The 1,153,433-nt window shown below is 45.4% G+C and overlaps 9 protein-coding genes, 2 non-coding genes and 1 pseudogene across 16 annotated transcripts; 4 read left to right on the forward strand and 8 right to left on the reverse strand.

The window, feature by feature from the left end:
* The first annotated feature begins 67,952 nt into the window (after window positions 1–67,952).
* LOC129338809 (ATP-sensitive inward rectifier potassium channel 12) lies at window positions 67,953–69,704 on the forward strand. Its single transcript, XM_054993303.1, has one exon. The coding sequence runs from the start codon at window positions 68,037–68,039 to the stop codon at window positions 69,327–69,329; it is 1,293 nt and encodes a 430-aa protein (XP_054849278.1). The 5' UTR covers window positions 67,953–68,036; the 3' UTR covers window positions 69,330–69,704.
* A 6,667-nt stretch (window positions 69,705–76,371) lies between these two features.
* Window positions 76,372–76,443, reverse strand: TRNAA-GGC (transfer RNA alanine (anticodon GGC)). Its single transcript has one exon. It is a non-coding gene; the product is annotated as a tRNA-Ala (tRNA).
* Window positions 76,444–119,943: 43,500 nt separating this feature from the next.
* On the reverse strand, window positions 119,944–132,284 carry CHST12 (carbohydrate sulfotransferase 12). Its single transcript, XM_054993445.1, has 2 exons — window positions 131,567–132,284; window positions 119,944–121,646 (listed from the first exon to the last, which is right to left on the reverse strand). The coding sequence occupies exon 2, from the start codon at window positions 121,563–121,565 to the stop codon at window positions 120,303–120,305; it is 1,263 nt and encodes a 420-aa protein (XP_054849420.1). The 5' UTR covers window positions 121,566–121,646; window positions 131,567–132,284; the 3' UTR covers window positions 119,944–120,302.
* Window positions 132,285–138,919: 6,635 nt separating this feature from the next.
* On the reverse strand, window positions 138,920–165,242 carry LOC129339071 (kinesin-like protein KIF19). The gene is made up of 15 exons (XM_054993677.1): window positions 165,114–165,242; window positions 163,102–163,182; window positions 159,348–159,458; window positions 155,920–156,007; window positions 155,114–155,250; window positions 153,956–154,081; window positions 153,151–153,345; window positions 152,405–152,557; window positions 151,420–151,542; window positions 150,226–150,385; window positions 148,207–148,381; window positions 146,349–146,541; window positions 145,082–145,352; window positions 143,499–143,620; window positions 138,920–139,393 (listed from the first exon to the last, which is right to left on the reverse strand). The coding sequence occupies exons 1-15, from the start codon at window positions 165,240–165,242 to the stop codon at window positions 138,920–138,922; spliced, it is 2,538 nt and encodes an 845-aa protein (XP_054849652.1).
* A 5,230-nt stretch (window positions 165,243–170,472) lies between these two features.
* On the reverse strand, window positions 170,473–190,665 carry EIF3B (eukaryotic translation initiation factor 3 subunit B). Its single transcript, XM_054993611.1, has 19 exons — window positions 190,016–190,665; window positions 187,773–187,965; window positions 186,658–186,777; window positions 186,509–186,566; window positions 185,867–185,995; window positions 181,698–181,855; window positions 180,409–180,540; window positions 180,251–180,317; window positions 179,037–179,083; window positions 178,518–178,728; window positions 178,101–178,173; window positions 175,796–175,918; window positions 174,890–174,968; window positions 174,080–174,218; window positions 173,158–173,283; window positions 172,796–172,873; window positions 172,240–172,348; window positions 171,169–171,285; window positions 170,473–171,042 (listed from the first exon to the last, which is right to left on the reverse strand). Exons 1-18 carry the CDS (start codon window positions 190,560–190,562, stop codon window positions 171,182–171,184), a joined length of 2,493 nt encoding a protein of 830 aa, XP_054849586.1. The 5' UTR covers window positions 190,563–190,665; the 3' UTR covers window positions 170,473–171,042; window positions 171,169–171,181.
* A 3,771-nt stretch (window positions 190,666–194,436) lies between these two features.
* SNX8 (sorting nexin 8) lies at window positions 194,437–229,586 on the forward strand. Its single transcript, XM_054993073.1, has 11 exons — window positions 194,437–194,592; window positions 210,275–210,465; window positions 211,927–212,044; window positions 216,986–217,107; window positions 218,942–219,022; window positions 220,281–220,441; window positions 222,075–222,207; window positions 222,443–222,511; window positions 224,190–224,339; window positions 224,891–225,040; window positions 225,875–229,586. The coding sequence occupies exons 1-11, from the start codon at window positions 194,532–194,534 to the stop codon at window positions 225,986–225,988; spliced, it is 1,350 nt and encodes a 449-aa protein (XP_054849048.1). The 5' UTR covers window positions 194,437–194,531; the 3' UTR covers window positions 225,989–229,586.
* Window positions 229,587–229,793: 207 nt separating this feature from the next.
* Window positions 229,794–236,863, reverse strand: NUDT1 (nudix hydrolase 1). Of its 2 annotated transcripts, none has more exons than XM_054993075.1 (4): window positions 236,661–236,863; window positions 235,175–235,336; window positions 231,947–232,092; window positions 229,794–230,653 (listed from the first exon to the last, which is right to left on the reverse strand). In XM_054993075.1, exons 2-4 carry the CDS (start codon window positions 235,324–235,326, stop codon window positions 230,481–230,483), a joined length of 471 nt encoding a protein of 156 aa, XP_054849050.1. In that variant the 5' UTR covers window positions 235,327–235,336; window positions 236,661–236,863; the 3' UTR covers window positions 229,794–230,480. The 2 variants fall into 2 exon arrangements, with proteins under 2 accessions (XP_054849050.1, XP_054849049.1); XM_054993074.1 differs by having other exon boundaries at window positions 236,480–236,863.
* A 108-nt stretch (window positions 236,864–236,971) lies between these two features.
* On the forward strand, window positions 236,972–242,880 carry MRM2 (mitochondrial rRNA methyltransferase 2). Its single transcript, XM_054994608.1, has 3 exons — window positions 236,972–237,071; window positions 238,713–239,002; window positions 241,174–242,880. The coding sequence occupies exons 1-3, from the start codon at window positions 237,046–237,048 to the stop codon at window positions 241,629–241,631; spliced, it is 774 nt and encodes a 257-aa protein (XP_054850583.1). The 5' UTR covers window positions 236,972–237,045; the 3' UTR covers window positions 241,632–242,880.
* A 2,529-nt stretch (window positions 242,881–245,409) lies between these two features.
* On the forward strand, window positions 245,410–790,850 carry MAD1L1 (mitotic arrest deficient 1 like 1). Of its 5 annotated transcripts, XM_054992881.1 has the most exons (18): window positions 245,410–245,475; window positions 249,200–249,344; window positions 251,175–251,315; window positions 255,071–255,250; window positions 257,897–258,021; window positions 260,715–260,796; window positions 262,670–262,800; window positions 263,078–263,192; window positions 265,461–265,522; window positions 298,993–299,079; window positions 387,104–387,248; window positions 451,662–451,802; window positions 500,419–500,475; window positions 528,795–528,883; window positions 538,808–538,898; window positions 593,111–593,321; window positions 651,597–651,787; window positions 790,010–790,850. In XM_054992881.1, the coding sequence occupies exons 1-18, from the start codon at window positions 245,438–245,440 to the stop codon at window positions 790,166–790,168; spliced, it is 2,190 nt and encodes a 729-aa protein (XP_054848856.1). In that variant the 5' UTR covers window positions 245,410–245,437; the 3' UTR covers window positions 790,169–790,850. The 5 variants fall into 5 exon arrangements, with proteins under 5 accessions (XP_054848856.1, XP_054848857.1, XP_054848860.1 ...); XM_054992882.1 differs by lacking the exon at window positions 298,993–299,079; XM_054992885.1 differs by lacking the exons at window positions 245,410–245,475; window positions 249,200–249,344; window positions 251,175–251,315; ... (7 more) ...; window positions 387,104–387,248; window positions 451,662–451,802 and adding an exon at window positions 476,310–476,392.
* On the reverse strand, window positions 383,671–383,975 carry LOC129340571 (barrier-to-autointegration factor-like; annotated as a pseudogene).
* A 42,404-nt stretch (window positions 790,851–833,254) lies between the features above and the next one.
* ELFN1 (extracellular leucine rich repeat and fibronectin type III domain containing 1) lies at window positions 833,255–835,645 on the reverse strand. Its single transcript, XM_054995532.1, has one exon. It carries the CDS (start codon window positions 835,643–835,645, stop codon window positions 833,255–833,257), a length of 2,391 nt encoding a protein of 796 aa, XP_054851507.1.
* A 180,154-nt stretch (window positions 835,646–1,015,799) lies between these two features.
* Window positions 1,015,800–1,015,871, reverse strand: TRNAA-UGC (transfer RNA alanine (anticodon UGC)). The gene has a single exon. It is a non-coding gene; the product is annotated as a tRNA-Ala (tRNA).
* Window positions 1,015,872–1,153,433: the final 137,562 nt, after the last annotated feature.

Raw genomic sequence — 1,153,433 nt, forward strand, 5'->3', positions numbered from 1 at the left:
CTGGCTTAGAAGTTTCCAGGTTTGGTCCCTACCGTCTCCCGTTGAAGGGCCTTAGGTAAAAGATGCTTGGAATGATCTTTCCCTTCCAGGGACCCTGCGGAGCTTGTTGTTCGTCAGAAGAGTCTGATGACACCACCACTGGAGTCAGACCATTACTGACTCATCAGGCAGCTTCATGTGTTCAAACAGGATATCATTCTTATGGCTATTGGACAGGGCTGCCCTTTTCAGAGGGTGGTTTCCAGCAAATATAGAACAGCATTTACAACATCCAGGGCTTTTTTTCAGCTGGAACGCAATGAAACGGAGTTCCAGCACCTCTTGAAAATGGTCACATGGCTGGTGGCCCCGCCCCCTGATCTCCAGACAGAGGGGAGTTTAGATTGCCCTCTGCGCCACTTGGTGGTGCGGAGGGCAATCTAAACTCCCCTCTGTCTGGAGATCAGGGGGCAGGGCCATGGGCCATGTGATCATCTTCACCAAGGGCGATTTAAACTTTAAAAAACTCCCCCCTTGTTCCAGCTGACCCAAAGTGACGTCATTATGTGGTCCTGAGTTCCACCACTGAGTTCCACCACCTCTTTTCCCAGGAAAAAAAGCTCTGACAACATCCATGCCTTGTTGACCAAATAATGCACAATTTATACACTAAAACATCTCAAATAACTTGATTAGGTTTGAAGTAACCCTGCATGCATTCCCTGAGATCTTTTCTATTTATCTCTTGCCGGAGACCTCTCTCTCTCTCTCTCTCTCTTTCTCTGACACAGTCGATTCATATTTCAAAAGGGCTCTGTGGTGCCTCCAACTTCATTTACAATTCAACAAGAAGCCCTCCTTAGGTTTGATAACCTAGTCTCCTTTACAGCCAGGAAACAAAAGGGAAGCACATGTTTCTCACTGAACATCTAACAATTGGAAGAAAGCGAAAGGCGGCTGGCTGCTCTCTTTTCCCAGGGTATTGCATTTCCCTGTTCAGCAGAGGTCACCTTTCTCGGGTGGATAACCTTGCTTTTCTTTCCAGGGGTACACAGACACACAGCATCTTTGGGATCTAGGTTTTGGTACCGCAAGATTGCAGAGCTGGAAAGAGGTGAGAGGACAGCCTGGAGCTTGATAGAAGAACTTTTTCAAATGCCTGGTCTTACAACCAGAACCATGTATACTTATCACTTAATAAAAAAGTGGGGCCTATGTAACCCACTTTTAGAAGTAAACTTAAGCCTCGTTTCATACCAGTTTTCACCTAGCCACCTGGAGCGAGTAAAAATTTCCTCCAGGTAATCAGGCAGGGATATAAAAAGACCACTTCACCACAGTGGCTCTTGCAGTTCACTGGCCTTTGCAAATGAATTTAAAGAAAATCACTAGATAGCCTCTCCCCTTCCAGACTGTGTGCCTGGAAATTGGGACAAGTAGGCTAGTAACTCTCTTTAAATTGGTTTGCAAAAGTCAATGAACAGTGAGAACCATTGCAGCAAAGTGGTTTGTGGCAGGAACTAGGGAGAGAAATGGGCATCAGCCTTGGGGGTTAAAAGGATGAGATCAAAATGCAACAGATTTGCAGTTGCCTACATTAAGGACACAGTGAGGATCGGTGACCTTCCTAATAATTTTATATCAACAGTCCCTCCAAGAGCAAAACACATGCCAAATCTTCACCCTTTCGATGCTAAAAAAGCGGAAGCCATGGAGACAGTAGTATGCAGACTTAACAAACCTCCTGCCCTGCCAACAGTACAACAACACACACCAGTAGCTTTTAAGGCATCAAATTACACCTAGTGAGGGGAATTTGAGGAGAAAGCAGTTCACACCCAGGAAGTATGTGCACCCAGATGCTTCTCTGTGTCTGTACCTTTCCTGACAGTTCACAGAACTAAACATGCAGCTCAGCCCATATCCCTGTCACTGCTTGCTTTACATAATTAATTATCCTGGGATAAGACCCCTGGAAGTCACTTCAGCCTCTGGCTGAATCTGAGTGGTCCACCACTACTATCTAGGGCCAGTTCAAGGCAGCGCCGTATCTTGGGTTGCCAGCGCTTCGGGCAACTCCTATCAGGTGGTCTCCCTGTCACCACATATGCACGTGCGCAAAGCACGTGCGCGTGTGCTTCCAGGATTGCGTGAAGACTTCCAGGAAGTGATGTCATCGCGCAGGGCGTGGCTGTCCCCCATGAGTGCTCCCACAATTCGGGCCGCGGATCTCCTGTCAGCATGGCAGGCGGCTAGGGCGGTGCGGGCAGCCTCCCAGCCCTCCCACGCAGCCGCCCGCACTGCCGCCACCAGCTCCGCATGCCCAGCAAGCCGGCCACCCTGTTGGCATGGCAGGTGGCCAGGGCAGTGCGGGTGGCCACCCAGCCCTCCCACACAGCCACCCACACTGCAGCCACCGGCTCCACATGCTCCCGGTCAGCAGCTGCACCTGGCGCTCTCTCTTTGGAAGTCCCTGGGGCAAGTGACCGCCCCACCTGCCCTAAATATGGCCCTGGTTCAAAGTATTTTTTTGCCCCAAGCAAGCCACTCCCAGTTGCTTCTTCCTGCTGAGAAGGAACGCTGGCTCCAGAGGAGGGCCTTTTCCACACGCCCTTAAAGGGCGTACAAACCGAATGCTGATGACATCTCCGTTTGCAAAACGGATGTGGGTTGTTTGGCTTCTGTTTCTTCAGCGCCTTTTCTAGGATCACGGAAAGTGCATTCCCCAAAAAGACCCTAAAGAAATGGAAGCCAAATGGCCCGCAACTGTTTTGCAAATGGAGATGTCTGGATTCATGGGGAAAAGCCGCAAGCATTTGGTGAGTGGGCCGTCACTTTAAGGGCGTGTGGAAATGGCCGAGATGTCCTCCCCTCCCCTACCACAGATGGCTGGGAGTGACAAAGTCCTATGGTACCCTCCTTACTGTGCTATGATCTATTTTGTATAGTATTGTACTGCATCTAGTTGTTATTTCTTCTTCTTCTTCTTCTTCTTCTTCTTCTTCTTCTTCTTCTTCTTCTTCAGGAAATCCCAGAAGGAAGTCTATCTTAAAAATTCAGAGCAACAGATTTCTGTATTTTCAAATTTCATTCACATGTTCACTGCAGCTTATGTTTCAGAGTCTTAAGGCTGTGGAAGTGGTAGTTCCTACTCCAAGTATATTTATTTTTTTCTCTCCAGGGCAGAGTTCTCCATCATGGCATCCATTGGTGCTTTGGTGCCTGCCACCACTTCTCCTGGATCTAGAGTTGCCAGTTCCCCAGTAGGGGCAGGGGATCCCCAACTGCCAGCCTCCTCCCCCTGCCACCACTTACCGGGACAGCAGGGAGAAAGGAGTGGGAAGGGGCCTCCTGGGGAGCACAGCAGGAATGGTGCAATGACATCACCCCCAGGAGTGATGTCATTGTGCAGGCCCCAGGAGCGCTCCGAGGCTTCATGTCTGATTTGGCCTATTTGGGGGCCCAAACCAGCCTGGCTCAAAGCCCAGGAGCACTCTCAGGGCCTGCACAATGTCACTCTCAGATGTCTCAACATCGCACCGTGCTGGGAATGTGTGCACACAAGTATGTCCAAGAGGTAAGTACCAGCTCCCCCCACACCTGGCCAGGAGGGTAAGAGGACCTGATAACCCTTTCTGGACCCCACTGAGCATTTCAGAAAGTAGACAGGGCCATTGTAAGGCCAGGATTATTACTGGCTGGCCTCATTCAAATATGTTTTCCCTGGCTGTCGCTAGAAGATCAGGAGGACTGGTAAGCAAGCACCTAGGCTTTGGTTCCATTCCCCCCTCAGGTTTTCCTTCTTATTACTCCCTCCACTTTCTCCCTTCCCACTTCCATGCTTTCATTCATTTCTTTTTATTCCCTTCCTATGATTCTTTTGCAACGCACGAAGGAAGGTCTTGTGGGTTTGGCTCTGCCTCCTGCACGAGATAGTTTGTGTTTGGCTCCACCTCCTGTGCCAGCCATTTTGGATTGGAGCTCATCAACCCCCCTCTCAAAATTCTAAAGGGGCCTGCGTACTCAAAAAGGTTGGAGACCCCTGCCCTAGGGTATACAGTGTCCCCTGAAGAAATTCTGTCATCATCAGTGTCCATGATCCAAATAACAGGTTTTTGTCTTTTCAGATTTTGTCTGGCTCTCTTTTTAAAAAACATTCTTAATAGCTTGCTTTCATTTCATGATGTGACCTCAAAAATCATATTTTGCATACAGTTGAACTATGTCTGAGGCTTTATAGTCTTAAAGTTTCCAGTTGTTGTCAGAGTAAGAGCAGAGAGCAGTCAGGTTCCCCCTTTATCATGCCTGGATCTAGGTCATTTGAGAATCTCCTTTCTTCAGAACATTTGTGTTAAATTTTAATATCTTATTATTTTTTATTCTGATGAGCCCTTTTAGGAGCCAATTTGGGCTAGAAAATGGAATAAATTATATAGTCATTTCTAGCACATTTTGGACGCATTGTGTACCATTTAAGATATTGTGAGGATATGGAATGTTCATTGTCCTGTTACCTGTGCAAAGAAATCCATTCAAACATGCAACAGACGCAACCAAAGCAACATATGTTTCTGGCTGGAATTTTGGAAGACATTTCTAATTCAGTGACACTCTGAATTTCCTCTTATGACTCACAGGGTTTGAACTGGGAACTTTGCAGGTTGTCTTGAGGAGTCTTCCTAGTCATGGGAGTCAGGTGATTGAAGAGAGCCAGTCCTGTGCCACTTCCTGGTTTCAGGCTTCCTGGCCTCTTGTGATGCCAGCATTCCAACCGAACAGCCTGTGACAACCGTCCAAGGGCAACTGGGCAGGCACTGAGAAATGTCCACTGTGTGCAGCTACAAGCTTGTCTGAAGATACAAGAAACAGCTGAAAGGGGGTTCTCCAAGGCAGTGTCCCTTGAGTAAAACTGCTCTGTTCAGACTTGACCTTTTCTTTGCAGATCCACAACACACAGGCACTGTGCCCTGACAGTCTTGGGACCATCACCAGCTTGAAGAAAAGACGGGGTGTGTAATAGGAGCTGAAGTCCATGCGTGGCATAACTGAGATCCCAGGACTTGCATGGGAAGCAAGCATCTTGGTATGTCTTCAGGCTATATATAGAGAGAGGAGGGGGACACAGGTTCATAAAAGGACATGGGATTTTCCAATAAAGGCTACTAAAGCTCGCTAAATCTCCCCCACTGTCACAGTCTACAAAGATTTCTTGCGTCCAGTAAAGAACTGCCAAGAACTCCTAGGGGTAATCACAGCTACTTCTAAAAACAAGCACATCTAGGAGAAAGTAACAGCCCGTGCCTTGGAATGGTTTTGCTTGTAACCAGTTCAGCATGGGAGAGAGATAGGATTGCCAGCTCCTGCCTGAGAAATTCCCGGAGATCTGGGGGCAGTGCCTGAAGGGGTGGGGACTAAGGGAGGGATTTCTATGGTATATCAAGAGTCTTCCCTCTGATGCTGTCTTTTTTCCCCAGGGGAACTGATCACTGCAGTCTAGAGGTCAACTGGAGTTCTGGGAGAAGTCCAGGTCCCAGGTTGGCAATTCTGGGGAGAGGCTAGTAGGAGTTGTAGACTTGATTCTATGCCAGAGCCATGAACCTTCCATGCCTCGGCACTCTCAGAGCCAAGATACAAGTGACACCTTACACAGGTTGGACACTTGTCAGTATACCTCAAGTTTTGATGGGAAATGTAGGCGTCCTGGTTTTACAGCTTGGCTCTCCATTATAGCTGCAAGACCAGGATGCCTACATTTCCCATCAAAACTTGAGGGAAGCTGACAAGTGTCCAACCTGTGTCAGGCGTCACTTGTAGCTTGGCACTCAGTTGTACATGCCCAGTAGGCACTGGCAGAGCAAATGATGTATATTAGAACACTGAAGCTCCTTTAAAGAAACAACACCTGCCCATTGCCGGTATGGAGAGTTATCGATGTGTTACCTGCCTGGAACTCTTTCTGCTATCTTCAGCAAGCAAAGTCCTCCCCATGTTTGCAGGAACTGGGGAAAGCAGTCCTTGAAGCTGCCGTTATAAGAGCTTCTCTGCTGCTTTTGAAGTGCAATGTCATCTGTGGACAGAGAACCCTTTTTGCAGTTTTTGTAAATGAATGGGCTTTCCTGGAAGGAATCCTGCAGGACCAGTGTGTGCTAGGAGAAAACTGTTGGTGTGCTGCAAGAAACAAATTAAACAAGTAAAGGTGAGCCTAAAAAAGCTACTCATAGAGAAGGCAGCTTGCTGTGAGAGTCACTGTTCTGGCCTTTCTCCTTTCTATTCTTCTTCCCAATCAGCTGTTGCTTGGGAACGGGTGGGGTAATTTTGTCCCGTCTCTGCATCTGCTGTGATTAGAATATTCCAATTGTTCCTGATGCAGCAAAATTACCCATCCTGAGAATGGTCTGCCTGTTGTGTCTCTACCTGAGTCACTGTTCTGGGCTAGTCTCTTTCCAGTTGACAGGATGCTCAAAGCAGTGACTTATGCAGAAGCACAGCAGGTGGGCTCCCCTGAAAACAGGTAATTCTTACTGCTTTTTCATACTCTAAAAGGAAAGTTTTTCAGGTGTAGAGGTGAAAGTGCCTTCCATTTTAATTAAAAAAGAATGCCTTGGCTAATAGAAGCTTGGATAATACCTCAATATATTATTTTAAAATTCATGTTCTACTATAACCCTGATGTACGTGTAAAGTGCTGTCAAATCACATCAAACTTACAGGAAGAAACAAACAGAGGTGGTTTGCCATTGCCTGCTACTGCATAGTAAACCTGGACTTCCTTGCTGGACTTCCATCTAAACACTAACCAGGGCCAGCCCTGTTTCTGAGATCTAAAGCAACTGGGCTAGCCTGGGCCATCCATCAGGGCATAACCTTGATACCATCCCAATAAAAACTAGATTCAGCAGCCTGTATCATTCTACATGAGAGACTGGATTTTTTAAAGCCTGTTAATTTAAAAAAAATTAAACATCCCAAGTAATATTATATGACATCATTTCTAAACATGATTGCATACATAACAGTAAAAAACCTGAACAGTATGCACTAGCTGTACGTTCATGGTTGTAAAGTAAAATAAGTTAGTCTTTAAAGTTGTTAGGATTTCAACACAAGTCTTTCATTTTCTTTAATAAGCCCCCTCAAACTCACATAATTCCAAACCTGAATGATAAGCATTCTAGTTCTTCTGTGTTTTAAAGATTGTTCATCCTTTTGCAAATTTAACTGACAAGACCACTTTATCAAGAGGAAGAATTGCTTTGGGGTAGAGATGGGAACGAACCAAAATACGAACCAAAATTAAGCACGAACCAGGCCGGTTCGTGGTTTGCGAACCACGGTTCCTCAGATCCCATTTCTGATTAACCACCACGAACTTTAGGCTGGTTCGTTTGGTTCATTTTTTGGTTTGTGTCTGCAGACAGCCTGGTGCCAATCAATCAGTTTCCTAGGCAACAGGGGATGGACTTCCTGCAGACCTTCTGCTGACCCGGAAGTGACCTTCTGGTCTGGAAGTGACCTTCTGCTGACCCAAAAGTGATGATTTTCTGAGCCAGATGTGACGTTTTCATGAACCAAACGAACCAGTTCACGAACCAGGGCCAGGTTCGTGAAAGTTCATGGTTCATGGTTTGTCAAATTTGACGAACCAAGAACCGCATGGTTCGGTTTTTTTCTGGTTCATGCCCATCTCTACTTTGGGGGATAAGGAGCCCTTTCTCCAAGCTCACTGGAGGACAGCCACCATAGTGGAAAGTGGTGAACACCTCTCTCTTTAGGGAAGAACACCCAAATCTTTAAAAGTCACTAAACACCAAAACATGGAGAAAAAACTATTTATAGTGGTATGTGACAGGCACTAATGATGGTACTATTTATTTTTAGAGGCAAGAGCCAATGGTGTAACAGAATAAACATTGATCTAATAACTGATCATTCTGACATCCTTAATAGTAATGTTTTTGTACTATTTAATAATGCTTTATTTGATTTTACTTTTGTAATTTTTGGTATATTCATTGTTAGCCACCCAAGGTGTTCTTTAAATGGAAGCGTGGGATATAAACCTAGTAAGTAATTTAAAAAGAAAGAACACGCTGATCATCTTTGCACAGTCAGACAGGCTGGGGAAAGTCTAGTAAGTGTGAAGCAGCCAGCGGTCTCTCTGATGATCTGCATATTTCCTTTAGGGTGAGATGGACTTTTTGCGCATGCTGCTGCGGCTGCAAGACATACATTACAACAAGCCAGAACTGATTACATAAAGTATTTACTGTATTGCCTGAGACCACGTTGACGGGAAGCTAACATGATGATTAGGTGACGTCTGCAGAGCTGGGGGAAGGATTTCTCTTGAGAACATCTGCTGCCCGCTTGGGGGGCCTGAGGTATTTTATGTAAGATGCTGGCAGGACTTTTTACGCTGTTGGGGAGAGCTGGTTTGTGTTTACATGTGTGAAATATAACCCCAGTAACTTTTAGCCATCCTGGGTTTCATTCCGCGGGATAACCCAAGCTTCAGAGCTGAGCCCACTATGCCACTTTGAGCAGATTCGGTTAGCTCCATGTCCTTCCTCACAACCCAGAGGAACAAAACCTTTGATCACCATGTGCTGATAACTGGGAGTGACTTGGCTGAATCCGACCAGTTTTTCTATTCCTCTTCCTTGACTTCCATCCTCCCAAAAGCCCCAACCCATGTGGATTTTTTCGGCATGGGTACTGTAATTCCTGGCATAGCCTTTTGAGTTGTCTTCTCCATCTTCCACCAGTGTTAAAACTGGGAATATCCAATCTACCGTCTTCAAGGGGCTCCTGTCTCCTGTTGATCTCCTGTTTGGGAGCTTCGCAGGTTGGGTATCTGAGAGTCAAGCTACAAGTGACGCTGTACACAGGTTGGACACTTGTCAGCTTCCCTCACGTTTTGATGGGAAATGTAGGCATTCTGGTCTTGCAGCTGTAATGGAGAGCCCCAAGCTGCAAGACCAGGATGCCTACATTTCCCATCAAAACTTGAGGGAAGCTGACAAGTGTCCAACCTGTGTATGGCGTCACTTGTAGCTTGGCTCTGAGTGACCATCCTTAGAGACAGAAGTGTGGTGTAAGATGGGCTGCTCCAGCAAGGAACCTCTTTTGTCAGCAGCTCCTCTCCTTCTATTTTTATTTATTTATTTTACTCCACCTTTCTCCCCTTTTTATGGGGAGTCAAAGCAGCTTACATCATTATTCTTTCCTCTGTTTCATCCTTAGAACAATTCTGTGAGGTAGGTTAGGGCTGACAGGACATGGCTAGCCCAAGGTCACGCAGTGAGCTTCTATGACAGAATGGAGATTCGGACCTGGGCCTCCTGTATCCTAGTTTGACACTCTAATCGCTATGCCACACTGGTTCTGTGCCAGCTATTCTGTTGTAATGCTTATGGCACAATTGTGGTAGGAATGGTGTAGCTTTTGAGCTAACTGGACTTAAATTGTGGAAGAATTTCAGTTGTGATTAGCCTTTGGGATTTGTGATCCAGACCATTTCTGTGGTTACCACTGGTATTTTCCCAGCCACACATGGCCCTCCCAGTTAGTATTTATTCTCTTGGTGAGCCCCTAGATCCAGAGGACTTGGTAGAAGGACTGACCTTGAGAGTAGTCCCAACAAGAGGTTGAGATGATCTTCAAGACCAAGGGTCAGCCATCCCTCAACCACATGAGTAACTGAGATCCTGGCAAATGACTGCCAACGTAGGAAAAACCTGACCTTGATAGACTATTGGTCTGACCTAAGGCAAATTCAACTTCACAGGGTGGTGGTGGGAGGGGAAGGGAACAGAGGAGGGGGATACCTCCCTTGCAGATAGGACAGAATAAAAAAACTTGAGGCAGTATTCAACAGTTTAGAATCACCAGATTACTCAGATTACTCCTTCTAAGAAGAGGTCATTTCATAGAAAAAGAGCTGGAGGAACTCATTAGCATAACTCATAGGCATATGCCACACCCCTTACCATCACTGGAAGTGTGTCATTAGCATAACTGATTTGCATATGCCACACACCCCTGACATCACCAGTCCTGGCTGTTTTGGACCCAATCCTGGCCATTCAGGGCTGAAATTGAGCACAAACCGGCAAAAGGGGGCTGAAAATGGCCCAAAAGGGGCCCAAAATGGTCAGGATTGGGCCGCTGCTGAGCGGGAGAGTGATCCACCACCCGTCAGAGGCCCAATCTGGGCTGTTTCGGCCCTAATCAAGGCCGAAACGGGCCCCAAATGGCTGAGAGTTAGGTGGGTGGGGCCACCTATCGTGTGTCCTCTTTGGTGAACTACCGGAACTACGTTCCTGTGTGTTCCCCCTCAAAATGAGCCCTGCTCCTAAGTATCATGAGCAAAGGATGAGCAGAAATCACCTCACAATGGCTCCCGCACAGGCTCCTTCCTGCCAAAGATTTCACTCTCTCAGAGGAAGACTGACTTTGGGTCCCAGCTGGCGTTTCATGGGTTGGCGTGAGATTAAGGCACCATGACCCAGTGAAAGAAAACACAGCTGTGGCCAACATGTCAGAGGGACATCACCAGCAAAGCAAAGCCTTCAAGACAACAGATGGACTCTTGACTTCACCACATTGTGTCTTACACTGGGTGTGTGGGGACTGCCAGAGCCAAGCTGGTGCCACGTTAGCACCAATATCTTAGGATAAAGCTAATTCTAGCTTTACCTGGTTCTAGCTTCTTTTAGTTAGAAATGAATGTGGGGAGATCAGGACTGGGGTTGAGTCATCTGGCCCCACCTCCAACTTCCTTGAATTCATGGTGTCACTTCCAGAGAGGTAGCTAGGTTAGTCTATTACAGCAAAATTAAGTAGAAATCCAGTGACACCTTAAAGCCTAAAAAATATCATTTCTGTACAGTTCATACCACTGGACCGCTGTTTAATTATGTACGCATATTTCCTTTTTACTTAAAACATTTGTATCTGGCACTATGTATTAAATTTTGTACCTGAAGCGGCTTGAGATTCTAGCAGCTATCTCAGTGCATCACTATATAATATTTATTTTCAAAATGTATATACCATTTTTCCAAATTAGATCCAGCAGCCTATGGTAACTCAAATTAAAAAATACAGCAGACTAAAGTAAAAACTATATTAAAAGAAGCCTCAACTAGTGACCCTTTTCAATCAAAAGTTCTGCATAACAAAACAGATATACAGCATCAAGGGAATAATAAATGGGAATGAGTAAGCCAGACTTCTGCCAGAAGGCTGGTCCAGAATGTAGGGAGAGCCAGTTTGGTGTAGTGGTTAAGAGCACGGGACTCTAATCTGGAGAACCGGGTTTGATTCCCCGCTCCTCTCTTTGAAGCCAGCTGGGTGACCTTGGGTCAATCACAGCTTCTAGGAGCTCTCTCAGCCCCACTCACCTCACAGGGTGATTGTTGTTGTGGGGATAGTGATAACGTACTTTGTAAACCACTCTGAGTGTGTGTTAAGTCATCCTGAAGGGCAGTATATAAATCAAATGTTGTTGTTGTTATAGTGATAATCATGGTGAAGAAGTAAGTTCTGACTCAGGATAGCTGCACTTGGCAAACTGAGGGAACCACCAAGAGAGATTTATTGGGGACCAATATACCAGGAGGCAAATTGACTTACCAACTACCAACTACATTGGTCTTCAGCTCAGGGACTCTTGGATCAAATAGGAGTCTCAATTTTATAGATGGACCTATCTATCAGGAAGCATTCTTTCTTTAGTACAGTGATCTTCTACCCAGGGATTGAGACTGGGAAAGTCAGATGTATTTTTGATGATTTGGTTAACAATAACAACATTCAATTTATATACCGCCCTTCAGAATGACTTAACACCCACTCAGAGCGGTTTACAAAGTATGTTATTATTATCCCCACAACAATCACCCTGAGAAGTGGGTGGGGCTGAGAGAACTCCTAGAAGCTGTGACTGACCCAAGGTCACCCAGCTGGCTTCAAGTGGAGGAGTGGGGAATCAAACCCATTTCTCCAGATTAGAGTCCCTTTTATAATTCATACAAAGGCCAAAATTCAGGGACAACCAAATCGTTCCATTGGTCATCGGTGTTACTTGCATTATATACCATGAGTAAAGCTTTCCCCTAGCCCTGCTACTTCAGTAGAGGAGCAGGGCATGGGATTTTGTGCATGCAAGGCAGTCGCTCTACTGCTGAGCTTGTGGCTTCTGTCACTGCCAGGGACAGGCCGTTTTCTGTTTTAAAGCCTCAAAACTTTCTTCTCACAAAAAGAGCAGCAACCAAGTGCTGTATCCAGCAGCACATGGGAGCACAATGGCTTCCATCCGATGACCCTTCCACGCTCAATGCAGCCTCCATTACCTTCACCTCAAGTCCCAAAGGGAGTTGGCTTTCTTGGGGGCTGGAGAATCCAGTGCAATGAATGTTCTTGGTTACGGGCTGCTGAACCTATTTTTAGCTTTGATAGATGAGACTTCATTCCCCTCACCACCTTCGTTTTCTTGCCTGAGCTGCTGAGATTTTGCCTGCCTCCAAGGCTCCCACTCAACTTGCCACAGTGAGCACCAGCCTTTCAAGCGGAGAGTGGGTGCTGTGAAGGGAGCTTGAAATCAGGCTTCCTGACTCTTCAGGAACAGCATAAAATCTGGCAGCAGCACAAGCCAGAGGAGTTTATTTTAGAAGAAACCTGATTTAAAAGTTGGCTTAGTGTCGCGCTGGAGAAGATCTGAGTTTGAATTCTCACTGTTGTTGAAATAGATCAAGATGGGTAGCTATGTTAGTCTGTCTGTAGCAGTAGAAAAGAGCAAGAGTCCAGTAGCACCTATAAGACTAACGAAATTTGTGGTAGGGTATGAGCTTTCATGAATCACAGCTCACTTCTTCAGATACGGCTAGAACATGAGTCCATCTGTCCTTATATCTTGGAGAGTGGAGTGATTTCAGATGCCGAATGACACTAGCTGGTGAAGGACAATAACAGGCATGATTGGATAGGGTGGAGTATGCAGAGGGGTAGTGGGTGTGGAGAAATCAGCATTGGTAATGAGACAGGAAGCCTAGATCTTGATTCAATCCAGGACAATGCATTGTCTTAAGCTTTGTTTGCAATTCAGCAGTATCTCATTCTAATTTCTTTTTGAAATTCCTCTGCAGGATAACTGCTTCTTTTAGGTCAGCAACTGAATGTCCTGGAAGGTTAAATGTTCCCCTACTGGCATTTGAATGTTGTGGTTTCTGATGTCAGACTTATGTCTATTAATTCTTTGTCAAAGGGACTGGCCAGTTTGTCCAATGTAGAGGGTGGAAGGGCATGGCTGACACTCTTGTTGGGAATCTTGCTAGGTGACTTTGAGCTAGTCACTTTCTCTCTCAGTCTAACCATTCTCACAGGTGGATTGATTAATTTATTAATAAATAACATAAATAAAATGGATAAAACCAGTATCATAAGATCCCTGTATATATCTGCGGTGCAACTGTGTTTTGAATGTTATGTGACATTCTTCCATAATATTAGAATTCAAAGGGTACCACGCATGAAGCTGACTTATACTGAATCAGATCTTAGGTCTATCGAGGTCAGTGTTGTTTAATTAGACTGGCAGTGGGTCCCCAGGGTCTTTTTCACATCACCTGTAGCCTGGTCCTTTAACTGGAGACGCCAAGGATTGAAACTGGGACCAACTGCATGCTATTCCACTGAGCCACTGCCCCTCCCCATCAAGTGACTGAGTACATGCACCTTCAGAAGCATCAAGCCACTCCCACCAAATGCTCACGCCCACCATCTTCCAGTCAGAGTACATAAAGATCTTTTGGCATAGGTTAAGGGTTTACTTGCCTCCACTCTATAAAGTATTAATTTAATGTGCACAGAAAAATCTTTGCTCCTCTAATAATGGTTGTCGCCGGTCCTTCGCTCCTCCTAATTAGCTTTTTCCCCACCAGAGTTGCCCTTGGTGTCTGACAACAGTGTTGGATTCCTTCCTTATGGCACATCGAACACGCAGGCAGACATCAGGACAGAGACATTCCATGTTATAAATAAAGCCCAGAGAACTTCATTTTCAGAGAACAGGAAATGAAGTGACGATCAGCCATTCCTGGCAGACAAATATCTCCCACGATATCACAAAATTACAAAAGTTGTTTTTTCAAATTTTACAGCAGCTTGGTTTGGTGCTATTAAAATATGCTCTTTGGATATATAGGGCATGATGGCTCCATAGTGGGCTTGTGACCCAGCAGGTAGGGCTTTACAGTCCCATCAGAAGTTCCCTACCCATGAACTGAAGACCTCAGGGCTAAAGTGCATTGAACTATACTGTGGTCTCTGAACCGACCATGAGCACCGAAGGGAGTAGAGCTATTCAGTATCAGCTCCTGTGATTGGCAGGGCAGTGTGAGCCCTCTGGATTGGCTAGGCTTGGTATAAATATGAGGAGCCTGGCCTAGTGCCTTTGCCAGGTCAGTTAGAGGAATAGCCTCTATGCGCTTGATGCTCGCTGCTGGGCTCCAGTCCAAACTCACAGATCCCATTCCAATTGCTGAACTCACAGACCCATGACTGGGGAACACACCATCCAAGTCCAGATTTGGATAAAGCCAGCTAGAGTCCTGGCCCTATCAGGTGAATACAGCTAGCTAAAAATGAGAAAGTACAACAGTTTTGTGGACAAATGTGGTTTTTCCAAGTTGCCAGTGATTTTTGCAGTGGAAACCAAAACGGCGTGAGATGGGGTTGTGTACAGAATGATACCTAAGGATCTGTAGCCTGTCCAAAAACAAATGCAGTTCCCATCTGTGAAGGGCAAGAAGCGTCGAGCGCATTCAAACATCACAACCGTGACAGGACCGTGCAGCAAAGCAGCAACTGGTTCAGCCGGTGTAAATCTTGTTGAGTGTACAGTGCAGAGTTCCAGAGGAGGGGGTGCAAAGGAAGGGGGGCGGGAGACCCCACCCATACAAACGGTGTAAGAACCATCTAAGATTCAGAGAAGGAGCCAGGGAGGGAATCGCCAGTGCTGAATCTGACTTGTGGCTTCGAGAAGAGGTTTAATAGCTGCTGTTCATGAGCTAAAGCAGCAGGAGGGAGTGAAGTGTTGTAAGAGAGTCTCTCTCTCTCTCACTCACTCACTGGTTGCCTCTGTTACATTCTCTGTCGCGGCTTAGCTACGAACATGCTGTAGCTGCTCTGAACGGCAGCATCGTCTCTGGATCAAATAGCAAGACTGGCAACAGCAGCACGGCGGACCAGAAAGTGTCCACAACTCCACAGCGAGGCCGGCACTTTCCTGCCCCGCACGCCGAAGCGGCAGCACAAGACGTCCTGGGTTTCCAGCCAGGATCAAAGTGGAATCCAGAAGACTCCTTCAGAAGATGGATCCATTGGCATCTTCCCAATCTCACTTGAGTCCGACGGCTCCATCGGGGTAGAGGAGATTTTGGACATTAAATTCCTGTGCATCTGGATGCTCTTGAGTTTTGAATTTTTTTTTTTTAAAAAGAAAACATATTAATACTTTTTAAAAACTTTTTTTTTGCTAAAGGAAGGGAGGGAAGCTTGCTTTTTTTTTTTTTTTGCTTGCTTCCAAAGATCTCTATAATTATTGCAATGGAGTGGTGGATTCTCTACCTAAAGGGCACGTGGCAGAAGTTTTGTGGGAAGCTCAGGAAGATCTATGGATTCCAGCTTCCTTGGGACTTACAGGAAGAATTTGGGATTTGGTAGGATCCATGCAGTGAGAGGTAAGTGATGCATCTATCAACAGCCTGCTGGAAAAACAGACAGGCATAGATTGCTGCTTGGGATCGTAATGATCCCCTTAGTAAGACTACAGAAAGAAAGAAAGAAAAGAGCCATCTCCCAGTGATTCTGTTATGCCAATTTCTACAGCTGTGACATAAAAGTAGAGAATGCAGGGCTGGATTCCAAATGCTGGAAGAATCCGCACAGGTGATCTAAACACAGGGTTGAGCTGGCAATAGTCATCTTTAGTTTAGTTGCTCCCCCCCCCCAAATCCACAGAGCCCACTGACTTGTTTTGTCAATTGAAAACAAGGGGGTCATACTTTTGTTCCAGTAGCACCTTAAAGACAAACTAGATTGCCCCGGTATGAGCTTTCGAGAGTCAGAGCTCCCTTTGTTAGATATGAGGAGTGGAAAAACAGAAGATCTTATAGTTAAAACAAAAACAAACCTGTGTTAAATCGTGGCTAGTATGCGTCTTGCTTAAGAATGGGAAGACGATTTTGCTGTATCAGTCCGCCTGGTAGCAGATCAGCCTATAAACTCGCAACACATGAAGCTGCCTTATACTGAATCAAACCATTGGTCCATCAAGGTCAGAGTATTGCCTACTCAGACTGAGTTGCTCTCCAGGGTCTCAGGCAAAGGTCTTTCACATCACCACCTACTTAATCCTTTCAACTGGAGATGCCGGGGATTGAACCTGGGACCTTCTGCATGCAAAGCCACGGCCTCTCTCCAACTAGGGGATTCTCTGCAAGAATCCCAGCAAAGAATGGATGCTAGGTAATCCTCCAAAAATAGTCAATGGGCTGTTAGTGGTTTTCTTACAAACCCAAGGTCAGATCCACACTAGCTCAAAGGTGATAGCCATCTAGAAAAGACCCCATATCTAGATATCTTAAGGGGCCTGCTGTGCCTCAGAGTGCCTAGCCATGGGAGAGCGGTCCAGTGCAGAGTTCGAGTTCTGGAATAGTATGTAGGTGATTGGTGCAGAAATAAGCAAGAGCCTAGCGGGGAAAGTAGTTACCAGGCCAAGGAATTGGAAGTTCCATGTATGTTCCTCTAGTTCAGGTCTTTTTCCATGAAAATGATTTCTCAGATCATACTGTGTTAAATTTAATGTTATTTATCATCTTTACTGCTGATTTCTAATATTTTAAAAAGTCCATTTTGGCAACTCCCACGCTCCTGTGCATTCAAGGTCACCCAGGGAACTTCATGAGTTGAGTGGGGATATGTGTCCTCTCATCCTTGTCCGACATGCTGACTGTTGCACGCACTGGCTCTCTTACTTTGGGATGAATATTTGTCAGAGATGCTTTAGGCTGATCCTGCACTGGGCAGGGGGTTGGACTAGATGGTCTGTATGGCCCCTTCCAACTCTATGATTCTATGACTTTTCAAGTTTTGTCTCAGAATCCAACAAGTTTTGAAAATCTAAGGGAAATGGTAAGCCCGGTCCCATCCTCTAGGAATCTGGTTATTGTAATGATACAACCAAAGAACTTTCTATGAGAGCCGATCACCTAGAATTTTAGAAATATATTTTTGTGAATAGCCTATTAGTTATTTTCTTCATTTTTATCATGCCCTTTCTCCCAGGGCAGCATGCACAGACTTGTCCCCTCTTTCCCCAACAATATCTCTGTGAAATAGGCTAGACTTAGCAATAGTGACTGGCCAATGGGTCACCCAGTGAGTTTCATAGCTGAGCAGGGATTTCAGCCCAGGTCTCCCCCATCCAGCCTCTTATTACAATGGATCCTGATAATTAGCAGTGTCATCATGGATATTTGTGTCCGTGTGTGGTTGTAACATGCAATTCATGAGGTGCCCTTAGTACTCTGAGGCAGTCCCGAAACCTATAGTTCTTTGCTCTCTGCATCAAGTGAGTTTAAAAGAAATAGCATTAAGCCAAGAAATTGCGCACCTTGAATGACATTAGTCTACAGGAATAGTAACATCTCGCTGCATAGTCTGGAAATACTAAAAATTTGCAAGGCACATATTTAGAAAGTGCCTTTGGTTCCCACCCTAACATCTCGCTCACTCGCTTGCTGTTGGATTAGAATAGTGTGTGTATTTAGAAGTATAATCTTAGACTGAAATGTACGAGACAGAAAATGCAGAGTAACACCTAGAGTGTTAATTTCAGAACAGTGAGTGTGATCACACAAAAGTTGTAAGGTTGTCTTTTTTTTTTTTAACCCAGCCTACTAGTTTCAGGCCACCTGCTTTGCAAGAGGTGCAAGAATCTATTTTTGTGGTTGGTTCTTAGAAATGCAAGAGCTTATTTACTAGCTAATATAGAGCTCTGACCCTTTAAAAGTGAAAAGTTTGCATGGGTGGGAGGTTTTTCCTATCGCTCTATTTTACCAAAAATGAGTGTGATGGAGAGGGGGGGGGAATATGTGGCCTTCTCAGACAGGGGATCCGGATGGAGACACATTACTGATTTTTTAATAGATCGAAATGGATCCAAAGGAATCACATGATAATTATTCTTGGCAAGGAAAATACAGTTGTCAGATTGTACAAAAATAGTCTTCGGTGGCACTTGGTTCAGCAGTCTGGAAGCTGTGCTAATGCTTCTCTCTCCCAGGAAATTACAGTAGCCCTGCATAATTATTATTAATCATGTCTGTGTTCTGCCCTTTCTTTGAGGTGCTGAGCATACAGGGGAATCCTGATTTAAGCTCACCTCAATCTTTTGAGCCAGCTGAGGTTGAGAGATGAAATGGGCCAGGGTCATTCATTAATCTTCATTGGATTTAAACCCAAGGCCTCATATGCTGAACCACACTTGCTTTCTGAGCATCCTGCCCTAAATCACCCCACTCCCCAACAGGGTATCCTTCCTCGGGAGGAAGGGAGTCCCCCTCCCTCACTATTTTATGGATGGAGAAGCAAAAAAAAAAAAGGAGATGCAGAGAAAGCAGCCAAGGTCATATCAGTAGTCAGTAGCACAGCAACAAATTCTATTGAAAAGCCTGAAGCAGATATCACTAGAAAACATGTGTAGCATACAGGTGTGATCATCAGATCACTGGTTATGGCTCCTGATCAAATGTGCACTAAAAAGACACAAGTCACCCGTTACAAAGTCCTGTGTCTCCCACGAGTCCTGCCAACCAGCTGTGCTCTGGGAGTTCCATGCTCAAAACTTAATACCTAGGCATGTGGGGGCACTATTCAGATTGTGGAGAGTGGGCTTAAACTTTTTCCATGCATTCTTTCCAAACTGAAATGGCCCAGGAAACTCTCTTTCCAAACTGAAATGGCCCAGGAAACTCCACAGCTGATGGGCTGTGCTCTGTTGAGGAAACTGATATGTGCTGATGGGCTGTGCTTAAGTCAACACAATGTGCAGGGGCACAAGGGCTTTCCGACATGTGAACTGTGCTTTTGAACTATGCAGAAGATCTGTGCTGAGGCTCCCCTATTGTTTTTTTTAAGAAGTTTTAAAACAGACACAGTGTGGTCCACATTAGATCTTGGAGAGTGAAGATGAACCCTTCCCCACCCCCATCCCCTGCTATTTTCCATCTCGCCTCTTCTGGCCTCTCACAAATTAGAGTGTCTAAGAGCCAAGCTACAAGTGACGCCTTACACAGGTTGGACACTTGTCAGCTTCCCTAAAGTTTTTTTTTTTAATTAAATTTTATTAAAGGTTATCAAGCACATAGTCCAATTCAAGTCTTACTTTTACATTCACATAACAATAACTTATTTACAAGTTTACTATTAACATGTAAAGTTTTTTTTTCTTTAAATGGTTTTCCTCATATAGATCCATGAAAGTTTTGTTGTTCTTCAATTACTTATATTTCTATTAATGACTGGTAGATTGTGTTCGTAGACTGTATGTTGCTTGTTGTAATGTAGTCAAGAAATGGCTTCCACTTACTGTAAAATTCTGTTGTCTTTTCTTTTTCTGAGGATTGTTGAATTCTTTCTGTAATTTTTTCCATAATCATTTGGTCCCACACCTTACTAAGCCATTGGTCTATATTTGGTGCTGCCTTAGCATTCCATTTTATTGTGATTATTGTTTTTGCTGCTACAAATAGACTACTTATGAGTTCTTTTCTAATTTGTGGAACTTTATTGTCTTGCCATAAGTCTAGAAATATTATTGTTGGTTGCAGTTGTATTGAATAGGTAGTTATTTTATGTATGATCTCTATTACTTCTTCCCAAAAGGCCATTATTTTTGGACATGTCCACCAACAATGGCTATAGGTCCCTGTACCCCCACATTCCCTCCAACACAATGGCGAGTACTTTGCTGTTAGCTGTGCTAATTTCTTTGGTGTGTTGTACCAATAGGATATTATTTTAAATGTTTGTAATTTAGTAGATATTATCGACGAATTGAATAATTTTGATGACCAGACTTTCCCCCATTGTTCTGATGAGATTGTTAATTCCCATTCTTCCCTCAAGTTTTGATGGGAAATGTAGGCATCCTGGTTTTACAGCTTGGCTCTCCATTACAGCTGCAAGACCAGGATGCCTACATTTCCCATCAAAACTTGAAGGAAGCTGACAAGTGTCCAACCTGTGTTAGGTGTCACTTGTAGCTTGGCTCTGAGACTCCTTGAAGGGGAGGGGGAATAGGAATCTCAATCTGCTTAGCTTTCCTCTTGTCCCACACAGCCGACTGGAAATATACAGGTGGCACAGGTAAGAGCCAGAAGGTGGGGGATCTCAGTTGATTTTGAGTTGCTGGTGGAGTGTTTTTGGTGAGAGGCCCCCTTCCTCTGAATGGAAACTTTGGGGAAAATGGATTTATCTATGATACTGTTTTACCTTATTCCCACAAAAAAGAAAAACTTTCCCCAGCCCTTCCAACTCTTGGTATTTCTCATTGTTTGCAATTTTTTTAAAAAAAGATCTCAGAAAAGAAGCAAACACTTCCCCCTTCATCATTCTCTCTCTATACAAGCACCCATGCCACTGGCACATACAAATGAATACATCCACAGTGTTTAATTATCCCTCATACTTTAAGAATTGTACTTACATATGGATTAGCCTATTTCTCACATTCCCACCATATTCTTGGCCTACCCATTTTAGGCCTTCTCTTTACTGGATAATTTTCAAATGGAGAAAGATTTCAGATGTCTCCCAAATAGGTGGAAGTTTGAAAGAAGAGCTTGTGGGCCATAGCCAGTATTCTTGGAGTTGGGCATAAGGCATTTTAATGGTAATGGTGGGGTGTTAAAATTCCAGGGGTGCCCTTAGCAGTGTACAGCTCTCCAAAAAAGTTGTTGACTGCGCTTGTGCATTCATTGCAATGTTTACATGATGTCAAATGAGGATTCTGGTTTCTTTGGGCTATGGTGCTCAAGAATCGGCTGTCCTTAATCCAGATGAATGAGTGTGGAACTTGATACTGTTAATGGTTACTGAAATTAAAAGTCAAGTCAAGTTAGCCTTTATTGGCATATATCAACAATTCAAGTTATTATGGGACAGACAAATTAAAAAGATACTGCATTACAAATACATAAATACAGTCATAACTTATTTCTGTGATAACCTTTGACACAACTTCAAAGCAGCATGGAGAAACTTGGCCCCCACCATCTCGGTGACATCGGAAAGGAATCATTCAACAGTCTATAAACTTTGAGCGAGTCAGGACAATCCACCATACTAGCTAGACAGATTTCAAATGTATGTGACATATATCCAGGGCTTTTTCTCAGCTGGAATGCGGTGGAACGGAGTTCCAGCACCTCTTGGAAATGGTCACATGGCCGGTGGCCCCGCCCCCTGGTCTCCAGACAGAGAGGAGTTTAGATTGCTCTCCACCAGTGGCGCGGAGGGCAATCTAAACTGCCCTCTGTCTGGAGATCGGGGGCGGGGCCACCAGCCATGTGACCATTTTCAACTAGGGTGATTTAAACTTTAAAAAACTGCCCCCTTGTTCCAGCTGACCCAAAGTGATCTCATTGTGCAGTCCTGAGTTCCACCACTGAGTTCCACCATTTCTTTTCCCAGAAAAAAAGCCCTGCATATATCAGTGTACAAATGACAATGCAAGAAAACATATGTAACTGACTCAACACATTTTTATTTACGGTGGTAAAAGGAATTACTACTTCACAACATGCATATTAACTCAGTGCTACACAGGATGTAGTGCTGATGCCCAGTTTAGATGTTTTTAATGGTTTAAACGAGGAATTAGACAAATTTGTGGAGGATAGGTCTATCACTACCTGTTGGCCCTGATGGAGCCGTTATGTTCAGACTGTACCACTGAATATCAGTTGTTGGGAGGAATATAATGAGGTAGACTTTGGCCTCTTTCTTCTGCTGGTGGACCTTCTTGGGGCATCTGGTTGACCACCATGGGAAAACAAGACCACTAGGCCAGATGGATCTTGGGTCTGATCTAGCATGATTCTTCGCATGTTCTATTTTTAAATCCCGGTCTCAGCTAAAGAAAGCTGCTGTCTTTCAGCAACAGCAAGTCCTCCGATGGTTGTTGTGGGTTTTCCGGGCTGTATTGCCGTGGTCTGTATTGACCACGGCAATACAGCCCGGAAAACCCACAACAACCATCGTTCTCCGGCCGTGAAAGCCTTCGACAATACAGCAAGTCCTCCATTCCAGAACATACTCCCCAACATTTCACAGATGAAAATGAGGACATATTTGTAATGTCACTAACGCCCAAAATTACTGTTATTGGTGGTGGCATGTTTTCTTTTGCTGTGCAAAAATAATGTGTCCTTTACTGGTTCAAATGTCAAGAAGGCAGGAGTTTTTCTTGGGTCCAAGTGTTCTTTTGGTTAGGGTTATGCTAGAAAAATAGCTGTCATAATATGCTCTCATGATCCCAAACATTCCCCCAGCATCTGTAGCATGTCGTCTTTGAAATTGGACAGTATGTGAAATGCATGGTGCATTCATGTGTATGCTTTTATATGAATGCACCAATGACAGAATATGCATCCACGCTCCACTAGTCTAGAGGTCTCGGGGAGGTAGTTGAACCTAAAGAATGATAATTCGAACTATTTTTTTGGCAAAACTAGCAATGAAATTGGGGCAGGTAATAAACACCCTCCCCCAAAGGGGAGAGTCTTAAAAAAGTCATTATTTATAAACAAGGGCAAAGTCCTTATCAACTTTATTTATTGTTTCGTTTTTTTATTCCGTGGAGCAGTATATTCCTTATATGTCTCATTTCTACTGTTCCAGATCTTTTTGTATGCTCAAAATGTTAAGGCAGAAGGTTGTAGGTCTGAGTGTGTGGGGGCTTGAGGGAGGGAGGGCTGTTTGCCAGCTATGGAACATATGGCTGGCGCTTCCTGCTCCAAATGGCTGCCCGGTCCCTTATTTTGAGGAAAGGAGTAACTCAAGATCGTTCCGCAGTACATGATGCCCTTTGAGAGTTCATATTGGCATGACAGAGTTTTTGCATGGCCAAAATGCAACCTGGTTGAAAAACATGTGGAACAATGGGGGGGGGGACCTTTCCCAGGCTTTATCACTCCCTCCCAATAAGTACTTCTTTTATTAGGGAAAGGAAGGCCAGATTATGGCATTAAGTACACTATAACATGGGGCCTCTGGGTTAACTGATCTGAACTTCATGATTCAACAAGTAATTGAATTGTGACATTTGCTGCCAGTGGACATGAGCATAGATTGCTTTAAAAGGAGAATAGACAGATTCATGGAAGATGGGTCTTATGAAGGACTATGGTGACGAAAGGAAACCTCTATATCCAGAATGACGACACTAGGAAGGAAGGTCAGGGGAAAGCACATTAGAAACATAGAAACTGGAAAGAAGGACCCCAAGGACCATCTTGTCCAAACCCTTGCACAATGCAGGAAATTCAGTCTCCCCCTCCCCACTTTCGGTGACCCCTGCTTTATGCCCAGAGGAAGGCAAAAAAGCTCCAGGATTCCCCGGGCCAATTTGTCCTGGTGGAAAATTCCTTCCTGACTTCCGTGTCCTTCATTAGCCCTCCAGGACAACTGCTTAGCTGGTGTGTGAGGGAGGATGCTGGACTCAATGGACGACTCATGGGATCCAGCAGGGGATTGTTCTTGGGTTATGTTCTTACACACTTGATCCTCCCTCACCTTCATCCTAAACAGTGGCAATACTTTATATGTGACAATTGAAAAGGGCGTCGGGGTGTGGACTGCGAGTGTTCGTCCTGCTATTCTAGAGGAGATGTTTGGAAAGAGATGTCTTTGTAATTACAATTTTTTGTTGAGGAAGCGAGTATACTATCATGGAATGAACTGTCTTCTATTGTTGGTCCATTTGGCGCAATGGATTTAATCCAGAAGTCTTTACCGACCTGGGACACACCCCTCATGGGACTAACTAAGATCCTAACTAGGCAATACATCCTATCTACACAATATATGGGACATGAGTTGGGGCAGAACTAGATTGCGATGGACTGACGGCTTCCTTTCATTGTCCCACAGTTCTAGCCTTATTTGTACCCACTCTTAACATTTTTAAGTAGTTTAAGATATCTGGTTCTATTTGGTTTAATTGGATTTTGGACTAGCCGATATTGAACTCTTTTGTCCTTTCCAGGTCAATATTGGGGTGCCTCATTGTGTACCCAACACCCTTCTCAGAGTAGAGGTGGGGTTGGTTCCACTTGAAGCACACGGCTGGTTCCAAGCCATATGCTTTTGGCCCAAGTTAAACTTCTCCCCCAACCTTGTTAATTCTCTTGGACAACTAATGGTCAGGGTGCATGAGAGCAACTGAGGAGAAATTACAACTATATGGTTTCTCCCGCCGAGCCAAATTGCATCTTGGGTACTCAGGAACCACAGCTTTAATTAAACAGCGAATATGGGATATAGCCCTTCAAGTCAATAGATCATGGGCCCATTCTGCACTGGCAGCTGGAATTGTGGCACAAATGTTGTCCTGCCAAATTATCTTCACACACTAGAACATCCGAAACACCGTAGAGCTTTTACTCTGGCCCATTACGATATGGTACCATCAGCCCTTCAAGAAGGGAGGTACACACACATCCCATACTCCCAGCACCTCTTCCCCTGTCAATCTGGCATGATAGAAACAATCAAACATGCCCTTTTACATTGTTCATTCTATAAGGACATTCAGAAGATTTACATCACCCCAATTATATCCAAATATCCAGGCAGACCCAATGACTTTTATACTTCCTTTCATTTTGTTGACCATTTTAATGAAACTAGCCTCAAGGTAGCAAAATTCTGTACACTCACACGTTCAGCAAGAAAGCAGTTGGTCTAGTATTTTAATAATCTTATCATCCCCACTAACGTTATGATTTCTGCATAGAACACTTTATTTTATGTATTATATATAAGCTGAATAAATAAATAAATAAATATTATTTTTATGTATTATGTACTGCTGACTTTTGGAACTGTTTAGCTGATAGTGGATCATAATAAATGAGGAAGAGGAAGAGGAGGGGTTATGGATGTCTGACCCTACTTGTCAGAAGTATGATGGGGGGTAACCCACTTTCCAAGCATTCTGTTGTTCATGCTGGTACAGGCTTTTTTCCCGTGTGGGTCTGAGGGAGACCCTGGTGGCTCCTTCCTCAGACTCCACATTTCCTCAGTCACATGATCTCAGGAGAGTGGGCAAACAGGAACCCCTATGGCCATTTCTGTTTGGGAGGGAGGGAAGACTGTAGCAGCACTTTGGAGCTGAATGGAAACACTTGGAAGGTGAATTATCCTGATCATACATGAATCTACAAGTTGACTCAGACACCTGCGACCCACCTTGTGTCCCATTTATTGGGATGTGCTACGAGTACGTGACAGGAAGTCGTGACATCAGTCAGCCGAGTCATGGGATGGGAAGACAAGGAGCTCATACTATGATCTCACTGGAAACACAAGCTGAGGTGAACTTTAGAAAGGAACTTGTGAAGAGAAAGAGTCTGTTCCTTTCTACTGCTGAGTGACTTTGTCTTTCAGATCTGCTACTCCTCTCAACATGTATATGATGTCATTGCACCATACTTGTGCACCATCTATACTTGTGCACTAGCAGCAGGCACTTCCAAAAAGCAACAGACTAAACTGAGGCTATCATACTTCAGTCACATCATGAGAAGACAAGACTCAGTGGGAAAGACAATAATGTCAGGAAAAGCTGAAGGCAGTAGGAAAAGAGGAAGACTGGACGTGAGATGGATTCAGTCTGCAAGACCTTAGCAAAGCTGTTAATGATAGGATGTTTTGGAGGTCATTCATTCATAGGGTCACCATGAGATGGAAGTGACTTGATAACACATAACACACATAATTATAGGAGCATAAAACCCAGCTGGTGGTGCTTGGAAACCCACCCAAGGGTGCCAGCCCATGGATTGAAGATCACAGGTCTACCTTAGCTAGCTCTGGCACAACCAGAGAAAGACCACCAGATACCTGAGACTCCTTAACTGAAGATGGTGAAGGAAGAACCTGGGATCTTCTGAATGCTGAGCACTACCACCGAGCCGTAGCACCTCTTCTGAAAAGAAAAGCATAGGGGCTCCCCTCATCCTGAAATTAAAGCAGAATCACTGAGATCACAAAACAATGCTCATGTGTCTCCTACCATTCCTCTCAGCAACGTTGGAAGCCTTTTTCAAACATAAACAGTCTTGCTCCAAAGAAAGCGGCTGCTCCTCTGGCAGAGGCCGAAATAATCAGGTGCTGTTCTTCTGAGCATGGAAATGTGATGATAGGGGAGTAGCTTTCCTTATTGATTTCTGCATGTTACTCTGAAAGGAACACACCCGCTCTCTGTGAAATTGCCACTGTATTGACAGGCCAGTGAAGCCTAAAGTTGCCCGTTGAGGAACAGAACTCCGGGGATGTGAGAGTTGCTCAGCCCCTTTTGAGGTGTGTGACGGGTAGAGCTAAGAAAGATGCCTCTGAATCTTCCCACAGGGGCTGTACCGGTGGAGTTAGGATTTTAAGGCTGAAAGTTCAGTTGTAGGGTTAGGCTGACAGGAATGTAAAGATGTGAGGGGGTGTCACGTCTGTGGTTAAGTTTCCTTGTTGAGGGAACTAAAGTGTTGCAGTAGGTCAGCAGTCTGTCTGTCTGTCTGTCTGTCTGTCTGTCATCCGCCTTTCTCACTGAGACTCAAGGTGGATTACACAGTATGAGATTAGTACAATCAGTAACAAGTACATTTCAGTATAGTATCATGGACATTTCCATAAACAATGCCATAGGGTAAATAGATACAAGTTTAAAAGACATAGGATTAGCAAGATTCCAATACAGAGTAGAAAAAATAGTGAAGCAGAATGTAATCAATTCTAGGACTGACATTAGACAACATGGAGCACTGGTGGTAAATAGGAGTACATGTTTAAGCAGCAGATAATATGTAAGGCAATATAGTGATGAAGTCTATAGTCCCTAACTCATTAGCGAGCATCTGAGAACCCATCCCTACAATACAGCCCTCTCATTTGAGTAAAAAGCCAGGAGAGTGGGGGCTCTTCTGACTTCCTCAGGCAGGTCATTCCACAGGATAGGGGCCACCACAGAGAAAGCCCATGGGCTGCAGATAGATCCAGAAGGAGCAACAAAGAATCATGGCCTTTGTTTACATTCAGGCAGAGATCAACAACTAATGCCACCAGAGCAGTTTCCATCCCGTAGTCCAGCCTGAATTCTGACTGAAAAGGGTCCAAAGCACCAGAGTTATCAAGAAGACCTGCAGGAGACCCTGTTCAGATGAGCGAAGCTGCCATGGAGGAACATAGGGAGGGAGGTGGTCCTATAGGTATGCTGGATCAAAGCCGTGAAGAACTTTGTATGTAATAATAACTAATACCTTGAACTGAGCACGGTAACTGATGGGTGGCTAATGGAGCGACTGTAGGATGGGAGTGATGTTCATGCTCCTGCTCACTCCTGATAACAATCGAGCTGCAGCATTTTGCACTAAGTGAAGCCTCCTAGTTAACTTAGATGGGAGACCAATGTATAGAGTATTACAATAGTCAAGCCTTGATGTTACCATAGCATGGATCCAAGTGGCCAGGTCAGCCGTGTCAACATAAGAAGCCATCTTCCAGGCTAGAGTGAGGTTGAACTAAGCATTTTTTGCTGCTGCCTTAACTTGTTTTTCTGGTAGTAGCACTGGCTCCAGTATAACCCCTAGGCTCTTAACTGAGGCCATTTCCACACTGCTCACCTTCATCTGGAACGCCACGGAATGTTGCGAAAAAACATGGAAGATAGCATTTTCTCTCACGAGTTTTGTGCGACATCACACAAAACTCGAGCAAGAAGACGCTATCTTCCGTGGTTTTTTCGTGACGTTCCGCGGTGTTCCGGATGAAGGTGAGTAGTGTGGAAATGGCCTGAGTTTGCAAGGGTCAGACGAACTCCATTGAAAGTGGGGAGTACAATGTCCTTCAAGATCTCTGCCTTCCTAACAAGCATCACTTCACTCTTGTCTGGGCTCAACTTCAATTTGTTGTTTTTCAACCGTTTCACCACAGTTGTCAGGCAGCGATCTAATGATTTAAACCAGTCCAGGGCACATCCTTTGATGCCCACTTCTGTTTCTAAATGCCTCAACAGGATGGCATGGTCTACAGTATCAAAGGCTGCAGATAAATCCAATAGAAGCAATAAGGAGGCATGGCCTTTGTCTATATTCAGACGGAGATCATCCACTAATGCTACTAGTGCTATCTCTGTCCCATGCCCTGGTCTGAATCCAGTCTGGAAAGGGTCTAGAGTGCTAGAGTTTTCCAAGAAGATCTGGAGTTGGTCAGCTAGTGTTCTCTCAATCACTTTGCCCAGAAAGGGCAGATTAGAGACTGGGCAATAGTTGGCCGCATCATTTTTGTCTAGGGATGGTTTTTTAAGTAGCGGATGGATAACCACCTGTTTAAGCTGCTGGGGAAAGCTGCCTTGAGTTAGTGACTGATTTACAATAGACCTCAATGGTTCACTTATGTGGTCCTTGCTTGATGTGAACAGCCAGGATGGGCAAGGATCAAGCGCACAAGTAGTGGCTTTCATAGATATCAAGAACCTGTTAAGATCTGTCATTGTGATTGGTTCAAAGCAGTCCAAATGTAACAGAGTTCACAGAGTGCTGTGGTGAAATGATATAAACACGCCTAGGAGAGTATTTCCCTCAGTCGTGTACAGAATAAAAACTTAATGTTTATCTCCTCAATCATTACTTGTGTGTGTGTTTTAAACAAGCATTATTCTTGTTCATTTTACACAGAATCCATCCCATGTCTGTCAGTTTTATCTCAGTAATCAAACCAGGCTTGGGCAGGTTATTCTTAGGCTCAGATCCTATCCCTTGAATCTAGTTTATATTCTTTTTAATTTCCTGCTGGGATCCCGCCCCGCCCCCCAGTGCAGTGGGGTAGGCAGGAAATTGAAATTGTGACTTGAAGGAAAAATCTCACGTGGAGTGGTGGCCACTAGGCCCCAGGATATTGATCACAATTTGGTATTAGCAGTGGAATAAGTTTCTGGTGGTTTTAAAGCAATTTCTGAAGTAAAATTTCTTTTTAACTGACAGAGTTAAGGTGACAATAGAGATTCCTGAAGGAAAATTAGGGGGTTTGTGACAGAATAAAGATAGAAAGGAAGTGTTTAAGTATTTTTGAGTCAGGTAGATGAGGAAATGGCTCTTTTAAAAGGAGGAACAACAGAGTTCACTGTTGGATAACTGAGTCTGGAGATGATTGGGGGGGGGAAACTTTGGGAAGTTAAGGCATGAAGAGAATTTGAAGGTTGGCTGAAACTACAGCAAACGAGACAGCTCTGGTGGGAATGCAGAAGGATTTGTGTGCATCCACTTAGGAAAGGAATTTCTGAGTTGGAGTGGAAGCCGATTTGTCTGTACCCATCCTTCCAAGAAATAACATGGGAAAAGAAATCGCTCAGGTGGGAGTGGCATCCAGGAAAGAAGGCTAAGGAAAGAGAAAAGTTTGTGTCTGTTTATAGTAATGTACTTGTTAATGCAGACTTTTATTCCAAACTAGCTTGAAACCCATGCTTTGCTACGGTATTTAACTTCTTTAAATCCAGTTATAATACTTATGGGAATGTAACATTTTTTGGGTGTGTGTATTTTTAGTTGGTTTTGTAGTATAATAGCATGGTACCCGAGCTTGACAAAGGTGGCAACCCTAGTGAACTTTTAGGGGAAGATTGAGAGGTGCATTTGACCTCAGGACACATTCAATGATTCCCAATAGCAACTGCAGACTGTTTAGAATGTGGGAGGTAAGGACCAATCAGGCCACATATGCAAATGACCTCTGTGTTCCAGTGGTGTCTGGGGGGGAATAAGGTGTGGAATGTTATGAGGCCTAATCAGCCTGCATATGCAAATGACCTTGAAAGGCTGGCCCAATCGGGGAAGAGTGGCCGAGCTGGCAGTGGGCGGGGGTGCAAGCAGGTAGCAGCCTGCCAGCCACTCAGGGAAGCTGTATCCCTTTGGGAAAACACATTTTACCCCTTTTTACCCCCTCCTTTGGGCAAATTTCTCAAAATCTTACTGGGTGTTTACATCACTAAAGGAATGTTCTCCCCAAATTTTGTGTTTCTAGGTCCAGGGGTTTGGGCTGGGCATTGATGAGTCAGTCAGGAGGACACTTGTCTTTATATATATAGCTAGATGAGAAGGTGGGTGAGATAGTAAAAGACCATTTCCTAGATGGGCCTGAAAAGCTGCTGGATGTATTTGAGAAAGTAGGGTTTTAATCCTCAGGTAAGCAGGATTCACAAGAATTTCTGCAAGAACAATAAGGTGATGAAAACTTGCAAGAAATGAGAGCACTTGTCAATTCAGACTCAACCCCCTGCAGATCTTTCAGATAAAAACAGATCCAGATTTGTAATTTAAAATGGTTTGTTTTTGCAAGACTCAACTAAAGGGCGTGAAGCTCCTTGGGAAACCCATAGTCATTTCATGGTACCTAAAAACTCTCAAATGAAATTCCTTGTTCTGGCACATTAAAGTCCCTTTGCAAGATACTTGGGAGTGGCATGGACTAGGGAGAGACAGAACTTTTACTGGCCACACATAGGACAGCATGTTACTGATTTTTGTCAGTCTTGCAAAGCTGTAGGTCAGAGTGGTGACAAGACTAAAGATAAAACATCATCCTGTTCCAGTGCTCAAGGTTACCACTCCAACATTCCCAAAGAATACCAAAAACTGAAAAAGGCACAGAGATTTGGCAACCTTTAAACATATTGGTTATGGGTTCCCTTATATAATCAGGCAACTTGAGAAACCAGATTTTTATGATAGACCAGATGTGAGAAAGGGCTGAGGTAGATGCAGGGTTTTTTTCTGGGAAAAGAGGTGGCGGAACTCTCAAAAGGGAAACGAGGAAGAAACACACAGGATTCTTTGAAATAATATTTTCATGCACTATTGCTGAGTGTTTTCAAGAGGTGCCGGAACTCCATTCCACTGCATTCCCGCTGAAAAACAGCCCTGGGTAGATGTACTCCAAAGGGGTGTTTTAAAGAAATAGAATGTGGTGTGTACTATGTATGTACTATGAAATGATGCTTATGGCTTTGTAAGAAGGATGTCAGATCAGAAATGGTGATGGATCCTTCCCATTTCAGAGAACAACTTGGAACTGTGTATATATGCAAAGATTATTTTATGAAGCTGCATCAAAACGATAATTTCTAAATTCCTATTGATCCTGAAAAAAATCACATGGACATTAGACTGGAGGACAAAAGGATTCTGGTGCTGCTATGTTCAGGGATAAATCCAGAGTCTGCCTAAAAACTGTAAATGGTTGGTAAAGAACCTAAGAATTGTAGCAGCACTACTTAGAGAACTGTATAAAAAGGTCTATGAGAAAATGTAAACTGTACAGGGATGTGTAAAAAGGTTTGATAATATTGAAACATGGCTAACTTGGTGACAATAGGAAGTACAATTTGGTGTTGTGTAAAAAGAAAAGATTACCTGAGAAAGTCAACTGTGACAAAACTGTGGCAAAAAGCATCTAATTTCTACTCCATACCCAAGTCCTGAGTCAAATGTAGGGTTGCCAACTTATGCTTTGGAAATACCTGGTGATTTGGGTGTAGAGTTTGTGGAAGGTGGGATTGGGGGAGGGAAGGGACCTCAACAGGGTATAATGCAGCTATTTTCTCCAGGGGAGCTGATCTCTGTTGTCTGGAGATCAATTGTAATTCCAGGAGATCTCCAGCCCCCACCAGGAGACTGGCAACCCTAGTAGTAGAAAGACTTAATGGGACTCTAAAAAGGATGCTAAAAATAATACGACTGCCCATCTGAACAACTGGAGTGTGATTTTACAGTGTTTATTATTTGCATATAAAGAAGTGCCACAAAGACAGCACTGGGTGTGTTTTGGCAGTCGGGGCAACAAGTTTGAAAATAATAAGCATCCCATTCCAGCTCAAACTGTGATGGTCCGCAATATGGTTTTGTTAAACATCAAATTGGGATTTTTTGGGGAAAATGGCATGTGACAAGTAGAGCTAAAACGGCACCCCAGATAGATGGCAGACAATGAGAGACGTGTTCTAAATCCTCTCACAGGGGCTGTACTGGTGGAGTTAGGAGCTGACAAGGAGAATTTAGGATGTTAAGCTTGAGAGACGGTTGAGTCGCAGGGTTAGCTGACCGGAATGTAAAGATCTGTGGGGGACCTGTGGTTAAGTTTCCTTGTTGTGAGGGGACTAAGTGTACTGACTTGTTGGAACAGATATGACATTTGATCTTAGCCAAAAAAAAAGAAGCGATAGTAGACATAACCTGCTTCGGAGAGTGTTTCCCTGAAGCATGTAGAGCCTAACAACGCATATCTCCTGAATTAATACTTATCTCAGTTTGTATGTGTTTTAAATAAATGTTCTTATTTACTTTACACAGAACCCATCCTGGGTCTGTTAGTTTTACCTCAGCGATCAAACTAGGCTTGGGTGGACTGTTTCCAAGTTCAGATCCTATCTCTTGAACCAATTTTATATTAAAATGCTTATATGCCATCTTCCTTCCAAAATAGGGTTCCACACCACACATTAAAACATTAAAATAACATTTTAAATGTCTATATAAATACAACAAGCACATATAGATAAACAGACAAACACACACAATCAGGGAGAGACAATAAGATTTGCTTTTAATTTCCTCACTGGGAGCCTCCCCTGCAGTACAGACGGGTTGGTGGGAAATTGGAATTGTGATGGGTGAGGAAAAGCCTATGTGGGGTAGTGGCTAGTGCCCTCCCCACAACAAGATATCCATCTCAGCGAGATTTTCTGTTTCCATATTTTGATATATGATATGCTGGTTTTTCTGTACACTGTTTCCTATGCCTTTCTGAAGGATGACAAATTGGTAAAAGATTCATAGCATTAATCATGCTTTCTCTAACACACCCACACAGTGCATAAAACACAGACCAGATGCATTCATGAAATGGGGAGGTCAGAGCTAAGCCAAACTATCTTAACTCAATACAAAGACAGAACTCTTTGAATTCTTCAACATACACCTTTGCATGGCAAGAGAGCTCATACACAGCACGACCCACCCAGGTATTGTGAAAAGGGATGGCTCCATTCATACATTACATACCAAGGTGTCTTCCACACAGGGACAGGATTTTGTGGTTTCCCCCATTGCTGGTTCAGGGGCAAATCAAGCATAACAGCAATGGCGCCTCCACAAGGGCAGTTTCCCCCAGTTTCTGGGTCCCAATCCCTCAGCAGTGTCCCCACACTGGGCCACCAGGTCTTTTGCAATTCTTTTTAAAAATAGGCAAAAGAATGTAATTATATCAACAAAGCTGTTGTAACAATAGGTGCAGCAGGATCTCTTAATTCTTGGGTTTTGTTAATTAAAAAAATAAATATTTAATCCCTTCTACTGTGCAGATATGCCTTTTTCCTTCTATCTCCGCAAGGGAAAGGGCTAGAGACTTATTCTGTTTAAAAATGAAAGCTGAGAATGTGCTACACCTATTGTTACAACTAAGGTTGCCAGGTCCCCTTATTTCCCGGGGGGGGGGGGAGACCCAGCACTCATCTTGTTTCTCTCCTTATGTGGATGTCATCGAACTGAGAGTGTGCCCAGGAGGTGAATGGTGGCAGGGGGCAGAGGCTGGGAGTGGGGTATCCCCCATCCCTATTGGGAGACCTGACAGCCCTAGTTACAACAGTATCCTACTATATAAAAGGCTAAGCGTATTTAAGACAACTTACTTCCTACCCTGATGCACCTCCAGAGGTCACTGCTGTGGAGGGAAGCCCAGAGGAGGCAGCCACACCTCCAGAAAGCGTGCCATGGCAGGAAGCCCAGTCTGGGATCAGGCTCAGAGCAGGAGGCAATGCCTGCCTCCACCTATACCCATCTGGGATCAGGAATGGAGCAGGTGGCAATGCCCACTGTCCGCCTTCAACTAGCTGGGATCAGGAGCGAAGGAGGTGGAAATGCCCATTCCCCACCTTCACTCAGCTAGGATCAGGAGCAGAGCAGGTGGCAATGCCTGCTGCCCTCACCCTGCTAGGATCAGGAGTGGAGTAGGTGGCAATGCCCACCCCTCCCCCACCATCCCCCAGCTGGGATCAGGTGCAAATCAGGTGGCAATGCCTGCTCCCCCCTTCACCCAGCCGAGATCAGGAGCAGAGCAGGTTGCAATGCTCATACCCTGCCATCACCCAGGTGGGATCAGGCGTGGAGCAGGTGGCAATGCCCATCCCCCTTCACCCAGTTGGAATCAGGTGCAGACGAGGAGGCCATGCCTGTCTCCCCGTCTTAATCTGGCCAGGATCAGTAATGGAGGAGGAGGGAATGCCTGCATGCCAGCCCTCCCCTTTCTATAGCCCATTGTATTTTTCCCCACAATGGGATTTGTTGCTAATGTTAATATAATGGTATTCTTGTGCTAATTTTTTTTAAAAACTCCCCCCTCAGTGGCAAGAGGAGGAAATTACTGCTGTGAGGACAGCAACAGGAAAAAGGGCTGCTGTGTGGGCCAGAAAATCCAAATGTACCCACGCACACAGCAGCTGTTCGGGTTGCCAGTCCCCTGCTAGGGGCAGAGGATCTCCCACTCTCCACTCCAACCCCCGCTTACCTGGCTGGCAGGGGGAGAACGTGCCTCCTGGGGTGTGCTCCTGGCCCAAAATTGGGGCCGAATTGGCCCAGATCAGGCTTGATTTGGCTCAGGCCACTGCGAAGCGCAGCAGTGCTCCCGCACTCTGTAGTGGCCCGGGCAAAATCAGCCCAATCTGGGCCCGATTTCAGTCCTGTGGAGCGCAGGAGTGCTCCCAGAGTGGCCAGCAGCCCACATGATGATGCCACTTCCTGTGCACTCAAAGCAGTAAAGAGAAGGTAAGTGTAGGCCTCCCATCTCCCAGCCAGGGGGTAGGGGAACCTGGCAACCCTAGCAGCCATACAGGCTTTGTCATGATCTGATCCAAAACTTTAGAACAAAGCAGGTTCGACAAAGATCAGAGAAAAGCAGGGGAAACCTCTGGAGGTACATGAAGGGGGGGCGTGAAACTGGAACTTCCTGCATGCAAAGCAGATGCTTTACCCACTGAATAGGGCTACCAATCCCCCGCCTGGGGTGGGGGATCCCCTGTTCCCACCATCTACCCCTGGACCCCACTTACTTGGCCAGCGGGGGGGCATGCCCCCTGGGGCACCCCCCAGCAGTGCGGCGCTCCCTGGGCATCACGGCACGCCCCCACACCCCGCAACGGGCCCGTTTCGGGCCAAATTGGGCCCATGGGGGGGGGTTCAGCCCTTCGGCAAGCACAGGAGCACACGCTGGGCCACCCTTTGACCCACATGATGACGTCACTTCCCGGAAGTGACATCGCGCGTGCACGCACATCGCGCATGCACATCCCGGAAGTGACATCGCACATGTGCGAGAAGGGACACCAGATGCCGTGGAGGGTGAGTGCCAGGTTCCCAGTCCCCTGCTGGGGGACTAGGGGGACCTGGCAACCCTACGACTGAACCATGGTCCTTCCTTCAAAGCTTGAGGCGCATACATCAGCATACATCAGCAGATGATAATGCTTCATAATGCAGAAGATTCACCTACCACACACAAACACACATGAACACATGAAGCTGCCTTCTACTGAATCAGACCATTGGTCCCTCAAAGTCAGTATTTTCTTAGCAGAAGCTTTCCAGGGTCTCAGGCAGAAGCGTTCCACGGCTCCTTCTACCATGATAATTTGTGCATACCATGGAAGCAAGGTGGATGTTACTAGGGACAGGGTCTTCTTTATTCTTTATTATTATTATTATTATTATTATTATTATTATTATTATTATTATTATTATTATTATTAATCTCATTTAGAGTCCACCTTTCTCAGTGAGACTCAAGGTGGATTACACAGTGTGAGATTATTACAATCAGTATCAAGGACATTTCCATAAACAATGCCACAGGGTAAATAAATACAAGTTTACAAAGATGTAGCATTAGCAAGAATCCAATACAGAGTTGAAGAAATGCTGAAAGAGAACATAAGCAATTCTAGGACTGACATCAGACAACATGAAGCACAGGTAGCTCATAGGAGCACATATTTAAAACAACATAGTGGTGAAGTCTGTGGTCCCTAACTTATTAGTGAAGCATCTGAGGCCCCCTGTCTGCAATACAAAAGCCTTTTTGAATAATTCATTTTTGCATTGTTTGCGGAAAGCTAGGAGAGTGGGGCCTCTTCTGATATCCTCAGGCAAGCTGGTCCACAGGGTAGGGGCCACACCACAGAGAAAGCCCACGTACGGGCTGCTGTTGATTTTGCCCATGTGCAGAGTGGCACCTGCAGGAGACCCTGTTCAGATGAGCGAAGTTGCTGGGGAGGAACATAAGGAGGGAGCCAGTCCCGTAGTTATGCTGTACCAAGGCTGTGAAGAGCTTTGTATATGGTAACCAATACCTTGAACTGAGCATGGTAACTGATAGGTAGCCAATGGCGTGACTGCAGAATGGGAGTGATGTTCATGTTTCTGCTTGCTCCTGATAACAGCCGAGCTACAGCGTTTTGCACCAATTGGAGTCTCCTAGTTAACTTAGATGGGAGACCTATGTATAGTGCATTACAGTAGTCAAGTCTTGATGCTAACATAGCATGGATCCACGTGGCAAGGTCAGCCATGTTGAGGTAAGAAGCCATCTTCCAGGTTAGAGTGAAGTTTTAGAAAATATTTTTTGCAGCTTCCTTAACTTGATTTTCTAGTAGTAGCACTGGATCCAGTATAGGCTCTTAACCAAGTCTGCAAGGGTCAAAAGAACTAATCGAAAGTGGGAAGTACAATGTCCTTTAAGATCTCTGTCTTCAACAACAAGCATCACTTCCGTCTTGTCTGGGTTAAGTTTCAGTTTGTTCTTTTGCAGCCATTTCACCACAGCTGTCAGGCAGTGATCCAGGCTTTCTACTGCATCCTGTGGGGACCTGGATAGTGAGGTATAGAGTTGGGTGTCATCCGCATATTGGTGACATCCAACTCCATAGCTGTGAATGAGTTCTCCTAAAGGTTTTATGTAGAGGTTGAATAACACGGAAGATAAGATTGCGCCCTGAGGAACCTCACAAGATAGCTCCCAGCAACCCTTTGAGTCCCTTCCATGAGAAACGATTTAAACTAGTCCTGGGCACATCCTTTGATGCCCACTTATGTTTCTAAGCGCGTCAACAGGATGGCATAGTCTACTGTGTCAAAGGCTGCAGACTGATCCAGGAGGAGCAATAAGGAGGCATGGCCTTTGTAAATATTCAGACAGAGATCATCCACTAACGCTACTAGTGCTGTCTCTGTCCCATGCCCTGGTCTGAATCCAGACTGGAAAGGGTCTAGAGTTTTCCAAGAAGATCTGGAGTTGGTCAGCTACCACTCTCTCAATTGCTTTGCCCAGAAAGGGCAGATTCTTGGTTGTAGCACCTTCGTTACCATATGAAGCTGCCTTCTATTGAATCAGACTGCTGGTCCATCACGGTTCATATTATCTGCTCAGACTGGTCGCAGTTTTCCAGGGTCTCTGGCAGAGGTGTTTCATATCACCTACTACCTAGTCTTTTTAAATGGAGATGCCAGGAACTGAACCTGGAACCATCTGCATACCAAGCAGATGCTCCACAGTTATGGAACTCCCTCCACAAAGATAAATCTCTTCAGTTTTGGATGCTAGATCAAAATGTTATTCCTGGCTGACGTCTTATTTTTTGTATGTTTGCTTGGTCCCCAACTCCCTGCTCCTGAATTGATTTTGAATTATTCATCATTGGGCTGTTGCTACCATGGTTGCCTATTCTGGATTCCCCTCCCCCCCAGGGGGGTCTTTTCATGACATTTTGTCATTTAACCACCTTGGATGTCTTTGTCTGAAAGGAGGGCTGGAGCTTTCTTAAATAAATAATATATATTCAAGACCAGAAAGTCTGGACACAGCAATATTTGAACTAAAATGGTGTGCTAAGATATATATTTTCTTAAGCCAGGATTGGAACAGGCATATCCAAAAGGACTTAAACATTCACAATGAGATTTTTGTGAGTGCATGCTGTGACAATACAACTCTGCGCTTTGAAACTGAAAGCAGGTGTGTTGTGTGGGCAGAAGGACAGTGGTGGGGAGATGCATTGACTTTGGTTGAAAAACAGGACCCTAACCTAGGGTTGCAGCCCCCATTACCCTCCCGGTGAGGTGAGGGGACACAGCGCTGACCTTTTTTCTTTCCTCGCATTTGCGCAGAGCAGCCTGGTGTGAAGCATGGGAGCTACTCCCAGGGCCTGCATCACCCTGCACCAAGAGCACGCCCAGGCGGGTGGTTCCCCCACCTTTCCCCCCTGCCAGCTAAGAGAGTGGGGGAGAAGGCGGAAGGTGGGAGCAGGGGATCCCCTTGGCACAAACCAAGCAAAGTGCACCATTGCTTGGATCCTGTCTATATGGAACGGACAGGAGACTGTTCATTGTCAAAGGAAGGTTTCCTAAACATCTTCAGCCCGGCATGCTAAGCTGCTCTTCCAGGTTCCTTCAAAGCGATTTATTTGTAGATTTCGGGTTGCCAACCTCCAGATGTGGCCTGGAAATCTTCTGGAATTATAACTGATCCCTAGTCTACAGAGATCCATCCTCCTAGAGAAAATGACTGCTTTGGAGGATGGGCTCTATGGCATTATTCCCTGCTGAGGTCCCTCCTCAAATCCTCCCCTCCCCATGGCTCCATCCCCATTTCTGGTGTGTGAGCCCTGCAAGAAAAACATGGTTAACATGTTAAATTCTGAGCATCTCTAGCATAATGCATCTCAAGGCCATACTATGTAAGATGCCTGCCACTGATGATCAGATCTCCTAGTATTTTTATTTTTACTACAAAACATGTTCTGGAGAGAGCTCAATTTTGGTCAGAGCAGAACCTAGACCCTTGGTTTTTTCTCTGATTTAAGTTGCTGCTCCAAAGCCACTGCTTGCCTTTATTAAGAGCGAGTTGGGAAGATAACAGTTCCTAGGACTGCCTCCCACCAGGTGGGACCTGGGAAGATCCTGGAATTACAACTGATCTGCAGGCTATAAAGCTGGCTGCTTTGGAGGGTAGACTCTATGGCATTCTACCCTGCTGTGGCCCCTCCCCTCCCCAAACCCCACTCTTCCCAGTCTCCGCCCCCATATCTCTAGGAATGTCCCAACCTGGAGCTGGCAACCCTCTTGTGATGTTTTCTTTCTTGCCCATCGCAATCCATATTCTTGCTTTTTGTTTGGCTTTTGTTGGAGGAGAGAGAATACGGTATGGATCTTGCTGGACTTTATCTAGAATAATAAGTGTAGAAGAATTTTCAAGCAAGTGGGGTATGGATAGTGGTTAGCATGTTGAACAAAGATCTGGGGAGACTCTGGTTCAGATCTCCACTCTGCAATAGAAGCTCACTGGGGGACCTTCAGCCAGCCTAACCTACCTCACAGGGTGGTTGTTTTGAAGATAAAATAGAGGCGGGGAGAATGATGTTGTAAGCGGCTTTGTGTCCTTCTGATGGGGTAAATTCCCTAAATAAATAAATCCTCTTCCACCACCTAAAAGACTTTCCATTATGCAGCTTGAAAGCTAGCACCTTGGAGAAACGTCTAGGCTAACACCACCACTGGCTTTCCATGTGTTTATGGGAGAAAACTCAAGCCTGCCATTTCTGCACTTGAAGAATTATAGGTCAGGAAGAAGAGTTACCATGTGCTGGTCTCAGTTAGATCTGTAGAGAGTAGCAAACAGTCTGTAGACAGTTCGGTGCATGTCCGTTTTTTAAGATGGCAGGCAGGAAGGAAGTGTTTGGGAACAAAGGACAGCCACATGCGGGCGCGCACACACATAATCCCATCTGAGCTATTTCCAGCTCCCTGAACCATAGGCCAAACTGTCATCAACAGATTGCAGATGGATTCTGCGTTTATCCATCTCTCTGCCAGCACTCGTGGTTCGTAGGCGTTCTGGAGAGTCTGTGCTTTGCTAGCAAAGTAGGCTTTGCTCAACATTTTTAGAGGGGTTGGTTTTTTTGTGTGCGGTAAAAACTATGTTGCACCCCATACCCCCCACCCAAAAACCCACACCTGAATTAAAAGCAGCAGTTAGGGCTGGAATTTTTATCACAACCGTACACCTCATCTGATCATTTGAGTTTTAGATATTACCTAGGCTTGCCAACTCTGGATGGGGAAGTTCCTGGAAATTTGGAGGCAGAGCTTGGGGAGGCACGGTCTGGAGAGGCAAAGGACCTCAGTGGGATATATACCATATAGTCTGCCCTAAAAGAAGCCATTTTCTCCAGGGGAACTGATCTCTGTAATTTGGAGATCAGTTGTAATTTCAGGAGATCTTGAGGACCCAAGTTGAGCCTCTCAACATTATACACCAGTTTGGTGTAGTGGTTAAGAGCACCAGGACTCTAATCTGGAGAACCGGATTTGATCCCCACTCCTCCGCTTGAAGCCGGTTGGGTGACCTTGGATCAGCCACAGCACTCTCAGAGCTCTCTCAGCCTCACCCACCTCACAGGTGCTTATTGTTGTGGGGATAATAACAACATACTTTTTAAACCACTCTGACTGGGCGTTACTGAAGAGCAGTATATAAATCGAATTCTGTTGTTGTTGTTGTTGTTGTTGTTGTTGTTGTTGTTGTTGTTGTTGTTGTTGTTGTTGTTACACAGTGTAAGTCAAGGAGTGTACACAGAGAGACCAACCTATCCTCTGTTTCGGCATGCTATAGGATCACAACATATGCACCAGCAATTTTTTTTTAAAACAGCTCAGTCTTTTTATTATAAGTTTAACCCAAACTTAACTAGGGCTAATATTAGGGTTGCCAAGGCTGGGAAATTCCTGGCGATTTGGGGGTGGAGTCTGGAGAGGGCAGGGTTTGGGGAGGGGGGCCTCCAAAGCAGCCATTTTCTCCAAGGGAACTGAATGCTGTAGCTTGGACATCAGTTGTAATTCTGTGAGATGTCCAGCCACCACGTGAAGGCTGGCAAGCCTTCTCTCCAGTCTTCCCCTGGCCCTCCCCCCGTTTCTGCCCCATCCCCGCTGCACCCTGGCCTCTCCCCAGCCCTGCTTTTCACCCACAGCATGAGGCCTGGCCCTCTCCCAGCCCCTGGTCCTGTTCCCTGCAAGGATTGCCAGGCTCCCAGGGACCAAAAGAGGGGTGCGGGGATACGGGGCAGTGGGCATACTCACTTCCATTTGGAGATGATTTTTTAATGAATTGGGCTTCAATGGGGCCCACAGCTCCCTCATTGTGCCAGAAAATGACATTATTTTCTGGTGTGATGCAGCGGGCATGTATGCTTCTCCCCTGGTGCCTTTCCCCCCTGCCAGCCAGGTGAGCAAGGCCAGGGAGTGGCATGTGGAGGTAGGAGATCCCCTGCTCTGGACTGGCAAGCCTTTGCCCTGTTAGGCTTGGGGACACACACCTCCCCAACCATCCAGGCCATCAGCCCGCCGGGACAGTTCCTGCTGGCATTAATGGCCAGTCCACATGTCCAAGGAAGAGATGGACAGTGAAGACTGGCTGTGTGCTTTGGGGGAGAGAATGCTTTGGGAAAGAAGCTAGTAGTTGCCAGAGAAGTCATTGGCAGGGTCTGTGGTTCCTACAGGCCCCGCAGAGCCCATCACTGCCCTATAGCATTACAGCAGGGGCTTCCTTTGCACCTGAATGGTGGCAGCACGCAAGGGGGGATGCAGGTCACCTTCTGGATGAGGGCCAGTAGTGAGCTAAGCAGCTGGGGTGCATTGGTGCCCTCCACATTAGAACTGCCAACCTCCAGATGGGAAAAAACAACCAGAAGGCTCCTCCAGTAACCACAAACAAACAACTGGGTGGGAAAACCCAGTGCAAAGTGCCACCTGTTTAAGAATAAATATACTATGAATAAATATTGCTGATGGAGATTAGAGATCATCCAGAATTTCAACTGGTGTCCAAGCCATAGAAATCAGGTCCCCTGGAGGAAATGGCTGCTTTAGAAAGTGGACTCGATAGCATTATACTCTGCTGAGGTCCCTCCCCTCTCCAAACCCTCCCTACGTTCCACCCCAAATCTCCAGGAATTTCTTAAGCCAGTGCTGGCAACCCTACTCCATGTTGTGCTGCCCCAAGCAGCTGCTTGGGTAGCTTGACTTGAGGACGGATCCTTCCTTGGTGCTCCTGGACCCCATCCTGTTCATGCTGCTCCCTCTCCCCTTGTTTAGAATGTAGGAAGAGATATGCACCCGCTTACGGCCTCAAAAGCTTGTGGTTATTTTGTCAAGCTCTCCCTGCCATGCCTGCCTTACAGAACGCCCACCAACCACTTGGGACCCTTTTTAATGCATTTCAGAGAACGTTCTGTGGGGTTTCTCCTCTCTCTTCCATGTGTTTTTGTGAGCCTGTGGGCTGTGAGAAGAGGTGGATTGTGTTTTTATTCCGCCCCCCCTCCCCCCGGTGATTTCTCTTTGTTTTGTGAGTGATACAAATAGTTTGATGGGGGAAGAAAGGCCTTCTGGAAGATCCACAAGGGTGGAGAAAATAACTTGCCACAGGCAAGTTTTTGGGGTGGGGGGAACAGAGTGATATTGTTCAATGGAGGGGAAAGTATTGCAACCCTTGAAGAGGTACTTGGAGAGTCTCCAACAGGGGCTAATGGAGGAGCCATCTGTGAGACTGGCCCTTTTCTCTTCCTTCTCTCAGCGGGAAGGCAAGTGCCTCCTTTTGTTCTCCACTGGTGTTTCTTTTTGTGTGCCTTTCTAGAGCATGGCCAATGTGCCAGTCTGCTCCATTTAAAAAACAAACAAACTAGGCCAAAAGCCTTTCACCTGGAAAAAAATACATTTTCCAGGGAGCTTACTCTGTTAACAGCAACACTCGAAAGGAATTCTGTACCACCTTTAAGAAAAAAAACCTTGTAGATTTATTGTGGCATTAGTGATACATTAAACACACTGATAAAACAGAATACCGCAGGGTCGCTCTCCAACATAAAAATGCAGAATTCAATTTTATCAGTAGGCTTAATTCTATTAACCAGGGCTTCAGCTGAGATGACTCATTTTTCACCAGCTGCAGGTGTTAACGTACCTTGGGAGACTTTGTTGTTTAGTACTGCAGAAGTGGGGGACCAACAAAAAACTCAGAGGGGAGGGGGAATCTCAGTGGCAATGGTGCCCAGCTCCTGTCCCATTCATTCTCACTGGTCCTGTCTGCCACCACTCTGCTTGGCCTCTGCCCCCGACGGAGGCAAAGCTGCACATCTGTAGATGGTTCTGTATATATTCTGCTCAGTCCAGAAGAGGTGGTAGAAGGAGGATTTGGCAAGCTCCCTTGCTGCTTTCTTTTGATACGGTCAAGCACAGAAAATGTCAAGCGCAGAAAATACACAAGGACATTCGAGCAGGTTGCTTGACTCCAGAGCTGCACCTGGCATCACACATTTTGCTATAAGCTGCTAATGAGTCACCAAATGCCTGGAATGTTCCCAACAAGAGTGGAGGGGTTAAGAGTTGAATGACAGGATTGCCAACACTGAGTTGGGAAATTCCTGGAGATTTGGGGGGAGGGGGGACGTGGAGCCTGGAAAGGACAGGGTTTGAGAAGGGGTTGGCCTCAGCAGGGTATAATGCTATTGTGTCCACCCTCTAAAGCAGCCATTTTCTTCAGGGGAACTGATCTCTGTCTTCTGGAGATCAGTTGTAATTCCAGGAGATTGCCAGGCTCCACCTGGAGGTGGGCAACTCTTATGTCCATGTCTGATTGTTTCCAGTAGTACAGATATCACCCAGCTGAAGTGACCTTCAGTCACCAAGGAAATGGACTACCTGTCAATGGCAGAAGTCCAGGCAGGCTGCTTCAAGCTGGGCTTTGATTCTTGATAACCCCAAGGGGCTTTAATTGCAAATAAAGATGGAAAGGGAGCAGGAATAATGGACAGAGAAGAAGTTTGCGAGCAGTACTGCAGCAACAGAAGCGGTTGCAATGCTTGTGAGTTTGAAAAACAAATTGTAACCCTATTGGTGATGTCAGAAAAACCAATATAGCAAGCAATATATTTTTTGCAGTTGTATGGTCCAAGTAAAACCAAACAGGCACATTAACTGTGCATAGCTTTTCTGAAGAACGCAGTCAACAGCAACAAAGTTTATTAGCCGGAGGCCATCACATTCTTTAAATCAATTCAAAATTACATGATTGCACATAAGCAAGACACGCCATTTTAAAATAAATATTTAAAAGGTACATATTTCAACAAATTACCACCTTTAAAAATTTACTTATAAAATTGATCAGTCCTAAAAGCATAATTATTTGGCAACAATATAAACTTAAAATATCCAGGCAATCATTAAAATTGTAGCTTACTATAATTTACATAATATAAATACCTAAAATTCAAATTACCTTATATTATCAAATTATAACAATACTTATCTAGGATTCTGCACACTAAGCCAGGATTTCCTCCTATTAATGACTATCCAGCCATATTTTGCCACTTGGAGCGTCATTTCCCTATTCCTGTCTGTTAACATGATAGTAATATAATTTTGTCTCTCTTTCCCCGGAAGACCATCAATTATAGGTTTGATATATATTTCCCTAATATGATCATATATTTTACACTCAAAGAAAACATGTAATAGGGACTCGACACTCCCATCTCCACATGGGCACAAACATTTTTCATAAGGTGTTTTCTTATATTTGCCTTCCAGGACAGCAGAGGGCAAGACATCATATCTTACTAGGATAAAAGCCCTTCTATAATCAGGATTCTCCAAGCTTGAAAGGTCTCAAATCTGGACATTTATTTACATTATTTATAGTCCATCTTTCTCACTGACACTCAAGGCAGGTTACACTGTGTGAGTCAGTACAGTCAATTTCAAAGACATTTCAGTAAACTGTAATAGGATATATACATGGAAATTTACAAAGATTTAAAACCCAGCAGAAATCCAATACAGAGCTGAAGAAATGATGAAACAGAAGATAAGCAGTTCTAAGACTGATATATTAAACAACGTACAAACTACCCAATAGAATCAATGCAATAATAGTACAGTCTGTGGTCTATCATACTTACAGCAATAGCAGTAAAGGCTTATGGTCCCTCCCTATCCTTTTACTGATGGATCTCTTTGAAATCACTTCCTTACAGTACAGCCCTCCCAACTGGGTAAAAAGTCCTCTTGAATAATTGTTTTGCAGCGTTTGCAGAAAGCCATGACAGTGGGAGCTTTCCTGACCTCTTCAGGTAGACCATTCCATAAAGTGGGGGTCACCACAAAGAATACACGTGTATAAGCAGCTGTTGATTTTGCCCATGTGCAAGATGGCACCTGCAGAAGGCTCTGTTCAGACGAGAGAAGCTGCTGTGGTAGAACATAGGGAAAGAGGCGGTCCTGTAGATGTGATGGACTAAGGTTGTGAAGAACTTTGTATGTTCTTCAATACCTTGAATTGAGCCTGGTAGCTGATAGGTAACCAATTGAGTGTCTGCAGAATGGGTGTAATATTGATGCTCCTCATGGCTCCCAATAATAGCCGAGCTGCAGCATTCTGCACCAACTGGAGTCTCTGAGTTAATTTAGAGGGGAGACCTATGTATTATAGTAGACAAGTGCAGTGTTACCATAGCATGGATCCAGGTGGCCACATTGGCCGTGTCGCAGTAGGGGGCTATCTTCCAGGCTAGAATGAGTTTGGGAAAGCATTTTTTTGCAGCAACCTTGTTTTTCTAGTAGTAGCACTGGATCCAGTATAACCCCTAGGCTCTTAACTGAGTCTGCAAGGGTCAGATGAACTCCATCAAAAGTGAGGAGTATAACGTCCTTCAAGATCTCTGGCTTCCCAACCAGCATCACTTCTGTCTTGTCTGGGTTCAGTTTCAATCTGCTGCCATTTGACAACAGCCATCAGGCAGCGATCCAAGATCTCTACTGCATCCCATGACAATTTTAATAGTGAAATATAGGCCAAATCCACACTTCCTTTTTGTTTACGCGCCTTTTTCGCAAGCGGTGCGCTGTTCATGCAGATACTCACACGCTTTCCCATTCCACCTGTTCCCCGCCATCACCGCGCCATAATTGCGCCTTCCTTCCAAATCACATGATAGTGGCGGAAATCCGTTTTCTCCCTGCCTTTTATTTTTTTTGCACAGTGCAGAAAGGTCGGTATACCGGTAAACCAACTGTAGTGAGCAGCGGTTTGGGCAGGAAAATAAACGGTCACCGGAGCATGCGCATGTCACACGGGGACCGTTTCCCTACTGTGTCCCGCCATTTTTAAGAGCACGAGGCGCCAAGCCAAGCAATCCTGTATTTCCCACAATGATCATCTCCAGTAAATGGCAGGTGCGGAAAACAAATATATTCCTGAAAGCTTAGGACGCAGGTGGGAGATTCTACCATGTGTGAAAGACAGAATGCATCATCTCGTGGTGTCGTGTGGCTATGCTGTGAAGCATGCCAACCACAATCTGAGCCATCATCACAAATATCACACTCTGAGCATCCATGCTGTTAACTACTAAAAGCAGAAAACCACTCTGAGCAGCAGAATTTCCGGACAATGCCTTTAATGTGACAATCTAATTTCAAATTTGCCCGCCATACCAACCAGCCAATTGTTAGAAAGTGGTCTGTGACGAGCAAAAAATGAGCCAATCAAAGATGAGGGGGAGGGTACATTGCCATTTCTTAAAAGTCGGAATATTGGTATACCGGAAAATTGACCTTTTTTTTAAAAAAAAAAAAAGGGAAGAGACGTGCGCCGTCAATTCTGACGGCGGAGGATGGAACCGCCCACTGTAACGCTTTACTCAGTGGCGTGTGGAGAAATGATTGCACTATGAAGACGCACTGGAGGGGTGAATGTGATGATGCACAGCATGGTAGCGGAATGAACCCGATTGTCATGACTGCGCAAGATAAGCGGATGGTGAGTGAGTGTGGATTCGGTCATAGAGTTGGGTGCCACCTGCATATTGATGGCATCCAATTCCATAGCTATGAATGAGTTCTCCTAAAGGCTTTACACAGAGGTTGAATTACATGGGGAATATGATTGCGCCTTGTTGAACCCCACAAGGATGCAAATTTATTGTATGTGGCCATAGGCCTTCACAATCTAAAATCATTCATTAAAAAACAGAGCAAAAATACAAGAATAGAGATATAGTTACATAGACATAAATAAAATTACTATAAAATGCATGTTACCTAAAATGTAAACATTAAACAACATTAAAACTGAATGGTTTCTAATCTATGTCAGGTGTTTAGTCTCCTGGCTACCACATTTGCCCCACAAGATATTTCCCACTCTGGAGATAGTTGGTCTCCAGCAGCAACCCTTTGAGTCCATTCTATGAGAAACCATTTAAACCAGTCCTAAGCACATTCCTTTACACCCATTTCAGCCTCCAAACACCTCAACAAGATGGCATGGTCTATTATCATTATCATTATCATTATTAATGTCATTTATAGTCCGCCTTTCTCACTGAGACTCAAGGTGGATTACACAGTATGAGATGAGTACAATCAGTATCAAGTACATTTCAATACAGTATCAAGGACATTTCATAAACAATACCATAGGGTAAATAGATACAAGTTTAAAAGACATAGGATTAGCAAGAATCCAATATTACAGAGGAGAAAAAATACTGAAGCAGAACATAATCAATTCTAGGACTAACATTAGACAACATGGAGCACTGGTGGTACATAGGAGTACATATTTAAAGCAGCAGATAATATGTAAGGCAATATAGTGATGAAGTCTACGGTCCCTAACTCATTAGCAAAGCATCTTCCCTACAATACAGCGCTCTCATTTGAGTAAAAAGCCTTTTTGAATGGTTTGGTTTTGCATTGTTTACAAAAAGCCAGGAGAGTGGGGACTCTTCTGACTTCCTCAGGCAGGTCATTCCACAGGATAGGGGCCACCACAGAGAAAGCCCATGGGCTGCAGATAGATCCAGAAGGAGCAACAAAGAATCATGGCCTTTGTTTACATTCAGGCAGAGATCAACAACTAATGCCACCAGAGCAGTTTCCATCCCGTAGTCCAGCCTGAATTCTGACTGAAAAGGGTCCAAAGCACCAGAGTTACCAAGAAGACCTGGAGTTGGTCAGCTACTGCTCTCTCAATCACTTTGCCCAGGAAGGGCAGATTAGAGACTGGGCTACAATTTACATCGTTTTTGTCATTTTTTAAGTCCTGGGCAGATTACCATCTCTTTGAGAGGCTAAGGGAAGGTAACTTGAGTTAAGTGACTAATTTATGATAGACCTCAAGGGCTCATTGATTCAGTCCTTACAATATTTTAGTAGCTGAGATGGACAAGGATCCATGCGCATGTGGTGGTCTTCACAGATGCCCTGATCATTGTAACTGGTTCAGAGTGATCCATCTGTGAACCAGACAGTGAATCAAGGTTTTCTTCCATTGCTCCTATATTACAGCTGGCATCCAGATCAGAGCATATCTGTGCTATTTTTTCACCAAAAAACTTTGCAAAAGCATCACAGCTAATTGTCTATTCTTGAGACTGCAAAGGTTCAGATTTAGGAGTTAGGAGAAGCTGAGATGCCTTGAACAGTTTGGATGGTCACGAAGTAGCTGATGCAATGGTTGCAGAGAAATAACGTTTCTTTGCTGCTCTAATCACTGCTTCATAGGTCTTCCAATGGGCTCTGTAGCATGGTCTAACTGGTTCTATAATTTGGGGAACCATTACTTTTCTCCACACGGGCCGATAACCCGAGAGAAGGGTATGGGCTATTTTGCAGTATTGCAAAAATATAAATTTTTAAAGAAAAATTTGGTAGGATTATCAAGGCATGAGTAGATGCGACAAGACGCGGTTTATGAATGGGATCTCCTGTTTTTTAAAAAACACAAATGACTCATGCGGCTAGAACTCCACGTTGAGCAATTCCTGGAGATTTTGGGGTGGAACCTGGGGGTTTGGGGAGGGGAGGAAACAGCCATTTTCTTCAAGGAAACTGATTTGTGTAGTCTAGAGATCAGTTGTAATTCTGTGAGATCTCCTGGCTCCCCCTAGAGGTTGGCAACACTACAAAAGGTCAGTTTCAGATTGGGCAGTTGTGAGTGGAGGGGTGGGGAGACGAATTAACCCCTACTTGCCTGTGCCATTTTTATGATTCCACCCCCACTGTTGTAGCCAACCCAACAGGGGTTGCTCTAGAACCTTTGTGGTTCCCCTGGCATCTTCTCTGTGTTTTGTTTGGTGCACACCTTCTTGTTTTATGTTGCTCCCCACCTTTGTGTTTAATGGGGCCTGAATTATAGTTGTTGAGATGTGGGTTATTTATGATGTCTTTCGGATTAATCGGGCTTCCTTGAACTGGCCCTGTGTCTGCTATTTTCTCAGGTTTAAAGATTATTCCTCAGTTTCTAATGTTGTTTTGCTTTTTAAATAATTGTTTCACATAACTTGTATTGATTGTCTTTTGAATGTATTATGAGAAAGGTACCTTGAATGTCTCGAGGGGGGCAGGATAGAAGCGTTTAGAACACATTCATTTCAGGAGTTGTAGCTGTAAAACGGGCATAACATCCAATCTTTCCTTGGATTTTCAAGACAAAGCTCTTTTCAGTGCAAGTTTACTCAGAGTTATGCCAGTTTAAACCCCACACTGGTTGCAATGGGCTTAAACTGGAGTAAGTCTGCATAGGATTGCACTGTTAAACACGAGAGAAGTATAAGAAAAGCTACTGCCCGCGTTCAGTGAGTTGAAGTCAGGGAAGTAGATATTTGCAAAAAACTAAGAGTCAGCAGATTAGACCCAATTGTGCTGCTACAATTTTAGCTGAATCAGGTAGAATTTATTAGAACTAGACTCTAATAGCACAAGACATTAAGGAGGCGAGTGGGATGCATTCCAACCCCTTCCCACCAATAGATTCATATTCAATCCCTGGAAGGTATTTCAAAGAATAAAAAGACTTTTTCCAGTAAAGCACTTGAATCTGCTTTTATAGTACTCAAAGAAACTCCCAGTCCACTAGATCAAAAACTGAGGATGGCCGCATAAGACACAGGCCGTTTCCACACACGTTGAATAATGCACTTTCAATGCACTTTAGTTATCCTTTAGAAGTGGATTTTTTGTTCCACACATGGAAAATCAGTTACAAATGTGCACTAAAGTATCGAAAGTGGATTATTCAACGTGTGTGGAAACGGCCACTCTGTCATTTGGGTTGTGTGTACATTTGGGGATCAAATGAAATAAAATTGCAGAGGAGCACATTCAATCCCTTGCCTTACCTTTTCAATGCAATTGTTTGGTAGGCAGGTGTTAAGGTGGAAAGACCAAATATTTTGATTTGTCATCTGATCTGGATCAGTTATGCCGGATCTCGCTTTCTAATTTTCTTTTTGAGTGTTAATCGTCCCTTTTTTTTGCAATTACTTAATTTTTTAATTTTATCGTATTTGTATTCCGCCTTCCCCGCGAGCAGGCTCCGGGCGGATAACAGCATTAAGAACATTTAAAACATTCCGTATAAAACATTTAAAAGCATCATACAAAAATATAAAAAATAGCAGCACTCTTTTTCCTGATGGCGGCAATACAGTTAATAACAAATAATGCAATAGTACAATTGAACATAGCAGCAGCTTAAGAACAGTGGTGGGCAGCTCTCATAGGGAGGGGGGTAGATGTTGTATCCTTTAGTGGTAGCAAATACCTTAAGAGGGTGAGTGGCCTCTTTATAGGTTATTTGTAACCATATGGAAAATGATTTCCATGTTGCTCCGTCTACTCCTTTGGACTGCTGCTTACCCTTACGCTGATGATCCATTTGAGGACTGGTAAGAACTGCTTTCGGGAGGGGGCTGTGATGGTGTTATCCCACATCCTACAACAGCACTGTGATCGTGGTTCAAATCTAACAGACCCATAGTACCTTGGATTTCCCTACTGAGTGCTGTTAGGCCAGCCAATTCTGTTCACCATATGCTTTTAGTAGACAGGCTGTCTGAATGGCCAAAGGCCCACTGTGGCACACATTAGGAAGAAGAGGCTGGGAGAAGAGGGAAGCCCAAAACTTGACTTTACAGTAAACACACAACTGATGCTTAAAATGACAGCATCCAGATCCTAGGTGCCATTTATTATTTAATGGGACTTTCTCAGAAGTTCCCGCAGTCTGCCTTGTTAACCGCAGGCTCCAGCTGAAACTCATGGGGGAAAAACCTTCCCCAAGTTCAGTAGAACTCATTGCCTAGAATTCCCTCTTTTGAAGTGCTAAAAATGTGTGTGTGTGTGCATGTGTGTGTGTGTGTCCTTGGCATACTTGAGTCCTTTCACTAATCTTGCTTGCTTCTCAGGGTGCCTTTTAATGAATCAAGATGGATGATACTTCGCAAGCACTTCCTTTGTATCTAATAGCTACTGCCCGAGCTGGGCTTATTAGCATTTTCTCAGGAAATGCATTCTTTTGGAGAAGGTATGTGGACCTTAAAACTGTACTTCTGCAGCCCATATGCTAAGTGACTCCTTTGTGTAGGCGATGGGGCTGTTGGACTTCTCAGATGGGGCTGTTGGACTTCTCAGGCTGTTCGCTGTTCTGTAGATCAGTGATAGCACCCAGTGAAGCTGATGGTCAATAAATCCAGGGGTGGGACAAATGAAAGTCCTTCTTTACTTAATGTGCCATTCAATTACAGAATTCCACTGCCACTGGATGTACTCGGGAATAGACATGGGCACGAACCAAAAAAAATTACAGAACCAGAGGATCGTGGTTCGGTGCGGACCACGATCCCAAATTCCCGAACAGCAACGAACATGTCCCGTTCCCAAACCTGGATCGTGGATCGTGAAACCCAGCCTGGGAGCCCATGGCTATTTATAAGCATGGGTCCCATTCAGCAACACAGGAGGTCTGTGTTTGGCCATCAGAGCTGCCTATCAGGGTTTGCAGGGATGAGATTGGAGTGCCCATGGCTACAGAACACCCCCTTCCCCCTCCCTCCCCTGGGAGTCTTCTCCCAACTTGTGACTGTTTTGCTGCTCCGTGGTTGGAAGGAAGCCCTGCTGATCAAGGAAAGCTGGGCTTCTATTCGGGTTTCCAGGGCGACAGAAGGAGGGCAAACAGAGCTCAGGCATAGATTTCTGGCGCCTGAGTGTCTGGATCCCCAAATCGAGCCCGAACGCCACGATCCAGGCCTCTCCCGACCGCTGGATCGTTGGCCATGGACGATCATGACCCGCCGGGTCACGATCGCGCAATCGCCATTTTCGTGGGTTTTTTACGTTCGTAATGTGAATCGTGCCCATCTCTACTCGGGACCACTAATACAGATGGCTTTAAAAGGGGTTCAGAGTCCCAGATGAGAGAGGTCCATCAGTGGTTACAAGCCAAGATGATGAATGGGAAACTCAGCATCCAGGTGAATTTATTTATTTATTTATTTAATTCAATTTGTATTCCACCCTTCCCACAGCCTGCAGGCTGAACTTGATTAAGCAAGGTGGTGACTGGGAAGAAGGCCTTTCTCAGTAGCAGCAACACATTGATGGAATGCTCACCCTGGGCAATTTCATTTCATTTATTGATGTCATTTATAGTCCACCTTTCTCACTGAGACTCAAGGCGGATTACACAGTATGAGATGAGTACAATCAGTATCAAGTATATTGCAACACAATATCAAGGACATTTCATAAACAATACCATAGGTAAACAGATACACGTTTAAAAGACATAGTATTAGCAAAGAATCCAATACAGAGTGGAAAAAATACTGAAGCAGAGCATAAACAATTCTGGGACTAACATTAGACGACATGGAGCACTGGTAGTACATAGGGGTACATATTTCAAGCAGCAGATAATATGTAAGTTAATATAGTGACTTTCGATGGAGTTCGTCTGACCCTTGCTGATTCAGTTAAGAGCCTAGGGGTTATACTGGATCCAGCGTTATTACCAGAAAAACAAGTTAAGGCAGTGGCAAAAAATGCTTTCTACAACCTCAATCTAGTCTGGAAGATGGCTTCTTATCTTGACACGGCTGACCTGGCCACTTGGATCCATGCTATGGTAACATCAAGGCTATTGTAATGCTCTATACATAGGTCTCCCATCTAAGTTAACTAGGAGGCTCCAACATTAGCCCCCTTCAGGCACCAAGCCAAAATCATTTTATTTGCACTGGCATAGAATAGCTGCTTGTTTCCCCCGTCCCTTTCTTTATTCACTTAGAATAGCACATATTCCATAGCTGCAACTAACTTTGCCCTTGGGTTGTCCCCAGTTGGTATCAGCATTAATCACCCTATTGAAAATGTGGATAAAATCAGTCTAATACCCTGTTTGGATTTTTTTTAAATTGTAGTTTTAATGTTATTGTTTTTAACACAGTAAACTCCTAGGAAGACTCTACAGTGAAAAGGCGGCACATAAAGATGGTTGGCAAATTAATCTGTAAAATGTGTTGTTTGACATGCGAGATTGGTCAGACCATGCACAGCCCTGGGACGTATTCTGCTCTTTGCTGCCTGGCAAGCAATTTTTCCCAGTGCGGCTTTCTCAAAGCTCCTGCAGTGACAGTGGGCTGCTTGCCAGTCCACAAACTGCAAATTACATTTGCAATTGAACAGAGAGTGTTTTTAAATTAGAACCGGCAGGTCAGATCTACCTGCTGACAGAAGCCATCTTGACAAAAGGCTGCATCTGATGCCCTGCCAGGTTCCTGTCTCTCTTTTGCTCATTCACATGGTGGGTCTCTATCAGTCAGGAAAAGAATTTGCACCATCTATGCTCTGCACGTAGGAAAGAGTCCAGTAGCACCTTTAAGATTAACCAATTTATTTGTAGCATAAGCTTTTGAGAACCACAGCTCTCTTCGTGGTTCTCTTACCTATTTTGCATCTACAGACTAACATGGCTAACTCCTCTGCTGTGCACATGTGCACCTGGGCGATAGCAGTCTACTGATTCAACATGTACAAGGGCTGTAGACCAGTAATCCCCAGTGCTGCAGCTATGGTGCTCACCCACTTGCTTCTTCCCTAAAGGGATCTCTTTTCCATAAAGTGATGGGACAAATCCTGGCTTTCTCTACTTCACTGGAGCAGAAGGTGCTTCAAAAGACTGCAGGAGAATTGCCTTTGAGGGCCAGTTTGGTGCAGTGGTTAAGAGCGCAGGACTCTAATCTGGAGAGCCGGGTTTGATTCCCCACTCCTCCACTTGAAGCCCACTGGGTGACCTTGGGCTAGTCACAACTCTCTGGAGCTCTCTCAGCCCCACCCACCTCACAGGGTGTTTTGTTGTGGGGATAATAATGACATACTTTGTAAACCACTCTGAGTGGGCATTAAGTTGTCCTAAAGGGCGGTATATAAATCAAATGTTGTTGTTGTTGTTGTTATACTGGTGCATACACTCAAAACGAGTGGCCTCCATAGGGTTACCAGGTCCCCCCTACCCCCCCGAGCAGGAGATGAGAGGCTTGGCACTTACCTTCTGCTTCCTCCTCGCTCACACACAAAGCAGACACGTGCTCCTGGCTTGCATGATAGTGTCACATCCGGGCCGCTGCAGAGTGCAGGAGCGCTGCTGGGACAACGCGGGGGGTCTTGGAGTGCTCCTGTGCCCCGCAGCAGCACAATTCAGGCCGAATTGTGCCACTGTGGAGCATGAGAGTGCGCCGCGCCACCCAGGAGCATGCCCCAGGAGTAGAGATGGGCACGACCAGCAATAGGAACTAAAAACCCCCACGAACAGCCCAATCTGCTGTTCGCGAACAAGCTGTTCCCCATTCTAAACGAAGAGATGGTCGTTGCAAACCTCGTTCATTGCTGTTCGTCAAGCCAGACAATCTGGCACCTGCAATCAATTCCCATGGCAACTCAGGGAGGGATTGTCTGAACTCTGTCTGAACTCCTGCTGTTGCCCTGGAAACCCCAATCTAAGCCCAATTTAGCTTGATAGGCAGGTCTTCCTTCCAAGTGTGGACTGGAGCTCCAAATTTGTTACAAGAGGAAAAGACCAGGGGAGAGGGGGGCCCCCAGCTCTGGCTTTCAGGGAGAGACAGCTGCTGTTAGAGAGACAGGGTGAGTGCATTGGAGCTTGAATTTTCTTTGTGTGTGGTGGGATAGGGATCTACCCCTTCAGGTTCCAGGGCTGCTGCCAGGCTCTGGGGCCAAGCTATTATTTATTATTGGTACATTTCCTGCTGCCTGCTCAGGTAGGGTTTCTGGGAGTGGTACAGTAGGGATCTTGATGGCTGGAGGAAAGCCTGCTGGCCCCCACAAACAACGAACATGTTCATGACAGGATCATGTTCATCAGTGTTCGTTGTTCGTTGTTCACGGATGGCAATGAACAATGAATACCATGTTCAGTTTTTTTTCTGTTCGTGCTCATGTCTACCCAGGAGGCACTTCCCCCACCCTTTCCCCCCGCCAGCCAGGTAAGCTGGGGTGGGGGGTGGAAGCGGGAAATCCCCTGCCCCTAGTGGGGGACTGGCAACCCTAGGCCTCCATCACAGCAGGATGCTTGGCCTGGAACCTCCCAACATTTCGTAACCACTCCTCCCCCTGAGATCCATTTTGTGATTGATCCTGCCTCCCATGACTGCCATTTTGTAGTGGCATCCTTTACTCTTTCTCAAAGTCCAGAACTGCCCACTGGCCCATAGCAATCAGAGACTGTTGATGCAGATAGCTTAACAGAACCCACGAACGGGCAGCTGAACGTGCCGCTTGTGTTGGTGATGATGTGTGATGCTATACAGTCTCCTGCCTCTCTGGGATCTTATCTCAGGTGGCTGTGTTGGGCACACAGGGTTGATGGAGGGATCATGAGATTAGCACATAGGTGTGAATGGCATGTCAGCGGCCCCTGATGAAAAAAAAATGGATTAACCCGGTCCAAGGTTAGAGCACAGTAACGCACTCTTTGTGCCCTATTGCAAATAACGCCCCCTGTATTATTAGAAATATACTGGTATCTGTTTACAGAGTGCTGGTTTTGCTTATGAAGCCCTGAAAATGATTATCATTGTAATGTCCCTCTTTTTGCTGCGAGTACTCACTCAGGCACTCGTCCTCAGGTCCATTCGGCAGAGAGAAGCTGGCTCAAAACATCAACCCTTTATTTGCAAGGAAACAAAGCTAACAACCAACATCTTCAGCTAACACACAACACTGCAAAAACTGAAACAAGAGCTCCACCCAACAGGACGAAACTAAATTGCACAAATATTAGGGGAGGAGAAGATTGTTCCGTTACATACATACATATACAATAAATATACCACAAGAATGTCAGATTAGGAGTGAGGAGAACCCAGGGCTCAGATCTTCACTTAGGCACAAAGTTCAATGACTGGCCCTGGGTCTCACTCAGCTTCATCCACCTCACAGGACTGTTGTGCAGATGCCACCTAGAGCTCTTTGGAAGAAGGATTTCTGGAATTTGTCATTTTAAAAAGTGTCTTAAAACTTTGCTGTAGTATAATGGCTAAGAGCCTCAAGAGATTCCAGACTCAAATCTCACCTCAGGCACAAATCTGCAACAAGGATTTGTCAAGCCATTGTCATGGATATAGGCAGGGCTTTTTTTCAGTTGGAACGCAGAGGAATGGAGTTCTGGAACCTCTTGAAAATGGTCACATGGCTGGTGGCCCCGCCCCCTGATCTCCAGACAGAGGGGAGCTGAGATTGCCCTCCGCGCTGGCGCGGAGGGCAATCTAAACTCCCCTCTGTCTGGAGATCAGGGGGCGGGGCCACCAGCCATGTGACCATTTTCTCTGAGGGTAACCCACTGAGTTCCACCATCTCTTTTCCCAGAAAAAAAGCCCTGGATATAGGTGAAAATATAGGAGAACAGTTGCTGGACATGATCAAGAAAGCCATAGAAGATCCTGTTGCAACAGAAACAAGGCTAGCCCAGCCCCATAACTAGATATGCCACAAGGGGAGTCTAGAGGCCTGCCATAGAACAATCTTGGAGAGGAGCATGAAACAGTGGAGTAACACTGTATGGCCTCATGTAGATTAGAAGAGCCGTCTAATTCGTATCACTATATACGAAGGCCCAGGTCAGAGAGTGTCTTAGAATGGTAGGAATGTCTGACTCCATAGAAGCTAGCAACGTTACTCAATAACCAATGTATAGATTGAGGGCCCAAAGATATTCCTATGTATGCGTAATTTGTAATCACTAATTTTACATAGACTTGGTTAAGATAAAAGGTAGCAAGAATGAACTATTTTAATATATTTTAAGACAATGTTTCAAATATGGATATTTTTGTCTGGTGTTTGAAGTTATAAGATAATAAGTTAGCCAAAAATGTGAGTTCCTTTGAAGCGGGCCAGATAGCTGTTGCCTGGAGATGGTTCTAAAACCCTGTAAATATGATAAGCTGAATTGATTGGGAGCTTCCTCTTAGAAGGAGTGTCTTGTCTGCGACCTTTGAATCTTTAGGTAAGATACCTTTTTTGGACTCATGTAATAGCTCTCCTTGAATGATCTATGAAGTTATAATGGATGGTATGATTATCTGTTGATTAAGTTGACATTAAGAATGCTAAATATTTATGTTTTATTAATCAAGGCTTAAAAGGGAAGCAGAGATTCTGTATTACTTGTGTTCAGTACCCAGTAATGAACCTAGAACATTATCTGTGGAGCACCTCTTGTCAGAAGTTAAAGGATTTGATATAGGAAAGCTAATTAGATGCTCAAGACTTCTTAAGTGCATGCCTATATCTGAATCAGGCCTGAGCAGTCATCCCATTTCCTCCCAGCCATATATGCAGTATAAGGATATTAATACTGGCCTACCTTAGATGTCGTAAAGACTGCAATAAGATACCATGCATCAAACTCCTAAATGGAGTTATACCTAGAAGTCAATTGATTTCAATTATCTTAGAAGGGTGTAACTCTGTTTAGGATTGCACTGTCAGCCACGGAAAGTGTCTATAAATGCGAACTATTATTAAATTGAATGAAAGAATATTAGTCATTTTCTGCTAAATCATTACATTTAAACGCTTTTTTTAATGCCAAGATTATCCAGAATTAGGATTATGGGTTTTTAAAACAAAAGAACCCTGAAACAATATTTATATGTTGTTTTAGTCAAAGGCTTAAACAATAGATCAGATATTAACAGAAACAGAAATAATGGGGGCAAGAAACTTTGCCCTGAGTCCGATCTTTTCTATTTGTTAGCAAATCATAGTAGCCTTTGTTTTCAGTAGTTCCTCTTTCCATTTTGTTTCAGGATTGGCAATAGCCACCTGTGTACATTCAGAGACGGCGCTGAATGCCCTTCTGTTTATGTCTGTTTCAATGTTATTCGCCTCTGGGGATGTCGGTAGGGCAAGGGAACATTGATAGGGATGAGGTCACATGCTGGTGTGTTGTGTTGTGTGTGGGCCATATTACGCAACCTCGCAGCCATTTGAACAACCAGCTTTTTAGCAAAGTGGCCCGGAAGCAGAGCTATTGATCAGATGAGGCGACTCTTTCCATTTCCCTCTGCTTCTGCTGCCTATGCGGGGTTTTTTTTTTTTTTACGTATGCAGCTTGCTCGAGAGCTGGAGGACTTGAAGATTCAAGGATTCAAAGTCAAAACAGGTCATTGAGATGATTATATTCAAATCCTGTTCCACTGGTTACATCTTCCCCCGTAAAGCTGTTCATAATTCTGCACACACATACACACACCCAAAAAGATCAACCTTTTAAAAAGCAAATTGATAAGATTCTGTGCACAGAATACAATTCAGCAGATCTTCGCCTGTAAGAAAGAAGCAAGATTGGTCACTGTGCATCTGTGTGAGTGATTGCTGATTAGCTGGGCAGAAAGACATATTTGCTGGGCTTAAGTTTTCTCATAAGCACAAAGGACCCTGTGTTCAGCTCCACATGGCACAATCATGGCATGGCTCGGCTCAGCAGAGGCCCAGGTCCCATTCTGAATTTTGCACTTTTGAAATGGAGCGCCCCCTCCTTTTTCCCATAGTGACTTCTACAGACATATTCCCACACCTAGATCTCCAGGGCAAAGAATGTGCTGACCAATAAGCAGAATGTAGTATTTTTTGAGCCACAAGTACCTGTCAGCTGTGACACGAAATGCCATAGCTCCTGAACTGATCAACAACTGTGCATCCCTTTTTATGGACCCCTCATAAAAAGTGACCCTGACCTGGATAGCCCAGGTGAGCCTGATCTCGTCAGGTCTCAGAAGCTAAGCTGGGTTGGCCTTGGTTAATAACTGGGTGAGAGACCTCCAACAAAGACCAGGATTGCAGAGGCAGGCAGTGGCAAACCTCCTCTGTTTGTCTCTCACCATGAAAACCCCACCAGCAGTCGCTATAAGTCAGCTATAACTTGATGGCCCTCTCCACCACCATAAAAAGGAAATATATAACTTGGTAGTATTCATTAAGTGGGTTGAATAGCAAATAGCCCAGACTAGCCTGAGCTTGTCAGAGCTAGGAAGCTAAGCAGAGTACTTGGATGGGAGACAACGAGGAAAACCAGGATTGCTATGCAGAGGATGGCAATAGCAAACGCTTGTCTCTTGTCTTCAAAACCCCAAGAGTTGTTGCTATAAATCAGTTGTGACTTAATGGCTATTGTTATTGTTGTGATTGTTATTATTAATGCTCATTAAGCTGATGAACAAGAAAAGTTTCTGAACAATTGGTCAAGTATTAAATGTGTGATTTTGCCCTCCTTTTGTTTGCTAGCAGCAGCCTGAATAGCTCCGCTGAGTCCCAACTTTTCAGTGCTTGGAAACTAAGCAGGGTCTCCCATGGTTTGTACTTGGATGGGTGACTACCAAGGAAGGCAGAAGTTGCTAAATGGAAGAAGGCAGGGGCAAACCACCTCCACTTATCTCTTGCCTGGAACGCCTAGAGGCTGGGATTCAGATGAGTTGGTAGCAACTCGATGGGACCTCCTCCTCCTCCTCCCCACACTCAGCACCACGGCCAGCTCTTTCCTAAAAGGACAACAGGGTTGTAGAAAGGCTTTTGCGGCTGGTGATGCCACCGTGATGCTTCTCCAGTTCCCGTGCCAGGACCAGCCGGAGCAGGCTGGCTTGTTGTCTGTTGCCTGGTGTTTTCTGCCAAAGATCCCCAAGGGCTGTGAATTAGGAAGGATTAATTGAACGGGTAGCCTGATGATCCCTCCAGGGGAACAACTGCCACAGAGTTACGTAACTCTCCCCCTCCCCTCCCCTTTAAGTAATAAACTCATCAGATAAAGAAGCTTCAACCAAGTGGAGCTCATTAACTCCTCTGCTCCCCCCCCTCCTTTCCACTTTCCACTGCACTTTGGGAAGTGTTTTGGCTTGACGTAAACAAAGGCAATGCTATACAGGAAAGGATGTGGCTCTGAAAGCATATGGATGTTGTTTCCCGGGGAACAGAGGCACATTTTCAGAAATAATTCTGGAGGCGCTTTTCACTCTTATATACCCACCCAGCCCCAAAAGATTTAGAGTGTGTAGAAGCTCAGGGCATCTCTCCATCCGAGGAGCTCACCCGGGCCAACCTGCTTCTGCTTGGAGTGACCCAGGCACAGTGTTGATGCGCTGCAGAGACTTGGCTTGCTTCTGCCCATCAATGGCATGTGAGTTAACTGGCAGCCCCTCTCAAGCCCTGTGCCACAGCCGGCCGGCTTTCCAGAACCGGAATCCAACGAGTTGCAACATGTAACATTAGAGTCAGGTGACAGAAAGAAAGAGAGGGAACCTGAGTTATGACTTTGCCAGTCTCAAGGCTAGGACTGTGGGCAACACACCGAGAGAGCTGAGGACAGGAAACAAATTCAGCCCCAAGAGGTGTATCTTGGTGAAGAAGAAGCCCGTAGATCAAAGCCACAGATGAACTGTCTCCTCCACCATGTGACCTCACTTTGCTGTACTGCTGCATGAAAATAGAGGCAGGAGACATGGCAGCCTGATCTCTATGCATGTGCGCTAGCAACCAGTCCTTCCAAAAGGTAGCCAAAAATGGCTGCTCTGTAGGGCCTTGTGACCCAGCTGTACAGCTCCATGAACCACCTGCAGGTCCCAGATCACTGCAGTAGTGTACTCTTGCATATGGTTTGTACATTATTGATCTAAGCATTGGAGTCTTAACATGTTTTCAATGGAATCCTCCTAGCCAGGTGGAGGAAACAATCATTGGTTGTTGTGGGTTTTCCGGGCTGTATTGCCGTGGTCTTGGCATTGTAGTTCCTGACGTTTCGCCAGCAGCTGTGGCTGGCATCTTCAGAGGTGTAGCACCCAAAAGACAGAGATCTCACAGTGTCACAGTGACAGAAAGAGAGGGAACCTGAGTTATGACTTTGCCAGTCTCAAGGCTAGGACTGTGGGCAACACACCGAGAGAGCTGAGGACAGGAAACAAATTCATCCCCAAGAGGTGACACTGAGAGATCTCTGTCTTTTGGGTGCTACACCTCTGAAGATGCCAGCCACAGCTGCTGGTGAAACGTCAGGAACTACAATGCCAAGACCACGGCAATACAGCCCGGAAAACCCACAACAACCATCGTTCTCCGGCCGTGAAAGCCTTCGACAATACATCGAAACAATCATTGTTTCCTGAATAGTCTCTAGGAGAAGAAGTCAATCATTTTTTAATTCCTTTCAAATATCAGGCCAAACTTACATAGATTTTGACTGTGAAAATAGGTTGGGCCTGGTTTTAAATGCATGCTTGTTCTCTCTGAATCTCCATTCCCCATAGGTGAATAGGGAATACCGCCAAACTACCTTGCAGTGTTGTTGTTGATGAAATGGATGAGATCATCACGTGAAAGCACATAGATCCTTGCTGGAAATTAACCTAAACAAATTTAGGTTGGAATTTGAAAAGGTATACTAATTCTGGGCACGTTCCTATAAATCTGTGTTCAAAGTAAAACTATCAATGCATCTTCCAAGACAGTCACAATTTGAGGGATAAGCTGAAATCCCAGTTTGGGGTCAGTGTCTGTGAGGAGAATTATGTGAATACAAAACCACTTCCCAAGCTGTTCGTTTCAGCACCAGCATCAGCGTCTGCAGGTGAAAGGAAATTTGCAAGATGTTACATTAAAAGAGATAAGCAGGGTCTTCAAGGGATAATCAAGAAATTTATTTAAAGCTGTCTCACACTTTTTCTTCTGTATTATTATTATTATCATCATCATCATTATTATTTGAATTATCCAAAACACAATCAACAATAAGCAGAGGTCACATGTTATTATTGATTGGCCTTACTAAGCTGATACACGTTTCCACCAGAGACCTAAGTTTCAACCAGATATCGGCGTAATATGTACGCTGTTCCAAGTAGCACCATCTTTTGCAGTTCTGTAGGAGTTATGTCAGAAAGCTGCAGTTTTTCCATATGAATTGCAAAGCTTTTCGAGATGGTTCCAAGGGGCCCGATGACAATGGGGCCTATTGTTGCATTCTTCTTCCGTAGTCGGGTGGTTTCTATTGCCAGATCTCTATATTTAATCATTTTTTCTTGTTGTTTTTCTTCGACTCTGGCATCCCCAGGAATTGCAATGCTGATTATCCAGACTTTTTGATTTTCCACGACTGTTATGTCTGGTGTATTATGTTCAAGGTGCCGATCAGTTTGAATTCTGAAATCCCACAAGATCTTGACTTGTTCATTTTCTAGGACCTTTTCCACCTGATGTTCCCATGAATTCTTTGATACTGGCAAGTTATACTTTTTACACAATGACCAATGAATCAGCTTTGTGACCCTGTCATGTCTAGCTTTGTAGTCCGTCTGTGTAATTTTGCTGCATCCAGAGATAAGGAGGGACAAAGTTTCATCTTTTTCCTGGCAAAGTCGACATTTTGGATTTTCACTGATTTTCTGAATTTTGGCTTTCATAACATTTGTTTGCAATGCTTATTCTTGTGCTCTGAAGATCAGTTTCTTTCTTGATTGTACCCATCTTCAACCATGCCCAAGTTAGGCTGTTGTCACTTTTTCCTTCAATATTTTTTAGATGTTGCCCATGTAAGGGTTTGTTCTTCCAGCCATTTAATCTATTCTCAAACTGTTTCTTCTTGTTTTCAGCCTTTGTTTCGGTTATTTTTAATACGTTCTCTGTTTTCACAGCCTGAAGTAATTTTTCTGTACTTATACTGATGTAATCATTAAGGCTTCTCTTTTCTTCTTCCACTACCTGATGTACTTGTAACAGTCCTCTTCCACCAATTTTTCGTGTTAAATATAGCCTGTTAACATCATTTTTTGGGTCTAAAGAGTGATGTATGTTAATTAGTTTTCGCGTCTTTTGATCTAATTTTTTTTAATTGCTTTGTGTCCATCTATTATTCCAGCTGGATATCTAATCACCATGTATTTATGGCCTTGATTGTATTTCCACCATTTAATTCTGACTTCAGAATTTTTCATACTCTCTTGATATATTCTTTCTGAGTCAGTTCTTTTACTTTCACATGCAGGATGTTATCTAATTCTAATATTCCAAGATATTTATATTTTTCATTGTTTGATAATGATTTCATAATGTTGCCATTTTCAAGTTCTATTCCGTCAATACTTTTTACTTTTCCCTGCTGCATGGAGAGTACTGCACATTTGTCTAAGCCAAATTTCATTCGAATATCATCACTGTACATTTTCACTGTATTAAGCAATGATTCAAGTTCAGTCAGACTCTTTGCATACAATTTCAAATCATCCATGTACAGGAGATGGTTTATTTTCCCAGCCTGATCAGAAATATAATTACCGATTTTTGTTTTCTCTAGGACCATTGTCAAGGGGATTAATGAGATGTTGAATAATAAAGGCGACAAGGAGTCCCCTTGAAATATGCCTCTTTTGATACAAACTTCCTCAGTTTCTTCGCCATAGGCCATTAACATGGTTTTCCATTTTTGCATATTTTCCTTAAGAAACAGCTTGATGTTTTCACTAATTCCAAAAATTTCCAGGCAGGTAATAATCCAACTGTGTGGCTGTGAATCAAATGCATTTTTGTAGTCAATCCATGCCATATTCAAATTCGTCTTTCTTCTTCTTGAATTTTTCAGTACCATTTTGTCTATTAGCAGTTGATCTTTAGTGCTATGGTTGTTGTGGGTTTTCCGGGCTGTATTGCCGTGGTCTTGGCATTGTAGTTCCTGATGTTTCGCCAGCAGCTGTGGCTGGCATCTTCAGAGGTGTAGCACCAAAAGACAGAGATCTCTCAGTGTCACAGTCTTTTGGTGCTACACCTCTGAAGATGCCAGCCACAGCTGCTGGCGAAACGTCAGGCACTACAATGCCAAGACCACGGCAATACAGCCCGGAAAACCCACAACAACCATCGTTCTCCAGCCGTGAAAGCCTTCGACAATACATCGATCTTTAGTCCCTCTTGACTTTTTAAAATTTCCTTTCTGTTCAATAGGGTGTTGTTGTTGTTGTTGTTATTCTGCCTTTCTCACTGAGATCTAAGGTAGATTACCATTCATGCATTGTGAAAGAAAAAGAGAAGTTCTGCATAAAAGTATATATATATGTGTATGTCCACATACCTTCTCTGTGATTGTTATGTCAAAATTTTAAGAGTCCACTGTTCAGCACATTCATCTGTATAAGAATGAGTCTTTTGCAGTATGTTCATTTGGTCACAAATACTGACTCTGTTGCTGAATGGAACACTGATCAAGGACATGCCTCGGCCTGAGATGCAGGCTTCACCAGCTGCTAGCAATAAGTTTGGGGGCAAATCACACCAACTCCATTGGTGCAGATGTACTCTGGTTGGAGAAGTTTCTATGCATCACGCTGGCAGGTTGGAAGTGTATAGCATTACTAAGCTGGGCAATAGAAAATTTAACCATTTTGCTTGGGAAGTCCACTGTAGCTTGATCAAGCTAATTAGACTTGTCACACTTTACTTGGAAGAGGGGGAGAAATACGGAACAATTTACTCACCAAACTAATTTGGGTTTTGTCTTTCCACCATGTGCCATCTATGAGTTTGGCCCAACCAGCCAGCATGCAATCTTCAATGTGACTACCAGGTAGGGTTGCCAGCCTCCAGGTAGTGGCTGGAGATCTCCTGGAATTACAACTGGTCTCCAGGCCACAGAGATCAGTTCACCTGGAGAAAATGGCTACTTTTGGGGGTGAACTCTAAGGAATTATGCCATGCCAAGGTCCTTTCCCTCCCCAAACTCCACTTTCTCCAGGTTTCTCCAGACTTAACCCCCCCAGATCTCCAGGAATTTCCCAACTTGGAGCTGGCAACCCTACTACCAGACTGTTGCCAGGCCTGGCATCTGCTACAGAAATTAACTCTATTGATCACTTTAGCTGCAAGGTACAACACACTCTGATTATCAAGACCAGATGAACATATTCAGCACCGAGGTTTCAAGGTGCATGCTACAAATCTAGCTATCTGCTGGTCCTATGATTGTCACAGAATTTTCCATTTCCCTTCACTTCCAGCCCAACATGCACAGATCTCACAAATGCTTCCCCCCTCCAGTCGTCGTTCCCTGATGCTTGGTTGTGTTCTAAATTACCTGTATGGCAAAATAACAGTATACTGGGGCTCTCCAAGCTTGTTGGAATTTTGGAAACTGGTAGTGGCTGCCACTGCAAAATGTTTAGGTAAAGGTAAAGATAGTCCCCTGTGCAAGCACCAAGTCATTACTGACCCATAGGGGGACGTCGCATCATGATGTTTTCTTGGCAGACTTTTGTTACGGGGTGGTTTGCCATTGCCTTCCCCAGTCATCTACATTTTCCCCGCAGGAAACTGGGTATTCATTTTACCGACCTCAGAAGGATGGAAGGCTGAGTCAACCCTGAGCCGACTACCTGAACCCAGCTTCCGCTGGGATTGAACTCAGGTCGTGTGAGCAGAGCTTGGGGTGCAGCACTGCAGCTTACCACTGTGCACCACGAGGCTCGCCAAGCTTGTTGGAATTTGGGAAACTGGTAGTGGCTGCCACTGCAAAATGTTTACCGTGGAACCAATCAGAAAATGGCTGCCATGGGGCTGGGGCAAGCAACAAAAAATGGGTCTTTCCAAGCCAAGTATTTGCCTGTGATGGTGACAGTAGTTTCTAAATGGATATTCACCAGTGCCCCCCCCCCATATCTGCATGTTCAGTAAAGCATCTGCAGAGTCCTGTGTATATCTGTAGGTTCTTCCATGTGGTTCTGGCCCTGATTACATGGAAGAACTGATGAGGCTGCATTTGTATGCATACCAGTGTTTCACAGCCGGGGTTCCCCAGAACCATGGGTTCTTCAGGATATTGTCAGGGGTTCCGCAAGAAATTATGGAATGAATAAATGATTTTGAAATACTGTGAAAGATTCCAAACATCCCTTGATAAATCATGGTTATTACGGTTATATAATCTGACTTTATATATATATATATATATATATATATATATATATATATATATATATATATATATATATATATATATATATATATATACATATATATATATATATATATATATATATATATATATATATATATAGCACCTCTTTATAAATAAATTTTCTTGACAATAATTTAGTAGTAATGAACGAAAAGGAGGGAACCTCCAAGGAAACCAGAAACAATCTAATTATTAATCTAATTGTATAATTATTATCAAAGTGCAAGGGCTCAAGTGTAATATAATTAAAGTGCAATCATCAACATTGAGTATTGATCCCTTTCAATCAGGGTAACAACTAATCAAAATCCAATGCAAGGTATGTCTATATGAAAGGTAAGTCCTACTGTTCATATAGTCCAAGTAATCCTTATCTTTTCTTTTAGCATTGCATTGGTGAGGAAGACACCGCAGTGTATTCTCGCCCCAGCAGGGACATGGATTTCTGCCAATGCATTAACTTGAATGATTGATGAGAGATGCAATGAATATTGGTCAATGACAAAGATTTCCAAAATGGGCAATTTTTATAGCTGGCAGGCCTGTTGCCAACTTTTTGGGTCTCATCTGCTCTACTGATAATATGTCAGACGGGGCCAGAATCCACCGCAGCATCTTCTTCACCACTGCAGAACAAAAAGAAAAGATAAAGATTACTGATTGAATGTGATCAATACTCAATGTATGTTGATGATTGCACTTTAATTAAATTACACTTGAGCACTTGCACTTTGATAATAATTATACAATTAGATTAATAATTAAATTGTTTCTGGTCCCCTTGGAGGTTCCTTCCTTTTGGTTCGCTTGTCCTATTATACGGAGACTTTCCCCTCACTTGCTGGATTTCTAACAATTTAGCAGTAACTGAATTGCACTCCCTGCCATCTACTTTTTCTGGCCTGTTAATGTTTTCATAGATAGGAGTTCCTCGGGATTTGAAAAATTAATTTAAGGATTCCTCCATGGGAAAAAGGTTGAGATACACCGATCTAGACTGCTCTCTATCCAAATATACAGTGCACGGTTTTGAACATCTGCAAAGCTGTTTATAGAAATTATACATATTTCTGCATTTGCTATGTTTTCTGCTTTAGAGAGAACCAACGTGTCTTTGTTTTCTAATTGCAGATCCTCCACTTGGATCTCCTTGGCTGATCCGGCTCTCCAGAGTCTGAACCCTCTCTCTTTTCCGTACAGCCAGTATTTGGAGGAGGGGAAGGGATCAGACCCTGAAGAAGTCACGAGAGCCTTCAGCTTCATCACTGCCAGACAGAGGGATGAGTACGGGCAGAATCAACTCTTACAGCATTGTATCTTCAGAGGAAGACGGGTTGACCTTAACCACCATGCCTGGAGTGAATGGTTTTGGCAATGGTAAGATCCACACAAGGAGAAAATGCCGGAACCGGTTTGTAAAGAAGAACGGCCAATGCAACGTTGAGTTTACTAACATGGATGATAAGCCTCAAAGGTATATTGCGGACATGTTTACAACGTGTGTGGACATCCGTTGGAGGTATATGCTGTTACTCTTCTCCCTTGCCTTTCTGGTATCCTGGTTGTTATTTGGTCTTGTTTTTTGGCTAATAGCGCTTGTGCATGGAGATTTAGAGAAGCCAACGGCAGACGAAACGTTCACACCTTGTCTCCTGCAGGTGAACGGCTTTGTTGCCGCTTTCCTGTTCTCCATTGAGACTCAAACAACTATTGGCTATGGATTCCGTTGCGTGACAGAGGAGTGCCCTCTAGCTGTCTTCATGGTGGTCCTCCAGTCCATTGTAGGGTGTATAATAGATTCTTTCATGATTGGTGCAATCATGGCAAAAATGGCTAGGCCCAAGAAAAGGGCGGAAACCTTACTCTTCAGCCATCACGCTGTTGTGGCCATGAGAGATGGCAAGCTTTGTCTGATGTGGAGAGTGGGTAATCTTCGAAAGAGCCATATTGTTGAAGCTCACGTCCGAGCTCAACTAATTAAGCCCCGTATCACCGAAGAAGGGGAATACATCCCACTTGACCAAATAGATATTGATGTTGGGTTTGACAAAGGCTTGGACCGTATATTCTTGGTGTCTCCTCTCACCATCCTTCATGAAATCAATGAAGAAAGCCCACTGTTTGGGATCAGCCGGCAGGATCTGGAGACTGACGATTTTGAAATTGTGGTGATCCTAGAAGGTATGGTGGAAGCCACCGCCATGACGACACAAGCCCGGAGCTCATACTTGTCTAGTGAGATCCTCTGGGGCCACCGCTTTGAGCCTGTCTTATTTGAGGAGAAAAACCAGTACAAAGTGGACTACTCACACTTCCATAAGACCTACGAGGTCCCATCGACTCCCTGCTGCAGTGCCAAGGACTTGATGGAAAATAAATTCCTCCTCCCGAGCACCAACTCCTTCTGCTATGAGAACGAACTAGCCTTCATGAGCCGCGATGAAGAGGAGGAGGAAGATGATGACAGTAGGGGTTTGGACGATCCAAATTCAGACAACCAACCTGAATTTGACAGGCTTCAGGCTACAGTTGCCCTGGATCAAAGGCCATACAGAAGGGAATCGGAAATATGATCTGGGGCCCTGAGGGGTTTCCTGAGGGCATCTTTCCCCTCTGTTCTCTTCCCCTACTAAAAAACAAAATTCAAATTATGCAGAACAATGCAAGTGCCATAGGAATGCCTGAGAATTAGTATGGTTTGTAGTTCTGGGTTGCTTGTGTTTGTTTGTTTGTTTAGTTTAGTTTCATTGCAATAACCACTGAATGGCCAAGGCTGGGGAACTTCAACAGGCCTCAAAGTGTTGTAAACATCCAGTATTAATAAAGTTGTTTAGACAATGTATTGGAGGGCGGAGTCAGTATGGCACCACTGGAAGCCTGATGTTTGTATACTCTGCATAAAGTTAAGAATGAGGGTTTTAGTCCCCCTTCAATGAAAATAAGGGTAAAAGGAGAAAATATCAGCAAAGAAAACCCTATGTGTTTTTTTTAAAAAAATATTTAACAAAATATGTTATATAACTATATATAATTATAGACATAACTGCCAGAAGATGTGGCTGTGTTGCACTAGATCAACACTTGAAGTTACGTACCCTACATTACTCCTTTTCACTTTAATGAAAAGAAAAGGGGTGTTTTTTTCCCCGACTTCCCTTGGGAAACTGTTTACTATTTTTTTTTTAATTTTCCACAAAAATGTGATTATTTTTTTAAAAAGGGAGACTGGGAATGCAGCAAGCATCGTACAAAGTCGCCATGGGTCAAGGACGTTTATTTTTTAAGATGAATATTTTCTTCTAGGAAAATATGTCAGGTATTTTTGTCATTCAGTGGCCTAAAAAAAAAATCAAGAGAAACTTTCCCACAAGCCATATGGAGGAACTATAAACAATATTCCCAACCTTTTAATTTTCTCTGTAAGCTAAAGCAGGGACTAGACAAACATTTGTAGAAAAAAATTACTTTGGAAGAAGGGATATGTTGACCACTTACATGTTCTGCACACTGTTTCTGTTCCCACCCACTCCCCTCATTTTAAGTCCCCCAAACAAAAATGGACTGGGTCTTCAACCAATATGAAGATCTCTCATGTCGTTCCCTCAGTGTCTCTGGGAAACTCACTCACTGGTGGGGAGGGCTGTTAGGCTGGTATCTCTTCCTGTCAAAATAGATGAAACAGAATGGGCTGACAGGAAAAATATTTTCCTGACACAGAAGCTTCTCACAAATAAAAAAATCCCAAAGCGTCTGGGTTTCTCTGAGGTAGTTAGAGGAGCTGCCAGTTTTTCAACCGACTCCTTTCGATAGTGCCTAAAAGCAGGTTTGCACGCAGAAATTAGCAGGCAATAAATAAAGTTTAAGTCACTAGCTGATTTCTATACATCAAACCACTGTAAAAAGGCACAAGTGCCGTTTTGTCCTGGTCAGTTGGCAACACTGATGGTCAGTGGATCACATATATGTGCACCCCAAAGATGGTTTGGTAGCAGAGGCCCAACTTCTGTTACCTATCAGAAACCCCTTACAAGCCAAGCCCTGCAGTCCAGAACTGGCTTAAAACAGGGGGAAGGAGGAATCCAGCCCTTACCACCAGCCCGTTAGTATCCACCACCTCTCCTCGGGCAAAATCTGGAGTCACTTTGGAGCCAGACTTTAAAAAAAAAATCTGTAGAGAAGTCTGACTCCTGTTTTTATTTTTTGTTTTTTTGCAATAATACACATTTGAGAGATTTTTAAAAATCATTTTAACTTCTTTCCTTGTAGGCCACTTGGAGGTGACCTTAATTGAAAATCAGGGTAGAAATTCTTAAAATATGACTCGACTGCATTCTTAACACAATAATTAATTAAATCAGCACTGGTGGCTGGCATGCCAAGGTGCCTATCTGCTCAGGAGGGTCACAAAAGCTGGCAAGCCCTCCAAGTTATAGAACAGTTTCAGGAATATTTAGGAATAATATCTCCTAGAGGGCCATGTGTATATTTCCAAAGATTTAAATCCATTCTTTGAAGCTCTTAAAAATTACTTTCCCCCACTCCATACTTATGGAAATGAAGCATGGGGGGAATATTTCATCTGTAAATCTCTGCCTGCCATAAAGCAGTTAAAAGCACAGGAGCATGATAAGTAAGGTTGCCAATCTCCAGGTGGTGGCTGGAGATCTCTTGGAATCACAGCTGATCTCTAGGCAACAGAGAGGTCAGTTCCACTGGAGAAAATAGCTGCTTTGGAGGGTAGCCTCTATGGCATTATATCATGCTGAGGTCCCTCTCCTACCCAAACCCTGCCTTCCCTAGGCTCCACTCCCAAAATATCCAGGAATTTCCCAACCTGGAGTTGGCAACCCTCCTTGACAGGAAGGAAAAATTATGGCAACCACATTCTCTGGAGAATTATCTCTGACCACAGATATAGCTCAAAACCAGGGCCTTTTTCACACTACTTACCTGCTCCCGGAACGTTGCGAAATATCACACAAAAATGTGGAAGATAGCGTCTTCTTGCAAGAGTTTTGTGTGATGTCACGCAAAACTCTCGCAAGAAGACGCTATCTTCTGCGTTTTTTGCACGATATTTCGCAATGTTCCGGGAGCAGGTAAGCAGTGTGAAAAGGGCCCAAGTCTTTTTTAACCAAGTCTCTTTCTTGATCATGCTATATGAAATACATTTTTAAAAAGTTAAACCAGTGTTTCACGTTGCTGCAAATTAAAAGAAAACAAACTCCAAGCATTTAAATTTTAGGTCTGTCACCTATTAAAAACTAGGTTGAGCAACCAGTTTTCCTGGTAGTGCTGCTAACACAACCCTAATATTAGTCAGGGAATAAGAGGCCTGACCAAGACAGCGGACTCCGGAGGCTTTTAAAAGAGCAGAAAATGGAGAATTATTCTCATCACAATAGGTGGCGAATGGCAGAGAGATGCCACTTAGAATTGTTGGCCTCAAAGTGACAGTTTATGGGAGGGAGAACATGCAGTCGGGAGGGGATTGTAGGCATCGGGCTCTCACCGGGCGCCCCCCTTTCCCTCCGCAGGGTGTGTGTGTGTGGGTTTCTATAAACTTCAATTAAATGGAGAGCCAAGCTGTAAGACCAGGATGCCTACATTTCCCATCAAAACTTGAGGGAAGCTGACAAGTGTCCAACCTGTGTCAGGCGTCACTTGTAGCTTGGCTCTCAGACATCCAAATGTCTTGAGCTGACTCTGGAATATCCACCTCCTTCCCCATCAGAGCGTCCTCTACAGCAGATGATGTTCTAAATTGAAAATAGCAGATGCTGATGAAACCAAACCGCATGATTAGCCTAACCCCGAAGGCTCCTTTGGACTGTGCCTTAAGAGATGTGGAAATCGTTCAGCTCCCCAAAGCATTTTTGGGTCCTGATGCCCGAAGCCATCCAGCGCCTCTTTCTTGTGTTCTCCCCACTCCTCTTTCTTCTTGTTTGTTCTGAGTAACACTTTGTTCTCCATAGTCTTACGGGATGTCACATGTCAATCCATCTGGATGAAGGCATGCAGCCGAACCACAGAGCAGATCGCAAGCAGTACATGTGGTTCGCACAGCACACGTTACCAGCATCTATCGATTCCTTCCTTCCCCTCCCTGATCAGTTATTTTCAAAAGATTTTGCGCACTGGCTGGATTTGCCCGGGAGCAAAGTCTGCCAGAAGGTGAAGGACATCATATGTCCTGTGACAGTTTGCAAAAGGGGGTGGAGAGGGAAAGAAGCCTCTCTAAAATTAGAATTGAGTCACCAATGGGGCCTGCGTGAGTCAGGGTGGCCAACTGATTAAGAGACAGCCTGGCTTGCTCTGGTGCATCTAACAGCAGGTGCAAGAATCAGCAGATGGGAAGCTTCTACAGAATGAGCTGCTATTGAAGGCACAGGAGCATGGGTGGGTAAAAACAACTGGCAACTGAGCGTAAACCCTCCCACCAAATGTCATGGTAGTTGAGGAGCTGGGAATTATAGTTTGATTAGAGTGTTCTGTTGACAGTTCCTAATACTCCGCTCCCCCCCTTTCTCTCTCTCTCTCTCTCTCACACACACACAGTGTTTAGGCAAAGGGAATCACTGGTTGCTTCCATATGGCAGGAGTTCTACATTTTGCATACATTGGCATACATGGGAGTTTTCTATGCAGTCTCCTCTGTCAGCCACCATTTCCCATGCAATTTTCCCCTACTGCACCACCAACGGCTTGTAATTGCCCTAGGAATTACCCTTTATAAAAGCACCCTCATAGTGTGACAAAGAGAGGCTGCAGACAGCTGACTGAAGGAAAATTGCACCAATATGGGCAAGACATTAGGAAATTCAAATCTTCCCCTCCTGATGGTGGGATAACACGCTTGCCCTACGCTCATTCCAAAAAGATCAGAGAAAAGCAGGCTTGGACAATAATGTACAGAGGGGGATGTGCATGACTGAATGACAGCTAGGGCATGAAGTCATATGGATCCCCCCACCCCACCCCAAACACCCTGTTCCAATTTGGATGCCAAAGCAGAGAAAAACCTTCACGTGGAAGCAACCCCTCTAAACCAGTCCAAATCTGGAATAAAGTAGGCCCAAAGATCACATGTCTTTGCAGCAAATTTTTCTGCCGATTCGGAGTTTAAATCACTTTCAATGCACAGAGGTTTATTTCCATTCAGAAGTGGGTCTAGCGCTTTTTTGTTCTTACAGTGAAAAAGAGTGAGCCAAAGTCCAATCCACCCCTTCTTGTCTAATTTTCTATTAAAATGTCTTTAGCTTGACCCCAATAGACTGCTTTATATTCTACGTGTTTGACAGAAGGAGGTGGTATTTATTGAGTGTATTATTTATTTTTTAAAGTGGCTTTTAAGGGTGTTTTTTAACAAATGAATAAAATAGGGGAACTGCTGACTGGGGGGGGGAGTCGGTTTTCCTCTGGGAATGAATTTCTAAATGTATATCGTAGTAAATATTTGTAAAAAGGAACAGATAAGAAAAAGAGTCTTTAAATTATTGCTTTTTAAATTATATTATATGATTGTACAGTCCGGTCAGCAAGACTAGAATAATATATACATTGTATTTTTAAACTACTGCATAGATCAACATGAAATAATTTGTAGGAAAGCCATGCAGATCTAATAAATTACAAGATAATTTTTTCCTCAATAATCCCTTTCCTAGTTAAGATCTAGCAATGAGAATACTGTTATATAAAATGTATAGCTCTAGAAATTGAATGTGTTGTTACATAATGTATAATAATATATATATTTTTGGCCTACCTGTGAGTGCTATAGTTGATCATTCTTTCCATGAGAGAACAAGGTCAGAATTAACCTACACAAGAGTTTCCGTCTTTTCCCCCAGCCCTGTTTCTGTGCCTTTAACATAGGCTTGCCAACCTCTAGGTGGGACCTGGAGGTCTCCCAAAATGACAACTGATCTTCAGACTACAGAGATGGTTCGCCAGGAGAAAATGGCTGCGTTGGAAGATGGACACTTTGGCATGATGCCCCACTGAGGCCCCTCTCCTCCCCAAACTCCCCACTGCTCCCAAGATCTCCAGAAATTTCACAACCCAGAGTTGGCAACCCTACATTAATATATCTATCACAATAAAACAGGTTATACTCATCCTCTCATCAGGGAAAAAAGCTTCAAAGATTAACTTTGCACAGAGCAAGCTGTTATAAAGGCAAAGAAGTGGAACCAGATACAAAGTTAAGAACTATAGAAAAGAGTCCAGTAGCACCTTTAAGACTAACCAACTTTACTGTAGCATAAGCTTTCGAGAATCACAGTTCTCTTCGTCAGAGGCATGACGAAGTTAAGAACTATGTTTGTAATCCTAGTTCATGATTGAATTCTAGGCCTCTCCAGTTTCTAAAGAACTATCTACAACTTTAAAAAGTTGCCAACCTCCAGGTGGGGCCTGGAGAGCTCCTGGAACTAATCTCAAGACAAGATAAATCAGTTTCCCTGGAGAAAATGGCTGCTTCAGAAGGTGGCATTATATCCTGCTGAGGTCCTTCCCCTCCTCAAAGGCTGCCCTTCCCAGGTTCCACCCCCAAATCTCCAGGAATGTTCCAACCCTCAGTTGGCAAGCTAGGCTTCTCTGAATCCCCTCCTGCTCTAATCAGGTGGAGGAAAGCTATCTGCTTCGGGGGAGAAAGGATTGTGTGCCTAGAAACCCATCAACAAGTATTCTGGTGCCTGTGGTACCATGTTGGGGATCACTGTTCTACTCAAAGAACATAGCCATGGTATGAAGGTATAATGTGCAACTCTGAATCTTTTTATATCCTCATTAAACAGCGTGCAATTTGGAACAAGTAGATTCCAAGTCTAACATAAGTGTTTGGTTTGATAAGCACCCCTGATAGATGTCAGCAACACTGGTGTATTCGCAACAGGACACAGTAGCTACTGTTGGAATATCATCAGTGTGGCTAATATGATACCTTTTGGTTGAGCTCCAGTTTCAGAGAAAGCTGCTTGCATACAAGGTAAGGAGCCCCCTTGAAAAATCCTGGGCGCTTCCCTTTCAGAGCTGCCTGAGCCAGCCATGTAACCTTTTGCAAGTCCATGCCTGCTTGACCTTCAAATCTTTTGTAAGCAATGAATTCAAAGCCACCTTTTCTATCTTTAATAAGGCAGAACAAACATGTTTAAAAATAAACACCGCTGCTCTTCCCTGCCCCCCTTCTACTCAGACTTAAAGACCCCAAAGAGATTGCTTCCTTTCTTTTCCTTGCCCTTCTGAAACAGGCAGTCGGAGGTAATTAGAGCTGGGAAAGCAGAGAGACTCGTGTTTTCTTCTGGATCCAGCTGTGCAATCCCTTGAAACGCAGACAGGCTCACTCACCTGATAGACGGCCTGTGGTAGAACCTGGAGCCGGTTCCCGCACGCCTGAGCATCACTTGGTTTGTCGTCAGATGATTACGTACTCGGCTTTTGAGGAGATGCTGCTGAGTGTAGGAAGTGAGTCCTTTGAAAAGTGAACCCATGAAGGTCCCTTATACTGAACCTTGGTCCATCAAGGTCAGTACTGTCTACTCTGATTGACCACACCTCCCTTGGGTCTCAGTTGTAGATCTTTCACATTACCCACTGCCTTATCTTTTTAACTGGAGATGCCAGAGATTGAACCTGGGACCTTCTGCATGCCAAGCAGATGCTCTACCGCTGAGCCACAGCCCCTCCCCTAAGTATATCAGGGGCAGCAGCACTTAAGAGGTTTTGGTCTGCTTGGGTGAAAGAATATTGCAGGCTTGCAGAGCACTGGCCATGGGTGCTCGGATGCTCTGATCCCCTCCTTCTGAAAGACATCCACCATGTTTGGGTGGACCCACCTGAGACCTCAAGTGGGAACTTTGCAAGCAATCCTTCGGATCCGTGCCTATAGCAGCCAACAACGCCCTGTTGCCAAGCAACAAGTGGGATGATGGGAAAGGGTGGGGGTGGCCACTGATGTGTTCGCTGCTGAGGACAAGAGACTCCTCACACACGCCTGCCAAGGTGTCGAGGAGGAGTCCCAGGAGGTACATATATTTAGAAGGCGAAAGGGGCAAGTTTGCAAAACACAGAATACGTGGAAGAACAAGCAAAGCAGAGCAGGACCAGGTCATCATAACAAAAGAGATGCTCCTTAAAGCCCAGAAGGACAGCATTGACACCAGCAGGGAAGAAAAGGTGCCGAAAGAGAGAGAAACCTGGGAAATATTTATCGAACTTGGACAAAAATAACTTGGTTGGGGAGATGGCCGCGCCTAATGCACTTTCCATAGCTGTCTCCAGAGCCCGAAGTCTGTCCCATGTTATGCTAATAAAGAACTGTTCCAGCGGAAGCATCCAATGGGTTCGTGAGGCTGCTGGTTTCTAAATGTGCAGCTTCCAGAGACGCTTTGCCATCCTTGCCCTTATGCGAAAGGCTCAGAGGTCCCAATTGGCACAGTGTTTGCAAAAGGAATGGCTAGGAGAAAGCATGGAACGATTTGGTGTCAGTGGTGCGATTCTGAGAAAGTTGCAGGCAGGGCTTGGATGAGCTGCCCTGTGATGTCCCAGCCAGGGCAGGAAGGTGAAAGGATAGTTGACTGCTACTGACTGACCACTTCCACAGCACTCCTTTTCACTTCAATCACACAATGTTTTTCTGGTATTACTCACTCTTGGTCTAGATTAGAGGTGGCTAACTTGCAGCTCGAGGACTAAAGCTAGTCTGAAAGCAATTTTGCCAGGCCCCATGGCAACCCTACTGTGACAGGAAGGGTTGCCAACTGTGGGTTGGGAAATTCCTGGAGATTTGGGTGTGGAGCCAGGGAGGGCAGGATTAGGGAGAGGAGGGACGTCAGCAGAGTATAATGCCATAGAGTTCACCCTCTAAATCTGCCATCTTCTCCAGGAGAAGTGACTTCTGTAATCTGGAGATTACTTGTAATTCTGGGAGATCTCCAGGCCCCTCCTGGAGTTGGTGATCCTAGTAATAGGAAGAGCACAGAAGTGTACCCCATCAGCACAGGAGCCGATTAGAGTATCAGCTAATAGGGACTGAGGACTGGAAGACAGGTGGGTTTTAGGGTTGAGAGTTAGAGGTAGGAGAGACAGTTTGGTGTAGTGGTTAAGAGCACAGGACTCTAATTTGGAGAACCCTCTGCTTGAAGCCAGCTGGGTGACCTTGAGTCAGTCACAGCTTCTCAGAGCTCTCTCAGCCCCATCCATCTCACAGGGTGTTTATTGTGGGGATAATAATAACATACTTCGTAAACCCCTCTGAATGGACATTAAGTTGTCCTGAAGGGTGGTACATAAATCGAATGTTGTTGTTGTTGTTGTTGTTGTTGCCCATAGGGTGGGCCTGCAACACAGTGGGACAAGCATTCTTATCAAGTTCTGAAATGGTAGCCCCCTCCCCACAAGAGTCATTTCAGTGCTTGTAAAGATGCGGTGGCGAGGGGAAGAGGGCACAAGAGCGCCTCAGCCCATCGGGCCCTTTCATCATTTTAAATGACCCATTTGAGGCTTTAAAATGGCAGCTGCATCCCCATGGCGGACACAAGGAAGCCGTCATGTCTAGTTTGGCCCTCAGTTATCAATCAGGTTTGAGTAGGTTTATATCTCCAGCCCCAGATTCTATGCCTCTTGAACCTTTTTTGACTTTCCAGTGGGAACCCCAGTGTAATGGTGTAGAAGTGGAAAACTCCTGCAAGGCGCTAGCTAACCCCCAGGAAATCTTCTTTTATTCCAGCTTTGCTTTGTGCTTAGTTCACTCTTGAGTCCTAGAAATGGTATGTCGTCTTAACATATAGCTGTTAAAGCCACAGAATTCCACCAAAGATTGGGGAGAGCTGCTTGCCACACCGTCTCAAACCTCTAGGAAATCAGCAGGTTTCTTTGGTTTCTTTCTTCCTTTTCTCCCCCAGAACCTGCTTTGGGCTGCTGTCTTTGCAGTGCCTTCTGGGAAGGCCCAACCACTTTGTTGTCTGAGGTTTCTGTTCTTACCCTAGGGTATGATACCACTGGGAAGTGAATGGGTTGCCTCACATGAGGTAACCATAGTAACACATCCTCAGTTTCTCCGCCGCTTCTAATGTCAATTTTGTTTTTCTACTTGCATTAAGGAAGGAAGAGCTTCTTCTGTGGATGCTTCCTCCCCAGCACGGTAAAGCGGAAATGTATTCAAGAGCCAGTGAAGGTTCTTACTTTGCTCCTCATAATTTGCTCAGAAGTAAATTCTATTTTCAGTCTTGACTAAGTGCTAGGGTACCTAACAGTGGAGCCTCTGGAATTTTAACAGAGACAGTATTAATAATAGAGCCTGCATTTATATAAGCCCCAGAATGGCCAGAGATATACTTGGCAAACCTAACTTTAACAACTGGCATTATTATTCCCCTGGGCATTCTGGGTATGGCGCGTCCACCATTTTTAAAAAGGTATGGGGCACTGATTTGGAATGGTACTGCAGCATTGAAGGTCAGATGTGCTGGGCTTCTATTTGCCCCATAAGGGCAAACATACAAATCCTGTATCAGTATAGGTACTTGTATGGTTGTCCCCAGGGGTCATTTCATAGAAAAAGAGCTGGAGGAACTCATTAGCATAACTCATTAGCATATACCATGCCCCTTGATGTCACCAGAAGTGTGTCATTAGCATAGCTGATTTGCATATGCCACACCCCCTGACATCACCTATCCTGGCTGTTTTGGACCCAATCCTGGCCATTCAAGGCCAAAATTGGGCCCAAAATGGCAAAAGGGGGCTGAAAATGGCCAAAAAGGGGCCCAAAATGGTCAGGATTGGGCCGCTGCTGAGCGGGAGAGAGATCCACCACCCATCAGAAGCCCAATCCGTGCCATTTTGGCCACAATCCAGGCCAAAACAGGCCCCAAATGGCTGAGAGTCAAGTGGGCAGGGCCACCTGACATGTGACCTCTTTGGGGAACTGCCGGAACTGTGTTCTTGCATGTTCCCCCTCGAAATGAGCCCTGGTTGTCCCACAAGAAGCTCTATATAGAGAATTCTAAGATTTCATCTGGTTTGGCCCTGAAGTTTTGTGACTTGCCTGAGATTGCCTAGGGAACTTGTGTTAGTGGTGGGATTTGAACCAGGGACTTCTCAGCTCACACTTTTCACCTCTGCATTCCTCTTGCTGTGTAACAGTAATATCCCACCTTTCTTCTATTGTAGCATATTCAGAGTCCTTGGGAGTTCTCCCTTTCTTAATTTTAGACAGGTTGCTCATCTGCCCTCCAACCATCCCCTTGGAGGGAGCTAGGGTTGCCAGCTCTTCAACTGGCCCCTGTAGATGGTAACATGCAAGAACCAGGACAGGCCAGCGTCTGTTTAATCAGTTGGCAACCTTACAGCAATAACATGTTCTTGCATTTGCTGGAATGTTTTAGATCAGGAGTCCCCAGCCTTTTTGAGCCTGCAGGAGGCACCTGTGGAATTTTGATGCAGTGTGTGGTGGACACAACCACAGAATACCTGCCGCAGCTTACCTTCAGCCACACAGTGAAGATCATTGTGCTGGGGTGGCAGCAACTGCCAAAGAAACATCTTTTAAAAAAAATCTGCACAGCCAATCAGCACAGTGGTTAAGTGGTTGGGTTGCAAATCAGTGCTCTGCTGGTTCAAAGCTCGCTACTGCCATGAGCTCAGCAGGTGGCCTTGGAAATGCCACTCCTTTCAGCCCCAGATGTATTGTAGGATAATAACAACATTGACTTTGCTTACTGCTCTGAGCGAGGCACTAATCTGTCTAGAAGATCAGTATATAAGTGCAGTCTATTATTTATCTCCAATGGCTAATTCTAAGACTTGCTGGGCAACAGCTCCCCCCCCCCACCCCGGCCTGGTCCACTTTCTAAAAACACATAGCAGGTTCCAGTAAAGGTATTGGTGGGTGCCTTGAAACCCATGGGCACCACTTTGGGCATCCCTGATTTAGATCATTAAATATGAAAAGACCCTTGTGCGTTACGCCAAAACATTATGCAGATTACTCTATAACTAAGGGTGTGTGTGAGAAAGAGAGAGTGTGTGTCTGGGGGCAAGTGTAACTTGATGGTTTCTCTCAAAGAAGATAATTGGGAAGCTTTCTGTCTTGTACCTTAACTACGTGATGTGCCAGGGCTTGGTTGCTGTGACATTTGAGACAAAACGCCTCCAACCCTTCAGGTCATGTAGTGGCACCCTTTAAGTTATTCAGTTTCCCATCAGGAAAGACCAGAATGTAAATGGATGAGTTATTTACGTTGGCAAATGCATGTCTGTGCACAAACACCCGAGCTCTTTGGCCCAAATCTTTATTAATGAGTGTGTTTGGATTTGCAAATGCCTGTCGGGCCCTTGTGAATGGAGAAGCAAGCCCTCTTCAAATCGTTTTGCGAGGATTAACTTAATGATCGATAACATGGCTGTACTATGACCCACAGCAGATCAGGGAATTTTCAGAGTATGGAAAGCTCACAGGATGTGAGCGTGTGGAAATGACTTTAATGTTCTTTGAACATCCTTTTTTAAAGCAGTAAGGTGTTGATCCAGCCAGAGTGGTGTAGTGGTTAGAGTACTCAACTGGGACAGGGGAAACTTGAGTTGAAATCCCTGCTCCCTTAGGAAACTCTCTGGGTTGGTTACCTTGGGACATCTCCCCTTTCTCCGCCTGACATACCTGACAAGACCGTCGGGAGTATGAAAGCAACACCATATAACTTTTGCATGCTTTTATAGAGCGGGCATATGTGTAGTCTTTTTTGATGATTAAATGTTGTGAAGATAAATGTAGAAGGGGGAGTATCATGCCCTGCCTCTAGTTCCTTTGAGGAAGTGTGGGGTTTAAAATGTGATGGATCGGCTTCTAACTAAAGCCAAGTTTCATCAACTCAGCTTGCCTCCTCAAGCCACAAAAAGTTCTGATTTATCCTGCTGGTGCTGTTGAAGGTCGGGCTGTGTGTGTGTGAAGTACCATCAAGTCACAGCTGAATTATGGTGACCTGGTAGGGTTTTCAAGGCAAGAGAGGTTCAGAAGTGGTATGCCCTTGCCTGCCTCTGTGTAGCAACCTTAAACTTTATTGATGGTCTCCCATCCAAGTACTAACTAGGGCCGATGCTGCTTAGCTGCTGAGACGGGGCTAGCAAGAGCCGTCCAGGTCAGAGTTGGTCTACCTCAACCATTAACAATGCTCCTCTGTCTCTAGAATAGGCATCTTCTTCCTTGTCTTCTTAAATCTGAATATTCTCTGAGACGCAGGCCAGATTGATAGGGAAAACTAACTCGTCCTCTACCTATGTTTTATTCTCTGAGATTAATGCGCTTGCCGCAAGGCCAACAAGCGGAGAGGAAGTGGACAGATCTCAGCAGCTGCCTAGGGATAAAAGCATCCTGTTCTTCTCAGAAGCTGAATTCTCTGTCCATGGTCCTGGCTCCAAAGCACTTTGATGATGGAAACATTACTTCAGCAACTATGCAGCAAGAAAGGCAACTGTGGATTGGGTGACAGGCTGCGGAAACACTACCCTTGTTTTCAAGCCTGTCATAGAATCCCACCTTGGATCCATTGTTAGATGTGGGAAGCATAATTTTGAGCCTTGCAAGGGGAAAATTCACGTGGTGTGAGGGCAATTTGGAGCAAGGGACTGAAGAATGGGGGAAGGAGGGAGGACATTTTGCCATCCTTCCACTTTGACCTTCCAAACTGTATTTCTTTAAAACAACATAGCACCAGGACTTCATTACACCTGTTAGCACATATATACTATGTAGTTCACCACTGAACTACATGAATTAAGATATGGATGTGTGGTGTGGCATTTTTGGGTCCAGCCCACCATCTGTCAAGCTTAGCACAATCCAATCAATTCACCTTCTCATCATATCGAATTCTGGTCATGTAGCCGCCCTCCTGCCCCCCCCCCCATGCACACACACCTGGTTTTATTATTTAGTTATTTATTTGGAAAACTTTATATGCTACCTCTCCAGAGACTTGCTCAGGGCAGCTCACAAAATAAAAAAACAATACAACAGAATTGCTGTTTACTAAGTAGGGTTGCCAACCTCCAGATGGGGCCTGGAGAGCTCCCAGAATGACAACTGATCTCCAGATAGCAGAGATCAGTTCCCCTAAAGAAAAGGGCTGTTTTGGAGTGTGGACACTATGGCATCACATCTCCTCTGGGTTTCCTCCCCTTCCCAAAACCCACTCCCAAATCTCTTGGAATTTCCCAGCCTAGGGTTGGCAGCCTTAACTTACTTGCCCATGTAGTGACTCATTCTGCCACTGCTAAATACCACAAAATGGGAGGCAGTGACCTCTGGGTCCCAGACTGGGCCTCCTCACAATTCTTGGGGCCTCAGCAGTTGCATAGCTGTGCTGGACCTGATCCTGAGGCCTATTTTTCAATGTGACCTTTGGGTCCCAGACTGGGCCTCCTCACAGTTCTTGGGGCCTCAGCAGCTACATAGCTGTGCTGGACCTGATCATGAGGCCCATTTTTCAACATGCCCCTTTCCTCAAAAACACGTGTTGTCGCAGCATATCTTCATAAACTGCTTTGACAATTTTTTCCACAGAGCAGCCTGGGAAATGTAGTTCTGTGAAGGCAAGAGGGAAGCTAGAGAATCTCTAACAGACAATTTTCTCAGCATTCTTTTTTAAACTACGGTTCCCAGAATTATCTGAGGGAAGCCATAGTAGCATAAAACCAATATATTTTTGTAATGTTGGTAGGCCTCCATTGGTGTATGGAGCCTCTCATGTCTGCCTCATGCTGACTGCCTCTCCCACTTGCAGTCACAAATATTTTGTAGAGGAGGTAAGACTTGAGGGGGCTGTAATCCTTGTGGGAAATCAGCAAAATACATTTATAAAAAACCAGAACAGTAATATATATTTTCAAAGTCACACAGAATAAAACAAAAAAGATTTGTTCCAAATTTCAGGATTAAAATATTCCTGATTAGAATATGTGTAGTGGAAATCCAGCTTAAAATTTAACCTATTGTGCAAACCATCTGCCTTTTGCCTTTCACTAATGCTATTTTCATTGTTTCTGTAAGCCACTAAGCAGCTTTTTGGTGAAATGAAGCCCTTAGGGGACTTTGATGCCAGAGGCCTTCAGCCCAGCCAGTCTAGCTGAGTACCAATTATACAGAAAACAACTGTAAAATTCTGTCTCACTGGGATCACAGGGAGGTCTGACACATGTACATATATAAAATATTTATAAATTCATCTATTTCTATTCTCCTCGGGTTGCTTTGGCTTGGCAAATTCCTGGAAATTTGGGGGTGGTGCCTGGGGAAGGAGTTGGAGGGAACTTAGCAGAGTATAATGCCATAAATTCCACCCTACAAAGCTGCCATTTTCTCCAGGGTAACTAATCTCTGTAGCCTGGAGATCAGTTGTAATTCCAAGAAACCTCCAGATACCACTTGGAGGTTGGCAACCCTACTTTCTCCCAACATGATCAGGATCCAAGGTGGGTAACAATAAATATCAATCTACAATAAATAATTGCTGTTCTCAAATACAAAAAGTTGATATGCACAAGTCAGCTCCCAGCCACAGGACCTTTAGGCTGACCCTTGTCGTAAGAGTATGGGCTTGTCCTTCCTCGTCTGCAAGGCTGTTCGTCAAAAAAGCTTGATTCTGGACAGCAGCATGTTGCTTTCACATGGATTCATACTGGATGGAAAGATGGTCCTTCAAGCAGGTGGGCCTGAGATCATGAAGGTTTTTAAAGGTGAGCTTCAGCTCCTTAAATTCATAGGTTTGAATGCTTCCCCACCTGGAAATATGAGAAATACAGCTTGCCATGGCATTTTAACTGCCTTTATTTTTTTCCTGCTTTTATATACCCAGGGCTTTTTTTCAGCAGGAACGCGGTGGAACGGAGTTCCGGCACCTCTTGAAAATGGTCACATGGCCGGTGGCCCCACCCCCTGATCTCCAGACAGAGGGGAGTTTAGATTGTCCTCCATGCAGCAGCACAGAGGACAATCTAAATTCCCCTCTGTCTGGAGATCAGGGGGCGAGGCCACTGGCTATGTGACCATTTTCGCCGAGGGCAATTTAAACTTTAAAAAACTCCCCCCTTGTTCCAGCTGACCCAAAGTGATGCCATTGTGCGGTCTTGAGTTCCACCACTGAGTTCCACCACCTCTTTTCCCAGAAAAAAAGCCCTGTATATACCCAAGACTCCACATACAGTTAGGGACTGACTCTGTATGCTCAGTCTCTCCCTAAGCCGGCCTCTCCCTAACCTTCTCACTTGATTCTAAGAATGCTTTTTCCCCTCTAAGTTTAAAACTTGTTAATGCAGCGTGAGCAAGAGCTATTTTTAATACAGGTGATAGTCCTAAGGAATGTAGACATTTAACACAATGCAGAAAGATGAGTTATGGACAGAGTGTGTGTGAATGTCTGGGGGTGGGGCAGGTAGCAGACTGGAAAGATCCAAGACATAATTTTACTCTGTTTAAAATATCTGCACCCTGTTTCCCCCCCCCCTAATGTCTAAAGTGGCTTCGAACAAATCTTTTAAAAATGCAATCACAAATTGCATCAAACGTTTATAAAATAAAATGGTAAAAGTAAATCATTATTGTTGTCAAAACATATGTGCCATCAACACACAACCAACTTATGGTAACTAAGTAGGGCCAGTACCTGGACGGAGGACTATCATGGAAGACTCTGCAGAGGAAGGCAATGGCAAAACCCCTCTGCTTCTTACTTGCCTTGAAAGCCCCTTGCTGGGGTCTCCATAGGACTGTTGTGTTTTGATGCCACATACATATGTATGTATGGTGAACCTCAAAGGGTAGAAAATTCCAAAAAACATGGTGCCACTACGGAGAAGGCCTTGACTCCTGTCACCATATACCTCAACTTGGAAGACCAGTGCATCTATAGAAGAGCCTTTTAAGAATGATGTATTGTCGAAGGCTTTCACGGCCGGAGAATGATGGTTGTTGTGGGTTTTCCGGGCTGTATTGCCGTGGTCTTGGCATTGTAGTTCCTGACGTTTCACCAGCAGCTGTGGCTGGCATCTTCAGAGGTGTAGCCCCAAAAGACAGAGATCTCTCAGTGTCACAGTGACACAGTGACTGTGACACTGAGAGATCTCTGTCTTTTGGGGCTACACCTCTGAAGATGCCAGCCACAGCTGCTGGCGAAACGTCAGGAACTACAATGCCAAGACCACAGCAATACAGCCCGGAAAACCCACAACAACCATCTTTTAAGAATGTTTCAACAGATAGGCTACTTCATATGGGAAGGAGAATGTTATTACTGGTGCCTGTGGGCCACCTAAACTTCTGGCTCCTTAACATCCTTCTCTCATCCCCCAAAGAACTGCTTGAACTGAAATGCCTGAAGTTACCATTCCTGTATCACTGGTCTAATGACCGTTACAATAAAATTCAATTCATTCCTGACCACAGATGTCATGGTGTTTTGGGAAGTGAGAAGCCACTGTTTTTCCTCTCAGGAAGTTCTCAGAAATAACGCCTAATCTTGCATGAAGAGGTTGACCTATTTCCCATGGTCACTACTGTCATCTCTTAAACAGCCTTGCGCGATCTCCTTCCCACACAAATGTCCTTGCTTCTCTGAAGGCAGCTGAGGGTGTCCTCTCAGTCCTGCAGGTCAGTCATGTGACATCCCAGTGACCTTTTCACCCACAATGCCCGGAATTTTATCGGTAGTGTCGTGGGAGGGGAGGGGCATCCTGGGTGGGCAAAACTCACTTCCGAGGAGGCTGTGGAGCCTGCATGTTCTAGAATTGCTGTCTTGGATTGGTGCCTTCCCAATGAATCAAGCCCGGAATCAGCCACAGGCAGACATTTCTGGGAGCGGCAACAATCTTGCTGTCTTGGGATTGTGCATGAAATGATCCAGGGGCGCATTACTCCCCCGCACGCATACTTTTAAAAGCAAACAACAACTCTGGGACGGAACCAAAGTGAGTGGGCAAGTTTATATGCAGGGCTTGAAGCTCTACTTGCATGCAAAAGAATAGTCAATGCTCTTTTCAGAGTGTTTCTAAAGGAACCTCATCTTTAAAAAAAAATCTCTTTAGGAGTGGGGGCTTTTAGTGTAGCACTTATATGAGGGGAAAGAGGTTCATGGAAGCTCATATCAATTTTAAAAAATCGTGTTTAGGTTGTCAAGGGACTTCTGTTTTATCTCCCCTTCCAGCACCCGTTTGTGTCTCTTTTTAAAATATTCCCAGCTTTCTGATTTTAAAAAATCCTCAAGGAAAAATCATAGGACTACATGGGTTTGTGTTAGTTGCCTCTTGAACAACCCTACCCCCCTTAAAAATATCTTTTCCTTCTTTCGCTTGAGTCCAAGTTCCTCAAAGGGAAATAAGTTTTTAATTATTCATTCTCTCGGTAGGTGTTATTAAGAAATAATAAGACCAAATGGAAATTCCAAAGGCCTTTAAACATATCTGCCTATAATTTATGAGGGTTTGAGAAAGTGAATGGTTGCAGCAGCTCGGAATTCAATTATAGAACCCATGTAAATTAGCAGAAAGATGTCAGTTGACTTACCAAGCCTATTAATAACAGGACTGCAAGAATGATCAACTTGCATGCTCAGAGGGACAATAAGGTTCGCACATGTCTCGATCTGAAGAATCTGCTACTCGATCTCCATTTCACTTGAGGAATAACTAGTAAGTAACCATGGCATGAGGAAGGGGCCGAGGATCATTGACAGAGTACAAGTATGACATCCCAGGCTTGAGTCCTGAAATCTTTCTGGGAAGACCCATGGATCAGTGTTAGATGTTAAAAGAGAGCTTGGGGGGGGTACATAAGCATGGCTTTTACCGGTACACACCTACCAACCCTGTCATGGGATTCCAAAGGTGTGTATATATGGAGGCCCGTGGCACAGAGTGGTAAGCTGTAGTACTGCAGCCCAAGCTCTACTCACAACCTGAGTTTGATCCTGGCGGAAGCTGGGTTCAGATAACCAGCTCAAGGTTGACTCAGCCTTCCATCCTTCTGAGGTCGGTAAAATGAGTACCCAGTTTCCTGGGGGTAAAATGTAGATGACTGGGGAAGACAATGGCAAACCACCCCGTAACAAGTCTGCCAAGAAAACGTCGAGATGCGACGTCCCCCTTGGGTCAGTAATGACTCGGTGCTTATACCTTTACCTTTATATATGTGGACACAATCATTGTGTTGCTAGTTTAGGGGAAATGAGAGAGAAAGAGCTTGATGCTTTATCCACCATAGAGAAACACGGAGTGGGGGCGGAAAGCAAGACGGGAAGACAGATTTTAAAATATCAAGAAAAACAATATAGGGAAGATTTAACCACTCCCTACTCAGAACATACATCACCTCCTCATTCTGAAAATGGAGTTCTCTTACTCATTCCATTGGGGTAGATGGAGGTTTTTAGGGCTTTTCTACAAACAACTTCAAGATAGCCAAACTGCCCCTCTGTGTGGCTTTTTTCTTGTCCGTGACACCTGAGAGATCCCCTCATCTACTTGGAAGCTTCAGGCTAACGTTTGATGTGCTTCACCCTCTGAGAAAATTGTATCATGTTTTGAAGCAAGCCCTGTGAGTTCCTGTTTCAGTCACAGACTTGCTTCTGTCCCACTCTCCCACGCTCCAGGCAGGTTTTGGAAGATTTTGCTGAATCCAGCAAGCCTGAAGGCAGAAAGAAAAAGAAAGAAAGAGAGAGAGAGAGAGAGAGAGAGAGAGAAAGGAAGGAAGGAAGGAAGGAAGGAAGGAAGGAAGGAAGAAAGAAAGAAAGAAAGAAAGAAAGAAAGAAAGAAAGAAAGAAAGAAAGAAAGAAAGAAAGGAAGGAAGGAAGGAAGGAAGGAAGGAAGGAAGGAAGGAAGGAAGGAAGGAAGGAAGGAAGAAAGAAAGAAAGAAAGAAAGAAAGAAAGAAAGAAAGAAAGAAAGAAAGAAAGAAAAGGTGCCTTTAGATGGTTGTTGTGGGTTTTCCGGGCTGTATTGCAAAAGACAGAGATCTCTCAGTGTCTCTGTCTTTTGGTGCTACACCTCTGAAGATGCCAGCCACAGCTGCTGGCGAAATGTCAGGAACTACAATGCCAAGACCACGGCAATACAGCCCAGAAAACCCACAACAACCATCGTTCTCCGGCTGTGAAAGCCTTCGACAATACATCGGTGCCTTTAGAGTTTACAAAAATGCTCCTCTGTCACATCCATGGAAACTTTCAGTCTGTCACAATCAACTGGCTTACTTCAACAAAGTCTCTTGCTCTGCTCGGAAGAGGTGAAGCTCATACCCTGTCTTTTTTGCTAATGTCCTAGTAACCTTTCACAAGAATGATGAAAAAAGAGAGGGGGAGGGGAGGAAAGAGTAAGAATTAAAATTTTATTTTCACCATATATTATTAAATATATACACGCTAGTAAATAACGTTGTGCCCTGTAAGAATTGATACATTCCAGGCTGCCACCAGAAAACCACACCCTCTCCCAGTCTGAAATGTGTGAAGCCCAGTGAGTGTGTGCATTTTCTCCGAGGGCAACCCACTGAGTTCTACCGCCTCTTTTCCCAGAAAAAAAGCCCTGTTTAAGCCCATTCTGTCATGCACCACTGTCCCAGTATGGATTGGGCCACCACACACCTGAGGACAGTGGGCTTAATCCTCAGTCATCCTGTGCTTTTCTCTGAATCTTTTTAAAGCCTGAGTTTTAAAATGTTGAATGTGGAATATCCTCGTTCTGTTTGTTTTTATCTGCATACGTCTCTTACTTGCTTACAATTTACTCATTCTGTTTCCATTTTTATTTTCTGATGTTTTGGGGCTTTGGCGGTGTGCCTGCATTTTCTGTTTGTTTGTTTCTCTTTTGGTAGAGTTTCAAAAAGGTGGGCTGTGCTTTTTTAAAAAAATAACTAAGTACAGTGTAGATGGAAAGGCTTTTTTCTTGCAGCCTAAGCACAACTGGGCATGCATGATTTTCCTTTCTGATCACCCACTTTGCAGAAAAGAAACTATTTCCAAACCTGATTACATTTCAGAAAGGGAGAACTTGATTCCAAGTGCCTAGCAGCTGGCAAACAGGGACACGGGCCCCGGCTGTTCCTCTATCATAAAGCCTCACATGGTGATGAAACCGACACAAAATCTCTTTGTCATGAGGGGTCTTGTTGGGGTGAGGACAGAGTCAAGCACCGTTTTCCATTACGAGCACCAGGACAGCTTTGCCTGTACCAACCAGCCAGAGAGTTGAATGAAAACACACAAACCCCACGATCGGTCAGGTGTGGAAGCAGCTGCAGCGTTCCAGCAGCATGGATGGCAGGTGCTAGTTGAATGCCAGGAGGAGGAAGATTAATTTCCCTTCTCTCTCTATTAAATACAGCTTTCCCCCCAAAATTATTTTTCCTCCTCCTGCAAATGGAGGAGAGACTGTGAACTGACAAGCTGAAACCTTGGGCAGGAGGATAATTAATAAATGGAAAAACAGAAGAAACGTTTAACTCATCTGGTAAATGTAAAAAAAAAATAAGTGAAAAGGCTGATTCTGTTGTGTTGAGTCAGCCTAAGTGGGCGTTGATGGCAAACTCTGGGCTGCTGTTTAAAGCAGCATTGGGGAGGGAAGGTATTGCTCTGGAGTGAAGAGGTTCAAGGCCCAGGTCTGGGTCTCTGTGAAACACTGGCAAAGCAGCCAGGGGAGTGTGTGATTTGGAGGGGAGAAGCATTTGGAAAAGCAGGGCTTCTTATCCCTTCTCTGCATGCTACCTCTGCTTGTTCTTCCTTCCCCAGTCAATTTTCTCCCTGCTGTAGCAAAGGTAGCAACCTTGGCTGGGAAAAAGCTCCTGGCGGAGATGAGAACAGGGGAGACATGGCAAGTGGAGAAAGAATAAGCACCTCTCTCCTGCCTGGTGGTTTCTGCTCCCAACACATTTCACCTTCCCCCCACCTCCCATTTCTTCCATGCTGTCCCTCTCCAGCTGATTTTCTTCCAGCCACAGCAAATACCTAGTGTGTGTGACACTCTCTCACCCTTTTCATTGCTGAGGCACACTTTCCCCCCTATATCTCCACAATAAAAGGGGCTATGGAAAAATAAAGGGGTTATAGAAAAAATAAAAGCTGGGAATTCAGAAGAGCTAGTAGATTGTGGAGACTCATTATGATGATGTTATTGCTCTATAGTGATCTAGCAATTGCCATTTTTCTAGAAATGCCCCCCCAAAGCCCTCTAGCAGCAGGTGGAATTGTGACTACAGGAAGAAAGTGTAGGATCAAGGAAACATGTAGGGTTATGAAAAAGAAAGGAAACTGTCATGTGGATGTTGCATTGCCACTATAAATGCAAGGGGTGTGTCAAATGAATCAAACTAGCTGGAAATACACCTGGAAATCGTTGTTTCTTTTTGTTAAAGCAGCTTCTGGACCAGCGAGCCAAATCCAGGAGGAAAAGTTATGATGGCACACTCCCACCACAAAGTTTGTGTTTCATTTCGATTCGTACCTCGCAGCCACAGCAACACTAGGCATTTGGCTCACAGGGCCACATCTTGTTTTCCTTAACAGCATTCACCAATCGGATCCCAAGGGGAGAGCGCCTTTATGTTATGAATTAATCTTGGGCCGTTTCCACACTACTTACTTTGATCCAGAACGTTGCGGCCAGGGCTTTTTTTCAGCTGGAATGTGGTGGAACGGAGTTCTGGCACCTCTTGAAAATGGTCACATGGCCGGTGGCCCCGCCCCCTGATCTCCAGACAGAGGGGAGTTGAGATTAGTTTAGTCTAAACTTAGTTAGATTAGTTTAGTCTAAGCTCCCCTCTGTCTGGAGATCAGGGGGCGGGGCCACTGGCCATGTGACCATTTTCACCAAGGGCGATTTAAACTTTAAAAAACTCCCCCCTTGTTCCCCCAGGGCTTTTTTTCAGCTGGAATGTGGTGGAACGGAGTTCTGGCACCTCTTGAAAATGGTCACATGGCCAGTAGCCCCGCCCCCTGATCTCCAGACAGAGGGGAGTTGAGATTAGTTTAGTCTAAACTTAGATTAGTTTAGTCTAAGATCCCCTCTATCTGGAGATCAGGGGGTGGGGCCACCGGCCATGTGACCATTTTCACCAAGGGTGATTTAAACTTTAAAAAACTCCCTCCTTGTTCCAGCTGACCCAAAGTGGTGCCATTGTGCAATCCTGAGTTCCACCACTGAGTTCCACCACCTCTTTTCCCAGAAAAAAGGCCCTGGCTGCGGTGCAGCGTTCTGGATGAAGGTAAGTAATGTGGAAACGGCCTTGTTTGCGGGAAAGGGGAATGAGTGCAATATGCACAAGTGCATCCTTTCCCCCCTGTTGTTACTCAGGTAATGGCACAGTCTCCCTGCCAATTGGGTCCCCGCAAGGACCCTCCCTGCTTATCAGCTTTGGCAACGTCTGGAAGGGGGAATGAGCAAACTTCAACTGTAAGCTGCAATCAAAAGACACTTCCCTGGGAGTAAACACTATTGGTTTTCATCTTGATGATTCAAAACACTTTAGAAAGCCAGGTAAGTACAACCAATCTCTTGACCCAACTCTCACACATATGTACTAAAAGCATACATTGCACGAAGAGGATAGTAGAAACAATAGATCCTGCTGCGTTAACTGCTCCATTAACATTTTTTTAAAAAAAGCAAACCAACCAGATCTTAAATTGTTTGTCTCTAAATGATGGAAATGTCTGCTTTTTCCTGAGTTAAATGACTTTCAAGTTATGTTCAAGGTAGGGTTGCCATCTCCAAGTTGGGAAATTCCTGGAGATTTGGGGAGTGAAGCCTAAAGACAGCAGAATTTGGGGAGGGAAAGGACCTCAGCATGGTACAATTCCCTAGAGTTCACCTTCCAAAGCAACCATTTTCTCCAGGTGAACTGATCTTTGTGGCCTGGAGATCAGTTGTAATTCTGGGAGATCTCTAGCCACCACCTGGAGGCTGGCAACCCTATTTCAAGGGAACATTGGGGATTCCCTGAGGTGGGGCAGCTGCCAGGGCCCAGGGCTTTTAATGGGGGCCACTGCTGCCGATCTCCCACTGGTATACCCTTCTTCCACCTTATACCATCTGCATCCTGCATTCTTGGCTGCCTGTGCACAGTACCTGTGCCTGCTCAGTGTTGTGGATTTAAGGGCATGTGGCCTGTGCTGTGGGTTGCCATCTTTCAGTGGGGCCTGGTGATCTGCCAGAATTACAACTGATTTCCAGACGAGAGAGATCAGTTCCCCTGGAGAAAATGGCTGCTTCGGAGGGTGGTCTCTATGACATGATACCCTGCTGAAGTCCCGCCCCTCCTCAAACTTCACCAGTCCCAGGCTTCACCCCCCCACACACAAATCTCCAGGTAGTTCCCTATGCAGGTGATAGAGTTGCTAACTCCAAGTTAAGAAATTCCTGGAGATTTGGGGGGTAGAGCCTCGGGAGGGCAGGGTTGGGATACCGGAGAGGGACTTCAGCAGAGTCCAAAGCAGCCATTTCCTCCAGGGGAACTATCTTTGTCGTCTGGAAAACAGTTGTTATTCTTGGAGAGCTCTAGGCTCAGCCTGGAGGTTGGTAACACTAGCAAATGGATGTGAGTGCAGGTGATGAGACGGATCACAAACAGGTAGGGGCAGGACACACAAAAGGTGGAGCATGTGGGTGGGTGAGCAGAATGGGGGGTGTAAGTGGGGCTGGGCTACTACTGTATCCTTTTGGAGATACAGTGATACTATCTTCCTAATCACAGCTGCACCACAGACTTGTAACAAGGACCGTACAATACCGGTTGTCTTGTTTTCACTCTTTTTCTAGCCGCAGAACTTGCCTCTTCAATTGCTGCTAGCACACTGAGTCAACATTTTCATCCAGCTATCCACCGTGATCCCAAGAGCTCTTTCCTGGCCGGTTACCACCAGGTCAGCCTCCATCATCATTTATTTATAGTGTTTACTTGCCCCAATGTGCATCTTTAAATTTACTCCCATGGAACCTCATTTGCCACACTCCCGCCTACTTCACCCACTTTAGAGAACTCCTTCCAGAGCTCCTCAAGGACAGCAAAAAACCCAAAAATTAGCTTAATAAAAATTTATGGAGTTGTGCGGAACTGTTTAATGCTAGATTTCAAGTGGCGTTTCAGAAGGATATCTTTAATGTCTGTTTTTAAAGACCTAGGATGGCCTACATACAATGCCCGATTTTAAGGAAGCATTTCCTTTCTCTTCTGTGAGTTGGCTCCATCCTTAAGGTCAGATGTTTCTCTGATAATAATGGGGTTGCTTCAGATGCAAGGACTCCACCAAACCGTGGGAGAGAAAGTGGAACGATACAGCCTGATCCCATCAGATCTTGGAAGCTAAGCAAGGTCAATTCTGGGATTCAGGATCAGGACCACCAAGGAAGACTCTGCAGAGGAAGGCAAGGGCTGACCACCTTTGCTTCTCACTTGCCTTGAAAGCCCTGTGCCAGGATTGCCGTAAGTCAGTTGCTACTTGACAGCACATATGTGCAAACATACTTACTACAAACCCTATACTTTACAGCCAGAACAAAGGGCAGCCTGTTATCAAGGGTGGGCCAGTTCAGCATTAGAAGTCAAAGTGTTTTACCTGAGATCCTTTGCCCGCAGGATTAGGTTTAGAGAAATTCGCCACTGGAAGTTGGCTGTGAAGATTTTTAAAGTTACTTCTGCAGCAGCTGCCACCACAGAACAAGGATCTTCACTGCATGGCTGATGGTAAGCAATATGTGTACGGAAGAAAATATTTTTGTAGTAAGAGTTAACTGGAACCTGATTATGAGATGGAGGAAATCTCCACCCCTTAAACTGTTCTCTTACTTACTTTCTTTTTCTGTGTTAGTTCCTTGTTGTTTGAGAATAAAGCAGTGTTACATTCAGCAGTTCCTGTCAGTACAGCGATTTATTGTATTATCACAGAGTGATTATAAAAATTTTTTTTAACCATATGTTCATTTTAAAAGGCATTCTGTTAAATACAGTGTCTGTCTGACATGTGAAAGAATTACTATTAGAGTCATACATGACCTTACTCCCTGCTATTTTGTGGTTGGCGCTGCCGCCTCCAGCACACATTTTGTAGCTAGCTCCACCTCCTCCAGCAGCCATTTTGTGGTTGTGCCCACCACCCAGTGCCAGAATTCCAAAGTTGCCCACAGGCTGAAAAAGATCGGGGATCCCTGCAGGCTTGTCTCTGTCCTGCTGCTCCTCTTAGCACACCTGCAAAAAGACAAAACACTTTTGTTCTCTGTTCATGCACATCAGCAGGGCTTTTTTTCTGGGAAAAGAGGTGATGGAACTCAGGACTGCACAATGACATCACTTTGGGTCAGCTGGAACAAGGGGGGAGTTTTTTAAAGTTCAAATCACCCTTGGCGAAAATGATCACATGACCAGTGGCCCCACCCCCTGATCTCCAGACAGAGGAGAGTTTAGATTGCCCTCCGCGCTGCTCCAGTGGCACGTAGGGCAGTCTAAACTCCCCTCTGTCTGGAGATCAGGGGGCGGGGCTACCGGCCATGTGACCATTTTCTAGAGGTGCCAGAACTCCGTTCCCCCACGTTCCCGCTGGAAAAAAGCCCTGCACATCAGTAACAAATATTTGCAAAACAAGCAGCCAAAAACAGAGGCCTGTGACCCACTGGAGATTACCACTGCCGACCCATTGAATGAAGACCACTGATGTATGCCATCTTGAATTCCTTGGATGAAAGGTGGAATAACGCTAGAGAAATCAAAGTCCCATGATCAGTTCTGAATTTGGGATTTCTTTGCAAATTCACTGCGACCCTTCTCTCATGTGCTTGGGCTTGTCCCTGATTTCCCCCTTGGGCCCATACCGAGCAAGTTCTCATTACAACCCTGGGATTTGTAGGAGGCTGACACTTTGAGATTGACTTAATTACCATTAGCTGATGCTGGTAACGATAGCAATGGGAGAAACTCTTCAGAGGCTTGCAGGCGCTTCTCCTTTGTTCTCCACCTGGAGCGACTGTCTGTAGGCAGCTCCGAGTCATTCCTAACAATGGAGATCAGTAACGCTGGGAGTGACTCAGAGTCACACATGTGGGACCTGCCAATCTCTCTGACTTGCTGTGAGATTTCAGAGAAGGCTCGGGCAGGGGGGTAAGGAAGAGATCCATAGACCCCACCTTTGGTATAACCATTTCTCCCACCCAGAAGAGTCACAGATTTCTCCCACTCACCCTGCCCCAACTGTTGGGGGAACAGTTTCTCTCATCCTTTGAGTCCCTCTTTGAAACTCACATTTCCCCAACAAAAATTAGGCCTCCCAAGAATCAGCACAGCTGATCTATTGTAATGTGAGAATTAAGTTTGGGTACGTTTGATTTAAACCAGGGCTGTTTCTACACTACTCACCTTCCATCGGAACACCTTTGAACGCTGCAAAAAAAATGCGGAAGATAGCGTTTTCTCGCACGAGTTTTGTGCGACATCGCGCAAACGTTGTGCGAGAAAACGCTATCTTCTGGGTTTTGTTCTCAACGTTCCGTGGCGTTCCGATGGAAGGTGAGTAGTGTGCAAACGGCCAAGGAGTTCGGTTTCTTCATAATAAGAAATAGATGAGCGGGGAAAGAAGAAATAGAAAATGAAAACCAATACTATCTCCCTTTTGTGTCATTTTTCCTTCTGTGCCTCTTTCCTATTCTCTGCCCATCTTCCTCTCCCTCCACCACCCGAGCTCAGCTATTATTATTTTTTCTTTTGTTTCTTTGTTCCTTTCCTTCTGTTAGAAATATTACCAATATGTGTGCTCATAGAGGAAGAGGTGCTGCATTGGCTGCCTATCTAGTAGGAGTAAAAAAAACCCACCTCGGCCTATATAACTGCATTTTACACATATTCATCCCAGGCTTTCTCTCAAAAAGAAGAGAGTATTGGTACTGGGGGAAAAGAAGATTCAAAATCTTCTTTTCTCCCAGTACCAACCCTTAGAGGGTAGGTTTATTGAGACTGGTTCCTTTCACTTGTTTTGGCTTACCTGATTCTGTGAAATGTTGAAATAACAAAGTCTCTCTCAGTCAGTCAGTCAGTCAGTCAGTCAGTCAGTCAAACCCAATTTCCAACTTTCTGTTCCACCCACCTAACATTTTCCTCATATTCTAGCATGACCCCCATGTCTGGACCGTATTTCTTCAGGATGAAAGTGGGAACTCACATGATTGAAAGCTTCTCCACACTTTTTTTAAAAAATCCCTATAGACTAAAACAAAACTATGACAGGGAGAAGGCTAGCATTCTATATATGATTTTTTTAGTGTAAAGAGAAGCATTCAATAATAGAAAATGAGCATGTCAGAGACGAGGCTAAGGTAGGATCTTTCTCTCTGAAATGCGACAGTAACACCTAGTTTAATAGCGAACTCCCCAGTTTTTGTGGGGGCGGGGGGTTGCAGCTATTTTCTTCCGATGTGTTTCTGAAATAGCTGGAAATCAAGATTTTACCTGCCAAAAACAAGAGGGGGCTGTGTCTCAGCTTGCATTGCAGAAGGTCCCAGGCTCAATTCTCAGCATTTCTGGGTAAAAGGATCAAGTAATCAGTGACGAGAAAGACCTTCACCCGAGACTCTGAAGAGCCACTGCCAGTTTGAGTAGACAATGGTGACCTTGATATATCAAGGGTCTGATTCAATATAAAGCAGCTTCGTATATACATGAAGATTTTTGCTTTGACCATAAGAGACTCAAGTGGCATTTACTTCTAACAGTGGCCTCGTCTGTTTTTTAAATTATGGATTGTCTGGCCTGCCTTTCCACATCTCCAATAGCCACCTTCGTTGAGTGAATATGTACATTTATTTACATGCCCCTTGACCAAATGATTGACCACTGACAATTCTTTCAATTGGTTGACACCCCTAGAAGAAAACAGCGGAAGGGCCTTCTGTCTCTGCCACTCAGCATAGTTCTAGCACTATCTGGAAACTTCTTTTCCCTCCTGCCTGCAGGCAGTGCAATTTTGCTGCGCTTGGGAGGTCGAAGGTGTGCCGTCGTCTCTCTTCTTGTCATGACCCCATCACTGGATGTCTTCTGAGCCTCAGTGGCAGCCTGGAATCCAGACCAAGAAGGTAACGAGAATTATTTTGACAACACTGAAGAGTCCATCTTTCCAGATGAAAGTTTAATTTGTCCTCTTGCTTTCGTTGGACATACTGCTGACTTCCCGTTTCCTCTGTTGATCATCTCTGGAGAGGCGTTTGTTGTGTGAGATGTATTGTGTGGAGAGTTGCAAGCGGGAAACAAGAAGGCCAGGGGACATCGACCCATTTTAATTGACTTGATGGTATTGCAGGTCCCTACTTGTACTGGGGGGTGGGGGACAGTCTGATGCTTCTTTAAAGCATTTGTTTAAAATGTGCTCAAACTGCTAGGGGATGAATGGAGAGTATAACCTAAATTTCCTACAGTTCTGAAGCCTAGATTATGTGCGATGCTGAGATTTCTGTGTCTGAAGGTCTCAAGTCTTAAATAACAGCGTACAGCATGCCTATCTGTTTGCCACAGTGGGGCAAACACGAGCGCCACAGGGCCATTTGAGGTCAGGAAAAAGGTGCAGGGTGGAAACATAAATCCCCTCTCCCATGTCTTGATCCAGAAATATCACATTTTTTTACTCACAACCTTCCTTCAGGGAGCTCAGGGGTGGAGTATAGGCTACCTCATTTTATTTTCACAACAACTCTGTGAGGTAGGTTGGGCTGAGAGCCAGTTTAGTGTAGTGGTTAAGAGCGGTGGGACTCTAATCTGGAGAACCGGGTTTGATTCCCCACTCCTCCACTTGTAGCCAGCTGGGTGACCTTGGGTCAGTCACAGCTTCTAGGCGCTCTCTCAGCCTCACCCACCTCACAGGGTGTTTTGTTGTGGGGATAATAATAACATACTTTGTAAACTGCTCTGAGCAGGTGTTAAGTCATCCTGGAGGGCGGTATATAAATCAAATATTGTTATTATATTTTTATGAATGTGTGCGACTGGCCCAAGGGCACCCGATGAGCTTCTGGCAATGTGGGAGATTTGAATTTAGATCTCCTCACTCCTAATCTGACACTATACCACAGCGGTAGCTGCTGCCTCATTAACTTCCACTAAAACATGATAGAAGCTAGACATGGAGAACTATATTTTACCTTAAAAGAACAATATTTTAAGGACTCTCCTAAATATACAAGAACCCAGAAGATTCTCTACTGACGCTGTCATAGATGAGAATGCAACAGAACTAGTTCACACACACTTGCCCCTCATTCAGTGACTGCACATCAAATGGTGACTTGCCTAGCTGAATAGTTGGAACTCTTATGATCTGAGAATCACCCAAATTCAGTGCCATGTGGAAGGGTTTTTTTCTTCCCTGCTTTCCTGCTGCATCATGACCCATTTGTGCACCTCCCAGGGGTCCTCCAGCTTTTCTCCGACCTTTCTCAAACCTGCTTTGGTCTGAAGTTTTGGGAAGATTGTAGTAAAGTCAGGAGGGCAGCCATTTTTTTCCTGGCCGTGTCCCTGTGGCAGCCATTTTCTTCTCCCACCACGCTTGGCTTCTGATTTTTTTAAAAACTCTGCACTAAAGGATAGTTAAATCAATATACCATTGTAACAATACATGTAACAGGTTCTCTGAATTCTCAGATTTCATTAATAAATGTAAAGGGAAAGACTTAGGCCGTTTCCACACATCTTACCTGCCTGCGGAACATCGTGCGAAAGACCGGGATAACAACGTATTCCTGGCACAATTTCGCGCAAGAAGACGCTGTCGTCCAGATCTTTTGCGCGATGTTCCGTAAGCAGGTAACATGTGTGGAAACGGCCTTACTGTCACAATTTAAGGGGCTAGAGACTTGCTTGTTAAAAAACGGAAGCCTGGAGTTCACAAAACCTGTCACATCTATTGTTACAAAGGTATATTGATATAACGATATTAGAGTACTGATTTTCTAAAAATGCAAAAGCCCCTGGTGGCTTAGGGAAATGGTGGTGGCTGTTGCCGGGGGACTGAGGCACAGAAACTGTGAGGAAACCTGCCATGTGAAAGACCCATTGCTAAGGTGCTTTATCTGCAGCTATGTTGGCAACAGGGAAACCATGCAGGGTGCTCTCAGTACAGAAACCACCTCAGTCTGAACTGTGAGAAACCATCAGCATTGGAACCAGGAAGAAGAGGAAGCTTGACATGTTTTTGGCTCAATCGTGCTCCAGCTAAGTTTTTCCCCCCTCCCCTGCCTGGGAGGGCGAAAAAATAACATCTGTGGAAAATACAGTCTGGCAGACAGCAAGTTAGTTACCTACTGCTACTAGTGTAATGTCCCACTTTTGCTGTGGGTTCCCAGGTTAGGGTACTTACACAAGTGACGCCTGACACAGGTTGGACACCTGTCAGCTTCCCTCAAGTTTTGATGGGAAATGTAGGTGTCCTGGTCTTGCAGCTTGGCTCTCCGACTGCTGCCCAATGGACTTTTCAACTGTCACTTGTCCAACATTCCGCCAAGCTGCCTACATTTCCCATCAAAACTTGAGGGAAGCTGACAAGTGTCCAACTAGTGTCAGGCGTCACTTGAAGTTTGGCTCTCAGACACTTGTCCTCAGGTCCATTCAGCAGAGGCAAGCTGGCTCAAAACATCAGCCATTTATTTGCAAGGAAACAAAGCCAACAACCAACAACTTCAGCTAACACACAACACTGGAAAACTGAACCAAGAGCTCTGTCCAATAGGACCAAACTAAATTACACACATATCAGGAGAGGAGCAGACTGTTCCATTACATACATGCATATGTAAAATAAATATACCACATCCCCCTACTTTACTTTGGTGTGGTCGGTACAACCCAAATATTACAATACTGTGGAGTCAGAGGTTGGTGGCACTTGAGTCACCACTGGAGTTTGCCTTTACCGCTAACCTATCATATAGTCCTTAAATCTACCACCCACCCATACACCTTCAGCTGTGGGGGGAGTCAACAGGCACTGGGAGCACATCTGGAGAGCTATGATCCTCTTCTCCTGGCAAGTCCAGCACATCAGCTGAGATTTGTTCTGTGATGGATCAGGCACAACAGCAGATTCTGGAGGTGCAGAGGAACAATCTTTTCTCAAATTTCTCCTGTTCCTCCTGTACACATTTCTGTTTGGTGTTTCAACAGTACAAGAATGAGGTTCTGTCTTCCTTCCTGTAATCGATGCTGGTACCCATCCCACACACGTCTGCATCCACACACTCTCCCCCTCTTGCAGGGGTGGAAAGGATATGGCCCGTTTGTCATAGCAGGCCTTTAGTCGACACTGAAGGGCCTTCAACTTCTGCGGAACTGCTGATGGCATTCTGGGTGTCAAAGCTGCTGATGTAGCTGGTAGAATGCTGCGTAAAAGCCTTCTCATAAGGAGCTGTGCAGGGGCATACTCTAGACCAGAAACAGTCGTGTTCCTCAAGCTTGGTAAGTCCACATGAAGATCAGACCAATCTAATAAAGCTTTTTCGAAAATGTGTTTGACGGTTTGAACCATGCGTTCAGTCTGACCATTGGATTGGGGATCGCCAGGATAGTCAGGACTGGAGTACGTGACAGAGATACCTTCTTCAGATGCAAACTGTTTTCCCACTGAACTAGCAAATGGTCACAAATGAGCTTTTTAGGAATATTATGGTGAGTGAACAATGCTTTCATCTTGGCCTCAACTATGTCAGCTGTCTTGGCAGGTAGTAGCAGAACATGGGGAATTTGGAATAATAGTCAACAACTATAAGGTAGGACTGGCCATTGAGGTCAAAAATGCCAGTGGCCAACTTGAACCAGAGCAATTCTGGGATCTCATGGGAGATCACTGACCCCCTGCAGTTGCTAGGCTGAAATTCCTGACACAGTGCACAATGTTTGACCCATTGCTCTATGTGAGCATTCATGTTAGGCCAATACATAATTTGACAAGCCCGTGCCTTAGACCTCTGCAGACATTGATGGGGAGAGTGAAGCAGGGACAACATGTGAGACCATGCCCCTTGGGAAATCAAGATTTTAGGGCCAATCATGAGTAAGTCATTTTCAATCCAGATTTGATCCTGAAGAGGTCAACAAGGTCTAAGATCTGGTTTCCCTTGCTTTCGCCGACGTGGCCATCCATGAAGATGCAGGGCTCTGAGAGCCTTTAATTCATGGTCCTTCTTTGTGTGGTCTGGCAGCTGCTTTAGCAAGGAATCACTAAGTGGTTCAGTATCCGCCAAACTGTAAATCACTTTGTCCTCATAAATGGGATCGGGTGCAGAGGGCACAGGGAGCTCTGGGAAGAGTGTTTGCCATCAACACGTCTCTGCCCTTGGTGTAAGCAATCCGGATGTCATATTTTTGGAGCTGTAACAGTATCCTTTGTAGTCACGCATGAGCCTTTCCAATAGCCTTGGCAAAAATTGCTTCCAGAGGTTTGTGGTCTGACTGGACTATCACTTGGGTCCCAAACAGGTACTGGTGGAATTTAGTCATGGTGAAAAGAATCGCTAGAAGTTCCTTTTCCACTTGTGCATAGTTTCGCTTGGCCTGTGTCAGTGCTCTTGAACAGGGCCGGTGCCAGAGTTTCTGGTGCCTGAAGCCGGGGGCAGCTTCAGGACTGTTGCTGCCCCCACGCGTGCATGCAAAATGCGCTCGCGCACCAGGACTGCATGATGATGTCACTGCATGTGATGTCATCACGCAGCATGCCCCGCGCCGCCCCGGCCGCCTGCTGTGCCTGGCCTGCAGTTGTGTGCAGGCGGCAGCAGCATGAGGCAGCTGAGTGGGAGGGCTAGGAGGCTGCAGCAGCTGCAGACCAGGCACAGCAGGCAGCCGGGGAGGTGTGTGGGCAGCTTCCCAGTCCTCCCGTTCAGCCACTGCTGCCACCAGCTCCGCGGCAGGCGCCCCTGCCCTGGCACCCCTTCCGGTGCCTCAGCACTCGAGGCGGCTGCCGGACCTGCCTCAATAGACGCGCCAGCCCTGCTCTTGAAGCATGAGCTATCAGTTGCTTCTGTTGAAACAACCATCCTCCCAAACTATCTTTAAACACATCTGCTTGTACCTCCAATTGTTCTCCTGGATCAAAGTACTGGGGCAGTCATGATGGCTTGTTGGAGACTGTTGAAGGCTTCTTGCTGTCCAGGCCCCCATTGCCATGGGGCATCGTTTCTCAACAGGGCTCACAGAGATGCAGTCAGACTTGATTCATTTGGTACCTATTGGACCAGGTATTGTATAGTACCTAAGAGCCTCTGAAGGCCTTTCTTGTCCACAGATGAGGGCATTTTGTTGATAGCTTATCCTTGTTGAACTTTACACCCTTTTGTCGTGCTCTCTGAAGAACACGTTTCAAAATGGTTTTGTGTTCCTGTTTGTCTGCTCTTGCTGTGATGACCATGTCACCTGCAATGATATGGACACCTGGAACATTACCCAAGCATTCATAATTTTTTTACTGAAATACTTCACTTGTTGACCGTATACCAGAAGGGAATCTGTTAAAGTGGTATCTTCCCCATGGGTGTTAAAGGTACATACTTCTACTGATTCTTTGTCCAGTTTTACCTGATAATAGCCATCCTTTTCATCTAGGATGGTAAACAGCTTCTTCCCAACCAAGTTTTTCCTGACATCTTCAACAGTGGGAATAGGGAAATGTTGCCCTCAACACAGCCTTATTGAGCTCATGTGGATCAACACAAATCCGTAGTGAGCCATTTTTCTTTTGTGGGATCAGTAGGCTACTGACCCAAGGAGTGGGCTTTGTGATTTTTGTGATGATGCCTTGTGTTGTGAATTGTGTCCTTCTTTCTACACCCATGGACAACAGGAGGGATTGTAGAATCTAGAAAGGTGCGATGAGTGCCAGGAAATTGACCCAAGCCTTCAAAAACATCCAAGTAGTGTCTACATGAAAACGGAATCATAACTGCCTGCATCTGTTTTGGAAACAGCGACGTCAGAAATCGCACCGAAAAGCCGCCAGCGTTCCGTGAGTGGGGTGGTATTTTTAAGACGTGGGGAAACAGCCTAGATCTAGTAATCAAAAGTTAGTTTTTAAAAGAAACACACATTCAAATTAGGGTCACTGAGAGCTAAGCTACAAGAGATGAATTACACGAGGAAGAGCACGTGAAGGGGGGTGCAATGTTAGCCAGGAAGCTGAGTTTTAAAAGAGATCGGAAGTGTTACAACCCCTTCTTTCTCTTGCGTAGTTTTGGTCTTTAAGCCTTTTATTCTTGCCCCCTTTTTGGTAGATTGCTGCCACCAGGAATTAAATTCCAGATTAATTTAAATTTCTCCTTTTAGTAACATGCCCAAGGGTCAGGCTTTTTCGTGGTACTATGTGGCCCTGAGGATAGGAATGAGATATAGGAATAACTTTGGGATTAAAAAAAACAAAGTAAACTTATTTTTCTAAGAAGCATATCAGTTTCATATTATTTCTAAAACTTGATGGTTTCAAAATAGTAGTTCTCAATTCTTAAAGTTACTTTATTTAAACCCAGTCACACAGATCTTCTCTCAGGCTTCACACACAGCTTGCCTGCTTTTGATATTAATTTCTCAATTACAAGACCTTTTCTCAGGCGCGCACACAGTTTCCCTGCTTTTCCCTGACTGAATGTTCTTTCACAGACACACAGTTCAGGCTTCCACACAGGTTATATTTCTCTCAGACAACATAAACAAGCTTAGGCTGCACACAGCTTGCCTCTCTTGCCCTGACTGAATGTTCTTTCTCCACTCTCAGTCTAAAACTGCATTCACTCCACCCACACTCTCAGTCATCAACCAATCATATCACTCACTCATCCCTCTCTTTCACCCCCACTCTTCATCTATACCACACCAAGCATTTAAAGACACACACACACATTTACTTAAAATCATTACAGGAAGGCTTTGTCAATTTCCCCTCCCTGCAGAGCCAGGGAGATCCTTGCTCAGAAGGTTTGTTTATTTCCTCTTCACCTCTTAGAAGGGGAGGTGAAACTGACAGAGCCTTTGGGAGGCAAAGAGGAAATTAACAAACCTTCTGAGCAGCAATCTCCCAGGCTCTGTACAGAGGGAAATCGACAAAGCCTTCTGATCTCTTTGAAAACTCAGCTTCCCGGCGAACATTGCGACTCCCTTCAAGCGCTCCTCCTCATGTAATTCGTCTCTTGTAGCTTGGCTCCGACTCTGGGTTGGGAAATTCCTGGAGATTTGTGGGTGGAATCTGGGAAGTGTGGGTTTGGGGAAGGGAGGGATTAAGTTAAAAGGTATCATGCCATAAAGCCCGCCCTCCAAAGCAGCTGTTTCCTCCAGGGGATCTGATCTCTGTGGTCTGGAGATTAGTTGTCATTCTGGGAGATCTCCAGGCTCCACCACCTGGAGGTTGACAATCTTAGGTCAAACAATGCATGTGATTTATGGCCTCTTTCCCCTGTATCATCCTTCAGAGAGACAAAGGAGCCTATCAGGTCTCCTTCTGCATGGTGTCATTATATCTTGTTAGCTGTCTTACTGTACCGCTCATAATTGAACTCATGTTGTGCCTTCAGAACAGCTATTTATAAGCTTGGGTGCTGTGAAACGCCTGGCTTCTGAGCTGACAGTCTCCTGTGCTAGCAAGAGACAGGCAATAGCCGAAACTTAAAAGAGAAATGACAGGTTGTTGTTAAAGCCCTAGCAATCTCACTGGATCAAACAAACTATTCTCTGTGCTGCTTACAGGCATGGAGTAATTGCTTGACTGGGTGGTGCACCAGAAAGCTGTCTACTGTGTCCCTGGATCAAAACCACAAACAAAGGAGAGGTGTGTGTAGTTCCTTAAGAGGTGGTGCCAGTGTTGTCCATGCCTACCATCTTTGCTGCCACCAATAAGAGATGGCTCTGAGGTTCAGGGCAGGATTTGGAAACAAAGATTGGGAACAAGCATGGAGTTAGAAGTGCTACAATGACACTCATCACTCCTTTAGTTGGATTTGGGAGGATAAATAGACTGAGAACTGCCCAGCTTGACCTGCTTTTGAAGCCTTGGTATAGTGGTTAAGAGTGGCAGGACTCTAATCTGGAGATCCGGGTTTGATTCCCCACTCCTCCACTTGAAGCCAGCTGGGTGACCTTGGGGCAGTGACAGCTCTCTCAGAGCTCTCTCAGCCCCACCCACTTCACAGGTTGATTGTCGTGAGGATAATAATAACACATTTTGTAAACCGCTCTGAGTGGACGTTAAGTTGTCCTGAAGGGCAGTATATACATCGAATGTTATTATTGTTATATAAATTGAATATTATTGTGGCTCACCCTTTGCAAAGGTTAGCTGAGACATTGAGTTAGTGCTCTTGTCAACCGCTCCTATATCATGAAGGAAGAAACCTTATTAATAGTTCCACGGTCACAAGTTAAAAACATATGAGGCAGCCCTTGTTGTCGACTCAATGGATATCGCACAATATCACTTTCACATATTTCCACATATCAGGATTACAACGTGGCACCTAAATGGAGAAGCTCCCAACATCCCTCTGTATTTAGCAAACACAACGTGAAAGTGACGCAAGAGCCCTCAATGTCTCATTCCTTAATAAAAACAAAGAGCAAGCTGTCTAGGAAACAACGCCAATGTTCTCCAGCTTTACTTTAGCATGTTTCAGACATGCTGTTTGCTTTTCTACAACAACTTGTCCTTTAAGGTATTTCTGGAACTTGCAGAGAATTCTATGTCCTAGAGAACACCCACAAGGCCAAAACAGATGTGATATTTGTAAAGTTGCAGCCGGCTTCTAGAGATCACACAGGCTTTTCGTGGCAAGAGACATTCACAGGTGGTTAGCCACTGCTGGTCTCTGCGTAGCAACCCTGGATTTCCTTGGAGGTCTCCCACTCAAGTACTAACCAGGGGTGACCCTGCTTAGCTTCCAAGATTTGAAGAGGTTGAACTAGCCTGGCCACTGGTAAAGTGCTTATCTGTGAATGTGCCTCATCACGGTGAAATGAACTTGTCATTGCCCTGTTCACATGTGCTTTAAACTGAACACTTGGAACACTTTCATGAGTGCGCACTTTACCATTGTGACAATGTTGGTCTTTTGTTCATGCAGCACTTTGGCTATGGCTTGTTTTTCTTCATGAACTGATTCACATATTACAAGGTCCCCAAGGAAAATGCAGAGGGAGCGCTCCAATCCTTGTTGAAGGAACTGAGAGATGAATTACACGAGGAGGAACACATGAAGGGAGTCACAATGTTAGCCAGGAAGCTGAGTTTTAAAAGAGATCAGAAGGCTTTGTCAATTTCCCCTCTCTACAGAGCCAGAGAGATTGCTGCTCAGAAGGTTTGTTTATTTCCTCTTTACCTCAGGAAGGCTCTGTCAGTTTCACCTCTCCTTCTAAAAGGCAAAGAGGAAATTAACAATTTAAAATACAAAAAAGTAAAATGAAATTAAAACAATTAAGCGAAACACATACAAACACACAAATAGGGAGGAGAGCTAATAAGAGTTAGAGAGGGGACGCCAAATAAAAACTAAAAAGTCTTCACCCGCTGGCAGAAAATGACAATAGAGGGGGACTGACAAATGTCCCTGCGGTGGGAGATCCAAAGTATAGGCAAGGACGTCCTTCCTTGAGTTGCCACCTATCTAGCCTCAGGTGATGGGAGCACCCAAAGCAGGGTCTCTGAGAGCTAAGCTACAAGAGACGAACTACACAAGGAGGAGCACGTGAAGGGAGTCACAAGGTTAGCCAGGAAGCTGAGTTTTAAGAGATTGGAAGGCTTTGTCAATTTCCCCTCTCTACAGAGCTGGGGAGATTTGCTCAGAGAGTTTGTTAATTTCCTCTTAGAAGGGGAGGTGAAACTGACTGAGCCTTCCAGAGGCAAATCGGAAATTAACAAACCCTCTGAACAGATCTTTTTTAAAACTCAAGCTTCCTGGCTAACATTGCGACTCCCTTCACGTGCTCCTCCCCGTGTAAGTTGTCTCTTGTAGCTTGGCTCTGAGTGTCAGATCAGTATGCCATGTGATTAGCAAAGGTGAGTGTCGATCCTAAGATGGGGCCTCAACCACCCCAAAGATGCTCTGGTGGCCACACATTATGATGGGAGATGGGTAAGCCTGGGAAAATGGCCTTTCGGGAATGGTTATTCTCCATTATTACCCTAACCTAGATCGCCCAGGCTAGCTCAATCACATTGGATCTCAGAAGCTAAGCAGGGTCAACCTTTTTTAGTATGTGAATGGGAGACCACCAAGGAAGTCCAGGGCTGCTATGCAGAAGTAGGCAATGGCAGACTACCTCTGTTCATCGCTTGTCTTGAAAACCCTATGGGGTCCCCATAAGTTGGCTGCGACTTGATTGCACCTTACACTCAGACACATTCTCTATTATCTTCTTCTCACTGAGGAACCCTTAGTGAGCATCTCAGGAACTTCTGGGCTCCCTGGAACATAGTCTAAAACCCCACTGCTTTCACATGTAACTACAACAGTGCTGAAGAATGCAGATGATAATCAAAATTAAGGATGCAACAAGATCTCATGAACTGAATCAGGAAATGAATCAAGATGCCTATGGAAATAAATACCTTTTCCCACTGCTTCCCTTCCTCCTTGATGCTTGCCATTGAAATAACGTTAACGTTACACCTGCTGTTTGTGTAAATTCCCCCTGGTCGACCTTTTCCAATGGTATCTGAAGCAGGGAATTTCTTGATGATCCGTGCCTTGCAGGACAGTAGATGGAAACAAAAGAGCTGGGAGAAGGCCTGGCGATGAATTATTAGGGATTAAAATAGCTCTGGCCTTGGCGGCAATTGAATATGAAGCTCCTGGAATGATATAGCAGATGTTTAAAACAGATTGAAATGTCACACTCGGAATGGAGGGTGGAACACAGTGTGATCAGATCTTTTCCTCTTTTCTAATCTGCCTGTTCCTTTTGCCTGACTCGCTGAGTGATGACAGAGCTCAATGAATGTCCAAAGTTAGGTGAGCAAAGCTGCCAGTGCCTAGGAAGAGGTGGGACACGGGGGGTTACAGAGCCGGTCCCTGGAGACCTTAGATGGATCCTGACTAGGTCGCTGGGCCCCATCATTTGCATGACTTTCATATTTGTCACCCAACCTTAATTTTCTGGCACCCGGACGATTGTGTGCATGGTTTTCACACGGGATGATGCACTTGGTGGTAGTGTGCTTGTCTTGGGTTGCTTATAACCCCCAACATCAGCCACAACTTTGCCGATCCACAGCAGGGGCGATTCTCCATAAGCGAACCAGTAGAAGTTTAGGAGCTCATGCTGTGAAGCCTTTTCAGGTGCTTGAAGGCGAGACATCCATGCCCAAATGTTAGTATATATATATATAAATAACCATTAGGGGCATGTGATCCAGCCAGAGCACAACCCTTTGAAGACATGCTGGCCTCAGAAGGAGAGATTTAACCATGTCCTTAACTTTCTGCCATTGAAACAGAGGGCTGAAATAAAAAATCTCTGTCAGTCTATGGAAAATAGATAGCATGTGCATTGCAACCAGGGCTTTTTTTTCAGCTGGAACGCGGTGGAACGGAGTTCCGGCACCTCTTGAAAATGGTCACATGGCCGGTGGCCCCGCCCCCTGATCTCCAGACAGAGGGGAGTTTAAATTGCCCGAGGGCAATCTAAACTCTCCTCTGTCTGGAGATCAGGGGGCGGGGCCACCGGCCATGTGACCATTTTTACTGAGGGTGATTTAAACTTCTAAAAACTCCCCCCTTGTTCCAGCTGACCCAAAGTGACATCATTGTGTAGTCCTGGAAGCGTGCATGCACTTTGCGCGTGCGCATGTGGTACCGGGGCACCACCTCCCGCCAAGAGTTGCCCCTCTGCTGGCAACCCACTGAGTTCCACCACCTCTTTTCCCAGAAAAAAAGCCCTGATTGCAACTGTAGTTGGGCAAGAAGGGATTTGACACTTCAGGCTCCGCTCATTAAATTCATGCTTCCTGCTTTATTATTAGTGGTTTTAAATAGGTGGGAGAGAGATGTGTCCTTTGAAAGACTGTGTCCTCCCTGCCCCAGAAAATTCTAATTGTAATGTGGGAAGTCCAGTTTCAATTAGCAGAACTGAGCATAACTTAAAGGGTTAAATCTCCTCTTCCCCCTTCCCCTCTCTAGCCCCATTCTGAATCCTGGCTGTTGCATGTGTGTGTTTTACCACCTACGCACCGATGGAGTTCCTGTGATCTTTTTGCAACAGAGGAATAGCATCACATAAATATCTTAAATAAATAAAAATAAAACTTGCCTCTGTTTTGGCCCAAACATTATCCAAAAGCCCTGCGCTTTGGCTGGATTATGTACGCCCGTTGTGAATGTCAAGGGATATTTATCAATTACTTCTAAACATGGATTTACCTGCAAAGCCTGCGGGGACTATCCTTACCCAGCGACATCTGCACTTTAGAAGGAAGACCGTGGGTCATCGATGGAGAACCTCCTTTGCATTGAACCTGCCATAAACTTGGCAGGAGCTTAGTCTGATATGAATGCAGGCCTGTGCGATGGAGTCTGGAGATACACACAGCTGGGAGGATCAGCGGATAACTGAAACTGGAGCCCGGATGAGCAGGTTATGTCTCCCCTCCTTGCCAAAAAAACTTCAGTACAAATTCAGTTTATAGGAAATCAAACAGCACATGGTCAGGGTTGGCACTGGCTTCATTCAGAAGAGTCTTTCTTTTTCTTTTTTCATTTACAATGTCTTGACCAAGTCAAAATTTTCCTTTGCAGCTGAATTTAGCTGGGACGTCCCAAGGTGTAGCTTTCCAGTAAAACATCTGGATATAACGTAAGGTCAAATGTGGTTCTGAAACGGACAAGTGTTTTAGACTCTGTCCATCGAGAGGCAGCCCGCCAGGGAAATGACCATGCTAAAGATGCTGAGTTGGAAAGGAAAGAAAACAAAACAAGTGGAAGCAGTGGAGTTCTCAGAGGCAAGACCACCCCTGTAGCCATACAAACTACACTTAGCAGCAGTTTTGGCTGCTTCCAAAGGACGATGGCTTTCTTTATTAACAGGCTTAGAAGTGTTTAGTCCCAATTTGTCAATAGAAGTTATACGAATAACCAGTTATACCAATAATATATTTTTTAAATTTACATGCTTGTGTAACTTCTCTTTGTATGGGGTCTATGGGGCTTAGGAAGAAAACTTTCACACAACTGTAAGTTAAGAAAAAAAATGAAAACTTTTAACAGAAATACAGCACAACTATTTCCCCCCCTTTAACTAAACTCTTAAGTGCAACCATACAGAAACTTTCAGCCAACAATGTCTTTGAAAAGGTAAACAGTTCAACTTGTTCAATCCCACCAAGTGAGAGAGTCCTTTTTACAATCTTTCCAGTTTGAAGTAAACACTTCTGTCCTCTTCTTGAGGAATTACAGCCCTGCAAAAATAATACCATCCCAACCAAACACAATACACAAATACCACTTTTAGTCATACTGTTCACATACAACATTTCTGATTACCTTATTCAAGGTGATAAGAGCATATTAATTATTATTAAGCTCCCCAGCAACCAGCTTCTTCCTCAGCTGCCTGGTTCTAGCTACTGACTCCTCCCTACTGGGCTAAACCAATTACCTCATAGGGGTTACACTTGCCCATCCATACCCTTGGTTCAGATGCAGAACCAAATCAAGCTTCAGGCTTGGTCACATGATCTAGCCTTTTTGTTGCAGAGGTATAAGGGGAAAGGTGCCCTCCTTATACCCCTTAATAACTATTAAAAATGAAAGCTGGGCATTAAGAACTGCTAGTATATCATACAGAGTGTTAGAATGTTATTGCACTATAGCAATTTAACAATTGCAAATTTTTTAAGCCCTCTGGTGGCTCAGGGGAAATGTCTGTCCCAGGGGCTAAGGCAAAGAAAGTGCAAGGGAAACTGCTATGTAGATGCTCTGTTGCCACTATGAGTGCTTCCACATTCACAGTGGTAACAAGAGCTACACAGAGGGCCAAACTACAAGTGACGCCTGACACAGGTTGGGCACTTGTCAGCTTCCCTCAAGTTTTGATGGGAAATGTAGGCAGCTTGGTGGAATGTTGGACATGTGACAGTTGAAAAGTCCATTGGACAGCAGTCGGAGAGCCAAGCTGCAAGATCAGGATGCCTACATTTCCCATCAAAACATGAGGGAAGCGGACAAGAGTCCAACTAGTATAAGGCGTCACTTGTAGTTGGGCTCAGAGCCAAGCTACAAGTGACACCTGACACAGGTTGGACACTTGTTAGCTTCCCTCAAGTTTTGATGGGAAATGTAGGCATCCTGGTTTTGCAGCTGTAATGGAGAGCCAAGCTGTAAAACCAGGATGCCTACATTTCCCATCAAAACTTGAGGGAAGCTGACAAGTGTCCAACCTGTGTAAGGCGTCACTTGTAGCTTGGCTGTCAGAGAATCGTCACCTCTAGAATGCTGGAAGGAACTGTAGGCCTCTGAGGGTTTTTTCTCTCTCTGTACTAATGGATCTTTTGGTCAATGCGCAGGCAACTATGAACCCCCCAATAAGCCTTCCACCTCCAGAATTCATCTCCACTTAGCTTGATGTTTTGTGTTCAGGGTGAAAGAATTCCTTCCTTCAGGCAACCAACATACACAAAGGGGAGAACGTATTGTCAAACTAGACGCAGCTACCAGCCGTGGAGCGGTGCTAAGTCTATGGGTTTTAAAGACAAAGCTATTCCCCCCCTCCAAAATATAATTTGCTAAAAATAGCAACTCCTCAAGAACAAGCCTGCTTGGAAATTCGTCTTCAGGGAACAGAGATGGTTCCTCTAGAAAGCACAAGCTATTAATGTATAATTGCCCCTCAGGCTAGCTTTAAAAAAAATTGTTGTGTACACAGATTTTTACAAAGTTCCCAAGAAAGAAATACAGACTGCTGTCAATTGACAAGCTTAGAAGTATGACACCTTACAAAGACTGAGATCCATCAGCATGGTTCCGCCCACCCCCACCCCCCACCCCACCCCCCGTGTCTTGGCAAAGAAGAGCTAGAATTCTCATGGAGATCCTCTGACACTGGACAAAGAAAAAGATGGACTCGGACAGGCAAACTTCCTTTGTTCAGGAAACCTGATGCACAGTAACTTGCCTACAGATCTCTGTGTAGCCAGCCAAGTTTGCCGTGTACCGCTTTTGCTGGCCCTGTCTTGTAACCAAAGGAGCAAACAGTCCAATATTGCTTCAAGCAAGTCTGTCTGCTGAGGGAATGGGGGGGGGGGGAGAAAGACCCACATCCTACTAGCCCCTCGTGGGATCCAGCCCACAGCTTTCATTGAGCCAACCAGAAATTCAAAGATTCCCATCCCTTTACGTTTCCTCTGAACTCCTTCATTAGGTGAAATGAGCCATCAGGGCATGGGAAATCAAACATAAGACCTCTTACAAAAGGCAGAGAGAGGGTTGTAATCTGTAATCTGTGAAAGCTGCGTGATTAACGCCCCCAGATTGTTTATGCAATTAAATAACTATTTATTATCTGAGGCTATCTAAGGTCAAGATGTGTGCCTCTCCATTATTACATACTCTCCCCCGCCCTCTTAGGTTTTTGTGAAAGCCTTTCTTTCTTTCCTCTCTGGCTGCAGTGGCTGAATAATAGAAAAAGAGATAAAACCCGATAGGCTGGCAGTGAGGCACTTGTGTGTTCAATCAAAGGGAACTAGCCCCCCTCCTATGTTTCAGACTGCGGGATATTCTCCCAAGCCTCTTTAAAGAGGCAGTTCCACAACATTACAGGAGCCAGCCTGGTGTAATGGTTATTGGTTAGAAGGTTGGACTAGGATCTGGGAGGTCTAGGTTTGAATCCCCACTTTACTACTGAGGCTTGCTGGGTGGCCTCAGGCCACTCTCTCTCAGCTAAACCTACTTCACAGGCTTGTGAGGATAAAATGGATGTTGTTGTAAGCCACCCCAAGTCTCGGGGAGAAAAATGAACATGAATATCTTATAATGAAATTAATATGAGATAGTTAACTAGAGTCGCCAACTGATCATGAAAAATTGCTCTTATGCCTTACAGTTGGGTGTGTAGAAATCAGTATAGGATACAGTTACCAACCTCCCGGTGAGGCCTGGAAATCTCCTGGAATTATAACTGAGCTCCAGCCAACAGAGAACAGTTTTCCTGGAAAAAACAACTGCTTTGGTGACCCCTCTCCCTTCCCCAAACACTGCCCTCCTCAGGCTCCATCCTCAAATCTCCAGGAACTTCCCAACCTAGAGTTGGCAACTGTAGCAAGAAAAGCTGGTTACGGCTCATAGCTGAATATTTCCCCGTTACCTTTCTACACACAACGTGATTGTTAAAGGTACAGCTACTCTACCAAGTCAAAAACCTGGCAATCCTCCTAGCTATCACTGCCAATTTGCTTGTTACATAACATGTAACATAACTTGTAAGTATGTGGGAATGTAGCATAGGGCTTGCAGGTCAGAAAGTGTGGCTTACACCCCAAGCCTGCCCACTTCATGAAGTCACTGGGCCTTGGCATAGACTTAAGAAGGAAAGTTGAGACAGTGACTTTTATATCTCTATGTGAACTTCCAGACAGGTATAGTTCCCAATCCCCTGTATTTTTCATTGTTTTATTCCCATGTTTCTGTTTGTCTAATTGCTCTCCACAAGAACGCTGGCTTGGCAGCTAGCCTCATTCATTTTTTATGCAGCCTCCTTTGCAAATTCCTTGTTTACATCCTTTTGTGTTCATATTTAGCTTTTTTTAAAAAAAATCCTTGTTTTATAAGTCTCGATTATTTCTTTTTCAAGGGGCTGGAGACCAGAGCGATTTAAAATAATTGCTGAAGAGTCAGTTTTGCTAGCCAATGCTGCCCTCTTCTGGAGGGTTGTGAAATAGCTAGTAGTGAGATGTCCGATTCATTCAAGGGAACCTTTCAATGGGAAGGCAGCAGATTGAATTTGGGATCCTCTGCATGCTAAGCACTTATACACCCTTTCCCAACTACATAAGGGTTCCTCCAGGCAGATCATCAGGCTAGCTTCAAGACCCTGAGAGGGCTCCTCTATTTATTATTAGAATGCAGATGTGGGAAAAGAGGGTCTATCCAGGTCCAGCTGTGTGCGAAAGGCTATCATAGTGTGCGTTATTACTGGAGTCACATCCCTAAGTCCTCTGGTTGTCCATACCCCACCCACCGCAGGCTCCGCTGCCAAATCTCCAAGAATTCCCAGCCTGGAGTTAGCAACCTAAATAAGATCACCAATGCTGCTTAGGTCCAGCACAACTGAGCTGCAGTGAACCTATTATTGTTGTTGCTGCTGTTGCTGTCAAGAATAATTTCATTGTGGGAAGGCAGCATGGTACCGCTGATCTGGTTAGATCTCAGAAGCTAAGCAGGGTCTGCCAGGAGACCACCACCCATGAAGACTGGGGTTGCTCAGCAGAGGAAGGCAATGGCAAACCTACCTATCTCTTGTCTTGAAAATCCAGTGGTCCTGGGGTCGACATGATTCAGTTGGGACTTAAGGGCACACACATACATAAATTAATTCACTCAGTACGTGCCTGTTACCCATTCGTGCAGCTTTGATGAACAAGAAAATATACAAGGAAGAAGGCCACAGAAAGTTAAGATAAATGAGGTGGCATTTGTTATCTGTCTATCTAATCATTTCCTTCACCCTTCCTTCAAGAAACAGTATGCAAGGTTGTCCTTCTCTTCCAATTTATCGTCTCAACAACCCTGTGAGGTAGGCTAGACTGAGAGAGCTTGACTGGGGTTAAGTCCTCCTCGGAAGAGCAGGAAGCCGAGTTCCAGTCTCATGGCACGACAGCCATTACTGGCAAGCGCATTTTTCCTCTAGGGGCAGTCCAATTCAGTTGTGAAAAAAATCTTATTCTAGCACCCAGTTTCATGGCCAAGAGCCCGGCTCCTCCGATGCACCTTAACGTCAGTCTCTCGTGCGCTAAATTGTCCGAGCGAGCCAGGGCTTCCGTTCCTTTCTAGCATAGGCAGCCGAGGCGCAGAAAACTCCGTGTGGGACAAGGGATCTCTCTCCCGTACCCGTTTCGGGCTGCCTTTTTTGCACTTTAGAGGTTGGTGAAGCGCTGAACGGAACAGCCAAAGCAGTAGTCCGAGTTTCCGCAGGGGCCTTTTATAAGTGCGCACCACGTTTCTGAATCAAGAACAAAGGAGCAGCGTGCCACGCAGCCTACACTTCCGGTCCCACGCGAAAGCCCCCTTAGTTCTAGGGGTTCGGCACGCCACTCTGCCTTGAAGCTCCGGTTCTCTTTTGCGTTGGGAGGGGAAGATAAACATGCCTCCTACCTCATTTCTGTATTTTGGATGAGGGAGGGTGGAGGTGGGGTGACCCCAAAGCAGCTGCCTTTGCGCCCTGGGAGAAGGCAAGTTAAAGAACAAATGTAGCAGGCTGTTTCGCCGAGGAAGGGGCTTTTAAGGCGTGGTTCACACGTGCAGGAGGACGCGGGGACAGGGTAGACAACATGGGGAAAGGTTAGTGTCCCCCTCCTTATGAAAAAGGAGCTCTACAAACAGGGCGGATTTATAAGAGGGGGACTTTGTCTGTGCATTGCACTGCTAGCTTTCCAGCTGCATGGAGTTTGTTCTACGGTCTGAGATGAACTCTGTTCCCTGTGGACTGAAGAGGTGGAGTCTACTATCCTGCCTTCCTTTCTTGCACTGGAATTATCAAAGTGGAATGAGGAAGGGCCGTCCTTTAAGATAGGGGGACGAAAGTGTAGGCTTGGCGACTTTGGGACTAGCCTAGGCCACACCTAGAAGGGTAGATTGGCAGGTGCTCGCTTTTAGCGAGCCTTTGACAGTTGGAATTGTTTTGGCTGCTTTATTGTAATGATTACTAGCAGCCCTGCAGGGTAGGTCAGTGTTGTTCCTATATTGTCTAATGATGGGAGGGGGAGGGGAGGCTGAGAGAGAGGACTTGTGTGAGGCTGTTTAGTGAGTCTATCACTGAGCTAAAGTTTCAACTGGGGGTCAAACGGCAATCTCTTATCTACAGTACCAGAGCAGTTCTGTGTGATGAAAAGCATCTCATTTCTGTCTCTCAGACAAGCCAGACTGTCTCTTCTTTCCCAGACTTTCAGCTATTTATGTGCTTCATTTATACCCCTCCTGTCCCCCAATGGGGACCCAAAACCAGCTTCTCCATTTTACCTCACAACAACCCTGTGAAGTGGGTCAGGCTGTGAGTGTATAATTGGCCCCAAATCATCCAGCAAGCTTCCACAGCAGAGCAGGGATTCAAACCCACCACTTGAACTGCTGCACCAGAGGTCCTCTGGGAAGCGGACTGCAAATAAATCATCACTTCGTTGAACGGCTGACATTAGCCTCTAGTCTGGTTTCTTCCAAGTGTTGGGGCAGGTATAAATTAGGAAGAAAGCTGGGGGTACTGATCAGCATAGTTCTATGTAGGCTTGAGGAAGGGATAGTGTGGTGGAGACCCAGGTTCGAATCCTCACTTTGCCATGGAAGCTCACTGGGTGATCTTGGGCCAGTCACACACTCTCAGCTCTAATCTACCTCACAAGGTTGTTCTTAGGATAAAATGGACGAGAGGAGAATGTTGTTAGCGTCTCTCGGACTCAGTACATCCCTTCCTAAGCTGATTCCCATATTAACCTCCCAATAACCCTGATAGGTTAGGTTGAGACACAGACAGCATCTATGGCCCAGGGTCAAGCTCCATGGGAGAATGGGAATTCAAACCTGGGTCTCTCAGCTCCAAGTCCAACACTCTAACCACTAAACGATGATACTTATCTCACATTGGTGGTAAAAATAACAATCACCATGCAATTGGATTCCAGATTAAGAACTGGAAAGTGTTCACACACACATCCCGCACAGCTTTTCCCCACCAGAAAGCATGAATGCTTCAATATTGGCACAACACGCTCTTCTGTATTACAAGATTCGAACTGAGGGTGTTGCCTTGTGCTCACAGCTCCAGTTCTGCCTGTTGGCCAGATGCCTCGGCCCTAAATAAAGTCCCTGACTTTGTTTTTACGGGAGTTCAGAAAAATTTTTCCATTGCCAGCTGAAGTTTTCCTTATTTTTTTAATGGAGTTTCTATCAAAACATTCACAACTCCCGTGGGACAAGCTGGCTTGTTTGTTGTCCTGAAACCTTACATGGTTTTTGCTCATAATTTCCTCTGTTGTGACTCACACACTCCCCAAGTTTTTGGCAGTTAGGATAGCAGTTTGGGTTTGAAGGAATGCATTCTGGGGAAAATACCTAGAATGGGAGTGGTGTAACATTGAACTTCTGCTACTCGGCATTCAGGCGTAGAATTCAGGACTGGAAACATATTTTAGGAACAGCCAAGGCAGTACTTTTTAAGATGTAGCACTTTTATCTATGTCCGTGTCTATTTTTTTAAATCTCTCCCTTCATCCAAGGAGATCAGAGTGGCGTCCATCGGCCTGCCCGCCTTGCATATTATACTCACAACCTCCTTGTGAGGTGGGCTAGGCTGAATGAGAACAACTGGCCAAAGATCCCCCAGTAAGCTTCAAGGATGGGGGGGTTTGAAGCCAGGTTTCTAGGTCTCAGTCTGACGCTCTGACTACTACACACACTGCCTTCTGCGAGACTACTGAAGGAGTAGTTTTTTCCATTACTACTCTACTGCAACTGTTGCTCTGGAAAAGCAAGGTATAAGACCCCAAACTGCAACTCAGTCACGATTAGCAGCTACAAATGGCCCCGAAACTGATGACAGGCTCACCTTTGTTAAATACAAACAATTCCAGTAAGCATGTGCAAAGTGCAAAGTCACAGTTGGTGTTTTGTAGTGGTTAGTGTCAGACTGGGTCCTAGGACAACTGGCTTTGAATCCCTGCTCTGCTGTGGAAGCTTGCAAGGTAACCCTGGGCCTGTTGCAAACTGTCAGGCCTAGCCTACCTCACAAGGTTGTTGTGAAGGCGGAAGAAGGGAGAATGATGCAATAGGCTCCCAGTTAGGGAGAAAAGAGGGATGCAAATAAAATAAAACAAAACAAGCCAACTACTGTCCATTTGGAGTAAGCAGGAGTGTCTTTTCCATAGAAGCATGTTTCTCCAGAGAGATTTAGAAACATTTCCTTATTGATTTCTGCTACTTGGCATTCAGGCGTAGAATTCAGGACTGGAAACATATTTTAGGAACAGCCAAGGCAGTATTTTTAAGATGTAGGAAGAGAAAGAGGGGTTGAGGGTCAGAGGCAAAACGCCTCCCTTCCTGGGTAGGGGACTCTCCCTAAGAATTGCCTGTGGCAACAGATAGCACAAAATCAAGCCGATCGACTGTTTTGTGTGTGTGTGTGTGCGCGTGCGTGCGCGCATATTGTAATAGTGGGCCCATATTAGAAATGCACTTGATCCTGGTTACATTATAAGATGGAACTTGTATCGGGGCAGTCTTTGCTCCCAAATACAGAACCCAAATACAGACTGTAGCCCTGTGAAAGGGCTCGTTGCTAATGTTTTATCTAAGGATCTCAAAAACCAAAACTTGGTGGGACAATGCCAGTTCCAGTTAAACTGGTTTCAAGTGACTTTAATTTACAGCACAATGTGTCCAGTAGCACATTCTCCAGCCCTGTTTCAGTCCAGGGATATCTGCCCCCAGCATGGGTGACCTTGGGCCAGTCACACGCTCTCAGCCCTGACATACCACACAGGGTTGTCATGCGGATAAAATGGAGGAACGGGAGAACAATATAAGCTGCTTTGGGTCCCCACTGGGAGAAAGGCAAGGGTATGGAAGATTAAGCGGGGCTACGACATTCAGAAATATTTAGAAAATCAATAAACAATCCTATTTTCTGAAATATTCCCCAAACAAATTTGGGTAGGACAAATACAGCGCACCACTCACTTGACCACCATGGCTGACAGCTCTTTACACCTTTCTCCATGCCAGTTAATGGGATGATATTTGTTCCACTGACTGGTATAAAGAACAGGAAAGTATTTGCCATCAGAACTGCCATTCGTCTCATTACTACATCTGCAACTCCCGTACATCATCTGCGATCACAACGAAGCATCTTTTTCAAAGCTACTAATCTTTCCCCTTTGCACCACTGCCAATAACTTTTCAAAACTATGATGTCTGTAGTACACCCCCCCCGCACACTAATGACAAACAACTGCTGATAAAAACAAGAATTTGCACCCTTTTACTTCCCCTTTTCCACAAGATACTTTGTATTAAATATTGTAATATATTAATTCTTTTTTTAAAAAATGTTCTGATAAAAAGCATTCAAAAGAAAACGGGATATTGGAGAAAGTCATATCCTAATGGCGGAATAACTAGATGTGTTTAACAAAAGTAACAGACAAAGGAGAAGGGGAACCCTTCTTCCAGTAGGGGATTCCAAGGATCTTGCAACCAGACAACTATGTGCAAGATGCTCTAGAAAAAGCAAGTTTGCATGTGTTAATGCAGGCAGAGGAACATTCTTATTTTGAAACATGGAGTTCTTTTGGTATTCTTGAATGCTTTATCTCATTCAGTTTTTAAGCAAGTGTTCAGGTTTGGGATAGCCAAAGAGTACAAAGTCTGCTTCGTAAAGCTTGTACAACTGCTGCCTCCACGCCACGGGAATTTTGGCAAACCAGTCGTCCTCCCAGCTACTGGCTGTCCTATTCCGATAGCTGGGAGGGAAACGGAGAAGATGATCCACTTTGAGGAGCTGCAGCAGGTGAGCAGCATCTTCATCCAAGGTCTCCAGCTTGCCAATAAAGTCATAATCTATTTGGCAAGGGTGGCACAGGCGGTAAACCTGCCTCCAGTGCTCATTGAAAGGGGCCAACTTCTCTGTCCGAGGGTCCAGTAAGTATTGGATGAAATCCGAAAAGGAAACTCTGAGGCCCGCTTCGAAGGCCTCACTGACCGAGGTAGGGAGGCTGGTGTAGTTAGAGTACAGCTTCAGCATCGGGATGGCAAACCGACGGTAGAATTCCTCATTCTCCAGCTCGAATTTGCTACGGAAGGCTGAGATGAGTCGGACAAAGGGATCACGGACAAAGAGGAACTTGGTATATTTTTTCAGCTTAATCTTCATGAGGTGGCGGGAGAACTTGCCATAGCGGCGCCAGAATTTATTGAAGGTGAAGTGAGTGCTGGTGTTGTGGACATGCTCGCGAGGAATATCCAAGGGGTCAACGTAAGGGACCCCTTGGTCCATCAAGCTCTCGCTCAGCACAATCATCACCCGCTTCCAATTAGTGCATGCCACTTTGGGGACGTAGCAATAAATGATGCCATGACGGTCATCAACGATAAGGTGGTTTAGCTCATAGTTGGGGATGTCTTCAAATGAGCGATCCTTGGTTGGGAAGGCAAAGCTGGAATTGGCACAGAATTCCCTCAGAGTCTTCCGTCTCTCAGCCTGTAACTTTTCTTGATCCAGAATCAGGCTGGCATCGTGAGTGGACCAGTCATAACCTCTCACGTTCTCCTCCAAGTTGCCAGCAAGGGGCTTACTCGAGGCCTGCATGGGCGGCTGCTCTGTCTTCCGATCTACATGGTACCTCAATTCAGAAGTCAGGAGTTTTTCCAAAAACTCGTCAACGTCTGACAGAGAACCTTGGCCATCATCTTTAACTGTAGGCAGTGCCCCATGATGCCTGGAGAAGGAAGTGTGCAGGTAGAAGTGAGCCGTTCCCACATTATCCCAGTACACAATAATCAGTAGGATCATGAAGACAGAACCCACCACCACTGAAAGACGGAAGAGCCGTGCTTTGGTCATCCTGGCAAGGGATTTCATAAGTACTTCCAGCTAAGTTCACCTCCAGCTCAAGGGAAAACATTTGAAACCCAACATGATGCTTTGTTGGCGGTCAGGATCCTGCAAAGATATCAAAAGCAAAATTAAACAACTTTTCCCCATATACACACACACACACAATTTAGAAAAAAGAGCATGCAGAAATCAGCATTTAAAACTAAGCCTCCAACATGGGACATCTGCATCTGGTCCATTAAGTAGAGGATCGGGAGACTGACTCTTTTAAAGCTGTATGGATTGCCTTCAGCCATACTGGATCCTTGACCACACAGGGGTCAGGCCTGACAGAAGGGAACATCTAGCAGATTTAGGGCTTCCCAGTTTAGCACCAGGAACTGAGCCCAGAAACAAAATGGTGAGTTATGAAGATCTTTCAAAATGTGTCAACCCCCATTCCTATAGCTCCTTAAGACAGCAATCACTTAGCCCAGTAACGTATGCACTGAAATTTCTGGACTTTCCTCACCAGCCGTCCACATTCCTACACTGCAGTAATCAACATGAGACATTACCATGCCTCAGTTTTATATATTTATTTATACCCCAATGGGGACCTAAAGCAGCTCACATCGTTCTCCTCTCCTCTATTTTATCCTCACAACAACCCTGTGAGGTAGGCTATGCTGAGAGGGAGTGACTTCCCAAGGTCATCCAGTGAGCTTCCATGGCAGAGCAGGCGATCAATCAAACTTGGGTCTCCCAGATCCTAGTCTGACACACTAACCACTACGCGATGCTGGCTGTTGACAAAAGAAGAAAATCCCTGTTCTCCGGGAATGGGTGCATTTGGCATGCAGACCCATACTAGCAAACTCTGTTCTTAGTCATGGATGCCACCTGATCTTCCAGGAGCAATGCTTACATTCAGAGTTTGTAGAAGCCAACATTAAATGTTTCTAGGATGTGGCAATACCGTCTAAGCTCACAAGGGAATTTGGGAGGCATCATTAAAAATCTGCAACTAAAATTTTCCATAAACACAGCGCAGCTCTGCCATTTTCCTACATCTTCTGTTTAAGAACACTCATCCAAAATAATTCATCTCCACGTTTTTAGTGCCACAGCAGCTTAGAGGGCAATTTTCCTCATGCGGGTTCTAGCTGAGAAACCTGAACAGGAATGCAGCTCCAAAAAAAGGTTGCATTCCAGGGTGCAAATTTCTGTCTGCAATAAACAACCTCCCTAGGCCGAGGAAAGAAATGTGGATGGTTTGGTCATCATGAATAGTCATAAGGGTATCAAATAAAACCTTCCTATATTTTGAGCTAAATTGGTGGTTTTCAAGCTGGGAGATTTCAGAAAGTTTTTTACATGTCCACCATTATCGATCTTCACGTCAAGGGAGAACCTCTGCTGAACTCAGCTTGCCAACTCTTACCAGGACGAGGTCAAAGTATTCTGATGCCCCAAACAAGGTACACTCATCATCTGATACATCCATATTGTTACTAGCCAGGTGGGATTGTTATAGGGGCGCTTGGCTTGGACCTGGTCAACAGTTGCATAGTCCTAGGAAGAGATGGCACTTCATACATCTAACAAAGATACTAGTGGCTGGGAGCACGCTGAGCCCCTGAAGAGCACCGGTACTTTCTGCACTGTGCTGCCCCATGGAGCCACCTGGGCAGTTTGGCACACAGTCTGTCCTGTACCACTACCAAATGATTCCTCAATGCGTAGCAGACTCTTAGTACATGAAGTGTCACCCCCAGTTCCATATCATGCTGAGGGCATTAAATCGCTGATGCATTCTATAGAGTGGTCACAACCTCTGCTTGGATCTCCTGCTCTTTTCGCCCCACCCATTCACCCCCCCCCCCCCGTTCCTGTGTTCAGGTATTTGCCAACTAAGGATGGCACTTCATGCATCTGACACAGCCAGCCACTAACACTGTCCACAAAAGCTGAAGCCTCAATTAGAAAGCCCACAAAAAAATTTAAAACCAAAATGCTCCTCCCCATCCCTCCCCCCTCCAGACTTTTTCTTCCATTTCTTTCACTGGGAAAAATGGGAATTTTGAGGAGTTCTGCAAAAAAAAAACCCACTATGGGTTTTCAACGTTAGAAAGCTGAACTTGTTATCCAAGCGTGTTGCGACCCTTTCTGGGACTGTATGAGTGTTTCTGTCCAAATAATGCACTTTTGCTTGCTTATTACAAAATTTGCTTGTTATTTTTTCAGCCTCTCATGTGGCAAAAACCAAAGACATATGGTAATGTAGCAGTTTGTACTAGTGTGTGTATGTGCACTCCCTCCCTCCCCCCCACCTCTAGTATTTCGATTATTTGTAATGTATAAAACTAACATAACAATTCTAAACAGACTTACATCCTTGGCTTAGAACAGAGTAACTCTTGATGGGATTTGTACTTTCATATCCCATAAGTAATGCAGTTTCATATACTAAGTTACAAATGGAACTATATGTTGCAATAAAATAAATGTTGCAATAAAATAAATTTAAGTTTGATAAGAAAGTATGATATATGCAATTTCCCCTACAAATTCCTGTCCCCCCTTCCCCTTGGCTTCCTGTTTCCCCCATGGCTTCAACATTTCCAGAAGTTTTACATCTCCAAACATAGTAGCTCAATCTACAGGATCGGATACAGAATTGTGGAGCAATTCCAAAGCAGATTCAATGTGGCAACCACAATATGTAAGCTGGTCCCTACCTAAAACTGGCAGATGTAAGCTTTTCTTTCTTCTGCAACTGGAACTTCCAGTCTGGAAGTCCCCACCCCCTTAAGCTTCTCCTTTACATCCAACTGCTAACGGCATCTCCACTCCCTCTCCCTCTTTCTGAGGCGGAAGCTGGCAACTTTGGGGGTCAGAAAGGACACATTTTCCACACAAAGAAAAAACTTGTTAGTGCTGCGATGGGGAAGGAGATGTAAACAGGCAATGCCAAGCAGTAGAACTGCTGGCTGAGGAAATAATGAGAACCACAGGCAACATGTCTGCTTTGTGAACATCCCTCCCCCCGCCCCCCGCGCGAACTACATTTATCACCTTAATGCTTTAAAATAAGTGTCAATGCAAAACTCTTGCTTTGTGGGCCTCAAGCATCCGTTACTGTTAAGTGGTGTAAGAGAGTATGCACAGCCCATAAATATATGTCAACATATGCAGTTGCAGGATTTATGCAGGTCACAGAACCTAACTTTTCTTGACTTGCAAAATAGAAAAGAGTCCAGTAGCACCTTTAAGACTAACCAACTTTACTGTAGCATAAGCTTTCGAGAATCACAGTTCTCTTCGTCAGAGGCATGGAGGGTAAGAAGAAACTGGTCAGATATATAGATGGAGAGGGAAGGGCGGAGTAGATGCAATCAGTAGCTTCTGATAATGGGATCAGTTTGCTTATGATAATAAAATCAGTTACTTCTGATAATGAGATCATTATCATTATTTTCTTGACTTGGAATTTGAGATTGCTTGCTGACGAAATCACATAGCTCCTGCCAAAGACGAAAAGTGATTTGGAACAGACTGTGCAAGGGGAAGAATGCGGAGGGACTGATAGACAAAAAAAGTCACCCCATTGGCCATTTCACACCTTACACAGTAGCAAATACTGTTTTTTTGAAAAGACAAACCAACAGGGAGTGCCAGTCAAGCTTGGTGAGTGCGCCATTTGCAAACACGCTCATTGCATTCAAGGTTTTGCCTTTTTGGGTGTACACTCAGGACTGATTCACATGTTATACGTAAGTGTTCTGGAGTTCTGTGCCTCTACAATGTGCATGGGTCCAATTCAGTCTGTAACCTCAGTAGGTGGAAAGAGGGCACTTAAGCCTTCTCTCCCACACTGTTCTCTCCAGTAATCGTATTTGCCCTGGAGGGGAAACTTACATGTACAGAGGGCAATGTGTAAGTTTCCCCAATGGGGCAAAAAGCAGCTCTCCAAAGCTGCTTTAGGGCAGGGCTGACTGAATTCCCCTCTCCCTGTGCACCACGGTCTTAATCCATCCCCACGAATGTCTGAGAGGACTGGAACTCCAGAACACATCTTTATAACTTGTGAATTGGCCCACAGTCATTCCTGAATGGTACAGTCATTACAATATCAACCTAGGATCTGGGTGGGGGACCCGGGTTCAAATCCCCACTTGGCCATGGAAATTGACTGGGTGACCTCGGGCCAGTTGCAAGCTCTAAGCCTAATCTCCTTCACAGAGTGATTCTGAGGAGAAAATGGAGAACAACATAAGCAACAGGGTGTTGAGAGGAGAAAACGGAGAAAAGAAGACTGTCGTAGCCCACATTGGGTCTCCCCCCCACCATTGAGGAGGAAAAGAGGGATGTAAATAAACAGTGTCCCAAACTAGCTAGGGAAGAAGAGAGAGCTAGGGGTGGGAAACAACTATGAAAGGAAGTGCTTGTAAGTTAAGATATGCTGAAAGACACTGTCGGGCACAGTTTCAAAAAGCAGGATACCAGACCTCACCCCAAGGCCTAATAAAGCCCAAACCTTCAAATTGGTCATCCCTCCCTGCTCTTTCAGCAGCAGACGACAAGCAACACAAATAGTAACAGTGACAGGATTTATGGTACGACAAACCATGCCAAAGAAACATTAGAACGCCTTCAGGTTGCTATGCCATCATAGCCAGGGTGTTGCCTCAAGAGCTTCCGAGTTTCCTCTTTTCAGTTCCTCAGGGTAACGGCTGCAACTGCCTACCGGCACCCAATTTCACAAGCATCGGAGCAAGACATAATTCTGGCACGTTTTCTCTCCCCTTGCCCCCACTCCCCATTTTTAGGCAAATGAAGGCTTGTTTTCACTGGGGGACACTCAGGGATGACTGGCTCTTGGATGAGTACTGGGTTAGCATCCCTGACACCCAGAACCATTATGTTGAGTGTTTCAATTGTGTGCGGGTGTGTGTGTTAATAATAATAATAACAACATTCGATTTATATAACGCCCTTCAGGACAACTTAACACCCACTCAGAGTGGTTTACAAAGTATGTCATATTATCCCCACAACAACAATCACCTTGTGAAGTGAGTGGGGCTGAGAGAGCTCTGAGAAGCTGTGACTGACCCAAGGTCACCCAGCTGGCTTCAAGTGGAGGAGTGGGGAATCAAACCAGATTCCAGATTAGAGTCCTGCTGCTCTTAACCACTACACCAAATCTACTGACTCAGATTTTCCGAAGAATAAGAAGAACGTGACCCAGACAACACAAGCTTCTCACATACTCACACGGTTTCCCTAAGAAAGGAGAATGGGACAGTACTGAAAACACATTGCGAGCCCCACCCCCGCCATCGGTTATGGTGCCTGCACAGAAATAAACATCCAATCTCTTTATAAAGGCCTTGCAACACACAGTGAGAGATGTGCTCTATTCTCCAACACCTTCCACAATGGCAGAAAATCCCATCCCAAAATGCTTTCATGCAAGAAACAACATACACTCTGATCACAGATGGCCATTTTGGCAATCCAAACATGAAATTCTTGGAGGGGAGCATGCAAGGAAACTGCAATTGGCCGGGGTTTCCGAGAATGTGTACACACAATAGCAAAACAGTTCGGACCTAGGGAATTCAGAATTATTACCTGGATATCAGACCAGCCCTGCAAACTGCTTCATTGGGCAACATAGTCAATGCAGACATGGCCAAATTCAAAGAGTTTTTGGCCCGGTGGCCTCATCAGCAACTTCTAACACTTACTCTGTAAGGCAACAGTAAATACCAACAAGGGAACTGAAAAGATTGGCATGCAGACTGTCCCAAGCTTAACCCCTGGCATCTTCAACTAAAAGGACTAGGTAATGGATGAAGTGAAAGACCTCCACCTGAGACCCAGGAGAGCGGCTGCCAGTCTGAGCAGACAATTCTGACCTTGATGTGTGTTGCCAGCTAGTATTATAGCAGCAGGCTTTGTTACTGATTAAGGAAAGGCCATCGGACTGGCTTGCTTCCTACGGAAATATGAAGCTGAAAATAAACAAGAGGGGCATAACTTCTGAGGAAGCTTTATTAATAACTTCTGAGAAAGGTCAACTACTAATCAGGCTTATGTCTAGATGCTCATCAGCTCATCTTACCACAACTCATTACAGAAACTGTTGGCTCGTCTAAGTACAACTTATTACAGAAGCTGTTTCATAACATCACGGGGATGGGACTTTTCTCAATTTGTGATACAAGAGCGCATTATTTGTTGTGATGTTTTCTGGTCATTTATGTAATATGGTAGCACCATTTGTAATTTTATAATATAGTAGCCATAAATCACATTGTTGTGTTTTCTGACTCAGTCGAAGGCAGCTTCATGTATTTGAAAACTATGATATAAATCCAGACGAGTTAGCCATGTCAGTCTGTAGTTGCAAAATAGTAAAGAAGTCCAGTAGCACCTTTAAGATTAACCAACTTTATTGAGGCATAAGCTTTCGACGAAGAGAGCTGTGGTTCTCAAAAGCTTATGCCTGATGAAGAGAGCTGTGGTTCTCAAAAGCTTATGCCTCAATACAGTTGGTTAGTCTTAGAAGTGCTACTGGACTTTTACTATGATATAAATGCCTTTGAATTAAAAATAAATTACAACAGCTTTACAAAGTCCACAAAGTTAATAGTCCAAGCATTTTTGACAACCTGCTCGGTTACATTTCTTAGTCACACATGGTCTAACAACACACACAAACTTTTCTTCCTGCTCAGTCACCTGGAGATCTTTCTTACTTGTCATATGCAACCAAACAAACTCTCTAAAAGCAGGAAAGCAATGCTGTAAGGTTAGTGTTGAACTCAAACTTGGTTGACTCTGTTTGAATCCTGCCTCTGCCATGGAAGCTTGCCAGGTGACCCTAGATCAGTCACACGCTTTCAGTCTAGCCATCCTCACAGGGTTGTTGTGAAGATAAAATGGAGGGGAGAACAACATACACTGCTTTGGGAGGGTATAAACGATGTAAGTAAGTAAACAAACAAGCAGCTCTCTATATCCATTCAGAGCAAGGAACTGAATGGGTTGCCTCAAAAGGTCCTTATTCATAAGCAAGCTCTGAAAAATGAAGCCTCAAACCTTCAGCACCCAACTGCTGAATATCCCTCCCTCTAAGGAAAAAAAGAACCCTTGTAGTGGCATCACGTGATATTCTCTGTCTGGCATTGAGCAGCTCCTAATGAATTAAAGCAAAACAAGGGCATCCCAAAAGCCGAATGACAGGTTCATTTCACTGCACCCACTCTGTTGGTTTCTATGGGACGTACAGTATAATTAACTCTGTTTAGAACTGAACTGGGCTCCCCCCTCCCCCTGCCGTGATGCCACCAGAAAATGTGTTTTGGTATATTTGCATGGCAAAAGTGCTCCCATTTTAATAGGGAGCCCACTGCCTGCAAACAGTTGGCGTGCCACAGAGAGAGGTTTAAAGCAGCCACCATGTGGCAGTCAGGCCCTGTCCACGAATACCAAGAAAAAGGGAAACCTCAACAATGAGCACTTGCTCACGAACTGCTTTGTCAATGCACAGACCCGTGGAGTCAGAGAAGCCAATTGTGGCAAAGGTGCTGATCCGTATCTATTAAATTTATACTTCATCTTTCTCCCCAAAGTAGTGTAATTATTCTTCTCTCCATTTTATCCTCAGAACAGAAGAGAAATGGGGAAGATACTTTGTTTATAGTGAATAAAATTTTATGAGGTCTTAATTTTGGAAACATGGAAACAATGGTATATTGATGTATGTTATAATCAGATTTCAAGATGGCTAATTATACAAAGATAAGTGGTTGTTTAGGTAAACAGTTGGTAAAACAGACTGTATAATGTAGAAATACCGGTAGAGAAGTAATATGTCTATCAGGAGGTAAAGAATTATTATAAGGTAAAGAGATGCAAAAGAGATAAGAGAATTTCCTTTCATATAAGATAAGGAATAGAAAAAGGTTAACATTGTTTATCGCATTCCAAATCTACATTAATGGTTATGGTAAACAGTTTTATTAAGAAATAATTAGGGATTCTGCTATTGATTGTAATTGATTACAAGGAGCAACAATGGAATAAGGAGGTCTTTCTTTTTTTATTACTAGTATTATTAATACTAAAAATAAGCAGGAATATGCTTAAACTATGCTTGTGTAGCACAATTGGAAAATATATGATAGCTAAGGTTAATAATTAATTCCTATCCTAATATTGGGAAAACTTATGTATTTTTATATTCTTTGTAGCACAAAGTTATATATTTGGTTTAACTTTCCTTCCCTTTTTACCCCTTTTCTTCTGTACCCCCTTATGAATTGAAAATAAAAAAATATTAAATATTTTATCCTCAGAACTGCCACCCCTGTGAGGTAGGTTAGACTGAGAGTGTGCGATTGGCCCAGGATCACCCGGTGAGTTTCCATAGCTGAGTGGGGATTCGAACCTGCCGTCTCCCAGATCCTAGGCTGATACTCTAACCATGCTGGATCCTTGCACACATGGCACAGAAGAAGAAATACAGGCTTGGCTCAGGTGAATAGGCAGCCCAGAAAGGGAAGTTGCTAATTGTGCAAAAGACTGCACAATTAACCATTTCCCTTTTTCAGACAGCAGAAAAGTCTGGTGTCCGGGAAAGGCATCTTGCATGGGAGGAAAACACAGTTAGCTGAACACACCCGTGGTATCCAACCTGTGCTTGCTAGGGTTTTTCCCCTGAGTGTTTCAGAAGAACTCAAAGTCATACGGAAATCCCCTTCCAATATGGAGGGCCATATGGAAATCCCCTTCCAATTCTTCAGCATCCCTCACATTCCAAGGCTCCTAAGTTTTCATTGATTTTTCCGGTCTGGTCTTTGGGCAGCTACCAAGATTGTAGTGTCTGCTGACAAAAATAAAACTGGAAACATTTCTCCCACCCCATGTAGAGGGAGAGCAGCCTGTGCCCCTCTAAGCCAAAGAACCAGCTCCCAAGCCATCACAGGTTACCACCCCTCTCTCTCTCTCACCTGCTTCAAAGTGGCACTTGCCACCCTCAAAGCATCTTAACAACGCATCTCCGTTTGTTTCAGGGAAACATTCCTTCATTCCCAAACACTCCAGCCTGGGAGGATGACAAACGTTACAGCACCTCTTTGCTTGCAAATCTGCATGTCCCAATTTAACCTGGGCCAAGCATCTCCTTTCCCAGATCTGTGTTTGCTACATAAAAATGTCTATGGATGTGGCTATGTGTCTCGGAAGGTATTTCTGGACTAAGGAAGATGTCAAGATGTCAAGAACCTCACAGAGCCACATACATGAGACAGGTCCAGGTTGGATAGCTGCCTTGGTCTAGTCAAAGTGCAAGATCCAGGTCCAACAGCACCTTTGAGACCAATTGGATTTCCAAGGTATGAGATTCTTAGAGCCAAAGCTCCCTATCTGATAAAGGGAGCTTTGGCTCTTGGAAGCTCATACCTTGGATATCTAGTTGGTCTTAAAGGTGTTATGGGACCCAGATCTTCCTCCTAGATAGGAGACGAGTTATTTTACATTCCCGCTCACTACAAACCAGGCTCTTTAGAGACCTTCAGAGGTCCCAGGGGACCCCTTCTTTTTGGCCCCCCTCCAAGCTTGAGGCGCTGCACCCCTCTTCCGTCCCGGCATCGTGGTTCTCCCGCTCCATCGTTGCGCACCGGACATCTGCCCGGAACTAAGCCGCCTCTTCCTTCGGACGAAGCCGGGAATCCTCGGGCAATGTCCGGCGCGCGTTTCGACCACCGCGCGGGGTCCTTCGGCGGGCACGGGTGAGGAGCTCGGAAGCCCGCCCCAGCCTACCCCTTCCCAGCGGGGTTGTCCCAAGGCACCCCCATGGCAGGCTGGAGCGGAGCGCCGGGAGCAGCAGCGATGCTCTCCGCTCCCCCAGTCCCGGTCCGCTCCGACCGGCCGGCACGGAGCGGCGGCAGCCCTGCGCCCTCGGAGGGGCTCCTCTTTGCAGCCCCCGCTGCAGGGCCGCTTCCCCGCCCCAGCCCGGCTCCCCTGCTCACCTCCTGCCCGGGGTGCTCGGCCAGCAGCGGAGGCGCCTCCCTTCCCCGGCCAGCCCGGCAGCGGCGCCTCCTGCGGCCAGTCCTCCGCCGCCCCGTCTCGCGAGAAGGCTGGCCCGCGGAGTGGGGTCGCGGCGGGCGCAGGCGCCACGCAGCCGAGGAGGGGGGCCGCCGGCGGAGGCGCGCCGCGCTCGGGCCCTCCCAGGAACCGATGTCGTGCGCGCCCCGGGAGGAGCCGGGAGCGCTCGGCCCAGGGAGAGAGCGGCCGCGTCGAGGGCCAGTTGGCTCCAAGAGAGGGTTGGGGGGACCCTGACGCGCCCTGCAGACCAGTGATGTGCCCCCGCCTGCCTTCCCTCGCACGAAACTCGGCACGTCGGTGCTCCTCCTTGGCTGACGGCGCGCGCTCCTCTGCGGTCGTCCAGGGGAAACCCGTTTTCACTTCCCGAAAAGCTTATGCTGGAGCAAGTCACCCTTAAAGCCAGTGTGATGCAAAGGTCAGAGTGTCGGACTAGGATCTGGGAGCCCCAGCTTCGAATCCCCACTCTTCCGCAGAAGCTTGCCGGGTGGCCTCGGGCCGGCCCCAGCCACACACCACTCAGCCCTATCTTCCTCGCAGGGTTGTTGTGATGATAAAATGGGGGAAGGGAGAGCGATGTGAGCTGCTTTGGGTCCCCATTGGTGAGAAAAGGCGGGGTATAAACAAAGTAAATGAATAAATAAAATGCCACTGGAATCTTTTTATTGGTGTGCCCGTGAGAAACAGTGGGCCATGCTGCTCAGACTGGGCTTTATTCCACCCTATAGAACACCAGGTGCCTGCTGGATGAGACCGGCTGTTGCAGTCTTGTTTAGGCCAGGATCTTGTTTTACTCAGTGGCCAACCAGTTGCCAATAAACAGGGCAGAGAGGCCAAGCCCTTCTCTTAAGATTGCCTCCTATCAGAAGTTGAATGCCTCTGGCTATGGAGGTTCCTTTAGTCGTCCTCGATGGACCTATCCATCGATGCTGTCTAATCTCCTTTTCAAGCCATTCTTGGTCCTCCTGGCCCCAACCCCCTCTATCTGCTGGCAGGAGATTCCACCATTTCATAACTCATTGAGTAAAGAAGTACTTTCTTTCCACCAAGGGCACCTGTGGCCTATCAACTTGCCCATAAGCGCCCCCCCCATCCACAAATCCATAGCCATCCCGCCCTCCATTACCCATTCTCAAAACAAAACATCCACCTTTTCTTCCTGTCTTGCTATGCTGGCTTATGGATCAGGAGGAGATCACACATTTACAGAAGGGGGCGCTCTGAGACTGGGAGGAAAGCATGTTTTGATGCTGGTACAAAAATGCACCAGCAGTCCGAGCCAGGAGAGTTTATTCCATGCTGAAGATCTGGAGACCGTCCATCTGTGATGAAAGGCTCTTCTGTGAACCCTCATTCACTGACGCTCCTATTCACCCTGCCGAACTCCAACACACACTGCTTTTTTTCTGAAAAAGTTCAAATCCTTTCTGGCAGTTTCCCCTCTCATCTCTTTCACGCTTCAGAATACTTGCAAACTGACACAAGTTTATTTTTCCGGTGGCTGGCTCTCCTTTTGGATCCCCCCTCCAAGAGCTGGATGCGCTCTCTCTATAGGTCTTGACACAACTGGAAAGCCACAGTCAAACTGCACAAAAAGCCAGCGGTGGTTTAGGAATCTTTCTGCAAAAATTCTGGTGGCGTGTGCATGGACCAGGACACATTTGGTCACCTGTTTTAGGGAGGGTGTTGGCTGTAATAGATGGAAGGGGGGAAAGGACATAAAAGGGAGGGGTCATGACTCAGTGGTAGAGCATCTGCTTGGCATGCAGAAGGTTCCAGGTTCAATCCCTGGCATCTCCAGTAAGAATCAGGTTGTTGGTGATGGGAAAGACCACTGCCCGAGACCCTGGAGAGCTGCTGGTGGTCTGAATAGACAATACTGACTTTGATGGACCGTCTGATTCGGTACATGGCTGCTTCATATGGGGCAGCATATGCACTTGGGGAGAGCGTTGTGGACTGAAATCACAGCAGAGGATGGAGTTCACTTTGAAAACTTTCCTTTGGAAGATGAAGATAGAAATGCTTCAGCAGAGGTCAATAGGCAGTGCCAGTGCCAAATTTCACCCCCCCCCCCGCCACACACACACCAGAAGCTCTGGATCAGCAGATTCATGCAGAGGTTCTTGGCTGCAGGCCATTTTGGTTAGGAGCGAATGAGGCCGTGGACTTCACCTGAAGCCCTTTCTTGAAGTAGACCCCCTGCAAAAATAGATGCTCACATGTACCATTTGTGTGCGTGTTTTGGCAGGGAGTAATGTTCAGTCACATGAGTACCCACTTGCCATCCGAAGTAGTACAGCTCAGCAAAAATTAGTCCTTTGTATACAAGATATGCATGGAGACAATCCAGGGCAGTTAAGTAAAATGAAGCAACATTTATTTCTTGAAATGCATCTCTGCAAGTTAAAAAAAAAATGTATCACCGAGTGTCTCACAGTCATGCACCTGACGAAGAGAACTGTAGTTCTCTAAAGCTTATGCTACAGTTAAGTTGGTTAGTCTTTTAAGGTGCTACTGGACTCACCATTTTGTCTCACGGTAATATACCAAAATCCCCCAAATACACAACCTTTCAAAGTTACAGTCGTGGGCTTGAACATAGCCTAAAGAAAACTATGTTATGTTTTCTATGGAATGGGGTAAGATGCAGATCCCAGGGGAAAGAATTACATAACTGGGGAATTGTCACAGACGGGGCCTCAGAGGCAGCATACCTGTATTTGCAGCTCTGCGGGGAATTTTCAGTGGCTCCTATCAAATGGAGTTTGGAGCAAGCTACAGGAAATCTGCCATGGCAGGTGTCTGTAAGCTGCCCTTACCCAAGGGGAAGCAGGCGGGTATTCCCAGCAGATGGAAGGAGTAACATTGGAATGCAGTCAATGAGCCAGTGGCACTGGCACACTGTTCAAAGAGGTATTGCTGCATGTCGGGATTTCTGGAGACAGGAAGTGTTGTAAAGGGTGCACCTGCTTCTCCAAATCTGGGCCTTCCCAGATGGTAAAGGATGACAGGGAAAGCACAAAGGTTCTTGGTAATGCAGCATCCTCATCTGACTGCTAAACACAGACCACCATGCCCTTCTTTTTTCTACCCATCCCCCATTAGCTAAAATGCTCCTTGGCAAAGTCAAATTCTTCTGCCTCGTGGCTAGCAGGAGAAAATCTTTCCTGTGTTTCCTTTGCCTTTATTTAGACTTTGGCAGGTTTCTCAGTTTGGTGCCTTGATGCTGTTTCAGGTGGTCACCGGAACTCTCTGCAGGCCCTGAGTGCAAAAGAAAACAAGAATTCTGATCAGATTGTTGAACGTAAGATGCCCCTCCTCAAGCATGGCGGAGAGAAAAAGCGGCCAAGGTCATGGGCAGACAAAAAGAAATATTCCTTCAGACAACACTTAAAGCTACCCTCTGCCACAAGAACAGGGATGGTTACTACTAGATGGTTTTAGGAGGAAAACGGACAGATTCATGGTGATGAAATCTGTCAGTGCTCGGACCAAGACAGCCCAGATAATTTATTTTTTTAATTTCATTATATTTCTATTCCACCCTCCCTGCAAACGGGCTCAGGGCAGATTACATCAGTTGAAACACAATCACAATTACAGCAAAATTTACAAATTCACAAAACACATTAAAATCAGTTACATATAAATAACTAAAAACGTCAAGAAGGTGGCAATCACAGTGTAGCTTAACTTATCTTCGCTCAATAAGACAATATTCTAAAGCAGAGTGATGGCAGCACTGATCTCATCAGATCTCGGAAGCTAAGCAGGGTCAGCCTTGGTTAGTAATTGGATGGGAGACCTCCAACGAAGACCACTTCTGTTAGTCTCTTGCCATGAAAACCCCACTGGGTCACTATCAGCTATGAGTCGATGGCACTCTCCACTCCAAGTCTACCAGCAGTTATTGGCCACGATGGCTCAGTGCCACCTCCATGGTCGGAGCAGCGTACCTTACAAATACCCAAGAGAAAGCTACTGCCTTTCTGCCCAGCTTGCAGGCTTCCTAGAGACACTTGATTGGCTGCTGAGGAGGAACATGATGCATTGAAGTGACTTCAGATGAGGAAACTACTTTTTATTTTTATTGAAAATATGAAAGACATGGAAAGAAAAGAAGGAAGGAAAAGGGAGGGAAAGACATGGAAAGAAAGGAGGAAAGGGAGGGAGATAAATAAACTAGACTAAAATAAAATGTATGGCCATGGCGATACTCAGAGACCTCCAGGAGCCACACGATCTCTCTAAAAGAGCCACATGTGGCTCCCGAGCCGCAGTTTGGCCACCCCTGCTATATTCTAATACAGACTGAATTTACAGAGAGTTCATTCATGTACAATAGCTATACTGTACTGGCCCCATTGACTTCCAATTGTTTCTGGACATCCAGTACAGCTTATATTGGGATCATTAGGCTGTCTGCAAAAGCCATTCTGCCTCTCCAAGAATATCTTTCTGGCAGGACAGAAGCCAGATGTAGAAACTGATTGAGATTGCTTGCGGCGGCATGTTGCAGTCTGTACTTTGCGATACGCTGTTAAAATGCACCCTGTATTTTAAGAACATTAGAGGTGCCTCTGCTGGATTGATCCAGTGTTCCATCTGGGCCAACATCCTGTTTCTCAGTTGCCCTGGAAAGCCAGCAAATAGGACACCAAGACCAAGGCCTCTTATATACCCAGCACTGAAATTCAGAGGTTGACTGCCTCTGGCTGTGGAGGTTCCCTTTAGTCACCGACTATCCACTGATGGCCCTTTCCTCTGTGAGACTCATTCTCTTTTAAATCTTCACTACGCCCACTGGCAGTGAATTCAACAATTTAATTACTCATTGAGCTGAAACATTTCTTGAGATGAGAACCACACATTCGTCCCTGGCACCATCAACAAACGAGAGACCTGAGCCAATCCATGAGGCTGTTCGAATGGATGAAGCTAAGCTGGCCACGGAACTGACACGAAGAAGCCATGGCATTGCCAGGCATTGGTTTTGAGAACTCTGCTATTGACCTTTGACCCTCTTTGGTACTATCTGGCTTTGGGTTTGACCTGAGTTGCTTTGTTGAACAGTGCTTGGGGCCATGCTACTGACAGCCAGAACCTGCGATGCATTTTCTTCTGTAAAGTAACAGAAAAACAGAGATCCCCCTGCATTGTAAAGAAGATATCACTTCAGACTATAGTGTTTTAGCGCTAAGGATCCAAAGAGAGGCATTGCAATGAGATCCGTGGTCTCCATCTAATCTGGGACTGGCTAGGCTTGCCAGCTCCAGGTTGGGAAGTTCCTGGAGACTTGGGGGCAGAGCCTGGGGAGGGCAGGGTTTGAGGAACTGAGGGACCTCGGTGGGGTATAATGCCATAAAGTGCACCCTCCAAAGCAGCCAGAGGAACTGATCTTTGCCATCTAGAGATCAGTTGTAGTTCCATCATCTCTCCAGGCCCCACCTGTAGGTTGGCAACCCTAGGAACAGCTCATTCCCCAACAGCTCAGCAAAGTAAATATCACCTTTGGATAGCAATTTAAATAAGAGGAAAAAAAACAATGGTCTGAGTTCTGCTCTGATAAAAAATTGGGCTCTCCCCCCGCACTACTTTGTGGTAAAAATAGAAATACTAGGAGATGGGTAATCAATCACAAGCATCTATGTTGTCTGGCATTGAAATCTAGAGGTGCCTGGAATTTAACATGCAAACCTTGATTCTCTTCTAGGGCTCACATGCCAGAAAACTGATGACCACCAGAAGACCAAAACACAGACACCAGTGTTTTCTCAATGGAGGGGTTTGTATAAGCCTCTGAAGGGAGCCACGCCCCCCCCCCAACAAATCCCATCTGATAACATTTTACCTATAAGGTGACGAGTGAGGAATTTGATTTTCATGGCATCAGGCAGGAGGTGGGTTGCATTGCTCACAATGACATCGGGCAACTGGGAAACCTTGGTTTTGATCAGCTGACTTTCAGAGGCGTGGTCCATGTTGTTGGAGGGGGTCCAATGTTTTACTTGAGAGGCCTGTAAGATACCCCCTCCCCAAAGGCTTCTGTCAATTCAGACTTCAGAATGCACATTCCCCCCCCCCAATTAACACAGTCACAAAATCACATAATATCCCAAAGAGGTATCCCGTTGTTCTGACCAGGCCAAGATTTTATTAAGGGTAAACACATCACTATATTTTATTAAGGGCCTCTAACATAGTTTGATGGCAAAGGTTAGCTGTTCTTAATGAAGAGGTTTACTTCTTACACATAATATCTTGGGTACAACCTACCTATAAGTTGGTATGTTTTTGTGCAAATGCAGGGGTGGGGGGAATCATGGTATGGGCAAAAAACTCAAAAATCATCTTTGGTTGGTTGGTTGGTTTGGAGGGTTTAAGCAGGTTTGTAGCCCTGTGGACATGCCTGAAATACAGTCAAAAAGTCATTGCCTGTTGAATGCCTGAATAACATTTTGAGTGGATGGTGGAGGGGGGTTAGTGTCCTGCAAGGTTTTCACATGATAATTTGAAATAACATAATAAATGCAAACTAGTAAAAAAATACACAAAACAAGAGGAATTTGTATAACGAATACCCATCACAAAGTCGGAGCTACCTTTTGGCAGAGAGTCTCTCTACACAAGACACCTTGGTGCATGTTTGTCAAGTGCAGGGAGATGGAATGTTAGCCAGGAAGCATAGTTTAAAAAGATATAGCCAGCGGAGATCACTTTTCAGAGGGTTTGTCAATTTCCTCTTCGCCTCTGGAAGGCTACCATTGTATCTCCTGACACGTGTTCTTCACGTGTCAGATGTCTTGTGTAGAGACATCTCAAAGTATTCAGAATGTGAATATTTTTAGCACACAGCTCCCAGAGTGCCTTGCTGATTGAAATCCACACTGCCAAGCATTGTTCAAGAGGGCATTTTTATCAAGAGTTAACATCTGTGAAAATTTAGGCTTTTTTCATAGTGTTGATCATTGTGTTATTACACAATTTTTGCTGTATTCTCTAATTTCTTAAGTCAGCTTTGTTACACAACTTGTGTATGTAATACACTGGCATTTTGGAGTCCTGTTTTATGCCCTGTATTATACCGTTTTCTATTGAATTCTCTCATTTTTGTAACCTGTTTTTAGTGTTGTGTGCATGACACTGTTCCTATGACATAGTTTTTAACTGTGTCATACACCTTCATTCTTGTTGGGGAAAATGGGCTAAAAATTAAATCTTTTTTTTTTTGCCTTGCTTAGTTCCTTCTGGCCAATTCCTGGCTGCCAGTTCACCCATTAAAGCAAATGTACCATTGGGGAGGTGGGTTCAAGGGAGTGTGATCTTTTCTTCCCCGTTTTCTTTTCCCAGAATTTCTTCCTCCTGCTTTTTTTCTCTGGCTCCTTCCAAGGACTGGGATATGGCTGTTCCTTTCCCCAGGGTTCTGTCGGGATGCCGTCGATGCTCTTGCTATCTTTGGAGTAATGATCAGGAGTGAAGCTAGGTTGTGCGTACTTCATCTCCAATAATTCATCCTCCAAAAAATGGAGGGAAGAGAGTTCGTTGCTGGGGTGTCTGTCACGGGCCCGGGAGCGGCGACTGGCAGCAACGAGCGCAATCCGTTTTGTGCTGTCGGCCATCTCCTTCAGAGCTTCCTGGCTCAATGGGCTGCTGGGAATATCTGTGTTGGACTTTTTCCTGCCGAAGTTGTGGGAGATTGGGGAACAGAGCCTGGAGACCCCCTTTTTTGAAGAAACACCTGGTGTCTTCTGCTAGAAACCAAGGCAATAGAAAACGCAGTGAGTGTTCGTTTTTCTGCCTAGTAGGTTTGCCCACCCTGGGCTGTGGAATTCCTGGAGATTTGGAAAAAGAATCTGGAGATGGTGCAAAAGGAGGGGAGGGACTTCAGCAAGATATAATGTCATACAGTTTACCTTTCAAAGATGTCATTTTCTCCAGGGAAACTGATCTCTATTGTCTGGAGATCTGCTGTAATTCTAGGAAATCTCCAAGCCTACCTGGAGGCGAGCAACCCTAGTACCTCGCAAATGTTTCCACTCCAAATGAGTTTTTTCAAGGGGCAGTAATCACAACAAGGCTCAGGGAAATCGGTGAATGACATTCCACCCTTACTTATGAATAACTGCTAGCCAGCAGGCAAATGACGTTGAAAACTGCTAGTAAAACTTGTTGTGTTTTTAAGAACAAGTGGCATCAGCTTGAAAAAAGCTGTCACTATGTTCAATATAAATTTGGGTTTTTGTCTGACAACAAATTCCAGTAAATAAGTTTTCAGCATGGTTGGTTTAAACTAGGGGGAAAGCCCATTGCGGGGGGTTGTGTATTGGCAAGCACCTATGCTGTGCCGAACACACACTCCACCTAGAATCTTTGGAGAAGTTTTTGGAACTTCTCCAAGGACTGGAAAGAATGCAACTTTTTAAAGGTATGGTTGGTTGGTTGTGTAGTAAATGATGGAATACTGCTTACATAAAGAATATGACGTGACTCATATTGTACAAGGAGAACTTTATAAAAATTTAAGGAGAACCCTGCTGGATCAGTTCAGTGGTCCAGTAGGTACAAAATACTGTTTCACTCAGTGGCCAATCAGTTCCATGAAGGGCCAACGGACAGGGCCTAGAGGCCAAGGCCTTCCGTGATGCTGCCTCCTAGCACTCAGAAGTTCGCTGCCTGTGGATATGGAGGCTCCCTTTGGTCACCAGGGCTAGTAGCCACTGATGGATCTCTCCTTCATGAATCAGTCTAAAGCTAAACACAGGGCTGACAGCAGAGCAGTTGACATGCCTGTCATGCCAGGGACTGAACTTGGGGCCCAAAGGAGGGGCACCACCACTAAGCCACACAAAATCAGCCTCATTCACATTAGTTTGACTTTCTCAGAAGTTTGAGAAAAAAATTGAAAGAAAGGCAGCGTGATGCAGTGGTTATTGTCAGACTGGGATCTGGGAGACTTGAGTTTGAATCTCCACTCTGCCACGGAAGCTTGCTGGGTAACCATGGGCCAACCACAGACTCTCAGCCTAACCTACATCACAGGGTTGCTGTGAGGCTAAAATAGAGAGAACAATGTAACCCTTTTTTGGGTTCCCACTGGGGAGAAAGCTGGAGTATAAATGAATCAGGTGGGTGGGTGGGTGGGTAGGTAGGTAGGTAGATGATAGGTGGGTAGGTAGGTAGGTAGATGATAGGTGGGTGGGTGGGTGGGTGGGTGGGTAGGTAGGTAGGTAGGTAGGTAGGTAGGTAGGTAGATAGATAGATAGATAGATAGATAGATAGATAGATAGATAGATAGATAGATAGATAGATAGATAGATAGATAGATAGATAGATAGATAGATAGATAGATAGATAGATAGATAGATAGATGGATTTCTGTCCAACTGACCTGATGAACGGGTGTTCTCAGGAAGTGGAGCAAAGTAGGGCTGCGATTCCACTCCCAACTCCCCTTTTTTCTAGCTGGGGTATTTTTAGATGATCTGTGGCTGTCACTGAGGAAAAGAAAACAGAGGGACTTGAGCAAAGGAACAGGCACTTTTTCTTTAGGGCATGGAAAAGTACAGATGTGAGCAGACCAACCCTGACTGACCTCCAGAAAAACCAGGTGGAAATTTTTTGGATACTTATAAAACCAGAATGGGGGATTTAGGGTTGCAAAGGAAGCATAGCAGGGTGAAACGGTTCTTGTCTGCAGCACCAAGAGTTGTAAGAGGCTGATGCTAAACTCACATCCCTCCCTCTCTGAGAAACACGTGCAAATCTGCAGACCCAGGGATTTCCATTTGTAGGTATTCCTTTATTTCAGAAGGCGAATCCCACCCCCTGCACTCTCCACTTCTGTTCGTAAAGTGGCATCCAAGCCTTCAAATGAAATACAAATACAACAAAAAAAACTATACAACAGAGGACCAACATAAAAATCACAACGGCATAGAAGCAAAACAAAAAGCAGCATAAAACCAGTTTGTTAACATGAGCATATTTATTTAAAGCAGCATTATTGCCAGGAAGAAGAACATAAAGGAAAGAGGACAGCACAAAGCAACACAAAGCCAGGGAAGAGAACATTATTCTCTTCTGGCATCTAAACAAGCACAGCACCGCAAAGCCTCTGTGGGGAGGGAGCTCCATAGCTGAGCTGTCATCACTAAGCATCAATCCCTCCTGGAGATAAATAGAGTTTGCCTGCCTGAAAAAGGGAAGGTAAAAGTTGGAGGTCCTTGAAAGCATAGCAATACCTGTCAGATTCCACAACAATAGGGGGGAGTTCAAATTTCGATCCCCCAGAAAACTCTTTCTTCTGGTCAAGCGGTCCTTTTCGGCTTTCTTCCTTATTTAATTCTAGCTGTTGTGGTCTATCCTGGACAGGGTGGCTCTGGGAAGTGGAGGAGACAGATGCTTTATATAGGGAAGGACAAACCATGTCCTCCCCTATATAAGTATACAGAACAATGGCATGGTACCTGTAGGGAAAGAAAGCTGTTGGGGGGGGGGCCGTTCCAGGAGAAGGAGGCCGCCTCTTTCAGTGGGGCAGCTGCTGCAGATGATTGCCACCCACTGCTATTGTTCTAGGTTTATCAGTGTAACTCCCTTCTTGATTAGAGTAGTAGCAGCCCTGTAGCGTGTCTGCAACCCTTGCCTTGTAGTTACTCTTCTCCACCACTGGGAGTGCTGTAACTTCTCCCTGATTGGAGTAGCAGGAACCTGGGTCGAATCCACGTTACTCATTCTAAGTCACATGTTCCCCGCATTCCCCACGCAATCCCGAGTGCCGGTCACATTACCTCATTAAACAGATGCATTTCATTCGCATTTCTCCCAAATATGTGGTCACAGGTTTTCAACGGGAGTTTCACGGTGGCCGTGAACAGGCCAATGCACAATTTACGCGGTTTTTTTAAAAACCACCCCCCTTCCTGTCTCTCCGGCCGTTCCGAGAGTTCCTATTGGCTGATTCAACTTGCAAGTGCTCCGTAGTCTGCAAAAGACTGTTTTTGACTTCATAGCATTGGATTTATTGATTATGCTGTTTCTGAATCAAATCTGGTAGTTCGAAAAATTATTTTGGGGTGAATCCATCCTCAGAACGGACTCGCGAAACTTCCTTTTTAACTGTTGTTTTATTTTTTTTTATTTTATATTACTGTAATATCGAAATTACGAAATATCGAAATAATGACACTCCAAGGAAGTGAAACTTCAGTAAAATTCAGGCACTGAACTGTCCTGCATAGGAAATGCCCACGAAAGCTTCCCACATGCTTCCAAATATCCAAAAAAGAAACGGAAGAGCCATCAGTGCTGTCAGTGGGGGAAAGAGAGGCATCATTATCTTCAATGATGTTTCTTTATAAGGCAAGATCGAAATAACGGAAAAGTGCGCTCAAAAAAATTAAAAATGGGCAGGAAGAAAAGGTCCCGCCCAAAAAAGCGGTTTTTGAGCAGCCATGTGACCGGAGGGACGCGCGAGAAAGACGGATCGGAAGCAGGAATGTGAACGAAGAGGAAAAAATCGCGGATTGGAGGCAAACGGAAGATATCCGATAAACATGCGGGTAATGGGTGAATGTGGATTCGACCCTGGTAATGTGTCTGCATCCCCTGTCTTGCAGTTATTCTGACCCACCATTGGGGGCACTGTTTGTCCAGCCCTGGTTGTTCAGAGCAGCAGCAGCTAAGGCTGTGAATACCCGTGATTATTCATTCATTTTATTTTTCTGATCAGCCATGAATAGGGGAATGTACTATTTTATAAATGCTGAATATTTCCAAATGAGTGTATCACATTTCACAAATTTAAAAACCTAGAGAAAGTGTGCATATGTTTTCAAGGAAGGAACAGTGCTACCTCACCTGAATTGCACTGGACATCAGTGAGTGAAACGCAAGCAGCCGGTTTAGGGTCCCTTCCTCTAATTCGCGGGAATACAGCCGATACAGCTTTCCCAGTGGGGATGGAACTGGGACGTTGTGGTCTGAGGGGAGAGGAAGAAAACAAGAAAAGGAAGACGCCTCCAGAGGGGTGATTTGCTTGACGCCTCAAAAAATTGAGCAGTACTTGGAGACTTGTGCAGCATGGGGTGGTCTAAGGTAAATCTGTCTTATCTGTTTAGTATATTTTTGGGCAGTGTACATAGTCCTTCCGCTCTCTGTTTTATCCTCACAACAACTATGGGAGGTAGGTTGGGCAAAAAGAGGGCAACTGGTCACTAATTCCTCTAATAAGTGGGGATCTGAACATGAGTTTCCCACTGTAAGCCAGTGTGGCACTGTTAGAGTATCAGAGTAGGATCTGACAGACACAGGTTCAAATCCCTACTCTGCTATGGAGGCTAGATGGGTGACATTAGCAGGCATGGAATAATTTTGGCACAATTATCAGTCATACAGTCAGGGTCAAAACAATGTCACCCCATTGTGAGCAACTTATGTTGGAGCTTGGGTGGCCAACTCTGGCCTGAGAAATTCCTGGAGATTTATGGGCACTGTCTTGGAAGGGAGAATTTGGGAAGAGATTTCACCTAGAATCTATGGTATACAATAAGAGTCTGCCCTCCAAAGCTGCCATCTTCTTCAGGGAAACTGATCTCTGGAGTCTGGAGACCAGCTGTAACTCAAGAAGAATGCCAGGCTCCACCTGGAGGTTGGCAGCCCTAGTTGGGACTGTATCCCTTAAGATTGTAGGCAGGGAATGACATGACCAGATGGTCTTCTGTACAAAGCAACTCCCCCCTTATCAAAACCAATTATGTCATGGAGAAAGAGGAGGCTCTAGGCCTTGCTAATTTCCTGGGAAGAGAACATATTTTGAGGGGGGGGGGCTCATCACAACACGGGCGCCTAGTCTGAAGAGGTATAGATAGGGCTGCCAACCTCAAGGTGGGGTCTGGAGATCTCCCAAAATGATGACTGTTCTCCAGATGACAGAGATCAGTTCCCTTGGAGAAAATGGCTGCTTTGGAGTTCCCTGCAGTCCCCAAACCATGCCCTTCCCAAGCTCCACCCTCAAATCTCCAGGAATTTCCCAGCCCAGGGTAGGCAACCCTAGGTATAGCCCAGGTGCAGAGGAAGTATGAGGTCTGGTTCTAAACTGGCCCCAACCAGGAAAGCAGGTGTTTACAGCCCTGCGTCTATTAGGGTTGTCAGGACCTGGGAGGGGGGCAAGTAGTGACAATGGTGTGACTTCCAGGTTTTCCCAGAAATGACATTATGCCTCTCTAGGAATCAGTGGAAACTCTATAGTGGAGTTTCCAGCAATTCCCGGAGAGGACTGACATCACTTCTAGCGAAAATTGGAAGTGGGCAATAGGCCCAACAGTCATTTTTTTAAAAAAATTTATCCCATCACCTCTCAAATAGCAGATGGGCACAGCATTCCGTGCCCCACCAGGAGTCTGGCAAGTCTAGTGGACTGGTGTACAGAACCATGCCCTTACCTTTGATCAGTGAGCGCTGCTGCTGAATGATCTCTTCACAAAGACGCCGGTGCTGCTGGTGCCGCTGGATGACAAAATCCTTCTGGCAGAGGAGGCTCTCCTTATACAAAGCATTGGCCTGCAGCTCCGTGCTGCCCACCTCCAACTCATGGGCCTTGCAGAGGAGCCGCAGCACCTCCCTCTGGTCCTCGCTGGTGATCTGCTTGGGCAAGAGCTTCTCCATCTGTGAGGCCTTCTTCTTGGCATTGGCCAGGCGTTGCTCCAGATCTGCCTGAATGAGAAAGGGAAGGGCTCATGTGAGCACAGTCGCAAACACCCTCGCACAACATTCTGGGTTGCAAACTTTTAACAGAATGCATAGAGAAAAGGCCAATGCAACTTTGTCCTTTTAGGACGCCTGCATATTGGCTGCCATCATAAGAGCACTGCCATCATAAGAGCATGGAAAAACATGGGATTTACTGCTGAGCTTGCTTCAAATTGCTCCTGCTTACAAAATTAAACATGAGTCCTGTGAAGCCCTAAAGACGAATAACATTTATTCCAGCATGAACTTTTGTGAGTCAGAGCTCACTTCATCATATGTGTTGGAGTGTTTATTTGTTAGGCAGATATGTTATTAGTAAAAAATGAAATTGCTGCTAGGGCAAAGGCGCAAGTGTGCCCTGGCTCCTGCCTCTCTTTAAGTATATGCTGAGAACAGCAGCCAGACAGCAAGGCAGCAAGGTTATATAAATCACCAAAAAGGACTCCTCCACAGCTTTAACCCTTAGCTTGTTCCTCACTACCTCCTAGCGCTCAGCCTTGTTTCCCGTCCACAGCTCTTTTGGTCTGCTGTTTACAGTCTGGCTTCAACAGTAGTGAAATTATAACTCCAGTTCCCCCACTTCCTGTCACATGACTCTGATGTCACATGTTTGCAGCTCCCGTTCCCATTCACAGTGGGTTTCGAGTCTAGCCTTGATGAGATATCCCACCATTAGGATTGCTCACCTCCAGATGGAGCCTGGAGATTTCCCAGAATCACAATGATCTCCAGACTACAGGGATCAGTTCCCCTGGAGAAAATGGCTGCTTCGGAGGGTGGACTCTATTACATTATACCCTGCTGAGGTCCCTCCCCTCTCTAAATCCCACCCTCCCCAGACTTGAACTCCAAATCTCCAGGAATTTCCTACCTCGGAGTTGGCAACTCTAACAACCATTCGTTGCACCAGCAAGTTCCCTCCTTCACCCTGCAAACAGCCCCCCCCCCCCCGGTCATTACCTTTAAGGCTGCCGTTTTTCGCTGCTCTGCCAACAACATGTTGATTTCCTCCTTGGCTACGACTACTTCATGAGGTTCTGGTGAATCCTCTCTGGACTCCTCTTCTTCCTCCTCCTCCATGGCTTCATGGTCTCTTTCACTTGCATGCCGCTTGCCATATTTGCAAGCTTGGTGAGCTTTTTCTCGTTCCCAACTGCATAGGGGAAAAAAGGCATTTTAGCAAAGTCTGGCCCCATGTTGGGACTCCAATGTGATGGAGGGGGTGGTGGATTGAGGCACTCCAAAGAAGTAGGATCAGGTCTACAGGTGGCTGTTCCACCAAACTCCAGACCTGGAATGTGTTCTCTCATCCAAGATTCCTACAGTAAGTTGCTGGAGCAGAAAAGGGTCTGGAGTATAGCAAGCGAAATAACACTTTGTTGACCAGGTCCCAGGTCCCAGACTCAGACCTTGAGGTTCCAGTTTCAGGTTCTGCACCTCCTGACAATATTTCAAGAGTGAAAAAAGGGGGTTCTTGGAGGATGGGTGGGTGTTTATGCTTACACATCTCTGCAAATGATATTCAAACAAATTAAGTTCAAATCCCCATTCTGGTGACCTTGGGTATCTGAAGAATCATAGCATCTGATGAAGTGAGCTCCAGCTCCCAAAAGCTCAAACTTGTGTTGTTATGTTGTTAAGTCTTTATGGTGCCATTGGACTTGTTTTCATCTGCTACAACAGACTATCCTTCCTTGATGCCGCTAGGCCTGTCACACACTCTCAGCCTAGCCTATCTCACAGGGTTGTTGCTGTGAGGATAAACTTGGAAAATGGGAGGATGCTATATGCTGGCCTGGGCTCATTTGGGGGATAAAATTGTATTTAGTAAGTAGTGGTTATGAGATTAAAAGCAGAAGAGAGCAAACCTGAGAAAGCCAACTTCTGACTCATGCAGGTTTTGAACCCATTTTATAAAAAGAGATTTATGCTTCACGTCTGAATCCTTCCTTATCTCTTCCAGACCAACCCTCTGCTCCTTTCTACTGGGTTTTTAGCAGGGAGAGCCATGGAACTGCAAGAATGTTGGCTGTCAATATATTAGGTATTGCAATGCCTTCTAGTGGGCACAAGGCATAATTTCAAGCAACTATGGGAGACAGAACGAACCAGAAAATGTCCTTCTAACATCTTTGCAGCTTTATGGCTCTAAATGATCTGTTCAAAGTGATTTTGGAGTTGTGCATAAACCCTGGAGAGCAACTGATAATCAGAACGGACACAAATGCTGTTGTTTTCCACAGTGTGCTTCAGAGAACTGTGGAACTGGGAGAATTTTGGCTGTCTCACCACTTCTGTTCCTTCCTGTGATGTGCAGTGATTGGAGAGCATTAGATGTGTTCTAGACTACATTCCCCATCTATGAGGGGCTGACTATAGGACTAAGAGGCTCAGTGCCCCACATCAACTGCTCTGAATGTGTCTCAGAAGAGCTTGTGCTAAGTTTCTGAGGCACACAGTGAAGTGAGATAGCTGGTGTGGTGTAGTGGTTAAAATATTGGATTAGGGCTCAGTAGGACCCAGATTCAAATCCCCACTCTTTCACAAAGTTCACTATATGAACTTGGGCCAATCGTACTCTTTGAGCTTCACCTACCTCACACAGTTGTTGAGTATAAAATGGAGGAGCTGCCCTGAGCTCCTTAGAGAAAGGGCAAGGTGAAAAAAGGAATGGACAGGCATCCCTTAGCCAACAAGCCAATATGGAATCAATCTCTGACCATCAGATGTTTGCAAGCTGCTGCAACTAGACAACTGGTCTAGTCCATTTACAAAGAGAAGGAAAAATGGCTTGTTGTGAATGAACTGCTTTACTTACTCTGCAATCGTTAGCAGGTGCCTGGAGGTGTCGATGTGCAACTCCATGTTGGTTTTCTCCAGTTCCATCAGACTGTGGCGCATGTCCATTTGGTCCTTGAAGGCCCCAATCAGCTGCTTCCGGAGCTTGTTCATCTCTTGACGACTGCACTCCTCGGAGTCCTGGTGGGTTTCCTCTGATGGGAAAACAAGAGAGTGGCCATTTCCGCCTCTCAACTTTAATTTTAAAACACAAGTTTCTTGCCCTTAAGATTAGTTTTCAGGCAATGCTTAAAAATATCTTAGAAACCAGGATGGGAATTGGGGGTTTCCGTCAGTCAAGAGGCAGATCTAGAGGATCTGAGATCAAGAGGCAGAGATTCTTTGCGTGCACCCCATGCCAATATTTAAACAGATCCCAAGGAACTATTTTTTAAAATGATAAGCTTAATTGTTTTGAGCACCTAAGGTTGTAATGGGAAGCAATCTGTCTCGTGAACAAACAACAGGGAAATGGCACCACACAGCAACTTTCCCCTCTGTCTTATCTAGAAACAACTGGTTACTATATAGTAATTTAGGAATTAGGAAGAAGTTGTTAAGACAACTATGGGGGGGACGTGATGCAGGTTTATAAAATTATGCATGGGATGGAGGATGTGGATAGAGAGAACTTCTCCTTCTCCCATAATATAAGAACTCTGGGGCACTCAATGAAATTGATGAGCAATAGATTCAGGACAGAAAAAAGGAATATGGTGTAAAACAGAAATGTTCAAGAGGGCATTTTTATGAGTGAATTAGGGTTGTAGTTTTGTGGAATAGTTCAGGAGATGCTTTTGTAATGGAAACAGGATGGTAGTCTATTCCACCATTTGTTGTATGTATTATCTTGCTCTTATTGCATTTTTTGTTTCTATAATTCCTTTTTCTGCACTGTTTATTAGGCATCTTATGCTGCCCAATTGCATTGTTTTACACTTTGTAACCTGCCTTGAGCCTAGATGAGAAAAGTAGGCTATAAAAAATAAGCAAATAAATCATTCATATATGCAGTATTACTTTACTCTGTGCCTAATTACATTCTGGGAATTGCTGCCAGTGGAGGTAGTGATGGCCACAAGCAGAGATGACTTTAAAAGGGCATTAGACAGATGCAAAGGGGCGGGCGGGCGGGCAGGGGGGTCCATCAGCGGCTATTAGCCCAGAAGACTGAAAGGCTCCACCATTTCCAGAGGCAGTTAACCTCTGGATACCAGAATGCTTTGGCCTTTTTGCCCCAGTTTCACCCAGCATGTATCATGTTTGTTTCTTAAAAATAAATAGTTAACCATCACCTACAAAGCTCTTCATGGTACTGGACCCATGCACCTTCAAGAGTGCCTCCTGCTGTTCAGCTGCAACGGCTTCACTCATCAGAACAAAGCCTTCTGAAGGTGCTGCTCTGCAAACAGGGTAAAACGAGCAATTGATCCGCTCATGTGCACTCTCTGTGGTGACTCCCACATTATGGTAGGGTCTGCCCGGGGCTATTTGGAAGGACTCCTATATGCTTCTATCATTTCACAGCATGTGCAAAACAGAACGGTTCAAGAGGGCATTCTTGAAGAGGAATACAGCTGTGGTGTAATGGATCAGCCCAGGGCAACGGGATAACATTTTTTTCCTTCACTCCCGTCCACACTGCATTATGTTGTTTTACTAGAAATCTCTGTTGTTCAAATCAAATGTTCTACTTTGTAACCTGCATGCTGATCCGCTGAATAGCTTTGTTTTGCCAGGGATCTTTGCCGTCAGATTTAAATATTATCATTCAAATGTTGTATTTTGTATTCGGCTTATGGACTGTCTGAATCATTATATTGCACTTCTAATCTGCCTGGAGGCCCAGCGAGAAGTGTAGATTATGAATAAAAACAAAATAAATATGATAAGATTCTTTTATTGGAGAGAAGATACTTATTTCCTAAGAATCAATCATTATTAGACAGGATACAACCAATTGTTCTTAAGGAAAACCTAAAGGCAGCAAAGCTCCTACCTCTGCTTTGTACATCTTTAGCGCCAGAACCAAGCAAATTTCTCTCCTTGTCTTGGTTTTCAACTTTCGCCTTCAAGCGCTCAATCTCCCTGCGCAGATCTGAAATGATGCTGGTGTACTGAGCAATGTGGTAGGAAACATTGAGCAGGTTGCGCTTGACCTGTCGGGTCATAACACCACCAGATCCCATCAAAAATCAAAAACAGTTGTAGAATAGTAGCTATCCAATAAAAGGAGAACAGCCTATGATCATGAGAAAGGTGTCAGATGGGATGGCCTTCAAGTGTACAAAATAATTCTGTGTGTAGATCACGGGAGGCCCCTCTGTGCAGAGCTAGAATTAATTTAATTTGAACCAAACACGGCTGAATTTTCAGATGTTGGCAATTCAGTACACAAAATACCAGCAAAATTCATCACTGTGTTATCCCTTCTTCAATTATTGAAAACTATGCCATCAAAATGATCAAAACTATAATTATACACACAGAATTACAAAATGTACACAGCTCTGATCATACCAAATATATCCAGAGGATGGAAAGGAACAGTAAGGCACAGAATATATTCTGTGGGTGGTACTGACACTACAGAAGTAGTTTAAAACATTCATTTCCTCCCTTCAGAGGACCCTGAAGTATGGTATATAAATTGTTGTTATTATTACTACTTGTGATATACCATATTTATTGAAATGAAGATGACCCCACCCCCCCAAAAAAAATGTTATAAAGAGTTTTTAGCATTGGACATAACTGTAACATAAATGAGAATTTAAGACACAAACACCCTTTTCTTTTGAGGTCATACGAAGGGAAAAAAACGAGTCTTGCCTTTGAGTAAACACTGTAGATATGCCATTTTGGAGTTTAGGTGGCTCATTGTAGCAACCCAAAACAGTGCCTGATGTTCTTTGCCCCAAACCAAGAGGCTTGGGGGGAGGAGGAGACATGGGTGGGGGAAGAGAATATGAGGCTTGCAGGAGGTGGAAGAGACGAACCAGGAGGGGGAAAGAGAGAGCCACCAAGGGGTGGGCTAGAGCGAATGGGGGAAGCATGGACAAGGAGACAATTTGGGCGTGTGGGGCACCCTGCCCCTAGAGTCCTTGAAGGACCCCCGTGTTGTACAGCACATTCATGCATTGTGAGCCTTTCTGGTGGCAGAGCTGAGCTGTACCACAGCTTCCTTTCTCACCCTTGTTTTGATGTTTTTCGCTCGATACGCATAGATCAAGGTAGTTCGAGACTCCTCAAAGTAAGTGCTGGCTGGGCTAACATGAGCAATCATCACGGTCCTGCTGTTGCCTCCCAAGGAGTCCTACCGGATAACATTGGCAATTTGCTATTAGTATATTACAAGGAGTGACCAACATGCCTCAGCGCTCTTGAAGCATCCTCAGAAACCTTCACAGGCCATCGGACACTCCTTGACGATTTCCATCAGGCAGTCTCCGGGTTACAATCCCTACTCAACAGAGTGAAGACACTAATTGACAAGGGCAGGCTGAAATGCAGAAATCTCTCTTGTGAGCTTGTCTTGGAGTGGGTTAACAACACACCACAGGTTGACACCTACAGTTCCCAGCTCAAACCAGTGCGATGCATCATCCATGATCAACAATTCACCCAGACAACCATCTTTCTCTCTTTCAGACCTTGTATGGGACGCTTTGCCTTTGGGGTGGAGCTTGGGGAAGGCAGAGTTTGGGGAACAGAGGGACCTCAGCGGGGGATAATGCCATTGAGTCCACTCTCCAATGCAATCATTTTCTCCAGGGGAACTGATCTTTGTTGTCAGGAGATCAGCTATAATTCTGGGAGATCTCCAGCCCCCATCTGGGGGTTGCCAACCCTAAGCCATAGGCCGTTTCCACACTACTCACCTTCATCTGGAACAGGGCGCAACATCGCAAAAAAACCGCGGAAGATAGTATCTTCTCGTGCGAGTTTTGCACGACGTCGCGTTTTTTTCATGACGTTACACCCTGTTCCGGATGAAGGTGAGTAGTGTGGAAACGGCCAAAGACTATCCCTTCATGAATCCAAATGCAGTTTTAAGCTCTGCCTCTGGAAGAAAAAATGACTGAGCACACAGTGGGATTTCTCCACGACAAGCATCATGTGCGCAATATTTCCCGAGACCGGTTTGCTAATTCCCCTGTAAGCCACAATCTGCGTACCTTCAAAAGGCGAGTGAGTTTGCTGTCTCGGAAATTGACGTACTGGGACCGACTGCCCCCTTTCTCACTGAGGGCGTTGATGCAGTTTCCCAGGGCAAGCAGTGAGCGGTTGATGTGAGCGCCCTCTTTCATTCTCTTGCCTCGGTTCTGTGTCTGTGGAGGAGGAGGAATAAACTGGTTAATCTCTTTGCACCTAGAAGGAATTATCATAATCAAAAAAGTGGTAATTGGTGGCCAGGGGCAGAAGGTACAGACTTCCTGGATCAAATTTCATCTTAGTCGTGAATTCAGGTCGGTAAGCAACACTCTCTCACCCCACTCTACGCCTGAAATGTTATATTTATAAGGATGTGAGGACAATCTGGCTGTGACATCTGTCACCCCATTGATCGCCAGGGTTGATTCGGCTGATCTGGCTGGCTAGGCGAGTGTCCCCTCCCTTCCTCACCGCTCCATGTGCGTCCCTCCCGAAGCTGCGCGCTCGGTGGAAGAGGACGACCATCCCAGGTAGAAGGAGTGTACCATTCTTCAGTCAAGGGTATACAATAGCTATATTTATACATAAGTATATGGACATAAGTTGAATATCCTTGATTCAATAGTTAGAGGAAGAACTATTATGGAATGGTTGTTCTGAGATTAAAATGGAGGAAGGGATGTTGTAAGACACTTTGGGTTCCCTATCAGGGAAAAAAGTGGGGTATAAATTACACAAACAAACAAATGATGCAAACATCAAACTGCACCTGAGCTGCTCTTTCCGATCCAGCTAGGTCAACCATGAAGAGCCTTCCGACTCTCACTTCCTCGTTCACATTCTTCACCCGGCTTGACTGCTTCACTGTTACTTGCAACACTGCATGTGAACGTGAAGAGGTCTTGTTGGCGGCAGTGGGCTCTTGAGTGCGTTCCTTGTTCCCTTTGGTTAACAGCTGCATGATCTAAACAAGGCAAAGGAAGAGGTCAGCTGGGCTTGTAGTGGTGGCCACAAGCACAGGAGGCTTCCGAAAGGGATGAGACAGACCCATGGAGGAAACTGACCGCTAGCCATGATGAGCAATGGAAACCTTCATGTTCAGAGGCAATCAGTATCTGAATATCTATGCTAGGAGTCGACACTGGGACTCAGCCTGGTTTGTTGGGCCCGCCAGGGTAGTTGGGTGGCCACTTTATGAAAGAAGATGGTGGACTAGATGGACCAGTGGTCTGATCTCATGTTCTTAGGGGGTTCAGTGACAATGAATCCCATTCAGGCTGCAGAGAGGAGGCAGAGAGAGAGGCAGATTGTTCTCCCAAGCTCCAGGATGAATCCACTTCCAGGTTCCTCCTAGCCGGGCCTGTGTTCCAGATCAACATGAGGTTTTGGCTGACTGACCATAAAATTATGCCATTGCTGGAGCTCCTGGCCCTTCCTGTTCCAATGTTTGTTGTGCATGTATAGAAACCTGTTACCCTTTAACAGAAGCTGTGACCTTTCAACATGCGCTCTGCAGAACTTGTTTCTACATCAGAGGGCTTCCTCCTTCCTTATGGAAGGCCATTCCACTATACCTCCTGTGCATTGGTGGTAGAGACTTCTGTAATTCCTGCAATCTGAATGCTCCCCTTAGAGTCTTCTCTGAGTTCCAAAAATCCTGATGATGGATTCAGGAGGTCACGAATTACTTCATTATAAATCTGAAAGAAAAGGACAATGTTCTTGAACGTAGGGGGGGGGGAGAATTTTTATACCTAGGGCAGTGCAGATAGTTTTGCCCAGTCCACACTTGTCTCTGAATTTTAAAAAACATTTTGGGTGAATATTAGGGTTGTCATTCTACAGGTGAGGCCTTGAGAGCTCCAGGAATTACGACTGATCTCCAGAGTAAAGAGATCAGTTTCCCTGGAGAAAATAACAGCTTTTGATGGTGCACAATGCATTTGCCCCATGGAGATCCCTCCCCGAAATACTAAGGGCTTTTCCAACCTGGAGTTGGCAACACTACGGACCACCTGCTCCAGGTATTTTCCCCTGGCATAGGAATACCAGGAAGAGTCCACACCTCAGCATAGAGGGTGAGTAGGCCATTTGCAGTTTTAATTTTGGGCAGCGCTATCTACAAGTTGTACCCCTTCAACAGCAAACACCTGGGTAGTCTGAAAAGTGTTTTTTGCAAGAGGAATGTCAATCACATCCAAGCTTTCTAGAGGCAACCTCAGCACACCCTCTTCCAAAATAACGTGCAGCCTTGGATCATGCAGAAGACTACATTTCCCAAGGTGCCACAATAATCAGACCTTGGAAAGAGTGTCCAAGAGGCTTGCTGGGGGGTTCTCCTCTGCTCCACCCCATTGATCCCTACCTGACCTAGCAGCATCTGTAGTCCTAATGTATGGCTCAAGATAAGGAACGATGACAAAGACAAGTCCTTGATAATATCTCCTCTGAATTTCTCCTCCTCCTCCTGAGTTTTGAACTTTGCAAACCAGACAGCCGGATGCCAGAATGACAAATATGGTTGGAAAGCCTGGATGGCGTAGCACTGAATGGACCAGGCTGGGATCCAAAACACCCTGTTCCCCTCTCAGCTGTGAAAATCACTAGCTAATCTTGGGCTACTCTCAGTCAGCGTACCCTACTTCATAGGATTGTTGTGAGGATAAACTGGGGAAGAGAGAATCATGGACAGACCACCCCCTGAGCTTCTTGTTAGAGTTTGGCTATCCTACCTCTAAGTACGACATGCAGACAGAGTAGACCATGTCCCCACTGGTGGCCTCAATAGCTCTAAAAAGATCATGGAGCGTTCGGATGTAGATGCCAGGTTCAGAGTCCAGCCCTAGCATAGTGTACGTTTTCCCAGCACCTGGACAAAAAAATAGAGCCAAAAGTCTGAACCCTGTAAATAAGCCAATGCGGTATAATGGTTAGTGTGTCAGACTAGGATTTCGGAGACCTGCATTTAAATCTCCCACTCAGCTGTGGACACTTGTGAGTGACCTTGGGCTAGTTCCAAGCAAGGTATAAATATCAGAATGTAAATAAAATAAGAAGGTTCATCTATGGATTTTTGGAAGCTTATTACTGGATCCTCAATGATGCTGCTCTTCCCACAATGGGATGTGACACAACCATACTCCCATCTTGGGCTTTGTTCCTAAACGGTAGTGTTTAGGACCAATGTGGAGTGGTAGTTAGAGGCTTGGACTAGGATCTGGGAGACCCAGGTCTGAATCTCCACTCTGCCATGGAAGCTAGCTGAGAGATCTTCTTGGGCCAGTCACACCCTCTCAGCCTAACCTACCTCATAGGGTTGTTGTAATGGTAAAAGGGAGGAGGGAGGGAATGATGTTATAAGCCCATTTGGGAGAAAAGTGGGTTATAGGAACTTAAATTAATAAGTGGCCTGGTTCTGGCCCCCAATTTATGATTCAGGATTTAACTCTTAAAATGAGCTTCCATTTCTCTCTTCCACCTCTCAAAACAGTCCTTGGTATACCAGAACTGACATGCAAAATTGTCTCAACTATTTTACCTGTAGGTCCATATGCAAAAACTGTAGCATTGTATCCTGAAATGACTCCTTCTATGAGATTTTTGGTTGTGCACGCATATACCTCCTCCTAAAAGCAAGAAGATGCAACAGATCAAATTAAGCAACATTTAGGGAGTCTAGGTTTTTGAATTTAAAAAATAATAAGCTACTAGTCAAAAAATAAAAAATAATAAGCTACTAGTCAAAACAGTTAAATGAGCTGGTGGGTTTCTTTTTTAAAAAAAACACACACCAGAATTTGCAAGTTTTGTTCAATTTTGTTCTGCAGTACAAAATATGCACTCTACTATTGGCACACGGACCCTTCCCTAAATGTTTATAAAGCTAACAAACACTTTCCTGTCAACAAAATTGAATCAGGTGGATCAAGCCTTTTATTTAAAATTTGTGATGCAATGTGTTAGGGTCAAAGTCAAAAATAAGTGGATAAATCAAGCAGGATTTTTGATACAGAACAGGAACTGACCCACATGGAATTAAGAGAACAGAAAATCATAAAAGCAAGCTCAAGGGGCAAACAAGCCATCATAGCCTCTTTCTTCTGGAAGGTGCCTCTCTGCCATGCAGCTCCTGAAGGGAAAAAGACTTTCCCCTTCAGTGGAGCTTTATGTTACTTTTCCCATGGCCCAGTCTTCTTGATGGCAATTGGCCTTCCTTCCCCATCAATTTCCTTTAGTCCAGTCCTAAGGTTGAGAAGGGAAATGTAGGCCTGCAGGGGAACTGGCAATTAGGCCCACTGGAAATTTACTGTAGGCTGCAGGCTTCCTTGAGGCCTACAGGCCAAGGATCATTCATGACATTCCATCACGAGGGAATGACCCACTATACACGCACAGAAACACCCTTTCCACTATTCTTCTGCATGTAGGGTTGCCAGATGGCGTCTGGAACAATACTGGATCCCGGGGTGGGGGGGTGGGGTGCACTTGACACATGTGCTCCTCCTGCCTCCTCCTAGGGATCCCAGGTCCCCCAGTGGTGGCGGGGGATCCTGTGCTTCCACCCTCCACTCCTCACCACCACTCACCTGGCCGGTGGGGGGGGGGAGACAGGGGGAAAGGCGTCCCAGGCATACTCCCAAGGCAGTGCAATGACATCACTGAGTGATATCATAGTGCTGTCCTGACTAGGATTGCCAGCTCCAAGTTGGGAAATTCCTGGAGATTTGGGGGGTGAAACCTGGAGAAACTGGGGTTTGGGGAGGGAAAGGACCTTGGCATGGCATAATTCCATAGAATCTACCCCCCCCCCCCCAAAGTAGCCATTTTCTCCAGTGAACTGATCTCTGTGGCCTGGAGACCAGTTGCAATTCTGGAAGATCTCCAGCCACTACCTGGAGGCTGGCAACCCTAGTCCCGAGAGCTAGAGTTCTCAAGTGACTGCTGGCAGTGGGCAAACTCCTGGGGGGTTGCCTTCTTGCCCGCTGATCCACCAGCAACTGGCAAGTGGTTGCAAGCCCCCTGGAGATTGCCTACTGTTGGCAGGCACGCCAGGAATATGTGCAGTCTGGGTGCTCCGGGGGGGGGGGGAATGACATCACTTCCGGGAGTGACATTGTTGTGCTGGCCGCAGGAGCACTCCCATTCTTTATTTGGCCCCAAAGAGGCTGAATCAGCCCTATTTGAAGTGCAGGGGCACTTGCACAGCCAGCTCAATGACATCACTCCCAGAAATGATGTCTTCGCACATGCACAAGTACAGATGCTGGAGATACGAGGTAAGTGCCAGGTTTCCCCCACCCCCACCAGGAGGGTAGAGAGACTGGGCAACCCTACAGAGAGTACTCCCGCGCTTCGTAGCAGACTGATTGGGGCAAAACCCAGAGTAAATCTGGCCTGTTGGGGGCTCAAATTGGCCTGCTGCAAAGAGTGCATGCACTCCCACGCCTACGTGATGACATCACTTCCTGAAAGTGACATCGTCATGCTCCTCTGGGAGCGTGTGTTCAAGGAGTGACAAAAAGGTGGGTGCTGGGTCCCCCCCTCCCACCAGGAGGGTAAAGGGACCTGGCAACCAAGCTCCTGGCCAGCAGATGATGTCTCTACAGGAAGTGACATCACCACACAACCAATTCTAGGGCCCCAGGCTGGCTGGTCACTCCTAGGCTGAACTGCACAGTTGCAGGGGGTCAGCCAGGCACCTGGGCTGGCTGGCCATTGCTAGGCTGTGCCATGCAACCACAGGAGGCCAAATTCAATCCCTGGCATCTCCAGCCAAAAGGATCAGGTAGGTGATGTGAATGATAGAGACCAAAGACTCTAGACAACCACTGCCAGTCAGAGTTGACAACATTGCCTGAGGGTGGGTCTCAGTAGAAGACGGCTTCAAATATTCACAGCAAACCATCCACAACTTCAACCTCTCTTTCCCATTCTCAAGAATTGAGCAAGTATTGAAGAAGGAAGCTGTGTTGTACTTTCCATACTCATTCAGCCCCCCCCCTTTTTCCTTCTTGCATGGAAAACGACAACACCCGCTTTGCTAGAGCAACCTTCAAATAGATGTTTCTACAGAAAACAAATCCCAGGAAAGGAGCAAACCACGTACAAAGAGCAAAGCAGGGTTACCATGAGCTCATTTCCCATGAGGCACCCGCTTCTCCACTCTACTGCACATTTAACGCTTATTAATAGTCTCCCTAGTGAGCAGCAAAGAAGATACAGTGTGTGTGCAAGCAGGTGGAGTCTCTCTGCTTATTCAGAGCAAATGTTCATCAGGTAAGGGAAAGAGGAGGAAGGGAATTTTGGTTCCCTAAGTTTCAGAGCTCTGTCCAGCCTCCTTGTTGCATATAAATAGTGAACAAACATATCCAAACAACAAACCGAAGAAAGGTAACATTTTAAAAAACAATTCAGTGCAATAAGACAGCAGTATAAATGAGGAAGGGTAGTTATCACAAGAAAGTGAGCCAAAGAGAAGCCAATTTGCTCAGGTTGCCTCTGCGATCTCCACCCTATTTAATGTGTTACTGTGCATTACCCAGATGGGCCAAAGAGCATTACAGTTCAGGACACCGCCGCGGGAGGCCTGTTTCCCCATATGAACTGCGATCTTGATCTGAATCGGGCGCAGCACATACAAGAATTGAGGAGAGAGACTGCTACTCGGATCTGACTATGACACAGGGTGAGGCCCCCTGACCCAACCTTCCGGACCTGAAGGGGGCCTTGTTTCTGTGGTTTGGATCAAAGATACCCGAAGGACAATCTACATCCGCACCACGTTCAGGTCTCCTTGCTTTTCCATCACATATAGCTGCAATTCAGCCCAGCTTTTCAGCCATTAACAATCCAGCTGCATATCATGATCATGTCAGCAGCTGCTCAAACAAGAAAGGAGGAAAAATATTCTACTCTGAGAATGACGGAACCCAGATGGTTTAAGAGAAACAGGAAACATCACCTCACCTGGCTCGCCCTGTGGTCAAAAACCATGTCAAAGATAAAAGTCTTCTCTCGGGATCGGTTGGCGCGCAAGATGTCATCTGGATCTTCAGTTGGATCCATCAGGACCACCATCTGTCACGGAGAAATAATTCACATGTTCAGCTTGGCAGCCATGGCACCGGTGCCATTTTTAAATGCTTACTCTTTGACACCAGGAAGGGTGTGGCTTGGGGTAGAGTTCTTTCTCCTGAGTGACCTGTGTATTTCTATTTGTTGTCTATAGGGTGCCTTTCTCATGGTGGATTACATGGCATAAGTAAATAGAATGCAACATCCCAGAAGCAATGTAATATGGTTAGGGCTGCAGAAATTAAAATCAAATAAATACCTGGCTGAAGCGAAGCAAAGCAAAGCATGGCACAGTTGACGATGCTTCAGTTATATAAGACAGCAATACATACAGCAATAGATAGTATGTACTGTACACACTACTAGTATAGTCCACAATCTGTTTCTCTTTATTAAAACATCTTCCAGAAACATTCTGTTATAATATAGCCCTATTACCTTTGTCAAAATGTCCTCCTGAATCATTCAGTTTTGCATAATTTGTGGAATACCAGGAGAATTGGGAGCTATTAACATGTATTCGTGATTCAATAGATATTAAAGAACTGTGGAACTCTCAGGCCCAGGAGACCTATCTGCCCCCCTCTGGAAAGGAGCAAAAAAAGATTTTATTCCAGAGGGTAGTTGTCTTCTGTTTTGATTGACTGCCGTTTTGAAAAAGCTTTATTGCAATATTTGCTTCTTTTATATTTATTTGTAGAAACATTCATAAACCCGTACTTTCTGTAAGATCAGGGAAGTCTACAAATTATTTAAAATATTCACTAAAGCCAAGAGACAACAGTAATCCAAACTAGAACTCAAACCCAGCAGAAACAGAACAAATCAAGCCCTGAATGTCTTCTGCAACAGGACTATTTATTCTTGTTCTCTGAAAATAGGTCAGAGAGGCAGATTGTTCCCCAGGACGGGAACAGTGCCTCAAAACAACCGTGCTCATGTGCGGATAGGAGTCCAGGCAAAAAAAATAACTACTGGTTTCTATTGGACTGACCAAAGATGGTGTCTAGCGTCACACTCATGATTTTAAAATTTTTACAATTTTAAATTTTTTATTTATTTCGTTTATATTCCACTTTCCTCCCCAGAAGGGACCCAAAGTGGCTGACATCATTCTCCCCTTCATCTTTCACAACATCTCTGCAAGGTAGGTTAGGCTGAAAGTGAGTAACTGGCCCTAGTTACCCAGCAAGCTTCCATGACAGCGTAAGAATTTGAACCTGGGTCTCCCAGGTCCTAACCTGACAGTCTAGCCACTATACCATGGAGGCTCCACCAATGCTATTGCTATTTTAGCTTTCTTTTAATTTGTTTGAAATGTTTATAAAGTTTCCATTATGTCTTGGAAGTGACCTTTGTGTGCCATTGTTGTGCTGTAAAGGAGTGACATCAATATTCCAATTAAAGAGGATCCAGGGAACATCAAAAGGAATTCCAGGAGTGGGGCAAATCTGTCTCATCTTTAGCAAGCCCTCCAAACCTGCCAAAAACCTGCTCTGGAGGGCCAGGATATCTTTGGATGTAGTGCAAGGCTCTGGGAATTCAACTGAAATCAGGGAACTCTGCTGCCTGAGAAGATACTAGCTATGTGTATCTTTTGATGCAACCCACTATATTCACACCATATATGTTTAAAAATAGATAACTGCAGCCACTTGCATTCCCCAATTTTAGTGTTTGTGCTTGTGGAACTAATAATCTGGAGTCTAGTTCCGGTGACATTGAAAACGTTTTGGTGAGAAATTAAGGGTGTAGGCCCCAGGCAGTGAATTCAGTTCTCCAACCTTTTTGGATTTTACAACCAATCCTAAATCGAGGAGGAATTTTCACATCTCAAAGATCATGTCAAGCACTCAAATGGATCTTCTCTTATGCTCCCACAGGTGGAGAGTTGGTCTTCTAGAGATGTACAGTGGAAAATAGAAGCAACATGGGGTTTTTTTAATGAAAAATTAAAACTCAGGTGAGATTTGTCTGGATTCTTGGCAACAAGTTTCCTCATAGCAAGAGTTCAGGGGAGAAACATATTCCTTTCTCTCAAGTGAAGCAGAAAAGAAGGTGGCACATTTTACCCTCATGGGGAATTGCATCCTTAAAAGAACTACATGTTATAATGCTCCAGAGAAACTCTGGCAGTGTCTTGGATAAATACATCATTAGGGAAGTGTCTGCAATGTTGTTCACAAACCATCTGCTCCTAAAAGTGAACAAAACAAATACAGATCGCAGGCAGCAGCCCGCAAATAAAACATAGAAAGATGCAGGATTCCATGCTGCATTCTGTAGACGGCCTCAGAGGGACAACGTAACGTCGAGTGAAAGGACAACTGAGAGCCAGCGCAGTGAAGTAGTTAGAGCATTGAACTAGGATCTGGGAGACCCAGGTTCAAATCCTGCCTCTCTGTCATGGAAACTGTCTGGGCAATCCTGGGCAAAGCATACCTTCTCAGCCTAACTACCTCAAAGGGCTGTTGTGAAGAAAAAATGGGAGAGAGGAGAATGATGGCAGTCACACTGAGCCAACACTGGGGAGAAAGGCAGGGTGTGAATGAAGTAAATAAACTCTCTTTGAAACTTTTTAATAGCTAAAGGAGTTTCTCAATGATCTGAAGAGGTTTATTCCAGGGATTTTTTTATGGCTGTTAGCAGCGAGCGTCTGTCATAGTCACTAAGAATGTAACATCGGAGTTGTAATTCTGGGAGATCTTCAGGCACCACCTAAAGGGTGGCAACCCTATATGAGGATCTCGGAGACCCAGGTTCAAATCCCCACTCTGCGATGGATGCTCGCTAGAGTCAGCATGGGCCAGTCACACACTCTCAGCCTAGTCTAGCCTACCTCCCAGAGTTTTTGTGAGCATAAAATGGAGGAGAGGAGAATGACACTGGGGAGAAAGGCAGGGTATATACAAAATAAAATCTATATATATAAAGACAACTATCCTGACTGACTCATCAATGCCCAGCCCAAACCCCGGACCTAGAAACATGAAATTTGAGGAGAACATTCTTTTCATGATGTAAACACCAAGAAGAGATTTTAAGAAATTAACCCCCTAAGGGGGTAAAAAGGGGTAAAATGTGTTTTCCCAAAGGGATACAGCTTCCCTGTGTGGATGGGAGGCTGCTGCTGGCTTGCGCCCCCCCCCCGCCCACTGCCAGTTCAGCCACTCTTCCCTGATTGGGTCAGCTTTTCAAGGTCATTTGCATATGCGGGCTTATTGGAGCTCACAACATTCCATACCTCATTCCCCACCCCCACCCCAGACAATTGGAACACAGAGGTCATTTGCATATGTGGCCTGACTGATCTTCACCCCCCTCCATTCTAAACAGTATGCAGTTGCTATTGGGAGTCATTGAATGTGTCCTGAGGTAAAATGCACTTCCCAGTCTTCCCCTAAAAGTTCATTAGAGTTGCCAACTCAAAAAAAAAAAAAACAAGCCAAAAAATGTTACATACCCATAATTATTATAACTGGATTTAAAATAGTTAAATACCATAGCGAAGCACAGGTATCAAGCTAGTAGATAAATAAATGAATTACGATTTCCAGAAACCAGTGCCTGTCTCCCACCTCCAGAGAATGCCAGCAGTTCAACTTATCCCCCCCCCTCCCTCAAGAAGCCTGGCTCATTGTCTCACCTGGTCACCAACCCTGTGGGCGATGACCCCTGCTCCTTCCTCCATCTCAGTTTGATTGATGGGACGGATCCGGAGAGCCACCTACAGACAGAAACAAGAGGTTGGACATTCTGCAGTGATATACAAAGTTCTGCAGGGTTACAAAAGGCCAGCTAAATGAGCATCCTTCTACCACAGGAACATGCATGCAAGATGCTTAAAAAGTTTAAATAAACTTTACATGCGCGTGATAGGGTTCTTTGGGTAGCAGCCTTGCCCTCACCCTGTATGTCAAGACTTCAGGTGAAGGCTTGATTTAGTACAATAATTAATAATCTAATAAATAGTTATACAATTGGAGGGGGGGGGACACAAGGCAATATCTGAAAAGCAATCTCCATTCAAATAAGTGAGTTGGCTTGGTTTCTGAGCAGCATTCAGACTGAATTGTGAGGCAATGCATATCAGGCATTGCCCCAGTAATCACATGCCTGTAGTTTCTATAGGGAACGCTCTTCCACACAATAAGTCTCCTTGAATAATAATTTAATGAGGCTTTGCAGAAACAGCTCCAAAGTTTAGAGTTATTTTCAGGTTTTCCAATTCTCTGTGCAACAGAATTCCAACAGAGTGACTCAGATGATGGGGCGGGGGGGAGGACATGGCAAGTAATACTCCCGGTGATGCAAAAAGGACATTGTCAAATATTCTCTTAAGTCTGAACAAGCTTTTGACAATGTTTGCCCAAGTGCGGCAAACAAAGGAGCATGATGCCTTCCTGTTTGCTTTTGCATCCAGAGCAAATCTATTACTCTTCTTTCGGTGTTGTCTCTGCTGCTGACCTCCAGTCCTACTGCTATCAGCTGGATCCGTGCCCTTGCTGTCTCTGGCACCTGGCTCTTGGTGCCAACTATCTGTCTTCTGTCTGCCTCCCTTGTTCAAAATTAAACAAAAGTAGGAAGGGAGAAATGGCAAGGGGAAGACCCACATGTAGATCTTCCTCTGTGGGGGAGATCTGAGTTCAAATCCTCACTTCCACAAAACCTGGGGGTGGGAGTGATGTCAGGCTAGTCATACTCTCTCAGCCTACCTCATAGTTTTCCTAGGGGAATAAAATGGGGACCAGGAGAAGCACTGAAGCATATGGAGTTGTCTTGGGCCACTTACACATGCATGACCACTCCTTCTCCCTAACCTACCTCACAGGGTGGATATAAGGATAAAATGGGGGACTGGGAGACTCATGTACACCACCAAGAATTCTTTGGAGGGTAACTAGGCAAAAACCCCTGCACTAAATAAACTGAATTCTCCAGTACATGATGAGAACCAATATGGTGCAATGGTTAGTGTCAGTTGAGGAGACCTGGTTGGTTTACTCCACCATGGAAGCTTGCTGGGTGACCTCGGAACAGTTGCTACAATTGCAAACCAGACTACGGTTGGGAAATTTCGGGAGATTTGGGGGTGGAAAAGGGTGAGGGTGAGGTCTGGGTAGGAAAGGGAACTCAGTGAGCTATAGTACCCTACAGCCCCCCCTCCCCCATCCCTCCCTGTTTTCTCCACACCTGGAGGTTCATAACCTTAAGTCACACACTCTCAGTCTCCTTTACCTCGCAAGGTGGTCGTGAGGATAAAATGAAAACCCATATAAACTGAAACAAACAAACAAACAAATTTGGGGAGAAAAGTAGGTTATAAAGAAACAATTTTCTTTTTGCCTACTTGATAAAAAAAAACTCTTTGAGGTGCTTGGATTTTTCTACTGGGATGGGATGTGTGTGTGTTAGGTGTGTGTTGGGGAAGGGGGGACTGGAGGAAATGTATGCCAATGGAAGGATTACCCCGACACGCAGCACTGCTCCCTCTAGCCAATTCAGACCAGCCCAATCTACTTTAGAGTAAAGGGAAGGAGGAAGGACCCGCAGAGCGATAGCCGATCCAGGACCTCCCCCTCCCGTTATCGCCCTCATTGCAAACCTGGCTGGGGCTACCCCGGGATCCTGGGGCAGGCATGGACCCCCCAGACTCACCACCAGCTGCTGCTCGGCTCTCAGCTCCTTCAGGGTGGCAGAGGTGGGGGGGCCCGTGGCGGTCCCAGATCCCCCCGCCGCTCTCCTTTGACCCGGGCTGGGTGAGGCCCTTGTGGAAGGGGACCCCATGGAGGCAGCAGCCGCAGAAGTTGCAAGACAGCTGTTGCTCGGCAGAGCAAAGAAGAAAGCAACCCAGAGTGGCCCAACCCTGCCTATCCCCCCCGGAGCAGCGGCAGGCGATGACATCAGGCCCCGAGAAAGCTCTCTCTCTCTCTCTCTCTCTGGCCTGCACTTCCAAAACAACCCCAAATCCGCACACTGATGGAATTGCACACCCCTGGCTTGGACGTTTCTCTAGGTAGGAGTCCTTGCTTGTGGAGGAAAGCTTCACAGGTTGGATTTCTGCCTTCTCTGCAGCTGGTCAAGGCAGGGAGGGGGGAAAGGACAGAGCAGCAGGTGTGAATTTTTTAAAGACCAGACTGGTTGGGGATGATCAGCGGAGAACAGGTTGCTCTTTGCACGTGCTCAGAGGAAAGCATTGCCTAGATTTCTGAAAATGTGCAAAGGGAGTTATGCTTTGTGCACCCACCGCCATAGTTCACAGACAGGAGTGGGCGGCCGGGGGGAGGGGGAATAGCATAGTAAGGGAGGACAGCAAAACCCTGGCTGGATCTGAGGTGGGAGAAAGCAAAACCAAGGAAGGAGTCTCTGAGTATGTACAAAGTACAGGAAAAAAGGAAAAGATGGCTCTTCACAGATTGCCATGGATCCTCAGTTTTTTTTAAAAACACAATACCCTCAAATGCAACAGGAAATCACAGTCGATGGACTGAGCCATACAAAACATGGATCCAGAACTTCGTGGTGCCACAACAGTTCAAAACCATGAATCCAAATAAAACCAAACCACCATGATTCTGTATCTGATATCATGGTCACTAGGAAGTGCCATAAAAATCACTGATCCACCTGCTTTGCACATTGCCATGACGCAAAAACGTAGATCTTCAAGGATCCTCAGGATTTTTACATAAGTTTACACTTGCATTTGGGGGCATTCTTTTTTTTAAAAAACAGTATTCATAAGGATGTCTCCCCCCCCTCTTTTCCTCAATCGTTTCAGATCATTGGGGGGGGGGGCTCAGGCCACTCCTTGGCCCAGTCTTTGGGGCAGCTTGAGCCCTACAGGAATTTCTGCATGGAATGTTTGAAGCAGATCCCAGTGGCCTGGAAGATTCTGTTGTTCAGTCACCATGGCGATGGCAGTTGAAGGATGCCCAGTTATCTGAGTCAGTCTCTGACAGTGGAGGAGGTAAGGACCTCTGGCTCAAGCTCTCCCAAAGACTGGGCCTGGGGGTGGAGGGCTGAGTGAGTCCTCCCATCTGCAGGTATGATCTGGAGGATAAATAGAGGCAGAGAAGATGGAGTAGGGTGGAAAGGATGGATTTAAAAGCAGGGGCATCAGAAATATGGCCTGAGGGGCGACCAGCAGCCTCCTTTTCATTTGGCTTTCCCCACTCCCGCTGCCCAGACCTCCCAGCCTCAGAGTCTCTCTACACAAGACTTACGACACATGCTGTTTAAGTGTCAGGAAACACAATGTTAGTCAGGAAGTGCAGTTCCTGACTAACTTGGAATAACACTAGGTTGCTGGCTTCTTTCAGAGGTTGACACTGCTTCACGGATGTTACACTTTATATACTCAAACACAAACACAGCACGACTTTCCCTCCTCTCCAGACTTAAGGGTGTTCCACTGAGACAAACCCTTGCTAGATACTGGGCAGGCGTTATAGTTATGAGCATACCCTGTTCCTGGCACTGAAGGGGAGACTCCTCTCTACCCACTTCCTTGGCCCCCTATAGTCCCCAGATCTCTTGAGTCTAAGCAGGAGTTAGTGCTGGTTTTCCCCACTTTAGTCCTAGGAGTAAAAGTGTTTCACAAACATTATTTCCTCTCACAGAGGATTCTCTGGCTGACCCTCTCTGGTCCAAAGCCAGGCTCCCACTCCCTTTCACTCTCTTGTTCACTCTCCAGCTCCAACTGACGGCTTCCCCAACATTCCATCCCCAACTGCCATTTCAGGCTAGCCCCATGGTGGGGGTGGGGGGGAACATATCAATCATTCTCTTACTGTCTGGAAATCTCAGCATCTGAAGCTGAGTCCGTCACACCTGCGTTATACCCTACTCTTCTCCCTAAGGGAAACCCAGATGGCACACTAGACCCAATTTCTCTTAAGCTCCATTTTCATTAGACGGTAACAGTGTGCTTAAAAAGAGAATGATATGGCTTTGCCTGAACATTGTGATAAGAACTCAGCAGGAAATCATAGGAGCACCTTCTTGTCAGAAAAACAGAGAAATAGCCTTTTTGAAGTGGGAATGAAAGGCATGCCTCACTGTCGAAGACAGAACTTTTCTTTATTTACCGGGAGGTGTGAATTCTCTTCTCCCATCTGACAGGGAGGGAAAGTAAACAGGACTTTGGAAAAACACCCTGATAACACAACTATTTTGTCATGTCTAACCAGGTCCTTCTGGTGTTGTTCTTGTCGCCCACAGCCACCAAGGCCCAATGAGAGTTCCCAGAGGGAGCAGGAGGAAAGTTGAGAGTCAGGTAATGGGCCTATCTTCAGTGCATATGTCTCATTCTGTCAGTCCTGGAAGGCACTTTTGGCTCTCCACAACCCATTTACAAGCATTCCTCCCCACTTCATCCAACTGAAAGCAGGACAGCAAACAGCCATTTGTGGATTTAACAGACCAGTACAAATTCATGCACCCTGCAGGTTCACTGCCCACTGTAAAAAATGCTTACTACAACCTCAGTGTAGCCTGACAGCTCCCAACCTGGATCAATGCCGTGGTCACGTTGACACTTGACTAGTGCAATGCACTATAGGTCTCCCTCTTGAAGTTAATTTTGTGAAACACACACAGAAAACATAAGTACTTTGTCATGTCCGTCCAGGCCCTTCTTGTGTTCTTCTTGTCACCCACAGCCTACCAGGAGTTGATACTGGCTGTAATTAAGAGGGACAAAAGTTCTGAGGTGGCCTTGGAGGCCAGCCTAGATTCAGGTAAAGGACCTGTCCTCAGGGCATGTGTCTCATTCTGCCAGTCCCGGAAGGCATTTGTGGCTCTCTAAAACCCATTTTCATGCATCTTCCCCCACTTCTCATCCCACTCTGTTCTTCGTGTCACTCAGCCAACCGGGAGGACAGCAATCTTCCATTACTCGATTCACCAAGAGGTCAGATTCATGTACATTAGAGATATTTTTGCAGTGCCCAGCAGCTCATCTAGCAAAAGAACTGAAAATCTTCTGCAGGACATTTTCAGAAGGATATTAAAAGACAATTGCCCAGATAGTTGTCTCCGTGACCATACAAGCCTTCCTAAAATCCATTCCAGAGAGCCACCTGGGAGGTCTAGGTGACAAGGCTCCCTTCTCAAGGTCTGGCAGTTTCCTGGCCTGCACCATGATCAAAATGGTACTTTACAAGGCATGTTGTGTTGCTAAGAAGTTTGAATATGACACCTGCCCTGAGAGGAACGTTTGGATGTGCCATGAGGTCTGCATACTTAACGTATTTATCTACTTACATACTAATGTTCTTTGTGATGTGGGACTATTTTTTATGAAGTTTATTTACATGTATTTTTTTATGGCTTCTTGTAAATGGTCAAGGATTTGTATATACATTTTGATGTATATGTGTTTGTGGATTCCCAATGACTACAGCAGAAATATCAAAGCACACAACATTCCCCATGGGATGATAGGAGGGCTCGTAGAGGCAATGCCCAGCCATCCAACAGGATTTTCGTTACAAGAAATGACAACATTACCCACAAAGAGTGTCCAGGGTGTCTCTCTTAGCAATACAGAAGGAAAAGAAGGATGCAGGCACCAGCCTAAGCCCCTCCCTGCTCACTCCACTGACCACAGACAGTGGAGGAAGTGAGGGGCCAACATCTCAATCTCAGATTTTTGCAGTTATTGGGTTTCTCATTGTAGATATTAAAACTATTGCAGCTGGTATAATTTTCTTCCTATATTGATTAATGTAGTTCCTGCTGCACTGATAAGTTGCTTTTGCATTTTGTATAATTATAGATCTGATGTTGTATTAATTATTGGTTCTTATAGTTATTAAAATTCAATTTCTTAGTGTGTTAATTGTACTTCTTGTTTGAATTATGACTGGTTCATAAATTTGAATGAACTTTGAATGCTTCCTCACGTTAGCACATTCTCACCAAATGTAAAGACAGACAAGAAAGTTAAGGGAAACACACTCAACTTGATATATCTCCTTTCCAAGCTACAGGTTTCCTGATATGGAGAAAAACATTCAGGGCTCAGAACCCTTCTCATTGCTTTCTGGAATGATACATTTCTCTTGAGCACCATACCATGTTGGCTTTTCCTGCTCACATAGATCAGCACTGAGATATAAAACAGGTGCAAAGAAAAAACCCTTTCAAAAGGTAGTAGGTTCTGTGTTGTGATATTAGGTATGAGGAATAAAAGTTTACAACAGTTAGAAAGTCCCGTTCTGTTGGAAGTCCAGACATTGCTCTATGTCATATGCTTCCCTAGCCACAAGACAATCCGAAAGCATTTAGGCTATAGGGTTTACTGAGGCAATACAGCCAAGCTTTCAAGATGCACAGAGCTGGCACCAAGCATCGGGCAACTCAAAAACCTTGCCCTAACCTCCACTGATATGGGTCTGTTGGTGATATACAGTATCAGAAGCAGGATAATGTGGCATATAGAGCAGGCACCGAGGCACAGTTCTGTCTTTTCCCAAAGACTTTCTGTTAAATAATGCAGTCATGGGAGCTCTCTCTCTTGGATGATTTGCAGGTCAACCACCTTTTAATTCTTTATGGAACGTGTCTTGTGCTCCTCAAAATTACAAAGCCTAAATGCCATCAAAGGATGTTTTCAATTTACTGCTTTAAGAAAATCTTGCCTAGCTGCTTACGAGCCCATCTGCTACACAGACTGCAGATCAGGCAAGGAATACGAGCCCATCTGCAACACAGACTGCAGATCAGGCAAGGAATACATTTCCATTTGTTCAGTGACAGTCTACAGTGTTTCCTTCCAATACAGTCACAGTATATTGCATTTGATGCTGTTGCTTGCACTGCAATACCCTGTAAGCAACTCAAAAGCCCATTGACTGGGTGGTTTGAGAATGTAAAAAAAAAAAAAACCCAACCCATAAATGTGTCTGTAGGTAAAGATTTTAAGAGGTCCCCCCTCCCCGCCTCACCCCAGATCAATTTCAAAAAAACTTCTACAAAATGGGGAAGAGTTCCAGACAACACAGTCACAGGCTTCTTTTGTTAAGCATATAGGTCCGCTTTATTTCCATGTTCAACTCCTGGAGAGATCCTGTCACAATCTGAATGGAGGAGGATAAAGCCCACTGTAGTGCTCTTTCAGCACACTAAAGCACGCGGTGTGGAGGACTGCTTTCTTGTTGATCTTTCCCCATACAAAACTCACACCTGTCTGTGAGCATGGGACACAAGATGAGTCCTCAGCAAACAGAAGCATCACAAGTTTACAGCGAGCACACCAAGGTTGCCCTTGGACTGGCAGCAGTTGAAAGTTGCCCCAACAGGGGAACCACAGCTGGTGCATCAAGCTGCAAATACCGGTGACAGATTTCCAAAAAATTAAACTTAACCTTCCTTCAATAATGGAATAAAAATTTAAAAGCAGCGCCTTTCAAAAGACCTCACTGTAGGCGGTGAGGGCAAAAAAGGCACTACAGTGTGTCAGAATGAACGAATTCTGTGCATTCACTGTCCAGAGAGAGAATATGGATTTTAAAAACATCAAAGATGTAGAAAGACCTTCTGAAAAACAGATGAATCCTTTCTCGTTACAAGATGTGGTGGGCTGCAAAGGAGAGAGAAGGGGAAGATGATGTGGTGGGACGTCCAAGGAGAAAGAAGATGCTTAAACCCCCAAGCAGTTCAAACTATTCCCCCTCTCACAATTCCCCAGTTGCAAAGTAATGTTTACCACAGCTGTTGGACTACTCTGACTCTGCAACAGTGATAATTTCTTCATTGATAAAAAATTCAACCGTCTCCTCCTCCCAGTCTTCCACATTGCTGTCTAGCTCATCTGTATCCACGCCTGGAAGGAAAAAGAAAGAGAGAGATGGTATTGAAACTTGAATGAACCGAAGACAGTAGAAGGAGCCCTCAAGTTGGGAAGCACTTCCCAGAAAAAAAATTAAAATTCTTAATTATGAACAGGACACCGCTACAGCTGCAGCTCATGTGTACCAATAATGCTCACACTGCCCTGGTTAAGACACACCCAACTCTTTCAGTGACAGAATTCTCAATCTCCCCTGCCATAGTACATTATAACCATCTTTGTTTCTGTGGATCGTTTCAGAGGATTTATTTCCTCAAAACACTTTCTCCCACTGCTCAATTTAAACTCACAGTTGTATGATTAAGAAAATAAGAATGGACCAAAACCGTTATAATAATTAAGATGGCAAATGAAAATCACTTAAAACAACTGGGAACATAAAATCCAATTCAGGGTTGGAGAGGGAGGAAGGGTCTTTACCTGGTGTTAAAATCACCAAACTGACATCTTGAGGGGCAAGTATTCCACATTTTGGATGCCCCAGCTGAAAAGGCCCCATGCTTCTAATGCCAATCCATCAGGCATCAACAGGAGGAAGAGTAGGGCCTCTAACAGAGATCTTAATGGATGACTGGGAACGTATGGGAATAAGCATTTTGGTTTTGTGTCAGTTAGGTCTTTAAATGGAGGTGAACTGCATGTCAAATTGGGCTCAGAAGTGAACTAAGAGCCACGGTAACCATTTATGGCCAGATGTTTTCTCTAAAGGTAGTGCAAGGCAAGTGTAGCATTGCATTTTGTACCAACCAACACTTCCCTACACTCTTCACATGTGTATATGCGCACAATACATGCAACGTGTTTGACAATCTATTCTGGACCGAATCAGAACATGGATAGCTATGGCTGTGTCAAGTTAGAAATGTGGGATATATTCCAACAACAAATGTTTTCAAATTCAGGTGTGGCGCCTCCTGTCCAACTCACCTCCTCGTAGTTCCAGTCGTTCATTCCTTTGCTCCAGGTATAGCTCCTGTGCCATCTTGCGGTATTTCCTGAACTCCTCCATCATTGTCCGTCTTCTGTCAATCAGTTCCTACAGAAAAGACACCAATATGAAGCCTTCATCAAAACATACCAAGAAACCAATCTGACACCCATCACTGTGAATAAGCTGCCTCCCTCAGCAGAAATTCTAAAACTCGCTGATGAACACAGTGCCTGCTGCTTTATGAAGTTTATTATGCCAAGATTTTGGACAAAGTACCTCCTCAAAAAGCAACAAGCACTTGCAGAAACCATTCTGCTGACATATAAGCACCACTAACACCTCCATTTGTCCAGAGGAACACCATATTCTGCTTTTACGGACTTTTCTCTGCAATGAGCCCTCCTTTTGCAACCCACCCCCCTATCCTTGGAGAACAAAAATCCATGTTCTGGACCTATACAACAAACTAAACACAGTGGAAATAGGTGGCAAGAATTGCTGTAAGTAACTTTTCAGTCATATGCTTCCAGATCCAAATTAACAGCAGCTTACCTTTGACGCTTTGGATTGGCTCAAGCGATCTTTCTGTTCAAAAATTTTGGAATATCTTTTCAGGTCTTTCTTGATTTGCTGTAATGAGGAAAAGGATATCAAACGTGTGCCAACAGGCCTATGCCCAACAGCAACTACACTGTTATATGAGTGTCTTGTTCTTGTATGTCTGATACATGAAATACTGAACCCCATGCCCAGACCTCAAGAGAACTTCTGAGGAAACAAAAATGTTCTCCTTGCAGAAGACTTGGGATGTGCATCAACTCTGCCCCGGACGCTACCCTGTTTCCCCAGTATTGCGCTCTATTTCCCAACCACCAACTGGCTACACCAGCCTGACATTCGAAAAGAAACATCACCTTTATTTGATCCTGGGTGAGCAAAGTAGGAGGCCGAGGTCTCCAAAGCAACTGGCAGAATCTGTCTTTGTTATTCTTCTGGAGGAGACGACCTTGGAAAGTCCACAGCCAGAAGGCATTGTCCACCTAGGAAGACACTTCAGTCAAGCTACACACTGGGCAGCATTCTTTTGCAATCAGAGCATAATGACATAGGCCTAGAGACCTCAACCTGAATATCCCTTGGCCCTGCTGTGGTATTAAGATAACAGGGAATAGCTTCTAAACTACATAACCTAATATCTTGACTTATATGAAGGATTTTTTTTAGCATAAATATCTGAATTACATGGAAATAAGTAAGACATGAATACAAACGACCTGAAGGAACTGAGGCTGTTGTACTTTGGTCACATCATGAGAAGAAAAGACTCACTGGAAAAGATAGTGGTATGAAAAGTTGGAGGTGGTAGGAAAAGAGAGAGAGGCAACATGAGATGGACTGATTCAAGACTCAGAAGATTTAAGGGCATCTCATAGAGTGCGTTAGCACAAAGACTCTTGGGAAGCATCTAAGCATCTTTTCTCAGTTACTACTTTTAAATAGACGGACTCACAGAGAAAGTGGAGATACAGAAGGTAACAAAAATGAATTAGATATTGTGGGAAATGGTACACCCATGAAGCTACCCAAGGGGGAGGGGATGCAAGACACTGGAACTCAAGTCCCAGCTTTGTACACAGATTCCCAGCATCTCCGGCAACAACAGCAGGGAAAGATCCGTCTCTCCAGGAGACCCTAAAGAGGCTCAAATAGAACAGTATACAGAACCTGTGTCTGGATTCAGTTACAGCAGCTCGCGCCACCCATTTGTAAGCTAAAATAAATGGATCCTCTTGAATACTTAAGGTGGGGGAGAGAGAGAAAAGGTTTTGAAAATACCTTGTGACTCCACCAAGACACTGAAGTCACAATGTATCGGCCGGTGGGATCCCATTCCACATCCGATGCTGTATAATGCTCAGCAATGTTCATCATGGTACAGTCAGATGTATCGACAAATGCTAAGGCACCATTCATGCTGCACAAAAAACAGACAGGAAAAAAATATATTGATAGGTGCATACCTCCTTTTAAAGCAATTGAAGCTATTCAGAATGCACTGAGGTCTATTTTGAGTGGCCAGGAAGCAGGTTTTGTTCCCATACTGGAGAGCTGTATTTTTTTTTAAATAATAGTTTTCATAATTATTGAAGCATTATTTCTAGAGAAGGCATCTGAAAACTGTTTCTTTGCTCTTAGGGAAAAGTTGTTTGCAAGGACTGGTGATCAGCAGAGAAATCCAAAACTGCCAAACAGTTTTAACAATCAATTGCCCTCCATTACTCAGCAGGCTAGCAATTATGTTAAGGTGCCAGAGGACTCTCTGCTAAATTGCTACAGTGGGCTAAGACAGTTACTCTTCTGAAATTTGTTTTAAGTAGACTACAGCTATACAAAGCGGATTAGTGTACTAACGAAGTGCTGAGAAGGGACTTTTCTTCCTACACTCTTAAAATTTTTTTTGATGAAGAGTTAAGTTAAATTGCATCTTTTAGAAGAAACAAGATTTTAAAAAAATGTTTTCATCTTCAACTTCACTGTCGTACAGATGACTCAAAGAGAATATCAATTATTGCACCGTCAAACAGGCTACAGTATCAAGCATTTGCAACCCATGGTTTCTTCATTTTCCCCAGAGATAATACCTACCTCCTGAGACCAGCCAACACCACAAACTGTCCTTGAGGACTCCAGAATATCGTATTTGCTTGTTGCTTATCAAAGATTTCTGAAAACAAACCCAAATGAGATTTAAAAGCCTGAATGACTCAACTCCCATGTCTTTTCATTGTATCAAGTTAATACTCTTTCTCATGTTATGAACACCATAGCATTACAGAATATCCTATGGTATAGCAATTCCAAAAGTACTAACATTTTTCCCACCCCCCACCCTGAATTTTAGAAGTCATAAATAATAAATACATCATTTAACTATAGGAGCCTTAGTATACACACAAAACATCTTTTAGCCATCCTGCAGTCTCAGGAGTCTCTAAATATGGTGCTTATAACATTTGATTATACACTTCTTTGAAAAATTAAATTCAGAGAGATCTGAGTGGCCTTCAAAAGGGCTGAAAAAGAAACAACCTATCAGCCACAGAAGGAACTTTAGGAAGTTAATGTAGTGACTCAACACCAAGAAGGTTTTGCCATGGTACTCACTGAGGGCAAAGCTCAGTAGAGCAGAGGGAACTGGGATTCCAATTTTAAACGAGGGGCAAAATTCAACAGGACTATCTGCACATGGCCATCATCAAATGATGTGATGGTAAAATTTGCATTTATTTTCAAAAATTGCTATAAACTATCACTGTAGAATTGGCATCAACATTCATTCACACCAATCCTGGTTATTAGTCCCTCAGTCAAGTTATGTTTATCAAAAGGATGGTACGTCTGAGGACTCAAACTGCAGCCAAGCACATGTTCTTGATGATGTGGTGTTGAAAGCCAAATGGTAAGCAGATTTCTGCTTCAAAGCCAACTCCAAGGCAAGCCCTATGTCTTCAGTTAACTCTTCTCTCAGCTGAGCAGCTGAAATCCACTTACTGATGAGCTCTATCTTCCCATTGTTCTTCACATGGTAGAAAGAGCAAGATATTCGTGGCGTCTCTCCATGCAGCACAGCAAATTTATTTCCGTTTGGCTCCCAAGCAAAGGCTATGATACTTTCTGGAGGAAGTAGGGGGATAAACATGCATCAGCACAGTGGTATTAGCTGGATAAAATTTTATTTATTTATAGTCTGCCTTTCTCACTGGGATCCAAGGCAGATTACAATAGTGTGAGTGAAAATACAATATAATCAACAGCTAGGACAGTCACTGAGCAAAGTAAAATAATGAGTAACAGTTAGGACATTAAGGAAAGAGATATCATACGGAATGGTAGCTGAAATTTTTAAACAAGCATAAAGCCAAGCACAGAGATGAAATCTGTCTGCAACAAAGCACAACTAATTTCCATGGCATGTTTAGCAGCATGGAAACTAGCTAGTAGGTACATATCTACAACAGTAGACAGTACCCAATGGTGTAACATTTATCCATCATCCTTCCAAGGCATCTGTCTGAGCTATTTCTTATGATACAGGCCTATAATCTGGATAGAGAGCACTCCTACATAATTCAGTTTTGCACAGTTTGTGGAAAGCCAGGAGACTAGGGGCTTTTCTGATCACCTCAGGAAGGCCATTTCATAAGGTGGGGGAAGATATTGATTGTGCCCAACTGTAAATGGTATCTTCAGAAGGCCCTGTTCAGATGAGCAAAGCTGCCATGACAGAACACAGGGGGAGAGGCAGTTGCAGAGATATGAGGGGCCAAGACTTGGAATATGATAGTCATTACCTTGAATTGAGCCTGGTAACTGATGGGAAGCCAATGGAGTAACTGTAGAATAGCTATGAATTAATTCTCCTAAAAGCTTCACACAGAGGTTGAATAACATGGGGGATAAGACTGCACCTTGTGGAATCCCACAAGATAATTCTCATTCTGAGAATATTTGGTCTCCAACAGCAACCCTTTGAGTTTGTCCCATGAAGAATGGTTTAAACCAGTCCAAGGCACATCCTGATACCTACTTCTGTCTCCAAATGCCTCAACAGAATGGCAGGGTCTAATGTGTCGAAGGCTGCAGATAGATCTAGAAGCAACAACGAAGTGTGGCCTTTGTCTACATTCAGGCGGAGGTCATTAACTAGAGCCACTAGGGCCATCTCTGTTCCATAGCCTGGCCTAAAACCAGACCAAAAAGGCACCAGAGTTGTCCAAGAAAGCCTAGCGTTGGTCAGCCACTGCTCCCTCAACCACTTTGCCCAGAAAGGGCAGATTAGAGAATAGGCAATAATTGGCTACATTATTTCAAAGTAGTGGCTAGATGACCACCTCTTTGAGACTGAGGTAAGATGCCTTGAGTTAGTGACTGATTCATGATGGACATCAAGGACTCCTTTATGGGGTCTTTGCAAGATTTTAGTAGCCAGGATGGGCAAGGATCCGGAGCACAAGTAGTGGCCTTCACAGATTCTAGAATTCTGTCAGTATCTGTGACTGGGTCAAAATGATTCAGAAACGGACCAGACGGTGTGTTAAGCATTTCTTCTGGCTTGCCTGTTGTGTCTTGGGAATGACAGTTTGGCCTCCACCCCACCTCAAATCCCACTAATTCACAAGGAAATGTAACAAAGACTCGTAAAATATAGCAGCGACAGCAATAAAGGTATCAGCAGGCCCCATCCTGAGGCACTCGATGGTGTTTCCTTCTGCTACAATATGCTCTTTGCATTATTTCTATTTGCAAGAAACTATACTGACATCAACCATCTAATTCTTCTTGAATCATTTAAGCTTCATTGAATTTAATATCCCTAAAAATAGCACAGAGCTCTAAACCCAGCCTTTCAGAGCTCATGTCAACAAACAACCCTGGTCTGATGTTCCTCTGCATCAAAACAGGGAGGGGGGTGTAACTCAGGTAGTGGCGGTGGTTACTGGAGAAGAATGCCCCATGGAGCAGCAAGGGATTCCCACAGAGAAGGATGTGTTTCCTTCAGACTAAACAAATCTCCCCCAGTCTCTGGGCAGAGCTGCATCTCCGTGGTCTGATCACTGGCTAGTTGAAGGTGTGGAAGAGAGAAAGCAGGGAGTGCTGGGCAGGATAGTTACAGATTGCATTGACTCACACTGTATAATCTGCCTTGAATCTCAGTAAGAAAGGCAAACTATAAGTAACTTAACAGCCAGTATAGCATAGTGGCTAGAGCGAACATAGTGACTCTGGGCTGGATACAACTTCTCAGCTGGGCCCATCTCACCATGGTGTTACAATAAGAACCATATTTATCCCTTACCTTTCATTTCTACCACATCAACTGGAACTTGCTTTTCTCTCATGCGGAATATTTCAAAGTTGGTCACTACACCCTGAAAAAGTGGAGAGGAGAGAGAAAGAGGCAATATTGAGTCTTTGAAATGTTTTATAGGAAAAGGTGGCTTGGGGCAATCTGTTTCTGAGCAGGCCCAGAATCTCACACCGCACAGCAGGCAAAATCCTGCTGTGGCATGTCCAACATCTAATGATCGGCAGACAAAGAGTAAGAATTTTCTGTTCAAATGCAAACCGGCAATGCTATTAAAGCATCATAGGTATCTTAAATCTACTAACATGATTTGCAGAACATGAACTCTAAAGATCTCTGCAAGGTTTACTCGATACTCAAGCATTATAAAAAAATTTAAAAGGTTATGATGAAACTTAGATCCCAAACCTGTGTACCCTTGGGGGTCCTGTCTACTTTCACACAAAGATAATCCCCATTCTTCTGCCAGTGTAGCTTGCAGTCTACCACGTTGAACAGGTTTCGCACTCTGATTTCCTGCCTGGCTGGCAGCTGCATCAACGTCACCCTTGCTGGAATATCCTTGTCTTCAGGCACCCAAAAAGCTATGATGTTGCCACCTGGAGACCAGGAAAAGTCTCTGCAAGGTAATAAAAACACATAAGAGACTTGCTGGATCCGACCCGTGGTCCGTGTAGTCCAGCATTCTCTCACTCAGTGTACCGCTTCAATGAATAAGATGCACCACTTCAATGGTATACAAAAAATGTTCAAAATGCGAACACAAATGTATACACTTGATCATACCCATTTTTCTATATTGGTAAAAAGTGACTGAACCATTCTTATCAGCACCAATGGTAATGATTTCTATGCCTTGGCTAACATAAAAACATTGTTTCAATGGGATTTGGAGCTCAAGCGGGGGGGCGGGGAAGGCACACTCACTTGATTCCTGCGATTTTCAAACTCTTCTTGTCCAACAGGCCCATTGACTAGGGAGAGAAATACCACCACAAATAATTTTGCAAACTGCCAAATCCTATACAGAACACATTTATAGATCTCAAATCTGACTTACAGAAGATTTACAACCCCCTCCTTTTGACTGGCAAAGCATTCCATACAACCTACAGTATTTCCTAAGGGCCTGAAGGTTTGCATTGGTCTCTCTCCCTCTCTAAGACAGTGACAAGGACTTTCATAACATTCGATTTATATACTGCTGACAAATCTGCAGGCACTTATCTTGTATCATTGCTAGCTTGTTTCCAGAAGGAGTTATAAAATTTCAGACACTGCCAATAAGGGAATGGGAAACCCAGGAAAAAGGCAAAAGAGTTACACTTTCTCATCTTAGGGGGTGGAATTACATTAGAAATTTGTAATCCTCACTGGTAGTAGTGGTGGGGAAGGAGAGGAGAAAAAGTCATTTGAATTTTTCTTCCATAACCCCCACCCTGGCAGTTCCTCATCTTTTTGCACAAGGCTCTAGAACGAGCAGGGCCGGCGCCAGAGTTTCTGGTGCCTGAGGACAGGGGAGGGGACAGTTTCAGGACTGCTCCTGTCCCCTCGCGCACATGCCCCCGAACTGCTGGGCGGGAGGGCTGAGGCGCTGCCGGCCCAGCCAGGCACGGCAAGCGGCTGGGGAGGCGTGTGCGCGCCCTCCCGCTCCATGCGCCATCCTGGATGCCTGCTGTGTCTGGCCGGCTGCTGCTCCTAGCCAGGGGTGCGTGCTGGTGGCAGCAGCAGTGTGGGAGAGCTGGGAGGCTGCAGTAGCTGCGGGCCAGGTGTGGCAGGTGGCCGGGGCGGTGCACAAGCAGCTTCCCATCCCTCCCAGTCAGCCGCCCGCACGCTGCCAGCTCCGCAGTGTGCACACACACACACCCCCGGCGCCTCAGCACTGGAGGCAATCGTCGGGGTTGCCTCAATGGAGACGCCGGCCCTGAGAACAAGAAATTAAGGAGGGAGAAGAGGGAAGCACCCACCCAACAGCACATCCACACTTCTCCTGCAGACATGGTTTGGGACTTCTGGTTATCTGGGGAACATGCCTTTGCCCCTCCATTAGTGAATGCATGCTTTATACTTTTGGCACATTTTTAGAGTGACCAGGCATTTTACAGAATCTTATTGAGCTACATCAGAAACAAGAGACTCACAGGTGTTTCGTAGATGCTAAGGGTGTCAGTTGTCATTCGAGCAAAGAATTTTCCATCGTGACTCCACCTGAGCAAATAAAAATTTCAAGAAGTCAGGTTTTCTATCCTTTTTCCTACAATGAAGTCATATGTAATCATCTCTTGTAATCCCAGCTTACTTAAAAATTGGCCAGTGGGCTGAGCTTTCACAGTGGAATCCTCGCTTCTTCTGTCCAGTAAGGATATCCCATATAATGATGGCTTGAGGATCGTCCTGTGTATCCATTAGAGGACTGAAGGTCACCAGGTATCTTCATTTTTAAAAAAGGATAAAAATCAGATAGATACAGTAGTTGTGCTTTTAATTCAAAACCTGTTAAAACTGTGCTTCAAGAGACAAGATATTTTGTAGTCTGCATTCCCTCTAGTACATAAGAAACACCATGTTTTCAAAATGCAAGGTTTAGTCAAACAAATGCATCGTCTTCAGGGGCTACTCAGAATCATGTGGCTGTTCTAAGCATATTAAGCTGACAGGACCAAAATGCAGGTTGTGGGTTTGATCACAGAGATGTGGCCTGTAGCTTTAAAAACAAGCCAAATAATTTTGTAACAGGATTCTTTTCAGTGAGTCAAGAGATATTATTGTCACCACAGCATGATTCAGTAAAAGACAGCCCCTCTGCTAACTTCTGACCACCCTCCACTTGGCCAGGTAACAAAATGAAATTAACAACATGCTGTCCCATTTTAGAAGAGGAATTTACAACTCTGCAGGCCCAGAATGCCAGTTTCATGCTGTGGCCTGGAAACTATACAACACAGAAAACAGACAACACAGAAGGGAGGGAATAGCACTGAAAGCCATGACAGACCCTGTCCCAGCCTTGGTTTTTAGGAGGAAGACTCCAGTATCAATAGTATAATTCACTGATATCAAAAGGCAACTAATGGAGAATACTTCAGCTTTAACAACAACATTTGATTTATATACCACCCTTCAGGATGACTTAACGCTCACTCAGAGCGGTTTACAAAGTATGTTGTTATTATCCTCACAACAAAACACCCTCTGAGGTGGGTGGGGCTGAGAGAGCTAGAAGCTGTGACTGACCCAAGGTCACCCAGCTGGCTTCAAGTCGAGGAGCGGGGAATCAAATCCGGTTCTCCAGATTAGAGTCCTGTGCTCTTAACCACTACACCGAACTTGCTCTCTTTAATTCCTTAACAAATTAAACTCCTCACTAGATAAGTGCATACTACAAGGTAGGTCTGTAGGCTACATAGCAAAGATGGGATTCAGTCCAAACAGGCTAGATATTCATATTTATAAAGCCCAGTTTTCTCCCAAAGGTTGGGTTGCAAGATGCAAACGAACCTCAGTATCTGAATCAGGCGCACATAAGAGGCAACATGCGGCACACACCTGCCTACTGAAGAATCATTTCATGCCAGTTTCTGAGAATACCTTTCACAAGGTGAGAAGTCGATGAGCTGGACCCCTTGATGGCTGAACCTCTGAATCCGCTTGAACTTCTCTCCACCCCACAGAGCAATGCCCCTCTGATGGAATGTAGCCAGGTAGGTACCCTTTGGAGACCAGCGTACATAGGTTTCTGTCCATCGCTAGCAGGAGGGAAAGAATGCTAGTTGCATCTTAAAGTGGATCTCATTTCATTTGATTATCACTGTACTTTGCTAGGTCCAATACGTTATTTGCAAAATTCTGCATGGGACTTGAACATTTTAAACATCCATCAAATGCAAGGAAGCCAATATCTAGCTTGCTACTAGACATGAGCTATGGAACAGCTTTGGCAGGAATCTTCTCACATTTAAACTCATTTCTTTGCATCCAGTGAACCTTCAAAGCTTGCTATACAAGAGCATCAGGGCATGTTCTCAGCAATCATCTTGAATACTTATGTATATTTAACAGCAGAGTTTCTAAGCTGCCTTGAATGCCTATTTCTAGAAATAGAGCTATTGAAAAAAAATCATTTGGTAGTAAAGATGGCCCAGTGATTCTAAACTAAGGACCCGTAAAATTGTACATGTGGAAATTTCAGTAATGAACAGTGCAATACTAAGCTGATTTACACCTTTCTAAGACCAATGGCTTCAACAGACTTAAGGCTGTAACTCTGCTTAGGACTGCATTGTAAATCCTTTCCCCTTCTACAAAGAATTAAGCCCCCTGTAAAATACATTGTATTTCATGGATGACGTGAACTGCCCTGAGCCCATTCATGGGGAGGGCAGGATATAAATAAAATAAAATAAATATTTGTGACACTGGGCCTATCCGTCCAGAACATGTGATGCTTTTTCACTAGCTGAATTATTTAATTCTGATGTTGTACCTCAATGTATTCTCAACAGCTGTGCTGAATTATATGCCCAGCACCTGAATATTTTAAATCACATTGCAGATTGGATTCCTCCGCATTTTACATGGGCAGCCCAATCCTAAGAAGGGCACGGAAAGTGAACAGGAACCGAACTAAGGCTTGCGAGGGCGCATCTAGCCCGTACGCCCGCGTAAGTGGCCCTCCGCCCGCGCTGGGACGCGGCGCTGGCCCGCCGGCGGGCCAGCACTGGTGCAAGCCACAGGCGCCCGGGCGGCGGCGCAGGAGTGGCGTAGAGCCCTACGCCGACGCAGGGGGGGGCCGGGAGCAAGGCGGGGTCGGAGTTAGTCCGCTCCCTAAGCTCCTCCAGAAGCGGGAACGCCCACAGCGGCGCAAAAAAGCTACGCCACGGAAAAAGAAGGCGTAGCCCATAGGCGTCCATGGAACGGCGAAAAATCAGCCCCCTCTCTGAGCGCCCCGCCCCGCCCCTATGGCCCGAAGGAGCATAGGATGAGAACAATCCCGGGGACCAATCAGCGTGCGCGCCCGGCGTGGACGAGCCCCCCTCTCTGCACCCAATCACCTGCGACCGCGCCCTACAAAACATCCGGCCAGCGCCGCCCAAACCCCCAGGTAAGTGAGCACTCAGCTGGAGGCTCTGCCCGTCTGCTGAGTGGCATTGCCCCTTTGAAAACCGAAACGGGCTGAGGGCATTCACGTTGGCAGGCGCAGAATGCACCCGGGGGACTTTGCGAAAAATTGGGGGAACTTCGCATAAAGGGGAAGAGGTGCAAATGTCTGCCTAACTCTCTTTCTACCGTGATAGAAAGAATGACTCAACAGCTAACCGGACTCATGCATGCTAGTTGCTTCTAACTAAGCACAAACAAACTAACCCTTCCGTGGCAGAAGGGAATGACACTTTGCAAATTAACCGCATGCTCTCCCGTTTCCTTGCAGGTGCCCTGACTCTGGCGCTCCCACCTGGTGATGACCGACGGAGCGCTGACAGGTGAGGAGGAGGTGGGGGGGGGCATTCCGCAGATTAGTGCAAACCGCCCATTCACCTGAACCCACCCGCTCACTTGCCGCTTTGGGTGAGGCCCAGCAGGGGTGGGGGGCAACCATGGCCGCCCCTGGCTGCCTCAGAGGCAGGCGCCTCGAAAACCACATGTGGCCAGGTGTTTGTTGTGACCAGCTCATTCCCTCCCATAAAGGTAAAGGCTTCCCAAGGCTGAGTGCATCCTCGCCAGACCGTCAGGCATCAGCTGCTGCCCTCGACCATGTGCAACCCCCCTCCCGGATGGCGGAGTGTGGGGCTTGCCTTGCCAGTGGAACGAGGCAAAGCCCACACGTGTCTTTTTCCCCCACAGGCACGTCCAGGGCATGGCTGCTCCCCCGCGCCCCGCCCTCCCCAAACATCTCTGACGGACGGTTGGCTGCAGCCCAGGAAGCACCGTCGCGCCGCAGCCTGCATCCCAGCCCCGCCCCTCCGAGCGGGAAGGAGGGCTGTGTGGAATGCTCCGGCTCCCTCGCCAGCCTAAACGCAAGCCCGCTCTTTCCAGTGCAATAAAACGAGATGTACAACAACTGTCTTCTGTGTCTGCGAGTCTGACTTCGTCCTCCGCCCCTCCCCCAACACTCCCGTCACATCTCCCCACCTGCACATTGCCACAAATGTATCCGACACACCCCGTCTTGCCTCCCCGCCCCCTCCCTCCCTCCTCCTCCCCCCCTCCTCCTCTGTATTTGACCAGTGTCTGTACCACCCATCTGCCGAAGAGAACTTGATTCTCAGAAGCCTATGCCACAATAAAATTGGATGGTTTTAAAGGTGCTACGGGACCCTTTTTGAATTCGCTACCACAGGCTAACACGGCTAACCCCCCTGTATCTATGGCCAGGTAGAGGGTTGGGGCGGGGCATGTGAGCGGGGAGGGGGATCAATCTCCAGTGGGGAGAGTAGCTGGCACCCGATAAGCCAGGGAGAGGGTGGTGCGAGCTGCCGCTGCAAGGGGGCGGGAGATGGCAGGGGAAACGGTCCGCTCGCTGGAACCCTAGCCCCCACCAATGGAGAATCCAGGGTGGTGGCAGGCAGATGCCATATCCCGGGCAGGAGGTCTCGCGCGCCTGGGGAGGGTCGCCCCCATCGCAGCCGCAGCCCCAGCAACACAGTCCCATGAGCGGCCGCCTCCCAGAGTGGGTCCAGCCCCTCGGGCGTCTGCAGCAGCCCCATTGGTCATTCCAACACCTTCCACCCCAGGGCGTCCTGCCTCGCATCCAATCCCGTGGAGCAGTTGCCAACCTCCCACGCCAACAGGCCATGGTTGTTGGGAGGGGTGTGCCTCTCAAGTCCGTGCCGAAGCCCTGCTCGGGCGGCTCGTCGCCATCCTCGACCCTCCGGCCCCACCCGCCCCAGAGGCACCCCTCCCTCGGGCCCAGTTGCGTGCGAGAGGCCGGGCCTGTGGACGGCCAAGGGGGTCCGGCCGCCGGCCTCCGGCTGCCGCCTTGGGGGTGGGGTGGGGTGTTTTGCTGCACAGGCGGCTCTCCTACACGCCTCCCCTTCCTCACGTCTGCTGGGGGAGGTGGGATGATATAATAATAAAGGCTGATTTCTGTGCAATGGGTGTCTGTGTTCTTTGCCTTGGGATGGGGACGAGGGGGCAGGCCCGCTGTGTCTGCCTCTTGGTGGCGGCCTCAGGCCAGCCCTCCCCTTCAGCGTCACTTGGGGGCTGTCCCCTGCTGCCAGAGACTGGCTGCTGCCCTGGATTCCTCATGGCAGGGCGCCTGCCAGTCCCATGCCAACCTCTCTGGACGCGGCCGCCACGGACTTGGTGCTACATTGGGCAAACGGGGGAAAGGCTTCTCAGACTACGCCCACCCCTCTCCTTCCCGACTGCGAGCCCCGCCCGACACACGAGCCGAGGCAGTCTGCCGGCATGGGCGCGGTTTGCCTGCTGCTCTGGGGCCTGGCCGGGATCGCGTGCTGCCCATAGGCTGCGCCTTTCCTGGCCCCTCCCCCTGACGCTTGTCAGGAACAGCGCCCTTTGGCTGCGCCTGGCGGCGGCCGTGCATCAGACCCGCCCACAACACTTTCTGGTTCTCCAAAATTGCATCTCTGCGCCGCTGCGGGCGCCGCTGCGGCCACACTTTGCTGGCACAGGATCCGGCCCGGCGGCGCTGCCACACCACCAGTGCAGCCGCGTCGGCGTTGGGGCCGGCCATAGGATTGCGCTGTAATTGAACTTAAGACTGTTCTCGGCAACAGAAGATCCCTAGAGACACTCACAGCTCTTTCTTCTATTGCGACAGGCTCCTTGACGTCATTCCAGTAAATAGTGGTCCTGTCTCCCGATTCAAAGATCACACTGTACTGATCTCTACAATCTGGGTCCTCCAGCCAGTAGCGCAAATTTCCCTGGAGTGAAAGGGAGAGAATGAAAAAAAAGGACTGAGAGAAGACCAAACAGAAAAGGAGTTCAGAAGAACATTCCACTGGAGGGCACAAACTATTTTTCTTCTTTATACTTCCAACACTGGCTAAAACAAATCACACACGTTAAGACCTTTAAGATCTTGCTTCTTGAGATCAGTCAGTGCTTCTTTTATAACCACGTATGCAACAAACTTTAAATAAAAGCAGACTTAAAAAAAATAAAGAATTGGGATGCTCAGAATCATTAACAATGACCCATGGCCCACTCACAACCCATGTGTCACACAGCACCAACCACAGCCATCCCATGGGAATCTTCCTTAAAATAAAATATGGATCCTTACTCTAATTGGGCAGAAATCCAAGACAAGTCCCTCACCCCCAATTACAACTGTAGCATTAATGTTGAGAATTGTCTCTCTTGACAGACACAGTGGTGGCTTTGAGTGTGTAAGATAAGTCTTACACACCATAAACACACTTTTTGAGACTCACAAGGTCATTGAATGGCTGCTTCTCCGGAATTTCCCAGTCATCACTGATGTTCATGTATCTGTAAGAATGAATAATTCAGTTATGCAGAATGGTATTTGAACAGTCAAAGGGATGGTGTTTCGGTAGGATGCCTCAATGACCATACTCACTTGTCAAAGTCAGTGAAAAGGTTGACCCTGAAGGTGTGCTGCTTGTCCAGCTTGTAGCCATCTGCATTTTTCACTGCATCCAAAGCATGGGTTGGAGACATGTATTCCAGAAAAATATACCTGCCATAAATAAATGCAGTCAAGGGCTCAATATCATTCAAGATCATACTACCTGCACAGGTGATGAATGAAACTAAGGGTCAAGCACTACTAAGTCAACTTAAGAGCATGGCTTCCTGTGACCTGCAATCCCTCCCATCGCCTTTAGCATACCCTGAAAGCCAATGAGAAAGAAAAAGCTGGTATTGAGGGCAAAGACACCTAAGGGGTGAAGTGGGAGGGCTTCAAATAGGCACGGAGTGATATCCCAGCAGGTGTTACACCAGGGTATATGTCTAAGCACAGGAGGGGAAGGCAACCATTCAATGAGTGTTTCACCTAGGAATGAAAGACAACTGTTAAGAAATGAAACTGAATTACCAATGGCTCACTGAACAAGCACATTAAGTGCCTTCTGTGCAAGCTACTAGACACCCTTGGGAAAGGGAATAGAGAGAAGACAGGTGAGAAATGAGCTGGGAACTGTCCAAGTGAAAAATGGAGTTTAACAGACACTTCAACACACAGCACAGGGGAAAGGGGAAATCAAGCAACCTTTATGGTTGTTTGCCTGAGGGCTGGCACCAGACTGATCTTATCCTCCCGATTCTTGCTAGGTGGCGGGGGGGGGGTGGTCATCTACCCTCGCAACAGTTCTTAAGACTTCTGGCCAGTAACTGCAGACAGAGCTATCTACTATTCACACACAATGGGGTTTTGTAAAACTATTCACAAAACTCCATTTGAAAAAAAAATCTCAATTTAGATGCAGAATTATGCTAATTCATATTATCTATACTTATACAGAAAACACCTTTCCTCGGCTGATCTAATTTAACTATTTTTTTTCCAGGCAGCCTTTCATAATGGATACTAAAAGTGCATAATTGGTAGATTTTGTAATGGTCACTCTCTACAACTTTTGCATTAGAAATCTATTCTGCAAGGGACTGAAATTTCACATCAGGACACATTTCCCAGCAAAAGCCCCCAAATTTTCATCTTCATATACCCACCCTTTAGTCTGCCCATCGGCCTCTGGATAATATTCATTGGTAATTTTCCCAAATTTTGAGAAAATCTTATGGATAACATTCTTTAGTTTCTCAAGACGGTCTGGTCCAACCTGGGGCACATTATCCACAACGATTACTGAATCTATTCCATCTGCCTCCTGAGGACGCTCTTGCAGAATATCTCCAAGTAATTCTGAAAAACAAGGCAGAGAGAAATTGGTGTACAAAGTGTCAGGAAGGATGGCCATTTGTACAATTATATTGCAAGACCAACTGTACTAAATTAACTCTCTGGTAATAAACAAGTGGACTTTGCAAGTTACCACGAAAATTAACTTTGATAGGGCTTCAGAACATTAAATAAATACAGAGCAGACGAAGTGATTTCTAACAGGTCTTTTCTAAACACCATATCCTGCTGATTTCTTTAGAAACTGTGTGGTGTGGTTCTACTGGGGAATGAATGCCATGGTTAAGTGTACCTATTCCTGCCTGCCACAGCCATGTCTTTAGAGCCGTTCCCGCCACCCCCGACAACACTTTCAAGCCTAGTCTGTGTTAAGAGCCACTACAGCACAGTCAGTTTTTGGAGTGCTATATCACAACGGGGAAGACCAGGGCACAAATCCTAACTCAGCTCAAAGGTTGACCTGAGGCCAATCGCTCTCTTTGCCCTGGCTTAACTCACAGGGATGTTGTGAAGAACCTGCATGCTGCCCTAAGTTCTGTGTGGTTAAAAAATGGACAGACAGAACTGGCAGCCCCTGTGGTGCTGGGCTGTTTTCCCCAAACAGCACTGATAAATAGCTGTGCCAAGGGACTAATGATACTGTCACAAGGTGTTATAGCCCTCTGAGTTCAAAGCTTTGTATACTTTAACTTTGTTATAATTAGACAAAGTAATGCCTAAGCACTCTAATTACAGCAGCTGAACAAGTTTTCCCTGCTTTCAAAGACACATTTAGTTTAATCATGCAGCATATCAAGACATCGACATGTCTTTGCCCACTAGATCTATAGCTTTTCTGGATGACAGTTAAATATTGCTTAGGATTGCTGGGTTATTCCAAGACAGCATTTTATACAATGACTTGAAATTATATTTTACTAAGAGAAACTTTAATACATAAATATCAAATTAAGTCAATCAGACACCACACACTCCCAAGTTCACTTTATACTGCATATGTGTATATATATACACACACATAGCACTAAATCAGATTATGGAAGTTGGTCAAACACATTCCAATTGTGTACAAATACACTAGACAGCCTGAAACAGAAAGAGAATGGCCTATCATGTCCTCTATCTGTGTTTTAATCCACAAGATTAATTTCAGAGCCTTTAAGTTACTTCTAACCCCAGATAAAATTTGGACGTCACGGCTGAGCAACAGGATACATGTGTTCTCTGCTGTTCATGCTCCTCTATGCGCTAGAGGAAAACATTGGGTAGGAGATCCTTAACTTCAAAATGCAGATCTTTGTCCTCACTTCATTTATACCCAGCCTTTCTCCCCAAAGTAGTTTACACCATTCTGCTCTCCTTCATTTTTTCCTCACATGATTGTAGGTTGGGCTGAGAGTTGAGGATTCACCCAAGATCACTCAGTGAGCTTTCATGACAGAGAATTGAACCTAGGTCTACCAGAAGCTCTTCTAAGGTATTAAATATGGCACAGGTTTTGGAATCATGTGAAAAACCATTAGACCCTATTTTAATAAGCTAGATTGGCACACCGGTTGGTGTAGTAGACAAGAATTTAGGAGCCCTTGGCTCAAATCTTCACTTATAAATTTTAGAATGATTTTCAGCTAGCCACTCTCACAGCCAATTCTTGCTATAAGCCATGAGCCAGTGATTGCACATGAGGGGGTGTATGATGAAGCATGCCTGTGCTCATGGCTTCAACATGCATTCTGGTTGTGCACAGAGAACTACCAAGTAAGATTCTCCGCCTGTCAAGAGAAGTATTTTTTATTTTGCTTGGCAGCAGCCCTCCACTGTCTCAGCCACATGACCTATTGCCTGATCCTTTGTTCTGGAAACTTAGATCCTCACGAACTCTACTGAGTGGCTCTGGGTCAGCCACTCTGTCGCTGACTCTTGGCCCAGCCTACTCCACGGGACTGCTGTGAGAGGGGGACCAAGCAGCCCACCCTCCATCCTGCTGCACAGGGGAACAAGGCGGGATCAGGAAGAACCCATTCCCTCCCTCCCTCTCGCCAGCAGCCCACACCTTCCTCGTCGATGTCGTCCTCGAAGCCTTCGGGGTCGCTGAAGGAGATGCCCTCGTCTTCTTCTTCTTCCTCCACCGCCTTCTCCTCGTTTCCTTTTTCTGGCTGCTCGGAGGCCTTCTCTTCCTCCTCCTCTTCTTCCTTTTTCTCCTCCTCCTCCTCCTTCTCTTCTGTTACCTCCAAGCTGGGGCTCGGCGTCTTCTCGCGGGCCGGCGGCTCCTCAGCGGCTTCCTCCTCCTCCGGAGGTGTTGGCGGCGGCGGCGGCGGCGACGATGCCGCCTCTACGGGAGGCGAAGGCGACGGCTCGTCTCCCGCCTCAGAACCTCCCGCCTCAGAACCTCCCTTCTCCTCCTCCTCCTCCTCCTCCTCGGCCGCCGCCTCGGACTTTCCTTTAGGCTCCTCCGGAGAGGGCCCGTCCAGCTGCTCGGCCTCCGGGGCCTCGTCCCGACCCTCCTCCGCGGCGACGCCAGCAGGGGTGGCGGCAACGACGGAGGAAGACTCGGACTCCGAGGGTACCGCCACCGCCGGGCTCTCCTCGGCCTCCTGCATGGGAAACGGGCACCGGAGGGAATCTCTGGGCGTGAGGGCGAAAAAAAGGGGGGGAGGGGCGAGCGCGCGCACGGAAGAGGCGATTCCCTAGCACCGGGCCATGTGCGCGAGACTACCGGCGACGAGTCTCGCGAGAGGTAGGGGGTAGAAACTTCTGTCGAGGGGGATACTTTTTAAACTGAGAAAGGACTGGGGGATCTTATTCGATTCCAACGTTTGAAATTCTGACCATATATTTTTTTGGGTGTATATCCCGACCCTCCTCGAATAAGTACTCTGAAAGGTATCTAAAGTATCAGCTGTGTTATAATGCCATTTAATCGCTCCCTCTATTTCATTGACGGTTTGGTTAGATCCATATGGGAGGGGGTTACGGTTTATTGCAACTCGCCGTAAGATATTCTATCTAGCTGAACTATCTCTGAAGGTGTATAAAGAATTTTTTAAAAATGTATTGTTTTTCATTCTTTGCATTTCTCTTAGATTTAAAATATTAAAAGTATCTTAGGTTTTAGCGACTACATGCTGTGTGTAATCAACTCCCCCCCCCCATTTTTCCCATAGTTTGGCTGAATCTCATGGTTTACTTCGACCCGCCCTAAGGTAGGACCAGGCTGAACCATCTGAGAAGGGCTAAAATTTTTAAAAGGTCGAATGGGTGGCTGGTAGTTTTCTTTGGTATTAGTATTTTATCGTCTTCTGCAGTTCATATTTTTGGCTTATTTAAATGCTAAACTCTAAAGAAAGGGTAACGTGGTCAGGTGGTGTGATTACAGTCACATCCCTCGAAATTCGTATAGTGGAATCGCCTAGTCGTTACCCGAGACAGCATTGTGGGCTGTACTAACTTAATCGAAGGGGGAGATCGTGATGCGTCAGATATTGGAAGGTCGAACAAAACTTGTGTAAAAAGCCCCCGTGAACAAATAGCTCATCCAAATAAAACAGCGATTACATCAAGCCATAGAGTTTATTTTTTTAAAAGTACCCGGTGCATTTCAGTATTAATTCATTGGTACGCCCCAACAAACTTCGCCACATCATTGCTTTACTTTTCACGTGATAGTTTCCAAAGTCCCGGATGTTGTAAAGAAAATGCGTCGCCATGACACCAGAGGCAAAGGGTACCTGCCTGAGCAGTTATACCTCCCAGGGTGAAAGTCGTTTGCTTCTATTCCCTTTCGTGTGGCAGGGCGGGCAATTTATTTTAACAGATGAAAAATTGCCTGATGCTTATTTACCCCTCAATCCTATTTTACAGCCAAATGTTGCATCACAAACTCATAGGAATTAGGTTTTGGTTATCGGATTAAATTCCATATAAATTTTTTGCAGATGCTCCCCCCCCCCCCTTAGCTGAGCTGGCTTCAGACATGCGAATCACTTCCTGCTCTCCCTCTAATGGCCTCATAAGACAGCAGGAGGTTGATAGCAGAGAGAAAGTAGCGATGGGGGAAAGCATGTCAAAGTTATTTGGTATTTCCTGTGCAGTGTCCAATAATGGTTTCCTAACGTTCTTCTGTGCTGACATTTGTGCCTGCAAATTTTACATCGATACCCAGGACATCACATCTGACGCTTCAGCTGGAGGAAAATTTTGCTAGTCTTTAAGACTCCTATTTAATTTTTTCTTGGATAATTGACTCCCATCACCGTTGCATGATGCAAACGTATTTATAGCAGACACAATTTTTACTTCTACACTCAGAAGGTATTTTTTACATCTTTTTCTAAGCATTGCTGGGTTTTTGCCTATGTACTCATTTATATGCATTGTTTAATATGTCATATATAAAATCTATGCATTGTTCAGATGTCAGCTCCATTTCACATTTTTACAATTCCTAGTTCTATTACATTGCTTATTAGATGTATCATCCTGTTGGTTGCATTGATTTGCATTGTGTAATCTGCCTTGAGTCTCAGTGAGAAAGGCAGACTATAAATAACGTAAATTTAGAATGTTGCAAAATGCTTTCTGGATTTTATATTAGCAATAACAACAAAGCTGTTTTAAGTACCTGACTTGGCACTTTGAAACGTTCCCTACTGATATCTACATAGGTACTCTGTAAGCTTGACAGTGTGTGTGCAAATCTTGTTCATGATACAATTTTATTTTAGCCTTTGCAAACAGTCTGCCTATTACTCTACTAGAGAAGGTTTTATCTATTTCCATGCTGCTGCCTTTACAGATTAAAATCTTATCTATGTTCCAGTAATGTAGATGCTAACTCCCCCTCTGGACAAGCTTTACATTAATCTCTCTTCCCCAAGCTTCCTATTTCATAAGTCTCTGAGCTTTGTGCTCCACTCTAGAGTCTGGTAACATTTTTACTTGTGTGAGTTTTTAGTTGCTGCTTGTGAACTTTTTAATGATAAGGTGTATTTTTGCTCCGGTACACCATCTCGGTTGGACCTTCATCTGTTTGAAGTTTCTTGTGAGCCCAAAGCATCCACTGTGTTCTGCCCTTACATCTTTCCAGTTAGCTTCCATTGGGGGCAGATAATTTTATGTATCTCTGCGTTAGGTGTTGGGATTGTCAGTAGAAAACCAGTGTCATTTAATGGTTAAATAGCAGAGGCCAGTAGCACCTTTAAGACTAACCAACTTTACTGTAGCATAAGCTTTCAAGAACCACGGTTCTTTTTGTCAGATCTGTAAGTCAGATCTGATGAAGAGAGCTGTGGTGATCGAAAGCTTATGCTACAGTAAAGTTGGTTACTCTTAAAGGTGCTACTGGACAGACTAATAGGGCAAACTCCTCTGGATTTAATGGTTAGAGTGTCAAGCTAGGATCTGAGAGACCCAGGATCAAATCCCCTTATTGCCATGGAAGCTCACTGGGTGAACTAGGGTAGGCCAGCCATGCAGGTTATAAGGCTGGTCTAGATAGTAACCTTGAGCCAGGTGGCTGTCACAACTTGGCAACTGTCTTGCAGTGTGAATGGCAAGAGTTCTGTGGGACCAGGGTAAGAAAATTAACTCATCAGGGAAAAGATCAGGCTAGAGCTGTTCTCACTCTGACCTGGATAGCCCAGGCAAACCCAGTCTCATCGGATCGGGGAAGCTAAGTGAGGTCAGCCTTGGTTTGTAACTGGATGGGAGACAGGCAATGGCAAATCACCTCCTGTTAGCCGCTTGTCTTGAAAACCCGGGGGGGGGGGTGTCGCTGGAAGTCTGCTGTGACTTGGTGGCACTTTTCCCCATCAGACCGGTTCTTCTAAACAGGGAGTTTTCCTACCTGGAAGGCATTTTTGAGCGTTACGGTGCTTTCAGCTGGTTCAGTTCCACCTGCAGCAGGGAACGTGCTCTGCACACGCCCAGGGGCATTCTCCTTGTTGGTTGCCCTCCAGCACAACTAACAGCCTATCCTGAGTTCAGTGTCATAAATCCCCTCGGGCTTTGCCGTATGATCAGGTCTTAAACACCCAATCCTAGCCATGTGTACTTGGAAGTAAGGCCGGGCTTTGCACCCCAACAAACCGAGAATTGATTGAGTGGATGGACTCCCTCCGAGTTCTGTTTGGGGGCCAAATTCGCAGCTGCCTGGGCATGTTATATGTTTACTCGGAAGCAGGACCACGGGGAAGGGGGGTCCACCCCTTGAAAAAGAGTGCAGTAGCCGCGCCCTCACTGTACACCCCGCAGCCCCTCCGTTTCAAAACTCCTCGGGGGGGGGGTGCGGAGCTGCTCGCTGCGGACCGAAATCGAAGCCAGCCCCCCCCCCCCCCCCAGCCGTGTTTACTCGGCACCAAGCCCGCTCCCCTGCGCCGGCGTTGCAACCGATTGCAGCATGAACGGAGGAGGCGGAGGATCCATTCGGTTCGTCCCCAGCGGGCCGAAGGAGGCCAAAGTCGGAGCGAGCCTGCCTCGGCGGGGCTTCTCTTCGCTGGGTCTCTGCCCGCCCTTGCGGGAGGGGAGGGGAGGCGGGGAAGCGAGCGGAGCGCCTTCCCTCCTTTCCTCACATGACTGCGGGCGAAGGGACAGGCATGGAGGGGCAGCCGCCCGCGGACCCCGGCGCCTCAGGTAAGGCGGGCGGGCAGAGACCCGCGCAGGGGGCTCGGGGGCGGCGGAACGGACCTCTCGGGAAAGGGGCCTCAGGCCCGTCACCTCTCCGCCCCGTGGAGGGAAGGGGCGGCGTCGCGTCACGGGTGTGAGGGGCGCCTCTGCTCTGTCCCTGCAGGTTTTACTCCCATGAAGCCCGCTTTTTGCGTTGCTGAAAGGGCATTTTGTGCTTCCAGACAAATCCCGTTGTTTTCTGGTTTTGTAGCACGCCTTGAGCCTCAGCGGGAAAGATAGACTAGAAATGTGCTTTTCGGTGAGATGCGCCTGAATGAGGGGGATTATCCCATAGACCCGACATGAATGAAAGGGGCTGGGGTCTCAAGCCTTCCCAAGGCCTCTTTTCTTGATGTAGTTTCAGGGGTTGACATCAGTTCGCCTCCGTTTCATCCACACAACAGCCCTGTGAGGTAGGCTAAGCTGAGAATGGGTGGCTGCCCCAAGGTCTCCCTGCAGGCTGCCATGGCTGAGTGGGGATTTGAGCCGGGGTTTCCCAGATCCTAGCTCGACACTCTAACTACTGCACTGCATTGCGCTCTTCTTTTTACAAACACAAATATGTAAGGTTGCCAACTTAGGGTTGGGAAATTCCTGGAGATTTGGGGGTGCGGCCTGGGGAAGATGGGTTTTGGAGAGAGGAGGGACCTCAGCGGGATAAAGTGCCATAGAGTCCACCCTCCAGAGCATCCATTTTCTCCAGGGTAACTGATCTCTGTTACCTGGAGCTTAGTTGTAATTCCCAGAGATCTTCAGGTCCCACCTGGAGGTTGGCAACCCTAAATTGTTGGCCATATAGTTCATGAGTAGATTGTGAGCTCTGCCTACATAAGATTCTGCTTTCAAAATCCAGCATCTCCTGCTTACAGGTTCGTGAGAAGACAGCTAGGTCTATGGGACGACTGTTGGCAAACTGAGGGCCTTTAGCTCGGATAGAACTGGATTCAGTATGAAGCAACTTCTTCATGTATATATTCTTACTTCATTTATACCCCACATTTCTTCTCAGTGGGAGCCCATCATTCTCTTCACTTCCATTTTTCTCCTCACAACAACCCTGTGAAGTAGGTTCGGCTGAGAGTCTGTGACTGGCCAAAGTTCATCCATCAAACTTCCATGGCAGAGTGGGGAATCGAACCTAGGTCTCCCATATCCTAGTCTGTCATTCTAGCCTCTATACCACACTGGCTCTCATATGTGGGAAACATCTTACAACTCCAGCACCATTTGAGATGGACTCTTGCTTTGTTACAGATGTTTTCCTAAACTAGGTTCTCTGTTGCTAGACATTTTTTTACATGTGAATTGTGTACGTTCTGGTCTTTGCTTATGTTAGTCAACGTCCATTTCAAGTGAGAGACAGTGAGTGAGCTGCCACATCAGTACCCTTTATCCTGGGGAGATGGCTAACCCAGATGTTGAGCCATGCTTAGCAGATATATTTTCGAAGGCTTGTCGAATGCATAGCAGGTTTGTTTTTTATGGTAGTGGTGCACACTGGCTTCTCTATGCTTAATACTTCAGGGAAATTTGACACTGTCAAATGTTGGATGCTATCCTTGGAATCCGGCTCTCCATGGTTTCAATTTTGGGAGGGGGGGGGTCAAGGGAGAAATATATTTCAGTTCAAGGAGAAAGATTTAACTTTGCTTGAAGAAATGTGTACAGTATGCAGGCCAACCCTGTGATCAAAAAGGTAGATGTTTTGTGGCCTGTTTTGTGTGACATGAGAACAGCAATTGAACTTGTGGTTCAGCTTGTTTGAAATATGTATGGGAATCCTTATAGTGAATTATTTCGCTTTAATAGTGGCAGTGCAGTCTTAAGCAGAGTTATCTCCCTAAGTCCATTGAAGTCATTAGCCTTAATAAGGTATAACTGTATTTAGGACTGTACTTTTGAATACTCAGCAATAACAAAAAGCTTTCTGAAGTCTTCCTTCTGTGCCAAAATCCATGTCTTTTTCCTTTGGCTTTATTTATTAAACCTGTCTGATACATCAGACTATTAAATTGGCTGAAATTCAGTTGTTCAGTAGCTTTGGAAAGGAAATGGCAGCTGGCCTGTATTTTTCAGCATTGCCTTTACTGTTAACATAAGTGCTCTTTGTGAAGTAGGCCTGGAGACAGTAATGCTTCTATTCTCCTCTGGCGAGCAGGAGTTGACTCCAGGTGACCAAGTAGGGAAGTTTTCATAAACAGGAAGACTTGGCAATTCATTTTAGGCTGTGATTGATTGATTCAATTTCTAGCCTGCCCTCCTCACAAGCAGGCTCAGGGCAGGTTACAACATCATAGTCACATACAGATACATAGGCATATATAAAAACAAAAGGAATGAATATACCATAAAATACAATATAAAATACAATATAAGTATCAAGACACAAGATTACTCCATGTGGTATGTGCCACAGATACCTAAAGCAGAGGCTTATGCAGAAATAAGTCTCACCAAGTTAAGTCCTCAATAAGTATACATGGGATTGCCACTTCAAGTACTTGCGGATTTGCACAGGTTTCTTCATAACGACATGTGCAGAGCAATCAGATTATTGTCTACTTTAATCATAAAGAAAAGTGCGTGGACAGCTTAGAAGTATTGTCAGAAGTTCACAGAAGTTTCTTGTGGAAGTCCACATCATGCCTATTTATGGTTGTCTTCATCACCATGTGAATAACCTCAAAAAGAGAATGGGAGAAAGGGACTACCTTCTTTGGTTTGCCCCCCAGAATGCTGCCTGGTTGTTTAGAAATGATTTTTATTTAACCATTGTCAACCAGGCTGGAAAGCAGAGCATTAGACATAAATCAGCAAACCTAACCAAAAAAGTAAGCAGCTTAGGCTTGTGATCTCCCATAACTGCGATGCCTTTTCCTGAGTGCCAAACATACCGCTAAATCTGGAGTTGCATCTTCATTCCAATGGCAAATCTTTAACTACTTAGAGTAGCATGTTAGAGAAAAAAATGCACCTTTTGTAAGGCGGACTTTGTATCTCCAGTTTTAAATTATTGTTAAGGGGAGGTTTGAGTTCCACTCTTGAGTGTGGCCTTTAGGCAGAATAATACAGAAAGCTCTCTAGCATATGGAATGGCTTTTAAGCCAGGTTCTCAAACTATGAGGCAAACCTTCCTAATTCTAACTGTGAGGTGCTTCCCTCCTTTCCTACATGTGGTCCACCTTTTTAGGCATGTCTGGGAGACCCAGTACTGCCTTGCTAATCCTTCTGTTTTTGCCTAGAAGTGTCACAACTGTGAGATCAGCAGGCCACCATGCTTGGTATACTCAGGGCTTTTTTTCTGGGAACAGAGGTGGTGGAATTCAGTGGGTTGCCAGCACAGGACCACACAATGATGTCACTTTGGGTCATCTGGAACAAGGTTTTTTTTTTAAGTTTAAATGGCCCTCGGTGAAAATGGTTACATGGCTGGTGGCCCCGCCCCCTGATCTCCAGACAGAGGGGAGTTTAGATTGCCCTCCGTGCCATGGCATGGAGGGCAATCTCAACTCCCCTCTGTCTGGAGATCAGGGGGCGGGGCCACCAGCCATGTCACCATTTTCAAGAGGCGCCAGAACTCCGTTCCACAGCGTTTCAGCTGAAAAAAAAGCCCTGGGTATACTGATTCAGCTTCATGTACATGACCATTTCTGGTGCTGGTTTGTGAGGGATTAGAAGAAGGCTACTAACTCTGCTTAGAATGTTGCCATTAGGTGGATTGACTTTGATCGCAATGTTGTTGGTTGGGGATGGCTTTTTCTCTGGTGTCTGGCTAGACCTGGATTTCGTTTTTTTCCCCCTTTCGGGCTTTTACCCACTTGCTTGAATCATCTGAAGATGAATGTAGCAGAGTGCAGAATGGGTTTTATGAATTTATTGGAGAAGGTGCTGGTGAATGGGTCGTTCTGCCTTGGGGCAAAGCTCCACAGCAGAGGAGGCATCATGGAGAATATTCCCCAAGTCAGATCAATGGCTTCCAAGCCTACTGCCTTTGGGAGATATTTTCTACATCATCTTGCCTGCCTTTTCAGCTGTGAAACGGCTAAATGTTACAGAAGATTCTGGGGCATATTCTTCTGTGCGTATGCTAATAAATTAGGGACCATAGACTTCACCACTGTGTTGCCTTATGTACTACCCATTTCCTTAAATATGTGCCCTATGTGCGACCTGTGCTTCATGCTGTCTAATGTCAGTCTCAGAATTGCTTATGTTCTGTTTCAGCATTTCTTCAACTCTGTATCGGATTCTTGCTATTGCTATGCCTTTGTAAATTTGTATTAATTTACCCTATGGCATTGTTCATAGAAATGTCCTTGATATTGACTGTACTAATCTCACACTGTGTAATCCGCCTTGAGTCTCAGTGAGAAAGGTGTACATAAATAAATAATACTCTGTTCATGGAAGATGCACCAGCTGCTGAGGAGATGGACCCTCTGCTTAGCCGACAGTTGGGGGCTTTCAGTTCTGAATGCTGGCCTTGCCCTAACACCACCAAATTGGCACTTGGGGAGGGGGACACTGTGATGTCACAAATGCTGGGCAGTTACCCCTAATTCGCCATGTTCAATTGATGGATCTGGGTACCTTAAAGCACATTGTGGAAATATTTGCATAAGGCCACCCAATGAATTCATACCCAAGCTGGGATTGGAACATGCTTCTCAATATTGAATCCCACACTGCCTAGTAAAAATGACTTTGGCTTGGTCACGCTGAAAATTCAGAGCAGTCCAGATGTTTCTCATTCGAGTTGTTTTTGAGTGCCTGTGCATGATTTTCCTGGCCTGGGGAGAAGGGAAGGATGACAGTCTGTCATTCAGAGAAGCTTTGTTGGAATGTCTGGTGAATTTTAGCCATGCTGGTGTGGGACGAGACTTCCTTTAAAAACTACTTTCATACTAGGAATTCCTTGGTAAGCAATTACATATCTATATATAAATAAGACTAAAGTTTTTCTTAAAGTTCAGGGCTGCGTGTATGCTGGGACTTTGTGGGTGCTTCGAAGAAGTGAACACTGTTGGTCTTGAAAGTGAACTTCCTTTTCCCGAGAATCTCCACTTTCATTTGAACAGAGAATTAAGCAGTTTATACTCCTTATGACCACTAAGGTGTGGTTGAAAGGATGAAATCTCAGGCGCTAACACATGGCTGGGGGAGTTCTAGCGCTCTGCAGAATTTCTTCCTCTTCTCCATAACTTACATAAACAGAATAAGATATGAATTCTACATACATACTTAATCAGAGAAATTTATACATGATGTCAATGAAAGTGGCTGAGCTGGCTCAAAGAAAAATCCAAAACCAAATGTTCTGTGATGTTTTCATGCGGTCCAACCCAAAGATCATAAAACAGCATGCCAGCTTTCGAGTTCTCCAGAATTCTTCATCATACTTGGATTTAAAAGACTTCAGTTTTGTGTATTTGGGTGTGTGTCTGCTTTTGGCTTTTTAAGAGACCTGTCTTATCTAGTCCTAGGAAGATGTTTAATGAACTGCTATCTTCTGTATTCTGAAATGGATCCTGCCATTTTCACTTCTTCTTCTTCTTCTTCTTCTTCTTCCCTGAAGGCTTAGGTTCGGTTTGAAACCAGCACCATCAAATTTCATTTAACCCATGACACACCCTGCACAAAATTCAGACCGGAATTCTCAGTATCGTATCTTGAAACATAAGCCCCTCTCCATGCATACCTTTTTCATCCAACATGAAGAATGTTTTGGAGAACTTAAAAGGTCTAGGCAATGTAAATAGTTATAGAATCCATCTTTTTCTTGTTGCAGAATTTGCATTGTCATACAGAATTTTATCCTCCCCACAACACAGTGGCCATTTCACTGTACGTAGAACCAGTGTTTCTCTTTATTCATGGTTTTGCTTCAAAGTCCAGACCCTGCAGTGGCAAAAACTTCCTGTCTTTCAGTGGTCTCTGCTCCTTAAGGAACATCCCACCACACAGTTCCTCTTGTGTACAGACTCTATTGTTTTTAGGCTTGCCAACCTCCAAGAGAGGCCTAGAGTTACAACTGATCAGATAACAGAGATCAGACCCCCCTGGAGAAAAGGGCTGCTCTGCTAGGTGACTCTATGGTACCATACCCTGCTGTCGCCAGGCTGCACCCCTAAATGTCCATGGATTTTCAACCTGGAGTTGGCAACCCTGATTGTGTTTGCTGTATTCCAGTGACATGCTTTACTGTTGTTTCTTATGTAGCAATTTCTTGTTTTGGAGATTGGGATCAATTGAGTTATAGAATTTGCATTGGGAAAAGAGGAGTACTCTGGGCCGGTTTTGTTTCATCGCCTGGTTTATGTGTATGACAGAAGCATAGTATAGAAATATTTCAAAAAAATCTTAATTCTCTCCCAGCCATGCCCATTGTCACACCCATATCCAGGGGAAAATAGATTTTTCCACTGGATACAGCTGCAAAGACCCTTGGTGTCCGTCCCCCCCCCCCCTTACAAGCATTCCGCAGCATCAGTTTGGTCTACACGTGTAGCAAAATAAGTTTTTTGATGCCCCCTTCCAACTTCTCTGCCTGTCAAAAAAACCCCTACCAACGAGTCACATTTTTGGCCAGCCTATTCCCTGTGGTGTTGGTTTTCTGCTTGCAGGGAGTTTCTTACTCAGAGGCACATCACACACAAAATCCCCACCATGATTCCAGTAAGTATGTAGCCCAACGTGGTATCATCTGTTTTACCATTTCGGGGGACTCTCATCTCTTCCTGCTTCACATCTAGGACAGGCCTCAGTCAAGCTCTTTTCCAGCTGCAATTGTATTTCAAGCTTGAGCCTGCTTACCGGTTCAGATTTTCTGTGCAGGTGGCCATCAGGATCTGGGCCTTTTCCTCTGCGGCTCCTTGTGTTCGGATCCCCCTCCTCACAGCAACTCCTGTCTCGTTTTAGGTCACCAGGTGAAAGTTGTTCTGCTCATGAAAAAAAAATCCTGGTTTTTGTGTTTTGATTTTTGAACTGCTTCTGTTCCCCTGTCTTATCCCCGGTACCTATGATGTAATGTTTTGCTTGTGTTTTGTGATTTTAATCGTTCTTATGTAAACCGTCTGAGAAGCGTAGGCTAAGAGAGTTCAGGGTATAATCCCCCCCCCCCCAAATAAATGAGGTAATTCCGCTACTTTTACAAGTCCTTGAAGTTTGTGATGGCTGGTTTAAAAAGTACTGAGCCATTCAGAAAAGGTCAACGTTTGCTATTGGCATCGGGAAGTGTTATAAAAACAGAAATTAAGTGTTAACAAAATTACGTGGTGTAGAATTGGCAAATCTTCAACTCAACTTGGTGCTGGAGAAGGGAAAGACGGTGAAATGTCAACAGCGCTCTGATTCAGTTGTGTGTTGGCACAACTGTTCGAGGGTTAGGAAAGATAGATCCCCAGACCATTGTTTTAATTGGGTGGCCAGGTAAAAGGACTCGTTTTACCAACGTTGGAGGCATCCTGGAACAAAGCACTTGAGAAACTGGTTCCTGTGCCAATTTGCAGGAGCAATAAGCAAGTGAGGACGGGGGACCTTGAGGCATAGTCTGTCACCTGAGATGGTCAGCAAAAACATTTTTGCATGAAAACTGAATCGGCATTGAACATACGGCCTGATGCGCAGGATGTGAAGCTGCCCTGTGCTCATTCATTAAGATGGTTTATAATAAAAGGAAGTTTTTGAAACATTCATGATGTTGAATGGTTAGAAATTGTCTAAAAATAGCAAAAGGCACTCAAAGGTAATGCATTGAAGGTTTCCTTTGCTGATTGGTGCTAGCTGGAAAAGCTAAATGGCGGCCAATCTTTACTTTTTAACTCTTGTCCGTTTCAAGTCAGCTACACGATACCATATCATCTTTGGTAACTTTAGGTATGTACTTGTAGTCGACTAAAGGCCAATTCACACAGGTCAAAGTCCATGTGTCCCCCGTGTTGACTTTGAACAGATATATTCTGGAACTTCCCAGCAGGGAATTCAGTTCCTAGGTGTGTGCAATTCCAGTTGGATTGGAGTTGGATTGGGACTATGGCATGTGAAGAGAAACGGCTTCATCACTTCCCCCCAGTTCTGTTTTCCAAACAGGGAACAGTCTTAGGAAGCTACTGTGCCTAGTTAGGGGAACGCAAATGTAGGCACGAGTACATACAAACTGGACAATTTTTGTGCTCTTTTAGTGTACCACATTTGAGGTTTAGATTACTTGCTCACTTTCAGTTGTAGGTTGTAGGATTAAAAAAAACCCCACTCTAACTATTATTTACTTGAGAGCTGAGAAGTTGTGTGATCATGTTTAGGATTACACCTTAGCCTGTTGATTGCAATTAATCCATAACTTCAGACTCTGTTTCTTTAGGATAAGATAGGGGAGAAGAAAGGAAATGCTGATGAATGAGGCTTTTATTATTGTGTCCAGATTTCTGGCTCTGAAAGGGATGGGAAACATCTGGTTTTGCTAAGGGGAAATCTGGGTTCCTCATATGGCTGCAGTTGTGGGGTGGGGGGTGTCACCTTTTCTCCATGGCCGTGGCCTAAGACAGCAGTAATGACACCTCGACTTTTCTTCTTCCTGGAGGATCTTCGATGTTGTTTCCTGATGTTTTTCCTCTCCCCTTTGTTTTGGTAGCATCTGACGAAGTAAGCTTTGACTCACAGAAGCTTATGCTGTAGTAAATTCGATGGGTCTTTAAGGCACCATTGGACTCCTATTTTGTTTTGCTGCTGTTGCTACTATGATAAAGGTTTTGTGCTTAATGGCACCTTCTGAGTTGTTTTTTTAAAAGAATGTTGGCAGACTTTCTAAACAGCTGTAAGCAGAGAGTGTCTGTTGGCTTACAGGTATTTATAAAATCATAAATATCTGAATGAGTTGGGGGTCTAGACAGCTGACAAGCATAAAAAGTGATTCCATGAGTTTATATCTTAAGACCTTTGTAATTTAAGAGATTATTAATAAACGCACTGTTTCTCAAAAACACATTGTGCCAGTTCAGCAGTGTGTGGTTGCAGTTTTCTGTATACCAATGAACTGTCTTTTCCAACCAGAAAGCTAGAAACATCTTTCTACCTGAAGATCTGTGGTGGGAAATTGATTTCTATTGGAAACTTAGTTGGTGATCTTTCATTAACTCATAAGCTAAACCTTGGACTGGTATTCTTTTCTGAAAGCTTGGAGTAGGGCAGGGTTTGACAAATCCCAGGTGCCAGGTCAGTATGGTGCCTAAAAATTTCATTGTGGCACCAAGTATGTTTTTGTGGTAGCAATAATTAGAAAATATGGTCACACGTAACTTTGAAAGCTGGGAAATATGAGTCTACCACCTAACATTCGGGGCTGGCTTCAAGAGTCAAAGAAAATTTATCAAGGCATGGCCCAAGGTTGGGGAAGGACGAAGAGTGAACGGGAGTTTCTGTAGGCCCTCTCCTATCATTCTAGAACTTGGGGCAGCCAATGAAGTTGATGGGCGAAACTTCAGAAGAGGCAAAAGCAAGTGGTACTTCACTTAACGACTAACTCAGTTGTGGAATTCTTTACAAATGTTTGCTGTATAAAGATGGATAGAAGAAAATGTAGGCCTGCTTCTGACATAGGATTTTGTGCTTGCTTATTGAAAGATGCATGTAGAGAATCGGGCATCAAACTGCTGGGAAAATCAGGCACAGATCTGATATGTGAAACAAACAATTACTTTACAAAATATGTATACTTGAGTCTTTAAGGCAGGTTCATAAAACATATTGTTAAGATCAGGACTAACTTTTATTTATTATCTGCTTCACCAGCTTCCTTTTTTGAGTGCAGTAGTTATGCAGTCACTAGGGCTGGGCTTGACAATTTTTTTTCTTGGCAGCCAGCCCAAAAATTTAGGCATCAGACTCGTTTTTCATCCTTTGTGGTTTAATATTTTACTGACCATGCTTTCTGATTATTGCTATGTCAAAACCTAATTTTGTTAAAGCTATGAGTAAAGTGGTATATTAAAAATGTATAATCATGGTATCACCACAACAATTTCTAACCCTGGCCTAATTTCTCCCCAATTTCTCACAATTCTATTAATTTTAAAAAATTGTTTAATTGAATATTGGAGCTAGTATGGAAAGTATCTAGTTAAGAAACAGGGCTTTTTTTCAGGGGGAATGCGGGGGAACGGAATTCTGGAACCTCTTGAAAATGGTCACATGGCTGGTGGCCCCGCCCCCTGATCTCCAGACAGAGGGGAGTTTAGATTGCTCTCCACACCGCCAAGTGGCGCGGAGGGCAATCTAAACTCCCCTCTGTCTGGAGATCAGGGGGCAGGGCCACCAGCCATGTTACCATTTTCTCTGAGGGCAACCCACTGAGTTCCACCATCTCTTTTCCCAGAAAAAAAGCCCTGTTAAGAAATGAATTCATCCACCACCACTGAATGTTATGAAGTTGTTCCCTCTAAACAAGCCACAACAAGACCTTCATGCATGCTCATTGTTATACCATACAACAAAACATTCTGATGCAAAATGATAATGCTTTGTAGTTCTACTGAAAATTGCAGAGAGAAGCTATAATAAACTCATAGCTGGAAATACAGTGAAATTCCTGGGCACCTTGGTAACCTGGCACCTGGGATTTGTTGAGCTTTGCACTTGAGTGTTTGACAGTTGACGGTGCTTCCAAGTCATCAATAAATATACCTTATAGATAACTGAACAGCACTAGTGCATTGAATTATGTTGTATAATTATTATTTCTTTAACCATAGAAAGAGCTAAGAAATACTCTGCTTAAAGTAAGACCACTACTGGTAACGGTGGCTAAAATGGAGGGAAAGAAAGGACTTGGTAGTTTTCAAAAAACTGGTAGTGATTTTCATCTTAACTACAATTTGTTGAAATAGAAATGATAAGTCCCTTCCAAGGAGGCAGCTGTATGCTGTTCAGTTTAATGGGATATTTGCAACGTTCTGCATCCGTTGGATGCCGTATGTCATAGCGATGATAGCATTATCATTATCCACCCTGGTCTTTTTGGCAGACAATCTTGGGTGTGTCCCTCCCTGTTCTTTGCCAGTCTATGATAAATGTGCCGCAGTACTGCCTCGAATCCTTGGCAGTAGGACTGCCCTACAGAGAGGGCTGAAATCTTTCCATTGCATGTCAGGCCAGCATATTGTGAAGGTACCTTTGTGCATTGCATTACTTGGCACTGAGGTTTATCTCACCTCCGTAAGACAAAAACACCTCAGAACCAAGCCTTGCTGGATCAGAAGATCTAGTTCAGCACACTCTTTCCCCATAGTGATCCACTGTACACCTTAGGAACTCCCACAGCCCCCATCCTACTCTTTGGATCTCAGCAACTGGCATTCTGCAGTGTACAGCCACCAAACACGGAAGTTCTATTTAGCCATCATGGCTTACATTCATTGATTGCTCTGTTGTGTGATAGCCAGTGTGGCGTAGTGGTTAGAGTGCTGAACTATGATTTGGGAGACTCAGGTTCAAATCCCCACTCTGCCACGGAAAGTCTTGGTCCAGTCATGCAGCCTAACCTACCGTGCAGGGTTATTGTAAGGAAGGGGGAATGCTGTAAGCCACTTTGCAGAGGCAAGTGGGGTATGAATTAAGTAAATAAAATGATCTGATCTTTTTTTTTTTTTAAAATACCTAAGCCATTGGCTGAAACTGTATCTTGTAGAATGAATTCTGTGTGTGAATTGCATGTTGGGTGAAGACGCTCCTTCTTCGGTTTATCTGGAACCTATTGCACGTCAAATTCTTTGGGAGTCCCCATCTTCTAATATACTGGGAGAGGGAGAAAAACTTTCAGTACCAAAGAGGGGCTGCTCTTATACTCTTGGTTCGGTTGTGCTCAGCATTGCACTGAAAATGATTTTACTATTTTCGTACAAATGCTCTGCTACGGAAGCTTCCTGGGTGAGCTTGGGCCATCCTCACCTGCCTCTGGATTGGTGTGAAGATAGATGAAATGGAGAAGAGGGGATTTTTGTTTTTTAAGTTTTAAATTTTATTTGAAAGGGGGAAAAAAGTAAACAGTAAAGACAGTAAACAATGCATAAAATAACAAGCAAAATATATCACAGTACGTAAAGACAATAGAAACAGAATATATAGCAGCATATTACAGTACAAACTATTTCTCCTCTCCATCCGAGAAGAGGGGAATGTTGTGAGCCAGTAACAAAATATTTTACAATAATACATCATTTTCAGTTAAAAAATGTACCTTTCTCTTCATTTTGGGAAATGGGGCAAAACAACCTTGCGCGGGGATTTTTTCATTCCTTTCTGGTCCATCCCCTCTTTTTTTAAATGGCTGGCACTGTCAGCCATTGTTTTTCATGAACTGGATCCACATGCTTTCCCTTTCCTGTGCAAATCAAGAATATTGGTGGATCCTGTGAAGGCTGCAGTACATATTGGTGCAGTCGCTTGCATCTTAATATCCCAGCATTTTCTGTATTCAGGAGAATGCAGAAACACCCTTTTTAAAAAAGCTTACTCTTGAGAAGTATCTGTAATCTTGAACAGTCTTCCTGTTTATTAGTTCTCTCTTGGGTTGTTTGGTACACTGGGAAAGAAGGTATCCTGGAAACAGATAGAACTTAGACTTTCCTATCAGTTCCACATCCTGGTTTTCTTCTGAAAGGCGAGGGTGTGTTTTCAGGTGATGTGGCAATGTCAGAAAACCTGAGAAAACATGATGTCAAGTTTTGGATGTGGCAGCAAGTGCAGAACAACATTTTTGGCCTGCCCTAGCAGATAGTTATATTAGGGCTGGCTGCTGAGTTAATCTCCTGACTTGGAAATTGTTAATTGAGTGACTCTCAGTGAAAGCGTTTATTCTCAGAACCTTAATGGAAGACGGAAGCATGAGAGAAACACATGAATGAATAAAATGCTGATGCTTGCTGTTCCAATTTGGCCACATCTAGGCATTAAATGCAAAACCTCCATTTGTAATGCTAGTGAGACCATAAACCCCCCCCCCCCAAATGAGCACTTGGCACAAGCCAGGAAGCCTTCACAGGGTTGCCAGGCTCCAGGTGGTGGCTGGAGATCTCCTAGAATTACAACTGATTTCCAGGCTACAGAGATCAGTTCCCTTGGAGAAAATGGCTGCTTTGGAGAGTGGACTCTATGGCATTATACCCCATTGAGATCCCTCCCTTCCACGAACTCCACTCTTTCCAAGCTCCACCCCAAAATCTCTAGGAATTTCCCAGTCCAGACCTGGCAACCCTAGCCTTCGATAAAATGGAGTGTGTTGTAACATTGGCTGTGTTTTTATTTTAGTAAATTGCTTCTTGTGCACTGTTTACAAGCTGTAGTTAAAGTGAGGTTTAGAATCCTAGTTTGTCAAGAGCAGGGCTTTTTATCAGCAGGAATGCGGTGGGATGGAGTTCCGGAACCTCTTGAAAATGGTCACGTGGCTGGTGGCCCCATCCCCTGATCTCCAGACAGAGGGGAGTTTTGATCGCCTTCCGCGCTGCTGGAGCAGCACGGAGGGCAATCTAAACTCCCCTCTGTCTGGAGATCAGGGGGCGGGGCCACCAGCCATGTGACCATTTTCTCCGAGGGCAACCCACTGAGTTCCACCAACTCTTTTCCCAGAAAAAAAGCCCTGGTCAAGAGGACAGTTGTTCAAGGACTTCATAACAAATAGTGATTAATTGAAGATAATCCTGATTTGCAATTTCAGTGCTTTGGGGAAGAACAGTTCAGAACCAAAGGCACGGATGAGATCCAGCATGGCGTAGTGGATAGGATCCTTGGAGACCCAGGTTCAAGTCCCCATTCTCCCATGGTAGCTTGCTGGATGACTTTGAGCCAGTCACACACCCTCAGTCTAACCTTCTTCACAGGGTAGAGGAGTGGAGAATGATGTCCTAAGCTGTGCTGAGTCTTCAGTGGGGAAGAAAGCAGGATATAGATAATAAATATAAATGCATGTCAACACAATGCCTCGACCTTGCGGAAGTTAAGCAGGTCTTAGTGTGGTCTGTTTCCAGATGGATCCTTCTTTGGAATCCTGAATAAAGCTGCATAGAGTCCTTTGATGGAAGAAAGGCGTGTGAAATAGAATGCAGAAAAAAACTGGGAAAAGAGACCTTAAGTCTTCGCCTCAATCAGTCTGCTGGAGCCTACTTAGCTATTGCAGGGAGTTCATCTTGAAGCGCAAAGACTTTTTGCTGAGAAGACAGTCAGTGCTGTTTGATTCAGATCTCTCTTATCTGAGAGGCTTTATGCTTCCAGTGAGTTTAAGGCAGTGCTTAGATAAGAAAATTTATTTATATTCCAGTGTAGTTTTCAGAGATGCCTGGCATGTTGTGGATGGAGCCCAGAGTGTCAAGAGAGAGAGAGAGAGCGGTTGGATATGATTAATAAGCAGGTTTTTAGGTGGAGCAGAAAGCTCAGGGGTTTGGTAGCACTATAAAGTGTGCTTATTCAAATGGAGATGAGCATTTTTATGCTTCTTCTGGAGCTGGGGTGGTGGGTGGGGAGAGAATCAGGGTTTTAATTAGAGATGGGCATGAACCGAAATACAAACCAAAGTTTGTGATGAACCAGGCTGGTTCTGGTTCGTGAACCGGCGGTTCATCACAGCCCATTTCTGACGAACCACCACGAACTTTAGGCTGGTTGTTTTGTTTTGTCACTGCAGACAGCTTGGCGCCGATCAATGTTTCCTAGGCAACAGGGGATGGACTTTCTGCAGACCTTCTGCTGACCTGGAGATGACAATTTGCTGACCTGGGTGTGATGTTTTCACGAACCAAACGAACTGGTTCATGAACCAGGGCAGGTTCGTGAAAATTTGTGGTTCATGGTTCGTGAAATGCGATGAACCACGAACCACATGGTTCTTTTTTTCCTGGTTCGTGCCCATCTCTAGTTTTAATGGCTGTGTTGGGGATTGTTGGTTTGGGCTTCTGCAAGAGGAATTTTCCCTATCCACGTTTTTCTCAATGGGCTTTAAATTGGTTTTTAGATCTTGGGGTTTTACAAGTGGTATGCTATGACCAGCGACTTCTCAGAAAAATGGGTCAGTAATCTAAAGAAACCAAGGTAACCCAGAGCCCAAGGTAACCCAGCAAGCTTCCACGAGAGAGTGGGGATTCGAACGTGGTTTCCCCAGGCCCTAGTCTGGTGCTGTAACCACTCTACCACGCTGGCTCTTGTGTTCTGTGATGGAACAAACTTGAGAGATAAATCCCTCTGGTGCCTGGCTTTACTATATAATGTGGGCTTCTTGTATCTCCCTTTATAAAGCTTTGCAGAGTGGCCTCTCTTCTCTTGCCTTGACAGCTGGTGGAGATTTTGTGCTATTCCTTCCTAGATGGGAGAGGATCCAATCATGTCAAGTCAGCCATCCATATTCTTGCGTTAGTGGAAACAAGCTGAGCAGGAAATGCAGGCCTCTCAACTGGTTCGCAGACCGTAGTTTTGGCACCTAGCCGAAGCGTAATTAAGGCTGAGTGCAAGGGTGTTTTAGGGAACAAGGTGCTCTTCAGTAGGCATGGCTGCTGGGGGGAGTGGCTTGCTGGCTTTTTGGAGTGGCCAAAGAACAAACTGCAAGCAGATGCTACTTTCCGTTTTCTGTTGACATTTGATTTTCCCCCTCCTTGCCTTTACCTGCTCTTAGATTTGGCAAAACCTTTGATAAGCGACTGGAGGGACTCTGAAGAGCCACTGATGCAGGCACCCCCGGGAAATCCACTGGTAATTACCCACACCCTGCCAGAGCTGCTGGGCAAAGATACAGTACAGGTGGAGCTGATCCCTGAGAAGAAAGGCCTGTTTCTGAAACATGTGGAGTACGAAGTTTCCAGCAAGGTAACACTTGTCTTGATGACAGGAGCGGGAACCATGTTCTCAATCAGTTGGCCAATTCAGCACCTGAAGGGATATGCTGGAAGGGGAAGGCTGAGATTGTGAGGCTCTCAGCATCCACTTGCCAGAGAGATGTGCAGCTCTGGCTCCAGAATTGAGGAGCGGGGGCTTCTGACAAGGGGGCCTTTTCACAGAGAAGAGGAAGGGTGCACAAGGCAAGAACTCTCCCTCTTTTGGAGTGCTCTGTGCAGAATAGCGGTACTATTGCTGGTGTTTGAGATATCTTGCTGGCCCTGTGTAGCAGTCTTGGGAATGTGGATGGATAGGGAACACCTGCACCACAATCCGGGGCTGGGGGCGGGGGGGCGGGGGGGGAGGTAGAACAATTTGAAAGTTTGCTTTTTTTTACTGTAACCAATCACCCATCTGCACAAATCAGCTTCTTTCTGATGGAAAAGTAGCCAGCAAAACTTCCCAGACATCTCCAGTTAGATACGCATTCTTCTGCTCTGCCTCTCTATTGTTTCCTGAGATTGATCTTTTTACCCTTTTATCCAGATTGTATTTCTGTGTATTTATTCAAACGATGGGCTTGGATCCCATGGTACATCTCACTGATGGGAGGGATTTCCATCAATGAAACAGGACTCCCCCGCACTCTACAACTGCTTCATTCCCAAATGATTCCTGACACTCATGCCCTAAATTGGGAGAGCCAGAGGTCTTAAATGGGATGTGGGGGGAGGGGAGATTGGAGAAAATCACTTGATGGCTAAACTTTTCCACAGGGCCTAAACGATGTGCATAATTTTTTAAAAAAGTTTCTCTCATGTGTAAAGTCATTCACTTCAGAGGCATATATTAATTGATTTATGCGTTCCTGTGCTTACATTTTGCCTTATCTTCTGTTCAAGGCAGTTTATGAGACCCCAACTGAAATCTGATCCAAGCATCCAGTACTTTGGAATATTGGTTAATAGTGCCTATTTGGAAACGAGTTTTAGAAATAATTACAAAGTGACAGACAGGATGTATTATATCACATAATCCCTAAATTGTCCTCCTTGGCTATTAGGGGGGGAAAGGTGGCCCAAAGGTGACAGTAACTGTCCTAACAGCTGCCAAAATAAGTGGCAGGAAAGAACCTAGAGTTCCATTGACTCTGGAGTGGCTTTAAAAAAGATCTGTTATGCTGATGCTGAAAGTGATCTGTTTTGTTAGAGCGCTGGATGGCAAGCAGAATTTTAATATGAGTGGCCAGCCTGCCAACTAAATGGAACCTCCATGTTCTGTGGCACTATGCATTACTGTGCCAGTGGCTGGGGGAAGAGAAGCTTCTTCAAACTTTATGGCTGGCGGTCATAGGAGAGGGGTTGCTGGACTAGATGGCCCTTTGATTCAGCAGAAAGATTGGCTGTGAGCCTGCCGGAATACTGAGCAGTCCTTCCTCTCTCTCCTTTGCAGCGTTTCAAGTGCTCTGTGTACAGACGGTATAATGACTTTGTGGTCTTTCACGAGACACTCCTTCAGAAGTTCCCATATCGGATGGTCCCGGCTCTTCCACCCAAAAGAATGCTAGGAGGTAAGTCTTAAAACTTCACTGCACAATTGTGCTGAAGGAGACACGGAGGAAGAGGCGCAGGCTTAGTGAATCCTGTAACAGCTTTAGGCTGGGAGAAGGCACCAAACTTCATTGAGCTAAAGGAATAGGGCACAGGTCTGCATGGGGAAGTCATGTCTGTCTTCAACTATTTTTAACTTTCTTAGAAACCATCTATGTAGCCAAAGGAGTTCTTGGTGCTTTCTTGCTGAAGTCAAGCTTACTAGTTCCTTTAATCATCTTCTTCTTTTTAATTGTGGAGCTGCATTCAGATCAAAAACTTGAAAATGACTGGACCGGGGCCAGAAATGTTGCTTTCTTCCCAGCGTGGTACTTCTCTTGCCTTTGGGAAGAGTGCCCCAACTGCCTCCAAGTGACATTGCTTAAGTGATTTATTTACTTTATAGCCTGCCTTTCTCCCTGGGACTCTTACACCTTGTAACTCATTACAGTCCTTATGAGGAGGCATCTAAATGAGCAATGTACTGTATAACTAGGATTGCAGAAATCTGAGTAAGGGAAGCATAGTAGACATGATACAGAGTACAGGTGTAATGCAGGAAATGAAGGAAACTTACTGCATCAGTAGAAAAAATGCAGCAGCAGCAGGGTAATAGGTGCAGCAAACTGATAGTATGTCCTAGACACAGTTTCTACCTCTCCATCCGGAATATTAATGTTGCCTTTTAAAAACCTGTTTTTGTTCTATCGTGCATCTGTTATACTCTCTTGCTTTCTGTTCACATTTCTTACCATATTTCACACTTCATGATAAAATCCTTTTGTTTGTACCCAGAGTGCAAAAAATATTATCTCAAAGGGAAAGCATTACATTTTTTGAAGGTGATCTTTGGCATTTACCCAGATGCTTTTGGCTGATTGTGATTTAGGAAAGGGGCGATAAGGAATGCCAATAAGTTAAGATTTTTTTTGTTTGTTTGGGCTGTGTTACTGTGAAGAGCCTCTGCAGTTTGAAGTGGAGAGTGTGAGAGTGTGTGGCACACAGTACATTCCTAAGCATTCTGTGTGTGGCGGGGGTAGAGTTCCAATCTGACCCTACCCCCCTCTTCTTCAGTAAGTACCCTGAGACATTCACTAGGGTAGCAGCTACTGGCACTGGCCTGTTGAAGTTACACATTTATCTGTTCATTTATTTACTTCATTTGCAGTCCATCTTTCTCAATGAGACCCGAGGCAGATTGCACAATTAAAAACAACGCGGTTGGAGCAGTATACACACTGTAATAAAAAAGCCCAGTCAGCAGGGAAGGTGTCTGTACTGGGTTTTTGATGGGAGAAAAGGAATGGTTTGTCTACTCTCTCTCTCTTCTTGGTCTGGATGCTTGCAGCACCCTATAGGGCCACCTGTGCCCCTTATATGGAAATTCCTGGTATGCACCAAGATGTTGGGCAATCAGCAGATACATGATGTGGTGCCTTGCGGTTGCTGTTCCTTTATTTTTAATGCGATAGCTGTGAATCCCCCGTGGCTGAAAAGAAATGAAGCTGAATTTGTGGTAGGAAAAAAGGGAAGCAGCCCAGTGACATATTCATTTAGGCAGAACGGGGAAGGGAAATGCCAAGCAAGATGGTTTTGCTGTCACGACTAACTTGCTTCTCTGGCACAGTCATTCTTAAACTGGACCCGTACCACGGCTCCTGATGTCATACTTTCAGCAAGTCAGCAGAGCCAATTCCTGTTTTCATAAACTGGCCTTCATAATCTCAGAATAGAAGACCTCTATAACCTTTTATTTTTAAACAGAAATAGTTCAGAAGATCTCTAAATGGCTTAGATTTTGCTTGTCAGTGGTTGGACATGAATCTTTCGCTTCCTGTTTCAGGAGGGATTGGATGTTCTGTGTTAAAGGCTCAGGATGTTATGCATGTGGAGTTAGGGCACGCCTTTAGGGTCTATTCTGTTGCCGTGTCCCCTGTCCAGGACTCCCCGATGCTTTTATCAGAAACCTGGATGAAGAAAGAGAGAAACAGTTTACAGAGCCCACTGTGGCAAGATACAGAGCAGAGTGCCTTTAAGCATAACTTTTGCCCCTGCCCCGTTTGCAACCCCCCCCCCCCCCGCCCCAGTGGCACTGCCACTATTCAACCTGTTTGTTAAGTCTTCGTCTGGCGGACAGAGTGTCAGACTAGGATCTGGGAGACCCAGGTTCGGATCCCCACTCTGCTGGGAGACCTTGGGTCAGTCGCATGTTCTCAGCTTAAACTCCCTCCCAGGGTTGTGGTGAGGATAAAATGGAGGGGGAGGAGAACGATGACCATGCCACAGTTTTATTTAATTACTTTATTAATTTATACCCCAACGGGGACCTAAAGTGGTTCCCTCACATAGTTCTCCTCTCCTCCGTTTTACGGCCTCACAACAACTCTGTGAGGTAGGTAGGTTGTGGTGAGGATAAAATGCAGGAGAGGAGAATTATGTGAGCCACCTAGGGTCCCCATTGGGGAAATAAATGAAGTAAATAAATAATTGTATTACCAAAAGTGCCGAAAGAACCACAGTATTAATGGGGAAGCAGGCCGGTGACTAAAGAGTGGATGTTGGGAGGCAGAGTATGAAAAGATCCCTGAGGCACAGGTGTGATCATGGAAAAAGTGAAGCAAATAAAAAGCATCTTGGAATTTACAAGATGTTGAAAGGCTCTGAGCAAGAAATATCAGACAGTGGCAAAAGTACTAAAATAGGGGGAACCTCCCGCCCAACACACACATTTTCCTACATTGATTGGAGTCAGATCTTTAAACCAGCCCGAACCCTAGGCTTGCTTGTATGTATAAGCCATTTCCCAAGATGGCCTCAGTCACAGGGTTAAATGCAGCGGGAAGTCCATCTGTGCTACCAGGAGGTCCAGCCATGCTTCCTGAACTTGTCTTCCCCTCTTGACACTTACTAAACTACTAAGGATCTCCTGCTCCCATATGAACAGTATTTATTATGATCCACCACTCTGGTTATCTTCAGAGGCCCTGCTTTGGGTGCCTCTGCCATCTGAGGCTAAATGGGCAGCAACCCGAGAAAGGTGGTTCTTGATCGTGCCACTGAAAATTTGGAACTCCTTTCTAAGGGAGAGTCATCTCTCTCTCTCTCTTTCATTGCCTTCTGCCAGTGGGTGAAGACTTTTTTGTTTGGTTTGGTGTTTCCTCACCCACTTTTATTAGCTCTCCTTCCTATTTGTGTGTTTTTGTGTTTATATTTGTGTGTGTTTCTATTATGTTTGATTTAAGTATTACACACACACACGCAGGGCTTTTTTTCTGGGAAAAGAGGTGGTGGAACTCAGTGGTGGAACTCAGGACCACACAATGACATCAATTTGGGTCAGCTGGAACAAGAGGGGAGTTTTTAAAAGTTTAAATCACCCTCGGCGAAAATGGTCACATGGCTGGTGGCCCCGCCCCCTGGTCTCCAAACTCCCCTCTGTCTGCAGATCAGGGGGCGGGGCCACCAGCCATGTGATCATTTTCAAGAGGTGCCGGAACTCTGTTCCACCGCGTTCCCACTGAAAAAAGCCCTGTATATACATATATTATACGTGTGTGTGTGTGTATTATATATACACATGGATATTATGTATATATATAAGTATTATATATTATATATATATATATATATTTAAGTATTATATATATAAACTTAAATCAAACATATATGTATGTTTTTTAATGTCTGAAATATTTGAATTTTTTTAATGTTTGCCACCTTGGGAACCCTGAATTGTGGGTGGAAAGGCAGCATAGAAATGTTTAAATAAATTAAGAAATAAGAAACAGCAGATCCAAGTCTGATGGTAGCATCCTGGCTGATGGTAAATGTACATTTATGGAATGGCTGTTTGTTAACCAATGAGAGAAACATTAGAAGTCTGGAAAACAGTCATTGATATGGAAGTGTGCAATGCGCAGTGCTGGCACATGAGGCACTCAAAATTATTTTGGGACTCAAGGGCCTGAAAAATACTGGGCTGACCCAGGGCCCTTTCATCGCTTCTTTGGAAGAATTTCAAGGGACTTTCTTCCTTCCAACCCAAGTATTTTTGCAGTACCCAGGGGCACTTTAGCACAGCATTTATGAAGGAAGGCATTTTTCATCCTGGCTGCATGCTTCTAGACACAAAGGAAATTCCGTATTTGCATGCCAGTGAATAGACCTCTGACAAACAAAGGGGTGGGAAGGGTGCAGTCCTTGGCCTGTAGACAAACTAGAGCAGGCCAACTTGACCTTAAAAAAATAAACTAATAAAATCTGGGGTTTATAGCAGTCAGCAATTGTAGTGAGAAGGGGGAAATCATTTACTTGGGAAGTGTTCTTTTTGGTCTTCTGACATCTTTTAGAAAGACCGCAAATGCTCATTTACCTTTCATCAGGTTCAGCTACAGGACAGCGTCTTTCCTGTTCTTTGCTGGCAGTGACTGATTCTCTCTGAATCTAGAAGCGGGGAAGGGAGCTACAGATTTTGGCCCTCTGTTGTGCTAAAACATCGGCCACTTGGCCTTTATACTGAGTCAGAACTGTGGTCCCTTCAGGTCTCCAAGAATCTCCACCAGAGATGATTCCTAGCTGTAGCGTTTGAGATTCTCTTAAGTGAAGTTGCTGGTGATGGAGCTGCTCTACTGCTGAATTGTGGCTCCCCTCTAGTCTCCCCCCCCCCCATATTAAGATACTTTACATGTCCATGAATCATTACACAAGCATATCACTTTATCCAGCCTCTGGTGAGTGTTCCCTGCTTAAGTTAGGAAATGGTTGTAAGCTGCTGGATTGTTATTGAATTGGCAAGGTTCAAGGGGTAGGCTGTGCCATTCCTGGCTCAATTCCATCACTAAGCAAAGGTGCCTGGGTATAGCAGATGCCCACTTTGCGTTGATGAGCCCAATCTGTACCCTCCTCCGTCTTCCTTCCTGCAGCGGACCGAGAGTTCATTGAGGCGAGGCGGCGAGCATTGAAGCGTTTCATCAATTTGGTGGCCCGGCACCCTCCATTCTCAGAAGATGTCCTTCTCAAGCTCTTTCTCTCCTTCAGTGGGTCGGTGAGTTCTCTGATCTGCTGGGGGATCATGTAGATGGGCTTTGTGCCCCGGGGAATACGAGTACCGTCTCTCTCTTAACTGTAGGTGTGGGCTTGGTTAGCAAGAGCCAAGGTGTTAAAATACAGGCTTGACATCTGTTTTCACTCTGTTTTTTATTTGGTAATATCTAGCCTGGTAAAGAGAGTCCTGGGGAACTCAAAGCTTGTACAACGTTTTGTGTCATTGGGTTGGGCCTAATAAAAGATATCGCATGGATTGAATTGTTGGCTTTGGGGTCAACTCAGCTGTAAACATCTCCTTCAAAACCCATCTTTTCTATGTGGCCTTTGGCTTTTCCCTTTATCCACCATCCCCAAATGTAGACTTGATGGCTCTTTCTTATTCTTCCCTCCTCTGGCCATCAGATTTAAAGTGTAAGCCCCTAGGGAACAGAGACCTTTCTGATTTTTCCCATGTACTCTGTGTCACATAAGCATTATGATGCTTGGTTGAATAGGTGGTTGCCACCCCTACGCCTCCGACAAAGGTTTGACTACCAGGTTTGCAGCAGAATTCAGGTAGTTTGAAAAAGGATAGAATTTTAAAGGGTAAGAACAAGAGAATGAGCTTGGTGTGTGTGTGTGTGGGAGGGGGGTGCTGAAGCGTCTGAGGGAGCGTGTGGTGGCCCTAGAGCAGTGTGACGCACTCCACAGCTCACAAAGAGCCAAATTTGCCATTGCCATCAACCAAAAGAGACACATGACTACCATATGTCCTGTGCACCACCCCACTAAGTGCAGACATACAATAATACAAGGCATAATTATTAATGTCAAATATATAACAATAACCTTCATTTTACAGTACCAGATTATTTCTCAGCATGTCGGGTTACCTCTCCCCACCACTGCTGAACCTTAGCTGGCCCGTGTGTATCTGGAATGAGAGGAAGGACTTTTCTTCCTCTGCCTTCTTGTTCTCAGCATGAAGGTCAAGGCTCCCATAGGAGAGTAAGCTGGTCATGGGGAATGGGGAGTTAAAGCACTCTGCTGTGGCCAGCTTTGCCCTCTTCCCAGGTGGCTGCGGTGATGGTTGTACTGTCTCTTCTCCGAGGCCAGTTTGCTGTTTCCTGGGTGCTGGGATGAGAATGCAGGGGCTGTGAAGAAGAGTGCGGTAGAGAGAATGGGCCCTTCCCTTCTATCCATGGCCTGCAGTTTAGAGAGGCTTGCAGCTTACCTGTCCTCCATTCCCTGCGGCGACTGAGTAAAGGTGCGAACCCCCTGCCTGCCACAGCGGCCACATTGGAGAACAGGGCTCAGAAGAGCTGCGCTACCTGTGCTTTATGGTGTCTATTTCAGTCCTAGAATTGCTTATGTTCTGTTTCAGCATTTCTTCAACTCTGTATTGGATTCTTACTAATGCTAATTCTTTGTAAACTCGTATTTATTTACCCTGTGGCATTGTTTATGGAAATGTCCTTGATATTGACTGTACTCATCTCAGGCTGACATAAATGACATAAATAAAATAAATAATAAATAAGAGACACCAGTGGCATGCCAGAGAGCTCCACGTGGCTGCCAAGCCACTGTGTATCACTGCCCTTGTGGCACCATGACACAGGGGAGGGAAAGCCCTGATGGACGGGGCAGAGAAAGGAGCAAGAAAGCAGTGGCAGTAGAGGTGGGGAAAGGAGAGAAAGCAGTGGTGACGTGTGTGTGTGGGGGTGTATGTGGAAAAAAATGTGGGCAGCAGGAGGCGGATGGGTTTTCTCTCCCATGGGATGCCTCACTTATAAGACTGAAATTGCTGTCTGCTGATGGTCGCTGAATCGTTTTTTCTCTGGCTTCTAAAGGATGTGCAGAACAAACTGAAGGAACTGGTCCAGGGCGTGGGGGATGAATTCATGATCTGCAAGTTGGCAACCCAAGCCAAGGTATTGTCTGCCTGTTGCTGGAAAGCTTCTTACCTGATTGGGAACTAGAAGTGGCTTGACCCAGGCGGGAAACTTTCGCGGGCTTTCTTTCCATTGCCAAGCAAGTACCAGCTGCAGTTCCGCTTCGCACTTTAGGCTGCTTCACTCCCGCTGACGCCTGTGGGATTTAAGCAGCATAACTGAGTGCAGGACGGCAACCACAGGCCAACTCCAGAGGTGGGGGGAAGAGGATGATGTCTTTGCCCAACTAACAGCTGCTTTGAGTATGTCAGAAAAGTAGTATATACATATTTTAAATAAAGAAATGACTATTATTTGTGTAGTATCTACAGCAGTGGAGCTTATGGAAATTGGTTGAAAAGTCAGACGCTGCCCATAGAATATAAAACGCGCTGCTTTAGGAACTGGAACTGGTTAACAGTGGGAATGTCTCTTATGGCATCCCTCCGCTCAGCCGAAACCAGTGCTGCAGGCAGGATTCCTTTTCCATATACAAGCCTCTTGCTCTTCTCTTCCCAATCCACAGATCTGGCATAACCCTGACAGACTCTTGTTACAGCTATAACTCTAGTAATACTCCTGCAATGACGCTTGTATCTGCTGTTTCCCCCCACTGTGCTGAGTAAAGCTACGTTATATGACCCAATCATTCGTGGACTCAAACTAAACTTTCCATACTTTTGAAGTTTTACAGCATTGGCATTTTGCAAGTTGGCAGTTTTCCTATGTGTTAGCAGGGCTTTTTTCAGCTGGAACGTGGTGGAACGGAGTTCCGGCACCTCTTGAAAATGGTCACGTGGCTGGTGGCCCCGCCCCCTGATCTCCAGACAGAGGGGAGTTTAGATTGCCCTCTGTGCAGTGGCTCAGAGGGCAATCTAAACTCCCCTCTGTCTGGAGATCGGGGGTGGGGCCACCGGCCATGTGACCATTTTTGGTGAGGGCGATTTAAACTTTTAAAAATTCCTCCTTGTTCCAGCTGACCCAAAGTGACATCATTGTGCAGTCCTGAGTTCCACCACGGAGTTCCACCACCTCTTTTCCCAGAAAAAAAGCCCTGTGTGTTAGTATGTGTGGAATTGTGAAGTGTACCAGCCTCTGCTGCTCAGAATCTGATTGTCACACCGACAGACTCGCCTTTCCTCAGTCTAAGCTCACAGGCCCCTGGCTGCTGTCTTTGCCATCTGTTGTTTGCATCTTTCAGACAGCTGTCCAAAGCCTTGTTGGATCAGACAGTCCTACCCTCGTGCTCTCCCCTTAGGATTTCCTGCCTGCTGACATCCAGATCCAGTTTGCGGCCAGCCGGGAGCTGATCCGAAACATCTACAACAGCTTTTACAAGCTGAGGGACCGGGCGGAACGGATCGCTTCCCGAGCGGTCGACAACGCTGCCGACCTTCTCATATTCGGGAAGGAGCTGAGGTAGAACAGGATGGGCAGTTAGCTGGTGTCTCTTGTGGTCATCTCTCTTAGGGGGGGACCTTAGAAGTGCTGAGTGTTGGGCGTTCTTGTTCCTGTTTTGGGCTCATCTATGGAGTGAGTTCACATAAGGAATGACAGTTGCTGTTTCCACACCCAGAAGACAGCATCTTCTCATGCGAAATCGCTCCAGGAAGACGCTGTTATCTGGGAGTTTTGCGTGATTTTGCATCTTCCTGGCGCGATTTTGCATGAGAAGACGCTGTCTTCCGGGTCTTTCACGCGATGTTCCGCAGGCAGGTAAGATGTGTGGAAACTGATAGTATTCTGAATCTTCATTTATGGCTCATTCCCTACTCCCTGGAAAGTTGAGGAGGGACTGTATTATCTAAAGATGTCCCCCAGTTATCCCTTTGCCCCCTTGCATGTGGTGCTCTAATGTTTGTTTTAGGAAATCAATACTATGAAAGTGCTGGACGAATGACATTCATAGAGTTCAAGGAAAGATGCCTGTTTTTTGGGAACAGAATGTTCTTCCTAAGAATGAAACTCAGCAAGCAGTTGGCTTTTGGTCTGGACCAAGTGGTTGCATCCACTGGTTTCCGCTCGCTGCTGCAAATATGGATTGGAGTGGGTGTTAACTTGACAGGCACTGCTATGTCCAGGATGTGTGTGCATGTTGTGACTTCATGAGTGTAGCACGCCAGTATTATTTTACTTTATAGGTACCCCACTTTTCTCCCCAAAGGGGCTTACTGTGTTCTCCTCTCCTCCCTTTTATCCTCAATAACTATTTGAGGTAGGCTAGGCTGAGTGTGTGTGGCTGGCCTGAGTTCACCCAGTGAGCTTCCACAGCAGAGTGAGGACTCAAGTCTCCCAGATCCTAACCCGACAAGCCAAGTACACTGACTCTCAGTATCCACAACCAATATCAGCAGAGCTCAGCAGCTGCTTTGATTTACTTATTTTTTTTTAAAGCAAGTTTCTAGCCCCTTCATATCAAAAGTGTGTGCTGCACAATGCCTGGTAAAATCTCAGGAGCCAGAGGGTGTGGGTCGGGGTGCTAAGTAGGTGTTCCATGGGCCAGTGCACCTTGCCTAGCTGTATGACTAGTAGAGGAGAAATCAGTTGTGCATTATATATGCACATTTGCACAATGTCTACAAATCAAAGAATCTGGCTTTCTCTGGAACAGATATTTTTGTATGTTCACTCATGAGTACAGAGTTAGCCCAGCCCTGACAGTGGGCACTTCTCACGTGGTGCTCTGTGCTGCAGAAGAACAGGAGCACATTAGAGATCTTGCAGGGATAAAGAAGGGCAACTGGCCCTTTTTAGGACGACCTTACCAAAGAGCCAGCATACTGCAGTGGGAGGGTCGACTTAGGGTTTAGGAGACCCGGGTTTGAATCCTCAGTCTGCTGTGGAAGCGTGCTGGGTGACCCTGGGCCAGTCTCAGCCAAACCTATCCAACAGGGTTGTGAGGATACAATGGACAGCAGAAGAAAGTTGTTTTGATTCCCCTTTGGGGAGAAAAGTTAGGTATAAATAACTAAATATAAATAAGTGGGGCCATCTGCAGGTTTTACGGAAGCTTACTAATAGATCCTAACAGAGGCTGCTTTTCTTCCCACAGTGCTTTGGGCTCCGACACAACCCCACTTCCTTCGTGGGCTGCTCTGAATAGTAGCGCTTGGGGGAATCTCAAGCAAGCCCTGAAAGGCCTCTCCGTCGAATTTGCACTACTTGCGGACAAAGCAGTTCAACAGGTGAGCGACCCGCTGCATCAACTTTTACAGAGCAGGGTGATGATTACTCCAGTGCAGGCAGAGTAGCATCCTCCTGGCCCTGTTTGCACCAAGAGTCTTCGTTCCGGAGCTGCAAACTCCAGAACGCTCCCGATGTTGTTCTCTGAGACTGCAACCACACAGCTTTTGGAAACGGCTCTCTCTCTCTGCTGCTGCCCACTTTCGCACCATTTCAGTTTGCCCTTCTGCTTTCTAGGGTAAACAGGAAGAGAATGATGTGGTGGAGAAGCTGAATCTTTTCCTGGACTTGCTGCAGTCCTATAAAGTGAGTCCTCTTGTCTTCCTGCCAGCATGTGAGCAAATCACTTAGAAATCGCTTGTGTGTGTGTGCTCCTTGTGGGGTGTCGCATCAGGCAAAAGGGAAACAGACCAGAGACCCAGTTTAGACACTGAAAAGAGCACTTGGCAAGTTGTACCTCTATTTGGGCTGTGCTGGGACGGAGGGGAGAAATGCTTTCTCTCGGGGTGATCCAGAATTCTGTTACCTTATGTAAATATCCATATATTTGCTTCCACGCTTAGCCTTTTTTCTGCTAGTCACAAGGAGGTGCTGAAACTATCTAGGGTGGCTCTGAGGTTTACTAGGTATTTGTAAACAAACATTCCGGTGGTCTTAAGGACTTGAAGTTTTTAAAATAAAATCAAAATGACGAAACATTTATTGTATTTTTTTAAAAAGTGCAATGGTTGCAGAATACAAATAAATACAGGTATATGAACATAAAAAGCTGAGTCAGACAAGTGGTCCATTAAAGTCTGTATTTTCCACTCTGGTAGCAGATCTCTGGCAAGGAGGGATCTTTCCCGATACCCACTCCTTGAGATCCTTTAACTGGAGGTGCCAGGATTAAAGCTGGGACCTTCTGCCTGCAAATGCCAAAGTTAAGATTTGAACCAGGGACTTTTTACTCACAGAGTCACTCCCTTAGCCACTACACTTACCTCAGTTCTTTTTAAAAAAATCAGGACTGGATATCCTGTGGCTCAGAGCAGCCACAGGAGAAAAAATAAATAAATCCTGCAGTGTTGTGTGTGGTATCACCTTTTTTTTTAAACTGGAAGTGACATGGGTAGCTCTAGGAATTGCTGGGAGCTCTATGTTAAAACCATACCTTTTTACCATAGAGTTTCTGGCGATTCTTAGAGCTACCTATGCTGCTTCTGGAATTTTTACTGGAAGTTATGTGATGGTGTCTCACTCCAATATCCTCTCCCAGCTGCTGCAAACTAACATTGAAGGAGAGGAGAATCAGAGAACATACTGGGTGACCTTGGGCCCATCACACATTCTCTGTCTTAATCTACTTTACAAGATTCCTGTGACCAAAGTAAGGGATGGGGAGATACGTATGCCCCATTGGAGGAAGTGCGGAATAAACAAAATATAAGCAATGGTAATCGTTTACAGTAGGGGTCCCCAGTCTTTTTGAATCTGAGGGCACCTTTGGAATTCTGACACACTGTGGTGGGTTCAACCGCATAATGGCACCTGCAGGAGGCAGAGGCACACAAAGAGACAAAGCCCAGGTTTGAGGAGGAAGAGGAGTAATTTAATACTTTCAAAGAAAGAGGAGTGAATGAGAACAAAGCCAGTACTGTGGTGTGGCAGTTGCTGCTGCTGAAACAGCACTGTTTAAATTTGCACAGATCTCCAATCACCAGAGCCCCACCTGGCCCCATCCACCTGCTAAAAACACTTGGTGGGCACTGGGAAAGGTATGGGTGCCATACTGAGGATGCCTGATTTAGGGTCTAGGAAGACCCCATTCAGTGCTACGGGATCCGTTGGGCTTGAAACTAAGCTTTTTTAGCTTTTGTCCTCTCACAAGCAATAAGCAATGGCAAATTTGAGTGCTGGCCAGTGTGCCATCCTCGTATGCATGCAGAAGACTCAGGCAAAAGGTAGGGTGATGATGGCCTGATTTTCTTCTTCACCGCACCAGGACCTATGCGAGAGGCACGAGAAGGGTGTCTTGCACAAGCACCAGAGGGCCTTGCAGAAGTACAGTCTGATGAAGAGGCAGATGATGAGCGCTGCAGTCCAGAACAAGGAACCAGAGTCGGTGGAGCAACTGGAGTCCCGCATCGTGGAGGTAGGGTTGGGCGAATTCATGCACGCCAGCTAGGATGTCCAAGGCTAGGGCCTCTCCGCAACTGGGAACCCAAAAGCATAGAGAGAGCACAGAATTCTATCAAAGAACTTTGGCACACCAAGACTCTAGTTATTTGGATTTTTTATTAAAGCAGTGAATTTCTAGCCCTTAAGGCAGTCCTGGGTGATGTTCCTGGAGGTACTAGGGGACTTGGTAAGATTATCCAGTGCTTAAGGCTTATTGACCCTTGGCATCAGTGCCCTCTTATAGTTAACTGCATAACTGAGTCTGGGTTTTTTTTAAGTTAAGGGGAGAGTCAAGCTAAGGAAATACTGCCTTCCCAGCCCACATCTTGCCTTGGCAGTCACCCCCAAGCACAGTGGGCCAAGGGTTTTTGCTGTTACGGGTGTTCACATCCTGGAAACGGCCACGCCACTGGTTAGAATATGAGAGAACTCTCCTGCTGTCTGCATCTCCACCTACTTCTCAGTGCACCAACTTTTCCAAATGCTTCCAAGATTAACCTGTCTTTGTTTTTCCTCCTCTCACAGCAAGAGAACGCCATCCTGACAATGGAGCTGCGGAATTATTTCTCCCTCTATTGCCTGCACCAAGAGACCCAACTCATCCACATTTACCTGCCAGTCACCTCTCACATCCTGGGGGCTTTCGTCAACTCCCAGATCCAAGGCCATAAAGAGGTGAGCGCTGTTCATATGGCCCTCATCCCTTGAAGGGTCAGAGAGCCAGTTTGGTGTAGTGGTTAAGAGCGTGGGATTCTAATCTGGAGAGCCAGGTTTGATTCCCCACTCCTCCACTTGAAGCCAGCTGGGTGACCGTGGGCTAGTCACAGCACTCTTAGAGCTCTCTCAGCCCCACCCACCTCACAGGGTGTTTTGTTGTGGGGATAATAATGACATACGTTGTAAACCGCTCTGAGTGGGCATTAAGTTGTCCTGAAGGGCGGTATATAAATCGAATGTTATTATTATTATTATAAATTGTTTTCTCAGTGACATCTATTGCCCTTGTGACATCGTGCTCCCTTCTGGGCTTAGCCCAGACAGGGGCAGACTCCCTTCTTGATCAAGGCCTGATTATGAATGGATGTGCACGTATTCATTAATGAGTTTCCAAGGCAGGGCCTGCTTTAAATGTTTTATTTTTTTAAGTGGCTAAAAAGAAATGTCAGAATTGTCCTCCAGGCATTGGCTAGTTCCAGCCCTTTCCAGGGACACTTTATTCAAATTTAGCCTAATGAGTGGTTTTTTTTCCTGTGCATGTATTTTTTCCTCACCAGAGGTTTGCTCCCAAGGCTTTTAAGAAAGGGAAGCAATTGCCAGACATGAAGGGATGCTTTTGAAGTTGGGAAGAAGTGCTTCGAGTGCCCAGAAATTTTATTTATTTGTCTTTCCTCGTGACCAGTTTATTGTCTTCTATCCCTTCTATCAATGAGGAGGGCTTTCCCCTTTAATGATGGCCTTGGTTGCTTTCTTGACTTAAGTGACCACTCTGTGCCTTTTTCTGTCTTCTAGATGAGCAAAGTCTGGAATGAACTGAAACCCAAACTGAGCTGCCTCTTTGTCGGACCCAGCAACACACCAATGCCATCCTTCCCACCCCAGGAGGGCACCTTCTTTTCTAGTTAATGCTTTAGGAGGGTGGGGTAGGGCAGTCAGGAGAGGGAAGAGCCTATGGGGGACTTGCACATACAGTCAAAGGAATCCTCCCATTGGCTAGATTTGTACTTTATTATTAATATTTTTGCTGCTTTGAAGTGCTCTGTGTTTGATGGGCTGCCTGGAAATGTGACCATGCAAAGAGAGAGTGCTATCCTAAGTAGAGTTACTCTAGTCTAAGCCTATTGAAATCAGTGGGCTTAGGCTGGAGTAATTCTTGTTTAGGATTGCACTGAGAATCTTGCTTTCCTTTTATTGTTTTGGCTTTCATGCTGAAATGCTGAGGGATGGGACCATACCTTTCTCCTGAGTTTTCTGTTGCTATTGTCCTTAATCCCGCTGTTTTAATATACCTGTCGATTTCTGTCTTTTGGAATCCCCACCTGTGAACGAGGAAGGGAGTGAGCAAGCACAGAGCCAAATCTGGCCCTGAGCTCCCTGCTGCTTACCAGCCCAGAAGCCAAAATATGGGGCTAGGAGGGCATGTAGTGTTGATGTAGTCTTAGGGAACCCCAGTTGGCTATAGGGTGTGGCCTCCTTTCTTCTTAAATAAGCCCTTCATTTAAACAAATTGCTGACACAGGGTTTGGAACGTGATGGGCATCCTGCATCATCAACTGGTGTACATCAAATGTTTTGCACAGATTTAAGCTGGAGGGGAAGGGAGGGGGGTTCATTGTACACATTCCTGGAAAGGCTGTGGTTGATGGGCACTTAAGTGTTGTTCAGCAACCTCTACAAAGTAGAAGCGTGTGTGGCTGTCATGGATGCCTGGATCTCCTGCATCAAAATACAACATAAGAGTGTTGCTTTTTGAATAAGCTGAAAGATTTCCAGCCAAGGCATCAGAGTTGCCTTCTTCCTTTTCTACACTTGGAGAATGCTACAAAACATAGGTAGGAAGGAAGAGTACGAGGATTCCTTCCTTGGTCCTCAAACCTTTACCACTGAATGGAGTTGTAAGGAAAGGGAATCTTAAAGGAACTTTTTGGAGTGTGTGTGCGCGTGCGTGCACATAGTGGGTGGTGGTAATAAATGATCGCAATTCTAGTGGATGGAACTGGAAACATAGAAGTAACCCTTCACTGGAGAAGGTCTGAATATCTTCACATGATACAGCGTGATTGACATCAGAGGTATTTGCACCCAGCCATCCTTCTTCTTGAAGGAGGCAGCTTATTAAACCGAAAAATGGCAGTGGAGACAGATGCCACATTTTAAGAAGTGGGAAAGCTGGTCTGGAAACAGTGCATTCAGTTCACAAAGTACCTCTTCATAACCAGGGTCAAAGTTTGGAGGCAGGGGGAGACGTGCTCTGCAGATTTGCAGCGAAAGCCTGTTTGTGATTGTTGGGTTTCCTCTATGTTGTCACCAAGGTATTACTCCCCACCCGCCCTCCAAAGTCCCTACAGTGGGCTTTAAAAAAGGGATGAAGGATAAATGAACAATATATTGCACTTCGAAACAATAGTGACCCTCTCAAAGCATGGGAGAGAGGATCTGACAGCTGGAACGGAGTTCAGTGTGCCGAGTGACATGTCTGTTGTGCAAATTGCTTGCATTGGAAGTGAAGAACTGACTATGACTTGCTACTTTACTCCCATCTTCACCCATAGGATGTTCTAATGTGAGTTGTCATATTAGGCAGCGAGGGGTGGGGGTGGGTATCTAGGTTGCTGGGACTGTACCTTAAAGTGGAACAGTGTCATGCCTATACAAGTAAGCTGGCTGTGGGTGTTAGTGATGTAAGTTTTCAAAGTGCCATCTCTGGGCATGAAGCCCCTTTCTAAACTCCAGGGATCTGGAGCCTCTTCCTTCCTCCCGCCTTCTTCTTCTACATCCCTTTTCCCCACCCTTATATTCATAAAGAAGGGTGGAGACTCAGCTCAGCACAAGAACCAAAGTGTTGCGAGCTGGGATCGTTGGAATGGGGTTAGGCAGATTCGCGGAGGTCTAACAGTGGCAGCAAACCTCCGAATCGCAGTGCAGGGAGTCAAGGTTAGGGGGAAAGCTCTGGCCCCTGTGCCGTTTTTGATTCTCCAGGGTTAGCTGCTCTGTGAATTAGAACGGTGAAGTAGTTGGACCGTTGGTGCAGTCCAGCAGGGCTGCTCTTTGCGTTCTTTTGTTCCTTCTGTAGGAATAGATCGGTGCTTCTCCTGCCCCACTCCCAGGGGTTGTGCTAAAACACACCAGTAGTGTAATCTTGCTCAAACCAGCTCAGTGGTCCATATAGTGAAATTTTTCTCTGTGGAGAAACCAACTTTTTTCCTTTGTATGTTAACACAACATACATTTTTGGGAACTTTTATAGCACGGGTTTGAAAATACTAACTTCCCCCCCTTGTCTACAGCAACAAGGATTATTTTGTGCAGGTTTTTTTTTTTTAAGAGGGGGGAAAACCCTTTGCAGCTAAGGAAATAAATTCTTTAGGAGCTGGGTGTGGCAAAGCCCTTCTCCATTTAAAGAAATGGCATCTTTGTAGCTGTGTGGGCATCAAACCAAATATGTCTGTCATGTTGTGTTCATGCCCCTCAGGTCTCTGACCTGTTGCTGGAGAGAGAGAGCAAGAAGTAGCAGGGTTGATTTTCTTGGGATCTGGGCCTATAGTGAAGCAAAGGGACTTAGCGTCTGCCCTGAATGCATTTTGTAAGCAATAAATAAAACAATGCAGCAAGACTAATAAATTGGGTAACTCTTCCCCAACTTAATTGTGCCCTCCCATGGAAGAACTGGCCTGGAAGGGAATGATGGGAAGTTTCAGGGCCTTTTGGGAAGAGAATGCCATGTGTGGTGACCTACCCTTGGAGAGGATACAAGTCTCTCCAAGGATGCTTTCCACAAACCTTGTTTCTGTAAAGACTCCACTGCCTTAAATGTAATAGTCTCAGGTCAAGCAGCCTGAATTGAACCTGAATGCGGATAAAGAGACCCATTCTTTGGAGTTTAAGGCTCCATTCATTGGAAAGTTGGTGCTTTTTCATTCAACGGGATTTGTTTCCAAGTAAGCCTGTATAATGTTAGACTACAAGGCTGTGACACTCTTCATGTATGTTCTGAAGAAAACCAACTGAGCTCAATGGGGTTTATACCTATCCGTGTAGGCTTGTAGTGTTAGCAAGAAACAAGCCCCCCCCCACTTGTATTACTTGCGCAAACTTCCAATAAATGTGTGTAAGACTGAGGTCAAAGACCTTGCTTTTCTCTGCTTTGCCTACCAAGAAAGGGCAGGTGTACATTATTAGCCAGAAAATGCTGTTTCTGATGGCCCAGTCCCTGTAGCTTTGGAGGTGTTTATTTCCCTTTCTTTTGTAAGAAACCAAATTTTGGAATATCCAAGTTTTCTAACTTGGTGCTTCTTCCCCCAGTGCTTTGCACAAATAGAGCCATGTGTTTGGGTTTTTTTTATTTGACAAAGCACTTTATCAAACTGCAGGAATTAGAGAATTTATGGCTACAGCTGGAAGATAAAATGTTTACAAATTTTATGACACCCCACGAATTCTATCAACAAATGTTACAAAAAATGTATTTGTATTCATAAAACTTCTATTAAAAAAGTTTATTTCAGTTATAAATGTTTTCCTGTTACCCTGAAACTGGTGTTATGAGGGGGCACAAACTTCTTATGTATGATTTAAATATTCCTTGAAAACTTCCACCTGAAAACACTGCAGCTGCCAAAATTAAACCCCACAGGCCCCTTACAAGTTCCAACCTCTTATGAATTTATACTTCAGGACTGTGTTTTTTTAAAAAAACAAAACATCATGTTGGTCTGGTAAACGGTGGGCAAGATAGTAATTTTATTTGTAATACGTTTTCAGAATGAGTGTTGACTGCCCTCTCTCCATATTTGTCAATGACGAATGGAGGTCTTATAAGGAATCTGAAAACATGACCCTAATGCAGTTATGGTCCATGGCAAGAACTCACCGTCACCGGTTGGTTTTCCTTTGTATTTTAATTTAATTTTACTAATCAGCGTATTCCGTTGTCTTCAAGAAAGGGAGAACTACAGGGTTGCTGCCTCCCCTCCCAGAGAAGGCAAATTCCATTTCTTTTGAGTCTGAATAGAAGGAATGAATTTGCCAAACTGTAGGATTTCCCATCAGAGTATTACAGTGATAGGAGAAGCCACAACTGGCTGAACTCTTCCCCTTCTGGGAGACTATGGGGAATACAAGACTGATCTTAAGGCGACTGTTTATAAACTAGAACTAGAGTCAAGATTGATTCTTCCTTAGTAAAGAATCTGGGAACCTCAGTGGAGGCAACTGCTCAGTTCTCTGATGGTTTTCTCCCCAACAGAGGGGCTTCCTTTTGTCCTCCTGCCATCCATGTTATACAATTAGATGTGCTTTGAACTGGAGACAAAGACTTTCACACACAGTAGAATGGCTCATTGTTTGCCCTGATACAAGTTGGTAGCTTAGCGTAGAGGGCCTCCAAGATATTTTCCCCCTAGACCGTCTCCACTTCTTTCAAGCTGTACTCTAAGATCGTATCCTGCCCCTGGAACTTGAAATAACCAACAAACAACTTCTTCTGCAGAAGCAGAGGAAACCAGTAGCTGTCATCAGGCCACATATTCTTGAAGGGCACCTGGTCCAATTCAAACCACTGTGGACGCATTTCTGCAAGGAGAAGAAAAGAACATAACAGATTAGGGAAATTAGACTGGAAGAGGAAAATGGCTCCCCAACCATTTATTTGTATAAAATATTTATTAGCTGCCTTTCCACCAAAAAGGAGCTTAAGCAGTGCATAGAATAAAATATAGACAAAACAAATGTTTTTGCAATAGAAAATAAATAATTAAAATATAAACAAGATCTAAAAATAAATCGAAGGCTGAACAAAAAGGATTGCTGCTTAGATAATCACTCTGAAATCGCTTCTACCAGAAATCCTGTGGGTCTCTTTTGAATTGTTCACAGATTTTTCTGTGCATGTAGACGTGTTATCACTCGACACAGCCTAGGAAGGGACACATGAAGCTGCCTTATGTTGAATCAGTCCACTGGTCCATCAAAGTCCGTATTGTCTACTCTGATTGTCAAATGACTCTCTGGGGTTTCAGGTGGAGGTCTTTCGCATCACCTGGAGATGCCAGGGATTGAATCTGGGACCTTCAGCATGCCAAAGAGATGCTCTGCCTTTGAACTACGCCCCCTCCTGACTTTTCTCTTAAACTTGATTTCCTGTTCTCTCTCCACAACTAGTGTCCAGCTCCAGCCTTATTGTTACTGCCAGAATTTAGAGGTTTGGCCTGTTGACACCCAGAGGAAGAGGTGAAAGGGGAGTTCTAGCTGTCCTGTCCCATGAAGATTTTAGAAGAGGCCACCCTGGGTGTTAGCTCTGCTCCTGGCCTCCAAAGGGTGACAAAGATGCATCGAGGCAGTGGTCCCCTAAACTAGATCAGCTGCAGACTTGGCGGCGGGGGGCGGGGGAACTTCCTATCAACTGGTCCCTTTGCTTAGGCTGCCTAGGTATAATTCACTAAGTGTTTTTAAAGTGGTCTGCTCGTGTGAGCGGTATGACAGAGGAAGGAGGGGAATCTAACAGTAAGAAAAAAAAATCAAGAGTTGGGTGCACTTGGGCCTGAAAGTCTCCACTGATAGAAGGTTCACTCATCCCATACCACACCATTCACGTAAGGTGGCACTTGGGTTAAGTAACTGATTTTGGGCCACAGTGTGGCCTTGTCTGTAATGAGTTCTCTCTTTAACATGATCCAGGTTGCATGGTTTGATAGGAGGCTGGAAGCTGCCTGTGGCCCCAGTCAATCCGATAAAGATAAGGAAAGAGGGTCTATTCCACGACCAGCATGCAGTCACTTGTAAACAAGCCGGATGAATCCTCTGACTCAACCTGGGTCAACTGCAAAGTCACTAAGGGCGACCATTTTCAGTACGATGCCTTCTTACCGTCACTTTCTCTCGGCTCTCCTTGGAAACTGTCGGCCCGGAAGATGTGGACTTCCATCAGCTCTGCGTTACCCACAAATTCAAAAGTGATCCGGCCTATCTTCTGTAAGGTGTCCACAGACAGTCCACTCTCTTCCTGTAGCTCCCTGTTGACAAAGAGCAATGCTAATGTGGAACTAGGACACGCGAGCAGATGCTTGTTGCTTTCCTCTCATCTTCCCTGCCCTGACAATGTATAAGTCACTGCAATGCCAGGAACACTGGTAGGGCATTTGGAATGAGTGTCAAGAATTGGTTGCTTTGCCTCTGGTACACGACAAAAAGTTATTGTAAACACATATTTACAACACAGAACGGTGAATGTGCAAACAGGAGCCCTCATAAAGATACTCTGGGCACAGGTAGTGATGGATCCACAAACTCCCAACAGGTAGCCATACCAGCACTCCTTGTGACAGAAGCACAGAAGTATAGATCTTTACAAGGGGTAACATACCAGTGATGTTACGTATTTACTTATTTATACCTCACTGTTCTGTCCAATGGAGACCTAAAGAGGCTTGCATCAAGCTCATCTCTGTTTTATCCTCATAACCCTTCTGTGAGGACGATTAAAGTGACTGGCCCAAGATCACCCAGTGAACTTCGCGGAGTGAGGGGTCAGCCCCTGGTCTCCCAGACCCGAGTATGACACTCTAACCGCTACAGCACACATTCCAGGGAATCCACAGCACTCCAGAATACTTGTGCTTAAAGCTTGTTTGCTTTGTATTCGACAGTTGCAGATGGAAACCGCAAGTTGCCCATAATTCTTCCTAGAGAAAACTGCTATTTACTTTGACAGGCTGCAGACATTTAACCGATCTTGTTAATTAGACCCATCTGTAACATGAGTAATATGGATAACCAGAGAGTTCTGGCAGTCCCTCCCCATTAAGGATAATAGAAATCCTGGGTAGGATTCGAACCTTTCTTTAGTGCTTCTCTGACATACTCCATTTTTCACATTAACCCCGATTTAACATTTCAATTAATTTTAGACCACCTTTCCAGAACACGCACCGGCAGCGACTGATGAAGCCGCTGCATAAGATGCTACTCTGGTTTGATAAAGCCAGCTGGAAATGCCTTTGCATGGATCTCAGTCAGTGGAAACAAAAGGCAATCTGAGTTCAAAAGGCCGCTGAAGAATGACTAAAAGGAGCTTCTGATAAATTTGTATGCCATGGGGCCTTTTATGATCAATGCAATAGGGGGTCACGATGAAGCCAGAAACCTCTTTGCAAGAACACTGCACAGCCAGAGTATCACAGAGTATTGGCCAGGCAAAGGGAGGGGATCATGGCAACGTGCACCTCTGACTCCCAGCTTGCCTTCTAATTTTTTAAAAAGAGGATATGGGTGGTGAAGATAGAGCCACGTGTACTGAGAATATGTACCATACCAACTTGCAGTCAAGTACTATTTTCTCAAGAGGACAGATTGATTATTTAAAAATCAATTTTTATTCTACTTCATTTATACTCTGCCTTTGTCTCCACTGGGGACCCAAAGCAACTTTCATCATTCTCCTCTCTTCCATTTTCACAGCAACCACCTGGTGAGGTGAGTTAGTCTAGGAGTGTGTGACTGGCCCAAGGGCACCCAACAAGCTTACATGGCAGAGTGAGGAACTGAACCTGGGTCTCCCAGATCCTAGTTCAGAACTCTAACCACAACACCAACTAACTTTTTCTGTGATCATCTCTCTTCTTCCCTAAGCAGTCTTCTCAATGCACCAGCTTTCTAGTTTACTGGAAGCTTTTCAAAAAAAAAAACAGGAGATGTATTCAAACCTGCTAATGTTTCCTATTCATTTTGAGATGGTATCAGACCCAGGAAGACTGTGCTTGTTTGCTTTTCTCCAACTATCCAGAGTGGCTTTCATTTAGGGAATTCTAACTAGCTTCACGGGAGTGCAAATGGCTGATGGAAGCCAACAGGTATGATGCCAGCCTCACAGATTGTTTTATTTATTTTACTTAGGGTGGTTTTTGATGTTTCTGCCAGAAAGGTGCTCAAGGACCTAACAAATTTTTTAAAAATACAGCATCATCCCAAGATCACTATATAAAGAGCTTAAAACAAACTCCAGCAATAAAACCAGTGGTGTTAAAATATGTTTAAAAAGTAAAATAGTAATTGAAATGGGATCAAAAGCATGGATAAATACGGAAGAATTTTCCTATTGCCCAAAAGATGTTAATGTGAGGAACTGGGCAAACTCAACCACCAGGGAGTTGGTGGGGCTGGCAGAAAAACCTGTAATTACAGATGAAACTTCCTTATGAGACCATCAGTCCATCAAGGTGAGTACTGTCCACTCAGACCAGCAGTGCCTCTCCAGAGTCTCACATACTGCCTGGTGCTTTTAGCTGGAGATGCCAGAAACTGAACTTTGGACCTTCTGCATGCAAAGCGGACTCTTCCACTGAGCCACAGCCCTTTATGATCACAGTGACTGGGGGGGAAATGTCACCCTTCCTGCAAAAACTGTTACAGGCTCTGGCAGCAACCAAAGCCAGGGCCTTTTCAGTCCTGGCACCTACCTGGTAGAACTCTCTGTTGGTGGGAACTAGGGCCCAGCAGGATTTGCTATCTTTTTGCTGGGCCTGCAAGACAGAGATGTTCTGCCAGGCACACGGTTCAGGCCGGGGTTGAGTGTAGCTCCTTGTTTAGCTGTTTTTAGCCGGTCTCTTGTTGAGGGGAGAATCCAGCTCGCCTCCTCCCAATTGTCTGCCAACCTCCTAACAGGTATACCATTACCCATTCCATGGGATTTACCCGATTTATCTGATTGGGCTTCAGCATATGGGCTGCAGGAAAAGTTGTTGCCTCTTGCACTTTGTATGATTTTATATAATGTGATGTATGTTTTAATACAATTTTTATATAATGGATTTAAATGTGTCTGATTGTTGTCTGCTGCTCTGAGCCTGCGTGTACAAATGCAAACGCAAAAATAAAATGAATGTACAAATGCAAAAATAAAATAAAAATAAGCAGGGTGTACTGGCATCATTCTGAGACTGTTCACATGAATGTGTTCCTAGGGACCAGCAAAGATTACTTAAATACACTCTTAAGTGTTCCTCTTGCATTTCTGGATCCAAGCCCCAAACAACAGTTTCTACAGTTACACTTTGTTCTCCTGTAGATGTAAGGCCCTAGGACCTGATCCAGACTCACCTTCTCGCTGCCTGCTCGACAGTTTCTCCTGGTTGCACTTTCCCTCCAAAGCCATTCCACAGCCCAGCCCCGAAACCGCGTTTCTTCATGCCCAGCAGGACTCGCTGCGGCTGCACCACCAGCACTAGTGTGAATAGTTTGCTTGTCAACATGCTCAGCTCTCTGTAATGGGAAGGATGCCAACAGTAAGATGTGTGCTTATAAGAAAAGGTAGGTCATTATACCGCAGGAGTTAGCTCATTGGGAAGTGGGGAGCGTGTTGGCTCAACAGCAATGTGACATTGCCAAGTCTTCAGAGAAGCATGCAATTAGTGGGAAAAAATGCCTTTTGGAATAAGCTACTAAGGAAAATAAATTAAGCTTATTATTTCCATTTAAGCCCAAAGAAACAAACAAACAATCATAGATTGTGAAATATATTTTCATTCTTGTAAAGAAAATCCAACAGATTCTCTGTACTCCTGTTGCTATTAGCATTTATTTAGAAATGCTATTCAAGTAAATAATGTGGATTTCCACAAAGGACCCTGATCCTATCCTTCACTGCAGTAATAAGTTAAGCTTGCACACACAGCCCGTTGGCACCTCACTAAGAAAGCCCAACATAACCAGACTTTACACCATGGCCTGTAGATCTGCTGCCTGAAAGATTTGCTTTCTGTATTTCTATCCTTTAATATTTTACAACAAATCCCAGGTGCCAGGTCACCACAGCACCTAGAAATTTCTCTGTGGCATCTAGTATTTTTAGCAATGATTTTATTGTAATGTTTCTAATGACAAGTACAAAGCTTACTTACTCTTTCACATCGGAATATGCTTTGCTGTATGGCATAAAAATACATGCACATGAAGGTAGCAATAATTAGAAAATATAGTAATTTACAAAACTCTGAAGACTGAAAAGCAAATTTGGCTTCTAAATTTTGGGGCTGGCTTCTTGAACTAAAGAAAATTTTGCAAGCTGCCTCATGATAAATCAGGCCATCAGGTCAGTATTGTCTACTCAGACTGGCTGTAGCTTTCAAAGGTTTTAGGAAGGTCTTTATAACACTACATGACCTACTACCTGGTCTTTTTAACTGGAGATGCTGGGGGCTGAACCCTGGGTCTTGTGCCTATAAAGCAGATGCTTTTCCACTGAGCTACTTGTAGTAACTTAAAACCAACTAGATTTCCAGGATATTAGCTTTCAAGGAAGCTTTAGAGTCTTTGAAAGCTTAAACCTTGGAAATGTAGTTGGTTTTTAAGGTGCTACTGGACCCGAATCTTGCTTTTCTGCTACAGACCAACATAGTTACCCACCTGAAACTAATAAAAGGTGACACACGAATTTCGTTCCTCTGAGGTCAGCCCTGTCGGAACCAACCCTGTGCCGAGGCAGCGAGATCCCCTGCAGAGTTTCCCTTGTTCTAAGCTCGCTGAAATCAATGACCCCAGAATAGGGCGACTCTGCGCAGAACTGCACCGCGTGGGAATCTCCCACCTTTCCTACCACTCAGGACAAGACGAGTCAAAGTCCAGACCAGCAGTTTCCTTATATGCTGCACCTCCGGGAAGGCGGGAAAACACTCCGGCTGCGAAGTGATGAGAGCCGGCAGGGACCTCCTTTCGAGGCGGTGCTTAGCGAAGACTCCGGGCGCGACCAGGAGAGGCGCATGGATGCTGAAGCCGCTTTTCCCCCGGTCTCTTTCGGTAACGGAACTAGAAGGGGAGACATTCGTTCCCGCGTGGAGGAGGCTTGAGAACCGGACCACATTGGTCCGTTCTTAGTAAGTGTCCCCCTGTTCCCGGAAATGACGGCCTGACTCGGAGCAATGAACCGGTGAAGAGCAGAGACTCTTTCTTCTCCCGTTTCTTCCTTACAGAGGATGCTGGCCTGTGGAGGCAGCGTGAGGTAGTGTTTAGAGTATTAAATTGGGGTGGTGGTGCAGGTTCAAATTCCTCCGTCATCAGCCCGTTGTGGTTCCCTGGCACATAGCGTTGCCAGCCTCCCGGTGCTGGCTGGAGATCTCCTGGAATTACAACTGATCTCCAGGCCACAGAGATTAGTTCTCTTGGAGAACATGACTGCTGTGAAGGGTGAAGTCTATGGCATTATACCCCATTGAAGCCCCTCCCCTCCACTCTTTCCAGGCTCCACCCCCCCCCAATCTCCAGGAATTTCCTAACCTGGACATGGCAACCCTACTGGCACATCTTGCATCTGTCACACACTATCAACCTGTACTACCTTACAGGGTTGTTGTGAGGATAAATGCAGGAGGAGAGAACAGCAAACCTTACCGGGGAGCTTTGGCTAGTCAGTCATTCGAAGCAGAACTTTCCTCAAGTGCTGCTGTCTGTAGCATAGTGGCTAAGTGGTTGGGTTGCAATCAGCACTCTGCTGGTTCATCTCCCACCACTGCCATGAGCTCCTTGCGTAAGCCACTCCTCTCACCCGTAGCTGTATTGTGGGGGTAATAATAATAATGACTTTACACACCGTTCTGAGTGGGGCATTAATCGGGCTAGAAGAGCAGTATATAAGCATGCATTATTATTATTATCAAATGTTATTATTAAGTGTACAGTTGCCAAGTTTGTGTTGGGAAATTCAAAGAGATTTGGGTAGGGTTTAGGGAGGGGAGAGACCTATAATGCCATAGAGTCCACTCTCCAGAGCAGCCATTTTCTGTAGAGGAACTGGTCTCTGTAGTCTGGGGATCAGATATAATTCTGAGAGATCTCCAGGCCCCATTGGTGATTGGCAACTCTACCACATGGTTGTTGTGAGAAAGAAGTAGAGTAGGGAGGAACCACGAACTTTTCTAGATGACCATAGGCTAATCACTGTCCTATTTGTAAACAGAGTTCAAGATAGTTCTTCAAGGAATGAGGATCAAAATCGGTTGCTTCACTGCCCGATAGCTTAGGAGGTTTGCTGTTCATTACTTCAGTTACTTCTTCCCCTGCCCACCTTTTCAGGTTTCATGTTTGCCTGATGATCAGGCAAGTACCCCTTGAAGTTTCACTGATGCCATTCTCTCTGGCATGTTTGCAACCTGTGGGGAATATTGTGTTTTTCCTCCAAGGGAGATTTTGTTTACCAAAGTGGGTTTAAATCTTTCTTCCTTCATGGAATTTTTAAAAAATATGTCGTATGTTCAAGAACCCGTTTTCCTATCATGGCACATTTACACAATGCAGGGAATCTTGGGAAGAGCTTTAGGGCCCATGTAGGGCACTGCTGAAGACTTTTAAGGCATTACCATACATGAAATGATAACGCTTCCTAAAACATGCTTCATATTCTCCTGCAATGTGCATAGCAGGGGAAAATCAGTAGTGGTGAGTAACAGGGCATTTTTTACACTGAAGAACTGTTGGTAAGCTTTTGAAGTGCCTCTGTGCTCCCCAGAACAACATTTTAAAGACTGCTTAGAGAAACAGCATAAAAGGCAAGATGAAAGGCTAAACAGTCTAGTGTTGTTTATTAGACCCCCCAATGGGCTGCATCCATTGAGCAACACAAATATTTTTACCTTTTCTTTCACAGGCATTGGAAGTTACCTAGCCTTTCACTTCAGTGCTTACAGATCTACACTGCGTCACAATGTCTGAAAAGCAAAACAGGGGCAGAGCATCGTTGGCTGGAGCGTCATTTTACGGACCCCTTGGTAAAGAAAGCCAAAGAGCGGAACTATCGTTGTCGGAGCGCTTTCAAACTGCTGGAAATAGATGACAAACATGGTATCCTTCGCCCCGGCCTTTGTGTGTTAGACTGTGGCACAGCCCCTGGTGCTTGGGCTCAGGTTGCAGTCCAGCGAGTCAATGCTACAGGCTCCGGTGAGTGCATTTTGAAAAGGAAAACAAGCCAGGGGGACCCCTTTCATGTTTTTTAAACCTGTAGCATCTGCATTATGAGTTAATATGACCGGCAGATGATTTACAACATCTCAGGTCAGAGATTGCAACCAGGGCAGGGATCCAAACTACTACAGTCAGATTTTTAACTGTTTTTTCTCCCCCATTCAACAGGCAATCATCAAGCTGTATCGAACTGCTTATGAGAGTCCTCTCTCTGGGTTTGGAATGTTCTGTTGTTGAGTTTAAACTTTGGTTGTTATACCGTATATTTTTTAAAATAATTATACAGGGGGTAAAAAGTGAGTCCCCCCTATGTTTCTCAAGTGCTTTGCTGTTCTTAAGCTCATATTTTGGAAATGTGGGATTTGATCCTATTGTTTAGGCTTCCTTTGAAGGAGAATCACTTCCTTTGGTGGAGAAAAATAAAAAAGAGTCCAGTAGCACCTTTAAGACTAACCAATTTTATTGTAGCATAAGCTTTTGAGAATCACGTTCTCTTCGTCAGATGCATGGAGGGCAGAAGGAAACTGGTCAAATATAGAGGAGGAGAGGGGAGGGGAGGGGGGTAGGAGGAGAGGGGATGTAAACAACTCCTTTGATATGGAGATGCAGACAGCTCCTTTTGGTGTGGGGATCAGTTTGCTTGTGTAAAGGTTCAAAGGAGTTTGCCGTGTTAGTCTGTAGTAGCAAAATCAAAAAGAGTTCAGCAGTTCTTTTTGATTTTGCTACTACAGATTAACACGGCAAACTCCTTTTAACCTTTACACAAGCAAACTGATCCCCACACCAAAAGGAGCTGTCTGGATCTCCATATCAAAGGAGTTGTTTACATCCCCCCTCTCCTCCTCCCCCCCTCCCCTCCCCTCCTCTATATTTGACCAGTTTCCTTCTGCCCTCCATGCATCTGACGAAGAGAATGTGATTCTCGAAAGCTTATGCTACAATAAAATTGGTTAGTCTTAAAGGTGCTACTGGACTCTTTTTTATTTTGCTACTACAGACTAACACGGCTAACTCCTTTGGTGGAGAAAAGTCTATTTCTGTTGGAGGAAGGCTGGGTGGATGGGATCCTACTTAGTAGAAGAGAGTCATAGGATCTGACCCTTGAAATTCAGCCCTTCCTTCTCTTCAGTACCTTCTGATGACCTTCTGTATCCAGCACAACTGGTGGACAGGTTGTGGCTCAGTGGCTGAGCATCTGTTTGGCATGCTGAAAATCCCGGGGTCGATTCCTGTCATTTTCTGCTTAAAAAACCAACTGCTGCCAGTCAGAGCAGACAATACTGATCTTGATGGACCAGTGGTCTGATTCAGCATGTCAACTACACATGTCCTCGTCCTCACTTTTTGTTGCATTTCATGGCCTTATCCTGCCGTTTTTCTGCCCTTGAGTCCTGTAAAATATCCTTATTTGTGATTTCCATTCCTCAAACTTTCCGTCCCTGGGTTTGAATCCCTGCTGTTCCCTGAAGGCTTGCTGGATGGCCTTGGGCCAGTCACTGTGTCTAATCCCCATCCACAGCGTTGATGAGAGAATAAAATGAAGGAGGCACAAATGTTGTAAGCAGATTTGGGTCCACACTGAGAGAAAAGGTGGGGTTTAAATGAAGTAAATAAACACCCTGAGCTTTAAGGATATGGTGGGATGTGTTTCTCTGTTGTGGCCCCCACTTGACGGACTGGCCCATCTGATGAGGTTAGGAGAGATCTCCCTCTCCTGGCTTTCTGCAAACAAGGCAAAACTGAATTATTCAGGACAGTTTTTTTACAAAAGTAGGAGGGCTGTCCTGTCTGGAAATGGCTCAGAAGTGCGTAGGTAAAAAGATACTCTAGACTCTACTACTGTATACTGTCTGTTGTTGTTTGTTCCTGCTGGGTAGTTGTTATGCTGTTTAATATGTCATGTTTACTAATCCTTTGTTTCTGCTCTGTATCTGACTTCTTGTTTTCAAACTTCTGCAAATTTTGCATACCCTATTGCTTTGTTTATTGAATGCCCCAGCTGTTGATCACACTGATTTATACTCTCTAATCTGCCTTGAATCTCAGTGAGACTATGAATAATATAAGTAAAATAAATAAATGTGTTTGTGACTTTAAATGAATCATCCCACCCACATTGTTTAACACACTTACTGCTTGTTTCCTAGATCAAGATGCCCCCGTAGGCTTTGTTCTTGGGGTTGACCTTCTTCACATTTTCCCTCTGGAAGGAGCAGTTTTCCTGCCTCATACTGACATCACAGACCCAAGCACTCAAAAGAAGATTCAGGAACTCCTTCCTAAAGGCAAAGTGGATGTTATCCTAAGCGACATGGCACCCAATGCCACCGGGATCCGGGACATTGATCACCAGCAGCTGATCGGTTTGTGCTTGTCCCTCATTGATCTGGCCCAGCACATTTTGGTGCCTGGTGGGACCATGCTTTGTAAATTGTGGGACGGTTCAGAAAGCCATCGACTTCAGAAGAGGCTGATGCAAGACTTCACGGACGTGAGACCCTTAAAGCCCCAAGCCAGTAGGAAGGAATCTGCTGAGATGTATTACCTGGCAAAATTGTACCGGGCGCAGCGTTTAAAAAATGTGAATGATGTTGCTCGTGCTTAAAGGGGTCTGTTAGTTAAAGCCATAGAAGTTTCAGTGGTTTGATGAGTGTTTCATTTTTCTCGAAGTTGAAGATGGTGTGGTGTGTATGTCCAAGCCCCACAGCCTTCTACTTCAGGCACTGAACACAGCCACTCTGACAATCAGGCAGGAGAAAAGCTTGACCTTTTAAACTTTGGGCTGAGGGCTCTGCCTTCACTGAGGCCCAGGTCTCCAACCCACTTTGGGATGTATTCCCATCTCAGTCAGTAAATCCAGACACTGCTTGAGTTAAAAATATATATATTTTATTAGCTTTTAAGGAATATTTGCAACAGCATTAAGCATTCAACAAGAAAACAGGCAATCTATAGGTGTAGCTTTCCCAGCTAGGCCAGGGCCTGCCAACACTTAGTACACTGAACCAAACTGACTCGATGTCCAGCCATTCCAGCAGGAATCCTACATTTTAGGCTCAGTTTCCAAACATGTGGCTTTGAAACAGTGTAAGTGACAAAATCAAGTGTTAGGTCTGGAGAAAGTCTGAGGAACAACTTTGAAGAAGCCTGAGGACACTTTTGTGCATTTTTTGGTTTGGGTGGAGAGACCATCAGGAACATGTCTTGACTTGTTTGTGCTGCCATAAGCTACCAATTCATTGTTATTAGATATAGTTTGCACAAAGTGCAACTGGTATAAACTCAAAAGACAATGATAATGAATGTTTGCTTTTGTTGGGGGGAAAGAACAGGGAGCATGTCAAATTGATAAGATCATCAGCCACATTTTCATCTCCATCCCAGCAACGAGTGGGTATATTCAGGCCAGCTTTTGAAGAGTTGTCAGAACCAGAGACTCCCTGCTTCTGTTTCTAGGTGTGGAACACAGCCACTCTCAGGACCCCTAGGAGCTTTACCAGGGCTCTGCTGTGTTTGAGGCTTTTCGGCCCCTGGGTTTGTTTCTGGGGGTATGCATGCAACCAGCCAGTAACTCCTGACACAGATAAGTAAAATATGTTCTGAGTTTGTGTAAGTCAATTTACAGGGAGTGTATGCCCAGCAATAACGACTCCATAAACAAGCATTACGCAAGGCAGAAAATAATTAACATGAACCTTTGCTGACTAGGCACTAACTATCTAAAATAACGTAAGCTGGCTATCTTGCTTCGCTTCTTGGCTGATGTTCTTTTCCGAAGGCTCAAGAAAGTCCTTTCCATGGCATGCACTTCTTGTCATGCTGGAAAGCAGGAGTCACGAAAGCAAGACATTTCCTCGCACGTGCTGGTGGAAGAGACCGAATAGAGAGGTTCAATAGGGGGTCATTAGTCAGTGTCCCAAGCAGGCACCATTTCAAGCCTCCTCATGTCAGAGCATGAGCCAATGACCAATCAGGGCTCAGTTGGTTAATTGGCCTCGCTAGGCTATGAAAGAGATAGGGGTGCACCAGGCTTCTCAAGACCTGCAGAAGCTTGCAGGTGCAGGTAATTAACACGCCAGTGCATACTATTTCCAAAACGAGCCAAGTATGGTCTGCAAAGACAATCTAAACTCAAGTGATGAAACTACATAAAATACAGCATAAGCATAAGATGGCATAAAATCCTAACAAGCGTTTATTGCTGTGTCAACAAGAGTACTAAAGGTTTAGGTGTCTTCCAGTTAGGGATAGGATTTCTTATCCCTGGTCTGGCTGGAGATAAAGCGTAGCAGCAACAGGGCTTCCACATGGCAGGTTTTCTGGCAGTTTTCCTGCCCAGTCCCCTGGAAATGGCCATTTCACCCTCTCCTGGGCTACCAGAGCTTTTGCCCTTTTTTAAAAAAAATCTGGCACTAGAATACTGTTACACTGTTGTGTAACAATAGCGGGTTCTTTGAATTCACAGTTTTCACTTTTTTAAAAAAAGTACATCTCTAGTTCCTTCCCTTGTCGAGATGTGCCTTTCCCCTTTATATCTCTGCAAGGAGGGAGGCTAGAGACTTACTTTAAAAAAAAAAAGCTGGGAATTCAGAAAACCTGCTGGAACTATTGTTGCAATGGTTATGTTGATATACTGATATTCTTGCGCTGATTTTTTAAAAAAGATGGCAGGAGGAGGCTATTATGTGGGCAAGAAATTCCAAATTTTGCTGCCGACACTACAACCAGTAAGGCTTTACTGTGATCTTTTCCAAAACTTCGGAGCACTACAGGTTTAAGAAAGATTGGAGAAAAGCTGGGGAAACCCCTGATATTGTGGGGAAGCGGGAGGGGGGGAAATCTCTACTTCCCAAAAGCATTGAACATGGGGTAGATAACCCATATGGAAGCCATGTACGTTTGTCTGTGTGGAAAGAAATCTATAGGAAGAAAAATTCTGCTCTTGGTTATTCCCATCTGCTGTAAGAACATGGCAGGTTGTTTGGCTGGCCAGAAATCCTGGCTTCAAAAGCATGCTGAACAGGCTCAGTATGGAATAAAATATGGCTCTTTTAAAAAAGGAAACCTTTTAATTTAAAATGTGGTAGAGGGATACGTGAGATACAAGAATAACCAGTCTGCACATTGGATGGCAGGCAAAGATTTTTATGGAACTAAAATGCTTCTTAGGGGTGCTGTGCAGGATGGGGAATAAGGTGGACAGTGACCAAGAATGCAAATGTGAACCACGTGTAGATTTATGCCAGTGCATTAAAACAATTGCGCGGAGTGCTCTTGTGCATCTTTATTGCTTGTGACATCCCATACATAGCACTTCCGAATAAAGGACTAGCAACAAACTGTTTGGGCTACAGAAACATTGTGGATTATGAACCAACATGTCAACGATCAGTAAAGTTAAATTGTGTTCTCTGCAGTTAAGCAAATGGACTTTCTTCTGCTAGCTCTCTTGCCCTGTATTTTTACCTAGTTTGGCTCTAGGGTTTCTGGTGCCTGCCCACAAGTCCTGCTTTGGAAGCCACCATTTTCTCCCCGCAGTCGTCTTCCTCCTCTGGGTTTTAATGTGTTTGTGTGGGGGCCCCCGATTTGGCTTAGGCATTGCTGACCCATAAATGCTAGCAGTGTGACAAGAAGTGTACATTCTGTAATCTGTACCGTGTGCTGAGATACATTTCATTTACGTAGGGTTGCCAGCCTCCAGGTAGTGGTTGGAGATCTCCCGAAATTACAACTGGTCTCCAGGCCAGAGAGATCAGTTCACCTGAAGAAAATGGCTACTTTTGGGGGTAGACTCTATGGAATTATGCCATGCCAAGGTCCTTCCCCTCCCCAAACCCCACTTTTTCCAGGTTTCCCCTCCCCAGATCTCCAGGAATTTCCTAACTTGGAGCTGGCAACCCTACATTTACGCGATCTGTCGGATGCAATTTCCCAACCTATGGTAACCTAACTTGGGTGGGGTATGAGGTAAAAAAAAAAAATTACAATGTTTTCTAAATACACTAGTCTACACCTATAGTGTATACTAGCTTATATACATTATCTGTGCATACTATAGACATAGCTAGGGTAGTAGCTAATAAAATCAGAGGGGACGTATAAACAGAGGAAAGGAAGGAGGGAAAAAGCCTCAGCAAAGAACAGTGTAATGAAGCTAACAACAACGATAATAACAAAAAGCGAGATGAACCTTTTTGCTCCCGGAAGGTAGGCAGGTAGGCGCGCGCCTATTCTGGACGTTCAGGCGACGCGGAAAAGTAGCGGCGCAATTACTCGCGGCTTTACGGTAAGAGAGGCGGAGAGAGGCAAAAGAGCGCGCGGAGGGCGGGTGCTCCGGTCTCGCGAGTGGCAGGCTGGAGCTCTCGCGAGAACTGGCGGCTGAGGACGAGGAGGGAGATCCAAGCGAGCGAGATGGAAAGAGGCGGCGGAGGCACATCTGGTTGGGGCGGGTGAGTGCCTCTGAGCATGTCTAGAGCGCCCTCCGCGGCGGAGGTCGGTTCCCTTGCAGAGCCGCAGCCCATCGATTGATTCAATGAATCCATTTTTTTAAAAAATCCCCCTTGCATCCCTCTGAGGAGCCAAAAGCGGGCTCCGCCTTCTGCCCCGTTTTATCCTCATAACAGCCCTGCCAAGTGGGCTGAACGCGTGTGCGTGCTGCAGACTACCCAGAAAGTTGCCCCTTCTTCGCTTCGGCTTTACAGCAACCCTGCGAGGTGGGCTAGACTAAAGCTGTGGGCTGAGATTAACTCGAAAATTGCTCTTTCTCCACTTTGGCTTTACAACAAACCTGCAGCTTAGGCCAGGCTGAGAGTGCGTGTGTGTCCGAGATTACCTGGGAAACCGTCCTTCCTTCACTGCTGTTTTAGCCTAGCCTACCTTACAGGGCAAGAGTCCAGTAGCACCTATAAGACTAACAAGGGTATGAGCTTTCGTGAGTCACAGCTCACTTCTTCAGGTATCTGAAGACTAACACAGCTACCCATCTTGATCTACCTCCCAGAGTTGCTTTAAGAACATGTGTGCCCTAAGATTACCCGGAAGTCGCCCCTGCTGCACTTCAGCCTCACAGCAAACCTGCGAGGTAGGCGGTGGTGAGAAAGAGCAACTGGCCCAAAGTCACCCAGTGAGCTTTGGTGGCTGAATGGACATTCGAACCCGGGTCTCCCAAATCCTAGTCTGAAACTAACCACTACACACCATACTGGTTTTCTTTTTGGAGAGGAGAGGGTATAGAAATCCCTTGCCTCAGCCCAAGTGGTGCTTGCATGCTGCATCTTGCTGGTCAGGGATCTCATGGGGGTGGGGGAGGATGTTGCTGATTTTGTGGCTCAGGTGTGGGCATTGGTACCCAACGACTTGTGCCAAGCAAGAAGTTTGGGAGCTGGTGTGCAGCGCAAAGTCACCCAGAGCCAAACAAAACACAGGCTGCTGATGGTGTTTAGGAGTGTCTTTTCCCCTGAAGGGAAACAGGAAATCAATAAAAAAAGAATAAGTACAATCTTGGTGGATAAAAGGGAGTATAATAAAGGTAACTTTTTGCAGGAAAGGTAATAATAAATAACACAAACCTTTATGTGTACTGATTATGGTGTGGTGAATATTAAATTCTGAACACTGAAACCTTAGCGCCCCAGATGGCTTTCTGATGCATTTGTGTGTCTCCAGATTTCCAAACACAAAGAGTCATGTAGACCCATCCTTTATTATGTGCCAATTTGCAATTCCATATGTCCCATTTAATAGAACAGTTGTAGAAACTGTGATAAAATAATAATTCTTAGCATTTCTGTCACTCTTCTGGGTGTTTCTTGTGCCATTGACATAAAAAACAAAGACAACCATGCACTTTCTGGATTACAATTAGATCTTTCACTTCCTTAATATAGGGGAAGTTGCTTGTCTTTCCAACAGCAATCTCAGCACTTTGTGCGATGCCCCTGCAAGGTAGGTGAACTAGTACTGAGCGTGTATCAGTGATAAGTCCCAGAGTAGGTGGCTTCCCCAAGGCTACTCAGTCAGTCCAGGCCTGAAATAAAATTTAAATGAAATGCTTCTAACTCAGAGCTGATACTACTGGCTGCTATGCCACATCAGTTCTTTCCCTGTATGCCAATACACTTTGTAAATATATTGCCGCTTTGACAACCAATTCTTTTTTAAATGGTTCTATCTTGGAGCTAAAATCAGTTTTTTCAAAGTTGATTGTATGCTGAGTTTGTGTATGTGAGATCTGAGTGTAATTCAGGAGCACTGCACACTTTTCGTTTTTATGGAAATCAGGATTTTATGCAGCATTTTATTTATGTCATTTATAGTCCACCTTTCTCACTGAGACTCAAGGTGGATTACACAATGTGAGATTAGTATAGTCAATTTCAAGGACATTTCCATAAACAATGCCATAGGGTAAATAAACAATTTTACAAAGACACAGCATTAGTAAGAACCCAGTACAGAGCTGAAGAAATGCTGAAACAGAACTTAAGCAATTCTAGGGCTGACATTAGACCACACGAAGTATGACTGTTTTGTGTCCTTTTCAAGGGACTGGTCATTTGGTTCTGCTTATCTCATTTTTAGTTAACATTCACGATCAAAAACTGGGATTCAAATTGAATTGCCTGTGGCATAAAAATGAAACTAGAATTTTTACAAGGACAGTAAAGAGTCATGGGTTTTCGAGCAGGAGGGGGAAAAATATTCTGGATGGTAGTAGTTTTTTTTTTAAGGAGCAAAGGAGAAATGATTTGATTAAGGCTGTTGGTAATTTCTGCAACACTTCACCGGATTGTGCAAAGCATTTTACGTTTAAAAAACAAAGCTTTATTTAGAAAACATCGCTTCTGTCTTTCCCAGCAACATATCTGAGTCAAGTCACAAAGGAAAAACTCTACAATAAAATCATGAAAAATGAAAGCATAAGAATTATCAGTAATACAATAAGCTACGCAAACACGCCAGAGGCATAAAATAACATCCAGTACCATAAAGGGATATCTGTAAAACATAAAACATATCATAAAAGTGACAGGCCCTGACCTGGACGTCCCAGGTGAGCCTGATCTTGTCAGATCACAGAAGCTAAGCAGGGTCAGCCTTGGTTAGTAATTGGATGAGAGACCTCCAAGAAAGACAAAGAGTTGCAGAGGCAAACAATGGCAAACCACCTCTGATAGTTTCTTGCCATGAAAGCCCCACCAGGGGTCACCGTAAGTTAGCTCTGACTTGAGGACACTACACATACAAAAGTGGCAGACACCCCCCCTTCAGCCCAGATAAAAATGAAATGTTTTGGTCAAGAATTTAAAAGACAGTAAGGTAGATGCCAAATCAGCCTGAAGGGGAGAGGATAAACTTGTAAACAAGAGCCAGCATGGTGTAATGGTTGGACTGTGATCTAGGAGACCCAGGTTCAACTCCCCACTCCACTGGGTGACTGGGCCAGTCATACTCTCAGCCTGACTGATGTGAACAGAGCATGTGCCCTGAGTCTTGGGGGGGTGCGGTCCTGGGAACTTTGCCAGAATTTATTGCTGTGGTGAAGACACAGGAGGGCAGAGATGAGTATCCCTAAGCACTTTAAAGGGTTCTTGACAAAAGCTACTTGGGCAGTTAGTGTTTCTCTTTCATTGTTGCTATGCCCTTCTTTCCGTAGACAGAGGAAGCCCAGGGAAAGGGTATGAAATGTTTCGTGGGGTGGGCCACTCCAAGCACCAGGTTTCTCTCCCTTACCACTGGCCTAACCAAGTGCATTTATGAGTGTCCCTTCTTGAATCTTAGCTAACCTGTAAAAGCAGATGGGCACATGAAAAGAGGTATATTTATATATTTGCATTATTTATTGTCTGCCTTTCTCACTGGGACTCAAGGTGGATTACACAAAGTAAGTCAATATAGTCAGCTCGGCTTGCATATTCAATAGTTGGAGCAGGAATTCCAATAGATCAGTTTATTGTATTAGCAATAAGAAAAAATTTGAAATCAAACTAGGTTGTCTATTCATTTGGAAAACCAGGCAGGTTTTAATCTTCAGGAATCTGTCTTGCACACAAAGGACAATTTAATCTTTCACCCAATATTCCTCTGAATTGGGAAGGCTAGTCTGGTTAAAACTAGCCAGGTGCATAAACTTCCCCCTGGGTTTTTCATTATCCCCCCCCCCTTTTTTTGCAGAAGCAAGGAAGAAATGGAGGGGAATACGATGGTCATTTCCGTACTGAGGTCTTTTGAAAGGTTCATGGCTGAGTCTGCCGATGAACCATCTGGTCTGGACACAACCCAGGACCCTCTGCAGATGCGGTACCAGCAGATGATGAGGGTGAGATGTTTGTGGTCCCATTGCTTCTACACTAGGGTGATGCTGAGCAAGCGAAACAACCTTCTCTGTTGTTGGAGCTCAATTGGAGCGTAAAGAAACTAGGGAGACATCTTGTCCCAGGATGGTTAGATCAGCCAGCACACCAGGATTGGCGAGTCAGATCAATTCCACAAGATGGTTAGGTAAAGATGGAGGAGCTGAGCACATGAAGCTGCCTTATATTGACTCAGACCCAGGGCTTCTTTTTGGCTGGAATGCGGTGGCACCTCTTGAAAATGGTCACATGGCTGGTGGCCCTGCCCCCTGATCTCCAGACTGAGGGGAGTTTAGATTGCCATCCGCGCCATGTGAAGCGGAGGGCAATCTAAACTCCCCTCTGTCTGGAGATCAGGGGGCGGGGCCACCGGCCGTGTGGCCATTGTTGCCGAGGGTGATTTAAACTTTAAAAAACTCCCCCCTTGTTCCAGCTGACTTAAAGTGACGTCATTGTGCAGTCCTGAGTTCCACCACTGAGTTCCACCACCTCTTTTTCCAGGAAAAAAGCCCTGCTCAGACCTATAGTCTGTCAAGGTCAGGGTCTCTGGAGGTCTTGGGTGAAGGCCTTTCTCATCTCCTCCTACCTGATCCTTGTAACTGAAGATGCCGGGGATTGAACCTGGGACCTTCTGCATGTCACTGAACCACAACCCCTCTCCAAAGTGGTGCTGGTGGTTTAGTAGCATGGAGAATGAGGAGGAATCACAACTGATGTTTGTCTTCTCGGTTTCATTTTTTCCCCTGTCTCCAGTGATCTCAGGATATCCTGCATGGCCTCTTCCCCTTTCCTCCCTCCCAGTTTTATCTTCACAACAATCCTATGAGGTTGATAAGGCTAAAAAAAAAAGCCTCTTGCCCAAAGTCTCTCAGTAAGCCTCACTGCTGAGTCATGATTTCTCCCCGCTCCCTGTGCAGTGCACCACAAACCTCTTAACATAATTTCACTTTCCATCTTATATCAGAATACTTCTTCGCAAAATGCCCTGGTTAGAAAACCAGTTCTATGTGAAGTTTATTTTAAATTCTTGTCCACGAGGCTAAAGGAATTTAAAACAGCTACTGACAGAAATGCTGCCAATAAGCAATTTCTTGATTCAGCTGCCACTTTATGCTACATCCTCTTAGAGTGGATTGTTTTTGGGTGATTTCTGCTGCCAGCTATCATGTGCTTCAGACCCTTTCTTTTAAATAGCTTTTTGCTACATTTTGTTGATCATGGAGTTGGCTTTTTCTTATGTGCAAATTATGCAATGTTCTTTTCCTTTGGTTACAAGCGTAACTCTTACATTAATGCATATTGAGGAGATGACTGGGGCAGAATTCAACAAGATTTTCCATTGTGTATATTTGTGTATTGTGGAATTCTGTACCTTAAAGGTCCCCAGCCTTTTAAAACCTATGAGCACCTTTGGGATTCTGACACAGTGTAGTGGGCTCAACCACAAAATAGCTGATACAGGAAATGTCTTCTCCTCTTTCCAGTTCTGTTGCCAATTAATGACAGATTACTTGGCCCTTTGCTTCCAGTTTGTCTAAAAAAGAAATTTATTTTTTCCTTTTGCGGGGGTGGGGCTGTGTCATGTAATTTCCCTGGAATTGACCAGGACTGTACTTATTTCTTCAGCAGTGTTACAATGTCAGGTATTCCCAGATGGTTCACTGAGTTCCTCTTCCAGACTGGTTCAGGAGACAAGAACTTGTGAAATATATTCAAAGTCATGTCTGAAATGCGTGTGCTTTTGCGGTGTTCTTTATTATGTATCTTTTTTTTCCCCCTTCACGTATGTGGATCAGCTTGAAGAAGAGGCTGAGCAGATCCATTCAGGGACGCGGCTCTTGCAAGCAGAACGGGAGAAAATGCAGATGGAGCTGAGTCACAAGAAGGCACGGATTGAGCTGGAGAAGCAGGCTAACACCAACGCGCGGAATTATGAGGTAGTGCTGGTAGAACACTGTGGAAAGGGCAACAGCTTCACTTACTCTTTTAAACCATTTTTGTGGTTTTCCTTGCATGTTCCGTCTTGCGGCGACCTGACTGTAGGATCCTGGCAGTTAGTGTGCACCCAAGAAAGTAAGCGAGGTTGTGTGCAATTTGGATTCTTTCCATGTATTTAGACTGGGGAGGTGTGGGCTCAAATCCCAGCCCTGTCACAATGCTCACTTAGGAGACTAACTTTTTTTTTAATGCAACAAAATTTATATCTCACCTTTCTGCCCTCGTAAGGGGCCACCAAGGTGGCAAAAAATTAAAACACATAATAATAGTTCAGAACGATTAAAATCGACCAAAGCAACACCACCCCACTACATCATTAAAACAGTTAAAATCAGAGCTAAAAACATACAAAGACCTAATAATAACAAAACATTGGGCATGAAGGAGGAACCATTGAGGGAACACCAAACTAAACAAAAAAGTTTTCACTCACTGGTGGACGATGGGGATAGACAAGTCTGCTTGCAGTGAGAGTTCTAGAGTTTTGGTGCTACAACTGAAAAGGCCCTGTCTTGGGTTGCCCCCTGCTTAATCATGGAAAGTGGGAGCACCTGAAGCAGGGCCTCTGAAGATGACCACAGTGGTTAGGTAAGTTCTTAAGAGAGTAGGGAGTAGGTAACTGCCTAGACTGAGGATAAGTTGTCACATCTCGACTGTGCATGCCTTACAGAGGGTTGTGATGATGGAACGGAAGAATCCCATGGACAAGTCATGTTCCTTGCTCTGCGGATACAAGGGCAGGTTGTGATTAAATGTGATTCAACCAATAAATTAATTAATGGATTAATAAAACACGATTACAATTAAACAGAAGTTCAGTGGCACATTGGAGAAGAGGGAGAATGTAGGCCACTTTGGGTACTCATTGGGGAGAGCAGTCGAGTATAAATGAATTTATTAAGCAAGTAAGTAAATAAATAATTGGGTTACCCTATGCAGTGCTTCAAAATTCCAGTTTTTATAACGAAGTTAGAAGCAGGTCTCTGTTGTAGCTAAGAAAAACGAATAACAAGAGGTTCCCAGTTGCACCTTGAGTAAAGTGATTTTTGAGGATTACGGCTGTATCAGCTGAGCCTAACATTTAGTCGAGTCCATCGCAGGAATGCTTCAAATGATACGAAAAGGGAGCTGCTCTAAGCCAACAGTGTGATAATTACCCTGTTCAGATTCCGCGTTTCAGGAAGTCATATGGATAAAGGTTTTAGGCATCTCTCCCTGTTTTGCATAATCCTTGCTTAGCATGTAAATCCATAGCTTGTTTTGCTTTGATTAGCAGAGCAATTCGCTGCACCGTTGTCAATAAGCGCTAATCAATTTGAGTTGGAAGGAAATGGAAGCTGTTCTGGAAATGCTTTTTGGAGTTCCAAAAGGAGGGAGAAATGGGTTTCTGCTGTAATGATTCAGTAGCCTAGTAGACTGGTGATCCAGAAAATTGTTGGTACGGAGGGATGTAACTGGCCTGAAGCCTAAAAATCTTCTCGTGATGGTCCAAAGAGAGACTTTAGAAGTCCCTTTTCATTTGTTTAATTTTCAAGTTTTATATTAAACAGAATCAAAGGCTCAAGCACTTGTATGATTGCACTCATTAGCTGCACTATTGAGACCCTAAGTATTCAGGGAAAGGGAGAACCTCCATATTCAGAGGCAGTCCGAATCCAGTAGGCAGCATCAGAGGGAAGGCCTTAGCCTCTCTGCCCAGTTCGCTGGCCCTGCAGGGCACCTGTTTGGCCTGTTTGGGTGAGGCATTCCTGAATAGGCGGACCGCAGGTCTGATCCAGCAGGGCTCTTCTTACAGTCTTATGAGCGCGGGTTTAATTCTTACTAAAAAAAATTGCAGTGGAATGTAATTTGCTTCTTCGTTTTATTGAATGCAAGTGGAAAATCCAGGGACAGGGGCTGGAATGTCCTTGAGGGTTTTACAGCCCTGGAATGTGGGGTTACAGGATTTCGTGACTGGGAAACGAGCAAGTTTGTCTTGTGCAGATATGTTCAATAGGCAATCTGGTGAATTCAGTGCTGGTAGTATTATGTAAGTGCACTCCCTCTCCAAGGAAGTTAAAAGAAGTTTGCAGGGTTTTCCTTTATTTTCATTTGAAGATCTGCAGTCCCCAAAATCTTGTCTCCATTAGAGGTTTAAAAACACAGGGGGAGAAGTTAGAATTGCAGTACTCTATATGGGTGTTTTCCCGTACTTTCCCTCATTTGCCCATTTATACTCAGCCATAAAACTCCCAAGGAAATGCAGAAGAGGAGGAATACCCAAGTATATGAATTTTCATCAGAAACGGGAGGGAAAGTACAGATCACAGAAAGCTGCAAATCACAGTATACTCTTCTATGAATAATTAAATAGCAGAATTCCCTGCCAGGGGATGTAACGAAAGCCCTGAGCCAGGGTGGCTTTAAAAGACAGATTCATGGAGGAGAGATCCATCGCGGGCTACTAGCCATGATGACTGAAGGGAACATCCATATCCCAAGGCAGTAAACCCCAGGATCACAGCACTAGAGACCACATAAGTGGAAGGTCTTGGCCTCTGTGTGCGGGTCCTCTCTGTCGGCCTTTCAAGGCAACTGATGGGTGCCCCGCTCCGATCCAGCAGGGCTCTTATTTTCCTTCATTTCTAGAGGACCGAACAATTGCCTTAAAGTACCCTCACTGCTAAACTGGCAATCCCTTTCAAGCCATCTTCGTATTCAACCACTTGCTTGATCCAGAATCTCATGAAACGGAAGCGAATTTGCGCACAGTACCAACATGTTTTCAGAGTTGACCAGCATGTGGACGTTCTATTTACCATCTTTTTGAAAAGCCTGTCCCTGAAACTAACCGAAATTAAACATTAGTCCAGCGGTGCCTGAAAGGCTAACAAAATCTGTTCCAGCAGAAGCTTTCGTGAGTCAGATGCATGAAGTGTCTGTCTGGTAGGCAGATAACTTCATTGTAGCTTTATCTGGCTAATGGATGTACACCATGCATTTGGCACAAGCAGATCTAACAAGATTTATTTGGGTAGAAACTTTTTAAGAGTCAGATCTCATTGCATGTGCTGTTGGACCCCAGTTTTAATTTTGCCGCCTCAGCCCAACAAAAGCCCTTGGGGATTTTCGCCATGATACTGATCCAGAAGTGATGTAGTCAAGATTTTTTTTCAGGGTTAATTTCATACCCCTTGAAATGTGTCAATTTGAAAAACTCGTTGGCTTTCTTCTGACTGTTCTTCAGTCCCAGGAAAGCAGAGTCCCCTTGTCATCCTTTTTTGTTGGGGTGGGGATCCAAAGTGGCTTACATCGTTCTCTTCTGCTCTACTTTATCCTCACAACAACCCTGTGAGGGAGGTTAGGCTTCGATTATGTGACTGGCCCAAGATCACCCAGTGAGCTGCCATAGCAGAACAGGGAATCGAACCTGGGTCTCCCAGATGCTAGTCCATCACTCTAGCCGCTACACCATACTGAATGCAACTTCTTGTGTTTGTTTTCTTCCTGTTTGCTGATTGTTGGGCTGACAAGCGCCCTCCTGCGGCTGTATCAAGCCAGAGAGGCAGAGGGAGAAATTGGAGCTCTGTGGAATCAATAGAGTGAATTACGTGAGGCTTGTTCAAGTGGCCACAGAACAGAAATGCTTGGGCTGCATAGTATGTTGTCGTCAGTTTTTTAAAAAACTATATCTTAATTCCTCCTCTTTTTCTAGCGGGAGACTGATCGTAATCAAGAACTCCTCAAGCAGATCAAGCAGTGCCAGGAAAGGGAAGCAGAGGCTGAAAACAAGCTTAAAGAACAAATTGTGGCTAATAAGTCCTGCCAGAGGAGCATGGAGTCTCTCAACAAGAAGCTGCAGGAGAAGGAGAACCAGCTGGCCGAAGCTAATGAGGTAAGCTTTTTATGTAGCTTCTGAGTAGACTTGGGACTTGGCTTGAATCGGGAGTCCCCAAACTTTTTGAGCCTGCAGGCCCTTTTGGAATTCTGAAATAGTTTGGTGGGCACAACCAAAAATGGACGCCACAGGAGGTAGAGTCCCACACATGCAGAAAGCCCCAGTACAGGGGGCAAGAAAAGTAATAAAAAATATACTGGAAAAGAGGAATGAGTGAATGAAGCCAACGCTGTAGCGGAAGCTTCTGCTGAAACGAAGTTCTTTTAATCTGCACAGCCAATCATGTTGCCTGTGTCCCATCGGAAGCCCTACTGGACAAGAGCCTCAGCTGTCCCCACCCACTTTCTGAAAACATTTGGTTGGTGCCTTAGTGCCCATGGCTGGAATGTTGGGGGCTCCTGGATTAAACTGTTACAGCCATCACTGTTTACTTACTTCATTTGTATCCAGTCTGTCTCCCCAGTGGAAACCCAAAGTCTTGACTCAATTTTAATGCTTAATCTCAATTAAGTTGAGGTGCTACTGGTGGGAGAAAGATTTGATCCAGAAGTGGGGATATCTTCTGTTTTGGATGGGGTTACACTCCCTGTAAGGGAGCGACTTCATTACTTGGGGATGTTGAGGGACCAGGGCCTCCTGTTGGATAAATGGGTGGTAGCAGTGGTCATGGGTGCCTGTTATCAGCTCTAGCTGCAGTTGCAGCTCTTTCTGGGCAGGAAAGAATTTGCCATTGTGGTAACATCTAGATTAGATTACTGCAATGTTCTCCCAGTGAGGCTGCCCTTGAAGACTGTTTGAAAGCTGCAGTTGGTACAGAACGTTGCTGCCAAAGAATTGTCTGGAATGGGTTGGTGGGGACCATATTACTCCAGTCTTATTCCATCTACACTGGCTCCCAGTTTGCTTCCTGGCCCAATTCAAAGTGCTGGTATTGACTTTTAAAGGCCTATATGGATTGGGGCCAGCATACCTTTAAAGGCCTATACACCTTGGGGTCGGCAATACCCTAAAGATCGCCTTCTCCCATATGAACCTACCTGTCTACTCTGGTCATCTCTGGAGGCCTCACTGCGGGTACGCCTGCCACCTGAGTCTAGATGGGTGACAACTTGGGAAAAGGCTGCCTTGGTTGTGGCACCGTAACTTTGGAGGCAGACGAGAGCTGTTTTTGTAGCTATGAAAGGAACCTGAAATTTGAATTGTGACTGGAAATCACCAAGATGGAACTGGGAAAGGTAGAAAAGGGTTTAATAGCAAGTAAAAAAGTTTGGTTGGGTGGTTTTGTAGCAGGATTATCTGTATGGCAAGGAGCAGCTGTTTGATGGAATGGGTCCAGCCATCCTCTAAGCGGCCTTCCTCTAGCTTAAGTGGCTCTTCTTTCACTTTACCTGACACTCCCTTCAATGATAAGAGACACTTAAGTTGGAGGAAACTAAAGTAACCTTGAGCCAAAAGAATGGTGGGGTATAAGTATTTTAATAAACAAATGCATAAATGAATACTCTTTACGCAGTGGAATGGTTAGGATATTGGTTGGATCCATCCTGATGTTTGGTAGTGCTTCTGGGGAACTCCAGAGAAGTTCCAGGAGCGCTTGGAATACAGAGGTGGCGGGAGTATAAACATACGGCTAAACAACCGTTGTCACCATACGCCTCCTTCAGTGTTGTGAGATTGGACTGTTTCAAGGCTCCACTGTAATGTGTCTCATAGCTGGCTCAAGGTCTGTGAATTGCCTGTGTTTCGAAGGATGCCCATGATTTTGGGAAGGGCATTGGTAGATGAATATCCGTGAAGTGTGTCTCGTCATGATTGTGATGGCCGTGGCTCAGTGATAGGTCATCTACTTAACATACAGAATGTCCCAGGTTCAGTTCCCAGCATCTCTAGGTAAGAGGTTCAGGTAGGAGGTGATATTGAAAAACCTCTTCCTAAGATCCTGGAGACCTGCTGCCTGCCTGAATAGACAATACTGACCTTGAGGAACCAAGTGTACCATTCAGTATTAGACAGCTTCATGTGTTCATGTGTGACAGTTTTATCCTGGCAGAAAGCTGGGTATGTGCTTAGTCTCTGGACTTGATTCCTGATCTCATGAGTCACTTAAAAACGTAGCCCTCTTGCATATTTCCAAGACTAGGTGGTCCCTCTAGAGAGTTAATCGAAGATGTGATCCTCTGTCTGTGAAGGTGAGTGATGGTAACTAGTTTAGTTTACAAGGATACGGAGGCCTAATGGTGAGTGAGTATCTGCTCTATCCTGCTCATAACTTATTTCAGACAATTCCAGCTTGTACAACACTTTTGAAACGGCAATGCTGCTGTTGGAGAATTTATCCAGCCTCAGTTTCCATTGTTGAAAAATATATGCGTAAGGTGTTGATGGCTCCATCTGCACACTTCTGATGCGTCCTTTGTTTAGACACATGTTCCGTCTTTGAAATTCAGTATTAGCACTTGCTAATTTGAGGATCCTTACCGAACAGTGGTGACAGATGAGAGAGCGTGGCTTTTGCCTTTGTTCTGATTTTTTAAAAATGAAGGTCTGATTTATGTGTTTATCACTTGCTGGCAGAGTTTGATCTTAGTGGTTCCTTCAACCTTGAGGCCTATCCAAGGGTTTGTGCCTGCTTTCTCTTTTCAGAAATCCAGTGTGTTGAAGGCTAAGCTGTCTGAGTTGCAGTGGAACTTAATGAATCAGGAGATGCAAATCAAGGGCCTGGAATCACAGAAGCAGGAGCTGTTGGAACAACTGGAGGCACAGCGCAAGTGAGTAGAGGATTAGCAACTGCTGGAAAATGAAGCTTTGGCAGCTGTTGACACTCAGCAAAACTTTCTAGCGGCTTTTAATCTTTTTTCTCCTTGTTCAAAGGGCTGCTTTGATCTGGATGCGTAGTGTTGAAAACTTGGTAAACTGAAAAAAAAAGCTGTCTCCAAAATGGAAAACAATTGCTAGTTAAAGCCTCCTCCCTCCATCTAAATGCAAAATCTTCCTCTCTTCTCACGAGTAGGAGACTGGGAAATACGACGGGGGCTAAAGAAGAGGGTTAGACAGATTCATCGAGGAGAGGTCCATGAAGGACTGCTAGCCATAGAGACTAAAGGGAACCTCCATTGTCAGAAGCAGTAAACCTTTTTAGAACCAGTAAACCAGTGCCAGGAAGCAACATTGGGGAAGGCCTCAACCTCTATGCCCTGATGTTGGTTCTCCATAGTAACTGGCTGGCTGCGGTTTGAGAATGGTTGCTGGTCTGGATGGACCACTGGTCTGATCCAACAGAGCTCTTCATATGTTTCCGTGCTGTACTTTTTGGCCCTACAGAATGGTGGACTGGATGGACCACTGGCCTAATCTAGCCAGGCTCATCTTAAATTCTTATGAAGGCTAGTTTAGAAAATACTAGGTCATATTTTTGTTTTTAAAGTCTGTAATCAGGGCTGGCAAGACATGTTTAAATTTGTCCTCTTCTTCTGTGTCTGAAGTCATGTTTTATGTTATAGGAATTTGCAGGTGCTTAACCAAAAATATGGAAATAATTAGTGATATACAGTGTTGATTACTTGAGTTATCCAGCGTATGATGTTTCCCTTTAAAGTTTGTGGGGAAATGATAATTGAGAAGTGGGACCATGTGTTGGACTCTGGTTTCTGGGTGCACGCTTCCCTTGTCCTGGGAAAGTGTCTACCCAGAAGACACTGATCTGTTCTTTGTCAAGGCTGCAGGGGTGTCGTTTCTCTTGCACAACCTCAACCATGCCTGGTTTCTTTCAAGGAAAGAAATGAAAGCAAAGGGAAGCAGAAACATGTTGAGGGGGGATCTTCTGTCATCTTGCTTGGAGTGGACAAGCTGGAACGTGTCCAGAGGAGGGCAACAAAGATGGTGAAGGGGTCTAGAGACCATGTCCTATCAGGAAAGGTTGAAGGAGCTGGGTATGTTTAAACTGGAGAGGAGAAGACTGACAGGTGATATGATAGTCCTCTTCAAGTATTTGAAAGGCTGTCACATAGAAGATGGAGCAGTGTTCTGTTGCTCCGGAGGGTTGGACCAGAAACTATGGGTTAAAATCAAGTTGAAAACGTTTTTGGCTAAACATTAGGAAGAATTTCCTGACAGAGTGGTTCCTCAGTGGAACAGGCTTCCTTGGGAGGTGGTGGGTTTTTCTTCCTTGGAGGTATTTAGAAAGAGGCTTAGATGGGCACCTGCAATGCTGATTCTATGACTCAGTGTGAGTTTGGCAGGTTTGGGAGAGGGAGGGCAGGAAGGGATGAGCCAATCCTAGGCTCTTTTGACCCTTTCTTGTATGCCCAGGGTAATGCCAATTGCCACTTTGGGGTCAGGAAGGAATTTTCCTGCAGGCCAGATTGGCCAGGCATCCTGGAGCTTATCTGCCTTCCTCTGGGCATAAGAGCAGCAGTTACTGGGAGAGGAGGGATGTTAGCTGTGAATTTTCTGCATTATGCAGGAGGTTGGACTAGATTTTTCTTGTGGTCCCTTCCAGCTCTATGTTGCTATGATTCCAGGAAGGCTGTGTCTCTGGCTTAGTCATTTTGACTTTTGGGGTGTCCAGTTGTTAGGAATGTGTGGTATTCTAGATTAAAAGTGTGGAAAGAATGAACAGAGAGAAGTGTTGTAGCTAGGGTTGCAAACGCTGTGATGGAAAATTTCTGGTGATTTGAGAGGTGAAGGCTGGAGAGAGGGGTTGGGGGAGGGTCCTCAGTGGGGTATAATAATGTAGAGCCCGCACTCCGAAGCTGCCATTTTCCTCGGGGGAATTGATCTCTGTAGTCTGGAGATCAGTTGTAATTCCAGATCTCCAGGCTTCACCTGGAGGTTGGAAACCGTAATTGCAGTGCAAACCCTAATTGCAAATGGAAATATTTATGCAATGTATAATGTGGTGCTTAGGTACATTAATAAAAAATAGATCTGTCAAGTGGTCATATAGCATCTGCATGACATCTGCGGTTGTATCTGGAGCTGCATCTAGGGCTGGGCTAGAAAGATCTCCATAGATGGGAACCACAACATACCAGAGTGGCTGCTTTCCCGTGTGGGAATATGTCACATTTTAGGATTGTCTCTGTGAGATGCTTGCATCTAAAATCTGAATGCAAGAACACTCGATGCCTGGCTGCAAGGGGTGAAGCCTCTGAGATCCTAAAAGTAGTGATACTGGCTGTCTTTTTTCACAAATTGGCACACAAAAAACAAATGCTGCAGAGTCTATGGGGAACATTTCTGTGACTGACTTATTTATTTAGCGTATTTCTATGTTGCCTAAAGTGTAAAATTAGAAATGGTACTTTAAATAGTAGAAAACTGTCCAACTGGTATTTTTTGTTCACATAGAGAAATTTATGTTGGCCTTGAAAATTGACGTATGAGGCTTGCTAGGCATATCCATGTGCCTTTTCAGCGTACTTTGAGGTACTAATGGATATTTCATGTCCTTGTGAAATAGACAGTGGCAAGAGGCCAGCCAGCAAATTCAAGCCTTGCAAGCCAAGCAAGCTCAGATGGCCAAGAAGGACCAGAAGATTCAGGTGAGGCCCTCTGTTGTCCTACCGTTTGTTGGTATAGAGCAGGCACCTTTGGAATTTTGACATGGGGAGGTGGGCACAACCACAAAATGGCTGCCACAGGAGGTGGAGCCAAGCACAAAATGGCTGCTGTAGGAGGCAGAGCCGACCACAAAATATCAGGGAATATGCTCAGCTCTAGTATAGTAATTCTTCGACCTGCCTTGGGATCCCTGTTTTGGTGGAAATTGACAGAGAAATGTTTTAAACAAACACACACACCCTCAGCATTTCAGACATAAGGACTGTTTAACAGGATGCCTTTTAATCTGTCCAGCTACTCAGATCTCTAGTGGCCAGTCAGAAGCCTTGGCCAGTCACCAACTTTATAAAAATACCTGTTGAGTGCCAGGAAAGGCATCAATGCGTGCCATCATGCACATATGTGCCACGTTGGGGACCCCTGGTGTATTCTCGCCCATTTACAGAACTGTTCTTGAGAATGCGTTGACACCCCCCCCCCATAAAAAGAAATATTAGGGGGATCTTCATTAGAAGAAATGTTCTGCAAGAGCTTATTTAGTATTGAGTTGACTAAGTATGTTTGCTGTCTAACCTGAATATGTGTGTGGCATCGTTTCTTTGTATTAAATGTGAAATTCATGGATTGGATCCTTGCTAAATTGGCAATTTCTGCCAACTCCCCCTTCCCTCTGCAGGTCCCCATTATGTCATTCCTCAAGGGGTACCCCCAGGAGTGCCAAATGTCCTCCTATGGCTAGAAACAGGCCAAATGAGAATTGAAGCCAGAATATTGCTATCTTCTGTTTATCAGTGGCTCAAGATATATAACAATCAAAAAGGCCTTCTCCCTCTAATAAACCAAGATCCTTACCAGCCTAGGTGGATGCGGATGGTTAAGAGCAACCTAGAAAGATTGGGACTCTCGCCTGATGATCTCCTGACTCAGGGCAGTGACCAGGCAAAAAGTATTGTTAAACAAAGGGTGAGAGACATAGAGCTCCAACGAGATTTAGCTCAGTCTCCTCATTTTATGGCCCCTAGGGAATCTAGATATCTTATGGGTATGGCCAGATATCTCACTCATTTGGATGTCCCATCTTATAGAAGAGCTTTCACCCTGGCCCGATGTGAAGTTATCCCTTCAATGGTCATTGAAGGGAAATATAGAAAGATCCCATATGAGGACAGACGCTGCCGTTGCTCCATTGGTGAAGTGGAATCACTTATCCATATGTTCTTTCGCTGTCCTTTCCATCAAGTCTATAGGGACAAGTTTATTTCCCCACTCTTAGACAGACCAATTGCAGAGGCAAATAAGGCCTGCCTGGAGAAACTCCTAATTGATGAAAATCCAACTATCTCCAGGCAAATAGCCAAATTCTGTCTCTATTTGGTTAAATTCCATAATAAAAATAATAGCTATACATAGTCTCCTGCTATTTTTACAATCTTAACTATTTTAATGTCAGTGTTTTAAATATTAGAATTCCTGTGGTTCCCAGAGAACTATATACATTTAAGATAAGATTTTAAATTCTAAATGTATTTTTTTATGTCCTTTACATTTTTATGCTGGATTTAATTATTTTATTGATTGATAAGGATGTATTGTCATTGTTATGGTCTCTGACCGCAAATAAATTCATTCATTCATTCATTCCTCAAAATCTTGTTTCCTCCTGGAGCAATTTTTCATGGAGACCAGTGGGCTGCATTGGGGAAGGGGAGGCAGGGAAGTTCCTTTCTGCCTCTAGCAGATTGAGTCTGGGCCCAAGCCAATGGCTGCATAGTGTTGTTTAATTTTTGGTGTGTTTCTGTGAAGCTCATCTTTGCCATTTTTATCTGTCTGCTCGTTCTCTGCTCTGTTTGACAGGACTTGGAGCAAAAACTTTCCTTGCAGGAACAAGATGCTGCGATCGTGAGGAACATGAAGGCAGATTTGGCCCAGTTCCCCAAAATGGAATGGGAGCTGCAGCACCTCAGGGAAGAGAATGCTTATCTTAGGTTAGGAGTAATCTGTTGCAGTCTCAGAGTGTGCATTTTGTCTCTCTTCTGGTCCTGCCCATCCCCATTAGCCTTTGCACCGAGGCAACAAACATCTCTTTCGTGCCTTGGGTCCTTGTGGTCAACACTTTTCAGCTGGGCTGTTCCCCATGTGCATCTTGTAGAACCCCTGTGGCTGAGTGTGGAGGTGTGAAACACTCTTTTGAGATTGGAGGGGCAGAGGATGTTGATGAGGAGCTGTCATTAATGTAGGGTGTTGCTCCTCTTCCTTTCCCAGGGAAATGAAAGAGAACAATGGATTGCTCAGAGAGGAAGTGGAGGGCCTCCAGAGGAAACTAGAGCGCTACGAGAAGGTCCAAGAAGAACGAGTGGCTTTAGAATTGGAGAACGAGGTGAGGCCCCAAGAGCCTATCGGCTGGGTCCTTCTGCCCTGACATGTGGATTTTTCCCCTTCTAATGTGTATATTGTACCTAATAAGCTCTTCTGGCATACCAAAATTATGACTGGGCTAATATGGAGAATTTCTTAACAAGTCCACTGTGTATCGCTTAAGATGGGTAAGACCTTCTTGGGACTGCAGGCACCTTTAGAATTTTGAAAGGGGTGGTGATTGCCAGCCCAAAATGGCTGGCACAGGAGATGGAGCCAAACCTAAAATGTCTGGTGCAGAAGGCAGAGCCAAGTGGAGTATCTCCTTCCTCGCCCCACCTGGGCAGAAGGAAAGCCTGAAGGGAGAATGGAACCGCTCACTGACGAAGGAAAGCCCGGGCTGCCTATCCTATTGATCTTCCAGTGGAAACCCCTTTCATTTGAATGAGGGCAGTCAGTAACAAGCTCTCCCTTAGAATGGCCTTGCCCTCTTTCGGATGAGCTTGGTGAGTGCCAAGTACCATTAGCATCACATTGGAGAACCCTGACTTCAGACATTTTCCCAAAAAGGCACATATTTTCAGTGTGGCAGCTTTTTTGGCTTCTAAAGCCAAAGTTCAGAGGCATCTTAAAGAATAACATTTATTTCTAATACGACCTTTTACAAGTCACAGCTGGCTTCATCATATATTGGATATGGCCAGGGCTTTTTTTTCTGGGAAAAAGGTGGTGGAACTCAGTGGGTTGCCAGCACAGGGAGCAACTCCTGGCGGGAGGTGGTGCCCCTGATACCACATGCGCACATGCAAAGTGCGTGCACGCTCCTGGGACCACGCAATGATGTCACTTTGGGTCAGCTGGAACAAGGGGGGAGTTTTTAAAAGTTTAAATCGCCCTCGGTGAAAATGGTCACATGGCCGGTGATCCCGCTCCCGATCTCCAGACAGAGGGGAGTTTAGATCGCCCTCCATGCCATGGCGCGGAGGGCAATCTAAACTCCTCTCTTTCTGGAGATCAGGGGCGGGGTCACCGACCATGTGACCATTTTCAAGAGGTGCCGGAACTCCATTCCACTTTGTTCCTGCAGAAAAAAAGCCCTGGATATGAGAAGGGAAAATAGTACTGGGAAATCTTATGGGCAAGATTGGGGCAGGAAGAGGAGTCGAGGCTTGATGTGAGTTACACCACAAGGCTTACAAGTGTACATTCTCCATCAGGGGAAAAAGGAGGCGCTGATGCAGAAAGAGTAGGTGTGCATCCTGTCATAAATAAACAGAATTAGCAGTTACCTATACTGGATGGTGAGGGAGGTCAGAGGTTCAAATTTATCTTTATTGTATGTCTGCCTATAACTTCACCTGGGATTCAGGAGTTGCCTAGCAGTAGATAATATCCGGTGAACACTTGTGAATGAGCCTGCAATTTACACTTGGATTGTTGCTGTTATGCATGGGTCTAAATACAGTGTGGGATCAATAGAATTGATTGTTGTGTCTCAGTGCGAACGTTAGTTGTTGTTAGAGCCCAGAGATATGGATGGTAGTGTTAATGAATGCAATCCAATGTACTCAATTGCATAGACTAAAAGGAAGTAGAGCAAGAAGGTTAAGGTTTCGGTTTGCTTGTTGGGGGAAGAATGAACCATGGCAACCACAGGATATCTGGGATTTGGGGATTGCAGGTTACTCAGTGAAACCAGGATGTGGAGGTGGGGGTGGCATGGGGAGAGAGAGAGAGAAACAAACTGACTGAAAAAGGTAGCATTCATCATCATTAATCTATCCCGTAAAGATATTTTGGCTTCTATTCTAAAGAGTATGCCTGGCTCTGGTAACCTTGCCTCATTTCCCTGTGTCTAGTCTAGTCTAGTCTAGCAAGTGCAACCTGGGCACAGGGTTTGTAAATTTTTGTTGGTCTTCAGTAGGAAAGCAAGATTTGAGTCCAGTGACCCCCTCAGAGACCAGCAAGGTTTTCAAGATTGAAGCTTTCAAGAGTCAAAGCTCCTTTCTTCAGATATCTGATGAAGGAAGCTTTGGCTCTCAAAAGCTTAAACTCTGAAAATCTTGTCGGTCTTTAAGGTGTCACTGCACTCAAATCTTGCTGTGATTTTTTTGCAGATCCTTCTGTGGGACTAGGCTGTCTGCTCAAAATGAATAATGGTGGACAGGAGGATAAATGCAGGATAATGGTGGTTGTGAGCACTGATGAAGATATTAGAGAGGAAGGCTCATAAACCTAGGCAGGGTTGATTGAATGGAAAATGTTAATCTTGCCTTGCTTTCTTTTTTAGAAACTTCAGGGAAAGCTGAACACCTGGGAGACCCTTGGCCAAAGCACCGGCTTAAGCATCAAGTAAGTTCAAGGGATGGCAGTAAAATTCTGGGTTTCCATGGGTTTTTTTGTAGCCAGGCTGTCATAAGAGAACCCTTTATTTCTCTTCGTCCTCCAAATGAAGAGTCCTCTTCCTTTTCTCTTAGGTCGGGGTCCCCAACACGACCCTTTTCTTGTTGCCTGCCAAGTGTATACAGAAAGTGAGATTTTGCCTAGCAGGGCTTCTGATTGGCTATCAGGGATCTGATTGGCTGTGCAGAGTTGAAGGCATCCTGTTAAACTGAGCTTCTGTCCGAATGTTGATGAGTTATTTATGCATAATCTTGTTCCCTGACATTTTGTGTTTAGCGCCGCCTCCTGCGGTAGCCGTTTTGTGGCTGCGCCCACCATCCTATGTCAGGCTTCCAAAGGTTCCTGCAGGCTCAAAAAGGTTGAGGATCTCTGTTATAGGCAATAGGTGTGTAGGTGTGTAAATGGTATCTGAGAATTTACAGGGGGAGGCACCGTTGATGAATCACCAGTCTCTGTCACATTCAGTTAAGCAGCAGTTCAGGCTGCACCTCTCTAGAGATGTTGCCAGATGGTTTGACAAAGTCGAGGGATCTTGTTTTAGAATTACTCAGTGGCGATCAGGGGCTACATCCATTACCCTTATCAACAAGGATACTTTTGGCCTAGTTTACATATGGATCCATAAAATGTCTGTTGAAATGGCTTTCTCTTTCTTACTTCTCATTTAAAAGGTTAGCCCTTTTACATTTCTCTCTGCTTTACTGCTTTTCCCACTCCCTTAAAGTGGCATTACCTTTTACAGCACACCCGCCATCCAGCCCTAAAATGTTTTGCGTTTGCAGGGCTGCTGTGCTAAAGTTTGAAAGTTCCCATGAGGTGTCTAAGCATTAGGTTATACAATTTTCAGGTAACTGGAGTGAACGCTTTTGAGGAATCCTATAAGATATATTGACCCATTATGCAGGGCACTTTCTCTACTCCCCGAAGACTTTAATGTTCTGTCTTCCTCTTCTAAAAGTGATTTTGACTGTGTAACTTCTCTACTTAAAATGGCGTTCTACTTTGGCAACCCCACGCTTTGGGCTCCAGGGGTTCCTTCTACCCAACTTTATTCTGACAGGCAAAAGCAGTGAATGATACAGGCTTTTTCTCAGCTTGTGTTGCTTAATTAGTTAATTTATGCCTGGGAGTGAAGTGGAACCGAGAGCTGTTTTCTGATACAGACAAATAACCACTTCATTTAAAATGGGAATACTCTGTGCAGACGTCAGTGAGATTTCTGATTACCCCATGTTGTTTTAACACTGCTCGTTAGGGATATTTCTTCACTCTTGGAAAAAAAAGGAACCACAGTCCGGAAAATTCATTCTTTTATACAATTGGACAGAGTGGTGTTGGGTATGAAGAACTGCTCAGCTCTCAGGCCCTTTGGCGTGCATTGGGTTTATTGAGGCAGGAATAGAGCCACACCAATGTTGACTTCCCAGTCGCGTTCCTGGAGAGATGGGTAAGAGTGGATTACCCAGAAGGAGAGAATTGCTGGTCTCAGATGGTGAACAGAAAGTGAGTTCAGTTAGTTCACCTCCTAAGCAGGAAGTAAAAAGCATATATTACGGGTCTTCAAATGAGAAGCTCTGTGGAACTACCAAGCCGATGAGAAGAAGCAGCTTATTTATTCATTCTCTCCATTTATCCCACCGTTTTCTCTCCAGTGGGGACCCACAGAGGTGCACAACACACTCCCCTTCTCCATTTTGCCCTCACAACAGCAACCCTGTGAGGTGGATAGGCTGGGAATGTGCGGATGGCCCAAGGGCAGGCTTCCATAGCATGGCCACTCCTGGCGTAGCTTTTGATGCTCCTGTGATTTGTTGGTCTTGTCCAGGTTATGTTTGTTGATTTTTCTATAGTCATTCATTCTCTGAACAGTCTGACAGCCAAGGGATTGGCCTATAAACCTTAGAAACAAATAAACATGCTGGTAAAATATTTTGAACACCTTAGGCTGTATATTTCATATAGTGTTGTATGCACTGCTCACCTTTGCATGTTTTGGTGTAAAGAAAATGGCTTGATGGCACAGGAAACTGGGAAGTTCTAACAGGACCTTGTTCTCTGTATCCTAAAATGTATTACACTTTATCGACTGCTTCCGTTGCCTTCTCTTATAGTCATATGACCCATGAAGTGACTTTTGGAAAGAGTAGTTATGTTTTTGATTTTCTCAAAATAACCAAGCTCTTAGTTTTCAGGAAATACTTCGAATTTTTCCAATTATGATCCACCAGATGGCACAGTTCCTCTGGCTGGATTGGGAAGCAGATTTCATTTTACTCTGTTAGGTTCCTTGGCAGTAGAATAAATCTCTTTAAAGCCCAGAAAGGATTATAAGCATATCGGTTAGGTGAGGTTTGTAGTATTCCCCTCTGATAAACAGCCAGGGGAGAAGGCACCTGTTTTCAGGTGGCTAGCCTTGCGACCTGACAGGAAATTGGTGGTTTCTTCCTTTAGTGGGCTTTGGCCAGTAAAGACTTTACTATCTGAGCTTTAAAAAAAGCATAAAATGTGTTAGGTTGATGTCCAGGAATGGGTTTTTGCCTCTTTTATGGTTATAACCTTGGTGCACTGACTCTTGCAGAGTAAACTTGCCTCTTTTCAGGGAAGAAAAAGCTATTTAGCATATCGAGGTTACGGCTTGCAAGACAGACATCACCTGCTTAGCTAAATCACACTCCGTAAAACTGTTCACGTTAGGCATGATTTAATGGTTTTATGTCAACAGTGAATTCCAGTTGGAAACCAGGCCGTGTAGCGCAAACTACAAGAAGGCAGTTTTGGCTTGGGTGCTGAGAATTGCAAGGCTGATGGTGCGAAATGGAGGCATACCTGTAAGAAGTTGGGTCATCAGCTGGTGACAGTCCGGAAGGCATTGTGTATCAGATTCTTCTGTGCAGATCCAGAGGAGTTAGCTGTGTTAGTCTGTAGTTGCAAAATAGTAGAGTCCAGTAGCACCTTTAAGACTAACCAGCTTTATTGTAGTATAAACTTTCGAGAACCACAGCTCTCTTCATCAGATGCATGGAGAGTATGAAGAAATATTTCAAAAACAAAATCCACTGGGAAGCTGCTGAATTGGAATTCATATGTAAATTTGACTCAGTCAGATTTGGATCAAATAGAGACTCCGGATGGTTATCTCATTACCAAAAGTAACTGCCTTCGGGCATTCCAGTCAGATTCAGCAATGGAGGGAAGGGGTCACACCCAGCCTGGATTGTGCACTCCACCTCTTTCATGACTTTTGCCACTGATTTACATTTACATGGCCCTCAACTAGCCAAAGAGGTGAGTGTCAACCTGGTTTCTGAGAGCTGGTGGGGAGTAGTGGTTAGAGTGTTGAACTAGGATCTGGGAGACCTGCGTTGAAATCCCCCCTCTGCCATGGAAGCATGCAGGGTCTAACCTACCTTGCAGGGTTGTTGTGAGGATATAGTGGAGTAGAGGAGCAGGATGGTAAGCTACTTTTGAGTTCCCAATGCAGAGGAAGGTGGGGTATAAATGACTGATTTGTCTCCTGAAGCACCTGTGGGATTAATTGGTTGACAGAAAGATATGAGAGAATTTAGCATGTTTCTTTCTTTTTAAAAAACTTTATTTTTCATTATTTAACAGCGAATTTAACAAATATATAACAATAACATTTGCAATACATTTTTTGTTATTTATGATTTTAATTCTTTGAAAGATTTTTGAAGGGTAAAGTTCTATGTTGTGCAGCGTTGGGTTTTGTTTGATTGGTTGAAGTTTTGGTTGATGATTCGTTTTGTCTACTTAATCAGTGTTATTTGATAATATGTTAATAAGGTACAGTTATATTTCTGGTTTTACATCATTGGCAGTGATGAATTAAAAAAACGGATACCATTTCTCTGTGAATTCAGTTGGTTTGGGATAAATCTCCGCTTTAATAAGACCATCTGTAACTTTTTCAATTATGAAGTGTTCCCATATTTTACTGTACCAGTTTGTGGGGGCTTTTTCTGATTTCCGTTTTGTGGCTGTTGTTGTTTTGGCAGCTACTAAGAGAGTTCTTATAAGATCCCGTTTGATTTGTGGAATGTTTGTATTGTGCCATTAGCCTAAGAAGATTATTTCTGGTTTCGTTGGAATGGTGTGGCCCATTATTTGTGGTGTGTGCTTCTTTTCCAGAGGAGTTAAAACTCTGTGATACCAGTAGTAAACTGGCAGGTCCCTTTGTGGATCATAACAGCGTCACCCTCAGGCAAGATAGGCATGGTCGGGTAACTTAATTGTGCCAGCAGTGCAAGGCAGAAAATTCTTTTTTGGCTCTGCTTCAGCAGGTTGATGTGTGTAAGGCTGGTTTCTGCCTCTAAGTGCCAATCAGCAAAGAGGAGTGGGCATGGAAACATGGGTGCAATGCCATGCGCATTTGCATTATTAAATGTAATGGGGGGGGGAGAGAAGATATTGATGTGGCCAGAGAGAGAACATTCCTTAATACCCCCCCCCCCCATATTTTAAGTGCCTGTATCGAAAACAAGATATAAAACCCTTACCACTCTGGGCATCTCAGATGCAGAGGAGTTCATAATCATAACTACCTTTCCTTGTGTGAAGAAGCGCTATTGTTATATTTTTTGCAGAAGAGAAATGGGTGCGGAATCTTGAGGAATTGGGGCTGTCGTTTTTGTGACTTACTCCTGATAAGCATTTCTTTTCTTTCAAGGACAGCAGTGCTGGTGTGGGAGAGAAACATAAGTAATAGCTTTTTTTTCTGTGAATGACCATTTTTATCAAGCAAACTACTTGCTGATTCACATCATTATAGTTGCCTTCTACGTTCTTGGAAGATAAAGATCACAGCAGCCGCTGCTGGAATTACAGCCCCATTTCCATTTGCATTACTTGACTTGACAATAAAAAAGTGAAGATGGGAGCTTCTTCTCATTCTCTTTCAGCCAAACCCACCCATGATTTTAAGCTCTTAGCAGCTCGGAGAGCGGAGGAGAGTGGAACTTGCGGATATAGTCGTGGGGTAAACAAATGTCCAGAACTGCTTCCGATGACGGGGCTGCCATTTCTGGATACAGTAGGCTGTGTCTGTGTTGCAGTCTAAAACACTCTCAAGGCTCCGTTTTAGGGGAACCTTTGTTTTGCAGACAGCAAGAAATAACTTAACACTCAGAATCCCGGTGGAGGTGGGAACCATGAAAACGATTTTATAACTTTACCGTTATGTTAGGATGTTTTGGGTATCAAGGAGGTCACTTTCAGACTGTGTACAGCATGGATGTGTCAGTTTTGTGAAAAATGCGGTATTAGGCAACTAAACTATTCCAGATATACTGGAAAACTGCAGCCATTGATATATAATATGGCCTTTTGAATGAAAGAAAGGGCCCGTCAGCAACCTGGTACTCCAAGATCAGCTTTACCTTTCCTTGGAAGTATTTAAGACCGATTAGATCAAGGGACAAATCCAGAATCTTTGGGGGCTGTTCAGAAGGTTTCATTCGAACTCTGCCTACAGTTGCAGAGCGAAGGATATCCTCAGTGACAATTCCAAGATGCGAAAACTACACAGTGCCTGTAATTTTTTTCCCCGTAGTTAGCTATGATTTATGAGCTGCAAAAAGATTGCAGCTTCATGATGGTTTGTTCACAAGCTTCCTTATGTCAAACAAGCTGTCACATCACAGTGGGAATTTGCTGAATATAGAATAGGAAGATAAATATTAAAGAGGAACACAGCTATTCTTTGCTTTGCCTCTCGTCGCTGCTGTTTTGAAGCTCCCATGGAATCAGGTTGGCTGTGTCTGTTTATATAAGATGTGGGCTGAAACTGCTCTGGCAGAGGCACTTTTCTGTTATGCTCTTATGTTCATTCATGAGTGCTAAGGAGCTCAGGGAAACACATGACAAACTGAAGCATCTCCTTGCAGTGCTCTGGGAGCAAAAGAGCTATTTGGACTGCTGTAGTTACTTGGGTTCGAATCCTGCCTCTGCTGCAGAAGCTTGCTCGGCGGAATTTGGGCCAGTCTCACACTCTCACCCTAACTGTCCTCACACGGTTATTGTTAGGGATAAAATGGAAAAGGGGAGAATGATCTTGTAAGGCTCCTTGATGTCCCGCTTGGTCCCATAAATATTTCAACTGTAGTCACCATAAAGACAGCAGCTTGAGCAAATCCCACATCTAATCTCATCACTCTTAATTGAGGAAAAGGGAAGGAGAGAGGCCGAGGTTCAGTGGCAGAGTATCAGCTTTGAAGGCAGAAAATCATCAGTTCAGTCCCCGGCATCTGCAGTGAAAAGGATCAGGTAGAAAGTGCTGTGAACAGACCAGTGAAAAGCTCCTCATTAAGCTGTCCTTGTCCACCCACCAAAGCTGGAGCTTGTCTGTGCTCTCCTTGCATCAACAGCCCATCCATAAGAAAGCGCCCCAGGCAGCCAGGAACAGTGGGGAGTTTAGCCCCAGCCTCCCACTCTGAGTCAAACACTCGAGGCAAGGCACAGTGATTGCAAGCAGCAGTGCTGAGACTTTCCAGAAAGCGGCCTTCTCTTGTAAGACTGGCTGGGACCTGGGCAGCAGCATCCTTCCTGCAAACCTCTGTGCTCTGTCATCAAGACCTCAAGTTCATGTCACTCCCTTCTCCGTCTTCACTCACACCTTGATAGACCAAGGGACCAAATTAAAAAATGCAGGAGGCCTGGCTGTCGGCACCCAGAAGTATAGTATGCGGAGCCTTGATCTCCTCCGGCAGTCCAGTTTTTATGTCCTGGCATGCCCATTTTCAGTAAGCGAAGAGGTTGTAGAAAAAAGCAAGTGCTACGGTTGCTTTTCAAGTATGGGATGACTCTTGAAGAATGTAAATGGCTTGAATCTTTATACTGTGAGATTTCTAGAACCTGCTTTCATGGAAAAAAAGCCTCTTCGAGGTAAGCAGTTGTGAAATTATAATTTAAATAGCAGAGCCTAATGGGCAAAAGGATTGAGTGGGGCAGTCAGGAAGGTTCAAATGTTCACATCTTACTTTTGTTCAGCTTGCCTCTTTGACCCTCTGCAAACAAAAGAGCTGCCAGCTCTTTGACTTTGATATATATTTGTCCTTCTGTTCGCTTTTGAACTATCCTGTGTGTTTCAGTGCTGAAAACTTCGAGACTTAAAATGGTCCAACTCTCTGTCTCAGCTTTTGCTGAAAGCATGTAACTGGTAGGTCAAACTAGACATCTTTCAGATGTACTCACAGGTCATTTTGAAAACTGTCAGTTGCCACTAGTGCATGCATATGAAGCTGACTTATGCTGGGACAGTTGGTCGTATCAAGGTCGGTCTTGTTTATTCAGAATGGCAGTGGCTCTCCAAGGTCTCAGGTTATGTCTTTCACATCACCTCCTACCTGATCTTTTTAAACTGGAGATGCTGGGGATTGAACCTAAGATGTTCTACATACCAAGCAAAGGCTATACTGTGGAGCCAGGGCCCCTCCTTGAGAAGACCCTCTGGTTAACCATCCTCTCTGCTTGATTCACAATCACTGTGGAAGAGGAAAGAACAGGCTTTCCCCTCCTCTATGGTGTTTGCTTATGAGTGAAGGGGAGTTTCTAATTTGGGGTGACTTTGGAGCTAGGGATTGGTGCTCACTTCAGGCACATTAATGGGAACCAAAGACATACGCTCTTGCTCAGTGATGTGGTGTGTGTGGTCCTTTCTGATGTGGCCAGTTTAGCAAACATTTGTGTTGCAAAATCAAAAAGAGTCCAGTAGCACCTTTAAGACTAACCAACTTTATTGTAGCATAAGCTTTCGAGAATCACAGTTCTCTTCGTCAGATGCACGGCTAACTCCTCTGCATTTGTGTTGCAGTCTTTCCTCTTTTTCCTTCCTTTGTTTTGCATTCTTTCCCAGTTTTAAAGCAGCTGCAGAATATAAGAGGTTGGGTTTTTAGTTTGGGAATCAGTTCAATGGCCAAGCTTACTGGTGTTTCTGCTTTATCTTTCCTTCTCTCTGTTTTAGGTAGTATCCTGGTATGCATGGTTCAGTTTTGAGAAATGGCTGGAAGGGGTTAATTTTAGTTATTTATTCTTTTACACTCTGCCTTTCTTCCAAGTGAGGACCCAAAGCAGCTCACGTAGTTCTCCTCTCCTTCATTTTATCTTCACAAACAACCCTGTAAGGTAGGTTAGGCTGAGACTGTGTGGAACTGGCCCAAAGTTACACAGCAAACTTTTATGGCAGAGTTGGAATTTCAGTCTGGGTCTTCCAAATTGTAATCCCACCCCCTAAGCCCAGGCTTGGAATTTTCCCCCCTCAAATTAGCAAGCTGACTGAAAGCTGGCATAGGCCAAGTTATTCAAGGAATTATTTCTTTTGAAATTTGCAAAGACCTTACTTTTGAGGCAAACATGGTAGGTGATAAGGTTCCATTTTTGGATCCAGGGGTTTTCTAGGGTATGAAGGAGAGCTTTTGACTCTCAAAAACTCACACCTTGGAAATGTAGTTGGTCTTTAAGGTGTTACTAGACCGAATCTTGCTGTTCTACTACAGACGGACAGGGCTACCCAACTGAAACGAAGGTTCCAGCTGATTCTGTACTTTCGGCAAACACTTACAGATGGTTCATTGAACTAAATTTAAAACATGGCCTAGCAGTGTGGTCCTGACTCCTAAGCAGAGTTACACCTTTCTGAAGCCATTGAAGTCACTGAGCTTAGAAAGGTGTAATTCTGTTTGGGATTGTGCTGTTAGATGGTTGAAAAGTCAACCGCTCTTGCTTGTGAATGAAATGTTTTGAGGAATGCATCACAGAAAGTTGTTTAGATTAAATGAAACCTGCTTGAGCTGTGGTACTTCCTGGGGTAATTTTCCGTAGAAAGTGCCTGTGAACACTAGTTTGCTATAATATGGGCAATCAATAATCTGTGATGAATCATGTCTGCTGTGAAGTGTGCCTGTATGATAAAGGTCTTTCCAAATGCATATTTTTCATATCCACGGCTTTGTGTTCTTAAGTGTGCTCTTAAAAACTCTTCAGAGTTACTCATAAGTCAGCTTGGAAATACAAAACATATCCTGTGACATGACATTTTGGGGAAATGCTGTTAAAATGGTTAAATGCAAATTTGAGGGGGGTTTTTTTTGCATGATGATTACTAACACGATCAAACTCTTTCCTGATACAGCCATTAGACACTGTCCTATTAAGTTCTGACTAGTTATTAGCATATATTAATGAACTCTGAAATTGGCTACACATTAAAACAATTCTGGGCTTTTCATTCTATTCCTCTTTTAATAAAAAGAACCGCCGGTAGTCATTTTGCATGTCTGCTGTTTTTCCATCTAGATAAAGTGAAGAACCTGGCTTTACTTCAATCTTACTTGATGAACCTGCTTTGCTTAATGTAATGTGGATGACTTAGCCGTTACTCTCTTCATCCCCCTCCCTTTTTGTGGTTATGTGTTATTGTTTATTTTGAATCCTTCTGTTCCATCTTTCTGCCAAACGTGAGTTTTAAGGCCGTTTAAAGAAAATTCATAAATCAGGAGCCATATGAACCATTACAGTATTAATTAGCAATTTAAATAGCAGCTTAAGAGAAAATTAAAACAGCCAGGGCTAAATAATGGAGAGGAACACATGAACACACACACGTGAAGCTGCTGTATACTAAATCAGACCGGCAAGGTCAGTCTTGTCAGCTCAGACTGGCAGCAACTTTGCAGGGACTCAGGTGAGGTCATGTATGTATGTACGTACGTATGTATGTACGTACGTATGTATGTAATTTATGCCTTTCTCACTGAGACTCAAGGCGGACTACACAGTATGAAATTAGTACAATCAGTATCAAGTACATTTCAATACAGTATCAAGGACATTTCATAAACAATACCATAGGGTAAATAGATACAAGTTTAAAAGGCATAGGATTAGCAAGAATCCAATACAGAGTAGAAAAAATACTGAAACAAAACATAATAAATTCCAGGACTAGCATTAGACAACATGGTGCACTGGTGGTACATAGGAGTACATATTTAAAGCAGCAGATAATATGTAAAGCAATATGGTGATGAAGTCTATGGTCCCTAACTCATTAGCAAAGCATCTTCCCTACAATACAGCCCTCCCATTGGAGTTAAAAGCCTTTTTGAGTAGTTTGATTTTGCATCGTTTACGGAAAGCCAGGAGAGTGGGGACTCTTCTGACTTCCTCAGGCAGGTCCTTCTATTTGATCCTTTTAACTGGAGATGTTGGGATTGAACCTGGGACCTTCTGGATGCCAAGCAGATGCTCTACCACTGAACCACAGCCCCTCCTCTAAACAAAAGACATACAGCCCATAATATAGACCAGCTAATACAACAGCAGGACAAGTGGCAGGTGGCCTTCCTGGTACCTAAAAGCTAAATATCAAGGCACCTGGAGGGAGTTCAATAACTGGGGTGTTACCCAAGAGATGACCTTCTCTCTGACAGCTACCTGAAAAGGTGTGGTCATGTGAAGAATGGTATTTTCATGGAGACTATACCCTGTCCTTCACATATTTGGCTTGAGGCTGTTTAGAGGCTTTATAGGTCAGAATCAACACTTTGAATTGTGCCCAGAAACAACCCTGGAGGAGCCAGCAAAGACCTTTCAGTACAGGTCATTCTGCCATGGTCCCAGGTAACAGCTCAGCCGGCTGTATTTCTGAACCAGGCATGGTTTCAGGAGGCTTTTCAATGGCATTTCTGCAGAAAATTATGTACCATCTGTTTATATGACTGTATTAAGATTCTCTGATGGTACATTTGGTACTTATCTGCTAGATAGTTGATGATTTTCTGATGGCATATACATTTCAAATATTGAAATATTTGACTGGCTTAGGACTCAATCAATGTAGTTAGATAATCACAGTGTAATTTGTGTTCTAGTTAGTATTTCTGAACCAGGCATGGTTTCAGGAGGCTTTTCAGTGGCATTCCTACAAAAAATGCTTTGCTGGATTGGGACAAGATCATGAAGTGGTGAAAGGCATTGTGAGCTATAGAATATCAGTTGCACGTTGGTGAGCATTACTGGATCTAACACCTGTCCTCTGAAAACCTGATCTTGAAGGTGGAGTGTAGTGTAATCTTGTTGGGTGCAGGTTGAATTACCATCTCTGTGCTGGGTTAATTTGCCTACCATCTTTGCCTCTGTCTTGTCGTCAGCATAGTTGATGTGCCCAGATCCATTCCATTACTGCTTTCAGACACCTGTTGGAAACACCTTCAGTAGGATTAGGTGAAAAGAAAACAGTGTGTCATATGTGTATCACCTGCACTTTCACTCCAGATCTCCAGATAAACTCAGGAGTTTTGTGTAGAAATTACAAAGGAGCAGGTCACACAATAGATCCTTGTGGAAGGTACATAATAGCATGCAGTGAGGAAGCTCTCTCTATGAATCTTTTAACCTTTTTCTTTTTTTGATGTAATATATTTTATTTTGAAAAACAAAATAATAATAAATGATACAAAAAGAAAACAAAGAATTATGTAACATAGTTGTATAAATCAGAGATAACTAGGGAGGCCTGCCTAGCATTGACCACGGCCAGGGCATTTTTGGCCCTGGCCCCAACCTGGTGGAACACTCTGCCTTGCGAGACCAGGGCCCGGCAGGACTTGTTATCATTTTGCCAGGCCTGCAAGACGGAGCTGTTCTGCCAGGCATATGGGTGATGCTGGGCGGTGCCCCTTCCCCCTAGTGGGGGGGGGGTGTTGAGATTTTGTGCTCTCCCGCCGAAAGACATCTCACATTTTTATATAATTGCTGTAATCTGCTCTACAGACGGTGATAGGTGAATGTATAACGTGCTGCTATGTTTCTATTGTTATGGCTGTATTTGTATGGTGGTAATATATGTTTTAAATGAATGATATGTATTTTTATATTTTTAATGGCTACTGCCGATGAATTGTGTAGTGTGTTTTAAATTGTTGTGATCCACCCTGAGCCCACTTGGTTGGGGAGGGCGGACTATAAATTTAAGTAAATAAATAAATAAATTAATAAACTATATATAACAGAACATATAAACTACAGATTGTTTCTACCCTCCACCCCCTTGCTTACTTATATTAAAATACATTGTATTCAACATTTGACATTACTGATTTGATAATTAATCCGTTTTACTGACAATTGTTCTTAGTTTCTCTTAATTTTCTGCTATATAATCAAAAAAAGTTCATTTTTTTCTGAAATTCTAGAATTGGTCTATTATGTATATAAGATATTAATTTTGCCATTGATGCATATTCATATAGTTTATTCATCCATTCTGTCAAATCTGATTCTGCCTTCCATTTTGTTGCATATACTATTCTCGCTTCTGTCACTATATATTTAAATAGTTTACTATGTATTTTTACAATGTTGCTTGGTAAGATATTTAATAACATATTTTTAGTATTTCAACATAAAGTGAAATTTTAGTATCTGTTGCATCTCTTCATGTATTTTTATCCAATATTTCCTCACTTTCTTGCATGCCTGCCACATTTGATTGAATGTTGCATCTGTGTATTGACATTTCCAGTACTTTCTGCTGTAATCATGATTAGCTTTTGTGATGTCCTTAGGAGTAATATACCATCTAAAGAACATTTTATACCAATTCTCCCTTAATATTTGACAGTCTGTAAATTTGATTTCTTAATCCATAAGTTTTCCCATTGACTCATACATACATTTTCTCCAAAGTTTTGCATCCGTTTTTACTTGTTCCTATTCTGTGGCATATTGCAGTAAGATTTTATATACTTTTCCTAATAGGTGTTTTGAATCTCCAGTGGTTAGTTGTTCAAAAACTGTTTTCTCTCTTAACCGGCCACCTTCTTTGGATAGTTGTTCTTTGAGTTTAGACACCATTTGATAATACATCAGCCATGAAATATTTCTTCCTTGAGGAGTCTTTTGACTGTTTCATTGACCAGAATCCTCTACCATGTCAGCTATAAACCAAGGACTCAGTTTCTTTGTGAATTTTCCTCTGCTTATTTTTGGCAAGCATGGATGCAATCGTACACAGCCTCGGTGCCAGGGTTTCTGGTGCCGGAGGCCAACCTCGCACGCGCGCTCTGTGTGTGTGCGCCCGGACTGCATGATGACATCATCATGTGTTGACGTCATCATGCAGTGCCGCTGGTGGGTGGCTGGGGCGGAGCAAGGAGGCCACCCGCGCGCCGCATGCCGGCCCGGCTGCCTGTCGTCCCTGGCCCCTGGCTGCTGCACCTGCCCGTGGGCGGGTGGTGGCAGCGGCGTGGGACTTGCCGGCGGTGGCGTGGGATGCGCGCCTCCGCCCCCGCTGCCCCCGCAGTGCCCGTGGCCCCTGCCTCACCGCCTCAACAGTGGTGCTGGCCCTGATCGTACATGTTACGTTCTGCATTTGGTAGCCTTGTGATTTTTTTTTTTACAACCACTCATGGTCTTGGCTCTAACAAATATTTCTTCAGGAAAAGACGGGCTCGTAGGTTGTCACCATGTTCCTTATCTTTTAGACACCAAGTGAAATCAACCCTGTAAGTTTTCAATAATATTTTGAACTGTTTAACACCCCGTGTGTTGTTGTTAGCTTATTTTCAGGTTTCACTGTATTTGCACATCACCTCAGGATTAGAATAGTTCAAAGGCAATGAGAAAATATTTTTAAATAAACAAAACACTAGGCTTCTGTCAGTAATGCACCAGACCACAGTTAAAAGCATTGGAAAAATGCAAAACATTAAGATCCCATCTACTATACCACACACAACACCTCCCTGGGAAAACTTTGTCTTGTCAAATGTCAAATGTCAGAAGCTAAGCAGGGTCAGCCTTGGTTAGTAATTGGATGGGAGATCTCCAGCAAAGACCAGGGCTGCAGAGGCAGGCAATGGCAAAACACCTCCATCAGTCTTTTGCCTTTAAAACCCCAGCAGGGGTTGCCATAAGTCAGCTATGACTTGACAGCAGTCTGCACCACCACTCGAATACTTTCTATGGCGAGATTTTTCAACCTCACAATGTATGACGTGGGAAAGTTTGAGGACTTCTTCAACTTTTCCAATGGAAAAAAATGAGAAATTTGTGAACACCGTGTTTTATAATGCATTTCACTGAATCCAAATATACAGCATGAAAAAGTCATGCATTTGGAAGAACTGGGAAATTTTGGGAGCGCTGAAAAAACCCTTTCTTATACTGTAGACATATACAATATTTTCAAGAATTTTTTTATTTAAATGCAAATGATTTTGACAACAGTATGCTAGAATATGTTTAATGATAATACATTATTATACAATCCAGCGTCTTCAGTGTGATAAAGTTATGCTTAATATCCAAACATTCTAGCAGTCCAGTTCTGTACTGTATCATGGCACAAGCCCGAATGTCCCTGGTTTAAAGCTTGCCTTGATTACTGTTCCCTGTGTGGTCTTTGGCACGCCACTGTGGCCAAAGACCTCCGGTCATTCTATCATTAATGAAGCCTTTCCTTTCCTTTCCAGCTCCTTTGATCCGATGATCTTGTGCAGCAGATAAAGGAGTCTTTATTTCTTTAAGGAAAATATGGTGGAGAGATACTTGGCCACAGCCAGCATAGTTCTTGAGTCTCTCTCCACCATCAGGTACGGAACTATATTATCTTTTGACACAGTGGAAGATAATTTAGTTAAAATAGAGGCAATCCATAATAACACCACTTGTCCATAGGGGCATAGGGGCAATCGATAATAACGCCCTCTAATAATAGGGGCAATCCATAATAACGCCCCCTAATGAAGCTTAGGTTTGACTTATGGTGGTATCTGAATTGACAAACTGTAGTTGATGATCAGCTGGCAGACAATTTGGAAACCACACTTGGATGTGGATTTGCAAATTATGGCTTGAGTGATCAGGGAGTTGGTGTGAATGGATTTTTTAAAAAGCTCGTAAATGTAGTAAAAATGAGCAGAAGTCTTATGGCATCTCAAAGATGAGCATTTATTCTAGCATAAGCTTTCACAGACTAGAGCCTGCATTGTCCGATGAATGGAGTATGTTCCTATACTAGGCAAGCATTTCTTTATGAGGTTATGAAGAAACAGACAGCAGGGTTACAGAATGCAGGAAGCACAAGATGAGATGGAACTATGAAAAATCAGACATAATGAAAAGGTTAAATTTATAACAGCAGCATTTGCTTAGTTTTGCAGTTGCTTAGTTTAATGCCTATAATTACTGAGGAATCCAAAGTTAAGCTCTTGGGAGACGGTGTCAAACTTTTTGATGAACTCTAATTCAGCCGTTTCATGCCTCAGTCTCCCTTTGAAGTTCTTTGCCAGAGACAGGGGGATTTTAAATCAGGAACAGCATGTCCTGGGAGACTGAGGTGTTCTCCTGCTGGCTTCTTAATGTCAGGATTGTGCTGTTTATTCTTTTTCGTAGGGTCTGAAGAGTAGAAGGTCTTTTTAAAAACAGATTGATGGTATAGATCACATCTGAGGAAATGGCTGAGCCCAAGATGGAGTAGCTGAGGTTATTTGATCCTGGAATGGTATTAACCTGATACGGCGGCAACAGTGACATCAAGGTTTGTTTTAGGGCGTGCCCTCTTCTTTTGTGTCACTATTAAACCCACTGTTGTCAGCGACAAGGTGTGTTAGGTTAGGGGGTCTGTCTGTAAGCAAAGAAAAGCCTCCCACTCAAGGTCTAAGCAAGAGAAAGATGGTCGTCTAGGGTGAGTTGCTGATCATGGGAGGTGCATTGCGTTGGTTTGAGCTGGGAGCTGTAGGTGGCATCTTGTGATTTGCTGTTGTGTTAACTCCAAGACAGGCTCACAAGTGAGATTTCTGGGTATCAGCCTACTATGTCAGTTTCTTCATTTTGTTGGGTGGGGATTGCAAACCTGAGACTGCCTGCTGTAAATCCATCAGGTGTGAATCCTTCTCCAAGGAGATGGAGCAGATGTGACTGTAACATAAGGCGTTGCTGTTTTCAGAAACCAGTTGGCAGAACATTTCAATCTGGAATTTATTTCCATAATTATAGGATGGCTCTTTCTCTGGAGGACGCTGTGTTAGGAATTGGGAGTGTGGAGTAGATGGGATTAAGATGGGGTTAAAATGTTTTAATAAAATCTAAAGAAGAAAAGCAATAAGGAACTCTTAAACCATAGTTTGCCTAGCACAGATCATGGTTTGGAGTGAAGTCCAAACTGGATTCATCTCTCAGCCCAGGGGTCCCCAACTTTTTGGAGCCTGTGGGCATCTTTAAAATTCAGAGACAAGGTGGTGGGTGCAACCACAAAATGGCTGGCGCAGGTGGAGCCAACCACAAATGAGTCCTGTGGGAAGCAGTGCCACATACACACACGCAAGAAGCCCAAGTGCAGGGGAGAAGAAAGAAAATACAAAAATATATACTGGGCAAAAGAAGTGTGCGTGAGAGAGAATAAAACCAACACCATGCTGGCAACTTCCACTGAAACAATGTTATTTTAATCTGCACAGCCAGTCAGATCTCCAGTTACCAACCAGAAGTCCTCCTGGGCAAGAATATCATCTGCTTCCACCCATTTTTTTAAACACGCCTGGGCTCCAGGAAAGGTGTTGGAACCCCGGTGCTTGCGGGTGCCATGTTGGGAACCTTACCTTAGCCTATAACTTCCACCCTTCCCTTTGCACTGCAGATAGAATACAGAGTGCCAAAGTGTTTGGAGGATTACTAAAATACTGCACATGAAGCATTTTGTACAAGATAAAAGTGTATTGTTTATTAAAAGTTTTCTGTCCCGTTCTTACAAATATTTTTTTTGGCTTACAGGAGGCATTGGTGAATGTTCTTCAGCTCTAGAAGCCAGACCAAAAATGTAGCAACTTAGGGGTGTGCGCTTTGGGTATCTGATTTCGGGGGCCCCGGGGGTTAAGTTTAAAGGCCCCTGTCGCAAGTGGCAGGGCCCTTTAAACTTTTCCATTCCCACCTTTTCCTCCCCACCCCCACTTACCTGGCACCAGCTGGAGGAGGAGGCCCTCCCGTCTCCCCACTGGCCTCTGGTGGTGGTGGCCCTCTCTGCTGGCCAGCTGCACCGGTGTGGTGCTGGTGGCAGAGAAGGCTCTCTCTGCCAGTCAGCCACGCCGGCACGGCGCCAGTGGCAGGGAAGGCCCTCTCTGCTGGCCAACTGTGCCGGCATGGCGCCGGCAGCAGGGAAGGCCCTCTCTGCCAGCCAGCCACACCGGTTGTGGCGCCGGCAGGGAAGGCCCTCTCTGTTGGCCAGCTGTATTAGCATGGCACAGGTGGCAGGGAAGGCCCTCTCTGCCGGCCAGCTGCGATGGCCGCAGTGGCAGCAAGGAAGGCCCTGTCTGCCAGCCAGCTGGCCAGCGCAGCATTGGTGGCTTGAGCCTGACCAGGTAAGTGGGGTGGGGGGATGGGGTTAAAGGATGGGGGTGGGAGTTTAAGGGTGGGGTGGCCTCCCCCCTTCGTCCTCCCCCGTCACTTCAGTATGCTCCGAATCTTTACGGAGCATATCGAAGCGACTTAGAAACCCGAATCCGAAGCGGCATGCTGCTTTGGATTTCAGGGTTTTTTCCGAAGCTTTTTCTCGCTTCAGGTAAACCTGAAGCAGGAAACTCGAATATTTTTTGGGTGCACACCCCTAGTAGCAAGTGGTCTAATTTTTCAGCCTTTGAAGTTTTGTATTTTAGTGACCAGATTTTCTAATTATTCCTACCATGAGCCCTGATCCTAATCGCTTTACATATTTTATTAAACAAAAGTGTTTTCTATAAATAAATACAGGTGTAACCCTGGTTGTCACCACAACAAAAAGCTAACCTTTAGTCCTTGCTTAACTTCTCCCTAATTTCTCAAAATTCCATGACTCCTTTAAAAATTTAATTGAATATTGGAGCCAGTACAGAATGCAGTCGGTTAAGAAATGAATTCATTTACCATCACTGAACAATGTAAAGCTGAGTTAACATACTAACAAACAATGGCAGGAACTTGGTACACATTTATTTTTATGCCATTAAAAACAATGCATTCTGATGTGAAATGAGAAAAGCTTTGAGTTGGATCCAGCCACCTACTTTGCTCAATCTCTGCCAATTCCCCTCTTTATTATAGCCCTATTCTTACTAGTTTTTGTCCATGCAGGACCCCTGATCTTCAGCATAGCCTTTTGGGTGGTCAAAGGGGACCCCTCCTCCCTTTTTTCCCAGTGGAAAACCAACTGAGAAATGCTACAGTAAAGTCATTGCTGAAAATGCTAGGCTCCACAATGAAATTTCTAGGCACCAGGGTGACCCAGCGCATGGGATTTGTTGAACCCTGGCTTACAGTGCCTGAAATAAAACCATTTGCCCAAGTGCTCTGGTGGTGATTCCTTGTACAGCTATCTGTGTGTTTTTGCTTTTTTATTCTGAGATAGCTGAGGTAGCTTTGTTTTCTGTGTGTGGTCGCTTAGGTTCCTTTTGTCTGGGCTTTGTCCCTAGTTTTAAAGACTTTTGTTTCCTGGGTGACTTTAAAATGCTTAATCAAAAGGCTTCCTGTTTCCCCTTCTCCCAAGGAACACAGCATCTTATGAAGCCCATTGAAGGCCCTGGTTTCCCTGCTCTTGTAGGAGACTTGAGATTTCTCTCCTGTGTCAACAACAAGCTTTGTATCTGTTTGTTACAGTAATGAACTGCGTTTTGTTTCTTTCAGAAACATGCTTTGCTGTCTGGAATGCTTCCATTGACAGACAACCCTTGCCAAATTAATTTTATTTAATTATCTCCTAGGGCTAAGCTTGAATAAATTTTGAGTTAAATTCACCATTTCTCTCTCTTCTGAACGCAATGGAGTTTAATATCCTTGTTAAAATCTGATTAAAACTAAAATTGAGTTTTTTGAAGTCTGATTATCCCATGAAATGGAATTTTTAAACCTAATTACAAACGGATTTGCATGCATTTTTTTCCTCAGCTCCATTGAAAGGGAAGTTGAAATAAATTTATTAATGAAATCCTCTTCCACTGTCTCCTTGGGGCACGTGGGTGGGGGTGTAAGAAGAGAGGGGTGAAACATTATCCTTTCCCTGTCCTTAATACTTTCCTTTTTATTCACTGTGGAGCTACAAGCAAGCTGGAGCAAGCAAAAAAATTTCGTATTTTTTTCAACCATTGTGAGTAATTGATAGAATTTCAGAGGAGGACTACAAGCTTGAATAGTTTTCATGCTTTGGATCTTTGTATGTCAGTTGAGAGGAATATATTATGGTGTCAGGATTGGGTTGACTTCCAAGCAAACGGGAGTGTAACAAGAAAAGTCCCTAATATGAAAGTTATATACTTTAAAACGTTATACTGTATAGTAAGGATCAGCAACCTTTTATAATGAAAGAGCCGAAGTCTGTCAACATTCAGAGCAAGATCAATAAAGAGACAACAGAAAGAAATCCATTTTCATAACTGTGTCCGGGGTCTGAGACACAGCCCATGGCCTCGCCGGGAGGAAGCCGTGGGAGACAGCCAGGAGGCAGCAGCCCTGCTACCCCGGCCAGCCATCCTGCCTATGCCAGGGGAAAGGGGCAAAGGTCCAAGGCCCCAGGGGGTTAGAAGGGGCAGAGCCAGGCCAGCTAGCTCCCCCCTCCAGGGAGAAGGCAGGGGGCTGGGCAAAGCAGCTCCCCCCTCCAGGGAGAAGGCAAAGGCAGGGGGAATAGGGACCCAGCAGCAGCCCAAACAGAGTCCTTACCAGCTGAGGAGGAGAAGCAGCCACAACAGCTCAGAGCCACACCCCAGGCTATCCACCAGCTAGAAGGCAATAAACAGGCTCAGGGAGTGCCAGGAGCAAAGCGACTCCAGGTGGAGCTGCCACAGGCATTCTGGGGAAGGAGATGGGCAGCCCCGCCCAGCATCAATGGGCAGGCAACCCAGAGGCTGGCCAGGGTAATTCCTCGTGAGCAAGACCAGGGAAGCTCAGCAGCACAGAAGCTGCTGGTGGACCCCTATCCACCAGCTAGAAGGCAATAACCAGGCTCAGGGAGTGCCAGGAGCAAAGCGACTCCAGGTGGAGCTGCCATAGGCATTCTGGGGAAGGAGGTGGGCAGCCCCGTCCAGCATCAATGGGCAGGCAACCCAGAAGCCGGCCAGGGCAATTCCTCGTGAGCAAGGCCAGGGAAGCTCAGCAGCACAGAAGCCGACATGGGCGGCTCCTTGCGAGCAAGGCCAGGGAAGCTCAGCAGCTCAGAAGCCTACTGGGGCTGCTCCTCAGGAGCAAGGCCAAGGAACCCTCAGCTGGGGTTTGTTCGCATTTAACCCCACCCTGCCAGAAAGGCAAGGAAGCCTAGAAGGGATTAGTGATGGGAGGGAAACACCTGAGGGGAGGTGCAGCTGGGCCAAGTCAGGAGAGGGAACGAGCCTGGAAGGAGGGCGGGGCAGGGAAAGAAAGCCCTATAAAGGATGGCTAGGAAGAGCTCTGAGGTGGTGGGTTTGAGTGGGAGTGATGGAGTGGAGCAGAGGCAAGGAGGAGAGTGGATGGAGGAGATGGCGGAGGTCAAAGAGGGTGAGTGGCACAGATTGAGCAGGCCAGCGAGCGGATTGAGAGGGAGTCTGGGTGGTGTATACCGCCCCTTCTTCCACAGAGCAGGGTCCTGCAGCATCCCTGGCACCCCTTTGACGTCAGGAGCAGACTGCCTGGTGCCCTGCCCAGCGGCGGCTGCTGCAAGCCCTGACAAACTGAACTCGTCGGGCAATGATACATTTTCTTTGACTCCAGAAACCAGGTCAGAATTTTTGGAGCCAGATCCGTGTTTCAGCCGTTTGGGTTACATATGACCATATTTTTAAATCATTGTTACCATAAAAAATATTTGGCACCACAATGAAATTCCTAGTCCTCATGATAACATTAAGCCTGGGAGTTGTTACCTATATACAAGCTGTTACCTATATACAATTTACCATTCATGATAATTAACATATAGATTACTAATCCATAAATCCAAAACAATGTTTGTTGTGAGTCCTTTATTTGGAAGTGGTATGTGCAAATTGTCCCAATAAAGATACACAGGAGCACTCCATGCAGTTGTTTTAGTTTGCAGGAATAAATCTGTGCATGGATCACGTTTGAATTCTTGGCAACTGTTTGCCTTTCCCATTCTTCTTCCTGCAAAGCATCCCTCAAAATCCTTTAGTCTCGTAAAAATATGTGCGTGCTATCCCCTTTGCAGACTGGTTGTTCTAACATTCCATCTACCCCTTTAATATACTTTAATGCTTTGACTTCCTTTTTTCAAAGGCCACCTTTGGTTCTGTAGTGACTTGTCTTTGACTTTAGAGCAGAGGTCCCCATGGGCCACCATGACACTCGTTGATACTTTTTCTGGCAGCTATCAAGTGTTTTTAGAAAGTGGGTGGGATCTATTGGGGCTGCTGCCCACCAAGGCTTCTAGTTGGCCTACGGAGGTCTGACTAACTGTCCAACTTAAAATAACTTTAGTTTCAGGTGGGTAGCCATGTCAGTCTGCAGTAGAACAGCAAGATTTGAGTCCAGTAACATCTTAAAAGACCCACAGGATTTTCAAGGTATAAGCTTTCGAGAGTCAAAGCTCCTTTTGACAGTTATGACATCCCTATCTTTAAGATCTTTAAGGTGCTACTTGAGTCAAACCATAAAATAACTTTGTTTTGGTGGCTGCTATCACAACAGTGTTGGTTTTATTCTTTCTCTAACTCTTCTTTGCAGGTGTATTTTAAAGGTTTATTTCTCTTGTCCCCTGCACGGGGGCTTCTTCTGTGTGTGGCTCTGCCTCCTACAGTGTCCATTTTGTGATTGGTTTCATCTCTTGCAGTGGCCATTTTGTGGTTGTGCTCACTACCCTGTGTCAGAATTCCAAAGTTGCCTACACTGTCAAAATGATTGGAGACCCCCTGGTTTAGAGTGACTGTGATCTAGAGCTATGTTGCACCCCCCCCCCTTCCCCCTTGTATGAGCTAGAACCTAATTTCTTCTTTTGTAGTTCCACAAGAGGGAACTGCCCACAACAGAATCCAGGACCTTCTGTGGTGAGGGAGCTTTTGTTCCCGCATCCTCTCTCTCTCAAGGTAGAGGTGTATGCCCCTTGGGTAGGGTGGCATCTTCCTACTGAATTTCTAACTTCCTCTGGAGATGCTTATTCTTGATGAATTATTAATTTTTACTAGTTGGGGAAACATTCCACCTCTTTCCAGATCCTAATCTAACAGTCTCTGCTGTATCACCTCCCACAGTTATAACAGCACCCGCAATAGCTGGGATATCTGAGAATTTAGCTCATAATATCTTCATTGCTTTTCAGAGGGACAACTGAATATTCCTATACAATGACTGAAGCAGAAACTACAGTGGTGTGTCACCACAAAACAGTCTTGTGTAGTGGTTAGAGTATTTGGAAGACCCAGATTCAAATCCCTACTCTGCCATGGAAGCATGTTAGGTGACTCTGGGCAAGTCACACACTCTCAGCCTAACCTACCTCACAGGGTTGTTGTGAGGATCAAATGGAGGAGAAGAGACTAATATAAGCCACTCTGGATCCCCTCTGGGGAGAAAGACAGAATATAAGTGAAGTAAAAAAAAATTAAAAAATTACAGCTTCAGAGAACCTTTTATTTATCCATGCAATGATACTGTCTGAATAACTCTCAAATGAGTCTGAAGATTCCACTTGAGTAACAGCAAAATTAAACTGGAGTCCAGTGGCCTGTTGAAAGCGTAACAGTATTTAATCCAGCATCTGAGATCACTTCATCTGTTAACATCAGCGTGCAAATACATCATGCCCCCATTTATACGCGATGGAAAGGTTGTGTTTTGGAGGTGCAGGATTTTGCAAAGCCCAGACATGTCCAAAGTAAAGATCCAGTCCAAAGAGTGGCCAGTTTGCTCCCGGCTATTACTGGTCAAAATGTAAAACCTAGTACAGGGTGAAGAGAAGGAAGCCGATACAAATAGAAAGTTACAGCGGCGTCAGTGAAGTAATTAACATATGTAAGGGGTGGGATATGTCAGATATTGTCACCTCAATGATGCATCTCTGTTGAGACCTGGCAGGGAGTATTAAACTTCTTGATAAGTGATAACAATCTCTCTCAGCCAGGTCTAAACAGAGACCTGTCATTGCTTTTTCACTTCAGGCGAGCATGCTGGAATTCTCTCTTATTTATCAAATGAGTTGTAGCTTGTCAGAAATAATTCAAATGGAGTTTTGAAGAAAAGCAGTCCCCGCCCCCCGGCCTTTCTGTTTGCACTCTGTTTATTTTTTCATGTGCACAGTGATTTTACAGTATAGCAAAATGCTTAAAAGGAATTGCATTTGGCTACGGCCTCAAGTTGTGGCACCTTTATTTCCAGTAGTCAAGCAGAGGTGGTGTGACAAAGTTCCAGCGCTGATTTAATCCCAGTCTCAGGGGCCCTCCAGGGGCAAAAGATACAGGAGAGTTGGGAGTTGCTGTTTGGCTGATCTGTGCTTGGTGCAGGCAGCTCAACCAACCCACCGGCTTGTTAGGGGATGAGCTGGCAAAGGAGAACAGTAATCGCTGAAACGCCACCGTTTACATCTTTAATACGATTACTCTCCAGCAGCGTCACTTTCTGTGAATGAGATTTCAAGTCTTGTTTCCTTTTTTTTTCCCCCCCTTCTTTTTTCCAGGAGTCAGTAATTCATTATTTATGGATGTTGGTGATGGGAGGCTGGCTTCTGCTCAAGGGTTTCTTATATCCACTTAGCACGGCGAATGCCTTTGGCGCACCCGTCAGCGCTCATCCTGCTTCTATTTATGGTTGTCATTCATTCAGATGGAGAGACTTTTGCTGTTTGTACCTAGTGTTGACATGTCTTCCATAGGCAGAAAAGAATGTAATGTTCAAGCAAGTCCTTTGTTATGTCTTATAGTGGTAGTAGAACAGGAGATGCACTTGTATATTACTAGTTCTTGGCAAAGACTTCTGTCCGCTGCAAAAATATACTTTAAAAAATTAATTAGCTTGGGTGATATGACCTAGGCCAGGGCCCTTAACCACGTGATGGCTGGGATATAAGGTCTTCAACGTCTCCTGTACTAATCGGGTTGCCAGCTCTGGGTTGGGAAATTCTTGGAGATTGAGGGTGGAGCCTAGGGAGGGAAGCAGCCATTTTCTCCAGGGGAATGGATTTGCCGCTGCATGTCGCCCCTTCCATGTGGAAGCAGTTTTTGTCTGCGATCATTTTGTCTGCAAAGTGGTATTTCTCTGCAACAGGTTGGAATTTAGGTAAGGAACAGGATTAGCTGTCTGACAAAGGAGTCACCCCTCTGATGCAGGCTCATTGAGCGTGTTGGGATAACTTTATTCTAAAGGTTAGCTGTGCCATCCCCTAAAATAAATATTAGATAAACATGAAACTATCTACAGCATAGCTGTCCACGGTTGGAGGGGTTCCCTGTACTTCGAGGCGCTCTGGAACGACACGGCTTCAAGCTTTGAGTGGCTGGAAAGCATCCCAGCAGACAGTCCAACCAGAGCAGCAGTGGATGCCACGGGGGTGGAAGAGCCCGTGTCTCAGCAGTCTCCCGAGGGCTACTGGAATGGTGGCCTCGAGTGCAGTGATTGGCTCCCTGGTGTGCTGCTCGATCTGAGGGCGAGGGAGGGAGCAGCCCCAGGAGAGAATGGAGGCTAGGGGTGGGGAGACATCCAGAAAAGCTCTATAAAATGGGGACCCCCAAGGGAGGCCAAAGAGAAAGCATGAGACAGCTCTGGCGGGTGCCAGAGAGAAGAAGCTAGGCTCCCTGAGGGGAGAGAGGGTGCACGGGTGCTGTAAACTTCCCTCCTCCCCTTTTCCGAGGCCTCCACGTGGGTTATCCTGACTGCAAGGGCATCTTGGATGGCGAACCTCCCCCAGACTCCGACCCTCAAGTGGCAGAGGCTGGTAATAAGCATAGTCTGCTGTTGGCTGAAATGGGAAAATCGAATATGGTGCTTCAGCATCTATGTCCTAGTTGTGAATGATCAAAAAGTATACAACAGTGATTAAAGATGACTGCCTTCCTCAAGTTTGCATAAATGTTGGTGGTGGGGGAAGAGGCACAAATCGTAAGGGCAAATGCAGTGGCGTGCACTTTGATTTTACTGTGATTTGAAGATGAGGACAAAGGGGTTCTGTCCCGACTTGAAGGTGAGGGTTATGTGCTGTTGTTCAAGTGATACCAAAATATCCTGGAGATAGATCAAGATGGGTAGCTGTGTTAGCTGTGGTTCACGAAAGCTCATACCCTACCACTAATTTTGTTAGTCTTACAGGAGCTACTGGACTCTTGCTCTTTTCCAAAATATCCTGCTCAGGGAAACACCGCCTGAATTAAAAGCTCTACTTTATCTCAGTGATCTGTGCAATAGCCCTCTGAGATGTTAATGCTATCTCCGTATCGCTTATGGTAGGAGATAATCAAGGTTAGAAATGAGAAATGGGCTCGGCTGAGGTTTCTTGAGTGGTTTGACATTTTCCGCTTTTAACTACTTTGCTGGATTACTTATTTGGCAGCGCAGTGCATTTTAGTGCTCTTAGTTTAGCAAGCTTATCTGCTCTGGATGCATTTAGCTGCCCGTTTGCTTCACTGGTGAAAGCCCAGCCTGCCGTCTTAGCTGTTGTGCCTGATGGAAGGCTTCCTGATTCATGGATGGGTTAACAGAATCATTGAAACTCGTGTACTGTATGGTGTAAAGAGAGAATCACTGAAGCCGGTGTGCAGTCTGGTGAAACAGAGGCTTAGGTTTGGATCGCTACAGCGCCAGATGTGACTGTGGGCTGGCCATGCCCTTTCAGCCTGGCATAACTCGCATGGTGGTTGGGATAAAACGGGGGAAGGGAGAGAGCCCGACACATTTCTCCAACACTTCTGGAGGGAGCATGTAAAAAAGAAAAAGTTTGGAAATGTTGGTTAGTAGAACTGGGTTTGTACTGGCCCAATAAAATAGAAGCTGTTTTCAGACTATAGACTTCCTTCTCTGACCTGGTAAGAGGACCCCCCCCCCCCCAGTGCGTTCCCTTTGTAGCATTCTGCACATAAATTATGGCTCCAGAGATGGATTCACTTAAGTGGCTTTTGCAGATTTTCTTGAGGTTCATCTTCTATTCCTTCAGATCCAGAGAGCTTGACTGTGGATCTGCTTTGCAGGTTGTTACGAAGCTTTTGACCTCCACTGTAATTTGCCCTTGTTTTTAAAACGTTCATCCTTTTTTCAAAAAATTTCTGAACACCCCCTCCCCCGAGAGTTACTGCATTTGTTTAAAGTTCTGAACGCGTTCTTTTCCTAGCTAAACAGTTCAAAGAGTGCATCTTGCTAATCAGAGGAATGTTCTTGCATCCCTGGGGTGGTCACACTGGGTTTAATTGGAACTTGGGCGGCTTTGAAGTCCTCTTAATCCTCCTTGAGCTGGGGAAGAGTTTGCAGGCAGCAACTGTAAATCTGAAATGTCTTCGTTTTATTTACATATGTCTGGGGATGCGTATAATTCATTTTTTCCTGGCAGTTCTTAAGCCGAGTCACTGGTTGGTGGACTGCAAAGTGACATGGGTAAAGTTAGAAGATTCAGAACTGCGATGTGTGTGCTTGTGTATGTATAACACCTAGCCACTGTCCTGTGAAAAGGCTGTTAACTAATTTGGACTTGATTAGTTATCTATCTTGCAACTAATTAAAAATATCTGTGCATGTTACCGTTTGACTTTTTGGTGATATTGAAGGTCAGAGTAGACAATATTGACCTTGACCTTGACCTTGATGGACCAATGGTCTGGTTTGGTATAAGGCAGCTCACTAGGTGCCCAGGGCTTGCAGATGGTATTGAAGATGTGTGTGTGTGTGTGTGTGCACATGTTGGCATGCGGGTGTTAAGCACCATTTTAATCTCTGAAGAAGTTTAAGTCCAAATGGTAAGATGGGAAATTTCCCGTGAACTCGAGAGAACGTTATTGTGCTACTTCATAAGGATCCGTGAAGATGCGGGAGCTTTTTGCCATGCTCTTTCCTCTCCATTATTTATGAATGAATCATTAACTTCGTACTGCAGTCCAGAAAGAAGGTGTCTAACAGCCTTGCTAAGGAGAGCTATGCAGAGTGTGGAGGCAAGCTTGCCTTCTGTCACACCTCCTGGTCGGTCCCATTTCTGTGAGCTTTGCTAATCTGCCACGGCAGCGCCATTATGGTCTGTCCCTGCAGGTATTCTGTACCACAAATTGAGGAGGTCCACAGATGCGCAGGCTGTCATTACCTGTCACGGGGCAGCCAGGGCTCAGTGTCAGTGAGGACTCCTTAGAGGAGGAGAGGCCCCGAGTCGGCAGGAGCCCACCGGCAAGAAAATGAGGTGCAGGCATGCCAAGACTTACAGCCAAAAGCGAGTTCAGAATCACCTCCATTCTCCAGCTCTGATTCAGCAGGTGAAGGCCAGTTAGCCACTCCCAGCCCTCTGGAATCACCTGCATTTTTGGAACACTGCAGAAGAGGGCTGAGAACAGAGCTACAGGTGAGGAGGTGGCTGGATGCATGATGTGTGGGTGTGCAGGTTATAAAGCCTCCAGAGAGATGCTTCTGGATGTGGACACTGAACTGCAATCACTGCCTTGATTGTTTGCTGGAAAACCTGACCTCGGCCAGAGGCCAGTAAGCCAGTACAGTACTGATGAAAGGGGCCAAGTCTGTTTCTTGATTTTTCCAGAGGTTTCCTGACCTAAACCTTTGGGTTCTGTAAGGCCAGAAGACGAGGCTGCTTTTCCCTCACAGCATTTTCTTCATCTCCTTGCCTCCCCCCCCCGACCCGCCGATATATTCTCACAGAATGACTGACCATAAAATGTGAATCTTGTGGACACATAAAGACTAAGGAGATTTAGTGGGTTTGTGGCCAAGGCAAGATTTGAACCAGAGATCAACCAGCTCACGCTCTTGTCTTCTCTACTGCGTTCATGTGTAAAGTGCTGTCAAGTTGCAGCTGACTTGTGGTGACCCTATAGGCAGGGCTTTTTTTCAGGGGGAATGTGGTGGAACGGAGTTCTGGAACCTCTTGAAAATGGTCACATGGCTGGTGGCCCTGCCCCCTGATCTCCAGACAGAGGGGAGTTTAGATTGCCCTCTTTGCCAGTCGGCGTGGAGGGCAATCTCAACTCCCCTCTGCCTGGAGATCAGTGGGCGGGGCCACCAGCCATGTGACCATTTTCTCCGAGGGCAACCCACTGAGTTCCACCACCTCTTTTCCCAGGAAAAAAAGCCCTGCCTATAGGGATTTCAAGGAAGGAGCTGGTTTGCTGTTGCCTTGGTGCTCTCTCATCCAAGTACCAACCAGGGCTTAACCTTCCTAACTTCTGAGATCTAATGAGCTCGGACTAGCCTGGACCATCCAAGTCAAGGCCCTCCCTGTTATACCAGTTTTAAAAAGACGTTTCTCCAAAGAGAAGCAATTATACCACAAGATAACTTCATTTGAGTAGTTTTAGATTTTTCAAAATCATCTTTAAATTACTCCCTTTCCAAATTATCTTTACTTCAAAGAAGCTCAAAAAGCTTTGGTTAAAGAGTGATTTTTGTCTTCTTTTTTAAACAGCCTTTAAAAGTTGAATGCTGAGTTAATGCATACCTTAAGGGCTGAATACTTTTTTCTTCCCTCTGAATTCTAAACTCCAGTTTATTATTCTTGGATAATCAGGAGTTTCTGCTTAGAAAGTTCAAGTAGAAAGAGAACACCTGTACTCGAGCTCTTTGCAGTTGACTAAGGGAAACGGACAAAAGTGGATTTTACCCATACATAGTTTTAGGTGGGTAGCCATTTGGTCTGGAGTAAAACAGCAATTTGAGACCAATGGCACCATAGAGACGAACAATTTTTTAAGAGTATGAGCTTTTAAGAGTCGTAATGTGAAGAAGGGAGCTCTGACTCTCGAAAATCTTGTTGGTCTCTAAGGTGCCATTGGACTCAAATCCTGCTACCCATATTTAGATTTACACAAGAGCTATTTATTTTATTTTAAAAATATATTCTGCCCTTTTGATAGGTTCATGATAGCTATTTTTTAAATTGCCCATTCAGGGGCGGCGGGCCTATTGAGGCCAGGTAGGCGGTGGCTGCAGGCGCGGGGTGCTGGAGGGAGCGCCGGAGGAGGCTCGGCGGGCGGGAGCGCGTGCCACAAAGCACCAGCCTCCTATCCCTCCCACCCCGCGCCGCTGCCGCCGCCAGCACAAGCCCCTGGCCAGGCGCAGCCACCGCGGGCAGGCATCTGCGGCGGCGCAGGCAACCGAGCGGGAGAGCTTGGAGGCCGCCCGCCGCAGCAATTGGGCCGGCGGCAGCGCGTGTGCTCCCGTGATAACGTCACGCGTGACGTCATCACGCAGGCCGGTGCGCGCTCGCGCGCTCGTGCGTGCGTGGGGGTGCCCAGCCGGCCGGCCGCGAGCGAGGTAAACCCTTGCTCCACCCCTGTGTTCATTATTTACCAAATCTGCGGGAGTAACTTCCCTTTCCAAATACAAACTATTATTATAATTATTGTTGTTGTTATAATATTTAATTTTTTGCCCACCCTCCCCGTGAACGGGCTCAGGGCAGGTTACATCAGATATAAATACAATATAAAATCATGATAAAATCAGGTAATCATAATACACATAAAATGTACAGCTTGCAATCCCCAAATTTGATATATCCTTATCAAATTTAACAATGTGGTCCTAAGTGGAGTCATGCCCTTCTGAGCCTCATTGAAGTCACTGAAGGGTATGAATCTGTATAGAATCGTGCCGTAGAAAAGCAGGCCTGAATTTCGCAGTGTGAAGAAGTGCACCTCCAGCAGCTTTGGTAGAGAGTGTAGAGTAAATACAACCGTCCTTGTCCTTTAGAAGGAGGCCTTTTAAAAATGCAGAAATCTCAAGGCAGTATTCATATCGATCTGTCTGTCTGTCCATCCATCTCCCTCCCTCCCGCCAACCCTCCCTGCCTATCTGTCAGTCAAAATATATTTATCTGTAAGCTCTTCCTGTGCTGAGAGTGTGTAAGCATCAACACAGCCAGATACTATTTCTTTGTAGGATTGTTGACAGATCGTGCCCGTGTATCTGTATTTGAGATGACCCAAATATATGTGGTTGCCACAGTGAAAATAAAACATTCCTTAAGTGAAAAGAACATGGGAAGTGTTAACAGTGCAAGCTGAAAGTGCCAGTGTGTGTAACTGGTATACTTGATGCAAACAAAGTGGGAGCTGGCTATAAATTTTCTCTGTTAAGTGTCCTTTTAAACGTTATTTTTTAAAAAATGGTTAGCAAATAGCAATATCTGCTCTTTCCCTTAAATCATTTGCTCTCTTTGACTTGTGTACTTCCATTTTCTGTTTTTTAGTACTTCCTGCCTTGCAAAGGAAACAGCCTAGGAAGCAGTTTATACCGTAGGAGGGGGTGTATGCACATCAAAAGCCTTACTAGCCATCTCCTATGGCCATGGGTGGAATTATTATTATTATTATTATTATTTACTTAGATTTATAGTCCGCCCTCCCCAACCAAGTGGGCTCAGGGCGGACTACAACAATCTAAAACACACTACACAATACATCAGCAATAGCCATTTAATATATAAATAATACAAATCATTCATTTAAAACACTGGCACCATACAAATACAGCTATCAAAATTGCAAACATAGCAGCACATTATACATTCACCTATAGACGATCATATAACGATGTGAGATGACTTTGGGCAGGAGGGCACAGAAACTCACCTCCCCCCACTGTGTTACAAGATTTACTCTTACAAGTAAGGAACTAAGGGAAATGGGGTATATACAGAATTCCAACACAGGCCCTAATATATGAAAGCCCAGGGGAAAAGACCCCCGTTTTCTTCCCACAGGACTGCTTCCTTTCACAACTGGAATGAGTTGGCCTGTACAGTTCAGAGACAATAGCTCGAGGAAGAGGCATGGGACTGGTGAAATGACAGGTCCTACCAGGCTAGGAATGTGAGTTGGTTGGGGTCACACTGAGAACAAGAGCCTCTTCCTCTCAAGTTCTTTTCAAGGTCCAGATCAGTGTAGAAGAGAAGGAAGTTTGGAACGGAGAGAGAATCACACCCCCACCTTAGAGTAGAAAAAAGAGTTATTAAGTTGACAGAAGGTTGTGTTTGCCAAGGATGGGTGAGAGAATTGTCCCTTTTATTCCTTAAGAATACAGAGAAGAAGACAAAGGGGCACGCTGATTCAGGAATATGAATAGGTTTTAGAGCTGGATTTAGGTAAGGGGTTGTGCATTGTCTGCCTGTGGAGGGGGGAGTGTATATGTCCGAGTCTGAGGAATTTCAGAGTCTCAGATGTGATCCCTGTAGATGCTGAAGAGGGTCCTGCTGAGATAGTGCTTGTTTGCTTATTGACTTTCATTTGTACCCTACCAGTGGGGGACCTAAGGTTGCTCACATAATTCTCTCCTACGTATTTTCCCCACAACAACCCTGAGAGGTAGGTTAGGCTGAGTGTCGCTGACTGGCCCAAGGTCACCCAGTGAGCTTCTGCGCAGAGTGGAGATTCAAACATGGGTCTCTCGGATCCTAGTCTGACACACTAGCCACTGCACGACGCTGGCTCTCATTTGAAAAAAACAAACAAGCGGTGGATGTTTTTTTCCATATGATGTCTGAAATTGACTTGCCATATAATTCAGCATTCTATATTGTTTTCTCAGACCACAGGCTTATGATCAGATCAGAGCTTTGGAAACAATTTTTCCATCATGTAATCTAATTCCTATATGAAAAGGGTTTGTGGAAAACAGGGGGAAAACTCTTGTGTGGTGCCCTGCACCTGAATCTGTGATGGTGGTGGTGGGGAATCCATGTCAGTGAGGCTTCTTGTTTCATATAAAACCTTTTTTAAAAAAAAAAGATTTCCCATCCCAGATATCAGTCGGGACGCTTTCTGGTTATTTGAAAGTTCTTTTCAAAACAGGCCCCAACATCCTTCTGATTAAAATTTCCCACTTAGCTACAGACAACTATTTTTGCAGTCTTTGATTTCATTCGACAGAGGGCAGTCCTGCACAGAGTATCTGCTTCAGGACACCTGCGTTGCTCTAATCCGCTAGTTAAAATGTGAGAGTAACCCTTTTAAAAACCTCTTCAGCTATTTCTGCCGTTTCCTCTGTTGCTTAGATCTGGCCCCATTTATTTTCATAAGTTTTTTGTAGTGAAGTTGTCTATTGCCTGCCATTCCACCCTTGCTTCCTATTGTTTCTGTTTTGACAAAGTGAAAGAGTTTGGATTTTTTAAAACCAGTTTTCAAGTTCTAATGGGGCAGTTTTGCTGTGAAGTTTGCAAAAAATAAATAAATAAAAAGGTTTGCCAAAAATGTGTGGTCCATTTAGTTATTTACTTCATTTATACCCCGCTTTTCTCCTCGGGGACCCAAAATAGCTTACATTGTTCTCAGCTCCTCCATTTCGTCCTTACAACAACCCTGTGAGGTAGGTGAGGCTAAGAAAGTGCGGCTGGCCCTAAGTCACCCAGTGATTTTCCATGATAGAGGAGGAATTGAACCTGACAGTGAAACCCTAAGCAGAGTTACTCCAGTCTAAGCCCATTGATTTCAGTGGGCATAGACTGGAGTAATTGTTGTGAGTCTCCCAAATCCTATTTCCACACTGTAACCACTACACCACACTGGCTCTCATTGATAGCCTAAAAGCAGAGGATGGGAAAAGATTTTCAGCATGCAGAATGAAGTGATGCTTGTTCCAGGTTACTAGCCATGGAGCTAGGATGTACAGTAGTTTTGCTTAACAGTGGGTATAAAAATGCTGAGTCACCTTTTTACTAGTTTCGGTCCCATAAGAGATGCTCGTGGCTGACATATTGGCATTAAGTGAACTGCATGGTATCTTCTGTAGTATCAAATAAACAATATGAAGTCTTCCTAAAGAATACAACACCTGTCCAGCGAGCAAAGAGATATACACAATTTCTTACACTAGCCACTATTTGCATTTGGTGGCAAGAGTTCAAGCTATGAGGGGTGTATGTTACAACAGTGGGTCTCCCCTCTACCCATCCCAGAAGTGATTCTGAGTATCTATTCTGCAGTCTTTAAATACAAACCCTTTAACAAACAGCGTTGATTCTGGGTTTCTCTGTTTTTTCTTTGCATGCAAAAAATGATGACAGCCACACTGAGCATAATTTACCAAGACTTCTTTAATGCCTTTGTTAGAGTGGCGTGTAGTCAGATTTCTTAGTGGATTCTACCCTTTTAATTGGAATTGGAAATTTGGGGATCTTGTAATAGAGGCTTGTGCCATTTTTAATAAGCTTTGATAACCTTTCACCTTTCAGACCTTCTGTCCATGACCTGAAACGGGATTGCTGTGGAGTAGTAGCCTGTGTGTAGCTTTTTAACCTTTGGATTGTGTGTTTTCCAATTGTTTAGGAGCCCCAGTGATGTCTCCAGTCATTTTGTTGCTCTACAACACCGGGAACTTGTTCTGAAAGAGCAGAACTCTGCCATTGTGAGCAGGTAGGGCTGTGTATTTGTGTGTGTGTGTGTGTGTGTATGTATATTTTTCCCCAATCAAGTTTGCTGTGCTTCTTCATTATAAAATAAATAAATAAAATTGACTTCAGCCTGAGACTTACTGCATATTGCTACTGTTTAGATAGCAGATGGGGTCCCGTCGAGTTTCAGTTAAGGCATGATAGGAAAAATAGAAGAGTCCAGTAGCACCTTTAAGACTAACCAACTCTACTGCAGCATAAGCTTTCGAGAATCACAGCTCTCTTTGTCAGATGCATCTGACGAAGAGAACTGTGATTCTCAAAAGCTTATGCTACAGTAAAGTTGGTTAGTCTTAAAGGTGCTACTGGACTCTTTTCTATTTTTGCTACTACAGACTAACATGGCTAACTCCTCTGGATCTATATGGGCATGATAGAAGAATCTCTTGGATTGACTTCTGGCTGTCACCACATTGAGTCGAATCAGACACTGAGAGCCTCCTTTTGATGTATTGTCGAAGGCTTTCACGGCCGGAGAACGATGGTTGTTGTGGGTTTTCCGGGCTGTATTGCCGTGGTCTTGGCATTGTAGTTCCTGACGTTTCGCCAGCAGCTGTGGCTGGCATCTTCAGAGGTGTAGCACCAAAAGACAGAGATCTCTCAGTGTCACAGTGTGGAAAAGAGAACAGATGTAGGTCATTTGTATCTACTCAGGAGGGGTGGGGTTGAGCTGAGTCATCCTGTAAGAGTTTCCCAGGGTGTGGAATGCTAATGGCGGGAGGCTTCACTGTATCCTGAGGAGGTTCTTTTGCATATGGATTGGTGCTTGAAGTGCTAATCTTCTCTGCAGGGCTATTGTCGGGTGTGGAGTGTTTTGTTAGCCTGGTGTTTTTCAGCAGTGGCTGAACATAGCCTAACTCAAACAGGACACAGTATCTTATTCCAGGACACCAAAATACTGGACAACACTTCCAACTACTTTGTCAGACTGCACAGGGAAGCCATTGAAATTCACAAGCATAAGCAAAACTTCAACAGGAAAGAAGAAACCTTAAGAATGAACCGAGCATGGTTGCCAGTTCTGAAAAACACCAGGCTAACAAAACACTCTATACTCGACAATAGCCCTGCAGAGAAGATTAGCACATCAAGTACCAATCCATATGCAAAAGAACCTCCTCAGGATACAGTGAAGCCTCCCGCCATTAGCATTCCACACCCTGGGAAACCCTTACAGGATGACTCAGCTCAACCCCACCCCTCCTGAGTAGATACAAATGACCTACATCTGTTCTCTTTTCCACACTGTGACACTGAGAGATCTCTGTCTTTTGGTGCTACACCTCTGAAGATGCCAGCCACAGCTGCTGGCGAAACGTCAGGAACTACAATGCCAAGACCACGGCAATACAGCCCGGAAAACCCACAACAACCATAGCCTCCTTTTGGATGCTAGGAAGGAAATACTTATTTTCCGAGAGGTGCTGTGGCTGGAGTGCTCTGTACTCTTGGCCTGTAGCTTCATCCCATGTCTTTCACGGCTTCCTTGCCACTTGGAAAATTGGGCTTTTTCCTTTGGAAATTATGCCTGCCTTGCTTTTCTTGCTTTTATATCGTTGCTTTAGCTGGAGCCGAGGAAGACTGCTAGGTAGCGAAAACAACCGGGCTCAGCTTGTCTTCTTGTTGTCTCTGTTGGTGCCTGAGGCCACAACACTGAACATCACAACAGCAGAAGCCAGCAGTGGATGGTTGCAACCTAGTCTAAACCGAAGAACATGGTGAGAGCCCTGCTGGATTGGACTCATGGTTCATCCCACTCCACCCAGTGGGCCACCAGTTGCTCTGGAGAGCCAAACAAAACAGAGCAGAGAGGCCGAGGCCTTCCCCTGATGCTCCCTCCTGGCACTGGTATTCAGGCCCCTTTACTCACCACGGCTAATTGCCACTGATGGACTTCTCCTCCATGAATCTGTCTTAATCCCTGTTGAAAGCCCTCAATGCTCATAGGAATCACTGCCTCCACTGCCAGTATCATAGATGCAGAGAAGTTAGCCGTGTTAGTCTGTGGTAGCAAAATCAAAAAGAGTCCAGTAGCACCTTTAAGACTAACCAATTTTATTTTAGCATAAGCTTTCGAGAATCAAGTTCTCTTCGTCAGATGCCTGATACATCTGACGAAGAGAACTTGATTCTCGAAAGCTTGTGCTAAAATAAAATTGGTTAGTCTTAAAGGTGCTACTGGACTCTTTTTGATTCCACTGCCAGTGAATTCCACTGTTTAAGCACTTGTTGAGTAAAGAAGCATTTTCTTTTGTCTGTCCTGAACCCACTTCCTAACAGTTTCATTGGATGCCCCTGATCTCCAATATTAAGGGAGAGAAAAAGGCTTTCTCTCTCCTCTTTCTCTACTCCATGCATAATTTTATAAACTTCTCTCATGTCTCCCCTTCACTGTCCATAGGAAAGGTGCTCCAACCCCTTGACCGTCGGGAGATAGGTGTGCTTTATCTCTTCAGTGAGCTAGAGGCAGAACACTGTTTCAGATCAGTGCTCCTGGAGCCATCGCATCTGCCCTGGGGGTAGGCCCTCCTCTTGCCAAGGGCTGGTTCTCAAAGACTTGCCATGCCGCCCAGTGTGTGACATCTGAATAAATCTTCAACATCTTTGTGCAGATAGCTTATGATCTGAAGATGCAAACCGTAGTCGCTCCAGCTTTTTTTTTTATAGCTGGCCTACCACTGGTTGGACTAACTGTTCAGCTTTACCGATTGCTTGGCTGCACTTGGATGTGTTAGTTTTATACCACTCGCTTAGGTTAGCATTGGGCTTAGAGAAGGCACCCGTGTGAGTCAGCTCCCCCGATGGCCCCAAGCGCTGTGTGCAGTTAACTGCTCTTGAAAATTACAGCACACTCTTTTGCCCAGCTATGAAGATACATGAATACCGAAAATAAAAATGTGGATGGCACCCGTTTTGCAGAAATCTCTAAAGGCTGTTCCTTAACTATTCTGTCAATTTGCATTGGTAGATAATGGTTTGCATTGTGTTTGGATGCCTAGGATACAGAAGCCTTTTTGTTTCCATTTTCTCAGAAATGTGGATTTGGAGGAAAGCAATTTATTACCGCTGTGTTTGGTATTCGCTGCTGGCTGAGATCGAAAGTTGAGAAATCTGTGGAATACTGTGTTAATGCTTTCCTTTCTTGAATGGCAAATTCTCTCAATGGGCTAATGCTTGAACCCTGGTCTTGAAGCCTCCTTCGCAGAGATTTGTGGAAAGAGCTGAGGGTGAACCGACGAGGTTATTTGCGATGGGCTGATGCAATGCCATTTAAAGAGATCTGGGTTAGCTTGAGACGGTGGGATGCAGTTCAGGTAAAAGTAGTTTGCGTATGCTTTCACCCACAAAAATTGGTCACGTAAAAAAAAAAGAAGTTGAATCTCTTAAAATTCATCTATGCTTATTTGTTGAAATCCTGTTAAGTGGCAATCCCACTAACTTTGGTCATCTGCATGGGGGAAATGTCTTTCCCCCCTCCTCCCCTGTTGGGAAGCTGAGATTCATCTTCCTGTCCATGTGCTGTATTTCTTTCCCTGGTCCCCCAAGCAGTTTCATTTCCTGGCAGTAGATCCAGAGGAGTTAGCCGTGTTAGTATGTAGTTGCAAAATAGTGAAGAGTCCAGTAGCACCTTTAAGACTAACCGACTTTATTGTAGCATAAGCTTTCGAGAACCACAGCTCTCTTCGTCAGATGCATGACGATGCATCTGACGAAGAGAGCTGTGGTTCTCAAAAGCTTATGCTACAGTAAAGTTGCATCTGACGAAGAGAGCTGTGGTTCTCGAAAACTTATGCTACAAATAAGTTGGTTAGTCTTAAAGGTGCTACTGGACCCTTTATTATTTCCTGGCAGTGGGGCTTGTTCAAAGCAAAGCTGAAATTGCTCCCCCCCCCCCCCAAGTGGGTTGGCAGCACTGAACTCTTCTGCTAATGAAATCTAGCATGAACTTGCACTTCCTTTGTTAAGTGCTGTGCGCAGGGCGGTCAAACGATTTGCAGTTCAGCAGTGGTAAAAAGCACTTAGTGGCTGCTGCCTCTTCTGTGCTACCTCCTGAGGGCTGCTTGTCAATTCTGGATGGGGCTTCTTTCTCTTTCTGCAGCCCACCGCTCATTGACAAGTAAATTCAAGCTGGGCAGTAAAAGCTTGAGAGCATATCTTACTGAGAGGAGCTGAAACTGCTTAGCCAGTTGTTAAAATTGCTAGCCACAGTGTAAAATTCCCTAATGCTGCCAAGCTTATCTCCTTCATGTTATCAGGAATCTCCAGGGGTAGCAAAGTAAACCCATAAACATGGTTTGGTTAATATCTTAACAAAAAACAATTGATTCCCCCCCCCCCCAAAGTGTATCTCTTGATCGATTGGTGAGAATGTAATTTATCAGTGGCCAGGAGCCATGTTTTTGTTTGTGGGGTGGGGGTGAACTCCAGCGGTTTGCAAGTGCCTCTTTGTGTTGGACATAATATCCCAATTTAATGCAGGGTTGTGGGAAGCAAGTAAAATGATGAAGGTCACTTCTTGATTTTGAAGAGGTGAGCAAGTTAAACGAATGGTAACCTTGAGCCCCTCATGTTCTCTCAGTCTAAATTACCTCACATGGCTATTGGTGAGGATAAATGGGGAGGCAGGAATCCATGTATGGCTCACCTGAGCATGTTGGAGGTTCAGTAAAGACAGCAAGAGTTATCCTGAGTGAAAACTTTCAAGCCTTCCAATTTGCTGTTGTTCACCTTTTAGGTCTCAAGTTCTCAAGAATATTAAATCGCATAGCCAGTCGTCTCTCAGTGCCAAGAATGTTATATTCAGTCTTAACATTAAAATACAAGAACCTGATGCATTTTCTCTAAAGAACAAAGATGGTGCTTGGGAAGAACAAATCAGATCACCCTGTACTAAGAAAAATCTTACAGAGAAAAATAAAAGAAACAAACGAAAAACTTGGTTGTCATGATGATATCCTCTGAGAGCTCCATAATTTTCAGTATACCTGCCTGGAACGTTAATGGCCTTTGTTTCCACAGTTTTAGCAATCAAGTTTTGCTTTGTAAATACTGAAGCGTCTTACGTTTAAGCTCAAAGGGCAAATGGGTTGAGAAAGATGCATGTTCTTCAGGGCTGAATTGTTTGAGTGAACGTGATTTGTTTTAAGAGGAGGGCATTAGTTCACCAGTGGTTCACATTCCCTCTTGGCATGATGGGGCGTTAGCATTGAACATCCCCATAGTTGCTGCCAAGGCCTTTTTTTAAAAAAAAATTGCTGTATTACTGAGAGGTGTAGCAGTGGAATATGAATAACTAACAAAATATCAGTATGAAACAATGACCTGGTTGTTGACAAATAGCTGTTCTTGGTGGCTTGGCTGTGTTAGTCTGTAGCTGCAAAATAAAATGGGAGTTCGTTGGCATGTGAAAGACTAAAAGCCTGTTAATCTTTAAGGCTCCGCTGGACTCCTGACCCAGTGATCTAGTTATTCCATTCAATAGCTTCTATCCACCGATTGCATCTTTGCGGTGGCCCTGTTTTGGGAAACCTTGCTGTGTGGTGAGCATTAGTGTTACTGTGAAGGTTTTATATGCTGACATAATCTTACTCTCTCCTTTTTAAGGTTTTTATGTAGGTTTTCTTGTGCCCATATTTCTAGGGGCATAATCTTTTTAATATGGCAAAAACATTTTGCATTCCAGTCTCCACCGTGCTGTCTGATGAAATCGACCCCATTTTCCTCCTTTGTGATGTATTAGGTTGCTCGAAGTAGTGAAGTAGTAGTTTACTCGAACATCAATGGATGGCTTCCAGAAGCTGAACCAGGCACAGCGGAGATGACGCGAGGGAACAGTTTGCTATGCAAGATTATATCCTCCCCTTCCTTGTTGGAGAGAAGACTTTTTAGTTGAACTTGCTTTAGACGAGGGTAGAAATGTATGCGTTGCAGAGGATTGTGATGTGATACCATGTGTTCAAGATGGTGTAGTGCTTTGCCGGGCAAACATTATGTGATAGTAATATTAGACTTGCAGCTTCATCTCAAGGTTTCTGGCTTTTGTCAGGTTATATAATCCTTGTGATTTAACACAAAGAAAATGTATGTACATGCAAACCTCACCTCAAAAAAGAGATTTTGAAGCTAAAAGGGCAACCAAAAAGATCAATTAAAATCAGGGCTTTTTTCTGAGAAAAGAGGTGGTGGAACTAAGTGGCACCATATGCACATGTGCAAAGCGTGCAAGTAGGGTTGCCAGGCCCCCTCAACCTCCCGGCGGGGGACAGGAGCCTGGTGCTTACCTTTGGGGAAAGGGGGGTGAGCGTGCGCTGAGTGTGCGCATCCCTTCACAGGCACGATGACGGTCAATTCGGGAGTGACATCATCGCGTGCCCCCTTGGGCAGGCCCGTTTCCGGTGCTGCGGAGTGCATTGGGCTCATTGAGGCGCTGCGGAGTGCAGAAGCGTTCCTGCATGCCGCAGCGCCTCAAAATGGGCCCAGTCTGCGGCAGAATGGGCCCGTTTTGGGTGCTGCGGAGCGCAAGAGCGTTCCTGTGCTCCGCAGCAGCTTAAAAACAGGCTCAATCTGCACCCATACAGGCACTTTTTGGGTGCTACGGAGCGCAGGAGCACTCCTGCGCTCTGCAGCTGCTGAAAACGGGCCCGGTTTGCCATGGTTTTGAGCGCTGCAGAGCGCAGCAGTGCTGCTGCGCTCCACAGCAGCCCCAATTTGGGCCAAAACGGGCCCGATCCCAGCGGCTGCAGCACACAGGAGTGCGCCATGCTGCAGAGGAGTGCCCAAGGAAGGTGCGCACTCCCTGCTGCTCAGGTAAGTGGGGGGCGGAGTGTGGGGAGCGGGGTTGGGGATCCCCCCCACCAGGGGTCTGGGATCCCTATGTGCACGTGCTTCTGAGACTGCATGATAACATCAGTTCCAGGAAGTGACAACATTGCGCAGTGCGTGGCCACCGCTGGGAGTGCTCCTGCGATTCGAGTCCACTTGCCTTCTCGCCCCAGGCCTGATTCTGGCCATTTGGGGCCCATTCCGGCCATTTAGGGCCTGTTTCAGCCCAATTCAGACCCAAAGCAGCCTGGATTGGGTTGCTGGCGGGTGTGGAAACACTCCTCCCGCCTGGCAGCAGCCCGATCCTGACTGTTTCAGGCCCATTTCGGCCATTTCAGGCCCCAAACGGCCAGGATTGGGCCTGAGTTGGCCGGGAATGGGTTGCTGCCGGGTGGGGGAGTGTTCCCCTGCCTGGCAGATGCCCAATCCTGGCTGTCATAGGCGGGGCCAGCCCAAGCAGGGCGGCTCGAGTCCAAGCCTTAATGCCAGAGTCTGAGGGGAGTTCCAAAAGCGAAAGCCAGGTCAAACCGGTGGTCAGAGCACAAGATAACGCCAGGAGTGAGTCCAGAGTCCAAGAGCAAGGTCAGGCACAGTCCAAGGTCAGCTACCGATAGCGTCAGGTCCAAAAGCAGGCACAGGCAAGGTCCACAGAACACAGAGTGGTTGCAGGCAGTAGACACGTTGCTTCCATGCCTGGCTGTCGCTCCTGACTGGCTTTTATAGCCAGGCATGGTTTTCAGCCAGCTGCTGGGGCTCCATCCTGATGCTACTCATCATCGCTCTCCAGCAGCTGGCGTCAGCTCAGGAGATGTGCACTGTGCCGTCTCTCCTGCAGTTCCAGTCTCTGGCGCTGTCTGCGGTGCGCTCTAGGTGTGGGTGAACCTGGGGGGGTGGAATCCCCTGGCTGGGCTTCCCCTGTGGTGCTGGCAGTCCCTGACTGAGCTTCTCCTGTGGAAGTTCCTGGCTGAGCTTCCCCCGTGGTATTGGGGCTAGAGGGTGCTGGTGTCTCAGCTGCTGGCTGTAGGCTTTGATCAGCCAGCAGCTGCTGCTCCTGTTTGCCGGCTTCTGCTGAGTCAGGGCTAGGGCTGGCTACACAGAACTCTTCTTCTCCTGAGGAGTCCTGGCTGGCTACACGAGGCTCCTCTCCTCCTCCGGAGACCTCACTCTCAGACTGGGCCATGACACTGGCTGTTCCAGGTCTGTTTCGTCCATTTTTGGCCCTTTTTGGCCCTTTTGGGCCCACAAATGGCCAGGATCAGGCCTGAAACGGCCAGGATTGGCACAGTTCCAGCCAAGGCATGTTCTGCCTCCTGGCAGAGGCCTGATCCTGGCCATTTTGGGCCAGATCCTGGCCATTTTGGGCTCGTTTTCCCCCTTTTGGGCCCGAAATGGCCAGGATCGGGCCACTGCCGGGTAGGGGAGTGTTCCCCTGCCCAGCAGCGGCCTGATCTTGGCAATTCGGGCCTGATCCTGACCTGAAGAAGCCAGGAGCAGGGTGGGGACAGTTTTGAGAACTGCCGGGACGCCGTTCTGGAGTGTTCCGGTAGAAGAAGAAAAAGCCCCGATTAAACTTCTAATAAAAAAAGTTTCATACCACCAAAAAGTTGTATGAAAATTTTTGGTGGTATGAAATTCATTTTATTGGCAAGTGCTTTAATTGTTTCAGATGTTATAAAATAAGAAGAAAAATTGAAATGCATTCTACCTGTTTGAGAACAGTTAAATTGATGTATCTGAGGAAGATATAGTCAAAACTATATTTAGCATTTGTCATATATTTATTTTCAGAGTTTTAGCTACAGGATATTAATTTGACCTCTAGCCTTTTGATCATATTTACACAAGCAAAAATGGCTGTCATAGGAAGCAGAGCCAAAGCAAAAATGGTTGCCACAAGAGGTGGAGCCAAACCCAGAACTCCTTTGTTGCTTTGCAAAAGAAAGGGAATAAAAAGACATGCTTTAGGCTGATCCTGCACTGGGCAGGGGGTTGGACTAGATGGTCTGTATGGCCCCTTCCAACTCTATGATTCTGTGACATGAAAGGAAGCCTGAGGAAGGATGTTGGAAAGAAAAGGGCAAATAAAAAGAAAGAAAGCCTAAAGGGGAATGGAACCACAATCCAGAATGCTTACTAGTCTTTCTGATCCTCCAGTGACTGCTGCTGCTGTTGCTTCCATGGAAAACCCTTTCATTTGAACAGTGGCATACAGTAACAAGCTCTGTCTTACAAAGACCAGCCCACTTTCTGAACAAGTCAGCATGTGCCAGGGAAGGTACTGGCAGGCATAGTGGTGCCCATTGGCACCACGTTAGGGGACGTAGTCTAGGGAGCATTGTACTAAGAGGATTAACTCTCAGAATTGAGTATCAGCTCAGCCTGTTCCTGACGCTGGAATTGAATCCCAGTGCTCTGGTGCTACTATGTCAACTTTTCCTTTGCAGTGCCTTTGTGGCACAGAGGGAACTATTGGGGGGGAGGGGGGTTGAGGCAGGAGAGCATGCTCCTTCTGCGTCCTTACGTGGCTGCTAGGAGGCAGAACAATTGCCATGTTTTTAGTAATAAAGGGAAGTGGGACTTGTTTCTGAACCTCCCCTTCACTACAGATTTTCTCCGGAAACTGCAATGTGTCTCTAGGATTGGCTTTCTGGTGGTGGTGGTGGGGAAATCCAGCAACCAAACGTGCTGACCAAGTTTGGCTTCCATGACAATTGAGTCATGTGATGAAAAGCACACATAGAACATAGAAATGATGGCAAATGCAGTTCCGTTGGGTGCCTGGATATCTAATGTAGTCCCGGTGGGATGGGCTAGAATTTTATTACCTGCTTGTTTCTGGTTCCAATGATCTGGTTCTATTTGCATCAGCTGCTGGAAAGCCCTGCATGATCAAGAGAGATGTGAAAAATGTCCTTAAAAGTATTTTGTGTGCAAGTCTCCGCAGCACTAGGTGGTGGCTGAACACTTCGGTAAAAGCTCCGCGTGTCCGTTGTTTATGTAAACACTTGAAGATGCCATCTGACCTTCATGAATAAGCCCTTCGTTTTAGAAAGATTTAAGGATGTTGACTTGGAGCACTTCCGGAACCTTATTTCCTTTGCTGACAGTCAGTGGTTTTCAGACTGTGTTTGGGAAAGCCTTAGGCTCCTCAGCTGGATAATCGGTCACTGGGACAGTGAGCAAGCTTTTCGAAACAGTCCTCTTCCTTAGCAGTTGGAAGTCATAAAGGGATGGACTGCAAAAGATGCATACGTGGGTTACTGAGGGAAATACAAGGCTCCATAGACTGGTGGCCTGCACCTCCTTTATTTTATTTATTTTCTTAAATCATGGTCCCCAAGGCAGCAAACACAAAAACAAAACATTTCAACATTAAAACAACTTTAAAAATAAAAGTATATATAAAATAATTCAATAAAAACCTGTAAAAATCACATAATGCCAAAACAAGGGCGTTGGGCCATTAACAGTTATTGGAGGGCATGCCAAACAAAACAAAAGAAAACAATCTTCACTTGCTGGTAGGTTTGCCAGCCTCCAGGTTGTAGCTGGAGATCTCCCGGAATTACAACTGATCTCCCGGCAACAGAGACCAGTTCCCCTGGAGAAAATGGCTGCTCTGAAGGGTGAATGCTATGGCATGATACACCACTGAGGCCACCGCTCCCCAAACGCCACCCTCTCCAGGCTCCACCTACAAAATCTCCGGGAATTTCCCAACCTGGACCTGGCCACCCTACTTGCTGGTGAAAGACAATGATAGAGGGGGGCACCGAATTTTGGCACCATAACCCAGAAGGCCTTTACAAGGGTTGCCACCCATCTTGCCCCTGATGGTGGGGGCACCCGAAGCCAGGCCTCTGAAGATGTCCAAATTGGACAGGTAAGTTCACATGGGAGAAGGCAGTCCTTGCGTGTCTGGAGGCAGTTCCCCACTGTCCACCATCATCTGTTGCTCTCATAGGGTCCTTCAGCAAACAAGTTGATGCAGAAAGTGCTTCCCGAAGGGCCGAAAGTCTGAAAAATACCATTCCATCAAGGAATCTGGAGGGTTTGGCTGGCAGAGAAAGGTTTGCGAGTCTGGGTTCACACAGGTTTCTCTATCATCACTCATTTCCTGAAGATACCAAATTAATTTCCATATTTCTTGTAGGGGGGGGGAAGGTTGTTTCTAATGTAGCATGTTAGGTTAACATCGTGATGGTGAGTGGATATTGAGCACTGAAATGAGAAATGTCAACGTTTCCCTTCATGTATGCTTTGAAACCATATTCCAAAGTTTAGTTCTGCTTGTAGAAGTAAATCATATAAGAATACCTGCTAGTGGTAATGGTAAGTGGAAAAATGTCCTTTTCCCAGAGTCCAAACCAGCTACTTTGCCCTGCAGCAAAATATAATCTATCAAAATGCCAGAACATCTTTCTTCCTCCTTTCTTTTTTTATTTTAGATCAAGTGCTTTGTTCATTCCAATTAAACTTCCATCCAAGTGTAAAAGAAGATTAGAGGGGAAAAGTTGACAGATCCCATTTATATTCATGATAGATTTTGTTTGGGACGGTTCAAGGAAAGCATACAGAGGAAGTGACAAGATAGGCAATGGCTTATGACAAGAATCTTACTCAACCCTTAACATTAACGGGCAGTTTCCTTCTTACCACTCATTCTTGATTGCTGGGGTGAGAAGTATTCATAGTGATCGAGTCAGGTGCGTTTGAGAAGCGTTCAGAACACTTTTGAACTATTCTCTGCTAGGGAAGGTTTTTCTTCAGGGCTGCTTGTTGAGGAGAGGAAATCCAAAATCAAAATTCATGTAATTGATATAGTCTTTCTTAAAGACCATCCCAAATGATGCACAACAGCAGGGAAACTCTCAAGTTCTCCAGCATTCTTTTAACAAGCTTCTAGTCTGTTTGCTTATTTATTTACTTCCCTAACAACCTGCTTTTCTGCCCCCTGGGGACTCAAAGTGACTTGCATTGTTTTCACTCCTCACAACAACTTTGTGAGGTAGGTTAGACTGAGAGTGTCACCTGTTGAGCTTCCATGGCAGAGTGGGGATTTGAATTTAGGTCTCCCAGAGCCTAGTCTGACACTAACCACTACACCACCCTGGTATTCACTCCATGACCGTCTCTCCAGGACGGTCTCTCCCTGTATGGGCCCCAGAGAGCACTTCGTTCAACTGGAAAACATCTACTGGTGGTCCCTGGCCCTAGGGAGGCTCGGCTGGCCTCTGTCAGGGCCAGGGCCTTTTTGGTCCTGGCCCCAACCTGGTGGAACTCTCTGTCTGAGGACACTCGGGCCGGCCAGGATCTTGTATTATTTAGGCGGGCCTGTAAGACGGAGATGTTCCGCCAGGCATATGGTGGAGGCTAATTTTAGTCCATCATTGCCGAGCCTTCCACCGGTCTCCCTCTACAAGGGGCATGGAGAGTCCACTCCTGCTGGTTGCCCCAAAACGGGCTCAGTGTTTTATCTGTTTTTAAATTGATTTTAAGTTGTATTTTAACCAATGTTGTATCTCGCCCTGAGCCTACTTGTGGGGAGGGCAGGTTAAAAATAAAATAAATAAATAAATTAAATAAATGACGTGTGGAGATCCACACTGGCAGTTGCCATCAACCGAAAGAGCCATATGACTGCTGTATGCCCTGGGCCACCACCCTAAACACACATAAACAGTAATGTATAACAATAATACAATCCCTTTAATTCCCAGAGTGGCTCCCAGCTTGTGGGTTTGTCTCTTTCCACTACTGCAGTGGAACCTTAGCCAGCCATGTTTTTTCTGCAGGGTTGGAAAACTCAAAAGCTTCCCCTCGTTTTGTGTCATAATGCTAGCCTCTTATAATAAAAATAAGATGCCATGATAAAAGGTCTTTAAGGTGCCGCAAGACTCCTGTTTATCTTCATATTTAAAAACCTTACAGTACAGTCCTAATTAGAGTGACACCCTTCTAAACCTCTTGACTTCAGTAGACTTAGAAGCATTTGACTCTGCTTGGAGGATCAGTGTAGAGCAGGGGCCCCTGGAATTATGACACACCATGGTGGGTATAATCACAAGATGGCTGCCGCAGGTGGCGGAGCCAGCTCCAAAATGGCTGCCACAGCTTACCTGCAGTCACACAGTGAAGAACTTTTGATGAGGTGGCAGCTCCTGCCAAAGCAGCATTAAAAAAAAAATCTGTACTGGCAATCCAATCTCCAGTGGCCAGTCAGAAGCCTTGCTCAGCAAAGGCCCAACCTGGTTCTGCCCCCTTTCTAAAATACTTGGTGGGTGCCAGGAAAGGTGTCCGTGGGCATCGTGATGCCCATAAGCACCACATTGGGGACTCCTCTTGTAGAGACGCTGTAGTGCATTTAGTCTCACCGTAAAGACAAACAGTAGGTAGATTGTTCTTCCTGTGTTACGGTTTTACCTTTGCTGTGGGGGACATGACTACAAGATTGTTGCCTGTGCTGTTCTTTCTCTTTGCTGTGCTTTTCTTTGTTGCCTTGCAGTGCTTTTGGCCGCCAGAGCAATAAATGCAGCTGACTTGCTCATCCTGTCCTTTATTTGGCTGTGTCTACAATGGAACGTTTAAACTTGGCAAGTCTGGCAAACGCTTCTTGGAAAGCGGGCCAAGAGTGTAATTATGAGGGTCTGAGCATTAACTGGCACTAGTTGTGCGAGAGCTCCTTGCTGTTCTAAGCACAAAAATTCACTGGCTGGACATGGATCATTTTGGATGAAATGATCCTTTCCCCCGTTTCCTGGCACACATTCTCCACCATTCTTTTTTGGAGCAGTCGGTTACTATAAGTAGGCTAATTGTTAATACCAAGAGTTGATAGTATAAAGATTATCCTGCATAGAAATCTGTACTGGATACGATGAAGGGGCGGCAGTTATGTAGTATCATATACAGTAGATAACGCTTGCTGTATTTTTAAAAGATAATCCACGACCAATCCTCTAAACTGGAAAGCTTTGGTTCCAGCGTGACTCTAAGCTTTAGCTAGAACCCTAGGAGAGTGCAGTGCCTGAACTATATAATTACTGTGAGCTTACTCTAAACTCTTACCAAAAGTTGTGAAGACTTTTAGGTCAGTGGCAAGTAGAGATGAACACAAACCACAAAAAAACCAAACCATGAGGTTCGTGGTACGTGGATTTTCACGAATCACGAACCACAAACTAGGGCCAGTTTACGAACCAGTTCATGGTTTGTGAGGTTTAAATGCCCCTTTCTGGCTGCTTAGCAGCGGCAGGGAAAGGGACATTTGACAGTTTAAAGGGCCCTTTCCTGCCTTGCAAGCGGAAGGTCCCTTTAAACTATCAGCTGGCAGGCGGCTGGGGGGGATCCCACCTCGCCACTTGCCAGCTGATAGTTTAAAGGGACCTGCTGCTTGCAAGCCTCAGGAAAAGTTTATATGGCCATTTCCCTGGAGAAACGGCTATTTAAACTGCCCCTTTACAACCCAAACGAACCAGTAGACCAGTTAGTAGAAACGAGCTTCCCTGAACCACTGGTTCGCGTACCACGAACCGGCCTGGTTCGTGCATTTTTTTGGGTCATAATTCGATTCGTGCCCATCTCTAGTGGTAAGCAGACACAGAGTTTGGGGGGTATTGCACTGAAGTTGGACTGCTTCAACTTGGGGAGGGGCCATGGCTCAGTGGTAGAGCAACTGCTTTGCATGTGGAAGGTTCTAGGTTCTAGTAGGAGGTGATGTGAAAGACCTCCACCTGAGAACGTGGAGAGCTGCTGCCAGTCTGAATAGACTGATGCCGCATAAGGCAGCTTCCTGTGTTCCTTTAACCAAAGACCTGCCTTGAAAGTTTGAGTAACTGAGAAATATGCAATGTCTTCTGTCTGTCTTGGTCTAGCATTGACTCCAAGCTCACTCCATCTTCTTCCAGTCTGGCACCCCTTTCTCGCCTCCTGAAAAACCATATTTGTCTCTCTACCACTCCTGCCATTCAAGTTTATAGCAGCTTGGTACCTTCTTTTAGCATCTCTTGACTAGTACAAACCTGGGTGATTCATAATACCGATAATACCCAAGTCTCTTTTCTCCTTTTCAGCTGAGTTAGTGAATATTTTGAACTGGTTTTGAGGTGTATGTGTAATAAGCTGTAGGTGGGCAAATAAACTGAATCTCAGCCCTGACAAGACTGAGGTCATGTTGGTTGATAATACTTCAGGTGAAGGATTAAGGACTTGGTTGATTCTGGATGGGGTGGAAATCCCTTGAAGGAGAAAGTTTAGCTTGAAGGTGTTATTAGAGACATGCTTACAGGCAGGGTGCACTTCTGCTTTGAGCCGCTCAGCACTTTTTGCCCAGCTTTGATTCAGCTGTGGACTTCCCTTGATAAATGCAGTGGGATCTCTGTTGTTTGTGCTCTGCCCAGGCATTCCAGACCAGGCTGCTGCAGGAGGCTGTTACGTGGGGCTTTCTCTGAAGATTGCTCAACAGCTTCAACTAGTGCAAAAAACGTGGCGGCAAGATTGCTCCCCAAAAGTGAAATACATACACTAGACTGCTTGTGTGTTTCTGAGTGCCATTCAAAATGCTAGTTATTTGTATTTGTTTGGAAAATGGATACACTGCCCCTCTAGAGACCTGCTCACGGCAGCTTGCTTATTCATTTACTTCGTTTATGCTCCTCTTTTCTTCCCAGTGGGAGTGTCTGTGGGCCAGTGGCAGAGCCTGTGGTTGGCATACAGATGGTCCCAGGTTCAATCCCCGGTATCTCCAGCCTAAAGGATCAGGCGGCAGGTGTTGTAAAAGACCTCTGCCTGAGACCCTCTGCTGCCAGTCTTGATTTGGTATAAAGCAGCTTCATGTGTGTCCCAAAGCAGCCTGCATTGTCATCTTCTCCCCCAACTCAACAACTGAAACAATAAAGCAAAACCATTAAAATACAGTTGTTAAAAAGCAAACAAATTCATTTTAAACAAGACATTCCAAGTGAGGCAGGGCATAAAAATGACTATTGATATAACAATCCTCGGTCTAGAAGCAGACCACAAAACAGCTAACAGCGATAAAACCCCATAATTAAAAACCTAGATAAAAGGGAGTGCTTGTTCCTCTAATGTCCCGAAACAGAACAGGGTCTGGTTACTTAAAAAAAACCCCACCTGCTCCCATACGAGTCTGCCTGCCAGTTAAGGGCTTCAGCACGGGTCGTTCTTTTTGTGCCCCCAACTTCAGAGGGGGGAAATAAATGGTCAACAGAGAGAGGCCCTTTCCTGCTACTTGGGCATCATCTATGGATCTTCCTTCCTACATCTGCTCCGTTTTACTTTTTAGAATTTTAGAGAATACTGTTCCATGTGCTCAGGACTCAGTTGTTGTCCTTTTGTAGGTGTGTGTCCTGTTGTTGTGTGTACGTGTGCATGCACTTTGGAAGTGCAGATGCAGAGCAAGTGACAGTAAATCATTGTCTTAACATGGCAAATGCTTTTTCATCATGTGGTGTTTGTTTACTTGTGAATTGATGGGTTCCGTTTGCGAGTCGCCTCAGAAACCTTGCACGAAGAACATGTGCAGTGTATAAATATTTTAAGTCAACAATCTCCAGTCGCCCGCTTTTCTAGATAAATGTTTAGAAATGTGTGTTTCCCTCAGGAATCAGTCTGAATGTTTTTGACAGATATATATATATATAAATGAAGATGCACTCTGTGTCCAGGATTCTCAGATTATGTGTTGAAGGGACCCTGTGTGGACAGCTCTTAGCAAAAAAGGACACAGGAATACATGAAGCTGCTTTATACTGAATCAGACCCTTGGTCCATCAAGGTCTATTCAATTGGGAAGTGGCTCTCCAGGGTCTTTGGTAAGATCTTTCCTATCACTTTCTATCAGGTCCTTTTAACTGAAGATGCCGGGGATTGAACCTGGTACCTGACCTCTGAGCCGTGGCTCCTCCCCATAGGGACCATTGCCTTGTATTGTTAGACTTGTGGCTTTCAGCCTTTCCAGACTTAGAAGCCATCTCTAAACTCAGGCAGCAGCCAGGCACCCTCTGTGCTGTATGGATGTGTCGGGAGGTCATGTGACATCACAGCCATTAAACAGGAAGGGAAGAAGTCTCTGCTACCTGCCTGTGCTAAGAAGGCATCTTTTCCCACTGCAAAGTGATCTTGATCTTGCTGCCCCTCCTTGTGGAATGGCCTGCCCGAGGAGGTCAGGAAGGCTCCCACATTTCAGGCATTCATAATAAGGCAGCATGAGAACAGAACGGTGCAGGAAGATGCTTTTAACAGAGGGAACAGGACTGTGAACTATGCTACTGCGTATCGTATGTCTCACCTGTTGCTGAATGTATTTTCTTCTCCTTGCTTATGGAATACCGTTTTCTGCTTTTCCCCCCACATGTCATGTTTAATGCCTATGCTTTGTTTGAGACTTCTGCCTCCTGAACCTATTACGTTGTCTAATAGGCAGCTCATCCTACCAGTTGCACTGCCTTGGGTTGTGTTACCCACCTTGAGTCTCAGTGAGAAAGGCAGACTATAAATAACAGAAATAAAGAAAATAAGTGGAGTTCCTCCACCCTTCCCAGGGTCCCAACTTGCAGTCTGAAGACTGCTAAGTTAGATTATTTGTCAGGCCAACCTTGTACCATACCTCACTCATGCTTCATTTACAGCCAAAGTGTTTCCACTGAGCTATGGCTCCTTCCCAGCTCACATTTTTGATACTCTTGCATGTCTGAAAAAGCATTAAGAGTTTTTTTCTGGAGGTGCCAAAAGTTGAAACAAGACACTTACTACAGGACACAGAATGGTCTTGGTTTTTATAGGTACAGACATTCTAGTACAGTGATAGTTATACTGAACATCAGGTTGTTTTCTCACCGGTAGTTTTAGAGCACTACACATTGGACATGATTACTCGAAAGCACGGAGAAAGTAATATCTCTCACAATTTGCTTTGTGAACATTTTTAAGGCCTTGATGAGCTCTTCCAAAGGCTGCCCACCCATTTTAAAGTGCAGCTCATAAAAATTATTATCTTTAGAGTAAAGTGCACATCCGCTGCTGGTGCGTAAAGTTTATGTACTCCCTGGGTAAAATCAATGATTTCTCCCATTCTTAGCTGAGCTGCTTGCAGAATGAATTTTCTGCCACACCTAACCTGCAAATGCTACAGACAGTGTTTCTGACGAGTGTACCCCCAAAAGAGAGAAGTGCGCACACTGTACTACATGTGCCACCTGCCTGCATGTGCCCTAGCGTGGCTTTGTCTTCAGTCAACTGAGCCCAGGGGCTAGGTATAGAGGGAGCCAGGAGCACAGGCCTGGTTTTGTATGCCATAGCAAGGCTTCCGTAAGATTCTGTTCTCTCTTTTAGAAACATTGGGGATCTCTGTTGTGTGTACTTTCAAACAAAGCGCTGTTGCAATGATCTATCAAAAGTTGCGCTGTCAAAAGTTTCGGCAGCAAAAAAATAAACTACTAACTTGCTATAAAGGATTCATTGTTTGAGAGAAGTTTCATTAGGAAGAAATCTTGTTTTTAGCTGCATGTGGCAAAAAAATCCAAATTGTCATAAGTTTGCAAAAAGAGGCTTTATTTTTTGCTGCTCTGAAACGTAAATGACTAATGTGCATAATTTATTTCAACATCTGGTCCTGAAAAGTTGCATACCAAATTTTGTTTGATTTGATCAACAATGATAGAAAATTGGGATTTATCATGGAAATGCTGACAAGATATGAACATGTGGCAACTGACAAACCTTCTTATTGTACAGGGCTGGTGGTGAGATGCTAATTTTTCACTGCTTTAATTGCAATTTTTTCCTTTGCTTAATCTAGCCTTTTCAAGGCTGGCTGGTCCCCCCCCCCTTTTTTATGAGTTGCACTTCAGCTTTTGGAGTATTTTTTCCCCTTTGAGAGTGCAGAAAAATGTGTCAGGTGCTTATGCTACTTTTTTGGGGGGGGGAAGCGGAAAACTGTTGCCTTGAAAGCTCTGGATTACCTTCCTTTGATACAGAAAACTGGAAAATGAAACAGCTGCAGATGGACCCTTCTGCCGTAATCACTATTCCTGGCAGCAGGTGGCGCTTTAAGCCTTTCCTCGTTTTTCATGCCCAGCCTCCTCCCCCACTCTTTCTCTCTTTAGGAAAAATAAAAAATCAAAAAAAAAATTGTGCTGCAGAGCCAGAACACCATCACTGGGATTATAAATTCTGAAGCCAATTAGATAAAAAATGTTACAAATGAAAGGGAAGAAGCAAAAAGCTTAGTGAATATCTTCATGTGTGTGTACCCGCCTCGGAGAGCGCTTCCAGCGAGAGTGCTGAGATGTGAGCTTCCTCCACTACTTTTAACACATTCTTCAGCACAACACAACGCAGATTGGAAGCTGAGTTAAACAGAAGTTTAACCATGGGAGCCTGCAGTTTGCGGGAGATGGTTTAAGGGGCTTTCTTTGAGCTGCTCGTAGCCCGTGCAAATGTGGCCTCTGGTTCTCTAGGGCAGGGACCCCCAACCTTTGTGAGCCTACGGGCATCTTTGGAATTCTGACTGAAGGCGGAAGGTGCAAGCACAAAATGGCTGCCGCAGGAGGCAGAGCCAAGCACAAAATCGCTGTCACAAGGAGTAGGGCCAAATGTCAGGAGTGAGGTCATGCATAACTCTGATAGTAACTCTTTGACATTTCAGGCCTAAGCTCTGTTTATTTGTTTGTTTATCGTCCACCTTTCTCTCTGAGACCCAAGGCGGATTACACAGTGCAAGTCAGGTCAATACAATATAATCAGCAGCTAGTATATTCATGGAGCAATATACAATAAGAACAACAGCGAGGACATTCAGTAAACAGATACAATAGGGTATGGTTGCAGAAAATGTGGAAACATCCTGTTTAACAGGATACCCTTTGATTAAAAATATTTTCTTTCCATACACGCGGATTACCTTCACTCATGCACCAAGATCCTTGTGCTGTGGTGGCAGCTGCAGCCAGAAGCAACGTTTTAAAAAATCTGCACAGCCAATCCGATCTCCAGTGGTCCTGCTGGGCAGAAGTCCCACCTACCCCACCCGCTTTCTAAAAACAGTTGGGTGCCGCAAAAGGCATTGAGGACCCCTGCTCTAGGGCTTTCTGGCATGTCAGGAGAATATCCCGACACCCCACAAATGGTTCTTCCCACCCTTGGGGTTCCATACTGGAGACACCCTCATGGAGCCTTTCTGATGTAGTCTTCTGGCGTTTCTGACTCCTAGGAGCATGGTTAACCTCTCCTCCTTGCTGCACATGAATTTAATATGCATGCAGCGGTGCTTTTCCCTGGTCAGGGTAGGAGATTTTTGGATGGCTAGACTTCCGCCTGTTGGAAACACTCGTCCGCAGGGAAGCAGGCCTTCGTTTTCTTAATGTTTGGCTTTCTTCGATTTGTGTAGTGCTGCGGCTCTGGATGCCCCTGGAGAATCTCCTGCCCTTTCTTTCCTCGTTTATAAAGGATATTCAAGAAAATGGCATAAAATCTTCTTCCTTTAGCTGTGTGTGTGTGTTTGAGCTTGAATGTATGTAAGTAGTACAGTCCTTCATAGCCCAGGCTAGCCTGGCCATGTCAGAGCTCGGAAGCTAAGCAGGGTTGGTCACATTAGTGCTTGCCTGGGAGAGTCCGCCAAGGGAGTCTAGGGTTACAGAGGAAGGCGATGGCAGATCACCTCTGCTCATCTTTTCCCTTGAAAACCCTGTGCTGAAGGTTGTCATATGTCGGTGGAGACTTAATGATCCCCTTATCCTTTCTACAGTCCCCAGCACTCCATCATGATGAACTTGATGCTGGCCAGCATGTTCCTCCTAAACATTTATTTTCTGGCCTAGTGAGTTTCAGAAGAATTATTCACAGACAGTGATTCTCATTCATCCCTCTGGTAGTTCATGCGAAAGGCGATTACTCCCCTCTGCCCCCATTCCTCCCCCTCTCCCTAATATGAACTATGAGTTAAGTATCATAACCACAGTCGCTCGGAGAGCTGACCTGCCCACGGCATCCCTTGATTCTGCATGGTTTTCAGCTACCCTGTGAGAATCTTGCATAACCAAAGCACGTGTGTGGTCAGAGGTACAGGATGAAAGAAGGTAGATGGAGGGGGGGGGCAGGGTGCTGTGAAAATGCTGGTTCAAGCCAGGAAGGGGTTCAGATATTGGTTTTGTGCTGTCAGTCCAGCAAGGAGGGGGAAGCATGTGTTCTGGACTCCTTTATACAGCCAGCAAGGCGCCATAAATATATGGCTTGAACCCGTTTTAGATACTTGTCCCTTCCAGCAGTTTAGCATACCTGCTGTTGTTAATAGCAGGCAGAGTCAGATTAAACGTGGGAGGAGACCCCTGCTCCGGCCCTGTGCATCTCTGACCCCCGTCCACCCTGTGTTTCCTTCTGCCAGAATTTGCACACAGACAAGAGCCAAGAATGTTCTCGGCCCCTTTCCCCGTTACTTCATTTCTACTCTTGGGTCTGAGACCACCTACAGTCCTGCTGGAGCTCGAGCAAAGCCTCTCTTCTGAGTCTTTGTTCCACCCACTGACATCTAATTGGCCACTGGAGAGCTGATAGGCAGCACAGACTTTTAAAAGTCTCGGAAGAACACTTGTGATGTCAAGCACCATGGTAAATGGTGGCTTGAAGAGTGACTGGGCTGGGTTTTAAAGGAGCAGGAGGAATGTAGTCAGGAGCTCCCGAGCAATTGTGCTGTGGCTTTCACTACAGGTTGGCAGAATCACAGCTCAATAGGTGACTCAGTGGTAGGCTTCCTCAAGCCCTAAATGATGTCCTTAAAAGTGTATTTGCCCAGAGGAGAGTGAATGGCACACAAAACTTCATGCTTATAAGCAAAACCTCTGTGTTCATAGGGAAGGATCGCTTCTGTTTAGCCAGCTTTCTTTTTTCTGGCAATAGTGCCCTTACAATTGAGCCACCTGGACCTTGGGACATTTTTTTTGTCTCTCTGGTCTGTGCCAAAGGAATGGGCACCCATACAATGCATGAGCCACAAGAGAGCCTGTGGATCTGACTGTGTACCATAGATGGGCTGAGGATGCTCTTGCTCCTACCCAGAGTGCCAGCTTCCCAGGGCGCCGTTGCCAGTGATTGGGCCTCCCATAGTCTGTGTCATATAACTGGATGGCAGGCCATTTTGGCAGACCTTGTTTAGCTTCCATGCATATTGGCTATGCATTCAATTTACGGAAAGGGATTTGCGCTCCTACTTTTGCTTACACGCAAAACCTCCCAATATTTTCCAGGTGGAAAAGGGGGGCTTTCAGTTGTCTCACTAACCAATGCTGCCTGAGGGTCCCCCACCCCAAGAATACATTTGTCGAGCGCTCTTCCTTATAGTTTACCTTCCAGCCCCTTGTCCTGGCTCTGAAGCTTGATGTGTTAGTGAACTGACCATACAATTTTCTTTAAAGGAAAGTTGATGCTTAACCTTGCACTGACCACTCAGATTTAATTTATAGGGATCTATGGTGTGGCTCTGACCTGAAAAATGTGAACAAATGCTTGTATGTGTTAAAGCAGGGGTCCCCAACTTGGGGCCCATTGGCCCCATTGAAACTGCTGATACATTTCCAGGCGCCTGCCAAGTGTTCTTAGAAAGTGGGTGGGGCTGTGTGGAGCCACTGGAGATCTGATTGGCTGTGCAGATTTGTGAAAAGTTGCTTTTATAGACATAGTGTGTGTAAGCTGTGCGTATGCAAGAATTTTTTAAAAAGCAGTACGTTAATTTAAAACGGCATCCTGTTAAGCACAGCATCTGCCTGAAGTATTGAAGGGTTACTGTTAAAATTAGACTTCAGTCCCTGACGTTTTGTGGTTGGCTCTGCCTCCTGTGGTAACTTTTTTGTAGTTGTGCCCACCACCCTGTATCAGAATTTTAAAGGTGTCCACATGCCCAGAAAGGTTGGGAACCCTTCTGTTAAAGGTTAATGCTGGGTTGAATCAGCATTGCCAACGCCTCTACCAAAGCCTACAGAGGCACAATAATCTTTGAGAGACTGGTACCAAAATATCCAGGTTGTCCCTGATAAATAGGGGAAATGTTAGTTTATGCAAATGTATTGTTGTCAGGGCATGCATCAGAAAGCTTGTAGTGTTATTTTTTGTGTTCTACTTTTTCTTATCTGGCATTTCAAGACCATTTGAGTGTGGACAGCTGATCAGAGTTCACTCACCATCTACTACCAGCGCTTGTGGTCAGCTTCCTATTCTCCATTAATATTTTACTGACTTGTTGCATTCATTCACATTTGCTGTGTCTATATATATATATATATATATATATAAAACATTATTTGCGTATTCATAGTTCACTCACAGAACTCTGATCGTTAAAGGAGGTGGGAAAGGTGCAATACAGAACTTCCCCTTTTGTTCAGACTGAAGAATCACATTCCGACTGGGGAAATAAACCTCAGAGAAGCTTTCTCTGTGCTTAGCCAAGTGTGTTGAAACATTTATAAAAATCAGCTCAACCTGTGTAACCTCTTGGCATGTGTATACGAGGGAACGTCAGATGCAATCTGTGCTTAACTGCCCACAATTTGACAGTAGTGTAGAAAATACGGTAATAAATGTACTCAAGATAACTTTCACATCTGTTTATGCGCACTATTGAGTTGTTAAATGCAGCTGATGCTACTAGTTTAAAGTATTGGGACTGTGAAGAATCGTGGAAGTATAAATCCTCTTGATTGACTCATTTTGTTACAAGTGCCAGGACTGTGCCCACGTCTGATCTGCAAAACAGTATGCCCACCTATGGTCCCAGCCTGGCCCAGTCCATAGTGTTGGGACAACAGTTAAAATGTGACTTTGTGCATTTTATGCAAAGTAGAAGTCCTTAACCTGCTATTTCATTAAACCTGTGTGAAAGACTCCTGTATGAAGACTCCCCCCCCCCTCCAACAAAACTGCTACTAGAATCATAATCACAGTTTATGTTCTGCTGTTATGTTTTTTTCCTGTTTCCTGTTCATGCTTAAAGCATGAATTGCTACTGATTTCTGAGGCAGATTGACTGTTAAAGCCACTCCAAAGAATCCCAGTTGGCTGATGGCCTGGTGTCCCCACCCCCCCGCACTGGTGCCATCCAGACTTGGGGACAACCATTCTCTCCAATGTGTGTGCACACGCACACATGCATGCACGCACTCACGCACTCATGTGGGGAAAGATTTACTACCCAAAAGATAACGTGTGCCAGGGTCTACATCCTTTTTGAGCCTGCTGGCCCTTTGAAATTTTGAAAAGGGGGGAGAATGCCACTGCAAAATGCCTGCACAGGAGGTGGAGCCAAACCCCAAATGGCCACCACGCTCTCAAAAGAATTTCAGAAGGGGAATAAATAAAAACAAAGGAAAAACCTGGGAGAGGAAGGAAGAAAGAGAAGGAGAAATAGAACCTAAAACCTGGATGCTCTCTAGTTCTAATCCTCCAGAGGCAGCTGTAGCTATTATAGCCCAACTTTCAGAGTTTTCTGATGATTTTAAGGTTCAGTTTCTGCTTGACAACCCAGATGGGGAAATAACTGAAATAGTAGCAAAGTTTCTCTACAGTGCCACGGCTATACGCCCTGACAAGTAATATTCTGTACTGGTTTTGCTGCACTGTTGCCCTGCTCCTATCTGTAATTTTAATCTCATTTTGTATGGAGTTTTTGTATTTAAAATTTTATATTTTATATATGCCAGTAAAGGCTTGCTTGCTTGCTATATCCATGAAAAAAACCTTTCATCTGAATGAAGACAGCTGATAACAAGCCCTGCCTTATAATGGGCCCACCCACTTTCTGAAAAGCTTGGCATGCACCAGGAGAAATACTGGCGGGTGCCATGGTGCCCATGGACACCACGTTGGGGAACCCTGGTGTATACAGACAAATGCATCCTCTAGTTCGCTGTGTGCCTCTCCTTTTAAAAGAACACAGCTCACCGTCTCTGACTGGTGCTGCTGGGTTGTTCTTAGACCCAGTTCAGGGTGTCAGTGATCACTTCAAATGGCTTGGGACCAGGGCGCCTGACAGCTTAACTGACCCATGTCCCTACTCATCTATTAAGATCTCTCTCAGAGGCTCTACATTGCCTCCTGTCACTGACTGAGGTGAAGAGGATTGGTGGGAGAAACAGGGCCTTTTCAGTGAAGGTGCCACAAATGTGGAATGCTTTTGCAATGATGAGTCACCTGTTGTCAGGCTTTTTGAGCTTTTGGTGCCAGAGAAGCACATGATATGTGTCCTGTTTAAGTTATTTTTGTCTGTCTTGATTACTATAAATATTTTAGTCTATTACAACTGTTAATCTTGCTTCTTTGGTAGAGTTATGAGGGCTTGGAAGAACCCTGTGAAAAAGAAGAAAAGCCGGGTTTTTTTTAACCTTAGAGCTTCCCCCCTCCCAAGTATTTCCGATGAAAAATTGAAATGTTGGAGAATCTTTGAAGGAAATTCCTAGGAAATAATTGTTTTTGGAACAAATGAAACCTTTATAAGACAAGATTTTACTTGTTTGGAATGTTTTTTAAGAATTATGTTATACGAATATTTTTAGGTAACACAATCGACAGCATTAAATGATTTCCTTTGTATAATGAGGATACATGCAAATCGTTTTCAAGGGTAAGCCTATTGTTTGTGTGACTAATATTGTTTGTAACATACTGTGAAAGTACTGAGATCGATGTGAACATTAATTTAGTAGCCAGGTCTGTTGGGTAGATCCAGACTAAATTGGCAGTTTCCAGTTCTTCAGGGTCCCTTATTTCAAAGATCAGCATTTCGTAGAGCTCAGCAGGAGGGAGGAGGTTGGAAAGTTCCATCCCACCATTAGAAAATGTAATCTGGAGTCTTGTTTTTAACTCCAAATAATAAACTTCCTTTTGTTTCGAGAAAAAATTATGGTTTCTCTTTTCAGCTTTCATTCCCCGCCCCCCCCCCTTCCCGTTCTTCAAGTGTCAAAAGCGAAGATATATGACACCACCACCATCCGTGGCCTCAAATAGGACATAGCCTCCTCATAGTTGGCTGTCCCTGGGTATCCTCCTTTGCCTGGCTGTGCCCCACACTTGCCTGTCACTGCCCTGCTTTCCTCCAGTGCTGAGCCTCAGGTGTCCCTGGGTTCCCATCAGGGTGCTGGGCAGATATCTCAGTTACCTCTCGCCTGGTCTTTTCTGTGAGTTGGGTGCATCCCCTTTGGATTTGGGGCCTCTCCTCCAGGGCAGGTCTGTAACATTGGAGCCCTTCTGCAACCCCCTGCCAGGGCTTACTCTCTTGACCGGTAGGTGGGGGCTGCCCAGAACTTTCTAGCCCCTGTGTCGGCCTCCTGGCCAGCGGCCCCTGCTGAACCATTCCTTCTGCTGCTTGCCCAGCACATGGAAAGGATCCCTGCTCCCTGATTTTGTTGAAGGTTTTATCAGCTGGTTGGAGCTCCAGCCTCTTGGCTTCTGCAGCTGAATTTCCCTCTGTCCTGCCGCAGCTACCTTTCGACAGCAATCCTGGCCAGGTGTGGCTCCGCCCTCCCAGTGGTGTCCCAGTGTCCCTCCCAGCTCAGCCATATTTATTTCCTGCTGGGCTCTTCGGAGCGTAGAGACACTGCACAGGCCCCACAGGGCTGTTGGAACTAGCCACGTTGCCACACATGCTTAGGTTTTATTACTCTCTTTTTAAAGTGTTTGATGTGTTTGCAATTTTTGTTTGGATGAAACGAAGACATTTAGATTTTTAAATTTTATAAATATGCTAAATAGTACAGTTTTTTAAGCTAACATAGTTAGGAGTTATGATTTTTATTTTCAGAAAACAGTAAAAAAAATCTAAGTAGTATTGCATATATTTATATTTTGCCCCAAATTTCTGTTTTTCCCCAGAGAAAAAGCAACCAGCCATTTCAAAATTCTGCTCCTGAATTTTCTTTTGAAACATTTTAAATTATGTCAAAATACTTTTGCTGTTTTTTAAAAAATTATTATCCTGCTGCTAGGTTTTATTACTTGATTTGTTCTAAATTTTGAAATTCGTTTGTCTTCTATTTTATTTATAAACTTTTTTGTTGTTGAGGGATAGGATAAAAAATCTTTCCATTAGCTAAATAGAATCTGATTTCCAGGGACCTGGTACATTCTGCTTCCAAGCACCTGAGACGTCTCGACCAAGGCAGTGTTACTGAACTCCAGTAGATGATAAAGTATGAGGTGACATTTCATAACTTCATGTTTGCAAATAAGCGTACAGAAAAGCCGCCCGGTGACTTGATTATCTAAGCGTGCATGCCGTCAATGAGTCAGATCCCTGTGAACCTTGTAACTATGTTGCCTCCAGCACTGATCTTGGTGAAACAGGGATTCAGATCTTCAGCCATTGTTTCCTTTAGTTAAGAAATGTTCACATGAGCCCATATTTTTAAAATATCATGGATTTACTACATTAGCCAATATATCCTTTGTCTGATAATGTCAATGAAGTACATTGCTTCAGTTGCCATGGGACAGGGATCCCCCATCCTTGTTAGTCCTATGGGCTGTGATGGAATTTTGGGAATGGGGAGGGGGCACCAATCACAAAATGGCTGCCATGAGAGGCTTTGTTTTGGGGAAGAGATACATTGAGGGAGACAGAAGTGGGCAGCAGAGAACATGTTGGAGGGTGCCACTGTGCCCATGGGCGCCATGTTGGGGATCAGTGTCATGGAACTTTTTCTTTGTTTGCTTGTAGTAAGGGCTATATGGGAGAATCAGGCCCTTTTTAGAATTATGGGCTGGTGAGAGACATGTGCTCTTGTCCTGACATTGTCTACAGGCTGGCTACAGTCCTAAGAAAAGGCTTTTATGCGTGGAGTGGAACTCTCTGGACAGCTGTTTTCAAGTGGTTGCCCTTGTCAGCAGTGGTAGGAGCTGTAGTAGCAAAAACAGTGAATATGAGTCATTGCTTTGAGGTATGACTGCCCTCAGCCTACTTTGTCTCTCTGATCCCCCCTCCATAGAGATGGGTAGGTGGTGGATCTGTCTACTTGGGCAACCTGGATAGTTTGTTGTTTGCTATTCTACTTAATGGTTGGCTCACTGCTGAATGACTCCTCTTTTTCTCATGCTTTGTCTTTTAAGTGGAACCAGAATAAAATGTTAGCGAAGTGGTCTTTTTCTGTATTGACTGGCAGCCTGGAAATAATTTTTTTTTTTAATGAGAGCTACTAGTCTAGGTCGATGTATTCAGAAAGTTGGGAAAGGAAAACTGATCTTGTTGAAAGCCAAAAGGCCCCTATTTGCTACTTATCTGGTTTAAGAGTTTTTGCAATAAAATTGTATCTTTGCAGCAGAAGCGAGTCATGCAATTGAGCAATGCCAGGGGTATCTCAGTTTGTTTCAAGGCATTTGCTGTTTTCTATTTGCCTTGTAAAAACATTGGTGCATGATGTGCAGAGAAACTAAAAAGGCTGGGAGGAAGTGCGCACTCTGATGAAAGGAAGAACAGGTGAACACAGACGCAGGGCGGCGAACTAGACGGGGGATGAGTTTGGGCTGCGTAACCACAGAGAAACGTTTGTCCTAGGAAACCTGCTTATATTGAGCAGATGCATAGGGGAGGGCGACGTATAAACGAATCATGAATATTTCAGACCACTGTTTTATAAACAAATTTTGGAAAGCAAGCATGAATAAATATGGAAACAATGGAATGTGTGTGTGTTTACTGTCTCCTGAGATTTTAGTAGGCAGACGGCACTGAAATTGTTCTTCGACTTTTAAATTACTCCAAATTTCCTTTCATTTTGCAATCCACCCAGCTCTTTGTATATGGCCACAGGAAAGAAGCAGGGGGAATGTTTAAGACTCGCTCATTTCTATGCTTGGCTGACTTTATTGCTCTCCCATATTTCCTAGCAGTAAACGTTACAAACTTTATTACGTTTAAACCCGTTTTAATATAGTTGATCATAAAAAAGCTCTGGAACAGAAGGGTAAGTCCGTTGTAGAGATGTGTGCTCAGAGCTAGCTCTGTAGCTGAAAAGGCTACCTTCATATCCTGAAGGATCAACATGTTGATCAATCACTTACCTGGAAAGATAACAATAAGTCTAGAAAATAGATCTTCCAAGGAACAACAAAGGGAACAAAGGACGGTCCACCTACACAACACAAAATATTGGGAGAAATGTCTACAGTTTTGAAATATTAAAAAAAAGTCTCAGAAACCATATGAGAACAGTTGGTCCTCTTTATTTAATTAAAGAATGCTGCAGCACACACTGTGAATGTGAGAACAGGATAGCTGAAGGTGTGTTTTGTCTCAGTAAAGGACAGTGCTCCCCTTTATCTACATACTGAAGAATTGCTATATGAAACAGGAGTATATCTGGATTCCTGTATTTGTATGCAAGAATTTCTGCATCTGTATGCAAAGATTTCTGTAATTTGAGTCTCCATATGTAGTTTTTGTCTTGTAATTGTTCTCCAAAGATTGTTCTCTAAAGAACACAAGAGTGTGTGTAATATAAGTGAATTGTCCTATTCTCATGTTCACAGTGTAGGCTTTAGCATTCCTTGTTTTGTTAAGTTTACATTGTGGTTCCTCTTTCTAGTACTCCCCTTTTTAAAGGACAGGGCCTGAAAAAAAAATGGTTGTCAGCTGCAGGAAGGTTGCCTTAGGTAGGGATAATACTCAGTTGAATAAGGGATTCTGTGGAGTCTCCATTGTAAGGTTTTGCATATGAAGTATTTGGAGTATTTTATCGCTGCTTGCTAATGTAGGGTTTTAAAAGTTGTTGCTGTGAGTTTAAATGTAGACCTCTGAGAAAGAAGAGGAGGGCTGGATGGGTGAGGGGAATGACATGTGCTTGGATAGTAGTTGTAAACTAGGGAGCAGAGTGAATGGCAGTTTTTAATTGGTGTGCTGAGAGAAAGTGTTCAGTCCTCTTCTGTCAGGCAATCTGTGTGGAGCTTAAGCTGTCTGTGTGTTTCTGAGAGAAAGTATTTATTCTGCCAAGTTCAGTGAAACTGTGTGTTCCTGAGGGACTCTGCATGTTTCTCAGACAAAGGTCTCTGGCTAAATCAGGCAAGCTGTGTGGAAGCCTGAGAGCCTAATTCTAAGTCAGGCAAACTGTGTGTGTGCCTGGGTTAATTTGTGTATATCCGAGAGAGAGATATTTCTATCTATATCAGGCCTGCGTGAATCTATGTTTGTGTGGATGAGAAGAGAGTTTATTCTGTTAGTGAAGACTTAAGAGTTCCCAGCTGCCTGCTGATGGTGGGCAAACTCCCAGGGATTTGACCCCTTGTCTGGTGATTGCCCAGCAAAAAACAAACAAACAGGCCCTAAAAAAACCAGGGGTGAGCGGACTCACCTGGCTGTCCTGCTGCTGCGGCGCTCTCTGGAGGGGCTCACAGGCTCGCCTGGCTGTCCTGCTGCTGCAGCTCCCTCCGGAGGGGCAGACCGGCTCGCGGGGCCATCCCGCCACCACGGCGCCCTACGGAGGGAAGGGCAGGCTTTCCTGGCCATCCCACCACCACGGCAACCTCTGGAGGCCGCATTGGCCTCCTGCGCAGGTGCACCAGGATAAAAAATGCATCGTTGCCAATACGGCTTGCCTTTTATATGGAAAGATGTTATCAAAACATAAGTAAATAATTACGCCTATCTTCTGAGGATTTTAAGGTATCACAAGGCTTCTTTCCTGTAGGATACCCTGACAGGGCTTCACTTTTTCTGCTCTTATGCTTTGAGCATTGTTAAGTCATACAAGTTCAAGAAAGGAAGGATATGCAGTATAGGGAATATCCTGTATGCCCTGCTTCTGTTTTCTGTTCTTCTCTTCACATTGTAGAATATTTTCTGTTTACAGGTGGCATGCTTTCATGCAACATTTGTTCAATGTCCGTGTCTTGGCATGGTTTCAGGGTACCAGAGCTGCTGTAGCATAGTGGTTAAGTGGCTGGGTTGCAAATCAGCAATCTGCTAGTTTAACTCCCACTACTGCCATGAGTTCAGCTGATGGCCTTGGGAAAGCCCCTCCTGTCAGCCCCTGCGGTATTGTGGGGATAATAACACCGACTTTATTCACCGCTCTGAGTCTGACACTTAGCTACCCAGAAGGGTGATATATAAGCACACAGTTGTTTTTATTGTTGTTATGTCACCATAAAAACAATTTAGCATCCATACTATCAGGTCCTGATAAGTAGCATCCTGGACCAGGCTTTTGTACTGGTTTGCTCTGGCAAGCAGGTCCTGCCTCCTTTTCTACTGGGGGGGGGGTTGATCCTAAAGCAGCGGTCCCCAACCTTCTCCAACCTGCAAGCACCTTTGGAACTCTGACAAAGGGCTGTGAGTGCAACTACTGCCTGCTCTCTTCTGGGGGCTTCTCCCAGGCTGCCCACATTTCATGTTGAGGAAGTGGGGTTTCAGTTCGGCAGCTCTTCAGGGCTCAAGCAACGCTCAACTTGCAGCATGGGAAGCTTGGACTTTATTCTTATTTTTTTTAATTAAATAAATTTATTGTGTATATTTCTCCTCTAGCTTTTCTCCCCGGTGTGCCAGGTGTGAAGGTTTCTGACTTTGCCTGTGCCTGGTTAGATGAGAGCTCAGAATGCTGTGGTGTTAAAGATACGCCTGTTGTATCTTTAACGTTTCACGCAAGGGATCATTCAGCCTATGATTGGATTTCATGATAGGCATTCTAAGACCTTCAGAATGATCTTCTGTGTGGTGGAGTTCATTTTGGAGTCAACACCCTTGGTGAATGTTAGGGGCTTTAAAAATCATGGCCCACCTATTGAACTTGGCTCATAAACCTATTGAACCCTTGTGCCCTTGCCTTAAGAACTGATAATAGCCAAAAAAACCTGTGACAGCAGGTCTGATCCTTCTTATTTCGTCCCTCTAGCATAACCTCTCTCTGTCTGGGATGAGGTTGAATTTCTCCAGCACATTGACTGCTGAGGTATGCCATTGCCTCATCATGAAAGGGGAAGAAAGGGTTAGATGTAGGGTTGCCAACTTCTGTGGAGGACCTGGAGATTTCCCAGAATTACAGCTGATCTCCAGACGACAGAGATCATTTCCCCTGGAGAAAATGTCTGCTCTGGGAGGGTGGACTCTATGGCATATACCCATCTGAGGTTCCTCCCATCCCCAAATCTCCCAGAATTTCCCAACTCCAGAGCTGGCAACCGTAGCTAGGTGTCACCTGCATAGTGATTTCCCTGCAGTCTGTAACTCTAGATGTCTTCTCCCAGTGGTTTTATCTGGATGATAGGTTTGACACTGAAGATGATAGGTTAAAGATGGCAGGTGGTAGGATTGAAGCTGAAGATGATAGCTGATCTGCGGAAAGGTGCTTTGACTCTTGGAAAGCTTATATCCTTGAAAACTCTTATTGGTCCTTGAGGTGCCAATGGCTTAAATCTAGATGATAGGTTGAAGATGATAGGTTATAGGATTGATCCTTTCCAAACCCCAGAGGTTAGTTACCATGGGGTACAATAGCAGTCTCCCCATGGAACAAGTGGTACTTTGGTTTGTGGCCTTTGGATGGCCAGAAGAAGAAGAGGAATGCAAAAAGGCGATATGAAAATATTTCTAGGACAGAGTTTTGGTGCTGCATGGGACATCCTTAAAAGATTTCAAGGTAATTTTGACCTTTAAGTTTAATTTTCTGTCATTTTCATTTCTTTGTGTTTTGAATACTTTCTATTCTAGCTCTTTCTTCATTCATGAGCCACTTCGTGCTGCGTGAATAGCTTCAGCTGTTGTTTAGCTCCCTCCTCTTTGTATTCTGAGTCAAATGTTACTTTAAAAGCATAGCTTTGTCCAATTCAGCATTTTGATACTGTCTTTTATAAGCAGCGTATTTCTCGTTCTCCGGTTCAGATCAGCCATTCATACATTTCTGTGCCTAACTGCTTATGCATTTCCTTGTCTTACAAGAGCTAATTTTTTCCTAAGTTAATTCATCCTTCTCTGCTCTCAGCACAGCATCAGACACAAATCTCAATTACAGATTCCACTTGAGCAGCAGGAGCAGAGGTTTTTCACGAAGCAGTGGACGTTCAATCAGTGGTAGCTCTTCAGTCTCTACAGTTTCTGCCTAGCAAATCTTTTCTTCCTCTTTCTGAATTGCTGATCTCTGTTGTTCAAAGGGGTCAGGAGATGAGTTAGACCTTCACATCTAGCTGCCCGAAGGTTTGGAGAGTGTTCCTATGGCCAAAGTTCAAAATGTAGGAACTTTTAGTGGGTAGAATTTTTTATGTGGATACTGAAGAAAAGATGAAAAAGGTTAAAAGAAACTTTAACTGCCCAGTGTCCCTGCACTGAGTCGGTAATAATCGGTATACCTCACCACTGCTTACACAGTCCTTTATAACTTTAAATCCAGGTAAACCCTGCTTTTAGAATCATCTGTCCTAGAATTATTTGTCAGCTATATGAAATAGAATGGGGTTTTTGCTATTTCGATTGCTGTTTTCTTGTAAGCATTTAACATCTTTTAGGGGGCAAGTTGGATTTTTGAGAGAATGTTTGAGAGGGTTGCCAACTCTGGGTTGGCAAAATCCTTGATATTTGGGCATAGAGCCTAGAATGGGCATAGTCCGGGGAAAGCAGGGACCTCATTGTGGTACTGGGAAATTAAGGACCTGCTGGAATGGTCAGTGCTGCTGACTATGTTGAATTCCATGCTTCTGAGAAATTGAGAATTCAGCAAGCATTGGGGTATTCTTGTGGTACTGTTACTCAGCATTGAAGCGCTAGCTGAAAGTATACCAGTGCACCCACATGTCTTTGTTTTTCGGGAAGCCATTTGAAGGGAAGCCTTTTAATAACAGTGCATTTTACTTCTTATCCCTTTTGCTATTCAAGGCAATTTGCACGTAATGAGATAAAACCAGTATGGCTTTAAAATATATCTGTTTGAAAAGCTTGCTTTCTAAAATGAAATTTCAATGCTGTCTTATGGAATAAGTTATGGACTAAGTTTTACCTGGGGAGGTCCTTGTCAAAGGGAGTGTCACCCAGTGAGATGCAGAGGAAAACTACACCGGTTTGGCCTTGAATGGGAAAGAAGTGGATACATTTTTCCCTTACATATATATGTCTTTTTTACAAATTAAGAAAATTATAAATGTCCTAGGACCACTATCTGGATATAAAATTAATGGAAGTAAAGTTGACAAAGTAAAGTGAGAAAGGCAGACTACAAACAAACAAATCATGTAAAGATGCAGGAAAGGAAATTTTGCAGTTTTTTTAATGTACACTGTTCAAATCAAACAGTTGCTGAGCTATCTGAATACCTGTGAAAAAAGGAAAACGAAAGACAATTTCTTAACATTAATCAAGAAATCTGAAAAAAGAAACTGGTAGAAACTGGAGATACTGTGGCTTGGGAGAACCTCTCCAAATAAAAACATCAGAAGAGCACGGCTAGATCGGGCCGGTGGTGCATCTTGCCATGAATATTTTTCATACCAAAGATTTTATTTTTATTTCAAAAGTTACTACTTATGATGGAGGATCAAATTAACATGTGGCCCTCTGTATTTGCATCCTGGCCCCCTTACCTGCCTGTTTTGTTTTGGCTCTGGTGGTTAAACCAGAATCCTATCAAAGTCTATTGCAAATACTCTGTTGTGCTTGGGATGTTGTTGTTTTGTGTGTGTTTGTTACCTGCTTAGATCCATTGGGATGGGGTCTAATATTCTTCAGAGAGGGGGAAATGCAAAGCTCTGCTTTTGTCACAACTCTACACCATGTCGCCTTAAGATAGTTGCGTGGGATGCCTCATGGTAAGGCTGCCTGCAGTGTTAGATAAGTGCCCCCTCTTTGTGCTCCTTGCTGATTCATTACAGTCACAGAAAGATGTTGTAAATTCACCTTTTAATGGAATGTGACTGCCGCGCTGGCTTCTTTTGCCCTCTGCTAATTGCGTTGACTGTGGAAACAAAGAGATGCTGCCTAATTCGGAGGGGTTTTTTGCTTATAGGTTTTTTCTTGCTCCTGAATTGCAAACAGCTTTGCTTCCTCTGTGGGAGCAGAGGGAGGCGTGTGATTGATTCGTTAGTTTCAGGGACACAGAACCAAGGGAATCTATTGATTGTACACAGCCAGCTGAACCCATTCTGTAATGCACTTAATTGCCCTGTATCAGACTACACTTTACCTTTCCTGAGCTCTGTTTTATGAGGGTTTTGCTGAATATATGCTGTTTTAAACACTTTTCCTTGTTCTAAATGCATGTTTTGCGTCTGGGAGAAGCCTCCGTTCTCTTTAGCCCTGAAAAAAATGTGCTTGTTACATTATCTGGAAAGCAATTTTAGATTTTTGCTTTTGTGTAGGAGGAGTACCCCCACCTCAAAAAAAAAAAACATATTGGTGTTTTGTATACTATCATTTTTCTTTAATTTGGGCTTTGGGGAGGATAGAACTGCAGAGGCATTTCTTCCTTTCGCTTAGGTGTTGCTATTAAATATAGCTCAAAGGAAGGTTGAATCAATCTAATTGAATGGCCCAATCCTCAGAATTTTGGGGAACAAGTTCTTCCCATGGAATGTTCTGGTCTCTGCTTTGATCTTATGTCAGGCTCAAGCGTGCCCCGCCCCTCACATGTCTCTTTCTGCCGTGGTGGTGTTCACTCACTGCCTGCCTGACTTCTACTTCTTGGCCTTTGGGTCTACTCCACTGCTGTTGGCCCACTAGCCCCTCTTAGCTGCAGGGATATAGTCTCCTGAAGGTTTCAGAAGCAGGGTGATTGGGCCCTGGGTACTTCCCAGGGTTCCCTCTACGACCCTGAGTAGATTGATCTCCCCTCCAGAAACAAACCTCCTGCTCCTGCTCCTGCTCCTGCTCCTGCTCCTGCTCCTGCTCCTGCTCCTGCTCCTGCTCCTGCTCCTGCTCCTGCTCCTGCTCCTGCTCCTGCTTCTGCTTCTGCTTCTGCTTCTGCTTCTGCTTCTGCTTCTGCTTCTGCTTCTGCTTCTGCTTCTGCTTCTGCTTCTGCTTCTGCTTCTGCTTCTGCACTCTCCTCTCAATCTCCTTCCTCCCTCCTCCACTTGTGGGTGGACCTCCCTTTTATCCCCTCACCATTCCCAGGCACCACCTCCTAGCCCCACCCCCAACAGCTTAGCTGCTGCCCTGGCTGCCTTAGGTAGCCACAGCTGTGCCTGTTTTGCCCCCAGCCTCTCCTGGCCCTTTTCCATCCCCTCTAGCCTGTTTGCTGGGTTGTTGGGCTGTAGTTCTTCCTGTACCTGCCACTGGGTTGGGGTGCGGCCCTGTGCCACCGGTGCTGCCCATGATCTGCTGCCTGTGGTGGCATGGGCTGACTGTCTCTGCCCCCAGTGCCCCAGCTAGGCTGGGCTGCTCTAAGGGCCTGGCTGGGAAGCGGGCAGTGGCTAGGACCCAGGAGCTGCCATCTAGCTTGCCTCCTGCTGATGAGAGCTTGTCAGCACCTGGGCCATCTAGCCTGCCTCCTGCTGACGAGGGCTTGTCAACACCTGGGCTCTCTTTGGTGGTCCAGTTCTCTGTTGGTGCCTTTGCTGCCTGTCTCCTCCTTGCCGCTGCTTGTTTCCTCCTTGTTGGGTGAGTGCCAAGGGTGGCAAGGCTGGATGGTGGGGCTGCCAGTCTGGGTTCTGGGTGTGGCTCTGGCTCTGGGAGGGTTCCCAAGTCCGGCCTGGTCGCCAGACATCTTACAATGGAAATTTATGGTATAGGAAATGACAAATAATGAGCTTTAAAGCTCCATATGGTTTGGGTCCAGCCTTCATTAAGGACTGCCTTCTCTCATATGAACCTAGCTGTCTACTTCAGTCATCTTTGTGTCTCCTCCATCTGAGGCTAGACAGGAGGCGACCTGAGAAAAGGCCTTCTCAGTCGTGGTGTCAAAACTTTGGAACTCCCTCCCCAGGGAGATTCCTCTGTCTTCCTCTATCATTGTCTTCTGCCAGTGGTGAAGACATTTTTGGTTTTGCGTGGAACTCACAGTAATTGTTATTGCCCCACCCCGCTTTTAGTGTTGTGTGTTAATGTATTTATATGTTCTTATTAAATTATTTTATATATTATTTTAAATGTTTAAACATTTTCATGTTCACTGACTTGGGGAGGGGGCTGTATTTGGGTGGAAAGGTGGCATACAAGTGTTTCAAGCAAGCAAGCAGGCAAGCAAGGGGTAATTGAGAGTGTGGGGAGGGGAGGTAGTTGTGAATTTCCTGCATTGTGCAGGGGGTTGGACTAGATGACCTTAGAGGTACTTTCCAACTCTGTGATTCTATGATAATAAATAAATAAATATGTAGAATTGGGGTGGCCAGTTTTTCTCCAATATTAATTTTCTGTATGTGTAAAGTGCTGCCAAGTCCAGCCGATTTATGGCAACCCCATAGGTTTTTCTAGGCAAGAGACATTCAGAAGTGGTTCATCATTGTCTGCCTCTGCATAGTGAACCTGGATGTCTTTGGTGGTCTCCCATCCAGGTACTCACCAGAGTTGACCCTACTTAGCTTCCAAGATCTGATGAGACTGGCCCATTCTGGCCAATCCACCAAGATAAAATCAAACTACATAAGGTGGGGGTTTCCAAAGATGACTTCCAAAGCAGGGCTTCCGAAGATGACCACAGTGAGCAGGTAGGCTGTTCATCATATGTGGGTCCCAAACCATATAGGACTTTTAAGGTCATCACCAGCACCTTGAAGTGTGTCTGGAAACAGATTGGCAGCCTGTGTAGATGGAACAAGACTAGAGTGATACGGTCCTATGACCCATTCCAGCCAACGTTCTGGCTGCAGCATTCCTCTACCAATGATCTTTCATTAAGTTTAGTGGCTGAGTAATGTGATAGATTTAAACTGCTGAGTAAAAATGTTAGTGTTAACGTTGGTTCTTGTTAACAAGAGGGCTGAGGGCTTGAATATTCTTAGCACACAGCATCTACCTTGAGTTGCAAGAATTTTGTACTGGTGCAGAAGCAATTGTGGAAAATTACAGAGGTCTCGGTTAAAAATTCACATTTAAATCCTGTTGCTCAACATATAATACTTCTGTGATTGCCTGGTCCAGAAGGGAAGGGAAGTACTTTGTTGGGATGGGGCTGTGGTTCAGAGGTAGAGCAGCTGTTTTGAGTGCAAAAGATCCCAGGTTCAGTCCTCAGCATCTCCAGTTAAAAAAATCAGGCAATAATTGATGCAAAAGATCTCAGCTCAAGACCCTAGAGAGGGTCTGAGTAGACAATACTTACCTTGATGGACTAATGACCTTACTCAGTATAAGGCCTGACTTAGTATAAGGCAGCTTCACGTGTTCAGCTCAGTTCTCATCAGACCCCAGTTCCATTAGAAAGTCTGCATCCATTCTCCAAGAGAATTATCTTTATATTCTTGCTAGTTTTTTCTCTCTCCCTGTTCCTATAACATTCCCTTAGTTTGCAACTTGTAGAATCAATATCCAGGACAATAAGAGTCAGTAGCGGCGCAGCACATCTCTTAATCTTGGCAGAACACCTCCAAATGTTCATGCACATTGGCTAAACTATCAAAAAGGTGGATGAGAAGGAATGGGCATTGCATTAGAAAGTCGCTCTCCTCCCCCTTCAAACTGGGTAGATCTGTTTGCAAGCTGACAAAACAAAAACTGGTCTCAGGGTCCCAAAAGAGGCTGGGCCTGTTGAAGCAGAGGTAATCAATATGCTTTAGGTTCAGAGCCCCAGAAGATTGCTGTACACATTCCCTTTTTTGTGGCTTCTCTCTAGCACGTTAAGGAAGACCTGCTGAAGGTGGAGCTAATTCTTGTCGCTGTTGGGTGTCCTGAATTTTCTAATCTACTTGAGTTGTCAGTCGAGGATATTTTGATCCAAGGCCTGTTAGTTCATCCTTATTCCCAGATATTCCATCTGACTGTGTTCAAATTGAAAGGCAGCCACTGATGGAAATAAATGTTCCTCTCGGGGCCAGGTCCTATTCTCTCTCCCTAAGATCAATACCCCTGGGCCAGTGTGGCGTAACAACAACCACCACCACCACAACAACCACAACAACATCATCAACATCATCATCATCAACAACAACATTATCATCAACAACATCAACATCATCCGATTTATACACTGCCCTTCAGGACAACTTAATGCCCACTCAGAGCAGTTTACAAAGTATGCCATTATTATCCCCTCAGCAAAACACCCTGTGAGGTGAGTGGGGCTGAGAGAGCTCCAGAGAACTGTGACTAGTCCAAGGTCACCCAGCTGGCTTCAAGTGGAGGAGTGGGGAATCAAACCCAGTTCTCCACATTAGAGTCCTGCTGCTCTTAATCACTACACCAAACTAGGAATTGGGAGATCCAGTTTTGACTCCCCGCTTGGCCAAAGAAATTGCCAGGTGAGCTTGAACCATGTAATGCCTTACCTGTTTTATTAGCCTTTCCTACCTCACAGGGCTGCTATAAGGATGTAGCGGAGGAGAGGAGAATGATTTAAGCCGCTTTGGATCTCCACTGGGGAGAAAAGCGGGTATAAATTGAGTGAATAAATAATAGATTTTCACAGGGACATCACAGCTGACATCCTCTTTCATTTTATCCTAGTTGAGGCTGAGAATGTGTGACTGGCCCAGTATTTTAGCCTGAGTCTCCCAGATCCTATTCTGTGATACTCTAACCACGATACGTCGCTGACTCTTGTAGAAGCGTTCAGATTTCTCAGCCTTCTGGTTGTCTCAGAGCTTGAAGTTTATCCTCCCATGAAAATTTGCTTTGCCTGGCCAAAGAGTAGGCTCTAACCAAGCTGAGATGGTACTCCTATCTACAAGCGGAACAGAAGTTTGCCAGGAGCTCCCTTTTCTCTTGTTAACGTTAGAGCAGTCCTCCTGGATACAAACAACATTTAGTCTATTCTGCATGCAGTTAACAACAGTGGCTAGCCAGGTATCTCTTGGAAGCATGTAAGAACAGTTTAAGAATAATAGCCTTCCCCAGTTTGTATACCAAGAAATATTGCTTATCTGCATGCCGTTTTCTGTTTAGTTGTCATTGCTAATAGCTGTTGATAGACTATTAAATGGAGTTTTAATAGCAGTATATACAAATTATGCAGGGAATTGTGCAAGGAATTTATCATTTTCCCATTGACTTCTAGCCAGTTTTCAGAAAAAAAAATATAACCATATTTTTGCTTGCTATTGTTTACCTCGCTATTTAGCCTGTATTGATTTATGTTGCCCTTTCAGCTGTTTCGATTTTGCTCAGTGGAAGCTTGATTTGTAACCGCAACTATTATTTAAATACTTTTCACTTTCTTACTGTTTAGCTTTATGCATAGACTTTGGAATGCTCTCTTTTAGGGTTTAGAACTGCAGACTGTAGTCTTGTATTTTTCTTGCCTTGTATGGTTTCCTGATGTTTTTGTGCCATATGGTTCTTGCACTGAAGGCAGTTTTCGTCTTCCATGTCTTGTGTGTCTCATCCCTTACTAATCATTCAGCATTGCTACTCTGTACATTCCAGTCACTGTATACTGAAAGTTAGATTGGTTGATTTCTGCCTGTGCACGGACACTTAAACTTGGCTCTAGAGACGGGCCAAAGTTTGGGACTGGTAGTTAATGTTAAAAAATCCAACCTCCCTCCCTCCAGAAAAGTACTATTTATTGGGGCCTTACTAGACTGTTTGCAGAATAAGGCCTTTCTTCCACTGGAGAGGATGCATAAACTTAAAACCTTAATCAAATTGATGATGAACTGTAGATTCCAAGCAGCTCCTTGGACTGATGGTTGCATATGAAAGTGCTACAATTATGGTTCCTATCTGTTTACAACCCCACAACGTACTCATAGAACTCATCGTTTATTTATTTAGAAGGTTTATGTCCTGCCTTTCAGCCCAATCAAGGCCACCAAATATGCTAAGAACTAAAAAAAAAAAAAGAGTAGCATAAAATTGTATCATAAAACAAATTAAAAACCAGAACTAAAAAAACACGTAAAAACAGAGAGTCATAAATTAAAAACATAGGGCAGGAAGATGGGGTTATTGAGAGAATGCCAGACAGACTAAAGGAAAACAGAGAACAGTGACAGAAGGCAAAACAGTGTTGCACCTACTTGTAACTGCACATCCACAGGCCTACTGGTTGGTTTGGTAGGGTTCATAGATAAAATTCCTTTAGGGGATATCTGCCCCTTCCCAATGCACATGTGCAGCTTGTTTCCCACCACTACAGCCCACTCCCTGGGAGGGGCGATGCCTTTGATCCTCAGTTTCTCCTTGGCTGCTGGACTCTCCAGGTAACTAGTGAAGAGCACACAGCAGAGAAGGAGGGAGGACATGCACAGAAGGCCTCAATGGACAACAGTTACAGGAAGGTGCAACTTTGTTTTCTTTGTTGGACTTCTGTGCAGTCCCACATGGGGGATTAACAAACCACTAACCCATGCTGGAGAGGTGAGCTCTTCATGCTTGCACTGCTCACGGCATGACCCATAGCTGCTTCTCTCCTATTGTGCACATCTAAGGCATAGTGCCTGGTGAAAGTGTCATCTGAAGTTCATATTGCAGCTCTACAGATGTCTTGTAGAGGAACATCTTTGAGCAGGACTGCTGAAGAAGCCTGTGACCTGGTAGAACGGGCATGGACTTCCAATGAGCAGGGTAAATCAGCTTGTTCATAGTACATTCTAATAGCCTGAACTACCTATCTGGCAATGGTTTGCAAAGTTGCCTTTTTGCCCTTATTTGGGCCTGCATAACAAACAAAAAATTGGACATCTGACCTAAAAGATGCTATGTGGTTTAAATAGAAGAGTATGGCCCTTCTTAAGTCCAGAGCATGTAATGTCAGATGTAGGAGAAGAGAAAAATACAGGTAATAATAACTCCTGTGAGTTACGACATTTGGAAACTACTTTGGGTAAAAATTCCAGGCTCGGTCTCAGTAACACCTTTTCTGTATGGATCTTGAGAAAGGGAGGGTCCCTGTGAAGTGTTGCTAATTCACTTACTCTCCTGGCGGAAGTGATAGATTCCAGAAAAACTACTTTAAGCAAAAGTAGTTTTAAAGGGCAAGTAGCCAGTGGCTCAAAGGGTTTATTCTTTATTTGAGCCAAAACAGTTGCAGTGACCATTGAGGCACTATTTGAGTTGCTAGGGGAAACATATTCTGAAGACCTTTCAGAAACATCTTAGACATACAGTGTGAAGAAACTGTCTTTTTATCTACAGGAGAACGAAAGGCTGAAATGGCAGCCAGACAAACCTTTAGAAGATGAAGATAGTCCAGCATGTTTAAGATGCGAAAGATGGATTGCTTAATATAATACATTTTTGCAGACAAAAGAAATTGGAATCCTTACTGCTAGCCTTGGACATCGAAAAGGCCTTTGATTCTTTAGAAATACCTGTTTTTTACTCACTGCTTTCAAAAATGGGCTTTGGTGATCATTTTCTAAGGCCAATAACCACAATTTATGAGGATCCGTCAGCACAGGTTAGAGCAAATGGTCTCCGCTCTTCTAAAGTCTGTATTTCATGTGGCACACGACAGGGATGCCTTCTATCTGCTCTGTTGTTTGCGCTTGCCCTAGAACCCCTGGCAGAGGCTATGCGACAGAACACCAACATGCTGGGCGTCAAAATAGACAATACGGACTATAAAATTAGTCTATATGCGAATGACATGGTTCCTTATGTAACTAATCCTCTTATCTCATTACTGGTAACCCAAGACACTGTTTCACAATTTATCCAATTAACAGGTCTGTAAATTAACCAATCTAAAACAGATTTATTTTCAATAGTTTTATCTGACAAGATATGTCTAACTTTCAAGCAATTATATCAATACAAATGGGTTCAAACCTCTTGTAGGCGCTTAGGGATACATGTCCCTCTCAATTTATCAGGTATCAAAAAACTCAATTTTCAAAAGCTTTACCAAGGTATTTCTTTAAAATTGAAAGAATGGAACAAGCTGAATCCATCTTGGCCTCATTGTTTACACCTAATTAAAAATTTCACCTTACCAACAGTTTTATTTCTGTTTCAAACTCTGCCTCTAATGCTCTCGGATAAAGAACTACAGCGATGGCAGAAAACTTTGAATGACTTTGTGTGGGCGTATAAAAAAACATGAATTAGAAGTCAGGTTTTGTTTTGATTGGCATCCAGAGGAGATTTGGACCTTCCAAATCTGAAAAAATTATTACAAGGTTACAAATTTAACTAACGTAATCACAATGTTAAAGATAAACCGTTCTGAGAATTGGATACAAATAGAACAGGAAGTGGTCAAACCATGGTCTTTACCAGAAACTATCTGGGCTAAACCTTGTCTTTAAACGACCCAGATAAAAGAGAGTCCTTCTTTATACACATCCCTTTAAATCTGGGATGCTAAAAGGAAAATTTTGGCTCCAGATATTTCAGTTGTTTTCCTTGTACAATCAACCCTGGGTCCCACCGGGGATGGAAGTGGAAGATTTGAAAAAATGGAAACAGGCTGGAATTTCTTGTATATACGACCTGATATATAATGGTCTTTGTCTGAAAAGTCCAACTAGAAAGAATAATAAAATGTCCAATCCCTTGGCTTCAATTAGGATTTTTTAATAAGCAATTGATGGAGTTTGCTTAAAGATATTGACGATGATTCTAAAGGTGTCCTCACCAAAATTTATAAAATCTTAACTTCATTAGATAACACAGCCGCCCTGCGATATCAAAACCTTGAAAAAGAACTCCCGGATGACGTCTGGGAAGCAATCTGGTCTTCACCAAACAGCAAGTTGAAAACTTTCAAAATTAGATTTCAATATTTTGAATTAATGACTAGATGGTATTTTACCCCAACGCATTTACATCAAATAAACTACTACAACCCAAAAAAGTGTTGGAAACAGTGCGGTTTACCTGGAGATTACCTCCACTGTTGGTGGAATTGCAAAATAATAAATACTTTCTAGAAACAAATTGCGGAACAAATTAAGAAAATTATGCAAGTGACACTGCCGTTCACTCCAGAATTGATGCTACTTCATCAATGGCAAAATTTAAAAATAACGAAACAAAAAGGGAATCTTATTGCTATTCTACTGGGATTTGCCCAGTTGCCATCTCTTCTCGGTGGAAATCTAACTACTTGTTAACTTTAGATGACTTGCATGGCAAAATTTGGGACCAGATTGTTATGGAAAAAATAAATGACGATCTGAAACAATCGGATTATGAAGACTATCAATCTGATTTCGAAACCACCTGGCTCCCCGTTTTGAAATATATGGCTGAACAAAATATTATCCCTTTTAATACAAACTTTAGGAAACTGTTATATTTATGAAGGAACTTTTGATTTTGACTGTAAACAGGATTTGAGCTGAGATAGATAGACCCTGCGTTTGTATTTTGTAATTGGATAAGGTCATAGCTCCCTATTATGGGAAAGTGTATATGTTATTCATTTTGAATGTTATGTTTGTGTGTCAGATTTCATAATTTTGTTAATATATCTCTTTTGGTGAATTTAATACAATTAAAAAATAAGATGCAAAAGATATTCTAGAATGAAGGCTAAAGGCCATGTACACAAATTAAGGCCCTTACTTTTAGACCATCCTACATATTTATCCCATTTGTAAACTTAAGACCTCCTAGTATTAGGTTTTCTGGCATTCAGTATTACTTCTGCCACCTTCTGGGGAAGATCACCTACTGCAGAATCAACCATGCCATCAGTCTGAGTGGGCATGTTGTGATACCTCACCCCCCAAAAATCAGGTGATCCATTACTACCGGCAGATGCCAAAAATTGCCCCTGGCCATTTGAAAAAACCTATGAAACTAAATTTGACATGGTCAGAATGGAGCTATTACTATGCGATTCGTATTTTTCATCTGGATCTTTCCCATGGTGCAAGCTATGAGAGGCATTGGCTGGAAGGCATAAAAAAGGTACCCCGACCATGTTAACTGGAAGGCATTCCCCTGGGATCTTGGGTCCATTCCCACTCTGGAGCAAAACAGTGGAGCCTTTCTGTTCTCCTCTATTGCAAACAGATCTATGTCCAGGAACCCCAACTGTTGAAAACCCAGCTGTATATAGGATTCTTTCAGTGACCATTCATGAGTGGAGAAGCCTAGCCTTCTTAGCCTGTCTGCCATGAAGTTGGCTATCCCTGGAACATGAATGGCCTAAAGGGAGACATTGCATCATACTGTCCATTCCTAGACTGACATGAATTCCAGGCAGAGAGTCTTGGAAGCAGTGCCTCGCTATTTGTTTATATAGAACATGGTGGTACAGTTGTCCGTCAGTATTTGAATGTGTTTGGTTTGTACAGTATCTGCAAAGGAGATAAGGGTGTAACGAACTGCTCTCATTTCTTATACATTGAAATGTAACCTTTTCTCACCCTTCAATCAAGTACTATGGATTGTGAGATTTCACAGTGTGCCCCCACCCTTCCATCAAAGCATCTGTAGTAACCGTGACTTTGATCTTTGGGGAGCTGAATTGAATCTCTCTAAATAGATGGGGACCTAGTAACCACAGAGTAATAACGATCTCCGCTTTAGGAATCGAGAATCTTCTGTTTCTTATCCTTGCCAAACCTTATTTCTGGTCGAGTATTTGGGGATGGGGTATGGTTTCTTTTCTATATTTCTCCAAGATATCTACTGTGTGTCTAGTTGCTTTAAAAGGGACTACCGGTGGTAGTGGTATAGCCCTTCACGGAGGAAGGGCCTCCAAACCAGTATGGAATATGGCATTTTGGGATGAGGAAGTACAATTGGATTTACATGGCTGTTGCCAACACTACAGGATTCCTTCAAAGCCCATCACTTTTATTTGTTTACTATCGGTGTTTCTGTTTCTTTTAATTAGGCTTTATTGATAACAGAATGGTTTCCAACACTTGTCAGGACTTCAAAAGGTATTTTATGATTTTGCAAGTGTTAAAATGAAACAGGAGTCCAGCAGCACCTTAAAGACTAACTATATTTATTCCAGCATAAGCTTTTGAGAGTCATGACTCGCTTCATCAGGCATGAAAGGTTATGCTAAGGTAAATTTTGTTAGTCTCTAAGGTGTCACCAGACTCTTGTGTAGTTTTTCTGCAAAAAGTCTCTCATGGCTGCCCATTCTGAAACCTTCACTGGTTTAAGTTAGCTAACACTTTACTCTGCTTGAAATATTTATCTTAAATTACAGCAACAAGAGTTGAAAGATTTTCACTAGGTTAATTATAAAAATGATGTACGGTGTCCTAACTTTATGAAGTACCAGTGCATAACCGAAAACAAGAAGTCACTGAATGTTTGAACGCTTATAAAGTATTAGTTGTGGATACAAGGGAGAAGACTGATTTTTTTTTTCTTTTGGGAAAAGATCATTGACAATTTGGTATTCACTTCATTTATTTTCTTATTTTCTGATAATTCCGTTAAGGTCCCTGAATCGTACAGTGTTTAAGTTGATCTTGTACTGGGAACACATGAAGTCAATATTATTTGCTATGAGTAAATAGCTGTCACGGGCTGCTGCCTCATTGATCTTCAGACAATGTGGTCTTTAGTCACTCAGTGATTGCTCCTTCGAATCATTATTCGTTCCCATCAAATAATGTGTTGTGGAAAATCTTAATTAAGTGCATTCTCATCACATAGCCTACATTGTTGCTATTCTGATCACTCCATCACTCCTTTCTAAATGTATTAAAAAACTCGGGAAACACTGAAGGAAATTGGAAGCTAGGAAACTGACTTCACACACGACTTTCCTTTAGATTTGCAAAGGAGAACTTGCAGAAACTTAGTACCATTTGGTGCAGTTCTTACTAATGAGGCTGTATAATTATTTAACTGCGCACTTGAACGTGGATTTGGCAACTGTGGAGAAATATCGTCCACCCAAGAGTTCACCCATACTGCTTCTTAACTTGCTAGTTTTACTGTCCACCTTACCTACACCACAGTTGCATATTCTGTCAGAGTATGGTCCCCTACGATACCTCTCTTGCAAAACCCTAGATGGTAAGGCATTTAGGCATGCCAACGTAAAGGCATGCCTATATCGAGGAACAGTCAGGTTTGAACAATAGTCAGGAAGCTGATCAGATGGAGGAATACCCACAAACTGAGTAGAGCAAACATGTTCCTTAGCACCAGAGTTACATTATTGTTTTTAACATTTCCAGTGAATCGTGTTTCAGGCATAACTCAGAAAACTGGAGAAAGCTACGTGTTTGTTAGAGTGTATTTATTTGCATTCCTGTGGGTTAGGGTTAACGAGAGAGAGAATATTTATTTTGGGACTTGTATTAACAAATCCTTCATGTACCATTCTTCATTTACCTTGAATGTGTGCAGTTAGCAGAATGTTTCTTGCTTTTGTTGTAGGACATCTAAAAAACATTATAAGTTTTTTTTGTTTCTTTTTTTAAATAGAGAATCCTCCCACTTTAAGAGAGAGAGAGAGAGAGAGAGAGAGAGAGACCAGATTACTTTGAAAACTGTCTTTCCTGGTAATCAAGTGTTTACAGAAAGATGCTTTGTTCAGACCCTTTCCTGTGGCGCTGTATGCTTAAACAAAGAGCTTTTAGACTTAAACACAGCTGTTCATTTGAAAATGAAAAATCAAATTAAATGGAACCAGCTTTTTGAAAGTTAATGCTGTATAGCAAGCAGAAACAAAGGAAGAAAATACAGTGTTGTATGTTTCACTTAAATAACTTTAAAAAAAAGTTTTTCAACTAAGAAAGTACGGTTTCAAAGACTCTCGTCTCTCGCAGTGTCCCGCAATAGAACATCTGTGCTCATTCTGATGCGGATGAATGACATGAATTAAGCTAAAACCGTTGAAGTGCTCTTTTTAACATAATTACACCTTGTTCGTTTGGGGGACACAATGCAGGGATGAAATGCCAATTAAGACTGGCATGTTAATGAGATTGAGCCTGAATAGCAGATTAGCATGGCCGCAGATACAACTGGAACTGATTTGATATAATCCCTGAAGTTTGTTCTGTTTTAATAGGAAATGTTGTCTTACATTTGAACATCTTCAAAGGTGTTTTTTAAAAAAAATAAATAAATCGGGACCTGTTTTGATTCGGGCTTTGTTGTCTATTTATAATGCTGGTTTAGTTCTGCTATAAATTGGGTGGCCATTCCTTTTGGTGTTTGTTGGAAGAACACGTTCAGTCTGTGGCCAGCTTTCATTCCCATCTGTTCCTTCAAAATACTTCCTTGAATGCTTATGTGATTGAGATGGGTTAAATGGTTACTTTGCTGCTGGGTGCCGTGTGCCCTTCCCAGTGAAATATCCCACATTTTGTTTGTAAGGCAATGCTTTTGAAGAATCGAAATTCATTCTTTGCAGAGTTTTTGAGAGAATGTGAAGACAACTCCCAGGAAGAGCGAGTGAGCAAATACCTGTAAATGAAACTGAACTTTTGAGTAATTCCTGTAATGGAAAACGTATTTAAAATTGCTGCATTCTAAAATACAGTATGAACATTAGCTTTTGGTGTTTCTTCACTGAAACAATTACTTTCTGAAGTTTCTGTTGTGGGGTTGGTAAACCTTAACCTCAATATCTAGCGGTATCTGGTCTCTTCCCCTCTATAGCAACCCAAGCTTTTTTTGGGGGGGGGGGGGTGCACCCAAGATAGATTTCAGAAGCCACATTAACCAGATGAGGTGGCCTCATTCCTTAAAGTTCTCTGGGAAACAACTGCAGTGTGGGCAGCATGCTGACCTTTATTTTTCCCGTGGCAACTTTCTTTTAGGAATTGTGCTACTTTCCTGGTAAAGCAGTCTGAGCGGGACGATAAGGCAGCAATTTTTTTTCCCCATGTGTGAATTGAGGACACACTTATCTATTCCGTGTGCGCAGTTTTATGTTTATGAATGTGACAACCGCTCCTAACAACCCTCCCTTTCTACCCCACCACCTTTTCCTTATAAAGAGCTCACTTGTTGTATTTGGCTGTGGGCTTAGAATCAGCTTTCTCATAATACAAGTGTCACATTACAATTTAAAGTTGACTTGTTGCCACCAGGATCTTCATTTGTCAACACTGTAGCCAACTTTCATTCTATTTAAAGCCCGGTGCTTCGTAAGGATATAGGCAGGGGTCATTTTGTAAAAAAAGAACTGCACGAACTCATTAGCATATCTCATTAGCATATGCCACACCCCCTGACATCACTGGCAGTGTGTCAGAAGGCAACACCCACCCCTCAGGCCCCTTTCCCCAAAAATCTCCAGGTATTTCCTGCAAATAAAGCAGAATGAACTCAAAGCAGCTTACCCTCCTCTGGAGAGCCAGCCCCAGCAGCCCTGCACGCACGCACGGATGCACTCACTCACTCACTCACTAGTCATGAATGAAAATAAAGCAGCAGCATGAATTTAAAGTAGCTTACCCTCCTTTGGAGATCCAGATCCAGTAGCTCAGCTTGCTCTCTCTCTCTCTCTCTCTCTCTCTCTCTCTCTCTCTCTCTCTCTCATGAGTCACAAATGAAAATAAAGCAGCAGAATGGATCTAAAGCAGCTTACCCTCTGCAGAGCCAGCCCCAGTGACCCTTCTCTCTCTCTCTCTCTCTCTCTGCATCCAGTCCTTGATCCATCAAGGTCAGTGTCTAATTAGACTGGCAATGGCTCTCCAGGGTCTCAGGGCGAGATCTTTCACACCTACTGCCTGGTTGTTTTTAACCAGCGATGCCAAGGATTAAACCGGACCCTTCTGCATGCCAAGCATATGCTCTACCATTGAGTCACAGCCCCTTTCCAATGGATGCAGAGGAAGCCTTGGGAATCTCACTTATTAAAGTAACTCGGACTCAGCATTCAAGTATCTCGTTGCCACCTCTGTATTGTACGAAGTATGAACCAGGCAGGCTTTTTATAAATGGGTGTGGACTGACCGCTATAATACTAATTTCTGGGAAATTAGTATTAGTACTTGTAGGAATAGTAATTGATTACAAAGAGAGCATATAATTGAGTGGAAATTTACTAGCTGTATCTGAGCAAAGGCCAATAAAATGTGTAAAGTACACATCTTCTTGCCCTAGGTCTAAAAGTTGCCCACCTCTGATGGCGAATTTAGAGGTAGGCAGAGTAATCTTAAAGATTCCAGACTTCTCTTCAGGTTGTGTTCATGCCTGCCATTTTGTTGGTCTCTTTTCTTAAGAGCGGACTTATCGCTCCCCTCCAGACAGATTCCCCAATAATCCTTTTTCTCTGTTTCAAAGGAGAGCACTTCTACTGTCTAGCTCAACAGACCCCTCCCATCCGACCTAATGGAAAATTGCCAGCCAGTTCCCAGAAGGGTTCTTTGCAATCTTCTTTGTTTATGTGCGGCCTTTGTTCTTCTGGCTACCTCCATTGGCATATGAATTGACTTCCTGCTACCTTTGTGGACGAGAAACTAGAGGGGGGGGGACTTGTTCTTCAGCCTTTTGCCAAAAGGTACTTTTAGTTTAACCACTAACTGCCCACAGAGTGCAAATTCAACATTTACCTTGACACCTGGTACATTTATCATCTGGGGGTGGCATTTCACTACAGAGCACATGTTTGTTTTTGTTCTCCCAGTAGATCACAGACAAAGTCTGCTCCTCCTCCTTAGTATTAATGTCTGTGCATTTTTTTGAAGACATACATTGTTGACTTTGTAATGTTGATTTTTACCTTGGGGCTGCTGGTTTCATAGGCCCTCAGTAGAAACTTGAAGATAGTAATGTGCCAGGAAAAGTGGCGAGCATTCATTTTATCAAAGCAAAATTGAACATGCATTTGTTAAGAGGATTGAGATGTCAATGAGCGGTGTGTGGCAGATGCCCTCTAATCACCTGATGCTCTGCTGGGAAGTATGTTCATCTTTACAGTAATGAAGAGAGCAAACCAGCAAGCAGCAGTTTGTGCAAGTTCACAAACTGAGGTTGGTGTTGGTCCTTCTTCCGAACTGATCAAGAGGGGAAAGCAGTACATCTGCTGTGTTCTCATTCCTTCATGTTTGAATTCTCATTTGTGGAAAAGAGTTTATAGGAATAGAACTGAGCAGATTGTGTCCCTCCCCTGGAACACACCTTTTACACCCGTCCACCTCGAGATAAGACTTGGTTGCCCTGCATTGGATGGATCGCTTTTACTCATAATAAGGAAACCGTTCTGAAAGCGAGGAGGGAACACTTTTCTCTTACCGCTCGTGTGTTAGAGGGGACCAGATGTAGGGACCTTGGCTAAACTTGACTCCTCAGCAGTGCAGTCTTTTGGAGTGTTAACTCCAGTGTAAGCTAGGGTTGCCTGCAGGCAACCCCATGACCTCCGCTGCCACTCAGTAGGTCAGCGGGGTGGGGGAGGGGATTAAGGGAAAAAATGCTACTGGGTCGAATCCACAAGTGATGTCACCTGCTCTAGGTTTCAGTGGAAACTCTATGGGTTCTCCCTGGAAATGACATCATGCTATCAATGCAACCCATGTCCCTGCCCTCTCAGCCTCACACTGAGTGCCAGCCATTGGGCAGCAATCTTAGTCTAAGCCCATTGAAATCAACTCTGCATGGGACTGCAGTGTGAGTGTACTGCCTGGTCCACTAAGTTGCCAGTCAGGGGCAAGATAAGAGAGTATGTGGCATCTGTGGAAGCAACATTTAATCCTGGGACACATTATAGTGGGGAAGCTGAGGACCACTATCCTTTAGTACGAACTCTTCAAAATGGATTTCTGAGCTACCCAGAGCCATGTGTATTGCATCTGAATGGTGATGGCGCAGTGGTGGGTTCCTTTGGATCCCTCCTGCTTGTCAAAGTCCCTCAGGTATATGCCATGAGCTTATAATATAGAGGATCAGGTTTTCTCTCCAAATACTGAAATCCTCTACATGTTAGGGCTAACTTCAAAGTTTCTTTTCACAAAGGCTTGTGGACCAGCTTCTGAAATGGGGTGAAATGTTGTTAATTAATAAGTACTGACAAGTTGCAACTGGCATGGCAACCCCTCGAGGTTTTCAAGGCAAGAGATGATCAGAGGTGGTTTCCACGGCCTTCCTCTGCACAGCAACCCTAGTCTTGGTGGTCTCCCATCCAAGTACTAACCATGGCTGACAAGCTCAGTTTGGTCTGGGATGTTCCCTCTGCAAAATGTCATAGTGTCTAGTTAATTGCCTAGTTAATGGCTATGAGCCAAACAGTAATGAAGTTGCCACTTTCTGGTAGTCTTAATGTTGTTGAAGGTTTTTAGAGTAACACTTGGAGAAGCCATGACATCTTGGCTTTCATATTGCTTACAAAGGTGCCAGGCAGCCTCCCTGTTGTCTGTTTTGGTTGGCAAGAAAGACAGCTATGATTGATAGCATGTTAGTACAAACCGTGTTTTTGTGTTAAAATGAATTTACTTCTTGTTAAATTCTTACCCAGAGAACTTCATTAACAGGGGTGAGGGCAGGGTGCCTGATTATAAATGTGTAATCCCCCCCCACCCGCGCTGACAATTTCAGAGGGGTAGCCGTATTCAAGCCCAAATAAACAGAAGCCCAGTTGGCACCTTAAAAAGATGGACAACAATTTATTCCCACATAAGGTTTTGTGAGTCAGATCTCAACCAAATATATGCATCGTGCATCCAAAGCAGCTCTGTTTATACTTGGGACCTCAACCAGCAAAAAAGAGGGAGTGGAGAGAAGTTACAAGGGCGAGGCCAGCACAATCATCAGACTCAGAGGGGATGAGGACCACTCCTTACGGTTGCTGGGTAGGAGTAATGTCAAATGTAGTTAAGGAAAATGCAGGGTGAGACATGTGAAGCAGATTCAGTAGGGCAGTGCAGAGACCATATCAAGGCACAGTGGAATTAATGAACATCTGTAAAGGTTGCATCATGCTGAGTGCCGTTGGTTAGTGTGGAAACCAAGGTCCCTGTTCAAACCTTGGGTGGTAGGTAGGGTTGCCATGTCTCCTGCTATATTGCGAGACCTCCTGGCATGGGCCCCCCCTTGACAAGGTGGCATGGGGAAAATGGAGGGGGGATTTGGTGTCATACCAACATGCAATGTCGCTTCTAGCGTGAAACCAGAAGTGACATCACCACGATGCTGTATGTTTTGCCTCAAACTGTATGGCTTAACTGAAAAATTTTGGGTGAAACCTAGAGCATTGCCCAGATGTGATGCTGGCACTTCTGGTTTCGTAATGAAAGTGATGTCTCATATCGGCATGATGCTGAAGAGCTTGTTCCCATCCCCCAGTTCTCCTGACAGCCCTAGTGTGGGAAGGTCGTCTTGTTGGATTCTAGTTCAACACTCTTCGTGTTGGACATCACTGTCAGTGTTATCGTAAATCAGAGGGTTAGAAGGAGGCACTGTTGCTTTAGGATTCTGCCATTGTTTACATTGCAGAAACAGGCTGTAGCTCAAGTGACAGGTAACTGGTATCTTATGTTCCCATTTCACTCCTCAATTTCCCCCTGAAAGGTGTTGAAAAATTGATGTCTCTGTCTGGACTCTCCCCAGTTTGCATTGGTGGCCTCCTGCTTGTCAGCTCATGATCACCTTTCTCAGGAAAGCACTGATGCCAAAATATGCTCCTAACAGATGGCAGTGAAAAAATTGAATGACACAGTTCCCAAATTCATCATGTTTGCTTTGCCTGCCTTGAATGCAATGTATACAATTTCCACTCAGTCAGGATCTATCTCCGAGCAGCTGGGGTTAAATTACTATGCTGTTGGCAACTCAGGCACTGTTATCTCTTATGTGCCTTTGTCCCCTTTCTCTTAGAGATCAGATGGTCTTTTATTGGCTTCCAAACAGGTTTCTGGTAATCAAAGCACAGTAGCTTTAATAACAGATATTGCCTATACAGTTGGTCGGTGAAACTACGATCATTACCTACTTAGCTGGGGATGTTTCACTCCAGGCAGGTGGTTAGATAAATCCCTGCCTTTATCTCTATGTTTCTAGACACCAGCTGCATCTTCTCATCTCCACTGTATTTCTCTCGGCTGCCTGTTAGTGAAGATTTTGTGCCTGGCAGTTACTTTGCTTTGCTTCCCTCCCCGCTTCCGTCTGGTTTTTGAGAACATCATCCATACTGCAGGATCATGAGAGAAATTAGAAATGACACTTCGTAAGTTTGGTACAGAAGCATTAATGGGATTTCTGTGTCACCAGATGCCGTGGAACATTGGGTGGTGATGGTGGTCTTAAGTTGTGTTTTCAGCAAATCTGTTTTATGATATATCACTTGGAAGAGTATCTTTTTTTTCAGCTTAGTAGTCAGGGCACACCCACTGAAATGGCTCTGCATCTGAAGGTCTGTTTATAGCTCGAGTATCAGTACTAAGTAAATGTGCTAAGGGTGGTAGTGGTGGTGGGGAAATATGATGAAGCAGGCTAGACGATGAGTAGAAGGGAATTAACCTTTGATTATTGGAAGAAGAGGGTATGGAAGGTCCCTGGCTGCTTTGTACCCAATTAACTCCCATAAATATGAGATGAACTGGTGTAAGGGGCCAGCAAGAGCCAGTGTGGTGTGGTGATGAGAGTGTTGGACTAGAGTCTGGAAGACCCAGGTTTGAATCCCCACCCTGCCATGGTGGGTGACCTTGGGCCAGTCACTCTTTCTCTCTCTGCCTAACCCATCTCAAAGGGCTGTTGTGGGGATATAATGGAGGAGGGGGGAATGGTGTTGTAAACTGCTTTTGGACCCCATTAGGAAGAAAAGTGGCGTATAAAGAAAAAAATAAAAAATACCTGCAGGAATTGAGAGAAGAAGGGGGGCAGATATAATGACTAGGCAGGAGGGCTTTGCAGGTTTGGGGGACTGAGGGTGATAATAAGAGGATGAGGAAGAAATATGCAGAGTATGTAGAACCTGGTCACATATAGCCAGTAAGATTTCTCCTTTGAATGGGTCTGTAGAAGATCTAAGGCTCAGTGGGGTATGGATGGGATTTCACGAAGAAGCATAGTCTGAGACCATTCAGTATGTGATGTGCAGAGGGGGATTTCCAAAGTGGCTGAGAGAACCTGGTGTGTGAGAAGTTGATATATGTTAAGTTTGGATTGACTAGAAATTCTTCAGACTCAAATAAATAGGCAGGGTATTCAAAAGTCAAGTTGGCATGTTAACCCTGGGAAGTGTTAGGTAACTAGCTGTAATCTGAAGAACGCTTTTCTGGGAGTAAGCGCCACTGAATAAAACAGGGCTTACTCCTGAGACCTGATCTGTACTGCTCTCGTTAATTTGTGACTTGGATTTTATCACATAGAGTCTGTGTGCTGATCCGTTCATTTCTAAAACTCAAAAAAGAGCTGCCTCAAGAGGTGGAGACAGTGGTTGAAAAAGGAATAACTATAACAGTGTACATTCTCTTGCTTGTTTTTCCTTTGTGAACCTGACATGCTGTTTGCTCTGAATACCAGTTCTGATTATGTGTTGTTACTGTTAAAACATTTTTTTTAAAAAAAGGAATCTGTGTGTTGAAATGGATGTAGAATTGGGTTTAGATTGGGACCTCTGAGTTGTACTATAACAACAACAACAACAACAACAAACAACTGCGCTTATATACCGCTCTTCTAGACAGATGAGAGCCCCGCCCAGAGCGGTGAACAAGTTAGTGTTATTATTATCCCCACAATGCAGCTGGGGAGCTGGGGCTGAGAGGAGTGGCTTACCCAAGGCCACCTGCTGAGCCACTTTCTGCTGTGAACTTCGGATGGGTTGCTACTTGCTGGCCTCAGTTCCTTCTCTGTCCAAACAATAATTATTTCAGTGTACATCACAGGAAATGTTATTAATAAAAACAAGACTGTGGTAAATTCAAGCGCTCAATATGTGAAGAGCTTTCCTGAGTCTGAAGGCCTGCACCAATGACATCTCCTGGTATACATCCAACAGGAATCCAAGGAAGAGGTGGAAAAAGTATCTGGAGGAAATAATGCCAGGTTTAGCTGGGTTGTCCCTGCAGTCACTACAGACTTGCTTTCACTCACTAATGAAACAGTGAATTTCTTGAAACTTCTGCTGTTGGGGTTAGTGGACCCGCTTGACAAGTTGACTTCTTTGTTTTAATTTTTATCATTGATGTTACAGCAGGGTTATTAACGAATTCTCATTTACACATGTCGGAGGAGGAGAAAAATCACCTCATTAACTGCCTTCCCTGTAAGGAGGAGAGAGGGAAGTGATGTGGACTGCCAATTTGTTCTCTGCTCCCCTCCCCCCCTCCCTCCCCGTCTCTAAATGTGTGAGATTTACAACTCCCTGTCAGGTATGAGCTGTAAGAATCATTTTCTAATTACCACAATTTCTACCGTACCAACTTAGAATGGTCCCCCGCCCCAGCCCCTTCTCTGATTCCTTTTTAAATTAGGGAAGGATTCCCTTTGAAACAATGCTTCACTTTCTGTGCACTCCAGCAAAAGCCAGAATCTCTTCAGTTTGTAATTGATATTCAATATACTTTATTAATGACCCCAGCCTTATGAACATGGGCAGAGAAAACAAGTAAACACACTCATTTCTGCAGGTAACAATGATCACAGTGAAGCAGGGGGAACAGCAGAAGTAACAGCCCACTTCTGTGAGCTGCAGTATTGAAGGGGTTTGTCTCCTGAAAGCAACCTGAATAGCCCAGACTAGCTTGACCTCATCAGAGCTCAGAAGCTAAGCAGGGTCAGCTATGTTTAGTACTTGGATGGGAGACCATCAAGGAAGACCAGGATCGCTAAACAGAGGAAGGCAATGACAAATCACCTATGCTCATCTCTTGCCTTGAAAACCCCACAGGGGGTGGGGGGTCACCATACGTCAGTAAGTTATCTTCTGGGGCTACCTCTGGATCCAGTGTGATGGTCATATGAATTTCTGTAACTTCTTAACTCATTCTAAAGCAAAGCTGCTCACTGCATAGCTTGCGCACAGCCATATCTGCAATTACTATCAACCAAAGAGCCGCTGGAACATAAGAATATCAGAAGAGCCCTGCTGAATCTAGTCCATCTAGTCCAGCATCATGTCTCACTCAGGGGCCAACCAGTTACGTCGGAGGGCCAACAACAGGGCATGGAGACAGACTTTCCCCTGATGCTGCCTCTTGGCACTGGGCTTCAGAAGTTTATTGCCTTGGAATGTGGAGGTTTGCTATAGTCACCATTGCTAGTAACCACTGATAGACCTATCTTCCATAAATCTTTCTAATGCCCTTTTAAAGCCATCTGTGCCTATGATCATTGCTACATCCACTGGTAGCGAATTCCTCATTTTAATCACTCATTGAGTAAAGTAATCCCCTTTGTTCATCGTGAATCTACTGTCCATCAAACTTCATTGGATGCCCCAGAGTTCTAGTATTTTTGGAGCTGGAGAAAAAGTCCTATCTTTCCACTCTTCCGTGTATAACTTTTGATTACACAGTCCACTCAAATGGGATAATTAAAAACAACATTTTTTAAAAACTCAAGAATCCACAAGTCCTTCAGTGACTTCAGAGTAACTAGGTGACCAGGATGAGACAGGATGCTGGACTAGATGGACCACTGGTCTGACCCAGCAGGGCTCTTTTTAAGTTCTTACATTGAGGGCATTTATTGGTAGCTTCTGTGGTAAAGGAGGTTTTCCAAACCCACAGAGTTTTCTATGCTCTGAATTCGGCATGTGTGTTTGCTTCGGTGGCAAATCAGTTTGGTGACTAATGGGTATCTATCTAATCAGCCCTTTCCCCTTCTCATGTGCACTCTGCCCCGTTTCCTATTAAATGATGATTGTGTGTTGTCAATGAAAGCAGTCAAGTGTAAATTTCATTTTTTGCTTCGGCTAATGCAGCTGTTAAAGGTGGATTTACACATCTGCAAGATATTCCTTCACTTGAGGCAGGCGCATGAAGATCAATAGGTCCAGTTCATTAAAAAAAAAAGATGTGTGTGGGCTGGCTGGGTTGTGGAGTTGAGAGTCTCTGTTGATTACAGAAACATTCCAATTTCCAGCGCTAACATTGTTGCCCTCTGGTAACATTCCCCGTCATTCAGAGTGTAATTTAAAATATATAAGCTCTTTGTGGTTTATGCTTTGAATGAAATTCTGAATCTGAAGGGCAGTCAGATTGAGACAATAGCAGCAGAAACACCTTAGAATAGTTTTAGTTTTGCTGGGCAAGTTCTGGGGACTCAAATGACCTCATGCTGCCTTTATTGTTTTGGGATATTTTTACACATTTCTCTGCAACAAATCCACGTTTGCCACTGAGTGTGCAGTAAACGAGCGCAGCCAGTTGTGACTGAGAGTTACCCGTATGGATTTGTGCTTTCAAACATCTTGTTTTCATTTTCATGCTTCACATTGTTAGCAATATGCTTAAACCATATTTAGACATATGCCTAGGTCCAGTCATTTCTTGCATTTGTCGTTTCTGCCATTGCTTTCTTGTTTCTTCTCTCTGTCAAGCTACTGTCCTCTTTTCATCTATCACTCAATATCTCTGTCAAAGGCTTTATAGTTCTACCCAAGACCAGCATATTTTCCTCTTTCTGATGCCATCAAAACTGTCCATAGCATATTGTGCCTGCAGTATCAACAAGGATGCATGGAGACTTCTCCCTGGCCTGTGCCATCTCTGTTGTGGATTTGCACTTCAGCACGGGAGGTGGCCAAATGGGATGTGTTGGCACTGTTGTTGAGAGCAAATTCTTGGGGTGGCTGCTGGATGAGAAATATTCTCTTTCTTTTTGTTCCTGATTCCTGCCTCCCCCCTCACCAAATGACAAAATGAACAAATGTGCTAACAGTGAGCCGTTTCTATTTCTGAGGGAACAAAACACATGACTTTGTGCATCTGAAGGGCCTTGGTTCACTCCAAACTGGATTGAGGTGACATAGTGCAAGGCCATCAGCCTCAGAGAAACTGCTCAGCAGGGTCTCAGGATAGCTCACATGAACACGCATGAAGCTGCCTTACATTGAATCAGACCATTGGTCCATCAGGCTCAGTATTCTCTACTCAAAGTGGCAGCAGCTCTCCAAGGTCTCAGGTGGGAGGACTTGCCCATCATCTTCTACCTTGTCCTTTCAACAGGCGATGGCAGGGATCGAATCTGGGGCCTTCTGCATGCCAAGCAGATGCTCTACACCGAGCCACAGCCCCTCCCGTTTATCAGAGCATATCATGTTTCTCCTGCTCACAACCTTTGCGTGGAAGATTTTCAGCTTCACTTCTGCTGTGCAGAACTTTCTGTAGCTTCCTGCTTCTTTGTGATCCATCCCACTTGGGAGCAGTGCAGTAGCTTCACGATGCGGAGGAAAGTGGTTTGTGGCTCAAAGTCCTCCTGTTCTAACTATTTGCAGAGGCTGAAAAATCTCTCTTGCTATAACTGCTGTTCTCATTGAATAAAATTGCTACCAGAACTCCACCCCTCTTCCTGGACCAGGAGGCCTCTCTGGATTTGTTCAGCTCCTACAGACTGAACCATCTCCAGAAGGATGCTACCAGTTGTGCCTGCGACACTCTTCTGTCCCCAGAGATTATACAGCAGTTTTTACAGGCTTTGAATCCCAGGACTGTGTGGAACTCTGCAAGCAGTATGAAAGTCCCCAAACAAGCCATTGGTGCCTATCATAGAAGTGTGTGTGTGTGTGTGTGTGTGTGTGTGTGTGTGTGTGTGTGTGTGTGAGAGAGAGAGAGAGAGAGAGAGAGAGAGAGAGAGAGAGAGAGATTTATTGGTGTTTGGGGAGAGGTTGTGGCTTAGTAGTAGAGCATCTGCTTGGCATGCAGAAGGTCTCGGGTTCAATCTCTGGCTAAAAGGATCAAGTGAAAGGTGATGTGAAAGACTTCTATATGGGAAGCTAGAGAACTGCTGATCTGAGCAGACAAAACTGACCTTGTTGGACCAGTGGTCTAAATCAGTATAAGGCAGCTTCAAGGGTTCCTCAGCTGAAATATATGAAAGTTCGGGGGCTCTAGGCAAATCTGTGATGCATACTGATCTCTGCAGTTTGGCGTTGATCTTGAACTGGTTCTGCTTCAGCTCTCTCCAACTACTTCCTGTCCTCTGCTGCTTCAATTAGAGACCCTTAGTTCCCTGGACGATAATGTTTTTGTTGCCCTCCTGAACAGGTGGAAATTAAAAGTAATTACCTGGTGAATCAGATTGCCAGGGTAGTGACCCAACTTACCCTTCGATGTGTATTGTCTGTATCTAAAAAACTTCCTTCTGCCTTCAGGTCCAAATGATGTAGTGTGGCAGGTGAAGAGGAGATGCTATAACAATGGCAAGTCCTTGAGATCGAACATGTTCTGTGTCCAGTCCATCCCATAGAAACTGCAGACAGGAAGTTATCCTATCTTAGCTAAGAGATAGATATCTCATCCTATCGGGAGCTGCTAAAATGGAAGCTCCACCAAGTGTCTACATCTTGCAGACTTCCCTTGACTGTCAGCATTTCAGTCCAGTAGCACTTCAAGGACCAACAGGATTTCCAGGCAATAAACTTTCAAGAGGCAAGCTCCTTTCATCAGATACCTGACTCTCAGAAGCTTATATCCTGGAAATCTTGTTAGTGCTACCGGACTCAAAACTTACCAACATGGCTACCCACCTGAAACTAAGTTGGGAGGGTCGAATGCTTCTTGCTTATATTCCTTTGCTTTCATTTGCTCACTGAGTTTCTCAGTGTAAACCAGCTATCTGCTTTGTGCTGTACAGACCTTGCACTTTTTCCAGGGAGAAGAATGTTCACCTGCGTTTTCTATTTCTGGAGGCTCACTGCTGATGGGACCTTCTTTAAAAGAAGCTGAAAGAAACTGGGACCTGGTGACTTCTGGAAGATGAGTTTTAAGTGAAAAAATAAACTGTTCTATCTGGTTGCGATGCAACCTGCAGTATAGCGTAATAGGGCCTAGCTGCTGCTGTGCCAACTCTTCTCCCCAGCCTACTGAACTGCCTTCTATTTCAACAGCCTCTTGGTCGGAATCTTTCCAGCATAACCTTCCAAGTCACTTGGCTGTTTTCCTCCTGACTGAGAGTTCATTTACACAGTTGGTGAATTAATCTGTCATCCTTCAAAGGAACCTCAGCACTTAGCAGCCCTTCTGCATGTTAAACTTTCATGGAACGTCTTCAATTAAAATGAACCTTTTAGAATTCATACTGTTTATATGTAAAAAAAAATTGTTATCGCCATAAAAAAAGTCCCAGGAGAGGTGCTGAAAAATGCAATAAAATGTTGCGTGGGTTAATGGTTATCACCCCTGGGTATCTTGTAGATTTCCACTAATGAAATCTGTATGTGAATTGTATTTTTTTAAAAAAGCCTGGCTGAATCTGCTTGTACAGTTTGTTTGTATTGCTGCCCCTACAGCGGACATTACAAGTTCATTGTTTTGGAAGTAGGGCTAAAGAGTACAGGGCTTTTCAGGTTAGAAAACACACAGCTAAGGGAGAGCAGAGTAAAGGTTTCTAAAATTATGCATGAAATACTAGAACTGGGGGGCATCTCGTGAAGTGATGGGCAGTAGAATCAGGATGGGCAAAAGAAATACTTTTTTACTCAGCAAGTAATTAAATAGTCGAATTCACTGGCTGTAGACGTAGTGATAAGCATAGATGGCTTTCAAAGGGGATTGCATGGTTCCATGGAGGAGAGATCCATCAGTGGCTACTAGCCATGATGAGGAAAGGGAACCCTTTCCACACATTCAGAGGTGGTAAACCTCTGAAGATCAGTGCCAGGAGCAAGTTTGGTATGGTGGTTAAGTTGTCCCACTCAGTTAAGTATGAGTAGAACCCCCTTTCCACATGGGAATCAGTGGGCCTTGGAACCCCCAAGTATGAGTAGAACCCCCTTTCCACATGGGAATCAGTGGGCCTTGGAACCCCCAAGTATGAGTAGAACCCCCTTTCCACATGGGAATCAGTGGGCCTTGGAACCCCCAAGTATGAGTAGAACCCCCTTTCCACATGGGAATCAGTGGGCCTTGGAACCCCCAAGTATGAGTAGAACCCCCTTTCCACATGGGAATCAGTGGGCCTTGGAACCCCCAAGTATGAGTAGAACCCCCTTTCCACATGGGAATCAGTGGGCCTTCTCCCAGGAATAGCAATGGCCATGATGTGGGGAGAACTAGCAGAACCCCCCCCCCCCCCTCACACACACACACAAGCAGCAGTCCTTTTCTACTGGAAGGCCCCAAGCCAGAATGTTATTTTTAGCAATTCTTCTTGATTTAATAGGCATCCACGGTTCACCAATAATGGGTGGAGGCCAGTGGGGGCTTCTACATAGTGTCAGATATAGATCTGTTTCTAGATTAAAACAAAAGTAGCAGCTGCAAAGGTTTGTGGTCAAAAGGGGGCTCCATTTCCCCCCAGTTTTTGTTTTCTTTCCTTATGTTCTCAAGTTGATTTGTTCTATAAGCAGCATAGGAAAGTCCTGGAGTATCAGCATCCAGTTGGAGAAAGCTCCCCCCATGAACTCGAGAAGTTCTCATTGACTTACACCTCATTGACTTACGCGTCTAATGTATTGATTCGATTAAAAGAAAACTCTTTAATATATCTTTTGATCAAAATGTCTCCAAACATTTCTAATAATGAGGGACTTGGCCTTCTAAAGGGTAGCTTTTTATTCCTTAAGGGTTTTTTTAAATGCAAGTGTGACCCTGCTCTCCTCCCAACACGCACACCAATACAGCTATCCACTCAAAGCTTCCCAGGGCTGTCTTATAAAACTGAGAATAACAGCAATTAAATGAGGCAAAATCAATTTCTCTGTTTGCCCATTTCGGCAGGGAGCCTCATGAAGGAGATCGCTCAGTTTAGTGCATTGGATTTGCTTCCTTCTCTTTTTCTTCACTTTTCCATCCCCACTTACTGCCCCCTCCATTTCTTTCTTTCCTTGAGCTGATGGCCAAAGAATTTGTCTGAAGATCAGTTTTAAAAAAACTGTAATGGCCGACAGTGAACAGGAGCGAGTTGATTATGATTGATTCTGTCCCCTCACTAATTAAATGATTTTCTAAGTAAGAATCCCTCCTCTTTTTTAAAAATACCAGATGTCTTTGCTAAAATGGACAAATAGGTAGTATCCATTTGCACTAACCAGAATGCCTTCTAAATTTCTTGAGCTAGCCTCCAAATGCATTCAGATCTGTGCCAATACTCTGCCTCAGAAATAATCAGAATTTCCTAATTTATCTCCTCCAAACATTCATGATCCTCATGGGTGCCACAGGGAGAGAGAGTTCTTTGACTGTGAAGTATCTTCTACATTGAACAAACCAGGGCTATCATGTTTATGCTTCACAGAAGTCTTTAGGCAAAATGAATATCCATTTTAGGTTTTTGCCATGGTGGTTTTATTGGCTTGGAGCTTGGCATGGTGCCTGATAAGATTTCCTCTTGACCTGCTGTGTAAATAATTTGATTTCATGTGTTTGCCTCATTCACTGTGAACAAGAACAACAGCAACAGCAGCAACAACAACATATTTCCTTTTGATCAAACTTAATTATTGGGATACAGAACTGAAAGTAAATTGAGAAAGAGAATTGTGCCCGAAGCTGTAACCCTAAAGGGTTGCATAGAGGTTGAAGCTTTAGGTGTGCGGGCCTTAGATTGCACAACTATTTTTGGCTAACTTTATTGCATTATTTCTGCTCCGTTGTGGTAGGGGAGCTCTTTGGTATTCTTACAGCGTCTCCATGATCAACCAGCACTGCAAAATTGATTTCAGTTGTGCTTTAATACATCATTGTGGGTGATACGTTGTATGTGTGTTTTGAAGGTTGGTGGATAGTTTGGTGGTCCAGTTTAAGCCTTTGTGGATTCATTAGCAGGAAATATTAGTCTGTCTTATTCTTTGACTGTTTCCATATGGATTATTTGCCCTGGATTTTGTTAGGAAGCAGCCCCCCCCCTCCTGTTTTCCTGTGGTGTTGGGGTGGATTTGTGTACCTCCTAGGGTTTCTCCAGCTTTTCTCTCATTTTTCTTGAACCTGCTTTGCTGTATTGGCAGCCACAGCAACATTGGGAAAAAACCACATAAGCCTGTTGCCATGTGGAAACCACACTGTTTTGTGCATAGCAAGTTCATACTGTTTTGTAGCTTTTTTGTGTGCATGGCAAGTTCTTTTGCAGAGTCATAAATGCCGGAGAGACCAGGGTCTGTTTCATTTATGCGCCATTGAGAGAAATATCTGGTTGTTTCCCTTTGTGCTTTTGAAAGATCATGATATCATTACTTCTCTGAGAGTCTGATAATTGGCCAGCTGTCCGACTGCATCTTTAAAGTTTGAGGGAAGATGCACTCTAACCTCTGTCTTTGCTTCTTATGAATATATCGTCTGCATAGATGAATATGATACCTGTGTTGTTTGTGCTGATCCCACAGACAGTTGGTAATACTTCTAAAAACAATCCCAGCAACACTTTTTTACCCCTATAATTGGCATGCTTCTCTTGACAAGGTCATAGAGACCTTGCCTGACTTTTAATCCAGAATTTAACTTAGCTTAGCCTGCTGTTTTTGCAGTTGCTTTGTTAAATTCCCCGGAGCAAGGTTGGAAGGGAGGCTTTCACTGTTTGTCCATGCTAACCCTGTCTGGATGCTCTCCGTTGGGTGGTGATGAGGATATTACTCACTGAACCCTCAGGTAGTGTTGTCTGATTTCTTGGTTTCTTTGGGTATTATGCAGCTGTAAAAATAGCCACATAGTCTTGAATAACCAAAGATCACTTCTGTTAGTGTGGGTACTAATGAGAAGTTTCAGCTGCAAGGAACCCTGCTGTGGATTACTACTGCACATTATTCCATGCACCTTCTTTTTCTCTTTTTATAATGGTTCATTCAGTTCATGGGTAAAGTGTGGTGGAATAATGTATACTCTATTAGGGAATGCTCTGGGGAAAACGCAAAAGAGTCATGAGTAAATTCTCAGCAGTACTTTGTTAATCCTTACCCTCCATTGAAGTGAGCTGGAATTATTTTCTTATAATTTATTTATTTGATTAAAATATTCCTTCTTGCCATTTCCCTCCAGAGAGGGCTGAAGGAAACATATCTTGCAAACATCTAGAAAACTCTTTGAGTATCACCAAAAACAATACAGTAAAATCACATAGCTTCAGGAAATCCCAAGGATATCTTGATCTGGATTTAGGAAGCTTCCTAAGAAACCTATAGATTCAGAGCCGCGGCGACATTTTTGGGTAAGCTGTTCCAAATAATCAGGGCCACCGCTGAAAAAGCCTGCCTCTGAGTGATAGGAGACAATCATCCTAGTGGAAGGAATGGATAGTAGAAACTCCTAGAACATATGTACATATGAAGCTGCCTTGTACCGAATCAGACCATCAGTCCCTCAGGGTCAGTATTGTCAACTTAGACAGGCAGCTGCTCTCCAGGGTCCAGGTAGAGAACTTTCACGTCATCTACAATCTGATCCTTCTAGCTGCAGATGCTGGGACCTGGGACCTTCTGCATATGCTCCACCACTCGGTTATGACCCAAACGGTGAATGAACTTGCTGCACAAATTCATTCAGGGAGGTCAGGCCCTTCAGGTATGTGCATCTCAAACCATGAAGGGCTTCCAATCTTCTGCATTTTGAATCAATTGTAAGTTTCCAAGTTGTCTTCAAGGGTAGCCTCAAGGGTAAAGGGGTTTGTAGTAGTCTCACCTTCAGGTTATGGTAGCATGAAAAACCATAGGTAGATCAGTGGAGCCAAAGAAGGGAGATTTTTTTTTTGTTCCAGATGAAGTTTAAGAAGGGCAACTCAAGTTACTATATTAATAGTTTTCCCCAACAGGGATAGGTGCAAAAGATCCTGTTAGCCAATGAGAAACTTGCTCCAAACTAGGAAGGACTTCAGCTAACCAGCATCACCAGTCTTTTCTGGGTTCAGCTTGTTCTCCCTTGGCCATTTGTTCTCATGGCTTCTTGACACTAGGCAAGAGCAGATATGGCTACTTATGAAGGCATGTTCAAGCAAAACTATCAGAGATGGAATTTCCCTGTCCATTTGCAGCTTCTGTTTTAAGGCCAGGCCTGAAGCTCAACAAAGTGGTAAACAGTGAATAGCATTCTTTAATCTAACTTTCCAGATAATTTGTATAGAATAGCTTTATTCTCAACCTCAGGAGCACCACAGAATGAGGCTGATAAAAGAAGAAATCGGTAAATCCTTCTCTCTCTCTTGCTGGTTATTAGTAGGTAAAACACTATGCTAATAATAGTCTTAATAGTGTGGGTCTTGGCTTGCTGACCGCCTGTTTCTTGCAGCATTAAGTTCTGGTGGTTCAGGCTCAGGAGAGCTTTTACAAATTGGAGGAAAGCCACTGCAGACTGCAATAAAAACACCCATTTCTAGTTTTAAAAACTGTAAGATTTTATATGAAGGATTGTGTGTGAATTATAGGCATTGTACCCACTTTTGTTCACTTTTTAGTTTCTTACAGCACGCACTGCAGAGGGCAGCGTTTCGCTCATCTTTTAGTTTTCATCTGCCCTCATGAGGGCTAGAAACCATTACCAGAAAAAAAATAAAAGAATAAAGAAAAAATGCATTATTTAGACATCACTTGACTTCATGTTTAATTATTTTTTTAAATGCACAAACAAACTGCATTTGTTGTGAGATTTACAATAAAATAACTAGTGTGGGTTAGTTCTAATTAAGTTCCTGAAGGAATTGGTCAGGAGGGGAGCTGGCATCTCTGATGTGATGGACTAATGTAATGGCCTGAGTTCCTGCATTTTATTGGTGTTCACAATAAGGATAGATTTCTAAATCTATTTTAAATGAAAATATCACACTTTTAGATGAGTTTTTAATTTAATGTTGATTCTCATGCTTGTTAATATGCAGGAAAAGGGCTCATTCCAATAGGGACTGTATAAACAAACCGAGTACTTTACCTGCTGAAAATGCTGTGTGTGTGTGGTTAAGTAATAGAAGAGACTGATACTGTTTTTAGAGAAATCTGGGCCTGACGCAGACTACAATCAGTACTCTGTTTTATAGGTATGCTTGCAAGGGTTTGGAGCATCTGAGCCTTCCAGAAAAGAGCCAATAATAGTAACTGAATTTATTGTGACTTGGCTAAATCTGTCTTGCTTCTATCATTGCAATTTATTAAGGTTTCAGGTTTCATTTTTTTTGTTACCAGTGCATATTTTTCACTTTCATGATGGCAAAGATATGCTTTAAAAAGTGTGGGCAGGCCCTGCCCCCTGCCCTCATTTCAAGGTATGTTGACGAAGTTTTAAAGCTTATGTCCTTTTTTGTTCAACCATAGAAAAAAGAAATCACAAGTCTTTGTGTATATAGGAGGAAGCTGGTTCTTTGGCATACTTTTTGGAGGGGAGGGGGATGCTGTTAGTAATGATTTGTGGCTTTCAAGACTCAGGATTTCCCAGAGCATACTTTGCTTTGGAAGGGAGGAAATTGTATTTTGAATGTTGACACACTACCTGGAGAGGATGCATCAAAAGTGTATGAGCAGAGGGAAAAATAATGCCTGGAGTATAGGAACTGGGTGGGTCTGTCTAGTAAGAGTGATATTGTGGATGGCTGCCAGCTGTCCAATGAGGGCTTTGAACTTTTGTCAGATTACTGATTTAAAAAGGCAGTCCCCCAGTATAATTTTTAAAAACCCTTACCTTAGAACAGAACGCTTCTTTTCTCTCTCGTATAACGGGAAGGAATTCCTCTTCTAGGATCTTGCTTGTTGGAATAGATGCATGCATCATTTTTAAGCAGTGTACTCCCCTCCCTTCAGAAAGTGCTTCTCCAACCAGTGAAAAGCAAAGATACATATGGTTTACTAAATGACCCTGAAGATTCTGGGGTGAATATTATAGGGAGCATGTGCACAGACACTTTTCTCTGTTTCCCCATAAGAACTGAGAAATGTGCCATACATACATAATGCTGTCCTTTGGAATATTGGTGGCATGGGGTAAGCTTCCTTCCAATGACTTTTCAATTCCAAGGTATCTGATGAAAGGAGCTTTGACTCTCGAAACTTATACCCTGAAAATCTTGTTGGTCTTTAAAGTGTTACTGGACTTGAATCTTGCTTGTCAATTCCAAGGCACTTTTCTGGGAACTCTCTACAATTTGATGACAAAAACTTTTCATTTATAGAATTCTTTTATTCTATGTCTGCTAACCCAGTGTCATTTGGTAATCCTCACAGCAGTAGGGTGAGGATTTGAGTGTAGCTCTACCTGCTGGTTAAGTGGTTCGGCTGCGAATCAGCCCTCTACTGGTTTGAATCCCACTACTGCCATGAGTTTAGTAGGTGGCCATGGGTAAGCCAGTCCTCTCAGCTCCAGCTCCCCAGCTGCATGTTATAAGAGACTTACCTGTTGGATTTCTCCCGGATTTATTGTCATGATACCTCTGATTTGGAGATGCGATAATTGTATGAACTTGTATGAACTGTTATTTGTATGAATCGCCATTCATGATGAGAGCGTTTGTATCACTTGAGAATTTGTATATTTATGTGTATTCAATGACAATGTTGCAAGTAGCACTTTAACGTTTTGGAATCTTATATTTGATAAATATTTCTTTGAGGTTGAAAGGATAGAATTATAATTGGTGTGTTTTTCTCCTGGCGAGGGTTTCCCTCTCTGATAGTTCCTCAGCTTTTACCAGGAGTGCCTGTGGTACCTGGTACTGTTATTATTACCTGGCTGTGGTCCAATGATTCACATTCTAGATCTCAAAAGCTTTGATACTTGGCAGCATCTTCTGCATTACCCAGTGCTCCATCTGGATTTATTTATTTATTTAATTTACAACATTTCTGCCCTGCCTTTGTGCCCTCATCAGGGCCACCAAGGCAGCTGACATACATTAAAAAAACACACGTCTTAAATGCCATCACAACCATACAAAAACACATAATTAAAACAATTAAAACCAAAGCTAAAATACACATACATAAACAGCAGCTTAGACATAGGTCAGGAAGGAGGGATTGCTGAGGGAACGCCGGAAGAAACAAAATGTCTTCACCCCCTGAGGGCATGTGGCAACAGAAGAGGAAAGGTGAGCCCCTCTGGAGAGAGTGTTGCAGGTTCTGATGCCATGACCGAGAAGGCCCTGATTTCAGAAGGTGGGCGGCACCTGAAGCAAGGCCTTGGAAGATGACCATAGTGGTCAGGTAGGTTCATAAAGCAGTAGGCAGTCCTTCAGTTTTATTTTCTTACTTCATATACTTGGGACCAGATACGCACCATGAGTGTATGCTATACTGTCAATTTATTTTATGAGGTCATACAGTTCACATGTAACTTCCAAATACTTCCTTCCCTCAGTTTTGTATCTTGTTTCCCTGGCTTTATACACATTATTATTAGAGGTCTCCCTTACTTACACCTGGATTCCAGGTGGCTCCTGGTGAAAATCAAGTGTGTTTGCATACTGGATTTGTGTAGTACCTTCCCATGCTGTGTAAGCAGAGAATACTTCTATCATTATAGACACGAACTAGCCCTACCTTTTTAAAGGTCACTCCTATCTCAGCCAGTTCTTAAAGTTCAAGAGGAAATAAACTGCTTAGAGTTGGCATTTTTCAAGTCAAGTGTCAACTTTCTGAGCCCCCAAGCCAAGGAACACAGAAGAGAGAGATTAATAACTGCTTGGCTGATAGATCCTGGGATTGGTATGCAGGAGCATTCCCTTGTTCTTCTCCTGTGTGTCCTTTTTACAGAGGAGAAACATGGAGGCTTTCCTTCTGGCTTTGTGATGCAGTCGGCAAGGTTGCAAGATGCATTTTCTTTCTCCGCTTGCCTTCTCCCAGCTCCAACAAACCTTTTGCTTGCTGTCAAAGCGGAAGATGGGGAAATGTGTTTGTGGTAGTGTTTGTACGCAAAAGGTCCTGCAGCTGAGGGGCCATAGGCAAGAATGAAAATTAGGTTTGGGGAGGCATTTCCATGGGCGAAGCCTTGGAAAGGGTGCCGCCCCAACTGCATTGACTTCTCTTTCTTGTGTGGGGGACAGTAAGATCGATAATGGAATAAGGAGGAAGAATGGGCTTTATTAATCAGGTACTTGGGAGGCAGCAAGGCAGATTATAATGGAACACAGGGGCCGATCGAAGGCAGTGCTGAGCATAAGCTATCTGCTGTTGGCTGGTGAAGTGTCTGTATTGATTGCCGGAGATGGTGGGTACAGCAATATCAGACCTGCTAATTGGGATGTTGGGTTATCTCAGAGAAAACAACATGGTTTTCCTTTGCCATAGTTCTCCCCCCTGTTTAGCCTTGCTTTGTCGTTCCCACAGCATATACACCTTTGTGGTATTCCACAGCGGTGGGCATGTATCGAGGCATTCAGCCCTCGCCTGTTAAGGTCTGGTTTGAGAATGGCTGGTCTCTCACCATCATTGGCAATGATAGAGCTTTAAACAAAAATCTTCCCTAGATAAGCTGGATTTACTTATTACAAAATGGCTTTAAAGTCCTATTTTGAGGGTGAGTAAAGCAGCCTGAATCTTCTCCAACTGTTAAAAAGTTTCTTCAGGTCTGTAGCTTTGTATTGGCAAATGTGTGTGTATATATAAAAATGGGAATATTTGTAAATATCTCTGGAATCTAAAACTTCAGAATTCACAGTGATTGCTTGGACAATATCAGAAAGGTCACAAAGTTGACCTAAGTGGAACAGAAGCTGTCTGTGAATTGGGAGCACTGTGTAAATGATTTTGAGCTTTCTAGATTCAGATATTTATAATGAAAATAATAAATTACCCTTTAAATTGCTGTACATTCATTGAAAGATGGATTGCATGGTATGCAAAACACTCCATTTTTGAACCAGTTAGAAATTTGAATGGCAATAGCATGCTGGAAGGGATCTCTGGGATGAATTTCGATTTAACAGCCCTCTTATTGTCTGGTTTCACTTTCTCGGTTGCTATAAATAAGGCTAGTGGAATAGAACTTACAGGGAATGGTTCTTTTTGCATTTTGAGCTATTGACAAAGAACTTTGTAAATTAGAAAGGAATGATAGTGAGTGAAATGGGTCTCTTTCTTACTCATATCTGAATAGAAGTGGAGCATGAATCTGTAAGAATAAGAGCCATCCCAAAATGCATTTCAGATCAGAGTAATTCAAAGTCCTTTTTTCCTTTTAGAAAGATTCTGACTATTTTTAATTCTAGTAGATGACAAAAATGGAAGAGGAGCAATTGCAAAGCCCAGGAAAACTGATAGCAGTGTATTTCCCCCTCTCTGCAAGCAATCCCATGTTACTTTAACCTCTGATCAAATGCCACGATCTTGGTTATGTTGGAACTCCTATGTTACAATAAGATGTGAAAAGTGTGCTGTGCTAGTTTTTTTTTTTTAATTGGCATCTCCCAAGTTAATTTTTTTTCTTATAACAAAGACTCAGCTGACAAATGGCTGATCTAGGACATTTGAGGATAATAACATACTTTGTAAACTGCTCTGAGTGGGTATTAAGTTGTCCTGAAGGGTGGTATATAAATTGAATGTTGTTGTTGTTGTTGTTGTTATTTTCTATCCCACCCTTCCTCTAAGAAGCTCAGGTAGGCATTCCTGTGACGATGCTGTTTTATGTGAATCCTGTCTGGCTAGGAGAGGTGCGTGGAAGGAAGAAGGGTTGAGTAGCCCAAGCTGGGTGGGGGCAGTTTAAACCCAGGTCTCCCAGTCCAAACTTGTTTGCTGGACCACAGATGCTTTGTCTTTCCTTCAGAAATCAAATCTTCTAATGATGTTGTTATGATCTGGCTGTGCCAGGAAGGCCTAGCAAGGCCTCAGAAGCCTGCCTACAATTCCCAGGAGCCCCTGGGCCATTTTGGCACCCTTTTTGTCCAGTGCTATATAAGTCTGGGAGGGGGAAAAAGCTTGGGTTCTTTCTCCCAGGGAGCAGGCCAGAGGAGGTTTCTGCTAGGGGGAGAGGCCCTCATCCAGGTAGGGTGAGAAGACAGGCCTGGCAGACAGAGGGACAGTGAGTTCAGTCGCGCTAAGGCCTTTTGTTTATTTTGCTGTCACTCATCTATTGTTGCTAATGCACCTTGCTTGCTTGCTTGTTTGTTTGATATTAACTGACCTCCTTGTAAATAAACTATTTTGTTTGTTATTACTCTGCTGGGTCCTCACGCCTGTTTATTGGCCAAGCTACGGAGGTCAGAAGGGTTGGGAGGGTACTCTGGGCCTTCCCAAGGGACCCTAAATCCCAGAGTGGTGGCAGTGTAAGGTGGCTCACCCCACCTGAGGCATGACAGATGTGTTTTTTACTTTACCAAGAAATTAGAAAATATTAAAAACCGTTTCGATGTTCAGCTTTCAAAGACTTGAGAGCTTCTGGAGATTAGAATACCGGCTGGGGCAAGATGTATTTTGATAGCATTGGGAGGGAGGTTTGAATTAGATGGTAGCATAGTCACATTTTTCTTTCAGTTTTGTCCATTTGTTTCCTACTGCTGTCTTGTTTGCTAGCAGCCATCTGTTAGATGCTCTGAGGTCAGCAAAGCCCCGGTGCTTAGACCCGGCATCTATAGACCAAAGGCTGGTGTGTATTTACTGAGCTGCGAAGCTGTCCTTTTATTTAGGATCGCTGAAGAGGTCCTTCAGAAACTCCCCCCCCCCCACAATGCTTTTTCAGAATGTTCCAATTGGAAAGGAGTTGCTGCTTGTGAAATAAAAACATACGCTTTAGAAAAAAATGTGAGTGACCAGCAGCGCGTGATACTCATTTCCTGCCGGAGGACAGTAATATGCATTCAAAATGAAGTCTGATTGGAAAAGGTCAGTTCAAACAGTCCTGTGGAGTATTCATAAGGCAGTAATGAGTTATGAATCCGTGAAGGCTTTTTGTCATTAAAGTGCTGTGCTGGATTCAGGTTTTTTTTAAAAAAAAGGTCCTCCAAACATGTTTCTATTGCTTTTTATTTTATTAAGATAAGCTATTGTCCTACTGTTGAGAGTGTCGCCAGCGACTTGTTCGTTGACAGTCATGTGCCGTACCATGCTCTTTGCATTTTAATCTCTACCTTCGTGCAGGACTGTCTTTCCACTGTTCTTGTCTTTGGAGCAGAGTTCAGGCTGTCCTCGGGGCAGCTGTGTTTCCCCACCTTTCTACACATTCAGGTTTGAATCTTTAAAGAAACAGTGAGAGGTAAAGGAATTTTTTTACGACTCCTAGTCTAAAGGCTGTATTGTGCTGCAAAGCTGTGTTGAGTTGCAAAGAGTTGGACAGATTTAGAAGCATAGGCAGAAGGGTGTTGTGCATGGTGACTAGAGTGAAGGAAAACACACGGCCTTCATGGGCGATTTACTTCTGGTTAGTCTGATTCCAGTCATGAAGAGCTATCATTTCCACACTGTGACACTGAGAGATCTCTGTCTTTTGGTGCTACACCTCTGAAGATGCCAGCCGCAGCTGCTGGCGAAACGTCAGGAACTACAACGCCAAGACCATGGCTATATAGCCCGGAAAATCCACAACAACCACAGCTATCATTCTGTTCTTACCTTTGGTACATTGTAGTCTGCCCTTGGCTGTCAAGAAAAATGTTCTGGTAAGACATGAGCCAGGAGAGGAACTTGGAGAATTTCTCACTACCACGCGGTAGTTGGAATTAGAATGATAAGATGGTCAGTCTCAGGAACCTGATTTCTGTATGTGGTTATATCAAACATACACAGAGGTCCGTTGTATTCATGTGTTCTGCTCTGTGCTTTACTCTGACAAGCCCTGCCATCTATCTCCACTTTGGACTACGGGTTCTTTTCCATTTGGGCTCCCCACTCCCTATATGAGCGCCAGAAGCAAGCAAGAAGTGATTTCTAAATATGAACTTTTGGGTGACAAAGAATGAGGAGGAGCAATTGTAAAGATTGCCCCAAGATATTTCAGGACATGATTCAGAAAATACAAATGTACCCCCAGGGGTACAAACATGATATGTCATCCTGTATGGCATAGTAGTGGACTAGGGGTGTGAAGAACAGCGTTCAGACCTCCCTCAGCCATGTATCTGTCCAGAATTTTAAGGGTTAAAGTTTGGGAGGAGAGCATCAGAAGAATCCTACTGGATCAGACCCATGGTCCATCTAGTCTAGCACCCTGTCTCACACACTGGCCAACCAGTTCCTCTGGAGGGCCAAAAGCAAGGCAGAGAGGCCGAGGCCTTTCCCTGCTGTTACCTCCTGGTACTGGGATTCAGGGGTTGACCGCTTCTGAATGTGGAGTTTCCCATTAGTTGCAATGGCTAGTAGCTGTTGATAGACCTGTCTTCCACAAGGGTAGAAGACATCTCCTTGAAGGAAGAAATGGACTTTAAAAACTGTAATAAATTCATAAACCAAGAAGAGCAACGTTTTGCTATTAAGATATACGGCATGAGACGGGACAACTTGTTTTGTGGAGCTGGTTTTGAATGGCAGGCGTGCTCCTGTTTTTTAGGGTGCCCCCAATACTTTACATTGTGCTTATTTCCAAGATCCTGTGGGGCCAACAGTATATGGAAACAATTGTTATTTAGACAGCATTCCGTAGCATGAGTTAGCTGCGGCTTGGATGAAAGGGTTTCAAGACGCTTCAGTCCCTCCATCTTGTGCCTCGGCATCGGCTTCATTCATGAAGTGCGCAATAGCATGATTACAGGTTGGAAACTGATGGGGCAAATTGGATTATTCATTATGGTTGGGATTGAGTTGAAATTGTAGAGGGCAATTTTGTCTCTCTCTCACTTCAAGGTCAGAGGAGAGTATTTACCATTCTCTCTGTTTATCTGTCGATGCAAATTGAATTTGGTGATTCAAATTGATGAAATGTTAGAAATATAAAACTCATCAGAAGCGACACGGAGAGAAATTACTGGGTAGGCATGGCTGGTGGCTTCGCCATTCCATGTCCTGGCCTCCGTTTTGATTAGTAATTATTTCAGTCTTTGCCTGCCTCCTCCCCAATTCTCTGTTTTGTTTCAGTTGTTTTTTATTTTGGTTCCTTGAAGCAAAAGCATGATGGCACTCTGACGCACATTTAGAATTGGAATTAGATGGGTGGAACAGTGACCCAAGCTGCAGCTTGGGGGAACCAGAACTTTCCTGCTTTTCAGCTTCTGTGGATGTTCCTCTCATCTCATCATGCTTTCCACACAACAGTCCTCTGGTGCCTGAAGATGCCATGGGACAATTGAGGGGGATTGATCTGAACAGCTGCTTCATATTGCTTAGGAAAGTAATCATGGCTTAAGAACATCAGAACAGCCGTGCTGGATCAGACCAGGGGTCTATCTTGTCCAGCATCCTGTCTGACACAGTGGCCAACCCGTTACTCTGGAGGGCCCACAACATGGCATAGAGGCCAAGGCCTTCCTTTCTTAAGAATATAAGAGGAGCCTTGCTGGATCGAGGTCAACTGGAAAATGTTAGAGAGCGAGGTCATGAATAGACATGGGCACGAACAGCAGTACGAACAAAAAAACCCACAAACAGCCTGTTCGGCTGTTCCCGAATGGGCTGTTTGTGAGTCCCTGTTCCAAATGAACAAGTGGTCATTGCAAAGCCTCGTTCGTTGCGTTTGGCAGCCGTTCGTCAAGCCAGACAGTCTGGCGCCTTTCAACCAATTCCCCTGGCAACGGCAGGGACTGAACTCTGTCTGAACTCCTTCTGGCTTTCCTTCTGGCTTTAACCCTTCAGCTTCTAGCAGACAGTCCAGTTTTTGCCACTCAGAAGAGAAATAGACAGCAAAAGGGGGGGGGTACCCATGGATCATACTTTTCCTGGGCTGCAATCTCTCTGAAACTTGGGAGGTCTTCAGAGGACAGTGAGGACTATGTCCCCTGCAAATTTTGGTGGGTATTGGACATTGGGAAGGTCAGTGTTGTAACCTCTCAAAGTAGCTTCCAACAGGCAGTACAGTTTTTGCCACTGTGAAGAGAAAATGACAGCAAAGGGGGCGGTGCCGGCGCCGGCTCTCCCGGTAAGAGATGGATAGAGAGAATCTCTCCGTCCCGCTAGCACCGGGAAGGAGCAGCCCCGCGGCGCCAGCTCTGCCCACTGTCAGAGGGACGAGGAGAATCTCCTCGTCTCTCTGACAGTGGGCAGAAGCGGCCCTGCGGTGGCACCAGCTCTGCCTGCTGTCAGAGGGATGAGGGGAGTCTTTCCTCGTCCTTCTGACAGCAGGCAGAAGCAGCCCCGTGGTGGCACCGGCTCTTCCTGCTGTCAGAGGGACAAGGCGAGCCTCCTTGTCCCTCTGATAGCAGGCAGAAGCGGCCCGCGGCGCTGGCTCTTCCCACTGTCAGAGGGAGAGAGAGAATCTCTTTGTCCTTCCCGGTCCCGGCAGCAGCAGCCCAGTGGCACTGGGGTGGGGCAGGTGGGTGTGGGCTGGGGGTTGTGGAGTGTTTAAGGGGCCTTTCATGTGGCAGGAAAGGGCCCTTTAAACTATCAGCTGGCAGGCAGCAAGGGGGAATCCCCCCTGCCATCTGCCAGCAGATAGTTTAAAGGGATCTGTAGTCCTGATGCTGTAGTCCTGGACCCATTCCAGTCTGGCTTCCGTCCTGGCCATGGGACGGAGACGGCCTTGCTTGCCCTCACAGATGACCTTCGCAGGCATCTGGATCGAGGCGGGTCGGCGCTGCTTGTGTTACTCGATCTCACAGCAGCGTTTGACATGGTTGACTATGATTTGTTGGCCAGCCGCCTTGCCAACGTGGGGATTAGGGGGACAGCCTTACAGTGGCTGGTCTCCTTTCTCCAGGGTCGGGGACAGAGGGTGGCGCTTGGGGGAGATCTATCTCCCCGTCACCCTTTGGTGTGCGGGGTTCCACAAGGGGCGATACTCTCCCCGATGTTATTTAACATCTACATGCGCTCCCTCACCCAGTTGGTGTGGAGGTTTGGGCTGGGCTGTCATCAATACGTGGATGACACCCAGCTTTTTCTGTTGATGGCTGGCTGGCCAGACACGGCCCCAGACAATCTGGCCAGAGCTCTGGAGGCCGTGACGGCATGGTTGAAACAGAGCAGGCTGAAACGGAACCCGGTGAAGATGGAGGTCCTGCAGCTAGGACGGGGGCTGCCATACGTTGGGATCCAGCTCCCTTCCCTGGATGGGACACCACTGGCAACTTTGCCAGTGGTGAAGAGTCTGGGCATGCTCCTGGATGACTCCCTGTCGATGGAGGCCCAGGTCACAGCGGTTGCCAAGTCTGCATTTTTCCATTTTTGTCAGATCAGGCAACTTGCCCCCTACCTGACGCCCCAGGACCTGGCTACAATGACCCATGCAACAGTCACGTCCAGGATAGATTACTTTAACTCACTCTACGCTGGGCTACCCCTGGGCCTCATCCGGAAACTACAGCTGGTCCAGAATGCAGTGGCGCGGGTCCTGACTGGTATATCCTACCAGTCACATATCACACCTGTCTTGTGCCAGCTGCACTGGCTTCCGGTTGAATTCCGAATCAGGTTCAAGGTGTTGGTTCTTACCTTTAAAGCCCTGAGCGGGTTGGGACCGGCATATCTTCGGGACTGCCTCTCCCTGTATGTTCCCCGGAGACCGCTTCGATCAGTGGATAAATGTTTACTGGTGGTCCCCAGCCCTAAGGAAGCCCGCCTCGCTTCAACCAGGGCCATAGCCTTTTCAGTCCTGGCCCCAGCCTGGTGGAACGCTCTGTCAATGGAGACCCGGTCCCAGCAGGACATATTATCATTCCGCCGGGCCTGTAAGACAGAGCTGTTCCGCCAGGCATTCGGTGGTTGAAGGGGGCGGTGCCATGTCGGCCTCCCACCTTTGGGGTGGGTTTTTTCCCCCTACCATTGCACCTTAATGTATCTGGTTATTTTATTTCATTATTGTTTATTGTATGTTGATTTTAGAATTGTTTTCTTGTTTTTATTGATTTTAACTTGTTCACCGCCCAGAGCCCCTGAGGATGGGCGGTTTATAAATGGAAATATAATAATGATGATGATGATGATGATGATGATGATTTAAAGGGCCATGAACACGAACACCAAGAAATATTTTCTTGTAAACACACAGCTTACCTTCAGTCATGCAGTGGAGATTGTTGTGCTGTGACGGCATCTGCTGCCAAAGTGATTTTTTTTTAAAAAATCTGTGTTGCCTATCAGATCTCCAATATCAGCAGTGCTTCTGGGTAAAAGTCTCACTCAGCCCTGCCCACTTCCTAAAAACGTTCCCAAAACTCTTGGCAGGTGCTAGGAAAGGTGTTGTCAGCTCCCATGGCATCCATAGGCACCTTGTTGGGGAGCCCTGGGACAAGGAATGGTCCTTTGGATAAGGAACAATCCTCCTGAGCCATTTCTTCCTCACTTTTCCTAATTCCTTCTCCTGTTCAAGTTGGATTGTTGTATTTTTCTCTGACTATCCTAAAGTGTGTGTGTGTGGGGGGGGGGCATTACCTTCCACCAAAGACTGAATTTGGGCCTTGCCTCCAGAGGTGGACAACAGGCACTACTGAGTCCACAATATTCTCCATCCATTTTGAAAAACATATATGTTCAGTATGAGTACCAGTGTCCTCCTTCACCATTTGACCAGGCATTTCACATGTTCTTCTGATCTTAGGGATTTCATAATTGTTTTATTAAAAGAAGAAAGCTGAGATTTTCTCAGTCTTCTCAGTTTCCATGAACTCTACACTTGAGTGGAATGGATCCATCACAGCTCTCTTAATGGTTTGGGATAAAATGGATCTGAACTATGGTACTGATAATGATACACATCTTTGGGGTGAGGCGCTAGACTGATCTTGAGTCTAGGCTATTTCCAGTGCAATCCTAAGTAGAGTTACACCTTTCTGAGACCACTGACTTCAATGGACTCAGAAGGTCATAACTGTGCTCAGTAGTGCACCATCTGCCTTGTTTACTTTGGTAGATATCCTGTCAACCATAGTATATTTTGCGATCCATTTCCATGGCAATAATTGCCCTTGCACCCATTATGTTGACCTTGCAGTATAAGACAGAAAGTCTTTTTTGATATAAAATACAGCAGATCATTTTTGATCAATTGGAACGGAAGAGGCGTTCTTGCTTGTTGTACATAGGATTTTAGTAGCAATTTATTTTATAACTCTTGACTTCCACGTTCATTTTAAAGATACTGTGGCTGAGGTAAACATAAAGTGGCACTTTAAAAATGATCAGATTTGTTATGATATAAGCTTTTATGGACTAGAGTCCATCAGATGTTTATTTGGGTGTCTTCGGTTGGCAGTTTATTCATTTATTTATTTGAGTCTTTCAGATAAAAGATCTAAGAAGCTGTTTTGATAAAACGACAGGAGACAAAAAGGCTTTTTTAAACAAGAAGTCTATTGACCTGTGTAATTCAGTATTATTAGGTGTTGGAGGAGATTTTATGTGAGAGTGTTTAACCAAAGCTTCACTAAATCACAGAATTGTTTAGTTTCATGGAATAAATGGGGGCTTGGGGAAAGATCCTGTCATTGTTCTGTCTTACTCTGTTTTAGGAATAGAGCGATCCTAAGCAGAGCTTGACCCTTCTAAGTCCATTGAAGTCAGTAGAAAAAGTGTTCACGTGCTTCCCCACGTTCTAATTTATTCTTGCTGAAGAAGTGTCTGGTTTGATCTTGGGAGACACACTACTTTAACGTAAATTCAGTTCAGTGTGCAGGAAAATAATAATTACCTGCTGCCCAGTGCCTGAGACTTTTTTTCTGGCTCTATATATTAGATGTATTATTTTAAGGGAAAGGCAGGTGTGATCCGTAAAGTATTGGACTACATTTAAACTTTTTTGTATATCTTAAATTTGCTTTAACCTGTACGAGTTGTAGATTTTTTGAAACCAAAAGCTGCCTTTGGAGACTGATCGCTCAATGCAATTGTTCAGGTAACCCAGTTGTTCAGACAAGTAACTCAGAGCTGCCCAGAGAATTGAGGTTTGGCATCAAATTCTTATTGGATGTCTTTTGCTTGCTACCTGTCCATGCTCTTCTGCACATATTAATGGGATCTGTCCAATTTAGGGATCCTGTCCTGCATTTTCCTCTTGGCTATCTTTTTTCCTTTGCCAAATATGGTTTGCTTTGAGGATGTCAGGAAGTGTTGATGCTGAAAACATAGCTGTACGACTCACATAAGTCTCTTGTGGCCTTTGAACCAGTGGTTTCTGGCATCTCCTTGTCTGCCACTTTACTTACAGTTGCTTGTGTGGCTGCAGCAGTGAGTGCTGCCCATTGCATAGTGTCTGGGATCTTGTGACTTTGCCCAGTGTTCTGGGCATTGTCTGTTCTCTTAAGTCTCTTTTCCTTTTAATATGCATCTCTTCCTATCTGTTAGAACTGGCATTAATCTCTCCAGACCAGATTTTCCCTTGTCAGTGTACAATTCTCCCTGTGTCCTTATGTGCTGTTTCCATGTTCATCTGTCTAGGATCTCTGACAGCTGAATTGCTATCAGTAGGTAGTTAAGCAAAATGGTATTTGTAACTTTTTATTCCCTGTGGCTCTCCTTGCTTTAGATGTGGGATGCTGGATAGTTTACTTTTTGCATTTTTGGGAGCTTGCAAGGAAGCAATTAAAATGCATCTTTGCAGCTTCTGTATCCATTGTATGCCCATAGTTCTTGGAAAATACTTGAAAGTAGAATTTGACCATTAAAATTACATTGAAGTGACCCAGAGGAAAGAGGAACACTCAACTGCTTAGATCATAAAGATCCATCCACTTCATTCACTGAGAAGCATTAATAGATGATAAAACAGAAATGGCTTTCCCCCCCTTTATAAGGCCAAGAATATGTACTTTGAAGTTGCAAAAATTTCTGAAAATGCCAACATGCTCAGAGTTCAGCTTGGCCATCAGATGTGGGGTTTTAAATTTTTTATGAGCTTGGGAGAAAAGAAAGGTGAGGATTGCATGATGTGTTGGCATTAAGAAGCCAGAGGGTTTGTTGAGGATAGATTGTTCTCTGGGTAGCAGTGTATGAAGTTGTGTTGCAAGGACTTTGATGTTAAAGAGCAATCAATTGTGGTGCCATTGGGTGCAGCTGTTGCTACATTTTCAGGACAAGTATTGAAAATGGGTTAGACTCTGCTATTAGCTGTGTGGGGGACCAGCTGATTTTGCTGTCCGACAGCAATTTTCTGGTTGTTTACGATAACACTGGCCTTCAAGAGTAAGCTATGATCCAGGAAATCCCCCCCTTTCAAATTTCATGTCAGCCACAAACGCATAATGGGTATCATATACTGACTACTTGCAACGGATATACTGCATGGGTTCTTGAGACTGTAAAAGCTAAGTGTCTTGAATGCTCAAAAGCATTCTCTGCTAAGCACAGCTTGCCCCATATACAGAGCTCTCTGTATGGCCCATATTTTGGTGTAGGGGCATGCACCAAAGAAAAAAAATCCAGATCTGGGTTTCAGGTATCCCCCCCAAATCCAGGATTCCTGAAATCTGGGATTCTCTGATCTGGCTGAGACAGATCAAAGAATTCCAGATTTCCTAAGGAGAAAACTATCTGAGGTCTATCCGGTGAGTTGGGGGTGGCATTGTTCAAGCAAACTCCATCAAATTTGTAGGGAACCTACTCCGGACTGTCCTCTAGAAACCACCCAAGTTTGAGGAAGATTGGACCCTGGGGTCTAATTCTGTGAGCCCCTGAAGAAGGTACCCCCAGCCACTCTCCATTGTTTCCTATAGAGAAACATTTCCAAGCAGGCTCTTAGGCAGAAAAACACAGGGCAATGCTGCCAGTGGCGAAAGGCACACTCCCATATGCAACCTCAACCCAGAGAAAGCCAACAGAAACCACACCGATGTCCCACCCAAACTCAAATGCCCCCTGAAGAAGGTATGCAGCCACACTTCATTTTTTCCTATGGCAGGAAACATTCTAAGCTGGCTCCCAGGCAGAAATACACAGGGGCAAGGCTGCCAGTGGCCAAAGGCACATTCCCAAAATGCAAGAAGAAGCCCAGCAGAACCAAAATGAATCAAGGGGTCCAATATCAAATCAGAGAATCATGTCAAAACAGAGAATTCCACCCAAACCAAACTGAAGCAAGAGGCACTGTTGCAACTTAGCCCAATGGAACCAATACCACTCACAGAAGCCAGGCACACAAGGAGAGCTCCTGCAGGGGCTGATCATTCACTGCCCCCTCCCTGCCTCACTCACCCTCCCTCTTGCCTCTGCCTCTTTCTCCCCTTCCTCCTCCCCTCCTCTCTTGGAAAAAAAGTGGGATAAGCCCAAGAAGGAGCCAGCCAGGGGTTGAAGCCATGTTTCCCGGATTCATCTAGATTTACCTGGATTCATCCTGGATCCAAGTTCCAGGATTGGATTCGAGATTCTCTGATTTGATTTAGGATCAGCAAAGATCTGACCTTTTTCCTGGATCTGGATTGCACACCCCTATTTTGGTGAACCTGTCTCAGGTCTATCTCCTACTGCATGCAGTGGAGTAGCAAGTTCTTCCTGGGAAGGAGGGAAACTGACATCTTATTGATGAGCTTCTCTACCCTGCACTCAGACGCAAAAGTGGGACGTGGCTGTGAAGTTCCATTCAGGTTGGTAAGACGGCAGCATACCCGTCTTGTGTTTTTCTGTGATACGTAACGGGAGGGCGGGTCTTGAGTTCTGCAATGTGGTGCCTACAGGTACCTTTGCACCCACCTGTATTTCCCTAGGTACCTGCTGAGCTTTTTAAAAGGTAGGCAGGGCCATTGTGAGGCAGGGCTGTTCTCTTTCCAGTGAAAGAGGTTTTCCCTGGAGAATCAGGATGACTGGTAAGTACCCTGGCTTTCCTTAGTCAGTGTGTGGTTCCATTTTCCCTTCAGGCTTTTCTTTTTCCCAGGATGTGCAAGGAGGGAAATAATCCATTCGGCTCTGTCTCCTGTGGCAGCATTTTGGAGTGTTGCTCAAAATTCCAAATGTCCCTGAAGGTTCATAAAGGTTGGGGGCACCTGGCCTAGGCTTTCTGTCAAGGCCTCATACTATATATCTTTACTAATATTTCTCTTTTATTGAATTGGTGCTGCCGGTTGGTGAACATGTTGATTGTTTTTTCTTGATTATCTTCTATTTTGTATTTAGTGGAGAGCCTTTCCTTTGTATTGGTCACTGTTTTGGCCCTCCATGTTAGTTGCAAGAACCATTTTCTAATGCAATAATGTTAAACCTTTTTCAGACTCCCAGAGTCCCCAGTTTTTTCTTTTCAATTCGTCCCTGTTTCTCATCTTTTGTTTGTTTGTTTGCTCTCCTCTTTAAAAACCCTACTGAATAAAATAAAAATGGTAGAGAGGCCCCCTGAGTGACGGCCGTAATCCTGCCCAGTTCAGAACTGATGTCCTTACTGGATTCTGCTGCCAACTAGGGAGGGAAAAAAATCACTGCACGTCCATTGGTAAAAAAACCCCTCCATTGTGTTATCTAGCGGCTAGTTTATCCAAGAATGATGATGCATAAAATTGGGTCCTTTCATCTGTGTTCTGAAATCTTAGCAGTGACGGCTGGAGGAAAGAATGACGTCTCCCCCCTTCCTTTATTATGCTATTGAAGTTCCGGCATTCATAATGGTTTCTTAACAGAAGATGTACATGCTACTCTATGGCAAAGGTTTCATTCTCTGTGTAACTAATTAATTAAAACAGAAAAGGGGACGGGGCATAGTGATGTTCTGGTTATTAAATTAGCCATTTTTCCACAGTAGATTTATAGCCATCGTGATTAACTTTCCCACCTGAGTCCGACAATGAAAAGAAGCTATTTTGCACTCTGACTATTAAATTGGTATATGAATAGCTTCAAATTGAACTGAAACTTTCATATAGCCATTTAATTCTTTGATGGATTTAAGACACACATGGGACGGAGATAGCTGGGAGGGAAAGATTTCGCCGGGAATTTGTGGTCAGTACATTGGTAGGACTCCTTTGAGAATAACAAAGAGGCACTTAATCCTGGAGTATGAATATTGTGCGGTATTGCTGTTGTCTTTAAAATATGTGCAAAGCTTCGTATGAGTTCCTGGTTCGTTAGCATCTCACTTCTCTTATTATAGACAGCCTGACATTGACCTTCTAACATATGATGTCTTATTTTAGTTTGTTTATACCCTGCCTTTTGTCCCAATGCAGCTAATATTATTGTCCTCTCCATTTTATCCTCACAACTACCACACTGTGAGATAGGTCAGGCTGAGAGAGCGTGACATGTCCAAGGTCACCCAGCGAATTACCAAGGCAGGCCAGAGATTCTTCCTTTTTTTTAAACACAGCTGATTTTTATTGTTTGAAAACTTTACAATGATTTCTGTTCCTAACTTTTAAACAAGTGGCATAAAATTTATGTTGGAAGATCGGTGTTTGCAAATAATGCTGTCTTTCATTTAAATACACATCTTATTTTACAGAACGGTTAATCCTCAGACCAATTATAGCTCCAGTTGAGGGAGTTGAAAAAGTGTATCCCTTTAATCAACAGGCAGATAAGGCTTCAGAGTTAGCTGGCCTGACAGCAAAGGGAATTTATTGAAGCCACACAAAGGATATCCAATTCTACAAAGCCTTAAAATAGAACATTCCCCCCTCCCTCTTTTCTCTACTCCCTCCCTGGAGGAAAAGATGCTTGATTAAACGATTGCAGTAACAAAATATTTTGTGGCATTAAGAGTGATTGTCACAGGAAGCCATTTTAGATGCTGGAAGTTTTACAAGGAAGAAACACTGGGGAGGAGAGAAGATCCGATCTGTAGCTAACTACAAAAGCCCCAACAGCATCCACTGAGGTTTGAATCCACCGCATTCACAAGAAGGCGCGCACCATTTCCTCAGGCAGCCCTAACAGTCTCGGGATTGCTTGGTGTAGGCACTACGAGTAACTTTCATCCACTCACGGAAGAGGTTTTCCAGGTCAGGAACTACCCAAGCACAACATAAGCTTTATCAAAGCCTTTATCTTCCCACTTCTTGTCACGCACATCTCCAGTGTCAGCCAGAGTGTTGACAGCTTTCTCACCCGGAGACTCTGCCATAAAATCCTGGTGCTTCTGGCTGGTGGTCATTTTGGTTACTGCTGTGCCACTCAGCCTTCTGCCAACCATTGCTCCTGCCCAATCAACGCCACACTCACATGCTTCTACTTCTCAAGGCAGACCAGAGTTTGAATTTGACACTCTAACCACCACACAGCCTTCTTGTACAGGCTACCTTTTCTTTTTCTGAAAGGCATTGTCCCATGTTCATCTGTGATATGTGTGTTCCTACTTAGATATTCCTGGGAGTTCAGCCATAGCAAGCAAATGTATTGGGAGTCTTTCTGTTTTATTTATTTACTTTATTTATACCCCACCTTGCCTCCCCAGTGGGGTCCCAGAGTGGCTCACTTTGTTATTCTCTCCTCCATTTTTCCCTCAAAACAACTCTATGGGGTAGGATAGGCTGTGAGTGTGTGACTGGCCAAAGGTTCCCTGGCAAGGTTCCATAGTAGAGTGAGTATTCAAATCCGGACCTCCCAGCTCTTAGTCCAATACTGTAACGGCTGCGTGATTGCCAGGCTCTGCCAAGGGAGCATCAGAGCCTGAGGCGGGAGGAGGGGCTCGCCCTCCAGAATGGCCTGTTCGCACAGGTTGGCTGTTGGGCGTGCTTTAGAAGTGGCGAAGAGGGGCATTCACGACACCCTGACTCCCTCTCTCCCCTCTGAGTAGCCTACCACCCCTCTCTCTGGCTGTCTGCGGTTACTTGGTTCTTCATTACCAGCAACCCAGAGGGGCTCGCCTTTTATAAGGCCTCCTGGGAGGAAATCCTGCCACTCCTCCAGGCTGTCCTACCCTGGGGTCAGTCCACCCCTCTATTGAAGGCCCATCCAGGGGCTCAACCTGCCCCCATCCCCTTCCCTGGCCGTTCAGGGCTTCTTTACAGGGCAGGGCTGGACATCCCCTTCCAGATAGCAGTGCCACCAGACCATCTGGCCACCCTCCCCCAGCCAGCTGCAGAGGCCCTGTTCCTGGGGGCGGCTTGCAGGCCAAGCTGTGAGGCCCTGGAGAGGTGGCCCCAGTCAGCAGCAGAGCATTTCGGGCAGCCCCAACCTGGCCGTGGGGCTCGGAGCCTCTCTTGTCTGGCAGCTCTGCTTCCACTGGCCTTGGACATGGCCCTGGTGTGGCAGTGGCACAGCTCTCACCTTCAGGGCCCTGCTCGTGGGCTAGCATCTCCGGCAGGCTCGGCTCAGCGGTGGCTGCCACCTCCTCTGACACAGTGGCACTTGCCTCTGTTCTGACCTCCTCCTCTGCTGCTGTGGGGCTCTTCAGTGGCAGCAGTAAGTCCGTGTGTGTGTGTGTGGGGGGGGAACAGCAGCCATGTTGATTTCTTGGGGGCATTATAATGGGAGTAGGCAAATAATAATTGGATAAGGGGAAATGGTACAAGATAGCAACTGTGAATTTCCCCCAAAAAGATCTAAAGAGACAAATGGGATGCAAATAACTTAATACTATTAAAATCTTTGAAGGAACAGATGTGTGTATGTATCCGTGGGTCAGAAAGAAATCGTGCTATGCTTGAAACCAATCTCCCTGGTTGCCACCATATCAACCCCCTTCCCATTTAATGCCATTAAAACCCTTGAAACTTATTTGTATCCTATTTATGCCTTCAGGTACCAAAGTATGAACTACTTGCAGCTTTTTAAATTGGAAAAGGCTTGCGGCTGGCCAGGAATGTTTCCGTTCTGGTGGTGGTTTTGCCCATTGCAGTCACACCTCAGAACAGGGAGCTCTTAGCAGAGTACAAAATGATGAAGGGAGGGAGTTGAGAGAGTTACTACTTGGCTGGATCAGGGGAATGCTGTGGACGTAGTTTATCTTTACTTCAGTAAGACTTTTGAGAACATTCCGCATGTTATTCTTGTTGACAAGTTGGTAAAATGTGTTTGGATCCTACTACTGAGGTGGATTTGTAAGTGGTTGACAGATCTCACCCAAAGAGCGCTTGTAAATGGTACTTCATCCTCTTGGAGAGGAGTGACAAGTGGAGTGCCTCAATGATCTGTCCTAGGCCCTGTGTTGTTCAACATCTTTATAAATGACTTGGATGAAGGAATAGATGGGATGCTCATTAAATTTGCAGATGACACTAGATTAGGAGGGGTTGCAAATACAGTAGAAGACAGAATTCAAGATTCAAGGTGATCTTGAGAACCTGGAAAACTGGGTTTAAACTAACAAAATGAATTTCAGGAGAGATAAATGTAAAGCTCTGCATTTAGGTTGAAAAAAATCAAAGGCATAATTATAGGATGGGGGAGACTTGTCAGTAGTACATGTGAAAAGGATTTGGGAGTCTTAGTAGATTATATTCTGAACATGAGTAAGCAGTTTGATGTGGAGGCTAAAAAGGAAAATGCGATTCTGGGTTGCATCAACAGAAATATCGTATCAGATCACGCAAAGTGATGGTATTGCTTTGTTCTGCTCTGGTTAGATCTCACTTGGGAGTACTGTGTTCAGTTTTGAGTACCACGGTTTTAGAAGGATGTTGACAAGCTGGAACATGTCCGAAGGAGGGCAACAAAATTGGTGAAAGAGCTGGAGTCCTGTGAGGAAAGGTTTAAGGATCTGGGTATGTTTAGCCTGGAGAGGAGGCGGCTGAGAGATGATACGATAGCCCTTTTCAAGGATTTGAAAGTCTGTCACATAGAGGATGGAGCAGAGTTGTTTTCTGTTGCTCCAGAAACAATGGGTTAAAATTAAAGCAAAAGAACTTTCAGCTGAACATTAGGAAGAGATTCTTGGCAGTTAGAGATGGTAGGCTGTCCTTCCTTGGAGGTATTTAGGAAGAGGCTAGATGGCCACCTGACAGGAATGATGATGTACGCAGATCATGTGTGGGGGAGCATGAAGGGATGAGCCAGTGCTTGGCTCTCATGGCCCTTTCTTATATGCTCAGAGTAAAGCTGATCGCCACTTTGGGGCCAGGAAGGCATTTTCCTCCAGACCAGATTGGCTGAGAATCCTGGAGGATTTTGTTCTACCTCTGGACAGAGCAGCTGTCACTGGGGGTGGGGGGTGGGGGAGAGTTAGCTATGAATGTCCTGCATCGTGCAGGTGTTTGGACTAGAGGACCCTTGTAGTACATTCAATTCTATGTTTCTAAATAAGCAGACCAAACCTGGTCCTTGTGCCTTTTTTTTTTGCAGTGCCAGACAGCTAGAAAACGCACGGAAGCAACTTCAAGAAGAGCTCTTGAAGGTCCAGAGCCAGCTTCTGGAGGAGAAGAAGATGCGGGAGCAGCACGAAACGATGGCAAGATGTTTGCAAAAGCGGGTCCAGCTGCTCATCAAGGTTTGTTTCTTTACCAGTAACCCAATAGTTGACCAATGTATGGCAACCCAATGAACTCTGACTTCCAAAATATCCTAGTGTCTTCCACCTTTCTTAGCATTATTGTCTTTTCCAGTGAGTCTCATCTTCTCATCATGTTACCACCTAACTATAGTCTCAGATTAGTCATTTTAGCTTCTAGAGGGTCTTGTCATGGGTATGTACCTTAATGAGGTAAGGGGGTTTCAGCATGTTAACAAAGCTGAGAGCAGAACCGCTGGGAGCTTAGACTGTAAGCTTTTAGCAGTTTGTAAAATAACCTAGTGTGAAGAATGTGTATAAAACCAACGCTTGTATACATCTCTTGAAACAAACTTTTTATTGCCAAATACTAAACATTGAGTGCTCCCACTGAAACATATTAATGTAGATGCTAGATTCAGGATGGACACAAGAAAGCATTTCTTCACTCATTGCATAATTATTGCCATGGAATATGATGATGTCCTCTAGCTTTGATGGCTTTTAAAGCGGTTTAATTCAAATTGATGGAGGGAAGATCCTTTAATAGTAATTCGGCTTGAAGTTTGAGCGGGATCTCATCTCCATATTTGAAAGAAGTTACAACTGAATGCTTCTGGAGGCAGCAGTAGTGGTAACCTTGAGCCTATATGCTCCTGTGGAGGGTCTTCCAGGAATCTGGCTGGCCAGTGTGGGAAAGAGGATGCTGGACAAAATGCACCATTGGTCTGATCCAGCAAGCCTCTTCTATATTCTTACGTTCAGTGGTGGCTATTAGCTTTGCTGCACCAATGGTACTTCTAGAGGCAATAAATCTCTCAACATCATGTGCTTGAGGACAGGTGGAATGGATGTTGGTTGTGCTGTTGATGAACACCTTGGAGACATCTGGTTAACCCCTGTTCAAAATGGAATATTGAATTAGATGGATCTTGGGACATGTGTACATATGATGGTGCTTTATACTGAATCAGACCATTGGTCCATCAAGGACAGTATCATCTATTCAGACAGGCATCCCAGGGTCTCAGGCAGAGGTGTTTCATATCCCTTGCTACCTGATCTTTTTAACTGGAGATGTTGGAGATTGAACCTGGCACCTTCTGCATGCCCGGCAGATGCTCTACCACCCAGCAATGGCCCCAATCCCTTTGGTCTCTTTTAGCAAGGTGGTTCTTACGCAAAAACTCAGGAGAAATTCTTTTACTAGGAAATAATAGAGAGGAGCAGTTAAGACATTAAAACCGGGGATGGGGGCGGAATGTGGATATTAGTGTAGCTGAATATATTCAGTTCTAATATAATTACTAGTGAAGGATCCAGCAGAAACTGTGTTGAAAAATGTATCTTTTTCTTCCTAGAAGAATAATTTGTTTTCACTGGAATGGCTTTTTTGTTGTTATTTTAAAATTGAGGATTTCCTGCAGCATATTGATGGCGGTTTAATTATTATGCCAGGGTCTGTCATTCTGCTCCATTGCCAGTCTGGAGACACTCTGACATATGTCTGAAGCTGGGCTTTCTGAAGCATGAAGCAAGCCATATCGCAAGAGGGTGTTTAAGATATTTTGTGTTGGCTGCAGGGCTAAGAAGCCACTGAGATTCCAGCAAGCAATAAGGAAAAGGAAGCTACTGTTATTTTTCCTCAGCACTTGCGGGAAGGGTTTTGCATTTCAAAATCTCCCTTGCTGTCATTGGAAAGGAAAACATTCTGGTCAATCTCTGGGAGTAACTAGATAATTGTACATGTTGGCCTAATTTATAGAGTGGTCAACAGTATATCTGGACATCCCTCTTTACTGTGTGTTTTGGTGGGATTCTCTGCTCCTTTAGAGTTCTCAAAAGCCCTGTGCCTCCCCAAATATGGATCATTTGGCTGTCATGTGGATGGGTGCAAAATAGTAAAGAGTCCAGTAGCACCTTTAAGAGTAACTGACTTCATTGTAGCGCTAGCAACAAAGCCCGTTGTGGGAAAAAATACAATGGGCTCTAGAAAGGTAAGGGCGGGCAGGTGGGCATTCCCTCCTCCTCTGTCACTGATAAGTCAGATGAAAGTGGGGTGGGTGGGCATGGCCACTTCCTCTGTGTCTGATCCCGGCTGAGTGAAGGGGGGGAAGGGCATTGCCATCTGCTCCATGCCTGCTTCCGGCTAGTGAAGGCTCCTCAGCAGGCATTGCCACCTGCTCTGAAGCAGATCCAAGCCAAGTGAAGGGGGATGGGCATTGCCACCTGCTCCGTGCCTGATCCCAGCCAAGTGAAGGGGCGGGCGTTGCCACCTGCTCTGCCTCTGATCTTGGCCGAGTGAAGAGGGGGTGGCCATTACCACCTGCTTCACTCCTGATCCCGGCTGAGTGAAGTGGGGGCGGGCATTGCTGCCTGCTCTGTGACTGATTCCAGCTGGGGGAAGTGGGGTGCTGCCTACTTTGTACCTGATTCCAGCAGGTTGAACGGGGAGCAGGCATTGCCTTCTGCTCCACGCCTGATCCCGGCTGGGTGAAGGCAGGGGGTTGGAATTGCCACCTTCTCTACTCCTGATCCCTGCCGGGTGAAGTCAGGAATTGCCACCTTCTCCGTGCCTGATCCTGGCTGGGTGAAGGGGGGCAGGCATTGCCTCATGCTCTGCTCCTAATCCCACCTGGTTGAAGATAAGGTGGGCATTGCCACCTGCTCTGCTCCTGATCCCAAGTGGGTGAAGGCAGGGGATGGGCATTGCCACCTACTTCACTCCTGATCCCGGCAGGGTGAAGGGGTGGGCATTGCCACCTGCTCCACTCTTGATCCCAGCTGGGTGAAGAGGGGGCAGACATTTCCACTTGCTCCGCTCCTAATCCCACCTGGTTGAAGATAGGGTGGGCATTGGTACCTGCTCCACTCCTGATCCCAAGTGGGTGAAGGCAGGGGATGGGCATTGGCATCTGCTCCGCTCCTGATCCCAGCTGGGTGAAGAGGTGGGCATTGCCCTCTGCTCCGCGCCTGATCCCAACTGGGTAAAGGGTGGGCGGGCATTGCCACCTGCTCCATGCCTAATCCCAGCTGGGTGAAGGTGGAGGGTGTTGCCACCTGCTCTGCTCCTGATTCCAGCTGGGTGAAGTCAGGGAATGGGCATTGCCACCTGCTTTGCTCCTGATCCCAGCTGGGTGAAGCGGAGGGCGGGCATTGCCATCTGCTCTGTTCCTGATCCTAGCTGGGTTAAGGCAGGGGATGGGCATTGCCACCTGCTCTGCTCCTGATCCCAGCTGGGTGAAGCGGAGGGCAGGCACTGCCATCTGCTCTGTTCCTGATCCTAGCTGGGTGAAGGTGGAGGACAGACATTGCCACCTGCTTCGCTTCTGATCCCAGCTGAGTGAAGGTGGAGGGCAGGCATTGCCATCTGCTCCGCTCCTGATCCCAGCTGGGTGATGTCAGGGGATGGGCATTGCCCCTGCTCCGCTCCTGATCCCTGCTGAGTGAAGGCGGGGGGCAGGCATTGCCACTTGCTCTGCTCCTGATCTCACTGTTTTGTTTTTCTTTTAAGATTTAATACAAGAAATGATAACATCATAAAATACAAACAAGAAAAAAATTTAAAATGTAAAAGAAATAATGAAAACAACCCTTGGCAAATTGTTAAAAACCCAAGAATTACAATAAACAAGCATTTAAACGTTATTGCATTGAGGAGATTACATCTTTGGCATTTAAAACATCTAATACTGGTTTCCATGTTTTATCATACTCGAATAAAGGGACTACCATACGCAAGTTCCCAAAAAACGGATTATGCCTAATCCTACCCATCAAATACTGCTCCCAGATTTTCTGATACCATTTTTTAAGCAATGGGCCTACGAGAGATTTCCAATTCGTAGCGTTAACCAAACGAGCAGAGGCAACCAACGTTGAAAAAAGAGATCTAGTATTCTTATCTAGCAAAAAGTTGGGCCAAAAAACCCAATAGGAGAAATACCGGGGAGCATGGCAACGAAAGACCCACAATATTGGATATTTCTTTGTGAGCCACTCTCCAAAATTCCTGAACAAGATGGCATTCCTACCACATATGTAGGGTTGTGCCTTCCTACTTACAAGATCTCCAGCACAGAGGGCTCAATGACCTATTCATCCAATTCCATTTATGTGGTATTAAATACGAATTGGACAACAGCTTGTAAAATTGGAGTTTAATATTCCAAATACTAGATTTATTGGAAGGGGAGTTCCATATCTGTTTCCAATCAGATTCCAAGAAAACCTGTTTTAAACACTCAGACCTTTTTTTTTGGTATGGCAGAGGATTTTTATGTGTCACTAGGGATGTGCAGCCCGAAAATATTTGGGATTCCTGCTTCGTGTTTACCCGAAGTGGGGAAAAAATTCGGAAATAGCATAATTCCGAAGTGGCAAGCTGCTTCGGAATTATACTATTTTACTCGCTTCGGTATGCTCCGTAAATATTCGGAGCATACAGAAGTGAGGGGGGCAATTCTCTCACCCCTAACTTCAACCCCCACTGGGGAACCCTACCCCCACCCCTGGGAAACCCCTCCTCCCCCACCCACTTACCTTGTTGGAGGGAGAGCGGGAGAGACATCAGCTGGGTGGCGGGTTTGCCGCCTAGGGGTGTGCAATTCGGTATTCTGATTAGGTTAAAAATACCGAATCAGGGCCGTTTTGGTTTTTTTCAGTATTACCAAATCTTTTTCTGAATACCGAAAAAATTCGGTAATACTGAAACAGAGATTGCTGAAACGATTCGGCCATTGTTTTCAATGAGAAAACCTCCCGGCTTTCTGGGAGTCTGGGGGGGGGGGCATTTTCTGTCCAAATCACACCAAACTTGGTGGAGACCTTCTCCTTACTCTCCTATAACTACCCCCCAAGTTTCAGAAAGATTGGACTTTGGGGGGGGCAAGTTATGCCCCCCCAAATAAGGTGCCCCCATCCTCCTACACTCTCCATGGTTCTCTATGGGAAAAAACAAGTCATCTTTCTAGGTGGCTTGGGGTGGCATTTTGCAAGCAAAATGCAACAAAATTTCAGGGGACTTGCTCCCACTTGTCCTCCCACCCTCCACCAAGTTTCAGGCAGATTACACTTTGGGAGGCCATTTTACGGCCTCCCAAAGAAGGTGCCCCTATCCACCTCCACTCCACTATTCCCTATGGGGGAAATAAGAGAAGCTTGTCTAGCTAGGGGTGGCAGTTTGTATGCAAAATGCCCCCAACCTTCATGGGCCCATCTCCCACCTGTCCTCCCACCCTCTACCAAGGCACAAGCTGATCCCACTTTGGGGAGCCATTTTATGCCCCCCCCAAAGGTGGTTCTCCTGCCACACCACAACAGGGCATAAAAGCAGCCTATTACACAAAAATAACACAACTCACTTCACATCAGAGAATCACCCAAACACAATTGCTGTCAAAAACGGTGATGTGAGTTGTGTTATTTTGTGTAGTAGACTGCTTTCATGCCCTGTTGTGCCCTCCTACTGTGTAACCTAAAGCAGTTAAAGAAATAAAGTGTTTTTGACAGCAACTTGGGGGGTAGTTAGAGGAGAGTTAGGAGAAGGTCTCCACCAAGTTTGGTGTGATTTGGACAGAAAATTGGCCCCCCCCCGACTCCCGGAAAGCCGGGAGAAGGTTTTCTCAGTGAAAACAATGGCTGAATCAAGCTGAAACGCGAATAACTAATTGGCTTGCTGTTTCGGTTTCCTGATTCAGTTAAAACCGAATCAGGTTTAACGAAACAGGCAGGCCTTGCACACCCCTATTGTCGCTGCTGCGCCTCCGCCTCTGTTCTACCGCTAATAACAGGGACGAGTAGCTCCATGTCCCTGTTACCAGCGAGTGAACAGAGGTGGCGGGAAGAGCGCTCAGAGGGGGGGGGGTTTGCAGGCTGAAGCCTTCGATCCCTGCCGCCTCCATTCGCCTGCAGGTGTCAGGAACGTCCCTGACACCTGAGGGCGAATGGAGATGGCGGGGAGATCGGGGGGGGGGCGGTTGCAGGCTGAAGCCTGCAATCCCCGCCCCGGTGCTGCCTCTGTTCTCCCGCCGGGAACAGGGACGAGTAGCTCCTCATCCCTGTTTCCTGCAGGCAAATGAAGGTGGCGGGGAGAGTGCCCGGAGAGGGGTGGTGGTTGCAGGCTTAAGCCTGCATTCCCTGCCACCTCCACTCGCTTGCAGGTGTCAGGGAAGTGGAGTGGAGGCGGTGGGGAGAGCGGGGGGTGGTGGTTGCAGGTTGAAGCCTGCGATCCCCGCCGCCTCCACTCACCTGCAGGTGTCAGGGACGTCCCTGACACCTGCGGGTGAGGGGAGGCGGCAGAGAGAGCGGGGGGGGGGGTTGCAGGCTTAAGCCTGCAATCCCTGCTGCCTCCGTTCACCCGGCAAGGCTCAGGCGCTCCTCCTCCCTGAGCCTCACCGGGTGAAAGAAGCACCCGGGAGAGAATGGGAGGTATGCTGGCTTAAGCCTGCAATATCCGCCGCCTCCTTCGTCCGCTGGTGTCAGGGCTGAGGAGTTTCCTGGCCACGACAGTGCCGGCACTCAGCTGCTCGTTAGGGGCAGCCCCCGACGAGCAGCTGATTCAGGGGTTTAAATACCCTTTTCCCTGCTACTCGCAGCGGCAGGGAAACGGGCATTTAAACCCAAAGCTTCCCGAAGCATTACAATTGCTTTGGGAAGCTTTGCTTCGGGATTTCCGAAATCCCTAAGCTTTCCGGATTGGGTCCGATTCGGGTATTTTTTCCCAAATCAGATTCCCGAAGTGCACATTCTATGTGTCACCCTTTCCTCAAAAGGTGTTGGGGCCAAAGCAAATCCTTGGACCTGATCAGCTTAGTGAACAGATATTTCAACTGAAGATATCTGAATGAAGATACCCTAATTCCGAATCTTTCTTCCACTATAGATTTATCCAGAATTGTCCCACTTTTATTCCAATTAATAGTCATCAATAACCCAGAGTCTTTCCATTTCCTAAACTCATTTAAATCTTTTTTTCTGGTGAAAACCAATCTTGGTTAATGAAAGGTGTTAGGGGAGAAATACCCAGAGCTAAGATTTTCCTATATTTATCCCATGTTTTCAGCATGTTGTCTAATAGGGAATTGGAGGAAATCATAACTGGCCTGTTTTTAGCTGAGGATCAGATGGTTACTGGTAAGGAAAGTGGGGAAGAAAAGAAACTTTGTACTGAGATCCCGGCTTCCTTTGGATTCAAATTTAAAGCCTGAATCAATGGAGCCAAAGAAGAGGCAACATGATATAAAGAGAGGTCTGGGATGTTGAGACTAGAGATGGGCACGGACTACAAAAAAACATGAACCATGAGGTTCGTGGTTTGTGGGTTTTCACGAACCAAAAACCACGAACTGGCACGAAATATCAGCTGGCAGGCGGTGAGGGGGGGATCCCCGCCTGCCGCCTGCCAGCTGATAGTTTAATGGGGCCTGCCGCTTGTAAGCAGCAGGGCCCTTTAAACTGCCCCAGCTCCAGCCCCACACTTACCTTGCCCTGCGGGCCCGCAGCAGCCTCCTGCCAGCAGCGGGAAGGCCGTTTTTGACCTCTTCCTTCACTGCGTGGGCCCGCAGGGCGGTGGCAGAGGCCGAAAACGGCCTTCTCGCCTCTCAAATGGCCGCCATAGCGATCCCCGTTTTCGGCCTTCTTCGCCACCCTGTGGGCCCGCGCGGCGGCCATTTGAGGGGTGGGAAGGCCGTTTTTGTCAACTGTCCTCTCCATGGAAAGTGATCTCTATCATCTGGAGATCAGTTGTAATTCCAGGAGATCTTTAGGCCCCATCTGAAGGCTGACAACAGTAGTTCAAGTTCAAGTTAGCCTTTATTGGCATATGTCAACAATTCAAGTTAATCCACTTACAAAAGGAGAAAAACAAAGATAAAAGGATACTAAATTACAAATACATAAATACAATTATAGCTTATTTCTGTAATATCCTTTGACGCAAGTTCAGAGCGGAATGGAGAAATTTAGCCACCTTCTCGGTGACATCAGGAATCGTTCAACAGTCTATAGACTTTGAGCATGTCAGAGCAATCCATCATACTAGCTAGAACAGATTTTAAAAATGTTTAACGTATACCAGTGTACAAATGACAATGCAAAAGAACATGTATAATTGACTCAACACATTTTTTTTCACATAAACAGCATCTAGCTGAATAGGCTATCCTGTTAAATCTGCCATATAGAATGGCCGAAGGCACCTGGCCAAAGAAAATGCTCTATGAAGTTGTGGCACCTGCAGGGAAGATAAATGTGGAGCCATCCTCGCTACAGTGAGAGGAATTTCAAAGCTCAGGGGAGAGCAGGTTTTAGTAGCCAGGCTATATAACTTCTGCCGTTCAATATCTAGCATCCTACTCTTAATTTGTTGAAATGTGGCATTTGATGTTAACATAGACAGTGAGTCCACAGATATATCCATGCCGTTAATTATTTTCATGATATACGCTGACCAATTTGACACATTGGACTCTGAAAACATTTAATATATAAAGCTCCCAGGGTCACAATTATAATGTAACTGGAGCCAGTATTTAAACGTCATAAGCCAGGCCCTTGTTTCCACTAAAATTAAGCCAGTTTCTAAGCAAATAACTGCATATGGAACACACTTCGGTAGGCCCAGAATTTTTCGCAAAAATTTAGATTGAATGCGTTCGATGGCCCAGTCAAAGGCCCTAATCCAGATCGGAATACCCTACAATAGTTGTGAAATCACTTTGGACTTAAAATCTTTTGAAGCAGCTGGTACAAATGGATTGCCTCTGGAGTAAAAAAACCCGTTACAGCTGATGTACTAATGTCACCGGTCTTTGCTGCATACTTGTGGTGGGTGGACCAAGTCGCAGTATATTGAAAATAAATACCTAGGTATTTGAAATATTTAACTTGTTCTATCTCTTTCCCATCCATGGCCCGTTTATATGGTCTCCAAGTTTTAGAAAAAACTATGATTTTTGACTTGTCATAGTTCAGCTGAAGCTTGTTTTTAGCAAAAAAATAGATACAGCGAGTCAGCAAGCATCTTAAGCCAATTCCAGAGCAAGACAGCAGAAGTGGACTGACAACAGTAGTGCAACCACAAAATGGCTGCTACAGGAAGCAGAGCCAGCTGCAAAATGTCAGGGGGTGAGGCTATGTACACTCTGTTGAACAGGATGTCTTTTAATCTTCACAGCCAATCTGCTCTCCTGTGACCAGTTGGAAGCCCAGTTGGGCAAAGGCCGATATCTAGCCATGCCCACCTTCTAAAATCACAGGAAAGGTGTTGGAGGGCGCCAAGGATGCCATGTTGGAGGACCCTGCTCTAGATCCTTCCTTCCACCAGTAATATTTGCAAAATAATAATCTTCAATTGGAACATTTTTTTCCGGTTTGTCTTAAAGGGGTTTCATAGCTATGCTACGAATGAGGAGACGGGAGGGAGACTATGCTACAAATGGGGGCGGAGACTAGACTAAGCTTCCCACAGCAACAAATGCAGAGGAGAGTCGCAAAGATCCTGCTATTGAGTGTTCTGGCTTTCTGGGCACTTATGTTTTGGGGCATGGACCATTGAAGAGGTCTTTTTTTCAGCACCACAGTTTAAGAAGGATGTTGGCAAGCTGAAACTTGTCCAAACAAGGACAACAAAGATGATGAGGGGTCTGGAGACTGTCCTATGAGGAAAGATTGAAAGAGCTGGGTATGTTTAGCCTGGCGAGGAGGTGACTGAGAAGAAATATGATAGCTATCTTCAAATATTTGAAGGGCTGTCACATAAAGGATGGAGCAGAGTTTTCTGTTGCCCCAGAGGGTCGGACCAGAAACAACAGGTTAAAATTACATGCCCATGATAATGCTGAGTGCCGTTTTTGGATCAGGAAGAAATTTCCTCCAGGCCAGATTGACCAGGTATCCTGGAGGTTTTTTGCCTTCCTCTGGACATAGAGCAGGGGTCACTGCGGGAGTTGGGGGGGGGGCGGTTAGATAGCTATGCATTTCTTGCATTGTGCATGGAGTTGGAGGACATGAGCCAGGAGGCCCTTTCTAGCTCTTATGTTTGTATGTTTTTAACAAACAAGTCCCTAATGAGTCCAAGGTGCAGGATAATATGCTCAGTTTTTTTAAAGCTGCTCGATTCTCTTGATCATTAAGTAGCTTGCCCAAGGAGTGAGAGTATGAATGCGTCCACAATAAGCAGCAGCTGTGTAATCTGTTCTTAGTCTTTAGGGCGAATCTCCCTGGGAAAAAAAGGACATCTTGTTCTGATATTGGCTTGACCTCCTTGGCAGTTCATGGAGTCAGATGGCAGGCTGAGAATGGAATGCGTGGTTTTTGGTTCAGTTGTATGAAGAGTATTCTTGAAGCATACCTTTTCACCACCAAAAAGATTGGATTGCGGATCGTGGGGGTATAAACCATTTCTGTCAGTAGAAGAAGTTGTGAAGAACCTGCAACCTTGCTGGCAGCCACTGGATGTCATTTAGGCTGAGCTTGTTTCCTCCTCTGCTTGGAAGTACTTCAGAGCATGGCTGAAATCATGGTCCTTAACAACAAACCACCCGCACCACCACCACTCGGTTTATATACTACCCTTCAGAACAACTTAACATCCACTCAGAACGGTTTACAAAGTGTGTTGTTATTATCTCCACAACAATCACCCTGTGAGGTGGGTGGGGCCGAGAGAGCTCTGGAAGAGCTGTGATTTATCCAAGGTCACCCAGCTGGCTTCAGGTGGAGGAGTGGGGAATCAAACCCAGTTTTCCAGATTAGAGTCCCACCACTCTTAACCACTAGGCTGAACATAAGAACATAAGCAAAGCCATGTTGGATCAGGCCAGTGGCCCATCCAGTCCAACATTCTGTCACACACAGTGGCTAGAAATCCAGTGCCATCTAAAGGACTGTCAGTGAGGCCAGGACACCAGAAGCCCTCCCACTGCCTTCCTTCCAGCACCAAGACAACAGAGCACCACCTCCCCACAAAGAGAATACCATCTATCTCCTGTGGCTAATAGCCACTGATGGACCTCTGCTCCATATATTTGTCCAGTCCCCTCTTGAAGCTGGCAATGCTTGTAGCTGCCACCACCTCCTGTGGCAACGAATTCCATGTGTTTTATCACCCTTTGTGTAAAGTAGTATTTTCTTCTATCTGTTCTAACCCGACTGCTCAATAATTTCATAGAGTGCCCACGAGTTCTTGTATTGTGAGAAAGGGAGAAAAACACATCTTTCTCTACCTTCTCTAACCCGTGCATTATCTTGTAAACCTCTATCATGTCTCCCCTCAGTCGTCTTTTCTCCAGGCTAAAGAGCCCCAAGCGCCTCAATCTTTCCTCATAGGGAAAGTGTTCCAACCCTTTAATCATTTTAGTTGCCCTTCTCTGTACTTTTTCCAGTGCTATGATATCTTTTTTAAGGTGTGGCGACCAGAACTGTACACAGTACTCCAAATGAGGCCTCACCATCGATTTATACAGAGGCATTATGATACCGGCTGATTTGTTTTCAATCCCTTTCCTAATAACCCCTAGCATAGCATTAGCTTTTTTTATGGCAGTCGCACACTGTGCTGACGTTTTTAGTGAGTTATCTATCATGACTCCAAGATCTCTCTCTTGGTCAGTCTCCGCCAGTTCAGACCCCATCAACTTGTATTTATATTTTGGATTTTTGGTTCCAATGTGCATTACTTTGCACTTGGCTACATTGAACCTCATTTGCCACATGGATGCCCACTCTTCTAGCCTCAACAGATCCCTTTGGAGTGCCTCACAATCCTCTCTGGCTTTCACCACCCTGAACAATTTCGTGTCATCTGCAAATGTAGCCACTTCACTGCTTAATCCCAATTCCAAATCATTAATAAACAAGTTAAAAAGCATTGGACCCAATACCGACCCCTGTGGCACCCCACTGCTCACCACCCTCCACTGTGAGAAGTGCCCGTTTATACTCACTCTCTGTTTCCTATTAATTAGCCAGTTTTCGATCCACAAGAGGACTTGGCCCTTTATCCCATAGCTACTGAGCTTACTTAGGAGCCTTTGATGAGGAACTTTGTCAAAAGCTTTCTGGAAGTCAAGATAAACAATATCTATCGGGTCTCCCTTGTCCACTTGTTTGTTCACTCCCTCAAAGAACTCTAACAGATTGGTGAGACAAGATCTTCCCTTACAGAACCCATGCTGAGTTTTCCTCATCAGCTTTTGGTCATCAATGTGCCCACTAATTTTATTTTTGATAATAGTTTCCACCAACTTACCCGGTATTGACGTCAGGCTGACTGGCCTGTAATTTCCTGGATCTCCCCTGGAACCTTTTTTAAAGATGGGGACAACATTAGCTACCTTCCAGTCCTCAGGAACAGATGCAGAGTTTAATGACAGATTACATATTTTTGTGAGGAGATCTACAAGTTCACACTTGAGTTCTTTCAGAACTCTTGGATGTATGCCATCTGGGCCCGGTGATTTATCAGTTTTTAAATTATCTAGCAGTCGCATAACCTCCTCTCTCGTCACCTCAATGTGACTCAGGTCTTTCAAAACCCCTCCCAAAGTCAGTGCTTCCGGAGTGGGCATGCACTTCTTATCTTCCACAGTGAAGACAGAAGCAAAGAACGCATTCAGCTTCTCGGCCATTTCCCTATCACCCTTTAGTAATCCTTTTACGCCTTGGTCATCCAAGGGCCCCACTGCCTCCCTAGCTGGTTTCCTACTTCTAATATATTTAAAGAATTGTTTATTGTTTTTCTTTATGTTCTTTGCAATATGCTCCTCATATTCCCTTTTTGCCTGTCTGATCACAGACTTGCACTTTTTTTGCCACAGCTTATGCTCCTTTTTATCAACCTCACTCCGACTAGTTTTCCACTGCCTAAAAGAATCCTTTTTACCTTTTACAGCTTCTATTACATTGCTTGTTAACCATGCTGGCCTTTTCCTAAACCTATTTGTGCCTTTCCTAACCAGCGGTATATATTTAATTTGAGCTTCCAGGATTGTAGTTTTAAATAGTCTCCAAGATTCCCCAAGTGTTTTGACCTTTTTTACTTTCCCTTTCAGTTTCTTCTTCACGTACCCCCTCATCTCAGAAGTTACCCCTTTTGAAGTTAAACATGGCTGTGTTGGTCTTATTTGGCAATTTCCTATTTATACATATGTTGTACTCAATAACATTATGGTCACTGTTCCCAAGTGGTGCAATCACATTTACATCTCTCACCAGGTCTTCAGCATTACTGAGGACCAAATCCAGGATCACCTCTCCCCTAGTAGGTTCTGTAACCATCTGTTCCATAGCACAGTCATTGAGACAGTCTAGAAACTCACTTTCTCTCCCCCGATTCGAACACCCATTGGCCCAGTCAATGTGTGGGTAGTTAAAATCACCCATTACAACACAGTTTTTTTGTTTAGCAGCCATCTTTAATCCTGTCATCATTTTATAATCCTCCTCTATTTTCTGATCTGGAGGGCGATAACAAACTCCCACAGTTAAGTTTCCATTTGGGCCCGTAATTTCAACCCATAGCATTTCCAGAAGCGAATCTAATTCAGTTACCTTCTCAATCTTACTGGAATGTATACCTTCTCTGACATATAGAACCACCCCACCACCAACCCTTCCCTCCCTATCCTTCCGATATAATTTATATCCAGGAATCACCGTGTCCCACTGATTTTCCTCATCCCACCAAGTTTCTGATATGCCCACAATGTCTATGGATTCGCCCAACACTAAACATTCCAGCTCCCCAATTTTACCTCGGACACTTCTAGCATTTGTATATAAACACCTGTAACTTCCCCGGCACACTTTGCCTCGAGACGTAGTTAGGTCATCTGCACTGTTTGTCTCCATCTCAGTTGACAACTCTAATCTATCTCCCTGTAGAAGTGTTATACCTAGCCCTTCATCTCTCTGAGATGAACCATCCTGAACCATGGCATTAGCAAGCCCAGAGAATCAAGACTACTTTGGATTTTTTTGTTGTTTATATAAACTATATTGTTTAAATTTGCTTCATTTTTTATTGGACATTTCTGTGAACAGCTTTGGGGGAGAAAATTGCTATGGAAATGCCCTCAAATAATTGGAAATAAATGTAAATAAGTGCTTGAAGATTGTGACTTCTGCCTGATAGACGGAAGCATTCAGAGATAGCATTTGCTTAGTTGACTTCTCAGTCATTTCAATCTCCCTTTGGAACTAGGATTGCCAACCTCCAGGTGAGGACTGGAGATCTCCAGACTACAGAGATCAGCTCTCCTGGAGAAAATGGCTGCTTTGGAGGATGGACTCTATGGCATTATACCCTGCTGGGGTCCCACCCCTACCCAAAGCAGCCCTCTCCAGGCTCCCCCCCGCCCCGAATCTCCAGGCATTTCCTAAACCATATTTGGCGCCTCTATTTGGAACTGATTTGTACAGTCAAAGCTGAAACAAGGACCTACGTGCAGTTTTCTTGGCACAATTTGCTCAATGGTTTTTCTCCTCCCGCCCATGCCAACCCAGACAAAAGGTTTCATTTTAATTAAAGTAAAACGATCATGTAGTTTAATATTATATCGAGCAGATATATTACCTGTTAAAAATAATAACTTTGCTGTGAAAGCTTTATAACACAGCCTGATATTTAATTATCTAATTAATAGCTTCTAAGGAAAAGTCTGTTTTAGTCAGTTGTAGTAAAGATTGTGGAAAATGGAAAAGATGTGTGTGGGGAGCTGATTATCTTTTATTGTTTCAAAATACAGGTTTTTTGCCTTTTAAATACAGTTTTACTTGGGGAAGTCTTCCATTTGGGGGTGGTTTTTAATTGTTTTGTCATATCCCCCCATATCGGGTAAATGTTGTGTGAAATTATCATTATTAATAACCGCAGGGTTCGAAAGATGTCGTTGGTCCTGTCCCTTCAGTGTTCAAATATTCTTTTGGCTGCAGATCAAGGACAGAGCCACGGATGTCAGGAGCAGTGTAACAGTAAGATTTGAGTCCTGCGACACTTTAGAGACCAACAGGATTTTCAGGGTGTAAGCTTGCGAGAGTCAGTGCTCCCTTCTTCAGACGACAGGAGCAGTGTATTTATTAGTCACTTTTTAAAAAAGCCAGCTAAGAGGCCCAGTTTGTTTTCTGCCCCTCTGGTTAGTTGGCAGGTTGGTGCACTTTGATGGCTCTGCAGACTCCTGTTGGAAACATCTTAAATTTCAAGGCTCAGCTGGTTGTCTTAGGCTGATACTTTGACTATTAAGAATTGCCTTGGTAAATCATACCTGTCTTTAGTGGCCATCCAAGTGGCAAGCTCATAACCATGCCATGGTAAAAGTAGCCATTTTCCACAATGAATTTCCTTTATGTAAGAATGTAAGAAGAGCCTGCTGGATCATGTCCATCTATTTCAAGGGTCTCCAACATGGCACCCATGACTTAATTTTTTTTATTTCTAATTTGCTTTGGCAGTAACAGCCACCAGAGCCAAGGATCTTCATTGTGTGACCATACGGAATCTCTGTGTATGCAAGGAAATATTTTTTAAAGAATATGTTAATTTAAAAGGCATCCTGTTAAGCAGAACATCTCCCTGAAATATTGAAGTGTTACTATCAATGTTAGTATCATAACCTCAATTCCTGATGTTTTGTGGTTGGCTTTGTCTCCTGCATTTTCTGATTGGCTGGACTTTCTGCAGGAGCCATTTTGTAGCTGAACCCACCTCCCTATGCCAGAATTCCAAAGATCAAAAAGATTGGGGACTCTGATTGACGCCGTTTCCACGCAGTGGTTAACCATTTGCCCCTGAGGGCAAAAATTAGGCAAAGAGGTCTCCCGTCTTAATGTTCTTCCATCTGCTTTATTAGAAGGGAGATATTGTGATGTCCTGTTTCATGGCATTTATGCCCTTGGGCTGTCGAGGAAATTGAAAAAGATGAACCATATTGCCCCTTTTATGATGACTTCAGACACACATTCATCTGTCCCATCCTCCAAAAAATTCTAGGAAGATTGGAGGAATGGTACAGCTCCTTTTTTCTAGCAGCTCTTGAGCCTGGATCCTCAGATACAGCCATGGAATTCTGTGCAGCTGCCAGAGTCTGCTGAGGTACAGTGCTAACTCAGTGAATTATTTTTTCCGGTTTTTATATTTTTGTTGTATGTTTCATTCTACATATAGTTTTTGAATGCTCTGTTAATTTATGTTTAAAGTTGCTGGTCTTTGACTAACAAATGATTGACTGATTGGGCATAGAAGCCAAGGCCTTCTTCGGATGTTGCCTCCTAGCAACGAGATTCAGGGGTTGATCGCCTCTGGATGTTGTTATGCACACTCTTCCTCGCTTCTGTAAAGTCAAGCCTATGTTTCAGGCTCTCCCCACACAGAAGCGGCGGCCCCTTCCCCGTGGTCTACACACACATCTCCCGGCTCACTCTCTTGAGCCCGCCTGCTCCCGCCTCGTCGGGAGCATGCTTAAACCTTTGACCCATTCCCATGAGTCTCTCCTTGCAGTCTCCACTGAGCCCCGCACAAACCCACTTGGTGTTCTCTTGCCAGAACACCTGTTGCGCCCTCATTGAGGCGCTTGCAAACCCGTCCGCTCAGCCCTTCTGAGCTCCTGGCCGTGCCTTCCTTGGCAACCCTTGGCCATCAAACACACTCATCTATTGGTGCCAGTGTTCCACACACACACACCCCTAGGTTTCACAGTTCCTGTTACTCTCCTGTACTCATTTATGTGGGATCCCACCTCCCCTCCTCGCGTTAAATAATGCCTCTGCCCACCTACTGGGACTTATCAAGGTCTTCTATATCCCTGCCCGAGGAGGGGGCCCTTTTTACCTCATTTCTCCTGCACGCTCACACTCTTTCCTCCGCTTCCTTTCTCCAGGACTCCTGCTGGATTACGCTGCATTTTTTTTCCTGGGGTGCTGACCCCTCACCGGCCACCAACTCCCACCAGCCAGCCAAAGTTCGAGCTGGAGTGCACTTTCTGGGAAGATGTTGATGCCCGCCAAGGGCAGCGCCACCAGGGCACAGATGGACGAGCCCCCACTTGTTATTCACAGACTTGTGCCTTAGGTGTCCCTCTCACCAATCACAATAAGAGACACACACACCATGGAGTCCTGTAGAATGAAGCAATATATGATTGTTTAATTTAAACAATGGAGGAGCCCATTTTCACAGGAGTAGGTGGTCTCCTTGTGTCCAGAGCTCATCAACATTACAATAGAAACACAGGCAATTAATACTTTCAGATAATCATAACAATATTACAATATTCTAATATTTGATATCTTACTGGCTCGTAACATATCTAGGGTCAGTTCTGATTTGAAGATGCAATTCTGGGCTGGCCCCTCTATTTGGGGGAATTCCAGTCTTTACAGTTTTTTTCCCTCTGCCCTCATTTTGGAAGGACACTGTCTAACCTTTTACCTACTTTCTTCTGGGCATAATACTTTCAAGGGCGCCAATGAGTCTCAATCTGGTGCCTTGATATCTTCTGATAACTGAAATCTGTGGATAGGAAGGGATGTTTTCCTATTCGTGCCCTTTTCCCCAGTTTCTTCTCAGCTTTAAGGAAGATAATACCACAGGTGGCCAAAACCAGCTTGCTGCATCAAATCAGTTTTCTACAAAAGGCTCTCTGGTACTGATTTCTATTGGAATCTATAGAATAATATAACATATAATATAAGTGCAGCCCTAAAAGCAGTATATCAGTTCTTACAGAGTTTCAAGTCTTCTTGTTTCAAGTGTCAAATTCTTACAGGTTACATTACAAGTACTACTTTGGCTCCTGAGCATAGAAAAAGCGCAAAGCATGTAATACTGAAAAAGCATAGGTTTAGTATATAAAAATAAGTATATAAAAAACCTCCAAATCTATATCCATCAATGTGGAGGTTCCCTTTAATCACTGTGGCTAGTAGCTGTTAATGGACCACTCTTTCATGAATGTGTCTTTCCCACTGTTAAAGGCAACAGTGCTCATGGCCATCACTCCCTCCACTGGCAGTGAATTCCACAAATGTAATTACTCAAAATGCTTCCCATTGTCCATCCTGAATTTGTCTACCCATCATTGGGTGCCTACACATGCAAGTATTTTGGGAGAGGGAGAAAAAAGTTCTCTCTATCCCATCGCATTGCCCATAATTTTGTATACCTCTGTCTCCCTCCTCCCCTGGTTGTCTTTCCCCCCTAAACTAAAACTCTCCAGCTTTTCCTTCTATGAAAGGTGCTCCAGCCCCCTAAAGGCTTCTCTTCTTCTGTGCTTCCGCAGTCTCTCTGAAGTGATCGTTTTTGAGCTACAGCGCTTGTAATTGTGGTCAATTACGGATTGTGTGTTTAGAAGAACACACATTAGGCTGTCTTCTGCTGAATCAGACCATTGGTCCAAGAAGCTCCGTATTGGCTACTCTGGCAGCAGCTCTCCAGGGGCTTGGGCAACAGTCTTTCACATCACCTACTTCCTGGAGATGCTGGGGGATTGAACCTGGGACCTTCTGCATGCAAAGCAGAGGGTCTTCCACTGAGCCACATCTCCTCCCCAAAAGAGTTTCATTTTGATTGGCAGTCAAATTTGTTTGAGAAGTAGAATAAAATTTAGCCACTGGAGGAGGTAGGGGGGAATGTGAACTGCAAATACACCTTCGCTTTTGCTGCTTCTTATTTTCTTAGATCTTGGCCATACTGCCCCCCCCCCCGCCTCTTTACCGCACAAGGGTTTAATTGGTGTTGTCTCGGCAGCCATTTGCTAATGTTGTGACATTTTAAGTATTTGCCTTCTCTCTGGGACTGTGTACTCAGGATTTGGAAAACAAGCCCAGAGGAGGCTCCGTCTATCCTGATATTTATGACAGAGTTAGTTACACTCAGCTTTCTTCAAGTCCCAATCTGTGCCCTTGAAAACAGGCATTTTCATGACTTGTCTGCTCAACACACAACTCCCGTTTAATGGCCGTTTGTGCTTTCAGTTCTTTGTATGCATGCTGCAAATAGCGAGGCAATTTTGTAGACAGGAATCATTTTAATTAGGGCGAGGTTGGATGCGTGAGGTTTCTGAGCCGTGACTTGGAAAATAAATAGTTAAATAGATGAAAAGTGCTTCCAAAATCGACACTCCTTGCCAGTGCTGGGGAAGAAAAAACAGAAAATTAGTTAGTAGCATATTGTCCACTTGGAGAGAATCTGTTTTACTTAAGGAGAAGTATGTCTTCCTCTGTGTCGTTTTTGTTTTGTTTTGTTCTCAAATTCAGGAGAGCTATTAGCAGGGCTTTTTTGCAGCGGGAACATGGTGGAACGCAGTTCTGGCACCTCTCAAATGTAATCATATGTCTGGCGGCCCCGCCCCCTAATCTCTTTTCCTCCCCGTGTGCAGCCCAAGACGCCTGGCTCTTTCGCAGCACACTGAGCCTCAGTGGCGGTGAAACAGGAACGGGCCTTGTGCCCCAGCTTGCCGGGGAGGGGCTGCCTCTACTGCTACTTCCTCGAGTGCTTCCCCCCCCCCAGCCAGAGGCAGAAGGGAGCCTCCTTGCCCACGAAGGTGCAGCGGGTGGTGAAGCAGCAGGTGTAGCCAGTTGGCGCAGGAGATTTCCTGTCCTGGGCGTGGAGAGCAGGCACTGGCGCTCCCCGTTCCCAGTGCTCCTCTGATCCAGCCCTGTGCCCAGGCAACTCAAGTTCATGGGCTTACTCGGGCCAGTGGTGTAGTGTGTGTGTGGGGGGGCAGAGGGGCAGTCACCCTGGGCGCAACATTTTTGGGTGTGCCGCAGTGAGGAGAGCCTGCGCTGCATCTGCAGGAGGCTTGCCTGCACTGCCTGCCAGAGTCTGCCACCAGAGTCTGCTGAGGTACAGTGCTAACTCAGTGACGGGGTGGCCAGCTCGCTGGGCACTGAGCCGGCCCTCCTGCAGTGGCTACTGGCCAAGGAACGTGCCAAGGTGGTGGCAGTGGCACGGGCAGCTGCACTGAAGGGCTGCCAGGTAAGGAGTGGGGAGGCAAGTGGGCCCGAATCGTGAGAGTGCTCCTGGTGGTGGCCGCACCCTGCACAATGACATCACTTCCCAGAAGTGACATCATCGCTCTGTCTTGGGAGCACATGTGCGTGCGGTGCCAGGGGCGCCACCTCCTGCCGGGAGTTGCCCCGAGTGCTGGCAACCCATGCTACGCCACTGAGTTCCACCACCTCTTTTCTCAGAAAAAAAGCCCTAGCTATTAGTGACAGCTAGTGTGGTTGTAGTGGTTAGAGTGTTGGACTCGGATCTGGGAGATCAAGGTTTGACTTCCTGATCTGTCATGTAAGCTTGCTGGGTGACCTTGGGCCAGTCACACGCGCTCTTCCTAACCTACATTACAGGGTTGTTGTGAGGATAGAATGGAGGAAGGGGAATGATGAAAGCCACTTTTGGTTCTGACTAGGGAGAAAGGTGGGGCATAAACAACAGCGGTAACAATAATAACAATATTAATAACAGCAGCTAGTGCATGCATGACCTTTTAAAACTTTTAAAAAGTTAAGCGCTATTTCCTTTTTCAAAAAATGTTTTGTAAAAGTCATACTCTGAAAACAAGAGTAGGTTTGTAATAAAACCAGGAAAAAAATCAATCACTCCCAAGTCCCATTTTTTTTCTTGGATTGAAGAGCATTCAGATGTTCTAATAGCTATTTTTGTAGCATTCCCACTCAGATAATTCTGGCTTGCTGTAAACTGCTCCATGGCTGGGCATCTCTGAGGCTCTCACAATAGCGTCATTCCCTTTCCTCTTATATCTTGAGCATTTTGGTGACCAGAGGCACTCTCTTCTTGTTTTGCAGTTAAAGGATTCACCAATTCTGTACTGAAATGACTTGTCAAGTTTCTGTAAGCCAGCTGGGTTCTGGACTCTGCTCTTCCTTCCAAGATGGTTTAGGATTCATTCACGTTCCTTTCCCTCTTTTCTGTTTCATCCTTGCAACAATAGTGCAAAGTAGGTGAAGCTGAGAAGTTGTGACTGGTCCAAAGAGAACTTTATAGCAGAGTGTACATTTGGATCCAGTTCTCCCCATTTGTTTTGAGATGGAGCTGATTTTTCAAAGCTGGTGTTCCCATGTGCCATAAAGCTAGTACAGAATTCAGGTCCATTTCCATTTCATAACTGTGCATGGATTCAGGATGAACAAAAGGAAATACTTCTTTACATAACGAGTGAGTAAAATGTGAAATTTGCTGCCAGAAGGTTTAGTGATGGACACAGGCAAAGAAAGTTTTTAAAAGGGATTGGATTCATGGAGGATAGGCCTATCAGTGGCTACTAATCGTGGTGACTAAAGGGAACCTCCACATTCAGAGGCAGTCAACCTCTGAATACCAGTGGCAGGAGGCAACATCAGGGGAAGGTCTCAGCCTCTATGCTCTGTTGTTGGCCCTCCATAGTAACTGGTGGACCATTGAATGAGACAGAATGCTGGATTAGATGGATCATTGTTCTGCTCCAACAGGGCTCTTCTGATGTTCTTTTTTTTGGTCCTGTATTACATGATGTCTTTGTTCTCACCAGGCAAGATCCTAACTCTCCATTCTTTTTAAGTTGCACTCAATTGAACTTACATGGTATGGGTTGTAATCTGGCATTAAGAATAACATTTTTTATTGTACTGTCATGAAAATAAGGGGAAAGTATGTATTGATGAAACAACTGTAGCACCTCATTTAGGCTGGTTCTCTGGAAGTTATCTTCCCTACGACCAATGCTAATCATATTAGGGACCTCCCCAGAGCATGGAGCTGTGAAAAAAATAATCAGAAATGGAGTGATTAAGCTACTCGTTAAACATGGCTACATTCAGGATGAGTGTCCTGAGAATATCTAAGATAGAAGTATAGGAGTCTGGGGGTTGGCTGGAGTCTTAGTCCTCTCTGTTTTTTTAAGGTAGCTGGATTTGAAATGTTGGAAATTCAGTGAAGTGGACACTTGCATTTGAAAGCTGAAATGCTTTTGTCAAAGCCATCCTGCTAGGCCAAGCATCCCCAGTTGTGTTGAGCCCATGGCACCATGGGCGCCAACACAAAATGGCTGCCAAAGGGGTGCTGGGACGAGTCACAAAAAGTTGAGACCTTGCAGGCCAAGTATCCTCCTGTGATGAAGGTAGTTTTCTTTGAATGGAGGGTTTGTACAGATGCAAGGGCGATGCCTTTTGGGTTCTGAAGCACCTTCTGCTTGAATTAAGTAGAGAAAACCAGGATTGGTTTGTTGGTTTGGAGGAGAGCAGCTTTGTCAGACAAGCAGATGGGTGCTAGGAAACTGATCAGTAACACTGTGGTGTTCATGGGACCTGTATTGACGATCAGTGTCCTAGGCACGGGCAGATTTTCTGCATACAACTGGTTGCCATTGTTATGAGCTGTGAAAGACAGAAATCGTATCCTCCAACTTGCTGGTAATAAATTGCAATGAACGCATCTTTCAACTGAGCATAATTAAAAAGTTGAATGTGTTTTGGGCAGGGAACAGTGGATGGAGCCTAACTGATACTGTGGAGCAGACTGGCAAGTAGAAAGCTTAAAAAGGTGGAGATCATGACCAGAGAAGGACAGTAACACCCTATTGCATGTAGCATTTGAACCTGCCAGTATGTTTCCTGTTCTAATCTAAAGGCTAAAAGTGTTCTCTTTTTTTAGCTCCAACCTCTGGTTTTTTTTTAGGGTGACTGATGACAGTCTCCTGGGCCGTTTCCACACGACTCACCTTCATCCGGAACGCTGCAGAACGTCGTGAAAAAAAATGCGGAAGATAGCGTCTTTTTGTCGCGTTTTTTTCGCGACGTTCCGCAGTGTTCTGAATGAAGGCGAGTAGTGTGGAAGCGGCCCTGGTTTCTGTGCCTAATGCAAAGGATGCACAGAACTCTGCGCGTCGCACTGTTTTCTGTATTGTGCGTTCTCTTCTCTTAAAGCGAGTAGAAGACATCGTTTGCGATTAGTGTGTTTTTGAAATACGCCACATTACCCCAAACCAAATGTAACAGCAGCGTGCCTCGATCTTAATGTCCTCTTTTTTTCCTGCCGTCTCCATTCGCACTGGTACCTTTTTCTATTAAGGCCGTGATGAGAATTGCACCGCTCTCCAAATGTAATATTCCTGTCATTTTATACGAAGGCGGGATAAGTTATGCTGATTTATGGTGTGTCTCGTCTTTATATTCATCACAAGATGTTGCGGGCATGCTTGACATTTAGAAACCCTGTGTGTTTGGGATGCGCCATTTTATTTTGAGACCTTTATTAAGCAACTCTAAGTCTTAAGGGTTTTAATTGTTACTGATAGCTAAGAGTATAATTACCTTAGTGACCTATCATGACTGTATTAGGCGAATGAAGATTGGCTTCCAGAAGTAGGTGAACACAAAGCCATTTTTTCTAGGTTGAAACGGGCTGTTTCTAGAGAGATTCAAACATCATGCCTGAGCACAGTTTTTTTACAGCATCTCCTTCAGGAAAACTGACAATAAGGCTTGAACAGACTGCTTTCCAGGAGGAAGTTGCCACCCTTTGAATTTGGGAGGTTTACAAACCCAAATAGAATTGATGTGGTTCTTCAAAGAGAGAAAACAGAGAAAACAGGTGCTGCTGGACTCTTTTTGATTTTGCTACTACAGACTAACATGGCTAAGTCCTCTGAACCTTTACAGAAGCAAACTGATCTCCACATCAGAAGAAGCTGTTTGCATCTGCATATCAGAAGGAGCTGTTTGCATCTACCCCGCCCCCCCTCTCCTCCTCTATATCTGACCAGTTTCTCTTTTTGCCCTCCATGCATCTGACGAAGAGAACTGTGATTCTCGAAAGCTTATGCTACAATAAAATTGGTTAGTCTTAAAGGTGCTACTGGACTCTTTTTGATTTTGCTACTACAGACTAACACGGCTGACTCCTCTGGATCGAAAACAGACCTTATAATATAGACATGGCTTTGGGCCTGAATAGTGTTGAATGGGTATACATAGACTTGTAACAGATTATAGCCCTATTCGTGGGGAATATACATACAATCGATGTATGGTGTACACTTGATTGTTTGTTGTATGTGCATCACGTGTTTCTCATGTTATAGTCAACACATGTATAGCTGAATGTGTGATACAGATATCACATATACATTTATCCAGATACTGGTCCCCGGTTTCATTTGTAAAGCAAATACTTATTGGCTGTTTCTTATAAATAGATGTTTGCATGTACAGATTGTGTTTACATGCTGCTGCTGTAGCATAGTGGTTAAGTGGCTGGGGATGCGCATCAGCACTCTGCTGGTTCAACTCCCACTGCTTCCATGAACTCTGCAGGCGGCCTTGGGTAAGCCACTCCTCTCAGCCCCGGCTGGATTGTGGGGGTAATGGTAACACTGACTTCGTTCACTGCTCTGAGTGGGCCTGAGTCTGTTCAGAAGGATGGTATATACGCACACTATTGTTGTTGTTATCATGTACATGTGTTAATTGTAACACATGAACAGAGCTACAGTCTTTTCCTGGCAACAGTACTGGGATCTGCTGTTATCATCTCTACCATCTTGAATTACCATGAGGATAGAGAGCCTTTCAGTTTAGGAATATTTCATTATAGTTTACGTGAAGAAAATATTGGGAGAATATCAAAGTGAACGTATACCTGATATTTTGCCATTGTTTGCTTTATCATCATTTACTACTTGTAAATGTACTCTATTGTCACAAGGTCATTGTCTGTACCATTTGTTATTTTGCATTGCTCCTGTTATCAGTGGACAGTGTATCTAGCATTTGCATTTAGGGGTAGGATAGTAGCTTAGTGGCAGAGCATCTGCTTGGCACACAGAAGGGCCCAGGTTAAATCCCTGGCATTTCTAGTTAAAAGGTCCCAGGCAGTAGGCGATATTATATAGATTCTACCTACGACCCTGGAGAGCCACTTCCAGCCTGATAAACCAATACTGGCCTTGATGGACAATTGAACTGATCCAGTATAAGGGAGCTCTTGGCTTTGCCTCCCGTGTCTTGCCTTTTCCTTCTTTGTAACTTGTAATAGTGGACACAGAAATGTGGTGTTCTCTACTCTTGTATATGCTTAAATGGCTCATCAGCGGCAGCCTCCGTTTCTGTCAGTCCAGCTGACAACAATCTTTGCAGTGCTGTGCATACATTGGGCTGCTGTGAGTGCTTCTTCTGTAGAGCCAATGGTAATAGGTATTGCGTGCAAATGGGTTTTCCCCAAGATAATTCTGAAGCCTTGTTGATCGATGCACAAGGGTGTGCTGTATTGTTTTGTGGGGCTGGGTGGTTTCTTTGGCGTCTGGTAAAAAAGAGGAGATAACTCAGAGTACTTCAACAGCTGTTTAATTTCCCTTTTCTCCTGTGAGGTTCAAAGAAAAACTGTAAAGTGATGGTGAGTGTGTGTGAGTTTGTGGGAGGAGGAAGAGCATTTAGAAAAGGCAAGAGAGGAGTGTCCTCTCCCCATCTCCAATTTTCCTATCTGCACCATAGTGTCAAAAATCCTTGGACCTGAATGACATCTCTTCCCCCCTCCCTCCCTCACATGCTCATGCGCATGCGCGCACACACAGACACACACAGGCTCTTTGCTAAAAGTGAGAGGCAGGGTTGCTGCAATCTGTGTAGTACGCCTGCCAACATCTTAACATTTGGAAATTGCAGATGTCCGAGAGAATGCCTTCGTCTGCATTTATGGATTTCAGTAATCAGACACGAGGGCAGAGTCACAGAGGAGGAGAATTTCCATGTGACCATGCCCTCTGAGCAAGAGGCATGACTGTAGTGGTGAATGACCTTTGCTTGGAGGGGTGTGTGTTACTTTTTTTTAAGGCAAGGTGTTTCTCTTTGCCTGAAGCTCACCTGCTATCTGTTAATATAAATTTATGGTCAAGGTGTTTAATGCCACAGTGATAGGAGCCATTTATGTAGCACTAAATCAAAATAAAGACTGCAGTCCATCCCGCTGGGCTTTCTTGGGGCCTTTAAGAGTAGTTCTTCATCCAGAACAGCTAATGGATTCTGCCTTCTCCTGAGCTAAAAGAACATTAATATCTCTCTTGCTGCTAGAAGGTTAGTTTATGAAAATTAGAAATACACGAACAAGAGGGAGATTTATTTGACCTTCATTATCTACATCTCTCCTGGGAAATGTCGTCTTCTGAGGTTTCGGAAGCGGGAATGTTTTATATCCAGTATAAAGAAACTAGATTAATCCAATGTTATGGCTGAGAATTTCAACACGCCAAAGACGGGCAGTTCAGAATCAGAGATTTCTCAGCGACTGGTAAGTCGTTTTGTGCATCTGTTCTGCTCTCTCTGTCTTGTCACAGTGGGAGCATCAGTGCTTGAAGCGTCTGCCTAGAAACGTGGCGAGAATAAGGAGGGACACCAGGAATGGAACGATTTGAGGGTGCTGTAGCACGGCTGAAGGCATGACTGGGCTGGCACCTGAACTAGTAGGTAGAAGAAATCCAGGTAGACCTTGTACCGATGGACAGACTGGGGAGCTGGAAAGCCCAAGTGGGGGCGACTCTGTTATTCAGTGCTGAACTAAAACCTGCAGGCTAACTTAGAGTGAGGTGTGTTCCTCCAGCTTTCTTTTTTTTTTCCTGAGCAGAATTTGCCTCCCTTAACCTAAAACAGGGGTTCAGAACCCTTTTCAGCTTGCGAGCACCTTTAAAATTCTGAAACAGTTTGTTGGCTGCAGCCACAAAATGGCTGCTGCATAAGGCAGTGCCACACAGAAGCTCAAGTGCAGGGGAGAAGAGGAGTAATTAAGCAAAGAAGGATGAGAGAGAAACAAATACTGTTGTGGCAATTGCCATGGAACAATATTATTTTAATTGGCACAGCCAATCAGCTCTTCATTGGCAAATCAGAACTGGGCAAGAACCCCACCTGGCCCTGCCTGCTTTCTAAAAACTCTTGATGGGCACCAAGGAAAGAGTTGACGGGTGCCATGGTGCCCACGGGCACCATGTTGAGGACCCCTGATCTAGACCCTGTTTATCGTTGCAGATGAATGTTTGCAGAGTCCAATGCTCTCAACTTTCATCCTTCCTGAGTTTGTTCTCTGTGAAGACTGGCAGAATAGAAATATTGAATAACTCATGCATCATTTTCCATCGGATTGTGGTTCTTATAGCTGCCGTCATGTCGCTTTGATTTGTGATAATTGTTTGGTATAATGGTGTGTATGTGGCTGTTTGGGATATGCCAGTTGAAAGGTGGAGTGTTCATGTAAGAATTCAATATACTCTGCTGTTATAAGATTCTCCTCTGGCCTTCACAGATAGATAGCTCCTCGTAGCTGCAAAATTTAATTCTAAGCATTAATGTGATGTTCTTCAATGCTAGTATACAGATGTGACAGTTTTAAAAAAAAATAGCAAAGAACCAAAAGCAATCCCCTTTTGTTTGTGTTTGTTGGGAAATGCCATTTGCAAAGTTATTAGACCAACCTTGTTTGAAAATATTATTGCATTATTCTTCTGTGAGAGCAACTTGTAATTCAGCCATGAGAAAAAGAGAAAAGCAATTTCGGGAAATATAGCAGAGTCCAAACAAAACATCTTCCCATGCGTCTCCTCTACAAGATGTTGAGATAGCATCTGTTGTGGGGGGTGGATTTAAAATGGAGAACAAAACCCAGTGACTTGCCTTAGGCAGAGAAAATAAAATATAGACGGGTAATAGGGAGGAGTTGTGACCTTTGTGTGTTGATTGAACAGAAATATACATTTTCTTGCAGATTTTAGGAACTCTTTTGACCTCTAATCTACCCCTCACAAACCTGTAAGATGTAAATGAATTTCTGAGCATGTGTGGAAACATCCCCTTTATCTTTGGGTCATGCTTTATTCTAATCCTCTGGAATCTGTTATTATGTTGTCTTAAGAAATAAACCGCTTTCCAGAAGTTACTTTTTGGTCTTAAAACCTTTTGTTGGAGGAATGCTGTGCTTTAATCGGACGTGGAAGCCTCTTCATAGAGACCAGCTTGGGGGGGGGGCAACAGTTGGGGTTTCTGGCCGCTTTGGAGTCACCTCAGTCTACATCTACATTGTTTTGCCCTAAGCCTGATTTTTTTCATTTCTACCTTGATATGTGTTTTGATCCCTTCATGGGCAGGAAACGAGGCCTAAATGGCTGTTCATCTGCAGGATGCATTGGTAATAAGAAGCTACGACCAGGCATGGCTCCTCCGCTGCCTCCATGCTTTGCTAGATAAGTTTTATGTGAACAGATGGAGGTGTTTAATGGGAATGTTTACCACATCATACAGCTTTAGGGACCTTCTTCACATCGGTCTGTAGGAAGCTTCAGGAATCTAAGTAGAGCTACTGAGGGAGCTAACTTTCCCACTTATTTACTCGCTTAGCTTAAAAAAACGTTTTGCCTGTCCTCCACATTCCTTCTCTCTCCCTGAAATTCTGTCACCATATTCAGCCATCACTTTCTGGAGGTTTCTCAACGGGGCTATGGTGCAGTCATAAACAGCAGCTATGATCAGCTGTATTTTGAAGGCACGTTGAAAGGAATGTTGAAAAAAGGCTGTATGGCTGCAATGTTGAACTTACTAGGTTATGGTTAAAAGAGTTTAAAAGTTAGGGATCTACAAGACTCATGGGATGGACCCCATCCTTCCCCCACTTGGTGATATCAGCTCTCACTGCCCCTCCCCACCCACCCACCCACTTGTAGCATTGCCCTTCTGCCTGCCTGGGCCAGGCGATGGTGGCGGTATCTCCTACTCCTTTCCCCCTGCCCTCTCTCTAGAAAATGGTGGCTGAGGTCTTCCAAATTTTTTTTTAAAAAATTTGAGGATTTTCCTGCAAACCTTGAGGGGGGGGGGGCGTTCCCTCAGGTCTGTAGAGGAATAACCCGTATCTTTATCTGTCTCCATTCTCTTGGTTTTTTGATCCACATGGGGAAACAGGTTCAGAATTAGATACAGGATTACAAGCATGCAGGTCTTAAAGTTTATTTAAATGCACTGTTATGGGCATAGTCTGTGGTCCTAAAAACTCTACCAGTGATGAGAGGGTGGTTAATCAGAAGCAAATTGAAGAAGAGCTATGACTCTCTGAACAATTAAAAGCCTTTATGAGCTCTTTTTTCGCTTCTGTCTGATGATGTGAGACTTCGCAATGCGTGTCGTCATTAGTCTAGACCGGTGGAGGTATTTGGAGGTGTTTGGATCTTCATTTAATTGCAAGTTCTTTGGATGCATGAGAAGAGATTTCCTGTCTGAGTAGACGAGGATTGTGATTTCATAATATGTGTCCTTAGGTATTACCAATTTCTGAAAGAAACTTTTACTGTACAGCACCTCATAATAGCATTAGAAGTAGGGCTGCCAACTCCAGCTTGGGAAATTCCTGGAGATTTGAGGGTGGAACCTGATGAGGGCAGAGTTTGAGAAGTGCAAGGTGCTCGGTAGGGATGCGATACCATAGAGTCTGCCCTTTGAAGTTGCCGTTCTCCAAGGGGAACTGATCTCTGTTCCCACCCACCCCTTACCTTTCTATGTATTTTGCATCCAGGTTAAATCTAAGAGGTGTGAAGGTTGTATCTGAAGCGAGCACATATGAAGCTGGCTTATGCTGGTCCGCTGTGATCAGTATCGTCTACTCTGACTGGCACCAGTTTTTCAGGGTCTCAGCTAGAGCCCTTTCACATTTATCTATTACCTGATGCTTTTAAACTAGAGATATTGGGGATTAAACTTGAGACCAAAGCAGATGCTCTACCACTGAACCACAAACCCTCCCCTAAGGTCTCTGTCACACTGGTCTCCAGCATGGTGCCTATGAGCTCCATGGCACCTGCCACCGACACATTTTCTGGCACCTGCCAAGCATTTTAAGTAAGTTGTTGGGGACCAGGTGAAGCTTTTACGTTGCAGCGCTTCTGATGAGGCAGCCATTTTGTGGATGGGTCTGCTGCCTCCGACAGCGGCCATTTGGTGGTTGCCTCCGCCTCTTGTAGCAGCTATTTTATGATTGAGCCCACCACCCTGAGTCAGAATTCTGAAGATGCCTGCAGGCTCAAAAAGGATGGGGACCCTGCAGCCATATGTATACACAACTGCAGCATAAAACTGTCCTCCTTCTGTAGGTTTTTAAAACTAATTTTACTAATGAGCTGATAAAATACATTGGTTCGGTGATGAAAATGGCTAATGGCCTTCAACTTTTATTTAAGTGTTGGTAAAGTAATTGGGCAATTGTTGCCTGGTAATTATTTTGATGTAGCTCCTGTATTTAAGTTCAATTGCATCTTTTGTTAGCCTCTCTGTTAACTTAAATCTTGAGTCCCTTTAGAGCGCTCTCAAATTAAAAGGTCTATCTGTTGCTGCAGCTTAATTTCTCAAGGAATTCTCTTACTTTTCTCTTTTGACATCTCTGTAATTGGTTTAGGTTCTGTCTGTGTTTTAAGATGGAGCGTTCAAAATGAGATGCCAATTAGTTTATTTTCTCATATCACCCCCCCCCCACAATAGCAAAACCGTAATTCTGCTGACCTTAAATGGAGGCTGAAATCATTCCTTTCTTCCTTTTGTTTGACTGCTAGGTTTCATATAAAATATTACTTTAAATCACGATTGCTGTGGATTGCCCAAAGCTCATGGGTGTTTTCTTTGTGCCCACAATATCAGCTGCTTTGTCACAGTATGGGGATTTTATTTTATTCTGCCTGTTTCCGATTATTTTATTTATTTATTTATTTATTTATTTATTTATTTATTTATTTATTTATTTATTTATTTATTTATTTATATTTCAATTTAGATACCGCCCATTCCAGGGGCTCTGGGTGGTGAACAGTTTAAAATTGATAAAAACAAAAAACAACAGTACTAAAATCAATATACAAAACAATAATGAAATAAATTAACCAAGTGCAGTGGTGGGGAGAACCCTCCCCCACCCCAAAGGTGGGAGGCCGACATGGCACCGCCCCCTTCAACCACCGAACGCCTGGTGGAACAGCTCTGTCTTACAGGCCTGGCGGAACGATTATTGATTTGTAAGATGCCTTGAACCATGAGGAAAAGTGGGATATGAATATTTACATAAATAAACAGCTGTTATTGTTGTAGGGAAAAGCTTAGAAGCATATTAGCTGTGTTGATGAAAGCTCAGAAAGTGGAGGGGGTATCACTGGACAAAATTTCCAGTAGTTAAAGGATGAGACATTTCTGCCCAGGTTATTGCCCTATCCTCTTCTTCCCCCCAACTGCGCCATTGTATCTCTAAGGTTGCTAGCCTCCGGAGTTGGCAGCCTTACATCTCCTTGCTCCATTTCCCATCTTGGCATAATCTACTTTTTCTTCCCAGCTCAGTTTGGTCTCCTTATCCTTTTATATAGCCTTCCTGAGCACATTCTTCAGATGTAACAGTCAGACTCCAATTTTTGATATGTGTGGAAAACACAAGAATAACCATAAGGCAGAAACTTAATACTGTTTGCCGTTGTATGTGTGAACAATGTGAGCACCTAAATGCACACACACAGTACATTATGGTCAAGGAGTAAAGGAATTGCCTAAAGGAGGCTCTGGATTGGGAAGTGCCTACAAATTTAGGGATGGAACCAAGAGAGGCTGGAGTGTAGAGAGGGGAGGGAGCTCAGTGGGATATAATGTCATAGTGTCCACCCTCCAGAGCAGTTGTTTTCTCCAGAAGAGCAGATCTCTGTAGTCTGGAGATTGGTTGTAATTCTGGAAGATCTCCAGGCCAAACTAGGGTCCAAGGAGAGAGCTGGTCTCAGAGTAACAGCAAGGTTGATAAGTCTAGTTGCGGTCCATGACAGCATTAAATATTGTGTCCAAGTTTGGATTATTCATTCTTTTTTCCCTTGTTCTGGCCTGGCATAGGCAAATGTTGAGGGACCTCCTGAGAAGATCTTGTGTCCAGAACTGTCAGAGCAGATTGCTGGCTGAATTTCCAGAGGATTAAAGTTAATTAAAGAGTTCTTTCTTGCTTCCATTTTCTCCTATCTACCAGCTATTTACATGCTAATGTACGTCTTGCCAGGGAGAATAGCAGAGGTGTCAGCACTGGGCATATTATCATGTGAGGAAACAGTGGAAACTAATGAGATGAGATGAGTGTGTGTGTGTGTGTGTGTGTGTATATATGAGAGAGAAGAGATATATTTCAGAAGTGTGTGAACTGACTGAATATAATTCATGCTATTAAGGTTACATCTTGTGCTGCATAAAAAATGACCTATATTATACACGAATATCTTAGGACAAATAATTTCATAAATAAAGAGGATGATGTAAGGGAAGGGGGGCAGCATGTTGCAACCCCACCCCACCCCCTGAGAGTGATGGGCTTTTCTTTCAGAAAAAAAGATCACCAAATTTTCTGGCTAAGGGCTGACATTGACACCAGGAATTGTGAGTACATGAGAAGGTAACAGGGAAGAGTTAATTTTCAACATCTCTGCTTATTGTTTCCATTTTATCTCTCTCTTTTAATGCGATTGGACAAGATCTTCAAAAAGGGATACAGGGAAGGAAAGATCTGTCAAAAATATGAAAAGAAACCAGTATTTATTTACTGACTTACTGACTGACTTACTTACCTACTTAACTTAGTTCATGTGCTATACATTTCTTGCTGAGACTCAAGGCAGATTACACAGTCTAAATCAATAAGGTAAGATATTGAATAAGCAATGTAATAGAGCTAGGAGTACAGCAGCCTGAAACAAAGCATAAATATTAAACATGATATGTTAAACAATGCAGAAAAGTATTATATCAGTATAAAAACAAAAGTAATACACACAGCAAACAGATAATGCATACTATACAAAGCAGTATAGTTCACAGTCTCACTCCCTTTACCTTCCTGAACCATTTTTATTAAAATATAACCTGCCCTCCTGGAAATACAGAAGCGGGGAGCCTTCCTGAACACCTCAGGCAGGCCATTCAACAAGGCGGGGGCCTGGAGTTGTCAACTGCGGTTTGGAAAATTCCTGGAGATTTGTTGGTAGAGTCTGGGGCAGGTGGGCATCTGTGGAGGGGAGGGAACTCAACGGGGTATAATATCATAGAGTCCACCCTCCAAAGCTGCAATTTTCACCAAGGACACTGATCCCTGTAGTCTGGAGAGCAGTTGTGATTTCAAGAGATCTCCAGATGCCACTTAGAGGTTGGCAACCCTAGTTTACCAACATACCTCATTTTTTTTGGATAAAATAGTAAGATGGAGAGTCCACCTCCCATCTTCTCTGATTAGAGGTGCCATGATACAAAGCAGCTGCAAGTTGCATCAACCAGGACTTCGATGAGGCGTAGGATTGCCAACCTGCAGCTGATGGCTGGAGATTTCCCAGAATTCCAACTGATCTCCAGGCCACAGAGATCAGTTCCCCTGGAGAAAATGGCTGCTTTGGAGGGCAGACTTCATGGCAGTATACCCTACTGAGGTCCCTCCCCTCCCCAAACCTTGCCCTCTCCAGGCTCCATCCCCCATATATCCAGGAATTTCCCAACCTGGAGCTGGCAAACCTAATGAGGCAGCATAGCAATCAGTAAATAAAGTGCCTTCCTCCCAACCCGGTGTTGGCATCACGATGGTGCGTAGATTGTATTGTGACGATGTATGTATGATGTATGTTGTTAGCCACCCTGAGCCCGTTCACAGGGAGGGTGGGGTATACATTTGATAAAATAAATAAAAATTAAAAATAAAATGACCCTTGACCTTTACTATACCAGGCCAAAGGCTTCAGGTAGCTAATCTCATTGCTCACCAAGCTAACTAGAAGATTTAAGTGGGGCAGGGAAAAGAAAAGTGCTGAGAATCCATTTTAGTACTCAGATATGCTCTGAAAACAGGAAATTCTTTTGATGATGTTGTTTTGTTTTGCAAAGCCCGGAACTCTTTTCAACTGTGCAAAACCCATCTTCAAACATTTTTTTTTTTTGCTGTAGCAAGATCCGCGATGCTCTACTCTGTATTCCATGGAGGTAAACAAGCCCTCTTTCTCCTGGCACTTTCTACTTGAGATGCTTTTGGTTTGTGAAGAATTGAGCAAAAGCAACAGGTTTTCTCTACCATATACTTGGTATGGAAAAGGACCTTTCCAGGAGTTTTTGCTCCATTGTGGAAATATTTGCAGTGGAGTTGTGAATTATGTCTGCCTGGCCTAAGATCCCCTGATAAAAATGTGAAGGCTCATAAGCTGTCCTGTGAAAACCTTTCCATCCTTCTCTGCAGCCTTGAAAAGTCTTTAATGTGTTATTTTTAAACTTGTAAACAGAAGTGGAGACAGAGTAAAAGAGTTAGAGAAAACACTGGGATTTTGGTGTGTGTTCTTTTTCTGTAGTTGATGTAGTGATTCTTTGCTCTGGAAGCCTGGAGGGACTTGATACGATGAAAACAACTAGTCTGAACTAGAATTCTTTTCTGTGGTGGCCATATCAGGAACATACGTGATCCCTGCTGTCTAGAATCTGCTCCATGTGGTCACCCAGGTCTGTTGAAGAAGCAGCATTAGAATGTGTATACTTTCAGTGACGATGAGGGGTGTTGGTTTGTATGTGTATCAGTTGAGAAAGGCAGCAGAGAACCAGCTGGAAGGGGCTTGGAAGGGAGATGATCTTCAAGAAGAAGTAAAGAAAGCGACCAACCAGGGCCGTCTCTGAGCTAGGTGAGTAAGCGTATGAAGGCAAGGGGGATTCACCTTTGAGGAGAAGGCAGGAGAAAGGACCCAGATAGCAGAGTGGCCGAGTCTGTCTGAAGAGATGGGAAGGGTGCCTCAGCAGGACCAGAAGGAACAATGCAAAGTAGGCTGAGGTAGTCTTCTGGTAGTCTGGGGAAGACTCCATAGAGGTGGTTGGGATGGCAGGATGTGCGTGTAAGGATCGTGCATAGTGTATTTTCATGAGCTGCCAGGCTGTGGCAGTCTTGACTTTTAGGCCGGCACTTCCTCTTGGAAATGGGGTCTTTCTGCTAAACGATGCCAAGCTCCATCAGACTGATATTTCCTGGCTGGCAAGGAACAGGATTCTAGGACCACTCTGAAGAGCATTGCTAACACCAGTGCTTTTTTTGAGGTAACCTTTTCTCTTTCCCTCCTTCGTTAGGGATTTTGCAAGGGAGGGATATACTGTACACAGTGCTACAAGTTGGTGTTTCAGCATTCTGGTGCTGAGATCCTTGCCAAGTCCATCTTGTAGAATATGTTTATCTGTATGGTGCCATCTTATCTGGATAGCGGACTAGATGGGCCACTGGTCTGATGCAATAGGGCTCTTCTTCTTATGTTGATCTTTGTGGTTCTATACAGAGTATGAGAAAACACGTCCCTGCCCCCAAGGACCTTGCAATCCAAAATAAGCCAGAATGGAATGCGTGGAATGCGTGAGGCAGACTGGGATAAGATAGCTGCTGTAGTGCAGTGGTTAAGTGGTTGGGTTGTGAAACAGCACTCGGCTGGTTCAAATCCCATTAGTGCTATGAGCTCAGCAGAGGGTCTTGGATAAGCCACTCCTCTGAGCCCCAACTCCCTGCTTTGTTTGGGGCACTAATCTGTCTAGAAGAGCAGTGTATAAGTGTAGTTATTATTATAAACAGGAAAAAAATATTCCATTCCATTAACATGTGCATCCTATGCATGTATTAACTGAATTGCATGCACCTGTTCTTCTGCCATTTTATCTCCACATCTCCCTGACCCTTCCCATTGTTGCTTTTGTTGCTTTGGTGTGCGCCAAAGGGTAAAAGAGGGTTGTGAGAAGAGGTGGCAATTTCAACAGATGCTTCCTGCCCTTACAAAAGAAGTCTAGCTTTTGGGATCTTGCTTCACTATTTCAGCTGAGAAGTGCCTCCTTCCCAGAATGCACATGCATTCTGAATTGAATGCACATTCAATTCACAGAATTGAATACTTCCAGCTATTAAACAAGTCTGTGAGCCTGTCAGCATCTTACCATCCCCAGAGCTGGTATGAGAGTCTGCCTTTCATCTCCTCAACTTTATTTTTGTAACAGCTTGCTTGATGTAGGGTTCGGTTGAACTTGAAAGGTTGCATAATTTTTGGTGTAATTTTGGTTTACTCTGATAAAAAAGGATTATATGGATTTGGTTTCTTGTTTTGGATTTTACACAGGCCAATATGGCTGTATTTCTCTTGGGCATCGCAAGCTTTCCTTGTTTTCTCTCTCTGAGCCATGTTATGGGTTGCTATTTCATGGCTTTCTGTGGAACAGATTCTAAGTGAGTAGGGTTTTGAACATTGTCATGCCAATTGTCGAAGGCTTTCACGGCCGGAGAACGATGGTTGTTGTGGGTTTTCCGGGCTGTATTGCCGTGGTCTTGGCATTGTAACTTCAGGAACTACAATGCCAAGACCACGGCAATACAGCCTGGAAAACCCACAACAACTATTGTCATGCCAACTCGGGTTGCCAGCCAGTGGCTGCACCCAGCAGGAGAATGGGTGTGGGATGGGCACTGTCAATGTTACAGCATAACGTCATTTCCAACCAAACCCAGAGGAGATGCCATACCACTCTAGGAATCCTAGAGTGGCATGACATCACTTCCAGGTTTGTCCTGGAAATTTATGTCGAACTGTTGCATTGATGGCATTTTCTCTCTTCATCCCCCCACTGCTGTTCTGCCGAGGATCTATGGGGATTGGTGGGCTTCTGGTGGGAACTCTTCCACCATAGCAGGAGATCCTACAACCCTAATACCAATGGTTGCTTTAGAAATATGACTTTTTAACCAAATCATTTTATAATGGGAATCTTTCTTGTTCCTGGAAGCTCCATGCTTGTTTGTATAAAGAAAAACTGTTAGAGTTCTTTTTATCTCCATTGATTTAGATGGCCTCATAGCAGACTTGCCATATCAAGTCTGTGTATTACTTTATAACCAAGTATTTAGTACCCTGTGAGGTACTGGATCATTGTGGGTAGTGTCTGGAGTGTATCACTAACGTCAAGACCAATTGCAAGCAATTCTATTACCTGCTTCCCCCCGCCCCTCGGAACAGGGTTTAAGCAAGGAAAGACCCCCCCCCTTGCAAATTTTAATTTTTAATAAACTTTGCCCAAGTAGGATTTACAGCTTATCTCACAAGACATATTTAGAGTGCTGCTATGGTAAAGTGAATTGTTGGAGGAAAATACAGACGGCTGAAAATGGGATGTTCTGCATGCCTGCTCCAGACTCCGGCAAGAGTTTTCAAAAAAAGGGACGTCTTGTCAGGACAGACGCTGTGCAAGCCCAAAATTATTAATTAACGGTTAGAATGTCTGCTTCTTGGCCTGCCAGAGATGGATTTGGCGGTATCAGAGAGAGCTCTATTGGAATGAATCAGTGAGGCGGGTAAACTGAGGCTGATAGCGAAGGAAATGGGAAGCTGTTGCTGCTGCAGAAATGAGCTAGAAAAGTTTTTTTGGCGTAATCTTTTGGACTGGTGCAAGCAAGTGCTGACTTTGGTTGAAAGAAAGAGTCAGGGACCTTCCTAGGATAGAGACAAACAAAAGTTAACCAATGGATCACATCCAAACACCAAAGCACCATATCTGGTCCTCGGAGGCCCTATCAGTGTTACCAAATGTGGTTAAAAAGCTGGCCCCACAGTGTCACTTATAAGAGATGCAGCCCTTCCTGGAAAAATATAACCCAGATTGCACATTTGGGCTGGAGGGGCTGCAGGACTGTTGACTAATAAACACAGGATACATTTTTTTTGCCAGCATTAAAAGAACTTCACTGGCTGCCAGCTCCTTTTTGGATACAATTCCAAGCAAATTTAAACTCTAGTCCAGCGGTACTTTAATGCAGGAGCCTCCAGTGTGGTGCCCACGGCCACCATGGTGCCCACCAACAGCTTTCTTGGTGCCCGCCAAGTGCTTTTATAAAGCGGGCAGGACTCTTGCCCAGCATGGCTTCTTTTAACCATTGGAGACCCAATTGGCTGTGCAGATTAAAATAACATTTCAGCAGCAGCTGCTGCCGTAGTGTTGGGTTTAGTCTAATTCCTCCATCCCAGGTATTTTTAAAAATTACCCATCTTCCCTCCCACACTTTTGTGGTTTGCCCATAATGCTGTATCAGCAATTTTGTGGTTTGCCCATAATGCTGTATCTGCATTCTGAAGGTGCCCACAGGCTGAATAAGATTGTGGACCCCTTTTTATTCTGGCATAAGTTTTTGTGATTCAAAGCTCAGTGTGATGCAGCCGATTCTCACCACCCAATTTGGTCACTCAGTAGTTCCTGCTGAATATCAGGGCAGCTAGGGTGCCAGTGAAACAGCGCCATAAGATATGGTTCTCCTGAGAGGTGTAGAGACCCAGGACATGTTTTCTCCTTTAAAATGCTGACAAAGCAGGGAGCCAGATTTTGAATAACAAAACTGAATTGAGATTGAAGCATTAACCCCCCCTCCCTTCCTGCAACAACCCGAAGGCAAATTGAGGTGGTGATCTCTATGTCATTGGTTTGAATCCTGTTGCTAAATCACCAGCAACTCAAACCGTGAAGCTCATGGGATGATGTCATTGGGTGGGGCCTGGTGATGTCATACTTATACAGTGAAGCCCTCTTAGTCTCGATCAAGATCAATTCTGGCTCACATTACTGAGTTGAGCACCCTTACCTATTTTAGGCAGATGTGTTTGAATTTAAACTTACACAAAAACAGAAAGGCAGGAGGTGGTACAAAGAGAGGCCAATTTAATACAAGATCCGATCAAAAGAGTAATCAGTCTGTAGGTGAGAACCACTTGACAGATAGGGAAAACAGGATTAATATCAGACCTAATCAAGGAAAGTATAGGGTGCAACATTTAAAGAAGACCCTGTTTGAGTGTTTCGTGCGTAAATGCATATTTCTGTATGTATCACTCGTATTTATCAGATATATTAACATTTTGGCTAAGAAGAATCCCAAGAGGGCAAGATTTAAAGATGCCTTTATAGCAAAAAACATTACTGGCCCATCTGAACTTTGTTTTTCCTTCTGACATAATAACTGCAGGACTTAACTCCTGGTGCGGAAGTTCCTATGGCTCAGAGTCATCCGGGGGCGGGGGGATGAATTTCCCATGCAGAGGCCTTGCATCAAGTGCAAAAAACCACTTGCTTTAGGAGAGGGATGTCACTCTTCCTTATCTCCTTCGCCTTGGAGGTCTGCTAGCATCATGCAGAATCGTAGCCATCCAGTACAACATTTTGTACCCGTCCTCCTCTGTCCTTCGGGGCTTTAAGCCAGCAGCATCTCTGAATGTGTGTGTCTGTGTTTCGGTGTTAATTTCTCTGCCTCAACAGCGTCATTAGTGGAATAATTTGACTACGGTAATTAGTGTGGGATTTGCACGCAGCAGTGTGTTATTTCATCATGGCAGCCCTACTCTTTAATCTACGTGAGCCATCTGCTTAGTTTCTTAACTAAAAGTTGGCACCGGCTGCTTGGGTAAGGAGTGCAGCATCAGGAAGTTAAAAATATGTCTATGCTTATTCAAGTGGAAAAAGAACCGCCCCTTTGATCGGCCATGTTTTTCCCCGAAACCTCTTCTGGCTTACGTCCTGCAGTTATGCCATGTTGCATGAGTCATATAACTCAACTTGCATTTCAGCAACATTTTGAAAGAATCATAGAATCAGAATCAGATCTGAAAGAGATCCCAAGGGACATCTCATCCTAGACCATGCACAGTGCAGGAAATTTACAGCGATCCCCCCCACCACTCCCCCAGTGACCCCTGTTTCATATTCAGAGGAAGGCAAAAAACCTCAACGATCCCTGGCCAACCTGGCCCAGATGAAAATGCTTTTCTGACCCCAAAGTGGCCATCGGCATTACCCTGGGTGCATAAGAAAGGGCCAAGAGAACCAAGCACTGGCTCATCCCTTCCTGCCCTGCCTCACACCATCCACCTAAGTTCATACTGAGGTGAGGTAGGGTGAAGTATTCCCATTTTTCTTTTATCACATCTTCAGATCTGTCTATCTTCAAGAAGATCAGTTTGACATACATGGTTCATTTTTTTCCTCACAACCTTGTGAGGTAGGCTAGGCTGAGAGAGTGACCAGTCCAGGGAAACCCAGCAATCTTCATATTTGAAGATGGAATTGAACATGGGTGTCTCTGGTCTTAGTCTGATCCTCAAACCACAACACTGTATTTGCTGTTGCTGCCAGTATGTCGCATCACAGCTGCTCCCAGCAGGACTTTCTGCCAGTTTGCAAAACTGAGTCACCATAATGTAGCCCACTCAGTAATGCTTGCAAGGTACCTTACTAGGTAAGGTCTAGTGATCTTAATAGAGTTTTTTGAAGATCGCTTCCTGTCATGGGAATTGGGGCCAAAGACCTCAGTCAAACTGTCAGAGTCATGTAGTCCAAGGGGATCTGGCCATTTTTTGCTCAGGTCCACATTAAGCTGCCTTGTATGAAATCAGGCCTTTTTGGTCCATTGAGATCAATGTTGTCTACTCAGACAGGCAGCAGCTCTCCAGGGTCTCTGGCAGAGGTCTTTCATACCACCTGCTACCAGATCCTTTTAACTGCCAGGGATTGAACTTGCGACCTTCTCTATGCCAGGCAGATGCTCTGCCACTGAGATGCAGCCCCTCTCTGATGCAGCAGTGAAAGGAGTTAATACTTCCGTCCCTCCTCCTCTCACTGCCAAGTAACCAAACAAATAGCCTAAGAACAGGGCCACGTTCATTCTGGACCTCTTGATGGTTGACCAGAAGTCTCCCATGATCTAGCCACTGTTTGGAGCTACCAAGCATGTATAGAAAATGTCAGCCTTTCCTCACCAGCGTGTTTCCTTCCATTCGAATGCCTGCGCCCGTGGGTTCAGAATAAGTCTCCTATGGCATCTCTGCCCCAGTGGTTAAGTCACCTGGGGTCTTTGCTGGGTTTGGGGTTCTCTTGGTGCAGAGTCACGGGGTCAAATTATTGAGTTTAGAGGTTGGGACCTCTAAATAAGAATTCTCGTATGAGAAGGACGTGTGGGGGGTGAGGGAAGAGAGAGCATGCAAGTGATCTTTATGACGGCACAGTTCTCAGAGCTTCCCATTTTTATAGTCAAGAATGTGCAGGGTAATGCCCATTTCATTTCTCCCCTCGTTTTCACATCTAGTTTTTCTTACAAACCAACGTTGTTCCTCCGTTTGTTCTCCGGTTCTGTTTAAAGTTAGCAGTCATGGATTTGCTTTGAACTTAAGAATGTAAGAAGAGTCCTGCAGGATCAGATCTGTGGTTTATCTAGTCCGGCTTCCTATCTCACATGGTGGCCAACCAGTTACTATGAAGGGCCAGCATCAGGACATAGAATGGAGACCTTGTCCTGAGGTTGTCAGCTAGCGCTGGGATTCATAGGTTGACTACCTCTGAATATGATGGTTCCCTTTAGTTACCATGGCCCGCAGCTGCTGATAAACCTATCCACGAATCTGTCCAATCCCCTTTTAAAACAGTGGCAGTGAGTTCCACATTTTAATCACTCATGGCGTAAAAAAGTGTTCCCTTTTGTCTATCCCAAATCTGCTGCCCATCAACTACATTGGATGTGCCCAAGCTCTAGTGTTTTGGGAGAGGGAGGAAAAAACTTGGTATAGCTATCAAAGCTGGCTGCATTGTTGGGACAGAAAGTTTGAGTGTAGTGATACGCATGCCTTTGAAGTGTGTACAAAATGAAGTTCTCTTATCACTTGAGTAACTACTAGCATTCCTCACACAGATATTTGGGAAAGAGCTTCCAGGAGAATGGCTATGTCAGCTTGAAATGAATCTGTGGAGAATGAAGAGCCTGTTGTATTGCCTGGGAACATGCGCCTTTGTGCTTGCAGGGTTACAAACACAAGAAGTGGGTGCCATTATTGAGGGAGTGCAGCACCGCTACAGATGTCTTGAGCTTGGGGGAGTTCAAGCACCAAGTCCCACACTTGCCGTGACAGAGACTTCCCCACATGTTTTCCTTTGTGGTAGTTACTGCCTGACTTCTTATCTGACTTGCTGGGGTGTGTGTGTCAAGCTGCATGTGTCCTTCCGTGTAATCTGTTTAGGGCACATATAGCTCCTTTCTTACAACAGCTGCACTGGCTCCCCAGTTCCGAATCAGGTTCAAGGTTTTGGTTTTAACCTCTGGGACCCTTAGTGGACTGGGACTAGCATATCTACAGGACTGCCTCTAACCATATATGCCCCGGAGGGTGCTTCGATCAGCTAGAAAAAAGTCTGCTGTTGATCCCTGGCCCCTAGGAGGCTCGCCTGGCCTTGACCAGAGCCAGGGCCTTTTCGGTCCTGGCATCAACCTGGTGGAGCACTCTTGTCTGCAGAAACTTGGGCCCAACCAGACATATTGTCATTTCATTGGGCCTGTAAGATGAGTTGTTCCACCAGGCACATGGTTGAGGCTGGGGTGCAGGGTGCCTCCCCACTAACCTCCTGTCCAGGGGTGGATATTGTGACCCCCTCTGAGCTTTCCATCAGACTGGCTGCTCTTTCCACCTCCCGCCCCTTGAGTGTTAATGGGGCAGGGCATATTTTGGGGACCACCATCTTGAGTTTTATTGTATGAACTGAGTTTTGCCATTGTATAATTTTATGTGTTTTATGTATGTTTTAATGTGTTTTAACCTGTTTTTTACTCTGCTCTGAGCCCGCCATTGGGAGAGCGGACAAAAAAATCGAATAAATGAAATGAAAATGAGATGTATTATTGGTCGGCTAGGTTGGACCACTGCCCAAGGAGGATTCCCAAGAAATTCTTAGCTATAGTCCAAAGGTTTGTCTAAACCCTTCAGACATTATTTCCTTCACCCTGGATTGCTACTGTCTTGAGATATGCCTGTAGCTCACTTCCAGTCCCAGAAATAAACACTCCAGCCTTGCATAAGGATGAAAATGATGGAAGCCTTTTGAGAACATGGCACTGAGGACTTAATGGGTTTGGCCTGTGTTTTGAATTGCATGTAAAGAAGCAGACAGGGAAAGAGTTTGCCTCCTGGGGCACTGAGGCTTTGATGCTGTGAAAGGGCAGAGAGGCTATATATTTTTCTCCAAAGAATATAGATTTTGTTCTAATAATCTCATATCCTTCTTGACAGAGCTGTAGTAGATATTCATAGCTGAGTGTAGGAAACACAGCACTTCTTGGTAACTTTTCCCTCTGCTGGTCTTGTCCACAAATTGCCTCTATGCAGAAGGCTTGTGCTGTGTGTCTTTCAGTTCTGGAACACTGAATTCAGAAGAATAGGTTGGCATGAAGAACTTAGCACTGCGACTCATGGAACTGGCAACTCTGCATTGCTTTTCTAATAATAGTATTATAAAATTTCCTATTTTCATAATCCCAGGCTGACTGTAGCTGGAGCAGCCTTCCCTCTGATCTTAGCTAATAAATGTGTTATTAGACTTTCATGTTCTCCATGTTGGGGCCTGTTAGTGAACTCACACAGTGCTCTGTGAACGTGGCAGGAGGCAGAGAGAGAGAGCGCAACTCCTGACGTCTTTTTGCCAAAGGAGGAGATAAGGAAAGACATTTTTTCTTCAATGCTGCTTTTCCTACAAGATTTTAACTTAATGCAGCCAGTCTATCAAGGCACTAATTGTTGTGTACAAGATAAATTTCGGTTTGTTTATTTTTTGTTTATTTGCTCCATCTAAACCCAACCTTTCTGCCCCAGTAGGGACCCAAAGCAGTTTATGCTGTATCTTCTCCTCCATTTTATCCACACAACAAGCATATGAGGTAGGTTAGGTGCATGCAGGAGACATCTGAATACCTTGGATTCAGAATATAGATGCCAGGCCTTGACATTTTTCCTTTGGATCTCATAGCGCTCTCCCCCCCCCCCAAATGAAGAGCCAGACTCATCTGTAACAAGTATAATATTTGCATTGTTGCCTTTACAACTTATGAATGAATGGAAATTACTTCCAAAACAAAATCTTGCTCTTGCCCTCTGATTGCATGAGTGTAAAACAATGCACTATAGAAAATTACATTCATAATGTGACCATACATGGCCCTAGTAAAATCCATGCCCCACATTTATTTATTTAAAACATTTCTATGTCACATTTCCATACAAATACCGAGGTGGCAAACTTCCTTCCTTCCTTCCTTCCTTCCTTCCTTCCTTCCTTCCTTCCTTCCTTCCTTCCTTCCTTCCTTCTTACCTACCTACCTACCTACCTACCTACCTGTAATTCAGTAGAAACATATAAATGCACACACATACTCATACATGCACAAACACAGCAGTAGCTTCCAAAAACCACAACTAAACCATCAAAAAGTGCATGAAGCCGGTCATTATGATACTTATATGCCAACAGATCTCCCATCTCCCCTCCCATACCTGTAGGATGCGACTCTCCAGAATTTGTCCAAAATGAAGGATTATTGTGTTTGTGAGTTTCTCAGAGCTCAACTGAGCATGTTGCTGATAGAAACCTAAAGGCTGTGTTTTAGCACCCTCCCCCCAATCAATACGTTTAACTGTGAAATAAATGTCTTTGGGGCACTAAAGCAATAATAAAATGTCAGTGAAGCCAACCAGTGTTTTCAGTATAAGGTTTTTCTATCAACAATCAGAAATAAATTAGAGCCCAACTGAGTAACGAACCTCTGCCCCCACATGTGAGGCAGTATAACTATTTTAAAAAGTTAATGAAAGTCCTTTGAACATAAACACTGTCCTTTTTAACTATAGAAATGGAACATTTTTTTTCCTCTGCTCAAGACAATCTGGCTCGCTGTACAAAAATATAAAAAACATATTGTTGTAGCTGCTTTTACAACTAATTATCTGAAAGCCCTGGTGTGGAAGCTGGGGATTCCCCTCCTTGTCCTCTTCCTTCCTTTCCTTCCACCCCCACCCCCAATTCATCCCAAGGCAGCTCCTGCCTCTTTAGAGCAACTTTGGGTTGAGAGCTGACCCTTGTATTTTCTGACCGCCTCTCACTCCCAGTACACCCCTTCATCAGTGGGGTGCAGTGGTGAGGGCATTGAAACACCAGGTGCCGTGAGGGAATTTTAAGCCCCTCTGACACTGGGATTTGTTGAGCCCTGATGTATGGAATCTGTTAGTTTCTGTTTTGTTCCCCGCCTCCGTTTCCCTTTGGCCTCTGTAACTCAACATCTCTGTGGCTTTGTGCCGCCATCTGCTACATGACTGATAAATGAACCTGCCAGAGTCAGGGAACCTGCTTGTCGAGTCGGAGAAAACTGGGATCAATAGCATTCTAAATACAGCTGTCAGAGCCTGTGAACATCTGGTCAAGGATGGACTGGAGCAGCTGGTCCTGTAAGTCCTAAATCCTTTGGGCGTAGTGAGTTCAAGTCTAGGAGTCTACCCTGGATGCTCTGATCTGAAGTTGGCCATGGCTCTCTCTACAGACCTGTACCACACTAAGGTTGTGAAAGGGGAAGTGCAGCTAGCATGGGTTTTTTTGTCCAATAATGTGACCAAAGTGGTGCACTCCGTTATTCATGAAGCAAAGGGGATTAGTTTCTTAGCCAGTCACTTCCGGTGAAGAGTCGCCACTATCCAGTTTCATTGTTATCCAGAGGAAAGCCGAATTGCATCTACTCCTAAGTGTTGCTTCTTCAGAAAATAAACTTTGCAAATCGTGACAGACTATTTAGATCCTGTTTATCTGCCCACATGTGGCTGCGAAGCAGATGTTTTGCCAGCGGCAAGCTTGCTTTTCCCATGTGGGATTGCTGGAGTTCTGGTTATCTCTCTGTGTTTCCATGATGTGTATCCACAGATGAGAGCCAGCTCCTTCCCCCCTCTGAGAAAAAAAAGAATTTGAAATGCTCCCCCCCTTGTGAGTGTATGTGTCTTCTTTTCTTGAGTGACCCCCCGCACTGTTCACAATTGCATATTGCAGTTTTAATGATGTTGTTCATGTAGTTATTTTGGTCACTGTGGACTTAAAAAGTAGCTTGCAATTGATCCTGAAGTACAGATTTTAAAGCTTGGGTTTTGTATATATTAGGAATAAGAATAGAATGGGAACTTAAATAGCCCAGGAGTAAACCCCCGACTGGGTGTCATTTCAGTGGCAGGACATGGGAGAAGAGCTTCCTAGCAAGGCTGACAGATTGTAGGATATATTTAAAGATTAAGGTGCAAAATAAGTGTATTTTGAAGGCCACATTTTGCAGTTAAACTTTTATATATATCAAAAATAATTGTAGCGACGTTATCAACACAGGTCACTTAAAAATATTATTTATTACTTATTGACTTCATTTGTACCCCATCTTTCTCCATACCCTATCTTTCTCCACAATGAGGATCCAAAGTGGGTTACACTCCTCTTCTCCATGTTATCTTCACAACACCCTTGTGAGGTAGGCTAGTTTGAGAGTGGGTGACTGACCCATGACCACTCAGTGAGATTTCAAGACAGTGTGTATTCGAACCTGGGTCTCCCAGCTTCTAGTCCAACCACTGCACCACACTGTTTTTTTTTAAATGCTTCAGGAATTCATATATGCTGATATGATGACTAGTGCCATCACTGTTTATTTACCCACTCATTTCTTCCTGAAGTCACCCAGCCAGCTTCTGTGGCAGAGTGGGGATTCAAACCTGGGTCTCCCTGATCCTAATCTGATGCTCTAATCCCAACCTCTTGGGTTGAGTTGAGTTGAGTCTGCCCTCTTCATTGAGGGTGGAAAATAAGGCAATATTTTGGACTGTGGATTCCGAGGAGGTGCCAGAGATCTGTGAAGGAATGTGTGTGCACCACAAACCTAAAACAGGAGATTATGTTTTAAAATGAAAATGAGGCATGAGCAGCAAAATATCAACGGGTAAAAAGTAACTTAATGATGACTAGAGTGGCTCCAAATTTGTTCTAATTTCCACACACACCCCTTTGTCTGAGCTGATCTCTTTGTAATTTTAGCATTAACTGAGTTAATATTGACTATGCAAGCTTTATGAAACATTTAAGGCGGGTTCTTGGGGAATCCTATTATGGAGGCTTTTGTGAAACCGAGTGTCAATAATTAGCTAATTTTGAAATGCCTGTGTCTCTCTTCAGTGAAGTTGTAGTGGAAATGACCTTGCTAAATCACAGAGCAGCACTTGACTTGTTTTACCTTTGCCAGCTTTTAGATCGTAGCTTTTCAAGTGGTGAATTTTTTGTTTCGAGTGTTTGATGAACTGATTCTCAACCTGTGGGCCACAAAGAGACAATGGCAGCCCCTTCAAGTCTAAGCTGTGAGCTTGTGGTCAATGGTTGGGTTTCTGGTTTTTGTTAGGAAAGGTGCAGGCATTCTCTGTTTTGTATAGTAAGTTGTCCTAGTTGATGTTGGCTGGTTTAGTGTAATGCTAAAAATGTTGGGCTGGGGCAATCTGGATTCAAAGTGCTGCCAGGCCAGCCGTGATGTTTCTCAGATGACTGTTGGCCAGCCCCTTTTCTTTCACCTTAACTTCCTTTACATGATTGTTGCAAGGATAAAATAGAAAAAGAGAAGTATGCTGCTTGGAAGGGAAAGTTGAGATAAAAATCCAGTAGATGTTTGTTTGACAAAAATTTCAAGCCCACTAAAATATCTCTGGTGAATTATAGAGCACACTTCCTAGCATACTTCCTAGCATAGCAAGATTTGAGACCAGTAGCACCTTAAAGACCAACAAGATTTCCAGGGTATAAGCTTTTGAGAGTCAAAAGGTCCCTTTATCCGAGGAGCTTGACTCTCGAAAGCTCATATGGTGGAAATCCTGTTGCTCTTTAAGGTGCTACTGGACTCTAATCTTGCTCTTTTACTGCAGACCAACACGGCTATCCACCTGGAACTGTTTCCTAGAATGTTAATCCTCTCAATAAGAATCTGCATGTGGAATGAAAAGATAGATCTCCTCTATACCCATCCCATCTCAGGTTGGAGGGTTGTCAACTTCCAGGTGAGGCCTGGAGTTCTCCCAGAATCACAGCAGATTTCCTCCCCTGGAGGAAATGGCAGCTTTGGAAAGTGACCTTTATGGCATCGTATCCTGCTCCCCTCTCCCAAGGCTCTACCCCCAAATCTCTAGGAATTTCCCAGCCGGGATTTGGCAACCCTGTCAGGTTGTCCTGAGTATATATTGGTGCTTCCTGGAAAGGAGGCTCTGTCCTTTTCCCTACAACACAGGTGGTGGTAGAGAACTCCTGTGTCGAAGACTTGGTGTACCATCCTGTCTTTGAGGAATGTAGTTCTCCACTGGTAGTAGTACCATCAGTGGAACTCAGAAGTAGTCCATGTGGGACATAGGAGTTTCATAACGATGGCTAAAAAGTTGCTCTCCCTTGATCCTCTGTGTCCGTCTGCAAGTGTGACATGTTGCCTCCTGCCTACTTGCCACAGATTATCCAGCAGTGACCTTTTGGCATGCTACCAGTAACCCTGGACACATGGCATTTCTCCTCATTCCTGTTCTCTCTTCCCACCAGCAAGTGAATTCAATATGTTCATGTTTCACGTAACCAAGGACCCAAGTAAACATTTGATTACTTTGGCTAGATTTCCCCTTTGCTGTGAGTTTTAGTTGAATACACAATGCAGGAAGACAATCGGGGAGAATGTTTATAATTTTGCATTATGTTTTTAATTAAAGCAAGACTTGAGTGGTTTGCTTTTACACTTTTCATTGCAAGGCCCTGAGGGGTTTCGAATGATGCACACACATGCTTAACAGTTTCTCTTTTCTTCTTCACTGATCCCCCCCCCCCAATATTAATGAAGCTCGATTTCAGCATTGTTGAAACACTGGGTGATGACTTGGCGCACGGAGGGATGCCACCTGGCTGGGTTTTCCTTGGTGGGTTTCCGTGGTGTTAAACATTAGTCTTGCTTTTATATTGGCATGAATAATACATGTCTTCACACATGCAAATTTAATTAAAATTAGTAGTGCTCTTTTCCCTGCTTTAGGACATTTGCTAGTCTGCCTAGTGCTGCATAATTGGTTGAATACCAGCACACTTGCTGTTTTCGATGTCATCAGGCTTAATTTGCAGATTTGTTGGCATCGAACTGTGATGGAAATTTGTTAGTTGGGTCTGCTGTCATAGCTCGATGCCAACGGGGAAACAGATTCCTCGACATGTTTCCCATCATCTGCTTTTTATGACTGGAAAATGAAATGCACGCAGTGCAGTCCTCAGACAGAACCATTGACAGGGAGGTGTCCAGAGCAACTCAAATGAGTAAACTTCTTATTCTCTGCGTTCTTATGGATTGGCAACCAAAATGAGTGCTTATGGCTAGGCCAGTACTGTGAGAGTGTCCCATGGGACAGGAGTTTGCTAACCTCGGGTTGTTTTCTCTGTGTAACTTGCAAATTAGGTTCCGCATCAGAATATAGTCGGATTTCTATTAAAAAAAATAGAACTCGCCTTTAGGAAAATTAGATCTTTCTGAGATATTAACAGGTGTGTCAGCTTCAGGGATTTGTTTCAAATTGACTGGGCTACTCTCTTCTTTTCCCTCAAGGAAATCCGGCCTCTGGGTTTACAAAATTTGTGTTTCTTCTTACTGAGATACTCTCCTACTTCCAGGATCATGAAGTCGCCACCTGGCAAATGGAAAGCTGGTTCGGTGATCTGGCAGCTCTCCCTACCTATTGCTGAGGGTTGATGAGAAAAAGGTTATATTTGCTGACAGTTCAGTTAATGAGAATTTCAAAAAGCTGGAGGGGAAAAGTGAGCAGCCCTAGACTCCTCCAAGAAGAAGCACATTTCTGGGGTCTTTCTGTTTTTGGTGGTCTCCATGTAACCTTTCTATTCAATTTGTGAAAAGCTACCACCAGTTTTCTCCTTTTTTCCCTACACTTTGCCTTCAACATTGTTTTTGTTTCATGCTTTTGTGTGTTGTTTTTCAGCCAAAAAAGCTCCCCTCAGGATGAATGAAACCAAAATTTGACATTGTGTTGACAGAAAAGATGATTTAAAATTTCAAACCAGGAAAACGTCATTTTTGCTGAAAACAGGTGCTGTCCCAAAATCGATCTATTCAACTCCAGGGCTGTCGGAAACCAAAATATCTCCCTTATCTTTCCTCCTCCCCGGAACTTTAAACAGCTCCAATAAATGTGAGTGAGGCAATAAGTACACTTAACATTTATGTAACTTTAGAGTGTTCAAAGTACCTCATGTTCATTATCTTAGCGATTACTGAGTTTTTGTTGTTAATTAATATATGACAAATCTGGAGTTGAATTGAAGGCTCATTCCCATTAGGAACGATAAATGGAATTTTGGCAGTTTTTGTCTGGGCATAAATGTCAACTGGATGTTTTTCTTTCTTTTTTCTCAATAAGAATAAATATGAAACCAAATCCCTAGATCCAGAGCTGTGTTAGTTTTCAAGACAGACTCATTTTTATTCTAGCATATGCTTTTATGGTCTATAGCCCCACTTAGGTTGCGTATAGAACGTATGCCCCACTAGGCAGACTTTTATATATGAGGTTACGAAGATTAAAAATAAACAAGCAACAGGGCAAAAAAGTGCTGGAAGATGGAGATGTAAGTCTGTAAAATTCCTCATTTGGAGTGGTCTAAGTATAGTGCTTGTGCTAGAATAAAAAAATGTTGTTCTTCAAGGTACCACAGGACTCCTGTTTGCTAATTTCTAGTTACATTCAGCAGCGGTGCCAGGGTTTTTGGCGCTTGCAGCTGGCCAGCCGGCCGGCTGACCACCCGAGCGTGCGCATCAGCCTGCATGATGATGTCACATGTGACGTTATCATGGGTGCGCGCTTGCTGCTGGCCCAGTCTCTGCGGCGGGTGGCTGGGACGGCGTGAGGGTGGCCTCCGAGCTCTCCCGCTTGGTTGCCCTGCGCCAACGCAGATGCCTACCCGCAGCTGTTGCGCCCGGGCAGGGGCGTGTGCTGGCGGCGGTGCGGCGCGGGAGGGCTAGGAGGCTGCATCTCCGTGGCGCGCGCTCCCGCCCCCCGCGCCTCCTCCGGCGCTCCCTCCGGCACCCCGTGCCCTGAGGCCGCTGCCTATCTGGCCTCAATGTGCGCACCGGCCCTGGTTACAGGCACGCTATTTCAGTGCTCTTCCAAGTTCCTTCACTACTTTCTATGTCTAGCAGACAGTTACATTGGGGCCATGAAAGTATAAGTGATGTCAGTAGTCAATATCATTATATGCATTCCATATCATTCACTTGCAATCCATCTAGTAAATTAATCTCCATGCTAGCTAATGCAGTAGCAGGCTTCTCCCCCCCCCCTTAGTTTCCTCTGCCTTATATGAGTCATGCAAAGTCCAGTCAGAATTGAGAGACAAATTTGGCCAGTTCAGCAATTATTCTATTTTTCTCGCTAAATATATTTTTGCTCAGCATTGTTCCCTAGTGATGCTTGAGCCATGAGTCATTGCTTTTCTGGGCAAATTGAATCAAAAGCATGATTCAGTTAATATCCCTGGACCTAGTAACTTCTGTCTGTCTGCTTGGCCTATGAGTTGTTCTTGGAACAACTGAATAATAACCAGTTTCAGGTGGGTGGCCATGTTGGTCTGCAGTAAAAGACCAAGATTCGAGCCTAGCAGCACCTTAAAAACGAACAAGATTCCTGGGTGTAAGATTTTGAGAGTCAGAGCTCCCTTTGTCTGACACATATCTGATGAAGGGATCATTGACTTCTCAAAAAATTGTACTCTGAAAATCTTGTTGGTCTTTAAGTTGCAACTGGACTTGAATCTTGTGTAATAACCAGCAGGCTGGAAGGCACACATATCTAAGGGAGAGACCAGCACATGCTTTGAGAGCTTGATTTTTTTCTCCTTGATCAACAAAAATGAGGTTTGTTGAGTGACGTCATGTGTTCCTTTCCTTGTACAACTTCAGTCTCAACAAACAAACAAAACCTGTTACAATTACTTTCCTACCCCTCTGGTTATTATTACTGGAACTCTGCTTCGGTGTGGGGAGTTGGACTTGCTCTCCTTATTCTTTCTAGTTTTATGATTCCATGATTTCCTCTTCCTTAAGGTGGCCTTAAGTATGCCATCTTCAGGTGCTATGGGAAGGAGAGTTGCCAACTCTGAGTTGGAAAATTCCTGGAGATTTGGGGGTGGAGCCTGGGTAAGGTGGGATTTGGGGAGAGACCTCAGCGGGTATAATGCCATAGAGCCATCTTCCAAAGCAGCCATTTTCTCTGCACCAGTTGGATGAGATTGTAGAAAATATTAAGGAAAAGAAGCATGGTAGAACTTACTTTACAGTTGTGTCACGGTGTGTGTGTGTGTGTGTTTGTGTGTTTGTGTGTGTAGGGGTGATGCCAAAGTGGAGCTTTATCTATATGGGAGGGGAACCACATGGAGGTAGGCCTAATATAAGGAGGAATTAATAGAGCAAACACGACTTGGCAATTTTATTTTGGATATTAGGATATTTCTTGTTTTTATTTCCTGAAACCAGAGAGAGCTATCGGGGCTCTCAAAATGGTAATATACTTGGGTAACTCTGCATTCTTTTGCAAAATACTAGAAAATTAAGGTTTCCTCCACTTTGGAAATTAAGGAGCTACTGGCTGTTTTGGTTTGAGCAGTGTCCTGACTTCGTGGCTTTGCTCACTGAAAATTTTGATGGTTTTGTAAAAAAACGTACCTAGCTGAAAGAAGGCAGTTGCCTCATGGTGAGCAAAATTTTTGCATTTTAGGGTATACATATAAACAAAAAGTTCAAGTTTTTTTAACCACAGAATTCCAGTAAAACTCCTGTTCACATATACTTTTTCTGCTGCTTGTCTCCCATTTTATTTAGGATGGTCCTACCAGTTCTATCAGGATTAATTGTAGTTAACTATTATTTTTATATCAGTAACCTCAGTATAGTCTCTTTTGTTTTCTTGCTAGAAAACTTTTCTCGTTTTTGCTAATTGGACTTGGATTCTGAAGTCTTTGCTTGGTTTCTTTCTAATGAAACAGAGTATTAATATTCTCCTTAAATCATTGTTAATTAAGCCAAATGCAAGTTTAATACTTGAAATAGGGCTGCTTCCACTCTGTGGCAAAGGCATCAAGTGGAAAATACTGCTACAGTTGTACTTTCTAAAGCAATCTTTTTAGGTTTTTTGCCTGTGCTGAAGTCAGAGAGCAAGTGAGCTGTATGTGGATTTTTATTTGTTTGGGGAGGGGGGTGATTAATAGTTGAAGTTCACTCATGTGGAAATAAAACAGATTTAACTGTAACTAGAATTTGTCATTAAAAAGTCATTATGAAAGTCAACCAGCATAGTTCCTTCTCTCTTACAGTTAATGACAAACCAATCTCTCTTTTAAAAAAAGGAGAGAGAAAGAGGGGTTTATTTTCACTTGGAAAATGTTGCAGGAGGAATAATAGACTAGAACCGTGGTGAAGTGAGTCAGTTTAGAGATTTATTGATCAATAAAGCAGACAATTACAGCTTATTTATAAAAGGGAAGGTCCTCCTTTGGACCTGCTAGCAATACTGAGTCTCTTAATAATGATAACTCGAGCATCTAGCTTGAAACGATAAAAGTCAATAGGAAGATATAGGATTTCAATAAAGTTATGACACGAGATAAACTTTACCCCAGGAACAAATTTCCCCTGGATATCTGATTGGCTATGGCTAGATTTGTAACTTTAATTTTGTCTCTATTGATTCTTTTGTGTGTGTGTGTGTGTGTGTTGTGCGTGACAACTAATTAGAGTGTCACTGTCAAATAACACAAAGTGTGAGGGGTTTAGATGCAAACTCATGAATGGAGGTAGCCTAGAAGAAATGTCTTATGACTTTTCAGCGTGCTCCTCATACTCTCTCAATAATGATTTTCAGACTTTCCATTTTCAGGGTTTCTCCCCACCACCCCTTTAAGGCATGTTCGGGCTGTTTGTAGATGCTGTAGGACTAGCTTGAAAAGGCTAACATGCCATGAAAACAGCTACTCAAAAGTAGCTGTGTGTGTGTGTGTGTGTATAAAATGTTCTCTTTTGCATAGAAATTATTTTACATAGAAGCTGAAGAAGTGAATTAATTATTTGTTTGTTTGTTTACTTATAGTCTGGTTTTCTCACTGAGACTCAAGGCAGCTTATGTAACATAAGTCAGCACACTCTATAGGAGACAGCAAATAAACAATATAATAGGACTAGGATTTCAGAAATCAGAAACAAGGCATAAGTATTAAACATGATATGTTAAACCAAGGGTACCCAACCTTTGTGAGCCTGCAAGGCCCCTTTGAATTCTGACAGAGGTGGTAGGCACAGACACCAAATGGCTTTGTCAGAAAAACACCAAGTGTTTTTAGAAAGTGGGCATGGCTAGGTAGGACTTTTGCCTAACAGGGCATCTGAGTATTTGAGATTTGATTGACTGTTCAGATTTTTTTTAAATGTTGCTTTGGCAGTAGCTGCCTCTGTAGCACAAGGATCTTCACTGTGTGACTGAAGGTAAGCTATAGCAGCCATTTCGTGCCTGGCTCTGCCTCCTGCAGCAGCCATTTTGTGGCTGGTTTCGCCTTCTTTGGGAGCCGTTTTGCAGCTGTGCCCATTGTGCTATCTCAGAATCTCCAAGGTGCCTACAGGCTAAAAAATGTTGAGAACCCCTGCCATACACAGTATCGTATAGTTAAAAGTTTTGTGCAACCGCCTTGCAATTAAAGTACCTTCAAAGCGGGTAAGGTTTATAGCACTACGTTTTGGGTGCTCTAACTTGGCAAGGCCTGTTGACCCATCATTGTCTCCATCTTCATTTGTGGAGATAACGTTTACTCAAATGAAGTAGTTCGTCATGCTGTGTCTTCTGGGCCAGTGTGAAGATGGCTGCCTTTCCTGTTCTCCTTCATTAACTGAGTTTCTCCAGTCTAAAGCTTGGCCTTTGATTCTGTCTGAGGTGCTGTCCTCACCTTTGATATTTGAGCTTTTGGCTGTTAAAGTGTTTTGAACACATCTGTAGTGCTTCCAGCAGGTTTCCCACCTTTGCTTTTCACATGGTCTTGAGTTTGTTATGCCCTTCTCTTTGGCCTCTCTTCAGACTGTCTGTTTTTTTTTTTAAGTTTGACATTTTGACAGTGGCATTGGTGGTAGTTCTGAAATCCAGGTGTACCTCACAAATATGCAGTCTTTCATTTTGGGGAAGGTGGTGAGGCCTTCTTTTGAGATCATGTCTTCAGTAGGCAAAAATACATTGATAACTCCTGACTGGCTCAGTCCCCTGAGAGTAGGCTTAGAGGAGAAGTGTTTCAAAGCTGTTCAGTTAACAAAACATGGGCAGATCTATCTCAATTATTTATAGGACATGGGTAAGAAAAGGAGTTCAGATAGCCAGATTCTTTCCCTGAGTTTGACAGCAGACAGCGAGCAAGCCCTCATTATGTGAATAGCGGAGACCTTGACAAAGGATATTGATCTCCAAACTGGTATTCTTTATATATATAGCATCCAAAGCGCTGAGCCTTATGGGGCAAGGCCCAGTGATATGAGCAGGGCCTGATTCTGCCCTGGAACATCCAAGTATGACATGTGGAATACCCAACACATGTGGTGCAGCCTGCAGCTTCTGCCATTGATTTGGCTGCTCACCTGACATGGCCAGATTCCCTGGCCCCCAGTTAGCTGCAGCCCTGAAGAGCAGCTTGCTCTGTCATGTACATGTAGCTGGGTTCTGATGGAACAGTTCCTCAGGCGGATTGCCAAGGCAAGACATGTTCTTACAAAACACACACATTTGTTCCCCTTTCATATGCTAACAACAAAGCAAGGGGTCTAAGTTTGCATAGGTGAACAGAGTGGGAATGGAAGGGTTAACTTCCCCCTCCTTTCTCTGCTCCACCTGAAGGCAAATTGAAGCTGTACAAGCCTGTAACTTGCATGTTATGGACTGAATGAGAAGTGTGTGATCTCTGTCATCTTTGTTCAGATCCTCAGCATCCCAAATACTACAGCTCATGGAACAAGACCTGATGATATCATGGGTGGAGCCTGATGATGTCATATACTTTCACTATCTGGTCACGCTGAATTCCAGTCAAGGTTGATTGTTGCCCATGTGACTGCTTGAAGTGGTGTACCCCCGAAGTAAGATATGGATGGAAATGGGTTGTCTCTGATGCTATGGCAGGAGAAAGATCTGACGCTTATGGCACACTTCTGCACTGCTCCTCTTTGTTGTAAACAGTGAATCATTTTGGATCGTTTTGGCCAAAATCGAATAATTAGTAGGAATGGTGGAGGAGGGGGCTTTCACTTAGATTTTTTCCTTCATCGCCAACAGTATCTGATGGCAACTTTTCAGTATCTAGTTTTTTTGGAGCTGTGAATGGAAGCCTGAGCTGCCAGGCTTCTGATGCTAAGTGGTTTTGTAAATATACCGGTGTAAGCCTTCTGTAAGCTTTGATGTAAATCTTGTTGGTGATCAGGATTTTGAGACTTTCTTCAGCTTGAGCTCTTGGGTTGAACAGGCAGTGCCGAAAGATCCCTAGAAAGGTTGGTGCTTTATGTAATTCCACTGGGCCATGTTTTGCCTCCACAGTGGAACCTGACTCTCCCTGGCTGTTGAGCGTCATTGATGCAATAAAATAGATCAAATATTTCATTGCCCTATGAAGCACTATATGCACATCACTTCATAAGCAAGATTCTCATACTTAGACACACACACAGAGGGACCTTTCAAATGCCTCTTCAACTATCTAAACATCTTTTCTTAATTAATGCTTTACAGGAAAAATGCATATCTTTTCAAAATGTGCAGTGCTGCTAATATAAATCATTGTAAGGCAAGTTAACTCAAATAAAATAAAATAGAGGGGCCATGTTAGTTAGCAATTTCCAGTAACAGTGGCAAGAAGTGTTCAGAAAAAAGGGAATATTACATAAGAATTGTTTTTATCACATTTTTTTAGTTGCAAGCCATGGTGCCTTGTATGCTTAGAAATGTTAAAAGTGTAAAGGGATAGAGAAGTGGAGCATAGGAAAGAAAAGGTGAAAGAAGAGGGCTGGAAATTGGTATGGGAGATTTTTTTTATTTTTAGAAACTAAAAAAAAATCACATTTTAGAAAGTTTGATTTGAAATTTTTTATTCAGTGCAATCTCCTTTCTGTGGCTAACTTCTGCCTTTGCTCATAGTTGGGAGTGCGATGGTCTCTGGATTTGTTTCCTTAAAGGAAGCAGCTTTCCATGCTCGGTTGAGCCATAATGTTTTATGCTTACATGGGTTGCCTTGATGTTTTGTCCCAGCAATCGATCCCACCAATCACTGGTTCTCAGGTAGTGGTACGGGTAGCGTTGGAGGGACTTAGAAGTAACAATGTGCCATCTCCTACTGATCTTATTTGCCATGAATTACCCATCTATGACCTTTTGGCATGCTTCTAGCAAGCTCGGACATATGGCATTTCTCCTAAATCCCCATTTCTTCTGCCCACCAGCAGGTGTCTTTGATGCTCCACTTCCTGCCAGCCCCATCTGTCAGGGATTATCCATGGTGCCTCTACAATTTTTGTATGTTTTTAAAACTTACTGTAAATGATACAAATATAATAAAAGAATGCCTGTAAACATATGAATGTCCCTCTTGGAAAAAGTGAGATTTTTGTTTCTATGATTGGGGGGCAGGTTCTTTGATAGGGTACTTGGTGGTGCGTAAGATCCAAACCATTGAGAACCACTATTCTGTTAGCCACCACTAATCGAGACATCTTTGGTTGATTTGGGAAAAAATTGTAAATAAAGGACAAGATGGGTTAGATTTGTTTTCTGTACTCAGTGCCTCTGTCCTGGCAATGTTTTTTTCCAGTATGCAGCTACTTCCCATGTCTTTGAGACCATAGAAGTCTATGATCTGGTTCCTCAAGAAGGGGCAGAACTGACGATTTCTGCAAGGAGATGTTGTTTGGCGATGCTTTTTCTACTCATCAAAACCCAATAAACTTTGATTGTTGCTGCTTTTGAAGCCTCACGCTTGCCTCTTGAGTGCATTCCTCGTGGGAGGAGTAGAGGCCCTTACGTGTTGGATACTAAGAAAGTCCACATGTACAATCCATACACAGCATAGCTATATATATACATTTATTTCACTGAATGCATTATGTACAGAGGAGCTATGGCCAGTTCCTGCTTCCCTCCCCATGTATTCATTTATTTTTATTTAGAAAAAAATGCCTATCCTGCCTCTCCAGGGAATCTGCCGAGACAGCTGACAAAAACACAACAAAATGGCATAAAATCATTAAAAGTTGCGAAAACCCAGCATTACTCAGCATTTTGCCCACTCAGTGGACAAAAAAACCAGCATAAACCATTAAGCAGTTCAAATGTGTGTCTATTAAAACAATTCTCAGGTGAGAAGCAGACAATAAAAGCAGTGTTAAGAGACTGACCCTTTTATTACAAGCATGGGTGGAAATAAACGTTTTGCCCTACCACCTAAGCGACAGTAGGGCGAGAGTTTCAAGGGGAAGGGCATTCAAGAGGAAGGCCCACCAAAAAAGCGATGTCTCTGTTTGCCGCATGTTCCACCTCTGCATGCAGTAGTGCAGAGAGAAGTGCTTGGGGGGAGGATCTTAACTGATGGGTTGGACCTCACAAAAGGGTCCTGCTAATGTACATCCATGAATGTAGATCAGGGGTCCCCAAACCTTCTGAGCCCGCAGACACCTTTGGAATTTTGATACAGCTTGATGGGCGTAGGCACAAAATGGCTGCCACACGAGGTAGACCCAGCCACCAAAATGGCTGCCGTAGCTTACTGTCAGCCACGCAATGAAGATCTTTGTGCTGTGATGACAGCTGGACAGGCAATCAAATCTCTGATGGCCAATCAGAAGTCTTGTGAGGCAAAAGCCCCGCCCACTTACTAAAAAACACTTAACAAATGCCAGGAAAGGTGGTGGTGGGTAACATGGTGCCCACAGAGAGCATGCTGGGGACACTGATGTCGATTCTTGTTACCGGGGCTGTAAGTATAGTGAATTGATATCATCTATTTACATGTTAAATGTCCCTAACAAATGATTAAATGAGTCCTAATTGCTGCTTGCTATTGCCACTTAATGTGCATGCTGAACTTCTGTTGCCTGAATTTATATCTCTTTATCTTGCTCATTACTCAAGAAGAAGATTATAAGCAAAATAGTTCCTAGGGGGAATTTTAGCTTGTATCCTAGTCAGATTTCCATGAAACACCTGATGTGTGAGTGTGTATGTGTAACATTATCTCTTTATGTTACCTGTCTCGTTAAAGTTAAATTGAAATTATTAGTTTAAGTCTTCAGATGTTACTCATTCTCAAGTAATAACTGTGTGCAAAAATATTTTCAATTCCGTATTAACTGAGGCCAGCAACAAGTGATAGCAAAATCAGGGTAGTCCTTTGGGATGGATGGATAGATGGATGGATGGATGTGGTTGCACAGGCTAAAAAGCCAAAAGGCATTAGGAAGGAGTTTCATTATCTTGCTTGCTGTGTGAATTTGGGTTTGTGATCCCCATCCCCAATAAACACATACACATGCCAAACACACAACACTGAAAACAGGGAGGAAGGCCAACTATGGTTGCTGGGGGTGTGCCAATGAAACAAAAAAAGGCTTCACCCACTGGTGGAAGATAACAATAGAGGGGGGCAGATGAATCTACCTGGGGAGAGAATTCCAAAGTTTTGGAGCCACAGTCAAGAAGATCTATTGAAACCTAACTGCTTTTGCTACTCGCAAAAACACAACGAGGAAGGGGTTGACTGAGCAGTAGCAGCTGAGGAATTCCATAAACTGAGAAGAGACCAAAAGGAAGTCACCTCTAAAATATGTTATTGAGAAAACCTCAGCTGATGTGTGGGACCTGTATAGGAAGAGGGTTAAAGAAGTTGGTGGCCTGACAGGCCACATGAGCCATTACTAGCACTTTGAATGGATAATGCAGCCACATAGTCAGTGCAGTTGTTTAAAGACAGGTACCTAGTTTCCGTCACAATGCTAGTTGCTGTATTCACCCCCGTCACACCTTGCTGAAGTTTTCCAAAAGCAGCCATGCAAAGAGCGCATTACTGAAGTTCAACCTGGAGGTTACAGAAGCACGAAGCATTGCGGCAAGGTCAGCAAAGTCCGAGAAAGGGAGAAAGTTTCATAATCAGATGTAAATAATAAAAAGTGCTCTTAGTTACAGCTCCAGTTTTTTCCTCAAACCTGCATCTAGGAGATGGAGAGTGCCATTAAGTCATATGGTGACCCCTGGTGGGGTTTCAAGGCAAAGAGGCTAACAGTGGTAGTTTGCCATTGCTTGCCTCTGCGTAGCAACCATGGTCTTTTGTGGAGGTCTCCCGTCCAATTACCAATCAGGGCTGAACCTGCTTAGCTTTTGAAATCAGACTTGCCTGAACTATTCAGGTCAGGGCATGTATGTGGCTACATATGCATATATAATACATACTACATAAAGAACATGAGCAGCGTTCCTTGGGGATCACCATGTGTTACTTCCTAAGGGGAAGACTTGACCTCTCCATGGAAAATTCTCTAGCATTCATCTACTAGGAAAGAATTATCATTTTATTTTCACCCCACCTTTTTACCCAATAGGGACCTAAGGTGACTTACATAATTCTCCTCTCCTCCATTTTATCCCCACAACAATCACGGTGAATGGTTAGGCTGAGAGTGTGTGACTGGCCCAAGGTCACCCAGTAAGCTTCCATGGCAGAGTGGAGATTCAAACCTGGTTCTCCCAGATCCTAGTCCAACACTAACCAACCACTACACCACATTGGCTCCGTACTGGAATGAAATAATCGGAGAGCACTTCCAATCCTCTGCTTTCAGCTGTTCTGGAAGATTGCATAATCTCATGTGTCAAAAAGCAGCCAACCGATCTAGTAAGATGAAAAAGAATGAATCCCCATTATCAAAGATCATCCACCAGACCTGTCAAACCTGTCTCTGTCCAATAACCAGGTTTGTAGAATTAGTGCTAGAGGCATAGACTTCATCTAAATTCATTCCAGTCAGGCAATGTGTGCGCTGCTATTTAATGTATTTTGTAAGACTATCACATTTGTAGCATCTTTATGTAACAGGTGCAAAGATTTTTCTTTTTAATGCAGTTGTTCAAAATGTTGACATTTAATGATGGCTTTAATGCATTTTTAATTAAGTATTCACAAATGTACTGGCTTCCATACAATTAGCATAAATTCATAAAAAGTCAAAGGAGTGTCTAATAATTACAAGATCTTATTATGTAGTATTTGAAAATATATAACTAATCAGGAAAAGAATCGCTTGCCGCAATTGAGGTATATTAAACTGTTCTTTATCTGGGACCTAATTTGCAAACTTATTCGGGCCTGTTACTTAAAGAGTTCTTGTGCTTGTTATGAGCCACTTATTTTGAGTTTCATTGCCTTCTCTCATAATGGTTTTCTCATTAATGCTACAGTTTATACTGAAAAAACTGTGGTTTTAATGTGTACCCACCTTTTGTCATTTTCACCAGAGATTTTGATTTTACTGGGTGTGTTTTTGTGTATGTAAGTTGCTAGTCTTGTTTAGAAACACAAAAACTCTTAAGACTTCCTTTTTGTAAAGAAGTTGCTGAAATGTCTGATAAAATCTGAAGCCCCTCTTATTTATTCATTTATGCGCGCGCATGCACACGCACACGCACACGCACACACACACAGCTTTCCCACCTATGGGGATCCAGAACAACTGGCATCATTCTTCTTTCACCTGTATTATTTTCTCAACAACCCTGTGAGGTAGGTAAAGTTATGAGTGCGTGATGGACCCAACTGTGATGGCTTCCTTCTCCTATTTAAGTCAGCTGGCTTAGTAAATGGAGGTTAGAAGGGTGTCACTCAGCTTAGGATGGCCCTGTAAATGTTCATGCAGATATGATAGTACAGTTTTTAAAGGTCAGTAATGTGAAGAGCCTAGTGCATTAGGGGTTAGTATGATAATAGTGCAGTCCTAAGCAGAGTTACAAAGTTCATTGAAGTCAATGGGCTCAGAAGGGTATAACTCTGATTAACGTTTCACCACCATTCATTCTTTCTGCCAGCGATGGAATGTACTTACAGTACTTTGACCCATAAATCTTGGGACAAGCCCTTCTCTTTTCTTGTTCCGTAGATTGAAGAACACTTGAAGAGGTTCAGCATCTCCAAAGGCGCAGATAGGATCGGGCCTGATTTTGTCCCTTTTAGTTTTTACAAAGCAGAGATCATAAAACAGCCTGCAAAATACTCCAGATTCAAATTATTGATGAGGGGGCATGTTAATAAAAGAGATCAGCATGCTCCTTTGTGGTCACTATGAGAGACTACTAAAGTGTGACGTTCCTGGGGGGCCTCAGAGCAGGCGTTGCCTTGTTGCTTCAGGTGTTTGCTCTTTTTCTCATCCCAGGCCCCCTCATGCACGTGCTGCCTCTGCGCTCCCCCATGCCACCTTCACCTGAGTGCTTAGAGTCCATCTGGGAAGCTGGCCCATTGAGCTCAGCGGCTGCAGCATCAGACTGGAAGGCGTGTCTTGGGCTGTCTGTTGCTGCTAGGTCCTGACCAACTGCCTCCAGCTTTGCCGGCTGCTCTTGCCCTTGTGAGGCAAATGCCTCTTGCTGAGCCTGACCTCCGTCTTGTGAGCGCTGGCCCCTTTCTCTTGGCTTTCCTCTGCCCGCCTAGGCCTTTCCTGCTCCTGGTCTGAAGCTGTTGAGGGCTTGCTCGTCTCCAGCCCCTTTCACTCAGTCACCTCCTCCTCCTGACTCTTGCTCTCCACTCACTCTTTTCCTCTTTGAGGTGCGCGCATCCTGCCCCTGCCCCTGCCCCTCCCCCTCCCATGGGGCACCAGGTGCTGCCCCGTCACATAAAGTTTTAAAGGGGAGGGACCAGAAGTGATTCCACCTTCCCAGTTGGGCAGATGCTGTGTTTCTGTTTGCTTCACTGTGACCAACAGGTTGCTGTTTTTCTGTATAACTATTTGTACAGGCAAAAAGTTTGTTGTTGGTTTGGGTTCTGAAGTTTCTTATTGGCCCAACGCGCTTGTAAGATGGCGGGGGCCACAGCATTTAGGTGTGTGTAAGGTGCCATCAAGTCACAGCCAACTCACAGTGACACCCCCCCCCATAGGGTTTTCAAAGCAAGAGACAGAGAGGTGGTTTGCCATTTTTCTGTGAGGCAAACCCTGGATTTCCTTGGTGGTCTCCCGTTAGGGCTGCCAGTCCCCTAGTGGGGGATCCCCAGCTCCCAACCTCTGCCCCCCACTGCCACTCACCAGTCTGGCAAATGGAATTGGAAAGGCCCTGGGGAATGGGCCCAAGAGGCAAAAAACCTCCCAGGCCAGTGCACAGCAGGCACTCTCCCCTTGGGCATGATGATATCACTCCCGGAAGTGACCTCATCGTGCTGTGCGGGGAGCCTGTGAACATGGACTCAAAAGGTGAGTGCTGGGTCTCCCCCTCTCCCATCAGGAGGGTAAGGGGATCTGGCAACACTATCTCCTGTCAAAGTACTAACCAGGACCGGCCCCACTTAACTTCTGAGATCTGACAAGACTGAGCTAGCCTGGGACATCCAGATCAGGGTATAGCTTTTATACAATCTCAAAAACATTAGAAAAAGCTTTGTGGCTTCTGTGCTGAAGGCTCCATTCAAAGGAAATTTAATTCCCTATTGCAATATTTTTATTCAGTTATAAGTTGAAGCCACAATGTTGAAACTGGATAGATCCCCCCCCCCGAAAAGGAAATGCTGCTTTTGATGCCAATGTCTTTAACATTTTATGTATGTATGTATGTATGTATGTATGTATGTATGTATGTCATTTATAGTCCGCCTTTCTTACTGAGACTCAAGGTGGATTACATAGTGTGAAATTAATACAATCTGTATCAGGACATTTTCATAAACAATGTCAAGGACAGTTCCATAAACAATGTCATAGGATTTTACAAAGATATAGCATCAGCAAGGATCCAATACAAAGTTGAAGAATGGCTGAAACAGAACATAATCAGTTCTATGACACAGACAACATGAAGCACAGGTAGAATATAGGAGTACATATTCAAAGCAACAAATACTATGTAAGGCAACATAGCGGTGAAGTCTACGGTCCCTGACTCATTAGCGAAGCATCTGAGACCCCCTCCCTTCAACCCCTCCTATCTCAGTAAAAAGCCTTTTTGAATCATTCAGTTTTACATCGTTTGCAGAAAGCCAGGATAGTGAGCGTTCTCCTGACCTCAGGCAGGCCATTCTAGAGGGTAGGGGCCACCACAGAGGAAGCCCGTGTGCGGGCTGCTGTTGATTTCGCCCATGTGCAGGCTGGCACCTGCAAGAGACCCTGTTCAGATGAGCGAAGCTGCTGTCGAGGGACATAGGGATTTGCAGACCTTAAATGGAAAGCTAACTGTGTTTACTTTTTTCTGGCCTCCATTTTGACAGGCACGTGATGGGATGAGAGGCATTTTGGACTCCTACGACAATGAACTGAACCCTTCTGAGCTCGCTCCTCAGCTGAACTTTCGCTTACGGGAAGCTGAGGACCTGGTGCAGAAAACAGAAGCCCATGCTGCAGAAATGGAGGTAAGGTGTGAGTCTGATCTTGTCACTGTTCAGGTGGTATCCTCCATCTCTCTCTCTCTCTCTCTCTCTCTCTCTCTCTCTCTCTCTCTCTCTCTCTCTGTGTGTGTGTGTGTGTGTGTGTGTGTGTGAGAGAGAGAGAGAGAGAGAGTTTTTCCCTGGAGGGCTTCTAATTGGCCCTTGGAGAGCTGATTGGCTGGGCAGATTTTTTAAAATGTTCCTATGAGCAGCAGCTGCTACCACAGGACAAGGTATCTTCACTGAGTGACTGAAGGTAAACTGTTTGCATGCAGGAAAATATTTTCAAACAGTATGTTCATTTTAAAAGGTACCCTGTTAAGAAGATCTTCTGCCTGAAATATTGAAGAGTTAGTATGCACGACCTTATTCCCTGACATTCTGTGGTAGGTTCTGCCTCCTGCAATGACCATTTTGTGTTTGGCTGCGTGTCATGTGCAGCCATTTTGTGGTTGTGCCCGCCACCCTGCAAAAGTGCCTGCGCACTCTAAAAAGTTGGGGACCTCTGTCTGATAAGTTTCCTAGTGGGATGGGGGGAGTGGCAGCAGAAGGTCCCTTGGGAATGACCAGTCACTCTTCAGGCATTTAAAAGTAGCTCTCCACCCCATCCTCTCGGGCCTGCCATAATCACTTTCCTATCCCCCCTTTAAAGCTACCTCAGCAGCTCCTCTCTTCTTTATTTTTTTAAGGAGGCAGCAGCACACATAAGTGCATACTCATTTGCCAGGATGAGAAAAGAGTATGCTGCTGTCTCTCTCCCTTTGCTCCAAAGCTGTTGTTCACCTCTTCCAGGGAAAACATAGAGGCAGTGGTGTATTCTTCCTTTGCAGGGCAAGTTAGGGGTGGTCATTTGCTTTGGGAGGACTGTTGAGGAAAGGTTTACTCAGAAACGCTGTAATTTTTGTACAAGCCTCCATTTTGTGACTGACTCCACCTTCTGAGCTGCAATTTTGTGACTGGTAGCTTCCAAGGCATTGAAAAACAAAATAAGCTTCTAGAAACATGAAGTCTGCACTAACCCATCATTTATAAGAACAACTGGTTCACGATTACCAGGTAGAATGGGATGGCTTTTAGACATTGTCTTTCCCAGGGGCCACTTTAACTTTGCTTTTTATTTTGTACTTAACAGTAATTTTCCATATCCATCCCATCTTCCTGGGAAATACTGAGGGAACTTTTGTTTTTGCTCCCCCAGCGTTTGTTTAGGATGATTTGGGCACCTCGTTTCTGGCCATTCTTTCTCAAGCAGGAGATTCCACATTTTTGGTCTTTTAGGTTCTTCACACCTTTTTGCTTACAACTTCCCAATTGTATTACCAGCTGTCCCTCTTTTTTTCAAAAGAAGAACATAAGGGAGGGGGGATCTTTTTTTTTTTAATTAAGAGGGATTTTCTAAGTTAAAGTATTTGAGTTGAGCAGCTGTTCTGCATTAGACAGAACTATCTGATGATAATGAGTGGTAGGTGATACAGTACAAAGAAACAGAAATAGAGTGTGAACAGCAGGGGTCTGGGAATTTTGTGTGTGATGGTATTTGAGGAAGCATTTGTGTGGTGCATCTTTCACTTGTTTGAACTAAGGATGCTGCAAATTTTACTGTAAACAAGTCTGACTGTTGAACTTGCTGTGCTCTAAGCTGGTGGTCAGATGCAAGCTGATCACTTGATCTGTTCAGTCCACGTCAAGCAGCGATGAACGACCGCTGAACTGGTTTGCATCACGTTTTCCTCAAACTGCACATGTACAGTTTGTGCAATTATGCAGGTGCTGTTAGTATCACTAAGGATTGCTTAGATCAATTTCAGAGGCTCAGATTTTATTAAAGCACAGCATTTATCAATGACTGATTTATATGATTTGCAAGTTATCAGATTGTCTATTTAAGCAGTTGCCTGCTCCACCACCCAAAGCATGAGAGTCATGGAACATATGAACCTGGGCTCTAGATATTATGACTTTTTATTTATTTATTTTGCTTCTATAAAATTCACTAAGCACACACCCAGAGGTGAAGCTTACTCCCTTATTTGTTTGGGGAGTAGTCTGATTTTGCTAAATTTAGTCTTTGGAAGGACAACACTGGTAAAATATCATAACAGACGTTTCTCCACTAATAGTCCTTTCATTACTGTAGATCTGGACCGTTCTGATACATGAATAAAAAAAGATTTTCAGGGGAGGTCTTTGCTAGTCCACAACATTTTTTTTTATACGATTTATACTGGCTAGGTGTGGTGCATGCATTCTAACCAGTTAATTATAATCCCAGCAGTTTCTGCGCATCACATGCCATATGTTCCAGTTTTGTTCACTCAGAAGATGTGTGTGTGTGTGTATTTCTGGGGATGACCCAAAAACTTATCTGAGAGATCTCTGTCTTTTGGTGCTACACCTCTGAAGATGCCAGCCACAGCTGCTGGCGAAACGTCAGGAACTACAATGACAAGACCACGGCAATACAGCCCGGAAAACCCAAAACAACCATCAATTATTCTCATCTTTGTACAGTCCCTAGCCCATCTGAGGATGTTCACATCTGAACACTGATAATTCTCGTAATAACAGATGTGAAACTGATCTCTGTCAGGTATTGTAGATAGCCCCAGTTCCTTTAAAAGTAAATGTAGATATAATGAAATATTTATCTGGGCAGTTATCAGCTGCCTCTGACCACCCCGGCTGCCTACTCATCCTTGTCCCCAATTCTTCATTTGATGATGCTCTCAATCCTATTACACATTCCTTGCTGGTGTTTTTTTTGGGTTCCTTTCCTTCACTGCATACCCTTGGTGTCAGTAAGGGCGAAGCTTCTGCAGCTTCAGGGTCTGAAGGACATCACAGGGCTTGGTTTGATCAGGGCTGTGCTGTATCTGTTCTCTCTGGCTGAGCCTAGCGTTCTAGTGAACTAGCCGGCATTGGAGCTGAACAGACATGGGGTGATTGTGGGAACTTCTCCACCACTGACATGGTCATTTCTCTAAGGATGTGTGTAAGCAAATGTGCTCGCTTATAACATGTTTGAGCTCATGTTTAGCAGATGTTTAAATCATCATATGGACAGGTCATATGCCAGATGTCTGTGTGAGCTCTTCCCTGGGGTGTGAGCTCTTCCCTGGGGTAAGAGAATAGAACATGGTCCCCACTTTCCTAGTGTCCACCAAGTGTTTTTAGAAAGTGGGCGGGGTCAGGTAGGGCTTTTGCTCCACAACATTTCTGATTGGCTGTTGGAAATTTTGTTCGTCGTCGTCCTTCTGTGCAGCCCCACATTGGGACTGCGCATGCGCAGGCCGGCCGTGGAAAGATTTGACTAGCTATAGAATCGTGAAGAGGGGGACGCTCGCTGGTTCCGCGCGTGCGCGGTTCCGTTCCCGCCAAAACCGGCATACTTAAGGCGAGCGTCCCCCACATTCCCTCAGTTCCTTTTTCGCCGCCGTCGGAATTGGTTCTACTAGCGTTTCTTTTTCCAACTCGTCATTATGGCCCTCTTCAAGAAATGTCAGAAATGTTCGACGAAGATGACCCACTCAGATGGGCACGATTTGTGCCTTCTCTGTCTCGGGGAAGGGCACATTGTTCAGCGCTGTGCTATTTGCCAGTCGTTTACACCCAAGGCCCGTCACGACCGTTCTGCTCGGCTGAAGGCCTTCCTCTGGGGGTCTAACCTTCTACCCCAAGATCAGGCGGGTAAGCAGGATGCGCCTCGTTCGGCCGCTTCTCCCGCTCCCGGGCCTTCGTCTGACCCGGCTCGTGGTTCCTCGGATCCGACCCCCTCGGAACCGACTGCGGTGCCGGCTACCTCCCTTGTGACCGAGGGTGCTACCCGCCCGAAAAAGCACTCGACGGAGCGCTCTGCTGTGGAACGGGCTGCTTTGGCGCCCCCGGCGAAAAAGTCGAAGTCTCGTTCGAAGCATCACAAACGAGACGTCTCCGCTCCCGCCACTCGCGGCCCTTCTCCTGTGCCGGCGTCTCTTTCAGCTCCCCCGCCTGATGCCTTGCACACGCCGTCGCCGCCGCACACGCCTCCACCGCATATAGAGGATGATTACATCTCGGTTCCGAACCTCCCGGATCCGATCATGGCCTTCGAACATGGCTTGTCATCCGCTCCTGCCTCTACTGATCCGTCCGTTCCATCCTGGCCCCAACAGCAGGTCCCAGACACCCGTTCGGTTCCGACCCCGTGGCTGCCTCCGGTGCAGAACTTCCCGGGCATAGGTGATGTGGCGACCTGGTCATCCTTCGTGTCCTGGCTCCAGTCGTCGGCAGCGCTTGTCCAACGCGCTGGCCTGGTTCCACCGGTACCTGCCTTCTCATCGGCCGTACCAGAGACGTCCGTGAGACACCCAGGACACGCGGTCGCCTCTCCGACGCTGCCTCCGGTCTCCCGCGCGGAACCGATGCCAGCTGCTTCTCCGCAGGTGCCGGAGTTCTCCGGTTCCGAGGATGAGGAGGGTCTGGCTTCCCCCTCTGAAGCTTCCTCCGACCTGGCGTGGGATCCGTCCCCTGACGACGCCGTCGGTGAGTCCAGAGCGTCCTCTCCCACCGAAGATCATCGCATGCTTCCTGACCAGATGATCCGAATGGCGGAAGCTTTGGAGTTGGATGTCACTTCTTCTGCCACGAAGCATAAGAGTAAAGTCCTCCAGGCGCTGTCCTCTGGATCATCGGCCTCTGTGGCTTTCCCTCCGGTGGAGGATCTCGTTGACGCCGCACACAACTTGTGGCAAGCACCGGCCTCGGTTCCGGCGACTGCCCGGAACTTGGAAAAATGTTATCGGCTGAAGCAGGAGGATTGCCCTTTTCTCTTCGCCCACCCGAAGCCTTCTTCCCTGGTCGCCGATGAGGTCAACGCTTGGTTCCGTCGAAACTCCCAATCCGCTCCAGTAGATCGAGAAGGCCGGGAACTGGATGCCCTGGGTCGCAAGGTCTACTCCTCCGCGTCCCTTGCTTTTCGTATCGCCAACTTTCAAGTGATAATGGGATCATACAACCTGTTCCTATGGAACCGACTGTCACCCTACATCGCTGACTTGCCCGCTGCCAGTCGACCCTTGGTCAAGGCTCTACAAGCTGAGGCTGTGAAGCTTGCAAAACAGCAGATGACAGCCGGGAAAGATGTGGCTGACTGTTCGGCTCGCTCCATGGCTTCCTCTGTGGTCCTCCGAAGGCATGCTTGGCTCCGCTCCACGGCCCTGCCTCTGGATAAGCGGACGAAGGTTAAAGATTTCCCCTTCGAGGGGAGCCTCTTATTTTCGGAGAAGACGGATGAGGCCCTGTCCCTCATGAAGAAGAATCACCAAACGGCTAAGTCCCTCGGAGTGATTGCTGACCAGTCGGCTTCGAGGTATCGTGCTCCTCGGTTCCAGTCCTTCCAAACGCCCTACCAGTCTTCCCAGCCCTACCACCAGTGCCAAGGCCGGTATTCTTCCACTTACTACGGCCACCGTGTTGCCAAGTAGGCCCCCTCCCCTGCTTTAAGGCCTGCCATGAACTGTGTTAAAGTTTCCTGCGTTGCTGTTTTACTGCTGCACCAAAGACTGCTTTGCACGTGTGTGTTCTGATACACGTGTCAGTTTCCTGCCTGCTTGCTAATTATCTTGCTGCTGCAATAGACTGTGTAGTTCACTGACTCCATGTTTGGATAACTGCACAAAGGACTCTCTTTCTGGGCAACCCTGCCCTGACCTGTATCTGGACTTCCCAGTGTGCGTTTGGACTGTGTTACAAGTATGCCCCGTGCCTGCATTGCCATCTGCCACGGACCGTGCCTGTTCCCTGCTTTGGACTGTGTTTTAAGTGTTGTTCCCCCTGCCTCCATGGAAGCCTGCCTCATATGGGCCCAAGCCGCTGCTAGCAGCCGGGCGCCTGCCAGGGAAACCTCCAGCGAGCCTGGCTAGGCGCTCCCTGGTCAGTTCCCGCCTGGAGCCTCCCGCGGGCCGGTCCCCGAGCTTGCCCTCGCTACCGGGCAGCCTGCAAACCAGCCTCAGCTATGCCCAGCCGGCATCCATGTTCTCAGGCAGCCAGAAGACCCTGGGAAGAGACTGCTTTGAGAAGCCATTTCGGCGAAGCGGGCACACCACGTCCGCAGCGAGAGCCCCTCGCCCCGCTCTGCATATCTTAGGAGCCGCCCCGGAGAAGAGCTAAGTGCTGACCATCCCAAGCACTTAAAGAATGCATCTCAAAGAAACCTCCGCATCCCAAAGCCGATGACATCAGGACAAGCCCTGTCCGCTGGAACATCCTTTCAGCCCACTTGGATTTCCCCCTCCCTCTTTTGTCCCCTCTTCCTGAGGTGTCACTTATCGCAATCTGATTACTAAAGTGGCCCATCCAAGCCATTCAGTAGCCCATTAGACCCTTTGTTTTAAACTGTGAGAACCACCAAGTACAGCACCAGCCCCAGGGTACGTTTTGGGGTATTTAAGCTGGTCTCCCAGACCACTCGGTGCCTCGGCCATTCCTATCCAGACTTCCTTGCTGTCCGTCTGTGGTTCCAGTGCTGGCATTGGGCCACCCTCGCTGCTGCGTCTCTGCTTCGCTCCAGGATAAGTGAGTATTCCCCCTATCATCGTTGGGAACCAGCTAATGCGAACGTCTCTGTATTTCCTACTCTGTATTTCTTAGACCTTGTATGTTCCTTGTATGATTGTGCAAGCTAGGCTTACGCCACACCTAATACACGTGTTTGGACCTGACTCGTTGTCTGCCTCTTTTTCACTAGAGTGTCTGGAATCAGGACCTCCGTAAACATAGGTTAAGATCCGCGCTAAATTTAAGTTACAGACTGCTAAAGCTAATTTCCCCCTTATAATAAAAAGCAGTTCTGGTAACAGTTTACTGGTGGAGAATGTGGGCATAACCCGGTTCGTGTGAATACACGTGAGTCGACACGCGTGTTTTCGGCGAACTGACTTAGAGGAAAATTTTCCAGACCTCAGTGTAAAGAGCGCAATTCTAGCTCAGGGAATTAAAAGTGTGAATGTGTGTGGCTCTAGCGAGCATTTCTATCTTGTGGGTTGGCTTTTCCCCCATTTCCTCCTTCAGCCAGCTTTGGACTACTTGCCTTTTGTGGTGCACCGCGAGGCCCTCCAGCCGTTATAACCGGTGTACTGTGGGTGAGGACCTCTGAACTGGTGAAGTTCCTGGCCACTTTCCGGGCCGCCTAAACGCGTCTATGTGGGTGGGATCCCAGAAGTAGGCTCTATAGATATATATCCTGAAGCAGCACATATAAAATTCTTTTCCGCCCTCCCCCGTCTCTCCTAAGTCCGTCCAGACCCCGCTCCTGCCAGCACTTAGGCTTCAATCCCCGCTCCGGAGGAAACGTGAAGGGATTGTTAGTCCGTTTAGTCAGTTAGCTTTGGGAATCTAAAGCCAGGTTCCTGAAGCCCCGCGGCAGCTGGCCGCACCGTGCTTAAGAGTTTTAAGTTAGACTCTTGGGCGCCTTTCCGCTTGCGAGTTCTAAGTCAGACTCGTGGGCGCACCTCGCTTGGGAGTCAGTGGGACTCTTGGGCACACTTTCGCTTGAGAGTTGGTAGAACTCTTGAGCGCTTTCTGCTTGGGAGTACAGTAAGCTTTACTCCTGAGCAATTTTGCTTGGGGACTTGCAGAGGCAGTCCTTGAGCGCATTTAGTCTTTTGGTCTTGGCTTGGAGACAGTTTAACCGTTTGTCTCTGAGCACGAGGCCTGGGGACACTTTTGAGTACAGTTCTTGGGCTTAGAGAGCTTGAGAGCATTTGCAGCTTCTGAGCAGAGGCTTGGAAGCATTTCTGGTTGCCTAAGCATAGGCTTGGGAGACCCCTGAGCTTTGGCTTCTGAGCAGAGGCTTGGGAGCACTGAGCGTTTTTGGTTCTTGGGCTTAGAGAGCTTGAGAGCACCTTCTGAGCCAGTAAACTTTTCCTGGTCCCGTGGCTTGTAGGCAAGCTTAAAACGGGAATAGGAATTTTTCCTTCTCCCCCGGTGGAGAAGAACAGAGTGTAGGACCCTTAAAAATACCCTTGTGAACCTAAAAGTAGGACCTTAAAACCCCCTGGTAAAAACCCTTGAGGACCTGAGGGAAGGATAAACCTCCCAAAAGGGACATAGAGAGGAAGAAGTTGTTAAAACCCTTGAGCAGCTTTAATCGCCCCACCCCTGGTGTCGCTGATCCACTCTTTAACCTCCTCCGAGATCAGCCTTAAACGAAGAAAAATGTACCGGGCAGCCCCCACCGTGCCCCGCCTGGAGAAGTGGCTAGTGAAGAAGGGAGATTGCCCGTGGGAAGCCGGTTCCTTCAAGGGACCCGACCCGCTCCAGATAGTCAGGAGTGCCTTCCAAGATTTTTGTGAGAAGGAGAAACCCAAGTCGAGCAAGAAAGATAGATACGGAGCTTGGGCACTTTTCACCGCCCTACAGGACAGCGTGTCCCTAATTAATAAGCTACAGATAGCTCAGGAAGAACAGGAACAGGAGATAGAAAAGCTAAGGAGAGAAAAGAAGGAACATGAGGAAAAAGCAGCCGAGTGGCGTTCCGAACGCGTTAACTTCATGCTGGAGAAGCAGGGACTAACCACTGCCCTCCAAGACGCCCAGCACAAGGCTGAAGTAGCCGCCGCTCGTGCCGATATGGCTGAGCACGCAGTAATTGAAGGACAAGAGAAAATTGCCAAATTAACCCATGCTGCCCAGTTCATGGCAGAGCAGAAAGTTGCAAAGATAGCCGCAGCAGACCACTCCGCTTGTAAGAGGGAGCTAGAGGCCCTAAAACAGCACCTGGGAATGCAGCAGGCCGTAATTTCCGCCGTGCATCCCGCAGCCCTCTTGGCCCTCCCCGAAGGTAGTACCGACAGCTGGTCACCCCCTTCGTCCCAGCCCGAGGAAGCTCCACAGCCCCTCCATCCGATAGCTACCAAAGAAATTGTCACCACAGATGAGGACGGCAGGAAGACAGACCGGGTCATTAAGGAAACCCGCAATTGGAGGCCCGATGAGCTCCAAGCCATAGCTGACCGAATGGGACCCCTGAACCGAGACTCAGCTATACAATGGTTTGCACACGTGACCATGTCCCAGCCCTCCGCCAGTGGCTCCGATGTAGCTCAGCTGGCTCGCCATTGTGCCAGCCCCGAAATAGTCACCTCTCTTAATGCATACATTTCTAACCGGAGACTAGCCACTCGCAGTCAGTATGGTGCCATGAAAGAGTTGTGCGCATTCCTATGGCCCACCAAGAGTTTAAAGGCCCTGTATATTGCAGAATCTCAAAAACCCGGAGAGGACCCAGAGGCATATTTAGCCAGGAAGCAGCTCCTAGCCGAACTAGCAGACGAGGTAGACTTAGACTTGAGCGACATGCCTGACTTCGATGACTTAGAGTTTAGGAGGGCAGTTATAGATGGGCTCAACAGCACCACTCGCCTGGCCCTGGCAGGAGTCGAACCCGGGAGCATTACATGGGGAGAGCTGGAATCCCGCATCAGGAGCATTGCTGGCCTGCTGCGGGAGACCGGAGCGATCCGCCATGTGAAGTCCCCGGCCCCCCATAGGAAAGAGAGTGAGCCCATCAACACAGTAACGTATGCCAACCATGGTCCCCACTCCCAATATCGGCCTCAAGGGCATAGCTCGTACTCAGAGCCTAGAGGTGGCATCTTGCGTGGGAGAAGCGGTAGCTTCACTCGGGGCCGCAGCCAGAGGGACTCCCGTCCAGGAGTAACCTTTGTGCCCACCCCCAGTCACTACCCTTCCTCCCCACAGGTACCCTCTGAGCCCTGGAGACCTGCGCTGCCCTCGGCACCCCTGCCCCCTCGGGCACCTCACCCCTACAATCATCAGGTCTACCCTCCCCCAAGTCAGGCTGACTCCTGGAGACTGCGGCCAAAGGACCATGAGGAGCCCTCTGACCTAGGAGAGCCGCCACCAGCTGGGAACCCCTTTTTCCAATAGGGATGCCCGGGGGTCACACATTATTCTCCCCACTTAACTGTCCATGGGAGAAAACCAAAGGTTGAGGCTAGCCTTCGACCTCCGGGAACTAAAAATAGCTTGGAACTTAAAAGAGAGAAGGAAAGATTCCAAAGGGTGATTCGCACCCAGAACCCAGCACCAACTTTGCCAGACACCTCTAAAGGAAATCTGGCAGAGCTGCAAAATAAAATTCAGGAGCTCATAAGTGTAAATAGGGAACAGAATTTAAAAATAAATGATCTTAATAAAGAGAATGAGGAATTAAAAGAAAAATTAAATGCTTGCACAATAGAGAAAGAGCAGCTCCACAATAAATTCCTTAGCATGCAGACTTTGCTGGAGAACCAGAATAATGAAACTGCCACTTTAAAAACCCTGATGCAAAATCTCCTGGAATCCCAGAGACTCACTGAGGCCAGATTAAAGACTTTAGAGGAACAATCAGTGATTGAATCAGCACCCCGCCCCGCCAAAGGCAGTGAAACATGTAGCCAGTCACCTTTGCCTCCAATTTCTGCCTCAGCCCCCATGCCCAAGAAGCCAGAATTCACTCTAGCCTCTGAGCATGTGCAGAGTTTAAAAGTAATTCCCCAAGAAATTGTCTTGGCTCCCATAGAGTGCCCCCAGCCAAGCTATACACAGCCCACCGTGACTGTGCCCTCTTGCAATGATCCTGAAGAACAGGTAAACAAAAGTAGAAATGCAGTTCCTTTAAAAGGATTAAATTGCTTTGAGAATCCAGTGCTTGCAACTACACACCAAATAGCTTTCTCTCAGCCTTCCCTGACTAACACCCCTGAAGAAAACCTTATGTTATGCCTGTGTGGTTTAGTAGTGCTCGAGCTAATTCAGAGACATGTGTGCAGCTGTTTCCTCATTTTAAAATGCTCAAGCCCAAAACTTAGTGAAAAGGTAGAGCCTCCAGCAGCAAGTGCAGTCAGGAATGTAATAATGCAAGTGAGCAAACTCCAGAAAGAATCCCAGTTGCTAGCAGCGTCTGAAACAAACTGTTCCCACTCAGCGCTATACCCCCACCCCTCATTGAAATGGAAAAACTGGCCAGACCAGGATTCTGACCTCCTCCCAGTTCGTCCTTTTGTCCTCTCCCAGGCTGAAGTAAGCCCAAATAAATGTAATCACTGGTTCCCTGTCAGAATTTGGAAGGGATTAGAACCAGGAGAGGAAAAACCACCTTAAGGAGACTTGAGTTCAAGTCCCCGCAGCCCCCGTCCCTTTTCGTTGTGCAGTCTTAACTTTATGTGTGTGTGAACCTGAAGCCCAATTCCCTTTTGAGATTAGATGTAAAAAGCCAACTTGGCTTCATATAATCATTTAGTGTTTTTGTTATTTCTTGTCAGTCCTATTCTTTAACTTCATTAGGCGGGCCCCACAGTTGGGACCCTTGGGGGAAACACGGCAACCAAAGCCAAATAGGACCACCACCGAAAGTGATTCTTAATTGGATTTTAAGCCGCGTGTTCGGAAAAAAATTGCACAGGCAAAAGAGATTTGCTGTGTGTGAAAGTGTTTGGAGAGGCTTTAGCCCAAAAGTGAATGCAGTCTTCCAACGTTGAAACCACCAAAAAAGGTGATTTCTTTGTTTGAAAACATTTCACCCGCCGTGCTGGTGAAGATCCCGCATCTACGTAGATTCGGGGTCTCACCTGCCAGACCCACGCTTTCGCATGATGGTCGGCTTTGGCTTTGAGGGCCGTGCCTCCCCTGGAAAAGGACCCCCAGATAGCCCAACATCCCTCTTTTACTAATGTTCATATTCGTCATGGTGAGTTGCTATACGGCGCCACCAGTCCGTACGCTTTAGTGCAAAAGTAAAAGACCCACCAGTATTTTGTAAATATGTGCCCTCTGGAATGTGTTATTGGGGTGCGTTCGCCACGCACAAGGGGCAGCGTGCCTCATTTACATAGCCAGGATCCCCCGCGCCAAGATGACCCCCGAATAACCCAGACCCAGTGGCGCCGGCAGATCTCGGCCGCCTCCGCCGCTTTTCGATAAACGCTGCCGAGCACCTTCGGCTCCACTTCGGCCCTTTCCGCCAGCAGCCGCCCGCCCCACGTAATCTTTTTCCTTGCCCGTACCGTATAAGGGAAAAGAAGGGGGGGAGACATATTGAAGTTATAGTGAAGCCCTGCCAGGCCTTCCAAGTAAGGGCAACCTAAAAGTACCCCACACCCGTATGCTTCTTGCCCCGTGTGTTTTTCTTTTTGCTCAGTGCATTTTTCTTTCGCCCCGAGTATATTTTTCTTTTTGCCCGGTGTACCTTTTTTTTTAAACCAGAAATTGGGGCCTCCCGAGGGAGTCCCTCCAAAAATTGGTTGTCCTGCAAACATATGACGAAGGCCTATTTTTGAAAATTACAGCGAGGGCCCCCGTCTGCAGCAACCCTTATAGTTAATGGAAACCGCTCTCTAGTTTTTTTCTTTTTAAAACGGCAAGGCCAGGCCGAGCCGGACCAACACCTCTCAGCCCGCAAAATAAAAGCAGCCCGCCACCAAGCCAGGGGCACCTGAAGGCCACATAGTCCAGGCACCCAGGGACCTCTGGGGCGAGTTTGCATAATCCCGCCTAACGTTCAGCCGACCCTTGCTCGACGTAAAGACGTCCCCCCTGAAATATACATGCTTTAGGAGGAAGCCTCCACACAGGAGTTCCCCAGAGCAACAAGCTGGAAGGCTCGCTTAGTGCTCCGGGACTTCTCGTTCGAGCCCCACCTAACATACAGTGCTGGCAGAAATACGCCCTCCTTTTTCCCCCCGCTTTACTTCACTTATTTTGCTGCAAGAAACTCAGGGAGCCTGTACTTATATCCGCAGGTCTCCCCAGGATATTTTCACCACAGAAACAAAAGGAAAAGGAAGGCCAGGAGATGAGGCACTTGGCTACTCTGTGTTTGCTCGTGCTGGCAGGCACCCTAATAGAGGGACGCCCGTCCAAATTAATGCCCTACCCCCACTGGAGATGTATTAATACCCTGGCAGGGAATGAAATGATGGTCTGCAAAGTTGTGCAGCAGAGCAATATGACCACCCCTACGGATCGCACAAACTTCCGCAGTTGCGAAGAGCAGTGGATCCGACCCCCAGAGCTTGTTATTTTATGTGTGGGAGTCAAAACCATGTCCCAAGAACTGGTATGCTACTCGCCTACTGATACAGTTTCACCACTTGCTCCAATTCCATGTATGTTCCTTCCCCGTATCAGGCCAGCCCCCACCGCAGTCCCGGTGGTAGACAAATATACCACCCCTGCCAACTTCGAAACCTCGCCATTTGTTACTGAGGCTTTCGGACCATACTGTGAAGTTATTCTAGTGTCGGCCGCAGTATGGAAGGCAGGAGACCCCTTTAGAATGACCATCCTACTAGGCACTACTACCACTGAATATGCATCAGTCACTATCACGCCCCCTTCAGGTGCAGTTCTCTCCTTTGCTATAGAGCGCTGGGAGAACCTGACCTGGATTGTAAAGGAGGAAGACCTAGCCAAACATGGCCCACCCGATTGGATACTGGTTCAGCAGACGCCCGAATGCCAAACTAAGCCCCTAGTAGAGAAATTTCACCAGCTTGGGCTGCTCTTTGTAAACTTGACTCACGAACCAGGCAATTATTCCCTGCTGATCCGGACCCAGGAGACCCACGCCATCCAAATTGACCCTTTTATTGCTAGCAATGAACAATTAAGCCAAGGCGGCACGCATATAGTGGGCTCCCATGTTTTAAAAACTGACATTCGAGAGAGAGTTCTAGTCCGCCCGCAAATGTCTTTAAAAGAGATCCGCATAGACTTAGCTGAGCTAAATGTAACCCAGAGGCTGCCGCAGTGCGCTCTCTATCTGGAGGCCGGTAGCAAGGGTTGGAATGCATGGCTACAACTGTGGATCGATCCCTCTCCCTCTCTCTCGCGTGCCAGATGAAGCATTGCCGACTGGACTGCTCCTGCAGCCGGAGGCTTAGCAATCATGGATTCGGTCAATATTGAGACTCTCGCTAATAAGTTTGCCCATGTCACGACTAGCATCTCTGACTTAGGTAAACCGGTGGTGCAGTCCCTAAATTCCATTTCGAATGGGCAACACGAGATCAGCTCCATTTTAGTTAACTGGGAGAGTCAAATTGAAAGAGATTTTTCTCTGCTGCTCAAAGGAACACAGTCTTTGGAACGCAACATGTCAATAGCCATGGCATGTATGCAAGCCCAACAATTAAATCAGGCTGTGGCCATGGGGCTAATTCGGCAAGCCACGGACGGGCACTTGCCCCTGGAAATCAAAAGATTGATTACACCCAAATTGTCACCTATAGAACTGGAGCTTGAATCCTGGTGGTCTCTTGTAAATTCCTCATTCTCACCGACCACCCAGGAGCTTAAATTATTTTTATTAACGGCCAGTGCGCACGAGTCATTCCACGTGTATCCAGTCGTGCCTCTGGGACTCCAAGTTAGCGACACCGAGGTTCTCTACGCCAGCCACCCCGACCATTGGGCCCGCTTCACCCCGACCGGATGGCAACTCGTCAGCCTCCAAGGGTGCCAGCATCGAGACCAGACCGGCTTCATTTGCCAGGACCAAGCCTTTGCACCGCATCACCCCTGTGTAGCCCCGCAAGTCGACGCCCTCAACGAGTGCCCCTTCGAGGTCGTCCGGGAGAACAGCTCCGCTGTCGTCTACATTGGGAAAGGATGTGCCTGCGTGCGAACGGCCTGCGATTTTGTGGTCCTGAACTCGTTCCAGCTGAAGCCCGTGATCCCGGGAGTCAATCGCTGCTTTTGCAACCTGTCTTCGGTGGCAGCCTGCGACTTCACCTACACGGTACCGGTCTGGACCCAAGAAGAGATCCTGGTGGCACCCTCCATCTATCGTTATGTGAAGCCCATTCCCCTTGGCATCGGTCTGGAGCTAATCCACGAGCTCCTGGCCCACCCGCAGCTCCACCGCACCCTCCAGAGCATCCAGAGGGACGGGGACACCACTGCTTTGGTTGTGTCCCACAACGGAAAGGAGATTTTGGATCTGGTCCAGCGGATTAAGACCACCGGTGAGCACTCGTGGTGGGAAACCCTCTTTGGCTGGAGCCCCACTGCCACTGGAATTTACAATTTGGCTTTACACCCAATCATCGTTATTTTGGCCTTTCAAGTTTTGTTATGTGCCTCACTGCTTTATTTGGGCTGTTGGAGCCGCCGACAGCTCCAGCAACTCCAACTGTCCTACCGTTTGGATCACTACAACCCCGACCTCCTCTTGCCTTAATGGTTGTTCTTGGCGCCCCATTTCTATTCCTTGCTTATTTTGTTGTTTATGGTGTTATGAACTATGATTATGTTTATTGTGTGTATGGATCTTGCACCGGCCCCATGGACGCTCTGCTGCCGGATACCGCTCCGAGGCCCTCTTGTGGACTAGGGGGGGACGTATTACTCTGCCTCCCAGCCCACGGCCCGTCTCCAAACGACCGCCAGCAGCGCCACCTCCATGAGGACTAGAACTGTGTGTCCGAAGCCCTTCTCGCCGCCTGCCGACCCTGCCCTGCGGATTAACGCAGACAGCAAGGGGGGGTGGAAGTGTGTTTTGGAACACATGGACTAAGTTTGCTTGTTCTTGTAAATATGCAACCCAGTCTAGCAGCTGTACTGCGGACTGAGCCGTCTGTGATCTTTGCTGCTCCATTGTTTTAAGTTTCTTATGAATTTCTCGCCATTGCTTCTTATGAATTTTACTCCCATGAATTTAGCCCCGAACTAGTCCCTCTCTCTATCTATTGCAAGTGCGCCCATGAACTTTATCCCTATGAATTTGATTTTAACCTTTTGAATTGCCTTTTTAACCTGACTCCCTCCGCCGAGGTAATTCTAGCCTATTTATTGTTTTATGAATTTGGTTTTAACCGGGACCCCTACTGAACGGTCTCTTTTAAATGTTATTTTATTCCTGATTTTAGACTCTATGAATTTGGTTTTAATCTGGCTGCATGAGTTAGCCTTTTAATAGCGAAGTTTTATTTTTCTGCCCCCATGAGCCCTTCCGCCGCTTACCCTCATGAATTATTTCCTCGCACTTGCTTTTATCATTGCTGCTTTTATCTATGAATTGGTTTTAACTTCCTGGTCTATTGCTTTTATCATATATATATATCTTTATGATTTTAACCATTTATGAATTGCTCTACCCTCTATGAATTGATATATGCCTGACTTGCACTTTCTTATATGAATTATTCCCTCACCTATGAGCTTTGTTTTAACTTCCTATGAAATAGCCTGCTTTTATTCTTACATTCATGAATTGTATCCATGAATTGCCTTTGCTTTTAATCCTATGCCTATGAATTAATCCATGTATATGAATTGCTCCTGGTTTTTAGTGCTTTTAACCCATCATGAATTACGTATGAATTACCTCCATCCATGAATTGATCAATGTACAAGAATATGAATTATTGCTATTTATATGCATGAATTGCTCATGGCTGCCTATATCACTATGAATTGCTATTACTTATGAATTATTGCTATTTATTCTGACGGTTGCACTTAGCACACCCCCTGGTGTGAACCCAGAGACCTGCAGCCCATTGGCTGATCTAAATTGCACTTATTCGGTTAGGTGGTTCTCCAAACTAAATTTTTGAGTGACGCCTCCCCCTCCTTCCCTTCCCACTCCTCCTTCGCTCGAAGCTCGACCACCGGACATTGCCGACCACCTCGCCTTTGAAGTCAAGTTCGGAGACCCACGCGCCTGACGCCACGGGGTCTCCGAGGGGGGGAATTGTTGCCAAGTAGGCCCCCTCCCCTGCTTTAAGGCCTGCCATGAACTGTGTTAAAGTTTCCTGCGTTGCTGTTTTACTGCTGCACCAAAGACTGCTTTGCACGTGTGTGTTCTGATACACGTGTCAGTTTCCTGCCTGCTTGCTAATTATCTTGCTGCTGCAATAGACTGTGTAGTTCACTGACTCCATGTTTGGATAACTGCACAAAGGACTCTCTTTCTGGGCAACCCTGCCCTGACCTGTATCTGGACTTCCCAGTGTGCGTTTGGACTGTGTTACAAGTATGCCCCGTGCCTGCATTGCCATCTGCCACGGACCGTGCCTGTTCCCTGCTTTGGACTGTGTTTTAAGTGTTGTTCCCCCTGCCTCCATGGAAGCCTGCCTCATATGGGCCCAAGCCGCTGCTAGCAGCCGGGCGCCTGCCAGGGAAACCTCCAGCGAGCCTGGCTAGGCGCTCCCTGGTCAGTTCCCGCCTGGAGCCTCCCGCGGGCCGGTCCCCGAGCTTGCCCTCGCTACCGGGCAGCCTGCAAACCAGCCTCAGCTATGCCCAGCCGGCATCCATGTTCTCAGGCAGCCAGAAGACCCTGGGAAGAGACTGCTTTGAGAAGCCATTTCGGCGAAGCGGGCACACCACGTCCGCAGCGAGAGCCCCTCGCCCCGCTCTGCATATCTTAGGAGCCGCCCCGGAGAAGAGCTAAGTGCTGACCATCCCAAGCACTTAAAGAATGCATCTCAAAGAAACCTCCGCATCCCAAAGCCGATGACATCAGGACAAGCCCTGTCCGCTGGAACATCCTTTCAGCCCACTTGGATTTCCCCCTCCCTCTTTTGTCCCCTCTTCCTGAGGTGTCACTTATCGCAATCTGATTACTAAAGTGGCCCATCCAAGCCATTCAGTAGCCCATTAGACCCTTTGTTTTAAACTGTGAGAACCACCAAGTACAGCACCAGCCCCAGGGTACGTTTTGGGGTATTTAAGCTGGTCTCCCAGACCACTCGGTGCCTCGGCCATTCCTATCCAGACTTCCTTGCTGTCCGTCTGTGGTTCCAGTGCTGGCATTGGGCCACCCTCGCTGCTGCGTCTCTGCTTCGCTCCAGGATAAGTGAGTATTCCCCCTATCATCGTTGGGAACCAGCTAATGCGAACGTCTCTGTATTTCCTACTCTGTATTTCTTAGACCTTGTATGTTCCTTGTATGATTGTGCAAGCTAGGCTTACGCCACACCTAATACACGTGTTTGGACCTGACTCGTTGTCTGCCTCTTTTTCACTAGAGTGTCTGGAATCAGGACCTCCGTAAACATAGGTTAAGATCCGCGCTAAATTTAAGTTACAGACTGCTAAAGCTAATTTCCCCCTTATAATAAAAAGCAGTTCTGGTAACAACCGCTCCTTCTCCGGTTCGCAGAAGGGTGCTGCTAAAAGGTCTTCTCGGAACCGAGGGAAACAGGGACCTCAACGCTCCCCGAAAGGTCCGGCGTCGGGTCCGAAGCAGCTCTTCTGACTAGATCTGGACACTGCCCTGCCTGCCTCCCAGGATGTTGGCCAGACCCCCTTGTTTGGGAAGAGGCTCCGACCGTTTCTGCCCGTTTGGCGGACTATCACTACTGACTCCTGGGTGTTGTCTATTGTAGAGCATGGCTACAAATTGTTGTTCACCTGCACCCCCCCACTCTCTCTGCCCCCTCGTTATACCCCTGTTTCTGGTTCACTGTTGAATAATAATGTTCAGGAGTTGCTTCTAAAGGGTGCTGTATGTGTGGTTGATCTTTCCACCTCTCCCTATGGTTTCTATTCTAGGTATTTCCTAGTGGATAAGAAGGATGGTGGTTCTCGCCCTATCCTAGACCTCAGGGGTCTCAACTCCTACCTTGTGACCCAGAAATTCAGGATGCTCACCCTGTCCAAGGTTATAGAGCTTTTGGACGCTGGAGTCTGGATGGCCATTATTGACCTGAAAGACGCCTACTTTCACATCTCTATACATGAGGATTGTAGGAAATACCTCAGATTCTTCTGTGGGTCAGTGGCCTATGAATACACTGTTTTGCCTTTCGGGTTGGCTTCCGCCCCCCGAGTATTTACCAAATGTATGGCAGTGGTGGTGGGCTTTTTACGCTCTCAAGGATGTGTCATCTACCCCTACTTAGATGATTGGCTCCTGGTTGGGCCATCTGCCCTTGGACTCAGGGGTCAGCTCTCCCTTGTCACTTCCCTGCTTAATAGCCTGGGCCATCTCATTAATTTTGGAAAGTCCATATTTTTGCCTACACCAACGATACGGTTTATTGGGGTAGTTCTGAACTCCTCTTTAGGGAGGGCGTTGCTACCTTTGGACCGTTTAAACCGCCTGGTTTCTATGGTGCGTTATTTCCTGTCTCATCGCTACCAGACGGCCTTACTTATTCAGACACTCCTTGGGCTTATGGCCTCCACTACGAGTGTAGTGCTTCTGGCACGCCTCCATATGCGGCCCCTACAAACCTGGTTCCTTCGACGCTTTAACCCTCTTCTGATGTCCCCTCAGCGGAAGTTCTCCATCCCAAGGGGTGTGCTGCGCTCCCTAGTTTGGTGGTCCCTCCCTGAGAATTTATCCCGGGGCTCTCCCTTTGGCACTTTTGTGGCTGACGTTACTGTCTCCACTGATGCCTCCAACCTCGGCTGGGGTGGCCGCTGTGGTTCTTTAACAGTGCAAGATGTCTGGTCGCCCTCTGAGGCCTCCTTGCACATCAGTGTGTTATAACTCCGTGCAATCCGGTACTCCCTTGCTTCCTTCACGGATGTGCTCCGGAACAAGCGGGTCCAGGTCCTGTCCGACAACACGACGGCCTGCTACTACGTGAACAAGCAAGGGGGAACGGTTTCACTCAGGCTCTGCAAGGAAGCCGCAAGACTATGGTCTTGGGCGGCCCACAACAACGTCTACCCCAGGGCGATTCACATCGCAGGGGAGCTGAACGTGTCCGCAGACACCCTCAGCAGGGTGTTTCTCCCGCAACACGAACGGTCCCTCCAGCCCAAATACCTCCTTCCTATTTTCCACCAGTGGGGGTTTCTGGAGGTCGACCTCTTTGCTACGGCTTCCAACAGACAGGCCCCGCAGTTTTGCACCAGGGCTGGGGTGGATCCTTGATCCCTGGGAGATGCCTTCCAGATAGCCTGGTCCCCAGGCTTCTTTTATGCCTTCCCTCCAACCCCGCTCCTGCACAAGGTTCTTTGCAGGATTCGAGCTTATCGCACCCACTGCATCCTGGTGGCTCCATATTGGCCTCGCCAGGAATGGTTCCCCCTCCTGCTCTCCCTTTCGAAGGGATGTTGCCTGCCCTTCCCAACCGCCCCGGACCTCTTGCTGCGGGGCGGTGTGTGGCACCACAATGTAGGGGTTCTGAAGTTGACAGCCTGGCTCCTGCTGGCCCCAGAGTGACCTTCTCTGCTGAGGTCTTGCGGATCCTTTTAAACTCACGGAAGCTCTCCACTAGGCTGTCTTACCAGCGCAAGTGGTCCCGTTTTTCCCGTTGGTTGGCTCCCAAAGGGGGTTCCCCTTTTGTATGCCCCCTACCTTTAATTTTTGATTACCTGGTGGAGCTGCACTCGCGTGGTCTGGCTGTGAGCAGTATTAAGGTCCACCTAGCTGCAATCTCCGCTTTTCATGAGTGGATTGATGGGAGAACCGTGTTCAGCCATCACTTATCCAAGCAGTTTCTCAAAGGGCTTTTCAAAACCTTCCCTCCCAGGGTACCCCCGGTTCCACAGTGGAGTTTACCTTTGGTTCTGGCACAGTTAATGCTCCCGCCCTTTGAGCCACTGGCTACCTGCCCGCTGGCATTGGTGACATTTAAAGGTGGTGTTTCTGGTGGCTATTACCTCCTCCAGAAGGGTTGGGGAGATCTCTGCCTTTCGGGCTGATCCCCCTTTTCTTCAGTTCTTCCCTTATAAGGTTGTCCTGCACCCTAGTCTGGAGTTCCTCCCAAAGGTGGTAACCAAGTTTCATCTGCAACAGAAGGTTATCCTCCCTACATTTTTTCCCAACCCTTCTTCCCCAGGGGAACGAGCCTTGCACACTCTCGATTTGAAACATGCTTTATTGTTTTATTTGCATGCAGCAGCAACTTGTAGGGAGTCCCCTGCATTGTTCATTTGCTATTCTGGACCCCGTAAGGGTCTGCCTGCTTCCCCACAGTCCATTTCCCGCTGGTTGGTGTCTGCCGTTAAACTTTGTTATGCTAAAGCTGGTGTGCAGTGTCCTTTATCCGTGATTGCCCACTCTACCCGGGCGCAAGCTGCTTCTGCTGCATTCCTGCGAGGAGTTCCGCTTCGGGACGTCTGTCAAGCTGCCACCTGGTCGTCTCCGTGACGTTCATCAAGCACTACTCTGTGGACGTGAATGCGAGACGTGACTCGGCAGTTGGGACTGCTGTCCTGCACTCGTTGTTCCAGTGACACTCACACCCGCCCCCATTGGTGAGTAGCTCGCTATACTCCCAATGTGGGGCTGCACAGAAGGACGACGACGAAAAACAGTGTTTCTTACCAGTAACTGTTGTTCGTCGAGTATCTTCTGTGCAGACACACATTCCCTCCCTCCTGCCCCGCTGTGAGTGCTGTTTGGTACTATTTGGCCTCCGGCGGCTCAGGGGAACTGAGGGAATGTGGGGGACGCTTGCCTTAAGTATGCCGGTTTTGGCGGGAACGGAACCGCGCACGCGCGGAACCGGCGAGCGTCCCCCTCTTCACGATTCTATAGCTAGTCAAATCTTTCCGCGGCCGGCCTGCGCATGCGCAGTCCCAATGTGTGTCTGCACAGAAGATACTCGACGAACAACAGTTACTGGTAAGAAACACTGTTTTTGTCTGTGCAGATTTTTTAAAATGTTGCTTTGACAGCAGCTGCCACCACAGCAAAAGGATTATCACAGTGTCACTGATGGAAAGCTGCGGCAGCCATTCTGGTGGCTGTCTCTGCCTCCTGCTACAGCCATTTTGTGGCTGAGCCCACCAAGCTGGGTCAGAATTCCAAAGGTGCCTGCAGGCTCAAAAAGGTAGGGGATCCCTAGAGTAAAAAGTAGTTTGTCTTTTTTGCAAGACTTGCTTGGACAGTAGCTGAGGAAATGAAAGGAGAATGGAGTTAACCCTTGCAAAATCCCTCTCAACGATTCAGACTCTGCAGGTCATCAGCACTAGGGGTGTGCATCTGAAAAGTTTCTGATTCTGTTTGATACAGAACAATTGCGTCTCTTTACTTGTTTCTTCCATCCGAGATAGTGTCAGCTCGGAACTGATCTGTTTGGGTCTTTTTGTTTTGTTTCATGAGTTTGGGGCCCTTGCATGTGTGTTGGCTGACATGCACGTGTGTTGCTTGTTAACCATGCATGGAAAAGTGCATGCTCATCTTTTCAAGAGGGTGAGGCTCTGGGGCAGCTGTTTTTGCACTCAGTGGCACCAAAATTGCACAGTCCTCCCTCTAAACAATCAAACCAACAAGTTTGTGAGCAACAGCAGTGTTTTCTGTTTATGGATCCTGAGGAATGTTTGGGGAAGTTGCACACCAAGGTGAGTGCTGGGCAGCTGTGCACGCAAACACACACACTGTTTTTGTATCATCCCCCAAACCCATCAATTCAATGAGTTTCTTTTCAAGTACATGAAAACTAATGGACCCCAAAGAAGGCAAGTGGTGGTGGTGGTGGTCGGGCATACATAATGGCGGGAAACAAGCAGCGCCAGCAAGGCATGCAAGCAGGTGAGTGCTCCATTGTCAACTGGTCTGGCATAGCACAGCAAAATACTTTTTCAAAAAACACTCCTGCTTTAGTGACAAAGCCAATAAATTTTACCATTGAGTCCTGTTGTTATGCCATGTTTCCTTGTGCCTTCTGATTTTGTTTACATGATGAGGGGGCATTTGGGCACACCCTTCTCCCTAATCTGCTGCAGGAGCTCTGGTCAGGACTCCTGGCCACTGGCCTGTCCTTGCACTATACGTAAAATCACACAGAAAGGGAGGGCTAGGGATTTTCCTTCACTGGAAGGGAAGTAGAGGGAGGATGCCCCTCTTTTCCCCCCTATTAAAAGTGGAGGACTGGCTGCCAGTCTCCCTTTCCTACTAAAACCGTTATTAACCCAGTGTCGTGGGCTGGTCCAGCCCAAGCAGAGTTGTCAAAGTCCAGTCCAAAGTCAGCACACGAGTCCCAAGCCAGAGGTGCAGACCTAGGTGCAAGCATGGCACAGTCCAAAGCTACAGGAGCAAGGCAAGGTTCAAGGGGGCGGTCACAGCAGTAGAAAGAATGCAGCACGTTGCTTCCACACCGGGCAGTTCCTTTAGACTGGCTTTTATAGCTGGCTGCTTGGCCTCTATCCTGATGCTACTCATTGTTGCTATCCACAAGCAGCTGGCGTTGGCCCAGGAGGCGAGCACAGCGCCGTCTTTCCTGCAGTTCCACCCTCTGCCTTTGTCTGCAGCACTCTGTGGCTGTGGATGAACCTGGGGGGGGGGGGTGAAGCCCCTGGCTGGACTTCACCTGTGTTGTTGGACGTTCCTGTCTGAGCTTCCTCTGTGGTGTTGGGGCTGGGGGTGACAGTGGCTCTGCCTCAGCTGCTGGCTGTGGACTTTGATTAGCCAGCAGCTGTTCTACCTGATCACCGGCTTCTGCTGAGTCAGGGCTGGCTACACGGAGCTCCTCTTCTCTTGAGGAGTCAGGGCTGGCTACACGAGGCTCCTCTCCTCCTGAGGAGTCCTCACTTTCACAGCCCAGACTGGCCCATGACACCCAGAGTTGAATGAAAAAGAAATATGAGAAAATGGGGTCACAGAAGAAACTGAATGAGAGAGTCCCGTAGTTATGCCCCAAAATAAAAAATCTGACCAGATTGATCCCTCCACATGGAATACTGATCTGGAAAGACTTGGGGGTGCAGCATGTGTGTGCAAGTGCTCTATAAATGCCTGCTACCACCCTGTCATTTAACTCCGGATTCACAGCTTTAATCAGAAAAGCCTCCAAACCCAGAAGGCTTTCTAGGCAGGATGAAATACCTTCTGAAGTTCCTCAACCCACTATCTTTGGAGGACTTCTTAAGTCACAATGAGTGGCCCTGGCACTACGGCAAAGAAAAGGCCACCGGATAGGCATGAACCAGCTCCACATGCCTGGGACTTCCTGGATCTCCCTTGATAATTGCTTTTCCTTTCCAATTTTCACCCTAATCTGTGTAACATGGGCCGTTGCAGCAGCTGGGGCTCAAAAGCCGCAAGAGACTCCCCCTCCCCCTTCAAACTCACGTGTGCATGCCTGTGTGCATGTTGCTGGGCCAGTCTGTCCCTGTATTGTGTGAAAAGGCGCACAGAAAGGGATGGCGAGGGCGACACTGACCCGATGGCACCATGCCGTCTGCCGCTCCTCTCCTGGTACAAAGCAAACCTTTGATTCCTACAAGCTACTCAGAGCCAATGCCATTGCCCAGGATGAAACACACAAACTGTTTCTGTGTGTGTGTGTGTGGGGGGGATCATTGCAGTCTTGTTTCCTGGATATGGTTCAGCTTTCTGGAAGCTGCTTTAATGAGCTGAACTAGCAAATTCTGTTTGTAATTTTGGCTCATTTTCCCCGTTACGCACACACCCCTAATCAACATGTGTAAGTGATAATGATTGATTGGCCAGTCTATCCTAATGTCAGCAGAGAGGTGTGGCAGGCAGAAAGTCTTTAAGCTGACTTGGCTGAGATTCTGGAGATGGGCAGAGCATGCAGGGACATGAGAAGGCAGCAGGCATAGGGAATCAAGGGTTCCTGGGAATGGAGGGTTGAGTCCAGAGGAATGGTGGGCATGAGGTGAAGGTAAGAGGGTGGATCCTGAAATCGAATGGGGAATGATTAAAGAGAGAGGGAGAGAAGCCACAGTTGTGAAGATGACAACAGTTTCCATTGAATGGGAAATAGCCAGCCAGATGTTGGGCTTGCAGTCCTCTGACCACTTTTGTGTTGCCATTCCTGGCCCTGCAAAAGGCAGCCATTGAGGAGGGACCAGGAAGAAGTTTTACCTTCCTATGTGTGCTCTGAGAGTCACTGATCCATAAAATAGTTTTTTGTGGGGGAGTTCTCTACACCGCCTTTGTTTTACAGATGGGCTGGGGGAGGGGGATGTTGAATGCAGGGTAGGGCTAGAGGCCAACCAGGGAGTCTCTTGCTGAGTTTGACATTCAGACTTAGTGTCTGCTCAGATCCAAGTAGTCTCTCTCCCTCTTTCCTTCCTTAGGCCCATTAACTCTCTCCGGAATTGTTCTGCAGTGTCATTTGTGATGTTTTAAGGCAACCTCTGGCTAACTTCCCCAGCCCTGCATCTGAGTCTGTTTGGTTTGCTATGATGGCTAACCAACACATGCTTGTCAGGGAGAAGGTTTTAACAAGTGTGTTCCAAGCACTTTTTCTTCCTTTTTGGTTCACTGTTTTGTTCTGATTTGGCTTGGGTTAAAAATTTCTGTTGCTGCAGAACTGGTTGTCCTAACTGTCTTTTGCACAACTTTATTTGACTTTTTAGAGTTCTTTACTGTTCCCTCCCGATCCCCTTTGGGAGTGTCTCTTTTGAAATGTTAAAGACGCACTCTGCTTGAAGTGGTCTTGTCAGCAAGAACAGTGTTGTTCGTCAGCATTTGTAGAAAGTCCTCCCCCGCCGCCCCACTCCCCAGCTCGGGAGGTCGCCTCAACTCTTTAAGTCTACCTGACTGTGGAAGACTAGCAGATGATAAACAGAGTTTGGCTTCTATACAGAATTTAAAATTGGGTTCTTTTCCAAGGACGGCTTGGAAGGTGGAGATAACTAATGTTCATTTACTGTCCATTCACTTTTTTTATTTTGTCACAAGAGGAGGCACAATTTCCGAATGGGGGCCGAGTCTTTGAATGTGGCTGTGCTGGGAAGCATTCCTGTCTCTATCTGCAGATAGACCATTTTAGAATGCAGATGCCTTTTCTGTAAGGGAGGCAGGAGGGTTCCTCCCCCCTTCGCTTTTTGTCACTCTTGATGGCCTTCAGCCACTTCCCACCAGATGGCAGCAAAGAAACTCCTCTTAGGAAAAGATTTCTCTCTGTGCTGTGGGACTAGTGCCTAGGCAAAAATCAGTAAATGTATGACTATGGGAGGGAGGCCAAGTGTGATGCAAACAGCTTGAACTAGAGAGCCATGGTCTGTATCTAAAAGCTAGAGCAGTGATGGACAGTTGAGGGGTTCTAAATCCTCTCCTTTCCAGTCAAGCTGTTTTAGGGATTTAACCTTCCTTGTGCCTAGCTGTTGCCGCTGGCCTGGACACCTTGGCCAAAGAAGAATCAATCCCATTAGTGGAATTAGCTCTCCCCCCCCCCCCCCCCGGCAGCCAATCCTCCTAAGGCTTCAGATTCCACGGGAAGGGGCATAGCAAGACAGGGGAGCAAAAGTGCCGAGAAGCCTGGCGGCGTGTCGGTGCGTGATCCAGCAGAAGTAGCGTTTATTAAGAGAGTGAGATCCTCAAGGGAGAATGGCTGAACAGAGTTTTAAACACCCTGGCGGAGAGCCATTCTTTGATCAGTGTGGTAGCTTTTGCTCCACACAGCAAGTGCCAGGAAAGAGCCATATTGTTTAAGGCATTCTTTTGCACAAACTGGAGTTGGGGATGTGTGGAAACAATCTTGACATTGCATTTCCAGCCATTGCTCAGTGGTAGAATGTCTGCTTGGCTTGCAGAATTTCCCAGGTTCAATACCCAGTATCTCCAGTTAAAAGGATCCGGTACTAAATGATGGGAAAGACCTGTATGTGAGGTCCTAGAGAGCTGCTGCCAGTCTGATGGGCCAGAGATCTGATTCAGTAGGAGGTTGCTTTATGTGTCCAAGTGATGTTGTCATGACACGTCATGCACAAAATCTATAGTTAGTCCATAGAGTTTGGGTTGAATCTTAGAGAGTCACCTCAGCGTTATGATGTCATTTTTTTTTAAGGAGTGCAAAGGACGATACTAAGGCACCCTCTTTAGTTTCCCCCACTGGCCTGTTAAGCAGCCATGGGCAAGAGCAGACCCAGCTGGAAGGTCTCCTGCTATAGCTAGAGCGAGCGACCTGGACCCCCTAAAACAGAGAGATTGGCCTAATCCTTTTTAGAAGTCTGGTATTCATTACAGGGAGCTTGGAGTTCAACTTGCTGTCAGCTGAAGACTTTTGTATTCACCATGACTAAGTGCTTAGATCCCTCAAAGAGCGCACGTGCGCTGTTTCCCCCAGTCAAATCCAGTTTTCCTGAATAACCTGGGGGTAATAAGAGGCTTCAGTGACAAAAAAGCAACTCTTTAGTATTCCATCCAAGTAACATGGCAATACAAGGTAAACCATCATTTGCGTTCTCTCTTGACCCTCACCCCACCCTAATCTGGCAGGTGCTAAGCACAATTAGGTGCCACTTCTTTCCTGTACGGTTGCCAACACCTGGCTGGGAAATTCCTGGAGATTTGAGGGTGGAATCTGGGAGGGTGGGGTTTGGGGAAGGGAGAGACCTCATCAGGGTATAATGCCACAGAGACTGCCCTCCAAAGCTGGCATTTTCTGTGGAGGAATTTATCTCTGTCATCTGGAGATCAGTTATAATTCTGAGAGATCTCCAGTGCTGGCAACCCTAATCTGCAGGACCCTCTCACAGGGATCATTAAAATGGCTTCATTGCTCTCCACTATAGGGGAAAAAAAAACTTTGGTGGGATTTCTCCTTGAATGTTCAGCGCTACCCCCCCCCCCATCAAGTCACTAGTGTCTGTGGTCCTGTTTTAGCAAAAAGTGGGTAGCTCTCGCTGTCTGTGGGTTCTGCTTTTGTGTACGTATTCCCTTCTGCAGTGAAACCATAAGAATCAGAGTTTCACTTCTCATATTGTCCTTTGAACCCTATCCCTCTCTTTTTCTTTCCTGTGTTCAACTATGTTTTCATATTAGAGCAACTTGGTTAGAGTTTTTTAAGGAACAACTTTTGTGAACCCCTTTGGAGCTATTTTGATTTTTATATTCTTTTGGACGCCGTCTATCAGTGTTATTCCTATAACGGAGCCATGGGAATTAAGTGTGTGTGTGTTTTCAGAATTAGAGAATGCTGTTTGCATAATTCTTCCCTGGCAAGAATAAGAGGATGTGCCTTTGTGCTGAAGCAAATCTTGCGTACATGTAGAAGTGAGAAGATCGAATCATTGCTATGGGGAAAAAAAATCTACAGGTGGACTGTAGATGAGGAATATAATGGTTGATGGATAAGTAATGCTTTTGTTTTGCTTTTTAATCCAAGATAGTAATGCTTTTTAATCCAAGACAAATTTCTGAAGATGTCAACAATGAATGAATTAAAACTCATTACAATAAATGCCAGTCATCCTCCATTTTTAGGTGACAGCAGCAATGTTGGCACAGAAGGCATCTTAGAAGAGCCATTCCCTTTGGGCCGTGTGAAAAAGGGGGATGACTCGTCCAAGACGGCACCCTCACTCTGCAGTTTTCAAAAGGAGTGGTGTTTATAAAAGAATGGTTTAAGTTGGGGACATCCCCCCCAATAGTTCAGAAGGTTTTTGATTTATCATTCAAGCCAGTGAATTGTCTTTGCTACCCTACTAAGCTTTCCACAGCTGTTTTTGCAAATGGACATACGAATGTTCCTGGCCTGTGGAGGGGCTTGTCATTCTGTGTGCAAAGAAGAATCTTGGAGCTGTTTAGCCTGTAGAAAGCAAAACAAAAACCCGCTTCTATCATCTTGTGGTTGCAAGTGAACGCTGAATTGCTGATAGATAAAAAAAAATCTGAACATCATTCCATAAGAACTTCACAGAATTCGGGAGGCATTTCTGTGGCTCTTTATTCAGGTCTTTGGGCTTTGCTGTGTATCCATTTGGCTTAATCACTGCTTAAAGTCAAACAAACGGCGAAAGCTATTTGGCAAACATAAAGCCATGAGCTTTAGAGCAAACCGGCAGTCACTCTGCAAACTTGGCAGTGCTGTTTCTCCAGTGTTACTTTACCCTGCTTTCTAAAGGAAAGGCCACTGTATCACAGGTATGTAGGCCAAGGGGACACAACCAGCTATAGTATTGTATAGTGCCACAAATACTGCTCTGATTACGATAGGAAAGGTGTTGTGCGTGACACATCAGTTTGGCACTTAGTTCTGATTTTTTTGGGGTTTATTACAATTAGGGTGTTCGTTGGCGGTGAGCCGAGACTGGACAAAATACACTCTCACACCTGTGTGTGAGCTATCCCTACACTGCCATGGAAGCTCACTGGGTGACCTTAGACCAGTCTCTTCCCCCCTCCCACTCTCAGCCTTTTTGTTTTTGTGAGGTTAACATGGAAGAGTGGAAAATAGTATTGTTAAAGTCACTTAGGGTCCTTGTTGGGGACAAAAGCAGGGTGTAAATATCTGAATACACAAATCAGCTTTTTAAAAATTCCAGCTCCCTTCCTCATTAAAAAAAAATGCCACAATTTTCCAAATTGCTTCTCTCAATCACAAAAAACCCAGGTGTGGATATTATTGCCTCCACCCAGAAACCACTTAATTCTCTGTCTACTGAACCTGTATTGTAAGGAGTACAGGCATACAAGGTGTGTGTTTGAGTAGCAGGGTTGAGATCAGGATAAAGATTGCTCAAACCCTGGTTTTCTAAAATGCAGAAAGTAAAATAATTTGGGGGGTCATATGCATATGCACAAAGGAACTATTTTTAAAGCAAACTGCAGTCACATGTGCAAAGCTTTCTAGTAAAAAAAGCAAACTTCAGCGCAAGGCAAGAGTGTGACTGAAATAGGAGTGCAATTTATCTTCATAGTACAGGCCTGATGCTTTATCACTCTTCCAATTCTACCCCTCCTTGCACTCTGTTATGTACAACTTTCTTTTAATAGCCATGTTTCTGGATTTAGTTAAAGTCCAAGTTCACAATATGCCTATGTATTATGTTACATAGACCTTCTGGAGAACAAGGTTCCTGATTTATCTAAAGTGATCAGCTAGATGGTGAAATGGATGGGGTACTTACGGTTGCTGTGAGTTGCATGCACAGTTCATCAGCTTTGATAGTTCTACATGTCTTTGCTTACTTCCTTATATCTTACGCATTTTCACATTTTGCAGCAGTTAGGTTTAACAGTCTTTGATTGCAAAGCAGTATAGGGTTGCATCCTACGACTCTCTTCTGTTATGCCTTCCTTCATGGGAGAAAGGATTCCTCCAGTGAAGAGTGATTTTTTTTTCCTAATGGAAAAACAGCTTCCTGAGCTGAATTGCAGAGGAGTGACCATGCTAGTCTACTGTAGCAAAACAATGCCCAATGACTCCTTAAAGACTGACAATGTTTATTCTGATGTGAGCTTTTGGCGATTTTTTGCCAATATTTTTTCTTTCCATTGTCTTTGGAGAAGTGAGCTCTGTCTCATGAAAGTTCACAACAGAATAAATGTTGTTAGTTGTTAAGGTGCCACTGGAGTTTTGTTTTTCCTGTGATGGAGAAATGCCTGTCTTTGTTGAAGGAAGTGTCGCTCTGTTGGAGGAAGACTTGGTGAAAGTCAATCTGAGGATCCGACGTAAGGGAATCAAAGGACCCGATATAACATTGAGCCCTGTAAGTATAGGTGCAGTTCAGAAAATGGGCTTGGATGCCACTGAGGTGGGTGATAGCAGTTTATAGACACAGCATTCTTCCAGAGGCTGGTGTGCCTCGCTGCTCATAATTCCTGTAACACCATGCCCGAGTAATTCCTTTAAAATGGCATTTCAGGAAACATGGGAAGTGCTGTTGTTATAATTTTACCAACATCGTTGACATTCTTACATAATTTAACAACTCATGCTCTTTCAAGGCTGGGTACTTTCCTATGAACCTGCCTTGTACTGAATCAGACCACTGATCCATCAAGGTCAATACTGTCTACTCATACTGGCAGCCGCTCTCCAGAGTCTCAGGTAGAGGTCTTTTGAATCACCCCTTACTTGGTTCTTTCAACTGGAGATGCCAGGGATTGAACCTGAGACCTTCTGCGTTCCAAGCAATTGCTCTATCACTGACTGAGCCATGGTGCCTCTCCTTAATTGCTGCCCTTTGCAGTATTTTACTTGTACTGTGTTTTTGCTTTTATAAACAGTATATGCTTACCTTTGGAATGCAATTGTGTCGTCCCCATTTGCAGCCCTGTATCCCCCCCCCCACTGTTCCTTCCAACTTTCTTTCCCCCATCCTTTACTTCCAATATTTCACCCCCCTTTGGGCTTATTCTATACCAGTAGACCTTGTTTAATCTGAGACAGCAGGGGCTTGAAGCAGTCTACACGCTCCATACAATCCAAGATCAGCACAGGCAGGGTCTGGTCATCCAGTAGTGAAGTCAGGAAGCCGCTGGCTCTAGGATCATAGTGGCATGGAAACATGGTGGCCTAAATAGTTGGAGGAGGGAGAAGTCCGACGAGGCAGGGCTTGATGGAGAGCTGAGCCTACAAAGCATGATGTTTGTTTAAGTCGTTATCTGGCTCGGTTGCTGGAATGTGGGCTGCCAACCTGGCACTACTCTGCCTCTCCCGCTGGGTTGGAGGGGCTGTCACACTGTGGTAAAGCGTCCGCCTAGCATGCAGAAGGTCCCAGGTTCAATCCCTGATATCTGCAGCAAAAAGTTCAGGTGGTAGATGACAGGAAACATCGGCTACCTCAGACCCCAGAGAGCTGAGGCTACTCTGAGTAGACTCTGCTATCCTTTTTTTTTATAATTTATTATTTTATTTTTAAAACAGGTAAAGGGGTACAAAATAGAAAAGGGAACAAATATTTAAAAGGACAAGATTACAAAACTATGTTGCAAGGGCTATCAGAGTACAAAGATCATATAACATTCAAAATACGTGTTTTTTTTTTCAAATAAACAGCACAGACAAAACTCAAAACATACTTCCTTTCCTCATCCTAGAAAACCTCCTTATTAAATCAATCTGTGATTAAAAACGCTACCCTTGATGGGCCAAGGGTCTGAAGGCAACCTCATGGGTGAGTGCCTGGGGTGTGGTAGTCTGGGACCTGGCGCTTCAAGGCAGGAGACTGGCTGCTCTGGAGTCTGGCACTTTGGAAGAATCATCCGGAGCAGATCCCTTGATGTCAGGCCCTTCAACAAAGGCCCCCAAACTCCACAGGTTCCGTGTCTTGAGAGAGTCCAGTGGTGCCGGGTGTCACCTGAGTCTCCTGATCTCCCCCCAGAATGGTCCCTGGCTCAGATAAGGACGTTGTCCCTGCATCCAAGTTTGGCCTGGAGGAGCGGCGTGTGTGTGTGTGTGTGTGTGTGTCTGACAGACTCTATCCTCCCCCCCCCTTAGTACTTTCTAATGTTGTTCTTTATTTCCATTCTGTTTTTCTATTTATAGACTTACTTGCATCAGCGGCAGTCAATTAGAACTGCAGTGAATCCTTTAAAAGGAGTATGCCAGGAGGGAATATATTTGTTGATTTGCCCGTTCCTGGGAAGCCAGATTGATAGTTTACATGAAACCCCGGCAACATATTTAAAACTCTCTTGGGATTTTGTTGATTTTGAAATCTTCCTATAAAAATATGGCTATTGCTGTTTTCCCATGCAGTGCAGAATACAAAGATGTCAAGGGGAAGAAGGGGAGAACAGTGTCATCTTTTTCCCTGAAGGCAGCAAAATCAAAATCCTTAGTGATATTTTAAATCGATCGCTAGCTCTCTAGCTTGTTTTTGGCCCAAATCCCCCAAAGTAGTCACAACATCAATAAAACAATTCCTTTATTTGTGTATGTTTTTAAAAGAAATTACAATTTAAAATTTGAAACCATGAACAGGGAGGCTGTGATTTTTTGCAGGGAAAAATAAAAGACGATGAATATTCAAACTATTCTTGTATATTAGCTGTCAAATCAGATGCCTCATTTGGTTGCCTTAATGATTTGCTCCAGAATAGCCAGTTGGTTGGTTAACTGCTGTTGGTTAACTGCTGTTAATTCATAATCAGGGATAGGGTTATTGGGTTGTTTAGATGTTGTCTTCTCTAGGGTCATCCTCATAGGCAGATCATACACCGCTGAAAATCAGCCGTGTTCCTTTGCCCCCCTGCATAGTTGGTGGTATGAGTCAATTGACACAATTTATTGTTCTGGCACATGCACAGAACTGGCTGGTTCAAATGACAGCTTCCGGGCAGCTCTAGGAGAGAGTGCCTATCAGGTTGCCGAAAAGGAATGTACTAAGCCTGTGTAGCTGGGCAGGCAGGCAGGCAGGCAAAATGGCCATGGCTAGAATAGTTAGATACCCAAGGTATTCTGCTTCCAGCAATCTAGACCCAATGAAGATGAAGTTAGACAGGCAAAATGAGCCAAGCTGGGATAGCGAGACAATTCACACAACAGGATTTAAACACAACTTATTATTACATTGGGTTTTTTCCCCCAAAGAAGGTGGAGGAAGGGAGGGGGAAGCAGTGAGCGAACACACACACACACACACAACATTTTTCATCAATTTCCTGTCATTTATACTGAAAGACATGAATGAGTCTGCTAGACTTGATTCTTGCTCTTCTACTGGTGACCAACAGGGCTATCTGCTGGAAACTAAGAGTGCAGGTTTCAGGGGCCTGCTCATCCCCCAAATGACCATTCTTTGTTGCTCCTGTCACCTTCCCCCATCGATAGAGCATCATAAAAGAGGATTTGAATCCTCATATGAAACTCCAATCACTAGCTAGCCTGTGCTGGCTGTCACTTCTTCTCCAGGAACACTTCCACAAACTGGTGAATTCTGCCCCATACAGTTCTTTTTTCTGAACAAAGGTGATGGGCAATCTTACTCCAGAGTAAGCGATCTAGGAATTGTTGCCATGGTTTTTTCCAAATGTGTGGCTGACCCGTTTCTCTGAGAAGTAAATGAAATGCACCACTCATGCTCAGACAGCGGTGCTGGTCTAGTAAGGCAGGTTCTGTAACTAAGGTTCTCTCTATGCCCTGCCCGCCCTCCCCAACAAAACAGGAGCTCATAGAAGAAAGGTTTACAGAAATGGCTTTGTCAGAGCAAGCATCCCTGGCCAGTCACACCCCGAGGGCAGGATATAATTACCTAGCAATTTCTGAGCACTGATTAGGTTTTATTCCCCCTGCCATTTTATTAGAAGATACATCTTACCTCACCTAATTCCCCCCTCCCTCCCCCACTGATAGTAGCGGTATCCTCAGCACAAGATGTCATTTTCACTCTGAAGGAGGATACTAGTGGAGATGGGAGATTTTTGTCAAGTAGTTGTGTGCCTGTTACATCTTGTGTTAATTCAGCTTGGCTGGGCTACTTGAAGTGGTAGCTAGTGCCCCCAGGGGCTGGGCGGTTGAGAAGGTGGGAGGTGGGCACATTGTTAACAGAGCGGGGATGCCTTTGGCATGTTTTATTGTAGCATAAGCTTTCAAGAGCCACAGCTCTCTTGCAACTTTACTGTAGCATAAGTTTTCGAAAACCACAGCTTTCTTAGTCAGATGCATCTGACGATGCATCTAACAAAGAGAGCTGTGGCTCTCGAAAGCTTATGCTACAATAAAGTTGGTTAGTCTTAAGGGTGCTACTGGACTCTGCTATTTTGCTACTGCAGACTAACATGGCTAACTCCTCTGGATCTTTGTCATAGCTGCGTGCTAAAAATCTAAATTTGCCAGCAGTGGGGTTGTGGGCTTTTTGCATGTGATGGGAACAAATTTTTGTGCCCAGGAGGAACCTTGTGTGCATCAGGCTTTTCCCTGCAGGGTTTCCAAGCAGCCGAATGACTCTCTTGAAGTCCATCAGCTTCAGAAGTTTGCTCAGCTGTGACTGCAAGATGGCGTCCTAGCTGCCACACCACTCTGACAGCGGTTGGCTTGGCAGAGTTTCATCAGTCATGCTGTCTTTGCTGTCAAGGAGGCAGCTGGAGCTTGGCATTTCTCCCCTTGGCGGCGTGTTACCTCCCCAGAGCCCATAGCAGCGTTGGATCTAAAATGAAGGGTGCCATGCTTGTGTGCGTGTGTGAAGCATAGCAGTCCCTGCGGATCAGTGCTGATCTTCATCTGGCTTTTCAGAGAACATGTCAAGGAAGATATGAGCAACATGTAGCACTTGGGGGGTGTCTCTGCCTTTAATCATGTGTGGGGCTTGCAGCCAAAGAAAGAAAACTGCCTTCTTCTGAATCAGAGCCTTGTCTATCAAAATATTGTCTTCTCTGACTGGTAGCAACTCTCCAAGGTCTCAGGGTTTATCCTGCCAACCACTGTCTAATCCTTGAACTTGGAGATTCCAGGGACTGAAACTGGAGCCTTCTGCATGCCAGGCAGATATGCCATATGACAGAGCCACAGTTTTCCCCATAGCTTCTAGTATAGTATCTTAGGCTAGTCACCTCACCACTTTGGTGTGGTGCTTAAGAGAGGCAGGACTCTAATCTGGAGAGCCAGGTTTGATTCCCCACTCCTCCACTTGAAGACAGCTGGATGACCTTGGGTCAGTCGGAGCTTCTAGGAGCTCTCTCCGCCCCACCCACCCCACAGGGTGTTTTGTTGTGGGGATAATAATAACATACTTTGTAAACCGCTCTGAGTGGGTGTTAAGTTGTCCTGAAGGGCGATATACATCAAGTGTTGTTGTTGTTGTTGTTGTTGTTGTTATGTGTCAAAGCCTTCATCATTCAGTTATCCCTTCTCTTAGAAAACCACATCTTTAATACTTGTAGCTCCTAGGTAACAGTCCTCTCTCCCATTCCTTACTTGATGTGATATGCCTACTTCTGATCACAGAGTAAAGAGCTTTACTAAGAGGCATAATAATTTGTGTGTGAATCCTTAAAAGGTTATGCTAAAAGCAGCATGTCAGACTGCTTTATTCAAATTACCACTCTCAAATTGGTTAGTCAGTGGGGATCGCTGGACTTCCTCTGCTGCATACCTTGATTCCCATTTCTGCATTTCTCCGCGGTGGAGGGAGGCAGTATTCCACAGGCAGCTTACCAGATGGCAGTTGACATTTGCCAAGTAATAAGTACAGTTGCCACATCAGTCCAGTGTACCAACCTCCTTTGATTTTTACACATGGGCAGAGGCAAAATACTAATTTAAAAGAGACCTCAACTAGGCCTAAGGATCCCATTCACCCCAGCTGGAGTGGAGGTATCCTCAACTCCCAGCTTCTGTCCCCTGCCCCCTCTTACCTGGCTGGGTGGGGAAGAGGCACACGAGTGGGTCGGCAACTCCCGGAGCACACTCCCGCACACTCTGGAGTGCATTCGTGTCACACCAGGAATTGCATCATCCCTGGAACGATGCAGAAGTGCAGGGTTGTGCCACGGGATGATTTTGCCAATTCGGCCCCTGGAGTGACCCATCACTTCCACATTGCTCTGGGAATGATGCCATTCTTGCTGCGCTGCAGAAGTGCTCCGGAGCATGCATGTTCCATGGGTGCACGCGAAGGGTAAGTGCTCCGATTGCACCCCCGCACAACCCCCCATCCCCCAGTTTGAGCTCCAGGGGGCCTTGCAACCCTAACTAGGCCTGATTTTGGTCATCCTGCAAAGTTTACCTTTGACTATCCCCCTCTTTGCAAAGCGGGAAAGAGGGCAAGTAAACAGTTTGTAATATTCAGAGGAGTTAGCCATGTTAGTCTGTAGTAGCAAAATCAAAAAGAGTCCAGTAGCACCTTTAAGACTAACCAATTTTATTGTAGCATAAGCTTTCGAGAATCAAGTTCTCTTTGTCAGATGCATGCATCTGACGAAGAGAACTTGATTCTTGAAAGCTTATGCTACAATAAAATTGGTTAGTCTTAAAGGTGCTACTGGACTCTTTTTGAGTTTGTAATATTGTGGCATAAAAGGGCTAATTCAGCATCTTCCCATAGCTGTGGAAGTTTTATTTTGCATAGTCCTATAAATTGGCACGTTTTACTGGTGGAAATTACTCCCCCACCCGTTCCAGCTTTCACAATATTTTAATACAGGGAATGGCAGTATGCAAATAAACCAAATTTTAGCAGAATAACGGTTGGAAGTTGCTTTTGACACAATCCTTTCCGCCCACACAACTGAGCTGTTCACAGCTGTTTCAGCTCAAAGGAATCCCCCCCCCCCCCCGCAGTTCCTGCAGCAAAACCAGAAAATGTACGAACATACTACATACAAGAGGGTGAGTATATATGCCGGGTGATTTTGAGCCAGTCCTACACTCTTGCCCCGAACTACTTCAGATGGTTGTGAGGATAAAACAGAGGAGAGGAGAACAATGTAAGCTGCTTTGGATCCCTGTTGGGGTAAAGGCGGGGTATAAATGAAGAAAAATTAAAACATGTTCTGTACTACAACAAACATTTCTTGGTTTTGTGGAGGGACCGTGACTCAGCAACAGCGTAAAGTCCTGGGTTCAATCCCTTCCATCTCAGGTTCAAATGAATCCAGTAGTAGATGGCATGAAGGAGAAACTTGGCTGGTTAGAGTAGACGAGACTGACTGTAGTAGGCCAAGGGTCTGAGTCAGTGTAAGGCGGGTTTGTGTGTTCATGTGTGTGGTTTCAGACATATGGCACTATTTTTGCTTACTCTGACGTTGGAAAAGGTGGATTTGTTCCACCGTTGGTGGTTTGTTCAGCATCTCAGATTGCTGCATTAAGAACAGCAGTTTCTTTGCTACGGTGTGGAGGTATTCTGGGCTTCGCTTGAGCCAGGCAGTTGAATTGTGGTGTTAGTATCGCTCACAGAACTGGCAGGATTGAACCTAGAGAAGCAGTGTGTTTTCCACCAAGGTTTTTGATTGTTGTGTTGCGCAGTAGCAGCAAGATGAAAAGAAAGCTTCCTCACCAGCCCTTACTTGCTTAGCCTCATTAAAATTCCTTATTTTTGAAGTGAGACGTTGAAATCACCTTGGCTTCTTTGAAATGATTTTGTGAGGATTTCTTTCCCCCCACTGAAATCCAAAATGAAGAGATAATAAAGTGGCTCCTAGATATCAGAAATCGGTTCACCAGAAAGAAATAGTTGATCATAGCTTGGTTGCCTGAATCAAGATTCCTGCCAACATCTTTTCTGGTGCCTGCTAAGTGTTTTTAGAAAGTAGGCAGGGCCAGTTGGGACTTTTGCCCCAGCACGGTTTCTCATTGGCTGTTGGACATTTGGTTGGCTGTGCAGATTTAAAAAATAATAATATTGCTTTGGGAGCTGCTGCCACCACAAACTCAAGAATCTTCACTGTGTGACCGAAGATAAGCTACGGCAGCCATTTTGGGGCTGGCTCTGCCTCCTGCAGCAGCCATTTTGGGGCGGTCATTTTGTGGCTACGCCTACCATGCTATATCAGAATTCCAAAGGTGCCCACAGGCTCAAAAAAGTTGGGGACCACTGTAGCTTAGAATAACCTCCACTTGCTTCCTTTTAAAGCAATTTTCTGGCTTTGCCTGCTCAGTCTACTCTTCTTATGCCACAAATTCCCTGCTCTGTTGCACTCTGCCCAGTGCCAACCTTGTAGTCTTCATGTCTAAGTACACGTCTCCACCTTCCTTACATTCTTCCCTTGTTAATCTGGCATCTCCCTTCCCTTTGCATTATATTCCCTCCAAGTACCCCCAGTCTGTCTTTACATTGCTTGAGTCCAAGAGCTGCTGCCTTCAATTTCTATAAGCTTTATAAAGTGCCATGCACATTGAGAAATAATCATTTTTCTGCATAAGTGTTTACAAAAAGCTGTGACTGGCTGTGCCACGACGCTAACTGCATTATTACGATTTTCCTGCAGCACCTTCAACCCTGCCTATGCACCTTTTCTGGATGTTACAAACGAGGAGCTCCCATTGACTTGAAAAAAATGGATTGGCCTTAATGAGAGAATGATAGGATCACGATGTCTCCATGTGTGTTAGAAGCATTCTGGGGCTTAATTGGATGCCGTGGGAGGCTGAAGGATGGAGGGATACGTTCTTGGATGGCAAAGGGTCTCTTGGGGGCTGCTGGCAATTCTCCCGCAGGTCAGCCGGATAATCAGGAAGGGAGGCAGTAGATCCTCTTCACACATTACGAAGCACACAGGTTGGGTCTGGGGCACCTGCTGCGTGTCATACGTAACCACAATCACATGTGACTGAAAAGGTCTCTCGCAGTACCACCCTTCCTGAGACAAGGATTGGGGGGGGGCTGAAGCCCCCTCCTCCATGCACCCTGTACTCCTGATCCTAATCAGGCACTACACATGCAGAAATTGAGGAGCACTCTCAACTTGCAGATGGTTTCGACCTCCAGACCCAATCTGTGTACTCCACAATACATGAAGAGGCCTGTGTGGTTTTGTTTTTTGTTTTTTGTAAAATTTTTATTGGGTTAGAACATTAATATTTTTACATTACATTGCATTCAATTATCCCCTAATTTTTCGTTTCTAACCCCCTCCCTTTCCCCCCCTTTTGTTGACTTCCAACAGCTTTCCCACCCTCTGTCCCTTTTCCCTTACTTCTATTAATTTCCTCTATCTAAAACAAATATATATTCTCCATTATATTAAGCAGTACATCTTTAACTCTTTTACTTACTAAACATCCAAACTATACTTCTTTAGATAAACAATTTATCCCATTTTCCAGTTTTGAATATTTCTGTATGTCATAAACCATAAAAATTTCCCACATTTAAATCAAACAATTTGATTTGTTCTCTCTATATTAATCATTTCTTCTTTTTATAGTATTTCTATATAACTCATCACATAGTCAGTCATTTTAACTCTTCTATACATTCAGTTTGGTGCATATAAGTCTTATCAAGTAAAAAAAAAATATTGTTAATTACTCAATCCTCATGTTTAAACCGTTAATTATTCTCTATCAATATTCTATCAATTAACCTTTACATATCTATATATATCTCAATCAATTAATTAATCTAACTGCTTATAAATTCACATTTCTCTTCTTCCCCCGGTAAAGTCACCCCTCTCTTTTATACTTTTATTGTACTTCAGTAGTTCTCAAACTGCCACAGTTTTCCTCCCACCTCCCACTTCTTCTCCAGATATTGTTTCAGCTTCTCCCAGTCTGTGTTAAACTGCCCTGAGTCCAGATCTCTCAGTTTTCTTGTCATCTTGTCCATTTCAGCCATATACAGCAATTTGTAGATCCAATCTTCAATAGTTGGCACTTCTTGTACTTTCCATTTCTGCGCATACAAAAGTCTAGCTGCTGCAGTCATATAAAATATCAACGTCCTATGGTGGGCTGGGATTCCCTCCATTCCCAAGTTTAGCAGCAGGAGTTCTGGGTTCTTATTTATTTGAAACTGTAAAATTTCACTCATTTCTCTTATTATTTCCCCCCAGAACTGCCTAGCTACCTCACACGACCACCACATATGATAGAGGGAGCCCTCATGCTTTCTACATTTCCAGCATTCATTAGAAGTGTTCAAGTTTCCTAGCGCAATCTTCTTTGGTGTCATGTACCAACGATAGATCATTTTGAAAATGTTCTCTTTAATATTAATACATGTCGTTGTCTTCATTGTAGTTTTCCACAAGTATTCCCATGCCTCCATTGTTATTTCTTTATTAAAATGTATAGCCCATTTCACCATTTGTGTTTTAACTGTCTCATCCTCGGTATACCATTTCAACAGTACTTGGTATACCTTGGATATTCTTTTCTTGTCCTCTTTAAAAAGGGTCTGCTCTAGTTCCGAATTCTCTGTTCGTATACCTCCCTTTACAGAGTCCGAGTTATACAAATCTCTGATCTGTCTATACTGGAACCAATCGTAGTTCGGTGATAGTTCCTCTTGCGTCTTTATTCTAAGTTTAGACACTTCAGTTTTAGTTATTTCTTTGTACGTTAAACATTGTTGTTCATTATCAACAGCTCTCGGATCTATCACCTCGTATGGAACCACCCACAAAGGGGTTCCTTCTTGTAGGTAAATTCTGTACTTCTTCCAGATTGTATATAAACTTCTCCTTACAAAATGATGCAGGAACATCGAGTTGACCTTTACTTTGTCATGCCATAGGTATGCGTGCCATCCAAAAATTTTTTTATATCCCTCTAGGGCTAATAGTTTCTTATTCTTTAATGTCATCCACTCTTTTAACCAAACTAGGCAGATTGCATCATGGTAAAGTCTCAGGTTGGGCAGTTGCATTCCGCCTCTTTCCTTTGCATCTTGTAGAACTTTTACTTTCACTCGAGGCTTCTTGCCTGCCCAAACAAAATCTGATATTTTCCTCTGCCATTTTTCAAATTGTTTAGAGTCTCTGATGATTGGTATTGTCTGTAGCAAAAACATTACTCTTGGTAACACATTCATCTTAACTGCTGCAATCCTGCCCAACCATGACAAATTCAGTCTATTCCATTTGATCAAGTCTCTCTCTATCTGAGTCCATAATTTTTCATAATTATTCTTGAACAAATCTATATTTTTTGCAGTCAGCTCAACTCCCAAATATTTCACCTTACTAGTTACTTCACAGTCCGTTGTTTCCATTAACAATTGTTGTTTCTGCTTAGTCATGTTTTTACATAATATCTTTGACTTCTTTTTGTTAATGAAGAAACCTGCCAAGTCACCAAACTCCTTGATCTTGTCTATCACTTTTGGCATGTTCTCCAATGGATCTTCTACAATTAACATTATGTCATCTGCAAATGCTCTAACCTTGTATGAATAGTCCTTTATTTTTATTCCTCGTATTTCCTCGTCTTGTCGTATTTGTATCATCAGAATCTCCAATACTAAAATGAACAACAATGGAGATAACGGGCAACCTTGTCTTGTTCCTTTACTAATCGTCAATTTCTTGGTCAGTTCATCATTCACTACAATTGCTGCAGTCTGGTCTCTATAAATTTCTTTAATTGCTCTGATGAATCCTTCTCCCAATTGTAGCTTTTCCATAGTGGCAAACAAAAAATCCCAGTTTAAATTGTCAAACGCTTTTTCAGCGTCTACAAAGAAGAAACCAACCTCTTTGTCACAACGCTTATCATAATATTCAATAGCATTGATCACTGTCCTTAAATTGTCTCTTATTTGTCTGTCTGGCAAAAAGCCTGCTTGTTCCTCCTCTATGACTTCCGAGAGCCACCCCTTCAGTCTCTCCGCCAATATCTTCGTAAAAATTTTATAATCATTGTTAAGTAGTGATATAGGTCTGTAATTTTTCACGTTAGTCAAATCTTGGCCCTCTTTTGGGATCAATGATATATTCGCTTCGCTCCAAGTGTCTGGAATTCTTTGATCCCTAAAAACTCCGTTCATCACCTCTTTTAGGAATGGTGCCAGTTCGTTGGCCATTGTCTTATAAAATTTAGCCGTAAGTCCATGTGGCCCTGGCGCCTTTCCTAGATTTGCAGATTGTATTGCCTTACTTATTTCCTCATCAGTTACTTCACTATTCAACTTATTTCTCCAAGCTTCCGAGATCTCTGGAAGTTTGGTTTTCTCCAAATATGATGCTATTGATTCTTTGGTTACTTCTTTTTTATTATACAGCTTAGCATAAAATTTATAAAAGGCTCTACTAATGGTAGTCTGCTCCAGGTACGTTTTATTTTCTTCACAGATTTTATTTATTATTTTCTTTTCCCTTTTCTTCTTCAATTGCCATGCCAAATATTTCCCAGGTTTATTAGCACCCTCAAAAGCTTTTTGATTCAGTCTTTTAAGGTTCCACTCCAATTCTTTATTACTCATTGCTGTTAACTGTTCTTGAAGAATTTTAATTTCCTGATGTATTTTCTTTTTCCCTGGTCTCTTTTTTAACTGTATTTCTTTGGCCTTTATTTTCTCCTCAATCTCTTGTCTTTTCTCCTCTTTCTTTTTCCTTGCTCTGCCATTTAAGTCCATTAGTATGCCCCTTACAACCGCCTTGTACGCGTCCCAAACTTTACTGGTTGGTACTTCTTTATTCACGTTATATTGTATAAAAAACTTTGTCTCTCTTCTCAATATTTCCATATTTTCACTTTCCTGTAGCAAGTCCTCATTTATTCTCCAGGCTTTCCTTTTTCTCCTTTTTCCAAATTTCCACATAATTGGATTGTGATCTGAGCCTACCATCGGCATTATTTCTACCTCCTTAGTCCATAACGCTAAGTCCTTTGAGGCCCAGATCATATCAATTCTTGATAATGTAAGATGCCTTGCAGAATAAAAAGTAAACTGTTTGGTTTTAGGATATTCTCTCCTCCATACATCTTCGAGAGTCTCTTGTTGAATCAACTCAAAAAAAAGCTTTGGCAATAGTCCTCTTTTCTTTTGTGCTGTTGTAGTCTTTTTATCTAGTTCCAAATCTGTCACTCCATTAAAATCTCCAGCAAGAATTATCTGGTCATATACAAGATCGTCTAAATGCTTCCTTAAATCCTCAAAGAAGCTTTCCTTTGCACCGTTAGGTGCATAAAGTCCGACTACCAACACTCTCTTTAAATTCCAATTACATTCCACCGCTACAAATCTAGCTTCCACATCTCTCATAACAAATTTTGGCTGCAGCTCCTCTTTTATGTACAACACCACTCCTCTTTTTTTCTTGTTAGAGGCCGCTACAAATTCTTTGCCCAATTTTCCAGATTTTAAATATTTTACATCCTGTTTTCTAATATGGGTCTCCTGCAAACAAACAATATCACATTTTTGTTTTAGTAGCCAATGAAAAATATTTTTCCTCTTATTCGGTGAGTTTAGTCCATTTACATTCCAAGATAATACATTACACTCCATATTCATGGTTTTGTTGGTAAGTCTTTTTCATTGTCCTTGATAAATCTCTCCATCTCCCGCTCAGATCTGATGCGTTTTTTTGCCCCTCCAAACTCAAAGGACACTCCTTCCGGTAACTCCCATCTGTATCTGATATTCATGTCCTTCAAAGTTTGAATTAGCACTCTATATTTTTTCCTGTCCAGTAACACTGATCTGGGCAGTTCCTTCATTATGATAATCGTCTTGCCATCAATCTCCAATGGATCTTGAAATTGTTTTGTCACAATCCTCTCTTTCATGTTTCTAGTTGTAAACTGCACAATCACATCCCTTGGTAGTTTCCTCTGGGTTGCAATTCTCGAGTTCACACGGTACGCCACATCTAGGATAGCCACAATTTCCTCCTCCTCCTTCCCCAGGTAATCAGCCAACACCTCAGTCATCTGTTCTTGCGCTGACTTCCCTTCCACTTCTGGCAGACCACGAAAACGAAGCTGCTTCTCCATGTGTTTAGTTTCTGCAACTGACATCCTCCCCTTCACCAGTCTCATCTCTGTTTGTTGCGTTTCTATTAAATTCTCCATCGCGTCTTCTACTGTTTTAACTCTCTGCTGCGTTCCTTGTAATTCACTACTAATCGTTTCCACGCCTTTTTTCACTTCTGACAGCTCCGACTTTACTGTCTGTGTAACTTCTTTGACCTCTTTAATAAGCTCCCATTTCGTGTCCTTAAGTTCTTTCATCATGTCTATAAGCTTTTTGTCCAAATTTTCTATTGCCGATTGCCACTCTTTTTTCGACATCGTGGGGCTTGCTTTAGCTCGCTCCCACGAATCTGCTCTCTTCCTTAGCTCCGTGGCGTATGTTTAAACGTTTTCCTTTTTTTCAAATGTCCCAATCTTTGCCAAAATTAATTTTTTGTATCCAAAATGTCGGGCGTCTTTTCTCTATGGTTTCTCTATGTTATTGTAATCCAAGATGGCCTACTTCCTCTTCCGCTGAAGCCGCGACCCTTCCCTTTTCAAAAATGGCGATTCCCTACTTCCTGTCCGTCGGCAAGGGCCGCTTCCCTCCAGCCACTCTATTGTTGTTACGCACTTCCTGTCTCCCGTCTTCCCACAGCAGGTCTCGCGACGGTGTCTTTTTCCCACAGCTCCAAAACCACAGGTATTCAAAACAATAGTCCGATTTTTGCAATAACTTCTTTAAATTTAGTCTCTTTTAAAATACAACTCCTGCCGAGTCTTCACCTCCTTTTCACTAGTCTGTTGCAGTTTAAAAATCTACTTTCTTTCCTCTCTGTTTTTATCAATCTGTCCCGTTTCAAGAGATAGCGATCTTTACCTTCTCTTCAACTTTCTCGGGTTGTAATCGCTGTTTCGATCTTAAATTCTCCTCTCGACTTCCCTCCCCGATCGAAGCTTGGGTATGTAGGTCTTATGCCAGCCGAATTGGCCCCAGAACTGCCGCAGAGATTATAGCCGACCCGTCGCAAGGTGGGACCTCAAGGATTGGGGGGGAGACTCCTTGAGTAGAGCCCCCCCTCATCCGAGATCTAGCTCACCCTAGGGTCTTGAGCGTTCTTTGCCTGCTCCCCGCCTGAGAGCAGTCGGCCGCGGGTTATTTTCACCCCTCCGGCCGGTTAAAACGGCAGTCCGGTCAGCTCCGCAAATGGAGCTGCGTTAGACCTCCATGAATCCCAAACCGGAAGAACCCAGGCCTGTGTGGTTTTGGACTAATCACTCCTTCCAAGCACGACCGAGGAATGAGAGCACTGTGTTCCGAGGTACCATCCCGATAGAATAAAAGGAAGGAGTTACAGGGTCCTTTCTACTTTCTTTAGTGGTCCAGTGTTGCCATTTTTAGAAATCAGAACCTCCCCTCTTCCTTGCTCATATAAATTTAACACATGTCATGGGTATGTTTTGCTAACTGCCAAGGCCTTATATGAGTATCCAAGACCCTATAGTAGGCTGGCCTAAGGTGCAGGTGGGTGCTTATTCATGAGGATAAGAAGCTATCCTGTTCCACCTCTTAGAGGCAAACCGGAGAGAACAATGATACAAAATTTCCCTCAGCTTTCTTAGAGGCTGCCCAGAAAAACCCCGTGAGTGTTCTGGGATCAAGGAGGGCAGCAGGCAGCTCTGTGCCTTCTCGAGTCCCTTTCCAGCTGCTTTTTTGATGCTGTTGTGACGGCTGGCAGCTTTATCGAGGCGCTCTGATTAAATGAAGCATTGAGTAAGTTCAGAGCAGAATGTTGCCTTCCTCCTAATTAAAAAAATGCGTATGTGTGGCTGTCAGGATGTTGCTGATTAGTTTGTGCTTTCCTGGGGGTCCGCTGTACTGTCCTTGGACAGCCTGTGCAGGACAACCTGCAACTGACTCAAGGTAGTAAGAGGTTTGGGGGAGAGTTGGTCTTTTGGCATGCTCCTCGGTCCTAGGGAAGCATCTCTAGCACTTGCAATACTTGGTTGTCTTCAGGGCGCCTAGCAGTAAAAGCTTCAGCAATTATGCATTCAGCCCCAAGCAGTCCAAAAGTTGGTCACCCTAAATTTCATACACAGCAGGCAACTTCTGACAAGGCCATTTTGCAGCTGAAGGGGAGCCTTCTGGAAAGCTGGCTGCAGGATAGACTAAGTCCACTTGCCACGGTAACTGTATGTATGTGCCATCAAATTGCAGCCAGCTTACGGTGATCCAGCAAGGGCCTTTCAAGGCAAGCGAGAAGCAGACCTGGTTGGCCGTTGCCTTCCTCTGCAAAGTCTTCCTTGGTGGTTCCCCATCTCAGTACTGACCCTGCTTAGCTTCTGACATTTGACCAAATTGGGCTTTACCACGCCACCTTCCCTCCCACAAAAACCATAGGTCAGCTGAAATAATACACTTTGTTTGGTAGCTGAAGTAGAGCAGGACAGAAGCCCCTTGGAAGTCCTGGAAAAGAGAACCAACCTGCCCTGCATATCTACCTTTGTTGTTGGGTCCTTAGTTGCTCAGGAGAAAAGCAAACATAAAAATATCTCAAATAATCTGAATGGGGGTGGAACACAGAGTAGGAACTCTGAAAAGGCACAATATCTCAGTAGGTTCACATGAAAGGAGGTGGTCCTTGAGACAACCAGGTCCCAAACTGATTGTACCATACGTATAATGTATTTATACCCATGGCAAAGATATCCCATCCCCTATTAGTATAAGAAAAGAGGCTATAGGTGGTCAGGTATGCTGCTGATTGCATTGAGTCAGCTAATATCTGTTTGGACATTAAAGCTTTAGGGTGGGGGATCCCCAACCTTTTTAAGCCTGTGGGCACTTTTGGAATTGAGACAGGGTGGTGTACACAATCACAAAATGACTACCGCAGGAGGAAGAGCCACACAGAGAGAAAGTCCATACGTCAGGTGAGATGTTGGTGGGCATTATGTTGGGGACCCCCGCTTTAAGCATTTCTGTAGTAATAATGTGGTGGGAATGCTCTTCAAGGTTTCTGGTCCAAGCCGGCCAATTTACCAGCGTTCTGATGTCTCCTGTTCAGGCAGGTCTTGTACAAATGCTAAAAGAGCAGACAGTGTTTGGCTCAAGGTTAAGGGCCATCCTCAGCTTACAGAACCTTATAAATGTAGTCAGCAGGAGTGCTTCCATTCCACTTAATACTGACTCTGGCATTTGGACCTAATTCTGATTAAATGTGTGTGGAGACTTTGCTTCCAGGAGCCCCATCTATTTGCGTACTCCTGGCAGTTCCACTCAGCATTATCAGTCATTCCGTTTTGGTCCCTCTCTCACTTGCCATCGACTGCTTGGTCATCTGTTCAGGCCAGGTGTCTCCTGAAGTGTTTAATGATTGCGTTTCTGGTTTCTCTGCTCCAGGCTCTGGGTTTTATATTTGCATCATATTCCATTTTGTTTGAGCCCCTTTTCCTTTCATCATCAGATACAATTCCATGGTGCACACAGCCAGGTCCTCTGAACAGGCTGTGTCTTCCAGTGAACTTGAGGGGAAGGCAGGCAAGCTCATAATTGCAATGTTTGTTTGGGTACCAGAAGGACATGTTTTTATCTTGAGTTCTTGAGCCCCTAATTTTTGTTTTTGTTGCATTTCAGCCTGATTAGCTTTTGTAGCTTTCTTTTTTCCCCTTCTGCTACTTTGAAGTGAACCACTTGCTGTTCACCTCTGATTTAGAGATGGCATTTGTATAAGACTGTTTCATGCAGCATAAGGATGTTGTTATAGAGACCCTGGAGAGTTTTAATGAATTTCTGCCAGGAATTGCATGAATTAGATTTATGAAAGGCTTTTGTACTTGTGGCGTTTGTTTAGGCTGTTCAAATCAGTTTCTGTGTCATTCATTGAGATTATTCTTCAAGCTTCTCTAGGTTAACATGGTTTTATGATAAGTGCTAGAAGCTATCGCCAGAAGGTGTTTTTGTTTATTTTTTCTCTAAAAGTCCGGAATACCAGCTTTGCTTTGAGTTCACCTTCTTCTGTCTACTCACAACTTTGCAAAGATTCTTTCTATAAAACAAAATCCCCAGTTCTTCAGCAAGATTGGGCTTCCTAAACCAGGAGGCTTTAGTATCTCAGATGAGAATTTATTGAACGATTTCTTCCTTCACTGTGGTATGTCTCCCAAGAATGATTTCGAGGTTGCTTTTTCAAAGATTTTTTCCCCCATGTCTGAGAAACATTCTTCGAAATCTGCACCTGTTCAAATGTAATGGTGTAGCTACCCTTATTCTATATGTGGAAACGTGATATCAGGAGGTGATTTTTCTCAATTATCCTGCCCTTCCGCCCTTCAGATGAAGTTTTGAACCAGCTACTGTGAAATGGAGCACGTTTTTAATGTTGGCCTTGTCTTGCAAACCTTCAAATCCAACAGTTTCTGGAACTCACCATTTGTCAATTTGAGAATATGAGGAATTTTGGGTGGTAACCCAGCAGGGTTGTTTCCCCAGCAGGACCCCCCTAAGGCATGATCGTATGCCTTCAGCTAGGCAGAGATGAATTGAATCCAGTGGCTCACAAATCAGTCTCTCAGCTGCTATATTACACTCATTCTGTGTTCTCAGCCACTTACGTTTTCAACATTTTCTGTCTGTTGTTTTCCTGAACTCTGTTTTGTCTTTTATCTTGCAGGTTCAGTTGTCCCGGGCATTGGAAGAAGCTGGCAATCAGAAGAAAAAAGCAGACATGGTATGTTAACGTTTTTTTAAAAAAGTAAACCCTTTGCAGTGGACGGCAGCTTGAATCGCCTTTGAATGTTGCTCATCCAAGATTTTGTCAGCAAAAGGCTTTTTACAATGAAGCAAGGTGAAAAAGATGACATAACCATGGGGGAAGGCACACATAATCGCAATATGGGCCCTTCTCAGGGTTGCTTTGGCCATGTCGGAGAACAGAAACATATTCTGTTTTGCTAGCCTTCTCCACCTGAAGCCCAAAGATGTGTCCCCCCAGGGACAGTAATGTTCTTCTCGTGCTGTGGAGTGCAGAGAGTACCTGTAAGCTTCCTAAAGAAAGTGCAAACCTTTCTTGGCTTAAGGCGAGATGAAGAAGCGGTAGTCAGTCACACCTGTGCTCCTGTCAGGCTACGGATGACAGGCTATGGCAGATAGATCCCTGTACCATTGCAGCAAGAATTCCAGGCTCTTGGTTAAATGGTTTTATTCAGAAATCAGATCACTTCCACAGATATGTCCATAGGATTACTCAGAAGCAAGGTTAGCAACTAAACAGTAAGAAACCGGTTGACAGGAATGGTAACGTGGGAAAACCCTTCCTCTTAACACCCCCGTTTACTCCTTCCCCCTCCCAGCAGTAAAACAGGACTTTTGGCGCGAACTCGTCCTGAGAACGTCTCACATATTTGTACTATCAGGTCGAGATGCTGAGAAAACAAGAGATCAAAGTTGAGACATAGCAGTGAATGGGAGTGAGCAGGCTACAAGGTCAGAAGCACTGAGAGTTTCTACAGTCCATTAGATAAGACACCTGCAGCTTCAATAAGCCCGCGAAAGCAAGACAGTTATGGCATTGGCAATATGACATCAAGCATGAAACATTGGTTCAGAACAACAGGTCAGCATTAAGTAGAGAAGTAGAGGCATGGATGGGGCACAGACATGACAGCTCCCTGGCTTGTCCAAAGTGATGCTTACTGGGCAAAAGTCCTGAATTTCTCTCGGGTGGCTTATGTAATGCCACTCTATGGAAAATGCTCTGTATTCACCCTCTTCTCCCTGATTGCATTGCCACCTTATAGATAGAGCTTGAGGGTTGCATTGGATTTCCTGTAAAGGAGTCCTTATTTTCATGGCTTAAACGATTTGTACATTTCACGGCACACCCTCCTGATGCTTCGATACTGCATAATTAAACCTCGAAATATGAATATGAATAAATAGCCTGGTTGTGTTCAAGAAATAAATTTGTGAATCCCCTGTGGGCTGTGAACAGAAAGGTGGCCTTTTTATATCGTGTCAGATGTTTCCCTGCGGTAACTACTTATTCTTTTGGAGTTGCTGGAGTGAGGTTTCTGATGAGATGGTGTATAATTTTCTGCAAACAAGTTTCCACAATGATATTTCTCTCCTCCTCCTCCTCCCCAATATTATTTAGTTTAGTCCGTTGTAACTTGTGCACCCTCTTGCTGGGGAACAGGGCTGTGGTGGCTGTTGTTTTTTTTAATGCACAACTTGTTTGTTCAGTGCTATTCTTCATATTTGCAAATAACTTGCAGGTCAGTTTCTGGCTCATTCATCCTCATATTCTGCAAATGAACAGTTTTACAAGGTTTTATTCTGGGAACATTTCAGCTCGATCAAACTCAAATAGAGCACAAATAAATAGTGTGAGCATTAAAATGTTTATGGACACTGAACTTGATATTCATGGAAGCCAAGTGGCCGTGCTGGGCACAAGCTGGCACAGAAAGAGATTGATGCAGCAATTCTGGTTAAAATATGAACTGAGGAAATGACTGGGATAGCTAGCCACTTGCAAGTGTTCTCACAGGGTATGGAAATTTAAGCAGGTTCACTGCAGAGGACTAGCCCCCAATCTTTCCCTTTTCAGCAAAAGAAGGCAGCTGTCCTTAAGTTAGCCTCAGTCTGTGCTCAGTGACAATACATCAGACGAAGAGCTGCCAGCAGTTAGCCCTCAGATCGACCCAGCTGCAGCTGCCCTCGAGTCAGATGAAGGGCAACAAGAGATTAGGTTACCCACTGATTAGAAAGCACAGCCTACAGCTGAGACAGAGTCAGTGTCAGCAAACTCTAAAGCAGTTAACAAGGCTGCAGAAGCCACTCCCAGTCCACCCAGCTCTCCTACACCCTTGCAGCGCCAACGCTGTCAGAGATGTGTAGAGCTGTAAGAACGTAGGAGGAGTGCAAGACTCATGAGCCATTGCCAATGAGTAGTTTCAGGATGACTGCCAAGTAATTGGCTTGGAGTTTAGCTCGTTAGGACTTGGGCATAAAAATGACTGGGAGAAGCAGCAGTTTGTGGATGCAACAAGTACCTTTTACGGCTGCTCCACTTGCCTTGCTGTTACTCAACCTCTGGAACTCTGACCCTTGGACTGGACCTGACTTTTAGCTTTTCTGGAACCTCTGACCTTGGACTGGACTTGCGCTTGTTATCTGGACCTCTTGACCCTGGGCTGAACTAGCTTGCCAGGTTCCTGGAATCCCTGACATTTGGACTGGACTGTGATTACTCTTTGCTGCCTGGTCATCACTCGCTTCCAAACTCCGGCCCCTGGGGGACTATGCCGGTACAGTAGCCTTCCTGCTGGATATTGGGCACAAGGCCAAGCGCCATTCTCTAACACATGCCGTTGGGCATTCTTATTAGGAGAACACACATTCCAGCTCTTTATCTTGGGTCCTAGCAGCCCACAGCTTCAGCCTGACATAGGCTTGCCAGGTCCCTTGCTATGGTGAGAGGCCTCCTTCCAGCAAGCCTTGCTGTCCACCGCTGCTCCAAGGAGAAAAATAAAATTAAAAACAGTGGCATCACAGGTGTCACTACATCATATCCAGGTACAAACTGGAAGTAGTGAAAGGGTAGCTCTAGGAACTGGTGGATTCCTAGAATTGCAGTGATTCCTAGAGATACCCTGTTGCCACTTCCAGCTTGTGCCTGGTAGTGGTATTGGTGATATTAGTGACATCATACGCGTGCTGCCTTCTCCTGCTGCTTGGCCTGGAAACCTTTGTCTGACATTTGCTGAACACAATCAACAAATTTTACCCTTCATTTTCTGGATGAATAGAACAATCGGTACAGAAAGCACAGTAACCCTTCAGAGGTTAAAAGCATCTCCAGCATCTCTTTTCCCCCTTTTTTCATTCTCTATTCCCTTTTATTAATTTTCTGTTTTATTATTATGTTTTTGAAAATGAAAAATATAGTATAAAAAAGCATCGCCAGGGTGAGCCCATGAAAGGATATCTCCCCCCAGCACTAATGGTGCCGGTTCATTCTGGCCAAACCGTTTAATAGGCAGTTCTGTCCCCTGACATTTCCTGCCTATCTATTAGTGGTAGGCCACTCCAGACAACTTTGGATTTTGGGCACCCTTGCCGTTTCAGTAACAAGCTGCCACACGTGCACCGTAAGTCTGCCCACTGAGCTGGAGCCCTCCGTTTTCTTTTGCCGTTCCAAAATCCTGCCGGGCTGTGGAACAGACAGCCATTCACGAAGGGATTCACTGCTTTCTGGTCGAAGGCAAGAACTGATTTTAATGAAGATGCCTTGAGAAGGCAGTGGCGATTCTGCTGGGCAACTTGTTTAGCCTGAAAGCCAACCGATACCTTTCCGGATGGTGTGGGATTTGCAGGTATCTATTTGGGAGGCCTCTGTGCAGAAGAAAGATTTGGCCAAGCGATTCTTGCGCCTGTTATCTCTCTCTCTATTGGAGCATTGCCAACAAGAAGCGTGCGAGAACGTACATTTGCATTACTTTTCCTTCCTCTGAGCTCTCCTTAGTGTGAAAAAACTCCTGATCTGTAATCAGAAGGAAGAGGAGAGCACAGCATGGTGGTTCATCACCTACCCCGAACCCTACTGGAACCTGTTCTTTGCTGTTTCTCTGAGTCAGATGAAGATCTTTATTTTGTTCTCTTGTATAGTCGGCCATTTGTTCTGTAGATATATTCTGTTCTCGTACACGGAGATGTGTCATTCTCACTTCTATAAAAGGCATAGGGGAAAACATTATTTTGTATTGATAACTGCTGTTCTTCTGTCAGGCCACTTGGGGGCTCCAAGCATTTGTGGCACCAGAGACTCCCTCCATGTACCATTGAAAGTACCCCCGCCCCCTTATGATTTACTTCAACAGTTCTGTGTTTCATCCAAATTGGCCTTTTTGTGAGACTTGTTTTAGGTCAGAGGTTTAACAGTTATTCCTCTGATGTGGATACCTTATGACTCTTCCTCCTGCCCTCCCCTTCCCTCCCTCAAAATCTGTTTTCAACACCTCCTTTCTATTATTTCTCCACGATCGAGTCTTTGTTAGGTTGATGCTAAGCTACTGTGGCTGGGGAAGGTATGAAAATGCTGCTCCCTGCCCTGTGTTCTGACAAATGTTGATATTGCTTTTCACCAGTTACTCCTACGTGTGGGCCTAAACTCTGTGGCTGTTGGTAGAATGGCAAAAAACAAAAACCCACCCTGTCAGGTTCTATCACATGGCTGGCTAGACCTTTCAGATTTTTTTTTTGGTGAAGGGAGAGACTACTCTGAAAATAACATCCTTGTGCCTGCCCTCCCAAAAAAAAATGTTTTTTCTCTTGCTTCCAAAGCACTGGAGCTAGGAGACGTACGCAAAAATTGTGGGCTGGTTGGATTTATTTCCCAATTGAGTTTAGTTGTGAATTGGCAGAAGAGGGTTTGTATCTGTATTTTTCTGTCTAGACTCCTAAATGTGTATTCTTGGAAATATTCTGGTACCAGACCTATAGACTTAATGTTATTAACCTTCTCTGCCTCCTGCAAATCCCTTACCATGGGCATCCTCGTCTTCATATTAAATAGGGAGCAATTATTTCAAATTTCCATCACGGTCCTGGAACACTGCCTCTATTCCTCTCTGTCTTCCTATAGGAAGTATCTACCAAGCTAAGTCAGGTGTGTGTGTGTGTGTGTGTGTGTGTGTGTGTGTGTGTGTGTGTGTGTGTGTTTTAAGGCATCTGACAGCAAGGGCAAAGCATTCTTCCCCTCTTTGCTAAAGTGTTTTTGAAATAATTATACTGCTGTAATGGCCTTGCTTGGCCCTAACAGATAATTGAGCTTGGTATTGACCTTCACAGAGCTTCATGTTTATGTTGGCAGCGAAGTGGCAGTGGAATCTGTGGAGGTCCATTTCTTTTATAACTCCCTCTTTTTCCAGAGAAGCACAAGTTAGCAGTCTCCGTTCACAACAGTCCACGGCAGAAGATTGGGCTGAGAGACTCCACCGCTGAGTAGGAATGTGGAGCTCAGTTCCAACTGGCCACACTGTCTGTTAGCACCACCTGGCAGGAGTTCTAGATGTTTTAATCAGTGACTCAAGGCAATTCTTTTCATTGTGCCTTTTTTTGAAGGAAAGGGACATTCGTAGCTCAGTTATAGGGTAGGTGCTTTACATTTTCAAGATCAAAGGCTAGTAAGATCTCTTCCAGCAGAGCTGGAGAAAGTCTTCTGTCTGAGACCTTGGGTGGCCAATGCCAGTGAAGGCTAACAACAACATTAACATTCGATTTATATACCGCCCTTCAGGATGACTTAACACCCACTCAGAGCGGTTTACATTACACCCACTCAGAGCTAGTTGCATTGCATTATATGGACCAACGGTGTAGAGCTTCATAGCACTCTTTATCATTTGGATGATGGCAGTGAAGAGTGATCTGTTAGAGGCACTTTTCTTTCCACACCTGTGGTGGCACTGAGCGAGATATCTCACACACAAAGTTGCCTGGTACACATCTGACCCTTGGTCTGTTAAGACCAAGTAGTTTTATCTACTTGGACTGGCAGTCTCTCTCCAGGGTCTTAGGTGGAGTTAATCCACTTAGCTTACTACTTGATCCTTTCAACTACAGATTCCTAGGATTGAACCTAGGACTTTCTGTGTGCCAGGCAGACACTCTTCCACTGAGCCACAGCCCTGTCCATTAAAGGAGAATGCCTTTTCATCGCCTGAGAATCCTTCAGCTGGGGGTGCCAGGTTCACTTTGAGCAGGTGGAAGCTTGGTGATGTTGGCTACGAAAAGGCATCATCACTCTTGCTTTGTCCACAATTACTGTATCAAAGGGTAATAGACCTGCTAAACTAACTGACACTGTATATTCCAGCACATGATTCAATTATGTGTCTGCTAAAAGTCAGTTTACTACCGTGGGGGGAAAAAGAACTTTAAACAGCTACAGCTAATTGCAGTTGACAAGACAAAGGCAGTTTGACTTTCCAATATTAATTAGCAAACCCATACTAATTAGCTTGTATAAGCACAATTCATGATTCTTTCTCAAAATGCAATTAATATTGCAACCGAAGATGTCTCTGTGCTGTGCTGCCATATCATTAACATACTTCACCCTAATTAAGCGTGGTCGGTGGTGGCTGGAGAAATAAGTTTGGGATTATAGCCATTCAGAAACCACTCTCATATTTCATACCCAATAGTGGGGAGTGAGCCCTAGAATTTATTTTCTGACGTAAGAGGGATTAACCTCCAACTCTGTGCTGGGTAATTATAATGCAACAATATTCCGACCTCTCTCTCTTGGCTGTTGTATTTGTTTTGCATGCGTGTTTCCCTGCAGCGCAGCCTCCACAAACCTGCTCAAATATATTGGTTCTTCTGTGGGTTGTATCGTAGGCTTCTGAAGAGGAGGTCACCTTAAATTTATCTCCAAATTTGTGAGTACAATGATGTCCAAGTAATTCCTTTGCACATCCCCTACGAGGGATCTGTGTATTGTGCTGGGTGTCCAAGAGAGACAAGGAAAATTGCTGGCCTTTGTAATCCCGACAGAGAAGAACCCTTTAGTTTTTTCTTGTTCACAGAAACCAGAGTGAAATCCGATGCCAAAGAGCCAAGCTACAAGTGACGAACTACACTTGCCTGGCAAGTGAGCAGACTCGCGTGTATTCCTCCCTGTTCACTTGCCATTCACTTGCTCTCCACTTGCTCAAGTGGAGCGCAAGTGAACGGCAAGTGAACAGGGAAGAATACACGCGAGTCTGTTCACTTGCCAGGCAACTGTAATTCGTCACTTGTAGCTTGGCTCAAAGGCAGCAGTCTGTATCTGCTTGCCCACCTGCATCGAGTGCAGGGATGCTGTGAGAAAAGCCCTTTAAAATCGTGGCCTGAGACATCTGATTTTCCTGCCCCCACCACTGTTTTTATTTTGTAACATGATGAAGAGTTCTAGAGAACTCAAAATGTTGCACATTGTCTGTTGTCATTTTGATTGGTCCTGATAAAAGATACTAGGTAGGAGGACGGCATGGGATAGCCTAATCTTGTCAGATTTCAGAAGCTAAGCAGAGTCATCCCGGGCTTGGATGGGAGACTGCTGAGGAAGGTTGGGGTTGCTGTGCAGAGGAAAGCAGCGGCAAACCACCTCTGCTTCTCACTTGCCTTGAAAGCCCCTTTGCGGGGTCGCCGTGTGTCAGTTGCCACTTGATGGCATTCATGTATATAATAAATGGTATTACATGGACTGTGGTTTAGTTTTGGATTTGGATTTTGGACCTGCTCAGCAGCAAACTATTTTTGTTCTCATAAGGGTATTGTTCCTAAATGCTGATTGGCAGGTGTGGTCCTGGCAGCTCACCTTCACTGGTGTTAATGCGAGAGCCAGTTTGGTGTAGTGGTTAACAGCGTGGGACTCTAATCTGGAGAGCCGGGTTTGAGTCCCCACTCCTCCGCTTGAAGCCAGCTGGGTGACCTTGGGCTAGTCACAGTTCTCTGGAGCTCTCTCAGCCCCACCCAACTTACTGGGTGTTTTGTTGTGGGGATAATAATGACATGCTTTGTAAACAGATCTGAGTGGGCATTAAGTTGTCCTGAAGAGCGGTATATAAATTGAATGTTGTTATTATTATTATTAGTGCATTGCAGCAAGCTGGAAATAAATAGTTTTGGTATCAAGTGTGGTTACCTTGTTGCGGAAAGTCCATGAGCATGTCAGTTCATATATGAGCCTCACTGGCTGACTAGCTCCTTCCCTATAAGTAGAAGTCCCACAGTTGCTGAGCTTTGCATACAGATGGTCTCAGGTTCAGTACCTAGCATCCCCTTATAAAGGATTTATAATAACACAGGAAAAGCCCTGAGGGATTAGATCAGTGGTCCAAGGTCATCATTACTCAGAGGCAGGCAGTGGCAAACCGCACCTCTGTTCAAAGGTTTTCAAGGCAGGAGATATTGAGAGGTGGTTTGCCATTGTCTGCCTCTGTGCAGCAACCCCAGACTTCCTTAATGGCTTCCCATCCAAGTACTAACCAGGACCAACCCTGTTAATCTTCAGAGACCTGACTAGGAGACTCTACATGAGACATCTTACATGGGGATGCTCAAGTGTAGGGAGACTATGAGGCTCTCCCTGCAGCTGCCTTGCCTTCACATCCTCAGCTGTCATGACAGCAGCTCCTAGCGGGCAGGTTGGGGGTCCCAAGCCTCAGAAAGGGAGCAGGGCGGGTTAATGTCACCCGGAAATCCCCTGTTGCTCCCTTGGATGAGCTCTGACTCCTGCGCTCTGTGGTCAGATGCTTTCCACTTCTCGGCTTGTTCTAGACTCCCTCTTTTACCACCCTACCAATCCTAGCTTCTACCCCCTAGACCCGCCCCCAGCACTCTAGCTACTACCCAGGCTGCCCTAGGCAGCCACACCTGTTGCCGCCTGCCGCTGTTACCAGCTTCGTCGCTGCTGGGCATCTTTTGGCCCTTCCCTCCTGTCCTGCCTTGCTGTGGTGCTAACGCTGACCCTTGTGCCTCCCTTGTCTAGCGGCCCCTCCTCTCTGGTGCGAGGTGGCCGCCCTACTTCCTGTTTTCCTCTGTCTCTGCATGGCGGCCTGTGATGGCTCTTGCCCCCCTTGTCCTTCCCCCTGTCCTGGAGCCACCCACCAGCTGGCCCTCACCCCCATGCTGCCTCTCCCAGGCCGGCCTGCCGCATCTCTTGAACTTCATGGCAAGCAGCGGGCCCATCATCGCAGCCAGGAATCCAGCAGACACTAGGACCCTGGGGCCTTTGTTGGGCCTGCTTGCTGCCCCTGCTCTGTTGGTTGCTGCCATGGCACCTCCTTTGCCAGTGTAGTTTTAAAAGACAGAGGTGGGGGAGATCGCTCCTCAGAGGGTTTTCTAATTTCATCTTCACCTCCTGGAAGGCTCTGTCAATTTTGCCTCCCCAAAATTAACAAATCCTCCCAGGAGCGATCTCCACAGGTTCTGTCTTTTTGAACTACCCTTGTGTAGAGAAGTGAAATTAATTAGATCTTTTATCTTTGTCTTTTAAAACTACGCTTCCTGGCTAACATTGTGTCTTCTTACACTTGAGTTTCCCCGTATAAGATGTCTCGTGTAGAGAGACTCTAGATCATAGTAGCCTGGATCATCCAGATAAGGACTATGAGTTTGGATAAGAGCAGTTCAGTATGTTTGAATTATCAACTCTGTAGATTCTCAAGTATATGGAATATTTGGGATAATATAATGTTGGTGTGGATCCCATCACTCTACTGAACATAGTCTGAAGTCTTCCTCCAACCTATGAAAACAGATTATGAAGGGTATGGAATACAGATTATTAGTATAGGTTGCTAATAATTGGACATTGGAATAAATGTGAATGCTAGCAGAAGACTCTGAAATGGTTGAAGGGGAGAGCTTCAGGAAACGGGGAGTTTTAGGTTCAGGATTTAGCTGATAGAATCAGACTGTAAAAGTGTATTTCTATTTCCTGCCTTTCAGTAGTATGTGAAGATTGAGATACCTTCATACAGTAGATGGAATCTTAATACAGTTCTGATGACTGACTTAGATATTAAACTCTGGAAGCAGCAAGATGGCCATGAACTTTTTATCTTGCCAGATTTAGCACAATGTTGGCAGGTCCCCCCTTAAAATTTACAAGAGTTGATCAGAAGTGATAGGGCCGAATTATGAAAAGGAGATTGTTGAGCTGTGTAGATCAATACTGTATTGTGATATGCAGTGTGGATTGGGGGAAGAAAAATAGAACAATTCTGAATGGAAGGTAGAATTACAAAGAGAAGCACTGTTTTGTTCAGTACCAGGAGAATTAACGTTTATTCTAAAAAGTTCAAACCATTATTTTCTAAATTGATGACAGCAGGAAGATAACAAAAGTCACGGTTAGCATTTCTTCTACATCTTTTAAAATGTTCTATGTGACTTGTTTCTCTTCTGAGTTTTCCAAAATAAAATTCAAGTTTGCATAGTTAATCATGCAAATGTTCACACTTGTAAAAACTTTTACTTCATTTGTCATCTGCCTCTGTTGTTGAGACTTGAGGCGGATTTCAGAGTTATGAAAAGACGATATGCAGAAAACAATATCGTACAGGCAACAGGTGATGCAAACAAACTGGATTAACCAAGTAGAACAACCGTGAAATAGATCATGCATCATATTACGCTGGATGTCACAATTGGAGAAATGATTAATTAGGTGGCAATATGGGCAAGGATTGCCATCCCATACATTTATTTGAGCATGTTGCCAAGTAGGCCCCCTCCCCTGCTTTAAGGCCTGCCATGAACTGTGTTAAAGTTTCCTGCGTTGCTGTTTTACTGCTACACCAAAGATTGCCCTGCACGTGTGTGGTCTGTTACACGTGTCAGTTTCCTGCCTGCGTGTCAATTGCCTTACTGCTGCAATAGACTGTGTAGTTCCCTGACTCCATGTTTGGATAACTACACAAAGGACTCTCTTTCTGGGCAGCCCTGCCCTGACCTGTATCTGGATTTCCCAGTGTGTGTTTGGACTTTATTACAAGTGTGCCCCGTGCCTGCAGTGCCATCTGCCACGGACCGTGCCTGTTCCCTGCTTTGGACTGTGTTTTGTATGCTGTTCCCCCTGCCTCCATGGAAGCCTGCCTCATATGGGCCCAAGCCGCTGCTAGCAGCCGGGCGCCTGCCGGGGAAACCTCCAGCGAGCCTGGCTAGGTGCTCCCTGGTCAGTTCCGGCCTGGAGCCTCCCGCGGGTCGGTCCCTGAGCTTGCCCTCGCTACCGGGCAGCCTGCTATCCAGCCCCAGCTATGCCCAGCCGGCATCCATGTTCTCAGGCACCCAGAGGACCCAGAGGAAAAGACTGCTTTGGGAAGCCATTTCGGCGAAGCGGGCACACCACGTCCGCCGCGAGAGTACCTCGCCCCGCTCTGCATATCTTAGGAGCCGCCCCGGAGAAGAACTAAGTGCCGACCATCCCAAGCACTTAGAGAATGCATCTCAAAGAAACCTCCGCATTCCAGAAGCTGATGACATCAGGACAAGCCCTGTCCGCTGGAACATCCTTTCAGCCCACTTGGATTTCCCCCTCCCTCTTTTGTCCCCTCTTCCTGAGGTGTCACTTATCACAATCTGATTACTAAAGTGGCCCATCCAAGCCATTCAGTAACCCATTAGAACCTTTGTTTTAAACTGTGAGAACCACCAAGTACAGCACCAGCCCCAGGGTACGTTTTGGGGTACTTAAGCTGGTCTCCCAGACCACACATTGCTTAGGCCATTCCTATCCAGACTTCCTTGCTGTCCGTCTGTGGTCCCAGTGCTGGCATTGGGCCACCCTCGCTGCTGTGTCTCTGCTTCGCTCCAGGATTGTGAGTATTTCCCTTATCATCGTTGGGAACCCGCTAATGCGAAAGTCTCTATATTTCCTACTCTGTGTTTCTTAGGTCTTGTATGTTCTTTGTATGCTTGTGCAAGTTTAGGCTTACGCCACACTAAATACACGTGTTTGGAACCTATTTGTAGTCTGCCTCTTTTTCACTAGAGTGTCTGGGATCGGGACCTCCGTAGACATAGGTTAAGATCCGCGCTAAATTTTAAGTTACAGACTGCTACAGCTAATTCCCCATTATAATAAAGAGCAGTTCTGGTAACAAGCAAAAGGAGAATTTGCCAATGTTTACATCAGAGTGCTGAGAAGAAACTCATCTCACGTAACAGATCTTGAGTATCAGCTCCAAGTAATGGGCCTGCCATTTCCCAGAGTGCATAGTATTCCATGACTGTCTGAGTAGCAATTCCATACGTCCAAGCAAATTCAGTGATCCGCTGTCATCCTAGGACACTTGCAATCTACAACCCTTTCCGAAGAGAGGGCCAAGCACGACATACAGCCTGAGATGGTGCAGAGCAAGAAGAAAAGTATTGCTGTGTCAGTCTGTGTTTTGCATATACCACAGTACCATAATTGGGGAGGGAGGGTGACATAGTTAGGTCCGTTCTTTAAAGTTTACCCTGACGTGCTATTTTTTCAAAAGGAAATTAGATAAATCCTTGTTCATACGGAAGCCACAGTTTCTGGATGCAAGCTCTTCCTCTGCATTCGATGGAGTTCATATGCTGATCTGTCCATTCTTTCTCTCTTCCTTTTGGAAATCTGTTGGGAGCAGGCATAGCACCTATCCTCCCCTCCACACACGCACACAGACTCGAGTCAGTTAAAATGGATGGTCCTTGGAAGAATTCCCCTCTGGTGGCTACAGTGCATCTGCTTCCTGTTCCCTCTTTGGAAATTGATGTAGAAGACCATGTTGAAGACCCATGTAGAAGACCCCGACAAAATCGGAGCCATCTGTTATACATTAGCAGAGGTGGAACATGTACAGACAGAAAGGCACTAGAACCTTGAGGAGGTGAATGTTAATGAAACATACGGGGAACCTAGAGAGTGAGCAACTATACTGCGTTTCCAAGCAATGCTTTGATTTGGTGTTGTTGTTGAAGGACTTGGTTGAACCAGACCTTCTGCCTAATAGACTAAAATTCTCTCTCTGCAGCCTGCATTAAGACAGACTTGTTGGGTACTGGAATTAGGATCTGGTCTTCCAAATCTCTTTGGGATTCCTCTAAGAGTCTTCCAGTTTAGCTAGTTCTAGATGCAAGAGAGATTTTTTAAATTTTTTTGTAGAGTGGTGTTGGAAAGTTCTCTTTTAGATATGCTACACCTCATCCTGAGCTTCTAGATTATAAACCTTGGGTGAGTCCAGTGGTCCTAGCGGTCCAGCACCCTGATTTCCACATTGGGTGGTCAGATGCCCTAGAAGACTGTAGAAGGCCCACAGCAGGGGCATACAACTTTCCCTTTCCTGCCCTTTCAGAACACAGATGGTTATAAGCTTTCGAGAGTGACAGAGTATCTGATTCAGGGAGCTTTGACCCTTGAAAGCTTGTACCCTGGGAATCTTGTTGGTCGTTAAGGCGCTACTGCACCTTGCTCAGGTCCGAAAGCCATCTTTCATTTTACGTTGCTTCTGTATGCTCTTCAGAGATGTAGCATCTTTGCTGTTTGGCAGATGACTGGGGAAGGCAATGGCAAAGCACTCCATAATAAGTCTGCCAAGAAAATGTCGTGATGTGATGTCCCCCCATGGCTCAGTAATGACTCGGTGCTTGCACAGGGGACTACCTTTAACTTTAATAAGCAAATAGATTCAAACAGATTTGTCAGGAGAGAGTTCCAGAGCATAGATGCTGTTGCTGAAAAAAAACCTGTCCTGTATGGTCCCCTGTTTAACTTCAGAAACTGGAGAGACCACAGAGCAGGGTTCCAAGAGAGGACCCCTGACCACACAGGTACATCCCCATGAAGAGGTGTGATCTTACTTGGTCTCAGAACACTTAAGGGTGAATAGAAGTGCTTTGGATCGAGCTTGGAAAGCCCACTGAGCCCACTAAGATGGCAGAACGCTGGAGTTACATGCTCCATCGGCCTAAATCTAGCTAGGGCAGCTTTGTTTGGTGCCAGCTGCACAAGGATGTGGCTGGCATACCAACTTACTTAGAAAGAGATACTCCAGGCTATCACTGACACACAGAAATGGAGGAGAGCCTTATCCTTGTTCAGGGGTCCCCAACTTTTTTGAGCCTGAAGGCATCTTTGGAATTCTGACACAGGTTGGTGAGACAGCCACAAAACAGCTGCCACAAAATTGGCTGCTGCAGCGGGTGGAGCCATTGACTGCCATAGCTTACCTTCAGTCACACTGTGAAGAGCCTTTGGCTGTGGTGGCAGCTTCTGCCAGTGCAACATTTAAAAAAAATGCACAGCCAATCAGAAGCCTTGCTGGGCAAAAGCTTCCACTTGGCCCTACCCACTTCCTAAAGACACTTGTGCACCAGGAAAGGTGTCAATGGGAAACCCACAAGCACCACATTGGAGACCCCTTAGAGAATCTGCTGCCTTATCCAAAATGAGTTGCAGAGATAGGGGTGTGTAACATCTGCTCTCCCCGCTCCCACCCCCCCATGATGGGCATGTAGGGTGAAGGTTTTGGGTTGCCCAGGCTTCATATAAAGAACGAACCCTGGCCTTGAATACCCCCACCAAGAGTATTGTGAAGCAGACAGAAGCTGACAGATTTGAAGGACCTGTTATAGGCTAATAATTGCTTCTCTCTGGATGATTCCCAAAAGCAGTCGTCATTCTGGCAATGTCCTGCTATCATTTTTATTTCCGTATATGCTCTGCGATGAGAGATGCGGCTCATAGCTTTGACGTGCACTCACAGTGCTTGTGCATAATTGATTAACGGAAGTGTCTGAGGGCAACTACTGGCTGTTTAAATGCATGAAGGATAAATGGAATCTCAATGTTCAGAGAGAGCAGACCTCCAAGTGCCTGATTTTGCAGGCAAGCAGTATGAGATGTCCACTGTCATCGTCAGTGAGTCCTGCTTGTGAGTCCCAGAAGCACCTGGCACGAGAGGAACGTTTGACCCGTTTCCAGCAACTACTCATTTAACTGGAAAGCTCACTTGATTGGTGTGCCCAGATCCACTGTCCATTCTGTACAGTGGCAGACGTGCCGGGGACTTACAGTTCAATTGGCACTGCCCACTTGGCTGACAACAGGACACTAGTGCAGAGCGAGGAGCAGCAGAGTGGGCTGCCAGTTCTGGCTGAGTTCTGGGTATGATTGTAACCTGCTTGACACTGCTTCGCTCTTGCCGCCGGGTTAAAGCTTTGCTGACCCTCATATTTGGTGCACTGGCGACCCCCATTCCCCATAGATGCTGGTTAACAGCATGGTGTCAGGGTTAGAGTGTCAGACTAGGATCTGGGAGACCCAGATTCAAATCCCCATTTGGCTGTGGAAGTACGCTGTGACGCCTTGGCCAGTTACATGCTTCAGCCTAATCTACCTCATAGGATTGTTGTAAGGATAAAATCAAGAAGGTGAGGGAGTTGTAAGCCAACTTGGTTCCCTGTTGGGGAAAAAAATGGAGTATAAATGAAGCAAATAACAAAACTAGGGCAGAAGCGCATCTCGCTGCCTTCCATTTAGCTATCCTGCTTCTCTGAGTAGCAAGGATAGACCCTTTGCCCTTTTCAGTACATTCATGTAGACAGAGTGGGGATTCTGTGAGATTGTGAAATACATGTCCTTTATGTAAGTATGATTGCATTTGCTGCTGCTGTTTCTTTTGGATTGTTTGCGCCGTGGCTCTTTACTATTTGGGGAATATTAGTATTCTTCAAATACCTGAAAGGTGACCTGTGCTCCTGCCGTGGCATTGCTTTCACATTGCTACAAGCACCCGGTTTATAATGATTGTACCTTACAGGTCTGTTGATCATACAATAAACTTGATTCTTATTCTTGCAAATGCTAGTCCTGGTTCAAGAAAATGCTAATAATAACAACTGCGCTTATATACCGCTCTTCTACACAGATTAGTGCCTCACCCAGAGTGGTGAACAAGTTAGTGTTATTATTATCCTCACAATACAGTTGGGGAGCTGGGGCTGAGAAGAATGGCTTACCCAAGGCCACCTACTGAGCTCATGGCAGTAGTGGGATTCGAACGAGTGCCAATTCACAGCCAAACTACTTAACCACTGTGCTAGAGCAGCTCTCATGTAGATGTATTCCATTTGGGGATACCCCTGTGATCACTGAGGGGAATCACCTGTGAAGGTAGAGAAGCTACTGCAGGCTCCCAGCAGCCCATTGTCAGCTGCAGGGGCCAGCTGCTGCAGAACCAGGTGTGTATGCACACTGCAGGAGGCGCAGTTTCGGTTGTGGGCTGTAGGTCGGCTCTAGTGTTAGGGGTGTGTATTGAAATAGAGATTTGGCAGCTGCGGGTTGTGTAAAGCCTTCCCTTGTCATTCGTATTTCAGGCATAGGTTTCTCCTTCCCAAGACAGCCTGGTTTACATGCATTTAAATATTTATGGATTTTAAATAGCTTCTTGAATTGTGTTGAGACTTGTCATCAAAGGCAGCCTCTTTCTTCAGTGTATCATGCTATCTCTCCACAATTCACTTCTGATTTATGTTTGCCTGCTTTAACAAAAACAAAATAAAATAAACCCTGCTCTTTCCCAATGAGGCTTTAAAAATGTTTTATCAGCCCATTATTAAATAAACCTTTTAAACATTTATAATGGATTCAACTGCTTGCGTAAAAAAAAATCATGTCAAAGTTGATGGATGGGGAACCTTCATATGCTGTGTAAATGTGCTCACCTCAGCTGTTTATTTACATTGTGGGTAGATGGTGGTGCACACTCCACCAGTAGCTCTAGATCTGCACATATGGCATATACACTATCTTCTTTAGAAATTAAATTATAGGGGGAAATGGTCCATGGTGAGCCTTTAAGAGAAGTGGGATAGAACCCTCCTGTTGACGTTGACCCAAATCTGTCTTGCTCTCTCTGTGCAAGAGAGGTACGGGTGGAAGCTGGTTAGTGGAGGGCACGTGACTCAAGAGCTCCCTATTTCAAATCTTCCTTCTGTTGCAGACCAGTGAAGTCGGCCTTTGGCCAGCTAACCTTCACCTCTTCTTCTCAAACATGAAGACAATCTTACTACATAATTGAGAAAGTGTATTGCCGACGACTCACCTGGATTCCAAAGCGCAGGCATGCTCTCCAGTGCCCCTAGCAGGGATTAGAGGCGAGTCGGAGGAGGAGGCTGGTGCAGCAGCATGCTGGGCTGCCTGCTTCCCACCCAACCCACACCTCCAGTCCTCCTGGGCTGCTCCAGGTGGGCTAGCAGGCACAGAGGCACTTGATTGCCTGCTTCCCTCCCCCACGCTGTGCAACCCATGCCTTCAGCCCACCCAAGACAGCCCTGAATGGAGCTGATCTGGACAGGCTGGCAGGCACAGAAGCACCCGATTGCTGGTTTCCCTCCCCTCCCCCCACGCAACCCACGCCTCCAGCCCGCCCAGGGCAGCCCCAAACGGAGCTGCTCTGGGCGGGCTGGCAGACACAGAAGCGCCCAATTGCCTACTTCCCTTCCCTACCCCCCCATGTAACCCATGCCTCCAGTCCACCCAGGGCAGCTCCAAACGGAGCTGATCTAGGTGGGCTGGCAGGTAGCAGTGCCTGGCTGCCTGCTTCCCTCCCTCACCACCCCATGCCTCCAGCCTGCTCGGGGCAGCCCTGAATGGAGCTGTACCAGGTGGGCTGGCAGGTGCAGCAGGGCCCCCATGCCATGCTGTCTGCTCCTCCCCCCCCCACCTCTGTGAACGGAGGCCAAGTCTGCCTTCCTTTTGCCCCCTGGTAGACCTGGCCCCCAATCCCTCAGAGACCAGGTCTACCTTAAGGCTGCATTCATTTATGTGCTCTATCTCACAAATCTATACCTGTTTATATGACTGAGGGTTGTCCCTAGCGTGGTATAGTAGTTCGTGCTTTTGGATTAGGTGCTGAGAAACATCTGTTCAAATCCCCACTCTGGTGTTAAACACAATGGGAGAGCTTGAACCAGTTCTGTGCTCTTAGCCTGGCCTGCCTCAAAGGGTTGTTGTTAGAATACAAGGGGAATGGGAGAATCATGTATGGTTAACACTTAGGTCTTAAGAAAAAGGGTAGGTTTGTTTTGAAAAATGCACTTAATCTCTTTGTAATGTGACATCACATTTGTTATTAGAAACATCAGGATGAGAAGAGCTACAACCCAAGTGACCCTCAACATATTTATTTCATGTTTATTTTAGAAAATAAATGTCTTTAGTACAAGCAAACCTCCTCCCTTCCTGCAGTGAAGGGAACCTGACATTTGAAGTCCTTAATAGAAGGCATTAAGGAGGAGTGAAAGCAGGGTCCATAAGGTTTTGAGGTTCTCATTTCTTTCTTATTGCAAATCTTTAAAACCATGTGTTGCCAATATGAAAACTTAGTTAGGCTGGTATTATATATGTTTGCCCTGCCTCTGATTGGTTTGAAGAAACCCAAGGAGGTTTGCAGTTATGTGTAATTTATGTATAGTACAGACAGGTATTTGAATTCCCCCAATACATGCTGACTTCAGCGCCTCTCAGATGCATCGTGGATTGTGGATCCCCACCCCCTTCCACCCCCTCCTGTTGCTTCTAAGGGAGAGCAATTTTTCAAGTTTATATCAAATGTCACTCTATTTCATTTCCAAATACAATCTCACGGAGAAATGGTTCGGCTGCCCCCCCCCCTTTTCAATCTTTAAAGTTAATGTATGAATTTATATTCTTTTCTCCCACTCATGCTCCTAAATTAAGAGGTGTAATTACCAGCAGCGCTTGCTACAAAATAATGGAGCACCGTGGGAAGAGGAGGACCTGAAGGGTTGCTTCCCCCCTTTCTGTCGGGCCTCTCCTCTCCCTCTCCAAGGGCCCAGCTTATAATGTACTTTCTGTCTTTTCCCCTGTTGGCATCCTCTGCTTTCCCCCATTGTGCTGTGGGCACTTCTGGAATTCTGAAACAGAGTAGTGAACACTACAGCAAAATGGCTGCCTCAGGAGGAGGTGCCAATGACAAAATGGCTGCAAGTAGGGTTGCCAGGTTCCCTTACCCTCTGAGCGGGAGCTGGGAGACCTAGCACTTACTTATGTGGTCCCCTCATGCATGCATGCTCCCGGCCTGCACAATGATGTCATTTCCCGGAAGGGATGTCATCATATGGGCCACGTGTCGCCTCTGGGAGAGCTCCCGCGCTTCACAGAGGGACAAATCAGGCCTGATTCTGCCCATATAAGGCTGCTGTGGAGCTCCGGAAGCGCTGCCGGGGCGGTGTGACAGGCCTTGGAGTGCTCCTGCGCTCCGCAGCGGCCCAATTCAGCCCAAATCAGAGCGTACTGGGAGGCACGTTCCCTTCCTTGCCGGCAAGGTAAGCGGTGGTAGGGCATGGAAGATGAGAGCGAGGGATCCCCCGTCCGCAGAGGGGGGACTGGCAACCCTAGCTGCAAGAGGAGATGGGATGACAAGGAGTGTGATTATGCAGAATTCTAATAGTAACTCTTTTAACATTTCAGGTTGAAGCTTTGTTTAACAGGAAGCTTTTTAATCTGCCCAGCCAATCAGCTCTCCAGTGGCCAGTTCAGAGGCTCTGCTGGGCAAAAGCTTCACCCAGCCCTACCCAATTTCTAATGGCACTTCCTAAAAACACTTGGTCGGTGCCAGGAAAGGTGTTGATGGATGCCCTGTTGGGGACCCCGGCCGTGTTGGCTTGGTTCTGTTCTTAATTACCATTGTGGAGCACAAGACAAGTGTCCATGACGAGTTGAAGGCTCATTAATGGCTAATGCTTCCCTTTCGTTGCTCCTCAGTAAGGAGCAACAAAGGACCAAAATAGCAATTACAGTTGGGAACCTGGCCAAACTATTCCATTTGATAGCTTGTCCTACCTTACAAAGGAACAAGGCATCCCTGCTAGGAAAACACAAGCATGAAGCTAACGTGCATGCATAAACTGAGCTGAAGGAAGTACATCTCAAGCATATATCTCTTGGTTGCCTCAGTGTAGTAGAATCACACTTATATGCCAGTGCCTTATCCTCTGTTTCTAAAGTCAATATTAGGGCCTAGCCAGCTGTGATACTTTCTGCATGTTTTCTGTGTCAGGGTCTGAACGCCTTTCCCTGTGTATCTAAGGAAAAAGCTCTCCTCTTTACCCCTCTTCTTTGGGGCCTTGATCATTAGGACCAAACCCTGGCAGACACTGAAGCCCTTTCTCTGATCTCTCCTAGTGACTGTCGAACTTCCATTGCTTGCCTGTGTCTCGCTTCTGCTGCCTGAGCTATCCTCTCTGACCAGTGGAGAGCCAGTGGTAATAACTGGCTTCTTCTCTCATGGATCTCTCGCCCCTGGGCTCTGAATGGGTTATCTGCTGTGGCTGACTTCATCTCTCATCTCCAGGGGTCCCCCAGGGATCATAGTTCACATACTTTGGAGTGTGCCCCTAAGTCCTGCAGCAGTGGTGACCTTAGCCCTTGCCCTGGGTCCAAGAGGTATAACTCCCTGGGTGAAAGAGGGCACTGAGAGCAGTGATTGTGATCTGGGCCTCAGAATTCTTCGAGTGTGCAGTGAGCTGGACCCAGTCTCTCTCCAGTGCAAAATAATTAATGGCAGTGCAAAATAGCTGATTGCCTGAAGCAGGGAGACAACCCCCCTCCCCTTTCCTGTCTCCTCTTAGTTTGAGAAGATAACAACCATCTTTCCTGTCAGGCTATGCACAGGAGGAGGAGGCGGCGATCAGTTTCCTACTGATGTTTGGGCTCCTGGGAAGGGTAGCAGATGAGAAAGAAGCTGTCACTTTGCAAGATATCTGCTTGCAGCTTTCCTTGTGACTGGGAGACCACCGGCATAGAGAATTCCTGACAGTCTCTTCCCCTTTGCCATTAAGGATTTCCTCTGCTCCCCCACCCCAAATTGGGAGAGAGCGTTAAGCATCACCTGCCTGACCTTTTCACTACTGCGTCAGTTTCTGGGCGCAGTTCACAGTGATGGCTCTTACCTTCAAGGTCTTGAACAGCATAGGGGTGGGGGATTTGAAAAACTGTCTTCTCTTGCACCATCTAGTTGGTCAGTTAAGGTCTTCTTCTCAAGCTCTACACTCTGTGCTTGCACCTGCAGAGGTTTTGTGTGTGTGTGTTTGCAGTGGTGGACCTTGCTTTTGGAATGTGCTGCCCCTAAAGGCATGTCTGTGTGCAGGTGCAATCTTGAGCAACCAACTGTGTTTTTTTTTTGTTTATATCTTGCCTTTCTCCCTGAGTCTCCCAAATCCTAGACCAAAACCCTAACCGCTATACAACGCTGTCTGTCTGGAACATTCAGCAGAAAGAGGACTCTGTTTTTATTGTCTGTTTTTTCAGAGGGCTGGTTAAAGAAAAGAAACAGATTTAAATAAAAGAAGCAGAGGTCGGTCATGAACAGTAAATTCTCATAAAGGGCCCCAATACCTTGAGATGTTTAATGTACCTGCTTATGATCCTCCCAAAAGGGGAGGGTTTGGAACTATTCGGTTATTTAAAATAATTTCTATTTCAAGTAGGTTGAAGAGCGATAGAGAACCTCACGGTAGCAGTTGGAGATTGAATTTCATCTGACATTTTCCCGCACAATACTTAGAAGTGTAAAATGATGCCTATTGGATAAAATAGTCCCAATTTTACCTCCATAAAGTTAGGAACTGGCTTAGCGATTTGCTCTCGAGAAAGACCTTAAGGGACATCGAGTGTTGCCTGCTTTTTTAAAAAAAGGAACCTCTCCATGTGCTATGGACACACAAAAGCAAACAGAACATCAGCATGGTTAGGAGAAGAACAGGAAATCATACAAAACCACTCTAATGCCTCTGCAAATGAATGGCTCTTACACTTCCTTCTTTACAGAGGGCAATTTTGATCCTCTTATGAAAAATGTAGCGGATGCAGGATCCCACAGAGGTGGTAGGGAGCTTTTTGTCAGTAACTGCCAGTAATATGCATGGGCTCAAAATGGGATTGAAGAATTTCACAGGATGATTTTTTTTAAAAGGATTTTTGGAGCAGCCCTCCTCAAGTTCTAACGGGTCAGTAGAAAGTATCGGCATGTGGAAGTGCCATCAGGCGTGGAGGATTCTATGGGTATCCTTTTGTCCATTATTTTAGGTGCTTCCTGGACAGCTGGCAGTGCATGCTTCAGTAATTGCAAGGCATTAAAGATCAGGATGCAGCCGCCTTTCACAGGAATCCCTGCATCCTTTCTTCTGACTACAGCTCTGCTTTAGTCCAAGAACGAAGTCTCTGTCTGTATTCCTTCTCCTCTCACGCTTTGTCCCTGGCTGAAATGCCTGCAGTCTCTCTCCCCTTTTTTCCAGCAGTTCCACAATCTCTGTACGTCTCCCTCCTTTTTGTTAAAAACTCATTCTGCATCTTGAAGATGCTGAAGGTGTCCCTGTGGTCACAAGAGAGCTCAGAAGTAGAGAAATGCCGTTAACCATAGTCATGCTCTGTATTTGAAAATGAGAGCCTGAAATGTTTCCATGCACTAAATATCAAGGTACTCAGTATTTTGGCTGTCCCTCCAATAAAGCTTTCAGGCTGCTGGGTCGTATCCAAAACACTATTCTGCTCCACCAGAATCTCTGAATGGAGTAGTGTCTGGGGATGGGCGGTATATAAATTGAAATATAAATATAAATAAAATAGTCGTACTGGTCTGCAGTAGAAGAGCAAGATTTGAGTCCTTAAAGACCGACAGCTTTTGTGAGTCAACATTCCCTTCATCAGGCATCTGATGAAGAGAGCTTTGACTGTCAACAGCTTATATGATGGAAATCTTATTGGTGTTTGGGGTCCTACCAGATGCAAATCTCACACTTCTGAATGGAGACTGTCATATGTGAGTCTTAAGTGTCAAGGCAAGTCTTTGGCCATGGTCAGTCTACACCAACGGTTCAAGCGGTAGGCTGTTTGCCATGAGGATCCTTTTCTAAAACCTGAGAAGGAAGCAAGCTTGAAGCTGGAACCTCAAATGCAGTAGTTGGGCCTGTTGACCTCAGAAGAACAGAAGACCTGGCTCTGGGTATGAACATAGGAAGCACCTTGTAAAGGGTCAGACCCTTAGTCCAGCAAGGCCCATCTTGTCTGTTCTGACTGGCAGCAACTCTCCATGGCCTCAGCTGGGGGAACACCCCATGATTCTAGTGGAAAATTCCAGGGAGTGGAACCTGGGACCCTCTATATGTAAAGCAGGTGCTCTACCTTGGAGCCACCGCTCCCATCCCAAGGGATATTGCCTTATCCTGAGTCAGACCGTTAGCCTATCAAGGTCAGTCTTGTTTCCTCTGACTGGCAGTGGCTCTCCAGGGTCTCATAGGGAGGTATTTTACATCACCTACTACTGGATCCCTTTTAACTGGAGGTGCTGGACATTGAACGTGGCACCTTCTACATGCCAAGCAGATGGTCTACCACTGAGCCACAACTCCACTGTGCCAGGCTTCATTTGCTGGCATCTTCAATTGCCAGAGCTTCAGAATCCACAATGCTTGGTATTCCTATGGTTCTAGTGAGCAGCTGTAAACAGTAAACTGTCATGTCTGTGTCCCACACATCCATGCCATTGTTTCATTCTGTATGTTGCTGTGAACCATTGCTAATGCTGTATCTTAATGTCATTTTGCAAATGCCATACCCATTGCTTTTGTTTCACAGGCATCCTGAGAACGCAGCTGGTTTATCTCCTTCCTCCCGCCTTCCCCTTTGAAGTTCCCAGGAACGACCTTACACTGTCTGAAATGTTGCAGTTTAATCTTATGCCTTTTGTCCTGTCTAGGCTGATGTATAAACCCTGGAAGAAGTTCCCAGAACGTTTTCCGCGTAAAGCTATGGTTTTGTTGGGAGGGGGGAGTGGTTGGGTACTTAGAGATGTACTTTCCTCAAGTTCCTATTCCTGTCAAGGAACGTGTACTGCTTAGATGCTTTCTTGCTTCTGAGTAAACCTATGGACATATATATGGAAATGATTTGATTTCTGAATAAAACTATTTAACCAAGAGCTTGGACTTCTTGTTGCAATGGTGCAGGGATCTGTTTACCATTACCTGCCACCCATAGCCTGACGTAAACTCAGTGTGGTGGGACCTGCTCAGAAATCCATTGCACAGTCAAAAAACGTCACTGCATGGTCGAAACGCTTCATCTTATGATGGTTTTTGTACATTCATCATGGTCTCTGACGTGACTCGCAGAAGTGCCTTTTGTCAAGTCGTAAGGGCTTTGGATAAGGTGACCAGTGAGTACTAGCTTGCTATAAGAACTGGTACCAGGGATCTTGAACAGCACTTAATGGAATTGTTACATCAGTAGGACTGGAATATACCAGCAGTACCAATGGTCTCATAGTGATCAGACGATCATATGAAATATCAAAGGAATCCTCTGTTTTAAAATTTAGTACACCCTGTGACAATTTCAGTTTGTCAATTGTGTAAATCTTCTCTTTGGGGAATATTTGATTATTTGCCGTGCAGATTTTTAAAAGAAAAAAAAAACAGCTCTATTACTGCAGTCGAATACATCTCTAACTACTCTGTTGAGTTACAGCGACGGGTGTTAACATCTTCCCTCTAGCACTTGTGAGTATTTGAGTGACCCACACACTTTTGTTATAGGCTCAACCTCTCTCCTACCCCTGTAAAAACACAATCACAAGCCACAGAAGTCTATTACTAACCCCTTGCCTTTTTCCTCCAAAGGGAGCCAACGGCAATTTATTTGCTCATGTCAAGAAACCAGGTGGCAGCTGAATTCAAGGCTGAGGCAGCTTAGCCAATGATAAATAGGCTATTTACTGGCTCTGCATCTCCGGATGCTGTCCACGCCTGGACCAGAGAGCAGCCCGAAACTATAATAACAAACCTCATTGCAACCTTCAACAGGAACGGAAAGGCAGTGCACATAACTAATGGCCTGGTGCTGCAGAGGTGGGATGGAATTGAAAGTTTCCTGCCAGGCCCCAGTGTCTTGGAATTCACATCCCTGGAATTATCGAGAGCACCAGCTTTATCTGGGCCATCTTTGATGGGCTTGCTGCTCAGAAAGAGAGGTGCTCGGTAATCAGAAAATTGAGGGAAACGTTTTTTGCTTCTGATAGTCTTATCAGGCAGCCGCTCTGCGTTCATGTTTTCACAGTTCAGAGAGACAGGTGCAAATATGTTCTTCCCACCACTACCACCTCTGGTCCTCTGTGCTGCTGGGACTGGATTTGGGAATGAATCAGGGACTGTGTTTGGGGTAACGCAGACTGGACCTCCTGACTTCCTCTTTTGCACTGTGCCATTTTATACATTTGGAAGGCTAAGAGAGCCCTTAGGGATGTGGTCCCTATTAACAGGAATAGTGCTACTTCCTTTATACCTGTTTAAATCGCCCATGAGCTGCTGTAGCATCGTTTTGGACTCCCTGCTATAGGTTGCTGTGGCTTTGCCATTGTCCGCAGTTTTCCGTTTCCCACCGACCCATTTTGCCCTGTTGAGCAGAACCTCTCGCCCTGAAAGGTACCATCTGGCTGCACTTGGATCCAGTCCTTCAGGGTAGTCGAATTAGGATGCTGTGCGTCTAGGCAGCACAGTTGAAGGATACTGTATGCTAATGCCTTATCTCCCTGGTGCCGAAGACAGAGCCCTCGGTGTGTGTTTTGGTATGCATCTCTAATTAGGGCAACACTTGGCTCGTTATTTTCTGACGTGCGCAGAAAGCTCTGTGTTTTGCTGTGGATTAAAAAAAAAAGAAATGGCAGATGGCAAAGTTAAAAAATTAAGCAGGAGGAGTTGTGGAAGGGTTGGGAGTGCTAGCTAGCCAGGCGTTGGCAACAAAGGGGTTCGTGGGCTTAAAACAGTTGTGGGGACAACGTTGAATCAGATGCAAGCTCCTAGTCTAAGGAAGGGTTCTTAATCCTTCTGTGAATGATTCAATAAGATCTACTTAGTACTTTCACAGTGCAATCCTATGCAGAGTTGAAATGTCTGGGCTTAGTCTAGTTTGCCAGCTCTGGGTTGGAAAGTGCCTGGAGATTTGGGGGTAGAGCCTGGGGAAGATGGGGCTGGGGAAGGGGAGGTAGCTCAGCAGGGATGTGATGTCATAGAGTTCACCCTCCAAAGGAGCCATTTTCTCCAGGGGAACTGACCTCTGTCATCTGAAGATCAGTTCTAGGAGATCTCCAGGCCCCATCTGAAAGTTGCCAGCTGCAGCTTAGACTTGAATATCTCTGCATAGGATGTTGGTATCTGAAGCACTTTGCACTCTATCTGGTTGTATGCCTTATGGTAGCGAGGGAAGTCGATTGGTATAATATATCCCCATTTTGCAGTTGAGGAATTTGAGAGAGTTTATAGATTGCCTGATGAGTTCATGGCAGAGGCAAGATTTGAACTGGGGACATCCCAGATCATGGCACCTTAGCCGCTGCATGATGCTGGCTTATCTGACTAAAGACTGGCAGTGAAACGGGCCTGTTGCCTCATCCTCCTCACTTGGCTGGGGAGCAAAATTCCTGGCAGCATTCGTGTTTTACACATGGCGGTGATGGTACAGTGGAAGAGCCATTGCCCACCCCACCTTTGCTCTGCGCAAAGCGGCCCTGTCCCTTAGTGAGAGTCATTAGCCCCTTAATCACCAACAAGATTTCCAAGGTAGAAGCTTTTGAGAGTCAAGCTCCCTTCTCCTGGTCTGATATCTCACAAAGGGCGTTTGACTCTCAAAAGCTTATACTGTGGAAATCTTGTTTGTTTATTCGTTTGTTTCAAATTTCTATTCTGCCCTCCCCGCGAGCAGGCTCAGGGCGGATAACAACATATTAAAATACAATTAAAAAATTCATCTACATTAAAACAACAGTGTATTAATACACATTTAAAACAGGATGGTGGACAGCCTTCACAGGGAGGGTTAAGACTTTATACACCCCTTTTTCAGGCCGGCGGAGACCCAGCCTCAGCCATATGCCTGGCGGAACAACTCTGTCTTGCAGGCCCGGCGAAAGGATAGTAGGTCCTGCTGGGCCCTGATTTCAGCAGACAGAGCGTTCCACCAGGTGGGAGCCAGGACCGAAAAGGCCCTGACTCTAGTTGAGGCTAGGCAGGCCTCCTTGGGGCCAGGGACCACCAACAGCTGTTTGTCCCCTGATCGGAGTGTCCTCCGGGGAATATATGGGGAGAGACGGTCCTGTAGATATGCTGGTCCCAGTCCGCACAGGGCCTTATAGGTCAATACCAGAACCTTGAATCTAATCCAGTACTCCACTGGAAATCAATGCAGCTCACCTAAGAACAGTGTTATATGCGCTTTATTTGGCACTCTTGTAATAACATGCGCTGCTGCATTTTGTACCAGCTATAATCTCCGGGTCAGGCTCAAGGGCAGCCCTGCATAGAGCGAGTTACAGTAATCTAGCCTAGAGATGACCATTGCTTGGATCACTGTTGTTAAGTCACGGGTTGACAGGTAAGGGACAAGTTGCCTGGTCTGCCGAAGATGGAAAAAAGAGGACCTGACAACCACTGTGACCTGTGCCTTCATTTTCAGGGAGGCATCCAAGATCACCCCCAGGCTCTTAACCCTCGGAACTGGCACTAACAGTGCCCCATCGAGGGCCAGGAGACTGAGTCCCGAACCTAATCCCCCGTGGCTTAAGTACAGGACCTCCATCTTCGTCGAGTTCAGTTTCAGCCGACTCTGCTTCAACCAACCAGTCACGGCTGCAAAAGCATGTTCCAGGACATCTGGAACACCAACATTGTTGGTGTTGGAGGTGCTCCTGGAGTACAGTCTTGCTGTTTTACTGCAGGCCAACATGGCTACCCATCTGAGACTACTTTACTTGGATATTTTAGGAAGACATTGGCTTCTTGTGTCTTTCACTTTAAATATTGATGCAATGGAAGCCTTATTAGTGTAGAGATCCGGTGATCCCTAGCTTGAGAAGTGGTGCTAATGTGGGGAGGAGAGAAGACTAAATGCCCAGAATAAGGTCCTCTTGTGTCCCATTAAGCAACAGTGTTTAGAGCATATGTTCCATAGAATGGTTTGTTGGCATATATGTCGGCAGGGCCAACAGTCTTTCAGCAGCATATACTTACTCACATGTAGGCTTCCCTGCTTAAGTCTAGGATATTGACTGACTCATTTACTTTGTGGTTACTTACTAGCCATTTTTTAAAAAAAATTATTTATCTTGTATTTTGGCCAAAATTGCAGGTTTTTTTTTTTAAATTTTACGCAGTTTTTTAAAAAAAATAAGTAGTGGGATTCTCAGCTTCAGGTCTATCAAAAAGATGCCTGATTTTCTAATTCCCTTCATCTGTACACGTATGGTAGCTGGTACATGGAGGAAAGAGGACTGGAGTCTGTACACAGGCATAAAGGGGGGGGGGGAGGTCTAGCTGTTCCCTGCCGTCAGATGTTTCCTCTGTTCCCCTTTCCATATTCACAAATGTGTGATAGGATCTCTGTTCCAAGGAGAAAATAAAATTAAAAGGAAACCCCTAAATCACTCTGTTTCTGCTTGGGTTTTTTGGCAGTTGGAGGTGGAGTTACAGGTGCTGAAGGGTCAAGAATCCTCAACCGATCTGAGCATCTTCATCGCTCGAGAGGGAGTGAATGCACTCAGGTAAGCATTGTCTCCTCTTTGGTATGCAGCTGGGGAGAAGGGGAAGAGAACTAAAGTTTTTTTTTTCTAATTATGGAATTTGTCTTCTGAGAAGTAATAAAATTCATTAGCGATAGGATTGGGAGCTTTAATCGGTTTGATTAATTAGCTCGGGCTTAATCACAGGGAGAAGTTTGTCTCCTGACTATTTGACGGGGAAAAGAATACAGAATGCTTGGTGGGCTTGCCCCCCCCCTCGCTGGTGTGTGTAGGGATCTCAGCTTCCTCCTCCCTACTTGTGCTTTGGTGAAAAGGCACTTAAAGATGGCTTTCTCCCCCCCCCCTTTCAGTTTATTTCCAAGGTAATAGATTGCCTTTCAGAGGTAAATGGTCTAGATTACCTGATCTTACCTTTCCAAAGAATCTGAAGCAGACAGCTCAGCCGAAATGCATTTCACCATACACCTTACTTTTTTCTTATCCACGATACTGATGGGCATTGAACTTGTGTTTCAGTTTTTTCTAAAGTGCTCAGGGGCAGCTTTTTGGAGTGGTTTGACTCTGACGTGATAGTGAAAGGGGAATATTCCCTATTTCCAACTCTGGTAAAAAAAAACAACCCATCCTTTTGCTTTAGTAGCTAGCATCTTTTGGGGAAAAAATCCCCCTAATTTGTAAATTTACCTTAAATCTCAAATGAATTTCGTTCCTCCAGTTCCTTCAGGAAAGCACTTTTGTCCATGTTTTGTACTGTTTGCATTTATTTTGAAGTAACTGATTAATTTTAAAGCTAAACAGAGAACAGTCATTTTCATTCTTTGTTTTGTTTTGAACATTCATCAAAACATCTCTTAATACAAGTGAAACAACAGTACGTTCATTTTGAAAACTACATCAAGAATATCAAGTGTATTATAACACAATATTCTGATATCTCCACTCTGCCATGGAAGCTCATTGGGTGACCTTGGGCCAGTCACAACAGGGTTGTGGTGAGTATAAAATGGAAGAGAGAAGAATGCTGTAAGCCAGTTTGGGTCCCTGTTGGAGAGAAACGCAAGATGTAAATGAAGATGTTTTGTCTGTCTGTCTGCTGCCTTTTAAAACAAAAATCCGGTAGCGTCAGAAAGACTAACAACGTTTATTTCAGCTGCTTGAATTTGCACTGGGGCATGTTGTGTTTTTGTCCAACTTTCTCCAAAACCAGAAGCAAAAGATGGTGATAAAAACAAGATGATTAAAAGCGGTGATAAAAAAATCCATAAACATTAACATGTGTATGTTAAAATTAGGAGGCCGGATTCTAACTCCAGTTAGTGGGTCAGGATGCTGCTGCAATTGAGGTTTGCGGGGGGGGGGGGGCTTATATGGACTCTTTTACTAAACCTAACCAGGAATAGGAGAGAATAGGATGTTGGATAGAGCAACCACTCTCTGGATTGGAAGCCTGGCTCTGGCATAGCCGAAGTGCACCAGTTCACCTGGTTCCATCTTGTTTGGCGCTGGCTGTGCAGGTTAGAAGCCAAACCCTCATTTCCTGCAGCAGGAAGCAATTTCCAAAAGGCAAAGATTATTGCCTAACTGGGGTGATTTCCACAGGGGTGATCAGTCCTGGACACTTCTGGGAAGCAGTGCTCCTGCCACTTCCCCACAGCATCATGGTGCTTCTGTGCACCAGCTGACGTTTCTTTGATAGTTCTGCCGTCTTTCCCAAAATGTCTGTGCTGCACTGTTTGGGGGAAAACTGTGACAAAGCCAGGCTGGCAGCCACGTGAGTGGGAAGGTGTGGATTTTCCTGGACCTGCCAGCACAGCAGCCTTTTCCTCTGCCCCTGTGGGGGCCGTTTCCTCCCCCTGGCACTGGGGGGAAGGGTTTAAATTGGCAGCTGGTATGTCAATATGATGGTAAAACAGTATATCAGTTACTCACTCTCTTTTTTAAATCTTTACCCATCTAGTTGTATGGGGCAAGGGGAAGTGGCCACAATGGAGACAAGGGCAGGGGAAACGCAGGGAAATCTGCCTCTGTTGTTGCAGACGGGCATACATGTTACGACGACCGAATAAGAGCAGAGCTCCAAATCAGCATTCCAGCTGAGGATGTGGAGGTCCTTTACAAAAGCTACAGAGGATCTAGATAGCTCTCCATTCTGATCTTAAAGCCTTTTTAAATAATTCCCTTTCTTGAGCAGGCGCAGCAGCATCTGATCAACAGTACACACAAAAAAAGTGTGATACTTTAAAGCAAAAACTGACTCAAAACCAAATAGATCTTTTTGTTTTCTGGGCTTAATGGCAGTATTTCTTTGAGTTTTAATTCAGTTATACGTCCTCCGTTGCCATTTTTGAAAGCTCAGTGTCTCTGAGGAGCAGCGGTAAGATTGTGTGCGGAAATGCTCAGAAACCGCCTGCTTTTTTACCCTTGGAGCTGATCATACGAATGCTGCATTTCTTTCAAGCTGTTACAGATGCATATCATGCCCTCCCTCTAAAGCTTCGTACGGGTAACTCAAACTTTCCATAAATTGTCCGTGAAGCTTTTGGTTTCCACCCAGTCCAGCCTCTAGAGAACTCTGGAATCATCAGAATGTTATGTGTTTGATAGCTATTGTTACAAATAAAGGGATTCTTGAAAAACCAGAACTAGAAAGGAAAATACAAAAAAAGATCCCATGGTACTCTTATACGGCTCAAACACATGACTGCACAGATTGAAACAACTGACATACTGGCCAAACCTAAATCAGAATTTGAGCAAATCTTAGATAATCCCATGCCAGTTCGTAAAGGCTTAATTTCAAAAATTTACAATGCAGTCCTTACCTGTAACAATAAAGTTCCAACATGCCAAGTTAAATGGCAGCAGGAGTGCGCAAATCCGAACTCAAATGATCAATGGAAGTCTATATGGACCTCAAATCTTCTCAATTCACCAGTGTTTAATACCAAGCTACAAAATTACAAAATAATACATAGTTGGTACTGCACACCTAAGAAATTGTCCACAATATCTTCAGCAAAATCCCCTCTGTTGGAAAGGATGTGGAGAAATGGGCACCTATGCCCAATGCTGGTGGGAGTGCAAGCACATTGAAAAATTCTGGAAAGAAATATTAGAACAAATAGCCCACATAACTGACTAGACACTCACAATAAGCCCCGAAATAATCTTTTTGGACCAATGGCAGAACTCAACTATATCACATATCAGGTACAATCTTATAAGGATGCTCTGAGTGGCAGCGAAAACGGCAATAGCTTCAAAATGGAAATCACAGAAACCTCCTACATTAGCAAATTGGTACTCTAAGGTATGGGATAACTACATTATAGAGAAAATCACAGATGGCCTCTTTCAAGCTGAAATATACCCCAGAACAATGGATTTTACAGAAAAATGGCTCCCCTTCTTTGAACATATAACCAAGAACAACATACAACAAAAAAAATCCAGTGTACCAAACCATGATGTTATGAAAATTTCAAATCTATGAACACTCATGACTGTATATCCTATCGGACCTTGCACAACAATAAATGATGTGTGCAAACAACTTACTCAGTCATTTGGTTCATCATGATACATCTTATCCTCCTGAACAATCGACAACAAAATAAAGCTTTCAATCTTGTGTAACATAGAAAGAATCCATGCAGATAACCTGAGTTATTAACTCAACAGACATGTTACATAGGAATGCCAATATTGTAACTTGCAGCAGCTGGTTTTATTATCTTTAATGTTATTGTTTATCTTTAATGTTGTTGTTTATAAGAAGTTAAAATCAATTTTAATAAATGTGTTAAAACATTTTTAAAAATTGTTGGTGAAACAGAAGAATATAGTCACGCACTTGCTTTGTGCTCACCTCACCCATCCCAGAAGGGTGTCACTCCTGAACTGCCGTGCCCACAGGGCACTCCCAGTTCAGTTTACAGCTCTCTCTGCCGTGAGTTGGCTGGATTTTTGAAGTTTAGTGTTCCTTGCATGTCTTCAGAGGGCCTTTTAAAAACAGTCTCACTGTTTCCTTTTCCCCTTGTGAAGTGATGGTGTGAATGTGTGGGACTGAATTTTGCATTCTGTAACTGGCAGTTCTTTACCTGGCAGGAGAGTCAGATCAAAGACAGTGGAAAGACCCCATCCCCCGGCCAGAGAAGTTAAATGCAAATGGGGCCGAGGGTATATAGAAATGAAAGATGGTATGCGAGGGATTTTGAGCCAGGCTGAAAATTCAGTGTTCGTGTTCCACTCCAGATTACCATTGAGATCTGTGGGACATGAACCACCAGGAATCATTTGCTGCCTTAGTGTTCCTTCCCTGGTTCCATCACAGATTCCCCCTGGCTGAAAATAGTCAGACAAAAGATACAAACTCTGCCAATTGGAAAGAATAGGAGAGAAATCCCCTGATTCGATTTCCACCATGGTTTCTGGCTTGGTGTCTCAGTGTATCTGTGGAGAATCTGCCCTGGTGCCAGGAATTCTTACTCTACTTGACTCAATGTAAGCCCCTGCAGTTTGCCACGCTGTTTCTGAAGGTGTTTATTAGGGGAAGGCTAGAAGGTAGAAAGGGGGCTCTACTTCTAAGTGTTTTTCACACAGACCTTGCAGATAAAAGTTTCCTTTGGGGCAGGTGGGGAAACACCCAACAACAATTGCATTGATGAGGAGGACAAAAGGACCCGAATTAATCCCCCAAACCTGTATTCATATCCCTTGTGAGCAAATGTTTTAGATATTTTTTCTTAAATCTTTTCTTTCCCTCTCCCTTTTAATATGGAAAATAATATTTTGCCCTCCATGAGGCTTAGAAAACTTTTCTGTTTTCTCTCTTTTTTTCTCGAGTACAAAGCATTATTTTCATCAGGACTTTTATAATGTGAAATCTGAAATTGCCTTCTGAAATTCTTACTTCTTGGGGAGACCACAAAAGCCGATATCAATACAGGTCTGGTCCTTCCCTGTTCTGTCATCTCCCTTAAATCTCCCTGTCCATGTTCTGTAATTCTCCCGGCCAGCATTGAATTTTGTTGATTGTTACTGGAAGAGCAAGCACTACCTGGGCCTTGAGGAATGAGCAAAAATGGCAATCTGCTTGTTTTAGTGTTTGCTTTTTAAAGCCATGGAAGACTTGAACACGAAGGGACCTCTTCATCTGGAACAAACTTTAAATTCATTCTCTCTCTGTCTCTGTCTCTCTCTGTCTCTCTGTCTCTGTCTCTGTCTCTGTCTCTCTCACACACACACACACACACACACACACACACACACACACACACACACACAACAATTACGATTAATCCTAAACATTGTCTATAGTTTAGAGACCAGAGAGTGTTTCAGTAGTATGAAAGAAATTCATGCTCTTGCCAAATTGAAAAGACCAGATTATAGGTGATGAGAAAGACCTCTGCCTGAGACCCCGAAGAGCTACTGTTTGTCGGAGTAGACAGTACTGATCTTGACAGACCAGTGGTCTGATTCACTATGAGGCAGCTTCATGTGCTAATGTTGGAAGGGTCTCCTGAAGACTGAAAACTACTGAATTGATAGGGATATGAGATCGGGGGACTAGCTAGCCACAGCACAGCACTGTCTTTACTTAGTCTTTGGCTATTTAAAAGGTGCCCAACAGCTGTTTTATGAGGATTGGTCTCTGCTCCCAAATGTCTCCCCATCTTAAGTCCGATGGTGCATGTGTGAATGAAAGCTGGACATCACATGGGACACAAGCGAAGCTGAAAACTTTTACTCTGGATTCTCTGTTCATCGTCACTGTCCCCTACCATGCCACTCTCAACTGCAGATCAAAAGCTAGGAAGCCCCTGAAGCAAATTCTCCCAGACTCTTTTTGGTTCCATTACTTCTCAAACTTTCTTTATGTGTTTATTTATTTACAAGATTAATACCATGCCTTTCTACCTTCCTCAGGGCCACCTAACAAATAAAAAACGTAAATTTAAAAATGTACAAGATAAAAAGACATCTTTTTTTTTTTTATAATTTTTTTTATTTTTCATAACTACAAAACACTACACCAGACTATCACAAGGAAAGGGAAGAGGGAAGGGACAAAGGGGAGTGGAAAAAGAAAAAGGGGGGGGGGAATGAACTACAGACACTAAACACTACACTTCAATGTTTCCCTTCATACTGTCATAATACAAAAATAGCTCCATAGAATAATGATGGAGTGGTTAATCATACAGAGAATAAACATTTCAAATTCTGATTAAACTTTCCTCCCCCTTCTGGGTCCCGGACGCAATTCTCTCTGTGCAACTGCTGTTGCAATGCTCTCCTCTTCCCCCCCCCTCCGGCTCCTCCTTTTCTTCGTTCTTGGTGCAGCAGAATTCTGGGTTTTTATTCTCAAAATCCTTTAGTTGATCTTCTGATAATATCTTATAGGCCTGATCTTTATATCTGAACCATATTCCTTCCGGGAATAACCATTTGTACTTTATTCCATGGTCCCTCAGAAGAGCTGCAAACTTTTTATATTTAAAACGCCGTTTCCGGACTAGAAATGGAACGTCCTTCAAAATCTTGACTTTCAAACCCATAAAGTCCAAATCCGCATTGTATGAGTTATATAGGATGGTGTCCCGAATCTTTTTAGTTGAAAAGTCAATAATGATCTCACGAGGCAACTGTCGCTTTGTTGCATATTTTGAAGAAGCCCGACGGACCTCCAAAATGGCGCTTTTAACCTCTTCTTTAGTCGTCCTCGCGGGTGTCGCCAGTAGTTCCGAGACCAAATCCCACAGATCCTCATTTTCCTCCTCTTTCACGTTTTGGAGACGCAAAATTGTCTGCGTTCGTTCCACTTGTAGCCCGATCAGTTGGTTCTCCACCAACTTCAACTCCTTTTTTGTAGCCTTCACAAGTGACGCACTTTCCAGAGCAGACTTTTCTGCCCCCCCCCCGCTGCTGCCTTAATGGTTTTCACCTCGCTTTCAATTAAGCCCACCCTTTGATCAGTTTCGTTCAGCTTGTCAACAAAGGGTTTTATAGCTTCCACCACCGCCCTGCGCACCAATTCTTCGAGCGACTCCCCTTTCTGCAAGGTGGCCGAGATTGACTTACCGAGAGCGGGACTTTGCTTCTTTGCTGCCATTTTGGGGGGGGGGGGGCGCCAACAAAATTCTGGAACTCCACGAAGGGGAAGAGCGAGTCTTCTTCAGATCAACCTCTCCTTCACAAACGCTTGTAGAACAGAAGGGATTCGCTTGTTTACAGGCTTCCGCCTGTTTCTTTTACTTGCCGTTTCTCGTTGCCCGGCGGCACTCGAGGCGCCGCGCACATCTGCCGGCCTCCATAGGGACAAACGGGCAATTCCCTCCCCGCATTGATTTCGGGGAGTTCTTCCCGCCGCGTCCCGGACCCTGGCTCCCTCCCTGGGAGTCCTGGGGGCTAATCCTTGCAGATCAGCCGCCCGGTCAGGGTGCCCGGTCGTTTCCTCCCGGACCAGCCGAGAGGAGCGTCCGGCATGGCTGAGAAAACGAAACCGACTCGACTGACTCATTTACTTTGTGGTTACTTACTAGCCATTTAAAAAAAAAAAAATTATTTATCTTGTATTTTGGCCAAAATTGCAGGTTTTTTTTTTTTTTTAATTTTACGCAGTTTTTTAAAAAAAATAAGTAGTGGGATTCTCAGCTTCAGGTCTATCAAAAAGATGCCTGATTTTCTAATTCCCTTCATCTGTACACGTATGGTAGCTGGTACATGGAGGAAAGAGGACTGGAGTCTGATAAAAAGACATCTTAAAAACCATTAAAACTAAACAAAAACGCCATTAGAAGAATTAAAAGCAGACTAAAATATACGCACAAAAATGTAAAACGAACAATTAAAACAAAGGGCAGGAAGGAGGGATCACTGAGGGAGGTTGAAACAAAGAAGTCTGGTGGAAGACTGCCACAGAAGGTGACATATTAGTCTCCCTGGAGAAAGAATTCCAGAGATTTGGTGCCATGACTGAGAAGGCCCTCTCTGGGTTGTCCCCTGCTTAATCTCAGAAGGTGGGGACACCTGAAGCAGGGCCTCAGAAGATGACCATAGTGGTCAGGTAGGTTCATAAGGGTTTAAGCAGTTATGGGATTCATACTTCAAAAAGGAGCTCTTTTGCAAAGCAACAGTGTCTGACCCAAATGGAATGTTGGGGATAAGGGCTATTCAGGAATGCTTTGATTCCCCCACACACACGATTGATGAGGCTAGACCACTAGGCTGGTCTGCGTCCTGGTTGGCAAGACCCAGCAGTGATCTCTGAGGCAGGCGGCAAGGATTGGCTTGCAGGCTCTGGTGGGGGGAGTCTCTGGTGCTCTTGGGAGGGGGGGGGGTCATGGTCAGCAAGTGCCTCTGCAGCACCCCAGCCCATCTGACCCTGCTGGTCCTCATGCTCTTCCTCTGATCCTTCCAGGTCAAAGTCACTGGCCTGGTTGGAGAGCTGATCAGAGGGGGTTATGACACCATCTGCTTTCCATGTCTTTGCAGTGCTTGGCCCCGCCTTTAGACCTACATCACACAAAGTACTTCAAGCAAATGCAGAGTATTGTTCATCTGCCACTGAGTAAGCAGAGTACACTCTGTCCATTTGTAATGGCCGGGAGGTAGTGCTTATGCCAGAGAAGCTAGACCAGTGATCCCCCATGTGGTGACTATGGGCACCGTGGCACCCACCAGCACCATTCCTGGCACCCACTAAGTGGTTTTATAAAGTAAATTGAGCCAGATAGGACTGTTGCCCAGCAGGGCTTCTGATTGGCTGTTGAAGATTTGATTGGGTAAATTAGAACAACATTGTTTTGGTGGCAGCTGCTGCCATAGTATTGCTTTTAGTCTCTCACTCCTCTTTCCCAGTGTATTTTTTAAAGTTATCCCTCTTCTCCCCTGTATTTGAGCTTCCTATGAGTTTGTGGCTCCACCGCCTGCGGCAGCCACTTTGTGGCTGTGCCCACTACCTTGCATCAGAATTTCAGAGGTGCTCCCAGGGTAAAAAAGGCTGTGAGCCCTGAGCTAGACCATGTCACAATTTTAGAAATTAAGCATTGCATGTCAATCCCTAGAAGTCAAAGCTCAGCAAGGAAAACTGCAATAATCCAGGCAGTGAAGCCAAGCCTTTTAGTCCCTGTAGGGTTGCTCCTTGAATTAGAAGGGTGACTGTGGTTCCTTTGTGAACTGAAGGCACCACACCCTTTTCTGCAAGTAGCAGTGCAGTAAAATATTTACAGACAATCTAGCCATTCAGGTGGCTGACATTTTTTTTTTTTTTGCTAAGGCTACAGTCAGACAACTTCGCTCAGCATCTGGGAGGCTTGCTTAACCTGACTTTGCCGACAGTTTAAAATAAACACCCCCAAATGCCGTTTTGGATCCCTTTTTGGAACAGATAGGTTTCTAGGCAAAAGCCACCAAGCAAGGTCTTAAATCTTAAGGATACAACCACCCACATTTTCAAATGGAAGCTAATCATTTTGGCCTGTCCTCTAGCCATAGCTTTTATCGGAGGGGGTCGGTTGTTGCAATCTGGCAGGCTTTATATTCGTGGGCATTCAGATAGCATGTGCCCCCTCTCTCTTAACGTATGTGCTATGCTTCCAAAATGAATGCTTCTTGGCAGGAAGCAAAAGCTAGCGATTTTTAATTGGTGGAAACTGTCTTACAAAAGGTGCTGGTGACACAGCATTTCCATTCCTCTTGGCTCCCGAGAGAGAAAGAAAGAGAGAATTCTGAGTGGGGGGTCTTTACAGTGGGCCTCTTGCTGTTTTAAGCAACATGGGGTGGAAAGGAGAAGGTGTGGCATAGGCCTGTGACTTGATGACCCTTCCATGTGCAATTGTCAATGCTCACTATTAACTCTGGAGTCATTTCACTGCACTGAGATAGATTGTAGTGACAGGAATGTTAAGGATTTGTCAATATGTCCATTTCCTCCCCTAGATTAAAAGTTGAGGACCTGGAAACTGAACGAAGCCGGTTAGAAGAGGAGAAGAGATCCCTGGAGCTGAAGCTGGAGCAGGTGACCCTTCAGGTGAGCAGTGGGCAGAGAAGGTTGGTGTGGCTGTATAAATGTTCTTATGGACTGGGGTGGGGGGGAGTCTATTATTTGTGTATCATTCTCTTCCCCACCTCCCCACTCCCTGGAGCACTCCACAAGAAGCCGAATTCCTCCTTTGTTTTGTGTTTGTCTTCATGATGTCGCACCAGGATGAATTTTCGTGAACTTCAAGAAGTTTGGCACTCTGGTACAGAGATACCTAAATAATATAGAATATACAAAAAGAAACTAAGCGTTGGGGCAATGGACTAAAAAAATAATAGCAGATCAGTGGGATTCTTCTTGACAGGGTACTTTGCTCTCTGCTCTTGTATGTACATTATGCAGGGTATGCAAACTGCCTGCATGTTTACAAATGTGGCATTTCCTCTCCAGACAGACTTTCTCTTCCATTCACTGCTTGTAGGAACTCTGAAGGGGAAAACCTCATTTTGGATACCCCCTCCTCCCCACAACATATGCTTGTCCATAAGGACAAAGAATTTCTCATAAGAAGTGGACTTCATTTTGTTTTAGGGTTTTGAAGGTGTGTTTCATTTACTTATCCCAGAGATTATTCTTGGCAATCCAGTAGGATTCCTTAGCTTTAGACATTAATCTCGGCTAAGAATTGAAGTTTGTTCACTTTATTCAATATACTGCTTTCTGACAGCATCTTACAGAATCCCCATCCCAGCCACACACCCTGGAAAACTTCAAGAGGGCCACAATAGTGGTGGCCCTTCCCTTTCTGTGCTAGTCCACAGTTTTGCACCTGGTAGCCAGAATGGAAGAGGGTTTCTGCTTCAGCTGTTGAAGGAGGGACCTCTTTTATGCATTGGCCAAATTATTGTAATACTCAGCTGTGTGCCCTCACCCCACACAATATGTTCTGTAAGTTTCTTTGTGCATCCTCCCTTTGGATAGTCTCAGTTCTGCTATGTTAAGTACCTGTTTTCAAATTCATCTCTGTGGAGAGAGTGACAAAATTTCCTTTGTCTCAATTCTGACTTTATAAATCCTGATCGCTATTCCCCCTCACTGGCTCGCATACATGCTTCTGCCTTTCTTCACTGGGAGGGAGACCCCTTCTCTTGGTTGTTCCTGAGGCTACTTTTCTAGCTTTCCATTGGTGGTATCTTTAAAAAAAATGGGCTAACTAGAATTCAGAAAATTTCTTATAATGGTGGATTGCAAGTGACACAAATAGTCTAGCTTTACTAATGGTGCTCGTTTCAGGGCTAGATGGAGGAGGGCACCCTCATCCTCCCTCCCTTTAAATTAGTGAACAGAGAATTTTCACACTACCTCTGTATATGTTTGTTTGTTTGTTTGTTTGTTTATTTATGCCAAATCTTTCTCCCCAGTGGGAACCCAAAGGGGCTCGCATCATTTTGCTCTCTTCCATTTTATCCTCACAACAACCCTGTGAGGTAGGTTGGACTGAGAGGCTGTGACTGGCTCAGGGTCACCCAGCCAGTTTATATGGCAGAATGGGCATTCCAACCCGATCCTAGTCCTACCCTCTGACCCACTACACCACACTGGCCCTGGATACGATTTGCAAGCTCAGTGCAAAGTGCCTAGGGAAGGCACTGTTGTGGCAAGAGGCTCTTTGCCCATCAGGAGGCTCTGGGAAATGCCAGCCTTGCGGTCCTCTCAAGCATGGTCCAGTTTATTGATATTAAGACTTTCTCTTGGAATCAGAATTGGGGCTTGTTGGAATAAGTGAGGACTCCAGATTGCCCTAATCTTTTACCAGTTTATGAAAACGTTGAGGTTCATTTCAATTATGCGTGGCTTTATCTTTTTTTTTTATATATATATATTGTTTATATATATATATTGTTTATATATATATATTGTTTATTGTTAACATCTGGGTCTATGATTATCTCCCTATAATAAAATTAATGCCTTTTTTTTTTACTGAGTGAAGTGCTTTACAAATCCTAACTTGTTCATGTTCTCAGTAGCCCCGTGAGGAAGGTCACTATTATTCCCATTTTGCAGGTGGGGAACTGAGTCCGAGAAGAAAAGGGACTCACCCAAGGCAACCCCTAATGAGTCCCTGGCTGAGCTCCACCGTGATGCCGGGCCTCCAAGGTCCAACTGACTGGATTCTCACTACTCATAGCTGTTCCATTGCTCAAATGCTACCCTGTGTCGTACAAAAGCTTGGATCCCTCTTGCTTTTGCATAAACTGAATGAGACCTACTGGGGACACTTCCCGAAGATTCCTTTAAAAACCAGAACACGATTCAATCTTTCTCGTAAGGTGCATGTCAGTGTCACTGAAGAGCAGGGGACACGTGTTTCTATTTAGTGCACCAGGTGCATTTTGGAACAATCCAGAAGCTGCTAAAAGGGTGTGTGTTTTGAATGTTTGTGCTTGACTACATGGGTCTTCTTCTTTCCCTCTTGAAACAACGCATCTGGACATGGGTATCATTGTCCTGAGCAGAGTTAGAAGTAGGGTTGCCAACTCTGGGTTTGGAAAATCCTGGAGATCTGGGGATGGAGCATGGGGAGGGCAGGGTTTGGTGAAGGGGAGGGGCTCAGTGGCTCTAATGCCATAAATCCCACCCTCCTAAGATGCCGTTTTCTCCAGGAGACCTGATCCGTGCAGTCTGGAGATTAGTTGTAATTCCAGGAGATCTCCAGGCCCCACATGAAGGTTGGCAGCCCTAGTTAGAAGTGAATTTTGGTTTGTGGTATGCCAGCTCATGGAGGGGTAAGCTGAACACCATCATAGCCTCTTCCTTGCAAACAGTGTGACCTTTGTGGGAGAGGTCTTTTCAGAATGGAGGGTGGGAGAGGGGGTGTGGCAGAGTGAGGCAGCAGGTTCACTTTCTTCGTTCTTTTCTGTAACACCGTATGGGTAACCCACAAGAGAAGAACTGGAACTGCCTGTGCATTAAATCAGATGTTGTCCTGCTGAAAGTGGTGTTGTCTGTCTTCCTTCTCTCAGATGCGCCGAGCGGAACATTGTTCAACTCTTTTTAATTTCCCTTTCTTTCTCCCCTCTCTCCCTTAAAAAAATCCTTGCTGTAAATTGTTTCATGGGTTTATGTGTGTGTTTCTTTAACGCTAGGCTTGAAATTACCCAGATTTTAGACAGGCAATTGATTTTTACCTTGGCACCTCTTAGAGATGAATCAGATTTCTTTTTTACTGATGATTCCTGAATATGGCGGGGCGGGGGGCGGGGTGACAGCTTTGATAAAATGGGGATCTAAGATCTACTCAGCGCTTCCACTGAGCCACGTTTAACATGAAGCCTGTCACCCAGCTCTCCTTTAATTGGGCTTCCGTCACTGGGAGAAGATGAGAGCATTGGGTTGGGGTTTGGATGCCCCAGTCTCCAAAGAATGCTTATGGCAGCTTTGGTTCTCTCTGTGCTGGTTAAGCTCATTTATTTCATATTTCATGCAATATCCTTGTCTGAAAATTGCCGTCAGTTCACAGCCGTGGGGCAGCATAGACCAGACCAAAACAATTCTCCCTTTTCATTTTGGGAGGTTTAGGAAGCCTAGCTCTGTTTGTAATGCTGCATCAAATGCAGCATTAGCCCCCATCTTTGAGGTCCCTGGAAGCAACAAGCTTTTAGAGGTTCGCCTCTGGCAAGAATTGCACAAACGTTTTGCTAATTGTCCTATCCCTTTACATTCTTTCACAGAAAAGCATGCAAGAATATGTGGTTTTGTTAGCTGTGCTTCCTTGAGTCAACTCATATTAACAACTGGGAGCAAGGAATTGCCAAAGTGGCACTCTTAATCCTTTAGTTTCACAAGGGATGGAAAATGCCCAGGAAAACCAGTACAGGTGAACCCTGAAACTCTTGACCTCCAATTTCTTAATTAGGTTACCACTTTGTTGACTGGAAACAGCAAATGCAGTCGTGACTGAGGCAGGCTGCTCTGGGAGGAGCCAGAATCGCTCTTTGAAAGATCACACGCCATTAATGCAGTTCATACCCTTCTGATTTCGCTTATCGGTAATAAACCATCATGCTAGAAAACCTGGGTATCTGTGGGGTCAGAAGCGACTCACAAAGGTGACCTCTTGTGACTTTGTTGAAAGTATTGTTTGATGTGGTGCCTGTCTTACTTAGGCTAAGCAAATGCTCGAGGGCATTGCTGGCAATGTAAGCAATATAATGTAGCATTCGAGGACAGGCTTATAAAACAGGAATCCAGTGTAAGTTGTTCGATTCTGTAATAACGTTGGCAGAGCCTATGGCTCCATTCGCCACCCTGCTGCTACAAGGGATCAATTCACTGCATTTCACAATAAGCTCTTTCAGATTGTGGGTCTGCCAACAAGCTCACCAAATTCATCTGTCAGCGTTAAGCCAAGTATTGGATTATCAGTTCTGTTTTTCCTTTTGCAGCCATGCCCCCAGTCAGGAGTATGGTTCTGATACCTGTCTCTAATGTATGGAATTTTTGAGGCCTCTTCTTTGTCATTAAGCACCTTCTTTATTGAACAGGTGTCCCAGACCAGCTGAAAAGCATCTTAGTTTTTCCAGTGAGCGAGTTCCAGGCAGGATAGGAAAAGATTCAGGCCTGATTATTATTATTTAACATTATATTAGAATTGATAGTGTGCTAGGTACTGTGCAGATAGCAGCAAATAGGAAAGAACTGGCCTGTATCTTGAGGGGCTTGCACTGGCATTTGCTCCACAACAGCCCAACTTTAAGGCTGTTTGCATCCAAATGAAATAATGGTTACAGTCCCTGAAGGTACCTGCAGGGCTGCCTCATAGCTGGTGCCTAGGAGGCTTTCCATGCAACAAGTCTCTTTTAATTATCTTGATTGTGATACTAGGGCTAGGGAGTTGTGCGGCCACTCACCATTTTGAAAATATCCCAAACTGGAGAGAGTGGAATATCACCATTGCAAAGCTATGTGTGTAAGCAAATGTTCCCCATTGTCCTTGGAGAGAGGCTGCCCGTGTGTCTTGCATGTTCAAAGTACAAATGGACGTGCATACAGTTGCAGGTTGTTAGGCACAGTGTGTGTCAAGTGGCAGATACTGGTGGGGGAGGGAATCATTAAAAGACAGCAAATTGTCACATCCAGTTTAACATTGTGCAATACCATGTGAATGTTCTGCCTCAGGCGATAAAATGTCCTGAGCTGTCTCTGCCAGGTGTATCAGTCTGGCCTAAAACTTGTTTTTCTGTGTGCTGCTTTGCGGTATAATTTCATGCCCACGCAGATGTACAGCGTGAGTCACTTGAATGTTGTCCTGATTCTGCTGTTCTCCTAATGTTGTGTTAAAGGGAAGTTGCACAGGTCTCAACACAGACTATGTGGCCACATATGTGGAATGGCATGTGTGTCAACTCTGGGATGTTGCAGTAACCCTTCCTTAATGCCTTGGGTCTTTACTCTGGATGTTTCTGTTAGTGAAATAATTTCCATGACTATGTTTGCTCCTCATAGTTTGCATTAGCTGTACAGTTTGGGAAGGGTAGGTTGCTTAATTTGGAAATGTGTTCCTTTTTTATAACGGGCACAATAAATAAAAGGAGTGGAAGGGAGTAGATAATGAAACGATTACAGGATGAACAGCAGCGCCTTGGCAAATTAATGTTCTGGGCTTCCTTTCAGGATTTTTTGGGGGGTAACTTTCTAGCATTGACTGCTGTTAAGTAAAAAGATACTAGAAAAGATATAATCTGTGGATTATATGCGAAAAAGACATTTAAGCCCAATCCAGTAGAAATTTCTTTTGCACAAACAGGGCATTTAGAAGAGAAGGCTTAAGGGGAGACCTGGTCATACACTTCAGACATCTGAGCAGGTTGCCACATGAAAGAGGATAGAGACTTGGTCTTTGTTGCTTGCAAGGGCAAAAGTAGATCTAACAAGCTTAAACTGCAGGAGGATAGGTCTTGATTGAACTTCAGGCACTAGTCATCTAATGGAGGGTGGTGTCTTCTCCTTCCCTGAAGGGTGAGCAGCCATCCATGGGAAGGCCCCAACTTTGCATTTCCTTCATGGAAACAAGTGGTTGGACATGATGGACAATGAGCTAGAATTCATGCTAGTGAGCAGAATAGTGTTTTCAATGGAGGAATCTATTTGTATATGCAACCCAATCTGACAGAAAGCAGAAGTTTGAACTCTTGGACCGGAGGTCTGTCTCAGCCTTGATGGCTGGAGTTGTCGGACATGCAACACAACACATTTTTCAGACAAAGTGGTTGTCATGAGCTGCCAGGAAGTGAGGGAGGAGCCAACAGTGTATCACTGACATTTTTCCAGCCGAGGCTGAAGGCAAACTGAAGCCTTAAATACTCTTTCAAGGAGGTGGCAGTACAGGGCCCTCTCTGCCAGGAGCAGGCTGCCAGTATTGAAAGGTGCCATGTCATTGTGGCATAGTAGTTAGGATCAAACTACGAGAACCAGGTTCGAATCACCAATCTGCCATGGAAGTTTTCTTGGTGACCTTGGGCCAGTCACACACTCTCAGCCTAACCTACCACACAGGGTTGTTCAGGGGATAAAATGGACAAGAGAATTGTGTAAGCCACCTTTGGTTCCTATTGGGCAGAAAGGTGTGGAATAAATAAATATGGCACCCCCATTTTACCATTGAGTTTCTGGTGATTCCTAGAGCTACCGTTTATCACTTGTAGGTTTTACTCAGAAGTGATGGAACCAACATTCCATGCACTTCCCATGTCCCCACCCTCAACTGGGTGGGGCATTGACTTGGCTTCGCGGCCTGATTCTTGATACTGGACAATCCAGCCATCTATTGGGTTCCTGCGCACTGACTGGCATTGCAGCACCCAGCATTGTGTTGCAAAGAACTGGGGAAAAAACCCATACAATCTGGTATTAGCAAGTGATGAAATTGAGATATTGACGATTATGCGCAGCTGCATATTTAATACCTGACATCCTTCCATGCTCCCAGCTTGTGCGGGGACAGCTTGAATTATGCCTGGAGGCACCTTCCACCACCTTTCTTCCCCCACCCTACCCCCAGTTCTTGACACCTAGCTGCAGGCATCATTGATTTTCTGTCACTCTTATAAAAGTCTGCAGCATGGATATTACTCACTGTTCAAAGCTTTACTGCTAATAAAAACCTTGGGTTACAGATAGACCACAGAAGATTCTGGAAGGGTTGGTGTGATTCTCCCCCCGCCCCCCGCCAGCACCTTCAACTTTTGGGGGGATAAAAAAGGGGCAAACAGCAAGGGCAGCAATGGGAAAATTCAACCAGAGAATTCTGTAAAGTTGTATTGTCAAAGGCTTTCACGGCCGGAGAACGATGGCTGTTGTGGGTTTTCCGGGCTGTATTGCCGTGGTCTTGGCATTGTAGTTCCTGATGTTTCGCCAGCAGCTGTGGCTGGCATCTTCAGAGGTGTAGCACCAAAAGACAGAGATCACTGTCTTTTGATCTCTGTCTTTTGGTGCTACACCTCTGAAGATGCCAGCTGCTGGCGAAACGTCAGGAACTACAATGCCAAGACCACGGCAATACAGCCCGGAAAACCCACAACAGCCATTCTGTAAAGTTATTTCTTTCTCCCCTGCACCCGTTTTTTCAGCTTCAGTGGTTTCTGCCAGTTTGAGGAGAGCCTGTTGTGCCTTTTTTTGTTTTCGCTTTGTAGTCAGCTGTTGAAGTGTTTGCTCGTCTTTCCGAGGAGTGGCTTAGCTTTAAATCGCTTTTCAAGGCTCTGCCTTCCCTTGCCACCTCTCTCCCCTCCAACCAGCCAGCCCCCTTCCCCCAGGTCCTTGAAGGAGCTGGCAACTTGAAGCCAGGAAATAAAGGATTGATCCAATCAGTGCTTCTTGGCTGCAAAGTGGGTGGAAAGACTTTTGAAGAGTGCTCAATTAGCATTTATTTCTGCAAGGAGTCCCGTGTTTACAGGCAATGGGGCGGCTGGTGAAGTGTTCCTTATGCAAATAGGACTCTCCTGCTTTTCCTGCTCTTCGGAATTGAAGGGGGAAGAGAGATCCTTCAAGTTTCTTCATGGCTGCTTCAAGGAAGCTTTATTAAAATCAGCTGCAGTGTGATTTAATTGGATCCATATGCTCAGGGAGAGAAAGATCTTCGGCTAGTTCAAACTATTTTTAATCTCCCCCCCTCCCCAATGATTACCAGAACTGAGGGGGTAACACCTCTGGACTCTGGTTACAGACCAGATAAGATTTGTTTTTAATTTTTAGTCTTAATCTTTAAATCCAGAAGTCTTCAGGCTTGCAAAGTGCCAAGTCCCAGAATCTAACTGATATTTATCGGCAATTCAAGGTGCAGTGGAATGATAGCTTTGTCTAGAGCCTGAATGAGAAAGATTAGATAGAGAGACCCTATTACTAGGAGCCAAGCTACAAGTGATGCCAAACACAGGTTGGACACTTGTCAGCTTCCCTCAAGTTTTGATGGGAAATGTAGGCGTCTTGGTCTTACAGCTTGGCTCTCCATTTAACTGAAGTTCAGAGACCACCCCCCCCCCACACACACACACCCAGCGGAGGAGAAGAGGGGTGCCTGGCGAGAGCCCGATGCCTGCACTCCCCTCCCGACCACATGTTCTCCCTCCCGTAGACTATCGCTCTGTAAACTTCAATTAAATGGAGAGCCAGGCTTTAAGACCAGGACACCTACATTTCCCATCAAAACTTGAGGGAAGCTGACAAGTGTCCAACCTGTGTCAGGCGTCACTTGTAGCTTGGCTCTAACAGTGACTCAGTAGTTCCAAGTTTGTCCCAAAGAAGGACTATGGTGTAGACAAGAGGACCCAAACTTTCTGTAACAACTGGGATAAATATTTCATTGTTCTTGATTTTAAAGAAAGAAAAGCACAGGACATCACACGGTAATGAATAATGCAGTGACCCCCCCTCCCCAACAAGCTAGAGGTTAAAACTGAAGAGAAAGAGGTTAATGAGTAAGATTTTTTTTGAAGTTCTGCCAGTTATTCCAGCTTCCTTGTCTGATATTGTTCTCCTGGGAAGTAGGAAACTGGATGGACGGTGACTCTGCAGATACATGACCAAGAATGAGGTGATTCAGCCAGAAGAATGAGCTGATCTTCCTACCAAAGAGGACTGTTCTTATGAGCATTTCCTGGGCACAGCATTTCCACATCCTTCTGATCAATGCAGTACTTTTAGACTGATTCTATAGAATCACAGTTTTGGTATTTGTGTGAACAACTTTATTTTTTGTGGGACATCTCCAAATAGGTAGGGATAAAAATATTGTAGAAATGTTAAGCCCATTTCTGACCATTCTTAAAAACTCCAGTGTAAGGTGGGTCCTGTTTTGTTTTAACCAGCCCACCACAAAAGGACTTCACACACACCCTTACACTCGACAGAAGTATCATGGCTACCTCCCTTCTACACTGGAAGCGCTGAGCCTTTGGACAACAGCAGTGTTCGGCAGAAATTGAAATAATGTTACGAACAAAAGGTGAAAAGGAATTTTCTAAAAGGCTGCTTGGGGGATAGGCGGAAATTACTATCTTTCTTTCGGCAGCTGACCCAGATTAATATTTATCCTTTGAAAGTGAACATAAAAGATGGCCAGCCTCGATATAATTTTCTTTATTAAATTACCAACATCCAGCTCTCTCTTTTTCAGAGAAACTCATCTCCAGGATGAGTCCTCTCCCTCCTGTGTAACAAATAATAGAACTTAGCTCAAGTTCTCTTGATTTTTTAAAATTATTTTATTAAAACAGAAAATAGCATTGGACTGTAGAAAGAATATTAAAAGCAGACTATATAACAGAAAGTAACATTAAACAGTAAATAAATCAAAACAAAATATGAAAGTATTAAAACTATATAATAATACAACAAAAATAGCATTAAAGAATAAACATAATACAAAAACAGAATGTATAGCAGATTATTAAAAGTACATAACATCTCTCCATCTCATTTATGTATGTTAAAATACATTATACTCACCATTTTATATTCTGCATGTTTTAAAAAACCTTATCTTTCAGCCACATAATAAAGACTTTCCAGTTTTTCTGAAATGTAGAAATTGGTCTATAACAGCAGCAACAACAACAAACAATTTATATACTGCCCTTGAGGATAACTTAACACTCCCTCAGAGCAGTTTACAAAATCTGTTATCCTTGCAACAATCACTCTGTGAGGTGAGTGGGGCTGAGAGAGCTCTCAGAGAGCTGTGACTGACCCAAGGTCACCAAGCTGGCTTCAAGCAGAGGAGTGGGGAATCAAACCCGGTTCTCCAGATAAGACTCCTGCAAGTCTTAACCACTACACCAAACTGGCTATAAGAAGTTAATTTCGCCATTGTCTTGTAAATAGACATGGGCACGAATGGGAAAAAAATTTCGAACACCCTGTTTGTTGTTCGTTGCCATCCACGAACAACGAACATAACTGAACATGTCCCCTTAACGAACATGTTCAGTGTTCGTGTTCGTGGCCCTTTAAAGATCCCTTTAAACTATCAGGTGGCACGTGGGGATTCCCCCTTGCTGCCTGCCAGCTGATAGTTTAAAGGGCCCTTTCCTGCCACATGCAAAGGGCAGGGCCCTTTAAACACCCCACAACCCCCATCCCCCATCCCAGCGCCACCGGGCTGCTGCCGCCAGGTGTGAGAGGGACGAAGAGATTCCACCCCTCTGATGGCGGGCAGAGCAGGTGCCGCCGTGGGGCTGCTTTTGTCTGCTGTCAGAGTCGAGGTGAGCCTCCTTGTCCCTCTGACAGCGGGCAGAGCCCACGCCTCCGTGGGGCCACTTCTGCCCACTGTCAGAGGGATGAGGAGAGACTCCCCTGGTCTCTCTGACAGCGGGCAGAGCTGGTGCTGCCATGGGGCTGCTTTTGCCCGCTGTCAGAGAGTCGAGGCGAGCCTCCTTGTCCCTCTGACAGTGAGCAGAGATGGTGCCACCGCGAGGCCGCTTCTGCCTGCTGTTAGAGGGATGAGGAGGCTCACCTCGTCCCTCTGACAGTAGACAGAGCCGCCGTTGCTGTGCAGGGCCGCTTCTGCCTGCTGTCGGAGGGATGAGGAGAGACTCCCCTGGTCCCTTTGACAGCGGGCAGAGCCGGTGCCACTGCAGGGCCGCTTCTGCCCGCTGTCAGAGGGATGAGGAGAGACTCCCCTGGTCCCTCTGACAGCGGGCAGAGATGGTGCCACCACAGGGCCGCTTCTGCCCGCTGTCAGAGAGACTACGAGAATCTCCTCGTCCCTCTGACAGCAGGCAGAGCCGGCGCCACGGGGCTGCTCCTTCCCGGTGCCAGCGGGACAGGGAGATTCTCTCCATCACGCTCACACTGGGAGCTCCAGCACCACCCGCATTGCCGTCATTTTCTCTTCACAGTGGCAAAAACTGTACTGCCTGTTAGAAGCTACTTTGAGGGGTTATAAAACTGACCTTCCCAATGTCCAATACCCACCAAATTTGCAGAGGTCATAGTCCTCACTGTCCTCTGAAGACCTCCCAAGTTTCAGAGAGATTGCAGCCCGTAAAGGTATGATCTATGGGTCCCCCCCCCCTTTGCTGTCTATTTTTTTTCTGAGTGGCAAAAACTGGACTGTCTGCTAGAAGCTGAAGGGTTAAAGCCGGAAGGAAAGCCAGAAGGAGTTCAGACAGAGTTCAGTTCTTGCCATTGCCAGGGGAATTGATTGAAGGCGCCTGAGTGTCTGGCTTCCCGAACAGCAGCCGAACGCAATGAATGAGGCTTGTGATGACCACCTGTTCGTTTTGAATGGAGACTCATGCACGGCCCATTTGCGAACAGACGAACGGGCTGTTCATGGTTTTTTTCGTTCGTATTGCTATTCGTGCCCATGTCTACTTGTAAACATACTATTTATTCATCCATTCGGTCATATATGGTCCAAGTTTCACCTTCCATTTTGTTGCATATACTACTTGCACCACTGTGACCATATTTTTAGCGTTAAGTGTGTAGTTTTGCAATATTACTTGGTAAAATATTTAATAACTTATTTTTTGGGGTTTAGCACAAAGCAGAGCTTTAATATCTTTTGCATCTCTTCATGTATTTTTATCCAGTATCTTCCTGCTTTCTTGAATGTCTACCACATGTGATAGAATGTTCCATCCATACATTGAACAACTAATCAGTGGTGATCCAAAACACTTGTTGCAGTTTGAAACCGAATCAGAGCAAGTTAAAAATTGTATAATTAAATGGATACAAAACTTTAAAAAATATTTCTATGAGCCAAAGGGAATCTATGGACTAAAGATAATTAAATTTATAGATTGTCAAATGTTTAAGAGAGAATATATTACTCCTAAGGAAATTACTAAAAACAGTAAGGACTGTAGTGGAATGTGCTGGAAAAGTTGAAGTTCTCTTGACATCACTGGGTGCACCCTCCCCCATTGCACAGCCATTGTACTGCATTGCTCTGTGACAGCGCTGCATCAGGGCACAGTTTTATTGCATGTTACTGAGGGAAGAATTGGGCATGGCAGTCCAATGTACATATCGGGTCCCTGTGGTAACACTGATGCATATACACATATTTGCTTATTATTTATTTACAATCACAATCATAAACTTTATTGCATTAGCAAACAACACCAGGAAAAACTGCAATATAAACAATCTTAATTCCAATTAAAATCCTTAAAATGTCCATTTAAAATTAAAATACATAATAATTAAAATCTTAGCAATAAAATAGAAAATTAAAGGCAACTTACTATATTAACACATTAAACCTAGCATAGCAATTACAGTTTATCCATCAACCATGCTAGCAGTAGATGGTTTTAACAGTCTTTATCACCCAAATGATAAGCGTTGCTATTTCGAATGATACCCATTTATTTTTAACAGCAAGTAATACTATAAATGTATTCTCCATAGATATCATGACAAGTAGAGTTGGGCACGAACCGTGAAAAAAATGAACCATGCGGTTCGTGGTTCATTCGTTTTCATGAACCACAAACTTCTACAAACTGGTGCAAGTTCACGAACGGGGTTCGTAGTTCGTGGGGTTTAAATGCCCCTTTCCGTGCCGCTTTGCAGCAGCATGGAAAAGGGCATTTAAACCCGCAGATCAGCTGCTTGTCAGGGAGATCCCCGACAAGCAGCGGATCATTTAAACAGCAGGGCTTGGCTGCCCGGCGAGGAGTTCCCAGCCAGCCAGCCAAGCCCCACCTGCAGTTTAAATGGCCATTTCCCCGCAGCTCCGAGCGTTGGGGAAATGGCCATTTAAACTGCAGGTGGGGCATGTCTGGCCAGGCAGGAGTTCCCAGCCGGCCAGCCAAGCCCCACTCACAGTTTAAATGGCCATTTCCCAGCCACTCGAAGCCCGGCTCGTTCTGGGGAGATATTCATATATCATTCACATTCTACCACAGATCTTGGGCACCAGAAAACCACATGGTCACAGGGCAGACACATTTATTATATGTGGTCCCATTATAATGACCTCTTAACATTGCCAGTTGTAAAATATCCAAACGTACTTTGGTGATACTTTCCTATGTTCAAAATTTAATAGATCAGTAAAATAAGATGGAAGGATTAATGAGGAGAATGCAAGCTACCTATAGAGAGAAGCTGTTGTCAGGGTACCCAGTAATGTAGCATCCATCTGAACACTTAAATCCAACAGTCTTTGTTTTATTCATTGTTTCACTACGAAAAAATCAAGCTTCCTTAACTAATTTTCTGAAAATCCAAGTTTGTCTACTAGATTTAGTATATGACTCCATTCACCATGAGTTAGTTTTCACTTCCTTATAAACCAAAGTTAAGAAAGCTGAACTTGGACCAAAGAGAATTTTCAACCAGCTTTATGGACTGAGGACGATATTGGAAGCAAAGCCAGCTCAGATCTAACTGCTGGTATCGAGTTAGGAACTGTTAATAACATGCAAGCAAATCTATTTTGAATACATTCTAAGGGTTGTACATTTATTTATTTACCTAATTTATACCCTGCCTTTCTCCCCATTGGGACCCAAAATGTCTTTTGCTGTTCTCCACTTTATCCTCACAACAACCCTGTGAGGTAGGTTAGACTGAATGGGTGCACCTGGTCTAACGTCACCCAGCGAGTTTTCAGAGCAGAGTGGGAATTTGAACCTGACTCTGCCACATCGTAGTCCGACATTCTAACCAGTGCACCATGCTAGTTCTCACATTAACCCTACAATTTGGAGAATCAGCAAGTGACTCTGTCGATGAGTGGGGCAGAAACATGGAGGTGGTTTTAGACAGCAGAAATTGGAAAGGAATCTCATAAGAAGGCCATTGAAGAAAGTGAAGTGGGTGGGGAGACTTGAGAACTTCTTGAAAATGTTTCACTATCAAGGCGCATTTCTTCCAATTGGAATTTAAAAAAAATCGGGTGAATCAGTTTGCTCGCCACGTTGGTTCCTTGCCCTCCAATGATAACGGCTGGAACTATTTATCTGCCTGTGGGGGTTTTTTGCCCAATTTTTGTAGCACATTGCATGAGAGAAGTTAATTCTTTCTATTTACACTCTATTTAGTTCTGCCCTGATAATGTTTTTGACTCTTTAATCTCCAGTTAGAGGCATTTGCAATGTATGTGGCATATCGATTCGCTGTGGTACATTCATCTGTCGGGCCCGGCAATGTTGATTCGCATGCCTTTTGAAAAATGGTTACTCAGATATCTGAAATCATGTGAGCCTATTCAGATAATGCTTTCTGGAATAAAAGCACCTCTTTGGTTTTCCTCAAGGCAGTTATTTGCAATAGATTTTTAAAAAAGTTTTTCCTCCATCTGCATATCGTACTTTAAAAAGAATATAATCATCTAAATATTTTTTTCCTGAGAATGAGAATTATTTCTTTTTGTCCATTTCAGTCCCTGAATTGGTCATGACCTGCCAAAGTCCTGGCTACATAGATGTGATGTCAGTAGTGCAGGAATTATTGTGTGAAAATAATGTATAAGAACTATGGCTTAATAATAACAGTGGTACTGTGTCTCCCTAAACCAAATGGCAAATACGTTCACGTATCTCCAGGGTTAATGTGAGGGGAAATATAGACAGCTTGGTTGTTCTAACTTCTGGCAAAGGGGAACCTGGTGTGTTTTCTAATTTCACTTCAGATTTTTCTGTGCAAGATTCACATATGTATATGCTGTCCAGTTGCAACGAACTTAAGGTGACCCCAGCAAGGGGTTTTCAAGGCAAAGGAGAAGCAGGGGTGATTTTCCATTGCCTTCCTCTGCAGAGTCTTCCTTTGTGGTCCCCCATCCAAGTACCAATCCTGCTTAGCTTCTGAGATCTGAAAAGATCAGGTTAGACCATGCTGCATTCCCTTCTTCTGCAGAGACTGTGTATCTATGTACCATTTAGTTCATCTACGGTCTTCCTGTGCAGTCCCACATGGGGACTGCGCACGCGCAGGCCTGCCGATACCGGAGATTTTAATAGCTAAACACCACCAGGGGGCGCTCCCGCCTCTCAGCGCGCATGCGCGGCCGCTTTCCCGCCGAAACGGACCTTAAGAGGCGGAGCGCCCCTCACATACCCTCAGTTTCTCTTTCGCCGCCGATCGTTGAGGTTTACAGCTTTCTTCGTTCGCGATGTCTGAGAAGGCCTTGTTTAAGCGTTGCGGGACCTGCAATCGTAAGATGACAAGGTCGGATGGCCATTCCATTTGTTTATATTGCCTTGGGGAAACTCACAACACTCAGGCGTGCAAGCATTGCCGCGCGTTTACCTCAAAGGCCAGGGCGGAACGGACGGATCGTTTGCATGCCTTTCTCTGGCAGCGTGCGATGTCGGTCGAGGACCCTCCACCGAAGTCTTCGTCTGCTCCGTCTGCGTCCTCTCGTCCTCCTGTACCTTCGGGTTCCAAGACTCCTCGTTCTCAGCCGTCTCCGAGTCGCTCGGAGTCGAGGTCCGAGAGGATCCCTTCGGGTCGGAGTTTGTCGGAACCGACCGCTTCGGTTCCGAGACATCTAGCAAGTCGACCTCCTTCGATCTCGTCGGCTGTCTCGGCTTCACCTGCTCGTGGCGCCCATAGAAGTTCGACTCCGTCGGTTCCGAGGTCGACTCCGCCAACTCAGACCACCTCTACGGTTCCGATGACTTCGGATCCTTCTGTGAGATCGAAGGCCGTTCCTGAAAAGAAAAAGAAGAAGCATAAGCATTCCAGTAAGCATGATAAGGCAGTGTTGGAAGGCTTACTCACCTCTTCCCCGTCGGTTCCGGTCGACTCCGCTCCCGTCCAAGTGGAGCAGCAGGCAGAGGCGAGTGATCGTCCGCAGTCCAAGACTCCTCCGGACCGGGTGGCTCAGGAGGACGATGTCATTCTCCTCGAGAAGCCTCTTACCCCTTCCGGTCGGGCTCGATCGGCCTCGTACGAATCAGACTCTATTCAGTCGGCTCGGAGTCGACGGAGTCGGTCTGCCCGTCGCTCTAGCTGTCGGACCCCACGGTCCTATCGGAGCCGATCCAGGGAGAGTCGACGTCGAGATGATCCTGTCCCTCGTTACTTTAGTAGGGAGAGTTCATACTACTCGGACCGGCATTATAGAGGTGCTTCGTTGTCTCCCTCATTTCGAGTCGGTTCCGATGTTGGCTATGACCCGTCCCGCCTCCCGTCGGATCGGGTCTCTCCACGACCCCGGGCCCGTTACAGTGTTTCTCCTCTGTCGGAGTCACCTGAAAAGGAGATTGGGCCATCTGATGAGGCCTCGCCCACTGATGATTTTCGGGCCTACAACGAGTTGCTCCAAAGAATGGCGAAAGCCCTGGACCTTGAAGTGACTTCCACTGAATCTAAATTTACTGATAAGATATTGCAACATATCTATTCGGGTTCTACTCCCTCGATTGCCTTTCCCCTTATTGAGGGGTTTGCTGATCTATGGAAGAAGCTGCAGTCTCGACCTGCGTCTGCTACCGCCACTAATCGAAAAGTGGAGAGCTTGTACAGAACCAAGGACGATGCTCATCCGTTCCTGGCCGTTCACCCTCCTCCATCCTCACTTGTCACCGAGGAGATGCAAGCTCGGCCTCGCCAGGGCTCGCTATCGGCTCCAACTGACAAGGATAGTAGAAAGATCGATGCCTTGGGTAGGAAGTTGTATACTTCGGCTACGTTTGGCATCAAAGTGGCGAATTATGCCGCAATGATGGCGGCTTATCAGCTGTTTTTATGGAAGAAGGTGGCGTCTTTTCTTCCTAAGCTTCCCGAAGATCAGCGCACTCTGCTTCGGGTCATTCAGGAGGAGGCTGTTCGTCTATCCAGACACCAAATTAATGTTGGGAGAAGTATGGCTGACACTGCGTCTCGATCACTTCTCTCCTCGGTGGTACTGCGCAGGTACACGTGGCTTCGCACGACCGCCCTGCCAGTTGAGACAAGGAACAGGGTTGAGGACCTGCCGTTCGAGGGCACCACTCTGTTTTCAGAGAAAACTGACGAGTTCCTCTCTAAGAAGAGGACTGACCGTCTGACAGCCCGCTCGTATGGGGTTCTACACCAGCCGTCGCAGCAGCCTTCTCGCCCATACTATCGCTCCTTCCAGCGTGGCAGACAACACCGCTATCAGCCCTATCAAGGGTATGCTTACCAGCAGCGCAGGAGCTACCAGAGCCCACAATCTGCCTTTCCCAGACGAAGGCAAGGCCAACGTCCCAAGCCTGGTTCCCAACAGCATCAGGCCAAGGACCAGGACCAATTGCATAAGCAATTCTGACAATCACAGGGACCTGACCCCACATTTGGGGACAGGCTTAATGCTTTTTTGGATGCCTGGTGTTCAATTTGTTCCGATGTTTGGGTTTTGTCTATTATCCAGTTTGGTTATAAAGTTGAATTTCTTAGTTTACCTTACCTACGTCTCCCTGTGTTTTCTTCTGACCCCCCTCGTTCAGAGATCCTGGGAGAGCTCTCAGCCCTATTGCAGAAAGGGGCTATAGAGGAGATTCCGGTTGCTTCAGCTGGTTTGGGGTTCTATTCCAACCTGTTTTTAGTGGAGAAGAAGGATGGTGGGCTTCGGCCTATCCTGGATCTTAGGGGTTTGAATAAATTTATACGAGTTCGTAAATTCAAAATGGTTACTTTACAGATGGTTTTGACCTTGTTGCCCCAACAGTCGTGGTTTGCAGTCCTGGATCTGAAGGATGCGTATTTTCATATTTCAATTTTCCCTGAACACAGGAAGTTTTTACGTTTTGTCTATGGGCAACGTGTCTTTCAATACAATGTTTTACCCTTTGGGTTGGCCACTGCACCTAGGGTGTTCACCAAGTGTGTGGCAGTAGTGGTGGCTCATTTACGCCTCCAGGGCTGCCAGATCTTTCCTTATCTGGATGACTGGCTCTTGGTTGGTGATTCTGCTGACTCTGTGTCCAATCAGGTGTATCTCACCTTAAATTTATGTTTACGCCTGGGTCTTTTTGTTAATCAGAAGAAGTCCAAGTTGACCCCGGTGCGCTCCATCCAATTTATTGGAGTGGTTTTGGATGGTGTTCGGGATGCAGGCTTCTTGCCTTCAGAGCGTGCTGCAAAAATTAAGAGGCTTATTTCGACCCTTCAGAGGTGTCGTTTCCAATCTGTTCGCTTTATCCAGACCCTTTTGGGTTGCATGGCTTCTACTACGGCTGTGGTTCCGCTGGCCAGGTTATTTATGCGACCCTTCCAATTGTGGTTCAATTCAGTATTCTCACCGGCCCGTGATTCTCAAAATAGGAGACTTTCCGTCCCTAGGGGGGTGCTGTCCTCCCTGGAGTGGTGGCTGGATGATGCTAATTTATTTAAAGGGATGGAGTTTGGTTTTCACCAAACTCATCTGTCAGTGACTTCCGATGCTTCCCTTTTCGGTTGGGGGGCTCACTGTGCTGGCCTTTATGCCCATGGGTTATGGTCTGAATCTGAACGTGAGGAACATATTAATGTTCTTGAGTTACGGGCAATTTTATATGCATTGATCTCCTTTACAGATGTCGTGCGGAACAAGTCCGTTCAGGTCCTGACCGACAACACAACGGCGATGTTTTACATCAACAAGCAAGGTGGCACGGCGTCTGTGGCTCTCTGCACAGAGGCGATGAGACTCTGGAAGTGGGCCATAGATCATGCTGTCTGGCTGCATGCAGTTCACATCCCGGGGGTGCAGAATTCCATGGCGGACCACCTGAGCAGGCTCCACAGGGAAAACTACGAGTGGTCCCTCCAGGACAAGTATCTCGCCCCTGTCTTCTCGGAATGGGGGACTCCAGAGTTGGACCTGTTTGCGACTGTGGAAAATCGCAAGGTCCTAGCTTATTGTTCCAGAGGAGGAGTAGGCCCAGAATCAAGTGGGGACGCGTTTCAGTTAAGTTGGTCAGGTCCCCTGTGTTATGCCTTCCCTCCGTTCCCGCTTCTGGCACGGGTCCTCAGCAAGATCCAGAGGGACAGAGCGTCCGTCATCCTGGTGACCCCGTATTGGCCGAGGCAACCATGGTTTCACTCCCTTCTGAGTCTACAGACTCAATCGATCCGTCTCCCGGTGGTTCCCGATCTCCTGACCTGCGGGGGGGTTCTTCACCACGACATCAGGAGACTCAAACTCACAGCGTGGTTGATCAGGCCGGGGCTGCCTTCTCCGAGGCTGTGACTAATGTTCTCTTAAATGCTAGACGTTTGTCTACCAGGCAGTCTTATGCCCTTAAGTGGGACAAATTTTCTGTGTGGTGTAGTCGCAGGGGTTTGGATCCTTTTGAGTCCACCCTTTCTGAGATTTTGGACTTTTTGTGGGAGGTAAAACAGGAGGGTTTGGCCAACTCCTCAGTCAAGGTTTATCTGGCAGCCATCTCTGCTTTTCACCCTCCAGTGGATAGAAAGTCTGTTTTTTCCCACTATTCTGCCAAATTATTTTTGAGGGGATTGAATAATTTGTTTCCCCCTGTGCGGGCTTTGGTCCCTCAGTGGTCGTTGCCCCTGGTTCTGACTCGTTTGATGTCTAAGCCGTTTGAACCCTTGGCTTCCTGTCCACTTCGTTTTTTGTCCATGAAAGTGGCCTTTTTGGTTGCGGCTACTTCAGCCAGGAGGGTTGGGGAGCTAGCAGCGTTATCTTGCGAGCCCCCTTATTTGAAATTTCACCCTGAGAAGGTCGTTCTTCGTACAAAGGTTGAGTTTTTACCTAAAGTAGTATCCCGTTTTCATTTATCTCAGGAATTGGTTCTGCCGGTTTTCTTTCCGACTCCGGCTTCTGAGGCAGAGGCGGCCCTTCATTCTTTGGATGTTCGCAGGGCCATTTTATTTTATTTAGATAGGGTAAAACCATTTAGGATTGACTCTAATTTGTTTATTTGTTTTGCTGGACCGAAGAAGGGTAACCGGGCTTCGGCTCAGACTATCTCTAGATGGGTGGTCCAGGCTATACTGACCTGTTATTCTGCTGCTAACTTACCTTGTCCTTTGCAAGTGCATGCCCACTCCACCAGGTCCCAGGCGTCGTCAGCGGCTCTCTTCAGAGGTGTTCCACTCCAGGACATCTGCAGGGCGGCGACGTGGGCCTCGGCAGATACCTTTGTGAAGCATTATGCGCTGGACATCCTAGATAGAAAGGAGACAGCGGTGGGCACAGCAGTTCTGCACTCCATCTTTGAGTGATGCTTTGGCGTCACCTCCACCCAGGTATTTAGCTTTGGAATCTTCCCATGTGGGACTGCACAGGAAGACCGTAGATGAAAAACAGGTTTTACTTACCATAACTGTTGTTCATCTAGGTCTTCCGTGCAGGCACACATGCCCTCCCTCCTTCCCCGCTAACTCTCTTGGTACTTACCTTGCAGGGGGCGGCGAAAGAGGAACTGAGGGTATGTGAGGGGCGCTCCGCCTCTTAAGGTCCGTTTCGGCGGGAAAGCGGCCGCGCATGCGCGCTGAGAGGCGGGAGCGCCCCCTGGTGGTGTTTAGCTATTAAAATCTCCGGTATCGGCAGGCCTGCGCGTGCGCAGTCCCCATGTGTGCCTGCACGGAAGACCTAGATGAACAACAGTTATGGTAAGTAAAACCTGTTTTTGCAACTGACTTATAGTGACCCTAGCAAGGGGCTTTCAAGGCAGAGGAGAAGCAGAGGTGGTTTACCATTGCCTTCCTCTGCAGAGTCTTCCTTTGTGGTCCCTCATCCAAGTACTGACCCTGCTTACCTTCTGAAATCTGATGAGATCAGGCTGTACCTTGCCACCTTCCCTCCTATGGGAGATAGTTTCAGGTGGGTAGCTGTGTTGGTCTGTAGTAGAAGAGCAAGACTGGATTCAGTACCACCTTAAAGACCAACTAGATTTCCAGGAAATGAGCTTTTGAGATCCAGAGCTCAGTTTGTCGGCTATCACTTACCAAGGAAGCTCTGACTCTCAAAATCTAATACCCTGGAAATTTAGTTGGTCTTTAAGGTGGTACTGGACCCAAATCTTGTACTCCCATGGGAGATTTACCACACACATTATCTACATGTGTTTTTATCCCACCTTCTTCCTAAAGGTCTTAGGGCATTCCCTCAGTTCTCCTTCACGTTTTATCCCTACAAGAAGTAGGTGCTATTCCCTCCAAGACGATGTTGACATGAATTTGATGAGTGTGTATATTGAAAGAGAATGGGTCCAGGATGTTTGAGAAAAAATGCTCTTGGCCACAAAAATGTTTGGGAAGGGGCCGTGGCTCAGTGGCGGAGCATCTGCTTGGAATGCAGATGGTCCCAGGTTCAGTTCATGGCATCTTCAGTGAAAAGGATCAAATAGCAGCTTATATGGAGGTCGTGAGAACATGGAGAGCCACTATCAATCAGATTAGAATATATTGACCCTGATGGACCAATAGACTGATTCATGTATTCATGTGTGATTGGGGCTTTGTGAGACCTTACAGCGGTGGACCTTATTTCCAGATGGCAGTTCAGGTACTTGTTCGCAAATTCATCCCCCACCCCCACCCCTCTTCACTGAGCACTTTCACAATGGTCGTCTGCCATGATGGTTGCCTGAGATAACGGCCTGAGATTCTTTCTTCAAGAGGATACAGGCAGGGTGTTTATGGAAGGCCTGTTTCTGTGAGGCTTCATAACACATTGGTATTCATGAGGGTGTTCAAGGTCAGCCCTTTTAGTCCAGTTTATATTGGCGTAGAACATTAGCCACTAAGATTTTTAACGTTTGTGTCTTCAGGATGAACCATTTTATGCAAGCCACCACAGCCTTCCCAAGCTTCTGGTTAGCCACTGTGTGAAACAGGATGCTGGACTAGATGGACCACTGGTGTGATTATATATTTTTCCACGTGCAACACAAAGAAATGTGTCTGTTGCTCTTGGGGGGCACTCAGTCTCCTTGTGTTTCTTCTATGATTTGCGAAATGCAGCTGTAGAAGCAACTACTGAGTTGGACAATCTGTTCTATTACTCGCCCCAGGGAATTAGTGTTTCCCCCAACAAGTTGTTCCATTGTCTTGTGTTTAGGAAGACATTGCTGCATTTTCATACTAGAAGTTCACATCGGGACCCTGTAGGAGAGACTGGAGGTTTGCCGAGATGGAAAACATCAAATGAAATAATCAAACAGCCTCAACAAGAGTCTGCTTACCAGCATGGTGGAGGGAAGCTAGTGTGGAGTTCTACACAGAGAGTAATTCTAACATAGGCTGACGTTTTTAGGAATGCATACATTGAATATTAAACCACAGAGTTTCCAGATGTGCAGCCAGAACCAGCCTTACACTGTTTATTGGTGCATTTTTTTCAGTGCACTGAGTTCAGCAGTGATTAACATTCATCTAATACATGTAACGTGGTGTAACCAAAATGCATAATAAATTTTAACACCTTTGCAAGTTTCTCGAGATGTCAGCAGTAGCTGCAGCATCATGTGACTTGTTTGCCAAACTGAAGTGGGGAAGTCAGCACACAGGTTTCTAGAACTGCCAGCAGATGTAGAAAAGGTCATCACTGTGAGCACACTTATCAGAACAGGGCTTGGTGGTGCAAAATGAGTGTGCTAGCTTGAGAGAACAGAAAGCAACAAAGAATATTACCTCTAATAAGCCCAAACTCTGAAGTATACCTAAAATAGTAGAAGGTTGTGCCTGTACCATGGGTGTGCCAATTGGTTTTCATAGCCACATTGCATGAGCCAGTTGCCAGAGATTTATGTCCTCCTAACATGGCAAAAGTCAACACCAGTCAAGTCCTGTGGCTGTTACGGGTAAAGCTTCACTAGCCCATTCAGATTGGGCGGTTCATAGAAGAAGCTCTGCTCAGTTATATGAGAGAGGGCTTATGATTGACATACCCATGTCTGTGTTAAACCTGAAGCTTAGTCAGTCACCTGGAGATCACTGCTGGTCCCATAAGCGAAGGAGCATCCCCTCAATTGTTATGAATCCTTACAACATTGTTGGATAGATGGAGTGACCTCCCCAGTCTACTGCAAGCCGCCAGTGGCTCTCCAGTCTTTAAATGTTGCTTCTAAACTGGGCTCCGCAGAAAATAGAACCCAAATGATAAGGCTAATCAGCTTGCTGATGCTTGATCATTTGGTCACAATCTATAGAAATTATTCACGTTATGTGTACAACAACACAACCACTGCCCAAATCAGTCAACCCCTCAGGCCAAAGGCAGTTCAGACCTAGCTGTAATGCACGGGTCCTGAACAGGGTGCCCATGGGCATCATGGTGCCTGCTCATTCTTTTCCTGGGGCCTGCCAAGTGTTTTGAAGAAGTGGGCAGGGGTCTTTTGCCCAGCAATGTTTCTGATTGGCTATTGGAGCTGAGCAGATTTTTTAAAAGGTTGCTTTGCAGCACCAAGATCTTCACAGTGTAACTGAAGGTAAGCGACAGCAGTCGTTTTGTGGGTGAGCCCAACACAATGTGTCATTTTTCCAAAGATGCCCACAGGCTCAAAAAGGTTGGGGACCCCTGCTGTAATGCAAAAATCTAAAGATCTATCATGGATAGGGTGGAGGGCTTTGGGGGTTCTGGCCCTTGAGGGTATGGTCCACTTGTTTATTGGGAACAATGAGCATGGTTTACCCCTTTTTGTTCTATCAGCCGTGGCAGCTGTTGGGAATCAGTTTTGATCCTGGTGAAGGAGAGGCTGTGGCTCAGTAATAGAGCATCTACTTTACATGCAGAAGGTCCCAAGTTCAATCCATGGCATCTCCAGTTTCACTTAGATATGAAAAGACCTCTAGCTGAGACCCAGGAGAGCTTTTATGAGTCAGAAGAGACAAGGCTGTTCTTGACAGGAGAAAGGACTGACTCCTGTTATGTGTTTGTGTTGTCCATTGGTCAGCGATAGAGCATTTGCTTGGCATGCAGAAGGTCCCAGGTTCAATCCCTGGCATCTCCAGTTCAAGTGATGTATAAGACTTGAGACCCTCGAGAACCCCTGCCAGTCAGAATAGACAAGATTAATCTTGATAGACCAAGGGTCTCCAGAATGCAGCATGATGCCTTCAGGAGACTGCTGGTTTTCTAATTCTGCCCTGGTTCTTCTTGGTTAACAGCACTAGTGGTTTAAGAAAAACAGTGCACCCCTCCTCTGTCAACAAATCCATTTTCGTGAAAGTACAAAGATATTAGCACATTTATCTTCAAATGCTGATTTCCTTCCAAAAGCTGCCCTGAATTTGCCCTGTTGGGGGGAAGAGGAAGGAGAAGGCAATGAGCATTGGAGATGTACTTCATCTGTGTGAAATTATCAGAATAAAGCAGTTGGCTAGACCTCCCCAGTTTTGCAAGCAAAGGGGAAAGGAGTTCAATGGTGGTTTTGAGGTATGCTCATTTGATGGCAAGGAACACGCTTTGTATAACTTACTTGCTTGTTCCTATTGTGAATTCCATTGTTTTGTCACACAATTGGCGGGAAGGGGAGTAATTTTTTACTTTTAAGAGAGAACAATTCTGAAACTTTATTTTCTTCTTTGATTCCATGAATAGTGATTATCCCCTCTGCAGAGAGGCAGCAGCTCTCCTCAACCTTGGCCGTTTTTGAGACTGCTAACACTTTTATACTTTTTATGGCACGGCTCATCTGCTTATACAGTTTCTACTATGCAATTCAGAAGCATCAACTCATTTTTTTTCTCATGTAATTCCTCCCTCCTCCCCTTTAGGCGCTAGTAAAATGGGCAAAGCCAGTTTTATTATGGCTCTCTTTTAGTCATAGAATCATAGAATAGAATCATAGAATCAAAGGTTTGGAAGGTACCTCTTGGGTTATCTAGTCCATCCCCCTGCACAATGCAGGAAATCCACAGATTCCCCCCCCCACACACACACACTCACACAATGACCCTTACTCCATGCCCAGAAGATGGCAAAAACCACCAGGATCCCTAGCCAAACTGGCCTGGGGAAAATTGCTACCTGACCCCAAGGTGGCCATTGGCATTACCCTGGGCATGTAAGAAGGGCCACGAGAACTAAGCACTGATGTAATCTATTCTGCCGTCGCCCTCATGATCTGCCTAGGTTCACAGAATCAGCATTGCTGTCAGATGACCATCTAGCCTCTGCTTAAAAACCTCCGAAGGAGAGCCCATCACCTCCTGAGGAAGCCTGTTTCACAGAGGGACCACTCTGTCAGGAAGTTCTTCCTAATGTTTAGCCGAAAACTCTTTTGATTTAATTTCAACCGTTTGGTTCTGGTCCGACCTTCTGGGGCAGCAGAAAACATCTGTTTAACTTTTGATAATCCTGGATGGGTCATTTCTTAGCAGAGTTCAGAAAAGGTTTGCTTAGAGAAAGCTGGCCTAGAGTAGTGGTGAAGGGACTGAGCTACGGATCGGGATCTCTCCCCTCCCCTTGAATCTCATATCTTCCATGAATTCACTTCTTGGCTTTAAGCAAGTCACACTGTCTCAACCTCAGTGTGCAGTTTGGGTATTAACAATGGCTCACCTCCCTTATCAGGGTCTTATACAGATCTCAAGTACTGTGAAATTCTTGGAAGGCTGGAAAATGTTACACAAATGTGAAATTGTTTCAAAACGTAATTATCTCAATGCCCCTTGATAAAACTGGCCTCACGGAACATATGAGAAAAGCAGATTAAATGTCTGGAACTACATTTCTAGTCACCAAGGGAAACTAACAGCACAGTCCTATTCGAAGTTACTTCCACTCTTAAGTTCATTTGGAATCTACACCTTTACACCAGAGTAACTCTGCATAGGATTGTACTTTTCATAAAACAGTGAATCAATCAAAACCATAAAATCGATAATAATCTTTAAAAGTCATTAAAATAGTCCAGATGCAGGTTATTATGTTATTATTAGGTTATGTAACCAGGACTTCGGCAGGTCATGACCAATTCAGGGACTGAAATGGACAAAAAGAAATAATTCTCATTCTCAGGAAAAAATATTTAGATGATTATATTCTTTTTTAAGTACGATATGCAGATGGAGGAAAAAATGAATATTTGGGAGTCCGTATATGGGCATAGCAGATGGCCGAGGGCAGCCGCAGAAAAAGTGGTGGTCTTTGATGGAAGAAGGAGGGACACACTCTGGCACTCAGCCGAAGGCTGTCTCTGGTTTTACATTTAAACTTGGAGGTTTCTCAAAGGTTAACTTTATATATATATTTATATCTGGCTTTTTTCCTCCAGTAGACAAGCAAAGTGGTTTACAATGTTATTCTCTGTTCTTCCAACAATCTTGAAATTTAGAGGACTGCAAATCACAACAAACTTCCTGGGCATGTATTGTCGAAGGCTTTCACGGTCGGAGAGCGAGTAGATGTAAATGACCTGCCAACATCTTTTCCACACTGTGACACTGTGAGATCTCTGTCTTTTGGTGCTACACCTCTGAAGACGCCAGCCACAGCTGCTGGCGAAATGTCAGGAACTACAATGCCAAGACCACGGCTATACAGTCCAGAAAATCCACAAGAACCATTCCTGGGCATGACTGAGGTGGTTGGCTATATTTATGTATTTAGATATTTCTATCCCATTTTTCTCCTCTGGAGACGAAAAGTAGCTTACGATATCATTCTCCCTTCTGCATGTTATTCTTTCAACAATGCTGTACGGTAGGCTAACAAGAGCGACTAGCCACAGGCTCCCCTGACACGGTGAGATTCAAATATGGATCTCCCAGATCCTAATCTAGCACTTGAGCAAGTACGCCACATGGGCTGTATGTATGTTTGGGGTAGAAAATGGTAGTCTTTCCAGTACTGTATCTGAGTTCAGATTTCAGATGGGAGGTTGTGTGTTTGAATGCTCCTTCACTGCCCATGGAAAGCTAGCATATCAGGGAGGAAACTTCTTGTCTTTCCCCTGATACGGTAGATTTCTGGTATGTAACTTCCTGCTAACATATTCTAGTGTCATATTTCGCTAGTGTGTTCTGTGTAGGTGCACGAGTTTCACATTTTCCTGATTTAATCTTAAAATAATTTAACATGACGTGTCCTGGATGTTGGAACTGCACCTTGTATATGGTTGACACTAAATTAAATGTTTATTAGTATTTATGTTTGGACTTAAAAAAAAGACTCTTCAGCGCATGGGTAATATGGTTTCATGCATTCATTCAATTTATACTGATAAAGGAGAAAATGTGTTTCATAGAGCCACAGTTGCATATGAGGCCATTCAGCTATATACATAATTGGATAAGAATGCAAATCCTGTCCCTTCAGGCCTGTTGTATGACAACAGTATGAAAACCCTTCACGTAAATTATGTATTGGCTATCCCCAAGTCCAATTCGGATGTATTTTCAGGGTACAAAATGCCCAGAAACTAACGTTCTTTTTTAATTATACATTTTTATTTCAGTTAAACTCACAAACATAAAACATGAACTACAGTCGTAGTCATCTAAACTGTACATCTACAATCGTCCACTACTGCAGTTGTCTACAATAAAATGTAAATCGTCTAAATCGTATGAAGGAAACATAAAACATAAGCTACTATCATTTAAATCATATAGACTTCAATCAGCTCATATATCTATATAGATCTTGCATATATATGTTCTTAATTTTTCATTTCTATTTAAATATATTCTAACATTTCTGTTTATTTTCATATCTAATAATTTTATTACAAACATATGTTGCCATTCTTTTCTCTCCTCCCCATTTCTCCTATAACACTTCCTGTTTTCATTTAAATTTAAATTTATTCTTAATTATTTTTAATTTTCAGCGATATATTCAAAAATACTTTCCATTTTTCTTGAACTTCTGGAATGTTATCAGGTCATCATTCTCTGAAATGAACACGTGAAGCTGCTTTACACTGAATCAGACCTTTGATCCGTCAAGCTTGGTATTGTCGAATCTGACTGGCAGCAGCTCTGCAGGGGCTCTGGTGGGGGGACCTGCCCATCATCTTCTATGTGGTCCTTTCAACTGGAAGTGCCAGGGGCTGTTCCTGGGACCTTTTGCATGCCAAGCAGATGCTGTACCACTAAGTGATGGACCCTCCCCAGTGGGTCGAAGGAGGGGGTGCTGTGTATATAAAAAAAATTCACTATGCTTCTATAGATCAGTGGCTTCTTGGGATAGGGCTCTCATGGGGTATTTTTTACCCCGTCCTAGATTCATTAAAAAAAACCACGTCTACTGCATCCACACTGTGATCCCATGGCATAGAGTATACGCCAAAACAAAAGTTGATTGATTTCTCAGGGGTTGTTTTGTAGGAAAAGTAATAATAGCTGGTTTCTTGTTTAGGGGCATTGTTTACACATGTGCACAATGCCCTTAGAGGCAAAATTTGTAGAGCTAATTCTGTACATACCATGCCAAAAATAGCACAACTGCTGAGGATCTTTATCCCAGAGCATTGTTATCTCTAAGCATAACCTTTTACTACATCAAGCTGTGGTTAATAATAGTTTTTCTCATCCCTTCAGAAAGGTAAGCCAGGCAGCAAAAATAAGACAAACAAGATTCTATTCAGCATAACATTGTCTATTCAATGGAAGGCACAGCATTATCCTGTACCCATTCATTGTTTTCCCTTGACATTTTCCTCTGGGCAGCCAGGAATTACTTTTCAGAGTACCAGTTTTGGCCCAGGGAACTCTCCAATATCCAACCCCTATTCCCAAACTCTTTTTTTAGGTTGAGAAGCATTCACTCAGTAACAATTGGAATACATTTTTCTGTGTTTCTTTGCAACCTCAAAGATTGTTTGCTTCCCACCTAGTTACAGATACCCCCTTGGGTACAGAGAAAGGTCTGGGATATACATATGCATGACTATCTGTTTTCAGCAGTATTTCATTATGGTGGTCTCCGGCTAGCTGGCTTGGCTGTAATTTCCTGTGTAGAGGACTGCTTTAAAAACTAGCTGGACATTGGAACAAACTCGCGTGAGAAGACGCTATTTCCCACGTTTTTTTCGCAGCGTTCCGCATGAAGGTGAGTAGTGTGGAAACGGCCGTAGGCAGGATTTTTTTTAGTTGTACATTTTCTCGATTTTTTGCCCCACAACAAATCTAGTCATTTCCCCAGCTTATTCTTCAATTGTATTCCCTTCTCTAAATGGAGGTAGATTCCTTTTTCCACTCCGGAATGGGTCTGCGTTTCTCAGGGCTCTCCCTGCACTAGTAGGAAGAAGCAATTGAGCTTTGCGTTTGTAGAGAGAGGGAGATAAGATCATTGTATTTTCCTCTGCAAATGCAGGGTTGTCGTCTTTGTTAATGAGTTTCTAGCACTGCCTGACAAGTAGATTTGTGGTGCTGTCCCAAGCAGAGTTATACCATTCCAAGCCCATTGACTTTGGTCAGCTTAGAAGGGTGTAACTCTGTTTAGGATTGCGGTGCCAATTGTGGGCTGTGGGCATGAAGGAAAAGGAAGCAGGTGCTTTTTAGAGATCCCAAACTTTGTGATAGAAAAATGCATGAGATCTGGTCCCCCCCCCGCCCCCCGCCATCCCTTGGTCTGTGGCTGGCTTTGCTGTATTACACTGTTGACAGGAACGACCCAGAGCAGCTCACAGCATCCGTTAAATGCACTGATCCCATTAGAAGACGATTACGATTTAAAAATTAAAACCATAAAACAAGCAGACCTAGGAGGAGAGACCATGTTTGGCAGGAAAGAGGAATGGAATGGGGGGGGGAACATAACGTTAAAAAACCAGAATTAAAGGGGGAGTGATTGTCACAGAAGGGGAGGGTTGTCATGTCCCTCACCCAGTGGGCCATGCCCAGACTTGGATGAGGATTTGGACAGGCCAGCCTGTGATACAGGTTGCCAACTCTTGGTTGGGAAATTCCTGAGGATCTGGAGGCGGTGGGGATGGGGGAGGGACAGACCTCAGCAGAGTATAATGCCACAGATTCCACGCGCATAAAAGCAGGGAACTGATCTCTGCTGCCTGGAAATAAGCTGTAATTCCAGGAGCTCTCCAGACCCACCTGGAGGTTGGCAGCCTTAGCATGTAGGGTCCATCCAGGGAAGAGCAGGTTGGAGGAAACAGCACGTCTGGACCTGAACCTCAGTGCTCTGAGTCCAGCCGCTCCATTCCTTGCTTTGCAGCCTGACTGTCCTTGCTGGTGGCAACTCCATCTTACAGAGTTCTTGCCCTGCAGCTGCCTGGCCCAGGCAAGGGCTCAGTCCAGTTTGGGTGTCAGTATGTCCTTCTGTGCATCCCTCTATTACAAGTTGCTTAGGGTTGCCAACCTCCATGTAGAGCCTGGAGTTCCCCCTGAGTTGCAAATCATCTCCCTGCCACAAAGATCAGTCCCCTTGGAGAAAATGGCTGCTTTGGAGGGTGGATGTATGGCATTACACCCCGCTGAGGCCCCTCCCCTTCCTAAATCCCCCCCCCCCAGGTTTCACTCCCAAATCTCCAGGAATTTCCCAACCTGGTGTTGGCGGCCTTCGGGGATGGTCTGTGAAGCACCTCAAGGATACACAAAAGGGATGGAGTAGAAATGAAAAATTCTCAGGACATATAAAAGTCGGGCCACAAGATGAACAGTCCGGTTTGTCTCCTTGGATCAAGAAGCGGGCCTGTATTTTTAACCACACCTTGTACCGCACTCTGCCGCAGTGACCCTCTGGGGATGGGGCTGTGGTGAGAGAATGATTCCATTCTTTGGGGGAACAGAAAATGCCAGTGGTCCAAAGACAGGCATAGCTAATTTCACATGTGTGTTTCTTTCCGTTTAAAAAACAACATAACTTCATCTTTTATTTTATTTTGTTGGTATCCATCTGGTTAGTTGAAATATTCAAACTTATCTTCTGAAACTTGGGCATCTCTCTTTGCTTTAGTGTCATTCACAAGTTTCAATTTGGTGCTCTTTCACTTGCGCCACAGGCCCCAAATGACTTTGTCATTCATCCAAGATCTTGGCAGATGGCTGAGTTGGTTGCATTCTGTGGCAGACAGACCACATTAGGGCAAGTGGCATCAATTTCCACGGCTGCCATGGCCCTCTACCACGTGCAGTAAAGATGTATATTGTCAGATTTGGCAGCATTGTCTGCAGAATGCATCATGTTGGGAAGCCTGATGCAGTTCTTCCCGTTCTTCCTATGGGTTTGCACCAGGGTAGGTTTTTTTTTTTTAAATGCAGACAGGAGGGGTGTTAATTATTCTTAGATGAAAGGAACTGAGTCATTGGTCTTGTCTCTTTGCAGCGGGGGAAAGGTGGGGTTGTAACAGGACAGATTGCAGTCATGCTCTGGTGCAGTGGCTCTTTGTAGCTTGTTCTGGGTTGCGTATGTATATTTCCTGGCTTATTTTGTCACTCCTCTTGAACCCATTTGGATGGAATTTCTTGCACTTTGGCTGTTCCTCCAGGCTATCGGTATAGAGCATTCTCTGTCCCCAGAGAGCTTCCATGGCCTGGCATACAAAACAGCCAGTAGAAACAAGGAGGTGAGGCCTTTTTAATAGCAAACTCCTTCCACTAACAGGGAGGGGAAATGAAACGGCAGCAGAATATGGCCAAATGAGATGCATTGGCAGTCGGTTCCAATAACCCTAAAAAGATGTAAAGTTTACGACTGGAGGCTTGCCTCGAAGCATTTTTAATGATGCAGCCATTTGATTCTGTTAATGCAGACCAAGATAGAGTTAACTGGGACTTACAACCACCATTTCCCCTCCATCCGGTTTATGAAGTTGTTACTACACATAGATCACTGAGTCTTTGGATTAGTGACTCTTGGGTTCTGTGTAATGGGATGCTGGATGCTTCAGTGCTGGTTAAAATGTAAGGTCAGCAGGATTTCGGTAGTAAAGATCCAGTATTAATGGAACTCGCACTTTACTCTTGAACTTGAGTTGTATGCATTAGCTAGGGGAGACATTCTCTGTGTGGCTTTGTTCAAAGAACTGATGTTCTGCTGGATCTAACTAGTCCATCAAGTCCAGCATCCTGTTTAACACACAGCTAACCAGCTGCCCTGGACGGCCAAACAAACTGATGTTGCCTTCAGTCACTGCATTTTCAAAAGTTGGCTGCTTTTGAATACAGAGGTTCCCTTTGGACAGGGTGCTCAGGGTGGATCTGTGCAAGTTTTTCTTTTGTTTTGTGTGAGTGCACAACCCAAGCTGTATGAGCTGTGCTTTATTGCTTGTCATTTGTAAATCTGGACAGCCAAGGGTGTGCATTGCGGCATTGCTGCGGTGTGGAATCTGTCAAGTCTGGCATGTTCGTTTGTTTGTTTATGTTATTTATATTCCGCCTTTCTCACTGAGACTCAAGGCAAATTACGTAGTGTGAGATTAGTACAATTCGTGGCAAGGACAAGGGCAGGCATTTCCATACAGTGTCAAGAACATTTCCATAAACAATGTCGTGGGGTAAAAGAATATAAATTTACAAAGATATAGTATATGTTGCTTGCAGTTCCAGTGCCCATGTGGTAATGGAAGGAATGTTGGCCCTTCGTAGCATTTCGCCCACAGGTAGCATGGTTACCTATGCCATTCCTCTTCCTTGCTGCATCAAAGTTGCACCTCCGAAGTGGTATACGTGCAGGCAGCTCTCAAAGGGTTTGTGGAGTCCTTTACAATCCCATTTACCGTTGCAGTAGCTCCTGTGACGTTTTAACCAATGAGCAAAATTGGCCATTCTAATAGTTGGCATTGATTTCACCTTTACAGGTGCTTTGCTAGCTGGGTAGCTATCAGGCGAGCCAAAGCTATTGGCAACCCTTTCACATGTTGAACCTGCAGTGAGGTTTTTGCATTCCTGGTTTCTGCTGCTAGAGCTCAAGGCATCAGCTGGAGTTTAGAGTGCTAGTCGCCGAGTAGGTAGACCAGTCTTGGCCGATCCAGAGGCTTCATACTGCTTGTCAGTAGTGAGGATTGATATTGTACACCCTCTATTTCTAGCCTTTGGCTGTCCAGAGAGCCAGTCAGGTGTTGTGGTAATAGTGTCAGATTAGGATCTGGGAGAATCCAGGTCCACCGACTTCTGTGGCCCATCAAGCCAGTTCATCTAAATGTGATACTTTTCAGCTTCTATATTTCTGAAGCATAGGGTAGCCAGCCTCCAGGTGGGGCCTGGAGATCTCCTGGCATTATGAGGGACCTCCAAACCACATAGATCAGTTCTCCAGGAGAAAATGGCAGCTTTGGCAGGTCGACTGTATGGCATTATTGCACACTGAGGTCCCTTTCTGCCCCAGCCCCACCCTCCACAGGCTTCACCCTCAAATCTCCAGGGATTTCACAGCCTGGAATTGGCAACCCTACTGCAGCAGCATTTACTCAGCAACCTTCTTTCCTAATCCCCACTCTGCTGATTGTGCAGATACAAACAACAGGGTTGACTGGTGAGTCGGGCATCTCTTGTATGCCTCCTTCCCTCTCTTACCTTCCTTAGAAAAAAAAACGCTTTCCCTGTATACGAAACACTCGCTTGGCATGCTTGCATTTTTCACAGTGATTGAGGGGGGCAGGCTGTGCTGTGGTTTACTTTGTTGAAAGCTTGGAAGGTGGAGGAAGCAGGTTGCGGTTGACTTCTCATGGGCTCTTTGACAGGATTCTCTGTATGTTATTGAGGTGTGCTGGTGGATAGTGCCAAGGTGGTAGAGCACCGGCTGAAGGTCTCGTAATTTTCTTCAACCACACCCTTCTTTCTCTCTCCTGTGCTGTGGTGGGATTGATGAATTGGTTTTGAAACAGGGAAGCAATGAATGGAGCTGTTGGGTTATTTCAAGAGATGCGACCTCAGCGGTTGGAGCTGTTTAAATCTAGCCTTTAAAACTATTTCTGTACATTCTCATCCTATTTTCCACCACGCCGTCTCCATCTCTTTATTACAAAAGATAGAAAATGACTTAAATGAGTGAGGCTGACTATACTCTTGCCCTTTCACACTTGCCTACTCCATAAGGGAGAGGAGGAAGGTAGCTTCATGCTTTCAAGTGGGCTGACCTTGGTTTTATTTGTACTCCATTTGCATTGCTATGGGAAAGGCTTTGCTTTATCCTCCTACAACATGGGAAATGTGTTCTTCCCCATTAGCAAGACTGGTACTAAAAATGTATTCTGCTTAGAGAACACAGCTGTTGGATGGACACTGTCCGTGATCAGCCCCACTCTCCCTTTTTTCACCTGTGGGTTTGAGCCTGCAAGGGTTTGAGCCTCTCTCTCACAAGAAGAGAACTGTGTGGAAACAGAACTCAACTTCTAGGCACTTCACTTGATTATCAGTTGTTGGAATTCACTGCTGGTGGCAATAGTGATGGCCCCCAGCCTAGATGGCTTTAAAAGAAGATTAGGAAAATTCATGGAGGAGAAGTCCATCGAGGGCTACTAGCCCTGGGTGACTAAAGGCTACCTCCCCTCCCGAGGTAGTGAGGCCTCTGACTCCCAGTGCCAGCAGGCAGCATCAGGGGAAGGCCCTGGCCTCTATGCCCTGTTGTTGGCCCTCTGTAGTAACTGGTTGGTCACTGAGAGAAAGGATGCTGGATTAGATGGACCACTGGTCTGATTCAACCGGGCTTTTCTTACATTCTTGTCAGAGGAAGGCTTTAGCCTCTGTGTCCAGTTTGTTGGCCCTCCAGACTAACTGGTTGGCCACAGCGTGAAACAGGATGCTGGCCCTGGTGGCCTGATCCAACAGGGCTCTTCTTATCTTCTTAGGAGAGAATTGTAAATCTGTATGATGCTGCATAGGGCCAGTTGGAGCTGAGCCCACTGTTCGGAAATGCGAGGTAGCTTGTTTCGGTTTCCAGAATCTGGGCACCATTCATTGTAAGTTTGTTTTTCCACGATAGAGGAGGAGATGGCACCATTCTGAATTGCATCTCATATGTGCAGCTCACCGTTTACCCAAATAGCCACGTTTACTTCCATCCCTGGCATGAGGCCTGCACCTTGAAAAGGTTCACAGATTACCAGTTCCTCCAGCGGTGGCAACTACAGGCCCCACCGGGCACGGGCCTTGCCCGTTTTCCTGAAACGTTGGGGCAGGTGCCACATTGTGAAACAGTGCTCAGAAAAGACACAAGAGGCATGTCAAGGAGCCCCAGGACTCCCGAGCTGCTGAGCAATGATCACAGTGGTAGAGTATTGCAGCCAATCCTTTTGACGACTCTGGGTACCAGTGTTTTGCCACCAGTCTGTGGGCTTTCAGCACCAAACTCTTGGTGACTGTCAGCTCCTGATGAGAAGAAAAACAAAATGGAACTGGCTTTTCTGGAATCACCTTTGAAACAAATTGCATTGCAAAGCGGCCAACAAACCTGTTAACCTAATTCCTTTGGTTTTTGGCGGGGCTGATAGGCAGTAATTTTAAGGGTCATCAGGCCTCTGTATTAGCTATGTGACAGGGACCCAATAAATCATTCATTAAAGCTCATGACAGACCAAATCTTGAGTGCCAATATGCAAGCTGTTGTTATTTTACTGAGGCGGAATGGTGTACAGGAAGAGGCTAGCTAAACGTCCATTTTAATAAACTCCCTGTTAATTAAAGTAAATTCAAAATGGATCTCCAACACCAATCACAAATTCTTCCAAGAAAAGTGAACATTTGTGTCTCAAAACTGTTTGAACTGGTAAGAAAGTGGCGACCCAAGTTCAGTTCAAGTGATAAGTGTTAATGTTGGCTCCCAAAAAATCCCAACTTCACACGAGCGCAGATGAGTTGAGAGCTGACGGTGACCAACCATGGGGTCATGAACACATGGAGCTGAATCAAACCATTTTCCAATCAAGGTCAGTATTATCTACTCAGATTGGCACATGTTCTCCAGGGTCCAGATAGAGGACTTTCACATTACCTACAACTTGATCCTTTTTGCTGGAGATGCCAGGAGTGAACCTGGGACCTTCTGCATGCCAAGCGGATGCTCTAACACTAAGACACAGCCTCTCCCCTTTGGCACTGCTCACTCATACCCCTTCTCTAATGAAATTATGTTGATAATAGAATGAATGCTTATTTGTCCCAAGTTTATATCAACCATCATCTCCCTAATCTCAAACTTTGTGTAAGCAACTTGGGGCAGGGACCTGTCATCTTTTATTCTGCAAAGCTCTATGCCCAGTGGTTGTCCTGTGTATGACATGCCAGGGGTGCATTTGTAGTGGTTGGAGTATCACGCTAGGATCTAGGAGACCTAGGTTCAAATCCCTACTCTACTATCCAAGCTAGCGCCAGTCGCTCTTTCACAACCTAACCTACCTTGTCTCACAAAGGATATTGCAGATCTGGAAAAGGTGCAGAAAATAGCAACCAAAGTGATTTCAGGGTTGGGGCACTTTCCCCTAGGAACATAGTCTAAGGTTTTTGACTAAGAAGAGACACGTTAGAGGTTTATATAGGTAAGCCTGATGCAAAGAAAGAGGGCAGAGATAATTTTTCTCTTCTCCCAACATAGTAGAACTTGAGGTCATGCGTTGACATAGATGGATGAAGAGCAGACAAAAGAGTGTTTCTTCTTACCAGACATAATGATTGAGTGATTGATTGATTCAACTTTTAGTCCACTCTCCCCGCAAACAGACTCAGAGTGGATAACAACCATGTTAAAAGTTATATTAAAAATGTATGTTAAAATCATAAATAACATACAGTTCAGTCATAAAATAACTCTGGATGATGGTCCCAATTTACCCGGGTGGGAAGTGGAAAGAACAGCAGCAGTCTCACTGATGGACCCCTCCCCCCGCCCCCAAGAGGAGACTGGCAGGAAGGCTCACCCATAACCAGCCTCAACCATATGCCTGATGGAACATCAACATTTTGAATTGGCTGCCGTAATCAGTAATACTGGTAATGTCATCAGTATACATGGTACCATACCAAAATCTACTGGCAAAATGATCCCCAAGGAGCTGACAGCCTTCAGTAGAAAAAGGGATAACCAACAGAGGAAAATGGAAAGGGATTGGGGCACCAGCTTTAAAATGGGAATAAGTAGTTTCATGGAGGACAGTGTATCAGTGGTTATTAGCTGTAGTATTTGTTGCTGGGGAGCAAGCAGAGGAAAGCTGTTCCTTTCATGTTCTTCTCAGAAGTGGTCTTCATTAGAAACAGAATGCTGGGCTAGAGGTCTGATCCTGCAGTACTGTTCTTAAATACAAAGTTGAGCCATAAGAATAATTTTAGATAACCAAATTGGGGTGGGGGGGAGTTGCTTTAGCTTTGTACAGAAACATGAAGTGGTAGTTAGGAGCACACATCTACGCAAATTGGATTTCTGATCTGCCTAAAGTTTACCAGCTTTCTGTTGGTGGTCATCAGCCAGCTATCCCAAGCAGGGCATGAAGGTAATGATTTTCCTCTTTCATTGGTCTCCTGTATTTGGCATTCAGGTGTAATTACTCCCTTTAGATCTCATGGCTGATAGCTGTTGGTACTAGTTCCTGGAACAGAAGGTTTCTCTAACTGGTCCTGTGAACTCCAAACTGAAGCCACGTGCAATTTCGTGTCAGTTACTAAGATCCATGACCTGAGTTGGTTGGTTGTATCCAAAATAAGTTTGCTCACTTTCTGCCCACCAACTCGCAATTTTCTTTTCTCAGTGGCTTGTATCCCAGCACTCCACTGAACAAAGTTTGAAGCCATCTTCCAGCCTCAAGAACCTTTTGACTCGGTGGCTCTTCCTCCAACGAAAGGAAGACTTTATCTGGCCTATTGCAAGATACTTGCCCATGTGTCGTTGGCAGCAAATTTAAAAATAGTAAATCAAAACAGTAAATACATATTTATCAACAGTTACATTAGTGCCAGCAAGACCTCCCAGGTGGCTTCAGATATAACATTTGGCTCAAGATATTGGAGCCCACAAACATATAGTTGACTTAAAGTGTGTCTTTTAGAGAGAGATCAAATCTTGATTAAGATACTTAAATGACACAGAGTTCCTCAAAGACACAGTTATCAGTTCCACGAAGACCATTTCCTTCCCCTGTTAAAAATAATCACCTTATTTCCAGCAAGCCTTGCTGACTTCCATGGCATCTCTCTGTCTGATGGATTAAGCTGCTCTCTCATATCTGATCTGTCTTTCTTTAGAAAGTTGTAGACCATGATCAAATTGCTTCTCAGCTTTTCTTTTGGTAAACTGAAATATCTGGGGTTGGAAATCTACTTTTCCCTCGATCTCTCCTGTCATCACTGATTGGAGAGGGGATATAGCAGAGTTGCTACACAGAGGCAAACCACCTCTGATTTACTGTTGCTTTGAAAGACCTATGCGATCACATTAGTTGGCTACAAAAAAAATTAATATCCCTTTACATTCTCAGATATGCATAATTCTTCTGGAGTATTTTACCATATGTTGTTTGTTTTTCTGCTGTCAAATGTTGGTAATAAGAGAGTTATCCAGTGTCTTTGTTTGCTGTCCTCGTGTCATCTGTAAATGTTGATTGGTGATAGTTGCCCATTTTCTTCCAGATCTGTCTGTCTGTCGCTTCAAATCCCATTTAAGCAGAATGTCCTGATATTCTAAGCGCGTATCTCTTGCAGAGCTCTAAATAAATTGTGTTGTTGGCTGCTGTTTCAAGGTAACCTTCAACAGTTGTTGAAAAACCATATTCAGTTTATTGGAGATGTCCTATTCCTTTATGTTCTCAATGGCGATGGAAATTTCCCCATAGCACCACTGAGATTGGATTTGCGTGTCTTGGGATGGAGCTTTACGTTGCTTCACCTGGAGTAGTTGGGAAATGGGGCTGAGCAAGGCTGGTGATCAAAGCAATGTAAAGAAGTTATTTAAGTGGTTTTAAGTTCTAGCTTTCACATTAGTGAATTCCATAGTCAGTAACTTCTTGTTCCGGGCTAACAATGGAGAAACGTGGAGATCAATACTGCAAATGGGTAATTAGTGGACATAGAATGCCAGGGTGTATGAATGTACAACAACCCGTCAAGCCCAACTTTAATTCTGAGATGGGAATGTAACAATTAGAAGCTGTTGGATAGCTATCACCAATTAATTTTTTACGGAGATGCTCAAGTGGCTGAATAGAATACAAAACCTAAATTGTGCTCCTGTTAAGAAGTTTCCTGAATTTCCCAAGAGACAACCGTGAAGGAACTTTGTTGAAGGGGAAACAATGAGAAAAGTTGGATTCTGCGACTGAGAGGTGTTCCTACCAACAATGTACAATGTGTATATGTTGATGATAGTATAAAGCCCTTGTTCCAGGTCAAGCTGCTGTCTCTGTGTGCCTTCTGCTTAATTCAGGAGCTGTCTCTTTTCATTACGGACACGTCCCCTCCAGAAGTCCGAGATCAATTGCTGATTATGCCATTGAAAGTATGAGGAACGGGAAAAGACTTGAACTTGATAAGCGAGCGGCAGGCTTCTTTTATGCCAACAAAATCATCATCTATGTAGCGCAGAATTGGTAATCTGAGAGGATGCTTGACCCAGACACCCTGGCCTTTTTCTCCTCTGGATTGATTCAATCTCTTGGAGATATCAAGTGGAAATTGAAAAAAGAAATAGAGTTAAAAAAATTAAATGGAGCAATTCAGCATAGCCATACTGGCACGATTTTTAAGTAATGTAAGGGAGGGAGTAATGCTTGCAGGCATCTGTTTGGGAGGGAATTGGATTCTTCCCGAATGTTGCTGATTTTGCTGCTGAGAAAATCATGGCGATTGTAAAATGGCTAGCAACAGAGTGGAGGTGTGTACAGTTCGCTCACTTGTTCAGAGATAGAGTGGAACAAAAGAGAATGCCCGAAGTTCCTCTTTGGTTTATAACCTCTAGGGTTGGATCCAGACTCAGTTTTCCATTGGTGGAATGGAACTTTCTTGCCTTTCCCCTTTCATAGCAGCCCAATGATCTGCACAAAATACCCCTGGAGAATAGGGGGATCCTGAGGAACAAGAGAAGGAGGAATCAGAGGAATCTGACTCTTTAGTCTGGATGCAATCCACACTGTCCTGTTGCTCAAGGCAGATAAGTGATCTGTGTTTGCTAAACAGCATTGAGGCACAAAGCACTGGAAAACAGCAAGGACAGAATGAATGTATACAAAACTCAAGTTAAAATATCCTGTGAAAGATAACCCAATAGTGGATGACGGTATCCTTTCATGTGCTGCTTTTGGTTGCGTCTAAAGTCCCTTGTGCCATTATTTTTGCATGGTGACCACCTGCATTGTCAAAGTCCTGGGGAAGAAGTCCATAAAGCAGCTCTTTCCCCAGTCACAATGTATCTTCTCCCAACATTTGGAGTAGGAAAGAACTGGAAAGTGGATTTGTCCCATGTGCAGCCCATGTCTTCGCAAGTTACACGAGTGGTTTGTGTCCAATGGAGCCCTCACATATACATGTACACACACCGCTGCTCTCTATTGAATCTGACCACTGGTCCATCGAGTCCTGACTCTCAGGCAAGGAGTTCTTTCACACCACCTACTGCCTGATTCTTTTCACTGGGGATGCCGGGGATTGAACCTGGGATCTTTGACATACCAAGCAGATGCTCTACCTCTGAGCCATGGACCCTTGTAACTGGAGATTGCAACTTCTGTGACATGGTTTCTAACATCTATGGTCTAACTCATTTAGGGTGGGATAGGCCTAAAGCCAGGTCTGATGCCAAAACCCAGGCGTAATGCGCTTCTGTCAACTTGCAGCGAGCAAACTCAGTTGTACTAAATGACTAGGCAGATGTAGATTGGTTTGTTTTCCCTTAACTTAGTGATGTGTGTGCTTCCATGGGAGCAAGTACAGGATATTCCAATAGAGGCTGTGGTAAGATTACTTTGGAAAATACTGAGGCATTAGTTGGGGGCATGTTCCCTTCCACATCTTCATACAGAGCTGACAGCACATATTACAATTGGTTGTGCATGTGGCAGGTATTCCCTTGCTGTCTGGTAAGTGCCCAGTTTGGAGCTGAACAAAGAGGGCACTCATACTGTTGAGCTAACGTACAGAAGAACCCAACCACCAGTGTTGCAGCAGTCATAGAGAGTACATTTTTCATTGGCACCCTCCTTGCCTTAACTCTTAAATTAGGCTTTAGTCAAGGTAATATCTTTTATCATCAAAGCTTAGTAAAAAGAAGAAAATTGAGCCACCATCTCTCTTTTTTGATAACATCACCAAGCTGTCCTCCTCCATCCTTTGTCTAGAATGTTGCTCTGGAAGCGCCCCTTGTAACGAACGACGTCGTTCCTGTGCAGTGAGATTTCCCAGGGTCCCTCTGGAAGACCGATATAACGAGAGAGTGTGACTGGATCATACTTTTCCAAGCTGCATGTAATGAATGAGGAAAGAGTATTGATTGCCATGTTGCTTATAAATATCCATGAGGATTTGGGGCTGTTTAACGGGTGCTTTTTTAATTCTCCTTCCATTGCTGACTCGTTCAGTTGGAGGCTCTTAGCATGCAGAATGATCGGCTGGATGACAGCCCTGTTCTCATAGCCTGGGACCTTTCCAGTGTGTGTTAATCCTAAGTCTGCATCAGAGTTTGACATTGGAAAGCAATACACTGAGAAAGAATCCTGGGATGATTAAATTGGAAAGTTTGAGAGGAAGGTCATTGTTGATAGGGGTTGCCAACCTCTAGGCGACGTCTCAAGTTCTCCCAGAATTACAATGGATTTCCAGACAACAGAGATTAGTTTCCCTGGAGAAAACGGCTGCTTTGTAGGGTGGACTTTATGGCATCATATCTCTGCTGAACCTCCCTCCCCTTCCCAAACCCCAATTTCCTGAGGCTCTGCCCAAAATCTCCCTAAGTATTTCCCCACCTTGAGCTGACCACCCTATTGTTGATTCAGTGTTTCATTAAATTTGGAAATAATTTGGAGGGGGAAAGTCCACCTAGTTGCTCTTTTCTTTGGTCAGAATACAAAGATAAATGGCTTTTAGGACATTGTCACCCGCATATGAATAAGCAAGTCCCCAAGTGTAGTCATGTAGTTTCCTTTCCATGAATGGTGCTTCTATGCTTCTATGGCATAAAACATTAGCATGCCAGGCTACAATTTATTTACTTATTTGTTTCATTTATGCCATACCTTTCACTCCATTGGAGTCCCAAAACTGCTGACATTGTTCTCTGCTCCATTTGATCCTCACAACAACCCTGTGAGGTAGGTTAAGCTGAGAGCATGACTGACCCAAGATCACCCAGCGAGCCTGCATGGTAGTGAGGGAGTTCAAATCTGGGTCTCTCCGATCCCAGTCAGATTCTGAAAATGTCTCTCTCACAAGTTACTGAGTTTTGCCACGTTTTACTATCATCTGTGTGCCCATGGGGTGGTTTGTTACTCTTCCTGGCTGGTTCTGTGATGGAGAGGAAGTCTGCTACTGGGGTGAGGCTTGACCTCCTGCTACACGAATGCCAATTATGCTGTCTCCTTCTTTCTCTGCTGGTGACAGGAGAGGAGGGGGAGGTGATAATCCCCAAGCAGCTCATCATTTAACACCTGTCCAGATGCTGATAACGCTTTCATTACAAGGGGATTATCTCCCCGGGATGGGACTTTACAATGGAGCACGAGTCCACTCTAAATCCCCATACAATGCTCAAATGTGCCCTCTGTGGCGACCGCATTTGCCAGCCTTCAGGCCCTTTTGGAATCTTTGTAGAGACAGCACTGGATACTGATCTGTTCTGCTCACTCTTGGCAGCACCTCGGAATTAGAGCAGGTGAAGAAGAGAAAGGGAGGAAGTCTTGGAGGCCTTTAATTTTGTCTGCCAAAGCATCTCATGGCACCCAGATGAAACTGCTGTACATGTTTCTGTGGACTGCATGCAGGGGATGGCTTTTGAGGGAATTTGCCAAGAATCAAAAACATGCCATGCCATGCCAAGGAATGTGGCTTGAACATGAGCTCCGGCTGGTGTCCCCTAGGATGCTGCCAAAGAATAAAATCACATAGATATAATTCTAGCAGCACAGATGGGTCAGGATTTGAATGGACGGTAGAAAAGAGGGTCCAAAAATGCACCCTCTACATAGAGTTCATTTTCTCACTGCTTTCCCCAGAGTGTGCTGGCTTGACATTAGTTTCCATGCCGGAGCACGGAGAGTAAAGTGAACCCTGAGTGAGCCGCCATCCAAACTGTGCAGCACTTTATGGGCTAACAAACTGAACACCCTGTTTGCTCTTAAGTAAGACCCACTGAATTCAGTAGAGCCCACACCCTCGCACACATGCATAGGATTAAGGCCTTCATTGAATGTGTGGAACTATACAAAACAAAATGAATGGTAATAAATTTGCCCTGTGTAAAGTGTAGGGTTGCCAACGTGGGGCTGAGAAATTCCTAGACATTTGGGAGTGGAACCTGGAGAAAGAAGGGGCATCCCCAGGGTATAATGCCATAGAGTCCACCTTCCAAAGCTGCCATTTCTTCCAAGGAAAACGATCTCTGTAGTTGGGAGATCAGTTGTAATTCCTGGAGAACTCTGGGTACCATTTGCAAGCTGACAGTCTTAACGTGATAGGCGCCCACCCTTTGCACTGAAAAATTAAAGGTCTTCAGGCAAGCAATGGAAAGTCTTACTCTAAGAAAAGCTGGATTTTGTGGCTTGCATAAATGATGCAGATTGATCAAGCGTACAGAATTTCCCATTTTTTCATAATATAATTCTCTGTGGTTACTATTCAGCAGGGCTTGTTTTCTGGGAAAAGAGGTGGTGGAACTCAGTGGTAGAACTCAAGACCGCACAATGACATCACTTTGGGTCAGCTGGAACAAGGGGTAGTTTTTTAAAGTTTAAATTGCCCTCGGTGAAAATGGTCACATGGCAGTGGCCCCGCCCCCTGATCTCCAGACAGAGGAGATGAGATCTCGGCAGCGCGGAGGGCAATCTAAACTCCCCTATGTCTGGAGATCAAGGGGCAGGGCCACTGGCCATGTGACCATTTTTAAGTGGTGCCGGAACTCCGCTCCACCGCGTTCCTGCTGAAAAAAAGCCCTGCCATTCAGTATAATTTATCTTGTTTTTGTAAATCGCTGATGGGGCAGGGAGCTATGACAGGCCCTGAACCTGCACCGTGCCTGCTGAAAATCCAAATAGACTTTCCAACATGACTTTGGATCTATAATGGCTACTGCTTAGTTTTTCTTTTTAATGAATGCTGTCAATCTCATGAAGGCATACCTGTATGTTGACCTGTGCAGTTTTTTCCTTCACAGTCTAAAGAAAGCCTTGCTTGTAGCTATTGTAGCCACTGTCTTCGCCAGCTGAAGTGGTCCTCCAAATTTGTTTCCACTTGCCATTTACGTGGGCAGACCTGAGAGGAGGGAGTTCACTTTGAAGGACAGGCTGCAGTCTCCATCTTTAATCTCAGGCATAACCATTCCCAGAATTGATCCCTTGGAAGCATAAAACAGCTTTGCCAGATGAAATATTTCCAAGATACGCTTTATGTATAGAGTACTGTTTGAACCTTGCATTGACTTGGATTGATCCATCTTTTGGTGTATGACTGCATTTGATAACTTGTTAAAATAATTTATCCGGTAGCTAAGCATCACAAAAGTCTTCGGATGGATAAATTCCGATTGGATTGTTTAATCTGGCAGTACAACTTTGGGGTCAACAGGAACCCTTGATAATAAGTAACATTCTGTATAGTTTTGCATTGTGGACATGTGTCACTTCTAACACCGACCTTCATTATCCCTAGGGTTGCCCACTCTGGATTGGGAGATTCCTGTAGATTTGGGGGTGGAGCCTGGAGAGGATGGGGTTTGGGGAGGGGAGGAGACTTCAGCAGGATATAATGCCATGGAGTCCATCCTCCAAAGCTGCCATTTCCGCCAGGGGAACAGAATTCTGTAGTGTGGAGATCAGTTGCAATCCTGTGAGATCTCTGGACCCCACCTGGAGGATGCCAACCCCAATTATCCCCCATTTCTTATCCAAGCATGCGTACACACTCATTCAGGAGGTTAAGTGTGTTAAATAGGAAAATTCATTACATTAAAGTTTTGCTTTACTTGAAGAGATGTTGAGTTTGAATGTAGAGACCTCTGCTCCCCATATGACATTATAATTCCTCCCTTCATCTTTGAATAATAAAGTTTCCAGGCTAGCTGGAAGGAATTATGCCCCTTTCCCTCCTGGGATCTTCCCTTGAAAATCCCTTCTGAATTAATTCCAGCAATCAGCTTTATAAGGGAGATGAAGGATTAAGGCAAGCATGAAAGGGGGGATTACGGTATACCCCCAGGAACGAGTTTGATTGGCCACCTGTGCAATCCTAAACAGAGCGGTATCATTCTAAGCCCACTGAAGTCAATGGGTTTAGCAGGGTATAACTCTGCTTAGGACGGTGCTGTAGGACTCTAGTTTGGATTCAAGGTCAGTAGGGGTGAAATGTTTGCCATACAATTGAGATGGCTCCTATTGTAGCAACATTATTATAGAAACATAAGTCTGAAACCTTCCCGAATATGCTGAACTAGTGGTGTGATTCTGTGGATCACGGTTGGCTGGTGTACTTGGCTACTGTATGCGCTATTTATTAAAGTGTTTATTCCCCTGCCTTTCCCTGATAGCTTAAGGCAGCTTATATCTACAGAATCAAGCTTTAGATATATATCTGACTTAAGCTGGTTGCTTGAAGCTCAGAGCAACAGCAGGAGTTTGAAGAAAATGATGGTGGATCATTTATTTCAAACAGTGCAAGCCATCACAAGCAAACACCATGCCTTTGCAAGATGCTATTTCTTTCAGGTTCTAAATCAGCTGAATGTGAAGCTATCCATACAGAGTAGTAGCTGCACGCGCAGTCTTTCTAGGAAGAGGTTGTGTTTCTGTTCTATGCTTCTCTTCCTCAAGGTAGAAGACATTCATATCATGTAATACCTAGTCCTTTTAACTGGAGATGCCAGGGATTGAACCTGGGACCTTCTGCATGCCAAGCTGATGCTCTGCCGCTGAGCCACGGGCCCTCACTCAGAGGAAGGCAATATAGTATATATTTTAGAATGAAATTTGTTTAAACTGCCACATGCTTGCAAATTTACCACTGGCAGCAGGGCCTTCCACACACACCTAATGACTGGGTTGATGTTGTGTACAAGTTGCACACATTTGATGGTTTCCAAACATTAAGGGGAACAGATTTTGGAGAACCAGCAGAGAAAAGCTTTCCCAGTATTTTCTCCTGTGTTTGTAATTTCAAGGATGTGCCCTTCTGTTGGCCTTGCGAGGAGCAGGTGGCGATGTGCACAGGGGCTTGTTTGTTTGCATGCTTCCATTTTCCCTTCGCCATTTCCTTGTGAATACAGTTTGTTTGGAGGGCTTTCGCAGTCCCTGAGGGGTGGTTATCTGCCATTAACAGAGCAAGTTGGAGGTTTTGTCTACACACTTTGCTTTTTGTGCACCAGATCCTCAGGGAACCCTTTGGATGTAGTTTAGTTTTGGGCTTTCCTCTTATCACTTTAACAAGCTCCCGCAAAAAGACACCAAAGGAAGGGAACAGCCATGCCAAGCAGTGATTTGGGGGGAGAGGATTACTCTTCATTTGTGCTTACCACACATTGAGTGATGGGAATGAGTTCTCTGGCCTCCTTAACATCTGAAAACTAAGCACAGGCTTTGCAAAAATGATCACAAAAGGAGAGCAAATCCAAACCCGCACGAGATTTTGCGGGCACACTGCTTTGCAAGTCTGGCATGGTTTACCCATGCAGCCAGGCTTACTTGAAACAGCCTACTTTAGGCTGGCTGGACTTCCTAGGAAAGTAATAAATGCTCCCGCTTTAGAAAAGCGTGAAAAATCACAAGAGGTAAAATAGTCTCACTTCTCTTTCTGTTTGTGTGCACTTCGGGGTATTCACAAAGACCCAGCCATTCCACCGGTCCCTCTCAAGTGGCTTTGGAAATTATTTGCAGTGCTGTTTATGAATATAGAGCTCAGCCGAGGTGAAGTTAAGCAGTGAAGTCACACTGATTTCCTTGGGAGAGATTTAAGCATGTACCTTTCATTTACTAAAGTATTTTTTTCCTTTCGATCAATTCTGGGCCCATTCAATCCCAGAGGCTCTGAATGGGTTATAATAAACTTAGTCACAGTGAAAATATATATCTATATTAAAACTGAGCAAGCTATAGTTATGCCTCCCTCCTTCCACCTTTCCTTCTTTTTTTCCCCAACGACTACTGTGTGCCTTTGCTTGCAAGCCCCATTGCTGGCCCTAACTAAAGTAGGGCATCTAAATAGGGTTGCCAACCTCTACATGAGGACTGGTGATCTCCTGGAACTAAAACCGATCTCCAGACCACAGTTCCTCTGAAGAAAATGGCTGCTTTGGAGGGTTGGACTCTATGAAATCACATCCCTGCTGCATTCCCTCCCTCTCCAAACCCCACGCTCCCCAGCTCCTCCTCCAAATCTCCAGGAATTTCCCAATCTGGAATTGAGAACTTGGCATCTAAATCAATATTGCCTACCAAATTCTGTACATGCATGCATGGACACTCATACGCCAGCTCCAAATGCAGCAGCCCCATCATGGTGTTAGGTAGACACACAGCCTCAAATAACTTGCCAATGTAGAAAATCTCCAGTCTGGTGAAAAATTAACATCTGAAAGGAAAATGCAGTTCTCCTTTGCACTTGGCTGGTCTTCAGGGATTGGATAGTTTGTAGTACACATGTAGTATCTTTTAGGACCACAAAATAAGCCCTATTTTGACTTCTGATAATAGCCAATGAAATAAGCAAGAACTTGCCAATGAAATTTCAGCAACAATAGAAGAAGAGCAGGCTTTGTCTGATAGAGTTATGTGTACTTAGGCTTCATTTCCATTAGGAGGTTATATGTAATTGATTAGTCTCAAGTTTGCGTGGAAAAGTTGGACTTTGAGAAAGGTCTAGAGAAAAACAAAGGGTATTATATAGATGTTTCTGAAGAGAATTCCCCAGGATGGATGCAAGGGCGATCTGGCTGCGACATCTGTCACCCCATTGATTGCCAGGGTTGATTCAGCTGATCTGGCTGGCTCGGCGGGTGTCCCCTCCCTCCCTCATCGCTCCATGTGCATCCCTCTCGAAGCTGCATACTTGGTGGAACAGGACGACCATCCCAGATAGGAGGAGTGTACCGTTCTTCGGTCAAGGGTATACGATAGCTGTGCTCCCCTGCTAGAACCTCCAAACAACAACAACAATTCCCCAGGACTAGCTGAAGCAAGGGGAGATGGCAACAGGTTTTGATCCCCACCTCACTGCTCCTTGAGATCTCTGACATAGCTTAGCTTCCTAAGTGGTGATATCAGCTCCTTGGGATTCTTCTAAGTTTTCAAGGAAAGGCTGACTCATTTATGCAGCTACACCTGATAGCAAAGGGATCAAGCCATTTGCTTCATTTTTCATTGACACTCTGCCTTTTTTCCCCATTGGGGACCCAAAATGACTTGGGTTGCCTCTCCTCTATTTTATCCTCACAACAACAACCATGTGAGGTAGGCTAGGCTAAGTGTGTGGCAGGCCCAAAGTCACCCAGTAAGCTTTCATGGCAGAGAAGGGATTAGAACCTGGGCCTCCCAGATCCTAGTCTGATGCTCTAACCCCTACACCACACTGGCTCTCATTCCACACTTGCTCAAGGCTTTTTCCTTATCTGTGCCTGCCACTGATTTCTTATAAGTGCTGGGGAAAGACATCAGTTTCTCTCATGAGTAGATTTAGTTACCTCTCCATTGCCTGGCCTACCCCCAATCTCATCCTAAATTCCTAAATTCCAAAAGCGTTCAGTGCAATGCAGACGCTGGCACCAAGCGATGTGTTCCTGGTGTTCATTTTTTCTTACTAGAGAAAGCCGTAGCTCATCTCTTCAGCACCGACATGTCAGCATAATGCGACATTGCCGGAAAGCCTCCCTTCCTCTCCCAATATGACTGCCAGACGAATTGTCAAAACCTTATCTTTTGCTATTCTTCCAGCAAGATGGTTGTAGATCTTCTATTAGTCTCTCTTTCATTCTCTCTCTCTCCTGAAACCGTGCTCTCATTGTCGCTCTACATTTCATGGCTGCCTGGAGACTGCAAAATAGATTTTTCATCAAGCCAGAATGCATTTTGCTTCAGATAGACACCGCCTACTCTACTTTGCTTCATTGTTTGACAAGGGCTAGTGGTATGCAGTTGTTTCCACCTATGGCCCATCATGGGTCCTGCACCCCCTATTTTCACTAGCAGCACTTGTAACGGGACCTCTGTTAACTATTGTCCTTAGTAGCCTACCAGCTTGGCCAAACAGTTGCCATTTTTAAAAAATGCATATCTCCATGGAAGCCTCCTTCGCCTTTGACTTCACCAGTTTCTGACTCAGATAATTTCTGGTGGTGGGGATGTGTGTGTTCTATGCCCTTGGAGATTTTCAGTTAAAAATGTTAAAAAACATCATTACCTATAGAAGAAGTGGTTACCTGCTTGGAATCTTGATGTATAGAATGACATGGGCCTCTGGCTGGCCTGTTGCCCAAGGGCTTATGAAGGCCTGATCTTTTTACTCTCATAAAAAGGGGTATCCCCCGTTCAAGAGACTGGTCCAGTTTGTTAGGATGTTCACTTTTGGATCTTGACTTCAGGAAAAGAGTCGCTACAATTTTTTGTTGGCCTTGTACCACCTTAGTCAGCAAACCAAGAAGCCAATTTAAGTAATTCTTCTCTTAAGCAGTTTTTAACGTTATACCCGTGTGTCTTTTCCTTATTGTTAAATGAGAATAATGACTTGTGCTTTTAATGCAGGGAATTTTGATATTTCTTTGAAAGGGCCTTAGGTCAGCTGAAGTTTGGGCTGGTTCTTAAAGCAGTGGCAATGTTGAAGAGTGGGGGCGAGATCTAGGTTTATTCTGTATCTTGGCAGCATCTGCTGCTAAAAGAATTCTTGGTTTGGGCTTCCCCTTTTCCCACAGGCAGTAGTGCCTCTGCGGAAGTCTGGGTGCTCCATGCACTATAGAAGGCAAAGGCTGTCTGCTTAGCTTAAAGTTTCTTGGGCTTCTAGAATCACACCGAACACCGAAACAGTGTTCCTCAGAAATTTTAAAGAAGAGGGATTCTATTACTAGCCCCAAGGGATTGTCTTGGTATGATTAGTGTGTTTTCTAGTACACACTGGCTTTTCGATGGAGTGCAAAGCCAAGTTCTCAACTTCCCAAACAGTGACTTAAGTGCACAAGAATCAGATAAGTGTCATTTACTGTTTTGGGATGTCTGGAAAAACATGTTCTCATCAAGTCTGTGCTAGAGAGAGGAGAGAGCACCCACAGCACTGGGAGCATGTTTTGTAGAGAGAAATTGGAGTGAACAAGTCCGTGCTTCTGTAGTGGTGTGAAGCTGTCATAAATGGGGAAAGGTACTGGTAATCTGCAGTCATCTGTGCCTTTTCCTTACCCCACCTTCTGTACCGGGATCAGAATAATCCTAGCAGACAGGCTTTTGTGAAAGAGATTCTGCTACAGCAAGGAATAAGTTGCATCACAACTCAGGGATTGTAGCTTGGCTCTTTCCAACACTGCACCCCACACGTCCACTTTAGCAATCACTACAGTTGGGACCCAGGTCCAAACTACTTCACTATAACTCCCAAAGCGAGGAGTGATCCCATGTTTTTTCAACTATCTAGTCAAACGAGAAAAGCCTTTGCCATGCCTGCGGCAGTTGTGAAAAAAAAAAAGAACTGGATATGAAGAGGGGCATCCTGAGCTTCAGAAATCTGTGACTTGCTTGGAGAAAAAAATATGCCTTGGCTTTTACAAAACCTGTGTGGATTGGTTCCGAGTAGCAGTAAACTAGCAGGGCAGGCAGATCTCTGGTGCGCTTGGGGGAGCAGATTGGTGCTCCTGTTATCTACCCAAAATGCTGCCTCTGATTTGCATTTGTACGCATGCAAAAATGTCTGGCACAAGCCACAACTGGCTCCTGCTGTAACCCCTGTGCTCTGCCCTTGTCCCTTCCTTTGCCAGTTTCAGGGTGCTGACTGCTTGCTGAGATAGGTTGCAAAGTCTTGCCTTTGTCCTTTTTGGTTCAACACTGCATGGGGGCTTAGTAGGGGATGCTTTTTCCTGTAGCAGCAGCACCCTGTTGCTGAAACGAGAGGTCTTGAGTGGCTAGATTTGTGTCACTAGAGGGCACCAAAACAGCTGGGAGAGAAAAGCCTGGATGCTTCTGGAGTGTTAACTGCAAGCTCTGCCTTAGGAAGGAGGAGTGAAAAATGGTCTGTTCTATTTGCAGTTTTGCTTTTCAAGTGGCGTAAAATCAAGCCACTGTGCTGAGGATTTATTGCTGACCAGGGAAGTCTTAGATATTTGATTTAGCTGCCTTTTGGCCATCTGTCAGGTATTTTTGCTTTCCGGAAAATAGAAATAAAGAAATAAAAGTGTTGATTGTACAAATGCTGCCTGGTTAGTGTAATAAGGCTTCCTTCCTTCCCTCCTTCCCCCGCTCCTTCCTTCCTTCCTTCCTTCGCCTCTTTCGTTCTGTTTCTTACTTTCTGTTGTTTTGTCTGTCGCTCTGTTTCGTTCTCTCACTTTCTTTCTGTTTTCCTGCCTTTCATACTGTCTTTCTCCCTGTCTCTCACTTTGTCTGTCTTTGTAATTCTATTTAGGGTTTAGACATTGTGCGACTTTCCTCATAGAGTGGCTTAAAAAAATAAGACAAGACCTGTTTGTTATAAACTGATAATTTGAATCCGGAGGAGTAGCTGTGTTAGTATGTGGCTGCAAAACAATGCAGGAGTCCAGTGGCACTTTAAAGACTTAACTAGTCAGAGCTTGCTTCATCAGAGGCATGAAAGGTACATCCATTGCAGATACATTTATAATTAATTTTATTTATTTGTTTATTTATTTACGTTATTTATAACCCGCCTTTCTCACTGAGACTCAAGACGGTTTACACAGCGTGAGTTACATACAGTCAACCGGATTGGGACGTCCAATGAGTAGTACAATTGCAGATCTCTGAAATTAAGCTGAAACAAAACATAAGTATTAACATGACATATCACATGATGCAGAAATTGCATAGTAAGATTCTACATGAAGAAACGCCTATCCCCTTTATTATATCATCTTTCTGAACCATTTCATTAGCCCTATAGCCTGTACCTGTGTAAAAATGCCCTCTTGAATAATTCAGTTTTGCATAATTTGCAAAATACCAAGAGAGTGGGAACAACAGATAGATAACTTTAAGTGTAGATATCTCTGCTATGGATATACACTTCCTTCCATCTGATGGAGTGAGCTCTGCCCCACAAAAGCTTCTGCCCGAATAGATTTTCGTTAGTCTTTAAGGTGCCAGTAGACTCCTGGTGGATCTCTTGAAGCTTCTTGTGGACCTCTGCTGATGCCACTTCTCTGGGAGAGAAGGGATTCTTTCCATGGCTTTGCTGCCAAGCCACATTTGTTTACGTGGGAGCACAGCTAGGAATTCAGAATCCCTTTGTATCACAGAGGCGCCAACCCCATTTTCCAGGGACTAAATAAAACCCATCCCCCAAACAGCCAGGTTCTGGAGCAGTAAGATGGTGTTCCATTGACTGGCTCAATAAGAGTCAGGCCTATTGTTTAAGTCTGTGGCAGATCTCTTCCAACTGCAAAGTCCTGGTGTTTGGTTGGACAGCTGAATAAAGTCAGGGCCATTATTGAAGCCACTGGCTAGTTGATAACACACACCCTAACCACTTGAGTACCTGAAGTTCTTCAAAAATTACAGCTGATCTCCAGAAATCAGTTCCTCTGAAGAAAGTGGAAGATTCAGAAGGTGGAATCTATGGCATCATATCCCAGAACTCCATCCCTTCCCCAAACACTATCCTTCCTAGGCTCTGCCCCCAAATCTCCAGGAATTTCCCATCCTGGAGTTGGAAACCCTAGACACAATCCAATAGTCTTTCTCACCCTCCTCACCATCTGCTTCTGCATGCACTCCCCTGTCCACACGACTCTCCAGCTATTGATTACTCCTTGCTGTGTGCACCTGATGAAATGCATGAGAGACCAACAGGAAGTGACCCATTCTGCAGAAGTACAAAAAAGGTCAACATCCTGTGTTTTTCCTTTCTTGAGAATGTGTATCAACCCAGGATTGGTTGCAACCTTTGAGTTCTGCAAATGGGGTGCCTTAAGTATTAACTTGGTTGTTGTCTCACTTTGAAGGGTAATTAATCAGCTATTTTAAGATCTGCCTCATCAGTGAAACAGCTATAAATATCTTCCACCTCTCGGGAAAAGTGCAAAATGAAATGTCTCTTAGCTTGCTCAGGAAGAGCTGACACGATTTAGTTATGATGGCAACATCCAAAGCCTTGTCATATCAGCGAACTGCAGTCCCAAATTAAGCTGGGGATAGGTCCTGCTACAATTTAAAATGTTAAATGCAATGGAGAAATGAAAAAAAAATTCCAGTAATAAGACTAGCTCTACCTTTAAAGAACCAGAATATGTGATTATCTTTAGAGCTGATTCACATTCCCGGAATTACCAGGGGACAAGTGTCATTCTTGCCCTGATAGGATAGTTGTGTGAAACGAGCAATATCTAAACTTTCCAGTTGTAGGGCTTTCTGATCATTTGAATGTATTCCATGGAAGTGACATTCAGCTTACAGCACAAGGTAACGCCTCATTTGACCATGGTTCAAACCGTTACTATATCCAAATATTTGTTTGTGATTTGGCATTATATCTAAATATTTGCATGCAGTTCTCCCCCTTCTCTCAGCCCCCACCCCCACCCCAACCTTCACTTCTGCTGTGGTGTTCTGTCATTCTTTCTCCCATATTCTTTGTTGATCATGTGTGTGTGTGTTTTGTAGGGTGGTGACTATGACCCCAGTAAAACCAAAGTCCTCCACCTCAGTGTGAATCCAGCCAGCCTGGCCAAGCAGCAGCGTTTGGAGGAGCAGGCCCACCTGCGCGAGGAGTGCGAGCGCTTGAGAGAGATGGTCCGAGTGCTGGAAAGAGGAGGCTCCCTCCCAGAAACCTCAGAGGGGGCTGCGAGTCTCCAGTCACCCCAAGAAATTGCAGGTATGCAGCTGCCTCTGCAGGCTTGCCGATGAGTTACTCATCAGAGCATTATTTGATTGCAGGAGTCTGATGACACTTTAAAGACTTAACAGAAATTTATTCCAGTAGAACTTTTTAATGAGTCAGAGCTCATGTCACTAAATGCATTGGAGTGCACATTTGTTTGTTTGTTTATGTCATTTATAGTCCACCTTTCTTGCTGAGACTCAAGGAGGATTACACAGTGTGAGATTAGTACAGTCAATATCAAGAACATTTCCATAGGGTAAATAGGGTAAATAGATACAAGTTCACAAAGACATAGCAGTAACAGGAATCCAATACAACGTAGTGGTGAAGTCTGTGGTTCCTAACTCATTAGCGGATCGTCTGAGATCCCTTCCCTACAATACAGCCCTCCTATCTGAGTAAAAACCCTTTTTGAATAATTTAGTTTTGCATCGTTTGTGGAAAGCGAGGAGAGTGGGGGCTCTCCTGACCTCCTCAGGCAGGCCGTTCTGCAGGGGAGGGGCCACCACAGAGAAAGCCCGTGTATGAGCTGCTGTTGATTTCGCTTATGTGCAGGGTGGCACCTGCAGAAGACCCTGTTTGGAAGAGTGAAGCTGCTGTGTTTATACTTATACATCCCTGTTTACACTTGAAGTTACTTTTCTGTTGCTTGTCACTTTAAGTGTAAATATATGGGTGCATCCTTTGTGCCTCTTATGAAGTGAGCTCTACGTCAGAAAGACTTCGGCTGGAATAAATGTTGTTAGTCTTTAAGGAGTCACCAGAGTCCTGGGGCTACAGACAAAGACAGCTTCTCATCTGGAATTGTGCACTATGCTGTGTTTTCCTCAGATCTCAGTTCTGTCAGTTCACCACTTTATCAGATGCATGCCTTTTTGAGCTTGTGGCCACCTTTGGAATTCTGACACAGTGTGTCAGAACTCTAATAATAACTCTACAACATTTCAGGCAGTGGCTCTGTTTAACAGGATGCCTTTTAAAATAAACACACTGTTTTAAAATATTTTCTTAACATGCACACAGCTTCCCTTCATTCATGCAGTGAAGATCCTTATGTTGTGGGGGCAGCTTCTGCCAAAGCAACATTTTAAAAAATCTGCACAGCCAGTCAGAATTCCAGTGGCCTGTCAGAAGTTCTGCTAGGCCACATCCACTTTTTAAAAGCACTTGATGGGCACCAGGAAAGGTGCCACCCTTGGATGCCATGTTAGGGACTCCTGCACTATGCAGACATTTATATACAAGGTTATATTAAAATAAGTTCACAGTAGGGTCAAGGGGGCATGAAGTACGAGAAACACCGGATATAATATAATGAAGTACAATTCACATCTAAAAAAGAAAAGTACAGTGACCATTCACTAGTTATGCTATGATAGTTAACATCAATGATGAGTCTCTACAGTTGACAAAATGAGCTCTAGCTCAACAGAAGCATTGGCCTGAATGATCTTTAAGGTGCCACTAGATTCCTGGCTTTGTGGCAACACACTAACATGGCTGCCCATCAGGAATTATTGTCATAATGCTGCACTGTGAACTTCAAGTACTGGTAGAGTTTCATATTGACCCAGGGGATTTAGTAGCTGGAGCAGATTATGTTACCAAAGAACAACAGAAGAACTCTAGACGTTGTTTTGAAGAGTGCTTTTTCTTATCAAATATCTCACAATAGTAGGGTTACCAACAGAGGCCAGAAAACCCCCAACAATCCCATGTACCCTTAAAAAAAATTGCAAGGGACTATGTAAATGTTTGAATGTTTGTAAGAATACTGACCTAAGCAGAGATGCAAGGGTTCCTAGGAAATGCATTTATTCTTGTACTGAAACACCTTGGCATGAAGCAAAGAGGAGACTCCTCTATCCTTCCTGAGACAGAGTGTAAAAGCTGGGTGTAAAATTCGAGATTCTAAGACAGAGGGAGCCTCATCAGAAAGAATAGATTGGTATGGGATGCAAATAATTGATTTTTTAAAAACATAATCATGATTAACTAACAAGAGCCTTCTTTCATAAGGATTAGAAACCTTATCTCTGAAAGGTGGTTCAGTCCCCCTCTTAAACCGCTGTCTTCTTATCCAAGACCTGCAGGATTGGGTGTCAGGTGGAGTTCACCATTCCCTCAGTAGATACTCTACAATTTGTTCAAGAGCCAAGATAAGCTCCACAGGGTGTGTGGTTGGAACACCTGTATGGGGGAGGGGTAATGATGATATGATGATAACCTCTGAATCATAATTATATAAACGAGTGCTCGGATGAAATTGTTCTTTTTCATAGCTATACAATATATAGCTAGATCTAGAGGCTGTCGCTTCACTTGTGAAGTGGAGGAAAGAAATGAATGGGTGATCTATATATCCCACCTGCTTAAGTAGCAAACTTGTTTTTTACCCGTATTTATGCAATGCATGAATAGCTGCAGGTACTGCTGTGTCACAAACAGAGTAACCTTTGATTGGATTTGACACTTATCTTTTCCCCGAGACTCTCCTACAACTCAAAAGCACCTTTTCTTCCAACTCAACCACAGAACAACTTCCCAATGAGATTGGAAGGAGGTCAGTTCCTCATACCTACTAAGAAAAGTCTGTATATCAAAGTTAACAACAAGTATCAATCCAAATGTAACTTGTCACCTCAAACGCTGGGAAGTGATCAAGCAGCATCGATATACCCTGCTGATTTTTGAAAATGTTTCCTGTTGTGAATTAGGCCCATATGTACTTAATCTCAGAGCTGCCGTGCCATAAGCAAACTGGGGGGAAATGTATATCCATCTGCAGGAAGAAAGACAGCATTTCCACTTTGGCTCCTTTGTTTAGGTTTATTAACCAGTGTGGTGTAGTGATTAGAGTGTCTGACTAGGATCTGGGAGATCCAGGTTTAAATCCTGGCTCCACTGTGGAAGCTTATTGGGTGACCTTGGGTGAATCACACATTCTCTGCCTAACCTACCTCACAGGGTTGTTTGGTCTGCCTGTTTAGTTAAGATACTTTTGTAATCTGCCTGCCCTGTCCCCATGATTGTTGAGGGGATATATTGTCTGTCAATATCAAAATGCCGCCTCTTGGATGTGTTGTTTTTAATTGTTATTTTAACATTATTGTAATATTAGTAATGTTGTTATTCACCCTGAGCCTGCTTGTGGGGACAGCAGGTAAGAAATCTAATAAATTAAATTAAGGATAAAATGGAGGAGGGGAGATTTTATGAGCTGCTCTGGTTTCCCGTTGAGGAGAATAGTCAGGTATAAATATCCGAAGCAATAAACTGAAAGATTGGTTTGCAATGGAAGAGACTTATACCCTAGCAACTAAGGATAAACAGGAGCCCCACGAGGAGTTGTGATAAGGCAGCCAAAGGTAAAATAATTAGAATAGAGAAAAAGTTGAAAAAGTGTGCAGTGCAGAGAAGAGGAAAACAAGGAAATCGTACAGGCATAGAGGGCTATAAGAAAGATGTGGAAAACCAAGAGCGGAAGTCTCCCACCTTTTTGAACCTGCAGGCACCTTTCAAATTCTGACACAAAACGGCTACCACAGCAGGCAGCCACAAGATGCCTGCTGCACCTTACCTTCAATCACTCAGTGAAGATCCTTCTGCTGTGGTGGCAGTTGCTGGCAAAGCAACACTTAAAAATCTGGTCAGCCAATCAAATCTTCAGCGTCCAGTCCGAAGTCTTGCTGGGTAAAATCCCTGCTTAGCTCTGTCCACTTTCTAAAAATACTTGGCGGGAGCCGGGAAAGGTGTCGGTGGGCGCCATGCTGGGGACCCCTGTTCAAGAGGATGTGATCAGGAAGTGGAATCAAAACAGAGGAAAGAAGTGATTGGCTGGAGGGTCCCTCTCTCCTCACATTTCAAACTCATTACTTGAACATTTGTTGAAAGTCAAGCAACCTGGGAAGAAAGAGAACTGTTCCTTGCCCAGCAACTTGACTTTGGTCACTGCTCTTTCGCAAACCAGATGCAATACTTAGGCCCATTTCAGTAATGGCCTTCAGCAGTTCAGCACCATTAAAAAGTACTGAACCATCCTATTTGCCATTTCCATGCCACGAAAGGGAAAGAAGTGGGGAGGGCCAGTATGCACAGGCCATGCCGTTCCAAGTGCTCCTTCTCAATAGCCATGTCATCCATTTTAATAGTGATGATTACAAAGCAAATGAGAGAAAAGCACCGGTGAACTCAGTGGCAAGTTGCCAGACTGTGAGATAGCCTTCCACCAGCTGTGCTGAGAAGAGATTTAGAGTCCGGCATAACCTTGGTTTTTAATGGAGTCACATTTAATGAGCTTTAGCGCCCACCGTAAAAATTTCCTTATTACCCAACACAGAATTCAAAACTGTGATCGGCAAATATGCACCACACACCTGTCCGCTGAGAGGATTTAATAGTTGCTGATGCATTATCCATCTAAACGCGCCAACATCATTGTCTTTAATGCTTTCCTGATTATTTTTGTTGCTAGAACGATAAGCAGTTGAACCTGAAATTAAGGTGACCTCACAGCCAAAACAGATGACCTTACAACCAAGACAGTTGACTATATTTATTTGTTTGGCTGTTTAGACTCCACTTTTCTCCCCAGTGGGGACCCAAAGCAACGTACAACCTTTGCCCCTCCTCTCTTTTATCCTCACAACAACCCTATGATGTAGGTTAGGCTGAGTGGATGTGGCTGGCCCAACGTCACCCAGTAAGCTTCCATGGCAGACTGAGGATTCGAACCTGGGTCTCCCAGATCCCAGCCTGGCACTATAACCACTGCACCACACTGGCTGTTTTGATTTCTGTCTGGGAATGCCTGGAAGAGAAACTGAAAGAGGGTGAACCCTTTGGAAATGTACTCATTATATTCGTCTCTCTGATGTGTGGGGAAGAGCAAGCGTATGTTTTCCCCCCTAAGTAATTAGGGGTGCGTATCAACTCACCTTATTCGGTTCTTTGTTCAGCAGCCGTGATATTTTCTCACACCACCCTGGTCCTCCCACATTCTTCTTCAGAGATAAGTTCCCTTCACACTTCCCTTCTTGAAGGACTTGAAAGCAGGCATCTTCCTATTATAGCCAAACAAGCAAACTTACAATCCTATCCTAAACAAGAGTTATACTCTTCTAAGCCCCATCAACTTCAGCGAACTTAGAACAGTATAACTAGGTTTGCCAACTATGTGTTGGGAAATACCTGGAGATTTGGGGGTGGAGCCTGGGAAGGGCAACATTTGGGGAAGGGATGGGTTGTGATGCCATGGACCCCACCCTCTGAAGCTGCTCTTTTCTCCAGATCTCTGTCGCCTGGAGATCAGTTGTGACTCTGGAAGAGCTCCAGACGCCTCCTGAAGTCTGGCAACGCCAGAGTCAAACTTGGCTTGGGCCATAGCTGTTTGAAAACAATGTTGGCTCCCCTCAATAAAGGGAGCATGGCCTACTCAGTATTGGCACTATCAGAAGACTAGTGGTGTATTGGAGGAAAGGCAAAGAGCTATGGCCACAATCTCCCTTCATTTGAAAAGGGCTAGAGTGCTAGCTGGCCTTGTCTCAGTAATATTGTCAATTCAAAAACACAGTTTTTTTAAAAAAAGTTAGGAGCTTTGCCTCCACCTAGTCCTTGCTATATTGATTCTACAGCTTCTTGAAGCTTTGAAATGGAGCTTATCTTAAACATGTTTCCAGACCTGACAGATGCATCCTTCTGCCTCAGGGCCAGGTTGTTGTGTGTTCTTCCATGGTGTTCCCAGTTGTTTCTGAATTGTACTCAGATTCTTACTTCATGTGACTGATCGCCTCTTTATGACTGCCAAGCTTCTTGTGTCCTTTAATGAAAGCCAAGAGCCCTGTGAACACTCCTGGGCATTGACCTTGTGTCCTTCCTGAAATACCCCAAGGCAGTCTCTGAATCTTTATTTACTAATTTAACACATGTATATCCCACCTTCTCTTCTTAGACTCAAGGCAAGTATCAACGTAGCGACCGGCTGCAAGCATGCAAAAAGCATAACTTAGCTAACAAGGGAAAAAACAAACAAAATGTTTTAAAGAAAATAACATTTGGAAACAAGATTTAAAAGAATGGAAAAGATACATAACGAACCACACAGAATAAAACCACAGCTAAGCAGTTTACCCCTAAGATTATATGCAATTTGAACCCCTTAAATAAAACTGCCTTTTCAGGCCTACCTAAATGCAGCCAGGGAAGACACTCTCTGCACACACACACACCCCAGGGCATGCCAGAGGACCTGACCTCCTGAAGAGAGTTCCCATCATCCAGCTGATTCTCCCTCTGAGGCAGGAGGACATCTGTGGGTGTTTCCCACCGTCCTATCAGGGAGGCAGGAAGTTGAAACTTCTTCCTCTTGTAGGTGGGACCACCCCCTGGTCTTCAGTTCTTTTCCTGCCTCAGGGGAGAGCAGTTCTAGTTTAGGTTAGCTCTGCTACCTATACTTTCACTTTCTTTTTCTATCCTTTACCTTACTTCTGTCCATATCTTGGAGAGAGAAAGCTTCTATGGAGACAAGGGAGTCATCGGACTCCGAAGATTCCTTCATGGAGAGGGCTGAGGGCTGCCTCCCTGGAGCCGTCCTGCCGGCGGCGGGAGCAGACCCGACCGGCTCCGACTTGCCGCGCAGGCATGATCGGCCCCCCGGTGGAGGAGTGTCACCTACAGATCGGCCCGCCAGAAAACGGCCCCGAACAACTGACCGGGAGCTGGAGAAAGCCGCGGGACGCAGGAGGAAGAGAGAGGACAGCGGCATGGCGGCGCAGGACTCAGAATCGGCGGGAAAAGCCGCAGACAGTGCTTTCCCGCCAAAACGCAAAGACGTGCTTGCCAACCTCCCGGCGGGAGATAGGCAACACGGAACAGCAACTCCTGCACAGAGTCTCAGCGCTGACACTCCTGAAGACCAAGTAAGTGCTGCTGCCTCTTCCTCTCCCTTATCCCCAGAGATGCTGGTGGCTATTAGGGACTCCGTCAGAGCTGCGATATTGGACCTCTGCAATTCAGACCAGCCTGGTCCATCCTCCTCCAGAGCCACTGTGGTGCCCCAGGCTCCTAGTAGAAGTCCCCAGGGGGGCTCGTGGCCCACCAAGGCGGCCAGAAAACAGCCCCAGAGTAAAGTGCCAGACCCATCCCCCAGGTGGAGGGAGGAAGAGCAGTCCCTCAGTGAGGAATCTGAGGGTGGGGAATTTTTATCAGAAGATGATCAGGAGGCTGATAGTGATATTCCTGACCAGCCCAATAGACTTTTTCAGATGGAAGATTTCCAATATCTGCTATCAAAAACCCTCTCAGCTCTGGACTTAAATGAAGCCGAGAAGGGGGAGGAGGAGGAGGAGGCAAAGACTAAGGGACACAAGGCTAGACCCAAAGGGAACAGGGAATTCTTCCCCAGGTCAGAAAGCAAAGCTAGAGTGTTCCCATTCCCTGAATTTTTTGAACGTCAGCTAAAGGCTGAATGGTCCATGCCGGCAGCATGTAAGCAGGTCCCGCATGCCTTAAAAAAGATCTACATGGTTTCTAACTTTGCTGATGAGCTGTTACAGGTACCCATCGTAGACGCCCCAGTGGCAGCGTTGCAGTCTCAAGGTCTGCTTTCCGAAGATGGACATGGCAACATTAAGGATGGACTGGACAAGAAAGGTGAAGCCATACTCAAGAGAGCTCACGAGGCCTTAGCCACCTCCATCAAAGCGTCAGCCATCGCCTCCACGGTGTCACGGGCTGCAGTGGTATGGACAAGGAGACTCATCCAATTGCTCCCCAACAACAATAGACGACTGCTGGAGGGTGCCAACAGGATTCTCAAGGCCTGTACCTTCACGGCGGACGCCACTCTGGACTCTCTGTCCCTTACCTCCAGGGCCATGGCCTCTACCACCGCAGTCAGACGTCTCCTCTGGATTAGAACCTGGCCTGCAGATCTACAAGCAAAGTTGATTCTCTTAGCCTACCCATTTCAAGGGGGAAAACTCTTTGGGGAGCCCCTCGAGAAGGTCCTGGTGGAGACCAAGGACAAGAAGAAGTCCCTCCCACTTTCACTGAAATACACTCCGAGACGTTCGTATTCTTACCAGCCATTCAGAACCCAACACACTTTACCTAGGAACAGACAAGAACACAAGCGCGGTTGGGGCTCATCCAGAGGACAACCGAGACGAGGAAACTTCCACGCAAAATTTGGGAAATCTCAGGGTCTTCGCGGCAACAGACAGGATGCTGATGACAAGGGACCCCAGCCCTGACTCCTTGAACGTTCCGGTGGGGGGACGTCTGCTTCTATTCCAGCAGGCGTGGATGGACTCCAAGGCGGACGCCTGGGTTTCAGAAATTGTCTCAAGCGGTTACTTAATAGAGTTCTTCTCCCTCCCACCGGAACGGTTCCTCCGCTCACCTCTCAAGAAAGACCCTCTCAGGCACGCTATAACTTCCCAGGCTATACAACACCTGATAGACATAAGAGCCGTCGAGCCGGTTCCCTCAGACGAGAAGGGGCGGGGCGTCTACTCGATCTTCTTTACTGTTCCCAAGAAGAATGGGGATTGGCGCTCCGTCCTGGACCTGAAGTATGTAAACGGGTTCATCAAGTTGAGACACTTCAGGATGGAAACTCTCCGGTCCATCGCGGAAGCCCTACAGCAGGGAGAGTTCTTGACTTCAATAGACTTAACAGAAGCCTATTTGCATGTACCCATTGCTCCCACCCATCGCAGGTTCCTCAGATTCTGCGTGGGGGACACTCACCTGCAGTTCAGGGCAATGCCCTTTGGCCTCGCGACAGCTCCGAGAGTCTTTACCAAGCTGCTAGTTGTTCCGGTAATGAAGCTCAGAGAGAGGGGCATCCATGTACACCCGTATCTGGACGACATTCTCCTGAGATCGACTTCGGCAGAAGCCTCGCGGGAAGAGACAGCATTCACCATCCAGTTCCTGGAAAGGCACGGGTTTCTTGTCAACCGGGCAAAATGCTCTCTGACGCCCTCGCAACGGCTAGAACACTTAGGTCTGACGATAGACACGAGGAAGGGCTGTCTCTTTCTTCCAGAGAAAAAGAGAACCAAGACCAAGGCACTAGTAATGGATGTAGTCAAATCTCCTTCTTCCCCGATAATGGAATTATCCAAACTGCTGGCTCTCCTAGTGGCAAACTCGGAGGCTATGTACTGGGGATGGTTCCACACCAGACCTCTGCAATCCCTGCTACGACCGTTTCAATTCCACATTGCACAGAAAGCAAATACCAAACTCCAGGTTCCACGGACGGTAAAAGAAAGTCTTCTCTGGTGGACCAAGGACTCAAACCTCGGCCAGGGCAAGAGTTTTCTATTGCATCATCCGACGCAGATTTTCACGGACGCCAGCCTGTTGGGATGGGGCGCGATCCTAGACGGGATCCCAGTCCAAGGACGCTGGTCAGAGAAGGAGAGGAAACTCCCTATAAATGTCCTAGAGATGAAGGCTGTCCTGAGGGCATTGCATCACTTCAGCGGACGGATCTTTCGCTGCCACGTCTTGATCCGCACGGACAATATAGCTACCAAAGCATACATCAACAAACAGGGAGGGACCAGGTCGTCAGGTCTCCAAAGAGAAGCCAACCAGATCCTGATATGGGCGGAGAGAAACCTCTCTTCCATTCGAGCAGAGCACATCCGGGGAATTCTCAACACCCGGGCAGACTGGCTGAGCAGGGAGACCCTGCACCCGGGAGAGTGGACCCTCAAGAGGGACGTCTTTCTCCTACTGACGGACTACTTCGGAACTCCGAAGGTAGACTTGTTCGTCTCTCATCAGAACGCTCAGTTACCGAGATTTTACTCAAGGTTCTTCCATCCCAGAGCAGAGGGAGTAGACGCTCTCACATGCCCATGGCCAAGGACCCTTCTATACGCCTTCCCGCCGTTACCGACGATACCCAAGCTACTTCAACGGATCCGGGAGCAAGGGGCAACTGTGATTCTAGTGGCACCGTGGTGGCCCAGGCGTCCCTGGTTTTCCGATCTATGATTGATGTCAGTGGCATCCCTGGTACGTCTGCCAATATCCGCGGATCTGTTGCACCAGGGCCCTATCTGTCATCCCCACCCAGAATGGTGGTCACTGACAGGGTGGAAATTGAGAGGTGACGTCTCCAGCGACAGGGCTACGCGCCAAAGATCATAGATACCATCCTGGCTTCCAGAAAAGGCTCCACAATCAGGGTCTACAATTGTGCATGGAAAGCTTTCCACAGATGGTGCCGACGTAAGGTGGTGGATTCCCTAGGTCCCTCTCTAAATTCCGTCCTGGGTTTTCTGCAGGAGGGGCTAGACAGGGGACTACGACCAGCGACACTGAGAAAACAAATAGCGGCAATTGGTACTGTCGTTCAGGAGATTGACGGCATTCCCCTCGCGTCTCATCAACACATCAAAAGATTTCTCAGAGGGGCCACCCTGCTCAACCCTCCAGTGGTGCATCGTTTCCCGACCTGGTGTCTGAACATCGTGTTATCAGCACTCACCAAGCCGCCATTTGAGCCTATCAAGGACATTGCTCTGAAATGGCTGAGACTTAAAACCATTTTCCTGGTGGCAATAACTTCGGCGCGCAGGATATCGGAGCTTGGCGCTCTGTCTATTAGGCCAGATCTGTGCATCTTCCACAAGGAGAAGGTGGTGTTACGGACTGATCCGTCCTTCTTACCAAAGGCTTACTCCACCTTCCATCGGGCACAGGAGATCAACCTGCCGTCCTTTTGCCCCAACCCTAGTCATCCCAGGGAAAGAGAGTGGCACAATTTGGATGTCCGTCGGGCCATTAAGTCTTACATAATACAGACTGAAAAGATTCGCCAGACGGATTCCTTGTTCATAAATGTGTCACCGCCAAAACTAGGTCAGCGCATGTCGTCCTCGGCCATCGCCTATAACATCAAGTTGTGCATTCGGGAAGCCTACAAAGCCCTCAAGCTGGACATCCCTCCGGGAATTACAGCACATTCAGCGAGGAGTGCAGCCACCAACACAGCGCTCAGACGTAACGCATCGATTGACGACATCTGCAAAGCTGCCACCTGGACAACTATATCCACGTTCATTAAACACTATCAACTGCACATGTACGCGTCGGCGGACGCGGCCTTCGGTCGGAGAGTTCTACAACATGTGGTCGAAGACGAAGATACGATCCCGCCCGGTCGATGAAGGACTGCTTTGGGAGCACCCACAGATGTCCTCCTGCCTCAGAGGGAGAATGGGCCTTTGGACACTTACCGTGAAGGGTCCTTCTCCTCTGAGGACAGGAGGACATCTGGCCCTCCCAGGATCTTCTACTATCAAGACCACCGACCTCATACCAGTATTTTCTGATTCCACTGTGATTCTCTATATGTGTGATTTTTCATCTGTTCCTAGTTGCCACTCTTCGGCACGTTGTGTTTTATCTTCTCTGTTTTCAGTTATTAACAAGTTGATATAGTTATAGATTACAGTTTATATGAAGGAGTCAACACTGCTGAGGGGAGTTACCCGAACTGAAGACCAGGGGGTGGTCCCACCTACAAGAGGAAGAAGTTTCAACTTCCTGCCTCCCTGATAGGACGGTGGGAAACACCCACAGATGTCCTCCTGTCCTCAGAGGAGAAGGACCCTTCACTGTAAGTGTCCAAAGGCCCATTCCTTATGAACAACCCTATCAGAGGGTATTGCAGAGTTATTTGAATTGTGCAGCTGACACATGGGAATATAAATCTGACTGAATTCTGATTGGACACAAACTCCATTCCTCCAGCTAGGTAGACATTGATATCCAAACATGATTCACTGGTCATGTGGTCCATAACTTGAATGGCCGGCCAATGGTTGTCTTTGTTTCTTGACCAGATCTGGAAAAATACATAGGCACAAAGGCAGGATACCTAGTTTTCTGAAAAGAAGATAATCTTTCTCCTCTTGAACTATTAATGATAAAAATGTTACAAAGCTGGCCCATTTTCTCACTACAGTGTTTTTTTTTTTAGTGTTGGCATGGTGCCTTTCAATCTTTTTTTTTTTAGAGAGGGGAGACTTTGATTTCAAAGAGAACAGGAAGGTTTAGTCATTAATTTAGATGCTTGCTCTGAACGAGAATTGCAGCAGAAAAATTTACCCATGATTGCTGCAATGGCTAGCCCTTGTAATAGAGATTATTAATCGGAATTAAATTGGGTAATGAATTAACATTAAAATAATCTAATCGTGTTGAAGTGACAAGCTGGAGACAGTAAAATTACTCACTGTCCAGCCTGCCCATTTTGCGCTGCTGAGGCCTCCAGAGTGTGCCGGAACGGGGACCTGATTGGCATTCAGAACAGAACAGGGGTTTTCTGGTAGCCGGTACCAGAATAAAAACATGGACACAGAGGGCCTCATGCACTTGCACTTGAGTATGGAATCTGTACTCTCAGGATCCTTTCCCACACTCGTACCTGCAGAGAAACAGGATTATTTGTGGGAATGGGGACATCAGGGTGTGCCTCCTGTATTCCCATCTCTGCTGGTGATAGTTATGTGTGAGTAGTTTCAGGTGGGTAGCCATATTGGTCTGCAGTAGAACAACAAGACTCGAGTCCAGTAGCACCTTGGAGACCAACAAGATTTCCAACAACCCTCATGTCTGAATAGAGACGTAGGATTCTTATCTCACAACAGAGGTTTATTTCTGCTCTAATCAAACTGCATTGTAACATTGTACCTTTACATCCTGACTCCCTTCTTTGCTTCACTCCTCCCGCCTCCTGGGGATATAAAGGCTCCTGGATCTCCACTCCTACTTGTATCTGATGAAGGGAGCTTTGACCCTCATAAGCTTATACCTTGGAAATCTTGTTGTTTTCTAAGGTGAAACTGGAATTTAATACTGCTGTTCTATTGCAGACCAACATGGCTACCTACCTGAAGATTTCCAGGGTATAAGTGTTCAAGAGTCAAGCTCCTTTCATCAGATGTATAAGGTGGTGAAGAAAGAGGGCCTGGGGGAGACAGATTCTTGCAGAGTTTGGCTCCTCTGGAGCTCCTGTTCCACTGTGGATATGGGGAGCAGGAGAGGGTAAACAAGGACCTGCTCCTATTGGAATCCTCTTTGTACAGATGGTCATGTCTTTTCTCATATGGTATAAAAGCTTTGGATTAAATGGAAGGGAGCTCAAATGTGTCAAGCTCGGGCACCAAGGGAAGGCAGGATCAGCATTGCCCTCTTTCCCCATCATTTCTGATGAAAAGGATGTTTATTGTTATTGTTGTTGTTATTCACTGAGATCCAAGACGGATTACATATATTAAATGAATACAATATAATCAATATCTAGGACATTCACAGTGCAAAAATACAACATGATCAACTGGTAGGACATTCAATGAAAACAGATACAATAGAATACGGTAGTCCCAAATTTGAAAAATTAGCAGGAAGCTGAACACATAGATGAAAACTTTCTGAATGTAAAGTGTAATTAATTAACAGTACTTCATTACTTCACTCAAGTGTAAGTAATTAACATTACTTCAACGTTGAACTACTCTGCAAGAACGTATCTACATCAGCAGACAATGCCAAATAGCATAGTCTGTAGTCCCTATCTGTTAGCAAAGTATCTCTCTGAGCTAATACTCAGAGCTAACTCAGAGCTAATACTGAGCTAACACAGCCCTGTAATCTATTTGGGATTTATTTTTAGGAATTTCTGTTGACTTAAATACTTACATGCTGTTTGTCTCCCAGCAAGGGGGCCCAAAATGACTCAAATAAGGAAACCACCAATACAGTTCACTAAACAGCAAAAGCAAACAAATTTAGTTTGCTCCAGGTCTGGTCTAGGCTCACTCAGAGCTACTGGCTAAGGGCTTTGTGCTTCTGGCCACTCTTGGGCTTTTAATATTGGAAACAGGAAGGGGGGCAATTGGGCGGCCTTGATTTTGGGCAGCTGTTGGCCATGTCCCACAGTGTTCCTCCCCAATATGACTATTCCTCCTTTCTTTACCTGCTGGGGGCTCTCTTTTCCTGGAAGAGGATCAGAAGTCTGTTGCCTGGTGACAACCCAAAGCTAAGCTAGCCAATGGCGAAACAGCGAGTTCTATAATTTTTCGTTGTAATAGTGTCCTTTTCCTGAAAATCCTGAAGATGTGAAGGGGGGTCATGTCTTGACAAAGGGGTGCCTTTGCTTTGAAAATGTTACGGGCTACTTGTGTTGGACCCCATTAAGTCACAAAGTCAAAACTGAGCATCAGTGTGAGCATCAGTGTGACCAAGAGGTTCATCTACGGACTTCAGTGCAGTCCCACACTGGGACTGTGCTTGCACAGGCCGGCCACTCAGAATAGGATTTTCTTAGCTTTTAGGCTACTGAGGGGGCGACCCCTTCCCCCCAACCACTCTGAGGTGATTTTTCCCACCGAAAAAGGGTCACATGGTGTAGAGAGGTCACCTCCCTTTCCCCTCTGTTTTTTGCTTCCACAGAGAACAAACATTTCTTTCTACTAGCTGCTCCACTTTTGTGCGTTTGCTGTTACATAGTTAGTTGTTACTAGTTTAAATAACAGGTAACGGTAAAGGTAGTCCCCTGTGCAAGCACCAAGTCATTACTGACCCATCGGGGGACGTTGCAGCCCGACGTTTTCTTGGCAGACTTTTTACGGGGTGGTTTGCCATTGCCTTCCCCAGTCATCTACACTTTACCCCCAGGAAACTAGGTACTCATTTTACCGACCTCGGAAGGATGGAAGGCTGAGTCAACCTTGAGCCAGCTACCTGAACCCAGCTTCCGCCAGGATCGAACTCAGGTTGTGAGCAGAGCTTGGGCTGCAGTACTGCTGCTTACCACTCTGCACCACGGGGCAGTAGCTTTTAGGCTACTGAGGGGATGACCCCTTCCCCCCAACCGCTCTGAGGTGGTTTTTCCCGCCAAAAAGGGTCACATGGTGAAGAGAGGTCACCTCCCTTTCCCCTCTTTTTTTTGCCTCCACAGAGAACAAACATTTCTTTCTACTAGCTGCTCCACTTTTGCAGGTTTGCTGTTACATAGTTAGTTGTTACTAGTTTAAATAGTAGTTAGTGTTTAAAGTTTGTTCTTTTCCTGTGGTGCGTTAGATCTGCTGTGGAGTTGGTGAGTCGTGTTGCCTTGTGCAGCTTCGATTTTTCCGGGTCAATAAGTCTTCAACCAATGTTATGGCGGGCAAGTCATTGTTTAAAAAATTTGAGGAATGCTGGGACCAAGTTGGCTAAGACTGATGGCCATTCTCTGTGCCCTGAATGCATGGGCGAAAGCCATGTAGTTGATCAGTGCAAACATGGCCAGGCCTTTCAGATTCAGTGGATGGGAATGTAGTTCTATGCCTTCCCACCCATCCCAATGATACAGAGAGTAGTTAAGAACAGCAGGACTCAATCTGGAGAACCGGGTTTGATTCCCCACTCCTCCACTTGTAGCCAGCTGGGTGACCTTGGGTCAGTCACAGCTTCTTGGAGCTCTCTCAGCCCCTCCCACCTTACAGGGTGATTGCTGTGGTGATAATAATAACATACTTTGTAAACCACTCTGAGTGGGTGTTAGGTTATCTTGAAGGGTGGTATATAAATCAAATGTTATTATTATAATACGCAAAATCCAGACAAACCGAACCAGACATCCTCAGAGCTCTGTTCTAGCTAAAGGAATAACCCCTGACACCTGCTCTTTATCTAATATCTTTGATATCCCTACAAATCTCAGGTGTGGCTTCTTTATCTAAAAATCCACTTAGCTGCCATTTCCACTTTCTGTTCTGGTATTGATGGCAAAATAATATTTTCACACTATTTGTCCAAATTGTTTTTGAAAGAACTATATAATTTGCACCCACCAAGGCCCCCTCTGGTACCACAATGGTCCTTCTCTCCAGTCATAGCCAGACTAATTAAAACTATTGGAGTCATTGGTAACGTGCTATTTATCTCTCCTTTCCTCTAAGGTAGCCTTCTTACTGGCTATTACATTGGCCAGGAGAGTCAGTGAGTTAAGTGTTAAGGGTGGATCTCCCCTTCCTACAGGTGTATCCTGATAAGGTGGTGATGGGTACTAGTTTGCCGTTTTTACCCGCAGTAGTGTCTAGGTTTCATGTGTCTCAGAGCATAAACCTCCTTGTGTTTTTTTCCTAATACGACAACTCCTCAAGCACGTACATTACACACATTGAATGTGAGGAGGGCTGTTTTGTTTAATGTGGACAGAAGAACTCAATCCTTTCATAAGGACTCTGCATTTTTTGTTTGCCGTTCTGGCCCCAATAAAGGCAAGGCTGCCTCATCTCAGACAATATCTAGATGGGTAGTATTGGCTCTTAAAAAGTGTTAGAAGTCTGCTCAAGTTCCTTGCCCATTTACCGTCTGTACCCATTCAACAAGAGCACAAGCTGCCTCTGCTGCGTTCCTTCAAGGGATGCTACTGATGGACATCTGCTGGGCAGCTATATGGTCTTTGGAGGATACTTTTACCGGACACTACACAGTGGATGTTAAGAGAGACAGCGGTGAGTCTCTTCGCCTGAGAGCATCACCCCACCTCCGTGGTGTGTAGCTTGCTGTTCTCCCAATGTGCGCCTGCACGGAAGACCTAGATGAACAACAGTTACAAGTAAGTGAAACACTGTTTTCCATCTAGGTCTTCTTGCAGGCTCACATTCCCTCCCTCCTGCCCCACTGTGAGCTCTCTGCACTATGTCATTGAGAGATTTGTGGTGGCACAGGAAAACTGGGGGGTGGGTGGGGTGCGACTGCTCTAGACCACGTGACTGTTTTCAGTGGGAAAAACCGCCTCAGAGCAGTTCAGGGGTAGGGGTCGCCCCCTCAGTAGCCTAAAAGCTAAGAAAATCCTGTTCTGAGGGGCCAGCCTGTGCAAGCGCAGGTCCAGTGTGTGCCTGCATGAAGACCTAGATGAACAGCAGTTACAGGTACGCACAAACCCTGTTTTACTATAAAAGTCAGTTACATAGGTGATTTTTGCATCAAGAGAATCTATAATGGTTGGCATAAATCAAGGGCTACCTAGTGGAGTGCACTTACTCTTCTATAGAGAGCAAAAAAGCTGCTACATTCTTGTCGTCTTCCTCTCTAGAATTTGTGATTGGATTAAGTACGTGGGGGCGGGGGGCTGGAATCACTCTAGTATTAAAGTATAGACATGACTCTTCAGAAGTTCTTTTCAGTACAGCCTAACAAGTCCCTAAAGCTCAGAGCAGCGTATCTTCAATTCTTATGATTTATTTGTTTTAAAAACCGTTGCAGTCTCCGTTGCTTAGAAAAACAAAATGAAAGTAATAATTAAAATTAAACTGGACTCAGCGACTCCAGAGAAAAGGCAGCCGCTTTGCAAACAGGGGTGGGGGAGAGGAGGAAGAGGCAAGAAATGTGGAAATGTGAGAGAAATTGATCCTGAGAAAAAACACACCCAGGAACTCTGAGAGCAGTGATGGAAAGTGGATGGCCTGACGGACCTCTTGTTACATTGCCCAGCATATTTTGAAATGGGTTTATTTCACCATGGGGGGGGGGCTGTCATGAAAGCCTCTGCCTCTCACCTCACCCCCCAATTAAGGTCAAGCCTGCTGCCTGCAAACAAGGGTTCCAGCGCCTGACACTATTTTCGCACCCTATTCATTCCATCAAAATGCCAGAAAGAGGGCAGGGAACATTGCCTGGTGCAGTTTGGACACTGCCCTGTAGCCAGATCTCATCTGCTGTGGGCCTGATCATGAAGCTTTACAAGTCAACAGCGGGTAAAGAGAGAGTGCGTGTCTAGTTTCAGATGCATCCAGAGGATGCAACGGGAAGGGGTTGTGTAGGCTGCAGATCCAGACCAGGGTGAGAGCCATGTGGTGCAGTCTCACTGTGGTACTTCTGTTTTGAGAAATCAAGCGGGGACCCACAAGGACTTGCAAGGGGTACTTCATTTTTCCCTGTATCACTTTCCCCACACTCTTTCCCTCTTCCTGGAAACCTCCATATCCTTACCCTTCTCTGCTTCCTTCTCTCCTTCCCATCCACCAGCCAACCTGCCTTTATCTATGTATTGTCGAAGGCTTTCACGGCCGGAGAACGATGGTTGTTGGGGGTTTTCCGGGCTGTATTGCCGTGGTCTTGGCATTGTAGTTCCTGACGTTTCGCCAGCAGCTGGAGCTGGCATCTTCAGAGGTGTAGCACCAAAAGACAGAGATCTCTCAGTGTCACAGTGTGGAAAAGATGCTAAGGAACAGTGTGGAACAGATGCTACGATCAGCAAAAGACAGCAGAGACCCCCTCACCTCTGCAGGAGTATACCGTATACCCTGCAGCTGTGGACAAGTTTACATCGGGACCACAAAGCGTAGCATCCAGACAAGAATAAAAGAACATGAAAGACACTGCAGACTTGGACAGCCTGAAAAATCAGCAGTGGCTGAACATAGCCTAACTCAAACAGGGCACAGTATCTTATTCCAGGACACCAAAATACTGGACAACACTTCCAACTACTTTGTCAGACTGCACAGGGAAGCCATTGAAATTCACAAGCATAAGCAAAACTTCAACAGGAAAGAAGAAACCTTAAGAATGAACAGAGCATGGGCTCCAGTTCTGAAAAACACCAGGCCAACAAAACACTCCACACCCGACAAAAGCCCTGCAGAGAAGATTAGCACATCAAGCACCAATCCATATGCAAAAGAACCTCCTCAGGTTACAGTGAAGCCTCCCGCCATTAGCATTCCACACCCTGGGAAACTCTTACAGAATGACTCAGCTCAACCCCACCCCTCCTGAGTAGATACAAATGACCTACATCTTTTCCACACTGTGACACTGAGAGATCTCTGTCTTTTGGTGCTACACCTCTGAAGATGCCAGCCACAGCTGCTGGCGAAACGTCAGGAACTACAATGCCAAGACCACGGCAATACAGCCCGGAAAACCCCCAACAACCATCTGCCTTTATCTGCTTCCCAGTCTTCAACTTCTTTTGTGGAAAGTTTTGCTGCATATTTCTCCCCCATGGGAACCCCCAAAGCAACTTAGAAAAACACCTATATATAACTGAAATAAACAACAGGCTCAACAAGCAAAATGCTATTTCAATAAGGAAAGAAGTAAACAAAACAAAAACCATGCATAAGACCACATCTTGAGCAGGTTCTGAGTCCAGTAGTGCAGTCCATAGAATGGTTAGAGGTTGTAAGCCAAGACCCCTTTGGCTGTTTGCCAGAATGCTCAAGCCACTAACCACACCCGTGGTTTAAGTCCCTGTGCACAGGAAGGAGACAGGTGCCCAGCTAGCTGTTATACACTGACTGGATGTCCCCAAAACTGCCTCTCTCTGCTCAAGTGCTGTTTATGTAGCTGCATTAATGTACCTATTCATTAAAAAAAATACTTAACTGAGATAACTCTGAGTCTTCAACGTGCTTCGTGTATGTTGCTCCATCACCTTTACAGTGACCCCCTCAAGTAAGTGAACTCATCTTAATTTTTAAATTTTTTTATTTTACTTCATTTATATCGTGCCTTTCTCCCCAAAGGGGACTCAAAGAGGCTTACATAGTTATTCTGACCTCCGTTTTATCTTCATAACAACCCGGTGAGGTAGATTAGGCTGAGAGTATCTAACTGGCCCAAAGCCAGTCAGTCAGATCCCGTGGCAGAGGGGGGATTTGAACCTGGGTCTCCTAGATCCTAGTCTGACACTTTAGCCACTACATCATGCTGGCCAAGATGGAGGGGTGCGTGAGTCTGAAAGGTGAAATACTGTGCTCCTTTATATTAATTCATACTCTTGCGTCTCTCTGCAGTGCCATCCTAAGCCCTTCAAAGCCCATTGAAGCCCACGGGGTGGGAAGGCTGTTGGTCTGTTCAGAACTGCACTGTGGGTCATTTACTGTCTTGCTCTGTCAGCCAGTGGCTCTTCAGAATTGCAGATTGAAGAAGGACCTTTCCTAGCTTTGCTGCCTGGGACTGAAACTATGACTTCCTGTATGAATGACTGAGGGCTGTCCATTGAGCCCCTCTCCCAGCCCCTGAATAGATGGGAGTGGCATAACTGATGAGCTTGTGAGGAAGGGGAGATTTGGACTGGGCAGTTCCTTCTTTGCAGATAAACTCTTAGCAACAGCATAAGCAAAACAGGTAGAATAATGCCCTGGGGTGGTTCAGAAGGCAAGCCCCTTCCAATGACTTAGTCCTTTTGAACCTAGTGTAGATGAAAATAACCCCAGACCTCGCCAGGTGATAGGATTCAGTTGAGTCTTCTTTGGCCCAACATCTTAGAAAGGGAAATGTTTCAGCTGGTAGCTTCACTGACTGGGAAGGGCTGGAATTGGTTCTTCACGGAGGCCTGCCGGTAGCTGAATTATTCACAGAATAAAAACAAAGTAGGGACTAGCTGCCTCACAAAAGAAATATATCCAGCCTCTTGTTCATGCTAATGCAAAACAGAAATATGTTTCTGAGCATTAGAGCTCCACAAGGACCAGGAACTGAAGGAGAGCTTTTGTTCCTCGCGCCTGGACAGTGACAACCATTGAAAGTATGCCTGTGTTTGGGGAGCAGAAGGGTTTAGAAGAGGTGAGGAGAGAGCAGCACTCTGCTTTGCTGTCATGCTGGTCCCCTTGGACTCCTGAAGCAGCAGCATCCATCTCTCCTTAGCCAGAGGCTGTTTTGCCTGTAAGAGAAGAAAGCCTAATGAGCAGAAGAGGGACCCGAAAGCCCCCCTCAGCTGGGGCCAAGAGAATTGGTGGAAATGGTGTTCCTTCTTTTGTACGTCCTTGTTCTAGCGATGTGGCAGCATTGTTGTCTCATAGCATATAGTTGTGGTTGATCAGTACTGTGTTGGCTTTAGTCTTGCATGCTTCATACTCTTCCCCTTCCAGCTTTACTAGCATTTCTCGAGTCCGTTAACACGTTACGAGACAAGATTATGAGCTCAAGATCCCTTACAGAATAGCTGTGAAGCATTCTTGTGTTTTTGCCTAAGTAGGAGTCCAGTGGCACCTTAAAGACTCTTAAAATATATTTTTACAGTAGCTGTTCAGAGACAAGTGTTCACTTTATCAGATGTACGAGGTGTACATCCATTAGACTCATTTATATACATAACAGAAAGGTGTGTGCATGTGCGTGGTGGTGGTGATGTTTCAGAGAGAGGCTGGTTCATAGAATAGAATCATAGAATGATAGGGGTGGAAGGTAACTCTAGAGTCATCTAGACCAACCCCCTGCATAATGTACAGTGGTTCAAAACAAGATCTGATCTTATACTCAGTATAAGTGCAAGAAACTCCATTATATAGGCAAAATGTAGAAACCAGAGCAGGATGAAATGAAATAAAGAGATACAATAGGAAGTTACAGGAGTATAGGATCAGATAAATGGTCCATCTTGTTGTCATGGCCCAGTCTGGGCTCAGTGAGAGCGAGTACTCCTCCTCAGGAGGAGAGGGGTTTCGTGTAGCCAGCCAGGACTCCTCAGGAGAAGAGGAGCTCCATGTAGCCGGCCCTGACTCAGCAGAGGCTGGTAATCAGGAGCCACAGCTGCTGGCTAATCGGAGCCTACAGCCAGCAGCTGAAGCAGAGCCATCAGTACTCTCCAGCCCCAGCACCACAGGGGAAGCCCAGCCAGGGGCTTCCACCCACCCCCCACCCCCCACCCTGGTTCACCCACGCGTAAAGAACACCGCAGACAAAGGCCAAGGTTGGAGCTGCAGGACGGACAGCGCAGTGCTTGCCTCTTGAACCGACGCCAGCTGCTGGAGAGCAGAGCGATGATGAGTAACAGTAGGATGGAGCCCCAGAAGCTGGCTGTAATCCATGCCTGGCTAGAAAAACTGAGTTGAGGGAACTGCCAGGTGTGGGAGCAATGTGTTGACTACCTGTAACCACTCTGTGTTCCGTGTACCTTGCTCATGCCTGCTTCTGGACCTGACGCTATTGGTAATCGACCTCGGACTGTACCTGCCCTAGCTCTTGGACTCTGGACTCACTCCTGGCGTTAGCTCGTACTCTGACCACTGCTTTGACTTGGCTCTTGATCCTGAAACTCCCCTTGGACTTGGTGTTGAGGTTTGGACTTGAACCGCCCTGCTTGGGCTGGCCCAGCCCGTGACACTTGTCCATCGCCCTGTCTTGCAAAGTGGCCACCCAGTTGTCCTGGAAGTCTAACTGCCCAGGGCCCAGCACCCCAATTTCTTCATCTCTCCCTCCTCGCAGCCATCAGCAGCTCACCTAGGAACAGGGGGGCCCTTGACTCTGTAGTCTACGGGAGACTGTGCCGCAGCAGAATCGAGCCGGTGTAGAATGGCAGACCAACACACAGCAAGAGGGGCAGCTGCAAGACACTCCTGGGCAGTATCTGCAGGGAGTGTCAGTGCAGAAGGAGCAGAAGTGAGTCTCTCCAAGCTTCAGCCCTTGGTGCAGGATCTCTGCCACACGTTCCCATGCCCCAAAGTGGCTCCAAGTGCAGCTAACTACCTCAAAACTGGCAGAGAGCAAAGTGCAGAGACCGCGAATGGGGCAGGTCCGACTGGGATTCAGAGGCAGAGGGAGGCAGCAGAAATGGCTGGAAGCTAACAGCCAGTGCCATTGCAGACAGGCTCCCATGCCAATGAGGGCTTAGGGGAAACACACAGGCTATTGTTCTAGAGGCAGGAAGCACTGCTAGCCCAGGTACTAGGACACACCCTGGGGGTAGGGCCTTGGGAGGTGGGGTAGACAATCAAGGGGAGAGGATATAAAGGAGGGCTCCCACTTGGACCAGGAAGCAGCAGCAGGGCATGTTATCCAGAGGGAAGGCTCATGCCCAGGTTCGCATAGCTCAGGCTACCCGCTTTCCCACATCTGAAGTCCCAGGGAGTCCTCCAGAAAGAGAGACTCAATGGTGAAGGGATGGTCACCCACAGCACCTCGATGAGGCACCTCACACCAGCAGACAGGATACAGAGGCCAGGGCTGATGTTCCCAAGTTTACTTCCTCTGGACGCAGAGGTTCCATTTAGTCCTCATGGCTAGTAGCTGTTGATGGACCCCCCTCACTGAATTCACCAAATTCCCTTTAAAAGCCATCCAATAAATGTTACAATTCAATTATTCATTCGGTAAAGGAGTATTTTCTTTTGTCTGCCATGAATCTATCAGCCACCAACTTTACTGGATGTTCCGAGTTCCAGAATTCGGAAGAGGAGGAAAAAGCTTACTGTACCCACTTGTTCCACTCATTTTATAAACCTCTATTGTGTCTTAGTTGTCTTTCTTCCTAAAGTGAAAAGACCCATACTTTTCAGCCTTTCCCCATAGGAATAGCGGTTGAGGCCCCCTGACCTAGTTCTCTTGGTTGCCCTGTTTTATCATTTTTGTCTGCTCTGCAATATCTTTTTTGATATCCAGAGACCAGAACTGTACAAAATGTTCTAATTGAGGCTACATCATAGATCTGTAGTATTTCCATTCAATTTCCTAACAAGCTCAACAAGGAGTTTGCATTTTTCAGGTTGGGGGATTATTAGGAAAGGGATCAAAGGGCTTAGTATCATGGTTAGAATTTTGGGTCCGTTCTCCTGGAGATGCCTTCTGCTGCCTTCCAGGCCCCCCTAAGAAAGCAAGGGACACATTGAGCTTCCCAGCTTGTTCATATCCTATGAGAGTTGAAGAAGGTGCTGCCAGATAAAGTTCTTTGCATCTGGGGCGCGGCCTTTGATTAGGTGCAATGTGCCATAGGGGCTGCCAGTTGCACACAATTGAAAATGTTCTTTCATTCATCAGCAGAAATGAGAAAACTTGTGCTGATGTAGTATTTCTATAGCATTCAGGCTGACACAAATTCCCTGACATGGGTGGGAAGTAGCCTGCCGGTATGGTAGAAAGCTCTTTAGGGGGGAAGCCTTAGATCTTTGCTCGGTATGTTGTCACTGCATTGTTTTCCCTGGAAATCAAAATTTCGTGTCTCAGCAAAACAGCACTGTTGTGAAAATCTATTAGAGGAAGGAGTTTACTGTTGAGAGGAGGGGGGTCAAGTTGCATGTGTGGGGGGGGCGGGGCGGAGTGTGCAGTAAGAGACCCAGGTTCCAATCTCCATTCTGCCACGAAAGTTGACTGGGTGATCTTGGGCCAGTCACACCCCCTCAGTCTTACCTAACAGGGTTGTTGTGAGGGTAAAATGGAGGACAATGGAGGAAGCTGCTTTGGGTCCCCATTGAGGAGAAAGGCAGGTTATAGATGATGTAATAAATAAATAGATAAACCAATAAATAAACAGGGTTCCCAACATCAAAACGGGGCCTGGAGATCTCCTGGAATTACAACTATCTTCTGACTACATAGGTCAGTTCCCCTGGAGGAAATGGCAGCTTCAGAAGGTGGACTTGTTACCTGAATGGGTCTCCTTGCAAGTAAGTGGGGGGATTAGCAACAAAGAAGACGGCTTTATGAGGTCTATTCCCAGAGATGCAGACAAGACCGGTGATCTTAATTGAGTATTTTTATTGAAAGGGAAAAATTTATACACACACACAAGATTGCACACAAACACCCAAGATGCCTAGGAAAAGCAGTGGTGAAAGTGGAATAGATATGAGGGATTGCTGAGCGATAATTACCTATCCGGAGACCAGGCAAGTCCGCGAAGGAAGAGCTTCAAATGCCAGCGTTCTCGGCCAGGGAGACAGAGACTTAGGGAAGGCACCCCAGGGGAACAGTGCTTTGGATACAATAAATATGCTCAGTTTGAATGGGGCAAGGGTCCCTATTCTTATAGGGCAAAACATGCCATGAGGTGGAAGAGCCCTCCCAACCGTTGGAACAAAGACCCCAACAGTCAATTCCTGGGAGTACCAAAGGTTTGATTACCTTGATTGCTTGCTGTCAGGGTGGGACAAAAGAGTAAGATTTCACTCTCCAGTTGTATTATAAAGGAATGCTTGCAAACTGATGTCCCCAGAGCTGAGTTGATGAATTTAGTTGGGGAATGTACCTTTTCCCAGGGATGAATTATAAAAACGTATGGGTGCTAATTGATTTCTCCTCTATCATGGGCTGGGAATCTCATCACAGAAGGAGGGGAAAGGAATGTGTTAAGTGAGGTGACGCTGTGAGACCTTTCTTGCTCTGGCTCCGCATGAAGCTGAGTGGAATGTAAACTAATCACTGCTGGTCACTCTGCATTTACATTCGGCATTCCATTCATGCCTGGATCTCCCGGGCGGGACTCAGCAACTGCTAGCTGGAATTCCCATTTGCAAATCAAACTGCATTTAATCTAGGAGCCTTGTGATTTTTATATCACAGGTAGCTGTCAAATAGCTATTAAACATGCCGGAGGCCAGGCTGACTGCTTATAGACTGTACAGCATCACATCCTCTGCTAAGCTGTCCCCAAATGCCACCCTCCCTAGGCTCCAAACCTTCCAGGAATTTCCCAACCTGGAGCTGGCCACCCTAGTCTCATAATGTCAAACAGGCAATGAGAAGGTCATCAGATTTTAATGGAATTTAAGAAGGTGGTGGTGGTGGTGAGAATATCGAGTGTATCTGAATATGTGCTCACAAAGTTCCATCCAGGCTGGTGACACTGCTGACCTGCAGAAAAGTTGACTCAATTCGCTCTTTATCTCCAGGTTTCTGGCTTTCCAATTTCCATATAAATACAGTTAGTGGGTGCTGAAACTCGAGCATTTGCAGCCTTCAGTGACGGCCCGAGGCTGCAATTCTCAAGTAACTTGATTTCTGCAAAATCTTATTTATTAGTAGGAGTGTCGCCTCTTGAAAGTCTGCAGTTGGAGGCACCAGAGTCTCCTGTGGGCTGGTTCCAACATGCGTGTTCAATTACCTGCTGGTTGCAGCAGCGATTGGTGAGCATGGATGAACCCTCATGGATCTGCAGTCAGCATAGAAAGAACTTTCGTATAATGGGCAACTCAAACCCGGCATTTTCTAGTGGATGCAGTCTGTCCTGCTGTCGACAGCTACTTTTAATTCTGTGGTTTATGGAGTGGGCCACAAGAGTTTGCCCTCCTCCTACCTGTCTGTCCATCTTGTGTGCATATTTCTCCATGCCCATTTGATCGATGTTAAAACCATTGATCCTACACTGTGTTTCCATCTTGAGTCTCAGTGAGAAAAGCAGACTATAAATAACATAAATAAAAACTTTTTTGTCATATATTCTTTATTTTCCTAAGAAGTAGAGCTTACATGCCCATGCTGCAGTTCTTCATATCTTTGTCTGTATCCTGACAGTAAGGTATGTTTTTGCTTTGTACTGTGAGAGTGCTCAGAACTGGTAGGCCTCTTAGTTTGGATCTTACTTGTATTTTTTTTGTACATTGCAAAAAAAAGACTGTTTGAAAACTGAGGAGCTGAAAACAAAATTGAGAAACTTGTATATGCACATTAATGTGGCTTCTTTTATTACCACTACCACTGATGTCGTTGTACTTTTCAGAGTTTTGTAATTAAAAAGGACCTTACAATATAATGTTGTTAGCTTAAAAACAGAGATTTCAAGGAATTTTGATTTCCTGCAGTTACATGTATTTAGACATGTTTACTGTTAGACATTTATTTATGTATTTAGTTAGTTCATTTATACCCCACTTTTCTTTCCAGTAGGAAACCAGAGTGACCTACAACATACTTTCCTTTTTCATTTTATCCTGACAACAGCACTGTGAGGTGGTTTGGCTGAGACTGTGTGATTGGCCCAAGCTTACCCAGCAAGCTTCTGAGGCAGAGCAGGGATTCGAATCTTAGTCCCACAGATCCCGGTCCAACACTCTAAAACTGGCTGTCGGACTAAGAATGAATCCTAATGCGGATTAAGGGCTGAGCTTTGAAGATGGTTTTGAATGAGGACAGAAAGAGGGGCACCATGTGCATGGGTTTTTGGGAAGAGGAGTTCCCAATCTTCATGGATTGAGGGGAAACAATCACTGCAAATTGGGGGTAAAAACACCAATGCGTAAAGCAACAACTTTATTCTTTGTTTGGGATGGTCATCTTTGAAGCACTTGCTTGGAAAGTGGATTTCTTGTGTTCATTTAAACATTCTTTCAGATTTTTTTTATACTGCTTCTCCAGTTCTGTAGGCGGCGGCGTTCCAAGAATAAAAATTCTTAATATAAAACAACCATTACGAGGCAGCCCTCTAACTATATAAGAACAACAGCGCTCAGCAATAAAAATCATCCATGCTAGAACCAGCCACAGAATATCAATCAGAGCAACAACACAAATAGTTAGGACGTATCTAAAAGCTGAACAGCCTTTTGTCAGTAATCCTAATGGGCTGAACCAAACTAAAAATGTGGGCCTGGATGAATAAAAAGGGTTTGGACTGGCACTGGCATTTGGCAACTTTGGTACCAACCAGAGAGTTAAAGGAAGGGAAGTCTATGGGTAAGTTGCTATTATAGGAAAAGCCTGTCCCTCATGGATAGGGGGACACAAAGCAAGGGTCTTGGATGAAGAGCTTAGCTCTTGATCTGTTGAGTTGAAGAGCCGCTGAACCAAGTGCTAGAAACTAATGCCAACTTGATTATGCAGGGGTGGGGACTGTATTTTAAAGAGTTTGGATTTGACAGGCAAACAGACAACAGTGCATTAGATGAATCAGATATGCAAAGTTGTCACTAGAAGTGTAAACAAGGTGACAACAGGACCAGCAATGCGCAGCTTAGTCAAGTAAACAGAGTAACATATCCTCCTAGCTGTGGGGTATGGGAGACTGATTTCCATATAAAATGAGGGAAATGACATAAATCCACCAATTAGATTGATACTTTAATCAGAGAGAAGTTGAGCGAGAGAGTGGGTTACGTGGTTCCCATGCAATGGGTTGGCTTGACCTCTCTGTGTGTTTATGTACTGTTTTTAAGGCACAACTACAGCCAGCTAGTATCTGTTTAATGAGAAAATAACATCATTCCCATTTATCTTTTGACTTGCAGACTTTTATCACTAACTCTTTGTGTTCAAAATTGGTAGATGAATCAGCCGAAAGCCGGGTTTGAGAGTTGGCATGGTGTACTGCTAGACTAGGACTTGGAACTAGGACTTGGGAGACCTGCATTTGAATCCTCACTCTGCTCTATGAGTGATCTTGGACTGGTCAGTTTCCTTTGGTCTAACCTTCCTCCCAGGGTGGTAGCTGGGAGAATAAAAAGGCTGGAGGTGAGAACAATGATGTAAGCTACTTTGGGTCCGCCCACTGGAAAGAAAAAAATGTGGGCATAAGTATCTGAATAAATAAAAATGCGCTGCTATTGTATTATTAGGCCTGTTTTTCTTTTAAAATATTTGCATACAACAGAGATCTAAATCGTGATGTATATAGAAGAATATGTACATGGTATACATACCCTTACAAGCATCTTACTATAAGCATTCAGCATCCCTGCAAAATGCATCGTGCAGAATGCTATCATATACACTATTCCGAAAATTGAACATTTCCCAAGTCTGAGGAGATAGTGATGTCATTGGCACCTCTTAAGAGTTCAGGCACATCTAACAAGAGTAAGATTTTCCATTTCAATTTCACACAAGACACACACACACCCATACTTATTTTGTGATGTTTGTTTATTTTTTTTCCTTTTAAGATCTTGTCAGATTTAGAGTATTACTGCAGTAGAGAATGAAATAAATTAAAAATTGGGTGTCCTGGTAATGTTGTCTGATAGCTTTGGTTTATTAAATTGCTAGCTACTGCACTGTTCATTCAAACTCAAAAAGTGGTAATATGTAAACAATTTAATTTGATCTCTTACAAGGAAGACAATCAGCTAAAATAGATATAGTCTAATTTCTAGAACAGTTCTCTGCTTGTTTTTTTATCTGAGGGCTTTTTCTCTCTGTGCGGACATGGTTATATTTTTTCTACCTATACAAATAGGTTTGCCAGTTTCCTACCTCTGCTTCTGTGGCTGGCAGAAATATAACATTTAAAAAATTGACATCTTGCAAGAGTGTGACATCACTTCTGGGAATAACCTGGAGGTAATGTCAGTTTGCGTTAGGCATCGCCAGAAACTCTATGGTTTCATCATAGCATTTCATCATAGAGTTTCTCCAATTCCTAGATAGGAGTGATGTCACTTCTAGGTTTCCCCCAGAAGTGACATTATCCCATCACCTGAAATTACCACGCCATGTCTCCACCCCTCTGACTCCCACCAGTTGCAAGCCACTGGCTGTCAACCCTATCTATAAAGCCTTGTTCAGAACTTTCTAAAAGTAAATGCCGGGGTGAAAATAAACTGGTATCAGATACAGGGTACAAAACTGGTCATCTTCTGCTTCGAGCTCCCTGAGATAATTACTGGTAAGATTTAACTTACTTTCACCCCAGTGTTGCAGAAATTTGGCATCAGATCCCACCAACCTCAGGGATGATCATTCTCACCCCCTTACCCTCAAAAGCCTGGAACCGTCTAGGCACCATTTGCTTGAGCACAGTATTCCAAACAGGGATATTTACAGTTAGATGATACTATTACCTCCAAGGATAGCTTCTTCAGGAGGAGCTTCGCATCTGGTTGGAGGGGAGTGTGGTTGACCACCGAGGATAGGGAACTAAAGGGTGCTACTGGACCCGAATGAAGAGCCAGGTGGTTACATATATCCCTGCTGGTTAGAATTTCTGCTATTGGGGCAAACTTGTGAACCATGTGGAAAGTTTGAAATTTGAAGCAAAAAAAAAAAAGAAGAAAGAAAAGAAAGTGCCGCATAGTATCATGTCAGCTTCTTAGATCAGTTTCGCTATAAGATGATTTCTCTTTCCCCAATGACACTACCTGCCTATGGATTTTTGCTTTGGGATTAATTTTTGATATACCCTGTTATTAATCTCCTGGCCAGCTGCTAAAAGCTGGGCATTACAGAGAGGAAACCAGTTTAGGGCTTATTGGTTAGCAAAAGATATTGGTTTTTATTGATTTTTTGCTCTTACACCCCACGGTCCTTCTGAAGAACTCAGAGCAGCCGCCTCCTCATGGCATCCCGGTGATCTTCCACCCAGGCAGTTTACAGGGCCAGATCTGTTTAGCCCCAGCAGTTAGAACTGCATCTTGACCATTATTCGTGATTTCCCTGGGCCCGGAGAAACATGTATGCATTTTCCCAAAAAATGTTCTTGCCACATTTGTACTGCAGTGGGATGTTCAGGCCCATGATTTCATAGGCCCCAGCAAGTATAAACATGGTTTGATTTGCAAACATCACCTTCAAAGGCATAAGGAAATGGAATGTCTACATCAAAATTGGTTGCAAAGAAGGAGAGCCATTGTGGGGGGGAGGGGGATTGTTTCCATGAATATGTAGCACATCGAATCACTGAAATCCAGCTTTTCCCACTCCTGGTTGTCTCTATGCATGAAGGAGAGCAAGAAATCAAGGAAAAGCCATTTCTTCTCAGGGGTCAAGAGACTGTCCGAAATGTCTGCTTTGATATATATTACACCTTAATGGGCGCCATAGAGGAATTTAATTATAGTAAAGCCTTTTCCCCCACCCACCCATCCAGAGTAACCAGAGCTACTCAAGTGGCTTCTATCTAGTCTAGATTCTACCACTCTCAAAAAAAACTTATGATTAGCCACATCAAACACAGATGACAGATCTTTTTTTAAAAAAAATATATCATCCGGAGCACTTTGACTCAGCGCGGATAATGTAGATGATATGTAATGCCCTTATCAAGCTTAGTTATATTGCTATCTTTGATTCTACTAGAACAAGATTATACGGGGAAGGATTTTTTTCTCCTCTAAAAGAAGAAGAAATTCTAGCACTACTTTTTTAAAAAGTATTTTAAAATTGATTCTAAGCACGCTGGTTCACAATAGGCCAAAATTGTCCTATTGGAGAGTAGGGCGGTGGATTGGATTACAAAAACGGGACTCTGGTTCTGTTACCTCATTTGTCTTGAACAGGCTTCCAAGAGGATCTGCTTCCCAATGTTTCAGCATTGGTGTTGGAGTTCTTACAGAGGAGGGGACCATCTTTGAATGTCTTTGACCTGAAACACTGCTTTTCTGCTACAGGGGATTTTTGATGAAATGTTGCACAAAAATAAGAATTTTTTGTTTGTTTCTGAAAAATGCATGCAGTACCAAGCATGTAGTATTAAGTGCCATAAGGATGTAAGAATTGCCTTGCTAGATCCATCTGATCATTCACTCTGCCTTGAAAGCAGCCAACCAGATGCATTTGGGAAGCCAAGCCAGGTTAGGAAACTAAACTAGGGTTTGTCCCTAGCACCTGGTATACAGAGATTTACTGCATCTGTGCATGAATGCTCCATGGCCCTGGCTGTCCTAGGCAGCCACACCTGTGGTTGCTTTGCTAGCTACTCTGGGCAGCCACACCTGTTCCTTCTTCGCTGGCTGCCAGGCTTCCACTGTTGATTCCTTCAGCCACACCTGCGCCTCCTTTGCTGGCTGCTGGGCTTTCTCTGCTGATTGTCTCAGGCAGCCCCACCTGTGGCTGCTTTGCTCCTAGCCTCACCTGGTCCTGGCTAATCCCTTCTAGCCTGCCTGCAGGTTGGGGCACAGCCCTTTGTTGCCCTGGCTGCCTTTCCTGACGGTAAGGTTGCTTGCTGGCTTGCTGTCCCTGCTTCTTATGCCCTCTTCCTCTGGTTGAGTCCCTTCCCAGCTGTCCTCACTCTCCCTGCCTGGGCTCATAGCCTCCCCCTGGAGGGTGGGGCTAGACGGCTTCCACCTGCCCTGCCTAACCCTCTTAGGCTTGGGAGCTTCTTTCCTCTGGTGCCGGTGGGTTCTGGACCTGGGTGTCCATTGGGGTGGCTAAGTAGCTGCCTCCCAGCTGTCTCCTGTCTCCTCCTGGTAAGTCCAGGGGCTGAGCCTTCCCCCCCCCCAGACACACCTCCCCCTCGGACTTTCCAAGGGAGTGGCGGGGCCAGCCTTGAAGAGGCATGACATGAAGTCTGGCTGAGCCTCTGCCCCCAGGCAAGGGGGAAAATAACATTCCTTGATTGATCAAGATGGGTAGTCATGTTAGTCTATCTGTAGCAGTACAACAGAGAAAGAGTCCAGTAACACCTATAAGACTAACAAAATTTGTGGTAGAGTATGAGCTTTCATGAGCCACAGCTCACTTCTTCAGATAAGATTTCAGATAAGAAGTGAGCAGTGGCTCACGAAAGCTCATACCCTACCACAAATTTTGTTAATCTTAGAGGTGCTACTGGACTCTTGCTTGTTCCTTGATAGAAACACTCTTAAATAAGGGTAGGGAAAGAGGGTTTGGAAATATATAGAGCTGCAGAGAAATGCTTGTAACAGCCTTCTGTATTAAAATGGCTGGTGCATGCAGAAATTCTTTAATTTTTGTTGCTCCTCTTTAATGTACAGGAGGCTTGGAGAAGAGTTTCAGTGTGGTCAGGCACTTCCCCCCTCTAATTACAAACTTCCTTGGTTGATTTACTTCCCAGAGATTTGAATGCTGACAAGTTGTGTCAGTAGTGCTGACCATCATGGCTGCCCGTCCTGTCAGAGTTGATTCTCACTTGTGCTTTAGAAACCTGAAGGAGAATTTCATCCAGCAAAGAGAGGCTAAGGAAGGGAAATGGGATGCTCATATTCTGTGGCTTTCATGAGTTGGTTTTGTGGATGCAGCCCCAAGATGGCAAGGGCATCCACTTACCACTAGGGTTGTTAACTTCAGGTTGGGAAATTCCTGAAGATTTGGAGGTGGAGCCTGGGGAGAGTGGGTTTGGGAAGTGGAAGGACCTCAGCAGGGTATAGTGCCATAGAGTTCACCCACCAAAGTAGCCATTTTCTCCAGGGGAAATGTCATTTGGAGAGCAGTTGTAATTTCGGGACATCTCCAGGCCTCACCTGAGTCCCTACTGTTCCCAGGCCAAATGACAGTCATAGAGGACACCTTGTGAATAAATTGCAATCTGTCAGCATCTTAAAAAGTGATAAGGGCTGGGAAATTAAGAATGATTATTAGCAAGTGGGTGATCTGTAAGGAATTGACTGGGGGGATTACCTTCTAGGGGGACTCCCTCTGAATTCCTCTGAAGCCTAACAGTTTTGGAGGGGGGTGGAGTTTGAAACTGGTTGGTTGACTGCCTGTGGTATCACATCGCTGCATGAACCTAGTTGGTTTGGGGAGAAGGGCAAAAGCGCTTGACTTCTCAAGGCAGTTGTGGAGTTGGAGGAACACCCCAGAAGTGAGTAGAGAAAACAGCCCAGCCGCCTCTCATCTTTTCCTCATCTTGTCTGAGGGTCAAGAGCAGCGGTCAGGTGGAATGCTTCCTCATTTGCAGAACCCACACCTTCTGGATCTGTGGCAGAGCAAGAAGAGCGCTGAGGGACTTTTACTCAAGACACTGTTTCACAGATCTTGGTTCAGTGCCACCAGGCAGTGTTGGGCCACAGGCTGAGCCTCCTCACTCCCTATTAATGCTAGTAGCTGCAGAAAACAGCATGTATCTTCTTAGCCTGCTTACCCTTGCCCGAGGGCTAGGCTAGCCCTACACTCTTGCCTAGCCCAGTCCAGCAAGCTGGTGCTTGTAAATACTTTAAATAAATTATTAAATATAAGTAAGTGTGTGGTTATATGACTGGCTTCGTCTCTTCAGCAGCCAGTTTGTGGTTGGTTCTGCCTCTCCGGGCAGCCATTTTGTACTTGCACCCACCACCCTCTGTCAGGATTCCAAAGGTATCCACAGAACCAGAAATGTTGGGGACCCCTGCTCTAGAACCATTTGCTCCCCTGGCTTTCCTCCCTAGCTATCTAGCTTGGTAGCTTTTAGGCTTCTTCTTTTTATGTGGATTAAGGGGAGAGTTACATTTTTTTCCCAGCATTTTTTTCCTGAAGATTTCCCTGGGAGGTATGGAAACTTCCCTCTTCTTCATGGCTGGCCCTGTTGTGCTATTTTCATTGTTCTAGACTTGGCCATTAGAAGGCATGTGTGATTGACCCATGAAAACTTGCAGGGAGCATCTCACTTTCCCCCTGTATCCCCTCACTGCACTCTTTCCCTCCTCTGGAAAGCCCCTATCCCCTTTCTCCACTTCCTTCCTTTCCACCCACCAACCAAACTACTTTTATCCCTCCTCTCCCGGCTTCATCCTTCTCTACTCTGGCAGCCTCTCCCCTTTTCTTATCTCCCACTGACTTAACTACCTTTTTAAGTTGCCCCCTTTCAGCTTTTCCTTCTTTTCTCCCCCTTCCCTCCCTCCCACCCATCTTTTACCCTTTTCTTTCCCCCAACCCCAAATGAGAGAAACTAAAGTTTGGGAAGCTCAGCAGTATTGTTAGTTTAGCAATCTCCAAAATGACCACTTAGTTCTCAGAATGTAGTCTCACAAGATCTCAATAGGCATTCATCCCTTAAAGCTACATGCAGTGCTTCTATTATTTGGAGGGCTTTAACCCCCCCCCCATGTTTTCTAAAAGATTTTACGGGGGAGGGGGTGTTGCAAACCTGGAGCTTCTCTCAGGTGTATCGAAACATCCTCTATTTGTCTCTGACCCCATTGTGCAGATTGTTTGATCCACACTCTAGGGCCGAGCCCAGAATGTGATATAACGATGCTTGTCGGTAACATTAACATATGATGGTTTAGAATTCTTAAGAATAGTTTTAGAAAAATGAACACATTACCACCTTTGTCTTTTAAAGATAATGATTTGGTTGAGCTTCAAAGGTAGTGGCTTGGGTGAAGCCTGCACAGCGTTTTCCTGTCATTTGTCCAGAGGAGTTAGCCATGTTAGTCGGTAGCAGCAAAATAGAAAAGAGTCCAGTAGCACCTTTAAGACTAACCAACTTTACTGTAGCATAAGCTTCCGAGAATCACAGTTCTCTTTGTCAGATGCAAGCTTATGCTACAGTAAAGTTGGTTAGTCTTAAAGGTGCTACTGGGCTCTTTTCTATCCTGTCATTTGTGAGCACCAAACCCGGAACTAGGCCCGGCATTTGGGATGCTGAGCTGCAGTTGTTCAGAGCATGTCAAGCTATTCAGACCGTTCCAATCAGAGATAAAAGGCTTGAAATGGTAAAGAGCTCTTTGCTGAACTTAGTTATTGATGGATATAATGTGATCTGCTGTCATTTTATGTGATCTGCTGTCATTTTCTTTAATCTTCAAATGCCGGGTACTAAAGGGCATCTGCATCAATTAATTGGTTAATTGGACTGGTAAAGGACTCCTGCTGTTTAGTCATCCAGTTTATAGCCATGGTGCAAAAAACAGAGTGTGGGTGAGGAATCCAGGACTGTGCTTTCAGTCATTCTGTTCAGTATGCACTATCATTTGGGGGTAGGAGTGGACTGGGGAGTAAGCACATCAGCCTGCCCAATAGCTATCTTTGCTCTGTTGGCTAGTTCTTCAAATTGGAGAATGTGCCCTCTTGTCTCCCCAGATATGTTGTGACTGTATGCTATTATATTATTCTGGTTAACTCTGAAGTTCTTTACTGGAATTTAGATTGGTGTGTGTGTGTTGGTTGCCGAGACTTTACCAGTTGAGCATCACTAAGGTGCGCTGAGGTTGTATTCTCGCCCCTCTTATTTGTGCTGTAGGGAAGACTTGGGTCTGGGATTTGACTACTCTTCCCTCTCCCCAGTTGAGAACACAATGCACTCTTCTCCCCTCCCGCCATGGTATGTTTTTCTTCTGAGAAAGTAACCAAGATCAGTTTCTTAAGTGACCTGGTATCAGCTGGGTCGTAGCAAATCCCTGCTTTCTTTATTGTGGTTGTTAGGAATGAGAGGGGCCCCAGGAGCCAAAGTGGGATGCGTGGGGGCTGGCGGCAGTGGGGTACTTACCCCCCACGTGCATGCTCCCACACTCCCCATCCCACTGAACTAGCTTCAGTGTGCCCAGCATTTCCTCCCTTGTGCTGGAAAATGACATTGTTTCCCAGCACCAAGGAAGAACTGTGGGGCATACTGTAGCCAAAAATTGTCCATTTGGAGGCTTCAGAACAAGGGAGGAAATGCCAGGAGCACTGGGTGATTTTGGGCTTCAGCGCATCCCGTGGCTCTTCCTTTGTGCTGGAAAATGTCATTTTCCAGTACAAGGTAGGAAACACCAGGTGTGCTGAATCCAGTTCAGCAGGATGAGGGAAGAGCGCTCATGAGCTTCTTTTCCCTGTGCCTTCCCCTAGCCTAGTGGGGCTTGGAGGGGGGCAGCAGATGGTGGTGGCAGCTCTCCTGCCCCCAGCAAGGGGATGGCAAGCCCAGTAGTTGTTTCAGATGTTTTTGTGTAAATGAGGAGAAAGGAAGGGCACACAAATCCCTCAGTGTTCTAATTGTTTTTATGTTTTGATATGTGTTTTGCATTGGTTTTAATTGTTTTAATAATGTGCGGGATTTTCTGTTGAGTTTAATGTTTATTAAGATGAAATTTTATTATTTTTGTTTTTAATCTGTTAGCCACCTTTATGAGAGGAGAAAGGCCAGGTAGAAACTTTGTAAGTAAATAAAAAAAAATAACATCCTAATGTGCCTGTAAGAGTCCTCTCTTCCCCAAGGTATTCTCTCTCTGTTTGAATATTCTACAGCCTCCCTTCACTATTAAACTACATGAAAAAAATCAGTGCAGTTATCTTACTGGTGATACTATGCCAACTATGGCTTGAGAAATTCCCGGAGATTTTGGAAGTGCAGGCTAGGGTGGGTAAGGCTTGGGGACGGGAGGGATCTCAAAGGAGTATAATACCATAGAGTCTACCCTCTAAAGTAGTCACTTTCTCTGAGGGTTCTGGGGATTAGTCGTAATTCTGGGAGCTCTCCAGATCCATGTGGTGGTTAGCAACCGTAGGCGATACACTTTGTGCAGTTCGCCACTGCTGCTTTTATTTTTAGCTACTATTGCAGATATCAGGTCCCTGCACGGCCAGACTTCTGTGTGTATCATTCACCTGACATGTTCACCTCCACAATATGAAGAATATTGCTGGTCTGGTGAGCATAAGGACATTCCAAACATGGATAGCACTTCTCATCTTTAGCGGCAAGATAGTGCATTCCCTTCATGGCTTATCCTGCCTCCGAGTCCTTCTGCAGTGTTGAGTGTCTTCAAAACCTGATATAAACGTTAAATAATCAAGTGTACATAATATTAAAGGCAAACTATTGCAGAATATCTAGTAATGGTTCAATCCCGCAAAAACTGCTGACTCAAACCACTAATTATTACTCCAAACACTTCACCTAAAAGCTTGTGTCAAGACAGGACAATCACAGCAGCAGTTAGGAACTCTTGCGAAACTCTTGAGCAGGGAAGTAGAGAAGCAGGGTAATTTGTGTACTGTGTGTTCCCCCCTCTTGGGATTGTTTGAATACAAGTAAAAAGGTAAGGCAAGATTTTAAAACACACACACACACACACCAATGTTCCTGGCAACTGCTCTCTGATCTTGTCTTTTCCTTGTTAATACGTGTAATCAAATCTGCATTTCCTTTTGGAAATTTTCATTAAAATTGCAGGGCCAGTGATTACACAGCTGCCTAATTCAAGTCAGTGGGGATTTGGAAACATGTTCAGATATTTTTAAATACTGCTTTAACTTCCTTGTTTACAGTGTTTTGATTAAGTGGAATTCTCTGTGGTTGTTTTCAAGCATTAGCAAATGTCCCTGTGGTTTTCCTTTAATAAACCTCCCCCCTCCCCCTGCAAATGGAACAGTTGCAAGCCATTGAAATGATTAATCCCTCCCCCTACCTGTCCCCCTTCCCCCCCTTTATTGATATGCTTGTGAACTTCAGTGAGACATCAAAATCAGGCATTGGAATTACATCGTGCTTTTATGATGCTCACTAAGTCCTTATTTAGTTGTACCACCACCCCTACAAAATCTTTCGAAAAGTAATTATTATGAAAAGAGAAAGTGCCAGTTTGGCTGTATTCAGACATGAGGAATAAACTGTGGTTTGTTTAACCTGTAGTTTGTGCAACAAATTCTGCTTGTACAACCAGATGTAAGATAGAAATCCTTGCTTGTGCATAAATCCTAGTTTGCCACTCTTGCTCCCAACAGGGACAATACTGTCTCTGTACAATGGGTACTCAACAAACCATGGTTTGTGAGTTTGGGCATCATAACAAACCAGTTACACTAAGCTTTGGGCTGCAGACTGTAGTTTGCTATCCAGATTTGGAGTCAAACCACAAAGTCCCAGTTTGAATGCTATGCATTCAGACAGCACAGCTAACATTTGATTAAATCACATTTCATGATGTCTGAATGCAGTGAACTCTTTGTCATAACTCTTCATAACATATAGGTGGGTCTGCAGAAGAAAAGCAAGATCCAGTAGGACCTTAAAGACCAACAAGATTTCCAGGGTATAAGCTTTCAAGAGTCAAAGATCCCTTTGTCAGCTACTGATGAAGGGAGCTTGACTCTCAAAAACTTACACCCTAGAAAACTTGTTGGTCTTTAAGGTGCTACTGGGAATCAAAACTCTCTTGATAACATACAGCATCCAAATTAGTTTGGAAGAGAAATCTGGCAAAGCCATGCACAAGATTGGATTTCGTCCAGGAGAGAGAAGTCTACCCAGAAAGCTTGATATTGTATGTTTCACCTACCATAGGTTTGTTCCTAAATTTGTTTTATTTTGGGGGGATCCAGGTTCCCTTGACTTCGATTTTAGGAGCACCTTCCCCAAGCATTATCCATTACTTGCTTGGATCCAAGTCTTGCTTGTGTCACCCAGAAACTATCATTTAAAGTAGATGGGGGCTTCCAGGACTGGAACTGGCTCAGCAGGGGGCACCTGGAACCTTCAGCCTTACCAAAATGCAGGGGCTGAAGAAGAGTGCCTTCTCAATGTCCTTCCCTACAGTCATAGATGATCCCCGCCCCACAAGTTGTGTTCTGGAAAGTTCTGATCGTAGGTCTGAGGGCAAAAATCAGTTTAGAATGTGAAACGTATTTGAGTTTGGAGGCATTTTCTTCCCTTTTTTGTGTTTGGGCTCAGAGAGTTTTGTGAAAGAGAGCATTCACATTACTCATCTCGCATCCCCTCAGGCAAGCCTGCAGATTCTTTACGCCCTACAGTAATATGTTGTGCTTTTTTTCTTTTCCTTTGAAGAAAGCAGATGGCATAAATCTGTGAGTGGGTGGGGAGGTTCTTCTGGATAGAGAAGAGTTAAATCTTCTCTGCTCTCTCTACCCTTCCCCGCTCTCCTCTTTCTAGAGAGTTCTTTGGGGAAACATTGGCTGTTTTCGGCATTTCCCCCCACCCCCATCTGTCACTATCTGAAGAATTCATTACATTTCAAATCAGAGGCCTTTCTGCATACATTAGCAGGTTTTAATAGACTTGCCAGGATTCAAAAAGGAAGAAGAAAAAGAGAGAAGATTTAAAACTCTTGTCTTGCCGAAAGCAGACAGATTGACTCCAAAATGACTCAGTCAATAAAAGATGAGTTTTGAAAAGGCTTCCCTGTGCTCAAAGGGAGCTCGTATTCTGGGGAATTAGGTTTTTCTAAGCCCACTGTCAGAAATTAATAATACATACAGCATGTAAAATGGATTTAGCCCTCTACAGCCCTTATACAAACATATCTTTGACTTGCTCACTGTGACATGATGACTGGGATTTTCCAGCTTTTTTATCCCAAGAGTTTGTCAACGGCTGTGCAGTGTGTGGCCACCTGGGTGAGGGTGAGGGGGATTGGAGAAAAAAAAATTAAGCTTATCAAATAAACTTCTGGATGATATTTTCATTCAACATGTGTCCTCTTCACCCAGAAATGCCTTATCCATTTGGGTTTGCATTTTCAGTGGCAGCTGCACCAAAAGCTTCTGCTTAAGCTCTTTGTTGTGCACCCCCCCCCTTTTTAAGTGAGTGGGGCATTTCCATAACTAGCTAGGAGAAGATGTGCTCATAACATTTGTCTGCCACAAGATGCCCAGAAGCTTTCTTGGGAAACTCTAAACAGATGGCTGGATCTTCAAGGATACTGATCAGGATGTGGTCCCTAGGGTTGCCAAGCTCCAGATGGTGGCTGGAGATCTCCCAGAATTACAACTGATCCCCAGGAACAGAGATCAGTTCCCCTGGAGAAATTGGATATTGGTATAATGCCTTGGAAGCTGGACTCTGTGGTGTTATACCAAGCCAAGGTCCCTCCCCAGGCTCCGCCTCCCCAGTTTTCAGGAATTTCCCTACCCAGAGGTTGCAACCCATTGCCCACCAATGACTTTATTCTGCTTCCTTGAGAGAAGAAGCAGGAACTAGGGTGTAAATGAATTCCTTTGATCTAACTTTGAGAATCCAATCCCTTCAGGCTCTGCCATGCACATTTCTAAATTCACACCAACTATACCAAAGCGAGGAGGCAGCATCATGCTAGGATAGGGGCATCCCATGAAGATGATGAGCAATAGATTCTGGACGGACAAAAGGTAATACATCTTTACTCAACAAGTGATTAAAATGTGGAATTTGCTGCCGAAGGATGTAGTGATGGACTCGGGCATAGACAGCTTTAAAAGGGGATTCGACAGGTTCACGGAGGCTAAGTCTATAAGTGGATACTGGCTATGGTGTCTAAAGGGAACCTCCACATTCAGAGGCAGCCAACCTGTGAATCCCAGTTCTAGCTGGAAACCTCAGGAGAGACCTTGGTGCTTATGCTCTGATGTTGGCCCTCCATAGTAATTGGTTTGCCACCATGTGAGGCGAAATGCTGGACTAGATGGGCCACTGGCCTGATCCTGCAGGGCTCTTATGTTCTGATCAGAGGAAGGCCTTGGTCTCCATACCTTTGTTTGTTGGCCCTTCAGGGCAACTGGTTTGGCCACTTTGTGAAACAACATGCTGGACTAAATGGACCACTGGTCTGATCCTGCATGGTTCTTCTGATGTTCTTATGATCAGTTTTTGCTGCTATTCTATATCTCACATGATCCAACCATTTCTTGGCTTTGCAAGAAATTCAGTCCCTGAATCCTGTCCTTCCTCCCAAGAGCTCAGGGCTGTGTACTCCTGGCCCTTCCCCTATTATAAAGTAAGCTGAGAAATAATGACTTATTTCTTCCCTGTCAATAAAGGGGCTGCTAATTTTTTTTTAGCTAGAGGACCCAGGAATGTCATCCCTTTATCCCCCCCCCCTTATCATGAAGACAGTTCCCTCAGTCCCCAGTGAGACCCTTCATTCTTGTATCTGGCTGTATGGGGCAAGCAGTAATAAGGACGGCCAGATTATTTGAGAATTTTAGTTCATTAATCTCCTAGCAGTTAGCTCCCTAATCATCTTTAAAGATCAAGGCCTCCATCAGTACATGTGAGTTGTGTGGTTAATGGAGACCGTTTATGAGGTAAGAAATTGATGGTCCGGATCATGGTTAAAACAAAAGGCCACCTTAAATAGTTTGTATACTACTACTACTACTACTGCTGCTGCTGCTACTACTACTACTACTAGTACTACCACCACCACCACCACCCAGATGGGGCTAAGCAAACGGCTAATCTCTCTGATAGTTAAAGCACCATCCAGATGGTAGAAAATTCATTATTTTAAGCTGGTAGCTTGACCTTTTGTAGAAATATAACTCCAGTCACAGTCTACAACCTTCCAGTGTCAATAGCCAAGGAAGTTGGTTTAGGTTTCCTACTTCCGTTTGTATCAAGGCTTTCCCCCCATCTTTTGTTCTGTGTTCCTCTTGACTTGAGTGTCTGGGGGTATCCTAACGAATATTGTATCACTTTCATTTCCAACCCACATCCTGGGATGTAGCCAACCAGTAATCTCCTGGGGAGGAAACAAGGCGATAATTGCTGGTATTTTTTTCAGATTTTTTTTTAATGAAAGTTGACAAACACTTTGCCAGAGTGAGATGTTAATAATGTGGGAATGCCCCTCTTGTTTGAAAGCCAGCGAAGAAATTACTCAACACGGTGGTTGGAGAGCCAGCAGTTATAATCGTCAGATGTGAGGTTGTTAATTTGCATATAATTTCAGGGCTCAGATGTCATCTTTTGTGGAAACTGTACAAGTTCCAGCACAGTAGGAAAGGCACGTTCATAATAGAGAGAGACGGGAACATGAGATCCCCTTCTCCACAGATCAGGATTTAAGCAACTTCTTGTGTTCAGAAGAAACTGAAGGCAGGAGACAAAGAATGGGCGGTTGGAATGACTGCAAAGTTCATCCAGCCAAAACAAGGGATGCAGAGGATCCAGTGTAGTATAGTGGTTAGATTGACTGACTATGATCCAGGAAACACAGATTTGGTTCCCCACTATGCCATGGAAGCTGGCCGAATGATCTTGGGCCAAACACTCTCAGCCTAATTTAACTAACAAGACTGTTGTGAGGATAATGGAAGAGAGGAGAATGGTATATGTAAGCCTCTTTGGCTCCTCATTGGGGAGAAAAGGTGAGAGATAAATAAAGTAAAGTAAAATAAATTCTTTTGGGCCAGTAGATGTCTTGGGGAACTCTGGATTTTCTCAGAATGTTTTTTGGAGGGTCTCCAATAAGAAGGCCAGTGATGTCAAACTAACTTCCTTCCAAGCATCCTGCCCGCTGCTCTTCCATCTTCACCTGAAGTGGGAGGGCACAGTATTATATAGGGTGTGTTCTAAGAGGCCCTCTTCCTTTGTGCAGGGCTTGGCCAGTCTTTGTGTGAATAGTGAGTGCACCCCCTAGGATATGTGAGCAACCCTATAACCTGTGTGCAACAGAGCTTCCTTGCCAGATGTTCTGAAATCTGACAAAATGTCAGTTAAAGAGTTTTGTGAGGGTATCAATTTTTCAGCCTTTGCTTCTCAGTGCCAGTCCAGTATCCTGTTCCTCTTCATAGCCCCAATATAAAACTTTACTTTGAAACACAGGTGCCATCCCACGCATTATTACCGCAGCTTGTAAATGTCTCATCTTAGTGTATCATCCAATCTAATTAAGATGAATTCTCACAGTGTCAACACTGACTCATTGGAATGAACCCAGAACTGCCATTTTCCCACAGTTTGGCATTTTCTCCCCCTTAATGCAAGTGTGGGTCTCCCCCCACCACACACACACAAAGAAACATGAGAGGAATGGATATTTGTGTTTTCAACTTGGGTATACCACTAGGTGGCTCCCTAAGAACCCCTGTGGTAACTTTTGTGGTGAGAGACAGATCAACCTTACTTATTTTTATTTATCTATTAAAACATTTTTACACTGCCTTTCCTGATGGTTCACGTGGTCTGTGTGAATGGGCCATGTTTTCCACTCCCCACTAGAGTGATCTGCATGTAAGAAGGAAACCTTTCTGCCATTGACTTCCATTCCTGATAGCTGCTGGTACGGTTTTATACACAGGTTAAGGGGAACAAACCCAGCCTGGACAAAGCCAACACATATGGCAACCAAAGAATTGTTGACAAAGCAATGTGGTTTCTAGCACAAGTTTAGAAGTACCGAAATCTTGAATAGGATGAAATAAGAGTTAGTTCATTCAAGGAAGTAACACACATAAGTAGTAACATTGAAGTTAAGCAAGAGTGATGCCTATCAGTACTATAATGCTGTGCTAAAGATAGAAATACACATATACACAATGTGCAATAAGCATCACTCAAAAAGAAGGAAACAAGGTTGAAGCTGAGGCTGATAGCTGTGTATCTGCACAGTGTCCAAGCGCCCATCCAAGTCCTGGGTGGCCCAAACATTTGGGCAGGCAACAGTCCACAAAGTAGAAAGCAGCCAAGCCCACCTGTAGTTTTGAAACACATTACAGAGACAGGCTTTTAAGTAAAGGTTTGATTTTTTTAAAACACTCTTTTAGCTTGAAAATGGTTGCTTTAAGCTGTCAGTCTGTATGTTTAATGATTTATGTTTTTATGTTGGGTAGGGTTTTTTTAAATGCTGGATTTTAAACAATACCTTTCTGGGGAGGTTCCTGGAGAAGTGTCATAAAAACATCATGAATTAATAAATAAAATAAATGGAGACTTGTCACCAAGTGCCTAGAACCAGAAAGGGTGAAGCCAGCAGGAAAACAGAGAACTTTCAAACCAGATCTGACAAGGCTAAGTGCTTCTCTCAGTTGTGCACAGCAAGAATGGAGCATGTGTATGATTTGGAACATTCTGGTTTCAAATGCCCAGATCCTGGAGACCTAACATGTATGCACTCTGATTGGCTGAAGATGAGAAGGAGAGAACTCCCACATCCTGGGGATGTTTCCAGATAAACACATGAAGCTACCATTGGTCCATCAACCTCAGTTTTCTCAGACTGGCAGCGGCTCTCCAGGATCTCAAGTGAAAGTCTTTTGTGTTATCTACCCCCTGATCCTTTTAACTGGAGATGCCAGGGATTGAACCTGGGACCTCGATGCTCCGCTACTGAGCCATAGCCCCTTCCCAAGTAAAGGAAGGTCTTTGGGCAGGTAAAGCAGTGGATTGGGGGCATTTTGAGTTGCCTGTCTGAGCTGGGATTTATATTGGGAAATCCTCTAGTCAAAATTAGTTCAGTTTGGACTAGGAACAGTGGGAAGCTCTAATTTTGGTGATATTCGTTGTTTCTCAGGCTTGAGGACTAAGGCAGCCAGATCCTTGGAACTAAAACACTCTTGATTAATTATCAAGAGTTTACAGTTGATGGCCCGAGGGCCAAGTAAGGGGAAACTGCTTGTTTCTCTGAGGTGTTGGCTACTGTTTCCCAGTGAGCATATTGAGACTATGAGGAATTTCACCGGATTTGGCTCCTTTCAGGCTCTGAACTCATGTTCTGGCAGAAAAAAAATCACAAAGGCTGAGTGGGAGAGAGGCTAGTAAAATGGTGGCTGAGAATCAAAGTACGTCAAAAATTTGGTTCAAAGCAAGTTTCTAGGTTTCATCACTTGAGACGAGTGAGTTTTAAAACTAGAGTCCCGTTTTGCTAATAAGGATGTGAGAAACTAGAACGTGTCTTTTTTATAGCTAGGAGATACAACTACCCATTCCAAAGTGCTCTCCATGGCTCGCTCTGCTATTTTGAATCCTCTCCTTTGCCACAGCAGTCCCTAGCAAGAGCATCTAAATATGTGGAGAGCCTCCACACATTTTGGAATGGCATGGAAAATTAAAAGGAAATTAAGTAAATACATACAATTTTGCTTCATTTATTTAAGCAACAATGCCTGGACTATGTATTGTCGAAGGCTTTCACGGCCGGAGAACGATGGTTGTTGGGGGTTTTCCGGGCTGTATTGCCGTGGTCTTGGCATTGTAGTTCCTGACGTTTCGCCAGCAGCTGTGGCTGGCATCTTCAGAGGTGTAGCACCAAAAGACAGAGATCTCTCAGTGTCACAGTGTGGAAAAGATGTAGGTCATTTGTATCTACTCAGGAGGGGTGGGGTTGAGCTGAGTCATTCTGTAAGAGTTTCCCAGGGTGTGGAATGCTAATGGCGGGAGGCTTCACTGAATCCTGAGGAGGTTCTTTTGCATATGGATTGGTGCTTGATGTGCACATCAAGCACCAATCCATATGCAAAAGAACCTCCTCAGGATTCAGTGAAGCCTCCCGCCATTAGCATTCCACACCCTGGGAAACTCTTACAGAATGACTCAGCTCAACCCCACCCCTCCTGAGTAGATACAAATGACCTACATCTTTTCCACACTGTGACACTGAGAGATCTCTGTCTTTTGGTGCTACACCTCTGAAGATGCCAGCCACAGCTGCTGGCGAAACGTCAGGAACTACAATGCCAAGACCACGGCAATACAGCCCGGAAAACCCCCAACAACCAATGCCTGGACTCTTCAGTCCGAAACATAATTGGAGTCAGGGCAGGGAGGAGATACAACACAGAACTCTAAAGGCTGAATGCAATCACTTTAGGTGGCACTAAGTGGATAAAAGAACTTTTAACTATCAGGAGGGAAGTCCCTTATTCCAAGTTAACAAGGTTCACTTCGCATTTTATGAAAAGAAGAGGTTTATTTTTAAAAGAAAGCATGGACAAGCCACTTAGCGGAGGTTGTAGTGCAGTTGTATTGGGTCTCTGGGCATTTAGTATTTCCCTTGCCTCTCTCCTTCCTTAATAAACTTCACAGAAGCTTCAGTGAATGGCCAATCAGTTCCCAATGATAAACTTAACAATTAGATCCTTACTGCTGAACCTCTCCTCCCAAAATTTTTTCTAATAAAATTGCATGAATATTTAATACCCAAATTATTAAATATTTAAAAATTTAAAACTGAAATAGTTTTGAAGTGAGCATGCAATTAATAATTCAGAGACTGCAAATGAGACTCGGCATGATGCCGCCTTCCGAGATCTTCCTCCCTACCCATGGGCTTGGCCCTGCAATGGCCTTTGGGTATTTGCTGCAGGTACATTGGTCATTTCCAGACCCTATGGCCATGCCCCCGGCTTGTGTATTGAAGCCAATAATCTGTCCCTCACAGTAGGAAAGGGTCCCTCTAAGGCTAGCGAGTGCTAAGGGCAGACTGATATGATTGAAAGCCTAGCTACCAAGAAGATTTTCTCTCTTTTCAAGCATCCAGTCCCCCTCAGAGGGGTTACCATTCCTTCAATTTTGTTGTTCAACGAAGAACTTCCTCCCCCCCCCCCCCCCGGACTCATGTTGCTTTTCCCCCAGGCCGCCTCCCTACAGGACTGGCTGTTTCCTTCTGCCTAAGCAGTATTGTCTTTTAAAAGATTGCTTTCATAAAGTGGACTTCAGGAAGCAAAATAGAACATGACGAATGCCCCCAATAAATACGGGAGCAGAACCCCCTGCTCTGGGTTTGAAAGAGGAGGCCAAGGGCCATCTCCGAGTGTTCCCAGAGGTGATGTTCTGTGTAGAAAACAAGCTGTTTAGTCTTAGCTGAAGGACTGGAGGAAGGAAGGAGGATGTGGGGGCATGTGATAGGCTTGACAACATTTCCTTGGTCTGAAGGTGTGCTTAAGTGTAAAATAATGGCAATGGTTTGAAGGAGCAGAATTGGAAGGAGTTAAATCAGATTTCAGGAGATGTTATTTCCCACAAGAAAGTCCATCTTAAAATTAGAACACTGCTTTCACTCAATTCTGATGTTCTTTGCTCCTGTTAATGAGGTAAAACAGTACAGATCCACAGCCTCGGTGCCATGCTGTTCACAGTGGAAACAATTCCATTAATCCGGGCTGTGTATGCAAATACAAAATACCAGTCTGACCTTTCTACAAAGTTGTCTTGCATTGGTGGAAGAGAGACAAGTGAAAGTGGATGCAGTTCATCCTGTCTCTAGCTGAGGATAGAAATTAGACAGCTAGGGGAAGTGAACTATTATGGCTCATTTACTAAGTCTGTGGTTTGAATTCCTAGGTCCCCAGTCGAGTTCCAGTTAGAGACATCTAAGGCAATAGAGCTTGCTAGGACCTCTGCTTAGGTCTCAGCAGATCTGGTGCCAGTCACACATGAAACTGCTTTCTGTTGAACCAGATCCTTGGTCCATCAAGATCAGTCTTGTACAATCTCACTGGCAGTGGCTTTCAGGAGGAGGTATTTTCATGTCACTTGAATATCCAAGGCAGAGTTACAGGGTGAAGGAAAGCCAGGCAAGTTTCCAATCTGTCTTGTCCTTCTCCTTCCCTCCTTCAAGTCTCATTCACTATCTGCCCTTCTTTGAAGCCCTTGTTTCTTAGTCAGTCATCCATTCCGCTGTTTCCTTCAGAGTATTTTATCTTTGGCGTTCCTGTTGCTTAGCTACCATCCAGAAATTCTTCCTAGTGCTCCCATCCTGCCCCTATATGAAGTTTTAATCCTAGCCAATCTAACAAGTGCCTTTTCCTCTCAGAATGTGGACAATGACTCATTAGGTTCCATGAGCAACTAACCTTCCATGTTACCAGGCAATCTGTGTCCAAGGCTTCACTGCCTGAGTAAATGGTAGCGCATCCTAATCAGGACCAAATATAGAGTTCAGATCAGCTTTTCACCTGATCCATAAAATGAATCTATTTACCCCCCAGGGCACTCCAGTTTCTCCTTTCACTATGTTCAAGGATTCGGCATTTTTGCTTTCTGCCTGGGCCAGCCATCTGACTGTGGGCTCCATTAATTAGAAGTGCGCAGGAAATCGAGGGAGAGGTGAAAAGGAAAAGGAAACAAAACAAGCCACAATTGACACTACACACAAAAAGACCAGCATTAGAGAGATTGAGTGTAGAGCAGAGGTCTCCAACCTTTTTGAGCCTGTGGGCACCTTTGGATTGGAATTCTGAAACAGGGTGGTGGGTGCAGTTACAAAATGGTTGCCACAAAAGGCAGCGGTAAACGCAAAATGTCAGGGAGTAAAGTTATACATAACTCTAATAGTACCTCTTCAACATTTCAGGCAGAAGTTTTACTAACAGGAGGCCTTTACAAAGAACCTATTGTTGAAAAATAGGCTAACATACAGCTTACTTTCAGTCACACAGTGAAGATCCTTGTGCTTTGATAGCAGCTGTGGACAAAAGCAAAGATTTTGAGAGTTTTTAAAATCCGCACAGCAAATCAAACTTCCCATGGCCAATCAGAAGCCCTTGCTGGGCAAAAGCCCCACCTGACCCTTGGAAACACTTGGAAATGTGTTGACAGATACCCCAGTGCCACAGGCACCACATTGAGGACCTCTGTCATTAGTTGAATGTGATTGTCAAGACAACAGAAAATGACCCTGAAATTAAATGACCAGTTCTGTTTTAATTTAAATTCTGGGCTGCTGTATCATATAATGCAAGGATTTCTTTTTCTTTCTCTCTAGTCTAATTCAAATTTGCTCAGCCGTGGAGGGCGTTAAAGAAATGTTCTGCCTTGCAAATGTTGTGACAGCTTCTCCGCCCCTCCCTACTCCACCCTGGCTCTAAAAGCACCCCATAAAAATCAAACAAGTGGATTTTTATCTCTCTGGAGTGGAGCTCATAAAGGCGTGGAGCTCCAAATGTTCCCTGCTGCTCCTCTCCCGTTAGCCTTTAGTTGATAAAATGCCATTTATTTTTTATATGGTGTCCTTCATACAGTATTGCAAACCCCTGTGTGTCATAAACTAAGAATGGAAATGAGTGTTTGACTCAAGGCTTAAGCAACGGAAGCAGCTCTGGAACACAATAGGTGGCATTAAAAAAATTGTTAAAATTTCTGGAGTCAAAAAAGGACCAAAATAGGAGACGACTGGTACTCTATGTAATAACAACAATAGGACAACTTAACACCCACTCAGAGAGGTTTACAACGTATGTTATTATTATCCGGGGCTGAGAAAGCTGTGACCGACTCAAGGTCACCCAGCTGGCTTCAAGTGGAGGAGTGGGGAAGCAAATCCGGTTCTCTAGATTAGAGTCCCGTTGCTCTTAACCACAACATCAAACTGGCTATAGAGTATTGGATGCAAAAGATTTAAGAAGAAGAAGAGTAAAAGTCCATTATAAGTGAAATTCCAGGTTTTGTGGAAGACAAAAATCATGGTCATTCGGTATATGCTGGCAGTTTCTTGTGCTTGGGTCAAAGAGAGGCAAGTTGGTGGCCCTTAGCCATCATAACGACACAGTATCTTGATGTTTAGAAGCATCCTAGTTCCGAGGGTTACCCGCTGTTTGCCCTCCAAGTGTGTGGCAGCTGCCTCTCATCCTGCTTGCAGGTTTCATTTTTTGGATGTCTTTGGAAATTGAGCCTTTGGTGTGCACCCATGACCAAGGAAGAACTTCTGTGTTGTGAAATGATGAGATGTGGAAGTCCTTGAAGTTTGTAAACAAGGTATAGAACAGGGTGTCACTGTTTAAACATCAGCTGTTCTAGGTGCTTTAAGCTCAACCCTGATGCATTTATGGCAGAGATCCCCAAAGTGGTACCCAGGGCACCATGGCATCCACCAGCGCATCTTCTGGGGAGCTACTTGCTTGTTGCCTGAAGTGAAGAAGGGATCCTGGCTTTTCTCCTCCTCATTAAAGCAGGAGATACTTCAGAAGAATCCAGGAGGCATTACCATTGGATCTTTGAAACAAAGGCTCCCATCATAAGAGGATATTTGGCTTGCAACTTGGCAACCATCTGTAATTGTTCCCTATCATAGCAGCCATTTGGTGATAGGTCCTGCCTCCCATTGCTACCCACTCCCCATACCCATGGTTGCCCATGATGGTGCCCACTAGCCTTCCCCAAAATTCAAAGTGTCTACAGGCTCAACAAAATTGGGGGCCCCGATTTAAGGGAGTCTCTAAGCATGAACAGCTATTATCTTGTATTGGTAAAGGATGGCTTCAAGCAGTGGGAAGACATTAAGTATGGGAGGACAGAGCAGAAAATGAGAGCCAGTTTGGTGTAGTGGTTAAGAGCACGTGACTAATCTGGAGAGCCAGGTTTGATTCCCCACTCCTCCACTTGAAGCCAGCTGGGTGACCTTGGGCCAGTCACAGTTCTCTGGAGCTCAGTCAGCCCCACCCACCTCACAGGTTGTTTTGTTGTGGGTATAATAATAGCATACTTTGTAAACCGCTCTGAGTGGGCATGAAGTTGTCCTGAAGGCCGGTATATAAATCGAACGTTGTTGTTGTTGTTAAAAACAGGCTGGAATTTTCTAAATGATGTTTGCAAAGAAGTCCTTGTTTTATGGAACTGTGGCAAGCTCTCTGATGAGCTATTCTTTTATGATGATGTTATGGAGATGAGTTATCTCACAATAAGGCCCTACACTATTTAGCTAGTGTGCTAAAGTAAGAATACTTGGTACTTAAAAACGTTTGTCCTTTCAGCTGGATTCTTTGTCCAGTGACTTTGAAGTCTGTATGCTCTTGAGGCTGGAGACTTAATGCATTTAACAGCTATGACTAAATTAGAATTGTGTTAGATAAGTTGACCTGTACTGGCATTGTTACTTGGTCAAAATCAGCCTTTCTTCTGTTTTGATGTGACTAGCACCATTGCTTGTGGACCAGACTCTAATCTGATCTAGGTATCCCCAAAGGATTTACCCGTTAGTACTGATTTATTTTGACAGTTCCAAAAGTTATGGCAGTGTAAGAACAGAAGCTGTGATATTTTCTTTAGATGATGCCAAAAAAAACCCCATCCCTTATTTTATTTATTCAAAACAGGGTGAATTATTCAGGAATGCACATGTAAGTGTTTTGGAAAAGATTTGAGGAGCAGGTACTACAAAAAGAAAGCTAATAATGCAAAGTCCTAGATTTCTCAGTATTAATAAGAAAGGCTTTTTTGGTGTCTCAAGCCCCATTTCAGTACAGCTTAAAAATCTCCTAAAGACACTGGTATCAAAGAATCACAAAGTTTGTTTTGTAAGCTTGAGGGAGCCTTAGATTTACTGCTTTTCGAACACTAACCTTTCATGCCACCTGGCAAAATTCCTCTGAAATAAGTTTCAAGAATTCGCATGGGGAGAGGCCAACTATTGAAATACTGTTGGCAGTTTCCAGGTTGAGCCTGGAGAACTCCTGGAATTACAGATAATCTCCAGAGATCAATTCCCATGGAGCAAATGGCTGCTTTGGAGGGTGGACTGTATGGCATTATACCCTGCAAAGCTCCTTCCCTTTCCCAAGATCTGCCTCCAAATCTCCAGGAATTTCCCAACCCAGATATGCCAACTGTACATCACTTCTCAGTGTTCCCCTGAAGTTATATTGTACCATTGGCATGACATCATTCTCCCTTCTCCTGCTCTTGCCGAGACCCCTAACTTAAAAGCAAAAAAGGAAAGACACCACCACCACCCCATCCTAAGCCGCTAACCAGCTCATATCCTAAATGCTGTCTTATTGGTAGGATTCTTTGACAATTTTTCTTTCGTCACATTCTTCTTCCAGAGGAGGCATATCAGGAGAGGGAGGCTGGAAAGTAGCTGTGTTTGGACTGGTTTGAAGGTCTCAAGCTCTTGATTCAATCTGTCCGCCAACAGTTGCAAAGAATTTATGCCAGCAAGTCTGTCCTCTTCTCTCTGACCCACAGAAATTGCTTTCCTAGACTAAGAGCAGAGAGGATTGATTTATATTGAGGAGATTTAGATTCCCTGAGCATGAGATGGATGGTGAGCTTCTCAGGTCATGATGTCCTGAAACAAGCCCATGTTAATAAACATTGTACGAGACCTGTTGCTGTAGTATATATTATACTTGGCCTCCAGAGAGAGATACTGTCTTCCTGGGTGTCACCACAGAAAATCAGTGTTTCAGTGTATGTGATTAGAAACCAAGCAAGAGCTTGCCTGGAGGAGGTGTAAACAGCTTCCTGGTTTATTGGCTTGGTTTCTGCTGAAAAGCAGTCTTGAAGGGTATGGCTGCAGGCCAGAGGATAGTCAGCAAGGCTGCTTCATCATTTCCATACATAGGGTAGCTCTAGGAATCACCAGAAATTCTATGGTTTTACTACAGATAGTCTGGCAATTCCTAGAGCAACCTTTGTCACTTCCTTTTTTACTGGAAGTAATGTTATAATACTGCCAGCATCATGCCCCCGTATCCCCACCTCAGATTCTCACCCACAGCCCAACCCTATCCTTTCCCCTTCCTACTGTTCACCTGTTCAAAATTTTTACCTTCTCCACCCCTGCCTGTTTTCCCATCAGTGGGAGAAGAGAGATTGCATATCCCTATCCCCCTCAGCAGCAGTTGAGGAGGCTGTCTGCCTGTGGTCGCTTTTGATTTTTTTTTTTAGGTTGAACAAGCATCACTTGTGTTATATCCCGGCTGGTACAAGGTGAAAGTCATAAATTCAGCTTCTAGAGATTATCAGTATTCAGGCTTGGCTTTGTTAAATTTGTATTCAGATTCCATTTTTTGAACAAAAATTTAAAAGTTGCACAACAGTTGAATCCAATTTGAATCTGATATTTATATTTGCTCTTCATTGTTTTTAATTTAGACCAGCTAAGTTTTCACCAAAACACATTTTCAGCTCTGTCTTTGTGGCAAAACATCAATGCAAAGCAAACCCTGGCAGTTATCCTCAGCAGGTGTCCAAATATAGGGATTTTTGTTTTCAAACATTTCAATTTTGTTTTTAAAAAGGCTATATAAAGATGTTTCCTGAAAATAGCAGTGTCTTGAGTTCCCTTAATGCTAGAAGTGAGTGATGGCCACACCATTAGCAACAGGCTCTGACAGCAATGGGTTTGTGACCCCCCCCTCTCAAATATCCACACAACTGCTTTTGCAATTTGGAGATCAAGTAAAGGAAGCCATTTCTGGATATGACATAAGTCAGGATGACCAGCCAAAGTGCCGAGAAAAAAGAACATGCACGCACCTGATTTCTGTCTGGTTAAGATTATACAGACAGAGGGATGTGTTCTGCCACGCCGGTCAGCCCAGTTTGAAGTCCCCCTCCAGCCCAATAAGCATTCTTTGATCCTTTTCCATCAGAAGATGACAGACTGCAGAAAAGCTTCAGATTTTGCTGAGAGGAATGGTAGCATGCAAGCTGTAGCAAGAAGTGACCTGTTGTCTCGCCACAAGACATGCAAATCCTGTACAATTTTATGAGAAAAAAACAGGACCTTGCTTCTGTAAAGTTAGCATTTTGGGCCAAATGCAAATTTGACTGCTTACTGTAGGTGACAGAACAAGAACATGCGGCTTTGTTTTGAAGGAAAGAAACTGGCATTTAAAGCCGCATCGAAGCAGAACTAAAAAGTTGGAAAAGAGGAGTCAAACATAATGCCTAGGAAATGTCATCAAACCCTTTCTGCCACTTTACTAAGAAACCCATTTAGACAGTTCCTAAGTCTAGATCCTCATCTTATGAAATTTGGGCAAGGCAGTTTCTGCCATCAGTTAGGAGGAGGGATATTTACTTCACCAAGGCTGGGTTGTGTTTATTTTTTTCAATGTAATTTTATTCCAGTTGGACGTTTGAGACATATTAAAGCCCAGGCAGTCATTGACAGTAGTGAAAAATTGCTTGCCACTGAAATGTGGACAATTTGGGGAGTTAAAGTTCCTTGCATCTGTGAGAATGTTACTCTGAATAGTTCCAGTTTTGGGATGGCCTGTATGAAAGCCGAATGGGGTGAGTGTCAGGGTCAGAACTCCCAATTAAACCCCTGATTTCAGTGGCTGGTTTCTCAATCAAAGGGACTGGAGCCTCCAAGAAGGTGGGGCGGGGGAGAGTTGCCTGTTGAAGAACAGCGATGCCAGAAAGGGAACTGACTTGTGTCATGCACTAATTAATTTGGCAGAGACCTGTGGGAATTTGTGTTTCCTCTCAGATGGGGTTGCTCAGACTTCTTGGGCTTATCTGGAGATCCAGTGTGGCATAGTGGCTAGAGTGTTGGACTAAGATCTGGGAGACCCAGGTTTGAATCCCCACCTCTGCCATGGAACCTCACTAGGTGACCTTGGTCCAGTCACAACTTCTCAGCCTAAACTAGCTCACAAAGTTGTTGTGAGGATAAAATGGGGGAGAGGAGGATGTTGTAAGCCTCTTTGGATCCCTGTTGGGGCAAAAGTTGGGATATAAATGAATCAAAATAAATAAATCCCTCACAACCTCCCTTCTTCTAGATGTCTTCAAGGGCCTACTAGGTCTGGGATAAACAGACCGGGGATTCCAGCCCAAATCATCACATCACAGATGTCGAAATCTCAGCACCTTCTCCCATCTTTTCACCCAACTTTATGGCTGAAAATAATATGTGGCTGCAGAGGGGAGGTGTGGGGGAGAGGTTTTGAAGAACAAGAGGTTTTGTGTGTTCTGGCAATAAATGTCTCTTTGCTAATCTTGGACTGCTGTGTTGATAAAACATGCTGACTTAGGCAGTATCTTCAGCTGTGTATTTAACAAAAGCCCGTCTCTGTAATTAATGGAGGGATAAATTGTGGTTTAATTACTCAGAAAGCACCTTGGGTGAAGGATTCATGGTAATTGTTGTGTAGCCTCTTGAAGGATTCACAATGCTGGCAGCAGCCTTAGTGGCTGATTTAAATACGGGTTGCTGTGCTGCCAGCCTGCTGGGGGCTTCTTTACCAAGAACCTATGAACGTAGAAAGAGAGGATGGGGATATCCAGGAGTGAGTTTTCTTCTTTTGCGTTTTGTTTTCTTTATGATAGCATGACTCTCCTCCCCCTTTTTTTTCTTCCCAACTCTATATTACTTCTGTACTGGCTAACCCTGCATGTTCCCAGTTTTATAAAATGAGCAATTATTTATTTAATGTTTTTTCATGCTGCTTTTCCAAAGATGCTTGAAGCAGTTTTTCCATCTGCAAATCTAATGTCAGGCAGCTCAAACCCAGTTAATACACAGTCAGGGGCGTTAAAACTGTTGCTGAATTTAAGGGAGCAGTGTTCGTGCTGGGAAATACAGAAGCAAATTTTGGCCACTTCCCATCTACTCACTGTTGGACTCACGTTGGCTGTTTCGGAATGGCAGATTACCGGATCTGGAATCCCCGCTGACAGTTCAATCTGCGACCAGTTTCGTGACTCTAATGTGCAACAGAAGGAATTCAAAATGCTTAAAACCAAACACTTGCAATGCAATTTTGCACATACTTATTCAGAAGTTTCTAATCTCATTTTGTTTAACAGGGCTTACTTCTGGTTATGTGTTTTTAGGATGGCAGCCTGGATTGAAGAAGAGAACAACCAAAGGGTTGGAGTACCTTTCCTATGAAAACCCTAGAGTTTTGTGTTTCGTTACATTCCACAAATTACGAAACACGAACTTCCATGAAATTATCCTGTTTTGCGATATGATTCGTTAGTTTTGTGATTCGTCAGAACCCGGGGCTCTTCAACAGCCCCATTCATACCCAAAGATGCCAAACTCACAGGGAGACTTCAGCAGGCTGTCTTCTACCCACCCTCCCAGTTTGGCCAAGATTGCAAAACATTGACCAGAACCCACAAAGCTGGGCCCCAGAGCCAGGTAGTGGCCCTGAGACTGGGCTTGAGGGGAGGGCCCCAAAACCACCCAGGGCCGGATTGAGGCGGGCAGGGGGGGTAGTCTGCCCCCAGTGCCGTCAGGGAGGGGGCGCCGGGAGCAGCTGCCAGCTGCCGGAGCGCACGGGTAGCAGCGCGGGCAGCCTCGCAGCCCCCCGCACTGCCTTTTGCCTGCCCCACGGGACAGGGAGCGGCCGGCTTGCCACGTACCCCCTGTCCTGCAGGGCAGGCAAAGGGCAGCGCGGCCGCCCACGCCATTTGCCTGCCCCGCAGGAGAGGGGTTAGCCAGCCGCCCCCTGTCTTGCGGGGCAGGCGCATGGCGCGGGCGGCCTCACAGCCCCCCGTGCTGCCTTTTGCCTGCCCTGCAGGACAGGCGGTGTGTGGCAAGCCAGCCGCCCCCTGTCCTGCGGGGTAGGCGAAAGGCAGCGCGGGGGGCTGTGAGGCCGCCCGCGCCATTCGCCTGTGGCGAGGCAAATGGCATGGGCGGCTTCCCAGCCCCACACGCTGCTTCCGCCGCCCTGCGTGATGATGTTACCAAAATGACATAATCACGCTGTGCTGGGAGTGCACGCGCGAGGTTGGACTAGGGTTGCCCTGGGCACCGGCAACCCTAGATCCGGCCCTGAAACCACCACACAGACACCTGCTCAGGTGGGAGAGGTGCACAAAATAAAACCAAAGGAAACAACAAGAATGTGAGCCCTCAAAAGAGCAGAAAAAGAATTAAGAAGAAACAAAGGGTGGGGTGAAGGAAAAAAGGCACCCTCACCTAAAGACCTTCCCAGCAAGGACAAGTGAGAAAAATAAGAAAGACGCTTTTCAGTCTCTTTTGAAGCAGTGGCACATTCATCCAAAAGCTCTCAACTCTATTCTCTCTCACTCCAAATCCCAGCAACAGATCCTCCCTCTCTCTCTGTCTACTGGAACTAAAAGCACGAGGCAGAGAGAGGTGCCTTATATAACAAACGCTCACATAGAGCAGAACAGGAGGTCTGTGGTTGGCAGATAGACCTGCCTAACAGGGTTTGGAGGGATGAGATTGGTGTTCCCATGGCTATAGAAGGCCCATCTCCTCAGTTGCCTAACAGATTAACCCTTCTGCTCCTTGCTGTATAGGACAGAATGGAAGCTCTCCATTTGGCAAGGAGAGCTGCCTATCAAGGTTATGTGGGCTAAGATTGAGGTTTCCAATGGCAACAAAAGGTCTGCAGACATTCTGGGCCTATGTTGCCTAGGGAATCAATGGATCGGCGCCAGCCTGTCTGGCATCACAAATGGTTCATGAATCGAACAAATGGGGCCAAAAAGTCGTGAATTTCATGAAAACTGTGTGGCCCCACAAAACACGTTTCATGAAACACAAATCGGCCCGATTCATCATGAAATATGATTTGTATTTCGATTCATGCCCATGTCTACTAAATGGGCCACTGGTCGCATCCAGCAGCATTCATCCTTAAGACTTGAAAGTGTTTTCTGTTGGGCTTCTGTCATGTACAGTTCCACTGATGATAAACTTATCAGTGGTTTGAATGCTCAGGATCTACTATAGCTACAGATCCCAGTCCCAGTGAGTAAAGAAATCCAACAGTGTAAAAATGCAAAATATGAGGAACAATCCATGTAAGGAATGGCAGGAACCCGACCAGCATATATGGTAAGGAAGGAAGATTAAAGAGGTGCAGTTTCATCATGAAATGCCAAATAGTAAACCCTTTGGGGTTTTTTCTTTGTTAGCCACTTTGATACTTCTTTGAATGGAAAGGTGGGATATTCATACTTTGATTAAATATCTGGATTATGGATGTTAGTAGATGATAGACGTCCCTTCATCTATATACTCAATTCTGTGTGGAAATAATGGTTTGTATATTGTGATCTATAACATTGTTGGGGGAGGGAGATTCCCCCCATCTTTTCCCCTGAACTTTTTTGTTGCCTCAGTTTTTCATGTTTCAAGTGGGTAGCCATCTTAGTCTGTAATAGCAGAACAAAATTTGAGTCCAGTAGTATCTTATTTTCCAGGGTATAAGCCTTCATGAGTCAAAGCTCACTTCATAAGATACAAACAAGAATGCAGATCCATCAGCCCTTACATCCAGGTTAAAATATGTGACGAATGTCACCCAGAAGGACCAGTTAGAGTCAGGATGCAGACATAAAAAGTGAGCTTTTATTCACAAAACGTGTATACCTGGGAAATTGCATGGGTCTCTAAATTGCTACTGGTCTCAAATTTTGTCCTTCGTATGTCTCTCTGTGTGGATCTCTTTCTGAGCTAGGATGGGTCAGGTGAACTCAGGTCCTGCTTATGGCATTGACATTGATTTGCTGAACGTTTTCACATCCTGGTGCATTTGATGTCAGATTTTTAAATGACAAACAAACAAAACCCCTTTTCTCTTTTCCAGATCTAAAGAAACAATTGGAAAGTGCAGAACTGAAAAACCAGCGCCTAAAAGAGGTTTTCCGGACCAAGATTCAGGAATTCCGCAAAGCGTGTTACAGCCTGACTGGGTACCAGATTGACATGACATGTGAGAATCAGTACCGGCTCACCTCGGTCTATGCTGAACACAGAGAAGACTGCTTGATTTTTAAGGTAGGCTTTAGTCTTTTCTTGCCGCATATGAGGGTGGTGTGTGTGTGATACTCTTTTTCTTCCCCTATCTGCCCTTCGGTTGCTGAGATGACATACACCGGGTCAGTCATTTTGGTGGAGTCCATATTTTTCTTGAAAAGTATTAATAATATGGGTTGGGTTGGGGGTGGAGGGTGTTGGTTTTAAAGGGTGTTTATCTGAGTGCTTTAGGGTGCTCGATCTTCCCTCTTCCACTCTCTTTCCTTTTTTGATGGCCAAATTAAGATCTGCTCACTGCAATGGGGGGTGGGGGGTGGGGGGGGGATGCCAGAGATACCTCAGCAAGCAGCGGGGTAATTTATATCCATGGAATCAGTCTTAGGCATTTTCCTCTGCTGTAAGGAAATGGGCTTTGGAGCTTATTCTAAGCTCCGCTGGGGGACATGCTTAAAAGTGGCTCTTTATTAAGCAGATGGGAGAACTGAGTGAGGATTGTGGAGCAGCCGGGTAGCTGTTCAGGACCAAGACCTGTAGCCGTGGCCAGAGGTATCTGCTCTGAAGAATGGAGAGCAATTTAGGTGCATTGTGGCTCATTGTTGCCTGCTCTCTGCTTGCAGTGAATTGTGGGCCGTACGCAGGGGCTCTTGTATGCCTGGGTTTCTCTGTGTGGAATCCACCTGGAGCTCATTATTGTCAGGGGAGGACGGGGGGGGGGGGGGTGCTCAAAAACAACCTCCTCCAATCCAAATTCTCTGTGGTCACATGTAGTTGCCCTGTAGATCTACGTCATCACATCGAGGCCTACTATGTCCCTTCCAGCAACCTCTGGAGACATGTTTTATGTGGTTATCATGATTCACGTTCTCAGTGCTTAACTACTGGGTTAGGGATGATTCACCAAAGGGAAGCTGTTACGGGGGGTGGAGGGGCATCCCCATGGCAACTGAACTGTGCTTTAGTTGCCAAAGTTGGTGGTTGGGCTGGTGTTCTCACCCCCTCCTGACAGTGGGCACATTCTGTTATTTCCTGGCAGTAAAACAGGTGCCAGTCTAAAAGAGCTCCCAGCTCTCCATGAATGCCGTATAAGCATGCTTTTCCGTATCATGCAAACGGTTGTGAACCAGAGGATCACTGCATCGACATTTCCCTGCAGCCAATGACACTACAGTGCTAATCTCTTGGGTAGCTGGCCGTAGATTTTTGGCAAGTGGGCAATGCTTGGTGTATCCACATGAGAACTGAGTCCCATTTATTCTTGCCAAGGAAGGGGTTAATCTCACCCTCCCCTGCCATTTTCCCCTTTATTCTTTGTTGTGGCATCACAGTGTCAATTCATAAGCCTCTCCTTGTCTGAAGTCCTATTTTACGGCTCACTTGCTTAAGGGAACATATAAATGTTTATTCCTAGAGGTTTGTGTGCACTGATTTTCTGAGCAGCCATGCGGCCCTCAGTGTGTTCCTTCTCCAGTCAGTCCCGTTCATTCATGCTGTCTTTGGGCAGTCAACTCTGAGGGGAGATGAGGCACTTTGCAGACACGGCTGTCACCATTAATAAGTACTGGTAATACTCATAGTTTTTGTGGAGGGAGAAATGAACTGCTGCTTTGGTAATATGGCTTCAGCTTGCGGTCCAGAAATTAAAGGCATCATTTTGCTCCTGTTGCTGTTTTGCCACAGACGATATCTGTGGCAAGACATTAGTGATGTTAGTCTCAGTCATACCCCTGTGCTCAGCAAACACCATGGTTTTATTTTTTTTTAATCTTCCATTTACTTAGAAGACATCGAGGAGTCTGTGCTCTTCTTTTCTTGTGGCTCAGAAGGCTGATTGGGGCTTTAATTGTTCGGCTTCTGGCCAATGGCCATTCAGCGATTTCATTAAAAACGAAGCACTTCTCTTTGGGCCTTTCAGTTTAGCATGCATGGATGTTGAATGTTTCCAAGTCTTGCTCTTTCAAGCCTTGAAATGGAGTATTTCCCCCCTCCTCCATCCAGAGTCTCAAAGAATTGTCATGGCCTACCTTTAGAAGTGGAGTAGAGGAGCTACTTGATCAGGGTTGTCCTCTATCCACTGACAGGCATAAAGTGATGAAACTGGACTACAAAACATCAGCATCTGTTAGCTCACCAGGATACGGTATCAAATACCATTCTAGTTTGTTGCATGAATGCTTTGTACCAAGGCAGCTTGTGGCAAGAACAGTCATAGAATCATAGGGTTGGAAGGGACCTCTAGGGTCATCTAGTTCAACCCCTTGCAAATTGCAGGAAATTCCCAAATACCAGCCCCCCCCCCCAGTGACCTTTACCCCATGCCCAGAAGATGGCAAAACTCCATCAGGATCCCTAGCCTCTCCTCAATCTCGGCCTTCTTTGAGACTGCAGACGCTTTTATCCCTTTTATGCCATGGCTCATTTGCTTAGACAGTTTCTACTATGCAGTTCAGAAGCATCAACTCATTTTTTTCTCATGTAATTCCTCCCCCCTCCCTTTTAGCCACTCGGGTTTTGTTGTGTTTTGTTGGTTCTGGGCAAAGCCAGGTTTATTATAGCTCTCTTTTAGTCATAGAATCACAGAATAGAATCATAGGATTGGAAGGGACCTCTAAGGTTATCTAATCCAACCAGCTGCACAATGCAGGAAATTCACAAATATCCCCCCTCCCTGCACTCACACACCCAATGACCCTTGCTCCATGCCCAGAAGATGGCAAAACACCATCAGGATCCCTAGCCAAACTGGCCTGGGGGAAATTGCTACCTCACTCCAAGGTGGCAGTCGGCATCTGAAGCTGCAAACCTGCCTGTTTGTGCTAGACAGAAAGGTCAGGTGAGTTGGACAAAACGTCAAGCCCTTGATGCGTGATGATATTGGAAATGAAGACAGTCTCATGTTGCCTTGTAGGTGACTGGCTCTAGTTGTATCTGATGGGAGCAGATCTGTAAGACAGGAGGAGTAGGTGATTGGAACAGGACTCACGCGTTGCCTGCCAACCTGTGCCAGTCTTCATACCAGGCCCCACTTCTGCCACAACTGTTGTGTCTTCCCACTGCTATTTATGTTCCTCTCAGATCTAAGCACCAACAAACAGATTAACTCCTCATATGTGAACAAGGACACATGCTGCCAATTAAATGAATCTTGTGGGGGGTGGGATCCTTAGCAACCCACTTAAGAGAATCCCTCCAGATACAATAGATGTGCACGCTGTACCAAAAGATAATGTCTTTTTTGGAACCCCTGCTGACATACACCTGGGGTAGGCACGTATCATTTTTACAACTCGCTGTCTCTGTTTTGTTTGGGTTTTTTAATTAAATGCGGTTCAAGTTCTCATCTAAACACTCCGCCAGGATTTTAGATGCAGATGATTTTTGTGGTGGAAAGTAATGTATTACAATTATCGGTCTTTTTGGCAGATACATAGTCTATTACTGTTGCTGCTTCATTAAAGGTCTTAGCTGGTTATATACATTTCTTGCATTTATGTAAGTGATTGTAATGTGCAGGCAACCCAGTGGAGTATGCAGAGACTATGCTTGTTTGGCTTCCTTCTCTTATGTTTCCTTCTTGCATCTGATTTTTTTTCCTAGTTCCCTTCAACAATTTCCCAGTTCTACAGATCGCTTGCTAAAATAAATGGGGGGGGGGGCTGTTCCAAATTCACTCTCCTTCCACATCTCTAAGCACAAAAGTTCAGAAAAGAGCCTCTGCTCCACACTTTCTTCTCCTTCCTTTATTCTTCAAGGAAATCCAGTTGCTTACTTCTTCCCATGATGAGGGGTTTGTGGAAGATGTCCTGAGGCCTGCTGCTAGGTTGTGGCAAACGATATCTGAGCAGGCCCAGAAATGGAACTGGACACATACATACACACCTCTGTTCAAAGCAGAATCAGGATTTTGTGTTGCGGCCTGCTCTTTGCTGTTTGCCTATTTATGTGAATCCAAACCAAAAAAGCTAGAGAAAAGGGGCAAAGAATGAGAACGGAATGACCAGGTCTGGCTCCACAGAGCAATTTGAACAGATATGGCCTTGCTGAAAGTACAGAGGAGAGAAATCGGAGAAACCTTACAGAATAATAAGAAAATTAATCTTTTGATCTTACCTATCTTTTGCTCATGTGATCCCACAAAGGGACAAAGGAATTGAAATACAATCTATTTGTAGCACATCAAAGTGTTTTTTTCTTATTAGGCAGGGCTTCCCAGCTTAACTTAATCCATTTTCCACAAACTGGGAGCCATTTTGTGGTGATGCTCCCTCCGTGATATCAAAATTCCAGAAGTTCCCACAGCATCAAAATGGTGGGAGGACTCCTGCTGTGGGAAGTGAGATGCCTGGAGAGGTGTGTGTGTAGCACCTACCTTTTCATTACTTTCCCCCCACTATTTTCCTGGCAGAAGAAGTACTGCCTTTGGTTGGACAACCAGAAGATTTGATGCTTCCCGCTGTTGGAGTGAGCTGCTTGCCAGCTGCTGTAGGGAGCTATAACAACTTGATACTAGGATTGCCAACTCCAAATTGGGAAATTTCTGGAGATTTGGGGGTAGAGCCTGGGGTTTGGTGAGGGGAGGGAGCTTAGCAGGATGTAATGCCGTAGAATCTACCCTCCAAAGCTGCCATTTCCTCCAGGGGAACTGATCTTGGTATTCTGAAATCTGCAGACCTCGCCTGGAAGTTGGCAACCCTTCTTAGGCACCCAAGTGCACTGTGATTGTTCAGGCGGCAGATCTCCATCTCGTGTATAAGGCGCCAAAGTGAGGAATGAGTGAGAGTGGCATAAGCAAGGAACGAGTTGCATGGTGTTGGCAGGGGACTCCTGCATGCTGATAAGTGCCTTCTGTGCATGAGTATCACCAGGAGCATCAGTGCAATTGGTTTGGTGGTACAGGGGCAGAGAATCCTGACCAGTTACTCCAGTGTCAGCTTAGACTACATTTTAGACTGGATCGTTGACTTGTTCTGTAATTCAAATTTTTAAAAATCTAGATTCTTAAAGGAAGAAAGTAGTACAGCGTCTGCAAAATAAAATCTTCATTCACATCCATTCGGCAGAGTTCTGATGCAATAAAAAGGGTTGTGAGGGGTTTTTTTTGAGACCTGTTAAATTAACAGCCTGAGCATAGCCTAGTGTTTGATTCACATTTGTTTGAGGAGTTATGAGGGTCTGAAAACATCTTGAAATAAAATTTTAATCTGTAAAGTTGAGCCTCCTTCATAAGGAAGACTAAAAGCATCATTATGGACTAGTAAGTATTGACGGTAGTGAGGAGAGAGAGAACAGAACAGGGAAGGTTCTTGCCCTGACTGACAAAGGCAGGGAGAGAGAGCCACCATCGTGCCACTCGGACTGTCTCCAGCTGCATTTTTCGACAGTGCGCCATTCGCCCAGCAGCCAGTCCCACACCCCTGCGCACACAATCAAAAATAACAATGGAGCTCACTGGTGGACCCAGCCAGGCGTGGAGAGATTGATTAGAGATTGAGGGCCTCGATTAAGTCCTCATTCTTGTTAATTACACGTTGTTTTATTTTCGTATTTTGTTTTCAATTTTCCTGTACCATTTCCAAGGATTGAGTTTTTGCTCAGCTCCAGGGGGCACATGCCATTTATGCCCAGCATAATGTCTTTCTGCCAAATGAGCTGGATCAGATTCGCAGGAAAGGTCAACAAGGAACTTGGGGAGGCAGAGGGGGGAGGCTTTTGATTTAATTAGTTACGTTGAAACAGGATTTGGCCCACCAAATGCCACGGTTTGTCTCTAGTCCTTTATCTTGACCCTCTCAGCACCTTGTCAGCCAGTTTGCATTGTTTGCTTCCCCTTCAAGTCATTGTCTGTTTTATCTCTGGCCGCAATTTCTGTCCTCGCTGCACGTCCCCATTATTTGTTTCTTTTTCTCTTCTGTTAAACAATTTTCTTACCTCCTGGTGAAATCTTAAGTGGATTTTTTTTTCTTTTTAAATTAGTCTGATCTCCTAAAGAATTGCTTAATCTAAAAAGGAACCCAACAGGAAGATAATCCTTTTATCACTGCACCCCAATGGAATATGAACTGAGCAAGATCTCAGTTTTGCACTGGCAGACGGAGATGTTTGTTTAGCGTATGAAGGCCTGCAATGCAGCTTCTCACGTTTGCGAGCAGAAACTTTCTGTAAGTTGCTGCATTGCTTTTGAGAGGGTGAGTGAATGTTGGAAGCATGCTGGCATGGAAGAGGTGTTTTTAAATATATATATTAGTTCAGATATATATCCTGCCTTTTCCCCCAGTGGGTGTCTTGTGTGATTCTTCTTTCTTCCATATGTTCTTGACAACCCTGTGACATGTAACTGGCAAAAGTCACCTGGTGAGCTTCCTTGACAGAGTGGGGAATGGATCTGAACCTAATCCAACTGTCTTACCACTTCACCTCCTTGGCTATCCCAGGACTTTTCTGAGGCTTTTTCCCAAACTTGTCTGGAAAAACCACTAAATATGATTTTGGACAACTTTGGGTCATATAATGCTATTGTGTGTGTGTACGCATATGCACAAATATACTTTTAAGCAAGAGCATTCACACAGAAATAAGGAAGCTTTCCTAGGGCAGGAGGGCAAAGCATCCCCTTCTCCCTAGGCTGGTTCAGCCAACAAAAGTGAGCTTCTCTGTAACTAGGTGAACTGGCCATCTGTACGATGTGCCTCACTGAAAGTTACAGCAGCGCCTTTTGGTGAGTAGGGAGTCCCCCTTCCTGGGGATATGTTCCCCTTGTCTACCACTACACACAAGACCTCCTCGCCAGTCTTGCTCAGAAGTTCATTTTGGAATGTCTCAAGACTGGGCTTGAATCCATTGTTGGCACTTAGCTGTGTGTACCTGTGTAAAGGAAGGTTGCTATGCTTTGACCTTGCTGATAAAAATGCCTGTTTTCTTTGTAACCTGGAGTATGTTTTGACCAGAATGTGAGGAGGCTCTGGGCATTGCCTAATATGGGGATCAGTTGCTCTGAGATGTTTATGCTCCCATCTTTATATTCTTTTTTCGTGTGCAAACTCTCTGTTTCTCTCTCTGTCAGTCACCCGTCTGCCAAGTTTGCTTTCCAGTGCTGATATGAAAGATTTTGAAAGGCTCTTTGTCTAGCTCAAGCCCCCCCCCCCAACCCAGTTAAGCCATTGGCCACTCTTGTGTTTTGAGAACTTCACTGTAAAATGACAATCATGGTGGGGCAGGGACATGGCTGACCACAGAATGTGTCATGGCCCAGTCTGGACTCAGTGAGGGTGAGGTCTCCTCCAGAGGAGAGGAGCCTCGTGTAGCCAGCCAGGGCTTCTCAGGAGAAGAGGAGTTCTGTGTAGCCAGCCCTAGCCCTGACTCAGCAGAAGCTGGTGATCAGGAATAACATCTGTTGGAGGATCAGAGTTCACAGCCAGCAGCTAAGGCAGAGGCACCAGCACCCTCTGGCCCCAATACCACAGGGGAAGCTCAGCTAGGGACGTCCAAGGCTACAGGTGCAGCCCAGCCAAGGGCCTCCACCCCTGCCCAGGTTCATCCCCACCCAAAGAACGCCGCAGACAACGCCAGAGATTGGAACTGCAGGAGAGACGGCGCAGTGCTCATCTCCTGTGCCAACGCCAGCTGCTGGAGAGAGATGATGAGTAACGTCAGGATGGAGCCCCAGCAGCTGGCTGAAAACCACGCCTGGCTACAAAAGTCAGCCTGGGGGAAACTGCCAGGCATGGAAGCAATGTGTTGATGACCTGTGACCACTTCCTGGAACTTTGCATCTTGTTCTTGCCTGCAACTTGACTTGACACTCTCATGCTCTGACCTATGGACTGGACTTGGCTTTTGGTTTCTGGACACACCCCTGGCGTTTACCTTGTGCTCTGGCTATGGGCTGGATCTGTCTTTTGAATCTTGAACACTTCTTTGGCCTCGTGTTAGTGCTTGGCAAGCCCAGCCCATGACAGAATGGCTGCCACACTGGCAAGACCCAGTTACAAAAAACGTGGGTAGTTTCCAAGCCAAGCATCTTCCCAACATGAGGGAGGTCAGTTTCCAGACAGAAGCTCCCCTCAGACATAGAGGTGATGCCTCTTGAGCTCTTTTAAGGCACCTCCTGTTCCAGTGAGTGGAGGAAAGCCAGGAGGGACTCTTTGCTTCTGGGAAGAAGGGAATGGACACAAGGAAACACATAATTGGGTGCCATGGCACCCATGGGCACAAAGTCAAGGATCCACTGGTTAAGTTCTTCTCTAGCATAGTAGGAATGTTGTTAAACATACCATTTGTGTGTCATCTCATGATGGCAGCGTGGTAGCTCCTCCCAAAGGAACTCTGCTTCTGGAGACCCAGCCAAGGTCATCTCTCTGTGCATTCTACAAGTATTGTGAGACATTTTGTTTAATCAAACAGAAGGCCAGGAATAGGTTAGAACATTGATGACTGTCACCTGCCCAGAGTTCTTAGAATATGTATGTATGTTCCATCAAGTATGGCAACGCCAACAAGGTACTTCCAAGGCAAGTGAGAAGCAGAGGTGCTGAACTGTTGCCTTCCTCTACAGAGTCTTTATTGGTGGTCCTTCATCCAAGTACTGACCCTGCTTGGCTTCCGAGATCTGACGAGTTCAGGCTATATCATGCTGCCTTCCCTCACCCTTAGAATACATCCCAGGAAATCAATGCTGCCCAGATATGCTTCATTTCTCGCAATGCACCCTTCCCAAACTAGATACCCTCTGTGCCATCCCTGTATGCTTCAGCCCTGCCTGCCCTAGCGAATCTTTCGCCTTCTTCTGTGACGTGAGTGGTCACTGCAGACATGCGCCACCTGGACCTACGGCTGCTGTGTCCAGCATCTGTCTCTTTCATTCCTGCCATGACAGTAATTAACCTAATTATAAAACGGCTGCCGCTTTGCCCAAGTCTGTACTTTTGTTCCCCTTCATCTCCCCTCCCCCCCACCCTCATTAAAACATCATTATTTAATTTAAATTGGCTGCTGTGAAGGTAACCAGCCATTTCTGATTAAGGATGGCCACAGATGGCTCGGACGCTGTTTTCAGGGAAGGAATCGTGGGTGTTGGGGTAGGATGCCTTCAAGCTAGAGTATGCAGACAGGCAAAGCTGTTGCAGAGGGAGTAGAAGGGGGGCACAGCAGGCCCACTTCTGGCCGGGGTAGTTCCAGACCTAAGGAAAGCCCTCCAAGCGGAGTTAAATCCAGCAGCTGCTAGAAACTGGGCCGAATATCAGATTCTTTCTCTCTTTGCAGATGAGTACTTCGTTAACCAAAGTACTTTGTTAACTTTGTTGCCCTTGTCATAATGTCTTCAGGCAATGGAATGTAATTTCCCAGTCACAAATCCATTGCAGTTAATTTGGAAGGCAGAGGTGTGGTTCTCTCATGTGGCCTATACCCACATAATCCAAGATCTGTGCTAGAGCTTGAGAAAAGCTTGTTATCCATATAAGTGTGTTTTCCCCTTCTTTTCCCTTTCCAGAAATATGGCTGTGTGAAATATGGCCAGAAATAATGTCGTATCTTGAAATTAAATAGTGACTTTCCCCTCAGAGTTTGAAAACTACTGAGACCTAGTTATTAGTAGGTGTTGTAGATATGCTTCTTATGATGTCACTTTCCGATCTACAGGATACATAAATTTGGTCTCCCAGTGTCGCCCTCCTCCATATGCTTCCTTTTCTGTTGAAGGCGCCGAGTTCATGCACCTCAAATAGTGTCTTGTTTGTTATGTGCTGTCAAGTCACTTCTGACTTATGGCAACCCTATTAATTAACAAATTCCAAAATGGCCTTTCATCAACAGTCTTACTCAAGTCTTGCAGACTGGAGGGTGTAGCTTCCTTTATTGAGTCCAGCTATCTCATTTTGGGTCTTCCTCTTTTCCTACTGCCTTCCACTTTTCCTAGAATTATTGTCTTTTCCAGTGAGTGTTGCTTTCTCATGATGTGACCAAAATAAGGTAGCTTCAGTTTTTTTTAATTTTTGCTTCTAGGAAGAATGCAAGCTTGATTTGGTCTAGAACCCGTTTATTTGTCTTTTTGGCTGTCCATGGTATCCATGGTACTTTTCACACTCGAATTTTAAAACGTGTCTGTATCTGTTCCTCGTCCCATATTTGCAGGGGTTTCACACTTGCAAGCTAGTCACGGGACATGGTGCTGCTCTTTTTCCTCATTACCCCGATTTTTCTCTCTGCGGACATACCACGATGTTAATTTTTAATCTGCTGCCCAGTCGAGGCTGACCCAAATAATGCTAGTGTGAACATTTTTGTAGTGCTTCCCCCCTCCTTTTCCCTGGGAGCTGATTGGTTTGTGTGGAATTAACCACACCTACCCAAGTCAGCTCTCGGAACTCCTTTTCCGCCATTTTTTTTGGCTGCTCTGCAGCCCTCCCAGGCAAGCGGAACAGGCTCGCCGCAGCTCAGCTGGGGCAGCTGCTCTCCTCTGGGGCCCTCCTGTCCCACCCACCCACTTTTCCCAGTGGTAAGGCAGGACTTCCCTTTGTACATCACCTTAAAAAAAAACTTTGAGCATGCCCACTCCCCCATGCCCACTCTTCAACCACCCACACCCACCCCACTCTTCCCAGGGGTAAGGCACAGTGGTGGGAGAGCAGACTCATATCCAGCCCCAGCTCAGCTGAGCCGGGCTTGGCTGGGGCGGCCACTCTCCTGCTCTGCAACCCTCCTGGAGAGCAGATAGTGGCCACCTCTGAGTCCCGGCTCAGCACATCTCAGCTGAGTCGGGGCTGGGTACGAGTCTGCTCTCCCCCCACCGTACCTTACCCCTGGGAAGGGAAGTCCTGCCTTACCCCTGGGAAGAGTGAGATGGGGGTAGGGGGTTGAAGGGTGGGCTTGGGGAGGGGCTGGTCAGTCAGAAGATGTAGTAACATTGAAACGTTACTACGCATGCTCAAAGGTTTTTTTCAAAAAGGTGATGTGCACTTGAAAGCCCATAAACATTGCAACCAACTCAGGGCTTCAAAGCAAGTATGAAACGAAATGCGGGACACCGATCCGAAGCTTTAGCTGAAGTATGAAATGTACGGGTGCCAAGCCGAAGCCGCAGCAATCATGGTGACTGCTTGGAAATGGCGCATTAAACCATGAGTGTGAAAAGTACCCATAAAACTCTTCTCCAACACCACATTTCAAATGAATCAATGTTGTGAAAGAGAGCAGATTTTGGTAACTTTATTTTCTGGAATACTGATAGTGCAGTGCAGTTCTGTGCAGAGTTACTTGAGTCAAAGTTCATGGGTTTGAGTGGTTTTTCACTGGAGTAACTCTTCATAGGGGTTGCATTGTTAGTCTGAAAGAGGAAGCCTATTGCTTGCTTAGCACAAATTCCTTTAAAAACTTCCTTTTAAAAGTAGTTGGTGTGACTTTGTTTCATTCCATTGCTAATTTCATTTTTTTTTAATTAAAACTGTTGTCTGGCTCCTAGAGTTGCCTGGTAACAGCCAAGGAGAAGAACTATTCAAGAAATGGTTCACAAATCTAAAAAACTTACCTAAAGTTATTAAAAGTTACAAGAGTTCATCACATTTTCCAAAGAAAATAAATTTCATTATTTCACAATAACAGTAAATTAATTTAGTTTTGGAATTAGCATGCATATACACCCATGGATGATTAATATATGTTTTGTTGTGGTTTTGAATGCTTTAAAAAATACTTGGCCTTTTCTGTCAGCTGACCAATTTGGATAGTGGGCGCCACTGATCAAATAATCAGTCCTAGGATCCTCAAGCATTTCTCATGACAGTTTTCTCTATCCCAAAGTAATTTTGAACCAGAACTTCCATGAGAGAGAGAGAGAGAATGAGAAAGGGGAAACAGTTTCAGGTGGGTAGTCATGTTAGTCTGCAGTAAAAGACCAAGGTTCGAATCCAGTAGCACCTTAAAGAGGGAGTCCGGATGTGGAGGCTTTAATCAAGCTGATGACGTTTTACATTGTACCCGTCTCCCTTTTTTGCAACATCCCTTCTGATGATAACCAAGAGCAGCCACTGTTGCTTCATACTGCTCCCCGTCTTGTGTGTCAAAATGATATGTGAATGTCGGAGCAAGTGTTTCTTCCACGTGGTGATCCCCCAGAGCCTTCCAAAGCCCTTGCAGTCTCAGCAAGGAGTGATATTGGGGTTCAGGTGAAGTCAAAGGTAACTCAGGAAGGAGGCCATTCCCTGTGGGCTCAAGTCAGCTGCTTGATTTGCCTTCCTAAGAGCCAGGTGGAACACACCTTTGTGTGATCAAAGACTGGATGAAATGAGGGTGGTTCCTAGCTTTAATAAGACATCACCATTTGGTGTTCTCCAACTCATGGGGCTCAGAGATTGCCTTGCTGGCTCCTTGGGCCAATGATGTTTCAGAGCTTTTGACTCCTGACTTTGGCTGTACCCTTCAGCAGCATTGCCCTTGTTGGATTATTGAAATTCACCCCAGGACTCTCCTACCTCTTTGAAACCTATACTTGGATTGAAAATGAACTTGCAGGCTTTTACAGGGTCCAGTCACAGTAAATAGCTTGAGAAACACCCAAGAATCTCTGAGAATAGCTGAATAAACACTAAGTAGCTACTAAGGACATGGCCTTCTCAGTTGTGACACCTTGACTTTAGAACTCTCTTTCCAGATATTTGCTTCACACCATTCTCGGTAAGCTTTTGGTACCAATTTAAAAAACTCTTTTGCCCAACATTTTGCCTTCCCCCTTTGCTCTCCTTATTTGAGAATTCTATTTTGTTTGTTGGCTTTAACATTACACTGTTGGTTTCACCACCTTTGATTTTTATGATATATATATTTTTAACAATGCTGTCTTAAAAAATATTGCTTTGTTGCTGAGTTGTTTTTATTACTATCGGAGGCTGTTTGTTCTGTTGACTCTTCGGCTATTTAGTTACAAGACTGAAGCTGGCTTTGTGAGCTAATGTGATAAGAGCGCGGGCATCAGTATTTTAAATAACATTGTTAAATGGACTCCTTTGGTCTACAGTAACTTAACTTACTCCTGGTCTGGTCTTTGACACAAATAAGGTTTTATGTTGTTGTTGTAGACATGGACTTAGGTTTGCCAACTCCACATGTCTTCAATCTGAATGGAACTACAGTGGAAAGTCAGCACTTGATCTGATTGCCTCTTGCTCTCCCCATGAAAGGGGCAGGCAGCCCTTTTCATTTTCTATATCAGAGGAGTGTTTCATCAACTTGCAATGGGAAAGGGAGGGCGGTGGGGGGGGGGAGGCAAGATGGTCAAGGAAGCCAAAAGATTTTTCCCTTTGCTTCAGTCCATTAGAATGATGATAGTTTGCTGTAACAGAGAGGGGGGGGGCTGCTGCTGCTTAAAGGACTACTTCATAACAGGAAAAGATAGACCAGCTTGGAATAGATGGTGATGGATCCATATAAGCTCTGTGGCTGCTGTAAGCAGTACATTCTTAAAGTGTGTTCTTTCAGCCTTAACCAATTTATATGTAAAATGCTAAATTAATTTTTTCCTGACTCTGTACAAGAGCTGCAGCGTAGGAACAGAATCCTGGGCAAGTCACATTCCACCAAGATACTTGTTTCTAGGGCTGTGTGGTTTGGGTTTGGCATTCGGTAAAAATTACTGAATTTTAGCTAATTTTGTAAAGTTTGGTGTCCCCGAACTTAAAAGAGATTACCAAATTAGATTCGTTTTTACCAAACTTAAGTTTACTGAATTTATTCAGTAAAATTAGGTAAACTTTGGAAATTGTGGCTGGGCTGTTCCTTGGTGTTCCTTTGTTAAGGAACAGCAAAGAAACACTGCTCCCCACCTTTTTTAACCAGATGGGAAGGGGGGAGGGGGAGTGAGTGGCCATTCCTTGCTGGAGCTCTCCTTCTCTGGCCAGTGGGATTCTCTGGAAGGAGATTTCCTTTTTGAACTGCTGCAAGGAGTTAAATTAGGCAGGCTTTCTTCAGAGCAGTCTCCATTTGCTTTGGCCTAGAGATTGAGACACTTGCTGTTGCTGGATGTTGTCTGCCTCTCTGTTTGGGACTCTGGCCTGCTTTGGACTGCAGCTGGATCCTGACCTGCTGAGACCTGCTGCACCTGGAGTACTTATGCTGCTGCACGTGGAGGACCTCTGCTGCTGCCTAGTTTGAGAGTTGTTAGACTCACTGATTTTTTTTCTCTTTTTGGAGAGCGGGGGTTAGCCTGGTGTCTGGGAGGGTAGGCTTGTGGGAAGGGGAAAGGTTTTTTTTTAACTTTGCATTTTAAAAACTTTTTGTGTGTGTGTGTGTGTGGAGTGCTTTGGTTGGGCTTTTTGTTGAGGGGCTTTGGTTTGAAGTTGGTTATATTTATGGTTCATTTTGCTGCTGCTTCTTCTGTGGGGGGCATCTTTTCGTTTTGTCCTGTTGTGGTTTTTTTACAGTTCCAGTTAATTTGATTAAATTCACCTCTGTTTTTGCTGGTTGTTCTTTGCGGGGCGGGGGTGCTGTTTTCCCCTGTTTGTGCTTGGAGAGCAGTTTCTTTATAATGTTCACTGTTTTTTGCTTAGTGTTTTCGTTTGCCATAAGTTTGTTTTGGTGTTCAATTGTTGTTGGTTCAGAGTTGTTCTTCTGGGGAGGGAGTTAGAAAGTTAACAAATTAAATTAAATTAATCAAAGCAGGGCTGGGGGGGCAGTGTTGTACTTACCTTCTGTGCATTCTCCCATGTTCCCCTGTTACATCAGATAATGACATCATTTTTCAGCATGACGGAGGAGCTGCGGAGCACACTGAAGTCTTCTCGAGTAAAAATTGCTTCCATATAGACAGTTTTTACTGAACTGGGTTTCAGCTTGTCCTTTAGCTCCTCCATCATCTTGCTCATTTTCCAGCACAACAGGGAAGGCGCAGATCACACTGAAGCCATTTGGAGGCTATTTTTACTCAACTGGGCTTCAGCACCACCCGTGGGTCCCCCGTTGCCAGCAAAACAGAGGAGCATGGGATCACATGCATGTTCTCACCCATGCCTCCCCCCCCCCATTGCCAGTCATATGAGTGGGGCTGGGGAGTGGCAGGTGGAGGCATGGGGATGGCAAACCTACCCTTGGTCTGTCAAGAAATACTGTCTACTCTGACTAGGAATGGTTTTTCAGGGTCTCAGGTACACGCCCTTCACATTACCGGCTGCTTCCTACTCCTTTTAACTGGAGATGCCAAGGATTGAACCTGGGACTTTCTGTGTGCCAAGCATGTCCTCTATCATTGAGCCACAGTCCATCCCTATATCAAACGGACCAAAAATGATCTATAAGAAATTGTATTCTCAGTATGCTGAGCATATCGTTAATGAAAGGAGAGCTGACCTGCTGAAAATAATTTTTTCTAGAATTGCTGCTACTCCTTAACAGCACTAGATCAATAAGTTTGGCCAATACAGCTGAATTCAGAAACTTATTTTAACCATTTTGAAATAAAAGGATTGATCTGTGGATGCCAGTATGCAGCAATACGTTTTTCTTGTAAGGAGGTCCCAGATCATAATAAAAAATGTATTGATCAGATTATATACCCAGTTATGCCAAGGACAATTTTCAGTTGATCAAAACGGAGCTCAAATCCTGTTACTTTCACACAATTTCTGAAGAAGCAGCACCAAGTTAGGACATCTTCTTGAACACGGGGGTGTGGAAGAGGCCCCCAGCTTTTAGGGTTGGAGACAATCCGGGTTTCTGTCTCCCATAACGAAGTGGTTATAAGGGGGGAAAGGCTGCTTTGACGTGGAAGTTCTAGCATTTGACAAACAGATGGCCTCTTGCAAAGCTTTCCTCTCTGAGCTCAGTCTGTAGATCACCTTTTATGAGCAGGCTATGCTTCAGTGAGCAGACATTTCCCTCCCCCTCCAACTGCAAAATACTGTCTTCTTCTTTCTTGAGCTTTTCTCCCCATTCTGTAGGGAGTAAAATTTTAATCACTGAAATTAATTTTTCAGGAACCTGAGTGCAAATTTGTAATGGTATTAATAATGAATATGGGCAACGAGAGGCATTGGAAAGAGGCAGGGGAAACTTACTTTGCGGGAGGAGGGTGAGGCATGGATTGTTTCAAATGCAGAAAATATCCAGAACCATGTCTTTATTCTCTGACATTCCTGTTGTCCCGAAAACAGCAAGAAGTTTATTGTTCACCTGGATTTTCTTAGATCTCTCTGCCTTCCTGGCCCAAACTCTCCTTGCTTGAGTCTGCCTAGCCTCATACATTCCTTTCCCTCAGTTACAGACCCATTTGGAGTATGCTCCCAAGAATGATATTTCTGCCACTCTCATGGTCTTGCATTAATGTTCATCCGACAACATCTAGCTTTTTTCTGAGGGCTTTATGATGCTGTGTTGGTTGGCGACATATTGACAATTGCACAGTGCATTTTTCATAATCATGGGCATCCACATATGTCTGCTCAGCTGTCCTTAGGTGAAAAGCAGAGGAAGAGAGAGATTGGTCTATAGGTGGTCACAGCTTGCTTCATGATGGAACAAAACTTTTAGGCTGGTCTGGGCAATCACAGAATACCCATCCAGTTACTTCTGTGCAGTATATGTGAGGAAAGAGTTGTCCTGAAAGTGTAGGGGAGCAATAAAAAGAAAATCTCCCTCATACCTTTTATCCACATGTGAGCTGTGTGCATGTACCCTAGACTAGAGGTCCTCAAACGTTTTGGGCCTACAGTAACCTTTGGAATTCTGACACAAGGTTGTAGTTGTAACGACAAAATGGCTGCTGCAAGAAGTGGAGCCGACCACAAAATGGCTGCCATAGGAGGTGGCACTAGCCACAAAATGGCTGCCACAAGAGGCTGAGTATCACATAATTTGAGAGAATTAGGTTATATGTAACTCTCCTTTCAGCTGTTCCTGCATTGGGCAGGGGGTTGGGCTAGATGGTCTGTAAGGACCCTTCCAACTCAATGATTCTGTGATAGTAACCCTGGAACATTTCAGGCAGAAGCTCTGCTTAACAGGATGCCTTTTAAAATGAACATATTGTTTACAAATATTTCCTTGCTTACTTTCAGCCACTCGGTGAAGATCCTTGAACTATGATGTAGCTGCAGCTGAAGCAATTTCTTTTTCAACCTGCATAGCTAATCTCCAGTAGCCAATCAGAAGTCCTGCTGGGCAAAGTCCCACCTGGTCCCGCCCACTTTCTAAATCCTCTTGACAGGCATCAGGAAAGGTGTTGGTGGGTGATATGGCGTAAATGGCCCCCAAGTTGGGGACCTCTGCTCTAGGCAATGTGATTCAATGAGGCTTCCGGGGCAAGACAGAAAGGTAGGAAGTTAGAAACTGAATGCCTTTCATGGGCTGGTTGCTTGGTCCTTGCCATCCCCAGTAGAAAAGTTAGATATGCCCACCAACCGTCCCAGGAGAATCTTGCAGAGGGAAAGTGTCTTGCTCTCATTGTTTCCTCAGCCTGCTTGCGCCTCGCTTAGCCCTGTCTAAAAGCCAGTGAGTGGAACGGAAGGAACAAACAACTCAAAAACAGTGACACCTACCCAGTGTCTGGCTTGGGTATCCAGGGGGTTGATGCCATGTTCCGGTGGAAACTCAGCTGCTGACTCTTTGACTGTTCTCCAATATGCTGTTCTGTGACACAATATTTTGAGGATGTACTACTCAGAGCTGACAGCACACAACGTTTCTCCAAATGAGAAGCTGGGGTGGGAAGGAGGCTTTTGGCAAGGCATCACTCCTGGGATCAGTGTGTTTCCTTAGTTAGGATGGCATGCCAGGGGTGAGGCAAAGGGTCGCTGCCAAAGTGGTACCCTGGGGAAAAACTAGCCCACTATTATGATGTTTGCTAGAAGTTTCTCTGGCGTTGTCAGCTGAGTAATTGGGAAGAACACGAATGAGAGTAGCTGAGATGGAAAGAGAGCTGAAGATGAAAGGTCTTTCTAACTTACTGAGCCTCTGGGATGAATCTTATAAATGTGTGTTTTCTAACGAGTGGACATATGGCAGGAAGCTTGAACCAATCCCAGTTCTCTGGCACCAAGAGTGTCTGTGTCCAAAACTGTGTGTGTGTTGCTTGCATGTAGGCTTGAGAGTATCTAAATTGTTTTAAAAGCCCTTAAAATCAGAAATGGTAATGTACGTAGCAAGGGCTCCTTCATTTTCCTCCAATTTTCTTTCCAGTTAAACAGTGGTCTTCAGCAAATGGTTGTCTGCCATTGTCCTGGTGCCAAACAATGAAGAAGGAAAGGGGGAGATGCAATATCCTGAATGGTTCCTCTTCTCCAGAGTGTATTTTTGAGCTCCAGTGAACTGTGATTCTCTGGTTCATGGCTATTATTGATTGCCAAGGGAAAGCATTCTGAAATGAGAGGGCCTAGCTGACTGGCAGGGGTTTAAAGCCTGCTGGATTATCCACTGCACTAGCCACAGGCTAGGCAATAAAGGGGATTGGTTTATCAATTGTTTTTCCAGCATTCAGCACATCCTGCGCCACTTGCGTCTCTGTCCCCTGATAGTGCCATGATCTCAAGCCACACTTTGTGGTTGCAACCTCCTCTCTCCGCCCTACTGAGCCAAGTAACAGAGGCCCAGTGGCCAATTTGCAACCAGGCTCAACTTAGCTGCAGAGTGTCACAAGCAATAAATGGCTGTCTCTGCATCTCTGGGTGAGTCTGTCCCCATATTTACCTGCCTCAAGGCATTTTGAACTTGTTTCTGTTCATTGAGGGATGGCAGCGAAGCAAAGAGGGAACATAGGCTAGAGAAAAGGGAGTGCTGCCTGAGCTGGGAAAGTTGAGGCTTGTAAATAATTCCCGTGGGCATGGTTGTACCCATTTGGGTACATCCGAGGTGATGCTTATTCAGGGTAACTTGCTATTTGCTATTTTGAGAATGGCTTAATAGTATCATGGGTTAGGGGACAGCTTATTTTTGCCAAACAGGAGCAAGTACATTTTAAAGATTTGGTTGGGCACCATTACTCTTCACAGCTGTTTAGACTCAGTTTTGTACGTAATAGGGCCTTTAATGAATTAGTGAGTCAAGAAGACCAGCCCAGAGATTTGCAAACTCAGTTCCTCTCACTATGAGAGAATGGGCAGGAGGAGTAAATTACTATAACGTGAGATTTATTTAAATGCAAGATCTTTATTTTTACACATAATAATAAGACTTTATCTCCTGGATTTACAGCAGAGCTGGAAAGATCCCAGTCACCAGGTCGCAATGGTGCCTAGAAATTTCATTGTGGTGCTTAGTTTTTTCATCAAGTATTTTATTATGAGGTTTTTATTGCAACGACAGCCAGCGTTACCCCTATATTTATTTAGATACGACAATGCTTTTATCATATTATGGCTGAAACTCTGAGAAACTGTGACGTGCTGCTTAGTAGGTTTTATGGTAGCAATAGTGAGAAAATACTGTCTTTAAAATTTGTTTCTTTTCTTTATTTATACCTCCCCTTTCGCCCCAGTGGTCATCCAAGGTGGCTTACATAATTCTCCTCTCCTCCATTTTATCATCACAACAACCCTGTGAGGTGGGTTGGGCCAAGAGTGTGTGATTAGCCCAAGGTCACCCAACGAGCTTCCGCAGCAGAGTGGTAAAGAGTCCAGTAGCACCTTTAAGACTAACCAACTTATTTGTAACATAAGCTTTTGAGAACCACAGCTCTCTTCATCAGATGCATGGAGGGTATGAAGAAACTGGCCAGAGAGATATAGGTGGTGAGAGGAAGGGGGAGGATGCAGGGTCATGCAAATGTAAATCAGTTACAAAAAGTCATGAAAGTTGTGGAGTGCACAATCCAGGCTGGGTGTGACCCCTCCCCTCCATAGCTGAATCTGAATGGAATGCCTGAAGGCCTGAGATAACCATTCATAGTCTCTATTCAATCCAAGTCTGACTGAGTCAAATTTACATATGAATTCCAATTCAGCAGCTTCCTGTTGGATTCCATGGTGACCTTTAAGTCCTTGATGGAATGTCCTGATAGATAGTGTTCTCCTACTGGTTTCTGGATGTTGCCATTTTTAATGTCAGATTTGTGTCCATTTATTCTTTTGCTCAGAGGTTGGCTGGTTTGTCCTATGTACAGAGCAGATGGACAGTGTTGGCACATGAGGGCATATATCACGTTGGAAGATGAGCAGCTGTAAGAGCCAGAGATTGTGTAGTTGATGCCATTGAGTCCTGTAACTGTATTTTCTGGGTAGATATGTGGGCAGAGTTGGCGTCTGGGTCTGTTTTAGGATCTGGTACCTGTGCTGGTGACTCTGTTAGCCAGTTCATGGTTGTTAGTGAGAAGTCGTTTAAGGTCGGGGGGGCTGTCTGTAGGCAAGGAGAGGTCTTCCACCCAGAGCTTCTCTTCTTCACACAACCATGTCCGCCTGCCGCATAAAGGCAGAGCCATAGAGGCTTATTCGGAATGTCAAAATCCGAACTTCCCCTATGCCGCTGTCCAGCATCTTGGTATAGCCACAGCAGGACTCCAGAGAAGAGGCTGGCTGAAACCACAGCTAGATCTCAGTGGGGCTGCTACTGTGCCCTTAACTGGTGAGTTGTAAAGAAGATGAGCGAGCAAGTGTGTCATTAGTTGAGAGGCAGTGTGGTATAGTGGCTAACATGTCAGACTAGGTTTGGAGAGAGAAGTTCAGATCCCTGCCCACCACGAAACCCACCCCCGCATTGTCTTGGTCTAAGTCAGTCTCTTTCTACTTCCCAGAATTTTTTCAGGTGGGTAGAAGTGTTAGTCTGTAGTAATAGAACTCAATTCAAGTCTAGGAGCAGCTTAAAGACCAACAATACTTTCCAGGGTATAAGCTTTTGCGAGTCTTTATTAGATACCAGATTCGTGGTGAGTGTAAAATGGCGGACAAGAAACTCCTGAGCAACTAGTAGAAGATATGGGATAGAAGTGTAATAAGTTAGTAGTTTGCAAACTAGCAGTGTCTAGGGTCTAGCAAAGGCTAGAGGAAGTGTTGTGCGGAAGACTATTATGAACTCAAGGAGCCAGGTTCGGTGTGCCACAGTGTCTCCACCTTGTGCCCAGATTGCTGTTCAGGCCAGATCTGAACACTCTTCACTGTTTTAGCAACATAAGATGCTTTTCTCTTAAAAATACGTTTTTCACAATATCTGTCTTATCTAATCATGGTATCCTGTTATTGCATTGGGGAGTGGGATGTTTATGAGTTAAACCAAGCATCTGGAATGAGGGTCTTTTTAGAGGGGACGGCCACACTCTTCATATTGGACATCTTCCACTTACTGTTGGCCTTAAAAACATCATGCCTTTCCAAGGCCAAATAGGGGGAAATAGGTGCACAGATATAGCTATGTAGCTTATATACAAGTCTCAGGGGACCCTTCCACTGCAGAACCTCAGATCAGGTTGAACCATGGAAGCAGTGCTGTGCAGCTGACCAGAACCAGGGCCCACCTGTTGTCATTTCTTGGGGTTCCTGACAGCTGTATAGAGATGTAATCATATTCTTTGTTCTGTACTTGTTCATTTCTGTAAATAGAGGAATTTAATACAACTGTTTTCCTTTAACACTTGTATGTTTATTGTCCTCAAATCCAAAAGAACCATTGCCCCTTGGCAATACAGGTACAGGGGTGGGGAGTAGTAATACCCTGAAAGTTTCATACAGCCCTGGAATAAAAATATTGTGTGTGCTGGGTTAAAAATGGCAAATAATTATATTTGGAAATAAAATGAAGGAACATCTGGTCCTTTTTGGCTCACCTGCTGAGGCTAGAATTCAAGATTCCATGCGGCTTCTGTAGCCAACAGAGCACACAGAAAGCAGAAATCAACTGGGGAAATGGTTATTCTCCCTCCTCCCCAGTTCAATAGTATTTAGCTACATTACAATGGGATAGAGGGTAGGGAATTCACATTCGGACTTCTTGCTTCAGTGGAAACTGCCCTGTGGAAAATCAGCTCATCGATAACTCTGGAAACCGGAGTGGTTGGCATATCATGCAGCCCTGAATGCAAGGACGACAGTTTCTCATTTTCCTTTGTTGAGCCTGGGAGAGATCTCATCCAGTGTTTTATGCATGTGAGCCGATTTACTCTTCAGTGTCTAACAGCCTTCATTTTAAACTCATGTTCCACGTCTGCTGTATGCCGGTCACCATTGCATTGTCTTAGATCAATGGGTGAGAAAAAGTTGTTGTCAGAAGGGCCACAAAGGCTAGCCATTCCCAGAACCCTCCTCTTCTCGCACTTCGCATGTTCAGGAGGTCCGCTGGAAGAAACTGATGCATGCGAGAATGTGGTTGAGTCCGCGCATCAAGTGCTCATCATTAAGTGGGTCTGTTGCCAATAGAAGAGATAAGTGGAATGACTCAGCCTGGCATGAACTAATACACTGGTAGCCTGGAGGAAGCCATGCCAAGTGGCCACCACCGTACTGTCAAGAGTCGCAAAGACCACTGAGCTCAGATTGCTCCAGAGCTATTTTAACATCCCAATCCAGGGGGTCCCCAGTGTGTTGGCCATGGGTGCTGCAGCACCCCTCAACATCTTTTCTGATGCCCACCAAGTGTTTTTAGAAAGTGGGTGGGGCTGGGTGGGTAACTTTCCAACAAAATTTCTGACTGGCTGCTGTTTCAGTGGCAGCAGCCACCACTGTTGGTTTTATTTTCCCTCACTCTTTCCCGGTGTATTTTTTTAAAAGTTATCCCTTTTCTCCCTGCACTTAAGCTTCCTCTGTGTGTGTGTGTGTGTGTGGAAGGGGGGCTCTGCATCTTGCAACAGCCGTTTTGTGGTTGGCTCCATCTCCTGAGGCAACCGTTTTGTGGTTGTGTCTACCACCCTGTATCAAAATTCCAAAGGTGCCCTCAGGCTCAAAAAGCATCCTTTGTTCCCAACCAAGAAGGGGGGTTATGAGTTGGGAACTCTAGAGTGTCAGCTGGGCGCTTTGTGGAGCAGGATCTAACCAGCTATGTGGTCCTCCTTTTCCCAGGCCTCAGAACACAGCAGGCCAGGCCAGCAGCCAATGCAGCTGCTAATGCTCATAATCTGGCCTCAACACTCCAATTGGAGGCCTGCGCTTTATTCATTCCAAGAATTGCCCCTTGTCTAGATTCAGGTCCGGCTGCCCTTGTGTAGCAGGACTAGGGATTTGCCCAAGGACTTGAAACCAAACAGAATCTCAAGAAGGAAAATTTATTAAGCCGGCTGGCTCAGATGTGATATCATGTCACTTCTAAATCTCTGAGCATCCAGTAGAGGAAGTTCAGATGGTAAAATAGTTAAGCTTGCTTACATCACATAGCATGTGGCATATAGTTACAGTTTTACAATATTTCAGCTTCATCATCAGAATCAATTAACCCAGACATGACTTTTCTTAGTGCAGCATAAATCCAGACAAATTCTCTTAAATCATCAGTTTCGTCTTTCAAGCAGTCTGTTCTAAAATACACGCTGTAACTTCCTCTTTTCTCGAGCTACAGGCTTCCTGTTAAAGCAGTATCTAGCTGGCAGAGCCATATTTTACTCTGAAGAAGGATTTTATTTAATCTTTCTAAATGTTAGTTAATCAGAACAATATTATAGCACTTATTAGTTAATAATCAATATAATATAAAACTTTTTCCTTGAGGCCTGCTACACTTGGTCCTAAAAGTATTTATGTTGGGGCGTTAGGCTTTGCTCGTTCAAGGTGTACATTAACTCTAGTCTAGAAATGTTTAAAAAGAGAGACAGAGAGACGCGAATCTCAATGCGCAGGGGCGAAGCGTGTGATGAATATTCACTCCTTCACCCCTCTTTGCCTCCTCCATTGGGAAAGCTCCCGTGTAATGGCAGAGTCCCTCTCGCAGCTGCAGCCTCGCTTCCATTGGCAGGCACCGCTCAGCTCTAATGATGGTCCAAGCCTGTTGCCGATAAGAAGAATGTTTTCCATTTAGGCTAGACTTGCTCAGAGTAAATTGGAGAAAAAAACAGATTAAATCTCTCTGTTGTTCATGGGGGCGAGGGGAGGGGGAATGGTCATTTGCCTTCCATATTTTCTGTGCGTTGCAAAGACAGTAGCTCTCAGTCTTGAAAAACCCTTCATACTTCAGAGAGGCATTATTACCTTTGCTTCTTGCAGTTTCTTTTAATTTGTTCTCTTCAAGCAGTTCTCCGCTGTGAATTTCTCTTGCCCTTTGGCTCTACTCTGGCCTCCGCTCTCCAGTGATTTTCCCTGGCATATCAGCAGCAAGGCCCAAGCAGCAGTCCATTTTCCTGTGCATCCCACAAACTCTGCTCTTAACCCTGGGAGATTTCATTACCTGACTACCGTCTTCCACAACATTCTTTTATAAGTGCCGCTTGGCACTGTGGCTGTCCAGATTGGAGTGGTCTTCTGATTTGTTGAACTGGAGAAGTAAAAAGCCATCCAGTGTCAACTTCCCAGCATGGCTGGTTGAACGTAAGAAAGTAAGCTTGGGGGGACAAAGCCTGAAAAAAGGAGCTTGGGGAGACAAACTTCCATTTAGCCTGTACACTAAATGAACGTTTCTCCAGCTTCAGCGTGCTTTTTAGTAACAACTTAAAAACAGTGTCTTTAGAGTGTAAAAGTCCTGTCAGGGGATTTCTTTTTGAAAAGCGGTGAAGCTCTTAGTGTCCAAAAAGGTAGTTTAGAAAGTAATATGATTACTGGTAATCTACTGCAGGGCCTTAAATAAGGAGTGAACGGTCTCAGTCTTGCCCCAGGGATTTCCCTCAAAATGGCATTGAGTGCTTAGTAGAATTAACAGTGGCTTTAATATAGTAGTCATGCCCTGTCTCTTTCTCCTTTCCATTGACAAGTTTCAGGCTTTATTGCTCTCCTAAGGAACCTGGAACTCTTTATTAACTTTACTCCTAGTTCTTGACACGCTGAGCTGAACCATCCGCTCTAATTATCAGCTATCATGAATCCATCCTTTCCCTTCTCGACTCTCTTTCGCTTTGGGGTGGCATCAAACTGTTACAGATTTTTAATACAAAAACAATCTATTCCTCTCCAAATTTCATATGTCAAGCATGAAAATATACTGTTTTTGGTAGTGTTTTTCCAAGGTCTCAAGCAGAGGTTTTTCACATCACTTACCACCCGTTCCTCTTTTTTATGTGGAGCGTCTAGGAATTGAACTTGGGACCTTCTGCATGCTAAGCAGATGTTCTACCAATTTTCTGGTTCCCAATAAACCACCATTTGTTACAACATCCAGACTTGATAGCGTCTTGGATAGTGACGATTTAAACACATGAAGCCATCTTATACTGAATCAGACCATTGATCGGCTTTAAATCTCACGCAGATCTTTCAAGCACTGAAAGACTTTCTTGCCACAGTAACTGATGATACTTTGTATGGTTTACAGCGCCAGTTCAAGTTAAGGTTGCCCAGCTTATTATCATCTCAGGTAGCCTTATAGCTTTGTACGTGGGCTGTGGCTTGGTGGTCAGGCATTTGCTTAGCATGTAGGAGGTCTCAGGTTCAGTCCCCAGCATCTCCAGGTAAAAGGATCAGGTGGTAAGTGATGTGAAAGACCTATGTCTGAGATGCTGGACAGCTGCTGCCAGTCTGCGTAAACAGATCTTGGTGGACCAAAAAGTGCAGTATCAGGCACTTTGATGTATACTGTGTTCTGTGTCATATGGATCCTAAAGAGCTGTGTCCAAATGTTTACTGCCGAGGCAGCTGAAGCTAGATCAGGCTACGCTTCTATGATGAACACCTGCTTGTCCTATACACTTCTTTTTTTCAAACATAAAAAAACCTAAAACAGTGTCTCTCTCAGACAATCTTCTACAGCAATTGGATGCTCTTCCTGTGCTCTAGGTATTTTCCCTATGTCTTGCCTACACAAATCTCTTATCAAAGTTTTGTCTGCAGAGAGAGTTCACCAGCTTATCTACACTGGCTGCAGTACAGAAACACACACAGAGACTTCATTGGCTAACTCTAGAATGGCAGCTGGGGAGTTTGGATAATGGGTAGGTAAATCTCAGTGGAACCCTTAAATGTTCTTTATTACTTTAGGTTCCTGTTGAAATGCACCAATTAGTGAAATGGCTTTGTGTAGTTTGGTCATTCAAATAAGTTGCCAGTAGGCATTTTTTCCCTTGTCTGTCTTTACGAGGGCAGCTTTTTGGTCTTTGGCAGTAGTACGTGGTGGTTAAGAACCTGAGTTGGGAGCCGGAAAATCTCAAATTTTTACTTCAGCTGTCAGCTCAGTTGGTGACTTTAAGCAAGTTGCAGTCTTGTTACATTCCTCCACCCCCACTTCTACAATATGAAGGGTAATAAAATGGGGGGTAATAAAATGGGAGATCTGCCCACTCGCAGGGGAGTCTTCCCTTCACCAGTGAAAGTGGGGGTCTGAACAAGTGACTGCCCATCATGCTCCCATTCCGACTGGGACCATCAACCTAGGGAGTACCGAAGAAAAAGATGGTGCAAGGGCTATGGCCCTCCTGGATTGGTGCTTCCACATGGAATACTGGTCCAGGGAGGTGGGAGCATGTGTGTGGTGGCTCAAGCACACTTCAGCTCTCTTGTGCTATTCACAGGGTTAACAATCCCAATCAGACCAGCCCAGGTAGTCCTAAGGCTGCCCAAGCTGGATGAGCCTCCCACTCCTGGTCTTCCCACCCATCATCTCCATAGGATTTATTTGGTCATGGCGAGTGGCCTTCTCACCCCAGCATGGGGAAGCCAGCCAGTAGCTGTGGGGGAACACAGGGCGGCTGTGGCAACCGCTGCAGTGGGATCCCAATGGGCACATCCCCGGCAGAGTGTGACTGGGAGCCATTATTACCAGGATGCCCATTTCCATATGAAGATCCTTTGCAGCAGCTGGGGGGTGGGGGGCAGGGAGCAAACCACTCCCTCTTGTGCCCATGTGTGCGTGGTCAGTGAGGGAGACTGGTCCTGACCAGCAGGCCACAAAGTGCTGGCATGGGAAGGTGTCGCAAGGCTGCAGACACCACCCCCATGGCCAGGGTCCAGCTACCTTTGCCACATAGGGCAGCTTGGTGCCCCTAGAAAAGCCAGGGGGACTGCAGGCCCATGACCTGCCTGATCAGTGATGGGGACCACCCCTGCGGCACCAGGGCTCCCCCCCCCCCCACCGATGGCTTCTCCCTGGCTGGGTGTCTCAATGCAGGTGCTGTGACCACGGGCACATGGGGTCCCTGGCTGCCTACTCTCTGGCGAGTGTGTGTGTGTGTGTGGAGGTGTTAACAGGCAGTGGGGCTCGTTGCTTGCACATTGACTGTGCCTTTGCTTGCCAGTCATGCACCTGTCATAGGGAAGGTGCAACCACTGGGGGATGCTGGCAAGGTTGTCAGGGGAACTGCAGGGTGTGTGCTTCTGAATGTGGCCTCACTGTGCCTAGCCGGGCTCATCTGCCTTTCTCCCGTGAAAGTCCCCAGCACAAACTTTGTTAGTCTTAGAGGTGAAACAATGTAGAATAAAATGGGGAAAGGACTTTGGATATAACATACAACATGAACAATGGGAAAATATGTGACTGAAGAGCTTTAAATTTACATTAAGCTCTGGTCTGAAAGGAAACTTTTATAAAATGATGGATAGATGGTACGTGGCACCAGAAAAATTAGCAAAAATGTATAAGAATATTTCGAACAGCTTTCCTTTAGGAATTCTTCTTCTTGGGTTTTGTCCTATTCTTCATATACTAACATTGTGTTTCTTTTATTACTTTTTTAACTGGGAGTGCATAGTAAGCAGATGTTACCATTGAGGTGGCTACAACAGATCGTCCAAAGTTTTTTTTTCTTTCTTTCTTCCTGGATACTTGCATTTAATTTAAAATTGGAGCACCCCAAGTCTGTTGTGTTCAACGAGCACTGTGGTTTCTTTGTCCTCTCTGAATATCATTTGCCATGCTGTTCATTTAGTCCCGCCACATTTCCCAATTTCTTGATTAACTTAGTAATTTATAGCAGAAAGAGGCATTCCAATGACTTGATTTGTACAATCAAGGAAGAGCATTAATATTCGTTTCCCACCTCATAATTGGGAAAACCTGACTTCGCGCAGGCAGAAAGAAGCCAGGAAAAGCAGCTTTAGCTAAGGGACGGCTGCCTGGTCACAAGGGATGAGATAAGTGGGAAGTCATTCAGAATAGCGTCTTGGTGTGTAAACTCTTTTAGTTTCCCATTTTGAATTACTTTTTAACAGTTGATCAATATATATGGAATCGTTGCCATTTCTGTTGAATTGCTGTCTTCCATTTTAATTATCCACCCACATTATAGAAAAGAGTTAAAATATTCGCAAGCCAGTTGGAGTAGTGGTTGGAGTGTCAGATTAGGATCTGGAGGGTCCTGACACAAACCCTCACTCTGCCCCGGAAGCTTGTTGAGTGACGTTGGGCCAGTCACATACTCTCAGCCTAACTTGCTTCACAGGGCTGTTGTAAGGATTAAATGAAGGAGAGGAGGGGTCCCATTAGGGAGAAAGTAAATAAACAATAAATAAAGTCTATAAAGTAAATAAATAAACATAGAGCGATGTTGAATGTTTGTATGCTTCTGTATAATGGAAACTCAAAGACTGGTTTAAAAATCCAAAACACTTCAAATGGAAATTTAAAGGCAGAATAGAGAATCTTCAGTTTCCATTGTTGCCAACTTTTAAATTGATATTGCCTGAAAAAGCAATATTAATTATATATGTCAGAATTGCAGCTATCATATATTAAAGGTAAAGGTGCAAGCACCGAGGCATTACTGACCCATGGGGGAAGTTGCATCACGACGTCTTCTTGGCAGACTTTTGTTACGGGGTGGTTTGCCATTGCCTTCACCAGTCATCTACACTTTACCCCCAGGAAACTGAGTACTCATTTTACTGACAGATGGAAGGCTGGAAGGCTGAATCAACCTTGAGCCGGCTACCTAAACCTGGCTTTTTAAACTCATATATTAATTGTATTAATTTGAATTGGTTCTTGCCAAAATGTTTTGCAATGTGGTTTGTTTTCTGCTTTCTTGGGAATTTTTTTTCCTATTTGTAATATTTTCTTGTGCAGATTTTTGGCCCAAAATGAATATTCAACTTCCTCATCATTTAATGCTTTCATTGTGCTCACCGATAAATATGCTTCGTGTTTAAGCTTTCCAAAAAAATGTCTGATGTTCTGCATTAGGATCTCACAGGTCTGTGGATTCTACCAGTGTTTTGTTTTCTGTTCCCAAGGAGCATGCACACAATCAGCTGTATTACTTTTTTTCTTGTTTTCCAAATTGAATTCATTTCTACTGGTGGTCCCAATCTCTTCCCATTAGCCATTTCATTTTCCATCTTGATTAGTTGCATTTCTTCCAACCGCCAGCTCTACCACGATTAAACCTCCTCTCAGATTGTGATAGTGATCAAGGCTGACCTTAACGTTGGTTTCCATTATATTCTTATTAGGTATCTGCCGTCAGCCTAGTGGTTGCTCATTGCTCTTGGTTCTTTTTAAATCAGCACCGCGTTTCTCCCATCCTGGCCAGTTAAAATAGAGGCTACGGCAAAGAGCCTAGGAAATGGTATGGCATGCTTTGATTCATTGTTTTATGCTTGGAATGGAAGTTATAGTGATGAAATGGAGATTGCCTTAAGCTCTCTCATTTTTCTTCAGTAAGAGTAAAATGTTTTGCTTTTCAATTGTGGATATCGCCAAAAATGGCATATCCATGGAGAGGTTTCCACTCACTCCATGCACCTCTAGCTTTCACTCAAGCTGTACTCATTGTGTGAAACAAACCCATCATGTAGTGAAATTCCACTCAGCCAATGTGTCTAAAGACTCCGTGGGCATGTCATTTGGGTTGTATCCTTATGGTGAAAGTAACACTAGACTAGCTGTATTCTCCATCCTAAGAGAGATGACAGAGGGAAGTCAGCATGACAGCCCAATATTGTCAGATCTTGGAAGCTAAGCAGGGTTGGCTAAAATTTTGAAAATGTACGCATCCAAAAATCTGAAAACATAAAATAAAATAAAAACAAGGTAATAAATACAATTCTAATATATCAACATAATTATATTTATAATTACATAATTCTAATTCTAATGTATTAACAGGATAATCACACTTATAAAATATTAACATAAAAACATGCAAAACTCAAAGGTGATTCAACCAAAAGGTCATCATCAGTGAAATTACACCCTACTGCAAAAAACATAAATTTCCAAATGTTGATAATGCACACCTCCAACAATCTGGAAAAATCAAGAGATAATTAAAATTAAATAAGCAAGTAACAAATTAACATATGATTTCAAAATCACCCACTCATGTAAAAAACAATAAATATGGTGAAAACTAATACCTAGCTCTTATAAACCGCATAAATAGTCAATATGTAGCATTATAGCCATAGAAAACTTGTAGACCGTGCCCTAAAAATATTAGATATGTAAAAATCAATTAAAAGTAATTCACATACTATTGCATGTATAAATTGTAGTCCTTGACTATCAGTTTATGAAGCACTATCATGGCTGTTAAAAAGTAAGAACTCCATAAAATTATCTTTTTAAAGTCTTATTTCCAAAGGCTGTAAGATAAAAATATAGGTTGCAGCCAAAAGACTGTTACCCCCCCCCCAAAGGTATATCTTGGCCGTTTCCACACGTCTTACCTGCCTGTGGAACATTGTGTGAAAGACCCGGAAGACAGCATCTTCTCGCACGAAATCGTGCCAGGAAGAGGCTGTTATCCAGGAGTTTTGCGCAGACTCTTCCTGGTGTGATTTCGCGCCAGAAGACGCTGTCTTCCGGGTCTTTCACACAATGTTCCACAGGCAGGTAAGACATGTGGAAACGGCCCTTGTTTAAATCCTCTGATGAAGTGAAGAAGACGAATAGGCTGCTATCAGATAGAAATTCTTTAAATAAACCAAAATGCTGTTATTAATTGCCTCCTATCCCAGAATTGTGAAATGGTAAAAAGGCTCACAGATGGGATAAGTTCATTTTAATGTGAACTTTGGAAATTGTCTCATCCCTTCACTGACATGGCAAAAGGTCTCTGTGGTTGGACAGAGACTCTGGATTCTTCGACAGGGAGCCAGCACCAGCAATGATAGATTTCTAGGTCACTGGATCTCAGGTGCTTTTTTGGTCTCAGACTGTGATACACCTCCATGCTCCTGCACTTTCCCTGACTAAATGGAGAGGTATGTGGGGATTGTTTAGAGAGATCCAACCAGGGACTAAAAACAAGACATGGCCTTTTTGATTGTTTTTAAAGATTTTCTTGTCAGCTTTTCCATTTGGAGTTGTTACAGGAGTTCCAGTCTTTGGGTGATTATATGATATGCAGTCAAAGGTTTTTATGAAAGAAAATGTGGTTTCTACTGCATGCTAGGTAAGGATTGGATTTAAAGGGTTGTATGTTATGGACTGCAAAGGTCATAGTGCCCAGGTTGTGTTGGCTGATGGCTTTCTAAGCAAAATGGAAGCTGAACAGGTTAGCAGGTGGGGAATAAATATTTTAACAAAATAGAAAGGAGTTTATCAGATTAATTTTCCAAAATATACTTTGCCATGGCTTGAGAATCTAGACTTTTGTTCGCCAACAAATTGAAGTTATTAAAGTTTGGAGTTTTACCGAAATGCAGGTGAGTTGTTTTGACTGATTCGAGCAAGCATTGATGTGACAGGAAAGTGGTTAATAAATTAACTAAAATAAGTTTAGTTCCTTCATGGAGAAAGGACCCAATTATCCTACCAACTTCTTTTCCTAAAGAAAGCCACTGCAAAGTACCTTTCTCCTGTTGCTTTCACTTGGTTGACAGCAATTGTCCTGAAGGCAGGTCACCACGTGGTAAGAGAACTCTTTAGGTGGTAGCTCCCCTGAAGATCGCAATTGTCTTGAAACTAAAGCAATTTTTCAATCTTTCTGGACAATTTCCAGGAGTGTCTATTCCATGTTCTCCTTTTGCTACATAGTCCATTACTCAGGTAGAAAGTCTTTTGTAGAAAGCTACCTGCTTTTCCTTGGCTGGTAATATGGTGACCACTGGCACATCTTCCAAATGTATTTTGAAATGTTCAGCATAGTTAGCCTTTCCAGATATGATTTGTCTTCTAGGTCCCCTTATCTTTGCAGGCCCCCAAATCCTTTCAAATCAGCCACTTTCCTCCTTGAGCGATGTGGTTTTTTGAGCAGGACGCATCGCTCCAAATGAGGTTTTTGTGAGGTACCCTTTTACTGTGGAATTGCCTCTTATCCTCACCGTATTTCCTACAAGATCCCCTGAGATTGCATCAGTCCTGTTAGTGGCTGTCAAAGCAATCCTGGGAACTCCTGGAAATGTGAGTTTGGATGTCTGTCATCCTTTTTGTGTGAGGGAAATGGTGATGAGATTGTACAATCTTTATCGTTACATAAGACCATATGAACTGTTTTTGCTAGGCACAGTAGGAAGAAAACACTAAAGTACAAATCAAAGTCACAGATAATTATTTAAAATATGGGTCATATCCAGCCCTCCCCTTTCCCCTCAACCATATCTAGCCTCCATCACATGTTGCTTTTATCCACGCAGGCCTCATAATTCCTGCCATGGACTTCATGGTGGTCAAAGTGGACCTCTTTCTTCATATTTCAGCAGTGGAAAACCTGGTGGGATCCAGTTCTATGTGCTGTAGGGTTTACTTCGCTCAGGCTTAGCCCTCAACCATGAAAACAGAGTAACTGGTTAGCCACTGTGTGAGACAGGACGTTGGGCTAGATGGATCACTGCTCTGATTCAGCAGGGCCCCTTTTATATTCTTACATTCTTAAGCATCCTAACGAGTTTTGGAGGCCCCTGAAAGTTTTATCAGTATTACGAGTCTCCAAGGAACTATGAGTCCATGACTGGTGAAACTGTTGCCAAACGCTCCTACCTCTAGTCCTTCCTCTTGTGATGGCAGATGGATAGCATAACTGGGCGGGTGCAGGTATCGTAGTCACAATCTACAAAAGGAGGGGGTTGGAGGGTATTTATGCCTGACTTTTCTTTCTCGGGGGGAACCAAAAGAAGCTTACACTCATCTCCCCTTTTTATTCTCAACAGATAGGTTAGGATGAGAGAGCGTGACTGGCACAAGATCACCAAGTGAGCCTGCATGGCCGAGGGGCAATTCGAACCTGGGTCTCCCACATCCTAGGCCAATTCTCTACCTGCTACCCCAAGGTGGCTGCTGAAGTTTCAGTCATGCCTCAGCCCCATCAGTTTTTGCTTCCTGGCTGTTGCAAGATGGTTTGGCTCCTTTTTGTCTGGCTTATGAACCAGAGCTTGAGGCCAATGCTGGCAGGGAGGGTTTGGAAGTAATTTTCATCTCTGTTCCAGCTGACTAGATTAGATGGCAGATAGCGCTAGCAGTGAATAAGAGCCCTTTCTCCAAGGGAGATGGAACATAATTGTAGTAGATGAAGGGCACTCTCGGTAGCTTTTCCAAGAGTGCTGAGATTAGACGGTAATCATTGTTTGTAAGCAGACAAGAAGAAAGGGTAATCAGCTAGGCAGCCTTGACAGATTATTCCTGGAATTAATATGATCATCCACAAGCCGTTCAACAACTTGCACTTGGGTGAAAATGGCACCAATCAACAAGTCTGGTCTCTGTTAAAGCAGCAACCACTGAGCAGATGCTGATGTCTACAACCACAATCAAGTTTCTACCAGAGGATCCACAAGCTCCATTAAGCAAATTGCGTTGAGTCTCGGTGTTCTGTCTACACAAACCATTTAATAGTAGTGTTAGCTCTGAGAAATCAGTGGAATCCACAGTTTTATCTGTGGATGACCAATTTGTTGCAGAATGGTGGTTTTAAAGCTGTTAACTTGAAAGGCTTAGGTTTCCATAAAGGCTTAGTTGGGGGTGGAGCTCTCAAAGCCTAGGTCTATAATCACAGACAAATGTGTTTTATTTGTGTATTAAGATACTCATAGCTGTGGCTGTGTGTCTCTTGTATCTGCCCATGGACCTAGCTAATCATGAGGTGCCTCACCACTAGAGCCTCCTAACTGCACCGGCCCCCAAAGCAGGAACTGTATCTAATGTGGTCATTTTAAAGGATTCATCCCAACTACACAAGTGCAAGGGAAGGGGGGAATAAACTGTAAGTGATTATGTGCTTGATAAACAGGTCAAATTAATGAGCCTGCCATTACCTTGGGGGATATGTGCCTCTTCTCCAGTAATTGAGAAGGTTTGGTGGTGGATATAAAGAGTTGCAAGCAGCCATTTATTTGTTACTACCGAGACACACAAGCAGCTATTCTCAGGATGGTGCTGAAGATGAAAACAATCGAGGTAATATGATCAGGATCTCATCTCAAGTGTGCCGAAGTCTAATCATTTGAGTTCTTCTGGTGGTTGTCTTCATGTTGAAGCTCTCCACATTCCTGATTGCATTACCAGATTGTCAGAGCTGAGCACTTTTGACTGTAAGCCCGGAGGAAAGGGAGCTTTGAGCTCTATGTGCAAACATGCAAAGAAGAGAGTTCCTTAAACTAATCAGCAGTGAAATAACTCTTTCTTACCCTTCCTTCCCATATGTTTACTACCAGGGAGTTAGGTGTCCTTTGTTGGGTTGCCAACCTCCAGGTGGAGCCTAGAGAGCTCCTGGAATTATAACCGATCTCCGAACTATGGAGATGAGTTCACCTGGAGAAAAAATTGCTGCTTTAGAAGGTAAATTCTATGGTATTATACCCCTCAGAGGTCCCTCCCAGCCAAAAGCTGGCATTCTCAGTCATCCAGTATTAATGAGTGAACTGCCTTTGTTGGGGGGGGGGGAGGGGGAACTAGTCTTCATTAGATTCTCCAAAATTCTGAGACAAGTTGGTCAAGACACCTTTCAAAGTCATGGAAAATGCTCCATATAAGGCAGAAGCAGGCAAAATCTCGTGACATTCTGAGGAATGTTACAAATGAGCTTGGAATCCCATCTTTAATTATGAACTCTGCAGGTAGCCATGAGTGCAATTCACTCACAGCATAAAGCCTATCACCCCGCCAAAGCATCTTGATGTTCATCCTGATGTGAAATGAGAAGGCAAGAGGGGAAAAAAGAGAATCAGAAAATCCAGCAAGAGAGATCCTTAGAAAACCAGAGGAGGGGGGTAGTGAGAGATTGTAAAAAAAATTGGCTATGAGTAAAGAGCTAAGGGAAGACTTGAGGACCCCAAGAGTGACTGGCAAAGTGGGGTGAGAATCTGTATCCCCAATGGGGTTCGTTTTGGTTTTTCCATTTGATGCCATCTCAGTGTCAACGCAGCTGGAAACAACTGGAGAGTTTGTAATTATTGTTGCCAACTCAAAGAGAAAATGCCATGGCTTAATTGTGTATGTTAATTAATTTAAATGTATGCAGATTTTAAATTGCACGGCATTGAGTTCTGAGCAGGAGAAAAATAATAAATAAACTCCCTGGAGTTTTGAGAAGGGTTTTTTTTTTTTAGATATATGAACGAGGACAAAAATAGGTGGCTTTGGAGTAGATTTGCATACAAGGAAAGAGAAGATGTGTTAAACGGAGTGGTTTTGTTTGATTGATGGTTCGTTGCAGCTTTGCCGTCTGCTGTCGGGGAGCTGCTGCTGCTTACAGATTAGTCAGTCTAACGGGAGACCTCTGCAGGCCTACACAATCTCAGCCTCCACTCCACCCCTTTCCTGTCCTTTCCGGGGTTGAAAGAAAACTGGTCCAAATTACTGGTAAGAAAATGACCCAAGTCATTCCTCCCATCTTCTGCTTTGAGCCCCCACAAGAGAGGCGGTATCGGTAAGAAACGAGAGTCTTTTTCACCCCCATAGTCTGCCACTGTCCGCGGCAGGTTTGAAACAAAAAACAGCTCTGAGTTTATTTAAATTATAACAGTGAGATAGAGGGGTCATCGCAGGTCCAGTTTGTCTGAGTTCTGTTGGTCATAAACTTGGATGTGCTTCCCTGATCTGTGCATTTGGTGGCTGGGAGAAGCAGAAGCCATAGTGCCGTCAAGGGACCACAAGATGGATACATTCAACAGGAATGTGTCTGCTTCCCTAAGAGGAAGAGGGCTGTTGGATTAATTTCACCCATCCACGTCTGCAATTTTCATAGAGCTTTCCAAAGACTCGGAGGGAGTGTCAAAATAAAAACACAACACATCATAAAACCATTCATCAATAAAATAGAGGGAGGCTGATTTAGAAGTATGGCCGTCAATCAAATTCCTGAAAAAAGGGGAAGTTAATGTGCGATCAAATATATCCAGTTTAAAATTATACCTTATTTGTATTTTTTGGGTATATTCAGGAATCCCAATTGATATTGGGAATCTCAGATATACTGATATTACTGGTGCTGATTAAACCAGAAAATATACAGAATAACTGGGGCTTGCATTTTAAAGAGCACAGCAGGTTTTTTCTTGATTCTGGAGGTTTTCCGAGCACATGAAAAGGGGGAGGGGGGAGGTGACTCTCACAGGAGAATGGTATTGCATGTTAGGGGGAAGCTCAACTGTTTGTCCAGTCATAATGATTCTCTGATGTAGTCGTGTGGTCCAGTCATGACGATTCTCTCATGATTCTCTCATGTGGTCTTAGATCACATGAGAGAATCGTCGTGATTGAACAGGTGAGCTGCCTCTGGTGTGTGATGCCATTCGCCTGTGAGAGCCACCTCCCTCCCTTAGGTTGGGAAAGCTGCAAAAAGAAAAAGAAAGCTGCTGCCACTGGCTGCAGCTTCCTGGCGAAATTGTTTTGGAATGTGTGCCTTCTGCTGCCGGGTTTGTTCAGTGGGGATTCTCTGGTTTAGCATTGGTTATGTTGGGTTTTGTTGGTTCTTTTTGGTCAGTGGTTGCTCTTGTGTGTTTGGCTAAGGCTTCTTTGGACCCCCCCCCAGAGGAAACAAGGGAGAATAGCTGGGGGCACCTTGTTCAGGGGCCTGTAGAATTGGAATCCTTGACCCAATCTTATTGAAACTGGCGGGGGGGGGGGTTGTCTTTAGGCAACAGGTAGACCTCGCTCTGCAGCGATTTTAATGTCATTAGCTTCAAAAACAGCCCTTCCCCCCCCCCCCGGAACAATTATCTCATAGGGAATAATGGATCCAGTTAATTTCAGAATGGGGGTGGGTGGGGCAGTGGCGGTGGAGAAGCAGTTATGAATAAGAAACCGGTATAGGATGAGCCAGTTTAGTGTAGTGGTTAAGAGTGGCAGGACTCTAATCTGGAGAACCGGGTTTGATTCCCCACTTCTCTGCTTGAAGCCAGCTGGGTGACCTCTCTCAGCCCCACTCACCTCACAGGGTGATTGTCGTGGTGATAATAATAACATACTTTGTAAACTGCTCTGAGCAGGTGTTAAGTTGTCTTGAAGGGCGGTATGTAAATCAAATGTTACTATATTATTATTATGACCCAGATATAAAGAATTCTGATATTTATGGTCTTCTGTATAGCCACATCCAAAAAATACCATATATTTTTTTCTTATGCACATCCTTTAGAACTAATGAACCTCAATCTATTCCAGCCCAAGCACTTTCCTAAAGAGAATAATTTTCCAGTTGCCTTTGAAATGGAGCTGGGGAGTCTGGTTTGGACAGAGTTTCATACCTCAGTTTCCATAGCTAAGTGTTGATCTGCTACTGGTCCTTATACATCTCATAATCTCACATACGAGAGCCTGCAACATGTCGCAAGGACACGTACATGAAGCTGCCTTATACTGAATCAGACCATTGGTCCATCAGGGTCAGTACTGTCAGTGCCTGCTTGATCTGGCAGCAGCTTTCCAAAGTCTCAGATTGGGGTCCTTCACATCTACTTCTGCCTAATCTTTTTAGCTGGAGATACTGGGGATTGAACCTGGGATCATCTATGTGAAAAACTTTTACTTGAGACCTGCTGCCAGTCTGCATAGAAAATACTGATCTTGATTAACTGATGGTCTGATTCAAAATAAGGCAGGATCTTATGTTCAGTGTATGAGAAAGCTTATCTTCAATGCACTATGGACACATTTGTGATGATGCTCCGCCTGAGCTGATGATGGATTTACCCCTCCCCCCTATGCTGGTGCAAGTCTGCGAGAGCACGTGGATGTTTGCAGGGCCAGACTAGCTGAGCCCTGCGCCCAACTAATGAGGGAGAAGGGAGGGCAGGTTGCACTGGAAAAATTGCAAAAATGAGCAAGCATGCAAAGACTTGCTGGAAAGATGCCAATCATGTCTTCTCAAAACCCTGGGGCCTGTAGTTGCTCACTGGACTGAACTCTGAGCAGAGTGTTTGACTGCATGCATAGTATTTCTCCAAGACTGGCATTGCTGTTATTTCTGGTAGATCGTTAATATACCCTCAGCTCACAGCAGCTAGGCTAATAAAAGGAATAAGTTCCTTGGTAGTCTGCTTGTGCAATTGTAAGATTTATGGCTCTAAGGCAGCAGAAGAGCAGTCTGGGGAAGCAGAGACGTTGCTCAAAGAAACTTGCTACTTCCAGTGCTTACATTCCATCTTCTCTACTTCTTCTTTTTTACCAAGGAAAAGGATCAAATTGGGAGATTGAGTGGGACAGCAAAAGAGACGTTAGGTTCTTGTTGCAGTAGTTAAGGAGCTGTCATTAGAGACTTCCATTTTTAGCACATTTTCGCCGGCACGTTAAGGCAAAAGTTGGAAATAGTGGGTTCCCACCTGAGAAGTGAGTATTTTAATTTATATGTAATGACAGGGGCAGTGTCGATTGGTTCGGCTCCTGCTGCACATTTTAAAAGAAATTGGATTTGTGTGTGTGTGTGTGTGTGTGTGTGAGAGAGAGAGAGAGAGAGAGAGAGAGAGAGAGAGAGAGAGACAAAGAAAGAGAAAGAAAGAAAATCACAAGTTCCTACTTTGTTGTTCAGATTGGGTTTTTTCCCTCTTCAGATGTTGGTGACTTGACCATATGCCCAAAATATAGACCTCTTTTAACCATGCTAAGGGATTGAGAGTGGTCCATACAGTCTTACCCTTTCTATTTCTCCTGGACTGAACTCCTCATCATAGTTAAATGGCTTTGACATTCATTGTGGTTATGAATGATCAGGAATCCTCCTTCAGTTGGAGTGACAACCAAGAATGGTTCCAACCCTGATGTAGCAAAGAGCCTGACCACAGCCGCTGTGACTACTAACACCGTGTGCATCCACTATGAAGGCCAGAGATGGAATTTGCTCTGGGGAGGACTAAGATCCTGTAATCTATTCTGATCTCTTATATGTTTTATTTACAAAACTTATACCTCACCTGTCTGTCATTATCAAGGCCATCAAGGTGTCTAACAGATTAAAAAGATACATATTAAAAACCACTCAAAAAAAATCATTCAACCAATCAAAACTAAGGGAAAATAAACATACAAAAACATAAAAGCAACAATTTTGTTTCTTCTGGTGTTCCCTCAGTAATCCCTCCTTCCTTCCTAGAAGATAATAACAGAAGGGGACAGGCAAGTTTCTCTGGGGGCATTGTTCCAGCATTTGGGTGCCACTGCTGAGAAGGCCCTCTCCGAAGTTGTCACCTGCCTAATCTCAGTAGGTGGGGGTACTATGGAAGATGGACCATAGTGGTCAGGTAGATTTGTAAGAAAGTAGGTAGTCCTTCAGGTATGCTAGTCCCATATAGAGCTTCAAAGGGCAACACCAGCACCATAAATTTTGTCCAGAAACAGATTGCGAGTAGATGGGCCAGGACTGGAGTGATATGGTCCCTATGATCCCTTGTGGTCACCATCTCTTAACGATAGTTACATCTGTTTGTTACATCTTCATGTGCCTGTGCCATTTCCCCCTGCTGATTAATAACTAGTAATGTCTCGAGCTAAGGCACAAAGGTGTCTTCTGCTGCTGCTGCTTAGATTTCTGGATATAAGTGAACAGGTGTGATTTGGTTCCAGGTACTGCTACAACGGTTGGTCCACAATATTGGCCAGTGTGGTGTAGTGGTTACAGTGTCATATTAGGATTTGGGAGAGTCAGGTTCCAATCCCTATCCTGCCATGGAAGCTTGCTTGGTAACCTTGGGCCAGTCACACCCTCTCAACCTAATCTACCTCACAGGGTTGTTGTGAGGATAAATTGGAGGAGAGAAAAGCTCTGTCCTCTGCTTTGGGTCCCTATTGGGGAGAAAGGTGGGGTGTAATGGCTTTTCTGCATGGTTCCCCCCCCCCATCCATTCTGGTCCCGTGCAGCTGCAGTTTATCCCCTGATTTCTGCACATGGTTTTTTGCCTTTTGTTTTCACTTTGCACACACACACCCGCCATTTTTTCCCTAGGATTTTTGAGACCACTTTTATACTGATCTTTTTTTTAAGCCGGTTCTGAGTTGCCTTTGTTCCTTTTATGGAATGTTTCTTTGGGGTTTTTTGTCTTGCCCCGCCCACCTCCAACCCACATTATGTTGATTGGTTGTTGTCATAGTTAAACCCCTTCTTCCTCCCTCTGCCAATTTCATAACATTTTTAACAACCTAGTGTTGTACTAAAAGGTGTGGCAGATGCTCTGAATTTTAAGCTTTCAATTAAACAAATGAAAGTCTGTATCCCCTTCTGTGCCTTTTCCCTTATATCTCCGCAAGGGAAGGGGCTAGAGACTTTTTTTAAAAAGCGGGGAATTCAGAGAATCTGCTGCAAATTTGATTACAATGTTAAGTTGCTCAAGCCATATGAAATTGATGATTTTTATTTTAAAAACTTCAAAAGCCCTGATGGTCTATGGGGAGAGGTGGCCAACCAAGGTCAGTTTGCCCAGTTGAGGGTGGCCTCCACTTCCTGCCTCTCAATCAGCCCAGGCAGGGCTCTCTGGGTTGGTCGGGGGGGTGGGGGGACTTGGATATGGGTGATGGAGCTACTCTCCGTTTTGGCCTTCCTGTGCAAAAACTTCCTCATGTGTTCATTCTCAATCTTTTTAAAAAATTCAGCCCTTATATTGCTCCATCAATCTATCAATATAAGCATAAGCAAAAAATAAAAGGGGGGGGCGGTGCTGTGACATCACCTGTGAGGCCACCAATGGCAGCACCCTCACTTGAAAATCCTGGTTATGTAAGGCATGTGGAGAACAAAATAAATGGACTCCACAACTATAAAAATGCAAAAGGAAGGCAGACGTGCGGAAGAACCGCACCCAAATTGATTCCAATGCATGGGGATCAACTCCTAAGAAAATCCAGAATAAATCAAGTGTGCAGAAAAGCCCTTTTTTAAATGAAAGCTGGGGATTCAGAGAACCTGCTGCATCTATTATTACTTAAGGGTGCATAAGGGTGGATAACTTTATGAAATTGACTTTTTAAAAAAAAATTGCTAAAGTTCTTTGAGGGGGGCTTAAGTATGCACTAAAAATAAAAAAGGGGGAGGGGTACTGTGATGCCACCAGTGATAGCCCTGATGAAGACAGCACCCTTGCTTGAAAATTGGGATTATTTAGGGCATGTGAGGAAGAAATAAAAAGACTGCGCAGCTGTTAAAATGCAGAGGGAGGGCAGACGTGCAGAAGAACTGTACCCAAACCCATTATAGTGCTTGTGGATTGACTGCTGAGTAAATCAGGAATAAGTTGAGTGTGTGGAAGAGCCCTAAATGAAGTAAATAAAATAAAATCTGGTTTTAGCAGATTGTATCTCTGCTGGGCTCGATAAGATGCTGAGTAAGAGACAGCTATGTGGCAATTACTCTGGGTGGCAAAATGGATTTCCTGTTGCCTTTTTCGATTTTTGGAAAAACAGTTTCCCTGTAGGAAGGCCTTTGGAACCTCTCTATGAATGGCGAAGGGTCCATCAGAACTGAAAAGACTGCAATGGAGTCCAGAACCGACATCTCACCTGCAGAGCATATGCTTGCCCAGGGAACACTTGACATCTGTAGGCTCTGACTATTTGACCCCAAAGCTATGCAGACGTTTCCAAGGTACACAAACTTTGGTGATCTGCTTAACAAGCATTATTGGCAGTGCTCCTTCGCTCCTTTCTGTCGAGTCTAATCAGCATACCCTTGCTCTGGAGCTAATGGGCCTGTGGGTTTTAGCTGTGCCGTTAACGATTTGAGCTCGCCACGTCCTCTTCTAATTGCACCGCTAACGGCCTAATAGAATTTTCTCCTGCATATGGGCCTGTTTAGTTTCCAAACTTTGCTGTCTGGGACCCAATTTGCCCAACCAAATACATTCAGGTCATTAAGGACTACTGGCATGCCAAGTCCCTGTTTTAGGAGTCTGCTGTTTCCTAGTTAGTCTGAGAAGGGTAGGCAGCTGGCCAGAATCTATTTACCTCTTCTAAAATATACTTAAGATGAAGGGTGAACTGTATTTTCAAAGTCACCCCCTTTGCACATCACATATGCAAAAAAATTGCTCTCCCCCTCCCAAAATACCTATCCCTGCTTTCAAGGATTTCAAAATACTAGCCCCAAGAAACTTGAGGTTTTTTTAAATCAATGTAGCATTGTAGGGGAATTAGTGCAAAGCAATTCATTCCTTCAGGGGATACTTTCAGCTAGGAATCTAGTTGTGCCTCAAAGCCATTGCAATCAAATTATGTCATTTTGGGATGGTAATTTTCTGGTGTTTTTCTTTTATATGATGTAAGGAGAGAGCAGACACCACATGTGAGAAACAGAGAGATTAAAAGCTCAGCAATTGCTGTCAGGGCACACAGCTGATCTATAGGGGAAGCGTGCAAGTTGCCACCCCGTTAATTGCTTTTTTATTAATTAAAATATCCAAAGTGCGTGACATTAGAAGTGGCACCCGGTTGAGGGGTGGGGGATCCAGCTCCTTCAGTCTAAACAGGCCTGGCTATTTCTGCCTCTTTCCCTCCCGTTGCCGGCTGTGTGTGTATGTGTGCACGCACACACAAACTTATAGCTGTCTCTCTTGCTTGCAGTCGCTATTGACTCATAAGAAAGTAAGAGCATCCCTGCAGTTTAGGCCAGTGGTACATGTAGTCCAGCATCCTATCTCACTCAGAGGACCATTATTTGCCCTAGAAAGACAATGTACTGGGCACAGCAGCCAGGGCCTTCCCCGAGCTTGTCTGCTTGCCCTGGCATTCACAGATTGGCTGCCTCTGAGTATGGAAATTCCCTTTAGTCACCAGACCATATTTCTTCCAGACCATGTTTCTTCCTGATCATATACCTGTAATATATATTATATGCAAGCTGGGAGTTACAGGGGGAGAGGAACAAAGAAATGGCAGGTATGGAAGAATTGTTGCATCCCACAGTTGTTGTGTCCCTTTGCCATAAGGGATGCCAAGTGCAGGATCCTATTGGTAGATGAGGGAAACTCCCTGGCCTGACCCTTCAGCCATCTTAGCTTTGAATCATCTCCCCTGGGTTGCTGCTTGACTTTGCTTAACCAGATTTTTAAAAAGGGCCGTGCAATGACCGGCTTTTCTTAAGAACCTCTTTTAGGGGCCTGATCAGAAAGCTGTTTGAAGCTCTTCAATAAAAGCATCTCCTGCAGGCTTTCCATAGTTGTGATTTGGTTAATTCTGAAAGAATGGGGAGAGATTACAGAGGCATAATTAACCTTTACCAAAGTCATTCTCATTTCCCTCCATCATGCAAATATGGTTCTGAGTTCTTGTCTTTCATCCTTTCTAACCCTCCCCATTTTTTCTTAAACCAAAACAAAAGTACAGCTTGTCAGCTGGATATTTGAAGGTGCACCAAGTGGCAGTTGTACACAAAATTTGCCTTGTCTTTCCCTTCCGCTGTACAAATCAATGCTGTCTGGTGTCCTGCAGCATTTCCATTTTCCATCTTGGCATCAGATCAATATTAAGTTTTTTCTTTAAAAAAACATTCATTTCTGAGCTTAGCTATGTGTAACACCCGAGGCAAGTCAGCCTCTTCCTTCCCTCTAGCCCATTACGATAATGGGCAGTATCCAACTATCTGTTCACAGAAGTTTTGGGACTGGGAGCAGGGACAGTTGTGCATGTCAAAGGGCTGGATTGAGTGAAATTAACCCCTTAACTCTATGAACAGGAACAATTTCGCCCCCTTGTCCTTCCACCCCCAGCCAACAGCTGTTCTTCCATGTGACTCCTATGAGCATGGGAATAGCCTTTCTGGGGAGTCAGAAGTATGTGTTATGTGCCATCAAGTGTCTTCTGACATGTGGCAACTCTATGAATCAATAACCTCCAAAACATACTTTCATTAACAGCCTTGCTCCGGTCTTGCAAACTGAAGGCTGTTAATGAATGACTCCTTTATTGAGTCAATCCATCTCATGTTGGATCTTCTTCTTTTCCTACTGTCTTCTGTTTTTCCTAGCATTAGGAGAAGGGGCTGCAGGAATGTTGAGGAGGAATGCAGGAAGATTCTGTGTTCCGTGCACTGAGTGTCCCTTCTCCTTGATACAGCGATGATGGTTCTAAAGTTAGGGACTAAGATTTTTGAGCCATAAGGTAAATTTGATTCCAAAGACACCCTCAGAACCTATTTTAATGCCAGGGTATGCAGTGTAATAACAATGAAGTGCCCCCAAGTATCTACAAAGTTCCTGATACTCACTATGTAGTAACCCCAGTTAATTTCTGCAGAAATCAGGGGGTATGAATCTTGGAACTGTGTACCAGTAGGCTTGAACTGGAGAAAGTCTTGATTTATTAAAAATGAGACATTACATCGAAGATGGAGGTGTGCAACACGTGGATTGTAAGTGGCAAGGGGAATGGGAGAGTGTTCGTTAGATTAAATATTTTCAAACATTAAGCATCAATTGCCGAGAGCAGAGTATGAAACAAATGTTATTTCTCAGATTTACCAAATGTTTATAGATCTTCAGGTCAAGAGAAACAGGAGCAAGAAGGATTTGCTGAAAGTTTTCATGCTTGGAGGAGGGATTTGGACTCGACTCCAAATCTAGTATACTTTCTCACTGCCCAGCAGTCCCTACATGTTTGTTGTGCCAGGCTCAGAGATCCTTATTTTTCCAATAGCTGTATCAGATGCTCTAGGCATATATTTGTTGCAGGTGGTTTTTTTAGCAAGCAATATTTGCGGAAGGGCAGTACCGAGGTCTTGGAGAAGTGATGTTCTATATGCACAAACCCAGTCATAAAATGCTTGGATGGCAGCGTTTAGGGGGACCGTGAGGGAGAAGGGAAACTTCCACAGAGCAAGATTGTAATTTACAAGGCCGATGTTACTGACTCCCCTCTGTTCGTTCCAGACTCCAACGTGATGGTGCTAATTGATGATTGTAATTCATTACAAATGCACCCTAATTAAATTACCCATCAGTAGCTGAAAGATTAATGATCGTAATCTAGGTGAGCGTGTGATTAAATTTAGCCTTGTCAATTTTTTTCAGCTATTATAAAAGGTTCACAGAGGGCAAGGAGGGGGAATGTGCCAAAGCACATTGAATCAGCAGGTTTAACCCCTTTCATGGGGACACAGAAAAAAAAATAAGCATTAGTTTCAGGGTAAGTTCCATTAACAGAGAAAATATTCAGGCTGTTGACAAGGTGAGCTATAGGCCATGGCTCAGTGGTAAGAGTATCTGCTTTCCATGCCGAAGGTCCCAGGTGGGTTCAGTCCCCATCATCTCCAGTTCAAAGGTTCAGGTAGGAGGTGGTGTGAAAGACCTCCACCTGAGACCCTGGAGAGCTGCTGCTAGTCAGACCTCGATTGACCAATGATAGGCCAAAACTGACCTTGATAGAGCAATGGACTGACTCACTAGACGACAGGTTCATTGGGGGGGGGGGGTTTGTGGCTTAGTGGCAGAGCAACTGGTTTGCATACAGAAGGTCCCAGTAGCATCTCTTGTGAAAACGATCAAGTAGTAGATGATGGAAAAGACCTCTGCCTGAGACCTTGGAGAGCCACTGCCGGTCTGAGTAGACAAGACTGACCTTGATAGACCGATGGGCTGATCCACTGTAAGGCAGCTTCATGATGATGGGATGGGATGAAGAACCTCTAAGCATTACAGTGTTTAATCAGAAGATCTCTGATCTCAGCATGTAGGGCTAGATTTCCAGAAATAAGGTTTGTGTGTTAAAAAAACAATGATGGAATGTAATGGCTAGTGTTGAGCTTAGAGCTGAGATTCCTGAATTAGAATTCCTGCTCATTTGAAGCTTATCTTAGTCTACTTCAGAGGGGTATCAGAGGTTTAATGGAGTGACCCCTGCAAACTTCACTCCAAGCTCATTGGAGACAGAACAAGATTATCAAAGTGAGGAGTAACAGCGCTTCCTTTCCTGAGCAGATGATCTGGAACATGGGTGAAATGATAAGAGCTTTCTTGAATGATGCCTAGTGGAGGACGTGAATAGAGACACATTATTTCTCTATCTTTAGGTAACATTAGAAGACCAAGTTGCCCTGTGAAATTGATCAACATTCCATGTGTGACAAAGGAAGGTCCTTGTTCACACATGGCATAATAAAGATGTGGAATTTGTTGCCCCAAGATGGCCTGCTGCAGTGTCTTAGTTGTGGTTGAGTTTGCTCTTCCTGTCTGAAGTGTAGATCTTTGGCATGACCAGGAAGTGTGAACTGAAGGGCAAGAGCCCTTTTGACCCTTGGCTCTTAGCCTGTGGCTCATGCTCTGGGATTTCAGGTGACTGGCCTGTTGGATTTTGTACTGGCCCCAAGATACATCATTCGCTCAGTCTTCTTCAGTTCCCTTCCTTGCTACATTCCCTGTCCCACATGGCTTTTGAGCATATATAATAGATCACATTTAGGTTTGCGGAAGACATTTCTTAGTCTGAGGATGGGAGCTCTGCTGGACCAAAAGAAAAATCCAAAATCCTAGAACATAGTCCATGTAGTACCTTTTATTGGGAACAACCAAAGCAGAGATGGGCATGATCCAAAAAAAATTAATGATCCAGCTAATCGTGGATTGGTGCCAGCGACAGTCCCGAATTAACGATCCACACTGAGCATCTCCTGTTCCCGATCCGTGGATCGTAGAGGCCAAAGCGGGGCGCGCTGCTATTCCCAGCTATGTGGGAAGGTGGGTGATGGTGGCGGCCACCGGGCCTGGCGGGCACGGGGAGGCGGCGACGAGCCGCCTCCCCTCAGGTCCCATTCAGCAACACAGGAGGTCTGTGTTTGGCCGACAGAGCTGCCTATCAGGGTTTGCAGGGATGAGCTTGGAGTGCCCATGGCTACAGAACACCCCCTTCCCCCTCCCTCCCCTGGGTGTCTTCTCCCAAGTTGTGACTGCTTTGCTGCTCCGTGGTTGGAAGGAAGCTCTGCTGATCAAGGAAAGCTGGGCTTCCATTCAGGTTTCCAGGGCGACAGAAGGAGGGCAAACAGAGCTCAGGCTTACCCCTGGCTCCGTTGCCAAGGGAATAGATTGCTGGTGCCTGAGTGTCTGGATCCCCGATCCGAGCCCGAATGCAATGATCCAGACCTCTCCCGATCGCTGGATCATTGGCCGTGGACGATTATGATCCACCGGGTCACGATCACGCGATCGCCATTATCGTGGGGTTTTTTCGATCGTAATGCGGATCGTGCCCATCTCTAGACAGGACAGTATACAAGCTTCTGAGTTCTCCAGAACTCTTTGTCAGGCTGGATGCTATTAAAAAATTAAAAAATATAGCCAAAGGAAGAAGCTTCGGGAGATGAAGCAAAAACCTAGTGTAGTTTGCCTTGTGCTGTAAATGTTTGTTGCAAAGCCAATGCAGGTATGAAGGGACACCTTACTTTTTAAAGAGCAAGAGGCAATAAAATGGTTTCGTTCCACAGAAAACCACAAAGACAGGCAAATGGCTCTTTCTTTTTATCTGCCTAAAGGTAAAGTGTGCCATTGAGTTGTAACTGACTCTTGGTGACCCCGTGAAGTTACACCTCATGGGGTTAGCCCCAGCCTTCCTTGGTGATCTCGCCCAAGTACTGACCCTGTTTAATTTCAGAGCTCTGAAGAAATCAGGCTAGTCTGGGATATTAAGTGGGTCCAGTAAAGGATGCAACATGGATTTTCTTCTTGTTTTAGGTGGCAAATGCCCAGCACAGGCACTGTGGGATTTGGTTGGCTCGTTGGGATAACAGATTGGTCTTGCAATGAGGAACTGGCTATTTTCAGCAGTTGCTGTACTGCATAATATTTCTGCTCTCTAGAACAGGGGTGGGGGTGGGGGGAGGCTGGAGAATCTACCTTGCTGCATCTGCTGAAGTCAGACCACCATCTACATTTGGGAGGTCACAATAAACCCCCATCGAAATACATTACAAGTGGAGCAGCTGTAGAAATGAATGCCTGTGGTCCAGGTGCTTCTGTGGAAAGTGGGGCAGGTGGGCTGTTTTCCTAGCTCAGGAGACGTTTAATGGAGGGGCTGTCCCTAGCTCCGTAACCTGATGTCAGCTGTCAGACCCATAGGCTCACTTTCTGCCGAGGCAGTACAGCCTGTCAAGTCTGCCCAGCGTAAAGGTAGAGAAGGAGCCCTCCAGCGCACGCTGTCCCGGTCACGTCATCTCTCCTCCTGAATCTCGCTCGTGCTTTTCCCCTGCAACGCAAGGAAATGTAACTACCTGGTGCGGGGAGCTAGCTGGCGAGAAGCAGCCACTAGCCTGCTTTACCCAACCGAGGGCACCGGATTTTGCTTTCTGCAGGCAAACTCTGTCAACTGTCATTAACCTACCCCATGTGCCTGCTCTGCTCTCCCCCCTTTGGAGAGCATCCTCGGCCTGCCATGCAGCCTCAAAGCGACGCATTGGCTTGACTTGTTTACTGCCTTGCTGGGATTTGGAGACACCTTTCCAAAGGCCTACAACGTTGTTTTTCCTCCTGATTATGCTTGTTCCCTTTTAAATATAACAGGGTGTCCTTTTAAAGATCAGGGGGAATGAATCGGCTTTATTTATTGACTATTGGAATATGAGATTTCAAGACAATATTTAACCTTTTTTTTATTTTTTACAAAGAATGCTACATACAGTAAAAGAACCCTTCACTGGAGAAACTATAAGAATTATTTTGCAGAATAACAGGCTGTGCTTTATTTATATTTTACCATTCTGTTTAACTTGTTGGGTGGTAGAATGGCATAGTATAGCCCAATCTCAGCTGCTAAGCAGGGTTGGTACTCAGATGGGGGACCACCAAGGAGCATTCTGCAAAGGGAAGCAATGGCACACCACCTCTCCTCCTCATTTTCCGTGAAAACCCCTTGCTCTGGTTGCCGTAAGTTGCGACTGGATGGCACACACACACACACATACAGCTTGTTGTTGTGTTTATAATAAAAATATGAACAAAAAATTCAAACAGGCTTGTTAGAATTGATTTTGGAAGTATGCATTTTTCCTGCCCACAACTCAGCTGGGCCCAGTTTGGTTTAACTTCAATTTCATTGGGCCCGATTCCCAGCAGCCCTTGCCCAAGAAAGCTGCTGGTAGCCAAGAAGTTACATTAGCAGTTTTATTGGCATGCCTAATATTAAATTGAACTGGTTACCGCTCTGATTTCAAATCCAAGGAGTGGAGGGCTTTTCCCATTCAGATGCAGGCACTGAACATGCTTCCTTCAAGTTGTCTGTAGATGGCAGTTTCCCATTTAATACCATAAATTCCAACTGTGTCAACTCATTACTATGTTACCTCTAGGCTTCTGGCAAACTTATCGGTAATTCTGGCAAGGTCTGCTGACCTGATTGCCTCTCTGTGTCTAGCTCAGGTGTTGCATCCATCAAGTTATTTATAAAAATACATATGTTTATGTGTGTGTGATGGGGGCAAGTATACAGTCCTTTTAGCTTAAATCAGCAACAAAGGGTCACTGGACTGGATGAGCCTGTCCCATCAGGTCTCCTGGCTGATCAGTGTGGGGCACACAGAAGCAATTCGCACCCACCTTCTCTTACTTCCTACCCCATATGCTGGTGTCTGCTGCTGTCCTCTGGTGAGAGAAGCTGCAAACAGCTTCCCAGTCACTCCCATTAGCTGCTGCTTGCCCAGTACACACTGGAAAGTCTTGCCCAGTCACTCGGCTGAGTAGATATTAAAATGCCAGCACTGGTGCTTCACAGCTGGACCACTAATGGTCAGGAACTGGCACGCATTCCTCTCCAAGGGGTACTTTCTCTCCTTGCCTCCTTGACTAGCACAACCCACACTGGCCCTAGGCTTGCCCCTGCACTCTGGCCTCAAAGGGCAATGTTTTTTTAACGGCTTTCTGGACGTTTTCCCCTGCTGTCAGGGGAGGTTCAAAGAATCTAAATGATGGTGGCTTAAATCCTTTTTTTAAAAAAAAAAATTGCATTAGAAGTTGTCCCTTGAACTAAAACTCAGGTGGAATTGTTGGGGACCCACAGATCCTGCTAAGAGACATATTATTTCAAAAAGAGAGAGAGTCATCCCACAAAACATGGCAGGTTGTTCATGGCTTTTTACTGTCATTTGCTGCCCATTGAATTAGCTCTCTTGTTTCACGTAGGACCTCAGTGTCTCCAATAGCCCCCTCTCCCCCCCCCCCGAGTGTGACTACTAATGGGATAGATGTAAAGCAGATGCCTTTTTAAGCCGTTGGAAATTGCTTCCTTATTGGTTGTTGTGGGTTTTCCGGGCTGTATTGCCGTGGTCTTGGCATTGTAGTTCCTGACGTTTCGCCAGCAGCTGTGGATGGCATCTTCAGAGGTGTAGCACCAAAAGACAGAGATCTCTCAGTGTCACTGAGAGATCTCTGTCTTTTGGTGCTACACCTCTGTAGATGCCAGCCACAGCTGCTGGCGAAACGTCAGGAACTACAATGCCAAGAGCACGGCAATACAGCCCGGAAAACCCACAACAACCATCGTTCTCCGGCTGTGAAAGCCTTCGACGATACATTGCTTCCTTATTGCTTCACTTCATAGCTTGAAATTTGCTCCACTACTACTTACTAAGAAGTACACTTGCACTGTATTCATGCTTTCTAGATTGAAAGCGTGTCTCTTAACTATCCTCCACTTTTCCTCTGCTAATGTTCGTTCTTGGCGGATGGCATCAACGCTTTCCAAGTTAATGTTTTTGTCTCTTTTTAGTCCCCTTTTGGCCCTTGTTTAAGACAGCTGTCCAGGCTGCAAACATCCTTTGGTAGAATGTTCTTTCCATCTGAGTGTCACAGTGATTCCCAATGAAGGACATTTATGGAACACAAAATATTGCTTATAAAATGTTCATTCAAATAAGACTATTAGTGCTTTCTAGCCCTGTACTGCCTATTCCCACTCAGCAAGTTTTCCAGGGTCTTGGGCAGGGACTTTGTCCTGCCCCTGTGGTTCTTCAACAATTGCTATCATTTACTTTTTTACTTACTTCATTAATACTCCTCCTTTCTCCCCAATGAGGACCCAAAGTGGCTTACGTCCTTCTCCTCTCCTTCATTTTATCCTCACAACAACCCTGTGTGGTAGGTTAGGCTGAGAATGTGTGACTGGCCCAAGGTCACCCATCGAGCTTCCGTGGCAAAATGACAATTCAAACCTGGTGTCTCCCAGATACTAGGTCAATGTTCTAACCACTACACCATACTATCAGCAACTGAATCTGGAATCTCTAAGGTGCAATGCATGTACCAGTGAACTTTAGCCTCACTTTTAGGATGCTGCAAGCAATTGTGGGTAACTGTTTAAAAATCTCACTCCTGCCAAATCTCCCCTGGCAGGACTCTGTGTATTCTCAGGGGCCTAACCAGGGGAGGTTTGTCCTTCCTCATTTTCCCTCCTTTCCTTGATGCTTGCTGTTCTCAACATCCCATGCTCCCAAAACCTATTGAGTCCTCATCAGGCTGGTTTGAGTCTGTTAGGGTTGGGAGGGGGGGATCAGATTACAAAATCATACATACTACAGGAGTAACACAAGGAGTATGAGTGTTGTGAATTTAGGGCAGGATGGAGGAAAGCTAAAAGTGTCAAGTTTGGGCTGGGGGGAATGGTTATGAGCCCCATCCTCTCTAATCCTCTTTTTTCACTTAATTTTTTTTTCACCATTAATATTCATGGCCCTAAACTTTTTTTTCAGAAGAAGGGGCAGCAATTTCCACCCATTCCTCCCTCCACTGAAGACTCCTACTTTGACCACTGTGCTGTTCCTAACGGTCTGCTGTCCTCCAGGAAAACAATGGAGCTGCTCAGGAGACTGTAATCCATGGATGGATGAATAATTCTTTCTGTGATGAGTGTAGGTGTACTGTCTGTCTGTTGTGCTTCTAGGGGCTAGTCTCAGTTCCTAGATAGAGCAACCAAAGGTAGTTTTAATCAAGAGAGAGCCATCAGCCCTTTTTGCGATGCCAGCTGGCTTTCGAACCCAGAGGTGAATGTCTGCAAGGGTTCAGGACAGCAGAGCCCACTTTTTTTAAAACGAGGTGTCATTGCTTGAATTGGTGTTCCTTTTAGAAAGATTAAAATGACAGCAAGTGACTCGGTGTAACTTGCTCAGCGTTTCTGCCTTTTCCTTGTCTGTAGCAGACAGGGGAAGCAAATTATGCACTGTTCCCACACTGTTCTTAGCTGGGGCAGAAAGTGCAGAAATTCCGTCCATCTTTCACTGGGAACGGAATGCAGAAGTGCATCTCCAGGCTAACTTCATCCTGACTGATTGAGGACAGGAAGTTCGAAAGAGCAGTCATCTGTAGCACTGCTTGGTTGCCCTCAGTTTCCAGCAGACAGGATTGTAATGAACTCTGTTCATTATGAACTTTGCAACCTTTCCTCAGCTTGTACTCCCTGGATCAGTGCCTGGGTTGAAAAAACAAACTTCTATTTTACTCTTAGTTCAGTTGGTCTGTTTGGAAACATGAACCACATTTTGGAGACTTCCACAATCCCCCCTCGCCCTGCACTCTGAACCCTCCCTGATCCCTTTTGGGACTGAAGAGGGAGAGGCCACTGGCTGGATAAGATAGCAGATCCTTCAAAGATTCCAGACATAACAAGCACGGAAGAAACACTGATATTTTCAGCACAATCCTAAACCTGAGTTACCTGCTTTGGAGTCCATTGAGTTCAATGGGCTAAGAAGGGAGTAACTTCTTAAAGGATTACAGTGTTGGTGTACAGAGAGGCATTTGTTGTTTGAGCAATTACTCCAGCTGTTGCAGATGTGGCTTGGGTGGAATAGCAGTAGTTGTTTGAAGGTAATTATTTAGAAATGTTTATCTCGCCTGCTGGCTCCACAATGCAATTAAGTGCGCAATCTGAAAATGTTGCCCAGATGTAAACAGCTTTGAAATGAAAGCTACAGGCTTCCCAAAACAGAAGCATCCATGACTGTTATCCAAAAAGTCAGTGTAAACTGAAGACTTCTGCAGAGGGTGCAAGCCTGCTTTTTTTCCTCAGACAAGACATCGCACAGAGGAAGGGACCACTAGGGGTGTGCCTGGGACAGAAAGATTCAGTTTTCCTGCATCAGAATTTCCAAAGCAGGAAAAAGAATCAGAAATAAGCAATTTCTGAAGTGGCAGGCCACTTCGGAAACCACTTATTGCCCTGCTTCAGTATGCTCCGTGAAGTTTCGGAGCACACCGAAACTTCCCACCCCACTGCTTATTTCACTTGATATGAGGCAGAGGAGGGGGGTAACCTCTTCCCCCTCCCATCAGGTGAAATAAGCAGCGGCAGGAATTCCCATGCTTCAGCTTCATTCCAGCCAGCTGAAGTTTAAAGTTCCCTTTCTGTGCCACTTGCAAATGGTAGGGAAAGGGCCCTTCTCATGCTTCAGCTGGCTGGTGGGGGGGATCCCCCCATGGGCCAGCTGAAGTTTAAGGGGCCCTTTCCCTGCCACTTGCAAGTGGCAGAGGAAGGGCCTTTCCACGCTTCAGCTGGCAGGGAAAGGGCCCTTTAAACTTCTGCTGGCCAGCAGGGGCTTCCTCCTCCGCCAGTAAGCTGGAGCCAGCTGCGGGGTTTAACAGTGCCCCAAAGCAATGCAAATCACTTCGGAAAGCTTTGATTCGGCATTTCCAAATCGGGCCCAGCATGCTGACCCCAATTAAGAAATACCAAATCTTTACACATCGGGTCCGATGTGGGTATTTATCCCAAAGCAGAAACCCAAATCGGACACCCCTAGGGACCACCCCAGAGAACATTCTGTGTTGGGTCATCTCCAGGTACCTCAACTCAGACAATGGGTTTTTTTTAAAGAGTCTTCTGGGTGGTGTGGAATATAGAAAGAGAAATTATTTCAAGTAATGTGTTTATAGTCCCCTTGCGTGGCCTGCTAGTTCAGTGGAATGGAGACGGCACTCCCTAGATTACTCTTGATAAACTGTATTTGATAAGCTGTATCTGAAGAAGTGAGCTGTGACTCACAAAAGCTCATACCCAGCCACAAATTTTGTTAGTGTTATAGGTGCTACTGGACTCTTGCTCTTTTCTACTGCTACAGACAGACTAACACGGCCAGGTGAAGTTTAAAGTTCCCTTTCTGTGCCACTTGCAAATGGTAGGGCTACCCATCTTGATCTATCTTGATAAACTGATTCGTCCTGGTAGTAACTATCTAAAATCACACTAACAGATCAGTGCTCTTTATCCCAGATAAGAGTTCACCAGGAGAATAAAACTGGTGCTCTTGAGCACTATAAATAGGCACAGTATTTCAATATGATATAAGACAGTGTTGCATAGTGGTTAGAGTGTTGACCTAGGATGAAGAAAAACGAGGTTCGAATCCCCCCCCCTGTCCTGAAAGCTTGCAGGGTGACCTTGGCCCAGTCACCCACTCTCTGCTTAACCTACCTCACAGGATTGTTGTGAAGATAAAATGGAGGAGACAAGATTTATGTAAGCCACCTTGGGTGCCCATTAAGGAGAAAGGTGGGGTATAAATGAAGTAAATAATGAATAAAATAGAAATAAGCCCAGAAGTGTTGGCTGATGATTAGCGCTGCATCGTGGTTTGGAATCTCGGCCAGAGTGGCCAGCATCTCAGCACCCAGCTCCTCTTCCTCAGCCAACCAAGTTTGTGAGCCTCTGTTTGATTCCTTCTTGACTTTGAAACCCAACTGTGCAATGCTAAACTTTTAAGTACATTGCCATCAGTGGGCTTAGGAGGGGGGTAACACTGCTTAAGATGTCACCCAAAGACTTCTGACTTGCTGGTCCCCCTCATGCATGTCCACATGTGGCTGGCGATCACCAAGAAGAGGGCCCAGCTCTTGGGAACATCACAGCTGTCCCTTCTGCCAGTGTTGCCCCACTAGCAAGCCTTTGCAAGTGGCTCATCCTCACTGCGTGATTTCTTTCTGCGTGCCGATATGCCCAACAACCCTTCCTCTTTTCAGAGAACCTTCTGATGTTCTTTTGTTTACGTAATCCATGCAGTCGCCTCCCAGATGGTTACACACCATCGAAGATGCTGGCAAGACCGACAGAAGGAGCCTTGTTGTTTCTTTCCTCAGGCAGCTGATCAGGAAGCCACTGGGCGATTCTGAGCCCCGGGACTACTTTGAACAGCAGGTGTGAAGCCATCAAGTATCGAAAGGTGATGCAAAGCAGATGGCAGCATCTGGCTGGGCTTTTGGGTTTGCAGATTTGTATGAGCAGAGGAATTTACCACACAAGGTCTGGACTGACTCGGCATCTTGCTCCTCGATAAACAATTATGGAGATTAGACACACTTCGGAACCTTTGAGCATTCCAAGATGCTTCATCCTAAGTATGCTTAAAGAAAACACTCCATTGAGCTCTTGAGAGCATAAAGTGGGAATCAGCAGAAGGGAGTGGGTCTCTTGTTCCTCCCACCTACTTAGTAGTGCAGCCAGAAGTAGGAGATAAAAACCCATCTTGCTGTCATGCTTCCAGTTGTCCCTGGGGTTGTTGTCAAAGTGCAGCAACTTGGATTTGTCTACCTGAGTGAGATTTCTGTTTGCTGTCAACAAATTTGTGTGTAGCATTAGAGCAGCCTCCCAATTCAGATAACACTTGGGATAGCAGGTTGTGATTGGGTCCAAAAAGGCCCTGTTTTTCCCAAATGAAAATCCTTTTAATAGCGTGTGACTGGTTTTCATGCCTGCTGGAAGACGGAGCAAAACTCATGCCTCTGAAAAGTAACTTTCCAGAAAACTATCTGCTGTGGTAGACAAGGGCCTCTCAATCTGCTGCTTTTTGTTGCTGGTAATTGAGAAGAAATGTTAAACTCCTTCGTAGTATCATGCATCAGTTCCTAGAATTTTTAAATTACAAAACAATTTACAAATGTAGTTTGTCCTCATGAGTATACCCTGTGAACTTGGTCACTGTTTTATTTGTTGCACAGAAGCAGGACTAAGGTTCTGGATTTGTCTGTATGGTTTCTTGGTTTCGTTGAGCATTGGGGGTGCTTTTGGAAGGTGGAGAAGAAGGGATGGGAGCATCCACAAATGGCTGCCCTGGGGGGCGGGTCCCAGGTCCCACCAAAAAATAGTGGGAGGTCGCCCATCAAGCATCCTCCTGTGAAAGAGGTCAGGTAGTTGTTTTTGAATGGATGCTCTCTACAGTCTGGGTTCTGAAACAGCTGCCTTTTGAATGAGGTGGATAAGACCCAGGAATGGCTCTTTACTTTGGAGAAGTGATGCCTTGTCAGACAAGCAAGTGAGCACCAGAAAACCCATCCATATCGGGGGATCATTGTTCTATAGCCACAGAACGAGTAGTAGGATTTTAAGATGTAATTCCTAGTTCTCTTCACTCCTTCAGATGTACCTTGGAGTTAACAGTTTTCAGAAGTTTCTGTCTCTCAGTATGATGTACCCCCAAGGTGTTGTTCCTCTTACAAATCCTGTCTAGCATGTCTGCTGCTTCCTTTTCTCCTGCCGGTTGCAGACAGAAGTTGACTGAAAGTTGTCCCCCCCTTATTCTTCTTGTCCTTCGCTGTACGCTGTGGCTGAGGAACAATATCCTAAGCGAAACGAGGGAGGCTCTTCTTCCTTATCTGGTTTTCTGCCTAGAAATCCAGCAAATTCTGCTGTCTGTCATCAAAATGTTGAGTCCTCTGGGATAGCTTTAACAGTCACTTAGCTGTGGATTAATCAAATCCGGAGAGGTGTGTCAATTGAAGCAAAAACAACTGGTGTAGAAGTTTAAGGAGGAAATACCACAAAATGAAAAAGTTGGAAGTAAATAGCAATGGAGGAACAATTTCAGGAGTGGGCCATAAATCTTGCAGCTGAAGAATTGTAGCAAGAAGGCATGGTGTTATTTAACAAGCATTTTCTTTTTCCTCCTTGCTGCGGACTCCACTCAGTATGGCTGGTTTCCTTTGGGCTCCAAATGTGAGGAGATCTGTTAACTTTTCCCCAGCAGCCCAAATGGCATCGTTTCTTCTTTCTTTCTCATCCAAACTAAGATTGGCATTGTTGTGTCTGTCATTTCACTCGTTCCGGTGGTGTGGTCTCCATGGCCGATTCCAGACGGCCCCCTGCCTCGCGAAACGTCGCGTGTCGTCGCGCGTCGTTGCGCAGAAAACGCGAAATATCGCGTTTTCTCGCGCGAGTTTTGCGCGACATCGCGCAAAACTCGTGCGAGAAAACGCGATATTTCGCGTTTTCTGCGCAACGACGCGCGACGACGCGCGACGTTTCGCGAGGCAGGGGGCCGTCTGGAATCGGCCCATGAACGGAGAGCATCGTTGGGGAACTGGTCCAGCTAGGCTTGTGTTGCTATGGTAAAACTTCCAACACAGCACATCCCTCTGTCTTTAATTGCTCATCAGTGGCCATTTCCAGTGGCTGTCTTGAGGTGCTTGTGCAAGTGAATGGATATCATCCCCCTCTCAGGACTACTGCCTTCGCCCCTGAAGCTGGCCTCTGACAACAGAGATGCATTAATTTTCTAACTCCTTGGTAATTAAGCGGGCTTCGGACTCGGTCTGTTGAAATTTTTTTAAATGTAGGGTTGAGGAGGGTTGGCAGCTTCAAAAGTCTACATTGCAAATCTATTTGTGAGGGGAGGAGAAGAGAGAGAGTACCATTAGCACATTTCCCAAGCCCCATTAATTTCTCTGAGTCTCTGTTTATTAAGCAGAAGAGCTTGTGAACCCATTGGTGGATTTTTTCCAACAGGTTCGGTAATGAAATGTAAATGGAGTAATTGGGCTTGTTCGGAACGTATTTATTCTTCACCTGTGACCCGCTTGATTGCAGTTTGACAACACAAAAGAGGGTGCATCTCCTTTGGTAATGACAGCTAATTCCCCCGAGTTAATGCAGTAGGACACCCGGATGCCCAAGGCTGGGAATGGTGGGTCATGCCTGGAGCTTTGCTGTGATTGGCAGTGATCCAAACACGATGTAACTTTAATTACAATCGCGCCGAATCTAAAACAAGAATTTAGCTGCAAGGGGGAGGCTCTTCATTCTACAAGCCCTAATGGCTCCGACCTTAGATTAGGTAAATATTGAGTTTGGTTAGAACACCACTCTACAAAAGGCAGGTAATATTGCTGACTCCTGTTAGCTCATTGAAAATGACCAGAGGGGAGGCAGCATTACACCGCAAGGTTTATTGCATGAGTTTGCTCATAAGTGTGACACGCAGATGCCGTGAGGGAAATATGTTCAGCACGACTGTTCAACAGACTGTGCATCAGCGCACCTAATGCCCTCTCTGGAGACTCCTCTCATTCTTCATGCCCAATGTATTTTTGCTAAGTGCGGGGTTGCTTCTAGGAACTACTTGCTTCTAAGACTCACAGTATGCCAGAGGTTTTCCAGATGCACCTGCTGGGGTTTAACCTTCTCGAAGGCTACTACTCTACATCAAAGTGTAGCTGCTTAATAAGCATCCATATTTGGGCTCAGTGCAATCTGGAATAGATTCACTTTGGCTGCATCCACGCTGCAGTGATTTTCTGTGTGTCTTCAGCAGCAGTGCAGCATCCTCACAGTAGTTTGACCTAGCCCTCCCTGCAGCTGCCCCCCCGCCCCTCCCAACAACAGAGGACTACTGCTTTTTTAAAAAGGTAATTAACATATCTCTACAACTTCATGCTACTACGATATGTCAATTACGAGTTTTGAACTATAGTGATATGTCTGGTATTGGTAGGTCAATTACTGATTTTTTTCAAAAGCCCTCCAGGGGTCAGGGAGATAGCAGTATACAGGGCTGGGGCAAGAAAATGCTGCTGATTTGGGGGGGGGGGGCTGCAGAAACCTCCTCGCTCCTGCAGCATGCAAAGGTGCTTTGACTGTAATTGATCATATGGAACCAAGATCAGAAATGCAGCAAAGCAGGGTAGGTGGGTGGGACATAGCAAACGAAGGATAAGGTGATGATAATGTGGCAGATACTCCAAAAACAATCCCCACTTTGGTTTAGAAACAAAACCAGGACAAAGCCTCTGGGCAGAAGCAGCCTGAGGCATGTATGTGTAGGAAGCCCATACCTCCTTATGGACTGACACAAATCCTTTCTGATAGATATTTATACCGTTTGCCTCATCTTAACCACAATTAAACATGAGCATAAGTTTATCGGCTGAGATGTCACATAGAAAGTCATGCAGAATCAAACTAGAAATGCAGATTTTCAGGACCTCTTTCAGGACCTCTCCATGTGACCCTCTTGAATTCCCTGACTGCCCATTTTGGAGGGAGTTCGGACCGCCCCCCCCCCCTCGAGTTGGATCAACCAGTAGTCCTTTCCCAAAGTCATCAGTAGAAGGCGGTGTTCCCACTAGAACAACATTTGGCAAGTTGTAAATGAGACCTAGCCACCAGAGGTAATTTAACTGATAAAGCTTGGTAGGTTTGCATATCTGATGCCCTTAGGAATGGGTTTCTTGCAAATGAGCTGCAGGTCTAGAAAAGAGAAGTAAGAAAAAGATTATCAGAGTGCAGCTATGCAGAAGAAGATAGTCGCAACCATGTCTGGGTGGAGTAACTTTTTGCCTGACAGATGGCTTCCCTCTAGAATAATCTACCTTGATTGAAAGACCGCCTTCCCTTGCCAAAATTGCACTCTGCTTTCTGTGTCCAGAAGTGCCTGGCGTGAGTTGATTCTGCACTTCAGAGACCAGGAAAGGACACCGGTTTGAAAATGTGCTCCTGGGAGCCCGCTGCCACCACAGATAGCTCCCCTGTGCCTAGACATGACTTGATGGCTTCCGGGCCCTTTTCTCTAGAAGGTGCCGAGGGGACGCAAGAGCTGCTGCCAGGCATTGCAGGAAAGCCTGATGGGATGGGAACATAGCAAAGAACAGCTTGCCAGGGCAAGTGAAACAGTCAGTATGTCCCCTAGGCATCATGAGTTTGAGCCTGCTGCCTACCCGCTTACCCTGCCAGTCCACACCTTTGAATACTTCTTTTCATGCCTTGTTTCTAGAAGCGTCAAGAAGCTTCTTTGGCTACCTTGTTGGTTCTGAGCTTGCAATCAGTCTTCCCCCTGCTCCTTCCCCCCCAATTCTTTCTAACAAGCAGGCCTGAAACCACAAGCAAAAATCAAATTGGAACGGGAGTTGACTTGTGCTCCTGACAGCAACCCCAAAATAGCATCCCTGAAGCAGCCGTGTTCTCAGAGGTGTTGTTCAGATATACAGCAGCTTTCAAGCCAGAGCCTATACCCATCCTAGAAAACGTAACTTGTATAACTCAGAGACAGGTTCCACCTTTCTCCCTTTCATTCCCTGAAACAAAGAACATGGCTGCCTGCACAGGTATGATATTAGAATACCCAGAATTAAGAAGTGGGCATTGCTTGTGCAAGCCCTATTGGGTTTGATTTATCTAAGGGCCATTTGATGAAGGCCCTGTTGTGTGACATTAATTTGCATACAAAGGCAGAACTATGTTGCCTAGTCAGTTGAGCAAATGGACTCCAGTATTTTTCTCACAGAGATCGGAAAGAAGCAGCATGTTGAACAATTAGAACAGAATCCCCACGAAGGGTTTGGAAGGTTGGTGAGATTCCTGCATTTTGTTTTCTAGGGCTACATTAGCTTGAGCCTGACAAATGCTGTCTGTGTACCTTGGTGCCCTAGATTGAGAAACAAGTGATAAAATGTTTCCACCAGTAAAGAAAAGGCTTTGATGGGTGAAGCCATATAAGTTGGTTAATGACCCTGGAGGACCATTATATGCCCCCCCAAAGGTGCCCCCAGCCACCTCCAATCTCTGTTATTCTCGATGGGGAAAACTAGGGGGACTATCTGGGGGACTGGGGTGACATTTTGCATGCAAAATCCACCAAATTTGTGGGGAGACCTACTGCTAACTGTCCTCTAAAGACCTCCCAAGTTTCAGGGAGATTGGACCATGGGGGACCATTTTATGGCCTTGCAATGACGGTGCCCCCAGCCACCCCATTTGTTTTTATTGTAGGAAAAAACTGACTTCCACTGCAGAAACACATGGATCATGGCTGCCATGGCCACAGGCAAACCCTCAGTTACAATCTACACACCAGACAGTCCAATAGAACCAAAGTGAAACCACTCCCAAAAACCCAGCACTCCCTGAGCAGGCTGACCAGCCACTCTCCATTAGTTTCTATTGTGAGAAAAATAATTTCCACTGCAGAAACACACGGATCATTGCCCCCCTCCCCGGGTCCAATCTCTCTGAAACTTGGGAGGACAGTTAGGAGTAGCTCCCCTGCAAATTTGGTGGATTTTGCTTGCAAAATGCCAGTCCCCTAGATACCTCCCCTACTTTTCCCCATAGAGAATAATGGAGATTGGTGATGGCTGGGGGCACCTTCTTGGGGGGGGCATAAAATGGTCCCCCAAAGTCCAATCTTCATAAAACTTGAGGGGCCGTTAGAGGACAGTTAAGAGTAGGTCCCCAGAAAATTTGATAAAATGTGGTCCAAAAATGCCCCCCCCAGGGCCCCCAAAAGCCCAGAATTGCATTTCCCATTGCAAACAGTGGTTGAATTTTGCCGAATGCGGAAAGAGAAGGTTCGTCATTGGATACCATCCCCTCATCTCCCCCACACCAATCAAAATAGGCACTCTGCACTGGCGACTCTTTGATTAGTGCCATGGACTCTTACAAATGCAGCTACATGAAGTTACAGGACACATGCTCAGCTTGGGGAAAAATCGACATGGGGAGGTGGGAGCACACATACTTCTAATCACTCGCACAAATTCACATAAGTCGTCTCGTGTAGCTTAGCTCTCAGTCATGGGCCTACAAAGGTGTAACTCTGTTCTGAATTGCACTATAATACAAAACTTGAGGTCTTTGGGCAGGGGAAGGGGTAATGAGGATTGGCAACAGGCATGTGTCTGGTGGAACACACAGTACTGGTTGCTGGGGCTGAACACGTGAAACTGCCTTTAACTGAAATAAACCATCATTCCATCGAGGTCAGTATTGTCTACTCGGACTAGCAGCAACTCTCCAGGATCTCAAGGTCTTTCGCATCACCCATTGCTTGATCCTTTTAACTGGAAATGCTGTGGGTTGAACCCCAAGACCTTCAGCATACCAAGCAGATGCTCTGCCGCTGAGCCACAACCCCTCTCCGAATCTTAGGAAAATACTTCAACACAAAACCAAAAACAGTTTATGATTTGCAGTGGCCTTCCAGAAATATGTGACCAGATCTTTAGCCATGCATTTTAGTGGTAAAACGATTCCACTTATAGTCAGATGAAATTATAACCAGCTTTTTGGAGAATGCTAAATGCTGAATGCTCTGTGGGAAGGAACTGGGCTTTTTTGTGTACTGTACACACAGAGAGAATTAATGGTGTGAGAGCTGAAGACTGCATTGGATACTGCTTGTAAAGCAAATGAGGCCTTTGACGTGGGAGCAAGCAAGATTCCTTGGCCAGTTCCTCCGGATGAGCAAGAATTTTGATCTTGAAAGCAATATCTGATTCTCCCCCTGAATGTCCCTTTGGCAAGCAATGCTGGTGACAGACTGACAGCGGTAAAGAACGAGTCGTTTGGAGAGGCTGCTTCTGTCTTTTGCTGAGATGAAAACTCCAAGAGGGCCCATTGGAAAGCACAAAGTGATGGAACGGCAGGTGATGGGACCAGAGTGGGTCATTAATAGAAGAGAATTTATGTCCAGAGTGTTGAGCGCTACCGGCGGGACTTGGCTCTTGGACGCTGATGTGCTTCTCTTCCCTACACTGCTTTTGCCTAAAGGCTATCAGGGGAGGCACAACATCTTTTAACGATCACCTCCTTTTTAGACGGCACTTTGCAGATGTGTACTCAACGTCTTAGCTGAGTTGAAAGACTATTGTTAGCTCAGCTTTTCCCCCTTGGGCTCAGAGTGTGGCATCATGTCCTGGCTTCCCACACAAGTATAAATTGTGGTAAAGACGACCTGGGTTCCCCGCATAATCAGGACTTGAGATTTCTTCAGTGGAAATCTGTTGATTCTTAATACTAATGTGTATGTAATGTAATCTCAGGAAGAAGTTATATCAAGGGAGACAGCACACAAACACACAGATCTCTGAACTGTGCTTGGGAGGTCAACACTGGTTGCTCTCAGAGCTTTACCCACCATTGATGGATTCCCAGGGGATGCTGGTTTGTTTTTAACCTCTGAAGTGTTATCTGAAAGGCCCACTGTATACAAATCGATAGCTCTCTGCATCTGGGGAGAATGCCCAACAAGATGAGGTTTGTCACATCAGTTAAGCAGTCTCTGCCTGTCCCATGGAGCTCTTGGGAATTTTAGATATAGAGGCAGGAGCTATCAGGAGTGGACCTTTTCTCTGAGTAGAGATCCTATAAGGAGGGAAGGAGGAATTGAGAAGGAAGGGATCAGTGGGGGCGAGGGCTATGGTCTGGAGCAGGAATCCTCAACATGGTGCCTTTGGGCTCCACACTGGCCACTGACATGTTTCCTGGTGCCCACCAAGTCTTTTTAGAAAGTAGGTGGACTCAAGTGGAGCCCAGAAGCAGGGCTTCTGATTGGCCATTGGAGATCTGAGAGTCTGTACGGATTCAAAAAAACATTGCTTTGGCAGCAGCTACCACTGTAATACAAAGATCTTCTCTGCATGTCTGAAAATAAATTGTGTATAAGCAAGAAAACATTTTAAAACAGTTTGTTAATTTTAAAAGGTGTCATGAAATACAACTTCTGTCTGAAATGTTGGAGAGTCTCTATTAGAGTTATGTATAACCTCACTCCTTAACATTTTGTGGTTGGTTCTGCTTCCTGCAGTGGCCATTTTGTAGTTGGCTCCACCTCCTGAGGCAGCCATTTTGTGGTTGAGCCCACCGCCCTGTGTCAGAATTCCAAAAGTGCTTGCAGGCTCAAAAAGTTAGGGACCCCTGGAGCTTCCTCAGGAGTAGAAGTTGCTCATGGGGGCCTGCCTATAGCTCATCCCTCAGTGAAGAGGGTTGGGTTGTTTGAATTCCATGCACACTTCAAGCACGAAGCTGTCATCTGAACTAGAGCTCGCTTCTGTCCAGGTTGATATTGTTTACTCTGACTGGCAGTGGCTCCTCAAGGTCTCATGATAGAGGTCCTTCACTTTACTTACTACTGGATCCTGTTAAGTGGAGATGCTGGACATTGAGCCTGGGACTTTCTGCCTAGATAGTAGGTGCTTTGTCACTGAACCATGGCCTCACCAACCACCTGAAGCATGGTAAATCAGTGATTTCTCATATATTTTCTGAAGAATCCTTGGGTTCTCTGGCAACTTCTCAGTGGAGCTACTGCCCAAAAGGCAGTTAGGTAACAGTGGTCAATTTTTTCCCTACTATGTGCAACTTCAAGGAAGCATTGGGTGCTTTCAAGGGCATCCTACAACCTTCAACAGGCCTTGCCAGCACTCTGCAGGCTCAGAAAAAAGGTACCCCAGAATCCTCTCCAGTGCATAGCAGCCCTCCAAAGCAGGCAAACCACTGCTCATCTTTAGTGGGAAGAAAAAGCAGTTTTGGTTTGAAATAATAATCACCATAACAGTAATAATTATCACCAATAATCACCATTTCAACTCGTGGCCCCTTCTTACATACCCAAGTTAAGGCCGATTGCTACCTTGGGATCAGGAAGCAATTTTCCCCAGGCCAGTTTGGCTAGGGGTCTTGATGATGTTTTGCCATCTTCTGGGTATGGAGTAAGGGTCACTGGGTGTGTGTGTGGGGGGGGGGGAGGTATTTGTGAGTTTCCTGCATTGTGCAGGGGGTTGGACTAGAGGTCCCCTCCGATTCTATGATTATATTACGCCTCATCAGGAAAGGATCTCATATTTACTGCACCATACTGGTTCTCAAATTCATCCTTGGGAATAATTTTAATGTCTCACACACCTGAACCACCTGTGGGCCCATTTCATGACTGCCCTCACCTGAATGACGTGTACTGACCGCCCACATAATCATTTTTTAAAAATTCATGTATTTATATATTTATACCCTGCTTTTCTCTCCATTGGGGACCCAAAGCCATCAATCGCATTGTTCTCCCTGCTCCATTTTTTCCTCACAACCACCTCATGAGGGAAGTGAGGCTGTGAAAGAAAATAACTAGTGACCTAGCAAGCTTCTATGGCAGAGTGGCAATTTGAACCGGGGCCTCCTAGATACTAGTCTGACGCTCCAACCTTACACTGCATTAAATGTATATATATATTGTGTGTGTGTGTGTGTGTGTGTGTGTGTGTGTGTGTGTGTATTTATATCTACCCTGCCTATCTCCCCAGTGGGAACCTAAAGCAGCTCACATCATTCTCCTCTTTTCCAGTTTATCCTCACAACAGTCCTTTGAGGTAGGTTAGACTAACAGTATGTAATTGGCCCAAAGTCACCCAGGGAGCTTCCGTGGCAGAGTGGAGTTTCCAACCTAGGACCCCCAGATCCTAGTCCAATGCTCTTAACCTCTGTGTAACACTGATGGTGATGCTCCACTAGCAGATGCATGTTTGTAGCATGTTTCCAGCAGGAAGCTCGAATGTAGTTCTCATATCTTGATTGACATTCTCCTGGTACAGTTTTGTGGAATGTGCCCTCTGGCTAGGTTGGAAGCCTTCTGAAAGTAGTTAGAATTCAAACAGGGTCATCCCCCCTCTCATGGTCTATTCCCACCTCCCACCTATCCTCCAAGAATGATGGCACCTGGACCAAGCCATTTGTTCCTTGTGTTGGTATATGTTGTTCAGAGCAGTTCTCTAGAAGCTGGAAGGAGAACCCCTTCCCCTTAAAAAACTTACATCGCTTTTGAAAGTTCCCCTACCCTCATGCTCCTAATGTCCTGAGGAGCTAAGTATCAGTTTCTGGTTTATGCGGTATGGAGCCAGCATTTCTGGACAAGTGAGGACAAAGGAGGAGGTAGCTAAATTCTTCAAAGGAGCCCAACCCACCATCTCTACCAGTTTGTCTTCCCTTTATTTACACCAAGGTGACCTCCGCTTTCCCGCCCAGCTCTGCATTGCGCTCACAGACAGATTAAAATTATAGAGAGAGAACATCATCTGCCAGCAGACCGTTTCCCCCCCACCAACAACAACTGTGTGCGTCTTCACTGCTGTTTCTGTTCCTTTTCGTGCCTCTAAAGTTGGTTTCTAAGGCACTGGCAAACCACCTTTGCTCCTCACCTGCCCTGAAAGCCCCTTGCTGGGGTCGCCATGCGTCGGTTACGACTTGATGGCAATGATGTACGTAAAGTTGGTTCCTATTCTGCTTGGTCCAGAACTCTTTTTTTTAAATTTTGGCATTGGTCTGTATTTTCAATTACCCAGCGTTCCCCCATTTGGCAGTTTGGCATGCTCTCTAGGGTCTTCCACTTGGTTTTCCTAAATTCAGGCCGCAGGATCCCTCCTTTTCCATCTCGTTTGCTGTCCTAACTGACATATGCCAGTGTGGTTCAGCAGAGGGTTACGCTAGGATCTGGGCGACCCAGGTTTGAATCTGCCCACTGCCACAAAAGCTGACTGGGAGAACACTGGGCCTCTCAGTGCTCCTCTCAGCAGAATTTTTCTTGCAGGGTTGTGGTGAGGATAAAATGGAGAAAGGAGAATATTGTAAATAATTTTGTCATGGACCACCCGTTGTGGCAAAAATGAAGTAAGTAAATAAAACATGCTAGTTTGATGCTGACATAGAGATAATTGCAATGGGAGGCATCAGATAAGTGCTTGGCCCCTTCTTTTCTTCCACTCCCCCCTCCAGTGAGTAATAAGATGTTACTTGGGAAGATACTGTATACAGTAATGTGTCTCTTCACACCAACACACTACTTGTGCCTCCTCTTTTGCCTGTACACTATGCGTTCAAAAAGAAATAGAGGGATTGGTTGCTGGTGGGGGACAAAACTAGCCTCTTAGTATGTGGACTGTGGGTGGCTGGTTGGGACACGGAATCTCCATGATTCCTAGGGATTCGTGAGGATCAGTGACCCATTTTTTACTTTCGACTCGGCCTCCTACTTGGAGTCCTGCTCTATGGGTCCTGCTAGAGATCCCCAGCTCCGGAAGGGGCCACTCCAGCTGGGCTGTTGACCAGAGACCTTGTGCCTTCACCGCTGGCTGGCCAGAAACAGAGCAGAACATGGGGTGGGGGGAAGGGATTGGCTGCCTTGTGATCGGGGAGTATCTGATGGCCCATGGGTGGTATCCAAACACTGGCCCAGCCCACTTGCCCTGCAGAAGAGGGCCTGGGTTCTCTGTGGAAGAAACAGCACACGCTGGGGCTTTGGAAATCGAATTTCAGGTATGTTCTTGGTTGATTTGGTGAACAGATCGTGGCATATGCAGAGAGAACTGCAGAGTAATTTTGGCCTCTGGCCTGTCACTGGGCAAGAGGTAAAAGGGTATCACTATCTTCATTTTTTTAACACACTAGGAAATGGAGACAGGAGATGAGGATCCAAGCTATTCAAGGCTGCAGCAGGCGGAGGCGATAGTGTCAGGATCTGAGCATTGTTGGGTTTGTTGGAGACACAGCGCCTCTGAGTTGAATAATCTGCAGACAGCTGCTGCCAAATACTGAGCATTTAATACCCGAACAGTTTGCAAACAGGTGGGGACCGAAGAGTTAACAGTTGCCCTGGGAGAAAGCCAGTTTCTCTGTTAGCAAAAGCACCAGTAATGACTTGTGTGTCTGTCAGCATGGCTCTCTGGTGAGGAAAATCAAGTTGGAAATTAAATCAAATATCAGCTGTTAAACCAACCAATTAAAAAGAGCAATCGCACCGAAGCATGCATTTTTTAAAAAGTTTTTGTTTACTCTGCCATAATTAATTCAGCATGGAAAGTTTTTGTTTAGTGCAAAATGGTTGTTAAATTGATCATGAGCCCACAGAGGTGACACAGAGGCTCTTCCGCCCCCAGAAGCAGAAGGAGACTTTCAAGATGAGCAAAACAAACAGCCCTCAGCAGTCAAGCAGAAGATCTGAAACCTGGCTGGTCTTCATAAAGCCACATCTTTCAGCTTTCATCCCACTGTGGGTGTCTAACCTTTCATCCACTAAATATGGGGGGGGGGGGTTTACCCTTTTTGGTAAACCAGTTAATTTGGCTTTAAACATATGTTCTGTCCAAGCGGTCTGGTTCAAATGGCTTGTGGTAACCATGGCAAGATGAGCATATGGCACTATGTTGGGGACCCCTGGGCTACAGTATAACAGAATGGTCCAGGAGGATGCTTTTATAAAGGGGACAGGATTCTAATCTATTTTCTTGCAGACACACTGCTTATCTTCAGTCACACAGTGAAGATCCTTGTGCGGTGGTTGCAGCTGCCGCCAAAGCAACATTTAGAAAGATCTGGACAGCCAATCAAATCTCCAATGGCTAGTTAGAAGGCCTGCTGAACAAAAGCCCCACTGGCCTCACCCACTTTCTAAAAACACTTGGCAGCCACCAGGAAAGTTGTCAATGGGCACCATGGTGCCCATGGGTACCACGTTGAGGACCCCTGGGCTACAATATAACAGAATGGTTCAGGAGGGCGCTTTTATAAAGGGAACAGGATTCTAATCTGCCCAGTGTTTATTTCATGTACCCTCGTGAACTCAAGAACATAAGAAAAATCTTACTGGATCAGACCAGTGATCCATCTAGCAGAACCATGGAGGTGCCGCTATTGATGTTAATTGAAGTGATGCTATTTGCAAGTCAATGACCAAATTTCATGGGTGGGTATCTCGAGCTTGCCGTAATTGCTCGTTCAATGTTTGTTCCACACAGATCTTCAACAGCAAGCAGTTGGTCTCGGTTAGCATTCTCCACCAGAACGTTTCTTTATTAATTAATCCCATCTTTATTCACACTGCGCTCTCCTTGCTGTAGACAGCAGGTAATAAGCACAGATCAAGCAGGCGGAGATGATAAATTATCTATTGAATAATTAACAAATTAGCCCCAACAGATGGAACCCAAGCTCAAGTTTGTGTAGATGCAAGCCACAGAAAGAGCACAAGATTGGTTGTTTCCAGTTCATCGGCCATGCAGGATTTCACTGCTCTTAGAGAATCGTTTTGATATCTTCCATGGCTTAGAGTTCATGGCAGATTTGCCCAGGGCTATTCTAATTATCTTGGAAGCCCAACATGTTTCATGTTGAGAGGCAAGATGTGGAAAGGTTTACGGGGGCGGGGGGACACAACGTTAGGTAATTGACCATTTCTGTAGATTACTGTAACACCAAAGCACAGCAGAAAACTCTCTTGCTTGAGTCACCCGTCCGTTTTGATCCGTTACTAAGGAACAATAGCATCTGCTTTCTCCCTGATGCCCTCACTGTTAATCCTGCAAAGTATAAACAGCTAACATGCAAACAATTTAAATAAATATGAGGCCCACAATCTACATTATTTATCATTGCTGTATTTTTCATGGCCCCTCCAAAGCCATTGTTGCATCTCTGTTATTTATGAATGTATAAGGTCATCAAAAATGGGTGGATATTAATAATGTATCTGTGGTAACTCATTCAGCTAGATCTACGACATACATAACCTGTTCAAGTAACTGATTATTGACATACAAAAATAAAACCCTGGATCTTCTTTGTGTGGTTTTGTATGTGCTTCTGCACTGACCTTACCATGATCATGTGAGCTTGCCCGTAAAGCACTACAGAAATGAAAGGAGAGGTGACGATTTTAACGAAGGAAGGGATTGTTGGGTAGGAGAAAAGAGCATTACTTTATGGCATGTATACCAGGAAAATTGAGGCTGATCGGTGTTGAGGAAGGATTTGGGCTTACTTTGGAAAAGGGGAAGGGAAAGGGTGGGTTGATCCAGGCTTAGGAAGGCACAAATTGTGCAACTAGAGCCTTTCTGATTTTGCTTGTGCTTCTTCATACAACTTTCCAACAGCCTTTTTCTTTCTATGGAGCAACTGCAGAGGCTTTATATTTTTAAAATAGGTTTAGAGCAGGTCTCCAGTGTGGCACCTGAGGGCACCATGGCACCCATGAAAACCCTTTCTGGCACCTGCCAAGAGTTAAGTGGGTGGGACCAGTTGGGGCTTTTGCTCAGCAGGGCTTCTGATTGACTGTGCAGATTTTTTTTTAAAGTTGCTTCCGCAGCACCTGCCACCACAGCACAAAGATATTCAATGCATGACTAAAGATAAGCTCTGTGTGTGCAACAAAACCTTTGGAAACTATATGTTCATTTAAAAAGGCATCCTGTTAAACAGAGCTTCTGCCTGAAATGTTGAAAAATTATTATTAGGGTCATGCTTGACTTCACTTCCTAACATTTTGTGATCGGCTTCACCTCTTGTGGTGGTTATTTTGTGGTGGGCTCCACCTTCTGCAGTCATCATTTTGTGGTTGAGCCCACCACAATTCCAAAAGTTCTTGCAGGTTCAAAAAGGTTGGCAACCCCCTGGTTTACATTGACTGTGATCCTTCAAGAGGGTATCTCTGGCCACTGCGGCTGAGACTTTTTCATGAAGAAGAGTGATTTTTCCCCCCTGAGGGTTTGTGTTTCTTTACGTCAGTCCCCTGGCTCAGTTTTATTTGTACATAGAAAAATTTAAACAGTAGAAAAATGGCACCCTTCTACATGGTGCAGCAGAAGGGGCTGGGTTTGCTCAACATTCCAGTTACCGCAATGCTTTGGCAAGGGATAGGCAGGGGAATGAAGGGGAGATTGAAATGGTTTGTTGCTCCTTGCTGCTTAAACCTCCTTATATAAAACACACCCATCCACTAACCTCTCTGTAAGCAATTGTTCTGCCCGGATCTTACATTACCATTACACAACAATACCCCAAACCTCTAGTTTCCCCCATCTCTTGGGTTGTGCCTGCGTGATTTGAAGCCGTCGTTCTCAATTGTAAACAGCCTGCAGTGGGTTGTTGGAAAGGCAGGATATAAGTGTAGTGAATAAATGAAGTTTTTGATAGACACTCTGTTCATCTGCTCTCCGGTTCTGCTGGGGTTGGATGTTTTTCTGTTTCCACCCCATGACATGTTGAGATTCTTGTAACGGGTATATTCAGATCTCTACGATTATAGTATTTTGACCATATATTTTTATTTAGAACCCAGGGGCTGCTCTATGGACTTGCCAATAAAAGGTATTAGGTGTGAAAGCGCTGAAAATGGATGGGTATTTTCAGCAAGCCTCCCTGAAAGAAGCAGGGGCAGCTACAGCTGATCAATAATGCAGCAAACATCACTCTTTGCCATATACAGAGTTGTTTATTTTATTGTATGTTTGCAGCAATGAGAGCCAGTGTGGTGTAGCAGTTAAGAGTGTCAGACTAGGATCTGGGAGAACTAGTTTCGAATCCCCCCACTTTGCCATGGAAGCTCACTGGGGGGCCATGGGTCAGTCACACGCTCTCAGTCTAACCTACCTCACAGCGTTGTTGTGGGGATAAAATGGAGGAGAGAAGAATCATGTAAGCTTCCTTGGGTCCCCATTAGAGAGAAAGGTGGGGTATAAATAAATAAATAAAAATAATGTATACTTAAAAAAAGATTTGCACATTATGAAATGTGCTTGTAAACTGGACTTTATAAAGCAGGACTTTCTCAATTCCACCACCTCCTTCCCCCTGACATTCCCCAAATTTTGTTCCTGGGAGTCAGCAGACCCTCGGGGATTGCATGGATGGAGGCACATGAGAGGTTCTCTTGTTAAAGGAGGGAAGCATGGGCAGAAATATCTGCCTGTCTTCTGAAGACAGAAATACTCTGAAGGGTTCAGAACCATGTGATTGGTGGTGAGCAAATGTGTGAAGCGATGCTTTGTTAGTGACGCAAGATAAGGCGATAGATTACCAGGTCCTTGAAGCCCATATACATCTCACTGCGATATGTGCCGCTCCATTTATTGTCTTCTCTGCAATGTTTCGTTCAGTTTCTACTTCGTGTTTTTTTTTGCTCTTCCCCTTTTTCTTTCTGAGCATACCCATGCTCCCCCCTCAACCTTTAATTTTCTCACACCCTTTTTCTCCTAGGAGCTTCTTTCCTTTTGGTCTCCAGAACCTGTCGCTGGATCCAGTAGATATATTCTTTTGATCTGCACTGCCCGTGACCTGCAAATGCTCCTACGTAGGAAGTCTTTCTTTGCTACGCTTTGAGGGAGGATGGGCTCAGACACTTTGTTTGTGATTTGCCCAAGTTCATTCTTAGGGGGAAGACTGAGAAGCCCTGTAGTTAGAGTTGCCAGCCTCCAGGTGGGGCCTGGAGATTTCCTGGAATAACAACTGATCTAGAGTCTACAGAGATCAGTTCCCTGGGGATAAAATGGCTGCTCTGGAGGGTGGACTCTATGGCATTATATCTTGCTGATGTCCCTCCCCTCCCCAAACCCCACTGTCCCCAGGCTCCACTCCCAAATCTACAGGAATTAACCAGCCTAGAGCTGGCAGTCTTACCCAGAGTAGGTATTTCCTTTGAGCCTTAGAGAAGAGAAAGGTCCAGCTTGCAGCCAAGCACGGATTTATGATGGATAGCACTTCCTAACTCCAAAAACAACTTATCTAGGGAACCCAAGAAATCCTTTGCCCTGGAATTTCTTAAAGAACTCTTGCAAATGTGTCTCTAAAGGTTACTAGTCCAAAAATGTTCACTAACTCATAATATTACCTCTTTGTCATTTCAAAAGGCATCCCTGCACGGTCACCTAGAGCTGATCCTTACTTGGTCTGGGTGACCAAGTGAGTGATTATTTTCAAAACTCTTTGAAAAAGAAACTGGGAGAGTTTGGGGTTGAGTGTAAAGCCGGAGCGTCCAGCTGTGGCCAGGAATTGTGCTTGGGATTGCCTAAAGTTGCTTCCAGTGTTGATCCTCTGTCGAGGCTGGCATCCTTCTTGTCCTTGAGGCATACCACCCAACGGAGCCTCCTGCAGTTTCCCCCCTTTTCATTGTTCTCCAATCACTTGCGTACTTTCCTCTTCCACTGGAGAATGGCAGTGATGAGACGGAGCGTCTGCTCACTCACCCTAAGTGCTGTGTGGGGACTGATGTCTTGCATGATGGAACCCCTCAAACCTTGAGCTAATAGTCATATGGCAACAAGCAGTAAATTCCCCCCACTCCTCATCCTCCCCTCCCCAGGGTATGACCACTAGGAACATCAGAAAAACCCTGCTGGATCAGGCTAGAGGTCCATCTAGTCCCACACCATGTTTCATAATGCGGTTAAGCAGTTGCCCTGGAGGATCAAACAGAAAGTGCCTAGAGAACAAGGCACTTTCCCTGATGTTGTCTCCTTGCAGTGGGATTCAGAGGTTAACTGGATCTGGAGGCTTTCTATAATCACCATGGCTAGCAACCAGGGATAGACGTCTCCTTCATGAATCCCTTTTTACTTTGATTCCCCCTTGTAAAGTCATCTGTTTTGTGGTCATCATCATCTCCACTGGCAGTGAATTCCACAAGTTGTTTATTTGTTGAGTGAAGAAGTACTTCCTTTTATCCATCCTGAATCTATCGCTGCATCAGTTTCATTCGGTTACTCCTTGTTTTAGAGGAGAGGGAGAAGTTCTCTATCCACTTCCTTCACCCTGTGCATAACTTTATTTACCATGTCTCCCCTTAGTCATCTTCTTTTTCTAAACTGAAAAGCCCCAGACTTTTCAAACTTTTCTCCTAGGAAGCGTGCTCCCAACTCCTTAATTGTCTTGGTAGTCCTCTCCTCCAGGACAGACGGACTTGGAAGAGGGAAGGTTCAAAAAGGAAGTGGAGGAGTCCCTTCTGTTCGGGAAAGAAGATCTTTCCCCATCCTCAGTCTTTCTTCTTCTTTTCCAAGATTTTCTGTTCATTTCACCAGTATGTTGCCTTTCTCCACCACATTGCAACATCTGTGGTGATTGAAATCTCCACCTTTGGTTGTTTACTTGTTCATTTGCACCGAAAGCCCTGAGGTTGGTCAGCCATTCGGGGAAAGAGATTTAAATTAACTTGGAAACTTTCAAGCCTGCTTCCACCACTGCCTACCAGTGAGTGATGTGGCCTAGAGCCTGCCAAGGTATCGAGTGGATAAATGTGCCTGCCGCTCTGCGATAGGGCTGGTAATTACATTTCTCAATGAGCAATATTAATAGTGAAGGGGGCGGGGGGTTCAGCAGGCCTCGTGAGAATTGGTTACCCTAGAAGCTGCGGGGAGGGATGGAGTTATTTATTAACCTGATGAATTACAGAAAAATGGACTTTTCCTTTGAATGCCAAAAGGCTTTCTTAGATGCGAGGCCTTCTGAGGGAGCTTTCTATGGCTCCAAGTTGGGGTGGAGTCATCAGAACTGTTGCCATCCTGGATAACTAGTCGTTTGTGTTGGTTTCTTTGCAGGCACATTTAAGGAAGCAAGCCAGTTGCAAGCGCGGGCTTCGGAGGATTTTCCAAACGATGCTCTCTCTAAGGAGAGGATTTTCCACACGTCCCAGTTCTGTTCCAAAATCCATGAGGGTTTCGTACCTTCTTCATTGGTGATAAGAGGCCACTGAGCAAAGGAGTGGCTGTATTTGAATTGAAAGCCAGGCCATACCAACACAATCCACATGGAACAATGACCTCATAAGGGACCACAGTGTAGTGCCCAAGGGCACCGTGGTGCCTGCTGACACCTTTCTTGGTTCCCTCTGTGCGTTTTAGAAAGTGGGTGGGGCCAAGTGAGGCTTTTTCCCAGCAGGGCCACTGGAGATATGATTGCCTGTGCAGATTTTTTAAAAGTTGCTTCTGGCAGCATCTGCCACCACAGCACAAAGATCTGTGTGACTAAAGGTAACCTGTGTGCATGCAAGGAAATATTTTTAAATAATCCATTCATTTTAAAAGGTCTGAAACGTGGAAGAATTCCTATTAGAATTCTGTGTGTGGGCTCTGCCTCCTGTGGTAGCCATTTTGTGATTGGCTCCATCTTCTATGGCGTCTTAACTCTGTATTGTGACGGCCTTTGGCCATATACAATTAAACTTCTAGCAGTGCCATCTCTTATGGCACCCATTTTATAATTGCGCCCACCCTCCTGTGTCAGAAATCCAGAGGTCCCCGCAGGTTCAGAAAGGTTGGGGACCCCTGGGCTAGACTTTCAGCCATCTCTGTTGGGAATCAGATCATCTGCCTTCTAGAATTCCTTCTTTTTCCTTTGTATAGAAAGCAGCAAATGTCACTTTATGGTCTGTGTTTGCCTATAGAAAGTGCAGACTGAGGTCTTGCGCTAGCTCCCATTAGAATCTCAAACCGACAGAGTCAGAGCTCTCTTCAAAATACCTCTGGTGTGCTGTTCTTCATAGTGTGTTTGCCTGCCTGTATCCTTTCTTTTTGTACCCCAGTGGCTTTACTGGAGAGGTAGAAAAACCCTTGTGGGTTCTTCCTTTCCTGTCTCGTAATGTCGCCCTGAATCTGAGCCTGGTTCCGTGTGGCTCTTTTTTCACATTTGTTCAGCAAGTGCCTGAAAAGTCTCCCAGCTTGTTGCCGCAATGAAACCACAAAGCCTCTGGCGGCTGCCGCCCACTGTCATTTTGCACCATTTCCCTCAAGGCCTTGTTCACTGGCCCACCAGCTTGGAGAGGGAAGAGAGGAGGACAATGGTTATGAAGCTGCACCTGAGAGAGAGAGAGAGACAACGGGAAGTTATTAGAAGGGCTCCAGCACCAAAATGATTTAGTGGCATGATTACTTCTTAATGTAACACTTCACAAGATTTTTTTTAATTAGATTTCCTTTTCTCTCCCCCTCCCCCAAGCTCGTCTTTCCATCCAAATTCTGTAGAAATATGCTCGCTAGAAATAAACACCTGGGGCTGTTATACTTTATATCACTCAGTTAATTAACTTTTAAATCATAGAATGTCACTCAAATGGCTTTAAATTTCTCCTGTTCAAAGAGCTAGGCGGAAGTGGCAGCAGCGGCTATTCTGTTAAAAATGAAGCCGGCATCAGGGACGGCTTTGATAGGAGCTTTCTGCTTTCTAACCACCAGGCATGCCATCAGTCTTTCCTATAAGCTTCTAATTAAGAGGCTGTAAATAAGGGGTATGAAAATCTTGGCTTTATGGGCCACTCATGTGGTGGCGGGTGCCAACAGCTGGGCTTTTCCCCTTTCTACTAGACAGACTCCCATGGAAAACAGGCGCTATGGAAAGGAGATAAAGATCAGATGGTTCTGTGTTAGGAGGAAACCGAGTGATGCACGAAGCAGGGATCTGCAGAAGTAGAAATCAGAAGAGGGGCACTGAACTGGAATGGGACTGTGGTTCAATTCTGACATAACACAAACCATGACTCATTTTAAATATGATTGATTTGTGAAGCCAGGATTTGACCTGGCAGATGACCACTCACATCCTGGCTTTGTTGTCTTCACTTTGTAGCACAGAGGGGTAATATTGTGGGGGACAAACCAGGATCAATCCAAGATATCTGTGTGCACGTATCATTAAGCAAAATTAAGGTGGTTTCAGGTGGGTAGCTGTGTTGGTTTGCAGTAGAAGAGCAAGATTCAAGTCCAGTAGTACCTTAAAAACCAACAAGGTTTCTAGGGTATAAGCTTTTGAGAGTCGAAGCTCCCATCATCAGGTTAGCTGTGGTTAATAAATGCCAACTTCAAGTCATGGTTTCAGGTCTGGTTTTGATGAACCTCAGTTCAGCATCGCTAGTGGAGCGGCCTACGTTCAGACATATGTGCAAAGATTTCATGTAATATCTGAACTGAACCTACAAGCCCACTGGTTAAATGGGGGTGAAGAAATAAGTATAAGGAAGGGAAATTGGGAGGTCTTCATAAAGCTTACCAAAACAGAGTTTTGTTTCAACACAGTGATTGTCAAGGCTCGGAAGAGGCTGTGGACCACAATGTTGAAATTTGGACAATGATTTTCCAAACAAGGGGTCTCTGCTGTCCACTGCAGGTTGGAGATGGAAGCTTCAACTATGACAGAAGCTGGACCCTGAAGTACAGCAGACAGATGGGCCTGCTGTGTTGACCAGGCAAGGGCAGGTGAACAAGCTTCTTGTGTTTGTACCAAGCCTGGCGGTTCAATGACTCAGTGCTGCCTGCCAGCCATAGTAGCTGCTTGTTCCTTTCTGTGGCCCCAGAAGGCTTTGAGCATGCATAGTCTTGCAGGACGCCTTCAAGTAAAATATGAAATGCCAATTCTAGAGGGTTTTTTGTTCTTTCTGTCATCATGTCCTAGGGGTCTCTGTTGATGATGTCAAATTATTATTACTTGGGGCCAGTTCAGAGAGTGCTGGTTTAGGGGGTTTGATTTCTGATTTAAGTGATGGGACTGCAAGGCTGCTCTCAGTTAAAGATAAAACTCTAATGAAGATACTCCCTTCAAAGGATGGCCGTATCCCATTTCCTGGGACCTCTTCATCTTGGTAATTGGAGATATTTAACAAATCTACTTGTCAATTTCAAATATGTTCCCATCATCTTCATTTTTAAAACCCTCTTTTCTTTGAATGCTAGTTCACTTTGCTGGAGGATTTTTTCCCAAAACGAGAATAATATTCTCTCTTTTCTGTTGTCTGCCGTTTTCTGCAGAAAAGGTTGAATGGGTGGTTCTAGGTAGAACTTCTTCTGATGATAGTACTCTTTGCCTAGAGCTCTGAACCAGTGCTTTCCCAATGCTTTGATTTCTCTCTTCTGTTCTGTGAAGGTCATTGATGGCATGGGTCTTCACATTTCCAAAGGGAGCAATCTAAACACCAAGCCCCTTAGCAGGTGGCTTCGTCTCTTGACCAACAAACAAATAATAGACTATTATCATCATTGTTCTTTGGACAGCCCCAGGTGAAGATAGTGATGGATTTCTGGGTTGGAGCCAACTTCTGCAAATCTCTGTTAATTGCTGCTTGCTTTTTAAAAAAACAACCTTGGAAGCTTCTGTTAAGAGAAATAGGCATTATCCCTCCCCTTCACAACCATTTTAAAGAAACTTGTCCCTCCCATATCTGTGAAATGGGAGTGATCAGAAAGTGCCATTTCCAGGTTTCTTTGTTGGGGATAATGCAGCTGACTTTGTCTTCTAGCAGTTCTTTTGGGAAGGTCAGAGACATGGTTGGAAAAACAACAAAAAAGAAAAAGAAGACACCAGCTGGAGCCCTGAGGATAATGCTCAGTAAGGAACCACAAAAGTGGGCAGGCGAGATAGCATCTCATTCTAACCTACGTTTCCTAAGAAGCAGAAATAAAAGCCACGTTAAGGGTAGAGAAGCCAAGCTTAGGCGAATCTGTCGGTGATGATGAGAGTGTGATAAGCCAATTGATAAGTCAGCAAGGCTGATCTGTTTGATAAGTGTCCGGCCTCTCTGTTTCAGGCAGGTATTGCTGCGCTTGCAGCTGCTGTTTCACAAAGGAAAAAGAGATGCTCCTGTGAATTGTAGAGGGCTAGGTGGAGAGAGAATGAGGCTGGCAAACGTACGTTTAGCAAGTTGACTGTGTTCATCCTTTCCCAAATGGGATGTAGATGATGCGGGGAGGATGCTCAAGCATCTGCCTTGTGGTCCCACAGCCCGCAAAGCACGAGATCCATTCCCTCTGACAGGTGCTTTGAACCCTTGCATTGAAAGGAGGGAATTCAGCTTATTTTTAAAACTACCAAACTCTGTGGCTGAGTGTTCATCAGAAAGGCAGCAGAATGGACCCAGCAGCTTTACGCACACTCATGGGCCTTTCTACCCCTGCAGAAAAAAACTGAATTTTGTTAAAAGTGAAAGTTAAAAACCTTTAAAATGGTCTGAGCGTGCTCATTACCTTCACAATCCTGAATGTAGTTGAGCATCAGTTAAAGCTAGTTGTTTTTTAAAGAGAAGGAAACCTTGCAAGGGGAATCCGCTTGTCAGCTTTATAGCATCCTGGAAGGGTTGTTTTGAATTGGGAGAGCATTTCCATATTGGTGGTTCTCTTCCCCAGAAGTTTTTCAGAGGTTCCCTCGTCAGGTTTTTATTGTAGAGTCCAGTAAATGGGTTATGGTTGTTCACTTGCCATGTGGATAACATCTCATAACTAGAATTGTGTTTTGTCATGTTATTAGTTGTCTGTAATGTCTAGATGCACCCCCCCCCAAATAAGTCAGGAATGTGGGGGCGCAGTGATGAAAATACATTTCACCATGTAGTTGGATGTGCCCTGGGGGAGGGGGGGAGTAAATTACCTCTCCTTATGGTTGTGAAGTAAAAGCTAGAGGTGGTAAAACTCAATGATGGAATTATTGTCAGGTATCCATGTTTTATACTGTGTACTGAGAGTGGGGTTTTATTTTCATGGGCATAGAATTTGGAAGAGTTTAGTACAGAATTCGAGACCTCCTGAAGGACAGAAGGACTATACTTACACACTGCTTTGAGAGCTTCTCTGGTTAATTTATCTTTTGGGGATATTTATATCCCATCTTATCTCCTTAGACTCAAGTTGGTTAACAATGCAACACTGTTTTACAAGGACACAAATAACATTCCAGTTAACAATGCAAAATACATATAATTAAAAATGCACAGATCGCAGATTAGAAAGCTCAGAAAAATTAAAACGCAGATGATTTTTTAAAAAAAAACTAATTAAAAGCACACAATTGAGAGCCAGCGTGTCAGACTAGGATCTGGGAGACCCAGGTTAAAATCCGCTCCCTGCCATGGAAGCTTGCTGGGCGACCACAGGCCACTCACACACCCTCTCAGTGAACCTACCTCATCAGGTTGTTGTAAGGATAAAATAGAGAAGGCGAGAATGTTGTAAACCACTTTGGGTCACCATTGGAGATAACAGCAGGGTATAAATGAAGTAAATAAAATTTAAACAGAATAAACAGAACATTGCTGCCTCCTGGGAGCAAACTCTAATTTCTCAGCATATAAATAATACACATGGTTGTATTTTTTTGTCAGAAACCAAGCAGATGGCATAGAAAGTATTAGGTAGTAAGATGACTTTTTCAAGTAGGATCCGGGAGGTGGGGAGATTAACACACTCTGCTTTCTAAGGGTGAATCCAGATATGTGACTTTTGTAACAATTTCCTTCTAGATTTCAGGCTCCTCTAATAGTCCACATTGGTCACTTTTAGTACAGTTGCTAGATTATCATCCTTTCCTGAAATGGAACTGCTGTCTAGTTAGAAGAAGGTCAATTGGCTTTAGCATTACCCAGAAAACGAGAACGACTGTTGTGCTCCTCCGTGGTTGGTTTAGCAGGCAATTGCGTTAAAATGACACAATGTGCCCTTAAATATTCATTAATGGAGCTAAATATTTGCTCTGTGTGTTTATATGTGCAAATATGCGCTCACAAGCTAGTAGATGCAGTTTGTTTTCTGGCAAGCTGAATGAGATTGTCAGGCAATCTCTCGGACACTCCAGAACACTTTGGGCCCAGAATCTCACTGGCCCCGTTTCACATTTACTTGGAGTCGTCCACTGAATCTTTCCCTTCTACTTGGCATTTTCACCCTTCAGGGTACTGTCATGGTTTAAATAATCCTTCTGAGGCAAGGTTATGAAATGGATATTCTTTAGGGAAGTAGAATTTGGCCCAGCTGTTTGCTGTCAGGGTGAGAGTGATGCTCCCTTTTTGCATTGTGAAATCTGCAGTGAAAGTATTAGGCCATTTGGTGGAGCAAGGAAGTTTAAAGGCATGGGGAAAGGTAGATGGAAGTCACACTTATGTTCACACATAGGAGTCAGCTGGAACCAACTGCATTTTTTGAATTAAAAGTCTGATGAAATGTTTACATGCTAAAGAAGAGCATAAATGCGAAGTGCTGGTTACTTATATGAGGCCTTATAACCTGAAATTCCAGGTGTGAGGTAGTACATTGGTACAGGTGTCTCTCCAAAAATAAAACATTAATGTGGGCATATTTTGCTACTGCCTAAGTTATATTAATTGAAAACTTCCCCGTAACCTGACAAGGGAGGAAATATTAAAGCTTTTTAACTTTTTAAAAAAGGACCAAAATCAGCAGTCAGGGAGAGGTTATATTCAACAGCATCATTTTAATTAGAGCAGTAATTAATTCTTCCTTGACACATCCAGGGATTATTCTTTTAAAAAATATTCCCCTGTGAAAGGAAATGATTTAAAGATACATAGTGGAGATACCAAGGGAATAGAATGCAAATCTCCATGCTCTGTAAGGGCGGAATGTTTTTTAATCTTATTTATATATTTTTAATTAAAGTGGCCAGTGGATAGCTCTTATCGCAGCACACAATCTTAGTATAAAGTGAAGGAAAATCCCATAATATGATTCAAGGCCCATGTGACAAGGGCCAAGTGCGAACGGTGTCTCTGTGGCGTTATGGGAGACCGATGAAGTGGAAAGTGCAGTTAACACATTTTGCATACATAGACTGCATGCTGCGCACTATATTTTTCCTAAGAGGGGTAGGGAAGTCTCTTTTGCCTTTAAGACAGTGCTTGAAGGGGAAATTTTTTTGCATGGGGAGGCATGCTTTTGCTCCATCGAAAGGGGACCCAGCAATACAACGGGAATCAAAAACTCCTTTTTTAGCAAGACAGTTTTAAAAATGTGGATCCTGCTTCAGCATCCTTCAGTGATGCTTGAGATAATTCAGTCCTGGTGCTAAGGTCAGAATCCCTGTGGAGTGTAGTTCTTTTCTGTTATAAACTCTCACAAAAACAACAAACCTAGCCATATAGTACTATCTTTCTCTCTCTTCCCCCTTCCCCAATATCTAGGGGCTGATTTAATGGCAGGGCCTGGTAATCCAGGTGTCCTGTGGATGTTTGGTCCTGGCACCCAAAACCACTGGAGGGGGTTGGCTCATAAGTTTCTCCTGCAGTGTCTATTCTGTCTGGCTATACTGGAATCATTTGATAAATTGTCCACAAATGTGCTGGCTTTCCTCTTCTCTTCCTGCCCCGCTTTATCCTTTTGAGTTGTGCGTATCGTGTTGTGGGCAGTTGTGGAGGGGTTCTGTAGTTCAGCGAAAGAACCTCTGCTTGGCATGCAGAGGATCCCAGGTTCAATCCCTTTCATCTTTAGTTAAAAGGATCAGGTCATAGGGGATGTGAAAAACCTCCACCTGAGACCCTGGAGAGCCTCTGCCAATCAGCACAGACAAGACTGACCTTTGATAGACTAATGCTCTAAGCCCGCTTCATGTAGACATGTGCATGCTTGTCTGTAAACTGCCTTGCAATGGCAGAAAAGTGGCATATATAGGTGGCAAGGAAACATACAGAGCTTCCCTCCGCATTGCTAGTCAAGCCAGGTTTCTAAAAGAGCTAACACTGCTGGTAGGCTGGGGAAAGAGGACCCTTGGGCCCTTGAAAGATGCTGCAGGAAAATGGAAGATGCCATCCAGTGGGCCTGTAAGCCAGAAAAGAAGGCCAAAGGAAGAACAGGGCTGTTCGGGTCAGTTATGTGTTCAGAGGTGTGCTGGTGGCTGCATCACTGTGGGCTAGTTTTACAGAAGCCCTGCAGACCTGAGGGTGACTCCCTTAGCAGTGTCCTTGTGATGGAAAATTGATACCCAGTATTTTAACCTTTTAGCCCCCCCTGCCTGCGAAGACCTTCCTGCTGCCCCGCTTTGTGCAGAAGGCCTGATAGTAGTGGATTTAAGCTGCCTCCCTGCAGTTTTGGAATCTGGTCTCACCAGCACACAATTCACTCTTTCTTCTTGTCTGCTCTATCCAAGGTTAAAAGCATTTACAGCTGCAGATGCACGTCTCTGTAGGGCACAGGTTCTTGAATGGGAGCCTGAGATTAGTGTCTGGCAAGTTTGTTGACTGTTAACACTTAAGCAACTTTCACCATCACAGAGATATGCACTTCAGGCCATGTTCTGTTGGTACCCCCATGCATTTTTTAAAAATGCTCTGCCATTCCTCCAAAAATCTCTCAGATTGCCTTAAGCAAGTCCCTAATCCAGGCAGTTTATGGGGCCAGACCTCCCTTTGGAAGTTGGATTACATCAGGTACCTATTCTCTGAGCCTTCCTTGCGTAAACTTTAATGTTTTGAAGATGAGAAAAATGTGATGAGGGAAAGATGAGGAAAAGGTGAAAATATGGGCCGATGAGACAAAGGCAGAGCTGCTGTACCCAAGGAGATCTCCTTGCCAAAGTTCCATCCTTTCTGCAAGTCTGAACATACGCAGAACTACAAGCCTCCTCCTTAGAATGAAAAAGATGTTAGCCAGGAGTAATGTGGATCTAGGATACAACTAGGGATGGCAGAAAATGAAGGGTTGGCTCCTGGCTGCTCAGCTCCCTCTACAAAGCCTAATGCCCAGAAGGAATGCCTTATCTCTTCAATGTTTGGTCTCGGTGGAACAAAGCAACTAAGGGCAATGGCAAATGTATCCTTGGTCCCACTGGCGGTAGAAGATGTATGTCCAAGATGCACAAAGAACCTGAGCATCTGGATGGTCTTCAAGATAATATTAATGAGTTTGATCCTCACAACAATGACAGTGGAGTTCATTAAGCCAGAGGGATAATTTGCCAGGCCACTTGGTAAATTTCAAGGCTCAGCAGTGATATGGCTCTGGGTTGGCCAGAATCAGAATAAAATATCCTTGTCCACTTTCTTTGGTCCTGACTAAACAGTAACCAAAATGGCATTTGCCTCTACCACAGTTTAGGAGGTCTTGAGCACCCACACCAAGGTCTTCAGAGCATCCTTTCAAATGCCATTCAGTGCCCACCTGCTACATCTTAATTCGAATAACTGGAATGAAACCTGCCCTTAGAGACATGCTTTTTTCTAGTAGGCCTATCTCCGTAAAAGAAAAAAGCCATGCAAAGGCTTTGCTACACCCTGTCTGATGACCTGTAATTTTCTTCCCATCTTCATGGCAACAAACACACTGCCTCAGTTGGGACGGGATTATTTCTTTTTTCACCCTTTTCTCCGTAAGCTTGACTTCCACATCCTGAGCAACTAAAATGCTGCATTTGGCTTTGCTTGCCCACGCAATGTTCTGCAGTCAGCGCAAATTATGCAAGTGGAAATCTTACACACGTTGCCATAATGTCAAGAACTATTCTCGTTGCAAAATGTGCACTGTTGGACTTGGCAGGCAAAGAGGAGCGATGAGGGCTTGGGGGAGGGGGCTAATGGGGTTTTATTGGGCAAATTGCCCAACTCCTGATGTATACTAATGAGCCGCACCTGATTAGACTTCATTTACTCGCTAGGCGCTTTAGATATTGGGGAATCTTCCTCTTGGGTACCATGGATTTCATCTATTTAAAAAGCATCAAGATTTGGCAAGGAGACAAATGGTCAAACATGTCCTGGCCTGACCTCAGAACAATTATTTCTTGATACTGATCGTGCTTCCAGGACAGCTGAAGGTGATGGAAATGCTTAATTGACAGGGTCCAAAGGTGTTGTGCTGGCCTCTCTGCCATTAATATCCTATCTGGATTATTTCCTAAATCTGATGGCTTTGCCCATTGCTTGTTGTTTGTTTTCATAAAGAGAAAGATCCTGATAAGGGGTCAAATTTGTAAGTGTGAAGGACCCAGTACAGGTCAAAAGGATTTGGGGTACAGGCATGGCTGTCTGGTAGAATGCTTGCTTTGCATGCAGAACGTTCAAGGTTCAATCTCCTGTTAAAGGATTAGATAGTGGGATGTCCTCTGCTTAATACCCTGGAGGTGCCTCATTCAGAAGGTTCTAGGTTCAGTCACTGGTGGCATTTCCAGTTAAAGGACTCAGTAGGCAATGTCAAAGATTTCTGCCTGAAACCCCGGATAACGGCTGCCAATCAGAGTAGACAAGACAGGCCATAATGGACCACTGATCTGAATCAAAACAAGAAAGCTTCATGTGCTCAAGCACTTACTATTTTTGAGAGTGCAGAGTTTGAGCATCTGCTTTGCAAACAGAAAGTCTCGGGTTCAATTCTTGGCACATCCAGTTAAAAGGACCAAACAACAGGTGTTATTAAAGGCCCCAACCTGAGACCCTGAAGAGCCATTGCCAATCAGTCAACAATCCTGACCATGGTAGATCTGTGGGGTGATTCAGTAGAAGCCCACGCCCTTTTCCATGTGATTAGATGCACAAGGCTGAAGATGGAGTTTACCAGTTGCCAATTATTTTATGAGGGCCAGAGCATACCAGGACTTGTCCGGTCAGACCTGCTGTGGAGGCAGTTGCAGGAAAAGGCCCGTGAGGATCTGGTGCAGCAAAGTCTCATTGTCAGTCTGAGGGAATCAGAATCCAGCTGTCCGTACAAACTACAATGCAAAAACAGGAGCTGGGGAAACACTGCAATGTTTCGTAAGACATTGTCAATCTAGAGGGTGGTAGAATGGGACTAAGAGCCTTACTGTAACTTCAGAAGAATAAAGCGATAGACCTGGTACAGTTTGGGTACGGAACAGCATGTCGGAGTTACCGTATTTTTAAATGCTTCCTCTTGTTTAAAAAAAACCTCCCTGACTGTAGTAAACCAGCACATCAAGAAACTGTGCTTTCCTATTGATGTGCCAGAATACCTCTCACGCTGAGGACCGAGTGTCTGTTTTGCATGCAGGTTTAATCCCCCAACATCTTCAGTTAGAAGCATCAGGTAGTAGCTGATGCATATTTATGGGATAGCATGAAAAATGCTATCCTCCACCAGCAGCACCATCCGACACTCTGCACGAGATCTAGAGTGTCATCTTTCTTTGGGGGATAAAGTGCAGGAGAGAACTTGTGGTAAGAAAGCAAAGCCACACATGTTAGAAGGGTCTCCTCGCTCCCTGAAATAAATCTCTTGTTTAGAGACCAGACTATTGTTTCTATCAAGACCCCTCAGTAAACCAAACTGGGCTGGGTCTGGCACTTCCGGAGTCCCACCCACTTGCTATGCGGGTCACTTTTGGGGCTCAGCCAAGTTTTATCTCAAAGCATCTGCCTCCGCTCAGGGTAATTGCCAGTCTCGCACTCTGCCGTGGTACGCCTCGTGTTGATGGAATATGAAAGCGAGCGAAATGTCAGTTCGGCGTTGTATGGAGCCCTGGCTGACACATGGGCTGCGTTTGCAATTGCCGGCATCTTTTTTTTTCAGTTAATTGCCTTTTTAATCATAGTGAAATTGCTCCTATTTGCATGAATATTCCGGCTGCGGAATTGGTTTGCTGTTGTCACTGATACTCACTACATATCATATTCATAGTGTTGTTCAATATACCTCATTTTAGAGAATCAAACTTTGCGGTTGTTCGTTCTGCCTGCCAAAGGATAAGAAATGTGAACACACTTTTTATTTATTATATTCTCTCTCCCCCTCCTCAAACCCCATCCGCCCATAGGCACCTCGCAAATTGGAAAATAAAGCACATTTTAAAAGAAATGCACAGACAAGTTGACCTGATAATAATAAACACTGCAGCCAGCCCTGAAACAGAGTGTTTCATGCATGTGCATATGCCTCAGCCATCCAATAAGGAGAATTTCCCTGTAGATGATCAAAAATGGAAAAGACAAAACACATTCTGGCTATGCCTGGAAATGGATTCCAGGCATGTGCTTCGGGGTGCCGTTCCAAGCCGTGTGCTTGCAAAAGGATCCTGCGAAATAGAAACACCTTCATACGGGAAAGGCTGTCCACTGAGTCTCTGTGTGATTTGCTGTAGATTCCTAGCAAGCAAGGGCCTTGGTCCCTTGGAAGCTAACCCTGCAGGGCTGAGTGATCGTTGTGCATCTCGGCATTGGATATGAATGGATCATTCCATTGCTCCCAACACAAATGTATGGCAGACTTAGCTGTCTGCAGAAGAAACCTCCCCCCCCCCCCACACACACACAACAGTGTCTCATTTAGGAGTATTTCCTCGTATAACAGTTACATGTGCCTCTGTTCTTAAGGAAGGGAAATGCAGCTTTGGGGTAGGGTTGTATACAGGAAAGGGAAATGCTGACATAGTGGGCAACCCATTTGTTTGGGGTGTGTAAGGAAGCCCCCACAAACACCCTCTGAAAGAATTGGAGAACTTGGCAATGGTGCATCCTTCAGCTGTGTGAAACAGTTTGGCCGTTTGAATGGCAGAGTCCCAGGCCATCATCACTTAGTTGCCAAAAGGGTGAGAAGGTGGCCAGAAGATGCTAGACCTGACTTATTATATCGATGACCCCTGCACAGCCCTGTAACCAGAATGCTGAATGGAGCCTTCTCACGTCCATTGCTTCACAAAGATTACAACAAACTAAAAGAGAGAGCAGAAGAGGTTGCCATATTAAAATCCAGGGCAGGGCTTTTTGCCCCTTTTAAAAACATTGGAACAGCCTGGCCCTCTGCAGGTCAAGCACAACTGCTGTGTCAATCCTTAATTGGTTCCCAGAAAAAGTCTGTGTCGGATTTTCCACTTGGTATATCAATGCCTCATATTCAAATAGTCTGATAACTGATTCTGGGGAATGGCTGTGGGACTGTTGTGCCGCTCAAAACAAGCACGCCCTTGTTCATTTTGCGTGCCACAAAATGAAGTGGTCTAGTCTTAAGATGGTAGAATGGGCGCAGGGAAGGGTCACTTTTCAGTGCTCCTATATGGAAGAAAAACCCTCCAAATAGAATTCCAGCTTAGCAGGGAGAAGGCTGGACTGGGTTTTTTTGTCCATGATGTGCTAGTTTTCTTCTTGAAGGCATTCTCCCACAGATGTAGATGTGGTCTAACATCTTTCAGCTATCCATTATTTTCCTCAGGAACAGGAGGACTAGTAAGGACATGGGCTTTCCTGGATCAGTGTGTGGTTTCATTCCATTTCAGGCTTTCCTTCTTCCCAGGAGATGTGAGGAGGGAAGTATTCCATTAGCCTCCTCCCGTGGCAGCCATTTTGGGGTGGTGCTCATCACCCCCTCTCAGAATTTCGAATGTGCCTCCAGGTTCAAAAAAGTTGGGGGGGGGGCTGAGTTAAGTTGCTTTGTATTTTTTAGATTCCTACAGTACACCCTTTCCCCCTCAGTTTGAGACCTCTAGTACTCTTGTTCCTTGCTTTTATAACAGCTTGGCAGTGTCCAGTGTTTGAAGCTCTCGCATTTTCCCCTTAAGGGTTGCTTTCCCAATTAACTGGCTGGCCAGTAAACATTCTGAACATCAGAAAGGGTAATGTTGCATCCCCCCTATGCTAATGCCCCAATCCCAGAGAGGCAAAGATGACAGGCTGATGAAAGGAGCAAAAGAAATCGTGCGTGGTCACATGGCATGTTGGAAGTGGAGTCTTTGAGGTTCAAGCATCTGAATCGAGGGGAAGAATGTTCTCTCTCTAGGAGCTGAAGCAGCCAGTCTAAAATTAACTAAAGTCTTCCGACTGCCAATATGCAAACCCTGTGGATTCTTAACGCCGACAGAGCTATAAATACATCACTCGAGGAGTGGGAAAGAATCTGCTTTCTGATCTGAATGCATGAAGTGCGATACGTGCCCTGCGCTTGGGTCTCTTCACGAAAGCGATATATCGTGGGTTGAGTTGCGACGGGGGCTGCGAACGGAGACGCGCTCTCCCTTTTTTTTCTGAGATGCAGAATTTGCCGCTTCTGACTTAATTACAGTTGCTGTGTGGAAATGTTTCTTTAAAAGCCTTTGTGAGTAATTAGTGTCAAAAATATAAGATCTACAAAGCCATAAACTCACAGCTTGGTAATATTACCAAGTACTAATTAAAAAGAAGAAAGGGGTGGGGGAGAGCTCTTTCTTTCATGTTCAGATTTCCAGCATAGAAAAAGATTTAAATGATGCCTTTTTTACAAAAAGGGTCCAAGAACTGGAAGTGGGATGGAAAGTGTGTGAGGAGGAAGGGGAAATCAGTACAGGCACGATTGGTGCAATCGGATGGGACTTGGGCCTGGTACCTGCCTGCATTTGTAAAGCTTGGTATAGGAGAAAGTAGACAGATTCATAGAGGAAAGGTTCATCAATAGCTACTAGTTACAGTGACTCAAAGAGACCTCCATAACCAAAAGCAGTCATCCCCTGGATCCCAGCACTAAGAGGCACAATCAGGGGAAAGCACTGGCCTCTCTGCCCTGTTTGTTTGGCCCTCCAGGGCAACTGGTTGGCGGCTGTTAGAGTTCTGGTCTGATCTGGCAGGACGATTATGTTCTTAATGGCGGTGTTTGGACATGTTAACTGGCAGCGGCATGTGTGAACTGCTTGAACTAAAAGTGAGGTGTTTTAGGTGATACAGAAGTTCGGTTTCATGGTCCATTCATGCACACAAGTCCTGACTTCCTGCTGCAGGCTCTGACTGATGAACATGTGTGAACCCAGTGGGGGAATAGAGCGTAGAAACCTAAAGACTTAATGAGAAACACTGATACACAACCACACACCCTATTTAAAAGTATTTCTTTATTTTAGTTATACCTCACTTTTCTTCCCAATAGGGACCCAAAGTGGCTTACAACAACATTCTCCCCACCTCCATGTTATCTTCACCACAGCCCTGTAAGGTAGACAAGGCTGTGAGTGTGTGATTGGCCCATGGCCAATCTTCCGTGGCAGAATGGGGACTCCAACCTGAGTTTTCCAGATCTGGGTTGGACTCTTTAACCACTACACCACTCTGGCTGTCTCGTACATGATACACGTATAAATAGCATGTACCATCTGCTACAGCCTGCAGAGTTATGGAGAGAATGAAATGTTATTGATTTTTTTTAATCCTGTTGTATTTAGGATTTAAAATGTGGGCACCATTTATGGATACCACATTTGACTGGCACAAAGGGAGTTATCACACGAGAATCATCGGGGATGATTCTGGCAGCATGTAAAGGGATAGATGAGTTCATGATTTCAAAGTCTGGTTGCTGTTCTAGAAATTTTATTATAATAATGTGATAGGAATAGAGATAGAGTCCAGCAGATGGCAAGCCAGAATGTTATATAAGGATCCAGGGAATAGCGTTAGAGTCCAAGTGCTTATTCAGTGGGAAAGGGGACAGCGGAAAAGACATTGGTTCATGTGTAGGGAGCTGCGGCGGAAATAAAAGGGCAAAGTCACTCAGGCATACACATCAAGACAACTGGCCTAAAGGAGAACTGACCTTCTCTACCACAGAAACAGTAATGTCTCTGTGGTGTGTGATAATTAACTAAATTAACCTATTTCGCAATTGCATTGGGCCTCTTAATTGCATTGTGGAGCATGTAGAATGTGGAAGGAAGCCCCTTTCCTTCTTCTCTGATAGCCTGGTGTCAGTTCCATCTAGTTGGTTTGGCCTAGCAGAGTTGGACCAGTCTCAATGTCCAGCACTGTGGTACCTCTGCAGGCAGCTCTGTCATGTTAGCGCAGAGTACACCTTTGTTCCCAGGAGGCAACTGTGAGCAGATTCTGGCTACTCTTTTTCTGGAAGTGCTTCTGCCTTTAAGGTGTAAAAAAGCACATGGAAGAACTTCGCTAACTGGTGAGGCCAGATAAAGGAACACAAGAGAAGGATTCTGTTAAGCATGCCCTAGAATATTTGCAGCTCAACTTGCGGAAGGTTTTAAAATGCCAAAGGGATGTGCACCAATGACAAGAAGGGGACCTGGCTGGCAGGGCAAGCAAAAGCTCTCTGCATCAGCTTATGTACTAGAGTGCCCGACCATTAGGAAGAGCAAAGCCTTGTTGGTGTTCTTAAAATGGTTTTCCTTAAGAAGGCACATGTTGAAGGTGCCTGAAAGGAGGCTGTCGGGGATGCTGCTTGGTGGGACTACAGCTCAGTTGGGGCAGGGGGCGGCAGGATGACAATTACAGCAATCTCTTCAGGAAGGCTTTCTCTAAAGAATTGTCAGCACACTTCTCTATTAGGAGCTGCAGCTTTGTATCCTCAGCCAATCTGGCCTGGGAGCAGAGAGTTCCGGAGAAGTTTCTGGCTTCCTAACAGACAGCCCTGCTCCACAGAGGTCCCATCTCGAGGATCTCACTTCCTTCGTACATCCCTGTTGACACAGGCTGCCTTCTGGTTGCCCAAGAGGGAGAAATGTTACCCTCGATATATCCCAAATGCAATCTAATCTAGTATTAGTGTGTTTGGGGTGATCCATGCTCATAGGTACATATGGAGAGATGGGTAGGAATTCATTTTCCAGAGTTGTCTCAAAGTTGCTTGGTAAGTTTGTCCTTCGGCCATAATATTCTCATTCATAAAGTTGGGTAACAAGGGATGAGGAGGAGTCCTTCCTGTTGGTGGCCAAGATACCTTCTTACAACCAAGCTGTGTTGTGATCCCCCCCGAACACCTGGGAGAATAGGAACCTGCATTAAGTTAAAATGCCCCTGTTCTGCAGACAGGACAGCGGAGATAATGTTTGCTTTGCATAGGGTTGGGTTTCTTTCCTGTCATACCACAATTCTGGACAAAGAATTGTCCAGGCAGTGTGTCTGTAAGCCCTCTTTCCCTAGCAGCCTCCTCCTTTATGCAAGATGATGGCTGATTGTATGTGTGTGTGGTGGTCACAGAAAGGGTAGCCAAACAGAGAAGAGGGAAATGACATTCAGCAAAATACTTCCCCCCCCCAACAGAAACCTACCATTCTAATAGCAATGTTATGTACATTGTTCTTTGAGTTTCTGGATCACTGGAAAGAGGGATACATTGTATATATTTATTATGCTTTCCAGTTCTGGCTATAGTATGTGTTTATCCCAACAGGAGAAAATTGAGGGCATGCAAGCCAGAGGAATTTTTCAGGCCATGGATCCACCAGAAAGGACTGGTGTGTGTGTGATAGCTGTGTACTGAGAAATCATGTTAAAATTCTCACCGTAACATTGGCATTGAAAGGGTGTATTAGCAGAACAGCAAAACAATGATGAGCTCAAACATGTTCTCAAGCAAAGCCAGCTCCAGGCTCTTTTCGACTCTCGGGGACTTGGAGGCAGCATCATAGTGCTATTACTGTTTCTAGTGGTGGTACAGAGTGTCGTCAAGTCATAGCTAATTTATGGCCAACCCTGGTGGGGTTTTCAAGGGAAGAGACAAACAGAGGTGATTTGCCATTGCCTGCCTCGGCATAACAACCCTGGTCTTCGTTAGAGGACTCCCATCTAATTACTAACCAAGGCCGATCTTGCTTAACTTCCAAAATATGATGAGATTGGGCTTGCTTGGGCTATCCAGGTCAGGGCTCTGCCTCTAGTGTCCACATTCAACTTTAACATCCACTCCCAGTCCTCTCTTCAGCAACATAAGAGATCCTGGGGCTACCTTGTCAGAGCACATACTGCTTCCACCACCACCCCTCCCAAATTATCCCAAGTTAGCCGGTGCAGTGGGGCAACCTATACTTCAGTGGCCACCTGCCCCATCATGTCTGTCCCCCCTGTACATACACTGTCTTCCACTTCTGTGCTGTACTTACCTGTTCCAATGTCTTTGCAGCTATAATTATGGAGTAACAAGTAAAACTATCTCCTGAAAAGAACTCTCCAAAGCTCATGTGAGTGTTGCAGGGCCTGTTAGATAGTGCCAGTAATAATTCACAGACATGTCTGAAGAATTTTGGAATGGTTTACTTTTAAATGTTTTTAATTAATTAATTATATTTAATTCATGCATACCCCACTATTTTCCAAGATGAGGACCCTAATTGGCATACAACATTCTCCCCTACACCCTTTTTTCCTCATAAGAACTCTGTAAAGTAGGCTAAGATGAGAGATTGTGACTGGCCCAGGGTCATCTAGCAGCTGCCATGGCAGACTAGGGACTCAAACCTGGGTCTCCCAGATGCTAGTTTGACAATCTAACCACTGCACCACACTGGTTTTCAGTGTCTTTAGGAGTATGGGGAAGCTGAGTACATAACCTCACATGTATTCATGTAACTCTTTTAAAAATCAGTCTCTTAAACATGAAATTAACTAGACCAGAGTTTGCACTTTGGTTTAGTCAATTGTCCCATTCCATTGCCTTTGCAAATTGAACAGAATATGCTGCAGTTAGGGAAATGCCCCTCCTCCCCAGCCTTCACGGTTCCCACTTTGTTTCTGTTGTTAGCGAGGAGCAAATGCTGGATTGGGGTTCTTTCCCTAGCAGTGGCAAGGACAGGAGGTTGATTCAGAGACAGTCTTGCCTTTGCAGGTTTGCGTTCTCTTAAGAATGTGGGTAGGATCTAAATTTTACACTGCTGCCTGCCTCCCTTGAATCTCACCTGGCTTGCTTATCTGTGTTCAGGCTTTTCAGAAAATGTATCTGTAGCCTTCTTTGAACAGCAGGCCGCTTCGGAGGGGAGGGAAGTACTGGCAGATTCTGAATGTGGCAATTACCTGGGAACAAAGGTGTACTCTTTTCCCCATTCCTTCCAGAGTGCTGCAGATTCTGCCCATGCTCTGAATGCAAAGGTATACGCTGCCGCTTTCACCTTGGCCACGGCCTTGCAAAGGAACCATTAGTATGGGTGGCAAGTCCGTGAGAGACAGGCTTTTTCTGCCAGTTAGCAAGTCAGCCCAGCATGACCTTGAAAAAGAGTGTTTGTTTCCTTTGCAAAGTAAGCGAAGTGTCACTTGGGCTTCGGTGCCAGTTTGGGGGGGGGGGGTCAGGATGGCAATTTGGACTCTCATGAGCAGTTAAATTAGAGCCAAAGCAAACAGGACTGAAAAGATGCTGTTTGCATTATCATCATCATCATCATGGCCCATCTTGTTTGGACCAGATCATACTTTCATGTCGGGATTTGTAACATCCACGCTGTTTCCACACTACTCACCTTCATCCAGAATGCTGCGGAATGTCACAAAAAAACCCACAGAAGATGTCACACAAAACTCGCTATCTTCCATGTTTTTTCGCGACGTTCCGCAGTGTTCCGGATGAAAATGAGTAGTGTGGAAACGGCCCTAGTGAAAACTCGTAGCCTGGTGGAGATGGCTATCCCATAATTAGAGTTTGCTGGGCATAGAAAAGAACAGATGGAAATAGTAGAGGTGGAAAGGACCTGGTTGGACAGGCAGCTGCGGTGCATCAGGAAGCAGTTGTGTACCAGGCAGCAGTGTTGGGCGCCAGGCAGCAAATCAGGGCAGTGGTACTAGGGATGCCTCAAAAGCATCATTGCAGGATTTTTTGCAATGCCATAGCAGATTCTGGAAGATAACTGTGGTTACATAGTATAGCCATTTGGTGTCTGGAAAAAATGTTTATAAATTCTCTCTTCTGTCCCCAGCAATTGCATGGGAATCTGTGCTTTGAAGGTGGGCTGTTTCTTTTCTTGTTCTTCTGCTGAGAAAGACATTCTTTCATTGATCTGGAAGAACTGTACCCATCTTCTCCAAAACTATTTGAGGTGGCTAATCAAAAGAAATAAAACAGTAAATGATATAAATTAAAAAGCAGGAATATCAACAAGTTCGATAATGTTATCAACAGTAAAAACCATGGTTGTTGTGGGTTTTCCGGGCTGTATTGCCGTGGTCTTGGCATTGTAGTTCCTGACGTTTCGCCAGCAGCTGTGGCTGGCATCTTCAGAGGTAGCACCAAAAGACAGAGATCTCTCAGTGTCACAGTGTGGAAAAGATGTAGGTTATTTGTATCTACTCAGGAGGGGTGGGGTTGAGCTGAGTCATCCTGTAAGAGTTTCCCAGGGTGTGGAATGCTAATGGCAGGAGGCTTCACTGTATCCTGAGGAGGTTCTTTTGCATATGGATTGGTACTTGATGTGCTAATCTTCTCTGCAGGGCTATTGTCGGGTGTAGAGTGTTTTGTTAGCCTGGTGTTTTTCAGAACTGGCAACCATGCTCGGTTCATTCTTAAGGTTTCTTCTTTCCTGTTGAAGTTTTGCTTATGCTTGTGAATTTCAATGGCTTCCCTGTGCAGTCTGACAAAGTAGTTGGAAGTGTTGTCCAGTATTTTGGGGTCCTGGAATAAGATACTGTGCCCTGTTTGAGTTAGGCTGTGTTCAGCCACTGCTGATTTTTCAGGTTGTCCAAGTCTGCAGTGTCTTTCATGTTCTTTTATTCTTGTCTGGATGCTACGCTTTGTGGTCCCGATGTAAACTTGTCCACAGCTGCAGGGTATACGGTATACTCCTGCAGAGGTTAGGGGGTCTCTACTGTCTTTTGCTGATCGTAGCATCTGTTGTATTTTTCGGGTGGGTCTGAATACTGCACAGGGAAGCCATTGAAATTCACAAGCATAAGAGCTCAGAATAGCTGTTTTGAAGTCTTCTGCCTGTGAACACGCAAAGCTGTGTCAGACTCTCACAGTGCAGAGGGCAGGGATGGGTCTGTCTATCTTGACCCAAAATGCCATCAACACTCCTCTATGTCGCTTTTTAAAATGCATTAAAAGAAAAGTAGTGGCCACAGTTGGGGCTCAACCCACTTCTTTCCACCCTTTTCTCCCCCTGCTGAGCTTTGGGGCGAGGGAGACGTTTGAGATTTTAATTGCAAATGTTGGGGCTTTGAATCTGGCAATCATGGCATTTGATCCGTGCACGGTATCGATCGTCCTTGAGCTACAGCAGAGCAAGATATTGGCTGCATTTTTGTAAGCCCCAGCGTGTTTAGCAGCCAGCTCGCAGGGAGGGAAAAAACTATCCATCTGCAAAGAGGAGAAAGAGGGGAGAGGAGCTCAGAAAGAAATGAGCCCCCTCCATCTTTCACTTCTGCTTTGCAAGAAGGGTCTCTTGACCTGATGCGAATGTTGTCTGTTTTCCCGGAGGCAGCATTTCCCTCAAGCAGCTGTGGCAAAAAAATGAATACGGGGTGGAGAGCTGATTTGCAAAACATTACCAGAGTGGAAAATATCAGAATATGTACAGCGTCTGTCTTGGGGATTGGACAAGCACCTCCATGTGTGAATAACAATGTAACACAGATGGATATGTCCATGTGTTCACTCTCCGTCCCCCACTGGTGAATATCTTGACATACGCACTGCTTGATAATAATCTGTGGCTGAGGAGCGTGCACACAGGTCTTTGCGCGCTGGCCGGTCTCTTTCTGCGGGGGTCCTAAAGAGCGCTGTTACAGAAGCAAGGGAGTTGGAGCCCACAGAAGAGGGCACATCTGGTGTTTTCTTACCCAGTCTATACAGACCCTGAAGAAGTGGCACCACAGCCTTGAGAGGAAAGCAGCTAAGAAGCACAAAATAATAAGTTAATCGTCCTTGCATGAATCATCAAGAGAAGATTCCCCAGCTCGAGTAAACAATCCAGGCTTTCAGCTGCCACTCAGTATTTTTCAAGAGTCTGGCAAGCACAAGAACATAAGAAGAGCCACGCTGGATCAGACCAAAGGCCCACCCTGTCCAGCATCCCGTTCACACAGTGGCCAACCAGCCCCGGCTTCCATGAACTTGTCCACTCCCCTTTTAAAGCCTTCCAGGTTTGCAGCTGTCGCCCACTTCCAAGTTGGTGCCCATCACCCACTCTATGAGGACTGGAAAGGTTCCTCTCCGTTTTTCAAATGAAGATTTTCTAAGGTGAAAAGGATCCCAGCAGGCCACAAATGCAGGCAGAACCCGGCTAATTGCTATGGAGTTACTAATCTCTTGCCTTTGCTGTCTTTGTATCATCTTTGGAGACTGTCTAAACTGAAAGGCACAGACAGATGAAAAAACCTCTCTCCCTTCTGCATATCCCCCAACAAATCTTTCCCAACCTCTTTCCAAAGTCACCTCTTGTGCATCCAAACCCCAACTAACAAGATTATTTTGACCCTCTGTTCACTTGGGTGGCTCTTCTTCAAGACAGTGGTTGTCATTTATCTGTTCTCCAGAAGACCCTCTGAGTTGGATCTCATTCAGGCAACTTTCTTGCATCCTATAGGGGCTACAGGAATGTAAAGAGCCATCAGATTGCTTAGTACAAAATATTCTTGCATCGTAATGTTAGCAAGGTGGGGGTCAAAATCCATCCTGAGGACTTCCTAGGAACTGCACACCTCAGTTTTGCATGTGAAGATCAGTTTTTCCTGTAAAAGTCCTTCGGACCACAATGCCATCTCACTAGGACACCTTACTCTTGACTGACTTCCATGCTGAGAATTGATTGTTTGTTTTCAGATGCAGTTTCTCCTTTCTCTCTCTCTCTGTTCTTGCCCATTCGACATTAAAATTGCGCATTTGCCTCTCACTGAATGGTTTCTGAGCTCTGCTCGATAAACTTTGAAGGGATCCATATGTCAATTTTTTTGTAGAAATCTATGCTTTCAAGATTTGGGGATTTTCCTTGGTTTAGCCTATAAAACACAGCATGACTTGTTCCTGGCATCACAATAATTTCTTAGCAAACTATACGATTAATCCGGAGTGTATAGAGCCTTCACAGAGTCTGTAGGTCACCAGTAGAGCTCATGTTTTGCATACAAAAGGTCCTGCATTCTGTCTTTGACACCATCAGCATGAATCAGCATAAAGAAACAGTTCCTGGGACTCTGAAGAGCCACTGCCAGTTGGAGACAGTGTCATTTGATTAGCTAGACCAATGATCTGTCTTGATACAAAGCAGCTTCTTATGTCCAACAGTATTGTCTGAGTGCCAGGACACCTATGGAATCCAGAAAGAGACACTTGTGGTCCTCTGCTGTGAACTTCCTTATTCTACAGACTACGGTTGCCAAGCCAAGCCTGGCAACCTGTAGCAGGGCTGGGGGCAAGGACAAGCAGGAATGAGTGTGACATGGGTGACTTCAACAACATCACGACATCACTTCCCGGCGCAACCTGGAAGTGACAAAGGGTAGCTCTAGAAATCACTGGAAACGTTTAATAAAACCATAGAGTTCTGGCAATTCCTAGAGCTAGCCTTTGTCAGGTTGTACCCAGAAGTGATACAGCAACATTGGCCATGTCTCTGGTCTTTATTTTATTTTTCTCCTGTGCCTTCCAACTGGTGACTATTGGGAGTGCTGGCATGCCTGCTAGAGACTCATCACAGTCCGTGATGGGATAGCATCCTCTGAAATCCCAGCGAGCTCTTTTCATTTGGGCTGCCACTGTGGGCACGATCCTAAGTATTATTAAGGTTTTAGTCTGCCTTTGTTAGATGTTTTTAACTAGATGGTAATCAGACATTTAATAGACATGCTGACTTTTTGTTACCTGCTCATAGTTTTGGGGTTTAGCAGCCTGCACAAATAAAGGTAGAATTTTTAAGAACGCTCATTCCATTGTCATATGCTTCTGTTTGCTCCCAGTTACTGTGTTTATAGTTGCCCTCTCAAAGGACATTTCCCCCTTTTCTTTTTGTATGCACTGACCTGACTAGTTTCATTCTAGAATAGTAACATAGCACATCAGCTTGGCAAGAACCACTAGTGCATGGAAGGAGAGGAGACAAATAGTGTAACAGACAGGTTGGTGTTTTTTAGAAGTCTGTTTTTATTGGAGGAATGTCTGTGTGGGCCTGTGAATGGAAAATAAGCAAGAAAATAGCTGGCAAACAATTCTTGATAGGTTTCAATGGTGAAGACACCTCAACAAGTCGAGCTGCCTCCCAATCAGCCCTCTCAACATATTTTCTCCTCCCTCTTGATGAAAGTCACACTTGTATCAACTGAGAATTCCTACAAGGCCATGTAAATATTCCCTGGGCCCCAAAAATGGCATTAGTGAAGCATTAAGGTTGAGTAATAATTGAAAAAATCAGGAAATGTAGAGTGGAAATTGAGAGCTCTCATCCTTTGCTTTTTCCTGGTGCCTTTGGATGAAGGTCTTTTGAACCTATGGATCTCTCTCATATGGTTCACTATAGTAAATGAGCTGGAAAAAGTCATGTGTTTTGAAGTCGATCTTGACATGATATGATTTCAGAAGCCCTCAGATCTGTTTGTGCCCCCCCACCCTTTAACTTTACTTAGGTTAGCATAGCAGAACTCATCAGACACTTAACATGGGCCTAGCAGGCCACCGTTAGTTTGTACATTTTGAAAATGTGCCTTGGTAGTGTGGCCGTGCAACACCTTGAGTGTTAAGCTCCTTTTTAACCATCTGGAGGCCATTTCTGGTTTCTTGCATGGGGGATTCTCCATGGAAAATGTAATGCTGAAACTGAAAATCCCATGTAGATATTTCATAGAATCATAGAGTTGGAAGGGGTCTTACAGACCATCTAATCCAACCCCCTGCCCAATGCAGGAATAGCCTGAAGCATCTCCAACAAGTATTCGTCCAGCCGCTCCTTGAAGACTGCCCACAAGGGGAAACCCACCACACCTCTAGGCAGCCAATTCCACTGCCGGATTACTCTTAACATGAGAAGTTTTTCCTAATATCCAGCCAGTACCTTCCCTCTTGTAGTTTAAACCTATTGTTTTGAGTCATATCCTCTGTTGCAAACAGGAACAGCTCCCTTCCCTCCCCTAATACTTAAAGAGAGAAATCATGTCTCCCCTCAACTTCCTCTTCGCCAAACTGAGCATTTCCAAGTCCCTCAGTCTTTCTTCATAGGGCTTGGTCTCCAGCCCCTGATCATTCTGGTTTCTCTCCTTTGCATCCATTCCAATTTGTTCACATCCTTTTTGAAATGAGGCCTTCAGAACTGCACACAATACTCCAAGTGGGGCCTGACCAACACGGTATATAGTGGGACAATGACATCCTGTGATATGGATATTGTGCCTTTGTTGATACACTCCAAGATTACACTCGCCTTTTTGATGCTGCATCATACTAACTAGCTTCCCATCCACCTATATCCCAAGATCTTGTTCACACACTCTTCTACCCAGAAACGTCCCTCATCCAGTATGCATGCTTTGCAGTTTTGTTACCCGGGTGGAGAACCCAGCACTTATCCATGTTAAATCATATCTTATTCAAATTTGCTCACTTTTCTAGTGTGTTCTGATCTTGTTGAATTCTATCTCTGTATTGTCGAAGGTTTTCACGGCCGGAGAATGATGGTTGTTGTGGGTTTTCCAGGCTGTATTGCCGTGGTCTTGGCATTGTAGTTCCTGACGTTTCGCCAGCAGCTGTGGCTGGCATCTTCAGAGGTGTAGCACCAAAAGACAGAGATCTCTCAGTGTCACAGTGTGGAAAAGATGACCTGCCAACATCTTTTCCACACTGTGACACTGAGAGATCTCTGTCTTTTGAAGACAGAGATGCCAGCCACAGCTGCTGGCGAAACGTCAGGAACTACAATGCCAAGACCATGGCAATACAGCACGGAAAACCCACAACAACCATAACTCTATCTCTGTTTTCAAGGGTGTTTGCTACTTCCCCCAGTTTGATATCTGCAAATTTAATGAGGAATCCCTTCACACCCTTATCCAGGTCATTCATTCATTCGGTCGTTTGTTTGTTTGCAGTCAACGACCATTAAAAACCATTAACATACATTTACAACAGTCTCAAATAAAAAGGGGACCATATAAAATTCCAGCATATAAAATGTGGTATAATAAATACATAATACAATTTAAAATACATGTTAAGATCATTAAAATCGTTGAGATCATGCCAAAAGGAAGGAAAACTATTGAAAAGCACTGGGTGCAGAACCGAGCCCTGTGGACACCTGGACACCTCCCTCCAATCAGATGTGATGCAATTGACAACTACTCTTTGGGGGCGGTTATCCAGCCAATTTCCTATCCATCTAACCATCATAGAGTCCAGTCCATGGTCCTCCAGGTTACCTATCAGAACATTATGAGGAACCTTGTCAAAAGCTTTACTAAAATCCAGATAAACTACATTGACAGGATTCCTGTGATCCAGTAGGGCTGTCACTTGGTCATGGAAGATTAGGTTGGTCTGGCAGGAGCTGTTGAGGACAAATCCATGCTGACTTCCTCATATCACCATGTTGTCCATCAGATGCTTGCAGACTGACACCTTACTATCTTCCCTGGGACAGAGGTCAGGCTGACTGGCCTCTAATTTCCAGGATGGTCCTTTTTCCCTTTCTTGAAGATTGGGATGACAGCACATCACCTGTCCTCCAAGAGGTTTAGAAGATGATCGACAAAGGGTCTGCAAGCTCTTTTGAAAGTTCTTTAAGCCCTCTTGGGTGCACCCCACCTGGCCCAGGGGATTTGTACACATCCAGTGTAGCAAGGTGCTTCTCAACAACTTATCTGCCCTTGTCAACCAGCAGCCCCGAAGTCATGCCTTGCCTACTGCCATCTTTAGGTGGGCATGTTCTCTCCTTCGGGGAGAAAACCGAGGCAAAATAGGCAGTGAACCTTTCTGCCTTCTCTCTGTCCTCTGTCAGAGTTTCTCCATTTTCACCCAGCAGTGGGAGTATCACTCCCTTTACCTTCTGTTTGCTCCTCATGTATCTGAAGAACATCTTTTTGTTGTGGTGAGCTCCCCTGGCCAGTCTCAGTTCCTTCTGAACTTTGGCCTCTCTGATGGCTGCCCTGCAGTCCCCAGCTACCCCTAGATATTCTTCTTTAGATGCATTTCCCTCCATTTCTTGAACATCTCCATTTTCTTCCTTAGCTCATCAGAGTTCTCTGTTCATTTCCATTAGCTTCTTAGACCCTCTACCACATTTCCATCTTACTGAAACGGTGATAGCTTGAGCCTACAAGAGCTCTTCTTTTCGGAGAGCCCACTCTCCACTCGCTCCTTTCCCTTCTGGTATTCTTGTCCATAGAATAACTCTCATTGTATCTCTAAGTTTATTAAAATTTGCCCTACTAAAATCTAACATGCGCATTTGGCTACAAACTTCCTTGGTACCCCACAGCAAAAAGAATTCTAGGAGGACGTGATCACTTCTCCCTAAGGTTCCCACCAATTTTGCCCTGTCAACCAACTCTTTCTTGTTGGTTAATATCAACTCCAGTATGGCTGAGCCCCTCATTGTTTCCTCCAGTATTTGAGAAAGGAAGTTGTCAGCCAGGCAGGTCACAAAGTTGTGTGACACTGGACACCGTAACGAAGTTGGTCTCCCAGCACACATCGGGGAAGTTGACATCTCCCATAACTACAAGGTTGTGTTTCTTGGATACCCTATTAAGCTGCTCACCGAGGGCAGAATCCACCTCATCTCCTTGGTCAGGCATTCGTAGCAGACCCCAACCACAATACTGCTCGCCCTTCCCTCTCAAACACTGGGTTGTCACTCTCCCAGTATTTCCTGACAATCAAGCCCTTTCCTCACATACAGTACAACTCTACCTTCTCTATAACATTTCCTGTTCCTGAATAACTCATACCCATTCACTACTGTATTCCAGTCAAGGGAATCATCCCACCAGGTCTCTTTAATCCCTGCTAAGTCATCTCTTTCCATCTGCATTAGTAGATCAACTTCCTTCTTCATATTGCCCAAACTTTGTGCATTGATTGGTATATAGACACCAGAAGCCTTGCAACATTCTCCACTTTCAGGGAAGAGCCAATGAGCACAGTTTTAGAACTGAAACATACTGATGTTCATCCACTCTCTTGTATCGTGCCCCTTACAGACATACTTCTAAAGAATTAATCTGCATTTTACAAACAATGTTTTTCGTGGATGTGGCAGAACAGCCCCACTGACCCATGGGCACTGCCCCTTCTTACCTTCTGGGGTGTCTGGGGCTCACCAGTGGCAGTCCAAGACACCACCTGGCAAATGCCACCTTTTCTTGCCCCCGCTGCCAGCACTTGCCTTTGTGGGGATTGCATATGGGAGGGCCAAGAGACTCCCTACTCCCCTGGGCAGGCTTGCCACTCCGAGCCCTGCCTTGTGCTCAGTCTCCTTCTACTCAGCAGCACCTGGTTACTGCAGAGAGTGTTTACTGCACCTGTGCACCACTGGGGGATCAGCCAATTGCCAACAGACCATAGGACACCCCCCCCCCCTCTGTGGCATCTGTTTTAGGTCGCATGTTTGAGCAGTGGGAATCTATGTCATACAGAGAACAACTACCAGCATTTAAGAATTAAAAGAGAAAAAATGATCACACTCAAACTTCTAAGCACAGCATTAAAGCAAGCAAGGAAACTCAAAAAGAAATGGGTTAAAATGCAATTCCTCTATCCCTCCCTGTTTTGATGTGATCTCTGTTTTAGAAAGTTCCAGCTTATTGAGAAATCTCATACCTTTTATGGTTCAGATCTCCAGCCTCCACATGGTCAATGTCGCCACCTGCAAGGGGCCAGCGCTCAGCTCCTTCAGCTTCTAGCTCAAGTCAACCCAAGAGCCCCTCCTCCCTGTGCCCCTTGGGTGGGTAAAAGGTACAGGTCAGAAAGGCTTTTTCTCAGCTAAGAGACACTTGTTAAACTGAGAGTGAAGGTTTTGACATAGTACAACCTTACAAATAAAAGCATTTGTCCACAGTGGACAATAGCTGTGGTACCAGAATTATCTATGGGCTGCTTGTGTACATTTGTGAACCTGTTTCTGTCAAGTTCCAGTGCAGATGAACATGTGATATATTTCTTAATTGGCATAGCAAAATGGAAGATGTTGAATTTCATACATGGGTTCATAATGGTCCCTGGAAAACCAGTTTTGAATTGGGGAAAAACCACCAGTGTTTGAATGATCTTGATGCTAAGAACAAGAATGACGGAGGATTGTGCCACGTTCTATAGCTGATGGTAAAATATTTCTTTGATAGCATAGTTCACATCCAAAACATTACTAAGAGAATGTTCCCTCCAGTCAGTTTGTGAAAATCAAATACAATAGCTCTAAACACAGATTATATGGTAGAATCTGACAATCACACTCTTTCAAAGGAGGTTACCCAGATAAAATATTACAGATAGCTCAAAGAAAAGTAGATAAAATGTGCATAGAGAGAGAGAGAGAGAGTCAGAAGGAGACTGTTACTCATAAGCAAGGCCCAAAAATCAACTAGTCTAATAATACCAGTGTTTCTCTGCAAGGGTTGTAGTATTTACTACAGAAGTCTTGGATGTAAAAGCGGGGGGGGAGTATGCATGTTTTAGAAGAGTAAAGGCCTTGGGGGATTGATATCTAGCACAGTGTAAAAGTTCTAGCCTTCATAGGAACAACTTGTATCCCATGAAAATACTGTCATTGTATGAAAACGTTAGTTGTTCAGAAGGAACTGTACTGCTGCCTACTTAGCCAACCATTGAAAACTGACATCTGTCAGTAGTTGCTGCTACATTATTTTTCTTTTTTAATTTAACTTTTGGGGGGAGGAATTCTAACTGTAAGGTGAGCCCTTGAATTCCAGGATAAAAGCCCCTAAGAAGAATTGTACAGTGATTTGTTCGCCCTTTATAGAAAGCATCATTAAAGATTAGACTAAGACAAAGCATGGGATACAAATATTAGACTTAAAAAAAAATTCATTTCAAGTTTTGAAGTCAATTTTACAGTTCCACAATAACAATTCACTTTTGTCCTTGTAATTAACCTAATGATCAAACCTGTTGATGATTTTAATATATTTTTAATTCTGAATGCTTTTAAAGTATTAACAATATTTGGACGGTTAATTGATCAAACGTTCCCCCCCCCCAACTAATTAAATGGCCAACCTTTCAATAAATTATGTGTAGGAACAACAATTAAGTATTTAAAAGTTAAGAGTTGGGGGAAAATATGCTGTTGCTAAAAAAGCTAGAGGCACTTGTAGTTCAGTATTACATAGCTAAATCCTATATTTTACTTCAGTTCCCCTCCTTACTTCTGTCCCTATCCCACATAGCTGGTTTTTAACTTGTATCTTATTTTTGATGTAACCCACCCTGAGCCCACTTGTGGGGAGGGCAGGATAAAAATCGAATAACAACAACAACATATTACGCCGATATTTAGTTGATATGTAGGTCTCCGGCGGAAACTTGTATCAGCTTAGCAAGGCCAATCAATAATAACACATGACCTCTGTTTATTGTTGATTGTGTTTTGGATGATGACGATGATGATAATACATGGCTTCTGTATATGCATCTCCATTGATCCTCTCCATTGTCTTATGGGTGGTCAAAGGGTATTCCTTCCTTCCTTTCTCGTTGCCAGAAAACCTGGATAGATTCAACCCATAATCGGTAAATTTGTATCTGTATGGTGGATATGTTCTTAAGTGTAATACCTTATCCTTACAAATTCTTCTATCCTGTATGTGTACACAAACCTAGCATAGTTAGGTTCTAGTTTTGACTCTTGAATTCATGCTCTGAGGAAGGCACACATGGACTCAGAACAAATGCATTGTTGCCAAAGCATGATTTGGAGGTGCATGGATGTGCCTTCCTCTTCCTTCTCATTTGCCTGGGTTTTCCTCGTTCCCTTTTAGGTTTTGGAGCTCATTTTGGCTAGTATTTCTTGACCATGGTTGCGTGCTGTAACATGACACCAACAGTGCCACCCTAACCTGATGGGTGGGTAGCTGTGTTGGTTAGCCATAGAACAGCAAGATTCAAGTCCAGTAGCACCTTAATTATGAGCAAGATCTGATAAAGGGAGCTTTGATGCTCAACAGCTTAGAATATGGAAATCTTGTTGGTCTTTAACGTGCTACTGGACTTGAATCTTGCTATCCTAAGCAGAGTTACACCCACCTAAACCCACTGACTTCAATCAATTTAGAAGGGTATAACTCTTCTTGCCCTGACCTAGAGAGCCCTGGCAAGCCCAATCTCATCAGATCTTGGAAACTAAGCAGGGTCAGCCTGGGTTAGTAATCACATGGGAGACCTCCAAAGAAAGACCAGAGTCACTATGCAGAGGAAGGCAATGGCAAACCACCTCTGTTCATGTCTTTCCTTGAAAACCCCAGCAGAGGTTCCCATAAATCAGCTCCGACTTGATGGCACTTTCCACCACCAACTCTCCTTAAGAGTCTGCATCCTGACTCCAACTGGCCCTTCCCATAACACCCTTCCTCCCTTCTGATCTGGATATAAGGAATGAGGGATCTTCATTCTCATTGGTATCTGACGAAGTGAGCTTTGACTCATAGAAGCTTATATTCTGAAGCTACTGGACTTGAATTTTGTTCTGCTTCGGATGGCAATGTAAACTTCCTAAGGAAGAAGAAATGTCTGCAGGAGTTCTATAGGGCACTCCCAACCTTCTAACCATGATGTGCAGATTAAGTTTTGAAGGTCATATTTTCCTCTAAGGCATATGCAAGTCCTTCATCCTAAGCAACAAAACAGGTGCCATTGTAGCCAGCACCTTGGTGTTGGAAAGTGCGGTCAGCTCACAACTGACCTATGACAACTCTGTAGTGTTTTCAAGGCAGTAGATTTCAGGGGTGATTTGCTGTTGCCTGACTCCTCATAGCAACCCTGAATTTCATGGGTGCTTTCCCATCCAAGTACTAACCAGGGCTGACCTTACTTAGCTTCCATGATCTGACAAGATCAGGACAGCCAAAACCTTATCTCAGAGGAAAACAAACTGAACTAGCTAGTGAGTTTTGTATTGCTGCTGCCCTCTGAGTTCAGCATGTGGCCAAACAGATCTGATTCCCTGTAAAATGCCGTTCTGAACATTGCAAGGAAACACACAATCTGTGGTGTTTTGAGTGACAGGCAATTGTGATTTTCTAAAGTATTTTCTCCCCTTCCCCTCTTGTTCAGAAGCAGCCCCAGTCTCAGGGATAACCAGGAGGTTGCCAAGATGTGAATTCTCAAGGCTTCTACAACTAGACCTTGATAAAACCCACATCAGAAATAGATAGCACATAACAAGCTTCTGGCTGGAGGGTTGTTGGGGGGGTTGGGGGTCCCATTAGGGTAAGAATTACCATTTTATGCATTGAAAAAGACCTGCCTAGGTTCTGAGCCCTGAAACATTTAGGATAAAAGATTAAGGAGGGAGTTCTGACAAACTGCACAGACAATATACGACATACTTCTCAGACTCTCTGAATGGACTTGCGAATGTTCGTTGTTTGGATCCCCCACCCCCACCCCCGTCTCTATTCTCCTTGACAAGAACTCAACCTTACTATTTCCTTGCTTTCGTCAAACTAGTTCATGGAGCTGTCCCATCTCTCCTTTTTCAATTTGCTTCACCAGGCCTACTTTCTTGTCTTTTCACATTTAGTATCATGTGACTTCCTAAAAGAGGAACATTATTGTTCTGTTGACCCACAGTGAAGACCATCTGTGCTGTGTGTGCTTGTTCCAGATGTTAGTCTGTAACAGCAAAATAATACAAGTTCAGTGGCACCTTTAAAACTAACAAAATTTATTCCAGCAGAAGCTTTCATGAGTCAGAGCTCACTGCCTCAGATGTGTGTGTGTTTTGTGTATCTCTGTATATAAGCCCTGAGAGATTTCCTACTATGTCGCACCTAAGGATGGAATTAGCACTTTTGCCTGTTCGCCTCAGGTGAATAGCAAGCACCCTCAGGGTACTTCCTACCTTCCCCTTGGTTACTGCAGGACATTGAGCTGCTGATATGGTTGCTTCTCCCAGCCCTTTAAGCAAAAATACAAGGGTTTAGAATTCTTACTTCTTTGGTTGTATATGGAGAGTTAGACATTCCCATTGACCCCTTCATAGAACCACCACTTCCTTGAGAATTCAGGCTGTTCTAAAGATACCAATGGAAAAAGATACACTGTTTCTCATCAGTGTCCCAAACTTTGGTAGAAAATGAAGGAGGTAGGAGGTATCTTTGCAAGATGATCCACAGCTGAACTCATGTGTAGCAGTGACTAGAGTCTGCATTAAATATTGCTTAGAGAGAACCCTGAATTTTTAAATAGGGGATGTGATGCAGTTAGCTTATCATGGTTAGGAATACTTTGTGTTGTATGCAAAAGCAATTCCCATCTGTGTTACAAAAAATGCAGGATGTTCAAACACCTACTCTTTTGGGCTCATGGCCTGTTCACCAGTCACAAACAGAAAGCTGGTTGTTCGTCAGACATTTTCACTGTTTGTGAACAATTTGGACCAGTTTGGTAGCTTACCATTTGTAGATTAAAACAATACAGGAGAATGCAACTGGCAGTGTTTCATACATACACGTTCTCAGCCTAATGGAAGTCCTGTTTCTCCCCCAGACGGTCTGTTGTGGCTAACGCAGTTCAGCAACCTGTCAATTGAACAGTGAGCCAATCATTCAGCCAGTAAATATATATAAATACTATTTTTTAAAGTAAGCCTTACCATTTGGTGTCCATGTAAATCCATGCTACAGGTATTAGGTCATGCATGTACATTTTTACACAGTCTTACAGGGCCTGGGTCTTTTAATTCCCTGATCCAGCCATTCATGACCTTGGGTAGAATCATCTCACCTACTCCATAGGGAACAAAAGCCCTGCCGGGAAATGAAATTCTACTGCTGCAACTACTGTGCATCTGCAAAGCTGATTCAAGGCAGATAAGCAAACAGGTCCACTCCTGGGTGGTCGGAGTTGTCAAACCCAGAATGTTTGCCTATCAAATGTGTTCTTTGCAAAGTTGGATACATCCTTACAAGAAACACATTTTCCTCTTTTGCCTCTAGGGCCAGGGTACAAAAGAGGTGGGAATACCTGTTGGGATACAGGAACCAGCTTTGCATATTTGAGCCAACCTGTTAGGCTCTTTTTGCTTTCCTGCCTTTTGATAAAAAAATTTCTAGGCCTCTTGGCAAGTGGCTAATGTAGAAGGATGCTGCTTCCGCTGCGTTGCTTGTAGAAGTGCATGCTGCCCTTATCTCAATTATCCACGTTCTTGCTATTGTGTGTACCTTCTGCACTTTGGATGCGTGAAAAGGGGCAGAGGGAACAGGTTCCTGATCCCCACAAAACACACAAAGAGGAAGTGACAGCAACTAAAGTGTTTTTGTTACCTCTGCTGCTTGAGCAATAATGCTAAAGGCAAGTGCGGGGAATGTTGAGTTTAAAGCAACTTTCCCCTTTGTTCATAAAACATTCTCTGTCTTCATTTATTGCCTCTTAACATCTTTGTTTACAAAGCCCAAGAAGAAATCAGAGACAGAGCAGAAGCTGGGAAATGAATAACAGATGACTTTGCCAGACTGGGTTAAACGTAAACCAAGGTGGCGAGAAAGAGAGAGCATGTTTCTAGACTGACAATGTCTTGGAACACCTTGTTACGGCCACAATAGAAAGAAAATCCCTAAAGCAGTGATGCTCAATGGCTTCGGTCCAAATGTGGCTCTTCAACAAGCCGCCTGTAGCTCTTCTGAGCCCTCTTCCCCAATACAGCACCTGCTCCATACTTCCAGAAAGTTGGTAAGATCCTTCCTTGATGAGACTCCTGGTTGGTAGGCACCTTGAAACAGTCACCACCAGAGGAATGGGTAAACTGCAAGCATCCCTGGGGGTTCAGGTCTCATTCTAGGAATGAAAGTAAATGTGGCTCTTTTGATTGATAAGAACTGTGAACAGCTGTGGAGTGAGCACCACAGCTCTAAAAAGAAGCAGGCAGAGCATATAATGTTTCCAGCGCCGTGGGGGTCCCTGTCTGTCTCTCCCTCTCCCACCCCCTGCATCAAACTGTGAAAGAGCTGCATTTGTCCAGAGGACTGATGTCACATGAAGGAATCCCAGCCTTCCCCATGAGATTCCTTCTCTGCCCCCTAAAACCCCCACCCGAGTTGGGGGAAGCTCCTGGCAAACAACTGCCTTCACCTCCTTGTTACTGTCCTTGAAACCCCTTAGCAGTAAGGGGAACACTAAGCCAAAAGAATAATAGTGCGTAAGCAAGCAGTCGGGTCTGTGGGTAGACTAGAATGCAGTCATGATTACTTTCACAAGCAAAAGCTTACTCTTACTACTAAGTACCAACACAGAAGAGTGAAACAATACTAGCTACAATGAGGAGAGCGTTTTAGCAAAATAAAGTAAAACCAGCAAGGTACTCTATCCTAAACTTAGTTGAGAGTTTACTTGACGTCCACTTCCTGGGTGGAATGGACGGGTGCATAGTGAGGTTGTTTTCCAGCTGTGCCACACATGTGCACACACATCTCAGCAACAGGCTGGTTTTACCCCTCTCCTTCCCAAGTGCATCACAGGTGGCAGGCCAACCTGCTGCCTAGGCTCGGCCATTCCCTCTCCTGCCAGGAGTAGAGTTTATGGAGATAGACTAGTACATTTGGTGACAGCCACTTTTGGGAGGCAGGGGGATGTCACCAGATTCCGGATCTATGTATATTTGTAATTTTCCTGGGTGAGTCCAGAACTGGGGCAACAGAAGATCCTCAGGTATGCCATCAAAAAAGATAAAGAGAGAGGCATTCTTTTACATTTGCATGCAAGTTACAGTTACGTCCAATAATAACTTTTGTGTGTATAACACTTTTGTGTGTATGCATAACACTGTGAACCTTATGTTCACAGTTGTCTTCCTTTTGATTAAATATGGTAAAATAAAAATCTAGTGACAACTTAAAAGACTAACGACATTTATTTCAATATGAGTCCACATAGATAGGTAGATAGGTAGACAGACAAACAGGTAGGTAGGTAGAGAGAGAAAGAGAAAGAGCCACTCTTAGGTGAGCCACTTTTTTCTGCATCAGCCCTCACCTGTAAGGTGAACAGATATGTAGAACAGATTACTCTAGGAGTGTGGAACTACAGAAATGTGAAGAGTATCTTGAACAAGCATTAGGAAGATGCCTAATGGTACATTATGGAGTGCTTGTGTAGTTAAAGGATTGCACTAGGATCTGAGACCCAGGTTCGAATCCCCACTCTGCAATGTAGCTTGCTGAGTGACTTTCTAAGCATAACCTACTTCATACAGCTGTTGTGAGGATAAAATGGCGGAAAGAAGAATATGCAGTTGAGGGAGGGGGATGGTTGTAAACCGGTTTGACAGGCATTTGAGTTGTTTAGTGCTAAACCCAACCGCCCAAGTGATCAGCTCTCCTGTGATCATCCCAGACGAACTCAGGGAGCTCACCTGCTGAACATGTTCACAGTGAGATTTGCAGCTTCCCTTGGTTTGAGCCATTAGGCATGACACCTGCCGACATCAAGAGCAAAAACTGCAATTCAAAAAGGATGTTGAGGGTTTGTTAAAGAACTTGAGTCTTATTATTTTTTTTAACCACTAAGTTCTGACAAACTTTTTTAAAAGACTTGCTGTGACTCACAATAAAATCTTTAGATGAACCCTGGGGAACGCACAGCCGTAATTTTATTAGCTTTTATTTGGCATATCATTTTTTTAGTAGCATAATGAAAAAATATTTTCCTGAAGCTGGTAGTTACTGTATAAAATGACTGCTCCACTCGAGCACTTGCTAATTGAACTGGAAAATAATCACAAGGCATTGTGTATGTTGCGGGGTGCGGGGGTGCGGTGAGTTACGTGACTCTGGGTAGCCAGAAGCTAAGCTGGTTAATGGTGAAGGTACTGAGGGAATGCAGAGAACTGATTTCTACTCTCCACTATTTGATACTGTTTATTGTCCATCTGATGCAGAATAAATTAGTATACATGCAGCTACAGTCATAGAATGTGGTAAAAGAAGGAAGAGATTGACATCACCAAATTCAACTCTGTTGTAAGAGCTCCTTCACACATTGTGTTTTTAGGTGTGCACCTTAAAAATGGTTATGAATGCAGAAAAAAATGCTTGCAAACACATAACTGAGTAGACTGATTAGGGAGCTACAATTAGATTGCAGTTCCCTGCAGGTATATGGTAGCAGATACCAAAACCCAGTGGAATATACTTTGGAAACAGAAGGTCCCAGATACATCCCTGGTGGGCTATATGGCTAAGACTTCGGCTAAGACCCTGGAAGATTGCTGCCAGAAGAGTCTGGATCAGCATACGGACCTGGGTTTGCCTTTGTGTGATGTGTGAAAGAATGTAAGAGCTATTGTACCGATTTTGTTTTTCAAATTGCCTTTGGATCTTTATTACAGCTCCTCCTTACGTTCCCTTAAACCTTTACCTCAGGAAGTCCTGAGTCACAACCAACACACCTTTTATTTCCACACACACAGAGAGCTTCAGATGTTCCCTACCTTACCCAGCGTTTTTTACCTTGAGAATACCTTCTCTTTGGGGTTTGAATTCCACCAGTAACACCACCTGGGGCATTTTGCTCCCTTTGTGTGACATCTATATTGCTGCCTCCCAGGTTTCCTCAGTGTTCCCAAAAGGTTTTCACTGTCAGCAAAGGCATTCACCTCAGATCTCGTCAGTTCAACTGGTATTATAAGAAGGCTTTGTTATAGATGGTAGTGTGAGAGAAAAGTTCGCATTTTTACGCAGGGCTTTTTTCCAGTTGGAACGCGGTGGAACGGAGTTCTGGAACCTCTTGAAAATGGTCACATGGCTGGTGGCCCCACCCCCTGATCTCCAGACAGAGGGGAGTTTAGATTGCCCTCTGTCTGGAGATCAGGGGGCGGGGCCACCAGCCATGTGACCATTTTCTCCGAGGGCAACCCACTGAGTTCCACCACCTCTTTTCCCATAAAAAAGCCCAGCTTTTACTTAATCAGTAAAATTTATTTATTTATAAGCATGATGGTTGCAGTCTTTATAAGTGTATTGGTTTCAGAATAGGATCATTGGTGGTTTAAAAATGGTTATATATTCTTAAAGATATATTCACAGACGCAGTCAGAAAGACTAACTTTCCATACAAGTCTTCACTAACTGAATAAACTCTTTTCACATCCAGAGACATAGATTCACTCAGGCCTTCACACATAGCTTGCCTGACCTAAACAGAATAGCCTCTTTCTGAGATACACACAGATTGACCCAGGTGCACACAGAGATTTCCTGACTTAACCAGAATGAACACTTTATTTCAGATATACATAGCTCAGACTCCACATTAGGGATCCCATTCCCCCCCGCAGGGGGAGATTCCCTGCTCCCAGCTTCCCCCCCCCTCCTCTCACCTGTCCAGTGGTGGAGGAAGGCACACGGAACAGGCCTGGGAGGCAAAGAAGGTCCAGGGGAAGTGTGCAGTGGGCATACTCCCAGCAGGTGCAACAACATCAATTCATCAAGTAATGTTATCACACCCAGCAGCAGGCATACTCTCATGCTTCGCAGGGAGCAATTTTGCCCCCAACAGACTGAATTGGCCCCGTGCAAAGAGTGGGAGCATGCCTGCTGCCAGTGCAATTACATCACTTCCCAGAAGTGATGTCATCACATTGGTGCTGGGAGTGCACATGCACATTAAGCCGCCCAGTAAGTGCTGGGTTCCTCCTTCCTGTCAGGAGGGTATAGGAACCTCACAACCAATGATCTGCATTAGTTACTACCTGTGGTCTCTACCTGTGGTCTCCAACTATGTTCCATACCTTTGGGGTAGGATCCATTCATATAAGGAACATGCAAAACACATTCACACAGCTGAAGCCTGTTCAGGCTCTTTGCCTCTAGATGAAAAACATTTGGAAAATGCTTGATTTTATTTTCCCCCCTCCTTCTGTCGGAAACCCATTTGATGCCAAAAGACGATCTGCTCTGTAGTTAATTTTAGAACAATAAAATCTATTGACAGAAATAAAGCCAAGTGTAGAAGGCTGGAAAACAGAAGGGCTAGCAAATGAAATGTAGGCCTTCAAGATTCTTGGAGGGCGGGAGAAAACGGCCACATTTTCTCTTAGCAAACGTTAACAGCCAAGACTCCCTTCAGATCACCTGGTTGACCTTTCAGCACTTTCCCCAAAGGCAGTGGATTCTGTACTTGCACATTTGGGCATTAGGGAAGATGGCTGAAAGGCACAGTGTAGCAAAGATGAGCCAGGTTTGAAAGAATGCCCAGGGCTACTGAGATTACCATTTGAGTGATTTGGCTGCCTCCACGTCATTGCTAATTAGCTCTATGTTGCTGAACAAAGTGGCCATTAAAATTTAACACCGTGTTAGGAACCAGCCCCCATCACACCCTCTCCCCTTTTGAAGCTTGGGGTGCTTCCAGATGTCTTACAACATCTGGAGGCAAAAATGTAGACACACTGTGGAAGTGACAGGACAAGAGGGGGTACGATCTATCTGAAAAGCACATTTAATAAAGCTCTGGCCATCTTTGGAGCTCAGATGAGTCTGGAGTGTGACAGCTGTTCTTGGCTGTACCATGCATGCAGACCTGCTGGCAGTACGCATCCGTTTGTATGACATCTGGACGTCGTTTCTTCTATCATCATAATTGCAGAGATGGTGTCTGTATAAATCTTTTCTCCAGTGCATCTTCAGCAAAAGAAGCCAAGCGGAGGGATGGCAGTCCCATCTCTGGAGAAGCTCTGGAATGACACAAGTTTCTCTACTGTGCATCCGCTGAGGAAAAAGGAAAAAAAAAACCTCTTACCCAAAGGTGGAGGAATAGCAGCATTAAATAGTGTCTAGAAGAGGAGACCGCCTATGTTGGTGGGTTTCTGGAGCAACATCTGTTTCTGTAGGTTCCATGGAATGCCATTCTGCTATTCTTGTAGCCATCTTCAAGGGGGGGGGCAGAAAGATGGGAGGCAGGGAAAATGGGAGGTGGGGTGTCCCAATGAATGAGTGGCAGATGCTGAATTAGTGCAATTGAGAGGAATAAAGCAGTGTCTAGAACTCTGGACTATTTAAGGGCTGTCTTGGGTTGAAACTGAAGTTTTGCTTTTTGAGTGACCCAGGACTACATCTGCTCAGACTTCTCTTCATGGACAGAAGTGAATCGGGAGTTATACAAACAGAATGAAGCCTTTAGGTTGGCCAGGTGTCCTATTATTTATAGTAAGAACCTAGCCTTCAGCCTTTGGCTGGCAGGATCAACCACCTGTTGGTCTTCAGGTTTCAGCAATGGACATTCGAAACAATGGAACAGGAAACACCCAGTCCATATCTGGGAAGGAGGTTTCCCTTCTTGGTCAGGAGGAGACCTCAAGAAGATCCCAGGATGAAACTGAAAATGTTTTACTGGATCTCCTTAAAGCTCCTTAGGAACCTTTGCTTCAAGGTACCGAAACTGCAGCATCTTCAGGCAATCTTCCACGGAATCTGAAGTCCTGTACCTTGACTTATCCCTGGTTATCATTCAACCTCTTTCATTCTTGCCTTTCCTCACTAGTCTGTTCATATCAGATGTGACTTTCAAATGCTGAAATTAGTGATGAGTTTCTTCACAAGCCCACTGTGAGCTCCATCCTGGAGAAGGCAGCGCTCAGTAGAGCAAGAAGGGATTTAAGCTCTGCTGCATGGCTCTCTGCCTCCAAGTTACTAGCACAGTAATGAATTTCAGGCCTCATTTTGAGAGAAAAATATCATTGAGGGCTGTCAAATTAATTGATCCTCCCAGCATCCCACTTTTCTGTTGTCTGCCATGCATGGCTTACTGATCTTGGTGAATTATTTCCCTGACTTGACTCTGAAGCTTATGTGAGAAACTGAAGCTTAGTATGGCTATTGGCTGCCATGCTGAACTCTGCTAGTAATGGAGATGTAAAATTTCTCAAAACTTCTGGATTTCTTTAAGAGGGTTGGCAAATACATAAGCAAGGGTGATCAATAGATGTTATATTCTTGAACTTCTTCAGTGCTTATCACAGAGTCCCTTGCCAAAGGCTCTTGAGTAAAACTTAACACTCATAGGATGAGATGACAGGTCCTCTGGTGGATTAAAAGCTGGCTAAAGGGCAGGAAGCAGGAGGACATTTCTCACAAGGGAGGGAAGCAAGCAGGGGAATTGCACCAGGACCTGGTATGCAGACCGATGCTATTTGATTTGTGCGTGTGTTTGCAGAGGACACCAAGTTATTCAGGATGGTGAGAACCGAAGCAGACTGTGAAGAGCTCCAAAAGGATCTCTCCAACTTGAGTGGGTAACGATATGGTGAATAAGATCCAGTGGGAGTGGCTAGTAAAACGGTCCAGAATTGGGGGAGGGGGATCCTAACTTTACATATATTTAGTGATAGGCTCTGGATTATGGGGAAGAGCCATGGATCAGTACCTGTTTGGCATGCAGGAGGTCCCAGGTTCAGTCCCCATCATCAAAAAAACCCAAGCTGAAATTGCGCACAGAACTCGCTGGTTCCGCTTGTTAAAGCAGCTTCCGGAATGCCGAACCAAAAGCGGGAAACTAAATTGAAATGAATCCCTCCCACTGAGAAGTTTTTGTTTTTCGGTTTGGTTCATGCCTTCCAGCTGCAGGCAGGCAGGCAAGCAGCGTGCAGCAGCTTGTTTTCCTGAATAGCGCCAATCAGATCCCAAGGGGAGAGAGACCTTATGCTATTACTTAACTCTGTTGGCAGGAAGAGGGAATGAGATCAATGCTCATGAATGCATCTCCCCACCCCCATCTCATCGCTATCCAGGAAATGGCATTTTCTTTGTCTCTGCCAATCAGGTCCTTGCAAGAGGAGACCCCTCCCCTATCAGTTTCAGAAAGGTTTGGAAGAGAGAGTGCTCCGGAACAACAGCCATCACAGTGGAATAACAGTCCCAGGCATAGTCATTCCAGCTCCAGAGCACTTTTTATGGTTCCAGTGACTGTAATTCTACTCTTGGGGCCATCATTCCAGCCACAAAGCACAATTCTCTAACTCCATTCCACATTTTCTTTGCAACTTTTTGGCACGGTAATGTATTTCAATGGAACCAGTTCAAGTCAGCTGGCGTTCATGACTCCCATTATAACATCAAGCCTTCAAGCCTTTCCCGTTGTTTTTATTGGGCATTCTTGTCATTCATTTTACTACGTCCCAGATTTAGATTCACCTCTCATTTTGGGAATTTGGGAACAAAACTGCAAAGAACCAGGAAACATGAAACCAACAGGGAACAGCAGAATGCAAAGGCAGTAAGTTATTGGGACTATAGAAAAACAAAAAAAATAAACGTGAAGCAAGATTGTTCTTTTTACTTGTTGCAGTGTTCTCCTACTTGGAAATGCCACGTTGCTCCACCTGCTGTCACTAGCTTTCTATGGGTCTGTTGTTGTTGTTGCATGTCTGTGATGCTTGAGGAAAAACTCACTGGATCAGTCATTTAGAGTAGGAGGGGGTCTAATAGTTGATGCTGTCTTTGGTTAAGCATGAAAACAGCTGCCCCAGAGCCTCGTTTCCCCACCCCCTGAAAAGAACAGCCTGTGTTTGTGCATGTGTGCGCACGACAAACTGAAACAAAAAACCCCAAGCAGATCAGTTCCAATCCAGGACCAGCTGAACCCAAACAAACTAGTAATGAAATGGGACGATTCAGGAACTGAAACAGAAATGGAAGCTTTCTAGATGCACACCCCTATTCTGCAGCACTGGAAAGAAGCAGATTCTGTGGGAGAGAAACTAAAAATCAAGTTGCTAGTAAATGTGATAGCCTTTCATAGATCTGGCATGTGGCCTCACTTGGCATATAGTTCTGATTACCGTATTTAAAAAAGGATATTGTAGCAGAAGAATGGGGGCATCAAAAGGACAGCCAAAATTATCATGAGGTTAGAGCTCCATCACTTCAGAGAAAAGGCCAAGACAGGGCAGCAACAAGATCTCGTTTGGTCCGGACTGAGGCTAGATTGGCATCTCGTTTTATCTATCATGGCATTCTATCCAACTGTCCCAACATTCTAGTGGGTTACAATAATGTCAGGATGCATTCTTCTCCACAATATGCTCAACTGTCTGTTCCGTCCAGCCGGTGGAGAGACCTATCAACCTTGGAGGGATTCTTTTCCATATACAAAGTAGCAGTGTTCCCTCCCCCCATTTGTAGCATGTTCGGTTCAGTGGTGACTTTGCATATTAGTGACTAAGCACATGCTGACGTTCTTGTTTCTTAAGTTGTATCCCGATTCCACCTAGGGCGCTAGGCTGAGACAAAACTGCATCTCCAAAGAGTGACGATGACTGAACCTCATATGAAATGGTTTGCTGTCAAGTTTCCTATGCCTGTCCTTTGAAAATCTTCATGCTGAAGAGACGAATGGGGGAAATCGCTCTGCTTCTGCTGAAGCATTTGAGATGAAGTTTCCATACAGTCAAGTACCCATTCAGAGATCTTTATATTTCAGTGGATTTCCTAAGCCAGTGTTGGTAATTAAAGCTTGGTCCGCTCCTTGTTCTTCTGCCCACTCCATTTCTGCAAAGATACCAAAAAAAAAAATTACTCATACCCTTCTATTCTTCTACGTGATTGTAAGGCAGCCGTCATCCTTCATGAGTAAGACAACAGACACTCTAGCCCGGTTCTGTCTCTTCCTTCACCCACTTCTGTGCATGCTCCCCCATAGTCTTTCAAAAGGATGAACCTGTTGCAAGAAACAAGCAATTTGATTTCTAGCTAGCATCCAGCAAATCCCAAGGTCTTCACCAGCCCACCTGCATAGTGAATCACAGGAAGGCAAACGGGAATTTGGGCCTCAGTTTTTTTCCCTTACCTTTTTTGTACAATTGTGGAGGATGTGAAGTTTGGGGAGGGGGCAGGCAGAAGATGGGTGAGCATATGCATCACGGCGCTGTGCATTTTTTAAAGGAAACGGCTGAGTTGGTGTGATTGTCAAGAAGCATCGCAATACCTGTAGCAAAAACTAAATTATCCAGAGAAGTAGGCGTGTATCATCCTATAGAGACAAAGAAGAATTAACTCTGTTCTCCCTTTCAACTTTCAACTGCCCTTTCAAGTGCTATTAGACCATTTAAACTGGGGGAAAATCATTATTTTTAGCAATAAAAATATTTCCAAAGTCATGAGAGATTGACTAATCACATGCAAGAAACTAGCATTCATCTTCGTTCTTCTGTGCCTCCACACATGGGGACTGCGCAGGCGCAGGCCAGCCGCCGGAGAATCTTCTAGAGCTTCCATGGCTCCGAAGGGGCCGTTTGTCGCGCGCCTCAGCGACCGTTTTCCCGCCCAAACGGTCACGTGATCCTCCAGCGACCAACGGCCCCTTCCCTCAGTTCTCTTCTTGCCGCCGCTTGGAGAGAACGTGAGCTTCGTTGCTCTGTGCTTTTGTGCTTCGTGCTTTATCTGACTGATTGCTTGGCTTTTGACTTCGGACTTCGTGACCTCGACTATTCTTCGGATCTCGTTTGGACTTTGTTGTGGACTCGGTAATTTGACTCGGACTGTTTTTGACCTTCCTTTCGCGTGCCCCTGAAGATGGCCTCAAAGGCTCTCTTCAAGCATTGCCTCCAATGCCACACTAAAATGGCCAAGACCGATGGCCATGAACTGTGCCTGTTCTGTTTGGGGGAGACCCATAATGTAACGGCCTGTAAGATTTGCCAGGGCTTCACCAGCAAGGCCCGACAGGAGCGCAAGGCCCGTCTTAACTCCTCCCTGTGGCAGAAGGTCATGTCCGGAGGCGCCCCGTTGCCCTCCTCCAAGGCCGGCCCTAGCCCCTCTGCCGAACGGCATTCCAGAGCTGGCTCAGTGGCCTCCGCGAGGTCGGGGTCGAAACCGCGTCCCCCGAGTGCCTCGGCGTCGAGAGCGGCCTCTCCAGCGCAGGGACCGGTGCGGCCGCCCCGTAGCGCATCTTCCACCAGGTCGGATCCGAGACCGACATCGGAACCGAGGATCCGTCTTCCGAGTCCCCGATCGGAACCGACGACCGGGTCGATTCCGGTAAAACCTAAGAGATCGAGGCCGAGGTCCCCTTCGAAGGCGAGGAGCGCGTCGGTTCCGAGGTCTTCTTCGGAACCGGCGAAGAAGAAGAAGAAGACCAAACATCACCGGTCGCCGCATCCCGCTCCCCAGGAAGAGGTCATCGTGCTTCCTCACACGCCTTCCCCTCATCTGGATTCCCCGGAGCCAGAAGACATCTCCGTGCCGGTGCCGGATCCGATGGCCTTCGAGACGGTCCCCGCAGAATTCTCTTCGGGACCGGAGCCGAGCCCGCGCCGTCGGATCCGAACATCGCCTGCTCTTCGGTCGCCGAGGCTGGAACCGAGCCCGTCTCCACGTCGGAGCCGTCCTTCCCCTGCCCGTCCATCTTCACCAGCTGCCGGTCGTGAGCGACGTCGGTCTGGGGACAGTGTCCGATCGGCCCGGTCCACTGCGTCCCGACATCGACAGGCCTCCTACCTCCCCTCGCCATACCATTGCCAGTGGGAAGGGGCACCTGCCGGCTTCTCCAGGTCGGAACCGGGGCCATCGACGTCGAGGTCGACGTGGGCTCCCCCTCCGCACCAGGTTCCGGAATCCCAGCTCGGTTCCGATGAGGAGGATGTGGAGAGCTTTGGCGGCTACCAGTCGGAGTCCTGGTCCGAACCATCGCCAGCTGAAGAGCTTGTACCATCTGCGGACTCGCCATTCGAGGACCTCCGCATCTACGCCGACCAGATGGCAAGGATGGCCAAGGCTCTCGAGATGGACATCTCCTCGGCAGTTCCCCAGACCAAGGACAAGCTCCTCAAACGCATTTACGGAGACAACCCGGCATACGTTGGCTTCCCCATGCTCGAGGGTCTTGAGGAAATCGTGGAGAAGGTATGGCAGGTGCCCTGCGATCAACCTCCAACATCCAAGAGGATTGAGCAGCTCTACAAGATCAAGCAGGGTACCTGGCCGGCGCTGGTGAAACACCCTCCACCTTCCTCCTTGGTCACAGAGGAGTTCAACCCCAGGCGATCGGGTCACTCCTCGGTACCTGCCGATAAGGAGGGCAAGAAACTGGATGCCATGGGCAGGCGCCAGTACATTGTTTCTTCCCTGGGTCTGAGGATTGCCAATTATCAGACCATCATGGCAGGGTACCAGCTGTACCTCTGGGAGAAGTTGGCATCCTATACACGAGACCTCCCTCCTGAGCAGAAGGCTGTGGTGTCCCTGCTGCAGACAGAGGCTGTGAGGCTGTCTAAGCAGCAGATGAACGCTGGAAGCCACGCTGCTGACACTGCTGCTAGAGGGATGGCTTCGGCGGTGGTCCTCAGGCGCCACTCCTGGTTGCGGTCTACGGCCCTGTCCCAAGAGGTGCGTTCCAGAGTGGAGAGCATGCCATTTGAGGGGGACTCGCTCTTTTCCAAAGCGACCGACGAGACCCTGAAGAAGAAGAAGGAGGACCGGCAGACGGCGCGGTCTTTGGGTCTGGCTCCAGCGGACAAGCCCTCCTCCAGGTCACGGTACGCTCCCCGATCTGGCCCTTACCATTACCAGGGCAGATACCATCAACAGCGGCCGGGCTACCAGCAGTATCCTGCCTACCAACAGCGGCCCTACCCTCCCGCACAACAGCAGAGGAGGCGTCGGCCCTTCAAGCCTCGTCCGGCACAACAACCGGCCCAGCAGAAGGATCAGCAGGGCACCGGGAGGCAGTACTGACGGGTCACGCCAGCCGTATCCCCGAACTTTTCGGACAGACTTAGTCCACTCCTCTCTGAGTGGGAGTCAATAACATCTGACTCATGGGTCTTAACTATTGTTGAACTGGGATACGGGCTGGAGTTCGTTGAGCTGCCTAGATGCAGTTCACCCCTGACAGCTGTCAATAACACTATGGCCGAGCTGGATGCGGAGATCGTGTCGCTCTTGGCCAAAGGTGCTGTGGAAGAATTGCCCTATGAGGACTCTGTAAAGGGATTCTTCTCTAGGTTCTTCCTGGTCCCTAAGAAGGATGGGGGCTTACGTCCCATCTTAGATCTGAGGGGCCTTAATGCCTTCCTCAAGGTGACCAAATTCAAAATGGTAACGTTGGCGGCTGTGATCGCCTTGCTAAAACAGGGGGATTGGTTTGCGGTTCTTGACTTAAAAGACGCATATTTTCACGTGGGCATACGGAAGGAGCACAGGAAGTACCTGAGCTTTGTTTACCGGCAACGGGTTTTCCGGTATAAGGTGCTCCCCTTTGGCCTGTCCACTGCCCCACGAGTGTTCACTAAATGTGTGGCCCCTGTGGTTTCCTTCCTACGGGAAGAAGGCTGTACCATCTTTCCGTACCTCGATGACTGGCTCATCGTGGCTGAATCAGAGTCTAGGCTGGTGCAGGACATTGGCTTGGTACTTAGCACTTGCCAACGCCTGGGGCTCCTGGTGAACTTGGAGAAATCCAAACTGGTGCCCAACTGCAAGCTGTCCTACATTGGTGCACTGTTAGACTCTGTGGAGGGTAAGGCCCTGCTCCCCTTGGAGAGGGCTCGGTCCCTAAGGGGTCTAGTGTCCATGTTTAAAAGGAACCGGTTCCAATCTGTGCGCACTATCCAGTGCTTACTAGGGCATATGGCAGCGGCCACCTCTGTGGTGCCTTTCGCTAGGCTGCGTATGCGCCCTCTACAGAACTGGTTTGTGCGGAGGTATGATGCTCTACTGCACCCTCCGTCCCTCAAATTCTCTATCCCGAGGGTCATCCTCTCCTCCTTGGACTGGTGGCTGTCTGATGACAACTTGTTTAGAGGGACCCCTTTCGGGTATCAACACCATGACATCACGGTTACCACTGATGCCTCTCTGTTGGGATGGGGGGCTTACTGTGGTGATGTGTCGGTGCAAGATGTCTGGTCTGACAGGGAAAAGACCCTCCATATCAATGTGCTTGAACTAAGGGCCATTCGTTTCGCACTTGTGTCTCTTACAGCACTGCTGAGAAATCGTCATGTCCTGGTGCAGACGGACAACACGACTGCCATGTACTACGTGAATCAGCAGGGGGGCACAGTGTCCATGGCCCTGTGCCGGGAAGCCACACTCACTTGGCAGTGGGCTATCAAGAACGGCGTGTCGCTCCGTGCTATACACGTGGCTGGGTCGGACAATGCCCGGGCAGATGCCCTCAGCAGGGTCCCTTTACTGGAACACGAGTGGGAACTGAACGGAGAGTGCGTTGGGCCGATCTTCCAGATGTGGGGTCATCCAGTGATAGATGTGTTCGCCACTGCGGCGACCACCAAGGCCCACACGTTCTGTTCCAGGGCAGGGAGCGACCCCCTCTCTATTGGGGATGCCTTCCAGTTTACGTGGACGCAGGGCTTGCACTACATGTTTCCTCCGTTCCCCTTGACTCCCAGGGTCCTGTGCAAGATAGAGGAGGACGGGACGGACTGCATCCTAGTGGCCCCCTTCTGGCCACGGCAGGTTTGGTTCCCGAAGCTCCTGCGGATGTCCCAACGGACGTATGTCAGTCTGCCCCCTCGGCAAGACCTTCTCCTAAACGGGAGCCTAGTCCACCACGATCCCAGGAAGCTGCACCTAACGGCTTGGCGGATCGTTCCTCCCCTGTAGGCTTTACTGACGAGGTACAGAGGGTCCTCCTGAATGCTCGTCGGCCATCCACTAGGCGCGCTTATGCGGCCAAGTGGCGCAGGTTTGAGCTCTGGGCACTTGCCAGAGGAGTGGTGCCCGAGAGCAGTCCCTTGGGGGTTGTGTTCGAGTATTTGTGCCACTTGCGTGGCCTGGGCTTGAAGGTTTCCTCCCTCAAGGTCCACCTCGCAGCGATATCAGCTGCTCACACCCGAGTTGAGGGTGCTACGGTGTTTTCTCACTCGCAATCCCGCCAGTTCCTTAAGGGCATGTACAATCTTTACCCACCTGTGTCTGCGCCAGTGCCTCGGTGGTCACTGTCCTTGGTGCTCTCACATCTCATGTTGCCTCCATTTGAACCGATGGCTACATGCCCCTTGGATATGCTATCCTACAAGGTAGCATTCTTGGTGGCCGTCACATCGGCCAGAAGGGTCAGTGAGCTGTCTGCACTGCGGTCTGACCCTCCCTTTCTTGTGTTTCACCCCAACAAGGTGGTCCTGCGTCCCTGCCTTGGGTTCCTGCCTAAGGTGGTGTCCGCCTTCCACCTCTCGCAGGATATCTCACTGCCTGCTTTCTTTCCTCAACCCTCCTCTAAGGGGGAAAAGGCCCTCCATACCCTAGACTTAAAGAGGGCCCTAGCCTATTACCTGGATAGGACGAAGGGATTCCGCTCCAGTCCTCACCTGTTTGTATGTTTTGGGGCCAAGGACAAGGGTAACAGGGCTTCCTCACAGACCCTGTCTAGGTGGATTGTGACGGCCATTAGCAAGGCCTATTCCCTAGCAGGGGTGGCTTGCCCGCTTCATGTCAGAGCCCACTCCACGCGGTCCCAAGCATCCTCTTCGGCACTCCTCAGGGGGGTGCCCCTGGTTAACATTTGTAAAGCAGCCACATGGTCCTCTGCAGACACCTTTGTCAGGCATTACGCCGTTGATGTCAATGCGGAGCAGGATGTATCTGTGGCCAAGGCTGTCTTACACTCCCTTTTTTCCTGAGGGAGTTTTGGTTTGACTTCCTTGACGTACCTGCTGGGTACCCTTGAGTGAAAGTGTGTATATATGTACCTGGGGGTGTGTATATATGTAAATATTGAGTATTTATGTGTCCTTACACAGTATTTTTACATAGATGTATATATGCATATCTATTTATTGTTGATCTTGTTTGCTTAATAAAATTGTGTTGGACTTCACCCCCGCCTTCCTTATTGTGTGAAGCTTGGTACACTCCCATGTGTGGAGGCACAGAAGAACGAAGATGAAAACAGGGTTAACATACCTGTAACTTATGTTCATCGAGTTCTTCTGTGCTGACACACAACCCTCCCTCCTACCCCGCTGTGAACTCCAATGCACAATACTGTGATGGCTGTAACGGATATTGGTGTTTTTAAGGTGTTACGGCTGAAGTGTGTTGGTCAAGCGGCGGCAAGGGAGAACTGAGGGAAGGGGCCGTTGGTCGCTGGAGGATCACGTGACCGTTTGGGCGGGAAAACGGTCGCTGAGGCGCGCGACAAACGGCCCCTTCGGAGCCATGGAAGCTCTAGAAGATTCTCTGGCGGCTGGCCTGCGCCTGCGCAGTCCCCATGTGTGTCAGCACAGAAGAACTCGATGAACATAAGTTACAGGTATGTTAACCCTGTTTTCTCAGCCATGGTGATCCAAGATGGAGCCATACAAATAGGGACAGTGTACCTTTTGTTGACATGCATTAAGGGTTAATACCAGAGCATGGTTATCACATCATGCTCTGCCTGTGAGCAGCTGTCATGAAATTCATTCATTTGCCAAGATTTGTCCACTTTCTCACTGAGACTCAAGGCAGCAGATAACATAAGTGAGTACAAACAACAGGATGAGGAGACATCTTCTGAGGCATCCCTTCTGCTCCAGACAGAAGGCTTGGCAGTCCATTTTATGGTGTTCAGGGGTAAATTCTGCCACTGCTGCCCATTTTCTATTTTCTCTGGACTGAGCCTTGTCCAATACAATAGATTTTGGAATCTTCTGTTTTTTTCCAATACCACCATGTTTCTATTGGACTGCACAAGTTCCCTCCAAGTTGAGGGGGAAAGCTGACACACCAGGCCATGCTCCAGCTTCTGGAACTAATATTTTGAAGCATCTTTTATTTCTCACTTGAGCTGAGATCAAAGATGAGCCACCATACTTCCTCTTTGGGGGCCCTGCTTCTGCAGGGTACTGCTATCTGGTACTAGATGAGTGGTGGTAACCCAAAAAAGGACCTTCTTGGTTGTGTCACCAAAATGCAGAGAAAAGTAATGGCAAACTCCCTCTGCTTCTCACTTGCCTTGAAAGCCTCTTGCTGGGGTCACCACAGGTCAGTTGTGACTTGATGGCACATCTATCAGTCATAGAGATTTCTAGAGGACTAAATAGAGAGGTAGCCTCAGGTATGTTGGGCTCAAGCTGTGCCTAACTTCATACAATAAACTGATGTTCATACAATAAACTGATGTTGCAGCTTTGTAACTTAGAGACACAAAATGGTTGCAATCCGTTATAACTTATTCAGGATAATTAATTGTCTCTTTATCTCATCAGGCCATGGCAGCCAGAGTGGGAAAATACAATTGCGATTTAAATCAGTGGCTTTCAAACTTTGCTATCTTGTCTGCCATACAGTGTCCAGTGCATTACCAAGGATTCTGGGTCATGTTTTGTGGTACCCACTCAGTTCATGTTGATTTCTGGTCTCTTGCACTCCATTACCCTCTGGGAACCAAGAATCTACCCAAGAATACTCCTTGACTCCCCTGAATGGCTGCAAAGCAAGAATAGCCACATTCAGCAAGCTGTCTTTTCAGGACACGCATGCGCTATTATGGATCTTTATGGATCTCCTTGTTGGAATGTCCCTGACAAGCTTCAAAGGAACCCCAGGCTTCTCTAGAACTGTTAGCAAGCCACTTACTTCTTATCCATTAATTAAGACTTGACCTAGTAATTATGAAGCTAATGTGTCATTAAAATGTGTAAATGAGTTTGGCACAGGCTAGGTCTGTGGGCACAGTGCGGCCATACGTTCCCATGCCAAGGAAATCCACCCATGCCCGATTCGGTTTCGTTTTCTCAGCCATGCCGGACGCTCCTCTCGGCTGGTCCGGGAGGAAACGACCGGGCACCCTGACCGGGCGGCTGATCCGCAAGGATTAGCCCCCAGGACTCCCAGGGAGGGAGCCAGGGTCCGGGACGCGGCGGGAAGAACTCCCTGAAATCAATGCGGGGGGGGAATTGCCCGTTTGTCCCTATGGAGGCCGGCAGACGTGCGCGGCGCCTCAAGTGCCGCCGGGCAACGAGAAACGGCAAATAAAAGAAACAGGCGGAAGCCCGTAAACAAGCGAATCCCTTCTGTTCTACAAGCGTTTGTGAAGGAGAGGTTGATCTGAAGAAGACTCGTTCTTCCCCTTCGCTGAGTTCCAGAATTTTGTTGGCGCCCCCCCCCCCAAATGGCAGCAAAGAAGCAAAGTCCCGCTCTCGGTAAGTCAATCTCGGCTACCTTGAAGGGGGAGTCGCTCGAAGAGTTGGTGCGCAGGGCGGTGGTGGAAGCCATAAAACCCTTTGTTGACAAGCTGAACGAAACTGATCAAAGGGTGGGCTTAATTGAAAGCGAAGTGAAAACCATTAAGGCAGCAGCGGGGGGGGGCAGAGAAGTCTGCTCTGGAAAGTGCGTCACTTGTGAAGGCTACAAAAAAGGAGCTGAAGCTGGTTGAGAACCAGCTGATCGGGCTACAGATGGAACGAACGCAGACAATTTTGCGTCTCCAAAATGTGAAAGAGGAGGAAAAAGAGGATCTGTGGGAGGTGGTCTCGGAACTATTGGCGATACCCGCGAGGACGACTAAAGAAGAGGTTAAAAGCGCCATTTTGGAGGTCCGTCGGGCTTCTTCAAAATATGCAACAAAGCGACAGTTGCCTCGTGAGATCATTATTGACTTTTCATTTAAAAAGATTCGGGACACCATCCTATATAACTCATACAATGCGGATTTGGACTTTATGGGTTTGAAAGTCAAGATTTTGAAGGACGTTCCATTTCTAGTCCGGAAACGGCGTTTTAAATATAAAAAGTTTGCAGCTCTTCTGAGGGACCATGGAATAAAGTACAAATGGTTATTCCCGGAAGGAATATGGTTCAGATATAAAGATCAGGCCTATAAGATATTATCAGAAGATCAACTAAAGGATTTTGAGAATAAAAACCCAGAACTCTGCTGCACCGAGAACGAAGAAAAGGAGGAGCCGGAGGGGGGGGGAGGAGGAGGAGGAGAGCACCGCAACAGCGGTTGCACAGAGAGAACTGCGTCCGGGACCTAGAAGGGGGAGGAAAGTTTAATCAGAATTTGAAACGTTTATTCTCTGTATGATTAACCACTCCATCATTATCCTATGGAGCTATTTTTGTATTATGACAGTATGAAGGGAAAACATTGAAGTGTAGTGTTTAGTGTTTGTAGTTCATTCCCCCCCCCTTTTTTCTTTTTCTTTTTTTCTTTTTCCACCCCCCTTTGTCCCTTCCCTCTCCCCTTTCCTTGTGATAGTCTTGTGTAGTGCTGTGTAGTGTTTTGTAGTTATGAAAAATAAAAAAAAAATTATAAAAAAAAAAAAGAAATCCACCCATGCCCAAGACTGTGTTTTTATTGCATTTGCTGCCAGTGGCTTAGGTTCAGTGCAGGATTTCTGCCAATGGAAGATGGGAGAATGTTTACTGAATTCCCCCCACCCTCAGCTGCAGACCTCCAACTTCCTTCTCATACCGGTTCTTGGGAGTTCCCTGTCTCCCAGGAGCAATATTTTGGGAAACATTTTTGTTTGCACCAGGAAAGGGGGCTTATGAAAATCCCTTCCATCTACCAAAATTGTTTGGCAGATTCAAGCAATTGCTGCCAAGGGTGACTACATGGTCACCTTTATTCCATAACTACCCTACTACTGAAGGTCATTTCCTGGTTTTGCTAGGTCAAGCGCATATGGTAACTAGGTTAGTATTTTCCCTAGTTTTAAGACAAGATGCTAGAGTCTCCCATCAGAAAGCCAAAGTGGTTCAGATTGTGCATAGATAATAAAAAGCACAAAAAAGAGTGTGTGGAGTGATTTGGGGGTCATAAATCTTGTTTTGTGCTCCACAGCTTTCCCACCCAGGTATTCAATTTCATTTCTGGCACTGCCAGCCACAAGTCTCCTCCTTGTGCCAGCCTGAAAGAACTGCTTTTTCATTAGTTTCCCTGGAAGTCATTTTATAGTTGTCTGTCCCCCTCTATACCTCGTAAATTCACTTTATATATCAAGGCTGAGACATGGGGTCAGAGGTCTTGGCCAGAAGCAATTACTGTAAAGAGCCAGCCGGTCACTCTTAAGCTACAAAGAGAATATTCTGGGCAAGAGAAACAGAGCTGAAGCACCCTTCCTCGGACTGATGGACGTCAAAGCATCTTTGTTAGAACTGAATTGTTAAGTTATGGGGGTGGGCAGGGGCTGTGCAAAGTTCCAGCACTGGACAGCGCAGCCTGCTGGTTGCTCAGAAAAATAATGGTATAAGCTTTGCCAACCAGATATCCCACATCTTGTCAGCAAATTTATCTTCTTGTATGTGTTTTTTAAAATATTTCTATCATTGTAAATGAACAGCCCCTAATTATACTGATTTTCTCACTACCTGGGGAAATGATATTTGAGCAAGGCCAAATGCTTCCGAGAGACCAATTGGTAAAGCATAATTCAATTTGGAGATTTGAGTAATGATTCTGCCGCTCGGAATAGGAGAGTTTTGAGCAATTACGCAGCGACCCTCTGATTCAGTTGTTTCCTCCCTCGCCTCCTGCTTCTGTGCTCTGGGACAGCAGCTAGGAAATGCAATTTGGAAAGCCCAAACAATATTGGTGTTCGATGTATTGTCGAAGGCTTTCACGGCCGGAGAACAATGGTTGTTGTGGGTTTTCCGGGCTGTATTGCCGTGGTCTTGGCATTGTAGTTCCTGACGTTTCGCCAGCAGCTGTGGCTGGCATCTTCAGAGGTGTAGCACCAAAAGACAGAGATCTCTCAGTGTCACAGTGTGGAAAAGATGTAGGTCATTTGTATCTACTCAGGAGGGGTGGGGTTGAGCTGAGTCATCCTGTAAGGGTTTCCCAGGGTGTGGAATGCTAATGGCGGGAGGCTTCACTGTATCCTGAGGAGGTTCTTTTGCATATGGATTGGTGCTTGATGTGCTAATCTTCTCTGCAGGGCTATTGTCGGGTGTGGAGTGTTTTGTTGGCCTGGTGTTTTTCAGAACTGGAGCCCATGCTCTGTTCATTCTTAAGGTTTCTTCTTTCCTGTTGAAGTTTTGCTTATGCTTGTGAATTTCAATGGCTTCCCTGTTCAGTCTGACAAAGTAGTTGGAAGTGTTGTCCAGTATTTTGGTGTCCTGGAATAAGATACTGTGCCCTGTTTGAGTTAGGTTATGTTCAGCCACTGCTGATTTTTCAGGTTGTCCAAGTCTGCAGTGTCTTTCATGTTCTTTTATTCTTGTCTGGATGCTACGCTTTGTGGTCCCGATGTAAACTTGTCCACAGCTGCAGGGTATACGGTATACTCCTGCAGAGGTGAGGGGGTCTCTGCTGTCTTTTGCTGATCGTAGCATCTGTTGTATTTTTCGGGTGGGTCTGAATACTGCTTGAAGGTTATGCTTTTTCATAAGCTTTCCCATCTGATCAGTAATTCCTTTGATATATGGCAAAAACACTTTTCCTGTAGGCGACTGTTTTTCCTTGATTGTTTGATTCATCCTGGGTTTGATTGCTCTTCGGATTTCATTTCTGGAGTAGCCATTTGCCTGAAGTGCGTGGTTTAGATGATTAATTTCCTCATTGAGAAAGCGCGGCTCACATATCCGTCTTGCACGATCCACTAATGTTTTCATTATGCCTCTTTTCTGTCGGGGGTGGTGATTGGAGTTTTTGTGTAAGTACCGATCAGTGTGAGTTGGTTCCAGTAAAAGACACTATTGCACTTATTAATCAGATTTTCTCAGAGGATGTAACAGCCTTATTCCACCATTGTCTGACAACCAGTTACTTCCAATGGGACAATGAATTCTATGAACAGATGGATGGGGTGGCCATGGGGAGCCCACTCAGCCCAGTTATAGCAAACTTCTACATGGAACATTTTGAAAAAACAGCTCTAGAATCAGCACCCCACAAACCCAGTGTATGGTTCCGGTTTGTGGATGATACATTCATCATTTGGAGCCATGGGGAGGAAGAATTGATGGGGTTTTTGAATCATCTCAACAACATCCACCTGAACATACAATTCACAATGGAGAAAGAAAGAGAGGGAAAACTCCCATTCCTGGATACCTTGGTCATCCGCAAAGCAAACTTTCAGTTAGGTCACAAGGTCTACAGGAAACCAACTCACACTGATCGGTACCGTATACCCTGCAGCTGTGGACAAGTTTACATCGGGACCACAAAGCGTAGCATCCAGACAAGAATAAAAGAACATGAAAGACACTGCAGACTTGGACAACCTGAAAAATCAGCAGTGGCTGAACATAGCCTAACTCAAACGGGGCACAGTATCTTATTCCAGGACACCAAAATACTGGACAACACTTCCAACTACTTTGTCAGACTGAACAGGGAAGCCATTGAAATTCACAAGCATAAGCAAAACTTCAACAGGAAAGAAGAAACCTTAAGAATGAACAGAGCATGGGCTCCAGTTCTGAAAAACACCAGGCCAACAAAACACTCCACACCCGACAATAGCCCTGCAGAGAAGATTAGCACATCAAGCACCAATCCATATGCAAAAGAACCTCCTCAGGATACAGTGAAGCCTCCCGCCATTAGCATTCCACACCCTGGGAAACCCTTACAGGATGACTCAGCTCAACCCCACCCCTCCTGAGTAGATACAAATGACCTACATCTTTTCCACACTGTGACACTGAGAGATCTCTGTTTTTTGGTGCTACACCTCTGAAGATGCCAGCCACAGCTGCTGGCGAAACGTCAGGAACTACAATGCCAAGACCACGGCAATACAGCCCGGAAAACCCACAACAACCAATATTGGTGTTGCTTTCAGCAATTCTTCTTGCTGCTGACCAGGAATCATCCTAACATCTGGAATCCAGAGCCCCTTTTAGATCTTACATTAGGTTGGATTCCACACTGGCCTGATTATGGTACTACTATTAATCAGTGCCACCTCCATTTTAGCTGAACTGAGTTTCAGTTTATTGTCCTCATTCTGCCCATTGCCTCCCCTGGGCATTGGTTCTGACTGTCTACCATCTCACCTGATGGGATATACAGAAGTAGAACCTGATGTCACATGAAACAGCCTCATACTGAGTCAGACTCTTGGTCTATCAAGGTCCGGACTGCCTACTCAGACTACAGCAGCTCTCCAGGCTCTAAGGCTTTCACATACCCACTACCTAGTCTTTTCAACTGGAGATGCTGGGGATTGAACCTGGGATCTTCTGCATGCAAAGCAAATGCTCTACCACTGAGACACAGCCACTCAGTGTATGGATGATACCCTTTCCCAGATCTCCAGATGAGCCCTCTTAATGGTTTCATAGAGATGTTAAAAAGCATGAGAAACAAAATCAATTCCTGGGCAACCCCATTGCATAAATGCCATGAACTTCAATAGATGTCTCCCAGGAGCATCTTATGGATCCAGTCAGCCAAAAAGGAATGTACCCACTGGAAGTCAAGTCCCTTAGCCCCCGTATCAGCTAGCTAGTCCGACAATATACCATGATCAATTGAATCTGTTGAGAAATCCAGAAGAAGCAACGGTTGCCCTTCCCCCCTTGCCTTTCTCCTGATTCTGGTCGTCCTTCAGGTTGACCAGCATAGTTTCTGCACCAAAACAGGGTCTGAAGCTTGATTGAAACAGATCTAGATTATCAACCTCATCCAAAGCTGTCTGGATGTATCCATCTATTATTTGTTTGAACACATTGGCCTGAAGGGTCTTTACAGTAGTCTCCTTCAAGATCGTTTGCCATATCCCCTCATTTATTAACTCTGGACTCATACAATACTTTCCCTTTTCTAGCTTTAGTTAGCCAAGAAGGAGAAGGGGTTGAGTTTTGAGGATGTTGGATGGACTCCTCCAAGCAATTTATCCATATCTTTAGGCCATGCTAAATGAAAGTCGTCCAAAAAGATGCGATTAGATGGTACTCTGATAACATTATGAATTGCAGAATTGTTAGGAGTCCAAATCATAGCAGATGCAATCAAATGTATTGAGAAAGCGCCTAGCAAACATGTCACAGTGGATTTTTGGTAAATCTGAGTCGGCTTCATTGGAGGACAAATCTATAAGTCACACACACATACATTTCACACACACAGCACTGAATGGCTTGGTACAGAACCTGTGTCAGTAGTGAAGGGCTTCACTGCCAATGTAGCTAGTAAGAGGGCTCATTAGAGAGCTGTAGCTAGCGTTCAGGGAGGCCCATTGCAAGTTTTCCTCCATCTTTACTCCAGCAGTTTTCCAGGTCATTTCACTGTCCCCCAGCTCCCTAGTATAAACTGCGAAGTGGAATGGACTCAACAGGAGTGAAGACCATGCTTGGGGACAATCTTATCAACAGCACAAGCTGCCTCCTGAGTTCTACCAGGGCACTGACACAGAGAGTCAACCATATCAGCAGGAAACTCCTCTGGGGCAGTCAGAAATCCCATCCAGATTAATCAGCCTGTGGGGATGGTCCATCTTACTAAGTTCTCCACCCCTGTGGAGGTTTACAAGAGAACATCATCATCCTAAACTTCACCAAGTAATGATTAGTCCATGACACAAGAGACATGGACATTCCCCTCACTAAACCATTTCACTCTGTTCCAGTGAAGAAGAACAAACAGAGTGTATGGCCAGAATGAATGGGGACTATCATGTATTGTGGCAGCCCCATGGTGTCTCAGCTGCCATGAAATCCTGGGCCACACCACTGAAGTGGCTGAAAGACCCAGGGGTCTCAACATCAAATCCAGGATCAGTTCCGTGAAACAGAGTAGGGAAACAGCAGGACTCAGTGTTAAATGAACAGAATCCCTGTTCTGTCTGATACAGCTTCAGACACTCAAAATTAGAGAGACCTGGAGATCTGTAGAGGGTAATGGAAGATCAACAGATGATGCCACATCCCCATCTCCAGCCATCATGCCTAGTCTAGTGTTGTACCAAGAAACCTAATGGGCAACAATTGGTACATGAAACACATGAAGCTGCCTTGGTCCATCAAAGTCAGTCTTGTCTGCTCAGACCAGTGGAGGCTCTCCAGTGTCTCAGGATGAGATCTTTCAGATCACGTGCCACACAATTCTTAACTGGAGATACCAAGGGCTGAAGCTGGGAGCCTCTGTATGCCAAGCAGCTGCTCTATCACTGAACCACAGACCCAACCAGATCATATATGGCGAATCAGTTTCCACATCCAAGATTAATTTGTGAATGGAGACTGATCTTACACTTAGCAGTAGCCTATTGAGCGCCATGGTTTCCTGATAGGGCAACCAGAATTCTGTCACCAGTGGGAGCAGCAGGCAGCAAGCGTTGAATCTCCTTTCCCTCATCTGGCTGACTGTTCTCAGAAGCAAGTGTTAACCAACATTTTAAAAGCTTTGGTAGGGCTTTTTGGCAGTGTGTGCTCATGTGTGTGTGCATGTGCCCAAGTTCAGAAATATGCAACCTAGCTTATTTGTGCTGGGCCTCAATTTCATGCATAAGTCCTCTGAGGTGGAAACCATTCCCCTTATTTATCGATGTGTCAAGGATAGTGGATAATTCTCAGCAGGGAGACCATGAAGGTTTACTCCTGTCCGAAGGCACTGTTTCCTTTATAAGAGCTGTACAGGTTGTGATGTGAGAGGATTTTCAGAACTGCAGGCCTACCAACTCAAAAAGTTACCAACTACCCCTGCTGAGAGGAGATTATTCTAGAGGTAAGCAAAACTGCCAAGATTTAAGCAAAAGAAGGTCATTTTTTTTATTGTCAAGATAATTTTGGACCATGCTTTTAGAATTGAGTCTTATCTTCTCCATATCCCAGGGTACTGTCGACCTCTACTTTAAATGGGGAAGAACCATGGTATTTTGAAGAAGAACTCTCCTGAGTACACCTGTGGTAGCTGAGACAGAATTCTTCATCCTAGGTTCATTTTTATACATCAGCTTTGTCTCCTCGCCTGCCCTTTTCCATGTGCCAAACGTTCCAGGAGACTGTGGCAGTCCATCTGAGAGGTGGCTCTGCCGTTTTTGGAGACAGCCACGAACGGACAGCTTAGTTCCTGACATTTAGAAAAATCTCAGAATCTAAAGCAAAAGGCAGAAACTAAAGGATTTTCCTGTTAAAAGGTCAACGGTGAGAGAGAAAGAGGGAGAGAGTTGTTTTAACATTGGTTTGTTGGTCTGTGACAAGATCTCATCCTGCTAAAAGAGGAGATTAGAAAACACAGACTAGATGGACCAAGGGAATGGCCAAGTGCAGAATGTTGTGAAGTAAGGAGGGAGTAGGTGAAGGAAATCTGACAAGAGTGCCCTTTCGACTGGAACATAGAAGTCCTGATTGTTTAGTGATATTGCAGAATAGCTCAGGATTTTTTTTTCCCATGCCTGATTAAAAACTGGAGGAAATATTCTCACAAGAGCTGGAGGCTAAGTAGGCCGGAAGGTCAAATCAATGAGGAAAGCACTAACTCCCTAGAAGAAAAAGTGTTGAAAGTGGGCAGCAATGTTCTCCCACTGGATTTGTTATCAACATGGGGAAGCGATCCTTTACCCTTCCACGCACAGAAATGTCACAAAGCAGTATTTTCAGGGATTCTTTTTTCTTTTTCCTCTCCTTGTGTAAAAATCTCATAGACCGAGGATTCACTTCACCGCATCTGACAGTGGTTCAAACTTACAAACATAAGTGTTAGGGGATTGGGATGTTCCCCCCGCTTTCCCTAAGGATGGCAGAATGGGAGACCAGCACAGGGATCTTTACACCCTGCTTGTCTCCCCTATGGGACCTAGAGCAGCTTACGACATCATTCTCCCCTTCTCCATTTTATCCTCACTACAACAATTCCTGAAAGTTAGGCCAGGCCGAGAGAGAGAGAGAGAAAGAGAGAGAGACTGAGACTGGTCCCAGGTCACCCTGCCAACTTCCATGCCAGAGTGGAGATAAAACACTTCAGTCTTCCAGATCCCAGACTATCACACTAATCACTATACACACTGTCTCTTGACCCATCATAGACCAAGTTTACTAAAGAGTTCTCCCTTGAAAGCCTCATTGAATTTCTTTACTCCCTTTGAAGGCCATTGAAATTAATGTCCACAATTATCTCCTGAGTTAGTGAATTCTGTCTCTGTCCCCTACCCATGACACTCACACACACATCTGAGCATTAGCATTGTGTTCGTGTGAGGTGGAAGCATCTCTGCCCATTGGAAAGGCCTCGAATAAACTCTCAGTCTCTGTAAGTCTCTGATCCACAATCTAGTCGGAGTGACACTCTGGAAGGCTTCACAAAGGCAGTGCTTAGTTGTGTGTGTCCTGTCATTTTATCCGTAACTCAAGCCACACTACGGCGCTGTGCGTCCATCTCTTTCCAGGTTGACAGCATTGATCCTCTTATGTAGTTTTGCGTGTTGCTGTGTTGCCTTGACAAAGGTTGGCATGACCCTGCCAATCTACTCGAGCAACTTCTCTGGCAAGGGCGGGGTTTTATTGATAATGGGGCCTGCGCGTGTGCCTGCGTGGAGTGCATTGCTGACGGCAAGCTCAGCCTGTGTCAAGATTGAGAAAGGGCCGATGGCTTGGAAAGCACAAGTAGCCCCATGGAACAAAGACATTTCTTTAGCAGGCAGGCCTGTGTGAAGGTGGAACAGGTTGGCCTTGAGGGCCCTCATCTCTTCCCTGTCTCAAATGGTGTAACTTTTCCTGGGCTGTACCACTTCAGGCTGCAGGAGAGGGTGAGGAGGCTAATGTTTGAATGCTCTCTGCTATCAGTGGAACCACTATGATAATAGAAAAACAGAATGTCAGACTAAGCACGTCTTCCTGATGTGCAGGAAGGATTTTTTAAGGCAGGTATGTGTGTAGGGGGGAGAACTTCAAAAAATGGAACTCCTCGCCTATAGTTTTAGTAAGGTCCAGATAAAACGATGGTGTTTTTTTGTGAATGGATAACCAACCTCTGAATCTGTAGACAGAGAAAAAAAAAGAGAGGGATGAACTGGACAGATTTATTCTGTGGCTCAGAGGAAATCAGCAGTTTGCACCCCTCCCTTGGGCAGCCATTTTCCATTCCTGAGCTGTTGACTGCTCTCCAATCTCCCTCTCCTTCTCAGGCAGATATATTGAGTGGGACAAAAGAAAATGGGGGCACTCCAGTTCCGAGGCAGCTGGCTCATCTTAAAGGGTGGAATACCAACACACAGCTGTATTTGCGAGTCACTGCTTTCCCAAAGGAGTATCTATGTAAAAAATGAAGCGCTGAATAATTTACCAATTGCCAGGGTTAAAGGGAAGATTTATGATGTTTTCCTTCAGTCGGGGGACAGCTCATCATCTCTGTCAAAAAAAGCAATTCTGCTCAAGTCTCTCATCTCCAAGGGCTGCAGGGAGCTTGGGCTATCCTATGCTACAAAATCCAAATCCTGCTTCTTTCAGCGTGGACTTTGTAGAGGGACATTGCTCAGTGACAGAGTGTGTGCTTTGAAAGACCTGGGTCCGATCCTGGGTATCCCAGGTTAAGAAGGCCTTGAGTAAAATCCCTGCCTTTGAGAGCCCTACGCATCAGAGGATGAATCCAAAGTCCCTTTTGGCAAGACATTCGCTGACCAGAAGAGTACATTTCTGTGCGTGCATGTGTGTTGTAAATGCAGAGTTTCCATCTCTTGAGTTTGCATGACTTCTAAAAAAAAGACCCTTTGCATTAAGTTGGAATATGCCTCATTTGCAAAATGTCCTCCTGTTTTGCGTAATTTATTCTGGCTTTGCTTGTCACAGAGAAGGGGCAAGGAGCCTTTCTGCTATAGCACATGGCACTCTTGCTTCTCTATGCTATTGGTACCTTCAGTTCTTCCACAACCACGATGTCCATATGAATGCATGCAGCCCTCCTAGGTCTCAGTGAAAATCTTTCACAAAAGCTAACATTTGATCCTTCTAACTAGAGATGCCAGGAATTGAATCTGGGACCTTCTGCAGAGGAAGCAGATGCTCTACTGCTGAGCCAGGGTCCCTCGGCACAATTGTTTAGCAGCTAGAGAGGTCATGGGTACCCTTTGACAGCCCACCATTGTGCCTCTTCTGATCTGCCCGTGCAACAGAGCGTGAGACTGGCCCGCACATTAAACATGCACCTTCTGGTACATCCACTAAAGCGACGTGAAGCTGTTCATTTTGAATATGGGTCTCCCTCTTTTGGTTTTTTTTTTTAAATCAGGAGGAATGGTTGGATTATGTTATGCCAAGCTGTTTAGAAATGTAACAGCCATGGTGAAAAGTGGGATCATCAGAGCTTCAAAAAGGAAATGAGGAGAAAGCAGGGGGCTGAAGTGTTAAGGCTGTCCATCTTTCATGGAGACAGATGATAGAGATGTTTGTGTATTTTCTCCCAACCGAGCCCAGTTTATCGGTAAATTATTTTCCAGAAGGCTTGGTGGCGCTCCCCGCTCCTTACACTCAACAGCCCTTTCAAGATTGTTTTAAGAATGTTTTAAATATTCTCCCCACTGCTCCGTAATTCATTATTCATCTGAGGGTTGACATGGGGGGGTATTGTTCAGAGATTTTGGAAAGGTAGAATCTTAATAATGGCCCAATTAAATTGTGTGTTGAACACCTGCGCAGCAGTAGATAACGTTACCTTGATTAGAATAAGATATGCTGGAAGGATCTCCATAGCGAGGGTATAGGAATGTGCTGGCATTCAGGGAGAACGCAGACAGTCTTGAATTAATGGCTTCTTTCCACTCTCCCCTCCACTTCTTTTTTTTCCCCTCTCCCTACAGGACTCCAGATCCTGTGGCAGAAAAATGCAGCTGCTGGAAACAGAGTTTTCCCAGACAGTCCGTGACCTGATCGACCTCCACCTGCATCACCAAGACAGCATCCCTGTTTTCCTTAGCGCTGTCACCCTGGAACTCTTCAGCCGCCAGACCATGACTTAGCTCACCTTCTCCACACTTCTGTTCAAGGATAGTACTGGTATATGTCTCCAGGGATGACAGCAGGACAGGGCTATTTCCCAATTTCAGTTGCCTTTTTAAGTGCCCAGCTTCCGTGGCCCTCTCTTCCACAAAACCTTTTGTTTTGAATCGAAGAAAAGTGACCAAAGACATATTGTGTTGGGGGCAGGGGTGGTTGGTTCTTTTGAGGTCCAGAGGGTTTCACACAGGCTGGTTCCTTCAGTCCCATGATAGCTGGGGCCTAAGGACTCCTGTAAAAATCAAGGAACCCCAAGTGTACGTGAAACATGACCAAAACTTTCTATGACAAACAAAATGGCTTCCCAGATGTTTAATGCCATTTGGAATCCCAGTATCTTCTAAGGTCATCTGAGAGAGGCCCAGATGTTTCCTATTTATCTTTTCTCCTTATTCTCCTCAGCAGTCAATATAAGGTTTCTGCTTCTTCACCTATAGTAACTCCGAGAACAGGGACTTCCAAGGAAAGAGGATAGTAGCAATGTTTCTTTTCTGCGGCTGGATTGGGACTTTCTACTTGTTGCCAGTGATTGTTCACCTGCCTTTCTCTAAAATTGCTGTTCCTCACTCACTCGTTAAGGACTTCATTTGTAAAGACTGAAAATTTGTTTTGTCCCATGTTTAAATGATTCAGGGAAGCCAGCAAATAAAGCATAACTTTTGCACTCGCCTTGTCGTCAATTTTCAGGGTCGTCGTTGCTTCTCCTCTCCCATGGTAACAACAGCTCTCGGTGTGACAGTGGACAATATTGCTACCGAGAGAGAAAGAGAAAGTGCACCTTGTTCACAAACACATGGCAGGTATTTCAGAAAGCAACTGGCTGAGAGCAGGCTGTCTTATTCTGTAGAAAGCCTTGCTCAAGTTTTCCTGTTTCGAAATGAACCTAAGAGATTTTGTTTCCAGAGTCGGTAGGGGTTGCTTCTCTTTCATTCACCAGGGCCAGATTGAGGACATAGTGAGGTCATACCCTCCTAGACCTAGCGAATGAACACACATGAACACGCACGTAGCTGCCTCACACTGAATCAGACCATTGGTCCGTTAAGGTCAGTATTGTCTATTCAGTCTAGCAGCCATTCACATCACCTGCTGCCAGAAGGTAAAGCTGAGTACACAAATAGGGTGGTCCTCTGTGGCAAGAAATCCTCTTATACTGATTCTAGGCCACTTTGAGTCCCAAATGGAGAAAAAAGCAAGGCGTAAATAAATAAAACATACACAAAGGTTTCACACTGCTGGCCAGTCACGAGAGCTGATTAGAGATGGGCATGAACCTGAATACGAACCAGCCCGGTTCGTGGGTCGCAAACCAGTGGTTCGTGGAAACTCATTTCTATGGAACTTCCACGAACTGATCTACTGGTTTGTTTGGTTCGTTTTAAAGGGCAATGCCCCTTTTCTTTCTGCTGCAAAGCGGTAGGGGCAGTTTAAATGGCCATTTCCCTGCCACTTGGAGCAGAAGGGAAATGGCCATTTAAATTTTTTCTGCCGCTTGCAAGTGGCAGGGCCCTTTAAATGGCCCAAAGCCGTTGGCAGGTGGCAGGGATTCCACCACCACCCCCTGCCTGCCAGCTGATAGTTTAAAGGGACCTGCTGCTTGCAAGTAGCAGGAAAGGGCCCTTTAAACTATCAAATGCCCCTTTCCCTGCCACTGCTAAGGGGTCAGAAAGGGGCATTTAAACACCATGAACCATTTCGTGAACTAGCCCCAGTTTGTGTGGGTTCGTGGTTCCTGGTTCATGAAAACACCACGAACCCCATGGTTTGGATTTTTTGTGGTTCGTGCCCATGCCTAGAGCTGATGCAGCATGCCTTTTTCTCTTCTGTGCCCAAACTGGGCACAGAGGCTGGACTGCATACAGACCCAGGGAGCTTGCCATGCAAGGCAAAATTCCAGCCCCAGGCTTCAAAGTTTCTAACCCATATACCTGAAGCAAACTATTTTGGTCCCAAAGTAATAATAACTACCCTTGGTGATTAAAAAAAGGAATCATGATGGGAAGGAATTTCTGATCTGGCTTTACCTAAAAAAGAAGAGGGCTGTCCTGCAACCTTCTCAACACGTGGATGGAGAGAAGTCACCATGCAGAGGCCACAGCTGTGGTGTCAGAGCCCCCTAAGTGTGGCTCTAGGGAGTCAGTGTAGCAATTTGTTTGGAAGGATAGCCAACAGCAAAAGTTTCCTCTTCTCATCCCTCTCCCCTCTCGGCTGCTTCAAGTCTTGGTGCGAAGATGGATTGCCTGGCATTCCGTGCCAGGGGAACACTTCCCGATTCATATGCGCGACGTGGCAGCGCAAGCTGCCTTCATCAGTCATGGAGAAAATGAATCGTGACGTCAGCCGTGAATTGCTTCTCTGCCGACACAATGGCAGAGTCGCAGCAGCTGCCTCTGGAAAATCGTTCCACGGCCTCCTTGCCGGAGAAATGGAAGTAATTAATAAATTTACAATCCGCCCCACTATCTTAGCAAAACAGAGGGTGAAAGGGAGGGAGGGGAGGTATAGGTGGGGGGAAGCCACCTTGGAAATTGACAAAAGAGCCTGCTGCCCATCTGATGGTTGACTCTCAAAAGTTAAATAGATGATAAATGGGATACCAGAAAACAGGGGAAGAGAATCTTTTTCAGTTTGGGTGGAGACTTGAGGAATGTATCTGCTCCCTCACGGTTTTTAGTTCTGTGCTCCCTATCTGTATATCTTTATCTAGATTGATGGAGATACATAAGTCAGTTCCTAATATTCTGTTTACATAGTCATGTGGCCAACAAATGTGATCTGGGAGCACAGCTGAGAGGGGAACAAAACCTTCCCTTCACCCTCAGGCCTGAGGCCCTTTCGGCCCGTTTTAGCCACCTTTCCCGAGTCATGTCCCTTTATTTTGCTCTCATAGGTAGGAATGGTTGCCACTCCAATAATCTGGCAAAAACCAGAGTCTGGCAATTAAGGGGTACCTATTCAAAAGACGGCGGAGTGCTCTGCTTTTCTCCATAGTACACCCCCCCCCCCCCCAGCTATGGAACATGGACACATGAGGCTGCCTTATAATGAATCAGTCTGTTGCTCTATCAGGGTCAGTGTTGGCTAGTCACTGGCAGCTGCTCTCTGGGCTCTCAGGTAGAGCTTTTTCACATCGCCTGTTAACTCATCCTTTAAAGTGGAGTTGCCAGGGATTGAACCTGGGACCTTCTGCATGCCAAGCGGATGCTCTGTCTCAGAGTCTTCCCCCTTCTCTCTTTGTTTTAATGATGTGTTTTGGTTTTTGATTGAAAGATACTCCCAGGGTAGATGTCAGAAGACAATCGGGGATGCCAGTATGTGGCTAACAGCAGGGACTACCCGCTAGCTTACTAAAAATCAAATATAAATCATAAAAGAAGTTTTTTAAGGAATGGATGGTGAATTGATTTATTGTACTGAGAGGGCCCATGCCTCAGTGGTAGAGTATCTGCTTGACATGCAAAAGGGCCCAGGTCCAGTGCCTGGCATCTTCACTTTAAAAGGCTCAGGTAGAAGGTGATGTGAAAGACCTCTGCCTGAGACCCTGGACAGCTGCTGTTAATAAGAGCAGACAATACTGACACCAATGGACCAAGCAGCATAACACTACTTAAAGCATTCTCTGTAGCATAAGGATACGTGGGCTTGCATGATGCAAACACATCTGATGCAGTGAGATGTTGTCCATAAACGCTTATGGGACAATAAAACCACTAGTCATTAAAGGACCATGGGAATCCTTTTTGTTGTAACAGGCTAACATGACTAGCCTACAGGAATCATCATCATCATTATCATTAGTCCACCTTTCTCACTTGAGATCCAAGGCAGATTACACAGTGCAAGTGAAAGTACGATATAATTAACAGCTAGGACATTGACTGAGCAAGTACAATAAGGAACAGCGATTCATAAGAACATAAGAACATAAGCAAAGCCATGTTGGATCAGGCCAGTGGCCCATCCAGTCCAACATTCTGTCACACACAGTGGCTAGAAATCCAGTGCCATCTAAAGGACTGTCAGTGAGGCCAGGACACCAGATGCCCTCCCACTGCCTTCCTTCCAGCACCAAGACAACAGAGCACCACCTCCCCACAAAGAGAATACCATCTATCTCCTGTGGCTAATAGCCACTGATGGACCTCTGCTCCATATATTTGTCCAGTCCCCTCTTGAAGCTGGCAATGCTTGTAGCTGCCACCACCTCCTGTGGCAACGAATTCCATGTGTTTATCACCCTTTGTGTAAAGTAGTATTTTCTTCTATCTGTTCTAACCCGACTGCTCAATAATTTCATAGAGTGCCCACGAGTTCTTGTATTGTGAGAAAGGGAGAAAAACACATCTTTCTCTACCTTCTCTAACCCGTGCATTATCTTGTAAACCTCTATCATGTCTCCCCTCAGTCGTCTTTTCTCCAGGCTAAAGAGCCCCAAGCGCCTCAATCTTTCCTCATAGGGAAAGTGTTCCAACCCTTTAATCATTTTAGTTGCCCTTCTCTGTACTTTTTCCAGTGCTATGATATCTTTTTTAAGGTGTGGCGACCAGAACTGTACACAGTACTCCAAATGAGGCCTCACCATCGATTTATACAGAGGCATTATGATACCGGCTGATTTGTTTTCAATCCCTTTCCTAATAACCCCTAGCATAGCATTAGCTTTTTTTATGGCAGTCGCACACTGTGCTGACGTTTTTAGTGAGTTATCTATCATGACTCCAAGATCTCTCTCTTGGTCAGTCTCCGCCAGTTCAGACCCCATCAACTTGTATTTATATTTTGGATTTTTGGTTCCAATGTGCATTACTTTGCACTTGGCTACATTGAACCTCATTTGCCACATGGATGCCCACTCTTCTAGCCTCGACAGATCCCTTTGGAGTGCCTCACAATCCTCTCTGGCTTTCACCACCCTGAACAATTTCGTGTCATCTGCAAATTTAGCCACTTCACTGCTTAATCCCAATTCCAAATCATTAATAAACAAGTTAAAAAGCATTGGACCCAATACCGACCCCTGTGGCACCCCACTGCTCACCACCCTCCACTGTGAGAAGTGCCCGTTTATACTCACTCTCTGTTTCCTATTAATTAGCCAGTTTTCGATCCACAAGAGGACTTGGCCCTTTATCCCATAGCTACTGAGCTTACTTAGGAGCCTTTGATGAGGAACTTTGTCAAAAGCTTTCTGGAAGTCAAGATAAACAATATCTATCGGGTCTCCCTTGTCCACTTGTTTGTTCACTCCCTCAAAGAACTCTAACAGATTGGTGAGACAAGATCTTCCCTTACAGAACCCATGCTGAGTTTTCCTCATCAGCTTTTGGTCATCAATGTGCCCACTAATTTTATTTTTGATAATAGTTTCCACCAACTTACCCGGTATTGACGTCAGGCTGACTGGCCTGTAATTTCCCGGATCTCCCCTGGAACCTTTTTTAAAGATGGGGACAACATTAGCTACCTTCCAGTCCTCAGGAACAGATGCAGAGTTTAATGACAGATTACATATTTTTGTGAGGAGATCTACAAGTTCACACTTGAGTTCTTTCAGAACTCTTGGATGTATGCCATCTGGGCCCGGTGATTTATCAGTTTTTAAATTATCTAGCAGTCGCATAACCTCCTCTCTCGTCACCTCAATGTGACTCAGGTCTTTCAAAACCCCTCCCAAAGTCAGTGCTTCCGGAGTGGGCATGCACTTCTTATCTTCCACAGTGAAGACAGAAGCAAAGAACGCATTCAGCTTCTCGGCCATTTCCCTATCACCCTTTAGTAATCCTTTTACGCCTTGGTCATCCAAGGGCCCCACTGCCTCCCTAGCTGGTTTCCTACTTCTAATATATTTAAAGAATTGTTTATTGTTTTTCTTTATGTTCTTTGCAATATGCTCCTCATATTCCCTTTTTGCCTGTCTGATCACAGACTTGCACTTTTTTTGCCACAGCTTATGCTCCTTTTTATCAACCTCACTCCGACTAGTTTTCCACTGCCTAAAAGAATCCTTTTTACCTTTTACAGCTTCTATTACATTGCTTGTTAACCATGCTGGCCTTTTCCTAAACCTATTTGTGCCTTTCCTAACCAGCGGTATATATTTAATTTGAGCTTCCAGGATTGTAGTTTTAAATAGACTCCAAGATTCCCCAAGTGTTTTGACCTTTTTTACTTTCCCTTTCAGTTTCTTCTTCACGTACCCCCTCATCTCAGAAAAGTTACCCCTTTTGAAGTTAAACATGGCTGTGTTGGTCTTATTTGGCAATTTCCTATTTATACATATGTTGTACTCAATAACATTATGGTCACTGTTCCCAAGTGGTGCAATCACATTTACATCTCTCACCAGGTCTTCAGCATTACTGAGGACCAAATCCAGGATCACCTCTCCCCTAGTAGGTTCTGTAACCATCTGTTCCATAGCACAGTCATTGAGACAGTCTAGAAACTCACTTTCTCTCCCCCGATTCGAACACCCATTGGCCCAGTCAATGTGTGGGTAGTTAAAATCACCCATTACAACACAGTTTTTTTGTTTAGCAGCCATCTTTAATCCTGTCATCATTTTATAATCCTCCTCTATTTTCTGATCTGGAGGGCGATAACAAACTCCCACAGTTAAGTTTCCATTTGGGCCCGTAATTTCAACCCATAGCATTTCCAGAAGCGAATCTAATTCAGTTACCTTCTCAATCTTACTGGAATGTATACCTTCTCTGACATATAGAGCCACCCCACCACCAACCCTTCCCTCCCTATCCTTCCGATATAATTTATATCCAGGAATCACCGTGTCCCACTGATTTTCCTCATCCCACCAAGTTTCTGATATGCCCACAATGTCTATGGATTCGCCCAACACTAAACATTCCAGCTCCCCAATTTTACCTCGGACACTTCTAGCATTTGTATATAAACACCTGTAACTTCCCCGGCACACTTTGCCTCGAGACGTAGTTAGGTCATCTGCACTGTTTGTCTCCATCTCAGTTGACAACTCTAATCTATCTCCCTGTAGAAGTGTTATACCTAGCCCTTCATCTCTCTGAGATGAACCATCCTGAACCAGAGACACTTTATCTCTTGTCGGCTTTCCCCTAGCATTTAGTTTAAAAACTGCTCTGCCACCTTTTTGATTTTAAGTGCCAGCAGCCGGGTTCCTTCTCGGGACAAGTGGAGACCGTCTCTCTTGTACAGCTCCCGCTTGTCCCAAAAAGAATCCCAGTGCCTAACAAACTTGAACCCTTCCTCCCTACACCATCGTCTCATCCACGCATTGAGACTCCTGATCTGCGTTTGTCTCTCTGGCCCTGCGCGTGGAACAGGTAGCACTTCTGAGAAGGCTACCTTGGAGGTCCTGGCCTTGAGTCTCCTGCCTAACAGCCTAAATTTTTGTTCCAAGACCTCACGACTGCATTTCCCAACATCGTTGGTTCCAACATGGACCACGACCGCTGACTCTTCCCCAGCACTATCTACCAGCCTATCTATAACACGCGTAATGTCCGCTACCTTCGCACCAGGCAGGCAAGTCACCATACGGTCAGAACGCGGTTGTGCCACCCAGCTATCTACTTGTCTAAGGATCGAATCACCAACTACCAAGAGCCTCCCTCCCGCCCCACCCAGGGATGGTTCCTTGATGCGAAAGGAAACCTGCTCACCAACTGAAGAAGAGGTCCCTTCTGAGGGCATGTTCCCCTTATCCTCAGTACGGTGCCCTGATTCCACAAGATCCTCATTCTCCTTGACAACAAGAACGCTGCCATTTTTAGAGTGGGACACATCTATCCTGTCCCTGAGAATCTTGTCCTCGTGCCTATCTAACTGTCTCCGCTTCTCCAGGTCAGCCACCTTGGCCTCAAGGGTACGTACTCGTTCCCTGAGAACCAGGAGCTCCTTGCAGCGAGCACACATCCAGGACTTCTGACCAGAAGGCAGATAGTCATACATGTGACACTCAGTGCAATACACTGGAAAGCCCCCAACCCCCTGCTGGCATTCTGACTTCATTATTCTGTTTTAGGAACAACACACTAAGAGGAAAGAAAACGGCTATGATCCCCCGGCTAAGAGCCACAGGCCAAGAGCCCTTTAGCTCTTGCCCTTCGGCTCGCGCCAAAGGCTCGCGCCCCTGCCCAGCAGTTGCCTTTTCAATGCAAAAGGTCACTTCCTGCTAAGCACAGGAGGTGAGCACAAAGGGGGTGTGTGGCTTGTACTCCAGCAACCCCCAGCAGCCTTACAAACACACTCACCCTCAAACACAATCAAGCCCAAACACACTTAGCCTCAAAACTACACTCAAATCAACACAAAACTACACACAAAAAGCCCCAAAGCTAGAGAGGACCACCCTTAGCTTCTCAGCTTAACCCACCACAGCCAAGAAGGCAAAAAGCCCTTACCTCCTCTAGCAGCTGCAGACCATGTGCTCCTGAGCCCAGGTGACTCTGCTCTGCCCTGCCCCTGCCAAAGGGATTCAGGACATTTAGTGCAAGAGATACTATAGGATATGGTAGCAGAACATTTAAAAAATAAACATAAAGCCAGCACAAAGATGAAATCTTTCTGAAATGAAGCATAACTAATTTACATGGCATGTTTAGCAATGAGAAAACTCCCTAGCAGGCATGTATCTATATCAACAGACAGTATCCAACAGAGTAGCATATAGTCCCTGACTGTCCCTACCAATGCATCTCTCTGAGCTACTTAATAATAACTACTACTACTACTACGCTTATATACTATTCTAGACAGTTTAGTGCCCCAGAGCAATTAACAAAATTGGTGCCGTTATTATCCCCATAATACAGCTACGGAGCTGGGGCTGAGAGGCTTACTCGAGGCCACCTGCTGAGCTCATGGTAATAATGGTATTTGAACCAGCAAAGTGCTGATTTGCAACCTGACTACTTAACCACTATGATACACAGCCCTATAGTCTGTGTAGAAAGCCCAGATTTTGCATAGGTTGGGCAAAACCAGGAGAGTGGGAGATTTCCTGACCTCCTTAGGCAGACCGTTCCGTAAGGTGGGGGATACCACAGAGAAAGAATGTGTGCAGGTAACTTTTGATTTTGCCCACGTGCAGGGTGGTACCTGCAGAAGACCCTGCCCAGATGAGTGAAGTTGCCATGACGGAACATGGGAGAGAGGCAGTTGCACAGATATGAGGGGCCTAGGCTATGAAGGGATTTGAATGTGATAGTCAAGACCTTGAATTGAGCTCAGTAACTGATGGGCAGTTAATGGAGTGACTGCAGAATGGGACTGATATGCATACTTTGTCTAGATCCTGAGAATACACAAGCTGCAGCGTTCGGCACCAGTTGGAGTCTCCAAGTCAACTTTGAGGGGAGACCTATGAAGAGCGCATTATAGTAGTCTAATCTTGATGTTAACTGTGGCATGAATCCAGGTGGCCAGATCAGCCATGTCAAGGTAGGGGGGCCATCTTCCAGGCTAATCTGCATTTACTTGATTCTCTAGCAGCTTTCAGCTAATTGACAACAGCACACTACCTCTACAGCATCACCAGGGCAGCTGGATATCCAAAAGCAACACTGAAAGGCTTAGCTGCATTCCTGATTGTCTTGTCAATTATATACTGAAATGTGAGTATTTTGACTTGCTCCTATTACTCTGTCTATGACTTCGTCATGTGCATCTCTGTTCCGATCGCACAGAATTTGGGTAACATGACATCCTTTATGTCTTACCTGGTAGTTGCTGTAAACAATACAATTCTGATTCACCGTTGCCAAAATTGTGGAGGCTGAGTAAAGAATAGAGATGGGCACGAACCAAAATACGAACCAGGCTGGTTTGTGGTTCGCGAACCGGTGGTTAGTCAGAGCCCATTTCTGACGAACCATGAACTTTAGGCTGGTTCATTTGGTTCATTTTTTGGTTTGTCACTGCAGACAGCCTGGTGCTGATCAATCAGTTTCCTAGCCAACAGGTGATGGACTTCCTGCAGAACTTCTGCTGACCTGGAAGTGGCCTTCTGCTGACCCAGAAGTGATGATTTGCTGACCTGGATGTGATGTTTTCACGAACCAAACGAACCAGTTTGCAAAATGGGGCAGGTTTGTGGAAGTTCATGGTTCGTGGTTCATGAAATGCAATGAACCACATGGTTCAATTTTTTTCCGGTTCGTGCCTATCTCTAGTAAAGAACACACTCTCAAGTTCATGAGTTCATTAGCCATGGCATTTTTGCTCCTGCCTTAGGGATGAGCCAAAGCAGAACAAACAGGAAAAGACAATCGAAAAGGGAACTTCTTAACAGCGATAAGGTTATGGGGACTGCCCTGTTGAATGCCTGGCCAGGCCAAAAGATCATCAACCAGATGCATTTGACAAGTACACAAGACAGGTATGTAGATGGTTAGCCGTTCATTTTTTGGTCTTGGCAAAGGTCTTTGTGGGGTTCCCTTCAGCTATCACAGCTCAGAGCAGTTGATGGAGCCCATCTTCCATGAATGTATGCCATTCTTTCTCAAAGCTATCTAAGTGAGCAGTCTGTTCCATGTCTGGTGAGGCCAGAAAACTATGGTCATGCCAGGGTTTGATTTGTTGAGTTTATGGCAGATTGAGATGACAGTCCTCAGGTTGCAAACTACTGGTTGTTCCCCATTTCAGATAGTCCAACTGGCATCAACCAGAGTGTGCTTTTTCCATAGTAGCTCCCACTCTGTGAAGGGAGTGCCAACTATAAATGTTTAGGAGATGCTACAAGGTCATTTTACTTGCTAGGGCTTTATTGGCAGGTGTTTGGAGAATAGGGGGCTTTATTTGGGGGGGGGAGTACTTTGAATGTTTTTCAGTTTGGATTAGTAAACCATCTTGAGCCACATAGGAAAGATGGCATAAATATTTTACACAAATCAGCAAATTTAACTGCACTCCCTGCAGAAGCCCTTATGAGCCAGAATCTGTGGGGAGAAGATAGCAGCTGGTTGGTATTTAGGACCAGTGCATGCATTTTGGATGCCTCAGTCTCCGGCTGCATTTGTGGAGGGGAGTTCTGTTCTTATTTTTTTCTTTGCTGCTGCAGCCTTGAAACATTTTGGAGCATTATAATCTGTTTCCACTTCCTTGCTTATCCCCCTCCCCTCCACCCCTAACAGTGAAATCTAAGCAGAGTTAGGCCAGTCTAAGCCCATTGAAATCAATGGGCTTAGACTGGAGTAACTCTTCTTAGGATTTCACTGTTAAGTATTTGAAAGACAGTGGCATGTTCTTCATCCCTGCTTGGAATGATCCTCTAAAGAGCACTCCATAAAGAGGTGGAGAGTCCCATAGAGCTTCATCTTCAGATGGCAGGAGAGGAGGGGAAAGCTTCCTTTTTATCCTCTTTTGCAGAGTTCTTTCAGGCTTGGAGGGGAAGGGGGTGGATGGGAAGAGACAGATTACAGAAACCTTTAATTCCAGCTTTGTGCTTTCATCTCTTTGGGGTCAGAGCAGGAAAACTCAAGTCAGATGCAACTGCAATCTTCTACAGTTCATAATAAGCTCATATAGTGGCTTCTTTGCTACCCAGAGGCTCTTAAAGGTCAAGTCCCATGGCTATGTGTGGACACAGAGCTTAGTACTGATTTCTCAGGGGAAGTGATAACATAGTTTGAGAACCAGAGCAGCCTTAGAAATCACAAGAAAACTCCCAAGTTAGGAGCCAGGGCCCCAGATCAGTTCAAGATCTGTTCTGCGTTGCTTCCTGGAGTTCCTGGAAAAAACATTCTGTAGCCAAGTTCTGGCAACAATCTCCAGTTTAGAATAAGGCCCTGCTATGGACTGTGGAAGGAAGCAGTCGTAGATTCTCCTAATGTTGCTAGGTTCTATAACTAGGAGTGTTCAGGAATGAATCTCTGCTGCCCAGTTCAGAAATAGCAAGTTATGTATCATCTGAGCCCTTCTTCAAAATTTGACCCGTTCTGAACTTCCTCCACAGATGCCCCTTTCCCCCACCCCCCGCCCTCTTTCAGAACACAGTTGCCAGCATCAGTGATAAGAAGAGCTGATTCTCCAGCCTTCATCAGGTTCAAAAGTCTTACCAGCAGAAAGTTTCTGGTGCCAAGATCCTGAAGCTGGTCAGGGCCTCTGGGCCTCTACCAAGGGTCCCCCCCCCCCCGTTTGTTTACCTTGCTGTTTGTCCTTCCCACATAGGTCTTCAACTAGGCAGGTTGTCAAGGCAGTTAGCCGCAAGATGCAACGAGAGAGCTGTTCAGTCTCACTCAGATTCAAAGAAGACTGGAATCTTTATAAGAGGAGTGGAATTGATCCTTTTGGTGAGCTGGTTGTTGAAATGCCACCCTCAGGCCACACACACACCCCATGAGGATGCAAAGAACATGTCAGCTGTTTCCTCCTCCACAAGTTACCCCAGTGGCATCAAGGGCTTGCCTTCCACCCACCCCTTTCAGCTGGGGCTATCTCATTTGTTCCAAGCTTCGGCCCCCAGAAAGCAACACCCTCCAAACACTTGGATTTTAAATCAACAGTTCTCTTGGTTGACTTGTTCTCTCACACTGGTGCCTGTCAGAGCAATCCTAAGCACAGTTCTTGGTCTATCAGGGCCGGTCTTGACTCCTCTGACTGACAGCAGCTTTCCAGGGTCTCAGGCTTTCTCAGCACCTACGACCTGATCCTTTCAACTAGAGATGCCAGAAATTGGATCTGGGACCTTCTGCGTGCAAAGCAGATGTTCCATCACTGAGCCACGATCCCTTCCTAAACGTCACTGTTTTCTACTGAGTCAAACCATGGTTCTGTCAAGGTCAGTATTATCTACCCTGCCTGACAGTAGCTCTCCGGAGTCTCAGGTGGAGGTCTTTCACATCTACTATGACCTGGTCCTTTTAGGTAGAGGCACTGAATCTGGGACCTTTGGCATCTAAAACACTTTCTCTACCACTCAGCCGCCCTGACTCAATATATCTGTCACGTGAAAGGGGAGTATCCCATCCTGAGATGCCCTGAAGTTGGGTGAGTCTGAAGTAACACAAGCCAGAAAGAGGTTTAACAGTACACCCACTGTTTGGGTCAACTAGGCCATGGTCTCACTGTGGTTGATGGCACTAGGGATCAACTAGGCAACTCATTGTCACAAGATGTTCTGGCTTTGGTATCCGTCCCTTCTCTCAGTGCCTTTTCTTCTAGCTTACAGAAAAGACAGTCCTGCTATATTTAAGTGGACTGAGGTGAGCCAAAGCAGAACTTCTGTTGACATGTTTGAAAGGATCGTTAAAAGGAAACAAGCTGGTGAGGAGAGAAAGAAATGCATGTAGATTTTCCACCCCCTGCATCAAAATGCCCTTGAACCTTTTGCTTATAATGGCAGATAGGCTTTGTCAGTCCTTGGCAAGTAAATCCCCAAGTTCACCACAGCAATCACACAGGTGAATTGGTTGAAGCAACTTTTATTAGAGATCTACCAGGTTCAAGGTGCTCAGACAGTGGAATTGGCAGAAGTGACATATTGAGGGAAAGCATGGTTAGTTATAGATTAATGTCCCACCCCCAGGTTAGTAGCCCATTGGAATTCTGGGGCGAACACCAGAAACAACAAGTATCAGAGTTTAGACTATGACAAGCAACAATAGCAAATTGGGTATGAAATCATCTGTGTTCTTAGAGAAGATACATTTCAGACTGGCTGCATCTGGTCTCAAGGCCGTTGGCCGCAGAAGTGAAAGTGTTTAACTTCAAAGCAGAGATAACACACTGAACTTCCAAATAACAGGCATTGAATGGTATTCAGAGCTCCGCCTAGTGTCAGAGGACCAACAGGTTGCATATAACATACACATGGCATGTACTGCAGGACGGCATACATGACAGGCTTAGAGTTTGATTTTGCCCCAAGGACATGTGCTCCCTTGGGATCTGAGACGCATTTCAGAATCTCTGGTTTGGATTTTGACCTGCTCCTCACACTAGATTTGTTCCAACCCTTTGACAGAAGCTGCATACTTAGTGGCCGTTTTCACATGGCCACACTCCTGGAAGATAACACAAAACTCACAGCATAAAAGTGTCTTCCTAGCGCGATTTCCTGGCACAATCCCGTTTAATGGCCCTTTTTCTGACGTCATCGGGCCGTTAAAGGGGATCGTGCCAGGAGATCGTGCTAGGAAGATGCTTCATGCTGTGAGTTTGCACGATCTCCCAGGGCGCGTGTGAAAATGGCCAGTACCTAGAATGGGCCTACATCCCTGTTAGCCTCCCATGGTGCTGTTTGTTTTCTGTTGAATTCCTGTTTGTGGTACAAAGGAGACATTAATAACAGATTTGGGCTCGTCACTGAGAAAATGCTGCCAGCCCTCATCCACCTCCTGCCCCATGAAGTCCAAATCAACTTCTGCAAGGCCACCAATATCATCCAAGCAAATTTGATCTGTAAATTGTCGTGCACACGCTGGGGAGATTCCAAAAGAAATGTGTTCACTTGCAGTCCTCCTCCCCCAGCCTTGTCTTAAAAGTGAAATTTGTCCAACGTTTAAGTGATGGACTTCAAAAGAGACTGGATACAACCGGCCAGCTAGAAATCTGCTTCCTTGCAAACTGTTTCGAATATTATACATTTAATTTGATGGTTCCCCATGTGACCCAATCATGAATGGTTTTTGTGCTTCTGTTGGGCAATCATGTTGATTTTTTTAAATGATTGTGTGATTCTTCTGGTGCTTCATGGCACAGAGTTGACGACTCACCATTAGCTGGGACTAAAGCAAGTCACGTGTGTCATCACAGCCAATCAAATTAAAGAGTGAAGCAAAGATGAAAAATGAACCAAGAAACAACAGCCAGCGAGCTCGAAAGCCAGCATGTATTTTTTTTTGCTAATTAATTTGGTTGTATCAAATTTTAAAGGAAATATCAAAAATGTGCAAATGTTCAACACAGCGCTGCATAAATCCATAATATTTTGTCCATGGCTGAACCACGCATGTCAGTCCTAAGCTCCTGCCAACTGGCCTGCCTCCTCCTCCTCCTCTGTTTTTTTCAACAGTAATCAGGGAAACTGGTTCCCTTGCCCATTGCCCTGTGAGTTCCCGTGACAAGCAGGTGAGCTGGCTAGCAGTGGGCTGCTCGTTGCCTGGCTCGAAATACTACGTTCTTGCCAAGCCTTGGTTCTAAGCAAGCTCAGCTCATCTGGCATGGCTTTTCCACTGTGGGTGGCAGATTGTAGTTGTATAGCAACAGTGCTTAAATTTGCATGATGTTTAAATGCAACAAAAGGCACCTGGTACAAACAGGCTTTTTAACTCCCTAATATCTTTTCTTAAAGACATTTCCCCTTATTTGCTAATGGAGAAAAAGGAAATCATCCACCCACCAAGGCCAAGATTGACTGCATAGGTTATGTTGAGTTTGCATTAACACTAAAATATACAATATGACTTCTCTGTCTGAGCAATTGCCTTCTGAGCTAATACAGAATCAGCTTGAAATGCCTTCTCGGTTTTTAACGGAATGGCAGAAGATAGCTACAAAATTTATAGCGATCTGCTATTGAACTCAGCAACATAACAGCTTTTATGCCATTTTGCTTTGGGGGTGTTTTTTTTTCTCTTCCCCAAAAGGGAGATTGTGAAGGGAACATCCAACAATTGTGTTAAGATGTACATCCTCAGGAACAGAAAACGGAGCCAGTTCTACCCTGACACAAAGTGAGGCAGAGGATCAGGATAGCTTGGTTTGGGGAGGTGGGGGGGGGGTTGAAGGGTAAACGAGCCCTGTGGCGCAGATTGGTACACTGCAGTACTGCAGCCCAAGTTCTGCTCACGACCTGAGTTCGATCCCGGCGGAAGCCGGGTTCAGGTAGCCGGTTCAAGGTTGACTCAGCCTTCCATCCTTCCAAGGTCGGTAAAATGAGTACCCAGTTTCTGGGGGTAAAGTGTAGATGACTGGGAAGGCAATGGCAAACCACCCCGTAAAAAGTCTGCCAAGAAAACGTCGTGATGCGACGTCTCCCCATGACTCAGTAATGACTCGGTGCTTGCACAGGGGACTGCCTTTACCTTTAATTACAGTGGTGGAGTGGGTGGGAGAACAGTCTGTTGCCCCAGGCTGTGCCTGGTACCTGGGTAAAGCTGGTGTCTATCTCCCATTTCTTTCCAAGCAGGAGAACCACCTCGCTGATTGGGCCTCATGACTGTGGGTGTGTCTGCTTGCATGCAGGAGAATGGATTGCAGATGGATATATCTCGTGTGGTTGCAGCCAGGACGCTGGGTGGCTGGCTACCAAATGGGGGCAGCAGCATCAACACATGAAGCTGCTCTCTGCTGAGTCAGACCCATCAAGGTCAGTCTTGTCTGCTCAGACTGGCAGCAGCTAATCAGGATCTCAGATGGAGGTCTGTCATATTACTGACGACAACCTGAATGAAAAGGTAGGTCTGACTGATCTGTGTTTTAATTTTATTTTATTTTGGTTTGCAGGACAGTTATTTTCTGTCTTTCCCAGGGAAGGTTCTCCATTGCCGAGGTCTGATGCTTGGTGGGGCTGATTAGCATGGCTGCTTATACCTGTTACTCTTCCAATCTATTTCTTTGAAGTTTCTGCTTGACTGATTGATTGAGTCCTCATTAGTCAGAATCCGCTTGTTCTACTTTGATCGGCTTCCCTTCCCTTTCTTCTCCCTTTTTCTCATTTTGTGTGTTTTCCGATCCCTCCCACTCCACCCACTGCTTCCGTTCTCACTTGGAGGTTTCTCGAACTCCTTTCTGCTCCTCCATTTGCTCCTCCATTGTTGGCATGCTGCCAGAGCCCATTGGGAGGTCATCTTGATACAGACGGGAGCTGGGTTTAAATAAGGACTTGGTAATTTGATGACCATTAGCGACGTTTGCAGTAACGCAAGCTTAAAATAATAAGGGCAATTGCTTCTCATGCTTCAGGGAGCAAGCTGATTGCCTGCAGGGACTGAGATGGTAATTCTCCACCCCTCACTCCCCTCCCAAATATTGCACAATTAACTCGATTGGATTGGCTGCCGACATCTCCAGAAGGGATCAGTCACCAAGCTGCATAGGCCCCGTTCATTTCCATGGTATTTGTGCAAAAGAAGTTCCCAGTTAGATCATTTCTTTTCCTCTTTGCAAAATGTCTAGCCCACCTTTCCACAAAAAGGGGTCCTCAAGGCAGGTTACAAAATGTTCTAAACAATACAAAAACACACCTGAAAAACAACAAAAAATATACCCTAAAACTCCAAAATAGAGCAACAGTTAAAATAACAGCCAAGTCCATCTTATTTGTCTTCAAGAGATTGGGAGAAAAGACTAGTCTGAACAAGGTGCTGAAAAGATCATATTGGTACTGGCCAAATTAGCCTTGAGAGGGCAACTGCAATCAGGGTGCCACTGCTGAATAGGCCCTGCTTGGCTTCCAAACATCAATGAAGTTGATGGGCAGTACATTCAGGATGGACAAAAGGAAGCACTTCTTGACTCAACAGGGGATTAAAATGTAGACTTCATTGCCAGTGGATGTAGTAATGTCCTCAAGCACAGATGGCTTTAATAGGAGATTGGACAAACTCATGCAGGAGAGGTCCATCAGTAGCTACTAGCCAGGGTGATTAAAGGGAACATCCGGGTTGTTGGCCGAGTAACTGGTTGGCCATTGTGTGAGACAGGAGGTTGGACTAGTTGGACCACTGGCCGGATCCTAAAGGTGGGGTATCTGGGCCTCAGATGATGATCTCAGTGAGTTATGCCCCATAGATCATGTCCCCTACTGGCTGGGCTCTTGGTTTTGTTTGCCTCCTTTTAGGGTTAAAATCTTTTACTACCTGCTGGAGTGTTGTGCAAATTGGCTGAAATTCGGGTGCTGCGGTTACCGAATGGCATTGCCTTGGATCAGCGTGCTCTAAAGTGACAGCTCTTCTTGCTATGATTATTGGATTTTTTTCTCTCTCTAGAAGATGGAAGGAGGAGGGGGCGAAGAGAATCAAATAAAATAACCCCTGTCAGATATGTTGGAGTGAGCTGGTTTGATAAATGGTCTCTAGATAACATCTCTCTCGTCTCTTTTCTCTCCTGGGTGAATTTAATAAACCCACCCTTTCTGTTTTGTCAAGTCCACTCTGACTGCCGGGTGGGGATTGAAATAAAATAATTGAGAGTGAGGAGTGGCAAAGACTTCGCTGTGGGGTAAGAACGGTCTCCGCAGAGCAGCAGAGTGCAAATGGGACAATGTCTCCAGAGCCAGACAACCGTATCCTTTGTCATTTTGTCCCCATCTCTGTCATTTGGCTCAGCGGACAGCTGTATCGAGCGCCGCTGTTTGTTAGCTAACAACCCTGAGGTGGCGTTTTGAGCGGATTATAGCTCTAACAAATCACTCGTTAACTACCCTAACTCATTAGAATATGCCACGTACAAAATAGTTCTTAAGCGTGCTAATGACCGATTTTAAGGGATTATTGCCGTGGTAAACCATAATTAACAGTTTATAACGGTGCTTCCTGTTTAATTATCCTCAAGCCACACTGCGAGGAAGGCGGGCTGTGATTGGGTGCAGGCTCAAAGCCACCGACCTAGGTGCCTGGATCAAAGCACTCGTTTGCTCAGCCTAGCACTGGAACAGGTCTGTGTGTCAAGAGGCATGCAAGCGTTGGCCTGGGATATACTTCAAATGCAGAGTGGTCTTCCTTGATTAAAACTAGGCCTTGTGGGAAGTCAGAATCAAGGTTGGAACGTGGATTGCCTTAACCCATGAGCTGTATTTTGCCAAGCCACAGGCAACCCAGAGCTTGCATCTTTTGGCCTGGTTTTCCAGTCCTGGGAAAAGAGCAGAAAAAAGAGGGGGTCACCAAGCCTCTGGTTAGCCCCCAGTCCCATTCTGGACCTTGTCTGGTAAGGGTCCCTGGTGCGGGGTGCAAGATCTAGCTGAGCTGGAGCTGTCCCTTCCATTCAGGAGCAGGGGGTCTCCAACACAGCCCAGAGAGCTGGAGTCCTTGCAGCAGGGAGCTGCTTTTAGAAGATGTTGAACCCCTCAAAAGGCAAAGTTCAGCTGAAGAGCTCTAGAGGGAGCTGATGGCTCCTTTCTTTGCTGGAGCCAGTTACGTCTCCATTCCTGCCAAGATCTACAGAGTTGCCTTTCTTCCAAAGTGCAACTGGAGTATAGAAGGCCCTTGACCTCCAGGAGTGTGCTTCTCCAGGTTGTCCAGATTTCATCTGCTGCTGGGGGAGAGTAGAAGTGGAAGGGGCCATTAGCAGGTTCCTTGTTCTCTCTGTCCCTCTGGTTCTTGAATGGGAGCCAGCTGTGGCAGAGACAGTAGGGAGCCTTCCCCTGGACATCCTGAGTTGCCAGGATCCTTGCATGTAAGAGGGGACACGGGGCTCTTCTCCTCTCACGGAGTCTTCCTCTGTTGTTGAAGAGGGGCCAGGAAGTAGCAAGTTTTTGGCCAAAGGTTAGGAATCAAATTGTGGAGTGGCTGGGAGTGGATATTCCTCTTAGTCCTGATTTTTTGCTTTTAGATCACTGGCCAGATATTTTGGTGCAAAAATGCAAGAGAAGTTTTATCTCTCTGTTGGTAGCCACAACCAGGCAGACTATTGCTTCTCATTGGAAAGACTCTGCAAAACCGATACTTGAAATATGGTATGATAGGATTTGGGAAAGTTATATTATGTCTCAAATTACTCAAAATGTTTTTTTTTAATGGGAGATTCTCTACTCTCTAAATTTAACCGTATGCAAATTTATTGGGATCCAGTTATTGCTTATTTTAGAATCAATAATGTTATACCAAATCATTACGATTATAAGATATGGATGTCCACTTAAATAAGTTTATCTTCTTATAAATATTGGATTTTGAAATGTGTATATGTTAGTATTAGATAAAGACTCATATCAAAACTATTAGTACTCTATTTTGTAACTATTTTCTGGTTTGGGGTACTTCAGGTTGAATGTTGGTCTATTGAGTTATAAGCCTACCTCACAATCTATTGGTCTTTTTTTCAAAGCTTGACTTGTGATTGTAATGTTTGTCAAAGTTTCAAGAGTTAATAAAGTTATATATATATAAAAAAAAGAAGGGCCAGGACAGGCCCTGATGCCACCAGAGAAGGCATTGTGGCTACCAAATCACAAATTGTGCAGGCAAAGATAGCTAACGTTGAGGAAGACGCCTTGCCTCAGTGGTAGAGCTTCTGTTTGGCATTCACAAGGCTCCAGGTTCAGTCCTCAACATCTCCAAAAAGGATAAAGCAGCAGGTGTTGTAAAGGGCCTCCACCTGAGAGACCACGGAGTGCCGCTGCCAGGCAGAGTAGACGATACCTTGATAGGCCAAGGGTCTGATTCAGTATAAGGCAGTTTCATTGAGGGAGTGACTGTGGCTGCTCAGTGGCAGTGCATCTGCTTTGCATGCAGAAGGTCTCAGGTTCAATCCCAACAAGTTTGCATGGCAGAGCAGGGATTCGAACCCAGATCTCCCAGATCCTAATCATACACTAAGCACTATGGCACGCCGGCTCTTGCTGCAGTTAAACAGTTGACTCAGGTGATCAGTAGAGATGTGCATTTCGGCTTTCTGAAAGCCGAAAGAAAGCCGAAACAAAAGTGTTTCGGCTTCTTTCAGGTTAGCCGAAACGTTTCAGGCTAAGCCGAAACGTTTCAGCTAGCCAAAAGAAAAAAAGCCGAAATGTTTCGGCTTTAGGCTTTTTCAATGGGAAAATGCCTCCGGCGTCTTCCCGGACGTCTGGGGGAGGCATTTTCCCACCGAATCAGCCCAAAATTGGTGGGGACCTTCCTCTAACCCCTCTCTACAAACCCCCCAAGTTTCAGACCGATTGGACTTTGGGGGGCCTCAGGGGCCCTTCTCCCACCCCTCCTCCCACCCCCCACCAAGGCTCAGCCTGCTCCCACTTGGGGGGGCCATTTCATGGCCTCCCCAAGTAGGTGCTCTAATCTCATTCTCTACCACTGACAGCTGGGGGAGGCTTGTCTTGCCAGGGGTGGCATTTTGCATGCAAAATGCCCCCCAACCCTCTGGGGCCCTTCTTCCACCCCCCACCAAGGCTCAGACTGCTCCCACTTGGGGGGGGCATTTCATGGCCTCCCCAAGTAGGTGCTCTCATCTCTACCACTGACAGCTGGGGGAGGCTTGTCTTGCCAGGAGTGGGGCCCTCTGGGGCCCTTCTCCCACCCTTCCTCCCACCCCCCACCAAGGCTCAGACTGCTCCCACTTGGGGGGGGGGCTATTTCATGGCCTCCCCAAGTAGGTCCTCTCAGCCCCTAAAGTCCACCCCTTACAGCCCCACACAAACCCAATTCCCCCCCAGCTGCCACACACAGACCCAAATCCCCACATTAGCCCCTCACAGACCCAAATCCACCCCCAGCAGCCCCACACCCATAACCCCAGGAACAGGCTGGCAAAGGCCAGCCCTCTCCCTTTGTTCCCTATGCTGGAAACTTCTAAACTCTCTTTCCCTGGGCAATTCTGCACAGCCCAGGGGTGCCACAATGGTGGGCACACTTCTGAGTGCCAGCTGGTCCCTGTGAAAGAGCACCTGAACCACAGACACCCTCCCTCAAATTCCCCCACCACCTACAGTGATGGCTGGCCAGCCAGCCCCATTGTTCCCTATGATGGGAACCAACTGCACAACAAAGAATAAAACAAGAACAACACAAAATAAAGTTTTTAAAAAATTATTTTCTCCCTTCCAAAGTACAAGTAGGCAAAGCATAATGACACATTACACCAGCAGTCCCCCCCCCACAGAAAAATAACACAACTCACTTAACATCAGAGAATCACAAAGCACGATTCCTGTCAAAAACACTTTATTTCTTGAACAGCTTTAGGTTACACAACAGGGGGGGAACACCAAAGGGCATGGAAGCAGTATCTTACACAAAAATAACACAACTCACTTCACATTAAAGAATCACCCCAAAAAATTGCTGTCAAAAGCACTTTATTTCTGTAACTGCTTTAGGTCACACAGTAGGAAGGCACAACAGAGCAGGAAAGTAGTGTACTACACAAAAATAACACAACTCACTTCACATCAGAGAATCACACAAACACAATTGCTGTCAAAAACGGTGAAGTGGGTTGTATTATTTTTTGTAGTACATTGCTATCATGCCCTGTTGTGCCCTCCTACTGTGTAACCTAAAGCTGTTCAAGAAATAAAGTGTTTTTGCCAGGAATTGTGTTTTTGTGATTCTCTGATGTTAAGTGAGTTGTGTTATTTTTGTGTAAGATAGTGCTGCCATGCCCTTTGGTGTTCCCCCCTGCTGTGTAACCTAAAGCTGTTCAAGAAATAAAGTGTTTTTGACAGGAATCGTGCTTTGTGATTCTCTGATGTTAAGTGAGTTGTGTTATTTTTCTGTGTGGGGGACTGCTGGTGTAATGTGTCATAATGCTTTGCCTACTTGTATTTTGGAAGGGAGAAAATAATTTTTTAAAAACTTTATTTTGTGTTGTTCTTGTTTTATTCTTTGTTGTGCAGTTGGTTCCCATCATAGGGAACAATGGGGCTGGCTGGCCAGCCATCTCTGTAGGTGGTGGGGGAATTTGAGGGAGGGTGTCTGTGGTTCAGGTGCTCTTTCACAGGGACCAGCTGGCACTCAGAAGTGTGCCCACCATTGTGGCACCCCTGGGCTGTGCAGAATTGCCCAGGGAAAGAGAGTTTAGAAGTTCCCAGCATAGGGAACAAAGGGAGAGGGCTGGCCTTTGCCAGCCTGTTCCTGGGGTTATGGGTGTGGGGCTGCTGGGGGTGGATTTGGGTCTGTGAGGGGCTAATGTGGGGATTTGGGTCTGTGTGTGGCAGCTGGGGGGGAATTGGGTTTGTGTGGGGCTGTAAGGGGTGGACTTTAGGGGCTGAGAGGACCTACTTGGGGAGGCCATGAAATAGCCCCCCCCAAGTGGGAGCAGTCTGAGCCTTGGTGGGGGGTGGGAAGAAGGGTGGGAGAAGGGCCCCAGAGGGTTGGGGGGCATTTTGCATGCAAATTGCCACCCCTGGCAAGACAAGCCTCCCCCAGCTGTCAGTGGTAGAGATTAGAGCACCTACTTGGGGAGGCCATGAAATGGCCCCCCCTAAGTGGGAGCAGGCTGAGCCTTGGTGGGGGTGGGAGAAGGGCCCCAGAGGGTTGGGGGGCATTTTGCATGCAAAATGCCACCCCTGGCAAAACAAGCCTCCCCCAGCTGTCAGTGGTAGAGATGAGAGCAGAGCACCTACTTGGGGAGGCCATGAAATGCCCCCCCCCCAAGTGGGAGCAGGCTGAGCCTTGGTGGGGGGTGGGAGGAAGGGTGGGAGAAGGGCCCCTGAGGGTAAGGGGGCATTTTGCATGCAAAATGCCACCCCTGGCAAAGGAAGCCTGCTTCTTCATTTTTCCCCGTAGGAAATAATGAAGAAGATGAGCAGCAGCATGCTAACAATATGCTGCTCCTTCGCTTTCTTATGGGAGGATAGGGGGACCTGCTTTGGGGGGCCATAACATGGCCCCCCAAAGTCCAATCGGTCTGAAACTTGGGGGGTTTGTAGAGAGGGGTTAGAGGAAGGTCCCCACCAATTTTGGGCTGATTCGGTGGGAAAATGCCTCCCCCAGACGTCCGGGAAGACGCCGGAGGCATTTTCCCATTGAAAAAGCCGAAAGCCGAAAGTAAGCCGAAAGCCGAAACGGCTGGCCGTTTCGGCTTTCGGCTTATACGAAAGAGAATCCTCTTTCGGCTTTCTGCTTTCGGCTTTAGCCGAAAAGTTTTGGCTTGCACACCCCTAGTGATCAGCAGAATGTAGGGTGCAGCTGTTGTGGATCTGTAATGCCTTGTGGTGGGTACAGGTTAGGGAGGGAATGTTCTGCCGCATAAATTCTCTACATGCAGAAAGCTAGCATGTCAGGGATCCCTGCTTCCTGACTAGCTATCAAGTGCTTCAGGCTTGGGTTGCGTTGGCTTGAATTTCAAACAAAAGTTACCTCAGCAGCTTGGAGCAAACTTGTAGTGCTTGGTGCTCAGACCCCAAATTCAGACTGGGATCCCCCTTCAGGGATGTGGGGGAGATCCTGCAACTCCGTTTGCTAACTCCAGACAGACGCAAATCCTACCCTTTGTCTCTCTTGCTGGCATTAAAAGTAATGAATGATCCTATCCCCCTTGTTTGTCTCCTCTTCCAGTGTAACGCTGTAATTAACTTAATTACCAGCAGATTCTTTCTTCCTTCCTTTTCTTTTTTTTTTATGGAACTTAAAATGGAAATTAAATTTTGCACCTAGGTTTACAGACTGCTAACTAGAATCGAACAATCAAGCCCCAATGCTAAGTCCTTGAGAATGTATGTTTTGCATATTCATGATGTTAATAGGGTTCAGAAGGTATATTTGCAACTGATGAAAAGGATTAATTAAATCTCATTTGCATAGGGAGAGTTGTTTAACTGTTGGCATCCCAGCAGTTCAGACAATACTGGAATGCCAATGTTGCTTGAGGAAAAGAGGCTAAATCCAAATGCGACCCATTCTCAGGAAGAAGAAAATGGAGATAGTACCGTATGTTTTCTAGCACCCTTTCCCAAAGCTACAGGGAGTTCAAGACAGGATTTCCAAATAGTTTTATAACCAAGTAGAACAGAAACAAACCTGACTGAGCATACCTTGGTTAAAATGTGTACTATTCAGCTGGAGCTGATGTGTTTTACAGATTCTTCAGTCTGTCGGGAATAACTGGCCAAATCAATACTTCTGGTATCTGAGCTCAGTTTCAGTGCTGCCTTCCAGAAAGGACCCAGAAATCTTCCCTCCCTCACTGGCAGACAACTGTGGATCAAGAACCTCCAGCTTGGCCAGAGTCAAGAAAAGATTAAAGGATGGGGCCCAAAGAGGTGGGTCTCTCTCCCAACTCAGGCCCAGTTCTGGTGGTACCTGCCCAGGACAATGACAGTCGCTTAGGTTGACACAACAAGACTCCAACCCAATCCTACCGAGGCTTGTGAGGGTAAGTTTCTTGAACCACACCAGATTCTGGCAAGTCCCCCACAAAGATCTACAGAGGTGGCCTCCATAATTTCGCAGAAGTAGTACCTGGCCGCAAGGCGTAGGAGCATCTTCTGTTAGTTGACCTGGCGAAGTTCTTCAAGGATGTATCTGGAAGCTCCCTTTTTTGTGCAATCTGGGCTTATTTATTTATTTATTAAATGTAGATGTTGCATTTTTCCTGGGGCACAGAACTCAAGGTGGCTTATAAATTGTTAAGTCCAAACGGCCTGCTAGTGACAGAACTTTCCTCTGGCACAAAGCAGTCTGATCGTTTTCTGGAAGTCATCGAAGTGAGTGGCTGCTCTGGGCCCCTGAAGCCATCTGCCCTGAACTCCCAAACAATCACCTTCATTGGCGGTGATTCTTGCATGTTTTATAACATGCTGGGAGATGGCTCAGAGGTATCTGCAGGTATAACTTTAGAGCTGACATGAACACATGAAGCTGCCCTTATACTGAGTCACACCATCAGTCCACTAAGGTCCGTCTTGTCTGCTCAGACTGGCAGCTGCTCTCCAGGGTCTCAGGCAGAGGTCTTTCCCATCTCTCCCAACGGGAGATGCCAGGATTGAACCTGAGATATTCTGCATGCAAAAGAGATGTTCTGCCACTGAGCCACTGACTCTCATGGTGAAGGAGTTGCTTTCTTGGTGTTTTGGTAATGCGTGAATCTTGGAACAGCCTGGGTAGGGCCAAAGATGCACTTTCGTCTCCCAATAACCTGTTGCCCAGATGATACAGCCTTGAACTGAACTTCCTAACAAATGAACCGTTCTTATGGCTGTTTTTGCTGACACATAGGGAGCTTGAGATAGTATAAATATTGAGGAACTGTATTTTTAGGACACATCGGTAAGTGGACATCTCTCACCTGTGGCACCAAATGCCTTTTTTCCATAGCAGGAGAAAGTATCTTTGGAAAGAGAAATTGTGCTATCCCATGGTGGAGAATGCCAGGGAAATGGTTCATAGTCTCTTCTGGCTTCTTCTGAAGAACTGCTCAGAAGAAGAAAGATTTCAAGATGATCCAAGAGCATCCTTACAGACTCAAAGCAGGATTTAGGATCCCTCCACTGAGCAGAGAGTTGGACAATTTGCCCTACAAGGACCCTTCCCACCTCTAATGGGAGACGGGTACCCCTTTTGAAAATGAAGAATACTGAAGCAAGTGCCACGAAACATGGCTGCCATGGGAGCTGAGGCAATCACAAAATATTGGGAGATTTCAAGACAAGTGAATGCAGCTGGTTCGAAAGGGGAGCTCCCTTGAAGACATGAAGATGATGTCTCCTGGACTCTTTTGAAGAGCCTCCTCCTTGAATGGTGGAGGAATGCCACGACTGAGTCTTTGCTGAGGGGGGGAAGAAAGTGGGCCCCAGGAAATGCATGGCAGGTGCTGTGTTGAGGATCTTGACTCAACAGGGGATTAAAATGTAGAGAAGGTCAAAGGCAGTTAGTTCCATCCTGCAAAGCTTGTAAGGTGTACAGGATATTGAGTAGGAACTCTGTTTGGAGGGATGTTTGCCAGGGGAAGAGAAAGGAAGTTGGACAGCTCCAAGGCATTGTGGGTACCTAAAGCAGGCAGGCCAACTTTGGGGCTCTTTCTCCAGCCAAACTGTCTTTATGTTGCCAATGATGGATGAATCCAGTGACTCACTCTTTGCTGCTCTAGCCCCATCATTAAGGAGCGCTGTTCGCTTCCCAGCTTGGCAGCTGCCAAAAAATGGAAGCACTGGGCAGCCGTTCAAGCTGCAATAAAAATCGAGGGCTTTTTGTGTTTCTTTTATTTTAAATGTAAACAATTTTGCTGCATTTGATGAGTTAGCCATTTTTTTAAAAATGCCGCAGAGAAAAATAAGACCACGGCAGTTTAACCTTTCCTGGTCCCAGCGAGTTCCCCTCAGCTATAGCAAGAAAAGGGGAGGAGGGGGGGAAAGGGGGAAAAGCTAGAGTGACTTCTAGTTATTTTCAGTCTCTGCCTCTCGAAGTGGCTGGCACAAATTGGCCTTAGTGCATGTTTGTATTTCAGCAAAAAAAAAAGTTCTGCTGAAACCAGATCATACAAACTCAAACCACATAAAAAAGATTCAAGAGCCAACTGGAAAGAAGGACTCTTTTTTTTTCCCTTTAGCAGACTGCAACGGGATTCCTAGCGCTGGGTAGACTCATGGCTTCAGGAAAATTAAAGAACCGAATAAATTCAACACCAAGGAAGCCCATATTTGGCAGCACAGAAGATAATCTGCAGTGGCGGATTATGAAACACTGAAACTCACTTTTAAATATTTTTGCTTATTTGGCAACGTTTATCTTGCTTTGCCAGTCTGAAAGAGTCTGAAAGCTCTGTCCCTGGCCCTTGACTTCTGACTCAATACCCTGCACCCACACCTGTTCTTCTGAGATTTTTGAACAGGAGTTGCCCACAAAGCATTAATACCACTTTCAGAGCCATAAGGTCTAGAAACTTGTTGGTAACCTGTGTTCACACTGCAAATGCTGGATGTGCCCTGGTACCCTTCTCTCACCAAAATGCTGGAAGTTGATTTCAGCCTGATAGTTCTGGGGTTGCCAGTAAGCTCAGGGTCAAAACACACGATACTCATGGGCAAGTGTCAGATCCTGCAATGATCCCTGGGAATTGTAGTTTTAAAAAACTATCTGCTCAATGTGATTCTCAGTTGGGGAGGAAGGGGGGAGTTTCTCTCTCTCTCTCACACACACACACACACTTTCAAAAATCCTCTGAGAACTTGAGATGGTGGTAGGTGGGGGAACAACATAACAAGAGACAGAAAAAAAGCAGAGGTGTTTTGCGAGCAAGAGAGAAATTTGTCCCTCCCGGCAGTGAATCGCAGCTCGGATTCATCCCACCCCACCTCCATCTCTGAGCAAAACCAGCTGGTTGGATTTTTGAAAGAGAATCAGTCTCTCTTTGAGAGAATCTCTTTGAAAGACAATCTCTTCAGTTGAGCGGCTGTTCTTTGCAAGAAATTCCACTTCGCTCAGAGAGGGGTGGGTTTTTTAGACTACTATTCCTAGCAGAGATTGCGGGACCAATCAAGTGCTCTTCACATGAAGTTTGCCTCGTGTGTTCTGACCCCCAGTGGCAGAGGCTCTGTTTTGCATGCAGATGGTCCCAAGTTCAATCCCTGGCATCTCCAGTTAAAGGGGTCAAGTAGGAGGAGGTGTGAAAGACCTCCACTTGAGACCCTGGAGAGCTGGTGCAGTCAGAATAGACAGTCTTGCCCTTACGATAGACCAAGGGTCTGGCTCAGAAGAAGGCAGCTTCATGTGTTCACCATATACCCCATATCAACCCACCTTGTTTCTTGGAGCACGAGTTTGCATTGGCAATAGCTTGTGCCTCATACAGCCTTTCCCTTTGGAAACTCCTGTCCTCAGATTCTGGTTAACGTCTCATCAAAGCGGAATCTGATGTTGGCATCAGCCAGAATCCAGACCCTGCTATTTCAGAGATGCAGTTCTGCAAGATTCCCTAACCCCACCCCCTCTCCCTGCAAATATCCATTCCTTGAGCTCCTCCGCAAAACTGGGCTTCCCTTCTTTAATCTTTGTTGAGAAACAGAACTTTAAGGTGGCCCCACAGCCGACCATCTGTTTTGCATGCAGAGGGACACAGAATCTCAGGGTAATGTGAAAGGCTTCATCCTGAGACTCTGGAGACTCTATGCCAGACAGAGTAGGCAAGTCTGACTTTGCTAGACCAGTGATCCTGACTTAGTATGAAGCAGCTTTACAGATTCAGGCGTCTACCCTTGGGGGAGGGTCAGTAGTAGAACATTCACGTAGCATGTCAACCCGTGACTTAACTACAGTGATCCAAGCAACGGTCATCTCTAGGCTAGATTACTGTAACTCACTCTGCGCAGAGGTGCCCTTGAGCCTGACCCGGAGATTACAGCTGGTACAAAATGCAGTGGCGCGTATTATTGCAAGAGTGCCAAATAAGGCACATATAACACCGTTCTTATGCGAGCTTCATTGGTTGCCAGTGGAGTACCGGATTAGGTACAAGGTTCTGGTATTGGCCTATAAGGCCCTGTGCGGACTGGGACCAGTGTATCTACGGGACTGTCTCTCCCCATATATTCCCCGGAGGACACTCCGATCAGGGGACAAACAGCTGTTGGTGGTCCCTGGCCCCAAGGAGGCCCGCCTAGCCTTGACTAGAGCCAGGGCCTTTTCTGTCCTGGCTCCCTCCTGGTGGAACGCTCTGTCTGCTGAAATCAGGGCCCAGCAGGACCTACTATCCTTCCGCCGGGCCTGCAAGACAGAGTTGTTCCGCCAGGCATATGGCTGAGGCTGGGCTTCCGCCAGCCTGAAAAAAGGGGTGTAAAATCTTAACCCTCCCTGTGAAGGCTGTCCACCATCCTGTTTTAAATCTGTATGGGTTTATTGTATTTTAATACGTTGTTTTTATTGCATTTTGTATTTTAATATGTTGTTATCTGCCCTGAGCCCACTCATGGGGAGGTCAGAATAGAAATTTGAAATGAATAAAAAAATAAATAAAATAGCATACAGAAGGTTCCAAGATCAGTTCCCAGCACCCCCAGCTGAAAGAATAAGTTAGCAAGTGATGGGAAAGACCCCAGGCTGAGACCTGGAAGGCCACTTCCAAGCAGAGGAGACAACAGTGTTTTCAAGAGTCGAGATCCCGTTTGGCCTCTTCTCGAGAGCAATTAATTAACGGGCCAGACAGGACCGGCAGATGTCAGATGCAGTAGGAGTCTGGTGTTTTATTACTTCCCCTGCACATCTTAATTCTCCTCCCCTTCTCCAAGCCTTTGATTTCCACAAGTCTCCCAATTATATTAGCAGCCTCCATAAACATGGCCTCAATTAAAAGGAGTTCTCATTTAACAAACTGTGTTTCTCCAAACCGGGTTTCTAAGTATCCTCTTTTCTTTGCCAGTCCTTCTGAGTGAGAATCAGCTGGCTTCCTTCCTTCCCCACGCACACTTGCGCCACCTCTTCCCCAGCCAGTTTTTGTGCCATGGCTCCACAGTCTTGCTTCCTTCAAATAAAACCCATCTGTATGTCTGTTCTTGGCAGGCACGAGATGTACCTTGACCTTACGGGGTCCCATTTCTCTCCTGCCATTTGCATGTTCATATCTCCAGCTTAACAAGGAACTCTCCAACAAGAGTTTTCCCTTTTCTTCAATTAGCTCCCTCCTTAAGCTCTCTCTCTTTCTCTCTCTCTCTCTCTCTCTCTCTCTCTCCCTTCTGGCGTCTTGCCCTTAAGGCAAGCGCTTGTTCCAATTTTTTTCCTCTCTTCTGAAAAGGGTAAAATGTCAGCTGCTGAAAGGGCAGCTTTGTAGTTCTGTCCCTTCCCCCTGGAAATAAACGCTCACACCTTGGGAATACGAGACACCTGGTAGCCAAAGGGGAAAGGTCCATGATGCTAATATGTGAACTTCCCAGCCAGTTCTACAGATCTGGCTTTGGCGAGGAGGGCAATCAAGGCCAAAAAGTGGAGAGCAAAAGGGGACACGAACTATCCCACCAGATCCTAGGATGAAGATTGACAGCCCTTCACACCCACCCACAGACCTGCCAACTGTCCCAGAGCTGGCCATATTGGAGCCTTAAGAACTACTGATTCATGTAGGTAGGCACGTATCACTTGAAAGTTAGCAACTGGATTGCCTCCATCCAGGAGTTTTGGGCTTGAAGGTTATATCTGCATGGGAGGTTGGATAGCCGATTTTTTCACACATGTGACACCACTGAGTATTGTGGTCTGCCTGCAGATGTGTGTCAGTTTACCCACCCACCCTCAGAGGTGCTGGTGTAACAGAGATCCAGCTTTTTGCCGAGGTGTGGAATGGAGCCACGCTTGTCTTCTCCTCCTTTCTCATTCTTCCCTTTGATGCATATGCAGAAATGCTAACAACTTCCACTTTGGGTTTCCAAACTGCTGCTGTACAGCCGGAGGCTAAAAATAGTGCAGGGCAGTGCACAAGCTCTTAAATTACCCTGCTTTGCTCCATTTTCTGATGGGGGTGGGCCAGCAGGCTAGTGTATGTGCCAAAGTCTGCCAAGTTGTTCCTACAGCTCACCCTAAAATCTCCCTATTTTTCCTCTCTCTCTCTCTCTCTCTCTCTCTCTCTTTCCCTCTCCCTCTCCCTCTCTCTCTCTCTCTCAGGAAATAGATTCAAGAGGGACAAAGAAAAGTCCTACTTTATTCAATGAGTTATTAAATAGTCTGAATTCACTGCCAGAAGATGTAATGATGGCCGTGAGCATAGATCGCTTTAGAAAGATGGATTTGTGGAGGAGAGATCCGTCAGTGGCCCTAGCCATCTTCTGGGGCCCTTTGGGTGCCTCCTGAGATGTGGCAGGTGGCAACTCAGGAGAGGGCCTTCTCGGTGATGGCACCAAACTTCTGGATTTCCCAAGAGAGACTCACCTGCCCCCTGCTGTTGCTGTCTTCGGCCTGTAGGTGAAAAGTTTTTATTCCATCTGGTGTTCCCAATCTGGGTTTTTTTAATGTTTTTGTATTTGTATTTTAGCATTGGTTTGAACTCTTTCAATTTGTTTGGTTTTAATGGCTTTTAAGACTGTTTTTGTTATGTCTTTTTAAGCCTTGAACAGGGCAGAAAAGTGGGAGATAATTTTTTGTAAATAAATAAATCTAAAATAAAAGGAGGCAGTAAAACCTCTGGATATCAGGCCACATCAGGGGAAGGCCTTGTCCTCGGTGCCCTGTTTCTTGGGCTTCTGGGGCAACTTGTTGGCCACTGTGAAAAACGGTGCTGGAAAGGCAGGGCTTATTTTATTTTAGGAGTTTCTTGTTGAAACCAGATGCACTGCAAAAATGGCAAGAACATCAGACTGTGTCGGGATGGAGCCACCATGCGTGCTGCACACGTCTCCTGCATCAGCCAGTTCTTCGGTAAGAAGGACCTCTAGGCTTCCTGGGTGAGGCTGTGGCTGTCAAAAAAACCCCAACAGCTTAAGTTGGGCCTTAATTTTGGTCCAAGAATTGTTGGCTTAGACACATTTGGGGAGGAGAGGTGCGTTAAATGGGAAACTCCATATAGAGGCAGTCAACCTTTGAACACCAGCACTTAGAGGCAACATCAAGGGAAGGCCTTGGCCTCTGACTGTGACCTGATTTTGGCTTCCCAACTGGTTGGCCAGTATGTGAAACAAGATGCTGGACTGCAGAGCTCTTGGGATATTCTTCCATGAAAGACAGCCCAGCCAATGCTGATTAAGACTGCTAGCAACAGTAACTGCTGAGTGCTTTGTAGGAAATTTTCTTGGTTTACATTGGCACACAGGATGCCAAACCAGTCTTCCCAGTGCCCTGTGCGACCCGTATGTGTGCCATAGAGTATGGCCCAGAATACTCTGCAAATATACAACCTGGGGTGCTCATGGATACAAAGAATGAATACTCAACAGAGAAATAGTATAAAGTCCAGCACCTTTAAGACTAACCAACTTTATTGGTTAGTCTCTCTTTATCAGAGAGCGGTGGTTCTCGAAAGCTTATGCCTCAATAAAGTTGGTTAGTCTTAAAAGTACTACTGGACTTTTTACTATTTTGCAGCTACAGACTAACATGGCTAACTCCTCTGGATCAACAGAGAAAGGCTTTGCAGAACTCAGAAGGTTTTAGGTAACTACTGGTGTCAGACCAGGAGAAGAAAGAGGGTACTATGAACAGAACAAATAATAATAGCTGATTAGAAAGTGCCTAAGTACCAGGGATAGCATGCAATGGAGGAGCAGAAGCTTTGCAGTCCACATACTGAGTTGTGCGTTTCTAAACAGCTCAAAAAGCTGCTGGCTGATAACCACACAGTCTTGGTGACAGCAGTTGCCCCAAGTTACACCCACGGCAGCCTGGATCTTTGAACTCCTATCTCCTAGATCCTAGTTCAACTCATCTCCTTATATCACAACCACTGCTTGCTGAAACTAAGCTGTCAGTTAGCTAACAAAATATAATGCCTATTCTTTCCCCTTGCTTCTGTCTTTCCCCTCTTCCCCATGGTGTTTTCCCCTGTATAAACTGTTAGATAACAACCTCCACAGGGAAGGGAGGTTGTCTTTGTTACCTTGCCAAGGGACAGAGACACCACTAGTGTGTATCATCATCATCATCATCATCATCATTGCTAATGATAATGATGGTGAAGAGTGCCCTCAGGTCATAGCTGACTTATGGCAACCCCGGTGGGGTTTTCGTGGCAAGAGACTATTACCTGCCTCTGCAACCCTGGTCTTCGTTGGAGGTCTCCTCTCAAATTACTAACCAAGGCCAACCCTGCTTAGCTTCTAAGATGTGATGAGATCAGGTTCACCTGGGCTATCCAGAGCAGGGTCAATAACAACAGCAACAACAACAACAGGCTTTAATAGCAGCCTGTTCTTGCTTTTAGAAAGTGTAGAGTAACTTTCATGAGCTTACTGAGGCCGTGGGTGAGCAACACATAGCTCCAGTTTACTGTAACAACTCTACAGCACTCAGCACCCCCAGGGCAGTCAGTCACTAGAGGTTCCTCACAGCCTGGCAGTTCCCTGAAGCGGAAGTTGGCCCAAATTCTATTGTCTTCTATGCTTTTGGGAAGTCCATGGAGCTCCTTGAGATTGGACAGATGGACCTTCTCAGCCCTGGTGGTGAAGTGGGAGAGACAGGGGCATCAGGCTGGGAAAGGGTAGGAAGAGTAAAGCACTGCCTTGTGTGTCGTGTAGTGATTTGGCCTCCCTACGAGGCCGCGTGTTGGCATCACCCAGCAGCTAGGAGAGAAGACTTTCAGCATAAGATGTTTTCTTCCCTGACAACAACAACAACAGCATTTGATTTATATACCGCCCTTCAGGACAACTTAACACCCACTCAGAGCAGTTTACAAAGTATGTTGTTATCATCCCCACAACAATCACCCTGTGAAGTGGGTGGGGCTGAGAGAGCTCTGGAGAGCTGTGGCTGACCCAAGATCACCCAGCTGGCTTCAAATGGAGGAGTGAGGGATCAAACCTGGCTCTCCAGATTAGAGTCCTGCTGCTCTTACCTATTACACCAAATTGTCTGAAGCTGAGAAACAGAGAAAGAAGGGGCAGAAAGACTCAGCGGCAGCTCTTCCTGCCAAAGCTCTGAGGTGCAACAGAACAGATTTGGGTCAAGATGGGAAGAGGACCCAGATCATCTGTGGAATGAGAAACAATGAGCCTTTTCCATGCTGAGATGAGTTACGTTGCAATGGCCACAGTACTGGGGCCCTGTTGGAGGGAGAACAATGAGCTGTCAGCACCAGAAGTGTCCAAAAGGCCCCTAGGAAACTTTGCTAGAGTTTCTGTCAAGTTTGGGGGCTATTTTTCTTTACCCATGTTGTCTAAATTGAGAGTGTGAGTTTGACCTGAGACCCTGAAGAGAGCTGCCAATCCAGGTAGATGAGACTGCCGTCGAGAGGGCCTGACCCAGTAGAGGACGGCTTGGTTTGTTCCCCAGAGCTCCCTGCCTGGATCCGAGCCACCTCCATTCCAAGCAGCAGTCTTTTCCCAACTGCCATTAAACCTGATGCCTCAAAAGCAGGGTGTGAAAGTGCTGCCCTCCTCTTATCATTTGCTCAGATGTCTGGCGTTTAAAGATATCCTGCCTCTATACATGGTGGTTCCATTTGTGGCTGTTTTTGATAGCCACATCATCTTCAAGGAACACATTTAATGTTTCTTTTTTTAAAGATGGCATAGCCACACCCGGCAGCAGTGAGGAAAGCCCTCTTCTGTTCGTTCTTCTGTTCAGCTCATGGATTGGGAACTCTCTTTCCCTGTTTTCTGTCATTTTATACACTGTTCTTCTCCCCCACCTCCTCTTAATGCTTTCCCCTCCTAAACAAAAAAGGCCTAACCATTATAACCATTCCCATGTAGGGAATCTCCTGCCCTCTCCTCTTTACCCAGGGGCTAATTGAGAAAGCCGATTGGTCTATTGTGCCCAGGTTGGAAATATTCCTTGCATTTTCAATTTTCTGCCATCAGCCAGATCCACACATAATTGACGTGAACAAAACTCCCCCGCGAATATCTGCAAGGAGCTACATTTCCCGCAAATCTGGCCCTGCTTTTGAGCTGTTTCAATACCTTTTCTTTCTTTAACTGGTAGAGTTGTAGAGTGACCCTTTTGTGGGCCTGCATTTAATTTCCCAAGTAGGCTGGGTCCACGTCGCCTTTTCAATATTGCTCTTGCTCAGCGTCTCGCTCGTAGGGCGCAGACTTGAAAGCACAGCCTTTCTCTTGATGACTTCTCTCTGCTTGCTATTCGCCTTAATAACAACTTCAGGACTTTTTTTATACTGTCTTTATCCAGTGGACTGAATTGAGGTGGGGGGAGGGGGTATTCTTTACAAGGCTGATTTTAGGTAGAGACTTTAACTAGGCATAGGGAAGAAACTGCTACAGCCAGTACAGGCAGTTGTGGGAAATAAAATAAAAAAGACCTAGCACCGATACAGTGAAACCCAAGTGCTATTTCTGTAATCCTTATCACAGCCCTACAAGGTAGGCTGGGGTGACTGATGGGTGAATCGGCTGTCTTTAAAGATGGGAGCTCAAGAACGACATGATGAATCTCGCCTGCTTTCTCCCCCTGATCTGGATGGCCCAGGCTAGCCTGATCTTGTCTGATCTTGGAAGCTAAGCAAGGCCAGCTCTAGTTAGTGGTCGGATGGGAGACTGCCAAGGAAGCCCACGGTCCCTGTGCAGAGGCAGGCAATGGAAAACCATCTCTGTTTGACTCTTGCCTTGAAAAATCCAGCAGGAGTCGCCATAATTTGGTTGCAACTTGATGGCACTTTACACACATGCGCGCATGCACGTACACTCACACCCAGATACTTTTGTCCTGTGCCCCTTCCCTCCTCCTGCCCCCGTCATTAGAAACAGGACTATTATAATGTGTGTGCTGGTACAGGCATCTTACCCACTCTTCTGTTAGTTTATTTATCTAGCCTCAGTTGGGGTCCAGTGTGCTTCACTCCAATCTGCAGAAAGCACAATTTATTTATGCGCCAGCAAAAGTTCAGAGGAGCTCCTTGCCTGGCCGAGGTTCACTTACTCCAGGATAAATTTTGTTAAACTCTGTAGGTCTCCCTGCTGAGTAAACATGCATAGCTCTATTATCAGCCAGTGGCCAGGGTTGACTGCACGGGGACAGTTGAATTAAAAATCAATCCCAACCATATTGAAAAGTGAATGACCCAACTGGGGTAGCGGGAAGGGTACGGTACCCAAAATGCTGCAGTGTGTTAAAGGTATTGGGGACAAGCACTCTACCTCACCCACAAATTCATGATGAGGTAATGCCTCCCTCATGGCCTTGCAAAGCTATGGCTTTGAAAAATTCCCCAACCCCAATTCCTCCTCTTGACACTACAGTATGCTTCAGTTGCCCCTGTAGCCTTCCTGTGGCAGAAATTGGGGCTTAGATACTCAAGAGTTCGAATCCTACCTCTGGTAAAGCTGAGCTGCATTTCTTCATGATGCTTTGGTCTGGTGGGGTTGTGCTTGTTCTCCACCAATACCCTCCCTTGATTCGAAGGGGATTGTAACCTTCTTGGGGGGGCGGGGGCTGACAAGTGTTAGGAACTTTTCTCCTCCCCCTTCAAGGTCTATCCTGTGAGGTAAATTAGGCTGAGAGAGAGTGGGATTGACCCAGGTCCCCCGGGTGGAGATTCGAACCTGGGTCTTCTAGATCCTAGTCCAACATATTAGCATGCCTCTCAAATCAGGACTATTGTGAGGCTATAGGGCATTTCCTCATGGCATTTTCTTTCTATTCAACCCCTCCCATTGCTCCATTCCTCCACGAAATGCAATGGTGGAAATGATGCTATGGGGCCTTGCATAGGACCAGACTGGTCCTTGGACTCTCCAGAGGTCAGAACCAGCCTTTATACAGTTATGGGGCAGCAGTCTCATTGCCAGTGTCGCCACCCAGCACAAGAGGGAATTTCTTCTCCCTTCCCTATTACCCCTAAGTAGATTTCCCTTACCTTTGTGGGGTTGAATTAGTATAATTGTATGGTTTTCTGCATATCTGGGTGCACAAAGGTAGTCAGAAAGGTGTGTTGTCCCTTAACGATAATCCAATGTGATATGAAACATTTGGGGGAATAAATGTTTCTCCATCTATAACATTCAAATAGGCTGTGAGCTAGTTCCATGGTCTCCAGTTTGTAGTACTGTAGGCTGAGGATTTTATTTATTAATTTATAGTCTACTTTTCTCCCCATTGGGGACCCAGAGAAGCTTACACAATTTGTCTCTCCTCCGTTTTATCCCTATAACAACCCTGTGAGGTAGGTTAGGCTGTGAGTGCATAACTGGCCCAAAGTCACCCAGTGAGCTTCCATGACTGTGGGGGGGGTGGGGTTTGAGCCTGGGTCCCCCAGATCCTAGTCTGTCATGCTGACCACTGCACTATGCTGGCTGTTACGCATGCTTCCTGGTGCAATTGTGTTCCCTTGATTTTGTGTGCAAAAGAACAAAAAATAGATTGAGACGGCAGAATCCAAGAGTTTGGGAGCGGAGGTTACGACTTGGGCGTAACTTGGCCCAGGGGTCAAGGGCCAAGGCATCCGTCTCCGTTCCTATTCTATGTCTCATTTACAAGATAATTTGCAAGCAAACCCAGAACACTACACTTCCGGATACCACTTGGAAGGGGTGGGAAGCAATGAAACCTGCCTTTTATTTATGCCAAGTGGATCTTTTCCAGAGGAAATAGCCTGTTATTCGTAATGAAGCCTTGCTAACGGCTTATTGTCTACACAGATAACCATGGGAGGGGTGAACTTGCAACCCCCCCCCCTCTTGCCTGTTCCAGAGTTTCCTGGCTTGGAGGAAAAAATGTAACCTTTTGCAAGAATTCTTGTCAAAATCACTTGGAGATGCTGAAATAAGAGGAGAGGCACACAGCTGCTTGTGAGCCCTGGTACTTGGTCACTTAGCCCTGGGAGAAGGCAGAAGAAACCGCAACAAGGGGGCTGGAAACACACAGGGGCATATGCAGATCTTCACAACCCAGTGGGTTGCTTAGCAACTGGACTGCCGTGAGGTAAACGGGTGCTTTTAGTCTCAGGGACAGCCAAGGTTGCCGACTCCTGTCCTGATTCTGACAAATATTCCCTAACCTGGCCTACAGGTGGCACTGCAAGAAGACAGTCTAGCCAGGAGGGTTGTGGGCACACCCCAGACCCATTTGAAAGGTCTGGGCTGGAGCAGAGAGCTACCTGATAGGTTATGAGTAATGACTGGCAGAATCCAGTGGTAACTTAGTTTTGGGTTACCTGCTCTGTTCATCAGACAACTGAAATATCGGCTCACAGACAAACTGATAGAAAGTCCAACTGTTGGGAACGCTGACTGAGGCAGGCTTAGATTCTAGAAGAATCTGGGCCTGGATCAAAACAGGCTTGGGGGTTTCAAACCCAGTGATTTGAACCCCATCACTAGTTGGTAACTCAGGCTTCCTTTTGAGGAACTCAGTCAACTGGAGAACCTCAAGTAAAGATCTGGGAGGGAAGTATTATTGCTCTTGCAAAACTATGACTCTCAGGATTCTTTAGGGGAAGCCATGCAAGTTAGACCAACGTGGAATCCTGTTTGGTATGTCATGTTAGGATCTTATTTCCCACAACTGCAATGTCATGGGCGTGATCCATGTGCTGCCAAGATAACACCTGTGAGCAGGAATGACGTCCTCTACCTACCCTCTGAGGGCTGAAGTTATCATTATTAAACTCAGCAATCCACCGAAGGCTCCAGGCCGCATGGAAAGCTAGTCAGGGTGGTCCTTTTCAGACCCTTAGCATTGCAGGAAAGTGCCTGAAGAGGGAAAATCATAGCATGCTTTAAGCCACCTTCTGGAGGCACGCTTTTTGGGGGGCCTCCAAAGAGCTGAGACATTGATCCCAGACATGGTTGTGGTGAACTCTCCCTGAGGGCTGTCCCAGTTAAGAAACTGGGCACCAGCAAGGCAACGTAAGACTAGGGTTGCCAACTCTGGGTTGGGAAATTCCTGGAGATTGGAGGGTAGAGCTTGGGGGGCAGGGTTTGAGGAGAGGGAACTCAGCAGGGTATAATGCCTCCAAAGCAGCCATTTTCTCCAGTCTGGCAGTCAGTTGTAATCCTGGGAGATATCCAGGCCCCACCTGGAGGTTGACAACCCTGTGTAAGACCTATGGGCCATGTGTTCTCTAGCAAAGTTTCCTCTGTGGAAAAACCTGGGTTTGAATTCCGCTTGGCCATGAAGATTCGAGTCCAGCAGCACCTCAGCGACCAACAAGATTTTCAGGGTGTAAGCTTTCAAGAGTCAAAGCTCCCTTCCTCAGATATCTGTAGCTTTCTGTGTATGGATTTCTGCAGCCCTTCCCCCACTTCTGAGCTGTGTGGGGAGACCTGGGTTCATACTCCCACTCTGTCATAAGCCCCCCCACCTCCGCCATTGTCCCTTTAAGCGAAGACTGTCTTTCAGCCTAACCCATCATTCTGAGTCTGTGCGTTTTCCTGTGGAGAAAAGTTTTCCTTATGGTGGCACAGGTTCTGGTGGCTTTCTGTTTGGGTTACACACTCAACATGGCGCTGTTTGTTAAATGACCTTGGGAACGACAGGTGAGTAAGAATTGGTCAGAGGGTCAGACCCACTATCACCCTCAAGAGTGGAGTTTTTTAAACAACTGCTCAGACTACCAGTTGGTTTCTGGGCCTGATCTTTAAAATACTAAGCCTCCTGGTACCACAGTATTTATAATGCAACTATCTTCAGAGCCCCTCCCACTGTCCTTTGCAGTGGGTGGATACGTGAAGCAGGGCGTTCCAAGTGGCGACCCCACCACTGTGTGCACAGTTCCATTCTCCTGGCGTGCAGCCATCAGGACTTGAAATCTCTCTTCCAAGAGGGTATTTGAGAAAAACTGGTTTTCACCTTTAATGGGTATCTTTTGACTGTTGTTTTCTTTCTTCTGGACTCTGTTGGTCTTCTTGGATACTGGTTCTCATTTTGATTTTATTTTTAACAACATGGATGGAAATGTTAGTTTTAAAAGAAAATAGAATAGTCATACAGGGCACATAAGCTCATGGGAAGGGGGAACGAAATAAATGATGATGTGATGGGCAAGAAAGAAATCAGCAGAGCAGAGAGTCATATGGAGAGAGACTTCTTGGCAAGTTTCATCTGGGTGAAAGGAGGTCGGGAAGGCAGAGGAGACAGTGGTGGCTAAAGCGATAAACAAGGCTATTGTGAGATTATATTGTATGAGTAAGATCTGGCTCCAATAGCACCTTAAAGAGCAACTAGATTTCTTAAGATGAGTAGCCATGATTGTCTGTCTGTAGCAGTAGAAAAGAGTAAGGGACAAGTACCACATATAAGACTAACAAAATGTGTGGTAGGGTATGAGCTTTTGTGAGTCGCAGCTCACTGAAAAAGTAAACTGTGATTCACAAAAGCTCATACCCTACCACAAATTTTGTTAGTCTTATAGATGCTCCTGGAACTTTGCTCTTTTCTAGATTTCTAAAGTATGAGTTTTCAGGAGTCAAACCTCCCCTTTAACTCTCGAAAGCTCATACCTTGGAAATCTAGTTGGTCTTGAAGGTGCTATTGGACCTGGATCTTGCTCTTCGACTACAGACCAACACAGCTACCCACCTGAAAGGAGATTGTACAAGATGAACCTTCTGAGATATAAGATCAGATTGCTTACAGGTTTTGTATTGGGAGGCATCGCATCTTCTGTTGGTTTTCAGGCTTGAAGAGTAAGCAAAAGAAGGGCTGAAGTGGCCCACCACCATGGTTTTTTTTTAAATCTCCACCCCCTTCAATTTGCCTACATATGTGGGACTTTTGTTGTGGAGAAGCCTTAAAACAAACATCTTCTTTACCTGTCTTCTCTGAATATGGAGATTGGTTGTGACAAATGGATCAGTCAGTCTTCAGCACCTTCCAGAGGTTTGGGGAGGGGGCCACAACTCGGTGCTTGCCAACAAAAAGTCCCAGCTAGGGTATCCTTTGCCTGATACCCCAGAGACCTGCTGAGACCAGCCAGAGTAGACCACACTGACCTAGATGGACCAATGGTGTGACTCAGTCTAAGGCAATGCCATATTTTTGTATATAATGGGTAGTAAGGAATTGACCACATTTAGAGTGTCTGTCCTAGTCTACAGACATTGGTGTGGTGTGTTCCAGTGGGGAATACAGGCCACTTCTGTAATAAGAACCACCCTAGGAAACCCCATAAGATGTTTCCCAAAGTATTGGTTTGGCTGGGGGACTGTTTCGAATCCGGAGACTCTTGCATCCATTAGTGGGGCTCTGAAAAAACTTGGGCGACTGGGCTGCCATCATTTCCTTGCTAGTGAATGTTACTATTCCTTTCTCTAACTGGATTCTGTTGGGCTAGGTGGAGGTCAACCATTATTTGGTATTTCCTTCCTGGGCCTTGGTGGGTGGCATGCAGAGGATGTTAACATGGAACAACAACAAAAAGACTTAGGGCCATGTTCCATAAAAAAGGCAACAGGGAAGTTAGGTTTGCCAGCCTCCAGTAGGTACTAGATTTTCCCCAGAATTACAGCTCATCTGACTACAGAGATCAGATCCCCAGAAGGAAACGGCAACTTCCGAGTGTGGACTGTATGGCATGATATCCTTGCTGAGCCATCTCCCCTCCCCGGGATCTGCCCCTGAATCTCCAGGAATTTCCCAACCTGGAGTTGGCAACCCTAGGGAAAGTTTGAGTGCCTTGCATTCTCGGTTTGCAGGAAGGGAGGCTGGACAGATCCTAACAGCAATGCCCCCTGCTCTAACCCAATTGCCCTCCTCGCTGCTGCCTCCCTGTTCCCCTCCTGTGGCTTTTGTTCACGTGGGTGCCATGATCCTCAACTTAGCCTTTTCTGATGCTCCTTTTGTCATAGAAGCCTACCCAGTATCTCTAAAGTAGCTGCCTTTGTCAGGCATTCAGAGGAGAACTTGGATATTTAGCCCTTAGAAACCTTCCCCCCCCCTTGGCATGCCCCAATGGGCCCCGAATAACGAGAGGAACTCCGATTCTTTTTGCTTGCAGAATGTCACAAACATTCATTGGAAGTAAGAGACACCCTAACCCTTACCACAGTGAACAAAGAGCCGAAATGAAACCTCAACAAAACAAAACAAAAAACTCCAAACCAAGCCCAACTGTAGGGTTTGTTTTTTTTTTCTAAAATCCATGATTAAAACCTGGTACAAACAGGTGAATATATAGATATATTTCTTTTTAGTAGGCGTAATATTTTCCTTTCTCTTTCTCTCTCTCTCAGTATACAGCAAACATTTGCAAATATAGATTATTTTGTTCTCTCTGTACAACAGGACGACAGTTTTACAATGCAACATTGTGGCAGAACCTTGTGTCAAATGAATGCACAAATGGAACTTCAGGCGGCTCATCGTCTAAACTGGAAGACTCCATTTGCAAAAGGCCCAAAATATTATCGTTTTGTCTGTTTTTAAAATCCTCCTGCTACCTTTTTTTCTGATTTACCTTTTACTTTTTTGGTTACGGAAGAAGACAAAACTGTACACAAGAGTCCACAAAAAAACCACAGAGTTAAGGAGCCATGCGATGCAATGCTGGTTCGTTCCAAACTCCTTGGCCTATTCGATTTCTGCCTGGCTCTCTCTCTTTATTCCTCATCCCCCTTTTTAAATTTAATTTTCTGTATTTTTTTTTAAAAAAAAGAAAAAAAACATTTTCTCCACTCCACCATTTAAGTGTCTTCCCCCCACCCTTCTCAAATTTAGTACTCATCTCACAAGTGTGAGATGATAGATATACTCTGAATACCTTTCTCTCTGTCTCTCTGTAACTCTCTTATACTTTATATAGAATAATTATAGATTCTCATAAGTTATTTATTTATTTGTTTTTAAAGACAAGTCTGGATTTTAAAAATAGCTGCTGCTGATTTTTCTTTTTCTTTTGGTCCAGTGTTAAGTCACGAGTTGGTTGAGGACTCAGGACTTGTGCTGGGCGGACACCCCCTTCCAGTAGTCTAAGATGTCATGAAGATCCTCGTCTTTGGCAAACTGGACCTTTTTGCGCAGGGCGTGACCGGCAGCCATGTACTCTTCCTCATCTTTGTGCCGCTTCCGGTTCAGTTTGAAGCGCTCCCAGATGCTGTGGGACGGTTTGCACGTGTACTCTGGGCTGGAGGTGTAGCTCAGGTTGTGGTATTGAGGCGAAAGTTGAGAATAGGCCAAGTCTCTAGGGCGAGGCCTGGTCAAAGGTTCCAAGATGGAGGGCTTGCGCCCCCCCATGCTGTCATGCTGCTCCCCTTGGTGGGACCCTGGGTAAGAGTGCCGGTGCTCGCTATACTGCCGGATCTTCTCGGCCTCAGCCCGCAGGATAGCAGCAGCCGGCGTCACAGTGAGGATGGTGTCTGTGGTTGGAGATGTCTTCTCGATATATTTGGCTTCTGATTTGTGGCCGGAGCCTTCTGAGCGGAAGGATCTGGGGCTTCGTATGGAACCACTGGAAGAAGTGCTGGAACGCTTTGGGGGGGCCTCCATGCTGTGGTGCCTCTGCAGTGGGTGGTTGTAGCTCTCTTTATAGACCGGGGCCAGGAAGCCATGTTTGCCTGGGATCTGTTCTGATAAAAGCACCAGTTGAGGCTCAGCTGTGGACACCGCTCCTGATTTCACCCCCTGGAATGAGGTGGACTCTGATTTCAAGGCATCGATACAGTTGTTGATTATTTGGTTCACCTTGTCCACTTCCTTGGTGATAGTGGAGATCTCTGCCACTGAGCTCTGGCTGTCGGGCGCCATTGGCAGCTCGCATTCCCTCCTTTCGGGCTGCTCCCCTGTGCGCACTTCCATGTAGTTACCCTTTGTGGTCTTGGGGGTCTCACTACTGTCGATCAGTTTGTATTGCTCGACCTCTCCCACAGAAGGAAGGTAAGGGATACGGGTCACAGTCTCACCACCTAACATCTGGCCTTGTGACAGTTGAGAGATGCTGGTGGTCTCCATCTCAGGCCCATACTTGAGCTCGATGATGGTCTTCTTCATGTTGACTGCGGCCTTCTTGTGCTTTTCCTCCTGCTGACGTTTCTTCCGGAGGCAGTAGTACACCACCCCTAGGACAATCACCATGCCAAACAAACAGCCCAAGATCGTCATGATGTAGTGAGTGGCCGTGGAAGAAGTGGGAATCGGCTCTTCCCTGTTTTGTTTGTTGAGGTTGATGGTGAGGCAAGTATAGTTATACCTGGAGACTCGGTTGGAAGACATCACACAGTAAGTGTAGTCTTCATTTGCCACTAGGTTCGTCAGCTCAATGTCTTCCTTCTTCTTTAGCAACTTGGCGAGGATGTTGTACCGCCCATTCTCGAACTGCGCCAAGGTGTACATCTTGCTGTAGGGCACTGGGATTTGCACGCTCAGTGTGGCTGAGTTGTGGGTCACGTGCTTCACTTTCATGGTGGGGTACAAACCCGGATCAATCACGGGGGTGTGCAGTGAGGCCTGTGGAGTGGTACCGTCTCCAGAGAAGCACTCTTCCTCGGGACATGGACTCTCAGGAGGAGCTGTCGTCACCGTGTACTTGGGTGGGATGAAATGAGGAGGCATGGTATATGGGCCACCTGTGCAGAGGGAAGAGAGCATGCCCAGGGCGTTACGGTAACCACTCCGACCTTGGCCTAAAAGGTAGTAGCCGGAATAGTCCGGTGGGGAGTCACACTGCATGCGGTCGTAGGTGCGCGTCATGTTGGTGAAGCCTTCTAGCCACTGAAGGAAGCCCAGGAGCTCACATGAGCAGTAGAAAGGGTTGCTGTAGAGTTCACAGACTGTGAGTTTGTTCAGGCCCCTGAATGTGTTGCTGTCTAGCCTCTGGATCCTGTTCACAGACAAGTCAATGTTCATTATGTTGGGGCACTCCCCGAAGGCATTGGGGGTGACTGTCTCAATGAGGTTAGCCTGGAGGTAAAGGTACTCTAACTTTCCCAGGCCACGGAGGATTCCCTCCGTCAGATTCCTCAGGCGGTTGTAGCCAAGCTGCAGCACCTGCAGGTTATATTGTCCCGAGAAGGCACCATCCTCAATGTAGGAGATCTCGTTCTTGGTCAGGTTGAGGTATGTGAGGTTACTGAAGCGGCTGAGGGAAGAGAATTGCACGCTTTTGATCTTGTTGTCATTCAACCGCAAGTCCAAAATCGTGCTGTTGATTTGCTGAGGGATGGACTCATACGGCGGCTGGTTCTGGCTGCAGATTGCTAGCCACACGAAGCCCTTTTCACCCTCAATCAGCCAGCAGTCTGCCTGCACCTCGCCCACATACAGGAGAGAGACAGCTGCTACGCATGCGCACAGTGCTGATGTCACAGCCCATTGATGGCCTGCCATTTGGAAGGGCCACGCAGAGACAGGGAGATCCCTTATCTGCTGGAAGGGAGGAAAGGGGTGGTTTGTTTTACGGCACAGCCCTACCTTAGGCTAACATTTCTGGGGAAGCTTTGTCATTCTATCCTTTCTCTTCATGGTCGCAAACCATGAAGAGTCACCCAAGGGGGAAAAGGAAAGGAAAACTTCTTGCTTCAAAGTCACCCTTCCTGGTGCAAAAGCTTTAGCCAAGGTTCTCCTGGGAAGCTGGTTCTTCTACCATTGTCTTGTGTTTTCTCTGAAGTCACGCAGGAGAAAGATCGATCTTTGGAGAATACAAGGTCTGGCTCAGGAATGGGCTGAGCTTTCCCATTCAGTGTTGTCTGTTCTGGTCTTCTTTTTGCTTCCTGCTTCCACTTCGGTGCTGGGCTCCTTCTCCATATCTGTGGTTCTCTGCAAATTTCTTCTCATTGGTTCACTTGGTTCTCCTGACAACACAAAAATAGAGACAAAAAGCGATACTTAATGGCTTTTGTTGAAACAGAAAACTTACTTGTTTAGTGTACTTTTGGTTATTTCCAGGTGGTCTAAAGTCACAATTGGCTCCGACCTAGGTGGCCCAGGCTAACCCGTTCTCATCCTTTCTTGGAAGCTAAGCAGGGTTAGCTCTGGGAGACCACCAAGGAAGTCCAGGATTACTGTGCAGAGGCAGGAAATGGCAACCCCTTCAGTTTGTCTCTTGCTTTGAGGGGTCACCATATGTTGGCTATGACTTGATGGCACTTTACACAAAATCACAACCGTGGGATGACTGCACCTGATATTGAATGTTTGTGCTTAGTATTTGTGCTCAGCAATAGGGCAACGAGTGTCATTTCATTAGATAATTTTTGGATTGTCGCCCAACTAAGTCTTGGGCAGGGGACACCAAGCCGTACCCCCAAGCGTTAGAAATAACAAGCTGCATGCAACTATCTGTGGACTTCAATGAGTGGGACATTCTGGCTTTTCCATACTGCTGCAGCTCATGAAGCCCCCTGAAATTTTGTTCCTTGGGGGTCAGGAGAACCTCGGGATCAGCACAGAGGGCAAGGGGAGGACTGTAGTGGGAGGGGGGAACTGGTAGAAATTGTCATCCCTTCTACTGCAAGCGGAAATGCCGTTGGAGAAAATGCATGGTTGGGATATCTCCAATATTTTATGTTATTTGCAGCCTTTCAAAGATTGCAGATTAGAAACTCTTAGGAGCGATTTGGAATTCCTGCACCCTTCAGTTCCCACATCCATCACTTTAATGGATCCCGCCCCCCCAAATGAGCAACACACCCAGCCAGCTTGGGAAACACTCTGTGAGTCACTTGTGGATGTCTCTCATCTGAAGGATTCCCTCCACTCATCCCTTAGTACAAGCACTTCTCTGGCAAGGGCAAGACCTTTCTGCATTGCCACGTCACCCTCATGAACCTTCTTTTTGACCCAGGCAACAGACATGCAAACAAATCACTCAGTCATGCATCCAGCTATGACTCAGTGAGTGATGCCTGAGCAGCAATGTTCAAAAGCACTGCATTTGGTAGTGGCAGCATGTCTGTTTAACTTACAGGGAAATTTCCTGGTAAGCCAGTGCCCTAAGGGGCCACTGTTGGCCAATAGCAAGCAGACCCAAGCCCCAGCAACTCTGCTCAAACATTAGGGGCCGCTTGGCCCAGACACCTCATCAGACCTCGAACTGTCTTCTCCTGTACGGCTGCCAGGAGGGAGCAATGGGTAATACCCATTGATTGCACTGCTGAACTGCGAGGGCTGCTCACTTCGACTTTTTCACTTCCTAGTCTACTCCTGGCGTCTGCCTCTAAAGAGGGCAATAACGTTCACTCCTGTTTGGCTGTTCTGTAAGATCTTTAAGGATTTTTTTTATCTTGTTTTTGATGATCTGGGGTGATGGCCAGGATATAGCCAGATCAGCTGCATCAACCTTGGCAATCTTTGGGGTGACAGATGTCACAGCCAGATCGCCCTCACATCCAGCCAGAGATTGCTGTGCTGCAGATGTCAACCAGTTTGACGGTCCTTCCCGTTCCTCGGGATACTCTGGAAGCTAGTTCTGGGAAGAGGGTGGTGATTCTAAGAGAGAATTCTCTGCATCCCCTCCAGAGTACAATGTGGATACAAGATAGCGGAACCATTTATTATTTATTTATTATTTCTTTGAGGAAAAAATTATGCCTCCTCCCTGGGGAGTATTTTTGAGGAGGCTTACAAAATAAAACATAACAACCGCAAAGCGTTAAAAGTTATTAATGAAAAGCCACCATTTAAAAACCCAGCCTTATCCTAAAAATATGGATCACTGAGCAGCGTAAAATAACTGTTATAAGACTAAAAGCATACTAAAGCAATGTTAAAAGATCAACCTTGTAACTGAAACTCTGGGTGAGCAGAAATGTTTGGGTCTGGCACCTAAAAGAGAGCAATGTAACAACAACAACAATAACAACAACAACAACATTCAATTTATATACCACCCTTTAGGACAACTTTACTCCCACTCAAAGTTTGTTGTTATTATCCTCACAACAATCACCCTGTGAGGTAGGTGGGGCTGAGAGAGCTCTGGAAGAGCTGTGACTGACTCAAGGTCCCCCAGCTGGCTTCAAGTGGAGGAGTGGGGAATCAAACCCGGTTCTCCAGATTAGAGTCCCACCGCTCTTCACTACTACACCAAACTTGAGGCGCCAGGCAAGCCTCAAGGGGCCAGGCATTCGCTACTACTGAAAAAGCCCTGTCTCTGATTGCCACCCACCTCACCTCTGAAGGTGGGGACACAGGGAGGCAGATCTTAACTGGTGGGCTGGACAATATGAGAGGAGGTAGTTCTAGTGTGAAATGGATTTGAGTTTGGCAGGGCATCTCTGCTCTTAGGCGACTGGATGCCCACTGTGGGAAAATTATGCCATATGGTGTCAGATAGGCATCAGCATATCTGCCATGTATCATATGTATTTTGCTTCAGTGCCTCTGAGTACATACAGAATATAACTACAGTTGTGTAGACTTGTTTCTAACTGCTTATCTTCCAGGCAAGGTGTTTTGGTTATGAGTTCCTGCAGAAGCCTGAGAATGTGACCTTGGACTTATTACAAAGACCTGAGATCCTCTCCCCCCTCCCTCTTTCCCAGGCAATGTGCGCCAAACTCTTAACTGCCTTTCCCTCCAAAACGGGGAGGGGGGGGGAGAAACTGCCCTATAACTGATCCTGCTTTACCTTTTTCTGATATTACAGTCAATTCCCTTGTTACAGCATCTTGATACTGGTATTTACTCTAATAAGCATTTTTAACTCTTACACTGGAGTGATGCAGTAAAGTGTTTGGGAGAAAGTACCTGGCAAGACCTGACACATGGTACTGATCCAGTAGAGCTATTCTTATGTAGTGGCACAGATCCTTATGAACTTTTATTGTGTGCAGTTCAGTATGTATGGACTGTGCACTGTGTTGTGCACAGAAGTGGGATTCCTTGCCTGTGAGGGTGTTGTTAATTTGCCTGCTCTGTTCTTCCCCTTTGTTGCCCTTTCCGAGATCCTCTTTCCCTACCATCCTGGTCAGCTTATTAATAAATGAAAGATCCACCCACTATAAAAAAGCAAGCCTGTGGCGGAGCAGTGGTGATCCATTACAAATGATAAATGTTTAATCATGCAAAAAAGATGGGGGGATTGGCTCACAGGCACTGCATGCTGAAATGAGCTGGGGCTCTTCGTGATGTGCAAAATAATCAGAGGAGACATCTCGAAGATGGCATGGCAAACATTTTATTAATGACGAGGCCTCTGCTAAATGGCTGGATGTCCATTTCAAATACATCAAGTGCAGAAAGAGCACTCCTAGGCACTCTCTCTCTCTCTCTGCCCTATACACCTTGGTTTCCGTATAATGGCTTGGCAAAGTTGCTTCCAAATTGCAGCAGAGCTGAATTTTAAAAAAGGGACCTTCGCCACTCAATCTGAGCTGATTTCCAATTCAAAGTTCAGGGCATACATGCAGACCACAAAAGGGTGCATCCTAATCTTCATGCCAGCGTTTTCTCCCCTTGATGTTTAATGAGACGTCCCCAGCCCATTTCCCTTGCTTTCCTCATGGCTGTTCATTATTATCGAGAACGAGGCAGAGGGGTTGGGGGTTGGGGAATGCCTCGTGCAGTCAATAGTGGAAGAGAATTCAAGAGTGGAGGGAGCTGTGGCGGATTGGGCCTCCGTCAGCTGGTGGACCCTGCTCTGCCTACCCATCCATTGCCTACCCTGGCATCTGAAGGGGCCATCTCACTCCACGGCCTCAGGGTATTGCTGCCACCATTGTCCCTGTCTTGGGATCTGGTTAGGCGGGACAGCCTTCTAACCTCCCTCTGGCATAACTAGGATCCTGTCTCTGGGTGTCCCAGAAATCTTCGGGGTTCCCCTGGAGAGCTGGCAACTGTCTGGTTCCCCTCTTTTCCCCCTAGGGATTCCCTGGCCCTTTTCCTCTCGTAGTGCTTCCAAGCGGTTGGGGAACTATGTGGCACAGAGGGACTTCACTCCTTCAACAATCAAAAAGATTTATTTAAACCCACAACTATATACAGGCACCTCAGAAGTTTTTATAACATTGACCCAAACACTTCATCTCTCTCCCTCCTCTAAACTTGTACCCTATCTAGGTGGTGTGTAGGGCAGGCACCTTACTTTGTTACTTGGGGTTAGGCTGGACCAACATCTCCCTTCAGAATGGTTTCCCTCTCTCTCCAGCTCCAACTGACCCTCTACTAACGGTCTTCCCTCCAGAACTGGCTTGTCTCCCGTGCAGCCTTCTGGGACAGATTTCCTCACCCCCTTGATGGATTTCCTGTCCTCTCTGCAGTTCTAGGGAGTTGCCCTCAGATTACTGGTTAGGAACAGGAGCGGGGGTTGAGGAGAAGATTAGTCCACAGCCTACCTAAAGTTTGATAGTCTCCTCCCATCCTGTCGTCCCCCCCCCGCCCCCACAAAAGATGGCATTTCTCCACATGAGTAGAAAGTGATCCAAACATTTGGGGCAGGGGGGAGAAGACCCCTAAAAGCACTTAAGAGGTAATGCACACCATGAACATCATCAGCTAAAATGACTCCATTTTTTTATGAAGGTTCTTAGAGGTTCCCTCTCCTTTTTGGCAAAATTTCAACACCTTTTTGCAAAAAAATTGTTTTATTTATTTACTTCATTTATACCCCACTTTTCTCCCCAGCGGAGACCCAAGGTGGCTCTGTGATGTAGATTAGGATGTGTGTGACTGGCCCAAGGTCACCCAGTGAGTTGCCAAGGCAGAATGGGAGATTCGAACCTGGGTCTCCCAGATCCTAGTCCTACCTTCTGACCACTACACTGGCCCTCTCCTGTGGCCAAATCTTGGTTGGCTATTTTGTTTTCGTATATATCCTGCCTTTCTTTCACCATGGAAGTCGAAGTGGGATGCACAACGGGATTCTCAGGAGAATCCCCAGCCAGGCACTGACTAGACCAGCTTCAGCAGGAGAGCTGGATCTATGTGCCTTTAAACTGTACCCTGTGCACTGTGACATTCACTGCTTGATCACCCGTGTGTATAACCAGGAAGGAAGAGGAAACAGCAACTGGACAAAGGAAGGAGATGAACATCCGTACAACGTTTGGGGGAGATACCTCCCTCGCTGAAATGGGCACTTCCTTACTGGGACAATTGGGAGGAATGATGCTGGCATGCCCTCCCATTTCTCTGTAAGTAAAAGAGTTTAGGGATTTCCTGTTCCGGCAGGATTCCCCACTTCAAAGTGCAATCTGAACATTCACCAGGAGTCCTTGAATATTTAGCTCGGGAAGGAACTGCCCCCTCTGGCCAGGGCCTAGATCCGAGGGTATGCTGAAGATGCAACAGGGGATCTTAGAACAAGGTCTCCCTCCTGAGATGTGGTTTCCAAGCATTACCTCTCTCGTCCTTTAAGCACCTGACAAAGTCACTCCCATTTGCAGCTCTTTTGGGATGTAAGGGTTCCCCACCCTTCTTTTCTTGATATTGCCAGTCCCGTTTCTTCCTGGCTCGCCCCATTTAAAGCTGCTCTTCACCTTAAGACCAGTGGGTATGATTTTTCTTCCTCTCGATTTGACTGCATATTAGACTTTCCCATGGCCCCCACATTGGGAAAAACTCAGCATAAAACATTTGGAAAGTTCTTTCAAAATTGACTCGAAGAAGAGGAAAAGGTCAATGAACATAAAGAGAAGGCAGCCAAAGCCGGGGTACAGTGCAGAGTGCCTTGAGATGGCTAGCAAATGGGGGGAATTTCCTTATTGGTCACTAATACTCATCTTGCAAGTCTTCATCAAAAAAGATTCACCATATGAGGTCCCTGAAGCCACACCTTCCCACAACGGGGGCTGAAAGGAGTTCAAGCAATTTTTTTAAATTTCTGTCAAAGGCAAGTGCAAAGCAGGTTTGAGTCCTAGAGCTGGCAGGAGTAGGTTGCAGAGACATTTCTGGTTAGCTTTCTAGTATTTGAAAGGGGATGAGAAAGGAGATAAATTGATACTGGTGTGGCTGTCTGTATGCCAACTTGTTGCCCGCCTGTTCAACCTGTAGAGTCTTAAACTGTTCATTGTAAAAACACCACACATGTTCAGTATTCCCTTCTCCCAAGGAAACTGACCCTGCAAAGCTGTCCAGAAATATCAGTCAAGAAAGCGGGCCGAACAACACTCAACGACATGTGCCCACCACTAAAGGACAGGTGCTTGAAACTGGCAAAAGAGCTTGGCTAAATTCATACATTGTCTGAAGTCACTCGCGCTCCCTTTCTCAACGGGGCTCCTGCAGCTCTGATTCCATGCTGAGCTTATGAAGATCTAACAAGATCGCAGCCTGCAGGTAACCTGGCTGAAGGCCATTGAGGATAATTATATGTAGCATTTGGTTAAGAGACAAGGTTTCCTGTGTAAGCCCCTGCTGTCTTCGCAGTGCCTTAACGACAGCCTCCTGAAATATCAGATTGAGCATCGGGGAAGAGTACTGTTCAGACAGAAAGATACGGAGATGCAGATTCTCTGTTCAAATCCAATTCGGCATTGCCATTTTGAAGATGTGGTTTTTTGTTGTTCATTTTTAAAAATGCTTTCCTCTGACCTCAGCCTTTTGTCACTGTTTTGGAAGCGCATGTTATTCCTGGTGGTGGGCTGCCACTGAAAATGGCACCCCCGGGCTATCACATTCTTTTAAAAAATGTTTTCCTCTGACTCCAGTCTTTTGTCACTTTATTGAAAGCCCTTGTTATGCCTGGTGGTGGGCTGCCACTGAAAATGGCACCCCTGGGCCATCACATTCTTTTTTAATGCTTTCCTCTGACCCCAGTCTTTTGTCACTGTTTTGAAAGCACATGCCTGGTGGTGGGCTGCCACAGAAAATGGCATCCCCGGGTCATCACATTCTTTTCTAATGCTTTCTTCCAATCCCAATCTTTTGTCACTGTTTTAGAAGGGCATATCCCTGGTAAGTCACTAAAAATGGCATCTCGAAGTTCTTGCATTCTTTATCCTTGCCTAAATATTGGGTATATTTAGTCATGTTGTGATGTTGTGCTGTTCCCTGTGTTGATGGGCCACTGTGGAAACTTACAGATAGGCACAGGCCTGCAGTGGACTTCAGACAGTGAACTGCAGAGTGTTGCCCTTTTTATTTGGTCTGTATGCATGAACCAGACATCTGCATCAGGATTTAAATGGGGAGGGGGGGTAGACAAATGTAGAGAAGATAGGTTTATCATTGGCTATTAAAAGGGCTTTTTTTCAGCTGGAACGTGGTGGAACGGAGTTCCGGAACCTCTTGAAAATGGTCACATGGCTGGTGGCCCCGCCCCCTGATCTCCAGACAGAGGGGAGTTTAGATTGCCCTCCGCTTGGAGGGCAATCTAAACTCCCCTCTGTCTGGAGATCAGGAGGCAGGGCCACCAGCCATGTGACCATTTTCTCCAAGGGCAACCCACTGAGTTCCACCACCTCTATTAGCCACAATAGCTGAATGGGGTCTTCCAGGACCTGACTGTCTCTACTCAGAGGTCCATCACTAGGGGAGGACCGTTGAGCATCCCTGTGCCATATGAATGGCCATTGTTGGAAACAGGATGCTGGGCTTGATGGACCAATGGTTGGATTCAGCAGTGCTACTAAGTCTACGGGGCTGAATCTGGAACGCATATGATGTCTGAAATCGGCCTAGCCGGAGAACATGTCAGACTCCGGTTTGGCTTTGTTGGGGAAAACCAGGGAATCTAAAGCCAGTTTGGTCTCATTTGAGACTGTCCAAAGCACTCAGATAATTCGCAACTTTGGAGAATGTGTCTATTTGCCTAAACATTTCGCACAGGAGCTCCCCAGATACAAAACCCATCCCTGACCGAGCTCGCAACACCACCCCGTGTCGTAGGAATTCAGTTTATCGTTAATAATCTAGCGCTAAAAGGGTAACATCTGTTTTGGACAAACTGTAATGAGATTTAAACCCCAGGTGGAAGGAGGACTCTGTCATAATAAATGACTTGCTGTATGTCTAAATAGTTTTAATTTTTCTGTTGGCAGAAATAGCTGTGTTTTTTTGGTTTTGTTTTGTTTTTTAACCTCGGGCTCTTCTCCGCCAACTCTTTTGGGTGGTGGTTGCTTTAATGATTGCTATTAATTTCCAGCATGGCAGATGGTGTCTAACCTAGTGGTGCTAGAGGTGGGAACAGTGGCCCGGGAAAGGTATATGTGCCACCGCTTCTACCCTGACAGCGGCTTCTTGCTTCCAGGGAGAGAATCGGTTTTAAGTTTTTTGTCTCTTGCACCTTTTAAATGGGAAGAAATGCTAAATCCAGGCACAACTTTGTGTGTGTGTGTGTTTATGGGGTTAGGTTTGTAAATTCCCACACTGATTTGAGGAGGATGTACTCCTTCATTCTTGTGTGTTTGGTGGCTCGTGAGAAGACAGGGCTTCAGCGCCCCACCATTCCAGTGCAACGATCCCAGGGGTGCTCTATTCGGCCTGGTGGGGCAAGTCATGTGCATTCCAAGGAATTTCCCCCAATTGCACCCCCAGATATTGTTTCAGACTGGGAAAATGTGCAGGGGGGGAGCAGAAACCCCTTCTTCATGCACACCCTGGCCCTGCATCAAACCAGGAACTGCATGCCTGGGAATTGAGAAGAACCTGCAGCTCACGCTGAGTGAGAACTCCAGACCCGACCTGTATATCCTGTAATGTGTGAATCAGCTTCCGAGAAGAACTGAACATTTTTCTTGCATGTAAGTATTGGTTGGACCATAACTCAGCAGGTTTTGCCACTTTCAGCCATAGCTAACAGCAGAGGGGCATTTTCACTGATCACACAACAGCATATGTTGCCCTGCCCTCCTGCCACTCCACAACAGGTGGGCAAAACATTCTCATCTCACCTTTCGCGACGCTTGATTCCACTTGTGCATATGAGACCCAGGGCGATGTTTTGCCACCAGATGGAGATCACCCAGAGCAAGGGGATACGGCCCTGGAGTTCTTTCAGGGTGCCCCATGGCAGGACGGGCAGTCTACCTTGAGGGGAATGGTCAAGGAAGTTGCCTCTTCCTCCAGCAGGGAGGAAGTGCCAGCAATTTGCAACTAACTTATGGCAACACCAGCAAGAGGCTTTCAAGGCAAGGGAGAAGCCTTCCTCTGCAGAGTCTTCCTTGTTGGTCCCCCATCTGCTTAGCTGCCAAGATCTGATGAGCTTGGGCTAGACCACACCACCTTCCATACCCCTGGTTTATTGGGTAAGCTTTATTTACCAGGGAGCTGAGGGGAAAGGCCCCGTCTCAGGTGATGTCGGTAATCAGTTTTAATCTTCTGCTCAAAATAACTTAAAGTCGAGTAAAAGAGGGATTAAGCTTCCTAAGCTCCTGTTGCAGCAAACTTAGTTCTCCTCCAGCGGGAGACACTCTTGCTCCTAAGAAAGGCCACTTGCTAGTGGAGCCGTAGCTGATCCCCCTCTCACAAACTGCAGCATTTCCTTTTTTATCCCAGGGTTTGATCTTTTTTGGTGTTTTTAGAGTCTGCTGTTGGACTGAGGTCTGTTCTGTGGATATGTTTTAGGGTGGCATTTTATGCATCTGACCTGTTTTCAGTGACTTGTATTCAGGGGTCATTTCATATAAAAAGAACGGGGACTCATTAGCATAACTCATTAGCATATGCCACACCCCCTGACATCACCCATCCTGGCTGTTTTAGACCCAATCCTGGCCTTTCAGGGCCGAAATTGGGCCCAAAATGGCAAAAAGGGGCTGAAAATGGCTGGAAAAGGGCTCAAAATGGTCAGGATCGTGCTGCTGTTGAGTGGGAGAGTGATCCACCATCCATAAGAGGCCCAATTCTGGCCATTTCGGCCCCAATCCTGGCTGAAATGGGCCCAAAATGGCCGAGAGTCAGGTGGGCAGGGCCACCTGACGTGACATCATTGGGGAACTACCAGAACTGTGTTCCTGCGCATTCCCCCTCAAAATGAGCCCTGCTTGTATTGTTCTTAAATATGATTTTTTATTTTATTGTTTTTACTCGTAAGCTGCCTCAAGCTGCACTTTGGAGAGATGGCATATAACTTCCTGAAACAAATAACTAAATAAGCACAGATCACTAGTACTGAAATTAGGAGCACAGGGAAAATTTTGCATCCTAGGTTCATTTTCAGTTGTATTGTGCATGAGAAGCAGGTGAGAATGTGTATCAAAACTCTCTCAAATGATGCCAGGGCGTTGCTTTGCCTAGTCCGGTATTGACAGCTCAGAATGCCAGTAGCTTGCTACGATCTTGAACAAAAACTTTTCCCAGTCCAGTTACTTGAAAACCTACTAGGTGGGGATTGAAGACAGGACCTTTGGCATGCAATATATGGACACTTTCTCTCAGCTGTGGTTCTGCCATTAGGGTAACCTGAATTTTGTGGACCACTTTAATCTCAGTTATTATTGGGAAATTCACCAAATGCATTCTCTTTCTTAAGCAGTGAAACATGAGGTTCTTCTGTTGTGTGTCTTGTCATTACCACTTAAGTTTGCCAACCTCCAGGGAAGTCCTCCAGATCTTCTAGAATTACAACTGATCTCCAGACCACAGAGAGCAAGACCCCTGGAGAAAATGGCTTCTTAGAGGGTGCATTCTATGGCATTAGATCCCACTGAGGACTTGCCCCTCCTCAGACCTCCCCAGGGTCCACCCCAAATCACCAGGCATCTCTTACCACTAGAGGTGCTGCAGGTACAGCTCTTTCTACGGTACACAATAAAGGTCCTCAGTGGACTCCGATCAAAATGATCACAGCTCTCCAATTTTAAACTGGTTTATCAGTGATTCTTTCTTATCAGGGAACCCTGCAGAGTATATAAGTCAGGCAGGTAATGATCAACTCCCTCACCAAACTACAATTCCCAGAAATCTTTAGGGGCACCACAGCTGTTAGGTCGGTGTCAATATGCCAGAGCGAATCAACTCATGCATTGTTCCACCATCACACAGGCAATATATGCCGCTTGGTACAAACCATAGTACTTCTAGCATGGTTCAAAATGGTTCCATTCAGCCAAATGTATCCCCATTTTGATCCCACTGATACGCTGAAATCATTCTCATTGGGTAATGGGTATCTAAGTCCTTAACTTTGATGGAATTGTAACCAGATTGATTGCGGGAGCTTTTGGGCATGGAGCAGGGGTCACTGGGGAAGTTAGGGGGGGTAGTTGTGAGTTTATTGCATTGTGCAGGGGGTTGGACTAGAGGTCCCTTCTAAACCTATGATTCTGTATGTCAGGAATGTGTACCGAGTTTCTAATAGCTGTATGTTCCACCTTGAAGGGGATGGTTTTCGTTTTCCAAGATGGCAGCCAGGTAGCCCAGAGGTCACTAAGTAGTAGCAGGGAGCAGATGTGCACTGGGGATAAGCGGCAGGATGACAGTGCCTCCTCATGAGCCAAACTTTAGTTAGTAAACCAGTCACAAGAGGACTTTAGTTAGTAAATGTATCCTCTCCCTCCTGTCACACTAGCGTGTGATGAAGACATTCAAACCCAGGGCAGAGTTATGCAAACAGAAGGAAGACCTGCAGAGAGGAGGGGGCGATGCTTCAAGTCTCCTAGTTTGCAATATAAGATAAAAACAAACAGGGGGAGGAAGACCATTTGGAGATGGTCAAAACCAGGCTCAGTAAAATCAGGGAGGGGACGCATAATCAGGCCCTGTGCCTGGCTATTTGTGAGGCTGCTAGGCTGTCAGAAGGATGCAGCAACCAAGCACGCTTCTGCTGGGCTCGGATCCTGTCCTCACTGAGCATCATATGCCAGAGCCCCTCTTCATCAATATCTGTATTGATTTTCAATTGCTGGTTTTCAACTGCAGTAGGCTGCTTTGGGAAGCAGCATTTTGGCTGAAAAATTGGGGGTAGAACCTACAATAAAAACGTAATGCATACCTAAGATCCTCATGGATTGCAATTGCAATGTGCTGGTATTGCAATTAAATGGCGAACGGGTGTTTTTTGTTTTGGTTTCCACTCCAGCATCTGCTGGCGCTTAATAAATAAATAAATAAACATGGCATGCTGGGTAAACCCAAGAAGGGTGTCTCTTGAAAATCCAGCCCCTGCCGCCTAGGCAATGGAGCGCAAATGTTAACTCGGTTGCCCACGGGCCACTGAGCTGCCACCAGCTGGGAAACGTTTCTCGGCTCGGCAGGGGAAAGCTGGTGATTTATGCATCTCCAAAACTCAAATGCCTGTTGCGCTGACCTTTCTGGAAAGGGGCTGAAGCTGTACACAAAGAAAAAGAAGTGCTCAGCTATGGCCACCCTCTAATGGCAGGCATCATTTTCTGGGGCTGGTGTTCTGCTCTCCCTCACCCCTTCCCATCTGTATCACTGGCTTATTCCACTCAGTTTTCCATGGGGAATCTGCTTTACTTCATTATGTGATCCCACCCCCACCCCCCACATTTCCCAAACCCTGCCTCTTCCCAACAGTGAAAGTGAGCTAGTATGGGCAGGTACAGAGTTAACTGGGAAGTAAACTGCAGGCTTGTGTTGTGGTGTGCTGTAATCTGAGTGCATAATACCCAGGCAGTTCTGAATTGTGGGACTTGTAGAAAGCAAGTCAGTCTCCATCTTTTTATGCAGATCCATGTTGCAGAGATTCTGGTTTTGCATAAAGGTCATTTTCACGGAGCTTTGCGTGGCGGTTCAAATCCCTTTTCTCAAATGAGCAGGTGATGTGAAGGACCTTAACCTGAGACCCTGGAGAGGTCTGACTCCAGATGAAGCAACTTCCTTTGCTCACAGAGAGATTCAGAGATCTCAGAGGGGGACAAACTTAAAAGAAAAGCGTTGTGAGATCAGGCCAAAAATATGAAAGAGGCCAATCTCACTAAAGCATTACTGGGGCCCAATATATACTTCCCCAGTTCTGGCCAAGCTTTTGTTATTCACAGGTACACTGCCTCTGGACATGGAGGCTCCATTCTGCTGTTGTCGCTATTGTCAACACAACTGCCAATACTTGCCCTGTGCAGGCAGTGGGGCTTGAAATTCCCTGAGGTGAGTGCTGCTGCAGCTTACTTAAAGCAAACATTTCTTGCTTCGTGCAAATGTGATGCTGAAGTGTTTAGAGATCTGTTAGGGGCCTGTTGCCAAAGAAAGGAAATGCTCTCCTCCTCCTCTTTAAGAGGAGGCTGACTCACTGCTTCAGCGATGAAGGCCTTTGTTTTAAGATGCTTTAACTTGTCACCTTCTCTTGCCGAACTCTCCCTCTCCTGCTGAGCTAACCCCACAGCACTCTGCACTTTATGGAATTTAATTCAATTTCTGGTTTCTTAGGCAGCTTTTGCAAATGCACCCTCCCCCCTTTAATAGCCTGGCTACTCCTCCCACCCAGCAGCCTCAAAACTGCCTGCTGCCCTCCTTTAGGGACACCAAGTACTTCTAGCTTTTAACAGAATGCTTCCTGCGAATACAGGCATCAAGTCGGCCTGGATTTTTTTAGACCAGCTGTCTGGCTTCAAGGATTTTTTTTTTATGGGATGCAGGGTGGGGGGAACCAAGGAGAAGGTGCAAATAAGGGGACAGGGCACTGTGGCATGGCCTTGGCTTTCAATAGCATTGTGAAATGTAAACACACGTAACTTGCAACCCATCATAGCCCTCAGCTGAGTTTGAAGCTGTCCTGCATCTTAAGGAGCCTTCCACCAATGAATGAGATGCTTCTGTCAGCAGAAGTCTCCCCGGGCTAGAGGAAGGCTTCAGAACATAGCTGGATGGAATGATAGGATGTGCCATTAATTTTCCGGACGGTTAGCATCCAGTCTTCTAATTCCCAAGAAGCTGGATGACTATTGTATTGCTAAGTCGGCAGACGGTGTAATATTTCTCTGTCGTGGAGAATAAGCTTTCAGGATTCACAGAAGTCTTCAGTTAAAAGGTATCACATTGTGGGTGGTAAAGGTTTTTTTTTTCCCTTCAAGGGAAAAAACACAGCTGCTGGCAACCCTATTTAATTAGATATTTGCTCACCCCTCTTTTCTCCCCAATGGGGAACCAAAGTGGCTTGCAACACCATTCTTCCCTTGCCATTTTATCTTCACAACAACAGCCCTGTGAGGTAGGTTAGGCTGAGTGGGTGTGGGTGTGGGGGGGCAGGCCCCAGGTTACTCAGTGATCTTCCATGACAGAGTAGGGATTTATACCTGGATGTCCCAGATCCTAGTCCAACAATTTTACACCTACACCACCCTGGAATTCAGCTTAAGCATCATAAGCATTTTCCTAAACTCATTTCTAGGACAAGGGATACAGCAATTCTATATTTTAGCTGATTTCCCTGTGCCACTGTTCTCCAGTGGTTCAGAACTGCACTTCAGTGCAGGGCAGAATTCCTTGTGACCAGCAAAATACAAAATAAGTTGGCAGGAATAGTAAAAGCAGGTGCAGACTAATTAGGTGAAACAAATAACAGAAACGCATGTTCTTTAATCAGAGCGTATATGTTTTTTTTAAAAGGCAGAGAGAAGACTGCTCTGGAATCTACCTGGCTTGCAGTAGGTTTACAATCCAGTTTGCAGGATTTACAGCTGAAGCGGGCCATGGGACCATCTGGAAAATGGATCCCTAACCTCAGCGGTAACTTGAGAACCGGGTATTTAATCTTCTGCCCATCTGTCAAGTTCTCTTCCTTCAGTCAAGGAAGGGAGGAGAGAGATGCCTTCACAATGTTTCTGCAGTTGTGTGTAATTCATTCCTATGAGGCAGAGCCCTGATTGACATCTGTGCTATTGTCACAGGCTGACTTAGAAATGCAAACTTCTTTGCTTTTGCTGACTTGCTGACGGAGCTGGAATTGAACCGTGTAAGTCTTGCAGGCTTCTTTGCAAAACTGGAAACCATGTACAGAACCAAACTCCTAAGTATTCTGCAGGCTTAAATAAAGGAATAGCGGCAGTGTGGTTTTAGAGTTTGCTGTCGAGGGCCACCCAAACCAGGGAAATCCAAGCGTAAAGCGTGATTTCTTTGTTTTATGAGCATGTGCACCGAATGGTTGGAGAGTTCAGTACCATAGACAGCTCTCCTTTTCCCAGCTCCTTCAATTCCCTGGCTTGAGCTCCCTTCCCCCTCTTGGTTTATTTCAGCCAGGTAGATCCTGACAGCCCCATCCATCTTGCAAACTTTAGAAATAACAATGATTTAATGGCTGGAAACTAAAGTTAGACAAATCTAGCCTTGAAATAATGTGCACTCTGCGTGGAGGGGGAAAGGTAATTAAAATGTTCAAAAGCTTTGCTGTTGAGAGTGGAGGGCTTGCTGGATAGCCAACAACCGCGGCGTTCAAATCAATCCTTCTTTGAGAGGATCAGCTCAGGAGAAAGCCATCGGTGTGTCTCTGCTGAAGTGCTACTGAGATAATCTGCCCACTGGAAATCCCGTGGGAGGGAGACGTTGGGATTAAGGTCAGCGGGCTCTTCTGTAAATTATTATTAAATAGTGGGCAGTATCCAACTTCCCCTGCACAGATGTTTGCCCACATTCTGCTGCACTCCTGAAACCCCTTCTGATCTCCAGAATGAGCATTTGCAGAGGGGATCTGAGTGGCAGAACAGCAGTACGAGACTATGACTTGGAATGGAGAGGGGAAAGGGGATGAAACTGATCTCTTTCCTCAGCACAGCTATGCTTGCAGAAGTGGGAAGAGGTGCGATTTCACCCCATTGTCCATCTGCACCCCAGCCCCAGACCTGTGCTGTTCCCATGACCCTGTTCCCAGGGATCGGATGGGGATGCCGGAACAGAGAGGAACATTGGAAGCCTCTGTGATCCATACACAGATTGGCTGAATACAGCCCATTCATTCTGGATGTGTGAAGACCTTCTTGAAACATGTCTCTAAGCCAAACAAAACTCTTGGGGCTTTCCTTGAAATGACTTGTGTATTTTATCTGCCTAGGGAGACCCCCTCCAGAGCCTCGCCCAGCATGTCCTCCTGAACTCTGTCCCCCGTTCTTCTTGGACACATACCTACAATACCTGATAGACCCCCTCAGCCAAGCACCAACACTTGCTTAGTCCTTGGAGAAGCACCCCTAGGAAATCTCAAGTTCCTTCACTGGATAGCGATAGGGACTAGAGGCTATTCTATTACCTACTATATATTGCTGTATGATCTTACTAGATCGTTTCTGCATTGTTTACTATGCCAAGTTTTGAATTGTTTATGCTCATTCTTTCAGTTCTGTATCAGATTTCTGCTTGTTTTCAAATATCTGCCAATTCGCATGTGTATACCTTAGAGCACTGTTTATCAGGACTTTTTTTCTGGGAAAAGAGGTGGTGGGACTCAGTGGTGGAACTCAAGACCGCACAATGAGGTCACTTTGGGTCAGCTGGAACAAGCAGGGAGTTTTTTAAAGTTTAAATTGCCCTCGGCGAAATGGTCACATGGCCGGTGGCCCCGCCCCCTGATCTCCAGACAGAGGGGAGTTTAGATTGCCCTCTGCACTGCTCAGTGGTGCAGAGGGCAATCTAAACTCCCCTCTGTCTGGAGATCAGGGGGCGGGGCCACCGGCCATGTGACCATTTTTAAGAGGTTCCGGAACTGCGTTCTACCACATCCCCGCTGAAAAAAAGCCCTGCTGTTTATTGAATGGCTCTGCTGTTGATTGTACTGACTTCCTCTGTAATCCACCTTGAGAATCCACTTTAAGTCTCAGCAAGAAAGGTGGACAAAAAAAATGTAAATAAAAAAAAAATAAAGGGGGGAGAGGGCGGAGCAGCCAACTTGCTAATGACTCTCCCTCTCCCTCTGCTGCGTTAGTGAAATACAGTCAAGCTTTTTTTTGCCTGGCTGGCTTTGCATAATGTTCAAAGAGAAGGAGTGGACCCGTCCGAAAGCACTGTTTTGCACTTCCGTCATGCTGCTTGGGCAGCAGTTGTGGATTGGCCGCTGGGGCCTGCTGATGGAAAGGCATTTTGTGCCAAATACTAGACATTAAAAAAGCAGCTAGCTAAAATTAAGATGCAATCCAATCTTGTCAGGAAAAAAATTGGTGGGAAAGCTATACATCAATAATGGTTAATGGGATTATATTTTACAGATATGTCACATTTACTGCGAACACTGATGATGTTAACCCATTCTGGTTAACATCACCAGCTCCCGACCGAAGGAGGGAGTGTGGTCCAGTTACAAAATTGCTGGACCCAGATTAACCTCCCCCCCACACACACCCACAAAAGGCCCCCAGCTGCATCCACTTGTAAAATGCTCTCGAGTGCTGGATCGCTGCCAGGTCAGGGTCGAAAATAATGTTCTAGATTGGGGGGGGGGGGTCCCCAACATGGTCCCTATGGGCATCATGATGCCGGATGACAATTTTTCTGGCACCCACCAAGTGTTTTTAGAAAGTGGGTGGGGCCAGATGGAGCTTTTGCCCAGCAGGGCAGCTTGGGGCCATTGGAGATCTGATGGGCTGCCCAGATTTTTAAATACATGGCTCTGTCTGCAGCTGCCATCACAGCATAAGGGTCTTCTCTACATGTCTGAAGGCAAGCTGTATGTGTGCAAGCTGTCTGTGTGATTTGTTGGCTGCTTTGGTGGCTCTGTGAGGGCAGAAATTCAGGGTTAAAATCTTGATAATAAATAAATAATAATATATTTTAAAACAATATGTTCATTTTAAAAGGCATTATGTAAAACAGAGGTTCTGCCTGAAATGTTGAAGAGGTACTATTAGAGTTATGTATAACATTACTCCCTGACATTTTGTGTTTGGCTTAGGGTTGCCATTCCCCCGCCAGGGGCGGGGGATCCCCAGATCCCACCATTTCCCCCCCTGTGCCAACTTACCTGGCTGGCAGGGGGGCACACTCCCTGGGGCGCCCCCTCCTTGGGCGGTGTGGCACGCCCCCAGGCAGGGGACATGCTCCTGCACTGTGAGGGTGGGTGGCAGCAGCAGCAGCAGTGATAAGAGCAGGATGCTCTCACTGCCACTGCTGCTGCCGGCTCTCACCACTGCCACTGCCGCCTCTCACCACTATGGCCCTGTACACCAAATGAAAGTGGGCCGCAGTGAAAGTGAGCGGTGGTGGCGAGAACAAGTGGCTGCGGTCGCAGTGAGAGCCGGTGGTGGCAACAAGGGGCACCCTTTGACCTGGGGGCTCCCTTTGACCCCGCATGATGATGTCACTCACAGAAGTGGGTGACATGCAAGCCGGGAGCATGCGCCAGGGTAAGTACTGGCTCCCAATCCCCCGCCAGGAGACTACAGGGACCTGGGAATCCTCTGTCAAGGGACTCCAGGTCCCTGGCAACATGTGGTAGCCATTTTGTGGTTGGCTCCGCCTTCTGCAGCAGCCATTTTGTGAATGTGCTTACCACCCTATGTCAGTAGAAAAGAGCAAGAGTCCAGTAGCAGCTATAAGACTAACAAAATTTGTGGTGGGGTATGAGCTTTCATGAGCCACAGCTTACTTCTTCAGATACCATCTGAAGAAGTGAGCTGTGGCTCACAAAAGCTCATACTCTACCACAAATTTTGTTAATCTTATAGGTGCTACTGGACTCACTCTTTTGTACTGCTACAAACAGACTAACATGGTTATTACCACCTTATGTCAGCATTTCAAAGGTGCCCACAGACTCAAAAAGACTGAAGACGCCTGCTCTAATTGGACCAACAGTCTGACTTTGTACAAATCCACTTTTTAGGGAACAAGCTGAATACTATGCAAGCCACCTTAGTTCTTAAAAAGCAGTCAGCAACCTTTCATAATTAAAGAGCCAAACTATGTCAAAAAAATTCTGAATGAGAGACCCACAAAGAGCTACTTTGAAAAAGCTCATTGACAAAACATGAAATAAATGACTATATGTTACTGATAATTGACACGTTGGAAATGTCCATGAAGTTTCCACAGCCCAAACACTGGTGGCTTGCAAGTTCTTTGATCTCCCTATAAGCAATAAATATGCAGAAGCAGCCTGCACAATTGTTTTAGTGCACTGCCATAAATATGCACATGGTTTGCACTTGGATCACTGACAACCGTTCACCTCTATAGTTTCCTTTTCTGCCAAGCATCTCTAAGAAGCCCTCCAGTCCCCCCAAACACCTCTGCCTGCCATTCCCTTCATATACTGGTTATTCTAGCATGCCACCTATCCCTCCAATATACATTAACACAGAGATTTTTCTTTATTCAAGAGCCATATTTGGTTCCACACTGAGCCACATTTGGCTCTGAAGCTCTAGATTGAAGACCCCTGCCTTAGAACCTTCCTTCTCAATGAGAAGATTGGTGAAGGTTGACCGCCTGCCCTTTATAACTGATCTTTTCCTGCAAGGGTGTTAGTGTGGTCTCTGTTCAAGATTGGCAATGGAGGGAAGTCAGCAAGACCACACAAACTGCTCATGTCCTCAGAATCTTCTGCAGTGCACTCCAGTTCTTTGGATGAGAAGCCAATTTGGAAAGAGTTTCCTGAAAGCAAGGAGTATGAAAAGCCACTAGATCACAGAAGGGCAGACCATTTGTACAGTACATCCTAAAGATGCATTACGTCCCAAGTCAAAGCAGCGAGAGCAAACTGCAGAAGATTCATGTGACATCATTTATACCCATGCTTTTCTCCCCAGTGAGGACCCAAAGAATGTTGAGGCTAATGTTTCCCCTCTCCTCCATTTATCCTCCCAACAACCCTGCAAGGTAGGTTAGGCCGAGAGTGTGTGACTGGTCCAAGGTTACCCAGTGAGCTTCCATGGCAGTGTGGGAATTTGAACCTGGGTCTCCCAGGTCCTAGTCTAGTACCCTAACCACTACATCACACGGGGACTCCCAGCATCTCACTGAGTTGGACCTTCAGCCACCATCCTGTCAGATAAGCCCCAGCACATCTGCCATGCATTGATTGTATCCAAGTGTATCTTGCTAGAGTAATAGGCCTCTGAGTACATGCAGAGGGGAGTCTGATTTCCGGTGCACTATTGCTGGCTGCTTATCTTACAGGAGAGATGTTTGGCTTATGAGTTCCTGCCGAGCTGGGAAACCTGACCTTGACTTCAACACAGAGACTGGACTGAACTCCTCCCCCCCTGCCTTTCTTCCCAGGCCCTGTGCGCCAAAACTCTTAACTGACTTTCTATCCCACTGCAGGTGGGGACATTACCCTATAATTGACTGTACCTTACTAGCTTCAGGCATTCCAGCCAATTTCACTGCCATAGTAGCTTGATACTGGCATTAAACCCGAATAAAACATCTTTAACTCATACACCTGAGTGATGCAGTGAAGTGTTGGGGGAAATACCTGGCAAGTCCTGACACATCCAAAGCAGGTGACATGAAACTCTCAGGTAAGTGTTTTCAAGTTGCCAAGCCTACAACTAGCACCCCTTTCAACCTGCCCCCAACACTCTTTTCTTTTGCCCAATTTACTCATTCTGCTGCACAAGAAGAGCTGCCTATCCAGAATATGTAATTGCTGTGACAAGAGACAGCACTTTGTTTTTTTAAAAAAATGTACTAGTGACTGAGCAAGAAGGGGACTCAATTCCCTGACGTCAAAAGCAAGGTGCCTATTAATTCCAAAGTGGGGTGGGAGGCAGAGAAGCAATTAATCCCCTTTTACAAGGGATTAATCAAATAATGGATGGGATGGCACTGGAACCATGATTCATGCGCTTAAGTGTTCTGCTGAATTGGGGCCAATAGGAAGCTGGCCTGAACTCCATAAGGAGCCACAGGCAGTAACTGCAGGCAAAGGGAGAGCAGTATTTCTGTAACCACACACGGAATCAGGCGGCTAAATTCTGTACAGAATTATGCCAGGCTTAGCCAAGTGAAATCAAGATTGACAATAGTTGTCTCTTAACTGGAGATAAACGGGAAAAGATGCTAGATGAGAGTAATTTTGGTGTAGTGGTTAAGAGCATGGGACTCTAATCTGAAGACCCGGGTTTGATTCCCCACTCTTCCACTTGAAGCCAGCTGGGTGACCTTGGGCTAGTAATGGCCCTCTGAAGTTCTCTCAGCCCCACCCACCTCACAGGGTGTTTTGTTGTAGGGATAATAATAATATATGTTGGGCATTAAGTTGTCCTGAAGAGCGGTATATAAATCAAATGTTGTTGTTGTTGTTATTAGATGTTTGGCATGCAAAACATGTGCTATGGCCCCTGTCGCTTAAACATACCAAAGCTGCCATACGCTGAGTTAGAGCATTGATCCATAGAGAGGTTGAATCTGCTGTATGCCATTAGTCCTTAAAGATACCATAGTTGCTCATATGGCAGGTAAGACCATTCGAGATACTGAATCTGCTGAACACTGAGTCCCACCATTGGTCCTAGAGATACCAAAAACCTGGTATATATCATTAGTACTTACAAAATCAATGTTACCATATGCCAAAACAAACCATCATTACTTGGAGATACTGAACCCGCCATTTACCAGGCCAGACCATTAAACCATCTCACCCAGGACTGACTCAATGATTATCAAGCTCTCCAGCAAAGAGATCTTCAACCTGTTCTGCATACCAGGCATATGATCTCTGTCTCTGAGCCAACAACCCCTCCCCAAGGTATGGGGTTAGATAGCATGTGATTTTTTTCAGTTTTGCCTGCAAAGCTGGCCTTCCTCTCTGTCCCAACTCAAAATGCATCCCAGAATGCCCTCCTGGGGGACAGGACCATTTGAAACAGCATCCGGGTGAAGTCAGATGTCTGTCACAGCCAGTAAGGGTGAATTGGCATCGTGCCCATTTCTGCCAGCATCTACTGGCTTCATCTCCTAATCTGTACATGAGTGTGCACACAAAATGGACTTTTGTACTGGGCATCTGGAATCAAAAGAGGATTTCTGGAAGATGAGCAGACTCTAGATGAAAAAGTGGATTTGGCAAGAGGATTTCTGGAGCAGAACCAAGGGGGTCCTCTTCTCATTTATAGGAATAGTGGTGTGTGAAAACATGATCCCTCGTGTCAGGGATGGGCAGGATCCAGAACAAGTTCAAAATAACACCTTGATGCTCCTTAAGCTAGTTTTGCTTAATGTCCAGTCTTCACTGTGAAATCACTTTGTATGGGTAAACTGTATAGATTGTTCAGAAACAAGATCTTTCGCACTGAACAGGAGAAGAGAAAGCTGTATATTACAGGCCCCAATGTACTGTACTTAGCATAATAGCTAATCTGGCCTTGGCATTCAGAGATGATCGTTATGCCTACATTTGAAAAGCTATCCTTTATTTAAAGCTGTCTTTCTGGTTGTGCATTTATCTGGAGAATCTTGGCTCGCGCCTCTGAGACCAAACGGGGGAACCGCAGTTCTTTTAAAAGGCCAAGTTTCAAGCTGAGCTGACTCGGCAGAAACACGGCTGATTGAACTTGCGCCAGGGTAAGCGTGTACACGTCAGCCCCACAGACAGAGGATAAAGGGAGGAGGCCAAAACAGTGCCAACCCCCTTCAAGTTGGTAATGGAGTCCCATGTCACAGGCATGCACAGAACAAACCTGGGGATAGTCCCAACCAGGAAGTATGGAGAGCAAAGAATGAATGGGAAGCTTTGGGCCTTGCTGACGAAAGGGTAAGAGAGTTAATTGCGGCCTTGCTACGTTTGCTGTCTAATGCTTTAAAGTTCGGTAAAACTATGATCAATTTTTTAAAAAAAATCCCTGTAAGCAATACAGTTTCAGCTTCATTGCTCAGCCTCAGGACTCAGGAGACAGAGAAGAGGCTGAAGAAAAGGAGCTTTGAAAAATACTGTTGTGTCTGCCTTCCAGGAGATTGCTGGATGCAGCCCATTGCTAGAGATGGGGCAGTTTGCTGGAAGGGAATCAGAGGGTCCCTTGGTGATAGGATGGGAGAGGTACCATACGCTCCTGTGCAACAATACCTTTTAAGTCATTTGCCAAATAATTCTGATAATAGAACCTGAAACTTCAGTAAAACATATTTAAAGCCCCATTGATCAATTAGCTCAGGATCTTTGCAATCACTGGCTGGACTTGTAATAACTCAGACGGGGTTCCTTCTTGCCAAACTTTTATGGCAGAATCTTCTACCGCCATCAATAAGAGAGCTAGAAACTTATTTATTTTCCTTTTTAACTGAAAGCCCAGCTCTGAACCAGCTCTGTCAAACAGGGAAAGGAAAGGCTGCCTCTGTTTGGCCAGCAACGTGCCTGAGCTAGGATTGATGCAAGCTGAGCTGTCCAGCAAATAATTGTATAGCTGAACAATATGAACAATGAGCTCTTGGGCCACGTTAACACAAGTGTGCGGCAATTCTCCCCTCCACCCCACAAACCCACATCTTCCCTTTCCCTTCTAAATCATCGCATGCCCTTTCCCCCATCTTGCCAAGCTGTCAACGGCCTTGCCTTCACGTGACACTCGTATAAATCATAAAGATGAATGACTGCCATGAATGACTGCCTCTCCAGCCTTTGTAGTTGGAGGCATGTAGTGGGGGGGGGGGGAACCCAAGGGGAAGGGATGAGCTTAACATCATGCGGCCTACAACACATCGACTACTTCCTCCCCTCCTCTTTGTAAAGACGATGCAAAATGAGACCCTCTGCCTCCTTGATAGGGTGGAAAGGTAAGGAGCAGGTGATCCCTTGTGCTGCCACGTGACAATCCTGACAAAGTTGGCCTTGCACATTCTGGCATATTAAGATGATTGATGCCAGTTGTTTGCAACTGACAAGGAATCGTTTCTTACAAAGACGTGGAGCACAACTTGTGGACCCAGAACGAAGAGGAGAGCTCTAAGAAACCAGGCTATCCTAAGAAGAGTTGCACCTTTCTAAGCTCATTCACTTCAATGGATTTAGCAAGGTGTGACTTAGTTGAGGATTGCACTGTAAGAGACCAAATCCTGGTCCAAAGTCCAGTTTTCACACATGTGGTCTATCTGCTCCCATGCTGAAGACTTTCTTTTTCCACATTCAAAAATAGGATATCAGATGAAAGAGAATTTAATTAAGCCTCCTCCCGCGACATGCTAGCTTTCCCAATGCAGGGATTTTCTCCATCAAGAGGAGTTGTGCTCCAATCTGAACCGGGTGGGCCCAGTTTATACCATCAGGGAGAACTAAGCCTATACCAACTGTTTGCAACGTGGGGCAATGAATGCGATTCCTGCCCTACAGGGTTGTCCTTGAAAAAATGACTTAACTACAGAACTATGTTCAATGCTGGAGATCCAGAAATGGATCTCTGAAGCTGTTTTTAAAAGGATAAATGGCATGGGGGGAGGTATTTCAGTGTAGGGGAGAACATGATGGCTGGTATTTTGGTTTCTCAAGCAAGATCCACCCTTCACCTCCTGGATCCACACTGCTGCCAGCCATGTCTAGGAGGCGATGCCAGTCACTTCCTACACTGCACACAGCAGCAAGGGGCACAATCAATTCCCTGCCTTGCATTGGGGCCTTCCTTATTTGCCATCACAAGCAGTCACTTGGGTGTCTCAGCCTGAAACTCTGGAGGGAGCTGAGCTCCCCTCTGCACCACTTCTCCCCTAAAACAGCCTCTTCCCATTTTGCACCCTATTAGGGGAAATATACAGGTAACTGATCTTCAACAAGAACAACTCCTCCAGGGACTAGGAACGTGGCCCGGGGGGGGGGGGCAACAGGGAACCCCTACTCCCTCTGGGTCATGGTTCTGACCCAAACTGAGGCTCCCATGGTAGCTATTGACCAATAAAATATGCCAAAGAGATCCATTCACAGGTATCTCTATAAAACTGGTTTGGCCATGAGACACCAGTGTGACAACACAATAATCACAGTGTTGCCAACCTCCAGGTGGGATCTGGAGATCTCCTGGAATTACTACTGATCTCCAGCCTACAGAGAACAGTTTCCCTGGAGAAAATGGCAGCTCTAGAGGGGGGGACAACTCTATGGCCTTATATCCTGCCAAGGTCCCTCCCCAGGCTCCACCACCAAATCTCCAGGAATTCCCCAACCTGGAGTTGGCAACTCCATCGGGATAATCATCAGGATGCCCTTGGAGGGATGGGGGGAATTAAAGGAATACTGTGCAAAAAAGCTTTTGAAAATCCTGTCGCTGAGCAGAGAAAGTGAAACCTGGGGTCAGTATTCGACTACTTGGGGGGGGGGGGCGTGATTCTGCAACCTGAATCCTGACCTTCGGTTGAGTGACTCAGAGCTTGGGTGGGGCTTCTGGGCAGACGGAGGCTGGCCAGGCCCTGGGAATTCCGTCCTCCAGAACCACTGAACTTGCGGGTCAAATAAATAGTCAGACTTTGAAACCAAAGGAGGGAAGTTCCTTATTTTTGTAAGGGGAGGGAAAATACACCCTCATCGGAGGTGTCAGTCTTGGAAGCAAGCCTGCACTGAACTTTGGCCTCTGGAAGCTCTCTGTCATCTATTCCTAGTCCTCCCCCCATCCCCATAACATCCTTCCTCCCTTTCCAGGCCCCTATTACACATCCTGTCTCAGGCCTAATGCCCTTCCTATCCCTCTATTGACTATGAGCAGCTCATCCGAGGGCAGCTGTGGTCCAGTCTGCCAAACTCTTCCTTCTGTGACATCAGGGCAGTCTCAGCCAATCACAGCCAGAGCCTCTACCATTGCAGTATGAAGGGGGCGGGGGGACAATAATCATCTAGGTGGCAAAAAGTCCAAATCTGTTCATCAATCTCCCTTTCTTCCTCGAAAGTTCCTCAGCATATAAGACAATCAGTGAAGCAGTGTGCAAAAGGGTTGTGTGTGTGTGTGTGTGTTTTGTTGCCAGGGATCCAATGCTCAGCCCAACATCATTAAAACAAAGCCTCTGTTTAAGCAAATACTTTGGAACTTGGCACAGGGACAACGGCTTGGTCCACTTGTAATGACTGATGGTACCTTTTGTGCTTCCCGAACGCAGGCGCTTGTCTAATTTTTTTTTTAATTTAGGAGTTTTTAATTGAAAAATGTAGAACATCTGTGGCTTCTCAGTTAACACCTGTGTGCAACAAGCCAGCTTTTCAGACCTGATTGTGTTGGTCTTTCCTTGTTGATATTATCAAGACAGGGCCTTTTGTGGGGTTTCTCCCTGAACTACTCAAATGGCAGGCGATACTCAAGAGGGCATGTAATCAACAGAAAACACAGAACAAGAAGTGTCCGCCTTTCCAACGTTGGTGAGAAGTAGCATCAGTTTGTAGAAAGAGGGAGCCCCAAGGCAAGTGGGGAACAACGCAGAGACGTTTCTCCTGTAACTGCACAATAGGCCCAGAACAATTACAAGACCTGTCAGGAACAGGCACATCATTTGAAAGGCAGAATGGCGAGATGGAAGATAAGGGGGTGGGGAAAACATGACTGCTTCAATAATGATTGGGAGTCTTAAGTAGACCTCAGTAAACATGCTCCGATTCTCAGGGGTGGCAGCAGAAAAAAGAACGGAGGGGGCAGCAGCTACAGAATTCTTGGACCTTCCCCCTCCCTTCAAGGTTCCAGCCTTGATAATTATCAAGATATGCTTGAAAGGGGTGGGAAATGCCTGTTAAAATCTCAGCAGCCAAATCCAGAATGCACTTTGTAAAGGAGTCATCGTACATCTTATGATGAATGAGAAATGGTACCAAAAATGGTGGAGGTTGTCACCCAATGCAGTTCTCAATAGCCAGTCAATTCAAGACTAACAGAAAGGAAGTCGTTCTTCTAAATTTAAAATTGAACTTATGGAAATCACTGCCTACAAGTGTGATTGTTAAGATCCACGCTGGCCTCTCTTTGCAGTTTCACCTGTTCACTGAGCCTCTCCTTATCCTATTGTATTTTATCTGTCCCCTGAACAAGTTCAAATATTTTCATACCTGAAGTGAAAAGTCAAAACAATTCTTTACAGATTGGGGTTTGGGGGGGGGGATCCAACAGTGGAGATTTGAATATTAAGAAAGATACTTTAAGAGTCCTCTTTAGCCTTTGGAACGTGACAAACGTCACATCTCTCAGGAAGAGAGATACAGGAAGATGACTCTTAGGACTTAGGGTCAGTTTGCATGCTACCAGCATTCTGGATTACATGCCACCTTGGCACATGTGGGACCAATTAAAAAAAGGAGAAAAGCAGGCACGCTTAAGCCTCCCAGTGTGCCATTTTCCCAACCTGCAATGACTCTGGGAACCATTATTTGGAAAAACTTACATGTACTGATGGGCTGTTTCAGGTCAGGAAAATAATGTAGTAGCAAGGGGAGGCTTCAGTCCTCTCTCTCTGAATCCTTCATTCCTAAGGTAGCCAAATCTACCACTATGGCAAAAGACCTACCCTGCCACCACTTGGTATGCCAGCGGACAGGGATGTGTTAAGAAATAAAATCACATTGCATTGACAACATTTCTAGAGCAAACACAGAAGTGACATCATGTTGCTCTAGGTTTCAGCAGAAAGTCTATAGTTTTAGCATAGAGTTTCCGCTCAGTCCTAGAGTGGTATAATGTCACTTCAGGTTTGCCCAGGAAGTGGCATCATCTGGTGATGCAATGCTGCTCCCTGTCCCTATGTCCCAACACTCCCTTCAGATGCCAACCACCAGCTGCCAATATCCATTCCTGATCTGGATTGGGTCCACACATATCTGGGAGGCATGGAACTTTGTCATGTATGGAGAGGCCCTTCAGTTTTAGAGGGCTGGTATGAGGTAAGCTGGCAACAGTCTTACGGAGCTGCAGGGGACCCACACCAGTGCTCTATGTGATCTGAAGGCAGATTGCCGCTGTGGAGCCTATTTTCTTTTCAATATGTTCAGCTTGCCTGTTGCGGCATGTTGTCCCACATCTGCCTCCCAGTTTTCCTTTCAGGCTTTGCATCTGGGGATCCAGCAGGCTCCCTTGTCATCACAAAGGGCTTTCAAAGCACTCTACACAAGGGCTTTCTTTGTAAGGTAGCCACTCCATAACAGAAGGCCTCAGCCTTGGTGTGGTCCGATATGCAAACATGTCATTTGGGTCCTGTCTACATCATGTCCTTTATTGGAGCTTCCCCTGCCTTCTATTCTACTCCCCCCCCCCCGGCCACTCTTTCCCTTCCTGGGAGTCATACTGCCTTCTCCTCTTTCCTGCTCTCATTTAGGTCATTTCCTGCTCCCCACTACTTCCTTCCTCACAGCCTGCTGTTAGCCTGGAGTCCCCCAAAGGTCCCATACCCACCTCCCACCTGTTCAGCATATGGGCCAGTTTTTGGCGTCTTGGTGGCAAGGCGCAATTCCTCTTGTACTCTGCAAGATCAGCAGCTGCCTGCCGCCCCTTCCCAAGCCCAGTCTATAAATTCCTCTCATCGTTCTGAGTACATAAAAAATCAATCTAATTATACAGCAAACATTAATTATAGCCGAAAGACCATTGGAAAAGAATTGATCAGAAGGAGAGCCTGCTAATCCCCAGTTAGTCACAGAAATTGACCGAAGAGCAAGGAGCCAAAAATGGAGCTCAGGGTGGGGCGGGAGCAGATGGGATGGAAAGAGAGCCTTGGCCTTAGTTAATTCCCACATTCACAGCTGAGTTTCTCCCTGGATTTTGAAGCTGGTCTTGTTTCCAAAATGGAACAAATGCCTTAGGAAATATCCATTTTTTAAAAATTTCTAGATTTTGTTCAGGGGACTGCACATGATGTCTGTTTTCTGGTCTTACAGTTCATGCAAACACAAACACACACCCCAATCAGAGATGTGCCCATGCCCATGGGTAGAACCATGCAAAAACCCAATCCTTGAGTAGGGTCCTTGAGTAGGGTCCTTGAGTAGGGTCTTACCAGCACATGAGAACACATCTGCCCTACAGTAACACACCGCGGAAAAAGAACCTTGATGCAGCTGTAAGGGCAGTTCCATCAGGGTTGCTTTTTTGCAGTGTTTTATCAATGTGGTGTGTGCATTGGTAACACAGGAAGGGAAATCCAAAGGAACTGAAAACTGCTCACAATCCAGTTCATGAATGAACGAGAGACGTTCTCTGTATTAAACTGGAACTAAGGAGAGTAGAACGCAGCACAAGGATGTATTCCCAAAGAGATGAAAAGTATGTGGAAGGATATGGAGAAGTGAAAGAAAAGTTTATGCCTGATACAGAAACCCAGCCCCCAACCCCCACCGCCACTGAACCATTCCAGGATACTTTACGGTCTGCTGGTGAAGAATGGCGGCTGAGGGCCAGATGTGGATCTCTCCACTGCCAGCAACTCACAAAGTACCCTCTCAGTCCTGCATGTTAACCTTGCAGACTGCTCTTACAGAGATTCCTACCTGGGGCACTTGGAACACTCTAAAGCACTACCCAATTTATTAGGTTGGATGCTGCCTAACGTCTTTGCTGATGGAGGGAAAGGGAATTTTGCCAAATTTCCCCCTCCTATTACAGATCTCTGATTCTCTCATCGTGCTGTTCAGGGCAGGGGGTTCTTCTGCTAGAGATAATTTTTTAGCAGGATCCAAGCCATTCTTTTGTTTGTTTCTAAGAGTTCACTCATAGGCACGTGTTTCTAGTCCTCAGTGAATCACAAAGATCGATTGAACTGTCAGCAGTTTGGAATTCTGTTTCTGTTTCTGGCCAGCTAAATGGACAGTCACAAGCAGGCCATAAAGGCAATAAACAGCTTTTCTTGTACCTTGTCCTCCTAACACCAACAACATACGATTTATATACCACCCTTCAGACAACTTAATGCCCCCTCAGAATGGTTTACAGGTGTGTTATTATTATCCTCACAACAATCCCTGTGAGGTGGGTGGGGCTGAGAGAACTCCAAGAGAGCTGTGACTGACCCAGGTCACCCAGTTTGCTTCAAGAGGAGGCATGGGGAATCAAACCCAGTTCTCTAGATTAGAGTCCTGCTGCTTTTAACTGCTACACCAAACTGGGTCTCTATGGTAACTTGGAGATACACTGCTTCTGAATATGGAGGTTCCATTGTGAGGAAGAGACAGAAGGGGTTCCCTTCAGGCATGTAGGGACTCGTTACTCTTTCAGGAGTAAGAATAAAAAAGAGTCTGTGAAATTAGGGAAGCATTATTGGCTTGGTGATATGCAAGCAGCCGAGTAGAGATGGCTGGCGCGCTTGGTTGCTGGGCAGTGCTTAAATACTCTTCAAGAGTCCCTTAAGTATTACCCCATTTGTAATGTTGCTCTGGGAAGCAGCTGGCTCTTGTTTGCATACAGTGTTCCAGAAAGACGGTTTCTTGCAGTAGCGGCAGTCTCTAATCGCCCCCTCTAGAGTTCACACCTTGCTGAGGCTGAGGACCGTGGAGGCCTTCTGTAATTGTTCTCTCCCAAACCTGTCAAATTCTTGAGGCTCCTGGGGAGTTGCAGGTGTGAAAACCCTGACGTGTGAGGCACCGATTTTGCAGGGCTGCTTGGGTTTCCCCAAGGTTCGGAGCTAAGAATGGAGATGTGCAGAATTCCATGAAGAAGTTTTTCTAGTAGTAGTTAAAAAACAAACACAGAACTCTCCGCTTCCCTCTGGTTTCCTCAGGCTTACCTCTAAAGCAGGAACCTCCAGAATTAACCTTGAAATTATGCGTGGGATGAAATCCAAAGGCTGCTAGTAATGGGCGGCTGGAATTTTACTTATCAAGATGTGACCCAAATTCTGACCCATATAGTAAATGAATTCTATCTGAATTGTTTTTTAAAAAATATCCTGTGCAGTTTTTGGAAGGGCTCCAAACTCCACCCACCCAACCTGCCTACCAAGGAGCCTTCTGACCTCATCCTGCCAAAATCTTGCTTTGGCTCCCATGCACATGGCAAATGCTTTGCAGGGGTCAGGGGTAACCTAAGGATGTTTGGATTCATGCATGAGAGGTGTTCATAATAAGTAAACTGGGTCAGAGCTTCTGAACTCAAAAACAACTGTTCATGTTCAGTGGATCTGTTTTTAATGCTAACAGTTCAGGCAATACATGCAGGCATTTTGGCCTGGTGACATCTCTTTTGACACATCTTTTTGACATACCGTTTCCTTGCTTCTGAGGAAATGGCTGCTTTTTTCACTCATTTCTTTGAAGCCCCATCTGGAAGTGCGGCAGCTTTCTTCCAGCGAGGAGGCCCTGGGGGGGATCCCACGCAGTGTCAAGAATGAGGGGGGAGATCAGTTTGTGAATAAAAAGCAACTTTGGGCTAAGTGGAGATTTGAATCTTGCTCCCCACCCCATCCAAAGCCCAATGCTATAGCCACTGTGCAACACAGCCTTTTCTGTGTGATGCACAAACTAAGAAATTCATCCGTGTGCCACCCTAATTGTAAGCAACCAAAGCTGACATCCCTTTATCTGCAAGACTTATCCCCCCTTAAAAACCCCTCACTGAGCTCTTACATTTTCAATTTCCAAGCAATCAAGGCGAAATGGATAGACATTTCTGCCAAACCGCATAGCCATAGCCAAGACGTCCTCTGGGACTCCCAGAATAGCCAGAAATGCCGCGGAGGCAAACAACTTTATTATCACTGTATGAAAAAAGATGTCAAATCAACTCCTCCAAATAAATGAGCAATGTCTGTGCATCGACACAGATGGGGGCAGGCGTGGATCAGAGGGTTGCAGGTATCAGGATCTGGACACTTTAGAAAGTGATTTCTGGTCTGACCTCCTCCTTGGCATGCTACTTTTCAGAGTGATTTTTAAAAACACTGGGAAACATGCCATTCAAACCAGGAAATGTTCAAATACAGAATTCATGCAATACCAGAGTGGACAAGAGTTTACAGTGATAGATTAGGTTTGGAAAAGACATGAGTTCTAATCTCACTGGCTGTCCATTAACCTACTTCACAAGGTGGGTGTGAGGATAAAATAGGATAAAAGCACCCTGATCTCCTTGGATAAAAAGGAGGGATAAAGTCCAGGTTGGTCGATTTCCTCAAACTCAGGGAGGGATTTGTGAACACTCCCAGTTGTGAACACTCACCAGTTATGAATGAGGAGTCAATTTCAGAGGACCCAGAGAACCACTGCCATCCTTGCCAGGGCCAAGCAAGGGGAAACCCTTTCTTTGTATGATGTGAAGTTGACTGCCTGAGCACAAGTGGTTGCCACTGAGCCCCATACCTGAGCCCCAGATAGAGCAGGAGCAAGTGGCTGTTGCAGTGAGCAGGTGGTGATAGAGGGAACACAAGGAGATTCGACCATCAGCTGTGCGTGCTAGAGCATGAGGAAGAGGTTTGTTTTGGAGGCATATGCACTCAACTGGCAAATCAGGAAGGAACCAGATGGGTAACACTGGATGCAAAGGTAACTGAGAGTGTGAGAGAGATGGATAATAGGTTCCAATAGGGTTGAAGCAACGGTTGCCTGCGGTGATGCTCTGGTAGGGCCAGTGTAACTCAAAGCTTTTAGTAAATTAAAGACTTCGCTCCCTGCTGAGATACAAATCTACAAGTATTACTCTGCCCCCCTCCTGCCACACAAGCTGAAATGTGTTTAATGTCTCCCTTTCACTCTTGCCATTGATTGCAGAGACAGCCAGGGTTGTGTCATCAGAGAACTCTGGGAATTGGGCCTCACATCCCACTTGGCAACAACTGAAGCAGCCAGGCTTACCTGGTGGACTATGGGAGACCAGAAGATGCTAGGAAGAGGGGGGCCCCAGCCATCTTCACCGGATCAGGCAAAGGGACCTCACAGGGTTGTTGTGAGGACAAAATCCTCTTTTTGGTTGCAAATCAGGAATAGGTTTCAGCTCTTAGGTTCACACAGCAGAGATGCATGCGATCACAACATCCGTTTACCAACAGGAGATCCAGGGAAAGTTTACCACCTTCCACTCCGCTGGAGTCCCAATAAGAACTCGAGCTTCTCCCACCTGCTATTTACAAATGAAAACGGGTTGGATCCATCCAGCTTGTCACTTGAGTCTCACCCAATTCCCCTTGTGCCACTTCTTTGCACATGCTGGTCTAGTGATCCCCATTTCTGACGGTCAAAGGAGACCTCCCTCTCTCATTGTCATCAGCAGAAAAGCTACACAGATCCAGCCTAGTGTGCTGGAGAGCTGATTCTGGATTACCCGGCCTCTTTTCAGGTTCAGATCTTTGAACTCTTTCATAGCCTATTGCTGAAATAGTTTCCCCCAAGGCACCAGCAAGCCTTAAACCTGGCCAGTCACACCCACAGGGAGAACATTGGAAAGCAAATAGATATTAAATAATACACATGTTCTTTTCATTGCACTTTCAATGGTTTCCAAAGTTCCATACATCATTGATTCTGCAACACCCTTGCAAGGTAGGCCGGGGCTATGATTCTCCATATGAAGGAAGGGGGAGCTGAGACACCAGCCTTATCCTCAAGACAGTCACACCATTTGCTATTTCCAAAAACCAGACATAAACTAATCTGTTCACAGCACAGACTTTGAAAAATCTAAGTCATTCATGAATAAGTAATAGTCACTCCATCCAAGAGCCATAATCTATATTTAATTAAGGAAATTACTAAACAGTTGAAACAATGGGTTTTTTTTTGTTTTTTTTAAAGAGAAACCTTGTGTAGGAGGTATAAGGGGAGGGGAGCTTAAGAAGATGAGAGTTGCCTCAGTGCTGGTGATGGTTAGCAGTGAGCCGAGCCCCTGGCAGCCATTTGGGTGCCTTGGAAAGAGAACTGGCTAGGGACACCAGGCCATGCTTGGCAACTTCTGGGGGGTTTAGGGGCAGGGACTGGGGGGGGGAAGCTGTCATGTGCATCATTATGTCACTTCCAGGGAAATCCTGGAAGTGACAGAGGGTAGCTCTAGGAATCATCAAAAACTCTATGGTAAAACCACAGAATTTCTGGCAATTCTTACAGCTACCCTTGTTACTTCTCAGTTTTCCCCAGAAGTGGTGTAATAACACACACAATGCTGTGTATCCCCTGCCTCAACTGGAGAACTGGCAAGTCCAGAACTGGCTGTATCTTCCAGCCACCAGGATAACAGATATCAGTTCCCCTGGAGGAAATGGCAGCTTCAGAACCTCCACCAGAGTTCTCCTGTGTACTGGCTCCTGAGCAAGAGTGAAGGGCAGGGCTGCTAACCTCCAGGTGGGTTTGGAGATCTGGAATTACAACTGGTCTCCAGATTATTTCTCCAGAGATCAGCTCCCCCTGGAGAAGATGACTGCTTTGGTGGGTGGCCTCTATGGCATTATACCCCACTGAGGTCCTTTACCTCCCAAATCCTGCCCTCCTTAGGCTCCAGCCCCAAATTTCTAGGAATTTCCCAACCTGCAGCTGGCAGCCATATTGAATGGTGATCCAATAGGGACCCCTACTCACAATGCTTTAGAAGATAATGCACAGATTATTGAGATCAGTTCCCCAGGAGGAAACAGAACCATCAGATGGTGGACCTTATATACTTGCATCCTTGTTGAGCTCCATCCCCTCCCCAAACTGTCGTCCCCAAGAACCGCCTCCAAACCTCCAGGAACTGCTCTCAACATTCTGAGCGCAATGAGCATGCTCATTAGGTCATGGCGGGGGGGGGGGAGGGTTGTCTCCTTTAATTTATGAATTAATTTTTCCCCTGCTTGCCCTGAGCATTTTCCCAGAGTGCACAAACTGCAACTTTGTTTGTAGGCGGTCTTATTTTGCTGCTGTGCATCTTTCCCAGGATGTCCCAGGGCCTCTCCTGAGCAATCTTCACTGGGTTAAACCTCCAGTTTCCTTTACACAAAAAAGCATGGGGTGGCTGGAGCGTGTTGTTTGGTCTGGATGAGAGGGTGGATCTTAGTGGAAAATCAAAGACTTTTGGCTCTTGAAGGACATGACTTGAAGTTAGGCTGGCGTGCTTTTGTATGGTATGGAAAAGTAACTGGACATAAATACTTAAAAAATCATTTGATAAGAAAGTCTCTTTTATCAGTATGGGAAAGAATTGTACCACTAATATACTTAAAAACACCACAATGAGTCTCGGCCCTGGAAGCTTTTTTTTTTTTTTTTGCTTTTCCACACATGGGTGTTTAATGAACAGTTCTTCTTTGCTATTTATTTTTGCCAGAGCAGAACAGACTGCTTTTCAACAAACTGAAATCTTATCTGAGCAGAAACTATTGTACCTGTCTTTCCTTGGTATTGTAATTAGTTTTACCTACAATAAAATACTGGATCTTAGCAGCATCACTGCCTGGCCCAAAGATTTTGCTTCCATGGATAGAAAAGAGACGACTGTTGGTGAAAAGTGCCAGAAATGTTTAAGCAGATGGAGTAAGTGCTACCTTTGGAGAGATAGCCATTACCTAAAAGTGCATTGTTTTTGGCGCACTTCATAAAGTTAGCATTATAATTGTATTCTGTAGATGTAAAATACATTAAAATGGTTAGATGTGAAACACAACCCTGCTAAACTGATGAACAAGGGACAGGAAAACTAAGGTGCAATCCTGGAACGATTCCTGTCATCTTCTGTGGGGTTTAGGAGACAAAGTTTGCAGCGGACCGGGCCACCAACCCTGGAAGCTTTTTCATAGCCAAATTTATTTTCTGCAGATAAAATCTTCAGATACAAAGATTTGCTGGATGATAAAGGAACTCTAAAAACTAAGGAGGAATTGCTGAGACAGGACATCAACTTAGATTGGTGGTCAAGAGTAGAGGTGGGCACGAACAGGAAAAAAAACCGAACACGATGTTCATTGTTGCCATCCTCGAACAGGGAATCATGAACAACCACGAACATGACCCTGTTCACGAACATGTTTGGGGTTGGCTGTTCATGGGAGGGAGGGGGGAGACTTGGAAGGGAAGAAAGTTCCCTGCACCGTTTGCAAGCAGCGTGGGGAACCTTCTTCCCTTCCAAGTCTCCGTCCTTCCAGCCGGCTGGAGGGAGGGCAGATGGCGTGGGGAACCTCCTTCCCTTCAAAGTCTCCCTCTTTCCAGCCGGCTAGAGAGAGGGAGGGAGGGGAGACTCTGAAGGGAAGAAGGTTCCCCGTGCTGTTTGCAAATGGTGTGGGGAACCTCCTTCCCTTCAAAGTCTCCCTCTTTCCAGCCGGCTAGAGAGAGGGAGGGAGGCTTTGTCAGGAAACCCCTGACAAGCGGCTGAGTTGGGGGTGAAGTGCCCCTCTCCTTGCTGCTGTGCAGCAGCAGGGAGAAGGGCATTTCACCCTGGCAGGCTGCACTCAGCCGCTTGTCAGGGGTTTCCCTGACAAGCAGCTGAGTGGGGGATTTAAATGTCCCTCTTCCTGCGCTGTGCAGCAGCAGGGAGAGGGAAATTTAAACACACACACACACCCCACAGGCTGCAATGAGCTCTTGTCAGGGTTTTCCCTGACAAGTGGCTGAGTCGAGGGTGAAGAGACCCTGGGGTTAATTTGGGGTTTCCAGGGCAACAGGAGTTCAGACAGAGTTCACAAAGTCCATGCCTACTGCTGCCAAGGGAATTGATTGAAAGGCGCCATACTGTCTGGCTCGACAAACGGCTGATGAACACCATGAACAGGGCTTGGAACGAACACGTCTTCGTCAGGAATGGGGCCTCATGAACAGCTTGCTCGAGAACAGCTGATTGGGCTGTTCATGGCTTTTTTTTGTTTGTATTGCTGTTCATGCCCACCTGTAGTCAAGAGCCCAAATTGAGTCTAGATACCTTAAAGATAAAAAACCAGTGATTTTTATTTAGAACAAACTATTTTTGAAAAATTATGTACCTCTGATGAAAAGTTGATTAAAAAAATGTATGTATTCTTAATGAAAATAAAAATGAAGTGGTAAAAGAATGGTCACAAAATTTAGGCTATAATATCGATTCAGCAAAATGGAGTAAATTGTGGAAAGTAAATCTTAAAATAACTAAATCAGTTACTTTTAAAGAGAACTTGTACAAGATGTTTTACAGATGGTATCTAACACCAGATAGATTGGCTAAAATGTACAAGAATATGTCTAATAGATGTTGGAAATGTGGGAAATATACAGGAACATTTTATCACGTGGTAGACTTGTCAAGATATACATAAATTTTGGGTAATGGCGCATATAATGGTCCAAACAATTCTACAGATGCCAATACCTTTTAAACCTGAGTTGTTTTTGTTGAATTGCATTCTAGATTAACTTAGTAAGGATCAGAAATATTTTATAATTCATGCAGTAACAGCAGCTAGAATTCTATTCGCATATTACTGGAAACGTCAAATAACGCCTACTCAAGAAGAACTAGTGGCGAAGATTATGGAGAGTGCAGAAATGGACAAATTGACCTCAATATTGGAAGGGCAAATGGAAGAGGACTTTGCTGGGCCCTGGACTTCATTCTATGACTGGGTTAAAAATAAGCACAAAGACTTGAGTATATTAAGGATATAAAGGCTCAAATATAATTTGTGTTAATCATCAAAGTCTACCTATTTGTAGTATCAAATGATATGCAGAGTAATGTTGTAAACAGGCTACTTAGCGTGTTTGTAGATTTCCCCCTCCTATCCCCCCTTTCCACCTCCCATGCCCCTCCCTGTCCTGACCTTGTTAAAATTCAATTTTTATATATATATATATATTATTGAATATATAAACATATATATAAAAAGCATGGGGTGGCTTTTCAATGCCCTCCCCCAAATTATCCAAAGAGGAAATATTTGTAGGAATAACAATCTCCTGTCCGTGCATGGTGCGTTCTGAATAAGTTTCCCTGGTTTCCACTGCAATCGTTAGTATTAACGGTGGTTGTATTACCACTGAGAGGCATTTTATTTTTACCCAGAGAAGATCAAATATATATATATTTCAAATTATTCCCAGGCTTCTCAAGCTGTCGATGTCTTGCTGCTGAAAGTCAGTTATGGAAACTGACGCTGCACGAAGCTGACAGGTGTGGGTGGACATGCCAGCCGCCTCGTGGGGCCTGTTGCCAAGGCTAAGGGTGACTGAAGTGGCATACATGGGCAAGTGGCGTGTGTTTTTCTCTGCATCCGGCAGTCATAAAAGTGGAATCTGTTTTTCCCCCACCTTCCCTGTTATAAAAATGGAAGCGTTACCTGCACAGTGCACCTGAGCTGAAACTACTCCTCAGTTTTTGAAAACCTTTTTCTGCTGTGCAGAAGAGCACCTTCCAGCAGTTTTTCAGCACACTACATGACAATTTCTATCAAGGATGCTCAAACGCCTGCCGGTTTGGCTTGCGTTCTGTTCCTTGGCTGAGAGAAGGGACCTGGTTTCTCGATGGGCTGTTTGGCTGTTTGTGAGCAGTCTGTTCATTTGGATTCATTTCACATACTCAAACAGTACAACACGGCACAATCAAGCGGTATTTCACATAGACATGTTCTTACACAATCCAATGGAATTCCTAGTTTCCTCCCTTCCCCACAAGCTAATCACCACTGCCTGCCACATGGCATCCAATCATATAAATAAACAGCAAAATAGCTCCTTTTTATGTCTTACTGTTTGGTGTTAATGTAAGTCCATGTTATCATCAAGGCTATGTCACTCATGCACATTTTCACACAGTCACTTATTTGTTGGTCTAGACCATTTAGGTTCAACCATACTTATTACTGAAATAAAACATCAGAGGGGGTGGACTAGATGACCCTGGGGGTACCTTCCGACCCTATGATCCTATTCCCTTCAGTATCTCAAATGTTGATGAGAGACTCTCAGATAGGGCGTAGTTGTTAACAGTACTTTGCACATTGACTAGTACTTGGCATACAACTCTGGCTCAGGACAGAATGCTAGTTGAGCACCACTTCTGTGGAGTGAGGCCAACTAAGTAGATATTAACAACAAGTGACTTATATTGGGGGCTATAAATGTTCCATATTTATACTACCTGGCCAGAACCAGCAACGTTTTATATTTATTACTCATACTTTTTATATGTGTGTAATAACAAATTAGACTACTGAGGAAGGCCCAGAGGGCCAAAATGTATTTGGTCTCTCTATATGTGCAATAAATTTTGTGACTTAGTTCTTTTATATGTGCCAACAATTTTGTGACTTTATGTGACTGATGTTACTAGGTCTCTAGGTTTTTAACTTTGTTCCACGATTTCTAATAGCTTTTGCACTGTGCGATAAATAATTATATTTCTTTTATATTTTATATTTTCTTGGCCGCTCAACCTTATTGGTTCCTGTCCTGTAGTTGTTAACAGTGTCGGTCTAAGAACTGGATGACCTGTTTCAGATCCCCGTGCTGCCATAAATGCCATTCTGGGTATTTGTGGTCCAGTTCTTTCTGAACTTCACCTTCCTCATAAGGAAATTGTAAAATGAGGAATCTTGCATGCTGCCTTGAGCTTGTTAGAGGAAGGGTGGGATAAATACATGATAGATGGAGATTTGGGTAATATACAAATACAAATAAATTTAAGGCAGGGCTTTTTTTCAGCTGGAATGCAGTGGAACAGAGTTCTGGCACCTCTTGAAAATGGTCACATGGCCGGTGGCCCTGCCCCCTGATCTCCAGACAGAGGGGAGTTTAGATTGCCCTCCGCACCAGTGTCTGTCCCCTCTGCCTGGAGATCAGGGGACGGGGCCACCGGCCATGTGACCATTTTCACGGAGGGTGATTTAAACTTTAAAAAACTCCCCCCCCCCGTTCCAGCTGACCCAAAGTGACATCATTGTGTGGTCCTGAGTTCCACCACCTCTTTTCCCAGAAAAAAAGCCCTGATTTAAGGTCTCAATCAATTAAATGACTGGTCAATTAACAGTTCTGGAATTAGCAGGTAGCCCCAAAAACTACATGCCAAAGATGGAATAAGCTGGGCTAAACTCTCAGATACAAAAAAGAGAACCAGTATGGTATAGAAGTTAGAGTGTCAGGCTTGGATCTGGGAGACCTAAGTCTGAATCTCTTCTCTAGTAAGGAATCTTGCTGGGTGACTTTGGGCCAGTCACACACTCTCCGCCTGAGCTACCTTACAGGGTTGTTGTTGTATCAGATGGAGATGGTGAGAATGATGTTGAAAGCCACTATGGGACCCCATTGGGGAGGAAAGCAAGGTATAATTATTTAAATAAAAAATAAGAAGGGATAAAGGAAAAGGATGTGTGTGAACATGCTCTAGACCCATACCAGAGGAAAGTAATTTCCCTGCAGGTTCTCTGGCATGCTTTGCTGTCAACATGTCACTCTCCTTCACACATCTGAGGGCTAATACCACACCAGTTACCACATGAAGTGCCCCAGAAATCCACAAGTTTCTTTCTGGAGTCTTCCGCGTAGATGTTGGTCTTATCGATTCTTCCCCACATCATAGTCAAGTGTCAAAAATGACAGTGTCAAAAAGAACATTTCAAGAGTGCTCCCTTCTTTTTTTTCTCATCCTCTCAATAAAACTTGACAAATTATAGGCTTCAAGGCATCTTTCTTGAATTTCCTTTAATACTAGAAAAGTTGGGAAGTTAGCCTCCCTAGGAGCTAAAAGTTCCCCCTTCCCCGCCCTGCCAAGGACGTTAAATCTAATTTAACAGCTTGACTTCTTGGAACTGGAAGAGGCCCCAAACCAACATGGATCACTTAAGCCCAACCAAATTCAAGCCGGTGGGAACTTGGAGCTACCCATGTGGTAAATATTATTTGATTTTGCCCTCAGGGCTCAGAGTTCCAGTCTCCGGATCACCAAATAGCCCAGGACTGAATAAAACGGAGATTAAGCAGAAGAATGTGGTGGAGGCACCACACTCCTTTCTTGAGCCCTGACGGGTGTCTTAAAGTGAGTGACAGTTGGGTGAGTCATCCTGGAATTCTGACAGACACTGACAGGATGCTGCTGTGAAAAAAGAAACGCACCCAGCTGGAATTCTGACTGACACTGACCCTGACAAGATATGGCTGTGAGTAACCTCAACTGTGTGCAATTCTGATTGGCCTCGACAGGCACTAGTGTGTGGGAAGACACCCTTGTGGTGTTCTGGTTGGTGCTGACAGAGATAGTGAGGACCGTAGTCTTCACAGAGTTCTGGCTATTAGGTCACTAAGGCGAGGAAATTCTCCTCATCCCCGATCAGTGGGATGAGAAGAAAAGCAGGATAGACACATGGCCCTGCCCTGGTTTCTTAGTGGCATTACCATGTGATAAAAGTTCTTTTTGTAAATTTCAACCATGGGTGTACCTTGAGCCCACCAACCACACATAATAGTAGTGTGAGCTACCCACAACCCTCCCAATACCCAAAGCTACCATTCTGTGTGAACAGGGGCAACACCAAGGCTTTTTTTCTGGGAAAAGAGGTGGTGGAACTCAGCGGGTTGCCAGCACAGGGGGCAACTCTTGGCGGGAGGTAGTGCCCCTGGTACCACATGCTCGTGTGCAAAGTGCGCACACGCTTCCAGGACCACACAATGGTGTCACTTTGGGTCAGCTGGAACAAGGGGAGAGGTTTTTTAAACTTTAAATAGCCGTTGATGAAAATGGTCACATGGCTGGTGGCCCCGCCCCCTGCTCTCCAGGCAGAGGGGAGTTTAGATTGCCCTCCGCGCCATGGCGTGGAGGGCAATCTAAACTCCCCTCTGTCTGGAGAGCAGGGGGCGGGGCCACCAGCCATGTGACCGTTTTCAAGAGGTGCCAGAACTCTGTTCCACCACGTTCCAGCTGGAAAAAAGCTCTGGGCAACACACATCTTCTCCACTTATGTACAGTTTTAGTATGTGTGTAACCCCCCCTTGAGAAATCCAGTGTTCTGTTTGTGTATGTCAAAGCTGTACTTGTATGTCAAATAGACATGTTACCCTTGTTGAGATAAAATGGTGGCCCCACATATCAGGAAGATTTACAGTAACACACACTTCTGTTATACATAGTTGGCGGGCTCCCAGTGGCAACACCTGAAAAGTATTGGTGAGACAGAACCTATTGGGAGGAGGACATTTTATGGATAACTGATGGTCAATGAACACATGAATGCCGCCATATACTGAGTCACTGCCATCTCCTTTGACTGGCAACGGCTCTTGGGGGTCTCAGGTCTTTCACCTCACTTGCCAGGACTGAACCCAGGATCTCCTGCATGCCAAGCAGATGCTCTACCACTGACCCATGACCTCTCCCCCAATGGAAAATATGTATGTTAGCCATGTTTAGATAAAATGATGACTGTACATATCAAGAAGATTGTGGGTATCACAAACAGAACAGAAAGGAAGTATGATACTGTGTGTTGGACCAGTGGGTTGACGCTGTGGGTTCTACCTGGACAGTTTAATTGAGGATCAGGTTTGTCCTAATCTCAATGGTCTTGCAGCCACAGAACTTAATATCAGCCTGTGACAATCAAGCTGACTCCTGTTGGCATTATCCATTTCTTGATCGTGCTTTCAATCCATATTTATCCCATACTTCCTCCAAGGATTTGAGAGCTGCATATGTAGAGGAGTGGCAGGAGAAAAGAAAATTAAATGGCCAATGAGCAACAATGTGATGACACATCCAGGGAAAATCTGGAAGTGATGTCACACCACACTAGGAATTGTTGGAAACTCTATGATAAAGCCGTAGAGTTTCCAGTGATTCCTAGAGAAGCATGACATCACATTCAGGTTTTCCTTAACTGAACCTCCAGTCTCCTACTAGTTGCCAGGTCAGGCCTAGCAACCCTACTGAGTGGTAGTTAAGGGTGAGAGTGTGTGACCAGACCAAGGTACATCCATGAACATCACGGCTAAGTTTGTGAACTCAGAAATTGAATATATTTCCTGAGGTATATTCCAAAAACCATAAGCTAGCAGAAAGTTCAGCACACTTAAACTCATTGAAATAAAAGGGCTTCAATCTGCGTTGAATTGCACCCCACAAAGAAACAACAGAATAGGAATGCCGAACTGTGGCAAAGGGAAAAATAAAAAGAAGAAAATCAATTTTATAGAGAATTTCTTATGCAGTCAGGCCCTGCCTTTTGCTTCCTGGCACAGCTGAGGATCCATAAATCAAAGAGGAAAGAACTCTTATTTTTATGCAGGAGACCGGTCCTTAGGAAATTGCTAGAGGCGTATTAATAAGGAGAATGAGCCAGGAACGGATCCAAATGAATTGGCTCTCAGCACAGCAGATTCTGTGAAAGTTCCATTGTCAGAAGAAATCTCGGGTTTGATGTTAGGAAATTCACATACTATAAGGATTCAGTTTAGGGTACACAAGATACCAATCCTAGCTGGGACAGGTTTCAGGTAGGTAGTCATGTTGGTCTGCAGTAGAACAGCAGGATTTGAATTCAGTAGCACCTTAGTGATCAACACGATTTCAGGGTATAAGCTTTTGAGAGTCAAAGCTCCCTTCTTCAGATACAGAGTTCTGTCTCTGATAGAGGGAGCTCTGACTCTAATGTGCAGTTGGATTCAGAATTTGGCTGGGGCTGGTTTCTGAAGATGAGAATGCGATTTCTTTTCTGTTTTCAACCATTTGGGAGTGTGGCATGTTTGGAGCGGTATCCCATCATGCAGGTTACGGTGCAGCCTTTGGAAAACAGCATCTGTGAACAGTGGGCGGGAAGCCAGAGAAGATTGCAGAGCAAGGGGTGACACCACTCTATAAGGAGAACTTGATTGCTGGGAGGACTAATTGCTGTGGCACAGGCATGCCCACAAGATGTGCGTAGTGGTATCAGTGAACAAAACATCCAGCAGATAGGCAAAGCGCACAAGTGAAAGACAAGGGTTTGTAAAGACCTGTGAATGTGTGCCAGCACTTGGCATTGCAACATGGAAAGATAGTGCATGGTGCACAAATGCATCTCAGTATTGGTGCATGGCATATGAATACATCTTTGAATTGGTGCATGGACATAAACACTGTTCAAACCATCAAATATATTATGAAATCTCCTTTCCCCCTTGCTCTCTCTTACACCTGGAACCCCTTCCAGAATGCCAATGTGGTTTTCCATCTCCCTGCAAATCTCCTTTTAAATCTTTCCTTTTCCATTAAGCCTTCAGCCCTTACACAATCCTCAGCCCCAAATGAAATTAAACCAAAGGACATGTAAACGTTCTCAACCTTTGCTTCTTCTTTTTTTTCTCATCCATTGCTGTGAAAGCCAGAAGGGAGCACAGCTGCTGCGGAAAACAGTTTCCTCCTCTGACCTCCAGTGTAACTTTGGGTAGGGTAAAACATGGTCTGTGATGTCACATCCTTCCAAGTTTGCCCCACTCCATTTCACTGGCTTCTACAGGAGGAGGGGAGGGGATGGAAAAGCAGAATGCAGTCTATATGCGCCATTTCAATTTTCTAAAGACCCACACATCCTGCTTGAGGATCCCAAGGAAGGAGGGTAATGCTCACGCACATACGCAATTGTGCTTCCCCAGCCCTCCTTCGCAAGCAAGTATTTTGAGTGAGTAGGATGAGATCCAACCAGCTTTTTCACTCAGCTTTGCCCAGTTCTCTCTCTTACAGCTCATATGGCTTTCCTCTCTGTTGCTTTCACAAGCCCCTGCATAGCCTTTTCTATGGTCAAAGGGACCATTGCCTCCCACTTTGGAACCAGTTTGGTGTCATGGTTCAGAGTGGTTGGACTCCAATCTGGAGAACCGGGTTTGATTCCCCACTCCTCCACTTGAAGCCAGCTGGGTGACCTTGGGTCAGTCACAGCTTCTCAGAGCTCTCTCAGCCCCACCCACCTCACAGGGTGATTGTTGTTAGGATAATAACAACACACTTTGTAAACCGCTCCAAGTGGGCATTAAGTGGTCCTGAAAGGCGGTATATAAATCAAAAGTTGTTATTAATATTATTTTCACTAGCAGAAAAACTGGCTGGATCCAGCCCATTGTCTCCTATCTGCTGGGATTTGGAAGGCATCTCTTGGGGTGGGAGGGTACAATCCCTGAGAATTTCATCCCATTTGGATTGCGGGGGGGGGGGAAGAGTTATACCCAGACATATCCAAACAGATGGACAGAACATAATACATGGCCCTAAAAGTAGTATTCCTCCCCCCTTTTTTGTTTTTTTAACATTCATCCTAATACCCAGCCGGCTAGTTAAGAACTGCCTCTCAAAGCTTGCACTCCATGTCTCCAGAGATCAGGTGGGTGTTGACTAGAGAAAAGGCATTTTCTGTGGTGGCACCTTGCCTCTGGAACGCCTTTCCCCTTGTGGCTTGTCTGTCTGGTGCCTACTTTACTTTCTTTAAGGTGCCAGGCTAAAATGTGTCTTTTCCCCCAGGCTTTTAATTAGGAGTTTTATGTTATCTGCTCTTTAACGTTCTGATTTTATTTTATAGATAGCTTTTATGCTACTTATGTCCAATGGCTTGTTTTTTAATGGCTCGTTTTTATATTGTGTGGAGTTTTTTTTAAAACTTGTATGCTGTTTCAAGCAGAACTCTGAAAAGGCAGTATAGAAATATTCTGAATGTATAAATGAATGCATTAACAAATGAAGAGTTCTGGAGAATTCAAAAGTTTGCACACTCCATTGTGTTATTTTGATTGGTCTTAATAAATGGTATTGCATGATTTTGGGGGGGTAGGTGGATTTTTATATGGACCACCTTCTAAAATTTACCCAGAAATGTTTCCCATTGAATCCAACAAATCAGCTATCAAAAAAAATTCCCTAATATGGCTAGTTCTAATTCCAATATTAAAAACTCTGACTCGAGTTTTTAAAATAGTAAACAACTGGAAACTGACAGTGACTATTTTTTTATGCGCATGCCTCCTTCTCATATGGAAGCCTAGATGACACATCAACATATTTAAATGTAATTGATTAACTGGCTAATTAGTGAAAACGGACAATTGATCAACTACAATTTCCTCTTCAGTTGACTGCTTTATTATATTATTTCATAAATATCTATTAAGGCAGTTGTGCTTAAATGCCTTCTGAGTACCATTGACAGACCAATTTACTTCTTGGAGTAATTTTTAATGGGTAGCAGGTTTTAAAAACATTTTTACTGTCCTTTCAAAAACCCAAGAGATTTAATAATACCATCGATCTTTTATGAATCAGAGACCTTAGAATCTTCTGTCCAATCTAGGCAGGTGGAAAGTGGCACTTAAAATGTACCCATTAAAAGTACCCTCATCCATTAAACGTCTTCTGCATATCAGGGGCTTTTAAATGTCCTGTCTTTTTAACCTTTCTCCTTTGCAGCTGACCGGCTGGGTGCACAAATGACTTTTTCCAGCATTGAGAGAAGTCCCTTCTCCTTGCTTGCTATCTAGAAACATTCTTACATTAATAATCATAATAATAATGAAATCTGAAACAACGTAGACTTTTGGGATTCTGTAAACCAACATAGACTTTTGGGATTCTATAAATACAGATCCAGAGGAGTTAGTCGTGGTAGTCTGTAGTTACAAAATAGTAAAGAGTCCAGTTGCACTTTTAAGACTAACCAACTTTATTGTAGCATAAGCTTTCAAGAGCCACAGCTCTCTTGCAACTTTATTGTAGCATAAGCTTTCGAGAACCACAGCTCTCTTTGTCAGATGCAACTTTATTGTAGCAGAAGCTTTTGAAAACCACAGCTCTCTTTGTCAGACCACTCCCTTCCCTTGTTGCCCCAAATGCATGTTTTGTACTCAAGTCAGAAACTGTTGAATGTGAAGATCAGCCCTTGATGCAGTAACCTAGAGAGGAATCCTAAGCAGGTCTACTCCAATGGGGCTTATTCCCAGGATGGAGATGTGAGTGAGGTGCTGATGCCATGTGGTGAAGCACATGCTTTATTGGAATCCCCCTGTCAGATCAGACCCAGTGCCCATCTAGACCAGTACCCCATTTTGACAGGTGTGCCCAGGTATACAAACCTCTCCTCCAATGTTGCCCTCCTCAGCAACTGCTTGCTTTGCCCACAGAAGGTCCCATATTCAATCCCCAGAAACTCCATTTAAAGGTGTGGTTTGTTAATTTTATTTATTTACTTTGTATATACCCTGACTTTCTCCCCAATGGGGAGCCTAAACAGCTTACATGATTCTCCTCCCCTCTATTTTATCCTCACAAGAACCCTGTGAGGTAGGTGAGGCTGAGAGTCCATGGCTAGCCCAAGGTAAGTTTCCACAGCAGAGTGAGGATTCGAACCTGAGTCTCCCTGATCCCGATACAATGTTCTTAAGGAAGGCAGAATGCAGTTAATGGGCTGCGTGTCTATCTGTGAGAAAGAGATACTAACAGCCTCGTGTGCACTTCTTTGCCGGAGTTTGAAACAACGGAATCGTGTTTTAACCTCCATGCCAATCCAAGGGACGAGTGATTCACAGCACCAAGAACTTGGGGAGAAATAGATCCAATAATATTCGCCATTCAGATACTTAATATCTTATCTTTCCTGCTTGTTATAGACAGAATCCGATGTAACTGTCACCAGGAGAGCAAAATTTATTCTGTCCTTCTATTGGAGAGTATGTTATCATGCTAGGCCACTGACAGGCAGGAGGATTTTTTTTTTTTGCAACGCATCAGAAAAGCCAGCATGTGGCATTCACAGTGGCAAAAAGACCTCGCATTGGCTGTTGGCTGAAGGCTTGGATGATGAATGCCTAAACGCTGCAATCAGATGGGACAGCCAGGCACGTGCGCCGAGGAATGGAATGACGGAAGGGATTGTTCGTTCCTGAACCACAAACCATTTGTCCTTCAGCGCTAAGTTAGAGAGGTTTTCAACGCTGATTAACGTGGCAGTCATACGAATGTCGGAAGGGCCCTGCTGGATCAGGCCAGCAGTCCATCTGGTGCAGGATCCTGTTTCTCTCAAGGGACAACCAGCTACCCTGGAGGGGCAATAAACAGGGCAGAGAAGCGAGGCCTTCCCCTGAAGGGGGATAGACAGCTTCACAGCGGAGAGGTCCATCAACAGCTGCTAGCCCTGGTGACCAAAAGGGCAGCTTACAACTTATTTATTTGTTTTATTTTATATTCCGCCCTCCCTCAGGGCAGATTACAATCGGTATAGTAATTTAAAATACATATAACTTTAAAACCAATAAAACACACAGCAGCAGACTTCTCTAATAACCACCACACAACCATCTCCTAAGTATTTAACAGGCTGGGTGGGTAGGGGGGTATGTTTTCCTCTAGTCGGCCGGTGGGGAGGCCCAACCAGCGTCAACCATATGCCTGGCAGAACAGCTCCGTCTTGCAGGCCTAGTGGAAGGATAATAAATCCAGCCGGGTCCTGGTCTCTTTAGACATGAGCGTTCCACCAGGTTGGAGCCAGGACCAAAAAGGCCCTGGTCCACGCTAGGCGGGCCTCCCTGGGGCCAGGGACCATTAACAGCTGTTTGTCACTGGATCGAAGCATCCTCTGGGGCTCATATAGGGAGAGGCGGTCCCGCAGATATGCCGGTCCCAGTCTGCATAGGGCTTTATAGGTTAATACCAAAACCTTGAATCTGATCTGGTACTCCACCAGTAACCAATGCAAGTGGCGCAATACAGGTGTAATGTGTATATTAGAAGGCACTCTGGTGATGACACGCGCCACCGCATTTTGGACCAGTTGTAACCACTGGATCAAGTTCAAGGGAAGCCCTGCGTAGAGCGCATTACAGTAGTCTAACCTAGAGGTGACCATTGCCTGGAACACTGTAGTTAAGTCGCGGGCGGGTTGAAAGAAAGGGGGCGAGTTGTCTGATCTGTCGAAGATGGAAGAACGATGACCTGGCAACCTCCATGACCTGGGTCTCCATTTTCAAGGAGGCATCCAGGATCACCCCCAGACTCCTAACACTCGGAGCTGGTGTAAGCACTGCCCCATCGAGCGTAGGAAGCCTGGGCCCCAAATCCACACTCCCGTGACTCAAGTACAGGGGCTCCGTCTTTGAGGGGTTTAACTTCAGCCGATTCCACCTCAACCATCCAGCTACAGTTTCAAAAGCATGCTCCAGGACATCTGGGGCTGATCCAAGCTGGCTGTCCATCAACAGGTATAGCTGGGCCCGAAACTTTGCACCACTTGGGCAAGGGGGCACATATAGATGTTGAACAATAACGGGAAGAGTATTGCCCCCTGCGGCACACCACACCCTAGTAGATAGCAGGATAACAACTTCTCCCCTAGCACCACCCTCTGTCCCCGACCGTGGAGAAAGGAGACAAGCCGCTGTAATGCCGTCCTTTGAATTCCCACGTCAGCGAGGCAGTGGGCAGAAGATCGTAATCGACCGTATCGAATGCTGCCGAAAGATCTAGTAAAATCAGCAGCGCCATTCCACCTCGATCCAGGTGTCTGCGAAGATTGTCCGTGAGAGCGACCAGCAGTGTCTCGGTCCCATGGCCTGGGTGGAAGCCGGACTGGAGATCCAGGGCTGACGTCTCCTTCAGGAAACTCTGCAGCTGTTTCTATGCCCACTCAATCACCTTACCCAGAAATGGGAGGTTTGAGATTGGGCGGTGACTGAGCAGGTCAGTGGGATCCAATGATGGTTTCTTTAACAAGGGCCTCACCATAGCCTCCTTTAGTGCCCCTCAGCGCTGAACCTCAGCGCTATGAGCAACATCTGAGGAAGGCTTTAGACTCTAGGCCCTGTTTGTTGATTTTGCAGGGGACTGCTGGGCCACTCGGTGTAATAGGATGCTGGACTAGATGGACCACTGATCTGATCCAGACGACCTCTTGGGCACTCAAAAATCCCCTTCTGATGTGCTGCAAGGGACTGTCATTTAAGAAATGTAAGTCCACCTTGGAAACGTTAAACTCAGCCTGGATAATGGATGAATTCCTATTGCATGGCTACTTTGTTCTGCTTTTAAAAAAATATTGCCTTAATGGTCTGATTTGTTTTATAGCATTGTTGTTTAAAACAGTCGTTGAAGGCCACCTTGGGGACCAATCCCCGGTTGAACAGTAAGGGATAAATCTTTTAAATAAACAAACATGCATGGTTCCCGGGAGCCTGGCCTTGCATTCTAAATTTAGGGCGTTCTACTGTTAGCATGTAAGCAATCTGGGTCAGCTCTCACCCTAGGATCCAATACAAAGACAACATCCCCCTCCAGGGGCAACCAGGTAAGGGCTCCTCCAGCACTCATCCTGCAGTTTTAAAAAATTGGATAGATCCAAAAGTGCACCCACAGCTGTTTCAACTTGGACTGGCTTGTCTCAGTTTAATTGACGCAACTCTTGATGCAATCAAAGACTTGACCTGCCCCAATTATAAACAATGTCCCCTAGAACACCTTGTTTTCTAACTGTTTCTCCAAAATCTCAGAGGGCAAACCCTAGTTCAAATAGTTTAGGCTCATCAAATTTCTAGATTCCTTGTTAGATTTTTATCCTGCCCTTCCCCTCCAAGGAACGCAAAGTGGTGTCTGACATTTGCACTCCTTCTATGTGCCTTACAACTATCCTGGGAGGGAGTTTAGGCTGAGAGTGAATCATAGACTCATAGATCTGGAAGGGTCTTCTAGTCCAACCCACCACACAATGCAGGAAATTCACAGATGATCCCTGCTCACAGTGCCTAGAGGAAGGCAAAAAATCTCCAGGATCCCTGACAATCTGGCCTGGAGGAAAATTCCTTCCTGACCCCCAAGTTGCCACTGGATTTGCCCTGGGTACATAAGAAAGGGTCATGAGAACAGAGCACTGGCTCATCCCTTCCTGCCCTCCCTCGCACGATTCTGCCTAAGTTCATATTGAGTCTAAGAGTCTCTCTACACAAGACGCCATGGCGTGCGTTTGTCAAGTGTAGGGAGACACAATGTTAGCCGGAAAGCATAGTTTAAAAAGACAGAGTCAGCAGAGATTGCTCCTCAGAGGGTTTGTTGATTTCATCTTCGCCTCCCCAAAGGTTCTGTCAATTTCACTTCTCCTGTCTAAAACTGTGTGGAATCACAACCAGAGAGCAGCAAGGAATGGAAATGGGCTGGAGCTTTTAAAATGGGCTGAAGTTTCCCTTCTGGCATTTCACAGCTCCTTCACACAGCTCTAGTGTATAGCAAAGCCTTTGCCCTGCCGCCGGCATTGCTGCTCCCGAGTCGGTTCTTCACATGTCAGATGTCTCGTGTAGAGAGACTCATAGAATCAGCATTGCTGACAGATGGCCATCTAGCCTCTGCTTAACAACCTCCAAAGAAGGAGAGCCCACCACCACCTCCCAAGGAAGCCTGTTCCATGGAGGAACTGCTCTAACTGTCAGAAAGTTCTTTCCTAATATTTGATGAGATCCAAGGTCATGATGGGTCCCAACTGCCAAGGTCATACCTAAGCTTCATGACTGAGAGGGGTATTGTAAACTAGATCTCCCTTCCCCATCCTCCCCAACTCTCAACAATGCACAATGCTGATTCTAATGTACTCTGGACTGTGCTACGTACTACATACACTGTCCTAAAAGAGATGAGATTTCGTGCCAAGGAAATCCAAAGTGACCTGTATATATCATGCAATTTAATCATGCAGAAACAACACTGTCAGAGATGGCTTAGATAATGCTCATTTCTTTTCTTCTAGGGATGTACATGGTGTGTTTTATGTGCCATCAAGTCACCTCCGACCTATGGCAACCCTATGAAGGAAAGATCTCCAAAACATCCTACCATTAACAGCCTTGCTCAGATCCTGCAAACTGGAGGACGTGGCTTCTTTTATTGAGTTAAGCCATCTCGTTTTAGGTCTTCCTCTTTTCCTACTGCCTTCCACTTTTCCTAGCATTATTGACTTTTCCAGAAATCTTGCCTTCTCATGATGTGACCAAAGTAAGATAGCCTCTGTTTTGTCATTTTAGTTTCTGTGTATAATTTTGATTTACCGACACATAGACAATGTTGCGAATTGCATACATTTTATGGGGGAAGCTGTAAAAAACAAAGAATCACAAATCTGCAAAAATAATCAGGATTCTTGTTGGCATCTTAAAGAGAAGTGGGATTTTTATCTCACTATAACTATTTTAACAAAACCCAGGACTCCCTGCAAGTTATATGTATTAAGTAGCTTAGCATAACTAGGAAATGGTCTCTGTATTGAATTTGAATTTTACATAATTACATTTCACTTTGTCTCTTGCATTCCATCTTGCTGTTTGCTTTTTCTCTAAACTTCCTTCACAAAACAGCTGCAGGATGAGAATCTGTTCATAGCATAGGAAGATGTCAACTCCACTCCATGAAAGATCACGCCAGAATCAATTTCTTTAGGATGCCTGGATGACTCCTGCTTATTTTTGTAGTAAGAGACGAACACGGCTACCCTTCTGGAATTAGATCCGATTTCACAAGCCAAATCAAAACCGATGTGAACAACAAGCACAAGAAATTCAAACTCATCCCTGTTTTTTCTTTTTGCATGTTTTAAAAAGCTGAATCCTGGTTCAGGGACTATATCTGGCAGGATTAAAGGCCAGAGAGAAAACTCCCCCCCCTCCCCCGAGATCTGTGTCCCCTGAAATACTGAGTGAAAGCGTCAATTTCTTTGTTGCATGAAATTTTGTTCAAATGACTATTCTCCAGAAGACATTATACCTGAGGCTGGCAAAAGCGTCTGTTCCTAAGAAAACGGCAACAAAGGCGTCATTAATCATATCTAGCTAATTTTTACTAAAAGAAAAATGTGGTACAATTAAATATCAATAATCTTCCAGTGCTCTTGGATTTCCAGATTTCTCCATCTCCTTTTTGCAAATCCATCCCCCCACTTGGACCACACCCTGCCAATCATTTCCAATTGCTCCCATGTTGCCTTCTGTCTCCATTTTCAGGGCAGCCCTCCTTTCTGTACTGACCCACTTTAATCACCAGATTTACAGCCGAGCAGCTCACTGGCAGAGAGAAGATGGATTCGTGGAATAAATTGTATAGAGCAGGGGTGCCATTTGAGAGCTGAGAGTCACTGTGTGCATCTCTCACACATCTATACAGAAGGAGATTCACATCAAAAGGGAATAAGCCCAAGACAGAGGGAGGGGACAGCAGAGGAAAGGGAATACAATGCTCCCAGAAGTGTAGAACTAGGAAGGAGAAGAATGACGGACAAAGGGAACAAGGAAACGCTGAGCTGAGTGGCCAAGCAGCCTCAGCATGGATAGCATAAAGTGCATGCAACAGAAAAATCCAAAAAGGTACGCAAGCCACTCAAGGACATAAGAAGAGCACTGCTGGATCAGACCAGTCGTCTATCTCGTCCAGCATCCCGTCTCACACAGGGACCAACCCGTTTCTCTGGAGCGCCAACAACAGGAAGGCCACTGTGGTGGGGTACTTAAGTAGCCAGACGGTTTGGCATTGGTTTGCAGGAAAGAGATAATGTCCCCCACAAGTAAGAACGGGATGACCGATCCCCACAAGTGGCACATTTGGCCATGCCCTGTAGCAGCCCCTAACCATTGATTCCCACATGTCTGCTTAGAGTATCATGACAAACTGACCCGCAAAGGACAGGAAGGAGAATTCCAGTCCTTCCCTGGTCAGGGTTGTGTTAATATGGCAGAGACTGAGCATTTATTTTGAAAAAGAGCAAGCAACTAGCTCCCGTGGTTGTACACAGATGCTTGACAGTCAATTTACAGTGTCTCTCTAGGATCTGGGAGACCCAGGTTCAAATCCCTACTCTACTTGGAAGCTTTCTGGGTGACCTTGGGCCAGTCATACACTCTCAGCCTAACCTACCCCACAGGGTTGTTGTGAGGATATAATGGAGATGAGGAAAATGAAGTGGGAAGGCAATTTGTATTCTCTTTGGGAGAAAAAGCCAAGTATAAATATCAAAATAAAGGAATAAAATTGCAAAGGGAAACCAGAGAAGCCAGAGCAGAGGAGAGTGCCCCCAGTACAATTTTTAGTTGTTAGAGAGCAGGGCTTCAGCTCCCTTTGAGACTTCTTGATCTTCCCACGATTAAATGAGAATAAATTATGCAAAATAAGAGAAATATATGTATAATTTGCATTACTGTGTTCCTGATGCAGAATTGTGATGCCAGATTTCATTTTTGTTGTGTGTGTGGCATAAATATTGGGGTATAGTGGTTAGAGCACTGGACTGGTTCTGCTGCCTGGCTCTCCCTTCCATCCAACCCATAGATGTGACCTCCAACTGGATGGATTTGAGGTTTCGGAAGTTTGGGAGGACCCCAGTTTGAAAATCCTCTCTCCTTTTCTCTGTTCCGCTTGGGAAAGCCCTGGCTCATACATTTTCACATTTGTTTTTCTCTTTCGTTGTTCACTCCAGTGGTGCAGAGGCGTCAACATTGGCTGCTGCCAGCCCCAGAGGTTTGGTCAAGCCCCAGGAGGAGCCCTTTCTCCATCACCCAGAAGTGGTGAGACAAGGCCAGAGATACTCATCTGCTCTAAATATTTAAGGGATTTAGCTCTTTGGATAATCGAGATGGGCTGTGAAGTGCCTTTGCCTGACAGTCTTAGATGGAGTATTATAGAGAGATCCCAAATTCTGTGTGAGATCTTTCTTCCTTGGCACTACAACCTTAACAGCCACAGGCAGCCAAGGAACAAAATATCATAAACAAAACTGTGCCTTGTTTAGTCCTACTGAAGTCCATGCTGTTTGCTTGGTTTTTTTCCCCTACCAAATGCTGTATGCAAAGCAGTTGAACTGATTTATTGGTGACGCATGGATGGTCCAATTCCAGATTAGTTCAGGCTGGTCTATTCTACAGCAATTGGTACAGGTTTTAGAAGAAAATTTGGGGGGGGGGGGGGAGACAGGCAGCCAAGATGATCGAAGGCCTGGAACCTATCCAGAAAGGCTTATGTGTTTGTAGGTTTTTTTTAAGTTAAGATCTTAGGTGGCTAATGGGTGACCCACAGAGGCCTACAGGATACTGAATGGTGGGGAGAATGGACAGAAATCTTTTACTGTATTTTTCTTTGGAACTTGGTGAGAGTCACCCAATGAAATGATCATCAGTAGGTACTGACAGCAAACACATACAGAGAAAACATGCTAAACTTATGGAAATTTACTGCCACAAAATTTGGTCATTAAGTCAAATACCTTCTTTAAAATATGTTACTAATGTTCTCACACATGTTTTAGCCACAGAATTTCATATTCTCTGTGTTTCATCTTTATAAAGGGATTAGAAAATTCAGACGGGACAGGTCTAACTATAGATGTGAGGGATAAATCAAACCTTCTGTGTTTGAGGAAATATACCTGAATAGAAGATGCTGGGAACAGATTGAGGAGGAGGATAGTTGTTTTCATTCCCTGCTTGTGGGATTTTCACAGGTGTCTTCCTGGCCTTTGTTGGAAATGGGGTGCTACCTCTGGATCCAATTTAACAGGGCTCTCCTTTTGCTATGCCATACAATCCCCCACCACTCCGCTCACATACCGATAGAGGGTGAGTTGCTGCCTCCTGTGCGGTACAGCCTTTGCAGTGATGTTCTCATGCTGTGAGATCATGGAATAACTATCCTATACAATTTAGTATGAAATACACATGTTGTCACATTGTTTCTCTAGTGGCTGTTGGCCAAGGTGGAAGAATGAATATACCTTAAAGTTTGGAATTGTTCATAACTGTTGGAAAGCACTTTATTTTCCATACTAGAGCAAAAATGTTTTACCTTTGTAAAAATTTGGTAGTGGCACCAAAGGTAAAATAAAGATGCTGTGGAAGTCTCCCATTAGTCATGACAGAATTACAGTAATATCCCCTTTAGAAAGTTCAGAGCAGCTAATGGGGTCAGGGGAGGTGGGAGCGGCATGAGGGTCTCCCCCCTAAACACCAATCATTCCCCCAACCAAATGTTCAACAGGAGATCTCAGATCATTCACTTGGACTGAAAACTGAATTGTCAAGGCAATGCTCTCGATAGGAATGTCACAAATTTTGCAGTGAATGAGTTTGATAGTTAAATGTAATCTACGCAAAGGCGTTGATCACATTTGAGCAATCACTGCTTCTTTTCAGTTCTGCGCTGAATGATTCCAAAGCTGAACAGGTTTGCAAAACCCCGTGTGCACAACAACATGACCAATCTGAACAGATGGGCAGCAGTTAACATCGCTAAGGATTACTTAGATGAACACTGAACGGTAGGAGAGTTTTTATGACTGATCTATATGATTTGTGACTGATTTAACTGTCTGTTTAAACAATTGCCTGCCAAGCAGAGCAGTGGCGCAGCTAAGGTGTGTGTGTGCGTGTGTGTGCGTGCGCGCGCGCGTGTGTGCGCGTGTGTGTGTGGAGGGGGGAGCAGAGCTCTATTGGGTTGTGTGAGAACGTGCTAGTGTGAATAGCCAACTATGCTGTATTGTACCGTTACGTAGAGATAGCTGAAGCAGCCTGCCGAACAGAGACAACAAATGGGTTGAGAAAAGGACAAACGGTATATTCAAAAATCAGCACCCTGTTGGTGACTGCTGAACAGGATGTGAACAGAACTGACTATCCCTAGTTATTAGTCAGGGTTCAGACAGATGAATACCAGGGAATAAGTTGCTTTCTGTAAAAACTGGTTTCCACAATGGAGGAAGTAGTAGTTTTTACAAGGTGAGAGACAATGCTACCACATGTGGAGAAGGTTATATGCATAGGCAGGCAGAACTCTGTATGTTCTCTGAGCTATAGCACACTCCCAAAAATGTCTAAACCCTGGTTAACATGTGCCATGACCTCTTAAGCCACCATAATGGTGACTCTCTTTTGGCATAAACAATTGCCAATGTGTGGCTGTCCAGTCTTTATTCTATACAACTCACAGGAAAATTCCCTGGTGAGCTATTGAATAAAATGGAAGTCATCACTAAATGTTCTGACTGCCTGATTGATCGATGCCAATACAAGGTCGTATCCTGTGCTTTCAAATCACAATTCCCTACAAAGCAGATCTAGACAACCGAGAACTGATGGATGTTAACCATGTTTATGTGCCAAAAAATGCACACACTGACGACTTCAATGGATTTGTCCAAACAGATCCTGCAAATGGTGCAAGTGCACACAAGTCCCGGTCTCAGCCGATTATTTTCTAGGACAGGGAACTCAGCCTTTTCGAGCTTTCAGGCACCTTTGGGATTTTAAGAGAGGGTGGTGGGTAGAGATGGGCACGGACAGAAAAAAAAGAATATGATGTTCGTTGTTCGTTGCCATTCATGAACAGGGACTCACGAACAACCACGAACATGGCCCTGTTCACGAACATGTTCGTGGTTGGCTGTTCGTGGGGGCCAGCAGGCTCTCCTCCAGCCATCATCCAAGTCAAGATCCCTACTGCACCACTCCCAGAAACCCTACCTGAGCAGGCAGCAGGAAAGGTACCAATAATAAATAATAGCTTGGCCCTAGAGCCTGGCAGCAGCCCTGGAACTTGAAGGGATAGATCTCTATCCCACCACACACAAAGAAAATTCAAGCTCCAATGCACTCTCTCTATCAAAATGCTAATAGCAACTGTCTCTCCACTGTCTGCAAAGTCAGAGCTGGGAGCCCCCCTCCCCACTGGTCTTTGCTCCCTTGTTGTAACAAATTTGGAGCTCCACACTTGAAAGGAAGACCTGCCTATCAAGCTAAACTGGGCTTAGATTGGGGTTTCCAGGAGTTCAGAGTTTAGACCATCCCTGCCTAAGTTGCCAAGGGAATTGATTACAGGTGCCAGACTGTCTGGCTTGATGAACAGCAATGAATAGCAATGAACAAGGCTTGCAATGACCACCTGTTCATTTAGAATGGCACCTCACGAACAGCTTGTTTGCAAACAGCAGATTGGGCTGTTTGTGGCCTTTTTTTGTTCGTATTGCTGTTCGTGCCCATCTCTAGCGGTGGGCACTGCCTGAAAACGGCTACACCTGGAAGTGGAGCCAAACCTAAAATGGCTTCCTTGGGCGGTGGAGCCAAATGGAATAACTCGTTCCTCACAACTCATGGGAGGAAGGAAAGCCTAAAGGGAGAATGGAATCACACACTGACTGAGGAAAGGCCAGGTGCTTACCAGTCCTCCCAATCTTCCAGTGGAAAACCCTTTCACTTGAAAGAGGACAGTCAAAAACAAGTCCTGCCTTACAAATGTCACACTCATTTTCTGAAAAGCTTGGCTAGTGTCAAGGGAATTACTGGTGGGTGCCATGACACCTATTAGTGCTACTTTGGGGGACCCTTAGAAAAATTCTGAGGACTGGGTTGAGCAAAGATATGTCTAAAGAGCATTGCTGGATGAGGCAACATTTAGAATCACCACTGAGAGCCAGTGCAGTGTAGTGACTGTAGCATCGGTTGTGGATGAGAGAAACTAGGGTTTGACTCCTACTCAATCTAAGACCAAACACTGAGCTTCATGGCTGTCTTTCAGGGCTAAGCTAACTAAAATTTCATGACTGGAATTCTAGATGAGTTGTTTGATCTTGAAAAGAGGTGAATGAGGACTAGAAAAGGGTAGATTTATGTCTCTCTCCAGTCGAGTCACTCAGTTCGAAATGGCCTCCATGGGCTACTCCATAGGCCCTAGGAGAGGGGAATGACTTGTACTATACTGGCCCTTTTACTGTTCAGGGGCTAAATTGAGGATCATTTTCTATCAGGGAAAGGGCACAAAGAGCTCTTTACTTTATGCTGTGTGCCCTATGGATCAAATCCTTTTTAGGATCAAATACCATGATTTCTGGTCATGAAAGTACCATTTCACTTGTCATTTGGGTACTCAGCCTTACCTTGTGCCTTCTGTGTGTTCGATTATGCGAACACGTTCCTGGTACTTGCGTGATAACGCCACTTCTGGGACGTGAAATCATTACACTGACCACAGGTGTGCTACTCTGCTTTGCGCAGGGCTAATTCTGGCCCGTTCAGGGCCAAAATTGGTCCCAGTGAAGAGCAGGAGCACCCCCACACCCAGCGTGACAACATCACTTCAGGAAGTGACATTTTTGTGCCCCACTGGGAGCGCACCCAGTGTGTGTCTTCCTGTGTTGGCTGCCTGTGGCAGGCGATCTTCAGGGGGCAGCTGGCGAACCCCCAGGAGATTGCCTGCCACTGGTGGTCAACTGGGAAGCCTAGCCTAACCTCCCTTTTAGAAATGTTGCAAGGATAAAACAGGATCATCACCTGAGTGCCTCGGAAGGAGGGTAGGGTGGAAAGGTAAATCTTTTGCATGAGGAAGAAACCACTGAAAGAGCCAACGCACGTTAACTTCAGTATGCAAAACAGCAGCTATGTTAACCTGACCAGAGAAAACAAGTCAAGTCCCTCAAACGTGCCAAACACAAAGCCCAAAGAATGATGAGAGGATTTGAAAATGCAAATATGCCTGAGCTGAAAATACCCTATTAGTTTCTGCTCCACGGTGAACAAAGAGAAAGAGGATACAATGGCAGTGATCTATTTATGCAGCAAGGGTGGACTCTATATTTAAGATGAACAGAGAATTTTCTTTACAAAAATAGGATGTGAATTTAAATGTGCCTTGTTCTTGGACAAAAATATTCATCTTCCAATGGCAGGGACAGAACCTGAGTTAAGGTGGGCTGTGCCAGCAATTCCACAGCTATCTTTTTGGCAGGGAAGGAGAGGGGGAAAGTGAAAAAAATGAGAGAAGAAAATAGCCCAACAGAGAAAGAGAGGACTGAGAAAGGGAGGTGAAAAAAAGAGGGCTGTATATTGGGGGTCAAAAATGAGTCTTGGGTCTTACTATGATCATTGAGCCAGAGAAATGATGATTCCGAGTATGACATCCATTATTTATTTATTTGGAAGATTTCTATGCTACCTGCTTGAGCCAGCTTACAATTTAAAATAAGTATCAATATAAACAACAACAACATTAACAATAAACTATTAAAATAAGCCCGGGGACCTAAGAGTATAAAACTAACCATGGTGCCCATTAGATTTGGGAGCGGAGCCTAGGCAGGATTTGGGGAAGAGAAGGACCTCAGCCGGTATAACCATACAATCCACCCTCCAAAGCAGCTGTTTTCCTGCACGGAATTGATCTTCGTAGTCTGAAGATTGGTTGTCATTCTGGGAGATCTCCAGGCCTCACCTGGAGATTGGCAAGCCTAATGACCACCTATTACATGTCCTGGTGCCCACATCCTTTCTCCCCAAAAGCAACAAGCAAATTCTGGCTTTCCTCCACCTCCCTGGAGAACTGGTTTCAGAAGACACACATTCCTGCCTATACACACAGAGGAAGCAAATGGCTGCCTCCATTATAGAAAGATGCTTGGTTTCAGACCCCCCAGCATTTTGTAACTAGCCTCAGGATCCTGTGGCAACCATTTTGTGATTGCCCCCATGGCAGCCATTTTGGGGTGACATCCACTCCCTGCCCCCAAAGAACCCACAAACTCAACAAGATTTAGGGCCTCTGGAGCAGAGGAACTTACTTAAAATTCCTCTTAACCTCAAAGTATGCTCTCATGTGCATATGACCTTGAATTGGGGGCAACATTTGATCAGAATTGGGGCTATTGTTTTAGCCCTAGGGCTGTCTATTGCCATGCTGAAAACCTGAGCCATCAGTGTAACCCAGAACACACCCCTCCACTTTCAAAGGTCATCAATCAAAGTTTGATGCCATTTTATAACAAACTGTACTATCGCTTGTCCAAAATTTGATAAATGTTGACATTCACAGGTGAATGCTAGTGCTGGCAATCTAGGATGAAATTTGTGGATGCCCAAAAATAGAGAGATATTTGCCTCATTCATACATCAGAGAATGTCAGCAATCACAAGGGCCGACATTCACTGGTGTATCTCTGAGTTTATGGACACCCACAAAATTTGTCTGGGATTATCAGCAGTCATTGCTTTGGGGCTATTTTCCATAAGGCATTTGCTGTGCAGCTTTTCCTAGGGAAGGATAATTCTTTGTAAACTCCGACAAAGCTCCTGCTGGCTCCCTGGAGTGGAAGAGGATCGTGTGGTTGGGGCTCTGGGGAGCGGAACCAGGTTACAAGAGACTGATGAGAGGAGACAGAGGAGCAGAAGGCTGCTAACACCAGCTAGGTACGAGCATATGGCTTTCATGCAGAGAAAGGTCTTTTCTTCACCCTGCTACCTGAAATCCTTTCACTGGAGATGTTAGGAACTTTCTGCATGCAAAGCATATGCACCAACACTCGGCCCTCACCATGCCCATCTCCCTCAATCTAATAATGAAAGTTGCTCCTAAACTCAGGAAGCTACCTTCCACCGAATCAATCCATCAAGGTCTGTATTGTCAGGGTCTTGGGCAGAAGTCTTTTGCATCACCTGAGACTTGATCTTTTTCAACCTTGCGGGGATTGAACCTGAGACCTTCTGCATGCCAAGCAGAGGCTCTTCCACTGAGCCACAGCCCTTCCTGAACACTCATTGGTTCAGCTTATGGTCTGCTTGCCGATGAAGCAGAGAGGCAATTTTTCATCAAGCCATTTGACTGTTTGTGAGCACCTCAGCCTTGTTTGGTGGGTTACTTCCCATATATATTCAAACAGTGCATTATAGTGAAGGTGGCAATATTTCACATGTGCACATGTGCTCACATAGCCCAGTAAGAATCCTCGTGCCTTCCCTTCCCCGACCGGTTGCCACTGCATGTTGCTTGGCAGGCAGCTGCTTAAATAAAGACCGAGTAAACAAGATAGACAGCAAGTGAGTATCAATATTTGTTAGATGCCTTACCATTTGATGTTCATCTAAGTCTGCGTTATTTATGTGTATTTTTGCACACATTTATGGGAGCTGTAGCCTCCCCGCAAGCATTTAATTACCTACCAGACATATTAGCTGCAAAGCTTACTGCACCTGTACTGCTAACTGAGCATATTTGGCAAGGAAAGCCTGTAAGGTAGAGCTTCTGGAGATAATATAGTGTTTTAATTCATCCCATGACTCTTTCTCAAAACCTCCTCATCTGAGCTTGTTGTGCAGAATCTGACAAAGTCCCTTTCTATGCCTGGATCCAGCCACTTGATTGAAAAGTGGCCCATTAGAGAAAGAGTGTTATGAGTGCACACTAGCTCAGGCTAAGCACTTTGAAGTCCCACTGGGTTAAGAGATAAGAACACCTGCTGAAATCTCTTACGTTTAGAATCAGTGGATTTGCGAATGCCTGTACTGTGCTGTATACATATAGCCATGCACAAAATCTGGTATGGAATATCCTGATTTTAAAATATCCCAGCCGGTTAGTTGCATAAGTGAATTAGTTAAGGCTGTGACCCCAAGAATGCTTTCCTGGAAGTAAGTCTCATTGAATAAAACAGAATTTATTTCTGATTTCTTATTGATAGCTCCCTAAAACTGGGTAAATTTACATATGAAAGAAAGGTTCTAGAGGAAAAAAGCATGCTTTGACGATCCAGAGAAGTGACACAAAACCTTAAAGATGGTGTTCTGTCCTGCACAGGAAGGAACACCTCTTTTATGATTGTGCTCGCCCTGTGCAGTTTTAATAAATGTGTATGTTAATTTTAAAACATTAAAAAGTCCTACTTTCTAATGAATCCTGGAGGGCATTTCAGTCTATTAAATTGGCTAAATCCTGCATCCCATTCCCTACCAGGGCACTAAGAAACCACTGGCAAATGCTATGGCCCCCATGGGTGCCATGTTGGGGATCCACTGCTCTAGATCTTCCGAACAAATTTGGAAGGCCCCCTTTATGAGAAAAGAAAGGCATTTCAATTGGGTAAGAGAAATTTTGCAGGGAGGTTTCAAATACCCCAAGTCCAGTTTGGGAAATGCACATAATGTTTGCTTGGTTGAACCCGCATAAAGGGTTCAGGGGCTCCTTCATGGAGCATTACAGGAAACAAAGGCATACGGGAGAGACACTCTGTCTGTTTAGGTGTGCCCTTACAAATATAGATGTAAAAGGGAGCTGAACAAGCTAGCTTTCAACTACACGTACAGGAGAAATGTCAAAAATCTCTTTTGAAGAGGTATGGTTGTCATTCATCTTACACCGAAACAGCTTTAAATCCTGCGTCAAGGAGAAAGCCGTGTCTTATCGATGTTATGATAATTTTATGCTTCGATCTCTTCGTTCATTATGAATTATTTGCCTACTGGCTAACTAGAACATTATGATGTATTAAATTTGCCAGCTCGCAAGTCTTTCTTGGCTAAGCAGATGGGATATTTCTGTTGGCTTGGGGTGATTTCCAGCCACATCCACAAACGGCAAGATGCCCATGCGCATGGTGCACCATGCGCTGAACTCAGCCTAGGCTGGATTTTTTTCAGGTCAGCTCAGATGGAGCTTCTATAATGTTTGCAGGGCAGGCCAGGAACAATTCCAGGGGGCCTTCAGAGCATGAGGGCGGCATGTTCGTTACAACTCCACCACAGGTTGATGTGCTTTGGGGCCAACTGAAAACCACAGCTGCAAGAAGCTAAGCCCATCGGCTGACTGCATCTGGCAGCACATGTTATGAAAACAAAGGCAACAGGGACCAAAGGGGAGGATGCAGGAATAAGCTGTGTTTGGGAGGGAGACCCAGCATGGTGTAGTGGTGAGATGAGGGTCTGGGAGACCCAGGTTCAAATCCCCACTCTGTCATGGAAAATCACAGAGCCTACCTCAGCCTAACTTACCTCGCAGAGTGGTTGTTATGAGGCAAAAATGGAGGAGAGGAGAACAATTTCGTCAACTGCCTTTTGGACGACAGTGGAGTATAAACAGTTCAATAAAGAACGCTCTGGATGAAACGATGGGAAAAGGCCAAGGCAGGCCGTCTTAAGATATTTCCATATGGCACCTTTCTACCATTGATTTAACATGGGATGCAATCTACGGAGTGATTCTCATGCCATTTTTATGAAACTTGCACTGGAGAATTTCAGGGTGTCTCATGAGCCAGAATTTCTCCTACTCTGCTATGTCCCAAACTCCTAATTAAATAACTCATGAAAGGGAATAGAAGGCAGAAACTCTTATAAATGGAAGCTATTTACATGGTTTTGTTTCTGGGTCTCAAACATCAGGGGGAATTGTTGTGTTATGTAACCGACAAGGATGTAATCTGGCTTATGCAACAAACACAGCCTTTTAGTAGCATATGTATGAAGTCACCGTGCTGAATCAAATCACTGATCAACCTAGCTGAGTAGAAGAGCAAGATTTGAATCCAGTAGCACCTTCAAGATCAACAAGATTTCCAGGGTATAAGCTTTCAAGAATCAAAGCTCCCTTTGACAGATTCCAGGTATCATCAGATACCAGGTACCAAATAGTAGTTATCTGATGACAGGAGCTTTGACTCTCAGAAGCTTATACCCTGGGAATCCTGTTGGTCAAGGCACTGTTGGACTCAAATCTTGCTCTCCTTTTTCAGCCAACATGGCTGCCCCCCTGAAATTAGCTCACTATAGTTCACTCTGGCAGTAAGATGGTCTCTCCAAGCACCTGATGTCCACAGCTGGAGATGTTAGGAGGACGAGAACCTGCTCTACCCGTACCACTGAGTTCTGAGACTAGCCCTACAACCATGAAGCTACCTTCTGTGGATTTCAACCACTAAATCACCTACTTTGCCTACTCTAACAAGCAGCAGCTCCCTAGCAGAGGAAGAACTTGTCCAACAATGTCAGCAAAGAAACTGGAGATTTTAGGAGCAAAACCCGGGGCCTTGTGTATGTGAAGCATGCATGATAGGAACTCTGGGATCCAGAATTAGGAACTCTAGTTGAGACCTTTGGGTAAAAGGCTGTGGCTCAGTGGCAGAGCATCTACTAGGCATGGGGAAGGTCCCAGGTTCAATCTCCAGCATCTTTGGTTAAAAGGATCCTGGTAGTAAGAGATGTGAAAGACTTCTGCCAGAGACCCTGGAAAGCCACTGTCAGTCTGGAAAGACAAAACTGATCTTGATGGACTGATGGTATGATTCAGTCTAAGGCAGTTACATGTGGGTTCATGTGTGACTACATTATGGACAACGCAATTGAATTCTTCTCATGTCCGAGCCTGGATGTTTGACAACTCTATTCTTCTCTGCTAGCCAGAATGCGAGGTTGCTTGGCAGTGCCAACTTGTCTACTATGCATTGGGGGTAGCGGCCAACGCAAAACCTTCTGTTACCCTCGTCTCGCACTAAATAACAACAGACTTTTCTCAGACAATTATTTCCTTATTACAACTGTACTAGAATGAGCTATCAAATACGGAGGCTCTTGACGCCACTCAACAGAAAGATGTGATTTCCCCTTATCACTGGCAAGTGTGAAACAAACAAATTCAGCATTGCCCTTCTCCTTTCCTAGGCACAAGATTTCTCAGTATTTGCAGGTCCTGATGGGCCTGTTGTGCTAACCTACTTGGAAAAAGAAGCTGGTTGCAAAATAATAAAACAGGATGGGAGAAACCAGGCCATGAACTTCCCCGAAGAGCACTAACATTTTATGAAGGCCCCCTCTGAAATGTCTGCGGCCAAGGAACAGACAACTGTGTGGAGGTGCACTGGAGAGAAAATTCTGCTGTCTTGCTTTCTCAGCTACAGGGCTACTAGACTGATCTGGGCACCAGAAAGATTCGGCTTAACACCTCTCGTTTCCCACGAGTTTCCTAGGTGGCCTCAGACATGTCCTATTCTCTCAACCCCTTGACATCAACCTGGGGAGGGCCAGTCTACCTTGCAGTGTGGTTTGCGAGGATTACAGAAATAATGTACGGAAAATGATTTTATCCCTCTAAAGTGCTCCATAAATGCAATTATCATTTAAATATCAGCTACATCTTTAGGTATGCTTTGTATAATCTGCCCTAAACGGAAAAAAAATGAACATTTTGTGCCATGATAACCCAAATTCTGCTCTAAAAGAGTATAAATATAAGAAAAATTGAATTGGCATTTGTTTTGCCAGTCAAGGGAAGGCTCAAAGATGTACAAAGGACTCTGAAGCCTAGCTCCTGCTATGGGAAACCTTATTCTTTCCCATTATTTTATCATGAGTTCTTCATTATCTTTCCCTAAATGGTGACCCATTCTCAAATTTCCAAAAGTACTCACAGCAAGGGTTGCCTGGTGTCCAGTTTTCACCTGGACAGTCTGGTCTTTTGGGGGACTCTTTGGGGGAAAGATTGCCCAAACAGCAGACACCTGGATGGATGGCTGACCCCTCTCCAGTGGTAGCCCTGTCTCTGTCGCTCAACCCAGCTGGGGTGCTCAGCTGGCGTCCTGCAGCTGTGTGGTGCTGGTAGAAGCAGCCAATCAGCCCAGGTGCCCAGCCATCCTCCTGCGGCTGTGATGCACTACCTAGGAGTGGCCAGTCGATTGCCCAGCTACTTGTGCAGCCTGGGAGTGGCTTGCCAGCCTCCTCTGTGGCACTGCCTGGGAGTTGCTGGCCAGACCACCTGCCCTGGAACTAGGGTGATGTGATGACATCACTCCAGGCCGGGAGGGTGGGAGGGCATACGCTTTGTGCGCACACTACTTGTTTTTAGGAGGTGAGTGCCAACTCCCCCTCTCCTTGGGTTCCAGTATTTCTCTGGACCCCATCTGGCAACCCTACTCATAGTCAAAAACTGAAAGACTTATTGACATTACAACCTTACATCAAGACAGTTTCAGGGGGCTGGGCAAGATTTGAGTCCAGTAGCACCTTAAAGATCAACAAGATTTCCAGAGTATGAGCTTTGGAGAGTCCGTCAAATCTGGCAAAGGGAGCTTGATTCTCAAAAGCTCATGGCCTGGCAACCTTGTTGATCTTTAAGGTGCTGCTGGATTCAAATCTTGCTCCATCGTATACCACTTTCTCTATCAGATCTCCTGAACTCCAAGAATCCTTTGATGCTGAAAATTCCCCAGGAAAATGGCAGTGGGGCTTCAAAGAAGGGCCTAATAATACGTGATTCTGTTTTAAGCCCATTACCTGAATGCCTTTTTCCCATACCAAGGTTTAATACTAAGGGGGACATTTTTGTTTGGTGACATGGCACAGGAGGGAAAAATTACCCCCTTTTTTTGCCAGCACCGCAGTCCCAGTTCAGATCTCCTTCTTCCATGGCTGCTTTTAAGTACAAAATTACCCACCAGGAGTTCCAATCGGAGAATCCCACTGTCATGTGTGCCCCTTATGAATGAAAAAATCAGGGATTTCCTCCCAAGCAACAGACGTGTCTACAAATCCGTCGCCAAGCCTGAGCATTTGTGTGTATTTTAAATGTCTAAGAATTATTAGCATCAGAATGAAATGTGTACTTTGATTATGAAGAGCTATTTTTAAGCTCCGAGAAAAAAACCCCTGCTTTGAAAGAACACCTTCCTTAAATAAATAATCCTCTAAGCTATCCCTTAGTATCTTCACTCATGTGGCTATGCCATAGTAACATAATGTAGATTTTTTTCCCAGGTTCATTCATGCACAGTAAGGTGATCTTGATAAATCTACTATCAACCAAGGAGAATTGGGGGAGGCAGGGGGGGAAGCTGAATGGCATTTCAAGCCCTACCACTTTGGGGCATTTTTAAAAAATCCTTTTCTGAAAACAAGTTTCCAGTCTTTAAATGGGAGAAGTCCTACATTCATTAGTTAATTTTCCAAAAAAACTGACTATGTCCCTGGAATTGTCAGTGAGGGCCAAGCTACAAGTGGCGAATGATACTTGAACAGCAAGTGCACAGACTCGCATGTATTCCTCCCCGTTTGTCAAGCTCCCTCCGTCATGTGATCAAGTGGAGCACAGGTGAACAGGGAGGAATACATGTGAGTCTGTTCACTTGCCGTTCAAGTGTCATTCGTCACTTGTAGCTTGGCCCTTAGAGATACCCAACTGCTTCCCCTCCTGAGCCCCCACTCTCCTGGCTTTCCACAAATGATGCAAAACTAAATGATTCAAAAAGGCTTTTTGATCAAATGGGAGGGCTGTATTGTAGGGATGGGGTCTCAGATGCTTCACTAATGAGTTAGGGACCATAGACTTCACCTCTGCGTTGCCTTACATATTATCAGTTGCTTTAAATATGTACTCCTATGAACTTCCTGTGCTTTATGTTGTCTAATGTCAATCCTAGAAGTGATTGTGTTCGGTTTCAGTATTTTCTTCTACTTTGTATTGGATTCTTGCTAAGGCTATGTCTTTTAAACTTGTATCTATTTACACTATGGCATTGTTTATGGAAGTGTCCTTGATATTGTATGGAAATGTCCTTGATATGGATTGTACTAATCTCATACTGCGTAATCCGCCTTGAGTCTCAGTGAGAAAGGCAGACTATAAATGAATGAATGAATGAATGAATTCCAAGGATACTCTGGGAATGAGGGCCTTTTAAAAGCATAAATATGCCCTAAATCAGGGGTTTGAAACCAATGCTTTTAAAGCCAACCATGTCTCAGTATGGAACCAAATATGGCTCTTGAGAAAGAAAATGCAATCTCTTAGTTAAGGTCTATTGGAGTGGTAAGTGGGATGCTCGAACCATCACTATGTGAAGGGAATGATCGCCAAAGGTATTTTATGGGATTAAAGGGCTTTTTAGAGATGCTTCACAGACAGTGAAAGGATGGAGGTGAACAGCTGTCAGGAATCTAAATGTAAATCATGCGCAGAATCATTCCAATGCGTTCACACAATCACACAGGCTGTTCCTGGGCATATGTATGACCTATCGTGCCACTTCCTGTGCCACTTCCTAATAAAGGATTTGCAACAACCAGGGTTTGGCCTGTGAAAACTGGATCTTTAATCAACAAATCAATGATTAGTAATATTTACATATTTTCAGTTTCTCCTGCAGGCTCTTCGATGATGTCACCACAGCCAGTGCTCTGAGCCATTGGGTTGGAGGTGACCAGGAGTGGAACCAAGTCGCGGCTGAACCCATGAGCTTGAGCTGCCAAGCAACCTCTTCACTCCAGCTGGAGCAAAAATGAGGGGGAGAGTGATGTCACAATGCTCTAGGAATCACCCAATCTTTATGGTAAAAACTGCCTCAAGATATCATTGCCAGGTACAACCAGAAGTGATGTCACTACAACGCTTCCCACTCACCCCCATTTTTGCTCCCACTTAGGGATCCCAGGTTCCCCAGTGGGGGTGGGGAATCCCCCACTCCCACCCTCAGCCTGCTGCGACCATTCACTTGGCTGGCAGGGAGAAAAAGCAGGGAAACAGACCTCTCAGGTGAGCTCCTGAGGTGGTGTGACAATGTCAGTCCTGAGAGATGTCATCATGCTGTCCCAGGAGTGCTTTTGCAGTGGGCTGATTTGGACCGCTGCAAAGCAGGGGAGTGCTCCCGGCCCCTGCACTTCCTGGAAGTGATGTCATTGCACCACCCTGGGAGTTCGTGCAACATGCACAAAGACATCACAAAAGGTGAGTGCCATGGCCCCCCTCCTACCAGGATGGTAAGGGGACCTGGCAACCCTACCCCCACCAGAGTGGAGAGTTGGGATCAGGAGCTGGTGCTATGAGATTGCCTGCCATTGCAGAACATAAAGGGCAGCTGGGTAAGGCTACCATGAGGGAATCAGCCAGCAACGAATCCATCAAGAGGCTAGAAGGCAAGGTGGACTGGTATGGGTTGCGGCCCCCTAGGTAGGGCAAGGGATAAAACATCAGGATAGTGGAGGGCAGGTGAGTGGCAGAGTGGGGGGGAAATCAAGTTTGTGTGGAGCCATATAATATATAAAAAGGACATCAATATAAGCTTTGAATCTTTATATCAGGAGAAAAAGGGGACTGAAGACGGGCCAGGGCCAGGATGGTACAGTCCCACAGTAAGGACTGTACCGCATGCAGAGACCACACTTCAAGGAGCAGAGGATGTCGTTCTCCTAGGTCCTAAGAAGGAAGAGCTTAAGTCTCAGTGGCCAGTTACTGGAACTATGCACTGTTTGTGGAGGAACAGGCAGCAATAAAATCTTGGCATTAAACTTTGAGGTCTTGTAGCTTCTATAATACTAGATCGCATCAGCTATAGTTCCCCTGAAAGCTTGTGCCTAAGGCTGTCCATATATTTCTGTGTCTTGTGTCTAAAAAGCCTATGTACTAAAGAAGTGTCCCTGAATAAAGAAGAAAGGTATTTTTTTCTGTAAAACATTGGATGGTATCTTCCATTAGAGTTGCCAGCACTGCTTTGGCAAATGCTGGGAGGTATTGAGGTTGCGCCTTGGAAGTGTGATATCACTTCCAGGTGACACTCTTGACATTTCCCATAATCTCTATGGTACAAACCACAGAGACATGAGGAAATTCCTAGAGCATCACTTATGGAGGCCATTTTCTGGCTGTCTTTTCTCACTCTCCTCAATTTCTTGAAGGCAGAGGCAGAGGTTTCCCGGCTATGGGCGGGCAAATGGCATGACTGCCTCCAATGATGTCAGCTTGAATTTCTTAGTCTGCCTCACATGAAATCTCTTGTGTGAGTTTACAAGGCATTATGCATTCCAAACCAGCTGCCAGAAATAACTTGGACCCTGCTGAGCACACAAGATTGGTTCCACTTTGCCTCTTCAAAACTAAATTGGCTAATGTGTCTTTGCTGGTCCAGGAGCTAAGATTTGGGGGCAGCCGTAGTGCACTCGCACACTTTCCTTGATGTGTTAGAAACCAATTTGCCAAAGCAGACTCCCATTAGACACCTACACATCGGCCCACTTGAATAAGTGCCAGCACCTTTCAGAAACACGTTTAGGCGTGCAGTTAACTTGGACGGTTCGTAGCACTGACACCCATTCCTAGATATTTGTGATCACTGTAGTTTTCAGGAGCCAAAAGAGAGGCAAAATGATTGCTGGACAGCCAGAGGCCTTTCCCGCAAGTAAGGGAACTAGGTGCTGAATACTGTAACAAACCCTGACCAAGAAACTAGAAAAAGATCTCAGAAATATCTGCTTCTTCCCACACACAGAGAAGGGACAATATAGCACTTTTGGCATACCCAGATCGAAATACCATGTGAACGCCAGACCTGAATACAGAATCACACCTTTCCCCCCCTCCTTTTTAAAAAAAAGATACTTGTGAAGTTATGCATGGTGAGATGGTTGACGGGTTAAGTTTGGTTGAGATATTTCTACCCTGCCTTACTTCCTGATGGAGACCCAGAACTAGGCTCTTAGATCCTAAACCAACCCTCTAAGAGTCAAGCTAGACATGCAGGTTTTTAAAGAGTTGGGCTAGGGTTTCCCAGACCCTCTGTGGAGGACACAGGGAAAAGGCTCGAGGAGGTAGGGAGAAGCCTCTCCTTCCCCTGCAGTTGCATCCTGAAGCCATTTGGGCTCTCCTTTATCTTTTAACAGCCATTTCCCAAAGCTGCTGTGTGGCTGCGGGGAACCCGAGTTGGATCTCGGGAATCCGGATCCAATTCTTTAAAAATCTGCATGTCTAGCTTGACCCTAACTGCTACGCCACCCCGGCTTGCTGGTGGGTTCTTGGAAGCTGGAAGTAGTTGAGGTATAAGTTAGTGGCACTTGAGTAATTCCCAGTCTGCAGTGGACTGATGGGAGATGTTTTCACCTATGCTTTGCAAAAAGCTTCATATCTGGATGCTAATAGTTGAACTCGCCAACAACATCCCCCCGACCTTGACCCCAGATTTGCAAATTCCTGGTCTGACAAATCTATCAAGGCCTGTGGGTTCTGTGAAGCTGTACCACTGAACCAACTCTGCAAATCCGTATATTAGGGCAATTCAGGAAAGAGGTCTATAACCACTTCCTCTGCCCACCTCTTCTGTGGGAAAAAACCAGCTTTTGCTGATCACAGCGATATGCATTCAGCCGCTCCAAGTACCAGCAATCTGCCTTGCTGCCGCTGTCCGCATCTGAGTCATCCCTGCAGAGAGAAAAAACCCTTGGAGAGACCCTCTGAAAAAAAAATGTCACCAGCCCTGTCCGTCGCCACACACACAAATCAATTTTAATTGCCAAAGAGGCATGCTTGTTAGAAGGCAACAAAGACGGAAAAGTGACTCTCCTCTTCATTTTCAAGGGTCAGAAAAAGAGAGATGGCATCTGATAGTATGAATAGATGCTTGGGAGCATTACAGCTAAAGGCATCAGGTAGGCACGGGCACATGGAAAAATGGCTCAGAAACTTGCCCACGAAGCTAAGGGTGCAATTCTCAGAATGCTTTGCTGGGAGCAAGCCTTGCTGATTAGAAATGGGGCTTACATCTGAGTAGACAAGTTTAAGAAGACAGAGAAAACTTTTCCCCACTCCCAAAGTGCCAAACAAAGTTTTTTTGGGGGGGATAGTACCGACCAAAGAATGGACTTCACACCATCCAGTGCACAATCCATTAATGAAACTCCCCACTACTTAGATACACTGATGGCTGCTAGGCTGGAGAGCTTTCAAAGGGGGTGAGACGAATTCATGGAGCAAAAGGCCATCAACAGCCATGAGCCATAACACAGTCTCTGTGGGGAGAGAATCTGGGCAACTTTTGCCTCAGCATCGCCATGACTGGAAACCAAGGTAACACTGCAATGGGAAGGAGCTGTGCTTTGCCCCAAAGGGATTTCTTCATCCAAGGACAACCCCACCTAATTGCGAAACCTTCCAGGAAATTTTGAACATTGTCCAAATCACCCAATGAGTGTTAGACATGCCAAGATATGGCTTGAGACCTCCGATGTTACCTTGACAGTTTGGGGGAGGAGAGGGGGGCAGGGGAGGGGGCCCCAGGGTGCAGTGGCTGGTCAGCTATGGAATCGTAACAGTAGAAGGGGCGTCAGCAAGCCTCGGTTTGAATCTCGCACTGAAAGAGCTTCTAAAACTATCAAATGAGGAATAAAATCTTTAAAAAGCAACCAGAATGGGAAGCCAATACATGAGCCAGGAGAAAACAAACCATACAACATTGTATATACTGAATTCCCTACTGTGGGAGTCTTAACAGTGCAATTTTGAGCAGAATTACACATCTCCAAGTCCACTGAAGTCAACAGGATTAGAAGGGTGTACCTCTGCTTGGGACTGTGCTATTAGTGTCTCATTTACAATATGGGGATACGACCACCAGCCTACTTTACGAGACTGTTGTAAGAGCTATTGCAATAGCATATATGAAGAGGTCTGAATGCGTGACATGAGCGACCTAAAAGTTTAATATTGCTTGTCCCTCCTTGGCTGGCTTCAGCTTTCCAAGAGTTCTCTTAGAGAGACTGGGAGCAATTGGCTCTGCTACTGGAAAGAATGATTAGGTTAAGTCCACCAGCCTCAAGATTTCCTGGCACTATCTCACAAATGTCAAATTGATTTTGAGAGTGGAAGCTGGGAAGGGTGCAGCTTGAGGAAGATGTGATGTAACTGCCAGGTGACACTCTAGGCTGCCTCCCCTAGTATCTATGGTCTTTATCATAAAGACTAGGGGAAATTCCTTTATATGGAGGCCATTTTTCCTCCCGCTATTCAGTTTCTTGGGGGTAAGCAATTGGGACTTGGTATTCCTCACCCTAGGCAGGTAAATGAGACACCCAATAATGGCTTGGAAGAAGAGCAAGCCCCAGGCACTCGAGTGGAATTTTCTGCCTGTGGTAATGGCCGTAAGAGTTCTTCACAAAGCTGCAGTTGGATATTCGGCTCTTCATTCCGCTGACACTTTGAGAAATGGGGAGGGGGGAGGGATTTGGGGTGGGGGAGAATAAAACCTCCCGTGATTTGTTTAAACAATGTTCCTCTCCCCAATGCAAATTACCCTCTGACACAGTACTGGAGCAAGTCGAGACCAGTCAATAGGGAAAGCATCAGCTTGGCGTTTCGTTCCTGATGCCACCCCATTGCTGACATGTTCCCCCTTTTCCTGCCCTCATTACTGCCCCCTTTATTCTCAGCAGACCTGACTTTCACCTGCAGCCTAGACCCCAGATGTGCTCGTTCCCCCAGATACAAGAGGATACAGGAGCCACCCTGATGGATAGAGAACAGAGGATGTTACTAACAATGTAGGATTAATGAGGCATGGAGCTTCCGATCTGATGGAATCAGTTTAGCTGTCCTTCCTCACTGTGCCACATTGACTTTTACTAAGGCATCCAACGAGGGGGTGAGTGTCTCTCCAAGATGATGGATGTCCCTCTTTGAAATAACAACTGATCCATCAGCCCCTAATTAAGAACAGCACAGATAAGTTGGCAGTGAGACGGCTGCCACTTTGGCCAACCCATCTGGGTGGAGACTGCTAAACACAGGACTTGCTAATATGGCCAAGTGAGGAGGGACAAAACAATCACAGCTTGCTTGTAATTCTCACTTTCTGGGCACTTAGCAAAATAGCCGGGGGTAAGATTCCCCCTCCTTGGCTGAGCAAAATTGTTCTCTCCATTTGATCTTCACAACAAAAAATCTGTAAGGTAGGTTAGGCTGAGGACATGACTGGCCCAAGGTCACCTAGTGAGCTTTCATGGCAGTGTAGGGATTCGAACTTGGATCTCCCATATCCTAGTCCAACACTATCCACTACACAAAGGAATAATAGCAACCCTTCCAGTTACCAAGTGAACTGTACCAAGTAGGTCCTGTAGTGAAACTGGGCAGACACATCAAGATTTTGGGGGCAGAGAGGATCCATTGATTCTGAATAATGCTCTCAGCTCCCACATAGAGCAGTGGTCCCAAAGAGAATAAGAAAAGAGCTGTATACAACCCTCACCTTGGTTCCCGAGTGCCTAATGGAACTTTTCCTCTTCTGTTGACTAATATCTAGATAAAAAGGGAAAGTAGTGTTTTGAAACAAGGCTTCCTGACCTCATTCTTAAGTGGTGTGCGTTAGGAGAGCTGGGGGCAAATCATTTCACACAAACGAACAATCAGCAACACAGTTGAGCTCTCAAACATTTGATGAAAAAAAAATGGTTCATGGAAAGTGGGGATTTTCTCTCTCTTTTACAGTGTCAAAATATTTTGCATTTGTTTATCACAACAGTGCATTTTTAATCCCACAATACTTTGAGCTCATTTACACACATGAGATCATTAAGACATACGTTAGAACAGGAGTCTCGAACCATGGCGGCCATTTTGTTGCAGAATCCCATGACCCATTTTCAAAATTCCAAAAGTGCACAGAGGTTTGATAACGTCTGGTATAGTCAGCTAGTTATGCTCAAATAGCACTGTGAAAGGTGTATATTTAATGGGAATAATTCACTGAGAGCATGTATCTGAGCTAACTAAACAAGTAAGGTTGCCAGGTACCCCACACCTCCCGTCAGGAGGATGGAATCCCTGGCACTTACCTTGTGCCAGGCACAAGGTTTGAGCCAGAGCCAGCATGATGATGTCACTTCCGGATGTGACGTCACCATGCTGGCCGTGCAAGTGCTCCCGCACTCCTCACGGGGCTGATTTGGCAAAGCGCAGGAACACTCCCGCATGCGGTGCAATGACATAACTTCCAGAAGTGATGTTGCTGCACCGGTTGGGAGCATGCGTATGAAGCACGCTCCTGATGCTTCGGGAGCTTGCCCCCTCCCACCGATCACTGGGCAATTGGCAGACGAGGGGGCAAATCTCCCCCCACTGGTGGGCACTTGGGAACCCTATAAGCCTAATTTAAGTCTAGCCTTCTCCAAAGGCCCAATTTAAGCATAGCCCTTTTCCTGTGACCCTGTGTGAACAGAGCTGGCAGAAACAGCCTCAGCCTGAGACAGCTTAATAACTTACCACCTGCTAGAAGAATGTCTGAAGTTCATATATTTCTGTGATTTGGGTCTGTAAGCCACATTCAGTGGGAGAAAAAAGGGGTATCATTGTTTACATCAGTGAACAGTGATGCTCACTCAGTGGCTCAGTCAGGAGACACATGTGGCTCATTGATATTCTACCTGTGGCTCTTCTGAGCTCCGTTCCCCAATGTGGTACCCACTCCATGTTTCTGGAAAGTGGGCAAGGCCTTGTCTGGTGGTGCTGCTTGTGGTTGGTGGGTTGTTTTCACCTTGAAACAGCTGTTGCTGGAGGAAAAGGAAAGCTGTGAGCCTTCCAGAGGTGCAGATTTCATGCCAAGGATGGAAGTAAATGTGGCTCTTTGGGTTGATGGACACTTGGAATGTGACTCTCACTGAGCCACAAAATGAAGTACCACTGGTTTATAGAAACAAAAAAATATATACAGGGTGGAAAAACAAAGGGCTCATGAGGCTAATTAGCACAAGATAAAAGCAAAGCCAAACTAGTGAGTACCATGTCAAACAAGCAATGATGGAAAACCATCTGTGCTCAAAACATATTATGCCACCAGCAACATTTACAGGAGGAAGACAGCCTCCTGCTTTTGGGGGTGGGGGGAAGGGTTCCTCTCTAGACTGACGAAGTGTCTTTTCTGAGCAATGCCAATTTGGCAAAGCTGGAGGAGGCAGGAAACTAACTGATTGGGTTGTCATATTTATGGCCTGTCTTGGGAGAGGCTCCTGTACTCTTTGCTACTTGATTATCAAGCTGTGTGTGAAGGTGTAAATAAATAAATATCTTCTTCCTGCCACTCAGGGAGTCTTTTAATCTTCCTGCTATATATTATGCAATGTGGCTGAGTCCCACCTGGGATCTACAATATTTCATTTCTTCTCCTGATATAAGGGACTGGATTAAACCAGGGCCATTGCTGGGTATTAATCATCAAGTGGGGGGGGGCGCTCATCATGAACACACGAAACTGCCTTATACTAAATCAGACCATTGGTCAATCAAGACCAACAGCAACAACAACAACTGTACTTATATACGGCTCTTCTAGACAGATTAGTGCCAAACTCAGAGTGGTGAACAAAGTCAGTGTTGTTATTATCCCTACCTTCCAGCTGAGGAACTGGGGCTGAGAGAAGCAGTTTACCCAAGGCCACCTGCTGAGCTCATGGCAGTAGTGGGATTCAAACCAGCAGAGTGCTGACTTGCAGCCCAACCACTTAACCACTAGGCTACAACACAGCAGTAGTCTACTCAGACTAGCAGCAGATCTCCAGGGTCTCAGGCAGAGGTCTTGCACATCACCTGACATCTGGTCCTTTTAACTGGAAATGCTGCAGATTGAATTTGGGATTTTCTGCATGCCAAGCAGACACTCTCCCATCGAGTCATTGCCCCTCCTGCTAACTCATGTTAGAAAGGACCAGGCCTGACTCTTCCTCAATGGTAGGTGGAATAGCTAGTTCTACCTCTTTCATATAAAATGTTTCCTGTGCTGGGCCTTATAGCAACAGACCAACCCATCCAAAGCCCTCTGGGAGAAATACCAAGTTTCCTTCCCTATTTTATCCTTAAAACACCATGTGAGGTAGCTTAGTCTGGAAGAGAGTAATTGGTCCCAGGTTACCAGTGAGCTTCGATGCAGTGTGGGGATTTGAACTCGGGTCTCTACAGGCAAAGTCCAGCACCCAGCCATTCCACCACAGACACAGGAATGTGGTGAAAAACATATCATTTTTGACAGTCCCTCCTGAGCCACATCTCGGCTTTGTTCAACAGTCCAGCGTCAAATAGCTTTGCGGCTGCCCAGTAGCTCTGGTGTTGGACTTTCATTTCCCTGCCTTCTGGGTACTTTTGCATCTGCATGGCAGGCAAAATCAATTTTCTCCCAGGGTCACAGATGGTTGCTTAGGTAATTAAACACCTCCCAAAAGGCTGTACAAAAATATGCATATGCAAAATGACCTTGATAACAGACTTATACACTAAATGGTAAAACTTTTTAAAAAAGTGTTACAATCACCGACTGACCGATTTGCTCACTATGTATATGACTGGCTACCAAGGGTCATACGATGATGAGAGGTCTGTGGGGGGATGCGAGGAAACTAGAATTCTTATCAGGCTGTGAGAGAATAAGCATGCATCAAACACTGTGCTGCTTGACTTTGCAACACCAAAATACAACCCAACAAACAAGGTCAAACAGTTTGCAACGAGCTGAATGGACTGGGGAAAAAGGGCTCCCTGGTTACAACTGGAGAAAAGAAAATGAGTTGAAGCAGGGGATTTTTGAGCACCCCTAAGGAGTTCTTTTTTCGTTGTTCAGTGTGGATAGAATGAATTCCCAGGGGAGGAAGGGAGAGGGAAGAGCAACTTCTGTTCACAAGCCATACACCTTCAATGGAATGTATGAATAGATCTTCCATGCTTCAATGTTGTTCTCTGCACAGCCGAGAACTGAAATGTTCCCGATTTAATGGGAAGAACTGTATGCACGAACACTTCTTTATTTATTTAATATGCTTGTATCCTACCTTTCTACCCAATTAGGGTCTCTCGAGGTGGCAAATGTTAAGACATTGAAAACAATATTTTAAACAATTTACATGTAAATGTAAAGCAACATTTAAAATATAAATATAATTCAACAAACACCCACAAACAGACAACACCAAGTACAGAGAAGAGGGCCAACAGAAAATATATTGGGGATATGCCAACCGAAACAAAAGAAGTCTTCACCTGCTGGCAGAAGGCAGCAGTAGAGAGGGACAGACGGATCTCTCCAGGAAGGGTGTGCCAAAGTTTTGGCTCCATGATCGAGAAGGCCTTTTCTCGGGTTGCCAGGGCCACCCATTTAACCTCAGATGGCAAGGCCTCTGAGGATGACTGGAGTGAACGGGGAGATTCATGTGGGAGAAGGTGGTCCTTAAATATACGTCAACTTTATTTGTGTGTTCAAATGAACACAAATAGGAGTGAAACTTCCTGCTGCAATCTTACTCCTCCTCCGAATACACATTCATTACACCCACACTGAATGCCTGGAAAGGGCTAATAGTCTGAGAGGGAGGGTGCTTAGGTAACTCTCAGAGGATCTAGCCAGTATTTTTGGAGTCCAACCAGTAAAATCTTGCTTTGGTAGAAAATCAGTGTAGAGGGACTGAAACACTCATAATCCAGACTCCACCAGGTTCCACTTTGGAATGGCCAATCTCCTGTCATTAGCTCTACTCCTCATGATCCATTTCAAGACTGGATCTGCCTTGCTGTGTGGTCAGGGATCGCCTTAAGGAAAAGTTCAAAAATTGTGTGGCTCTGTAATGGTTTTAAGTGTGTGTGTCTGTGTGTGTGTGTGTCTTTAAATGCTTGGTGTGGTACTGATGAAGAATGGGGTGTGTGTGAAAGAGAGGGATGAGTGAGATGATTGGTTGGCGACTGAGAGTGTGGGTGGAGTGAACTACAGTTAGTTACTGAGCAGAGAAAGAACCTTCAGTTTGGGCAAAGCTGGCAACCTGTGTGGAAGCCTGAGGGGATTCGCATTCTAGTTCAGATCGGCAACCTGTGTGGAAGCCTGAGGGGATTCGCATTCTAGTTCAGATCGGCAACCTGTGTGGAAGCCTGAGGGGATCCACATTCTAGTTCAGTTAGGCAACCTGTGTGGAAGCCAGAACTGTGTGTCTGTGAGAGTAAATATTCACTCTATTTGAAGCCTGAGAGAGAAAATTTATGAAGCTCTGTGTGACTGAGCCTATGAAAAGAAACTTTAATAACTGACAAGTTATCTTTGAAACCATCAAGTTCAATTAACAGTATGAAACTGATATGCTTCTTGTAAAAATAAAAGTTTATTTTGTTTTTTTTATCTCAGAGTATCTGTCATTCCTATATATCCCATTCCTATCCTCAGGGCCACATAATCCCACAAAGGAGCCTGATGCTTGGGCATGTTATTAAAAGGGAAATTTAAATTACTTATTTTGGAATATAATTCCTGGTGGCAGCAATCTACCCAGTGGGTATAAGAAGAGGATTAAAGGAAAAGTTTAACTGAAAAAGAAAGTGGCTTGTAACAGGCTCTGTTTTGCCTGTCCATGAATAAAATAGTCTACTATGACTGGCACTAGCTTCCATCTTTACACAGGACATTGGCCCACTCAGATCTTCTGCCAATGCCAGCAAGTGCTGCAAGGAATTAATGATCTGGCCTCTGCCAACTTGTGCAAATGATCTCCTGTTTTAAATGAGAGCTTGAGTGTATTCTAGTCTTCCAAAGAAGAACATCCTTACAATAGGTCTCAAAGAAGACATGTTTGGTTGAAACACATTAGCCACTGATAGTCAACACAATAAAATTTTCTTTCGAGCTCATTTTTGAGGTTCACCACTCATGACGATTGGTGTTGACTTTCTTTCCTGTTCAGTGCAACCTGCTCAAATCAAGGGTTGCTCAAACACTCCATCAGTTTCCATGCACACAACCAGCAGTTGCAACATATACTACCATTTGTTAGAGAATTCTAGTTATCCTCACTAACAGCTGTCATAAGGGTTATCTTCACTGCCAGCCTATCAAACTGAAACAAAGTCCAAGAGAATAGATCTGCAGGGCAATTTTAAGCACTGCAAATCTAAGTCAACTGCATTCAACAGACTTAGATGGGCTTAATTCTTGCTTAGGATTTCACTGCCAATTCTCATGATGCGTTTTCTGAACGAATTCCTTCATAGTATTCTTACTCATCAAAGCTGCTGCACTGAATGTCCAGGATGAAAGGAAAGAGGGATTTGCTTTCATCTTTCTTTAACCAAATTAATTTTCACCTCACAACAATTTGCTATTTTCAAAGTTCCTATTATCTTACAGTTGTTTTAAACACTGCTCTTCTCCACCTTCTACATAACTACATCTCAGTTGCATAACTGCATCCTGCAGATGAAGTTAATGAGTACTTTTCAATATGCCAAGTTCATCCCGATAAGAAAACCTCAGTTTTATGAATGCAAAAGAATCAAGGGAAGGTGCGAAATCCCAGATACTGTGGCTCCATCTGCAACAAGAAATCATGCCCTTCAGTGCATGTTGCCAAATATGCAAGTGTTGCACCTGGAAGGAAAAATCCCTTTCTGAGGTCCATAAGGTTATCTTAGCCTGTATAACTATACCTCAGGCTCCAAATCCTTTTCAGCCGTTTTAATCATCTGGCCAGTTAGCTGGCGGCACTCACAACACCTACAGGCTGCTGGCAACAACTCTGACTCTCAATAAGGTATGTAAAGACCCCAAACATTGCTGATGCCTAATGTATGCTCCTGCTAATTGCCAGCCTGAGATGTTCTCCTTAAGTCCTCTGATGCTGTTTGCACCTTCCTACCGAGGAAGGCGTGTGCTCTGCAGAAAGCTCCTTTCAGGGTTTTGGAGAGTGGGGGCTGAACAAGATGAGCACCAGTGGACCCTCCCCACCAAGCAGCACCCTCTCCTGCTTGAGTGTCTGCACACACATTGCCTTCTTCAAGGAAGAAACAGAACCAGGACCTGACCCCTTTTGAAGCCACTCCTACCATACAGAGGGAGAAAGCAGCAGGAATGGCAGGGAACTGTTGATGGACAGTGGTAGAGCTCAGTCTCTCTCTAGACACAAGCCCAACCAGTTTGGTGTAGTGGTTAAAAGCGCCAGGACTCTGATCTGGAGAGCCGGGTTTGAGTCTCCACTTCTCCACTTGAACTTGAAGCCAGCTGGGTGAACTTGGGGCAGTCACAGCTTCTAGGAGCTCTCTCAGCCCCACCCACCTCATAGGGTGATTGTTGTGAGGAGAGTAAGCTTTGTAAACTGCTCTGAGTGGGCGTTAAGTTGTCCTGAAGGGAGGTATATAAATCGAATGTTATGTTATTATGTTATTAACCAGAGAAGTAACCAAGTGTACATTTCCTTCGGCTTGGAAGGAGGGGACAGTTTGCCCCCCCTCCTTTAAACCTGGAACACATCATATAAACAATCTTGGCTTTCAGTATGGCCACCCACAGTCCTGGCCTGGCTGTGGTCAGAGGTAAGAGGAGGCGTGTCCTCAAATGATTTGCTTTCCCTGCAACTATGCAATGGAACCAGCTAGAAAAAAATTGGGCCTGTAGAGTGACACCTGCCAGCTCTTCAGGCGACCACATAGGGCTGCCAGTCCTCGGTAGGGGGGGGGAGGTTCCCCCACTCTTGGCCTCCTCCCCATCACCACTCACTTGGCCGGCCTGGGAAAAGGTGTGGGAATGGGCACCCCAGGGCGTGCTCCTGGTACAGAGTGATGACGTCACTCCTATGAGTGATGCCATTGAGCAGGCCCTGGGAGTGCCCCCGGGCTTCACGCTGGGAAGTTTCTGCCCATTTGGGGGCCCAAATTGGCCTGGCACAAAGCCCAGGAGCATTCCCAGGGCCTGTGCGATGATGTCACTCTGGACTGCACTTCCGGTGTGGCGTGACATCACACTCAGAACACCCTACAGGTAAGTGCTGGGTTCTCCCCCTCCGTGGCAACCCTACAACCTGACAACCCCTACAACTGCAGCTGGTTTGCTACATTTCGAGCTGGTTATATTAACTTCTCCCCTCCTGTACATGTTTTTCTGCGCAGGACCAACCCTGCTGCAAAAGCAGGAGAGGATCTGTCACATGCTACAAAAACAGCTTGGACAAATTCACAGAGGGTTGGCCTATCAATGAATATTAACTACCATGGCTAAAAACACCCAGTTTCAAAGCAGTCTATCTCTGAATTCTGGTGACTAATCCAAGAGGGCCACAGCCTTCATTCTGTTTGATGAGCTTCCTTGGGGCTTTTTTGGGGGGGAAAGGAATGCTGGACTAGATGGCTCTTAGATCTGATCAAGCCGGATAATTGCTAGGGTTGCCAGTTCCAGGTTGGGAAATTCCTGGAGATTTGGGGGGGGGGTGGACCTTGGAGAGGACAGGGGTTGGGTGAGGGGAGGGACCTCAGCAGGGTATAATGCCACAGAGTCCACCTTCCAAGGCAACCATTTTCTCCAGGGGAACTCTCTCTTTTGCCTGGAGATCAGTTTTAATTCCAGGAAATCTCCCGTCACCACCTGGAGGTTGGCAACACAGGGAATTCAGATGTTCCCACAGGCAATAGCTAATTATGTACATGCATATTTCTTATCCTTGTAAGGGCTTCTAAGAAGTAAGAAAGGGGCACCAACATTTTCCTTTTTGCCAAAGGAAAATTTTGCAAGCAAGGAAACAGCTTTTGCTTTTATTTCGCCCAGCAGGGCTGGAATTAATCCCTGCAGAACCAAGGAGGTGGTGGTGGAGGCAGCCAGAGGGGGAAGGGATGAGCCCCGAGCCATTCATCATAATTAACAATCCTGCCGTGGGTGAAATGAATCCCTCGCTTCTCTTTGCTCACTCTGTCCAAAAAGACAGATCCCCAAACTGCTCTGCTTAATAATTGTCAAAACAGGCGTTGCCCCCTTGTCTCTTGTTGCATGGGAACAGGGCTCTGATCTGCCTTTCATTGCGAGGCAGATATTTGACATCAACTGGTAACTCAATGATAGACTTTACGGCACTCAATTGAGAAAGCCCAGTGGGAATCTTTCATCTCCGTGTCGGTGAGATGCGGACGTAGAAACTCAGATAATACAACTGCCTTTTGTCCCTTCCACCGCAGGCCTGTCGTCTTAATATTGGTGCTTACAATTCTCTGTCAGGTCTTGCCTTTATTTAGAGATGGCTGTCTTCTCTCGCATGCTTCAATTTACAAGTTAATGAAGAATGCTTGTGATGCCCCCTCCCAACTGGTTAATTCTAGGATTGCCAACTCTAGCTTGGGAAATTCCCGGGAGATTTGGGCAGGACTTGGGTAGGGGGCTTTTTCCTGTGGGGATGTGATGTCACTCTAGGACTTCTATTTCTCCTAGACTTTGTAGTACATCATAAAGTCCACCCTCTGGAGTGGCAATTTCCTCCAGCAGAACTGATCTCTGAAGTCTAAAGATGAATTGTAATTCCAGGAGAAAAGGCCCCACCCTGAGGCTATTAACTCTAGTTAACTCTAGGGCTTGAATAGCAGAGAGGGCCTATGGGCAGAGATTTCTTCAACAAAATTTCAGCCTTCTTATCAAAACAGTTTCTGTTCAGTTCAGATCTCTTGGATATTTCTACCCAAATGGGAAATTCGCAAGAGTCTTGAAATATTGGTCTCAAGATTTGATCTGTAGTATATTTATATAGTCCACCTTTCCTTCAAAGAGCTCAGGGTATCATCCACAGCTCTCCCTTCCCAATTTTATCCTCACAACAATCACCCTGTGAGGTAGTTTAGAATGAGAGGTAACTGGCCCAAGGTCACACATTGAGCTTGCATGGCAGAGTGTGGATTCGAACCTGGGTCTACCAGACCTTAATCTGACCCTGGCTCTCCAGCAGGAATGTATGAAATTTTTGCTAGTCTGCATTCCCAGTGGAAGAGAAAGGGTCTGTCTCTCTGCCTCCCTCCCTCCCTCCCTCTGTGGATCATTGTTACTCCATCTCCTCCTAAGAATCTCACTTTGACATCTTACAGAATGATAATTTCCACAAAGTGGAGTGCTGGAAATGAACTACATTCTGGGAAAGTCAAGAGAGGTTTCATTAACTACCTTTTTGCCAGGAACAGAGTCTCTGAAGAGAACTTAATCCTAAAGAAGGTGGTGATTCTTCTCAAACTCAACACCACATTCAAGGAAAGTTACAATCCTCTGTTTTAAAAATACCATCCTTTCCTTCCTATGCAGGAATGGAAACAATCATTTTATCCACCAGTGCCTTTGCCTATAGTATTTTGTTTCCATTAAAAGGTTCCTCTTTGTCCATACAAAAAGCATATTTTGAATAACAACAGTACGGAAAAATTGCATGCTGCCAGAAAAAGATGCGTATGACGGCACTCATGTACCCAAAATTCATTCTCTTCCCTGCTCCTCTTCTTTTTCCTGTCAATGGAATTTGTGAACCCTTTAACACTGCTAAACCAAACAGAGGAAACACTAATTCTTAGGAAACCAGGTACAGCGTTAATATTAGCCTGATGGATTTTTTTTCAGAATTAAAGGAGAACAATACTGACAGACATTGAATGCAGAGAACAAGCCCCCCTGAGTTTCAGGTTTGGAACTAACCATTCATTGGTTTTACAATTCAACCACAGAAGGAAGCCTCACACCATAAGCATCCTCTTCGCTGCCTTTTCCAAAGTCACATTTTCACCAGAAATACTTGCTTATTATTTATTTGGCTTCTATCCCGCCCTCCCCACAAGCGGGCTCAGAGTGGGTTACGGCAATAAAACATATAATTTACATTAAACTGTACAATAAAACCACACAGTTTCCAAAAAACACGCCCCACCCCAGACAGTGACCTTATATAACCCACCCCTGCCAATAACGCACAGAGGGGTGGGCAAAAGGAGGGGGGAACAGACTCTTCAGTTCAAGCTGTAACTCATATGGGGGGCAGATGGTCAGAGGGCCCCCCCTGACAAGAGTCTGATTGGGAGGCTCTCCAGGTGACTGCCGGCCAGGCCTCAACCATATTTATTTATTATTTTTATTTATTTATGTCATTTATAGTCCACCTTTCTCACTGAGACTCAAGGCAGATTACACAGTGTGAGATTAGTACAATTAGTGGCAAGGACAAATGCAGGCATTTCCATACTGTGTCAAGAACATTTCCATAAACAATGTGATAGGGTAAATGCATACAAGTTTACAAAGACACAGCATTAGCAAGGATCCAATATGGGGTTGAAGAACTGCTGAAACAGAACATCTCAGTCTTGCAGGTCCTCAAGACTGTCCACAACAGAAAAGGTGGCACACTGAAAGGAACCATCTCTCTTTTGTAGAAGTGATGTCCTTGTAAGCAGCAAGTTCAAATCTCATTGGGGGCAGGTTCACATGTCGGAAATGATTGGGGGGTGACCTGTATGTATGAATGAGTTATCACAGCTCCCAAAGAGAGCTTGGATCTCCACCTCTGAATCCGAGACACAGTGTTTCCATTCACATAGGCATCAAACTGTCCTCCAGGCCAGAGGAATCAAGTGTAGAAAACCCAAGCACTGCGTACACCCACGTGCAAACCACTGTATAAAGGTGCTTTGGGGCAGAGAGTTTTTGAGCATTTGGCATGCCGACACTCGCAAGCCCGCTGCCACCACAGTAATGTTTCAAATCAGCAAGCAACTATTTCATGAAAACCTTTTGCTGCTTGGGACCTTTCTAAACGGCTTCAAGTCAAGGGCAATGTTGTTTGAGATATTGCATCTAGTCTCTTCTCAACCCATGCATCCCAGCCTTGGACTGCATACAACACTCCAATAATCCTCCCTAATTGTAGAGATGAGCAGGACTCACCTGGCTGTTCTGGGCACTGGCCCAAAAGAAAGGAACTGAGCAGTCTCCTTTGCCAGCAAATGCTTGCAGAATTCCTGTTCTGGGCCCTGGGGACGCAGGAGCATCCTCCTGGGCAGGAGTGACCCTAACACCTGGCCGCCACCCCACAACCGCAACACTGACAACCCCCTCCCCGCAGATATCATACCCCCATCTTCACAGAGTCCTGCACCTCTGAGTACAGGAAGCCAAAGAAAGTTGCGGCAGCATTGTGGTTAAGTGGTTGGACTGTGAATCAGCACTCTGCTGGTTCGACTCCCACTGCTGCCATGAGCTCTGGAGGTGGCTTTGGGTAAGCCGCTCCTCTCAGCCCCAGCTCCCCAGCTGGATTGTGGGGATAATAACAACACTGACTTTGTTCACTGCTCTGAGTGCGGCACTAATCTGTCCCAAACGGCGGTATATAAACACACTTATTATTTTTAAAAGTTTGCAAAACGTAGAATCTGGCAAGATTTTTCTAGCATGAGTAGATGGGGAAGCAGCGGAAGAAAGGATCTTTTTCTGGCTGGCATACACTTGCCTTCCCCTAAGAGAAGAAGCTGGCCAGCCTTGAAAGATAGCAGGCCTGTGGCTCAGAAGCAGAGCAGCTGCTTGGCATGCAAAAAGTCCTGCATCCAATCCCTGGCATTGCTACTGGAAAGGTAGCAGGTGTCCAGTCTTCCTGGCTGGAGACTCTAGAGAGCTGCCTGCCACCAGTCAGAGCTGTAACACTGAGCAAGATGGTGCTCTGGCGTGGCAGAAGGGAGTGTTGTGTGTTTAGAAAATGAGAGGGGCAGCTGCTCTCTACCCCTTTCCAACAACCCTGGTTCCAGCTGGCATGGTCAGTTTAGTGGTGCCAGTGGCTCCTGGGTGTTTGTAGGCCTGTGGCACTAAATTGGCTATGGGGGGAGTGCCCTCTGGTCAATGCTTTTTGGTACAGTGAAAGGTATCTTGCTTCACTTCCCTGGAACATAGCAAAACACAACAAACCATCTTTTCTGTTGGGTCGCTTGTTCTCTGTTGACGTGAAAGGCATCTTCAGAGAAAGAAAAAGACCAGCTTCAAAGGATTGGTGTCTACAGCTCCAAATAAGCAAAAACATTGCTGTCTACAGCTCTGAATGTGTGTCGAGATACAAGCTGCCATTCCATCCTGAGTTACTGTCAAAGACTATTTGCATTCTTCTCCGAGGGGTGGGTGGTGGAAATCCCTCCAAGTGCCATACAGATTCTTTAATGTGTGTTTTATCTGCAACACTTCTGTATCCCTGCTCCCCCGCTGCCTATTCTTTGCATCTCCTGCTTCTCCCTGTAGACTTGACTGAAAAGGTCACCTCTTACCTCAGTGACGGAGCCGTGCTGCCGATTGCTGACATCCAAAAGCGGAAGCTGAACGGATGTTCCCCAGTGGAAGTCATGAATTTTGCCTCCTCATCATTTGGAGATTTGCTGCCAGGCACTGTGGACTCAGGTTTTAAGGAACTTGGAAGGACTGGTCACCAAGGCCACCCTTTGAACTGCACAAAGAAAAGGAAAAAAGGTCAATACAGACCCAAGATGGGGAGAGAGAGAGAGAGAGAGAGAGAGAGAGAGAGAGAGAGAGAGAGAGAGAGAGAGAGAGAGAGAGAGAGAGAGAGAGAGAGAGAGAGAGAGAACACAGGTTGCAACCCTGGTACTACAAAGACAGTGAGTCAAAATGGTCTTTGTGCTACATCAAAACCAAGCCCTCAAATGCTGTCTTGGATGAGATGATTAGGAGAAGAGATATCAGAAGATAACTCCACCCTCCCAAGTCTTCACCCCTACCAGAAAGGGTTTTAAACATCATGCCTGTTTTTAAAGAATTAATTGCTGTGTTGATCTCTTCTAATGTTATACTTCTATTTAACAAGTCTCTGTTCCTTGGTTCCAGCTGTGATACATTCGCCGAAAGACAATAATAATTAATTGCTGAAGGTTGGACCCGATTCCCCCTATAAAGATAAAACTCCACAAAGGATTCCAATATCTCTTTTGACTTATTAACCAATTCCCTTAGGATCTTGTAGATCCAGGTTTGAATCCCCACTCTGCCTTGAAAGCTTGCTGGCTGATCTTGGGCTCTCTCTCCCTTAGCCTAGCCTACCTCATAGGGTTGTTGTTATGATAAAATGGAGGAGAGGAGAATGCCATTGTGAACCATTATGAGGAGGAAAAAAAGGAGTATAAACAAACAAACTCTGGAGTTTGATGTATGTTGTGTTTTCGTGGGGTTCATTTTGTGTGTGTGTGTAAATTGCTTTTTTTGCATCAAAAACACATCAGGCCATGTGTTGCATTGCAGATCACCTTGTTTCATGTCAATTGCAAGATCAGCATCCTTTTGCCAAGAGAGGACAAGGACTGTAGGCTCCCACCACTGAAATGAAAAGTGGTGAGCATATGTGGCTCTGTTCTCCAAGGCCTCCAAAGACTACCTAAAGAGTATTTCAAATCTTTTTTTCCGCAAACGGGCTTCACAAAATGGAACTTCATGCATTGGTTGTTGGGGGTTTTCCGGGCTGTATTGCCGTGGTCTTGGCATTGTAGTTCCTGACGTTTCGCCAGCAGCTGTGGCTGGCATCTTCAGAGGTGTAGCACCAAAAGACAGAGATCTCTCAGTGTCACAGTGTGGAAAAGATGTAGGTCATTTGTATCTACTCAGGAGGGGTGGGGTTGAGCTGAGTCATTCTGTAAGAGTTTTCCAGGGTGTGGAATGCTAATGGCGGGAGGCTTCACTGAATCCTGAGGAGGTTCTTTTGCATATGGATTGGTGCTTGATGTGCTAATCTTCTCTGCAGGGCTATTGTCGGGTGTGGAGTGTTTTGTTGGCCTGGTGTTTTTCAGAACTGGAGCCCATGCTCTGTTCATTCTTAAGGTTTCTTCTTTCCTGTTGAAGTTTTGCTTATGCTTGTGAATTTCAATGGCTTCCCTGTGCAGTCTGACAAAGTAGTTGGAAGTGTTGTCCAGTATTTTGGTGTCCTGGAATAAGATACTGTGCCCTGTTTGAGTTAGGCTATGTTCAGCCACTGCTGATTTTTCAGGCTGTCCAAGTCTGCAGTGTCTTTCATGTTCTTTTATTCTTGTCTGGATGCTACGCTTTGTGGTCCCGATGTAAACTTGTCCACAGCTGCAGGGTATACGGTATACTCCTGCAGAGGTGAGGGGGTCTCTGCTGTCTTTTGCTGATCGTAGCATCTGTTGTATTTTTCGGGTTGGTCTGAATACTGCTTGAAGGTTATGCTTTTCCATAAGCTTTCCCATCTGATCAGTAATTCCTTTGATATATGGCAAAAACACTTTTCCTGTAGGTGACTGTTTTTCCTTGGATGTTTGATTCATCCTGGGTTTGATTGCTCTTCGGATTTCATTTCTGGAGTAGCCATTTGCCTGAAGTGCGTGGTTTAGATGATTAATTTCCTCATTGAGAAAGCGCGGCTCACATATCCGTCTTGCACGATCCACTAATGTTTTCATTATGCCTCTTTTCTGTCGGGGGTGGTGATTGGAGTTTTTGTGTAAGTAACGATCAGTGTGAGTTGGTTTCCTGTAGACCTTGTGACCTAACTGAAAGTTTGCTTTGCGGATGACCAAGGTATCCAGGAATGAGAGTTTTCCCTCACTTTCTTTCTCCATTGTGAATTGTATGTTCAGGTGGATGTTGTTGAGATGATTCAAAAACTCCCTCAATTCTTCCTCCCCATGGCTCCAAATGATGAATGTATCATCCACAAACCGGAACCATACACTGGGTTTGTGGGGTGCTGATTCTAGAGCTGTTTTTTCAAAATGTTCCATGTAGAAGTTTGCTATAACTGGGCTGAGTGGGCTCCCCATGGCCACCCCATCCATCTGTTCATAGAATTCGTTGTCCCATTGGAAGTAACTGGTTGTCAGACAATGATGGAATAAGGCTGTTATATCCTCTGGGAAAATCTGATTAATCAGTGCAATAGTGTCTTTTACTGGAACCTTGGTAAACAGGGATACAACATCAAAACTAACAAGTATGTCTTGTGGATTGAGTTTCAGAGAACTGATTTTGTTGATGAAATCTGCTGAATCTTTGATGTAAGACGAGGTTTTCCCGATGTGGTCCTGCAGGAGATCTGCCAGATGTCTAGCTAATTCATATGTCGGTGAACCAATGGCACTCACAATGGGTCGGAGTGGGACTGAATCTTTATGTATTTTGGGGAGTCCATATAGTCTAGGTGGCTGTGCTTCAGTCTTGCATAGTTTTCTGTGCGTGTCGGGATGTAGTGAGGAATTCTTGATCAGCGCATTTGTTAGCCTGGTGATTTTGCAAGTGGGATCTCGTTTTAGTTTTTTGTAGGTGGAGGGGTCCAGGAGTTCCTTAATCTTCTTTTTGTATTCCTCCGTTTTCATGATCACTGTAGCATTGCCTTTATCAGCTGGTAGAATGATGATGTCTGGATCTGCATTGAGGGTCTTGATGGCATTTCTCTCCTTGCGTGTTAAATTGCTGGTGGGAAGCTTTGCCTTTCGTAGAATCCTGGCTGTCTCTCCTCTTATTTCCTCAGCTTCCTCTTCCGGTAGATGACGGATGGCCGCTTCTACATTTGCAATGATGTCTTCCACAGGAATTCTGGTGGGGGTGACTGCAAAGTTTCCTCCCTTTGCCAAGATGGAGGTTTCTTCTGGTGAGAGTTGACGGTCTGTCAGATTGATGACAATGCGTGCATTGTCGAGCATTGGGCTTGTCTGTCTTTTTTCCTGTAGTTTGTTAAACTTCTGCTTCTGTCTGGATGTGTGGTTGGTAAACACTTGTTCCATCTTCCTGTAGGTGAGATTATCGACCTTGTCCCAATCCTGACTTCTCATTTTATGGCTGGTGTTGATATGCAAGCAAAATAGCTCCTTGTCTGTGGCAGCAAGTTCTCTGCGGGTAGTGTGGATTCTCTCACGTAAGAGGGCCTGTTCTAGACGGTCATAAATGCGGTTCGCCTGTGTGGTTTTGAAGATTCTTTTAGTTGTGAGAAAAGATGGAATGGTTCTTGTGTCCCTGCAGCGTAGAAGAAAGGTCAAAGAACAGAGTAGATGTGCTTTCTTGTTCCGAAGTGTTTCCAATCTTCGGGTCTGTTGGAATGTTTCCTCCCCGTAGAGGTGTTCGATGTATTGTCGAAGGCTTTCACGGCCGGAGAACGATGGTTGTTGGGGGTTTTCCGGGCTGTATTGCCGTGGTCTTGGCATTGTAGTTCCTGACGTTTCGCCAGCAGCTGTGGCTGGCATCTTCAGAGGTGTAGCACCAAAAGACAGAGATCTCTCAGTGTCACAGTGTGGAAAAGATGTAGGTCATTTGTATCTACTCAGGAGGGGTGGGGTTGAGCTGAGTCATTCTGTAAGAGTTTTCCAGGGTGTGGAATGCTAATGGCGGGAGGCTTCACTGAATCCTGAGGAGGTTCTTTTGCATATGGATTGGTGCTTGATGTGCTAATCTTCTCTGCAGGGCTATTGTCGGGTGTGGAGTGTTTTGTTGGCCTGGTGTTTTTCAGAACTGGAGCCCATGCTCTGTTCATTCTTAAGGTTTCTTCTTTCCTGTTGAAGTTTTGCTTATGCTTGTGAATTTCAATGGCTTCCCTGTGCAGTCTGACAAAGTAGTTGGAAGTGTTGTCCAGTATTTTGGTGTCCTGGAATAAGATACTGTGCCCTGTTTGAGTTAGGCTATGTTCAGCCACTGCTGATTTTTCAGGCTGTCCAAGTCTGCAGTGTCTTTCATGTTCTTTTATTCTTGTCTGGATGCTACGCTTTGTGGTCCCGATGTAAACTTGTCCACAGCTGCAGGGTATACGGTATACTCCTGCAGAGGTGAGGGGGTCTCTGCTGTCTTTTGCTGATCGTAGCATCTGTTGTATTTTTCGGGTTGGTCTGAATACTGCTTGAAGGTTATGCTTTTCCATAAGCTTTCCCATCTGATCAGTAATTCCTTTGATATATGGCAAAAACACTTTTCCTGTAGGTGACTGTTTTTCCTTGGATGTTTGATTCATCCTGGGTTTGATTGCTCTTCGGATTTCATTTCTGGAGTAGCCATTTGCCTGAAGTGCGTGGTTTAGATGATTAATTTCCTCATTGAGAAAGCGCGGCTCACATATCCGTCTTGCACGATCCACTAATGTTTTCATTATGCCTCTTTTCTGTCGGGGGTGGTGATTGGAGTTTTTGTGTAAGTAACGATCAGTGTGAGTTGGTTTCCTGTAGACCTTGTGACCTAACTGAAAGTTTGCTTTGCGGATGACCAAGGTATCCAGGAATGAGAGTTTTCCCTCACTTTCTTTCTCCATTGTGAATTGTATGTTCAGGTGGATGTTGTTGAGATGATTCAAAAACTCCCTCAATTCTTCCTCCCCATGGCTCCAAATGATGAATGTATCATCCACAAACCGGAACCATACACTGGGTTTGTGGGGTGCTGATTCTAGAGCTGTTTTTTCAAAATGTTCCATGTAGAAGTTTGCTATAACTGGGCTGAGTGGGCTCCCCATGGCCACCCCATCCATCTGTTCATAGAATTCGTTGTCCCATTGGAAGTAACTGGTTGTCAGACAATGATGGAATAAGGCTGTTATATCCTCTGGGAAAATCTGATTAATCAGTGCAATAGTGTCTTTTACTGGAACCTTGGTAAACAGGGATACAACATCAAAACTAACAAGTATGTCTTGTGGATTGAGTTTCAGAGAACTGATTTTGTTGATGAAATCTGCTGAATCTTTGATGTAAGACGAGGTTTTCCCGATGTGGTCCTGCAGGAGATCTGCCAGATGTCTAGCTAATTCATATGTCGGTGAACCAATGGCACTCACAATGGGTCGGAGAAAACTATGCAAGACTGAAGCACAGCCACCTAGACTATATGGACTCCCCAAAATACATAAAGATTCAGTCCCACTCCGACCCATTGTGAGTGCCATTGGTTCACCGACATATGAATTAGCTAGACATCTGGCAGATCTCCTGCAGGACCACATCGGGAAAACCTCGTCTTACATCAAAGATTCAGCAGATTTCATCAACAAAATCAGTTCTCTGAAACTCAATCCACAAGACATACTTGTTAGTTTTGATGTTGTATCCCTGTTTACCAAGGTTCCAGTAAAAGACACTATTGCACTGATTAATCAGATTTTCCCAGAGGATATAACAGCCTTATTCCATCATTGTCTGACAACCAGTTACTTCCAATGGGACAACGAATTCTATGAACAGATGGATGGGGTGGCCATGGGGAGCCCACTCAGCCCAGTTATAGCAAACTTCTACATGGAACATTTTGAAAAAACAGCTCTAGAATCAGCACCCCACAAACCCAGTGTATGGTTCTGGTTTGTGGATGATACATTCATCATTTGGAGCCATGGGGAGGAAGAATTGAGGGAGTTTTTGAATCATCTCAACAACATCCACCTGAACATACAATTCACAATGGAGAAAGAAAGTGAGGGAAAACTCTCATTCCTGGATACCTTGGTCATCCGCAAAGCAAACTTTCAGTTAGGTCACAAGGTCTACAGGAAACCAACTCACACTGATCGTTACTTACACAAAAACTCCAATCACCACCCCCGACAGAAAAGAGGCATAATGAAAACATTAGTGGATCGTGCAAGACGGATATGTGAGCCGCGCTTTCTCAATGAGGAAATTAATCATCTAAACCACGCACTTCAGGCAAATGGCTACTCCAGAAATGAAATCCGAAGAGCAATCAAACCCAGGATGAATCAAACATCCAAGGAAAAACAGTCACCTACAGGAAAAGTGTTTTTGCCATATATCAAAGGAATTACTGATCAGATGGGAAAGCTTATGGAAAAGCATAACCTTCAAGCAGTATTCAGACCAACCCGAAAAATACAACAGATGCTACGATCAGCAAAAGACAGCAGAGACCCCCTCACCTCTGCAGGAGTATACCGTATACCCTGCAGCTGTGGACAAGTTTACATCGGGACCACAAAGCGTAGCATCCAGACAAGAATAAAAGAACATGAAAGACACTGCAGACTTGGACAGCCTGAAAAATCAGCAGTGGCTGAACATAGCCTAACTCAAACAGGGCACAGTATCTTATTCCAGGACACCAAAATACTGGACAACACTTCCAACTACTTTGTCAGACTGCACAGGGAAGCCATTGAAATTCACAAGCATAAGCAAAACTTCAACAGGAAAGAAGAAACCTTAAGAATGAACAGAGCATGGGCTCCAGTTCTGAAAAACACCAGGCCAACAAAACACTCCACACCCGACAATAGCCCTGCAGAGAAGATTAGCACATCAAGCACCAATCCATATGCAAAAGAACCTCCTCAGGATTCAGTGAAGCCTCCCGCCATTAGCATTCCACACCCTGGAAAACTCTTACAGAATGACTCAGCTCAACCCCACCCCTCCTGAGTAGATACAAATGACCTACATCTTTTCCACACTGTGACACTGAGAGATCTCTGTCTTTTGGTGCTACACCTCTGAAGATGCCAGCCACAGCTGCTGGCGAAACGTCAGGAACTACAATGCCAAGACCACGGCAATACAGCCCGGAAAACCCCCAACAACCATCGTTCTCCGGCCGTGAAAGCCTTCGACAATACATTCATGCATTGGCTCAGCAAGAGTTCCACGGAAACTTCTTAGGGATTCGATTAAAAAAATCAGCCATGGAAGACAAAGCTTCTCTACTTGTTTGCAATTACAGAATTCTCACTGCAATGGGCAGCCACGGCAGAGTGCGGCCGCATTCTCAGCCTGACTGGAGCAAAACAGGGAATGAGAGGTTGCTCGGGGGAGGCATTCCAGAATTCTCTGCAACCCGAAAGGGTTCCAGGTCAGACGTTTAGGAGATCTCTTCTGGGAAGTCCTTTAAAGCAGATTGTTATTGTTCTTATCAAAAATAGAAACAGCCAAATTGCAACAGAGATGGCCACACAAGCCACCCACATTTCTTTCATACAACAGAGGAAGAGAGCAAAGATGAAGCAGCCAGATAAAAGAAGAAAAAATGGTTGAAGAAGAAAAGGATGATGACGGGGGGAGGAGGAAAATGGGGTTTTAACTGTATTTAAAACATTTATAAGTAGGGTTGCTGAAATCCAGGTGGAGTTTGGGGATCTCCCAGATTACAATTACTCTCCAAACTACAGAGATTCATTTGCTTCGGGAAAATGGCAGCTTTGGAGGGTGGACTATGGCATTATACCCCACTGAGGTTCCCCCACCCCAAATTTCACCCTCCCCAGGCTCCTCCTTCAAATCTCCAGGAATTTTCCAACCCAGAGTTGGCAACCTTATTTATAAGCCTACATTTCTCCTAGATCACCGAGCCCCAAGGTAGATTGCAAAGATCAATTCAGCCCAAGATAACATAATTCTAAACACAAAGTTAAAACTATCACCATCATTTTTTTAAAAAAAAATCCATCTGAGACCAGGAGAGAAAATCACGCTATAAGGTGAAGGTATGGGGGGGGGGATCCTGCCTTGTGAGCCCCATCACCAGCTCACCCAGTCTATCACTCACACAAGTTATCCACCAAGGGGTAAGGAAAGAGAGATTTCCAGTATTACAAGTCACTGAAGCAAACCCAATGTATCTAAAATATCTATAACACAGGAAGCAACCCAAGAAGAGCTGCTATAGCATAGTGGTTAAGTGGCTGGGCTGCAAATCAGCACTCTACTGGTTCAAATCCCACTATTGCCATGAACTCTGCAAGCGGCCTTGGATTCAGCCCCAGCTCCCCAGCTGTATTTTTCAGATCTTTTTGAGCAGTTTTACCCCTAAGTTATGTGACAGGAAAAGGAGAAGCCAAAGTCTCCAAATCTGCCTATGCCAAAAAAAATAATAATCTCTTCTGCTTGAGTGACCAATGCTTTGCTGCCCTGTTGTTCCTGTCAGTGCATATGCAAAGAGATGTGGGGGGGGGGGAACCACCCTTGCGCTCCGTACATGGGCCAGGCCTTAGCAGCAGATCTTTCTAATGATAGGGGTTTGTAACCTAGTAGGAAGGACCCTGTTACCCACTTGAGGGTAGGGTTGCCAACCTCCAGGTGGTGGCTGAGTATCCCCCAAATCTTGAGCAATTTCCCAAGCTGGAGCTGGCAACCCTGCTTGAGGGTTGCAGCTGATCCGTTGAAGACCATAATAGATGGTTGAGTCCAAGCAGATCTAACTTTGGAACCAGGGGCAGCCCAAGAGCTTTTTGATGACCTGGGCCAGTTGATGTCAAACTGGGCCAGTTGATGTCAAACTTCCCTTCAAACCAGTAGAGGAATGACTTTTTTGACACTCTTCAAAATCTGGTGCCCTAGACAACAGCTCAGGTTTGCCTAGTAACTAGGCCAGCCCTATTTGTAACCCTGTACTGAGACAAAGCACCACCCCCAGGTGTTCTTCGGGACTGTGAAAATATCAGCAGCCTGGAGGAGTGAGTAGGAGGGAGCAAGGCACATGCAGTCTGGCAACGGGCCATCCAAGTGCTGGTGATCAAGGAAGTGAGACGGAATGAAGGGCACTGGGAACAACTGAAGGACTTGATGAGAACGGGGGGCGGGGGGGGGCTTGGAGAAAACACCGCAGGACAGAGGAGACGGAAGCAACTCCCCAATTAATGATATTTTGTAATCTGTATGTGGCCTTGGGAATCTGTCTGGAACAATGGGCAGAGTGGAAATAACACAAAATCTCTAACAGGAAATGCTGCCCTTGAACCATCACCAGTCCTAGGGCTGGCAGTCCTTTGCTTCTCACGCACCATGTTCTTTGCTTGGAATGAAGCCTGGAGCTCCATACGTGCCCATGTCTGCCTCTCTTCCCAGTGGCTATTGCTGCTAACCCACATCTACAACTCCCTCAAAAACTCCAGGTCAGCTCTTATGCTCAGGTAAGAGAATGGCAGATCTGTACATGGAGCAGAATGGGGCGGGAAAGTGTTGAGGGTACAGTGGACTCTATCACACCAGAACTGTGGAGAGGGGCTGTGGCTCAGTGGCAGTCATCTGCTTTGCATGCAGAATGTTCCAGGTTCAATCTCCAGTGTCTCCAGTTTAAAAGGGTTCACTAGGAGATGATGTGAGAGGCCTCCACCTGAGATCTTGGAGAGCAGCTGCCAGTCAGAGTAGACAGTACTTGACCTTTATATACCCATGGTCTGACTTAGCAGAAAGCAGCTTCAAGTGTTCAGTGTTGTTTGGGGGGGGGTGCAATTTCTTAACCCCCTCCAATTATAAAACTTCCTGTAAGTAGAAAACGAACATGTAAAAGAGAACAGTTATAGTCTATCCCTCTTCCTGCAGGACTAGTTTTCTACTTACAGGGAGTTGTTTTTATTGTAAAGGCATATTCAAAGTGTGATTCCCTAATGTACAGCCTGAAGTGCTATGGTCTGTTATGCTGCCTCTGGATTCTACCCCTCTTATTCTTGTTTTATGTGAAATAACTGAGAATATATACACACAGAGAGAAAAGCAAAGGGGAAAGGAACTAGTCAGTAGACATGCATGTTTTAAGAGGGAAATACAGCCATTTCCGCCCACACGTTCTCTTTGCATCTGATATGCTACACATGCATTCATGTTTGGCTACCTCTTGGTGGTAAGGAATTTTTTTTAAAGGTTGGCTTTAATACTCTTAAGCATTAGGCCAATTTTATTATGCCAAGGCATAAAAATCCATATCTGCACATTTCAGAGACATTGAGCTGAAATCCTATTAAAGCCAACAGGATTAGAAATAGCCATTATAATCCACTGGTGGGTGGGACTACGCAGAGAATGATGCAGCCCCCAAGGTGAGTTTCACTGAAGGTGGCGGGACCATAAGGAAGGTGTCAGTGCATCAAAAGAGAAAGGTCAGGGACTGGAGAGGCCTTAATGAGTCCATGAACAAAATATTAACAAAGAAGATGGCTGCTTGAAAAACATCTACCTGGCCATTTGCAAGGTATCAGAGCACCAGAGAGTAATCAATCAGGTAGACAAGGTTCAGAGGTGACATGAACAGCCATCAGATACTCATTACGAAGTCTGACATCTGTGCTACAAAGACGAACAATCCACAACAGCGGTGGCTTTCAAAAGGAGCATATCCAGGTGGCAGCGAGACACCTGCTACGGCCAGCTCTGTTCTAAGACGGCAATAATTAGTAATGAGCTACAACAACTCCCATCTGAATTTGTAGCTATGGAAGCAGACCAACTGGTTCTCAGAAATATCTGCTCTGATTGGTGATTCATCATTGTGTCTTCTGTGAAAACCCACATAGGAACTGTGCATGTGTAGGCCAGCCTGCGCATGTGCAGTTCCCATTTGCGCCCACACAGAAGACCACTCGATGAGCAATTGTTACAGGTAAGTGTGACTCTGTTTTATCTGCAAGATTCTCCAGAGGAGAAAAGTTTATCTTGACACTTGCAACGTGAGATCTTTTAACTGGAGCTGCCAGAGACTGAACTGCACTCTGCAGTGGCTCAAAACAGGCCCAATCCATGCCCAAATGGGCCTGAAATTAGCCCAATCTGGACCGAAACAGGCTCATTTTGGACCGCTGTGGAGGGCAGGAGTGCTTCTGCGCTCCACAGTGTCTGCAATCTGGGGCCCTGCAGAGTGTGGGTGTGCTCTCAGGGGCCACGTGATGACATCACTTCCTGGAAATGTCATCATCACGCTTGCGGGAGCGCACACCTCTCAACCCCTGCAGGTAAGTGCCAGGACCCAATCCCCTGCCCGGAGGTTGAGGGGGCCTGGCAAGCCTACCTCATATCTATGGAACGGCTTCTCTCCCTGGCAGTTGTCACGCGGGCATCTCTTCCGTTAAATTTACAGCATATAGCGTCCTACCTGTTATCGGCACAGTAACGTTTCTTTGGGTCACCTAACGGCTCTTCGCGCCACCAGCTGTCCACACCGAAGCACTCTGTTCTGTTCTCTCTAACCGCACAGAAGCAGCTCCCCACCCCCTTTTTAAATTATTCTGGCGTTTAATTCCGCTATAACGGAATAACAGCATACAAACATTCCGTTAGAGCAAAACATTACGACCCTTTTGTTTTTCCAACTTTGAAATTATATAAATAGCCCTTTGCCCGCAGAAAACTCCCTGTCTGACATGATCCCCATCGCTGAAGACTCTGCCATGGCGATTGAGTCATTTTTACTTCAGCAGAAAGTTTGCATTGTGTTATGTCATTATGGCGTTATAAGGACATAATAAAATTTAAAAAGGGGGAGTCACAGGAAGAAATGGATTCTGGGATTGAAGGGAGGGCATAGGACGTTGTGAGGCGAAATACATCGATGTGAGGCATTCACACTGAGGCACAAAATAGCGCGACTACCAAGCACAAAGCAGAAGAGAGAAAATCGCTACAGTGCTGGAATAAGGTGGGTGTTTGCCGGGAAATAGCGCCATTTTAGCGCTAAATAAAAGCCCGTGTGACGACGGCCCCTGTGTTCCCCCACAGCAGCTTCACTCATCTGAACAGGGCCTTCTGCAGATACCACCTTGCAATTGGGCTAAAGAAATATCTGCCCGTAAACACACCACCTCTGTGGTTGCCCCCACCTTGCAGAATGGCCTGCCCGAGGAGGTCAGGAAAGCTCCCACTCTCCTGGCTTTCCATAAACTATGCAAGACTGACTTATTCAGGAGGGCACTCTATCCAGATTATAGGGCTGTGTCATAAGAAATTGCTGAGAATATCCTTACCTTTGTAAGAGACAGGGACTGTACACTAGACTACTGGGTACTATCTGCTGATGTAGATACACTCCTACTGGGTAGTTTGACATTGCTAAAAATGTCATGTTAATCATGTATATTTTAATTCCAAAAGGTTTCATCTATGTATTTCGGCTTTATGCTACTTTTCAAATTTACAGCTGCCATTCCCTTGTATTCTGCTTTTCATTGAAAGTCCCCAACTACTGATCATATTGTATTTTTGCTGAGAATGTCCTGGTTATTTAATGTCCTAGTTATTGATTATATGATATTAATGTGCAGAATGTAATCCGCCTTGGATCTCAGTGAGAAAGGCTGAGTATTAATCATCATCATCATCATCATCATTACCATCATCATCATCTACTCTGGCTGGCAGCAGCTCTCCAGGATCTTGGGGACTTTCACACCATCCAGTGCCCAGTCCCCCTAACTAGGTATGATGGGATTGAACCTGGGACCTTCTGCCCGCAAAGCAGATGTTCTGCCACTGAACTAGAGTCTCTCTTGCACATGAAGGTGACTTCTACTGAGACCCAGTCTTGGTCTGTCAAGGTCAGTCTTGTCTACTCTGGCTGGCAGTGGCTGTTCATGATCTCAGGGTCTTTCAGATCGCCCAGTACTTGTTCTGTTTAACTGGAGATTCAGAGACTAAACCTGGGATCTTCTACATGCGAAGCAAATGCTCTACCACTGACCCACAGCTTCTCAATACGTCCATGGCCGTGCCACAAAATAGAGTCTCTTACCACTAATTAATCAATCTACCAAAATATGTCATCAGCATCATGGATCAAAGCCAAACCATAAAAATCCTAACTATCTCTACTTGCAAGTTGCTAACGATTGCTGAAAACCTATCTGGTGCATTATCAGTAAAAAGATGGGCTCCCCCTCCCTTGCTGCTCTGATCAAAATTTTCATACTCATCTGGTTTCATTCTCAGCCATCTGACAAATAACCCCAGCCTGATAAATCTCTACGAGTAGTAGAGATGCTCAAGAATGATTTCTTTTTTCTTTTTTCTGCTGCTGCTGGCATGTAGCTATTCTACTACAGAAGAGCAAGTCGAAATAGATTCTAGCACATTCAGCTATCACTGCATGGGTCTGTGCGGTAATAACAGATGTGAAAAGCTGCCAAACTTATTTTTGTCACTAAACTAAAGAGATGTATAATCCACTATGCACAAAGGGAACAGATCTGATGAGCGCAAAGTAATTTTTGCATTCATTTCCCTTGAACTTAACCACACTTTACAAAGGTATCACACTGCCGTCTGAACAATAGCTGGAAGGCAGGCAATCAGCACTGAATGAATAATTTGGAACTGGAGCGGTTTGGGATTGAACCTGTCCCCTGGTTTTTTAAAATGTTGCTGTTGTTACTCAAAAGTTATTTGCCATCCCCTACTTAATCCTGATATCTATTTCAATGGCAATTCATAAGGTTAAAAAAAATTAAAATATTTTTCTTTATTACCTTTTCAATACTTTACCATGCGAAGGGCAGAACAGCCAGTTGTCTTTCTCCTGCTCTGTTCCCGACATCCTGTCAAGCTTTATTTATTTATTTACTTCATTTTTTCCCCTGCTTTTCTCACCAATAGGGACCCCAAGTGGTTTACATTTTGCTTTCCTCTATTTAGCCCTCACAACAACAGCCCTATGAGGTAGATTAGGCTGAGAGTGCGGCTTGACCCAAGGTCACCCAGCAAGCTTCCATGGTAGAGTGGGGGAATTCACACCTGAGCCTCCCAGATCCTAGTCCAACACTCTAACCACTACACAACATTGGCTCTTTAGCTTTACACATGCCACAGATGGGGGTTCGATCCAAAGGTACTCTGTGTGTGTGTGTTCAGTGTTATGTGCTGCAAATCATTTCTGACTTATGGCAACCTTATGAATTTATAACCTCCAAAATGACCTATCATTAAAAGCTTTGCTCAGGTCTTGCAAACTGAAGGCCCTCGTTTCCCTTATTGAGTTAATTCATCTCAGCTTTTCCTAGCATTATTGATCTTTCCAGTGAATTTTGTGCTGGAGTAGACCGTACCATACTAGACTTTCCTGATGCTCTAAAGAATTAGTCACTGTGTACAATGAATACAACGAATGGATACTGAGCTATCATAGGTGACCTACCCCTTGTTTTTCAGAGTCCATATGGGGTTGTTTTTGTTCTAGTATCTCTGCCCTATGTAAGCAACAGGGCTGTGGCTCAATGGCAGAGCCTCTGCTTGGCATGCAGAAGGTCCCAGGTTCAACCCCTGGCATCTCCAGTAAGGATCAGGCTGTTGGTGATGTGAAAGACCGCTGCCCGAGACCCTGGAGAGCTGCTGCTAGTTTGCATAGACAATACTGACTTTGAAGGACCAAGGTTCTGATTCAGGGTAAGAAAGCTTCATGCGTTCATGCGTTCAGTTCCAAGGGCCACTATCCACATTATGCAGTACACAGCTTGGATCTGGAGTCCCCACCCAGATGCCTGCATAACAGTCACATGTGAGTTTCTCCAGTTTGTGCTCCTGCATTGCTTGATTCAGATGTGCGTGGAGAAGAGAAAATAAGGGAAGCTTTCAATAAGGGAAGCTTTCAGGACAATAACCAGCCCTTCTAGAATCTCCCTCACAATGTAGATTTTTCTGGAAATTCAGCCAAGCAAACTAGGAAGGGACATCTACTGGCCACTGTCAATTGGTTTGAGTTACAACCACACAAGTTAGCTCACTCATGTGCTACTGGACACATCTCCCCTTCTTCATTACGTTTCTTGGGTACCCCTTCTTAGCACCCTTCACAACAGAAGGTTGGTATTATCCAATGACAGTGCAGATTGGGGAACCTTTCACCAATAGGGTCTCAGCTCTTGAAATCCTGCCAATGACAGTGCAACGAGCAATCCAAATTTCACCGATGGGCAGGCAGATCCCAATTGCACCATGGATTCTAGTTCTGCGCCCAATCACGGCCTGTACCACTTCTTCCTCTGTTTGCACCCAGGTGAATAGGAAGGACTTACCAAGCTCTCCATGTCTGTAGTTGGTTCAAGCCTCCTTCCACCACTGCTGACACTGATATAAGCGGGATATAAGGGTCCACCTTCTGAAGCAGCCATTTTCTCCAGGACAACTGATCTCTGGGGCTAGAGAACACTTGTAACTCTAGGAGATCTCCAGCCACCACATGGAGGTTGGCAACCCTACAAACAGCATTATTTCCCAGTGTGCAAACAACCAAGTTCTTCCAGACAATAAGAGATCATTCCGTGTTAGCTCTCTGCATTACTCAAAAGCCTGTTTCCAACATCAAAAACATGACATAGGTCTGATACAAGGTTTTGGAACCATTTCCTCTAAATTTCCCAGATCATCTCTGTTCCAGAACCACCAAGTGTGGCGTTATGCCTCAACACTTGTGGGCTGAGAAATGGAAAAACTAAACAAAAGAGCAGAGAAGTCCCATGGCACCGTCAAGACGAACGTTTATTTCAACACGAGCTTTTGTGAGTCTAAGCAAACCAGACATCAGCTTCCCTTCTCTCTGAAACAAAAACAATGTCACTTCACTGCACAGGAAATAAGCAAGGAACATCAGCATCTTGGGCAATGGCCGCAATAAATGGGCAGCCCCTGAGTCTCTTTAGAAGCCACCCTGGGAGTATAAGGACACTCCAGACTCCAGGGAGAGTGTTCTTATAATGCCTCCCTTCTGTTTTCTGCCACAAGCCTACCGTCTCTTCCTTAATGCCCCCAGAATGCAGGGTGGCTGCTGAACCTCCTGCAGCTAGATTAGCTATCATTACTTTTTAAGGACATCAGAATTACCAACTTACAAAGCAATAGATTGGTACTTATAAACCACAGCTGGTCAGCTTCAGATTACATTTTTAGAGGGGAGGAATGAAAAGCAGACATTCTGGTGTGTTTTTTCTAATGCTGAACTGCCTTTTACTATAATAGTAAATGCAAAAATTAGGGTTGCCAACCTCCAGGTGAAGCCTAAAGAGCTCCCGGAATTACATCTGATCTTCAGATGACAGAGATCCATTTCCCTGGAGAAAAGTGGCTGCTTTGGAGGGTGGGCTCTATGGCATTATACCCTGCTGAGGGCCTTCCTCTCCCCAAACCATATCCTTCCCAGGCTCCATCCTCAAATCTCCAGGAATTTCCCAATGCAGAGTTGGCAACCCTGCTCCAGATTTTCCTATCACCTTAGAAATCTTTGCAATTGTTCCTAATAGAGGAGCTGGTATCCAAACACTAAGGGGAAATCTGGGGGATCACTTGCAAACATTCAGTACTGGAGGAAGGCATTTTCTTTTCTCTTGGTGGTATTTGACTATACTCATAAAGACATCTGGAAGGATCCTGGCCTACAGTAACAAGCTTGCTTGTGCAAAGGAAGGATTGACTCTAGAGAGGCATAAAAGGCAATCTGCTGAAAGAAAGGGGGGAAAGACAGTTCATCCTTAATTGGGTCTTGCTTACGCCCAGCTGAAACAAGGTTATCCACAGCTACTGTTGTTATTCAGCGACTATCAAAGCCAAACAGAGAGAATATTCTACATGGGATCAATGAACGGCAAGACAGTTTCACCTTGACATGCAGTAGCACTCAATTAACGGGAACATGCGTGCACCGGTTCTCTTCTGGAAAGCAGGCTTTATTTATTTACCCTTTGGGGCCATTAAAAATTATCTGTGCCAGCAGCAGCCCCAGGTTTTTAAGGGGTTGCAACGAAGAGACTGTGGGCTCCTGGAAGCTTGGAAAATTCAGTCATTCTCCCATACTACCCTTGGACGAGCCCCTACCTCCTGTCTTGGTTACCATGTTGAAACGTATTCATTTATGCTTGATGGCCAAATGGAAACCCTGCGCATCGTATGTTCACATGTCTCACGTGGGTCTTGATCCCTATGGGTACCACAAAGTGTGGTGGAAAGGAGCTGGAAGTCAGTGTGATGTTGCAATTGTAGGAATTGTGAGTCCAGGGTTCCAAACTCCCATCAGCTCTGATGACTGCTGGATGTCCTTGGGCTTGTCATTCGTTTCTCAAAGAATATAAGAGTCCTGGTGCATCTGACCAGTAGTCCATCTAGCCCAGCATCCTGTCTCGCACACTGGCCAACCAGTCCCTTTGGAGGGCCAACAGATGAGCATAGAGGCCAAGGCCTTCTCCAAAGTTGTGTCCCAGCACCGGCATTCAGAGGCTTACTGTCTCAGAATATGGAGGTTCTCTTTAGTCCCGTAGCTACTTTAAACTTGATCTTAGCCAAAAGGCGGGAAAGCATTGCTACCTAGGAGCCATTGATTGACCTCTCCTCCATAAATCTCTCATTCTCTTTTTTTCAAGCCTAACCTACCTCACAGAGCTGTTGTGAAGATCAAATTGGGGGTGGGGGAGGGGAATGGGATTGATAGCTTAAGCCATGAGGCAGAATTCAGACCCAGCTGGGCTCAGTTTGCAAGTTCCTTCTAAAATAGAACCAGGAGGACCTGCTTTTTTTCTCAGGCGCTACTCTGGAAAACAAATGAGAGGTGTACAGGTTAGACTGTCCCCACGTCTGGAGGTCTTCCCCATTTACTTGCAATGCTGGCTGTCTCAGGCCATATGAGAGAAAGAGAGCAATGTTGCTAACCACCCCGCCCCCAGTAGGGTTGTCAACTCTGGCTTGGGAAATTGTTGGAGATTTGGAGGCAGTGCTGGGCGTCAGTCTAGGACTTCCATTTCTCCTAGACTGTACGGTATACTACAGACTCCACCCTCTGCAGCTACCATTTCCTCCTGGGGAACTGATCTCTGTAGTCTGGAGGTCAGTGGCAATTCCACAAGAACAACAGGCCCTGCCCAATGCCCAAGGAGGGTTGGAGGATTGTGGGCATGTAAGGCAATGCCCAGTTTTGTTGCCAGAGAAATTGGAGGAGGGGATTGGAACTTAAGGCTAACCCTGGCCTTCTTAACACTATTTTCCAGCACCGATGTCCTTTGCATTTCAGATTTTTTTTTTAAAGCACTACCTAACAACAGGGGCCTTCTTCCCTCCCTCATATCCCATTCATAGTCAGAGGTTTGCTGGCATCTGACTCAAATGCTAAGCGGAAATCTCTGCCCGCTGACACATCTGTGCATCTTCACTGCCTGTTTTATTTGCCTTCTCAAAGGGCTGCTGTGTTAAGCAAACAGCTCTGCCTGGATCGTCACCGCAACAGTGAAGAGAGACTCATGCGGCCGGGAGTCTGGTGCAGTGGGAAAAGGAAGAAAGGGTAAGCTTCGGTGTGCCGCTGGGGCTGGAGAGAGCGGGGCCGTGTTTCTCAGCTCTGCTTCGACTGCAGGAAGGTTTTTTCCAAAAAGGAATTTAGCAAATAGAAACAATTTTAGCACAATTATCTGTGATGTTTGTGAAAAGCACCTATACAGAGGAACAGGGTGAAAAACAGATGGTACATTTTCCCACCACCCTCGAAGGAATTAATGATTCTTCCATTGTATCCTACAAGGTAAGGTTATGTTAGAGTTACCAGTTTCAGGCTGGGAAATTCCTGGAGATTTGGGTGTGGGGGGTGGAGAGGGGGGTGGGGGAGGGGAGGAACCTCAGCAGAGTATAATGCCATAGAGCCTAAGCTGCCATTTTTTTCCAGGGGAACTTATCGCCTTCACTTGGAGCCATCTTGGGTCCCCACTGGGGAGAAAGGTGAAGTATAAATGACATAAATAAATAACCTGGAAGTTGGCAACCCTAGGTCAGGCTGAGAAACTGACCGGCCCAAAGTCACCGGGAAAGCTCAATTGATCTCCTCTCCTCCATTTTCTCCTCACAAAAACCCTGTGAAGCAGACAACGCTAAGGGGGAGAGAGTGGAGCAAGGCCACCTAGTAAGGTTCATGGATCTGCCCTCATCCATTTTATCATCACAACAATCCTGTGAGACAGGCTGGTCTGAAAGAAAGCAACTAGCCCAATATCAGCCAATAAACTTTATGACTAGGAATCGGGGTCACCTTTGTGATAGTATTTTGGATTACCATGGCAATCCAACGCAGCATGAATCAGTCAGCAGATACAGGGCTGGGGTGGCGGAGTGGAGCCACTGCTGGGGCTTCTCCTCCCCCGTGAGTTTTTATGGATCCTCTATCATTATTAATGGTTATGATAATTTAGCATTATTATTACACAGCACCATCTGAGTGTGCGACACTTTACAGAGTTCAAGATGAAAGGTCCCTGCCCCAAGGGGCATGCCATTTCAAATCCTGACACAAAGGAAACAAGAAAGGAAGGAGAATTCCAGGTGGTGCTCTACATTTGTGGGGGGGGGGGGGGTTGACCTTAATCTTCTTCATTTGTTTGGAAGCTTCATGGCTTTTCAGACCCCAGTTTTGGTGACCCACTTGGCCATCGGTAAAACAGAGGCTGGTTTGAAACCTTAGTGGGCAGATCGGAGCTAGAATAGATGCAGTTTTTCCTAGCAATGAGGAAAAATGGTAATTCAGTCCTTTCAACACAAGAACAACTTCACAAATGAAACTCCTCACCAAATTCCTACATAGATCATGTCTAGGAAAATGCATGCACCCTACCCCCCAGCACATACATGACATATGAATTAAGGTCTTGCAATGAACTTTGCTTTACTCTGTTCTTGCAAAGCTTACCTTAGCTGCCAATAACATTGTTCATGACGCCTCAGCCAAGCAATAACTATTTTCTGCATAGCTAAGCCCCAATCTTGGGCAGTCTACCTACCCTGTAGAATTTTTTGTTCCACCTATGGAAATTCCTGGATATTTGTTGGTAATGTCTGGGGAGGCCAGAATTTGGGGATTGGAGGGAGTTTGGCAATGATGCGATACCATACAGTCTGCCCTCCATACCCACTATTTCCTCCGAGGAAAATCTAGAATTCAGTTATAATTCTAGGGCAGCTTCAGGCCCCACCTTGAGGCTGGTAATCATGCTCCTATTCCAAGGCAATAGAAATTAGTCTGAAGGTCCTACCCTATCAAAACGTATGCTGCCATCAATTTTTTTACCTTTATTTATTTATTCAAAATATTTTAATGCCACCTCCCCCAAAACCTGCCCGAGGCAGTTTACAAAATAAAAACAATAAAAACAAAACTGTTAAAAGGTCAACCCCCTACTTAAAAGCCTGGGTGCAAAGAAGCATTTTGGCCTAACACCTGAAAGAAAGCAATGGCAAACTTCAAGGAGAAAGGCATTCTTCAAGTGGGGTGTACCACTACTGAAAAAGGTCGCCACTTTCCTCCCCTCTGAAGGTGAGGGCCCAGTGGTTAGGGCTTGTGAGGCAGATTTTAACTGGGGGGGGTGGGGCTGAACAGTCTGGGAGTAGGGTTGCCAGATGTCCAGTTTTCACTCGGACAGTCTGGTATTTTGGGAGACTGGGGGAAATGTTCCCCCAAACCAGACACCCTTTCCCCCTCCCTTCTCCTTTCCCCCAGCTGCGCAGCACTGCCACTGGCCTGGAGAAGCAGACAGCCAGCCCAGGTGGCCTCTGTTGGCTGCACAGCACTGCCTAGGAGCAACGCCCAGAAGTGTGGGGTCAGTGCGTTGATGTCACTTCCTGCAGTGACATCATCATGCTGACCCAGAAATGCACACACAAAGTTTCTGGTGCCCAGTATTGGTCTGGGCACCATCTGGCAACCCTATATGGGAGGAGGCAGTCCTTTGAGTACTCTGGCCCCAAGCCATGTAGGGATTTAAAGGTAATTGTGCCCAAAAATAAATGAACAGCCAATGCAGATCTTTCAGCACTGGGGTGATATGATCCTTACATCCCACCCCTGCCAAATGCCTGGCCACTGCATTTTGGCTGAGTCAAAGTTTCCAGACGGTTTTCATGATGCCACAAGACATTGCTATTATTTTTTTTTATTTGCATGTCTGGATGTGAGAGAAGGCCTAGAAAATCTATTCAAATTTACACCCACCCTAAAAAAAACCATCCAGAAATTAAAAGACTCTGAAAGCCAACTTTGAGGTAGTACAAGAGCCATTTTAAGATTAGCCGATCAGCTTGAAGGGCGGTAGATGGAGGGGAAAGATTGTAATTTATAAATAGTTCTCTATAGAAAAGTCTTTGCGACAAAGTTCTCAGCACCTGTGTTTGAATTACAAAAGAGCACATCGCTGCTGGCGACTGAAATCTCCTGCTGGCAAAACCACTTGAAAAGCCTGAGATAAGGGAAAGATTTTTCCCCCCTTTGGAAAAATTAGTCAGAAGGGCAGGCTAACTATAACAGCCATGTCTGGGAAGCCTTTTCACAAAGTCCACTCTGTCTCTTGGGAAAGGAGGCCATTTCCTTGCCTCCAAAACGGCAACCCAAAGACAAGAGACTGATTGCGTTTGCTTCTCTTTCACTCTCACATTTATACAAGGACTCTGAGTCACAGTAGCATTCAAAAGACGCTGAGACAGGCACGGTTTGCATCATGCACCCATCCTGCAGTCTGATGTAAATGCTGTGCTCTCCTGATGCAAGATGGGCCAGTATTTTACCTCACGTATGGGAGTAGCAAGGCCGGTTCTTCAGCTAAGCCACCTCAGCGACTACTTAGGGCAGCACAAGGAAAGGGATGCAATGGACCTCATCTGTTGCTGTTATGGGTACGCTCTGTCTCTCACACACACATACACGCATACGCACGAACGCACACACACCAATCAGCTAGGAAGAGACTCCCAAGTTTTACGGAGAAGAATCAATACAGTTTATTGGAAGGTAGTATGCCTTATGTTTATTTAGAGAAATTCAGATGCCACCTCTCCAGAGACCCTGCTCAAGGAGGCCTATGACTAAAACAATAAAACAGAACATTGTCATTCCGAAGCAAAACGAAGCCATTCAAAACGAGCTCAAGCCATTAAAAGAACCTGCCACAAAAGCCAAAGAAATGAAATCAGAGGCAAGATACATGGATAACTGGTGAAAAGCTATCCATATAAGAACACTAGGAAGAAGCATTAGGCTTGCTAGATGCTCACTGATAGCAGGAAAACTCCCGAGAAAACTGACAACGGGAAAACCGCTCTTCCCCATGCATTCACTCAATGGAGCTGCAAGGGGGAAATGGGGAGGGGGACATCACTGTGTAGGGTGATTCTCTAGGAATTCCTCCAATCTCTATGGTATTTACAACAGAGTTTGGGAAAATTCCTAGAGCATCGACTGATGCAGTGATATCACTTCTGGGTCTTTGCCCAGGAATGATGTTGCACAATGCTCCTCCTTTTCCTGCCCTGCTCCAAAATCTTGCTGGAATAAGGGAAACCCTGCCCCCACCTGCCGCCCTCCAGCCTCGCTCACGTGGCCAGCAGGGAGGGGAGACATGGGGGTAGGGAGAGGCGCATGCATGTGCCCCTTTCACAGAGGAATCCCGTTGCATGTTGAAATGCCCCTTTGGAGGCAGTTTTCACCCAGCTTGTCTTCAGCATGTGCACACGCATGCACCTTGACTCTTTCCTTCCTCATGCAATGGAGGAGGGAGAAGTTGCTCTCCCTCCTCTATCATGCTCATTTTCCAATGGGACAAAAGAAGGAGTCACAGTGGATGTTTTCATGCACGATGAAGACAAGTTGTGTGAAAGCTGCCTTAAGAGGGGCAGTTTAAATTCACTTCTCTTTCAATGTGACCAGGATTCCTCTGTGAAGGGGTAGCGCAGGAGAGCGTGCTCTCTGTGCGCTTAGGTTGGCAATGAAAGGCCAAACCCTCTGATGTATGGACAGAGAAGTTCACAGAGGCAGGAGTGTCAGGGACCTCAGGATTTGAACCAGGCACCTTGAGTTTAGAAGTTAATCTGCATCTGCTGAGGCCTCAGAGGGGCAGAAGAAAAGAGAAGCAGGCAATATCTGAAAGTTTTGGAACTGGACAGGCTTGGCTCTCATTATTAATATTTATTTATGCAAATATTTACAACTAGCCTTTCCTCTAGGCTCAAAGTAGCTGGTCAACAGAGCAATAGCTAAATGATGCAGCATCTTCTTCCTCTGAACTTCTGGCCCCGGTAAATGACCTCAAGGGATATTACTAGCTAAGGTGACTAAAGAGAACCTCCATGTACAAGGGCAGTCAACCTCTGTACACTAGCGCTAGGAAACAATATTGGAGGGGGATTTGGCTTCTATGCCCTGTTTGTTGGCCTTCCATGGCAACTGGTGAGCCACTACAGCAAGACAAAGATTTTTATTTATAGATTGAAAACATTTACATCTTTAGACTCCCGGTGGCTAAAAACATAATACCAAGTTGCAAGAACCCCAAAACATAACTCCATTAACAAGTTTTTTAAAAATAAAAACAAACATTAAAAACCAATACCTGTTTCAAAAAGCAAAGATTCAAAACAGAGAGAAAATAAAAATAACTACACAGATTAAAACAACAACAACAACAGCAACAGAGACTAAACCACAGCTGGCAGGATATAGGATGAGATGGACCATCGGTCTGACCCAATACAATACTGAAATGTAGAGTCTTCACTCCACATCTGAGTTTTGGTAGGGCTCAAAATAAATTTTTAAAAAACCTAAACAAGTGTAAATGGCTATCCAAGAAACTCACCGAGGACAGTCTTTTGGTGACTAGCCAGGATGCTAAATGGAGCCACCATGTTAAGAAGTAGCCTGTCTATCAATGCCACTTTGGGAAGTAAACCAGTGTTCTGCCTTCATTTTAAGGGGTTAATGTGTAAAGTAGTGGGCATGGTTTTGTTTGTGAATGCCATTAATCAAGTGTCCTGGCCTTATCTGCTCAAGGCTGAAAACTATTTGCTCTGCACAAGAGTGGTTGTTAATATTAGAAGGGGGAAACACCTGGAGGGGTGACATAAGGTTTGTTTGGAATGGTGCAAAGAACTATAATTGCAGTAGTGCCTTATAGAGGTGGGAGGTGTCAGGAACCTCGGAGGGTAGGCCCGAATCTATGCTGGAAGAAATATGCAACTGTAGACTACACTACACAGAGGCTTGCTCTCAACTATAAGTTGGCACCGTTTGGAGAGACTGTGTGAAGTCTTAGATAGTGTAAACGTGTGTGGGTTTTTTTGCCTGTATGACTCCTGATATGTGTTGGCTGTTGTTTGTTCTTGTATGTCCCAATAAACCTTGTAAATAGATTCCCCCCCCCCCCAAAAAACCATGTAGCCTGCTTACTTCTGTGCTCACACCCTGAGGGGAACTCACGGATCCATCTGTGCAGCTCCTTGACACACTTGCTGAGGAGGGAAAGTGGGGGAGGGGAGCTTTGACATCTGCGCTGAGGTACTTCTAGGGGCATCTGTGGGAATAAAGATGCTGCCTAATCCAGCAGGGCTCTCTTTTTGGTTGAAAGCTACTCATATGACACGGAATCAATTACATTTTAGACACAATGTGAAAATATTTTTTTAATGCATGAGATATTTGCGGTCTCTGTTTCTATAATTTTTTTTTTCAGGCAGATTTTACGATCATGGTATGTTTTTTTTTAAGCACCTTATTTTCTGCCCATCTCTTTAAGTTGCCACTGAGGCAAGATACACTTTTTTTTAAGAAATGAAGAAAAGACAAAGAAGGCAGATCCAGGTATGAGGGGCAGACTTGGGAAAAGTCAGTCATTGACGGGAGCTGAAAACTTTGATGAAGCACAAATGCTCAAAATCTGAACATGAGCCTCCCCTGTCATTGTGCTCAAGAGAGAAATATATCAAAATGTATACAACTGAACATTGGGCCTTCCTGAGCCGAAACAGCCCGGGAACCTCACATTTCACAGGAACTCTGAGTGGGGAAAAAATCCCTGATGAATTCTGACAGGGCCATTAAGGAATGGAGGGCTGGGGTGGGGGACTCAATTGGTTTCTGAATGGGAAAGGAGGAATCAACCGCACTCACAATATATGCATGCCGCTGTTCCCTTGCCTGCAATTTGATGAAAATATCCAGCATATAAACCCTAATATGGCATCTATTATATTCCTTCTTGATTCGGGACCTCGATGCCACTGACTCATAAGCAGTGCTGAAGGAACGGCAGTGGGGAAATAGAGCTTCAAACATATAATTTGGTTCAGCACCAGAAGCATGACCAATTGGCAGAAAATAGTTGGGTGTGCTACCATAAATATGATTGGAACCGAAAGCGCAGTGGTCGCTCAACAAGACTTAAATTGATGGCACACTGGAAGGGCAGGTGACCAGAGCCAAAGGGAAGAAACAAATGCATTTTTTAAAAAAATCTTACATTATTTATACCCTGCTTTTCTCCCCAAAGTGGACTCAAAGTGTCTTACAACATTCTCCCCTTCTCCATTTTATCATCACAATACCAATCCTGCATGGTAGGCTAGGCCGAGAGTATATGCCTGGCTCAAGGTCATTCAGTGAGCTTCCATGGCAGAGCAGGGATTTGAACCAGATTTTATTCTGTCACTCTAGCTAGTACACCATTCTTGCTCAGAAAGCCAAGGTCAGTTGTGAGTCCCAGTTGGGTATATGCTCATCAGCAAAGCTGAATTTGCTGCCACATTAGGGATGGATGGTGCTCTTGCTTCAAGACTGAACAAAGAAAAGAACTGTAAAGACAATGGGCTGGATCCTGCACAGCTGATCTGCTAATGGCATGCTTTTCTCTGGTGTGAAGAAGGCTTCTGTTGGAACTTGGATGTATGAGGCTGTAAGTACCAATGGAGAACTCATTGGGCCAGTGAGAAAAGTGCCCCATTTGTAGAACAGATGGATAAGATCCAACCACAAAAGGGAAAAGAGGGAATTTACCCTGCTGTCGTTCAGTGAATCTAACAGCCCTAGATGAAAGAGTAGCGAAGTCAATGGGCTTAGAATGGTGTAATTCTGTTCAAGATTTGCACCCTGAGTCCAAAATCACACTGAAACTGTGAACGATGTGAGTGGAGAAGGCACGTTCAGTGTGAATTCAGAAGATCTGTTGAAATTCACAAAAAGGCAAAAGACAAAACATTCTCTGTGTCTAAGTAAGAGAACTTATGTAAATAAAGCGTAACAGTGGCACAGAATTACATAAAACTGTTACTTAGTAATGGATGTAAATAACCCAAAATATGTAAAGGAAGGAAAACCCAATGGTGAATTAGAACTAATTACTTTAAGCTAATTAAAATAAGAATGGACAAAATGGAAAAATATTAATAGCACTGAACCTGCCATTTTTAAGGGAATTTACATATAAGTAGGTGGAATGCATAAGAAGGTTACTTTTCCAGACAAATTGGAGCAGAGTTAAAGATTTAGCACTCATTGTTTTCCTAAAGGGTTTTAACTGAAAGAAAGGAACAGATTAGTGCCAATGTGGAGGTGAAATTTCCAGTTTTATACCCTGCTCCTTCTTACTGGAAGACAGATTATCTTGGATAATAGATGTGAAGTTTGGGCGGGGGTAGGTGGAGAGGATGTGGAATTCAAAGCAAAAAGAACAACCACCCACAAAAAAGATCATTTCAAAGTTGGGTGGAGTCCTGGGCTCTTTTATCCTAGGTAGTATCAGAAGTGAGGGACCAGTAAACATCAGGCCAGTTTGGCCCATGCATATGTGGCCCAGAATGGTGTCATGGACTAATACCCAGTCTTAAAAATCCTTGCATTGGTGGTGGTAGAAGATATTGAAAGACTGGTGACCATCAGGTGACTCCTCATATGATGAAAGAGAAGAACTTCTAGAAACAGTGTTTATCATTTGTCTCCGCAAGTGCCCCAAACTCCTCCCCTGAAAGACCTCATGACTGATGAAGAGAGCTGTGGTTCTTGCAAGCTTATGCCTCAATAAAGTTGGTTTGTCTTAAAGGTGCCCCTGGACTTTTTACAATTTTACTCTCATGTCCCAGTATCTCAGCTTCATCTCCATCAAAAGGAAGAGACTCGGATTCAGAGCTCTCCCACTATAATGTGGATCATCTCCAGAGAGAGGAAGCCAGGACTAGGAATGCTGTGAACTGCGCAACAAACTGGTTCAGGAGGCAAACATAAACGAGTTTGCCTGCTGCAATCACTCACAAAGTGAGGCTCAGTCAATACACCAACAGGTTTGCAACTGCACAGTAGCTGTGATGTTTCACATTCAGTGCAAGCTGCTTTTATACCTGTGTATCGTCGTCATTATCACTGTCACTATTTTCATTTATGGGATGCCGTTCTCACTGGCACTAATGCGGCATTGGAGATGGACAGCGGCTTCAAGTCACTGCCAACTTATGGCGACCTAAGGGACTTCCAAGGCAGGAGATACAGGGTGGTTGCCACGGCCTTCCTCTGCATCCTGGACTTCCTTGATGGTCTCTCAAGTACTAATCAGGGCGCACCATGCTTAGCGTCCAAGATCAGATGGAATTGAGCTAGCCTGGGCCATCCAGTTAAGTGCCAAGGAGGATTACACATATGATAAAAATGTTTCAGTCAACAGTAGGTGAAATCAGTTTTCATTCAGGATCATGGGTGGTCAGGACAAGTAATTAAATGATATGGGGGGGATATTGTGACTCCCGTAAGACTGTGAGAAAATGTATGTGTGTGAAACCGCCTTGATAACACAGACTTAACTAACACCAAAGAGTAAGACTTATAAAAATACAATGTCTATGTATAATCACTGGCCGACCAATTAATTTATATATAGTTTATCCATAGGAGTGGCAAGCAGAGGCTACAGGTCTGTAGAGATGGGAGGAAGTTAGGCTGTGTAACAATGCACCTGCATAAAATATTGTCATTTGCATTGTGCTATACTATTTTAATAGGCTAAAAGTAACCCAGAACAGAGCTGAGCTGCTTGCAGAAAGCCAAACTGCTTGCCAAAAAACCCCCAGCCTGCTATTTACAACCAGCAAGCAGAATGAGAGTAGCACAGCTGGCTGTTTCTGCATCCCTAGCTAGGATCTCAGCCCACCCTTCAGCGGCGTTTCAGCCATCAGTAGGCATCTGACCAGGGCCAGAGCAAGCAACATTCTAGGCCAAGGATGAGATGCAATTGGAAGTTACAAAGCAAAAGTGCATTACTCAGGAGGTCTTGACAGCTAAAGCATCACTAATTTGTGTTTAGTGATCCCAAGCATGCACTTCTGCTTCAGAACAGAAAAGTGCCTTGCTGGATTAAAACCAAGATCCATCTAACCCAGCACTCTCAGCATGTATTTCAGCAACCAGTAAACGCTGGGTAGTTAACTAGAAATCAGTTGGTGGTCCAAATCTAACTTCTGTCTGCCCTGGTTTAGATGCATTTGCTGTGTTTAGCTTTGTAACCTTCTACATTATGCTCTGTCTGTGGTGCTGAAGTCCTGCCTTCCATTGCTATCATCTGCCTTTACCTGATCATTGGCTACCGCTGCCCACAGGTCTTCCTGGTCCTGGAAGAGACACAGTAGAGCTGATCAGCATGTGGCAGCATGTTTTATGTGCACAAATGGTGCTCTGTGGTTCATGGCACAAGCTGTCAATCAGGGATTTTCATGATGGAGAAAACCACCACCAGTGTTTAAAATCTCATTGATTCTGGAAATAAGGTGTCATTTGCATTGCAAGCTTATAAAGGCACAGAGACAAAATACATTCCCTGAGTGCTGGAAATGCAAACAGTACATGATCTGCCTCCTCCTATTTCCCCATTCCTTTTTAATTTAAATTCTAACGAGACATTTTGTATAGTAAAATATATGACACATCCTCAAACTATGCCCTCCTCTCAGCTATTATCATTCTATATACACCCACCCACTAAACCTTTAACAATCCTATCAATCAACCTACAGAATGGAGAAGGGAGGGAAAGTGAAGAGTGGTTTCACATTTTTCCAGAAATGCCAACCAAATGTTTAAGTTTAGTGCTAGCAACCAGTTTATTAAATGCAACATACTTCTTGCCAGGCAGATCTAAGAAGGTCTCTGTCCAAATCTCAGAATGTGGAGGGCGCACTGCTTTCCAGCATTGCAGACAGAGTTAGTTCGTTACCAAAGAAGCCCTTAGAATTAGAGATGGCACAAAGTTCCTCTCAAATGTGTTTGACAGTCTAACTTAACCCCCCTTCAGCTTTGATGATTAAACGTGAGCCAAATACTGGGGCCATTCAGTTCAGCCCCAAATCACTTAAACTCCTACCAAACAATTTTGAAGGAGAGGTTTTAAAAATTTATTTGCAAAAATGCACATGCACAAAAATGCTGGTGATCCAAACAGATCAACAGGAGTTAATGATGTTAAGGACTCCTTTGAAGAACACCAAATGGTCAGATATTTCTAAAAACGGGGCATTTACTAAGGACTGATTGATATGGTGCGCAGCTTATTCAAACAAGTGTCTACTGATCAGAGCAGGTCAAGTAAGGGGGGGAGGAGAACTCTGTTTTACTGTGTAAGCATGTACATGCATGAAAATTGAGGACTGAGTTGTACTGCATTGTTAGGAAGGAATATGACGCAGGCCACTCTACTTTTTAAAAAGTGTGCTTTACATGAGATTAAATGAAGGAGCTCTTTTACCAGGATGAGGAGAAAAAGAGATGCACAAAGCTGCAAATTGGTGGGCTTAAGAAAGCTCATGTCTTCATACACAAATAGGGACAGAGCCCCCCCCCCCTCCAATACCCAGTGGTGACATTTGCATTTCAAATGCTTCTACCAGTTAAACAAACAACAGCAATTATAAAATTTGCATATTCCCTTAAATAAATTGTTGAAAGGCAGACCTCAGCCTGTGTTGATGAGCTTGAAAAGAGCTGACATTGGAAGAGGGAAGCAGCTGCTCTCTGTGCTCTGCCCCATCACCTTTACTCATCTCAGCAGGGCTTTCTGCAGGTACCATCCTGCAAATGGGCAAAATCGAGAGTTGCCCATACATGTGCATTCTCTGTGGGGGGCCTCTGCCTTATGGAATGGGCTGCTGGAAGAGGTCAGGAAAGCCCCCACTCCCCTGGTTTTCTGCACACTGCACAAAACTGAATTATTCAGGAGGGCTTTTATGCAGGCAGGAGAGCTGTACTGTATCAAAATTGTTAGAGATATTTTGGAAAAGGGATAGGGACTGCAATCTATGCTACTGTCTGTTACTTTAACCTATTGCATTGTTTATGGGATGTTCCAGCCACAGTTCGTTTTGACATAAGCAATGTAATGCACCTTGAGTCTTGCTGAGAAAGGCAGACTACAAGTAGTGTAAATAATAAATAAATAAAATATCTTCATTCTTCTATCAGTGAGATAAATGTGGGACAAAAAGGAATTCAAAAGAAGCCGAGTTGGGGGGGGGGCGAGGCTGGGCAGAGATGATGGCTTGGTGGCAGAGCATACATACCAGGTCCCAGGTTCAGTTCCTGACATCCCAGTTAGAAAGATCTCAAGAAAAAAAGAAAGACTTCTCCTTGCTAAGGATGCTCACAAATGTCTTGTCCACCAGATACAAACCTACTGGCAGTTTTTTGATTCTGAGGTTTCTCAATTCCTCCCCCAGCCTTCATTTTCAAAGCAGGAAGGAAAACACACTTATTATATTGAAATGTCACCTTTTTTTGAGAGGTGAGAAGGCAGAAAATGCAGCATCATGTGATGCTGGCCTTCAGTACTGAGAAATGAGACCTAAAATGGGTCTGTATATTTATGATGGAAACATCTTGTTTGAAATTCAAACCTCATTAGTTGTTTGCAAGGAGCAGAGCGATGCTGAAAAATACATTGCAAAGCAATACCAGCAGAGGCATTACACAGAAAGCTGACATCTGTGAGGAGGAAACAGTTCTAGGTTCCAGGTTCCAAACCCAGATTGACACTTGAGTCAGTTTCCCAAAGGAAGGGAAGCAAATCAAGTGCATCGTAATGCCATTTCTGACAAGAGACCACCCCATATGATGCTTTACTAATATTTACACAGAAATGTGGTATTTCACCTTGAAATCAGAGAGAAGCTGGCTATGGAGTATTAACCTAGATCCAGTTTGCTCAAGGGAGTATTACTCTTAAGGAGGTCAGTGGACCAAGTTGGAGAATGGTCAGGATGTGAAAATATAGGCTCATGGGAAACAGCACCCTTGGGAGAGAGGCAACGCTTGATGTTCCACTGAAAGATCTATGAATTGGTCTCTGGAGCTTTTAAAACCATTGGTAAATAGCTACTGCCTGTGGCTAGAATTTGGACTGAAATTACAGGGACAAAGTTTAAACCTCTTCTTCAGCACCATTTTCTTGAGCTCAAGTAGGCAGTGAAAGTCTGTATGTTTCCTCCAGCGGCAGAAATAATGATTTGGAAGGGGGGAGCTGAAAAGGGAGAAAGGTTTAAATCCTCCGTTACCACGATTCTAATTTGAACAGCTCCCATCCCAATGGCTGCTATTTAATTTTAAAAAAAAACTCTCAGGAAATCCATTCTCAGATATTCCATCTCATCTGGAATTTTAATGGACTGGAATTCCAAGATAAGATTTCAGAAAGCACACATTCAAAATCTAAGTAGCTGGTTGGAGTTCCTTTTTTCCACTGGCAAACATGAATCTGCTTTGTGCTGAGTCTGATAGTTGGTCTATCAAGGTCAGTATCATCTACTCAGACTGGCAGTCGCTCTCCAGGGTCTTTGTAGAAGTCTTCCTCATCATGCACCATGTGATCCTTTGAATGTGAAATGCCTGGAATTGGGCTGTAGATAGGCTTTCCAGTTGCCCACCAGTGGCAGGCACTCTCCTGGGGGTTTTGCCCCATTGCTCGCTGTGCTGTCCCGCTTTGCTGGGCCCAATTTTTGCCCCAAATGGGTGGAATTTGCCTCGTGCAATACCTGTGGCCAGCATTTCCCAGAAGTGATGTCATCGTGCAAGCACCGGGAGCGCATGTGTGCTATGCGCACACATGAAAAGCAACATCAATGGAGCATGAGGTAAGTGCCAGGTCCCCCTGCATCTTGCCAGGTGGGTATAAGGATCTGGCAACTATAACCCTAGACCTTCTGAACACAGAGCAGATGTTCTACGATTAAGTCTTAATGAAATGTCTACTGAATCAGAGAGATTGCTGGTTCAAGCTTTAGAAAAGAAATATGGGTTCTTTATTATAGGAACTCTAGTGACGATAGGAAAGGAGTAGAAACAGCATTCTATTCTATCTGCCTGGGATGCCAAGAGATACAGTCTAGGCATCCTGCCCTCACGGCTGGCAAGGTGGAGATAGAGAAGATGTGAGGAGAGGAAGGAGCGATGCAGAAGGAAGGGAGGGAGGAAGTTCTTAAGAGTATCAGCCTGCTTTTCAAAGAGACAGCTCAGGGCCAGAGAGAGAAAGGATGGAAAGGTCCTGACCCTTCTATCTCCCTGATTCTATGTAGTGCGTTTCTGTAAGACTAATAGACAGCATAAAGTCCTTCACTTCTTACCCTTTCAAGGTCTGGATCATCTACTTTGACTGGCGGTAGCTCTTCGGGGTCTTAGGTAAAGGCATTTCACATCACATACTACTTGATTAGCAGCCCAAATACCCCAGACTAGCCCAATCTTGTCAGAGATTGGAAGCTAAGAAGGATTGGCACTTGGATGGGAGAACTCCAAGGAAGACAGGGGTTGCTAGGCAGAAGAAGGCCACAGCAAACCACTTCTGTTCCTCTCCTGCCTTGAAAACCCCATGAGGAGGCACTTCACGGGGTTGCCATGACTCAGTTGCAACTCAACGGCACGTTTTACCTTAACTAGTTGATTGTTTTAACTAGAAATTTTTAGGATTGAACCTGCAGCCTTCTGCATGCAAAGTAAATGTTTTACCATTGAGGCACAGCATCTATGGCTTAGCTTTGACAATTGCTCTGGGGCTGAAGTCCCTTTCTGATGTGAATCCTTACTTCCTCCCCGCCATAATCATGGAAATTAGATTGGTTCCCTGAGGATAGGTGGGGAACTCAAGCTCCGCCAGCTCCGCTACCAAACAGCATATTCTCTGGTCTTGCAGAAGATGACTTTCACAGAGGAGCAGGAAACAGGAAATGGGAAACAGCTGGAGAACAAACAAGAAGAGAAGGTTGGCTAGGAAACAGCATTGATGATCTGGAGGCAGTTGAGGCAGGGAGATTTTCCTCAATGTTTGTTTATGATGCTTAAAAGCAAAGCCTGGGAGGAGGAGGAGAAAAGCTGGGGCGGGGGGTGTTAACCCCCTTCCCTCTGATCAGTTTGGAGGCCCAAACTAAGAATCTAGCACTACCTGAAAAATCCTGCCACCTCTAATACACTGCTTCTCTTCTAACTCCTCATATTTCCAGGACAAACACAAACTCCGCACAGCCCTTTTATAGTCTTCCGCTCAGTCCTACAGGTAGAGAGAACGCTGAAATATATTCTCTCTCTTTCTCCGTACAGAGTGCCCCAAGATGCTTCTTAATCCAGACAGTTCTTTTCTTGACAGGATTCTCTCTCTTTCTCGCTCTTTCTTGTTTATTGGTTCTAGAGGGCACGCATTAACTCTACAGCTAGCAAGCCTCCGTGCCTCTACTTCCCGAGTTTTAAGCAGAGCAGCAGCACCAGGCTTGGTGAATCTTTTCACACCTGGCTGGAACCAGGTCAGGCAGATAATACGTTTCTTGAGCTTGGTGGCGACTCGAGGGCAGGGCCAAACAGATACCGCTCAACTGTTTAAGTGCTTCAGGACAGGTGGTGAGATTCCAAGTAGAGGCAAATGCAGAACTGGTTCTCTGGATGGGAGATCGAAGCCAGCGCTTGGGGCATCACAGTGGGTTGCCAACTCTGAACTGGGAAATACTTGGAGATTTGAGAGTAGAGCCAGGGGAGGGAGAGGTTTGGATAGGGGAGGGACTTCAGGGGGGATAATGCCATAGAGTCTACCATCCAAAGCATCTGTTTTCTCTAGGGGAACTGAATTCAGTAGTCTGGAGAGCAATTGTAATTTCAGGAAACCTCCAGGAATTTCCCAAGGTGGAGCTGGGAACCCTCCCCAAGGTACAGAGAGGTCTGAACCTCTCCCAGCTTTTGAGGTATCTAGCCTAAAAAAAAAAAGACAACCTGTGATGCACATAGAGACAAGTGGCAAAACTTACCACATGACAAAAAGTTAACAAGTGTTTACATCTGATTCTCCCCTTTAGCACCCCCCCGCCCGATGACCCCTGGCCAGGAAGTAACGGGTCCATTTAAAACCTTTAACTAGACCTGGTCCAGTATGAAAGATGACAGAAAAGGCTACAATGTTAGGAAAGTCACACATACAACGTCTCAGCCATGCACAGTCTTCTTGGCTGACAATCATATCCTCCTTGAATGCAAGCAGGATGGTTTCAACCCACAGGAAACTGCAAAAGAGAGACACTAAAATGGACCTCTCCTATCTGGAGCATCTAGAGGAAAGCTGCCATGGTTTAAGCCCTTGAGTCTCTCACCTCCTGCCTTAAACTGAAACTTTTATTACAGGTGTATCATAGAGTAGACTTGAGAAGGAAGCAAATGATCAGAGATTTCCACGGCCCAAAGTTCTGCATTGGTGGTTCTGAGTCTTATTTCATTAGCTAGGCCAACATCAACACTGCCCCATGTTTGAGGGTTAGGATTTGAGTCTATATAGTAACTTTTGAACCTGGGGCCTCAAGAAAGAGGAAGCAACTAGAGGGGAACCATCCCAAAAGAGGTATAACCAGGGCTTTTTTCCAGCTAGAACACGGAACGGAGTTCCGGAACCTCTTGAAAATGGTCACATGGCTGGTGGCCCCGCCCCCTGATCTCCAGACAGAGGGGAGTGCAGATTGCCCTCCGTGCCACTGGAGCGGTGCGGAGGACAATCTCAACTCCCCTCTGTCTGGAGATCAGGGGGCGGGGCCACCAGCTATGAGACCATTTTCTCCGAGGGCAACCCACTGAGTTCCACCACCTCTTTTCCCAGAAAAAATGCCCTGGGTATAACAATGAAAGGTCAGAGCAAGACAGGTGATCCTCCCTGACTCCACCCTGCAAGTCAGGACAGATCTCTGGAATGTGTTCTTGGATACAAATTTTGTCCACCCCCTTTGGATCACACACTTTACTTCTTCCATCAACTTGAAAGTAGTAAGGTTTGGCAGCGGTGCAGGTGAGTGGGTTCATTTCTCCTCTAAATCAGATCACAAGTCTGTCTTCGCTCTGTTCTGATAGGCAGCAGCGGTTTTTTAAAAAGTAGAATCAAAAGCGACACACAGCGCAAGCTTGGTTGATGCACACATTAAAGTTGTCGTCTCTGGTCAAACAAGCAGCACATACAGACACAAGTCAGGATCATCAGCCCTCTTTAACTAGAAGCAATAAGAGAATGAGCATAAGCCCACGGGTAAAGGTGTCTTTCTTGCATCATTTTTCAATATTCTGAGAGAAAATAACTGCATTCTGTCATTATTCTATTCTACCCACATGTGACTCCCCACCCCAGATCTGGGATCACCAAGTGTGGCCCCATTTCAGGCAGCTTTACTGCTCAGCAAGGGCCCTTTTGATAATGGCCCCAGAGATGAAGAATGCTCTGTGCTGAGAAATCCATTTAGCTCGATCGAAGGTTTCACAAGGATTCACAAATCATTTTTATATTTAATAGTTTAGGTCTCCTTTCATACTTGCTACCATCACACTACCTTTTGCCTTTAAAAATTAGTTTACTATCGAAGGTTTAGGAAAATATTTCTAAACGTGTGAAAATTGGATCTGGGAAATGAAATCTCACGATGCCCTAGCTGAGATGTATCCATCATTTGTTGAATATTGGTGTTGCCAAACTTCAGAGCCAGGTATGTATTTTGAAGGTGTTGAATGACTTGTGGTGGTGGGGATCTTGGAGCTATTACCAGAAATGAAATACCACTGACACCCAGTTTTGAAAGAAAATTACGTGGGCAGCGCTGACCTAGAATAAGTTAGCTCTTTGCTGAAGGCAACATTTGTTGAAGGCAGTATGAATGTGAACTGCAAGTACGATGGAGGGGTCCAAGCGCCAGACAAGGATCTGGAAGACCCAGGTTCAAATCCCACTCTGCCGCAATAGAAGCTCACAAGGAGACCTTGGGCAAGTCAACTCTCTCTTAGCCTATCTACCTCACAGGATTGTTGTGAGGTTAAAATGGAATGGGGGAGAGCAATGTATCTTCCCCAAACTCCTTGGAAGAAGGAAAAGACACATAAAATAATAAGTCCTTGGAAATCAAAGACCCCATGTTCAGTAATGGACTGGTACAAAAGAAGCTGGAATTTGGTACTTTTAACCAAAATAACTTAATGTGTGACATTAGGACATAAAATTTAACTACGGTTACACCATCTCAGCTGCTCTCTTTATGTGTTTTGTAAAATTTAACTGCTGTTTACTGCTTTTATATTGTTAGCTATCTGTTTTTAACTTCATACATGACTTTGAAAAGTGACTTCTGAGTTTTTAGCAAGCAAACATCTCCCAGGTCAACGTGACGCGCAAACTGCCTTTTCCCTGAAAAGGACATCTCTCAGAAGCTCTGTCCTTTTCCTTACTGCTGCCAGAATTCTTCCAACGGTACCCTTCTCTTTCCTTTTCAATAGAAATGGCCTGGCAGGAAACAGCTTATTATATCCTCGTGACAAGACGAACACCAGCAAACCGGAGCTGCCAAGCTTGTAACAAGGTCTTCGGCTGGCTTTGTCCTGCTTTTAAGTGCCTGCCAGAGCACCAGGCGGAAGCTGGCTCCCTGTAAAGGGCACTCAGTCGACGGGCAAAAGAGTCCTTGTCAGTTGCACGCCTCCTGACAATAAGGAAGGGGCAGAGTTCAACCCAAGACATGCTTGATGGAGTGGACTCCACAGAATGTTGCATGGGTGAATGGGAGTGGGGAGAGTCATTCAAGGGCAGGGAGACACTCCTCTGAGATTGCGGAGACAGATGTAGAGGTGACCTTTCCACTCCTCCTCTCTCCTCCCTCCACCACCACCAGCTCTGTATCGCTGGATCTCTGGTGCTAGCAAGTTCTGTATTTGTCTTCGCAGAGATCTACGTGTTTCTCTCCATCGTGGAATCAGAGGCAAATCTATTGTAATCAATAAAATGACAGAGGAGGGGAGAAAAGGGCTGAACTCATCAACTCAACTAGTACCCATCTTAGAATTTATTTTATTTACTTAATTTATACGCCACTTTTCTCCCCAATGGGGACCCAAGGTTGCTTATATAATTCTCCTGTTCGCCATTTTATCTTCACAACAGTCCCATATGGTAGGTTAGGTTCAGAGTGTGTGATTGGTCCAAGCTCACCTGGCAAGCTTCCATGATAGAATGGGGATTCATACCTGGTTTCCCCAGATCCTAGCCCAACACTCTAATCATCACACACACTGAAATAATCTCACTCTGTTTCTATCATCAGTGGAGACCTACCAGGTTGCTTGGAATCTGTTGAAAGGTGGGCAGAAAGGAAAAGCAACTGGGAGGCAGAAGGAAAATGCAGCCTGTAAGTACAGAGCATTCAGTGAGCAGGGAGATATTTCATAAAAAGTACTATTTGAAAGCAGGAAAAAAATATAAGGCTGGAAGTCAGAGACAAGCTCTGCAGGATTTCCCCAGAAGAAATACCTCGCTCTGATGAATTCCAAAACCAGACAAAGGCCTTATACCTCCATAGTAATCTGTTGTCTGTCTTGGGCCCTTTTTTGTCTCTGAATTGGTAGCAACAAGGACGAGTCTTGAATTATGAGTGTCATGCTGAAATGCAAGTTCTTTGAACATGCCTAACAATGTTGGGACTCTTAAGTAAAACTGCTTGTCCTAGAAGCACACCCTACACAGCAATATCTCACCACCCATTTTTAAATCTATTTATTACAATATTGATACAACTACTTTCCCCTCCCTAACAAAAGGGTTCCTATGTACATTTTTCTCAGCTAGCATTGTAAACTGCCATGGAAGAGAATCTTTGCCTTGCACACACAAACATGCTCTTGCTCTCTTATTGTTGATTATATCATTGTTATAACACTTGAGAGAAAAGCACTGCTAAAGTGCAAAAGCCCTGCACTGAACCCAATGATACCACAGCTCCTAGTCCCGTCCCATTTCCCTCCTTCCAGCTTCTCTCAATTCTTCTCATTTACCTGCAAAGATAAGTTTTTGAATTCATAGAGATCTAAAGGTTAACCACTATTTTCAATCTGCCTCGGCGTTCTCTAATGTCCTCCCTCCAAGAGATCCCCTCTCTGGCTCTGTCACTTTGGAAATTTAACAGGACAGGGCAAACCCTTTTCATTAGCCTTTAACATCATTTATCTTCCTGTTTTGCTCCGCTCTGTTAATTTTTATGCCACTGTTTTATTCTGATGTATTTGAAACTATTTTTGTTATATTATTAACATTTTTATTATGTTTTCTTCTGGTTGTACATAACTTCAGAACTCACAAAAAACAGCTTTCAAATTTCAGAGATAAATAAAACTAGGGCATACTGTCATTAGTCAAGACTTGGACTCCATGTCTTCTGTATCATTTGGTATCACCCAATGAAATTACCTTTTTAAAAGAATGTTATATTTATGTAAAATATAATTTTTTGTCTTTTTAAAGATAATAGAGAATTTAGACAAATCATGGATTAAGAGAGCGAAACTAAGTGGGTCTACTCAGAATACAACTCAAATCTATTCAATGGGGATTACTCCCTGGAAAGCAGGGGTCATTTTGTAGAAAAAGAGCAGGAGGAACTCATTAGCATTAGCACAACCCATTAGCATATGCCACACCCCTTGCCATCACTGGAAGTGTGTCATTGGCATAACTGATTTGCATATGCCACACCCCCTGACATCACCTATCCTGGCTGTTTTGGACCCAATCCTGGCCATTCAAGGCCGAAATTGGGCCCAAAATGGTCAGGATCGGGCTGCTGCTGAGTGGGAGAGTGATCCACCACCCATCAGAGGCCCAATCTGGGCCGTTTCGGCCCCAATCCAGGCTGAAACAGGCCCCAAATGGCCAAGAGTCAGGTGGGCAGGGCCACCTGATGTGACCTCTTTGGGGAACTGCCAGAACTGCGTTCCTGTGTGTTCTCCCTCAAAATGAGCCCGGCTGGAAAGTGTTCTTAGAATGGCATTATAAGGGAAGAGGGAATTAAATCTATGAAACGTACAGAAGTGTGGTGAGATCTCATTTGGTCTGGGTATTTCATGCAATTCATTTTTTCCCTACATGGAAAGCACTTCTGAGAAGGAAAAAGCTCACAAAACACTGCAAGCAGATTGTCAGGTGTGATAGTTGTATGTAGTTTGCTAAATGTAGCAAACTACATACAATTGTCAACCTTGTTAAGCCTGTGAGCACTCTGGGAATTCCGAGAACCAATATCTCAAGTCACCACAAAATGGCTGCCATTGATCACCGACCACCCAGAAAATGGTTGCTCTGAGAGCTAGGACCAGTCAGGTTCCATGCCCAGCATCCTTCCATGATGGAAGCTATTGTTTCCAAATGTGTGTTCCTTAGAGATACAAAGGTGATATCCCCTGGGCTCTTCTAAAGTTCCTTCTGCTTCGCTGAGGTGGAGGAAAACCAGGATTGACTCTGTTTTGGCGAAGAAGGAAACAGGGACCAAGAAATACATCCTTCAAGAAATACATGCTCAACGGCACCCATGAACACCATGTTGGGAATCATAGACCTGGGAGAATTTGTGACTATGATAGAACAAGTGATACCACACTTTGATTTTTAGCTCAAAAGTTATACTTCCAGAGGACAGAAACAGTTATCCCCCAAGTTCTCATTCTCTTGGGAGAACACACCTAGTTTTTTAACCTGCTCATTGTCATTATTTTGTTTGCTGATGTTTCAGCATATTCTCCCCCCTCAGGAAAGCCTGAACCCTTTTCCATGGACAAGTCACATGACCTATCCCATAGTAAATGAGATGATGTCATGTTGCTTCATAACCAATCATATTTGACTCAGTTACAACCTAAACAGAAGCAACAGAGCCAAGCGAGAGTGAGGGCAATACTTTCTTTCAGTTACATGGGTGACCCTAGCTATTCGGGACCCAAGCATTTCATGACATGATGTCTTGACATGATATAGCTAATCAGATTTGAGCTGTGTGTGCTCATGTCATCGAGGGCAAACTAAGCCAATTCAGACCTTTCCTGAACTGGTGAAAACTTCCAAACCTTTTTGAAGGAATCTGAAAAGTCACTGAAGGGAACAAAATGGGGGAGGGGGGCATCTTTCAACAACGTCAGAAATATCCATGAGGTACTTTTGCATCAGTCATATTGGGGATATAAATCCACAAATCACAACCATTGAGATCATTCTAATATAAGATGGGCAAAAAGTCTTCCTCAGCAACTGATAGGTCTCTTAGAAAGGCAGCACATGAATTTTTTAAATAAAGTTTCTATAAAATAACTACTCAGAGGTACACTGCTTCTGAACATGGAGGTTCCATTTAGCCATCATGGCTAATAGGTGCTAATAGACACCTCTTTCATGAATTTATCCAGTCCCCTTATGAAGCCAATCACTACACCATCACAACATCCATTTGCCGTGAGTTCCACATGTCAAGCATTTTCATCATTATTGCCTGCCAGGGCACCATAACCTGCCTAAAGATAATTATAATATTGCCTATCAAAATACAATAGTATTACAATTTCACAATAAAATGCATCATGATTCAAGTGACATGCCAGTTATTTGGAGACCCCTTTATTAGCAGTAGTTATATAATTCACCAAAAATAAATTTTTCATTACTTTCCTGAATCTCTCAGCCCCTACACATGCAGGGTGCAGCCTGGAAATCTCCTGGAATTACAACTGATCTCCAGACTAGAGACATCAGTTCCCCTGGAGAAAATGGCCACTTTGGAGGCATTATATCCTGCTGAAGTCTTTTGTCTCCCCAGGCTTCACCCCCTAATCTCCAGGAATTTCACATCTCAGAGTTGGGCAACCCTATGTACTAAATAAAAGCTGTGGAGTGGAGCCTGTTCTCTCTTGATGGAATGAAGAATGCACGTAACTGGAAGAGGCAGGATGCTGAAAATGGAAGAGAGTAACCGGAATATTAATTCTCTCCTCAAAGCAATCCGAGGAAATGCTTTCCTACGCCGAGCCACGCTTTTAAGTAAATGAAGCTAATTAAGTAATTGCTCAGATTATTAGGACTATTTTTGCTCTTGCAAGAAGAATTGGCATTGTTGCTAATTTCTTTCGTGTTTGGTTAAGAATAGGCAAGGAAGCTTTGATTATCAGAAAATGAGTGCATCAAACTGGAAGTGGGGTGGAAAATGCTGAGGAGAGACGTGTAATTTTGAGAGAGGCTTTTTCAGCCAACAGCAAAAGCTGAGGATGGCAGAAATTAAAATCCTCAGTTGTGAAATGGGGAATGCAATATAGATCAGTTAGAATGGATCTATATCAGCAACAGAGTCACATAGCACAGACTGTCCTGTCACTTTGGAGTGGGATCAAATGTTAGAATTTCCACAAGAGAATCTCCCCGCATGTAGAAAATTAGAATGTGAGGAAGAAGGCTAAGCTCTTTGCTGATGTGCTAGTTTTTCATGTGCAAGGAAACTGAGTAGGGAGCCTGCCAGAACTTGGGATTTTTCTTGATTTTCAGATATTGACAATCATTCTGGACGGCACATAGTTCAATTGGTCAGAAGAGTGAAATACTGAATGGTTAGTTGGTTTTCTGAATGGAGAATATCTGATTTTTTAAAAAACCTAGTTAATAAAAATGAGTGAAAGAGAGCAATGGAGAGGGCTCAGAGGAAAGGCTTATCCAGAGCACCCAGAAGACCATTGATGCAATCCAAAGCAAAGTTTCCCTCTTTTTAAGCCCTTTGGTTTTCAATGGATTTAGAAGGATGCAACTCCATTTAGGACTGCACTGCAGCTGTCTCGAGTCTTCAGCTAACAAAGCAACCTGAAGGAACGTGAGCCAATTTCCTGTCATCCGTCACAATATGTCTGTTGGGATCCTCTGAAGAGTATGCCAGATCTGCACCAGACCTTGAAAAGAGATCCCCCCCAACTTTAGTTTATTTTCCCCATTGCCTTGGGGAGCAGACTTGCTGCCAGCTGAACGCTGGAGTGTGCACGCTGCTGTTTATTGAAGCTAACTGGGCTAAGCTGCCTGAAAATGTTGCCTTTTGGAGCTGAAGAAAACAGTCTCAGACTAACCTCCAGACGAATGCACATGCCAATGGAAGGCAGCGCCTGTCAGTCATGGGAAAGATCCAGAACCCACACTAAGAAGTGACACACAGGCTGGAAATTTGGCCATTATCTAGCTTCTGGGCACATTGCCCAGGGCTCAGAAAACGGAGCGGCAGGTCTCATTTGGGGACACACAAACAACCCCACACTAGCACCAATGTAGCCTCCAAAAGATACATTCACGTGCCTTTCACTTGCATCCCTATTAATTAAATTTGGAACTCCTTGCTTAATCAACCAAAGTTGCAAGTTGATTAACTGGCAGTGGTTTCACCCCCCCCCCTCCTTAATCCCCTGAAACACATGACCTAAAATGGTCAAACAGAACCAGTCAGAAAACGGGTGCTGTGCTGAATTTTTTATTCAAATTTTCACTGCCAAAGTCATCCTGGAGTACGGTATTCACAGAAAACCCCTCCCATTTGCACTGAGGGGTCTACACACCCATTCACAGCCATGGCTCCCCCATCTTTCCTGTGTGGGAGAGAAGGAGACGGAGCATTCCCCTATTGCTGAGGCCCGATAACACTCTCTCACATTGGGGCATTTACCCAAGAATTTACAGTAATGCCCTGCTCAGGAACAGATTCTATTCTGGACTTTGATGTCGTTCTTCTTCCCTGAATTACTTTCACTGGGAATGGTTTCCGCATGAGTATTTGACTGCAAGAGACTTTTGACCCCATTGCTCCTGCAAAGAGGGCATTATCCCCCTCTTTCACCCAATCCTAGAAGAGACTTGCCAAAAAGAGTGTTGGAAGCTCATTTTACAGGCGGCAAGAAGGGCTCACAAAACCTAATTATCATGCTGGTAAAAACGGCTGCTTTGGGTGGCATAGCAGAGCAGGCTCCAGGGGACAGAATCCGTGGGAAGTTCCCCTGAACAACCATCACTGAAATGAGCTGGAGTTGTGGAACTGCACTTCCAGGCTCTTGTGCATTTTCCTATCATTTTAATGGGGGTTGTGCAAAATTTTTTGTCTTGCATTTCTTTACAGCTGATGGTGCCATATGGATTTCGCATTCTGAGCCCCAGAATCGCCTGGGCTGGTATGTGCAGATCAGGTGGAGAGGAGCTCATTAGTCAAAGCAGTGGAAGCATTATATGGTTGCCAATATCCAGGTGGGGTCTGGAGATCTCCTGGAGTTACAACGGATCTCCCGATGACAGAGATCACTTCCCTTGGATGGCTGCTTTGGAAGGAGGCTCTATAATAGCATTACAGCCTACTGAGGTCCCTCCCCTCCCCAAACCCCACCTTTCCTAGGTTCTACCTTTAAAATCTGCAGGAATTTCCCAACTGAGAGTTGGCAACCCTAGGAAGCAATTGCTGCCTTTTTTACTATCTGTTGATTTTACTGACTTTCTCTGTATAATCCATCTTAAGACCAAGTGGAAAAGGTGGACTATAAATAATGCAAACCTCTTTTTATCGTACCCTTCTTCAGGATCCCAGGGAAAACATCCCCCCCTCTCTCATTTATCCTTACAATAACCCTGAAGAAGGGAGTTTTGACTCTCAAAAGCTTATACCCTGAAAATCTCCCTGTTCTCAGAGGTGCCACCAAACTCACATCCTGGGCCGATTCCAGACGGCCCTCTGCCTCCCGAAACGTTGCGCGTCGTCGCGCATTGTTGCGCGGAAAACGCGAAATATCGCGTTTTCTCACATGAGTTTTGCGCGAGGTCGCGCAAAACTCGCGCGAGAAAACACGATATTTCGCGTTTTCTGCGCGACGACGCGCGACGACGCGCAACGTTTCGGGAGGCAGAGGGCCGTCTGGAATCGGCCCTGCTGTTCTACTGCAGATCAACACAGCTACTTACCTGAAACTACCTGCGAGGAAGGCTAGGCTGTGAGTTAAGTGATGGGCCCAAGGTCACCCAGTGGGCTTCCATGGCAGAGTGGGGACTCAAACCTGGGTCTCCTAGATCCTAGTCTATAACCACTACACCAAGCAAGCCCCAGACCCACTCCTGGTAACATGCAGTAATTCCTGGATTTTTTTAGGCAAGATCAATGCCATTCCAAGTTAGCTGAAGTGCCGAAAGGAGGGGACACGCCCTGAAATTTCATCTGCATGCGCTGTAGGTCACATGCCAGTGCAGATCCCTCTCTTGAAGAAGCTTTTTTGCTGAGAACCAACCAGTCCCCCTGCTGTGTGCAGTGGCAGATGCTGCACCAGCACCCTCCTGCAACCAGCCCAAGCTGGGACACGTACGGCCCTTTAATCAGAGACCCTCATTTCCTTTGCTGGCCCTCTCCCTGCTATACCCTCACAACAGGCAGGGCTGCTGGGTGATGGTCCACGAGCCAGTGTGGGGCTCAGAATTAATTTACTATGTGCCACTCTCCGGTGTGGTTGCAAGTCAGATCCAATTTCCTGAAGCTGCCCTTTTGCATATTTCATCTGCATGCAGATGTAGAAAGATTTAAATACAGTATATGCCAGCTGTAGGCTTTCTTTCCTAGTGTGAGCAATGCTCAGGAGGGAAGGCAGTATGGTATAGCCCAATCACAGAAGTTAAGCAGGGTCAGTACTCGCATGGGTGACCACCAAGGAAGAAAGGCACTGGCAAACCACCTCTGCTGCTCATTTGCCTTGACAGCCCCTTGCTGGGCTTGCCATAAGTCGATTGCAACTTGACAGCACATATGAACACATGAGCAATGCTCCCGGAGATATCTTGAGGGCAGAATGCGGGCTGAAGAGAAGGGGACATGACTCAGGCAGACCAACTGCTTGGCAGGCAGAATGTCCCAGGTTCATATCATGGCATCTCCAATTAAAAGGATTAGGTAACGTGTTATAGAAGTCCTCTCCTTGAGACCCTGGAAAGCCACTCCAAGCTGAAATAGACAATACAGACCTTGATAGACCAGTGGCCTCGGTAGCAGGCAGCTTCATCTGTTTGTCTGTATTCAGTGGTAGAGTACCTGCCTCACAGGGCTTTTTTTCTGGGAAAAGAAGTGGTGGAACTCAGTGGTTGCCCTTGGAGAAAATGGTCACATGGCTGGTGGCCCCGCCTCCTGATCCCCAGACAGAGGGGAATTTAGATTGCCCTCCGCACTGTGCGGAGGGCAATCTAAACTCCCTCTGTCTGGAGAGCAGGGGGCGGGGCCACCAGCCATGTGACCATTTTCAAGAGATTCCGGAACTCCGTTCCACCACGTTCCAGCTGAAAAAAATCCCGGCTGCCTCGTGTGAAGAAGGCCCCAGGTTCAAATCCAGACATCTCCAGTTAAAAGAATCAGGTAGTAGTAGATGTGCCTGAGACATTGATGAGCTGCTGCCACTCTAAGTAGGTAATACTGACTTTGACAGCCCAAGGGCATGATTCTAGTCCTGGTGAACAAAATGCTGTTTTCATTCTGTTTTTATTGTTCTACAGTCCATTCAATTTTTTTGTATCAGTTCCTGTATTAACTTTGGTGTTTTGATCTTTGGGGCTGTTTTTCTCACCCTTTTTGATTACCTAATTCATTTTGGGTTGGGTCTTTTCCCCTTCGTCTTTCTCTTGATGATTTTAGCCCTCTTCACACATTACACTAATGCACGTACATCCTGCTTGCAAATGCCCACTTCTGTTTGTAGGAAAGAGACAATGTGCATGTACATTTTACAAAGAAAATTGGGCACCAGCACCTGGATAAACATTTAGCTGTAACATAAGAATTACTCCGTTTGAGCCCAACAAAATTCAAGGGTACACCGTGCATGGATTGTACATGTGTTCAATTTAACACTTCAGTAAGACAAGTATAAGGCAGCTTCACACGTTCAAATGTTGCAAGCTGGATCTTTGCCTTTCTTAGACATAATGACCAGCAGAAAATCTCCTGGCACTTGCCCAAATCTGCCTTTCTAAGAGCTAAACTACAAGAGATGAATTACACAAGGAGGAGCACATAAAGGAAATTGCAATGTTAGCCAGGAAGCTGAGTTTTAAAAGAGATCAGAAGGCTATGTCAATTCCCTCTCTCTACAGAGCCAGGGAGATTGCTGCTCAGAGGGTTTATTTCCTCTTTGCCTCTTAGAAGGGGAGGTGAAACTGACAGAGCCTTCCAGGAGGCAAAGAGGAAATTAACAAACCCTCTGAGCAGTGATCTCCCTGACTCTGTAGAGAGGGGAAATTGACAAAGCCTTCTGATCTCTTTTAAAACTCAGCTTCCTGGCTAACATTGCGACTACCTTCATGTGCTTCTCCTTGTGTCATTCGTCTCTTGTAGCTTGGCTCTAGGACTGTATCCCTGGATATCCACCATTTCTACTATAGGCACCATTATCTATCTCAACTGCCATTTCCTCCAAGGAAACTCAATTCTGAAGATCAGTTGTAATTCTGAAAGGATGCCAGGCCTAACTGGAAATGGGAACCCTAAATGTAAGAAGATGCCCCCTCTCATTAACAAAGGTTATTAACAGTTTTATTACCATACATATTTGTAAGTTGTATGCAAATTTAAGGAACCTCCCCCCCCATTTTTCTAAACAGCACTACTGGGGGGGGGGGAACACCTGGTTAGGAGGATAACCTGCCTGTTAAAAAGGGTTGATCTCTAATATTGGCAGAAAGGCCTTTAAATGCAAACACAGCAGCCCTAAGTTCAAAGATAAACTTCCCCCAGATGTCTGCAAGGAAGTGGGAAATTTAGGATGCTTGTTACAGCTGTTTTTTTAATAAAAAAATCGCAGTCACCTCTCAAAGGAATTAATCCTTTGAGAGGCAGATAAAGGGATGCTTGTATATGAAGGGGCTGTAAAGAGGTAAATGTGTTAAGAGAAGTTTTACTACCCACCAAGGCATTTGGGGATTTTTTAAAAGGTATCTAGCAAAATTACTGTGTTGGCTGAGAGAGAAACAGCTACCCTGAGTAATGGCTGCCTATTGTAAGGATGGCAACTAGGCATAAACAGAAAGACCAAGAGCACAATGCACAGTGGGAGAGAAGAGTGCAAAGAACGAGAGTTGAATTCTTGAGCGCATCAACACCTGGCGTTGGATGTGGCCTGATTATTTCAGCCCCCATTTGCCAGCTGGCCTCTGAATAAGAAGTCACCTGGAAAGCAAACTCACAGTGACTGTACTGGCTGCTGGTCTGCTGCTACAAGCAGCCACACCTGGAGAGTGCCCTTCTAGTTTTTCTCCTTGCCCTGCTCCAATGGAAACAAAGTAGTTTCTAGCACACTGTTACTTGTCCCAATTGCAGACTCACACAGGCAACAGGCAAGGGAAACTTCCAAGTTGTCTGAGCAGGTCAAGCACAGTTCCAAAGTTCAGGCACCAATTGGGTAACACTCACAGCTTTGAGTCCAAAGGGATATTCCAGAAACAAGTCCACCTGAACAGGCCACGGTCAGAGACAGGCGACTCAGTTCCAAACACAGCGGCAAGGTTAGTAGTAAGCAGACACATTGCTTCCATAGAGCCACTCTCTTTTCGGCTGCTTTTAACCCTCACAGTGCTCAGCTGCTTGTGCTATAGCATGCACCTGCCGGCTGTCTCAGTCCTGCTCCTGCAAGCACTCATCATCACTATTGATGCTGGGCCGGTGCTGTGCTGCTAGCCTGGCACTGCGCCTTCTGGCTTGGAGGGCTGTTCTAGCCCTCCTCTGACAGTGCTCCCGAGGTGATGGAGGGGGAGAGCTGGCCTAGGCCTCTCCTCTGGTGATGGAGGGGGAGAGCTGGCCTGCACCAGGCTTTCTGTTGCCAGCCTAGGGCTGGGAAGCTGAGGGGGAGAGCTGGCTGGTGCCTGGCTCTCTGCTGCTGGCCCAGGGCTGGGAAGCTGAGGGGGAGAGCTGGCTGGTGCCTGGCTCTCTGCTGCTGGCCCAGGGCTGGGAAGCTGAGGGGCCGATGTGCTGGGACCTGGCTGTGGCTCTATGTCGGAGCCTTCAGAGACTGCCTCCTCCTGCAGTGCCTCTGCCACTGGCTGTGGATCTGGGGCAGGTTGGCCAGCTGCTTCTTCTGAGGAAGAGTCCTCTGAGTCTCTCTGCTCTGCTGGGCCAGGTTGGTTCATGACAGTTGCCATGCCTGAGGATGCCGGGGTACATTGACTGTTAAGACTGCTGGGAAAGGTCCTGGTGGGTCAATGGCCGGGGGTGGGGTGGGGATCCAAACCATTGCTATGTCCCCTGGCAGCAAATTCCACAACTAATAATAATAGGGATTCCAGAGTCCCCTACCCTTCCGGTGGCAGGGCAGGAGAACCGGCGCTTACCTGTTTGGGGTCCGTGAGTGCTCCTTGCTCATGTGCATGCTCCCACGCCTATGCATTGATGTCACTTTTGGGAAGTGGAAGTGCAGAAGTGCACGCACGCTTCTCAGCAGGCCAATTTGGGTCCCAAACGGACTCGATTAAGCTCATTTGGAGCCAATATCAGCCCATGCTGAGAAGTGCAGGGGAGCTCTCAGGGGTGGCATTATGACGTCATTCCCACTGATATCATCGTGCTGCCCCGGGAGTATACTTAGGGTGATGTTCCCCCACCTTTCCTCCCCTGCTGGCCAAGTTAGTAGAGGCAAGGGGTGGAGGGTGGGAGCAGGGGATCCATCACCCCCAGTGGGGGAATGGCATCCCTAAATAATAATAACTGTGTTTATATACCTCTCTTCTAGACAGATTAGTGCCTCACTCAGAGCTGTGAACAAGTTAATGTTATTATTATTCTAGGGGTGCCATTCTCCCACCTGGGGTGGAGGATCCCCTGCCCCCTCCCCTTGCCCCCACTTACTTGGCCAGCAGGGGAGCATGCTTCCCAGGACGCCCCCCCCCCCAGGTGGTGCAGTGTATTTCCGGGCAGTGTGGCACACTCCCGCGCCCATAGAGGCCCGATTCAGCCCCGTGGTGAGCGCGGGAGTGCTCCCAGGCCACCCTTTGACCCACATGATGATGTCACTTCCCAAAAATGACATCATCATGCGAAATGGGAGTGCACGCACATTGTGCACATGTGCAAAAAAGGAACACACAAATGCAGCTAGATAAGTGCAAGGCTCCCAATCTCCCGCCAGGGGAATCAGGGGACCTGGCAACCTTATATTATCCCGACAATACAGTTGAGTAGCTGCAGCTAAGAGGAATGGCTTCCCTACGAAGCTCATGGCAGTAGTGGGATTTGAACCAGCAGAGTGCTGATTTGCAACCATCCACTTAACCGCTGTGCTACAGCAGCTCTGTAGCTGAGGAATGAGAAAATACTTTCTTTTCCCTATCCTGACTCTATTGCTGATCAATTTGTGCTTCGGAAGAGGTATTCCAAGCCTGAATGCTTACCATTTATTTTGTTTTTTAATGAGATTAATAAGACAACTTTCATAGGGCCTGGGAACAGAGTCATGAAGAGGTAGACCCATCAACGGCCACTGGCTAAAGGGAACCTCCATATTCCAAGACAGTAAGCTTCTGAATACCAGTGAGTAGGAGGCAACATTGAAGGTGATGAAATAGGTGACTTAACATACTTCGGACTTTGCGGGAGGGTGGGGGGCTGTGTCTCTCTCCATGTGTTTGTGTAACTCTCTTGATAGGAAGCTGCTTCTCTTTATCTAAGGAGGGAATGCCTCCTGATGCTTCCTCTGTCTCTGGGGAGATTTTTTCTTTCTTGCCTTATGGCCCTTCCAAGGGGAAGGAGGTGTTCTTCAGAGCTCCTGCCACGAAGGCCTCATACATATGCCCACAGGCAGACACAATGCCAGATTAGCTGGCTGTGCTCCATATGGAAAGTTCTCCTTTAGACTAGGATTTTTTCCTTTCTGCTCCAAGATACGCCATAAATGGAGTTTACCCAGGCCTTTTTTTTCAGCTGGAACGCAGTGGAATGGAGTTCCGGAACCTCTTGAAAATGGTCACGTGGCTGGTGGCCCCGCCCCCTGATCTCCAGACAGAGGGGAGTTGAGATTGCCCTCCATGCCATGGCACGGAGGGCAATCTAAACTCCCCTCTATCTGAAGATCAGGGGGCAGGGCCACCAGCCATGTGACCATTTTCTCCAACAGCAACCCACTGAGTTCCACCGCCTTTTTTCCCAGAAAAAAAGCCCTGAGTTTACCTCAATAAAGTGTAAGTTCTATCTTTTCCACAATTTGATTTCTTGAGGATTAATTACTGCACATTGAAGGAAATGCTTCTGATAATTCTGCTACAAAATAAAATATAGATCTTTCTAATAAGGGGAAGGCCACAACCTCTCTGTCCTGTTGTTAGCCCTCCAGAGTAACCAGTTGGCCGCTGTGTTTCTTTGGCCTGATCCGACAAGGGTCTGTTTCTGAGCACTGGTGCAAATGAAGTGCATCTGGATGTATCCCTTTTCTTTCCCCTACTCATAGCCAAATCCATCTCCCTCCCTTCCCCCACCCTTGCTTCCTCAGTCTGTGAATATCATTTTTTTGGGTTGATTCATTCATTCATTCATTCATTGAATAAAGGCATCATCACTGTTATTATTCTTATTATCCCCGCCGCCGTCCCGTTCATCACACCATTATATTATTTGCATTGCAGAGCTGAAGAAGATTTCAGGTTGAGGCAGGAAATTTGCGCAACTTGTTATTACTACAATCAGCCAAAGTGAGAATTGGATCGGTAAGGGGTTGGCAAGAGGGCACCTCTCCTAGCGGGATGCCGAGGCTTCGTCCAATTGCAGCTGGCTGCAGCTAGCGCTGAGCAGGAGCCGGCAGCAGCCGGTGACATGTCTAGTGTGTCCTCCTGGAAAGTGTAAATGGATGTGTGTGGGTATTTGCATTGTGTGCATTTTCCTGCCTTGGCAAGGGTATTAAAAAACAGGAAAAATTATTGCCTCTGCTGTGATTATGTGTGCAAAACCCCAAAACATGGTGTTCAATTTAATACAGTTATCTAGGGCTCTCTAGAAGGATCCCCACTCCTCCTCTCTGCTTTCAGTGATGGAAATGAACACAAGCGTGCTTTCAAGGCAGGCCCTTTGACTATTGAGGTCAGTATTGTCTGCTCTGACTGGCAGCTACTATCTAGGGATTTCACATCACCTACTACTTGATCCTTTTAACTGGAGATGTTGGGGATTGAACTTGTGACCAACTTCATGCCAACCAGATGCTCTACCACTGACCTACAGCCTCCTCTCTTAATGAAGCGGCCCTATACCCTCGATCTATCAATCTTACCTACTCTAATGGACAGCAGCTCTCCAGGGTCACAAGAAGCTCTTCACATCCCCGACTCCTGGATCCCTGTAAGATAACGGGAATCAAACCTGGGAACTTCTGCATGCAAAGCAGATACTTTGCTACTGAGCAGCAACCCCTTCGCAAAGGAAACCATTGTTTGCTGATTACTTGAAGCTGCCTTCTGCTGAGTCAGACCATGGGTATATGAAGATCAGCCTTCCCTGCTCTATTTATTTATTTATTTATTTATTTAATCGCATTTCTAGACTGCCCTCCCCGTCAGACGTTCTCCAGGGTCTCAAGGCAGAGGACTTTTTCATCACCTCCTATCTGATCCATTTTTAAAAACTGAAGGTGCCATGGATTGAACCTGGGACCTTCTGCGAGCGAAGGACATGCTCTACCACTGATCCACTGTCTTATCCTAAATGAAGTTGCCTTATACTGAGCTGAACCCTGGTCTCCTCTGACTAGCAGTGGTTCTCCATGGCTTCAGGCAGAGGTCTTTCACATCACGTCCTACCTGATTGTTTTAACTGGAGATGCTGGGGATTGAACCTGTGACCTTTTGATGCTTTACCACTGATCTAAGGACCCTCTGGAATAGTGTAGGCTTGAATGCACAAACGATGCCTTCTCCAGAGTCAGATCCCTGGGCTTTCAAGATCAATCTTGTCTGACAGGCAGTGGTTCTCTAGGGTCTCCGGCGGACGTCTTTCACATCACCTCCTGCCTGATCCTTGTCCAAATACATGGCTCATTAGATATCTCACCCTGTTGGCCTCATCGACTTCACAGTGTAATCTCCCTTGAGTCTCAGTGAAAGGCAGACTTAGAAAATAGTAAATAAATAAATAGTAATAGGACTATATGCACGGAGGGCAAGAATTCTGCCACTGAGCCACTGCCCCACTCCCATAAACTGCAGGCCCCGAAGGTCTACTTACACAACAAAGCATATATTCATTTGTTGTCTGTTAAACTGTTCCAAACAACCCTGGGACTTGTACATTGTTCAGTACAGTGAGCAGGGCCTTTTTGGGGGGGAAAGAGGTGGTGGGACTCAGGACCGCACAATGACGTCACTTTGGGTCAGCTGGAACAAGGGGGGAGTTTTTTAAAGTTTAAATTGCCCTCGGCGAAAATGGTCATATGGCCGGTGGCTCCACCCCCTGATCTCCAGACAGAGGGGAGTTTACATTGGCTCTAAACTCCCCTCTGTCTGGAGATCAGGGGGTGGGGCCACCGGCCATGTGACCATTTTCAAGCGGTGCCGGAACTCCATTCCACCGCGTTCCAGCTGGAAAAAAGCCCTGACAGTGAGAGATCTTTCTTCATAATCCTGCATCTCCTGCCCGGCTTCCTGCTAGCACAGCTCAGTTCCCCCTTCCCCACACCCTTTTTTTGCATTTCAAAACTTTAATTCATTTTCATTAAATCTGTTATCACAAACATTTCCCTCTCTTTTTTGTTATTACCTACCTAGACAGAAGGGAGAGAGAAAAACACACTTGAGGGAAATCTGTCCCCTCAGGCATAAAAGTTTTGATAATAATCGTAAACCAGGAAAGCAGGCTGCATGGCAGAATCCTTCCTCAGCTTCTTTCACATCCCACTTCTTATTAAGATGATATTTTACATTTTAAATAGCTGAGATACCAAAAAGCATTAACAAAGTATTGGGGGAAATGCCTAGAAGACTATGATGCTGTCCTCCAGACCAGGAATCCCCAAATCATTTTTTAAAAAGCTTCTAAATCTCATTGGTACAATCCTGACCACAATACTTGTGTGTGTTTTTTAAAAACGATTGGCTGTATTCTTGTGGGTTCCCCTCAATGGTAGTGATACGTTTTTTAGGTTTAACATATAATAATGACTGTTGTTTTTAATGCTGTAAACTGCCTTGGGCCTTGTTTGACGAGAGGTGGCATAAAAGTCAAATAAATAAATACTAAGAGCCCCATGGTGCAGAGTGGTAAGCTGCAGTACTGCAGCCCAAACTCCGCTCACGACCTGAGTTCGATCCCGGCGGAAGCCGGGTTCAGGTAGCCGGCTCAAGGTTGACTCAGCCTTCCATCCTTCCAAGGTCAGTAAAATGAGTACCCAGTTTCCTGGGAGTAAAGTGTAGATGACAGGAAGGCAATGGCAAACCACCCCATAACAAAAAGTCTGCCAAGAAAACGTGATGCAACATCCCCTCATGGGTCAGTAATGACTTGGTGCTGCACAGGGGACTACCTTTACCTTTTTAAATAAATACTAGATGACACCTTAGAAGTGGGAAAGAGCTATACATGATTTCCAGTAACCAGTCAGTGGATCTTCATCCCCAGTGATCCCGTTTCCTGTGCCTAGTCCCACTATTCTGGTACCTGACTCCAGAAAACCCACGGTCACTACTGGATTCTCCAAGAAAGCACCAAGGTGCCTTTTGAAATGATAACTCTTGTTGCTGGAATTTGCATCCTCTGTCCCTTAGATATCTAGAAGTTCATATTCTCTATGGGCATCTCTTTTCTAGTACAAATGTGTCAATGTGTGCATTTGAATGCTAAATCACCAAGCAGAACTGAGCTTTTGGTCTGATGCACCAGCAAAAATTATTTGGAACTGCTTGCAATGTAATAGTGTAGCAGCGTAGTTAGAGTGGTGGACTAGGAGACTGAGATTTGAATCTCCACTCTGCCTGGTGACCCTGGGCCAGCCACACATGCCTAGCCTTACCTACCTCATAGAGTTGTCGAGAGGATAAAATGCAGAGGGGGAGAATGTTGTAATCTACGTTGGGCCCCCATTGGAGGGGGCCCAAAGAAAGTAAATAATTATCCGATAAATTATGTCACAGGTTTAGTGTATCCTTATCCAACCGTCTGGGCTGTGTGCATCACCTCCAGGGCCAGCGCGCCCATAGAGGCCAGGTAGGCAGTGGCCTCAGGTGCGAGGGCACTGGAGAGGCGCCAGAGGGGGTGTCAGGGGCGGAGGCGTGCGCCGCGGAGTTGGCGTGGCTGGCCCGCAGCTACTGCAGCCAGCCAGCCCCATGCCGCTGCCACTGCTGCCGCCGCCACACAACCCAGCCGGGTGCAGCAGCCACAAGCCACTGCCGGGGCGGCGTGCAGAGCGTGGAGCAGCCTCCGCCCGCCACCCCAGCCATCCACCAGCGAATTCCCCCAGCTTGGGCTGCGTGATGATGTCATCACACAGTCGGGGGGGGGGTTGCCGCAGGCGCCAGAAACCCTGGCCCTGGCAGTGATCACCTCAAACAGAAATGGTTCACAGTGGAATTGTTTGGCTTGCTGCAGACCCCCCCCCCTGACTGTTTCTGTTTTGAGTAACAATTCAGGGTGGAGGAGAGGCAAAAGCTTAGACAGATTAGTTACAGTGTATATGAAGAAGAGGGAGGAATACAAAAATTATAGAGAACTATGACAGAGTTCACAGGTTTGATGCAGAACCCCCACCCTTTGAAATCTGTCTCTGTGGAATTCCCACCCTATGGACCTCAACCCTCAGGCAGAGGGGTCCCAACTAGTCTGCCCAAAGTTTCTGTCCATTCTCAGGACTGGGTCCCTGCCCTAACACCTCTGTCGTGCTTCTAAGTGACATGTCTGTGGTGACTCCACTAATGTGACGCTGCTTCTTTTCCTCCCGCAAATGAACAGGCCTGAAGTCACACACACCCTTGGAAGCCTGCTATTCTCCCCAGAGCCAACCAGCTGGAGTGCTGGCCAATGATTAAAAGAAACCCTCCCTTTCAAAAAAATAGCTTTGATAAGGATTGATGGCTTTGTGAAATTGGACATTCTGGATCTAATGATCTCTGAATGTCTCCCCACTGAGGCCACGCTGAGGAGGGGGGGAGAGGGATGGAAAACCCTCTGCAGAGATGGCCAGATCAGAGGGGGATCCACGTCACCTCCAAGATTGGCCATGCAGCCGCCTTTCACGCACACACAAACACAAAATATGACTTTCAAAAAGAAAAGGTTTGCTACAGTACAGAATGATGGGAGCTGCCTCAGGGCAGAGAGACTGGAAAATCGCTTTCTGATGGCCCCCAGGCCTGTGGCTTGGTGGGAGGGGGATGAAAGAAACCCTCCTGGAGTCCCTCAGCCAGAAAGCTTTGTCGGAGGATCAAAGAGACTTACTGATGTCAGACAATCTGCCACCTAGGACTGGCATACAGGCATTTTGATACACGCCATGAATCCAGATGAGGCTTAGCTCACAGTGGTCCTGTCCCCAAACGGCTTGTTGATGACAAACTTTACTTCTGTGCCTCTGGGGTAGGAGTGCACCCACCCAATTATTCCAAGGAGCAACTATTACTATTTGGAAAAAAAATAGCACGGCTAGTTTAACAGCAGATTAGCATTTTTGCAAATATTTTAACACCGTTTTCGTTTTAAGCAATCTTAAGTAGGCCCATTTTCTCTCTCTGCCATGTAGTGCTGTCTCTTCTCACACAGATCCAAAGGTCTATCTGAATTCCTTGTTGTTAACCCCTCTCTCTAGCCAGGTGTATGTGACCCATCCACATGTTGACTGGACATGCACAGACAGACAGACCGACAGACAGAGAGCGCATGCGTGCGCGCACAGGCAGAGTGCGCTGGACCTGCCACCTCCCTCTGTGCGTGATTGGCAGTTCATGATCATGATATTCTCCCCATTCAACTTCTCTATCCTTGCATACATTTTAGTGAATGCACATATATCCTGCCAGTATGTGCTTACATGTGTTTGTAAGAACAAGGCAATGCATGTTCACTTGACTTACGAAGCCAGGGACCAGTGCACAGGTTCAGCTGTACGTGCATTGAGTGTAATATGAGAATTGCTCAACTCGTGTATAAAGAAAAATAAAGTGTACACAGTACACAGATTGTATAGAAGTTTGCTATAACTTTTGAACTTCTGTCTTTTTCATCTTCCTCCATGCGACAGTTTTTGGCACCATGTCGGGCAAGTGGGGGCTGGAGTCCTTCCAGAATTACAACTATTCTCCAGACTACAGAGGTCAGTTCACCTGGAGGAAATGGCAGCTTCAGAAGGTGGACTCTGTGGCATCACTTTCCTGCTGAGTTCTCTCCCCTCCCCAAATCCCACCCTCCCCAAGTTCTGCCCCCAAATCTCCAGGAATTGCCCGACTCAGAGCAGGCAACCCTAACACTGTGACTTCTTTCCTTCCTTCACTGGACCCCCCCCATTCAATCCATGACAGATCTCTCTCTACACCCCATCTCTATAAACTGAATCCAGGACCCTGCAGATCTCTTCTGCTATCGGAGGAGCTTTCATACAGCAGAAGGATCTTCCCCTAATGCAATGAGCTCTTGAGGGAAAGGCTCCTTCCTCCCAGTATCACAACCGAGCAGAAGCCACATGCAAAGGTTAGCCCCTGTTAGAGTTGACAGGCCACAATTGGCAACCCTTGAGAACAATTGCGGGGTGCTGACATGTCAGTCTTGCATTGGCATACCTATATTACTTTTGGTATAAACAGGAAGTGACATGGGGGCTCTCTAACATTTCTTTAAAAACTCTATTGTTTTACCATAGAGGTTTTGCAAGATGTTAGAATGGTCTGCAGCACTGATATGGTGCTGGTGCACTAGGCATTTCCTCCTGCCCATTCCTCCCACCTGTGCCTGAGGCACTGTCCAGCATCAAAGGGAATTACTGGGAAGCCCCCCCCCCCCGCCCGAGCCTGTCATCCCCACCCCCAGCTAAGGTGGCAGGAAAGTTACTCAGGTCAGTGTCAGCACTTTTTCTGCTCAACTGTTTTATCACCTTCCATTGTTTTTGGTACAATAATCTGTTGTTCCTGGCAGCATCACAGAGCCACCACCCACCTCCTTGCTAGGGTGAGATTTCAGCTCAGAGCCATTTACAAACAGTTGCTTGGAAAACAAAATAAAAATAAGAATCACAGCTTCCTTGGTGCCAGCAAGTTCCTGAGGATAATCAGAGCACAAAGTCAAGCTCATGGCCTCCTCCCATTCAAACGGCTTTCCTAAGCAAGCACAAGGTTGGAGAGCCACTTGGCCGCTGCCAGTTAGCTATTAACCGCAGGAAAGTCACGGATCCCTTTGCTTTAATGGGATGCCTGGGAGACAAAGATCTGGCCAGAAGCAGCCTCCAGAGAATGACCCTCAGTGTGACATTGGGGGTTCTTACTTCTTTAAGCCGACTTTGGAAGGATTTCAGCAGATCCTGTTTAATCACTCCAGTCGCCTCATCCCTTCTCTGCCTCTGTTGTGTGCCACGAGTTTTCCTAAGCTGGCCCGCCAGTCATTTTTATGCAGGAAGCCTCTGCCTCTTAAGTATCTTGAATATTCAGCCTCTCTCTTTTTAAACAGAAAAGGCCACAGATTTAGTCCTCATGGGAAGTAAAGAGCACGCAGTGAACTTGTAGTTTATACACATAGGAAATAGGGAACGGGTCATGACAGACTCAGTGGTAGAGCATTGGCATGCAGATGGTCTCAGGTTCAATCCATGGCATCTCCAGCTAAGAAGATCAGGGAGCAGGTGATGGGAAAGACCTCAACCTGAAACCCTAGCTAAGTGCTGGAACATCTGCTTTGCATGCAGAGGGTCCTGGGTTCAATCCCTGGCATCTCCAGCTAAGAAAAGTGGGTGATTTGGAAGACCTTTGCCTGAGACTCTGGGGAGCAGCTCAGGCAGTCAGAGCAGACAATATTAACCCTCAGAGGTATGACTCAGAGCCAAACTACACGAGATGAGTTACACGAGGCTATTTGAGTATCTAGAATCATGTCTGTTCCTACCTGCCCATGTCCATTTTACCCCGAGTGAACGTGTCCTGTAGCCCTAGTCCATGCATGTATCGGGTAACTGGTGTAGTCATGGTTGCAAGTGTCCATGGGCATAATCAGCGAGTCATCATTTCAGAGCATTGATTTTAGGTGCCTTCCGCTTCCCCTCTTTTTGCCCTTAGATCTGGTTTACACTCAAACTGTTTTGCTTTTAAATATGGCATGTTTTAAATTCTCCTATTTTTTAGTTGGTGCCGCCTCCTCCCTACTCCTCTTTTCTGCACCCTCCTTCCCCCATAACTTCCTCCTCCTCCTCTCCATGCAGCGTCTTTCGTTGGGATAAGGAGGTAGGAAGAAAAATTGTGGCAACATGATTGAGCATCTGAGCAAAAGTTCAGAAACATGCCTGATACATGAACCTGAAAAGGACAGGGTGGGGTGTACTTGTTCTCCAGTTTGGCTCAGCAATACAGAGCAAATTGGGTGAAATTTGGCCATTATTTCCAATGGGAAATGTGATTTGGGGCTTTCAGAGGGCTAGGGGGCCATTTTAGGATTGAATTTTACAAAATTTACTTGGGACCTACTTCTAGCTGTTCTCTAAAGACCCCCTAAATTTCATGAATATTGGACTTTGAGGAGCCACTTTATGAGCCCCCAAAAAGGTGTCCCTAGCCACCTCCAATTTCCATTATTCCCTGTGGGGAAAACTAGAGAAGCTATCTCGGGAGCTGGGGTGGCGTTTTGCAAGAAAAATCCTCCACATTTGCAAAGGAGCCAGTCCTATCTGTCCCCTAAAGACTCCTCAAGTTTCAGAGAGATTGAACCCTGGGAAAAGCATGACCGATGAGTTTCCACAGTTGCTGTTGTTTTCTCTGGCACCTACTTTGGAGGCCTCTAAAATGACCTCCCCAAGGTTCAAAATCCACCAAATTTGCAGGAGACCTACTCCTCTCTGTCCTCTAAAGAACCCCCAAGTTTCAGGGAGATTGAACCCTGGAAAAGGCATGAACAATGGGTTTCCCCAGTTGCTGTCATTTTCTCCCCACAATAGTAAAAAATGGGGTGGCTGATGGCACCTTCTTGGGGGGGGGCTAAAATGGCCCCCAAGGTCCAATCTTCCTGAAACTTGGGGAGCCTTTAGAGGACAGTTAGCAGTAGGTCTCTTGAAAATTTTGTAGGTTTATTTTGCAAAATGCCACCCCTATCCACCATAGTTTTCTCCATATATAATAATAGAGATCGGAGGCAGCTGGGGATCAACAGGCAGGAAAGAGTTGATTCTGGCTGACAGCAAGAAACGCTGCCATGGCTTTCAAAGTGGGGATTGCCCACCCCCTTTGCATAGATGCCCTCCTTTCCTGGCAGGCCAAGCTGCAAGATCTCAGCAGAGGTGTGAAACCCCTGTTTTCAGCCCCCCCGAAACCCGTTCCCCCCCCCAATTGTCCAATTGAGTAAACAAGTATCCCTGTCAGAAAAGCTGCAGAGGAAGGTTTGAGTATGGGCAAAGAAAGGTGCATCATGGGATACCATCTCTCATCTGGGAGGAATAAGGAAGAAACACGTGCCAGTCTGAGCATGGGATTGAGTGCAGTGTGGCTGCAGTGTGCAAGTGAACAGGAAAGCAATGGGAAATACATGTAAGTGCATTCATGTGTCATACGCATGTAATTCATCTCGTGTAGTTTGGCCCTCAGTAAAAGGCAGCTTCATGTATTCATGAGTGGGGGAGGGGAGGAACTCAAGGTAAAACATCCTGATTTCTCCCCTCCGGGAGAGATTAAACACATAAACCCTCACACGATGAAGCCTCTGGGCTGGCCATGTAACAGAAAGGGAGTTAAGGAAAGCAGAAGGGGAGAGTAAGAGGTAAAGAGGCCTCCCTGGGGAGTATTCGGCTCATGAAAGTGCTAGAGTTGGTAGGCTCTTAACAGCAAGCTTAAAGCTCATACACACCTCTAAACTTGTTATGAGACAAGCCCAAACTCCAAGTTCAGGCCGGTCTTCTAAGGAGCTCTTTCCAACCAAACTCCTTGCCACTGCAGCCACTCTCATTCCTTCCCCTCAAATGTATTTAGTGGTGAATACAATTTATATTTATTTAGAGTACTGATATCCTGCCCTATCTCCTTTGACTCAAGGAAGCTAGCAAAGTTGCAAACTTGGGATGCCAGCCTCCCCTCCCCCTGACAATCCCCAAGAGCATTGTGCATGGGGGGGGGGGATTGCCATAAGGTTTTGGAATTCCTAGAGCATCATGATGTCACTTTCTGTTCTGAAAGAGGAATTTACTTCCCTCTGCTCTTTTTCCTCTTGCCATGCCACACAATGAGGGCAGAGGACAGGAAACATCACTGGGATGCCCCCCACCATTACTGGATAAACAGTAACCTTGTTACAAATGCAAAAAACTGTAGGGCTGTTGATCAACACCTTAAAATCAACACACATCATACAACAATATGCAAGATCAAAATATACAGCCAGATCTGCCAAAATAATATACTCTCTAACAAATGCCTTCTAAAATAAAATTGTCTTACATGCCTTCTGGAATTCATCAAGGGAAGACACCCTTTCCACCCATTCTGGTAGGTTGTTCCAAAGGAATGGAGCGAGCACTGAGAAAAGCCCATGATTTAATTGTTGCGGTACAGAGAATCTGTCGAGCAGGCACCATGAGGATAGGGCTGTCTGAAGAATGTAGCTGGCTTGTGGGAGGATCCCAGGAGATGTGATTTGATAAGGATGAAGGCCCCATGCCATGAAGGGCTTGTAAAGGTAATTAGCAGCACTTTGAATTGGGCCCAGAAGCAAGTTGGTAACCAGTGCAGTTGACGCAGTAGTGAAGTTGTGTGTTCCAAATGGCTGACCCCAGATGGGAGTCTTGCTGCTGCATTTTATACTAATTAAAGCTTCCAAGACATTTTCAAAGGCAGCTTCATATAGATAGGGCTGCCAAATGCCAGGGGGAGGCTAGAGATCTCCCGGAACTATAACTGATCTGCAAACAACAGAGGTCAGTTCCTCACGAGAAAATGACTGCTTTGGAGGGTGGACTATTTGGCATTCTACATCTCCCGCTGAGGTCCCTCCTCTTCCTAATCCCTGCACTCCCCAGACTCCACTCCTAAATCTCCAGGAATTTTCACACCCAGAGATGGCAACCCTACATAATGCAGACCATGTTCCTCTAGTCCAGTCTGGAGGCTACAGTACCATGGACCAGTGCAGCTATGTGGGCAGAGTCCAAATGTGGAGCCAGCTTATGTGGCAGCTGTTAGTGAAAGAAGATACTCTTAGAAGCAACATCAGTCTGTTTATCCATCAACAAGGTTGAACTCCAGAGTGCCCTGAAGCTCTTAACTGGATTTATTAAAGACAGAGATGGAGATCTCCCTGCACAGCCTCCAAGGTGCAATGAATTCTGGAAAATGTAGTCTTCCTGGGTATCTGAGTACTTAATATGGAAAAGTGGTAAGGATGCTTTTCAGCATGTCTATGGGAAATGCACAACTGACTTTGCCAGGTGAATTTTCAGAGAAGGAGGTGAGACGGTTAGGCCAGGGTAGGGCTCCTAGAATTATGAGTGGAGGGGGCACGTGGGGAGAGGCTAGGGTGGCCAGCTCTGGGTTGGGCAATTTGGGGACTTTCCCTGGGGAGGGCAGAGTTTGGGGACGGGAAGGAACTCGGCAGGGATGTGATGCCATGAAGCCCACCTTCCAAAGCTGCCATTTTCTCTAGGGGGAAATTGATCTTTGTAGTCTGGAGACGAGTTGTCATTCTGGCAGATAGGGTTGCCAACTCTGGGTTGGGAAATTGCTGGAAATTTTATGGTGGAGCCTGGAGGTGGGTCTTGGGGTGGGGAAGGCCTTGGCGAGATCCAGTACTGCAGAGTCAACCATCCGTTCCCTCCAGGGCAACAGATCTCTGCTCTCTGCAGATCAGTTGAAATTCTGAAAGATCTCCAAGCCCTACCTGGAAGTTGGCAATCCTATGAGAGGCATTTCAGCCAGTCATGCTCAATCAGGAACAATCTTGTCATCAGGAACATAATGGGAGGAGGATACATTTTGGTGAGGGTTTGGCTGAAAATAAGAGAAGTAATTTTGATGGGGGGGGGATTATGAATTACTCGCTTTTGGAGGAGAAAAATGATTTCTGAAAATAATTTGAACCAACTCACTTTTAGGTACAATTTCCTAAGTTTCTTGGTATTTACATCAGTGGGTTGGATCCAGATTAAATTTTCCAATGGTGGAATGGCACATTCCTCCCTCTCTATGAAATGCTTCTCCTGGGGGGATAGGAGACCTTGAAAAATGACATGGAGGAGGGAGGTTGCAGTGGGAGGGGGAAATTGTTGGAAATTACCCATTTAGCCTGGATCCAATTCCCTTCCCTTCTTGGTACAAGGGTTCACCGTCATCTCCCTGTTCATACTGAATACTAATTTTTTCCTTCTTCAGATAATTTCATGATGCTGCCCCACAATCCCATGGGTCTGCAAAATCCTTCTGTTCCCATCTGCCAATGGGATCAGGATTGTACCTTCAGCAGGATTGTACCTTCATCAGACAAGCAGAAAGCCTAAGCAGGGTGGGCTCTCATCAAGCTGTTATAGCTTAGTTGGGAATGTAATGAAATGAATCCAATTTAGGTGTTGCCTAGGAGGGGTAAACGTCACCTCCTTACGTCGGATTTCCATATATAAACTACTCTCATACCAGGGAGGATGGCAAGCCACAGTCATTATCTTAGAAGCTATGCAAAACAACATTTAAAATAAAACCCAGACATTTTGCATTTTCACATCTTTGCATGTCTGGGCTATGTTCTAGGTTTGGCTCATGGTTTGAATGCTAAGAGAAACTGATCATCTCCATCATCCCAACCTGTGTGGAAAACCCTGTGGGGGCAAGAAGGGACATGTCAAACACGCTAGGAATTGTTCCCTGGAAATGAAATGCCGTGCAAGCCTCAGTTAATGAGACATGGTTCATGTCAGAATGGGGAAAGTGCTGATCTAACAGCAGGGATCCCTTTGATGGAATTCTAGCTCTCTTTCTCTCCACACTGAGATAGACATACAGAATACATGGAACCACAAAGGGCTTTTTTTCTGGGAAAAGAGGTGGTGGAACTCAGCGGTGGAACTCAGGACTGCATAATGACATTACTTTGGGTCAGCTGGAACAAAGAGGGGAGGTTTTTAAACTTTAAATCACCCTCTGTGAAAATGGTCACATGGCCGGTGGCCCCGTCCCATTTAGATTGCCCTCCACGCACAGCGCGGAGGGCAATCTAAACTCTCCTCTGTCTGGAGATCAGGGGGCGGGGCCACCGGCCATGTGACCATTTTCAAGTGGTGCCGGAACTCTGTTCCACTGTGTTCCAGCTGAAAAAAGCCGTGGAACCACATATGTCAAAATAGTAGTTTTGAGACCCAAAAGAGAGCTTTTGCAAGGAAACTTGAGATAACTCTGCTATTTGTATCAGATGTTGTACCTACTCAAGATGGGGGGCATGGTTCCCTTCCAGTCATGAAAACATTCCCCACCCACCCACCGCCTCCAGTTGCCAAGACATTGTCAGTTGTCAGAACCAGATAATTGGGTATTGGGGTTAGTAGGATAGCTACTATTGAAATGAGCAAAACTGGGCAATATGGTAAAATCTCACCTGTGCACTATTCTATGAACATCCTGGCTTCTACTGAGCCCAGTTATACCGGCATAAACCTAGATGGAAGAAATGTTGCAGTCTATCTTACAATGTAACAACATAGATGGACCCAGCATTCTTTCTTGGGGTTATGGATTCTGACAGCAGCAGTCAATGACTGAATGTATATTTCCCATGTTTACCCAGCATTTTGGGACACTGCACCATTTAAGGGACCATGGCAGCTTAGGCAACATAGTGTCATAGATGCCTCATTGGTTGGATCCTGTTCCCTTGGCTGAAGAGCCAAGTAGGCTGACTATCCAATCCAATTAAAAGTCTATGCTGAAGAGCCAAGCAGCCAAATCATCCAACTAGGCATCTATGCTGAAGAGCCAAGCAGCCAAATCACCCAACTCAACTAGGCATCTATGCTGAAGAGCCAAGCAGCCAAATCACCCAACCCAACTAGGCATCTATGCTGAAGAGCCAAGCAGCCAAATCACCCAACTCAACTAGGCATCTATGCTGAAGAGCCAAGCAACCAAATCACCCAACCCAACTAGGCATCTATGCTGAAGAGCCAAGCAGCCAAATCACCCAACTCAACTAGGCATCTATGCTGAAGAGCCAAGCAGCCAAATCACCCAACCCAACTAGGCATCTATGCTGAAGAGCCAAGCAGCCAAATCACCCAACACAACTAGGCATCTATGCTGAAGAGCCAAGCAGTCAAATTACCCAATCCAACTTCATATACGCTGAAGAACCAGATAGATCACGCAACCCGATGAAGAGTTTATGCTGATGACTCAATAGCTTTTCCACTGCCTTCCCCCACTTGTAGGAGATGAGCAGGAGGATTAAACAAATTCCAAATTAATACCCAGAAAAATAAGTTTTAAGACTGCAAATAACCATTTAAAAGACCTACTAGAATCCCCAAAACATAAAACCAAACTACCATGCAGAGTACTAATTAAACCAAGCCAACAGCCGAATATTATGCCATGCTGTGAGTAAGCCCTGCTAAATTTGATGAGGTCTATGCTCCAAAATTGGACCTAGGGTTCCTGCCCAAATCTTCCATGAGCTCTGAAGGTAGAGGGGTCAAAAAGAAGGTTTTGAGTAACCTCCTAAAGTTGTTGAGTCAGCAAGTGCTAGAATGGAGGTGCCACTCTTAGCATTCTCCAATCAAATCACCTGTGGGTGAGGGACCCTGAGAAAGGTCACCTGCAGCCATCTAAGTGAGCTATGGATTCTCATGAGCCCAGAAGCCATGACCCACACAGGATCTTATGACAAATCTTCCTTCCACTTGGTCCAAAGGATAGACCATTTCTGGAAGCTGATTGCTAAGGAATTTCCAAGGTTGAACTCTGGTTGTGTAGGAGGTGTCAGAGGTTTTGATCTGGGGTGAACTCCCACCCCATCAGGAAAGGATCTCAGGCATAGAAAAGTCTGCCCCCAACAATTCCTACCTCAGTTCCATGAAAAAAAAGTGCCATCGACGGAACTCGAGAGTTTCTGCATGCAACGACCCTTCCTTGATCCCCTGAAGAAACTTGCCTTCAAAGTTCTATTACACTGAGAGCAGAACCACAAGTGACAAAAGGCACAGATTGGACACTTGTCAGCTTCCCTCAAGTTTTGATGGGAAATGTAGGCAGCTTGGCAGAATGTTGGACAAGTGACAGTTGAAAAGTCCATTGGACAGCAGTCAGAGAGCCAAGCTTCAAGACTAGGATGCCTACATTTCCCATCAAAACTTGAGGGAAGCTGACAAGTGTCCAATCTGTGCCTTTTGTCACTTGTGGCTCTGCTCTGAGTTAAGCATAAGGTGTCATTTGTTCCTGGGTATCATTTGACCCACTCTGCCATGAAGCTTGGTGGGTGGCCTTCGGACAGTCACACTTTCTCTCAGTTGTAAGGATCACATGGGGGAGAACCACATAGGCTGCTTTGAGGTCCTAGGAGGAAGGGCAGGATGAAACTTTGATAGGTAGATATGATTGATTCTTTCAGGTGGGCAGCCATGTTGGTCTGCATAGAACACGATTCGAGTCCAGTGGCACCTTAAAGCCCAATAAGATTTCCTATCCGACAAAGGAGCCTTTGACTCTCGAAAGCTTATGCCCTGGAAATCTTGTTGGTCTTTAAGGTGCTACTGAACTCGTGGTGCAGTGCATACAGTTGGAGTCCCTTTGTTGGATAAGTATTGTTGCAGAGTAGAAATGATTTGCACAGCAGATAAAGAATCACAGACACGTGTGTTCAACTTCTAGAATAAATGTTTACTACAGTAATGACTTGGTGGTTGCCCAGGGGACTACCTTTACCTTTACCTTGCATATAGGGAAAATAGGGTGTACTGGATATAAAATAAAGAATAGCTAACTTAGCTCCTACATCCTTACATTCTGATGATCTAAGGTAATGGTCTAACTAACCGGAGAGCAATGGGTCCTGAGAATAGGAAAGAATGTCAATTGTTCCCCAATAAAACTGGTCAGCCAATAATCAATCCTAGATCAGTTCATTAAGCATGCAACTCCCCTTTTACCCTGGCGGGAATAACAACTCAACATCTAACTGGTCTCATAGAAACTAGTTGTCTCTAACTAAACACAAACAAATTAACTCTTTCATGACTGAAGAGAATGACACTTGTAAAAATCCCAACACCCTTCCAGTTCAAAACAGGAGCCACCAAAATCCATGAAAGGGCCAGACAATAAAAAGCGTTGTTGGCTGTTCCCAATACGGGACAAAACTTAGTGGAATCCCTTTGAATTTCTCAATGCCATCAAACCTTCCTGCCTTCCAAGCTTGTTCACCAACATGTTGCTCAAACATCAATTGCTTAATTTTAACCCCCTGTATCCCCACGAGGATGCCAGTTTCAAGGGCAGCACCAACCTGCAAGGAGGGCTTTGCACTGAAACGTAAAAATTCCCTCCCCATCATTCATCTTGTTCCATCAGCTTTGTTTTCCAAAGGCAATCCCTGGACCTATTAGACATTTGCTTCTAATCGATGCCCCCTTAGAAGTTGTGTTTGGGAAAGAAAGGCGAAACAAATATTTGCTGCAATGCCTTGCCGCCGCCCCCCCCCCCCCCCGATGCCGCTTGGCTGAGCTGATGCAGGCGTTTTGAAATATCATTTTTATTTTTACCTCTGGAAATAAAATCAAACAGATTGATTCTCGGTGTCTGTTTCTCTCTCTATGTCGCCTACTAACGGAATTACATAAATATCCATTGTGTCTGCCTCTCTTTCGTACGTTGGGGATTCTGCCATCTCAGATGCCTGGATTAATTTGTGTTACTCGGTCACTAGATCGTATCCATTCACTCTTGATTTGTTTTGAAGTGTGAAATGAAGTCATGTCCTAATGTTATTTTCATGCCGCCTGGGAGTGGAGAGACCGCTCCAAGTTTTTCTTTAAAAGTACTATGAACCTAAGGCACTGGCAATGAAAATATCCCCCTTGAATGACAATAATATGTAGAGACATGGACAGATTAAGAAAGATTTTGTGGGGTAAGGACAGGGCTGCATACACATTGCAATTCTGTGTTGATCCAGAATTGTAACAATAGTTGTGGAATTCAACTGAGAATCTCAGCTCTCAGTTTCAAATAAAGTTTCTAGACCTTATTGTGAAATGTTGTTGCCTGGTGAAATCTCAGCAGCCAGCAATGGGTAGAATATGACACACACAATTAAACTGAATCATACCACTGGTCCATTAAGGTCAGTATTGTCTACTCAGATTGGCAGCTGCTCTCCAGGGTCTCAGGCAGAGGTCTTTCACATCACCTACTGCCTGGTCATTTTAACTGGAGATGCGGGGGGATTGAGCCTTCTGCATGCCAAGAAGAGGCTCTACCACAGAGCCAGGGACCCCTCCCCAAGTTTCTGGTGATCTAGAATGGGGGGGGGGGAGTTTTCAGGAGCCCCCTAGGTCTTTGCAGAAGTAGGATAAATTAAGCAAAACAGTACACACTCTTTTTAAGGATCAAAACACACCTTTTGCAGCAAAGCTGGGCACTGGCATTGTCTTGCTGAGTGGTGAAAGACATTTTACCATTCCTCCCTGTCCTTTTAAAATTTTATCATTGGAAAAAAAATCACAACTATACAAGACAAAATTTGCAGCTGTCAAAAGTCAAGACATTATATAAGGATATAGGTCGAACATTCCAAAATTCAACAAACAATGGCCATCTTTCCACCAACCTCTCGCTAAAAGGGGGAAATTGTGCTGATAAAGGAACAGTCAGTGGCAACCAGTGATGCTCTGGGTTTTGCATCAAACATTCAACAATCGAACCTACTGGGTTAGACTGTGATGCTGACACAGGAGCCAGGCGTTTAGTGAATCCAGTCTGTTTAGTTCAGCATTGGCTGCTGCCGGGTTTGCACTGCAAGAGAGCTAGCGTGGAGTAGCAGATAGTGTGTTAGATTAAGATCTTGGGACCCAAGTTTGAATCCCCACTTTGATAATGAAACTCACAGGGAGACCTTGGATCCATCACGGTCTCTTGTCCTGTCCTACCTCTCAGTCAGCATTGTTGTTATGAGGAAAGAAGGGGAGAATGATGTTCTAAACTGCTTTGAGTCTTAACTGGGAAGAAAAAGCGGGGAATAAATAAATAAATGCAAGTGCATTGTGTTTTTTCAAAATCGTGCTTGCGCAAAAATGGTTGCCACTTCACACAGAATGGCAGCCATTCATGTGACTAAGGACTACTTGGACAAACAGCAAACAGCAGGGGTTTTAAAGAAAAAGTTTATGGATGGATGATTTTTATGATTTGTGATTCATTTAACCAGGGCTTTTTTTCAGGGGGAATGGAGTTCCGGAACCGCTTGAAAATGGTCACATGGCTGGTGGCCCCACCCCCTGATCTCCAGACAGAGGGGCGTTTAGATTGCCCTCCACGCCGCTGGCGTGGAGGGCAATCTAAACGCCCCTCTGTCTGGAGATCAGGGGGTGGGGCCACCAGCCATGTGGCCATTTTCTTCAAGGGCAACCCACTGAGTTCCACCACCTCTTTTCCCAGAAAAAAAAGCCCTGCATTTAACCATATATTTAATGCAGAGAAGTTGGGGAAGTAGGACACAGGGCATGCACAAAAAATTGACTGCACTGTACTACTGCACTATTAGGAAGAAATAGGGTGAAGTAACCTGCTAAGCAGCCACAAATGGGCTCATGAACAGATGAACAGTCCACTGTAAAATCAGCTCCCAGATAGCGCAAACAGGATATGAGCCTAACTGAAGGGCGTTTTTGAGCAACCCTAGTGGAAACAGTGATGCTGAAAGCAATTGGAAAAAGGGTAGGTGTTAGCACAATCTGATTATTTTCTACGAGAAAATTCTCCCCCTCTGTCTGTAGTTTTTTTAACTGAAAACTGAAACAGGTGAGCATTTTGCGGCACTGTCTCACCAACCATCTAATAATACAGAATGTCAGCTATCAGCTAGGCAAATATACAATATCATTTCCAATCAGGATCAGATGTCAACTACAGATAGCAAACAATCCTAAGGAGGCAAATAGTTCGGGCATTTCCAAAACTGACTTTCCAGCCACCCCCAAATCCGGAGAGTCCCCTGTGAATGTGTGGGCAAGATCAACCAACCAAGCAACCAATCATTTATTACAGTCAAAGAGTGGGTGAGTGGGTGAGACCCAAACGAATTTTCAGACACAAGTTTGCTTAGCTCTCTCGAAGATACCACTCTGCTGTTTATGTCTCTTCCACATTTGCAGCTTTGTTCTAACAATTAAAAAAAAAATCCTTCCATAGACTTTTTGGTATTCTTCTCAATCTGCTCTTCCTTTATTTAAAGACAACGAGGTGAAAATAAGGGCTTTGTCCTCTGACACCACTGGCCTGAGTCTTGATCCTCTGGCAAAACGGTAATCCCCCAACTGGTGACATCATATCCAGTTGCCAGGGAAACATCACAACCTGGCATTATGACTTCGCCACTGGATTAGCACGAGACGACTTGTCGAAAGACAAATATCTTTGGCAATTAGCAAAACCAGCATAGGGAAAATTATGATAATGCAGGAGATAGGACGCATTAATCCAATTTATAAAGTCTGATCTATCCGAGAGTGTTCCCCGGCGAGGGCGTAGCTCTTTTAACAACCCTTTCAGTCTTAAGTAAACTGAAGTCAGGGAATAACATCAAGCAGAATAGTCATTTGTTTTATTAGTCATTTCATGGGGTAATTTAGAAGATTATCATAAAATACAATATGGAAATTTAAGAAGTTTCAGACCGGTCCTCCCCCCTCCCCCTTGTGACTCTACGATTTGTATCTGGAAATCAGAGAGAAAGGGCATTTCTCTCACTGGCAAAACTGGCTCCCAGCATTCAGTTACATACTATCATGGCCAAGACACAAACGCTGGGATAGAGGTCTGTAAATGGAAAAACTCCAGATTCTTTGAATCAAGTGACACCTAACCAGGCTTTTTTTCTGGGAAAAGAGGTAGTGGAACTCAGGACCGCACAATGACATCACCTTGGGTCAGCTGGAACAAGGGGGGAGTTTTTTAAAGTTTAAATTGCCCTTGACAAAAATGGTCACATGGCCGGTGGCCCCGCCCCCTGATCTCCAGACAGAGGGGAGTTTAGATTGCCCTCCATGACAGTGGCGCAGAGGGCAATCTAAACTCCCCTCTGTCTGGAGATCAGGGGGCGGGGCCACCAGCCATGTGACCATTTTCAAGAGGTGCCAGAACTCTGTTCCACTGTGTTACAGCTGAAAAAAAGCCCTGCACCTAACACTGAAGATCCTTCTTTGAGCCACCAGACTGCAATTCAGCTGCCAAAAGCAGGCAGGAAGAAATGGATTGGGGCCATTGTGCCAGAGAAAGGGAGGGGGGGCTAAATCTCCCTGATCAAAAATGGTCCCTCCCACAGAGAGTTGTAAGCCCAGCTAGAGAAACAAGAGACCAGTATTACATAGCTGTTAAGAGTGCTGGGCTAGAATCTGTGAGACCCAGGTTCGAATGCCGACTCTGCTGTTGAAGGTTGCTGGGGAGGCTTGAGCCATTCACATCCTCTCAGGCTAACCTACCTCATAGGATTGTTGTGATGAAAGATGGAGGAGGGGGACAATTAAATAATCCAATATGGGGCCCCGCTGAGGAGAAAGGTGGGGTTTGAATGAATAACTCAATAGATAAATGGTACCTTTCTTCTCCCACTCTGGTCTTAAAGCACCCAAGGGAAATGGTATGGGGAGAGAAGATTTAAATCCCCTCTTTTCCCCAGCGCTGTGGCCTGGATCATTCCTGCTCCCTCCCCGCTCTGTCGCTATTTGCAGCTAAATTAGACATCTGGGGATCCAAATGGAGATTGGCTCCTTAATGGTTAGCAACACTGGGGTAAGGAAAGGGGTTACCCCCCATTCCAGTCACACATTCTGAAAATCTTTCACTCCTATATATAAGGGTGAAGTGCAGCATCACGCAAGGAAGAAACAATGACCAGTTCCATCTTCTCCCATCGAAATACTTGGTGGCTTCTCTTTAAATGAGAGTGATCTCTTCTCCCTGCCACCACCTAGAAGGGTGCAATGCATTTCAGTGTGCACATGGCTTAGCATTATATATATATATATATATATCCTCCTCTTGGCTCACTGAACACCAGACGAATGGCTGTTTTACTTACGTGTGTGTGTTTGATTTTACCAGAGGTGGAACCATAATGATACGCATCCCCCCCTACCGACATCCCTTTCCTCTGCCTCCATTTCTCCGCTCGCCCACCTGCCCAGTCATCCTTCCCTGCTGTCCCCTCCCCGATCGCGCAGTTTTCCGTCCCCCCTCTTTAACCAGCCCAATTGCCTGCCCCCATCCATCCTACCTTTATTTTTTTTAAAACTTTTATATGCTGCATCTAGGGTTGCTAGGCAACCCAAAATGTCAGCCAGGTTTTTGCACACTCTAGGCAAGCACAGACGTCACCAGCTACTTTAGGGAGACGGTTAACCACCATTTTTATGTGAATGTGTTCAACTATTCATATTTTTGAGCAATCCTGGATATTACCCTAGGTTTGTGAAAGATATATTCTTGTGAATTTATTGAACAACACAATGGGGCCACCTGTTGCTGTCAGATAGATGGTATCCATGCTGGTTTCCAGTACCCCCAGCACCACCACCCCGCATACCTGCAGCACTCCAGTGAGCCCAAAAAGGGGAGGGAAGCCCAAGATGGAGCTACACAGATAAATGGGAGAGGCTGTGGGCAATAGGCATGGTTCTCGATGGCTTATATTAAGTTCTATGGAACAAAAGGAATGAGACAGTTGAGGGGGAGGCAAGCAACCTGGAATCCTCAGGACCAAGGGTCAAGTGTACCCCCACACCAGCATGCATTCTCTTTCCTTCTTTCCATCAAAGTGAATAGGTTCTCCCACAGGGAAAAGAGAGACTGAACTCATGGAAATCTACAGCCATAAGAGAAGCCAGTCTCAACCTGAACGACCCAGCATCTTTTGATAGGTGTTTTGTAAGATAGCTATGAGGCATCTTTGTTTATAGAGGTCTATTCGGAAGTTTCCACAGTATTCGGCCCCTCCTCCAGCAAACATATACACTACATCCATCCTACCTAGGGTAGGAAGACTAGGGGCCAGGATGCCCAAAGGATCTCCTTCTCCCTTATTGTCCAACCCACAAATTAAGCTCTGCCTCACAAGCCCTGGTTTCTTTGCCCCTGTTTTCAGAAGTTAAGTGAGTGGCAACCAAAGACAGGGCTTTTTCAGTAGTGGCACTTCAATTATTGTATACTCTTCCCCTTGAGGCTCACCTGGGCCTACTCTGCTCTTTTTTTAGGCACCAGGCCAAAATGTTTCTGATCAATCAGAAGGGGTCCTTCAACATCATTTTAGTGTGCTTTCGGGGTGAAAGTTGTTTATTTTAAGCTGCTCAGTGGTATGTGTGGTAGCTGGGTTTTTAATGCTGAATTTTAATTAATAACTTTTAATGTTTTGTTACTATGCTTTATTTTGTAAGTTGCCTTGGGCAGGTTCTCTGCAGAGGTGGAGTAAAAATTTGCTAAGTGAACAAATAAGTAAACCACAGATATTTTACTAGCATAATAGCAAAGCACTACACTGTCCTCATTACAATAACCCTGTTGGGTAGGCCAGCAATTTTATTTTCAGATTATGCAGGTACAAAACTGAGGCCAAGATGGAAACAGGATAGCTTAAGGCCAGGCAATGAGTTTCAAGGTAAAGGTCATATTCGAACATAGCACTTGCCAGCTCATAGCTCAACCTCCTAACTGCTTTGCTCTGATACATGGGCCTCTCTAAACATGTACTGAGCATGCTGATTCCACCTGGGGAAAGTGAAACATTTCCAGGGCCAGTTGAAGATATTCTGTTGCTGAAGCATTGTGCTCCAGGTAGTACTGTAAAGGGCCACCAGGGAGCTCCGTACAAAGATTCCCTCTAATACTCCCCATCTCTTGAACTGAGTCCAAACATAATCAGAAAGTACATCATATGACTTGCTCATCTCCATTATGTCCCCCATCTCCCCTCCCCTTTGTGATGGGGTCCCAGGACAGGGTCTAGTTTGCAAATCGCACTAGGGGTTCCCAGTCCCCCAGTCTCAAACTTTTACCTCCCCTTCATATGTTGTAACATTGCAAGGGATCCCAGGGGGCCTTTCTTTTAAAGTACAACCCTACAAAGAATTACTCCAATCTGGGCTACAGATGCCAGGTCTCCTGCTTCATCAGAAGATCTCCTAGTCTCCCTTTCTGTTGACTGTCACCTCTTGTCGAGTAGGAAAGGAAAAATATTAGAAAAAAATGTCATGGTGATGGCTATGCCATAGAGTTTTGCCTGAATCCTAGAGGGTCATGTTGATGTCACACTGGCAATGAGATATCACTTCCAGGTATTCTTCTTTGTCTCCTCCCTCCCCTGCCTTGTCCCCTAATCTTTCTATAGAAGAACTCTGCTTAGATGTATTGTCGAAGGCTTTCACAGCCGGAGAACAATGGTTGTTGTGGGTTTTCTGGGCTGTATTGCCATGGTCTTGGCATTGTAGTTCCTGACGTTTCTCCAGCAGCTGTGGCTGGCATCTTCAGAGGTGTAGCACCAAAAGACAGAGATCTCTCAGTGTCACAGGCACTGTGACACTGAGAGATCTCTGTCTTTTGGTGCTACACCTCTGAAGATGCCAGCCACAGCTGCTGGCGAAACATCAGGAACTACAATGCCAAGACCACGGCAATACAGCCCGGAAAACCCACAACAACCAACTCTGCTTAGGATTGCACTGTTAGCTTGGTTTTTTGATTCATAGTTGTTCCAAGCATAGACAGGGGCTTCTTGTGTACTCAGGCCAGACATGTAGTCCTTTTGGATTAGAAGGGCCTGGAGGACCTCACATTTCAATACCAGAGGAATAGGTAAACCAAACAGACTCAAACATCATTGCACACAAGGTCTAATCACAAGTATTCCATCATGATCTCTGTATAAACGCTCTGTCCATCAAATCAGGTTGCAAGGCAAGAAGGCAAATCCCTCAAACCACTTCTTATTTCTACCACATGCCGCAATCCACCTCAAGACGCTTGGCCAAGGCCCATAGTTCACACTCCTTTCCAGATGCATCCCCAGAAAATTCAGTGTGTATGTGTTTTCTGACATTGCATGTATCAAATTTCACTGCATGTTCAGGTCCTAGAAAACTTAGGGCTAAATACAAATAGACTTTCCAACAAGGGCCTCATTTAGGAAGGGGGAGGGGAAGGAGTCACCATCTTTCTTTTGCATTTCAGAGGAAATGTTTTCCTGGAGCACCTCTCTGTCCTATTTACTGGTTCTAGTCCACAGTTTGGTACACTTGGTTTGCATACCAAAAGCACCAGATCCCTTCAATTCAAACACACATAATATTCCCCCTGGCCCAAGTTACCTTTGTTTTAGGGCTGCCAATCCCCCGCCCAGGGCGGGGGATCCCCTGTTCTCACTTCCTCTCCCCCCCGACCCCACTTACCTGGCCAGCGGGAGGTGCGCCCCCAGGAGGTATGGTGTGCCCCTGGGCAGTGCAGCATCCTCCGCGCCCCACAACAGGCCCATTTTGGGCTGAATTGGGCCTGCAGAGGGGGGGGGATTCAGCCCTTCAGCAAGTGTAGGAGCACACAGCAGGCCACCCTTTGACCCACACATGCCCGGAGGGACGCCAGACGCCATGGAGGGAGAGTGCCGGGTTCCCAGTCCCCCAGCGGGGGACTAGAGGGACCTGGCAACCCTACTTTGTTTCCTAAACGCATTCAAGAGTAGGCCTCTTCGACCTTAACTGCTCAGAACTATTCTCACTCCCTCAAATCGCCCAAATGAAACGGCATCCCTGCTTTCAAATCACCATTCGAGTATAAGGAGCAACACATACCAGAGGTTTCAGCCTTCTCTGCACAGCAAGCGGGGTCACGGAGAAGTTCCCTGCCACACAGTAACTCTCGGACATCATGTGGTTCCCGATGGATTTAGGCACCCGTCACGGACAAAGCTCCTAGGCCAAGCGAAAAAACCAAAAAGGAACAAGATTTTAATGAGGAATGGATGAAACTCGCTGAAACGATTGCATTCACCTAAATCCAGATATGTAGTCTAGGCTTGTAACATTCTTCTCTCCTCTAATTTATCCTCGCAGCCCCCCTGAGTGTGTGTGACTGGCTCAGGATCACTGAGCACACTTCCATGATAGAGTAGGGATTCAAACCTGGGTCTCCCAGATCATTGTATGACGCATTCACTACTATTTATTCACTACTATACCACATCTTCCCTTTCCTCTGCTTTCTGTATGCCTCTTTGAAACACTTGAAATAAATGGTCTTAACATTTCATAAATAAATGATGGATTAATAACAGATAAAATATAGGCGTTCCATAAGCATATCCCTTGAGTCCTGAGTCCCAGCCCTCCTTGGTACAATTCCAGTTTCTGCTGCAGCTTCTCTTCTTTGGCATAGGTTTATTAAGAATACAGCCTTCAAGAATCTTAAAATAAAATACTATTGACGGCCTCTGGGAGATATTACATGTATTTACAGGCAAACCATTGTAATTCCCTAGCACGTCACAACTTTATTGGTCATCACAACATGCTAGGTCCATGTGGGAGAGATGCTAAGCGCCACTGTATATTTACATACTATTTTGAGCAGGAATAAGAACACAAAACCCGAAGGGCTGCTTGGCATTTTCTTGTGAAAAAAGAGAAAGCATGTTGTGGAGTTTGTTATGGAACATAAAAGTGATCTCTAGCGGTCCCATTTTCTCTACCTCTCTCTGTTTTTTTTATTTTGAACATTTTAAACTATCCTTTCTTTGAAAATGGACTTATGAGGGTACAAGGGCCCAATGTTTATTATTTATTTGATTGATTGATTGATTGATTGATTGATTATATTAGATTTTTAGTCCGTCCTCCCCACCGAGCGGGCTCAGGGCGGAGCACAACATTTTAATTTACATAAAAACACATAAAAGCAGATAAAACATTACAATAAAATTTAAAACACTACATGCAATAAAAACTTCTCCTCAGATGGCGATGGAAGAGTTACTTCATTTCAGACATGGCCCATATATCCATATCTATAGATATATATAGGGTGCTGCAGAGTGAGTTCTGAGAGCTTTTAAGTAATTGCCTTTGTTTGTCTAACCCCACCCAGTAAATCAGGGGTCCTTGAGCCTTGTTCTGCCTGTAGGCAATATTGGAATTTGAGCAGGCCACAGCACAAAATGGCTGCCACAGGTGATATGGCCAAGCATAAAATGGCTGCCATGAGAGCTGGAGACAATCAAAAAATTTGGGGAAGTTCTAAGCCACTTGCCCTCCTATGATGGGGGAGTTACCATTTCTGATTGGTGACAAGGTCAGTGACATCATCTGCTTCAACACACTAGTGATTCAAGTGTCACACTATGAGGACTGGTAAGATCTGGGTTCAAGCCTCCCCAGCCATGACATGCACTGAGTGACCTTGGGTCGATTACTTTATCCTACCTACTTTGCAGGGTTGCCGTGATAAAATGAGGGGAACAAACTTCATGTACGCTGCTGTTCCCTCATTGGGTGAAGGGGGAAAATCTTTATTTTTTAAAATCTATAGCCCTATGAGGTAGGCCAGTAACCGCAACAGTCTAAAGAACCATTTCTGTATGCGAGGAGAACCACACCAAAGAAACCACTTTCTGAAATGAAAACTTTTGGGTTTTAAATGATCATCGCACTTGCTGATGTTTCCTCCTGCCTTGTAAATTCTAGGAGGAGACCTGGTATCCTTTCCCCCTCTCCCATACAGAATTGTATTGCTTTTCCTAGCAGCCATACTCCCGAACACCAGTAGCACTGTATTCATTACATTAGACTATCAGTGACTTCTTGTTTAATGTCACCAATGAGAAATAGAGGGCCAAAGACATGGTAATTTCCCACATTTAGGGCATTATTACAGTGGCTTCCTCTCTTGATTAGTTCCTGTTCTTTTCCTGCTGGGTCTTCCTAAGCAATCCCTTTTGTGTATCTTCTGAGCCATTCCAGCTGGTAATATTGGCAAACAGAGAAGTGGGAATATTGTGGGAAGTAGCTGTGACATAGCAGTTAAAGGGACTGAGTTATGAAGCCCTCAGTTCACATCTCACCTCAGCCATGAAGTCAGGACATTGCAGGCAAAAGGCAACTGCCTCAGATCCAGTGGAGCTTTCAGTAGGTAGAAGGGATTTCTGTCTGCCAAGCCCAGCCTTTTCACCTCCCCTCACTGGATTTAGCCCAAATACTGCTCTTGAGGAGACAGGAGATAACCAGTAATAGCTTGAGAGTTAGAGATCTGCAGCAAGAAGGGGGAAATAGGCCCTTTTCACACTACTTAGTTGCTTCTGGAACATCGCGAAATGTAGCGCAAAAAATGCGGAAGATAGCATCTTCTCTCACGAGTTTTGCGCTGTCACGTGAGTTTTGCACAATGTCGCACAAAACTCTCGTGAGAAGATGCTACTTCCGCGGTTTTTGTACTACATTTCACGATGTTCCGGAAGCAAGTAAGTAGTGTGAAAAGGGCCAGAGTGTAACTTGTGCCCTTCTCTGCAGGAAAATCCTTTTGGACCCAAACCTTTTTGTGCCTAATGGTGGCCTTCCTTGCAGGGTTGTTGCATGGACATGAAGTGGCTTTGAATTCTAAAAAAGTATAAGAAAATGGTAAACATTACAATCTTCTTTTCTGCTTCTAGCTTTACTTTTGACAGCATGGGAAGAACAGGGAAGAAAATCTACTGGGATCAAGAAGGTTGCCAGTTCGAAACTTGACTCAGCCTGTGATTGGATGCTTGTGCTATCCTGTGTAGAATTATTCCAGTTCAAGTCCATTGATTGCAATAAGCTTAGACTGGAGTAAGCCAGCATACGATTGCACAGTATGTAGCCTAAGACAAGACAGCCTCAGCTGGAACACCAAAAAATGATAGACTTAAATAGTCCATCTGATGCTTGAATGCGAACCTACCATTCTGTTGGTCATGGAGAAGAAATAAAATAGGTGTGTGTGTATTCCCATGGCCTGCAGAAAACAGTGGACTCATTTGAAAGGAGATAATCTTTCCTGCCTTGATAGCTTCTCATTACCTTTACACCATCGTGTAAAAGGAATTAGTGAAAACTAGAAACCTGTTTACCTGGTTCTCAACTTAATTGCAAAATCCCAAGCCTCTCTCAGGCAGAAGTGAAGCTCCAAAAGCAATATTGTCCCCACCTCCCCGGAGTCCCATCGCACAGTCAAAGGAATCCACAAGCTTCTCTCATTTGTCTTAACTTATTACCCAAGCAGCAAATGAACAAACAAACTGAGTGGGTTTGTTCTTGCTGCCCCCCCATCCCTAAGTAACATGACTCAGAAGATTCTATTACTCATAACACATTCCCAAGAATCCAGCATCTACGCTCCCATTCAAGCCTTCGGAACTGCTTTCCGCTGAGAAAACATTTCCCAGAAAGAAAGGGGGGTGGGGGCGCACACTATTCTGAATAGCTTTTTGATCTTGTTTGCAATGTAATAACGTAACCAATGTTCATTAACATACTGCTATGCCAGTAAATTGCAAACCACGTCGGGCACACCATGGTGCGGCAAGCGAACAGCTTAAGCACAGTCAGAAATAAATAAATTAAACAGCAAATGGCTCCTCAGACCTACAAGGACCCATTCACAGAGGAGGTGTCCTGTCGCCTCCCAGAATGAGTCAAGGCTCCAGCTCTGTCTCCTTTCAAATTAGCCTTCAAAGCAACTCATCATGCCATGCCTCTGCAACTAGTGCAGTGGGCCCATTGTCTTCCTTCACACAGAGAGACGCCACAGAGGAACCTTCCTATTGGTATTTCTGTGCAGGTCACTTGTTCTGAGTTCTCCTCAAGAGGTTCTCCTCAAGAGGTTCACTCACATGGGTTCAGTAGCACCTTAAAAACCAACTAGGTTTCCAAAGTATGAGCTTTTGAGAATAAAAACTCCCTTCATCAGATACTCTCAAAAGCTCATATCCTGGAGATCTAGTTGGTCTTTAAGGTGCTACCAGACTCAAATCTTGATCTTCTATTACAGACCAACACGGCTACCCGCCTGAAACTATCCACAACACAGGTTCTCACAGAAACAGTGGATTTCTTACATATTCCAAAAACAAGCTCAGTCATCAAAAAAAATCCCCTCTTAAAATTCTTCTCTGCTCAAAACTATCTGCTTCTCCAACAGAATCTTAATTTCTCCTCAGTTCATTCATCCATGGTTTGCTTAGCAGCCTCGGCTTTAATATATTACTTTATTTACCATGGGCCTCTAGTTCCATGACCTTTGCATTCCATTCTCAGTCCATGTAGGAATCTCATCAATAAATTACCGACAAGGGAAGATCCTGCTCACATCACCTTATAGTGAATGCAGAGATTGAGAAGTCAGGGATATGAAGTTTCCAAACAATGTATGAACTGAGGATCTGTCTCTGTTCTTTTTGTAACTTACATGAAATGTCCTTTGGGGGGACTTTGGAATGTTGTTCAGGACAACCTGTAGCCTTTGACGTTTCCACCTGGGTGTTGTTTGGCACCTGTCTGCTGGTGTAATGGTTAGTATGTCCAAAATTAGGAGCTGAGGGAATTGGGGTCTGAATACCCACTCAGCCTTGAATTTCTGTAGGTGAATACATGATGCTGCCATCTGTTGATCTATCAAGGATAGTCTTGTCTCCTCTGATGACCAGTGACTGTCCAGGATCTCAGAACCAGGTCTTTCACGTTATCTTTGATCCCTTTAACTGAAGATACCAGGGAATGAACTCAGGGCCTTCTGCCACTGAGCCAGCAGCCCTGGCCTAAACACTTTGGGCCACTCAGTTTCAGACTCAGCTACCTCACAGGGTTGTTGTGAGGATAAAAATGGGAGGAGAAGGAAGCACAGATGCTGCCTTGAGCTTTTGGGAGGAAGCAGGAAAACAATGGCAGTGAGAAGGAAGGAAGGAAGGAAGGAAGGAAGGAAGGAAGGAACAAACAAACAAACAAACCCAAACAAACACTGGCCGCCCTATTTTCAGGGGATTCTTTGCTCAGATCTACTCATGGGCATCTTACTGCCCACCTTTTATGCTATGTTGCCTTCCCCTCAAGCTTTGCCATAGCTGGATCATCAGCAGGGCATCAGTAGGCATAGCAGGATGGTTCCAAGGCCCGGGAAGGCAAGTTGGCTCAGATAGGGCTTGAAAAATAACTTTCTGAATGGGAGAAAGCAGCAAAAGCATTGGCTTGGCTCCAGCAAGAAGAACAAAGGCTGAGAAGTATGTTCAAGCACTGTGGAATTCCAGGCGGAAACGTACAGCACAGGCACAACGTCAGAAATCGACGGAACTTGGAAATGCTTCCCTTTGACAGGATTGCACCAGAGATGACGGAAAACATAATAAATCTCTATAGCAAACTAAGGGGAGCTGAGTAGAAAGAGAGACACCAGAAGGAAACCACAGGCCCTTTACTTGTTATGATATATTAGTAAGTCAATCTGATTTTGGATTAACCACGCTCATGGAGCACTTTCCTCTTTCCTCTCCTCTCTCTGCCTCACCTTCTCCCAACTCATGCTGCTTGGTAGTGGACACTGTTTTCCTGCTCTTTCCCTTGGATGCATGGGTGTCACCAGGGCTTTTTTTCTGGGAAAAGAGGTGGTGGAACTCAGTGGGTTATCCTTTGAGAAAATGGTCACATGGCTGGTGGCCCCGCCCCCTGATCTCCAGACAGAGGGGAGTTTCGATTGCCCTCGGCACCGCTGAGTGGCAATCTAAACTCCCCTCTGTCTGGAGATCAGGGGGCGGGGCCACCAGCCATGTGACCATTTTCAAGAGGTTCCAGAACTCTGTTCCACCGCGTTCCCGCTGAAAAAAAGCCCTGGGTGTCACTTTTCCCAGGCTCCCCTGAGTATCGAACTCTAAAGGCTGGAGACAGAGAGGTTACCAGCCACCTGGAGAACATCTCCCATCTTGAACTCCCATTGCTGAGAATAAACCCCTCTTCTCTCCGCCTCTAGCAAGCTGCCAGGTGGCCTCCTGGTATCTGTTCTTAGTATTTTATACTGATGGCACATATTTTACAGTACTTGTTTCTGAAGCAATGTTCATCAGCTTGTAATGGACTCAAATCCCATGCCTCAAAAGCTTTGGGCTTACATAAGAAGTAAGAATAGCCCTGCTGGATCAGACCAGGGGTCCATCTGGTCCTGCTCCTAGTGGCCCAGCAGTTGTCCTGGAGGGCCAAACAAACAGGGCATAGAGACCAAGGGCCTTCCTTTGATGTTGCCTCCTAGCAACATTCAGGCATTTAGTCCTCTGGGCATGGAGTTTCCCTTTAGCCACCATGGCTAACAGCCATCGACAGACGTATCTTTCATACGTCTTCTAATTCCCTTTGAAAGCCATCCATGCTTGGGACCATCACTATATCCACTGGGGATGAATTTCACAATTTAATTACTCATTAGTAAGGAAGTATTTCCTTTTATCTGTCTTGAATCTACTGCCTGTCAACGTCACCAGGTGCCCCCTTAGCACAAAACACAGGAAGAACAGAAAGACTTTGGCAAGAAGTCCTCTGAATGCCAGAGGGAGAACATTCCAAGAGACTGGTGTTGCCCCCGGTGGCTACCGGCTTTTCACCCAGGCATGTGCCTGGATCAGGGCCCCTTTGGGTGGGAAGCCATTTAACGTTTAAGATTTATGCCTAGCCTTTCCACGTAAAAAGCAGGCAGAGTGGCTTCCAAAATGGAAAATAAAGGAATCACAGAAAAAAAGTAAGATATCAGTTGAAGAAGCCTTACAAGCAGCAGGAAAACAATGGAAAAGCAGACTCATAGTTAAGTGCAGCAGTTAAAATTTATCACAAGGCTCAGCCAGACATTGCTTCAGTCATTGAAGAAAGCCACAATATAAAAATGTAATCTACAGCATCGAGAAACTAACAGCCAACAGTTCAACTAGTTCCAGATAATCTTGATATATGTTTCCAAGAAATCTTTTTCGTCCAATCACCTGGGGAGGCCTGCTGAAGGATCTTGAGGTCTTGTTAAATATTTGTAATGGAAAGACGCAAATAAAATCCAAGCTGCAGTCCTATGTTTTCTTACTACATAGAACACTTTATTGAAATAAAGATAGACAGCTTGTCCACATAGTATATACTTAACATTCCAGGATTGCACATCAAAATCTCAACATAGGACCATACAGATTCTGAACAACCCTCGTTGCAAGCAACTCTGAAATTGTACAGCATCATAACTATAGGAAACTCAAAATGCTAAACTGGGTTTTAAAATTTCTTAACGCAAGGGTAAGCAACAGGCAGACAAGGTGGCCATATCTTGCCCCTCCACCGCCAAATCAAGCTGAGAGAACAATCAACCAATCCCACCGCCCACCCCAGTAGGATGGGGTTAGAGTTGAAGGCAGATAAGATTTTTTTCATCCCTTCCAAAATAGGGGTTAGACCCAAGTAGGGTAAAATCCCATAATAAAGGACTACATGGTGGGAGGCAGTAGGCAAGAACTGAACTCTCCTTAAATACTTATTTCCAAAGATGGCCTACCATCCTAATTATTGATACAGGCATTGCCCAAATGGGATGAAGCACGAGCCCCCTCCTTCAGAATGTCTGGGAGGGTCTACCCAAATCTGAACATTCTACCAACTCTTGCCATCACTCCAGGGAAGTCCTGACAACACAGGGCACCCTCGCTTCATCTTTATATCTTGTCCCTGAGACTCATACTCCTTTTCTAACCATGTGGGTTGGAATTTCCTTTCCCCGGTGGACAAGCCCTAGACATTCCTTACTGGTACAACGTGGCCCATATTGTCATTTAGTTCCATAATGCCACCTGGTTTCAATCAGCAGGTGTCCTTCTAGATGTGTGTTATGTGCTGTCAAGTTGCCTCTGACCTACGGTGACCCTATGAAGGAAAGACTTCCAAAACATCCTATCATTAACAGACTCGCTCAGATCCTGCAAACTGGAGGATGTGGCTTCTTTTCTTGAGTCCTTCTAGATGGTGCTATTTATTCTTTAGCTGGTGAATTAGTCCTGGGGCTTTCTTAGATCAGGTCATCCTGGCCTTTTCCTGTTTTTCGCTGCTTCACAGAAGAAAATAGGAAAGAGGCAGACTTACTTGGATATCGAGAAAAGGCTCAAATATAATATGAGAGAGAGATGTAAATGTAATGTGTGGGTAAGGTTGCCAATTTCCTAGTGGGGCCTGGAGATCTCCTGAAATTACAACTGATCTCCAGACTACAGAAATCAGTTCCCCTGGAGGAAATAACTGTTTTGGAGCGTGGAATCCACGGCATTACACCCTGCTGAGGTCCCTTCCCAAACCCCACCCTCCTCAAGTTCTACTTCCAAATCTTCAGGAACATCTCAACTCAAAGCTGGCAACCCTAAACAATATTTTTTAAAAGTTATCATTTTGTTGCTCCAGCCACGAATAAAGAACGATCATACTGGGCTATGCATGACCCTTTCAAGATGCGTAGCCACCATATTTGTGTGAATTGGGCAAATGGTGAATTGGGCAGATGGTCTCTTCAGTATACATGAAAGCGCATCCTGAAAAATGCGATATTCTGTTCACCCATCCCAAAGTTGGAAAACACCCATGTTTCCCTGTGCGCATATCAAGATGGCTGCATGTGACAGAATCTCCACTTACACGTGGTAGGAGAGCAAAAAACAGTCTCCAGAGGGCTGCAGGCAAGTTCATAGCTGCTCTCTGAGGTCAGAATGAAATGTCTTGTGAGCAACACATTTCTGCGGACGGCAGCTGCTGCTTCTCTGCTGCAAAGTGGCCCAGGGTGATTTCCAAGGGAGAGGTAAATACTCACCCTTTTTCTACATCCCCCCCCCCCCATGCAGTCCTCCTATCCTATCCTACAAATGTTTAGAAACCCAGAAGAGCCAGAAGAGGGAACACACATGAAGTTAGCCGCCTTATACTGACTCAAACCGTTGATGCATCAAGGTTAGTATTTATTCAGACTGCAAGCAGCATTCCAGGGTCTCAGGTAGAGATTTTTTACATCATCTGTCTCCTGGTCATTTATAATGAGATGCTGGGGATTGAACCTGGGACCTTCTGCATGCAAGGCAAAGGCTCTACTACTGAGCCACAGTCCCTCTCCAAGTGGCCGGAGAAAAGCTCCCAAGGTGAGGTTGCGAGAATAAAGTTCCTCTGCTTTTTCACTACAAGCCCTCCCCTACAAATGCTGCTTTGCAAGAAGAAATGCTGGCTGAGTTTCTTGACACTTACTGGTCCCTGAAGATTTTGTTCTAGCCCAAAGCACCCTGGTTCCTTGCAGCTTGGAGCTTCAGAACATTAACCCCAATGCCTCCAACATTGCCTGGAAACTAATAAATATCTGTAACCATCACTGCAAGGTAAACTGGGAGGGGGGAGACCCCCTTCCTCCTCTAAGCCACCTTTCAGAGGCAGAACGATGAACCAGGAGGAAATGTGTTGTTTTTTTTAAATTGCGGCTCTGCTATCCCAGCATAAACATGAAAGATTAAAACAATGCAAGGTGGAGAAATTATATGCTAAATTTCAGCTTGACGCGATTTAAAATGGCTAAGCCCTTAAGCCTTGCAAGTTATGATTTTAAGAATGGATAATGAAGAGAAGGGAGAAAGCGGAATGGCACTTTACAAAGATGTTCTTTTAAAAAGCATGGGGTGGTGGGGGGGGGGGAGAAGGAGCCAAGCCCGCTGGCAACTGATTTTCAAATATCAGTATCATTATGTTCTGATTACATCCCGCATTTTATTAGAAATGCTAAATATTACCTATTAGAGTCTGAGATATACACCGGGCTTCCCACGACGAATACCCCCTGGCTCATGATCACACTCTCTTCTCATAAATCCAGCCATACAATGTCAAAAATAATATATTCTTGGCTGCACCGACCACAGCACAAGACTACAGAGCTCCGTAGTTAAGGGCCCATCAGTCCTGTCCTAGCTCATTTTCCAAGATCCAGTGTAATGTAGTAGGAAAAGTGTTGGATCGGAACCAGGGAGACCCAGCTTCTAACCCAATGCAACATTGGAGACTATATTCTCCAATGCTACTTATTCCAATCACACTCGCTTAGCTTGACCTACCTCGTAGAAGTGTTGTATGAAGGCATGCCTACACCACCCCGATCCCCACTGGGTAAGGTTAGGATATAAATCAATACGTACATAGAAGAGCCCTGCAGAATCAAACCAGCGGCCCATCTAGTCCAGTATGATATTTCAAACGGTGGACAACCAGTTGTCCTGGTGGGACAACAAACAAGGTAGATAAGCCAAGGCCTTCCTCAATGCCTCCTCCTAGCACTACTAGTCAGAGGTTGACTGCTTCTGAATATGGGGGTTCCCTTTAGTCAGTCAGCATGGCCGCTGACGCACCCCTCTTCCACAAATCTGCCTTGTCCTCTTTGAAAGCCATCTATGCTCCTGACCATCGTCACCTCCACTGACTACACCCTAGACAGGGCCTGGTTGGATGGCCTATGAGCAGGCAAAGTGCCTCTTTCAAAGCTTATTCCAACACGCCTTTGGTGGAAGCAATGAATGAATGTCTCTGATTGGCACCTGGAGGCCATTTTTGTTGCAGGCGTTGCAGTTTTAACTTGGTTTCCATGATTTAACCATGTTTTTAACTGTATCTATTTAGATTTTTAAACCATCTTGGAAAAGCATTGTGGAAAGGCAGGATATAAATATTTCAAATAAATAAGGGGGTCCTACAGGGTCCAGGCAGGCTGTATGGTCTGGCATCCAACTCTCCTCTGAACTTCTAAACAGGGCAGTGGGATAAGGACATTTGACCACATGACCGAAGGGGAAAGGCTGTGGCTCAGAGGAGAGGTATCTGCTCGGCATGTAGAAGGTCCCAGGTTCAATCCCCAGCATCTCAAGTTATAAAAGGAAAAAATAGCTGGTGTGGGGAAAGACCTCTGCCTGAGTCCCTGGAGAGCTGCCGCCAGTCTGAGTAGACAATACTGACCTTGAGGGACCAAGGGTCTGATAAGGCAGCTTCATGTGTTCAGAGACATCTGCTGCACATCATGCTAATTCCATGTGACCAACAGTGTTTAATTGAGCATGCTTGCTGGCTGCAAGGAAAAGGTGTGATTTGACAGAATTGCAGATACTTTTAATGGAAAAATACTGTTCTAAACCAAGACGAGATTCACAATAATACAGTCTTGAAGGATCCGGCAGGAAAGGATATAAATGTTTTGAAAATTAGATGTGGGGAATACGCACCTGTCTCCTCCATCTTGCAAGGATCTTTTCTATCACAGAATTCACTTTATCCACTCCACATTCATTGTGATAGCCTTGAGCAATGGCAATTTAATTTCTCTCCTCGAAGGAGCCGGCCCGGTTCTTTGAGGAAATCAGACTATTTTGCTCACCCTTGATTTAAAAAGGGAGGTGGACAGGCCAGCCAAACACTCAGTTTTAAGGGCGTGATCCAGCAGGAAGTTCTAGGGTTGCCATGTAGACCTGGAGATCTCCTGGAATTACAACCCATCTCCAGATGACAGGAATCTGTTCCCCTGGAGAAAATGGCTGCTTTGGAGGGTGTATTCTATGGCATTATACCCGACTGATGTCCTGCCCTCCCCAGGCTCCACCCCCAAATCTCCAGGAATTTTGTAGCCTGGAGATGGCAACCCTATTCCAGAAGCCATGACAGGGAAAATCACCCAGGACACACAATCCTGTTGAGTGTCTATAAATCACTAGTTTGAGGGGATTTGGACTGTCAATCTCTTTGTTCTTGCTTGATGCTTCTTCTGCCCAACAAATTCTCTTGTTGCCTACCTCAGTAAAACCACAACATTGCTAAGCTAAAAGGCCTGCCCTAGGACACTCAAGAAGTTGGAGAGCAGAGCAGAGCATTCTCCACAGTTCTCTCGCCATCTGTTTAAACCTCACTCCGTCAGTTCCTTCCACACGGTTTGGGCCTTTGCCATCATGAATTAGGCTTTCGCTTACGGACATTTTAGCTAAGCTTTCAAGCAACATAACCCTGCGTCTAATCCAAGCCCATCTTTAATTGATCCCCCCCCCTTCCTCCAAGATCTCACAAGACACCATTGACATGCCTTTCTAAAAATCCATACACAAAATGATAATCTTTCCTGGTAACTTGACAGCGTTAACAATGTGAATTGAAGGCAGCCATTGCCGATTACAGGTAATTCAGAAAGAAACTGAAGGCCCCAAACAACAATAAAAGGGCGGGGAAACCATAAAGCCGAAACAGATTAACTTGCAAAAATTCTCCTCTGAATTGTGCATAAGTGAGCAGTGCATCAGGAAAATTTTCTCAGCATTGAGCTCCAGCACAGTGTTGTGCTTAGAGTGCCAAGCAAGGATCTAGGAGATCCAAGTTCGAATCCCCACTTTGCCATGGAAGTTCTCTGGGTGAACTTGAGTGAAGCACACATTCTCAGCCTAACAGACTTCACAGGATGGTTGTGAGGTAAAATGGAGGAAAGGAGAGCAATGTAAGCTATTTTGAGTACCCACTGGGGAGAAAGGCAGGGTATAAAGGAGGTAAATAAATAGATTGTGGGTTCAGAACAGAAAGAAGTGCCAATGAGCAGAACTACAAGTGACAAAAGGCACAGGTTGGACACTTGTCAGCTTCCCTCAAGTTTTGATGGGAAATGTAGGCATCCTAGTCTTGTAGCTTGGCTCTCCGACTGCTGTCCAATGGACTTTTCAACTGTCACTTTTCCAACATTCTGCCAAGCTGCCTACATTTCCCATCAAAACTTGAGGGAAGCTGGCAAGTGTCCAATCTGTGCCTTTTGTCACTTGTAGTTCCGCTCAATGTCTGCCTTTTGACTTAATTACCAGCAGTGAGAGACAGCTTCACAGTTTGAAAAGTTTTTTATTGGGTTAGAACATTGTTATTTTTACATTACAATCAATTTTCCCCTAATTTTTCGTTTCTAACCCCCTCCCTTTCCCCCCCTTTTATTGACTTCCAACAGCTTTCCCACCCTCTGTCCCTTTTCCCTTACTTCTATTAAATTCCTCTATCTAAAACAGATATACATTCTCCATTATATTAAGCAGTACATCTTTAACTCCCTTACTTATTATACACCCAAACTATACGTCTTTAGATAAACAATTTATCCCATTTCCCAGTTTTGAATATTTCTATATAAACCTATATATCATAAACCATAAAAATTTCCCACATTTAAATCAAACAATTTGATTTGTTCTCTATGTATTACTCATTTCATCTTTTTATGGTAATTCTATATAACTCCTCAGATACTCAATCAATTTAACTCTTCTATACATTCAGTTTGGTGCATATAAATCTTGTCAAAAAAAGAAAATATTGTTAGTTAGTCAATCCTCATGTTTAAACCTTATCATTAATTATTCTCTATCAGTTAACCTATACATATCTATATATATCTCAATCAATTAATCTAACTGCTTATAAATTCACATTTCTCTTCCTCCCCCGGTAAAGTCACCCCTCTCTTTTATACTTTTATTATACTTCAATAGTTCTCAAACTGCCACAGTTTTCCTCCCACCTCCCATTTCTTCTCCAGATATTGTTTCAGCTTCTCCCAGTCTGTGTTAAACTGCCCTGGGTCCAGATCTCTCAGTTTTCTTGTCATCTTGTCCATTTCAGCCATATACAGCAATTTGTAGATCCAATCTTCAATAGTTGGCACTTCTTGTACTTTCCATTTCTGCACATACAAAAGTCTAGCTGCTGCAGTCATATAAAAAATCAACGTCCTATGATGGGCTGGAATTCCCTCCATTCCCAAGTTTAGCAGCAGGAGTTCTGGGTTCTTATTTATTTGAAACTGTAAAATTTCACTCATTTCTCTTATTATTTCCCCCCAGAACTGCCTAGCTACCTCACACGACCACCACATATGATAGAGGGAGCCCTCATGTTTCTTACATTTCCAGCATTTATTAGAAGTATTCAAGTTCCCTAGCGCAATCTTCTTTGGTGTCATGTACCAACGATAGATCATTTTGAAAATGTTCTCTTTAATATTGATACATGTCGTTGTCTTCATTGTAGTTTTCCACAAGTATTCCCATGCCTCCATTGTTATTTCTTTATTGAAATTTATAGCCCATTTCACCATCTGTGTTTTAACTATCTCATCCTCAGTATACCATTTCAACAGTACTTGGTATACCTTGGATATTCTTTTCTTGTCTTCTTTAAGAAGGGTCTGCTCTAGTTCCGAGTTCTCTGTTCGTATGCCCCCTTTTACAGAGTCCGAATTGTATAAATCTCTAATCTGTCTGTACTGGAACCAATCGTAATTAGGTGATAGTTCCTCTTGCGTCTTTATTCTAAGTTTAGATACTTCAATTTTAGTTATTTTTTTGTATGTTAAACATTGTTGTTCATTATCAACAGCTCTCGGATCTATCACCTCGTATGGAACCACCCACAAGGGGGTTCCTTCTTGTAAGTAAATTCTGTACTTCTTCCAGATTGTATATAAACTTCTCCTTACAAAATGATGTAGGAACATCGAGTTGACCTTTACTTTGTCGTGCCATAGGTATGCGTGCCATCCAAAGATTTTTTTATATCCCTCTAGGGCTAATAGTTTCTTATTCTTTAACGTCATCCACTCTTTTAACCAAACTAGGCAGATTGCATCATGATAAAGTCTCAAGTTGGGCAGTTGCATTCCGCCTCTTTCCTTTGCATCTTGTAGAACTTTAACTTTCACTCGAGGCTTCTTGCCTGCCCAAACAAAATCTGATATTTTCCTCTGCCATTTTTCAAATTGTTTAGAGTCTCTGATGATTGGTATTGTCTGTAGCAAAAACATTACTCTTGGTAACACATTCATCTTAACTGCTGCAATCCTGCCCAACCATGACAGATTCAGTCTATTCCATTTGATCAAGTCTCTCTCTATCTGAGTCCATAATTTTTCATAATTATTCTTGAACAAATCTATATTTTTTGCAGTCAGCTCAACTCCCAAATATTTCACCTTACTAGTTACTTCACAGTCCGTTGTTTCCATTAACAATTGTTGTTTCTGCTTAGTCATGTTTTTGCATAATATCTTTGACTTCTTTTTGTTAATGAAGAAACCTGCCAAGTCACCAAACTCCTTGATCTTATCTATCACTTTTGGCATGTTCTCCAATGGATCTTCTACAATTAACATTATGTCATCAGCAAATGCTCTAACCTTGTATGAATAGTCCTTTATTTTCATTCCTCGTATTTCCTCATCTTGTCGTATTTCCTCATCTTCACAGTTTGGATGCAAATAGTGGAAACGATCATAGAGAGTCCTGGATTGACAAACAGCCCCTTGGTTTCCAGTTTAATTTGGAAATTCGCTGATCTCCACCTGATCTACCAGCTGGGCAAAGCTGGCCTGCTCCCAAGAGAATGTCTTGCTGCACTCTAAATGTGGTGGTGTGAGAATCACTGCTTGCACTAATGGATTTACGTTATGGGACCATCTCCTGACACATCAAATACTCCCCCAATATTCACTGAACATTTGTCAAATATCTGATTTGACTCTCCACCTCCAAATGAAGATGCAAAAACCAAAGTATTGGAGCTCTGTACTGAGTCTGACCATTGGTCTATCAAAGTCGGTCTTGACTACTTGGATTAACAGTGGCTATCCAGGGTCTTTGGTGGAGGTCTTTGACATAAACACCAATCAGAAGCTACCACAGAACTAAATCAGAAGAAAAGATTGTATACCCCCCCCCCCGTGGTATACAATAAATAGTATAAATATAGATTATTTCAACAAATGCAAAAAGTGCTGATGTGCCAAAGTGCTACAAGAACAATTAGTCAATTTCCTAAATATCATATACGAAAGTCAATAAATAGATGGTCAATAAATAACATGAGTTATAACGGCCAAGATACACAGTATAAAACAGACATACAAAATATTCACATATCAACCTCAGTCTCAATGATAAAGTGAAATGTATGGAATAATAATTTTTTCTTCTCTCCTACTGCAGCAAAAGAATGCATGCACTCGAACATAAAGCATCTTCTTGGATCCGAGGTAAGTAAACAATCTTAAAGTATAGTGGCCTAATCAGCTTTTAATTCTTGTTTTACAGGTTACCTCTGACATACTACCTAACTAGAGATGCTGAGTATTCAACCTGGCACTCTCTGAATGTAAAGTAGATGCTCCTCCACTGAGCTACAACCTCTCCTTAAAAAAATCTGCCTTACACCATTGGTTTATTGTCTACTCTAAATGGCAACAGAGCTCCAGGTGTTTGGGGGATCTTTCACACAACCTACCACTTGATCTTTCTAACTGGAAATACTGGGGGTTAAGCCTGGGATCTTTTGTATACCATGCAGATGTTCTGTCCCTGAGCCCTGGCCTCTTCCCAAATGAACCTGCCTTACCTTGAGCCAGACCATGGGTCTATTGAAGTCAGTATTGTCTACTCTGATTGGCCTTGGTATCTCAGGTCAAGGTCTCCTACCTGATCCTTCAAACTGGAGATGACAGGGTTTGAACCTGGGACCTTCTACATGCAAAGCAGACGCTCTGCCACTGAGCCACAGCTCCTCCTTCACTACTAAGCCAAGGATAGGGCTTCTTAAACACATCCATACCTGCTAATTGGTCTGGAAGTACGAGATAACAAATCACACATCCATGCTTTCCCCTCTTATTAAGAGAGGAAACAAAACCCACCTACCCTGTGCGAGTCCTGGATGAGAAGCAAGCATACTGTAACATTTGATGTCGACATTTAACCATATTAGATCCTCCACATCTAACACAATTTAGCTATTAAGTGATATGCAATGGTATTTGCATTTTGACAGCAAGCACAACAAGCTATTTTGTATCTGACTGTGTATGATAGAAGGCAACAGGTATTTTAGTATAATCAATGCTATTTGGTAATTAACTTACAATGGTTAAGTGTTCTTTAAAATCTTCTTGTCACAAACACTCACACAAAGTAGATTTTAAAAATCCTTTGGATAAACCACCTTGATATAAACTAGACACAAACAAGTACACGAAAGACGAACAGCAATTCTTGAGTCACGTTCCCACGCTCAGGCATATCAGTTTTGTAAAATTTCAATTAGATTTTGTTTTGCAGGTTCTCTGGTTAAGCTAATGGGATGTGCTGCAAACCGCGGTGTTGTTCAGAACCCCTTGTAGGCAAAATGAAGCAATGATCTCTGCGGAGTATCCTCCCCCCATACATAAGTACCTAAAAACACAAAGACATGCTCATTGCAGAAAATGCAGTTACTGGGGCAAGGGAACGTAATACTTATAGCAAGGAAAACACAAATGAATTTGGGATAAGCATAAATAGGATGCTCTCGATTCCATTAGCAAGAAGCTGCCTTTTCTGCCTATACCTCATTATTATGAGCATGGGGGAAACGTCAGCAGCTCACAGATTTGGACAGCCCCATAGCTCTTTGCAGCAGTATGGGGAAAAAACACCCTGTGGTAAGTCGTCCAGAAACTAAACAACCCACATATACATGTGGCTCCATAAATTATATATTCAGGCAGTTCAGAAGCAGCCGGGTTGCCCCTTGCAAGGAAGGACATTTGTCACAGGTCTGCAGGAACGGCAGGCAAGCTAGCTTCTATTCTGTACTGAAGAAAGTTCTCGGTTTTCCCCCCCGAGATCCAAGGCATGGATAACTTGTTCTGTTAGGACACATTGGACCACAGTATTGATTCATTTATGTCTTTCAACTATACCCACCTTCCTCCCCAACCAGGACCCAAAGCAGCTTGCGTTGTTCTCCTCTCCTCACAACGACTCTGTGAGGGAGGTTAGGCTGCGAATGAGTGAGTGGCCAAAGGTCACCCAGTGAGTTTCCATGGCAGAGTGGAAATTCGAACCTGGGTCTCCTAGATCCTAGTCTGATACTCTAACCACTGCAGCACACTGCCTCTGAACCCAAGAAGAGGGGACAAATGACAGATGGCTTTTGTGTCCATATGCTGTGTGTGAGCTTTCCAGAGGAGAGGGACTGTGGCTCAGCGGAAGAGCATCCACTTTACATGGAGATTGGATCCAGAGGAGTTAGCTGTGTTAGTCTGTAGTTGCAAAATAGTAAAAAGTCCAGTAGCACCTTTAAGTCTAACCAACTTTATTGAGGCATAAGCTTGTGAGAACCACAGCTCTCTTTGTCAGATTCATGCATAATAATAATAATAACATTCGATTTATATACCGCCCTTCAGGACAACTTAATGCCCACTCAGAGCGGTTTACAAAGTGTTATTATTCATCTGATGAAGAGTGCTGTGGTTCTCGAAAGCTTATGAGTTAATCAAGTTGAATAGTCTTAAAGGTGCTACTGGACTTTTTACTATTGCATGGAGAAGGACCCAGTTTTTTTTAAGGTACTGGGAATGTGAAAGACCTCGACCCAAGACCTTGGAGACCCTAAATAGACAAGACTGACCTATGGTCTAACCCTGTGTTAGCAGGGACCTCTTACCTGTATGAATATAGACTTCAGCACGTAGCACTTTAAGTGAAAGCTCCTTGTCCAGGCTAATGAATTGTATTAGCAATTGATGCTGCCGAGTATTGTGGGTCGCGTGTCTGGTTGTCATGCTCAATATAAGTAATGGCGTTTTATAAATCACACTTAATGACATTGCTGTAAATATATCTACTGTTTATTGTGGTGCTAGTTAGTTTTCACAAAAATTCTTCGGTTTCTCTATTGTCTCGTCGTGATACTCTCCTGCTTGGCTACTACGGTCTAACTCAGCAGGAGCAGTTTCTTCTGCTCAATTTGACCAGCTGCCCCTAGAACGAGAACGCTGGGCCATGTGGACCTCGCTTTGAGCTACAAGTCAACCCTTACAGTCTGATATCAAAGCCAGCCATATCTCTTCTAACTGGCAGATGCCTTCAAGGGTCTTTCACATCATCTCCTACCTGATCCTTTTAACTGGAGCTGCCGGGGGTTGGACTTTGGACCTTCTGCATGCCAAGAAGTGGCTCCAGCACTCAGCCACAGCCCCTCTTTAAATGAAACTGATTTATACTGAATCAGGTCTATCAAGGTCAACCTTGTCTACTCTGGCTGGCAGCTGCTCTCCAGGGTCTCAGGAGGCGGCCTTTCACATCATTTGCTATCTGATCCTTTTAACTGAATATGCCAGGGATTGAACCTGAGACTTTCTGCATGCAAGGCAAAGGCTCCACCACTGAGCCACAGCCTCTTGCTTATTCTTTTTGAAAAACAAATATGAAATGCTGTGTTTGCATCGCAAGGCTTGCTCTGTTGACTGATTGCACTACTGCACACATACACACACACACACACACCGGTTTGGTCTTTCCCAAACCATAAGACCATCAGAGGAGGATCTGGGGCAGATGCTGCAACCATTCGTGGTAAGAAGTTTGGTGTCAAGGCCCACAGCAGCTCTCTGTCTCTAGACCTTCCAGTTCCAAGAAACCTCATGGAGCTATCTTTTTTGCTTTTCAGGACAACTACCTCATCCACTCCCCACTCTGGTTTTTCTCAAACCCTTTCTTGCACTTCACTGGAAGTGCCATGCGCACTGCATGTGCCATGCATACGACAGCATGTCACTAACAGGAAGAACATTTTGAAAATCAGAAGCGGCACATAAGTTAGATTTCCCTCCTCCATATTTCCTTTGAAGTCTTGCAGGGTGCACCCTCTATCTGTTTCTTGACTCTGGAGACAGATTCTTTCTAGCCACACAGCAAGGATATCTCAGCTGATAGATTCACTGCCCAGGCAACTTCGCTGGGGGAATCTGCCCTCCGACCCCAGGATCAAGAGGCTGGCTGTCCCTTGAAAGAACTATACAGCTTGGGACCAGCACTGGGACCACCTATTCGCATACAAACCTGACCCAAAAAGTCATCTTCCAAGGCCCTGCTTTGGGCGCTCCTGCCTTTCGAGATTAGGCAGGTTGCAACCCAACAGAGGGCCTTCTCAGTCGTGGCACCAAAAATACAGAATCCTCTCTTCCCAGGGATTTTCATCTATCCCTTTCAGTTGTTGTCTTCCGCCAGTGGGTGAAAACTTTGTTTCATCTGGCATTCCCTCAATGAAACAAAGGTTATTTCTGTACGAGCTTTCATAAGTCATGCTCACTTCTTCAGACACGTAGAGATCAAACTAGGAATCTTACTTGAGGGGGGGTGGATTAGAAGGGAAGAGTTGAAGTTAAGAGTGGATTCCATCATGACCCTCGATGATCTCGCCTTCCTGCCTGAGGTTTTAATCACTGTTTGTTTGTTTTTGTGTGCTTTTATATATGTATTTTAACTCTGGCTTTCATTGTCTTTAGGATGAGTTTTTATAATGCTAGTTTGAGCTGCCTCAGCGGCCTTGACGTGGTAGAAAAGTGTGGTACTCGCATTGTAAATAAAATAAAAATAAAATCTCTCTTTTAGAAAGACAGCGAAGCTCACCATGTTGAGAAACTGATCTGGGGGAAAAAATCTAATCACCCTGCTGGGCTAATTTCATTTTGCTGTTAGATTTCCCTCGGTATGTCATTTTAGAAATATTGCATACTTTTGTATGGTGCTTACACGGAAGCCCCTACAAGAGCTCTTTTGCTGGAAATTTGCAATTTTTTAAAAAAAAAACACAAAAAAACTAAACCATGATCTTCAATTATGTCACAGCTGTGCCTGCTACGAGATCCCTCCATTGGGACCCACCAGCCGAGTAAGTTTTAAAAGCTACATTTAGTGATCATTTCAACAGAGCTGCTTACTCAGGATCACTTTGCCAGGCTCCATTTTTACTGTCAAGCAATTTTACCAACGGGCTACTTAATCCCCCCGGCCTCATTATATAATGAAGAAACGAGCACTCCAAACAATACATCGCATCATCGGCTGGGATTAAATATCACCTCAATCAATGTTGCTGTTCATCAGACAACACAGTCAATCATTTGACTGAGCAATGCTCCGAGTATTAGCTTACGGTTAAACATTCGCAACCTCGCAGGCTCCAGAATGTAGTAACAATAAAAGGAGAGGATAATGCTGGTTCACTTGATTCCCTGGCCAAGAATCTTGCCTGCACAGCAAGGTGCTGGGACCACAGACGTGAACCCCAGAGTCTTTACAAGGTAATGTGCTACCTAGGATATAGTTAGCACTCAACTTCAAATGAAACAACAGACTTGTGCCTAAGCTAAACTGTAGACGGGAGCTTGAATGAACAAATGCGCCTCTGTACAGAAAGGAATGCCGACTCATAAAAATCTACCATGAGAGGGAGAAAGCTAGACTAGAATGCTTTCTCTTGTTCATGCTCGATTGTTATATGCAAGGGTTTTTTTTGTTTTGCAATGAGGAGCATTTGTGCATAATTAAATTGTGCAATTCGTTGCGGAGGGACGTCAAGCCAGCACAAGCACAGATGGCTTTCAAAGGGTTTAGGAATGGCCCGATACGCAGAGGAGAGGTCCATCAGCAGCTGCTATTAACCATGGTGACTAAATGGAACCTCCGCATCCAGCAGCAGTTAACCACTGAATTTCCGCATTAGGAGACGGCATCAAACAAAGCCCTCTGTGCCCTGTTGTGTAACCTCTCCAGGGCAAGTGGTTGGCCAGTGTGCGAGGCAGGACACAGGAAAAAATGGACCTCTAGTCTGATCCAGGAGGGCACCTCTTATGAGCAGTCTGAAGCGACAGAGACAAATAACCAGAAGGGAGCTTAGAGGCCATCTAGTCCAGCCCACTGCTCACTGCTGGAGATTCAAAGCTAGGCAGAGGTCTGTCTTCTCCCTTGCTTTAGATGAGAACTAGGTTTTTGGAGGGGCACGATAGAAATCTATACCAGGGGTCCCCAATGTGCTTGTAGACGCCATGGAGCTCACCAAGTGTTTTTAGAAAGTGGATGAGACCAGGTAGGTCTTTTGTGCAGCAGGGCTTCTGACTGGCCAATGGAAATCTGATTGGCTGTGTGGATTAAAATCAAGGAGTTGGGGGGCAGCAACTGCCACCCCAGTGATGGTTTTATTCTGTCTCTCACACACCCTTCTTTCCCAGTGCATTTTTTACAAAGTGACTCTTCTTGTACCCTGCGCTTTTCGGTGAGTGTGTGACCGTGCCTCCTGCGGCTTCTGTTTTGTGACTGGCTCTGCCTCCCATGGTGGCCAGTTTGTGGTTGTGGCCATCACCCTGCAGCAAAATGCCAAAGGTGCCCACAGGCTCAAAAATGTTGGGGACCCCTGGTCTATACAATGATGAGAGAGACAGAGACAGAGAGTCAGAACATCTCTCTCTCTCTCTCTCTCTCATAATGCTAGTATTCTGGACTAGAAGGTTATTCCAGGAAATTAATTTACTACAGATTGGCAGTAAACACTAGGGAAACCAGCCAAAGAAAATTCTGCATTGCATAATATATGTTTAACATATAGAATTCCATTACCAAAAGTGGGGGGGGGGGGAAGTGGCTAAAAACTTGAATTGCTTTGAACAACAAAGAGAGCGTGACTGGCCCCTAGTCACCCAGTGAGCTTCCATGGCAGAGTGGAGATTAGAAACTGGGTCTCCCAGATCCTGGTCTGATACTCTAACCCAGGGGTCATTTCGTAGAAAAAGAGCTGGAGGAACTCATTAGCATGACTCATTAGCATATGCCACGCCCATTGACAGCAGTGTGCCATTAGCATAACTGATTTGCATGTGCCACACACCCCTGACATCAGCTATCATGGCTGTTTTTAACCCAATCCTGGCCCATTCAGGGCCGAAATTGGGCCCAAAATGGCAAAAAGGGGCTGAAAAGGGGCCCAAAATGGTCAGGATCAGGCCACTAATGAGCGGGAGAGTGATCCACCACCTGTCAGAGGTCCGATCCGGGCCATTTTGGCCCCAATCCAGGCTGAAACGGGCCCAAAATGGCTGAGAGTCAAGTGGGCGAGGCCACCTGACATGTGACCTCTTTGGGGAACTGCCGGAACTGCGTTCCTGTGCATTCCCCCTTGAAATGAGCCCTGCTCTAACTACTACATCATATTGACTCTCAAATTTCTTCACATTTCAAATTTATTTATTTATTTAACCTAAGCAGGGTACTTGGCTGCCTTTTAGTACCTCCCTCCAGTCCCTACCTTCCTCACCTCACAACTTCTTCTGACTTCTTTGACATCACAAAGGTTCAGCCAATCAAAATGCGACATGTGGAACAAAGGCATTAACCAGAGCCTGTCAACCTTTCCAGCGACTGGAAGAAAAAGATTTTATCATTCTTTTGATGGGAGAAAACAGGGATCAGTGAGATTTCACGTCTAGGGAAGGAGTTTGATTGAGACAAACGGGTCTGCAATTTTGAGAATCAAAGCTTTAAATGACTCCTGGGAGTGTGTTATTATTGATGGGAGTGGGCAGAAAATAAGCACTGTTCTTTATTTAGGAAACCTTCTCTGTTTCAAGTGTGCTTTAGCAAGGCTGAAGGGATTAAAAGGTTCTCAAACAGAGCAGCTTTACATACTCAACCCAACAGATTGTGCAATATTGCATGAAGTGTTAAATCCCACTGGATTGGCCTTGCCTTCAAGAATCCCATCACCATTTATTTCATTAAAGGACATGGTGGCAGCAGTGGGGAAAGCAGGCCTTTTGTCCAGCCAGGATCCTGGCTGGCCACAACTCTCTGGCCCATATACCACCATTTTCTTGGACTACATAGAGACACAGGGGTGACCAGTACAATCCCACACTATATGAACACACAAAGCTGGCCTGAATCAGAACCCTTGGTCCATCAAAGTAAGTATTGTCTACTGGCAGCGGTTCTCTGAGGTCTCAGGCAGAGGCATTTCACATCACCTACCATGAGATCCTTTTAACTGGACATGCTGAGGATTGAGCCTGAGACCTTATACATGCCAAGCAGATGTTCTTAACTGAGCCACAGCCCCTCTCCACACCTAGGCAGCTACGGCTTCCACAGGGCAGAATCCGGACTAGTGCCAGAAAAATTAGTTAAAGGGAATGTCAGATGAATGAATCGGTCTCTTCTGACCACACCATCAGGACTGGCAACTGTGGTAGTTGGAACCTCAGGTTCATATATACAAGGATGCTCATGTGGACCCAGCCCACAGTTTAACCAGCACCCTCTTGACCTGTGAGCCTGCTGCAACGAATTACCCAACATGTCAACTCAGACAGATAGGCATATCTCCTGACTTGTTCTGGCCAACTGTGGGTAAAGAGGCTTTCTGTAATGTGTGAACTGAAACTTTGAGCCTCCCTGTCTACCTTTAAAATAAATCCCCCTGCTTGTACCCATATGATACAGATCTCTCCCATCTGACAGAACCTGTTATATATCTACCAACGGAACAGAACATTTGAGGCATCCAAAAAATAGAGTTGTTACTCGTGAAATCTTCTGTCCCCTGTGGGACAGGCGCCGTAACCATCCTTGCTGTTTCGGCCGCAGCAGACTAACACAGCTAGCTCTCCGGAAGTCTTCTCTCTCAGTGTCTCTTTTCACGGGCCGGTTGAGTGACAGGGACCTCTAATATTCTTACACTTCCTCACCTTCTTTCCTTGGCATGGTTATGACTCATGTAAGTCCCCCCATCCTACAGTGGATTAATTTTACCCCAAAGAACAAATTAAATATCTCCCTTGAATAAATCTGCTGGAAAAAACCCAAAACACGGTGCACGTATCTAAGGGCAGGCTGAAAGTGAGTGTGTGTGTGTATCACTTTTACACATGCCCGACTTTCAAGCATGAAATCCATATTTAAATTTCATACTCAGGTTTCTGACTCTATAGCAGTCACTCCAGAGCCGTATCTTGGTATTTGCAGCCAGGAGATGCTTTTAACAAAATGCACTGGGAGGGAACAAAACCAAGCTTCAGTCGCTATCGAGCTGGAAAAAAAATTCATGAATTTTTACTCTTGTGTAAGGCTAGAGGGAGAGCATTCAGATGTCTTCTCACCAAAAGGCAATACAATTTGAGATAAGTCCCCAAATCGCTCAGTGTTGGGAATCTTTAAACTCTGGTGAGAAATGAAGAGAATTTGGGATCACCTCAGACTTTAACTAAATACTTCTAACCGCCAAAGATTACAGAACGCTATTTGAAAGGAATCAGAATATTTTCTCAACAGCAGAAACGGGGAGGGGAGGTAACCGCAACTGAAAACAGGAGAGAAAAAAGAAGAGACAAATATTTCTCTCTAGGTTGCTTATGAGCACATAAATCAAATGCCAAAATCTGCTTTATGAAACACTGCACTAAGGGGAAAAAATGCCAACAGGTATATAGTCAAATTAACTTCCCATTTACACTAGAATTAGCCTATATAAAATTCGTTTCCATTTAATGGGATTGCCAAAATTCTTGCTAAATCCACAGCAGATTGCTTCATTGAAAAAGCATGCCCTTTAACATTTGGATTTCACAGGCTTCAGTCATTGTTAGATGGCTCAACATTATTATTTACTGCATTCTATGGGGCCACGTAGCACTGAAAAGAACAAGAAAAATACGTGGTCTCCAACAGCACTGTTCAGGATCGTCTTCAGACGGTTATGATCCAAGGACAACATACCCAAGGATTTTGTGCCTATGTTTCTGATAAGCAAATATATTTGGGAGCAAGAATACTGTGGTGGGCTATCTAGCTCTCTCAGAATTAGGATTGCCAACCTCTTGGTAGGGCCCAGAGATCTCTCAGAATTACAAACTGATCTCCAGAATACAGAGATCAGTCCTCCTGGAGGAAATGACAGCTTCAGAGGGTGGACTCTGTGACATCACATCCCCCTGCTGAATTCCCTCACCTCCCTCCCATTCCCCAGGCTTCAACTCTACCCACATTTCCAGGAATTTCCCAAACCAGAAAGTGCCATAGACAATTCCCAAGATTCCTACAATAACCTGAAAGATTAATGATGGGCATTTTTTTACATTTATTTTTTATTTACTTGATTTATAGTCGGGCTGTCTCACCAAGACTCAAGGCGGATTGCACAATGTAAATCAATGTAATGATAAGATGAGACATCTAATTAGCAATGCAATAAGGGCCAGGATTACAGACATTTGAAACAACGGAAAAGGCAAGAAGCAGCAGACATGATACATCTAACAGTGCAGACCACGGCCTTACACAAGTAGGAGCAGGAAAATACATACAGCAACAGATAATATGAAATCCACATCCTATGCAGATAGATCATCAAGAGATCATACGAAAGCAGTGTAGACTGTGGAGCATACCTAGGGTGGGAAATTCCTGGAGATTTGGGGGTGGAACCAGGGAAGGGCAAGGGTTGGGATGGGAGGAAGCTCAGCAGGGTATAATGCCGTACAGACCACCCTCTAGAGCTGCCACTTTCTCTAGAGGAACTGATATCGGTTGCCTGGAGATTGGGTGTGATTCTGGGAGACCTCCAGGCCCCTCCTGGAGGTTGGCAACTCTAGGCACGCCAAGGCTGTTCTGCTCACCAGGTCCAGAACAGGGTAGCCATGCTTTCTCCTTCCATTCTGATGCAGAGTGATTTGTGGTTGGTTACCACGAGAGCTTCGCCTTATTGCTAGCTTTCCCACTGGTAGGATTTGAACCCCATCCCCTCCTCCTCCTTACGAGAATGTTTCTCCCCAGTGAGCAATTGGAGGGAATGACATGAATTCCTTCTGAGAAGGTTCTGTTGTGTATGTCCATTGCGCTGTGTGTCTGTTCTAAGAACACTAGCCCCTCCCTCATCCAGGACTTGAACTCAAACCCTCACCTAGAAGATGGGGGTTTCTTGTGGCACCCAAGCCGTATGAAATAGCCACGCTTCCTTTCTTGTGTAGCCACTAGTCCAAGCAGAATGTATTTGCAGGACAGGATTCAAACCTGCCCCCCACCATCAAGGCTGTTACTAGGGTGGATGATGTGTTCTACTGAGTGCACCACAGTCCTCCCACCAGTGGAGGGCGCTGTGTCACTTCTGCACCTTCTCTTGTTCTGTCCTGAGTGTGGTTGGGAACAGCCATGGAGGCCCGCCTGCATTACCCATGCCTCAACTGGCTGATTCAATGTTTGGCTTTTGGAAGGGATGCAGTTGGCATTGTTATCTGGTGATTGGTAGGTGCAAGTGATGTTGCTATGGGATCGAGGTGGCTTTTTTTCTTCCAAAAGGGTATAGGATGCTGAGTGCTAACTTGTTCTCAGGACTGAGCTGCCTGTAAGTCCTTTCTAAGTGTTGCCCCACTTTGACTCCTACGCATCACGTCCTCTCTGGACTTCCTCACAAGCCCGTTTCCCTCCTCCCAGGGCTGCCCAGCAGATTCTTTAAAATGGTGGGTCTTACTACATGGAAGGGCTTTCAAAAAGAGACAGGCAGGTGGCATGCCAACAACATTGCCTTCTCTGCTCCAAATCCATTTTGGACCATTGCCCAGGCCAAGCAGGGAACAATTGTGGCCAAAAGTGGCCAAAAGGTCTTATTAGTTCGGCAACCCCCCCCCCCGTGAGCTTTTGATGTTGAATTTCCATCGGGTCACCTTCAGCTGGCTTCTTCAAATCCCATAATAATACTTGATGGATGCAAAAAAGAAAAAATGAATCCAGAGTCCCAGAGATCATACAAAACTGGGCATATCTGAATTGCCTCCCTCCTTGAGTCCTTTCTGGGAAATGAGAAAGAGGGTTTTCTTCTGGTTGAGTTGGGAAGAAATGTCCATGTCTTACATCATGGTTGGAAGGATCAGTGGGATGAGAGCCTCTTCCCTGATCTGTCACCAGAATTTTGGGGCCAGGGAGGATGCTACAAATATACTGAAAGGGACATGATGCAGAAAGAACACAGTCCTCCAAAGCGCTTGAAATGAAATAAGAAATGCAGTCTATTTTTACCTTGCTGCAATTTAAAGTGCACATCCATCAACCCAGAATGTTTGCATCCATTGGCCAGAATGCTGGAAGATAGGGACCTGGCCGGTCCTACCCAGCCGTTGGATATCATTGTACTTGCATGCTTTTATTGACCTCTCTGTTTGCATAAGGGCTTGCAACTTGCCTTTTAATTTCTTTTAAAAAATTAATATTGAAAATTCGGGGAAGGGGCCTTCAACCTTCCTAAAAAGGCCAGTGGGCCCAGTGATGGCCATAAGCATAGGCGCCTTTAAGAGAGATTTAGACTCATGGAGGATGGTGGAACAAAAAAGCCAAGGAAGCTAAAAGGATCTTCCGTAAGAAGAGGCACTCAACCTCAGACCCCCAGTGCTTGGAGAAAACATCAGGAGAGGACTTTGGCCTCTATGCTCCACCAGGACAACTGGTGGGCCATTGTGTGAAACAGATTGCTGGATTAGATGGGCCACTGGTCTAATCCAGCAGGGCTCTTCTACATTGCTAGGTCCAGCTCCGGGAACAGGAGAGCAACCCCCAATCAAAGACAAACATTCTGGTCTTGATGAATGCTGGTTACAGTACGAAAGCTATTGCTTTACATTTAAGTGGAGGCATGGAGGGGGGGAGAGACGTCCGCCGCGAAGCCACAAGCGTACTGCATTTAGCTCCAATTCATCCCGAACTAATTAACATGAAAAGTGTATTATGCCACTTCCCCCTAGCAAATTAGATTTATAATGCACCGGAGGGTGAGCTACCCAAAACAACTAGAGGGTACATATACATTTTATTATTTCGATGGCTGTTCCTGTTTATTAAGGTAATGGTTGCTGGGGATAATGGTGAAGGGATGTCATTAATCTCTTTTTAAAAGGGAAAGCTGTAAAAAAATATAAAATCAAAGAGCTCGGAATGACTTGCCGGGAGCGGGGAGGGGAAAGAGGAGGTGAACAGCGGCAACAAATAACCAGCAACATCCACAAGAACCGAGTTACCAAATGGTGAATTGGGTAAGACGCAGGACCTGATCCTGCCAAGCCAGAGGTTTAGCCTGGATAAAGCAGAAAGACTGAGGGCAAGTCAGGATTGAACCTACAGAGTAAGAGGTGAGGCAGGGAAGAATTATGATGCATTACAACCAAATTCTCCATCGGCTTTCAATACACACGCCTGTGAAGCTTCAGGGTCTCAGGTTAAGAGCTTTCACATCACCTCCTACCTGATTGTTTTAACTGGAGATGCCAGGATTTGAACCCAGGGCCTTCTAAAATGCCAAGCAGATGTTCTGCCCCAGAGCCACAACCTCTCCCTAAAAGAAGCTGCCTTGTACTGAATCAGACCTTTGTGTCTAGCAAGGTCAGTCTTATCTACTCTGGCTGGCAACGGATCCCCAAGGACTCAGGCGGAGGTCTGACACGTCACTTCCTACCTGATCCTTTGAACTGGAGATGACAGGGATTGAACCTGGGACCTCCTACATGCAAAGCAGATGTCACTGAGACACGGCGCCTCCCTAAATGACGATGCCTTCTACTGAGCCACATCCTTGGTCCATCCAGTTTGGCAACAGCTCTCCAGGATCCCAGACAGAGGTCTTTCATATCACTTGCGACCTAATCCTCAGAACTGGAGGTGTCATGGATTGAGCCCTGGACCTTTTGCATGCCAAGCAGATGCTTTAACACCAAGCTGCAACCTGTCTATGGCTTTCCTCGTCTAAAATACTAATTGTTTCTCATCCTTACAGATAAAGTCTATGAAAATGAACTTTTAACATTAGAGTACACACTGCTACCATTTTGCTTCCAAGGCATCCATTGTTTTGAGACCAAATCTTTTTTTTTTCTTGGAAATGTTAATAATTGCAGCCTTCTCAGATTTTGTCTACACACACACACAACCTCCTTTAAATATAATTCAGCTATGCAAACCCAGCTCTCTGATACTTCGTGAATTAGAAGAGCTGTCGGAGGCAGATGATTTATTGATGTTTTCTTTCATTTCTCACTGGCAAAATGCTCTCCAGACTTCATAAAAGGCTAATTTCCACAAGTCCTGAAAACATTCTTTTTCTAAAAAAAATAATAATAATAATAATAATAAGCAAAATGGGATTAAGAATCAGGCCAGGCAGCTCAAATGTTGTCTCTCCACATTCCAGAATAAAAGCAAGGAGAGAATCTGCACATGAAAAAGTGAAGGGCAGAGCAAAAAGAGAATGCAGGCATTTGCCTCCCATCTCTGCGTTACCAGATCTGAGGACAATCTGGAAGAGGGATGATTCAAAAGAGGGTAAATTTCTGAATTAATTCAGACTCCAGAGCATGAGCAAAGAACTTTTTTTAAGAAGTCAAAGTCCCATCGATCTACTTTTAAGCCAGTTACGTTCAGGTGAGATTGCCTGTGCAGTGTAGTAGACAGAATAATGCGTTTTGACGGGGAGTCCTGGGTTCAAATCCTCATGGGACCCAATCAGACACAACAGAAAAAGCTGTTTGCTGGCCAAATGCTACAGCAGTGTGTTCAGCCCCACCCCACCCACATTTAGTTGCATTTTCTTTGTGATGTACTGGTATCAGACCAGTATCATGGTACTGAATCAGACCCTTGATCTATCAAAGTCACTCTTGCTAACTCTTATTGGGGGGGTCTCAAGGCAAGATCTTTGACATCATTTACTACTTGACCCTTTCAAGTGGAGATGCTGAGGACTCAACTTGGGACTCCCATGCAAGAGTCAATCAATACCTGTTTACAGTGTCTTGCAGTTCCAAACGGGTCTCAATAGTAGCTCTGCATAAACCAGGTGTCCCTAACCTTGCCAAACATGCAGACAGTGGGCACCATAACAAGGAGGTGCCAGGGGATGGGTGGGACCAACCCAAAAATGGCCACCACAGGGGCCATGTCCAATCTCAAAATGTTGTGACACCCCAAGCATCTTCCTGTCATAAAGGCAGCTGTTTCTAGATGGGTACTCGCTGCAGACACAAAGGTGATACCTTCAGAGCACCTCCTACTCCAAATGAGGTGGAAGACAGGTAGGGTGCACCTCCCATTCTTTGTTTTGATGAGAAGATGTTTTGTGGAAGGAGGAAGTGGGCACCAAGAAACGTATCAGTGGACACCATAGGCCTCCTAGCTATATACCCCGGGTGGTGTTTACCCCCCCCCCAGCTCCAATTTCCTCCTCACGGTGATGCTGTAAGAATTTCCCCTGGTCTCTATGGTACAGGCCAAAGAGGCAAGGGGAGGCATCCTAGACCGTCATCTGGAAGTGACACTACATTCTCACCAAACTCTGCACTCTCCATGCACTACTGCAAAAATCTCCCAGCATTTGCCATGGCAGTGTTGGGAACCCTAGGGCACCATGGTTACCAATATCAGGTTAGGAGATTTGTGGACATTTTGGGGGTAGGTAGAGCCTGGGGAAGGAAGGGACCTCAGCCAAGTATTGTGCTGTAGACTCCACCTTTGAAAGCATCCATTTCCTCCATGGGAACTCTGTAGTCTGGAGAACAGTTATAATTCCAGATCTCCAGGCCCCATCTGGAGGATGGCAACCCTACCAGCACCCATGGCCACCCACATTGGGGGGCACTGGTATAAACCTATAACTTAATTTCAAAATTATAAAGTCGCAATGAGAGCTCTTGAGGTAGTTTCTGCAAGAAAAAGTCTGGTGCAAAAGATGCAGAAGTTCTCTGTCCAGGATTGCAATGTTGTAGGATCTGGCCCACCTGGCAGAATCTATTGTGATGATATGGAGCTAAGAAGGCCCGGAGGAAATAGCATCACATACCACATACAAGTTATAAAGTCAGTGGGGTAAAACACAGGTCACCGGGTTATAAACACTTGCAAAACATCTTAAGCAGCTGAAGACAGGGTGCATAAACAACAGGGGCCTGATGAAGACATTTATCCTGTGTCACTGTTCCATTGTGATGACTTCATTTCAATGATGCCACATGAGGAATGATTAAGGGGGCTGTCATCCCGTGTGATGAATTTCAGCCCAGCAGAGTGACATTTGCCTGACAGAACGTTACTGGAAACTTGCATTGGTATTAACATAACAGAGGAGCTCTGCCCCCCGTGCCCCCCCCCCAATTCCCGACCAGGGCCTGCAACACATTATTACGTTCATGGAAAGGGTTGCGAGTTTTGCCTTCGCTTAGGAGGGTACAGGTATATGCAAAGATCAGAAGGGCTACCATTTCAGAATTTGGTTGGAAGGGGGGATTCTCCATCCAACCATCTGTAGCTCTTCCTCCAAGAAGCAGGAGCGCATTGCTTCCCCTCACTTAATCAGCACAACAACCTTGTGAGGCAGATCAAGCCGAATGTGGGTCCAAAGATCATCCAGCAAATGTCATGGTCGAGAGGAGAACTGCATCTTGCACGCACAAGTCCTCCAGAACTTAGTCCAATGAACTAACCGCTAGATCCACATTGTCTGTCAGCAATCCTTATAGTCAGGATTACATTTCAGAGAGTCAGAGCAGAACCACAAGTGACAAAAGGCACAGATTGGACACTTTTCAGCTTCCCTCAAGTTTTGATGGGAAGTGTAGGCAGCTTGGCGGAATGTTGGACAAGTGACAGCTGAAAAGTCCATTGGACAGCAGTCAGAGAGCCAAGCTGTGAGACCAGGATGCCTACATTTCCCATCAAAACTTGAGGGAAGCTGACAAGTGTCCAACCTGTGCCTTTTGTCACTTGTGGTTCTGCTCTCAGTCTGGTGTAGTGGTTACAGTATCGGACTAGGGTCTGGGAGGCCCAGGTTTGAATTCTGACTTTGCCGAGGAAACTTGCTGGGTGACCTTGGGCCAGTCACAACCTCTCACCCTCACCTACCTCACAGGGTTGTTGTGAGGATAAAAAAAGAGGAGAGGAGCACAATGTAAGCAAATACAGATCCCCAGTGGGTAGAAAGGTGGGGTATAAATTAAGGAAAGAAATTAAATAAATAACATACCAGTGAGTTTTAAGAACACTGATTGGCTTACTTTGTTTGGCGCTCAGAACCATGAAAGCCAATCAATTCCTTAAAAAGGGCGAGAGAGTGTGGGGATTTCTGCCTTTGGCATACAGGCCTAATCCATAAGCACATTTACAGTGCAATCCTAGGAAGAGTTACTCCAGTCTAAGCCCATTGAAATCAATGGGCTTAGACCGGAGTAACTCTTCTTAGGAATGCACTGTTAACTATTTATACGACAGGCTGGGCTGAACATTCAGAATTTCGCTTTGTCAAATTGAAATGAAGGCTTTTGAGGAATGAGAGATTTCCTCAAAGTCCTTCTCACCTATTTGTCCTTTCTAACAGTGGCAGTGATTATACCTGCTACTGATTGCCACATTTTCTCTGCTTGGTAGCAGTATTAACAGTAGTAAAACAGATGCAGGAAACATCACCCACTCTGGTACATTTTTATGCTGCCCGTCCTTTCTTCTCCTCCATTTTATCTTCATGATAATCCTGAGAGGAAGGTTGGGCTGAGAGATTGCTACTGACCCAAGGTTACCCACAGAGTTTGAGGGCCAAATGGGAGTTTAAATCTAGGTGTCTCTAGTTCCAGACCACAATGCCACTCTGTTTCTACACCAGAGGCCTTAGAGTCTGTCTACACAAGATATCTTATATGGGGATGCTCAAGTGTAGGGAGATGCAATGTTAGCTGGAAAGCGTAGTTTAAAAAGACAGAGCTGGCAGAGATCGCTCCTCAGAGGGTTTGTTCATTTATCTTCGCCTCTCTAAAGGGGAAGTAAAATTGACAGAGCCTTTGGGGAGGAGAAGATGAAATTAACAAACCTTCTGAGGTGCAATCTCCACCAGGTCTGTCTTTTTAAACTATGCTTCCCAGCTAACATTGCGTCTCCCTACACTTGAGCATCCCTATATAAGATGTCTTGTGTAGACAGGCTCCTAGAGAGGTGGTGCAAAGCTAGAGAGAACAGTGGTCTAGCCTACTGTAAGGCAGCTTCAGATGTTCATAAAAGCACACAAGTGTATGCTGCCCTTGAGGATGGGCACTTGGGTCTCCCCAATCAGGTGCTAAACAGTCTCAGCCTTCATGCTCACCCCTGACATTGTCACATGACAGACAGTGCCATTCTAAGTAGAGTTACTCTTCTAAGCCCACTGAAGTCAATGGGTATGACACTTGGGATGCCACAGGCTTTGATGGGTCTGGATTTTTTTGGCTTATAGAGTGGGGGAGAATGGTGCCTGGCAATGCCAGCAAATATGAACACCCCCCGCAGTAAGTCTCTGTATGTGCATGGGGGGATAACTCCAAAGGGGGATGAGCATTTACGGGCTGTAAGCAGGATGGCAAAATTTGGGGTAGGGATTAGAGATGGGCATGAACTGAAATATGAAGCAAAGTTCATCACGAACCAGGCCATTGGTTTTTTTTAGTTCATGAACCAGTGGTTCGTCGGAGGGCATTTCTGACTAATCGTAACGAACTGCAACAATTTTTAGGCCAGTTGGTTTGGTTTGTTTATTGGTTCATCACTGCAGACAGCCTGACACCAATCAATCAGTTTCCTAGGCAACGGAGAGGATGGGCTTTCTGCAGACCTTCTGCTGACCTGGAAGTGATGTATTCACGAACCAAACGAAAACCGGTTTGTGAACTGGGCAATTTCATGCCGATTCGTGGTTCGTGAAACACGATGAATCATGAACTGCGACGAACTGTCGTTTTCCCAGTTTGTGCCCATCTCTAGTAGAGATGCATTTCAGATCAGATAGGTATATAACAATTACTCCAATATGCAAAATTCATGTGCAGCCCCAAGAAATCCTTTCACTTAGGGTTTGAAACAGGGGTATAGAGAAAGTTTCACCTCTCCAAACAAATGCTCCTATGAACACCTATTTTTTTAAAAAAAAACAGAAAATTAATAGGTATTAATTCTTTCTAAATTTTCAGCCAGGATAAACACTCATTATTCCAAATAATCATCTGGAACAGCTGTAAAAATACAGGTTTAAGGTAAGCATAAAATGAGGCTCTTCTTAGAGCCAAAGAAAGAAAAATATTCATAACCGTGTAAATCAAATAGATGCAAAAATACAAATCAAAACGAACGTAACCATTAATATCACGGTGATTATGAAGACTAAAGGGGCCATTATCAGTACTGGAAGCTTATTGAAAAAAATCTCCATCATACTCATTCCAAACGATTGCCACAATTCAAAAGAAAAATGGAATTAACATATTTATTTCCCCAGCAATGCTAGCCACTTTAAAGAAAACTGGTGTTTTTTAAGAGAATTGCTTGAAGAAAGAAATCTGACCTCACCTGCATTTTTAACAAGATACATCTATTTTTGACGGCAAGTACGACTTTTATTAATATCGTGTGCACTAGTTATGTGATGGAAAGCATTGCTTACTTCATTTATACTCCACCTTTCTCCCCAGACCCAAAGTGGCTTACATCCTGTTTCTCTCCTCCATTTTATTCTCACAACAACCCTGTGTGGTAGACTAGGCTGAGAGTATGTAACTGGCCCAAGGTCACCCAGCAAACTTACATGGCAGAGTGGAGATTTAAACCTGGATTTCTCAGCTCCTAGCCTGACACTTTAGCCCGACTCCACACTGACCTACAATATATGTTTTGGACTGTTCTGCTTGTCTCACTCATGCAAAACAAAGCCCAAATGGGATAAAAGAAAGAAAGAAAACTCAAACATACCTTTGAATAAAGAGCCCCGTGGCACAGAGTGGTAAGCTGCAGTACTGCAGCCCAAGCTCTGTTCAAGACCTGAGTTCGATCCCGGCGGAAGCCGAGTTCAGGTAGCCGGCTCAAGGTTGACTCAGCCTTCCCTCCTTCCAAGGTCGGTAAAATGAGTACCCAGTTTCCTGGGGGTAAAGTGTAGATCCCTGGGGAAGGCAATGGCAAACCACCCCATAAAAAGTCTGCCAAGAAAATGTCGTGATGCAATGTTCCCCCATGTGTCAGTAATGACTCGGTGCTTGCACAGGGGACTACCTTTACCTTTACCTTTGAATAAATGAAGGCTTTACATTTTCAATATAGATCAAGTTAAATGCAAGCCAATTAAGGCTGTGAGGAAAGAGGGGGGAATGTTGCTTAGTGGGATCACAGACAGTCCCACGTTCGATCTCTGATACAGACAACAAACAGAAGAGCCAGTCTCAATGACAGTAACTCTTCAAACTAAAAACTCCAGTTTTCAAGTGGAGAGCTTATCATCGGTGTTATTGCAGTCAAAACAGAAAGGTAGGGTTGCCAACTCTGGGTTGGGAAATGCCTGGAGATTTGGGGGGGGGGGGAGAATAGGATTTGGGGCGAGATCTCAGAGGTGCATTACTCTACCTTTCAAAGCAGCCGTTTTCACTGGGGGATCTAATCTCTGTCATTTGGAGATCAGTTATAATTCTGGGAGATATCCAGGCTCTGTCTTCATGTTGGCAAACCTGGGTGCAGCCCTGTGGAGTTGGGTTATATTATTTATATCACTAAATACATCCTGCCTTTTGATCCAAAAATGTCAATGACTAAAAATAAATTCGATGCCCCAATGATCCCGGTTAGTCCAGACATCTGCAGCTATATTTCTGAAAGAGCTCTTCTTTAACTCTGCGGGATTTCCTCATGAGCTAGGAAGTTCCTGGGGTGCAGTCTGAACAAAGTTAACACCCCTCCACACAAGAATGGTCACAGACTGATTTAATTAATTAGCTGGCTTGTGGATGCAACCATGGACTGAGGCCTCTAGAAAGTGGTAGACAAAAACTAAGACACTCTCAGCAAGGAGGAGGCCATTTCTTTCCAGCAGTCCAACCTCACCCCGCGCTAATTTGATATCTTCACTGCAGCTGCAGTTCTCTCTTCTTTAGATGTACAGGAAACTGATTTCAACCACATCAAAAATGTAGAAGGGCCTCTAGATTTAGGGTAAGGGTAGACCTCTTGAGGTTCAGGATCAGCTCTGTCCCCAAAGACTTTCTGCATGGCCCTAAAGGACCTACCAGAACACAAACTGTTATAATATGTATTTAAAATATTTGCATCCTGCATTGCTACTGGACGCGAACCTCGCTATCCCCTGCATTGTCTCCCAGCCTCAAAGCACCTAGCAAAGCAGCAAAAGCCACAAGCACAGAAGTGTACAGCAATAAGTTAAAAACAATCAACAAACAAAATACAAAACCAATGCATACCATGAAAAGCAGACAAATTGACCAGAACTCTACTCTTCCACCAAAGGCCCTCTGGGGTAAAACCAGGGCTCATATTGAGGGGGAATGCACAGGAACGCAGTTCCGGCAGTCTCCAAAGAGGTCACATGTCAGGTGGTCCCACCCACCTGACTCTCGGCCATTTTGGGCCCATTTCGTCCTGGATTGGGGTTGAAACGGCCTGGATCGGGCCTCTGACAGATGGTGGATCACTCTCCTGCTCAGCAGCGGCCTGATCCTGAACATTTTGTGCCCCTTTTCTGCAATTTTCAGCCCTTTTTTGCCATTTTGGGCCCAATTTTGGCCCTGAATGGCCAGGATTGGATCCAAAACAGCCAGAATAGGTGATGTTGGGGGGAGTGGCATATGCAAATCAGTTATACTAATGACACACTTCCAGTGATGACAAGAGGCATGGCATATGCTAATGAGCTATGCTAATGAGTTCCTCAAGCTCTTTTTCTTTCTTTCTTTCTTCTTTTTTTTTTGCCAGGCTAGTCTCTTTTTTTTAGTTCAATTTTAGAACTATAACAATAATTAAACAACAAACCAATACAATACCTTTCATTTACAAATATTAAAACAGTGCTTCAACTTCAATACATCAGAAATGATTGGTGTGAAGAAGGAGGTTGCAGTTCTCTTGCTTCTATGTATTCGTAAAATGGGAGCCATTTTTCCCAGAAGCCTCCAGCTCTTTTTCTATGAAATGACCCCTGGGTAAAACTGTTTTACACGCCTTCCTGAAGGCAGCAAGAGAAGCCGCCCTTAGACCTGTGGGGGGTTAAAACAGTGGATGGTTTGGCTCACTCGCAATGAAAAATTTGTAAGTATTATGGGAGCCCCATCATTGTCATGTGACGGGGTGGCAAGCCAAGTAGGGTTGCCAATCTCCAGGTGGAGCCTAGAGAGCTCCCAGAATTACAGCTAAATAGGGTCCAGTAGCACCTAAGAGACCAACTAGACTTCCAGGGTGTGAACTCCCGATGGGAGCTTTGGTTCTCCAAAGCTTATACGCTGGAAATCTAGTTGGTCTCTAAGATGTTACTGGACTCAAACCTTGGTCTTCTACTACAGACCAACATGGCTACCCACTTAAAACAGCTGATCTCCAGACAATACAGAACCATTCCACTAGAGAAAATTGCTCTGGAGGGTGGACTGTATGGCATAATATTCCTTCCCGCCACATGCCCTCCAACCCCAAATCTCCAAGACCTTCCCAGCCCAGAGCAGGCAACCATAGTGGTAAGGGAGAGGGGAGGAGGGGGAATCTTTTCCTGAATGCCGATCAATGCCAAACTCTTTGCTCCCTGCCTCCTATCATAAAGAGCTCATTCCCAAATGTAACGAGCAAAGCATCTTCACAGCTGGCATCGAAAGTCAATCTATTGAGCTGCTAGCTTCTGAGAAAGAGAAAGGACATCCGCTCTTTGAATGGATGGTCTCTCATTCCTGGCAGGAAATTGGCAATGATAAAAAAAGTGGTCAAGCATGTGGAAAATAAAGAGGAGAAGGATCATCCATACAGACTAGAAAGATGAGCCGGCCAAACTTAAGCATGCAAAGTGACCTAGTTCAGCGTGGAAGAATTTATCTCCCAGCCTGCTCCCACTCTGGAGTGACAAAGCCAGCACACAAGAGTAGATCTCTCTTCCCACTCAGTAGGGAAAACAAATGCCCCCCCCCCCAACAAGGGCTCCTCTCACACTTGAGTAAAGATTTCTTCCTCCTCCTTTTCCAGAGCAAAGAGAAATGGAAGACAAGATTCTCCTGTAAACAAAGGGTGCTCTTCTAACCCATTGTTTGCCCCTTCCATGACCAGGTATTGGTAGGGTTTGAGCATGTTGATTTCTCTTCATCTCATCTCCCCCCCCCCCCGACATTCAGATATGGTATCAATATGCCATCACTTCTAGTCCTCATTTTTCTACACTCCTTGGGAATATTTCTTGTGAGCAGTTGTCTGCCTTGTTTGTGGTGGCCCCACTGTCAGGGTTTCATCATCCACGTAAGTATCTGTTAGTGTTGTTATTATGAATAATGATGCAACATCTATAACAGAAGTCTTTGGAACACCATGTTCCATTACCTGCTATGAATGAACGGATGTTATTCATGAGTAAAGGGGAGAGGCAGAAAAAGAAGGGCAAAATCTACTTTCTAACCAACTTTGCTTAGGCTAGCGCCCCACAAGAGTGGGAGCATGCTACATTTCTTCTCCTCCCTCTCTCCAAATCTCCTTGCAAAATAAAAGCCTTCTATATACACCTCTGATCCTTTCGCTGGTACAATAATCCCATTCTCTTTATTTGCTTTTAAAGAGACTAACACACACAAAGCCTACCAGCCTTACCGTCCAAAGCTTTGGCTTTCTGTGTCAACCCTCCAAGAAGTTTTTATACACCCTGGGATAGCCCTGCCACCAGCTAAACAATCAGGAAACAGTCCAGCCTCCCCCAAGTATTTTCTTGCTATATAGAGACTTGACAGGGTTTTCAATCTGTCACCACGGTTAAGGTACACCAGTGTCTATCCATCATTGTGTCCAGCCACCAGTGGGTTCTTCAGCTCAATAAGGTCAGCCATTCTTTGTCTCCTGGGTCAATATTACAATACCCAAATACATACCTTATGCTTATATTATACTATTAAAAAGGCACCAACCCCATAACTCCACAAATGCATCTAAAACAATGTGTCATTTTCCATCTTTTGTATTATCAAGTCTAATCTTGCAAGGAACCTCATTGCGCTGTTCCTGGGAAAATTAGACAACCCATTCCTCTGTTCTTCCAAAATTTCTTCCTCCATCCCACTTCTCCTTAATTCTGACTGAACAGGAAAAATGTCTAGCATCCATTTTGGAATTGGATTAAGTACACCTTGTCACAGTGTTCAATTTTTCACCCATCTCTATTACCAATGTCCATTGATAAAATACTGCAGAAAAGGCACTGCAAAAACATCACAAAAAGCAATCTTGACAATGCTGCATGTAAATTTCTTTTTGCGGTGTTTTGCTGGAATGTACACACACTTCAGTTTATCAATAAAGCACCGTCATTTAACCAATAAAGCACTACTGACCAACTTTTTATACAACTGCACATGCAATCATATCAAGCTAGCACAGAGATACAGAACTGCAAAGGAAAGCACATATACATTGAAAACGCACAACATGCTGTGTGTGCATCACATACAACCACCGGTACCAAATTTGGAAAGAAGGGACAGATTGATTTAGAATTCTTCATGCATCCATTCCACTTTGGAAAGAAAGACGGAGTGATTTGGGAGACCACAAATCCAGGGAGAAATCCAGATGAGAATTTTGGAAGGCTTCCACCCTGCAACACCCATCTTCTCAATAAAATTGTGTAAAAACTAAGTGCTGCTTCAGAAGCACCAAATGTCATGATGGATTGGGCTCTCTTCCCCCACTAATTACTATTGGACTAGTTTCACACTGCACAGCCGGTTACATTAAAAACATTCATAATACACCAACCAAGATAATATCAAAGGAGCAACGGCCCATGGTTCTTTGAACATCACAGCTGTGCATTACGAGTCTGACTAAGCTGCAAGAAAAATCAAAACTGAAATCACCAAAAACACGGCGAGTAATAAAAGAAAGGGAGCCAGAAAGAGAGAGTAAAATTAAATTAACAGTGCTGCCTTCACTCAAATGATCGTCCATTTTCAATAAAAATGTGCAGTTGAATTAATAGAATATTGGACCATCCACACCAGCTTTGTACCAAGATGCTCCCCACAAAAAACTACGAGTAAACTAGGAATCAGATAATTAATAGAGGACACAGTTCTTTGGTATTACAGAATACCTATGGTTCATCAGTTGCAATTTATTTGAACATCTCCAGAATTCCCAAACTGTGTTTATTTTATTGTCAACAGCCATGGTTTTTGAAAAGCTACTGTTGCCTTGAGAGCATATACCACCTTCTCTCGCCACACTCCAACGTGGCTTCCTTAGACAAAGAGAGCAAAGATACTCATAAGAGAAATTACCAAACTGTGTCATAAGCTAGGCAGCCAAGGGAAAATGATGCATGATCTTACAGTGTGATTAATTTGCAGAGAAAGAGACAGCAGGGCTCATGTCTGGAAGCCATAACTCTCTGCGTGGAGAAGTCGATTCCCCGATCCCAGGTAATGCAAAGACTCTCTCGCAGTTCTGCATGGAGCAAATGCACTCTATGCATCCTCAGAGGACATTTTCATTTATTCACAGGGGGGGGGAGGGGTTTGGCCAAAACACAAAGTTATTTATTAGAGCATTTCTATGCTCTTTTTCTCCCCACGTCAGCTTGCAGAAATGTGCGAAACAACCAATTTTTACAGTATAATACAAATCAACATAGAAAACAAACACACTCTGGGCCAGTTAGTGCAGGCCCCAGGCTATAAGTCTTTAAGGTCTTGCCCTTTGGCTCTCATCTTAGGGATCGCATCTCTGGCCACCCCAAGTAGAGGAGGAGAAAAACAGTAGCGCAGATAGCCTTCAGCTGCTGCTAGCTAAGATCATCTTCCTTGCCAGCCCCAGCTCTTGCATGATGTCATTTGCAGGGTTTTTTCTGGGAAAAGAGGTGGTGGAACTCAGTGGGTTGCCCTTGAAGAAAATGGTCACATGGCTGGTGGCCCCGCCCCCCTGATCTCCAGACAGAGGGGAGTTTAGATTGCCCTCCGCGCCGCTCTCTGTCTGGTCTCCCTCTGTCTGGAGATCAGGGGGCGGGGCCACCCGCCATGTGGCCATTTTCAAGAGGTTCTGGAACTCTATTCCATCGCGTTCCAGCTGAAAAAAAGCCCTGGTCATTTGGATGCATCGCCCTGAGATACGATAGAGGCGTATAAAATTACGATCTGGAAAGAAGCATTATTCTCCCTTCACAATTTGGTCAGCTCCATGTTTTAGCTGGTTGGAGGATGGGTACGGCAGTGGCTATCAGCGATAGCAGCTAAACAGAACCTCCAGGCACGTAGGAAGTATACCTCTAAATGCCAGCAACAAACCGTGGATCGCGTTGCAATTGTTCCCTGCTTGTGAGATTCCAAGAGGCATCTGGCTGCCCACTGACAGAAACAGGCTGCTGGTTTTGTAGGTGGACTCTAATCAGTTGAAGCAAGGCAACATTTATGTTCTGATCCCTGCAAGCACCAGCCGGACAGGCAGAGCTTCACTTGTCCAAAACTTTTGCCTGAAACTGTTCTGTGACGGATGCGAAACCTGCGTCTGATTTCCAGGCCTGTCATATCTAAGAGGTTCAAGACCACTCAGGTGGGGAGAGTTAGTGTCCATATTCTTATATACACTTTGCCAGATGGCAGATCGTGGGATGTATCTGTGGGGCCTTGGGTAAGTGGATCTGGGCTCACTCTCAACGACAAATGGATTACCCTTTGAGGTCAAGCATTAATCCTCTGCAACCAGGTCAAAGGGTGGTGATCCTAAGTGTTTCCTAGAGGAGGCAGCTTCTTTCTCTAGCTTGCTCTGCTATCGGGAGCCACCTTATTGTGGTGTGCTCTTGGCTAGCTGAAGTTTTCTGTTTGTGGCTCGTGGCAGTCTAAATGATAATGGGGTTATGTTCCTTACTCCCCCCACCACGGGTTGGAATTTCTAGGAGCATCTTTACAGGATAGAGGCACTTATCACAAGAGCATCTAGATGGAAACCAGCATGCAGTGGAAAAGCCCAGCAGCAACACCAGCTAACCTCTAAATACCCTACAAGATAGCAACCTTATCCAGCTGATTCTGGCCCCATCAGTCTTTTGAGACCCTTCTTGGGATGCCCCCACCTTTTGGAATTAGGTGAGTGAGAACCTGGAAGAGGGCCTTCTCGGTCGTGGCACCAAAATTCTGGAACTCTCTACCAGAAAGACTCACTGTCCCATTCTGTTACTGTCTTTAACCAGCAGGGGAAAACTTTGTTTCATCAGGCACTTCCTTAGTGATTAATTGTTGTCATCATGTCTTTGTGTGTGCATTTTAGCTTTATTTTAATTGATTTAATGGTGTGCTTTGGCTTGGATTTAACGGTTTTAACAACGTCTTTTTATTATGTATGTTTTAAATCTGTTAGCCGCCTTCGTGGCCTTGATGAGGGTAGAAAGGCAGGGCATACATTTTGTAAATAACTTCCAAGCCTCAGCAATGAGCAAGCCAGTGAAATGCACTCACAATTTTTCCTCTCTCTTTCATGCACACACAAACTGTTTGACTTGTTTGGCGGGGGGGGGGGGGTGGAGTACACAAGTAGCAGAAATGGGTTGTGGGTTGAATCCTACCAGTGTATCTGCACGATGTAGCAGTTACACTGTTGGGAGACCCAAATCTGAATCCCTCACTCTGCTATGGCAGCTCACTGGCCAGTCTTGGGGCAGTCACATGCTCTCAGCCGAACCTACCTCACAGGGTTGTTGTGAGGATAAAACAGAGGAGAGGGTGATATTTTAAGCCACTTTGGGTCCCCATTGGGGAGAAAACTGGGGCATGAATGAATGAATGAATGAATGAATGAAATAAACAAAAGGGAGGAATACTTTCCACATATGGAATCGAGCAGTAACTTGAAAGTAAATTCCGTGGAGCTCAGTAAGCCTTTATTCCATGGATCCGTATGGTATTTTCTACACACTAGCACCATTGGTCTGGGGTTTGGGGGGGGGGGGGGGGCGGGGGGGCTTAAACTTCATCTGCTCAAACAGCTCCCAGCGGCAGTTTCTGTTGTGCGGATGACTCACCCATCTACCATCCCTACCGACATCTGTCTCCAGCTGGGTGCTTCGCTGAAGAGCGATCTATCACAAACTGAATGAAGTCTGGATAAACTGAAGTCTGATCTATTGGAAAATTAAGTCCCTTCCAGCTCCTTCTCTTTCCTTGACACTTTTAAACACACCTCCATTCCCCCTGCCATTCAAAGCCATTGCTCATAGGTTCACTTGAAGGCTTCCTTCAAGTCCAGGTGACATCTAAATATCCCTGTCATTTCTCCCCAACAAAGCAAATGGAAATAAATTGTCTTGATGCCCAGAAGTGCTAAAATGCTCTGTGAATGTGTGGCTTGGAACACCCAATACTGCTTTACACTGAACGAGACCCTTGGGCTATCAAGGCCAGTCTTGTCTACTCAGACTGGCAGTGGCTCTCTGTGTTCTCAGGCAGAGGTCTAGCATATCACCTAATATTTAATACTTTTACCTGGAGATGCCAGAGATTGAACTGCAATCTTCTGCATGCCAAAGAGATGCCACTGCATGCCCTGGCTTGTCTTCAAATAAAGAGATTCCTACACCGCTGAACAGCAATCTCTTAGCTATATGGGTCCATAGTGGCAGCTTTTCTAAAGTGCCTTGAAGTTTGGGAGTGCTCTTGGACCCAGGCCTATGGCTGGAGAAGCAGCAGGCAACTGTGGGCAGCTTTGACTGGTTATCCACCAGTGGCCTTTCCGGGGCAGGGAAGATCTGGCCACTGTGGTGCACTTATATTTATGATCTCTTTATTTAAAATATTTGCTAGCTGCCTTTCCTCTAAAGGTGCAAGCCTTGGTTACATCTAGATTGGATTACTGCGATGCGCTCTGCATGGAGCTGCCATTGAAAAGTGCTCGGAAACTTCAATAGGTACCGAATCTGAAGTTCACATGTTGAGTATCATGAGCGATAGGGACTATATCACTCCAGCCTTGGCTCACACAACTCCATCCAGAACAGGAGGCACCTTAAACCCTGGATCAGACCTTCCACTTACCAGCAGCACTTCTGCTTTGTGGGGATTAAGCTTACGTTTATTAGCCCACATCTACCCAAAGCTGCCTCCAGGTTTCTACAGCCTCCCTGGGATCCACCAGAAGTGTGTGATAGAGTCCAATCCAGCTCTCCAGGTGACCTCATCTGGCAGTTCCATGCTGTCCGGGATCTAAGGCTCAGCCCCCAGACTTGCCAAGAGGAACAGGTGAAGCACAGCCAGGAGGCAGCTACTCTGCTGCCCCGACAGACCAGGTCCCAAACTTGCCAGCATCTGAGGGAGGTAAAGAAGCACCCAAGCCTCAGAGGGCTAGAAGGGGCAGGTGGAAGCCAGCCAGCCCCACCCTTGGCTGAGAGGCTGGGAGCCCAGGCAGGGAGAGTAAGGACAACCAGGAGGGGATCAGACCAGGGGGAGAAAGCACAGGAAACAGAGACAAACAGACAACAGCAAGACAGTCAGCAGCCTTACCTGCAGCAGAGGAAGGGCAGCACAGGGCCACGCCTCAGCCTGCAGGCAGGCTAGAAGGAATCAGCCAGAACCAGGTGGGGCTGAAAGCAAAGCAGCCACAGGTGGAGCTGCCTGAGGCCCTTAGCAGAGACAGCCAAGGCAGTCAGCAAAGCATCCACAGGTGTGACTGCCTACACCAGCCAAGGCTGTGGCTGGGGTGCTGGGGCCATGGCTGAGAGGTGGAGCCAGGAAGGAGGGAAGGAATATAAGGGAAGGCCACCCACAGGGTGAGGTGGGTTGTTGTGGAGGAGTGTGAGAGAATGAGTGAGCAGTGGACAGAGGGAGGAGGAGTAAGGCTGACAGCTGGATGGGGGCAGCTGTCATGGAAGGCAGCCAGGACAAGGTCAGGTTGAGGGGACCTACGAGTGGACTGAGAGGGTATGAGGGTGAGGTATACCCCCCCTCCTTCCACAGAGTGGGATCCCACATATTCCCTGAAGGTCCTTCAAAGTGGAGGTCAGGCAGGCCAGCAGCTCACAGGTCAGTGCCCTTGGCAGAACCTAGCATCCCTGAAGGCCCATTAAGGTGGAAGTCAGGCAGGCCGGTGCTTCACTGAGCAGTGCCCTGGGCAGAACCTGACATCCCTGAAGGCTCCTTAAGGTGGAGGGCAGGCAGGCAGGCAGGCATCTCACCGGGCAGCACCCTGGGCAGAACCTGACATCCCTGAAGGCTGTTTAGGGCAGCAGTCAGGCAGGCCAGCATCTCACCAGTCGGCGCCCTTGGCAGAGCCTGACACATGCTCTACCCCACCACCCCCAGTACTTCTTCCCAGCCAGGCTTAATTCTAGGGTTGCCAACTCTAGGTTTGGAAATTCCTGGAGATTTGGGGGGGGGGGTGGAAGGGGGGATTTGGAGGGGGTTTCACATAGATTCTATAGTATACCATAGAGTTTACCTTCTGATGCTGCTATTTCCTCCAGGGGAACTAATCCCTGTATTTATTTCTGCTTGCAAGCCAGTGCACGTGTGAGGCAATATCAGGTTTGGTCTAAGTGTGCAAAGGATTGCCACCATTCCACCTGTTCCTGTACCTGAGCCTGATCCAGACTGACTCAATGGAGCCTCCATGTTCAGAAGCAGTATACCTTCCAATGCCACCTGCTGCAGCGGCATAATAGGGAAAGGACATTGCCTTCTGTTGTCCACCATGAAAATCCATATGCTGGGCTAGATAAATGTTGGTTCGATCCAACAGGACTCTTTTGTTTGTTGACAACAAATTAGTTCTAGGGAGTTCAGAGGGAGTTGTTCAGTATTTGGCAAGGATAACTGCAATGGTAGTTGTATTAGTGGTATACGATCACTTGGGGGGGTGTCTGCAAAATCCAGAATAAATAATGTCTACCAAACAACCGCCCCTCCATTGTTCTCATAGGGAATAACAACATCAACAAAAATCCTGGCCTTTCAGAGTTAATCTTTCCTGCAGGAGAGTTCTTAGATCTTGTTCCTCCTAATGATCAAACAGGATTTCTCTAACCAGACAGGGGAGAACAAGCCCTTATCGAAGGCCTGATCACTGTCCCCTCCAGGGGTTCTTGTGTGATATTTCAAGATTTTTCCTCTGCAGTTCCATTTCCCTCCTCCACACCAGCCAAATCCACAATTTAATCTGGCCAAGTCTCAAAGGCAAGAGGAGGAAAAAAACCCAATAAATTTAAACCCTAATGCAGTGAAAGGTCTGCAAAGCGAAACGGAGCCATGCAATTCCCTCCATTCAAAAAATGGACTTTCTTGGCCTCAGAATAAAGTACCAAACAAAACCTTTTGCCGAACTGTACCGAAAGGACAAGTCCCTGAAAGGGATGGAACAACACCTTTTCTCAACAGCCCTGAATCTTCCCCAGTACCTGCTCTTCAAGCCGAGGTGATGTTTATCCCAGCTTCCAGATCAAGGGATAGAAACCTGCCGTGAGAAAGCTATTTAAAACACAGACCTTTATGGGAAATTCTGCCATCCTGCTGGCACTCACACTCAGCTTTATCAACCTGCCAACCTTTGAAATTCACCAGCATAAACGTACCCAATGAAATGCTTCTCAAATTTAACTCTATGGAATTATAAGTCAGAAGCTATCAAATGTCAATTGTTCTTGCCTAGTTCCTATGGTTGGTGCCCATTGAAGGTGGTGGACTGGAAGGATGAAATAAAGAGCAAAAACAAACTACAGCCAGATTCGTCTTGGAATAATCCAGGACGGGCTTTGCAAAGGCACTGACTAATTTATTCTTAACAGTACTGAATCTCACATCCAGTTCCACAAAGTACAATGCAAAACTCACCCTTCTTCTACCCCAAAGATAGCTGCAGAGGAAACTGCTCCCTCATCTAGGAGGTAAAAGCCACAGAGGGCCAGATACCACACACGCACTGCCCAAGAGCCAGTGCATTAACTTATTGGTCAGTATGAAAACCTCTTTGGTCTTTCCGCATCCCTGATTGGTCATTGGATTCCTTAAGAAGCTATTGGCCAAGCCTGTCAATCTTTCCTTATCTCCTCCCAGAGCTTCTTCACCCCTGTGGGGAGAGCAAGCAGAGATGGTAAGGTATGGAGAAAGCCAGTGTGATATAGTGGTTAGAGCCCCGAACTAGTACCAGGGAGTGGTGGCAGAGAGTGCCATCAAGTCATGGCTGATTTATGGCAACCTCTGGTCAGATTTTCATGATAAGAGACTAACAGAGGTGGTTTGCCATTGACTGCCTCTGCAGTCCTGGTCTTTGTTGGAGGTCTTCTATCAAATTACTAACCAAGACCAACTCTACTTAGCTTCTGAGACTGGGTTTGTCAGGGCTACCCACGTAAGGGCAGTACCAGGGAGAACTGAGCTCAAATCCCCACTCAGCTACAAAGTTTAGTTTGGTAAGTTTAGGTGGTAGGTGGTCCAACTTACCTTGGAGGGTTCTTGCAATGGATAGAATACTGCCTCCCCATCATCTCTACAAGCTTTCTGAAGATAGCTGGGAACCTTTTCATAACCTTCAGAACTGGCTGATGGAAGGTTGAGGGCATCACCCCCTTTCTATTGTCCTCTGGGATTTGATGGCACTATTTTAAATCTAATGTAAGGTCTTAAATTGCTTTTAAATGGTTTTGTGTTTTCAAAATGCTATGTGAGCCACCTGGAAGGGGCCCTCAATGGGGCTGAAAGGTGGCATAGAAGACAGGCAAACAAACAAGAGGATGAGAGTGTTAAAACTGTGATCAGTACCAACATAAGCTCAAGTAATTTAGGCAGTTTCTAGAATGTCATAAAGAACGATGAAAGATCTTTCCGGAAGGCCATGCCTGTGTGGAGCCAAAACCAGCTGCCTAACAGATTCTGTATGCTGAGTCTGCAGAGTTACAACAGAGCATCCACCAATCAGAGTGAAGAATACTTGGCTAGCTGTCCAATCCTGTGCAATGTTATTCCAGTGTAAGACTACTGAGTTCATGAGGTAACTCTTCATAGGACTGAAGTCTAGATCAGGTATCCCCAACCTTTCTGAGCCCGTGGGCGCCTTTGGAGTTCTGGCACAGGGTGGTGGTGGGTGCAACCACAAAATGGCACAGAGGAAGCCCAAATGCAGGGGAACTGCACAAAGGAAGCCCAAATGCAGGGGAGAAGAGGGGTGAGAGTGGATAAAACAAACACTGTGTTAGCAATTGCTGCTGAAACAATGCTATTTTAATAGCCAGTGGTAAACCAGAAGCCCTTTTAGGCAAGAGCCCCACCTAGCCCCACCCACTTTCTAAAAGCACTTGGTGGGTGCCAAGAAAGCTATAAGTGCACACCATGGCGCTCACTGGCATCACACTGGGGGGCTCTGGTCTAGATGGATCAATGCTCCGACTTGGTAGGAGGCAGTTCCATAGATTCGAATCTGGATCCAGATTAGATCACCCTTTTATGCAGGATTAATGAGTCTGCAGTCCACATCAGATCCCAGGGCTCCGTACTCAGGATGGCTGCCGTGGATTTGGACTCCTGCACTCTGACCAACAGCTCCTGCTAGTAAACTAGTAGCTGTCATCCTGCTATTCGAAGTCCATCTGAAAAGTCATCTTAAAAGGAAGACAACTAAGGGGGGCTCAGTAAAGGTTTATTAAATTATGCACGGGGTGGAGAAAATGGGAGGAGAGCTTTTTCTCCTCCTATAATACTAGTGCTCGGGGGCAGTCCATGAAGTGGGTCGGCAATAGATTCAGGATGAACAAAAGGAAGGATTTTTTCACTGAACAGGAAGATAAATTGTGGAATCGACTTCTGGAGATGACCGAGGGATTGTACAGATTCACAGAGGAGAGGGCCATCAGTAGCTACCAGCCAAGGGGACTAAATAAAACCTCCATGTTCAGAGACAGTAAACCTCTGAATACTAGGGCGAGGGGACAGCATCAGTCCTATTTGTTGGCCTTCCAGGGCTGCTGAGACAGGATGCTGGACTAGATAAACCACTTCCAGCAGGGATGTTCTGATATTTTACTGGCTCACACATTAAAAATTGTTCCGATCCCAAAGTCTCCATTAATACGTCCCCCCTCCCCAGCAGCATAGCTCATTGTGCATCACTATATGCCCAACAAGAAATGATACAGGTGCTTGCTACTCTGCCTGGACTGCTGCCCTTACTAAGCCTCTTTCATTTTGAGCCCCTCCTTGCAGAAATCTGGAACTGTTCTTTTAAATGCTGATTTGTACTAGATCTTATTGCTCTTCGTCCTGATTACATTGCGGTTTAGTCTGCTTATGAACCAAAAGAACTGAGAGGGGAAATCCAGGATTTTGTAATTTTTTTTTTAAAAAGTCACAGGTTAGCCATTCTGGTCCTGAGCGTGACTCAAGAGTGTTTAAGTGGCAAGTTATCAGATTTAGGAGCTGCGGGAGGGGTGCTCCTTGGATCCTCCTGAAATTCTCCCTGCCCAAATGAGTTCGAGTCCTACTCCAGAGGATTCGAATTAGACGTCAAAGAAGAACAGGAGCAAACTTGGAGCTGCTTCGCTGCCAGAGGCTGCAGTCTCCCCCCCCACCATCACCAGCTTCTTCTGCGCCCGGGGAAAGGCGCCCCCTTCTCTCCCCCCCTCGCCAGTTTAATGGAGATGCAGCCCGCCTCTAGCCCCAGTCGATGCTTTGGGCTGCCAGAGAAACCCCATGCTGTGTTCTTCGATTTAGCGAGCTAATGACATTTTGCATTCAAGAGCAAAGAGCGAAAAAAGATTTTCTTGGGGGGAAGAGGCGGGGGTGGGGAGGAAAGGCTCGTTTTCCGCCTGGGGTTCGGAGACAGAGGTTTCGGTCTTAAGCCCTGCGGGGGTGGGGGGGTGAAGCAATTGCCAGCTGGGAAACCGAAACTTTTCCTCCCCTAGACGAGTAGGCTTATGAGAGAGTAAGTCCCAATGAACTCAGTACGGTTTACTTCCGAACACGCATGCTCAAGGACTCCCTTGCAAGCGTGCTCAGTCCCCGGATCGTGGCCCCCAAGCCGGATTCAGAATATGAAGACTTTACTTCTGAGCATGTGCAGAGTGCCTGGCATACAAAACCAGAGAGACTGGCAGGATCCAGAGTAATAGATAGATCTGAGGCCAGGGGCCTCTCATTCTCGAAAGTTGTGCCCCCCTCCCCCCCCTTCGAAGGTCCAGAAAGCCCGCCCTCCCCGGTCAAATTACACCCCTCTGCTCCATTTCAGTTTGTGCCTCCGAACCTCTCTCCCATGCAATCACTAACCGCTCTTTCTGCTCCAGAGAATAAAGCTGGGGCTGGGATAGCACCCTGGTGTAAGTACACACACAGGTAGGTAGGCGCCAACACGAGTCTGAACCTTTCCTGCTCCGTCACAATGAAAATTGGGCTTTTTAAAAGACCAGGAGCCGAGAATCCGGCCCAGCTGAGCAGAGTAGAACTGCAGGCAGAACAGAACAGGGTCGAGCTTCGTTTCTTTCCAAAATCCCTTTAAGCGTCGCTGGGGGAAGGCGGCAACTGCCTCTCTCCAGGTAGCCAGTCCCGGCACCTAAAGAGACCTTCCGCGGGGAAGATTCCTAAGTCTTCCCACCGCGTCCCATCTCGATAGAACTCCCGTTTCTCTGACCGCAGGGGCCTGGCGGTCCAAGAGGGCAGAGGGACGCGCCAGCAGGGACCCGGTTGCAGCCTCGACTCGCTTTCCCATTCAGACCATCACTGCCTCTCCCAGAGAGGATCCTATTCCCACCGCAGCCCAGAGACCCCGGCTCCGGGCGTCTGCTGGTTTCCCGTGAGAGCATCCGAAGCAGGTCTCCTCGGAGTCGCGCTGGAAACCTGTTCGGTGGGCTTGCTCACGCCCACCGCCTGCAATTGATTTCCAAGCAAGGGTCCAGGCAGGGCAGGTGGTCCCAATGGCTACACTGGGGTCGGGCCAGATAGCCAACACCGTTCGACCACTGGGATCAAAGTTAATTGTGGAGAAAATGAACAAGGGGCACGCAGATGTGCGCGGGTCCCAAATGCCGCCTTAGAGCCGCTGCAGCTCCAGGCGCCCAGTGCAATTCACACGAGTTCAAGCGCAGTTCGATCAAGGCTGGGTCGCGCACTCTTCCCCACCAGAATCGACTCCCCTCAAACTCAGCCTATATATTTTAGGCATTTTAAAATCCTGCCCTTCCCACGAGGCGCCCAGGGCTGCGCGCGCCCTTCGCCCCTCTTCCCCTGCATCCTCACCACAACCACCCTGTGAGGAAGGCCAGGCTGAGAGCGCGCGACTGGCCCAGCTCCGGAGCAGAGTGGGGGATTCGAAGCAGGGACTCTCCGATCCCTTCCGCCTCTGGCAAGGGCGTTGCATCTGTTGTGGGAACCGACCCCTTACCTGGATGGTAGCCCAGCCAGGCAGCACCCCCGGCCAGTAGCTTTGGCCCCCCCTTCTGCCTCCTCCAGCAGCCTCCTCAGAGTAGGGGGAAGCTCTCGACGGGAAGGGCCGCTTCTCCTGCAGCTCTTCGCCGTCGATCCTCCGCCGCCGGTTTCAGAGCGACGCCTGGCCCCTTCGCAAGCGATTTCCCCCAAGGAATGCTTTCGGAGCAGGAGGAGGAGGCGGCGGCGGGCGGGCTACCGACGGGGAGCCCGGGAGGGGGTGGAAACCGGTGTCGGCGTCTGGAGGGGAGGGCTGGGAGCGGATGCAAAGCCTGGCAGGAACAGCAGGTGGGAGGAAAGACCGTCGAGTCTCCACCGCTCTTTGGAAGCCCCTCACCCCTCGCCGTGGGGTCTGATCTCCGGACTCCAAGCCCCCCACAGCCCGTCCTGGGCACGTAAACTCGGAGTTAGCCCTCCACTCCTAGAATTGCAGGACTGGGGCTTCCTCCCGAGTAGGAGGCCCCACAGATTGGGCAGCGAAGATGCCACTCACGGGGCTTGCCTCCCAGAAAAAAGATGCCCAGGGCTGCTCAGTTGGGAGGGCAGGCTTACCTGCGAGTAAACCCATTGAACAGGGTGGGACTGCCTTTCTGACTGAGCACCGGGTAGAGGCTATCTTCCAAAGCAGGACCGTTACAGTGTCCCCCGCTGCACAGGCTAGGACTTACTCGCGAGTAGACGCGCTTGCAAAGGGAAAAGGAATCGGTCTCCCTCGCTCCTTCCGGCACCCCGTCTTTGAAAGACGCCCCTTGCCGGGAAAGGGGAGTTGCCAGGATCGGCCCCTTTTAAACCTCGAGCTATAATCCCCCCCCCCATTCTCCTCTCTCTGTATCCTCGGCACGATCTCCTTCGCTCTCCTTCCGAGCAGCTGGCCAATTCAAACAGCATACAAAGCAGTCCGGTCGAGAAAGAGCGAAAGGAGATCTCCCCTCTCTCCTTTTAAAAAAAGGCAAATCAAACCCTCGAGTGAAGAAAAGACCCACGGGGAGGGGTGTCGCCCCCTCCTCCCCCCGAAAACCCAATTGTCACCAAGGTGCAAAACTCGAAAGAAAACCGGAGACGCTTGATACAAAGGCCCTTTCCAGCAGTCGCCTTTTCTCTCTTCCTGAATCTCAGCACCCTTAGACCAGTTTTCCCGAATGGCATTAATTCTCAGTGGAACACAGATCCAGCTCGAGGAACAGATACCCACGGGGAGGGGGGCGGTGGTGGTGGTAGGAGCGTCTATGGACAGCTCCCCCCCCCCCAGTCCCACAGGCATCCTTTAAAATGCAAGCCTAAACAGAGCCAGGCCCTCGAAGGCTGTCCATCTGTTTGGGGTTGCTATTCGTTCCAGAATTACCAGCAAAACTCAGATTAAAACACAGCAATGTTCGGAAGGGTCACACAGCAGTGTTTCAACATCGGAGGGCTTTCCATCGGTAGCAAGCTTGGGAGACAGGCAAAGCTCCTCCGCATGAAGAGGCCTGTGCCGCCCGGGAGTTTTCTACACCCTTTCGTCAAGGGGCCCAGGGAAGGAACAGAGGGAACACTCCCTGACCAGTGGATTCTTGGACAGACAGGTTCCAGGATAAAGGTACCTCGCCTTTCAGGAGGAGAACTGAGGTTTCTTACACTTTATAATCCCCATGCTAGTAATCCATGAGGATGACTGCGAGGTAACTACCACCACTTCCGCCCAGGGGCAGGGACGGCAAATCATAAGCTGGCACTGGAAGAAAGAAATAAAACGCTTCGGCCACTACTCAGCCCCAAATATCCACTCATTTATTTTTTTTGATTGAGAGTATTTATAATCCGCCTTTTTCACTGAGACTCAAGGGCCTTTTCCACACACATTGAATAATGCACTTTCAATACACTTTAGAAATGCTTTGGAAGTGGATTTTTTGTTTCACACATGAAAACTCAGTTCCAAATGATCACTAAAGAGCATTGAAAGTGTATTATCCAATGTGTGTGAAAGTAACCAAGTATGTCATAGGAGTTTTTTTGATAAAATGATTGGGGGTGAGGGAGACCTGTGGATTGTTAAATGGGGACTGTTTCAGAATGGTTACAAAAATACCAAGGCCTGGAAAACTGACCCACACAAAGCCAGCCTCAAATAGTCGCACTGGGAAGAGGGCGGTTACAAATAGAGTGAATTCCCACCCCTTCAGTTGTCGTTTTAAGCATACCAGGAACTGGGGAATCCAGGTTCAAATCCTCACTCTTCCATGGAAGCTCCCCGGGTGACCTTTGGCCAATCTCACACTCTCTGCCTAACCTACCTCACAGGGCTGTTGTGTGAGGATAAAGATGGATGAAGGAAGAACGACATTGTAAGCGGCTTTGGGTCCCCATTGAGGAGAAAAGCAGAGTATAAATAACACCATTGAGTAGGCAAAGGGGAGTAAAATGTCAGGTCCTCCTGGGACCGTCTTCCATTTCTGCGGCTTTTGACCTCACTGTTAACTATGATCACCCTGACTACAATCGTCCGACCCAAAATTGTGGCTCTAAGTCACTCAAACTCCCACTTCATCTGTTGGTCTTGAAGGTGCCACTTCTACACTAGACATCTGACACGTGAAGAACAGGTGTTGGGAGAGGCAATGTTGGCAGGGAAGGGTAGTTTAAAAAGACAGAGCCAGAGGCAGGGCAAAGGCTTTGCTATACACTAGAGCTGTGTGAGGGGGCTGTGAAATGCCAGACAGGAAATTTCAGCCCATTATATCCTCTCCAAGTCCAAACCCGGCTCTGGAAGACAGCTCCAGCCCATTTTCATTCCTCGCTGCCCTCTGGTTGTGACACCACACCGTTTTAGACCGGAGAGGTGAAATTGACAGAGCCTTTGGGGAGGCAAGATGAAATTAACAAACCCTCTGAGGAGAGATCTCTGCCGGCTCTTTCTTTTTAGACTACACTTCTCAGCTAGCATTGCATCTCCCTACACTTGCGAGCGTGCTTGCAGGGAAGGCGGAATACAAATATGATATAAATAAAATAAAATAAATAAACATGCAGGGAGGCGTCTGGTGTAGAGAGAGTCTCTTCGAGACCAAACCAACACAGAGATTCTCTCTCCCCACATGGAGTTTCAAGTTTCTTCAAAGGGCAGATGAACCCACAATACAAGGGGGACGGGGAGAGACCATCTCTATCAACTACTAATTGGGGCTTTTCCGTCCTGGACTCTCGGGTTCGAATCCCCACTCTAGCTGGGTAACTTTGGGCAGCTCACACACTCTCCGCCTGGCCTACCTCGCAGGGTTGTTGTGAGGAGGAGAGAAGGGGATGTAAGCCTGTATGGATTCCCACTTGGGAGAAAGGCAGAGTCCGAATGAAGGAAACAAATGAATAACCCAAGTGGACTTACTCCCAGAGAAACTACTCATCGCTGTGGAAACGGAGAAGGGAATGTCTCTCCCCCCCCCCCCCGCTGCCTCCCCTCCCCACTGACCTCCTCTTCAGCTGAGGCAGGCTTGGAAGCCCCGTTTCCCGTCTCACGGCCCATAAACTGGGGGATTTGTGGAGCGTGGACGAGAAGATGTTTTATGGGAGGTTTTCAGCTCCGGTGGCCGCTGTGGGAACCCAGCGAGGCAGCGCCGGCTGTAAAGCTTTCGGAAGGCGAACGAACCTGACAGTATCCGATCTGTCTTCTGGCTACCTCAGGGAAGGATCTTGTTCGTCCCACAGGGCTGCTGACAGCCCCCCCCCCCCTCACCCCACCGTGGACTGCAAGAAACCCTAAAGCATCGCCTTCTGCTCCAAGGGTCTCGGGATGGTCGAAGGAACTGCAACAAAAAGACATTGGCCTCCAGCCTGGGTGCAATCCCACGTATTTCGGTTGACCTATTTGGGAACGTTTCTATGATTCTGCAGGTGTCTAGGGGCCTGGTTGGGTTCACATGGGCATGTCTCCAGCTGGGTGACTGCAGCAGCATCCCCTTGCATGTGGGCAGGGGCTTCCTGGTTAAACATCTGCTTTACACACAGAAGGTCTTGGGTTCAAATCCCATCATCTCTGGTTTAAAAGGAGCTGGCAGAAGGTGATGTGAATGTCTTCTCCTGCGATCCTGGAAAGCTATTGCCAGTCAGAGCAGACAGCACTGACCTTGAGAGACCAAGGGTCAGCTAGAGAAGGCCCTGGCTCAGTGGCAGAGCAGTGACTCTTAGTGGTTAGTGTGTTGCCCTAGGACTTGGAAGACCCAGGTTCAAATTCCCTCTAACTGTGCAAGTCACTGAGGAACAGGGAGCCAACAACTGTCCCTCAGCATGGCCTCCCTAAGAGGGTTGTTGTAGCTATAAAACAGAGAGGAGAGAGCCAGCATGGTGTAGAGGTTAGATTGATGGACTAGGATCTAGGAGACCCAGGTTCAAATCACCACTAAGCCAGTAACATCCTCTCAGCCTAGCCTAGCCTAGCCTACCTAACAGGGTTGTTGTGAGGATAAAGTGGAGGCAAGGGGGATGATGTAAACTTATTGGGGAGAAAGGTGTAGTATATATAAAAAAGTAAATACATAAAATAAATAAACTGTGTCTGTGGCCCTGAGATCTCTGGAGGAAGAGTTTAAAGGGACAAAAGAAAAATAAATCTGGAAATGATGAGGTAGTTGGTGATGTGACAGGCCTCCATCCGAGACCTGGAGCAAATGCTGGTCAGAGTAGGCCATACTAACTTTGACAGACCACCAGTCCTACTCCCCCTAAGGTAAAACCCAGAATCAAGAACCAAGCCTGTGTGATCTCTTATTGGACCAGCCAAGATAGCACAGGACTCTGTGTAAGCTTTCTAGCTCATCAGAGCTCTTCCTCAGGCTGAATGTGAGGAAATTTTCAAAAAGAGAAGTGAAGAAGGCCGGATCCTCAGGCCATGATCTCAAGGCCAGAGCTTGCAGGCATCCTTCAGGAGATGCCAGTGGGCAAAATGAACAGTCAGCCTTCACCAGTCAGAGCTAACTGTTCCTCAACTGTCATTTCACATGCAACTTCCTGCCAGTGTTGCGGAATGAAAGGAGGATGGGCATTTGGGGGCCCAACCTTTTTCGAGAGAAAACCCATGTCAAACATCTGGAATTTGTCCCCAAAAGACATGGCTTACTAAAAAAGCCCCCCCCCAGACACACCCTTACATGCTACCACCTATTCTCTGCTTACAATGCACAGTGTAGGCCTGATTTCTCCCACACACACATCACAAGGGATGTCTTGCCTGTGTGAAGGGGCCATCCTGGATAGAGCAGTACAGCTGACTCTCTCAGCCCACCTGGTGAAGACAATTCACACGTTCACTTGCCAGTCATCAAAGGATCTACCTGCTTGTATGAACTAACAAGCTCCCAGAGGACATTTTGATGTGGCCCTGATCCAGCCCGAAAGCCAGATATGAATCTTGTTAACTACAACAACAACAACAGCTACAACTATGATGATGATGATGATGATTTGTATAGTGCCCTGCATTGTCACAGAAGCCCCTACATTTGGCCTTCCTGCCCGAGCTTCAAAATCCATCCCGTTTTGATGGGCGTGGGGTGAGCGCTCCCTGCTTTCAAGATATCATTTGAGAGGTGAAAAAAAAAATCAAATTATTGAAAATTCACTTCTACCAGCATCAACCGCCTTCCCCCTCCGGATTCCTTTAATAGATGTCATTTATATAGAGCCACAGCAACTTCATTCCCCCCTGCTTTGAAACATTGGAATCAATTTATATTAATGATCTCTTTATTCACCACTGCAAACTTTTAAATATTTAATACGGCGCAAACTGGCAGCGAAATGCATCAAGCGAAGCGAGAGAGGGTTATTAAAGCCCCGAATCAATGTGGTTGCGACGGAAGGACCCATAATTACAGAAAAGGGCAAACCGAGGGATCCCTGCTGGAGAATTTAGCCCCGGGAGGTCAGCGCCAGGCACCAGAGCTCGGAATAAGACTGGGAAAGGGAAGGAGGAGGCTTCACACGTGCACGTCCGCCACGTGACGACTGCGGCTCAGCTCTGCGGTGCCTGACTGGCGATGCACGAAGGCGCCCTTGCCAATCAACCCAGAGAGAATTTACCTGGCTGTGGCCACAGAGAGGCTATGTTGCACGTTCAGACGTTCAACTGCTACCAGGGCTGTGGTGAGCGGTCTTATAGGCCTTCCTGACTGATTGGATAGAGGGAAACCCATGGAATTCAGTCAAACGTATTTCCGTGTTAAGATGGGTTCCGGAAACGTCACGATGCAACCAGTACAACCTGACTCGCAAATGAACGTGTGAACCGTGTCATTTTAAAAGTTGGGGTGTAAAACGAGGCCTGGGTCTCTGATTTTGGGATTGTGTTCATGGTTCTCTCTTCCTCACCTAACCAAGAAGAGGAGGAAAGATTTATATATCAATATATCACACACACAACCTTTGATGTCGACAGAGTTTTTAAAAAATACATACGGTTTAAACACAGAGTGGACGATGTGACTGCTGGTCCCCAACTACTATTCAGAATTTCTTTTAAGAATAGAGAGATTGTCCTGTCTAAGGTGTGTGTGTTGGGGGGAGGGGTGTTTCTGGTGGCTTTTGAATGGCCCTCGGAAGACCGCACTAGAAACTGCTAAAAGGCTCCATCCGAGAATGGGAGGGGCCTAGTCAATCTGCCTCTCCCCCCCCCCCCCCAGCGCAGGAAGTTTTCCTTGTGGGCCTTAAAGAGAACAGGTGCTCCGACCGGATCCTCACGGATTCCTTTCAGAAGCACTGAGATTCAACGCCCCCCCCCCCGCAAAGATTCCCTCCGCTCTCCCCACACAGCTCAAACTCAACCCCAATCGTACATGAATGCAGATCACAAGGCCTGCCCACTTCCATTCTCGCCTTCCCTAAATTTTGTTCCCCTAGCTCGGCTTTACTCGAGAGCAGTCCTGTTGAGTTGTGGCCCAAAGTCACAACAGCTGCCTGTGCACGACTCTCCCACGCTGTCGGATGAGAAAACAGCCCCAAGCCCCAAGAAGCGATTCGGGTCGTGCCAATGGTCCTAGACAGCTCGTGTGGCTCATCTGAGAGACGGGGGTTGCGTAGGAAACCTGGATTAAAAGAGTGCACCACCGAAGACGTTCAGATGAGCGTGCGAATGACATCAATTTAAAAGTTGCCTTCAAGGTGCTAGGCCATCTCAGGATACGTGGAACTTCTGCCTGACCTGTGGTGGCTGTTTTGGAAGCTATGTTGAAACCACTGAGATTACACACGTTACAGTAAACCCATGTACAACCCGTGTACCTCAGGGCCTCAGATAAAAGGAAGAGAAGAAAAGCATTGGGTCGGGAGCCAGCAAATCTATTCAACGCGCAGGTCATGAGAGACGAAGGGCTATCGCATGCACGTGGGAACCAGCTCTGGCAGACGCAACCCAACTAGGTCCGTTCTAACGGCAAGTTAGATCCCTTCACAAATCCCCACCCGCTCGCCACAGTAATCAGTTAAATATCTGCTGCTCTTTCCTGAGACAAACCCCCCCACCCCCACCCCCACCTCGGTGGCATCCCCGCGATGCACATTGACACGGAGGAGAGCAACCGACACCTTCGAGGTGAAACTAGGCACAAGACACCTGCAAGTTTGCAAAACGGTTCAGCCTCTCTGCAGGGGAAGCTGGGTCCCTTCGGAGATCCACAGTCTGGGGTCTAACTGAAAGCGAGTCTCCGTCTCTGTTTCCTCTCTCCCGGCGTCTTCAAGAAGTGGAATTAATTGGAAAGGTTAGGGGAAGGGCGAAGATTAACACCCCCGTGTGAGCGCCAGGGCGGAATCTCCTTATAAAAGAAGGCTTGGCTGGCTAGATTCGCTCCCTGCAGGAACCAGGCAGAGAGGAGGAAGGGGATCGAAGAAGAGACTTCGACATTCCCAAGGAGAAATCCTCAACCCCCCCCCCCCTCGTGTATACACACACAATTAAACAGAAGACGAGTCTAATATGTGCCTCCAGTGACGAGATTTTGGAGATATGAGCCCTCCAAAACAAGAGCCGGTTTTAAGATCGGCTGTCTTTTCCTTCCCCACATCGGAGAAGAAACGGAGCAAAAAGAGTAGAGGAAGAACCGAGTCTTCTCTGGCTTCAGTACGGAGGACCAAATCCCAGTTGTTTACAACGCCTGTCTCCAACCAGGGCCCTTCCCCCGCCCCCCGCCCCCCGCCCCCACACGTTGGGTCACTTTGTACTCTAGAAAGAAAACACAAGCGAGAGGGTTTGGCTTGGCTCTCCATGGCTCCCATTGAGTTCTATGGAAGAAAGTCTAAAGGCTTCAAAGATGTAGTAATGCAGTTGACAGGAGGCGCAAAGCGGCCTTCAAGCCAAACTCTGGGGTCACCAAGGGACTGACTGAGCAGGACAAGAAGATACAGGCCCATCTTCCATGCTACCCCCCTCCCCATGGTGGTAAGGATTTGACATCTAGCACTGCTCCTATTCCCTCAGGAAGACCCTACTAACATCTTCCCTAGGTGCGTGCAGAGAGTTGGCTTGAGCAGGCCATGTGTCCCACGTCACTTTGTCCATGGGAACGAACAGAAGCTATGCACACACTGCGACTGGAGAAAGGAAGTTTACCACTGAGCTATGGATTACATCTTCCCCCTGAGCCAAGCCACCAGCCTGGGCTGATCTATCTCTTGAGATGAAACATGTTTCTGCTTCTTGGTAGCCGACAGTAAAGTGTGCTAGATTTTTTCTCTCAAGACTTCCAGCTTCTCTACTGCGACTCAGGTTGCTAAAGGGGAAGTCAGCCATAATCAACCCAGCTTTTATTTGCATGGCCCCTGGTTTCCTTTCTCACCACTGCAAAGTTTGAAGGAATGTTGAGGGACTAATGAGATGAGGGAATGGTGAGGACATGTTGAGAAAGGGCTGGTGAGAAGAGGATTTGGCTGTCTCAGGGAATAGCATTTCAAATTTTGCCCTCAGCCTTGAGTCTCAGAGGCTCTCTACACCAGACATCTTAAAGAGAACGCTTGAGGGTAGGGAGATGCAATATTAGCCAGGGAGCGTAGTTTAAAAAGACAGAGCTCAAGGTGCTGTCAATTTCACCTATCTGCAGAGATGGCAAAGATCGCTCCTCAGGGGGTTTGTTCATTTCCTCTTTGCCTCCCTGAAGGCTCTGTCAATTTTAACTCCCCTTTGGGGAGGCGAAGAGGTAATGAACAAACCCCCTGAGGAGCGATCTTTTCCGACTCTATAGAGAGGTGAAATCAAATTAAGCTTCTCGGCTAACATTGCATCTTTCTACACTTGAGCCTTCTCGTGTAAGATGTCTCCTGTAGAGAGATTCTCAGTGAGAAAGGGGGGATATAGGTGGAGGAGAGGACGATGATGATGACGAAGAAGATGAGGATGATAACAACAGCACTGCTGTCTTGGCTTTGGCTAAGCCTTAGCGAATTTCTCTCTCACAGAGGCCAGCTTTGAACCCAGGACTTCGTAGCTTGCGAACTCGACACTACACTAACTTGCTGTGCCGTCCATATGTTCTGGGAAGGGGTGTCCATCCTTCTCCCACCCACCCCCGTCTCCTTCCGCCCCCCAGGACAGCAGGAGGAGGCCACGTGGGTTAGGCTTCCCCGCTGGCTCGCCTTCATTGATATGCAATCAAGGTTCCTTTGGCAGAGTTCCGCTAGCTGTTTAACAATAGCCGCCTTGATTGGCAAGTTCTTCTCTGTTTATCATTAGTTCCGCGAACACTCAACCGCAACATCTGTTATTTTAATTAAAGCTGCGATGCATTCCCCAGCCAAGGAAGGCGCGCACGGGCGCAGGCGTTTCTCCGGGTTTTGTAAGACCTAACCCCGACACGGGGGGGGGGGGGGGCGGCGGCGGACGGAATCACACGCTCCGAGGATCTATCAGATCTCCTCGGTCTGTGTGAGCAGACCTCCAAAATCAAGACTCCTGTTACCATTTGCCGGCGTCAAAGCGCCCGCAAGCAAAGAGTTGCGCTGCCAAGGACAGGGAGAGATGGGAAAGCAGAATATGCCGCTTCTCTCTCTCTTTAAGCAATTTTGCCAGTCCTGGTTATAAGGCATCTTTGGGGAAAGTCAGTTCTAAGCAAGGCTGTATGTGCATGCAAAAAAACAGGAATTCGAATTTTAAAAGGAGGCGCCAGTTGTGTGTAAGCACCACTCACTCAAAGCAAAATATCCCCCAGTGAAGCCGAAATATTTGGGGTGCAGAGTTAAACCCGAAGCGACTCAGGTTGAAATGGATACGAAACCGAGGCTGATCAGACGTATGTAGATGCGGGGGGACCTATAGAATCCTCCTTAATTCTAAATGCAGACCTTTTGAAGTTTAAGCCCACCCCTGGCCATTGATCGTGATCTTCAAGTTTCTTCTAATCCCAGGTGAGACTCATGGTTATTCATGGAGAAGGGAAATGCACTCTGCACATGTTCAGAGATACTCTGGCAGACCTCAGCTATCAAATTCCTGGGAGCTACTTCTACGGACCGCCATTAGGACAGCTGTCCAGATTCCATGCTCAGAAGCAGTCTACCTTTGAATAGTAAATGTCGTCGACAGCCAACAGGGGCGGTCTGGTACTGGTACTGGCGCTGTCTGCGATCCCTCTCCTCCCCCCAAATCCTCCCCTTTATTTTCTGCTACTCTACCATGATCCTGTGCTGAGGCAGGGGTTAAAAGCAACATCTAACAAAGTGCTTTAAAAAAAAAGAAAAGAAAAAAGTGAAGCCTTCTCTAGCTACTGCTGCCCGTGAGCTCCGAGAGACTCTCTCTTTCTCTCTTGCAGATACTTTTACGATCGGGGCCATTAATCATTTTCGACAAGTTCCAAAGCGATCAGTAAACAGCTTTATCTAAAGGCGCGAGCTAACCTGTCAGGGAGATTTCAAGCCACTTTTCGGGAAAGTCGTCCGGGCCAGCGAAACACACACACACACACAGTTTCTCTAGCCTCCTTCCAATTCACACATTAAAAGAAAAAGAAACCTTAATTTTCTCAGGAACGCCTGCGCTCATCCCCACAGCCATCCAGGAGATCCCCCCACCCCTCACCAATCCAGCAGAGCAACGCCTCCTGGAAACAGAATATCTGCTGGGTTGTAGACTGGGCGGAGAGAGTCAGCCAGCCCCTGCCTTCTAAGGCAGCACAGGGTTTTACGTCTCGATTTAACCCGGGTTAGGACAGATTCTCGAAGGCCCCGGTTGAATCGCTCTTGGCAAGCAGAAGCCAAGAATGGGTGTGTGTGGATTGAGGAAGAGGATCGGGGTGGAGGGAAGAAGGGGGAAAGAGATTTCCCTTGGAATCAGCTTGGGGAAGTGGGTGGAAGAGAAGTGCATTCGAAACCACGCTCCTTAAAATACTCGAGCATAACATGGGGGTTGGAAACACATCTAACCCGCAGGGCAGAAGCTCTGGGGAGCTGTCCACCGGCCGGCGGTGCTGAAATCGGGCGGCTCGCCGGCGAGGCTCTCGGCTCTTAGAACGCTGGAACTAACAGACCAGCTCCACCCCCTTCTCCTCCCCCCTCTCCCCCCCAACGAAAGAAAGAGGAGAGGGGACCCCCCGATCTTTTAAGGTGCGTCCTGTTCGCCAATGTCCCAACCAGTCCATGTCTGGGCAACAGAAAAAGTTTGGCGACACACAGCGTAGCAATTCAGGCACTGCCTTCCAGCCCGCGCGTCAAAGGAAGCAAGTTTGGATTTCGGGGATGGGGGATCCCCAAAACACTCCCCACAAACCTTTGCAAGGCAGGAGAGGTTCAAGTTGGGGAGGGAGGAAGCCGAGCGGAGCGGCTTATCCGAGGCAACATCTGTCACGGGATGGTGGGGGAGGGGGAGAGAGGGGAGCCGGGCAAAGAACAGAAGGCGGGAGAGGCCGGCTAGGGCGCGCGGTGCGTGCGCGCCTTTCCATCTGCAAATGAATCCCAGAGTTGGGTGGGCTTTGGAGGCGTGCGCCCTCCTCGCTCAGCTATGGAGGAGCAGAAGACTGGCGGAAGAGAGAGGGGCGGGCGAACCCACCCGAATCACCCCCCAGAAACAAAAGTCCCTCGCTTGACACCTACCCTGCCGCGGATTGCGGTGGGGGAGAAGGGGACACAGCCCAGGCAGGCACAGCCTCCACCCTACGCGGTGGCTCGCGAGTGTTTCCCCGCCGGGGTTCACCTACCTGCCTCCGACACGGAAGGAAGGGGAGGGGGCGGCTCTTCAGCCCCCGGATGCTCTCCCGGCTCCCGGCTGGCAGGATCCGATGGGCGGCCAGCCCCCTCGCTGCCGCCGCTTCTCCTCCGCCTCGCTCTCGCTGCCCCCCTCCCACCCCAGCCGGCGGCTTCCTCTCCCGGCAGGCAATCTCGCTCCCAGACAAATCCGCCGCCGGCCTGAGAGAGAAGGAGCGAGCGCCGCAGCTTCTCCTTTTCCCCGCCGTCACTGCGTCAAGGCGAGGAGAGCGGCTTCAGCGAGCCGGGGCGGGAGGGGAGGGGGGCGGTGAGCGAAGGGGTGGGGAGAGGCGAAGCGAGGCGCGCCGAAGCCAGCTCTGGACCCGGAGCGCCCGGGCTCGCCTCGCCGCCGAGGATTCCAGCGAGGAACAGCCGAGCCGGGGCGGGGGGCAGGCAGCCTCTCTCCTCCCGCCCCCTTTCCAGCCTGCTTCGGTATCGCTCTCTATCTCTTGCGAAGGCCGGAAAGGGAGCCGGCGCTTCGGTGGTGGAAGCCGCGGACCTGCAGCGCCAGCGATGCCATTCTTCCCCACCCCCCCAGCACGGTTCAAAGGTTTAATGTAGGAGTCCGAGAGTGGAAGGTGGGGTGGGCGGGGAGGGGGAGGGGCTGGGAATGTATGGGGGGAGGGGGTGAATGGAGGGAGGGAGGAGAGGCGAAGGAAAGGGAAGAAGAGGGTGTGGATAACTTCGCCGGGGACATCCAATGGAAGTTCAAGCATCCAAAGCGTCTCTAAAGCTGATTGTCTGGGAAGATGCAGCCGCGGACGGGAGGCGGCGGCAGTCAGCGAACAAACAGCCTTTCGCTGGAAGCCCCCTCCCCCACTCCACTCCCCCTTCCTTCCTTCCTTCCTTCCTTCCTTCCTTCCTTCCTTCCTTCCTTCCTTCCTTCCTTCCTTCCAGCGCTAGTGCAGCCAACTGTACTCCTCCAAAAAAGACGATGGAAACTTTTGTTTTGTCTTCTGCCCACCAGGCCTTCTGCCGGTCAGCCGCTGCGAGGCTCTTTGTCAGAGAAGGAGGCAGAGGCAGGGAGGGCAACGACAGGCTGAGAGGAGCCTGGAGGATGGTGATGGTGGTGGTGAACTGATGGTGACAGTTTCACAGTACAATTTTAGGCACAGTTACTCTAATCTAAGGCTACTGGAATCATTGGGCTTAGACTGGAGTAACTGCACAGGATTGCAAACCGTCGATTTCTTCTGGGAAAGTGTGTGTGTGTGTGTGTGTGTCGGTGTGTGTCTGTGTCCGTACACGCCCGTGTGGGGACTTCTACTTCCCTAGCAGGTAGAAGTTTCAAGAGAACTTTTTAGAGAGTGGGAAGAAAAACTATATGAACGACTGTTTAATATAACCTTTTTGTTTTGTTTTGCGGAACAAGCTAGTTGAAGGGCGAGGAAAGGGGGCGTCTTGACAAGGGGGGGCGAGCCCTCAAAGCAGCATCGGTCCAGCTCGATAGCAAGCAGCCTAGAGTCGGGTGCCTCCCCTCTCAATCTTCAAAAAGTCACCCTTCTGCCGCCTACATTCCATCCCCCAGCTGTTTCTCTCCACCGTGTCCCAATCGGGAGAAAAGTACCAGCCCAGCATCTTCAGCGGGTGGGAGGAACACCTGCGGAAGATCAGTGGCCCTTTTAGAACCATCTCTCGATATTCAGCAGAGGGCCGCTGCCTGCTTTGCTTCCGTTGACACTGCACACCATCTATTTGTCGCTCTGAAATAATCAGTGCTCTGGCTGGGAAGAGCATCGCTTCTTTGCCAAGTCCTCCCCTAGCGAAGTCCTCCTGGAGTCTCCGCGAGAAAGGCGGACTACTCAAGGAGCCAACTGGCGCGGCTTCAACCCTAAGCACGCTTCTCTGTGGGGTAACGGAGGTTGCTTTTGCGGAGGAAGCGCAGGAAGGGAGCAGAGGCGGCGGCAGCTTTTGCAGGGGACAGGCAGAGCCCACCGCCGACCTCCGGATTCCCTTCCCCCTGTCGCCAACGGCGAACATTCAACACTTCTGTCTCGTTCACTGGATCCGTTCCAGCGCCAGCCCTAAGCCAGAGCCGGCGAGGTCTGCTCAATAACTAGTAGGCACCAGCTCCCACAGGCCATTGATTAATCAACCGACTTCCGCTACGGAGCCAGGGAGCAGGAAAAGACCACGTCCCATTAAAAAAAACCCTCTTCCCTTCTTATGCGGCCAAGTTACCGGCGTCCTTATGCTGTTCTTTGAACCCAAGCCTCACATTTTAAATTAATCCTCTAGCACGACTGCGTACTATTCTGCGTTGCCTACTGCAGTTACCTTGAAGGGCAGAAAACGTTAGAGATCGCGGGGGCTTGTCGCCTCTCTGAGAGCTTCCCAGGACCCTTATTGGAGAAAGGAGTGCCTGTCTGGAGAAGGGGCCGCAACAAATGTTTAGAGTTAGGCAAAGTAAGGGAAGCATGGTGAGTGGGGTGGCAAAGGAGAAGAACTATGTGTCTGCGCATGGGTGGGGGGAGATATTCTTTTAAGCCTCTTGGCTTGTGTGTTTATTTATTCATTTATACCCCGCTTTCCTACCCAAAGGAGACCCAAGGGGTTCACATGGTTCTCCTCTCCTCTTTTTATCCTCACAACCACACTGTGAGGTGGGTTAGGCTGAGAAGTGTGTCTGGCCCAAGTTTACCCAGAGAGCTTCCATGGCAGAATAGGGATTCGAACCTGGTTCTCCCAGATCCTAGCGGGACTTTCTCACCACTACACTACACCACGCTGGGAAGTGGGAAACAAGGGGATCTGGGGGAAAGGGGGGGCGGTGTTAGTATTCCAAAGTGACCGAAATAGAAGAGTCCAGTAGCACCTGTAAAACTAACCGACTTTACTGTAGCATAAGCTTTCGAGAACCACAGTTGTCTTCGTCAGAAGAGAGCTGTGGCTCTCGAAAGCTTATGCTACAGTAAAGTTGGTTAGTCTTAAAGGTGCTACTGGACTCTTTTCTATTTTGCTACTGCAGACTAACACGGCTAACTCCTCTGGAAAGTGACCTAATATATGAGGTTTAGAGCCAAAAATTGTGTGTGTGTGTGGGGGGGGGGGATCAGACTAAGAGTAGGGGCAACAGGCCACGTAACTAGCAAGGCGAGGTAGCATTTGTATAGGTCTTTTGTCTTCAAGAGTTATAGTCAGGGCAATTTAGCCCGACTCTCCCGTATGCATTGAATTGGGAGCGGGTTCCCATTGATTACAACGCGTGGTTTCGTCCGCAGCCCGATCCGATGGCCTCTTTACCCGGCAGCAACTCCCACTAAGTTCAATGGGGTTTACTCTTCAGTGAATCTTGCTCTCACTCTTAAGAAAATAAGAAGAGCCCGACAGGATCAGCTCCAAGGTCCACCTGGTCAGCTAGAGCTCAATATCCAGAGCGTAAGGGCGGCTAAGACTCAAGGAGAAAACCCTAAGCAGGTCTACTTGGAAGTATTCCGCGAGGTTTACTTTCAGGACCTTAGAATTGCAGCATAAGTCCCCGAACCAGTTTTGTTAGTTCAATAGGTGTCGGAGCAGAAGCCAACATGAAACTCGTGCTAAGGTGGTTGTATCTCGTTTGCACAGCAGTGAAAGACGGGAGGTCTGCGCATGCTCATAGTTGCCGAAGCGCGGAAAGTGATACGGTACTGTCAGCAATGCTATCTAGCATTTGTATAGCGCTTTTGAGCGTTCGACGATCGTTATCTTTGAGGGCTTGCAACAAATTTTCCCATAAAGTAGATCACTTCGCATGGGTCAACATCTGAGTGGAAATTTGGGTGGGTGGTCCTCTGAGGCTGCAAGAGAGGGGCTTGAAAAATTATACAGCACCAATAGAGTGTTTGGTATATTCAAAGCTACTCCCCAGACATTATCTCTGCATTCCCGGTCAGTATTTCTGTACTCCATGACAAGCATTTAGCCTGAGCGCATCCAAAAACTTTTCTAACACGGGAGGAAAGTCCGGAACTCTTTTTTTGCCAACTGGAGAAGATCCGGGCAGCGTTTCTAGTCTTCATTTATTACAGGTATGTAGCCTGGGCTGGCCAGAAACTTAACCTTGTCCCCTGTGAGCATTAGGCTAACCGAACTCACCCATCCCCCTTGCAGAGCTGTATTGTTCATCTTTTTGTACTTAAGTGGTAATTTTTGTTTTATTTGTTTTCATAAGTAAATTTGAGTCCCCAGATTGGAGGTGGGGGGTGGGAGGGATATAACTGCCCGAGCAAATAAATCTTACTAACAGCCCTGCAAGGAAGGCCAGAGAGACTTCCATGTCCTAAAAGTGTACGATCCTTGAGGAGAAGAGGCTCCACTGGGGACTTCGGAGCCCAGCCTCTGAGCCGCTATGGTTCCGGAGCCCGTTTGGGGATCCAAAGCTTTGCTCAATCAGAATTCTTGGCTACAGCATGTATCCACCTCCGCCCCCTTCGTCAGAATTTCCCGCTGATTCTCTACAGTGGAACTTTGGACCGAATATACAGTTTATCTGGAGAAGAACGAGCTTCCTTTCGACGAGGGGCTGTCTAAGCTAGCCTCCGCAGACCTCTCCGGCATGGCTATTTTGCAAACGCTTACGCGAAGCCCGTTTGCAGCTGGCCTCGGCAGCGTCTGAAGGACCCGGGGAAACAGGCGGGGGTGTTGCTCCCCGCAGGTGCCAACTTAAAAGGGGGAATAAATATTTAACACTGTTTGTGATGTTCTGGATGTAAAATTTAAGAGTTGCAATTTCCCCGCCAGGGGGAGGATAAACAGTAGGTTGACGAGGTGGGCTTTTTAAAGGCAGATTCATTATCGCCTCCTTTCACTTCCCCCCTTTCTCTCCCCAGTTCCCAGCAGACTTTGATATGCTCGATAAACTCATTAAGTTGAAGGGGAAAGAGAGATCGGACTGATGGCTCTCTTGGCCTCGCTGGTCGGAAGGAGGGCGGAAGACACTCCCGAGGGACTTCGGTGTGGGTGGACGGTGCCTTCCGCCCTGCGCAAGGAAGGTAGTGGCGGGGCGGGCCACGATCCATGGGCCCCTCGCGTGTAAATGCACTTACAGCACAGGCCAGCCAAGGGATGTCACTGCAACAGCATCTGGTGGTAGGTAGGCAAAGAGGTACTTCTGATACATTAATGGTACAGGGCACCAACTCATATGGTTGATGCCTGTACACACATCTGGATTCTCGTGAGATTTTATCCAGCATCTGTGAAGCTCTAAAGGTCTTCCATGTGGGAACAAGGACCAGAAGATAGGAAATGAAGGTCTGTGGGTAGAGCACTTTTATCTGCAAACATTTATTTATTTACTTCATTGATGCCCCACTTTACTTCCCTGTGGAACCCCAAAGTAGCTTATGCCATTCTCCTCTCCTCCAGTTTTATTCTCACAACAACCCTGTAAGGTAGGTGTGCCTGGCCCAAGATCTCTGAGCCAGCTTCCATGGCAGGGTGGGGATTTGAACTCAGTTCTTCTAGACCATAATCTGGCGCTCTAACAATGACACTGTGCAGGCTACACTTCTGAGAGATGGTGTGATATAGTGGTTAGACAGTGTGATATAGTAAAAGACAGTTTTAGTCTTTTACTGTAGTTGTTAGTGTTGGTTCAGGGATTGGGGAGACCCAGGTTCAAATGCCCACTTGTCATGAAACTAACTAGGTGAGTGCAGGTCAGGTATTCTCGCAGCTTAATCTACCTCACAGGGTGGTTGTGAGGCTGTCATGGAGGAGGTGAAGCACGTTGCCCTGAGCTCTTTGGAGGAATGGCAAAATAAAAATGCACTAAAGAAACAGCATTGAATACTGCCACATCACATCTACTTGGGCCCCCAGTTTCTCCTTTTAAAAAATGTATTTATTTCATTTACATCCTTTCTCTCTAACTGGGACCCAAAAATGCTTACATCGTTTCCCTCTTCATTTTATCCCCATAACGACCCTGTGAGGTAGGATAGGCTAAAAGTATGTGACTGGCCCAAGGTGACTGGCCTGGTTTGCTTCCATTACTGAGTGGGGATTCATACCTGGGTCCCCCCAGATCCTAGTCGGGAACATTAACCACTATGCCATGCTGCCATGCATCGGCTCTTGCCCCCCGAAGCTGACTAAATCAAGTGAAAATAAGGACTGAATGGGCACTGAAGTGTGCCAGGAAGTTTCTGGTGATGGTGGCTGTTGATGTTATCACAAGTCCAGTAACTGGTCTTATCAGTTTGAGTGAAAAAGATCAACAGTCCAGTCACACCTATGTAGGTGCTAGTGGACTATTGCTCTTTTCCACTGCTACAAACAGACTAACGCAGCTACCCATCTTTATCAGTTTGCAGTGATTTAATTTGTTTCATCATTCTATGAACATTTCATTAGCACAATATTATATGAATAAATAAGTGTGTAATGCCCCCCTAATGAGGCCTCAGTCCAGGAAACTAAAGGCTACTTAAGTTTTCATACAAGAATGATATGTCAGGAGTAATTTTCACACCTTCTGAAAATTTAATAGCCACCACACAATGCACTTCAGTGCTGTTCAACTGCCTCAAATGCATCGTTTTTAAAATGCTGGGGTGATATGTTCATAGGAGCCCATAGCAGGCACTTTGTCCTTTGCCGCTGTGGTTTCTTTCTTCTTTCTTTCTTTCTTTCTTTCTTTCTTTCTTTCTTTCTTTCTTTCTTTCTTTCTTTCTTTCTTTCTTTCTTTCTTTCTTTCGAGCACCAAAAAAATTCCCTTCCTGAGTCCCAGAAGGTTGAGAAAATCACAGCAGTCCTTTATAAAAGCTTTTTGACTGTGTTGGTCTGAGGTATGTTCTCTTCTTCCATCAACATTTGGAGGAAACTAATCCAAGGTATGCCAGGATTCTTGGGGCAGGGTCATATGTTTTTTCAAATTTTTTTTTTAAAATTCTGCTTTGTTGCTGAGATTTAGCTGATTACATGATGCAAAACAATGTTATCAGATGGCATAAAATAACCAATGAACAAAGCAACCTATCTATGGCAAGGTATGTGATAAAAAAGGCACACACATACAATCATTTCTCTCCTTCCCTCCCTGCACGGATCTCTTTGGGGTCAACACGATTCTCTTCTCCTCCACTTTATCCTGACAAGAGACACCTTGTGAGCCAGGCTAGGTTGAGAGTTCATGACTGACCCAAGGTCCACCAGTGGGCTTCCAGGGCAGAGGGGGATTCAAACCTTGGTCTCCCAAGTCCCAGACCATGATGCCCGACTGATTATAGGCCTTGGAGAGGCATTGCCAGTTGGAATAGATAAGACAAAGCCTGAAAAATCAGGGATCTGATCTGGAATCACACAGCTTCATGTATCCATTAAAGGTCAGAAACGGACAATCCTAAGTAGAATAACTCTGGGCTAAGCCCATTGATTTCATGTCACCAGTAGACCCTGCATGGTCCCTGCTGCTCTCAGAGATAAGGGCTTCCAGTCAGGACCAGCATGGTCCCCTAGGTGAAGTATGACTTTGGCATTCGCTCCCCATTTGATGTTGGTACACAAACATAATGGAATAGATGGAGATGGGTAGCCATGTTAGTCTGTCTGTAGCAGTAGAAAAGAGCAAGAGCCCAGGAGCACCTATAAGACTAACAAACTTTGTGGTAGGGTATTTGTGAGCCACAGCTCACTTCTGAAGAGCTGTGGCTCACGAAAGCTCATACCCTACCACAAATTTTGTTAGTCTTATAGGTGCTCCTGGACTCTTGCTCTTTTCCACTGCATAATGGAATATCTATTGGCTCATGCCAAGGGCTGCCATCCTAAGCTTGTTTACCTGGCAGTAAATCCCACAGAGCATGGTGGGACTTGGTTCGGCTACCTCTGCCTGGACTGAGGCTATCTATGGGCTCACTAACTCTTTTGGTGCCCTCCAGCTCTGGTACCCTAGGCAATTGCCTATGTTTGCCTAGAGAATAGACTGGCCTTGCCTCTATTTTTTGCTGTCCATTGGAGCTGTCTATCTTAGAAATCCCAATTTCTGTTTCCCTCCTGCATGACTCCTTGTCCCTTCCCCTGACCACCCGTCTTCTGCCTCTATGTCCAGCCAAGCTTCAGTCCTGTCTGATGCTTGCAGCCTCCAGCTGGCTTGGATGTAACATCCTCGTTCTCTGCCCATCGCTGTCCTGTGCGTCCTCTGACACTGATTTGAGCCATATGGAAATCTCCTTCCTAGGTCTGTGTTATTAAAGTAAATATGTAAAAATCTGTGTTGCCAGCTGTCCTTTGGAAAAGGGCCACTATTTCATTTGCGCCTGAGATGTCGCCTATGTGTGTTGCCTTTCCTTTCTCACCTGTTTTTCCTCCTATTTAGGAAAGAAGGGGAAACTCTATGAAAACACAGGCTTTCATTTATACCCCACCCTCTTCTCTGTGCCAATCTTCTCTTGGAGCTGAAGTTAATACCCCCAAAAGTTTGGCTCTGCCTCAAATGCTGTTTAGAAAATTTTGTTGGCTTACACTTGGAAGATATACATGAGAATCCAGATAATAAATTTCTTAAAATAAGAGTAATGGAGAGAAAGGAGACCTTTTCATCTTACACAGCTTTGGTGGCCAGCGCCAACAGAATCCAGGTTTTATGCCATGTTATATTTGAGTGTCTGGAGGGGAGGCAGGTGTAGATCAATCGTGTTAGATCTCAGAAGTTAAGGAGGTTCAGTACTTGGAAGGGAGACCACCAAGGCAGACTCTGCAAAGGAAGGCAACGGCAAAGCATCTCTGCTTCTCACCTGCCTTGAAAGCTCCTTGCTGGGGTCACTGTAAGTTGGTTGTGACTTGACGGCACATACATACGTAACTATATTTGGATGTCTACCGATAAGACACAATGAGAATCTGTGTGATTAGTACAATAGAGATGTCTTTTCCTGAGCAATTTTTGCCAGCTGATTCTAGCTTTATTTGTACTGCTCACTATTAATTAGGGAACTTGGCTGCAGGCTATTTTCCTGAGAGCAAACCCTGTTGAATAGCATGGGACTTACTTCTAAGTAGTTCTGCTTCGGAGGATCAATCTCTCTGTTACTTTTCAGAAGCCCCAACAGAGAACAGATGGTGGGCCAACCATGGGGTGTTCAAAGCAAGAGAGGAGCAGAGGTGGTTTGCCATTGCTTTCCTTCATGTAGCAACCCTAGGTGGTCTCCCATGCAAGTATTGACTGTGGCCAACTCTGTTTAGCTCCCAAGGTCTGATGAGCTTGGGCTAAGCTGGGTGATCCAGGCTACTCTGTATGAGAGAGAAGGTTCCATTAAATGGAGATTCAAACTGAGATCTTCCGCATGCAATGTTTGTGCAGAAAAATCATGTTGGTGGAGTAGAGGACATAAGAGGCATAGCAGCATCTGGCTCCCCCCTGCTTGGCATTCAGGACATTCAAGACCTCTAATCCCGAGTGAAAAGGCTAAAACTTTCAGCAATGGGGGACTAATATTAGGAAGGGGGGCAGAGGAGACATGGCATTGTTCAGACGTGCATTTTCTGGACTTGATTTTAACAGTGTATAATTGCATTAATGTTTTGATCCAGGGGTCTGCAACCTTTCTAACAATCAACGAACCAAACAACATCAACAGTTGGAGCAAGAGACAGACCAACAGCCTGTATAAGAAATCCGATTGGCGTAACTGGAAGGATACGATGAAGCATTACGGGGAATTGACATGTTGATTAATAATCCATGAAGTTTTCGCAGCTGCTGCGAGTCCCTTTATTAGGAAGCAGCATACACACAAGGTCTCACAGTAAGTCATAAATACACACAGGAGCACTCTGCACAATTGTGTTAGTACACTGGCATAAATCTCTGCATGGTTCACACATGGATTATGGGCAACAGATCACCTCTATCATTTTCCTTTCTGTAAAGTATTTCTAAAAAGCTTCTTTTGCATGAAAATCTGTGCCTGCCATTCTTTTCACATACTGAATAGTCCAGCATCCCACCTACCCCTCCAGTATACCTTAACTTAAACATTTGATTTTTTTTTTATGGCACCATCTTTAGTTCCATAGTGAGCCACCTAGGCTTTAGAGCCATAAATTGCAGAGCCCTGCTTTCATGTATCATGTTTCTGGTTGCTTTCAATATGCTTGTTAGATTTGTAAACTGCTTTGAGCAACAAGGAAAAGTGGTATACAAATATAATAAGTAAATAACTAAATCATTTATGGTACCCGGTGCTCGAGAGCTGCTATCAGCCAGATTGGGCAATATTGAGTTAGAGGAACCAATGTTTTGATTTGGTACCGTCCTATCTTTCATGTATTGTTTGTGCTTCTTCAAACATGAATACACCGGGGCTAAAAGAGCTTTAAAAATGAAACAAGTGTGCCTCGAACCCTCAGCCCTATGCATTAAAACTGGGCCTCACCAATAAATTTATTTACCAATGTTGGAGGAAACCGTATTGATACAGCTGTTGTGCCACAACGGCATTGTGTGAAAGTGTCCCTGCTAAGAGATTGTGAATTGCTCCTGCCGAGTTAAGCATCTGGGTCTGTGCGCTATTTGTTCTGTGGGCTGGGCAGCTGTGTGCCTCTGAGCTTGGAATAAAAGGGCTTTGGTGAGGCTCTTGCTTGCCAAGGACTGTTTTATTTTTGCAGAGAGATGGTTGGTGAATTATGAATTCAACTGTCAATGGATAGCTGAGGATGTGAGTTACCGGGTTCCCCACTGCATTTCATACAAGAGAAACATTTCTTTAGAAACAGCAGCAATTCAGGTGTTTCTCCTCCCTTTACCCCCAAATACATCTCTACAAATCAGGTTAAAAAAAAAACACGTAAATAAATTCTTCTCAATTTGCCTTCCCAAATGCATTCATACAAAAGGCACTGAACGCTGAGTAGCCCTATATTTAGTCAAATCTAAAACAGACACCAGTAATTGCATCAAAGGCAGGAAGGAGTAAAATATAAAACAATAGCGCAGATTAATTCAAGATGCCTTCCCATTAGTGTCCGGCTAAGAGGATATCTCGGGGTCAGGAGTCCTTGGATTGACAGGTCTTCCTTGTGGCGCAGAAGACACAGTGTTGACACAGCAGATTCGGAGAAGGCCTAATAAGGCACAACAGAGAGAAAGCAGTTAATAAAACATCTGCTGCTTCGCCCAATTAGCTGAAGCACTGCAGGAGTAAAGGATGTACGTCTGGCAGCTACCACGGCATCATCGGCAGGGGAAACTAAGGGAGGCAAAATGCTGGACAATGTATGAGCACAGAAAACTGGGCGATGGGGTTAGATGAGAGCGTTCAGTTTCTTAAGAGCCCTGATTTTTTAAAATCAGGTTTCTAGCTCTTCTGTTTCCAGAGATATACTCAGGATTGTATGGGCGATACCTGGCCAAAAAAGAAAACCCTGGAGAAGCAGCCAAATTATTGATGTATTTAGATATTTTATACATGCGTTTATTTAGATCTTTAAACCCAGCTTTTCTCCCCAAAGAGGCTCCAAAGCAGCTTATAGCATTGCTCTTCTCTTCTCCATTTCATCCCCACAAAACAACACTGCGAGGTAAGTTAGGCTGAAAGAAAAAGAAAGTGGCTGACCCTAAGTCATGCAGCGAGTAGAGTGGGGATTTCAGTCACTCACTCTCACTCTCACTCTCACTCTCACTCTCACTCACTCTCTCTCTCTCACACACACACACATACACACACCCCTTCACCTGACTCTCTTAATCACTAGACCACACTGGCTGTCTTTTCTGATTAAGATTTTCTGTAGTTGGGCCATAGAGCCTCAGAGTGCCATGTGACTTGGCACCAACGGCTTTGCCAATTGCCACCATTTTATGGGCATCCATGAGCACTTATAGTGCCCCTACAATAACTATGGAGAACAAAATGAGGGTGGGCTGCAGCAGGAAGGGGTAACCAGCTGACATTGCCAACCTGAGCCAACCCAACCTGTAGAAATTAATATACCAAAGAAGCTGTTCAAAACCAGCCAAACTGACAGATGAAAAACTTTCTCCCTGCCCACAACAGGTGAGCAGAACATGAACCAAACCAGCAAGTGCATAAACATCTCTTCTTTCCATAGGAAAGGTGGATGAAGGGGTTATGGCAAAGGTTTCATGGAAAAGACGGATTTGGCGGAGAGTCTTGAAGGAAGAAAGAGAGAGAGCATTGCAGATCTGTTCTGGGAGGAAGATGGAAGAAGAAAACATATGAACACACATGAAGTTGCCTTATACTGAATCAGGCCATTGGTCCATCAATGTTAGCATTGTCTACTCAGACAGGCAGCAGCAAGTTCAGGTCCTCAAGGCTCAGTGAGGGAGCCTCTGCTTTGCATGCAAAAGGTCCCTGGTTCAATTCTAGCTTCTCCAGTTAAAAGGGCCAAGTAATGTGAAAGACTTCATTGGCCCTTCTAACTGGAGAAGCTGGAATTGAACCAGGGACCTTTTGCATGCAAAGCAGAGGCTCCCTCACTGAGCCACAGCTTCCAAACATGTATGAGGCTGCCTTATACTGAACCAGACCCTTGATCTCCCAAGGTCAGTCTTGTCCACTCAGGCTGGCAGCAGCTCTTCAGGCTATCAGGTCAAAATCTTCACGCCTACTGCTTGGTCATTTTTCACTGAAGATACTAAGGATCAAACCTGGTACCTTCTGCATGCTTAAAAGAGGCTATTCCACGGAGCCATTGCCCTGAGGGCTGAGGGTGGAATGAAGGCAAGGGTGTATAGGGATATGGAAGCAGGCTTGAGAACAAGGCCACAGAAGGCTCTGGTGGTTAAAAGAAAAGCCTGTTCTGAAGAGCCAGAAGGCAGGTGAAGGGATTTATTAGCATCTCCACTATTTTAACCAAGCCCCACATGGTCAATCAATCTTTGGTTTCCAGTCAATAACGCATCAAGTCTTCATTTTCGGCTCACTCTCTGAATGTGTTCCGATGGTATTCCCCTCAAGTAAAAAATAATGAGACTTGTGAGTTTCCGTTTCTCATATCACTCAGCAGAATCGATCGCTGCCTGTTTCGTTCCCTCAAATAAAATATTCGCTTATCACGCAGAGAGAGAGAGAGAGAGAGAGAGAGAGAGAGAGAGAGAGAGAGAGAGAGAGAGAGAGAGAGAGAGTTTGATGCAAATACTTGGATGCTTAATAAGCATCCGTGGACCAGACCACAGAGCCTCAACGAACTGTATTTGACATGGGTGGTGGCTTTTAAGTCCCAATAAGCAAACAGGTAAAATGACTTTGTTTTTCTTCTGGCACTCATAATCAAATACCAATAATGTCCTTTAAATGATAGAGTGGAAAACTGAGCCCCACTGGCGAGACTTGCTCATGAAAAAATCATGGCTAACAACCTCGGGTCAAATAAAACAAAGTGAGGCTCCCTGACACTGGAGAAGGTGGCTTCATGAATAAATCAAGTAAAATCGTCAATAATTCAATCCATAAATAATATTTTTTTAATATATTGCACACAGTGGCGGTTGTCGGCATTCACGTTCTGGCAAAGGCCAAATCCCTCTTCCCCTCACCTTACCTGGAGACGCAGCAAATATTTGGAGCACAGGGAACCTAAAAAAAGAAAAGCTAAACCACTTTTGTGCCTTGCTTGGATTTCCTGGGGACAACTAGTAGGCCACACAGGATGTTGAACTAGATGCCTCAGGCACCTTTGGAATTTTGAGAGGGGGGTACTTCCTGTGATATCCATCCAAAATGGATGCCACAGGAAGTACACAGGAGGGCTTTTTTGGGGTTGTGCATTCCATAGCACTGAGGCCACAGATGAAAAGACTCTGCTCCTTCCATCTACCATTCTGACCTGCCATATGTTGAGGATCTCAAGTCAGGATTTTCTTGACTTGAAAATGCCAATATTAAGTACAAAATCATGTGTTATTAATGAAGGGCTAAACCTGTGATTTTAAAAAGTTTGCACCTAAAGCATAAAGGGGGGAGGACACCATTGTTCACCAAACAGCCTTCCCCTACTCCAAGGAGCCTCCCTCTAGTTTACGTGGTTCTTCCTCCAATGGAAGATCCAATTAATTTGAAGGAAGTCTCTTTAGAGTGGAGGAAGGATTTGAACTTGAGCCAAAAGGAAAGGTATGGTATAAATATTTAATTAATTAAGCTTTGTTCAGTGGAGCACTAAAATAGGGGAAAGATCCATCCTAAATGGTGTATGTGAAAACATTGGAAAGACTTAGCTTATACAGGTTCTAGCAACAAAGCCCGTTGTGGGGGAAAATACAAAGGGCTCTAGAAAGGGGAGGGCGGGCAGGCAGGCATTTCCTCCTCCTCCTCTGTCACTGATCCCAGCTGCATGAAGGCAGGGGGGGGGGGCGCAGGCATGGCCACTTCTTCTGCACCTGATCCTGTCCGAGTGAAGGGAAGCAGGCATTGTCACCTGCTCCTCGCCTGATCCCGGCCGGGTGAAGAGGAGGTGGGCACTGCCATCTGCTCTGCTTCTGATACTAGCTGGGGGAAGGCAGGGGGAAGGCATTGCCACCTGCTCCACTCCTACTCCCACCTGGGTGATGGTGGGGTGCGAGCATTGCCACCTGCTCCACTCCTGATCTCAGCCAGGTGAAAGGGGGCTGGCGTTGCCACCTGCTCCCCTCCTGATCCCAGCTGGGTGATGGCAGGGGGCAGCCATTGCCACCTGCTCCGCTCCTAATCCCAGCTGGGTGAAGGTGGGCTGTGGGCATTGCTGCCTGCTCCACTCCTGATCCTGGCCTGGGCTTCCCACCGTGGCGTGCTCTCTGGAGGTCTAGCTGCCTCATCTGGGCTTCCCTGCACAGCAGCGCTCTCTGGTGGCACACCAGGGTAGGAAGTGAGTTATCTTGAATATACATAGCCTTTTATAAAGTAAGATGCTTATTCCAGGAAAGGACAGCAGTGTGGTATAGCCCGATCTCATCAGATCTTGGAAGCTAAGCAGGGTTGGCACTTAGGTGAGGAACCACCAAGGAAGACTCTGCAGAGAAAGGCAATGCTTAAGCACCTCTGCTTCTCCCTTGCCTTGAAAGCCACTTGCTGGGGGCCCCATAAGTTGGTTGCAACTTGTTGGCACGTATGTACATACCTGCACTGCATTACAGAGTTTGAGTGTGCTGCATCTCACTGAAGCAAGCATAGGTGTGTTGCTGTGAAGTGTAGAGATGCCGCAAATGTATGGTTTTCAACAGCTTCGATTGCTCATGAGCCAAGCCCCAGAAGTTGCTGTTGTCCCCCTTGAGCAACTAACAAACAGTTTTGCAGCTGAGCATTAGCTGAGGCAGTGGCATTGCATTTCCTTCTTGCCTTCCTTTCCTTCTGTGAGGCCACACAGTAAGTGAAACCAATTATCTCCCAGCATAATGAATTCTCTGGCCAGGTAATTAAATGATGTGTTGGGGGGACAGACTGACTCTTATAATGGTGGTGTGAAAATGCACATGCACCAAAGAACGTTGACAAAATGGATATAGGTAGAGATGAATACCACACAGTGAAACTTTTTGGAACACACAGTATATTTGTTTATAATCTCTTTCTTACAGAATAGTTTGCATGCTCTTTTTTAAAAACTATTGGCTGCTAAGCATAGGATTGCCGACTCCAGGTTGGGAAATTCCTGGAGATTTGGGAATTTAGTCTGGAGAGGGTGGTGTTCAGGGAGGGGAGGGACCTCAGCACGGTATAATGCCATAGAATCCCCTCTCTGAAGCAGCCATTTTCTCCAGGGCAAATGATCAGATGCAATTCCAAGAGATCTCCAGACCCCACCTGGAGCTTGGCAACTCTAGCTGAGCAGCATGCAGCCTTAACAGGTGTGTGTGTAAAGGGGCCATGAGGACTTCCACTGGGCTGCATAAGAATATGCATATGTGAAATGCTGCCAGCTGAACTGGATTGCACCCTTTGAACATGTGGAAAGGAGCCTGCCAATCAGGCTTGAACTACTTACAACTGCCCCAACTGCTCAATGAAATATTGGCTACCTTCTCATCACCAGCAAGCAGAACATGAGCAGAACTGGTAGAAATTGAACCATCCCTAGAGAAGTGTGACATGGCTGTCAAGAGCATGTAACAATAGATACCACAGTTGCAAGTTGCAGCCCTGCAAGGAATTACACATCATGTGTGATTTTCTTTTGAGGGGGGGGGTATATTTGGAAACACACACAAATATCCCCCCTCTAGCATTCTTTATGCTATCGGGAGCCTGAGTAGACCAATTTTCCCACCTCTTTATAAGTTTGATTTCCCTTTAACTGACTCTCAGCTGCTCTGAAAATTATATGCCTCCTAGCACACCCTCAGTTTTCATTGTTATGGTTGTGGAGTTTTCTCTTTGGATTAATTTAAGAAGTGATATTTTCCTGCATGCTTGGAATGTTTTCTCCCCTTTTGTGACGGCACAAGTCATCCACTTTACTATTAGGAATTGTCAGTAATAGCAAGAAGGAAGGAAGTTTGGCTGCATAAAAAAGAAGATTGGTTTTCAGGGTTAATTTGTTTGAAAGACTTTTTGTTGTTTTTTTGTGATCAAGTTTAATTGGAAAACAAAAAATTGACATTTTATAGGCTGTTAGTCTTATAAGTGGACTGTGCCTTATGATATTTAAAAACTGATTTGCTAACAGCCAAGGTATTTTACATGGGGGAGGGGATTGCTAAGCTTCATGCACACATACAAGAAACCCTTCCCTATCTCTGAAAATTTCATTTTAATACACTCCATCTTAGTGATTCTAAATACCACACATTGTTGCCCCGATTTTCCATGGTATAATTTCTCATCCTTTGTGAATTTCATCTGTTGGGAAACTTGGCAGCCTGCATATATTTTGGGGGGAAGATTTTCTGCTTTGGGTTTTCCCCCTTTCTTGGCTTCTTGTTATGTTCCATTGTGAAATGAAGACTATTTTCCAAGTCACTTTAAGCGGAGTGAAAAAGTGCCAAGCTTGAAGACTGCTTGTTCACAGTCCATGAACAACATGAATAATGGAAAGGAAGACTTTTCGGAGCCTTCACTGGCCAAATCCTGGCATGAAAGGAAAGCTACCAAGCTGCCCACTGGCCAGAGATGTCAGCCTATTCCAGGGTCCCCAATGCGGTGTCTCTCTCTTGGCCCCACACTGCCTGCTGACACCTTTCGTGGTGCCTGCTAAGGGTTTTTAGAAAGTGGGCAAGACCAGGAGGAGGCTTTGCCCAGCACTGTTTCTCATTGGCGTTCGATATTTGATTGGCTGTGCAGATTTTTAAAAACATTGCTTTGGCAGCAGCTGCCACCTTAGCAGAAGGGTCTGGTTACCACATGGGCTTCCTTTCACACGTTTCCTTAGACATATGTGGTCTCTCTAACTTGGGTTTAGGATACTTGCCAACAACTGCAACCAATTTGGGGAACTGAGTTCATGGGGAAAACCTCTTCCACAGCCTAGCTAGCTTGGAAAACTGACACACTTATCAGTTGCCAATTAGGGGGAGCAGAACATGTGATTTAGGGATCTTTCATCTGGATAGTGGGCAAGGAAGCTCAAAGTGCCACTTATAGGCTACTAGTAACCATGAAACAACCAGATCTTTTCTAAAGCAAGATTTAGAATTTACTGAGGGAAATATAGAGGTATGGGAATTGCAAAGGTATTCAAGCATAAGAACAATGCAATTGTTGTGTTCGAAGCCTATGAAAAGTTACATGAGAGGAGAGGAAGTAAAAGAAAACGAAGCCTCTGGCTGAGAGGGAATTCTGCACCTGGGAATGACCACAAGGAGGAGTGAGTGATTGAGTGAGTGAGTGAGTGAGAGAGAAAGAGATTTAAAGAAGGAGGAAAGGAGAGGTTCCAGAGGAAAGGAATGAACAGAGAAGGAGACCGTTTCCACACGTCTTACCTTCTGCCAGAACATCGCGGAAGACAGCGTCTTTGTGCACGAAATCATGCCAGGAAGACACTGTCATCCGGAATTTTTGCATGAAATCGCGTTTTCCTGACACGATTTCGCATAAGAAGATGCTGTCTTCCGTGATGACAATATCTTCCTGGCGCCATTTTGTGCGCAAAGACGCTGTCTTCCGCGATGTTCCAGCAGAGGGTAAGACGTGTGGAAACGGCTGGAGTTTCTGTTTCAGCAATTCTTCCACTCTGTATTGGATCCTTGCTAATGCTATGTCTTTGTAAAATCCTATGTCATTGTTTATGGAAATGTCCTTGCTGATTGTACTGATTTCACACTATGTAATCTGTCTTGAGTTTCAGTGAGAAAGGCAGACTATAATTGACATAAATAAATTTTTAAAAAAATTACTGACCCACAGTCTGCTGAGCTGGGTAGAGTACATTGTCTGCTTTTGAGAGCTAGAGATTGGGAAAGGAGGACCTCAGGCAGGGCTTCTGACGGTCCCAAAGAAAGGGCTGGCTGGTTCTAGAAGAGAAGAATGGAGGGGACAGCCTCTGAACCACCAGAGGGGATTAGGCTGTCTGCCTTTGGCTAGATGAACAGCAATAGTTATAGGAACCCACACAAGAGAATATCAAATGAATAATTGTAACATTCAGGAATTCAGGGTGTACATTTGTGGGTTTCCTGAATTTGAATGAGCTAGGGAAGGGGTTTCCCGGAAAGGTAACAAAAGGTGATTGCCCCTAGGCAAAGCAGGCAAAAAGGGCTGGCAGGGCAGAGGCTTCGCCCATGCCTGTAGCAGGTTGATAGACAACATTCAGAAAGGCTCAGTACAAGTAAGCAAGCCCATCTGGCTACTTAATAGTAATCCGATTTTGTGCCTAGGAAGACTTGTCCTTGCAGATGAGATTACATTGATAGAGCGAGGTGGGTGCAAGTCCCTGATGCAATGGGTAGGCATGCAGGTTTCATCAGTGAATTAGTCCCCTGCCCAGAGTTATGGCTGCTTGTTAGCATAACCTGAGGAGACCCTTGGCCTTACCTTCTCCAGAGTATGACATTGCTAGCTCCTTAAAAGGCTGCAACAATGAATTTAGCCAAGATAGAGTCAGAGCAGACTGCACACATCTGGGAAGGGAGTCCCATGTAACAGTCTTCAATGTGTGACTGAAGGTAAGCTACAGCAGCCATTTTGTGGCTGGCTTCACCTCCTGAGACAGCCATTTTGTGGCAGCTATATCATGGCTGCACCCACCACCTTATGTCAGTGTGGTGCCCGCAGGCTCAAAAAGATTGGGGACCCCTGACCAATATGGATGGACAGTGGGATGGATTTGGGGGCATATCACCTAAATAACCTGGATCTTACCTTCTTCTTTGTACAAAGTGCTGAGCTATCCTTCGTACCAACTCTTTAATCTCTATTGCCTTGACTTAGTGAGCTCAGCTTTCACGAGGCTAACAGGAACCCCACCGGGAAATTTTGTTGTACATCAAAGGGCCATTCTGCCCATGAAGGACAGGACAGATTGAGAGAGATGTACTGGTTCAATGTCCCTCAGGAAACTGCAGGGATGAGTAGGAGTGCCAGTATATTGTAATGGTTAGAGCATCAAACTGGGATCTGGGATACCTGAGTTCAAATCTCCACTCTTCCAAGGAAGCTCTCTGGGTGACCTTGGGCTACTCTCTCCCTCCCTCAGCCTAACTTGTCTCACAGGATTATGGTTGTGAGCAGGGGTCATTTTGTAGAAAAAGAGCTGGAGGAACTCATTAGCATAACTCATTAGCATATGCCATGCCTCTTGCCATCACCAGAAGTGTGTCATTAGTATAACTGATTTACATATGCCACACCCCCTGACATCACCTATTCTGGCTGTTTTGGACCCAATCCTGGCCATTCAGGGCCCAAATTGGGCCCAAAATGGCAACAGGGGGCTGAAAATGGCTGAAAAGGGGCCCAAAATGGTCAGGATCGGGCCGCTGATGAGCGGGAGAGTGATCCACCACCCGTCAGAGGCCTGATCCAGGCTGTTTCAGCCCCAATCCAGGCCGAAACGGGCCCAAAATGGCCAAGAGTCAGGTGGGTGGGGCCACCTGACATGTGACCTCTTTGGGGAACTGCCGGAACTGCGTTCCTGTGCGTTCCCCCTCAAAATGAGCCCTCGTTGTGAGCACAGAATTGAGGAGGGGAGAACAGTAAGAAGTACTGGGCCCCCACTGCGGAGAAAAAGCAGGGTATATATATGTAAATAAAAATATATATTTTGGACTGAGACCTTTATGGTTGAGAACCCAAACTGTACAGTCTATACCAGGCTGGTTCCAGAGGAGTGACACCCACTCTTTACTTACACAGAAGAAAGAAACAGGGTACACACTTCTAGGCTAACAGTGAAATCCTAAGCTGGGTTACTCCAGTCCAAGCCCATTAAGATTTCAGTGTCCATCTCCCTACTGTTCCCAGTAATTGCTCTCTCTCTCTCTCTCTCTCTCTCTCTCTCTCTCTCTCTCTCTCTCCCCCCCCCCCCCGTATTTCTCATAAGACAACACTTTACTTGGGATTTTGGGTCTTCCAAATCTTTCGGAGCAAACCATCAAGGGTTAAGTGTCTGAGGCTCACACAGGCCTTCGGAACCAGTGGAGGCTTCAATCTTCTTTGGCACAATAACTAGGACAAGAACAAGGCTACAGAGGGAGAGCCTTGCAAAGCCCAAGGGAAAGAAATGGGCAAGATAAATCACAGTCCTTGGTGGGGGTAATGGCCAGAGAGATGGAATCACACAGCCTCCAGAGAGAACGGGGCAGTAAAGAAAATGTACAGCCAGGAAGGCGGGGGAGATGGGATGAGGTTGGACAGAAAAAGCGATGGCAAGATAGCTGAAGCGTGGCAGGCAGGAGACTTCTGGATGTCTGCCTCCGTGGGCTCAGCAGGGGCCATGATACATTAATAACATGTTTGTTAAAGGGAAGGGTTCAGCCCATCGCAGTGTATTAAATGACTTCTTTATGGCTTTCCTGTCCATTTATTCTAGCATAGCTCATTCACTTTCTTTCCCCCCCCCTTCTCCCCCCCCCCAGTTGGCATCACAGGAACGAAAGTACCTGAATTGCTGGAGGGTTGGGCTGAACAGGGAACTTAAGAAGAGCCCTGCTCGGTCAGAGCAGTGGTCCATCCAGTCCAGCATCCCATCTCACATGGTGACCATCTAGTTACTTTGAAAGGCCAGCAGCAGGGCCTAGAGGTCACAGCCTTCCCCTGGTCTTGCCTCCTAGGACTGGTCATTCAGAGATGGACTGCCTCTGAATGTGGAGGTTCTCTTTCATCACCGTAACTAGAACCCAAGCCTTCCATTCAAGGAGACAATTGTTACCTGATTTGATTTCCAGCCTAAGCAGAACTACATCCTTCTGCGTTCGTTGAAGTCAATGGGTTTGGAAGGATGTGACACTGCTTCTGCTGGCACTTTTCTCCACTGAAATTGCTGTTGTTATGATGGGCTGGGAGAGGACAGGGGAGAACCTCTCTAAGTTGAGGCCTGTGGCACTAATGCCTAGGGCAGGGGAACAGGCGTACTCTTATGGCATCCCCTATTTACTCTGCACTATAGAAGTGAATGGGAACCATGGAGCACCATGCCAGCTCTGATCTGCATGCACATAAATGCGCACACATATACAAGATGCCAGTCAGCCTAATAGGTGCAGATCTACTGCTAATACATCCATAGGCAATACAGAGTGGCACTTTGCACCCCCTTGTTTTAGTATTGGTATTGACCTATAAAGCCCTATGTGGACTGGGACCAATATATCTGCGGGACTGTCTCTCCCTGTATGTGCCCCAGAGGATGGTACGGTCAGGAGGAAACCAACTATTGGTGGTCCCTGGCCCCAGGGAGGCCCACCTGGCCTCGACCAGAACCAGGGCCTTTTTGGTCCTGGCTCCAACCTGGTGGAACTCTCTGTCTAATGAGACCAGGGCTTTCGCCAGACTTGTAAGACAGAGATGTTCAGCCAGGTGTATGGCTGAGGCCAGGCTGGGCCTCCCACCAACCTAAACAGAGAAGGAGAGGGGGACATCAGATCCTTCCCTGTCAAAGGCAGGGCTTTTTTTCAGCTGGAACACGGTGGAATGGAGTTCCGGAACCTCTTGAAAATGGTCACATGGCTGGTGGCCCCGCCCCCTGATCTCCAGACAGAGGGGAGTTTAGATTGCCCTCTGCGCCTCTGGAGCGGCGCAGAGGGCAATCTCAACTCCCCTCTGCCTGGAGATCAGGGGGCAGGGCCACCAGCCATGTGACCATTTTCTCCGAGGGCAACCCACTGAGTTCCACCACCTCTTTTCCCAGAAAAAAAGCCCTGGTCAGAGGTATCCACCACCCAGTTTTTGAAGTGGATTGTTTGCCTTCTATTAGTCAATTGCTGCCATCTTGTGAATTTTAAGTATTTATATTGTCAGATTGTTTCGGTTTTAACTGTTTTAAAGTATACATGTATGTTTTATTGGATATAATCTGCCCTGCACCTGCCTGTGTGGAGAGGGCAGAATAAAAATAAAAAAATAATAAATATGTGTCAAGCGAGCATTTGACTACCCTGAAAAACTCACAGGATACTCATGAGAATCATCACTATTCTTTATCTTTGGCATTTGGTCCTCAGTCAGGAGTACGTTGCTTCTGTTTGAAAACATGGAAGTTCTGTTTCATTCTCATAGCTACCATCCACTGGTTCACCTGTCTTCTATGAATTAGTCCAGAGGTTCCCCAACATGGTGCCCATGGGCACCATCATGTCTGCTGACATTTTGCTTGGTTCCCACCAAATGTTTTCAGGTAGTGGACGGGAGTCAGGTAGGGTTGTTGCCCAGCATGGCTTCTGATTGGCCATTGGAGATCTGATGGGCTGTGCAGATTAAAATAGCTTTGCTTTGGTGGCCCTGCCACCACTGTGTTGGTTTTGTCTCTCAGTCCTCTTTCCCAGAGTTATTCCTCTTTGTCATTGCATTTGGAGTTTCTCTGGGTGCGTATGTGGTTCTGCCTCCCACAGTAGTCAATTTGTGATTGCACCTGTGACCTCGTGTCAGACAGCCAGTTTGGTGTAGTGGTTAAGAGCGTGGGACTCTAATCTGGAGAACCGGGTTTGATTCCCCACTCCTCCACTTGAAGCCAGCTGGGTGACCTTGGGTCAGTCACAGCTTCTTGGAGCTCTCTCAGCCCCTCCCAACTTACAGGGTAATATTATTGTGGGGATAATAATGACATACTTCGTAAACGGCTTTGAGTAGGCATTAAGTTGTCCTGAAGGGCAGTATATAAATCGAATGTTGTTGTTGTTATTAATTTCAAAGGGGCCTGCTGGCTGAAAAAGGCCGGGGATTAGCCTAACCTTATCTAAGCCAATAGCTATCAATACTGATCATTGTGATTCCCAGGACTTACATAGGAAGTATGTCAGTAGAGAGATGCCGAGAACCTTGTAGCAAACGTTCCACACTCAACAGCCATGATTATTCCTGAGCTGAGCCTTAGATGTCCACTCCGTACCTCTCCATCCTCTGCCTCGAGCAGCTGCTGAACAGATTGGCAGCTGCACAGTGTTTCATTTCATTTCATTTCATTAGATGTATAGCCCGCCCTCCCCGCAAGCAGGCTCAGGGCGGGTCACAACAATATTAAAACATACAAAGCTAATTTACATTAAAATAATAAACCACAACAATATCAATAAATTATGCACACAAAGAGGCGTCTACTGTCAATTCCAGTTAAAAGTCTGAGTAAAGCCGTAAAGTGCAGCTAGCAAGATAAATTCATATCCAGGGCAGGGGTGGCGGGACGTGAGCAGTAGCTGCAGTGCTTCACTTTAATTTCCTTCAGCCCTCACCAGCTGCATTTGCATCTGTGCAGTAGGTGAAATTGATTCTACCCCAGAGTCACAGACAGTCGCGTCAGGAAATTCAATGATACGAGGGTTGACAATGAGCATGTACGAAACCACCTTGATGATAACGCAGACTTAAACAAATACCAAACTGTAAGACTTTATACGGTACGGTGCTGTTTTAATATGTGACAAGTAACCTCAGGAACAGGGTTGAGCTGCTCATGAACAGCTGAACAGCCTGTTGGAAAGTCAGCTCTGCTCTCCACCGGCAAACAGAAAGTGAGCTGCAACAGCAGGTGTTTGAGCATCCCCTCATACAAACATCTAGCTTCTCAGGCCGCAGCAGTTGTGAAAAATCTTTCTCCGACTAAGCCAGTCAAAGCCAGCAGTACTGTGAGATGGACCAGTGTTCTGATTTGGTATAGGGCAGCTTCATATATTCAAGGCTAGTTTTCAGGATAGCTTCTGGGAAGGTATTTCTGGCACAAGAGGCAGCAATGAAGAGTGGTTAGAGTCATTACAGAACTCAGGAGAACACTTGTCTCTTCCAGCACCCCTGGGCACATGAAAGCATGCTCCTTCCCAGGACAGTCATTAGTCAATCAGCAATATCTAAAAGGCAGAAGGTTCAAGATGACATTCCCCTCTCTGACTCAGTGCTTCCAGTTCTTTTCTTTAGAGATCTCCACATAACCTTGAATACCACCAAGCAAAAAGGGGGTGTGTGACAACATCACTCCAATCACTGCAAAGGAAGCGGAATGCCTGCTGGCAAGGTTAGAAAGGATCACCTCACCTTTTACATGCTAAACAGGGGCTCTGTTTTGCAGGGAAACTGCTAAGGCAGGGAAACTCACCCCCCAAGGCAGAAGGCGCATTTGACTGGCAAAAGACAGAACTGGTGGGAAAGCAAACCTGGCATTGGCACAAGAGGAAGGATATTAAATGTCTTGGGTGGGGGGGCGGTAAACCTCACAAGGATGGAGAAAAAATACACACGACAAAGTATGGAAGCAGAATTCATTTTATTCATGTTATTTATAGTCTGCCTTTGTCACCAAGACTCAAGAACGGCAGAAGTTCCAGGAAAAGGGCTTTTAATTTTTTAAAAAATGTATCTTTGTACAGTATCTGAACTCTCCCATTGGTATTCTATTCTGCGTAGACATTAACGGTCATTCTTGGGGAAACACATGTTATTCCTTTCTAGCCATTCCTGCAATTTCTGTTTCCTGGATCCGTGCCCAGCTGGGCAATCATCAGAGAAATATATGGAGCTGCTCTATACCAACTTAGACCGTCAAGACATTTTGCTCAGAATGGTCTACTTGTACCAGCCACAGCTGCCCCAGGAGCTCAGGTACAGGATGATCTTTCCCTAGCACAGTAGACCTTTTTTATTGGTGATGGGGCTTGAACCTGAGGCGTTTCATGTGCCAAGCACATGAACCACAGTGAAGGAAAGGAAGTTTTCCATTTGCCAAGCCCTGGCTCTGCGGGATAGGAGGCATCTTTCCAAGGCTGTTTCCAAGATCACAGTAGCACCTACTACTTCCACTGCTGGTGCCCTCTCAAATCTTCCAGGGGTCTCGAGCTCGGACTGGCTGCAACCTCAGCAGGACATCCACCCACCCCCATGGCTTTATTTGCTAGGTATCTGGGGAAGGCTGCAGTCTTTGACTTCAGCTACCCAGACATCCATTCTAACGGTGAAGGAACTTCATCCATGGCTGAGCCCTGGACTCCAGAATCGTGTCCAGGTGCTCTGTTTGTCCAGGGATGGTGGGTTTTGTTCATGCTTAGTTACCGCTATTGATCTGCTTTTCTCAAATCAGTGTTGGGAAAGAGCCCTAAATCCTTATTTACAAACAGAAGAACAAGCAAAATGCCTTTAGGCAACCCGAGCAGCTCGTGTTGGTGATTTTCTTTTCTCTTTATTGATGCTGCATTCCCCACAGTACAGTACGATGCAGATCGTGATGCGCCTCTGTGTACAGCAAACACATCTCGCTAATTCCAATAAAAGAGAGTTGACGTGGGCTCATTTGGCGTTGTCAAGAAAATTCGATGCATCTGCCTTGCTTGCAGCAGCCTTCGCTTAGCCCAAGCCAAGAGACGCAACGTGCGGCTGTTAAAACGGTTCCAATGACTCCCCATTCCAAGGTCAGTTATCGGAACTGCCATTCAACGAATGGGCTTGCAGCTGGACTCTATCTGGGCAATATATATTCTCATCTGGAGAAGGAGGGTGGCACTCTAGCAGGCTATCCTAGCTCAGGCCATCTATGCAATATAGAGTGTTCCTGCAGACCTGTATCCAGGGCTCAGAGATTGCTCAAGGATTATACCTTGGAAATCTTGATGGTCTTTAAGGTGCTACTGGACTTGAATCTTGCTCTCCAACCACAGACCAGTGTGGCTATCTGCTTGAAACTCCTGCATCTTCTTGGCACAGCTATTATGATAGTCGAGCAGATATGTCAGATGACATCATTCCAGCATTGCTAGAATAGATGTATGATAAAGAGCCCTTAACAGGGAAACCGTCGTCTCTGTGGGGCTGGAGTCAAAATGATGCCTCCTCTTTGCAGGAATAATTCCAAGCATTGCAACTCTGTAACAGTGCAGTCCTAAAAAGAGTTATGCTAAATCCATTGACTCCAATGAAGGGCAAGATTCGTCCAGTAGCATCTCAAAGATCAACAAGATTTCCAACAGTACAAGCTTTTGAGAGGCAAGCTCCCTTCTTTTGTCTGAGTTCTTTCTTTGCTATACCCCTCCCACCTTCTGACAGGGATATATATGAGCTCAAGGATCTCCATTCTGACCTGTATCTGAGGAAGGGAGCTTTGACATTTGAAAGCTTTATAACCTGAAAAATCTCGTTCATCTTGAATGTGCTACGGGACTCAAATCTAGCTCTTCCATTGCAGACCAATGCAGCTACCCACCACTGAAGGGTGTGACTCTGTTTAGCACTGCGCCTTAACTACCTAGTTCTAGTGCTATGTGCTCCATGCCAAAGCATGCCTGGTGATGCCTGAATGCTGCTATTGTTAGACAGCTATTGTTAGATCATAAAATATTCTCCAAAGCCATAATCTCACCACTGAATGACAGTTTTGGCATGACTCTGAGCACTGAGGTCTTCCAAAAATGTCATTCTTAGACTTCTCCATAGTGGCCACCTGTCATTTCTAAAGAACAGCTCTGTTCCCGGCAACTCAGAGAAGTCCACAGCAAAATCCATCACAATAAATTTGCTATTGGATAAGAGGCAGGATCTCTGAGTCAATAGAGTTGACAGAGAAGGCAGGTATTTTGCTCCCAGAGCAGGCTAAATCAGGAGGGAGAGAAAGAGAGAGAGAGAGAGAGAGAAGGTGCTATATCGATTTTAATCTCGGAGCCTTCCAACCTCCTTCCATTGGTGCTGCTGCTAGGTAAGATCCATGCTCACCAGTCACGTAGAAAAACTCTCTTTGGGATGAAATTAAATGCTCTTTAATTCAATTCCGGTGGTGGGTTGGGAGGGGGGGAGCTGAGGTTTTTACGATGGGCTGTCAAGTGGTTGGCAGTTTAAAATCCCAACCAAGGATGACAGCAGGAAGCTCTTAAAAGCCTCCAAGGTTTCCTTTTATTGACTAGAAATTTTGACTTCACTTCCTATTAGCTTCCAAACTAACCAGCTAAAGCCCACACAATAAGGGAGCTGGAGATGAAGATGGGTGGAAGAGGGGAAAAGAAGGAATCTTGACGGACAACTGATTTTTTTAAAAAGTCCACCTCAAGTAGGATGGTGTCTTGTCACCCACTGTAACCCTCTTGACCAGAAATCCAATGAGCCCCAGTTGAGGGAATTATTAATATCTTCTTGTGCATATCTAGCATCCTTCGGTCACATGGAGCCTGGGCCTTTTGATTTATAATGGCAGCCTTGGAAGTTCGTAGGCTAGGAAAATAATTGCTGTGCGGGCAAGTATAAATTATGCAGAGCAATGAGTTATCTCTGGGAGGGAGACACAAACGGCTGCGCACACCTCAGTGATCTATCGTTCCCCGTGCAGATGTTTAGCTGCAAAGACATTTTAATAAATAAATCAACACTCTGTTTGGCTTCTGTTTTGGCCGAGATGATGCGGAGGAAGAGGCCTTTGAGGCCCACAATTCCTGAGTTGTAAAATTGGCTCAAGGCCTTCCCAAAGGAAGCCCGAGATTAATCATCTGCCTCTTTACCAATTAATTGATTAATCAATCAGCTCCATTTACATGTGGATACCTTGTTGAGATGTAGACAGAGAGATGAGATGGCTTCTGTATATTTGCTTCTAAGTTCTCTTCCTTTTGTGAAAAAGGAAACCAAATGATGCTCTGTTCTCATTCAGACTATTGTGTTAACATGCAAGAATCTAGAACCTAGGCTGACATTTTCAAATGTGCACTTACTTTACAGCCCTGATTGTTCCAGTCTGCTCTCATTGACTACAGTTGTTTTTCACTGATTTAAGTAAGGGCCAACTCCAGAAGGAAGCTCCCCAGCCCATTATGAACATCTGAGTCAGGCTCTTGATCTATCAAGGCCAGTCTTGTCTTGTCTGACATGCAGTAGCTCTCCAGGGCCTCAGTTGAGGTCATTCATATCATCTGTTAATTGAGCCTATCTGGCTATGCCAGGGATTGAACTCAAGACCTTCTGCATGCCAAGGAGAGGCTCTTCTACTGAGCCACCCTCCCAACACCTTGAACAGAGTGTTTGCACTGTTCATTTCATGTATAGCTTCCTGCAGGGTTGTGTCCCAAGTCTGATTTATCAGCTGATTAAAGCTTGTAGCTCTAATAGGTTCAATACAGAAGCCTTTGTAGGGAAAGCTGCTGTAGCACAGTGGTTAAGTGGTTTGGCTGCGAATCAGCACTCTACTGGTTCGAATCCCACTACTGCCATGAGCTCAGTAGGTGGCCTTGGGTAAGCCACTCCTCTCAGCTCCAACTCCCCATCTGTATTGTGGGGATAATAATAACGCTAACTTGTTCACGGCTCTGGGTGAGGCACTAATCTGTCTAGAAGAGTGGTATATAAGCACAGTTATTATTATTACTAAAGGTCCAGGGCTGTGAACTTCATTTGATACTGTAAATTCCACAAGGCAAAGGGGCGTGTCTTGCAGGAGAATAGGGAGTAGACTAAACTAGACGAAAGCCCAGGAAAAGACTCAGATCTGTCATCAGTGCAGTTATAGCTATGTTGAATCAAAGGAGCACTAATGGACGACTTGGAAGTAAAGTCATGGTGGACCCTGAAGAATATATTGTTGCCTTCTTCTTTACAACCCTGAGGATGTTCGCCATAAAGCTTGCCAGCATTTAAGCCCAAAAGTTCCTGGTTAGAGTCTCCAATGCGACCATCTTGTCCTACCGTCTTGTCTCAGAATCAACGGCACTTAGAACCTTCAAGACTTGACAGGGGTAGATCACTCTAAGATGAATTCAAGATTTCCGGGATGTTTGCATGCAAGACCCATTTTCCATTCTAGGTCAAGAGAGCTTACTCAGGGAAGAATGCTATCTTTCAGTGTTTTCCCTTGGCATATTCAGCAGAAACGTCAAGAGCTGTCTCCCTTTTCCAAAAACTGCAACCTTAAGCAAAACTAGCACGCCAGTTAGAAATGTTTACTCGGGGAGAACTTCCAGTGGCTGCAATTAAAGAGCGATGACAAGGAAGTTGGCAACATCTGGTGACAAACTTTTGTTGTCGTTGATTGTCTTCTCTTCCCTTGGCCGAGATCAAGAAAACAGTCTGGTGGCCTGAAAGCAAAGTTGGAAGAATGGGATATTCAGCTTAATTAAGGGAAGGTTTATTTTATGAATCGCTGAAACTGCGGCTTGCATGAGGAGAGCTCCCCATATGGGCCAATCAAAGACTGTAGAGGCAGTAATTAATAAAAATAGGTAATGATCGACCATCTGGCCTCAGCGTTTGTTCTTTAGAGCAGGACGAACGTCAAGTCCTGATTAGGTATTCACCCTCTGAGCTTCTACAGATGTTCGAGGTGGTAGAACCCATGAGCTCTCAGAGACAAAGATGAAATTGCTCTGGCACCAGAAGGTGATTTAATGGACCAAGGGGAAGGGATAGGAGAAATAACAGCGGTGCGGGCCGTGTACGTGTCATCCACCCAGATCCACTGCTAATTGGAGTTTACAGGAATGCTGATCAGATCAGTACATCAGGAAGTCAAGGAGAAAAGAAGACCGGGAAAGAAAGTCGAGGGCTATTGGCAAAGAACAAGAGGACAGAGGCATTGGCCTCAATCCAGTTCTAGTTGGCCACCTGAATATCTGGAGTAAATTTGCAGAGGATTTCCATAGACTTAGCTTGAAGTAACTCTGCATCAGGACTTTGGGGGCGCTAGGCGAACTATTTCCTTCCCCTGGGTGAACTGTTTCCAAGGAAACATCAGCAGGGCTGCAATTCTAAGCCTGCTTACCTGGGAGTAAACCCCACTGAACACCTCCCTGTCCTGAATCTTAGACACTGGGGACGCTTTTGGCCCTGTGACGCTTGTGTCCAGCTTTGGTGCCCTAGGCAACCACCTGGATTCACCTACTCGACAGGCCAGCCCTGTGTGCAATCCTTTGCAAAGTCTTTCCAGCCTAAACCCATGGAGTTCAATGGGCAAAAAGCAGAATAACTTTGGACAGGATTGCACACTAAAGGTGCAAGCCTTTGCACACTTACCTGGGCGTTCGCACCACAGAACGTCGTGGGACTTGCACCCAAGGAAAGATACGCAGCCTAATGGTGCCCTTCCCACTGACGCCAACAGAATAAGCCCATTTCAGCTAATTAAAATCTTGTTGCTTTCAGTGGGACGTCGTCATGAGTCATCGTAACTGGATCGGGGCCATGAGGGACGTCTGTGCCAAAGACTTGTGTTCAACAGCTCTTGCTTCTTCTGATCGGTATTCATAATTGGCTTCATTTATACCCCACTTTGATCACCAATGGGGACCCAAAGCAGCTTCCAACATTCTCCTCTCCTCGGTGTTACCCTCACAACCATCTTGTGAGGTCAGCTAGAACATCAGAAGAGCCCGGCTGGATCGGACCAGAGGTCCGTCTAGTCCAGCATCCGTTTCACACCAGTTCCCCTGGAGGGCCAACAAACAGGGCATACAGGCCGAGGCCTTCCCCTCATCTTATGATTATGGAAACAATAGTAATAGTAGTAGCAGAACTGAGAACAATTACGAGCGCTTGATAAAAAGCAATTTTTTTCAGGTTTGAGAGCGCTTCTCACAATTTACCATCCAGTTACAATTGGAGCAGAGATCCAGAGGAGTTAGCCGTGTTAGTCTGTAGTTGCAAAATAGTAGAGAGTCCAGTAGCACCTTTAAGACTAACCAACTTTATTGTAGCATAAGCTTTCGAGAGCCTCAGCTCTCTTCATCAGATGCATGGAGGGTATGAAGAAACTGGTCAGAGATATATAGGTGGGGAGGGGAGGGGGGAGAGGGTACAGGGAGTGAGGGCCATGTAAATCAGTCACAGAAGTCATGAAAGAAGTGGAGTGCACAATCCAGGCTGGGTGTGACCCCTCCCCTTCATTGCTGAATCTGAATGGAATGCCTGAAGGCAGTTACTTCTGGTAATGAGATACCATTCATAGTCTATTCAATCCAAGTCTGACTGAGTCAAATTTACATACGAATTCCAATTCAGCAGCTTCCCGTTGGATTTTGTTTTTGAAATATTTCTGTTGGACTATGGTGACCTTGATGGACTGTCTTGGTAGATTGGAGCAGTGGTGCTGTTGGGAAACATCTGCCAATCACAATGATATGACAAACTATGGGGGGGCTTGCATCTGGACCCGTTGCCTGCTAACTTCTCCGCCTTCTTCTTGAATCACAACTTGAGAGATGTAACTTCCAGAGCAAACTTTTATACAAGTCTCTTGCATGCTTAAACGATACAGCTACGGGGGGGGGGGGTGTCTCTTGTACATGCTTCTGGATTCCCCTTTCCCAAACATTTAAAATTTGTAGCCAAAACTTTGAGAGAACCTTCCTTTTGGCAGGATCAGAAGAGCAGAAACCAACCAGCGAGGAACCTGCTACAGACGCTAGCCTTGTTCCGGTTCCTCTCAGCCAACTGTATTGCTGCAGCTGGCAGAAGGCGCCTCACACACTTGGGGTTGGGGAGGATTCTATATTGCTCACCCAGACTGGCTCTCTCTGTGGGCTAAAATGCTGCTGGCAAATCGATTCCGTGGTGCTGACGTCAGCGTTGAAGTCAGGATGAATATTGGATGTCCAAATTGGGATGAGCTGTGCATGGAGAATGTCCAAGTCATGTAGGAGTGAGAACTCATCTGGTGATCCTGACCCTGAGGGGCTGAGGATGTTCAAAAAGGAGAGCCGTCACCAAAGGATCTGGATAGTTTCCATCCTGATTAAGGAACGGGTGACTCATCAGCACGCTCCTTCCACAAAGTACTCACTCTCTTTCTCTCTGTATATATCTTCTCCAGTTCTATCACCCTACAGTAATGTTTCTAAGCAAGCATTTTCTGTCTCATCTCAGAGGGCAATAAAAATCCTTTTAGCCTTTAGAGGGCCTTGTGCGGGATAAAACTAGAATGGTGGGGAAGGTTAATTTACAGTGAAATCCTAAGCAGAGTTACTCCGGTCTAAGCCCATTGATTCCAATGGACTTAGACTAGAGTAACTCTGTTTAGGATTTCATTGTACATAATCTAAAAAGAGCCAATGAGGTGTAGCGACTCGAGTGTTGGACTAGGAGAGCCAGGTTTAGATCCCCACTTGGCCATGTGAGCTTGGACCAGTCACACACTCTCAGGTTGATTCCACACACGTTGGATAATGCACTTTCAATGCACTTTAGCTATCGTTTGGAAGTGGATTTTTTGTTTCACACTCGAAAAAATCAGTTCCAAATGATCTCTAAAGAGGATTGGAAGTGCATTATCCAACGTGTACGGAATCAGCTTCAGTCTCACAGGGTGGTTGGGAGGATAAAAGGGAGAAGTTCCTCCAACTACAGGGAAGAAAGTGGGTTATGAATGAGATAAATAAATAAAATGATTTTTCTAATGGTGCAATCCTAAACCAAATCGTACCCTTCCAAGTCCATTGAAAACAAGGAGCTTGGAATGGTGCAACTCTTTTCAGGATGCACCGTACGTAACAACTCCATACTGTTTTGGTTTTATTGCCTGCTCTTTAGTAGTAAAAGTGAAAGGGCATTGCTAAGTCCAGACAAAGAGCTGTCAGTTTTAAAAATCTGCCCCTCCCAAGCTGTACAGGCATCACCTGAAGCCGGTCAGCCTCTACCGCTCTCACCTCTGTCCAGGTCCCTGGGTCAGCCCAGGAACCGAAGCAGCAAATCATTTGTGCCTCCTGGGTTGCCAAATCTAGGCTGGGAAATTCCTGCAGATCTGAGGGTGGAACCTGGGGAAGATGGAGTTTGAGGAAGGGAGGGACAGTGGGGCAGAAGGCCATAAAGTCCACCCTCAATAGCAGCAGTTTTCCCGACGGAAAATGATCGTGGCAGTTTGGAGATCAGCTGTAATTCTGAGCAAGAACCAGGCCCCACCTGGAGATTGGCAACCTTAGTGCCTCTGCACACACACACACCCCTTGAGAAACAGTGTGGCAAGCCGTGTGTGCCTTAGTGGGCTCCTCATGGCAGCTGGCCATGAGGTTGAGATAAAAGCCCTGCCCAGTTTTTCAGGTTGAGTCAGCTGAACTGGAGGAGGATCAGAGACTTAACCTGGAAATGTTTCCATGCAAAGCATGTGCTGTAACATTTATTCACTGGATACTTATACCCTGCTTTTCTTTTCGATGGAGTTACCATGTCATTCTCCTCTGCTCCATGAAGCCTTCGCCATTGACTTTTCTATTTTATTTTTGGGAGGCAGGGCTTCGGTTTTTTTTTTAAATGGTGGACTAAGGCCTGTATCAGGGCCCTGCTATTTAAATTGAAAGCAAGCAATGTATAGTGGTTAGAGCACCAGTCTCAGATCTGGGAGTCCCAGGTTTGAATCCATAGAAGCTGACTGGGTGGCTCGTGTAGAGAGGAAATGCAAAAGCGTGAGTGAGTAATGTAACAAATTGAGACAAGCCACATCCAGAGGTGTGCAGGCTAGTCTCCTTGTCAAGATGAGATGGACTCAGGGACTCTGAGATCTCCGCTACACAAGTCCGTTTGCCTGATGTTCAAAAATGCCTCTTGCAAAAAGATGGCATGGAATGAACTCATGCGGTCCATATACTATAGCTGAGTCTAACAATACACAAACAGTCTTGCCCTTGTTTAGTTTGCACGGCGTCCCTGTGGCAGAGCTGCTTCGCACCAAGGCAAAGACATTCTATGGCGAGCAGGAGAGCAGCAAGAGCAGATTTCCCCTGGTGGATCAGACCATCAATTGATACCAAGAAGCCTTTAGAGACGCCACAGTGTACCAGCATGACCAGTGGTAACTAATTGGCATCCAAAGATTTTTCTCTCATTCGTTGTAGATTTTCCGGGCTGTATGGCCGTGGTCTTGGCATTGTAGTTCCTGACGTTTCGTCAGCAGCTGTGGCTGGCCTCTTCAGAGGTGTAGCACCAAAAGACAGATTTTCTTTCATTATTCTCTCCTTTGGCTGAAATGAGGTGAACTGACATTTCTAAAGGTGCTGGTTTAAGATAGAATCACTTGAGTCCTGACGTCCTTTCAAATGGCACTCGGTATTTTTAGGATTGCCAGGTTGAAACAGAGAAAACCTTTTTAATGTGAATGTTTCAGTGGGAGAGAGGGTTGCCAGTGCAACTGCATCTTCTTTCTACAGTCCTTCATCTCTTCTTCCCCTGTTATGGAGGAACATCATAAGAACATAAGACCTTGCTGGTTCAGACCAATCGCCCGTCCAGTCCAGCATCCTGCTTCACACAGTAGTCAACCTGTTACTCTGGAGGGCCCAAAACAAGGCTTAGAGGCCAAAGGCTTCCCCAGGTGTTTCCTTGGGGCAGTGGTATTCAGAGGTTTACTGCCTTTGGGCAGAGAGATTCCCTTTAGTCACTGTGGCTAGTAGACCTGTCCTCTGTTTAATCCCCTCTTAATTCTGACTCTGCCTGTGGCCGTCATTCCACATTCTACTTGCAATTAAAAACACCCCAAGCCCTGCTTGCTAACAGGGATGCTTGAACACCCACCAGTTTGGCTCATGTCCTGCTCATTGGGTGAGAACAGCAAGCTGATTTTCAATGGATTGTTTATCTGCTCGTCGACCAGTTCATGGCTGTTTAGCAGGCTGCTTTGCCCTATTCTTTCCTCACCATGCCATACTGTGCAATCAGTTTTTCACACATAAGCCTTCTTATGCAGCCCGACTTGAGTTTTGCTCCATCCCCATCCTCGGTGTACTGGTACGCATCAGACAGTGAAATCATAGATATCTCAGTTTTTAGAAAATACACCCATAGAACCATTCATAAGGTCTATCTCAATCCTGATAGTGACAAGGTAAGTATAGATGTCCAAATCCAAGCAGGAATAAACTTTGTTTCTTCTTTTCATAGGCAGAGTACTCCAGGAGAAGCGGATGGAAGAAAGATCTCCTGGGCAGTTGGCAACGGGTGCACTAGCCTTGACTACATCCTATTTTGCATTGCTTTTTCAAGCCAGACTTTTACTGCATGTTCCTTCTCAATACAATCCTAGCAAACATTGGTGAGTTTCTTCCTCACAGACAATGAAATCATAGAACCATAGAATCAGAGAGCTGGAAGGTACCTCCACGGTCATCTAGTCCAACCCTCTGCACAGTGCAGGAAATTCACAACTTCCCCCGCCCCCAGAGACCCCTGCTCCATGCCCAGAAGATGGCAAAACATCATCAGGATCCTTAGCCAAACTGGCCTGGGGAAAATTGCTTCCTGACCCCAAAGTGGTGATCAGCGTTATCCTGGGCATGTAAAAAGGGGCCACAAGAACTAAGCACTGATGGAACCCTTCCTGCCCTCCTCCTCATGATCTGCCTAGGTTCACACAATAAGCATTGTTGTCAGATGGCCATCTAGCTTCTGATTAAAAACCTCCTAAGGAGAGCACAAATCATATAAATTAGTCATAAACAAATGCCATGTTTCTTTTTAAACATACTATTCACGAAATAGTCCTTAGCTACATTAATGGTTGCCAGTCTATTTGGACTGGCAGCATTGTTGTGGATGCAGTTTTGAAAAATCCTGCTTTAAATAGGTTTGGTGGGCATCAGAGCCAAACAGACCCAGTGACTGATTCACTCCCAAGCATAGTCAGCCCAACTGTCAAATATGTTCCGTGTGAAAATTGTAACATCTTTGCTTGCTATAATAGGTAGGGGACTGGGGGGCATGAAAAGAACAAGGATGGGAAGTGTGGTGCTAGTAACATTTCACATTACTTCTTAACCTTAAAGGTCAAGTTAGGATTTGCAAGTGGCACTCTGGCAACCCTAATGTAATTTGCATTTCTTTAAAATAAAACGCACACAGCTTGCAATAAAACACACCCAGCGTTTTGTTTTTTTTAAGAATGAACAAATGAGGAGTTATGGTCATTTCTAGTTTTTGAGCATTTGGCTGACCTGCTTGGTTATTTAGGTGCCTAGTATAGTTCAGGTCACTGCTTGAAGCAACATCTTTCTTCATGGGGAGCTCTCCAAGGTCCTGGATCTAAACACCTCTGAGCAGATAGAGAGAACAGCTTGGCCTAGCTTTCTCCCTGAAATTCTAGCATGCAATGTGCATGGAGTGGTATTTTCCCACTGTCCGAGCATTGAACAATGCACATACACCCCCCCCCCCAAAACCTAAAGTGGCACACCTGAGGAAGATCTACCATCTGCATCTGCTGAAAGCAGAAATTGGCCACAATGTTCTGTATCATTCATGGTCCTCTTCCTGGAATCAGTGAGTGGCATGAAAGTCTTTTGCTGCCAATGAACAACAGAGCAGCCGCCACTCCCTGAAACTTCCCTGTTGTTATAAGCACCGAAGTCTAGATCCGTCATTCCACTTGCTGCAAATGAAATAAAACAATACACACACCCATTCCAGCATCACTATCCCTTCTCCATCACTACTTGGGGAAATCACTGCGTGCTCCTCCTTCCAATTGACTTTCAGGAGGCTCAGGTGTCAGCCGGCTTTCTCCCGCTCCTCACTGAGAAAGAGAAAGATGAATCAGAGGAAAAGATCTCTCTGTTTCCTGTAATGAAAAGCAGAGGCTCATTACAGTGTTTAGACCCAAGACTGATGGGCCTTTGCAGAGGGTAATTGGCAGCTGAAAAGCCAGAGGGGATTGGGAGGCCAGGAAGGAGAAGCAAGGGCCAGGGGGTTGAAGGGCACAGAGGCAGAAGGATCTCAGGATATGAGAAAGAGAATGAATGAATGGTTTCAGTACATGCTCACTGAAGGAAACCAGGAAGTACAGCTTTTTATTTTAAAAAAGCACGTGACAACTCAAGTTACCCTGCCATCTGAGTAAAGAAATAATTGAGCCAGTATGGTGTACCAGTTTGAGTGTTGCACTAACGTTGGGGAGCCCTGAATTCAAATCCCCATGAACCTTCTTGGGTGCCCAATGGATGCTCACTCTCACTCTCCACCTAACCTACCTCACAGGTCCACTGTAAAGGTAAAACGAAGCTGCAGCAAACCAGGTACACTGTCCCTGAGGTCCATGAAAGAAGGGTGGGATAAAAACATGGTAGACAAATAAACTGTTAGTTCTGGCAACAACTTAGAAGCATAGAGGAGAGGTCCATCAGCGGCTACTAGTAAAGACGACTGAAAGGAACCTCTACGTCCAGCTGCTGTTAATCTCTGAATACCACAGCTAGGAGGCAACATCAGGGGGAGCTTTGGCCTCCATGACCTGGTTGTTGGCCCTTCAGAGCAGGGCTCCATGCAGTTGGCCACTGTGAGAAGCAAGATGCTGATGGACCACTGGTGCGATCCCTCAGGACTTCCAATGTTCTTACGTCTCAAACCAGAAGCTTCCTGTTCTGCAGGTTGGTGCTGCCCTCTTGTGGTGAGTCTCTCAGGGCTGTAGATTGAAGGAAGAAAGAAGCCGCTGTTGTCTTCTTTGCCCCAAGTGTGAATCCACGTAGATTGGTTCTTCATGGCCTGCCTACAAGTGCTTCTGAATCAGGACTTGGGTGACAGTGGGGTTCTGGCCATTGCTTAGATTTAGTTAGAATTGGTTAGCTTTCCCTCATCCTTATCCAACAAATTCTCACTCCGGCCTTGGATGGGCCCACCTGTTCCACTCCTTCCAACTCTAGCCCTTATCTGGTGCTTGGCTTTGGGGTCAGTTGCTGACTGTCCAGAATAGTCAAGCCAATAGGCATGAACTCCAGGTAGAACCCAGCCAATCAGGTATCCAAGCGACCAGAAGGATCCAACCAGCTCCGTCTTTCTGCTGTGCAAACCTCCAGGGGGAGCTGTTTCTCTGCAGTCTGGGCAAAACCCATTTGACTCGGTTCCTGCCAACTCGATTTTGCAGTTGCTCTGTTTGCTCTCTGCCTTGCTGAGATCACGGCGGCAAAATCATGACCATCAAGATGGTGTCGCTTCATTTTGCATTATGCACTGCCAAAAATCAGGTTGTCGGACAGACCCAGAATGAAAAGTACTACTTTAAACAATATAGCTAACCAGGAGACAAGAAGCTCAGACAGAAATTCAGTTTTTAATGGGCCTGGTGGTCTGGCCCTACAGGGCTCTTCTTACATTCTTATACATATTATCAATATGTTTTCCTGGCATTTGATATTCACTTAGTGCTATAGTTTCATACATCAGAGCCTGGACACTTGGAGCGCATACATGAAAAATATACCATCATTTGAGGATGGCCTGTTTTTTATCATTTTTTCCTCTGGTAAAAAAGGAGGAGGGGAGGTATGGACCAGTCTCTTCAGATCTGGGATGCTAAACAGGGTTGATACTTGGATGGGGGACCCCCAAGGAAGACTTTGCAGAGGAAAGTGGTGGGAAACCAGCTCTGCTTCTCACTGGCCTGGAAAGCCCCTTGCTGGGGACGCCATAAGTCCATTGCAACCTGCCAGCACATATATATATAAAAGAGAGATTAAGGGGCCCTTTTTGACAATCAAAAAGGCTACCTTGGGAACGAGGGGACCACCCACATGGACAAAAGGCACGTAGGATTAGAACTTCAGTAAGAAAGATTGAGGGGAAGCACTGGCAGGATCCAGCCCACTATGTAGGACACCAGAGACCAAAGTAGACAGAACCTTGGTTACCCTCAAGTATAGAACTCCGGGATACTGCACTTTTTTCTGCTCTACAGACACCCCCGCTTATAGTGTTCCCAAACTCTTCCTTTGACATCTGGAAAGACACAGATTTTCAGAAAGCCACTGAGGGAAACAGGCAGGCCTACTCTGGACTGTCAAGCAGTCAGAGAAAGGGGCAGTAAAATTATTCCGATCTGGAGAGAAGCGTGTCAGGGCAAGGAGAGCCTGGGTTGCTTGGATTCCGCAGGGGATTCTCTAGGTATTACAGAGCAGATGACGGAGTGACAGTGGTCTGACTTTTCCTGCACATCTGGGTAGGAGAACTCTGATGAAATACAAGGCCTTCCATTTCTGTATATATTTGGCCACACCACCATGATTAATTCCCTTCTGCCTGCCTCCTATCTCACTCTCTCAAATTACTTCTGGCAAAGCTTAACATTGCAACAGACCAAAGGGACAGGTTGCAGATCGGAGCAATGAGAAGGGTAGCTGATATTCCAACATTGGCTGTGAGAGTCCTCTTCTGCAATTCAAGAGGGAAAGTGGCTAAGATGCCTTTGTGCTGCTCTTGCAAACTAAAACCAAATTTAAAATGTCCAGGTAGATACCAATCACCTCTTGCAACAAGTGGTAATCCGTCAATAGTAGCTTCGATTTTTTAATGGGGATCAAAGACACTTCCAAGATTGTGTCATGTTTAACACGACCAAGAAATTAAACCCAATGCAAAAGAGGAGGGGAGGAGGCACTATGCTGTAAATGAAGGGGAGGGGCTAGGCAGATAAGGTCTCTCTCAATTCTTCAGTGGCTCCAGCTGAGGTTTGTGTGAGAAATGGCAGTCACCAGCAACTCGATACACAGAGGATCATTGCCCCTTTGATCCCATGGAGTGGTCTATCAAAATTAGTGCTGTCAACTCTGACCGGCAGCTGCTGTCTAGGGTCTCAGGCTGAGGTCTTTCACGTCACCTGCTACCTATTTTTTTTTTAACTGGAGATGCTGGGTATTCAACCCAGGGCCTTCAGCATGCCTTGCAGATGCTCAACCACTGACCAAAGAACTACACAAGTACACCAAGAATCTGCCCTCTACTGAGTCGGAGCATTGGTGTATTGAGATCAGTCTTGTCTACTCTGACTGGCAGTGGCTCTCTATGGTCCCAAGCAGAGATCTTTCACATCACCTCCTACCAGATCCTTTTCACTGAAGACGCTGGGGGTGGGGGTGAACCTGGGACCTTCCGCATGCAAAGTCGATGCTGTATCACTGAGCCGCTCCATTCTGTAGAGTCTGTGCAATAAATATTCCCCTACTCCGCATCCATGATTCTGATGTTGGATAATGCACTTCCAATGCACTTTATCAATCGTTTGAGGTGGATTTTTTGTTCCGCACACAAAAAAATCCGTTCCAAATAATCTATAAAGAGGATTGGAAGTGCGTTATCCAATGTGTGCGGACTCGCTCTAGTCTCCTGGAGTTGGAAAGGGCCTTGGAGGTTATCAAATCCAACTGTCAGCTCAATACTGCTCAAGCATCCCTGAGAGATGGCTGCCCAGGGAAGATGGTAATGGAGACTCTTGCCATAGAAAGGTCACGAGGAAGATCTTGGGTTGTTTCCTACTAGACTGACCTTCCCCCAGTCCTCATTGCAATCTGCCAGTGTGTTTATCATGCAAACACAGTTGTAGCCTACACAAGCGTACAACTGCTTCTCTCTTTAAATTCCGACCAATGCCAAAAAGAAACTCTAGATTCAGTTTCCTAGCAAAACAAGGAGTTTGACATTTAGTGGTGAAGAAAAATAATCACCAGTGATGTCTTTTATTAAAAAATATTAGGAGGGAAAGTTGGTACCTATTTCAGAAGCCCATCCTGATTACAAAACACATCAAAATGCAATAACACAGAGGGTGAGCCGGGGAGGGGCAATGCTGGAGGAGAGCCGGGGATGGAAATTTTTAAAAGAACAAAAGAGATCAAATTGAGAAAAATATAAATATCCCACCTTAAGTCAATAACATCCAGACTTCGCACACGATTTTGCTTTTCGTCGTAATGAGAGAACGTTTGCATTCCATAAACGGGTACATTATGCTGGAACCAAAATGAAAACAGAAGAGCAAGGAGACAAAATGAAATATGATAATATAAGAATGGATCCATGGAGCATTCCATCATTGTCAGAAGAGCGTTCGTGGCCCTAGGAACAAACTTGCAGCACTTTTGTGTTCCTTTTAGGTTGATAGATTCCCAGGAATCTTATTCAAGCCAGGTTGGTACCTCGTTTTTAACAGGTGCTATATTTTGGTAACCTTGACTCTTGTCTACCGGCTCATTCCTATCTCCTCAAAGCACTCAAGGCCAGATAAGCCAAGGCCTTCCTCAATGCCTCCTCCTAGCACTAGTAGTCAGAGGTTGACTGCTTCTGAATATGAGGGTTCCCTTTAGTCAGCCAGCGTGGTTTGCTGACGCACCCCTCTTCCACAAATCTGCCTTGTCCTCTTTGAAAGCCATCTATGCTCCTGACCATCGTCACCTCCACTGACTACACCCTAGACAGGGCCTGGTTTGGTGGCCTATGAGCAGGCAAAGTGCCTCTTTCAAAGCTTATTCCAACACGCCTTTGGTGGAAGCAACGAATGAATGTCTCTGATTGGCACCTGGAGGCCATTTTTGTTGCAGGCATTGCAGTTTTAACTTGGTTTCCGTGGTTTAACCATGTTTTTAACTGTATCTATTTAGATTTTTAAACCATCTTGGGCATTGTGGAAAGGCAGGATATAAATATTTCAAATAAAGAAAATAAGGGTGTCCCACAGGGTCCAGGCAGGCTGTATGGTCTGGCATCCAACTCTCCTCTGAACTTCTAAACAGGGCAGTGGGATAAGGACATTTGACCACATGACCGAAGGGGAAAGGCTGTGGCTCAGAGGAGAGGTATCTGCTCGGCATGTAGAAGGTCCCAGGTTCAATCCCCAGCATCTCAAGTTATAAAAGGAAAAAATAGCAGGTGTGGGGAAAGACCTCTGCCTGAGACCCTGGAGAGCTGCCGCCAGTCTGAGTAGACAATACTGACTTTGAGGGACCAAGGGTCTGATAAGGCAGCTTCATGTGTTCAGAGACATCTGCTGCACATCATGCTAATTCCATGTGACCAACAGTGTTTAATTGAGCACGCTTGCTGGCTGCAAGGAAAAGGTGTGATTTGACAGAATTGCAGATACTTTTAATGGAAAAATACTGTTCTAAACCAAGACGAGATTCACAATAATACAGTCTTGAAGGATCCGGCAGGAAATAATATAAATGTTTTGAAAATTAGATGTGGCATGTGGGGAATACGCACCTGACTCCTCCATCTTGCAAGGATCTTTTCCATCACAGAATTCGCTTTTATCCACTCCACATTCATTGTGATAGCCTTGAGCATTGGCAATTTGATTCCTCTCCTTGGAGGAGCCAGCCTGGTTCTTTGTGGAAATCAGACTATTTTGCTCACCCTTGCTTGAAAAAGGGAGGTGGACAGGCCAGCCAAACACTCAGTTTTAAGGGGGCAATCCAGCGGAAGGTTCTAGGGACTGATGGTCTCATTTGTTCTTAGGCAGCTTCATGTGGGTTCATGTGTTTAGCTCTCCCAAACTCATCACCATTTTACTCAAACAGCTTGGAGGTGGCGTTTCAGTTCTGCCTTATGGTCTCTTTTGCATCTGTGCAGCAGGTAAAATCAGCTGTCTCACAGGGTCACGGATGGCCGTGTCAGTTAGTCAGATGATGCAGGGTGGTTGTGGGCTACAAATTCTATAAGGCTGCTCAAAAAGAAAGGATATTTTATTTTAAAACTTAGCATTTTTTAAATAATTGTTGGCTGACTGACATAGATGGTGGCTGTTTATTGCTGTAGCAATAGCGGTTGTAAACCAGAAAACTCTCCTGGTTCAATTCCTACTACTGCCATGAACTCTGCAGGTGGCCTTGGGTAAGCCACTCCTCTCACCCCAGCTGCCCAGCTGGATTTCGGGGATAATAACATTGACTTTGTTCACCATGCTGAGTGTAGCACTAATTTGTCTAGAAGGGAGGTATCTAAGCACACTGTTGTTGTTGTTCTTGTTGTGTTTGAAACAATTGGCTACTGAGGGATACACAGTGGTGAGAGGGAAAGAGTGGGGGACTTGGACTCCTGTTGGGCTGTGTGAGGATGTGGATGTGTGAGCTGCTGACTGCTGTGTGCTCTTTGAAAGCAAGATTTGAGTCTAGTGGCACCTTAAGGACCAGTAAGATTTCCATGGTATAAGCTCTCAAGAGTCAAAACTCCTTTCATCTTTGAATGCAGTAACCCACCGAAACGCTTGATGAAAATTGCCTCCCTGCTTGAAACGGTGAGCAGAATGTGAGCCAAACCACCAGGTGTTCGAGCATTGCTGCTATTAATTAGTGTGGAGAGAACTAAGTTTACAGTGTTGACTTTAGGCACCAAAATACTTTCCTTGGTCCCTAATATGAAACCCATTGGGATATTACTGAGATTACAAAAACATCTTGCTAGGTTCTTCAGTAAGTATCAAAGGTGGCACAAAGTTAGTGCAACTGTATTTGACAATATAGAGAAGCAATCCAGAGCTCAGTTTCATTGAAGAGTGACATGCATGAAAAAGGGAAACAGAACAGACGGTGGAGACTTTTTTTTTTTTGCAGATGGAGGGTGGGGGGAAGGAAATAAATTAAGACTTAAAGAGCCAGCAAAAACAAAGGGACAGATTTAGTTTGAATTTGCAGGCTCAGCGGCAAACAGAGTAAATAGGAAGCGAGGATTATTTCACACACACGCACACACAAAATCCACAGCTTGCATCTGTCTCAGAAAGTATTATTCAGTTGGGGAAAATGCAGAAAAGCAAAATAGAACCAAGGCTTCATTGACGTTTGGCAGTGGTTGCTGAAAAGATCCACCAAGCGCCAAAAAAGTGGAGCGGGGCCAGCTTGTGAATAGCAGTAAGAAGGACTGCAGTACACACATTCCTGAATTTTCTGCTGGGAGGGCCAACAGAAACCAGAGTTGGTGTTTAATTGGCCAAATAAACATTTATACTTCTGTAGTTAGCTTTTTTACAGGGGCCTATCCATTGTAACTGATGCTCAATGCCGCTCATAGATACATTTTTTGAATTAAAAATGATGGAAACCAAAATACTAACAATTTCATATAGGCTGCAGGGCAATCTACAATAGGACATTCCCTGTTGACCTCAGAGTATGGACAGTTATATAGGGAGGGCCTTCAGAAAACCTGAACCCATTCTGTTCAGCGTTGGACACATGATAAATCTATTATCTAAAGTGTTAATGTAAACAGATAGAATGATGCTAATCATACAAACACAACCACAGTCTTCTTGAAGATTCTAGAACCTGGCTCCTCCCTGAAGAATGGAGGAGCAAATGAACTGAACTTGGTGAATAATCTCAGGTGGGTGGAAAATTTTGCTAGTCTTTAAAATGCGACTGGTTTCAAATTTTGTTCTGAACTTGGGCCATTTCTACACGCTCTTAAAGGAACAGCCCGCTCACTGAACACGGGTGGCTTTTCTCCACGAATCCAGAAGGTTCCATTTGCAAAAGGGCTGTGGGCCGTTTGGCTTCCATTTTTTCAATGCGCTTTTCTGGGAAGACACATTCTGGATTCCAAGATATGCGCGTTGAAAGAACAGAAGGCAAACTGCCTGCAGCCCGTTTGCAAATGGAGCTGTCTGGATTCCTGTGGGAAAGCCGCCAGTGTTCGATGAGTGGGCCATCTCTTTAAAAGCATGTGGAAACGGACTTGGTTGCGATGACTGATAGGAAGTCATGAGATATGCAGATGTTAGGTGGTGTTCAGAACTTTTGTTTAGGACAACGTAGCAAGAAAGCTGCCCTGCAAGAAAAAAGAGGAAATGTTATATATACAAATATATAAATTTTATATGTGTGTGTGTGTGTGTGTGTATATTTGTGTGTATCTTACTACATAAAACCCTAAGCGTGTTCAAGATGACTCACAGGTTTACCCTGGCACAGATGCAGTCCCAGCAAGACTCAGAAGGGCCTGCAGGTCGCCCCTGCCCTCCCCAGCCCCGATTGGGCCAGGCTGGCATGGGGCATCCCTGGCTGGCCTGTGCTCCACCCCCAAAGCCTTGCTCTGCCGGTGGGGGGGGGGGAGGGGAGAGGCGGAGGGGCACTGCAGCTTCCCTCCCCAAGCCTTCCCCCCAAGCCTCCATTTGTGGCGGAGGGGCCCAGGGGGGCAGTGTGGCTCAACTGCAGTTTCCTTCCCCAAGCCTGGCTTCCAGGTCTACTTGCCATAGTTTTGCAAGACGTAGTCCTGACCTCTGGAGGCCAGGTCTACTTGCCATGGCTTTGGAAAGTGAGTGTACCTGGCTTCCGGACCAATAGAGCCCAGATCTACCTGCCATAGATTTGCACAGCAGGTAGACCTGGCCTCCATCCTCTCAGGCCAAGCTAACAGGGGGGAGGTGGGGAATGCACCTCTTGAGGTGCACTCCCTGATGGCACAGCACCCTCCTGCACACCACAGTAGGATGATTTCAGCCCAAAGCGGGCCCAATTCGACCCACTGCAGATTGCAGGAGCACTCCAGGATGCTTTCCGCCCCCCCAGGCAGCACTCCTGGCCTCCTGATTCAGCTTGAATGGGGGCCAAATCAGGCGGCTGCTGGGCATAGGAGAACTCCAGGACCCTTTCCTTCCTACCATATAAAAGGTACAGTGCAAACAAATATTGCACTGTACCTTTTATATGGAGTTGGATGCAAAATTTAAAGAATGAAGCAACAGAAAATATGTAAGTTTCACAGACGTTAATGGCAACTTTATTTCTTATAAAAATGCCCACCTGAACAATTCCATTTTACACATTGGGTGGAACAATATAGTGTGACTTCACCAGGCAGACGATTCCACCAAAGAGGAGCCACAAAAGAGAATGCTCAGCAACAGGCAATGGTTGATATTACTAGGGCTTTTTTTCAGCTGGCATGCGGGGGAACGGAGTTCCGGAACCTCTTGAAAATGGTCACATGGCTGGTGGCCCCACCCCCTGATCTCCAGACAGAGGGGAGTTGAGATTGCGCAATCGAAACTCCCCTCTGTCTGGACATCAGGGTGTGTGGCCACCAACCATGTGACCATTTTCTCTGAGGGCAACCCACTGAGTTCCACCACCTCTTTCCCCAGAAAAAAGCCCTGGATATTACCATTTTGTAGGGTGGTACTTTCATCAGGCTGTGCTCAGATGAGCATACCTGTCACAGTCCTCTGAGATTTCCTCTTCACACACCAGGGGCCTTTACTTTATGTTGTCTCCTAGCCCTGGGATCCAGAGGTCGACTGCCTCTGCAGTTCCCTTCTGGCCTTGACAGGACAACTTCCCAGAGATCTCAGCAGTCTTGCTGTCTTGTAATCTCAGCAGAAGGACTGGGGACCTGAGTCACCTTGGGTCATCTACCCCACACTGCCATTTCTGAAGTCAGGAGTGTATACGGAAGAGCCGTCCCTCTTTGCACGGCAGACCAGCCCTTGTGACTGAAGGGTTTGTGATGGAGCCATTCCTTGTTCCTAGCCAGGATTCCAGGAGAGAAAGCAGGCTGAGCTAATCTGTTTTGGGTCCTTTTCTGGACCCAAAGGCACTTTGGACAGCGACAGCTACCGGGATTGCATTAGCTGCACACCCGTGTGGATCCAGAGACAATAAAAGTGTCCTGTGTTTGATGGATGTGTCAAAATTCAAGCCTTGCTGTCGGTTATTTCTGACAGTGCCAGCGCTGAGGCAAGGCCAGCTCCAGCCGGCAGTGGGTCGTTTTCCAGGGCCCTGAGAGGAATAAAGGAGGGTGAAATTAATACCCACAAACAGGAACCAAAATAACAACAGGAACACCATCTGGATTGGAAAAAAAAATAAACCCCCCAGCACAATCCATCAGACACAGAAATAAGAGTATCACCAAATCTAATGTATTATTTGTAAGTACAAGAAGCAGAGTGTCTGAGAGGAATCATGAAAGGGAGGGGGTGGTAAAGTATTAGGAAATCCCCCAATTCAAATCTCTCCCTCCAGGAAAAGAACAGAAGAAGAGCCCTGCTGGATCAAACCAGCGGTCCATCGAGCCCAGCATTTAGTCTCACACAGTGGACAACCAGTTACCATGGAGGACAACATAAAGTAAAGGCCCCTGGTGTCTGAAGAGGAAATCTCAGAGGACTGTGACAGGTACGCTCATCTGAGCACAGCCTGATGAAAGTACCACCCTACAAAATGGTAATATCAACCATTGCCTGTTGCTGAGCATTCTCTTTTGTGGCTCCTCTTGGGTGGAATCGTCTGCCTGGTGAAGTCACACTATATTGTTCCACCCAATGTGTAAAATGGAATTGTTCAGGTGGACATTTTTATAAGAAATAAAGTTGCCATTAACGTCTGTGAAACTTACATATTTTCTGTTGCTTCATTCTTTAAATTTTGCATCCAACTCCAGAGGCCGAGAACTTCCCCTCATGCTGTCTCCTGGCACTGGTGTTCAGAGATTGACTGCCTCTAAATGTGGAGAATCCCTTCAGCCATTATGGCTAGTAGCTGCTGATAGACCTCTCCTCCACAAATTTGTCCAATCCCCTCTTAAACCTATCTATGTGGCATGCCTGGAGCCATCACTACATCCTCTGACAGCAAATTCCACATTTTGATCTCTTGTTGAACTCCAAATGCTCTTAGAGAAGTTTGTGAAGGCTATTCCACTTCCACTTCCACCCCACCCCACCCCAACATACACATGATTTCCCCAGTTCTTTTCTCCAACAGGTATTTAATTGCCCTCAACAACATACGACATGTGGAGGGCTAGGAGTACAGTTGTGGGGTTGTTTTTGACATATTTGTCTAAAGATGTTTTAATCCCTAATGTTTTTCTTCATACCTAAGGAGTCTGCCAGCAACTGGTAACAGGAGAAACAATGCCTCACAGCCCCGAGAAACTGTCTCTGTTGTTACCACATAACTTTTGGAAGCTATTTTTCCAATGCTATTATGACAATCTTGCATTCATGGAATGGCAAACCAGTAGGCTTCAGTAGGAGTAGGGAGGCAAGATAGTTGCTTTCTGCTATTGGAAAATTTACTCCCACCTCCTGTTTTGCTTTACAGTACCCCCTTGAAGGTTAGTAAAGGAACAGAACTCCGAAGACCATGGAGACAGGATTTGAATGATGTCGCTAGATCCAACCAACAGTACTTTCTGACATTGGCCGTTTCCACATGGCTTATCTTCCCTCAGAATGACCCAGAACATCGCGCAAAAAACGTGGAAGATCGCTTTTTCTTGTGCGAGATTTGCGCGACATCGTGCAAATCTCGCGTGAGAAAACGTGATCTTCCGCGTTTTTTGCGCGATGTTCCGGGTCGTTCCGAGGGAACGTAAGCCATTTGGAAACTACCATTTTCTCTACATTTTATAACAGGGCCAACTTCAGATTATTTCCATCATTCTCTTACACCGGCCCCTACCCCCAACCAGGACCACTGATTCGTCCACCGTTTTTAAAAAAACTAGTTTTTAAAATGTGTGACATTTCTTATTCCAAGTAAAAAGAAAATTCTTTTCTTTTTTTTAAAGGAAGTTTTCTGGCTTAAAAACTCAATAATGGCTGGTGACCCTCCTTCCTTCTCAAAATGTAGTAGTGTTCCAAACTCTGTCCAGCTTTGAGCCTGACAGGAAAAATAAATCTACATCTTTTATGGCGATGAAATAAAAATGGTAAATTCCAGTCATAAAATGGCATTTCATTTGCAAGGTACAGTTTTGCTCATGGAAGGAAGAAAATGACTTAAAGGGGGGGTGGGGAAGGAATTGTTTCCAGATGGATTTTTAAACTTAAATTTTGCATCAGGACAAGGCATTACGCCCCCCTCCCCACACACACACACCTCAGCATTACTTCTAAGAAAATCACAGAATTCAGTTTGAAAAACGGCCTGCACGCACAGCCAGCTCTATAAATAGTTCCAATTTAAATAGAAGGAAGATTGAGTGAATGGACTGGGAAAAAGTCCAGAGAGAGAGAGGGAGGGAAGGATAATGGAAGGAGAGGGAGATAAAATGGAAGGGGAACAGACAGGCATTGGCAGGCGCAGATCAAAGATATGATGGTGACGCATCGTTCTTGGGGCCGGCCACAGAAGCTCTGCCAAGGCAGAGGCCAAAACATATCCCCGTCTTTCGTTTTGGGAGATGTCGAAGGGAAAGATGGCTCCATGGATGGTTCAGTAGTTCATTGCTGATGGACATTGGGAGAAACCTGTAGGAACAGAGCAAAGACCCATTTCCTGTCGAATATAAACATTTTTTTAAAGTCTTGCTTTTAGTATTCATTTAAGCCAGTGTTATCATCCAGCTTATTTGGTGCATGCACATTTTTGCACAGCCTTAAAGAAGTCATACTCCTCCACGCATATAATTTAATTGCCTTGCCCAACCATCCATGTCCCTGGATTGCGGGTGTGTGTATATGTCCTTTCTTTTGTTAGTACACTCAAAGTCAGAACATCTAGGTTTGTATTGTCCGCTCTGACTAGAAGTAGCTCTCCAGCAGAAAAAGGCCTTTCTCAACAAGTGCAAACTGAGATCCTGGAACTAAAGATGCCAGAAACAGAAGGTGCAAAACAGATGTTCTACAACTAAGCTATCTCCTCTCTACTACTGGTCTTTTTAACTGAAGATACTGGGAACTGAACCAGAGACTTTCTGCATGCAAAGCAACTACTCTACCACTGAGCCACAGTCTCTCCCACAATAATATCAACATATTCTTTTTCTCTTGACCTGTACTAGCTTTTGTTACGGCTAACTAGAGGATTATGGGCTACTGAGGCCTGCGTTCTGTCACTGTTTGCTTCATTCCAACATGTTCAACAGTCTTGAACACACTTCTCTGTCTTAAATCATAACTATCATCTCAGGGCTTCCCCCCAGGGGAAAGAAATATATATATAAATACACATATTAAATGAATATTCATCCTATTTATCAGCTTCCCATTATGTAGATTGCAAAGGAGTTCTTGTGGCATTATTCAACAGTTCTTCTTTTGCTCTCTGATTTGATGAATTATTAACCCATTAATTCATTAGTCCATGGTTGTTAATTTGCTAATTTTGTGTGTCCCAGGAGGATCTGAGTTGGAGCAAAATTCAAGCCATTTGAAAAAATAAAAAAGATACTTTTATGCATCTATTTAGGTGGAGAACTCACAAGGATACCTGCCAGATTAAAAAAAATCCAGATGCAAATCTCTGTCTTCAAAATCTTCTCAATGAAAAACCATCATTCTGATTCAAATTGAAGTTAAGGTTCTTTGGATTGGGTCATCTGCCGGCTAATATTCTGGAATCTCGAATCTTAGTTTAAAAGACTCGTTACTAACAAGAGGCATATATTTTTTGTAGGATAAGCGTGATGGTTTAAATGTTGCACATGCTAATCGTACACATGTTTATTCAGAAATAAATCTCCTTGGGTTCAGTGGAGTGGACTTGAATTGCAGATAGGATTTTAGTCTTGGCATCAAAACAAGTTGTTGCCAATCCAGTTGGATCTCCAAATGGGTAATACAGCCTCAAAAGCAGCTGTGGGAAGGCCTGATAAAGGGGCACAGCGCAAGGGAAAGGAAGCATCAATACGTCTCCCTTGCACCACTTTGCCAGTTGAAAATGCAGCACCTGTTGCAGCTGGGCGGGGGGATATCAAGCTCAAGAAGGGTGTGGGACTTTGCTCCCTTGGGTTAAAAATGGACCCGGGGGGAGACTTTTTTGACTGGGGAAATTGCATAGGAGGAGAAATTCACATGCTGCTGATCTTTGCCACAAAATCACCCATCAATTTGGCCCTTGCCAATGATATTTTACATATTTACATCATTTATACCCCATTTTTGTCCCCGGGGAACCCAAAGTGGCTTGCATTGTTCATCTCTCCTCCATTTTATCTTCATAGTAACTCTATGCAGTAGGTTAAGCTTAGAGTATGTGCCTGGCTCAAGGTCGTCCTTGAGAGGGACTTTGAACATGCATCTCCCAGATCCTGGTCTAGGGTTGCAAACTCTAGTTTGGAAAGTTCCTGGATATCAGGGGGTATTTCCTGAAGAGGGCAGAGTTTGGGGAAGGTAGGGCATTCAGCAGGAAAGTGATGTCGTACAAACACCTTCCAAAGCAGCCATTTCCTCCTGGGGGACTATCACTGTCCTCTGGAGTTCACTTGTGATCCCAGGAGAACTCCAGGCCCCATCTGGAGGTTGGCAATCTTATTCTAGTCTGAGGCTGTCACAATTACACCATGCTGGTTCACCAGAACACATGCCTGGTAGCGTCTGTCAACCTCCAGCTGTCTGGAGTGAGAAAATGCGACCAGTCTTGGAACTCTACAGGAAGAAGTGGTCCAGGATCGGGTCTCAGGGAAGGGGGTTACTTGATTCCCAGGAGCAAAGATATTCTGGCCTGTGATGTCTCCTCAAGGGGAGGGGCTGTAGCTCAGTGACAGATCATCTGCTTAACATGCAGAAGGTCTCAGGTTCAATCCCTGGCATCTCCAGTTAAATGTACGGGACAGTAGGTGATGTAAAAAAATTCTACCTGAGACACTGGAGAGGGGCTGCTAGTCGGAGTAGACAATACTGACCTTGATGGACCACAGGTCTGATTCATATTGTCATGTTCATGTGTGTCTTTGCTTCAAGCCCTGTTCATCAGCCCTGGGAAGAATGAGAAGCAAAGAGTTGATGCCCAGCCCACTCTGTGATGCTCCTGGAATGCTAAGTATGGGCCATCAAAGTGCAGCAGAGAAGCAGGTTAAAAAACAGTCTACACTCTGCAGTATAACATGGGTCTACCCAGTCCATGAAACTCTATAACCTCAGAGCTACCTTGGCCCAGGACCTTCCTCCCCACTCCACCCCTTGAGATTTTGGAGAAGGGTTGGCCCAAAGAACTGAAGAAACAATTTGAAAAATCTCTCACATTGGAACCAAATCCCAACCCCTCCGCCCAGGATGCAACAAGGATTCAACAAGCTCTCAGAGGCTTAAGCAGGCAATTTCCTCTCCCTTGTTACAAGAACTCCCTGCAAACCTCCTGAGGCTGTTCTGAAGCACCACTCTTCCCTCCAGTGAGGTGGAAGAGAGCCAGGACTAATCTCCTGCTTAAAGGGATGTATGTCAGGAAAGCAATAGGCGCCCATGGGTGCCATGTTGGAGATCCCCCCAAAAGTACCCAGAAACCTTCATGTGGGGGAGGGGGAGGACTTCCTAAATATCTCTCGCCAGTGGATGAAAAGAGGCTTCCTTGGATGGTATCATTTTAGCCAGGGGTGGATGGTGATCGCCAAGCTAAACTCCACCCATTTTCTATTCAAGACTGATGCAGGTTGGAGTCTTTCCAGCACGTTAGATCCATCTTCCTGCTATTTTTGAATCTCTTTCAAGACATTTTATTTGAAGACTGAGCTGGCTTTTTTTCCTGCTTGCCATTCTTCACCCCCCAAAACATTAGCCAGTTTTTCCCCCTGCTTGCCGTTCTGTACCCCCAAAACCTTTTTTCTGAGCTGGCGCCAGCAGCAATCAGGCAGAATGACAGTTCAGCACCCACTCTCAAAGATAACAAGTTCCAAGCGTTGATGATTAACTAGATTCACAAAGTTGATTGGAGGAAAGGCAAATATAAGGATATAAATAAAGTATTCCTGCCGATATCTCACCCCCTGGAGTTGTGAACTTTGAATAAATTGGAAGGAATTATGCTGAGTACTAATCAAAAAGAGTTTTTCAAAAAAATTAATTTGCTAATTACCACTGGGTTTCATCAGTGACAAGCTCTAATCATCTCAAGACATCTTAATTGACCCTCGGGAGTTGTTTACCTGGCGTGGCAAGTATTTGCGGGGGTCACGCAGTCAAAGAAGATGACAGAGACTCCAGTGAAGAACTGGAGCATTGCTGGACTTGGATGTTAATTCCACAAAGCAAGAGGGTGGCTATGCTGAATGGGAGATGGTAAAAGTTCAAAATGGGTTTTTCGTGAACTTTGCGATTTTGCCCATGATCTAAAATCCTGAAACCTCTGCTTTTCAGAGGAAAAAATCAAATTTCTACTCTATTTGAGCACAATTTAATATCATGAAGTCCTTGACTTTTTAAAAAAATTACATTTCTAGTCTATTAGAGTATCTATCCTGAAAACCTCATCTTTAAAAAAAACCTAGTCCATTTGAGCATAACCTAATATCCTTAAAAACCTCTGTATTTTTTAAAAAATCAAGTTTCTTGTTCATTTGAATATAATCTAACATCCTCAACATCTGTTTTTTAAAAATAACATCAAGTTTCTAGTCCATATGATTATAATTGATTGCAATAGTATCCCCATCTTTGTCCTGGGAGCTCAGAGCAAAGTACATTTCATACTCACATTTTATCCTTTCAACAATCCTAAGAGGTAGGCTAGACACACAGAAAAAGTGACTGCCTTACTCCACACAGTTAATGTCAGATCTGAACCCATGTCTCCCCCTTACTGAAGTCCTGCACTCTTCTCTGTACAATAGTTTGCCTCAAGCAATCTGGGTAACCCTAACCCCGAGAGGTGGGGAGTCAACATCCTGCTTCACTTGCCATGACTAGGAGAGGGGAAAGGAATAAATGCTTCTCAGCAAACAAATATTTGCCTTTTGCCTACTAGGCAGGCGCCAGCAATTTGGAAGCATCCAGCCTCAGATGTCTAAGGTATCAGGAAAATGGCAAAAAAAATGGCAAATTCAGCGCTAAATGGCAAATTCAGCACTATCATTTCTGTTCCAAATTGTGGAACAGAGGGGAATAAACCTTTTTATGCAAAAGGCATAAAAATTGCCATACTTCTGCCGAAAGGAAAGGAGTAACTTCAGCCTTGGGAGTTGATGAGGAGTTGGTTCACTATTGAAAGCCACAGTCCCCTTTTAGATGGTTTGGTATGCCAACAATCTCATTTGCCAGTTTGTTGCCGGATGTGTATGATCCATTCCTATGCTGAGTGGATCACCGAGTCTTTCTGACTGGATCTTGTTTTCTTTTTAATAACGTACACTCCTATCAATTGCTGTGCCTCCTGGCCTTAGAACCGCCTCTCTGTCCTTCTTCTGTTTGTAAACCATTTGCATATTTCTTGCAGTTGAACATAACACTTTGTGCATCTGATGAAGTGGGTTCTGGCTGATGAAAACTTTGCCAAGGGGTTAATCATTAAGGTGCTACAAGATTCCTCCCCTGAAATGTGTCATAGCATCTCACAGGCTAAGCTTCTCACAGCGGATGCTAACCACCTGAGGTAAACTCAGCATCTAAACTCACCTGCTTGCCAGACCCAAACTACTTTTAGGCCAGTTTCACTTTCTCCACTTCCTCTTTATAAAACAAACCTGGGAAATGTAGCAGTGTAAAAATTACTAACCCCTCTCTAGCTCAAGAAGATTAGATATTTCAATTTGACTTTGAAAATCCTAACTTCTTCATTAAAACTTTATTACTTGCACACGGGAAGCCTCCGGGACAGCAGGAAGACAGTTATCCTTAGCTCTCAACTTACATGTTTAAATCTTCTTAAATCCATTTTTCATTGGGCTTCTTTTTTCTCCCCCCACTCATTTTTGTTCATCACGGCAGACTAGCAGAGATTTCCTGTCTGGGTAAGCTGGTTTCTTCTTCTATTTCTTTTTTTAATTTAATGCTACCCAGATCAAGCGCTCAGGGGAATTCCGAGGCCTGTTTTAATAATGTGCTCATTGGAAAGACTGAGGAGGGGCTTCAACTTGACACTTCAGTGTCTTTGCGATTTGTTTTAGAACTGCACGTTTCACAACACAGTGAATATGATTAAAGTTGCTAGACACAGCGTGAGGCTAGGGACATGGAAGGCTGTAACATCCTCTGCACCGAACTGCAACATCACTTCCATGGAAAACTTGGAAGTGATGTAGGTTAATTCTAGGAATTTCCAGAAATTCTACGAAACTATAGAGTTTCCAGCAATTCATAGATCTACCTGCTGTCACTTCCGTGTTTACCCAGAAGTGATGTCATCACACCTACAATGTCTCCAGGAGCTTGAAGCAGGGGATCCCCTGGTCCCTCCACAGGCTTGGCAGCCCTAGCTTCAGAAAAAGTCAAAGAGGCATCACCTTCTCGTCTACAAGGAGCACCCACTGAGAAACAGCTGCAACCCTCCTAGGATGATGCTTGGTAATGTCAAATACTTTGTGGAGCCTCCCTAATATTTTATTATTACTGCTGGCCTCAAGGAAGCCATTTTGGGACTGGTCCCTCCACTCCTAAGGAGGGAGACAGTGGTGCCCACTGTCTGTCTGTTCTAGGGTTGCCAATTCAGGCTTGGGATTTGGGGTTGGTGCCTGGGCAGAGTAGAGTTTGGGGACGGAACAGAGCACATGGGACAATATGATGCCATAGAGTCCACCATCCAAAGCTGCCATGTCCTCCAAGGGAGCTGGTGACTGTCATCTGGAGATAATTCTGGGAGAATTCCAGGTCCCATCTGGAGGCTGGTGACTCGAAGCTGTTCTCAGAATTCTAAAAGCACTCACAGGTTCTACAGTCTTGAGAACTCCCTGTCTTACAGTGTTAGCATCGAGCTATGCACTCCAAGCCTGCACAGGTTAAGGTGCAGATTCCAATAGGACTGAGACCAGAGATGGGCTGGAAATCTGGGGCAGATCTGCAGAAGGATCACTGTGCAGGCATGGTCTGATCAAGGATGACTGATCCAACCTCCTGACTATGCAGGAAATCCAGAGCAAGAACATTCCCAAACTGCAACCTGTTTGCCCCATAGACCTCATCCAGGAGCCCTCGAATACCTACGCACCCCCTATCTGCCCTGTCCCTTGATTCTGTTTCTCAGTTACACCTAAGAGTGGCTGAAAGCTGAAAGCTGGCTTTGGTGTTTGCATGTTTTCTTTCCATTCTTTCCTTCCAAGTAAGGCCAGGAATATCTGCAGCAGGGCTCAGAGCTGTCATCTTTAGATTTCCCCTCACCCCGACCCTGGGAATATCCCCAGAGTATATCAAAGAGTCCACCAGAGCCCCAAGGCCATCACCAATCATGCAGACATTGCCTTCCAAAACTGTAAATAAGTGGAAGTTGATAAAGCAGCAGGAAACAAAGACTGAAAATGGAGAGCGTTACCCAACTGCAGTTGAGAAAAGAGAGAAGCAGTTACCGAGCGTTTCCAGCATTCTGGTCCCATCGTTTTTTATTGAAATCAGTAGATAATTATGTTCTCTATGTGAGAACTAGGTTGCACGGCGCTTGCCAGACACAGTACAAAAACCGTTCAGAGCAAAATGCCTGTGCGATTGTTTCTAAGAACAGCGGAAACCTGAACAGCTTTTAAGCTGTTGTCATGTTTTCTTTTACTGTTATTATCTTAACTCTCCCCGAGGCTCGTATTCTATAATACGTGGAATTAAGGGTGTGAGTGTTCGCCTGTGTTAATTAAATAGCATCTCTCTGAAGCCAGAGGCTCAATAATCTGACTAGACCTGCTGAAGCAGAGTAACACTAAAAAAGAGACAGTGCACTGTAGTGGTTAGAGTGTGAGACTAAGAGTCTCTCTACACAAGGCATCTTACATGGGAATGCTCAAGGGACTTACTTTCTGCGTGGCCTTATATTCAAGTGTACTCTGTCTCCGTAGCAGTGTATGTGTATCCACAATCGGAGAACAAGCGTAAGATCTTTCACTTGAGTGTCCCCGTGTAAGATGTCTTGTATACAGAGACTCTAAGATCTGGGAGATCCAGGTTTGAATCCCGACTCTGCCATGGAAGCTTGCTTAGTGGCCCTGAGCCATGATAAAATGGAAAGAGAATTTTGCAAGCCCCTTTGGGTCCCCGTTGAGGAAAAATGATGGGTATAAATGAAGTAAAAAACAGCTGAATTAATTTACGACTCAAAAATTCCCAGGTTCAAATGTCACCCACCTCTGCCAAATATTCAGTAGGTTGTTTTCAGTAATCCTCTCTTTTGCCTTTAGCTCTCTCTTAATAGCATAATAAGAATATTAACTTTCTTTACCGGGTTATGGTTAGGATTAGAGCAAGACAGTGTGCTCTGGAAAAGAGCAAGAGTCCCGTAGCACCTATAAGACTAACAAAATTAGTGGTGGGTATGAGCTTTCATGAGCCACAACTCACTTCTTCAGACACAGTGTGCTCTGAACACTCTAAAATGGGCAGAATAAGCCAGAAGCATAGGGGGTGTTGCCCCACCTCCAATGCAAATGAATGAAGGAAACATTACTATTCAAGGGCTTAACTAAACAAGAGAAGGTAGTTCTTTATTGGGTGCTGTCAGTCTATGGAAGACAGGATACGTTAAAGCTGACTCCCAACCCTTGCAGCAAGAAATCCAGGCTCTTGAGTAAATGGGTTTTATTGAGATATCTGGGCTTCGCCATACATATGTCCATAGGATACACAGAAGCAATTAAAGGCATCTGGCTGTACACAGGTTCCTTGTTAAGAATGATGCACTGAATACATGATACATTATAACTACCCCTCTACATGTCCTCCACCCACTTAGCCCATCAAGCAGGGACGTAATCAGTAGCAGGATGGGAGTGTCAGGATGGAGCTGCCCCAAGGCCGTTGAGGCGAGCCGCCCGAGATAAGGCCTCCGCCATACTGGAATCTGGAAAGCAACAGGGGAACAGGTGCATGAGGCTATTGCAACATACTAGCTAGATTGTGGGACAGTATGGAGGGACTGTGGGCAACAGACCTGACAGGTGCCAGGATTCAAACACAGAGGAAGCCTTGAATTAGGAAGCTGAAGGCCAGAAGATTAGACCCAGGTACCACTACCCAGCTCTGGACAAAGCAAGGGGAGGCAACTAGCAGGAGATTGGGAAGTAGAGGCTGGGGGAGCACTTGCATGTCAACAACAACAACAACAACAACAACATTTGATTTATGATGTCATTTCTAGGCCATGCCCAGAAGCAATGTCACGCCACCCTAGGACTGAGCAAAATCTCTATATTTTTACCATAAAGTTGCTGCTCAGTCCTAAAGTGGTGTGACGTCACTTCCGGGTTTGGCTCGCAATGACATCACACTGTCACTTGATGCTGATTTTTGTTTTCTTTTTTCCCGTCCTGCTGGTTGTCCAAGCAGTGGTGGGAATTGGGGGGCTGGCAGCAGCGAGTCTCCCACTACAACAGGAGACCTGGCAAGCCTAACGGCAGGCGGGCTAGCCACCCAAGCAAGAATGCCTCTTTGCGCCCATGTGCCAGGCTCAAAGGTGTAGAAACAGGAGCCTGTTCCGGATATCAGTTTACAGTCCTGGTTCCACCCCTCTTTTTCTCCCCGTGTCCACCACACCACTGTTCGTTGCCGCCTTGTTCACAGAACGAGACGGTAAATGACGGAGATTTTGCCCAGGCGATTCTTTTTCCATGTTACAAAATGAAATCATCTCGGCAATGTGAGCCGAGGGAGTCCCAACGGCACTGGCCTGTTATATTTGTGGGGCCCCAGGCAGTGCAGCAAATGAGTCGGTGTGCGCCGAAACCCAGGCCTGCCATTTGGAGATTATTTCTTTTCTTTACATTAGATCTCAGCAACAGGCGTTCCTTTCCTCCTGTTTTTACTGCTGTGCTGGAACAATGAAAAACAGCCAATGAGACATAACAAAGAGAGAGTAATTTACTGGCGAGCACATAAAGATGAAAGACTGGGGAAAGCGGTGAGGTTTTATTGAAGGTCTTCTCGACAAAGTTCCTGCAGAATTTCCCTCTGTCATCTCCAGTCCATTTTCCATTCCCCTCTCTTGTGATATTAAATTACTTTTGCCCCCGCAACCATCCATGCCTTTTTGGCTCCTCTTTGAAGTTCATGAAGCAGTGCTTTAAAAGGCATTGAGGATGGCTGGAATCGGAGGTCTTCTCCAGGAAGGAAGGGATCTAGATTTGGGGCGGACTGGGAAGAAATCAGCTTGAGTGGTCCCTGTGTAATGCTAGTCATCTGGCACCACGGTACCACTCTGCTCAGCAGTCCTGGTAGTCATTGGCACACGTGGAGAGCCAGTGTGCTGTAGACAGTTAAGAGTGTCAGACTACGATCTGGGAGTCCGGGTCGCCTCTCTGCCACGGAATATTGCTGGGTGATCTGGAGCCAGTTACATACGTTTAGCCTACCCTACCTCACAGAGTTGTTGTGAGGATAAAATGGAGGTGAGGAGAAGGTGGTGAGCCACTTTGGGTACCCACTAGGGAGAAAAATGAGGCATTGGTTGTTGTGGATTTTCCGGGCTGTATAGCCGTGGTTTTGGCATTGTAGTTCCTGACATTTTGCCAGCAGCTGTGACTGGCATCTTCAGAAGTATAGCACCAAAAGACAGAGATCTCTCAGTGTCACAGTGTGGAGAAGATGTTGGCAGGAAATTTATATCTACTCAGGATGGTGGGTTTGGGCTGAGTCATCCTGTAAGAGTTTCCCAGAGTGTGGAATGCTAATGGAGGCATGACTGACTGACTGACTGACTGACTGACTGACTGACTGACTGAAGGAAGGAAGGAAGGAAGGAACGAACGAACGAACGAACGAATGAACGAACACATTCCCTGTTCCCACAATCAGGTAACATTATGGAAGCGAGACAATTGGTGAGCTGATAGCTATCATCATTGCCACAGAAGGGTCCAAGCCATTTAGTTCAGAATTTCCGGGGCTTGGCTCAGCTTGTTCCTGGCTGTTGGTGATCCATCAGGGCAGCAGCCCACCAAGACATTTCCGTGTAAGTCAAACGGCCACTCTGGCCCGAGCATCATCTTAAAGCTGAAATAATTTGGGAGAAGGGGTTCTCAAGCAAACTGTTATTTTAAAAATTGCTAGCCCCCCTCCCACACACGCATGCACTGATTTTCTTTTTCCTTTGAATTTTAGGGGACAAGGAATTTCTTGCGTTGTTCCCAGTGATGGATGCCATTTTAGCGGGGGGGGGGGAACCCTGAAACAATCCAGGAAGAAGCACTGTGTATGCAATCAAGGTGCTGAGGACTTGCCACAGCTTGTGTTAAATAAAAAAGGTGGATTAGATTCTGCCCTCTTTGTTTCGTCTTCTCTTAGACAGACTGCTTTGTGTACATAGTCCTTTCTGCCCTGAAGCAATGGATATGTCACCACCACCCACCCACACCCACATCCCCGTTTCCGTTCTTCTCTCAGTTTATTGGTCTGGGACTAAGGTGTAATGATATTGAACCTGGCAAAGAATAATTTAGCATCCGTGCTTTCATTAACGAGACAGATTGAAGTATTCAGGGAGCCTCTTGGATGTTGCAAAAGTGAAATCGAAACAGGTTTGAAATTCAGAAAATTCTACGTCATGTATTCTGTTGCGCCTCCTCGGGTTTTGATTGTTCTCCCTTCAACTTGTTCCCAAAGCTCACTGACCACAGGCTGTTTTCAGTCCCAGCATCCAAGGTCAGCATCGTTGGGACCAGACAGTCCTGGTCAGGCAACCCAGAAGGAAGCCCTACAGCAACCACTCCGGAAGAGGCTCTTGTGAGTCGGACCAAAGGTCCAGCAAGGTCAGTCTTGACTCCTCTGACTGACAGCAGCTCTCTGAGGTCTCAGGTTGAATCTGTCACATCACCGACTACCTGCTCTGTTGAACTGGAGATGCCATAGATTGAATCTGGGACCTTCTGCACGCCAAGCAGATGCTCGTCTCCTGAGCCACAGTGCCTCCTTAAATGAAGCTCCCTTCTACTGAGACAGACTTTTGGCCTTATGACTGACGCGGCGCTCCATGGTCTCAGCTAGAGGTCTTCTCACATTGCCTGGAACTGGAGATGCCAGAGACTGAACCTTCTGTAAGCAGAGCAGATGCTCTATTCATTGAGGTCTGGTCCCACCAGTACATCCCATCATACAGTTCAACTCAGGAGGGGAAATGAGCTCTGATGGGATCAGGGTCCCGTGGAAGGCAACAGGGAGGGTGGGAAAACAAGGCTAAGACGTCTCTGTTGAAGCCTAACTGTTGCTGTTACAACCTTCCCAGAGGGTGGCTCTTCTTCAAGTACACTAACTGGACACCACCAGAACAGACCTAATTCTTGCTTTCCAGGCTCTCCAGTGCAGACTTGCTTCCTGATCCCTTGGGCAACTTTATTTGCAGATCCATGATGAGCATCCAAAGAATTCTACTGCCCACTGCTGCCATCTTCACAGGCCCTGCTTCAGGTGCCCCACCCTCTGCGATTAAGTGGGTGGCGACCCAGGAGAGGGCCTTCTCGGGAGTGGCACCAAAACTCGGGAACTCTCCCCCCAGGGAGATTCGCCTGTCCCCTTCTGTTGCTGTCTTCCACCAGCAGGTGAAGACTTTTTTTTGTTCCGCTTGGCATTCCCTCAGAGATCCCTTCTTCACCCCCAACTTTTTAATTATGGTTTTTATCTTTTATATATATTTTAAGTTCTGGTTTTAAATTGTTTTAACGATGTATATATGTGTTGGTTTTACTGGCTTTTAAGATAATATTTTATTTTGAATGTTTAATTTGTTAGCTACGTTGGTGGCCCTGTAAGGACAGAAAGATGGGGCAAAAATCCTGTAGATTAGACAGACAGATGGACGGATGGACAGACAGACACTTCCCAATTTCCCCAAATGACCATGCCAAACGGAGCTGATCGAATGTCAGAAGGTCTACTTGTCCCTTATTCCACTTGTTAAAATCTCACTTTTCGTATTCAGGTTGCTGTTCCTCAAGGTTTTAAAAGAAGTCTGAAAGAAATTTGCCTCTGAGGTAGAATGATAGAGGGTTGTACATTCTTTTTCCTCCAGGTCATCTCACCCAGAAGGTGGGGCATGGCTCACTTGCTTGAGTCATTCAAATATCAACTCTCCTTTGTTCAATGTCCTGTTTCTTGATTATTGCAGAATGAAGAAACCAATTTCTTCTCTTTTGGATCTATATTTTAAAGAGGTTTAACTCCTGAAGTTTTGCTTTTTTAACAGTGTGTTTTTGAAATCCCTAATTTTATTTTATTTCCTCCAGATTCATTTTTTGCTCTAACACAATCTACAAGAGAAGGGAGGTACAAATTGATTGGTGTTCTAATTAGATGTGCTTAAAAGCCTTCCCTGGCTTGTATTTAAAAGTCACCAAACTTGGTCACCAAAACTAGACACTGCAAATTGTCTTGAGCAACAATGACATCCAGTGGCTGGTTAGTTTACTCCTTGGAGTATGTTCAGGACATATTTCCAACCTGGAGGATCAACTAGTGAGCCCACATTCCTGTGAAACAAGCCCCCGTAGGATGAGTGGATAGACTCCATCTCATATTTATTTCAGGTCACATTATAAACTGAGGATTCTATGGTGATATTAAAAGAGTTCCTTTGATCGGTCGTTCTGACTAAAACTTTGGAGCCACGCTTCTATGGTTCTTGTTTGTGCTACACACCAGAACGCCCGTTCTGATGCACTTTTTAGATTTCTTGCTGCTCTTTGCTTTTTTTTTTTTTAAATCATCTTACTCATCTTCATAACTGAGATGATGAGAAGGTTTAAAAGTGCATAGTCTAGGCTGAGAAAGAACTTTCGGTCCCTTCTTTGACAATATGGCTAGGGGCTCCCCTAACAAGGTTCTCCCAAACAAGATGTTTGGCCTTCTCCACATGTATGTATCTACAATGATATCTGTCAAAATAATGATAATGATAATGATAATGATAATGATAATGATAATGATAATGATAATGATAATGATAATGATAATGATAATGACATTTGATTTATATACCACCCTTCAGGACAACTTAATGCCCACTCAGAGCGGTTTACAAAGTATGTTGTTATTACCTCACAACAATCACCCTGTGAGGTGGGTGGGGCTGAGGGAGCTCCAGAGAGCTTTGACTCACCCAAGGTCACCCAGCTGGCTTCAAGCGGAGGAGAGGGGACTCAAACCCGGCTCTCCAGATTAGAGTCCTGTGCTCTTAACCACTACACCAAACCGGCTTTTTTTTGGTCTTCCATTTTAAAACAAAATAGTCCTGGAAGATGCAACAACTTCCCAAATTTAAAACTACAGCAACAGGGCGGAGGATGTGTTTTAAAGTTAATAAGCATTTGTCTGTATCTTTTCAAAGGCTTCGAGTCCTCTTGGCGCAGTGGGTGTCCCAAACTCTCCAGATTGATGCTCCTTTTTACCCCGGGGTGACAACGACTGGGTCAGACAGAGGTTTCGTTGTGGAATGAACAAAATTATGTGCATGGATGTCCCCAATTCCCCTCAGGGTGCCTGTCAGAAACAAGGCTTGCTTGACTCAGATACATTTTCCAGCAGAAGGGAAGGCTGAAATGCTACCCTACCCGGCGATGTGGAAAGAATACGATTATGCAAACAGAGAGGCAGAGAACATGAGAAAAGGGCTCACTTAGTTCTCTGTGATACTAGTTAGCCTTCAAAGTCTTATCGTGATTGGTCTGATATGCTACAGATTCGGGGAGGAGGTGGGGGGAGTGCAGCGACAGAATGCAGGCTTTGCGTCTCTTGGGTTTAAGGCCTAGAAAGGAGTGCCACAGATTACCTGTCAGGAGGGTTGCAAATTTGGGGTTGGGAAATTCCTGGAAATTTGAAGATAGAGCCTGGGGAGTGGATGGTTTGGGGAGAGGAGGGACCTCATCGGGTTATAATGCCACAGTGTCCATTCTTCAAAGAAGCCATTTTCTTCTGGGCAACTGATCTCTGTTGTTTGGAGATCAGCAGTAATTCTGGTAATTCTGGGAGATTTCCATGCCCCACTTGAAGACTGGCAACCCTACTGATCAGTTTCTGGGACTGATTCAAAGTGCTTGTGCCTTTAGGATCTACCCTTGGAAGTCCTGCAAGGACCATCTCATCCCAGCTGTCCGACAAGTGGAGCACAAGTGAATGGCAAGTGAACAGGGAGGAATACGCGCGAGTCTGTTCACTTGCCAGGCAAGTGCAATTCGTCACTTGTAGCTTGGTTCTGAGAGGAGAGCCAGCCTCAGAGAAAGAGGTGGAGGCTACAATGTGCTGATGCCACTTGTGTTGTCTCGCCTCTCTGCCCTCATCACGCAAACTGGAGAGCCAATTTGGAGTAGTGGTTAAGAGCGGCAGGACTCTAATCTGGAGAACTGGGTTTGATTCCTCACTCCTCCACTTGAAGCCAGCTGGGTGACCTTGGGTCAGTCACAGCTTCTAGCTCTCTCAGCCCCACCCACCTCACAGGGTGTTTTCTTGTGGGGATAATAATAATATACTTTGTAAACTGCTCTGAGTGGGTGTTAAGTCATCCTGAAGGGCAGTATATAAATCGAATGTTATTACTGTTATTATTAAAGCTGCCTTCTACCAAGTCAGTCCCTTGGTCTATCAAGGTCAGTACTGTCAGCTCTGACTGGCAATGGCTCTCTGGGGTCTCAAGTGGGAGGTCTAGAGATGCCAGGGGTTGGATGTCGGACAGGTGATCACATTTGAAGAGCCATCCGTAGGGTCAGAAGCAGCATATGGAGCTGAGAAAAAAAATAAAAAAATCTTATGTGGTGTAGTGGTTAGAGTGTTGTATTAGAATCTGGGTTCAAATCCCCACTCTGCCACGGTGATCTTCAGCCATCCATAGTCTTTCAGACTCCCTTGTGGATAAAACGAAAGACAAGGGAGCAAAGGAAGTCACTTGGAGTCCCCATTGGGGAGAAAGTGGGATATAAATGAAGTAAACAAAATAAGCTGAGGAAACAGGCAATGCAGAACGAGATCCTTGCACATCTCCAAGACTGAGGAGCCAAGTCAGAGGCTAGAGCGTTTATCTCCCAAGTCTTGACCTGATTGGCTCTCTTGGTCACCTGCCTAAGTTGGGCCTACCTAGGCTGCAGTTCCCAGGGTAGCCACTCTTTTGAATGGTGCTGTCATTCCCTCTAGGCTCAGATCTGCCTGAGGCACAAAGAGCTGGTTAGGAGTTAGGAGCTGGTTTCTGATACTCAGAGCTAAACTACACAAGACGAATTACACAAGGGCACTCAAGTGAAGAGAGAGATGAATGTTAGCTGGGAAGCGTAGTTTGAATTTCACCTCTCTCTATAGAGCTGGCAAAGATCGCTCCTCAGAGGGTTTGTTAATTTCCTCTTTGTCTCCCTGAAGGATCTGTAAATTATTAACAAACCCTCTGAGGAGCGATCTTCGCCAGCTCTGTGGAGACGTGAAATTCAAACTAGGCATCCCGGCTAACATTGCGTCTCCCTTCACTTGAGCATCCTCATGTAATTCATCTCATGTAGTTTAGCTCTCAGAGTCCTAGGTTTGAAACCGCCCCCCCCCCCTGTGCCTTACACTGCTGAAGGGAGCAAATGGTAACCCAGCAATGTTTGGAACTGGCACCACCATTTCTTGGGAAGGGGTGGAATTGCTTAACATGCAAGTGGCTATTTAAAGCCCTGCAATTGGATGCTGCTGAGGAGGACATTTCCAAGGCTTTCTTTTGCTTGACAGGTAAGGAGAGGAGGAGGAGGAATCAGCAGGCAACACCCTCTCCCTTCTGGAGCTCAGAGGGCAGCCAATATTAACCCTTAATCTGCCAAATGGCTGAGGTTGGGAGGGGGCCAAGACAATCCTACTAGCTGTGACCACAGATTAAGCCCGATTCACAGGGCTTTTTTAAGGGGAATCGGTACTATCGGTCTATGGGTGTTTTCTTGGTCGACATGGTTGGACTCTCTCCATGGGCATGTACTGACTGTTGGCCCAGGCGTTGGCACGCTTTACCGGTTCAAGACTTGGCTTGGCTTGGCCCCAGGGCTGTTTCTCTCTTGTGTCTCCTCCGAACAAGCGACTCTCCTAGCAGGCATGTAAGAGTAGAGAAGGGGCAAGGGAAGACAAGGAAGTGTTGTTTCAGAAAGCCCGTCTGCTTCCCCCAGAGGAGCAGGTGCTAAAAACCTCTCCCAAGGCAGCCTGGCAAACATAGAGTTTGTTTAGCAACAGCTTCAAGGTATCCATTCTCTTAAGTGAGCGCCACACTGCCCTCTCTCCAGATGGGGGACATCAGACCCATTTGTTCACTGCGGAAAGCAACAGCTGAGTAAATAAAGCCAGAGGTATTAATTGTTTGGGAGCAAAAGGCACTTCCTTACTAGGGGAAAACAGCATAAAAGGAACCGAACTAAGAGAGCCTCCCATAGGTCTAAAGTCAATTTAAAGAACTTGGTACTAAATCAACAGCTGCCCTGCAAACATTCTCCTGCTGCGTTGCCACTTAGCCCCGTGTTTAGGTCAAGTGCCGTATCCGTCTGTCTCTGCTCCTCTATATTGGCTTATGCTCCCTACAGGGATGACTTTTAAAAGATTTTTATTCCACCAAGCGCCGAGTGGCCACACGCCTTCGTATTTCATAGCACCGATCACCTGGCTGATGCCCCATTCTTCCGCCTCATCTTTCAGAGGGCGGATTGCCTTGGGTGCTGGGGAACCAATTATGATTGCAGTGGCAGAGGCAGTGCATTGTGCCAGAGCACTCCCTAACCCACAAATCCTCCCTGACCATCTTATCTAAGGGCTCCATTTTTGTTTTCATATTTTATCACTCGCTTGGAAAGTTTCGTTCTGTGTGTCTCCTAATTGGCTCCTTAGATGGCCCATCCAGGCTACAGGCCTATGGGATGCTAAGCCAAACTCGGGAGCATTGACTAAGAATTGGGGTCACTCAAGGGAACGTAGTAATAAAAGGCTGCTAACAATACGTGCAAAACAATTTCTAGAGAAGCCGGGTCATACTTGCTGTCTTCAAGACCTGGGAGAGTTCCCAGTGGAAGCAGATGTTGATTTGATAGTAACCAAAGTTTAGCAAATTCCAAACAGCCATGTTAATCTATTGCAGTGAAAACAAGCAAGAATCTTGTAGCATGCTGGGAAGAGTTCCAGGGGAGATAGATGTCAATCTGGTAGTGGCCAGTTTTCCCCTCAATTTTAGCTCTTTCATTCTCTCCACAAGAACTCCTCATGTTCTGTACCCACACTGTTCTCACTCCACTTCATTGCCCATCATCAGGTTGTTCAATATTGGGCCAGATTATGCAATGACACGATAATGTCACAACTGAGGCTGACAATGAAATCCTAATGATTGGGTACAGTCTGAAGGCATACAACACAGCTGCCTTCCTACAGCAAAACACTCTGTGACTGGCCCACCCTCAAATGATAGTCCTGCAGGGCACCGAAGCCAGCCAAGGTACAAACCCTCTGAGGAGCAATCTCTGCCGGCTCTGTCTTTCCAACTATGCTTCCTTGCTAACATTGTGTCTCCCTACACTTCACCAACATGCGCTGAGGAGTCTTGTGTAGAGAAACTCAGTATTGGGCTAGGATCTGGGAGACCCAGATTCGCGTTCCTGCTCTGCTGTGGAAGCTCACTGAGTGACCTTTGGGCAGTAGTTCCTCTTTTTTATCCTCACCTACCTCACAGGACTGTTGTTGTAAGGAAGAAGAAGGGGAGAGCAACGATGTTTTGGTTCCCACTAGGGAGAAAAATGGGGTATAAACATCCAAATAAATAAACTCTCCATGTAGGCCCCAAGGGGAAAAGGCGGAGTGTAAAAAATGGAGGTTAGTTTTGTCCGGGGGTGGGGGGGAGACCAAAGATTTATAAAGAGGAACAATATATACCAGCGCTCTTGCTAGCAAAAACACAGAACCCAAAACAAAACTTGAGGGCTGTTTCAATGCAGGCCAAATAAAATTGCAATCAGGGTAAACATCCATCAGCATTATCATCTCCAACACTGTGTATCACATCCAAAAAGAAAACTTCTATCAAGATTGTTTGTTTGTTTGTTCGTTTGTATCTCATTTTTCTGGAAGCTTTCCCCCAAATCCCTAGCTCATCTCACCATTCAAATGTGCTCCCCCCTTATTTAAATTGATTTCCCCCCCTGCTCTTAGTCTAAGCCCATTATCTCCAGCCTTATCAGTTGCTAATTAAGGAGAACAATTTCTCCCGGTTCTCATTTGCACATCCTTTCATGAGCTTTTATCTCAGGATTGTATCCCCCCAGCCTGACTTCTTCTGCAGCAAATATTTTAATGCTTTTAATCTTCCTGCAAGAACCTCTTCCTCACTCTCAGCTTCTGCTTCCCTTCTCCATTACAGCCCCCTTAAACTGCTCCAACTGTGAGAGCTCTACCCTTGTAGGGATCTACCCTTGGCCTTACATGGGAATCAAAATACTCCTCCCCCAAATTGGGGATCTGCAACCTATAGTTCAGGAGCCAATATGTGGCCAAGTATGGAACCAAACAGGGCTCTATGAGCCCGTGGGGATGCTCCCCTCCTGGGAGGATTATACTTCTCCTCCTGCCCCTTCCCAGATAGGGAAAGGTGGGACCTCAATAGGGTATAATGCCATAGAGTCCACCCTCCAAAGCAGCCATTTTCTCCAGGAAAACTGATCTCTATAGCCTGGAGATCAGTTAGAGAGATCTCTCCTGGAGGTTGGCAATTCTGCAAGGGAGCTTTGGACAAAAAGCAGCAATTCTAGGTAGGCATGGAAACCATGTCCAGTGTGGAATAACCCTCACCCTGACTAGCCATTCCTAAGATGGCAGCCGCCTGGGAGAGACCTCAAGAGTCCGTGAGTGCAGGTATTTTTAAGCCTCATGAGATGGGAAGGGGAGGAGGCCTGATAAGGCAGAGTAAGGGAGGCTCAAAGAGGGAAGGAGAGGGCTAAGGAGTTGTTGCTGCCTACAAGAGACTATCCAGTGGGAGTTAAGCCCTTTACTCTGTACTTCACTCACCAGAACATGTGTTACTTATTGTGAGGTGCCTCATATATACCACTTCCTAATAGGGTTGCCAGGTCCAGGTTGGGAATTTCCTAGAGATTTGGGGGGCAGAGGCTGGAAAGGGTGGGGTTTGGGAAGGGGAGTGGCCTCAGTAGGGTATAATGTCAGAGAGTTCCCCCTTCTAAGCAGCCATTTTCTCCAGGAGAACGGATCTCTGTGGCCTGGAGATCAGTTGTAATTCCAGGAGATCGCCAGCTACCACCTGGAGGCTGGCAACCCTACTTCCTAATAAAGGAAGTGAAAACTCAGGGCCTCCTTGGCCTGCCTGGATATAGAGGGTGAAGGTGTCCCCCTTTCCCTGAGCTCTAAGGCAATCGTGCCCCAAACTCCATGCCACTTCTGAATCAAAATGAATTATCACTCCTGTCAACTAGTCTCTGTTATGCCAATGAACTTCCTTACATTGGCTTTTGGGGGATCTTTTGCTCTGAATTTTGGCGTTATTCCACGCTTTAATTATGAAAGGTTGCCAATCCCTGCTCCTGAGAGTTCTCCAATTTTACAGCAAGTTTTGAGTCCAGTCACCCTTTAAATGACCAAAAGTTTTCCAGGGCATCAGCTTTCGACAGCCAAAGCTCCCTTTGCCAGATAGCAGAGCTTTGTCTCTGGAAAGCATACACCCTGGAAATCTTGTTGATCCTGAAGGTGCTAATGGACTTGAATCTTGCTCTTCTATTGCAGACCAACATGGCTACCCCACAGAAATTATTTCCAATTTTATTTTTTCACAATTCACTCCATTTTGCCTCTGTGGGTTTCTTGCCTTTCTCCTATCATGGCCATTCTGGGCTGACCCTGCAGCCCAAAGGTCCTACTCAGCTAGGGGAGCCGTGGAACTCTTGTTGCGCTGACAAGCACCTGTTTAATTCACCAGGAAGGTTTGGGTTGAATGGCCTTTTGACCTCTTCCAGCTCTTGGATGCAAAAGGGCTCATCTTTCCTTTACCGTCCTCCTGTGTAAAATTGGGCTCTAAAAGGATCAGGAAAGGAACGGCAGAGCCCCCCCCCCCCCATTAAAGCTTTCCACTGGCTCGGCTGAGCTGCATATGACATCATGGATACACTGCTATCGCTGCGCACCCAGGACTTGCTTATTGCTATTAATTAGATTTTGGAAGAGAAAGGATCCTTTCCGCCTGGGCTGGGTGGATGCGGCTAAGCTGGCCTGCAGAAGCTGGATAAACCTCATTAGAGAGAGTCTGCCAGCTGGGCTGATAAACGGGCCGCATTTTTCAGAGTTTAGGAAGGAAATGGGCCCACGAGAAAACCAGCTTTTCAAAGCGACTGGAACAGGATTTGGTGCCCCCCCTCCCCACTCCCCACCACACCGATGCCTGCAAAGGACTGGTCTACAGAATGCAAATTTGCAAGGGGAAATTGGGTATAATAGCTTCATTGCTTGCTCAGTACTGGAGGAAGGCACTGTCTATTCAACATGCCCCCCGCCCCCCGCACGTATTCTACAAATCTCCAGTCGAGGTTTTGCTGCAGAATAGGACAGCTTCAGGATCTTGGCTGGGATTTTTATGAAATTCAGGTTTCCAGACCTCTTGATTATTCAGGAAAAAAACCATCATATTCATTTGTTTAATTTAAAACATTTCTGTGCTGCTTTCCCACCAAAATAGGATCTCCAAGGTGGGAGCGGGGGGGGGGGGGGAAGGAGCTTATGCCAGTTAGAGTTGCCAACTTCCAGGTGGTGCCTGAAGAGCTCCTGGAATTACAACTGATCTCCAGACCACAGAGATCAGTTATGCTAGCAGGAGCTTTGACTCTTGAAAGCTTACACCCTAAAAATCTTGTTGGTCTCTAAGGTGCCACTGGACTCAACTCCTGCTGTTCTACTGCAGACCAACATGGCTACCCATCTAATCTATCTTTGTGGAAGGCACCACATTCAGCAGCATGGAGTGGAAATCTATCAACCTCACAAAGAAACTTGTTCATTCAGTGTCTGAAGAAGGGAGCTCTAACTCTCAACAGTTTACACCCTGAAAATCTGTTTGTCTCTAAGATTGCCACTGAATTCAAATCTTGCTGTTTTGCTGCAGACCAACATGGCTAGCTACCTGAAATAATTCTGGAAGATGCATCTTGGGAATATACTTGTGAGAAAAACTACTTCCCAGAATTCCCTCTTCTACTCGTTCTCTTGTGGACTAGAAACTAGTTAAGCACTTTTTTTTTACAGTGGCAGGAGAGTACTGTTTATCCTGTTCATAAATGAGCAATATCACAACACGCAGTTAACTTGCGGAACTCACTGTCACAAGATTTGGGGATAATCACAAGCTTTGGTGGCTTGAAATAAGCCTCATTGGACACACAGAACTAGTTGCTCTGCCTTTAAAGATACCTGAGGGACAAGGAATGAAGGAGCATTCACTGCTCCAGCTCTGGGGAGGTGGTAAAAGGAAGAGGTGGCCAGGTGAGGGGCAAGGGGCAGGGTGGCTGGAGATAGTTGCACCAAAGGGTAGCAGTCCCAGGCAGGCCCAGTTTTCAAGATGCTGCTGATTGTTAAAAACAATTAACTGAATTTAGACCCACTAGAGGCACAATTTATCTTGCCTGGAAAAGAAGGCTGCGGCGTTTGACCTATGTGGATAACGCTGCTATCTCTATTAACAGGTGCTAATTCATAATTAACCACTTATTAATAACCATTCATTTCAGTGGGCCATCGCTCAGTCACAGAGTACTTGTTTTGCATGCAAAATTTCCCCAGGTTTCATTCCAACCATTTCCTGTTAAAGGATCAGGCACTGAGGACATTTTTCTCCTGCCCTTGCTCCAAGGACCACCGGGGTGTGAGCAGCATTGTCTCTGCCTCTCTTTTATCCTCACAACAACCTAGTGATGTCCAGGAGCACCTATAAGACTCACAAAATTTGTGGTAGGGCATCTGAAGAAGTGAGCTGTGTGACTCACGAAAGCTCATACCCTGCCACAAATTTTGTTAGTCTTAAAGGTGCTACTGGACTCTTGCTCTTTTCTACGGCTACAGACATACTAACACAGCTACCCATCTTGATCTGTGATGTAAGTAAGTAATAAATTTATTCAGGATATATAATCAGCACAAATCTCTATGTTAAGACCAAGATAACAATATAAATACATAAAAGTCCAAGCTATAAAAGAAAGAAATACAATAACCTTATCTACAGTATTCCTCACCCTCTATAAAACTTAATACAATTATGGCCAGCATGAAAATAACATTCCTTCACTCGAGTCCAATGCCACTCGGATGCATTGGGCTTTGACTTTACAGATTTTGTGGACTACAGCTAAGAACTGGGCGGAATTCAATATAAACTGGGGATTAGAGTCAAATAGTAACTTTTGACTTATTTCCTCATCCGAAAATCCATGGAGCCGCTTTGATAAAGGATGGATGATCTTTACTCGGCTGTCCTCATAGTACCTACAATGTAGCAATATATGTTCCATTGATTCTATATTCTCTGACCCACAAGGACAGAGCCACTCTGTCAATGGCACCTTTTTATACCGTCCTTCTGTTACCACTGATGGGAAGATGTTGCATCTGGCCATTGCGAGGGCCCTACAATGTGCAGGAATCTCTACAAATGACAAGTATGCTGCAGGAGCTGCTATGTATTTTGTTTCCTGAGGGGCCCGATGGAAGATCTGTGATGTAGGTGAGGCTGAGAGAGTGACTTCACCCAAGGTCGCCCAGCAAAACAAGGATTCAGACCCAGATCTGAGTTGGATACTCCAACCAGTGCACCACTTGGTAACAGAACTTGAGGAAGAATTGTCTCTGCCTTCAATCCTCATTCAGGGCAGACAAGAAATACCTAGATGGGCCAGCAACATAATGGTAGAAGATAATCTTCTACGTTCACAGGAAACGCTCTCAAAATGCACAACTTTTTGCAAGTTTTTCTTCAAGAATCTCCAGGAGCCTTTGAGCCTTGCCCTCCTTGGACATTTCTTCCCACAGCCCTCTCTGAAATCTGAAACTGTGAGCTAAGCTGCAGAGCCAGGGAGATAGCTGCTCGGAAGGTTTGTTTATTTCCTCTTTACCTCTTAGAAGGGGAGGTGAAACTGACAGAGCCTTCCAGGAGGCAAAGAGGATCTCCCAGCTCTGTAGAGAAGGGAAATTGACAAAGCCTTCCAATCTCTTTTAAAGCCCAGCTTCCCGGCCAACATTGCAACTCCCTTCACGTGCTCCTCCTCATGTAATTCATCTCTTGTAGCTTGGCTCTGTGTCTCTGGAAAACGTTTGCAAAGCAATGACATCTCTAAACTGGGCTAAAGGCAAAGCCCTAATGAGTCAACAGGGAAACTTAACTGAACAGTTAATCCGTCACTTCTTGAAGAGATGTATGCTTGGCTCCAGGCCGTGGTGCTGCCATTCAAACCATGAACGCTCAATAATGGATCTTACCTTGGACTTTGAAGAGACACATACTTGACGTTATTTGATTCTCGAAAGCTTAGACCTTGTAACTGGATTGTTGAATGAAGTGGGAGATGCAAATAGATGTGGCGCCCATCCAGTTTCAAAAATAACTCCTCCCAATCAAGTACATGGATAGCCATTCAAAAAGCCTTTGGGGAAAGAAAATAACACACCAATGCATTAAAAGTTTCCATCAGAACAAGGAGCTTTTCATGATGACGTGGACCTGGCTGTCTCTTTAAGCTCATTTGCAGAAAAAGAAACATCTCGCATTTCTCTGCTCCTTTCCTTCATTCAAAATCAGCCCTTCCAGGGGGAAGGGAGGGAGAAAAATAATTAAGGTTTCTGCAGCCTCTAACGGGCTGAAAAAGAAGAAAGGCGATTTGGGAAGTTCGAACAAATCCCCCATTGATGAGTTTACAATCCAAGGAACATTCTTATTCTTTCCCCTTTCAATTTCTGCACCAAGTGAAAGGGGCGTAGCGTTGGCTGTCAGTCATGTCGAACTCAAAGACCTGGATGCTTGTGTTCTGCACCAGGGAAAGTTCAACTTTGTGGCCACTCTTAGTTATTTTTTATTTTTATTTTATTTTACTTCATTTCTACCCCACCTTTCTTCCAAATAGGGACCCAGAGTGGCTTACAGCATTCTCCTCCTCTCCATTTTATTCTCACAACAACCCTGTGAGGTAGGTTGGCTGAGAGGCTGTGACTGGCCCAAGGTCTCCCAGCAAGCTTCCATGGCAGAGCAGGGAATCAATGGGTCACCCAGACCCTAATCTGACCCTCCAGCCACTCCACTCCACTGGCTCTCCGTCATCTCCATTTTAGCTGTAGATTCTTATTCTGCATAGCTGATTATAATTTGGGTTCTGGAAAGGCCATGTGCAGGATTCAACCCCCCTCTCAATGATGTCAGGAAGTTCCTTCCCTTGGGCTCCTCCAATATTCCCCTTGTGGCCCAGGGTAGCCCAATTAGTACTTGGATGGGATACTACCAAGGAAGTCCAGGGTCACTACGTAGAGGCAGGCAATGGCAAACTACCTCCATTCATTTCTAGCCGTGAAAATCCCATGAGAGGTTGCCATAAGTCAGCTGCAACATGATGGCACTTTCCACCACTAGCTTGGGGACATTGCAAAAATCAAGGTGTGAGCCCCCTGAACATCTTCTAATTGGAGCAGCACTGGGGGGCGCCTTCAGACTCACAGTGCTCCCTCAAAAGTTGCAGTGGAGGGATGCGGATGGAGAATCTGTATCATCATGCCTGGGCAAACTTCTTAAGCACCCCAGTGTGGCATAGTGCTTAGATCTTGGGAGACCCAGGTTTGGATCCCCGCTCTGCCATGGAAGCTCACTGGGTGACGTTGGGCCAATAAAGACATTGTCAGCCTAACCTGCTCACAGCATTGTTGCGAGGATACAATTAAAAAGGGGAGAATGAAGTTGTTAGCTGCTTTGGATCCCCAATAGGAGGGAAGAGTGGGGTATAAGCATCTGAAAAATAAATACAACATGAAAATAGGAGTCTTGGGCCCTAGCAAACACCCCACTTTGGATCCATCCTGGATCCAGCCACGGTGCCATGATTCACGACGTCTTCATGAGTGGTGACGTCCATGCTGAAATTCTCTTTATGCTACTTGTTGGAAAGATTTTCCTGTGCTCTTAGGCAAACCTCAGGTGGCAAACAGAATTCCCGGGGGTGGGGGGGAATTGCCATGAACCGTTCCCTGGAAAACATACATGCATAACCTGTAATAATAACAGATAGTTAAAAAGACTCAACTAGTAATTTCTTGAGAACTCCCTGGATCATCAAGTGCAAATGAACTGGTGCGTGACCTGCAGTTGGAATGGGCCCTGTTCTGCCTTTCTGCTCAATGGCAATTAAGAAGTAATCAGGTTGGGAAAGGAAACGGCGGGCTGGTGTCTGGCCCAACTTGTACAAGCCCGATTGCTTTGGGACCCTGGAACAAATCTCTCTCGGAGCCAGGCAGCAGGACAGCTACATCATATATCCAATCTCTCCACAAATGATCAGCGTAAATATCTCATAATTGCTGGGCGGGGGGGAGGCAAAAGGGCAATGATGTTATAAGAACTTTTCCGGACACCAATTGGTTTTCTAAGGATGAAGCTATCAAAGAGGCACTCTTGACAGGGGTGACTTCTGCCTAGATCTGCATCAGGTAACAGGACAAAACCCTGGAGACTTCAGGTAGCATTGTAATCCTGCCAAACTTAGATATGTATAAAAGCACAACATAACAAAAAGTAGCAAACTCTTAGATAGTGTGGCCAACCACCAAGTGGGGCCTGGAGATCTCCTGGGATTACCATTTAGCTCCAGACTTAGAGAGATCAGTTCCCCTGGAGGAAACGGCTGATTTCAAGGTGGACATTATGAAGTCCCTCACCAAACCCCACCCTCTCTAGGCCCCACCCCCAAATTTCAAGGAAATTTCCCAGCCTGGAGTTGGCAACCCTGCTCCTCCAGCAAGCAGCTCACCAGATCTTGGGTGGCTGCCATCTTCCAGGGCTTGCTACAAGATCCCACTTCTGCTTTTGATACTTACCCTCCAGCTTGGACTTCCTGGCCTGACTTTTTGGACCCTTAAACAGAACAATGGTGTCAGCCCATCCCTGCTCTTAGCAAAATCAACTCCACGACTGAATGCCCAGTTGTCAACTCCGGGGTAGGGGTGTGCAAGCCAAAAATTTTCGGCTAAAGCCGAAAGCAGAAAGCCGAAAGAGGATTCTCTTTCGTATAAGCCGAAAGCCGAAACGGCCAGCCGTTTCGGCTTTCGGCTTTCGGCTTACTTTCGGCTTTAGGCTTTTTCAATGGGAAAATGCCTCCGGCGTATTCCCGGACGTCTGGGGGAGGCATTTTCCCACCGAATCAGCCCAAAATTGGTGGGGACCTTCCTCTAACCCCTCTCTACAAACCCCCCAAGTTTCAGACCGATTGGACTTTGGGGGGCCATGTTATGGCCCCCCAAAGCAGGTCCTCCTATCCTCCCATAAGAAAGCGAAGGAGCAGCATATTGTTAGCATGCTGCTGCTCATCTTCTTCATTATTTCCTATGGGGAAAAATGAAGAAGCAGGCTTCCTTTGCCAGGGGTGGCATTTTGCATGCAAAATGCCCCCTCACCCTCAGGGGCCCTTCTCCCACCCCTCCTCCCACCCCCCACCAAGGCTCAGCCTGCTCCCACTTGGGGGGGCCATTTCATGGCCTCCCCAAGTAGGTGCTCTGCTCTCATCTCTACCACTGACAGCTGGGGGAGGCTTGTCTTGCCAGGGGTGGCATTTTGCATGCAAAATGCCCCCCAACCCTCTGGGGCCCTTCTCCCACCCCCACCAAGGCTCAGCCTGCTCCCACTTAGGGGGGGCCATTTCATGGCCTCCCCAAGTAGGTGCTCTAATCTCTACCACTGACAGCTGGGGGAGGCTTGTCTTGCCAGGGGTGGCATTTTGCATGCAAAATGCCCCCCAACCCTCTGGGGCCCTTCTGGGGCTGAGAGGCCTCCCCAAGTAGGTCCTCTCAGCCCCTAAAGTCCACCCCTTACAGCCCCACACAAACCCAATTCCCCCCCAGCTGCCACACACAGACCCAAATCCCCACATTAGCCCCTCACAGACCCAAATCCACCCCCACCTGCCCCACACCCATAACCCCAGGAACAGGCTGGCAAAGGCCAGCCCTCTCCCTTTGTTCCCTATGCTGGGAACTTCTAAACTCTCTTTCCCTGGGCAATTCTGCACAGCCCAGGAGTGCCACAATGGTGGGCACACTTCTGAGTGCCAGCTGGTCCCTGTGAAAGAGCACCTGAACCACAGACACCCTCCCTCAAATTCCCCCACCACCTACAGAGATGGCTGGCCAGCCAGCCCCATTGTTCCCTATGATGGGAACCAACTGCACAACAAAGAATAAAACAAGAACAACACAAAATAAATGATGGTTGTTGGGGGTTTTCCGGGCTGTATTGCCGTGGTCTTGGCATTGTAGTTCCTGACGTTTCGCCAGCAGCTGTGGCTGGCATCTTCAGAGGTGTAGCACCAAAAGGTTCCAGTAAAAGACACTATTGCACTGATTAATCAGATTTTCCCAGAGGATGTAACAGCCTTATTCCATCATTGTCTGACAACCAGTTACTTCCAATGGGACAACGAATTCTATGAACAGATGGATGGGGTGGCCATGGGGAGCCCACTCAGCCCAGTTATAGCAAACTTCTACATGGAACATTTTGAAAAAACAGCTCTAGAATCAGCACCCCACAAACCCAGTGTATGGTTCCGGTTTGTGGATGATACATTCATCATTTGGAGCCATGGGGAGGAAGAATTGAGGGAGTTTTTGAATCATCTCAACAACATCCACCTGAACATACAATTCACAATGGAGAAAGAAAGTGAGGGAAAACTCTCATTCCTGGATACCTTGGTCATCCGCAAAGCAAACTTTCAGTTAGGTCACAAGGTCTACAGGAAACCAACTCACACTGATCGGTACTTACACAAAAACTCCAATCACCACCCCCGACAGAAAAGAGGCATAATGAAAACATTAGTGGATCGTGCAAGACGGATATGTGAGCCGCGCTTTCTCAATGAGGAAATTAATCATCTAAACCACGCACTTCAGGCAAATGGCTACTCCAGAAATGAAATCCGAAGAGCAATCAAACCCAGGATGAATCAAACAACCAAGGAAAAACAGTCACCTACAGGAAAAGTGTTTTTGCCATATATCAAAGGAATTACTGATCAGATGGGAAAGCTTATGGAAAAGCATAACCTTCAAGCAGTATTCAGACCCACCCGAAAAATACAACAGATGCTACGATCAGCAAAAGACAGCAGAGATCCCCTCACCTCTGCAGGAGTATACCGTATACCCTGCAGCTGTGGACAAGTTTACATCGGGACCACAAAGCGTAGCATCCAGACAAGAATAAAAGAACATGAAAGACACTGCAGACTTGGACAGCCTGAAAAATCAGCTGTGGCTGAACATAGCCTAACTCAAACAGGGCACAGTATCTTATTCCAGGACACCAAAATACTGGACAACACTTCCAACTACTTTGTCAGACTGCACAGGGAAGCCATTGAAATTCACAAGCATAAGCAAAACTTCAACAGGAAAGAAGAAACCTTAAGAATGAACAGAGCATGGGCTCCGGTTCTGAAAAACACCAGGCCAACAAAACACTCCACACCCGACAATAGCCCTGCAGAGAAGATTAGCACATCAAGCACCAATCCATATGCAAAAGAACCTCCTCAGGAGACAGTGAAGCCTCCCGCCATTAGCATTCCACACCCTGGGAAACTCTTACAGAATGACTCAGCTCAACCCCACCCCTCCTGAGTAGATACAAATGACCTACATCTTTTCCACACTGTGACACTGAGAGATCTCTGTCTTTTGGTGCTACACCTCTGAAGATGCCAGCCACAGCTGCTGGCGAAACGTCAGGAACTACAATGCCAAGACCACGGCAATACAGCCCGGAAAACCCCCAACAACCATCGTTCTCCGGCCGTGAAAGCCTTCGACAATACAACACAAAATAAAGTTTTTAAAAAATTATTTTCTCCCTTCCAAAGTACAAGTAGGCAAAGCATTATGACACATTACACCAGCAGTCCCCCACACAGAAAAATAACACAACTCACTTAACATCAGAGAATCACAAAGCACGATTCCTGTCAAAAACACTTTATTTCTTGAACAGCTTTAGGTTACACAGCAGGGGGGAACACCAAAGGGCATGGCAGCACTATCTTACACAAAAATAACACAACTCACTTAACATCAGAGAATCACAAAAAAACAATTCCTGGCAAAAACACTTTATTTCTTGAACAGCTTTAGGTTACACAGTAGGAGGGCACAACAGGGCATGATAGCAATGTACTACAAAAAATAATACAACCCACTTCACCGTTTTTGACAGCAATTGTGTTTGTGTGATTCTCTGATGTGAAGTGAGTTGTGTTATTTTTGTGTAGTACACTGCTTTCCTGCTCTGTTGTGCCTTCCTACTGTGTGACCTAAAGCAGTTACAGAAATAAAGTGCTTTTGACAGCAATTTTTGGGGTGATTCTTTAATGTGAAGTGAGTTGTGTTATTTTTGTGTAAGATACTGCTTCCATGCCCTTTGGTGTTCCCCCCCTGCTGTGTAACCTAAAGCTGTTCAAGAAATAAAGTGTTTTTGACAGGAATCGTGCTTTGTGATTCTCTGATGTTAAGTGAGTTGTGTTATTTTTCTGTGTGGGGGACTGCTGGTGTAATGTGTCATTACGCTTTGCCTACTTGTACTTTGGAAGGGAGAAAATAATTTTTTAAAAACTTTATTTTGTGTTGTTCTTGTTTTATTCTTTGTTGTGCAGTTGGTTCCCATCATAGGGAACAATGGGGCTGGCTGGCCAGCCATCACTGTAGGTGGTGGGGGAATTTGAGGGAGGGTGTCTGTGGTTCAGGTGCTCTTTCACAGGGACCAGCTGGCACTCAGAAGTGTGCCCACCATTGTGGCACCCCTGGGCTGTGCAGAATTGCCCAGGGAAAGAGAGTTTAGAAGTTTCCAGCATAGGGAACAAAGGGAGAGGGCTGGCCTTTGCCAGCCTGTTCCTGGGGTTATGGGTGTGGGGCTGCTAGGGGTGGATTTTGGTCTGTGAGGGGCTAATGTGGGGATTTGGGTCTGTGTGTGGCAGCTGGGGGGGAATTGGGTTTGTGTGGGGCTGTAGGGGGTGGACTTTGGGGGCTGAGAGCACCTACTTGGGGAGGCCATGAAATGCCCCCCCCCAAGTGGGAGCAGTCTGAGCCTTGGTGGGGGGTGGGAGGAAGGGTGGGAGAAGGGCCCCAGAGGGTTGGGGGGCATTTTGCATGCAAAATGCCACCCCTGGCAAGACAAGCCTCCCCCAGCTGTCAGTGGTAGAGATGAGAGCACCTACTTGGGGAGGCCATGAAATGGCCCCCCCAAGTGGGAGCAGTCTGAGCCTTGGTGGGGGGTGGAAGAAGGGCCCCAGAGGGTTGGGGGGCATTTTGCATGCAAAATGCCACCCCTGGCAAGACAAGCCTCCCCCAGCTGTCAGTGGTAGAGAATGAGATTAGAGCACCTACTTGGGGAGGCCATGAAATGCCCCCCCCAAGTGGGAGCAGGCTGAGCCTTGGTGGGGGGTGGGAGGAGGGGTGGGAGAAGGGCCCCTGAGGGTGAGGGGCAAAGGAAGCGTGCTTCTTCATTTTTCCCCATAGGAAATAATGAAGAAGATGAGCAGCAGCATGCTAACAATATGCTGCTCCTTCGCTTTCTTATGGGAGGATAGGAGGACCTGCTTTGGGGGGCCATAACATGGCCCCCCAAAGTCCAATCGGTCTGAAACTTGGGGGGATTGTAGAGAGGGGTTAGAGGAAGGTTCCCACCAATTTTGGGCTGATTCGGTGGGAAAATGCCTCCCCCAGACGTCCGGGAAGACGCCGGAGGCATTTTCCCATTGAAAAAGCCTAAAGCCGAAACGTTTCGGCTTTTTTTCTTTCGGCTAGCCGAAACATTTCGGCTTAGCCTGAAACGTTTCGGCTAACCTGAAAGAAGCCGAAACACTTTTGTTTCGGCTTTCTTTCGGCTTTCAGAAAGCCGAAATGCACATCCCTACTCCGGGGCTAAAGCTGGCTTACCGATGCCCCAGCCTATACAAACACCAAAGCAGAGGGGAGTTTCAGGTAGATAGCCATATTGATCTGCAGTAGAATAGCAGAATTTGAGTTCAGTGGCTCCTTAGAGAAACAAGAAGGGAACTTTGCTTCTCGAAAGCTTATACTTTGAAACTGGATTCAAATCCCACTGTACCGAAGCAGAAGGTAAGCCTGACTTTGGATATGCAGTTAGAGCACAGGCTTCTACTTTCTGAAAAATGGTCCCCTTACTTATAGGAAATCATATATGAAGAAAAAGAGTTCTAGCCTAGCTTTTTCTTGACAGACTAGTTGTCTGCTTGCCGGGATTATTTATCACAGGGTAACATTCAAACAGGCAATCTCCCACTTGTTTCCTGAAGTGGTACAGTGGAGCCACAGTTATACCATGTTGACAACAGGCATTATCAGTTAGGGTTATATCCTCCCCCCGCCCTTCTCCCCAGAGGGTGATCTACAAAACTGTTGCAAACCTTGGGCTTGTTTTTCTCAATTTTGTGTATTTTCTCCAAGTTGGAGGAATTTGTATTTTCTTGGTGCCAAACTACAGTTTCCTGGTTGCAGAATGTAATCTGCAACTAGGAAACAGGCACCACTTGTGCCCCTTCTATTGGTCAGGAGTCTCCGAGTGTTCCTGGACTCTTCCCTATCAATGGAGGGCCAGGTCACGGCAGTTGCCCAGTCTGCATTTTTTATCTTCGGCAGGCCAGGCAGCTTGCACCCTATCTGTCGACCCACGGCCTAGCTACAGTGATCCACGCAACGGCCACCTCCGGACTAGATTACTGTAACTCGCTTTATGCAGGGCTTCCCTTGGGTCTGACCTGGAAATTACAGTGGGTCCAGAATGCTGCTGCACGTGTCCTGATGGGTATACCATACAGGACACGTATTATTCCGATCTTGCAGCAGCTGCAGTGGCACCCTGTGGAGTTCCAGATCAAGTTCAAGGTTTTGGTTTTAACCTTTAAAGCCCTAAACGGACTGGGGCCAGCATACCTGAGGGATCATCTCTCCCTGTATGTACCCTGGAGAACTCTTAGATCAGCAGGAAAACATCTACTGGTGGTCCCTGGCTCCAGGGAGGCTCGGCTGGCCTTGACTAGGGCCAGGGCCTTTTCAGTCCTGGCCCCAACCTGGTGGAACTCTCTGTTGGAAGATACCTGGGCCTGCTAAGACCTTACCTCTTTTCAGAGGGCCTGTAAGACAGAGATGTTCTGCCAGGCATTTGGTTGAGGCCAGCCTAAGGTTTCTTTGAGAATGCCTCCCAACCATTCTCCTGTTGTGTGTGTGGGGGGGGGGGGCTACATGACCATCTGCCCCTTCATATGAGAAGTCACAGTGATAACACCAGAGTAGGCTTGCCATACTCCTGCCAGGGGCTGGGGATCCCCTGCTCCCACCTCCTCCCCCCCACCCCCACTTACCTGGCCTGTGGGGGGTACGCCTCCAGGGTGGCCCCCAGCAGCGCAGCACACCCTGGGTGGTGCGGCGCATTCCCGCACCCTGCCACAATGCGCTCTCACACCCCACAACGGGCCTGTTTCAGGCCGAATTGGGCCCACAGGGGGTGATTCAGCCCTTTGGCAAGCGTGGGAGCACTCCCCGGGCCGCCCTTTGACTCACGTGATGATGTCACTTCGTGGAAGTGATGTCATCAGGCACGCTGGGAGAGTGAAGAAGACTCCAAGGCCAGACCAGGGTAAGTGCCAGGCTCCCACCGGGGGACCAAAGGGGGCTGGCAGACCTACACCAGAGAGGAGAAGAGTTGAGGTGGCTGCCATCTGGGGTTTGATTGTATACATCAATGATTCTGATTTTAATATATTTTAATGAATCCAAATATTCTATTTTTGTATTATTATACTGTTGTAACCCACCTTGAGCCCGCTTGTGGGGAGGGCGAGCTATAAATTAAATACATAATAATAATAATCTTGTTCTTAGCCTGGAAAAACCACACCCCTAGCCAAGATTCACTGTCCGGCCTCCACTAGTCTTGGTATCCACTCACAACAATCCTCAGGGCCAGAGACTAGTTCAAAACACACCTGACTGGCAGTTGGAACTCTCCCCCTATTTTTGGCAAGTTTTTTTCCACCCTCTGTTGGAATCTATCTGCACATTGCAGAGGAACACAGACTTTGCATCAGGCCGTGTAGGAAGGCTGACCTGACTCAATTAGCCAAGGTATATGGGTATCGATTGGTGCTTGATGTAAATCACTCCTGCCTCTTAATGGCATGGTACACCAGTGCTTCACCACCCCCTCTGGGTTGCTCATAATTTTCAGCCAATGTTGCCCAAATTGTTTCATAAACACAAGCTACAAATTGGTGTATAATACAGCTCATGTCTCCTGGTAGTTCCTAAGCCTTACGTGGCCTTGCACAAGAAATTAACTAATATAACATTGCTTTTTATTTTTCAAAAGCATCAACAGGCTCTATTTTCTTCCCCTTCCCTTCTCTGCATTTTTGAAGCACACACATACCAGCAAAATGCCCATCCTAAGAATGGGGAGAGGGAGTGATGGCGGGGAGATACAGTTTCTAGGAAGTGTCTCAGTGCATTCTGTGCAGAGGCATATTGTGACTTCTCTAGAGGAGGCCAGGAAAGCGTGGGAGACACTGCTGTGAGGACACTCCATTGTCCATGCAAATGCCTGTCAAACTGTGCGGTTCGTAGAATCACCACCAGGTACAAGCTGCCAAAATCGCATCCTAGAGGACTCGTGCCAGATTCTTAAGGTGTGGCCATGGTTTTGGTGGACAAGAGCCCCGTGGCGCAGAGTGGTAAGCGGCAGTAGTGCAGCCCAAGCTCTGCTCACGACCTGAGTTTGATCCCCGCGAAAGCCGGGTTTGGACAGCCGGCTCAAGGTTGACTCAGCCTTCCATCCTTCTGAAGTGGGTAAATGAGTACCCAGTTTCCTGGGGGTAAAGTGTAGATGATTGGGAAAGGCAATGGCAAACCACCCCGTAAAAAGTCTGCCAAGAAAACGTCGTGATGCAACGTCTCCCCATGGGTCAGTAATGACTTGGTGCTTGCACAGGGGACTACCTTTATATTTTTGGTGGAAGAAGCCAAGTCTACCAATTGGTGGATACTTGTATGGCCTGCCTGCCCCTTGTGAGCCTAGTCTAGCTTACATTTTGTGCAAATTCTGTTTAGGTTGGAATATGGTGCCCCCCTCGCTTTTGGACTCTTCATTGGCTTTGGGCTCTGAAGTGGAAAGAATTCCCTGATCAGGTGTCTGGAGATTTCCCATGGCTTGCTAACCCCACAAATGTGAGATCTGCAGATGGTAAGGGTGGCAGAAAGGGACAAACAAACATTTGGAGCACCAGGCATGAAAAAGAGCATCCAATCCTTTTTAAAATAAACGTGTGGGACTGTTTTCTAGAACCTCGCATTAGTCTTCTAAGAACGGAAGAAAATGACCAATGTGGTCTTGAAAAACGTGGCTGAATCAGGAGACTGATTCAGTTTAACAGATGCTGCTTGCTGTCCTCCAAAATCGTATTCATTTCCCTCCATGCTAGGAACATTGAGGACTAGAAACTGGCCTTTCTCTTATACAATTTTCAGACTATCATCACGGACCAGATTTACAGTGAGGTTTGGCTTCCAATTGGCAAAAGGTGACAGCTTAGGAAGGAGTTATGAAGGGAAGGCACGTAGATCTGTGATTGCAAACGCTTGCAAACTCAAAGATATTGCCAAGAAGAATGTTTGGTACCCCAAGGGTCCCCTGCAGTCACACCAAAGAATATTAAAATCCTCCATCTTCCTTTTAGCCAATGGAGGAAAGGGATACTCAGAGTATCAAAGCAGCATTTGGGAAATGAAAATACTGCAATTGAGAGCTCTTGGAGGGAGAAGGGGGGAAGCTTGTGCATTAAACGGGTTCTGTGCTAATCTCTGCTGTGAGCTCTGTCTGCCCAGTGGGATGCAGAAGAAGCACGAGAGAGAAGACATTTGCCCTGTATATTACTATGCAAGTTTTATCTTTTATTGGAAAATAGCATCTCGCTCCTGTGTGACTGAGTTCCCTAAGATCGAGTTGGTACTTTGCATTCCTAGCAACTTCCTTCTTTTTTTTTCATGCCTTGATTCTCTTTTAATGAACCTTTTGATTAAATAAAAATGACACAAACCAATTTTTAATATGCAGAAGATCTAGAGAGAGAGAGAGAGAGAGAGAGAGGAGGAAGGAGAAAGGGGGAAAAAGCTGTGGAGGAAATCAATCAAATATTATGTACTCAGTTGAAACAGACCAGAGGAAAGGAATAGAGAAGGAAGTCTCTGATGAGAAGAGAATCTCCCAATGGGATTTTCAAAAGCTTTTTGCGTCAGAAGTTTCGCTGCCGTTTTCCAAGCTTGCACTGAGAGGTATCTGTATTCTGGACCAGGAAGGCCAGAAGAAACGGCATTGACATCCTGATAAGCATATGGTCGGCAGCAGGCATCCTGCATTGACAAGAAGAAACTGCATTGACGTCCTGATAAGCATATGGGGGTCGGTGGCACGACAGCACCTTAATCTTGCCTGTTCTTTCCTTGTTCAACCTGCCCATCTTGGTGAGATTCCAAGAGTCTGAAGGGCTGTGATTGATGGCCATTTTCATACGGTATAGACTGACCCTCTCAATTCAGCTTGGCCAAGAATCAGCCAAGAACAAGAAGGAATCACATCTCAGAGGCTGGAGCGGAATCTGATTGTGGGTTTCACTTTGACTTGTACATACTGGGCTAGGTGCTGTTGGAGGTCTACCCCACCACAAGAAGTGTCACAAATTGGTGCCATGTGCTGAATGTTCCAGTTTGCCGCTCCATATCGGCATCTGAAATGTCGGGTTCTAAAAAGCTGTCGTTTGAATGCAGAAGTTTGTAACAAAATTTGCAAAGCGAGAGTTTTAGACCACACCTGGGTTACAAGCTCTACTTTGCTTGTGGTGTGTAGCTCCAGGGGGACTCAAACTAGCAGATGTTGATTATAGAAGGCCGCCAAGTGCTGAATGCCATTGCATGTCATCTATCAAATACTGCCGAATCCTAAACACGTTTGCTCATCAGCTTATAAAGATTGCAAGGCATTGCACGTATATGTCAGATTTCATAGAATGGCAAATGCACATATCTAAGTTTCCAAAAGGATATGAATGTGTGTGTCCATATACATACACATGCATATATATATTTATAAAAAGAATCTGGATTATAAACTGTCCAAGGCAATCTGGATAAGGACTCTGGCTGAGCGGTAGAGCTTCTGCTTTGCATGCAGAAGTTCCTAGGTTCAATCCTTGGCATCTCCAGTTAAAAAGGACCAGGCAGTATGGTAGCAGTCAGACCCCCTCTTCACACTGTAAGGGCAGTTTATGGATATGGAATATCATAAATCTCTTGCCATAAGTCCTAGGCACTGCCTACCCTAAGGCAGAGCAGATGCCAGCTGGCCTGGAGACTGAAAAGTTACCAGGATAGGAGTCACAGAGGAGGGATGACTGACTGATGGCCCCCATGCCCCAAAGAGAAGCAGAGATAATGAGGCTTCCTGAGAAACTCTCTGCCTAATCTCATCAACACCTTCCTTTACCTCCCCTCACCCACTTATCCTAATCAAAGCTATTCAGCATATCTCATAGCCTTCCTGTCCAGTACTTACCAGGACCATCAAGCAATATTTTTACCTATAGTCCATCCCAGATAGTCATATCAAACCTTTCCCAAGCCATTAAAGTATTGTTTTGGGGAGCAAGATGTCAGCATTGTCCCAGGGCCTGTTTTGCCCTATAGTTGGGCTTCCCAGCCAAGTGTTCAGTGTGTGCATGTTCTGGGTCCATACACCCACCCTCAAGTTCTCTTGACCTTCTCTCTTTCTCTCTTCTCTGTGGAATGCTGGTCATTTTGCTGCTGCTACCACGGGACCCCCCCACACACACATTTCTTCAGTACTAGTAATTATCACCCTACCTCAAATTACTCTCTTCCATTTCCTCTCTGTTTTCTTAGTTAGCCTTGTATGTGTGCTGTGTGTATTTGTGTTATTGCCCTTTTTATTTCTTTTAATAAAAAACCCCTTTCCTGTTGAACATCTGCCTGATTTATTTGAGAGTTCTCGAAGGGAATAGTCCCTATAAACATTGGTGGAGATTCCGAGTTACCCCTTCTTGTTTGTCTCCTTTAATGCTAATTCCCCCAATCAATTAAGGTCATCCTATTTAGGTAACAAGTAGGTGATGTGAAAGACCTCTGCCTGAGCCCCCGGAGAGCAGCTGCCAGTCTGAATAGACAAGACTGACCTTGATGGACTGATGCTCTGATTCAGTATAAGACAGGTTCATGTATTCATATGCACATGTTTTCAGTCTGGAGAATTTATGATGCCACAATGCATGCAGAAGAATTTATGGAAGCAAGCACGTAAGGACTCTGTAGCTCACAGTGAGAACTTCCAAGTTGAACAAAAGCAATCCTAAAACAGGTCTACTCAAGCCTATTCAATGGGGCTTACGCCCAGGAAAGTGTTCTTGGGATTACACCTGTAAAGCTACAATCCTACACTCACCTACCTGGGAGCAAGGCCCATTAAATAAAGTTGAGTTTACTTTCAAGTAAGCAAGACCAGGGCTTTTTTCTGGGAAAAGAGGTGGTGGAACTCAGTGGTGGAACTCAGGACTGCACAATGACATCACTTTGGGTCAGCTGGAACAAGGGGGGAGTTTTTTTAAATTTAACTTGCCCTCGGCGGAAATGGTCGCATGGCTGGTGGCCCCGCCCCCTGATCTCCAGACAGAGGGGAGTTTAGATTGCCCTCCGCGCAGTTCCAGCGGCACAGAGGGCAATCTAAACTCCTCTCTTTCTGGAGATCAGGGGGCAGGGCCACCGGCCGTGTGACCATTTTCAAGAGGTGACGGAACTCTGTTCCACCACGTTCCTGCTGAAAAAAAGCCCCAAGCATGACTAAGATTATATTTTCTCATTTTTCAATGCCTTGCCTTCTAATTCTTGCAGTCTAATTTTTGTGCTGTATATGGTACATCTTGCAGTTTTATTGCACTGTTTATTTTGAAATCTGTCTTGAGTCTCAGCAAGAAAGGCAGACTACAAAAAAAATAAGATGGCATAATGAGGCTGGGAAGGTAGCCTGGTGATTTTCCTGAAATTGTGTATGTCCAGCCCACAAAAAACCTCTTCTGAAACACAATAGGGGTGTGCGGTAACCGTCCCCCTGATTGTCGGTCAGCATGAAGATTCTGGAATGCACCCCCTCATCCAAGCCACAACTTAAAAGGACATCAAAATAAGTCATCAGAGGAGGCAATTCTATTTGTGTAGGTATGTTATGATATATGTAGGCGATACGTAACTGGTTGTTCATTCCAAGAGACCCTTTTTTCCAGATGGCCGTCAGCCAACTCTTCAACGTGAGGTTGGGTTCTTGTTTGCTGCACCCTACTTTTTTAGAGGCCCTGGGCACAACCTGGGATCTTTTATCCTCAAGACGGGGGAGAAGCATATAAAACAACTCCCCTTCAACTGCTGTCGAAGCTAAGTGGGGAGAAAGGCAGGGCTCATTTCGAGGGGGAACGCACCAGAATGCAGTTCCAGCAGTTCCCCAAAGAGGTCACATGTCAGGTGGCCCTGCCCACCTGACTCTTGGCCATTTTGGGCCCATTTCAGCCTGGATTGGGGCCGAATCCTGACCATTTGGGGCTCCTTTTTGGCCATTTTCAGCCCCTTTTTGCCATTTCGGGCCCATTTTTGGCCCTGAATGGCCAGGATTCGGTCCAAAACAGCCAGGATAGGTGATGTCAGGGGGTGTGGTATATGCAAATCAGTTATGCTAATGACACATTTCTGGTGATGCCAAGGGGCATGGCATATGCTAATGAGTTATGCCAATGAGTTCCTCCAGCTCTTTTTCTATGAAATGACCCCTGGAGAAAGGTATGCCTGAACATCCCAAATGCATCCCAAGGTTCTGACCGCCCCTTTGATTTATTGATCATCCCCACCCTCCTGGGGTGTGTCTATGCTCCTGATATGAATCAGTGCTCCGTATTCAGCTAGACAGCCATGTTGGTCTGCCGTAGAAAAGCAGGATTCGAGTCCAGTAGCGACCTGAAGACCAATAAGATTTCCAGGGTCTAAGCTTTCGCATGCCAAAGCTCCCTTTGTTCCCCCTTGTGTCTGACAAAAGGAGCTTCGATGCTCAAAAGTTATACCTTAGAAATCTTGTTGGTCTTTCAGGTGCTACCGGACTCTAATCTTGCTCTGTATTCATTCATTTGCCTGGTAGTGCATTGCCATCTATTTTTCAGGCTCCATCTGCCACAGTTGTTTTCCCTCCCTGGAGGCTACCTGTCAAAGAGACCTTCACTGGGACCCTTCATCTGAAGTTTCCTGACACAGACGCCACGTCTAAAGTCCCCCCAAGGAGCTCCAGGTGGGGCGCTGTTTCCCTGAGGGTAAAACGTGACAGTCTTTTTGCTTCTTTGAGAACACAGGCCTTGCCCGAAGGATCCA

Source organism: Eublepharis macularius, chromosome 12 (assembly GCF_028583425.1).
Source record: "Eublepharis macularius isolate TG4126 chromosome 12, MPM_Emac_v1.0, whole genome shotgun sequence".
Classification (NCBI taxonomy): domain Eukaryota; kingdom Metazoa; phylum Chordata; class Lepidosauria; order Squamata; family Eublepharidae; genus Eublepharis; species Eublepharis macularius.

What these genes read in the sequence shown, in the direction of transcription:
- MAD1L1 (XM_054992881.1), top strand. Translation starts at nt 245,438, where the DNA reads ATGGAAAGAGGCGGCGGAGGCACATCTGGTTGGGGCGG. An exon ending in CCAACGCGCGGAATTATGAG is followed by an intron (nt 251,316 to 255,070) that starts GTAGTGCTGGTA and finishes CTCTTTTTCTAG; the next exon opens with CGGGAGACTGATCGTAATCA. An exon ending in AGAAGAAAAAAGCAGACATG is followed by an intron (nt 500,476 to 528,794) that starts GTATGTTAACGT and finishes GTTTTTTGGCAG; the next exon opens with TTGGAGGTGGAGTTACAGGT.
- CHST12 (XM_054993445.1), bottom strand. Translation starts at nt 121,565, where the DNA reads ATGAAATCCCTTGCCAGGATGACCAAAGCACGGCTCTTCCGTCTTTCA.
- EIF3B (XM_054993611.1), bottom strand. Translation starts at nt 190,562, where the DNA reads ATGCAGGAGGCCGAGGAGAGCCCGGCGGTGGCGGTACCCTCGGAGTCC. An exon ending in GCCGATGGGCAGACTAAAGG is followed by an intron (nt 186,778 to 187,772) that starts GTGGGTATATGA and finishes TATTTATGGCAG; the next exon opens with GTATATTTTTCTGGAATACA. An exon ending in GCCCACTGGCCAATTTTTAA is followed by an intron (nt 180,318 to 180,408) that starts GTAAGCTGGGAT and finishes TTATTTGCTCAG; the next exon opens with GTGGAGTCACGATGGAAAAT.
- SNX8 (XM_054993073.1), top strand. Translation starts at nt 194,532, where the DNA reads ATGACTGCGGGCGAAGGGACAGGCATGGAGGGGCAGCCGCCCGCGGAC. An exon ending in TTCTCTCCTTCAGTGGGTCG is followed by an intron (nt 217,108 to 218,941) that starts GTGAGTTCTCTG and finishes TGGCTTCTAAAG; the next exon opens with GATGTGCAGAACAAACTGAA. An exon ending in ATATTCGGGAAGGAGCTGAG is followed by an intron (nt 220,442 to 222,074) that starts GTAGAACAGGAT and finishes TTCTTCCCACAG; the next exon opens with TGCTTTGGGCTCCGACACAA.
- LOC129339071 (XM_054993677.1), bottom strand. Translation starts at nt 165,242, where the DNA reads ATGGGGTCCCCTTCCACAAGGGCCTCACCCAGCCCGGGTCAAAGGAGA. An exon ending in GCAGCGCTCACTGATCAAAG is followed by an intron (nt 143,621 to 145,081) that starts GTAAGGGCATGG and finishes CTCTCCCCTCAG; the next exon opens with ACCACAACGTCCCAGTTCCA. An exon ending in TGATGTCCAGTGCAATTCAG is followed by an intron (nt 139,394 to 143,498) that starts GTGAGGTAGCAC and finishes CTTGGTTTCTAG; the next exon opens with CAGAAGACACCAGGTGTTTC.
- LOC129338809 (XM_054993303.1), top strand. Translation starts at nt 68,037, where the DNA reads ATGAGTACGGGCAGAATCAACTCTTACAGCATTGTATCTTCAGAGGAA.
- ELFN1 (XM_054995532.1), bottom strand. Translation starts at nt 835,645, where the DNA reads ATGGCAGGCCATCAATGGGCTGTGACATCAGCACTGTGCGCATGCGTA.
- MRM2 (XM_054994608.1), top strand. Translation starts at nt 237,046, where the DNA reads ATGCTGGCCTGTGGAGGCAGCGTGAG. An exon ending in GCCTGTGGAGGCAGCGTGAG is followed by an intron (nt 237,072 to 238,712) that starts GTAGTGTTTAGA and finishes TTTCTTTCACAG; the next exon opens with GCATTGGAAGTTACCTAGCC. An exon ending in AGTCAATGCTACAGGCTCCG is followed by an intron (nt 239,003 to 241,173) that starts GTGAGTGCATTT and finishes CTTGTTTCCTAG; the next exon opens with ATCAAGATGCCCCCGTAGGC.
- NUDT1 (XM_054993075.1), bottom strand. Translation starts at nt 235,326, where the DNA reads ATGTTGACAAGCAAACTATTCACACTAGTGCTGGTGGTGCAGCCGCAG. An exon ending in GTCGAGCAGGCAGCGAGAAG is followed by an intron (nt 232,093 to 235,174) that starts GTGAGTCTGGAT and finishes CTTTGTCAACAG; the next exon opens with GGAGCTACAGGAAGAGAGTG. An exon ending in AGAGCCGAGAGAAAGTGACG is followed by an intron (nt 230,654 to 231,946) that starts GTAAGAAGGCAT and finishes TTCTCCTTGCAG; the next exon opens with AAATGCGTCCACAGTGGTTT.